Source organism: Ambystoma mexicanum, chromosome 8 (genome assembly GCF_040938575.1).
Source record: "Ambystoma mexicanum isolate Mex_15411 chromosome 8, UKY_AmexF1_1, whole genome shotgun sequence".
Taxonomy (NCBI): domain Eukaryota; kingdom Metazoa; phylum Chordata; class Amphibia; order Caudata; family Ambystomatidae; genus Ambystoma; species Ambystoma mexicanum.
In genome coordinates this window covers 52,998,883-54,134,638 of record NC_090929.1, presented here as the reverse complement: position 1 = coordinate 54,134,638, position 1,135,756 = coordinate 52,998,883, and the positions used below count along the sequence as shown (strand labels likewise).

The following is a 1,135,756-nucleotide window of genomic DNA, read 5'->3' as shown; positions in this document are numbered from 1 at the left end:
TATCAGCCACCAGGCGTGAGTGCTAGAAGCATACATCAATGAGATGCTGACGAATGTCACGGGCCTCCGGTGCCTCGCAGACTCCATGAGGTGCTGCCACATCCCCACCCTCATCATGACCATCATCAGGTGCTTGCAGTTCTGCGTCAGGGGGCATGGGCACATTTCTACGTACGCACATGTTGTGGAGCATGACACATGCCATCACCATCTTTGCAACCTTCTCATGGCGGTACAGGAGTGCCCCGCCAGACCTGCTGAGGCAGCGGAAACGGCCCTTCAGTAGGCCGAATGCCTGTTCTATGACTACACGGGTACGTGAGTGGGCATGGTTGTAGTCCTCCTCATGCTGGTCCCGTGGGTTCCGGACTGGTGTGAGGAGCCATCTCTTCAGTGGATATCCAGCATCACCTGTATGTGGACGAGAAACGTATGATGTGGAATGCCATTGATACGTACGCACACCCCCCCCCCTTCCTGCCAGGTCATTGCCAATTCACATACCCCACATCATCATGCATGTAATGAGACTCACCGAGTAGCCAGGATCTGTTCCCTGCGTGTCGCTCCATGTAGCGTGGTATTGTAGAGTTCCTCAAGACCATAGAATCATGGGTTGATCCAGGGAATCGGGCACAACAATGTGTAATGATCCTGTTGGAGTCACACACCATTTGTACATTCAGGGAATGAAATTGTTTTCGGTTGCGGTACTGGGCCTCCATGGCATGTGGGACGACCAATTCCACATGGGTGCAGTCGATGGCACCAATGCAACCCGGTATGCCGCCAAGTGCATGGAATCCCACTTTCGTGTTTGTAATTTCCTGCTCCGAGCGTGGTAGGCAGATGTAGTCGTCTGCGTGCTGCAGGAGGGCATCGAGCACTTGCAATAGTGTCCGTGAGAACAGTGGCTGAGAAATGCCATGCAACTGTCCGACTGTGTGCTGGTAGGTGCCTGTGGCCAGGAAGTGGAGTACAGACACCACCTTCAGTAGGGGTGGGATGGCGGTTGGGCTATCTATCATGCTGACAAGGTCAGCCTGTGTCATGTCCACAATGGCGGCTATGGTGTCCCGGTCCAAACGGTAGAGGGTGTGGATCTGCTCATCAGTGAGGTTGAACGGATGTGCTCGGAGGCGTGGGATTGCGGGCTGCCTGCGTGGTGGTAGTGGCTGTGCTGGTGGGCCTTGCTGGCCCTGCCTTGCCCTCCTCCTCCTCCTGCGTCTCCTCCGTGCGGCCGGTTGTAGTTGGTGTTCGTCTTCCTCTTGGAGTTGGAGCACTTGCAGCGCTATCAGGTCCCCCAGGGCCAACATCGCGAGTCCTGCCGGTAGCATTTCGGTGTGGTTGTGGGAGGAGACTGGCTGTGCAATTCATGTGTTTTCAGGCTGTATGGCCTCCACCTGTGGTGATTCATTCCACCTGTGCAAACTGCTCTCCCCTTTGGCCGAGCACGTCACGCGCACAACGCTGCAAATCGGGGAATGGTATCTTGCTATTGCTATCATGTATTTGTACCCGATGGGCGTGTTGGATTGGTTGTTATGTTCATTCGGCTATGGTCCCATTGTTTCCCATTCCATCTGTGCAGTCGCGAACAGACTTGTGAAGGGTCAGTGGAACGTAGTACTCGAGTAACGGTGGGCCCTCATGCATCACTGTACCGAGTTGCAACGACGGGCGGGGCGTCCCATTCGTGGGTGAAGGCAGTTGCCATTTTCACACACAGCCGCACTCGATGGAATAATTAGGGATTTCAAACGGCCACAGATGCCTTTTCGACGTGATGTTGCAAATGAGGAATTCGAAGGGCGGCGCTTTCGGTTATCAGCTGGCGGCGAGGAGATGCCCACAGGTCTGACTGCAAATATAACGTTCTATTGTTCAATGTCCTTGAGACAGGGCCCATGGCGAGGGAGCAATGATTGATATGAATAGTTTGGGATGCGCATTAGCTACGTGGGCGATGAGGCCGGCCGTTCCAAAATACATGTTACTTCACAACACTGGAAATACGGGCTGGGGCACTGTGGATTTTGCAGGCTGCATAACGCACAGACTCAATGGATGTTTCTAATGTCATGTGAGTAATTATTCAGGCGTTTTGATCCCGGGATGAGGGAATGATGAATGGATGCATGGGCAGGTGATTTGATACAGAGTTTGCCATGTACAGGGCTTCTTGGGATCTATCCGCCTCCCCTACGCTATGTGATGCAGGCCTGCCATAGTGGGACCATCGTCTATCTGGCCTTGTTGAGCCCTCCCTGTCTCGAGGCGCCCTCAGACACTTGTGTCCATGCACGTTGACATTCCCATCTGATGGATTCTGTTTTGACAGACGCATGCACAGGTACACTCGTTAGTGATGGTGTTTGCACCTCGATATAGATGGTTATGAGTCGCAAGTGGTTTTGGGGTGGTGATGATCCTTTTGAGTGGGCTAGCATGCATATGGCTGTGGATTTCGTGTGATCATTGAAGTGAGTTGTTCGATTGTAGTTCTGATGGCCATTCTGTTCTTTTTCTTTTCTTCTGGTTGACAGGTATCTCCTCCCCTTTTGCCACTGCCATCTGTATGCCACTCCTGCAGATGGATTTTACTCCCGACACCTGCTGCTTCGTGTTAATCGGTGGAGCAGCATTACGATCTTATGGGACGATCGCCAATGGCCCACATGCCCTTACGCAGTACTGGTGTCTCGGAGCAACATTTCGGCCTTTCAGCTGGACTAGTGCCTCCCCATTGGGACAGCCCTGCGGTTCTGTGCGCTTCCATGTTGCCTTTTCGTACGTGAATGTGGCTCTGTGTACCATGGGGGTACAGGGCGACACACAAGTAGTGGCTGGTCATTTCTTGCGGATGCAGCCCACAATGGTGATTAGTGTTTTGGAGTTCATGGCCTGATGGCTGTATGGCCTTGGTGTCTTTGATGTGCATAAATTGCTATTCTGATTTGGCCCGTGTAGCGTTTTTCTTTGCAAGTGATGTGGCATATGCCTATTTGGGGGGCGATGTATTGTGAGGAGATCTGCATTGGGTTCCAGCTTCGGGGTTTAGTTGCGTGGTACTGTACTGGGCGCGTTTGCCTACTGAGCCCGTGAGGTCAGGGATGGGGGCTGCCTATATGACAGTGTGAATGTTGTCATGCTCAGGGGCGGGGGATTGGGTTTTGTGTAACAGATGCCGGTCAGCCAGGTGGACTGGTGGAATGATGTGATTTTCGGAATGTTGCTGGGCACAGGTGCCTGTGTTTGCGTGCGTTTCTTGGTGGGGGACTGTGGTCATGTCCATTGGGATGGCTTCTGTATTCGTGCCATCTGTGACCTGCAGCTCCCATTGGCCCCTCTTGTGTAGCTTTTGTTCGTTGGCATGCATGGGTGCTTTGTACATTTCAATGGTTGCATTGTGACTTCATTGCACCTACAGGGAGTTGTACTTTGTGGGCAGGGAGCGGTGTACAGGCACTCAGTGGGGCCGTTTACGGTTGATTCGCGATGCCGTACTTCTCGCCATGGCGGAATGGTACATTCCGCCATGCCTGATGGCGTTAGGTACATGTCCGCTAGGGTCGGAATTGGCGTACCGTTGCACCATGGTGGTGTTTGCGGCTTGGCATGGCGCGCGCGCGCGTGCTTGGTGCAGTTAGCGTTGGCGTTCACTACGGTGTCGCTAATGGCTTCGTACTTTGCGGTGACGGGTCATAGTCGCACCGAGCGCTATTCGATGGCGGTATTGCATTTCCGCCATCGTTTTTCGATTTCCGCCAGGGTCGTAATGAGGGCCAAGGTCTCAGTTCACGACCTCAGCAAGTGGCCTGCAGGCAAGTTACATATTAGCTACGTACAGAGGTCAAGACGGCCATGTTGTATTTTGGAATGACATCGTCCACCATTTTAACTCACAGGGTGACTTTACAAAGCGAACCTAAAATGGCGGATTGACCTAAAATGGCGGCTTACATTGATTTTTAGGTCAGGACCTTGCAACACGGATTCCTTCGCAAGCGACTTACGAGCAGCTTGGTGTAGGCCAATATACATTTATTTATTGCGATAGGAGGCACAATATAATTTCTCTTTTGACAAACCCTCCTTTTGGCCTATGCCAAGTGCTAAAACTACTTTGGATCTCATTGCAAATAACTCCATGCATCATCGTCCATGCACCCTGAATCGCTGTCGGAAATATCTATTGCCATTAGGTCATTCGCTAAAATTTCTTTCAACACATATTCTTTGGAAGTTTTATCTGGGGCATACACTTTAAGTCCTATCAAACCTATCGCTTGTGCCCAACATCCCCCTAGCATCGAACACATACCAGATAGACACTGAATACAGCAACAAAGAAACAACAGGATTCCCAAAATAATCAGCAAGACCAAAAGTACCTTCCAACCCCAAGATCGCAAGAAGTCCCAGAACCAAGCGCTAAGATCCCGGTTTCCCTCGGGAACATGCACTTCTGAACTAAGGACGTGCAGATTCTGTATTGCCTTGAAGATGGTTGGGGAGGAATCTGGTACAAAAACACAGCAAGCGGACCCCACTAATTTACACACACCATCACGTTCAGCCAGAATGACATCTAATGCCATCCGGTTTTGAAGTGCTACTAGTCTTATCGCCTTCTGTTCTAACGGCATATTATAGAGTATGTCAGTGGTCCGGTTGATGGTTCTCCACAGTACTCTCGCTAGTTTTCTGATATCTTCTGAATTTGCTATCTGCCCGCAAAATGGCACAACTGATTTAGCTATATCTCCCAAGATTTGTGCTGAGGTGTCACCATTCTCATCCCGCCGTGGACAAGCCTTTGAAACTTCTTTTGTACTAGCTATAAACACCCCACGACACAGGATCCCTAAATAACAGGTTCCCTGCCAATCCCTGGGCAACCATGGGAATGCTACATTACCGCAGACAAAGTAGACAGGTTCGCCTACATACAAAGGTCTGTTTTCCCCAGTCAAATTTGCAGCGTTGGCACAACCTAGAAAATCTCCCATTGACTGAGTTCCATTCCTCTGCATGCAAAAAGAAACTGAATCAGGGTTATGATTAACAGTGTAAGAAGGAGGGATGGCATCCTTATTGCCTATTGGAGCCATCTTAAAGGAAATCAAAGATTGGAAAGGACGAGACAGTTTATCAGAAGGCCTAATAGAAGCAACGTTAGGTTTACTCCTGTTTGCGAAAAGCGAGCATCCCAGGGGAGTCAAAACACATTTCTCAAAACTATTCAAATTGGTGCCATCAAAGTTCCCTGAGATGATATCATTCCAACGGACAAAGAACAGTGCTCTAAGCGAGGCATAGCAAGCAGTTGTCAAAGGTAAAGGATGAATATACCAACCTAACCCCTTATCCCCGTGTTGCAGTAAATGTGAGCAAACCCAACAGTTAGATTTTTTAAAAATTGCATGCGTAGCGTTCATGATAAGTAGCAGAGTATTATTGTGGTACCTTTGTCTATGCTGGGAGTCCCTAGGGGACAGTGTATGCAAATGTAAGAAGGGAGTAGGAACAGTAGGTATACTTTCAGTAGGTAACCAAAATTCTAAAGAATGAGTTTCATCAAGGTACCACAATCGTAAAGCAGCGACTATTATAAACCCAAATATCATTATAAAAACACAGCAATACGTTTTTGGGGCCCAGGCGTATTGTCCATTGTCCCGGTTGGTCACCCCTTTATTTACCAGTCCCATACGAGCGGTAGCAGTGGCAGGCATTGCATGTGTTTGTTCTGTAATGTGTGGCATTGGGTGAGGAAGTTTCTTGACGTGGGACGCGTGGCCCCAGTTCTTTCTTCCAGAGACCCGCACCGCTGTTTGGGTGACCAACAGGACCTGGAACGGCCCACGCCAGCGAGGCGCAAGGCAGGACGAGCGCTCAAATGCCTTGACGAGCACCCAACTCCCAGGCCGTATACTGTGGCCCGGGCCCTCGTATCGCACAGGTAAAGCTTCTCGTACCTGGTGATAAATCAAATACAGGTTTTTAGTCAACTGGCTGCAATAGTCTGAAAGTAATACATTTTCAACATGTTTCAATGAATTGCATTTCGGAAGGTTCCAAATATTGGCAGGTCTCCCCATTACCACCTCAAATGGAGAGAGCCCAGTCTTAGTTTGAGGGGTTGTATGCATGGATAATAACACGATCGGTAAGGCGTCCGGCCATTTTAGTTTGGTGCCGGCACACGTCTTAGCGAGCTTGTTCTTGATGATACCGTTGTGTCTTTCCACTAGTCCGGCACTCTGGGCATGTCTGGCTGAATGGAACCGTTGGTCAATTTGTAATCCCGCACATATCTGCAGAATTACAGCAGCGACAAAATGTGGACCATTGTCCGACCAGATAACTCTTGGTAGCCCGAACCGCGGGAAGTATTCCCATAACATGGTTTTTGTAGTAGTCATGGCTGTAGCATCCTTAACAGGGAAAGCCTCAACCCATTTACTAAAAGCACAGATGACCACCAGCACATATTTCTTATTGTCACATCGTTCCATTTCAATAAAGTCAAAGTGGATAACTTCAAAGGGGACAGAGGGTGGCCCAAAACTTCCCCTTGGAGTTACTGTCCCCTTTCCCACATTGTGTTGTAGGCAAATCATGCAATCCTGGACGTAGCGCTGGGCAATTTTCGAAATGTCATTTACCCAAACTTTCTCTAACATTTTTGTCATCTTCTGGGCACATATATGCGTATGGCCATGGGCCATGATGACCATCATCATTATATACGTGTCAGGGAGTAGCCATTTCCCTTCCTCTATATCCGCCCAACACCCATCATCATCAAGTTTCCCCAAGCCTTCAGCCCACCTTTTGGATTCTTCTAACGTGGCATCAGCTTGGATATCCCGTACAGACCCAACACCCTCATCCATTGCATAAGCATTTACAGTCTCCCTTGAAACATACATTTCCATAAGGGGATCGGTAGCAGTTTGTCTAGCTATCTGATCAGTGAAAGCATTCCCTTTCCCTATATCATCTGTAATCTTTCGATGTGCTGCACATTTCATAACTGCTAACTGAGTAGGGAGTGCAAGCGCTGAGAGTAGTTGTACTATTAGGGAGCCATGTTGGATTTCAGTGCCATGTGAAGTTAGGAACCCTCTCTCTGACCAAAGTCTCCCAAAGTTGTGAACCTCCCAAAAGGCATACTGACTATCAGTATATATATTTAATGCAAGCTCTTCAGAAAATTCACAAGCTCGGGTCAATGCTATAATCTCTGCGGCCTGCGCAGAATTATGCGTGATTCTCTTAGTTTCCACAACCGTGCTTAATGTAGTGATTGCATAAGCAGGTGTGGATGTACCATCCGGAAGTTTGAAGCAGGAGCCATCACAAAACAGTTCTCCTTGCGGATTATCCAAAGGAGTGTCTTTCAAATCAAGTCTACCCTTTGTCTCTTGTTCGGTAGTATACAGACAGTCATGTGACTCTTCATCGCCGCAAGTAGTATCTTGCGGGAAAGGTAGGAGTTCAGCCGGATTGAGAACACAACACTTCTTAATTTGAATGTGAGGAGCAAACAAGATCAATTCATATCTTGTCAACCGTGCAGAAGTGAGGTGTTGCGTTTGGGTTTGGTTCAGTAGAACATCTACAGAGTGAGGCACCATCAGGGTTAGATCATGGCCTAGGACCATTGCCTCACTCTGTTTTACAGACGCAGCAGCAGCAGCGACAGCTCGCAAACATCTTGGCAAAGCGCATGCTACAGGATCAAGGGCGGAAGAAAAGTAACCGCACAGCCTATTCTTCCCTCCATGTTCCTGCGTTAATACAGCCAAAGCACATCCATCACATTCATGCACAAACAACACAAAGGCCTTTTCATAGTTTGGTGTGCCCAAAACTGGTGCAGAGCATAATGCAGTCTTAAGCAAGTCAAACAATTGCTGGTGTTCCGCGTTCCATGGCAATGGCGAAGAAATGCCCTTCTTTGTCAAAGCCAACATCGGTTTGATCACTTGTGAAAAATGTGGGATCCACAACCTACAGTAAGAAGCCATACCTATCAAGGCTCTGACTTCCTTCTGTGTATTTGGGACAGACATGCCAGAAATGTGTTTTATTCTTTCAGGTGTCAATCTTCTTCCCTCCTTTGACAGGAGATTGCCTGAATAGGCGACCTCCTGGCAACAATATTGAAATTTTTTAAGCAAAGCTTTGTGACCATGCTTAGCTAGATGGATAAGCAATAACACATTGCCCTCCTTACAGGCGCTCTCAGAGTCAGCAGGTAAGAGCAAGTCATCAACATACTGAAGCAATGTACAAGTAGAGGGCAATTCAAGGGTATCAAGTTGTTCTTTCAAAGCCCTACTATAAATGCTAGGACTCTCTGTGTCACGAGTAAATGTGAACGAGCGTCCCCCTAAGGTGAACGCGAACAGGTATCTACTGCCCTTGTGTATAGGAATACTAAAGAAATCATTCTTTAGATCCACCACACTGAAGTAAGTAGCTGTAGCTGGAATCATGGTTAGGATTGTTGTTACATCAGGCACAATTGGAAATTGTGGAGCCACGACTTTATTAATGGCACGTAAATCAATTATGAAACGGAATGGAATTGCATTATCACCTTTCTTGTAGATGGGTAAAATCGGACTATTACACAAACTTCCTGAAATTTCTTCAATCACCCCGCGATGCACAACATCAGAAACAATGCATTTCAAAGCTCGCTCGCCCTCAACTGAAATCTTATACTGGGGAATGTGTGGCAGCTCAATTCCGTGTTTCAAAACTATCTTAACAGGTTCAATCTGTAAAACACTGACATCATTGTCGTCAACAGCCCACAAGCTCTCTGGTACATTAATGAATTCTGGGGGCAAAGGTCTAGTCAAGAATTGCGAGAAAGAAAATTGCTGTGGTGAAATCGTCAAGCGCACTCCATCAGAAGAACAATAAATCACTGCATTTAATTATTTTAACAGATTCAACCACAGCAAGTTCTCTCCACAATTCGAAGTCAACAGAAATGTACAGTGGTCCGTAAAGGGACCCAAAGAAATAGGTACCGGTGAAGAAACCGGACAAACAACTGGTGTGCCAGAAAACCCTACAGAAACATTGGTTTGCCCTGACAGTGGAATGTTTAAAACCTGTGAATGATCAATGGAACACTTCTGTGCTCCAGTGTCTATCAAAAACTGATGTTTCCTATTTCCCACCACCATTTCAACGTAGGGACCTGTAGGGACCTTTCTGATTGACGGGAATAGGTGTAGGTTCCAAACCCTGCTTTGGGCAATCCTAACAAAACAGAATGTCATCAAAAGGAAGCTCTTCAGATAAATATGCAACGGAAGGATGATCAAATATGTTCCTGGTGTCCACACCCGAAATCTGATTATCCTGTGAAAAAGGTTGCTGAGGGTCCTGTGTAAACTAACCTCTACCAGGGCCCTCTACCCCCAGCCGACCTCTGGATCGTCTACCCATATTCCCGAATATGTTATTCGACCTTTGTCGAAGGACGGGGCATTGTGCACGCCAATGACCCTCTTGGCGACAATAGGCGCACTGGTTCATGTTCACAGGACCCAAGGGCACATTCCCTTGCGGGACATACTGACCTCTAATCTGAAAACTACCCCCTCTGGGGCCTCTAACAATTTGCTGCAATAGCACTTTAGTTTTCAAATCACCTTTTCGTTTTTCAACTCTATCTTTTTCATTATTGACACGGTTCTCATGGTAGTACTGAGCCATGTGCAGTACTTCTGATTGTGATTTCGCCTGCCAAGCGCTCTCAGAAGACATAATTTGTGACTGGATGTCAGGCAGCAATCCACGCACAAATTTGTCCACAGATAATCTTTTCCCGGACTCTGTGCCTGGGTCTTGTCCACTGAAATCCGAGAATACCTGTTCGAACCGATTAAAGAACTCGGTAGCACCCTCAGACTTTCCTTGGACACAGGCCGTAAGTTTGTCCCAAATTCATTTCTCTGGAATTATGGTTTTCAATTTTGCAATGATTCTATCAGGCAAAGTTAATATCACCTGAGGCGGTCTTTCACCAGCTAGCCTTTCTCCATCAAGTCTAGTTATATTCACCCATGTATCTCCCAACCCTGGCACGTCGTCTATAGTTCTAACTTGTTTCCACAAATCTATGGGCAGGAGTACAGGGAATAACAAATCGATATCGCCTAAGGTGAGCACTGAGGATTGCAAGACGGACTCTATTTCTTTATAGAATCTTGTTGGATTTTTCCTAATATCAGGAATAGATTGTCTAATAGTATTCACTTTCCTGTCTTGAGAACGGGACGTGAACGAACTGTGATACATAATGTGCAGGAATGTTCACAGCAACTATACCCTGTGCAGCATCGGCTGCAATCTCAACCTTCGGGACAAATGTCGGAGGAACCTCTCTCATAAGCAACTGAGAAGTAGGTGACTCCGAACGCTTACTAAGCAACAGAGCTAAATCGAGCGCTAAAGCAGTCGAAGAAGTGTCAAGTGAAAAAGCTCTCTTGTAAATACTCAAGGTACTTTATCATTACCTGTATCACTTTCCTCTGCATTTCGGGTGTATACTGACTATATGTGTCATATACTTCAACTGGAGTTATCGACATATCCAAAATCCATCTAAGCACATCCTTCATACAAATTTGTACTTCCTCAGATATCCATTTACGACAAGGAAAGAACCGTTTCTGTACATACATACTTTCCTCCTCGTCATCCTCATTCTGCAACTTTTCTACTCCTTTCTATACCCAAATAACCTCTCGACATGCTCATTTACTTTCTCCACAGTGTCTCTAGACAACGCTGAAGTATTTAGATCCCTTAACCCTTGCGGGAGATCTGTATTATTTAATTTTCCCCACAATACACATAAATGAATCCCTAAACCTTCAATAAAAACATTTTTCTCAGGAAAATGATTCTTATTACAAATTGTGGCAAAAATATTAGCTTGATCATCCTTCTCCATACAATGCTTAGCCCATGCAATCAAATCACGTTTCTTCTCTGGTGGTACAGTATTGCGAGTGACAACCTTTGACCCTGCACCTTGATCGGCTACAAGCAGCTCAGGACCACTTGGAAGAGAGGGAGCAGGCAAATTCAATGGAGGTACTGTAACTGGTGCAATAAGAAGAGGTGCAGGAGCCAGAGGAAGGGGAACATTAGGAGGATCAGGAACAATGGGAACAACATCAGGTAGAGCAGGAATAACAGGAGGAAGAGGCAAAGCAGCAGGAAGAGGAACATACAGAGGTGGCGCAGAGGCACCAGACCTTTGTTCATTTAACAATTTATCTATAAATTGATCGGAAGCATGGAGGTCTTTGGAAGGATATATTTTTTGAATTCCAAGTGAGAAAGCCCTATCCATATTCCTAGACAATTCAGAATGTTTATCTTGATCATACAATAATGCTTTTTAGGCGTTCGTCTTATGACGGTTCACATGTTTTTCTCTACTTTTAAGTTGCTGCAACACTTCTTTTTTCAAATTCTGCAAAACATCTAATGCTGCAGGTCTCGCCTTTTTCTTTAATAGACTTGACTCTAAATACTCCATACGAGGGATTTCAAAACTACCATTGATTGGCCACTGAAGTTCATGTCTGGTTTGTCTGTGCCAAATGTCATTAAATACTATACTTCCAATGCCATGCTTACAGTACATAGTAAATGCCGGCAACCCCTCCTGTGGTGCGGGACGGCTAAATTCCAAATATTGTCTATCGCTGCGGAACAACGCCCTGAAGCAGGTAGACAATTTCCCAGGCATATCAAATTATTGGTGTCACCTGGTCAATAATTGTGTCTGCAGATACAATGCGCCAAATTCAAATTATCAGGGTTGAATTAAGAGTCGGGTCACGACTCACCTGAACAAACCTAAGGAGGTCTGATCGGATTTCAAAGAATCCTACCTAACTAATCTTACCTCGTGTATGGTGATTTCGGCAAATCTGCCCGCCTCGATAAGTGGACCCTCGTCAAGATGCCATCTCGGACCACAAGCTAATCGTCCAGGGATCGGGTCGTGCAGCGCTGCTGAAGTGTCGCGTCTCATTCAGTGGGGCCCCTTTTTGTCACACTGTCCGATCCTGGTCCGATAGCCTGCGTCAACCTTCAACAATCCGGGATCAATCTTGAGGGTCCCTATTCGGGCGCCAAATGTGAAAACAAAATCAAAATATTGAGGCTGAGTACCCCAAAAGGAAACAACCCGAACACGGGTTACAAAGGAACATACAAAGTACTTTATTTTATACTGAATCCAGTCACTAAGAACAGAGCAAAAAAATCAGATAGCTATCGGCCCTCAGTACAACACAACGAACTCCAGCGTGGTTCAATGTGTTCAGTGAGAGACGCTGTACATTAGAATGCATTGGCTTTTTATACTTTTTGTGAGCACGATGTCCAGCCCCACTTCGGGTTAATATTCCACTGATACATCACCGATCTAGGGTTCATGCCAAGTCTCGCACATCCGCATATAACCGGTTTGCTTTTAATACATATATCAACAAGCCTATACGGCAACTGTGTATTCTGGGATTTTCCATGTAGGTCTTCTTAAACATTAATACAATGTAGTTATACAAGTGTTCTACGTTCAGTATTTGAATACATTGTCTTTATCGTATACTCGTGGATTAGTTTCATTGCACGAGTAATCCTTTACACAAAGGTCAATGAAAGACAAGGTCTCAGTTCACGACCTCAACAAGTGGCCTGCAGGCAAGTTACATATTAGCTACGTACAGAGGTCAAGACGGCCATGTTGTATTTTGGAATGACATTGTCCACCATTTTAACTCACAGGGTGACTTTACAAAGCGAACCTAAAATGGCAGATTGACCTAAAATGGCGGCTTACATTGATTTTAAGGTCAGGACCTTGAAACACGGATTCCTTCGCAAGCGACTTATGAGCAGCTTGGCGTAGGCCAATATACATATATTTATTGCAATAGGAGGCACAATATGATTTCTCCTTTGACAACCTAACATCTATCCCCACTCGAATGAGACTATTCTGGTGAAGCTTTAATGTTATAAGAAGCTAACGCTCTCCTACATTTCTGAAACGTCACACTAAAGGACTGCAGTGAGAATGCGATGTCTCATGACACCACTTCCCTTCTAATCACTCCCCTGAGATGCAAGTGCTAACCCCACATCACGATTTCAACTACCTAAAAATGTATGTTTATGAATGCAGGTGCTAACAGTGAAATGTTTTATGTTAGTAATTGCAGGGCCTTTATTAACAGTGAAGCCCAGGCCCCGTTTAATGTCTGTGTCCGGTTCTGTCTGGCTACGGCTCTGTTGGTCAGCCCGGCAGGGGCTGGATGACAGTTTTGAAAGCGGATAATGAGTGGGGCCAATGTGGGGCCCTAAACCCATTGCACTGTTGGTCTCCCCACTGAGAGATGGCAGATGGGTCTTTCAGCTTTTACAGTTGAAATGGGCCCCAAGTATGTAAAGCTAAAAATCCACACTGGTCCCGGTTACAAAGTCACTCAGTTCATGAAAGGTTTTCAAGTGTTCCAAAATAATAATTTAGTTCCAAAGAAGGTTTTCAAGTGGTCGAAAAAAGGATTGTTCAGTTCAATAAAGTTTTCAATGCAATGTGTCTGGCTTAGCCGGCCGCCTTCTCAAGGTACTTTCTTAGGCCGTGGGACACCTTGGCTGGCATTCACTATTTCCCTTCTGATGAGGACTGCGGAGCTGGCAGCAAACAAATTCACTGCTCCTCCCCTGATGCTGCATCCCAGAGTCTGCAAATAATTACTTGGAGGTAATTCTATATTCTCTGCCACACTGATTCCTTTGTTTTCGATTTTCTACATTTGAAAGATCTTCATTCTACAATTTCACTCTCAGTCCACTGGGGCTCCTGACGGAGATTTGTTTGATGTGAGGCAGAAGGGATTCCTATTGGAAAATTCAATTTGGCTGCCGCCTTTCCTTGTAGTCCATAACCCCCTGTAGGTGCCCAGAGTCCTGCCACACTGCCTGATTGGAGAGCCTTTCCTCCTTCTACTCCAATCAGGGAGCCGGCAGGCTTAGCTTGCCCCCTTTTCAAGGCCCCCCCTTAATGCCCAGGTACTGCCCTGTCTGGCACTGTCCGGCGCTGGTGGGAACCCCCAACTTTCAAAATGTGGTACAACTTTTTACCTGTAAGCACCCCCGGATCACTTGCTCCTGCACCACAACCTGGTTGCCCGATGAATCCCTGACTACAACCTGTATGTCCTTCCAACTTGACATGTGTATTTCCCAACATTTCACATAGCCTCATTTCTGTTGCCTGCTAGTGGCAAACCCATAATTCCTCTTCTAAAACACTGTTATCATCTTCATCCTCTTGTGCTGTTTCAGGTGCTTTTTTGGCAATTTTCGAATCCAGGTGTGCTTCAATATTACTGCACCCTCCATGTTGTGCTGTTTCTAGTGCTTTATGGCAATTACAAATCCAGGTGTGTTTTTCATTCTGTGAACCGTCTGTCTTCCTTTGAACACACCCTTCTCTGTGCCTGGCTGCTAGGCCCTTTTGTTAGTTCCTGTGCATCTCTCCTGCTCATCTCTCTCTCCCCCTCTACTCTCATGGCACTCTCCATCTCTCCTATCTATTCTAACTGCTATTCTATCACTTATCCCATCTCTCTCATGAAGTCTTGAACAAAACCTGAAAAAAGCTCTCCTGGACTTTAACTAAGGCCTACCTATCACTGACACTTACGTCACTGCCACTTCTAGGCAGACTATTAGGGACATCCTCTTCTCTGTCCCCTCTCCTGACCTATGGACCCGACATCTGGTCTCCACTCTTTTCCCTTTCTCCTCCTCACCCATTAATGGTGGCACTAGATGGGAAGTACTCCTGGCATACTTCTCACCCTCTAGATGTATCGTTAATGTCTATCACATTGGCACTATCATGGCCTAGGATTCTCAACCTACTATTCTCCTTCCCGACCAGTGCCTGCCGTCTCTCATAAACATCTTCCCTGCTCTTGCCGCCCCTGCTTCCTCTCCTCTGACTTCTCCCCCACCACCGATGGGAGTACTAAGCCCCTGTACACTCCCTCAGAAAACCTTCAAAGTGGTAACCAGCTTCACTTAGCTACTCTGAATGCTCTCTCTGCTGTCAAACACTCCTCTGACCTCAGTCTCCTTCTCAAAGACTTCGGCATGGATGTCCTTGCCGTTGCAGAGACGTGGTTCAATGCCAGCACTGTCACTGCTCTTGACACTCTCCTTCCCGAGGGCTACAAAATCCTCTCCAAACCCAGACCCAACAGGCCTGGAGGCGGGGTGGCCCCAATCTTCCCAGAGTGTGTCCCTGCTTCCATCATTCCTACTAAATCCTACTCCTCCTTGGAATGCCTCATCTTTAGGCTTGGGGTCTCCCCTACTCTCTCTCTCATCCTTGCCACTATCTACGGAAACCCTGGCCCTATCTCCCTCATCCTCTCTGAATGGGTCAACCTTGCATCATCCCTTTCAACCTCTTCTTCCAAACTCCTCCTCTTTGATGACTTCAACATCCACCTTGACTCTCCTGAAACATCCAACACTCAGTTCCGGCCCTCTGTGATTCCCTCTCTCTCACTATTCTTCCTTCAGGCCAGCCACACTCTTGATACACTCATCCCTAGTGACATCCCTATCTCTAATCCGGTCACTAACCCCCCACTCCTGGTCTGACCACTCTCTCCTTTCCCCCAACCTGGGGCCCCCTGGCCCTCTATCAGAGTTACCCCCTGCAATGCCAGCCTCGTTTGCCGTCATTTGAACAATGAAGTGAGTCTCAGTTACTGCTTTTGCCTCCACATTCAATGCCCCTCCCATCTCTGCTCCCGACTCTCCCTCTGACTCTGTCCTAGCTAACATGCACCTTGCCATCTCTAATATTCTTGACATCCTTGCCCCTGCCATGAGGCTGCTCCTAAAACCTGCCACCAAGAACAACAGCTGGTAGGACTCTGATCTAGTATCGTAAGTGTAGAGCTGCTGAACAGAAGTGGCAGACCTTGGGCTTATCCTCTGATAAACTGGCCTGCCGCCTGCTCCAAAGGCAATATCGCTTCTATATCCGCCCCAAGAAGCAGGTCCACATCCAAGGCCGCATCTCTGGAGCCACTAACAACGCAGCTGAACTTTTCAAAATCTGCAAGGAAATTGCCAATCCACTCGCAGTCTCCACCTCTCTCCTTCCTTCCCAGGCTCTCTGCACTGCCTTGGCCTCTCACATCAGCACCCAAGACTCGGGACATCCTGTCCTCACTCTCCCCCACTCCTATCTCCCCTCCCATGCCTTCTCCCCTGCCTCCCTTGGCCCCCCTTCTACCACCCCCCTTACTCTCCTCCCTCCTGCCCATAGCACTGGATGAGGTCTTAAAGTGGTCTGCTCTATGAAGGCCTTCTCCAAACAGGTGCTCCCCTGCTCTTCCAGAACCATTAAGGACAGCATCTCCTCTCTCGCCCACAGTGCTCCAGATAAGATTTTGAGGTGGGAGTATTTTACTCCCTATTTTTAGACTTTGAGAGTAAATGTGTAAAAATGACTTTTTTCCTTTGCTTTCTTTAGTATTCCAATACACAAAGACAGTAGATACCGGTTCGCGTTCACCTTATGGGGACGTTCGCTTACCTTCACTCGTGCACCGCAAGGTTACACGGAAAGTCCAAGCATTTATAGTAGGGCTTTGAAAGAGCAGCTCAATACCCTTGAGTTGCCCTCTACTTGTACACTACTTCAATATGTTGATGATTTACTTTTAGCTGCTGACTCAGAGAGCGCTTGTAAGGAGGGCACTGTGTTGTTGCTTATTCACTTGGCTAAACATGGACATAAAGCTTTGCTTAAAAAATGTCAATACTGTTGTCAGGAGGTCACCTATTTAGGCTATCTCCTGTCAAAGGAGGGAAGAAGAATGACGCCTGAACGTATAAAACCTATTTGTAGCATGTCTGTCCCAAATACGCAGAAGGAAGTTAGGGCCTTGATAGGAATGGCTTCTTACTGTAGGCAGTGGATCCCCAACTTCTCACTAGTGATTAAACCAATGTTGGCCTTGACGAAGAAGGGGAATTCTTCATCATTAACGTGGAACTTGGTACACCAGCATGCATTTGATTTGCTCAAGACTGCATTGTGCTCGGCACCAGTTTTGGGCACACCAAACTATGAAAAGGCCTTTGTGTTGTATGTGCATGAATGTGATAGATGTGCTTTGGCTGTATTAACGCAGGAACATGAGGGAAGAATAGGCTGTGCGGCTACTTTTCTTCCGCCCTTGATCCTGTAGCATGCGCTTTGCCAAGATGTTTGCGAGCTGTCGCTGCTGCTGCTGTGTCTGTAAAACAGAGCGAGGGAATGGTCCTAGGCCATGCTTTAACCCTGATGGTACCTCACTCTGTAGTTGTTCTACTGAACAGAACTCAAACGCAACACCTCACCTCCGCACGATTAATGAGATATTAATTGATCTTGTTTGCACCCTACATAGAAATTAAGAGGTGTTGTGTTCTTAAAATCCGGCTGAACTTTTACCTTTCCCGCAAGGTACTGCTTGCAGTGACGAAGAGTCACATGACTGCCTTTACACTACCGAACAAGAAACAAAGGGTAGACTCGATCTGAAAGATACTCCTGTAAACAATTCACAAGGGGAGCTGTTTTGCGATGGCTCCTGCTTCAAACTCCCAGATGGTACATCCACAGCTGATTATGCAATCACTACATTGAGCACGATTGCGGAAACCAAGAGAATCACGCATAACTCTGCGCAGGCCCCAGAGATTATAGCATTGACCCAAGCTTGTGAACTTTCCGAAGGGCTTACAGTAAACATATATACTGACAGTCAGTATGCCTTTGGGGTGGTTCACAACTTCGGTAGACTTTGGGCAGAAAGAGGTTTCTTGACCTCACATGGCACTAAAATCCAACATGGCTCCTTGATAGTACGGTTACTCTCAGCACTTGCACTCCCTACTCAGCTAGCTATTATAAAATGTGCAGTGCATCAGAAAATTGTAGATCATGTAGGAAAAGGGAACGCTTTTGCTGACCAGATAGCCAAACAGACTGCCACTGATCTCTCTTCAGAAATGTATACTTCAAGGGAAGCCACAAATGCTTGCACTTTGGATGAGGGTATTGATTCTGTAAGGGATATCCAAGCCGATGCCACATTAGAAGAGTCTAAGAAATGGGCTGAGGGCTTGGGGAAACTGGATGATGATGGGTGTTGGGTGGACAAAGTTGAAGGGAAATGGTTACTGCCTGACGCATACATTATGATGATGGTTGTTATGGGTCATGGTCCCACACACATATGTGATCGTAAGATTACTGAAATGTTGCAAAAAGTATGGGTAAATGACAAAATCCCTAAAATAGCTGGACGCTTTGTTCAGGGATGCATGATTTGTTTGCAGCATAGTGTGTGAAAGGGCACATCAACTCCTAGGGGTAGTTTTGGTCCACCTTCTGTTCCCTTTGAGGTTATTCATTTTGATTTTATTGAGATGGAGCATTGTAATAGTTTTAAATATGTGTTAGTCGTAATCTGTGCGTTTAGCAAATGGGTTGAGGCTTTTCCTGTCAAATATGCCACAGCTATGACCACGGCAAAGACTATGTTAAAGGAATATTTTCCAAGGTTTGGGTTACTGAGAGTCATCTGGTCGGACAATGGTCCACATTTTATCGCTGCTGTAATTCTGAAGATATGTGCAGGATTACAGATTGATAAACGGTTCCATTCAGCTAGACACGCTCAGAGTGCTGGACTAGTGGAAAGACACAACGGCATCATCAAGAACAAGCTCGCTAAGACGTGTGCCGGCACCAAACTTAAATGGCCGGGCGCCTTACCGATCGTGTTATTATCTATGCGAACAACCCCTCAAACTAAGACTGGGCTCTCTCCCTTTGAGGTGGTTATGGGGAGGCCTGCTAATATTTGGAATGTTCCGAAGTCTCGCTCTTTACGAGATGTCGAAAATTTACTTCTCTCTGATTACTGTGGCTAGTTAACAAAAAATCTGTATTTGATTTATCATCAGGTGCGAGAGGCTTTACCTGTACGGTACGAGGGTCACGATCACAGCATATGACCAGGGGAGTGGGTCCTCGTGCAATCATTCGAGGGATCTTCTTGCCTCGCACCACGTTGGCGGGGCCCCTTCCAAGTCCTGCTGGTCACACAGACTACGGTACGGGTAGCAGGCCGGAAACACTGGATACACGCGACGCACATCAAGAGGATTCCACACCCAGTGCCACATGCTACAGAAGACACAGAACCCCTTACCAGTACTGCAACCAACAATTTTGAAGCAGTAAATAGCATCAAGAATGTATCAGAGACTCTTCCTGAGCCCGTGAGGCCTGGGGAAACAGCCATTTTGTCTCCACATTCTCCAACAGTTTCGTCTTGTGAATTTGTTCCAGATCTTGCATCCGATCTTGCTTTGGATTCATCGCTTCCAACGGGAAGTGACGACACGTTGTTCAGAGATCACTCAGTACCAGGAAGCACAAGGTACAATCTGCGTCCGAGGAAATAGACTTACTGCATGGTTTGGCTGTGCTATCGAAGGAAATCATCAAAGGGCTTGTCCTTTTAGGCCCGATCATTTGTATAGAAAGGGGATTCTGTTGGCTAGGATTTGTGGAAGGACTAAGAAAACACTCGGCCTGGAGGTCGCCAGCAAAATAACACTGGTGCTTTCGTTTGAAGACTACAATGCCTGCAACCTCTTCCGCTCGTACAGGACTGATAAGAGAACGTGTGACCAGCTGCGAGAATGGACAATCCACTGTATGGGCCCCGAAAACATATTGCTGTCTTGTGATAATGTTAATTGGTTTCAAAATAGTCATTGTTTTAAGTTTCTGGTATTTAGAAGAAGTACATCCGTTTGAGAATTTGTTGCCTACTGAAAAATGTACCTACTGTTTCTACTCCTTTCATGCATCTGCATACTCTATCTCCTAGAGACTCTCAGCACAGACAGAATTATCACAACAACACACTTTTACTCATCATGAATGCTACACATGCCATTTTTAACAAATCTAATTGCTGGGTCTGCTCACATTTGCCGCAACATGGAGATAAGGGGTTAGGGTGGTATATTCGTCCTCTACCTTTGACTACTGCATGTTATGCTTCTCTTAGCACTATTCTTTGGCCGATGGAATGATAGCATCTCGGGGAACTTCGATGGGACTAACTTGGTATTCATTGTGGTGTACTGAGGGCCAGACAGCTATCTGTTACTTTGTTCCTTTGAAAACTGTTCAGTTACTTTGAATAAAGATCTGTGTATCTTTGTAAACCCGCATTTGGTGTATTTCCTTTTGTGGTACTCAGCCTCGATGTTTCCTTTTGCTTTTACACTACCAGTCAATACCAGCACCTCTCCCCCCACTGCACTTCCCTACTGACCCCTGCTTGGCAGCTCCACATACCACTCTTGAGTCACCTTTACTAGCACTTAGCCTGGGGTTCTCACCTTTTCTCCCCTTGGCATTTCCCTGCTGGCCCCCCCCTGCAGCACTTGTCCCCTCCTCTGCTCCCCCTCCCTTCCCCTTCCCTCTGCACTTCTCTTCAATGGACTTGCACGGCCGAATGCCACAAGGTCTACTGGGACCATGACTGTATATTACTATTTTACCATTTTTATTATTCCCAAGTTCCCTTCACATGTGTGGTGCTTTGAAACACAATTTTGTTTTATGAAGCACCTTACAAATGCAGTGCTCAATAAATAATGAAATGTTTGGATTCCATGCGGTCCTCAATTTATCCCCCTCCAACAATGCTGTATCGTAAGGCTGACTCGCTCACTCAAGCCTTCACCCACGGGGCTAGCATAGGCGTTCCACTTTTTAGTTCCCTTTTATGGCTCTCCTGGTTTTCCGTATTGCTTTCAGTCCTCCTCTCCCCTGGGACCCCTCTGCTCTTGTACAAGATATTCATGGATTCTCTTGTCTGTTCGCGTCCCCTCCTCCTTATGGGTCATTTCAATAGAGCTCTCTTGGTTTTCCGTATTGAAGAGGGAGACATGAACATGGCCCTCGGTGCACCTGTTGGCTGTAAACCAATCGCATCATATGCCCTACATCGCCAATAACAGAATCGTCAGTACAACCATAGAGCGTCCATTTTGTCTCTAGATCTGCCATTTCTTGCCTTTCTGTTAAAACACTTTGCAAAATGTATTTTATTTCGTTCTGCTCTAACACAAAGCAAGACCACAAGTTACATGTTGAGAGACCAGCCCAGACAGAGATGCCAAGCAGTACAGAAATACATTGTTTTCCTCCCTCACAAGTCCTTGAAGGCAAGCAGAGAGGCATTTAATCACCAAGCCAGGTGCCAGCCGGTCTCGCGGAAACTGCAGAAACAGGCCGTTAAAGGGACGAATTATACCTTTCTAGTGGCCCCCCTTTTGGGCCTGTCTTAGATCAGGCTGACCCCTAGTTCACGAATAGAAACTAGACGATAGCATGCTTTGGAATGTGTCTCTCATACGAACACAGTTTGTTCGCTAAACAAGGGCTTTATGTTCTCCATAACAAAGAATCATGTCTGTTCACTACAAATTGCAACTTTCGCTAAACCAAGTAATATAGATTAAAAAATACTGTGTCATATTTGTCAAAATTGTCAATCACCAAACCCTAGCTCAAGGAGATACATTATGGGCGGTTTTGATGTGTCACAAACAGATTGTACGATTGTCTTTTTGTATATATGTTACTGTTGAAGAATACTCACACACTTGCATCTCACGAGGTCTGGGTGACACACGTTGCGAAACGTGAGACCCGGTCAGCCGACTGAGAATATTTCCTTTGCAATAAACCCTAGATTTTGGGAATTGAACCTCGTGTCTGTCGTACCAGTTCGTGTATGGTGATTGTGCCTTGTTTCCATGCGCAAGGGTCTTCAGGGCCTAGCAAAAAAAATGGTGCCCGTATAGGCACGCTCCCCCATTTGCTCCATCGTGTATGTTGAATTTGAAGAAGGCGAAAACTAATCGAGGACGAGGCCGTCGAGCTGGAATCAGAAGATGTTCGGGGTGCCCCTGGGAAAGTGATGAGACTCCTTTGCAGATCTGTACACAGCAAGTCCCTGATCGACGCGCAGCGGCCAGAGAGCAAGAAGGCGAGGGTCCAGGAACGAGGCAGATTGAGCCAGATACGCAGTCATGACGATCCTTGGTTGCGTCTGTATACGGACGAATTGCGTCTTGAGAGATGAGCTGATTGATCAGATGAGTCGTGCCCTGATTCTTAGCAGCCCTGCTATTGGTTGAGAGTTGCTCTTGCAAGATCAAACGCCCAGGGTAAGGTACAAATAATATCAAACATGCCTGGGAAATTGTCTTTGTGTCTAGTGGGATTTTTCCACTGTGGTAGACAATCTTTGGAAACTGGCCAGGCTGCGCCACCCGTAGGGTCGCCAGCGTTTGAGATGTATGTGAAATATGGAATAGGAGCAATAATTTTTAATGAACTTTGGCATAGGCAGACCAGACATATAGAAGATTTGCAATGGCCGAAAGATGGTACTTTTGAGATGTCCCGAATAGAGCATTTGGAATCAGTTCTGCTGCGCAAGAAAGCACGCCCCACGACATTTGATGTCATTAGAGACTGGAGGAAGGAAGCTAACCTCTGTTTAAAAAGTAGAGAGAAACATGCACAAAGGCTCAAATCAAGCATAGAGAAAGCAAGGGAGCTAGAAGAGCTAAAATGGGATGAGGATATTAGAAGAGGGGATAGGCGTATCCAATTAGGCATACAAAAAATGCATCCACAACAAGAGTTACATGCATCAGATGAACTAATAAATAAGATTTTGAATGAAAAAAGACAAGAACACCCTCAAAGCAAGATTGACATAACTGCACCAGTACCCATTGCTCCATCTCAGTTAAAACTCCCCATTCCTGTTGTTCCAACCGCGCCATCTCCCCCTGAGCACGAGATCCCATTTCCCCCTCCACCGAAAGAGTATGAATTAGCAGCTATCAGAGAAGGCAGCTCTGTAGAGGCGGGGCCTGCACAGAGAGGAAGCACCAGATTAACCCGTATTACGGTTAGCAGGAAGAGGAGAGAAGAACTTAAAGAATGGGCAGAAACTTATATTGAAGGAAATGACGAGGGATCCACGCTGAGTGGAATATATGATTATAAGAACCTCGGTGAAAAACAGGTACTGTTGGAATGCATGGGAGAGTATTTTATGGATAGAAGGTGGCAAGTACTTGGTATGGTAGCGCCGCAGAAGTTGCAGGATCTGAATGCTTTTTCACGTATCAGAGAAAGTGAAGTAGAAATAAAAAAAGAGCATATAGACAGGCTATTTGAGTTTAAAGATGAACTTGATGAATTGCATGCAGAGATGTTTTCTGTTCCTGGGTTTCGGCAAAACCTGTTAGTGAAGAAATGAAAATATGTACAAGAGAGACACTTAGATGGATTATGGATGCTAGCATTCCTATAATGGAGGTGTATGATACGTTTGAACAGTACACGACAGAAATGCAAAAGAAAGTACTGCATGTGATGGTTGAGTATTTGCAAGATACATCTGATGAGAAAAATGTTTTTTGTCTCTCTGAATTAATGACAATATACAAGAGAGCGTTTTCACCTGAAAATGGAAAGACTGCCCTATCCCTCGATCTAGCTATAGTGCTTAATAAGAGAACAAAGGAGGAAACGGCCGGTTCGATATTTCCCATGAGAAGTTCATCACACTTTTGTGCCAAAAGTGGAAATTCCTGCCGCTCATGGGAATCCACCGAGCGTAATAGAAGCCCATTATACAGCACAGTACGTACATGTCCCATTTTCTAGACAAGAGGTGAATAATATAAAACAAACAATCCCTGATTTAAGGAGAATCCGGCAGGCTTCTATAAAGAGATTGAGTCCTATTTGAAATCGTCCATTTTCACAATGAGTGATATTGACCTATTATTTCCTGTGATTCTCCCAGTAGATATATGGAAGCAAATTAGGAATGTAGATGACATTGAGATTTTGGGTGGTACATGGGAACATTTGATAAAAGAGAATGCAGACAGAAAAGCTGGCGAAAACCCATCGCCAACCTTGGCAGCATTACCAGCACGAATAGTACAAAAATGAAAGATTTTGGTGCCTGAAAGAAGAATTATCTGGGACCAATTAACTGCATGTGTGCAAGGTAAAGATGAATTGGCCACTGACTATTTTAATAGATTCTAAGAAGTGTTTGCAGATTTTAGTGGCCAAGATTTAAGCACTGAACCCGGGAAGAGACTATTTGTTGACAAATATGTGAGAGGGTTGCTACCAAAAATTCAAAATTTAATAATGACGTCTGAAAGTGCGTGGCAAGCGAAATCGCAAAGTGAAGTATTACATATGGCACAGTACTATGAGAATAGAGTGAATATAGAGACAGAAAAAGAGGTGAGGGATAGAGTGAATCAAAAAACAAGAGTGTTACTGCAACAGGTAGCGAATAATAATAGGGGAGGAGGGAATGCACAAATGAGGGGGAATTACTCCAACATACACGGAGGTCCAATTGGACTGAATCAATGTGCATATTGTAAGGAAGAAGGTCATTGGCGAGCACAGTGCCCACATTTACAGAATAGGAATGGGAATGCCCCGAGAAGGCAGAATAGAGTTCGCCCAGGAACACAAGGACAAAATAGAAACAGTAGAATGCCACAAAATCAAAATAACCAAGGAAATAACAACCCGAATGAGTACCAAAACCAACATCAGCAGAATGGTGCAGGAGAAGGGAATGTTTTTGACACTCAATCGAATACATGCTATTCTGGTGACTTCACATCGGATGATGTATTGTTCAACTAGGACAGCCCAAGGCACGGGTTGGAGCCAGTGTCTATTCCCGTTGATCAGAAAGGACCCTACGTAGAAATGAAAGTCAGGAATAAGGACCACACTTTTCTGGTGGACACAGGTGCACAGAAGTGCTCAATAGACCAACACTTGGTTCCGGAGATACCACTGTCAGGGCAAAAGAACGTTTCAGTAGGGTTCGCAGGTACCCCAGTAATTAGTCCAGTGTCACAGTCAGTACCCATAACACTAGGTCCATTCACTGAGTCTTGCCCGTTCCTGTTGACACAAAATTGTGGCGAGAATTTATTGGGTTTAAATTTGTTGAAAAAATTAAGAGCGGTTATTCATTATTCTCCGGATGGAGTGTTTTTGACAATTTCACCACAAAAGATGCCAGTATCACAATTTTAGTCTAGACCATTACCAAGTGAATTAAGCAAGGTACCGACTTGCATATGGGCGATGAATGACAACGATGTTGGTTGTTTGAAAATAGAGCTAGTGAGAGTTGTTTTGAAAGAGGGAGTCACATTGCTGCGTATCCCACAGTATAAAATTTCGGTGGAAGGTGAGAAAGCATTAAAATGCAGTGGGGGTCATTCCGAGTTGGGCGGTAAGTACAGGGGAATACCGGCATGGCGTTAAGAGCGTTTCTGTGCTGGCACTAGACCGTAAAAATCGGCCTATTCTGACTTCGCGAGCACGTGCTTACCGCCATGCCGGTAATGAACGTTACCGCCATGCCGCAAAAGTGCCCCCAAAGCCCTTACCGCCAAGAAATGCACCGTACATAACACTACCGACATGGAGTAATCAGCGGGGACCGTAAATAGCGGTCCCCGCTATTTACGGTCACCGGTAAAGAACGGAACCGGAAAAAACGTCACTGCACAGGAACAGAAAGGAGCACGGCGGCCATCTTTAAAATCACAATCCATTGCCATCCTCTCCATACAGGACCCGGAGGCATATACCGAAGAGAGAAATTGGCATTCGAGACCAGCATCATGCCTAAAGCACTAAAAAAGGGGGCCGCACGCATAAGAAAGGAGCGCTTTACCCAGGATGAGCTCCAGATACTGGTGGACACCCTGCATGAACATGCGGACACTGTATTCAGCAGTGATATGCGTAGGCCCACCGTCGTCAGAAAGAAAGAGATCTGGGCCTTGGTAGCACAGAGGGTGAGCGCCGTAGGAAACACCCCCGCACCACCAAGGATTGCCGGAAATGGTGGGATGACCTCCGTCTCCAGGTGCGGGCCATCCTCTTGGCAAACCGAAGTCAGGCCCTGGAGACAGGAGGAGGGCCAAGTTCCCCCATCAAAATGATGCCGTGGGAGGAAACGTGCGCGGCCATGATGGGCACAGAAGCCATAGAAGGGGTTGGCGAAATGGAGTGCGGTGCAGCGTCATCCGCTGATGGAGGTGAGTGTCATGATTCAAGACAGAACATGCATTCCTAATGTAAGTCACTACCAAGGGCTGGGCAAGGTGTCACGTCATGGTTGGGCAAACCCCCCCCAATGAAATCATGCCATAACAAGTGGGACCCAGTCTGATGTCAGGTGCAAGGCTGTAACCCATATGGCCCATACCACACAAAGAGGCCGAATCTGTGAGGCACACGGGGCAGTGATTGTAAACACTGTGAATGTGAGTCATCACAGTACGCCGCCAACATGTGTGACCCAGACATCTGCATGCATTTAGCATCCAAGCCCAGATCACTGTCCCACTCACCACCCAAATGTCCACAAAACGCTGCAATCCCATTGTGATACCATAGGCATGTACAAATGCTGACACCCAAATCATTGCTCATGCCGTCTCTCTCTTCCCCCCCACAGGCACCGGGCTTGACAGCAAGGACCAGGAAAGCACCCGGGCCAGTACCTCCAGGGGCAGAGACAAGAGCCAACGTATACCTGCAAGCAGGAGAAAAACACAAGCCACACCACCTGCTCCCGCAACCCCCATGGAGGGTGCACAACCCCCACCTGCACCCCTACCCTTGCCTGTAGTGACGGTTCCTGTTTTAAATTGCCCGATGGCACATCAACTTCTGCATATGCCATCACGACACTGAAGAGTATTGTGGAGAGCAAAAGAATTCCATACAATTCAGCACAGGCTGCGGAGATAATAGCATTGACAAAAGCATGTGAAGTTTCTGAAAATTTGAATGTAAACTACCTTGCCTGTAGTGCCGCTGGACACGTGCCCCACGCTGCACTCAGAGGAATCCAGTGTGGCTGTGGAGCATGCAGCCATGTGCCTCCTCGATAATAGCATTGACAAAAGCATGTGAAATTTCTGAAAATTTGAATGTAAACTACCTTGCCTGTAGTGCCGCTGGACACGTGCCCCACGCTGCACTCAGAGGAATCCAGTGTGGCTGTGGAGCATGCAGCCATGTGCCTCCTCGATGTTCCAGACAGTCCACCATCAATTTCCGGAGCCAACGCGGAGGATACCAATGACATTGCCCATACCTCTGACACACCATCATACAGCCAGGTGGTACACAGCGACTCCGGGGAGAGTGACACCCCAGGGCTCACAGGGCAAGGATTACAACCTGCCTGTCCTGAATCCACTTCCCCTGCAGACACTCTGGAAAGGCCTGCAGGCCCAATACCAAGCCTGCCAAGCACATCGGCCACATCGGCCATGGATTAATTGCCCTCCCAGCACCTCACAGGCCTCATTGAGGAGTTCATCAGGGACAATCGTGATTCTAGGTTGGAGTGGCACAATGACCTTCAGGCTCTGGGCGAGGTGATCATGGCGAACACAAACCGGCTCTGCAAGGTGCTGGGCAAGATTGCAGATGCCCTGGAGGCAGCACACCCCACACCACAGCCCGAGTGGGTGGACCCACCCTCCCAAAGCTCATCCACGCAGACGAGCCCGGTCCGATGCTCACTGCGTACATTGCGCCTCCACGACATGGATCCCCCTGGCTCTGGGAGTGCACGTTGACCATGCTGGCACACACATGTTGACTATGTTGTACCAATGGGACTATTGTGGGGTTGTTGTGGGGGGAGGTGGAGGGGGGTGAGGGTGTATGTGGGAGTTGGGGGGAGGTGGAGGGGGGTCAGGGTGTGTGTGGGAGTTGGGGGGGAGGGAGAGGGGGGTGAGGGTGTGTGTGGGAGTTGGGGGTAGGGGGAGGGGGGTGAGGGTGGAGGTTTTGTTGTACACATTTGAACGTTATTACTCAATACACTGCTCGATCATCCATAAGAAACAGAGTGGACATTGATCATTGTGCATGTGTCCTTTAATGTCTCACAGTGCATGGTGTACATGTATCCCCACACCCAGTGCCGAATGTCCTGTCATCCTCACACCCTCAGCTGACTTGTGAGTCAGAAATATTGTCCAATCAATGATTGCCGCACGGAACGTCCCTCCTGTGCATCGGCACCGTGATGCTGTCCTGCCATTCCTTCCTCCTCCCCATCATCATCATCATCTGGTGGTGGCAGTTCCACGTCAGGGGGCAGTGGCACGTTACGACGGATGCACATGTTGTGCAGCATTACACATGCCATGGTGATCTTGGACACCTTCTCGTGGCTGTAGATGAGTGCCCCACCCAACCGGCTGAGGCAACGAAATCGTGACTTCAACAGGCCGAAGGTCTGCTCTATCACCACCCGTGTACGGGTATGGGATCTATTGTAGTCCTCCTCGTGCTTGTTCTGTGGGTTGCGGACCGGGGTCATGAGCCACGGCTTCAAAGGGTAGCCAGCATCACCTGCATGAGAGTGGAATGAAGGTAAGTGTTTGTACATTCATGGTGCAGAACTGTACCAGTCTTACATGGCAGCAGGTGATTACTGGCCATGCACACATGTCACAGGATACAGTCACCCCATTACTGGCCTGGGTATGTGTCCTGTGCAATGGAATGATGGAGGGGGTAGCTTCTTCTTGATGGGTCATGGTGTGCACTCACGTCTTGTTGCATGTGCGTCGTATATGCATGCAGCAGTGTTGGCCTGCATTCATTGATCTCATGCGTGAGATTTGGTGACAGGGGGGTGTTGGCTGTAGTTGGTAGCATACTCGTCATTCTGCACTGATCCCTACCATGGTGACTTGCAGCAATCCTATGGGGGTGCCAGACCAGTGACACGCTGTGGGATCCCTGTTAGACTCACTTCTATGCACTCCCAGAGATGACTGTCCTGTGTGTTGTGATGCAGGAGTCAGCGACATGGTGCTATTGCACTGCATGGTGCAGGATGCCCTTATGGTGTGTATGGGCCGCCGATGAGTGGTGCATGTGTTGTGGTATTGGGCCAGGTTTCCTGTTAGTCATGTAGTGTTAGGTGTTGCCTCGGATTCAGCACTGTGTGGTTAAGTGGTCATGTGCCGTGTCACTTGTCTTAGGGCACAGTGTTCTGTGAGGTGCACATCGTGCACTGGCGTGAACATTCCCACACAGGTGGAGCATGCATCTCCCCCCCCTTTCCCACATAGGTGGAGTATGCATCCCCCCCTTTCCCACACAGGTGGAGTATGCATCCCCCCCTTTCCTACACAGGTGGAGTATGCAGACAACCTACTCACAGCCCCAATGCACTGCCCTGGCCCATTCAGGTTACTCACCAAGTAGCCAGGCACGTCGTCCAGCATGTCGCTCCATGTAGCATGGTAGTGTTGAGTTACGCAGGACCAAGGAGCCATGAGTTGATCCGGGGTATCGGGCATTGCAATGTGTGATGACTTTACTGGCATTACACACCATCTGGACATTGATGGAGTGGTATTGCTTGCGGTTACAATACGGCACCTCCATGGCATGCGGAACCACCAATTCGACGTGGGTGCAGTCGAGGGCACCTATGCAATTTGGCATGCCTGCCAGTGCATGAAAGGCAACTTTGGTGTCATATATCTCCTGGGGAGTCCGTGGTAGGGATATGTAGTCCCTTGTGTGGTTGAGGAGGGCATCCAGCACTTGGTTGAGTATCCGGGAAAATATGGGCTGTGAAATGCCATGCATGTGCCCCACTGTATGCTGGTAGGTGCCTGTGGCAAGGAAGTGGACCATAGACACTACCTTCAGTAGAGTGGGGATGGCAGTGCAGATTTCTATGAGGCTCACTATGTCGTCATGTATCAGGTCCACTATGGTGGTAATGGTGTCCCGGTCCAGCCGGTACAGGGTGTGAATCTGCTCTGGTGTGAGGTTGAAGGGGGTGGCTCTGATGCGGGGGATTTGGGGCTGCCGGCGTGGTAATGGTGTCTGCACCGGTAGGGCATGCTGGGCCTGTCTCACCCTCCTTCTCCTCCTGTGTATCCTCTGTGGTGGGGGCTGTGGTTGTTGTTGTTGCTGTTGTTGTAGTTGCTGCCTTGCAAGCAGGGCCTCCAGCTCCAGGAATGCTGCTACAATTGGTATCATCTTGGTGTGGGAGGGGGTGTGGTGTGTGGGTGTGCTCCTTTTGTGCTGTGACAGACTCCATTGCCTCCACCTGTGCTGATTGAGTGCACCTGTGCCTCTTTGAAGCACTGCTCATGGTTCTTAACACCTTCTCGGCGATGCCGGTATTTACTCCATGGCGGTAAGGTACTTTGCGTCCTTGTGGAGGCCGTTTTTTCCATGTCTGCTTTACTTTGGATCAGCTCCGGTTTACGGCATTGGGGCTATTTCCGGTATGGAGTGTTGAGCGTGCGCCACTGAACCGCTATTTACGGCCTCGTAATTTACGGCGCCGTAAATAACGGTCTGGTGGGTTAGAATGGGCCGTAAAGGGAAACGATGCCAGTAATCCTTTACCGGCATCGTTTTTCCTTTACCGCCCAACTTGGAATGACCCCCATTGTTTCTGATTTGATTAAACAAAACGTGATTGAAGAAATTACTGGTAGCACTTGCAATAGTCTGATTCTCCCAGTTTATAAAAAAGGAGGGAATGAGATACCATATCGTTTTATAATTGATTTACGTGCATTGAATAAAGTAGTTGATCCCCAATTCCCATTGGTTCCAGATGTCACTACCATTTTGACAATGATTCCAGCCTCTGCTTCACATTTTAGTGTCGTAGATCTTAAGAATGCATTTTTTAGCATCCCATACATCAAGATAGCAGATATTTATTTGCTTTCACACTAGGAGGACATTCTATTACATTTACACAAATTCCACAAGGTTGCACTGAGAGCCCGAGTATTTATAGCAAAGCATTAAAAGAACAACTAGACATGCTAGAGCTACCAACGGTTTGTGTACTATTGCAGTACATCGACAACCTGTTGATTGCTGCAATAACAGAAGAGATTTGCAAAGAGAGTACTGTTAAATTGTTGACACATTTGGCTGCACATGGACATAAAGCGTTATTGAAAAAATTCCAGTATTGTCCAAAGGAAGTGGCCTATTTGGGCTACCTCCTTTCGAAAGAGGGAAGGAGACTAACACCAGAAAGGATAGAAAGCATCTCTGGTATGCCTATTCCAAAGACACAGAAGGAAGTCAGAGCCATAATAGGCATGGCTTCATATTGCAGGCAGTGGATTGCCAATTTCGCTATGATTGTGAATCCAATGGTGGCATTGACGAAGAAGGATGTTGCTTTGCCTTTACCATGGAGTGAGGAATGTCAGAAGGCATTTGATCTGCTCAAAGTTGCGTTGTGCTCCGCTCCAGTTTTGGGCACACCAAATTATGAGAAGGATTTTAAGTTATTTGTGCATGAAAATGATGGCTGTGCGCTGGCTGTTTTGACTCAGGAACAAGGAGGAAGAAATAGATCATGCAGTTATTTTTCTTCCGCGCTGGATCCAGTTGCATGCGCTTTGCCATGCTGTTTGCGAGCTGTCGCTGAGGCTGCCGCATCAGTAAAACAAACCGAGGGAATGGTTTTGGGTCACGCCTTAACTTTGATGGTGCCCCACACAGTAGACTTTCTTTTAAATATAACGCAGATGCAACATCTTACATCAGCTAGACTGACTAGATACAAAATTGTCCTCTTTGCACCGCATATTCAAATTCAGAGATGTTGCACTTTGAATCCTGCATAGTTAATGCCCCCTCCCAATGAAGACACGGGTGAGAAAAAATCACCCACCCCGTGATTGTTTAATGGTTACTGAACAAGAAACGAAAGGGAGAATCAACCTAACAGACACCCCACAGAAAGAGCCAGAGAGAGAACTGTTTTGTGACGGTTCCTGTTTTAAATTGCCCGATGGCACATCAACTTCTGCATATGCCATCACGACACTGAAGAGTATTGTGGAGAGCAAAAGAATTCCATACAATTCAGCACAGGCTGCGGAGATAATAGCATTGACAAAAGCATGTGAAATTTCTGAAAATTTGAATGTAAACATATATTCTGACAGTCAGTACGCATTTGGGTTGGTACACAATTTTGGTCGACTGTGGGCTGAGAGGGGTTTCCTAACATCACATGGAACTAAGATTCAACATGGCCCTTTGATAGCACGATTGTTGTCTGCATTCGAGTGTCCAAAGCGACTAGCGAGGCACATAAGAAAGTAACTTGTTACGTTGGAAAAGGAAACGCATTTGCAGACAAAATTGCGAAACAAACTGCCACTGATCCACGTACAAAAATGTTCATAGCACAGACAGAAGAAGTACCCTGTATGATAGAAAATGGGATTGCCACAGTCAAGGAGATGCAAACAGAAGCAACTGCAGATGAAATAAAAGCGTGGGTTGAGGGTTCCGCAGAGTTAGACGTAGAGGGTTGCTAGGTAGACAAAGAGAGTAGAAAGTGGATGCTGCCCAACTCCTATGTAACTGTGATGGTCATCATGGCCCACAGCCCCACACACATATGTGCTAAAAAAATGATTCAGCATTTGAACACAGTATGGCAGAACCCACACATTAGAAAAACAGCTGAAAGGCTAGTCCTAAATTGTATGACTTGTTTGCAACATAATATTGGCAAAGGAACAACTACTCCAACAGGTAGTTTTGGCCCCCCTCTATGCCTTTTGAAGTCATCCATTTTGATTTCATAGAAATGGAAAGATGTCAGAACCTAAAATACATCCTGGTGGTAGTGTGTGCATTCAGTAAATGGGTGGAAGCATACCCGCTTAAGGACTGCACAGCAATGAGCACAGCCAAAGTGATGCTAAAGGAATATTTCTCTAGATTCGGCCTACCACGAGTCATATGGTCAGACAACGGCCTGCATTTTGTTGCCACTGTGATATTAAAGATTTGTGCAGGCCTTCAGATTGATAAACGATTCCATTCCACCAGGCACCCGATGAGTGCCGGTCTTGTTGAACGTTAAGACGGCATCTTGAAAAATAAAATAAGTAGATTTGTTCAGGGTGTCAATTGAAATGGCCGGACGCGCTACCTTTAGCTTTGTTGTGCATGCGCAAATCTGTACAAGCAAGGACTGGACACTCCCCATATGAGATTATAATGGGAAGACCTGCGAATGTTTGGTGTGCACCACAGCCTAGGCGCATAAGTGAAGTAGAATACCCTTTGCTCAGCACTTATTGTAACCTGTTAACGCAGAAACTCTGTTTGATTCATCAGCAGGTGCAGGAGGATCTTCCTGTCAGATACACAGGCCCGGGGCATTGTCTGCAGCCGGGAGACTGGGTCCTCATCAAAAACTTCAAGAAGGAAGTCTTCACTCGCACCCAGGTGGAGGGGCCTGTATCAAATTCTCCTGGAAAGGCAGACTGCAGTCCGTGTGGATGGTCGTAAGGCGTGGATACATGCCACCCACACAAAAAGAAGCCCATTTTCATTGAAAGAACTGCCTGATCCAGACGACAAGAAAGAAACAGCTGCCCTTGATTCGAAAGACACCATCGCCAGTTCTCTGCCATAAATACTGCCTGAGCCGGAGAGAAAGCCTGGAAAGATTGCCAAAGAGGAGAAAGGGCTGAATGTGCCCCAACTTTGCCAAGCTGAACCTGCATCATCACAGGCTGACATTAAGCCTGCTTCATCACTTACTGCATCACGGGCTGACACTGAGACTGCATCTGGAAGTGCATCTGCATTATTCATTGATCACACAGTACCTGGAGCAATAAGGTACAACCTACATTCTCAAAATTGAAAGTGATCTGATCTACATGTTTTGTTTTTGCCTCTATTCCCATCACGGATGAATTTGGAATTGGAGGCCTAGGGAAGAGGAGCGTGGGGGCTGTACCAATCTAGCTCTGGAACGTGGCTACCCGGTACTATCTTTGAAAAAAATCCATTTGTTGATCACCCCATGCGAACAAGCGGGGTGCATATGGTACAAAGGCAATTGATGTCTGCTCTGGAGTCTTTTGAGAAATGTGCGGAGGCACGATACTCTTGCCACATGTTTAGCAATCAAGGCTGCCGAGAACTGGCCTAGACACTCTACTGACCTCTTCGGACATATTGGTGTTTCAACGGGCGCTGCTGTGAGAACTATTCACGGTGAACATTGTTGGAGAAGAAGAATTGCACACAATGTCCATACTTGCTTCTGTTCCCTCCTGCACCAGCGCTGATGATGTGATAGATATAGAGACTATTAAAAAATCTAGAAGGAGTTGCTGTAAGAAATCAATGCTTATGATTACAACACTTCTGTGTATTCTGTGTACATTGATCCCAGTATTATGGTATTTGGAGAATGTGCATCCATTGAGTTCCCTTTTTCCTGCTACAATAGCACTTGTCACAGACAGTCCAGTCCATGTACACGCCTATACTCTCCCCCCAATAGAAGAAAGACACAGGGAAGGTTATGGTAATAACACGTTGCTTTTGATTATGAATATGACTCACTCCATCCTGAACAGAACTAACTGCTCGGTTTGCACCCATGTACCCCAGCATGGCGCGAAAGGAAGCCATTACCCCTTAATACAGCATGCTATGCATCACTAAGTGCACTATTCTATGGAAAGTGGAATAAGAGTGACACAGGTCAATTAGACAGAACAAACATAGATGAATTTGAGAAAGTGGTAATGAAGCCTGTAGGTTGTTCCATATTTAACAAAGCAAGAGTGATAAAGCCTCTAGTGGTAAGGCCAGTAGACAGACTGTATGTGCCTTATAAGTCATCTGCAATCACATTCACATTACACGTTTACTCAAAGAAAAAATTACGAATATTTTGTGGGGAACAAGGATGTAGTGCCCCCCTTGCATGCAATAAATTACAATCCACGCACTGTCCCATTTTGTCTACGGAAAGAAAGTTCCTATGCAGTACGGATATTCGATAGATGCATGAATATTGCAGTACTTGAGAGAGAAGAAGAACCAATATATGTAGGTGAACCCATTTATTTTGTATGTGGAGAAAGAGCTTATCCCTGGTTGCCTAGAAATTGGGGTGGGACCTGTTACTTAGGGATTCTTTTCCCCGGGGTATTCCTTTCGCGAACATCAGATATATCAAAACTATCTAGGTCAAGGACCCAGTGGGATGATGAAGCAGGATTAATTGCGGAAGATATAGCAAAATCATTTATACCATTTTGGAGCAAAGCAATACATTCCTGGAATATACAAAGATTGTCCAGAATTTTAGAAAAAACGATAAATCGATATTGTATAATATGACCCTAGAAGAAAAGGCAGTTAGATTAATGACACTTCAAAATAGAATGGCTCTTGATATAATTTTGGCCGATCGTGGAGGTGTTTGCAAAATTGTGGGGTCAGCGTGCTGCGTATTTGTAAGTGACTCCTCCCCCATGATTTTTGAGGCAATAAAGAAATTACACATTCTGAGCTCTGACCTTCGTACCCTGACAGGTGGTTGGGAACTGAATATAAGTTTCTGGTTTTGGGAGTTACTGCGCTCTTGAGGATGGAAACTAATTGCAATTTTTGTAACGATACTCTGAATCTTCATGACATGTTGGTGTTGAATACACTGCCTGCCAATTACGTGTTCTGAAATAACTAGTACACATGGTAACAGAGAAAAGAACTCCCAAAGTGGACACAAATGCAAACAACGAAACACAAACTATGAAAAAATTCATGTCGATTAATATTGACAATGATGATTATAGTAATAGGGATACCTCAGAGCTAGACACATGGTCAGAGGAAGATGCAATGTATGATTGATGCTCTTAGTTTACGGCCAAAAGGAGGGTTTGTAAGTCTAGAAATTACCCTACCAAAGCATAGATGGTAAATTCTGTTGGCCGTAAACCAATCACATCGTATACCCTACATCGCCAATAACAGAATCGTCAGTACAACCATAGAGCGACCATTTTGTCTCTAGATCCGCCATTTGCTTTCCTTGCCTTTCTATTAAAACGCTTTGCGAAATGTATTTTATTTTTTTCTGCTCTAACACAAAGCAAGGCCACAAGTTACATGTTGAGAGACCAGCCCAGACAGAGATGTGAAGCAGTAAAGAAATACATTGTTTTCCTCCCTCACAAGACCTTGAAGGCGAGCAGAGAGGCATTTAATCACCAAGCCAGGTGCCAGACGGTCTCGCGGAAACTGTTAAAGGCATGAATTATATTTTTCTAGCGGCCCCCCTTTTGGGCCCGTTTTAGATCAGGCTGACCCCTAGTTTACGAATAGAAACTAGACGATAGCATGCTTTGGAATGTGTCTGTCCTACGAACACAGTTTGTTCGCTAAACAAGGGTTTTATGTTCTCCATAACAAAGAATCATGTCTGCTCACTACAAATTGCAACTGTTGCTAAACCAAGTAATATAGATTAAGAAATACTGTGTCATATTTGTGAAAATTGTCAATCACCGAACCCTAGCTGAAGAAGATACATTATGGGCGGTTTTGATGTGTCACAAACAGATTGTACGATTGTCTTTTTGTATATATGTTACTGTTGAAGAGTACTCGCGCTCTTGCATCTCACGAGGTCTGGGTGACACACGTTGCGAGATGTGAGACCTGGTCGGCCGACTGAGAATATTTGCTTTGCAATAAACCCTGGATTTTGGGAATTGAACCTCGTGTTTGTCATAAAAGTTTGTGTATGGTGATTGTGCCTTGTTTCCATGCACGAGGGTCTTCAGGGCCCAGCAAAAGGGGGGACTCCAAGAATTGGTCTTGGTGCAACAATGTACGGATCTGAGGAATTCCAAAAGGTGTGGCTGATTGGGATCTGGCGGATTATGTAGCATGCTTCTTCCGCCAGATACTTGGCTCAGTGGTGGAGGAGTCTATCGAGCTGGACAGGACTCATAGGGGTCACCCATCTGGCCCACTGTGGCAGGGGCTGTTCCTCGATGTTCTTACATGGGTTCATTTTTAAAAGGTTAAGGAGATGATCCTCATGCGTGCCAGATCCCTGGACTAAATCCTTTTTCGAGGCTCACCTGTTGGCCTTTACCAGGACTTCGCCGGTGTCACCCTGGCCAAATGAAAGGCTCTTCGTCCTCTCACAGATTGGCTTCATGAAAGATCTGTCCGTTATACGTGGGGTTTTCCCACGGCATTACTCTTCCCCTATGCTAATCGGCCATGGATGATCACAACTTTGAAGGAAGACACACAACTCCTTGTGCCGGTCCAGGCAACCTTGACACCCAATTCGAATCTGGTGGCTGAGCTGCCGGGGAGGTCGGTGGCCAGGCTGGACCCTAGTCCAAGGTGGGGAAGAATCATAAAAAGAAGAAAGCCATGGACGCCTGACGGATCCCGAATGCCCCCGCTATAGAGTTCTGGCTTGTTCGTGGTCTTGCTCTTGATGGGCATGTATGCCAGATCCATGCTGCACTGACTGGCACCTTGTTAACTAGATGCACAGGTTATCCTTAACATTATAAGAGATACAGGCTACTTCTACTATTTGCATAGTTCAATGTCTCTCCCGTGGCAGGCTTCCCCCATGTTTACAGTTGGGTCTCAAGCTGACGCTGTTTGCAGTCCTTTGTTGAGTCTTATGGTTATGTTTTTTGGGGGTTGGGAGGGCTCGGGATTGTTTGGGGTAAAATCAGGGTGGAGCGTTTGCAGCTTTCACTTGTGCTTTTTTGACGTGGGACACACCAATGGTTGGCATTCCATGCTTAGCTCTTTTCTAACTCGAGATTCTTCACTGCCCATTCTCACTTGGAACGTTCAGGGCTTGAACTTGCCAGTCAAGCGCAAATCAGTGATTACTAAACTACTGGACCTTGCCCTGCCATTCACATTTCTGCAAAAGACTCACCTCTTAAGGGGAGATAAAGGTAGATTCACCCACAAGTGCTTTGGGCCAGTCTTCTTCACCTCAAGCGGAGCCAAAAGGCGAGGAGTGGTGATCTTATTTGCTAAGTCTGGGGTACTCAGGGATCCTAATGGCAGGTACATTGGGGTTAAAGGTTTAGTTATGGGGAATGCTTTTACCTTTGTCTCGGTCTATACCCCTAATGATAGGCAGGATCTCTTCCTCCAAGATTTCCTTTGCAAACTTCAGACCTTCGTGGAGGGCTCTCTTTTGATTAGGGGTATTTAAACATGGCCTGACCCAACTATTGGCAGGAAAGACTCTGCCTGTCTCCATTGGAGATTTCTGGAACTGCTTGTCCCTTATTAAAGTTCTCCTGGAATTACATTTGATGGATATATGGAGGTTTAGGAACCCTACAATAGGACAGTGGTTGTTCAAAACGATTCAATATATTGAGTAATCTTACATAATCGTACAGTATGTCAACAGGGGAACCAACCAAGCTAAAAGCTAGCCCTGGGGAAGACCACTCTTACCCTGTCAGGGGTGTCTCGCCCTAGGTGGCGTGTGGTGCAATGCCTCACCTGGTCTCTGCGGAAGTGTTGCAGCACGGTTGCAGCCCTCCATGGACTTGAATCACCCCCTTCAGACCTCTCCCTCAGTAGAAAAGCTGTGAGCGGTGGTACGTGGTGATGCTGCTCCTGCATGGAGATAAGAGTGTGTGAGTGTGCCAATCTGTGATTGCTGTACCTCTCAAACCCTTCACCCCAAAGTACGGTTTCTGTGAGCATACGCCGGCCCATAAAGCTCACCTGTGAATTATGGAAGATAAGCTCTCTGTCCTGCTACTTCTGGCAGGGGCACGTCGAATGGGATCTAGTTCCTTGACTGATCACTGATAAGGATTAGTCCAGTCCAGCTGCGACTATGCTTCTCCTTATGATTGGTAAGTCTTTCTTGAGCTTTTGTGATGCTGTTCGTTCTGTTTAAAGTCTTTATATGTTGCTCCTATTTATGCCCGCCAGAATGTCTCTCTTCTGTTTTCTTCCCTTAGATGAAAATGCGGCCTCAATGCAGCTGTGAGATGCAAGACGCAGCCGGATGGAGAATGGATGCTACCGCAATCTTCGACAGAAGGTAAGTGATGGTTTAAGGAAAGCGCGAAGTATGGCGAAGCGCAACCTTAAAATGACTGTTTTTTCAATGTCTAACCTTGTCTTCTGTTTTTCCTTGTAGGCGCTGCTGTCGACAATGGAATGTGTCGTGCTGCGGTGCTAAGATGAAGATTTCAGAGTTTCGGAAAGTGTAAAGATTAATACTTGGTTCGCCGAAGAGATGTACAGGTAAGAACAGCTTCCCCCAGTTGGTAAGTATGCTGGCAGACAGCAGGATGTCCAGGAAGCAGGATCTTCAAAGGTAAGTCTGACCTCAGGCGATGGTGAGCGTTACGCTGCTTGCAAGTGCAGAATAACGCGAAGCGTCTGTCCTGAGGATCGGAGCAGCTTATATAGCTGTGATCGTGGGCACGCCCATTAGGGCCGGTTTACCAGCCACACCCTGCCACTCTTAGAGAGTGCGCACGTGCGAAGGCAATCCATTAGCAGCCACACCCAAGAATACACTCGGGGCTGCTTAATGGATGGGATGTTCAAGGTTAATGCATCTGAAGTGCTATGTCCATAATAAAAGCTTTTTGGTGTTATATGGATGTTCTTGTTTACTTCTGTTCATGAGGCTGGTGCCAAAGGCGCCAGGAAAGTGTCCACCCAGGTCTCCTGTGCATGCGACCCCTGCATGCCTGTGCCTCTGACTTCATGACCATGACAGCACTCCCCCTCAAGGCCCCTCTCAAGGGTGGTTCTCCTCCAGGTCCTGGTTTGGCAGGATTATTGCGATGGACCTGTCTGATTAAACACAGAGAATGGGCGTGTTCACTGGGTTTCCAAGTTCGGTCTTGAGGTCCGTAACCTTTCCAGTCAATTAGGTAATACAATTTTGATCGAACTACCTTAGAGTCCAGGATGGATTTGACTTCATATTCTGGTTCTCCATCTATTACTTCGGGCTCTGGAGGAGAACTAACCCGTGCATTGGACTTCATTGGTTTGAGGAGAGACGTGAAATACTGGGTGAATTTTAATGTGAGATGGTAACTCCAATTTCATGGCGACAGGATTGATTATGGATTTTATAGTATAGGGGCCTAGGTATCTTGGGCGGAAAGCTCTTGGCCCCTTCAGGGGACTATATTTGGATGCTAACCACACCTTTTCTCTAATCTGGTAGGCAGGAGCTTCCTTCCGATGTCGATCAGCAAACAGTTTTTGTCTTCCCTTAGCCTTGGTCAGATGCTCTGTCACCTCCTTAAGAACCTGAGTGATGGTTTTATGCAAGTTTTTTTATGGCTGGCATTTCCAGGGTATCAGGTGGATGAAATACTGATGTCCTCAGATGTCTTCTGTGCACAGTGTAGAATGGTTTTCGCCCTGTGATTGTGTGAACTGAGTTGTTGTATGCATATTCAGCTATCCATAGTGTATTTTTCCAAGAATCCTCGGACTGTTGCAACATACATCTGAGATATTGCTCTAAAGTTTGGTTGGTTCGTTCAGTTTGCCCATCAGTTTGATGGTGATGGCTTGTGGACAACCGGAGATCTATTTTGGCAACCATACAACACTTTCTCCAAAAGGCAGAAACAAATTCTGTTCCGCGATCAGATACTAATATTGATAGAATTCCATGCAATCAAACAATTTGCTCTAGGAGCACAGAGCAAGAGTTTACGCAGTTGGGAGTCCCTTCAGAGGGATGAAATGGGCCATTTTGGAGAATACATCCACAATGACTAAGATGTTGTTGTATCCATTGCAGGGTGGAAGATCCGTGATGAAGTCCATCGACAGGGTATGACAACGTGCTGCTGGTACTGTTAGGGGATATAGTAAGCCAGCAGGGCTCTGTTTCTGAGACTTGTGTTGTGCACAGACACTGCAGGTTTCAATAAATTGGGCAATGTCTTTTCGCCAGGTTGGCCACCAGTAGTTTTGTTTACCTTAGCCTGAGTTTTGGCTATTCCTGGGTGTCCTTCCACTAATGAATCGTGGTAATTTGTGATGATTTGCTTTTGCAGTTCTTGGTCTTGGACATATAATCATCCTGTGTACTGGTGACCTTTTAACAGCCATTCCTGTTGTGTTGATTGATCCATCGGGGATTGCAAACTGGTTCTTTGGTCATCCACACACGTGGTGGCAGCTATTTTGGTTTGAATCCTTTTCTCAGGAATTATGGCCACGGGGTCGGATGCTGTAAAAGCCTCTTTTTCTTCACTCATGCATGATAGAGCGTCTGCTTTCCCATTCCGTACTCCAGGTCTATAAGTGATAATAAAATCATATTCCATGAAAAAGAGAGCCCAACGAAATTGACGCGAGGATTGTGCTTTGGCGGTTTTCAAGTATTGCAAGTTACCGTGGTCCGTGATGACAGTGACCGTATGTCTTGCCCCAAGAAGTTAATGTCTGCAGGCCTTGAATGCTGCTTTAATCACGAGTAATTCCTTATCTGTGATTGCGTAGTTCAACTCGGGGGCTGAAAATTTACAGGACCAGAATGCAACGGGGTGTAGTTGTCCTGTTTCAGGGTCTCATTGTGACAATACTGCTCCCATTGCTATTTTTGAAGCATCTGTCTCAACTATGTAAGGTAGGTCTGGTCGTGGGTGTCGAAGAACTGGTGCTGTAGTGAATGCTAGTTTCAACTTCTGGAAGGCTTCTTCAGCTCCTGTCGACCAACGGAACTTTTGATTTTTCTTTAACAAGAAGGTAATTGGATGTACAATTTGTGAAAACCCAGGTATAAACCGACGGTAAAATTTGGCGAATCCAAGCATGCTTTGCACTCCTTTCGTGGATGTTGGTGAAGTCCATTGGAGGATTGCACCCACCTTTCGTGTCTCCATATGTACGCCTTGTGGTGCGAGCATGAAACTGAGAAACTCGACCTCCGTTACATGGAAAAAACATTTTTCCAACTTGGCATACAATTGGTGTTGTCGAAGCTTCTCTAAGACTGCCCGGACATGGCCTACATGTTCTTCCATGGAATTTGAGCAGATAAAAATGTCATCAATGTAAACAAGAGTGCAAACGTCCAGTAGTTCACGGAGTACATCATTCATAAAGAATTGGAACGCCGCGGGGGAATTGCATAGCCTGAAGGGCATGACCTGGTATTCAAAGAGGCCGTACTTCATGCGGAAGGCCATTTTTTACTCGTCTCCCTCTTTTACTTTTACAAGATGGTATGTTCCTCTTAAATCCAGTTTTGTGTAGATTTTAGCATGTTTCACTTGGTCCAGGAGCTCTGGTATAAGTGGTAAAGGATATACATTTTTTACTGTGATCTGATTGATGGCTCTATAGTCAATGCAAGTTCTTAAGTCCCCCTCCTTTTTAGGCATGAAGAATAAGGGCGAGGAGGCAGGTGACTTGGACGGGCGAATGAAACCGTTCGCCAGGTACTGATACAGGTAAGTTCTAAGAGGCTGATTTTCCGGTTCTGTCAGAGCATAAATTTGGCTGCAAGGGATCTGGGCTCTGGGTACAAGATCTATTTGACAATCGTAGGGTCTGTGAGGGGGCAGAACGTTGGCTTTCTCTTTTTTGAAGACATCCTGGTAATGTTGGTATTCAAGCGGTAAGGAGCTGATGAGGCCCAACACGATTCCTTTCTTCGGTTTCAGATTGGTATCCTCTTTTTTGTAACATGTGTCAGCACAATCATGAGTAAATGTCAGAAATCGTTTTCGCCAGTCGATCCTAGGATTGTGGTCTCCAGCCAGAGCATTCCCAATATCATCTGAAACTGAGGAGCACCGATGAGATCGAAAGTAATGTCCTCTTGATGCCCGTCCTGACACAGAAGCTTGACTTTCTCGGTGTATTGTGTCAACGGGCCGGATGATACCCGAGAACCATCTGCAGCAGTGAAGTTTTCCGATTTCTGCTTCTGTCGGAGAGGAAGGCATATTTGGAGAGCCAAATCTTGGTCAATGTATTTACCCACAGCTTCACAATCAATAAATGCCTCCAAGGCATGCATTTTTGATGGTTGCTTGTGATTCACCAAAAGCACTGGAAGGACTATATGTGAGGTCTATAAGGATTCCTTTTTCATGCTCGTCAAGCGGACCCCTACACTTGCCGGGCATTGGCGTTTTCCGAGTTCTGTTCTTCTTCTTCATCAGTTTTGTGTGTTGCGCCAACCGTTATTTTGGGTGGTTTTACCGGGCAGTCATGGAGGAAGTTACCTGCTTGTCCACAATATAAGCAAAGCTTTTGTTGTCTTCTTTTTTCCCTTTCTGCTTTGGTAAGGGGACTTCGTAATCCACCAATTTGCATTGGCTCAGACTGTTCTTGTGGTCTAGTCTGATTCTCACGAGGTCGTACGTAAACTGACCGTCCCTCTGATCTAGCTCGATCCATTTTACGATTCTGCAACCTAAACCTATGATCGAGTTGCACAGTCAGGTCTATGTAGTCCGCACACCTCTCAGGGGGATTCACCACTTGCGCCAACACATCCTTAAGGTCTCCATGTAACCCGGGGTAAAAGAGTGTAGTCCTCTTCTCTTCTGGCCAGTTGGTCTGGGCTATGAGATGATTGAAGGTTGCAATATAGGTTAATAGATCTTGACTCCCTTGTCTGAGTGACAACAACTTGTTGTCCAGAGCTTGTCCTTGAGTATGACGGGCAAACAATTTCTCCATCTCATGTTGGAAAATTCCCAAAGTTCCGAGTAAAGGGTCATCTTGATTTACCAAAGGGATAGACCAGTCCGCCGCACTACCTCCTAAATACGAAAGTACAAACGCCACTTTGGCTTGGTCATTAGGAAAGGCTCCTGGTCTGCACAAGAAATGAAGGCAACATTGGTTCATAAATACAGCGAACTTGTTTGTGTTGCCGATGAAGCGTTTGGGAGGGGTTAGAGGCACTGGACCTGGAAGAACCACCTGAACCAGTGTTGATTGTTATGGTGTGGAAGAATGAGAGGAATGGGTCACTCCAGGCAGTGGAACCTGTCCTGCTTGTGCTTGTAGCATTTGTCTTGCCAATTCGTCAGTTCTTTCTCGAGTTACAATAAGATCCCTCTGTAATGCATTGGTTTCCTGTCTTGAAGCATGTACTTCAGCCCGTAATTCCCCTACTAAGAGGGCTAACTGATCTGTTTATGAAGTTTCCATAATGCCCAGGCACAGAGTATTAGATGCTTCACGTTCTGTTACGCTCACCTGGTCTCTGATGAGGCATTGGGGCATGGTTGCAGCCCTCCCTGAACTTGAATCAACCCCTTCAGGCCTCTCCCTCAGTAGAAAAGCTGTGATCGGTGGTACGTGGTGATACTGCTCCTGCGTGAAGAGTGTGTTAGTGCGGCAATCTGTGATTGTTGTACCTCTTGAACCCTTACCCCAAAGTACGGTTTCTGGGAGCATACGCCGGCCCATGAAGCTCACCTGTGAATTATGGAAGATAAGCTCTCTATCCTGCTACTTCTTGCAGGGGCACGTCGGATGGGATCTAGTTCTTTGACTGATCCCTGATAAGGATTAGTCCAGTCCAGCTGCAACTATGCTTCTCCTTATGATTGGTAAGTCTTTCTTGAGCTCTTGTGATGCTGTTTGTTCTGTTTAATGTCTTCATATGTTGCTCCTATTTATGCCCGCAATAATGACTCTCTTCTGTTTTGTTCCCATAGATGAAAATGCGGCCTCAATGCAGCTGTGAGACGCGAGATGCGGCCGGATGGAAGATGGATGCTACCGCAATGTTCGACAGCAGGTAAGTGATGGTTTAAGGAAAGCTCAAAGTATGGCGAAGCACAACCTTAAAATGACTGTTTTTTCGATGTCTAACCTTGTCTTCTGTTTTCCTTGCAGGCACTGCTGTCGACGATGGAGCATGTCATGATGCGGTGCCAAGATGAAAATTTCGGTGTTCCGAAAAATGTAAAGATGAATACTTGGTTTGCCAAAAAGATGTACAGGTAGGAACAGTTTTCCCCAGTTGGTAACTATGCTGGCAGGAAGCAGGGTGTCCAGGAGGCAGGATCTTCAAAGGTAAGTCTGACCTCAGGCGATGGTGAGCGTTACGCTGCTTGCAAGTGCAGAATAACGCGAAGCGTCTGTCTTGAGGATCGGAGCAGCTTATATAGCTGTGATCGTGGGCACGCCCATTAGGGCCGGTTTACCAGCCACACCCTGCCACTCCTAGAGAGTGCGCACGTGCGAAGGCAATCCATTAGCAGCCACACCCAAGAATACACTAGGGGCTGCTTAATGGATGGAATGTTCAAGGTTAATGCCTCCTGCTTAATGGATGGAATGTTCAAGGTTAATGCTTCGTGGTTAATGGATTGAATGTTCAAGGTTAATGCATCTGAAGTGCTATGTCCATAATAAAAGCTTTTTGGTGTTAAATGGATGTTCTTGTTTACTTTTGTTCATGAGCCTGGTGCCAAAGGCGCCAGGACAGCGTCCACCCAGGTCTCCTGTATATGAGACCCCTGCATGCCTGTGCCCCCAACTTCATGACACTAAAAGGGATAGAGGCGAGAGCTGTCCCTAACCTTCTATACTAATGGCATGAACCTTTTCAAACACTATAGCAGTAGTTTCTGAACAGTTCCGACTGGCTAATGCACAAGAGACAGAAATATGTATTACATTCTGTCACAGCCAATTTCTATGTATGGGCAACCTGGGGACTAGGCTTACTCAGTGAATTCCAAACTAAGTGCAAACATTTTATTGTGCCCGTAGGTCTTAGCTGATGGAATGGAAAGGGTACAGTCGGATTGTCCACTCCGAGAACAAAGCTAAAATTGGCTCTTATAAAAGAAAACGCTCACTCCATGTCTGAGTGTGCAAGCTAGTTAGTGCAATCAGTGTCTCTTATTATTCTTCAGAGATATCTGGTAGGTCATGAGAGCCCTCATGACCTCAAGGTTTGACCGGTTTCGATGGCAAGGGCAAGTGAACCATCTTCTTCAGGACCAAAATTAAGAGGAAAAAGCAAATAGTACTTATCCAGAGTTGGTTTACTGGAAAGCGCCCATGTCAGGTACATGAGTCTCCTGTGGGGAGACAAAAAAAGGGGGGGGGGGGGCAAAGGCTTGGAAACAAGACCAAACCATAATTGCTCTACCTGGGAGGTGGGGGTTGGCATCCTAATGCTAAGAAGGTGGTAGGAATAGTTCCTTAAAGGTGCAGGGTATTGAAGTGCCTGCACAACAAAATAGGGAGACGTGTCGTGGTCTTGTGGGAGGGGTGGGGGGGTGTGGGTTCCACCCAGAAAGGGGTGGGTGAATGCCCAGTCTGAAGGTGTGAGGCAAGATTACAAAATCATGGGCCCTGAGGTCACCCCTGTTTGCCACCAGTGCTGAGGTAGATGCAGGAGGTGAAAGCCTATGGGCTGCACCAGCGTGATGTGACCGGCAAAAATGGCAAAAGGCAAACACAAAAACAAAGCTTACCTCCAGAGGCGATCCAGGAGGTTGGAGGATGCGCTCTTGTATGGAGATCTTAGGCAGTACCTAAGATGGTAAAGAGAAGCAGCCTAGATTGAGCTGGAGTCTAGGGGACTCAGTTTTTTTGTGCTATCACTTTGTACCGGGTTAACGGTTAAGAACGAGAGCGGTCTGTCCGTCTCCCCTTGTTTTGTTCACAAACTTACCCTGTTTGTTTATATACTGGTTTAGGAACCCTATCCAGAAAGACTTCACTAATTTCTGTAATGTCCACACGGGCTACTCACGGATAGACACCCTCCTTGCCTCTTCCTCACTGGTCCCTTGTATCCCAGATTCCACCATACATGTAGTTTCCCTCTTGGATCACTACCCAGTATCGTTGACTCTTGCTGTTTGGGACCCCCCCCCCTGCACCCCTTAACCCGTGGCGGTTGTGACCCACTGCTCAAGGATGTGGCCATCCGCCAGCAGCTCAGAACCATGCTCCTTTCATACTTTGAAACCAACCTCACCCAGGGGATGGCACTTCACACGGTACAGGACTCCATGAAGGTGGTTGTTAGAGGAGTAAATATGAGTTTATCCTCATCCTACACTAAAGAGAGAACACGGTTGCAAGAGCAGCTAGAGGGGGAGGTCAAAGCCAGAGAAACAGTGCATAAAGTCACAGGTTCCCTTAGGGCGTGGTGTGAGAAATCCGAGGGTATGATCTTTTGTTCAGATGGCCAGGGCATGGCCCTCGCCTTTGGACCAGACCCTGGGGGTGGGCCAGTGCGGGAGGAGAGATGCAGTATTCCCCCCTTTCCAACAACCCCCTTTCCGACACCCCCTCAGTCTAAATGGGATATGTTAAACCAAATGCCCAGCTGACCCCAGCACATTTCCCTAAAGGAAAGAAGGGGAGAGCCTCATGGGAAACCAAAACCCCTGTACCTGCAACCCTACATCCACCTTCCCCAATCTGACAATACTCTACCCAATTTTCCCAGGATTAACAGAAAACACTATGACTTCCCCACCCTTTTTTATACAAACACTGCGACGAAGAAGAGAGTGATTGAGAAGATGAAGATCACTGAGAAGAAATACACTCAGACACAAAAAACAGACTCTTCCCTTTTAACATCAGACTGTCCCCTTAACAAGGACAGCCAAGGTCAGGCCTCCATTGACAGTCTCACCTGAGACCTATTAAGCCTCTCTCTCACTATGAAAGGCAGAGCACACAGGCACACTCTGAGCGAGCTAGGGATGCTGGATGGTGCACGGAAGCTGGATGGTGCACGGAAGACAGTGGGAGAAAGTTCGAGCTGGAGAGACCCTGGAAGACCTGGAGGAAGAAGACTTGCCTGATTGCTGGGCCTGCGAGCACAGGGGAGGCTGCTATGTGGAAAGGGAACTGCACCTCCAGGAAGCCAAACCAGGGGCAGCTGGGGTTACTTGGCGTTGCCCACACCAGAGCTCCTCCCTTAGGCAAAGCAGGCAAGCCCAGGTCTTTGAGGGGTAGGTGGCGAGACCCTAACCTCAACAAATATCCCCATAAACACCTACAGCTCCCAAAGCCATCTGGAAGTCCAGAGACATTTATTTTGTGAACTTTAAGAGGGGTCTGAGCCCAGCTGAGGGAGACCCATCTGTGTCCTTTGGAGGGGGTCTGAGCCTGACTGAGGGACACCCATCTGTGACCTTTGGAGGGGGTCTGAGCCCGACTGAGGGAGTCCCATCTGTGACCTTTGGAGGGGGTCTGAGCCCGACTGAGGGAGACTCATCTGTGAACAAAATGTGGATTTAGATGTGTGGAAGCATATGGCGCAGGAATTGATGGCATTGGAGCACACAGAGGCTCAAAATGGGGAAAAGGCCGGGTCACGCCAGGCAGAGTAGAGACACTGTAAACAAGTAGTGTAGTCCAATGTACAGTGGCAGAATGATGCAAGTGGGTGGGTTGGGGAAGGGTGGGGTGAGTTGGGGAGTGGGAATAAACAGACATGATTGATTGTATAATATCATGCTAATTGTAAATGAGTCTGTCAGTTTACTGTGGTCATAAAAAAAACTTTTTAAAATTAAAATATCCAAATCCTACTTCATTCCCTTCATTTTCACTAATTACGAACATCCCGGACAGCGCGTGCATGGCGAATACATCAGTAGCACCTGCCACCTAAACAAATACAGTATTTCACCCATCTCTTACTCCCCAAACCTCCCCAAGCACTCTTGCACACCAAAACACTCCCCAAAACTGCATTTTGCCTCTGTTCGCCGCTGCGCTGTCGGCGGATACAAGATGGTGGGCGCATCAGAGCAATCTGACGCACATCACGCCTCACTCAAGCCAATCGGCAGACACGTTGCGTGTCTGCGGATATGACTTGAGCCAATTTGCCAACCGATGTCCTACCCTCGGAGCAAACTGGGAAGTGTCTCTGCGGAGCGGACATAGATATCAATAATTTTTTTAGACCTACTTTTTGATCATTTTAAAAAAAAACTACTGGATGGATTTTCACCAAATTTACAAAAGCACGCTTTCGGGACCAAGCCGCTGCCCCTGCCGCAAATTTGGTAAAAATCTGTCCAACGGTTTGGGCTGTAGGCATGCGCAAGGTTTTTCCCCCATTCAGTCTATGGGAAAAAATAAATTTTGGGACCCCCCCCTATAACTTTGCCCACCCCCACCCCGGACCAAATTCAGGGTGGGCCAAATACTTTGTTTGCAAAGTTTGGTGTGGATTCCTCCAGGGGGAGCGAAGATATAAGCCGCCCAAAAAGTGCTCTTCCTATGGGATTAGCAACTTAACCATATCTACACGGCCACTACTGTGGCCGTGTAATATATTTACGATTTTTTGGGGTAAACCCTGTTCTAAACTATGGTAGGATGGTGGGGAGAATGGCTAAGATATGAGAGGGTATCCCAGAGGAGCAGGCAACCACCCCGATGCTGCAGGAGCTTCTCTCAATAAGAGGTGGGAGAGGCATGCTCTCACAGATCTACAAGGTATTATTAAATGAGAGACCTACACCAGTTCTCGTGATGAAGGGGAAGTGGGAAAATGATTTAGGTTTTATAATATCTGAGGAACACCAGGTTCAAATTGATCTAGTTTCACTTTCTCCGCAGAGTATATTTGACCGCAGCTAGGATGCTTGCTATTGCCCCAGAGATGCCACACCCATGCCTTAGATGTAGTCACGGCTCCGCAGGATTTTGGCATATGGTGTGGGAATGTAGGGAGGCAGGAAGTCATTGATAACATTAATACATTGTTTCATAGTTCGTACAAATGTGTCCTAACGCTGTGTCTGCTGGGTAAATAATGGGGCACCAAGGGGGAGAAAAATAGGAAATAAATTGCCCGCTTCTTATTGATACTGGCAAAGAGAAGAATCGCAATATTGTCGAATGTGTTCTAAGGGCCCACTTACCCTGCAATGGGTGACGGGTGTGGAGAGATGGAGCTTAGCCGAATCAGAAGTGTTACGTAAGAAAAAAAGGTAGAGATTGAAGAAGGCATATCGATGGACTGGGTGCAATTGTTGAATGCTCTCACGACTTTGTCGGTTCTAAAACCACCCTGAGAAAGCTCCATCGTGGCAGATATGTCTTGTTAGACCCACATAAGTGGCAATGGAGGGGGAGTGAAATAGGACTCATTACGAGTCCGGCGGTAACCGAGGCGGTAAAACCGCCTGGTTACCGCCGGACTCTTATTACCATTCCGCCTCCGTGATTCCCGGAATTACCGGGCATTACAACCCCGGTTTCCCGGGAATCACGGAGGCGGAATGGTGTTAATCCCCATTCCCATCGAGTCCTAAGGGACTCGATGGGAATGGGGATCATGGAAACACCAGCAGCATCTCGTAATGCTGCCGGTGTTTCCTCGTCCGCCTGCAGGCGGGCGGTGTTAAACCCGCCAGGTCAGACCTGGCGGGAACATCACCTCCCACCTGCAGGAGTCGGGATCAGGCGGTCCGGAAACAACGGTGGCGGCGGGTTTACCGCCACCGTTATTTCCGGTCCGCCTGAGTTGTAATGAGGCCCATTATTGTTACCCAAATTCAATACTTGGGAAAGTATGGTAAAATATGGACTCTTATGGAGCCGAACAAAGGGGGGGGGTTGTGTTTTCTATCAGTGCAATGTTCGTTGGTTCATATTTTTTTAATAGGCTGAAGAATATTGTGCTTGGGGTTAGTGATATAAGGATATAAGGTACTATATAGAACGCATGTAGGTGAAAGGGTCGACTGCAATTGATTCGAATGCAATAGTTTCGAGTCAAAAGGATGAAAAAAATGGTCAAATGTTTTTTGGTGTAAAAAACACTTTTTTTCCTATACAGAAGCCAAAAAATAAAAATGCATTTAAAAAAAGGCATTCAACCTTTTTTTTCGGTCCTTGTGACTCGAAATGTGAATGCTCAGACTCTTCGGTCATTTGCAGGGAGTTGGTCTTCTTTTTGTTGTTTTGTTAATTAATAAAAAGATCCTCCCCAAAAATGGATAGCAGCACAATTATGTTTTCCTCTACAAATCCCTCCTATGAGACTTTGGGCCTCATTACACGGTAGGCTGTGGACCAAGGTGCTAAAAGCACCTTGGTCCATGCTGGTAAAATACCGGCACCGCCTTGGTGGAAAGGGAAATTACCGCCCTATTCCAAGGTTGGCGGGGCGGTAATTCCCCCTTCCACCATTGCCCTTCCCCATTCCCATTTTTGCCCCATAGGGCATAATGGGAATGGGGAAGGTGCTAATTATAGTACCGCAAATTTGCGGTGCCGTAATTAGCACCAAGGTCCCTTAGCGGGTTGGTTTTTAACACCTGCTAAAAGCAGGCGTTAAAGTACCAACCCGCTAAGGGTCCTCGTAGTAAGGCGGTAAGGGTTAACGGTCACCGGTACAATTACCAGTGACCGTTAACCCTTACCGCCTACCGTGTAATGAGGCCCTTTGACTCCAGTCCCATCCATTTACAGAATCAAAGGTGTACATGTCACACAATTGTACTGCTTCAGATTTAATGAGAGCTCACATGCCTCATTTGGAAGCCAGCCAATGTGTCTAGAGCCATGCCGTTCTGGAGTACCATGGTGAGGATTGCAACCTGCTCGTGCGCTCGCAGGGAAGGAGAGGAGTATTTGGCATTGGCGACTTCCTGGATAGTTTTCAAAATGTATCCCTGTTCAGCTTAACACCCAGTCCCGGGGGGAGGTATCCGACCCGATCACAAAGCTTTCCCATCCTGAATTTCCGTTATGGTGTGGGGAGGAAGGGAAGGTTTAGGAATGACATATCACTTTTAAGACATAACCCGTGAAACCACTTTCTCCCCAGTCTCTGGCAAGCCAGGAATATGCATTAACCCCACATATAAAGTTGGTCCCGCAGTAGGTGACATACCCAGATTCAGTGAAAGAGAAACCTTGATTAATTATGAAAGTGACGTTATTGATAATCACGCTGGTACAAGAAGAAAGGTAATAATGACATTTACTGTTTCCCATGAATATGGTTTGTATAAAATAAGCCAGCACCAGAAGCAGAAAGGTGTAGTCTGGCAGGTCTCCATGATAGCTGATTTGGAGAGGGAAAATTTGGAGGACCAGTAAACCTGATCTGGGAATGGTACCCATCACAGGTTCTGGGACTGCGTGTCTTGGATACCAGCTGGAGGTCCCCTCACACATCTCCCCAGATAAGATTGAAGTGCTACAGGAAAACCAGAGGACTAATCATGAGGGAGATGTGCACAAACCCGACAATCAGAAATGATCTGCACGCAGGCATATTGTCACGGCACATGACAGAAAGTGTTCCAAGGGTGAGCATAGGGACTGTAGTAATCGTGATGGGTGATGTTGCTCACAGTGATCAAGACAAGGAAGTCAGCACTGGTGCGATATGAGTCATGATGCACTAGTCACACCACAGTTGCACAACCAGAAGTCACAAACGATAGGCGCTTAAGATCCAAGGTAGTTCATAAAGCATAGAAGTTTGTGATCAAATGCTAATCCAGAACAAATATATTCGATATCCAATAGCAGCCCACTTTAACAAGAACATCCCAGTGGAAAATTGGAACCCAGGAAATGTTTGGGATTAGAAAGATTGGACATGCCCCCGCCCCCCGAGAGGTGGCAATAGCAAACTGCTTCTGCGCCAAAAAGAATGCAAACGGATCAACATTATGGACACTTCTTTTTCTGGCCTCAATCAAGACAAAGAATGTCTTACTTATCTTTGACTTTCCCTGGGACACCTAGATTTAAAATATTGAAGATTGGACATCTCAAAGATTACTTTTTCATATATGCGATTCTCTCCCATTTTTTCTTCAGCCAACATAACACATAGATGTATAGATGTATATCGGCAGTTTGAACAATATTATGTGTGCCCCAAATCAGGATAACAGGACATGACTGATCTCTGAGCAATTACCTATGTTGTTGCAATAAGCCAAGGCGGCACAACAAATGGTCACCCACTTATCGGTAATTTTTAACAACTGAATAACATAGGAATCATGTATATGCAAATATGTACCTTAAATAGCTGTACTGACCACATATTGGCACTAATGCACATTTACAGAGAAATTCATAAAAACCATCTTTCACTGGCTGCAATACATAATGGCTACTGCACATATTATTATAAAACAATCTACGGTTCAGGATCACACCCAGTAAATATTACAATGGTAAGTTAATTTATGAGTTAGTAAGGGGTTGCGGGGGAGAAAATCAACCATGGCACTGAGTTGTACAGAGACAATAAGGAAAGAAAATGGTGTCACAAAGAACATATGCTCACCAGTTGCTAGATACTTCTTGAACAACGACACACAGTGGCCCAATTGAAATGTATGGTTCTAGAAATAGGTACGTAAATACAATAATGGTGAGGATTTAGCCAAAAGACTCAATCAAAGTGAACTGCATTGGATAGAGAAACTTGATAGTCTTACCCCTGGAGGGATGAACAAAGAGCATTTTTGTGGATGCATCATGTTGATTTTGACTTGTTTTAGGAATTTATGGGGAGCGTATTGCATAAATTGTAAGCATGACCATTGTTCTTATACATTCACTTGGAGTACCTCGGGCCATTATACCTTATACACTTTATTGGAACTTCTTGTGAAGGGAAGTGATTAGACAAGCGCCAGGAGTATTTGCTTAATTATGAGCTTTCTACTACTATCTTTGTGGCTTACATCCAGCTGGCATGACACTTTCAATGAAAAATTACCAATTTCTTGAGTCCTTGACCGCAATAAACATTGTTAGCGAATTGGTAGGTCGCTATTAGGAATATTTTTATGCACTCTACAGGTGATTAAGTAATAGACACACAAGCGATTTTAAGAATCTATGGAATAGCGTGACCAAGTGCTATGTCACTTGTTTACATGTGACATCATCACGCATGACATCACAGTGACGTTGTCTATTTGAAGCAGCCATTTTGAATGCTTCCACAAGACTCAAAATGGGATACTGTTGCAGCCACAAGCTGTGCTGTAAGCCCTATTCCTTTACCAGTTACATAGAGATGTTTATTGAATGTATAGCACCCAAAACCTGAGATCTACTTTTCAGTTTTAGGAATACCTATAATCCTAACATCGGTTGGCAAATTGGCTCGCGTCATATCCGCGGACACGCAACGTGTCTGCCGATTGGCTGGAGTGAGGCGTGATGTGCGTCATATTGCTCCGATGCGCCCACCATCTTGAATCCGCCGACAGCGCAGCGGCGAACAGAGGCAAAATGCAGTTTTGGGGATTGTTTTGGTGTGCAAGTGTGCTTGGGGAGGTTAGGGGAGTAAGAGATGGGTGAAATACTGTATTTGTTTAGGTGGCAGGTGCTACTGATATATTCACCATGCACGCGCTGTCCGGGATGTTCGTAATTAGTGAAAATGAGGGGTGTCCTAAGGATAGTATTCCCGTCCGTGCTGTGCGCAGGTAAGTTGAAACTGTTATAAGGACACGCGCCACAGTTAAAATGTTTGATTCTATGGGTGTGATATGCTGCGGTGGTTGTGGTCAGGGCCTAGAGTCTTGGGTGCATGGCCAGAGGCCATGCACCCAAGACCTTAGTTATAATTACTGGAGTTATAAGCTACCATGGGTGTGATATGCTGCGGTGGTTGTGGCCTGGGCCTAGAGTCTTGGGTGCATGGCCAAAGGCCATGCACCCAAGACCGAAGTTATAAGCACTGAAGTTATAAGCCAGCAGAGGTGTGATGTGCTGTGGTGGTTGTGGTTGTGATATGCTGCAGTGATTGTGGCAGGGCCTGGAGTCTTGGGTGCATGGGCAAAGGCCATGCACCCAAGACTGAAGTTATATGCACTGAAGTTATAAGGCACCATGGGTGGCTTACAACTTCGCTCTCCCTGGATGAATTCTCACCAAACTTTGCAGAAAGTGTGATATGGGTGGGCCCATATAGACAGTTAAAATGTTTGATTCTATGGGTGTGATCTATGGGTGTGATATGCTGCGGTGGGTGTGGCCAGGACCTAGAGCCTTGGGTGCATGGCCACAGGCCATGCACCCAAGACCGAAGTTATAAGCACTGAAGTTATAAGCCAGTATGGGTGTGATATGCTGTGGTGGTTGTGGCAAGGGCTTAGAGTCTTGGGTGCACGGGCGAAGGCCGCAGGCCATACACCCAAGACTATGTGCAATTTGCTCAGTTTCTGTGTTTGTTTTTCAAATCATTGGGTCTGTGGGAAAAAAATCCTTGTCGGATTAAAAAAAAAACTTTTTTTGTTATGCTACACTCTATTTGTTTGTTTGTTTTCAGTGTTCACTTGTTGTTTCTGGCTAATGTTCTATCTGTTGGCTTGTTGCAGATTTTTGGAGCAGTTAGTTACCTGTTGGCGTATTCTAACTGTCTATTTTTTGTTATAATTTAGTGGTATTCATTTATCTGTTTGGTTGTTATAGAATCTTGGGACAGTTAGATACCTGTTGGCGTATGCTAACAGTTTATAGTTGTTTAATTGAAGTTTTGTTAATGTTTTGAAGTTTTGTTAATGTTTAAGTACAGATTAGTTATTAAAATTTGGTTTTCAGAAGATTAAATAAGCGTTTGTAAGATTTGCTGGTAATCTCTGCTTTAGAGTAATGGTACTATCATTACATTCGAACCATTCACATTTCTTTTTTATATATGCAGTGTAGTGACCTGCATTGGTTGTGGCTCCTGTGTGGTAGATTATACCTATTGCTGTGAAGGTTTTCTTACCAAGTGATACTTGACCGTGTGTGAATCCAGTCAGCTTGCAGTTGTTTTTGGTACCATCTGCACTGTAACGTAGAAGCATTAGTATTACGTAGTTACTATGTGTTTGTATTAGTAAGGTGGAGCGATTATCTGAATTGCAGGTAGTACATAATCTACCATGGTTTGCATTTTGTACAAGTTGCTGAAATGGAACAGATTCACAATTAGGTATGGATACATACACAAAGCGCTAATTAGGGATTTATTCCTGTGTCACATTGTTGCAGAGAGTGCATGTATGTTTCCAAATGTATGAAATCTGGAAGATTTCATTTATAGGTATGTTTTTGTTTTCCGGTACTTGTAGTAAGTACATTAGAAATTCTTGTGGATCTTCTTGTGAGTTTATAGTGAATTTCACCATTCCAGCACAGTAGTCCAATTCTTGTCTTATTTCATGAACACTATACGTGTTGTCAGGGTTTGTTGCGTTTCTATGAAGGACTAACATTTGCAAACACAATTGGTCTGTACTGTGTAAGTAAATGTTGTCAACAATTGGTGGCAATTGAAATAGAATATTCATTGCTACATTTGCGTAGCAATTTACACCAGTTAGATTTGAAAATTTGAATGGGCCAGATAGTTCTGTGTCCAAGTCATTTTTTCAGAGTGTGTGTTGCTTCTTTGAAGAAGTACCTGAGTTACTTTGAGTAATAGGTTCTACTTTGGTTGTGTAATTGATGAAGTATTTGTTTCTTTTACTCTCTTTGGAGGATTTGCAGTCAGATCCTGTTGCATTTCTGTTTGAATTAGTTTTCTTTTACAACATTTTCCTTTTTGTGGAACAGGATATGTTTTTAGATGGAGGGTGTATAGTGAACGTAGTCTATTGTATTCTAAAATGCAAGGAATATCAGCATTTACTTAACTTGCATCAAAGTTGATTAGAAATAGACCGTCAAGTGTACGTAAGCGTGATAGTGCTACGTAGCTCATGCCTTCTTTAAAGATTGTGTTACCAATATCTATTAATGCTTTGTCTAGGGTAAGACCTTGTGATTTATGAATAGTGGCTGCATATGCTAGAGTTAGAGAAAATTGTTCTCTGCGTACATACATGTCTTTGAAGAGAAGGAATCGAGCTGTTGAGCACCCTATCCTTTTTACTTCTGAAAGTTTGTCAAAGAGAATATTGACAAACTGAATGTTGTTGTCACGTGGGTATGTTTGAAAGCCAACAACTGTACCCAGTGCTCCATTAACTAGTCCTTGCTCCATGTCAAGGTTACATTTAAGCATTACTCTACAGTTTAAGGATAATTTTAATATTTTCTCCAAACCAGCTGTGTTGGAGATAGAATTTTCTAAGGTATTAGTCTTGTTGTGGCTTGTTGACACATGGGTATTGTCATACCATGTGAGTCCAGTTTGTCTGTGGAGCAAATTTCAATTATTGGTTGCATTTCTTTTTTCAACATTATTTCATGGAATTTGGAACAGCTTGCAAGAGTTGGCATTAAGGACATACAATTGACATTTTTGTGCGCTAATTGTTCCATAACATCAGTAGCACATGAGTTATCGACATAAAGTGCATGGATGTGTCAGGTTTTTAAAATTGCTTATGCTTCTTGAGATAGTACACCAACTCTAATACTTTTTAAAATGTTGGAGTAAGTGAGTTCTGCAGATTGGCGCATGTTTTCTGTTAATTCTCTGTATTGGAAATGTTGCCAAAGTTTGACATTTCCTATGCTGCCAACAGTTTTACGGCAGAGTTTGTGTCCTAAGGTTTTAAAAATAGGTTCACCTTTCACTGGTGTCAATTGAAGAAGATCTCCGAAAACAATAATGTGTTTTCCTCCAAAGAGCTCTTCGTAGTTTGTTTTAAGTACTTCTTGCAATCTGAGGTTAATCAAGCCAACATTAGGTTGGAGACCATGCTCACTTCATCTATTAGTAGCATTTTCATTTGTTTTAACACTCTGCGTAATTCCATTGCAGCTTCTGTAGAAAGTTTGTAATAGTCTAATTTGTTTTGGTGTTCTACTGGAAGGATCAGTAATCAGTGTAAAGTGACACCGCCTATGTTGTAGGCAGCTAAACCTGTGGGGGAGTTACAACAGCTGACAGTTTGTTGTTTGTCAATTGTTGAAGGAACTTGCTGATGATTTTGATTAAGAATGTTTTGCCTGAACCAGCTTCACCACCGACGTATAGTAGTATAGGTTTGTAATTTAGGCAGGTACATTCTTTATTTTCATGTTGTACACCATGTGCAATTTCTTTTGTTACTTCTTCAAAAATGGTGCGCTGCTGTTTGTTCAGTTTTGATTGTAGTACAGTTAAGTCTTCTGCATCTTCTTCATAGTGACACATGGTGTTTTGTACTTCTGTCATAGCTAATTCTGCCTCATTTGCTATTAGTGGCTGTCCCAGTGGTTCTTGGCTTCCTGTTACAGAAGGTTGACTACTGTCGGGAGTGTCCTTATCTAGTTGGGCGTGGAGTTCTTCTTTGTGTTGCTGTTCATTGTGCAACATTGTTTTGTACTGCGTAAAGTTTACATCGGTGATAGTGCTTTCATTTGCTTTGAAAGCGTCTTCATAGGAGTCATAGTTATCTAGTATCTCTTCTTCTTTTCTCCATGGTTTAAAAAGTTGTAGCAGGGGCATGTAATATAGTTCTTTCTGTTGAGGAGTTTTTAATGACAATTTGATATGATTAATAAAGCTTAATTTGGTAAGTTTCAGTAAGCTGCCTTCACAATCTGTCACTCTATATCTACCTTTTTTTCATAAGGTTTTATGTTATTTTTGTATGCAAAGTTTTGGGCTATGTGGTATAGACACATGGTTTCCAAAGTGGTACTCCTGTTCAACTAGTATGTGTCCAGTAAATTGTTTTTCAAAATATCTTGGCTGTTGGGATCATTTTTGGCTATTGTTTCTATGTCCTCATATGATTTGAGAACTCTTTCTAGATTTAGCAGGACCAAGACTTAGCCATACTATATTTTCAGATTTTCCATACAAAGCAGTACCGGTTAAACGATCTGCAGCTTCATAGGAGCCACATTCTCTATGAGAGAGCATTTTTATGCCTAAGCTGTACAATTTCTGAGATAGTGTTTTGTCTGATGATCGGTCATTCCAGAGGTCTTGAAGCTCTGTTTTGTCTGCTTTTGTTAAGTAGGCTGTAACATATTGTGCAACTGCAGTGGAATTGTCTGCAATGTACTGCACATCTATGTTTGCATTCCATAAGAGGGCAATGATTGCATTGTAATCATTGATATATTTTGATTCTTCTGTTCTTTTTATGTAATACGTGTTCTTAGGTGATTTACCTTTAACACTATGGGCCTCATTACAACCTTGGTGCTAAGTGCACCAACTTTACCACCATGGTGTAAACTCCGTTTACACCATGGTGGATGGCGGATTTACCGCCCCATTCCAAGGTGAGTGGGGCGGTAAATCCCCATTTCCCATTTTCCCTTCCCCATTCCCATTTTTGCCCCATAGGGCATAATGGGAGTGGGGAAGGCGCTAATTACGCCGCCGTAAATTACGGCGGCGTAATTAGCACCATGGCAGGTTAGCGCCATGGATTTTAACGCCTGCTACAAGCAGGCGTTAAAATCAGAATCAGGCGTTAAGGGTTAACGGTGGCGTTAACCCTTAACGCCTGAGTTGTAATGAGGCCCTATGTCTAACTGAAGACATGAAGTTGTTCACTTCACCTGTTTCTGTAACTGGTCTAGGGAAAACAAAGCAGCATTTGGTGTAGTATTTACCTTTGTTTTTGTATTTGCGACAATATCTGCCAGATTTCCATCTTCGACATTGTACAATTTGTGCATGAAGGTCACTATGTCTCATTTGTGAAGGTAATTCACAAGTGACATATTTTTGGATGAACTGCAAAAGAGTGGCATCACTGTCCTGACCAAATTTAGGAGCATCTTTAATCCATAAAAGCATGTGGATATGTGGTGCTCCTCTGGCTTGGTATTCTTTTCTCCAAAAGAAGTGTCGCACTTCTCAGAGGGGAGGAACAGTTTTATTACAAATAAAGTGTAGCATAGCAATGAAACGATGGTGGAAATATCTTGAAACATTAACAGGATCTAGAGAGCAAAGTTCTCCAGGTGTTAGTATATCTATTGTTTGATGTGGGTAGGAAATCATGTATATCTTCACATGCATATTCTGCACAACTTAATGTAACAAACCAAGTGGGTAGGCCAAGGTTTCTCATCATACAACATACATCTCTGTTACATCGGAACCAGTACTCTTTCGTACCATGCATGTTTGCAAACAGATTTGTAATGCTTGATTATTTGTTTTCTGCTAGAAGGTAGACAGCTAATTCAAACCATTTGGAATCTTCATTGTCTTGTATTTGTATGTTACATCTATATTTTTTGTGTTACTTTTGTAAAAAGTTCTGCGGAAACACACACATGGTTTGGTACTTCAGCGGATGTACTTTTAAATGTTAGTATTTCTTTTATGTATGTGTGTAGTAGAAGGTTGCCATGTGCAGATTTGTTGCTAGTCTGTTGTAAAGCTATTGCATTTTGTAAGTGGCTTTCACTTCCAAAATATTTTCTCTGGATACGGTCGATTTCTTCTTGTAGGTCTTTGGGTGTACCATGTACAAGAGTGTTATTTAAATTGGCTAGTTCTAAAGCAGGACCTTTAGCATAGTACAGTTTATAGACTAGATTTATTATAGTTGAATGATGTGTTGATATCATTTTGATATGATGGAAGGTGCTTTTGCAAATAGGTCCTGAAATGCAGGCTAATGAATGTCCTTGTAGTCCTGTGTATTTGTGCACTGGACAGGTATCCATATTTTGCAGCACTTTCATTTTGATTTTGTCTTTACCTTTCACATACTGATTGAGGAACTGGAGTAAAGATTTGAAAGATTTTTTGGGAATGTTACACATTGATGTGCATGGCCATTTGTATACTGGACGTTCTGGTTCAGTCGAATGGAGAGGTAATTCTGAGTTTTCTGGGGATATTTTTGTAAGCAGTATTTCTTGTTTCATTATGGTATTATTAATTTTTTCATAACCTCGTCCACTGCTATGGATGGCAATTGTGTTTGTTTGGTTTTGTTTGTATGCTTCTTCATTAAAATATGGTTCTGTGCTCGTGGTGTAACTCCATTCACCTCCACAGATATTTAAGAAGTTATTTTTGTTGACATTCCGTTTATTGAGAAGTTGTTTTTGTAATTTAGTAGTTAGTTTTGTTAGTGCTTTCATTCTGTTTAACACTAAAATTAATAATTTTCTTTTGAGAAGGATTGCACCGCCTATTAAAGCTTCTAAGATTCATTTTCTACGGTAGGTTTGAAGGGCTGTGCATGATTTGTCTCCTGTTTTTATAAGATTCTGAAGGTCTCTGTGGCGGAACATTTTTGCTAAAATACTTTTTTTGGTATGGTTACTTGCTAGTGTATAAATATTTATAGGAGCAGTTTTAGCAGTAGTGGTAGCCGAATTCTTGTTAACCATTTTTTGTTTCGTTTTACATTTTGATAGAGGAGGCAAATGTTTCTGTACTAGAAGCGTGTTTTGTTTCGCTAAATGACTGTATTAGATGTTTTGTTTGAACGTTTTTTACAAACTCTGGTAGAGATGGATGCTTATTTTGGACACTTTTATTTTCATTTGCTCTATTTCTGCGTTGCTTTCTACGGACTTGCTTTTTGGTAGGCATTCTTTGGGGTCTGTTTAAAAAAAAAAAGAAGGTATGGGTTGGGCTGTTTTGCACTTGTATGTGTGCTGTGTGCATGAGTGTCTGAGTATGATGGGAAAGATGTATGTGGTGGTGTGTGATTGTGCATTGGGCAGTTACAATGAGTTGGGAAGGCTATTCTTCTATTTGTGTGTCACTAAACTGCGGTTCAGATGAGAGTAGAAAGTGAGCTAGTGGTGAGGAGAAGCATTAATAGTAAACGTAATGGTATGAAATTAAAACAGTCTTTGTTTTGTAGTACTAACATTCTAAGGGTTGAGTATGTTATTTGTGTTCCAAAAAAACGGGGATTTGTGTGCCATTCTGCCTGCTAATCTCTATTTAATAAATGGGGATTTGTGGGCAGAATGATTCAGAAATCACTGGGTTTTTTTGGTGCGAAAATTACATGAATGAACCACACAGTGTCTTTGAGGAACAGTACAGATATTAAGGTTGTATTCTACTTCCTCTTTTTTTGTGGAATGAGGAGGTTACTTTGGATATGTTGTTTGTAGTTCAGAAGCTGCTGATTTTCAGGAGAGTGGTCTTCACTGCAATTGTAAAAGAAAGAAGTTAGTAATTTTGTGTGTTTATAGCACTGATGTAAATGTAGACGTTGATTTTTATGTTTTTGTGGTAGTATTCTTGTTTGATATCTGAACATAGTGTATGCATGCATTTCATTTGACTATGTGAAGCCTTTATATTTTATTTACAATATGTTAGTTTAACATGCTTTGCAAATGAGTAGAATTTTAAGTGCATGAAATTCACTTGGTTTTTTAAAGCTGTGTTGTAGTTAGTTATAGTAGATGGGAAAAATTTCAATAAGTTCATTTTATAGGTAGACATGCCAACAATTGGGAGCCCCTGAGAGGGAGATTTCACCACAGCAATCAGGAACATTTATTTTTCTCATAGGATTGCATGGGGATTAGCATTAATTTAGGTGGGAGACAGTAAAAAATGGTTCAATTTTTCAATGAAAGATCAGGAGTCTTGCGCCTAAATCGGGAGGGTTGGCATTTATGTATAGGTTAAGCGGGAGACAGTAAAAAATAGTGTGATTATTCAATGAAAAATCAGAAGTCTCGCTCCTAAATCGGGAGGGTTGGCATGTATGTATAGGCTATGGAGGTTTAGTGGCATTACTCTGTTTATGTGGATTCATAAGAGTTTTACATGTACTCTGAATAAAATATGCATACCTGTATTTTGTAATCATGCATGTGGATATGCATGGAGGTGTAAGTAGAAATCTTCGAGACTTGTACAGTAGTTTTTGTAGTAGGTGCTTTCCAATGATATGAGAATTATACTCAGAGTGATCAACAGTACATTTGAAGTGCAGAACTCTGATGATGGAGTTAGATGTAGAGGTCTTGGATGTGATTGGTGGATGGTTGTGTGACTGCATAGCTGTATCCAATGAGGGAATGGCACTGAGAGTGATGTGGAAAGGGTAGAAGGGCTGGCTAAGAGTTACGTGCCGCACGGACACCGCGGCTGTCTGCGGGTAGGGCGTGCCACATACGGGGTTTTCCAGCAAATCCAGTATGGAAAGGGGACTGTAGGAATCAGCCACTCAGATATTGACATTGTGGATGTGTGTAGAAAGAGAGTGTGTGTAATGAAGATGGCAGAGGTGGAGAAAGTAAGGGTGTTGGTGCTCGGAGATATGTTTGTCCATGGTTTACAGCAGTATTCTCAATGCATGCATTTGGCAAACAATTTCGATGTCAAAGGAGTGGAGGTGTTGTGGAGCGCTGTGCCTGATTGCAATGTAGAGGGAATTCTCCAAGTTTGTGAAGATATGCGTAGGATGAACAGTCCCCATCTGGTAGTTTTGCGCTATGGTGCTTTCCATTTGGGCTACGTGAGTGCCCCTACTTTGTTGGCAGATTTGGAACAGTAGGTTCAAGCAGTAATGAACATCCTTCCAAATGCGAAAGTAATTTTTTCTGGATTACTACCTAGGGCAAAATGGCACAATAGTTCTGTTTTTTGTCCTCAGCAAAACATTGCTAGGTGTGCAATCAATTGAGGCATGCATGCTTTCATGCCTAGAGCTGGTATGTTTTTCTGTAATAATGAGAATATTGATTCAAGTAATGCTGTTTATTTTGAAGAAGATGGTGTTTCTTTATCTTTTTTGTGAAATGCCATGTTGTTTTGGAATGTAAGGGTTGCTCTGGAGAAGGTTTTGTGAAGATTTTAGTTGTAGAGTAAGAAGGAAAAAAAAATACAAAATAACAGGTGTCTGTTAGGCATCTGCAAAAAAACAAAAAAACGGCTCTTTTCAGCGCCCACCTCAAAGGGGAAATGGGGCACACTATTTAAATGTACATTCACCACGCTTAGATCTTCGATATGTCAGCGGACATGGCGGTAGTCTGCGGACAACACGAATTACATATGGGGATTCTGGGGTGGAGAGGCATGCAAATGAGAATGAGCAGAGCTAGGGATTGGTCAGTAAAGTTTAGTGGGTGTGTTGTGTAAGGAGAGATTTTGTGAGAACGTCCTTTTCCTGAGAGAAGAACAGATAGCCATGGCTGTGTGTTTTCGAAAACAGATTATCTGGATTTTGGGAAACTCATGGATACATTGGTTGGAGTTGCATGCAGAACGTTGGGGTAGCTGCAGATCTTGGATTCCCTCATGTGGAAGTGCACTGGCATGGAGTGCGTGGAATGAAGTGGCTGGACTTGGTACCTCTCTGTGCTAATTTAGAGACAAAGCATCATCCAGACATAATTATAATTCATTGTGGAGGGGACAGTTTAGGACATGTGTCTGGAATTTCTTTGCAATTTGCAATGAAAGAAGGACTTCAGAAGGTCATGGTCATGTTTCCAAATTCCCAAGTAATTTTTTCTCGTATTGCGCAAAGACAAATGTGGCTGCGTTCTTCTTTATTTGGTCCACAAATGGAGAAAGCGAGGCGCAATGTCAATAAGGCTGTTTGTGCCTTTCTAGGAGATGTTGGCATGTCCTCTTTTCACAATGAAAATATTATGTTTCGTAGCACATACATTTTTCGCAGAGATGGAATCCATCTTACTTATGCTGGCAATCAGATTTTTCTGAGAAATGTACAAAATGCATTGCAACCTTTTTTGGAATTAGAGTGACTTATTTTGCAGTAGATATTGACGATTTCAAGTTTTTCAAACTCACGAAAACACCACCAAAAGGTTCTTTTCAGAGCCACCACTTCTTCCCAGAGAAAAATGCATTTAAACTGTGAAAGGTGGCTCTGAAAAGAGCCTTTATTTTCTCATTTTTGTTTTATATTTTTTTTGCTTTTTTACACACGACACACTAGGAGAGGAGGGGAAAGGAGGGTAAGGAATGGACACCAACCACGGGGATAAGAAAGGGCAGGTGGAGAGAGGAAGATGCAGGGCGGGCCTTCCTTAGGTAGGTAGCAGGTCTTCTGGTGCTCTGTGACCGTAGTCTCGAAAGCATTTCGAAGACTCTCCCCCATGCAGGGTACTGCGTCACAGTACATACACAATATTGTGATCCTCGAAAGGTAAGGGTCAACAGCATCGCGAATGGCCTATGAAGCAGCTGGAAGGATGCGCTCTCCCACAGGAGTATATCATGTCGTGAGAGGAGCGGAAACGGAGGATGCTGTAGAGGAACTCAACCTACTACGTTTATCACAAGGTACAACACCATGCGAATGTCCGCACTGTGGAATGAAGTTAGGTGTTGCTTCATGGATGTCGTACCAAAGCTGTATGAACCACGTCTCCCACGACTCAGCACCAATTTGCACTGGTTACAGGTGACCTTGTTTGCATGTGCTTTTGGTACATTACCATAAACGGTAAACAACCTCCACACCCAAGACTCCCAGTGAGTGCTGGTAGTAGGGAGTTCCTCGACCTCATCCTCTTCATCCTCTTCATCCTCGTTCTCTACATCCTCACGCGTGTTCCCCTCTGCAGGCCCTTAGGGAGGTGGTGGTGGTGGAGGGTTTGGGGGTGGTGCTGAGGCAGATGTAGCAACAGCAGCCATGGATGCCATTAGGGTTGATGAGATAATCTCAGCCAGAGCAGTAAAGGCAGCAAAAGTCAATCTTCAATAGTCAGAAGTACAATGAAGATGAGCTCTGGGGTGTGGCCTTTTATAGGGGTGGAGGGGTGCGCCTCACGAACATATCGAACACTCAAAAAGGTTAAAAAAAGTTACAAAAAGTATGTGGAAAGCCAGGGCCATTGTCTGGGACATGTGAAATGGTGAATTTTTACTGTAAAATAATTTGGATTGTCTGAATAAGTTCTTTTAAAATGTTGGGGAATTGGACAGAGTCCACAAATTAGGACACACGCACAGCGTGGGTGCGGTCACATGACGACGTCGGGAACACGTCCGCGAAGGTAACGGGTGTCCGCAGGACACCAAATGCACAGGAACGGTCGTGCGCATGTGCGCGGATGTTCTACAGACAGTGTTCGGGTCTTGAAGCTAATTAAAAGTTCGACACAGGTGAGATGGACAGTTACGGACAGGCGTGATGTTCGCAGGACTTATGGGTGTGGTGCGCATGTGCGTAGATGTTCTGCAGACTGTACGGCCAGGTATAGTGTCCTTAGAACACCTCTATTTTGTTTGACTACTGACATCCCGGACACCGCACGTGTTCTTAGGAAAGTTTCAACTTGGCTGCGGATGGTACGGACAGGTATAGTGTCCTTAGGATTCATCCATTTTGTTCACTTACGGATATCTGGGACAGCAGGTGTGTTCTACTGATAGTTCCATCTTGGTTGCGAACGGTACGGACCGGTATAGTGTCCTTAGGACACCCCCATTTTGTTCATTTACGGACATCCCGGACAGCTGGTGTGTTCTAAGAACAGTTCCATCTTGGTTGCGAATGGTACGGACAGGTGTAGTGTCCTTAGGACATCCACATTTTGTTAATTACGGACAGGCCGGACAGGCGCACTGTCTGCGGCCATTTTAACTGCTTTTAAAAACAAAATAAGACAAAGAATTTCATTAAAAGAAGCATCATTTTTTTATTATTTACATATACACAATTTATGAAAGAGAGGGGGAAGCAGAAACTGATACAAATACAGGGGAATTAGGGGTTTGGAGAGGATGGATGGGAGGGGATGAAGGGATGGAAGTCTCATCAAAACGTTTATCTTGGTGTTGAGGGTTTGGGTATATATAACTTTATCTTTTATGTGGTCCTCCACTAACTGTTTCAAACCATTGAAATTTTCCTTGAGCATGTTTATTTTCTGTTCCATGCGTTGCAGAGTCTTTTCCAATGTGTCTTTTGGTGTAATATTTTCAATGTTTGTATGGTCTGTTAAAAATAAATATATATATATATGTTAAGTACACAAAGTAATGATTATTAATTTGCTTATATAGAGAAGTGTCTACCATTATTATCACTCACGTGGAAAATGTTCAAGCCACTCCAAAGTACAACACATTTCTGTGTGAAAAACAAAAATATATCAATTGTACTGTACCTCATACGAAAAGTCTAGAAATATATAAGAAAAATGAAGTTTACTTACTAGTTTCTGGTAAATTGTATTCGTAGTGTTGTGTAGGTCTACTGTTGCTACTAGCTCTGCAGTTTCTGTGAGGTAATTATGTTGGAGGCATATCTTTTTTGTTATGGTATAATCCATTTCATTACATATGGTATTTAAATGGATAGTTGATGTGTTAGATGTGTAGGTTCCACTGCTTATTTATTATTACATATAATGTGTTTATGTGCTGCTTTTTGAACTTGTGCAGTGTTTATATGGTATGATAGAACAATTTCAGATACCCCCTGAGTGTTTGGGTAGTGTTGATGTCATCCGCGACCGTCTGCGGACATCAAAATCATTAGCAGAGTGTTCGGTATGTTCTATGTTACATGTATATAAAGTAATGGAATCGTAGTAAACATCTATCAAATTCACACTATGAAAATGTATATTCAGTAAAAAAACTTTGTTCAGGGACCTTATGGTTAAGTTGCGCTACTAAAAACCTATGAAATTTAGTTTAAAAAAACGTTGTTAAAGGGACATTATGGTTCCAAGTAAAACCGAAAAACCCCTGAAATTCGCCAGTTATGGTAAGCTAAGCAACCATAACTCACGCCACCACCGTGCACTGCTAAGACTAACACCCGGGACATCAAAGATGACATCACAAATGTCATTGATGGCATCACTGATGACATCACATGTGTATTTACTTTTCACGAAAACTCAGTAGAAGGGATTCTTATTATAATGTTGACAAAAAGTGCCCAGGTTCATTGGAATAAATATCATGAGCTAATTAGTGCATTAACCAATGCTTGATATATCATTCTATTATGAAGTTCTATCCAGTATACTAAGCTACTCATGCAGAAACATAGGCAGTGTGTGCAGCAAACATGATGGAGGTTCAATATTCATAATCTTACCATGTTGAATAGTGAAATGATAACTGCTTTCTTAATAGAGTTTTGCGTACTGTGAAACATGTAATAAGTAGCTAATAAAACCCACTTACTACATTATTGCATTACTGCACACAAAACACAAACAGACAACAACACTTACAAATAGAGCATATACAGGGAAAGTGAAGTAAACAAAAAAACAGCAGTATTACCCAACAATCTTCATAACCTAACTGATCATCTTCATGCACATAAATGATTGCTCTGCTTCAAAGCTACTGCTTCCCTATGTATAACTATCACATATTGTGACTAGACCCTAATGAAAGTAGTGTACGTGCAATGTGTACAAATATGAGCATATCCAGGGAAAGTACAGTAATAAAAAAACAACAGAACTATAACACAGTGTTGATAACCGTACTAATCATCTTCATACATAGAAAGCATTGCTGTTTCCACGTCTGTGTTTTCCCCTTTGTATATGTTTCATATGCTTTGAGTGGACCCTAAGTGAATTACTGTAAGAACATATTTGAAGTATAGTCTACAAATATAGTACTTTGTACTATAGTATAGTGAATTTTTAGTTCCTGACTGTTACTGGCCTAGATATATCAATAAAGGAAAAAAGAGGGAGCCAGACATGTGATGTCATCAGTGGTGTTATCAATGACATTTGTGATGTCATCTTTGATGCCTGGGTGTTAGTCTTAGAAGTGCACGGTGGTGGCGCGAGTTATGGTTGCTTAGCTTACCATAACTGGCGAATTTCAGGGGTTTTTCGGTTTTACTTGGAACCATAACGTCCCTTTAACAAAGTTTTTTTACTGAATTTCATAGGTTTTTAGTAGCGCAACTTAACCATAACGTCCCTTTAACTAAGTTTTTTTACTGAATGTTTATATATATATATATATAACGAAATGTTGAATCCCAAAATGTCAAACTAGGCGAGCATGGTATGCAGGGGCATCCCCCACTCTCCAGCTCTCCAGATTCAGCATTATGCACTTTGGGGGTCGCAGAGGTGTGTCCCTGTAAAGACTCTTAGGGGGTGTCTGTACTTCCGCTCTCTATATGGTAGAGGAGAGGCACAGAGGGACCCAGCCAAGATTCTATATTATTGGTACATGGTCGAGCAATCAAGGCCTAGCTTCTCAGGAGGTGATGCAGGCTGGTTCTTAAGTACAGTGTAGTCCCCGAACCCCCACAAAGGAATATCCACACACTGTATTATTGAAAACACAGTCTTTATATAATTAATATTCAAAGGTATGTACACGATCACAATAACGCACTTTGTACTCGGAAGTCAATAATGATAAATATATACAATTCTAAAGTGGTACCACTAATGTTATCGAATCTCATTAAAGTGCATCAACTGTACGGTTAAAATGTCACACAGATTAATAACGAGGAAACCATCAATAGAGATAGGCAGGAACGTAAGATGGTTGAGACAATAGGCAGAATGCTGACCCCTACCCCTAGGCACAGTTCTGTATGGAGATCCCCCCACCTGGGCAACCTGTAAAATGAGATATATCGCACAAGCCCAGTCCATATGTTCAATAGTCTCACTTCTTCCTATTAAGGTTTTACCCCCCCAATGTACCTGGTGGAGTAGAGTTCTCCGACGATGCGTCGACCGATCCTTCTTGAGTGTCTCCCTTTCAGGCGGGAGCCACGGATCGTCGAGAGGTGTCAGGGAACTTGGCGTTTGGTGTCAGGGAATCGACGGCCCTTCTTGAGTGCCCTCCCTTTAAGGCAGGAGTCACGGGTCGTCAAACGTCCGACGTCGAACAGGGTGAACTACGGCAGTGAAGTGGCAGCTTCGCTCCTAGCGGTGCTCGTCGACGACAGAGCGTTGGCGTCCTGCAAGGAAGAGGCATGCGGGGCACCTCGATGACGATAGTTCTGGACCGCAAAGAGATGATGAAGAACTGTGGCCCAGCAAGGGCATCGAGTCGTCAGCATCTCTGTGGTCCTTAGGTGGCGGGAAACCCACAAGTGGATGCTCCTCGGCGCGTCGACGGTCAGGCCTTCTCCAGCGGGAGATAAGTGGGTGACGATGCAGACGAGAGCATCCGATGATCAATGGAAGTTCTTAGGCAAACGGGAGCACGGCGGCTCCAGTCGGCGACGGCGGTCGTCGACAGTGGCGGACAACAGTCCGAGTGCTTCTCCTTGGAGTTCCGCAGCAGTCCCTGTATCGGCTCGGCAGCCTGTCGAAGGTCTGTCTACCAGGGAGCGTTGGCAAAGATCAGCTGTGCACAATGGTCCCTCGTAGCTCGGGAAGAGGGCGCCTTACCAGGTCCTCTCTGGGTCAGTCCTTGGAGGCACAGCAGCTTTCAGATTGTGAAGGAAAGCAACAGCAATTCTTCTCGTCCAGCAGGGCTTCAAGGTCAAGTGTCGGTCAAGCGTCAGTTAATCCAGTTACTCGTAGTGGACTTCAGCTTCTGAACACGATTCCTAGCAGTGAGAGGTCCCCAGATATACTGTTGATCTCCCATTCATTCTGCTGGGTCACACTCAAGCATCCAATCACGACTACAGGCATTCATGAAGGCAGGCAGCCAATCAGGCACACAAGGTATTCAGGCCATTCACTTATCTCCAGACACTCACAACAAGTTATGTGTATTGGGACAAGTACCGAGCCATTCAACACCCCCAGCTGCATTCATACTGGTTTCGGGCAGGGGTGTCTCAGTCATTGTGTCAACCACCAGATACTAGACACCCACAACACAGAATGCAAATTCGTCACACATTCTATTCACCCAGGTCCCACCCACAGGAGGTACCCACAACATACATCACCGGGAAGGCTCCAGCTAGTCTGGCCGGGCCTTCACAACAACACCATATATGGCATTTCCACCCAACAGCCAGTCAGGGGGAAGGGACAGAGTCAGGGCTTCCCATGACTTTGGGAAAACAAGGTAATGGGAATGTAGAAAGCAAGAGGCCACCGGGGCCATCTTGTTTTCCATCAAGAATCAACGGATCCCAATGGCAGGGCCGGGGTATCCCAAAATGGAGGATACTCTGCGCACCTGTGAAATTCAGCATGGAGCTGCCACCAGCCCATACCCTGCTCTGCAGGCCACCCACAGGTGCCCAAAAACATACACTAGGGGCACAGGGTTGTACCCCCACCCATGGGTGCCATAAGGGTATCCCATTGGTCCGTTCACCAAACCAAAAGAGAGCTGCACCGCCAGGAGTCCCACATGAACTCCTGCGTGGAAAACACGACAGAACACACGATAAAAAGCAGTAAAGGACAAGGATACGGAGGCCCTGTCCCTCTGATGCATTTCCAGCATCACAGTCCCCACATACATTAAAGGGAAAGCGGGGGACAAACAACCAAAATACGAAAAGCTTGAGTCACAAAATGCAAACAAGTGGGCTTCGCAATTTTGTAACTCTAGCTTTTCGTATTCGGTATTGTAACGTAGATCCGTTCAGAAAATGTCCACGCTGCAGATTATACTCCTTCGCCCATGGAACAAAGGAAAGCAAAGAGCCTTCCATGAAAAAATCTCCCAATGATCTACAACTTTTAGACTGCATTTTTGACAGGCCCATGTCCCTAAATATGCCAAATAGGGCTTTATCAAATCCAATAGGTAACTTCCAGATGATAGTATCCTTCCATGCGCAACCTGGTCAGAAGTCTGTTCCATGCCATTTGCAGTATACGTACAATACATGTATCCCCTCTGGTCCCCATTATGTCCCACATCAATTCAATCCTGTGTCAACAATTTGGAAGGCCTCCAAATATCATACTTACTTCTCCTTCCAATGAGTCATTCCAATGTAATGCATATTGTAACTGAGTATCAAGGAAATATAACTCATAATCCAGAAAACAGAGAGAAAACCTTCCTGAGATGATTTTTGTAACGTCGATAGCGTCAATAGCGTTGATAGCGCCACCCTCCGCCTGCCAGTACCCCAGAGCAATTCAGTAATGTTAACATCTAGCATCCGAAAGAAGACCCTTTTCACCATGTATGGGTTATTGTTAAAAAAAAGAAAATACAACACTCTAGGGAGAGTTACCATCTTACAAAGCACTATTTTACCCATTAAAGGAATTGTGCACTCAAAAATATTATTGCCTTAAAAGATGGGCAATAAACCAAAACATACATTAAACATATATTTAATGAAAGTTCGTATGTAAACTTTTGAGCAAACGAGGCTCAAAGCGTTTACATGGGAGCATCCATTTTGCCATTTCAGGCAGCCTCCTCAGCTCATGTTGAGCTCTGCCCTGGCGGCACTAAACAAGCAGCAAAAGCCCCCTACTTACTGCAGCCAGAGCACAGCTCAACATGAGCTGAGGAGGTTGCCTTCACTTTCATTTTACGTTTTCGGTGCTCCCCAAGCCCGGGAAAGCACAGAAAACATAAAATGAAGGCAAAAAGCAAAGGCGCAGAAATTACAAATACAACATTGTTGTATTTGTGATTGCCGTGGTTGGAAAACTAAGGAAATCATAAATACAAGAACATTGTATTTCTGACTGCGGCGGCTTTCGCTTTGAGTCCCCAATGCGGGGGAGCCCAGGAGACTCAAAGCGAAAGCCACAGCAGTCAGAAATACAACATTCTTGTATTTGTAAATACTGCAGCATTTACAAATACAACAATGTTGTATTTCTCACTGCAGCGGCTTTCACTTGGAGTTTCCTGGGCCCCCTCAGGGTTGGAGGAGCCCAGGAGACTCCAAGAGAAAGCTGCCGTAGTGAGAAATACCATGGCATTTCGAAAAACACAACTGTGTTGTGTTTCTGCCTACAGCGGCTTTCCCCCGGGGAGCCCAGGAGACTCAAAGTGAAAGCTGCTGCAGGCAGAAACACTGCAGCATTTGGAAACACAACCGCGTTGTGTTTCTGTCTGCAGCGGCTTTCACTTTGAGTCTCCTGGGCTCCCCCAACCCTGAGACTCCAAGTGAAAGCCGCTGCAGGCAGAAATACAACGTGGTTGGCTCGTAGGAACGCGACAAACTTAGAAAGAAAACTGCAGTGTTTTTAAATAAAACAACATTGTATTTATGTTTGCGGTAGCTTCAGCTTGGAGCACAGGGGACTCAAAGCTGAAGCCACCGCAAACATAAATACAATGTTTTAAAAGCTGTGGTTTTCTTTCTAAGTTAGAAAACTTAGAAAGAAAACTGCAGCTTTTATATTTGCAGTGCTTATTTAAAAAAAGAAATAAGCACTTAACTAGTTGCAGCTTTCCTGCCTGCATTCTCCGGTCTCCAGCACCAATGAAGCAAAACCCAGTGGCAGCTTTTGTTTATTACAGCTGGCTGGCTTTTGCTTCATTAGTGCTGAAAGTGCAGCACAGGAGGCTCATCCATTTCACAAAATGGATGCCTCCTAGTGCTTCACATTTTTGAGTTTGAGCTTCATTTGCTCCAAACTTTACATAGGGACTTTGTTTAAAAATATTTTTAATGTATGTTTTGGATTATTGCCCATCTTTTAAGGCAATAATATTTTTGAGCACACTATTCCTTTAAGGAGAGAGGTATCTTCTGACAAAAGATTATTGCATCTCCAATTCCTGTTAGTGCCACACCTGTATTGTACACAAATGTTTCTCCCAGATATTTGAACGATTCATGTTCCCATTGCACTCCCCAATACCAAAATGTGTGTCGTGGCCTGCGCCTCATACCAGCTAGGCGGAAAAGTATGGATTCATTATTATTAATCCAGAACCTGGATAGTGCCTCAGAATTAGCCAGTAGCCCTACAATAATTGGAATATTGTATAGAGGGTTACACCTGTACAATAATGCATCATCAGCATGCAAAGAAATAGTATTCGTGTGCCCCTCTACCCTTCTACCAGCCTCAGACATATACTTCCTAAAATATCCAGCTGGGGGTTCCAATGCTAGTGCAAATAATAACGGAGCACCCAGGGTCCATCTGTCAGAAATCCTATTCCCCGTTTTAACTCTTGCCAATGGTTGTGATAGAATAGACGGATCCATTGCACTATAGTGAAACCCAGTCCATACTTTTGTAATGTTTTAAATAGCCAGGACCATTCAAAAGAATCAAAGGCCTTAACTGAATCCAGAGACATTAATGTCAATTCCTAACTCACATTTATAGTTCTGTCCATAATGTGATGCAGTCTCTTCAGATTCATGGAAGTATTTATTACCCCAATTAAACCACATTGGCCCGGGTGGATTAGCCTAGTAACTATTCTGAGTAATTGCAGGGCTATGATTTTACCCAGAATTTCTGTGTCTAGATTAATCGATGACATAGGGTGGTAAAAATCACAGTCTTGGCATTGATTCCCGAAGGGTTCCAACACGCAGGTCATAATCATATACTTTCTTCAGCTGAGGCAACATCCCATCCTCATAAGTGGAAAATACTGGGAGGCCATCAGTCCCATGTGTTCTTCCCCTCCTCAGGGATTGAATGGCACATTGAATTTCTCTCTCCTTTACAGGCGTATTTAGTACTTCCCTGGTCTCAACTGACAATCGAGGTAAGTGCACTTGCAGCAATAACTCTTGGGCCTCTACCACATCATAGGTTCCCATGCTTGAATAGAGAGATTTGCAATAGTCCTTAAATACAGCCTTAAGGACCGCCTGCGATGACACCAGCACCCCAACCCTACCAGGTATCTGAGTTATGGTGGACCTAGTTGTTTCCCATTTGATCAACCAAGCAAAATGTCTGCATGCCTAGACACCCTCACCATGAATACGCACGTCCTGCTGGTTACATTCAAATTTGTTTAGTGATTCCTTGAGTTCCAATATTTGTGACGTTCCCTGAACAAGACAACCCACATTGATGGTGCCCCATCACTTTCTCCCCTTCCAGTGTTTGAATTGTCTGGTTGACTTCCAATAATGACTTATAAAACGTCTTGCGCAATCCCAAAGTACTAGCTATGCACAGCCCTCTGATTGTGATATTAAAGGCCTCCCACACAAAGTCAAAGTCCTCGACAGAACCTTCATTACTATCAAAAAAGAAAGATATCGCCTCCTTAATATGGGTCCAAAATGCCACATCTTCCATAGCCACTTCCCATAATTGCCAGGTTGCTATAGGAGGCGTCTTCTGCACCCAAGCAAGCGTAGTAGCGAGAGTTGAGTGATCAGAAATATCCTCTCCTAATATTCAGTATTAGAGAATAGGTCAAAATATTCCCTCCCCACAAAAATATAGCCCAAGATCCATGGGGATGGGAAAATCAATTGAATACCCCCTGTGAAGGTATCATGAGTAAGGACACAGACAACAGATTCCAATTTCAAACAATCAACTTTTATTAACGTAAATGTCAGGATGGAAAAAGGCCTACCTCCCTACTTTAAGGTGAGATTTCCCTACCTAAATAAAACTAAGCAGAGTCTGAGTCAAAGAGTTCAATTTAGGAATCTGTCTGTGTCCAAAACCTATGTGTGCCCTCACAACTATAACTATAGAACATGTAGGGATGTCAGCAACCAACAGAAAACAGTGTTCAACACAAAGTCCTGAGCTTCTTCCAGCTCGAAGCTTCCTTTCAACTCCCTTCCCCAAGTATGAAACAGTTTTAAAAAGTAAAGTCTCAAAATCCCCTTATTTAGAATTGGAATGCAAAGAAGTCTCTGCAGGTCTTGGGGTCTCCTTACCCAAGTTCCAAATCACACAAAATGACCTTGAGATAAAATGCTTCTAATCAGGACTCAGTGTTCCCTTCCCCAAGTTCCAAAACACAATTCCAAAAGAAACACAAAATGTCTATCTTCCACAGTTTGGTTAATGTTGTTTCCAAATGTCCTGGGAGGATAGCTCAGCAGCAACGTACACGCCTTGGAAGCAAGACGACATGAAGCAACACAGGTTCGATCCCCGGGTCCGCGCTTAGAAACCTCTGGGTGTTTAAGCTTGTTATAAATACACAACTAAGACAAAAACAATTACACAACTTAAAATAAAACAATTCCTGTAACAGCGCCTCGATGCCAGCGGGCTGTGTGAGTGCTTTAAAAATGCAAAATAAAATAAATAAAAATAAAATGCACAGTTCAATTGATTTAGTAGTTTTCCCAATGGTTGAAATTATCTCTGTTTATCAGGCAGCAGTGTCCTGTGTCTGCCTGTCCTTGTCACCTCGTGGTTTCAAAGCTTTGGTTCTGTTTAACAACAAAGTCTTAATTCAATTTGGTGTTCAATAATTAAACCTCCGGCTTAGGGTTTGTTTTGCCTTCATATAGAGTTCAATAAATGTTAATTTCACTTTAAATGTATAATTCAATCTACGGAGACCTTCGGAAATGTGTTTCTCATCACACGCAATCACTCTGATGCAAGATATTCCCTTTTGTTTAATGGTAGACAAATCTAACTGCTTGTTTTGCTTTAGTTGGATAGTTCAGTGGTCAGAGACTTTTGAGAACGTGTTCCTTGCCACAAGCGACCACTCTGATACTAAGTATTCCCCTTTCTTGTATACTTAATAAGCATAAATGTTCGCTCCACTTTAATTGAACTGTTCACTGTTTGGAGCCCTTCGAAAACGTGCCTTCTGCTGCAAGTGACTACTCCAATACAATGTATCTCACAAAATGATTAAGTTCAGACACATGCACCAGGTTTCTCAAGCCCCAGGAACTCACTGGTCGCTTAGGATGTTTGGGCCACAGCACAGATGACACAGTTTTCTTTCTCTAATGCTGGGGCTCCTGCTTCTACAAGTGGAACCATGGTCTTCCATCCCCTTCAAGTATACATCCTCAGTCCACTACAAATTGAGCTGTCCACACACAGGAACTCCGAGATTCATGATCCCCAACCGGGGGCGGGGGGTACGGACCTCCAGCCACTCCCATGCATCCTGTGGTTTCGTAAAGAACAATGCGATAACATCCACAATAATCTTGAATTTCACTGTAAAGAACAACATATAATTGCTGTTCTCTTCTCTCAATTTCTTCCTCACCAAATCAAAGGAACGTCACTTTTTTTTAACCTCCTGGGCAAGTCAGGGAGCAACTGGATAGACAGACCCCACTTTGAAATAACCCTTCTTCTGCGCCCCTTTGCAATACACCATCCCTATCTCTGAAGTCCAAGAATTTCACCACCATCGCTCTGGGAGGAGGTTGACGTCCCGGTAACCTATGCGCTCTTTCAATAGTGAAGAATTTCGAAAGGCCCTTAATTTGCAGGGTGTCCAGTAACAACTTTTCTAAAAATAATTCTGCACAGCAACCTTTCTCCTCTTCAGGTAAACCAATAATCTAAATGTTGCATTTCCGAGATCGCCCTTCCGCATCCTTTGCCCTTCATTTCAGAGTCATCTTCGCCAGCGGCAGGCCATCTATCCGTTTTTTGTAGTACTGATAGGGAATCTTCCACATCACTAATCCATTGTTCAACTCCCGACACCCACTCACTGATTTTACACTGATCCATCGTCTGGCAGCACCGGTCACTGGGTTCCATCCTACACCGGATTTCTACCATGCTTGTTCCTGACGCCCACATATTGCTCAATATTTTGCTGGCCTTGGACCATGTTGAAGGCTCCACCACCTAATGCATACTGTTAGGCTCTGGCAGTCTCAATCCAGAGGCTGCGCCCAGGTCACTTCCAATGCCGGGCCCAGTGCAGTCTAGTTCCCCTGTACTTATAAAATGCCCTTGTAAACAATAATCCAGGGCCTCCTTCCTTCCAAGAAGCACCCTCAGATTGGGGGCTGCTCCAGTACAGTTCAATGAGCTGGTTAGCCACTCTGCATATGCTCTGGGTCATCAGTCCTGTACAACTACAGAACTCCTAGCAAAGAGTCCCCACTCTGATCCGAAATACTGAGGTGGCAGCAGCAGCCAGATCCCTTGCGGCACTGCAGTGAGCCAAACAAGCCTGTTGCCTCTTCAGGAGCCCTGTGGTCGATAACAGGTGTGTGGGAGACTGGGTTCAACCTTCCACAAGGCAGACCAAATCTGTGGGATCACGCTCTGCTGCTGAGAACGCTGCAAGACCTACTCGAGTTACCTTAAGATGGCAGCCATCTTCGTCACAAGGAAAAAAGCAATTTTTAAAAAAACAAGTCTCCAGAGAAGCAGAACCGGACTGCATCATGTGAGAAACCCGAAGGTGTCTCCCTGACCAGTCCCCGGGGATCTGTCATCCAGTTGGACAGGACACGCCCATCGCTAATGGATCCAGTTCCTGGGGGTGGACCAGTGCGGGAGGATCACCTGGATTGGGGGGTCCTCAGGGAGTGGAATGGGACACCGACGGGTGAATCCCCCTTCTTATAACACCATTTCCCCATCCTACCACATATGATACTCAGACACTGTATCCCTCACCCTTTCCCAACACAAACACTTTCTTACACCACGAAAGACAACAGACTGAAACCAGAGCCATTTACCTGACATTTCCCAACACAAGGGTCAGGCAAAGTCATGCAATTGACCAGAATCACACACACCTTCCAGCCCTTTCCCTTCCCCACAGGGATAAAAGGTGGCGCACGAGAGCACACAAAGAGGAAGGCAGACCGCACGACGAGACAGTTATCCAAGTACGGCAGTTCAAGAGGAGGAGAAATGCGGCAATAACCGAAGGGGCAACAAGGAGAGAAGCGGCTTTGCGCTATCCAACCCAGACCTGTGAAGCCTCCATGAAAGGAATTGCAAAGACTGTAAGCAATAGCCAGCATGTTTTGCAGCAGATGTCAACGGTACACAGAGCATGCCTACACTGATGAGCAGGGCAGAGAGAGAGACGCCTGCTACTGTGGTACCATCCTTGACTCCAGATATAAGAAAAGCCAAGTGCTTCATCACAGCCGGTGAGTCGAGGGGAGAAACAATAAGAAACTGAACTGTGTTGAATGAAAGACGCAAAGTGGCAAAGTAAAGAAAGTTCAAAGAACTGTTAACATTAAGGGAAGACCAGCTGTAGAGGTGTCCGGCACCACCTGGGTGCTCAATGAAGTGACTCCAGTTGATCCCGCTTGTGTTGAAACTACCGATATCAGAAGGCCCTAGCAGAGCCGCAAGGAAAAGGTAATACAGGGGTCTAGCAAAATCCTCAGTACAGTTGAGAGTCTTTGACCAACAAACCATTGGAAAGCTAAAGGAGATGAATCCCGATAAATGAGAAAGCAAAGGAACACTGTGTTGTGACACGAGTGAACCCGGCAGAAGGCGGTCCACAGTGAATTGATATAAAAGACATGTAAACTTCTGAATGAAAGTTGAATTCATTTAGAAAAAGCCATAGTGAACCTGACGGAGGGTGTCTAACATTTGAGAGGGGATGAGCCCGAAAAAGGAGGACCTAGGGGTCAAAAGCCATCACCCAATGACACGTGAATGCCGTAGTGAACCAGACAGAGGGAAGCAAACATTTGAGAAGGGTCTGAGCCCGGAAGAGAGGGATCCACGGGTGAAGTCATCGCCCAAAGTACATTGAAAAGGAACTTTTTGTTTGTCATTTTCGAACACATCAGGTCATCACAGGTAAGAGACTTTTTGTAGAAAAGAGACTTAAAGGAATAGTGCCAGCAAAAATGTTGTTGGCTCAAAAGATGGGTCATGATCAAAAACATGCATTTAACATAATTTTAAAGAAAGTTCCTATGAAAACGTTTGAGCAAACAAGGTTTAAAGCGTTTACATGGGAGCATCCATTTTGCCATTTCAGGCAGCCTCCTCAGCTCATGTTAAGCTCTGCGCTGGTGGCACTAATCGGGCAGCAAAAGCCCCCTACTGGGAGCTTTTGCTTACTGCAACCAGATCAGAGCTGTACATGAGCTGAGGAGGCTGCCTTCACTTTTCATTTTACGTTTTCGGTGCTCCCCAAGCCCAGGGAAGCACAGAAAATGTAAAATGAAAGAAAAAAAGCAAAGGCGCAGCAATTATAAATACAACGTTGTTGTATTTGTGATTGCCGTGGTTGGAAAACCACGGAAATCATAAATACAACGTTGTTGTATTTCTGACTGCGGCAGCTTTTGTTTTGAGTCTCCTAGGCTCCCCCAACCCAGGGGAAGCCCAGGAGACTCAAAGCAAAAGCTGCAGCAGTCAGAAATATAACATTGTTGTATTTGTAAATGCTGCAGTTTTCTTTCTACAAATACCGCAGCATTTACAAATACAACAATGTTGTATTTCTGACTGCAGCGGCTTTCGCTTTGAGTCTCCTGGGCTCCCCAACCCGGGGGAGTCCAGGAGACTCAAAGCGAAAGCCGCTGCAGTCAGAAATACAACGTTGTTCTATTTGTAAATGCTGCGGTTTTCTTTCTACCTTTCCCGGGCTCCAGGAAACATAGAATGAAAACCGCAGCATTTTTAAATACAACGTTGTATTTATGTTTGCTGTGGCTTCACCTTTGAGTCTCCTGGGCTCCCCCAGGAGAGGAGACTCAAAGCTGAAGCCGCCACAGTCAGAAATACAACATTGTTGTATTTGTCAATGCTGCGTTTTTCTTTCTATGTTTCTTGGGCTCCTCCTGCTCGGAACCGGGGGAGCCCAGGAGACTCAAAGCTGAAGCTAGAGCAAACATAAAGGCATCATTATAAATGCTGCCGTTTTCTTTCTACGTTAGAAAGAAAACCGCAACTATTATCTTCCAGTGCTTTTAAAAATGAATGAAATTTAAAGCACTTACCAGCAGCAGCTTGCTTGTTAATCTCTGCTCTCCGGCAATAATTAAGCAAATGCCACCTGCTGGTAGCTTTTGTTTATTACAGCTGGATTTTGCTTCATTAGTGCCGCAAGGGCAGAAATTAAAAAAAGCACAGTAGCCTCATCCATTTCAGCCAATAACATTTTTGATGCCACTATTCCTTTAACCACTGAAGGTCCTGATACCTGAGAACGGAACTGTCGTCTCGTGCTGGGAAAGCTCAAAAGTGTGCTGTGCTCAAGAGTCCCGCCTTGTCCCGTGCATAAAACGTGGGGAAGGGAGACCCCCGGCTACCACATCCTGACTTATCAAACGTGAACATTTCTTTCTTTCTTTCTTGTGAACACTATGCCACACTCTTTTTGGTATTTAGTTGTAAGGATTGGCAATAGTTTTTTTTAGTATAGGCCCTTTTATTGGACTAGACACCACTAGGACTGGCTTATTGTTATTTGATAGTCGTAGCTTGCTCCCATCTAAGATTTAGGTTTAGATCAGGGTGTTTTGCCAACCCACCTATACAGTTTAGTAAACACCCTTGAACTGTGATCACTTGTGTCTGTCTTTACTGTTGCTGCCATGAGTTCTTTACACTCAGAATGGGACTTGAGCACCAGGGTCACCAATCTCCCCACATCAGTCCTCCAACAATGGATTCTTTGCATTAAGGGTTTAAGCAGGATTTCGGGCAGGTTGAGCACAGAGCTCTCACCATTCACATCCTTGTCAAATGGCTCTAGGTCACCGTGCTGCTACTCATTTAGTGTAATGGTGTGTCGTTGTGTGCATGTCGTAGCCAAATGTGCCCAGGTAAACTGCGAGAAGCAGCCCGCTACATAGTCTGTCCACTTCCAACCTATTTCCATTTTGGCTCAGACAAGCAAGACGTAGAACACTGGCTCGCTCTGCCAGACAGCTCCAGTGTGTAGAATTAGCAGCATTAGGCGGGCCAGGTGCTGTCTGAGTCCTGTGAGAACTGCTATCTGTACTAGATCCTGCTGACTTGCTAAAAATGCATGTCTGCTCCATGTTACAAGGTGCACTCACCCAGATGTGAGTAGATAGTTGAAGTCATGCACCGTATTATGAAAACCATGTAAAATAAGCAAGAGATACCATGATACATTTTATATTATTGTCATTGAAAGTTGTCTGACCTGCCCCCTCCATGGAAGACCATGTTATGTGAAAGCATAAAAGCAATGTAAGTTGGGGAAGGTAAGATGGTTCAGTTCAAACACTGGGATCGGGTTTTTCTCATGTCCTGTTTTGTAGATGTCTCTATCCTGCCTTGCTTACTGCCATTAAAGATGCTTACCAACCTTCTATCGATTGGATTATTGCTGAATTGAGAATTTCCCTGACAGGTACAATCACCCCAGGACCGAACCCTCCCTGACCCCCCCATCCTGCCTCTCTTCAGACTGGTCTGAACACATGCTGCCAGAAAGCCCACATCGCTCATTCCCAGGGCTCTGGAAGCCCACTGCACAAAGTCACCCTACCCCCCACTGCTTCCACCTGAGAGAAGGCATCAACCTCCCTTTGAGCCCCAAGGGAAGGAACCCATCCTTGGCCCATTGCCAAGGTGCCCAAAGGCAGCCTTACTACAGACACATTCAGCCCCCTCATCATAGCCAGAGCCTCACCACCCAATCAGACCTGAAACCTAAGTAAGGAGCCTGTGGGACCAGGACAGCATCCCGGTCCTCGCTTTGGAACACAAACACCTGGAGATATCCTTTAGATGAGGTATGGGCAAAGGCCCAAACCAACGTGAACAAAGCACAACACAACAGGAGGTGAACATCATGGCCTCAGAAAGTGAAACCAAGCAACTTCATATGAGATAAAGTGCCCAAAGTACACTATATACCTGAACATTAATTATATAGGTGATTGCCCAAAGAACTGCCAAATTGTCCCTCCATCTCGCCCCAGAAAATGTGTGGCTCACATCGACCGGCCAGAAAAATCTCAACGTGAAGACCAATGGTCTGGAGGGTTGCCCAGAGCAATGCCAGAGGTTAAGATTCATTCTAAACCTCCCAGCCATCACCTCTTTGTTTTTGCTTTGTCACCCGTGAGTGGGACAGGTATGCCCAGATGTGGGTCCCGTGCCTTCTGGGCCTAGTGACCCAAGCTACTTCTCACTGATTAAGCCCAACAAGGCTGAAACATGTTTGGGGATGCATGTGGTCTCGTGCAGAAGGGATATGACCTAGCAGTTCGGGCTGGACTGCCCCTTTTGGGGTGGGACAAAGACTGATTTGCATATGGTCTTTCCCCTTCTGTAATGGCTTGGCAGGCAAAGAACGATGGTCTGGAGGGTTGCCCAGAACAATGCCAGAGGTTAAGATTCATTGTAAACCTTCCAGCCATCACCTCTTTGTTTTTTCTTGGACAAATCTCAAGTGCCATGCTATAATACCACACAAGAGGCTGTCACGTATTGTCCCCTCTTGATCCTTCGACCCATTGAGTATTTATTCACTGTGAAGTCGATATTGCTTCACAGGACCAAAGAACACTACTGTTTTGGGTCTGTTAGCTATGTTTTGGTTACCTAAAGCCCCTTTCTAGCCGTACTGAGAACTGCACCTCCTCCTTCTCAGCCAAACATTCCACCCTTCCCTTTCTGCCACTCACCTACTGCTGCCATCTCTCTTGGGCTGCACCCTTTCTTCACTTGCCTATTTCTTCTACCATCCACAATGCACCTCAAATTCACTCCATTCCTCCTTGTCCTCACTTTTCTCCTTCCATAGCCTTCAGCTTCAACTTGGTCTAGCTTCTGCTTCACTCTGCTCCCTACTACATCCCTCCTCCGCTGCATCCGCACTCCTCAAACAACGCTCCTGTTCTCCCAGGAACTCCAACATCATCCATACCCCTCGCCTACCGCACAAGGTTTGCTCCTCTGCCCCACCTCCTGTCACTCTTTCACTTGGCCTCTGGAAGGCACAATCCCTCTGCAACACGTCTTTCTACATCATTGGCCACTTCTACTCTTATCACCCTCAAGTTGTGCTTCTTTGTATAACAGAAACATGGATCTGCCCTCATGACACTGCTACACTAGCAGCTCTCCACACTTACTCTGTTACCTTCTCCCAGACCTGATGGAAAGGGTGGCAGTGTGGGGTTGCTTTTCAATAAGACTCTCAACTCGGCCCCTCTACCCCCCTCTGGCATCAACTCTTCCTCTTTTGAATATGCCACTAGCCAATGGCTCCCTCCTTCTCCACTCACGGTACTGTCTCTCTAGCAAACTCCTGGTACTCAACTCCTTCTTCCCTGACCTGAAAATTCTCCTTCAGTCACTTCCTACCCACATCCCCTAAAACCTTCCCTAGCCTTCCACAGGCAACCACCTTGGACTTCACTCACTCCTTGACCTTGACCACTCCATGCAGTCCCTCCACGACCAGCCTGCTCACTCTGGTGGGTAGTCTTAACCTTATCTTTCTCTACTTCACTCTCCTCCTCTGAACTCTCCCTTGATCCCTCGCCTTCTGATTACTTCATTGTTCAGTTTAACATCTCAGGCCCACTGTGAGAAACCTGATGGTATTCTCCCTCCTATTCTCCATGTAACCTCTGCAGAGGTGGCCAGGGAAAGGCCATCGCTCTTGCATCCCGACCCTGGGGGTGAACAAGTGAGGATCACCTGGGTGGAGGGTCCTTGGGGATTGAGGAGAAAGTCCTGGATGGAGAGGCATGGTATGCCCCCTTTCCTAATATATAATCAACCTCTCTTCCCTCAGCCTACACGGGCTATGTTCACACAAGCCCTATCTCTCCTTATAAAAGTCTACCAAGTACATAGAAGAGGAAGAGGCAACTAGGAACAATGCATACTTCATATGACCAACACCACCCTGGTACTGAGAAGATGAAGAGGTGACTAGGAGAAATGCACACTTCCTATGACCAACACCACTCTGGTACTGAGACAAAGATGAGAGGTGTAAGTATAGGCAGTACTGAAGGTCAGGCATAACACCTTCATTGGGCTCATTATAGCCAGGCAATTCCAATTAACAACACATACATGACACTCCTTAATAGGGCTCAGGTGTATAAAGGAAGGATAGGCAGCTATGTGAGTAGAGAAGGAGGAGAAAGTGGACCGCTGTGTTGCCGTGTGACCAGGCAGCCTGAAGACTGGCCACGATTCCAGAAGACCTGCAGGATCCGAGAAGGACGAATTGCGTGGAGTTTGCGTGGAGGACCAGGAGCCTTCAGGAGCAAAGGTAGCAGGCGGAGCTGTAAAATAACTAACATGCTGCAGAAAGGAGCGGGAAGTAGAACAAACGCAGTCCGTGTTCATTGTGAAGAATCAAGAAGCTGGTGTATGTGAAGACATGTCTGTCGGAATAGCAGAATCAATGCATTCTGCTGCCGACTACTGAAGAGGTGAGCAGGAGCAGCTGGGACTGCCGCAGGGAAGACGCAAAGAGCCGGGAGTGTCAGAAGACACAGAAGACTGGCGCGCTTCCGTGGGACCACAAGTGAGTTCTTTTAAATGCTTTTAAATGCCGAACTAAATGTAAATGGCTTTTTGAATGAAAACCCCTCATATTGAATACCAAACTAAATGAGAACTCATATTTGATCAAAAATACATGATACTGACTGTCAAACACATGGAAGTTACACTGACAAAATGGTGAATGTCAAATTGTTTATCAACAAGTGAATAAATACTAAAGTATTCGAATTATAGCAACTAACAATTTGAACAAATATTTAAGTATTCAAACTGCAAATGTAAAGCAACAGCTTTTTTAACAAGTCGCCAATTGAACAAATATGAAAAATTACCTTCCTGGAGATTCAGGTTCTCTTAGTCTAGGCTCGCCCTCCTTCACAACTGGTTGGGAATGCCTGCATCCGCAGGCGGGCCGGAAAAGCTGGCTGAAAAAGATAGGTGTCACTTTAAGAGTTTATAAGGGGAAGGGCCTACTTTGCACACGGGTCCCTCTGCACGCCGGGCCCACACCTAACCCTCGTGTCACGAACGGTCCACACCCAGTTCCTGTGGTTCCACCGAAGCGGTAGAATTTAAGTATATCCGTACTGCAGGGGAAGGCTGGGTGGGTGTTGTGAAGAAGGGCGAGCCTGGACTAAGAGAACCTGAATCACCATTGAAGGTCATTTTTAATTGCTCTGTTCTACTGGCGCTCCCTCCTTCCCAATTGGTTGGGACCAGACTAAAAAGCCTTTGAAGAAGCAAGGGTGGAAGAGACAGTATGTACAGGATTCAGGCAAACAAGTTGCAGAGAACCTCTTGTCCGAATTTTGCATCATTTCTGGACGATGTGACCATAGCCTAGTGCTTGCAAAATGCAAGCGGGGTAGCCCAGGTAGCTGCTTGACAGATGTCTATAATGGGAACATGCCTGGTAAAGGCTACAGATGCTGCCTTGGCGCTAGTAGAATGAGTCCGAAGTTTCTGCAGAGTTGCAAGCCCTTTCAAGTCGTAAGCCTTGGAGATACAGGAGACAACTCGCCTTGCAATAGAAGACTTTGCTGCTTTATTGCCAGGAGAAGGACCACCGTAAGTAACAAAGAGCTGATCTGCTTTTCTAAACGGTTTGGTCCTTTCAAGGTAGAATGATAAGTTTTTACTACATCTAGATTATGCAATTTCTCTTTTGCCACAGAAACATGCGGTCTAAGAAGAAAAAACGGGAAGACATATTTCCTGTTTTAAGTGAAAATCAGAAACCACCTTAGGCAGAAAGGGGGGAACCATACGCAAGACAACTTTGTCTTTATGGTACACAATATATGGTTCCTTAGAAGAAAGAGCTTGGAGCTCCCCAATTCTTCTAGCCAAAGTAATGCCCACTAAAAAGGCTGATTTCCAAGTTAGGAATTCTAAATCGCATGAAGCCATAGGTTCAAATGGTTTTTGCATTAGGGCTGCTAAAACCATGTTGATATCCCACTGAGGTGGAGGTTCACGAATAGGGGGATGTTAACGTAAAAGGCCCTCGAAGTGCCTTTTAAGGGCCTCGAAAGAGAAAACGACTTGTCTTCTCCATTCAGGTAAGCACCAACAGATGATAAGTAATGTTTGCAAGTGTCTACCTTGACACCGGTGGAAACAAGATAAGACATGAAGGACATTACATTATCAATGGAGGCCTTTAGAGGGTTATGGTTTTGTTCTAAGGCACAGTGACAGAAACGTAACCATTTGCCACAATATTGTTTCTTAGTGGAAGATTTCCTGGAGGCCGACATAATAGCAATGTTTTGTTCTGACTAATTAAGTGGGCGAAGGCTAGTTTTTCAAGAACCAAACCTTCAAGTTGAGCAATTGAGGGGAGGGGTGAAGAACCTGCCCCTTCTGTTGAGTCAAAAGACCTCTCAAAAGTGGAAGATCTAAGGGGGGAAATCCCACTAACTTCAGAAGATTTCAAAACCAAATCTGGCGAGGCCAGAACAGGGCTAATAGAATCATTGTCAGGTTGTGTGACATTTTGAATTTCAGCAACATTTTGTGAGTCAATGGAAGAGGTGAGAAGGCATATAGTGCTAGATTTGACCAATCCTGATGTAGAGCATCTACCAGGGACCGAGGACGCTGATTTTCCCTTGACGCGAATTACGGACTAAGTGTGTTGTGTTGATTGGCAAGCGGTCTACTGATGGATGGCCCCACTTCTGAAATATCATGTGTGCTACTGATGGTTTCGTGCAGAGCAGAATGTAACTTGCTGAGTTTGTCCGCCAGGACTTTCTTCTTGCCTTTGAGATGGGACGCCAACATGAAAATGTGATTTTGAATGGCCCAACATCAAATTTGTTCTGCTAGGAGACACAGGGGGCGGGAGCGAGTCCCCCCTGCTTGTTCATATAAAACATTACAGTGGTATTGTCCATTAGAATTGTCACCACCTTTCCTTGAAGTGAGGGAAGAAAATATTTTAGAGCAGAAAATAGGGTTCTTAGTTCGAGTCTGTTGTTATGACTATTTGGTGAGGGGGATGTTCAAAGGGAGATCCTGTTAGCAGGTTCAGCACAGAGAGTCTTGAACTTTGGCTGGAATTTGTGTCTTTGTCTCCTGGGGATCGAGAACTGATTCCAGTTGAGATCAAGATGCCACTGGGTCATTCTCATATGGAGCCTTGCAAAGAGAACTAGGTTTATGCAAGAGGCCATGAGGCCCAAGTGTCTTTGAAACCACCAAGCTGTTAGTGACTGGTGAGTGGAGAACCGAACTATGGTTTGTTGAATGGCTTCCACTCTTTCCAAGGGTGGAAAGACTTTGTGCGGAGTAGTGTCTATAACTGCACCTAAGAACTGGATCCTTTGTGAGGGATTAAGTTGGATTTTGTTACATGTATGGGGTCCCCCAGTTTGAGCAGAGTATGGCAAGTAATTTGCAACTTCTAAAGCAATACCTCTGGAGATTGGGCTTTGAGATGCCAGTTGTCTAGGTAGGGATACAGATGGACTGTCTGCAACCGAAGGAAGGCTGCCACTGACCCCGGAACCATTGTGATATCTTCCAAGAGCTGCAGGGATGATTTTTGGAGCTTAAGAGGAAGGAAGGTGGAGCAGCCGGAAGGGCAAGGTGCTACCAATGTTGAATAATATTTAGAACCCACTCCTCTTGAGTAACAGTTTTCCAAAAAGGGAGGAAGATGGAAAGCCTTCCTGCTACCGGGGACGTATGATCCATGCCTGGGGGGAAAGTCAAATAGACTTCTTCTGCTCCTTAACAGATTTAGAGGCAGAGGGGGGGGGGCGATTTATTCTTGGGTCTATACCTTCTCTTTTTGGAAGAGTAGTATGATTTAGCAGAAGTGGAGGAACCACTGTTGCCTTGTGTATGTGGTTTAAATGCCTTAAAGTTTTGGTGATATGGTTTTTTCACTGAGAGGGAGCTGAGAGTTTTAGCTGCTATGACACTGGCCTTACATTTCTGTAGGACCTCATCTGTAGATGGGTCAAACAACGTTTTGCCATCCAACGGAAGGTCAAGCACCTTCACCTGGATATCCTGGTGAAGGGAAGAGGAAGACAGATATGTGTGTCTCTGCATACAGACTGCACTGGTAACGGCCATAGCAGTTTTGTCTGTTAGATCTTTAACTACTTGAAGTCGTTGCATAGCAGCTTCTCTGCCTTCAGAGATCCAGAAAGAGAACTGGTCTGCGGCCTCCTGAGGTAGCATGCCAGTGAAGCACTCTAGATTCTCTGAGTTAAGGAATATTAAATCCCACCAGAACTGTAGCATTATTAATCCGCCTAGATTGTAAGGTAGAGGTGGTGTAAGACTTCTTACCTTTGGTCTCCCAAGCTTTTGCATTTTTGTCCAGCACTGAAGCTGGTGAAGGAGAAGGGCCTTTGCCCTTTGTGCCCAGTGCAGCAGAGACTACTGTTGATTGAGCTGGAAGTTTTCCCATGAGAATGAAATGTTTGTCCTTGGGTACCTTGTATTTATTATCTAGGGCCTTGGAGATGACACAAATAAAAAAATGCTACTTCCTACTGATATACCTGAGCTGACATCACCACCCTCTGTTCACACCACAACAACAAGCCTAGGTTGTCCTTCTGACGAGCTTTGCTTGTCTTTTTGTGAAGCACCGAGTACACATGTTTACAACTTTGGCAGTTCCGACTCAAATCATGGACAGTCTGTTTAAAGTCAAAAGATCACAATGGAAACCTTTATCATTGACCTCTGATTTGTTATTATCAAAATGTTTTTTTTTCAAAAACAAGATAAAGAACCTCACCGTAATACAACACCAGTACAGACAGGAGATCTTCCAAGTCCAGTTTCTTAAACCCCCAAAACAACGCAGGATGACCCCGTTGTCGCAGAAAGAGAAAGCAGGTGCGATTCAACTCTACTTGTGTATAAAATTTCATCATCTAATGTATGTGGTTCTGCCGGTAGTAAAAACTAAGTCACATCAACCGAACAGTCATGGAATAAGGATGACAGAAATCACGTTGAAGTAATACCGGATGTTGAAGAAAAACTATTGGCAGTCACGGATGTTTCTAGTACAGGAGGATCACTGGTAAACAAGGCTCCGGTAATCAACTCAGATTTAATTGCAGCGCTCACCATAACTTTAACACCTTACATGAAATTGTATGAATCCCTTAATGAGCAAGTGTGGGACCAGTCGACTCTACTAGCAATGCTGCATTCAAAACTCATTTTCATCGAAGGTTTTATCGCAGCAATTCAAACTAATCTTGATAAAAATGAGGAGCGAACATCCAATATTCTACACAGCATAATAGATTCAGTCATGAAAGACAGAAACAAAAGGAAAACAGAAATAGAGAAAATTGATTTAATTCGGCCCGGATAAACTACTAAATGAAACAAAAGGTGTAGCTGTTGGATCCTCTGAGTTAGTAGTTGTTGGATCCCCTGAGTTAGGGGTTGAAAATAAAGTAAAAGAAACTTCCTTGCAAAATGACGATCAGCACTCAAATGAGAGGGAGGACGCTCACAAAAAAAATATATCAGGAAAAGAACACTACAACTTTAAAAGAGAGCAATGGCCCAGAATTAATTGCGGCCAAAACAACAGTTGTTAATTCATGCGTCTTACACAATAAGAATGTGGCACACATTCGTCCTCTGGGCATAGGAAGTAAAGAAGCAGCTGAAGTCGCCATTGGCATCTATGACTTACAAAGTGAAACTGAACCCATTGAATTGATTGTGGATCCTGATCACGGGCCTCTTAAGAAAAGAAAATATGATATCTTCTCTAAATTGAATGACATAGGAAGTGCTTTGCATTCTCCAAATTCAAAAAGACAACTACTAAAAATCTGCTATGGAGAAACAAGAAATCCAAAGAAAAGTACAGAGTACTATATCAGACTCCCTAAATAGGATAATGATCAACAAGCAGAAGCTACATTGCACAGAAGACTCTGGAAACAAGACTGGAAGGATTCCATCAACTGGTTTAAGGGAGGATGTTACTACGAGTACTTCAATTTCAAACCAAAAATCAGAAGCTGGTAAATTGGGAGACGAAACTCAAACTCGAGGAGGTTGTTGCTTGGAGGACCTCATTTTCCAAAATAAAACTAGAAGTAGGCAAACTAAGACAAGAAATCTCTAAATTAGAAGAGCGCATTAAACAACTGGATAGAGAGGAGGCCTTAGCTTCCTGCATGGACCAATCTAGTTATTCAATTACGGATGAAGGGGAATCTGGTGAAGATGACGAGGATACTGACATTACATAAGGAAAGTTTACGTGAATACAGGTCACTCTTGACTGTGAAGACGAGTCATGTTATGAAGAACCCTTGGATGTAGATGAGGCAGTAAAGGAAACGGTCCCCTTAATGTTCTCCACCTCATCTGAAAGGGGGCTTAGCTCGCAACCCTTAAAGCAGAGAGTAGGACGAAACAGAACAAGGAAGAGAGAAGAGAGCGGTTCTCTTCAGGTAATATCAGTTACCCTGAAATCCTCGAATGAAGAGAAGAAAAAGGGGTTGTCCCAGAGAAAGGAGTTTTTGAACGTCACAAGTAATTACAATCCCCTAGAATCAGATACTGAAACAGATGACCGTGTAATCAAGGCCGTACATCCCTACATAAAATCCTTACCTCTACAAAACTCTAGAAAAAAAAGATGAGACTAACGAGAACACTGTAGAAGAAGAGGAACTACCATCAAAATGTGTGCTGTGATACCTGAACCATGCACAAGAAAAACAAATGTTTTCTTGACAATGGAGGAGAAACAAGCAAATATCGATAAAAGCCTTAAGAAGAGCCTAATAGAGAAGAAAATGTTTAATGAGAAAAACAACAGACCCAACAAGGACCATCATGATAATAAATGCAATGACAACTCAACTTATAGACTGTTGATAGAAAATGTCGAGATAAAAAGATGAACTGGTGCTAAATCGACCAATATACTTCGATTGTTTCATTGCTTTCCAAGCCTGAGAAACATAGAATCGAAATACTTCTTCCCAATTGAATTTCTGGAGGAAGAAAGAATGGACAAAATCATCATCTATGCGCCTCCAATGACAAAAAAAAATAGAATCATGGATGTTGCAAGGAAACTACTACCTGTGGGGTTTGAGTTGCTTGAATATGACACAAGAGAATCCCAGATGGATGAAGGGAAAGAAGACCCCTATTGAATAACAAAGGGTTCTAAAATACATCATGTTTGGTCCATGAAAGCTGGATATGATCAAAAGGCGGGAGACGCTGTTCATTCGGACCACAAAAGAAATCTTAAGAGAACCGTGGAAAACAAGATTAAGAATAGTGTGACAAACGGGAGCCTCCGCCCAGAAGAACATTGATCCAAACAAAATGAAGACTGGTCATGGTTGGCCGGGACTTTAGCTAGTGGAATCAGGTATGTATAGCTCACAACATCTGAAGCTGTGGTACAAGAGCCCAACTGTAGAAACTATGTCTCTATCGTCTCTTGGAACACTCTGTGCTTTGTTCATTTGTTCCAGGTAGGACACATAAAATTTAACAATCATGAAATAATATGTCTCCAAGAGACTTGGATGTCCGAAGCTCCGCTACTTGACGGATATGAGATATTCATTAATCCTGCAGTAAAGGGGAATAAGGGTCGACCTATGGCGGGCCTCTTAATTGCCCTTAAAAATACCATCAAATGCAAAATGATTAAAGAATTTCACCCCTCGCCTTGGATCTTAGCTCTTCTCATCTCTACAGGTCTAAAAAAATGTAACCAGCTGAAGACAATACTGATAATCATTGTATATTGGAACCCAGTTGGAATAAGGTATGAGGAATTTGTCAAAGATGTATTAGACGCCATGGACAGTGCTAGAGAAACCACCTTGTATTTTGAAACATTGCTCTGTGGTGCTCTTAACATTCATTGCTTCGATGAAAAGGCAAAAATGATATCTAACCGTCCTATGCATCCAACCCCACAAATAGCTAGAGGTTTTGTCTGGAGAGAAGAGATGTATGAAACAAACATACACATGGCAAATGCCATTATCTCAGGGAACCTTCCGGCAAATCCTACTTGGAAAAGAGGACCTTTAAAATACATTTTGGACTATATGTTTGCCTCAGAAAATCTGATGGGAAATCTGACAGAATTTGTGGTTACACCCGTGGAGAACAGCGATCACAAGATCCTAACCACGACCATTGGTAATTGGCCTTTTATGATCGAGGCGCAAATGGGTCCTACTTTACGTATTCAATCTGGGTGCAACAGAATTGCAGCAGATACAGACGTTGCGCGTGACGGTGAAGATCCTGGAGTTTCGGAGAGGTACAGGGAGGCACTCATGGCTACATCTGGGTGTAGTTTTAAGAAGAGTCATGTATTTCATATTGATATCAGAAGAAAGAAAAAGGCCCTAAATGTGACTCTGTTAAGTGCACAGAGGGAGTCTTCGGATCCAAAAATCATTAAGAAATTGAAACAAAAATACAAGAATTGGTTAAAGAACCACAAATGGCTTTTACTCCAACCAGACGCAGAAAATTCTTTAAGCCTAATGGCTACTAAAAATACCTCTGGAGTATGGAAGATCTTGAACAACTTAAATGCTCCACAAAATTCGCCTGTTCAACTCACATCACCTTAATAGTTCGCCACCCTGTCTATCCAATGGTCGTTCTCGACGGAAAAGGCCGAAATAAAGGATCTGATTTTGTCATCTTGCAATTCGAGGGCACTGACGGCCTGTCCAACTATGCACTTAGAGAGGACCCGGAAGGTTGGTCTGAGGTCATGTACAGTCTGTTTGCAACAATAAAGAAAACTAAAAGGATTCCGGCTTCTTGGGGTGCTTCCATCGTTGTGCCCATATTCAAGAAGGGGATAGGTCGGAACCATCTAATTATAGACCTATCGCCCTTCTTGATTTTATTGGGAAAATCTTTGCAGCCCTGATTCTTAGGGCCTTCGATGCTTGGAGAAAGAACGTTGGCCAATTTGATGAATGGCAAGCCGGCTTTGAACCTGGGATAGGCACAGCCCTAAACCTCTTCTTGATAAACTTAATTAAAGTAAGCGTGAAAGCAAAACCGAAGAGGAAGGTATACATGGCATCCGTCGACCTTGCAAAGGCTTTCGATGTGATCGAGAGGCGCAAGCTTTGGCTAAATTTGGAAAAATGGAACTGGCCCGTGGATCTGAGAGAAGCATTGATTGTCCTTCATACTAACACTACATTGCGTATCAAATTGGACAAATAGGATACTGTCACGGAACCAATAATAACTACAAATGGCCTCAAACAAGGCTGCAGATTAACCCCTATGCCTTTCAACCACTTCATTTCAGACATACCAACGGCTTTTGAAAAGACAAGAATATTTCCCCCTAGACAGGTGGGGAAGGCAGTGAGTCGCCTGCTTTATGCAGACGACTTGATTCTGTTCGATCAAACTATGGATGGTTTTACAGAGGCAGTTGGATGCATTAGAGAACGACTTGGACGACAATAGCCTAAATGTCAATGTTGAAAAAACTAAAATCTTGACATTCACAGGGAAAACCGTGCATAAATCGTCGGGCAAACAAGCATGGTTCCTTAAGGGCGAAAAAATTGGTGAAGTACCGAATCTCATGTATCTGGGAATCTGTATTAGTAATAGCGCGGTGGAGGCTCCTCGGGAGACTAGACTCAGACTAAAAATTAGAAATCTTACTTGTCAGGCTAAAATAATTTTGAGAAGATTTTGAAAATTCACTTTACAACCCGTTATTGATTTCTACACCATGAAAGTGGTGCCTATTATAACTTATGGGGCCGAAGCTATGCCACTATTATCAAAGGATTTATGGCCAAAACTGGAGGGAATATATTGGAGACCGGTGTTGGCTCTTCCTGCCTGCACCGCCATTGACCTAATCCGAGAAGAATTGGGTTTAAATTCACTTTGGTCTGTAGTTCAATGGAAAACTCTGGCATTTTTTCTTAAATGTCATCTGAATAATCGAGAGGGTGGTTTCAGGGTTCTGAACAGGGCTCTGCTTCAAAAGTCTGACTACAGGCTAAATGCCAGGAACATTTCTTGTTTGACACTCTTGGATGAACTGAATTCCACGGAACAAACTCTAATGACAAATACAGCTAGTGTAAAAAAAAAACTGTTGGACTTGTACTGGATTTACACCAGAGAAAATTTCAGATGTCTAAAGTTGGATGGCCAGAATGATCCAAATTGTAGGGAAAGAGGAAATCCCCAAGAGTACCTAAAAAGATTTCCCCGTAATACACGCAGAAGGGAGTTTATGAGATTGAGGATGAACCTAATGCCCACTAAGGAGGTTCTAGAAGCAAGGAAACCAAAGGTTCAGAGAGATTATGCCTGTCGCTGTGAAAGGGGCCCCTAGAGGACCCTGACGTCTATGGAAACAAGGCGCGTCACCACACACGATAGATACACCAGACACGAGGTTGTATTGCCAAAGCTAGGGTTTATTGCAAAGCAAAAGTCTCAGTTGGCCATCTCGGTCTCACGCCCGGCGACGTGTATCTCTAGACCTCGAGGGACGCAAGAGAGTGAATTACGTACATCAGTTACATATATACAAAACGTATATCAAACAATCTGCTATGACATGTTTAACACCCCCCTTTATTGGGTTTCTTTGAACTTGGTGTGATGATTGACATCTCCGACTGCTATGACACCTTCAAACATCTATTCTAGTAACAATTTGCAATTTGTGAGTGCGAAGGCATCTTTCAATTGTTGAATAGAACGCAGCGCTTCTGTTCTTGGAAGCGAGCTACATATGGGGGGAAGAGTTGCATTCCTGACCTTGCTATCTATCAGGTGCTATTCACGTCCTGGGAGCCGACACGCTCTAGTGGGCTCAGCAAAGGGGGGCCGTAAGAAAAGCATAATTCAAGCCTTTAGCGGTATTATTCTAACATATTCTACCATATAACGAGACTGGCTGGCAGCTGTGAAATGATTAAATGCCCTGCAGCTCTGCTTCAAGGCTACATTCGGGAGGGAGCCGGGCATTCTTCCTGGTGCTGCCTACATTTGTGTTTCAGCAAACTCTTGTTATCCTCACGGCCCTGCGGCCTTGTCCTTTTCACATACAGACAACAATGTTTCACAGTCGAGCAGTGTAAGCGGAAAATATACTGCGAAGCAATAGGAACAGAAAGCAATGAGCAATGGTTAGAAAACAAAATGGCGATTCTTGTTACATCATAATGGCCGTTCATTGGCAAACTCGAAAACCTATATTTTGTCATATCGTGCATGAGACGGTTGGCCCACGGCCACCAAAATGCGTTTGCGGTCACAAAGTAGAGGTATCCATATTTCTAGACTGACAAACCCTCCTTTGGCCGTATGCCAAACGTCTCATCTATTTATTGAAACCTCCTCTAGTGATGATGAATCTGAAATACTTCTGTCTGAATGTTGCATGCTATCATGGACATCATTGTCTTCATCAATATCTATTGCCATCAACTCTTTTACTGCTCTCCTCTCATTTGGGTCTGGGTCAGTTCGATCATGAGGTTGTTTTTTCTTTGTCATCACATGCATACATCCTTCCGTACATCCCTCAGTTACCTCAGCACAAACTATGGGTAAACAATGTATACAACAACAGCACGTTAGGAATATTCCAAACACCAGTACTAATATTGAGATCAACTTCCATCCCCAATAACGTAGTATTCCCCAAAACCAAGATCCTATTCCCCAGCTCCCTTCTCCAGTAGGGAGTTCAGAGCTAAGGACGTGCATTTTCTTTATTGCTTCAAAGATCGTGGGGGAATAGTCATCGACATAAACGCAACATGCTGATCCCACTATTTCGCAAATTCCCCCACGATCAACCAGGATCACATTGAGAGCCATTCTATTTTGCAGCGTCATTAACCTGATTCCTCTTTCTTCCAACGTCATGTTAAATAATATATCTGTTGTTGTGTTTATTGTGTTCTTTAGGATTCGGGACAGTTGCCTTATATTATAGGAGTTCACTATCTGCCCTAAGAATGGAAGGAATGATTTTGCTACATCAGTTGCTATTAAAACACCCTCGTCAGTCCTTTTAACTCTAGTTCTGGATAATCTGGCCATGGCTGCTGTTTCTAAGAGGAATACTCCTGGGAACAGTGGCCCTAGGTAACATGTACCTCCCCAGTTTCTGGGCAACCAAGGGTATGCTTTCTCTCCACATATAAAATAAACTGGATCACCTACGTAAACTGGTTCTATTTCCCATTTTAGTACCACTGTATTCATACAACCAGTATACGTTCTGACTGAAAAAAAACCTTTCTTTTTTAGACAAAAAGGGACAGTTCTTGGGCTATAATTCACTGTGTAAAATGGGGGAATTGCATCTTTGTCCCCTTCTGTTCTTACACGAAACGTCATTACAGATGTTTTTTCTGGTGGGACAATCTATCTCGTCTATTTTGTCGTGTTATCTTTCGTGTATTTCTCCTCGTGGGCTCTGGGGCTATTAATTGTGCTTTATGGAAAATGGAACAACCCACAGGCTTCATTATTATCTCCTCAAACTCATTCATGTTGGTTCTGTCTAATTGACCCATATTACTCTCATTCCATTTCCCATAGAACATTGCACCTAAAGATGCACTACATGCAGAACTTAATGGTAATGGCTGCACATACCACCCTATTATTTTCCCAGCATGCTGTGGTAAATGGGCACATACCCAACAATTTGTTTTCTTCAGGATTTCATGTGTCATGTTCATGATCAACAGTAAAGTGTTATTTCCAAAACCTTCCCTGTGTTTTTCTTCCATTGGGGGTAGGGTATAAGTGATCACCTGAACCGGGCTTTCAATAGAGGATATATTAATTATTGGTAAAAACATTTCTAATGGGTGTATTGTTTCTACCCACCATAATATTAGGGCTGTCGATATTGGTGCTACCACGCTCATAAAGCACATTATTATCGTCAGTACCAGCATACAATTTGTTTTACCATGCGTTTTACTTAAGCTTATAGTTTTTATAATTGACTCATTCTCAGCGGTGGTGGTGCAGGAGGAGGCTGGAACCGGTCCCGGCATGTTTCTTGTCGTCCTTCTTCTTTCTTATCACTTTTCGTTGTGGATATCTCTCTTCGTCGCGCTTGCTCTGATGTTAATAAGTTCAATGGAATTGTCACAGTTCAGTTCTGCCTGGATTCGATTATTCGCTTTTAGGCAAGATCACTTGTCCTTTCTCATACTGCTCAGAGGACCTTTGATCAGTTATCTTATCGCCTTAGTATCATGTGCGCTCAGCTTGTCCGCTCTGGTTCCGGACACATGTACTTTTTATGATCGCACTGAGGAGCCGCGAGTCTTGAATTGTCCGACTTGCACAATTCTCACGCTTCTTTCCTCTACACCTCTGGTTCCTTCTCCGTCCATGAGCTGAACTAGAGGTTGACATAAACACCAAAAAGAAATGCGGATCACTTTGTCTTCCGAGGCTGCAGGTTGTATCGCCTTGCTCCTGGTATCGTGTGATCCGTGAACAGTGCCGGTGCACTTCCAGATTCAGGCTCGAAGTCAGCCTGTGGCGCTACTGCATGTGCTGGTGTGTGACGCGCCAATGATGCAGATCAGTTTTTTGGCGTGCTGGCAAGTGCTGGTGGGCGCCAAAGGGGTACACGATTTGTTTCTGCTGGTATTTGCAAGGCAGATTTCGCGTCGGTCAGCAGTGATGTCGATTCTGCTGGGCAACGTTGGGGCACTCTTTGCCCTTCCCCCTCTTTGGCATCCGTCTCAGGCTTTGTTTCGAGTTTCACTTCTCGTTTTGGCAGATTAGGTGGCTGCTTACTGGCAACAGTTTCTTTCGTTCCTGGGACCGCTGTCTCTTTCCGGTCATCAGTGTCAGGCAAGTCTTTCAGTGCAGTTGGAATCTTCTTGGCATGGGTGGGATGGATCCACGACTTCCTTCCATCCACCCGTATTGCCGTCTGCGTTGCCAAAAGTACTTGATAGGGCCCGCGCCACCTGGGTGCTAATGATGATTTTCTTTCAAAGTTCTTTAGCAGCACCCAATCTCCTGGCTCCAGCGCGGGCCCCGGACCGGTGTATCTCACTGGTAATGCCTCCTGCACCTGCTGATGAATCAAACGCAATTTTTGCATTAAAAGGCCACAATAAGTACTAAGCACAGGATGTTCTATCTCACTAAGTCGTTTTGGCTTAGGCGCGCACCAAACATTTGCTGGCCTCCTCATTACGATCTCATACGGGGAGAGCCCAGTTTTAGCCTGTACAGACGTACGCATGCCTAATAGTGCTAATGGTAATGCATCCACCCAACTCAACTTGCTTCCCGCACATATCTTGCTAATCTTTGATTTAAGAATCCCGTTGTGCCTCTCCACAAGACCGGCAGAACTCGGATGCCTTGAACTATGGAATCTCTTATCAATCTGAAGACCAGCACATATCTGTAATACCACTGCACCCACAAAATGTGGTCCATTATCAGACCATATGACTCGGGGCAAGCCAAATCTGGAAAAGTACTCCTTCAACATTACTTTTGCCGTGCTCATTGCTGTGCAGTCCTTCAAAGGATATGCCTCCACCTACTTACTGAATACACAGATCACCACCAAGACGTATTTTAAGTTTTGGCACCTCTCCATCTCTATGAAATCAAAATGAATTACCTCAAATGGCATGGAGGGCGGGCCAAAACTGCCTGTTGGAGTCACTGTTCCCTTCCCTACATTGTGTTGCAAACATGTGATACAGTTCTGCACCAACCTCTCTGCATTCTTTTTTATGTTTACGTTCTGCCAAACTGTAGAAAGGTGCTGTATTATTTTCTTCGCACATATGTGCGTAGGGCTGTGGGCCACTGTGACCATTGCAGTCACGTACGAATTTGGCAACATCCAGTTTCTAGTTCCCTTGTCCACCCAACAACCCTCCAGATCCAACTCAGCAGATCCCTCTGCCCACCCTTGTATTTCATCGGCCGTAGCCTCGGCCTGCATTTCTTTGACAGTGGCAACTCCATCTTCTATCATACAGGGTACTTCCTCTGTCTGAACCGTCATCATTTTAGTATTCAAATCAGTGGCAGTTTGTTTCGCAATTCTGTCTGCAAACGCGTTTCACTCTCCTACTTTGCATGTTACTTTTTCATGTGCCTTGCATTTCACTATTGCTAGGCGCTTTGGAAATGTGAGTGCAGACAGCAATCGTACAATCAAAGGGCCATGTTGAATTCTGGTGCCATGTGATGTCAGAAACCCTCTCTCAGCCCGGAGTCAACCAAAATTATGAACCACTCCAAAAGCATACTATCAGTATATATATTCACATTCAAATTTTCAGAAATCTCGCAGGCTCTGGTTAATGCTATTATTTCCGCGGCTTGTGCTGAATTATAGGGAATTCTTTTACTTTCTACAACGCTCTCTAGGGTAGTGATAGCGTATGCAGCAGTTGTCGTGCCATCTGGAAATTTAAAACATGAGCCGTCACAAAATAACTCTCCATCTGGCTCTTTCTGTGGGATATCACTTAAATCAACTCTTCCCTCGGTTTCTTTCTCAGTGACCATTAAGCAATCGTGGGGGGGGGTGATTCATTCTTCCCAATTTCTTTTATGGTTGGTGGCATTAATTCTGCAGGATTCAAAGCGCTACACCTCATAATTTGGATATGGGGCGCGAACAAGATAATCTCATATCTTGTCAATCTAGCAGAGGTGAGGTGTTGCGTAAGTGTCCTATTTAATAGAACGTCTATGGCATGTGGCACCATCAAAATGAAAGTGTGCCCCAATACCATCCCTTCTGTTTGTTTCACTGACGCAGCAGCCGCCATGACAGATCGCAAACATCGTGGTAATGCGCGTGCTACAGGGTCCAGCACAGAAGAAAAATAGCCGCACGGCCTATTTCTTCCACCTTGTTCCTGTGTCAAAACCGCCAATGCACATCCTTCACTTTCACACACAAATAGTCTAAAAATGTTCTCATAGTTCGGCGTACCCAAAACTGGAGCCGAGCATAATTCAGTTTTCAATTCATCAAATGCTTTCTGACATTCCTCATCCCACTGTAACGGCATAACCGCATCTTTGTTAGTCAAATTCACCATCGGTTTTACAATTAACGCAAAATTACCAATCCATTGTCGGCAAAATGAAGCCATGCCTATTATGGCTCTGACTCCTTTTTGTGTCTTTGGAATAGGTATACAAGAAATACTTTCTATGCGTTCTGGCGTTAGTCTTCTCCCTACTTTCGAAAGTAGGTAGCCCAAATAGGCCACCTCCTTTCGATCATACTGAAATTTCTTCAAACTAGCTTTATGGCCATGTGCCGCTAGGTGTGACAGTAGTAACTCAGTGCTTTCTTTACAAATCTCCTCTGTGTCTGCAGCTAGCAATAGATTGTCTATGTATTGCAAAAGTACACAACCCACGGGTAATTCCAGCATGTCTAGCTGCTCTTTTAATGCTCTACTGTAAATACTTGGACTTTCCGTGTAACCTTGCGGAATCCACGTAAATGTAAATGATCGTCCTCCTTATGTGAACGCGAACAAATATCTGCTGTCCTTGTCCACTGGAATACTGAAGAATGTGTTTTTCAAATCTACTACACTAAAATATTCTGCTGAAACAGGTATCATTGTCAATATTGTAGTGACGTCTGGCACTAGAGGAAATTGTGGATCTACTACCTTATTCAATGCGCGTAGATCAATTATGAAACGTTATGGTACCTCATTACCTCCTTTTTTATAAACCAGAAGAATCGGGCTGTTGCATGTACTGCCTGTAATTTCCTCGATTACCCCTAATTTCACCAAATTTGTAACTATACTCTTCAATCCTTTCTCACCTTCAACCGAAATTTTGTATTGGGGTATTCACGGTAGGGTAACACCTTCTTTCAAAATAATCTTTACTGGCTCTATCTTTAAACATCCTACATCATTGTCATGCATTACCCATATACAGGTTGGTACTTTACTTAGTTCCCCTGGTAACGCTCTGGACATGAATTCTGACACAGGGGCATCGTGTGGCCATATCGTTAGAAACACTCTGTCTGCCGTGCAATGTATAACAGAACCTAGTTTTTTCAACAAGTTTAATCCCAACAAATTCTCCCCACAATTTTCTGTTAAAAGGAAAGGACAATGTTCAGTAAATGGTCCTATGGTAACTGGGACTGGTTTGGACACTGGGTTTATGACTGGTGTACCTGCGAACCCTACGGAAATATTCTTTTGCCCTGACAGTGGTATATCCGGAACCAAGTGATGGTTTATTGAACACTTCTGTGCTCCTGCATCTACAAGAAAGCGGTGCTCCTCATTCCCGACTCTCATTTCTGCGTAGGGTCCTCTCTGATTCATGGGAATAGACACTGGTTCCGACCCCTGTCCTGGGCTGTCCTATTGGGGAAATAACACATCATCCGATGTGTAATCATTACTATTACTGTAATACGTGTTTGCTGTGTATCGAAAACATTCCCACTCTTCCCTCTATTTCCCCCACTCTGATTTCCATATTGTTGATTTTGCTGTCCCTGACTCTGGTTTGGGGCATTTTGGTTTTGGCCTTGGTTTTGGTTACCTCCTTTATTGTGATGCTGCTGCATACTATTCCTATTTGGTCCATTCACTCCTGGGTGTCCTCTATGCTGTCTCCTCTGACCAGACCCATTTCTATTCTGTAGATGTGGACATTGCGCTCGCCAGTGTCCTTCCCCCTTACAATATGCACACTGATTCGGCCCCACTGTTCCCCCATGCATATTCGAATTACTCCTTCCTTGTGCGTTCCCTCGCCCTCTATTATGTCCTACTACTTGCTGCATTAATACTCGTGTCTTTAGATTTACCCTATCCCTCTCTTCTTTTTGTTTTCCTGCAGTCAGTCTGCGTTCAGAATATTGGGCCTTATGTAATACTTCGCCCAACGTTTTTGCTTGCCATGCACTCTCTGATGTCATGATTAGATCCTGAATTGGAAGTTTTCACACCCTCACATATTTGTCAACAAATAACCTCTTTCCTGCTTCCGAACCCACATCCTGCCCACTGAAATCTGTGAATACTTCTTCAAATCTATTAAAATAATCTGTAGCCAACTCATCCTTGCCTTGTAAACATGCAGTCAATTTGTCCCATTGAATTCTTTTCTCTGGGACAATTGCTTTTAACTTCTGCACTATACGTGCTGGTAACGCCGCCAGGTTCGCTCCTGGAGTCCCTCCAACTGCTTTATTCCTATCTTCTATTATCAAGTCCGCCCATGTGGCACCAAAGGCTGTTGGGTCATCTACCTTCCTTATTTGTTTCCATATGTCTGCCTGCAGGATCACCGGGAATATTAGGTCTATGTCACCCATGGTAAGCACGGATGATTGTAGGCAGGACTCTACTTCCTTGTAAAACCCTGCAGGATTCTTTCTTATATCAGGAATCGTCTGTTTTATGTTGTTCACCTCCTGTCTGGAAAAGGGGACATGCACATATTGGGCGGTGTAATGGGCTGGTGTCACCTGCGCCGCTGCACTGCCCAGTGCGGGAACCTCCACTTTGGGCACAAAGGTAGGTGAGACCTCTCTCATTGGAAATGCCCCACTTACCGTCGCCCACCTCTCTTAGATGTAACAATATTCCCAGATCCAATGATAGGACTGTTTCTCCTGTCCCTCGGTCTAGTGCTCTTCTATATACTGCCATTATTTCGGGTGGGCTGGCCTTATCGTTTTTTATATCTTTGTCTAATAAATGTTCAGCAATCGACTGTAGTGCTTTTCTTTTCATGGGCATGGAATATTCATCAAATATCTCGTGTATCTCCATTGTGGGAATACTAGGATCCGACATCCACCTAAACGCTTCTCGTATACATACTTTTAACTTATCACCCCTTTGTACTGACGACATTGAATGTCGTCGTTGTATATATGGCTCTACAGTTTCCTTCCTATTTCTCCCGATATCCCTACTCCTGTACCCAGGTGTAGCAAACATTTCGGCATAATCATTATCTAATTCATCTTTAAGCTCAAAAAGTCTATATAAATGTTCTCTCACTTCTTCATCCCTCGCCCTACAGCGTGCTAATGCATTCAAATCTAACAATCGCTGCGGTGGTAATTTCCCAATTAGCTGTTTCCATTTCTCCACCAAATATTCACCCATGCATTCCAACACTACCTGTCTTTCGTTGCTTCTACGGAAGTCATATATCGAAGCCACTGCTGCCGTCCCATCATTCCCGTCTATATACATCGCTGCCTGTTGCTGCAATTCCACCTTCCTTTCTTTGCTGATTGCGCTGCGGGTTACCCTCGTGCACCCCCGTTGGTCAGTCCCGCCTCTTGCCCCCGTGGTTTCAACTTCAACCCTGGGAGGAACAAAAGTTTTTCTGTTAATTCACAAAAGGGAAACAGAGTCTCATTCATTGAATAAGCGGATTAGTCAACCCAAAATATAAACAAGGAATAAGGAAGCAACCGCCTGATTAAAATTACAACACTTTAGCCTAACCGCAAGAAGACTAAAAGGTCAGTGGAAAGTACCTGCATAGGTCGTGAAAACAGTCCTATTACATATGTCAACTGCCAAAGAAAGTTTTTAACACCTCAATGTTTTAAATTACCTTTAATTCCAGATAACTTACTAAAATAGTTTCAAATTCTCTCTACTTTATAGTCTCCTACCGAACTCTGACAAAACGCGGATCTGTGTTTTTTTGAACATTTTGTCATCCTACTGAAACAACGTACTGTCCTGAAGAGGGCTACAAACGACAACAGCGGAACACCAGGGAAGGTGTTGACGATACTCTGTTCAGCCGAAACATATGTAGACATCCCACAGACACCAAAAATAATGTTGTCTTTCTATGAAAACCATTTCTCAGTTGATTTTTGTACATTGATAGTTTTTTTCCCCTGCCATAATAGATTCTGGTATTAACATCTTTGTCATTGTGATGAATTATGAATGTCACTTACTAATCCCAGCCACGATTGGCACAAAAACATAAGTATTCTGGACCTGTCTTTCAACTTTTTATGAATTTAAGTGTTGGTGATGCCTTGTGGAAAGAATACACTACACAACTATGTATTGAATTGAATTTTTGATTAAAATGTGTTTTTATATGTTTACTTCTTTGGCATAATAATTTTGTTAACGCATATGAAACCTGGGTAAATGAACTAGATAATTTATCCCTTTTTTCCATCTGACCACTTGCAAGGTAGACTAAAAGAGGGGTAATTGAGCATTTTTGTTCTTGTTCTTAACACTATATGAGTGGTCCCGATAGTGCTCAATCCCCCTTCAACAAAAATGTTGGGACTTACCCATTGTCTTCTCAGGTACCGAGTCTGTGCCTGAAGCGGGAGGTGCGGATGGGACAATGGGAACAGGGAGTGTCTGTTGTGGGCCTGATTGGCTAATAGGAAGTGTTACGTGCGCGGTCTGTGGCTGCGGGAGTGCTTGAGCTACCGGAGGGGGAGCTTGAGCTACGGGCGGGGTCTGGGCAATAGCTACTGACGTGTCTGGTCTTACTTCTGATCTTGGGCCTTGTTTTGTATGGGTCAATATATTTTCTATCAATTCATCTGCTATGTGTAATTCTCGTTGTGGGTATATCTTTTCTATATTCAACTGGTCACGCCCACCTGCCCTTCTTAGACTCTCAGTCCACTCCTCCTCTTCTTTCTCTTCTGCTACTTCACCTTTCGATTTATGCCTGCGCGCATGCTTTGTTCTGCTTTTAAATCGGAGCATTGCTTCCTTTCTCCAGTCTTTAATAGTCTCAAATGCTGCAGGACGCGCTTTCTTTCTTATCAACACCCTTTCCAGGTTGTCTATCCTCGCTATCTCGAAACTACCATTAATCGGCCACTGATGGTCTTGCTGCTTTCTGGTTTGCCTATGCCAAGTCTCACAGAATATTATCGCACCCACACCATAATTCACATACATCTCATACGCCGGCGTTCCCCCAGGTGGTACAATTTGGCCATCTTCCAAAGACTGTCTACCACAGCGGAAAAAAAACCCCTAAGGTGGACAATATCCCAGGCATGTTTCAACCTTCCCCCTGGTTAATCAACCTTACCTAGGGTGTTTGATTTTGCAAAGTCAACTCTCAACCAATATCAGGATACTTTGAATCAGGGAATGACTCACCTGATAAATCAAGTCGTCTGTATACTGACGCACCAAAGAACGTCGTGTCTGCGTTTCTTGGCTTCCGCCTCATTTCGGGACCCTCGCCTCCTTGTTCTCTGGCCAGGCATGTCGATCAGGGATCAGATGTGTGCAGATCTTCAAAGGAATCTCTCATCACTTTTACAGGGCGCCCCGAACACCTCTTGATCCCGGCTCGATCGTCCCGTCCTCACCGTTCTCCGCCTTACTCAATTACAACGTTATGCAATGGAACAAGTGGGGGACCCTGACATCTATAGAAACAAGGCGAGTCACAACACACGATAGATACGCCAGACACAAGGTTGTATTCCCAAAGGTAGGGTTTATTGCAAAGTAAAAGTCTCAGTTGGCCAACTCGGTCTCACGCCCCGCGACGTGTATCTCTAGACCTCGAGGGACGCAAGAGAGAGAATTACGTACATCAGTTACATAAATACAAAATGCATATCAAACAATCAGCTACGACATGTTTAACACCCCTCTTTATTGGGTTTCTTTGAACTTGGTGTGATGATGGACATCTCCGACTACTGTGACACCTTCAAACATCTATTCTAGTAACAATTTGCAATTTGTGAGTGCAAAGACATCTTTCAGTTGTTGAATAGAACACAGCGCTTCTGTTCTTGGAAGCGAGCTACATACGGGGGGAAGAGTTGCATTGTGGACCTTGCTATCTATCTGGTGCTATTCGCGTCCTGGGAGCCGACACGCTCTAGCGGGCTCAGCAAAGGGGGGCCGTAAGAAAAGCATAATTCAAGCCTTTAGCTGTATTATTCTAACATATTCTACCATATAACGAGACTGGCTGGCAGCTGTTAAATGATTAAATGCCCTGCAGCTCTGCTTCAAGGCTACAGTCGGGAGGGAGCCCGGCATTCTTCCTGGCACTGCCTACGTTTGTGTTTCAGCGAACTCTTGTTATCCTCACGGCCCTGCGGCCTTGTCCTTTTCACATACAGACAACAATGTTTCACAGTCGAGCAGTGTAAGCGGAAAATATACTGCAAAGCAATAGGAACAGAAAGCAATGAGCAATGGTTAGAAAACAAAACGGCGATTCTTGTTACATCAAAATGGCCGTTCATTGGCAAACTCGAAAACCTATATTTTGTCATATCGTGCATGAGACGGTTGGCCCACGGCCACCAAAATGCATTTGCGGTCACAAAGTAGAGGTATCCATATTTCTAGACTGACAGCTGGTGTAACGGCCAAATGGAAACCCTTCAGCGTTTAATCATTGTTTGCCATGGTATTAATTCCCAGTGAAAAAAATGGATGGGTAAATTGAGTGAAAAGTTTGCAACTGGGCCGGCGGAGGGATGGTGGGCATCTATCCTGTATGGGGAAAGTATCTCCCTGACTGACGTCGTCCTCGGTTTTCTGAAAGAAACTTTACACTCGGACTCTTGCATTTGAACTTCATTGTTTGACAAGTTACATTCTTATAGAACTTTTGAGATTTTAGCTTATCTTATTTCTGTTTTCGTTTCTCTCGCATTTTCCTTGCTTCCTAATCAAAAATGTTGTTTTCTTTTTTATCTCTGGTTTTCTTTGCTTTTAAAAACTGTTTCTTGTAATAAGCTTAAGGTTTTCAAATGTAAAGCCAAAAAAAAAATGATCTAGGGCCTTGGAGATGTGTATTGCATTTATATCATCTTATATAGAGCCGGCAGCCCGCAGGCATCAGGGCGCTTTGACAAGACAAACACAAAGCTATAAAGAAAGGACCTTCTGTATCTAACCCAATAGACTGAAGAGGTGGCTCGGAACTCCAGGATTATTTAAACAGGTAAGTCTTCAGGAGTTTTCTAAACTTTAAGTGGTTGCCTTCCATTCTCATATTAATCGGAAGGGTATTCAACAGCTGGGCAGCTAGCACTACAAAAGATCTGCCCATGCCAGACTTGAACTTATAATTAGGGACTGTCAATAAGCTCTTGCCTTCAGAGCGAAGCTGTCTCTGCGGGGTATACAATACCAGACAATTCTTGAGGTAGATAGGGGCTTTTCCGTAAAGATAATTATGCACAAGAGTCAAGGATTTGAAATGTATTCTCTCCTCCACCCTGAGCCAGTGAAGAGATCTTCTGGCCAAGGTGGCATGGTCCCTAAGGTGTTTCACAATTGTCACGGCATCATTCTGTATAACTTGGCATCTGGCTAAATATTTGGCAGAGGCCCCGATAAGAATGGCATTGCCATAGTCAAATCTAGATAGTACAATGGCCCTCGCCATAGTGGACATATTACTTTCATTAATGTGGGGATCGGAATGAGGTTTTCCCCCAATGAGCTAGTGCTTGCGCCATGACGGACAATTCCATAAGCAGAGGAACCTTAGACTGCTGTGATCGTAGTTTTCCAAAAACAGCAGCCACTTCAGGCTTATCCTTTGGGAGTATTTCAAGAGCCTACATGGCTTTAGTGACAATGTCATGAACACTTTAGAGGGTGAATGAGTGGTGTCCTCTATTGAATCTGAGTCAGTGTCCTTCGACATTCTCTGTTTTTTGGGTGGAGGAGCAGGGTCCACATTGTCCACTGGTACCAGTCAAGGGTCAGGAGTAGGGTCAACTGGAACCGATCCCTGCTGTAGTACTGGTGACATTTTGGCTTTGATACGTTGAGCCAAGAGGAAGGGCTCAGAAAGCATAGTTTCTAGCACAGTGTTAGTGATGTTGTTTGCCATCTGGGAGGAGCTAGGTAAATGTTCCACGAATGTGAAAGGAGAAGTAGAAGAATCGACCCTATCAAGCGGATGGCTAGGATTGAAAATGTTCAACACCACTGGTCTAGGTACCTGAATGTTGGTTACAAATAGTCGGGGTACAGGTTGTGATGGCCCCAGTGCAGTCGGTCCAAATTGTCCTCAGACTGAGGAGAACATTGGGGCAAAATTTGATGAATCTAAGCTCTCACAGGAGTGCTGAACAACTGTTCTGGTGGAACAGTAAAACATTTTGAAGCGTCAAAGTCTTCCGAGTCAGAAATCATAGTTGAATTGTTTTTCTGGCTCTCCTGTACCGAGCCCGAGACAGAAGGCACGGGAGATTTCTTCCGTTTGTGTTTTCGCTGACAATTCGGTATCAGACTAGCTCTTGAATGAGAATGCTTATGCCTCTTATGAGAGGACTCATGAGATTTCCTCAGTATCGAGGAGCTTGCAAGCTGAACTGCAGTAGTTGAGGGTGACACCTTTTCCTTCGGTACCAAAGAAAGAGAGGTTATATGTACAGAAGTCGACTTGGCTTTATTCATTACAGGGGAATCGGAATGGACCAAATCAACCCGGGAGGCGTTAGCCTCTTTGCACGTACCCTTGCCTGTTCGATGTACCGAGGCAATAGAGGGTTTTGCCAGTACCATTGTTATTTTATATGGTGTAAATAACTCTTCTGGTACCCTTTCCCACCTGGAGGTACTAACACTTTCCCACCTGGAGGTACTAGTGCTTTCCCATCCAGAGGTACTTTCAGGTGAATGGGCCGGGGGATTCCCCCTGAACGACCCCGTGAAGACTCTGGAACTGAGGCAGTCTTCCCTTGGGTACCGACAGCCGGTGCCGAAACTAGTACCTTCCAGCAACGGATGCACTGATTGAAACATGTGGCACACGGCATGCGTAGTGGGAGGCACAGCAAATAGAAAAAACAAAATAAAGAACCAATCGCTAGGAAAAAAGGGATGGACAGCCAAAGGAACACCCAGAAAACAGAGTTGCAGCGCAGCCAAAAATTTCGACCCGCCCAGTAGGAGGAAAAACAGGAACTGTGTGTGGAACGTTGGTGACGTGAGGGTATGGTGCGGGCCCGGCACATGGAGGGACACATGCGTGACGTAGGTCCTTCCTCTTCAAAAACTCTTAAAATGACAGCTATCTTTTTCAGCCAGCTTTTCGTTGGGAAGTAGGGAGAGCCAGGATGACAGATAAACTTAAGCATTTGAATTACAGCAAGGGGCAAATTGAACAAAAATGTAAGCATTCGAACTAAAACTGTAAGGCAAAAGCTTTGTGAACAGATTTACAACAAGTGTCAAATTGAGCAAATACTTGAGTATTCGAATGTGAGGAAGATTTGTGATATTTTGGCAAAGTAAAGAATGGTATAGAAAAGGGTTGCACTAGCCAAAAGGAAAGACAATTATGAAAAACCTAAAGCCCAAGGAAGGAGAGCCTATGAGCAGCTAAAACCAATCTAAGGAGAGACTTATGGTTGTGCGACCTGTAATGGGTGGACCCTGCGGTCTGCAAACTGTGCCTAGCCCAGGGAGCTCTCTATTATAAAGATCACACTCATCGGGAAACAAGCCAAGCAGAAGCATAGGATTCCTGGTTGCGTGACCTGTACTGGGCGGACCATTTGGTCTGATAACAGCACCTAGACCAGGGAACCCTAAATGATGACCAGCAAAGAACATTGTAAGTAAGCCACTGATAACAGTGAACTTCTTGATAACAGCAAGCCAGAAGGCAGATCAAGCGAATCTGATGTTTTTCTTACATTGAACAAATTAGAATAAATACTACATTGACATCTTGGGAAAGGGAACCATGTGGCTTGAAGGAACTGATAAGCTTTATTTTGGAGGAAGGGAAATCAAGATCTTCTTTTTGTGTGAACTAGACGATATTAAACTTGGGGAAGGGAACCTAAATGCCTGGTGGGACATTGGTGAAATACACATCTATTGGAACTGTATTGAGCCTGAAGTAGAAGACCCAAGAGGAACTTAAGCTGAGAGCAGATGAGACTTTTTTTAACACTAGTTTGGTTGAGAAGAATCCAACACTTCCCTTTTTCTAGATGTGAGGGCAAGAATATGCTTTTGGGCACAGGCATAACTTTGATTTACACTTTTAGACACAGACTTTCCTTAGTTTTCTTTAGGCAGGGGAAATCCCTACCTTAGTTGTGGGGCAAGTTAGGCTATTTACCATCCTGACATTTTTATAAAACTCTTTGAAATTTGAGCTTTGTTGTCTGCGTCATCTCTTGATACCATGCCTTTCTCACACCCACCAGCCTCTATTCTTAGACTCCCCTCTTCTGTGACTAAATGTCATGCCTGTGCCACTGGCGCACACATTGGCAACCATCATGGACTATTTTGAACTCATTTATCTTCATAATACTCTTTGAACAACCCCTATTCACACTTTGGTCCTTAATTTCCATTTGCACGACTTTGGTACTTTCTTATTTAATTCAGCTAACTACATGTACCATAATGCACCTTGCTACAGTTATCAATTTTTGGCTATTCCCATTCATCAGTATTGGAACCACAATCCCCAGAAGCCCTAGCGATTTGTGCTGCTTCCACCTTCTCAGGACCAGAGAGGGAGGAGGGACCTTCAGGTGTGCTGCTCCAGGTGCTGCCAATTAGCCTGCCTAGGTACAGGGCAGGGCTGTATTTAAGCAGCTGCCTGAAGGAGCTCAGTCTCTTGCATTAAGAGTTCTCCCAGCACCTTCTTGCCTTGAGCCACTAATTGTATGCTGTTCCTGTTGCCGTATTATCCTGCTTCTGATCCAGTGCCTCACTGCCCTGCTCCTCTGGGCTCCCTGCCTTGCAGCCTGCTACACTCCGCTGCCTTCAGCCCTAGTCCTCTGGGCTCCCTGCCTTGCGGCCTGCTACACTCTGCTGCCTTCAGCCCTAGTCCTCTGGGCTCCCTGCCTCGCTGCCCTGCTCCTCTGGGCTCGCTCCTTGCTGCCCTGCTCCTGTGGGCTCTCTGTCCGCAGCCAACTACAGCTCTCTGTCCTGCTCCTCTGGACTCCCTGCCTTGCAGCCTACTCAAGTCCTCTGCAGTCCTCAACAGTTTGCCTGCACCTTGTTCCATCCGTTACTCCAGCCCTGCTTCCTTGTTTGCAGCCCCCCTGTTTCCTGGCTACTGCTCCCTTACTCTCTTCCTTGTTTGCAACCCCCTGTTCTTGATCCCTGTCCTTCTCTTCCTTGAATCTTTGGTTCCCCCTTTAAGTTATCCATTTCAGTTATACTGTTTCTGTACAGACACCCACACCTGTTGTTCCCAGCCATGAGCATACAGAGTGGGATCCTGTAATAGCAATCTGTGCAGAAGGCTGGAGTTTCCAAAGGTCAGTGGAACACTCTTTCCCATTTCTGCATACACCCCAAGAGGGAATCCAGTTTGTTTGTACCTTTGTATTCCCTGCCCCTTTTTGTTCACAGCTACTGTTACCTATTCTTCTTTCTTGTTGAGCTTCCTGCTGTGTGTGCTTATCTGTCACCTTACATCAGCAGAGCCACCCAAAACCTACCTGGGTGCCCGGTGCCACTCTTGACAGAGTGCCATCCCTGACACTAAAAGGAAATCCAGGCATGACTCTCTTGCCCCTTTACTGTCTCTCTCCCTCTCCTATTTATGCCTCTTCCATTATGCACTTACGACCCCCTTTGACTAACACTATACTGCTCACACATTCAAACATTCACGTTCCCAGCTCTAGATTCAGACCGTCCAAACAAATGTGCACTGTGACCTATGACGCTGGCGCAAATCACAGTCACCTTTGTTACACACACAAATCCATTGCTGCCCTAATTCTACACTGTGCCAAATCTTTCTTCTTCACAAACCTTTTCTCCCCACTTCGCAATCACACCTGAAAACATTCATCTACCCTCCAATCTTTGCTCACACCTCCCAAGCCAATATCCATCACCTCCTCCCTTTCTGCTAACAACTTGGCTCACTACTTTCCCTCTAAAATAGCTAAAAATGCATGACACTCTTACAGCCCTCCTCCTGTTGAACACCACTCTCCCTACCCATTCTACTTATTTGTATTGGATATTTGTAAGGCGCCTATACAATAAATGGTGTTTCAAGGCACCATATTCTACTCTAAACTTCTCTCCTACCGAATTAGCACCCATCCTTCGCAGTGCCAACCCATCTTGCGCACCTTTCGATACATCTTTCTCTCCAAATGGTCACAGATACTCAATTACTTGCCCTTATCACTCAGAGTTCTTTAACCTCTCTCTCTTGTCTCCCCATTGGACTCTTTCCTGCCTCCTTCAAATCTGCAACTGTCCTTAACAAGTAACGTGTGCTACAACTAATAACTATTACAGTGCATAGCTATAAACATTCACGTACATATAATTTTGTTATACCACAAACAAAGAACAAACATTGACATATTACAAAAGGGTGGCTGCTGCAGCCAGCCACAGCTTCTCAGTACCTAGTCTCTGGTGGTCGGGGAAGCAGGGGTTTGAGGGGATCACTCCCTGATGAAAGATAAAGGCTGTTTGCCCCCAGTCTGCAGATTACCCCATAATGGTGGTTCTTCTAGATGGCCGTTGTGACTAATCAACTTCCGGTGCACCAGTGGTCCAAGGATGAATATCGGTTTCTAAGTCATCAATCAGCCCCACACCTCTAGTACACCAGAAGGGATCCAAACAGATTGGAAACACAAGCAAATTATAAACCTCATTTTTTGGTAACATGGACGGAACAGCAGGCTTATCTCTGCAAGCTTGTGGATCGTTGGTTAGTTGCAACACAGCAAAAATACAATTATTACTCAATGATAAAAGGGACTGTCCAGTCAAGGTGTATACAAATATCTACTTTATTATTATCACAACAGACAGTTCTAGCACACTACAAAATACAACCCACCCTGTAAAGAAATCCAGAGAACAGACAGTTTCAAAGAAGGAAAAGGGCTGCACTCTGGATACTGACAGGAGTTTAGTCGGTATAGTAATTAATCGCAATAGTTCAAGGATACTTGGTTTCAACACAAACGGAGCAATGGGTCGTAAAATGTCACTGGGGGCCTTCGGAGAAGGACCAGGGGGACAGAACCACAATGTTCTGTGTGCTGTCTGAGTCCTTGATGCTCAACGGGGTCAAGTCGGTTTCAGAGCGCTTTGCAGCTTCTGTGACAGAGTTCAAGACAGGACACAGCTGCGGGTATCAGGTGGCAGGCAGTTCAGCAAGCGAAGCTGGACGGATCGCTGCAGGCTAGCCTACATGGCAGTTCAGGTTCAGGAATCATAGTCTCAGTGCTTATCAGTGGTTCTGAAGCTTAGGTTGTGGCATTCCGGGCAGCTTTAGCAACTTCGAAATAACAACAGTCTGTGGTGCAGTCGGTAGCAGCTCGAGGGGCCCGACTGGCTAGAAAATTTCCTTTAAGCCAGACGTCAGTAGATATTTGTCGATGCACTCCTCCTAGCATCTTCGCTGGGCTTGTGTCGTCCTTTAAGGTGAACAGCCCAAAGATGAGGAGAGTGTTGCAGGCAACTGCCCTGTCCTTGGTTTGGTTCAGAGACTCTCTGGCACTTCTCACCTAGGAAGCTTGCTGCAGAGTCTAGCAGGGCTCGCTGTGTGCTGGCTGGTTACTAGTTCTGGAGCTGCTGGAGGGTCCTCTGGATTCAGTAACTCTGACTGTTCCATGGGAGATGTTTAGGGAGAGATCTTGCTTCCCTCTTGGAGGTCCTGGCCTTTGTTCACTGGCAGAAGATGTAAGGCAGACTGTACCTTCAGCCAGGGCCCAATGATGAGTTCTTCCTTCTGCTTCTGGTGAAGCCTTCAGATGATCTGCCAAAGTAGGGACTTGGCCATCTTTTAAGGCCAATTGGACCACAGGGATTGGTGTAGGTTAAGCCTACCTTAATGACCCAATCCTGGGTCCCCACCAACCATCTCCTGTATTTGTGAGGTCATAACCAGAGTGGTTTGCAACAGAAAAAGTAAAGGGGTGAAAACATAAGTCCCACCCATGTTCTTGTCTGTTGTTGATCAAAGGGTCCCTCTGTTTAAGGGAGCTCTCTGTGATTCCTGATTAAAGCGGCAGGTCTCTCTTGAAACTGCGGCAAGACCAGACTTTCTGGCTCCGTCAAACCACATTCTCGTACCGTCTAGATGGGGTCTCCCTGCGGGGATGACTACTGTAAACATGCAGTCTCAGACATGACATTTCATTGTTAATCGATACTGAGGGCGGGAGCTGGCATCAGGTTGACACAGTGCATATGAAAGGATGTTGGGGTTTACTGTCTTCTTTTTTCAGCCTCTGCAGCCAAACCCCATGTGGGCCTGTTTGAATTAAACTCTTATTAGTATGAATGATGCCACCAGCCACAGGGCTCAACAAAAGGACAGGGCAGATCCATGGAGCCTTTGTTAGTCAATTAGGCTGCCCAGGACAGGGGGAAGGTGTGGCCCTTCTATTATGACATTGTTTACTCCTGGCTGTCATATCCCAACTAAATATGACAGGGGGGACTGTGCCTGTAGGCTGTGCCCACTCAGAGTACACAGGTCTATGCATATATCCTGCAGTGAGCATAGGAAAATGTGTGCCGATTAGCCCCACACTTTTTTCAGAGGTTGATCTACCATCATTCAATTTCATTTAAAAATAATGTTTAAACCAGGTGAGTGCACACCCACCGTGTGGATAGTCGAATTCCTCACACCCGTCCACCGCATGAGGCCACCCCATCTCACTGTCCCCTCACCCCCAAAAACTGTGAGGCACCCCAGTAAGCCACATGGGGCTGCCACACTTATCGAAATGCGTCCCGTGCCATAAAATGGAACCAGACTGGCTGCAGCAGTGCAGTCCAGTTTACCCACATAAAATCCCTTATCATGTTTGCTTTAACTTTGATGCCCAGTAAAAAATGCACCCCTACTAGGCAAATCAGAGGCTCGCTCCGCAGCACTCACTTAAGCAACCACACGCATTAATTCAGCATTCATACACATTCACTCGCACACCCATACACATTGACTTGTGCCCCCATAAACATGAACCGCATTCATAATTTTCACCCACACACCCGTAACATGCACTCCATCATTCACACTGCATACCCTCATTTCTACACACGCAGCCATACACACATTCACATTTGATCTCAACACTCCAATCTTTTTCTCCTTTCCCTCCTCCACCCCAACCATCTCAGAACAGAGTACAAACTGTCTCACTGCAATCCGTCACTGGAGGCCTCTGGATTCCAGTACCATCCATCCTCTCCGATTTCCTTCGTGCTTGAACTTCTTGCACCCTCTGATCGTGACTGCAACAATTCATCACTACCACTGCCTCTGCTGCTCGTTTTAACCTTCTCAACATTCGAAAATGTTTCTATTTTTTACTAACTACTCTACAACAACTCTAATCTCCACACTGATACTCAGCCAACTTGACTACTGCCTGTGCCTACTCCCTGGCCTTCTTCACTACTCCTCCCTCCCTCAAATGGTATATTATTTGGCAAATTATGCTCTCCTGTAACAGAGGAACAGTTGAAGTTTCCACATGGAAAGAAAGAAGTGACATGATTTTGCAGATATTTCATCTAAATGCAAAGAATTCTGTAGCGCCATGTTGCCATTTACACATGGGCAGCGCCCTTTATTCAGTTTTAACTGCCGAGTGAAAATCTTACCGTCTACGGTTATGACGCCGTCAAATTGTTTATCGCCTTGGTCCAAAGTCTACAAATAAAGATGTTAAATTTTACCTGATGAAGACGTCCACACTAAGCCATACACATCCAAACCGGTCAGTGTTAACCCTAAAACGTATCGATGATGGTGACAACCATAAGTCCTCGCAAACTATTTCTGGAGGACTCAAGAACTATTGAGGCGATTGATATTGAATTGAAAATAGCAGACATCAATCCAAGTGTGTTGTATGCTTTTAAATGTTTGCGCTATAGCACTTTTGACCCTGTTAGGCCGCAATTTTGTTCTGTTAAACATTCCTACATGTTGGAACGGTAGTACTTTTGTAAATATCTGCCCATTACATGTATTGTATGTCTGGAGTTGAGATATATTCTTGAATGTTACATGTGCTGTATTAAGATCATGTGCATTTGCAATTGAGTAGCAGGTATAAGATGTGTGCACATATGTTCCTCTGCTGTTTGTTTATGAAATAATGTATACTAATTATCTGAAGAATTAAAAGTGTGATTATTCCTAAATGTATTCCACCTATATAATGTTTCTGCTGATATTTCCTTTTCCTGTGTACCCTGTGTATGAAGGGAAACCTGCTTTTCAGTTTAGCACATGATTTTGCAGATTGACATAAGGACCATGTCCATACGGTACAACGTCCTTTAATCGCGTTTTTTTGTAGGGTTTTCGAAAAAACCCATCCAATTTTTTAGGGGGGGGTTAGTAAAATATATATATTTTATGTGGGTGTTTGGGAATAAATACAAATTAAAGAAAATGGGGGGTAGGGAGATGGGCTCCCCCCAAAAATATTTTTTTCAAAATGTTGATGGTTTTTTCATACAAAAAAATCACGGTAAAAAACCCCGCGAAAAACCATCCTGCGATGAAATGACATGGACCCGTCCATTTATTCCAGTTCCTGTTCTGTATGCGGTTTCTGGGAGAGCTTTGCTGTCGGAAGAGTAACCCACCCTTTCTCTTTGTAAGTAGGCATTTTTGCTCCCTTAATTGGTCCTGCTTTAGCAGTTCTGGTGAGGTGGAGTATGTAAGACATTCCGTTACCCACAACAGCCCAATCACAATGGAGTAAGATGTTCTGTCAAAGCAGACAAGTCCACAATTATCAGATACGAGAAATCTTGACGATTGATCAATTAATGTTCTTTTACAAGCAAAATCTGACTCTCTCAAAGCACTGCATTGTGTGATGATGTCTCATGCTGGTTCTCGAGCTATGTAGAAAGTGGGGGTTGCTGGGGTGAGGACTGAGCCTTGGGAACTGGCAAAGCGATAAGATTATGGCTGCTTACTTTGCAGGGCACACAGAGGAACGGTGGTGTGGACTGGGAAGATAAATGGTGACTTGTGGGCATCCAGACTGGTGAAGGTGGACTGGCATACAGACTTGTTGCTCTCAGTTAATGGATGGCTGGGTGTCTGCATTTGTCGAGAGATGGTGCTGTTCCCATAGCGAGCCTCACCCCAGGAGCCCTCCGGAGACCGAGCCCAAAGGAGTAAGAAATGATAGAAAGTAAGGTGGCCTGCAAGTGAGCAGAGGAGTATGAGTGGAAGAGGAGAGTAGAAAGGAAGAGGAAGACCCATAAGAGGGCAGAGAAGTAGCCGGGCGTGGTGGCGCGCGCCTGTAATCCAAGCATGAGTGCGGGAGGCTGAGGTTGTGGATGTTGGTTTGCGGCTGCTGTTCGCCTCCACTGGTGATCTGTGCTAGAGCTATTCTGAGTATATTCTGTGAAACCCCAAGTCATGAAGCCTGTGTTCTGTTCCTGGTGAACCCCAAGAGAGGGCAGAGAAGTAGTGGAGGATGAGAGAACCCGTAAAAAGGAGGAAGAGGGTACTCATGGAGGAGTACGAGAGGAAGAGGGAATGAGTATGAGCACAGCCCAGAATAGGGTAGGGGAGAAGCAGAGCAAGTGAGAACCAGTAGAACACAACAGTACCCCCATAAGAGACAGGTGGAGAAACTGGAGAATGGAGACAAGTAGAAAGAAAGAGGATTTACAAAAGAATGGGAATGGATGAGGAATAGCAGAAAAGAAATGACGACAACCAAGGAAAGAGCAGAGAGGAGGAGGGTCTACTAAACAAGGTAGTGGAAGCTCCAAGTGAAAGCAGAAGGAAGGCAAGCAAGTATAGGAAGACAACTACAACAAGAAAACTAGAGAAAGAATGGAAAGGAGAGATGGAGAGGAAGAGCATTTCTTAACACAGAGAAGTGAGAGATTAGTTTGCTAAGAGGAAATTGAAAAGACAGGACTGGAAGACAGCATCAGAAAACAAGGCAGAGAGAAAATTAAGAGTCAAGAAGAGGAATTGAACACAAACGATGGGTGTGAAACAGAGGAGCAGCGAAGGGAGGAAAATAGCAGTGAAGTGGTGAAGGATAACGGTCAGAAAAGACAAATAAGAAAGCAAAGAAAAAAGTGGAGAGGCTCATTAACATACACAAACGGAAGTGACGTCACCAGAAAATAACATATCGCTCAAACATACACAAATTTCATTCAAGTGGCTTTGCATAATCGAAGTGCCAATGACCTCTGCCTCAATGCCAGCAAAACAGAGATCCTCCTCATTGGCACACAAGCACCCTGCTTTCCCCTCACTCTCTGGCCGGCCTCCCTTGGCCCTCCCCCTACTCCCACCTGCGAGGCTAAGAACCTTGGGGTTATCTTCAACTCCACTCTCTCGTTTCCCCCCACATCTCTGATGTCTCTAAGAAGTCAAACTACCAACTGCACCTCCTTAGGTGTATTCTCCCCTTCCTCTCCTTCCCCCAGCGGCTCATTGTCTCTAGAGCCCTGGTTCGCTCTAGGCTCGACTATTGTAATAGCATATCTCTCAACACACCCGCTTTTGGCGGGTGTCACCCGCCTTCAAAGTAGACAAATCTCCCGCCAAGTCCCTCATACGCCCATTCACTTCAATGGGCCTCTCCCCCGCCAAAAAGAAAATCGGGTGTTTTCACCCGCCTAGGTGACAAAAAAGGTTGGGAGCTATGTAATAGCCTCTTTTTAAATCTGCCTGCCTCTATTCTCCACCCACTGCAACTCATCCAGAACAGGACTGTGAGACTTGTCCTTGGACTCAAGCCCAGAGATCGTATCTCTCCAACACTGAAATCTCTCCATTGGCTTCCAGTGGCTGCAAGGATCAAATTCAAGACCCTTTGCATTGTCCACAAGGCCTTCTAGGGCCTGGGATCAAAATATCTCCAGCTTTCTCTTCAGAAGTACATGATACAAAGAGGGGTTTGCCCTGACGTTTTTGATGAGTGAGGTCTACTAAATAATTCTAGGAGACCTAGATTTATTTCATCATGTCACAAACTCGCAGAGACATAAGTTTAATAGTGCTCATTGTGTTTTGGAAAGTGCAGACACACAATAGAAACAAAGGTTACAGCTTTTAAATTATTTATTTTCCTGTAAATGCATTTCAACATCATGCATTTGTTTGTTTTTTAGTTAGTCTTTTGTAAAAAAAGGGAGGATTCAGTACATTTGGAGTAGTTTATATTCACAATTCCTTACTGTAAACTGAATTAACACATACATTGCATTTATACAAAGCTAAGAACAGTTTTGTGCTTTGAGAATCAGTGAGTGACCACCACCTATTGTGATAAGGGATAGTACAGGTGGTACTAATACTAATACTAATACTAATAGGTACTTGATACAAAACTCCAACTCAATAAACAACAATAAGTAATGTCGCAGTTGGTTAAATGTAGCCAGGCTAGAGGGTGACCTAACACGTGGTCGACGTCTAGATCTAAATCAAAAGGTGGAAAGGACCCAGTAGAGAATGGAATGCTGGTCCTTAGACGTTTCGGCAAGGTGCCTTCATCTTGGGCCTGGAAGAGGTCTCCCTAAAAGAAAGCAGGGGGAGGGCTCTATTAGTGCCTGAGGTTAAAGTTTAAAAACATGATATAAAAATCCATAATTGTGGAACACCACAGATCGTAATAGGATAATAGCAAGGGATGCACGGGACTGACCTGGGGGGTGGCAAATTAGAGTGAAACTTTGGATGGCTGAGTTGTAGATGTGGAGCAGGGTTTCAGTAAGTCCTTGCTTGTGGACAGCAGCGTCTGGCTGCTGTAGGCTAGGAAAATCAAAATACAAATATAGATACTAGTAATGCAGCCTGAAGCATCTTATGTAAGCCTATAAGATGTAAACATGAACTAAAAAATGAAAAAATGGAAGAAGGTAAGTAAAGGCGAATCTGTGCTCACCTTCCTCAATATTCTTTAAATGGGAAGTCAATGGAGGTGGATGCCAGCTGAGTGATTGGCAACTCTGGAGTGCAAGCGATTGAGTGAGAGTTTAGTTCTCAGGCTGTTTTTCCCAATAGGCACTTTCCTGGTGAATTTAAAGAAAGAAAGTGCACAGACGAAGTTTAGACAGGCGGCACAGGGAGTCAAAAATAGCCTGGTGGAGTGGGCTCAGTGACAAAGAATACCTTATTTTAGAAATCCGTATGCAGGTAATCATGCAGAGCGCGATTGCGAGCTGCTACAAGGGCTCCATGTTTAAAAGAGTGGAGTCCAGGACGAGCTGTAGGTGAATGGAGCAGACCGCGCATGCGCAAGGAAAGTAGTGTGTTTTGGTGTGCGCTAATGCTCATGTGCGGTAGAGAGCCGTGTTTGAGCGTGTGCGCTGGGAGCATTGGAAAAGGTGCTGATCCCATGCACATGTCTGATGTTAAAGAGACGTCTGTAAGGTCTTGCAATGACCTTATGGTAGCTTAGAAGACCCGTAATATGCATGGTTGTAATCACATACGCAGGACCAAATCTAAATGTGTGTACAGATAAGACTGAGTGGCCTGTATGTGTGGATGGCTATATCCTGTCATGGCTCTGTGCATGACTCTGGGCCAGATGTTTTGAAATAAGTACAAGAAATAGCCTGATAGCAACTATGGGCTAAAAATGAGCAGCATGCCATTGGATCTCAAAGAAAAAACAAGGACCTTCGGGTAGAAGGGAGCCTTGAAGGTGGAAAGTGGGGTGCTGCCGTTTTTTTGGGGGGGCCTCCTTGGTGGGTTAAGGGTGCTACATGTAGGTACAGGTCCCTTGTGAGTTAGAGGATCCACTGGACATAAGAGGACACGGTTGGATTTAGCAAGGGTACAAAGTGCTACGTGCAATTGTAGATCTCTCGTGAGGGGAAGGATTAGCTAGATATAAGAGAACTAGGTTGAATTATCTGCGGTATCCAGTAGGTTCTGTTTCATTGAGCCCCTCAGTGGTACTTTTCAGTTTGAAAAATCCACCAGGGTTCTTTGTGGTTAAGTGAGTTCATGGCATTGCTGGTGTTGGGTACCGAGTCGGTTATCCACCACAGGATGTCATCTGGACCATGATGATGTTCTGTATAATGCTGGACCAAAGGAGCTGTTAAGGATTTACATCTAATGCGGGATCTATGTTCTCCTATTCTTTTGTGGATTTGGCGAGTTGTTTGTCCTACATACCGGAGCCCACAGGGACATTCGATTATGTATATCACATTAGCTGTTTTACAGTTAGTGAATTTTCTTAATTGCCAGTCTTTTTCCCGGATCTTGAAAGAATTCATTTTTTTGGTGAAGCGGCATACTGTGCATGTCCCACAAGGGTGGTGGCCCTTTATTTCTCGCATGTTCCATATCATGGATCATGGTTCAGAAGTAACTTCCTACTCGAGCCCTTCGCTCCTCCACCTCCAACTCCTTGAGGGTCAGGTTTTTTTCAAGAAACGAGCCGGAGGCAGACCCCTCTCTTCTCCTGCCGCCTCCCTCTGGAACAGCCAGACTGTCCCTCTGAAACTTGAGTAGAACCACCTCCGTAAACAGCTCACGACCTTCCTCTTTGCTTCTGCCTTCTCTCTCCCTCTTGCCTGTGGATCACCTATCTGAAACTGCACTGGTTACCTGGCCACCCTCTGAACCACGGGCCCAGGTCCCTATCCTCCCAGCTGCACGCCTGCACTGCCTCCCGGCAACCCTGAACTAGGGGCTGTATCTGCTACTCTACTGTCCCCCTATCTGCACTATCCATCACTTGTTGTACTGCAACTTGCACTGCCACCTGTTGCACTTCTTGTTTCTAATGTTTTGACCCTATGTCCTGCACTTCTCCCCCTCCCCTTCCCTCGTCACTTTTCCCCCTTCCTCTCCCCTGCACTTGCACAATCTCAATGTCACTGCGCCTAGTAAGATCATTGTCTTGTCCCTCCTTGCCCCCCCCCTTGCCTTGTCGCGCTTTGAAACACTTGTGTATGGGCGCGCTATAAATACAATATCATATCGATGGGGGCCAGTCATAATAACATACGAAAAATAACCTGAGAAGATATTTCTTTATAACTTTGTTGGAAAGTTACAAAAGGTATGCAGCTTTAAACCCCAAAATCCATACCAAAACATTGCCTGGAGAACAGTCATACTTTGAGAGATAATTGACATACTTGTTGCTAACCTTTGATCATTAGCTTCTAGACATATGGTCTAGAGACTCTAGAAGCTAAGTGGTGGACTCGGGAAGCTGGGGACTGGATATTGAATCCTCAGCAGCTGTACTCTTGCTAACATGATGTACATTTTTAAAATTCGATTTAATAGAGTGAATAAACTTGTAATTACTTCCGGCCTCGAATATATGGGAAAAACGTGGGAGAACGATGTCCACCCATGTGTGCCCTCGAATTGTGCCCTGGATGTCTGGCACACAAGGTCATTTTACATCACCCCAGACACCCCAGCTGTGGCACATTTACCACCCTCCACTGCAACTCTTTTTCCAGACACTCATATTCACAAACCCTAGTGTCAGGCTAGAAGGACGGTAATCATCCAGAAGGGCCATCCCACCATACTGGCAATGGTACTAGTACCACTAGAGGTCTTTAATGGACAGAGTTGAACAGTGCTTGCATTGGGGGCAGAAGAGATGATCTTTGATATTTTGCCTGCATTGGGTACAGCCGATGGGGCCCGGGATAAAGGAGGGCTTTGTTTGCCCCATGGAATACACGGGACAAAGGAATAGGAGAGGAGGAATGTCTAAGAAAGGATAACAAAGGGTGCCATGATAGTGCGCGCGCAGTGCGAGTTCTCACAGCAGCTCCGCGCAGCTAAGTGGTCACCAAGAGCTGGCAGCTGATTGGACGGCGGCGCCCCAGATACTACAGAAGTCGGTCTGATTGGTCCTTGAAAGGAAGCAGCGAATGGGCGCGCTGGGCGGGGGGCGGGGCCGCGTGAAAAGCGCGGGCTGAGGAGAGCCGAGCGGCCTGCGTGGGGGCCTGTCAGGACGTGTAAGTGCGTAGTTCCGGCAAGTCTCGCTACCGCCTGCGCGGAGCCAGCCAACGCCAAAGGCCTCAGGGTTCTGAGAGAATCCGCGTCCAAGAAAAGTGATGTGTGGGGCTGTCACCGGGCAGGGGGCGTGCAGAGGGGCCAGGTTTTATAAACGAAAACGAACCTCCCTATTGTATACAGGTAAGTTAATCAATATCATCACCCGAGCTTTTACTTTCCACTTACGTCTATGGTAGCTCATGCCCTGCCAATTCTAATCTCCTATCGAGGTGCATTTGGATCATAACTCGGGCCTGCGTGCACATTATACATGCCAACATTTTGCTGCAGTTGGGAAGAGAGATTTTGTAAGAAAAATCGGGAGAACTGATTTTTCCCATTGGATTGAATTTTTGTTAGAAATATTTTGGGAGGGAGAAAAAAAAAAGCTACATTTTTGATGGAAAAGAATGTGTAGTCTCACACCAAAATTGGGAGAGTTGGCATGTATGGCACAGGTGCTTCCTGTCCCTTCTATTCTATCTGCTCATTTATTTCATGTTTGCTTGTTAGGTGCTTATACAGCAAGTAAAATACTGTTTCAAAGCGTCCACAGGGGTGGGGGATCAAGGGAATGAAATACATTACATAAAACAATATTTAATAGGAGTAGTGGAGGGAAAAGGAAGAAAGGCCGAACCTACTATGCCTTGTGAGTATTCAGAACGTGCAAGTGCAGTAAGGAAGAGGGCAGAGGGCGTAAGTGCTGGGAAATTCAAGCTCATGGGTGAGCCAAGATGAAGTGCTTGGGTTGTTGAGTGCTACACGGCCTGGGGCCACGTTAGGAGTAAGTGCGAACCTCCAGAGCAGAGTGTGTGCCAAGGCAAGTGCTGAGGGTAGACAGGAGCTCGGCCAAATGGGTGTGAGAGGATGAATAAGGGCCCCAGACACCAATCACAGCAACTGTGGGATTAGCAGAGGAGATACGAAGGAATGGGGGAGGTAAACAGGAATGTCTTGACGAGCATACGGAATTTAAGAAAGTCCTGCTCAAGGCACAGAGGCATGGGGAGGCTGTTTCATATGAGGGAGCCAGCTGAGGAAAGCAATTGACCACCTGCCCCCTGTGTGCAAAACTCTTTACACACAAAGGGTTGGTGACAGAGGAACGCAGTGGTCTAGAGGGAGAGTATTTACTAAGATAACGTTGAAGATAGTGTGGTCCCTTGGCCCAGACAGCCCTGTGGATGATTCAGAGGGATTTGAATTTAATCCATGCATCAACCGGTAGCCAGTGAAGACTTCTTAGGGCAGGAGAGATGCGGTCGCTGGGCTTAAGGCCAAGGGTAAGTCTTGATGCCCTATTCTGGATTAACTGGAGGGGTCGCAGAGTGGAAGAAGGTCGATTCTGGAGGAGGCTATTGCAATAGTCAAGCCTAGAGAGAACCCGGGCTCGGTAACATTGGGGGAAAGTGAGAAAAAGGAGAATTCCTTTGAAAAGGAAGAGCTGAAAGTGGGACTTCTTGGCAATGTCCTGAGTGTCAGAGAGGAAGGAGAGAGAAGAGTCGAAGATGACTCCAAGGTTTTTGGCTTCAGAAGAAGAAGCAGGGGGAGAGCCCAAGGTATAAGGCCAGAGTGAAGGGATGGAGGAGGGAGCAGGGGTCCCGACAGGAAGGATCTCAGTTTTACAGGCGTTGAGGCAGAGATCGTTGGACGTGCACCAGGACTGGGTGGCAGATAGACAGTCCGGGATGATGGAGAGTGCAAGAGGGTCAGCAAGAAGTTTGATAAAGAGCTGTGTGTCATCTGCGTAACACTGGAAGTTGAGGAGATGAGGCGTGCAAGCTGAGCAAGGTAGATGTTAAAGAGCCAAGGGGAAAGGATAGAACCCTGGGGGACACCACAGGTGAAGAAGGAAGTAGGAGAGGGTGCCCAGGATGACTTGGGAAGAGTGGTCAGTTAGGAAGGATGTCAGCCAGACCAGTGCCCGTTTCCGAGATACCAAGGGTATCGTGGAACCTTTGTATGAGGATGAAATGGTTGACTGTGTCAAAGGCAGAGGAGAGATTGAGAACGATGAGGACAGCTTGGGAGGTGAAGTCCAAAGATGCGAGCAGTTGTTCACGGGTGTTCAGAACAGCAGTTTCCGTTTACTCTGGATGCTCGGAATCCTGATTGATCGTGGAGACCACCAATAAGTTTGGTGTATGAGTTGAGGCAGTGCCAGATTCCCCAGCAGCTTCCCCAGGAAGGTGGTTATGGGAATAGGGCGGTAGTTGGCAGGGCAGGTAGGGTCTGCTGAAGGTTTTTTCAGGAGAGGGCGCACAAGAGAGTGCTTATGGGGGGAGGGGAAAGATCCACTGTCAAAAGGGTGATTGCAGAAATCCGCGAGAGCGGGGGCAAGAGAGACAATGTTATCCTTGATGATCCTGGATGAGCAAGGGAAAACCTGTTTAGAAGAGACCTTCATGGTGCAGATAACTCTGATAACTCCGTCAGGTGTGATGGAGGAAGGAGAAGTGTGAGGGGCCAAGGGGAGCGAGGGGGTGTGGGATGGGTTAGGAGGGTGGGAAGCAAGGGGGTGTGGGATGGGTTGGGAGGGTGTGGGATGGGTTGGGAGGGTGGGAAACAAGGGTGTTCAGGATGTACTGAGGTTTGTACCGAAGTGTGTAGCCAGTGCATTGCAGAGGGCCTGGTAAGGAGAAGGGGATGAGGAGACTGCAGAAGGGTTCCGTTCCCTGTAGATATTGAAACATTCTGCCCTGTTGTTGGATGCACCGCAAACCTGTGCCTGTATGTGGGCTCTTTTCTTGGCACGGATAGAGTCTGTATTACCTTTGGAGCAGGTGGCAGGTCGGTTTGTCAGAGGATGAGCCTGAGGTTTGCCACTTTCGTTTCAGGGCCGCAAGTTTTAAGTCGTACCAGATGTTACGCTTAGAGGTAGGTTTCAGGTGAATCCTCATGACTGGGGCGAGAATGTCAATAGTATTGGTGATGGAAAGGTGGAGGTTTCTGAGAGCAGCGTCAGAGGTAGGAGGTGAGGGGGATGAAGGTGGAAGCAAAGGCAGCAGCTGGCACTCGTTTCATCTGGCAGATATTAGTGAACAGGGTTGGCAGGGCTTTTTTGGGGGGGCGGTCAGAGGGCCAAAGGGACCCAGGGGAGAGGAGAGGAGAGGAGGGAATGGTCTGACCAGGCGAGAGGGGTGACTAGTTGAGGGGCAGGGAAGAGGTCAGAGTGTATGAGGGCATCCAAAGTAGGTCCAGCTGAGTGGGTTGGCCCAGAAGGGAGAATGGAGAGGGAAAGAGAGGTGCAGAGGTCAGTGAAAAGAGTGAATGCAAAGCCAGGGGAGTCCAGTTGGATGTTGAAATCACCCAAGAGGAGGAGGTTGGAGGTGGATGAAAGTAAGGAAGAGCAGAAATCAGCCCATTCAGAGAGGAAAGGGGTGGTGGTGCCTAGCGGGTGGTACATGGTAGCAGTGGTCAGGGTGGAGATGGGAGAGATAACCAACTTGCAAACTGGGCTTTCAAAGGAAGAGTAGAGCTGGGTGGGTAAGATGGAAGCAGGCATCCACTCAGAGAAAGATTAAGGCAACCCCCCCCCACCAGTGCGGTGAGGTCAAGGTTTGGATATGATCCCGAAGCAGTCAGGAAGCCTCACCCATGGCTTTTCCTGCATTCATAATTTATCAGAGAAGTGCACTGATCCAACTCCAGGGTTCAAAATTGCTGAGAGCTATTTAGCTCCTGTTTCTAGCTTACGGGAGCCAGAATAGCTAGAAACAGACAGCTACCAGGAGCTACACTTGACTCCCTAGATCAACTGGTGCCATACAAACATAAAATGCGATATTACCTCTGTATGTCTGGTAATATAAATAGAGGTCACATCTAAGTAGCATTTAAAGCTGAATTTAGCATGCATCATGGAAACAAAATGTAGTGTTTGTATTTCAAGCGCAAGTTAAATTTGCGGTGCACTGTGTACTAGCTTCTGGTTTGCCAGAGGTAGCTACTACCCACTGGGTGATGCCCAATACCCATGAGCAACCTTTAGCTCCTGGTCATCAAACCTCAATTTCGATCCCGGTAATCTAGCCTTTTCCAAAAGTGCAACCTTTGACTGGTTTCCAGAAGGTTAATGAGACTGTGGGACAAGGTATGAAGAATCAGTAGTGCCCCAGTACCAAAATGTTTGGTCACACTACCCCAAATAGGATGGTGAGGGCCGAGAGGCGAGTACACCCTCCTGAGGAGCAGTGCTGTGCCCTTGTGAAAAAATGGCCCTCCCGAGACACATGCCTTTCAAGTTGCTGTCCTTCACCCTAAATTAATTCCATTTATTTTTATATATACCGCGCCTTCACCAAAGCACCATTACAATTAAAAGACCAAAAACTGTACAAACAATGAGACTATGGTAAGCAAATAATCACGCGGCAGAGGGAAAGGATTAAAGGTAGGACTTTAAGTGAGTTGGAAGAGACAGTAGGTAGGGGAAGAACGGATTGAAAGAGGGTAAAATTTCAATGGAATGGAGCAAGAAGAGTAAAGGAGCGAAAACAAGAACATATACAAGGAAGTTTGTGGACAACTAAACGATAAGTGGACTGGGAGCAGAGGGCTTAGACAGGTGAGTAAAAAAAAAATTATCGATATACATAGCTAGTTTGAACATGTTGCCAGCCTTCAACCGAGTTATCAGGTCTTTAATTGTGGCACAAGTTCGCAATGTGGGGCATGCCGCACATCCTTCTTAATATAATTAAATAGTTTTACAACAATAATAGGAATTCGAATAAGCTTTGATGGTACCTTAACTAGACACATTCAGGTGGGTAAGGCAAGGTTGTGTCCTAGCCCCAACCCTCTTCAGTTTATACATGGCAGACTTGGTGGGTGTTCTAAAGGTGGCTTCAACTTTTCCACCTAGGCTGGGCTCTCTGGTCGGGGGTTGACATATATATACAGATGAAAAAATGTTCTTTGTTTTCTTTGACATGACCCCAGTAGTCCTTCAAAGATCCCTAGACACTGTGGGTAGCTTTGTAAGTGCCAACAGTCTAGCGGTCAACCCAGCAAAGTCGCAAATTTTAATCTTTAATAAAATCACGAAATTTAAGAATTGCACATGGCACCTTAATAACATTAGAATTCCAGAGGTTACCACAATGGAGTATCTGGGTTAGCTGTAGCTAAATTGGACTGTCTTTTAACACAGATTGGAGTAATTCATAGTACGTTTTGTCAATTCTCTCTGGCTCCCTTGCTACAATTGTACAAGCTAAAGGTCATTACCAAGTGGCCGGATGGACTGGAACTGTTACCCTTGACTGAGGGGGTTTGGTTGGACAAAATCGAAGGCTGGTTATCAAGGTCAGTGTTGGATCTCAGATGGCTATTAGATGGGAACTGGGTCTATACTCTCAGTGGTCTATATTATAAATATAATAAGATAAACCTATATTATAAGATCAAGTTAGACCCGGCCCCTTGTTATTTAACAGCCTGGGTGAAGTTTTTAGAAAAGCAGAATATCTCTCTGTTGTGAATTTTATGGTATTATGTGAAACTTTTTAAAATGAAGACCCTATTGTTGAAAAGTTGGGTCGTTAACTGAAAAAAAAAATTGAAGTTTTGGGCTTAGTCTGAAACATAGGGGAACTGTGCAATTGTAACCTATACAAGGAGTGTAGTCCTTGTTCAGCTGGCTTGAAGGGGCCTGTACCCTATTTCCTCTTCGAAGTTTAGAACTTTTAAACAATTTTGTTTTAACTGTCTGCTTACCTTGGAAGTCCTGGGACCTCATATAGGTCTTCAAAAGGAGTGTGGAAGCCCCTATACTGAGAACAAACATGGGTCAAATACCCTGTTCTATGGAATTTCTTCCACTCACGAGAGTCTAAAACCACATTTTAGCTCACTGCATCCTTCACATAGGAGAAATATCCATTTGCATATCAGTCTTTGGCCCACCCAAAAGGGCAGTCCAGAACCAAAATGGTAGGCAATTCTCCTCTGAACAAGAGTACGATCAGCAACGCCAGGCATGTGTTTCGGCCTTGTTGGATCTCTTCAGTGAGGTGAAGCTGAGCCTCTCTAAACACAGTGATCAAGGGCTCCATGTCTGGATTACCCTTGGTTACTTAGGGGAATTCAAAAATGAGTGTGGGAGCCCCTCTACTGAGAACAAACATGGGTCAACACCCTGTTCTATGGAATTTCTGCCACTCAGGAGGGTCTGCAACCAGGTTTTAGCTCACAGCACCCTCCACAGAGTAGAAATACCCATTTGCATATCAGTCTTTGTCCCACCCACAATGGCAGTCCAGCACCGAATGGCTAGGCAATGCTCCTCTGAACAAGAGTAACATCAGTAACCCCAGACACGCGTTTTGGCCCTGTGTATAGGTCTTGCACGAGATAACCAGACTTGTAGGTTACACAAGCAATGGAAATGAGAAACGCTTAGATACTTGGTCATTGACTGTCCAGCATTAAAGGAACTGTGCCTAGATTTGTTGGGTAGGTTTGTGTATGATACTGCTCAAGTGCTTACTGAGTCTTTGTGGTGCCGGCTCATGTTGGGGAACACGTTGTCCCTTACTATTGCGTTTATTTATTTTGTTGACACTATTTACATTCAACTATGGAACATCAAACATCTTACTGATGAAGTGTTGAGCCTAACTGATTAATTCAACTGTTTTATTTGTCTTAATCTGGGATGTGTTGGCAATACTTGCTTGTTTATAGTTTCACCTACCTCGGTCTTTATCAACATTCTAATTCTATACATTGTAATTTGAATGATTAATTATCTCGTCTTTTGATTTATTATATGATGTTCATTATTTTGTGTAAGGTTTTATATGTAACCATAGCACAATAAAAAAAACAAGAAGTAGGATAAACGGTAGCATGGCCATGGAGACATTTGAATACAATAGAAAGAAAATGAAACAAAAGGCGGGACTCAAAGGAACGAGAACAGGAACTGTCTGCTATGTCTCCTTGTAACCAGTGCCTTGATGCCTATGGGCTTAGTGCGCTTAACAAATGCAAAAATATATAGCAGCTGTAGAAAGAACAGAGGAAATGGAGGAACGGAAGAGTAGACAGATAGCAGAATAATAGACAGAGCGAAGATGGAACAATATAAGTAGCAGGTAGGCCAATCAAAGGAGAAGAACAATAATCAATACGAGAACAAATTATAGCAAAGATAAGGAGTTTGGTAGCATGAAAAGAAAGAAAAGGGTGAGCATGACGAAGATTGAAGAGAAAGTGACAGTTATGAGCAGTCAGAGAAATATGAGCAGAAACAGAAGAATCAAAGAGAACCCCTAAGGTCTGGGCAGAAGGGGAAAAAGAGAGCTGAGAAGAGGGGCGAGATGGAGAGGAGGAAGGAAAGAAAAGAACTTCAGTTTTTGAAAGTGGGAGGCCATCCATGACTGGACAGAGGAAAGACCAGCAGAAAACTTAGAGTGAAGAGACTCGGAGAAAGAGAAAAAGATTTGCAAGTTATCAGCATAGAAATGACTGGAGAGATTGAATGAAGAAATTAGAGGATATAGAGGGATAGTGTATAAAGAGAATAAGAGATGGCCAAGGACAGAGCCTTGGGGGACCCATAAAAAATGATTAAAACCAGGCAAGAGAGTATCCAGAAATAACCAAAGAGGAAAGAGTAGAAATCAAAGTAGGGTGATCAGTATAAAAAACAGTAGAGAGGTCCAGTAAAATCTAGAAAGAAAAAGTTTTTTTCGAGCAAAGATAAGAAAATCTGAAACCTGCAAGATAGCAGTTTCAGGGGAGTGAGCAGGCCTCAAGCCGGATTGAAGCAGAGGAAGAAGAGAGTAAAGATGGAGATAAGATGACATTTGAAAATAAACAATCTGCTCCAGAAGTTTAAAAGTAAATGAAGCAGCAAAATAGGTCTAGAATTAGCAGGGAGAGAGGGATCCAATGAGGATTTTGTTTTAGAAATTTTAGAATAGGAATGACAGTTGCATGTTTAAAAGAATCAGGAAAGATAGAGGAAGAGAAAGAAAGATTAATAAGAGTAGTAAGATATGAAACAATCTGAGGATAGACTAGAGGAATTGGCGTGGATGGAATAGGATCTGAAGGAGAAGCAGTAGAATGAGCATGAGTAAGGAAGTGAGCAGTATCGGACTCAGTAAGAGGAGAAAAGGCAGAAAAGGAAGAAGGAGAAGAAGCAGGAAAATGGGAGCAGAGGGAAGGGATGAAGACTGAAAAGAAGCACTAAGATTAGAGACTTAAGTAGTGAAATAATTAGTAAGATCAGAGGCAGACAGAGGAAGAGCGAGAAGGATCGGATGCACGAGGAGAAAGAATGTTATTGAGAAGCTGGTACAGACGACAGGGATGATGAGACACAGATAGAGTCAAAGAGGAGAAGTATTGCTTTTTGCTCACATGAAGAGTCATAGGAAGAGTAAGCAGTAGACAGTAGTTCGAGATCAGAAGGATTTCTTTTCCCACCAACACTAGAGGGATGAATGGAGAGCAAGAAGAGGCGTAAGACAGAGGCGAGGGATTAAAAGGGCGAGGGAGTAAAAGGGCGTGCAGGATAGAGAGGGTTCAAAGTAGATGTAAGAGTTGTTTGAAGGGAGAGAGGAAGTCAAAGTGGACAGAAAGGAAGCTGAGTCAAAAGAGCAAAGATCACAACGTAGAAAAGATTTAGTAGAGAGAGGCAAAGGGGATGGTGGAATGATCAGAACAGAAAACGACAGAAGGAAGTGATCAGAAAAATAGATAGGATGAGAGGGGACGAGAGTATCACAAGAGATGGAGGAAAGGATCTTGTCAAGAGAGGAGCCTGAGGAATGAGATGGAGTACAGTCAAGGGCAGAGAAGTGATATGAATCCAGAAGTGGGAAAAGCAAGAAGAGAGAATAGATTCAAGATATACGTTGAAATCAACAAGCAGAAAAAGAGAAGAGGAAGGAGGACAATAGAAAGTAAAGTATCAAGATCAGAGATGAACGAGAGAAGTAGTCCAGAAGGATGATAGATAATAAAAAAGAGAATAGGAAAAGGTTTAACAAATGAGAAGTGGTACTCAAAAGAAGGAAAGGAAACATAGGATCCAGGTGAAGTCTGTCAGACAAGAGGAATGAGAAAGAATACCGACCTACCCTTCCACCATAGCCAGAGGGACGAGAGGTATCAGGGAAATCGGGGGAGGTGGCTGAGTCAAGACGGGAGGAAAGATGAGATTAGAGGTAAAATGGGAACAGACATGATGCTGGATGGGGGGGGCGACAGGAAGTGTGGTAGAATATCAAAAGCCATAAATGCAGTAAAATAGAAGAGTAAAACCCACAACAAGATGGGCAACATAATGGAAGGTAATACCAGTTACATCAGGTTGAAGAGACAGAACAGGTGGACGGTAGACCAGGTGCAAACAGAGATAGACAAAGCCCTTAGAGGATTGCCCTTTGAGTGGGACGACCGGGGCTCAGGACAACCTAAGGATGCTTCCTGCAATAACAGTCACATGATAGACATCAGGCAGGCCGGGTTAGGAGGTGATGCAGGCTGGTTCTTAAGTACAGTGTAATCCCTGAGCACCCACAAAGGAATGCCCACACACTGTATTAGTTAAAGCACAGCTCTCTGTATAAATAAGGTTCAATGTTATGTACACTATCACGATAATACACTTTGTGCTCCGACAATTAAAAAATGGTAAATAAATACAGTTCGAGGTGGTACCACAATTACTCTAATTCCATTAAAATGCATCAACTGTACTCAGTTCAAATAGCATACGAATCAACACAGTAAAATTATATCAACCATAGACTTAGGAGGAAGACAAGTTGGTTAGACACTTGGCAGAATACTGAGCCCCTACCACTAGGCACAGTTCCGTATGAGGATCCCCCCACCTGGGCAACCTGTAAATGAAGATCCACTACAAGCCCAGTCCATATATTGTCTGTTAGAGTCGTATCTTCTTCTATAGTTCTGCAACCAAAATGTACCTTGTGTTGTAGAGTTCTTCGTCAGGGAATCGATGGGCCCTTCTTGAGTGTGCTCCCTTTCAAGCAGGATCCACGGCTCGTCGAAATTCCGAGATGAAGAAAGGGTGAACAATGTCGCTGAGGCAGCAGCTTTGGTCCTTGCGGTGCTCGTAGATGAGTGATTGAAAACGTCCTCCAACAGGGGGGGGGCGTGTGGTGCACCTGGACGATAATGGTCTGTTGCCGCAAAGCGTTAGTGAAGAACTTGTGTCTCTGAGGTCTTTGGGTGGCGGGAAACCCACTGGCGGATTCTCCTCAGTTGTCGGTGGCCTTGACTTTCTCCGGCAGGACGAAAGCGGTCTACGATAATTAACAAGGGAGTCCTTGGATCAAATGTTCTTAGGCAAAGGGAGCACAGCAGCTACGGTCGGCGACGGCGGTCATGGACAGCTGTCCGGTGCTCCTCCTGGGCGGTCCCCTTCTCCGGCGGCAGCCTTTCGTAGGTCCGTCTACCAGGGAGCTTTTGCAAAGATCAGCTGGTGCACGATGGTCCCTCGTAGCTCGGGGAGAGGTCTCCTTACCAGGTCCTCTCTTGGATCAGTTCTTGAAGACACAGCAGCTTTCAAATTACACGTACGGCTCACCTTCTTCTTCCGGCTCGGCTTTCAGAGTAAGCATCAATGATTAACTTCGCCTTCTGAACGATTTCTAGCAGTGAGAGGCCCCCAGATATACTGTTGATCTCCCATTCACTGTGCTGGGACACACTCAAGCAACCAATCACTCAGAAGGGCATTCAGGCAGTCAGGCAGCCACTCAGGCGCACAGTGCATTCAGGCCATTCTTCTCCACCCAGACACTCACGACACAGAATGTGGCTTTGGACAAGTACTCTAACATTCAGCACTACACACTGCATTCATACCAGTTTCGGGCAGAGCTGTCTGAGTCATTGTGTCAAACACCAGATACTAGACACCCATAACACAGAATGCGTATTCGTCACACACTCCATTAATCCAGGTCCCACCCCACGGGGGAACCCACAACATACGGTCGTTGGGAAGGCTCCAGCAATCTGGTCTGCACTTCCCCCACACTACCATATATGGAACTTCCACCCAACAGCCAGTCAAGGGGAAGGGACAGAGCCAGGGTTTCCTGGGACTTCGGGAATACAAGGTAACAGGCGATGAAAGGCAAGGGGCCACACGGGCCATCTTGTCTCCATTAGGAATCCACCGATTCCAATGACAGGGCCTGAGCATCCAAAAATGGAGGACGCTCAGGGCATCTGTCAATTCAGCACAGAGCTGCCACCAGCCCGTACCCAGCTCTGTGGGCCACACACAGGTGCCCAAATACATACACTAGGAGTACAGGGTCGTACTCCCGCCCATGGGTGCCATAAGGGTATCCCAAGGGTCTGTTCACCAAAGCCAAATACACGAAGAGCCGCACCGCCAGGAGTCCCACATGTACTCCTGTGCGGAAAACAAGCCAGAACACATGATAAAAAGCAGTAAAGGACAAGGATATGAAGGCCCTGTCCCTCCGATGCATTTCCAGCATCACACCGGGCTAACAGGGGCACCCGTGGCAGCTGCGATGATGTGGTGGCCAGCAGTGTTCTCACAAGTCCCCAGACAGCAGGCAGGGGCCAGCCAGCAGATAAAAAAACAGGCGGTGTGTGCAGAGTAGCGCACACTGCAGGTCTTAACCTGCTACCACACAGAGTGCGAGTAAATCCCCAGAGTATCCGAAGAGACACGAGGTGAGTGTATAAACTGGGGGCTCTGTTCCACTTCTTGGGGCTGCCTTAGTAGCACTGCTAGTCCTGTGGGGGAGGAGGTTGCTTGGAAGCACTTTGTGCGCATTGAGAAAGGAGGAAGAACATAGGGCTTTTGAGTGGGTTACACTATCCCCAAAAGGGTTAAATTCCACTGAGCTGGCGTCCTGCTGGTGGTACCTAACTTTATTTTCCCATAGGCTGCACGCTAGAAGTGGAACATGTGTGACCATACAGCTTTTTTTGTCTAGCAGAGATCACTATCGCACCTTGTTTAGAATCACAACATGAAACAGTACATTGGGAGCTGGATTATTTGATTTGTAGTACTTTGAAGTAAAAATATAGAGAATACATTATTTGATTTTCTCTTTTCCACCAGATTTTTATATTGACCTCTTTCCATCAGAACAATTGAATACAATGAACTAGCTTTTCCCAGTGAATCATACATTGATCTTGCTCACTCGTGTATGGACCTTCTGTCTCTGTAGACAAGTCATGTTTGTCAGGTGCGCCATTGCTAGCGCCACCTCTGCAGTCTGACAGCAGCACAACCACAGAACAAAATACAGAGCTCTTGAATGTAGAGAGGGGGGGTTGTGTGTTTTTTTTTAATGGTTAAAGGTGTGTTGACAGCAACAGGGGGGACTAGCCTGCTATTTCTTCATTTTGTGTGTCATGCAGGAATGTCACCCTCATTTTGGGAGTGCATGAACCAACCGGGGTGAGGGTGCTTGGGTTTTGCCAGAACTTGAAAGGGACCAGAAGACCAGACTGCCGGATCTACAAGTTCTAAGAAGGAAGTACATTTTGAGACGCAATACACTTATTCTCAGCAACAAATGCTATTTTAAACAAAAGGAAATTATTTAACTGTTCCAACATTGCAAACAGGCCCTCTAAAATTTGACAATATTCAATGGTATGGTATTGTTTATTTATACAGCGCCTATACACAGGCAAGTGTTTCAAAGCGCTCAAGGAGTGTGGGAACCTCGAGAAAAACAACAGTCGCTCAGAGTCCTTGAAATTCTGAGATGATAATGGTCTGCACAGGCAGAGTACGTGCGTAAAAATACATTTAACAGTATGGGATACAGCAAATAGGCCTGACTGCGATTCTGCAGTTTTACCACTGCAATTAAGGGGTGAAGAGAAGGGAGAACAGACAGATGATCTTCAGGCGTGGTGCGTACGGATCGAGCAAGTGCACAGAGGGTCACAGGGAGGGGGAGGATCAAGTGCATCCAGTCGGTTGAGACTGGGATAAGTGCATAGAGAGCCACTCTCTTGGATTAATTTTTCAGTGCATTGAGTATTGGGGGGGGGGGGGTTTGGGGCCTGAGGCAAGTGCGAGAGAGGACGGGCTGTTGCTGCCATGGACCAGTGAGACTCTGAGGTACACCAGGCGGCCAGTCAGCATGCTGTAAGGAAGAGGAGGGAACGAACAGAGAACTAGGTTAGCAGGGTAGAGGGAGAGTGAAGGAAGAAGGGAAGAGGAAGGTCTTGAGGAGTTTCTGGAATTTAAGGAGATCCAGCTTAAGACGGAGGGTGGCAGGGAGGCTATTCTAGAGGGAGGCACCTGCTGAGGATAAGGATCTCCCTCCAAATCTCTGCTTGGAGAACCAGCTCACTCGCAGAAGGTTGGAGGTAGATGAGCGGACGGCTCTTGAGGGACAGTATTTAGGTAGGCAGTGTTGCAGGTAGGTAGATCTCAGGCCCCAGAAAGCCTTGAGAACAATGCAAAGGGTCTTGAATCTGATCCTTGCAGTCATGGGGAGCCGGTGAAGGGATTCCAGTGCTGGAGAGATGCAGTCTCTGGGCTTGAGGCCAAGGATAAGTCTTGTGGTTCTGTTCTGGATGAGTTGCAGAGGGCGCAGGGCAGAAGAAGGGAGGTTGAGGAAGAGACTGTTGCAATAGTCCAGCCTGGAGAGAACCAGGGCTCTGGAGACAGTGAGACTCTGGGGGAAAGTGAGACAAGGTAGAGTACCTCTGAAGGGGTATAGCTGATAGATAGACTTTTTAAAGATGTCTGAAACGTGAGAGGAGAGTGTGGAGTCAAAGATGACCACAAAGATTAACCATGCCAGAGCCTGACCTGTGATTCCCAGGGTGTCACAGAGACGTGCGATCAGGATGTTGTGGTTAACCATTGTTAATGAACTCCAGTGTATATTGTATACATCACTCCCAGCGTATATTTATTTTATTTATTTATTTTTATTTTGCATTTTTAAAGCACTCACGCAGCCCGCAGGCATCGAGGCGCTGTTACAGGAATTGTTTTTTGTTAGTTGTGTAATTGTTTTTTTTTCTTAGTTGCGTATTTAAAACACACTTAAAAACCCAGAGAGTTCTAAGCGCGGACCCGGGGATCGAACCCGTGTTGCTTCGTGTTGTCTTGCTTCCAAGGCAAACTCGTTGCCGCTGAGCTATCCTCCCAGGACAAGAGGATATTATAGTCATAAGAACATTAAACCTGCCTTAAGCACATTATCAAAAGCTAAAATAACCATATACATTATTTTGATAGATCATCATTCAAAGATGGACAATCTGGCCGTACACTTCTATTGTACTGTTTCAAAATACCATTATGAGTGGGGGGAATTCTTTGACCAGTCGGTGAAACCATAGTGAAATGGCAGCTAAATGCACTTTGATGGAACAGTCAGAGAAACCAGCTTTGGCCAAAGACAGGAAGTGTGGCAAGAGTTCCGGTGTCTGTATGTGAAAATGGTCGAGACATTGATGTACATACCAGATGGTGAAGCCTTTGAACTTGTTACCCTTAGCCAAACTAGATGGAACTGTGGGTACTCCAAATAATTTCCTGTTTGTGCAAATTAAATTGAGAATGTAACACTTTTATTTTGCCCCTTGTATTATTATTTCAGGAAGCAATATCTTATGCCATTATTCAGGCACAGATCAGTCAGAACTGTGAGCATAGCCCTTGCATTGTGCGTTAACTCAAAAGATTATTTAGTTGTGCAGTCGGTGGTAAACTATTTTACGAGTACAATGAGGGCAAGATCACGTTGTATTATTTAAATCTAACGATCTGTTTATGTATAGGGACGACCCCTTGGTGTTCTGAACTACCTTTTCTGGATTTAAGAGCCTATGGACTTCATTACAACTCATGCGTTAAGGGTTTAACGGCGCCGTCGGCGCCGTTAACCCTTAACGCCTGATTACAAGTGTCCCTTTGCGGGTTGGTGTTTAACGCCTGCTTTTAGCAGGCGTTAAAAATCCAACCCGCAAAGGGACTTTGGAGCTAATTACGGCACCGTAATTTACGGTGCCGTAATTAGCGCCTTCCCTATTCCCATTATGCCCAATGGGGGCAAAAATGGGAATGGGGAATTACCGCCCCACTCACCTTGGAATGGGGCGGTAATTCCGCCATCCACCATGGTGGAATCGTAACCTTAGCGGCATGGACCATGGTGCTAATAGCCAAGGTTGTAATGAGGGCCTATGTGTCCACCAGTCTCATGCCATTGTTGGGCATAATGATATGCACTTTCTAATAATATGTACCTTTTTGAATTTGTGTTTCAGAAAATTATATGGGAACTAAAGGAAATATGTTTTTTAACCAATGTTGATTTAAAAATGGTAAATCTGAGAAACATTCTGCAAACTGCCTTTGATAATGTACTATGAATTTGTTTGTTCTGTATTTATATTTCTAATACTTTTAAGGTTTGTTGACCAAAATAAAGTTAAACTGACTGACTTAGTTAGAGGTACATTACTAAACTCTAGGGATTCAGGAGGTAGGCCATCACGTTAAGAGATGCTGGATCGTGGTGTAGAACTGACCTGCCATCTCTTGAGAGAAGGTTGAAGAGAAGAGGCAACCTGATGGGAGGAGCCTCCAAGAGTTGTAGGAGGTATGAGTAATTAATTAATCTTTTATACCACGCTTAATATCGGAGACCAGTCTCTAAGCACGGGACCGGGATTCGTACCTGTGTTGCTCTGCACTGTTGTGCTTCGAAGACAAACGTGTTGCCCCTCAGCTATCCTTCCGGCCTGATCCTCTGAGTACTAGAATTGCCACGGCCAGGCCAACTTACTTTAGTTTTTGTTTCATAGGTATGGACATTTTCTTTTGGTTAGGGCAAGATAGGCCTTTTCCAAACCAATTTTCTTTTAATAAACATGGCTAATGTTGAGAACAGTACAACATTGTGTCCGCATCTCATTGCTGACCCCTCACAGTGCATTCAGCCCTCTTTGGGTATGTGGACTATGGCGGTTGTATTGTCTGTTTTTTAGGACGTTATTGTTGTGGATTAATGCATAAAAACTGCATAAAGCTTAATGATTAGAAGTTGTAATTATGTGTAGAGTACGTGTCCATGTGCCCTATGCCGTGAGAGGCTGGCAGTGTGCACCACAACTTTGATGCATCCGTTATTGTCCCTGGTACTGGCATATTCACAAAAGTTATTCCTGTTAACATGCTTGTAAGAGTTGTGAGAAACCAGAAGGTGTCTCACCCGCTAGTCCCCGGTAATCTCTCTCTCAGGTGGCCAGGGCATGGCTATCGCCTTTGGATCCAGACCCTGGGGGTGGACCAGTGCGGGAGGATCACCTGGGTGAGGGGTCTTCAGGCAGTGGGAGTGGGACACCTGCTGGAGAGACATGGTATCCCCTTCCCTGTAACACCTTTACCCCATCCTAACCGGTAGGAAATTCAGGAACTCTGCCCCCCCTTCCCTTTGCCCTACACTTTCACACGGACAGCCTGCTCTGGGAAAATACAGACTAATACCCAGTGGTCGAAGTGTACAAAATGAAGTAGTGGAACTATGTTCCCTACTGGCCTGCCCCCGCTCACAACAACCCCCATCGCTGCGCCCCCTGCCACACACACTCCGAACCCCCAAACAAGCACACCTGCTATTTAAGGGAATATTCAGTGCAGTGCACTGAAGTGCAAGCTTCAACTTCTTCCTACACTTTTATTTTAAAACTAAACTATTACAGAATGGTTTCTTTTCAAAATAAAAGTATAGAAACAGTGAAACGTAAAAATAAAAAGTATCGGAGCACCGCTCTGGACTGCTCCTGCACACTTCGACCTCTGCTAATACCCGAGCATTGTACCTGGCATGTCCCACTACTATGGTCAAGCAAGGTCAGGCAAATAATGGTAATCACCCACTCCTGACTTCCATTAAGCTCCCCCACACGGATAAAAGGAGGAGCACAAGAGCACACTGAGCGAGGCAAAGGAACAGTGTTATCGAAGCGGCAGCTGAATGAGTGGAGAAAGACGGCCAACCTAGAAGGGTGCACCAGGAGGGAGATCCCCTTGACCTTTCCAGCGGAAAACCGTTACTTTCCAAAGTCCTTTGGATTGAAAGGCATTAGAGCAACAAACAAGACTGAAGGATCCTGCATTGTATGTCGGAGAAACCCGGGGCCCTCCAGCATGGCTGATAGTCGGGGAGGAGCAGCAGCCACTGTGGTACCGTCCTTGGCTTTAAGATTAAAGCAGCGGCAGTAAGATTAACAGCCACTGAGTTGGGGAGACTGATGCAAGACCGGTTTGTGTTCAAGTCAAAGTTGTAACGGGATAACATTGTATAAAGAGCGCAAGAAGGAAGATTTGTAATGCGTGTGATGAAAGACGCGAAGACAGCTGAATTGCTGATGGACGTTTGAACTAAGAAAAGGAGGATACAACACCTGTGACAGAGTGGTCCGTCACCACAAGTGTGCTTAATCGAAGGTTTCTGTAAGGTGTCGAGCTAAAAGTGATAAAAAGTTAAAGTAAAAGATGAGAATGAGAAATGAAGTTAATCGAAGTGGTCCTGTGACGGTTTAAGCAAAATCCATTGCACAATCGAAAGTCTTCGATTTTTTGACACAGTACGAGCCCAAACAAGGGAGTCCAATTGTGAAAATTGTGTTAAGGGGTTCGAGCCTGAATCGGGAGATCCATGATCCGACCCCGAATGACGGAGACCTTTTGTGAATATTGTGCTAAAGGGGGTCCGAACATGAAGCAGAAAGACCCATGGTGAATAGTGAACCCGAGAACTTGTGAATGTGGAAAACCTGAGAAGAAAGGAACTTTAGTGCTTGTTTGTTATGCTAGGCCCTCTGCAATAAAGAGACTTTCAATGGTAAAAAGACTTTGGGCCTCATTACACGGTAGGCGGTAAGGGTTTACCGCTACCGGTATTTTACCGGTACCGGAAAACCCTTACCGCCTTACTACGAGGTCCCTTTGCGGGTTGGGGAATTTAACACGTTAAAAACCAACCCGCAAAGGGACCAGGGAGCTAATTACGGTACCGCAATTTGCGGTGCCGTAATTGGCACCTTCCCCATTCCCATTATGCCCTATAGCGCAAAAATGGGAATGGGGAAGGGCAATGGGGGAAGGGGGAATAACCGCCCCACCAACCTTGGAATAGGGCGGTAATTCCCCTTTCCACCAAGGCGGTGCCGGTATTTTACCGGCATGGACCAATAGCTAATAGCACCTTGGTCCACCGCCATCCGTGTAATGAAGCCCTTTGGCACAGAAGGCCCCGATAGCTATGCTTTGAACTGTATCCTCGTGGCAGAGAAGCCATAGTGTGTGCGAAGCTCAAACGTGCCGCCTGTCCTGTGCTTAAAACACAGGGAAGGAAACCCAATTGCTCAACTCGCCTGACATATTCTTTCTCGAACACTTTTTTTTTTGCATACATTGTTATCCCACACATTTGTATTTAGAAGTAAGGATTGGCAATAGGTTTATTAGTGTAGGCCCTTTTATTTTGATTGAGACTCCACTAGGACTGCGTTATTATTATTTGATGATCGTAGCTTGCTCCCATCCTTAAATTTGGAGTTAAACAGGCATTCAATCAATACATTGAAGTTCAATAAACACCATTGAACCGTGATCACTTGTGTCTGTCTTCACTGTTGGATACCATGCCTCAACGAGTGCACCACTTTAAGGCCTTTACTGTGCAGGGGTAAACATTTCAGGTTCCAAGCTACTAACCAGACAAAAAAAAACCACTTGCCACCTCTATTCTGTACATATATACAGTGCAGTGCAGCATTTTTCCACTCACCAAGAGTCAAATATTACTAGTGAGTGGCAAATGCAAGTTTGGCACCCCGTCTACCACCAATAGATTGTCCATGTCGCATGTGACCATTGGCTTGAAAACCAATCGTATAGAGGACGCATGTGTTAGTGTACAAATTGAATAAGGAATATGCGCAATGCCATAATTCCTGCCTTAGCAGCCAGATTAATGTGGATACTGTAATGTACTGCTTGGTTTGATAAAAGGGGAGTTGTGACAGAAAGACCAGAGCCATTTTGTGTGATGGGTATGCCATTTCTGTTTTTTTTTGTCCGGGGAACTTTTTCTCCCTTGATGAAGGAGGTTGAGTCCTTTGGGTTTTTTTATGTGATTTGCTTGCACTTTACCCTTTTAAGAGCAAATTGTCCATCCAGGCAACGTGATGGGTTTTCTGTCTGCATGAGTGAGCGGCGACCACTACGAACAACTTTGTGAACATACTAGGTGCTGATGCAATTTCAAAAAGAAGTACTTCGAATTGGTAATGCTTTGTGACCGTTGTGAACCTGGGGTGCCTGCGATGACCCTGGAACATGCAAATATAAAAGTATGCATCTTTAATGTGCGGAATTGCCATGTAATCACCTTTTTAACAGCAGCGTTGTCATTCTGACATTTTGTGGTTTGACAATGTTGCTTGCTGGTTGCAGATCTAATACTGGTCTCATTGCTGGGTCTATTTTCTGCTGCTAGAAAATGCACTCAGTAAAAACCTTTGTTTTGCTGTAGTCTGGGTACTTCATAGATAGCTCATTTTTGAAGAAGTGCTTCCACTTTGTCCTGCAGAAGATTCTGATTTAACTAGCAACCATCTGTGTTTTTTTACATGGTCGAGCCAGTGCCGCGGCTGCCCTAGACTGAGTGCCCACTTGACTGTAATGATCTCCTCCCAGGTGTGGGTGAATGCTGTTATCCATTCTCCAACTGGAGATACATGGGAGGAGAGCTGTACCTTGGAGTCACTGTTTTGAGCAGGATGCTCGCACTGTGGATGTGCCTTTCCCCTTACTCTCCTACAAAGTTGTCCCTTGTGAGTGGAAGAATATGTGCTGGTCATAACAGCTGATGTCTTCATTCACCTACCTCTGTACTTAGTTCGTGGATACTAAGAGGCGGTATAACAGAAAGCCCCGGGTTCAAAAAGTGCACCATCTGCTGAAAGATTTTGGCCAAGGGCTTCAATGTTCTCATGCTCTCTTTTTGTCTTTTCAAGCGCCTGGGTGATTGCTTGGCCAAACAATTCAGCATCGTCTAAAGGTTTATCGGTTAGAATCGCCTGTGCCTCAGGTCTGAACTCTGTCCCATGATGCCAGGCATCTCTTTTACCAGCCATGGATCCAGATACTTGTTGTGCAGCTTTCTCTGCAGCATTTAAAGCTTTTCAATGACATCATTTGTGAACTGCTGTCTTGCTAGCCTGCTGTTTCATAATCCCTTCAGGGCTTTCTAGGTGGTTCCTAGTCAAACTTCCCATGGATATCCGAGTATCTCACTTGGTCTCCCTCCACACTCTTTCTTCCTGTACCTGATATCTCCGTCCTTCTACCTCAATAACTCCCTCCTCCTGCTCTCTGCTTTATTTCCCTCTGTCCCTCTGATGTTCTAAAACCCCCCATCCTCTCCGGTCATCTACGTCTCCTACAAGCCCTTACTCCCTACACTCAACACTACACTCTAGTTCCCATTCTTCTGTGCTGCACTCCACACCCCCCTCTCTTCTTCCCAATTACATTCACTCTGTCATCATACATGCCATCCCATACCAAAGTACCACTTTCTCTCACAAACCAATACCTTGCCTTTAGTCTCCCCTGCGCTCCGATCCACCATTCTTTCTCTGCCTGGACTCTTGGTATGCCTGCTCTCTCCTTGACCTCACCTGAACAGCCCACATTTCTCTGTTCTGCATGTCCCTTTTTATACTGCTTTGGGTACAAGTCTGCCGGCCGCTCCTTCCATTGGACCTTGTGCACACCTGTTCCCGGAGTCAAATTGCTACCCGACTTCTCCCTCTGGGACTGGGTTACACATGTGAGAGGCCATAAAGTGTCCTTTTAAGGCAACCCCCTTTTTCAACGGCGTATCCGCTGGTGCTTTGCGACACAGGCTCGGCACAGCGATTGTCAGTTTGAGTTCGAATTAGTCTTTAATGGATCACTTTGACTTGCACGCGAGTTGTATTTTTCTTCCTTCATCGCAAAAACTTCTGGCCTTGGTAGTTCTATACGTGTGAAACGTTTTGCATGAAACTATAACACCAATAAAAAATAAAAAAAGTTCCACAATAGAATAGTGAAAACATTGTCCAGTACAGGAGAAGGCAGGTTTTCGGTGATTAAGTGGTACTTCTCAACTGTAAGCATGCACATACAGGGGATCGGGACCGGGACCCTCCCAACTTTCTCATTACACATCTGCGGCATTACTAGCTCTGGCAAACACCATTTTAGGCCCGCTGACCTAGGCTGAGAGGGGTCCGTATCCCCCCTGACAGGATCAAGTGCCAGAGGCTAATTCCTGTTCCTCCCTTTCCCTAATCGAAACAATCTCAAGTACACTTTATTGTTGGAGCATTGGGGGTCTGACAGATTTGGCATGCAAAGATGCTTACTTCATGGGAGCAGTGTCCTTCCTTTTATGTGCCCTTTGTGAGATGTAAGGAAGGCAGTAAAAAAGACACAAGTGACCACATTTCAAGGGCTTTATTGAACTTCAGAAAAGGGTTGAAAAACGCCCATCTAATCCCAAATCTACAGATGGGAGCAAGCTACGACCATCAAATAATAATAACTTAGTCCGAGTGGTGTCTTGTCAAAATAAAAAGGCCTATACTAATAAACCTATTGCCAATCCTTACCTTTAAATACAAATAGTGTGGGAAACAATGTTATGAAAAAGAAAGAAGTGTTCACAAAATGATATGTCAGAATGTTCAGTCCGATGGCCTCCCTTCCCCAGGTTTTCAGCACAGGATAAGGCGGTTCACTCGAGCTTAACACAGTCTATGGCTTCTCTAGTATGAGGATATAGATTAGTCATTAGCATCAGGGCCTTCTATGCCCAAGTCTCTTTATCTTTCAAAGACTCTTCGTTCAGAGGGCCTGATGCGACAAAATAAATGAAGTTATTTTCCTCTTTCAGACTTTCACAAGCATCCAATTTCTGCTTTGTTGTAGGAGCCAAGGACAGTACCACTGCAGCAAACGATTCTCCCCGCCTTGATTATCGACGTGGAAGAGTCTCGGGTACCTCCGACACACAATGCAGGGTTCTTCAGCTTTGATTCCAGGTCTTACGTTTCTTATTCTTGAAGGTTCATGACATTAACGGTCTTTCGCTGAAAAGGCCAAGGGCACTTCCTCCTTGCAACTCTCTTCGGTCTTGCCGCCTTTCACCTTGTATTAAACTGCCATCTTGAAACTGCTGCTTTGCCTTGTTCAGAGCGTGCTTTCGTGCTCCGCCTTTTATCCATGTGGGGAAGTGTGATGGAAGTCAGGTGTGTGTAATGATCAGTAATTGCCTGACCCTGCCTGACCATTGTATTGGGACATGTTAGGTATACGGCTCGGGTGTTAGTCCATTTTGTCTCACAGTGAGCTGTCCGTGAGAAAGTCTTTGTGTCGGAAAAGAGGGAAATGGGGGGGGGTGAGTTCCTAAGTATCCTACCTGGTAGGATGAGATAAAGGTGTTACAGGGAAGGGGATACCGCCTCTGACCATCCGGTGTCCCACTTCCCCACTTCCGCTCCCTGAAGACCCCTCACCTAGGTGAATCTCCCACACTGGTCCGCCCCCAGGAACTGGATCCAAAAGCGATGGCTGTGTCCTGGCCACCTGGATGACAGATCCCCGGGGACTAGCGGGTGAGGCAGCTTGAGGTTTCTCACAGAGAGTTGTACAGAGTGTTTAGCAGATATGGCATTGAATGAGCTGGGCACTCAGTGGGATTTTGGCCTAGAGGACACTTATCCAGAGGCGTAGACAGGGTAGGGCCTTAGCGGGCAAGGCCCACCCAAAATCTGTACTTGCCCACTCAGCAGCGCTGTGTGTTTCTTGCCATTTGTTTAGTTAATAACGAAAAAAGGTCCCACCTTAACAAGTGGGACAGAGCACTCCAGTTGTCACATCAACATGTAGCACAACTGTGCACAGAGACGAGCTGGGCGGGCACCTCGGTTACGAAGGTGTCATGCGCTGCATTTCTAGTGGCCCCGAGTGCACCTTCATGCTTCCTGATTCCCGTCACGTTTAGGTACCTACGTGTGTTCGGCGGTTTAGTCTTTTCCGCTCGGGTGTAAGTAACGTTACTTAGCCATGCCCGCCTCTCTGTTCTGCGCGTTGCAACCTCTTACGGTCAGCTGTGTTTTTCCTCGCTGCCGCGTTTTTTCTATATGCTTTCTTTTTGCACCTCTATGCATATTTTTCTGACCACCTCTCCCTCCTAGTGCCTTTCCTTCCTCTTCTTTCTTTTTCCCTGCTGTCTCCTATTTACTTACGTCCTCCTCTGTACTTTTGGACTCTCCTTCGGGGGTCACTCTATCTGGCTCCTCCTTGTTTTCCTCAAGCTGTCGTCAGCGGCTCATTTGTTCTCTGAAGCTTATTTCGGAGTCTGTCTTTTCGGCGCCTCCTGTGGTGCTACTTGTTTACCTTACCTCATCGAATTCCTCTGCAATTTCTACGAGCCCAGATTCCATAAGGAGACCTGCCGTGTCCTCAACAACTGAGGTTTTTTTTGTTGCCTAGTTGGGCTTTTTTCCCCTTCCTGTCCCTTCCAGGAAAGGGGTCACAGCCAGGGCGTTCTTGGCAGCCCTCGCTGTGGCTTCCTCCTGTGGGAGACACAAACTGCAAAGAAAAAAAGCAAAAGACTAAAGAGCACATCGAGCCCTCAGCCCAGTGATGGAAGACATTGTTACTACAGGTGAGGAGGTTGAGGAGGGAAATGGGGACTTTATTACCAAACCGGTCGAGGCGGTTGATAGTTTGCAACGCCAAACCCCCAGGATGGCTACTCCCGAGCAAGTGCAGGAGCTAATATCCACTGTACAAAATCTCTCTCTCTCTCTCTCTCGAGATGCCGAACATGAAGGCGGAGAATAATCTCTTAAAACAGATGGTGGCGGCACGCAAGCCACCCACTACAGACCTGCCTCTAATGACATTGTCCTCGGGCAAATATGACAGGTCTCCCAAAAAGCTAAAGGAATTCCTTGATGCCTGCAGGGTTTATTTTACTTTCCGATCATGCCAAAGTTGATTTCCTGATATCAAACATGATAGGGAATGCCCTAGCCTGGGCCACCCCTCTGGTTACATGAACTGATCCAGTGCTCCAAAATTTTGATGCGTTTGTGGATCTTCTAAAACGCACTTTTGAGAGACCCGAAATATCCATGGCAGCAGGGGAAGACCTGCTAGACATTCGTCAGGGACAAGCCGATGTGTTGTCATACCTCTTCATTTAAAAGATTGGCGATGGAGACCGGATGGTCCTAACAATCACAATTTATTTTGTTCCGCCGTGGTCTCTGGGAGGAACTAAAAGACGAATTGGCTCACTTCCCACGACCTATCTCCTTACAGGAATTGATGACTGCTGCGCTTCAGATGGAATTCAGAATGCAAGAGAGGCGTCAGGAGAGACGCAAGACACGCACTTCTTTCACAAGGGCCCCCTCTCTTCCTTCATCTACAGTCAAACACTTTGAAGAACCCATGCAGATTGGCGCTGCTCGTCGATCTCTGACTCCTGAAGAAAGGAAGAGAAGAAGGGAACAAGGACTATGTGCTTACTGTGGTTCGGATCGTCACACAGTACGGAATTGCACCGAACTGCCCCACAAACCGGTGGAAAACGCAAACCCTCGATCCTAGAAGGGACGAGTCATTAAGGACGATCTTCTAGTCCCTATGTAACGATGTCAATCGATTCCTCTGATGCCTCTGAAGACTCCCTCCTCATGGTATTGACAGTAAAAGTTACTGTTCATGGTAACCAAGTGGAGACCTTGGCGCTGCTAGATTGCGGGGCCGCACAGAATTTTGCAGACACGCTCTGGGTGGACAAGGTTGGAGCTAAGCATATTGATCGCAGACATGGCAAAAAGGTAGAGGGAGTGGACGGAAAACCTTTGAGTTCAGGACCTATTATCCAGACTACCAAACCTCTGCCACTCACCATCCTCCAGCATTCGGAGGTCATCTCTTTTGACATTATCCGTGCGGCACACTTCCTGTTAATTCTAGGCATCACCTGGCTGCGTCAACATAATCCCAGTGTGGACTGGAAATCAAATTATATGAATTTCAATTCCACCTACTGCCATACCCATTGCTTCTAGGAGGTACATTACCAAGAGGTGAAGATTACTCCCACCACTCTTCACACAACTCTTGGTGTTTATTCCCTTGCACAGTTATTGGAGGAATACAACACAGTGTTTGCCGAAACTACTCCTATGGCGTTGCCTCCTCACACACCAGAGGACTGTGCCATAGGCTTGGTACCCAGTGCTCTAGTACCCTTTGGCAGGATGTTCGCATTGTCAAAGACGGAAAAGGAAGCACTTCGGAAATATCTGGATGAGAATTTGTGCAACGGCCTTATTAGACCTTCAAAATCTCCTGCTGGTGCACCCTTGTTTTTTATACCTAAACGGGATTCCAATGACCTCCGGCCATGTATTGATTACAGAGGACTCAACAAAGTAACTGAAAAGGACAGGTACCCCATGCCGCTCATCCCCGACATCTTGGAAACCGTTCAGAGTGCATCTGTATTTTCTAAACTGGATCTGCGCAACGCTTACCATCTACTCGGAGTACGTTCTGGAAATGAATGGAAAACCGCGTTTAGGACACCCTTCGGCCTGTACAAATATTACGTGATGCCATTCGGGCTTGTGAATGTTCCTGCCATCTTCCAGAGGTTTATTGACAGGATTTTTTCAGATCTCCTGTTCGTATCGGTTGTCGTTTACCTTGACGACATACTGGTTTTTTCTCAGAATATGCAAGATCATCGTATGCATCTCAAGGAAGTATTGAAGCGCCTAAAAGAGCATCACCTATTGGCCAACTGGGAAAAGTGCATTTTTGGAGCTCCTTCGGTACGATATTTAGGGTTTATTCTTTCACCTCAAGGGATTGAAATGGACCAAAAGAAGGTAGATGCCATTCTCCAATGGCAGGCTCCTTCTTCCTTCAGAGAGGTACAACGGTTTCTGGGCGTGGCAAATATTTACAGGCAATTCATACCTGGGTTTTCCAATATCGTCTTACCAATCACCAGCCCACTAAAGAAATCGTCTATGCCGTTCATCTGGAGCACCCAGGCCAAAGACAGCTTTCAACTTTTGAAGAAGAGTTTCTGTAGTGCTCCCATCCTACGACAACCAGATCAAAGTAAGCCTTTCATCCTCGAAACAGACGCCTCAGCTGCTGCCATAGGGGCCGTTCTACTGCAAGAACATGATAACGAAGAACATCCCATAGCCTATTTGTCAAAAACCCTCACAACGAGTCAACAAAACTATTCAGTCATCGAAAGAGAGCTCTTAGCCATGTAAAAAGCCTGTGAGGTTTGGAGCCATCTGCTACAGGGGAGCAGTCACCCTTTTAACATCTGGACTGATCATAAAAACTAACAAGTTCTGCAGTCCATGAATTGTATTAATTCCAGGCAAGCACGATGGGCACACTTTTTCTCTCAATATGATTTCCGCATTACCTACATCCCTGGAAGTCAGAACACCTTGGCAGATGCCCTATCCAGAAAAATACTCACCTCACATACAGCTTCCTCTTCACCTGAAAAACTGTTTCCCAGGAATCGGATCGTAGCTACCATTGCCACCTTTTTTCAGCAAATTAGAGAAGCAGCCGCATCTCACTCAGAACCTTGAGGCTCGACTAAAAAGGATGGCCTGTTTTTTAGGAAACGGAAAATTTGGGTACCTTCCAAGACTCTTCAAGAAGACATCCTGTCTTGGTGTCACCACCATAAAACGGCAGGCCATAGAGGGCAAGCCAGTACCCTGGATTTGGCAAAAAGAGCCTTCTTTTGGCCGGGTTTGTCCAAGGACGTCAAACAATATGTCAAGACCTGCGGGGTGTGTAATCAGAGGAAATACAGCACCAAAAGACCTATTGGTTTGTTTCAACAAGATACGATCCCTGATCGCCCTTGGAGCGACATATCTATGGATTTCATCGTAGATTTGCCACCTTCACAAGGATGCACTTGTATCATGGTCACTATGGATTCTCTCACCAAGATGGCTCACTTCTCTCCGCTTCCAGGTCTACCGACTGCTGATGGCATGGCAATGATTTTCATTAAAGATGTCTTTAGGCTCCATGGTCTCCCAGACAAGATCGTATCCAACCGAGGTAGCCAATATGTGTCCAAATTCTGGAAATCGCTTTGTGCGGGTCTGAGTATCAAGCGTGCGTTATCGTCCGGTTATCATCCCCACACAAATGGGCAGATGGAGCATGTGAATGCTACGCTGGAACAGTATCTGCGCCGTTGCACGAACCTGGAACAAGACAATTGGGTGGACTTGTTGCCTACGGCGGAATTCGCCTACAATAACGCCAGTCATTCAGCAAGTGAGATGTCTCCATTATATTGCTCATACGGGTTTCACCCCCGAGCCATTATTCCTCTTTCTCCTCTCCGATCTGCCATCCCAGCGGTGGAAGAAGTGCTGTCCCGTATAAAGGACACTCAAGAAAAAGCTAAACTAAACTTGATGGACAGTCTCAAGGCCTACAAGAGGCAGGCCGATCGGCACCGGCAGGTAGTTCCTGATTGGAAGGTGGGCTCCAAAGTTTGGCTATCTACCAAATACCTTCCACGGTGGTCTCGCCCATCTAAACTGTCCCCTCTGTTCATCGGGCCCTATCCTATCACCGCTAAGATCAATCCGGTGGCTTTTCGTCTGAAACTGCCTCATGCCCTAAGGCGCGTTCACCCGGTGTTTCATGCCTCTCTTCTAAGAAGCGCTGAACAGTCTCGCGGGGTTCGACCTTTCCCGGTACCTTCTCACTCACCTGATACATCAGAATATGAGGTTTCCCAGTTACGAGATTCCAGGTACCATAAGGTTTGTTTGGAATACCTGCATTGGAAAGGGTTTTCCCATGCAGAGGACTCTTTGGAACCCATATCGCACATCCATGCCCCGGTCCTTCTTAGGAGATTTCACCGGTTGCACCCGCGGAAGCCGGGGGGGGTTTGCACTTAAGAGGGGGGCATGCTGTCATGCGCCACATTTCTAGTTGGCGTTTGTGGCCCCGAGTGCACCTTCATGCTTCCTGATTCCCGTCACGTTTAGGTACCTACGTGTATTCGGCGGTCTAGTCTTTCCCCCTCGGGTGTACGTAGCGTTACTTAGCCACGCCCGCCTCTCTGTTCTGCGCATTGCAACCTCTTACGGTCAGCTTTGTTTTTTACTCGCTGCCGCGGTTTTGCTATACGCTTTCTTTTTGCACCCCTGTGCATATTTTTCTGACCACCTCTCCCTCCTAGTGCCTTTCCTTCCTCTTCTTTCTTTTTCCCTGCTGTCTCCTATTTACTTACGTCCTCCTCCGTACTTTTGGACTCTCCTTCGGGGCTCACTATCTGGCTCCTCCTTGTTTTCCTCAAGCTGTCGCCAGCGGCTCATTTGTTTTCTGAAGCTTATTTCAGAGTCTGTCTTTTCGGCACCTCCTGTGGTGCTACTTGTTTACCTTACCTCATCGGATTCCTCTGCAATTTCTACGAGCCCAGATTCCATAAAGAGACCTACCGTGTCCTCATCAACTGAGGTTTTTTGTTTTGCCTAGTTGGGCTTTTTTCCCCTTCCTGTCCCTTCCAGGAAAGGGGTCACAGCCAGGGCGTTCTTGGCAGTCCTCACTGTGGCTTCGTCCTGTGGGAGACACAAACTGCAAAGAAAAAAAGAAAAAGTCTACAGAGCACATCGATCCCTCAGCCCAGTGAAGGAAGACATTGATAGTACAGGTGAGGAGGTTGAGGAGGTTGAGGAGGGAAGTGGGGACTTTATTACCAAACCGGTCGAGGCGGTTGACAGGAGGGCATAGTTCTGTCTTGCCAAAAAAAGGTGCAGACAGAAAAGAGATTGCCTAAGTATTGCAGCGGTGATGGAATATTATAGCAACTATATGAACTTGAGGCCATTAAGAAATTGATGTTACCATGTGTCAAGACTGTGAAGGCATCATGAAGCAAGACACAGACAACAGACTTAAAGTTCAAAATAAGATAATTTATTAAAGCAAATGTCAGGGTGGTTGAAGGCGTACCTTGCCCTATGCGGAGGTGGGATTTCTCTACGAAACTAAGGGAAGTCTGAGTCAAAGAGTTCAACTTAAAAGTCTGTCTGTGTCCATAACCGATCCTTGCATTCACAACTAATGCTAAACCACATGTAGAGATGACTATAATCAAAGAAATGGTGTTCAACACAAAGACTGAGCTTCTCCCAGCTATTAGCCTCCTTTTTGACTCCCCTTCCCAAAGTTCAAGAAAGTTTCACAAAAGTCTTAAGATTACTGTTCTCAAGTTCAAGGCAATACAGGAACGTGCAATCCATTGGGGTTCTCTTCACCAAGTTCCAAGCAACGCAGTGCAAAAGAAAAGGGTCTTGAGGCTCCGTCCTTGTGACAGCATTTGTAGTTCCTCAGGTCTCAGGGTTCCCTTCACCAAGACTTCAATACCACAACTGGTATTTGTTTTAGTCTTTCAAAGTTCAACACAAATCCAAGCCAACTTGACCCTTCTTCCGGTTTGCATTACCAGCTTACTTGTAGTGCTTCTCCTGGATATATTTCACAACGTTTTTTTGCAAATGTGCCTGTGTTTTATTTTTGAACAATAATGTAGATACAAAAAATAGTGATATACCTTTTTGGTGACTGAGGTATAGCCGGTAGCCATAGGCAGTGGCCAGATTGTCCGGGTCATGCAATAAGCTCATGATCCGGACAATCTGGCTACTGGCCATGACCACGAGGGACAACACATGGGGTTAAAGTGGCCATGTCCACCTGGGACCGGCTTTGTGTTAAAGTTGTTCGAAATTGGGATAGTTTTGAAAGGGAAGAAAAATGTGCTCGAAGTAATATGGTCATAGGGTTTTCTCTTCGCCTTCTGCAGGCTGCCATGGAAAGCGAAGAGGGGCCCTGTATAGAAACCCACCTTCCCTTTCCATGTTGGCCATCTTGGAAAATCCTTTTCTGGCATCCTGGGTTCCCACTTTGGGAACCTAGGGTGCTAATGGCCTTCATCCCTCACTACAGGGGCTGGAATGGGGGATAATGGTCTGGAGACCTCGTTATCCACCCTTGCTTCGCTTGGGCTGATAACGTGGGCTGCTGGGCCGGTATCCACCATTCCGGTCTCTGGAACGGGGGGGATGAACGCCACAATATTCACATTATCATAACACAAAATGCAAATGGAAATATTGGAAAACCTTATTGAGTCTATGTACTTTACTGAGAAATGTAAAGCAGATGGAGTCTATACGTTTTTTAGTTCTATTTTTTAACTGTGAACGGTGGTTCCTAAAGGAACATTTATTTTGTTGTTTTTGGATGTATTTTGTTTTTTGGCAGGCGAGCTAAGAACGAAAGTGGGGAGGGAAATGAGGGAAGAGCCACCAAACACTAATATGGAGGGGCAGGTGGACAGGGGAAAATGTTGCGCATGATATTTCTAAGGTATGGGGCAGTGTTTATCATTCTCTTTGATTACAGCAGTGGTGGTGGCTCTTGGGGACGAGGGATGCCAATAGTTGATAACATTTTAAGATAAATAGCAGTTTTGCTAAAATTATTTACTGTGTACTAGATTGTTAATGGATAATGAGTAGGAATAGGTGTTGGAGCTGTGCAAGGGAAATTTTGAACTTGAAAGTTCCTAGAACGGTAGAAAATGCAGTTCCAAACTGTCCGCAAAGCATGTATCTTATCGTGAAGTGCGGACGGTTCTCAGACACGTCATCATGAAGCGCCCCCGGATGGTCATGTGGCACTGTCCGGAAGGTCCGCCATTAAGTCAGATGTTCGTAGACGTCTATGGATGCAAAACTAGTTGAAATAGTTGCAAAAAAGTGTATAGAAGTGTTAAAAATGATTCTAAAAGGTGGGAAATGGCAGAGTTTTAAGGTGACACGTAAATTGGACACACATGTTGTTATATTGGGTAAGTATGATATTAGTAAGTTGTAGGAAAATAGCATGCACTGGTAAAAACCCATGAAATTCACTGAAAAAACGTTAAAGGGACGTTGTGGTTAAGTTGGACTAATAAAAACCTATGAAATTCAATGAAAAAACTTTGTTAAAGGGACATTATGGTTAAGTTGCACTAATAAAAACCTATCAAATTCAATGGAAAAACTTTGTTAAAAGGATGTTATGGTTACAATTAAAATCGGAAAACCCCTGAAATTCGCCAGTTATGGTAAACTAAGCAACCATAACTCGCGCCACCACCGTGCACTGCTAAGACTAACACCCAGGACATCATCAAAGGAGCCACCCAGCCAGGGAGAAAACTGTTATATCGTTTTCTTTTGAAGTGTAAGGAACGGGAATGGGTTTGGGACATAAGACAGTGGACTATTTACTTTTGACTGACACCATCCTTAGTTTTGTTTGAGGCAGGGAAACAAACCCCTCTTAGCTATAGGGATAGGTAGGATTATTTCTTATTTTCTGTTAAATAAAGGTTTATGCGAACAAGCATGCCACCTTTGTGTCCCGCGTCTACTTCTGCACCCTTACACTATGCAAAGCTTGTGAATCTAAAACACATTTCTACTGATTGTCTGACTTTTCGAACCTGCTCTTGTTTGTGCATTACAGGTTGGGAAGATATGTACTGAATTTCATGTTGCAGCTTTGCTATGTTATTCCATTGCAGATTATCTAGTAAGGTTAGTGTACCCCTTGTTGCTCTAGTGCAACCTTTTGTTCTCGAGGTGTTTTAGACTTCAAATCCCTTCAGCCCTAGTCTGAAAAGTTAATGGTGCATTGACTTTGCAATTGCGACTAATACACTCAAGTGGAGAGCTCTTACAAAATGTGATTCAAGTGCAAGCATGTCAGGATCTCCAAAACCCTCCTGATATTCCTCCTCACCTCTGTCTTCCAAAGAGCTGTCGAGGACTTCGGTATCCTTCTTGCAGGGTCTTGGAGGTTCCTTCACCTTCTTCTCCTTCTTTTGATGCAAGTAGGGACGAGCATCCCGGAATCCACCTTAGTAGTATAGACCACCTAGCCCCGGAGTACTCCAAGGAGCAGGCTCCCAAAAGTTCAGGGAAAAAGCCGATCCGGCATAAAAAACCCTGGTAGAATGTTCAAGTGGAGGATGATGTAATACTTCTTCCCTCTTTTGAGGTTTGCAGGTGAATGCACCTTAAGTTCATAGACATTAGCCCAATAGAAGTAGTTAGAACTCTTCCAAAAAGTAATGCAGAATACTTGATAGAAAACTCAGCTTCGGGAGTAACTAGAATCCTTAGTTGAACCGTGGAGTGGCAATGCAAATTAAGGTAGTAACCTATGTTAGAGCTCAACAGCATGCAGAGATACTAAGGAATAAGAAAGAAGACTGCACAGATATCGAGGCTCTATGACAGAGGGGAGCAGCCAAGTAAACAAAGCGTTCAAGGAATAAGAATACGGACTTGAACCACAAGGCGCAGAAGGCGGAAAGCAGCAGGTGAGTGAAAGAAGCGGTACACAGTAAACAGAACAGAACCACGAGGCGCGTAAGGGTGAAAGCAGCATGTAAAGACCGAAGCATCGCCCGGAGGCGATGCTTGAAGGACAAGAAAGCCGATCAATAGGTACCGCTCATAAATGATACAAAATAAAACAAACAAGAGAAAAGGAAAGAAAGAAGGCTTAGGCGTAGAATCACGTAACAGAGATAAATCACAGGGAAGATAAGAAGCAGAAGCTGGGTTAATAAAGAATAGTAAGAAACGAAATAGAATGAATATTAATAGGAAACTGCAAAGAACCGAAGACAGAGAACAATAGGGAAGGGTAGAAAAACTAGAGGTGTAGAATCTGGAGAGTAGCAAGCAAACTGGTACGGGAAACGGCAAGCGTAACTCTGAAGAAAAACATATACAACGCACTTCCGTCTAAGCTCCGCCCACCCTTATGGAGGCAGCGGCCATCTTAGGGGAAGTCTAGACCGGTAACCTGGATTCATTACTTGAATTTCCAATGATGCCATAGCTTCCAAGGCCGACACATAACAAAGCATTGCTTGCTAGAGGTACTTGTGCCCCACTTGGGCAAAACGGATACATTTATGCTCCTTCTGGTCCGTGATGGCTGCTAAGGAACGGGCCTCCTGCTGCTTTTTCCCTGTTCTGACTTTTATGTACAAAAACCAAAGAAAATAAATGCTTAGTTTTAATTAACATATGCCTGCCGGAGCGAGCGTAGTGCCATTCCTTCTGTCCCCCAACTTGCTTGTGTGCCAGGCATGGTAAACTGGCTGGTTTGATGAATCCTATGGATCCATCACTGAAACCATGCCTAAAGTCTCCTCCCAGGTGGCCAGGGAAAGACAGCTGCTTCCTGGTACTGACCTTGGAGTGGTGTTTTGCGGGACGATCACCTGAGAGGAGAAAAGGGTTAGGGGCGTGAGGGATACTCGTGGGATGAGACGTGGTTTTGAACTCCTTTTAGGGAAAATGTCACCAAGGTACCACAGTATGTGATGGCTTGTTGCCATGATAAGCCAATGATTCCAGAGATTAACCATTTGAATGTGGATGGAATCCACCAGAAAACCTGTGGTGTTGGAAGTAATGAACATCTTTTTAGAACCTCAGAAACTCATGCCGATAGAAGTTTTCCTAACTTCCAAAGGTGTAACAAGGGGAAGATATTAAATACTAAACGTCTTATGACTAAAGATCCATATTCCTCTACAAACCTGCCTTGTGGCTAACTCTGATGACACCCCTTTCATGTCCTAAAGAGTGCAAGTCAGGTCACTGGTGAAGAAATGGTTGAGAAAACTAACTTTGTCATCAGGGACTTCAAGTCCCATAATTCCCCCAGTACTGGGAAGAGGGAGTTAGAGGAACAAAGATGCAGGAGTGTTCAGTTAATTGGTAATAATGACCCACACCTGAGGGAGACTGAGAGGGTTAAAAGACCAACTCAGGTGCAGGTAAAAGGGAAGCAGAGGAAGCACGACTGGAGAAATCCATGCAGACATATACGCAGTGGTAAGCAAGATTGGAGGAGTCGGATGACGCTGGGACCGGTGCCGGTCCTGAGAGTGTCTATGACTTTAATATGACTATATGCAGAGGCTGCGCAGCAGAAAGCTTGAGAGGGAAACACTTGCTCATCCAAAGCACGGGAAGCAGAAGCAGTAGAGAGGTTTCAGGTGGCCTGGTTGCACCCGCAACTCTCAGATGACTGTGCAGATGAATATTTACGAATGCCAAAACCAGCAAAAAAGGCATTCCTTAAAGATAAAAGCCTCTAGAACTGAGTTTACAGGTTGTGAGAGACTCTTACAACCTGGTGGGGAAGTCCCATTGAAAGCAAAGTTGCACAAGCAATACCCAACCCAAAAGGGGGTGAAAACTTGGCAATATTCTTGCATCTCAGATTGCCAAAGACCAGAGGGAAATATTGAAAGACCACTACTCAGATTCTGGGATACCAACATGTGAAGTTGAAACAAACCTACATTGCCTAAGCCAAAAGAGAAACCAGAGAAAACTCAGGCTTGTTACTGTTCATCTATTGGTACAGAAGGAAAAGTGAAGTGTCAACCAGGCTGCCCTCCTGGAGAAGGTTATCCAGAGGGAAAGAAGCAAAGTTGTGAGGGTGTCCGTAAGGGATCAGATGAATGCTGTTCCCTAAAAAGATGAACAATATATGTTGCAAAACGCTGCAAAGCTGTTATTGTCCCAGGTTAGACGTGACCACTGTTGTACATTTTCTTTAGTGTTAGTCGGGCAGGAGAGTATACCCAAAGGCATCACTGTTGCGGTGATACACCTGGTATGAGAAGTAAACCAGGTATTGTGGTAGTTGTAGGTTTGGCAGGAGAGTAGACCAGGCAGGCACCCTTTGATGCAGTGCAACAGTTGATGAAGTGTTAAATTGTGGCAACCAATATTATATGTGACAACCAGAAGAGAACTGTATAAATTGACTTTTGAAGAGTGGTGGTTCTTTAGAAGTTCTAATTTGACAAATCATCCTGATGAAGACAATTATTGTTGTTTACTGGAAAAGACATGCATGAAGAGTGTTCCTCTATTGAAGTATTATTGAAGTGGCAGAACTTTATTATCAAACTGAAATTCTCAAGAACTGTGTTGGAACTTTGTGGACGCAAATCTTTGTTAGGTTAGGGATAGGGAGGCGTTAACCAACCTGTTAAATTTAATAAAATGGCTAACTTTGAAAATCAGTCTTACTAGTGTTTGAGTGGGCACCGCGGGTAAATTGTCTTTCTATTTTCACTTCAAACATTTTTTGAAGAATGATTTGGTCCTGTTGCCAGAAAAAAAAACACCTGCACAGTTGAGTACAAAGCACATTTATGATATTTTGTTTGGGTTGAATAACCCAAACGTCTGGAATGACCTGTGTGATAAATCACTTGGGAATCATAGATATTCATAATATTCGTTTCAATCTTTCATATTTTCTTGTTCACAATAAGGAGTTCATTTCCACAAACACCTTAGTGTGTGTGTATGTATTATATATATACACACACACACAATTCAGAAGTATTTATTTTACAGAGACATAGGCCTTTCTTCGGGTGTCTCCAATGCATTTCGGTCTGCAGAGACAATTTCTAGAAAAATAATCAATGAACAAAGTGTAAATATTCACTCCAATGTTTTCACTTAGGCATATCTATCTTTGTTGAACATAAATTTGTTCATACATTTACCAGCCTCTATTTTCACTTCTGTACATGGTATCAATTATTGGAAAATGTCCAATCTGGAGCCTATTTGGTATCTGCAATAGAAGTAGGTTGGGTTATTCAACAAAATATTATAAGTTAACTTTGAAAATCACTCACAAAGTTGTCCGCCTCATTTTTCTGACACCTCACACTGGCCAAATGTTATTTTGATTTGTGGCGTGTGGACTGCAGCACATTTAGTCCCCTGGAAGTTTTAGTGCTGCCAATAGGAGGATTCATTCAGTAAAAGGAGTGCTGCTTATACCTCTGTATAAAGGATTAGGTACAAGGAAATACCTTGTAGTAGGGCACTCAGCGCTAGTGGTAATGCTGATGCCCATTGGAGCCTCTGGGCAACTCCCCTCCCGCCGGTCACCAGCTTTGCTAGTTAGTTTGTGGCAGCAAAGACCTGAAGGCGCTGACTGGTGGCCAGGCAGATATGGTAATTTGAGAAAGGTTAAAACTGCTAAGTGGGCTCCTGGTTGTGTAGTGTCATCGTCTGGAGTTTTGGAGAACTGCCACACTGCATTTTATTGCAGCGTGCACTTTCAGTCTACAGACCAAAGTGAAAAGTAAGCCAATTTGGTAAACTGGTATGTAGAAGATGGTTGCGACTAAATAAAGGAGGTACAATATTTCCATTACACCCCTAAATCTCAGATGGTACTCTCACTCCTCACACCACTATTGGTGAGATACGTTATCTGCTCCTGGTCATAAAATGCATTTATTGGGTTTTTTACCTTGCAAAACTTTGTCCGGCTCAAAAACCTCTCATAAGATCACCCACTGATATCCACACTCTATATCATAGCAGATAGGCTCCTGCATTCAACATTTGGGCACTTAAAATTGCCACACAGATGTATGGATACTAGTCAACACATAGACCAATGCACAAGTTTAAACTCAAAACACCTTAATTTAAAAGTTGCTTTTTGGGTGTCAATTACATTTGTAAGGCATGTCTTGGCTCTCAGTAGAGAGTTCTTTTGAAGCCATACACACGGAAAGGGTAGTATTTAGAACACATCCAATATTCTCATCTGAATTCCTATCCAATTTCCATGCAAACCAGACAGTTTTATTGTCTGTTTTTTTTGAAGAACCCAAATCAATTACAAATAGTACTCTCAACTTGCTGAATGTGCACTGGAAGATCCTGGATACTGGAAGAAAACCCATTTGAAAGATAAGCCAATTTTTGTGGTCTCTGGGATTGCTTTAAAAGGATACCCAGTAAAGGAGGGATAACAAAATAGATAATAAAAAAATAGTCCATAGGCGCCTCTCTTTGAGAACGAACACGGCTAAATTACATGTTCTTTGGGAAGGTACCCACGCAAGAGTCCGCAGCCACACTTTAGCTCACTGTACCTTTCACAGGTGGGAAATATCCATTTGCATATCAGTCTTTGTCCCGCCCACATGGGCAGTCCAGCACCAAAATGCTATGGCAACTCCCGTCTGAACAAGAGTACCAACAGCAACCCCATACACGTGTTTCAGCCTTGTTGGGCCTCATCAGTGAGGTGGAGCTGTGCCTCTGAACACAGTGAGCAAGGGGTCCACGTCAGGATAACCCCACAAACCTTAGGGCGGCTAAACCTAAGTCCCTTAAACAATCAAAAAATAGTCCATAGGCGCCCCTCTTAGAGAACGAACACGGCTAAAGGACCTGTTCTTTGTGAAGGTACCCCATCTAATGTACCACTAGACAGCATACACATGACCCAAGGGGCAAACATTCAAGTTGCAAGCTACTAGCCAGCCACAAAAAGTCACTCACCACCTCAATTCTTTACATACACACATCACACTATTTCTTACTCGCCAAGAGTCAAATATCACTAGCCAGTGGGCTAGTAGTGTCTACAAATGTTGCACCTTACATGACCGCAACATTCAGTTTGGCACACTTTTACAAATAAATGCTGGATACACAGACAAGTGGGATAAGTGTCCGTGAGAAATTAATTTAACACTGTTCCTAAAACACATCGAAATACTATACTGCTTGCTAATTCACAAGCTGAAAAGAAAAACATTACTTACCAGTAAAAGTCTTTCTGAAGCTTGCATCTGTTTTGGTCACTCCCATGCAACCACACCTTCCCACAGTGTGGTAGGGAGTAGAACAGATAATTCTGATATGTAAATGTAGAATATCCAAGTTAAATATTACACTAGAAATGCATTTCATAAACATACGTTTTATATAGTTACATCAGTACTCCAGATAAGATTTTATGATATGATATGGTATTTATAATGCGCCTATACACAAGTGTTTCAAGTTGGGGTATTTTATTCCCCATTGTTAAAGGTTGGGAGTAAAATGTTTTTTAGGGAGTGAAAACATGAGTCCCATTCCCAATTGGAGTATTTTATAAATGAGTAAAAATATGTTCAACTGTAAAACAGAAATATTTGTGAGAAATAGTTCTTTACACCAAGTTATTCATGCACATTAAAAGATACATTTGCCCCCTTCCATAATTCTAGTTGTTTCTACCTGTGCTGCTAAATTAACTACTGGTCCAAACACATCCATGAATCTGTTTGGGTGAAAGCAGGGGCACAAGCTCCTATGTGTCAATTTCCCTTGTTTTATTGGGAGTATTTTTATTTTTTTGTGAGTATGTGCCTATTTTTAGGGAGTAAAAGTGGCCCATAGAGCTCTTATCTGTAGGGCTGAGTTACATGACAGCGAAAATAAACAATCCGCAGAGGGCTTCTACAGGAAGAGGCTAGTATGTACACACAATATATTGATACCATTACAGGAATGCCTGTCAACACATAACCTGATTTACTTAACAATTTGTTACCGAGGGCAAACTAGCAGACCATTGACTATGCATAGCATATGACTGTACAACAATTACAAGCTTCATAAAGACTTTTACTGGAAAGTGTTGGTTTTTTTTTCCTCCATATTCCCAAGAACGATGTAACTCAGAGACCGATAGTAGGCTTGAGAACAATTAAACTATTGATGACAACTCAAATGTTGCATTACGTTACAGAAAGTCATACCTCTGCTAATTCATGGAGACCGCATGACCACAAAAGACATGAAAGATGAGTACTTTTATATTTCGTTGCATCACAAGCATCATTTGATTCAAGATGGGTGCCTGACATTATCAGTTGTTGTAGTGTTTACCAAGGTGTTGTCAGTGGTGGCAGCACAGCTACACAGGACAGCAGTATATGTGGGCCCATACCTAGACAACTGGTTGACGAAGGTGAACAATGCCTCTAGCTGCAAAATGCCCACAATCGCAATGCTCTGCTTACTTTTTCTGGCTCTCGCAATCCATGTGGAAATCTGATATGAACTCCTAGGTGTTGACCTCTCCTCACAAGAAGCGGTTCCCCCTTAACTACACATCACAGTATCTGACATCGAGGAATGCAATAAAGACTTTGGGTATAATGCTAGCATACATGCACCTAGTACAAAATGTGAGACTGCACATGTGACCAATGCAGAAATGACACATTGCACAATGGTCACAGGCAAAGGTGAACTGAAAGGATCTAGTGGTTGTAATACAAAGGGTTGTTTAGTCAATTAAATGGTGAAATAAGGATATACTCACAAGCTGAAGACCTTTTGTAGTCGACAACCCTCCAGTGAGCCGAACAACAGCTGCATATCTCAGGATGCAGATCGCATCTGCTTTCCATGCGAGTACGGGAAGAATGCACACAGCAACAGTGAAGCTACACAAAATTGTGTTTTAAATAAGGGCAACCTATTTTGCACTTCAAGTTTAACAGACAAAAATCACAGGAAAACCTGGTTTTATGATAATACAACAACAAAATATTACATCAACAAATGGGGGCGAACACTCAATACTACCTCAGATAGTATAGAATTTTGCAATGGTTTAGAAGGATAAGTCTGCCTTGTGGAACAACATATATCAGGCATACAGATTTGTCTCAGACAACATCAGTCAGCCACTGCAGCAGGCAAATGAATGCGAGTAACAGCCCAAGACATTTCAATCACTTTTCACAAAATTGAGGGACCCTCCCTAGACTTTCTGCAAGGGAGAATGCAAAATGTCACATTTTCAGCTCCAGAAACCCACCAACTGGTTTCTCTGATCAATGCACTGTGGATCAGCTGGTCATTAATATTTCCTTCAGCTTTTCCAATGGCACCACTGATGCACAAGGTGGTGGAAAAGAGACAGGGGTCACACGCAATGCAGTTTACTCTCTTGCCACACAGAGCTGGACTACACTCAATGGACAGGACACTGAATAGGGTGCTCAAGCTGTCTGCTTGTGGGCGGTGACTCCCATTACAACAAGTAGCATGTTACGTGTGCCCATTACCTGGCATCTTCTCTAGTTTAATTTCCAAAATGCAGATGAGTTGACCCGACGTTTGCGACATGCAAGAGATTGTGGGAATTTGCCACAATAACTGGCCAACTTCAACAATGATCATTTCGGTGTTAGTCACACCACGGGGGCTTGAAACATTTAATGATCGATGGGCTGACCCCTAACAGGGGCTTCTAAACATAGCAGACATGTAAAAAATGAACATTGTCAATCTTAACAACATCTCTTATTTTAAGTGTCTGTTAGGTTTGACAGTTGGACAAAAACTATTAAAAGCAATACTTGTTGAAAAAGACATTGTGTCGTGTGTCCGTTTCATCCATCATTTAAAGATCCAGAACAAATCTGGCAAAAGGTGTGCCTGGTTGTAGGTAAAGTCAGGCCTCATAAGGGGTGCTAGGAGGAGGTGTATCCGACCCATTTCTCCAAATATTTTAGTTAACAAATTACAAGTCCCAGTTTTTAAAGTGGAATCAATGACCGAGATTGCTCACAATGTTTAACTTGTATTATTTTCACACTTTCACACACTGTCCTCATACTGACCACGCAGTTCAGTGTCATCATAAATGTGTGCAGTGCACAGTGTCGGTAGCTTTGTGAGGCTTCAACATTTTAAACATTACAATTGCACCATGTAGATTCCCCTATGTCTGGCCTCGCCATCGGAACTAAAAACCAAAAGCAGCAGGTTACAGTGTATTTTCTAGTACATGGTGGCTTCGAAGTAAAGTTGTTCCTTTGTCTGTGGCGAACATCTACCCACTCAGCAGAATTTCCCACCATCACCAAGCTGCACTTCAGCAGTTACCAGCAGAATGGCTGCGCTGGCTCCTTTGAGCACCATTGGCTCGCATCAAAACTGCATTTTGCAGCTACCAAATGATGGCTGCACTGTTTTGCCAAGCACCTATTGGGCAAGATGGAACAGGGAGCACACAGAGAAAGGCTGCCAGAGTGCTTTTGTTACGTGCACCAAAGAAGAAAATTGAAAAGCAGCGCTGCTTTGCTGCTAGCTAAAAATGTACCTTTGAAAAAGGAAATATTTTTCATTTAAAATGATGGCGCTTGATGCTCTTTTCATCTGTTAAGCAACATACATTTCTGATCCAGTAAGGCCCAACTATGCCCAGCCATATTCCAGTGGTGCTTTAGCAAAAGAAAACATTTCTCACTGAATGACAGTCTGTGTCAGGCAAGATCTGGGAAATCGCCAGAAACTTTACTCTCAGCTGTACGGAAAAACGCTGGACTTATGCTACAAAATGTCAAAAACAATGCTTAAAAAGAAACCCTAGCTCACTGTCTATATGTCAATTTCAGTGAACCTATGCCTTGAACAGATTGCTCTGTAAGAGAAACTGACCTAGAGCTGCAAACAATGTTTGGAATCCAGATGCAAGAGAAAACCGAATTGGAAAGGGACATCCCAGTAGAATTCACCACGTGTCAAAATGTGCTTTTGCAAACAAGAAACATATCTGTTTTAAAAGTGGAATGTTGAATAAGGCTCTATCCTTGTCTAGAAACGTGAGGGGGGGGTTTGTTTCAAATCTAATATAATGTTTTATTCCAACAGCCTTTTCTTTTGGACTCAGGAAAACTAAATAAATAAATACATTCATTGGCTGTACTGGGGAACCAGCCAAAAAGGTTTTTTCTGCCTGGCCTCAAAGGACATTGCAGCCCCCCAAGGGGACCAGCATCCGGAAGCTCTGAATGGACCAACGGGGAGAATGTAACACGCTCGTCCAGACTTTCTGTCTGGACTCTAGCATGCTACAATAGATTCTGGGACACCTACGTGTTACTTTTGGAAGTGACACCTCCCATCCACTCAAACTAAGGAGCTCCAAAGACAAACTTTCTGGCAACCCTGGGCTAAACTGACATTTGGTGACAAAGGCCAGTCCATTTGGCTCAAAAGACTATTTTAGTAAATACATTTTCAGACTTATTTCTACAACCGGACAACGCAGTAATGTAAAAGTTTTACAGTTTAAGTGTAATTTTGGTGGCTATAAAACAAGATATTGTGGCTGTCCATAGCATCTATGGGACGGAAACGCCAGGAAAATAGGAATCATGGTAAAAGTACATATGGTGGAATGTTAAAAATTAATGGAAATATGCTCCAATATGTACATATATCTAAAATTGTGGAATTCTGGGTGAAGTGGTTCCCACAAAAAATCGCGGAAAATTATTAGAAGAGTGAAACAATGTCGTACAGACCTTGGAGTTGGACTGCCATGTGATGTGTGAAATAAGTAATCTGCATATGTAATTTGCAAAGGTGCCACAATTGTAAAAGGAGCCATTTAAGTCATAATTGATTTTGTGCAAAAATGGCTGCGGGATGGCTTTGTACTTCATAAAACACAACCCCATAAATGACTCCCCTCCTGGAAGAGACGACCAACATAGGCTGACCTATCCGGTTCTTAGGGGTAGGTTTAGCTTAGTTCTGCCCAACAATAAATCTTGTGAGGCCACCAGCCTTAAATAAAGGGGGGAAGCTCACAGAGACAGGACGCTCTTCTGAATTTACCAGCGCCTGTGTATCCAGATATTCCACTTCACTTGGCAAGATCCCAGACTCCACTGCCAGGCCAGAGCATAGCTGACCCTATCCAGGCAGGACTATTGATATAGAAACCCAACTAAAAATCCCAATAACCAGGGGGAAAAGCGGTGGTACCCTTTTGGGAGTATCCTGTGACCAGATTGTCTTTTTGCCCCACTACATGCATGCCAGCTGTACCCTTGCTATCCAGTGACCAGACAGGCTCAGCAGTTTGTTCTTAGGAGAGCCTGCCATGCTGTGACCAGAGCCTTTGAGTCCAGAAACCCAGTTGGCTGTCCCAAATCCCAAAATCAAGTGCGGATTGTGAGTATTTCCGCATCCAATAGCCACACATAGCCTACCCAGCGTGATATGTTGTCTTTGTTTCACTCTCCAAGTAATCCTATCCATACCCTGGTAACTTGTTTAAAAATGATGTCTGAATTCTCTGTGCATTCTGTCCTTGATCTCCAAGTGTTAGCGCCATTCTTCTACTCATCTCTGTCTTGCATAGATCCTTAGTCATATTTTGAATAATTTAAGTAATTCCCACATAGAGCTGAACGCGGGGTGAAAAGGTTAACATTGCAAATTAACCCTGGAGCGTACTGTGTCTTCCTTTAACAATCTAGTCTAGATAATCTAGTTTAAGTAAAACTTGTCCTTTCTTTCCAAACCGACTTTCTCTGTTATCTGCGTTTATTTTCCCAAAAACGAATCTCCTTCCACATTGAAAATCTCATCCAGGTATTCAGCTAGAATCACTCTTTCACTTCTATATTATCCCTGTGATGTGCATCTATCACCCAGCCTAAAAACCGCATTCTAATTCAGTCTATTTCACCCGTTTAAAAAAAAAAAGAAATGTTTTGACATTTAAAACTGCAAAACGTGGAAATTGCAACTTTTCAACGTGTGATTTTGGCTGCACTGTTTTCTTACTTTCAAGTTGCTGTCTGAACTGTATACCCTTTGTTGATACTTGTCCCTGTAGTTGCTAGTGATATTACATCCCAGATAATGTGATAAATCATATTTACCTCATTTATTTAACCGCACAGTTAAATTAATTACTTACCAATTCTGAGTCATTTTATGCAATTGCAAAGGGTTTGAAACCTGATTTTGCTTCCCATTTTGTGAGGGAAGATCAGATTTTAACTGTTTGCTGCCTAATATCCCTGACTCCCTGCTACTCCTTTCAATCCCTTCAAAATTCGATTTATTGGGGTTTGAGGGAGCATTGCAGAGGGAAATCTTAACTCTGGTGCTATCTACCCAAACAGTAAAATTGCTCCTATTCATTTGTGCTTTGGATATGTTATCGTAGAAGGTCAAAGTAAGTGTATTTCATCATTTATTCTGTAATTGTCACCCCATTGGTGATTGCTGCCCAATATTAAAAGTGTGTGATTTTCTTTGAATTTTAAAATAAATAAATATTGTATTACCACCTACCGGCCTGGTTCATTGTCCATTGTAACCCGGGGTATTTGTAAAAGGGGGTGTGAGATGGGTTGGGTGCCACTCAATCCGAATTCGTAGAAAATAAAGAAAAAGTATTCTAATTGAGCGCTACATCCTATGCTAAGGGCAAGAGTCCTGGACCGGAGTGTGACGTCCAATTGGAATCCTTTACATGTCCTCATGTGCACATACACCTCCCTGCCTTTTAACCTCAGATTTGAAAAAGAGCATGTCTGGTAAGGAGAGCTATACGCATGCCTTAATAGCTCAGACAGTCTATGCACACATATCAGGTATAAAGATGGGAATGGTTTTATAATCAATTGTTGAATGCAGTGTGCTTCGGCATAGCATTTCTCCACCCAAAGGCCAGTTCCCAGTTGTTTATTTGTGTAGCTTTACAAAGCATGGACCAGGACGAATGAGGTGTCACAGGCCTCTGCTGGGGAAGGCTAGAACAAAAAGAGCTGCTGACAAACAATGGGAGTATACTTAAAATAAAGAGGTTTATAGAAAGGGAAGCACAGGCCACTCCATACGCATAACTGTGCAAGACAGTATTTCTTGCAACCCTTATTGTGTGCATAATGAAATAAAATATTGTAAGAAAATATGCCATTATTTCATATTGTACATGGTTACGTTACAGTTTGTGTTAAACACCCCAGCAAAAGACGTCACAAGCAGTAACCATAATAAGACACAGGGACAGTGTACCTGAAATAAGAGTAAGTAACAGTGTGCTCCTAGCTCTGCAGGGCACCTGGTCCCAGAAGGACAAGGCGGGTGTCTGGTTACCCTACTAACACTGAAGTGCTCTTTGGGGACAATCTGGCAATTCAAGGGAAACTCCATTAACAACAATCCCAATGATCATAGCAAGCTGCATAACAGATCTCCAGGTGTTTGTGAAATGACATGGGTAAATTCATGCACTTTACAGGATGTCCATACACTTAAGCTAAGAAATACATCCTGTTAAACCAGTTCCTTTTACTGGGATTGTTGGGTAATTCAAAGCAGAAAAAAAATGATCGCTGTGCATGTAGCAGTACCACGTGTTGCAACAGAGTTTTCTTTCTGATGATTTTCTTTTCTTTCTCTTCTAGGAAAGATTTCACGAGCCAAGAAGCCTGTAGGAAACAATCCCTCCATCAGGTTCATCACCCGTAAGTATTTGAGTCCATTAGAAAACTCAATCTTTAGACAACTGAATTTTGATTTTATTTGTTGGTATATGCTGCTCACACTGAAATTCTGCAAAGAGGATACACATTGTATTTGCCAGTTGTAGAAAAAAAAAAAAGGTCGTCAATGGGAAATTGAGAGAGTTTAATTCCGAGGTTGGAATCTTCTGTACAGTGTTTAAGAGTGCAGAAGTAAGGCTTGGACACAAACGTGGCATCTTTTTGGTTATAACATTTTATTAATCAGGAAAGGGTTGGAAACATGCCTCTCTATCCAGTGAGGGGTCAGAAATGTGACGTGGACAACTTTGTGAAGACTTATCAATAGATGCCATCTTATTAACTCAAAAGGTTTGATAAACGCCTCACTATCCCTTCCTTGACGAGGATTTCCCTGCCTAAAATAAACTGAAGGAAACACTTTAACAAAAGGTTTCTGTCCCTCACACATGACATACAATAACTCAACAAGGTAATATATGGCAGTTTAAAAGCAGCAAATATAACAGTTAAGTTCACAATATAACTGGCTCTCCTTTTAATCTGGGTGAATTTCCCTTCCCAAGATTCCAGCAGGGTTCTGTTCAATAGTTCAAAGGAGTAATTAAATCATGTCTTGTAACAAAGTTCCAATGGAGTTCTTTTGATTTCAACTTGGCAACAAAAGGTCCCAACACTTCAGGACTGTTCAACCAGGTGTCTTTCTCTTCCACTTGTGATATTAAGGAAAAACAACCTTCTTTGCATAAATCAAGAACATGTCCTTAGTTCATCAGAGTGTACATACATTGGGCCTCATTACGATACCGGTGGTAGTTGTGCCAGTAAAACAGGCACGGCTGCCGCTGGTATCAATTTTTTTCTGGTGGCCAGGAATGGACAATTTCCGGGTCTTTACGGCCCCACCAGACCCAGTAATTGCCCATTCCCAGGCACCAGAAAGAAATGCTCCCCATTCCCATTGAGCTCCATAGGGCTCAATGGGAATGGGGAGGCCGGATGCACCAGCACCATTCTGAATGGAGCCGGTACATCTAATATGGTCTGCTCGCGAGTGCCGGTCTGCCCGCCAAGTCAGACCTGGCGGACGAAAAGGCACCCGCGAGCAGAAGTCGTAGTTTACTGGTACCGTAGTTACCGGACCAGCAAACTTATAATGAGGCCCATTATCTTTGTCACGATTATTCTGCAACCACATATTTGTTTTGGAACAATTATACACTTCTGCAACAGTTTATACAACACTTGCTTCAGCAATGAAAGTTTGTCATGATGATTTCACCAAAAAATCAATGGTTATACCACTGTCTCTTTATGACTTGTCAACGTGTGTGTTGTGCTTATAACAGAAATGTTTCTATTTTTAATTCTAATTATTGATCCTCAATGATGGACATCGAGACAATATACATCTCTTCTTCAGGGGCATATTCAATATTTCAATCACATCTACAAAAGGGATTTCATAAAAGCAAATAATTACTTGTATTGCAAAGTATTTTTAATTATACACATAATTCAATTTGTAAAAACAACTGCATGACCTTAACTGAGGTAATGTGAACTTTTGTACTCATGTTCATCTCTTCAATACATAATCGTTGATAGAAATAGCTCATATTTGACCTCATGGAATATTAACAATTTCAGAATGCTGAAATATACATTGCCTATATGAATTTAAAACCATCTGGCGCAGCTATCTGGATGGTTGAATCAGGTACTCTAATGGAGTGAGGCAAGTGAAGAATATCCCCCAGATGGGCGCAAGTCCTACTGGGCATTTTTAGCAAGAAAACATGTCTGATTCATACCAATGAATTATAATTGCCTTCTCAATATTGAGATGTATTTCTCGAAATGCGTTGGGCCACTTGTGAAAAATGTAAAAATAAAACTACATATGAAGATTTTAATGAATAGCGGGCCTCATTACGAGGTGGGCGGTAAGGGATTACCGGCACCGGTGAGGTCACCGGTGCCGGTAATCCCTTACCGCCCTACTACGAGTTCCCTTTGCGGGTCCTTCCTTAACGTCTGTTTTTTTCAGGCGTTAAGGACGGGACCCGCAAAGGGACTCTAGAGCTAATAACGGTACCGCAATTTGCGGTACCGTTATTAGCGCCTTCCCCATTCCCATTGAGCCCTATGGGGGCTCAAATGGGAATGGGGAATGGCCCTGGTGAATGGGGAATTACTGGTCCCGTCAACTTTGGAATGGACAGGTAATTGCTCCATTCACCAGGGCGGAGTCGAAACGAGTTTGGAGGCAGCCATGGCGCTAATAGCGCCATGGCTACCTCCAACCTCGTAATGAGGCCCATTGTCTCGATGTCCATCATTGAGGATCAATAATTATTTGCCTGTTTGAATTAAAAATGGAAACATTTCTGTTATAAGCACAACACACACATTGTGTGAACATAAGTTAACCTAAACTGTTTGGCTCAGTCCTTGAGCCTGTGAAAGCGTGCAGGGGACGGGAGTACCTCCATTAGGAACTTATTCTGTTTGCATTTATCTTACTACCCATATGCCAGGGTTGACTGTTATCTCCCCTGCACCTTAAATTTACCGAAAGCATTTTTGCTACAAACATAACCTGAAGTTGTTTGAATTGTTTAAACAAGGAGTGCATGGTGAACACAACTGTTGATTCTTTATGACTTGTCAACACCACTTCATAGCACTTCATCAGCTTCAACCTAGTTTACTCCCTTGCCAGGCATACTACTTCATAGTTATCTGTTCTGGTGTACTCTCCTTCCAGAACAGAATAAAGTGCTACCACAACCTCGAAATGGGGTACTCTACTGCCAGGTCATAAAAACGCCAGACTACAAGTGATTCTGTGGTTAAGATCAGCTTACAACAACTTGGCAATGTCTCTTGCTTCACAACACCATATTTAAGAAATTCATCAGGGAAAACAAGATTCACATTGGTGCTTTTTATTACACTTTTGTGTTTTCCACATTTCTCTGTAAGTTATGCTCCACTCCTTTGCAATATCCTTTACCAGAAAAGCAGCCTTTTAGGCACTCTTGTTTCCCCACTTCTTTATTAATCAAATACTGCCAATATTTTGGTTTTACCCTGACTCTTCTTTGGCAATGTGGGTTTACACAGTCTTCCTATATGAACCTCATCAAACATGGGCAATATGTTTTACAAACATTTGGACTCTCATTTCCCCCCCTCTTGATTTTGGCAATGATTGTTCATTTTTATTTGCCTTGTTATAGCTTTCGTTTGGCTCTGGCAACAGTAGTTTTTATTGGGTTCTTGAATTATTGCCCCATCTTGTTGCTGGCTTTCAAATAGACCTGCATGCTTATAATCACACAATTTGGTTTGAAAATTTGGTTGCTGATCCAATCCTGATAACCTGCGGTGTGCCACAAGTTTCTTGTGTATCCCCGACCATGTATAATATATTCACCAAGCCCTTATTCGATGATCTAGATGATCTGGGTGGCGCCTACACTAATTATGCAGATGACACCCAGATCCTCATACCGCTTACAGGAGATTATGACAAGGACGTGACCCTGGTGAGTAGAATATACCTTATCATTCAGGCCTGGATGGCTGCACACAGCCTTTGCCTGAATGATGACAACACAAACTCCTAATACTTGGAAACACAGCTAACCTCAACAAACTGAGCCCAGACTACACCGCCTTTAATATAGACGGTAATATCATTAAAGTGGTAAAAGACCTCGATTCCACCTTCACATTTAATAAACAAGTCAGCGCCATGGCTTCCTCTACTGCGAACACCTGCAAACTTGTCAGGGCATGCAGACCTTTCCTCCCAAAAGATAGCTGCACAATCTTAGCTAGAGCACTTATCCTCTCCAAACTGGATTATTGTAACGCTCTGTACCTGAGAGCAAGTAACTACATCACCAACAAAATTCAAATCCTGCAAAACAATGCCCTTAGAGCCGCCCATTCTATTCCTAAGAGAGAACACATATCGCACCTGAGAAGACAGATCAAATGGCTCTCCACCAAGGACAAAACTATGCTTAAAACTGTATCTCTAACGTATAAATGGCTTAACCAAGCTGCCCCCATTTAGCTTATTGAGAGGATCACGAAAAATTCCACTTCACGACCTACAAGGACAATTAACTCACCCCGTCTAGTTGTGCCCAGATTTAACCTAAAAAAAGTAGGAGGAAGTAGCTTCCCTGTCAAGGCAGCACAAGCTTGGAACTCCTTACCCCGTCACTGAGAGCCGACCAATCATTTTACATGTTCAGGCCAAATACCATTAACTGATTGGTTACCAACAACACTTCTGGATAGCCCCAGCCTGCCCCAGACCAGACTACACTCCTGACTTGCTTCTTATATATTCCCTTGACAATTTTGCTATTCTGCCCCAGGACTCTATATTTTCCCACACACTATCCTGTACCACTTACTTTACCTGTTACATTTTTCTACTGCTTCTGTTGTATTTAGACTTCCACTGTATTACTCTTTGGATAGTGTGTAGCATTGCTCTTGTATACATTGATGTACATGTTGTATATTGCATCTATTGTAACCAAGCTTAAAGTATACTTGTATCCTCTGTGCAAAAGGTGCCCGGATACCTTTGGGTCGGGTATGCCATACAAATAAATAAACAAACAAAATCAAGCTTTTATCATTCCACTTGCCCCTTTAAAAGTCACTTTGTTTTACAAAATATGCTTTCTCGGCTTTCGGCTTTATGTCAGTCCGGTATTCAAAATTGCTTTCATTCTTGTATTTCCCTCTACGCGTTTGGTTTCTGGTGTTAAAGTGCCATGTACTCTAGCACCTTGAAGTGCCTCTTATGCTAGATGGAATTACCAATAAAGATCTCAGACCAAATAACTGGACAGACTCAAAGAATATGGCAAAGTACTACTATATTCTCAGTTTAATAAAGCAGGGTCAACTGGCAAACATCAGACAGATGCTTGCACTCACACACAAACTTGATTATACCGAGGTCTTATACCACAATATGCGTCATCTATGATGTCATCCTACGCGACAAACCATAAAACGTATTAGCTGGGGGATTGGCTAGGGGAACAGGTCTACTTATAGAATGTATACGGGGTTTGCACTTTATTGGCTGTCTCTTATCTGTAAGACACACCTCAGACTACCTCTAAATACGTAGCGAACAAAATGGCAGCAGATTGGTCTATGCAGCATTGTATAGCAGGTTGCCTCATAGACCCACTGATTGGTTGGCATTCTCACCCAACTTTGGACTTTCGGCTCGGCTAGCAGCACGTAAGGAAACCGAAACCCAGGTGCTTGGATCATGTCAGCTTACTCCCTGCTTTCCCAATTATTCCATCATCTTCCATCAGCCCGGCCATGGGCCAATGTTTCCCACCTGTAGTTGACCTTGTAACCTGCTCTCTGTTGTAGGGCATTCAAGGGAGTATAAGCACATCACTATCTTCATCCAAGGCTTAATGAATAGCCCTTGTTTTCGACTTCTGAGTCACATGTGACAAATTTTTCCATTTCAGCCTCTTATTTACCTCTATTTGATTTAGGTCGGCGGTAAGCGGTTAACGGAAATGGTAAGGGTGCTGCTGCCGTTAACCCCTTACCGCCGAATTACGAGGTCCCTTAGTGGGACCCGCTAAGGGACCAGGGAGCTAATAATGGGCCCGCTGTTGGCGGGCCCGTTATTAGCTCCATCCCCATTCCCATTGAGCCCTATAGGGGCTCGAATGGGAATGGGGAATGGTTCTCAGAATGGGGATTTACCGGGTCCTCCAAGGTTGGAATGACCCGGTAAGTCCCTATTCCGAGAACCCAGACCCGGAATGTGGTAAGGGGGTAGCCATGGTGCTAACAGCACCATGGCTACCTCCAAACTCGTAATGAGGCCCACTGAGTGTCATTGCTCCTCTTGGCCTATAGAGACAGGTATCCGCATAAATGACCGGAAAAAACCCACAAAAGGTATATTTGTTCAAAGTTCGGTGGTTTGAAAATTTTGAACAAATATACCATTCTGTGCCATTTTAGCGAACAAGGGAAGCAGAGGTTGCAGGGGTGTCCCCCGCACCCTTGTTTGCTATATTGGCATCAGGGGCTGCAGGGGTGTCTCCTGCACCTAATATAATAAAGTTTTGAAAAAGGCCCCTGTGGTGCCGGTTCTCATCCATGGAAGTGAAGGGAAACAGGCGGCACACAATGAGGTGTGCTGCAAAAAAGTACGTTGAGGGGAGGGTTGCCAAAAATGTCATTTTCGTTCAAATAACTGTCATTTTTTTTACTCGGAAATCTCATTCGATTTCATGGACAACACTGCAGACTTGCACACTCTCTACCTTGCTTAGAATTTATATACTTTTAATTGTCTAATACTTGGCTCATGAAGATGTCTTTTTCTCGTTTAATCTGAAAGAAATATGTCTCATCCATGGCTTATCCTTCTGCCTCCCTTCGTGCTTTTCAACCATTCCTTAAAAATAGCATCCTTGATCCTAAACCAACAGACTCCTCTTTGTTTTGCACACAAAGCTGTTCTTCCAGCATCTACTGGCTCTGAAACCCTGATCTGTGTCTGAGGTAGTTGAATTGAATATTTACACAAGCCGGCATCCATTTTTCAACTATGGCCATCCTTGCCACGTTATATATTCCTCTAAAGCAACCAGTGGCTCAAATTACAAGACCGGCGTTAATAATCCGGTGTTACCCTGATGGCAATGGTATTGTTTCTGCCATAGCCTGGTGGCGTAAACAAAGTAGGGTTACGGCTTGGTGGCCGTGCGCATCAGCAATGCGCGGAACCGGTGCCACCTCCATCACGGAAACACCAGCGGAGACGGATGTACCGCCACAAATGTTGCCCGTGCAGCCACCTCCTCCGCGTGCTTGCCGGACATAGCAGCACCGCCTACGCAGAGCCGTTAACACTGAGACTGGAAATACCGTGATCGTCGGAACCGGAAAGAGAGCGGCAACCATCAGAAAAAAAATCACAATCCACTGCAATACTCCTGTACTAGAAGGCATCCAGCAACAGTGAGTGGTCAAACATACAGAGGGACATGGCATCAGGAATCCCACAAGTCTGTGTGCGCAAACCCCGCTTCAGCGAAGCAGAACTCAACATGCTGGTAGACCACATAGTTGAAAATGCAGGGGAGCTCGGCGCAGCACACAGTTGAGGTGTAATGCCATATGGGCTGAGGCTGCCCAGAAGGTGACAGCTGTGGGTGTCACAGCCGTAGCATCAAGGACTGCCATAAGAGATGGGATGACCTCCACTTAAGGGTGCAGAACCTTCTGGCAGCCCACAGACGACAATGCACAGCAACAGGTGGCAGACCTCACCCACCCCTAAAGCTGCTTCCATGGGAGGAAAAGTGCAGCAGTGTGCTGCACCTCGAAGAGGGCATTCAAGGGAGTCAGTACAGCTGAGGTAGGAGCTGGGACACCTGGCGAGGCTGGTGAGTACAGAAAGTGCACAAATATGAAGCTGAATCAAGCTAAACCTGCCCTCCCCCCATCAACGCACAGAAATACACATATCACAGTTCACATCACCCCGAGCACACCCGTACTTTCATGGACCCACCCCAATACAGTGCAAAGCCAGTGCGATGGCCTGCACCGAAATATGACCGATACACACCCACATGACACTGCACCACACATCAATGTTGCGCAATGACTGTGTTGTATGTAAGTGTACTATACACATCCTGTCAGTCCACTAACATTCATTCATAGGAACATCATCTGATACCGATGTCGGACAACCAGGGACGTCGAGGAAGATGGACGTGCACGTCGGCCAGCACGTCAGGCAACATCAGCTGCAGGCACCTCGGCCGTCCGGGAAGTCATGACGGCCCAGGTACACCACGCTCAGGAGACCACCCCTCCTGCTGCCTCAGAGACACAGCAGGCACCCCAGCCCAATACCCCTATGCCCCTGGGACACAGCAGGCACCACAACCCAGCACCCCAACTGCCCCTGTGACACAGCAGGCACCCCAGCCCAACACCCCTGTTGCCCCTGGGACACAGCAGGCACCCCGGCCCAACACCCCTGCTGCCACTGCTATCCCACTGGGAAGTGCACCGCACCACCACACCAGGCCGAGTCACATAGCACGGACAGCAGTCAAGAGGAACAGCACAGTGAGCCATCTGGATAAGCCAGCAACACCCCTGATCAACTGGGCGCATTCAGCCCAACAAGCCTCAGGAGTCCCATCTGCTCCCCAACCCCATCTCCGCAGGAGATCAGCGGCCTTCTCCAACGGATTGAGGAACGGCAGGAAATGCTGGCCACACTGGTCGAGCAGCACTTCGAGGAGTCTAGGCTGCAATGTGAGAGTAACCAGAAAATTGGCCGCCGGGTTGCATGTGCCATTGGGCATTGTGCCACTTCAAACATGCTGTCACAGAGGGTCAGTGAGGGCAAAAGTGCCCAGTCAAACATTGCGGAAACAATGTTGCTGGCCTTTCAGGCCATCATGACGCACCTACCCCCACATAACCCCACAATGCCCTCCCAGCAGCACACCATCAAGCTCACAGGCAGGCAGCCCCAGGAGGAGGTCCATGCAGCTGTCTGGGGCATCTCAGAGGGACAAACATGGGGATAGGTAGTTGGGGCCTGGGAGGTGGGTGGGTATGTTTGGGAGGTGGGGGGGTCCATAGTGGGCAAAGGTAGTTGGAGCCTGGGAGGTGAGTGGGTATGTTTGGGTGTGTATTGTTGTTTTCAATTATTTTGTTCATAGTGCACTGGGTTATTAATCTGAATTACAAGTAGACAATCTTCTTCGGTGTGTGTATTAATAATTGAATCTAAGTGTTACAAACAACGTGTGTGTTAATGTGCTCCTTGTGCATGTGATGTTTGTTCAGAAAAAATAGTTAAGTGCTCCCCCTGGTGCATGTTGTCCATCCATGGCACCCCGCCCTGGTTGCACACCCATTCCATCATCATCATCATCATCCTCATCCTCCTCATCTGCTGGGTCTATGTCCGGGGGCAGTGGAATGTTCCTGCGTATACACGTATTGTGTAGCATGGCACATGCCAGCACATTTTTGCCAAACTTTACGGCGCTGTACAGCAAGGCCCTGCCGGATCTGCTGAGGCAGCGGAACCTGGCCTTCTGCAGTACAAAGGTCTGCTCTATCATGCCCCGTGTCTGTATGTGTGCCCGGTTGTAGGCCTCCTCATGCCTGTTCCGTGACGGGGGTATTCGGCATCACCTGCATGGGAGTGACAGAAAGGTGATAGGATGTTTGTGGTGGGAATTTGGTGTTGGCGATGAAAGCATGTACACAGTCTCTGTATAATATTAGCACACAACATAGTACAGGCCACAGATTTCATAATGCATTCTGAAAAATTGTCTTGGATCAACTGTTCAATATTACACACTTGGCTCACTCATTCCTACTGAGACTGTTTGGCCTGCTCAGTGTCTGCATTAGTGATGGCCTGCTAGGCAACTACATGTCTTATTCCTTTAAATTTACACAATGGTGTGTCCCTATGTACTAGGTGCCTCATGTCTTGTAAGGTGCTGACAAAATCAGAGTCATGTAACTGCAGCACACAGGAGTGAAGAAACTGCTGCGCAGAGCGGGAGAAATAGCCATTGAGCACATGGGAGCACCTGCTACTTTATCTCCAGTGACAATACTCCCTTTCACACTCCATGGTTAGGGGGGTATTTTCATAAGCCAGTATATGGTTTCCCGTAACATGGCAAACTGGCATGTACCTATTGCAGCGCGGTAAGCTTGGAGAACTCTGGGGTGTGTCTATTTGCCACTCCCACCCCAACTACACACAGCTCCTGCATTGGTCATCCTACTCGCCCAACAGCCACGGACACTCTGGGGAGTGTCTATTTGCACCGACACCCCCCAGCTCGAATACACACAGCTGCTGCATTGGTTATTATACTCACCCAACAGTCAGGTGATCTCTCCCACGTAACGTGCCATGTACCCTGGCAACGTGGAGTTCTGCAATACCATTGAGTCGTGTGACGACCCCGGGAAATGTGCACATCAATGCGTGATGAGTTGTTGTGCATCATAGACCATCTGCACGTTCAGGGAGTGAAATGGTTTCTGATTTCGATAGACCTCCTCAATGTTTTGTCTGGCAGTCAACTCCACATGGGTGCAATCTAAGGCACCAATGCAACTGGGCATGATAGGTGCCAGTTGCAAGGAAGTGCAGTACCGACACTACCTTCAGCAAGGGTGGAATTGCAGTCCGGATGTTATTTATGCAGCAGGTGTCGTCATTGATGAGGATGACGATTGATAATATTGTGGCCCTGCCAAGCTGGTATGATGCGTGGATTTGACTTGGGGTCAGGTTCCAGGGCGAGGCCCTGATACAGGGTATTGGTGGCTGCCTGCGAGTTGGTACCTGCTGTACAGTGATGTTTAGGATCGCCACCTGGTTCCTCATTTGCCTCCTGCACATACACCTCCTCCTCTTCCTCAGTGCTGCTTCTAACTCCATAGCTGCTTGCAGGTTCCCCATCCCAATTGCTGCTAGAAAGACTGCCAGCATGGTTGTGTTGGGAGGTGGGTTGGGTGTGGTTGTGGTCCTTTTGTAGGTTCCCTGTGGCCAATGGTGTGCAGCTGGGCTAATTTTACCCACCTGGGGCCTGTTGCTGCTCACCTGGCACTGTTTAATGCCTGGTCTGCGGTGCCGGTATTAGAGGCGTGGTGGTCGCGGTGCTACCGCCATTTTTATGGTGGTGTTTCCGTGTAGGTGGTACTCTTAATGTATCCGGTATACCGCTGTGCCGGTAATTCAGGGACGTCTGGCAAATCATCCCGCTGTTTGCAGTCACGCAGTTACCAGGTACGGTAGCACCGTGGGGGTCCCTTTGCGGCGACGGTGTTAACACCATCGCAGGTCTGAATTTTATTTATTTCAATTCCTATAATGCGCCACATGCCCGTGGGCCTCAGAGCACACAAGAATGTGCCGGTCTGGAAAACGGTGCCGGTACGGTGCTACCAGCACCGTTATTTCTGGACCGGAAAAGGTTGTGATGAGGCCCAATGTATCTTTTCCCCATTGCGTTACTGCATATTGACATTTATTGGTCAACAACTTACTTTGTCTTCTTTTGCATTCCTAATTACGTTATCGTTTCGTACATGTTTCTCTTATTGCTTCAGTTACATAGTCACTCTAAAGTATTTTCATATCGACTCAGAATGGCTTCTTATATCTTCTTTATGACATCACTCTATTCACGTCAGATTTCACTCAGTGCTCCATGATGTCCAATAGTGCATGCTGACATCCTTCCATATGGCATCCTTCCAGACTTTCAGTGCGAGGGTACATTTGATACGGTTGTCTGAATGCATATTGTCTCCTGTACACTCAATGTGTTATAGGCATAATACATTGAGTCTTACATAGGGCCCTTCTGCTGTTCCAGTATGACAGCAGTGAGGGCGCAGGAGTTAGGGAAAATGCATCCAACTGCTCCTCTACATTGCCCTTCTGGGTCCACTTTTCGACCACATCCCTTTCTTTATTCTCCTTTATCATCGTTACATACTTTTGTTTCTTTGGGACCCTTATCTGTCACCCCCTCAGGTGGCCTGCATTCTTTATATGTTAATCCACACTCCAGGTCATGTGGCAGCAATCTCCTGATGGCGGACAGAATATCCATCATCCTACATATTTTCTGTGCTTCTTAGGGCAGTAGAACTTCGTCCCTAGAGGTGCAAGGGTACTTTTCTTTATATTCTGATAGGTAATTTCCTCATTTTACATCTGCTCACCAGTTCCAGCATCTATATCAATCATGATCTTCATCCCAATAGCTTTCTTGGCTGTCTTCTGGCATTGTCCCAAGATGATCCTTACTAGCAATATCAACACAAGTACTGCTCCAAGTAATTTGAAAGCATTTGCCAACCAAGTTAAAATGCACGAAAACAGAGACGAAAATCAGACATCCTCTTCGATCTTGCCAACTTCATCCTCCATCTTCGTATGCACGGTGGACAACATCGTTATTGCTTCGGACAAAATCCCATTGTCTACATCATTGGCAGGTGTAAATGTACAGCAAGAAGGCCCGATCTTGGCAGACACGCCTCCTTCCATTGCTGTAATTAGGTCCAGGACAGACCTGTTCTGGAGGGCTATCGCCCCGATTGTCCTCAACTCTTCTCTGATCGCATTAAATCCTTTTATTGTATTGATGGCTTGCAGCAGCTATCATCTGGTGATTTGCAGCCACTTGTTGTTCTGAATTCCTGTGATAAATATAGCTGTAAATATCACTGTTGTTCTGCTGAACAATAATGCTCATCTGGGATGTCATAATAGGCTTCTATTGATTTTGCTGAGAAGTAATTATCTTTCCTCTGTCTGCTTTGATAAAACAATCTTTTCTTCCTCACTTGTGTGTACATTTTTGGGAAGTCTGTAATCTGCAGGTCACTTTGTAATACTGCTAAGGCGGACATACTTATCAGCACCAAAGAACAAACCTCTCCCCATTTTGGTGGCAACTTTATATATGCTCTTGATTCACAGGCCCAATAATGGTCCATCAGGACTGCTGTTCCTTCTTTCATGCCTGGTACATCGAAAACCCGGCCACACTTGCGGTTCTCTCCAAACTTCACCGTGCCATTATTTCTGAAGCATAAAGAAGAATTCTTCAGGGTTAGCATCTGCAATAGTCCTTCCTCATCGTCGACCCATGTCAACATGCAGTGTTCACCAAGGTTCTTGTGTCTCGCCAACCATGTCAAATATACCAAGCCCTTTATTCGACAAATTAGACAGACTAGGTGTCACCTACACTAATTATGCAGATGACACCCAGATCCTTGTTCCCCTTTCGGCAATTTTGTCTCCGATACGGCCTTGGTAACTTAAATATACCTCAGCATTCAGGCATGGATGGCATCCCATGGCCTCTGCCTGAATGATGGCAACACAGAGATCCTGCTCATTGGCTCCATTGCTAACTTAAAAAAACATAATCCCAACTACTCTACTTTTAACATCGATGGCAACATAATTACAGTAACCAAAGAAGTGAAAACGCTAGGTTACCTTTTCTACCTTTTCACTGAAGAAACAGGCAAACTCGCTAGCATCTTCCATGGCTTATACGTGCAAACTTATTAGGGCTTGCCAAGCCTTCCTACCACAAACCAGCTGTGTGATCCTTGCCAACCCCCTAATACTCTCCATATTAGACTATTGTAATGCCCTGCACCTGGGCGCTAACAAATACATTATCGACAAATTACAAATACTGCAAAATAACACCCTGAGAACAGCCTTGAATCTACCCTCTAGAGAGCACATATCTAACATGAGAAGAGAACACCAATGGCTAAAAATCAGTGAAATGTTCGCACTGAAAACAGCATCACTAACTTTAAAGTGCCTTAATAATGCAGCTCTCCTTACCTTGCAGAGAGAATAATCTGGAAAACTTCAACTCGCCCTACTAGAGCTGTCAACTCCCAATGTCTACAGATACCTAGATTTAGGCACAAAAAAACAGGTGGATGTAGATTCCCGGTCAAAGCAGCCCAGTATTGGAATGCACTCCCACTCAACCTCAGAATTGATCAATCGTATCATAGCTTTAGGCGAAACATTCTTAAATGGCCCCGATCCAACGACCTCGATGACTAATGAATTCATCTCGCACCATCCAGTCTCTGAACCTATCTTAGGTCTATGTCTGCCTCCCTTTTCAGTCTATCCCTACCTGCCTGTCTCTAGCCATATGTATGTATATTTGTATACTTGTACTATCCCCTACCAAATGTGTCACATGTATATGGAATACTGTATGTATACCTCATCACCTTGTAACTAAGCTTGAAATATTCTTGTATCTTGTAGTCTGTTGCGCCCAGTTACCTACGGACCTGGTGCGCTATATAAAATGAATAAACAAACAATCCTAGGCCATTGGGTTTTGCATTCCTTTTCTGCATTTGTCACCACTATTTCCCATTGTCTGGTTAATGCTGTTGCTTTGCACACAACCAATCCTTCAGCCCATCTTTGATATGATATGTCATTTATAACACGCCTATTCACAAGTGTTTCAAGGCGCGACAAGACAGGGAAGACAGAGGGAGGAAAAGAAACAATCTTACTAGGCCTTGTGTCATTCAGATCGTGCAAGTGTGAAAGTGCAAAGTGCAGGGGGAGGTGTCAGGGAGAGGGAGGTGGGAAGTGCAATCAGGACAGCAATTGCTCTGAGTAAGTGCAGCCAGGGCAGCATGGCTCTGGGTAGTGCAACGAGGTAGGGGACTGTAGAGGTTACAGTTACAGCCCCTAAGTGCACGGTAGGCCGGAGGCAGCGCAGTGGAGACTGATCATGGAGGAGCCTGGTACCTATTGAGGCTCTGAGAGCAGCCATGTACCCAGTCAGTGCAGCAGTGCAGCAGACAGATAGGTCAGCAGGGGAAGGAGAGAGAGAAAGCAGAGGAGAAAAGGAAGATACTTCAGATGGTCCAGCTCATGTTTGAGAGGGGCACGGGGATCATTCCAGAGAGTGGCACATGCAGAGACGAGAGATCTACACCCCACTCTCTGCTTGGAGAGTATCTGACCCTTGGAGAGTGAAGGTAGCCCCAGAAGGCCTTGTGGATGATGCAGAGGGTCTTGAACTTGATTCTTACAGCCACCAGAAGCCAGTATAGAGATTTCAGGGCTGGAGCGATACGGTCCCTGGGCTTGAGGCCAAGGATAAGACTTGCCGTCCTGTTCTGGATTAGTTGAAGTGGGCAGAGAGTAGAGGGAGGCAGATTGAGAAAGAGGCGGTTGCAGTAGCCCAGCCTAGGGATAACCAGAGTTCTGGGGACAGTGAGCTTCTTGGGGAAAGTGAGAAAAGGAAACATCCTCTGTGGAGGTGCAGCTGGTAGAGTGCCTTCTTGACAAGGTCTGTGATGTGAGGAGAGAAGTAGAGAGTGGAGTCGAAGATGACACCAAGATCGTTTGCCATACCAGAAGGTGAAGGAAGAGGGCCCAAGGAGGGCGGCCAGATATTGTTCGAGGTGCACCAATCCTGAATCGTGGATAGACAGTCAGAAATGAGCGAGCGAGGAGGCTGAGGGGAGCCTGAAAGTAAGTGGAGTGTCATCCGCATAGCACAAAGTTAGAGAAGGTGGATATCAGGTGGGCCAAAGGAGCCAAGTAAACATTGAAGAGCCAGGGTGAGAGGGTAGATCCCTGGGGAACACCACATGTGGAGGGAGAGGTAGTGGAGAGAAAGGACCCAAGTTGGGCCTGGGAGAGCTGGTCCAGAAGGAAGGAGGTCAACCACTCCAGGATCAGATGCCCAAGTTCTTGCAGAGTCAATTGATCAGGATGGCATGGTTGACCATTTCAAAAGCAGAGCAAAGGTGAAGGGGGATGAGGACAGAAGGAAGGCTGGAGTCAAGATCAGAGAGCAGATCTTCACGGGTGTTCAGGAGAGCAGATTCTGTGCCTCTAGCTGCTCTAAAGCCAGACTGATGGTTGTGGAGGCAACCAACTGATTTGGTGTGGAAAGTAAGCTGGGACATGGCCAGATTTTCCAGGTGTTTGCCCGGGAGAGGAGTAAGAGATTAGGCGGTAGTTTGCTAGTCAGGTAGGATCAGCTGAAGGCTTTTAAATAATTTAGCATTGATACAGCACTACAAACCCTCAGGTATCTGAGCGCTGCTTATTACCCACGGTGTGTGGTGCTCATTTATCGACCTCGGAAGGATGAAAGGCTGAATTTGGCCCTACCGGGATTCAAACCTGCATCAGCAGGCTCTGCACAGATGTCAAAGCGAGCGCTCTACTCGCTGTGCTATCGGACCGGCTAAGGAGGGGGTGCACAAGGGAGTGCTTGAGGAGAGAGGGGAAAGCTCCAGCGGTGAAAGTGTGATTGCAGAAATCAGCCGTGGCTGAAGCGAGTGTGTCAATGTGGTCCTTGATGGTTCTAGAGGAGCAGGAGAGCACTTGTGATAGATCTGACTTCTCTATAAACGTTGTCGGAGAGAAGGCAGAGGAGAGGGAGAGGCAGCCAGAAGGGGGCTGAGAGAGGTTGAGGGAGAGGAGGAGGAGAGAGAGGACAGCATGCCCTGAGTTGTAGTGGTGAAGTGAGAAACCAGAGCCGTGCAAAGGGCCTGGGAGGAAACAGTAGAGGTGGAGACTGCAGAAGGAGAGGTGGAGCCAGCTCCTTGCAGATTGTAAATAGTTTGCCCATGTTTTTAGAGGCCGCAGAAACACTGGCTTGAATGTGGAATCTCTTCTTGGATAGGACAGAGAGTCTGTATTTCCTTCGGATTAGGTGGCAGGCTAGTTTGTCAGAGGGTGCACCACAGGAGTAAGCACGGATCCTTTAATTTTTAGTTGACCTCTTTCCCAGCATTCTTGTATTTCCTTCCCATTCTTATCCTTGCATTGTAACATCTTGTTTTCTTCAATCTTGATTCCTGCTCCATTTATTCCAGGCTGTTTGTATTTTATTATTTGATGCATTGTTTCTGGCTTCTCTCTTGATTTTATATCTTGTACATAATTGTCTTTTCTTTGAGATGTCGCTTTATTCACCCACACTATGGATGCTGTTCTGCCTTAGAACTGTCCCCTGGTTAGGCAAAGTGCAAGGTGCATCAGGCAAGGTGCCTTTTCCACTCATACGTTTGTTGCTATGAATATTTTAGAGGTTCTCAAAGCATAAGGTATAAGGGAACACACATAGCAGGTTTCATCTGATGTTGTTCTCCCCATCTTTTTCATGTGCTGATGCCATAAATTATTCTTGAAATGGGCGACTTGTCAAGATACGTATTTATAAAGCTAAGGGTAGAGGTGCACTCCTTAAAATTTGACTAAAGATTGAAAACAACTTAAACAGATATCCTAATAGCCTTAACAAATTCTAGGTGCTCCCTAGTGATATTGTGCTACCAGACCGTAGAAAATGTGCAAAGGAAGATGCCCTGAAATAACAGGGTATAACTAGGGGCACACACAAAGAACTATCTAGTTCAGTATTTTAATTAGACAAAGTATGTCGTAAACAAACATTCAAAATAAATACTTTTCAATTGTTCAATACTTAATTTATAATCAAGCATATGTGTCACATCCAGGTAAATGTCGATCCGTTTTCAAGACTCTTTTAATTTCACCAAAACGAATCATGTGTATACAGAATTCCTCAACTTTGGGAATGCTTACATGAACATTTCATTCAATTTCTCATGAAAAGTACCAAACATAAAGGTTTGTATTCATAAATAAACAAATAACATCATTTTCCAACACTTTAAAACATATATGTATGTATGTGGATCTCCAAGTCAACAGACAGGTAATGTTGTTCTATATCTATCTAGCTACTACGCGTTTCGGGACAATCCGGCCCTTCGTCAGGTAAAGGAATATCCAGAATAATTCATTCGTTAGGGTCTCCCAACCCCAATCTTTGAACAAAACATTTTTTGAAACAAAAACAATTTGTGTATGTCAATATTCATTCACAGTCATAAATAAATCAAAGAGATGCTGCTCTGTTCATCAGCCTTTACTGGGAGCGAGTATTTGGGCAAGATCTGCCACTTAGGTGTTCTTAAATGCAATTTCCTTCTTCACAAAAGGACCCTGTGAGATGACATCACTGTGTTACTACCATTGATAGTGTTGCTTAGTACAGTCATCATTGGAGTTTGTGTGGGAACAGGCGCAAAAGTATGCGCTGGGTCCCACTCCAAACTCCTAGTTACTTAGATTCAAGTGTCATGTTCAACTATTCCAAAAGTACTCACTTATAGTATTCTTTTATCTGCTCCGAAATGAGTGATTCTCTGCAGATTCCCTTGGACTGACCTGTCTTTAACGAGGTACCCGAATCTCCATTAGTGTGTTTTAGATTAGCCGTAGGCGTGTCTATGATGACTTGTAAAAATAAGAATAAATAGGCATACCTGTGGGACTACAGTCCCCTCAGAAACGAGATAACAATCCCCGTTGGCATGGGTAAATCAGTTCCCACTGTTGCACTGTAATTCGTGTCGCCAGAGCCGTTATAATGGGCTCCTTCGGGATGAAGCAGCTCCTATTAGAAATAATGTACAAGAGGGGAGTTGAGGTGGAGATGCGCTGAACACCATATGAATAAGGAGCACTAATTATAAAATTGATGCTTTAATTGTTGTAGAAACAGCCGACACGTGTTTCGACACGCAGGTCGTTTTCAAGGCTGAGTAGTCACATACAACATTTGATTTATCATATTATTCATGACAGAAAAGAGGATACAAAAAATTGTAACAATCACATTGAATTTGAAAAAAGTAAATACAGACCATATCACATAAAGTTAAAAAATAGTAGTGACATATAGCAAAAAAGATAGTGACATATAGCAAATATCATAATATTATATGAATAAGAATCATTGGCATACCGTAAACCATGGTTGGAGGGTGGAGTAAACAGAAGCAAACGGTAGTTGAAAATAATGAAACAAAAACAGAAAATATACAGTAAGAAACAAGCTTAAACATTTGAGGAATACATCCTTCCTTAAATGGAAGAACAAAAGAAACACATAAAAAGGGGGATTTCCTTGACCTATGCGCTACAATACCGGAGCCCTCAATCAAGCATGGTGTGCACACTTCACCCATGCAAATAATGAAATTGTGAACTGATCGGCACCAAAAGTTAATGGACACACGTTGAGTAGAAACCAATAGCTAATGCAAAAGATACAAGATCAAAGTAATAAATTGAGCTTACCACAAGAACACAGAGTATATCGAAGAAATCAATAAATGGGAAATCCCTGTGTAGAACAAGCATGAATGTCAGTTGGACAACTCAAAACAAAGGATTGCTGATAATTTTAAGAAAATACAAGATATAACCCAAAATATTCGAGTCTACATACCACAAGAAGCAGCGCGTTATAAGTATTACGCTGGTGTCAAGTCCAAGCCGTGATGGCCGTAACCAATATATAACCTGAAAACCAATCAGTAGAATATCTAAGTACTTCAGCCAGATAGTATGGAATCAAATCACTGACTATTCAGCAGCAAAAGATCAAACTCACTCGTTGGATCGAGCAGTCACAGTTACAGAGGAATTCCCCAGAGCAGTCATCTGTACCAAACATTGGAAAAAGATAAAGAAAATGCAACCGACGTCACAGCGGTGACGTAGGTTGCGTCGCATGCATCTGGCGTCGCGTGAGTGACGTCAGATGTAAACAAACAGTAAAAGTGAAAATAAAAATAGGACTAAGCCGTCAAGTAGGGATAGTATAGAGAAAACTACTAATATGTGGCCGGTAACCAAATACTAATTAAAAAAGAGAAGGAAATAGTAGAAAAGAAGCAGCAGACGTCACAGCGGTGACGTCCGTTGCGTAGAACGCTGTTAGCGTCGCCCTGATGACGTAAGTATATTCAAACAACCTATTCCAATGGTAGGGCATATCAAATATTTAAATTGAAATGGAAAAACATTTTTTATTAAAACTAAGGGTGCCAGTGCACACGAGCATGATGTAGCGGCTCCGGCAAAGTGCGTCTCCATGTCCTATTCAAAAAAACATACAATCCATTTTGATTCATTAATCAGAATTATTATAGAAATACAGACATCTCGTGGGGTGAGTACTTCAACACTCACCCAAAATGGAGGTTGAGGTATCAGGTATTGAAGTGTAACGCGCTAGATGTGGCAGCGTAGATTAGAGGGAGTAACCAGCAAGGTACAGTGTTTACTCACAGTACCCGCCACTCGGTCGTAGTAGTCGGGAGAATTTGCAGCTCGGTCCTAGACAGATTGTCCGCCCACGGAGGAAGCAGTCGAACACTAACGCGGCTCTCGCGCACCAGCCGGGCGCATTTCATGCTCCGTGCTGCATGTGGCGCGTTCGCGTGAGGTAGGTTTTACACCTAAATTGTTTTCAAAGTTCGCGATTAAGCATATTTAAATACTGTAGTTCAGCGGGACTATAATTTAGACCCATATTATTTCTAATAGGAGTTGCTTCATCCCGAAGGAGCCCATTATAACAGCTCTGGCGACACGAATTACAGTGCAACAGTGAGAACTGATTTACCCATGCCAACAGGGATTGTTATCTCGTTTCTGAGGGGACCGTAGTCGCACAGGTATGCCTATTTATTCTTATTTTTACAAGTCATCATCGACACGCCTACGGCTAATCTAAAACACACTAATGGAGATTCGGGTATCTCGTTACAGACAGGTCAGTCCAAGGGAATCTGCAGATATCACTAATTTCGGAGCAGATAAAAGAATACTATAAGTGAGTACTTTTGGACTAGTTGAACATGACACTTGAATCTAAGTAACTAGGAGTTTGGAGTGGGACCCAGCACATACTTTTTTTCCGCCTATTCCCACACAAACTCCAATGATGACTGTACTAAGCAACACTATCAATGGTAGTAACACAGTGATGTCTTCTCACAGGGTCCTTTTGTGAAGAAGGAAATTGCATTCAAGAACACCTAAGTGGCAGATCTTGCCCAAATACTCGCTCCCAGTAAAGGCTGATGAACAGAGCAGCATCTCTTTGATTTATTTATGACTGTGAATGAATATTGACATACACAAATTGTTTTTGTTTCAAAAAAAGTTTTGTTCAAAGTTTGGGGTTGGGAGACCCTAACGAATGAATTATTCTGGATATTCATTTACCTGAAGAAGGGCCGGATTGGCCCGAAACGCATAGTAGCTAGATAGGTATAGAACAACATTACCTGTCTGTTGACTTGTAAACATATATGTATGTATGTGGATCTCCAAGTGTTGGAAAATAATGTTATTTGTTTATTTATGAATATAAACTTTTATGTTTGGTACTTTTCATGAGAAATTGAATGAAATGTTCATGTAAGCATTCCCAAAGTTGAGGAATTCTGTATACATATGATTTTTTTTGGTGAAATTAAAAGAGTCTTGAAAACAGATCGACATTTACCTGGAAGTGACACATATGCTTGATTATTAATTAAGTATTGAACAATTGAAAAGTTTTTATTTTGAATGTTTGTTTATGACATACTTTGTCTAATTAAAATACTGAACTAGATAGTTCTTTGTGTGTGTCCCTAGTTATACCCTGTTATTTCAGGGCATCTTCTTTGCACAAGATACGTATTTATACCTTCATGATTTCCCCCAACATCCCTTTTAAATCATAATAAATGCCTAGTAAGATTATAAAAAATGCTGTTCATGATTTCATCAGGGGCAACAGTAAATGTTTGTCATCCACCTTATCTGTATTTTTTCTTATAACTTGTATGAATGTCATAATAATCAGGAGAAAAACACAAATCATAATGCAGAACGACACCACAATTATTATTCCATGAAAACTCATAGATTGTGACGGCAATGAGCCGCTTATATTCTGAAACCTTTAATTTTTGCTTGAACATTCAATATGTAACTCTAAGACTCTCACACCTTTATATCAAGAACTGCAAGATGATTGCAACAGTTATTCTAAAAAAAATATGATTGTTCTTAGAATTTCCAAGAAATGTTATGACATTGACGTATCTTCATGTTAGAGCTGGATATGGCTATAATATTGAAGTAAAAACAGCATACAACAATGTGTGTAATGATATTGTAATAGGTAACATAAAGATGAGGTGTGCTTTTCTTCTTTCAGCTCTGGTACTTCAATACATTGTCTCTTGTGCCCATCTAAAACAAAGTTCCAGGATAACTGCAAGTCTGTCTTCTCCTTGTCAAATGTTAAACAATATCAGCCTTTAGTCTAAGATGCTGCAGTGTTCTTCACTTTCCTTATCTTTACTCCTGATCATAGAAGAAATCTGCATACTTGGAACTTGTTTTCTTGCTTTACTGTGGGTAGTTGCAGGACGGTTTGGGGTTTCGCCTTTATATGGCTTAATGTCATGCAAATGAAGCCAATCTCTTTGGCCTTTTAATTTGGCAGCTGTGGGTGTGACTTGTTCCACCTCATATGGACCTTCAAAGCAGGGAGTGCTCCAAGCGTGTACAAACTTTCGTACCAGCACCTGTTGTCCTGGGTATAGATTTTGTTGTTTTAACAAATTCTCTGCTTCAATGGGTTGATCGTCTTTGTCGCTTCTCTTTGACCGCTCCATTCAATTCATGACCTGTTGAGACATGAAAGAAACACTTGCAATCATTGTTAGGTAATCATGCATCTCGTCACCTAATGTTTTTCGCTACACTATCTGCTTCAATTTCTTACCTAGTTGGAGGAGCAAGGGGGGTTCTCATGCAGAGTCCAGTCACTAACTCATGAGGAGATAGATGGTGATCTGAGCCAGGCTGTTTCCTTAAAGCGTATAAGGCTAGGGGTAGGCAATGTAGTCATCCCTTCTTCAAAGTTAACTTTATTTTTGCAATCCTTTCCTTCAATAATCTGTTTAATCATACCCAAAACCATTCGCCTGTTTAAGGCTGTTGGGGTTCATCCATTGTTTTGTTTCAGTGAGGCAGTTGGTCAGGGTTGGGTCTTGTTCTTCGCTGGCATTGATTTTGTAGATTTGAGTGTCATCTGCGTAGTTGTAGCAGGGAAGGCCATGATTTTTTATGAGGTTAATCAGGGGGAGTCATACATATATTCTGCAACAATGAAACAAACCACACATAGCCTTGCACAACAGCACATGAGAACTACCAACCGAAAATTCACACCTACACTCAGCGAACGGTGTAAACCGAACTGAGGTTGTCAACAGCAAATCACAGCTCTCTCACAGTCATAGGTACTTACCTTACCCTCTTGCTTTTCAGATCCCCCACAGTGCCAGGGGACCACTCGGGTGGTGATAGTGTGCGGGATAAATATCCTATTATATTACATATGTTGAAAAGCAGTGGTGAGAGCAATGAGCCTTGTGGAATTCCACATGTTTTACATGGTGCTGATAGGAATGGTGTTATCCAGGTTGTTTCTGTTCCTTCAGTCATGAAGAATTTTAGCCAGGGGAGTGCTGTGCTGCTGATTCTAATACATTTGAGTCTTTTGATGAGCATTTCATGGTGGACTTTGTCGAAGTCTGCTCACAGGTCGAGCAGTATTAGTGCTGATTGGACAGTTTGTTTTGGCCTTAAAATCATCCCATATAGATAGTGAAGGCTCACTCCCCGACTTACACATGCAAATACAAATGAATATGAAACACCCCCATGGGGAATGAGACTAAGAACAGGTTGCAATAGTTAAGTTTTCATTATAAAGAATTGGCATCCCGAGAACTCTGCTGCCCTGAGAGCGCTCTGGCAAACAATACAAAGATATTGACTTATGAAGGGAAGACACGTCATCACTGACATCACAGTATATGGGACTAAAAATGCTTGGGATTGGGTGAATAGCATTGACACATATACGGCTATGGGTGCTGCTTCATCCGGATTGGTTGCTCCATTGGCGGGAGGGTGAGCATCACGTGGTCCAGCTGCCAGTGTCCAGAAGGGGTGAGGGTCAGGTCTTGGTGAGGCAGGGCAGACACTAAGTTAGCATAAAAACTACCACTAGACTCATAATAAACAATGACCATCAGTATAAGGTAATGTAAAACTTCTTTGTACCTATAATTGCATGTATAAAATCAGAGCATCATTCATTATGACTTATATGGAGTTACCAGGCTTAAGGGTCTTGGTCAGTGTGATAACATCGATCATGGGGTGGGTCTGAGCACATCAAAGCAACTATGGGGTGCGCTAACATTTGTTAGTTCTAAGGTGCAATATACTGTGACAGAGGTCTAGTTTTAGTAGGGGGCACACTGGGTTGGGCTCCACAGCGGGGTCACACCTCTGGTACATCAAGGGAATCCTTAAGGGGCACAGGGTTGTAGTGGCAGTAATTTTCCAACAGTGGGGGGTAAGAGGGTACAGGCAGATTTGTGGAGATGGATGAGCTACAAGTCATGATTTGGGCCACTTCACACACAGGACAGTGATATCAGAGAAAGAATGAAGAAGTTACATTAGTATATTTGTTTCAATTGTCCCTGGTGCATCCGTGAGAAATGGAGCTGTGAAGCTTTCAGACAGAGTGAGAAAATGTGGGGGCCATGAGCGCTAAGTGCGCGGCACTGCAAATGGGAGAGAAGCCTTTTCGTATTATCCCAGTGAGGCCTAGTCCAAAGATGGAGCCAAAGGCACACAAAATGGACGCCAAGTGTCCTCCCCCCCACCCCCACAACAGCCCCACATAAGACACAGGCAACGGAGGTGTCCCACGCTATTGTGCGAGCAAGTGGTCCACATTGTGCTGAATGTGTGAGGGGGGCCTAAACGACCCCTCACTCCCACACATTCCATTCCCCCTTTCATTACATCTAAAGTAACAAACTAATCCTTTTTATTATTCTCCCTCCGATAATACTCTGCTTCTTGCACTGCCTCATCCCATGCCGGTGTACCTTTTATTGGCATCCACGCACTACAGACACCTCTTAGGCTCTGCCCTCTCCTGGCGTATTCATCAGGTGTGCAGGTCATGGATCTACCCTCTTCCCCATCCAGATCCACCCCCACCTCCCTGTACCATTGTAGTTCCTGTGGCTCTTTAATCGTGGTGTGGTATAGGTTGTCTGCCCTGTCCTCATGCTGGTGATACACAGCTGTCAGGCGATCCAAACTGGGGCGTCAAACCCACTAAAGTATTTGTGCGTCTATCATAGTTGCTACTGTTGTCGGTTTGCCCATTGTTACCATCATCAGTGTTGAACTAGCCATAGATTTTGCACAACATCGTATGCCCAATTGGCACACACAGAAAAATAGCAAAAGAAGAAAGACTACTGGAACGAAAATGTTCATCATAATGCTGAACCACAAGGGTACCCAGTTGAACATGTCGAACCAGTTGCTCAGCTCTATACCTCCTCCCTTCCGCATTCTCTCCCCCAGGTTGTGTACTGCCGAGATGACGTGGGAGAGGGTACCGTTATCTGCATCTTCAGAAGGTACGAATGTACAGCACACGCTCCTGATGTACCGGTTCTGCATTGTCATTAGGTGAAATGCGCGCAGTTCCACCATGATCACATTGAATCCTTTTTCAGTGTCGTTGGCCAGTTGGATCAGTTCCCAGCGGACAATCTGCAGCCATTTGGTGTTTTCTCGCGCCTGAAGTCCTGGCGCCAGGAGGGAGGTAAAGAACGTTTCAGCTGAATTAAACAACTTGTATTTATCAGGAACCTCGGCGAGGAGTTTGGATGATTCGCTGGAAATATAGTTGGACCTCTTTTTGCGGGACAATCTGTCTTGTAGCTCTTCTTTAGATAGAGTGTCGTATGGGGAAGACTCTGTTGTTGCTGGTTGGGGTGCTGCCGATGTGCCAGCCGAATCTCCTGCTGCCGATATGCCAGCCAAATCTCCTGCTGCCGATATGCCAGCTGGATCTCTCCCCCCTTGGATATGGGTTTCTGGGATTACCAGAATTGCATCTACCGGCATCATGGAAGGGTACATGCAGCCTGGCCACCCTACACTTGAAGAGTGTAGGGTGGCCAGGCTGCATGTACCCTTCCATGATGCCGGTAGATGCAGGTAAGCTTGCATGTCCATGAGCGTTTCTGTACCTTTTTCATATCTGTGATGATGATCATTTTATTGCATTGTTTATTGGAGCCCATCTGTACCTTCCCTTTGCCATGGAAACAAAGTTTGTTCTGTATTTCCTTCTGTGTTTTGATGGGTTTCTCAAGTGCAGAAACCCATGTGAGCTTTGCAATGTGCTGGGACCAGAAAGGAGTACACGTTTCTTTGACCCATTGAACGTTCTCATTAGTTAAGCCTTGCAATGCCTCTGCTTTACACGTGATTGTCTCGCCATGCCACTTGTTTTCTGAGAACTTTGTCCCTTTGATAACAATAAATGGTTCTTTGATGCAAAACACTCCTTGTGGCTTGCTGTACAGGTTCTGTCATTCTGCAGCATTGTTATTGTAACTATGTGTGACTGGAAGGTGCTCTGAATCCTGCATAATACAAGATGAATCAAACATTGGGCATCCGACAAGGGCACTTCTTGAGGTATAAGTATCTTAGGTGTGCCTGAAGCGTGCAGTATGAAAGAGTAGACATAGCAGCTCTCATTTGTGGCTTGTTTTGCTGTTGCACTCATGTCTGAGTACCACTTGTTTGCCTGATCTGGGTGGCGGGGGTCTTCAATTTCATCTAATCCCAGGCCATGGTAAACATCATATCTTCCCTCCCACCAACCTTTACCATCTCCTCCTCCCCTATTGCCTGTTATTTATCACTTTCACTCTTATAATTTATGGGAAAGACATCTGCCCATGTTGCGTCACTGAATTCGCTAGCTACTTGCCAGGACTGTGTTGCTGGAGTGTCTTGTGTACTTACAGCGTTAGGATAAAAGTGCATTACAGTGTATTGTGAGGTAGGTTCTATGGTTGTGTAGACATCAGTATTTGTCAGATCAGGCTCACTACACCAGGAGTAGTCCCCATCACACTGATTGGTCTTGTTATCCTTGTTTAGTTCTATAGCGGAAAAAGAGGAAAGTGTATTTTTGACAGTTTGATTTTTATGTATTGTGGTAAGATTGTTGTTAACAGAACCATTATGTTTCCACATAGTTGTAACTCCAGCCCATATGAGCATTGAGCCTTCCCATATCAGCTTTGCCCCCCCCCCCTTTCATATCCTTAATTATGGAAGACACTGTCCAATACCAGGCCACAAACATCACAGAAAACAATATTGCAGAAAATGTAAGTCCACAGAAAATATTTCAGAAAAGCTGTACCACATAATCATTCTACTATCTACCCTATCACTATCTACATTTGTGTCGTTGTTAGTGAGGGCCCTCCTTTCTGCCATTTTTCCATCTTAAGGGGCGATATAAAATTGTTAAGTACAATGCACATACTTTTCATCGTTTTATATTAATTTCTTTTCCATTGACATCACATTTCTTTTTTTAATTCTCTTTTATTCAACTGTTTATTTTTACTTTTCACAATCCTATTCCATTTTTATTAATTTTCTCCTTAACCAATGGAAAAAATATACTTATTTGTAAACTGTACAATCTCTAGTAGTGGCAGCTCTTATTTTACATCTCTTTATATTAACCACTTGCAACTTCGTTGCTCTCCTTTTGCTCACATTGAGGGGTTGTACTATCATGTGCTCTTCTCACAGCTGACAGATGCACCCAATATTTCAACCCCTTCACTTTAACCACTGTTGGTGTACAATATATGACCTTGTAGCGTCCATGAAATCTCAGCGAATTCCCCCTCCGCACAAAACTTTGCACATACACATTTTCCCCTGGCATCAATTGTCCCGTTGGGCTGTCCTGCGCTGGCGTTGTAGTATCGGGTCTATGCTTTGTGTAAACGGTGGTGCGATCTGTCTTGCTATGCTATGCACTGCGCGTGTTAGTTGGGTGATGTAGTCCTTAAATTCATCCCCTAGCACTATTGCAGCTCTGTGAGCATCTGATGCTCTTCTTAGCGGGGAGAGTGGCGTATGAATGCGCCGTCCCATCACTATTTCGTGTGGGCTCAAATGGTGGTCCTTACTTGGCTGTGTTCGTAGTTGGAACAGTGCTAGGGGCAAGCAATACACCCAGTATTACACAATTTTGACAGTTTGCTTTTGCGCAGGCCGTTGAATTTTACTCCTACGTCCCGTCCCCTTTCCTCCATACTTATGGGACATCTCTCCGTCCTGTGGGACGGGACCGGAGCACTTTGTAAAAAGCATCCACATTTTTTCCAAAAATGTGTCCTTCCTCTCTTTCTTGCGCAGGGCCCGGCACGCGGCCGTAACCCCACCCATCTTGGCTCTGCCCCGCGCATAGCCCATCAGTCCTTTTCTCCAGCATCGGGTCTGGCATGAATATTCCCCGTCGTCAGGCTGGGAATCCTCGGTAAAGAAAAAAATCAGTATCAGTTTAGTTTCTGATCTGTCTTTCTTAGTAGTAACCAATCATTGATCTCTGGGTCATACTGCCCCCAGCCAATGACTGCCCTCTCCCTAAGCCCCGCCTCTGGCAGCCATCCTCAGATGTTTACCGTACGCTCAAGTGTTGGGAGTCCTCGTATTTAGCTCTCTAGTTTTTTACTGCGTTTTCACGTTTTTTCAGGAGATTTTTTTCGGTTTAATCGAGCCTCAAGCTCCACCGTTTCTACTTCCGATAACGGGGACCCGTTTCGGAATTCTCTACGCCCCTCAAGGGTGAAGTTTTCATAGAGTTTATACTTCTTGGAGGATTCCAGAAGATCTGCGGCCTACCTCAACGGACATGCCCCAGGAAAAGGGAAGCTCAACGCCCAGATCCAAGCTGTTCAGGTGCTGCCCTGGATGCGGATTACAGAACGTTTTCAAGGAGGACGAGCATTCGCAATGTCTCTACTGCCTCCATGAGGACAAGACGCACGTGGAGAAAGACTGTGCGTTCTGCAAGAACCTTTCGGAACGGACCAAACAAGATCGTCGTTCCCGCCTGCCGCCTGAGTGGAGAAGGGCGCAGCAGGTTAGAAGGCGAAGAAGAAGTCTGAGCGGGCTTCTAAGTCCTGTGAGGGCGCCCCGGCGACAGGGGCCCAACAGAAGGCCAAGCACTGTGAGTCCGCGGGCACCGGGAGCACCGAAAGGTCGGGCTTTTCGGTTGCCAAGCAGGGCGCTACTTCCACGGCACGTTCGACCATGAGCCAGCGCACTGGTTCGGGGAAGAGGAAGTCTGAGAACCCGGGTAGGCCGCTGGAGCGGACCCGGTCGATCTCGAAGGGGGAGCGAGGTGCTGACCCGTCCCCCAAGGGGAAGGCCCAAGACGCACCTAAGGTGGTGAGGGCCTTGATCCACCCGGCAAAGGCCTCTACCGAAGTGGTCACTGCGACCCTGGCGAAGCCGGCTGAGACTACGCCTGTGGAAATGCCCGCTGGGCCCAGAGTATCCCTGCCATCGCGGTGGGATTCCTCTTTCCAGCCCATCGCTAAGACCCCCGTGAAGCCGCCGGCTGAAAAAGAGGGGGGGGGAAGGGGGCCGGTGGACATTACAGACTCGGAATCAGCCTCTGAGGAGGAACTGGTGGAAACCGAGAAGGGCCTCAACGAGAGGATCATAGGCCTCAACGAAAGGTTCGAGAAGATTCGATCCCAGGGGGCGGTCCCTGCTGACGTGATCGAAGATAGCTATGAGGACGACGAACAGTGGAGCAGCCACCCCGTCCGTCGCAGCCATTGCCCGAGCCCCAAGATAAGGACGAGATTACCACAGACCCCGACGGAGGATCCAGAACTGGGCCCGTCGGGAAGCCCTCCTAACAAGCGGAGGAGAGTCCACCCCGCTCCGCCCTTCGTGCCTGCGAGACCGGTGGACCCCTCATCCCCCTAGCCGGACCCTAGAGAGGATACAGCGACGGGGACGGACGATGACGGCGGTGATGACACAGCAGACATCCCATCGTCACCCCCCTCCCGCGGGCGCCGCCAGCCGACGAAATTGGCTCTTTCCACGCCATGATAACCAGGGCATCCAAGCTCTTCCAGCTCTGCCCTTAAGAACAGAAAAAGGAGGGGTTTCTGTACCAACAGCGAGAGGCCAAGTGGAAGGCAGTCCTTGCGGTGCCTTTACTCGACATCTGGGAGGAGGGGCTTGCTGTCCTCAAGAACACTTCCACGACACCAGCCAAGAGGGACAGGTACGAGAAGAAGTACCGAGTCCCCGATGCCGCCCCCTTGTGCCTCAGGACCCAGCCCACACCGGACTCGGTCGTCTCGGCGGCGGCTTCAACTTCCACCTCCCTGCCGGACAGCGAGGGCAAGAAGTTGGACTCTATGGGACGAGTCATCTCGTCGGCGGCGACGATTAAGGCGGCCAATGCCTTAGCGATCGTGGCCCGCTACGACAGGGAGCTCTGGTTCAAGATAGCTCCCCTGCTAGACTTCCTGCCTGATGACAAAAGGGCAGAGGCCCTAGAAATTCTGCAGGAAGGCGAGGTGGCATTGGATCACGCCATAACAGTGACAACGGACATTGCCGATATCGGATTTCGCCAACTGGGCAACGGAGTTTGCCTCCGACGACAAGGATGGCTCAAGGCGACAGACTTTCGCCAGGACGTCCAGACCCGGGTGTTGGGCATGCCGTTCGATGGCAACAACCTTTTTGTTAAAGCTGTGGATGAGTCCCTACAGGCCATCAAGACCGACTCGGAGACGGCCTGGGCCCTGGTGGTACTTCAGCAGCAGCGGCCCTTTTGGAGCTCCGGAGGCAGACAGGGTGCCTCCAAAGGATCCAGCGGTGGCTCCTCCACTTACCGCCAGGCGGCCCGCTCCTCTTCTCAGGTGGCCTACAGAGGTTGCGGCCAAGGCTGCCTCCAAGCAAGACTGACCCGTCTGGGTTGTCGGGCCCCCACCAAAGCACCCCGATGGGAGGCCGGCTGACGAAGTTCGTCAGCGTGTGGGAGTCCATCTCCACCGACAGTTGGGTACTGGACACCCTGGCCAACGGACACTTCCTGGAATTCCAAAAGAAGTGCCCTTGCATTCCTCCCGTGGCCAGATAGGAGAATCACGTCCCTCAACTACTGTCGGAGATAAAGGCGATGCTCAAGAAAGGTGCCATCGAGCTCGTCCCCAGAGGGCTCCGGAGTGTACTCAAGGTACTTCGTCAAGAAGAAGACAGGCGGTTGGCGCCCCATCCTGGACCTGCGCTGCTTAAACAAGTACATCAAGGCGCAGAAATTCAGGATGGTCACCCTCCAGCACGTGCTAGGACAGCTGGAGGAAGGCGACTTCCTATCGTCTTTGGACCTGGAGGATGCTTACTTCCACATCCCTATCCTAAAAAGGCACAGGAAGTTCCTCAGGTTCGTGGTTCAGGGACGCCACTACCAATTCAGGGCCCTACCGTTCGGATTAAAGTCGGCACCCAGGGTTTTCACCAAGTGCCTGGCACCAGTGGCGGCACGGCTGCATCTGCAGGGGACCCACGTCTACCCCTACCTGGACGACTGGCTAATCCGGGCAAGGACAAGGGAACTCGCCGTCGAACACATGGCAAGGACCGTCCCGTTGCTCACGGAGCTGGGGTTCGCCATCAACTACCCCAAATCCCACCTGATTCCATCGCAGATAGCACTGTTTCTGGGAGCGAAGCTCGATACAGTGGAGCAATTGGCCCCCCTTCAGAGGAGAGGACCAAGACCATCCTGGCCAAGGTGCGGCGCCTGCTAGCCACGGACGTGGCCAGGGTGAGGTCCATCAAGTCCCTCCTCGGGATGATGTCCTCATGCATCTACCTTGTACCCCTTTGCAGACTTTGGATGCGTCCACTACAGGAGTTTCGACGCCCGCTGGCTCCAAGCGAGGGGCTGTTTTGAGGACAGGATCCTTCTCGACGAGGAGGTCCGTCGGGCGATCTTTTGGTGGGGCATCCGTGCTCACCTCACGACAGGCACGGAATTTCAAATCCCGGCGTTTCAGGAGACGGTGACCACGGACACCTCTCTGGAGGGTTGGGGGGCCCACACCGGAGACCTCCACGCAAGAGGCCTTTGGCTCCCGGAGGAGAGGTCCCTCCACATCAACATTCTGGCGCTCCGAGCAGTGTTCTGGGCTCTCAAGTCATTCCTACCGTCCCTCAAGGGCAAAGTGGTGAGGATCGTCACTGACAACACCACCACCACCACCACCACCATGTTCTATATACGGAAGCAAGGAGGCACCAGATCCCCAGCCCTATCCAAGGAGGCCCAGGATCTGTGTCATTGGGCCGTCGCCCAAGGGATTTTTCTGGTTCCCTTGCACCTGGCAGGAATAAAAAACACCAACGCAGACTCACTCAGCAGGGAGCTGCATTCGTGCCACGAGTGGGAACTGCGCCAGGACCAAGTGGATCGACTCTTCGAACGATGGGGCAAACCCCAGATCGACCTGTTTGCGACGGCGACAAACCCCAAGTGCCAGAGGTTCGCCAGCAGCTTCCCACAGCCGAGGAGCATGGGCGAGGCTTTCTTGTTTCCTTGGGACGGCCTGTTTCTATACGCGTTCCCTCCGTTGCCGTTTCTGCTCCGCCTCATCAACCAGCTCAAGAAGTCCAGATGCAGGATGATCCTCGTCGCACTGGCGTGGCCGAGGCAGATCTGGTTCCCGGACCTTCTGGACTTGTCAACGTCCCCACCAGTCAAGCTGCAGGCGGACGTGGATCTTCTCTCCAGAGAAGGAGGCGACATTCTCCATCACGACCCACAGTCGCTGAACTTGCAGGCCTGGCTCCTGCAGCACTAGAGTTTGGAGGGTACGATATTCCGGCTGATTGCAGAGAGGTTCTTGCAAAGGCCAGGGCGTCCTCGACTCTCAAGTGTTACGGTCATAAGTGGAAGAGGTTCTCTGTTTGGTGCCGTGCACAGAAGATTAACCCTCTGCAGATTACGGCCCCTTAAGTGCTGCCGTATCTACTGTCGCTGGCCAAAGCTGGACTGGCTCACGCCTCCATAAAAATACATCTGGCTGCCATCTCACGATACACCAGGACTACAGGACGGGCGTCCTTGTGGTCTCATCGCCTGGTAAAGGAATTCATGAAGGGACTATTCCGATCATTTCCGCCGGTGAAGGCCCCTGGCCCGCCGTGGGAGCTTAATGTGGTGCTGACCAGGCTCATGGGAGCCCCATTCGAGCCTATGCACTCAGCACCTTTGAAGTTCCTGTCATGGTAGACAGCGTTCCTCGTGGCCATCACCTCTGCACGACGAGTGGGAGATATTCAGGCCCTATCTTGCAAGCCTCCATACTTGACTTTTCATGACACGAGGGTAGTGCTGAGGACGCACCCCTCCTTCATGCCCAAGGTGCCGTCGGACTTCCACCTCAAAGTGCCCTTGGTGTTACCAATTTTCTTTCCGACGCCGGCCGAGAGGACTTTGCACTCGCTGGATGTAGCAAGAGCACTGAAGTTCTACGTGGACCGCACGAAGAGTTTTTGGAAAACGTCACAATTGTTTGTGAACTTTGGGTCTGTGAATCAAGGGAAGGCTCTCTCAAAGACTTCCATTTCCAGGTGGTTCTCCGGCTGCATCATGCATTGTCACCGGTTGGCAAACCGACCGCTGCACGGCCGTCCGAGAGCCCATTCGACCATAGCGATCGCGGCTACCACAGCGTTCCTGTTTGGTGTGCCCCTGCTGGACATCTGCAGGGCTGCTACGTGGAGGTCGACGCACACCTTCACAAGATTCTACTGCGTCGATCGGGACTCCAGGGAGGAGTCCAGGGTCGGCCAAGCAGTGCTGCGCAACCTATTCGCTTAAGGTGAGCCTGGTGAGGAGGTAAGAGATGCTTAATGTTGAGTTGTTGTATTGCTTAATGTTGAGCCTGTTGCCACCTCCCGTGGTTATGCATGTGTATACTGCTATGTATTCGTTTATTCATGAGCATGTGAATCCATGCCAGACCACATGCTGGAGAAGGAACAAGTTACTTAGCTGTAACTGTTCTCCAGCATGGGTCTGGCATGGATTCACATGCGAACCCTCCCACTTACCCCTCTGCGGCTCTTCACTTGGTCATACTGCCACTTGGCGTGCTACCAAATCTGAGGATGGCTGCCAGAGGCGGGGCTTAGGGAGAGGGCAGTCATTGGCTGGGGGCAGTATGACCCAGAGATCAGTGAATGGTTACTACTAAGAAAAACAGATCAGAAACGAAACTGATACTGATTTTTTCTTTACCGAGGATTCCCAGCCTGACGACTGGGAATATTCATGAGCATGTGAATCCGTGCCAGACCCATGCTGGAGAACAACAGTTACAGGTAAGTAACTTGTTCCTTCTCCGCTCGTTCGGGGCCGGACACACTTGCATCCTCAGAAGTTTTTCTTCCCTTTTTTCCTCTCTGACTCTCACTTAGTTTACTGGTCTGTATGTCGTTCAAGCTAGACTTTCCTGATTGTTCATCCTGCCACTGTTGCTTCGCGAGGGCGGATCCCCATCCTCTTTGTTTAGAGTGTTTGGGTCCGGATCACCGTTGGGACTCCTGTTTTTACTGTGACTCCCTTTCGGTCCGGGCACTTCAACGTTGGTTGGAGCGGTGGGGGGTGGTGTTAGGACGAACTCCTTCACATTTTCAGGCGTTCATCGACAAGAAGAAGAAACGCTCTGTCACTGGGGTTCGTCCTGAGGTGCCCTTCGGGCCTAATAATTCTACCGGAGTTTTCTGTGAGGGTCTCCGTAAGGGGCCTGTGAATACCAGAGTACGCTCCGAGGCCCCTCCTGTCGGGGCTGTTTGTAGACCCAGTTCTACTAAGTCGTGGGGTACCAGAGCTCACTCTGAGGCCTCTCTGTCGGCTTCCCTCAAAGATAAGACCGGGGTTCGCCCCGAGGCCTTGGCTGGGCTTGTTGTTACCGAACAGATGTTCGAGGCCTGCGCGGATAAGGATTTTACCGGGCCTAGGTCTGAGGTCCCTCGTTCAGAGGCTAAAGCTACCAACAGTTCTGAGAGGCTGGTCAAGGCTTTGTCGGTGAAAGCTGTTGCTCACCGTTCCCGCTCTAGTGGTAACACCAGACCTGTTGAGGGGGCAAAGAAGCAAAGTTCTTCTTTTACCGGCAGTGCCAAGGTCCTTCCGTCGAAGGCTCAGTTGGCGGTTGGTATGTCACAAAAACATTCCAGGCCTCGTAGTACCGGCTCTGCCGAGGTTCCCTATGTTAAGGCTAGGATTAAGACCCCTGATCCATCGACGGGGACCCCCACCTCACTACCTCACGTGCCGCAGTTCCCCTCAGATGAGGACAAAATGGCGCCCATTCCCGCCACGACTGCGGCGGCCATTTTAGGTGCTACCCCTACAACTACGCCATCGGCCTCTGGTGTAGGGCTTGGTCCCTTGGGTGAACCTAAGGTCCCTTGTGCGCATCCTTACCGGCCGGTTTATGATTGAAACGCCCAGATGCCTCTTCCGCACAATGTTTCGTTGCCTGCGGGGGTGGCACCTTTGATTTATGTGGATACGTCGGTGGAGGGGCCGGTGTGGCACCCTTCCCCGCTACGTCCTTGGATTTTTCCACCTCATGAGAGGCCTCCTCAGGTTCTGAAACAGTCTCCGGAGGACGCTTTTTTCGATAAATTTCAAGCGCTTATGCGCACCGACCCCATGAGTGAATATTTCAAAGGTCTTTGGTGGTTCCCATGGGGCCTCCCCCGGCTCTTCTGCCTTTGCCTCCATTGTCCCCAGTGGACAAGGCAGTGCCTGACACGGCTCCGCAGGATCCTGACCTGTCAGATGACCCTCAAGGCGATCAGGACAACGAGTACCTTCCCCGCTCTATCAGAGCTTTTCATGACCGAGTACTGGACATGAGTTTCTTAGATGTTCTGGTGCCTGAGGCACCCGCTCCGCTGGAGGGCTCTCCCTTGGAGCGTACCAGCCTGTTCCTGCAGAAGGATGTTCTGGCCGAGGTCCGAAGAGTCTGGGAAAAGCCACACTCAGGACTTTTTGTCAATAAGAAGATTGACGCGAGGTACAGGCTACATTCTTCGGAAGAGGTGGCCCTGTCGTCTTGTCCGCCTCCCTCCTCCACAGTGGTGGCTTCGGCCACTTTGCAATCCATACCTGCAGCATCCTCTTCCACGACGGCTACTCAGGGCCTGGGTAAGGAGGACAAGCTCCTTGACTCCCTAGGGAGGAAAATCTTTGCGAACTCGGCCTTGCAGCTCAGGCAGGCCAATGCTGAGTTGATATTAGCGGGGGCTAATATGCGGATGTGGAAAGGTCTGTCGTAGTTTGAGGAGCACATCCCGGTCGAGAACTTGGAAGACTTCAAGGGTGGCCTATCCGACGCCAGGGTCTTGGCCCGGGATCTCCTGGAGGCTGCGGATCATCTCATAGACACCTCGGCTCGGGGCCTTATGCTGGCGGTTGATACTTCACGGCAGGCGTGGCTGCATGCCACTAAATTTTCAAAAGAAGTGCAGGACAAGGTGTTGGACCTTCCGTTCGATGGTAAGGAGCTCTTTCATTCTACAACAGATGTAGAGCTCACCAAGACGAAGGATAGCACTCAGACAGCTAAGTCATTGTCTATCCTGGTTAAGGCTCCTTTAAAAACCCAGTGACCGTTGTCACAAAGTCGACCCTCCTCTGGCTTTAGGGGCTTCCTCGACTGCAAATCTCGCAGAGTGGATACCCCTGCGGGGAATAACCGCCGTAGGCAACAACGGACACGGTTTTTCTCCCACTCTTCAGCCTCCTCCTCAGGTTCAGGTGGCACCGCCACCGATAAACCTACTAAAAAATTAGGGTTTTCTGCGCTCGCACGAGTCCCCGGTGGGAGGACGTCTCATTGGGAGGCGTGACAGACCATCAAAGAAGACAAATGGGTCTTGTCAATCGCTCGAGCGGGCTTCCCCGCAACTCTCCTTTTTAGCTCTCGGGCTTGCCCTCCCTCAAAGCCGAGGTCCAGAAACATCTGGACCTCAGAGCTGTGGAACCGGTTCCCCTCATGGAGCGAGGAGAGGGCTTCTACTCCCGGCTGTTTACGGTGCCCAAACCCAACCAGGTTGGCCTGCGCACCATCCTAGACCTTTCCCAGTGCAATCTTTTCCTACCCCAAGAGAAATTCAAGATGATTACGCCCAGCCAGATACGCTCTTCCTTGCAGACGGGCAACTGGCTCAGCGTTGAGGATCTTCAGGACTCGTACATGCATATCCTGATTTGGAACCCACACAGGCGATATCGCCGCTTCTCTTTGGGAGAGGAGCACTTCCAGTTTCGAGTGCTTCCTTTTGGCCTCAGCTCGGCGCCGCGTGTCTTTACTAAGATGATGTTGGTGATTGCGGCCTATCTTCTTCTCCAGGGTATCCATGTGTATCCGTATTTGGACGACTGGCTCTTACGCAGCCCTTGTCCGCTAGCAGCAGCGGGCAATCTCCAGTCTCTCCTTCAGCTCCTGTTCCATCTTGGGCTGTCAGTGGCCTGGCGGAAATCTTCCATGACGGTCTCGCAGGACCTGATTTTCCTGGGTTTTTGCTGGAACACGATCGACTGCAGAGTGTACCTGACCGGGGACAGAATGGCGGATCTGTTAGCCACGTTTCAGATGTTTGTGCAGTCGGAGAGCATGTCGGCCTGGTGGTTCCAGAGGCTTCTGGGCCTCATGGCCTCGTGCGTGCTGGCTCTTCCTCTTGCTCGTCTCAAGATGAGACGGACCCAGATGGCTCTTCGGAGTTCCTGGCGTCAGGCGGTGGACCCGGATTCCAAGCAGATGATGATTCCGGATGCCATGAGAGTGGACCTGGACTGCAGCAGCCTGTCGGTGGGTGCGGGGTTTCAGGACCCATCCCCCACGGTGATGATCACGACGGACTCCTCCCTGCTAGGGTGGGGTGCAATATTAGATCTTCAGGTCTCGGGCCTCTGGTCACCTCAGGACAAGCTCCTGCACATAAATCATTTGGAGCTTCTGGCGATCTTTCTGGCACTCAAGGTGTTCAGACCGCTCATTGCCAACAAGGTGGTCCGCATACGCATGGACAATGTGGTGTCAATGTATTACATCAACAAACAAGGGGGAACAAAGTCTCCCCCCCCTCGTGGACCTGTTTATCCAGATATGGGAGTGGGCCGTGCTTCATGGTGTCTGGCTGCTTGCAGTACACATACCGGGCCAGCTGAATGTCACAGCGCAAGCCCCAGCCGGCGGACAGTGGTCAGCTACGAGGGGGAGTTGAAGGCTGAGGTCCTCTCATGGATTTTCTCGCGTTGGGGCACAACGGAGGTGGACCTCTTCGCTACGGCTGTAAACAAGAAACTTCCTCAGTATGCCTCCAGAGGGGGGCTGGGAGCCTCCTCTCTGGGGGATGCTCTCGAGATTCTATGGCATAACATGAGAGCTTACGCCTTCCCGCCTCTGCCTCTAGTTCACCGGGCAATTTGGAAGTTGAAGAATTCGGTGAACTGTTCCCTTCTACTCATAGCCCCGTGGTGGCCGACCAGGTTTTGGCTCTCAGAGCTTCAACACCTGTCGATGTATCCGCCGATCAGGTTACCAGTAACTCCCGATCATCTTCACCAAGGGGAACAGCAGCTGTGGCAGCCCTCCCCTCAATCGCTCAGCTTGGCGGCATGGTGCCTGAGTTAAAGTCTTTAGAGCATCTGAATTTGTCTACGGATAACACGCGTATCATCCAGGCAGCCAGGAAACCCTCGACCAGATCTCAGTACAAGAGTAAATGGCTCAGGTTCTGTCATTGGTGTTTGGAGAAGAAGTTGGATCCAAGGGTGGCCACGATTGACACGGTTCTGTCCTTCGTGTCCTCCCTAGCAGAGTCAGGGGTTCATGTTCTGTCATGCAAGACTTATCTCTCAGCGGTTTGCCCTTATCTTTCTACAGACCAGTGTTCTTATTCCCTGACTAACCCAGTGGTGAAGAGGCATTTTGCTGGCTTGACACGCATCTACCCTCCGGTTCAAAATCTGCACCCGCCGTGGGACCTAAATGTGGTCCTGATGGCGCTGTGCCATAAACCCTTTGAACCACTGGCTACTGTGGACCTCAAGTACTTGTCCTGGAAAGTGTCCTTTTTGGTCACAGTTACATCAGCAAGGAGAGTCAGCTCCAGGCATTGTCAGTGGAGCATCCTTTCTTGGTCTTTCACAAGGACAAGGTAGTCCTTCGGACGAACCCGGCTTTTCTGCCGAAGGTTGTGACCGAATTCCATCTGAATCAGTCGATTTCCCTACCGGTCTTTTTTCCGAACCCTGCCTCTGAGGCTGAGAGGGTTCTACACTGTCTCGATGTCCGAAGAGCTATTAAGTTCTACCTGGACAGGACTTCCGAGCTTAGGAGTTCTTCTCAACTTTTTGTGACCTTCGGTAACCCTCAGGGCAAGCATGCGTCTAAGGCAACTATTTCTCGGTGGATCGCCGCCTGCATCACAGAGTCTTTCACCGTCCAAGGGCTGAAACCTCCTAAGGGTAGTCATGCACACCTGGTGCGGGGCAAGGAAGCCGCGGTTGCTTTTCAGAAATATGTCCCCTGGGAGTCCATTGCTAGGGCAGCTACTTGGGCCTCCGCATCTGCTTTCTGTAAGCATTATTGTCTCGACATGAGCTCAAGGGCTGACGCTCAGTTTGGTCAGGTTGTGCTGAACAACCTTTTTCAGTGAGGGGTATTTCCATCCACCCGTAGTTCCTGTAAGGAGTGCTTGGGAATCTCCCATAAGTATGGAGGAAAGGGGAGGGGACGTAGGAGCATTACCAGGTTACTCACCATAGTGACCACCTTATTCCTAGTCCATAGTCCCCTTTCCTCCATATGCCCGCCCGCCGTCCCCTCCAATAAGGTTCCTCTGTTATTGCTAATCGGTCTTTGACCTGGCGATAGAAAAGGACTGATGGGCAATGCGCTGAGTGGAGCCAAGATGGGCGCGGTTACGGCCGCGTGCCAGGCCCTGCGCAAGAAGGAGGAGGACACATTTTTGGAAAAAATTTGGATGCTTTTTACAAAGTGCTCCGGTCCCGTCCCACAGGACGGAGAGATGTCCCATAAGTATGGAGGAAAGGTGACTATGGACTAGGAATAAGGTGGTCACTACGGTGTGTAACCTGGTAATTCTACAATTCCGTTTGCCTGCGGGTGATAAATCGAACATAATTTATTTTTTACACCCAACAATGTTGTTACTTCCTTGAAATGATCATTTACAAAACGTGTGCCGTTATATGACCTTATGACGTCACATATGTGCCACACTTTGACGGAATTCCTAACTTGGTCCTGCGTCGCATCTAGATAGGATTGTAAATGTTGGCATATACCACACCAAGATGGAGCTTGAATGTTAGCATGTTAGTATGTGCCACACATAGAATTGAGAACATTAGCCTGCACCGCTTCTGGATAGGATTGTGAATGCTAGCATGCGCCATACCTAGAAGAAACTGTAAATGTTAGCGTGCGCCACAACTAGATGGAACTTGATTGTTAGCATATGCCACACTTAGAATTGAGAACATTAGCCTGCCCCGTATCTAGATAATTACTGTGAAGGTTAGCGAGTGCCACACTTAGACGGAATTATGTAGCGCAGCAAGGACTACACTTTGACAGAACTGTGAATGTTAGCATGTTAAATGTCATATAACCCACTAACCAATATAAGCTCAAACTCTCTACATACTCATCTAACTCAGTAAAACCTCACACAACCATCTCTCGCACAACAAGCTGCACGCACTTCACCACATCGCAACACAACACATAAGCGGCACCAATAGCACACGCGGACTGACACCGATCCAATACTCGCACCAAAGCTCAGCACCCGGTGTCTACCGAGTTGAAGCTGCCAACAGTACACCACTCCTCTCACTATCCTACTCCCTCTTCACCTTACTAACCCATCCCATCTTCTCCTTTACAGATCCTCCAGAGCGTTTGGGGACCAATTCCGTTGGCGACGGTGCGCTATATAAGTACCTTTAACATAACATATGCCCCAACTTGAGAAAACCCCCCATACTAAGAATTTGGCAGCACGCTTCGCGTCTGGGTGGGGACATGGTCCAGCTTCCACCCATCTTGGGAATGGACAAACTATAACAATCAGATATCTTGCTCCATTGCATCTTTCCCCCATATCCACATGGTCAATGTGGAGCTCTCTAAACGGGCTCACAGGACGCGGTAGAGTTCCTCGCAGTGTTCTAAGAGTCATTCCTGAACTATAGGTTTGGCATGTCGTACATTCCACTGTGAATTTTGACAAATGTTCCGGAAAATTTGGGACAAATCCGTGTTCCTGTATATCAGCTGCAACGTGTTGTTTAGTCACATGTGTCGGGAAGTGCAGTTGTTGAAACGCTATTCCTAACAATTCCACCGGCATTACTACCTTCCCCATGAGCTCCTGTCACCATATCAAATCTGTTGGTGATTGTTTACATCCTCTTTTTCCCCCCATAATTCTTATTCCTCCACAGGTGCACGTTTTTGGAGCTCTATTATTTGGGAAATTGGTGTGTGGCTGTATCCCTCGTCTGCTGTATCTGTACCGGATGTTTTTATAATGCACTCTACTGCTTGGGGGATATTAAAATAAGCTTTTTTGCAGCAGCGTCCGCTGCCGTGTTCCCCAATGAGATCTCATCCGTGTTATTGGTCTGTGCTTGCCACTTCACCAATGCTACCACTGACGGTTCTGCTAATGCTTCTATTAGCTCATTCAACAGGGTTGCATGCTGTACTGGTGAACCATCTGCCCTTCTAACCCTCTTCGCCGCCATCGTGACAATCCTGAGTGCACTGTTGTTGTTGCATATGCTGAGTCAGAGTATATTGTCACAGCACACCCTTTGGCTGTATGTAGCGCTTCAATTGGCGCCATCAGTTCTGCTGCCTGCGCTGAATGATGTGAGGGGAGGCGTTTTTGTACAATCACTTCATATTCTTCTTCCTCCATTCTTACCATTGCTGCCCCAACATGTTTTTCACCTGTCTCGCTGTCTATTGATGCTGACCCATCTACAAAGTATATTTCTCCCTCCAACGGTGCATTTTTGCTTGCTTTAGGAAAGTCATCTTCTCCTTTATACGTAGCACAGTCGTGTTCCTGTATGTCTTCTACTGTGCATGGTTCAGTAATGAATATGGATGGATTCACTGTCTTGCACCTTACTAAGTGAACATTTGGGCTTGAAATTATTATTTCATATGCTGTTGCCCTTTGTGTGGTGAGAGTGCTTTTCGATCTTTCTAAAATGGCAAACCGTGAATGTTCTGCGTATAATGTCACTGAGCAACCCATCTTGATGGTGGCGCTTTTTTCTATGGCGAAGGCCGCTGCAGCGAGAGCTTGTTCACACATGAAGTGGCCCTGCGTTACTGAATGTAGAGCACCTCTTTAGTAGGCCAATGGCTTGTGGCCTAATGATGTCTTTTGTGTTAGAACTGCTGTCATTAAAATTCCATCACAGTGTGAAAACAGGTAGAACTCCCGATCATAATCAGAGTTCGCTAAAACTGGTGCATGCGCAATGAGGTCCTTTAACTTGAAATACTGTTATCGCTTGTGTCCATTTTAATGGAACGTTGCCTTTCTGTGCTTCTTTTAAAGCCTGTAATAGTGGGTGTGTGTATGCTGCATAGTCAAGTATCCATGTGCGGCAGTAGTTACAAATCCAGAGGAATTCTTGCATTTCTTTCACTGTTTTAGGTAGTATTAGGTGGCGTATTGCTGCTGCTCTGTCTGGTATTCTTGTTCCATCTTTTGAAATCAGTTGTCCCAAGTAAAGTACCTCTGCTACACATTATTGTAACTTAACTTTCTCCACTTTGTATCCTTTTTTGGCTAATAAATTTAGCAATGGTATTGAATCAGCCCTGCACTGCTCTTTACTCTTGCTGCAAAAGAGCAAGTCATCTACATATTGAATTATCGCACTCTCTACATTGATTTTACCAAGATCTTCATGCAATATTCTGTTAAGGATGCTGGGGCTCTCACAGTACCCTTGTGGTAGTCTACAATGCTCATATCCATTTCCTCCCAATGTGAATGCGGTGAGGTATTGGCAACTTAGGTCCAGTGGTATTGAGAAGAATGCATTCTTCAGGTCCACTACAGTAAAGCAAGTAGCATATTTAGGTATGCTACATAAAATTGATGCAGGGTTAGGCACTCGTGGAAATTCTTTCAGTATGGCGTCATTAAGTGGGCGTAAATACGGGATCATCCTCCAAGCCCCGCCCCTTGCTTTTTTGATCGGAAAAATTGCAGTGTTACATGGAGACGTGGATGGCACCATTATCCCTTGTTGTAATAATGCATTTATTGTTTTTCGTATCCCTTCCTCTGCTTCTCTCGTTTTGCTGTAGGCGGTATTGCACCTGGTTTCAATTTTGTTTATGGGCGTGACCTCCTGTAACAGCCCTACACCATGGGGGCCTGTGGTCCATAATTCTGGTAGTACCTTTACCATATCTTCCTCAAATATAGTGGGTGGCACATTGACACTGGTCATGAGTGGGTTGTGTATTTATGTGTTGGATCACTTATGTCACATGGTACACATATTTCCATTATTTCCCCATCAGTTTCATTGTCAGTAAACAATTCTTCTTCGGTTAACTTACGTAAAGTTATGTTTGGGTCTATGCACAGCACTGTTCTCCATTCTCAGCCATGTGTGTCCAGTCCTATTACTGCAGTACGTTTGCTTGAGACCTGTACCCCTTCCAGGTCAATAGACAAAATTGTGCCGGGAACATCATCTGTATTTACAATTGGGCGAAAGACAAAATCAGAGGGCACCTTCCACTCCTTTCGTGTTATCTCTGGTACTACCCGAGCAAGCACTCTGATCCCATAAATGAACATGTCCGTGTCTATGGGCACCCCCCTCACAGCAACTTCGTTTGTCATGGTGCTTATCATTAACATTGCTCTCATTGGGCACATCCCTGGAGTAGGGCACACTATCCCTCGATCAGTAAAGGATATGGTCAGGTTCAATTTACTCAGGAGGTCTCTTCCCAACAAATTTATTGGCGAGTCTTCACGATATAGTAGAGGTGCTCGCACTGTTTTCCCCCCCACCGTTATGTCAAGATCTTTTGTTTAAGGAACTTTTAAAATAGCCCCAGAGAACCCTTGCATTTCCACATTTTTTGCTGAGAGCGGGAACCGGCCTTCCATGAGACACGATTTTTCAGCTCCCAAGTCCACCATAAAGATGAACTGTTTGTTTCCTATCTCTGCCTCCACTAGTGGTTCCTCTTCTGCACATAGGGTAGTGGATAGGACTGGACATGCAAGTGCTTTCTGTGGGCTGTCCTAATCTGCATATGTCTCTGTTCCTGGAACAGAGAATATATTGTCCCCTACCACGGATGCACAGCAAAAAGGTGCCGGCACGCCATTCGCAGATGTTGCAAAAATATTCATGTTTGCGTTTCCCATAGAGTTCTGCATTGCCATTTGTGGCTGCATAGCGCTCTGCTGCTGTTGCTGCATTTGTGGCTCTCTCTGTTGCGGCTCATTATAACATTGTTTGTTCTGCCCACTTCCTCCCATTGGTAACCCATAAGGACTCCCCAGATGTGGGTGGCCATACTGCTGTTCGTTTCCCATGTTTTGTGGCTCTTCGTAATACCCCATTGGTCACATCCTGCACTCATGAAAAAGGTCCCCGCCTCCTGCAGTTCCAACACAACCCTTGTGGTCCTCCCCTCATTCCTTGCCCTCCAAACCCTCTATTCCCCATTCCTCCAAATCCCCCTCTCTGCCCTCGGTACCCACCTCGTCCTCTTGTGGGCCTGCCATTGGGGGGCCTCCGTACTGCTCCTCTTCATCCCATTGCTCTTGTCTGTTTGTAGACCAAGCAGCTGCCATCCTTGCTGGTGTATTTGTCCCCCCTCCTCTCCTTCGCCTTGCCCGTCAGTGGAAGTTGTTGCATTCATCGCCGCAACCTTCACTAATTTGCTTCATCTGCCAACCTTCTCTGTGCCATCTCTTTTTCTCTTTCTTTGATCCTCCTACAATGGTGCACAATCATGCTCTGACTCTCCGGTCAGCGCTTGGCTTCTATCCCAGCTGTTTTATGCAAGGCCTTCTGTACCTCCTTCGGGAGCCATTTTATAATTATAAAGTAGAACAAGGTGGTGGATTAGTGCCTGTTTCAGATCTCCACAAGTCTTGCACCCGGAGGATACATTGGATAGGCTCTTCCTCCTCTCCCATAGTGCATTGCATCACTAAGTGTAAATCTGGAGTGTCTGGGAAAGTTCTCCGCAATGCGTCCCATACTTGTGCCCTTCTGTAATTAAATGACCCATCATGGCGGTCACAGTTCATTGTCACTCCCTGGAAGCCCACCTTCACCCACACTGCGTCTGCCTGGTCACCAACTGCGGACACTAGTAAACTTTTTACATTTCCTATAGCTAGTGGCACTCCTGCTGTTTTTTTCAAATGCATGTATCCACTTCCCCACCCCATCCGAAAGTGGAGGGAGAAGTCTGAACACGGTGTTCTTGTCCATCTGTGCCCATGGTATGTAGTGTGGCCTCCCTGCTCCCTTGTGTATCAATGGCATTTGTAGTTTCACCTTTACTCCTTTCTTACTTACCCTTCCCTTCTTTGTTTTACTTACCAGCATGTTCCCTGCTCTGTCTTAATCTGCCTTGCCACCTTGGCGCGGCCGTCTCATCCTCATGGTCGAATGGGAACGGCAGCGGAGACCCTGCTGCTCCCTCTTCGTATTAGTCTACGTCACTCCATACTTCCTCTATCTCGTCTTCTGACTCCCGCTCTCCCTGTTCCACCCCTCTTTGGCTGTCTGGGGTTCCAGGTCAAATTATTCTTACAGGTTTGCCGTTTAAATGGAAAAGAAACTCTCCCGATTGCCACTCCTGCTCCTACCCTTTTGGTATTGGGGCTGGTGGTGGCGGGGACGGTGTATATCTCCCCGGCTACCCTTGGTGGAGGTGTGAGGTCAACTGCTGCTAATGGTGGTACTTCCCCTCCCTTGGGCAACATTTGGCCCTTATCGCCCAAGGCTCTTAATCGGGTTATCTCCATTTGGGCATGTGCGAGCTGTCTAAATTTCTAGTCAGTTGTGCTAAATTCACTGGAGGTGCACTATTTGGCCCATATAATCCTCCTGTTTCATACAGTGGCGGGCTGTGGCAGCCGCTGCTGCTGGGGTAGTCGGTGCAGCTGGTGCTGGCACATACGTGGGCTCACTGTATCCCACCGCGGGCCTTGTCAAAAATGGGTATATTCTTGTGAGGTAATTCTCCCTCGTTGTTACTGTGCATTCCTCCCCTGCAGCACCCTCTCCCCCCTCCGGGGCCTTCTCTTTCTCTATTAATTTGTCTTTACTTACCTCGGCGATAGGGGTTACCTCTTCGAAGATTCGCCATAGGTCTAGTACCTCCCTTCTGTTTTGCACTTGCTTTCCCCTGTATTTCGCTAGTAAATGTGTTGATACAAGATCTAATATGCGTTTCTCAAGCGACTCTCCTTCGGGCCATATTGGCGCCACCCATTCTCCTTTTATTTCAGACACCCATTGGTCGTGATACTTTTGTATTTTCTCACTATACAAAGGGAGGTGTTGACAGATATGCACTAACGGTGTGTCCTCCCCCCATGTTACTGTAATTTATACTCTCCCCATCGTTCACCCTTCTCCTGGGTACAGTTACACAATGTCAGTTTACCACGTTAACTTCCTTCCTTGATACCTCTTTTCAACCTATCTCGCTTTCACATCAAAAAATACCAATAACTTTCTTTTTCACTTACACCTCTATGCAGGAATCACACTTATTTATCAACATGAATCGCATATTATTTACCACCACTTCTCGTTAGACCTTATTTTTGTGAATACAGAGATACACATGTACTTACTGACAAACCAACACAGAAGATGTTAACACACTGAAAATGTAACATACTACCTTTCATCTTTAGTCCCCCTTTGAATTACTTTTATTTACGCTCCCTCGCTCTTCTCAGGCACTCCCCACCTCCGAGCCCCTTAGGCTACCTCTCAAAGTATTTTGCTCACATGGAAAAAGAATATTCTAAATTGCTATTCCGAGCCTACTAGATATATGAGACTCCTACTTTTTTCTCTTCATCACCACTTGTTCCCTGCACTGGTCGAGACAATGCTATTCCGCGCCGCCTTCTACCCCCCTTCGGAGCTAGGATCCCGTATTCCTCTTTACCGCTTTATTCCACGATAACCTAATGGCCATATAAATAATAGATAAGAAAGAATTCTCAGTTACATTAACACAGGCCCTGAACTTCACCCTCAGTCTCTATTTTCCCACTATTTTGTCACTTTTATTTTTTATACCTTTTTCTCAATTTTTTCTTTTTCCCCTTGAAAATCTAACAACCAGTACTCGCGTGTTCAGTAGGGTGGTCCGAGAGCCACCGTTCACGGTCTATCCACAATCTGGTCCGCACCCCAATCAAGCCGTGACCCGCCTTGGCGAGCAGTTCGTTGGGTATTTGCAAAGATGACAGGGACCCTTGGAACTTTTCGTTTTGCGCGAACTGGTCAACTGCAGAGGCAATGGTTTTGCTGAGGGCGTCCCGGATCTCGCTGCTCGGCACGGGGCCTCGGCGCACCTGTCCCAATCACGTTGCGGGGGTCACCAAATATGAAGGCTCACTCCCCGACTTAAACATGCAAACACAAATGAATATGAAACACCCCCAGGGGGAATGAGACTAAGAACAGGTTGCAAGAGTTAAGTTTTCTTTATGAAGAATTGGCATCCAGAGAACTCTGCTGCCCTAAGAGTGCTCTGGCAAACAATACAAAGATATTGGCTTATGAAGGGAAGAAGTGTCATCACTGACATCACAATATATGGCACTACAGATGCTTGGGTTTGGGTGAATAACATTGACACATATACGGCTGTGGGTGCTGCTTTATCCGGATTGGTTGCTCCATTGGCGGGAGGGTGAGCATCACGTGGTCCGGCTGCCAGTGTCCAGAAGGGGTGAGGGTCAGGTCTCGGTGAGGCAGGGCAGACACTAACTAAGGTAGCATAAAAAACGACCACTAGACTCATAATAAACAATGACCATCAGTATAAGCTTAAGTAAATCTTCTTTGTACCTATAATTGCATGCATAAAATCAGAGCATCATTCATTATGACTTATATGGTGTTACAAGGCTTAGGGGTCTTGGTCAGTGTGATAAAATCGATCATGGGGTGGGTCTGAGCACATCAAAGCAACTATGGGGCATGCTGACATTTATTAGTTCTAAGGTGCAGTATACTGTGAAAGAGGTCTAGTTTTAGTAGGGGGCACTCTGGGGTGGGCTTACAGCGGGGTCACACCTCTGGTACATCAAGGGAATCCCTTAAGGGGCAAAGCGTTATAGTGGCAGTAATGTTCCAAAAGCGGGGGTAAGAGGGCACAGGCAGGTTTGTGGAGGAGCTAAAAGTCATGATTCTGGCCGGTTCACACACAGGACAGTGATCTCAGAGGAAGAGTGAAGATGTTACATTAGTATATTTATTTCAATTGTCCCCGGCGCATCCGTGAGAAATGGAGCTGTGAAGCTTTCAGACAGAGTGAGAAAAGGTGCGGGCCATGAGCTCGGAGTGTGCGGCGCTGCAAAGGGGAGAGAAGCCTTTTCGTATTATCACAGTGAGGCCTAGTCCAAATATGGAGCCGAGGGCACACAAAACGCTCCTCAACAGCCCTGCTTAAGATGCAGGCAATTTGTATTTGTATTTTTTATATTTCTAAAGCGCTGCCAGGCCCGGGGGCATATGGGCGCATAAGGTAGAGCTGGTTACAAAGCAGCAGTTAATCAGAGTTACGTTACAGTTACAGGAAGGTACAATCAAAACAAAACAGTGAGCCGGTGGAGGCGTCTGTCTTGAAAAGGGGAAAATCTTCCTCGGGGCCAGCCCTTGAGAGCAAACATTACCCAATTCAGCCCAAAATACAGGTTCTATCGTGCTGAGCAGTGAACTCATGCTAGTGACAAATGACACCTTCAAAATGTTTACCATTTATTAGACAAAAAGCATAAACAGTAAATTTAGAGCAAACACAAAATATAGAGGAACATAGAACTTAGAGAAACATAGAAACACAGTCTTACGCCCCTTCAATCAGTGCTGGGAGACCCTGGCCCTCATAAGCTAGCTGTTGCCAGCCCCGCTCAGATGACAGCTCTGCAGGGTGCCGACAGAGCATTAGGCTCCGGACACTCGATCTTGCTCGAACCAAATCCACGGATCGATCTCCCACCTGATTCATGTGGGCATGCATTTTTGTAATCTCGTGCTGTCAGTCACCATGACGCACAGTTCCAGAACTTTCCCTGTGCAAAATATAGGCTTGCTCATGGAAAAACCCAACTCTCTCTGAGATGCTCCCTGCTCGCTCCTACCCCTCCCTTGGAGCCCTCTCTGCGAAAGCACTGAAATGTCCTCATCAGCGTGTGGGCAAGGCCGTACCAGGCCTTCTCAGGGAAACAGGATTTGTTTACGAAGCCATGCAGGGCTACAGTTAGAAAGGCAGAATATTCTAAGAGAAGCCGAGATGAATTAACCCCATGTGAGCAAGCTCTAAAAGGCATGCACTCATAGCTTAGTGCCCATAGCACTTCAAAGATCTAAGCGCTATATAGGTGCTATAATGCTCCAAACCCTCCAATAATGTCTCTATCAGCTACAGAACTGGGGCCTTCGCCTTGCCTGTCTATTTACAATGCAGAATGTGACCTACCACCCCTATTAGGCCTGCATTTTCCTTGTAGCTCACTAGTACATAATGGAGGCGCTACTTTCAGCATTTAGCATTACTTTCAGCATTACTTTCAGCATTTTAGCACATACTTTGAATAAACTATTGGCTTTCAGCGGCTAATGCTGTCATCTAAAGCCCTGATTGGCAAATTGGCACTTTGTATATCACCGCATTCCACCCCTTTTCAAAGTGTGAGCGACAATGCTGGCTAATACCCATCAACATAGTATGTAGTGCAGTGATAAATGAGGTGGTTAAAGACCTTGGGGCTTTGCAAGAGGTTTAAGCAAACTATCTTCTAGCGGTTAGTCAGCGTGGCATGCAAGGTTAATAAAAACACTACCTAAACAAAAATGTATACAAAGTGAATAGGGACATTTACCCTAGCCAAAACCTGGCCTACACGAAAATACCTAAAAAATGATATAACTGATTGTCAGTTAAAAAGCAGCGTGCAGTTAGAATATCAAGGCAATCCGGTGTAGTCTAATCTACAACGCACTATTGCATTTATGTGTGGTTACCAACTCTAAACCTGGCAGCCTTTCACTCAAAGGGCCTACTCCCCCCCCGATCCCAGGGCATTCAAACATGACTATGGGCTATGTGATTAGACATTTCCCCCTTGTACGTGGAATCCAACCAAAAACCATCTAATTTCATGAGCAAGGTGAACCCATGGGCACCAGGTTATCTAAAAAACAATTCTACTAATTTGTATTAACGCATGGCATGTGTTATTCATGCAATTAAAAGCAAGCGGTTTAATCAATATGTTTGATGGTAGCTCTGTGTGCCAGTGGGTTGAGGATAATCGCCCCCACTCGGAGCAAAAAGCCAACATCTGCTGATTTAACAATGTTTGCCATAAAATGCATGGTGTGTATTTAGCAGTCTTGTTGACCTGCCCTATGGCAGAAAAAATGTCTTCCTAGCTAAAGCTTTGCCATCTGCAGTCGTGGCCAATGCTTGTGGCCAGTGCTGCGCAGGGTAGGGATTATCAATGGGCCCCACTAGGCCAGAGGTTTTATAGCAGAGCTGGCATCAGAACCCATAGTAGCTAACTTATTGCGTACAGTTTCTATGTCAAAAGCATTTAAAGCTCCTGTTATCCCCCCCCCACTGCTCCGGCAATTAATGAATCTAGCTCCCTAGCTACGCGCACTTTGGTGATGGGCCATAGAAATTGACTCCATTTGTAGCAGCTTGGTAGTACTAAGGATACATTGCCTCGTGATAAATCTATGTCTAAATGTATCACTGTAATAATAGAGGTGTGCGTTACCAGCCTACAATTTAAATGTTGCCTTACTACTGGAAAATCTAGCATGTTCACAGTTTCTACCTTGTGTGACTTGGAGAATACCCTTCTCCAAGTGGGATGCCTACCATATACAATATTAGTTTTAGATACAAACACCATACTACCATCCGGCAGTGGCTGTTTCATCGTACAATTGTATGAAATGCATTTAGTCAAGTTATAGTCCATGAAATCTTGGCGAGAACACTTGCTGCAGTTCTTTGGTCAGAAAAAAACATCAAACAAATTGTTGGATCCATTCACTGAATCATTTGGCCTAGGATTTTATAAGCACCAGTCCTGAGCCAGTGACAAAAGATGCCCAACAATGTGCCAGGCCAGTAGGTTAGCAATTCCATGTGGATACTAATTTGTAGTGCTTTTCTAAAGAATTATTCTAAATGTCTATAATCAAAATGTGACTCCTTGCATCAGTGTGCTGGAGACATCCGTCCCCATAAAAACATAAAACTTGTTGGTTTAACAAAAACCGTGTCACACACTGTCATAAAATCAAATATGGCGTGTCTTGGTTTCCTTTACCTGCCTTAAGGCTGGCTGTAAAAGTATCCAGTGTTTCAAAGGTTACCAGCTCAAATTAGAGCTCATATACTTGGCAGCATCCCTTCAAATTGAGAACCTTAACCTACGCACAGCTAACTTTGGTGTGCGCACTCATTTTATCTCAAAAATATTACGCTCCTGCTTGCATAACCCTGTTGCCCTAACAATTCATAAATCATTTTCCTGGCTATGTGCAACAAAGTAGGTTTTTAAAAAAAGGCAAAGCATCTCTGGTTAAAGCAATTCAGTTGGAAGAGCAAAACATTTCGCTTTTTTCAGATTCATCTCAAAAGTGCATTTAAAAAACCATTTTTCAATGTGTTAGCATTCAAGTGCTATTTCCCACAGCGGTTTGTGGTGCATGATGTCACAGTCCACAACCCATTGTCCACAGTCCTTTAAACAAGAAAGGCAAAACATATCAACCAGGTTATTTCCAGCAACTGAATCATTTGAATGTGCAGCATCAAATATTTGATAACTAGCCAAGTCTGCACCGTGACAGTTCAGCAAAAGTTATTACTCTGTTGGACACTTCTCGCAGGTTGCAGAACAAATGTCCTCACGCGTCACGCACGTTGGCAGCATTGAGTGCAGTGCAGGACAGGTTCAAAGTTGACATAGCACCTCGCAGTGACCCGCTTTCTCTGAGAATGCTTCTGCTTGACTGATCAGTGTCACCCGCAAATTGCACACGTCTACCCCAATTCTGGCACGCAACTGTCTTGGTTTATTTTGCCTAGGCAAAATACAAACAGAAATGTTATGATTTCATCAAAAGTACAATATCATTGTTATCCACCCCTTCCCTTAACACCACCCCCACCTTCAGAAGTCTCATCAGGTAACTACACACTATCATTGCTACCACAATTATTGGTCACCCTTCCTTGTGTTACTGGGGGATTATTTAAACTCAACCATACAGGGTGTAACTGCCTAATCACCAACTCATTTGTACAATGCGATCATAGTTGGTCAATGGTACTTCAGACTGATCTCTGATTTTACAAAAGCCATATAATAAGTACCCAGGTCGCACTTCTCAATGGATCAATGCTTTTCTTTGTCACCAAGATCACGAATGCCAGGCGCCAAGTTGCTTCCAGTGTTTCCTGATCTTGATTTAGGTTGCCCTACTGGCATCACTCCGTATTTCAAAGTGGCATCACTCCATATTTCATAGGTAAAGTTCTTCAGTCCAATACCACCCGCAGTTGCACAAGCAGCTTTGTTTATTTTTCTCCATACAGCTAGTGTCTTTCAAGCCTCTGGTTTTCCACTTGTCATTTTCCCAAAGGGTGTCTGCTGATTTCTTGGGCCACCCCTTTGAGAGCGAAAGTCTAAGTCAGTTCCTTTATTTGCTTCAACAAATCATTCTTGCACTAAGCCGTGAGGCTTCTGGATCATGGCTAATGTGCAGTGTTCATGTTATACTCAGTTCTGCATGTTGTTTCTTGCAAAACGGCTACCTTTGTCAGTTTTGCTTCCATCTGGAACGTCATAATGTCTTTGTCAGTAACTCCAGCCCTGGCAATGTAGCTTGCATTTTGCCAGCTGTGTATTTTCGCTTCTTAAAGCGCCTAGAGGTTTCTTCTCCAGTGTACAACGCTTTACTTCAGTTCACATCACATGGGGCACTGGGATGCAGCTTGCACAGCAATGTCTCTTGCAATGGGCAGCTGCCTTTTCTTAGCCCATTCACAGGTGCACAGTTTCCCCAACTGTTCAGATGCGCCATGCGCCCAGCCTGCCATCTGCATGCAGCATTTCTTTTTCTTCCAGTGTTGATACTCGGCAAATTCCTTGCTTCTGATCAGCTCTGTTATTGAATGCCAGTGTCAGAAAGCATGCGTACATCAGCATGTGTAAAGTAGATTGCGCTCTTTTTCATCTCCTCGCTCACGGCAATTATTGCCTTCAGTTCAGTTTCAGCATTCTGGCTTTGCACCCCCTCCTCTTTCTTTGCTCTCACTGACAGTGTCTCTCACAGGGGATGGAATGCAGGAATGTCACTGTTTATCTTTCCTGTGCACATGGCAGCGCCATACGCACACGCCAAGCTTGTCTCTTTGCCTATAACTCATAAGCTGGGGCGGCTTCAATGGAAAGCACTCGTTTCAGACAGTTCACCAAGATTAACCGTTTTCTGCACTGCTTCAGCAACTCAAAAAAAAAAAGCTCCCATATCTGCCAGCTTCTGTAAACACCATTTTACGGAACAAGAGCTCAGCATTCTTTGCTTTTCTCACTTCTTCGTCCCATAGCCAATTCACGCAGCCAGCCCATGACAGGAATTGCTGTTCAAGTTATCTTCAAGCCACAAGCTCTGCACAGCAACATCATTGTAGATAACAATTCCCAGTTGAAAAGTATCACTTTTCATCATGGGGCCCAGTGTGATGTAATTCTGCAAAGCGTCCTTAGCCTGCTGAAAGGCAGACTGTTGCTCTAGGTCCCATGTAAAATCATGTTTCTTTCTGGTGACTTTGTAGTTTGGCTTCACAAACTCACTCCAATGCAATGTGCGATCTTTCAAAATAACCCGCAACCCACTGAATCTTTGTGCTGTCTTATCACACACAGATTTTTCATTCTGTTGTACCATTGCCAAATTAAAAGCAATTATTTCCTTTACAGCGCCAAACCATAGTGCATTTAGTGTCATTTTTAGTGCAGCTCCCTGCACGATTCCTGCATGAATAACCCACACTCTGTATTGCTTGTGGGCTGTTAATATGTCAACTTTTTTCACCATGTATCACAGTCAACAGGTCACTATTTCCAAAACATACATCACTTAATAGCAACAGTACTTTATCTTTTAGCAGCAAATTCATGGCATAGCGTGGGAAGCAGTCACATACTCTAGGGGCAATTTAGAAAATATAAATTGTCTTTTCCCCCGAACCATTGCAAACTGATTCTGCAATTCCAAATCAATACACAAAAATCCAAATACCATTCACTCACTTTTTTTTTCAAGTGAGTCTCTCACCCATTGTAAGCATGGCACAGCTAAAATGCAATGTAGCCATTTTAGTGTGTTTCCTTAAACAGAATGCACCACCCACACATGGAATTTACATTTGCCAAAATACAAACCCTTTAGGCTCTCAACACAGATGTTACTCTTTCTCCTAAACCTGGGCTCATTCCCACGTTATCTTCAGGAATGTCAACACTTCAAAAGCATACATTATAAGAAAGGCCACCTTCGCCTTCTTACATTACAGTCCCCCACTCGCTAGCACACTGAGGGCTGGATCTCAATGTTTAAATCACTATTCACAATTTGTATGTCAAATCCTTGCAACTTTTTTTTTCTTTTCTCTGCCCTCATGCCAAAGTAGAGCAAGAACTTTCGTCTCACTTTGCAATCCAAATTACAACTTTGTCAAGGGAAACCGCATGAAAAAACTCTTTCCTAATTGAACATAAATCTTTCTTCACCATTCATCGGAGTGCTTTGAACATAGCCATTTCCTGCTTGTTCTTTGCCTTCTACTCCCTGGCTCCGTTCCCAAGCAGTAAGTCAGCCACGACTGATTCACTGAAGGGGAAAGTCTTAACCACACAATCTATCGGCCGCGGCAAGCTGACACAAAAGTGCAGTCTATTGGGTGTCTCAGAGCTGCAGTGAGACGACCAAGGAAATGCGACAGCCTGCTCCTCAATCTGCACTGTGTTCTCTCACACAATTTGTCATTTCACAGCAAGGCACTGCTCTGCACGATCCCACCAAAGCTTGCCACCAAATGTCTCGAAAAGGGGAAAATCTTCCTCGGGGCCAGCCCTTGAGAGCAAAAATTATCCAATTCAGCCCAAAATACAGGTTCTATCGTGCTGAGCAGTGAACTCATGCTAGTGACAAATGACACCTTCAAAATGTTTACCATTTATTAGACAAAAAGCATAAACAGTAAATTTGGAGCAAACACAAAATATAGAGAAACATAGAACTTAGAGAAACAGATAAACACAGTCTTACGCCCCTTCAATCAGCGCTGGGAGACCCTGGCCCTCATAAGCTAGCTGTTGCCAGCCCCGCTCAGATGACAGCGCTGCAGGGTGCCGACAGAGCATCAGGTTCCGGACACTCGATCTTGCTCGAACCAAGTCCACAGATCGATCTCCCACCTGATTCATGTGGGCATGCATTTTTGTAATCTCGCTCTGTCAGTCACCATGACGCACAGTTCCAGAACTTTCCCTGTGCAAAATATAGGCTTGCTCATGGAAAAATACAACTCTCTCCGAGATGCTCCCTGCTCGCTCCTACCCCTCCCTTGGAGCCCTCTCTGCGAAAGCACTGGAATGTCCTTATCAGCGTGTGGACAAGGTCGTACCAGGCCTTCTCAGGGAAAGAGGATTTGTTTACGAAGCCATGCAGGGCTACAGTTAGAAAGGCAGAATATTCTAAGAGAAGCCGAGATGAATTAACCCCATGTGAGCAAGCTCTAAAAGGCATAAACTCATAGCTTAGTGCCCATAGCGCTTCAAATATCTAAGCGCTACATAGGTGCTATAATGCTCCAAACGCTCCAATAATGGCTCTATCAGCTACAGAACTGGGCCCTTCGCCCTGCCTATCTACAATGCATAATGTGACCTACCACCCCTACTAGGCATCCATATTCCTTGTAGCTCACTAGTGTATAATGGAGGCGCTACTTTCAGCATTTAGCATTACTTTCAGCATTTAGCACATACTTTGAATAAACTATTGGCTTTCAGCGGCCAATGCTGTCATCTAAAGCCCTTATTGGCAAATTGGCACTTTGTATATCATGACATTGTCCCCCGCTATTGTGCGAGCAAGTGGTCCACATTGTGCTGAATGTGTGAGGGGGGCCTAAACGACCCCTCACTCCCACACAATGTCTTAAAATCATCCCATATAGATAGTAGAACAAGTTACTTTCTTACCTGGTAACGTTCTTTCGATGGGATGGTCCGACGACGTATTCCATATCTATGACATGTAATCACCACAGCTGTGCTGCTTCGGAAACTTTTTTTGGCGTCTGCGTCCTGCGTCGATGACGTCGATGCGCCGTCGTCGAGGACCTCCTTCGACGTCCAACGTCATCCGATGTGATAAGTAGGACGCACAACGCCCATAGCCTCAGTTGTAGTTTTTTCCCCCAGAACGTGTGACATTAGACAACTGCCAGTCAGACAAAGCCCTGCGGAACGTAAGCTGCAATCGCAAAAGAAATTCTGCAGTAGGGAAGGCAGGGAGGGAGCGATATGGAATACGTCGTCAGACCATCCCATCGAAAGAACGTTACCAGGTAAGAAAGTAACTTGTTCTTCGAGGGGATTGGGTCCTCCGACGTATTCCATATCTATGACAGACTCTCAAAGCAGTACCAGAACAAGGAGGAGGGAAAGAATTTAGAATCAAAATTTAGAATTGCCAATCAAATAGCAGAGCAAAGGACCGCCTTGCCAAAGGCCAAATCCTGTCCTCGGATGGAATCGAGGAAATAGTGACATACAAATGTATGTACTGAAGCCCAGGTGGCTGCATCACAGATGTTTGCGAATAGGAACACCCCTCTGCAGGGCAGTAGATGCAGCCATACCCCTGGTAGAATGGGCCCGCAAGCCAGCCGGTGGGTCCTTACCCGCCAAGCGGTAACACTCAGATGGCTAAAATAATCCAGCGAGACAAAGTCTGTTTCGTCACAGCTTGTCCCAAACGCTTTCCAGCGTAACCAATAAAGAGTTGATCGTCCACTCTGACCCGGGACATGCGTGAAACATTAAAGCTTAAAGCTCTCCTAGGATCACGCATATGTAGCCTCTCATCCTCCTTGCCAGGATGCGGAGGAGGATAGAATGCCGGAAGAACCACCTTCTGGGCCAAATGAAATTCCGTCACTACCTTCGGAAGAAAAGGAGGACGAACTCTAAGGACAACCCTGTCTTTGTGAAATACAGTGATGGGTGGCTTAACTGAAAGTGCCTGTAACTCACTCACTCTGCGAGCAGAAGTAACCGCAACTAAAAACACAGTTTTCAGAGTTAACAGCCTCAAAGGGCAAGAATGTAAAGGCTCAAATGGAGCACCCATAAGAAACTTAAGAACAAGGTTTAAATCCCAACCGGGCACCAGGAAAGGTGACGGAGGGAACACATTAGTGAGCCCTTTCAGAAACTGTGAAATTAAAGGGATTTTAAAGTAGGAACACTCTTCAGACGAGCGCTTAAAGATGGACAGCGCTGCCAGGTAACCTTTAATGGTACCCACTTGCAAGCCCCTGCGGGCCAAAGAAAGTTAAAAGGACAGAACCATGGGGATGTCACATGCAAAAGGATCCACTTTCTGAACCAGTCGCAGAACTTACGCCAACGGTACAGAGACTTTGTTGCTGGCCTTCGGGCCGAGAGCAACACCTCCATCACGTCTTCAGGGAGGTCCCAATCCTTATACCTCAACCTTTCAGAAGCCAAGCGTGAAGGTTGAGGGATCTGACCTCTGGATGGAGAACCTGACCCCCCTCCCGTGAGAGCAGATTGTCTCGGTAGGGAAGACGACGTGGAGGACAGATGGACAAGTCGAGAAGGTCCGGGTACCACGTCCTCCGAGCCCACGCCGGAGCAATGAGGATCATCCGGGAACCGAACTTCCGTAACCTCCGCAGCACTTGCGGTATGACGGGGACTGGAGGAAACGCGTACAGCAGCGGGAATGACCACGAACGCGTCTCCTAAGGCTCCTTTTGGAGGAAATTCCCGCGAGCAGAACCTCTCGCACTTCCGGTTGACACTGGAGGCGAAGAGATCCACTTGAGGGGTCCCGCAAAGGGCGAAGATCTCCAGGAGAATCTCCTGAGCCAACTCCCACTCGTGAGAGATCGTGCTCTGCCTGCTCAGAGCGTCCGTCACGTTTTCATCTCCGGCCAGATGAACTGCCGACATCGAAACTTCCTGCTGGACGGCCCAGAACTCGAGCTGCATCGCCTCCCTGCACAGAGGAAGTGACCCTGCCCCCCCCCCCTTTTTGTTGAGGTAGTACATGGCCACTGTGTTGTCCGTCGGGATCAGGACATTCTTTCCTCGCACAGTCGGCAGAAAAGCCTTCAGGGCTAGCCTGACGGCCCTCAGCTCCAACAGATTGATATGGAGTCTGGACTCCGACGGAGACCAACGACCGCTGTCGGCCCGTTTGCATGAGCTCCCCAACCCGTGAGGGATGCATCCATCACGATAGTCACCTCCGGCCAGGGAATCCAAAATGGAGCCCCCTTCATCAAGTTGCCTTCGACGGCCCACCACAGAAGGTCCCGGGCGACCGGGGGCGGCACCTGAACCGGGTCCGACATCCTGCTGGAGGACTGCAACCATTGCATCTTGAGTGCCCACTGCAAAGATCTCATCCGCAGGCGAGCCTCTGGCACCAGAAGAATGCAGGATGCCATGAGGCCGAGCAACCTCAAGAACTCGAACGCTGGGAGCTTCTGGGCATTTTGAAACTTGTGCACCATCTGCTGAATGTGAAGAGCCCTCACCTGGGGAGGAAAATACTGCCCCTGGGAAGTGTCGAGCACTGCTACGATGTACTGGAGCCGCTGTGTTGGCGTCAAATGGGACTTCTTTAAATTGAGGGAGAAGCCCAGCCTGTGAAGGGAGTGGCAGGTGACGGACAGATGATCCAGGACTTGCTCGGGAGAGCTTCCCCTGATCAACCAATCGTCCAGGTAGGGGTAGACGTGAATCCCCCCCTTGCCTGAGATGCGCTGCCACCACCACCATGAGCTTGGTGAAAACTCTCGGGGCGGAGGTCAATCCGAACGGCAGGACCCGAAACTGAAAGTGCGAGTCGCCAACCGCGAACCTCAGGTACTTCTTGTGCTTGGGATGGATTGGCACATGAAAGTAAGCATCCTTGAGGTCGGGAGACACCAACCAGTCCTGAAGCTGAAGGGCCTGGAGGACTTGAGAGAGAGTAACCATCTTGAACTTGTCCTTTCTGAGGAGTTTGTTCAAACCGCGCAAGTCCATGATGGGTCTCAATCCCCCGTCTTTCTTCGAAATCAAAAAATAAGGGCAATACCATCCCTTGTTCCTCTCCGCTACAGGCACCAGTTCTATGGCGCCTTTCTCCAGCAGGGCTTGAATTTCCTGCGCAAGGAGCGGATCCGGACTCTGCAAAGAGAGGTTCCCGGTGGATTGTCGCGAGGCCTGTGCCGAAAGGGAAGACAGTAGCTGTGGGTTATGATCTCCAGAACCCACACATCTGAAGTAATGGCACGCCACTCTACAAGATGCTGCGCCAGCCTTCCCCCAACCGGCGAACCATGGGACATGGCCTCATGACTGAGTGGTAGCGGCTGCGGCGTTACCTGAGGGCAAAGAGGCAACTGCCCGAGCGGCCTTGGCGCCACGGGTACCCTGTCGTCCACCTCTGGTACCCCTGCGTTGGCCTTTTTGACTGCCAGCTCCTCTCACTTTACTGAAGGACGAGTAATAGCGAAAGGAACCACCCCTCCATTGCTGTCCCCTAGGACGAAAAGGCGGAGATTGGCGAACTGCAGCGCCCAACGACTTTGCTGCAGCTTTTGAGGTTTGCAACCTCTCAAGGCTCTCGTCAGCCTTGCTGCCAAAAAGGTGTTCACCGTCAAAGGGCATGTTGAGGAGCTGGGACTGCACATCAGGAGCAAACCCCGACTTCCGCAACCACGCAAACCTGCGTATCACGGTGCTTGCCGCCATGTCCAAACCCGACTGAACGGACTCACACATGGCATCCTTACCATCCTGGACCATAGCAAGGAAACCATCCCGTTCGTCCCCTTCGGGAATATGTTCAGCCGCTAACGCAACACAGTTCCACAGAGTGTGTGTGAAACAAGACAAGGCACAAATGGAGTTGGCCACCTGAAGCGCCATACCACCAGAAGAAAACACTTTCTTCGCCCAGCCATCAAAATGTTTGTCGTCCCTATCAGGAGGGATGGTAGGGTACGACGCCTGCTTTGCCGGGGCCGTGGCCGCCTGCACCACCAAACTCTCCGGAGTGGGGTGCCTGGTCAAGTAGCAGGGGTCGCTGCTGGCTGGACGGTATTTTCGCGTCAAGGACCTGCCCACTGCCGGGAGACTCTCCGGAGCAGTCCAAGCCACCGCCACCCTTCTCTGTAGAGCCATATGAAATGGCAGTACCGGGTCAGTTGGGGGACCAACATCAAGGATGTCCATGAGATCATCCTGCACAAACTTGGGAGCAGACCATCCCAAGTACTCAGAAACCCTAGCCATAAGGCGCCGGTACGAGGAATCGGCATGAGAGCCAGGCTCAGGCCTTCAAAACTCCACCTCCGGAGAGGTGTCCAGTCCACTGGCATCATGCAGTGACTGCCTCAAATCGTCAAACTGACTATGGCCCGAGACAATTTCATCTGGAACCTGACTAGGAACCAGGCCATCAGAATCCTCATCCGCCTCCGAAATATATTCCAGGTGGCGAAAAGAAGGCACCCGAGAGTGCTTGCTCTTAACCAGAGCCTTTCTAGGGGGCTCTCCCGTGCCTCTGGGTACCTCCGACACCCCGGCCTCGAAAGGCGTCGAGCGAATCGGCGCCGGCGTCGAGAGAACAGGCATCGGCGCCGAGAGGATTGGCGTCGACGTCAGATGCAGCGCCGCCAGCATCAACGGCGTCGACACAGTCCTCGAAGCTGGAGCTCCCAGCGTGTCCTTCGACAACCTGAGCGTAGACGACTTCCTCGGAGCCGGAGCCTTGAGAAAGCCTGTCGACGCCCCCGACGCCTCAGACGTCGATGTCTTCCTCGAAGACGTCACAGGTGCACACGGTCTCGAACGCGTCGAGGATCGGGACCTGGAACGGGTACGTCGAGAACGAGTCTCCTTGTCCGAACGGGACTTCTCCCGTGACTCGCGCCGACCACTCTTGCGAGCGGTGTCTCTCGACCTCTCACGACCGACCCCACTCAGGGGCGCGGACGGCTTAGTACCCTGCGACTCGAGAATCACCAGCATTTTCTTCCCGAAGGAAGCCCATTCCTCCGGCGTCGCACAGCTGGAAGGTTAAGCGATGTGTCGGGCAGAGTCCTCAGAAGAGGACCTGGAAGACGACCGCTGTCGGCGCTTCCGAGAATGCCTCGAAGAGGCCGAGGATTGGCGAGACCGACTCCTAGAAGGAGACCCACGAGACTTCCGACGATGACGCAGAGAGTCTCCCCTCGAATCATCCGTCGAAAGCCCCGCAGACTTCGACTTCCGGGGCTTGGACATCCGACCTACCGACAACTTCTTCTTACGTTCACGTAAGGCTTTGGACGTGAGCGACTGGCAGTCGATACAGTCATCCGTGTCGTGGGCCTCCCCGAGGCACCAGAGGCAGGCGTCGTGCGAGTCCGTCACCAACATCTTGGACCCAAACTCCCCGCACTTCTTGAAGCCCGGACGCGGGGTCGAAGACGAAGTAGAAGACATCTTCACACGAAGGAGATTCTCACAAAAACGAACAGGTTCGAAGAACCGAGAAGAACAAAACTCCAAAGAGTCGAGGCGTTAACCGAGATACACAAAGCAACACATTCGCGGAAAAAAACGGAACTGAGGCTACGGGCGCCGTGCGTCCTACTTATCATATCGGATGACGTCGAAGGAGGTCCTCGACGACGGCGCATCGACGTCATTGACGCAGGAGCCGAAAAAAGTTTCCGAAGCAGCACAGCTGTGGTGATTACATGTCATAGCTATGGAATACATCGGAGGACCCAATCCCCTCGAAATGCTGTTTCTGTTCCTTTCATGGGTCTGAGGCAGACGTGGGCCTGGCATAGTATCAAATTGTTTCATACTTGTACCAGGACTTGTTCGTAAACATAGCTTTCTTGTAGTTTCGCCGGGAATGGGATGTTTGAGATTGGTCAGTAGTTGGTTAGGTTCTTTGTGTTTCCCAATGGGTCTTTAAGGAAGGAGCAGCTTGATGGATGCTGATTTGAAGGTTTGTTATTTGGTTCCTGATGCCATTAAGTGGTTGAAGAGCATTGAGAAAATATTGTGCAGTTGTTTTTTGGGTGAGGATAGTCTTGCATAGGGCTGGTGGGCAGGGGTCTGCTGGAGGACAGTCTGTTGCTTTTACTCATCAGGCTGTTCAATCATTCTATTGAGATCGGTGGGAGGTTGTTTAGCCTAGTAGATGGTTCTGGTGTTGGCTGGTTGCAGGGTTGTCAGTGATTTTCGGCTTGCTCTCAATGATTTGCTGGATGTTTGTGATTTTCTTTTTGAAGTGGTCTGCAAGGTTATCGCATTGTTGTGATGGGGTTGGAGTGTTGTAGCATTCTTCTGGGTTTCTTAGCTCGTTTATGTTGTTGAACATCTCTTTCTGGGTGTTTGAGTGTGTGATCAGTTCGGTGTAGAATGTCTTTTTTGCTTGGAGTATTTTGGCTCTGTTTAGTCGTATCTGTCTTTGAAATGCATTTTTCCCACTGGTTGTAGTTTATCCTCCATTCTTCTGCCAGTATTCTCTGCTCTGGGGTGGGGTGTGAACCATCTTGCTATTGTTTTCTTTAGAGAGGGGTAATGTTTTTTTTCTGGTGCAATGTCATCCAATGTTTTTGCAATCCATTTTTGGATTGTGTCTGTTCTTTCATCTTTGCTGGCTGAGTCAAGAATAGTGGTTGATGGTTTTGTGGCTTCCAGTTTCGCGATTAGGCTCACACTGTTTATGGATTTCCAGTTTTTTTTCAGGACTGGAGGATTTTTATGGAGGTTAGCAAGTATCCGTGTTTTGGCGGGTTGATCATAAAAGGTATAATGATGTGGTTGATCCAGAGGAGTTGCATTGGTGGTGCAGTTACCAGGTTTCTGTTGCAGAAGATTGCATCTAGGGTGTGTCCTGCTGTGTGCGTGTGTCGCTCCTTTCACCAGGAGTTGTAGATGCATCATTGCTAGTTGACTTGTTAATGTTTTGGGTGAGTTTGTGTTATCGTCGAACCAGATGTTGAAAACTTCCAGTGTAGTTTTGTTTAATGGCGATGTCGTCTACAGATGTGTCTGTGAAGGTTGGGTTGTACGTCAGTGGCTTATAGACAAGAAACAATAGGTTGGTTTGGTGTGCTAACGTTAGGGGCGAGCGGGATTTGGAGTTTTGGATGTTTAGTGGTGTGCTGTTTTCAGCTGGTCCTTGTATGCTAGGGCGAGACTTACTCTTTTTCCTTCTCAGTTGGCTTGTTTAAGTTTTGAAGTTGTTGGGTAGGGAATAATGTGCTATTTTCTTGAAGTTTTGAGTTAGCCAGGTTTCGGTGAGGAATAGGATGTCTGTACCATCATTGCTTAGCAGTTTGTATATTTCTGTTGAGTGTTTTGACATTGATTTGGCGTTGACAAGTTTGCAGTATTATCTTTTTGTTTTCTGCGGTTTGTTTGATCGTTGGCTGCATTTTTGGGAGATTGCATCGATATTGGTCAATTCTTCCATTGAGTTGTGCATTCAGGTCTGTTATTTCTGTTTATTCATTGAGTAGTTCAACATGGTTGCGTTTTGGATTTATGTTTTCTTCAGAGTCATCTGTCTGCTGACATTGATGATTCAGTGTGTCATGCAAATTTGTTGTGGGGAATAGCAGGTTTAGGGCGCTCCTTTCGGTGGGTTTCACGTCTTTCCATTGGCTTTCCAGTTATCCTCCTTATGTGCTTACTGTGCTTGAGGTAGGTTGGTTTGTTGCCCAAGTCAGTGACAGGTAGCGCAATAAGGAACAAGTTATTTGCCTGCAACACATGTTCTCCAGCATGAGTCTGGCATAGATTCACATGCTCATGAATATTCCTAGTCAGGCTGGGAATCCTCGGTAAAAGAAGAAATAGTTTTGCTTTAGGCTGACTGCTGTATTTTACTTTATAACCAATCACTGTCATTTGTGTCAAACTGCCCCCATCCAATGACAGTGGTCTCCCTAAGCTCCATCACTGGTGGGCAGCCTCAGATTTGGTAGAGCATGTAAAGTGGCAGTATGAAACACGAGAAGCCACAGAGGGGAAGGGTTTGCATGTGAATCCATGCTGGAGAACAGAAGTTACAAGTAACTTGTTCCTTCTCCAGCATGGGGTCTGGCATGGATTTACACGCTCATGAATACGATATAGCAGTACATATTGTGAGAAACCTAAGGGTCTGGCCACAACTACTCCCACGGGATCCTCTGTTCAGGTGGCCACGGAAGGCCCATCACTTTTGGATCCCGACCCTGGGGATGGACAAGTGAGGGAGGACCACCTGAGTGGAGGGTCCTTGGGGATTGGAAATAGGGTACCTGAGGGCGAGACATGGTATCCCCCTTCTTGATTATGACCTTTCCAACTCCTCTCAGCCTTTATAGGGAATATTCAAGCACACATTCCTCCTTTCCCTAAACATTATTCCAATACTGAGACGAAGAAGAGGGTATCAAGAGGAGTACATATTTCCCATGGGAAACACCACTATGCTACTGAAAAGAGGAAGATGAAGATCAAAGCACACCAACTTCCCCAATGGACATTTCCCACTAACAAGGCAAGATAGGTTCAGGCAATTGACTTCAACTATGCCCACCTGCACCCTATTCACTATTTAGAGGACTATAAATGGAACACACATGCTTGGCAAAAAGAACGGGTTGGAGAGCGAGCTGGAGGGCGGATCACAGTAAAACCAGGAACCCAGACCAAGGAGAACAGGACGCCGAAACGCTGAGAGGCTGTCAGGTGAAGCCGAGGGAAGCGTGACAAAGGAGCTCTCTCTCTCCCCAGGGAGCCAGAGGTATCTGCAGGAGGAAGCGGAGGGGCGTGCTTATCCCATGGTGCATGCTGCCCAGTCCATGCTCATTGCCCTGGGTAAGAATAGGGGCCCAGGAGGGTCAGATGGGCAGGTGGGGAGAGCCTGACCTCAGGCCCGAGGACCACCAAGGAAGGAAAGCTGAAGGACTCTGTCAACTCCTTTGACGGTAAAGAAAGGCCGGTATACATTGTATCGGAGTGACCGCGAGTGTAAGCGCTCGTTATTGAAAGTCTCCGGTAGCCAGTTTAACAAATGAGCAATGCGAAAAGGGCACCGCTAACAAAGGGACAATGGTAAAAGCGTTCTGGTAGGAAACAGGATCACAGAGTGGTCATGTATAACAATATACTTATTTGAAAGTCTTGGTGAAAGAAAAGGGAAGCGCTGCAACGGCGGGAGAGCTGTGTGCAGCTGAAAACTGAGCAAAATAGAAATCCTTACAGAAGCTTCATGTTGTAAAGAGCAAAGTGGAAGAGCAAAAGGCGGCTACATGAAATTGGAAGTAAGAGCAAAACTGTGAAACACTAATACTAAAAGAGACATTATGAGTGAACCACAAGTATTGAGAAGCACTGGGGTGGCCCCCAGGCAGGAGGCTAATCCAGGTGAGCCAAAGAGACCCCACCCTAATAAACCGTGAGTAAAGTCAGGCACCTGGTTGCGTGACCTGGGTGAACTGTGCAGTCTTCAAACTGTGCCACGACCAGGTGAGACCTAAGTAGAAGACTAGGTTTTGCATGCGGAAGGGAGTCCTGCAAGCAATAAGTGAAGAGTGATATTTTCTGAAGGAACTGTTGTGAATTATACTTTTGTGTTTGAAAACAAAGTAGCCTTGAACATTGACACTTTGAAGTATAACCAGGAAGGTGTAGGCTTATGTGAAGGGTAGCCTGAGAGACCCTGTGAAGAAGTGAATCCAGATAAGGAAAGGTACTGTGAAGTTTGTCAAATTAATCATAAAAACCTGTGGAACTCTCTTAACCAGAGTGTCTTGAACTTTGCAAAGGGAGCTCCATTTTCACATTGAGTTTGAACACTGTTAGGTTGGCCAAATCCCACACACCCCATTACTTTCTAGAAGTGAGGGCAAGCATAGGTTTTGACAGACCGTAGTTTGCTTTTCACCGACACATGGAGACTTCCCTTATTTTTCTTTTCATTAGACCCTAGAGTTAGGGCAAGATAGGTATTCCTCCATCCTGACCAACAAAAATAAAGGTTTTCCAAATCTATCTGTCTGCCTCATCTCTTGATACCATGCCTGTCTCATAATATACACAACCCCGGGAGGCGGCAAAGTTCAACAGAACTTCACTTTGACTAAGCTCATAGGTGCCTCATTTGAACCAATACATCTGGCCCCTTTGAACTGTCTCTTGTGGAAGACTGATTTTTTTGGTGGCCATCACCTCGGCCCGGCGGTTCTGGGATATTCAGGCCCTCGGTCTTTCCATGCTACGAGGGTGGTGTTGCAGAAGCTGACTCAACGACACTGGGTCATGGTGCAGTATTGTTCCGTCCTCTCTAGCAAGAAGGTCGGGAAGTGGAGGTAGCCTGATGGACGGGGTTGCTGACAGGTGGAGCAGGTTTGGGAACCAGCCCTGCTGGAGCCACGCCAGCGCAATGAGTATCATCCTGCAATGACACAGTGTGTTGATGACATGTAGCAGGAGCGGAATTGGAGGGAAGACATACAGGAAGAGACCCTCCCATGTGAATGAGAAGGCATCCCTTAGGCTCCCTGTCTGCTGGAACCTGCTGGCGAACCTCTGCCACTTTGGGTTGGACACAGTCGCAAGGAGGTCGATCTAGTGCTGGCCCCACTTGCTGAAGAGACGAGATGCTTGCACTTGCTGAAGCTCCCATTCATGGCAGGATCACAGCTCTCTGCTGAGCAAGTCTGCAATGGTGTTCTTGATTGCTACCAGGTGAAAGGATATGGTGCACCTGCCCTGAAGAATGTCCCAGTGCCACAGCGCCCTAGACTCTCGGGAGAGCGCTTCCTGCTCTGCTTCCAAATATAGAACATGGTGGTGGTGTTGTCTGTGAAGATGCACGCTGCCTTCCTCTTCAGCTGGTAGTAACGACTTGAGGCCTCAAAAGACTGCCCAGAGTTCCAGGATGTTTAAGTGTAGGTCCTTTTCTTCTGGGAGCCAGAGGCCTCTGGCGTGGGACAGTCTGGTGTGGCCCCCCCCTCCACCCTTCCAGGGAAGCACCCGTGGTAACCGTGGCCTTGAATGGAAGAATCTGGAAAGGAGCCCCTTTCGCGAGATGTGGGCACGCCCCCTCCTTATCCCAACCATTGAAGAGCTTGACAGAACTCCTGGTTGAGGATGACCTTGTCCATCCAGCTGCCTGTTATCTGCAGCCACCGTGCATCCAGAAACTCCTGAAGAGGTCTCGTCTGAAGTCTGCATAGCGGGAGGAGAAGAATGCAGGAGGACATCATCCCCAGCAATGACTTGATGGCTCGCACTGTTGCGGTCTGCGCCGATGAGAGGCGCTGCACCTTCCCCAGAATGGCTGTCACCCTCTCCACCGAGTATCGCCAAGCATGCAACCATGTTGAGGCGGGCGCCCAGGAACAAAGCGTTCTGCAATGGCTCCACACAGGACATCAGATAGTTAATGGAGCATCCGAGATCCGTCAGAAGGTGAATGGTCTCTGCAGTCTGCTTGACTGCTAGCGCGTGGGAGCAGTAGCAGATTAGCCAGTCTATATAACAGTGGATGCGGATCTCCTTGCGGCACAAATGCTCTACCACTGGAGCCAAACATTACACTTGGCACTGACTTCAGGCCATAGGGCAGGGCCTTGAACCGATAGTGCCGTCCCTGGACTACGAACCGCAGGAATTTCCGATGTTTTGGGTGAATGAGGACGTGAAAGTAAGCGTCCTCCAGGTCCAAGGCTACCAGGAAATATTTCAGGTGGTTGTTGAGGCGCCTTAAATCTAGAATTTAGATTACACCCTCCTGACTTCTTCCATGCCAGAAAGTATCTGGAGTACAATCCGGAGCCACGGAGGCACTGGGGATGGGCTTGGTCACCCCCTTTCTTAACATGGCCTGAACCCCCTGTACCAGCTGGACCATGTGCAGTTATCGATACACCACAGGAGGAATGCAAGGACACCTGTGCTGGAATTCAAAGGCGTGCTCCTGATGGAGAACGTCCAGCACCCATTTGTCCGTGGTGATGGTCTTCCACTTGTCGAAAAGTTCACTATCCAGCCGCCCATGTGGGTGCGAAAGTGGGGGCCTGGATCCAAGGCTGGTTCAGGCCTGCTTTGGCATCTGTGTCCTGGCCTATGGACAACAACGCTGCCCCCCAACTGCCGAAAGCCTGTGAGCATCCCCTGTAGGCCTTGTGGGCGGTAGAGCAGGAGGGCTGGCAATAGGGTGCAGAGTATCCCTTTGGAGGATCTGCCCGATTTCCCTCTTGAGGAACAAAAGGACAATGATCTACTCTGCCTCAGCGTCCCCAGGACCGCACAATCTCTGTGTAGGTCTTAATCAACTGGATCGTCTCTTCCACTGACCTTCCAAACAAATTGTTCCCATCGAAAGGCATATCCACCCCCTTTGACTGAACACTTCAGCCAACCTTGGCATAGAAGGGATACGCCGTTGCTCACCTGGCAGAAGCCAGAGTCTGTAATTTTCAGAGCCACTGTGATGGCATAGTGTGAGGCCACCTCACCCTCTTGGAATAGGGCCAGGGCATCAGCCTTCTTGTCCTCTGGCAGGAAGTCCAGGATCAGCCCGAGCTTGTGGCAGAGTTCACGATGATACCAGGATAGGATGGCCAGGGAGTTGGCAGCCTTGATGGTGGAACTCTGGTGTAAATGATGCGCTTCCAAATCGCTACTACTCCTCCTGGTGCGGAGGCACCATGGATGAAGATGATGGATTCGGTGAGCGTTACCTGGTGACCGCTGAGACATGCACCTGGGTCCCAAGTCCGGTATCCTATATTTCTTCTCCAGTCTCTTTTGGGAGGGGCGGTATTCAGCTTCTACAACAGCTCCAGCCCTTCCTCCCAAATATCGTCCAGCAGCAGAATGGGAATGATTCTCTTCTGCAAAGATTCCCGGTGCTGAAAAAGGAAGCCCTCCTATTCTTCTGCGACCAAATTGAACAGGGGAGAGGCCCTGTACAGCATGCTACGAAAGGATCCCACCTCGTCAGGGGGCAAGGCCCAGGTGGGCTGATCCATGCCCAGAGGGTCACCATCAGCCGGCAAATTGTCGCCGTACTCCTCAGTATGGGTCGATGCTGTGTCCGTCCCTGTGTCGATATGTGTAGGCACCTCCTTTAGTAGAGTCAACGGTCTCTTGGACGCTCTGCTGGACTAGGTTGCCATCTTGGTAGGGTTTGACGAGCGCCTGCTGCATCTCCGACACCAAATTGTGGGGGGTCATCCAAATGTTCAAAAACATCTCCCTTGGAGCTGGCTGGGGCATCACCGGGATCGCAGGTGCCGGCTCTGGGCTGAAACGTGGGCCTAAAGACAGCTCCGGCTCCCCTCTTGGTGACCCCTCCTGGGATATGGGGCTGAGGTCTCCCTCATGGTCTGAATAGTAACCTTTGAGCAGATGGTCGTCGTATAGGTCTGTGGAGATCTTCTCAGAGAACCCGGCAGGCTTGCCTGGGACACCTTGCCCACCGTGGGGAGGAAATCCGTAGGAGGCAGCAGCTCCCGCAATCTCCCTCAATACGTAGGAAAGAGGTGATGATGGGAGCCTGTTCACACACAGGCCCATCCTCAGGAGTCGTGGGCACAGCCGTCGGTGGGCGTGGAGGTAAAGCTACCCATGGCGTAGCAGTTTTCACCATGGACACCACAGTGGTAATGGCCCCTCCCATTGCTGAAGTAACTCTGGTCGTCGATGGGATGGCAGCGGCGCCGGTCGTTGACTGAGTGGTAATCAACATGTTCACGGTCTACAAAACAGAGACCTTGGAGGACGAAGTGGTTATCAAGGACAAAGCCTTGGCAGACGGAACCGTGGGCCTCTCCATCACACTCTTGTCCTTAGAAGCGGAACATCGCTTTGAAGGGGTCAGAGACTTCCTCGCTGAAGGTACCCCACCCCCACCGGCAGGCTCACCATGGACAAAGATGGAGACTGGGAGCGGTCCTTCCCGAACTGGGTCCCACGGCAACTCTAGCTGGATCCTCGGTGTAGTGTTTGCCCTTCTTTTGGGTCCTCTGGCTAGAGGCTTCCTCAAAGGATCTCTACCTCTTCTAAGAGGTAGAACGCTCATGTGGCCGGCCGGTCCGGGGTAAGGCATAGCTGTGCCTAGAGGCCGAGTCAGAGGCCACCCCCCCTTAAACCACACTGTTCACCTGCGATAACCAGCCTTCCTGCAGCAACAGTCCTTCCAAGTCTTCAATGAGAAATGGCAGCAAATCTCATATCCCTCCTCATCATGGTCCGGATGAAGGCAATATCCTCAACGTAGATAAATCACCACTAAAATCATCAGTGGTCAAACCTTTCTCATCAACCAAAAACTGCCTTGCAATTGCCAGGGCTACAGTCGGCACCAAACTTGACTACTGTAATGCCCTCTTCCTGGGCGCCTGCTCCAAAAAACCTTAAAAAGCTACAAGTCAGACAAACAAAACAACGCCCTCAGAGCAGCACTGAGCATCCCGAAAAGGGAGCACACATCTCAGACAAGAAGAGATGTCCACTGGCTGCCAGTCAAAGAGTGCATCCTTTTCAAAACCATGGCCATCATACACAAGTGCCTTTCACGCAATGCTCCCCACCCCCTAACTATCTGAAAGGATCACATCATCCAGACTCATTAGAACGCACCTCGCCAATCAGATCTATGTCCCATCCTTCAAAAGATCCAAAGCGGGAGGCTCCAGCTTCCAACACCTAGAACCCAAAAATTGGAACTCCCTCCCAACAGCACTCAGAAATGAAACATCCTACACAGTCTTCCGCTAAGTATTGAAAACCAAACTCTTCAATTAACTATGACTGCTGACTTTCCACCACCTGTCTGTAACGTGAAACAGCTCTGGCGCACCTATGCAATATTTATAACTACTTCTGTTATTTATCCATCCTCCACTGTAACATTAGAACCGTCTTGTTATCTGAAGTGGACCGCAACAGGAGTAATATATGAGACAGCGGAAGGCAGTTATAATTATAATTTTGCAAAGGTAGCGGGCGCCCCTCTCTCGAAAGAACAGACTTGATAACCTGTTTAGTGGTTATTAACCACTTGAGAGTTCGCAGCCACTGCTTTTACTCACTGTGCCTTTCACAGATGGGAAATATCCATTTGCATATCAGTCTTTGTCCTGCCCAGGGGCAGTCCAGCACCGAAATGCAATGGCAATTCCAACCTGAACGAGAGTACCACCAGCAACCCCATACACGTGTTTCACCCTTGTTGGGGATCATCAGTGAGGTGAAGCAGATGCCTCTCTAAGCACAGTGAGAGGGAGACGTCTGGTTGCCCCCAGGAGACCTAGGGTTACCAATCCCAGGTTCCTTGAAAAATAGTTTTGCAAAGGTAGCGGGCGCCCCTCTCTCGAAAGAACAGACTTGATAACCTGTTTAGTGGTTATTAACCACTTGAGAGTTCGCAGACGTGGACTCCCTGCTCACTGTGCTTAGAGAGGCTCAGCTTCACCTCACTGATGATGCCCAACAAGGCTGAAACACGTGTATGGGGTTGCTGGTGGTACTCTTGTTCAGAGAGGAATTGCCATAGCATTTCGGTGCTGGACTGCCCTTGTGGGTGGGACAAAGACTGATATGCAAATGGATATTTCCCATCTGTGAAGGTACAGTGAGCAAAAAGCAATGGCTGCGAACTCTCAATGTGGTTAATAACCACTGAACAGGTTATCATGCCTTGTTCTTTCCAGAGAGGGGCGCCTGCTACCTTTTTTTGTAGTTATAATTATAAGTATATTTAATCATGCAAGTACGTTACACGGAAAGAAAGAGGAGGGAGGCTGCTTGTAGCAACGAGAGCTGGACAGTTATAGTTCAATTCACGTCCTCTCTTCTAGAACTCTCATGAGACATGAGTTCATACCATGATGTGATCAGGCATGTCCCACAGAGATCAGGCAGCTTCTGTCAGAATGGTAATATACTACACATCTCCTTCCCTTTATATTGTTCACAAACTATATACAAAAACTCATGAAACAAAATTTCCAGCTGGTTCATGTAAACTCCACATAGTCCTCCATCCTTTTCAGCAAACGATACGATCTGCCAGATCTGGACATGCGTCCTCGATGTCTGGAGGTGGTTGGCAAGGAAAATTGAAAATGCTCAGAATTGCTATCACATTTCTTCTCAACACTGCTTAAATTTCTAGAAACTTTAACATTTCTGACTGTATTCTGGCCTACATTTCTCTTCTCTTTCTTGTTAAGATCATTACTTTCACACATCCAAATTCTTTCTACATTCCATATCCTTTTGTCCTCTGTCCTGACAGCATGACGAAAAGCCTCTATAACCCTAATAGGGTTGGACCATTTGCATGGTCCATTTCTTAGAGCAGGAGGAAGTAACACCTTGACCAACTTACCAACAGCTGCAGACATATCATACTTGTTACTATGTACTTTCTTATCATAGTTTATCTTGTTTCTCTTTTGCGTTTCCCTAATTTTGTCTTTTGCATTGACCAAATTCTTCTCTATTTCCTTACTCCCCTTGATAAGCCAAATGGGAGATAATTTGGTGTTTGCTTTTCTTCCCCTACTATGCTCAAAGGGAGAAAGACCTGTACTGGTGTGTGGAGTAAAACAATGGGCAATTACTTTCTCCCTGACCGCATCCTCCCAATCTATCCCATTAGCCCAAGCCATTCTGATGGTTTCCTTCAATATTTTATTAAAACGTTCTACTAATCCATTAGTTTGGGGATGGTAAATTGAGCTAGTCTTGTGCTCAATAGCACATTTTTTACAGAAATCTGCCACTTCTTTAGACTTAAATTGAGTACCGTTATCGGAAAGAATACTTCCCGGATATCCTTCCCTCTCACATATATTTGATAAAAATTCAACTACAGTTTTACCCGTGATATTAGAGGCAATTAAAATCTCTACCCACCTGGTGAGGAGATCTATGACTACTAAACAATATTTTTGTACACCCTTGCAACATATGGGACCTAAAATATCCATGCTTATATCCCTCCAAACACTATTGGGAATGTCAGTAATACCCATTGGCTGTCTGGAACCCACACATTTTTTTCATCATCGCAACAAAGGATACATTCCCTAATATATTGCTCAATCTGCAGGTCGCAACAAGGCCACCAATAGTCGTTCCTAATCCTTTGTTTGGTCTTTATCACTCCTTGATGACCCTCATGTCCCAGTTCTATAATCTTCAAACGCAGATCCGTCGGAGGAATGACCTTATCTCCTCTCATTACAAAATTACCGTGAACATGCAGTTCATCTGCAACAGGCCAAAAAACACTCAAGTCGGCCTCTTCAAATTTTGATTTCTTCATAAAACCATGGCTTTGAATTAATTCTTTCAATTTCTTGATGTTATTCTCATTTGATTCAACGTGATCCCAAACATCCTTAGAGATGGAAGAAGTTTCCACACAAAAGACAACTTCCATGTCTTCATCTTCATCGACAATCTCGGAAATGTTAGTCAAGCGAGATAAGCAATCAGCAGACACATTCTTAATTCCTGGAACATATATCACAGTGTAGTTGAACTCTTGCAACATCATGACCCATCTTCTCATCCTGTTGGATACTTTATTAAGACCTTTTGACATGAACACGAGTGAAGGGCTTATGATCGGTTCGAAACTCAACTTGGTTTCCCCATATAAAGCTTCTAAACTTGTCAGCTGCCCACTTAATAGCTAAAGCTTCCTTCTCTATAGTAGCATATGAAGTCTCTGCTCCCTTAAGCAATCTTGATGCAAAAGCAATTGTTGCTTCCTGACCATCCTTCTCTTGAGACAAAACAGCTCCCAAGCCTATGTTACTGGCATCCGTAGTGATGATAATCTTGTCATTAGTACAAAAATTCTTTAATGCAGGAGCAGCATTTATCACATTTTTTATAAAATTGAATTTGTTTTCACATTCCACGTTCCATTCAAACAATTTTCTCTTAAGCGCCTCTCGTAATGGAACGGTGTGGATGGCAAAATCCTTGACAAACTGAGTAATACTCAGCCATACCAATAAATGTGCGAATCTCATCTTTGTTATCCGGACTCGGCATTCCCACAATGGTATTGACCAATTGTGGTTTTGGAAAAATTCCTTCTGCTGTAATTCTATGTCCCAAATATTCGATTTCCGTGCAATTTATCTTACATTTGTCCTTGCTTAATGTCATGCCTGCATCACATAATTTTTGACATACATGTAATAACCTCTTGTCATGTAGTTCTTGAGTGACGGCATGAATTAATATATCGTCTTGAAAACAAATCACTCCTTCAGTATTCTTGAACATGCTATACATAACCTTCTGGAAGACTGATGCTGCCGACACTAATCCAAAAGGCATTCTTTTAAATTGATACAAACCATCAGGAGTTATGAAAGCAGTCAGTTTCCTTGAACTTCTGTGAAGTTTAATCTGATGGTAAGCAGATGATAGGTCTAACGTTGAGAAAATTTTAGAGGGTCCAATAGTAGAAACAATTTCTTGTATATTTGGTAAGGGATGGCGATCAGGTATGACACATTTGTTCAAATCACGTAAGTCAACACAAATTCTAAGTTTTCCTGATTTTTTCCTAATAACAACAAGTGGAGAAACCCATTCGCTGGCATCAATACTTTCCATCTTCTTCCATCTTCCTTATTTCCTTACTGACTTCTTCTCTTACAGCTAAAGGAATGCTTCTTAATCTTTGGGCTATAGTTTTTTGGTCTGGTTTGAGTGATATCTGATGGGTATAACCTTGAAGACATCCTATCTTATCTCGAAAAACCTGTATCAAACCAGCTTTACGTATAATATCACTGCCATTACTCAATTCAGAATTGCCACTACTTATAGACAAAACTGATTCCTCACTGGTGGAATCCACTTTCACTCGTAATTTGCTCTGGTGAGTCCATCTGAGTAGAGCAGTTTTCCCTTCACCAGTGATGTATATCTTGCCCTTGGCAGTTCTATTCTTAAATTTCAACTTTCCCCAATGCCAACCGATAACATTGATCTTCACACCTCCATAGGCTCTTGGATTGATATCCGTTTCATGTAAATACTCATGTTTATCCTTGTTCCACAATTGTCTTGGTAGGAGTGTATATTTTGCACCAGTATCAATCATCATACATACTTCATTGCCATCAATGGACACCATAGCCCTGGGACTTTCCAACACCTCTTCATCATCATCAGTTATGGTACACACGCAATCCTCTTGAATTTCCTTCTTACTGCGATCACTATCAGAATTGTCTCCTATCCAGTTCATGGCACTAATCACGTGATCTGCAACATTTAGAGAAGTGACCTTTCCCTTTGCACTTACTGCAAATGATCTTTAATGCTGGACAATCTGGATCATCGGCCCAATGATTCACGTTGCCGCATCTGTAACACCTTCCTTGGCGTTTTTTTCCCAATTTCCTTAAATGATTCTCTGGACTGTTTTTCTTAGAAACTTCATATGATAAACTTTTTTGACCATATTTGCTTGATCTTTTGTCCGTTCTCAACAAGTTGTATTGTTTGGTGACAGATCTCCTCTTAATGGTATTATCATTAATCATGGAAATTGACTCCTCGTCAGGTGCATCATGCATTTTACTATTGCTGCTTCCTATTTTTACTTGTTTCATCTTATTCTCCAATTCTTTGACACACTCTTCCGTGTGTTCTACTTCTTTTGCCACTCGGAGAACAGTGTCAAGGGAAGGATCACTTTCCGACCACAATCTTTCCCTCACTTTGCTACTGCGACACTCTAACATAAATTGGTCTCTGAGTCTCTCGTCCAGTTGCTCATTGAAATTGCATGACTTTGCTAATTTCCTTAATGCAGTGACAAACTTTTCCACACTTTCTCCCTCCTCTTGTGTGCGTTTGCCAAACTTGTAACGTTCCAAAATTATGCTCACCTTCTTTTCAAAGTGTTTGTCAATTTTTTTTTACAGCTCGCTGGTATTCATTTAGGTCCACACTCTCCTCTTCTGGTAATTCTGGAAGTGTTTCATATTTTTCTTGTCCAACAGGACCTAAACAGTGCAGGAGTAATGACTTCCTCTTCTCTGCACTACAATTGGGACCACAAATCACTCCTGCATAATGTTCAAAGGACTTTATCCACCTCTTCCAAGGCAAAGCAGGTTCATCAGTGCTAGGCATAAAGAAAGCAGGTGGAGGCACACTGCTAAATGCCACGACAATTTATGTTTATTAGAACCCGATAGTGTATGTATGATTCAGTTAAGACCCCGTAAAGTGCAAAACTGTTCAAGTTCAAGTTCTGCTTGAATACTGTGTGTAGGGCACAGCAATGTCGAGGAAACGTGGAACGTACAGCGCTTTTCTGCAGAATCCTTATAAGTATGTGTGTATTTAATTTTGATTGAGTAAAGTTAGTTAAATACACTTTTCTTTATCAGAATGGAAATGGATCCTTACTATAATTCAGAAAGTAAGTATTCAACTTGTAAAGTGGTTATCATAAAGTATTCCATGAACTTGCACTGAAACAAAACAGGAAATTCTGCCTTCAATGGTGTGCTGTATGTTCAGCACTTTCAATGTGCACAAGAAACGGAGGCCTGCGTTGGGGAAAAAAAACGGCGTACTGTGCCTTTAAAGGTGCCTTCCTTCTTCAGCGCATTCAACGCATGCGCGAGATCCGAAGAGCAGTGTAAACAGAAGAAGCCGAAAGGAAAGGCTGAGACGGCTTAGTGATGTGTAGCACGGCCCAGCAACATCAATCGAATTTCATACATCCCATCTGCCAAAAAGCGAATGAAACGCGGCAATGGCGTGAAGTATTTGAGACGGGAAAGGAAGCGTTACCTTCAGGAACTAGAAGACGGGGCCGCTACTACGCTCGGGCATGAACGGAGCGGCTCCGTACACATTGATGAGGCAATAGTTCAGTCGGAGCCATCCTCGTCGCCAAATGAAGTGGACCGCAACAGGAGTAATATATGAGACAGCGGAAGGCAGTTATAATTATAAGTATATTTAATCATGTAAGTACGTTACACGGAAAGAAAGGGGAGGGAGGCTGCTTGTAGCAACGAGAGCTGGACAGTTATAGTTCAATTCACGTCCTCTCTTCTAGAACTCTCATGAGACCTGAGTTCATAGTGTTCTGATTCTACATACCATGATGTGATCAGGCATGTCCCACAGAGATCAGGCAGCTTCTGTCAGAATGGTAATATACTACATTATCCTGTTCCACTGTAACCAAGGAACCCGTATTATCCTTCTCCTTTGTCATTTAACTGCACAAATCTCAACTAAGCAAGCATTCTGTAACAGCGCCACGATGCCGAACAGCCGCTGTGCGCTTTATAAATTTAAATAAATAAAAATAAAATAAATAAAAGATGCTCCGAAGCCCACATTTGGCACAGAACTTAAAAAACTCCTCTTCTCTTCAGACATCATCGAGGTGCGAACTAAGCCCAAACCTTTGCCTTCAAAAAACTTCAAAGAGAAGATCCACAATGGAAGGTGATCCTTCACCGACAACGGGTCCTTGCTTCCAGTAGTCTAGCAACAATTGGAGATGGGACATAGTCAGTCAAAAAGAGTAATTTTGTAGCAAAACTCAAGTTATCAAAAAAGACTTGAAGAGTGATACGGGAACACTGAAACATGCAGCAAAAATCTGGAAATGGCCACCAGGGGCGGACCTTAGGGCGATGACTTTCATTGGATGGGGCAGTATGACGCAAAGGACAGTGATTGGTTATAGAGTAAAATGCAGTTTTCGGGCTAAAGCAAAAGGTTTTTCCTTTTACCTAGGATTCCCAGCCTGACGACGGGGAATATTCATGAGCATGTGAATCCATGCAAGACCCAAGGCTGGAAAAGTAGAGCGATGTTGGTCTTGTTCCAGCAATGGGGCTCGTATGCTGTGAGCGTGTATGTGTGCAATATCTTGGTATACGTTGGGTCCCTGGTGTGGTATTGCCTTAGGTGTTTCAGACATCTCAGGAGTAAGGTTGTTCCTGGGCATAGCTATTCCAGGGTGGAATTGTTCGCTGGCTGGATTATTGCCAGAGCTGGGCTACGAAGTGCTAAGTTCTTATTGTGTTATGGTTCCCGATCCCTTGTATTGATGAGTGACTTGGATTGATTTTATTCTCCTGGTGGTTTGATCTTCCCTAGTGGGGTCCTGTATAGTTACCTGCTTCACAGTGGCGAAAGCACTTCTGCGGTCATATCTCGGTATCAAAGTTTTGTGGGTATTGGGAGCCTCAAGTTGCTGGGGTTTTGTAGGAGCATCAGGTTCACAGTGGCGAACGTGTCTCTGTGGTGGTTGTATCTCAATCGCAGGGTTTCATGGTGCTTGGGGGTCCCAGCTTGTGTAGTGGTATCAGGTTCACAGTGGCTGAGATCCACCATATAAAATTGGTCCCAGATCGTGATCCATTTAGCACATCCCTCAGGAAGGTTTAGTTAACCCTGTTGAATGCCTTTTCGGCATCTAAAGGCATTTAGAGGGGAGGGCCGCTCAATTATTGGGTGGATGTGTTTTCTGACATCGTCATATGTATGTCGTCCTAACACAAATATGTATGTCGTCCTAACACAAATCCGGTCAGGTCAAATTAGTTTTGGGAGTGTCATTTCTAGTCTAAGCACTCGTATTTTTGCAAATATATTTTCATCCAAGTTTAATAAAGCTAAGGGGCAATATGATCCACACTGCTCTGGGTCTTTCTCTGGTTTATGTATCACGCTTAGAACTATGCTTGATTCATAGTGTCCGTGACTTTCCCAGATGTCAGTGAAGACAGTTTGCTGAAGAACATTTGGTAAAATTGGCCTGTCAGGCCATCTGGGACCAGTGTCTAGTAAGTTCTTAAAACTTCACAGCTACGATTACTTCAATTGCGATGTATCTGTCAAGTTGCTCTCCGTGTACTTCTGAGAGGTCTGCCCACTTGGCATACATCCAGCAACATTTCCCATCAGTGCAACTTCCTCATCATATAGCTTCTCATGAAATGTACAAAATGATTCAGCTATTTTCTCACTCATGCACTAGGGATCCCTGTGGATCTTATATAGCTCTGATTTGTGCTCTTGCCCTTTGCATTTTCAGAGCTTGTGCCAATAGTTCCTCAGTCTTATTTGCTTCATCATAATACGTAAATTTTAAGTTCAATAAAAGTTCTGCCCTATTGGTTGCTCAGCTATTTATTTGAGCCCTTATCGCTGTTATCTGTCTTAAAGCCCTAGGGTAGCCTCCCTCTTTATATTTTAATTCCAGGTCTATTAGTTCTTTAACCCTTTAAGTGCCATGGGTTTTTCCCCCCAGTGCCAAGGCCTCTTTTGGTGATTTTGGTATGTCGCCATTCAATGCTTTGTAACTTTTTTGCTACAGGAGATATCTTGGCCAAATCTGCCCCCTTTTTTTCCCCCACATGTAGGCGGTCGTAACACCACCCAGGAATCCTAGGTTGCTGTAGGGGGGGTGAGAGAAAATAACCAAAAAGGGCGAAAATGTTGTGTTTTTTCAAAAAATGGCAATAAAATGATGTACAAAGAAGCCTGTCGTTTTTTCATTGTAAGAGCTAGGAATAAATGGTTTGCTATGCTGAATTCCCCCAATTTCCTGGCTTTCAAGAACAGGTTGAGTGGAAACGAAAACAAATATTTTGATGTGGTTATCAACCGTTTTGTGAGAGGTAGGCAATTTTGGCCATTTTTGCCAATTGGACATGCATGGAGGGAAGCTGAATTAGAGGACAGAAAGGCATAAGTTTCTGAAAAGTAGACAAAATTCCAAGTTTAGGAAGGGGTGATTTGCGAAGGTCGAGCAACAACTAGCTAGGGGAAAATGCCATAGATTGGGGGAAAAAGCAGGAAATGACCGAAAAAAAGGTATGTGGTGGACATGGTTGGCTTGGTACGGCAATGGCTTCTACGAATTTTGAGAAAAACAATGCTTCGCTATATTCCCCCCGACTCTTGAAGTTAGGAAAGCACACATGTTTTGTAGTGTTTCACAAAACAAGCAACACCTTACTGCCCCACTGACTGGGGGGGCCTGTCCCACAATATTTGGTGGTCCTCTCCCCCCTCACCCCAAATGGGTGGCGGGGGCACCTTATGCAGACCTGCCTGGGCCTCCTACAAACGGCTGCCTGAGGTACACCCCCCTCCAATTGGGGTGGGGGAGAGGGCCCCCAAAAATTGTGGGACAGGCCCCCCCAGTGGGTGAGGCAGTAAGGTTTGGGCACCCCAGGGCCAGATTGGCACACCAATGTGCCCCTCTGCGCCAAGGCAAGTTTAGTAAACAAAGAAAATTCAAAATGGCAGGCAGCCCTTTAGGGGGGCTGAGGGGCAACCTACACTGCCAGGTAATTTTCTAATGTACTGGGGGTTGACCCTCTCCCCCCACACCAAATGCAGGAGGGGGCATCTCATTCAGCCCTTCCTGTGGGCATATAAGAGGGGGGGGTTCTCATCTAGCCCTCCCTGGGGTTACATGCCCCTTCCTAAGAGCAAATAACTGCCCCAGGGAGGGCTGCATGACATGACCCCAAGTCCATTTTTGGTGGGGGGGGGGTGGGAACAACCCCTTTCCATATAAAAAAATTCCCTGGTGGTCCAGTGGGGGGGGGGGGGCACTCCCCTCGACACCAGCCATGATATGGGTCATCCATCCGCCCCAGGGGTCTCCATACATGTGGCTCCATGCTTTGGGGCCACAGGGGGGAGGGGGCCACTTACCTAGTAAGCAACCCTCCCACCCCATGCGTCACAAACAGATCCCTGGTGGTCCAGTGACATTGCTGCCCACGGATCGAGCGCCCTGCGCCGGATCCGTGAGCAGCAATGGTTACACAAAGGGTGTTGTTGGAAAGGGGAGAATCTCCACTTTCAAACACCCTAACCAAAAAAATCTCTGGTGTCTAGGGGTCCCCAACCCCCTCCCCCTTCCCATAGTATTTTTTTATTTCCCTTTTTTTGTTCCCCCCAACCCCTGGGGACAGATGGTCATCCATCCGCCCCCAGGGGTCTCCATGCATGTGGCCATGTAGCAAAGAGATGTCTTAACACTGCCTGACCCAACCGAGAATCAGTCTGAGTGCTTGTCTAAGATGTAACGTTGAGTGAAAGTGTGAATAGAACTCAAGGTAGCCGCATTGCAAATAGAACCAAGAGGAACGTTTGCAATAAAAGCTATAGTAGTTCCTGTGCCTCCCGTATAATGTGCTCTAGGTGTAAAGAGTAAATCTTTATTAGCTAGAGAGTAACACAACTGGATGCATTTTACAATCCAACTAGGGATTCCATAATTAAAGACTGGGTCCCTTTCTTTACCAGCGGCAAGAGAGACAAATAATTGGTCTGTAGGTCTTTGTGGTTTTGTCTTATCAACGTAATACCACACTGCTCTCCCGACATCTAGTGTATGGAGGTTTCATTCCGCTGCGTTGGTGGGATTCTGAAAGAAAGTTGGCAGTTTGATGGATGGATTCACATGGAACTTAGAAATGTATTTAGGTGCAAAGTGTGGGTGTGCGCGCAGTACCACTTTGTCCTCATGAGTGGTAACTAATGGGTCTTGAACTGAGAGGGCCTGCAGTTCACTAACTCTCCTAATAGAAGTAATAGCCACCAGAAAATCAGTCTTATAGGTGAGAGCCTCAAGACTAGCTTTGTGCATTGGCTCAAAAGGAGGGCCCATACGTTTAATAAGGATAACATTCAAGTCCCCTCTGGGAGTTGGAATAGAGATAGGAGGGTCAAGTCGTTTTACCCCTTCCATGAAACCCTTGTTTAAAGAATCAACTATCAGGGCACCAGTGGTCCAGGGATAAATATCATTTTCTAAACCATCAATCAGCCCTGCACCTCTAGTATGCCAATTCAGGAGATGGGTTTCCTGGATGAAGGCTAGGTCTATTTTTTTTTTAATAAAAATTTTATTGGTTTACATACAAACCTTTAAAATGAATAACTAACATACATTCCAACTCATTCGTTCTCTTTACAATCCTCCATTATTAGTGATTTCAAGTCACCCAATTAATTGGGTGTTTGGATGTTGTGACCTTATCGCTGACACATCCTTTAGGAATTTCGAAAAGGACTAAAAAAGAGTATTTCACATTCTCACTTCATTCCAAATACACTAGGGAATAACAGACTATTCTCAATTATTGCTAGAAAATGTGTCAAAGGTAAAACTAGTTTCAAGTCTCTCCCATTAAACATTTGCTGCCACCACTCTTCAGCGTTAAGGGATGGATGGGAGTCACTCCAAAGGCCCAGATGTCGAGTTCTTTCTGTTCGTAAACCACTGCAAAATAGCACCAAGTGTTTTAATGTTTCAGGTTCTTGAGTGCAGCAACGACACATCGGATTCAAGTTTGCATTGGTTAGCCAAGCTCGCAGCCGTTCTTTGGTTTTAAACCCATCCAGCCGAAAATGCATGAACAGACTTCGGGCATTAGGAGCAGGAAATAGTTCAATATATTTTTGTACGCTATTATATGTCTGAGCTTCAGGCGGAACCTCACTCATCATTTTAGAGGATGCTCTTTTGGAACAGGTCTGATCCCAATCTGCACGCCAAATTTTTGTTTTTGCTGCATTCGGATTTCCTTGAAGCACCTCAGGTCTGTTGTCATACTCGGACATTAAAATTTCGCAGCGATTCATCCACATTGACATAACGTCTGATGCAGACGAGGTGGAACTATGAAAAATTTCAAATTATAGTTACCGCTGCTATTCCTTTCGGTAAACCCAATACTTTAGTCCAAAAGATATTTGAGTGTAGGCCACACTTCCCATGAGCAGCCCAGAACATTTTCAGCCCCGTACGTTAGTCCTGGTATTACCTTTTGTTCGTAGAATCGCAAAACCGCTTTGAGAAAATTTCCGAAATCTGTTTTTTATCATCATAGCTTGACACGCCAATTGCTTGCATTTCCGTTTTGTCTCCGTTATCCACGGACCATCGTTGATACAGGAACTAAAAGTCATTCCAAGGTATTTTACACAGGGTGAAATCAGCAAATTGACCTGTCCCATCGACCACAATGTTCTTTTTGCAAGCCTTAGTCCTTTCACTTTTCAGATTTCTTAGAATCAAGATTTCTCATTTCCTCGTATTAATGAGCAGCCGGTTTTCAGCCACATATTGTTGGATTGCATTGACTTTCCTTTGTAGGCCAATTGGTGTTAAATCCAACAACATGAGGTCGTCAGCGTAAAGGATCCAATTTAGCTGGGTTCTATGCAACTTTGGCGGAAAGGAATTTACAGCCTCGATGGAATTGGCAATATCAGATATAAACAGGCTAAATATTGCCGCCGCCACTGGACATCCTTGTTTAACCCCCTTAAAAGTATGGAACGGTGACGACAGAGTACCCGTTTGGTCCAGGCGTACTCTGATAGATGTTCCTGTGTGCAGTTCTTTTATTGCAGCCACTAGATCTTCCGGGGAACCCCATGCACGCATTTTGTTCCATAAGAGTGCTTGATCAATTGTGTCAAACGCATAGAAAAACATCAATGAAAGCGAAGTATACTGTAGTTTTACATCTAAATGCCTCCATTTTAAGTAAGTTCAACAGCAGCAAATTCAATGAGCATCCAACCTGCTACACGAAATCTGATTGTCTAACGTCTACGTGTTTCAATTGCGTTGCCCAGTTTACTAATTTGTGCTGTAGCATGGTTACATACACTTTCCCTAGGACATCAAGTAAAGCGACTGGACGGTTATTTTTCAGACATGTTCTGTCCTCTTTTTTAAACACCGGGATAATCACAGCAGAATTCCAAGATTGTGGCGTCTTCCGCTGGAAAGTTACGCTCTGAAAGAGGGCCACACAGACGTCGCCCATAACTCTGGATGCTGCTTAATCGTGAAATTAGTCCGTCCGGCCCGGGAGCTCTCGAATTTTTCACTTTACTAATTATTCTTACGATGTCATCTTTGGGGAATGTTAGTGACCATTTTGGAGAAATATGATCATCTGGATTGGGGGGGTCTTTCGTTTTCTTTATATAATTCTTTGAAGTGGGCTATCCACGCTCCTTCAGATACCATAGACGCTTGTAAAGCCTCTTGGGGCGGCTTGTGTGGCATTAATAATGTTCCAAAAGTCTCTGGTGTTATTATGGAGGCTTGCTAACATGTGTTCAGAGTCTCTGTAACATTAGACCTTTATGCGATTTGATCCAATTTTTGAATCTTTGTCTGGCCGCTCTTATCTTTGCACCACTTTTTGCTTTATCGGCTTTACACACCTGCCGAATTGTTCTTCTCATTAGACGTTTTTGTTCAATGTCCAAATCAAAACAATGAGACCGTTTCAAGATCATATGTTTGGCTCCGCCATTAATGGTTTTGAAGTTAGCCAGTAGATGAGCATATTCTAATGCAGTTCCGTCGGTGCAAAATCGATTGGCTAGCTGCGCAACTTCTTCCTCCGCTAGTTGTAATCGCACCCTGGTGGCTTCCACGGCAATCTTCCAAGACCATTTTACTTTATCGTCGACTGGTGTGTTCACAAATTCCATACTCAGCATATCGTGGTCGCTGGTAGATTTTTGCACCACTTTCAGCAATGTAACTCTTTGAAGGAAATCTGCTGTTACAAAAATATAGTCAATAGTGGATCCCTGATTTGCCCGGTTCCACGTTGGGGCAGGCGGTATGTCCCCCAGTGTACAGCCATTAAGCAAGTGTAGATTTCTTACACCCATTTCCTTCATCCATTGTGTTGCCACAGTTTCGTTCCGGATCGTTTTTGGATTAAAGTAATCTATGTTCAAATCACTGCAAAGTATTATGTTAGACCCTTCTTGGACAACCAGTAAGCGATCTATAATACTTAAAACTGTATCCATGAACTCATGTATTCCCGCCCTAGCATGATTCCAATACAGGTTTATTATGGTCACTTGCTCTTTAATACGGGACTGGTTATCCATTTTAACGATTGTTGATTCTTGGATAAAAGTTGAATGATTTACTGAGTTATTGATGCCATAACCAGATGAGCGTCTTACTAGAGTTATAAGCCCTGCCATGGGGCGACCCTTTTCTAATTGTATAGCCGGGTTTAGAGCTATCTCAAAGTCTGGTATAACCGAAATATTACTTAACCAGGTCTCTTGTAAACAATAGCCAAACCATCCATCCACTCAACGTTCATCAGGTGAGTGAAACCATGCGTGTTCCAAGAGCCCAATACACAATGCTGCAAAGCGGAAACCTTCTGGCTTTATTGATGAGGTGTTATTTAACGTCTCCGCCAACCATAGCCAGCCATGTGTAGAATCTTGAATGTGGCTAGTTTTAGACCGGTTTTGCTGAGGAGGCTCACCTCCCTAACCACAAAGGCAGTGGCTCCCCCTAGGGAAGAAGGGGTGAATAATCCAGATTCTCCAGCATTGGATCTTTCATGGATTCACATGCTTTGATATTCCCTGTCAGGCTAGGAACCTCGGTCCTTTTTAAAATAGCGTTTTCCCCTGGAAAACTTCAACACTTGTGTCCTATCAATGTCGTTTTGGGTGCTTAGCCACCACCCAATAGGACGTAGGGTATAAATAGCCCCGCCCCCGCGGCTTCCCTTCAGATTTTAACCATCTCCAAAGTGTTGGGATCACCTCGTGCTCGTTTTGATTCTGCATGTATTGGTGTGTTGTGGTCGTTTTTTCCTAATGTCTTGGTTTCGGCCCTGCGCGACTTGCCGGCTGAAGTTATATGAATGGGACAGGCACATGGATTGTCTCTACCCTCATCACTCCGTCGATTCCTGTGACATCTGTAAAGGCTTCTCTCAGAAAACACTAAAGGACCGCAATCGGCGGTTGGTGTGTTGGCTAAATGAGGGTGCCTACCCTTCATCTGAGGTTGGATCGGTTCCCAGCTTGGTGTCTGAGAGACCTGCTCCAACAGTTCCTCACCGGTCAGTGTCGACTGAACCACCGGCTAAGAAGTCTCTGCCTTCCGGTGCAGAGAAGAGTGGTCGCCCCTCTTCAGGCAAACACCTGACGAAAGGGGCTCCGTCTTCCAAGCATGGTCATTCGGACCAGTCACGTAGGTCAGAGGGAAGGCCCGAAAAAAACATCTTCAGTGAAGGACAAAAAGGATTCTTCGAAACGCTCCTCTTCAGGAGACCATCGTAGGTCATCCTCCAGTAGAGAGTCGTCAAAGCATCGATCCAGTGGGACCAAACGGGCGGGATCGCCTAAAAAAACTATGCCACAAGTGTCGGCGCCGTCAACGGGCGTCCCGTCGGCAACTGTTTCACTGCCGGCTACGGTGTCTGCCTCCACGATTGTGTCTTCAGCTCCATTGGTTACAGTCGAAGAAGGCCCGAGGTTTGTTGTCGACTGGCAACTTGCTACCAACGGGTGCGGGGTAGCAGCCTTTGCCTTTTGGCGCCCTTCTGCCCGACACTCTGCTACAGCAAGGGGTGGCCCTTTCAGTGTCGTCGGTGGACGATGAACGGGAGCCACTGGTGATCCCAATGGGCCTCGGCTTACAGTGTGTTGGCCCTTCGACGACAGGAGTGAAGTCTGGTCCAGCCACGTATCCTCTGGTGAACCCACAGTCTGTGCTGTTGCTCCAAATCCTATCTACACTATAGTCCCTGTTGAGTCAACTAGATTCAAGATTGCCTCCTTTAGGTGCTGCCCCGGTGGCCCCTATCGTCGACGTGGCAGGTGTCCCTCCGTGTTCAAAATCTGCAGCCAAGTTGCCGACTCCTCGGCCGATGAGTGAAGAGCCTCCTCGTTCCCATCCGGAAGAGGGTGAGCTGCCGGACTCTGATTCGGACTGTGGCCGTAGGGACTCTATTTCTAATGTCTCCTCGTCACCGTCGAGAGACCAGACATGGAAGTCGGATGTGGAAATGGAAATGCCTCCTAGTCCAGCACAACCGTCGCCTTTGGATGATGAGGGGGCATTCCATGCCATGATGGCAAAAGCCTGTATTGAATTTGGTCGGACTCCAGAGGAGGAACGGAAGGAATGTTGGCTATTTGACCACATGGGCTAGAGACGGAAGGCGGTATTCTCCATTCCAATCCTGGACCATGTCTGGCAGGAGGGCCTATGCACAATGCGCCATCCCTTCTCAGAACCAGCAGTCAAAGGGAGGCTAGAGAAGAAATGTAAGGCATCGGACTCTACACCGAAGTGCTTGGTTTCACAACCCACCCCTGAATCGGCAGTGTCGGCGGCAGCGAGTCGGAAAGCCAGAACCCAGCACAAGTGTAATACACCTCCTGACAGTGACGCTAGAAGACAGGATGCCTTCGGAAAGAAGGTCTCGACGGTGGGGGCGATGACAGTAAAGGCAGCCAACTCGTTGGTGATCATGTCTCGCTACGATCGCGAGATGTAGCATCAGCTGGCCCTCCGTTAGAGGACCTACCTGAGGAACACCGAAAAGATGCCATGCTGCTGGTACGTGAAGGTGAGGAGGCGTCGAATCACAGCATTAACATTGCTGTGGATTTAGCAGAATTTGGTTTCAAGCAGATTAATAATGGTGTAGTACTACGTCGGCAAGCCTGGCTGAAGTGCACAGACTTAAGACCAGAGGTTCATTACAAGGTTTTGGACGTCCCTGCGAGGGAGAACAATTGTTTGGGGGGAAAATAAATAAATAAATCGCAGAGGCCCTCAAGGGCATGAAGGAGGACTCCGACACGCCAAAAACGTTGGGGGCTTTGCAGAGTTGGCAGTTGTTTCGCCCCTTTCCGCCCCTTCTGTGGAGCGTCAGGAAACACCCGATTTGCTTCCTCCAGAGACCAGGTTTACGGCCAGTCTGGATACTCCTCACAACGGTATAGACTGGCAGTACAATCGACGCGTAAGAGCCGAGATTTTCAGGCATCCAGAAGGAGAGGGGGACAGGCCTCTTCTGCCAAAGGTAGACAAACTAAATCACAACAATGACTGTTTTCGGAGAAATGTGCTGGGGGGAGAGGGGGGCAGAGTAGCTCTACACGTCGACAAATGGAACAAGATTACATCAGACCGCTGGGTGTTGGACACGGTACGGTTGGGCCACTCTGGAATTCAAGGGCTCACCGGTTCCCATTCCTCCCGTGTACTCTGTACAACCTCATCTTCACATCTTACAGCAGGAGTTTGTACTTATGCTACAGAAAGGGGCTATAGAATTGGTTCCAGTGGCCAAAAGAGGCCAGGGTGTTTACTCCCGTAACTTCGTGGTGAAGAAACCCAACGGCAAGTGGCGACCCATTCTGGACCTTCGGGCGCTGAACAAGACTCTGCAATGCCTGAAGTTCAAGATGCTCATACTTCAAGAAGTCATTCGGTCGGTGCAGCCGGGCAAATTTCTGGCCTTGTTGGATTTACAAGACGCATATTTCCACATACCCATGCGTCGACGGCACCGAAAATTCCTGCAATTTGTAGTAGGTCAAGATCATTACCAGTTCCGAGTGCTCCTGTTCGGTTTGAAATCGTCCTCCAGGACGTTTACGAAATGTTTGGTGCCGGTGGTGGCGTGGCTCCGATGAGAAGGTCATCATGTCTACCCTTACCTCGACGACTGGCTGGTGCGAGGCTTCTCTCCGGGTGCGACACAGGCAAGTCTCAGCGCTACCATGCAGCTGTTGCAATGACTAGGCTTTGCTGTCAACTTCGAGAAGTTCTATCAATCTCCCTCCAGGAACTTGGTATTTCTGGGCGCAGAATTTCAGACTCAACTCGGCCTGGTGAGGCCCTCCATCGAGAGAATTCAAAAGCTCAAGCAAAAAGCGGCAGAGTGGAAGGTCGGAACAAGAGTGTCGGTCAGAACATACATGTCACTATTGGGAGCCATGGCGTCCTGCATTCCATTGGTGAAGAACTGTCATCTCTTCATGAGGCCGGTGCAGGAGTTCCTTGGAGACCGATGGCCTCAGAGTCGCGGATTGCGGTCCGACAAGATGGTGGCCAACAGTGACTTAGTGGACGCTCTTCGATGGTGGCAACTCTCAGACAATCTGGATCGGGATGTGCCATTGCTGGAGCCAGAGTTTCAGGCTCCGTGGTGAGGGTGTTGACAGACAATACCACCATGATGTTTTACCTCAGGAAGCAAGGGGGCGCTCCTTCCAGCTCTCGAAAGAAGCTCAGGAACTTTGGCATTGGGCCCTGTTAAGACGATGCATGGCCATCTACGAATTTAGTTTAGAGTGGCAGAGTCTTCAAGGTCCTTGCCAGAGATGGGCAGGAGGATGTGTGTATCATCAGCATAAATAGTGTAAAATACGCAGATGTTGTCTTTTAGGTCGAAGAGAGGTTTGGTGAAGATGTTATAGAGGGTGGGGGATACGCATGACACTTGAGGTACACCACAGGAGATGGGAGCCGGTGGGGCACTGGCATTCTGTGCAAAGACTTGTCAGTTCTATGGTTTAGAAAAGAGGCAATCCAAGCGGTGGCTTCAGAAGACAAGTAGGCTGCCATGGTAAGGTGGTGGCACAGGAACTTGTAGTGCTCCAAATCAAAGGCGGCTGAAAGATCCAAGAGTATAAGGAGGGCCAATTTCCCCATGTCCCTGATCTCAACTATCTTTTTTTTTTTGTTTGTTTTTTTAAGTCTTACAAGGCAGATTCAGTTCCGTGGCCTGAGCGGAAACCGGACTGGCGTATTCCAAAGATATGGTTAACTTTTAGGAAGTGCTGTATTTGAACGTATGCCAGTCTGTACAGGATCTTCAATAGCAATGGGACAGTAGCCACAGGTATAGTTTTTTCTCCAGCATTGGATCTTTCATAAATCCAGATGCTGGAATATTCCCTGTCAGACCAGGAATCCTCGGTGATTTTAATAATTATTACAAATTTCAAATACATACATTATTTCCATAGAAATATGACTGTAGATTTCCCATTATGATCTATTAGCCATTCACTTGTGTAGTCCCTCCACCTTACTTTGGTCCTCTATGGCCCCAAACAATGAGGTGGCAGGGCTTAAGCTCCGCCCCAGACAGCCATCTTCAGACTTTTCACCGCAGTCTAACACACAGAGGGAATCCCCCAGCTCTCTGAGCTTTTCGTATATTTTTTCCTGTTAGGTATATTTGTTTTACACAAATTACAGCGTTTTGAGATCTCCTGTTAAAGATCTTTCTGCTCAGTGTTTCTGGGCTCAGAGAACACTATCATAAAATTGTCAAGTGAAATCCTCTTCAGAACATGGCTGAACTGCCAAGAAGCCTTCCCTATTCAGGGACTGCACGAGGTGCATGAAGAAACTTGTCTACATGAAGGATCCTCATGATCAATGCATCTACTGTTTATATCCTCATGATATAAATTTGACATTTGCACAACTTTTTCCAACAAGACCCTGCAGGATAGATACAGAAGGCTTCTCCTCCATTTAGAAGCCAAAGGTCTATCTTCTGACAAGGAATCTGTAAAAACAGCTCCTGTACATTCTTCTAAACCATATGAGAGACAAACTTCTAAGAGAAAGGCCTCTTCAGTGGAAAGGAGTGTCTCACCTTCTCACATAAGTAAAAAGAAGGTGGATATACCTCCTTTGAAATCTGGGGAATCACAAAAAACGGCATCCTGAAGAAAAAACGCCTCCAGAGGTAAGGCAGCGGTTTCAAAAAACCCAGGGGGTTGGGGGGACGGGGGCAATAGTCCACGAGCGTTCATGGTAACAGAGGTCCATCGACGACCAAGCAGTCGGCGAAAATCGCAGCGTCCACGACACTTCAAAATCAGCTTCCATGAAGCACTCGTCGACAAAAGAAGTCCCATCATTCGTTCACGATTCGCTCATCCACGAAGATCCCGTCAACGGATAAACACACTCACCCGTCGACAGTCATTGTCCACGAAACCGTCGACAAACCACATTTCGGCGCCATTGACGGCAAAATCAACTCCTGTTGAGAAACCAAAACCCAAAACAGACACCGCAGACGCCACTGTTACACCATCCAATGAAAAGAGAGTGCTAGTATGCCCTTTATAGGATGAACCGATAGGAGCACAACTTTCTCCGTTGGGATACATAACTTCCAGACATCATTCTTCAGGAGGAGTTTTCAGACACAAATTGTTGGCGGGCAACCTTGCCTCACCCCCAAGGGACATAGCAACCAACCTGTCGATCCTTATGATCTAGTCATCATAGAATCGATGCAAAGGATCATTGAATAATTCAACAGACGTCAAGTGGAAAAGAATCAGTCATCCATACCAAAAGAGGTAACACCCCCTCAGAGCATTTCACCTTGACAAGCACGCCTAGACAGTCTCCGTCCAGTAGCAGACCACGTAAAAGGACACATTCACCCGAGCCTCCTCGCAGATCCAGGAGCAGAACGCGCAGTGCTTCACCGACAAGTCACATCTCCTAGATTATCACCTAGGCCAAGGTCACCGGTTCGAGATCCGACTATTGTGCCTTCAACCGCATCGTTCTCAGACTGGCAAGAGGATCCTTTCTGAGAATTTTCTGACCCCGAAGAAGGGGCAAGCACTCATGAACCTGACACTCGGAGCGAATGGGATGATTACATAGTTGAAAAACCCTGTAAGAAAGACTCTCCAGGAGATTCTTCACCACCAGACGATTTGGTATCTTTCCATTCCATTATTGGCAAAGCTGCAGACTTGTTCAAGCTTCAAGTCACATTGAAAGAGAAAAAGTCAGTGCTTTATGAGCACAGGGATAAACACAGAAGGACCGTCACAACAATTCCTCTTCTTGATACCATATGGGAATCAGGGTCAAAGATATTGGCTACACCTTTATCTACCCCTGCTCTGGTTTCAAGACCGGAAAAGAAATACAAAGCTCCGGACATGGTGCCGCTTTGTCTAAGAGGACACACCAAACCAGATTCTGTCATCACAGTGGCACTGAGGAAAAAATTGGCCAATCCTGCATCACCCTTATCAGCACCTCCTGACAAGGAAGGATGCAAGTTAGAGGCCATGGGCAGGAAGGTATCTTCGTCAGCCTCTCTCACCATCAGAGCGGGCAACGCACTAGCCATGACAGCGCGTTTTGACCGTGAACTATGGTTGCGTATGTCTAAACTAGCCAGACATTTACCAACGGATTTTCAGGAAGAAGCCAGATCAATCAGACAGGGAAGCTACCTCAGATCATATGATTGACAGCAGTGGATGTGGTGGAATCAGGTTTCAGACAAATGGCTCACGGAACGGTACTGGAGGAGACTGGCCTGGATGAGGGCTACAAATTTCAGACCGGAAGTACAAGCTCAAATTTTAGACATGCCCTTTGATGGTCAAGACTTATTTGGCAAAAAGATTGACAACCACCTCAAAGGAATTAAGACGGACATGAACACGGCTCAAGCCATCAGTTCCCTTAAAGATAAGGACATAGACTGCAGATCCTTTCGAGGCTCATCCTCCAAATTCAGAGGTTTCAATCATCCTTCCTATGGCCAGAAAACGCAGGGAAACTCTTAGCAGGACAACAGATACCAACAAACCTCTAACAGGTACTCCCACAGGGGAAAACGTGCTCTACCCAGGCCAAGTCCCAGGGTGAGCAAAATTGACACATCTTACCTTTTCCCTCAACGTCACACCCCGGTGGCGGGCGGGGGGGTGTTGGGGGGTGAGTAAGCCGATTTCTCCATCATTAGCAGTCAATAACATCAGACAAGTGGGTGTTATAGGTGATCCGAAAGGGTCACACTATAGAATTAACCTAGATTAACCTCCATCCCTTGCTACCACACCTCACAAGGTACATCTTTTAAGACATGTCTTGTCTGAGATTCGAAAACTGCTCCTAAAAGCAGCCATCGAACCAGTCCAAGACCAACAGAAGGGAAGAGATTTTTACTCCAGTTTCTTCCTGATCAAGAAGAAAAACGGTCAGTGGAGACCTATTATGGATCTAAGAGTGCTCAACAAGTTCATCAAGCGCATCGAATTCAAGATGATATCCCTACAAAGTGCCTTACCTTAGCTAAACCGACATGACTTCCTGGCCACTCTAGATTTGGAAGACGCCTACTTGCACATCCCCATTCATCCTGCCCACAGACAGTTCCTCAGGTTCGCAGTGGGGGGGTTACACTTCCAATTCCCTGTCTCCTGTTTGGCCTAAAATCAGCTCCAAGAGTTTTTACCAAATGCCTTGCACCGGTAGCGGCAAAACTCAGAAGGACAGCAACAGAAGTCTTCCCATATTTGGCGACTGGTTGATAAGGGCAAGCTCCTATAAACTCGCACGCTTGGCAGTCTCGAGAACAATAAAACTCTTAAAAGGGTTAGGTTTCTCCAACAAAACGAAATCCTGCCCAGTGCCCAGCAAAACAGTTATCTTCCTGGGTGCGGACCTTAACACCTGCATCCCCAGAGTAAGACCTCTGCGGACAGAATAACAGCTATTCTACACTTGACCTCATGCTTCCTAAACAGAACGGCAACCATGGTACGCTCTTACAAATCTCTCCTGGGCATGATGTCCTCATGTATATTCCTCATACCAAATTGCAGGCTTCACATGAGACCGATCCAGGAGGCCCTGGACCACCAATGGAAACAGGCAAGCAGCTTGTGGGAAGATACAGTTCAACTACCACAGACATTACTCAAAGCACTTTGATGGTGGAACTGACCTCAGAACCTGTCACAGGGAATGCTCTTTCAGGCACCAACATCTACCCTTCTCCTCAGGACAGATGCATCTCTGTCCGGCTGGGGGGCCCATCTAGAGGACCTTCAAACCAAGGGCACTTGGTTCGTTCAAGAATCTCAACTGCACATCAGTGTCTTAGAACTCAGGGCAATACGATGGGCACTGAAAGCCTTCCTTCAGGTATTAGCCGGCCAGGTGGTTACCATCCAGACAGACAAAACGACCTCCATGCATTACACGAACAAACAAGTCAGAAATCCTGTCACAAGAGGCTTTGAGCATGGGCACTGCACCACAGAGTACAAATTAAAGTGGAACATCTCCCCGTAGTGGACGTCCTAGCAGACAAACTAAGCAGAGAGTTCACAACTTCCTACGAGTGGGAACTAGACGAGAAAGAAGTCCAACTAATATTTTCCAAATGGGGTCATCCGCAGATCAACCTGTTCGCCACCAAAGCCAACAAGAAATGCCACAAATTCGTCTCCAGGTACCCAGAACATCGGTCAGTAGAAGATGCGTTCTCGGTGGATTGGACAGGGAAATTCCTAAATTCCTTTCCCCCCATCCCTCTCATATTGAGAGTGCTACGCAGACTGAAAGAACAGAATTGTTCAATGATCCTGATAGATCCGGATTGGGCCTGGCAGATCTGGTACTCAACTCTACAACACCTCTATTTTTGGCCCCTGATTCACCTCAAAGCTCATCAGGAGCTTTTGACACAGCAGAACCGTAAGGTCTTCCACCACGATCCAGTAAGTCTCTCTCTCAAGGCCTAGTTCCTGAGCAGCGAAAATGTATGAATCTACACTTACCTGCAGATTTTTGGGATATTATCAAGGCATCTAGAGCTCCTTCAACTCGAATTACTTATAATCCGAAAATTGACTTGTTTCTCCAAGTGGTGCGAAACATCCTTGGTGAACCCTCTCAGCATCGGTCGAGCAAGTGCTACCATACTTACTGCACTTGGCCAAAGCACTTATCTATAACCTCTATCAAGGTTCATCTATCGGCCATAGCGGCATATACAATGAACCCAGATAAACAGTCATTGCTCACTCTACCAGCAGTTAAGATCTTCCTAAAAGGGCTGATACGTACTTTCCCTCCCACGCCTACATCGGTGCCATCCTGGAGCCTAAACACAGTACTGACAGCTCTAATGGAACCACCTTACAAGCCTATTCATAGGTGCGACATGAAATTCTTATCGTGGAAAACAGCTTCCTTGATAGCCATCACATCTGACAGGAGGATCATTGAGTTACAAGCTTTATCATCAGAACCTCCTTTCACCTTGTTCCGCTAAGACAGAGTCCTTCTGAGAACCCATCCAAAATTCCTTCCCAAAGTTTTGTCGGAGATGACTCTCACGAAGTGCATTGTCCTCCCTACTTTCTTCCAGAATCACACATCTGAGGCAGAAAGTACTCTACACTCTTTAGATGTGGCGAGGGTCCTAAAGTTTTACAAGGAACTAAGGAGTTTCGCTCCTCCAACAGATTGTTCATTGCTTTCTCTGGACGCACTAAATAACAACATATTTCAAAACAAAGCTTGGCACGTTGGGTCTCTCTATGCATCAACCATTGTCACCAAACCGAAGTCGACCCCCTCATCAGACCTCCTTTGGCGCACTCCACCAGAGGGAGAGCAGCTTCAGTGGCTTTTCACGCAGTGGTAGCTTTGAAGGACATTTGCAGAGCCGCTACCTGGAGCACTCTGCACACGTTTGCCAAGCACTACTGCCTGACAGAAGATACCAACAAAGAATCTGCAGTTGGCCAGGCAGTGCTCCGCCATCTCTTTGCATAATGTAGGATCAGCCTTCCTCCCACCTTTCCCTGGGTATGTAACCTTAGTGTTGCTGTATGGCAAAGGCTCACAGAAGTTATTTCTGCATATTGATGTAAGTGAAAATAAGGGTGCCTGGCGGGGTCCTGATCTACCCAGGAGGGTACGTATATAATAATCAAAAATAATCAGGGTGTGAGATCCTACAAAAAGCAAGTTACGGTTCTGAACAAATGAGTTTATTTCAAAAAACCACAAGTGTTACTGTTCAACTAGTTTACATAGCTTTCAATAAGCACGAAAGGCTCAAAGGAACGGACAGGAGTTATTAAATTTGGTGGAAATACAGAATGAGTATCAACCTCTTGTATTGAGGTACAGAGTTCCACCTAAGGGCACAGTGGTATACAACAGTTTGAAGAACATATAGTTAAACAATAGTGCACCCGGGACATAGGGTGGTCCAGGGCATGGTTAACACGGGGTGTACACAACATAATATACAAGACATACACAAAATAGGGTTTTTGCAGTTGTGTCACTGGGGATCGACACAGGTGTGTTTCGGCCATGAAGGCAGAATTGTCGCCTGGATAGGATGAGCACCAAATGTGGTGTAGTCCGTGTTGTCTGCGAATAGAGAAGGATTTGTAAGGATCTCCGGGTCTAATTGTGTTATTTGTGGTTTCATAATTGAGGCCTAGTGTTGCCATGTCAAAGGACAGCTTACCTGCTGCTGTGGTAGCAGTAGTGATGCTGTACAAAACCATCCAAGGATTAGTGCTGGATGGTTGGTGCGAGACTGCACTTGGGGGAGCCGTGGGTTCCTGAGGTATCAATTTCGGTCAGGATCCTATTGGCTAGAGGAGGGCCTAAAAAGGTCCCTCATCTGTAAAAAAAAACAATGATGGAAGTGAGTTTGAGGCATCGGTTCAAACGTCTAGAACTAGGGCGAGGGCGTCGGTGACCCTGGTCTAGTTACCACTGTTGGACGGTGGTGCAGTGGTGGGTATCTGGAGCGGACCATAGTGCCTCAGCTTGTGCCTAGGGAATAGATCCAGTATAAGGCTCGTAGTGTGATAACGGGCGTTTGTGTAATGGCGAATACCATACGCACATAAACGCTCCAGGGCGTGTGGGCAACGTGGCATCAACTGCTGCCCGATGTGATCTAGGGCGTGAAGGGTATTACAGCCCCATGGTGTGTGGACAAGTTGGTTCAAACTAGCGCATGAATAGTGCCTTTGTTGGAAAACCATGATGCAAAATGCAGAAGTGCGTCTGGACTGGTAGTGCGTATGTGTTCCTCTGATGGATGGCAGTGCGCTGGAGGGGCCGAATAGCAACAAGTGCTGTAGCACTTCTAGTAGTTTCAGTCCTTCACGGAGACCACTTTGTTTCCATTTGCGGCTCGTCTCGGACCACTCCCATTGGTCCAAGCACCTCACGCCCCCGTGCCATTGGCCCAGGCACCACACTGGGACTAGCTTATTAGCTGAGCTGGTTTCACTCGGTTGTTACAGCTACCATTACAGCAGCAGATCCCCCGACGATGCACGTTGCTCTCATGGCTCGCGGTAAGTGTACAAATCTAGCGGTCACGCCTCCAGAGGCTTTGCCCTCTTTACTAATTCGTTTACTCACTTACGGGAAGTCTTTGATAGCGGAACCACCTCCTTCACTGTGTTGATCCACATTACCATCTTGTGTATAAAATGCACAGCAACCACTTGTTGCTATTCGGCCCCTCCAGCGCACTGCCATCCTCTAATGGATGGCAGTGCGCTGGAGGGGCCGAATAGCATTTCTGCAGAAAATGCAGAAGTGCGTCTGGACAGACGCACTACCAGTCCAGACGCACTTCTGCATTTTGCATCATGGTTTTCCAACAAAGGCATTATTCTTGCGCTAGTTTGAACCAACTTGTCCACACACCACGGGGCTGTAATACCCCTCACGCCTTAGATCACATTGGGCAGCAGTTGATACCACGTTGTCCACACGCCCTGGAGCGTTTATGTACATATGGTATTAACCATTACACAAACGCCCGTTATCACACTACGAGCCTTATACTGGATCTATTCCCTAGGCACAAGCTGAGCCACTATGGTCCGCTCCAGATACCCACCACTGCACCACCGTCCAACAGTGGTAACTAGACCAGGGTCACCGACACCCTCACCCTAGTTCTAGACTTTTGAACCGACGCCTCAAACTCACTTCCATCAGTTTTTTTTTTTTTTTTTTACAGATTAGGGACCTTTTTAGGCCCTCCTCTAGCCAATAGGATACTGACGGAAATTGATACCTCAGGAACCCACGGCTCCTCCAAGCACAGTCTCGCACCAACCATCCAGCACTAATCCTTGGATGGTTTTGTACAGCATCACTACTGCTACCACAGCAGCAGGTAAGCTGTCCTTTGACATGGCAACACTAGGCCTCAATTATGAAAAAATAAATAACACAATTAGACCCCGAGATCCTTACAAATCCTTCTCTATTCGCAGACAACACGGACTACACCACATTTGGTGCTCATCCTGAAGAAAGCCAACACTATCCAGGGGACATTTCTGCCTTCATGGCCGAAAGACACCTGTGTCGATCCCCAGTGACAACTGCAAAAACCCATTTTCGTGCATGTCTTGTAGATTATGTTGTGTACATACTGTGTTAACCATGCCCTGGACAACCCTATGTCTCAGGTGCACTATTGTTTAAATATATGTTCTTAAAACTGTTGTATACCACTGTGCCCTTAGGTGGAACTCTGTACCTCAATACAAAAGAGGTTGATACTCATTCTGTATTTCCACCAAATTGAATTACTCCTGTCCGTTCCTTTGAGCCTTTCGTGCTTATCGAAAGCTATGTAAACTAATTGAACAATAACACTTGTGGTTTTTTTAAATAAACTCGTTTGTTCAGAACCGTAGCTTGCTTTTTGTAGGATCTCACATCCTGATTATTTTTGATTATTATATGTATATTGCTGTATATAATAACGTGAGCAAGTTTTAACTGCTTGGTATTCTATTCAAGCATCTGAATCTATGAAAGATCCAATGCTGGAGAAGTCTTAGTTACTTACCTGTAACTGTACTTCTCCAGCATTGGTATCTTTCATAGATTCACATGTGCCCACCCGCCTCCCCTAGAGGCTGCTCCTACGTTCAGCATCCATCATACTGTAATCTCTACGGTTCAAAATCTGAAGATGGCCGTCTGGGGCGGAGCTTAAGCCCTGCCTCCTCATTGGTTGGGGCCATAAATGACCAAAATGAGGTGGAGGGACAACACAAGTGAATGGCACATACATCATAATGGGCAATCTACAGTCATACGGGGAATAATCAAGCATCTGAATCTATGAAAGATACCATTGCTGGAGAAATACAGTTACAGGTAAGTAACTAAGACCTGTGTTGAAATCCCATTCTTTATCATCACTGTTTGCCCCATACTATGAACCTCCTGTTTTATAAATCTGTTATGTTTCTTTTTGTAAGCCCTTATATATCTTATAGATGTCGGGCTCTATTGGGTGCAGTCTGTATTAGCGAATTGTTCCAGCACCTGGTATCCAACCAATGCTCTTCACCGTATGGGATTTTCTTATCTGTCTTTTCTTCGTCAGTCAGACGGCTCAGCATAACAAATTCATCTTCTCGCTCAGACACCATATCGGACTAGCTCCACTGCCTAAGAAAGGTGTTGTGACTGCACAAAGGTCCCAGCTGTACTAGCCCCAAAGTAGACTGCCCAGTGCTTTTCCTTTCATGTTTGCAGTTTCTTAGGTCTACACCGTTGATGCGTTTAACACAAATCTGTGGAACACACCAGACGTATACCCGGTGTTCGTCAATCCACAAACATTTGCATTCAAATTTATTGTCGACCTTTGATAGGCAGCATCTCCCAGAAACCCCAATGCACACTGATCTAGAATGTCGCACTTCAAATTTGATTTTCGATGAGTGGATTACTTGTGTCACCTGGTACTGTAACTACAGTACACATAGTTAATATCTTTGTTGTGTGCTATGATCATTTACGGTTTCCAGCTTCTTCCAACACTGTGTGTTTTAATGGATAGACTATAGTATTTTGACAGTGTAAAACACTTTGCAGTGGGACTCTGCCAACCATCAATAGTTCCTTTGTAAAATTCTTCTTGGCAAAGAAATGTTTTCTTTTCAGTAACTACACAGAGAATGGAGAATGTCACCAGTTTTCAGCCTGACATTGAAATTCATTCTTCCATTGGGGCCCCAATTGTGTCAAATTTAGAGCCTTTGTTTGAGCCTCCAAAGTGATCACAGGCTTTGTTTGGATTGTGTCATTTCGAACGTTGCATGCTTTGTTGTACCTTCACCCGATTGGTGTGTTAATTAGCAAGATCTTCTGTGATACACTGGATTTGGAACTGGTAATATTGGGCTAAAAGAGCCAGTGTCTATTTTCGGAGTCCCAGGTTCCAGTTCGTCATGGTATTCTTTAACAAACTGCTCAACTTCAGTGTTCAAATACTTGGCCTCTGCAGTCATCAACCACAGACAGGCCATGCCCAGATCGCATGCATAAGCAGTCCCTCGCTATGACATGCAGGTCTTCAATTTTCTGATCTTAAATCTCTCCTGCAAGCGGTTCATGGTAAATTGTATATCGTCTTGAGACTACCCAGCTCTTTCTTGTGTCTCGAAATGAGGACTCTAACAGAAACTGGCAGCTCTGTCTATGTCCATCTCTCCCACCTGCACCTGTGCAAGAGAGAAATGTCAATGTCATTTACAATGTCCACTGTGCATTGTAATGACACAATAAGGCACTGCATTTACTTTTAGACAATTAGTATCTTGAACTGAACAATGGCAGGCCACCACTCATCAAATTCTTTAATGTCATTTGTAAAGGTTGTTGCCGAGGCAAAGATTTGTTCTAAAATGGCTCCCCACAGAGGCACATTCTGGGTTCCTTTTTTGGGGCCAATTTACATGTTTAGATGTGACCTAATGCTATTCATGAAGGTTGCACACAGGATTACTTCAATGTTTTCATTTAATGATGCATAAACTAACGGGTCCTCGTCGATAACACCCCAGCATGACATTGAAGGTATTGCAAACATGCATATTTGAACATCCAAATTTAAATCAGAAAAACAAGCAACTATTCTGGACCCAACGATAGAACGCAAGTTTTCGAAGCCATGTAAATCTGCTAGAGAACCATGCTGCAAAACCAGCATTTTTCAGAGCAATGTGGAAACCAATGGTCGAGCACTTCCACGTCTTTGGAGCTTCGTATGCTTGGATGCGATGGACACAGATGAAAGACTGTGCTGAAACATTTTCATGTGGGTTTATTTAAAAAAAACATACTACAAGAACAATTAAGGAGAGAAAATGAGATTTGAAGCAATGCAGAAAAGATTTTTTTTAAAAAAAACAGGACAGGTGAACTTAATCTTGTGCAGGTCCCAAGATGTTAAGCAGGTGAAAAAAACGCAATTTACAAGAAACAAAAACTAACAATTAGAGCTATTTACAGAAGAAAGTTACAAAAGCTGTAAAATGTCTGTCACCATAGAAAAATGTAATCAAACGGAACACGTACCTTTGCAAAAAGAATCTGAAATCTTCAGAATTTTTAAAAGGCAGCTTGGGTTTAGTACATTTCTAGACATACATTTCCACTTTTTGTTCCCCACACATCAAAGTCTTTGAAGTCTGTACAGTGTGCAGGGGAAGTGCGTTTTAAACGGACAGGCATACTGTAGAGCACAGTGTCGAAGATGTGGAAGTTGCTGGAGAATCTGATTGCACAATCCTAGGGCACTGGTTTGGGCACGCGACTTCTGGTCACATCCCAATTGCTTTTGTGTCCCAAAGCAGAGTAATGTTCAGGAAAGCACACCCTGATATGTCGAACAAGATCTGCAGCAAAGGCGAGCAGGAGAAATCGTGCACCATGCAGGGAGTATTCATTCACTTGGGGTAAAGCACCTGGCCCGATTTCTAGAATGTCCACTATGAAGCCTGTATTTAAGGCCCCCGATTACATTGAAATGCTAAAACACAAATCCCTTAAGACAATTCCCCCAATATCCCTCTCCCAAGGATACTCTAGGGGACACTGCCACAGGATAAAACAGTAAACAACTCCCCCATGACTTCTCAGTAACATTACCACAGGATAACTCAGTCACACACAGGATGAAGAGATCCACTAGTGCAAAAGTGGTGAAAAGACCTTTGCTTCAAATCAGCTGCTTGCCCTACAGAAGGAAGGCTGCACCAAGTGTACCCGCGAGAGTATTCTTGCATAGAGCTTTTGCTACATGTGCCTTAGGACATTCAGAGGAGTCAGTGGCAAAGGTGCTGTGACCATCTGTTGCTGAGATACACTGGTTCTGCACACAGGAAGGCACAACGCACTTGAGCTCTTGCATCTTTGAATGAGGACCCATAATTTCGTCCCCACTGGGTGCCCATGAAGACCCTTTCTCTGCCTCTATTTTGCATAGTAGTACGGCACCGGATGCAGAGCCGAAATCCTGCAGCTCTGCATGGACGAAGGGAGGCTCGCACAAACTGCAGAACATTCCAGGTTTGTAATAGGGGGAAGGACTGATCCATCAAATATTCTTTGGGAGGATTATTTACCTTCTCTGCATCTCAAAAAAGTCGTCTAAACATATTGCTTCCGGTTACCCAATGAACAGGGGGTGGGCGGGCTAGTGTCTTTCATCATTGGAACTCGTGGGGCTCAACCGTATCAAACAGAGGTGAAATGATATTGAACACATAGCAAGGCATGTGCTAGGGATTATCGTAACCCACTACTTATGTATAGGTCTGTGGCAGTCTGTGCAGACTCATTAAGCACTACAGGAGATGAATCTAACATACCTATAGGGCACTCTTCCTAGACTGCCCACTGCCACTGGTGAGTCCTAATGGTAGTGAATAACTACAGACTCAGTGAGGTAACTGGTGGGTTTCTCTCTCGGGGATAGGTAGGCCTGGTTAAGATGCAAGACTAGCTAATGTCGCGTTCATTTTCACAGTAAGAATAATATCCTGCCTTGACAGTTTGGGGGCAGGACGGACATTATCAACTCCGTTCCAATTTCCCCTCATTTAGTCACACATTAAATACGGATCTGTACAACTAGGGAATGCTGCAAGACTATTCAAGGTGCCGCACTTAATCAGGGACTGTGGCCATTTTCACACCCTGCATGTTGCTCAATGATGGCAATAATGCCAAAACTATAAATAATTAACAGTTGAGAATCAAGAACCCCATTCCACAAACCGATTGTCTAGGAAATTCGCAAACAACTGCTTTCATGTCCTTTCCATGCATTGCTCTTTCTTTGAGTTGAAGGTTCGCAAATATGATCTACTCCCCGTCCTCCACAGACAGGTTGCTCATTTCGTGCATAGAGTATAGGGCAGAGACACCTGAAGTAAACCATACCCACGCAGTTGACGGCAATCACCAGGCCGCAGACCTCCGATTCTGGTTGATATTGCTGTAGAATACTGCCTCTATAGAGTACCCAGTGTCTGCCATGCAGTTTTTGCTCTAGTTCACAATCTACACCCATATTGATCCGGCTAGCACTTTCTAGACACTAGCTCTTAGTTCAAAGATGGGTGTGTTATACTGCCTCCGAGAGAGTGTTGAAATGCTTAAGGGCATGTCATTGCTTCAGCATTGGAATATTCCACTGATTCGCGTGCTGGATTGAAGACTTCAGTGCCATATGAGGAAATGCTACTTAGGCCTTGCCTCATTCCAGAGAAGTATCTGATCAAACATGTGAAATCGTTTCAGAAACAATTGCTTAAGAACTCTTAATCCACTCCTCGCAGAGGTGCCAACCCAAAAAACATGAGACCACTAGCTGGAGCTCCAAGTTCTCTTTGGTGGGACTAGCAGTGCTGCTGATCTGGAGTCAATCTTCTCTACTCACTGTAGAGTATGTAACCATGAAATGCTTACAGCTGTAGAGTATGTAACCATGAAATGCATACAGCTGTAGAGTATGTAACCATGAAATGCATACAGGGAGGTTACTTCCTTCACTTAAGCATTTAACCATTGCCATCACTTCCTAGGCAAATGTTGCCATCAAAAATGAGTATTTACAATGTGCCTAATCCATTTGTTTCTACGTGTAGTGGAAGCTCTCAATCGAATACATTGTGGCAAGTTAAGAATGAGGGAGATCTTCACTCAAGGTTATAAAGACAGGGTCTGTGTACACATTCCCTTTGCCTGAATCATTGCACTGGGAGATGGCACTCAGCCGGTTCACGGCTTTAGCACGTTTCCGGCAGCACAAAGCAATTCTTTGGACCCAGGGGAAGTGCCAAGCGCTACCTCTGCACTATATCGCTGATCTCCTTTACAGACGACAGGAGCTTGCTGAAGTCCTGCGTGGCAGCAGGCCCGCTGGCGGCTGTGGCCGGACAGATCTGCAGCTCCCGTAGGCTATTCTCCAGCTTGTTGATGGCCTCTCTGAAGGCAAACTTGTTCCTCATCTGCTGGATGGAGTCCACATAGCTGACACAGAAGGTGTAGAGGTTTTTTCCCGCCTCTAGGACAGAACTATGGCTGGCCGTCTGCTCAGAGTTTTTGGTGATGGCTACCCGGAGTACCTCACTACTTTCCAGCACAACTTCCTTGGTGACTGTGCCACTGGCAATCCTCTCTGGCGGCTGGCGAGTTTTTCGGAGAGATGCACGGGCAGGAATGTGAGCGATGAAGGCAGTGGAGGACAGCAGTTCCCCACCTGTGTTAGCGGATGTTGAAAAAGAGGATGAGGTCATGCCCGATGGTGCTGCTGTGGTTGGTGCTGCCTTGCTGGAGGGCTGGTGCTTTGATACAGAGGGAAGAAGGGGTCGCTTAAAACACTCACCTGTCGGGGAGGATTTGGTATTATCACTGCCTGGAGTGTCCGAAACTTGAGGCAACTGTTTGTGTTTTGTGCTTGGCACTATGTCCCCTGCCACCTCATGACTCGGACTGTGTAAAGGCTTGCCCGATTTACCTCCAGAGGCCACAGAGGATGATGACTGAAGGGGGGAAGCCCTGAATTTTGAGGCTTTTACCTTGTCCTTTGCAGGTGGCTCACAAGTCTGTTTAAGTCTCCTTAGCCTCGATTCCTCCACTAGTGGCTTAACAGTACATGGGCCCACATTGGGGTTCTGTTTTGTGCTTGGTGTTGAGTCTGATGGTGCTATAGGAACCACTGCACTGGATTTGACAGCATCGTCTTTCTGGGTCTGTGTGGAAGGGGAAGCTGTGGCCTGTCGGCGCCCAAGCCTGGGGGTCAAGCAGGGTGGACTCGATGCAGGGCTATGCTCTGTATCTTTAAAAACCTCATCAGATGCTTCTTCATTTTTCTTTAGGAGCCGGGGAGGGGGTGTTGCGATTCCTCGTAAATTTGGGTCCGCCTTGGTTTCATTGGCTCTTTTACGGGGTAAGGCTGGCTTTTCAGTTTTATGGCCGCCAAATGTGGAAGAGTCAAAAAGTCGCCCAATGGATTGTGGGTCACGGGGCAAGGTTACAGATTTCCACTCAGTATCTTTGGCTCCATGAGGCACGCAGGAGGCAGAGCAGGACCTCAGGAAGCGACGGGTCGAATTTAAGCTGCTTTCATCCTCGTTGGTCGTCTGCCTACTGGCTGCAGTACTGGTTTTCTTCCACACATGGGGTGATCTGAACCCTGAATTACCTCCAACAACCCCATTAGTTACTGCCAATCCGTTGCTTGGGTCCTGTAACTTTAAGGACTCTAGAGGCATCCCTGCAGGGTCCAGGCACGTTGCATTGCTATGGTCGCGTGCCTCGTCTTCACTTTTGAGCACAGTGGTGTGGCTCTCTATTTCACGGAAGGAGCTGCTGCGCTTTGGAGGAGTGGGTGCCTTCTTTTTCTTATTTTTTCTCAGGGCACCGAAGATGTTGCTTTTCTTGTCCTTCGGGATTAGGCGCTCGTCTTCATCCACAGCCAAGCGTTCCTTGCGTGGAAGCAAAGGGGAGACCGAAGGCTCATGGTCTGGAAGATCTGGGAAAACAAAAAGGTCAAAAGGTTGTTAAAAAATTAGCCGATGACTCCAGCTAAAAGTATAAAAAGTTTCAACCCATGGTACAATTGCACCTACATAGCAATAACATTAACAATTTATAAAGGACAAAGCCAACCTTGTAGCAAAATATTAGTTAGACTGAATGAAAATGAAAGCCCATCTAAATACATGATACCCTCATCACTAGGTAATAGCACTGTTGCAAGCTGTGTTCAACATGAGGCAAAGTCTCCAGCTGGTGAGCTATCAACGCAGGGAGCACGTAAGCCGCTTGTAGTTTCTGCTGAATACCAGAGGCAAGCCCTTGATGTGCACTCAAAAAATATATTCTTTATGCAAATAACCTATGAAGAACTAAATACAATGTTGACATGTTTCATTACAGATTTTACGATTCCAATCATATTGCTGAATAACAATGTACACAACCATCAAGTAACAATTTGAAACATAATTCAGCCTAAATAACAATATACACAACTATCTAGCCATCAACAGTGAACCACAATGCAGCCAATACTGGGTTTGCACTCATCTGTGCTTTCTCAAAGCTCTCTCAAGGCTCAATAGGTTTCTGTTGGAAATCAGTTTTCAATATCCATCATTTTCTTTTTCATCAATTAATTCATGGCCTGTTTCCCTAAGCTCATCTCACATCAATCATTCACTAGTCATTCCAAATTGAACTAATTTCTTACGTCTATTTGGCTTAATCAACCCCACATAGTGGTTTCAAAGCCCCATTCCGGGTCCTGTAAAGAGCGATTCATCCTTGGCACTCACGCAAATGAATACCTCCTGGCGGAAAATCTATCTCCTTGTCAAATGATTACAGGTGCTTCATTACCAAAGAATCTGTTCACTCCTGACAAGGTCACATAAGGTACTGCAAGGAGTGTCAATTCCTTCGCAACAATCTCACCAGGCTTTCAGAAGTAGAGTCCACCTCCTACCAGAGCGCAAACAATCTGAACAGAGGCTCATAAGTTATCTGCAAAGGGTCTAAAATCAAGCAAACCTTCGCGACTTGCTCAAGCAAGCAAAGAACAGACAACCGTACTAACACTACAGGCCCATATCAAATGTATCTCACCAAGCAAAAATCCTGGTGTGCCATGTATACAAAGAAATCCTCTACCATGTGAAATCAAAGGAGCACACAGCCTTTAGACCAATGAGAGGAATAGAATCAGCACTCCTATCCATCTGGGATGGTCTGAAAATGAATTCAACAATAATAGATCCCCACGTTTACTTGACATTGGCAGCCTTCAACACCATCAGCCACACAACCTTAAACAGACTACAAGAATCTGGCATTCACAAATCTACACTGCAATTAATAAAATCCTTCCTCTGACAGAACCAAAACAAGATCACCTCACGAACAAGAACCATCAAAGGAGCGGCCCCACAAGGAGCAAGTCGAACACCACTTCTATTCAACATTTACATGTAACCCTGCATCACATCTACTAATAAAAAACGGTGTGTGCAGTGTGTCATGTCTCAAGTTACGCTGTTGGACTCGAGCTAACGTGGTGAAGTCTCGCTACCATCCTAAGACCTGCCTGGAGGTGGACCTTTCATAAAAAAACTCACTGGCATCGTGGAGCATGCAGTGTGTGTCTTGTGTCTGCAAGCTACGCTGTTCGACTCAAGCCAACGTGGTGAAGTCTCTCTACCATCCCCAACTGCTGCCTGGAGGCAAAACTTTCATACAAAAACTCACTGGCAGCACGTGCGGTGGTGTCTCGTTTCTCCGGCAGAGCTGGAGCAGTCATCTAGTTGTCACCTTGGGGGAACCGATCCCTGACACCTCAACGGATGTCACCGGAAGGCCTGCGCACAAGCCAGCAGTCGAGACTGCAGGAGGTCTACCCAACAAATGCATCTAAGGTGAGTAAGCTGCAGCAAATTGACCATGAGTCCCCAGATCTCCCAACCTCATTGGTTTCTCCAACTCCACCGGTCAGTGACAAACAGGCTGATAACGTACCTAAGGCTACCGCAGAAGCCAAACAAGGCATTGTCCTTGAATGAAACCCGGGAAACAAGGGGAGGAGCCTCAACAGTGGTAAGCAGGGCCACGGGGCCGATTCAGGCTTTACCGGAAACCGTTGACCTGCCCTCTCCGATGCCGCCTGTGTTTACGGTGCAAGCTCAGCCCTGTTTGGCAACTATGACTGCGGGTGCGGACATTAGCACCTTAACAGGAACCTTGACTCCTTCAATGGAGGGATTACCAAAAAAAAAAAAACACTGATGTCTAGGGAGTATAGTTCAGGGGCAACGCGCTCGCCATGAAAGCAAGACGATGTGAAGCAACACAGGTTCGAAGCCAGGGCCCACGCTTAGAAACCGATGGGTATTCAGCACGTTATAAATAACCAATTCCAATTACCGATATTGGAACTTCGGTCACCTGACTGCCATAACCCTTGTGGAATAAATGAAATCCATCCCCCAACCTCTACAGCATGTTTATCCGGCGACATCGAGCACTTGTACACAAATTGCGAGTCATAAATAGATGACATCAACAGGACGCTTGGCCTTATGCCCCGCCCAGAATCACTCTTGTGCTCGAGTCACTGTCTGGCACCCCGGAAGTTCCAGGAATACGCCGGTCAAACTTGTTTCAGCTTAAAAGTGCCCTGATAATGGAAGGAAACTCATCTATGTCACAGCAGATCTCTGCCTCAGTCTTTCTACCTGGTGATATGGATAGTGGGCTGGATCCCCGCATGAAAGCAATTACTCATGGATCTTTAGCTTCCCTTTCTGATGCAGAAATCCTACAAATGCAGAATGTTATGGCTGCCCTTACAATGTTCCTGGTGCCTTTCTCCAAGTTATAGGAGTCACCAAATTACTCCATAATGGACCAAGCCACGCTCCTGGCTATGATTCACTCAAAACTAATCTACATGGAAAATTTACCCAACGTTGTCCATAAAAGACTAGATAATGAGGCTCGAACTTCAATGGCATGGGAAAATAGACTGACTTGGCTGGGCGCGAGGAAGGGGTCAAGAACACATTAATGGCGGCCTTGCTGGAAGATTGCAACTGGATGCGGTCCTTCCACAAATTCACAACATCTTGCAATTGAATGATGGAGAATGGTGGTACCTCGCACCAACGGATACCCGCTGCCCCAGGTACATCTAAACTAACAGGAAGATCAAACATGGAAGTAACTATACCAACCCTGGAATCATCCGCGATGGGGCCCCCTCCAGCCAATGATAAATCTCCTGAAGACCCCCAGCCGGTCAGCAATGGAGGGTTGCCGCTATACTCGCAAGTCAGGGCAGCGGGTACTTTCCCAACATTGGTCCACTCAGATTCATCAAACTCCCTGATAACGATCTCCCCGGAGCCCGTCTCCATATTCAAGAAACCGGATCAATTGCTCCCAGGTAAGATAAACCCTAAGCCTGAACCCTATTCCCCCCCCCCCCAAAAAAAAAAAATCTAAAACCTGTGGCTAAACCCAAATCCAATGGATCGAGAGCCTTCTTGAGAAATCTAAAGACTCCTCCTAAAAGCCCACAGAGCACTACAAAAAACACAGACCCTTGTCAAGTCCAGTCCCCCCTTGTTACAAGATCGTTGGTGCCAAGTTTGCTCCTGGTCTCTGAATTACCTGACAAAGGGGCTACTTCATCATTGATTGACACAGGAATAACAGATCTATTAGAGGCTGTCAGCACCTATGAAGAGGATGGATCATGGGAAGCCCAGGAGTGTGCGATCGATAGGCCCATACCGCACGACGGCAGGGTACCCCATGAAGAGTAGCATTATGGCAACGCAGAGACAAAAACAGACATTTTTCTAACACTGAAACAAAAAAGACATGCCATAAATGCAAAACTGAAAATTGCAAACAATGCGAGGGCACCCCCCAAACACAGACAAAATTAGAGATTAGTGCCATTATTCTGACCAGATACAATGAACAGGCCAAGAAGGGGAATCTGCTTATGTTGGAGGCATATATTACCAGCAAATGATAAATTAATCCTAAATAGGAGAAACGTCTTGAAACTTACATCATACCCCTAAACTGTGATCCATTCATTCAGATGACATTAGGGTAGTTCAATTTGTTAATGAACTAAGAACGGACTGGGTCATTTTACATTTGAACTCAGCAGTGATCAAATCAACTTTAATGGAGGTTGGGCTGGACTTGTTGCCCGTGGGCTGTGAGCTAACGGATTATACGGATGTTACAGGATTTGGTCGACCGCTATTTCGGTTGTTAATTGAGACCTTTTGGGACCTGATAAAAGGTTAAAAGATCATGCCTGAGATTCCAACTAGCTTAAACGGGAAGGCGCTCGACACCCCCCACAATATGTTCCCTTGAACGTGAAAATCTGGGGCGTAATATTGGCCTACCAAGTCAAGCCAGAGGGTGAAAGACGGAGGGGCTCACCCACTCCATTGCCGACCTACAAGATTGGTCATGGCTACCCGGTGCCTTGAAACCTTCTGGTATCCATTAGAGACAGGACCCTCACCCTTTGGGTGATCTTCGTATTAGCTCGTGGGACTCTAGAGGCGTTGTTCATTTGTTTAATAGCAATGAGCAAAGTATGGGTCTATTTGACATCTTGTGCCTGCAGGAGACTTGGTTAAGAAAGAATCCGTATTGTGACAGTTTCAAGTGTTATTCAAATCCGGCACAAAAGGGACTGACGGGTAGACCATACTCAGGACTTTGACCCCCTTTAGGCAATGGGTTTTCTGTCCAGGGAAATTATCGCTCTAACATTTGTGCACAAACATTGATTTGGGGGAAGAAAAAATAAGAAGACAAGGGCACAAAAGGCACCATCTTTGTGGTTTTCAGCCTTTACTGGAACACGGCAATATTTAATGAGGATGTTTTTATTGATTTTATGACTAAGCTGCTGGATGAATGTCTCACTACATAAACTAATCCAAATATAGTTGTGTGTGGCGATTTAAACAAACTCTTAGATGGGGAGGGACACTTGGCTTCCAAAAATGCGCTAACAAAGCGCCAGAGGCTGGGTACAAGAGACCTCAATGCGTGGGCTTCACATGTTGAATGGAGTCACGAAAGGAGACTCCCCGGCAGTGTGTAGGTGGGGTAGGGGCAATTGGAGGGCATGCTTAGATTACGGTTTGGTATCACTTAACATCTTGTGCTCTGTGACCCAAATGACTGAAACCAATGCTTTCTAGAGATCATGAACTAGATGTGAAATGTGCAGGAACCCCGTCTCTCCCCGGGATGTCATCACAGCTGGATGTGGAAACTATGCAGGGAGAAAACAGACTCATTTTTAGACCTGGGTCTGTTCAATCGTTCATGTCAAAGCTGGGTATACATTTGGTGAAAGGCACTTCTGAAGTGGAATATGCATGGATTCTGAAAGACTTTAGTAGAAAATCCCCCCCCCCCCCCCCCCATAAGGTGAAATTCAAGCACCTGCACGAATACAACAGTTTAGTGGCAGAGGCTAAGAAACTCCTCCGTTCTGACGTGAGGAAATTAAAGAGATGAAGTTGTGAGGGTTGGGAAGGCCTCATTAAAAAGCGCAAACAAAGTTTAGGAATTGCCAGATTACATCAAGGGGCTTAATAGCTCAGCGGGATGTGGAAGCCATGTTAAAAACACCCTGCAAATCTAACACTAGATCCCTATGGGACTTGATAAACAACAATGGCAACTTTCAATTTGCACTGCAGTTAACCTCAGTATCCGAAAGTGACTGAACTTCACACTTTTCTAAGCTTTTTGCGGATTGTAATCTTGTGCCTGGTATAATAAATCCAACATCGACCTCTGTATGGTCTATAGTTTGATGTGGAGGTCATTGCATCAAGGCTCAGGGGATCGAGCTCCCACCGTGCACCTGGTCCCGATGGCTTGACCAACTTCCTGCTAAATAAGGCTGTGGAGCCCTGGGCAGAGTTCATCTTTATGGTCCTCGCACAGGTTGTAACTATGCCTACGATTCCCAGATCTTGGCGGACTGCTAGTATAGTACCCATCTTTTAAAAAGGGAATGAGGGAAGACCCTAGAAATTGAGGCCCATCGCCCTTTTGGATATCATGGACAAGATCTTTGCTTCACTTGTATTGCAGGATTTGAATATCTGGGCCTAGAATTCGAGGCACTTAAACTCCAAACAGGCAGGGTATGTAAAGGGGGTGGGTACCAACCTAAATATTTTTTTGCTAAACCTCCTGAAGATTAATGCAAATAGGACCAAGTATAGCTGCTATCTGGTCTTCATCGATTTAGAGCAGGCTTTTGATAGTGTTAATATAGAGCATCTTTGGGCCAAAACCCTACAGCTGGGCCTGCCCTCCAGCCCTGGTAGACGCCATTATAGCCTTATACTCCCAACACCTCAGGTAAGACTTGCAAGAAGTGGTATAATGACTAATGAAATCAAGACTTCTAAAGAAATAAAACAGGGATGCCCTTTGGCTCTGATTTACGCGAGTCACGGGAGCTTATTTCAGCTTTCCCAGCGAAACTTCAAGGTATACCTGTTCCATGGGTTTTATATGCAGATGCTTTGGTCCTCATCGACCAAACACTAGTAGGTCTTCAGCGAAGACCAACCCAAATGATGAATTATACAGCATCTAATAACCTTAGAGTTAACATTAGGAAATCCAGCATTTTAGTTTTAATATCAACCAATAAAGGATTGGCAAAGAGAAAGGGCTACCAGTGGTCACCTCGATGATCTATCTGGGGATATTGATTAATCGGAATATAAGTGAGAGCCTGGTATCTAATTTTGAGGACAATAATGAAAAGACTCGCAGCACAAGGTCTAGCCCTGCACAAACTCAATGGTAAATTTACACTTACCCTGGTGGTGACCTCTTATAAGCAGAAAGTGATCCCGATTTTGCCATATGGGGCAGAAGCTCTGTTCAATCCTTCATGGGAAGTTAGGGCGCTATTGGAAGGGTACTTTTGGAGGACAGTATGACCCTCCCAAAGTCCTTATCAACCAGCATTATATGATATGAACTCTGGTTCCAATCAATGGAATTTATTGCTAGGTGGAAGTTGATTACTTTTTTTAGGAAATGCGTCATGTTGGATGTTCTCCCCCCTTTCGGGGTCTTGGGAAATGTGCTCAACAGAACTGGTTGATATAAAAATGGGCAAAAAAATATACAGATTGTCTAGAGCATCTACATGTATCGTTAGAGGTCTTACTAACAAACCCTGATAAGGTGAAGACCAAATTAAAGTTTCAAGATTGGATTGATACATTGGCTAGCAAATCCAAATATAAACTCTCGCTAGATCTACTTTTTGAAGCGGGAGTAGTGATCAGATGCCTGCATATTTGACCAAATTTCCATCACCCTTCTACTGGGATCTATTCATGAGACTGCTGTTAAACATCCTACCTACAGGAGAAGTGCAACATCTAAGGAAACAGATTCCAACTCCGGTGTGTAGATTTTGTGGGCTGGGAAGTATTCCTGATCTCTTGTTCAGTAGAGATAAGAACAAGATACTTAGTAGACTTTGTTAACAATCTAAGTGCCCAAGAGTGATGGGAAAGGTTCCTAATTGGGGGGGAATTGCAGTCTTGTCATTGCTGCCATGAGGTTCATGCAAGAAATATTGTCTCTGTAGTAGGGGCTGATGAAGGGTAGAGAGTGGATTGACTAAGGGAGATGGGGAAACATGATGAAATTATTTTTATCATATTTGCTGTACTGTGTTATGGCTGTAAGTAGATATAAACAACAAAAACATAGATTAACATGTTACACCAATGTGTATGGCACTCAATTTTCAACATGACAACAGATACAGAACCAAATAACTCCCTTGCTCGCTGCCTCACAGATGAAAGTCTGGATGATCAACAACCTGAAGCTAAATCCAAACTAAACAGAAATCAGGATCACCCCCACTCAGTAGTGGACAGAAACCTCAACAGTGATAACAAAACATTGGTATCTTCATGGACAGTAGACACTCACTAGAACCACAAGTGAATGCCATAATACGGAAATGCTTCCACCAACTACATTCAATCAGAAGCATCAATTCATACCGTATCATCCCACACAGAACCTTTGCCATCATTTTGCTATTATTGTCAAGAAACTACTATGCAAACAGCATATTTCTAGGTATGCAGGACTACTTCACAAAGAAAATACAACTCATTGCCAGACTAAATAGAAGGGAACACTTGACCCCAGCTCTGACAAACCTCCACTGATTACTTACTGGTGAAGAAAATCGTACCTTTAGAGCACTTTGCAATGCATAAAGATCACTGTATGGACAGGGAGCACATTTTTTACAATCTAAACTCAAGTCACCCACTACCAACCAACTAGATCTAGCAAAGACATATTCCCCGAATCCAGGAGCAATGAGAAAAGCAAACACTGAGGCACAGCTTTCTCCACCATCATAGCAAAACTGTCCTCAAAGAAATCTGTACTACAGCAGACCACCTGGCGTTCAGAAAACTGTTGAAATCCTGGATTTTCCATAAACCGCGATTGAGAACTACAACACAGCAGGAGAGAAACACTTCAGCGCACTGCCACAAAATCAGAACCTGATACCCCATTCACCAAACACTGCATTGGATTGACCACAATGGCCAAATACTCAAAAATAAACAACCTGACAGACACCAAATCACTGTAGGTAAATAAAATCGGGATAGCATGTCAATAAGGGACAACCCCTCCAGCACCACCACCAGAGGATTTGGGAACTACATGAATATTAAGGAAAGACAAAACTGATCCCTCTATCAAAAAAGCTTCCACACCACCAAGACCAATGAGAAAGGAAAGTATGCCTAACCAACTTTGCTCAAAAACCACATGCAAAGACCTCAACCTAACAACTTTGTTTCATCCACCCTCACTCAACACATGATCACAAACTCGCAAAAAATAATGGTTAAACAAAACCCTCAACCCACACCAATATAGTCTCAACACTACATCTTTCCAATCATCCTGTAGACTGGCCAAAAAACACAAAGCCTCCCCAGGACTCCCATTGAGTCAGACTGTCTCATCTGGAACGGGTTGCAAATCACAATCGACTTAGAAAACACATCGACAAAGATGCCAGTCGTTTCTGGTTTTACACACACCAGCAGATCTGGACTTTTCACTTTATTCCTTAAACGTTCACCCCCACAGCCCCCCATTTTTGCATTACAGGTCCACCTAAGTGCCTGCAGACCATGAAAATGGAAGTGGTGCACAGTACAAAATCCCACCAACATGAAGACAAATGAGACCGTAACATTATCAGTGGCAAGTCTGGTCCCGGAGTCTGCATCGGCTCATAGTATCAGGGTAGTATAAGAAGCATAAGAGACATCAAAGCAAGGATAGAAGCTAAAAGAAATCCCCTAGATTCAAACAACAAAAACATGTCCTCTCTAGTACACATTCACAAGTAACCACAGATCAACCAGTTTTAGTTTTGAGAAGAGACCTCATCACCACATCAGCCCTGGAGGATTTTGATGGACTGTCAAGAATGAAAGCACAAGATTCTGTGTGTCCAACATTTACCCCCTTAGACTGAAGAATATGACCACAGCTATTTGTTTGGCTCCACTGCTGGGATACCACCATCCTCTCCTCAAACAGTCACCTGTCAGTCTCCTCTTTTGTATAGAAAAGGACAAGTAACAAGGGATGCGTTCTTTTACATTTATCAATGCTCTTGCCTGCAAAGAATCCATTTGAAGACCTGTATTCTGCTATATGAACTATGCCGGCAGGGCCTTCTTCCTCTCAATTTCAACATGAAAGATTGTGTTGCAAGACATTTCCAGTTGACCGAAACATGTGTTAACAGGACAATTCCTAGACAGCTGTGGCACAAAATCAAAGACTGCTTGGACAGTCCATAGGGCATTGAACCTGTTTCTGCTCGCCCTCCAGCGCTTCATAAGGATGCTCTAACGGTACAGTTGGTTCCAAAATGTCCCATACTGGTGAAAACACCTAGGGGGGATATAGATATTGGCACCAATTCTCAATTGACTGTCTCCATCTGGAAACGGATCACATGTGGGTTACGAATCACAATCCACACTTTCCTTCTCTGCCCACATCGCTAATGTCTCTAAAAAGTCAAACTTTGTACTGCACCTCCTCAGAGGTACTCTGCCTTTCCTTTCCTTCCCCCAGAAGCTCACTGTCTCCCAAGCTCTGTTTCTCTCTAGGTTGGACTATTGTAACAGCCTCTTTCTAAACCGCATAGAGTTGCTAGGACGCCTCCATGACCATCCTTTGCAAGTACACTCGCTGGAACATCAGAAGATCCTCCTCAAGGAGATTGCAGTTCTGCTAGCAAAGGACGCCATAGAAGTCGTCCCGGACAATCAGGTAAACAGCGGGTTTATTCAACCTACTTCCTTGTGCCAAAAAAAGATCCGACAGTGCGCCCAGTATTAGACTTGCGCCCTGCAAACAAGTATGTCGAGCCACAAAAATTCTGCATGACTACACTACAAGAGGCAATCAAAAAAAGGGGGATTACATGCAACATTGGATATGAAAGATGCCTATTTTCATATTTCAATGTTCCCAGCTCACAGAAGATTCTTGCGTTTCAAGATGCACAACCAGCACTACCAATTCAAGGTGCTGCCCTTCGGATTAGCCTTGGCTCTAAGGGTATTCACCAAGGTACTGGCGGTGGTGGCAGCGCACCTACGCAGGGAGGCAATCCCAATGTACCTTACCTGGACGACTGGCTCATCACAGGGGAGCCCCCCGCATTTGCAGAATAAACATCTAAAGAACTATCAACCTCCTCTTCCAATTGGGCTTCTCAATCAATGAGAAAAAGTCAAGCCTGGTGCCAAGCACCTCAAAACAGTTCCTAGGAGCTGTCTAAATACCCAATGATATGCCCAGAAGCTGTTCCCCCTCCTCACAAGTCGTAAGTCTTTGTTGGGCCCCCTCTCAAGTAAACTGTAGTGCAAACGGGAAGGGGTTTGGCCCTTCCATCAGAGGAAAGAATTTGAAATTTGTTGCTGCAAATTCCTCAATATCAGACCGGTTGCCAGATAAGGATGCGCAAAGCTATGCATTTGCTAGGCATGATGGCATCTTGCATTTACCTGGTTCCCCACGCGCGCATGCGACCCATGCAGGAATGGTTGGCGAAACAGTGGTCTCAGGCAAGTGGTCAGTGGGACGATCTAGTCGTCGTTTCGACAACACTGGTTCAGAGTCTTCACTGGTGGACAAGAGAAAAATCTTACAAAGGGGAAACCCTTCTATGATCCAGAGATGCAGGCCGTCGTCACAACAAGGGATACATTACTCACCGTAATCGTATTTTTGATGCTTGTATCTGCTTAGATTCACATGTGCCCGCCCTTCCTCCCCTCTGAGAGTAGGCGCATGGGATGCTTGTAGTCTTACCTATCTATCTGGTTGGATACTCTGTACTCGCGCTACTCCTCATGCCAGGAAAAAAAAAATACAATCTGAGGGTCCTACATGTGTGAGGGATCATGGGTACAGAGGATGTCACACTAGGGATAGTATTACTGGCACGCCCTATTCGACGTCCCTTTTCAAGTTTCGAAAAACAAACTAATACTCTGCAGCTTCCACTAGACGTTGGCCTGTGCACAGCATGTGATCTAAGCAGATTTAACAAACATCAGAAATATGACAATGCATTACTTACCGTAAAAGCATTTCTGATGGTTGTATCTTTTTAGATTCACATGCTGTGCATAGTCCAACATCCAGTGGTCACTGCGGAGTATTGCATTTTGTTTTTCGTAGTCGAAAAAGGGGACATCGACAAGGCGTGTCTGTAACACTATCCCTATAGTGACGTGCAGTGTACCCACAACCCTCACACGTCGAGGTCCCTCTCTATTTTTTCTGCCCTGAGGGAGCCTTCTATACGTGAGTGAGTACAGAAAAGAGAGAGAGATGTAGAAAGATGTCTATGTTCCTTCCATCCGAGCGGGGAGGAAGGGTGGGCGAATGTGAATCTAAGCAGATACAACCATCAGAAATGCTTTTACGGTAAGTAATGCATGGTCTTCTGATGTTTGTTAATCTGCTTAGAATCACATGCTGTGCATAGACTAGCGAGCAGTACCCGGAGTTGGAGGTGGGTTGTGAGAAGGAACAGTAGAGAAAAGATGTCTTAATACTGCTTGTTCCTCCTGGGAATCAGATCTAGAGTGAGCATCTAGACAGTAGTGTTTTGTAAAGGTGTGTACAGAACTCCAGGTTGCTGCTTTGCAAATGGACTCAAGGGGAACGTTTGCAATGAATGCTATGGATGCCCCAGTGCCTCGAGTAGAGTGTGCTCTTGGCTTGAAGGGTAGTTCTCTCTTAGCAAGAGAGAAACAGAGTGATGCATTGGACCATCCATCTAGATATAGTGGACTTTGAGACTGCATCTCCTTCTCTTCCTGCTGCCACCGAGACAAAGAATGGATTAGTCTTTCTCAGTGGCCTAGTTCTTTCCATATAAAACATGACAGCTCTGCGCACATCGAGTGTATGCAGGCTCTTTTCTCCCGAATTGGAAGGGTTTTGAAAGAACGTTGGTAGTTCTATTGACTGGGTGACATGGAATTTCGATATGAATTTCGGTGCAAACCTTGGGTGTGTGCGTAGAACCACCTTATCTTTGTGAACTGTTAGGAAGGGGTCTAGAATAGAAAGAGCCTCTAGTTCACTTACTCTCCTAATGGAGGCGATAGCTATTAGGAAAGCAGTCTTAAGAGTGAGGTCCTTAAGAGTTGCCTTGTGCATGGGTTCAAAGGGTGAGCCCATGAGCCTGGTAAGTACCACATTAAGGTCCCAGCCGGGAGCTGGGTTTGCCATCGGAGGGTGTATTCTCTTTACCCCCTCCATGAAGGCTTTGATAACTGGGACTTTCCACCATGACACCTTAAGTTGAGAGGTGGTGTATGCAGAAAGTGCCGCTAGATGGAATTTAATAGAATTGAACACTAGACCCGAGTCCAGTAAATGGGTCAGGTAAAGGACAATTTGTGTGGGAGAGCAGTGGACTGGGTTGATGCTCTTAACACTACACCAGATGACAAATCGGTTCCACTTGCTAGAATAGCAGTGGCGAGTGTTGGGTTTTCTAGCTTCCCTGAGAATGTCCATGCATCTCTGAGGGAGTTGTAAATGGCCAAATTCGATGACCTCAGGAGCCAGGCTGCTAAATTCATGTTCTGTGGGCAGGGGTGTAGTGTCTTGCCCTTGTCCTGTGACAGCAAGTTTCACTGGTGGGGACAGGGACATCTCCATCAGGTGCGCAAACCATGGTTGGCGGGGCCACAGCAGGGCTATCAGTATCATGGTGACTGGTTCCTGTTGCATCTTGTGCACTATCTTGTTCAGCAGAGGAGTCGGGGGGGGGGGGGGGGCGGGTGGTGGAAATAAACAAATTTCCCTGACCATGGTATCCAGAGACCGTTCCCCTTGGAGCAGTTCTGTGGGTATCTGGAGGCGTAATCTAGGCATTGCGAGTTCTCCAGAGTTGCGAACAGGTCTATTTCTGGCAAGCCCCATTGTGTGAAGACATCGAAGACGAGGTCTTCGTGTAACCGCCATTCGTACTCTGAGGGCAGAGGGAAGTCTCTGCTGAGTTCGTCTGCGAGCAGATTGAGTTCCCCTGGTACATGTTGTGACAATAGGAACATGTTGTGTCTGAGAGCCCACTTCCAGATGTTCTGGGACAGCTTGGACAGTCCTGGAGAGTGAGTGCCCCCTTGCTTGTTGAAGTAGTACATGGCTGTGGTGCAGTCCGTGAGGACCATCACTGCCTTCCCTTGTAGGTGTGTCTGGAAGGCTTTTAGTGCCTTGAACACCGGAAGTAGCTCTAATAAGTGTATGTGCTTGGAAGCTACGCTTGGAGTCCAAACTCCGTTAGCAGTCTGATGGGATAGGTGAGCCCCCCCCATCCTGTGAGGGATGCGTCTGTGGTTAGAGTGGCCTTCCACTGCGGGGGTGGTGAATGGTTTCCCTATTACCAGGTTTTCCTTCGACCACCACCGTAGCGAGAGAACCAAGGCCTGCGAGACCACCACTAGATCGTCCCATTGTCCGCTGGCCTGACACCACTGGCTGTTGAGCCACTCTTGCATTGGGCGCAGGCGCGCGTGAGGTACCAAATACATACATGACGCCATCATTCCTAACAAGCGCATTGCTTTGCGTACCGTCACCTCTCGACCGGCCACATATTGAGGGATCTGAAACAGCATATTTTGGACCCTCTCCTTGGAGGGGACGATGAGGCCGCCCTTTGTTCGAATTAGAGCCCCTAGGAATTGTTTGATTTGGCGGGGGTGTAAGCTGGACTTCTTCTCGTTGATGGAGAAGCCCAGTTGGAACAAAAGGTCTACTGTCTTCTGGGTGTTTGAGAAGCATGTCTCGTAGGACTCCCCTGTTATGAGCCAATCGTCGAGGTAAGGGTATACCGGTATGGACAACCTGCGCAGGTGGGCCGCTGCCACTACCTTCGTGAATACCCTCGGTGCAGACGCTATGCCGAAGGGTAGCACTCTGAACTGGTAGTGTTTGCCCTCTATCATGAACCTGCGGTATTTTCTGTGCGCTGGCAACATCAAAATATGAAAGTATGCATCTTTCATGTCTAGTGTTATCATGTAGTCCCCCCGAGATAGCAGGGGAATTACCTCCTGTAATGTTATCATATGAAATTTTTGTGGTTTTACAAATTTGTTCGCTGGGCGCAGATCTAGTACAGGGCACATGGTTAGGTCCTTTTTGGGTAAAAGGAAGTACACTGAATAAATACCTTCCATTACCTGAGAAAGGGGCACGACCTCTATTGCTCCTTTCTGTAGCAGCTGTTCTACTTCTTGCAGGGGGATGACGAGGTGTTCTGGTGACAGGCGTCGTCCCCTTGGAGGTCTGTAGGTGGGGGACCGATTGAACTGTATACAGTACCCGTGGGCTACGGTTGACAATACCCACCGGTCTGATGTTATTCCCTCCCATGCTAATAGGAACAATGTTATCTGGCCCCCAACCAGAGACGCACGGGAGGGGACCCGAACCTTCGGGTCATTTGGTGTTACTTGCCGGGGTGCCTCTGGGGCTGGAGCCCCGGCCTCTGCCCTTGCCACGGTGTTGTCCTCTTTGGTTATACTGGTTACCGGTACCCTGATTAGAGGGCCAGTTGCCCGCAGTATAATGCTGTTGCTGCTGCTGCTGTTGGCGTTGGCCATGAAAAAAGCGCTTGTTCCCAAATCCCCGCCTGTTTGGAGGCTTTGAGACGAGGAGCGGGAACGTTCCTTCGAGAGGTCTACAACCTCCGTTGCGGAGGCCGTGTAATCACTGGCCTCGTTACAGTCGGCGGCGGCAGCTGGCGAGGAGTCAGACCTGGACATCGCATAGGCTTCCCACCTTTTAACCCTGCGGTCCTTTAAAGTTTTGGGTTTAAGTAATTTATAGGCCGCACAGCCGTCCTCTTTGACAATTTTGCAACGCGGGCAAAACCTAGAGGGCGTCCTCTCCATAGCTGAGGGCATGAAATGTGATTACGACCTCGAAAGAGAGGGAGGGGAAAGAGAAAGATATTCTCAGAGTGAAACAAAGAAATGAGCAACAACCCCACTCTCCCTACTGTGTTAGGCCGGCGAGGCCAGACCACGTGTTCGGCAGCGCCAAAGGATCTCCTCCGCTCGTCCCTCCATCGAAGATCTTGCTGTAGTGATAGTGTTACAGACACGCCTTGTCGACGTCCCCTATTCGACTATGAAAACTATGAAAAACAAAATGCAATACTCTGCAGTGACCACTGGATGTCGGACTATGCACAGCATGTGATTCTAAGCAGATTAACAAACATCAGAAATATATTTTTTAGAAGACATTGACCAACACTCAAAAGCGCCCACTAACGCGTCAGCGGAGCAGAAGTGGTGCGCATGTGGGGTTGTCGGTTTCGGTACTTGACCCCCTTGCTGCTGCCTCTTCATTTCACTTGCTGCAAAAAGAAAGAGATTGACTTTCTTCACGGATGTTTTGTTTTCTTGGATTTGTGTGGTGAGGAGTCTCCTTTAAGGGAAAGGAGGAGGAATGCGTGGTGACCCGACCTGACCAACACTCAAAAGCGCCCACTACGCAAGTGGTGTTGGTGTTGCCGAGGGCGCCGGCACGGGTGACTGATAGCGCTACTCCACACCCTACCTACCTTTGGCGTAAGAGGAGCTGCACTACGAGAATAACCCAGCGCGGAATGAGCAATTCGGCGTCCGTCGAGACTGAGGCCAGGATCAAGACCAGGCAACAGGTAAAGCAGCGCCTTGCCTCTTGTCCCGCCCCTTCGACTATGAAGACGCCTGTTACCAGACTAAATCTTAAAGCTCCCTCATCTCTGAAGCAATCCCACCTGCCATTTTTTTAACAAATCACTAGAAAAGGTAGGTATGGCGGGGCCCCTGACTATATTGGGAGACCCAATCTCGGTGGACACCCCTGAGGACATGGAAGAAGTCCGACCGGGGTCGGGGGTGCCCAATTTGGGCACCTGGACTGTCTCTAAATCTAGAAGAGGGGTCAAACTTAACTGAACATACCATCTCGGCAACTGACCCTGCCATCGCCATATTAGACATCTCTGGCGAGGCGAATCGGCCACCTCTCCCGGAAATTATACTGGATGCAAAAGGGAACCCTTTGAACGATGCCATTGTCTCCCCTCGAAGGCTGGGGGAACAGCAGAATAACAACCAGGAAGACTACAGTGTGGCAAGATCACTTTTGTTAAAATCTAGACCTAACGAGGTATTTGATCTAACTGCCAATATTGACTTACATCCTCCTAAATTGCCACCTTGTAAAATCCAAATCGCAATCACCTGGAGGCTTTGGGTCCTGGGAGAACTGGAAGACCCTGCTAAACAAGCCGAATCGGTAGATGTGTCAATCCCGATTCTCACAGTTTTGGGGGGACGACCATTGGGACCTGGTCAGTTAATTCTGAATGTTCTACTGGATCTAGGTGGCCCGGATTTGATAAGTGCAGTGAAGACCCGGGAAATAACAAGCCCCCTGAAGGCGAGGATGTTGTCTGGGAAAACACGCTGGATCCTACATTGATCCATCATGACTTTTCAGATGAACTCTGCCAAAATTAATCTGATCTTCCACCGGTTGTCAGGAATTCAACTTCGCCAGTGAAGGCGCCTCTACCTCCTGTTTCGCCGAGGGGGCCTCCGGGGTTAGGAACACCTCTCCGGCCAACAAACTGATTCAAGATATCTCGAATCTTACAGGGAGAATTATAATGGAGAAAAGGAGAAGTCTATCGTTCATCATGGACATAATCGCAGCCCTGGACGAGGGCTCACCCGCGAGCCTCGACTCTTTGACTCTAGATGCCCATGAGTCAATACAACCAGAGGTTCTAGGGAAAAAAATCAGAGGAACTACTGAACCAATCAGTGTCAAATGGGGTTAAAGTTGTAACCAGTCTAGTGATTGACGAGTCCTCCTTGACAAAAATCAGCGATATTTGTAGTAAAGGAAGGATGGATGACTTTATCCACACCCAAAATGTGGTGATGGCAGCACTCAACATCGCGATTGCTCCATTCCTGAAATTATACGAGAATATCAATGACTCACTGAACTCGGTTCATGCATCCAATCTATACATTAAGGACAAGGTCCACGAACTGACGAGCTTCGTGAACAAATTGGATGCTCGAACCGAAAAGGAATCAGATCATTTTTGCATGTGGCAAAATCGACTGTGCGATTTGGCCCGACAGGAGTCGAACGATAAACTACTCATGGAGGCTATTCTGGAGAATCATAAGTGGATCAGGAAATCTACAGAGGATAAGGCCTCCATATATATTAACCCATCAGCAAACCATCAAGAGTATCACCTACCCAAATCTTCAACAATGAAGATGCTCCCAAAACAGAGCGGGGGACCAATGATGCTGGGTTAAGGCCTGGCTGATTTAAGGAAAGGAAACCAAGCATGTACTGCGAAACTGGATGCAAAGGGGTCTAAACCCAGTTATGCACTGTTCCAAGACCCAAACCTACTGATGCATCCCATAAAAGGGCTGGCCAAATCTATCTCATCGCCAGCTCCTCCGACTCCTCAAAAGAAAACAAAAAAAACCTACTAAACGTAAAGCTAATGGTTCTCGGGCTTTCTTAAGGAATATCCACATTCTGTCTCAGGATGAAAGGCAACCACCGGCAAAAAAAAATCAAGACAAGAAATAAAATTCAATCAAGAATCAAGTGGCACTCCTGAAGAACGGACTTGTAACGGCAAGGATGAAGGTTCAGTAGTGGACCTGGACTCATCGGGCTCCCTAGGCGACCTGATTGAAATAATCAAAATCAATCAAGACGAAGAACCTTGGGCCAACATCAGTTTGCCGGGCTGGCAAGTAATAGATATTCGAATCAGGAGGACCCCAAGGAGACAACGACCGAGGGGAAATACACATTGGAAAAGGAAGAGAAACAAGGGCCTGCCCACAAGACTCTAGGCAATGGTAGAAGGCCGCCATCTAAGGTGGGAAAATTAAACAATCTCCTCAAGTAACTTGCGGATAAAAGATAATTGCGAACTAAACATCAATCTCATCCAGAAAGAGGAGCAAACCAGATGAAAGTCAAGAGCTCCTCGTCTGCAAAAGTCCAAGATGACTCTTATACAAAATCCCAGGATCACCTGAGATGCCTGGAGCTTCGTAGACACCAAAGACGTCACAAAGGGAAGTCTGATAATAGAACAACTATCAACAAAGAGAGGCTGAAAGAGAAGGAGCCCCTGAGAACTTGAACAGTGTCCGATGATCGACCCGGTTCGATCACAGGAGGAAAAATATTGCGAAAACTTTTCAGGTGAAACTGGAAATATCTACAAAAAGATCAGAAAAAGATCCTCCTAAATAGGAAAAACACATTAACTTTGCTTAACCAGGGGATGTCTCCGGGACCCTATAACCTGATGATATTGCGATCATTGAATTTACAGAAGAGCGTAGCCTAGACCTTATCACCATCCATTTTTGATCACAGAACATAAGGGATAAGGTGATGAAAACAAGGGACAAGCTGGGGGACCTGGGCTTCAGGCTTGCAAAACTGGAGCCAGATGAAGGAAGAGGCCGGGACAAGGACCACTCATTCTCGACCCACCAGGTCCACCGATAAATCCCAAGTAAGGAGGGCCAATACATCGAATTCAAGCACAAGGCTTAATCTAATCTGTACCCCAACAGAACTCCATGCACGGAACGATCCAGCAATTCCAGATCTGGTAAACGCCCTCTGCGAGATGACCGCCAGAAAACAGTCAACAACCCCATGACTAAGCTAAGGTTTACGGTTGACAACGCGAACTCCAAAGGGAACTATCCAAGAGCAAACCCCTCTAAAGAGGCCTGTGAAGTAGAGACTGACACTCGGTGGGAAAAAAAGAAGCAATAGAGCCCGAAGAAAGGTGCTGAGGTACGATCCTTTCTGGCCTCTTGGAACACCAGGGGTTTTAGACATTTCTACTGTGGGGAATGTAACTTCCTGAGCGACTTTGAAATGATTTGCCTGCAGGAATCATGGGTGATAAGTCCGGTATGCCAGGGTTACCAAATTTACATCAACACTGCATTGAAAGGACCTCTGGGACGACCCCGAGCGGGGATTTTGATTTTAATCAAAGATGACAGCGAACTACAGGTATTGCCACATCAGACACCCAATCCATTCACTCAGATATTGAAACTGGTTAAAAATAGAGGGAGCAACAAAACCAGAATGCTCCGTAACACCTAACGGAGCAGCCAAGATTGTGAAATGGAAAAATATCACTCAGACATCATGGAAGCTATTGATGAGTCTATGCTCGAAGATCCATCTCAATCGATCCTAGTTTGTGGAGACCTGAATTTGAAGCTCCTCGATAAAAGGGGGCACCTGAAGCAAAGAACACTCTTGCAACCATGGGAAAACAGATGGACAATGGAAATGTCCATTAGAAACATGGAAATGCTAAACAGGCAGACACAGGGTGATATCCCAGGTGTGGATACCTGGTTTGGTAATCGAGGTAGCGCTTGTCTGGACTATTGCTTTGTAGAAGAAACAAACTTGAGTGGATTGAGCTATTTACTGTTAAAAAACAGCTCACCAGCGACCATGCGTTATTGGAACTCAACTGGAAATCCAAGGCCACAAAGCAGCAGTATGTGTGCGCAATTGAATTATCGTGGGGCACCAACAGACTTGGTATCAAAGCATCTGCTATCCCAAAACTCAGGTCTCAACTAGAGGGCCATATCAAAAATTCCAGGAATTCAGTGGAATACAAATGGTTGCTGAAGGATTATGAAATTAAGAGAGATTCAAACCATTCTGTGGCAGTGGAAAGAAAACATGCCTACAATAAAGAATTTTTTATAAGGAGATGAGAATTGCGTACTGACCTAAGAAGCCTATCTCGAAGAAATTCGCCCAAAAGTGAGGCGAAGAAGAAACAATATAAACAACGCTACTAACATTGACTAAAATCCTCAAAGATCTGGAGAGCCCAGGCCGATGCAGAACATATGTTAGCGGCACCAAGTGCTGCTAACACTAGATCCGTATGGGAAATTATAAATAAGGGCAAAGACTTTCAGATGGCTTTAACTACCAACCAAGTCTCAAAAGAAGATTGGGTGAAGCATTTCACAGCTCTATTTGGAGAGGGAGAAATTACCAACCCACCCAGCAAAAAGACCACGCAATCTCCATGGTTGATTGAGAAAGATCGACAGAGATGACATACTATACTGAATCAAACACCTGAGCTCCTCAAGAGCGGCCGGCCCAGGCGGCATCTCAAATTACATTCTTAAAGAAAATGGGGAGACATGGGTGGACTTCATCTTGCCCTTGTTCCAGCAGATCTTGAAATCCAGAATTATCCCGCAATCCTGGAAAGAAGCCCTGATAGTTCCTATTTTTAAGAAAGGTGACTGGACTAATCCAAGGAACCACAGGCCTATTGCGCTTTTAGATTCAATTGGCAAGATATTCACCTCAATCTTGCTGCAAGACTTGAAAAACTGGGCTATTAAGGCAGAAATCCTGGATAAACGCCAGATGGCTTTCATGAGTGGAGTCAGAACTTCGCTGAATCTTTTTCTACTAATTCTCCTAAAACAGAGCCCTCGAAACAAAAGGAAATATCTACCTGGGATTCATGGACCTCGAGCAGGCTTTTGACGCAGTTAGCAGAGAACACCTATGGGCTAAACTTGAACATTGGGACAGCCCTGGACACCTCTTGGAAGCTATAAAAGCTCTGTACTTTGACACTTCAGTTTGAATAATTGTCTCGAAGGGTGGGGATGCAACAGAGAAAATCCTGACGTCAAGAGGCATCAAACAGGGCTGTGCGCTTGCTCCCTTTCTGTTTATCCTGTACCTGGCGCATATAAAAGATTCACAGGAAAAAACTAGAGCTTTTCCACCAAAGCTCGAAGGGTCTGACCTACCCTGGATTCTCTATGCGAACGACATTGTTTTCATAGACTTAACAGAAATCGCACTCAATCGCCGAATAGCGGAATTCAAGGCTTACCTTGATACAAATAGAATGAAAATCAATGCCGATAAGTCGAACATCCTCGTTATGCAATCTGCCTTAGGGACAAGGAAGAAAAAGAATGTCTTCACGTGGAAATTTGAGCATCAGGAGCTGAAAGTAGTGGATACTATAACCTATCTTGGGGTCAAAATCAACAAAAATATAAATGAATAGGCCCAAATCAATTTCATCAGAGAACGGCTTCAAAAACTAACAAATCAGGGGAGAGCTCTTCACTGGAGATACGGCACTTACTCTATGTTACCGATCATCTCCTTTTACAAGCAAAAGGTTGTTCCTATTTTGACCCATGGTGCTGAGACCGGTCTAAAATTGGCATGGGCTGAATGGGGGAAGTTGGAAGCCTATTTTTGGTTGGGAAATTCTAAGACTACCAAATTGCCTAAAAGTTGAAACGATCAGACATGAGTTAAGGCTACAATCCATGGCCTCGACAGTCCGATGGAAAACCGTCTCCCTTTATCGCAAATGTCTTTTGGATCCACCGCCTATTCCATTTGAGATAGTGGCAAATCCTGGAACAATCTTGTGTAAGTGGAAACAGCAATGTAACGACCTACTACAACAAAACAATATCCTAACAGAGACACTCAAGGATAATCTGGAAAAGGCTAAGAAATTGCTACGCAAGAAGGGCCGGATAGATACGGACACGCATAAGGCGCAAAATATCTACTGCCATAACATTATACGGGAAAGAAAACTAAACCATCCCCCGCCGTATCTTACAAGATTTCCATCATCCCAATACAGGAATCTTTTGATGCGGTGCAGACTCAATCTACTGCCGTCAAGAGAAGTGCAGTATTTAAGAAAACAGCTCACGATTCAAGATGCGGGCTGTTGCTTTTGTAGGAAATCAGAAATCTTGAAAACTATGAGGCACCTGACACTTTCCTGTCCGAGAGTCCAAAAAATAAGGACCATATTTCTGAATAATTCCACGGGACCTTTGGATGCCAAAGTCGAGGAAGAATGGTGGGAGCGTCTAATGACAGTCGACAAACTTGGACAGACTTTGAATGCCTTAAAATTGGTGGAACGAATTTGCCTTTCTCTCTCGGAGATCAAGGAACAAACCCCTGAAGAAAAGGAGAATCTGGAAGACTTTAAAGAGGCTTAAGGGGCCAGATGATCCTGGAATTTGGAATCTTTTTTTTATATGTTAAAGGTTGAAAAATGTATTCGACCAATAAAACAAAATAAAATAAACAAACAAAAAATGTTTTTAAAGGTCTCAAGAGAAAAGAGCTTTACGATGCTGGTTTTCCGATCAATATCAAATTGGGCATTGTAAATTGATATTTTTCTCTGGAGACTTTTAAAATTAGATCTTTCCACATAGAACCGTTAATTCAGCTGTAGATATGAGGAGACCTGCTTGGTTGGACATGTAGAACTTACAACCAGATGTTCAATCCAGCTACAGACAGGATGCAAGATACGGGTGGGTATAGCTGAATGCTTCAGCGCATTACCTCTTTCTTTCATCCCATAGGATACCATACAAGCCTTATTTTTTTTTCCAAACATGTTTTTATTGTTTTTAAACAAGCAAGTTATACATATTGACATGTGAAATGAGGGTGTGTTTCAATCTGTAAAGTCTCGCTTGAGAATACAAATCAAAGAAACAGAAAACAAACAATAACAGTGGGACAGCGAAGAAGGTGTAACTGCATGGGGAGGCCAGAGTTCCGTGGGGGTGAGCCTCTCGAGGCCTCTCGTCGGATTCAGAGCTCCTGGAGGTAGATCATGCTTCAGGATCCTGCTGGGGGAGGGGAGAAGGCATCACTTAGTTCAAGGCCTTCGATGTTTCGACTCTGATTTTGCTAGCAGGGGCTGACCTCCCCAGATGGGTATCCCCGACTACTCTTCCGTCTTTTAATTCAGTCATATTTGTCCATCCAACGTAAAGAGGGAGGTTGTCGGGCCAGGCCTGGGAATGTCTGTGCGTAGTCCAGGAAGGGAGACCAAGTATGGAGGAATTTGTCTCTTTTCCCAAACCTGAGGGTGGTGATTTTTTCCGCTGCTATTATGTCCCAACATTTAGTCCACCACATTTGGACTGACGGGCCCTCTGGGTTTTTCCAAAGCCTTGCCACTGAAATCTTGGCAGCCGTCAGCAGGTGGGAGCAAAGTTCTGCTCTGTGGCCTGATCGAGGGAATTGGCCCTCGCTGCTTGCTCCAAGCAGTACGATACCTGGGTCCCATGGGATTGATAAGCCCGTGATCGCATTGATTTGATCTAACACTGCTTTCCAAAATTGCGTCGACTTGGGGCATGTCCAGAGTAGATGGTATAGTGTGCCTTTGTCCAGGCAGCCTCTTCAGCACGTCGGTGGGATCGCCGGGTTACATTTATTGAGAGATTCTGGGGTTCGGTACCACCTGTAGCATACCTTGAATGCCCCCTCCTTATTGGATACACATTTAGAGCTTCTATTTGCTCTAGTCCTTGCTCAGGTCCCATTCCTCCGGATCAATGGGTCTCCCAATGTCTCTCTCCCATTTGAGCATGTATGGTTCCTTGCGGGTCGGGTCAGTTCTGTCTATGATCTTGTAGAGGGTAGAGATCTTGCCCTCATACAAGCCTTATTAAGCCATATAAGCAGCAAAGGACTGGTTGCATCCTGCAGAAATCCAGATAACAGCCAAAATCAAAATCTGCCACTAGCGCAGATTCCCTCATAGTATAGGAGTGTTGGGAACAGAGTGCCAACATCCTCTAATCACAATCGTGTATCTTTTCGAACATTTGGCAGCCACCTAATCATTAGTCGGGTAGCCACATTTAAACTTTCTTGTGCTTGATCCTGTGCAAACACACAAGATGTGGACTCGGTCTTGAATCGCAAACATCCTTTACAAATATTCATCAGACCTAGTCTTAACTGCTTTGGCTCCTGCTTCACGGGTTCAAGGTGGCCAATGCCATACACATGGGCACAGTTTCCTTTCACACAAAGAAACCAGCTTTAGCTGTGCAGTTTCTTCAAGACTACAGATGTAAGGGTGCCACCTAGAGCGGTTAATGCCCCGGTGCTTTTAAGTTCATGGCAAGTGCATTGGGTGACTTGCCATGGTGTCTCACTGACACACCCAACTAGGCCAGTGCACTAGCCTAGGAAAACAATGGTACCTTTCGGGCACCCAACCCTGCAAGGCCTACGGTCTCTCAGTGATCACCGCTCACAGAGTAGCAAATTTAGCAAGCCTTTGGATGAGTGCCAACTACGGGAACTATTTGAGACGAGCACAATTATCAGGGGGTTCACGTCAGAGCCACGATGCAGGACTTTTGCCCTACCAATGGCACCTTGCAAATGTTTTGAGATGTCTCAGCATACGCAAAACACAGCAGTCTTCCACTTATTCTTTTCTTTATGCCTGGTCTTTCATGCACTCACAAATAACATTCAAACCACCTACTAGCAACCTTCTTTAGATGAGCAGCCCATCAGGTTTCTTAGGTCATGTGCATGGACTACTGTACATGTCCGTATTCTGAGCTGCCTGATTAGTTGCTCTGCCTCTCTACCCCTTATCCCCCAGACCCCCTCCTGCTAGCCACACCAGTCTGCACTTAGTTTTATGTGTTACACTTCATCATCTCCCGAACTGCTTTCGGTGGCCATCAGAGAAATGGAAAAACACCCCCTCTACCTCCACAACACTCTCCCATTTCAATCATCTTGGGAGGTTTTGGGAGAAAAATCGAGGTTGTGCAGGTTCTGTTACCCCTCCCAAAAAGCTCTTAGTACCCAGGACGTTGTGCCAATGGCCAGAATAACTAGTTTGGCGGGCAGCACCTGGAGTTATTACATGATTGGACTCTTTAATTTGAAATCATTCCATTACCCAATTGTATCCTTTATGCAAGTATCCTCAAGCCCTATGAATTCTTTCTCCAATTGACAATTAGCTCTTGCATGCATCACATTTCACCCCCATGTCTTTTGTATCTAGACGGCTCCCTGCACATCCTTCAGCCAGGCGGTGGTGTCTTTAGAATATGCTTGCGCTTGTGCTCCGAATGCACTCTTCTCTTGCGCATGTCTTCCCTGATAGTGCCTCAACGTTTGTCCTCAGGCCAGTTTGATTGCGCATTCATATGCACTCTATTTTATGCTAATTTTCATATCAGCCGCCTGTGCTCAAGCATTTACCACTCTCTATTATCATGGCCTTTTCTGAATGTACTCCCAGCTCCCATGTGTTCTTTGCCCCCATCGCGCACACATAAAACTGCATTTCATCAGTAAAAATTATAGTGCCTTGCTGTTTGCATTTCTTTTTAATAAAAAAGGTTTTATTAGATTTTGATCAAGCAAATGGTACAAGAACATGAAACATTTTTAAACAATATGATGTTAAGTATCAGATTAAATACAATCGATCATAACAAGTTGAGTAAGTTAGGATCAATGAACTTATTAAAGTTGGAAAATGTATAAGACAAAATGTGGGGTACAGAGACAACGACAAGACATAAGCCAATAGGAAAGGGTAGTGATAACTTGACTTAAGCAATATGACCCGAGCGGCGGCGGCATTACCGACTCAGGTAATGCCCCGGGGCCCATAGTAATAGGCCCGAGCGAAGCAAGGGCCTTAACAAAGGCCGCGAGGGTCATATTGCTATTAGTACCCCGGCCTGCATTATGTGCGTGACCGGGGCACTAAAAGAATTTTTTTCTGTCCCGAAACGCTGCAGCCTTTCGGGACAGAAATAAAAAAAGAGAAGACCAAGAAAATGGCCGCCATGCAAAGGGAAAACCGAGTCAGTTTTCCCTTTCCATGGCGGCCATCGGGAGCGGACGCGCTGGGAACACAACTGTTCCCAGGGTGTCCGCTCCCAAAAAAGAAAAAGAAGCAGAAGGTAAGTGGGATTGGGAGGGAGGGGAAGTAAAAAATAAATAAAATACGTACCTGCGTCCCCGGCAGGGGACGATGGAAGCTTTCAGCCGTGTGCTCCGAGTCTCCACACTGCTGGATGCTGCTATCATCCCCCACCGGGGACGCAGGAACAAGCAGGTAAGTGGGGTGGGGAGGGCAGGGAAGAAAAAAAAAAAAAAGAATCTTACCCGAGTCCCCCGCTGGGGACGAAGGCAGCCTCTTAGCCGTGTGGAGGCTCGGAGCGGGGATGGCCCCGCTTCGAGCCTCCTCATTGGCTGAGGGACTGCCACGCCCCCTGCCGAGGACAAGGCAGCTGGAATCCTGGCCGAGAATCTAAGGATTCTCGGCCGGGTAAGGACCCGGCGAGAGCCAATCAGAATGCGTGTTGCATTCTGCTTCGCTCTCGCTGGGTACTAATAAAGGTTAATAATATTTAATCATGAGTGTTGAGGTATTGAACAAACTTTCCATTTTCTATTCAATTTATGCATACCATCAAAGGAAAAAGTAGGACATTTTTCCATTTGATGAGTACAGTGAATTGAGTTCCACCAAGTATTATAAAATAGGTTAGTTGCATTCTTCCAATTATGGGTCATATTTTGAAAAGTCAATCTGACTTATAACTGGATTAACAATAGAGCCAATCATTAGGTTGGCGAGCATTAGGGGTTCTGTTAAATGAAAGATTGATTGTAAGTGAGACCAGGTCATAGACCAATTAGGTTCATTGCATGACCAGCAGTTGTTGGGTAAATTGTCTATAGCTTTGGCTATATGCAAAGGAGTAAGAAAAGCACAGTGAAAAATGAAAAAATAGGTTTGGGTGAGATTGGCGGCAATGGATGTTGAATGACATTCTGCAAATTTTGGTCCAGTGATCCGGGGTAGGTTGCAGGTCCCAATCAATTTCCCGTTGTCTACTAATATGAATATTGCGTGAATTGGGAGAAGCGGGATCATTTAAGAACGTATTTAGTTTGGCTGCAGGAATAGAAGGATTGCCAATTAAAATCATAAAACGTGATGGGGATTTTTGGTTGAGAGTGGGCAGGGATTTATTTAACAAATGACTCGATGAAGGATGAGTGACAGGGTAGATCTGAAGCAGGGATATTGTATTGTGAGCAAATCTGTGGAAAGGGCATTACTTCTGAATTTTGGAAAAGTTGTTGAACATATTTGATTCCAGATAAGTACCATCTATAAATAATTATGATTAGATTTGGTGGGCTAAGGAGTTGATGAGGAGTTTATTACAAATATTTTTTTTTTAAAATGCAATGTAGGGAGAGTAGGGATATTGGGTCAGGAAGAGGTAATTAAAAAATGGGAAAGGCAGAGCTGAGAGAAAAGGCTAGTTTCAATGTTAATCCATAGGGGAGCACATTCAAGGTGGGATTCATAATGTTTAAGGACAAAAGCTTCGAGATATAATTTGACTCCTCCCGAGGACTTGGGAAGTCTCAATTTATTAATGGCAATACATGGTACTTAATGATTGCATAGGAATTTAAGAAGGATGGAGTCACTTTTTTGTAAAAAGATGATCGTATTACAGTGGGAATCATGGATAAGAAATAGAAGATAATGGGACTGATCATCATTTTAATATTATCAAGGCGTCCCCATCAAGATAGGAAAAGAGGAGACCATCTTGAAGTCATTTCAGTAACTTTTTCAATTAAGAGGTTAGTATTGAGTTGAATCAGTGTAAATATCGTTAGCGACGAGAAGCCCTAAATATTTAATATGAGAGGGTTGCCAAGATAAACCAGACAAAGCAGTATTGGTAAGGTTACAAGCATTAGTGAGAGGCAGGACTTCAGATTTATCAAAATTCAATTTGTATCCTGAGACGATGGAAAAGTTATTCATGGTAGTTATTAAATGGTGGATGGAGGAGGCAGGGTTAGAGAGGTAAAGTAGGATATCATCAGAATAAGCAGTTTAATTTCTATATTATTTATAAAAATACCTTTGATGTTAGTATTCGTCCTAATGCTTAGAAGGGGTTCTAAGGCGAGATTAAAAAGTAGGGGAGAAAGGACAACCTTGGTGTGTTCCTCTTACAATTTAAATGGAGGGCGAGGAAGAATTATTGATAAGAATACAAGTGGTTGGAGAAGAGTAAAGAACTTTGATTAGGTTGATCAAGTACAAGGGGAGGCCATGCCAAATCAAAGCGTGGAACATGAAAGGCCAAGAGAGACGATCAAATGCTTTCTCATAAAGGACCAGAAGGGCTAAAGGGTCATTAGAATTTTGGGAATGAGATCGCGTGTTAAATAAGAGACTGGAATTAGAGAAGTGTAACAATCTTTGATGAAACAAGATTGATCAGGGTGTATAAGTTTGGGAAGGTAAAGTTCTAGGTGTTTTGCGAGAATTTTAGCAAAGATTTTTTAATCGGAATTGGTAAGATAAATGGGCCTATAATTTTGAACTAAAGAGAGGTCTTTCTCAGGTTGGGGAAAAAGTACTAGGAGAGCTTTGCCAAAGGAGCCAGAGCTTTGACCATCTCAGCAAAGTAGGAATATAGGTCTAAAAGTTTTGGTGCAATTGAATCAATTAAGGTTTTGTAGAAATCTGTGGTACGCCCATCAAGGCTTTATTGGATTTCAGGTTGAGTATGGCTTGTTTGATTTCAGTAAGGGAGACAGATGTATAAAGAGTAGATATGTCGATTGGGTTAGAAAGATTTTTTTATTTATTTTTTTTTTTTAGAAGAATGAATCGATTTCAAAGGAACCAATAGAGGGATCAGAGGCATAAAGGTTAGAGTAAAAATCAAGAAATGCATCGTTTATGTCTTTTGGTTTAGTTGGTTTATTCCCATCAGAAGCGAGAATATGGGTAATGAGGGATTTTTCTTCTTTCTTTTTTAGATAAGAGGCTAACATTTTACAAGCTTTGTTGGATCCACTAAGCAGTTTAGTTCTAGATACAAGTATGGAGTTGGCAACTCTATCAGTGCACATTTTGTTGAATTCAATATGTTTAATCATGAGTGCTTTCATGGTGTTTGGATAATATGATTGTTCAAGGTGTTTGAGTGAGGTTAAGAGGGCATTATGAGTTAGTTGAGACTGGCACTTTTTGATGGCAACAAATTGGATTATAAACCCATGTAGGGTTGCTTTAAAAACATCCCAGTTATTTATGGAGATGTGTTCAGTACGGTTATTATAGAAGAGTTTGTAATTTTGTCGACAAAGGTTTTGTCTTTAAGCAGGAAAGAATTTAATCTCTATCTTGGAGAAAGTTTAGTAATGGGTATGCATTCTAGAGTGGTGGAAACATGTGCATTGTCTGAAATATTTATGGGGCCAATTTTGGAGTTTAGAATGGTAGAATTTAGTGAGGAATTAACAAAAATATAGTCTAGCCTGGAAAAGGATTGAGGGAGGTGGAGAGTAGAACGTAAAAGTGTCTGGATGGCAAAAGCACCAGGAATCTATTAGATTTAGGTTTTGTAATAAAATAAGGAAGCTGTTCCGAGATTTGGAGTTGATCAAATTCGAGGTGGATGTTAGGGAGAACTCTCTGTTAAGGCTAATTTCCCAAAGATAGTGAGTTCCCCAGTAGCTTTGCTGGATTTTTTGGGGTTTATTCTTTTCTCCTGCTAAGAGTGAGACTCTTTTTCTCCCACTCATAGGCATGATTTGAGAATGTCCTTTGACTATGTAATGTTTTTTAAGGGCTATGGGGTATTTTACTCCATAGGGCTTCGTGTTTTTTTGGTATGTGTGTTACACAGCACCCTCAGTGCAGTAACACGGGTGTCATAGTGACCCCCAAACATGGACTCCATACCCTGGGACTGACTACTGTCTCCCAGGGCATGTAAAGTCACCATTGGCTTTACTAGTCTTAAATGGTGAACAGAACCAGTACAAACCATCATATTGTGGAAGTACTGGTAGGGGTAATTCGATTGCCCCTGGTTCTGTTTTCCAAGGGGGCACCGTCCAGTCCCTCCTTGTCGAGTTTCTGGCTGGTGGCAGTGGATACCATGCGAAATATTCCACCAGAATATTTCCTATGGGATTTTCCCATTCATTTTAAACGCACCACTTTTTGGTGCAATGTTAAAGATACCGCTGGGTTATTTATTTAATATTTATTCCCCGGTTGGGTCATTTTGCCAGGACTCAGTTTTAAAATGACATTTGTGTTCGCCTCTGAAACTCTAACCCAAGTTGAGCCCTTTGTTCCACTTTTTGGCGGGCTTCTCCACAGAAGCCCTCCAAATGGTGCCACTCTGTCTGGGGTCAACAGGATGTGTGGGAGGGGGATTAGGCACCCTGGACTGAGTTGCCTTTGCAACTCAAGTCGCACTCTTGTGTGATTGGCCCAGTGGTGAGCCGCGCGGCTCACCACTTAGTATGTTTGAGTGACAGCTAGGCTGATGAATGGGGGTTTTGCTGCATAAAAGCAGGGCTTTGGGGACTGGAACTTTAGACGTCAGCACAGGACCTAAAGAATCCGAAGAGGGGAGAAGCTGAGCCATCTACGACGACACCACCGGTGGAGCCCTGCTGTACGAATGTCACCACTTTCCCGACGACAGAGGAGATCTTCTTCCAGGAGAGTCTTCTTCCCTTTGAGCTGGTGGGACCAGCCAGTTCGCCTTTTTGGCCTTCCTGGATCGTCTCGTGGTCGAATCGCCTGTGCCAAGCACCCCGGCGGCCGGATAGCCACGCTTCACCACTACCGCAAATAAAAGGGTAGTACCTTTTAACCGGGAAACTCCGCGGCTAGTTTGTTCCCTGGCAGTGCAACGACCTTCAGCTTTCCTCCACGACGAGATCCTCCCTTCGCCTGGACAAAGCTTTGACTTGCACCCGCTGCCAGGAACAACTGCCTCCGCTGGAGCTTTCTCACCATTTCAGGTACTGTGTCCCGCCTGGTCTCCCTTGCAACAGACTGTCCAAGGTGTCCCGTAAATCCTTGACTCTCTATCCTGGGGTAACCTCGGACCTGCTAACATTACCTTTCTGACTTTATCCAACCTCTTGACTTTGCTGCAAAGACTTTGAGTGCATTTCCACTGTGTGATCTTGGGCACATTCCGCCTTGCTCTCTCCAAGAGTGGGCCTGGCCTATGAACTTTTTGCTCTACTGTAGACCCTGCCTTTCTTGACTTGCTGTGGTTTCTTAAAAGTGTTGGTACTGTATGTTTTCCCTATTTTGCCTTTTCTCTCCCTTTTTAAACAAATTATTGGAGTGCCATCTACAGTTACGCGCTCACCTCTGTTTTGCTAAATAAGTGGTGTCTTAACCTAGACTTGACGAATAATTAACTAGGGAGGTGTATATACTTATAGTGACTGAACTTGCTTGACATATTAGTGCCAGTGTATTTTTACAAGTGTATTTTTAAATAAATAATTCTATACTTTTATACCAAAGCTCTGGTCAGTGTTTGCTTGTGCTACTGTATTTTTAGCCCTATTGTGTATACTCTATAAATTGCCCAACTCTTCTTGAGAGAGGTCTCATTGCTCAGCCACAGCTACCAGGTAAATATGGGTGGTGCAGACTGCTACCAATTGGGTTTACTGCTAACTCATGTAGTCTTAAACTTTTTGCAGTAGTCCCTAAGGGAACTGCACAGGTTTCTGCCTAACAGTGGATTTGCGTTCTATGACAAAGTCAAGAATCTGGTTCATATCATCACAAAAAATGAGTTTGTCAGGGTTCTTCTGACAGATTTGTGTAATAAATTTAGACCAAAAAAAGGTGTTTGGAGCATTAGGGCCATAAACATTAACATTGTTAACAGTTAAGTTGTTAATAATAGGATCAATAATGATCCATCGTCCTTCAGGGTCTTGATCTTCATTGACTAATGAAAAGTTCAAATATTTATTAATCAATATAGAGACTCCACTCTTCTTATCTAAAGGATTTGAAAAGAGTATGGCTGACCCATGGAGCTCTAATCTTGAGATTCTCACCCTCCAAACTCAAATGAGTTTCTTGGAGACAAACGACGTTGGGTTTTTGCTTAGAAAGTTTAGAAATAATCTTGCTACGTTTGATAGGATGACCCAATCCTTTAACATTCCATCTGATAAACTTAATGGACATTTCAATAGGTAATAGGAATGATGTCAGAAGTAGGCTAAAAAGCAGTAAAAAAAATAAAACATTGCAAAGAGAGAAATGTCAAAGATTGCAAAACGTCAATGGAATGAGAATTACTAACAAACGGCAACATTAAAGAACAAGGGGAAGGACAGAAGGAAGGGGAGACGACAAAGAGGAAAACATAGGAATGTATAAACTGTATGAGAAGGGATAGATTGGAAAACGTTATGGTAGAAAGATAGAGGTGAGAATAGCTAGAAAGTAAGTAATCAAGAGTATCATGGGGATAGAGTACAGAGCAGGCACATGCGAAGAGAAGCAAAGAACGAGAGGAGAGAATAATAGCTGAAGTTATGATGGTATGAACAAGTAGAACAACCAGTAGAACTACAAAGGGGTGAAAAACCAGACGATTAATTAAACAATAACTTGTAAATCGGATAAGGTAGAGGAGGAGTAAACTCCATATTTTAAGGTCAATCAAGTTTGTAAAATTGCAAAAGGGGATCAGTGGATTTAATGGGAGATCTTGACGTCTCAGATGAGTTGAAGTGGATGGAGCATCAAATGGGATTGAGGAGGTAGATCTACTGCGTTTAGGAGTGTATTTGACGTGTTGGTTCTTAGGAATTCGGGAAGTTACAGAATGAAGCAGAGGATCCAGAGTGGAATTGCTAACCGAGGAGTTCGGGGAGGAAATATCCATCAGAGACATTTGAAGAGCTTGAATCAGATTATGAAGAACACTTGATTCCCTGAATTCTTTAGTGTGACCATCAGGAATGGTAATCATCCATGCAGGATCGAAAAGGCCATATTTAATATTGAGGGATTTCAAGACAGGTTTTATATCTAGAAATCTTTTCCTTTTGACTTGGGTAATCCTGGAAAAGATGAAGATTCTGTTCTGGAAAAGGATAGGGGAATTTTTCCTGGCAAATAGAAGGATTTGACATGCTTGCTGATGACGTAGGAAGCAAGCAATAAAGGGTCTTGGTGAGGAGCATGTTGCAGTTCCAAAGGGGGAGAGAAGATAAATCCAAGAGCAGAGGGGATCCAATTGGTAAGGAAAATGATAGGGTCATCTCCTTCAACCTTGTCAGGGATCCTGTAGAAGCGAAGGTTGTCCCTGCGATTCCTGTCTTCCAATTCTGTAACTTCACTTTCCAATTGTGCGAGTTCCGCTTGCAGGTTCTCGAGGCTCTTTCTGTCCTCCACAAAACCGACTCTTTCTTCCGTTTCACCAATGAAAAGGTCTTGATATCGTTTTTAAAAGCTTTAAGTTCTTCTTGTATGGAAGAGGAGCCAGAGTCTAATGTGGAAATAGAGGACCGAATATTGCCAAGTTCCTCTAAAAATGTTTCCATGCAGGCATTGAATGGTGCATTGTCAGATGCAGTCGTAATTTTCACAAAGTCCGCCATGATAGGGGTAGAAGATATTCACTGAGGTCAATGGTGAATATAGCCCTTTGAGTTGAGTAAATGAAGTCTGGTGATGTTATTGAAGCACCGCACAATGTAATGAGAGCAGCACGTCAAAGAAGGTGAGTAACGGGTTCTGTCATAAGTTTAAATGGTGGATCCAAGGATATAGAAATGGTGAAGTTCACCAAGATTCACGGCAAAATTGGATTGTCGTTTTTTTTGTAAAAGAATGAGCTGCTATCCTTTATAAAGATGTAATAGTTAATGTTCAGGTGGACCTAATATGACTGTGCAAGTCCAACTAAGGCGTGTTTCTATTTCGTTGCATAATCCAGGTAGTAATAAGATCAGATGTTTGAATTATTTTCCTTGTGCAGCCGTATAGTTTTCACTAATAAAAGATTCAAGTGACGCAAAAGATCCAAAATACAAGGCTACTTCAAGCGGCTCTATGTCGCACCATTCAAAAGCTTCAAAATGAGGGAAAAGTCAGAAATGACCAAAATAGTTTTCTGCCTGAGGACCCACTTGCCTCTACCCATCCAAGGAGCAGGAGCTCCTTCGACCAGGACTGTCCTTGCAGGAGCAGCGGGCACCCTGCACAAAGCTCACCTGATCTGCCCAGGAATAACAGTAAGCGCTGTGATCGTAGCGCTAGCCCACGAAAAATCACCATCCAAGACACTGCAGCCTTACATAGGAAAGATCACTGAAATATGAGGAAGAATATACCTGCCTTGCCATAATACAGCTGGAAATAGTGATGCTGCACCCTTCTTCACCATTAAGGTACATGAGGTACCTAACACCCTCAAAGATGGCCGACCGTTCTTTGTTGCAAGCCTCCAGAGCCTAACCAGGCCCCCAGCAGCCATTGCCATCCGCCGATTGGCCAGTCGGCCTATTTCTCCCCTGATTGGCAGGCGTAGCCGGCCCACTCTCTCCAAGGCCCAAGTAAACAAGGCCATCACCTGTTTTCTGCCTGTTTTTGCCGTGACCGCTGTCTGCCAGACCCCCTGGCCCTCATGCCCTGGTCTCACCTAAGGTAACATTACTAGCCAATTACAATCGCCACACCTCGCTGGGTGACTACCAATGCTGCCTATGCATCATCAAGCACACATGACTCCCCTGTGCTCCTGACTTAACCTATCGCTGTTTAACTTACTATATTGTTTATACATTGGTGTGTGTTTGTCTCCAGAAATAACTATATAGTTGCCGCTACATAGTCCCTAGCGATGCGCTCTACTTCCCATACTTCGGTCATACAACACAGCCTCACTTCACTATCAAACACACACGCATTGCCCTAATTCCAACCACCTGCAATGTTTATAATATTCCTAAGCGACGCCTGCTATTTGCCTGCATTGCGACATATCCTAGCGCTTCGATTCACCGCCACCCAGTAAGGAAAATCTTTCCTCCCCCTGTGCAGTACCCACCTGTCAAACCTTTACAAACTTGCTTGAGGTCACAGGCTGAAGGAGACCTAGCTGCCCTTACCATCAGTATTGTTGCTCCTACCGTCGGATAATGCAATGCTGCGTTACCTACATTTGCAAAGCTGCTCCTAGTGTGCAAAAACTCGTTCAGTGATAGTCCCCGGGAAACCCACTCCAGCTTCAGCAGCAAAGCCGCCTCTATCCAGTGTGAACAACTGCTTATACAAATTGCCTCTACCAACCAGTCCCGACTACAGTAGCAAAGTATGCTGCCTATTTTTTTTGCACCTAGCCATAGTTGAACCTGCCTAATTGTATGTACCTAGCCAAAGTTGAACCTGCCTATTTTTGTGCACCTATCCAAAATTGAATCTGCCTATTCTTATGCACCTAGCCAAAATTGAATCTGCCTGTGTGCACCGAGCCAAAGTTGAACCTGCCTATTTTTGTGCACCTAGCTAAAATTGAATCTGCCTATCTGTGTGCACCTAGCCAAAGTTGAATCTGCCTATCTTTGTGCACCTAGCCAATATTGAATTTGCCTATTTGTGCGCATCGGTAGCCCCTGTCGAACCTGCCCTCTACATCCCTTCACCCTAGATCACACCCTAGCAAGACTATGCTCACCTGGCTCACACGCATCATGTTCCCCTTCTGTGTCATGCAATATAGTGTACCTTGCAGCGGTAATAACTACATAGCCTTCAGTAATGGCCTAGCCAAACTTGGTTGTCGGAGACATTCACCCATCTCCTACCCCACACCATTCCTGTCTACCAGGCTACCCTTCCTACCTAGCTACCTCCAAAACCACACCACCACAGTCAAAGATAGCCCAGTTGTCACCCCCACCAACTTTAGCTCTGACAGAACTCTGTGCCATCCTAGACCTTATGTTCAATGTCTGACAGGAGGCACTAATACTAGTACTAATCCCAACTACACCAAACCTAGTATTAAGCCTTCTACAACCCAGCCTCCAGGAAACACACTCGCAGTCAACCCTAACCTCACAGCCCGGAACAATAGACTATGTACCAGACTCCCTCCTATGATTAGCAAGCATTCTCCCAAACCCCACACTAAGTCTAACAAAAATGATACAGCCTCAAATTACTCCCCCCTAAAAGGAGCATTACTAAATGTCAGATCCCTTGTGGCCCATCCTACAGAAATCGCTGACACCATCCTGACCAATAATCTTGACTTCCACACCATAACAGAAACTTGGCCTTATAAGGCAGCAGGACCTTACTTAACCCTAGCCATTCCTGACAAATACTCCATCCTCAGAGCTGATAGACCCAATGCTCGGGGAGGAGGTGTAGCTATCATCTTTAAATCCTCTCTAGACCCCAGATCAATCACTACCTCTCCACTTAAAACTTGCGAGCATCTCACAATCCAGTTGCAAACCTCCCACAATAGCACCATCTCCATTCACCTAATATAAAGACCCCCAGGCCATCCTGGAGCCTTTGAGGAAGACATCACCTCTCTAATAGCTGAAAACTCTAAACCTTCAGCACAAATGATCATCCTGGGTGATGTTAACCTTGGGTACAATGACCCTTATGACTCCCCAGCCTCCTCCTTAGCTAATGCTTTAGTCGAGCATGGCTTCGCACAACTTAGCGTTCAACCTACTCACCAAAAGGGTAGAACCATCGATTGGGTAGCTGCCCTCAATTGCAAGGTGACTTGCAAAGCCCCCAACTTCTCGTCTGGACCCACCACCATCTCATCCCATTAGATATCAATATGAACAACCCAGAACCAAAAAGTGCCCTCCTGCACCAGTTTGTCTGACCAGGAATCACTGCTTAAGCCTTAATACCTTTGGTCCTCCCCTGTCTCAACGCACTTCCGGCCACTGCCGACATCAACCCGTTGGTCAACACCTTTAATGATTCCATGACCAATGCCATTGAAATTGCGCAAAGGAAAACCGAGAGCTCAGTTGAACTCCTGGTACACCCCTGAACTCAAACTATTGAGAAAAAAGAAAGCTAAGTTAGAAGCGCTCTGGAAACCGGCACCTTCTGCGGAAAATGAAATCAATCTCTCGAATATCTCCTCCTTATACAAAAATGAGATAATTTGCGCAAAGAAAGAAGCCTACAATGTTAGGATAAATCAGGCAGGTTCCTGCCCCAGAGAACTATTCAATATCCTGAAGGAATTAGAAAAACCTAATCCACCTACAAATACTTGCACGAAAGACACCCTGGTGCACCAGTATCCAGAATGCCCTTGCCAATAAAATTACAGGACTCCAAACTAAAATAGAATGTAAACAACTAACCAGTAGCAAGTCTACCAGCCCTAATACACCACCGCCCATTGACACCAATTTAGGTTTTACATTCAAAAAGGTCACGCCACTACAAGTATAAAAAATTATAGCCTCTCTAAAACCGTCTAACTGCAAAGGGGACAGTTGCCCTGGCCAGATTATAAAAGACGCAGCCAGAGATCTATCCCCCTTCATCACTAAACTAATAAACCTATACTTCGCCACCAATTCAGTCCCTAGTAATTTGAAATCATGGGTTCTCCCATTGTTAAAAAAAACTATCACTAGAACCAACCATACTCACCAATTATAGACCCATCATCACGGTCCCATTCTTGCTAAAAATCCTTGAAAGAGTTGCCTACCTGCAAATTCAGGACCACCTTGAGACAAACCAACTGCTAGGAATAGGTCAGTCTGGCTTCAGACCTCAACATGGAACAGAAACGGCCCTTGTTGACCTCAAAAGTCAGATTGATGAAATGAAAGACAAAAGGTAACGCCGCCATCCTACTCCTTTTAGACCTGCCAGCAGCCTTTGACTTGGTCGATCACAAAATCCTGTGCAACCACTTATATTCCGCTGCTCACTTCTCCTCTGCTGTCCTGTGGCTACAATCCTTCCTGGCCAACAGAACCATGATTGTTTTCGCACCAGTAGCGGCAGCTGACCCCATCCCTATTACATGTGGTGTCCCACAAGGCTCATGTGTTTCGCCCACTTTGTACAATATATTTACAAAGCCACTCTGACAAACTGGACCATCTGGGTGTCACCTATACCAATTATGCTGATGACACCCAGATACTCCTTTCCCTCTCAGGTAACTACAATGCTGACATCATCCGGATTAAGGATATCTTTACCATCATTCAGGCATGGATGGCCACACACGGCCTCTGCCTGAATGATGAGAAAACTGAACTTCTCCTTGCCGGCTCACCCAATAACCTTTTGAAACTTAGCCCCAGTTACAACAGTATCATCATTGATGGCAATACTATTCCCATTGTCAAAAGTGTGAAAACCCACGGCTTTTATCTTGATGCCAACACTAACCTCGCCAAACAACTTAACGTGACTGCCTCGGCCACTGCCTACACTGGCAAGCTGATCAGGGCCTGCAGACCTTTCTTGTCCCCCAATAGCTGCCTCACGCTGGCCAGGGCTCTTATACAGTGTAAACTGGACTACTTTAACAGCCTTTACCTAGGCGCAAACCAATCCATCATTAATAAACTACAGGTACTCCAAAATAATGCGCTACGAGAAGCATTAAACATTCCAAGACGAGACCACATCTCCACCACTAGAAACTCGTGTAAATGGCTCTCAAAGCAAAAAATTGACCTAAAAACTATTTGCCTCGCATACAAAGCCTTAAACCATCTAGCCCATCCTTATCTCACCAATACATTTACCTTGAAATCTGCTTCCAGAATCACTAGTTCTTCCAACATATTATGCCTAACAGTGCCCGGATTCTCCTTAAAAAGAGCTGGAGTATCCAGTTTCATGGTCCTTGCCTCCCAACTCTGGAATGCCCTACCACTTAACATCAAATCTATAGAGTCCTTTCAGTCATTTAGGAAACAGGTCATCAGCTGGTTACTGAATACAACCTAGCATTTACCCCTTTCCTTCTATGTTTGATGCTAGTGCCTTGTGTTTTTTTGCCCGTAATTGTGATTTTCTAATCACAATTTGTATAATCTATAATTGTAAACTTATATAATGTACTTTGCAACCTTGTACCGAAGCGCCCTTTTACCTCTGGGTCAAATAATGCTAAGCAGTTATGAATGAGGGAATTTTACCTCACAAATGCACCAGGTAATTATTCTGAATCCAGATGATGTTGTTTAAACAGGTAGTAGAAGAAATATACTCATATAGGCTCCAAAAGTAATTAAAATGAAGTTTACAATTAAATCTTAGTAGAGCGTATGTTTATAACAAAGATTAGTTCTGGAAGTATCAAGGCATAAAGCCTTTGTGAAGAAAAACACGTTTCCTTGAGGCGAGCGTATTATCTTGCTCGCGTAGCCGGGACAGCTGACGGGGCGTGGCGGCTAATCCTCCGACATGAGACCGTTGCTGCAAGCCTCACCCACTCTTTCAGCAAAGTAAACCGGCTGCATTCCTCCACCAGGGTCCCACAAGTAGAAGAGAAAAAGTCGCTGACGAGCACAATCAAGACATTTATTAGGCGGTAGACACCCTACGAGGTCCTTCTGATAAAAGTAGTCATATAATTTATAACAGCGAGTCGAAGAGTTCCGCGAGGGAAGCCGGCGCCATATCAAGCTACCAAGGCGGCAGTAACATCAAAGGAGAGCCGTTCAAGCTCAGAACGTGTGGAGGCTTTATAAGACAATGCATTACTTACCGTAAAAGCATTTCTGATGGTTGCATCTGCTTAGATTCACATGCTGTGCATAGGTCCGACATCCAGTGGTCACTGCGGAGTATTGCATTTTGTTTTCGTATTCGAAAAGGGACGTCGACAAGGCGTGTCTGAAACACTATCCCTATAGTGACTTGCGTTGTAGCCACAATCCCTCACGCGTCAAGGTCCCTCTGTTTGTATTTTTCTGCCCTGAGGGAGCCTTCTAGACGTGAGTGAGTACAGAAAAGAGAGATATAAAAGGAAGTCTATGTTCCTTCCATCCGAGCGGGGAGGAAGGGTGGGCGCATGTGAATCTAAGCAGATACAACCATCAGAAATGCTTTTACGGTAAGTAATGCATTGTCTTCTGATGTTTGTTAATCTGTTTAGAATCACATGCTGTGCATAGACTAGCGAGCAGTACCCGGAGTTGGCGGTGGGTTAAGAGAAGGAACAGTAGAGAAAAGATGTCTTAGCACTGCCTATCCCACCTGGGAGTCAGATCTAGAGTGTGTATCTAGAGTGTAGTGTTTTGTAAAGGTGTGCACAGAACTCCAGGTAGCCGCTTTGCAGATGGACTCAAGGGGAACATTTGCAATGAATGCTATGGACGCCCCCGTGCCTCGAGTAGAATGTGCTCTTGGCCTAAAGGGCAGTTCTCTCTTAGCAAGAGTATAGCAGAGAGTGATGCATTGAACAATCCATCTAGAAATAGTGGACTTTGAAACTGCATCCCCTTCTCTTCCTGCTGCCACCGAGACGAAGAACTGATTAGTTTTCCTCAGTGGTCTGGTTCTTTCCATGTAGAACATGACCGCTCTGCGGACATCTAGTGTGTGCAGAGTCCTTTCTCCCAAGTTGGAAGGATTTTGAAAGAACGCTGGTAGTTCTATAGACTGGTTTACGTGGAATTTTGAGATGAATTTCGGAGCAAACCTTGGGTGAGTGCGTAGAACCACCTTATCTCTGAACTGTAACGAAGGGGTCTAGAACAGAAAGAGCCTGAAGTTCACTTACTCTCCTGATGGAGGTGATAGCTATTAAAAAAGCAGTCTTAATAGTGAGGTGTTTAAGAGATGCTTTGTGCATGGGTTCGAATGGAGAGCCCATGAGTCTGGTAAGTACCACATTAAGGTCCCATCCGGGAGCTGGGTCAGCTATCGGGGGGTGTATTCTCTTTACTCCTTCCATGAAGGCCTTTATAACAGGGATCTTCCACCACGACACCTTGAGTTGGGAAGTGGTGTATGCAGAAAGTGCCGCTAGGTGGACTTTAATGGAATTGAACACTAGACCTGAATCCAATAGGTGGGTCAGGTATAGAATATGTGTGGGAGAGCAGTCAATTGGGTTGATGCTCTTACCCCTGCACCAGATGACAAACCTCTTCCATTTGCTAGAATAGCAGTGGCGAGTGTTAGGTTTTCTGGCTTCCCTGAGGATGTCCATGCATCTCTGCGGGAGCTGTAGATGTCCGAATTTTATGATCTCAGGAGCCAAGCTGCTAAGTTCATGTTTTGGGGGCATGGATGCAGAGTCCTCCCCTTGTCTTGTGACAGCATGTTGTACGGGCAGGGGAGTTTCACTGGGGGGGAGATAGAGACATCTCCATCAAGTGAGCGAACCATGGCTGTCAGGCCCACATTGGGGCCACCAGTATCATGGTTACTTGTTCCTGGTGCATCTTGTGCACCACCTTGTTGAGAAGGGGAGTCGGGGGAAAAGCGTAAACAAATTTCCCTGACCATTGCATCGACAGACCGTTCCCCTTTGATTGGTTCTGGGGGTACCTGGAGGCATAACTTGGGCATTGTGAGTTCTCCATGGTTGCGACAAGGTCTATTTCTGGGAATCCCCATTGTGTGAAGACGTCGAAGACGATGTCTTCGTGCAGTCGCCATTCGTACTCTTCGGGCAGGGGGAAATCTCTGCTGAGTTTGTCTGCCAGCAGATTGAGTTCCCCTGGTACATGTTGTGACAGTAGGAACATGTTTTGTTTGAGAGCCCACTTCCATATATTTTGGGCCAGTTTGGACAGTCCTGGAGAGTGGGTTCCCCCCTGCTTGTTGATGTAATACATGGCTGTGGTACTGTCTGTAAGGACCATCACTGTCCTGCCTTGTAGGTGTTCCTGGAAGGCTTTTAGCGCCTTGAACACTGCTAGTAACTCTAGAAGATTGATGTGTTTGGATGCTACGTTCGGAGTCCACACTCCGTGAGCAGTCTGATGGGATAGGTGAGCCCCCCCATCCTGTGAGGGATGCGTCTGTGGTTAGAGTGGCTTCCGGCGCGGGTGTGGCAAAGGGTTTTCCTTTTTCCAGGTTTCCCTTTGTCCACCATTGTAGCGAGAGAACTAAGGCCTGCGAGACGACCACTAGATCGTCCCAGAGTCGGCTGGCCTGACACCACTGGCTGTTGAGCCACTCTTGCATTGGGCGCAGGCGCGCGTGAGGTACCAAATAAATACACGACGCCATCATGCCTAGCAAGCGCATTGCTTTGCGTACCGTCACCTCTCGACCGGTCACATATTGAGAGATCTGAAACAGCATGTTTTGGACCCTCTCTTTTGAGGGGAAGACGAGGCCGTCCTTTGTTTGAATTAGAGCCCCTAGGAATTGTTTGATTTGGCTGGGGTCTAGGCTGGACTTCTTTTCGTTGATGGAGAAGCCCAACTGGAACAAAAGGTCTACAGTCTTTTGGGTATTGGAGAAGCATGTTTCGTAAGAATCCCCTGTTATGAGCCAGTCGTCGAGGTAAGGGTAAACTGGGATGGACAACCTGCGCAGGTGGGCCGCTGCCACTACCAGCACCTTCGTGAATACCCTCGGTGCTGATGCTATGCCGAAGGGTAGCAATCTGAACTGGTAGTGTTTGCCCTATATCATGAACGGAGGTATTTTCTGTGCGCTGGCAACATTAAAATATGAAAGTATGCATCTTTCATGTCCAATGTTGTCATGTAATCTCCCTGTGATAGCAGTGGGATCACTTCCTGTAAGGTCACCATACGAAACTTTTGGGGTTTGATGAACTTGTTCGCTGGGCGCAGATCTAATACAGGGCGCATGGTTAGATCCTTTTTGGGTACAAGGAAGTACACTGAATAAATACCTTCCGTTACCTGAGGTCTGACATTATACCCTCCCGTGCTGGAAGAAAGGATGTTATCCGGCCCCCGACCGGTGTTGCATGGGAGGGGACGCGAATCTTCGCGTCACTTGGTGTTGTTAGGGGCTTGGGAGCCTCTGGGGGTGGACCCCCGCCCTCTTCCTTTGCCCCGGCACTGTCCTCTTTGGCTGTGCTGCCCACTATTGGTCTGGAAATTGGTGGCAGGGTACTGTTGCTGCTGGTTTTGTTGTTGGCGTTGGCCACGAAAAAAGCGTTTGTTGCCATAGCCGCGCCTGGTAGAGGGCTTAGAGATTTGGTCAAGAGTTTTGATAGTATCGAACTCTTTTTTTAGCCATCTCCAGAGCCTCATCCACCGCTTTCCCGAAGAGGTTAGAGTCTTCAACAGGTTTATTTATTAAAGACGCCTGTGTCTCCGGTTTGAACGCTGAGTTGCGCAGCCATACGTGGCGTTTTAGGAGTATTCCCTGAACCAGGGAACGTCCCGCTGTTTCTGCCGCATCCAGAGAGTTCTTTACAATACTCTGGTTGACCTGGGTTCCTTCGCCAATAGTTGTAAGCAGGCGTGTACGTAGTGGTTCCGGCGCTTCTTCGGCGTCTTTGCGCAGTTTGGCCCACTGCGCGTCCGCATAGCTAGCGAGCAAAGAATTGATGTTCGCAATTCTTGCCGAAAAGGCAGCCGAGGATGTAACTCTTTGCAAGGGCATATAACCGCTTGCCCTCCTTGTCAGGTGGTGCCTCACTGGTGGAAAGTGGTACCCCTGCCCTCTTTCTTGTATTGGTTACTACCAGGGAATCCGGAATGGAATGTCCCCTGATGTACAGCGGGTCTGAGGGTGAAGGAGTGAAAAGTTTTGCAATTCTAGGATTGACCCCTCTGATTAGTGCGGGTGTGGACAGCGAAGGGATGATTCTTCTCTTCACCGAAGCGAGGAGGGGAATGGTCTGACTGACCGGGGGTTTCTCCTTAATTACTCTTTCCACAAAGTCTAATTCAGGAGAGAGCTCCCCAGTGTCCAGTTCGAAATGTGCTGCTGCTCTGCGCAACAGGGCATTGAATGTGGGCTGATCGTCAATGGGAGACGTGTTTCTAATAGGTGAATTGTCAGGAGGATTTAGGTTTAGGACATCAGTGTCGGAATATATTGATGGGGATTGCCAGGGGTGAGAAGGTCCTTCTTCTGGATTTTCTCCGAAGCCTTCTCCTACCAAGTCTGGGCTGTCTTCCAGACCTTCCTCCTGGTTCCGTCCCTCTTCCTCGTCCATAAAATCATCCTCTTCCTCAAAGTAATGTTCCTCCCCAGTGAGGTCATACACACTCTGGCAGTCTGAGGCTGTGTCCTGGTGGGGATTGACTAATTTCCGAATCTTGGCCCTGTGGTCCTCCTGAGGCCCTTCTCTTATTCTCTTGGGAGTGGGAGGGTTCTGTGTATTCATAAACCTCTCCATTCTCTCCATGCAGAGATGGAGCCTCTCCATGGTTTCATGGGGTACCCCTGAGCGGTCTAGCGGGGGAAAAATAGTGTCTTGTAGCTGAAAACGGCTCGACCTCTCCCACAACGTCGAGGAAAGTGTCCCGTCGCCCTCCGAAAAGCCTTCAGGTGTGTTGGGGGTCCCCTCGACTGAAGGGGGTAGTCCCTGCCTTTCTTCGGGCTTTTTCGGCGTGTCTTTCGACCTCTGCGTAGCGCTCGACGTGTCTTTCGGCGTACGCTTGTGGGCGTCGGCTACCACGATCCTCGCCAAGCTCTCAGCGACTCGTTTGTCAGCGGAGGGCTGTGGTTTCGACGTTATGGGTGTCGATCGCTCTACGGCGGCATGCGCCTTCTGCTGATGAGCGCCGGCCGATGATTTGGGGGCGGCGCCCTTATTTGCCGAAAGCCCAGTCGCTGGTCGCGGCTGCGAGAGGGGCTTCGAACCCGAACGGTCCGAGGAGGCCGCCGGTGGAACCTGCGTCTCCTTGGGCGCCGATGCTCTCTTCGCCTTCGACGAAGAAGAGCCCTGGGTTGTGTGCTTATGTGTGGTCTTGTGTGCGTCAATGTCGCCGGGGTGTTCATCCCCATAAGCAGGGCGTGAGCCGAGCCCGTCGGGGCCGGGGACAGACGACGAAGCGCGTGTGCGCTCCTTAGGGGGGTTTTCGACTTCCGTAGCGGAGGTCGTGGTATCACGTTCCTCGTCACTGTCGGTGGTAGCAACGGTGGGTGAAGCGTCGGCCTTCGACATAGCGTAGGCCGCCCACCTCTTGACCCTACGGTCTTTTAGGGTCTTCGGCTTAAGAAGCCGACAAGCCGTGCAACCTTCCTCTTTGTGATCGAGGGGCAAGCAGTGGTTACACCGTGAATGCTTGTCCTTCCAAGTAAACTTGCCCTTGCAAAGCGGGCAAAACCTAAAGGGTGTCCTCTCCATAGCCGAGGCAATAAATCGTGATAACCACCCCAAGGGAAAGGAAGGGGAAAAGGAAAGGCATTCTCAGAAAAGAACCAGAGATGTCCCACGACCCCCACTCTCCCTACTGTATATGGCCTGCGAGGCCAGGCCACGTGTTCGGCAACGCCGAAGGATCTCCTCCGCTCGTCCCCTCCGTCGAAGATCTTGCTCGGCGGAGACAGCTTCACAACAGCGTCGAGGGGGGGGGAAATCGATATGTTCTATATTAATATAGGAAAACGACCAAAGGTCGAGGAGATGAAATCTGCAATGTCTCTCGAGGAGATCTGCGTAAAGGCTACCAGTAGCTGGGCTGAAAAAACAATCTGAGGGACCTCGACGCGTGAGGGATTGTGGGTACAACGCACGTCACTATAGGGATAGTGTTTCAGACACGCCTTGTCGACGTCCCTTTTCGAATACGAAAACAAAATGCAATACTCAGTGACCACTGGATGTCGGACCTATGCACAGCATGTGATTCTAAGCAGATTAACAAACATCAGAAATTAAGTTACGCTGCCAGAATTATAAAGGGGTAACATCCAGAAATGAAGCGCTGGTCGGGAAACATGTTTAAAAAGGTACGCGTTTTCCTCTGCTCACAGAGCTCACCGACTACAGGGCCATCTCCGCTGCCGATTGGCCACCCCCCCCATTGTTTGCATTTCTAACCAATTTGTGCTCTTAAAATATCAGCTACAATTTAGAAAATAAAATCACGTTTGCAAATGGCATGTTTGTTAATACAATATCTGGTGCCTACTATATTAAGTGAACTATCTAGTTCTGCTTAAGCTGTATAAGCGACCAGAGCACTTGTTTTGCGCCTCACTATTGGGTTTTAGTGCTCCGAGCGCGTTGTTGTGCCTGCTCTCCCCTCCCCTCCCACTTCCTGGTCCTCCTCTCCCTCCCGCCTCCCTGCATGCCCACCCCCCCCCCCCCCCTCTGATTGGCTGTCTGGCTGCCTCCCTTCTGGGCTACTCGACGCCCGCTCCCCCTGCTAGCTTCTTTGTTGAGCTGAGCGTTGGAGAGCGGTCGCCAAGATGGAACTGCAGGCCAGGAAGCCCTACCTGGCCCTAGCGGGCCTCTGAGTGATTTCCTGTGTTTTTTTTTAAAAAAGAATTTTGCATTTGCGCTCCGAGCACGTTGTTGTGCCTGCTCTCCCCTCCCCTCCCACTTCCTGGTCCTCCTCTCCCTCCCGCCTCCCTGTCCGCCCACACCCCCCTCCCCTTCCTCTCCTCCCTCTTCTATTACCACCCTGCTCCTGGGCAGCCCTCTGCCCGGCAGCTCCCTGCGGCTAAGGGCCCCAAGGCCAAGGGCGACTCCTGCAGTTGCGGCTCCCTGTGTGTCTGCAGGTGTCCGCAGGGGACGCAAGGCGCAAGTAAATTTCACCTTCTCCACCTTCTTCCTGCCCACCCCCACCCACGCCTGGCCACTGCATTCGCACGGTGTCTTCACCTCACTGTGTTCCACAGTTGTGGTAACCAGGGTTTTCTCTCCTCGCAGGATTCTCAAACCTAGGTGGCCTCTCCACTGTGTTCCTAAAACACAATACTGTTGTTGTTCTGAAATGTGGTAACTTGTCTTGCCGTTCCTGTCTGTGGGCTCTCGCATCATCTGTCTCCCCCCCCCCACTCCATGGTGCTCTCTATCTCGCCTATCTTCTCTAACTGCTTCTCTATTGACTATCCTGCTCTCCTCACTAAATCTGGTAGGAAAAAGTTTAAAAAGGACATCCTGGTCTCCAACCCAGGCCTCCCTATCGCTGACACCTACACTAGTGCCTGCTCTAAGGAAACTCACTGACATCCTCTTTTTCGTGCCTTCACCTGACCTATGGACCCTTCATATGGTCTCTGTGCTCTCTCCTTTTTCCTCTTCTCCCATTAATGGTGGCACCCGTTGGGATGTCCTCTTGGCCCCCTTCCGCTCCTCTAAGGCCATCATTAATGTCTATGCTAATGGGACCGTCTTGGTCCAAGGCCCTCAGGCCAACCTTCACCTCTTTGATAGACGCTTCCCTTGCCTCATCAACTTCCTTTCCTCCCCTGCTGTCCCCCCCCTGTCTTCGGCTACCTTGCCTCTACCCTCCCTCACTGCCCCCTCTCACACTCCCTCTTCACCTCCTTCTTCTACACCTCCGCAGGGCGTACCTCTGATCTGTACCCCTCCCCGGAAGTCCTTCAAGGATGGCAACCTTCTCCACTTTGCCACTCTTAACTCTCGCTCTGCCATCAAGCATTCCTCCGATATCTGTCGCCTTCTTGAGGAACTGGACCTTGACGTCCTCAGTCTCACTGAGACATGGTTCACAGCCAGCTCTGTCACGAGCTTTGACACACTCCTACCTGAAGGTTACAAGATCCTCTCTGTGCCCAGGACCAACCGTGCAGGGGGGGGGGGGTGTTGCCCTTATCTTCCCTGAGTGGATTCCTGCCACTGTCACTCCTACGCAGACCTACCCCTCTTTTGAATGTCTTGTCTGCCGACTCTCTCTCTCTCCTAGCCATTCCTTTACCGTGGCTACTATCTATCGGCCACCTGGTCAAATTTCCACCTTCCTCTCTGAGTGGGCTGACCTCTCCTCCTCACTCCTGTCCTCTACCACTCAACTCCTCTTTCTTGGGGACTTCAACATCCACCTAGATGCCCCCTGTCGCCCACTGGACTCTTTCGTGACCTCTGCGACTCTCTCTCACTCTCTATTCTCCCGTCTGGGCCTACTCATTCTGCAGGGCACACTCTTGATGCTGATCTCTTCTGACCTTCCCCTCTCTGTCCCTCCCTCCTCTCCTCTCCTCTCCTCTCCTCTCCTCTCCTCTCTACTGGAGTGATCACTTTCTCCTATCCTCCCACCTCACCCTCCCTACCCCACAGGCAAAGCCACCCTCATCATTGCCACCCACCTTCTCGGTCATCCGACCCATGAAGCGCGTGTCAGTTGCGGCTTTCGCTGCCACCTTCTCGCCCCCCCTCCCCCTTCGGCTGACTCCCACCCTGACACAGCCCCCTCCTTGCTCCACTCTACTATATCTGATGCTCTTGATATCCTTGCCCCTGTCATGAAAATCCGCCTGAAGCCCAAAGCTAAATGTAACTCCTGGTATGATTCGGATCTCGTCACCCTAAAACGCAAGTGCAGGGTGGCAGAGAGGAAATGGCGTGCTTCATGTTCATCCTCTGACAAACTGGCCTGCTGCCTGCTCCAAAGGCAATACCGTCTCTCTGTTCTCACCAAGAAGAGAGCCCTTATCCAAGCCCGCATCTCTGCGGGATCTAACAACTCGGCTGAACTCTTTAAAATCTGCAAGGAGCTTGCCAACCCTGCTGCAGTCTCTACCTCTCCTGTCCCCTCCCAGGCCCTCTGCACTGCACTGGCCTCCCACTTCATCTCTAAAACTCAGGACATCCTGTCCTCACTCTCCTCCTATCACCTCCCCCCTCTCTTCCCTGCTCTTCCTCTGGGCCTTCTGCAGCCACCCCTCCTCCCTCCTTCTCTGCCTTTCCCCTTTTTTCTGCTGACGAGGTTTCCAGACAAGTCCGATCTATGAAAGTCTCGTCTAAACAGATTCACCCCTGTTCCTCCAAAACTACCAAGGACCACATCGACTCCCTGGCTCCTGCCCTGGCTGACTTTTGCAACCACTCCTTCGCCTCTGGAGTCTTCCCATCCCCCCTCAAGCACTCCCTTGTGCACCCTCTCCTTAAGAAACCTCTGCCGACCCCTCCTGTCCGGCTAACTATCGCCCAATCTCCATCACTCCCTTCCTGGGCAAGCTCCTGGAGAAACTGGCCATCTCCCAGCTTAACCTCCATGCTGAAGCTGTTGATAGTCTCCATGACCATCAATCTGGCTTCAGAGCGGCCAGAAGCACGGAAACTGCTCTCCTGAACATCCGTGAGGACCTGCTCTTGAACCTCGACTCCAACACTCCGTGTGTTCTCATTCTGCTCGATCTCTCTTCTGCCTTTGACACTGTCAACCATGCCATCCTGCTCAACCGTCTCCGTGATAACCTGGGTATCACTGGTCAGGCTCTGGCGAGGCTGACCTCTTTCCTTTCCAATCGACCCTCCCAGGTCCAACTTGGGTCCTTCCTCTCTGACATCTTTTTTTCCACCTGTGGCTTTCCCCAGGGATCTAATCTCTCTCCCTGGCTGTTCAACCAGTATCTAGCACTCCTTGCCCACCGCATCGCCGCCCTCTGCCCCAACTTTCAGTGCTATGCGGACGATACCAGCTCATTTTCAGGCTACCCTCGGCCTCCTCTCCCTCCCTCCCTCCCTCCCTCATCTCTGACTGTCTGTCTGCTATCCAGGAATGGTGTGCTGCCAATGACCTCTGCCTTAATGCTAGTAAGACTGAGATCCTACTCATCGGCACACCCACTCCCTCCTTCCCTGCAGCTCTCTGGCCGGCCTCTCTTGGCCCTCTTCCTGCAAGGTAAAAAACCTCGGGGTCATCGTCGACTCCACACTCTCCTTCTCTCCTAATATATCTGACGTCTCTGAGAAGTCACATTACCAGCTGCACCTCCTCAGAGGTATTCTTCCCTTCCTCTCCTTCCCCCAGAAGCTCACTGTCTCCCGAGCCCTGGTTCTCTCGAAGCTGGACTACTGTAACAGCCTCCATCTTAATCTGCCTGCCTCCACTCTCCGCCCTCTGCAACTCATCCAGAACATAACTGCGAGACTTGTCCTTGACCTCAAGCCCAGGGACCGTATCTCTCCAGGACTGAAATCTCTACACTGGCTCCCAGTGGCTGCGAGGATTAAGTTCAAAACCCTCTGCATTGTCCACAAGGCCTTCTGGGGCCTGGGGCCTAAATACCTTCAACTCTCTCTTCCTAAATATCTTCCTTTCCGAGCCCTACGCTCATCCGTCTCCAACTCCCTCAGGGTCAGCTGCTTCTCGAAGCAACGAGCTGGGGGTAGATCTCTCTCCGCGGCAGGGGCCTCCCTCTGGAACAGCCTTCCTGCCTCCCTGAAACTTGAGGAGAACCATCTCCGGTTCCGGAAGCACCTCAAAACCTTCCTCTTCACTTCTGCTTTCTCTCTCCCTCTCCCCTGCTAAATTCTTCACCTAAACGGCACTGATTCTGCAACTGGGCCACTCTCACCGACCTCGGTCCTGGGCCCAGTCACTCTTCACTTGCAATGCCTCCCTGGCAACCCCTGCACTGCGGGACTGTCTCTGTATCCCTACAGCCCCCCCCCAGCACTTGTCTGCACTTACCTTGCACTTGCCACCAGCTGGCCCTATTTATTATTTTATTTCTATTCTACTTATTTGTACTGCACTCCCCTCCCCCTCCCCCTTCCCCTTTTTCCCTTCCCCCTGCACTTGCGCGGTCTGAATGACACCTGGCCTAGTAGGATCGCTGTCTGTCTTCCCCTTGTTCCCCCCTCCCTGCCTCGTCGCGCCTTGAAACACTTGTGTATAGGCGCGTTACAAATGCCATATCATATACTCAGCACAAGCCCTCAGCCTTCTCGTAAGGGTAAAGATGGTCTGACATGATTGACAAAAGTAACTTCACCTCCAATTCACATCTCAGCTAACTTCCCCAAAAATCTGTTGCACTTCTACAGTCTCAACACTTGCACACATTTCATGCTAACGTATTCCACTACATGCAGACATTATCGAGAATGTTTCCCTCTGAACAGTATCTAACCCGAACAGCAAACATTTCCCGTTGACAGGGTATTTTTCTAGACTGCTGCGGCGGCGGGGCTGATGGGGGAGTTTGCAAAAGGTGTTCAATTATCAACAAAGTCATTAGATTCGGATACCCTGTTAAAATAACAGATGGGAAGTGCACTAGGGGTAACCAGTGCTATCTGTGTTACAGACCCAGATTGCAGCAGGAGTTTGGGCAGACATTTGGGAGGTCAGCACCCGGTGATCTGTATTCTGAGAAGGGCATTGTGTCTGTGAACGACCACTGCTGAGGTCTTGTTATCTGTTGTGAGCTAACCTCACAATACGAATCAAGTAACCTACAGCCACCTCCTCAGTCTTTCAATGCATCTCCAAGCAAAAGAGCATCCTGCATGGCAGAACCTTCCCAATGAGTCGCTTGTCTCCCCAACTCACCCATCTCCCCTATGCCTCTTAGAGGTGTTCCCTCTGGGCTATCGCCTGCATCCTTGCTTTCTGCGGCTCTTCTGGATGTCCTAGTCTTGGTTGGCAGCTGTGGGGCCTGCAGAGTGGAATTCAGGATAGTCCGAGTTCCTTTCTTTCCAAGTGCCTTCTCGACTTCTGTAACGGAATGGAAAACAACAGTGAGCCCTTTATATGCAAAACCACATAGAATGTTCTGAACAGGAATGGCAGATGCTCATCCCCAGCACAGTACACAGTCATGCAAGTCCTCTAAATGTGGATTTTCAGGAATCTATACCCCACAATTACCAAGGATCCATTCTCCATCAGCACATACAGCATAAAGCCGACACCCTGCACGGACCTCGTTTTGCTCGGACGCTTCATCTGCTGCAGTGTCTTAAAGCACTTCAAAGCAGCCAGGGAACCACATGTTAGAACTATGCAAACACCATAACAGAAAGTTCTGTCACTTGGAAAAGGTAAATTACCATCAGATATGCTGGATTCCTGAAACATAGTCTCAAAAGCCTGGTGGATTTCTGCAAAAGAGGGTCGGTCCGCAGGGTTCCACTGCCAGCCTGCAGGACAGAAGGAGATCGAAAAGATTTACTAACTCTCAGTCCTCTTAACCAAAGATGGACTGTACATAGCATGTAATCAGTCAATGAACAACTCTAACCACCTACTATTTCTTGCTTCACACCACTGCAATTCCCAAGGAAGAGGAAAACCATGCAGACATTACTTACCTGTGAGACTGGTTCTTCAAGCAGGGCAATCTTGTACAGACTCCCACTGTCAAGGGAAAATCTATAGAATGTTTTGAAAATCCTCATCAGTCTATATCTTTAGCTCTATCCGTTGTGTTTACGTAGTTCTGATGCGAGCAACATTCTGGGCAGCCTACCATGAAGGTATTTGGTGGATCTCAGGTTAGGCCTGCGTTTGGACATCACCCCTAGATGGGGATTGGTGAATCTCAGTACATTGCGATTGGGCATCCCTTCTTGATGGTTTGATAACACAGTACCCTGTGATTGGACATCTCCACTAGGTGGGATTGGTTGATCTCAATACAGTGTGATTGGACATCTCTCAGAGAGAGATTGGTGGATCTTGCACCACAGGGTAGTTGGACATCCGCCCCAAGAGAAGTGCAGTGTGATTGGGTGCCCCCGCCAGATGGGGATTGATGAATCTCAGTAGAGTGCAATTGGGTGTCCCTTCTAGAAGGCGATTGGTGGATCTTGGATTAGTGTGGTTGGACATCTTCAATAGATAAGGACTGAAGAATCACTCTGTACAGTGTAATTGGGCGGTACCCAGTCATTTTACTAAAACCCCAAAATACTGAAAAAAAATCTGGTAGTGAGATAAGGGGTTAAAATGTATAGGAAAAGAGGGGAATTGGGGGGGCAATAAAAATAAAACAATTCTTTATTTTTCGGTATTTTGACTTCAGTGAAATTTACCACTCTGATTTTACCTTTGGTAATATCACATGTAACCTAATTGAGCGTCCCCTTTAGATGGGGATTGGTGAATTTCAGTACAGTGTGATTGGGCATTTCTTCTCGATAGCGATTGGTGGATAGTGTGGATAGACATCTCCCTTAGATAGAGATTGGTGGATCTTGCACTATGGTGTGGTTGGACATCCTCAATAGATAGGGACTGAAGAATCACTCAGTACAGTGTGGATTGGGTGCCCTCTCTAGAAGGGGATTGGTGGATCTTGCAGTACAGTCCGATTGGTTATTGACTCTATATAGGGATTGGCGAATCTCTCCCTTCAGTAGGATTGGGAGTTTTCTGTAGATGGGAATGGGTGTAGTCAAACTACAGAAGTTACATTAACAGAGGACTACTGTTGCTACTGCCACTCTTATGATCATTTTTGCACACACTCGTTCTTCATAGCCAGATTGCGCGCCGTTTGCATTTTCAGTAAAATAGTTATTCCTTTTTGGAAACCAAATACGTTCCTGCCGACTTCCACAATAGCAAGAAAATACCCCCCCCCATACTTTAATTCCTAAAACCGTTTTTACTACACACTCATTTTAATATAGTTTTCTAGGCATTGTTTATAGAGGGGTTCATTCACTGCCCCAATCTTATCAATACCTCTTGATGGGCTCCCTCTAGATTCAGATCTCTCACCTTAGTATGAATTGCGTTGCCTGCTACATACCTTTCACACCTTCTAAAATTACACTAAAAAATAACATCCGACTTTCCACAGCATTTCCTCCGCTTATGATTTTATCAAAACTATCTGTTGCTTTTCTTTTAAAATGTATTTTTTAGGCCATTTGCTAAGCGGATTAATAAAAAAAAAAGCATTTCAAATTTATTAGAATGGGAAATATAGAAACACATGGGGAGACAGATCGCAAACAATTCTATGCCAAGACCGGAGGCTCACTTTATGCTTCTCTTTCTTTATTTTAACATGTAAAGAAAGCTCAGCAGCAAGATATTTTTAGTGCACCCGAGTGCCATAGAACATATGCATAGAAAAAGAAGGTGCACGAGAAAATATAACAAATATATACAACAAAGTAGTAACATCTCATAATATGTCCATAAATCCCTGAGAAAAATAAACTCCATTTCCCAGAAGACTTGCTGAATGTTCATCCAGAGGCCACCAACATGTGACCTGGGTCCTCCAATGGGTGTCTGAGTCCTCTCAAACAGTCTAGAACATGATGCAACTTCCTCTTTCTTTGCTGCTCACAGCTGGAGAGAAGTACATCATGTTCTAGAACTGTATTCATAGTCGTTTTTTTATGTATTTCATTCTGTCACATTATTTACTACTAGTATAAGCTGCACGCTTTCCGAGGTGTTAATTACTTTTTTGACATGTTCGTCTGAGGAACGCATTACGCGTTACGGAGAGATCTTTCTCTCTCCGACGCCAGCAGCTTCCTGCTGGCGTCTGAGGACAGTGCGCGCGTATACTATCTATTATTTTTGGCTTTATTAGTCGCATAGACGTGGAACACGAGTGTCCGCTTCTGCGAACCCTTGCGCGTGTCACTTGCTCGCTTTGCCCGACTCGGCTCGAGTTTCTGTAGCCCCGGGGAAGCAGCTCCGACTCCCGTGTGACCATGTCGCCTTCCGCGGTCACCAGAGGGAACGCCTGCTCCTCAGGTGCCTTACTCAGCATTCTGGCGCTCGCAAGCGCATTTCCGTTACGTTTTCATAACAGATTTTGCGATCGCGAGCATAGGAAGCTAATATAGCATACAATACTTACATTTGGCATATTTAAAAAAAAGGAGAGAGAAAAGAAGAGCTATAGCCCATTGAGCCAAGGGCTACATTGAAGCTCTCCATATCTATACAGTGGGATGGAGAGAAGGCGTTCTGTGCCCACAGACAAAAAAAAATATATATAAGATATATATATAATATTTATTTTTTTACAAAAAGGGAGAACAGAAAGGTGCAGTACAATTGTAAGAATGGCAGCCCAGTACTTCCATCATGAACGTCAGGATTGGCCTGAATATGAGGAAGATACTTATCCAATAGTAGAAGTGGCAATGGCAAACAGCCTGGAAAAGGTGCTGGGTTCTTCAGTGGAGACCAGTATCAAAAGAGCTGTATCAGAAATGCTTCTGCCTATTCAGCAGCGCCTGGACAACATGGAGGAGCACCTGCAAGAGAAATCCCTACCAAGAAAAAAAGACACAAAAGAGAAAGCACCTTTCAGATGGGGGATGTATCCCGGCTCGCTTGAGTAAAAACTCTACAACCCCTCCCGAGCCAGCCAGAACCAGCCACTGCTGCCCTATCAGACACCTTCTCCAGGCTGAAAAAGGCCTTTTTGGATAGGAAGGAAACCCCTTCCACTGATGGACCCTTTGACCACAAGGAAGAAAACAGGGATACTAGAGCCTCAAGCCCGGAGAGATACCAACAGGGCACTGATCAAGAGGGATATGATTTTGGCAATCAATCTCCCACCTCTTCAGATGAGGAAATGCAAAAAATAGGGTCACAACCCTCAACTTCAGGGATTGCGGCAGCCCCCATCCCTAAGAAGCCAACCAAAGAACATTCTCCTAAGGGGATGTTTACTCCGGAAGACTTGGTACATCCCAGATCTACCGACTGGGAACAGTCTCCGAGAACAACGGAGTACATCAAAGCCAGGTTACGCAAGCCCCTGGACAAGGAGGTTAGAGCGAGACTCAAGGCAGAATGCCCACACAAGGAAATTCTGGGTAAAGTGGCCCTGACGCCGGAGTTACACTGCAAAATTATTACTTTTCTAGGAAAGAATGTCAAAGACCCACGAAAGGGCATAGATCGTGCTTGGAGGTCCTGTTAGGACAGAGTATTGGACGTCACTGGTTCTCCAGCGAAGATGATGGACCTAGCTGATGCAGCCATAGCTACAGACGACCCTATCGATCCAGTAATTCTCCTCGGGTTGGGCACAAAGAGCCATCCATTTGCTGGGTAACATCAGCTGTGCCGTATCATCCTCTACAAAATTGACGCCAAACTAAGTGAATTAGCAGACACTGAATCCTTTGGCGATACCTTCATGAAGGAAATGTCTAAATTTGTTAGCATCTTTACAGCTCTAGACAAAGCTCAAGCCTCCATCAAAAGAGTTTTCTCCTCTAAAGTGTTTTCTACGAGGTAGAGGTCGCTCTTCCGGCCGATACTTTTTTGATCGAAGACCTCAACAATCCAGGGACCAACACAACGCCTGGCAGGATCGCTCAGATACCTTCTTCCCTTCAAGAGGGCGAGGAAGAGGTCGAGGTTGGGGAAGAGCTGCACGATACCCAGCCCAGCAACAAACCACAGGTCCAAACACTTATAGGAGGGAGGCTAGCTCTTTTTGCGCATGCAAGGGATTCCTTATCAGGGGAGGAATGGGTCAGAGACAATTTGCGGTATGCGCCTAGAATTCTTTGTGCAACCCTTTCAAGTAGGTCGCCCCACCCTAATTTTGATGTCTGAAGCAGACAAGGAAGCGTTGGACAAGGAAATACACAGCTTAGCTTCGAAATAAGCGATTTGCCCCTGCCCAAGCCAAGGCGGTTTCTTTTGCCCCATATTTCTGGTACGCAGAAAGTGCGCCCGGTGATAAACCTAAAGGCTCTTAACGACTTCATTATTTACTGTCATTTCAAAATGGAAGGGATTCACATGGACAGGGATATCCCAAGACACGAACGACTGGTTTATGCGTCTGGATCTGAAAGATGCGCACCTCGCGGTGCCCATACATCAGGACTACGCAAGCTATCTGAGGTTCTCTTGGAGATTCCGAGACTGGGAGTTCACAAGTTTGCCACTCGGACTCTCCTCAGCACCTTGGGCTTTCACCAAGCTCCTGAGACCAGTAGTAGCGCATTTAAGGGAACAAGGCGTCCGGCTGATAGTGTACCTGGACGATATTATTTTCATGGCATAATCTCAAGCTCTGATAGAACAGACCAGGCTGGCCATAGACCTGCTACACAGTCTCAGATTCCTCATAAATTGGGAGAAATTGATCCTTTGCTCATCCAGGAACCTAGAGTTTCTAGGATTTGTAGTAGACACCGAAGCTGCTCAGCACCACCTCTCGACGACCAAAATTCACTCCGCCAGACGGGAGATTTGCAGACTCCTACAAAAGGATTGCATCTCTCTTCAAGAGCTAGCGAGGGTGATAGGACTTCTCTCCTCTTCTATCCAAGATATATTTCCCGGGCCTCTTCACTACCGGGAATTGCAGACACTAAAGGGCCAGCACTTAAGACACAGTCTCTCTTACTCCCAGCGTCTAATGCTCTCGCCAGAAGCGAGGACGGAGCTCAACTGGTGGCTCACACACATGCAAGCCTGGAGCGGCTGAGCAATCTTCGGATCTGCTCCAGATATATCGATAGAGTCAGATGCCAGCCGTTCCGGTTGTGGAGCGAGATGCGGCCCGGTGGCCACAGGAGGAATACAGTCGCCTCAGGAACTCGAGATGCATATAAACTGCCTAGAGCTCATCGCGGGCTCTTTCGCATTACGCTCCTTTGCCAGAGGCAGAGCGAGTTGTGGTATCTTGCTGAGGATGGACAACATTTCAGCAGTAAGATACATCAATCATCTGAGTGGCACCAAATTACGGCCCCTAGCGGAACTAGCCAAAGACTTTTGGCATTTCTGTCTAGAATACCGGATTTCAGTCACGGCGGAGTATCTCCCAGGCATCACGAATGTGGTGGTGGATTGGTACTCCAGGCATGCAGTCGATTACAGTGACTGGAAGCTCGACAGAGAAATCTTCCTTTGCCTCCAGCAGGCTTGGGGTCCCATGTCCAAAGACCTGTTTGCCTCAACACCCAGTTACCAATGTTGTTCAGCTGGAAACCAGATCCAGCAGCGACGGACACTTTCCTGCAATATTGGACCGAAGGGGTACACTATGCCTTCCATCCCTTCAACATGATTGCGAGGACCCTGGCGAAGGCCCGTCAGGAACAAACGGAATTGGTCCTCAAAGCCCCGGTCTGGAACTCTCAGACCTGGTACCCAGTTCTTCTTGAGCTTTCGTCGGATTCCCCATTCCTTCTATCCCGATTTCCCGATCTCCTATTGGATCCATCAGGGCAGCGTCACCCCCTACTCCTCAACGGATCCCTGATCCTAGCAGCCTGGAGGATTTCAGGTCAAGATGGAGAGTTCCCGGCATGTCACACATGGCGTTCAGCCTCATTGAGGAGAGCTGGGCCCCCACTACTCTCAAAAGATACTCCAACTCCTGGAGGACCTGGTGCAGAGACAAAAGATTCAGTTTCAGCACCTATGGAAGAAATTCCAAATTTTCTAGCATCCGTAGTTGAAAGTGGTCTTGCTTACAGGACAGTTGACGCCTACCGCTCAGCTATTTCGGCAGGCTACGACCTCATCCAGGGATCCCAGCAGGTGAGCATCACCTTATTTGCAGACTGCTCAAGGGTGTCAGACTTACAATTCCGCCTCCGTCCCGCTACGACAAGCTTTGGGATGTTAAAGTGCTAAATCTTTTCCCATCTTGGCCAGATAATGAGGAGTTATCCCGCACTGCTCTATCCGGCAAAATCACTACACTGCTCTGCCTTGTCTCCTGCAGGAGAGTTTGACGTCAGAGCCCTCAACCTAGCGGGCAGAACCTTTTCCCCTGATGGCATTGTGTTTCATATACATAGGAGAACGAAATGCAACCCAAGGGTGATTTCTTACCCCGCTTTTAGGGACCAGCCCAAGCTCTGCTTAGTCAGATGCCTGAAGGCCTACGAAGAGGTCACGGCTCCTCTTAGGACCTCTCCTAATGGGCAGCTATTGATAGCTCTGCGCAAACCCCATAAAGCAGTTTCTGCTCCAACCTTAGCACGCTGGGTGCGGTGGACTTTAACCCAAGCAGGAATAGATACTTTGCACTTCAGAGCCCACTCCGTGAGAGGAGCCATGGCTTCCAAGGCCTTTCAAGTCGGAGTCTGACTGGAAGATATCATGAGGATGGCAGATTGGGCAGGTGAATCTATACTCAAGCAATTCTACCTGACACCGGTAGAACAGCTGGCATCCATTGTGGTAAGTAAGCTTTAAACGAGCCTCGGGTCTTGACAAAGAATAAAGATTTTCCATAAAAACCTACTAGAAAGTCTTAATTCTATTAAAAGACAAAGAGGCAAGTATTATCCCACCCGGCGAGAAATGAAGCATGTATCACGCTTGATAATTATTATATACACCACTAAGGATAACTGATCATTTTGAATGTATGTGTGTTTCTCAAAATAACACAATGAATTTCTCTCCCACCCCACTAAGGGAACTAGGGTTATAATATACATGAAGTAATTTGAGCTCTTTATCTCTCTCTTGACAGCGCCAACAGATAAGTCTGCCTAATCCGCAGCACATTCCTATCTTCTGCTAGGAGATAGCTTCAGCTGCAATATTTCTATGGACGGCCAAGTTCGCAGCCTCGAAAGAGGAAGTTGCATCATGTTCTAGACTGTTTATGAGGGGACTCAGACACCCATTGGAGGACCCAGGTCACATGTTGGTGGCCTCTGGATGAACTTTCAGCAAGTCTTCTGGGAAATGGAGATTGTTATTTTTCTCAGGGACTTATGGACATACTATGAGATGTTACTACTTTGTTGTATATATTTGTTATATTTTCTCGTGCACTTTTTTTTCTATGCATATGATCTATGGCACTCCGGTGCGCTAAAAATATCTTGCTGCTGAGCTTTCTTTACATGTTAAAATAAATAAAGAAGCATAATGCTCGCCTCCGTGTCTTTAATAGAATTAAGACTTTCTAGTAAGTTATTATGGAAAATATTTATTAACCAGCTTAAAGGCTTGATTTGATTTTGATGTTTATATAGCGCCGACAGCCTGGCAGAATTAATTGCTTCTGGGCACAGATGGTACTCCAATCATGACGTCTCCAAGGTATGCTCTCAGCAGAGCTTGAAACCATGTTACTGTGTAAATGTTGAATTTATCTAAACAGGAATGCTGTAAGAGATTTTAAAAAGTAGACAAAGTCGCTGATATTACGTAGGTGCAGAGGTAGAGTTCCAGAGTCTGGGACCGTAGACTGCAAAGCTTTGGTCACCCTTAGAAGAGCAGCAGGATGGGGGTACCACTGCCAACAACTTGTCAGACAAAGATCTAATTTCTGAAATGCACCTCACTATTGTCAACCCTCCAAAAAGCCTGTGTGTCATCAGGGTAGAAATTAAAATTGAACTTCCTAAAAATATCCCATCATGAGTTTCAAATACAGGGGTGAGTGCCAAGTCCTGAGGGACACCACAATTCAGCTGAAGGGTGTCAGAGATATACTCACCACATTTGACTTGTTGGTGTCGATTAGCTAGAAATAAATGAATTAAAACATATCAGGGCTGAGTCTGAAACACCCCCAACTAGACTTAAACGAGAAGGTAAAATGCTGTTATGGACCGTATAGAAAAGGCTGCAGAAAGATCCAGCATTACCACAAGGGAAATTTCCCCCTTGTCTGAATAATCAAGGAGATCATCCCAGACTGTCAATGTTGTTTCAGTCCCATGGCCTCAACATGTTCCAGATGCTGAATGGTCACAATGTTCTCCAATATCTTTCCTGGGTAGGCGAGGCTAGCAACTGGATGGTAATTTTGCAAGACACCAGGGTCGAGATTGGATTGTTTCTAGAAGAGGATATATTGTGGGCAGTTTAAGCTTCGAAGGAACCACTCCTTGGGGAAAAGAACAATTGGCACCATGATGCTTTGCTGCACAGGATGGAAGAACAAACAATAGTTGTTCATAGGTTTCAAATTATTTATTATTAGCCTGACTGTACCCAAAGACAAGGTTTTAAAGTCAAACTGTGGGGGTGTGGAGGAATACAGGTTGGAAGGGAGGGAAGGGGTGGGGGAGGGCTTAGGATATTATTGGTCTGTGCCAAGTTGTGGTCAATTGTGTTTTGAATGTTTTTCAATTTTATTCATGAAGAAGGCATTGAAGCCATTAGCTTGAGCGACAGTGGGCACAAGAGAATAGGAGTTACACCCAGGATGAAAAATATTGTTGATGGGAGTAAACAGTTCTCGTGGTTTGTTATAAGATGTAATAATTTTGACATCTAAAAATGTTGATTTTGCGATAAAAATGGCAGTTTTGTATTCTTCTAGCACCAATTTAACTTTAAATGTAGATGGTACACATCTCCGTTTTCTCCCTAAATTCTCCAGTGGGCGATATTTTTTCTCGAGGCTAAATGATGGTAATACCAGGGGTTGGATAATTTTGTGGGTTTCTTCCGAGAGTAAGGTGCACATTCTATACAGATGGAATCCAAAAGTCTGCTTCCTTGCTTAAATAATTCATTACAGTCGTTAATAGTACTAATAGAGTCGATAGCCCTCAAAAGTGTATTACTAGGGATTGGCTCGTGGTCCTTCCTCTTTCGAGCGACTGAAATTAGCTTTTAGTGAGAAAGGGCAGGTGGTATTGGAATCGAAAAAAAAAGAAACCAACAGAATGGTGAGTCCATGAAACTTGACAGATGGAGGTCAGGGTAACTCTGCATCCACGAACAAGGATATGGTCAAGGCAGTAACCATTAAGGTGGGTGGGGAAATATATAAGGGAGTTAATTCATGGCTTTTGAAAATGTCCCATAAACTAAGTGAGTCTGGAGAGGAGGAGTTCTCTAGCCAGATGTTAAAAGTTCCAATAAGCACCAGCATCTGATATTTGTTTATTTATATAGCGCACCAAACCCTGAGGTATCTAGGCGCTTGCAAAGTTACATATGAACATTTTACAGAGATACAGGTATTACATATGCATACAAAGTTATTTACATGGCAGTTTATACATCCTGGGAGAAAAGCCATCTTTTAGCCTTTTTCTGAAACAGTAGTAGGATGGTTCTGCTCTAAGGTCAACAGGCAAGGAGATCCACAGTTTGGCTGCAAGCACAGGGAAGCTGCTTCCGCCCAATTTCTTTATCTTACATCTAGGAACTTTAAGGCAGTGAGAGTGTAGTGTTCTAGTAGGCCTAAAGGCTGCTGTGCGCTTTATAAATGCTAATAAATAAATAGGTTGTACTGAAGTATCTTTGGAGAATTTGTCTGCTAGATATTTAGGGGCTGTGGTGGATAGGCATTTGTGGGTAAGGGATAGTGATTTGAAGTTGATTCTATCCTTGACTGAAAGCCAGTTGGTGTTGCGTCTGACAACAGATATGTTGCATTCTGGGAATGTTTAATGCAGTTCTAATTGCACTATTTTGCAGTATTTGGAGCTTTTTTTACATTGTGTTTGCTAGTCCCCAAGTATAGCGCGTTACAATAGTCTATTTTAGATGAGATTAATGCTCTTGCTAATGTGATGCAGCTAGTTTTGGAGAGGAAGGGTTTACAAGCATTGATGAGCATTGATGAGCTTGCAAGTCTATGCCCTGCTGGAGGCTGTAGCGTTTACTTGTTTATTGAGATTTAGGTTGGCGTCAAGGTAGAAGCCTAACGTTTTTATCTCTTTGGATACTTTGTTTCTAATGAGCACCAGACCCGGGGGTATCAGGGCGCAGCAGTTGAAGCAAGTGCATGGCTTAGGTTACAGAAATACAAGATACAAGCAAGAAGGTTATAAGTAGGTGAGATACAAATACAAATACAAATATGCAGCAAACGTGTCAAGAAATATTTTGAGGGAATGTGCAGAAGCATTCCCAGGGTAACGATAACATAGCAGTCAAACCTACAGATCTGTGGATTTGAGCAAGTTGATGAAGTTGTGTCTAAATGTCAAGTAAGGTTGATCTTCTCTAAGAGGGTGTGGCAGGGAGTACCAGAATTTGGCTGCTTTCACGGGAAAGCTACTACCACCAGCCTTAGTGAGCCTAAATCTGGGGATAGTAAGACAGTTGGCGTTGCTAAATCTGATTGGTCTGGTGGATGTTCTTCTATGGAATCTATCCATGAGATAGCTAAGGGCAGCATTGTTTAACGCTTTGTGAGTGAGGGATGCAGTTTTTAGAAGGATTTTATTATGAGTCGAGAGCCAGTTTTGGTGCCTAGTTGCTGAGATATGTGATCTTCTGGTCACCCCCAGTGTGGCTTTGTTTTGGAGGATTTGTACCTTCTGAAGAACAAGTTACTTTCTTACCTGGTAACGTTCTTTCGATGGGATGGTCCGACGACGTATTCCATATCAATGACATGTAATCACCACAGCTGTGCTGCTTCGGAAACTTTTTCGGCGTCTGCGTCCTGCGTCGATGACGTCGATGCGCCGCCGTCGAGGACCTCCTCCGACGTTCGACGTCATCCGATGTGATAAGTAGGACGCACGACGCCAGTAGCCTCAGTTGTAGTTTTTTCCCCCAGAACGTGTGACATTAGTCAACTGCCAGTCCGACACAAAGCCTTGCGGAACGTAAGCTGCAATCGCAACAGAAATTCTGCAGCGGGGAAGGCAGGGTGGGAGCGATATGGAATACGTCGTCGGACCATCCCATCGAAAGAACGTTACCAGGTAAGAAAGTAACTTGTTCTTCGAGGGGATTGGGTCCTCCGACGTATTCCATATCAATGACAGACTCCCAAAGCAGTACCAAATCAAGGAGGAGGGAAAGAATTTAGAAACAAAATTTAGAATAGCCAATCAAATAGCAGAGCAAAGGACCGCCTTGCCAAAGGCCAGATCCTGCCCTCTGATGGAATCGAGGTAATAATGCCGTACAAATGTATGTACTGAAGCCCAGGTGGCAGCATCACAGATGTTGCGAATAGGAACACCCCTCTGCAGGGCAGTAGATGCAGCCACGCCCCTGGTAGAATGGGCCCGCAAGCCAGCCGGTGGGTCCTTACCCGCCAAGCGGTAACACTCCGAGATGGCCAAAATAATCCAGCGTGACAAAGTCTGTTTCGTCACAGCTTGCCCCAAGCGCTTACCAGCGTAACCAATAAAGAGTTGATCGTCCACTCTGACCCGGGACATGCGAGAAACATAAAAGCTCAAAGCTCTCCTAGGATCAAGCCTATGGAGCCTCTCCTCTTCCTTACCAGGATGCGGAGGAGGATAGAAAGCCGGAAGAACAATCTTCTGGGCCAAATGAAATTCCGTCACTACCTTTGGAAGAAAAGAAGGACGAACTCGAAGGACAACCCTGTCCTTGTGAAATACAGTGAAGGGTGGCTTAACAGAAAGTGCCTGTAACTCACTCACTCTGCGAGCGGAAGTAACCGCAACTAGAAACGCAGTTTTCAAAGTCAACAGTCTCAAAGGGCAAGAATGTAAAGGCTCAAACGGAGCACCCATAAGAAACCTAAGAACAAGGTTTAAATCCCAACCGGGCACCAGGAAAGGCGACGGAGGGAACACATTAGTGAGCCCTTTCAGAAACTGTGAAATTAAAGGGATTTTAAAGTAAGAACATTCTTCAGATGAGCGCTTAAAGATGGACAGCGCCGCCAGGTAACCTTTAATGGTACCCACTTGCAAGCCCCTGTGGGCCAAAGAAAGCAAAAAGGACAGAACCATGGGGATGTCACATGCAAAAGGATCCACATTCTGAACTCTGCACCAGTCGCAGAACTTACGCCAACGGCAACGGTACAGAGACTTAGTTGCGGGCCTTCGGGCCGAAAGCAACACCTCCATCACGTCTTCAGGGAGGTCCCAATCCTTATACCTCAACCTTTCAGAAGCCAAGCGTGAAGGTTGAGGGATCCGACCTCTGGATGGAGAACCTGACCCCCCTCCCGTGAGAGCAGATCGTCTCGGTAGGGAAGACGACGTGGAGGGCAGACGGACAAGTCGAGAAGGTCCGGGTACCACGTCCTCCGAGCCCACGCCGGAGCAATGAGGATCATCCGGGAACCGAACTTCCGCAACCTCCGCAGCACTTGCGGGATGACGGGGACTGGAGGAAACGCGTACAGCAGCGGGAATGACCACTCCACCACAAACGCGTCGCCTAAGGCTCCTTTCGGAGGAAATTCCCGCGAGCAAAACCTCTCGCACTTCCGGTTGACACTGGAGGCGAAGAGATCCACTTGAGGGGTCCCCCAAAGGGCGAAGATCTCCAGGAGAATCTCCTGAGCCAACTCCCACTCGTGAGAGATCGCGCTCTGCCTGCTCAGAGCGTCCGCCGTCACGTTTTCGTCTCCGGCCAGATGAACTGCCGAGATCGAAACTTCCTGCCGGATGGCCCAGAACTCGAGCTGCATCGCCTCCCTGCACAGAGGAAGTGACCCTGCCCCCCCCTTTTTGTTGAGGTAGTGCATGGCCACAGTGTTGTCCGTCATGATCAGGACAGCCTTTCCTCGCACAGTCGGCAGAAAAGCCTTCAGGGCTAGCCTGACGGCCCTCAGCTCCAACAGATTGATATGGAGTCTGGACTCCGACGGAGACCAACGACCGCTGACTGTCAGCCCGTTGGCATGAGCTCCCCATCCCGTGAGGGATGCATCCGTCACGATCGTCACCTCCGGCCAGGGTAGCCAAAACGGAGCCCCCTTCATCAAGTTGCCTTCGACAGCCCACCACAGAAGGTCCCGGGCGACCGAGGGCGGCACCTGAACCGGGTCCGACATCCTGCCGGAGGACTGCGACCATTGCGTCTTGAGTGCCCACTGCAAAGATCTCATCCGCAGGCGAGCCTCTGGCACCAGAAGAATGCAGGATGCCATGAGGCCGAGCAACCTCAAGAACTCGAACGCCGGGAGCGTCTGGGCATGCTGAAACTTGTGCACCATCTGCTGAATGTGAAGAGCCCTCACCTGGGGAGGAAAACACTGCCCCAGGGAAGTGTCGAGCACTGCTCCGATGTACTGGAGCCTCTGTGTTGGCGTCAAATGGGACTTCTTTAAATTGAGGGAGAAGCCCAGCCTGTGAAGGGAGTGGCAGGCGACGGACAGATGATCCAGGACTTGCTCGGGAGAGCTCCCCCTGATCAACCAATCGTCCAGGTAGGGGTAGACGTGAATCCCCCCTTGCCTGAGATGCGCTGCCACCACCACCATGAGCTTGGTGAAAACCCTCGGGCGGAGGTCAAACCGAACGGCAGGACCCGAAACTGAAAGTGCGAGTCGCCAACCGCGAACCTCAGGTACTTCTTGTGCTTGGGATGGATCGGCACATGGAAGTAAGCATCCTTGAGGTCGAGTGACACCAACCAGTCCTGAAGCTGAAGGGCCTGGAGGACTTGAGAGAGAGTAACCATCTTGAACTTGTCCTTCCTGAGGAGTTTGTTCAAACCGCGCAAGTCCATGATGGGTCTCAAACCCCCGTCTTTCTTCGAAACCAAAAAATAAGGGGAATACCATCCCTTGTTCCTCTCCGCTACAGGCACCAGTTCTATGGCGCCTTTCTCCAGCAGGGCTTGAATTTCCTGCGCAAGGAGCGGATCCGGACTCTTCAAAGAGAGGTTCCCCGGTGGATTGTCGCGAGGCCTGTGCCGAAAGCGAAGACAGTAGCCGTGGGAAATGATCTCCAGAACCCACACATCTGAAGTAATGGCACGCCACTCTACAAGATGCTGCGCCAGCCTTCCCCCAACCGGCGAACCATGGTACATGGCCTCATGACTGAGTAGGAGCGGCTGCGGCGTTACCTGAGGGCAAAGAGGCAACTGCCCGAGCGGCCTTGGCACCACGGGTACCTTGTCGTCCACCTCTGGTACCCCTGCGTTGGCCCCTTTGACTGCCAGCTCCTCTCGCTCTACCAAAGGACGAGTAATAGCGAAAGGAGCCACCCCTCCACTGCTGTCCCCTAGGACGAAAAAGCAGAGGTTGGCGAACTGCAGCGCCCAACGACTTCGCTGCAGCTTTTGAGGTCTGCAACCTCTCAAGGCTCTCGTCAGCCTTGCTGCCAAAAAGATGTTCACCATCAAAGGGCATGTTGAGGAGCCGGGACTGCACATCAGGAGCAAACCCCGACTTCCGCAACCACGCAAACCTGCGTATCACGGTGCTCGCCGCCATGGACCTACTGACGCATTCAGCCAAGTCCAAACCCGACTGAACGGACTCACACATGGCATCCTTACCATCCTGGACCATAGCAAGGAAACCATCCCGTTCGACCCCTTCGGGAATATGTTCAGCCGCTAACGCAACACAGTTCCACAGAGTGTGCGTGAAACGCGACAAGGCACAAACGGAGTTGGCCGCCTGAAGCGCCATACCACCAGAAGAAAACACCTTCTTCGCCCAGCCATCAAAACGTTTGTCGTCCCTATCAGGAGGGATGGTAGGGTACGACGCCTGCTTTGCCGGGGCCGTGGCCGCCTGCACCACCAAACTTTCCGGAGTGGGGTGCCTGGTCAAGTAGCAGGGGTCGCCACTGGCTGGACGGTATTTTCGCGACAAGGATCCGCCCACTGCCGGGAGACTCTCCGGAGCAGTCCAAGCCGCCGCCACCCTACGCTGTAAAGCCATATGGAACGGCAGTACCGGGTCAGTTGGGGGACCAACATCAAGGACGTCCGTCAGATCATCCTGCACAAACTCACCTGGGGGAGCAGACCATCCCAGATACTCAGACACCCTAGCCATAAGGCGCCGGTATGAGGAATCGGCATGGGAGCCAGGCTCAGGCCGACCAAATTCCACCTCCGGAGAGGTGTCCAGTCCACTGGCATCATGCAGCGACTGCCTCAAATCGTCAAATTGACTATGGCCCGAGACAATGTCATCCGGCACCTGACTAGGAACCAGGCCATCCGAATCCTCATCCGCCTCCGAAATATAATCCAAGTGGTGGAAAGGCACCCGAGAGTGCCTGCTCTTAACCAGAGCCTTCCTAGGGGGAACACCCGAGACACGGGGCACCTCCGACACGAAAGGCGTCGATGGCGTCGAGCGAATCGGCGCCGACGTCGAGGAAATCGGCGTCGACGTCAGATGCAGCGCCTCCAGTATCGGCAGCGTCGACACAGCCCTCGAAGCCGGAGCTCCGAGCGTGTCCCTCGACGACCTGACCGTCGACGGCTTCGACGACTTCCTCGGAGCCGGAGCCTCGAGAAAGCCTGTCGACGCCCTCGACGCCTCAGACGTCGATGTCTTCCTCGAAGACATCACAGGTGCACACGGTCTCGATCGCGTCGAGGACCGGGACCTGGAACGGGTACGGCGAGAACGAGCCCCCTTGTCCGAACGGGACCTCTCCCGTGACTCGCGCCGACCACTCTTGCGAGCGGTGGCTCTCGACCTCTCACGGCCGACCCCACTCGGGGGCGCGGACGGTTGAGTACCCTGCGACTCAAGAATCGCCAACATCTTCTTCCCGAAGGAAGCCCATTCCTCCGGCGACGCACGGCTGGTGGGGAAACCGACGTGCCGGGCAGAGTCCTCTGAAGAGGACCTGGAAGGCGACCGGTGTCGGCGCTTCCGAGAATGCCTCGAAGAGGCCGAGGAGTGGCGAGACCGACTCCTAGAAGAAGACCGACGAGACTTCCGATGATGACGCGGAGAGTCACCCCTCGAATCATCCGTCGAAAGCCCCGCCGACTTCGACTTCCGGGGCTTGGACACCCGACCTACCGACAATTTCTTCTTACGTTCGCGTAAGGCCTTGGACGTGAGCGACAGGCAGTCGACACAGTCATCCGTGTCGTGGGCCTCCCCGAGGCACCAGAGGCAGGCATCGTGCGAGTCAGTCACCGACATCTTGGACCCACACTCCCCGCACTTCTTGAAGCCCGGACGCGGGGTTGAAGACGAAGTGGAAGACATCGTCGAAGGAACAATTCACAAACGAACAGGTTCGAAGAACCGGAAAGAACAGAACTCTAATGAGTCGAGGCTAGAACCGAGAAACACGAAGCAACACGTTCGCGGAAAAAACGGAACTGAGGCTACTGGCGTCGTGCGTCCTACTTATCACATCGGATGACGTCGGAGGAGGTCCTCGACGGCGGCGCATCGACGTCATCGACGCAGGACGCAGACGCCGAAAAAGTTTCCGAAGCAGCACAGCTGTGGTGATTACATGTCATTGATATGGAATACGTCGGAGGACCCAATCCCCTCGAATAATAGCTTTATTAGCACTGATGTAGAGGGCATTACAATAATCTAGCCTAGAGAGTTTAAAGCTCTGGACAGGATCATGAAGTTATCATTTGGCAAGAATGGTTTGCTGGACGGAATGAGCTTACAAGTGTAGGCAAGGGCGGAGGCCTTTGATTTCACTTGTTTGTCGAAAGAGTGGGCATGGTCAAAGTAAAAGCCCAGGGTCTTTACCTCCTTAGCCACCTTAATAAGGTTCCCGTCAATGTTGAATGATGAGTATTCCTGCTCTAATTTCTTAAGGTTGGTGTGGGTGCCCAGGATAAGCTCGGTCTGGTCATCATTCAGGCATAGACCGTGGGTGGCCATCCATGCCTGGATGATGAGATACACTCTATTCACCAATGCCAAATCCTTGTCTTAATCCCCAGAAAGTGGGAGGAGAATCAGTGTATCATCTGCATAGTTAGTGTAGGTGATACCCAGAAGGTCCAGATCATTGAACAGGGGCTTGGTGAATATATTGTATAATGGGGGTGAGACACAAGAGCCCTGGGGGACACCACACGTGATAGGAATAGGGTCAGCCGCTGCTGAAGGGGAGAAGACCCTCATGGTTCTTTTGCTCAGGAATGATTCAATCCATCTAATGGCCTCTGTAGAGAAGTGGGCCGCCGGATCCAGGTGGCCACATAAAACCTTGTGATCCACGAGGTTGAATGCGGCCGAGAGGTCTAGCAGTAAGAGGAAAGCAGGTTTGCCTTTGTCTCTTAGCTCATCAACCTCAGTTTTCAAGTCAATAAGGGCAGTTTCCGTCCCATGTTGGGGGCAGAACACTGATTGTCTTGCTCGCAGGAATTTATGGAGTTCAAAATATTTTTGGATCAGAGTATAAGCAACCTTATCAAGTATTTTGAGCTGGAAGGGTACCGTTGTGGTTTTATTATTATTTTTTTTTGCTATTTTGTTCTGGAGGGTGGTTACTTTGTTGGGAAATGCCTGTTGAATATCTGAACACCAAGTTTTATTTTGATGCAGATATCAGGTGTGAGGATGGGAGATTCTAATTCTTTTAATATAGTAAATAATTCCTTCATGCTGGAATTGGTGTTAGAGATGCGTTCATTGTATGAATTGCGTTTAGTTAGGCAGATTTCATTTTTGTATTGGGAAGATATTTTAGTTAGTTTGGATTTGTTATCCTCTGAGGGGAGTAGTCTCCAGCCGGTTTCACATCTCCTCTTTAGGAGTCGTAAGTCCCTTAGTTGAGGGGTAAACCACTTGTTTAGGTGAGATTTAGGTTTACTAGGTCCAAGTTTAAGTGAAGCAATTTTGTCAAGTGCAGTTAGCATGGTTTTGTTGTACTCATTGATCAATGTGCCTGGATCCAGGTTGTCAGCCAATGCATTAAGGGTCGGTAGAAAGGCAGGGGTCACTTTGTCCACTGTGATGTTCTTTTTTCCTTGTTAAACAAGGTGGGGCAATAAGTGTGGCTAGCGGGCGTGGTCTAGTAGTAGACGGTGTGAAGGACACGAGGTAGTGGTCAGTCCACAATTGCGGTGTGATGGAGGCGATATTGGCAGTACAATTGTAGTCAGCTACCCGATCTAGGGTTCTCCCTTTATTGTGGGTGGGCTTGTTAATGTTTTTAGATAGGCCGAGTTCGGATAGGGTATTAGCTATATTTAAGGCGTGCTTATCTGGTGGGTCGTTAAATCCTAGATTGAAGTCGCCAAGTAGTAACAGTTGGGTGGTGGTTTTAAGGTTGTTGGAGAATAGGGTGTAGAAGTCCTCCTCAAACGTTCCAAGTGGGCCCGGAGGTCTGTAAATTAAGTGGATAGTGAGGGTCTGTGAGTTGATTTGGCAGAGTTTAACAGTGAGGACTTCGCAGGATTGCATAATTTGCATAATTTGTGGGGGTGCTGTCTCAGAGAAAGGCTTGTTTTGGATATAATGGCAATACCTCCTCCTCATATTTAAATCTCTATCCTGTCTGAATATAGTATAACCATCAGGGACAGCTAGCGAGAGTAGTGGTCGTGCCGCATCATGTAGCCATGATTCAGATATGGCAAGGAATTCCAAGTTGTCTGCTAGTATGAGGTCAGAAATGTCTGTTGCATGGGCAACCAGGGGCCTAGCATTTATAAGGGCTGCTTTAAGTGGGTGGGCATCTGTTGTAGATTTGGCCTGAATGGGCGTAGTCGGTATTAAGTCAACTATCTTGGGTTTATACACAGTGTGCTGCTTAGTGGTGGTGTATGAGTGAGGCGGGATAGTGACGTGGTTGGTATTGTTGAGCCTCACGGGTTTGGAATTTCGTTTTCTTGTTCGACGAGGGCAGTGATCTCGTGACGGGTTCATAGAGTTTAGGTAGTCTGGCGCAGAGTCTAGAGTTCCTAGATTTTAGGGTGCAAGGGTTACTTGCGAAAGTACTCGATGTGGTCAGGTAGCTAGGAAGCAGTTGATAGGAGGGCTAATTACTGTCATTTTGATCAGGTTAGGTGGGGTTTGTGCACAAAAGGGAGAGAGCCAGTTGCAGTACACTAGGAGACTAGTTATACATAGTGTACTGATAATGTAGAGGTTGTCGGTATTAGTGTGCATGTTGTGGCGGGAGATTTAATGATGGTTATGGCTCTTTGAGCGGCATGCAATAGATAGGTCAGTTCAAGAGTATACAATAAGCAGTAGGCCAGTTCAAAAGGCACACAGTGAGCAATAGGCTAGTTTAAAAGGCACACAAGCTCTAATAAGCATGACACAACTAAGGCATGTGCGTTCAGCTATGATACATAACGAGCGTCAGTTGGACGCATATGACTAGAGAGGCAGCAAATGAGCAAGGGAGTGCAAGGTAAGGCGTGTAGATAGTATGGGACACAAGGTAGGTTACAATATGGTGCTAGCAAGAACGAGAACTATGGCATGTGTTAGGTTTGGAAGGGCAGCAATTATGGCACAAGTGTGTAACACTATAGTACAAGCAGTAGAACATAGCCAATATAACACCCAACAGGTATGTTTCAATATGGTGTGAAATAAAACAGTAGGTCATTCGAGTACAGTACACAGACGCGATTGGTAACGGAACTAGAAAAATCAGGTTACACAAATGTGGCAGGAATCATTGATGTAGGGGATATCAAGCTCAGCGGGCGGTATTCGCCAATGTCTGGGAGAGGTTGCGCAGAGACTGCAGGCTGAGCGTGGGCCATGTACTCGTTAGGAGTGGGTAAAGGTGTACGCGTAGCTGCTTTGCAGAAGGGTGTGGGCACAGTGAAAGTGCGCGGGAAGTTTCAACTGATAAAAATGGAGGCGCTCACCTTAGCAATAGTACAGGGCGGCTTGCGGCTCACGCCGGCGAACAAGGGCAAACAAGGCCTTTTTCAATGGTCTTCTTCGGATGGCAGCTTCCTTTCCGCCTGCCCGCGGATGTGGACAAGGGAAGAAGAGGCCAGTTGCCTAGCAACTGCAAACAGCCTTGTTATGGGGCCGCGTTGCGCTGGCCATTTTGGAGCCAGGCGCAGATTCTTCAAACAGCTGATCTCGGTGGGCGAAGTGGTTGCAGAGGTGCTTTTCACGCAGATAAATGAAATTTGAAATAAAAGCAATTCCAGGACGCTGTAGATCGATACCGCTCTCTGAAGGCACGTGGTTGTGGGTCGATCTGCAGGCTGGCAATGGTGCAGTAGGTGGGAGAGAAGGGCTACTGCCCTCTTCGTCTTTGGTGTTAATGCCATCTATGTTGAACGATTTGAAATGGTTACTGAGATTGGTTAATTTTGCTGTGGATCCAATGAGGAGAAGCTCAGTCTTTTCATCGTTGAGGCAGAGTCTGTGATTGGCCATCCATGCCCGGATGATAAGGTAGATTTTATTGAGCAGGGTTGAGTCCGTGTTATGATCGCCCGAGATGGGAATGAGAATCTGAGTGTCATCTGCATAGTTAGTGTAGGTGGCACTCAAGATTGTGGAGGTCTTCCAAAAGAGGCTTAGTAAAAATATTGTACATTGTGGACCCCTGTAGTACTCCACAGCCGATAGGTGTCGGCTCGGCTGATGGCGTTGGTGCAAAGACCCTCATTGTTAGATTATCCAAAAAGGATATAATTCATACAGTGGCTATGTTAAAAAAGTTAGCAGCTATAGTCAGGTGATTTCACAAGACTGATCTACAAAATCAAACGCGACAGAGAGATCTAGTAAAAGGAGTAGGGCCAGCTTTCATTTGTCCTTTAACTCGTCCATTTGGTTTTTTAAATCTATAAAGGCGGTTTCTGTACTGTGTTTGGGTTTAAAGGCGGATTGGCGCAGGCCAAGGAGGCTGTTGGATTCCAGGTGGGCTTGTATCTGCAGGTAGGCCACCCTATCCAGAATTTTCAGGAGGAACGGAACAGTAGTTATGGGTCTGTAATGTGTGGAGATGTTAGGGTCAAGGTTAGGTTTAAGAAGGTGGTGGACCCAGGCATTTTTTAAGTTGGTGGGGATGGTGCAAGCCAAAGGAGGAGTTTATTAAAGAGGTAATGAATGGTGCTAGGTCTAGGGCTGCTGCTTTAATTAGGGGAGCCAGGCAGGCGTCTCCCTTGCATTTAGAAGGTTTGAGAATTGCGATAATGTTCATTACTTCCTGGGTTGATATCGGGGAGCATTTGAAGCTGGCGCAAGATTCTGTGGCAGTTGTTTGTGGTTCAGGCAATGGCAGATCTTCAGCTAGGTTTAATCTTTTTGATTTCATTTTTTCTTGTAGACATGAAATTGTATTCAGGATTGCAGATTGAATGTTTGTGCACCATGATTTATCTTTGGTGCAGGTTTCTGTTGGTGGAATAGGGGACTCTAGCTCTCTTAAAATGATGAAGTTCTCTAGTACTTGAGTTGGATTTAAGAATCTTTTCATTATAGGTGTCCTTTTAAGTCTGGAGGATCTCAGATATGTACCTGTTGGCGAGTTGAGTTTTTCTTTGTTCAAGGCAGTAGGATTATTCTTCCATATGGATTCAGCACTTAGTTTTTCATTTCGAAAGGCTTTGAGATTGGGGGTGAACCATGAGTTTAGGTGTGCTTGGGGCTTACCTTTACGCATTTTTAAAAGTGCTATTTTATCAATTGCTTGTTGCATCATAGTGTTGTATAGTTCTACGGAGTAGAGGGGTCATTTCTAGTGGTGGGGAAGTTTGTGATTGTGTCCAGTAAAGGTAGCAAGTTTTCCACGGTTATATTCTGCTTATTTCTTGTAGGTGCCGGGGGCGCCGGTGATATCATTGGACTATTGAGTGTACTGTTATGTAGGGTAAAGGAGATCAGGGGATGGTCGGACCATGCACAAGGTTCATTGGAGGCAATATTAATATTGCAATTAAGGTCAGCTAACCAATTTAAGGTTCTTACTTTGCTATGGGTTGGCATACTGATGTGGTGGGTGAAACCTACTTCAGTAATGGCATTAGCCAGAGCTGTGGCGTTGTTTTCGTTTATGTCATGGAGGCCTAGGTTGAAGTCGCTCAATAGTACGATTTGTGATCCCGATTTGGTATTTGCGGTGATTAGTGAAGTGATGTGATGTGTTCCTCAAAGGATGAGGAAGGGCCGGGTGGTCTTTGTAAGAGGTGCATGGTTATGGTCTGCATTGCTGTTAGAGGCAGCTTTACAGTCATGAGTTCTCCAGAGGAAAAGGGGAGATGAGGAAGAACCCTTAGTCCCAATTTGGTTTTGGCAATGCCGCCTCCTCTAGGTGTTTGTGTAGCCTTATTATGGTATAGTTATCAGGTATAGCTAATGAAATTGTTGGGCCGGCTGCTGCGTGAAGCCATGTCTCAGTTATGGCTAGGAACTCTAGTTGGTTTGTGACAATAAGGTCGGCAATTTCTAGGGCGTGGGCAACCATGGATCTGGCATTTATCAAGGCGCCTTTGAAAAGAGATGTGTCACAGTCGCATTCAGTGGGTGGATTCTAGCCTTCTAACTCGTTGGATTATTGGTGATTGAATGAAGGTTCGCATTACGTGGTGATCTTTTCTTTAGTCTGGTTGGGGTGCTTAGTTTGGTGCTTCCATTAATTAGAAGATACACAGTGTTACTGAGTCTGGATCCAAGCCTCTGGTTTCTAATGTTGGTGGAGCATGGTTGGTTGGGCATGGGCCAAGTGGCATATAATTGGATCCATCGCACTGGGGAAAGTATACTGGTGGAGTTGGTTGGAATTTTGGGATTAGAATTGGGGTTCATGGTGACTGGTGGCAGGAATTTAGTGGGCGTAATGCGTGTTGATTGTGGTAGTTTGGTGGCCATGGCGAGGCAGAGTCGAGGTTTATGTGGCAGTATTGAGGAATTGTTAGCAGACAGCAGTATTTAGATGCTGGCAGCTCTTCATTATGGCAGGAGCCATGAGTGGTAGTAATATGGGAGGGAGGAGTGAATTGAGCACCGGTAGTGTGCAGAGCGTATATATGCCTATGCTGGTTAAGAAGAAGTGCATGATTTAATCATAAGGCAGATGGACGTAAATAACCAAAGTGTAGGGGCGGCTGTGGGTAGTTGCACATCGAAGTACAAGATGGTGTGGTAGCTATGACATAAGAAAACTCAATAAGGTGGTCAGTTTGAAACATCAATGCTCCGTAGGCTGAGGTACATGCATAGTTTTGAGCGTAATATACACCATGGAATACTGAGGTGGAGACATAGGATATTGTACTTACAACTTAATCACAAAGCAATAAGTAGTGCAGTCAGCTGCTATGGTGGCTCTATAACATTGTTAATAATGGAAGGTGCGAAATCCGCAACTGTATAAAAAATTAGAGCTTAGTGGGTCTGATGAATCGCATTCGTAGGAAGATGGCACAAGCTAAAATGGTTAAGTAAAGGATGATACACGCCGTTGTAAGAATCAGTGACAGCTTAATACGGAAGGTAAATTCTAAGCCCAGGTTGAATATTCATAAAAAGGAGCAGAGTGATATGCATGTAAATGATAAGTATGCATTTGATATACTAATCAAATCTGGAGGTATAACGATTTGCTGCCTTCAATAACATACGGCTGAAGGTTAGCTTGGCCGTAGTTCATTATTTGATACCTGTATTGCAAAGCTATACATTCAAATTGGTAAGAAAGGTCTTTACAGGGCATGGAGGCCGATACACTAACATTACTTTGTAAGAGAGGGTTGGGGAGGACCATATGTTAGAATGACATACCCGGGAAGTAGCATCCCAGTCTAAAGATTCCATATGGGAAATCTTCAGATTAGTTCTGTGAATAACTGCGATACCGTCACTTCTCCTTAAGGGGCGATTTCAGGCTTCTTTAAAGTACAACTACTAACAGTGCTGGTCTTATTCTTGTGCACCTATTGTTCAATTATCAGCCAAACTGAACAATTCTTCATATTGCAGTCCCGTCTTTGGTGGAGTGAGTGCTAGGAGCCCCCTTCCCATGGCTCATGGCTTATACATTGACCTACAAAACCTTCCTTCAGACAACATTTCACAGAAACCATTTTTCCCTATTCAGTAAATGTGATTGTTTTGTGGAAATGCAGCAATCATATGCAATTTGTTAAATTTAAGTTTGTTTTCACAGACAGGTAGACATAAGCAGATTTTTCTCGTTACAGGTTAAAATCACCTCTTATTATATTGAGCATTTGTAAGGGGCTTTATAGAGCAAATTGTGTTTCAAAGCGCCACAAGGCTAGATGGGAAGGGAACAGAGGAAATGACAATCGGGAAAAACAGTCCTGATCCTGCTAGGCCTTGTAGCATTCAGCCATACAAGTGCATTGCAGAGAAGTGCAGGGGAGGGGGATGGAAGGAGGAGTAGGGGAGTGGACAAGTGCTAGATGGGGGCCCGGGAGGGAAGTAGTAAGGGGAGCCAAGGACTAGAACCTCCGGCTAAGTGCTAGTATAGGCGGCTCTCAGGTGGGATGTGGAGCTACAAAGCAGGGTCCGGTACGGCAGTGCAGTGGGGGGTGCTGGAATGACTGGGATCCTGTGGGATTTATGAGGATCAGGCCACCAGTCAAAGCGGCAGTGGTGTGATTAGCAGGGAAGGGAAAGAGGTAGAGCAGGAACAAGTTATGTAAATGTTGTTCTCCAGCGTGGGTCTGGCATGGATTCACATGCTCATGAATATTCCCCGTCATCAGGCTGGGAATCCTCGGTAAAGAAAAAATCAGTATCAGTTTTGTTTCTGATCTGTCTTTCTTAGTAGTAACCAATCACTGATCTCTGGGTCATACTGCCCCCACCCAATTACTGCCCTCTCCCTAAGCCCCGCCCCTGGCAGCCATCCTCAGATTTGGTAGCACGCCAAGTGGCAGTATGACCAAGTGAAGAGCCGCAGAGGGGTAGGTGGGAGGGTTCGCATGTGAATCCATGCAAGACCCACGCTGGAGAACAACAGTTACAGGTAAGTAACTTGCAACTTCTCCAGCATGGGGTCTGGCATGGATTCACATGCTCATGAATAAAAGAATACATAGCCGTATACACATGCACAACCACGGGAGGTGGCAACAGGCTCAACATTAAGCAATACAACAACTCAACATTAAGCATCTCTTACCTCCTCACCAGGCTCACCTTAAGCGAACAGGTTGCGCAGCACTGCTTGGCCGACCCTGGACTCCTCCCTGGAGTCCCGATCGACGCAGTAGAATTTTGTGAAGGTGTGCGTCGACCTCCACATAGCAGCCCAGCAGATGTCCAGCAGGGGCACACCAGACAGGAACGCCGTGGTAGCAGCGATCGCTCTGGTCGAATGGGCTCTCAGACGGCCGGGCAGCGGTCGGTTTGCCAACCAGTGACAATGCATGATGCAGCCGGAGAGCCATCTGGAAATGGAAGTCTTCCCTTGATTCACAGACCCAAAGTTCACAAACAGTTGTGACGTCTTCCAAAAACTCTTCGTGCGGTCCACGTAGAACTTCAGCGCTCCAGCTACATCCAGCGAGTGCAAAGTCCTCTCGGCCGGCGTCGAAGGCGACGGGCAGAAAACTGGTAACACCAAGGGCTCGTTGAGGTGGAAGTCGGACGGCACCTTGGGCATGAATGAGGGGTGCGTTCTCAGCACCACCCTCGTGTCATGAAAAGTCAAGATTGGAGGCTTGCAAGATAGGGCCTGAATCTCTCCCACTCGTCTTGCAGAGGTGATGGCCACGAGGAACGCCGTCTTCCATGACAGGAACTTCAAAGGCGCCGAATGCATAGGCTCGAATGGGGCTCCCATGAGTCTGGTCAGCACCACATTAAGCTCCCACGCCGGGGCAGGACCCTTCACCGGCGGAAATGATCAGAATAGTCCCTTCATAAATTCCTTCACCAGGCGATGAGACCACAAGGACGCCTGTCCCGTAGTCCTGGTATATCGGGAGATGGCAGCCAGATGTATTTTGATGGAGGCGTGAGCCAGTCCAGCCTTGGCCAGCGACAGCAGGTACGGCAGCACTTGAGGGGCCGTAATTCGCAGAGGGTTAATCTTCTGTGCACGGCACCAGACAGAGAACCTCTTCCATTTATGACCATAACACTTGAGAGTTGAGGACGCCCTGGCCTTTGCGAGAACCTCTCTGCAATCAGCTGGGATGTCGTACCCTCCAAACTCTAGTGCTGCAGGAGCCAGGCCTGCAAGTTCAGCGACTGTGGGTCGTGGTGGAGATTGGTGCCTCCTTCTCTGGAGAGAAGATCCGCGTCCGCCAGCAGCCTGACTGGTGGGGACGTTGACAAGTCCAGAAGGTCCGGGAACCAGACCTGCCTCGGCGACACCGGTGCAATGAGGATCATCCTGCACCTGGACTTCTTGAGCTGGTTGATGAGGCGGAGCGGCAATGGAGGGAACGCGTATAGAAACAGGCCGTCCCAAGGGAACGAGAAAGCATCGCCCATGCTCCTCAGCTGTGGGAACCTGCTTGCGAACCTCTGGCACTTGGAGTTCGTCGCCGTCGAGAACAGGTCGATCTGGGGTTTGCCCCATCGTTGGAAGAGTCGATCCACTTGATCCTGGCGCAGTTCCCACTCGTGGCACGAGCGCAGCTCCCTGCTGAGTGAGTCGGCGATGGTGTTTTTTATTCCTGCCAGGTGGAAGGGAACCAGAAACATCCCCCTGGGCGACGGCCCAGTGCCACAGATCCTGGGCCTCCTTGGATAGGGGTGGGGATCTGGTGCCCCCCTGCTTCCGTATGTAGAACATCATGGTGGTGGTGTCGGTGAAGATCCTCACCACTTTGTCCTTGAGGGACAGGAGGAACGACTTGAGCGCCCAGAACACTGCTCGGTGCTCCAAGATGTGGATGTGAAGAGACCTCTCCTCCGGGAGCCAAAGGCCTCTTGCGTGGAGATCTCCGGTGTGGGCCCCCCAACCCTCCAGAGAGGCGTCCGTAGTCACGTCTCCTGAAACGCTGGGGTTTGAAAGTCCATGCCCGTCGTGAGGTGAGCCCGGGTGCCCCACCATAGGATCGCCCGACGGAACTCCTCTTCGAGGGGGATCCTGTCCTCGAAGCAGCCCCTTGCCTGAAGCCAGCGGGCATTGAGGAACTCCTGTAGCGGACGCATCCGTAGTCTGCAAAGGGGCACAAGGTAGATGCATGAGGACATCATCCCAAGAAGGGACTTGATGGACCTCACCCTGGCCACGTCCGTGGCTAACAGGCGCCGCACCTTGCCCAGGATGGTCTTGGTCCTCTCCTCTGAAGGGAAGGCCAATTGCTCCACTGTATCGAGCTTCGCCCCCAAAAACAGTGCTACTTGTGACGGAACCAGGTGGGATTTGGGGTAGTTGATGGCGAACCCCAGCTCCGTGAGCAACCGGACGGTCCTCGCCGAATGAACGACGGCGAGTTCCCTTGACCTTGCCCGGATTAGCCAGTCGTCCAGGTAGGGGTAGACGTGGATCCCCTGCAGGCGCAGCCGCACCGCCACTGGTGCCAGGCACTTGGTGAAAACCCTGGGTGCCGACTTTAATCCGAACGGTAGGGCCCTGAATTGGTGGTGGCGTCCCTGAACCACGAACCTGAGGAACTTCCTGTGCCTTTTTAGAATGGGGATGTGGAAGTAAGCATCCTCCAGGTCCAACGACGATAGGAAGTCGCCTTCCTCCAGCAGTCCCAGCACGTCCTGAAGGGTGACCATCCTGAATTTCTGCACCTTGATGTATTTGTTTAACCGACGCAGTACCAGGATGGGGCGCCAACCGCCTGTCTTCTTTCTGACGAGGAAGTACCTTGAGTACACTCTGGAGCCCCGGAGCCTCCTGGGGACGAGCTCGATGGCACCTTTCCTGAGCATCGCCTTTACTTCCAACAGCAGTTGAGGGACGTGATTCTCCTTCCTGGCAACGGGAGGAATGCGAGGGTACTTCAGGAATTCCAGCGAGTGCCCGTTGGCCAGGGTGTCCAACACCCAACGATCGGTGCAGATGGACTACCACACTCTGACGAACTTCGTCAGCTGGCCTCCCACCGTGGGGGCCCGACAACCCGGTCGGGTCAGTCTTGCTTGGAAGCGGCCTTGCCGACGACGGCGGGAACCCCCTTGCTTGCCGCAACCTCTGTAGGCCTCCTGGGAAGAGGAGCGGGCCGCCTGGCGTTAAGTGGAGGAGCCACCGCTGGATCCTTTGGAGGCACCCTGTCTGCCTCCGGGGCTCCGAAAGGGCCGTCGCTGCTGAAGCACCCCAAGGGCCCGGGCCGTCTCCGAGTCGGTCTTGATGGCCTATAGAGACTCATCCACCGCCTTACCAAAGAGGCTGTTACCGTCGAACGGCATGTCCAACACTCTGGTCTGGACGTCCTGGCGAAAGTCTGTCGCCTTGAGCCATCCTTGTCGTCGGAGGCAAACTCCGTTGCCCAGTTGGCGAAATCCGGTATCAGCAATGTCCGTCGCCACTGTTATGGCGTGATCCGACGCCACCTCGCCCTCCTGCAGAATTTCTAGGGCCTCCGCCCTTTTGTCACCAGGCAGGAAATCTAGCAGGGGAGCTATCTTGAACCAGAGCTCCCTGTCGTAGGAGGCCACGATAGCTAAGGCATTGGCCGCCTTAATCTTCGTCGCCGCCGACAAGATGACTCCTCGTCCCATAGACTTCTTGCCCTCGCTGTCTGGCGGGGAAGTGGAAGCTGAGGCCACCGTGCCCGCTGCCTTCTTCTTAGCCGCTGCCGAGACGACCGAGTCCGGCGTGGGCTTGGCCCTGAGCCACAAGGGGGCAGCATCAGGGACTCTGTACTTCTTCTCGCACCTGTCCCTCTTGGCGGGTGTCGTGGCAGGGTTCTTCAGAACAGCAAGCCCCTCATCCCAGATGTCGAGTAATGGCACGTCGAGGAGCGTCTTCCTCTTATCCTCTCGTTGTTGATACAGAAACCCCTCCTTCTGTTCTTCAGGGCAGAGCTGGAAGAGCTTGGATGCCCTGGTTATCATGGCGTGGAAAGAGGGGACGCCCGCGGGGGAGGGAGATTGAGAAAGAGGCTGTTGCCGTAGTCCAACCTGAAGAGGACCAGAGCTCTGGAGACATGAGCTTCTGAGGGAAGGTGAGAAAATTAAGAATGCCTAGGAGGAGGTGAAGCTGGAAGTGGAACTTCTTGGTAAGGTCCATGATGTGAGGGGTGAAGGAGAGAGCGAAGTCGAAGATGACCCCAAGGTTTTTGGCCTCACATGATGGTGGGGGTAGAGGGCCCAAAGAGGGGGGACAAGAGGGTAGGAGGAAAGGAGGGCGCAGGTGTTACGATAATGGATCTCCGTCTTACTAGCATTGAGACAGATCATTTGCTGAACACCATGCCTTAATGGGGTAATGACAGTCAGGGATGAGCGAGGGGGAAGTAGAGGGAAGTTTGAAGGAAAGCTGTGCGTCATCGGCATAAGACTGGAAATGAGAGAAGGAGGAGATCAGGTGAGCAAAAGGGCGAGGTAGATAATGAAGAGCCATAGTGATAGGATCGCGCTAAGGGGGATGCCACGGTAGAGAGGGGGGGGTGGTGGCGGTGGAGGAGAAAGGGCCCAGTTGCAGCTGGGAAGGGTGGTTAGTGAATAAAGAGCTCAGCCAATCCATTACCCCGTCAGTGACGCAGAGGGTGTCGCAGAGCTGTTTTAAAAGGATGGAATGGATGACCATGCCAAAGGCAGAGGAGAGATCGCCGAGAATGAGTACAGCAGGAGAGTTGGAGTCGAGATTTGCAAACATGGTTTAACAGGTGTTCAGGAGAGCAGTTTCCATGCTTCTGGATGCCCGAATCCTGATGGATGGTCATGAAGGCAAGCAACAAGGTCAGTGTGGAGGGTCAGCTGGGGGAGGACCAACTTCTCCAAGAGTTTACCCAGGAAGAGGGTAGTAGAGATAGGGTGATAGTAAGCCAGGTAGGAGGGACTAGTAGACGTTTTAGGAGAGAGTGCACAAGGGGGTGCTTGAGGGATAGAGGGAAAGAAGCAGTGGCGAAGGAGTGGTGACAGAAGTCTGCAAGAGCTGGGGTGAGAGAATATGTTGTCCTTAATGGTTCTGGAGGAGCAGGGGGAAGTACCTGTTAGGAGGAGGCCTTCAGAGCATGGACCACTTGGAGACCTCATTCGTGCTATGGGCAGGAGGGAGGAGAGTGGGGGTGGGCAGTCACGGGAGGCAGAGGAGCAGGTGTGGGAGAGGAGATGGGGGTGGAGGAGAGGGGACAGCATGTCCTGAGTTTTGGATGTGAAGGGGGGAGGCCAAGGCAGTGCAGGGAGCCTGGGAAGAGAGGTGGAGACTGCAAGTGGATTGGCAAGTTCCTTGCAGATTTTGAAAGGTTCTGCTGTGTTAGTGGCTCCAGAGATGCAGCGTGGATGTGGGCCCACTTCATGGAGCAGATGGAGAAGCTATATTGCCTTTGGAGCAGGCGGCAGGCCAGTTTGTCAGAGGATAAATCCAAGGTCTGCTACTTCCGTTCAGCAACTCTGCACTTGCATTTCAGAGATGCTGTATCAGAGTCGTACCAGCTGTTCTTGGTGGCAGGTTTTAGGCTGATCCTCATGGCAGGGGCAAGGATGTCAAAGGTGTTCGAGATGGCAAGGTGCAGGTTAGCAAGGACAGAGTCAAGGGGGAGAGTCCAGAGCAGAAGTGGGAGGGGGAGTGAAGCTGGAGGCAAAAGCAGCAACTGACACTCGCTTCATCTGTTGAATGACAGCGAAGGAGGCTGGCAGTGCACATGGTGGCACGGATAGAGGGCCAAGGGGCCCCGGGTGGTAGGAAAGGAGAGAGTGGTCAGAACAGGAGAGGGGGTGTGGTGACCAGATTAGAGAGAGATCACCAGAGATGAGGGCATCAGGAGTATGGACAGCAGACAATGTGAGTCGGGCCAGAAGGAAGAATAGTGAGAGAGCGAGAGTCGCAGAAGACCCGGAACTTAGAGGTGGATGTTTCAAGAGAGCCGAGGTGGATATTGAAGTCACCAAGGAGGAGAAGTTTGGAAGAAGAGGTTGAAAGGGATGAGGCAAGGCCAGCCCATTCAGAGAGGAAGATGGAGTTAGGGCCAGGGGTTCTGTAGATAGCGGCGAGAGAGTGAGTAGGCGAGACCCCAAGCCTAAAGACGAGGCATTCAAAGGAGGAGTAGGAATGATGGAAGTAGGGACACACTCAGGGAAGATCAGGGCCAACCCACCTCCAGGCCTGTTGGGTCTGGGTTTGGGTTTGGAGAGGATTTTGCAGCCCTCAGGAAGGAGAGTGTCAAGAGCAGTGACAGAGCAGGCATCGAACCAAGAGCGAGGACGTCCAGCTAGAGACTTCGAGAAGGAGACAGATGTCAGGAGTGTTTGACAGCAGAGCGAGCATTCAGAGTAGTTAAGTGAAGCTGGTTATTACCTTTGAAGGTTTTCCGAGGGGGGTGCAAAGGGGAGTGGTACTGCCATTGGTGGTGGTGGATAAGTGAGACGAGGGGAGGGGATGAAGGGGTGGCAGGAGGGTGGGTGGAAGTTAATGAGAGAAGGCAGGCTCCAGTTGAGAAGGAGAGTAGATTGAGAACCTTGGGCCGTGATAGTGCCATTGTGATCGACATTAATGATACACCAAGAGGATGCAAGGAATACTTCCCACCTAGTGCCACCATTAATGGGTGAGGAGGAGGAGGAGGAAGGAGAAAGAGTGGAGACCAGATGGAGGAGGGGTCCATGGGTCAGGAGAGGGGACAGTGAAGAGGATGTTCGTAATAGTCTGTCTGGAAGTAGCATTAACGTAGGTGTCAGTGATAGGTAGGCCTGGGTTAGAGTCCAGGAGAGCTTTTTCAGTTTTTTTCTTCCAGACTTCGTGAGAGAGGTAGGATACGTGATAGAATGGCAGCTGGAATAGATAGGAGGGATCGAGAGTGCCATAGGAGTAGGGGGTGGGGGGCAGAGAGATGCAGAGGGGCGCTGCACAGTGCTTGGGAACTCACCAAGTGGCCCAACAGCCAGGCAGGTGCAGAGGAGGTGGTGTGCAGAGAAAGACCATCAGTGCATAGATTAAAAAGCACTCCTAGTTTTGAGGTTACCAAAAAGCACTAATATTGCACACAATTTGAAGATGCAGAGATGTAAAAGCAGACCTAGATTCGGAGTTGCCAAAAAGCACTAATAAAGCACAACATAGAGGGTGCAGTGGTTTTAAAAAGCAGACCCAAGTTCGAATTTCTCCAAAATTCACTAAAACAGCACAAAATGGAAAAGCACAGATGTAGTGTAAGCTTAGGGAGAAGTTATAAGGAAGACACTAACAAGCAGTGAGTGGGTTTGGGCAGATCAAGATTGCAGTTCTGCTAGAAGGAATGGGAGAGAAAAAACCATTTCAACCAGGCAGTGGGTTGTAGTCCAGTTCCGGGGGGCTCACTGGTGCAAAGTAGATAGATGGCCCATAGTCATTGAATGTAAAAGTACTGCAAGTTTTGTCGGCAACGTGGGATGGGGGTAAATTGCTGGAGCGGCAGCATGGAGGGGGTGCTCCCTCCAACTCTGGACAGGGCCAGAAAGGGAGAGCAATGTCCATTAATAATAATAATAATTTAGCATTTATATAGCGCTACCAACCCTCAGGTATCTGAGCGCTGCTTATTATTACCCACGGTGTGTGGTGCTCATTTATCGGAAGGATGAAAGGCTGAGTTTGGCCCTGCCGAGATTCGAACCTGCGTCAGCAGGCTCTGAACAGATGTCAAAGTGAGCGCTCTACTCGCTGTGGTATCGGACTGGCTATTAGAAGGAGGCCCTTTCAGGGGGCATTAGAAGAAGGCCCTTTCAGGGGGGCGGCGATCGCCTGCCGTCTCTGGCGAAGGTCCCGAAAATGTAATACTGGCCAGGCAAAAAGGGTGCAAGTCGGGAATCACGAGGGCTGATCGGATCAGCTTATATTGTGCACTGCGAGCGGCTGGGAAGATAGGATCGCTCCCAGCAATCTGGAAGAATGAAGAGTAGGCTTTAACATGCTCTTCTTATAAGTCTACGAAGCTGTCTCATCCAGTACTACTAGCCATCCCTAAAAAGTCAATTTCTTACTCGAGAATAATGAATTATTACTGACCAATGGCTAGTGGCGAGTGCAAATGTTGCACCCTGTGGTTGTTAATGATTTGAAGACCCCTTTCTCAATATGATTTTGCACACTAGCTCATCAAACATATTTCAAGTAAAAAAAGACAACTTTTTGGTAGTGTTTCTTTAACAATAAACGATTTCCTCTAAATAATGTGGTTATATCCAAACAGGACTACAGATCTCTCTAAGACGAGGGAAAAGTGAGATGTGCTCAATACAAAGCATATGGAACAAGTTACTTACCAGTAACTTTTGTTCTCCAGCATGGGTCTATCATTGATTCACATGCTCATGAATATTCCCCTTCGTCAGGCCGGGAATCCTCTGTAAAATAAACTGATTACAAACTGTATCTCTCCCCTAAACCAAACCCTGTCCTCTTGGTCATACTGCCCCCTAGCCAATGAGTCCACTTCCTAAGCCCCACCTATGGCAGCCATCTTCAGATTTGGTAAGCACATAAAGTGGCAGTGTGACTAAGAAGAGCTGCAGAGGGGCCGGGGGTTCACATGTGAATCCATGCCAGACCCATGCTGGAGAACAATAGTTACAGGTAAGTAACTTGTTCCTTCTCCAGCATGGGGTCTGGCAGGATTCACATGCTCATGAATAAGGAATACATGGCAGTACAACATTAAACAACCACGGGAGGTGGCCAGGCTCAACAGAAACAATTACTCTTCCCTCTGGAACAGACTCACCTCAAGCGAACAGGTTGCGTAGCACTGCTTGGCTGACTCTGGACTCCTCCCTGGAATCACTGTTGATGCAGTAGAACTTCATGAAGGTGTGCGTGGACCTCCACGTAGCAGCCCTGCAGTTGTCCAGCCGGACCAGACCGGAATGCTGTCGTCGCATTGATCGCTCTGGTGGAATGGGCTCTCGGACGGCCAGGCAGCAGTTGGTTCGCAAACAGATGACAGTCCGTGATTTAGCCGGAGATCCCATGGTTCATATGACCAAAAGTTCACGAACAGTTGAGAAGTCTACCGAAACTTTGTGCGTGCAACGTAGAGCACGAGCAACGTCCAGCGAGTGCAAGGCCCTTTCAGCTGGTGACAAAGGCCTTGGGGAAACACAGGTAACCCCAATGACGCAAAGGAATTCCGACGGAACCTTTGGCATGAAAGAGGTGCGTCCGCAGCACCACCCTCGACTCATGGAATGTCAGATATGGCTGTTTGCAGGATAGGGCCTGGATATCACCCACCCTACTGGCAGAGGTGATGGCCACAAGGAAAGCAGTTTTCCAAGAGAGGAACTTGAGGGGCCTAATGCATTATTTATATAGAGCTCTTTCCCCACTTAAGGCCTCAATGCGCTGTTTCCTTGGTTGAACGCCCTTGGTGACCGTAGTCAATGTGGTTAGAGATTCTAGGGGGATTTGCTTAGATGAGTGTGTGCATGTTTGCCATTCTAAGACTTGGGTGGCTGGCAAGGCTCGACTAGGCAGGCCAGTAGAGGTCAGACACATGGGTGGGTGCTCTTGAAGGTTAGAGATAGAATGCTTTTGTTGAGAGTCTATGTGAGGCCAGCTATACCTGGTTCCTTTCAGGTGGTGGTCGCTGTATGCTAGTGGCAGAGGTGTTGTGGTTTGTCAGGTGTTTCAGTCTGGACAGCTGAGTTTGAAACTAGGCCGGATGTGCTTAGCCGTAGACGTGTTCTATCGTGCATGGATGTATGGCCGTGTCTGTGGCCTGTGTCCACGCTAGTGGTGAGAGCTATCCGTAACATAGGCTGCGTGATTGCTTATTTGTCCGGGTCTAGAATTGAGAGTCCTGTAGCGATGGGCCTAGGTTTCCTACTGTAGCCGCTAGCCGCATATGATAGGCAGAGAAGGAGTCAAAACCTAGATTATAGGATTCTTTACAGTGGGAGAAAAGGTCTATGTTTCACAGTGCCAAAGGTTTCGAGATATTGTGAACCTAGGTCGAGGCTACACCTAGAATTGCGTATTCTGTATAGGGTAGAGAGGCCTGGGTATCACACGGCAGTATGATTTGTTATATAGCAGGCCAACTTGGAGGGTGCACCTAAGATTGAGAATCCTGTATGCTGGGCAGGTGGCCCAGGTTTCACAGTGCAGGAGGTCTCCACATAAAACCAACAAAGGGAGGGGGTTGCCCCTAGATTCGTGGAGGGGGGCATAGGTTTGGAGGTCATAGGTTTCAGCCCATTTTATAGTAGGTATCTGTAATGTAACAGTCATCAATGGTTTGATGTAACTAGCTTGGGAAATACGTTTGTGGTGGGGAATTGCAAGTGTTGGGCGCTTCCCAGAATGAGCGATGCGGGTAAAAGGAGGCAGTGAAATAGTTAATGATCTACGTGTGCTAACCGGGGCCACTTATCTCATTGTTGGTGGTCACTCATGTGGGCTGGTGGGCAAGGGGGCTCTGTGAGTATGATGCGAGTATAGCCACGGCAAAGTCTGCTGGCTTAGCTCAGGTGCTTGTTGGTTTGGAATGTTGTTGCGGGTGGGTTGAAGGTGGATCAGGAATGCCACACCGAAAGCTGCTTGCTTACCTGGAGTTCTAGTCGGCAGGCAGTGTTGTTGAGCGGTATGCGGTGGAGTGCCAGGTGAAATCGCTGCGAGAGCTGCCGGCCCCCGAGTTCTGATCAAAGGCAGTGGAGTTTATTAGTGGTGTATTCATGGAGTGCAGTGTCTTAGGAGAGTATTGGGAAGAGACAGGGTTTAAGGGCCTTCCTGAATTTCAGGTGGTTTTTGATGTTGCGAATGTATAAGGGGATGGAATTCCAGATGGTTGGCGCTTGGATGGAGAATGAGGAGCCGCCAAGTCTTATGGCGTAATGGAGTGGGATCACCAGGCGAAATGCATTGCGAGATCTGAGGTTCCTGGAAGGTTGCTAAGGGACAATTGTGCCTCGCAGGAATTCAGGGCCAGTGTTGTGGTTTGGGTGATGCACATGGCTTTGAAGGTGGTTTGACGAGCAATAGACAGCCAGTGGAGGACTCTCAACGTTGGGCGTTAATGAGCAGGCGTGATGCTGCATTTTGGATTATTTGGAGTTTCCGTAGTTGGGATGCGGTGGCCGTTAGGAAGAGGCAGTTTGTGTAGTCAAGGCAGGAGTGGATAACGGAGTTGATAGCTGAGAAGCGGTGGGGATACGCGAGGTAGGGGAAAATCCACCTGAGGATATGCAAGTAAAACAACAGGTTTTGGATACGCTGGTGGTGTGTTTGGTGAGGGATAGATCGGAGTCAAATTTGCATCCAAGGTTAACCGCAATTGAACAGGTACTGGTGCTTCTCCTAGTGATTCAGGCCAAGGGATTGGTTTGGGGTTAAGGGATGTTTTCCCACAGAGTACAATTTCAGTTTTCCCATGGTTGAGGATGAGGTGGTTCGTCGTCATCCAGTGATCAACATCAGAGAGGCACGATGATAGGTCTGGGTTGCCGGATCCTTCGGAATTTGGGATTTTGAGGATGATCTGTGTATCATCTGCGTAGTTATAGCATGTAAGGTAGTACGAACGGATGATTGCGGGAATGGGTTGTATGTAGAAATTGAAAATTAGCAGCAACGTGGATGCTCCTTGGGGAACACCTTTGCAGACTGGACGTGATATGGATATGAATTGATCGAGGTGCATGATTTGAGACCAGTTGGAGATGAAGTAACAGATCTACGATAGGGCTGTGCTTTTGATTCCTAGTATTTGTAGTCTGTCTAGTAGAATCATGTGGTCAAAGGTATCGAAAGCTGCCGACAGGTCGAGAAGGATCAGATCGGGGCAGTCTACATCGGCTGTTCTCTTTAGGTCATGAAGATGCGGTCCATTTGGCACTGCCGAAGTTCCCACTCGTGGCAGGAGCACAATTCCCTGCTGAGGCAGTCGGCAATGGTATTTTTGACTCCCGCCAAGTGCAAGGGGATGAGGAACATCTCTTGTCCGACAACCCAGTGCCACAAGTCATATGCCTCTTTGGAGAGCGCTGGGGATAGAGTGCCCCCTGGTTTCATGATGTAGAACATTGTGGTGGTGTCCATGAAGATCTTCACCACCTTGCCCTTCAGAGACTGAAGGAATGACTTTAAGGTCCAGAACACTGCCTGTAGCTCCAGGATATTGATTTGTAGATCCTTCTCCTCCGGCAGCTACAGGCCTCTAGCTTGCAGACGTCTGGTGTGGGCTCCCCAGCCCTCCAGGGAAGCGTCTGTGGTGACCGTTTCCTGGTATGGAGGGTTTTGAACCCATGTACCCCGAGCACCCAACAGAACTCCTTGTCGAGCGGGATCCTGTCACGGAAGCTTCTGTACACTTTTATCCAGCAAGCGTCCAGGAACCCCTGAAGTGGTCGCATCTGTAACCTGCAGACTCGGGTAAGGTAGATCCAAGATGACATGCCGAGCAGCGACTTGATGGTCCGCACTGTGGCGGTCTCAAGCTGTTGCCCTTTCCCCAGCATGGCTGCTACCCTCTCCTCCGAGGGCAACGCTAGGCAGGAGGCTGTGTTGAGCCTGGCCCCTAGGACAGTGCGTTCTGCGATGGTGTCAAGCAGAACTTCGGATAATTGATGGAGAATCCCAGATTCGTCAGCAGCTGGACGGTTGCCTCTGTGTGTCTGACGGCTATCTCTAGCGAACTGGCCCGGACGAGCCACTCGTCGAGGTATAGGTACATGTGTATCCCCTGCAGACGGGGTGGCACTGGTGCCAGGCACTTTGTGAACACACTGGGGGCCGACTTCAGGCCGAAGGGGAGGACATTGAACTGGTAGTGCCATGCCTGCACTACGTAGCGTAGGAAGTTTGGGCGCTTCTTGTGAATGGGGACATGGAAGTAGGCATCCTCCCGGTCCAGCGATGTCAAGAAGTCTCCTTCCACCAGTTGGCAGAGCACGTGCTGTAACATGACCATCCTGAATTTTTGGGGCTTGAGGTACTTGTTGAGACGCCGCAGGTCTAGAATGGGCCCAAAGCCCCCAGTTTTCTTTTTGACTAAAAAGAATCTGGAACAGCACCGGAGTCGTCGTGGAACCAGCTCTATTGCCCCTTTTCGTAGCATGGCCCATACCTCCAAGAGTTGAGGTATGTGCTGCTCCTGCCGGGCCATCAAAGGGATACGCAGACACCTGTGCTGAAACTCCAGGGTATGTCCGTGGGCCAGAGAGTCCAGCACCCACCTCCATTGTCGTTCGAGATCTTTTCCCACTCGCTGACGAATTCCATCAGCCGGCCTCCCACCGGGGAGCATGATCGAGATCTTTTGCCACTCATTAATTCCATCAGCTGCCCCCACCCGCCCCCGATTTCACCCCCCTCCTGAGTTCTTGGCCGGTTCAGTCCTGCTTCAGCGCCAGCGTCCTGCCTTGAGGGAGACAGCAGCACTGACCACCTCCACCGTAGGCCTCAGAACAGTCTGTGTAGGCCTCCTGGGTCGTGGACCTGGAGGGTTGGCGGTACGAGGAGAAACCTTTTATTGATCTGCCAATTTACCTGGAGGCGCGAAAGGAAGAATGGTGTTGCTGGAGAGGCCATCTCTGTATCCGCCTTGATGGCCTGCAGTGACTTGTCGATAGCCTTCCTGAAATGGTTATCTCCATGGAACGACATGTCCAGTACCCTCACCTGGACCTCCTGGTTGAAATTTGTAGCCTTCAGCCAGCCTTGACGACAGAGGCAGACACTGTTCCCCCATCTGCTGGAACCCTGTGTCTGTGATGTCCAGCGCCAACGTGATGGCATGGTCCGAAGCCACCTCTCCTTCCTGGAAGAGGGAGATTGCCTCCATCCTCTTGCATTGTGGGAGGAACTCCAGAATCGGGCTCAGCTTGTGCCACAGCTCCTCGTCATACCTGGCCAGGATTGCCAGTGTGTTGGCCGCCTTGATGGTTGACGCTGTGGTGTAAATAACCTTCCTCCCCATGGCGTCCATCTTCTTCCCCTCACTGTCCAGAGGGACCGATGGCGATGAGGAAGGGTTCGGTTACCTTTTCCTCGCAGTTGCCGAAACCACAGAGTCCAGTGATGGTTGCGATTAAGCACCTGGGTGTGGAGTCTGGCACCCAGTACTTTTTCTCCAGCCTATCCTGCTTGGCTAGGCCGTGCAAGGGTTCTTCAAGAGGGCCAGGCCCTCCTCCCACATATCGTCCAGAAGGGGTACCGCTATAATTATGTTCTTTTTGGCCTCGCGTCTCTGGTATAGGAAACCCTCTTTCTTGGTCTCCTTGGAAATACGCTGGAAAAGCTTGAAGGCTTTGGTGACCATGGAATGAAACAACCCCACCTCATCCGCCATGGTGATATAGTTGCCATGTCTGTCCCTGTATCTGGGTCCACCGGAGTGGAAAGGGGGGGGGGTGGGGGAGGGGAGCGCCCGGCGCGTATGAGGAGGCTGAAACAGGCGCTTCCTCTTTTTAGCAGGAGGCTGATCGGGGGCCGCAGGGACCGGGGCCTGCAGAATTCTTTTCTGGATTTCTGACACCAAAGTGAGTAGGGTCGACAGGATGTCCAGGGATACATCCCTTGGCTGAGCTGGCGTGATCGGCCCTGCACAATCATCGCTGCTGCCGTCGTTGTGCTCCACATCCTCGTGGACCATGTGCAGGGACCCCAGGAGGTCTTTGTTGTCTGTTCCATAGCCTGGGGCATGACCTGAGCCAGGCCCGGGACTTCCATCTCCCCCCCCCCCTTTTGCACCTTGAGGGGTCAGAGCCAGGGTCAGAGACAGCAGCCTCTTCTCCGGCGTGCTAGCTGGCTTTGCCACAGTCACAATGGAGGCTTCCCGCCTCAGAGGCAGGGACACCTTGGGCGCAGTAGGGGTAGGAGTTACCTTCACAGGGTCAGCACCTTCCAGGGTGCGGCCGCCACCAGCTCAATCGTTGATGAAGGCTTCTCATATGCCGTCTGGGCCTTCTTGGGCAGGTTGGCCACCTTTACCTCCGTCCTTGGCTTCTTGGGCTTCTCCCGCAGCTTTGGACAATTTCCTTTTTGAGGAGGAACTTGATCGCTGGCTGGCGATGAGGCGGATGGTGATGTCGATCGCGCCCCGTCCATCGCGAGCCGCCCTTGCAGTGCTTGGCCTGGTCATGGGCCCCCACGGATGGGGTGCCCTCAAAGGACTTAGAAGCCTGCTCCTCGTACCGGCCAGTCCTGGGTGAGGCAGGACTCTGCTTGGGGCACGGGGCAGAGGCCTTGGCATTTAGCCACACCGCCAGCCTACTGTGTCAATCCTTCATTGTTTTCTTGGAGAAGCCGAGGCAGATCTCGCATTCTCCTTCCTTGTGGTCCGTGTGAAGACAGTAAAGGCATTAGAGGTGTTTGTCCTCCACAAACACGTTTCGTAGACCGCATATGGTGCACGGCTTGAAAAAGGGATTTTCCTTCCTTCTCCTCTGTCATAGTGGGGAGTAGGCCCGATGGCCTTCTGGAAACTTCGAAGAACTTCGACGATCCTCACCCTTGAGGGGCGCTGCAATTCACCGAACAGGTCCCCGCCGTCAGCAGATAGAAACCTTTTCTGTCATAGAAAGTGAGCCTAATAACATCACTATACTGTGGGTTGAGGCTTCTAGGAATGGAACCTGCCTGTGCTGTGCAACAGTTATATTTAGATTGTGAGTTAAGCCAGATCACAGGAGCTGATTTGGGGTTAAGCCTGAGCCCCAATTTGGTACGTGGAAAGGGTTTTTTTGCTCCCGATTATCTTGGTTGTAAAGATTAGAAATGATATCCATAACACTTTGGTTAGTACAAAGTGATTCGTTTATTTGCGGTCAGCCGACACGTGTTTCGACCCGTACGGTCTTTCTCAAGGCTGAACAGTGTTCAATGGTGACAAGTGTTAATGTGATTTGTGACAATTGTGTGACAGATTATATTATGTTCCATTGTGGTGTAGGGGTGATGTGCAGTAAGTGACAAAAAATAGCAAAAAGTAGCATCACGTCAAAAAACATTGACGTGTTAATTTATAAAAAGCATTGTTGCATGCAAACAAGGAGAAGGGGAGGAAAAGAAAAGGGAGAAGGTTAGCAAGTGGGCAGAAGGGGAGGAATTGGTTTTTCTTTTCTTTAATGAGGTAAAATCCTCTTACCTAGTCTGTTTGTTGATTGCCCTCAGTGGGGTTTTGTTCAATTTGGAACCGTCCTTACGGCAGTCCTGGCTCCTATTGGGCCCTGTGATAAGGAGGTACAATAACGGTGGATGAAAAAGCATTGTGGTACGATCTGCCTGATTGATTTCTAGTTGGTTCCCAGCTAGTGAGTGTACTTAGCGGCGTCGAAATCACATCACGTGCAAATTCCGGCTCGTGTGTGTTTCTTGGCCGTGTGGGTCGTCCCTAGCGATTTCTTTGGTCCATTATGGGGGCCCCCTGTGTGGGTGCTGTGAGCTGGTCTGGATTGACATCAAGAGCTCTTTGGTAGACGCTCTTGTGTGTGGCCAGCCACTCGAAGGGTTGGTGTTGTTCCGGGTCGCTCGAGTGGGGAACTGGTCTATGGGAATGTCCCTGCTGGTTAGAAGTCTGCTAACCATGAGGGCGGGCGGGGAGGCTTACCTTTGTATTCTGTCTGCGTTCCAGGGCAGCGGTCTGCTCCTTTACTCCACCGCTCTGGTGGCCGCCATTATAAGGCGCTTGTGAGCTAGCTGAATCGCGTTATGTGACGAATGCGCATGCTCAGTGGCATAGCATACTGCGAATGTCACTGAGCATGCGCGTGTCCTGTCGTGTCTGCGCATGCTCAGTGGATCATTGCTGGCACTGTAGTGTTCGGAGTGGTGAGATCTGAGAAGAGGTTGTATGGGGCCATTGGCCCATGGCAATTGGTTGGTTGCCAGGGAGGGGGGAATTAGTGTTGGGAGGCGCATAAACCAGAAAGTGTTCCTTATGAGGAGAGTCGTGAGGATATTTGAGCTTGGTGGGAAATTCATGTTCCAGTTTGTGTGTGCAGGGGAGTTTGTTGGACCCCGGGCCACATAAGGATTCTATGTAATGTGGGGATAGATACAATTGGTATGTGTGTCAAGGACATGGGTTGGGCATAGAGTTGCCCTCAGATTAGAAAAATAGGGAGAGGAGAGGAAATGTTTACAGGAAGACATTTAGATCGTGGTCTTTGTTCAGGCCATTTTTAACACATCTAAAGTGACAAATTAGCCGTGCTTCTTCTTGTCTTAATTTCAGAATTCTGTCTCCTCCTCTTGGTCCCAGCCGTACCATCTTGAGTCCGATGAACCTGATGTCACTCTTATTGTCCATTTGATGATACTTTTGCCAGTGGTTTGCGAGTGGCAGTTTCGGATCTTGTGAATGTATGCTGTTGATGTGCTCTCTAATCCTAAAACGTGTCTCACGAATAGTGCTGCCTATATATATCTTGTTGCAAACACAGATTATTGCATATATCACATATTTGCTTTTGCAGTTGATGTGCTCTTTGATATTGAAGATTGGGCAGCCTGAGAATTTTGCACATTTGGTCTGGGTTGCATACTTGCACATGGCGCAAGTCCCGCATTTCGTGAAACCCATTGGTGTGCGTTTACTGAGCCAATCTTGTGCTGTAATGTTTTTGTCTGACAGGAAAGAGGGGCTTAATAAAGTTCTTAGAGTTGGTGCTCTTCTGTAGGACATACTGGGATATGTTTCCAGTTGTGACCTAATATGTTCATCCATGCGGAGTAATCCCCAGTGCTTTGTCAAGATTTTTTGGAATGCGTAGCTGTCCTTGTTGTATCTGGTTACAAATCTGATCACAGGATTGTTATTTTGTCTTCCGGGTGTGGGCTGGAGTAGAGTTGGTCTTTCTAATTGACAGGCCTGTTTTCTTGCTTGTGTCAAGTTTTCTTGGGGATATCCCCGACTTTTGAATCTTCGATCTAGTAGGTTGCACTCATCTGTGAAGGATCTCTCTGTGCTACAGTTTCTTCTTGCCCTAATGTATTCCCCTTTGGGTATGTTGCGTATAACGCTCTTTCTATGGCAACTTTCGGCATGCAAGGTGGAGTTTACTTCCGTTGGCTTCCGGTAGGTTCTGGTAGTGATTTCGTTTTCTTCTATCTCAATTGTTAAGTCCAGAAAGTCAATTCGAGTCTTGCTGGTGTGGCTGATTAGTTCAATGCCAAAGTCATTGGTGTTGAGATAATCCATATATTCAGTGAGCTCTACTTCTGTTCCTTTCCAAATTAGGATAATGTCATCTATGAATCTGGCCCAGTTGACAATGAGCCTGGTGTATCTGTCTTCCTTCATTGCATGCTTGATTTCGTAGGAGTGCATAAAGCAGTTAGCTAGAGCTGGAATACTTTAAACAAACGAAGGGGATCGCAATGGGAGCCAGCTATGCTCCAGCTCTAGCTAACTGCTTCATGCACTCCTACGAAATCAAGCATGCAATGAAGGAAGACAGATACACCAGGCTCATTGTCAACTGGGCCAGATTCATAGATGACATTATCCTAATTTGGAAAGGAACAGAAGTAGAGCTCACTGAATATATGGATTATCTCAACACCAATGACTTTGGCATTGAACTAATCAGCCACACCAGCAAGACTCGAATTGACTTTCTGGACTTAACAATTGAGATAGAAGAAAACGAAATCACTACCAGAACCTACCGGAAGCCAACGGAAGTAAACTCCACCTTGCATGCCGAAAGTTGCCATAGAAAGAGCGTTATACGCAACATACCCAAAGGGGAATACATTAGGGCAAGAAGAAACTGTAGCACAGAGAGATCCTTCACAGATGAGTGCAACCTACTAGATCGAAGATTCAAAAGTCGGGGATATCCCCAAGAAAACTTGACACAAGCAAGAAAACAGGCCTGTCAATTAGAAAGACCAACTCTACTCCAGCCCAAACCCGGAAGACAAAATAACAATCCTGTGATCAGATTTGTAACCAGATACAACAAGGACAGCTACGCATTCCAAAAAATCTTGACAAAGCACTGGGGATTACTCCGCATGGATGAACATATTAGGTCACAACTGGAAACATATCCCAGTATGTCCTACGGAAGAGCACCAACTCTAAGAACTTTATTAAGCCCCTCTTTCCTGTCAGACAAAAACATTACAGCACAAGATTGGCTCAGTAAACGCACACCAATGGGTTTCACGAAATGCGGGACTTGCGCCATGTGCAAGTATGCAACCCAGACCAAATGTGCAAAATTCTCAGGCTGCCCAATCTTCAATATCAAAGAGCACATCAACTGCAAAAGCAAATATGTGATATATGCAATAATCTGTGTTTGCAACAAGATATATATAGGCAGCACTATTCGTGAGACACGTTTTAGGATTAGAGAGCACATCAACAGCATACATTCACAAGATCCGAAACTGCCACTCGCAAACCACTGGCAAAAGTATCATCAAATGGACAATAAGAGTGACATCAGGTTCATCGGACTCAAGATGGTACGGCTGGGACCAAGAGGAGGAGACAGAATTCTGAAATTAAGACAAGAAGAAGCACGGCTAATTTGTCACTTTAGATGTGTTAAAAATGGCCTGAACAAAGACCACGATCTAAATGTCTTCCTGTAAACATTTCCTCTCCTCTCCCTATTTTTCTAATCTGAGGGCAACTCTATGCCCAACCCATGTCCTTGACACACATACCAATTGTATCTATCCCCACATTACATAGAATCCTTATGTGGCCCGGGGTCCAACAAACTCCCCTGCACACACAAACTGGAACATGAATTTCCCACCAAGCTCAAATATCCTCACGACTCTCCTCATAAGGAACACTTTCTGGTTTATGCGCCTCCCAACACTAATTCCCCCCTCCCTGGCAACCAACCAATTGCCATGGGCCAATGGCCCCATACAACCTCTTCTCAGATCTCACCACTCCGAACACTACAGTGCCAGCAATGATCCACTGAGCATGCGCAGACACGACAGGACACGCGCATGCTCAGTGACATTCGCAGTATGCTATGCCACTGAGCATGCGCATTCGTCACATAACGCGATTCAGCTAGCTCACAAGCGCCTTATAATGGCGGCCACCAGAGCGGTGGAGTAAAGGAGCAGACCGCTGCCCTGGAACGCAGACAGAATACAAAGGTAAGCCTCCCCGCCCGCCCTCATGGTTAGCAGACTTCTAACCAGCAGGGACATTCCCATAGACCAGTTCCCCACTCGAGCGACCCGGAACAACACCAACCCTTCGAGTGGCTGGCCACACACAAGAGCGTCTACCAAAGAGCTCTTGATGTCAATCCAGACCAGCTCACAGCACCCACACAGGGGGCCCCCATAATGGACCAAAGAAATCGCTAGGGACGACCCACACGGCCAAGAAACACACACGAGCCGGAATTTGCACGTGATGTGATTTCGACGCCGCTAAGTACACTCACTAGCTGGGAACCAACTAGAAATCAATCAGGCAGATCGTACCACAATGCTTTTTCATCCACCGTTATTGTACCTCCTTATCACAGGGCCCAATAGGAGCCAGGACTGCCGTAAGGACGGTTCCAAATTGAACAAAACCCCACTGAGGGCAATCAACAAACAGACTAGGTAAGAGGATTTTACCTCATTAAAGAAAAGAAAAACCAATTCCTCCCCTTCTGCCCACTTGCTAACCTTCTCCCTTTTCTTTTCCTCCCCTTCTCCTTGTTTGCATGCAACAATGCTTTTTATAAATTAACACGTCAATGTTTTTTGACGTGATGCTACTTTTTGCTATTTTTTGTCACTTACTGCACATCACCCCTACACCACAATGGAACATAATATAATCTGTCACACAATTGTCACAAATCACATTAACACTTGTCACCATTGAACACTGTTCAGCCTTGAGAAAGACCGTACGGGTCGAAACACGTGTCGGCTGACCGCAAATAAACGAATCACTTTGTACTAACCAAAGTGTTATGGATATCATTTCTAATCTTTACAACCAAGATAACCGGGAGCAAAAAAACCCTTTCCTAATAACATCACTATGCCAAAGTTTGAACTTACAAAGTGTGCCTAATAGCGTAACTGTGGTATAGTTGAATCTGGAAAGTGTGCCTAATAGCGTCACTGTGCGGAGGTTGATTCTAGAAAGTGAAGTGTGGCTAATAGCGTCACTGCAGTGTAGTTGAATTAAGAAAGTGTGCCTAATATCACTGTGCTAAAGTTTAGTGGATGGAGTGGATATATCGCTGTATATCTCTGTATCTCCTATTTATGCTATGTATATATGCTACTTATGCTACATACCTGTATCGCCATGTCATCTGTATCACGTTTACCCTACCCATCCTGTTGCTTTATATACGTATGCCGCTATGCACCCCCCGCCCCCTGTCCTGCTCTCGTGCTTGGTCGCAAGCACTTTACTGATATCCACCATATTGCACTAGTATGCTTACTCTCTCCTATACACCATCATTCAACTAGAACACAGCTATGCTATGACACATTCGGCCTAGCTGTTCTCATACTAACATGACTCCACAAACACCTCATCAACCTAATAAAACACAGCTATCTGAGCACATACTGGCTAGTTTAGGCGTCTCCTCGGGCCTAACACAGCCAGAACTCAATCTAGGTGTCCACCCTCCAGACTGAACACATCCAACTGATCTCCTCAGCACCACACCTACTGCTAAGAAGCAGCTATCATGCAACAACCACAGCAGCTGCACATATCCGGGGCACACACGCACCATACGACATTCTCCCTCTCTACTGACTTTAACTGCGGTTCCTGAGGGCGTTCAACCTACCAGCGCTTTGAGGTCATACCAATGATACATAAGGCGCTATATAAATGCCAAGTAACATAACATAAAACAAAAAAATGTAGATGTAGCTCACAGAGCACAACTCGGACACCCAACAATGAAGCGTGCAGTAAAAATCTGACGATGGATGCCAGAGGAGGGGCTTAGGGAGAGGACTGTCATTGGCTGGGGGCAGTATGACCCAGAGGACAGTGATTGGTTTAGAGGAGAAATACAGTTTGTAGGTGAAAGTGAAATAGTTTTTCCTTTACTGAGGATTCCCGGCCTGATGACAGGGAATATTCATAAGAACTAGAAAAGATGTAGAATGTTGGAGTTGATAAAGATCATCGAAAACTTAAGCGCAAAATTTCATTTTTGGGTTCTGGCACCAGAATTTCTGGATCCCCTAAACCTTTTGCTGGCTCCCATGGTTTTTCGACTTTTTTTCTTCTTTTATGGCCAAAGGACCTGTTGGGTAGAAAGCCGTGCCATGGGCACCCAGTGCACTTTTTCTCGTTTTTATGGGTTTCTGAACTTATTTTTCCTAACAGACAGGCTTTATCTAAAGCCTTACAGAGTGGCTCTGTTTATGTGCTCTGCCTTAAGGTACTCTTAATAGTGTCCCAGAGAGTTTTCACCCCTCCATTTCGTTAGTTAGGTGGCTGGTTCCACATGGTGAAATCCATTTTACCTGAATGAGCCCTTTTTGACCTGCTCCTTAATTTCACAAAAATTGAGGCTTGTTGCCCCGAAACCAAAATCCCTCTGTGTGTGAAAGAGGAGGTGGTCCTCTTTAGCCTTTGGATGCCTAGAGAACACAATGTTTAGATGTTCTGTGTTGCACAGGAGTCTTGTCCAAGGCCCTACTATTTCCTCTTTTTCCCTTGATGGCAAATGCATGGGATTGATGGGGAGACCCAATACAAAGGGACGGAGGGGTTATGTCACATGACCACCTGGGAGCGAAGGAGAATGGCCAAGATGGCTTCCACCAGATTCAGGAAGCTTACGTAGGTTCCCTGTTCTTGCAGAGATAAGGGAGCATGGTATCAGTTGCAGGAACTTCGGCTGTTCGCCATTTTTCTCTGGAATAATTAACGACAGTTCGTACAAGACAGAAATGCACTGTTTCACATACTGCAAATGGTGGAATGTGAAAGAATGCAACAGCTTTGCTGCAAAATGAGAACCTCTGTGCATGAGCCTGTACTTTATTTGAACACATTTAGAACCTCCTAGAAAACATTTCTACCACATTTGAGTGTCTGCACCTTGTGTGTCATAGTGAACATGTTAGTCTGCCATATGCAAATGCCAGGGCATTATTGCCCAATTATATCAAACTATGCTACTCTCATGTCAAAACGATGCCGGAATGTTTTAAAAGACTAGGAATGCTTTTTCCAAGCTTGACCCAGCAGCCTCTAAGTATTTCTCACAACTTACCGCAAAGATGGCTGACGACACTTGCCATCAATGCGGAGGTACACCGGCCTGTCCCACTTGACAATGGTACTTAACGTGATTCCTGCCAGCAACAGGGAAGGTTTTTCTGCCTGGGACGAAGTCTACCATGAGGAAATAATGAAGAAATGGCACCCCCTTGAGCTCTTGCTGTTAGCATTGAAGTCCCCAACACAACAGACTTGTCAAGCACATACTCCAGCAGCCCATCCCAAGATGGCAAACTACAACTTAAGTGTGACCGTTAGAAGTCCAAAAGACGGAATCTCAACGCTTTTATAGTGTTCTTTGTGATATTGTGTTCTTTCCCCCATTCCTGCTCGGTGTTTGTAGCCTTTGCTTTGGTCCTCTTCTGGCTGTTACGCTCACCCGATATCCCCTGGGGCATCTGGAAGGCTCTGAGATCTGGAACCCTGGATGCGTAGTTGCCCAGTGCTGAATAATGAATCTTAAGTTATTTGTAGGGTGAGCAATATGTCCTCTGTTTCTTGTGCAGGGGCGCTTGACGTTTGTTGGCGAGCTGACAGAGTTGCTTCACTGATGCAGTATGCCTTCCTTGGGCCTAAGCCTGCTGTGACCCCAAATCTGCTGGTAGGCAGGTAGGTTTGTTAATTGTAAGTCTTTGTTCTGTTTATGGTGGGAATTCGTTAATGTCTTTATCTCCTTTTCGGGTGTGAAGGTCTTGATGCTGGCGTGCCTGATGGAGAGGCACGTTTCTAGGTAAGAGAAAGCACGAAGTGCAGCGCCTTTATTGTCTTTTGAAGCTTCCCTGTGTTTTCTTCTTCTCCTCGCAGGCTGCTGTGGTGCTGCGAGTGGATGAGAGCGCAATGAAAATCCGTTAAGGTAGTACAGCGCTGTGTGGTTCTTTAATATTGAAAGCAAACGTGAATAGGTCTCTTTTCCTTTGCAGATGTTGCTGTGGTGCTCCGGATGGAAGCGTGGCGTAGTGCAATGGAATTCAGGTAAGACTGATGGAATTCGATGTTTTGGAAGCGCGCGTTCTAATATTGTTTTTCCCTTTTTCATTATTGCAGGTCGCAATGTTCTAACAGCAGCTGTGGTAGCGGTTCGCCAGAAGTCCTTAAGCTAGTACTTACGTACAGGTGAGTGTTGTTTCTTCTTCTCTCGCTTTCCACAGATTGCAGCCCAGTTGAGATGCTGAGTGCTGGATGGTGTTTTCTCAGGTAAAACAGAATAATCTTGTTCTTGCAGGATTACAGGAAGATGCTGAAGACCAGGAGCTGGACACAGTGAGCGTCACACTGCTGGTTGCAGAATAACACAAAGCATGTTCTGCAGTCAGGGTGTGGTTTATATAGCCCAGGTAAATTAGTACCAGGGAAAATAGTTCCAGGCCTGCCACACCCAAAACACTAGACCGCATGGCTTGGTTCTTATAACTAGACTGTGTGGGTGCTTCCATGTTGGATTTAAAAGCCCATGTACATAAATGGGACCTAGTTTGAACAGCCCTTACTTCCTACATATGAGCCTGGTGCCAAAAGTGCCAGGACTGGCTCCAGGAGCCCTTTTGCAGTGGCTTTAAGGCCCTCAGGGTTCTGGTGGGAGCCTGCTTGTGGCACAACTTGTGCCCCCTCACAGTGGTCATGACAGCGGCTTGCTGCCTCGCCCCTTTACCCTGCTGAAGTTTGTTATTTTCCAGCCCAGCATATGTCAGTTCTTTCTGCGATTATATGATTTGGGTGCTGCCTGGCCAGCCCTCACCGACAGCTGCTGTCAGGTTTTGCCCTGGCTGCAGCTGTCTTCACATCAATCCTGTCTGCAACTACCATTCTACTGACAAGTGTTTGCCCCCTTGAGGGGTTTCCTCTGTGTTGGATCCTCCCTTTTCGGTTAACCGGTCCTTGCAGTCATTGTTTGCACCAGTGGACAGGGTGGCTTCATCCGATGGAGGGCCATTTCTTTTTAACAAAAGCCCAAAAAAAAGAATCCGCCAGGTAAGAGCTGCACTCCACAGGAGCTGTAGGCCACCATGGCATCTGGGAACACAGTGAATGGCATTACAGTGCAGGGGCGGGGAGAGGAGGGGCATCTTCGTGGCAAGAGAGGGAGATGGAACAAGTTACTTACCTGTAACTGTTGTTCTCCAGCTTGGGTCTGGCATGGATTCACATGCTCATGAATATTCCCCGTCAGGCTGGGAATCCTCGGTAAAGAAAAAAATCAGTACCAGTTTCGTTTCTGAACTGTCTTTCTTAGTAGTAACCAATCACTGGTCTCTGGGTCATACTGCCCCCAGCCAATGACTGCCCTTTCCCTAAGCCCCTCCCCTGGCAGCCATCCTCAGATTTGGTAGCAAGTAAAGTGGCAGTATGACCAAGTGAAGAGCCGTAGAGGGGAAGGAGGGAGGGTTCGCATGTGAATCCATGTCAGACCCATGCTGGAGAACAACAGTTACAGGTAAGTAACTTGTTCCTTCGCCAGCAAGGGGTCTGGCATGGATTCACATGCTCATGAATATAAGAATACATAGCAGTACACACACATGCACAACCACGGGAGGTGGCAAAAGGCTCAACATTAAGCATTACATAAACTCAACATTAAGCAACTCTTACCTCCTCACCAGGCCCACCTTCAGGCGAACAGGTTGCGCAGCACTGCTTGGCCGACTCTGGACACCTCCCTGGAATCCCGGTCGACGCAGTAGAATCTCGTGAAGGTGTGCGTTGACCTCCACGTAGCAGCCCTGCAGATGTCCAGCAGGGGCACACCAGATAAGAACGCCGTAGTAGCTGCGATCGCTCTGGTTAAATGGGCTCTCGGACGGCCGGGCATCTGTCGGTTGGCCAACCGATGACAGTACACGATGCAGCCAGAGAGCCATCTGGAAATGGAAGCCTTCGAGAGAGCCTTCATTTGGTTCACATGTCCAAAGTTCACAAACAGCTGTGATGACTTCCGAAAACTCTTTGTTCGGTCCACGTAGAACTTAAGCGCTCTAGCTACATCCAGCGAGTGCAAAGTCCTCTCGGCCGGTGACGAAGGCGACAGAAAGAAAACTGGCAACACCAAGGGTTCGTTAAGATGGAAGTCCCACGGCACCTTGGGCATGAAAGAGGGGTGCGTCCTCAGCACCACCCTTGTATCGTGAAAAGTCAAGTATGGAGGCTTGCAGGATAGGGCTTGAATCACTCCCACGCGTCGTGCGGAGGTGATGGCCACAAGGAACGCTGTCTTCCATGACAGGAACTTCAACAGAGCCGAATGCAAAGGCTCGAAAGGTGGCCCCATGAGCCTGGTCAGCACCACGTTGAGCTCCCACGCCGGGGCTGGAGCATTCACCGGCGGGAACGATTGGCACAGTCCCTTCATAAAATCCTTCACCAGTCAATGAGACCACAAGGACAGCCGTCCTGCAGTTCTGGTGTATCGGGAGATCACTGCCAGATGCATCTTGATGGAAGCGTGAGCTAGTCCAGGTTTGGCCAGCGACAGCAGGTATGGTAGCACTTGAGGTGCCGTAATACGCAGAGGGTTGATCTGTGCACGGCACCAGACAGAACCTCTTCCACTTATGTCCGCAGCACTTGAGTTGAGGACGCCCTGGCCTTTGCAAGAGCCGTCAGCCGGGATATTGTACCCTCCAAACTCTAGTGCTGCAGGAGCCAGGCCTGCAAGTTCAGCGACTCCGGGTCGTGATGAAGAATGGCGCCTCCCTCTCTGGAGAGAAGATCTGCGTCCGTCGACAGCTTGACTGGTGGGGAAGCTGAGAGGTCCAGAAGGTCCGGGAACCAGATATGTCTCGGCCACGCCGGTGCGACGAGGATCATCCTGCACTGGGACCTCTTGATTGAGCTGGCTGATGAGTCGAAGCAGCAGCGGCAACGGAGGAAACGCATACAGGAACAGGCCGTCCCAGGGGAACGAGAAAGCATCGCCCATGCTCCTCGGCTGGGGGAACCTGCTGGCGAACCTCTGGCATTTGGAGTTCGTCGTTGGACGAGCCGAGCCACTTGATCCTGTAAATACCAAATTCATGTAATTGCCATGTTTCTTTGCCTCAGCAAGACTTAAACCCATTGCCCATGTTATAGCATTATGTCCATGTTAAACCAACTGTTTTTGTGTCCGCACACGAGGCCCAGGGTTTTCGCTTGGAACAGATATTACTCACAGGCTTAGGAATGTTCCCTCTGTTCTCCTTTCCTGTAAAGGCTACATAAATAATGTCTGTTAACGCTCTTGCACTTCCCGTCCTGTCTAAAGCTGCCGTGCGAGTCAGCATGCATTCATTGACCCTGGGGTCTCCTCTATGAATGATGATTGCTAGCATCCGCACTCTTTCCCGAAACATAAGCATAAAGCGTATCTATATTCGGAGTTGTTATTCTTTGGGATATGTGGGAAGGGGAACTTGTGTCAGAGCTTGTGCGTCATTCTGTAAAAGATATGTCCTGCTATTGTCCAGCAGCCCATGAATGGATATTATTATCACTACCGCGGCAAGATGTGTAGTTTGCAAATTCCCCACTGTGTCAAATGTGATGAATTAGCTTGTTTTTACGACCATGCATGTTAAAGATTACACGTGCATCCTGAAGGATATTTTGACTTGCTTAGATAAGCTATATGAGTAATGACCATTTGCAAATGTTCGGCCTTTGTAAAATGTCACCGCAAGGGCTGGAATAACAGCCAAAAGTGTTTTGGAAGGAAACTGTATGTCAGGAAGTGCCTGGGCTTCGCGCCAGTCAGACTCAAAGTAAACATTTTCCTATAAAGAGCCTGCTCACTGTAATGTTAGTAGCTCACTCTAGATAGCATCCCTATGGTGTATCTTGCAGTCAGCCCTTCCGCTGAAGTTTTGCATTGCAATAAATGATTGTTGAACTCACTTATTAGTGTGTTTATTGATGAGACCTCCGCCTGGTGAATTTTAGCATTGACTATCCCGTCGTAGTTCCCCACTCGTGGCACGAGCGTAGCTGCCTGCTGAGTGAGTCGGCAATGGTGTTTTTTATTCTTACCAGATGGAAGGGCACCAGAAACATCCCCTGGGCGATGGCCCAGTGCCACAGATCCTGGGCCTCCTTGGATAGGGCTGGGGATCTGGTGCCTCCCCGCTTCCAGCTGTAGAACATCGTGGTGGTGTTGTCGGTGAAGATCCTCACGACCTTGCCCTTGAGGGACGGGAGGAACGACTTGAGCGCCCAGAACACGGCGCGGAGCTCAAGATGTTGATGTGGAGAGACCTCTCCTCCGGGAGCCAAAGGCCTCTTGCCTGAAGATCTCCGGTGTGCGCACCCCATCCCTCCAGGGAGGTGTCCGTCGTCACCATCTCCTGGTGTGCCGGAGTCTGAAGTCCGTGCCTGCCGTGAGGTGTGCACGGGTGCCCCACCACTGGATCGCCTGACGGAAAACCTCATTGAGCGGGATCTCGTCTTCGAAGCTACCCGCCGCTTGCATCCAGCGGGCGTCGAGGAACTCCTGTAGAGGACGCAACCGTAGCCTGCACAGGCGCACTAGATAGATGCATGAGGCCATCATACCGAGGAGGGACTTGATGGATCTCACCCTGGCCACGTAGGTGGCTAGCAGGTGCTGCACCTTGCCTAAAATGGCCTTCGTCCTTTCCTGTGACGGAGAGACCAATCATTCCACTGTATCGAGCTTCGCTCCCAGAAACAGCGCCACCTGTGACGGAACCAAATAGGATTTTGGGTAGTTGATGGAGAAAGCCAGCTCCGTGAGTAAGCAGACCGTCTCCGCCATGTGCTCGACGGCAAGTTCTCTTGTCCTTGCACGGATGAGCCAGTCGTCCAGGTAGGGGTAGACGTGGATCCCCTGCAGGCGCAGCCGCGCCGCCAGTGGCGTTAGGCACTTGGTGAACACCCTGGGTGCGACTTCAATCCGAATGGCAGAGCTCTGAATTGGTAGTGGCATCGTAAGACTACAAAGCTGAGGAACTTTCGGTGTCCTTTTAGGATGAGGATGTGGAAGTAAGCATCCTCCAAGTCCGACGACGATAGGAAGTTGCCCTCCTCCAGGTGCTGGAGAGTGACCATCCTGAACTTCTGTGCCTTGATGTATTTGTTCAACCGACGTAGGTCCAGGATAAGGCGCCAACGGCCTGTCTTCTTTCTGACAAGGAAGTATCTCGAGTATACTCCGGAGCCCCGCAGCCTCTTAGGGACGAGCTCGATGGCACCTTTCTTGAGCATCGCCTTTACCTCCAACAGCAGTTGAGGGACGCGATTTTCCTTCCTGGCCACGGGAGGAATGCAGGGACACTTCTTTTGGAATTCAAGAGTGTGCCCATGGGCCAGGGCATCCAGCACCCAACGGTCGGTGGAGATGGACTCCCACACGCTGACGAACTTCGCCAGCCGACCTCCCACCGGGGTGCTTCGGTGGGGACCAGACGCTATGGCCGGTTCATTCTTGCTTGGAGGCGGCCTTGCCACCTTTGCCTCCTTGGCGACGACGCTGCAATCCTCCTTGCTTGCTTGCTTGCCGCGACCCCTGTAAGCCTCCTGGGACGAGGAGCGGGTCGCCTGGCGGTACGTAGAGGAGCCACCGCCTGATCCCTTAGAGGCCTTGGAGGCCCCCCGTCTGCCTCCGGCGCTCCGAAAGGGCCGTCGTTGCTGAAGGACTCACAGGGCTCAGGCCGTCTGTGTCGGCCTTGATGACCTAAAGCGAATCATCCACCATTTTCCCAAATAGGTTGTTGCCGTCTAACGGCATGTCCAAAACCCTGGTCTGCACGTCTTGACGGAAGTCTGTCGCCTTGAGCCAGCCACGTCGTCAAAGGCAAACACCATTGCCTAACTGACGAAAACCGGTGTTGGCAATGTCCGTTGCCACCGTTATGGCGTGGTCAGACGCCACCTCACATTCCTGCAGGGTCTCCAGGGCCTCCGCCCTCTTATCCTCTGGTAGGAAGTCCAGTAGGGGAGTTATCTTGTACCACAGCTCCCGGTCGTAACGGGCCACAATCGCTAAGGCGTTGGCCACCTTAATTGTCGTCGCCGCCGATGAGATGACCCCATCGCCCGATGGCATCCAATTTCTTACCCTCGCCATCAGGTGGGGAAGTAGAGGTTGAGGCTGTCGCCCCCGCCGCCTTCTTGGCCGCCACTGAGAACTGAATCCGGCGTAGGTTGAGCCCTGAGGCAAAAAGGGGCGGCGTCCGGGACCCGGTACTACTTCTTGTACCTGTCCCTCTTGGCAGGCGTCGTGGACGGGTTCTTCAGGATCACAAGTCCCTCGTCCAAGATATCGTTGAGAAACGGTACCGCGAGGACCACCTTTCTCTTGGCCTCTCGCAGTTGATAGAGGAAACCCTCCTTCTGTTCCTCGGGGCAGAGCTGGAAGAGCTCGGATGCCCTGGCAATCATGGCGTGAAAGGAGCCAATTTCGTCAGGCGGGGAAGCCCGAGGGAGTGGTGACAGAAGGTCCGTCCCGTCACCACCGTCGGCATCCGTCCCCGTATCCGTCGCCTGGGGTCCGGTGAGGGGGGATGAGAGCTCCACGGGTCGTGGGGGCATGAAGGGCAGGGAGGGATGAATTCTCCTCCGCTTGTTAGGAGGGCTTCCCGACGGGCCCGGTTCTGGATCATCCGCCGGGGTTCGTGGTAATCTCGTCCTTATCTCCGTGCATAAGGTTTGGATTTCCATCAAAATGGCCGCCGAGTTGTCCTGAGGTTCGGGCAATGGCTGCGACGGGAGGGAAGGCTGCTCCTCCACTGGGGCCTAGTCGGCGCCACCGTCGCTTTCTTCGACCACCTCTTCGGGATCCCTCCCGTGGGATCGTACCTTCTCGAACCTCTCGTTGAGGTTCTTCACAGTTTCCACCAGCTCCTCCTCAGAGGCTGAATCCGTGTCCGTAATGGCCACCACCCCCCCCTCTTTTTCCACTGGGGTCTTGACGGGGGTCTTGTCGATGGGCTGGAAAGGGGATTCCCTCCGCGGTGGCAGGGATACTCTGGGCCCCGAGGTCGCCTCCACTGGTGTAGCCTCCACAGGCTTCGCCAGGGTCGCCGTGACTCCCTCGATAGAGGCCTTAGCCGGGTGAATCAAGGCCTTCACCACCTTGGGCGCGCTTGAGGCCTTCACCTTGGGGAGAGGGTCACCGCCTCGCTTCCCCCTCAGCTGAATCCTTCGAGATCGACCGGAGCCTCTCTAGAAGCTTTTGGCTCTTGGTTGATGGTGCCGGGGAAGGCGCGCCCTGCCTGGCAGCCGAAGAGCCCGACCGTTCGGCACTCGCGGTGCTTAGCCTTCTGTTGGGCCCCCGTCGCTGGGGAGCCCTCACAGGACTTAGAAGACCGCTCTGATCTTTTCTTCTCACTTGCTGGGCCCTTCTCCAGCCAGCTGGTGAGGTGGGTACGACGATGCCTCATGGTCCGTTCCGATAGGTTCTTGCAGAACGCACAGTCCTTCTCCGCGTGCGTCTTGTCCTCATGAAGGCAGTAGAGACATCTCCAATGCTCGTCCTCCTTGAAAACATTCTGTAATCCGCATCCAGGGCAGTTCCTGAACAGCTTGAATCCGGGCATCGAGCTTCCCTTGTCCTGGGCCATGTCCATGGTAGGCCTCAGATCTTCTGGAATCCTCCAAGAAGCGTAACTTGACGAAAACTTCACCCTTGAGGGGCGTAGAAAATTCCGAAACGGGTCCCCTTTGATCAGACGTAGAACGGTGGAGCTTAGGGCTCAATTTAACCGAAAAATTAGAAAATCTCTTTGAAAAAAGCGCGAAAACGCAGTAAAAGCTCGAGAGCTAGCACGAGGACTCCCAACACTTGAACGTGCGGTAAAAATCTGAGGATGGCTGCCAGGGGAGGGGCTTAGGGAGAGGGCAGTCATTGGCTGGGGGCAGTATGACCCAGGGACCAGTGATTGGTTACTAAGAAAGACAGTTCAGAAACGAAACTGGTACTGATTTTTTTTCTTTACCAAGGATTCCCAGCCTGACGACGGGGAATATTCATGAGCATGTGAATCCATGCCAGATCCCATGCTGGAGAATGTGGCCATCTACTAGAATGGTTTAGTCATGCAGTTGCAGTGTTGGTCTCTCTACAGCAGTGTCGATTGCCATTCTTTCAATTGGTTTTAAACGTTCAGTATTTTGGGAATGGCACGATAGGTTCTTTAAGCAGAACTAAATTAGGAAATCTCTGGGAGACATTGGAAGCATAATATGTACGGCGTTTGTTAACATCTGAGGTTTCTGGGGAATACCGAAAAAATCTGATACCCCCCTGTTAATGTTATATTTCTCAGGGGACTCTGATAAACCCCGGTATTTAATAACTGCAAAGTGCGGGCTGCTGGATTCGAACCGCTATTGTTCTGAGTTGTCTTATTTCCAAGACTGAAGCGTTGCTGATGAGATATCCTCACAGCTCTGCTTCAGCATTGTCTATTAGCCACCATTGTCACCTTGTGGCAGAAAGTGGAATTGACTGCCTAGTCGGAACACTGACACGACAAATGAAAAAACTTATTTCCATTTTTTTTACTATTTTAAAAGTCATTGTTTAGGCGCTACATCAGTTCATACAAACCTGCAAGAGCCTGCTTAACAAGCATATTAACAGGCCCCTTATTGTTTTCAAACTGAGCTATGCTCTTTTTGCGTTGGAGTCTTACATTGTGCACTATTAACGCTTTAGTGACAAACGGAGAAGAAAGCAAACACCTTTTCCTTTCACGATCTAACGTACAGTCCCATGGGATTTCTTTCCCTCTGAAAATGAAACAATGGAAACAAAATAACTCTTCATGCATTCAGTGGAGAGGAGCTGTTTTATTGGATCCGAGCTGTAATAATTTGATATCCGCCTTTATTCTTCAGTGCGCCGCCACCTGGTCTGTCTCTCCGACATCGACTAAGTTATTTTGCGGTGAAACAAGGGATCTGTTTTGTGCAAAGTACTGCACTGCACTGCATTCTTCTGCCTGCGCTGATAAAAGGGCATGGCTCCATTGAGGCACCAGCATGGTCGCCTACTTCGATTTCTTTAGAAAAGTCACCCGCGGGTGTTTGCAAGACAGGCAATAGGCCCATGGCCTAAACATGCATGTACAGAAATGCTTAGTGTTGGTGCACTAGGTGGCATGTGACACGGTATAGACATACATAGTGTATTTGATAGCGTGGCTGTGAGCTTGCTGCAGATTAACATTACGTTTCTGACGGATGCACGATGTATGTAGCAGAGATATTGCAATTATGGTCTTCGTGCTAGTGGCACCCTAGTTCTACCTGACCTTAAACAAAACAAGAAACATTAAACCTCCACTCTATTTCTCACCACAGTTCCCACTAAATAAAATGCCCGACTTCAAGAATGGCATTGTCTGGTGCACTTATTTGGGCCCAGGGCAGCAGATAGCCTAAATACGCCACTGATTGCCTGAGTAAATGTATCCCATTTCCTGCATTGTCCTCGAATTGGAGATGGAACATGTGCGCTGTGCCAACCAATAGAAACGCAGAGAAAACAATTGAGTGCAATTAGAGCACTGGTCGGATGAAATCTAGTAACTACTGAGGGTTCAGAAAGCACTGTGCAGAGTCCTGTGTCATTTATTAAGAATTAACCTGCTTAGTTCACATTGTTTTTCCTAAGAAGGATTTGACAGATTGGGCAAACGTTACTGCGAACTGGAGTGTTCGAGTTTATTTTGCAATTTGACTCATTAGCAGCCGCAGTCCAAGATGTTAGTGAATATTTTAAATATCATTGGTTAGGTGCTGCAATGAACCTAGTGCTGCGGCCAACTGCCTTGACTTGTAGAAATGCTAGAGATTACAGGAACAACATGAAGTGGTTATAACATCTTGCACTGAGAAATATTACCCTACCTATGCACGCAATGAAACAAAAATAAATGGTGTTTACGCTGGAAAAAACAATTATCTGAGTTTTTTTTTAATTGGGCGACCCTGAAAACACTGATAAACACAGATTGTGAAAAATGTTTAAAACAGTGGAAAAACACCCCAGAAGTATAAATAAATAAACCCCTAAAACAGGAAACCCCATTTACATCTCATGTTGAAGTGAAATATGTGGCACGCTATATACCAGCTCCTTATTCCTCAAAGGTGGCTCTTGCTAACTGGTGCTGCTCAGTATACACGAGAGCTGTTTTTGGGGTCTGCTCAACAAACCATTATTTCAGTCTTGAATAAAAGTTGACCATGAATCAGCCTGAAATGGTTACTCAAGACATTGCTGCAGGATGAGATTTGAAAAATGTGCCAAATCTTACAAGTTCTCACACTTTCCTTGGTTGTATTATTTTTTTATGGAATGGGCTGCTCTGCTGCCGCAGACTGTAGCCTCATATTTAGGAAAGCAGGGGGAGAGGGGAGGTCACTATCCAAACAGGTGGCACTTCGTGAGTATTGTGGTGAATGCCCAAGTGTAATGCACTTTTATGCAGGGTGTAACCTTCTTCAGTGGGTGCTATACGATGAACAGAAATAGCAGCATCCTTACATGCTCTCATGAGCTCGTACACCTTCTCCGGACAACCTTCAGGACGCTCCATGCGGTAATCCTTTTCCAGCAGCTCGTACACCTGAGACAGGTCAATGCCAGGGTATGGTGACATGCCATAGGTAGCGATCTCCCATAGTAAGACCCCAAAGGCTGCAAAACAGGAAGGTAACGTTTAAACATTGTTCTGGTCCATGCTGTAAGAGGCTGTAAATACAAGGGCTAGAAAACAACGTTTACACTCCACCCCATTGTTGCACTAAGTGTGAATCTCAAACCCCTAAACAATCCTATCGAGTCTATCCAACTCCAGTGTTGTCCTTACTCCCCAAGTTGGCAAACCAAGTCCTAGGATAGATTTCTGCCCCTATGTTTTTTTGGAAGAAATATTACACTCGTTTTAGCCTGTCCAAACCTTTACAGAAGATAAACAGTTATACGCAAATTAGTCTTGAACCCGAGACCAATGGGAGCAGTCCAGCAGCACGAACTGCTAGGCGACATCTCCCCTTCACAGCAACACAAGCAACCCCATCCATGTTCTAACCTTGTTATGCCTCATCAGTGTGTGCAGCGAGCAAGGCGCTCTCCTTTAGGTAGACACACTAGAAAAGATGTGAGGACTTGGGAATTAATCTTGAATACTGACATTGCTCTGGGAAAGCTTCCACGCCATTTTCTATCCCATTTGAGCCACTGCAGAAAAGGAGTAGCGTTGTGCAAATCAGTCTTGGTCCCGACAACAGACTCATTCAATCAATTTAGGGCAGTCAGAAGCACCCCTTCCACTCCCCTCCCCTGTCAAATAGTAGTGATGAGTCAATTCATAAACAAGGAAAGTGAATGGCGGAGGAGGGTGGCACCCCATAAGTAGGCTCACGATAAGCACAGGGTTCACAAAGCAGATAGAAGCCAAACCCCTACCCCAGACATCAGACTTTATGGAGAACTTGTTGTAAGCCAGGCTCTCGGGCGCCGTCCATTTAATGGGGAACTTGGCTCCGGCATGCGCAGTGTACGTATCACCAGTCATCAACCGACTTAGCCCAAAGTCTGCCACCTTCACCAAGTGGTTCTCCCCTACGAGGCAGTTCCGGGCAGCGAGGTCCCTGTGGGAAACGGACATAAAAAGGCATTCAGATTGAAGGATTCGTGGAGAGGCGTGCCAAGCATTCAAATGTCATTCAGGCTCCCTCCCATCACATTGGGACTACACGCAGTCACACACAGAAAGCATTGGCAATCACCATATGCAGTGTAAATGCACTGCAGTGTCACACACAGACGCAAGTGTGGTGCATAGACTCGCCCGTCACTTCAGTAGATTGGGACCGGTGTACTGGCACCGGGCAGTCATGCACTGAATGTCACATGATCATGTCTGATGTGGGCACTTCAGTAACACTCCGAGCATGCTTTAGCAGCACGGATTCTAAAGGCATGGGGCTCCCAGAACTAGGAACATACACCGGTCATTCCCTTGCAGGCCGTGTGCGATGCTCATACACCGGACAGTCGCGTGCAGACACTGCAGAGCGACCTACAGACTGTTGGTTGTACTGGGCAGTCACTCACAGACCTTGCAATGACAGACCGTGCCTGCTGTACTGGCAGCGGGCAATCTCCCATGTAACCTGCCTGGTGTAGACACAGCAGTCACACGAAGACTTATTGGTGGACTCCCACTGGACAGTCGAACGCAGTCTTCAATAAACCATGGCTTGTGTTACAGACATTGGACAGCTGCACAGAATCTTTGCCTGGTGTACTGTCAGCAATCACACGCCGGCCAGATCTGCTGCACAGACCTCGGCAGCCAGACACTGCTTGGAGCGCAGATACTGGCAGACAGAGGCAATCAACGGTGTAGAGAGGCTCTGTATGCCGCCGGCTGGACTGGCAGTAATGTGGGCAGTGTCCGTTATTGCTAGGAGAGCACTCCCAGCAGCACTGAATGCAATGAGCAGAGATCATTGCAGCGCAGGTACAGTTCAGACGGCTTGGGTCTCTTTGGTTACAGTGCGGATGCCTGAAGCACAGATACCAGCCCCAAATACAAAGGAGAGCAACCCCACCCCCTCCTCCCCGGGGACCTCAGCACATCGCGAGCAGTGCCTAGCCGCACACTAGACACCAGAAAAAAAGCACAGCGAGGAGTGCTTATGTTGAGTGTAGAATTATTGGACTAGCCTGTGGCGCCGACGCGCAATAGAATAAAAAAAGAACATTCTGTGAAAATCTCAATTTCTTTTATTTGTTTTAAATTGATTTGCCAGTACCAGGGTACCTTCACCCCAATACCGATAGCTAAAGCCCTCACCCCATTTCCAACTCAATGTTACTTAACCTATGGCGCATCGAAGGAAATACTGCAGAGTTTCGTGAAGATTTGAAACCAGTGCCCCTCCGATTACGCGCGGAACTCTGCAGAGTGCGCATTAGCCTCGAGAGCTATATAAGGTGATCACAGAATAGAAAAATAAGCAGGAAGGGATTCAGAATTTAAATGAAAGTGTAGCAGAGTACAGTTTCTTATCTTAGGTTTTAAACAAGGAACAAGTATGTTCGAGCATGTGTTTAGGCTCCATTTACTAGTGCAAACACGTCTGCTATTAAAGAGGGAACCTCTCTACCCAATCTAGAGAGCAGACCGCAGTATCCTCGAAGATCTGCAAGGAATTGTGGCCTTGTATAGTGATCATTTTGCCTCTGTTACGTGGGGGACTGGGAGTCCAGTTATCAAATCCTTTGCTGTTGACAGAGTAAGGGGTGCCCGTTAGCACCACCGTTTTGCCCATTTATCAACAAACTGCAGATTAAAATTGCATTTAGTAGGTTAACTGGAAAAATGGTTTCGATTACCTTAGGATGCGCTGGATCATGGGAAGCTTAAACAGAAAAATGTAATAGAACATTCATCTGAAGAGGGGGTTTCACACCAAGGTTTTTCAAATAATATGGTAGAAAAGCAGCGCTTGGAATTCTTTATGACGAGTAAAAATTGTGGTCTTGTATAGTGCGTAACTATGGGGGCAGGGCAAAATCATTTGCTTGGTGACTACCGAGAATGTGTCTAAGGAATTTTTAATTCTCTACCCCCTGTGTAACCCTAAAATTTGAACTCCTAGTGGACTGGGTGAGAGTCTGGAGTTCCACCTTTCCCGTCATATAGAAAAGGAGGCTCGAATAGATGTCTTAAGAACCCAAGGGGTGTTTATCCGTGCCTTGGATTTGAAATATGAAATAGAAAGGTTTTTACATTTTCAGTACATATGGAATGATCTGCTCTCAATCAGGAAATAATCCACCAATTTTGTCAAATGGGCATCAAGTAGTTTACCTTGAGAGTTGCTGGGAGAGTACCCTTTGTGACAGGGTGGCTGCCACAAACCACCACTTGGGCTCTCCAGTAAGGTTTCAAGGGGGTTTATGCCTAAAACAGAAAGAATGGCTGTAGATTCTTAGAAAAGAACTTCCGGGCCTATCGGGTTCTTTGGTGAAGTTGGCGCTAGGGCTGTCCCTCTCTCACTACTTCCCTTGGTTTTCCCCCTCCCAAACCCAGGCGTGCTAAAAGGGGATGCCAGTTCTGTTTGGATCGGGGACACCTATCTGTCTTGTGTCTACCTTGGTGGTGTCCCTAAGGAGTTGACTGACTTACTGTCCCCCCCCCAGGGATCTTCCAACTTTCCATAACCCAGTCCCGCTTAGTGTTCTAGGGATGTTGGGGATGGTGCATTCGTCCACGCTGCTCCACCGACTTGCCTATCCCACTTTCTCACCTGACCTCCTCTCTACCCTCGGTCCCGAGATGTTCTGCTGTCCCTCCGCTCTCACACTCCGCCTTCGTCACCTCCATGTTAGTTATTAACAATCTCCTTACTCCCCTACTGCCAAATTCTCCTACCCCCAACTACCACCAACTACCTCTACTACTTCCTTCCCTCTCCCTTATAACTAATCCACCTTCTATTCCCACTCTACTGTTATCAATACTACTCTGGTTTCCTCTCCCACTATCAGTTCCACTATTATCGCGCTCACACTAAAAGTCCCTACTGGCCACTACTACCAACTACCACTTCCTACTACCACTCTAATCCTCTGACAACTACCACTTCCCCTCCACTACTGCCAGCTACTACTATCTTCTACCACCAACACCTCCTACTCAAACTATTCTACACACTCCTTACGCTCACTTCCAAACACTCCACCGTCCCCCTCTATCTAATAGTCTATGCAATCCTTTGGCTCTTACCTCCTCTGGTCTCAGACGTTGGCCTACCACCTCCAGTCCTCACCCAACTTACCCACACTGCACACTCACCAGGCTTCTCTCAAAATAGCCCAGCCCAGGACCCTGATTGGCTAACGTACCTTCCTTGATGGGGTGACAAAGGGGAAGGCTAAGGGGAGGGCTTAAAACCACTTGTAAGCTCTGCTCCTTTCAATGCGGTCTGGGCAATAGGAAAATGACCTCATTAGCAGAGGACTTGTTGCCCATCGTGGCATGGCCCTCTTGGGACCCTACTTTAATATTGTAATCTTTAGTGGATTAATGGGGTTCTTCTTCCTTTTGCGGACTCCAGCAGGATGCAGTCTGTTGTAGCAGCACCGTTGTTTTGAAGTATGCTGCGTTCTACAGCTTTGAGTTTCTGCATCCTCTGGTGCATGACCTTTGTGTGGTCACAATCGATGCATCCTGCCCTGTAGTCTCAGCGGATGGCGTCTTCTTTGATGCCTCATCCTGCTGCTCTCTGCTGCAGCCCTTGCACCGCCACACCAGCAGGTAAGGGAGGGGCCTTTCCTCGTTAAGGCTCCTTAGTCCCTCACATTAAAAGGCCTGATCCCAGGTCTTGTCACAACTTGCTAAACAAAAAATTAACTTAAAAACATATTTTAGAGTGTAATGCTATCTAAATGTTTTGAACCACTCTCAGCAAAGAATAGCAAGTTACGCCTTTGGATCTTGCACTTGGTGGCATTTACAGACAAATGGAAAAAGGGGAACCCAGAAAAACATGCGCTTTCCAGCCAATGGTGTATAGTGCACTTTCTTCACTGCTTTTATGGTGATCTGGGGAGTGTTTGGTTAAAACCGTGTTTGAAGACACTGGCCTTACAAAATAGAACCAAAGCAATAATGACGTTCAAGTCCACCAACTACAGTCATGTTATAAAATCAGTTACAAGTTACTTAGCAACAGTATGGCAGCACAGACAAAGGGTGTTGTCACAAAGGACCGTGCAGAGTCCTGTTTTTAGGGTGCTTGTCATGCCTTTGTAAATGTTTGCAAGGCATAGATCTAAACATTAATGTGTGTGTTATATATGATAGGGATCCCTTACCCAATAATAGTCTATGCTGTGCATCTGTTTATGCCACATGATTTGCGCCACCACCATCTGTGGTTGCTCTTGGGTATTACAAGTTGTTTACTTGGGGTGCCTGCCACACTATATTTATCCTATGTGTACAGGAACCTGCCATAACATCTTTTGTTTTGGCCAGTTGGCACTCCGTGAAAGAAAAAATCAGTGTGTTTAAAACTGCTTTATACCACAATTGTTGAAAGAGGAAGTGCTGCAGAAGTGTTTCGCAGTGGCAGAAGTAGGACATGTTTTGACTGTGGTGCGATTGTGGGAGTGTGTTCCTTTAAATTCCTACCAGCATGAATATTCAAATAAAGAAAGCCTGCGAATCTTGGTGAAGTGCGGCAGAAGTGTTTGGCAGTGTTCAGCTGGGTTTGTGTGGCCGGATTAAGTTTGATTTCGAGGACTTGCGTGTTGCCGTCCTTCCTGCTCCTTCTGTGGCTCCTCTGTGCTTCCGGAGCACAGTGCTGTGTAGTAAGAGGAATCTCCCGGCTTCCTTGATTCTGCGTTTACGGTACTTCTGGGACAGATGGACTTCCATTTTCCATAAAATCTGGCGTAGTGAGGAGCAACTGTTTGACGTTCGGAGGATCAGAGGTCTATGGAGGTCTCTCTTTGATTCAATCAGCATTATATTAATAGCCCCGGGGAATTGTACAGCACTGGTCATCACTGGGAACAACATTAAGTGCTTGATCAAGCTTCACCAAGGGAATCTGACTGGGGTTTACTGTGCAAGTAGTAAAGCGACCGACGGCCAGCGGGTCCTAGGAGAGTAAGAAGTTACAAATGTAACTGGGTTTTGGAGCTCTCGCCTCCCTGCCCGCTGGATCTCGGATAAAAAATACGTAGTGGAATACAAAGCTTGATAACACATACAAGCTTGAAAAATATATGTGTAGAACCGGTTGATTCCTCCTGGTTCCTGGTGTGGAGAAAGGACAAACATTTCGAGGATGTAATATCTGTCCAAGTAACTGGTGGTTACGACTGCCAGAGTTGAGTTGGGTACACAATAAGAAACCACTGACACAAAAGCACAACCAAGGGGACTGTGGGCCAGGTGCCTTTGAGCTTCTGGTTGGGGCAAGTGAAGGACGATATTTCAAACGTAATTAGGAACATTACAAATAAAGGTGACCGTAGGCCTTTGAGCCTCTGAAAATAAAAAGTGGTGAAAAAAAGGGTAAATAAGGGGCCACTAATCCGGACCAATAACCTGTGAATGTACAATTTGAGAAGTGGACGGAAGACAACTGAGACATTATCAAGGAATCAGCAAAGTCTATGCGTAAGAGCGAAAAAGGCTTAAAAAAAAAGTACTCCTCTGTGAACCGAGAAATGGCTACATTGGTTGATTTAGGCGGGAAGTGTAATTTTGGTTGGCCTAAGCAGAAACACTCCCTCTTTTAATCAGGGAGAGGTAGCGCTGGTGGCTGAAAATCCAAATGAGGTCATCGACTTGGGGTTAAATATAAAAATAAGGAATACAGAGACGGACCACAGGATTGAGAATAACATTGAGGAAAGTTTAAATTTGCCTAAAAAGTCTCTGCTACCCATAAGAAGTGACTCGATAGGCACAGCGGCATGGACTCCAGGAACTTCACAGATAGAATTAAACACATTGGCAAGCGCATCAAAGCCAAAAAATCATTTGGTGAAATTGATGTTGAATAAACCGCTTGAAACATTTTTTGTTTGTTTTTTGTTTATTCATTTGTAATGCGCACCAGACCCGGGGTTATCAGGGCGCAGAAAACAGGGTACAAGAATACTTTCAGCTTAGTGTTGCAAAGGTTGCAGAGTAAGAAGAGTAGTGGAGAAGTTCCCAAGAGAGGTACATTAGGGAATCAGGGATCTGAAAGTCAGATATATACATAAGACTGATAGTCATTTACAAAATCTTCAGTAAAAATGTACAACATCTTCGTAAGTAGGATGCATAAAAACAATCAGTAATTACAACATTTACAGTAGGGAAATGCAGCATATTCAATAATTTAGGTCAATATATACAGTCAAGTCTAAAATGTGAGGCTAATATGCTAGTAGGTGGTTAATAGTCATTTTCTCTTTATTTGGCAGACATGAAAGAGGAACCGGAGGTCAAGGCTAAAGTAAGCACTAAAGTGGGCACGAGGAAGGCGAGTTGGATCGCAAACGTGGAAGGCATCCTACTCCTGGACCACAAGCACAAGGCCTTCAACAACTACTTCGGGGTTTAGAGACGTATGCCGAAAGGAATGAGCTCATCATTAATCCCATAAAGTCTAATGTATTGCAATTCAGCCATCTGCTGAAATAAAACAATGTGTACGAGTGTCTGGGGTGGGCAGGAAGTGAGGGAGGTGACCAAAACCACTCCTAGGAGACCCAAATGCACTCTGGCGTGATTGGCTGGCTGACTGTCCGGCAAGGACAGCCACCTTGCTGGGTGTGTGGCAGATAGGCTGGAATGAATGGGAGAAAAATGTTTAATAGGCAAGTCTCTTGGACTGAAAGGCAGAGCCGACCACTGGAACGAAAGAACCAAAGACGAGATAGAAGAGGACGGCTGCTGCAACTACTGAACCGTTGGTTTACCCGGTGGAGCCCTGCTGCAGGTCTGAATCATCAAGTTAATCTCAACGGAGAAGCCCTTCAAGGAGGACTTCTTCCTTTGAGTTGGTGGGACCAATCAACCCATAAGCCACCTGGATACCATTCTCGGAGCTGGTTAGGATTAACCAGGGGGAAGGACACCAGCTTGTGTGCTTGAAAAACAGCAACCGGAATCAAAGATTTGCCAATTAGCCAGCTTTGTGACCCGTCCCCGTGCAGGAGTCACGACGTCCTCCCTCTTGTCCCCACGACTGAGGCTCAGGAACAGCGGGATCTGCAGGAACTGCCAGGAACAGAAGTCTTCAGCTGCATCTTTTTCTTCAATATAAGCTACTGTGAAAACCCGATTGAGAGAACTTAACATCTCACCGCAATAGTTAGTGGAACTTTGGCAACTTGCAGGCCTAGTCAGCTTGTGACCTGACATATGAACCTTTCCTCCGTGAACGACTTCTAAGAACCGTGGCAAAGACTTTTCCGTTTTAAATACCAGAACTGTTTTTTACTTATACAAGACACTAGCCCATTGACTCAGGCCTACCTATTGCATTGAATCAACTCCTCTGGTGAACTCAAGCTATTTGCACTGTTTTAGAGTAACTAATATTCATTTTATTAACTTATGCCTTTTTGCTCCTACTTCAAGTCTATTTTGCGCCTACTTCAAGGGAGCTCAACTGCTTCGTAATCAATACTGTAGTATAATTTGTGTGCGATATTGGTTGCCTCATTTAGTGAATGCTTTATAAATGATTGTGTAATAAATTAATAAGTGTTTTTACCAAGAAACCTTGAGTATAAGTGTCTATCTGAATACTTGTCATTGTAGACCTTTGTGTAACACCCTTACAAGCTCACATTCCCTCTTGAGATAAGCCTTGCTGCTCAGCTCGCTACCAAAAACTGTGTGGTACAGGCTTATACCAAAGGTTGGTTTTGCTTACACCTGTAGTCCTAGGAATGTGTAGTGTTCCCAAAGGGTACTGCATACAAACTCTGCCTAACAGTCTTCCCACCATCGTTTGGCAATGGACAATGTATGCCGACAGCCATGTTACAATGCCAGCCTTAGAGACTCCTTTACCAGCCCCATTAGGCCCAAACACAACAAACAGTTGTTTGGACTAGCACAGTGCCTTGGTGTGGTCTAGGTAACACCTAAGCACTCTTGAAAACCAAAGCATGCACTGATATTTCTGCAAAGGTAGACAGCAAAATAAAATGAGCTGGAAAGACCAGCTGTTCATTGAGGTGGAATGAGGAAGGAACCTTGGGCATAAAGCTAGGATTAGTTTGGAGGATCACTCTGTCTTTGTGTAACACCAGGAAATGTTCTTCTACTCTCCTGGCCTAAGTGATTGTGATATACTTGATGTGTGCTGTGTGGATCAGTTTGAATGGCTGGCACATCAACTTTGTAAGGACTGTTGAGCTCACATAAGGCATTGACCTTGTGCACCGGGGGAACATCCTGAAATTGCTAACCTCCTTGATCAACCTTGCAGAACACAATAATGTGCTCGGAGTTCAGGTGTGCAGAGAAATGGCTGCGATGTGGACCTTGACAGATGGATGGCTAAGCAGTGATTAGCAAGATGAAGCGGGTATAGTATCAACTGAGAGGCTTCACATTTCATTGTGCCGATGTTTTGTCTCACACCAGACTGTAAATCATTCCCATGTTTTGCCATAGCACTTGATCGTGGAAGGAGCTCTGGCCAGAGAGAATCCCTTTGCAATCTACTTGGCCAAGCATTGTGCATTTCCTAGGTTCTCTGGGCCTGATCCGAAGAAAGGGCTTAACACCAGGGAAAGGGCTCACACTGGATCCGCCCTGCCCTCTCAGACCAGCTGGAGAGCAAGGGGTGCAGAGCAACCCGTATAACAGAGATTAAAAAACAGGAAAGATAAGGCACAGTAGATTGGGGTGGGGGCAGGGTTTTGGATCTTGTGGGCAATTATATTAAAACACAACGCAGCATAACAAACATAATTCTTGAGACTTGCCCACCCTCTAACCATTCCTGCTCACAGTTTGTCCCATTCATTAATGGGGTTAAAGAATAACACCTTCTGGGCAACTCCCGATCCCGAAGAGCTTTGGGCAGGTCCCTAATCACACATTTCCCGGGCTCCCCCTCCTACTCTTAATTAATCCCCCCTTTTCCCCCACACATTCCTTTTAAATAACCTTGGCAGCTGCCGTCTGCCCTAATTATTAATATAGGTCTTCATAAATCAGTCCTTGTCCATCTACAGCTGTTCATGGTACCTTTATGGTCTTGTCATCCTTATTTCCATGGCAGCAAACCCCCACTCTGTCGCGGGGGTGCTACCACAGGGTAATTGATGGGCATGGCTGATATCGAAGCTCAATTTTTCCTCCGTGGCAGAGATCTGTTGCTGTCCAGGGCCACTAGCACACATTCACTGACGGTGCTTTAAGTAGATGCAATTTTTGCGCTGGGTTTGGCCTATGTGGGCGGGCCGCAGCGACTGAATCGCTGCCTACCTGGGCAGAGACGAAAATACTGCACCTCTTCGGTCTCCGGCCATGTCGGATGCAGCAGCCAAGGCTCCAGGTAAATTCCTTTGCTTCCCTCCTAGTCTGGCCTCAGGGAGGGCGGACGCCTCACAGACCCCTCGCTGATATGGGTGGCCCCCATACATCCAGCCTGGCGAAGATCTTTATTCTTCCCACACAGCCTGCCAGCTTCACCCAAGATAACACGCACACATGGCCCGGTACTCTGATCTCCTCTGATCTGCCCAGGCTGGTCCGCGGGTGGACCATAAGGCTCCCAGACAGGTTCGCCTGCCTGGTGTCTACCGATAATGCAACCCCAGGCTGGGGTGCCTCTTCAGCCAGACTGTACCCTGCATACAGCCGTGGGCTGGACTTCTCCCTTCACCGACCCACCTGGTCAGGCCATGCTCCGAGTCTGGGTCCACCATATGCACGCACGTGGCCTTGGATCGGGACTCCTACTTCACCTGCCCCATCATGCCATGTCGCCCAGGACTTCATCAATTGTTCAGCGCACCAAGTTTGAGCACGGGTGGTACGGCAAACTCCCAGGCCCTGCTGGAGCACGGGCTGCCCTTGACAGCCTGGGCTCTGAAAACTGCAGAGCCTCAGTTTACACAGGCGGCCTGACTTGCAGGATCCATCGGGCATTCGATGGCCATGCCAGCAGATTTAAAACATGGTCATGGGGTTTATCTGTCAGAACTGTCACCACCTTTACTCTGACATGGGGCAAAAACTACGATAGTGCCCAAAAAGACTGCTTGAGTTCCAGAACATTTATTTGTATTTTTATCTAGGCAGAAGACTATTGCCCCTTCGCATGCAGGCCTTTCAAGTGGGTTCCCCATCCTTCCAGGGATGCGTCCATCACTGACATCCGTTTGTGGTTCTGTAAACAAACGGTGCACCCTTTGTCAAATTGACCTCTGTTCTCCACTATCTAAAGCTCTTCCAGAAGGTCTATGTCAATGGGATGTTGCCCTTCAAATTTTCAAGCACCTGGTGCCAACTTGCTTCCAAGAACTCCAGCAGAGGGCGCATGAAGCGTGCCTGCAATCGCGGACCAGTGGAATGCATGACGAAAGTGTGCCCAGGAGAGATTTTAAAACTCTTTACAGTTGTGGTGGCTGATCTGCAATGTTTGCACCTTGGATTGTAACTTCCAAAGATGCTTTTGTGAAGGCCGTGCTAATATGTTAGACATTCCTCTGCAAGCTGGGTGTGGTGCTCCCCTTGTTGCATAGAAGGTGCTTGGACAGTCTAGGTATGGACAGACTAGCAGCCATCCTCTCCTAAAATGGGCAGCTACCTAAGCCAGGCACTTCGTATAAACTCTGGGTGCTGATTTCAGAGCAAACACACAGGTACTTGCAGTGTCTTGGTTCGAATGTGATGTGGAAATTATTCTCCATATCTAGGGACAAGAGGACATTTTTTTTAAATTGACCTAGAAACCTTTCCAGGGTTATCGTTTGGAATGACTGGTACATCAAACTTGTTGTGGAATCTAAGGTCCAGAATGGGCCTCCAACCTCCTGATTTTTTGAGAGTCAGGAAATAACTGGAGTAGATGCCTTTATTTCGTTGACCTTGCGGAACTCGCTGTATGGCCTGTTTTTAGCAGGAGCACTTTGTAATACCACCTAGGTGTTCTGATAAAGGAGGTCAGTCTATGTGAGGGGGATAATGTGCAGTTTGCAAAGAAATTCTAGACATTATGAAATGCTCCCATCGATCTGTTGTAATCCGTTTACATTGATGGAGAGATCGTGCCCCCCCACTGGGCTGCTGAAGTGTATTAGTGGCTGAAGTCAGGCTTGCTCAACGGAACCCTCGGGCGCAGTGCTTCTGCAGTACAACAGAGCTTGCTTTATACTGCTCTCCCATAGAGTATGTTGCTCCCCTGTAGGAATGGGAGCTGTAGGATGAATAGCAATCGCTACCGGTACTGGAGAAACAGGGTCTCAAATAAAAGGCCTGTATTCCTGTGATACTGGAATACACAATGGGATCACATTGTTTCATGTTTCTTTATTGCGAGCAGTGCATTGTCCACCTTTGGGCCACAAAAAAGGTCCTCCCTGTCAAAGACCAGATCAACCACCTTGGCCTGGACATCAACCCTACAATTAATGGCTTTTTAGCCAGCCTGTGTGATGAAGCACTGCACCATTACCCATCTGCCTAAATCATATATTGGCGATGGCCACCGCTACAGAGATTGCATGATCTGATGCATTGAGCTCTTCCTTGCAGCTGCAGAGTCCACAGAGTCTGGGCTCTGCTGTGTTCACAAGCATTTAGGGGCATTGTAGGGGTTTTTCATGGCTACCAAGGCATCCTCCCAAATGACGGCTAGGATTGGGAAGGATAACATTGTTTTCTGGGATTTCTCCGTACACTGGTACAGTAGCCCCTTTGCTCCTTATGTTCCATCAGAAGAAAGTAAAACATGTTTGCTGTCTTGGTCACTGTCAAGTTGAACGTTCCTATTTCATTAGGTGGAGAGTCCTTAGGCTGATACTCCTCAGGTATCCCGCTGGCCAGGAGCAGATTGCAGTAGTCTATGGAGGTGCAGTGTTGCGGCTATATCAGGTGGACATCTTCCTGAGAATCAGTGAGTTTCGAGCGGGTCGCTGCCTGCCCCAGTATGTGTGCTTGAGACCACCTGGCTGCGTAGTGGGCAAGGCTGTTTAGTCATGGCTAGTGCGGGTGGCACATCCTGTTGGATTTCAGAACTTCCAAGGATGTTTGGTACCCTATCATGAAGTTCTGTTATTAGAGACTTCAGAGCGTGCAGAGAGATAATGCGCCTCAAGATGAGGTGGCAGAGGCGTTTGCTTAGGCAGGTCTTATGGCTGCACTGACAGCCGAGGTTTTGAAGTCAAGATATGGGGCTCTGGAGGCAACTGCTACACATGTAGCTCCTCCTGTTCCTCTGAAAAACAAGTTACCCAGGCCTTCAAAGTCCGAATCAATATAATGCTCCAGAATGTCCTCTGGAGACATTTCTGCTTGCTCAGAGATAATGGGTTAGTTGTGGTCATAGATGTCGTTGACAAGATAGTCATGGTTGAGGTGGTCATTATCAAAACAGTTGTAGCTTATGGGACTGTGCTCTAGCACCCTGAAGCGTATCTTGTTCTACTAATAAAGATCTCAGATCAAATAACCTGACAGACAAAGAATATGTCAAAGTACTAATTTATTCTCAATTTAAAAAAGCAGGGCAAAACCGGCAAACATCAGACTGATTCTTGCACACTCACAAACTTGATTACACAGAGGTCTTATACCCCAATTTGCATAATCGATGTAATTGTGGCAAACTGTAAAACCTACTGACGGGATGGATTGGTTAGCGGAACAGATCTACTTATAGAATACATATGGTTAGTACATCATTGGCCGTCTCATCTGTAAGACATGCCTTGAACTACCTCTAAATATGTATAATACTGATTATAGTGGAGACATTGTATAGCAGGTTGCCCCATAGACCCGCTGATTCTTTGGCATTGCCACCCAACCTTGGACTTTCGTCTCGGCTAGCAGCACGCAAGCGAAACGAAACCCATGTGCTCGAGTCCCATCAGATTACTCCTCACTTTCCCAATTAGTCCATCATCTCTCATCAGTCTGGCAATGAGCCAACCTTTACAGACTGTAGTTGACCTTGTAGCCTGCTCTCTGTTCTGGGACATTCAAGGGAACACATCACCATCTTCATCCAAAGCTTAATGGATAGCCCTTGTTTTTGCCTTCTAGATCACGTCTGAGGAGACCACAAATTTGTCCATTTCGACCTCTTATTTACTGCTATTTAATTCCATTATGCTGGGTGTAATTCCTCCGCTTGGCCTCTAGAGACTTGCTCACTCCATCTTGTATAGACATTATCCACTTTTAATTGTCCAATGCATGGCTCTTGTGAAGGTTTCCTTCTTTAATCTCAGAGAAAGATGTCTCACGGCAATGACTTATCCGTCTGTCTCCCCTTGTGCTTTGCAGCTCTTCCTTAAAAATAGCATCCTTGATCCCAGGCCAACATAGACTCCTCTTTGTTTTGCACACAATGCTGTTTTCCAGTGTCTCCTGACTCTGCACCCCTGGTCTATCTCTGAGGTAGCTGAATTGAATCTTTACATGAGCCGACGTCCATTTTCCTATCATGGCCGTCCTTGCCACATTATATTTTCCTCCATAGCAAGCTTCTATAGGTCTCATCTACCTTGCGTTACTGCGTATTTACACTTATTGATCAGCAAGTTACTTTGTCTTTGCATATGATCACTATAATTTTGTACATGTTTCTCTTGTCGCATCACTTGCATCATCACTCTTCAGTATTTTTATATTGTTTCAGTACGCACCTTCTTCATGACATCACTACCCTTGCCAGATTTCACTCAGCATTAAATAATGTCCAATGATGCGTGCTGACATCCTTCCGTGCAATATCCTTCTACTCTGTGTGCAAGGGTACATTCTATACAGTGCATATCGTCTTTCATACACTTGATGCAGTATAGGCATAACACATGGACTCCCATATATATCTCTTCTACTGTTCCAGTCTGACGGCGGTGAAGGGGTGGGAGTTTGGGAAAGTCTGTCCAACTGCTCCTCTACAGGACCACTGAGGAAATAGTGCTCAACTGTGTGGTAGGCTGTTTTTGTCATCAACAGCATCTTGGAGGATTTGGTCTTGGAAGACATTAATAAAGACTTTGTCGAAGCACACCAGGTGTGCGTGCTCAAGATTGACTCTTGGACGTTGCGTCCTCCGTCAACAGTCTCTGGGCTGGACATTTCGATGGGAGGCTTCACTGAAATTTGAGCCTTTATTACTGATGAGGATACCTTTCAGGACAGGGAGGACTTATGAGTCTCTATAACAGCCTGGGCAGGATCTTCACTCCTTGCCAGATTCTCTGCGGAGAGCTCCTTGTGCAATCTCACCCTTTACAACAGTTTGCTAGCGCGTGGTTGAAGCCAAACTTCTAATGGAGGGAGAGTCCGAAGCAATGGTCCCTTCATCTAGCCAGGCCACGAGCCTTCAGTGGCGATCTTTAAGGATCTTATTGGAAAAAGACTGACAAATGGAACAGGATCCCATTTTTTGGTCATGATATAAACAGTACAAACACTCCACCTTGATGTTTTTGAGGGTGCAAGTAGTGCCATTTCTAAAAAAGGCTTTTATTTTTTCATTGTTCCATCATGTTGGGGAAGGGGAACACTTCATAGGGTCAATCCTGAGAGGAATCGGGTGTTACTAATCCTCTGCCTTGGGAGTTTTTCCTGAGTGCTAAACCTCACAAACACTTAATTGTGAAAATATTTCTCTTTCTTTTCAAAACAAGATGAAACACAATGGTGTAGATAATTAAATGAAAGAACATTTTTTGAAAGAACTTAAAGGCATAGAGGACTCCAAACTCTGAATGTGCAGCAAAACATCTGAAGATGGCCTTCAGAGAAGTTCAATGAGAGAGTGGCTATTGACTTCAGAGCAGACGGACCAAAAAAGATCATTAAAGTGAAAACACTGCTGTTTATTTTATTTACTGAAGATTCCCATCCTGACGACTGTAAATATTCCACAGCATGTGAATCTGAAAGAAGGAATGCTGGAGAATCTGGCATTCTGCACATGGGCAGAGTTACCCAGGATAAAGAACTGAATTCACCAACTATTCATTATTGATGATGAAATGTTTGCTCTGACACCAGAAACATTGAGAATCTGGGGGGTAGTGGAGGGTGGGGGGCGTCAGACAGGATTTTACCTAGTTTTCAGAAATCCTCTGCACACCGAATCCGATGTCAGGCCCCCAGGTAAGCAGCTCACATACCAGTCAACAGTGCCAATGCTGGCACCCCAGCTCAAACACCCAAACTACTCACATACGAAGGGTCAGCTGAAACACTTCCAACTCTTAGCAACCCATTAGCGGCCACAATAGCTGATTGCTTCTGCTGACATCCCTCACAAACATTTAATTCATTCATTCTAGGCGTGATTAGTTTTAGCACTTGCCAAGGCTTTCACGGTTCACCAACACCCCTCCATGGCTCCCCAGAGCCGTTTCACCAAGGGCCTGGCACATACATCAGACCTGACTGTGTTGCTAGGAAAGAACCTACCTATGGATAAAGTTCTTCCTCTCCAGGTACTCCATAGCAGATGAGATCTGAGTGGCCATGTATAGGAGCACCACAGCATTCACCTCCTGGCGGTTGCACTCCCGCAGGTAGTCCAGCAGGTTCCCGAAAGTCATAAACTCTGTGATGATGTAGAATGGTGGCTCACGAGTACAGACCCCTGTAGAACATGGGTAAGAAGAAAAGACATTCAGCCGAGGCATTGGGTTCTCAAAACCAGTGTCAACCCTCCAAACCCCTACCATGAGCCAGCACCAAACCATAATATTTTGCCATGGTGGCATTCAAATACCCATGGAAGGGCCTGCAGAGAGGGTGGTCTAGAAAATAAGGAGTTCTTTCGAGATCAGTACCTGTTGTTCCCAAGGCATGAAGTGCCTTCCCTTAAAATGCATCAATGGCTACTCCTGCACCATTGTGACCGATGCTGTCTGGCCAGACACTTCCATGCTGCAGGACCTCCCGTTGCCTGCCTCGCTTTTTCTACACTGCAGGACCTCCTGCTGCCTGGCCAGACACTGCAATGCTGCAGGGCCTCCTGCTGCCTGGCCAGCTATTTCTGTGCTGTAGGACCTCCTGCTACCTGGCCAGCCACTAAGTTGCATGATCTTTTGCTTACTGTCTGCCTCTTATGTTCTGCAAGACCTAGTTATTGATGCTTGCCCAGTCACTTTCTGCAGAATGACCACCAGCTCTGCCCCACTCTCTTTGGGTAGAATACCCAGATTTAGCACTGAATGCCTAAACACCTCGAGCCTCCTCTTCCATATTGCATGACCCCCCACTTCCAGACCGACCTCTTCTGTCCTCAATCCCTTCCCAGTTTCCTCCACACTGCATGACCTCCTGCCTGCCCAGACTCTCCCAACCCATCCCCTCGCATACTGCATGGCCTTCTGCGGCTTGACCAGCCTCTTCCACACTGAATGACCGCCTGCTGCCTGTCCAGCCTCTTCTACACTGCATGACGACCTGCTGCCTGCCTAGCTGCTTCCACACTGCATGGCCTCCTGCTGCCTGCCTGGCCGCTTGCATATTGCATGATATACTGGTTCCTCTCCAGGTGTTTCCATGCTGCTTGACCTCTTCCATACTGCATGAACATACTTTCTCCTATTCCCGTCACTTCAGTGCAGAACGACCTTCGTGCGTGCCCCTGTCAAGTCTCTTTGGCGCTGCATGCCATCCCCCTCACTGCCCAGTTCAGTACTACATGCCTTCCAGAACATGCCAATTCCTTCAGGTGCCCCAAGCCATCTCTTTCCGTGCTCAGCCTCGAACGTGGTGCAGTGGTGTTTCTGGAGATTTTTCTACTTACCAAGCAGCTGCACCAAATTTGGGTGCTTGACCTCTTTCATCACTGCTGCCTCTTTCAAAAACTCCTCCACCTCCATGGTGTCCTCCTGCAGGGAAGTGGACAAAAACGTTTGGACCATTATAGAGCAAAGCATACCCAGTCATTTAGAGGTCAATTACTGCTGAGAAGGTCCAGGACCACTCTATAGAGCACTTCATCCCATGCAGAGCCATCTTTTGGTGGGGAGGTATATATCTATTGATAAAAAGATGTGTGCTAGGCGCTCTGTACGTGAGCATGTGAAGTGCATCAACCCTTTCGAATGGAGTGTAACCTCCCACTTATTCCTCATCTTTGATATACGATATCCAGCTTCAGCTACTTAGGAAATGTTTTTTGGCAGATGGCGCTGTAAGTCGATGTCGTCGACTCGATGTCCCTCAAGGGCCTCCGTCTCGAGGATGTCATCGAAGGTATATATAGCATGCGCAACGCCCATTGGCTTCAGTTCAGTTTTTCCACGAATGCCATTGCTTTGAGAAATACGGCACACTTCTTTACTTCATAACAACATCATTACGTTGAGAAAGTCTTCATCGACACGACAACCCCGAAGACCGGGTTCAAAAAGTGTCATGATTGTGGGTCGAAAATGTCATTGACTGATCCTCATCGTATATGTTTATGGTACCTGGGAGTGGACCATAACTCCTCGGACTGTTCCAAGTGCCAGTCGATGACGGGAAAGGCTTTGAAGGAACAAAAGGGGAAATTGACGGTGGGTCGAAACCCCAAATCACCTACTCTGACCAAAAAACATTTGACCTACGAGTCGAGAGGTGACTCTCCTCGGAGGAAGAAGGTGAAGTGGTTGAGATTGAGGAGTGGCTCCCACCACTCCTCAGTCGTCGAAAAGGCACCATAGGTCACCTTCGACTTCATTGTTGGACCCTTCCCCTTAGAGGGCATCTTGCCCCACTAAAAAATCCCTCAGGCCGAGTGGGAGGCTTTCAGAGCAGAGATGCTAAAGATTTTTGAAAAACAAAAGCCTCCTAGTCATGCTCCTACCGCGCCTTCGAAAGAAGCCGGAAAGGAAAGGGCTCGACCTAAATCCTGCACGCCCTCAAGCCTGGGATGAAAGTCTGATCCTCATCGGGAGCCGTCTAGGCCTGGATCTGATGACGTTTCATCGAAGGATCTGTGAAGCCGAAAGACACCAGCTGCGTCTTCGATCCCAGCCAAAGGGTCAACTTCGACGTTGAAGGCATACACGCCAGCTGCGCATCAAAGCTGAGTACCCAATTAAAGCCTATGGTGCCAGTGAAAAAAGTGGACGGCTCCTCCAGCGTCAAATCCATTGTTCATAAAACCCCTGATACCTGAAAAGACCCATGTTCCTCTACCAATAAAGGACTGTTTGAAGTCCCTACTATATATGAGGAGAATAAGCCCTCAGATAATGAGGCCATTTGGCCTCCAATTTGGTATGCCTAATGCAGCAGAAAGTATCTCAGAGTAGTCAAGGTTGAGAGACCTTTATGACAACCTGCAGACGGCCAGCGGGGTAGACATCTCACCTGAGCTTGGGTTTAGGAGGCCAGAGGCTGGGGATCATGCTGATGCATCATACAGACAGTGCATGTCCGAAGTAGTGGGCTACATGGAGTGGAGTAGGCCTCCATTGCCAAACAGGATGATCTGACAGACATCCTGGATAAGGGTCCCCAGTCAGATGTTCTATTACCTTTTCACATTGTTCTGAAAAAAAGGGCGGCTACGAATTGGAAAACACCAGAAACCAATTTGGCTGTGAATAAAAACTTGACCAAGAAGTACCGCCCTTCCAGTAGTGACCCAGACTACCTGTCGAAACACCCCACTCCAGAGAGTCTGGTGATACAGGCAGCTACTGCAACTTCTAAGCAAGCGGCTTACCCTACCACCGCTCCAGATAGATATGACAAAAGAACAGATGGATGGGCAAAGAAGGTATTTTCTGCAGGGACTATGGCGTTCATATCTGACAACTCCACATGTGCCCTTGCGAGATTTACATTCACTCTATGGGATTGCATTTCTATGGCAGTAGAGAACATTCCCGAAGGGGATGAGAGAGATGGGTTCTTAGCCATAGTTAGAGACGGCAAAGCAGCCATGTGCAAGTGTCTTCAGTCAGGTCTAGATTCTGTTGAAAGCATCAGCAGAGCCATGGCTACTAGCACCGTTATGCGCAGATTTGCGTGGTTGAGGAAGTCAGGCTTTGCACCGGATGTGCAATCCAGACTCCTTAACATGCCCTTTGATGGGTCTCATCTTTTTGGCTCTTTTTGGCAACAAGGCTGACTAGTGCCTTGAGAAGTTGCAGACCTCTAAGGCAGCAGCCACATCTTTAGGTGCCAGTATTGGGCAACCACAGCCTTTTCGACCTAGTGGACACTCAGAGGGGTAGACCTTTTTGCTACAACTACTCAGTTGGAAGGGCGAGAGGAATGGGCAGTCAAAGGGGCCAAAGAAGATTCCCTTGTGGTGGACGAGGGAGAGGTGCAAAACCAGCTCAAGCAGGAGCATCTTTACCATCTGCCACTGAATCAGCCGCCTCAGAACCCCAGAGGTCTTGAATCACAGTTCATCAGTTGGGCAGACTATCTCAGCATCTAGAAGAATGGCGAGACATTACTTCGGATGCTTGGGCCTTGGAAACCATAGCCCATGGGTACTACCTTCCTTTCATACATAGACCTTAGAGCAATCCACTGGGGAACCACTCTTTAAGGATTCCAGAACCGCTCCTTGTGCAGGAAATTTTAACCCTGCTAGAGAAAGGCGCTATAGAACCAGTGCCTGTAGCAGAGAGGAACAAGGGATGGTATTCCCCTTATTTCCCAGATACCAAAAAAGGATGGAGGACTGAAACACATATTGGACTTGAGATACTTGAACAAGTTCCACAGGAAGGACAAGTTCAAGATGGTCACACTTTCTCAGATCCTTCAGGCCCTCCAACTACAGGATTGGATGGTGTCATTGGACCTTCAGGATGCTTATTTTCACATGCCAATCCATCTCAAGCACAGGAAATACCTGAGGTTCGCATTTGGCAGTTCTCATTATCAATTTCGAGTTCTGCCATTCAGGCTGACCACCGCTCCAAGGGTTTTCACCAAATGTATGGTGGTGAGGGGGAAGAGTGTCTCAGGAGAAGGGGGGATTCACACCTACCACTACCTAGACGTTTGGTTGATCAGGGCGCGTTCTCCCGAACAAGTGCGGAATCAACTCAAAGTCACCTGCCCCTCTCTTCACAGACTGGGCTTTTCCCTCAATTACAACAAGTCCCATATGGCACCTTCTCAGAAACTCCAGTTCATCGCAGATGTTCTGGATACATCCTTGGGAAAGAGCTTGCCACCCGAGGTAAGTGCTCAAGACATTCTACAGATGGTCACCAAATATCAAAGTGCCCAGCATCTCCCGGCCTTTGATTTTTTGGGATGCCCAGCCTCATGGCATTGTGCATCTTTCTGGTGCCAGAGGCCCGCCTGAGAACGCGATCCCTCCAATGGGCTCTCGGAACTCAATGGTCCCAGTTTTCAGGAAAGATGATGGACCTTCTTCAGGTTCCAAGCAGGATCACACAGGAATCTTCTGTAGTGGATCTGCAAGGACAGCATTCTGAAGGGAGAACCCTTTTCGCAACCATGGCCGGAGAGAACGGTAGTGACGGACGCCTCACTCACGGGGTGGGGAGCCCACACCAACGATCTGACAGTCAGCAGTCGTTAAACTCAATCGGAGTCCAAACTACATATAAATCTTTTGGAGCTGAGGGCAATCAGACTAGCACTGAAGGACATCCTGCTCTCTGTACGGGGAAAGAAAGTCCCGATAATGACGGACAACACAGTGGCCATCTACTACCTCAACATTAAAGGAGGTGTAGGATCACTACCACTGTGCAGAGAGGCAATGTAGCTGGTTCTGGGCAATACCAGAAGTAATCTCTATCGGCAGGTCACCTAGCCGAAGAAGAGAACACAGCATTGGACGCTCTGAGCAGCCAGAGTGCAGTCTCCCAAAAGGTCCGTCAGGAGATCTTCACCCTTTGGGGAACCCCTCAAGAGGAGCTCTAGGAGACACGTTTGTGCTGGACTGGGAGTTTCCACTTCTGTATGTATTTCCTCCAGTCCCCGTCATTCATCACATGATCAGGAGGTTGCGAAAGTTTGTGAAACACATGATCCCAATTGCCTTGGATTGGGCCAGGAGGATGTGGTACCCAGACCGTCAGGACATGTCCATCCGCCCTCCAATAAGTCTTCCACAAAGAGCGGACCATCTCTCATGAGAGGAGGGTCAGGTTCTTCAGCTAGAAGTCAAGCCACTCAGCCTTCACACTTGGTTTCTGAGAGGCTGAGATACAATAATTCGGACCTCCCGGATGTCGTAATGGAGAGTTTACTTTGGGCCAGAAGGCCAGCAACTAAGTCCTTGTACCGTTGGAACAAATTCTGAAACTGGTGCAGGGAAAAGAATGTAGACCCTTTGCTATGCAAAACACAAGAAGTGTTATCCTTTTTACTAGCCTTAGCCAATCTGCGGCTCCTGGTTGTAACTATTAAAGGCTATTTGGTGGCATTATCCATATTTAAGCGCTATTTCAAAATTCCACTGGTGACAATTTCTAAAAGGGGCTCACCAATGTGTTACCTCCCCCCAGCCCTCCATCTCCTTTCCAGGTTCCCATTTGGGACCTTAATCTGGTTCTGACATTCCTAATGTGTGCACCTTTTCAACCTTTACCACTCCTGTTCTTTAAGGTTGTTAACCTTTAAAAAGGTAGCTCTAACTTCAGCCTGCAAGTGAGTGAGTTGCAGGCACTTTCATCCAAGCCACCCTTTACTATCTTTCATTAGGATAGGGTTGTTCTAAAGGTTAAACCTTCATTTTTACCCAAGATCATTTTGGATTTCCACATAGGACAGAAAATAGTTTTAACTTCCATCTATCTGCCATCTCATCCTCGCAAGGAGGAGAGGTTACATAGGTTGGACCCTCACAGAGCTTTAAGATTCTATATATCTAGACTGTCAAAACTCTGCATTGATGATCAACTTTTCATTGGCTATACGGGCCACAAACAGGGTCAGGCTGTTAATAAACAGACCTTATCCAGGTGGATCTTTCTGGCTATCTCAGAATGTTACAGACTGGTAGGGGAGGATACTCCTGAATGTTTTAAGGCTCATTCCACCGGGGGCATGGCTACCTCTACAGCCCTGCAAAGGGATGTACCAATAAAAAGTATTTGTGAAGCAGCAACGTGGTCTACTATCCACAGGTTCACAAAACATTACTGCATGGAGTCTGCCCTCGGTCAGGATCAAAGCTTCGGAAAAGCAGTCCTGCATTTGGTTCATAACCATTCAAACTAAATACTATTCCCTCCACCAAATCAAACACTGCTTTGGGAGTCTATCAAAAATGAGGAATACGTGGGAGGACACAATCCATTCGAAGAACAAGTTACTTACCCCTGGTAACATTCTTTCGACTGGATGTTCCTCCCAAATTATTCCTCATCGCACTCCCAACCTACCCCACAGTACATTTCCCATATTATTACAGCGTTCATTCCTTCAAGGCAGAGTACGGTTATTCCTGTGGTTATCCAGATATCTCTACTGTAAGAAAAAACAGAAATGAAGTGAACCGGCGCTGCCCGTGCTATATATGCCTTCGATGACATATTTGAGATGGAGGCCCACGAGGGACATACCGATGCACAACACCCTCTGCCGTAAATATTTCAGAAGCAGCTGGAGCTGGATATCGTATATCAAAGATAAAGAATATGTGGGAGGAACATCCAGTCGAAAGAACGTTACCAGGGGTAACTAACTTGTTCTTCTCAGGTCCAGCTGTGAGGATGTTCAGGAGGAATTTAAAGAAACACAAACCAGGAAGAAAATGCTTCAATATTATTGATAAATCCCCAAACAAGCCCAGTTCTTCCATCTTCCCATTAAAACTAGCACCAACCACGTAGTGTTATAACGTGTAAAATGCAAGAACTTCATCCACTCCTCTGCTGGGCTTACCTTTTTCCCCCTTTCCTCTTTTTGTCACCTAGACAGGAAGGGCTGTGCAGTGTGCCCTACACAAGTGTTCATTTAAAGAAGGTTCCTTTCTAATATTTAGTAGGGCGGGCTTAGAAAAAGCAAGGTGATGCCACTTAATGTATATGAACCCAGTGGCTCTTTCGCTCTGGTCACCTGATGGCGGATTGCTGCCATTCTCTAAGACAAGGGATGCCCCTGCATCCCCTTCCATTCGGAAACACCACCACCGTAAAAGCGCACCATTCAAATCACTGCACCTAAATAGTGACGTGAAAACCATACAGGCGTACTACATAGTGCCTTCTCGTGTATGGTGAAAGGGAGGCAGAACAGAAACAAGGACCCTCCCATTCAGAAAACTGTCAGCAAAGAGGCTCGACAGGGTTGCAGTGGCCCCTTCAGAGGGCGCAGCTTTTTAACGTTGAACTTCTATGTTTTCAGCTTACAACATGAAAGTAAAAAAAAAACAAATCAAAAGAGCTTGGGTTAGAGTGCAGAGCGGTCTCTGAAAGAAGCCCGTGCAAACGTACAAGGAAAGCAGACTTGCCATAGCAGTGTTTAAATTACAGCCAACTTGCACTCCCGACACAGACAACTAATGAGAAAATAGGCTCGAAACTATTGTACACTAGATGGCGCTAAGCTCAAATGAATGACTAGACCATTCTTTCCCATCAAAAACAGGACTGCTTGACAGAAGACAAACATTCCACCTGCAGCCCATCAAGCTATACACCAGGAACAACCTCCGCAAAGTTCACAAAGAATGCCACCTTCAGCACAGCAAGCTATACACCAGGAACAACCTCAGCAAAGTTTACAAAGAATGCCACCTTCAGCACAGCAAGCTATACACCAGGAACAACCTCAGCAAAGTTTACAAAGAACGCCACATTCAGCACAGCAAGCTATACACCAGGAACAACCTCAGCAAAGTTTACAAAGAACGCCACATTCAGCACAGCAAGCTATACACCAGGAACAACCTCAGCAAAGTTTACAAAGAACGCCACATTCAGCACAGCAAGCTATACACCAGGAACAACCTCAGCAAAGTTTACAAAGAACGCCACATTCAGCACAGCAAGCTAGAACGTGAACCCCAACATGGAGTCCACAAGGCATGCCACAGGCAACACAGCAAGCTGCACATAAGGAACAACCTCAGCAAAGAGCCTGCAAGGGATGCCGCCTACAGCACAACCAGGTGTACACCAGGAAGATGAACCCCAACAGAGTTCATATCGGATGCCACCAGCAGCACAAAACGCTGTAAAACGAACCTCAGCAAAGAGTTTGCAAAGAGATGACAAAGAATGGCACCTTCAGAACAGCAAGCGGTGCACCAGGAACACAAACCCCAGTAGAGTCAAGGGATAACACCTACCGCACAAGAAGCTGTGCAGCAGGAACATGAACCCCTGCAGGGTCCACAAGGGATGCCACCTGCAGCACAAGAAGCTGTGCACCAGCAACATGAACCCCTGTGGAGTCCACAAAGGAGGCAACCTGCAGCACAAGAAGCTGTGCACCAGGAACATGAACCCCTGCACAGTCCACAAAGGAGGCAACCTGCAGCACAAGAAGCTCCAGTAACATGAACCCCTGCGGTGTCCACAGGGGATGCCACCTGCAGTACAAGAAGCTGTGCACCAGGAACATGAACCCCTGCAGAGTCCACAAGCGAAGCCACCTGCAGCACAGCAAGCTGTGCACCAGTAACATGAACCCCCGCGGAGTCCGCAAGGGATGCCACCTGCAGCACAGCAAGCTGTGCACCACCCTGCTGAGTCCACAAGGTATGCCACGTTCATCACAAGAAGCTCCAGTAACATGAAGCCCAGCAGAGTCAAGGTATGCCACCTGCAGCACAGCAAGCTGTGCACCAGGAACATGAACCCCTGCAGAGTCCACAAGGGATGCCACCTGCAGCACAAGAAGCTGTGCACCAGCAACATGAACCCCTGTGGAGTCCACAAAGGAGGCAACCTGCAGCACAAGATGCTGTGCACCAGGAACATGAACCCCTGCACAGTCCACAAAGGACATGAACCCCTGCAGAGTCCACAAGGGAAGCCACCTGCAGCACAGCAAGCTGTGCACCAGTAACATGAACCCCTGCAGAGTCCACAAGGGATGCCACCTGCAACACTGCCAGCTCTGTTTGCAATGTGAAAGGCAGTAAAATAATGGTGTCACGAAGAAGAGCACCAGCAGCACAACAATTGGCGCATTAGGAACGTGAACTACAACAAAAAGGGTACAGGAGGAATTAATTTTGCACCGCATCAAAGGGTGCATGTGGAATGTTGCATGCAGCACAAGGGAATGCTGAAAGCAGCATAACAAGGAATCCATGAGGACAGCTGCCATGGAAGCGCACAACTGTAGAACAGTCGAGCGCTCACAAGGAATATGAATAGTAGCTTGACAAGGCACCCACAAGGACGTACTACAGAAAAACTGGTTACAGCAAGGAAGCACCACTAGTATGCATGAACATTACACGGCATTATCATGAGAATTGCTTGCTGCACATAACAGACTTTTAGAAAGGAATGTTTCTTCTAGTTAATGCCGCCGGTCATAGCAAGTTAAATTGCCAGCACAGCATTAACATTGAGTGTTAGCATTTAGTTTAGTTTATTATTTGATAATGCGCTCCAAACCCAGGGGTAGCCGGGCGCAGAAGATACAAGAATATTTAAGCTTGAGTTACATGCATAGGAAACATACAGAACAAACAGCGATACAAGAATACAGGATGTAAGAAGGAGTTGTCGAGTAACAGGGCAATCGGCTAGTAGTAGCACCCGCCTTAGCGCCTCAGCGTGCTGAGTCTGAGTCGTCATTAGTCCAAAGCCAACTTTTCACATTGCGTCTGAATCTGGTGTAAGGTAGATTAGTTCTCAGTGCAGAGGGCAGTGCGTTCCAGGCATGGGCAGCTTTAACAGGGAAGCTTATTCCAAACGCTTTGGATAGTCTAAATCTGGGTGTTTCAAGTAGTAGGTGGTTAGAAGCTCTAGTATGGTAAGTATTAGATTTTCTAGTCAGTCTAGCCGCAATGTAAGGGGGTGCGGTGTTATTCAGGCCTTTGTAGGTGAGGGATAGTGTCTTGAGGAGGACTCCTATCACTAATTTTTAACCACTGGTAGTCTTCCCTAATGTTAGAGATATGGGCTCTACAGGGTATGTCCAGGGCTGCTCTTAGCGCATTGTTCTGGAGTATTTGCAATTTTATGACTGTTTTGCTGGCACCCGCATAGAGGGCGTTACAGTAGTCTAATTTAGACATTACCAGGGCATTGGCTAGTGTGATACAATTAGTTGTGGAAAGGCACACTCTACAGGTTTTGATTAATTTGCAAGTGTACGCTGTGGGTGAGGCAAGGGCATTAGCTTGTTTTTTAAGGGATAGAGTGGAGTCGAGGTAGAAACCTAATGTTTTAACCTTGGTTGCTACTTTAATTATGTTGCCGTCTATGTTGAAGGCACAGTAGTTAGGATTGAGGTTGGAGTCGGAACCCAGGATCAGTATCTGTTTTCTCGTCATTCAGGCAAAGGCCGTGGGAGGCCATCCATGCCAGAATGAGAAGGTAGATCTTGTTTACTAGAGCTGAGACTTCTACAAAGTTGCCAGAAAGTGCTATGAGGATCTGCATGTCATCCGCATAATTAGTATAGGTTACCCCCAGTCTGTCAAGTTTGTCGAAGAGTGGCTTAGTGAAAATATTGTACATAGTGGGAGAGACACATGAACATTGTGGGACGCCACAGGTGATTTGAATTGGGTCCGCTGATGCTAAAGGGGAGAACACATCGTACGATTGGCTAGGAAGGATTGTACCCAGTCTATAGCTTCACTTGAGAAGTGGGCGGCAGACGCTAAGTGGTTGCATAACACTGCATGGTCCACCAGGTCAAAGGCCGCCGATAGGTCAAGGAGTAGGAGCATAGTTGTTTTACCTTTATCCTTCAACTCGTCGATTTGTGTCTTAAGGTCAATGAGTGCCATTTCGGTACCATGAAGTGGTCTGAATCCGGATTGGCGGGATCCTAGTAGGTGGTGCGTCTCCAGATAGTTTTTGATCTGGAGGTAGGCTACTCTATGATTTTAAGGAGAAATGGGCTGTGGTGATGGGCCTATAGTTGGTAGGGATAGCTGGGTCAAGGGTCTATTTTTTAAGCAAGGGCAATACCCAAGATTCTTTCAGGTTAGCGGGTACCACGCTTGTTCTGAAAGACGCGTTAATTAGTTTCGAGATGAAGGGTGGTAAATCTCTTGCTGCGTCCTTAATAACTTGTGCTGGGCAACTGTCGCCTTGGCAGTTAGGTGGCTTTAGTGATAAAATCACCTTTTCAGTTTCCAAAGTGGAGATTTTGGTGAATCTGAAGGGTTCGTGGCTATTTGGGTGGCTGAACTAGGTACGTCAGTTTGGTAGGAGGTATGGGTTTTTGTCGGGCTCAGGGCGGCTTCCTTCTTGGCAATTTTAGTTTGGAGGGTGACAATTTTATTAGCTAAGGCATTTTGGATGCTAGTACACCAGTGTTTGCCCTTGGGGACATTGTCTATAGGAGCAATAGGATTTTCCATTTCCCAGAGGATAGTGAAGAGTTCTTTCGAGTTGGACTTAGCCTTACTGATCCTCTCGTTAAATGAGTCTTTTTTTGGTTTGGATAATTTCCTTGCATTTATTGGCATGATTATCAAGAAGGGTTTTGTTCTCTGCCTAAGGTGTGTGCCTCCAGATGGCTTGGAGTTTGCATTTTTTGGATTCGTAGTTCCTTAAGGTGCGGGAAGAACCACGAATTGAGGTGAGATTCTCGTTTGCTTTTACGTAATTTAGTTGGGGCAATGGTATCCAGTGCTATAGACATAGCACTGTTGAATGTCTCAACTAATACATTGGGGTCAGGGTTGATATCATTAGTGATGAGAGCTGGCAGGAGGAGTGGGAGTAGTTTTTTGGATGTGATTTCATTTTTACTTCTGGTTGGCATAAATGGTACTATTTCCTAGTTCTTTGGTTTAGGATGCTCAATGGTTGAAGAGAAGCAGATGAGGTGGTGGTCAGTCCAGGTTTGAGGTAAAATATTAGAGATGGTATCACAATTTCGGTTAGCTATCCAATCTAGAGTCCGTCCTTTTATGTGTGTAGGCGCTAGGACTTTCTGGCTGAGGCCGTGATCAGCTAGTATGGATTGAATGGAGTGGGCTTGTTTGTCCTCGTTATCATTGAATCCCAAATTGAAATCTCCTAGTAGGAGGAGTTGGGTGGATTATTTGATGTGGTTGGTAAGAAGGCTAGATAAGTCCTGCTCAAAATTGCCTAAATGGCCTGGTGGTCTGTACAGCAGTAGTACAGTTAGTGTACTATTATTAGAAATGGGTATTTAAGTTCGCAGGATGTGATTTCTGGGTGGGGGGGGTGAGTCTTGCATCTAACTGGATTTTGGCGATGATGGCTGTGCCCCCTCCCCTGGAGTTAGGCCGATCAACTCTTAGTATATTATTCTTGTCAGGTATGGCAGTCATGAGTAATTGCGAAGGTCTAAATTATCCATAGCAAGTATATCGTCAATTTCCGTGTTGTGTGCTAGAAGGGATCTCGCGTTGATGAGTGCTCCTGATAGGGTGGGGGTAGTAGTTTTTCTTTTGGTGGGTCTAGGGTTGGGAGTGTTGGGCCTCTTTTGGTTGTAGTTGGTGGAGTAAAGGGAGTCTATGTGTTTTATGATGCCTTCCTACCATCGGTGCAAGAGAGTTAGAGTCGGGTGTAATTGAGGTAAGTGTAGGGCCTATTGGTCTAGTTCTTATATTTTTGATGTCAGAGGCGAGGCAGTCTCGCTCTAAGTCGTGAGTTTCTATCTTGCAAGTTGCAGGGTATAGAGTTAGTCAAGGTCATTGTTATGGCCATGGTTAGAGTCCCGAGCAGGGTACAGAATGCGTATATAAGGGCAATTTTAGTAGTACACACGATGGGCTAAGTCACAGAGGGCGGCAGTATTTCTCATTAGAAGGGATTGTGTCCTCCGACGTATTCCTTATCTTTGATAATTCATCTCCAGCTTGCTGGCCTTGGAAATGTTTTCTCTGTAGAGGGCGCTGCGCGTTGACGTCCGCCGAGTTGATGTCCCTCGACAGCCACCGTATCTGCGCCGACGTCACCATGCCCATAAATAGCCACGCGCGGCATCCGTTGCTCAGTTCTGTTTTTCCGCGCTTCGTGGGGCCTCGGAACATCGTTGCTCTGTATTTCCTCGATAAAACCAACTCATTCTCAATGGCTTCTTCATCCGGCCCGACGACTCTGTGGTCCGGCTTCAAAAAATGTCGAGACTGCGGAAAGAAAATGTCGAGACCGCGGAAAGAAAATGTCGATAACGGATCCTCACAGGATCTGTTTGTGGTGCTTGGGAGTCGAGCACCATTGTTTGGAGTGTGAGGACTGCATTTCTATGACGGCGAAAGCCTTGAAGGAGCGCAAGGGGACGCTCGAGAGAGGTAAATCCGTCTCCTCGCTGCCGAAAGCATTCCCATTCTAGGTCTCGAAGTAGCTCCCACCACTCGTCAAGATCTAGACACTCAAAGAAGACGTCGAAGATCCCCTTCCTCGTCATCTTCTGTTTCCCCAGAAAGGGTCTCCCGCCCCACAAAACACAGCTCTCAGGCTGAGTGGGAGGAATTCAGGAAGAAAATGCTAAGGGTCTTCGAGAAAGCAGCCTCGACCCTCTCGAAGACAGTTGAGGTTGATAACCCTGGATGAAAAACCCCGAAAAATCAAAACGCCGCGAGTTGTTGCACCCAGCGAAAGAGTCCACCCGAGAGCGCCACGGGCCATCGGGTAGGAAGGCACCATCTTCGACGCCGTCGTCGAAGATCCCTTCCACGCATGGATCGGCGCCATCAATGCCGTTGTCAAAGGGTTCTTAGACGCATCGGTCGATCGAATCGATACCATTGTCGACGCCAATAAAAGAAAAAACAACAGCTACTTCACAGCCAATGGTTATATCCAGAGCCTCCAACACGACGCTGAGAACGTCGTCGACATCCTCGAGTAGGATCCCAATCCTCTCGAGGCCTCTTCCAGTTTTCTCGACGCCTTTCTCGGCGCCTTCGAAGGCTTTCACATCAGCGTCAACATCGACATTTTCTCGCACAAAAATGACAAGTTTGGCTCCTTCTGCTTTAGAAATGGGTTTTACACCATTTCCGAGGTCAGAGTATCCCAGATTATCTTCAATGTATGAAGAAGGGGAGGAGTCTGACCAAGAAAGACCCTTCGGGCTGCAGAGGACCACACCACCTATTTCAGAGGATTTTACCTGAGGAAAGAAGGTTGAAAGACCTACAGGAATCATTACATGAGGCAAGTGGGCTGGACACTTCCCCAGAAGTGGAATTTGTCAAACCAGACCCAGGGGAACATGCCGAAACCCCCTATAGAACCCTGATGGCAAGAATTATTGAATTCATGGGTTGGTCTGCGCCTTCACGTGTTTTTCAACAGGATGACCTTACAGACATACTAGACAAAGATCCACAGGAGGATCCTGTGGTCCCTTTCGATACAGCTTTACAAAGGAAGATTTCATCAAATTGGGAAACTCCTGAGGTTATCCCTGCAGTCAATAAAAGATTGTCAGCCAAGTATAGGGTAGCTGCAGCTGACCCTGAATATTTATCAAAACACCTGACTCCGGAGAGCTTGGCGGTTCAAGCAGCAACTTCATCAAGCAGCAGATCCGCTTACCCTACTGTCCTACAGGATAGAGATGACCAAAGGTACGATTCTATGGCAAAAAAAGTATTTTCTGCTTGTAGTATGGCGTTGAAGTCCATCAACGCCACTTGATCGCTCGCCAGGTTCAGTCACACACTGTGGGAGTGTGCTTCATCAGCGGTTGACTGCATACCGGAAGGAGAGGAAAGGGAAGCCTTCCTTAACATCATTAAAGATGGCAAAGATGCCATGTGCGAATCTCTTCAAACTGGCCTCGATTCCGCTGACAGTATCAGCAGGGCCATGGTAGCAGGCATGCGTGGTTACGAAAGTCTGGCTTTGCTCCTGATGTACAGGCCAGACTTTTGAATATGCCCTTTGACGGCTCTTTATTCGGTAAAAAGGCTGATGACAGTCTGGAAAAGTTGCAAACATCTAAAGCAGCAGCAAAATCTTTAGGAGCTGCTATCTGCCAAACTCCTTTTCGCCCCTCAGGAACCTCTGGGAGAGGAAAGTCCTTTCGCTATAATTCTGCATTCGGGAAAGGCTGAGGACAGACTGCTCAAAGAGGCCAAAGGAGATCCACCCGAGGTGAACGGGTCAAAAGTACTAAGGCCGCAGCAGGTGCCTCTTTACCCTCAGCATCTGCATCAGCCGCCCCCAAACCACTCTGAGGTCTTTCCAAACAAAACACCTGTAGGGGGCAGGTTAACTCACCATCTGACGGAATGGCAGGCTATTACGTCAGATGCTTGGGCATTGGAGACAGTTGCCCAGGGTTACTGCCTACCCTTTCTACACATCCCTCAGAGTCATCCACCGGGGCACAGCTCTCTAAAAGTTCCAGATCCGCTCCTCTTGCAGCAAATTGTAGACCTGCTAGAGAAAGGTGCCATAGAACCGGTAACTGTAACGGAGAGGAACAATAACTGGTACTCCCCCCTACTTTCTCATACCGAAGAAGGACGGAAGACTGAGACTCATCTTGGACTTATAAGAATTGAACAAGTTCCTCAGGAAGGATAAGTTCAAGATGGTAACTCTCTCTCAGATCCTTCAGGCCCTCCAGATCCAGGACTGGCTGGTATCTCTGGACCTCCAGGATGCTTATTTCCATGTGCCAATCCATCTCAAACACAGGAGATACCCGAGGTTCACAATTGGCGGCTCTCATTATCAATTTCGAGTTCTGCAATTTGGGCTGACCTCCGGCCCTAGGGTCTTCACCAAGCTAATGTCGGTAGTGGCTGCAAGTCTAAGGAGGGAAGGGATCCACGTCTACCCCTACCTGGACGATTGGCTGATCAGAGCTGTATCTTTGGAACAAGCTCAGATCCAGCTTGATTATGTCTGCCACTTCCTTCACAAACTGGGCTTCCCCCTCAATTTAAATAAGTCACAGATGATACCATCACAGAGACTCCAGTTCATCGGAGCGGTCCTGGACACTTCCCTGGGAAAAGCCTTGCCACCAGAGGTGAGGGCTCAAGATATTCTGCAGATGGTCACCAAGTTTCAAAATGCCAAACATCTCCCAGCCTGCGACTTTTTGAGATTGCTAGGCCTCATGGCATCCTGCATTTTCCTTGTGCCAGAGGCTCGCCTGAGAATGAGATCTCTCCAGTGGGCACTAAGAACTCAGTGGTCACAATACTCAGGAAGAATGACAGATTTCCTACGGATTCCGGACAAGGTAGTCCATGACCTTCAATGGTGGGCCTATCCAGAGAACATCTTGAAAGGAGAACTGTTTTGGCAATCATGGCCGGAGATAAGTGTAGTCACAGACGCCTCACTCACGGGGTGGGGAGCCCATGCCAACGACTTGACCATCAGCGGTCGTTGGTCTCCATCGGAGTCCAGACTACACATCAACCTATTAGAGCTGAGAGCTATCAGACTAGCGCTGAAAGCTTTCCTGCCATCAGTACAGGGGAGAAATGTCCTGATAATGACGGACAACACAGTGGCCATGCACTACCTCAACAAAAGAGGAGGCATAGGGTCACTGCCACTGTGCAGAGAGGCAATGCAGCTCTGGTTTTGGGCAATTCAGGAAGGAATCTCTATCGGCAGTCCACCTAGCCGGAGAGAAGTATTTGACAGTGGACGCTCTGAGCAGGCTGAGCACAGTCTCCCACGAGTGGGAGCTAGCTCAGGAAGTCCTTCAAGAGATCTTCGCTCTTTGGGGAACCCCTCAGGTGGATCTGTTCACCACCAGCACCAACAGGAAGTGCGATCTGTTCTGTTCAAGGGAATTTCCCCCGAGAGGAGTTCTAGGGGACGCGTTCGTAGTGGACTGGGAGTTCCCACTCCTTTACGCGTTTCCACCAGTCCCTGTTATTCCTCAAATGATCAGGAGGTTGAGAAGATTCCGGAAAACCATGATCCTAATTGCCCCGGACTGGGCCAGGAGAACGTGGTACCCGGACCTTCTGGATATGTCCATCTGCCCTCCAATCCGTCTTCCACTGAAAGAGAATCTTCTCTTGCAGAAGGGAGGTCAGGTTCTCCATCCAGACATAAGAACCCTCAACCTTCACGCTTGGCTTCTGAAAGGTTGAGGTACAAGGATTGGGACCTCCCTGATGACGTCATGGAGGTGTTGCTTTCGGCCAGAAGGCCAGCAACAAAGTCTTTATACCGCTGCTGTTGGAACACATTTTGCAGCTGGTGTAGGGAAGAGAATATCGACCCTTTTTCATGTGGTACACCAACGGTATTATCGTTTCTACTCTACTTGGCAAACTCAGGCCTTCAAGTTGGCACTGTAAAAGGCTATCTCGCAGCGCCATCAATCTTCATGGCGACTGCGGAGGAACCATCGTATTTCAAACTACCCTTAGTAATACAATTTCTCAAGGGATTAACTAATGTTTATCCTCCAAGACCATTCCAAGTTCCCTTATGGGACTTAAACTTAGTCCCAAATTTCCTAATGGGTACTCCCTTCGAACCACTCCACTCTTGTTCGCTGAGATTTTTCACTCTTAAAACTGTCCTATTAGTAGCACTAACATCTGCTACGAGGGTGAGCGAATTACAAGCTTTATCTTGTAAACCCCCCCATACAATTTTCCATAAGGACAAAGTTGTCCCACAGGTGAAGCCTAATTTACTCCCAAAGGTGGTTTCTGAATTTTACATCACTCAGAAAATTACCTTACCTTCGTTCTACCCTCCTCCCCATCCGGGGAAAGAGGAAGAAAGGCTACATAGGATGGACCCAAGGCGAGCTCTAAGCTTTTACATCAGCAGACTGGCTAGGATTAGGCAAGCAGACCAACTGTTTGTAGGCTACTCAGGTCACAAGTTGGGACTACCCATAACAAAATAGATCATTTCCAGGTGGATTATTTTGGCCATTCTGGAATGTTACAAACTGCAGGGAAAGAGCCACCTCAGAACCTTAGGGCTCATTCAACCGGGGGTATCGCACCCTCTTTGGCCCTCCAAAGAGGGGTACCGGTCCGAGACATATGTGCGGCTACCACATGGTCGTCCGCACATACATTCACAAGATTTTACAACCTGGATTCCTCCACTAGTCAAGAGACCAGATTTGGCAAAGCCGTATTACATTCGGTTCATTCCTAAAAGGGGATACATGACATTACTCCCACCTCCAATTACATGCCACTGCTATGGGAGTCTATCAAAGATAAGGAATACGTCGGAGGACACAATCCCTTCGAAGAACAAGTTACTTCTTACCTGGTAACGTTCTTTCGATAGGATGTTCCTCCGACGTATTCCTTATCGCCCCTCCCATCCATCCCGCAGTAATACTTCCCTTGTGGTTGCAGCTTACGCTCCTTCAAGGTCAATAACCAATTCAGGCATGACTTATCTTATGCTACAAAACGGAACTGAGCAACGGACGCCGCGCGTGGCTATTTATGGGCATGGTGACGTCGGCGCCGATACGGTGGCCGTCGAGGGACATCAACTCGGCGGACGTCGACGCGCAGCGCCCTCTACAGAGAAAAGATTTCCGAGGCCAGCAAGCTGGAGACGAATTATCAAAGATAAGTAATACATCGGAGGAACATCCCATTGAAAGAACGTTACCAGGTAAGAAGTAACTTGTTTGTCTCAATAATGCATAGATCAAGGCTACCTGGATTCGACAGTCCCAGCAAGTGCAAAAGTGCATAGGTCAAAGCTACCTAGATTCGACAGACGCTAATCACGTCATACAGTGTGGCCTGGTATATGGCTGCCTAGGCTAATCAAGTATGTAACACCTGCACCTAATGGCAGAAAAGCATGATACATGTACTGAAATCAGCAGTAATTAAACATAGGGCCTGACAGTTCCATCCGATGCATAGGATAAATCAGCAGTGCAGCAAACTCAAGAAGAGTTTGGTATAGGCTGGGCGAGACAGTTGTAAGATATAAACCCATCAGTATGGTATTAGAGCTGTGACTCAGTGATTTAGGTTGTGCTTGGGTGGAGCCAAGCAGTTCTATCAAGGTGGAGGGAATATACATAGTGCCTAATACAGCATACTGCAGTATTAGTTAATTATGCAGATGTAAAAATGTGCTATGATGCTGAGCTGAATACGGAGCGTATGGCTTACGGATGTTGAGAAAGCAAAGGCGCATACAAGTTTTCGATCAGACAGTGTCCGAATTGTTCGAGTAAACTCAAATGTGCAAGATTGGCTTACCAGGAGTTGGTGCTTGCCAATTGTTGTAGGTGGTCGCACAATGCCGGTGAGGCAGCGTAATCGAGGAGCTGCTGTTTGCAGAATCCAGTGAGATAGCTGGACGCAGAGAAGGGAGGACGCCATGAGGATTTTAGGCGTAGAGTGTAGGCAAGTAGGGGGTAGCGCAGACTGCTTGTATGGCACCGGACAGGCACCAGACAGGATTGGCCTTAGACTCTGTGGGCCTTGGACGCAGGAGGGCCGGCTTCCGCCTGCCAGTAGCTCTTCGCTCCAATAAGGAGAGCGATTGGCCGGTTGCTGGGCAACCAAATAAACAAAATCAGGATCCGGCTCGGGTGGCCATTTTAGGTGTGGAAAAAGGCTTCTTAAAACCAAGTTGGGAACTGCAATTTGATGGGTGCAGTGGACGGTGGATATAGTAGTGGCATGAAGGTGATTATAGCGCCCTGGATAATGGAAAAAGTGGCTTATTTACCATGCGCTGTGCTGCTCCTGCAGCGTACGGCGTAGCGAGGATCGTGACACAGTGTCGTGTTTACTGTACGGAACACAATTCGCGTTTTAAGAGGCTTCCGTGGCATCTTGCGACATAGTCCTAGCTCAGCTTAGGCAGGGCATTTGGCTGGCTGAATGAGAAAAATGTGCCAGCAAACACAATGTGATCCCTGGAACGGTCCAGCATTTACCACAACATGCACAACCGATGGATTTGCCGTTTCCTCGTAGCAATTTGCTTGAGGCCCATTTGGTCAAATGTTTACTTTTAGTTAATTTGACCGCAGAAAATGCAGGTGGAGACCCCCTGCAAACAACCCCCACAACCCCTCCTATATATTCACACACACACACACACACACTTCTCAATACCTAAACCCTCCCTCCACATCTACATTTGTGGTAAAAAGAAAAAACGTACAACCAGATGGGCCTCGAACAAACTGGTCTGCAAGGAAATGGGGTGGCTCGCAGCCAACAGAGACCATTTTCCATTGTTTGATGACGTTCATAGATGGCCATGGAGAGTCTCTCCAAAATGAGAAATGCCAAGAAGAATATGTAAAGCTATCGGAGGACAGCAAAACACAGAAAATTGAAGCACTCAAAATGCAAATGTGAAGCCTCAGCAATTAAAAGGATAAATATTTAGGAGATTTCTCTTGGGGTGCAAAATAGGTACAGGACATATACATATATCTCAGACTCCATCGAAACAGAAGGCATTCAAGGGAACACAGCTGGCCCTACCAAGGGCAACGAGACACCCAGAATGTTTAAAAGAAGCACATTGGACCCTCAGGTGGGCATTTCAAGGAGAGTTCTGCCCAAATTATGCCTCAATACACAGAACATTTCAGGAACCCTACCAAGAGGCTCCCTCGACAGAGGACATTTCAAGAAGAACCCTACCCATAGTATTCCTCAACAGGCAAGTCACTTCAAGAACCCCTCCCCGCAAACCATAGGATCCCACACCACACGACATTTCAAGGAGAACCCTACCAGAAGACTGCTTGCAGACAGGATAGTTCAAGAAGAACTCTACTTGGAGGATTCCTCAAAACACAGGAAATTTCAAGAACTACCCCACCTGGAGCATCCCTCATCACACAGGACATTTCAAGAAGAAACCTACATAGAGGATCCCTCAACACACAGGACATTTCAACAACCCTCCTACCCAGAGGATCTCTCAGCACAAAGGACAGTCAAAGGAGAACATTTAAAGGCAATTGAGGTTCCATTGTTAGAGCAAATAATCTAAGTTTTCTCAAACGCATTAAAATAGAACATTTAAAACTACGGAATGGCCTATGTAGACATGGACATACAAAGGCTGTTCAGAAAGCCAACAGTCGGAGAACTAAGACTCCTTTCTTCTACTTGAATCTATATCTATCTATATTTCTATCTATATATCCAGCTATATATCTATAGATCTATCTATATATCTATCTATATCTATATAGATCTATCTATATCTATATCTCTCTATCTATTTGGGGAAGACCAATCAATTGAATCTGAAGCATGGCCCACATTCTAGGACTGTGAGCGAAGTGCAGATCAACAGGACCATCAATGGGCCGCCGAGGCGAAACCGGTATTGGAGGTGTACGGGCTCAGTGACTCAGGAGGGGGCCGGCAAGGGTACAGAAGAATGGCGGGGTGGGTGGGGGACATGTGAGGAACAAGGCCCTGGTACAGTGGGTCTATGGCCGCGATGGGAGTCGGGGGGCAAGGGAGGCACAGCCCATGCTGAGAGGTTCCAGGGGGGGTGGGGTGGGAAGAGAGGGGACATGAGTGGCAGAGCCTCCCTGGGAGGTTGAATGACATGGATAAGGGGAAGGAGCCGGATTGCTGAAAGCCATTCGGATAAGACAGGTCGTCAGTGGGCAGGATTCAGTGACTCTGCCAGGCTGAATTCAATGTGTTGCACTTTGGCACAAACACGTAGAAACACAGGAGCACTTGGAATGACCTTATGGTAAAATGCAAAATTCCGATTATAAATGATTCTGAATCAAAGCGTGAAACAGGTCATAGAGGGCACCAGAGCTCTGTACATTGAGTGGGAAAAGAGCAAGAGGAAAACGAAACACAAGAATTAGAACTTTAAGCTAAAAAAGTATGCACCCTGACATATATGATTGTCAGCATAAGCAGCATTGAGGTCAGGAGAAAAATATAAGTACCTGTAGCAAGGAGCAAGAACGCGTTTGCATAAAATTTGGAGGGGTTTGGGGGGGGCAGGTTAACCAGTGACATCCAGCATAAACAATTAAGTAGAGCTGTCACTATGTTCTTCTGGGCATTGGCAGCAAAAAACCATGCCACAGAGGAATGCAGATTCATAAGCTAACAGCGTTCTCATCAGGAGTCCAATGGCTTGCAATGGGGGGGTAATCAAAAAGGCTCATCATTTGACAGAGTTCTAAGGCCAAGCATCAAGAAATCAAGAAAGGGGAACATTTACCAGGACATTATCATAGCGGTTGATAGAACAAAGGCGAGGTAGTGTGTGAGAAACCAGAAGGTGTCTCACCCGCTAGTCCCTGGGGATCTCTCTCTGGTGGCCAGGGCACAGCCATCGTCTTTGGATCCAGACCCTGGGGACCAGTGCAGGAGGATCACCTGGGTGAGGGTTCCCTTCAGGCAGTGGGACACCTGATAGCGAGACGCTGTATTCCCCCCTCCCACTCCTACTCCTACTCCACCTTTATTCCATCCTACCATTTATGATACCTAGGAACTGTAACACCCCTTTCTTACATGAACACTTTCACACAGACAGCCCGCTCTAGGAGAAAGCAGACTCATACCCGGGCATTGTACCGGACATGTCCCACTACTACGGTCAGGTAAAGTCAGGCAATTACTGTTAACAACTCACACTTGACTTTCATTAAGCTTCCCCACACATACAAAAGGCGGAGCACGAAAGCACACTCTGAGCAAGGCAAAGCACGCGAAGGAACAGCGTTTTTCAGACAACAGCTGAGCGAGGGGAGAAAGGCGGCAAATCGAGAAGGGAGAGCAAGGAGGGACATACCCTTGGCCTTTCTGGCAAGAAACTGTTACTTTACAGAAACCTTCAGATTAAAAGACGTAAAGCCAGTTAACCAGACTGAAGAATCTTGCATTGTGTGTCGAAGATACCCAGGGCCCTCCTGCGTGACTGGCCAAGTCAGGGAGGAGCAGCAGCTGCTGTGGCGGTACCGTCCTTGGCTCCAGAATCAAAGCAGCGCCAGAGAAATCAACCCAGCCAATGAGTTGGGGAGACCGATACAAGACCATTCTGTGTTGAAGTCAAGGTTGCAAGCAGCAACATTGTATGAAGAACGCCAGAGCAAAGAATATTAAGGTGTGTGATGAAAGGCGCGAGTAAAACTCAATTAACAATGGATGTTTAAACTTTAATATGAATCAGAGAGGGTACAAGACAAAGTAACCGAGTGGTCAGGCACCGCATGTGTGCTCAATCAAATGTCTCTGTGTGATGTACCCAGCCAAGAAGTGGCAGAAACAAAAGCAATAATGTGAAATTTATGGATGAAGTGAATCGAAGTGCTCCTGCAATGGTTTTAGAAATATCCATCACACAGTCAAGAGTCTTTGAATTTTGATAACAAAAAGAAACCAAAGAAAGTGAGATTATAAAGTCCGAACCCGATTGAGGGCGATCAATTGTGAACTTGTGTTTAAGGGGGTCCGAGCCCGATTGAGGGAAACGCATGGTGGACAGTAAACCGAGAACTTGTGAATGTGAAAATCCTGATGAGAAAGGAACTTTGGTACTTGTTTGTTATGCCAGGCCTCTGCAATAAGAGACTTTAATTGGGAAAGAGACTTTGGTGCAGAAGGCCCAAATACCTATGTTTTGAACTCCATCCTCATGGCAGAGAAGCCAGAGTGTGTGTGTGAAGCTAGAGTGTGCCACCTTGTCCCATGCTGAAAACGTGGGGAAGGGAAGCCAACAGCTCAACTATCCTGACATATTGTTTCTTCAAATCTTTTCTTTTGCATACATAGTTCTCACACACCATTTGTATTTAGAAGTAAGGATTGGCAATAGGTTTATTAGTATAGGCCCTTTTATTTTGACAGAGAATCCACTAGGACTGCGTTAATATTTGATGGTCGTAGCTTGCTCCCTTCCTTGGATTTAGGGTTAGGAAGGCGTTCAATCAACCCATTGAAGTTCAATAAACACCCTTGAACTGTGATCACTTGTGCCCGTCTTCACTGTTTGATACCATGCCTTCCTTGCAAGTAAAAGAAGGCAAGAATGCAGAGTGCAAGCGAAATGCTAACACTACTCAGGGGGGAAAAGATGTTAATACAAGTAAATCGTTAACAGTATTTATAAAAAGGCAGAGGAGAATTCTCAAGAGTGCAACTGGGCATCACCTGCAAAATGTCAAGGGAGCAACCTGTATGGTCTTCTAGCATGGGCATGTAGAGAGGTAGACAGCAAGGCTTAACCAGTGTGTGGGAGCGAGAGGCCAATAGGCCCTTCTCTACCCTCACTTCTCAGTACAAAACTTGGACCAAGTGCCTCTAGTGGTGGGTATGCCCCTAGCCCTTATGCGATACTAACTTTTGGTTATATTCACATAGATGGGACCACCGAGCAGGACACACGGGCATCCATTTTCTGTACCCCCTTTCGACTCCATCTTGGTAACTAGGCCTCACTGCAATAGTACGAAATGCATCTCTCCCTTTCTGCCTGCGGCTGTAGCTCGGAGCACATTGCCCCCACCCTCGTCCTCACTCCAACTGGAAAACTCTGCGGCTCCATTCTCACGCTGAGGCCGGAGCTGCTTGCAACAAATAATAAATGTAACACATCCCTTTTCCTCTGAGAACACTGTCCTGCATGTGAACCAACATGAGCTAAGCACATAGCTTGTCCATCTCCACAAAAGTGTCCTTGCCCTCTTACCCTCGCCAGTTGAAACTGATTGCCGTCCTAAACCTGTGTCCTTGCAAGGCATCCCTTTCATGTGCCAGACTGCCAACCTCGCTATAAGCACACCCAACAGACCCTTGTGCAGTATATCGTGCCCAATACTATCAAGTGCCACATACCGGAGATTCTTGTGAGACTAATCCTATAGTTTAATGACAGTATTATAGTGTTCAGGGCCTTTAAACCTGTGACCTGCGTAACCCACATGTATAGATGGTGTAACCCTCCCCTCCCCCCCCCCCCCCCCGAGTGATTTGTATAACGACATTAGATACTACTAAGAGTGTTTTTGTTCAACTGTTATTTAGTGCATGCATTATTCAGAATGTATTTTCTTAGCTTAGATAGTGACCACCGTGTTTCACAGCGACCTGACCTTCACCCATCCGGAGCACAATGTCTGACGTCAATCCTCCCACCAACCCAGCACCCAACCCGGAGGAAGAGATGATGCCCACACCTAAGCCACCACCACGGCTGACCAATCCTGGTCCAACGTAGCATCATATGTCAACTTGTAGAAACATTATATAAATGTGTTATAACTTGTATGTGGTCAGAGCGCTCTCAGAGATTTACATAAACCTTCCGTGGAACTCTCGCAGCCTGCACTTTTGTGCCTTATTCCCTGTCCAGGGAGTGTCTGTCTTATTTATTTTACACGTGTTAGACAGGGAGGGCACTAACACCAGGTCTGTGGTTTAGAAGCAGGGATGGTGTTGTTAGCAACTACTTTGGATATGCATCTAGCCTTGGTTGGGATTGGACCAACAGCATCATGATGATGATCATCTCATCGGCGCCAAGGCTATAGAGCACAGTGCTTGTCCAACCTGGAGAAAACTGAAGCAAAAGGGCCAATTCTAGGATGAGATGTTGTATGGTCCACAGGTCCCAGAGATGATGAAACTAAGCCGATTTAACAATATTTGTGATGTGCTGGTGAACACTTATTTGATAAAGAAGGGTTGAATAGGTGATGCCAAAAAGCACCAAGGCTACGGCAGACTTCTTTTGCCAGGGGTGCAGGAGTAGGACTGGTCATGTAGCATGATGATATCAGGGAGGCAACCAGTTTTTGGAGGCTGACAAGAGATCAAGTTTTACCAATCTTTTAACATTTAATAACTGAAGTGGTAAGAGAGTGGTACATAATTCTCACTGATATTTGTAGATTGATAGCATGAATTCTTTCTGCAAGTCATTCAGCAAATTCAAGGCATGTTTATTTAGGGGAGGCAAAAAGTAAGAAGATGGGGTTGAAGGTGTGTATCTGTTGCCACATTGAACAGCTTCTGTTTTTGCTATATCGATTTGAGATATGCCAAATTGTTTGAGAGACTGCCTTTGTACTTCCTTCAGGGTAAAGAAAGATTTTAGCCCCATCTTTTATCATTTGTGCATAAAGATTTTCTGTGTTTAAATGCCCAAAAAACCATGGACCTGATGGTAGGATTCTCTTCTTGTGAGTGGCATGTATTTTGATATATTACAGACATAATTAGTACTCTTGAATTTTTTTAAGGGTGCCAGGTTAGATGTTCCACTTTTTGTGCCTGTGACCCAGAGTTTTTAAGAGCTTCAATGTTTCCACAGAGATCTTTGAATGGGACGAGAAGCACAGCAGTCCATACTAACTAGAGCTTCAAAAGGAAGATAGTCCGGTTCCGTAAAGACACCTACAGCAATGGTCCCTTCGGCATGGATTAGTGTAGTGAAGTATAAAACTGAAGAAATGCACAGAGGCGAGATCTGTGGGCTTCAGAGCGTGTCCCTCTGTGAAGGGTAGCTTCCCAAGAAAGAAGTTCTCATGGACTCTGTGTTTGAGAGTAAAATGATAATGCATGCTTTATCCTTCAGGTTGGCAAACAACCAGATCAAAATGTAATTCATTTATTTTTTAAATCTAACTTTCTTATATTATTGCAATGCATTTGAAAAGAGAACTATTACAAACGTATCTGCAGGCTATGTCAGTTATGAGATTGGGTTGTCAGTCTAGAAATCTAATTTGAGACCGCAAATGCATTTTGGTGGCCGTGGGCCAACCGTCTCATGCACGATACGACAGAATATAGGTTCGAGTTTTCAAATGAACGGCCATTTTGATGCAACAAGAATCGGCATTTTGTTTTCCAACAATTGATCATTGCTTTCTGTCGCTATTGCTTCGCAGTATATTTTCCGCTTACACTGCTCGACTGTGGAACATTGTTGTCTGTATATGAAAAGGACAAGGCCACAGGGCCGAGAGGATAACAAGAATTTCGCTGAAACACAAACGTAGGCAGTGCCAGGAAGAATACCCGGCTCCCTCCTTAATGTAGCCTTGAAGCAGAGCCGCAGGGCATTTAATCATTTCACAGCTGCCAGCCAGTCTCGTTATATGGTAGAATATGTTAGAATAATACCGCTAAAGGCTTGAATTATGCTTTTCTAACGGCCCCCCTTTGCTGAACCCGCTAAGAGCATGTCGGCTCCCAGGACACGAATAGCACCTGATAGATAGCAAGGTCTGGACTGCAACTCCCTCTTTATGTAGTTCGCTTCCAAGAACAGAAGCGCCATGTTCTATTCAATAACCGAAAGATGCCTACGCACTCACAAATTGCAAATTGTTACTAGAATAGATGTTTGAAGGTGTCATAGTGGTCGGAGATGTCCATCACAAGTTCAAAGAAACCCAATGAAGAGGGGTGTTATATATGTCATAGCTGATTGTTTGATATGCATTTTGTATATATGTAACTGATGTACGTAATTCACTCTCTTGCGTCCCTCGAGGTCTAGAGATACACGTCGCGGGGCGTGAGACCGAGTTGGCCAACTGAGACTTTTGCTTTGCAATAAAACCGTAGCTTTGGGAATAGAACCTCGTGTCTGGCGTCTCTATCATGTGTGGTGACCCGCCTTGTTTCCATAGACGTCAGGGTCCCCTAGGGGCCCCTTTCAAGATGGCACCCGAATAGGGACCCTCCCCCACTTGTTCCTTCGCATAACGTTGTAATTGACAAAAGCAGAGAACGGCGAGGATGGGACGATCGAGCCGGGATCAAGAGGTGTTCGGGGCGCCCTGTAAAAGTGATGAGATTCCTTTGCAGATCTGCACACATCTGATCCCTGATCGACGTGCCTGGCTAGAGAACAATGAGGCGAGGGTCCCGAAACTAGGCGGAAGCCAAGAAACGCAGACACGACGTCCTTTGGTGCGTCAGTATACAGACGACTTGATTTATCAGGTGTGTCATTCCCCGATTCAAAGCATCCTGATATTGGGTGAGAGTTGACTTTGCAAAATCAAACGCCCTACGTAAGGTTGATTAACCAAGGGGAAGGTTGAAACATGCCTGGGGTATTGTCCACCTTAGCAGGGTTTTTCCGCTGTGGTAGACAATCTTTGGAAAATGGCCAAATTGTACCACCTGGGGTAACGCCAGCGTATGAGATGCATGTGAAGTATGGAGTGGGTGCGATAATATTCTGTGAGACTTGCATAGGCAAACCAGAAAGCAACAAGACCGTCAGTGGCCGATTAATGGTAGTTTTGAGATGGCGAGGATAGATAACTTAGAAAGGGTGTTGATAAGAAAGAAGGCGCGTCCTGCAGCATTTGAAACTATTAAAGACTGGAGAAAGGAAGCAATGCTCTGATTTAAAAGCAGAGCAAAGCATGCGCGCAGGCAAAAATCAAAAGTTGAGGTAGCGGAAGAAAAAGAAGAGGAGTGGACTGAGTGTCTAAGAAGGGCAGGCAGGTGTGACCAGTTGAATATAGAAAAGATATACCCACAACGAGAATTACACACGACAGATGAATTGATAGAAAATATATTGACCCATACAAAACAAGGCCCAAGATCAGAAGTAAGACCAGATACGTCAGTAGCTATTGCCCAGACCCCGCCCTTAGCTCAAGCTCCCCCTCCGGTAGCTCAAGCCCTCCTACAGCCACAGACCGCGCACGTAACACTTACTACTAGCCAACCAGCCCCACAACAGACACTCGCTATTCCCATTGTCCCATCCGCACCTCCCGTCTTAGACACAGAATCGGTACCGTCCGTTCCGCCCAGGGTTGAAGTTGAAACCACGGGGGCAAGAGGCGGGACTGACCAACGGCAGTGCACGAGGGTAACCCGCAGCGCAATCAGCAAGGAAAGGAAGGTGGAATTGCAGCAACAGGCAGAGATGTATATAGACGGGAATGATGGGACGGCAACATTGGCTTTGATATATGTCTTTCGTAGAAGCAACGAAAGACAGGTAGTGTTGGAATGCATGGGTGAATATTTGGTGGAAAGATGGAAACAGCTAATTGGGAAATTACCACCGCAGCAATTGTTAGATTTGAATGAATTAGCACGCTGTGGGGAGAGGGATGAAGAAGTGAGAGAACATGTGTATAGACTTCTTGAGTTTAGAGATGAATTAGATAATGATTATGTCGAAATGTTTACCTCACCTGCCAAAATGTTTACTACACCTACGTATAGGAGTTGGGATATCGGGAAACCTGGAGAGGGGGAAAAGGGGTCGCATAATAAAACGACGGCAGTTACCATCGCCGGGGCAGAAGGAGATGGTGAACTAATTATCGTTGCTAAAACAGGTGGGGGCAGACTTGAAGGAATGTCTAATTAGAACACTGGTATTAATGCAGCAAGTAGGACATAATAGAGGGCGAGGGAACGCACAAGTAAGGAGTAGTTCAAATATGCATGGGGGAAACAGTGGGGCCAAATCAGTGTGCATATTGTAAAGAGGAAGGACATTGGCAAGCGCAATGCCCGCATCTACAGAACAGAAATGGGTCTGGTAAGAGGAGACAGCATAGAGGACACCCAGGAGCGAATGGACCAAATTCCTTCTAACAGAAAATTGTGGAGAAAATTTGTTGGGATTAAATTTGTTGAAAAAACTAGGTTCTGTTATACATTGCACGGCAGACGGAGTGTTTCTAACGATATGGCCACACGATGCCCCTGTGTCAGAATTCATGTCCGAAGCGTTACCAGGGGAACTAAGCAAAGTACCAACCTGTATATGGGCAATGCATGACAACGATGTGGGATGTTTAAAGATAGAGCCAGTAAAGATTATTTTAAAAGAAGGTGTTACCCTACTGCGAATACCCCAATACAGAATTTCGGTTGAAGGTGAGAAAGGATTGAAGAGTATTGTTACTGATTTGGTGAAATTAGGGGTAATAGAGGAAATCATAGGCAGTACATGTAACAGCCCGATCCTTCCGGTTTATAAAAAAGGAGGTAATGAGGTACCATACCGTTTCATAATTGATCTACGCGCATTGTATAAAGTAGTACATCCGCAATTTCCTCTAGTGCCAGACGTCACTACAATATGGACAATGATACCTGTTTCAGCAGAATAGTTTAGTGTAATAGATTTGAAGAATGCATTCTTTAGTAGTCCAGTGGACAAGGACAGTAGATACTTGTTCGCGTTCACATTAGGAGGACGATCATTTACATTTACACGGATTCCGCAAGGTTATACGGAAAGTCCAAGTATTTACAGTAGAGCATTAAAAGAACAATTAGACATGCTGGAATTCCCTGTGGGTTGTGTACTTTTGCAATACATAGACGATTAATTGCTAGCTGCAGACACATAGGAGATTTGTAAAGAAAGCACTGTATACTACTGTCACACCTAGCGGCACATGGCCATAAAGCTAGTTTGAAGAAATTTCAGTATAATCGAAAGGAGGTAGTTTACTTGGGCTACCTACTTTATTCGAAAGGAGGGAGAAGACTAACGCCAGAACGCATAGAAAGTATTTCTTGTATGCCTATTCCAAAGACACAAAAAGGAGTCAGAGCCATAATAGGCATGGCTTCATATTGCCGACAATGGATTGGTAATTTTGCATTGATTGTGAAACCATTAGTTAATTTGACTAGAAAAGATGCGGTTATGCCTTTGCAGTGGGATGAGGAATGTCAGAGCATTTGATGGATTGAAAACTGCATTATGCTCTGGTCCAGTTTTGGGTACGCCGAACTATAAGAACATTTTCAGACTATTTGTGTGTGAAAGTGAAGGGTGTGCATTGGCGGATTTGACACAGGAACAAGGTGGAAGAAATAGGCCGTGCAGCTATTTTTCTTCTGCGCTGGACCCTGTAGTGCGCGCACTACCACAATGTTTGCGATCTGTCGCCGCGGCTGCTGCGTCAGTGAAACAAACGGAAGGGATGGTATTGGGGCACACTTTAATTCTGATGGTGCCACATGCCATAGACGTTCTATTAAATAGGACACATACGCAACCCCTCACCTCTGCGAGATTGACAAGATATGAGATTATCTTGTTCGCGCCCCATATCCAAATTATGAGGTGTAGCGCTTTGAATCCTGCAGAATTAATGCCATTAATTAACCATAAAAGAAATTGGGAAGAATGAATCACACCCCCCCCCCTCCACATTGCTTAATGGTCACTGAGGAAGAAACCAAGGGGAGAGTTGATTTAAGTGATATTCCACAGAAAGAGCCGGATGGAGAGTTATTTTGTGACGGCTCATGTTTTAAATTACCAGATGGCACGATAACTGCCGCATACGCTATCACTACCCTAGAGTGTTGTAGAAAGTAAAAGAATCCCCTATAATTCAGCACAAGCCGCGGAAATAATAGCAGTAACTAGAGCCTGTGAGATTTCTGAAAATTTGAATGTGAATGTATATACTGATAGTCAGTACACGTTTGGAGTGGTTCATAACTTTGGACAACTCTCGGCTGAGAGAGGGTTTCTGTCATCACATGGTGCCAGAATTCAACGTGGCCCTTTGATTGTACGATTGCTGTCTGCACTCACGTTTCCAAAGCGCCTAGCAATAGTGAAATGCGAGGCACCTAAAAAGGTAACATGAAAAGAGGGAAACGCGTTTGCAGACAGGATTGCGAAACAAACTGCCACTGATTTGAATACCAAGATGATGACGGTTCAGACAGAGGAAGTACCCTGTATGATAAAAGATGAAGTTGCGACTGTCAAAGAAATGCAGGCCAAGGCTACGGCCGATGAAATACAGGGATGGGCAGAGGGATCTGCTGAGTTGGATTTGGAGGGTTGTTGGGTGGACAAGGGAACTAGAAACCGGATGTTGCCAAATTCATATGTGACTGCAATGGTCACAATGGCCCACAGCCCTACGCACATCTGTGCCAAGAAAATGATACAGCACCTTTCTACAGTATGGCAGAATGCAAACATAAAAAAAGAATGCAGAGAGGTTGGTGCAGAACTGTATCGCATGCTTACAACAAAATGTAGGAAAGGGAACAGACACACCAACAGGCAGTTTTGGCCCGCCCTCCATGCCGTTTGAGGTAGTTCATTTTGATTTCATAGATATGGAAAGGTGCCAAAACTTAAAATACGTCTTGGTGGTAATCTGTGCATTCACTAAGTGGGTGGAGGCATATCCTTTAAAAAAGACTGCACAGCGATGACTACGGCAAAAGTAATGTTGAAGGAGTATTTTTCCAGATTTGGCTTGCCCCGTATCCTATGGTCCGATAATGGACCACATTTTGTCGGTGCAGTGGTGTTACAGATATGCGCAGGTCTCCAGAGTGACAAGATTCCATAGTTCAAGGCATCCGAGTTCTGCCGGTCTTGTCGAGAGGCACAACGGGATTCTTAAATCAAAGATCAGCAAGATTTGTGCGGGAAGCAAGTTGAGTTGGGTGGATGCATTACCAATAGCACTATTATGCATGCGTACGTCTGTACAGGCTAAAACTGGGCTCTCCCCATACAAGATCATAATGGGGAGGCCGGCAAATGTATGGTGTGCACCTGAGCCAAAACGACTCAGTGAGATAGAACATCCTGTGCTTAGTACTTATTGTGGCCTTTTAATGCAGAAATTGCGTTTGATTCATCAGCAGGTGCAGGAGGCATTACCCGTGTGGTATACCGGTCCGGGGCACGCGCTGGAGCCAGGAGACTGGGTGCTGCTAAAGAACTTCGAAAGAAAGTCATCATTAGCACCCAGGTGGCGCGGGCCCCATCAAGTACTTTTGGCGACGCAGACGGCAATACGGGTGGATGGAAGGAAGTCGTGGATCCATGCCACCCATGCCAAAAAGATTCCAACTGCACTGAAAGTCTTGCCTGACACGGATGACCGGAAAGAGACAGCGGTCGCAGAAACTAAAGAAACTGTTGCCAGTGTGCAGCCACCTGATCTGCCAAAACGTGAAGTGAAACTCAAAACAAAGCCTGAGACGATTGCCAAAGAGGGGGAAGGGCAAAGAGTGCCCCAACGTTGCCCAGCAGAATCGACATCACTGCTGACCGACGTGAAATCTGCCTTGCAGATACCAGCAAAACCAAATCGTGTACCCCTTTTGCACCCACCAGCACTTGCCAGCACGCCAAAGACCGAATCTGCATCATTGGCGCGGCGCACACCAGGACCTACAGAAGTGCCACAGGCTGACTTCAAGCCTGAATCTGAAAGTGCACCGGCACTGTTCACGGATCATACGATACCAGGAGCAAGGCGATACAACCTGCGGCCTCGGAAGACAAAGTGATCCGCATTCTTTTTCTTTTGGTGTTTATGTAAACCTCTGGTTCAGCTCATGGACGGAGAAGGAACCAGGGGTGTAGAGGAGAGAAGTGTGAGAATTGTGCAAGTCGGACAATTCAAGACTCGCGGCTCCTCGGTGCGATCATAAAAGTACATGTGTCCGGAACCAGAGCGGACAAGCTGGGCGCACATGATACTGAGGTGAAAACTGATCAAAGGTCCTCTGAGCAGTATAAGAAGGGACAAGTGATCTCGCCTAAAAACGAATAATCGAATCCAGGCTAAAAAAAAAAAAAAAAATGACAGGCAAAACTGAATTGTGAGAAATCCATTGAATTTATAGACAGAGAAAACGCGACAAAGAGAGATATCCACAACAAACTGATACGGAAGAAGAAGGACGACGAGAAACATGCCGGGACCGGTTCCAGCCTCCTCCTGCACCACCACTGCTGAAAATGAGTCAGTCATAGACTATAAGTTTAAGAAAAACGCATGGTAAAACAAATTGTATGCTGACACCAACGATAATAATGTGCTTTATGAGCGTGGTAGCACCAATATCGACAACCCTAATATTATGGTGGGTAGAAACAATACACTCATTAGAAATGTTTATACCAATAATTAATATATCCACTACTGAAAGCCCGGTTCAGGTGATCACTTATACCCTACCCCCAATGGAAGAAAAATACAGGGAAGGTTTTACAAATAAGACCTTACTACTGATAATGAACATGACACATGCAATCCTGAAGAAAACAAACTGCTGGGTATGTGCCCATTTACCACAGCATGCTGGGAAAGGAATCGGGTGGTATGTGCAGCCATTACCATTAAGTTCTGCATGTAGTGCATCTTTAGGTGCAATGTTCTATGGGAAGTGGAATAAGAGTAATACGGGTCAATTAGACAGAACCAACATGAATGAGTTTGAGGAGATAATAATGAAGCCTGTGGGTTGTTCCATTTTCCATAAAGCACAAGTAATAGCCCCAGAGCCCACAAGGAAAAGCACATGAAAGATAACAACAAAATAGACGAGATAGATTGTCCACACCAGAAAAAACATCTAATGACGTTTCGTGTAAGAACAGAAGGGAACAAAGATGTGATTCCCCCATCTTACACAGTGAATTATAGCCCAAGAACTGTCCCTTTTTGCCTAAAAAAGAAAGGATTTTTTCAGTCGGAATATATACTGGTTGTATGAACACAGTGGTACTAAAATGGGAAATAGAACCAGTATACGTAGATGACCCAGTTTATTTTATATGTGGAGAGAAAGCATACCCTTGGTTGCTCAGAAACTGGGCAGGCACATGTTATCTCGGGCTATTGTTCCCAGGAGTATTTCTCTTGGAAACAGCAGTCATGGCCAGATTATCCAGAACTAGAGTCAGGAGGACTGACGGAGGTGTTCTAATAGCAACTGATGTAGCAAAATCATTCATTCCATTCTTAGGACAGATAGTGAACTCCAATAATATAAGGAAACTGTCCAGAATCCTAAAGAACACAATAAACACAACAACAGATATACTATTTAACATGACTTTGGAAGAAAGAGGAATCAGGTTAATGACGCTGCAAGATAGAATGGCTCTCGATGTAATCCTGGTTGATCGTGGGGGAATTTGCAAAATAGTGGGATCAGCATGTTGCATTTATGTCGATGACTATTCCCCCACGATCTTTGAAACAATAAAGAAAATGCACGTTCTAAGCTCTGAACTCCCCACGGGAGAAGGGAGCTGGGAAATAGGATCTTGGTTTTGGGGAATACTACGATCTTGGGGATGGAAGCTGATCTCAATATTAGTAGTGGTGTTCGGAATATTCCTAATGGGTGGTTGTTGTATACATTGTTTACCCATAGTTTGCGCAGAGGTAACTGAGGGATGTATGGAAGGATGCATGCAAATGATGAAGAAAAAACAACCTCATGATCGAACTAGCCCAGACCCAAATGAGACGAGTAATGAAAGAGTTGATGGCAATAGATATTAATGAAGACAATGATGACCACGATAGCATGCGAGACTCAGACATAAGTACTTCAGATTCATCATCACTAGGGGAGGTTTCAATAAATAGATGAGACGTTTGGCATACGGCCAAAGGAGGGTTTGTTAGTCTAGAAATCTAATTTGAGACTGCAAACGCAATTTGGTGGCCGTGGGCCAACCGTCTCATGCACGATACGACAGAATATAGGTTTTCGAGTTTTCCAATGAACGGCCATTTTGATGTAACAAGAATCACCATTTTGATTTCTAACCATTGCTCATTGCTTTCTGTTCCTATTGCTTTGCAGTATATTTTCCGCTTGCACTGCTCGACTGTGGAACATTGTTGTCTGTATATGAAAAGGACAAGGCCACAGGGCTGAGAGGATAACAAGAGTTTCGCTGAAACACATACGTAGGCAGTGCCAGGAAGAATGCCCGGCTCCCTCCTTAATGTAGCCTTGAAGCAGAGCCGCAGGGCATTTAATCATTTCACAGCTGCCAGCCAGTCTCGTTATATGGTAGAATATGTTAGAATAATACCGCTAAAGGCTTGGATTATGCTTTTCTAACGGCCCCCCTTTGCTGAGCCCGCTAAGAGCATGTCTGCTCCCAGGACGCGAATAGCACTTGATAGATAGCAAGGTCTGGAATGCACCTCCCTCTGTATGTAATTCGCTTCCAAGAACAGAAGCGCCATGTTCTATTCAATAACTGAAAGATGCCTACCCACTCACAAATAGCAAATTGTTACTAGAATAGATGTTTGAAGGTGTCATAGTGGTCGGAGATGTCCATCATCGCACCAAGTTCAAAGAAACCCAATGAAGAGGGGTGTTCTACATGTCATAGCTGATTGTTTGATATGCATTTTGTATATATGTAACTGATGTATGTAATTCACTCTCTTGCGTCCCTCGAGGTCTAGAGATGCACGTCACGGGGCGTGAGACCGAGTTGGCCAACTGAGACTTTTGCTTTGCAATAAAATCCTAGCTTTGGGAATACAACCTCGTGTCTGGCATCTCTATCGTGTGTGGTGACCCGCCTCGTTTCCATAGTTGTCAGGGTCCCCTAAGGGCCCCGTTCAGGGTCAACACGGTTACATGTTGTTCCTTTTTGGTACGGATGCATGATATAAAAGCTCAGGGGGCGAGGGGGGCAATGCCGTAATCCATTGTCATCTGGGCATAAGGACTGAACCATATTTTAGTGAAGAAAATCAGATTGAGTTTGTGATGGCATCTGCCTATTTTATGGCATGGGTAGGGGCTAATCTGCTACTGCAAAGAAAGCCTCGGGAGAGGAGTAGTCTGTGCTAGGAGTTCCCATGGGAGAATCGCCAAATTGAAGTGATGTTATTCAGCTGGATAGAGGCAATCAAAATTGCATTGCGAGTTGGTCTATTGTTGAGGTGGGGGCAAAACTTGCTTTTCCATTTGACCCACAAGCCAAAGGTTGAAGCAGCATGGTGGCAAGTCAAGGGATATGGCGTGTTCAACAGTACGGTATGAGTTTTGTGGTGTCTTTGATCGAGCCAGGAGAGTTGATGGATGCAGGGGTAGCATGCTCCATCAATATATTGACCACAATGTTCAGAGAGGAGGAACGCAGAGTTGAGGTTGGAGATGTTTGTAAGAATAGTAGGGTTCCTCCAGCCTCTTTAGTTGGAGTGGTTTGAAGACAACGCGAGACAGGAGTAACACCATGTGCCCTTTCCTCTAACCAGCAATTCCAATCCCCCCAATAAAAAAAAATCAAACAATGAGGGACTATCACAGATCACACTCTAGATACCCTCTCATTCCAGCAAACTCTTACATTTGAGAATTTTAGGGACCAGACTGATTACCAAACACGACACGCCATTCTCACCATCCACTTACTGGCTCCTGCCAAAAACATATCCTCTTCTCACCATGTCTAATCAGCCGCCACCCCAAGAAACATCACAGAAAGTGGGGACACTGAACCAACAAAACCTTTTTTGCAACCAACCAAACACATGAAAAATCAAAGACTGAGGACCAGCAAGGATCACAAACCAATGATCTTTCCATGTAACCACAACTTTCCCTCAAAAATGAGCAGGAAAGTCTCTCCCTCTCCCCCACCCAGTCCCATCCCTCAAAAGAGTGGACTCTACCATGGATCACACACCACACCCAGGTGTCTATGAGACTCCCAGGGACAGAGGCACCCGGAAGCATCATACATTTACCCCTTACACTACCACCCATCTGTAAAACGCAGGCAAGCGAGGACTCCATTACAGACTCATTGCTTCACTACCCTCAATAACGAAAAGACATTAGACCAGGACCATCGCATATTTTACAGACTACAACCTTATTACTGAGTTTCCATCTGACTAGTCAATCATCAGATTAACTGTAAACAGTATTTACCATGCCATAATCTCAGACCACAAAAATGGCAGCCATTTTACCATTCCATTGTATTGCTATGAAAGAAGTGACGGATGCCCTGCCGCAGACATCCATAGTATTGATATTCACCTGATCTTTTAAAAACATCAACGAACAAGTTACTTTCTTACCTGGTAACGTTCTTTCGATGGGATGGTCCGACGACGTATTCCATATCTATGACATGTAATCACCACAGCTGTGCTGCTTCGGAAACTTTTTCGGCGTCTGCGTCTTGCATCGATGACGTCGATGCGCCGTCGTCGAGGACCTCCTCCGACGTCCGACGTGATAAGTAGGACGCACGACGCCCATAGCCTCAGTTGTAGTTTTTTCCACCAGAACGTGTGACATAAGTCAACTGCCAGTTAGACACAAAGCCTTGCGGAAGGTAAGCTGCAATCGCAAAAGAAATTCTGTAGCGGGGAAGGCAGGGCGGGAGCGATATGGAATACGTCGACGGACCATCCCATCGAAAGAACGTTACCAGGTAAGAAAGTAACTTGTTCTTCGAGGGGATTGGGTTCTCCGACGTATTCCATATCTATGACAGACTCCCAAAGCAGTACCAAAGCTAGGAGGAGGGAAAGAATTTAGAATCAAAATGTAGAACAGCCAATCAAATAGCAAAGCAAAGGACCGCCTTGCCAAAGGCCAGATCCTGCGCTCGGATGGAATCAAGGGAATAGTGACGTACAAATGTATGTACTGAAGCCCAGGTGGCTGCATCACAGATGTTGCGAATAGGAACACCCCTCTGCAGAGCAGTAGACGCAGCCATACCCCTGGTAGAATGGGCCCGCAAGCCAGCCGGTGGGTCCTTACGCGCCAAACGGTCGCACTCCGAGATGGCCAAAATAATCCAGCGAGACAAAGTCTGTTTCGTCACAGCTTGCCCCAAACGCTTTCCAGCGTAACCAATAAAGAGTTGATCATCCACTCTGACCCGGGACATGCGTGAAACATAAAAGCTTAAAGCTCTCCTAGGATCAAGCCTATGGAGTCTCTCCTCTTCCTTACCAGGATGCGGAGGAGGATAGAATGCCGGAAGAACAACCTTCTGGGCCAAATGAAATTCCGTCATTACCTTCGGAAGAAAAGAAGGACGAACACTAAGGACAACCCTGTCCTTGTGAAATACAGTGAAGGGAGGCTTAACTGAAAGTGCCTGTAACTCACTCTGCGAGCGGAAGTAACCGCAACTAAAAACACAGTTTTCAGAGTTAACAGCCTCAAAGGGCAAGAATGTAAAGGCTCAAACGGAGCACCCATAAGAAACTTAAGAACCAGGTCCGGGTACCACGTCCTCCGAGCCCACGCCGGGGCAATGAGGATCATCCGGGAACCGAACTTCCGTAACCTCCGCAGCACTTGCGGGATGACGGGGACTGGAGGAAACGCGTACAGCAGCGGGAATGACCACTCCACCACGAACGCGTCTCCTAAGGCTCCTTCTGGAGGAAATTCCCTCGAGCAAAACCTTTCGCACTTCCGGTTGACACTGGAGGCGAAGAGATCCACTTGAGGGGTCCCCCAAAGGGCGAAGATCTCCAGGAGAATCTCCTGAGCCAACTCCCACTCGTGAGAGACCGCGCTCTGCCTGCTCAGAGCGTCCGCCGTCACGTTTTCGGCTCCGGCCAGATGAACTGCCGAGATCGAAACTTCCTGCTGGATGGCCCAGAACTCGAGCTGCATCGCCTCTCTGCACAGAGGAAGTGACCCTGCCCCCCCCTTTTTGTGCATGGCCTCTGTGTTGTCCGTCAGGATCAGGACATTCTTCCCTCGCACAGACGGCAGAAAAGCCTTCAGGGCTAGCCTGACGGCCCTCAGATCCAACAGATTGATATGGAGTCTGGACTCCGACGGAGACCAACGACCGCTGACTGTCAGCCCGTTGGCATGAGCTCCCCATCCCGTGAGGGATGCATCCGTCACGATCGTCACCTCCGGCCAGGGAAGCCAAAATGGAGCCCCCTTCATCAAGTTGCCTTTGACGGCCCACCACAGAAGGTCCCGGGCGACCGAGGACGGCACCTGAATCGAGTCCGACATCCTGCCGGAGGACTGCGACCATTGCGTCTTGAGTGCCCACTGCAAAGATCTCATCCGCAGGCGAGCCTCTGGCACCAGAAGGATGCAGGATGCCATGAGGCCGAGCAACCTCAAGAACTCGAACGCTGGGAGCGTCTGGGCATGCTGAAACTTGTGCACCATCTGCTGAATGTGAAGAGCCCTCACCTGGGGAGGAAAACACTGCCCCAGGGAAGTGTCGAGCACTGCTCCGATGTACTGGAGCCGCTGTGTTGGCGTCAAATGGGACTTCTTTAAATTGAGGGAGAAGCCCAGCCTGTGAAGGGAGCGACAGGTGATCGATAGATGATCCAGGACTTGCTCGGGAGAGCTCCCCCTGACCAACCAATCGTCTAGGTAGGGGTAGACGTGAATCCCCCCTTGCCTGAGATGCGCTGCCACCACCACCATGAGCTTGGTGAAAACCCTCGGGGCGGAGGTCAATCCGAACGGCAGGACCCGAAACTGAAAGTGCGAGTCGCCAACCGCGAACCTCAGGTACTTCTTGTGCTTGGGATGGATCGGCACATGGAAGTAAGCATCCTTGAGGTCGAGTGACACCAACCAGTCCTGAAGCTGAAGGGCCTGGAGGACTTGAGAGAGAGTAACCATCTTGAACTTGTCCCTTCCTGAGGAGTTTGTTCAAACCGCGCAAGTCCATGATGGGTCTCAATCCCCCGTCTTTCTTCGAAACCAAAAAATAAGGGGAATACCATCCCTTGTTCCTCTCCGCTACAGGCACCAGTTCTATGGCGCCTTTCTCCAGCAGGGCTTGAATTTCCTGCGCAAGGAGCGGATCCGGACTCTGCAAAGAGAGGTTCCCCGGTGGATTGTCGCGAGGCCTGTGCCGAAAAGGAAGACAGTAGCCGTGGGTTATGATCTCCAGAACCCACACATCTGAAGTAATGGCTTGCCACTCTACAAGATGCTGCGCCAGCCTTCCCCCAACCGGCGAACCATGGGACATGGCCTCACGACTGAGTGGGAGCGGCTGCGGCGTTACCTGAGGGCAAAGAGGCAACTGCCCGAGCGGCCTTGGCACCACGGGTAGCCTGTCGTCCACCTCTGGTACCCCTGCGATGGCCTCTTTGACTGCCAGCTCCTCTCGCTTTACTGAAGGAGGAGTAATAACGAAAGGAACCACCCCTCCACTGCTGTCCCCTAGGACGAAAAGGCGGAGGTTGGCGAACTGCAGCGCCCAACGACTTTGCTGCAGCTTTTGAGGTCTGCAACCTCTCAAGGCTCTCGTCAGCCTTGCTGCCAAAAAGGTGTTCACCATCAAAGGGCATGTTGAGGAGCCGGGACTGCACATCAGGCGCAAACCCCGACTTCCGCAACCACGCAAACCTGCGTATCACGGTGCTCGCCGCCATGGACCTGCTGACGCATTCAGCTAAGTCCAAACCCGACTGAACGGACTCACACATGGCATCCTTACCATCCTGGACCATAGCAAGGAAACCATCCCGTTCATCCCCTTCGGGAACATGTTCAGCCGCTATCGCAACACAGTTCTACAGAGTGTGCGTGAAACGTGACAAGGCACAAATGGAGTTGGCCGCCTGAAGCGCCATACCACCAGAAGAAAACACTTTCTTCGCCCAGCCATCAAAACGTTTGTCGTCCCTATCAGGAGGGATGGTAGGGTACGACGCCTGCTTCGCCGGGGCCGTGGCCGCCTGCACCACCAAACTCTCCGGAGTGGGGTGCCTGGTCAAGTAGCAGGGGTCGCCACCGGCTGGACGGTATTTTCGCGACAAGGATCTGCCCACCGCCGGGAGACTCTCCGGAGCAGTCCAAGCCGCCGCCACCCTTCTCTGTAAAGCCATATGGAACGGCAGAACCGGGTCAGTTGGGGGACCAACATCAAGGATGTTTGTCAGATCATCCTGCACAAACTCCCCTGGGGGAGCAGACCATCCCAAGTACTCAGAAACCCTAGCCATAAGGCGCCGGTACGAGGAATCAGCATGAGAGCCAGGCTCAGGCCTACAAAACTCCACCTCCGGAGAGGTGTCCAGTCCACTGGCATCATGCAGTGACTGTCTCAACTCGTCAAACTGACTATGGCCCGAGACAATGTCATCCGGAACCTGACTAGGAAACAGGCCATCAGAATCCTCATCCGCCTCTGAAATATAGTCCAGGTGGCAAAAAGAAGGCACTCGAGAGTGCTTGCTCTTAACCAGAGCCTTTCTAGGGGGTCCACCCGTGCCCTGGGGTACCTCCGACACGAAAGGCGTCGATGGCGTCGAGCGAATCGGCACCAGCGTCGAGAGAACCGGCATCGGCGCCTAGAGGATCGACGTCGAGGAAATCGGCGTCGACGTCAGATGCAGCGCCTCTAGAATCGGCGGCGTCCACACAGCCCTCGAAGCCGGAGCCCCGAGCGTGTCCCTCGACGACCTGAGCGTCGACGGCATCGACGACTTCCTCGGAGCCAGAGCCTCGAGAAAGCCCGTCGACGCCCTCGACGCCACAGACGTCGATGCCTTCTTTGAAGACCTCACAGGTGCACACGGTCTCGAACGTGTCGAGGACCGGGACCTGGAACGGGTACGTCGAGAACGAGTCCCCTTGTCCGAACGGGACCTCTCCCGTGACTAGTGCCGACCACTCTTGCGAGCGGCGTCTCTCGACCTCACACGACCGACCCCACTCGGGGCGCGGACGGCTGAGTACCCTGCGACTCAAGAATCGCCAACATCTTCTTCCCGAAGGAAGCCCATTCCTCCGGCGTCGCACGGCTGGAGGGGTAAGCGACATGCCGGGCAGAGCCCTCCGAAGAGGACCTGGAAGACGACCGGTGTCGGCGCTTCCGAGAATGCCTCGAAGAGGCTGAGGAGTGGCGAGACCGACTCCTAGAAGGAGACCCACGAGACCTCCGACGATGACACGGAGAGTCACCCCTCGAATCATCCGTCGAAAGCCCCGCAGACTTCGACTTCCGGGGCTTGGACACCCGACCTACCGACAACTTCTTCTTACGTTCGCGTAAGGCTTTGGACGTGAGCGACTGGCAGTCGATACAGTCATCCGTGTCGTGGGCCTCCCCGAGGCACCAGAGGCAGGCGTCGTGCGAGTCCGTCACCGACATCTTGGACCCACACTCCCCGCTCTTCTTGAAACCCGGACGCGGGGTCGAAGACGAAGTGGACATCTTCAGAAGGATTTTCACAAACGAACAGGTTCGAAGAACCGAGAAGAACAGAACTCCAAAGAGTCGAGGCGTTAGAACCGAGAAACACAAAGCAACACGTTCGCGGAAAAAACGGAACTGAGGCTATGGGCGTCGTGCGTCCTACTTATCACATCGGATGACGTCGGACGTCTGAGGAGGTCCTCGACGACGGCGCATCGACGTCATCGACGCAGGACGCAGACGCCGAAAAAGTTTCCGAAGCAGCACAGCTGTGGTGATTACATGTCATAGATATGGAATACGTCGGAGGACCCAATCCCCTCGAAATACCTTTTTAGCCTACCCTTGTTCACCTATATGCAGCACTTTCTGTAGTTGTCTTCAGCAGCCAGTGTCTTGGTGCCCCTGCTGGAAAAAACAGATTACCCTACCAAACACCAGAACCCAAGCATTTCCCACCAGTCTCAACATGTACTCCAGGCCTGTTACAAAGAGAATGCAAGTAGCAGTGGGTCAACTATGAATCACACACTATGTTCAATTACTCTGATGAAGCAATGAGAAGCCAAGAGATAAGTATCAGGCCAAATATCCTTCCCTCAAAAACCTCCACTTATAACCATGGCAAAGAGATGGAGGGGGGAGACTTCTAATCCTGACCACAGCCCACAATATCAAATGGCTGTACTTCACATGGCTCTACACCCCACACCAGCCACCTCAGCATTCTCCCAGAGGGTTTTAGGCAGGGTGGTATCTATATGCTGTGATGAATCGAGGTAATTTGTCCGTTCTCCCCAAGGGGGTGCCTCCCCATTTGAGGCTAGGGAGGTGAGCCTGCTTCACAAGACCCTCCCTAGGGGTATGAACAAGCGGGACCTCATAGGGAGAGACTCCCCCGTAGACTCCTGTTCCTGTGAGGAAATTCACAAGTAATTTCCCATGGTGGCATACATGGGACTATCAGAGGTGAAGAACCATATAAAATCCAGAGAATGTCTGAAGATAAAACATACGGTTATGAACAAGAAAAAGGATCTGTCTCTTTAAAAACAAAGTACCATTTAACTGAGATGAAGAGACTGCCAAGGGAGCACATGCTGAGGCGAAGCAGAGACGCATACTCAGGCAGGGGAAGCCCCCTGACAACCTATTACCCGAGAGAGGCGGAGCCAAGGAGAGCCGCGGTGCCCACGACTTTCAGAACTGGTCTGAGGGAGAGAGCCAAATGCTGGGAAATCGATAAGAAGGGAACACAAATCCTGTGATGTCAAGATCACTATGACTTCTTGGTGGGCATTGTGCCCGTCCAACGACGCCAACACCACTGTGCAGATAAGTCAATGAGCCATCCGGTTACCCACAGCTTTACCTGGTTGACCAAAGAGAGGACCGAGAGCAGGATGTCAGAGAAAAAAGAGAAAACAGAGAACCCTAGCGAGTGAAGGCCCGATAGACATTCCATTGATTCCAATGTAACAGGTCGAACTGGGAGGCTGCCGGGGAATCGTTAAACAAAAGAAACCTGTGCCATCAAAATTGACGAAACATTGAATATAAAGTAGACGAAACGTAACTGTAATAATGTAAAAAGGGAATGATTATTAAAGCTGGAAAAGAGGTAATTTAGACAGGGGCACAAATACACTGGGAAGAGGAAAGTACCCTGTACCTTGAAATGTGAAGAAGGACTATTAACTACCAAGAAGGCATATCCAACTAAGAAAGTGTACGTTACAAAAGTACAAAACGCATATCAGCGTGGAACAAAGGGATTCCTGGAAAATAACCCCTAAAGACGGAAAACCCAAAGAACTTGTGAAAGAGTTACAAGAACTTGTATACAAGGTGACCAGAGACTATTTAAAATCAGCCTGCTAACATGAAGGTTGAACTAAGCAAAACCATGATGAGGAAAGACAAATCGGGAGAAGAGAGATTCTCCTAACCGTATTTTGTTAGAATAGTGGCAGGGTCAGTTAGTATTTGTTTTTTGGACAGCAGACTATGGCTTCCTGATGACCAACAAGCACCTTAGTCATTTACATAGACAGGGAACACCCACATAGCAATAGGGAAAGATCTGCCATTTTCTTTGTCACAGTCTCTGTGTCCTTCTGACCCGCCACAGTACCCAGAATCTTAAGTTCAATGAAAGATCCTTGAAACCCACAACTTTGCTTGAAACCTTAACCCCACGATACAAAGTATGCGGCACCACCCCATCTTTTATTATACATCAGCCACCAGGTGATGAAGCAAAGTTTTTGGACATCAGATTTAAGTTGGCCTTGTGACTGTGGGCTTCCCTAAAACAAAATTGAGATGCTAGGATTTTGTAATCTTCCAGTCTATGCACCTCCCGCAAACTGGCCTCCTAGCTTCTAAACAAATTTACCATCTCTGCGGAACCAACGAGGCCAGGCCATGCCCTCAGCCAGATTTTTTAGCTAAGTCATTGAGCTTCAACACTTGGAGCTCACATCACACTGATCGTTCTATTTGATCACTGATTGCTTGTCCTCTACCCCACCTAGTTCTTAAAGCAGGCAGCAACATCAAGTCAGCCCCAAAACAGTCCTATAAATGACCAAAAACTTACCACACTCATTTACCTAAAGCTTCACCACGCCAAAGAAAATCATCACTTCACAGGAAAACCTTGCTTCCCTTCCATACCAATAGCAAATGAAACACAGGTAGTGGCTCCCATGTAAAATTAAAACGAAGGCAAGTGGCTATAAAGAAGCCGGACAATGATGTGATGAAGGGAAACAAAGGAACTTCTGCACACAACAAACATCAAGAAACAATGTGCAAGAAAAAAACTATAAAACAGCAATGCGTGCCCTTTGCTTCCCTCTCACTTCTACAAGGAGATTGCAGGGCACTGGATGATCACGCTTTCACTACATATTATGGGAGGGCATTCATATGGGCTCGCAAAATAAGAATGCCGACACATCTCTTACCTTCAACGTCTTCACCGCCACAGTGAGGTTGTACTTTTTCCAGACTCCCTCATACACCTCTCCATACTGCCCCCCTCCCAGCTTATGCTTCATGGTAATGTCTGTCCGCTCCATCTCCCACTTGTCGTAGTTTGGGGACACTCCATAGATGGTCGGTTTGTTGCGTTTGGGTGCTGGGTAATGCAAAGTGGTAATGAGTCCATCTGCGACGGTTGAGTGGTGATGGACCAACTCTGCCAGTGTAGTGAATCTGCTCTCTGAAGACACGTAAAGCTGGAAGAGGCAGAAAGAAAAAAACAAGCTGAGAACGGTCCCATCTTGAAGCTCAGCTGAATGGCATCTCCCAAAGTATTTTAATGCTCTCACAGACACTTCATTACAGAAAAAGGTGCAAAGTGACAGAAGCAGTGCCATAGACCATAGATCATGATAAATGTGTGAAGTTGTGGACGAGAGCCTGGTGTTGGGCCTCAAGAGAAAAGTATCTGTAGGTGGATAGTGCTACAGAAGCGCACAGTGGTTTAGGTAAATTATATTAGCAAAGTGGTTGCAACTGGGGAGATATTGGAGAAGCAGACTGACTGCTAAGGTAAACTGCACAATGAGTGAACAGTGTCAGTGAATTGGACGGCTGTACTGGGTTAGCTATGGTAGTGAGGAGGTCTATTGGGCAAGCACTCCCTTGTGTGCCCACTCCTGCAAAAAACATCCTCTGACCATAACTGCCTTGCCAGCTATAGTCCTATCTCCATCACCCCCTTCCTGGGGAAGCTACTTGAGAAGCTGACCTTGCCCCATCTTAACTCTCACACTGAACTGGTTGGAGGCCTCCACGACCATCAATCTGGATTCCGAGCATACAGAGGCATGGAAACTGGTCTTCTGAACACCCGTGAAGAACTGCTCGCATCTCTGGGATCCAACTGCCCAGCTGTTCTTATCCTTCTCAATCTCTCCTCTGCATTTGACACAGTTAACCATTCCACCCTCGTACAAAAGCTCCACAATACACTTGGTATCTCAGAACGGGCACTGAATTGGCTGTCCTCTTTCCTCACTAATCGCTCTTCCCAAATCATCCTGGGCCCCTTCTCCTCTCCTACTTCCATCTCCACCTGTGGTGTCCCTCCGGGCTCTATACTCTTCCCCCTGGCTCTTTAACATCTACCTTGCATGCATCATCTCCTCTTTCTCCTCCAACTTCCAGTGTTATCCAGGCGAGACACAGCTCTTCTTCAGACTCCCTGCTGATCCTCTTGCACCTTCCATCATCCCAAACTGCCTATCTGCCATCCAGTCCTGGTGCGCCTAGAATGATCTCTGTCTCAACGCCTGTAAAACTGAGATCCTTCCCATTGGGACCCTGCTCCCTCCTCCTTCCCTTCACTTCACTTCACTTTGGCCTTCCTCCTTGGGCTCCTCTCCCCCACCCCCACCTTCAAGTGAAGCCAGAAACCTTGGAGTCATCTTCAACTCCTCTTTTCTTCGTCCCTCACACACCAAGAAGTACAACCATCAGATCTTCCCTCTCAAAGGAATACTTCCTTTTCTCATTTTCCCTCACAGGCTCAACGTGACTCAAGCCCTGGTTCGCTCTAGACTGGACTACTGTAACAGCCACCTCCTGAATCTTCCTTCTTGCACTCTGCGACCCCTTCAGTTTATCCAGAATAGGGCAACAAGAATTATCTTTGGCCTTAAGCCCAAGGACGGCATCTCTCCTGCACTAAAAGGTCTTCACTGGCTCCCGGTTGCTGCACGGATTAAATTCAAATCCCTGTGCATCATCCACAAGGCTGTCTGGGCCCGGGACCACACTATATTCAACTTTATCTCACTAAATACTCTCACTCTAGACCACTTCGCTCCTCTGGCACCAACTCTTTAAAGCGTTTTGCTAAACAGAGGGCAGGGGGTCGCTCACTCTCCTCTGTCAGCTCCCTCCTTCGGAATAGCCTCCCCCTGTGCATTGAGCAGGATCTTCTCAAACTCTGGAAGCTCCTTAAGACTTTACTCTTTTCCTCCTCCTTCCCTCCTCTGATTCATCAACTGTGGGATTAGCAGTGTCCTTGGCCCTTATGCATCTTCGGGGCCTTGACTGCCCACACCAATTCCTCCCAGCTCCCGTCTATCCACAGCACTTTTCATTTGCCCACCATCCCCTCTGGAGACTCGCACTTGCACCTCCCGCGGCCCATGCCGTGTAGCACTCTGCATTTCTAGCACTTTGTCCATGGCTCTACGGGCTCAGACTCCCGAGCACTTAACCTCAGACTTCTGCACTTGTACGTTCTGAATACTCACAAGGCATAGTAGGTTCATCTCCCTCCCTCCCCCCCCCCCTCTGCTCTTAAATTTTGTGCTGTATTGTTGTAACGTATCTTCTTCCCTTCCTGCCCTGTGGGCGCTTGAAAACAGTTTATTCTTATTGTATAAAAGCCTAACAAGCAAACAATAAATAGAGAGTGGTTGGTGGCAGAGAGGAGTGCTACTAGATGAGTTTTACCTGTGGCAGTGAGGTTGAGGGGGGTTACTATACAAGAGGGGCTGATGGCAAAGAGGAGAGGCTGCCGGCCCAGAGCGGCTGAGGGCGAGGAGAGGCTGCCAGCCCAGAGCGGCTGATGGCAGCGAGGGTTTATAGTCATAAAATCGAATACAATAATGTCGAAAGTCATGAAATCGAAAAAATAATGTTGAAAAAAAAAGTCGAATTTCTTTTTATTCGAAATGGGGGGTTTCCCCCTTAAATCCCCCATTTTTTTGTTTTGACCTTTTCTTTTGCATGCGGAACCCAAAAAAATATATTAAAAAAAAATTAAAAATTTGAATTTTTTGTAATTCGACATTCGATTTTATTACTGCACACCGGCAGCGAGGAGAGTCTGCCGGCCCAGAGCCGCTGATGGCAGCGGGGAGAGGCTCTTGGCCCAGAGCCGCTCATGGCAGCGAGGATCGGCTGAGGGCAGCGTGGAGAGGCTGGCGGCAGAAGGGCGTGAGGAGAGGCTGCCGGCCCAGAGCAGCAGATGGCCGCGAGGAGAGGCTTCCGGCCAAGAGCGGCAGATGGCAGTGAGGAGAAGCTTCCAGCCGAGAGCGGCAGGAGAGGCTGCCAGCAATAGGCATGGCTGATGGCAGCGAAGAGAAGCTGCTGGCCAAGAGCAACTGATGGCAGTGAGAAGTGGCTGATGGCAGGAAGGGGGCTGCAGGATGAGAGTGGTATTGCATCTGCAGGCGACTCCATGCTGCACAGCATTAAGTCTGGCATGGGAAGTAATATGGAACTACGGTCACAAGATAAGGAAATCCTCAATGCAGGCCCTGCTGCTGGACAGGGGGCATAAAGGGTTGAGGCTGAAATCCCCATGTTGCACAGAAGAGCAGCTTTGTTCACTTTATACCCACAACTGGTTTTTCGAATTCCCACAGCCTGAGTCCTAATCGATTGACTCAGGCTTGAATAAAGTATTCCCTCCTTGAAGGACCCTAAGCTTTTTTGGGTTAGAGTACACCGTGTACCCTGATTTCCTGATGAGATTTCTCTGGATCCACTGACGGGACAGCCTTCTCCCAATTTAATGTACCCCTGTACCCTAGGGAGCCTACAGAGGACTGCCATCTAAGGTGAGGTCCTCTTTCCGTATATTTTCTCTGTGAGATGGCCAGTAATACATGTGTGGCCATACATGGTCAATATCTATGCCAGCCTCAGAACTGTAGCATAGCAACAATGGCCATGGCTGAATGGGAGTGATTTGTGAAGGGGGTCTGCATTCATGGTTGAATTAATATCTAGAGTTTGCCTGGGGAGAATCAAAGTCAGACTATAGCGACCATGACAGATCAGCACAATGTTTGAATTAATGCAACCGTGTGACTGCGATTCCAATAAGTTCCAATTCTCCATAAATGTGGAGGGTCTGCTTCGGTTCTCCGTTAAACTCTTGGTCTGGGGAAGAATCTTTACAGAAGGAAGGGGCTGCTGTCTACATCATCAAAGTTGAACACCCCTTCTAAAAACTGAAAACATGTAACACTCACGATAGCAAAGCTCTGCCTAGTGAATGCAGAAACCACACTTCTTTGGTGCTCACTCCTCTTGACACATGCAGGTCTAGCCTTCTTGCCAACATCAAACACTCACTTGCCTGAGTGGTTCCAATAATCACAACCAGGCATTCACTTATTCAATCCAAAACACAGTATGTGTAACAGTGCGCACTGGGAGCACAAGTGTTCCTCCTAATTTAAGGACAGCTTTTTAGAATAGTATAATAAAGGGCTGGTTTTGCTTCTATCCCTATTAGATAGGCGGTTCACTACTATGGCGTAGGACCAGTTGCCTACTCCTAGGGACACTAATTGTTCCCGAGTGACAGCTCAGTAAGTACAGAGTAGTTTAGGAGTAACCTTAAACAGATCACCCGAGTGGTTCCAAACCATCGTCCCATGCTTCATCAAGACTGCATCCCGCACAACCAATCAGAATCCAATTCAACTCCCTTTCTGTGTTCCAAGATAGACCTGAACCCCAGATGAGTGGGGTTTGGTGCAGCAGAGACTTGGGCCTGCATAGTGACCAGTGACTCAGTACTGACCACGATCCAGCAGTTGATCCTTACTCTGAACACTTCAACTTCAGAATTTGGGATTTTGTACATTTCACATTGCCTTTAAGAGTACTAAAAATGGGTTCTACGAATATGATTTAAAATACATATTTGTCCAGCTCTTTAGTTAGACCATTCCCGTCAATGCTAAAAGCCACAGCTAAAGCCGCAGCCTACAACACCAGAATCAACAATTCTAAATCCCACTCGAAAGAACTATTCGCCATCTTCAATGAGCTTGTCGTACCTCCCATGTCCAAACATCAAACTGCTAAGGATGAGAAATGGTGTAATGACATCCAGAAGGCCATGCTGGACAAAATAGACTTACTTCAACAACAACAAATAAATCACAGCCAACTTTGACAACCTACCAAAGACCACCCGCACAACACTGACTGCATCTAATTCTAAGCCCCCTATCCCTCCTGACAGCAAACCTTTAGAAAGGTAACTTATTCCTGAAGTCCTACTCATCATGAAGCAAATGAAACCCTCACTATGCAAAGGGGACATCTGTCCAGCTAACATAATCAAAGACTGCTCTGAGTCACTAGCACCCTTCATTATAACTTTTATTAACGCTTCTTTTGCCTCTGGCTCAGTACCCTCTTCTCTTAAGGAAGCATGGGTTCGGCCACTGCTAAAAAAGCCCACCCTAGATCTGGACTCTCCAAACAACTATATGCCAATCACAACTGTGCAATTCCTGCTGAAAATTCTGGACAAGGCTGCATATCTACAGATACAAGCTTACCTACAATTACACAACATCCGAGGAAAGAATCTGGTTTTCGTCTGCGACATGGCACTGAATCAGCTTTGCTTGACTTAAAAAAAACAACTCCTAAGAAATATGGACAAGGGCAAATCTGCAATCCTCTTACTTCTCGACCTGCCGGCTGCGTTCGATTTAGTGGACCACAAAGTCCTAAAGACACACCTCACAGCCACGGCTCACTTCTCCACTGAGGCCACTACCTGGATTACATCTTTCCTGGAGGGCAGAGCCATGAAGGTCTTCTCAGACCAAGCATCAGCCACTCCTTCCCCTATTAGTTGTGGAGTACCACAAGGTTCCTGCACCTCCCCTACGCTTTTGTAGGTGAGGACTGGTCCAAGAGACCCCCCTCGCCTGCGTTTTCTCCCCAGGTGAGGGCTATTGCTCATTGGGCGTCCCCTCATGCCACCCGGGCCCAGGTGGTGGAGGGTTCACCCGCTGGAGACATTGCCCACACGTATTGATTGCCCACACGTATTGATTGCCCAACACATATTGACTGCCCACATGTATTAAAATTTAGCTACGCCCAGAAACCATTTTATTTGGTAAAGATGGTGTGAGCTCAGCGCACTGTAGCGCGGCCCCCACCCTTGGAGAGTCTCAGTCATCCCTGTCGCCGCAGCACCCTGGCAGATCCGCTGCGAGCACGTTCCCACGAACAAGACGGACATGAGCTAGCGTAATACACTAACATTGTATCAGTTCACCTCCCGCAGTGTATCATCGCTCCCAGCATGACCCGGCCAGCAGGCCTGGGAAATGAAAAGAACAGTAAAACGGTCATCAGATGGCAGACAGTCTTTATATATTAATGTCAAGACCACTCGCAAAGTATGCTTTCTTCCACAAAACCCTTTATATTACAAAAGCCTGTAAAATGTATAAACATAAGAAAGCATGCTTCCATGATATAAGCGATGGCGAGCCCACACCATTGCAGTTGGGTGCTAATAACAAAGGAACGCACCAGGGATCTATTTGTTACGTGTATCACTGGAAAACTTACATTCTATGAGCTTGCGCCATAACTGAACTAATGCTGCTAGAGGACACGAGAAGATGAATGTAACCATACAGAGGGCTTATGTGAAGGATGCACGAGAAGGCGTTTGTCACGTGTGCATGTCTAGGCCCCACATGTGCCACCACCGTCACGAACAGTGGCGGGTTATTTTCTGTGTACTCCACCAATTCTAATTCTACCTCACTTACTGCAAATATATATGCATATAACTAAATACTGTAGTTGTTAAAACATAATGTATGAATAAGGTGCTCAGACTGGATATAATCGAAACGCATCCAGCAAAGTTTAAATGCATGTTTTGTATTGATTTGAATAAGTATCAGAGTGTTCAAATGTTTGTGATGTCTTTACCTAAAATCGGCAACACACGAGGGAGATACCTTTGTGAAATACGGGCAAGGCCATTCCCCCTCCCACCCTGCAAAGACTGCCAAGGCATGAGAACAAAGACCGCGCCGCACTGCTTTACCTCGCCCAAACAGACTGGAGCCGCTTCAAAGAGGAAAAGACATTCATCTCTGACACTGGCCACAACAACACCGTCCGGATGAACTCAGCCGACCTGCCAGGCCCAGCCCAACCCACGAGGCTGACCAGTGACGTCGTCCAGCCGAAGCCAATCACATCGCAGCAGCACCTATAGTTAGTCGTCGCCACCCAATCCCATTAAACTTGTGCCCCCTATAGTGTGTAGGTTCTTATGACGTTTTTTGTAAATATATACGCCTGTCTTTGCTATTGTCAGACAGAGCGCTCTCGGAGGTTGCAGAGTTCTTTGCATGCCCTATTCTGATTGATAAACTCCCATTTACGCTCACCCGCACTCTGTCTTGGCCTTATTCCCATCCTGGGAGAGTCCTTCATTGTCTCTCATTGCGGGGAGGATCGTGCTGTTTGGGGACGCTTGCCTTCACTTTACAGTCTATTTACCTTACCACTCTTTAACAACCTAGAAGAATTTGGCACAACTTTCATCAATTATGCTGATGATACACAAATTCTTCTCCCTCTGTCTGGTGATTACGAGCAAGATCTAAAAACCTTACAAGACACCTATGCTATCATCCAGGCCTGGATGGCAGCCAATGGCCTCTGTCTCAATGGGGACAAGACAGAGATCCTACTGGTGGGCCCTAAAGAAATCCTCAGAAAACTAGACAGCAAATACTGGAATTTCAAAATTGAGAACACTAATTAAAGTCTCCTCTTTTGTAAAAACTCTGGGAGTGTACCTACACTCAACCTTGTCCATGGATAGACATGTAAGCTATATCGCCTCAGCAGCAGCACTCGCAACTAAAATCAATGCTGTAAAACCCCACTTATCCACTGAAAACTGCCTTAACATTGCCAGGGCCAGTATAGGCGCAAAGCCAAACTACTGCAACGTCCTCTTACTGGGCACTTCTGCCAAAAACATTAATAGATTACAAATTACACAGAACGACGCACTGAGAGCAGCCCTCAGTATCCCCAGGAGGGAGCACATCTCCCAAGCAAGCCAAAATGCCACTGACTCCCAGTCAAAGAGTGCATCTTGTTCAAAACTCTCACTATAACCCATAGATGCCTATCCCAATCTGCTCCCAGCTATCCAACGGAATGAATACACCAAGTGCAGACACTTAGACCTAAACGGGACATGTACACACACCAACTCTCAATTCCTACCTTCAACAGAACCAAAGCCGGCGGATCGAGCTTTGAAGTTCTAGCACCAAAATCCTGGAACTCACTGCCACCTAAATTGAGATCGGACACATCACTCGTGGCCTTCAGAAAGGCACTGAAAAACACTTTATTCAAGTAAACATGTAACTGCCCCACTGTTCCCAGGTACCTGTAATACTAGTAATGTTTGTAACCAATCTTTTACTGTGTCCTCATATTGTACCGATGTCACTGTTCCCATGTAACCTTGGAACACGAGCAATGTCTGCAAGTAATCTTCTACTGTTTGTCCTTACATTATACTTATGTTAAGTGAGCTTTCTGTAACAGCGCCACGATGCCCGAGGGCAGTTGTGCGCTTTAAAAATGCAAATCCTTGCAAGTAAATACAAGAAATGTTGCTTAAAAACGCACCCTCGAGGCTTCCACTGGATCTCCCCACCAACTTCATCTCTTTAATCATGGAGCCAAACCTTCAAAATATGTATATCAAATAAATTCAGAGCTCGAAAGTCAGGCACATCCTTCTACCCATCTCATCTCAAGCATATCTCAGGAATGCTGCCCGTACATCAGTTACAAGGAGGACCGAAAAAGGAATCACCAAAGTAGTACAAAACATTATTCAGGGAAGGAAAGATGAAGGCGATGGATGGTTAGGCTTTTTTGTGTATTGTAAAAGATTAGAACAAGAACGGATGGGTTACAGGTCATTTGGTCGAAAATAAATGGTCGACTGGACAAATGGTCGACGCAATTTGGTCAAAAGACAAATGGTCGAATTTTTTTTGGGGGGATTTTCACTTTTTTTTGGGGGGGTCCTCCCTTAACCCCCTTTTTTTCCTAAACGAAAACCTGAAAAATATATATATAAATAAAAAATTCGACCATTTGTCTTTCGACCAAATTGCGTCGACCATTTGTCTGTCGACCATTTGTCTGTCGACCAAATGACTGGACAGCGAATGGATGTGCAAAGGTAAAGTGTTCTGCAGTTTGAGAGTAAGCAATTGAAAAGAACGAAAACTAGAAGCAGCGCAAGGAGAGGGAACAAAGAATAAGCTAAGAGGTAGCACGAAGATTACGTGTTGAATGATGAATTGAAATCAGAGCACAATAATAAGGAGGAGCCAGCACGTGAATGGATTGAAAGACCATCAAAAGAAAATGCTGAACCTGCAGCCACTTCAGGCGAGCCAAAAACAGAAACGTGGGAAGACTGAGGGCGAAGGAAAAGAATGCGGACTACAGTATTAAGGAGCAACCGCTTTGCTTCAGAGACTGTGCTTTTGTTCTCTTCCTCCCTTTGTCTATCTTAACTACATACCCAACAATATGGTATGTGGAGTTTTCGGGGATAGCTCTTCCCAAGATGTTCTACTTCCAGACAGTGTTTTAATTCGAGGCTTGACCGCGTTGGACGCATCTTCCCTAGCACATACGGTCCCCTCAGTATCGTAAATGGGGGAGGCAATCGGGTGTCAAATAACAGCAGTAGAGGATGTTCAGTTGCGTTTCTATCAGTTCGGGCTAAGCAGGGATCGCCAAGCCCTCTAAGATTTCTTCCCAGGTCCCTTTTTCCAGCTGGCACTTACCGTCTGTTTTCGGAGCCATAAGTATTGCATAGATTTTAGAAAAAAACTGCAGCGGATTCTGCTCCATGGAATACTTTTTTCTAATTGGCTCAACAATCTGGTGAGCCATGATTTTACCAAGTGTGGTGTAACCAGTGCTTCAGTTCTCAGTTTTGGAAGCTTTCGCCCTCTCCCGTTTTGAAGTCTATTTACATTCATTCAATGTTCCTGAATAGGTCTTCTGCCTTGAAATATTCTCCCCTATTCTAGATATCAAGTACTGCCTTCGGGAGAGCTGGTGTGAATATAGCTTTCATGCCCTGGCTGGAAGGGGGGGGCAGACATGGGGTTCAAAGGACCGCCAGCCTGAACTTTGGTAGGCCATTAAACCCCATGTCCACCAGCCAGTTTGTGAAAGCTATTTGCACCCCAGAATTTACTGAGGTGCAGATAGTACCCCACACCCCCTGCTCTACAACTCCCCCATGGGAGATTAGCTCAGCGCGAGCCAATCTTCCATCACAGAAAAACATTTCAAATTAATGGCCGCAGCCATTAAAATACAAAAGGGACCAAGTCCTTTTTCAGATGACAGCAGCCACGGAAAACAGGTTCCAAAATTGCCTCCCTGTTGCATCCCCACGTAAGGAAAAAAAAGCACCACCTTTGGAAGGACCTTGAGTAGCTATAACAGCTGGCGGGGATTGTGTATTCTTGGCCGCTGTTCCAGCCACCTTATTGGCTGAGCATTCTTCCCTGGGTGCGAATTCAGCATCTCCCTTTGTGGGGGCGGGAAAGGAGAATGAAAGTAGTATCCATTTCCCTTTCGCCTATTAAGTCCCATTCTGTCAGCGTCGCTTCGTATAGTAACATTCAGGACACGAGAGGGCCACGGCTGGGACCATATCGTTTTTCCAGCTATGTCTTGCTCAAGAAAGACCCCCCCTTTTCTCTGAGAATCTTTGCATTCATTCTGGTGATGCAGAGTTGTGCTATTCAGTAAGATATATAAACGTTGGGACATCCAAACCCCCTACAGCTCTTGATGCATGCAGAAGTTGTTTTGCTTACTCGTCCCTTCCTACCACCCCACATACGTTTAATTGTTCTTGCCAGTTTTTCAGCTCTCCTTTGGGATTTTCAGTAGGGACAGACTGAAAGAAGTATAGCATTCTAGGATGTTCACCTTGATGACTGCATTGTGGTCTAACCAAGAAAAGGACACCCCTTCTATTTCCTAAAATCCTTTTAAATCGCCCCAAATAACTGGATAATTTGCTTTGTAACGGCCGAAAAGTCAGAGTCAAATTTACACCTAAATATATTAAAGATGCCTCAGCTTAACGAAACCGAGTGCCTCTTTAGAACCTGTACACGAGCTGGACTCAGATTTCTTAAACCCATAAGCCTCTATGAATAAACCAAGTTCTTCCATAACGTCTGGACAGTGATAATAATATAGGCTTATTACATCATGTTTGAAGAGGGTGATTTTGTGTTGCTTTTTTCCTGCTGTTCCTTTGATGCATTTCTCGTACCCTTTCCGGTAAGGGCTCCATGGTTGAGAGAGGGCGTCCTGCCTCGTGCTGTTCAGTATTCAACCATTTGCCATTGACCAATACTCTGGCCCAGGAAGATTTGTAATTTGCTGAGGATATGTTCATCGCGTTTGGGCAAAGTTTTTTTTATTCAAATTCCTCTAAAAACTTCTGGGCCACTATCAGATGCTTTTGGAGGTCTACGATTAAATCTTTACTAACAATTACCGTCCTACTCTGTACGTCCCCCTCCTCAGAGCTTAACCACGACTGCCAATAGGCAAGTCGGAGGAAGCCTAAGGAACCAACCCCAACCTTGCCATTAATTAGTAGCCAACTTCGATCTAAGGAAAAAGTCCTGAAAAGTGTGTGAGGAAGGAGGATAAAGGGTGGTGGGCATATGTGCCCTGGTGGGGCTCAAGCATCACCAATAAATGCCCTTGGGCTCCAGGTGCTGGGCCAGCCAGCCTTGGCGCCCCTGTTGGCAGTCACTATACCGTTTGGTACTCATCCCTATCCGTGTAAATGTGTAAATCAAGAATGTCCGCCTCTGTTAATAACTTATTTATATAGCGCTTTTATCCAAAGTGCTTTACATTGAACATATTTACATACATTATGTCCCCCCCAACCCCAAATCTAAATTGCCAATCACTTTATCGAACTCGGAAGGGTGAAAGGTTGAGTCGACTGGCTTGATTTGAACCTACAACCTGCAGATTAACACACATCACAACAATGGCGTTTATGCCATGAGATCCTCGCGTTTTTTGTGTGCCAACGTATCCCTGGTGAACGGCTCTGAGAAAAAATGTTTAGGGTCATGTCCCAGCAAGACGTCACACGCTCCAGGCAAACCCCCTCCTCAGCCCCCAGTCTGATTCTTTTAACCAGCATACATTTGGCATGCCTTATTACAAGGCTGCAGCAGGCGAAAGCATGAACATTTATCTGACAAGTCACAGCTTAGTGGGATCAGCCCCGAATCTGTCCCTACTCCAAAGTTTAAATTCGGGGCTCATTGTTCCCGAATGTGCAGTGTGAAAACCTACACATATATAAGAATGCACCGAAGAAGATTGAGTGCAGGAAGTTAGAACTCTGTTCTGCCACATCCGAGAAATACGATGGGTCGGCTGCATGGATACCTTTAGTTTTTCAAAAGGCTGATGGAAAGGCACTATTTGCACTTATTTTCTTCCCGGTAGAAGATGGCGAGAGACCAGGGCAAGAACTCTAGGCACAACGGCTAGTTCACAGAAAACGTATTCCTGTGACTAAACTCTTCATGAGGAAAAAAAGGGGTCTTACAGATTGTGGTGGCAATCTCATTTTCAAGCGTGTGTGTGGTGTAATGGGCTTTACTAACTCCTTGGATTTGTTTTCAAGGGAGGGATGATAGCTACATAAAGGGGTGGTTTAAAAAAAATGCTTTAGACTGAGTGCCGCGACTGGAGCAAGGACTACTCCAGCAGAGGCTTAGCTTGGCTGAAAGCGGGACGTTGGGGTTTCTAGTACAGTGCTCTGTGCTACACAGTGGACGAAGTGTACGAAAAAAAGTAGTGAAGTTATGTTGCCTGCTGGCCCGCCACTGTTCCCCCATCGCCACACCCCCGACCACACGCAATCCAAACCCCCAAACTAACACGCCTGCTGGGTAAGAGAATAGTCTGTGCAGTGCACGAAAGTGCAAACCATTCCGCAACGGTTTATTTTTTAAATAAAAGTATAGGAACAGTAAAACTTACAAAAATAAAAACGTAGTAGGAGATCATGCTTCACAGAAGATCAGAAGAGCCGCAGTTCCCTCCAAATGAGTTGGTTGTGTCGGCCTTGCCGGATGCCCCGTTGGTTGAAGGCTGGCCCTAACAACCTGTTTTTTTTTTTGAGTGGGGGATGGGAAGGGTAAATGGGCAATTTAAACAGGGGGCAAACAGAGCAACAATCAAACTGGGTCACCAGATAACTGCTGGAAAAGACAACCAAAGGAATCTACAAACATAGGGCCTGATTCATGGAACGTTTTCCCATGGGATTACGCCATTATAAAACACTCCCATGAATCAGGCCCAGCCTCCCAGATGACGGACAACGTCAAGGAACTTACCATGATAACATGGTAAGTTCAAGGTCTGAACTCACCAAGAAAACACAAACCGGTTGAACGTAGGCTAGCTCAACAGCTCAACTCATAGCGGACATTGTATGCCTGCAAGAAACATCTGTTGAAGCCTGACGAGAGGCGAATCAGCTTTCAACGGTATCCCAGGCGGTACATTGCTTCGTCAGGCCAGAAGAAAAGGGGCGTAGCCATACTAATCAGCCACAAGGTTCCCCTAATGCAAGTTACAATCAAGCGAGATCCAGCAGGGAGATATCTACTGCTCAAGGGACTATTGGTCAAACTCCCGATCACTATCGCAGCGATATACTGCAATGTCCTCCCAACGATAACTACCTTCACAGAAGGCCACTTGCTGATTGGAGGTCACTTTAACCTTACCCCGACCCCAAAAACGACAAAACCCTGCCGCCCACTAAGGTGGACTTTGTCCGAGCACTGGGGATGGCAGAATTTCTAAGGGGAACTGGATCTATAGACGCACGGAGGCTAGCTAATAAGGGGCCTGCTACTACAAATTCTTCTCGCATGTCCACCGGGGGTTCTCGAGAATAGACTTACTACTGATGTCCAGCGTGCTGTTCCTACGCATTGAAGACATACTAATCGGCCTCAGAGTACGATCGGACCACGCCCCAGTAATAGCCTGCCTGCGAGTTGAAGGCCTACCGGTACCTCCACAAAGGTCATGGAAATTACAAGACTATTTTGACAGACGTAGCATCCAGCCGTGAGCTAACAGACTCCCTCACAAACTATTTCAAGGAAAACATAGCAAAAGGCACCTCTGAAGCCATGGTCTGGAATGTGATGAAGCCGGTGATCCGTTGGATAGCCATGAACTGTACAGCGGCGCACAAACAACATCAACTCCAGCTTTCCAAGTTGGAGGATGAGGTGGCGGAACGAGAGGCAAGCTTCAAAGAACGGCAAACGACGAAAGCAGTCAGGGACCTTAAAAAGGCAAAGGCAGCCCCTTGAAATGCATCTGGCAGATCGAACGTCCCGTGCCCTAGCATACACAAATCAACTTAAAAAGCTGCATACCCGGAACAATATACTTAAACTTCAGGACCGGAGCGACAAGCCCTGCTGCACGGAACGGAAAAGCTGGAGATTATTACAGAACACCACAGGGATATTATGTCTGGATCCCGGACAGACAAGGAGGCTTCGCATATACTGTACTGTACCTCGGGTCTGGTGCGCATTATAAATGAATAAAACCAAAAAACAAATTCAATATCTGCACACCATTCAAAGGTCCCTACCTCACCCCAAGCTGGACACTCTGGAGCTCCCCATCACCACGAAGGAAGTGATCGAGACTGTTTCCTGAAAAACACAGCCCCAGGCCAGATGGGCTTACTGCCCTGTTCTATAAAAAAATGTGTTCATATCTTGGCTCCCCATCTGGCGTCCCTATAAAACACTTTCCCCTCGACAGGTAGCATCACCCCGTCCATGGAGGAATCCCTAACAGTTCTGATACTGAAGCCCTGGAAGGGCCCAGAACACTGCTCTTCATACAGGCCCATCATGTTGAAGAATAACAACGACGAGATATTCTCCAAGTTACTAGCACACAGACTAGCAAAAATCATCCCAGAGCTGATCCACCCGGACCAGACAGGATTCATCCCAAGCCGCAACACGCTAGACAACACCAGAGGCACCCTAAATGTCATTGAGTCGGCAAACAGAACTGGGGAGCAAAAGGCTGTCTTGTCACTTGACGTGCATAAAGCGTCTGACATGCTGGACTGGGGGTACATAGAAGAAGCCTTAAAGCACTTTGTCCCAAAGTTCCTGAAATTGACTCTTGCAAACTACCAACATCCCACCACGTCACTTTGAATAAACTGCGGCAGGTCACCCAGGAGCACGATATCCAGAGGCACTCGACAGGGATGCCCCTGTCTCTGCTCATAGTCGCACTATACATGGTGCCATTTGCCTGCAGAATTCGCCAGAACCACGAATTCATGATCTGGAAGTAAAGGGTGAAATCTACAAAATGGCTCTATATGAGGATGATGTCCAACTGACCTTAACGCAGCCTGAAACCTCCCTGAAAGCCCTCTGGCAAGAATTGGACAGTTTTGGGGCGGTGTCAGGAATTAGTGTCAACCTTAGAAAATCAACAGCCCTGGGAATTAATACCCCTAGAGACCTTGTGGACACCATGGCAGCCAGGATCTCCATCCCGTGGGCAAAATCCTACTTTAGCTATCTGGGAAACCAAATCCCGAGTAAAATAGAGCGGACGTATAAGATAAACATCCTGCCACTGGTTAAAGAGCTGCAGACGGACCTGGCCCGCTGGCAAAAACAGGAAGTGTCTTGGTCAGGGAGAATCACGGCAGTCAAAATTAACTTGGTACCAAGACTGCTCTACCTCTGTCTGGCCCTGCCGATTCATGTCCCCAAAAAAGACCTGCAGAAACTACAAACAAACATTCTGAAATCCGTCTTGGGGGTGTGGGGTGGAGCCTCGAATAGCCAGGAAGGTGATGCTCCGAAGCCCAGGGAGTGGCGGTCTTGGGGTCCCGTAGGTTGACAGATACTGCCTTGCTGCTCAGCTCTCATCAGCCTTCACGTGGAAATTAGGCACCAATTGACCACGGTGGCTGAAACTGGAGGAAGACTGGTGCTGCTACCCACTAGAGTGACTTCCACACAAAGCTAGGCCCAGAATCCCTCCTAACGCCGGACCTCTTATAGCAACCAGAAACACTGTGTAGAGCTGGAAAAATGCGGCTCGACGATGGAACTGCAGAAACACAGTGGGCTCTTTATCCCCAATCTGGGAGAACCCTGACTTCACCCCAAGGATTACACCGAATAGCTTGAACAGATGGAAGGCAGGAGGGCTGAGGTACATCGCAGACTTCTTCACGAACAGCGCCCTGCTTACGTTTGAAGAATGCAAAGTGAAATTCCAAGTACCGGAGGGGGAGCGATTCCGCTACACCCAGCTCAGACATTTGCTGTCCCACGACACGATAAAAATAGCATGGAAGAAGGGAGTTGACGGCGCTGGAACGAACCCTAACAGTGCTCGTACCCACTGGTAAAATTGTGACCCTATATAGGCTTTCCTTAACAAGAAGGAAGCCTACATGCAGAGGTGGGAACTGGATATAGGCAGGGAGCTGAGAATGGAGGGGTGGAACCTCATCTGGACAGGAATCCATAAGAGCTCGAAATGTGTCACTAATAAAGAGGGGGCGATCAAAGTTTGCTACAGATGGTATATGACGCCGGAGACCCTAAACAAAAGTAACCCTGCTATCCCATTGCAATGCTGGAGAGGCTTTCCAGACACTGGCACATTATTTCATTTGTTGCAGTCATGCCCAAAAACCATAAGTTTCTGGAAAGAGGTACTAGAGCAGATCAAACTAATCACACGCCTCTCGATCTCATGGGTTCCAGGAATAGTCCTATTGGGTGATACATTAGACGGCCAATTCCCAATGACTGGCTGATCGGCGGATCTTTCTTCTCATCTACTTACAGCAGCAAAAATTCTGATAGCAAGACTATGGAAGCACCCCGAAGGTCCAGCGGTCCCCATGTGGTGGACAAAGTGCTGGGACATCGCAGTCGCTGAAAAATAACCGCCCTTCGCTTAGGGAATAGGAGCAAGTTCTACGATATCTGGGCTCCCTTTTTGGACTACGCACAACAATTCCTTGGCGTGGTGAGACAACCGCCATCCCTTCGCTGGATAAGTACGACTAAATATGTTCCTATCCCCGCTGAGGGCACCCACAGCCGATTCACCGAATAAGAGACAGAGGACTAAAGCGGGGCAGCGCCTCACTTATCTATCTTGACCCAACTACCACCATAGCCACTAGGCCAAGTGCCTACCTCAGCAACTGCCCCCATCGTGACTCTAAGAACCGATGCTGCCCTAACCCCCCCGCCCCCCCCCGCTTGCTGTGCTCCCCTCTGGATCCCGGCCCCAAACCCCGATTTCACAATGTTATGTTTGATATTGGATTTTATTTCTTTATTTTTCTCTTATCTCATTATTATTATCTCATTATGCCTTGAATAATGTTTACAGCTGGTTATAAACAAAATCTCAATGAAAAAAAAGTCTTGTTGAGAAAAAAGAAAAAAAATAAGTAGACTGGCACCACTCTCAACCGCTTTGACCAATGGTGCTACATGGGACTACCTGGCCAGCATCTCACACAATCAGACCCCCGCAACCCCCATTCCCAGACTCGGAAAGATGTGAGGGGAAAACCTGGCTCCATGGTGACCTACTGTAAGGGAGGCATGGTATCACAAGTGAAGACAGACGCAAGAAATGCAAGGTTCAAGGGTGTTTATTGAACAAGGGTTGGAAAAAACTCCTATCTGGCACTATATCTAAAGATAGGAACACACTCTACCATGAAATAATAAACAACAGTGCTAGTCATGTCTGTCAAAATAAGGTGACCTATTCTAAATGAACCTATGGCCTGCCCTTAAGCTATTAGAATAAATGGGTGCATGAAAAAAGGTGTATGTGAAGGAAAATCAGTTACAACAAACGATCAAGATGGCTGAGTCAGCTCTCCTCCTCACGTTGGACAGCACAGCGTAAGGTGCCCCAGTAGACAGGATGGCACACTGTGCCTCAGGTTCTCAAGGGCAGTTCAAAACGTGGATTGAGGCCCACCTGGCCTTCCATGTTTAACTCCCTTTTCCAGTGTTCCAAAAATTCTTTCAGAGTTTAAAAACAAAAGTTTACAGCTTAAAAAGAAAAGTTCACATAGGTCTCCCCCAGTCAAGTTCAGACCTCTCAAACGACACTTGCAGGGGTTCCCTTCCCCAATTCGTTAGGAGTTGCCTTTCCCTAACTGATCACACTTTTTGTCTCCCTCAGTCATGCTCAGACCTTTTACTGATGTCGAAGACTTTCAAATGTGTGAGGATTTTACTATAGACCTCCGCACAACCAATTTGACCTTCTCAAAGTTTGTCACAGGTCTCCCTCAGTCGGGCTCGGACCTCTCAATTTGCAACTCAACGTGATTCACTTTCCTTGGGCTTCTCTTGCCTTGAAACCAAACCGTTCATATCCTTTAGGCTCACACCAGAACTCGCACAGAGACTTTCGACTGGGCACTTTCGCTATACCGGACCACTCTGTTATACTGTATCGCTATTATTCATCACTTGCTTTCTTCAACTCACCAGCTGTGTTGGTTTTTTTGTTCGTATCCTTGATTTGGGAGCCAAGGACGATACCACAGCTGTGGCTGGTGTCTTTCGAATGCAATGTTGGAGGCACAGTTCTCTTTTGCTCTGTCCTCTCAGGGGTCTCCCTCAGCTGTGCTCAGACCCCTCTTGATTTACAAAGTTTATGTCTTTGGACTTCATATCCCAGAATGCACTTTTCTAATTTCGCCCCCACTTCATCAGCTCCACTATACAGAATTCCTGGGTTTTGGGAGCTACAGGAGGTAAAGGGGATAACTTATTGAGGTCAGGGTCTCGCAACCTGCCCCTCAGAGGCCTGGCCTTTCCTGTTTTGACCAGGGGAGGAGCTCTGGTGGTGAGTTAGAACTCCCTCTCCACACTAAAGGCTCCCCTGTACTCACAGGCCCAGCAGTTAGGCAGACTTTCTTCCTCCAGACCTTACAGGGTCTCTCCAGCTCTAATTCTCTCCTCAGCCTCCATGCACCATCCAGCAACCTCAGCCCGCTCAGAGTGTGCCTGTGTGCTCTGCGTTTTATACTTCCTTGGAGAGTTAACAGGTTTCAGGTACCAATGATTGTAAAGGGAGGCTTAACCTTGCCTGGCCTCATTAACAGGACATAATGGCAACTGCCCATAGGAATCCCTGGTGCACTGGTTCCGGTGAGTTATCTTCATAGCTCCCTCTTCGTCCCAGTGGTTTGGTAAACGGGATTTCTGGAGTGGAGGTAGGATTTGTGGGAGTTGCAGTTTTTTCAAGAGGTGGTAAAAATATCGTCAGAAGGGGAACGACTGTTGTTGTGAGATATAGGGTGTTGTGTTTGTTCTCCTACGCCTCCCTTTGATGAGGATATCTGTTGGAATTGGGGAGAGGGCAACGGGACAAGACTTACAACAACCTATAAAAGGTGGAGGAAGTGTTGGGTAGGGGTGTGTTGTGAAGAGGGGGATACCGCGTCTTGCCATACTATGTCTCTCCCCCACTCCCAGAGGACCCCTAACCACCCAGATGATCCTCCCGCACTTGTCCACCCTGAGGGTCTGGGTCCAAAGGCGATGGCCGTGCCCTGGCCACCTGAGCAAGAGTTCCCGGGGTCTTTATGAGAAACCAAAGGATGCCTCGCTATAGAGAGCATCAGGATTGCAGCTCTCCTAAAATCTTGCTCTGGACATCAACACGGACCATTGCCCCAAGCCATGACTTTAGCAGACCACATGCACCGACGCCTGGCTTTCCCTCAGTCTCATTTACGGATGGAGAAACTAAAGCTACAATTATGCACCTTTTGCTGAACATGTTTACATAAAGATTTATATCTTGCAAGGTTGTTTTACTATGGGATTTGCCTACTTTAAGTAATCCCTATAAGGCAAAATATGTTTAGCTCTAGCCAGTCAAAAAGTAATACATGGATGCCAACTGGAAATGGTTAGATGTGTGGTCAATTGCTTTAATTTCAGATTGGGAACCAATTCCTCATTTTTTATGCCACTTCTCCCTCCGCCCTCCCCCTGGCCTCTACAGCACCACCAAGGGGCATACCACACCCCTGTACACCCCCCCCCCCAGAAAACATTAAAAGGTGGCAACCAGCTTCACTTAGCTCCCCTCAATGCTCTGCTGTTAAAGACTCCTCTGATACCGGTCTCCTTCGCAAAGACTTTTACCTTGACGTCCTCGTCCTTACCGAGACGTGGTTCAATGCCAGCTCCGTCACTGCTCTTGACACTCTTCTTCCAGAGAGCTACAAGATCCTCTCCAAGCCCAGGCCCAACCTGTCTGGAGGCGATTGGCCCTTATATATTGCCTGAGAGAGATATATCCCCTGTCCCAATCTCCCTCTTCCTTTCTTAATGGGCTGACCTCACCTCTTCTCTCCTGACATCTACCTCCAAGCCTCTCCTCCTTGGAGACTTCAACAACCATTTGGACTCTCCTAAAGTGGCCACTGTACTCTTCTGCGATCTTCTTTCCCTTACCATTCTTCCCTCTGGTCTGACCCACTCAGCCGGTCACACCATGAATGCACTCATCTCAGTAGACATCCCCATCTCAAACCCACAAACTACACCACTCTCCTGATTCGACTATGCTTTCCTCTGCTCTGGAGCTCCTGGGCTCCCCGGCTAAGCCACTTCTCGCACTGCCAGTCTCCTCCATCATTCGACTGATGAAGCAACTCGCTCCAGTAGTAGATTGGGAAGACATTCGTGCGTACGATTCAGTACCAGGCACGTCTAGGGCAAAAATGGAAGATGACTTCGACACCAGAAGCATCGGAGAAACGATTGATAGAATATATGATGAAATGGGGCTAGAACAAACACCCCAAGGGGAGGGGGAAGATGAGCGACTGGAGATCACTCAACTTTACGACACTGAGGATGTTTCCCGAAGAAGTGGGAATAGGGAACTATCCCAGGACAGATTAGAAATAAGTAGGAACCAAGAGGACACAAAAAGTTGCACAAATTGGGGACAGAATGTCTTACACAGAGAGCAAGGAAAATGAGGAAGAAAGCGCGAAAGACTCCCCCCAAGAGAGAAAGAAATAAGATGGTCAGACACTAACGTTTCTGCACCAAGAGCATCAGAACTAGCCACGCAGTCAGACCGACATGAAGCAGTATCTCATGGTCAGAGGGGGGTGTCTCCACCGCCCTATGTAGACAGACTTGGGTCACTGCTAGGCAGGCGGCAATGCGGGAAGAATACCCCTGCCAAAGATAGAAGAACCATGAGGGAAGAGAGAGAGAGAGCTATACATCCCAATTTCCGTTACTCGAAAAAGGGGGAACAAGACCACAATATATTCCATGGCCACACATGGATCAAGAAAATTTGAAAAACAAGCTTCCAATGCTGACATAGGGGGCCGGAAAGTGGATACACGAGTTAGAAAAAATGACAGGAGGGAACACATTAGCTATAGGGGATATCAAGGGTCTTCTAATCGCCATACTTGGTGAGAGAGCAGACAATGTGTGGACACAGGCGGGTTACCCCGGAGTGACCACAATCAATACCGCGCATCACGGAGCTCCATTTAATAACTGCAGAGACGCAGTATGGAAAGCACTACGGGTGCTGTACCAAGACACTTCTGATATGGGAGCTATAATGACCTGTAATTTACATACAGAATTTTCAAGACACATGGGTACTCGAGACTCATGAATCTTGGGGGAAATCTATACCTGTATTCTACCATATATTGTGCCAAGGGCTGCCAGAGCCAGTACAGAAACAACTCAAGGAATTTCTAGGCATCGAGGCTAAACCTTGGTCAGAAATACAGCTGACCATCACACACTATTGCAGATTGCTGCAAGAGAAGAATCGCAAAAAGGAAACTACACAAAAGGGCGAGGAAGCGAAATTGGTGCAGAAAAAAATTGTCAAAATATGCTCTTGAGGGAGCCATGATAACTAGCACCGCTGAATTGAGCATGCAACAGGTGACCAATCCACAGCAGAATAATCAGAGCAATACTGGGCTTTACCCCCAGGGGAAGAGAATTTAGAGTAAGAGGATGGCAGAGCAATCTGGGAGGTTTCCAAAATATGCAACATGGTAATCAAGATATGTCAAATGGGCAAATGAGCCGACCACCGCCAGTATGTTGGTTGTGTGGGATGACAGGGCATTTAGTGCGCAGATGCAGAAACCAGGCATGGTGCAGAACGACCAAGGGACAGGAGCCGGCATGGTGAATCCACCTGCGCCTTTACAAAAGGGAGTTGCACAGAATCACACAGTGCAGCAACAAGCGCCAGGAGCGCAACACGGGTTGCAACCTCAGAATACAGTGAGTTTTCCATAAGGGCAGTCCCAACAGTCACCACTGCAATTGTCACAAACTAGCTCAGGGCAGACCATGAACCCTGGAATCGGAAATAACTCTGCCAATGGGGGAAATCCATCAGCATACACTGGGCCAAAATTGTATATGGACTAAGACAGCTCACGGGGAACCCTGATGTGTTCCATCCTATCAGTGACACCAGACCCTCACCGGGAACCTAGGATGGATGTTGTTATAGGGGATAAGAATATTACTTCTTAGTTGACACGGGTGCATCACGCTCGTGCATACGTGAAGGCAGGTTTTCCTTGTCCGGCAAGGCCATAAATACTCCAGAGTTTCACAGGAGCTACAAGTCGTGTTCCCTTCACAAATGCACTTCCGGTTTCTATAGGAGAATGTGAAATGGATGTGCATTTATGATATTCACGACAAACCCAAGTAAACATTTTGGGTCAAGATTTAATGACAGTTAAACATGACAATCTCATTCAAGGAGGACGGCATAGTATGTTCAACTCCAGGAATGCGCTAGTCAAACTTATGCAAAATGATTAGAGCATACGCAGGACACGCAGCCATGAGGGCTATACCATTAGAGCCAGAAATATTCCTGTACGGAATGTGCGTGCTAATGGCAGGGCTGCCAGGCCTTGCAGACAGAATCATGAGAACCCCAGATGAGTTTCTATTTAGACCAAGAATACCGAGGGGAATGCACGAGGAGAAGGGACAAATATTTCCCTTGATGATACACAGCTGTAGTACGAGGAAGAATGGCCTTGATAGATGGTTATGACGATGAAGGCCGACAATAGTGCGCAGTAATCGCCATTGAAGAAGGATATCGATTGACTGACGTCACTGATGACTATCTGTTTGAAGAGAAAACATATGGGAGAGACAACAGTGGAAGTGATTCTCACCTTTTGGGTGAGAATGATCAAAAGAGAAGTGCCTCAGAGAATGATGTTGGCACGAAACCGTCCTGAATATTTTTACGATGACATGGCCCAGGTGCCCGTCTCATTATAGGCTACAGGACCCTATGACCTGGGCCTCTTGAAAGGGGTTGGAGAAGTGAAAATTAAACAGAAACGAGGTGCAATTCTACCAAAAGCCCGACAATATCCCCATGTCCAGAGAGGCAGATTAGGGGATTTTTAAGACCATTTCGGCAATGATGGAGCAGGGCATCTTAGTGACGCCAGAGTTGTCATGCAATACCGCGGTTTATCCGATCAAGAAATCAAAGGGAGGGTCTTGGAGGCTAATTCTAGATCTGAGGCCAATAAATGAGATTGTTGAGCCGAGTTCCCTTTAGTTCCTAACCCGGCTACAATCCTATGTAATATACCTGTTGAGGCAAAATATTTCACAGTAATTGACTTGCGAAATGCATTTCTCTCAATCCTGTTGCATTGCGACTCAAGATCTGATGTCCTTCACATTCAGACAGATGTGTCTGAAAAGCATGAGGCTACCCCAGGGATATTGTGAGTCTCCATCTATTTTTAACAGAGACCTGCAGATGGACCTAAGCAATATTGCAATATGTGGATGACATCTTAATCTGCAGCATGACAGAGGAGCAATGCAGGCACGATTCTGTTCAGCTATTGATTATACGGCTGAGAAAGGATATAAGGTTGACATGGAAAAGCTACAATACTGTCAACGAGAAGTGCTGTACATAGGCCACCTAATCTCACATGAGGGAAAGAATGACCCCAGAAAGGGCTCAAGCCATACGGAACACGGCTAAGCCACAAACAATGAAACAGATGCAGAGCTTTTTAGGCCTATGCAACTAGGTCGGGGCATTGGTCCTCGACTATAGCTCTTACACTAAGCCTTTACTGCAGGCCCTAAAGAAGGCCCAAGTGACGAAAAAAAAGATTGAATGGTTTGAAACCATGGAGGAAGGATTTGCTGAACTTAAAGCTATTTGCACAGCACCAGCTTTAGGGATTCCCAATTATGCAGAAGAATTTTACCTGTTTTCAACCACGAATGGCAGCGTTATGACGGCAGTGCTCACACAGAGAACCACATTGGGGTACAAGCCCCTGGCATACTATAGTGGACATTTAGACCCAGTAATGAGAGGTCATTTCCTGTGCAAATAAAGTTTAGCTGCTGCATCGTTTGCCATAGAGAAGGCTACAACCATTGTAATGGGATGCTCAATGACGTTGTACGTCTAGCACTCACTATTTGCTATCCTAGAGAAACCCAAGGGTACATGGACATCTCAGAGAGCTTCTGTTTATGAAGTGATCATATCGAATCCATTGATTAAAGTAGTCCGATGTAAGATAGTGAACACAGCTATGTTTATAGCACAGCCAGTCACTGAAGGAGAGCCAATACATGACTATGCAAACTATGAATAATTCTGTAATGAGATCCCCAGAGTGAAAGAACGCTTTGGCAGAAGGAGAAAGTGTCTTTATCGACGGTTCTTCGAGAATCGATCAAAATGATGGGCAAAGACATACAGGCATTGCTGTGATGAAGCACACAGCAAATGGAGAATTCCGAGTACTCAATAGTGCGCGAATACCATCTTGTTATTCAGAACAGGCTGCAAAATTATTGCCGTTGATACTCGCCATTGAGAATCACGCAGACCAGGAAGTAACAGTGTACAGTGACTCCGCCTATGTAACGTCAACCGTGCACGCAGGCTTAGCGTGCTGGAAAAGGAGGGGCTACCTCCGAGCGGACGGCACGCCAGTGCAGCACGCAACCTTATTGGACAGGCTGATCAAGGCACTACAGCTCACAGTGGGCATAGCGGTTGTGAAATGCGCCGTCCACACAAAAGGGACAGATTTTATCTCACGCGGAAATCAAGCAGCAGACACAGAAGCCAAGCGTATGGCATCCAAAAGTGAGATGATCATGGAAGTGGAAGTCATCCATACCAATGAGAGAATGATGGTTGCATGAACGTCATTTGAAGGCTATAACAATCATGGGGAAACACAGTTATTGGAACTTCAAGGCGAGGCACCACAGGAAGAGAAAAATCTTTGGCAACGGTGAGGGTGTTCTTTAAACCCCTCTGACGGTTTGTGGCGACAAGACAGCACTGGTAAACCACTGGTGCCTGTACCCCTATTAAAAAAAGCGCTGGAGCAGTTACATTACCCAGCACACATGACAAAAGAGAATCTTGCAGCAATGCTCGTGGAAGACTGGTTCATACTGAATTTAACCGAGCACGTTGCATTTTTTATAGTGAATTGTATAATCTGCCAACAATTCACAGGTGGGCACACATTAAAAGTAATGAGAGGAGTCATCCCCAGGCCAAATGCACCTTTTCAGCACTGGCACGTCGACTTCGTTGACATGATTCAAGTATGTAATGGGTGAAGATAATTGTTGTGGTGCGTCCATTCTCTAGATGGATTGAGGCAGGTCCCTGTACACACCCAGACTATACCTGTGCGGCCACATTTTTTGTGAGAGAAGTGTTCCCCAGGTGGGGGGTGTTTGCAGGCTCATGAGATCAGTTAACGGAGCTCACTTTGTAAACGAGACATTCTAACAGATTAGTTTGCTGCTTGGTATAAAGCACAAGTTCCCGTCTGCGTATCATCCACAAGGTAACGGATTCTGTGAGAAGCTCAACGGCTTATTAAAGGAAGGATAGCCAAGTTGAAGCATACTCTAAGAAAGGGATGGTTGCACTGCCTTCCTTTGGCACTGTATGCGTTTAGGAACCAACCCGGTTCCGACCATCATTTTACGCCACACGAGATAGCCACAGGAAGAAGAATGTGTGCTCCTCCGACACCCTGAGATAGAGCTAGATGTGATGCCCAGTCAACAGGAAGAATTTTAGGGTCGGACATGCAGAATTACCTGAATTGCATGACATCTTGCCTTATTGTAATTTCAGACCAGCTTCAGCGACGACAAAAAGGGTGCAGGGCAGCACGGAACTCAGAAGGAGATACTACTACAGACCAGACACAGCTCAGGGACTTTGTGTACCATCCATTTTCCCTTGAGATACCATCCTTGTAAGGAACCATACGAGGAAAAGGTGGGACGAGCCAAAATGTAACGGTCCCTTTACAGTGGAGAACTGCACTCCTTCCGCAGTGAAACTACAAGGCAGGAGAGCTTGGATTTTCCTGGGTGATATCAAACCCTACATCGAAGAAGGCCCGCTGTCTGCACCCCAACGCGAGGAGACTACGAGCGACGGGGAAGAACCGCAGCACGTGCAGACGAGAGCCATGACGACGAAAAAGGACGCATGGCCAGCCAGACAAAGACACGGAACTTTTTGCAAATTGTGGCTTAAAATTGGACGCTTCCTCTGAAAAGGGGAAAAGGACATAACCAAAGGACACTCTGTGCATCCTAGTTGCAGGGTGAAGAAGAGAATTGCACCTATAAGACACAATACAGTCTGTTGAACTTGAACTTTAAATAGGATGCACAATAAAACTGTGACGAGGAAAGAACATGCCAAATTTCAATCGAGAAAACACAAAAATTGGAAGAAAATACAGTATCCAGACTCATTTCAGACCGAGACCATATCCGGAATCACTTATGGTGTCCCACAATAGCAGCATCACCCAGGATGTGGTGACATACTTCAATCTAGTGCTAAGATCATACCCGTAATTGGTGGGGAGAATCACCAGTGTCAATAACTTTCTTAAAGATCCCGAAAACAAAAAGACGATAAGAAGATTGCTTACTGTAATTGCCAAACAATTTCTCCTACTTCCTGAGTACAGCGAGAAGTCAAATGTCCCAAGCAGAGAAGGAAGTAAATGAGCTTGTCAATACATTATTCTTTCGAATAATCGAAGACTGTCCCAATCTTGTCGGAAGAACAGACACACTCCCGTTTCTTCGAGACCCAGCAAATACATAACATCTACGCCAACTCCTAAATAAAATTGTGATCTTAGTTGCACTCCAGGCAGACGGACAGTGCAGACATTGTTTACATTAAAGAGAAAGCATACAATCCTGAAATTCAGCAAGACAGGACGGATGTCCCTGTCACCAGAAGACAGCAGGTTGGCCCACAACGTCCTCTTTCGTTTAGTCATTGACTTTCCAGAGCTAGTGGGGAGACCGATCGATGTTGACACCCTCGCATTCATCCGAGATCCAGCTAATGTTGCACAGATGTGCATGCTCTTGAATGGAATCATACTGCAAGTAGAATTCTCTAACCAGCAGCATAACTATCTGAGGAGATTCTAAAGGCTTTCCACCGAGGGACAGATCAAGGAAGCAGTGTCAAGGGGTTCACATTATTACATGTGTTATTTTGTCTCTATTCTTCATACTGACCAGGATACAACATGTCTTCGGGACTGAAGCAAATCCGAGGCGTGGACTGGGAGCTGACCTACTTTGAAAATGCACAGTAAAAGGACTTGCCGAAGTGTTAGTTTGATTAGATTTTTCCCATAGTTTAGCAAAGGAACTGTATCCTGAGATAAGAGACAATTCACTGCTCGCAGGAGGGGGTGGGGCACCTGAACCTCAAACACAAAATCCGAATGACACTATTGTTTAAAGAAGTATAGTAAAACGTTGACATTTGGCGAATGATCGAAATGGGAATCCAGAGCAGCAAACTCGTCCTCCTGCAGGAGGAACAACATCCCTATTCCACTGGAAGTAAATGCTGCCGCCTGACATACAGGGGCATAATGTATTTGTGTATTATATTCATCATTGTTTTAATGTCATTAACAATCAGAACTGCATTTTCCATTGGTGCACAAAGCGTTCCAATTCCAGTGCACCCACCTAATGATGTATGCATGAAGCCTACAAAGGCACCCAGACCTTACATAGTCATTCCCGTCCTTAGAAGATCGGATGGTGGGATGAATGAACTTGAAATAGCTGTGATTAGCAATAACACACACACACACACACACACACACACACACACACGTGGTAACAGATAAAAAGGAAAGCCGGTGACAGGGTCGGCAAAGAATGAATGTGACATTACAGACAACTACACGCATGCAAACAAGAAATGCACATACACCAAGCCTCATGCCAATTACTGCAGAACCACAATCCAAGGCATGGGAGAAGAAAAGACTGTCTATTATGAGTAATTCCACTACAAGCGAAGTGAAAAGACAAATGAAAGAAGTTGAACCTCTGCTGGTCGATTTTCAAACTCCTCTTGTCACTTCAGAGACAGCATGGACAAACCCATATGTTCCAGTGAAAGGGACAAGTACAAGTTCTACAATACAGCCACATACTGAAATATTGACAGTGTGGATATGGGCACTTCTAAGCAAAAGGAGGCAAAAGATCCATGAGGACAAGGAAAGAGCTGCCAGACTTTCCTCAACTCAAAAGGTGCAGAGGAGAAGGCCTGCACCATGGACAGGGATACCTGAGGATACTCCAGCAAGAAAGAGCCATACAGATGCATTCAGGGATGTAGTAATAGCAAACTACATGAAAACCTTGAACATTAAGAGAAGCATGCATCGAGATGACAACAAACTAAACTATTACCTGGACAGCACAGCACATTTAGGAAACAATATTTGGTACCAGCACGTGAAGGAAGTTGGAAGACGAAGTTCAGAAGGGGAATGCTTTGTTTGTGCACTCTTACCATACAGCATGGGGAAGTCCAAGATCTTCGTAGCTGTAGTAATTGATGTTCAGGCAGCACACTGTCTTTCACACACAGCCATGTGCAAAACAAGAGGCCAGTTCATCGGTGGTGATGCCTCACTGAAATGGGCAACTGAAGCAACCGATCCAAATGAAGATGATTATGTCCAGGACATAAAGACAAACAATGGAAAGACGAAACACATTGTGATCAGATATGAGAAGCCTGGAGTTAAATGAGCAGAAATCAGAAGAGAAGCAAACTAGAAGCTAAATGTCCAAGGAAAAACTCCAGAAGAAGCTTGGAGATGGAAGAACAGAGGCCAAATGCAGATTTGAGGAACAGTGCTTTCACCAGACGGATGGGAGAAAGGAGTAGCGATATGCAGAGCATGGTCGGTCTTTGGTCACTACGAGCCTACCATCAACATAGTGCGAAATAGATGCAAGCCATTGTGATAAAAGCTTGCAAAAATTTTGACATGGGTCGAAGACAGGGGAGGACCCTTGCAGATAGTGCCACTGGAAAGCCCAAAATTCTGCTTCAGGAATAATGGCACAAGAAAAATGGGAGAGAATCAGAACTGTGGACGAGTTTTTGATGCTCCAGGAATGGTTCATGGGACTGCAGTAATTATGGACCATTATTGGGCATGCGGATCCAAAGCCTACATCAGACTGCTGAAAAACTGGGGGGGGGTATATGTACAATAGTGAAACTCCACGTTCCAGCATTAGTAATCCCGAAAAGTGACCTGAACATTGACCGTTTCCCGAAAGCAGATGCTCACCTGAGGAAAAGGAGATCTGTGGAACTGCTAACTTGGATGAAGAGAGAGAATTACTCCTCTGCCAAATCAGAAGAAGCCTTTCATGCAATCCCATATGACCATAGGCTGTTTAGCCTTACTTCATCAGTGTTCACAACGATTTTCAAGCCACGATTTCAAGTTGGAGCAAATACTAAATGGTTGCAGATAACCAGATGGGAGTTACTGCAGACCATCAACACGAAAATAAAAGGATTCAATGCGATTAAGGAAGAGTTAAGAGCCATCCGGCTGATGACTCTCCAGAACAGATATGTGCTTAACATGATCACAGCTATGGATGGAGGAGTTTGTGCAAAAATCAGAGAATCATGTTGCACATTTATACCTTCTCACGATGAGGAAAATGGAACATTAACAGAAGCCATAGGTATGCTGACAAAACTGCAGAACCAGATTGACGAAACTGATGACGTGGATGATGACGGCTGGTTTGGATCACTATTCTCATGGGTCCCACAATGGATGGGAGATGCATTCAAGTTCCTGGGAGCCCTGCTAGAAATTATATTACTAGGCTTCTGTGTCATTAAGATAATTTCCCAATGCCAGAAAACTGCGAAAAAAGCCTTAGGGATGAAGATCATGATTGACGTCAAGGATGGAAGCCCAAAGACCTGACTGATGAGGAAATAAGAGACTTTGTGAAGGCTAGCAGTGGGAACAAAGTTTGTCTACCCCAGAAAGCATTGAAACTATGTGGGAAGCTGGGTTTACCGTATCCCAAATGGACAATGTCAACTAATGACATGGAATAAAGACGAACATGTAAGGACCGCAGAGAGCCTGAAAGGAGTAATAAAGATATGAACTCCAAAGAGACACTTCTTCAAACCATCATGTATAGATCCAGAAGATGAAGAAGGAATGAACCCAGGCGATGGAGTGAACATGAATATAGAAGAACCAAGTAAGATGAATCCAAAGACGAAAGTGAAAGTGGTCGATGAATCGCCCAGAGAGGGGAGTGTAGAGGAGGTCCCAAATAAAGCCTGCACTCCAATTGTCCATTTTGAAGTACCAGGAACGTTCACACCTAGATATGTGACGTATGATGAGCAAATAAACCAGCAGAGAGCCGCAGCAGGGCTCTACCCTGTGCCTACTGGAAGAAAAGCATCTAGTGAAGTACCAATACCAAGAAAACCATGGACAGTAAGGTATCCATTGAGGAAACCCTACCAACAATTGAGATGAAATGAAGATTGCCTAAGTACAGTCCCGGAAGAAACCAAAAAGGCCTTAATGGAAGACGAATGGTGACGTCACAAGAACCCGGACTGACTCACAGATAGAAGAAATGACGACCAAAGAATGACACAAAAAGACAAAATGCCATGAATAAGGATATCGTGAACCTAAAGTGAAAGGACGATGTCGAAATGCAAAGAAGTTTAAAGCTGTAAGCAAGAGGAAGGCATTCGACCAGTTTACACCTGTAAATATGCTTGGAACCACAAGAAAGCTAAGAAAATAGTGTGGCTTGCTATACTTAGTAGAAGAATAGTGCAGCAAGCGCCATTATACATAATTTACCTCGAAATAAAGCACAGTATTATAAGTGTATTTCTACTTTGCACAAGAAGCAGAATCAACCCAGGTTACTAAAGGCCAAACAAGGACCGATTCATAGTTGGTAAAACGAGAAGAGATGGCTGAAACGAAACTTGGCAGACAACTTGTGCCAGGAAAGCCAAGGTCATACGAATAAAAGAAGCGAACAGTAGCTACATCTGATTGAAACTGAGAACAGAATATCCTGCCTCTGAAAGGTCGAGATAAGACGTAGGCAAGATTCAAATACACAAATCAAGAGAAACGAGAAATTCACGGTGTGGGAATCACGTGAACAGCTGAGCAAGAAGAAGCGAGGGTTCACACCTACGCTTGGCGCGGCCAGACCAGGAGGAGATATCAGAACTTTTCCAGCTAGAAGATGCAGTTGAGGCCAACCACAGTGAACTAATTGACACAAGGCTACTAAAGTGATGATTGATTGTAACCATAATCTGAGGAAGGCCAGGTAACTAAGGGGCACCCCGCACCTGGCCAACCATTCTGCGTGCTGCTAGGCAAAGTGGAAATGTATGCATGGGGTTGGTGCCAACACAATCACAGTGGACCAAATAATCCAGGGTCCTATAGTTAGTAGAACCAATGAAACGTTATACTTTTAGTGACGTCTACAGTAGTCATTTTTGAGGGAATGGCTTAGATGCCCACCTGACAGAATGTACCCAATCTCCTTACTCTGTTACCATATACTGATATAGTACCTATAGCAAAGTTACCTTTTCCTAACCAATAGAATTGCATGTTAACTTTTGAGTGTTACACGTCAGTGATGACGAGTTTTGAGTATAAATGTTACAACTTGTATGAAGTTCGTTGGAGTTGAAGCGAGGACGATCGCATCACTGCTGATATCCATGGCTCCCAGTTTTTTGTACTCGTCATTAAACGACTCCCTTTGCCAAACCATTGAGTTGTCCTTATTGATTGGTGTTGGAGTAATGAATTTGCACCCCCATCCATCTCAAGGGTGCAGCTCGTTTTAAAGTACTTCTGAGCAAGCCTTGGCTCTATGGGCCATCCGGGGGTCTCGGAGTACAGGAATTTCAACATTTGGCCCAAGCTTTGAAGTTTGTTCTGTGGTCCCGTGTTAGGTAGGGGATGGTGTATAGTCTGGTTGATTGGTCGGCTTTGTATGATCCGATGTATGTCAGGGATTACATTATTAAAGTGGTTTGGGAGATCATTGCATAGTTTTTGTGATGGTATCAGTGTGTTACTGCATCCAGGGGGATTTCTCATCTCATTTACAGTGTTGAATAGTTCTTTGAGTGTTGATTGCTTTTGTGATTCAGTAATCTTAGTATTTCTTTTTGGCTTTAAGAGTTTACTTTTTGTATGCTCTGATTTGTTTTGTATAAATTATTCTTTTGGGTTGGTCGTAGTTTTTCCTCCATTCTAGTTTTATTCATTGTATTGAGGTAGGACGTAAACCATCTTGACACTGCTTTCTTTCATGATAGGATGATGGGTTTTTCCGGGGGAGATGCAGTGTATTGTTTCAGCAATTGTAAAGACTGGAGGGTGTGTCTGTACTCCTGCTCTCTATATGGCAGAGTGGAAGCACAGAGTACCCCAGCCAAGATTCTCTATAGGGTAGCTATGGACGAGCAATCAAGGCTTAAGCTCTCAGGAGGTGATGCAGGCTGGTTCTTAAGTACAGTGTAGTCCCCAAGCACCCACAAAGGAATGTCCACACACTTTTAGTGAAAACACAGTTCTTTATATAAATAGGTTCAGATTATGTACACACACAATATCACACTTTGTGCTCAAGATAATCTAAAATGGTAAATATATACAGTTTCTATGTGGTACCACAATTACTCTTTGATTACATTAAAATTCATCAACTGTACTCGGTTCACTTTAGTAACTGATTTGTATGCCATTTGAACTAACAATAGACCTAGGAGGAAAGCAGGTTGGTTAAAATAATAGGCAGAATACTGGGCCCCTACCACCAGGCACAGTTCTGTATGAGTATCCCCCCACCTGGGCAATCTATAAATAAAGATATACTACAATCCCAGACCATATATTGTTCAATATGATTCTCATTTCCTTCTAAAATAGTTCTACCACACCAATGTACCTGGAATAGCAGAGTTCGACGTTGGTACGTCGATGGATCCTTCTTGAGCGGCTCTCTAAGGCACGAGCCACGGATCGTCGAGTTCCCTCGAAGAAATGGTGAATAACGGCATTGAGGCAGCAGCTCCGGTGCTGGCGATGCTCGTCGACGATCGGTCGTGGACGTCCTGCGAAGAAGAGTGAGTTGCACCTCGACGATGGTAGTTCGTCGCCGCAAAGAGTGACTGAAGAACTTTGGCCCAGCAAGGGCATCGGGTCGTCCGGCGTCTCTCCGGTCTTTGGGTGGCAGGAAACCCACCGGCGGATGCTTCTCAGCGCCCTTGACTTTCTCCGGCAGGACAAAGCGGTCAGCGGTGCTGGCAAGAGCGTCCTTGATTTCAAAGTGTCTTAATCAAGGGAGCATTGTGGCTCGGTCGTCGGCGGCTCGGTGTCAAGCGGTTCCCACTTCTGGGCAACACGGCTTCGTCGGGCCTCCATCAGTTATAGCAAAACTTGCCACCCTGGTCAACGATGGTGGACGGCTGTCCGGTGCTTCTCTTCACTCTCCTCAGCGGTCCCCGTCTCCGGTTGACAGTCTTTCGAAGGCTGGCTTCCAGTGCGCTTCGGTGAAGGTTAGCGGTGCACGATGGTCCCTTGTAGTTCGGCAAGAGGTCTCCTAGCCAGGTCCTCTCTTGGATCAGTTTCAACGGCACGGCAGCTTTTGGATTGCGGTGAAGGTATCAGCAGTCAACCTTCTTCGGGCTCGGCTTCGAGATTAAGAATCCATTTCGACTTCAGCTTCTGAACGATTTCTAGCAGTGAGAGGCCCCCAGATATACTGTTTGGACTCTTATTCATTCTGCTGGGTCACACTCGGGCAACCAATCACCCAGAAGGGCATTCAGCAGGCAGGCAGCCAATAAGGCTCACAGGGCATTCGGCCCATTCTCCTCCCTCTCGGACACTCACAACAAGGAATGTGGATTGGGACAAGTACCCAGCCATTCAGCACTCCACACTGCATTCATACGAGTTTCGGGCAGGGCTGTCTCAGTCTGCGTCACATGCAAGAAACTAGACACCCATAAAAAGAAGTGCATATTGGTCACACACTCCATTCACCCAGGTCTCACTCCAAGGGTGTACCCACAACATACAGTCACTGGGAAGGCTCATACCATATATGGAACTTCCACCCAACAGCCAGTCTGGGGGAAGGAACAGAGTCAGGGCTTCCCAGGACTTTGGGAAAAACATGGTAACAGGCAATAGAAAGCAAGAGGCCACAGGGGCCATCTTGTCTTCTATCAGGAATCAAGTGATTCCAATGGCAGGGCCTGGGTATCCGAAAATGGAGGTTACTCAGCGCGCCTGTCAAATTCAGCATGTAGCTGCCACCAGCCCATACCCTGCACTGTGGGCCACACACAGGTGCCCAAAAACATACACTAGGGGTACAGGGTTGTACCCCCACCCATGTGTGCCATAAGGGTGTCCCAGGGGTCTGTACACCAAACCAAAAAGAGGAGGAGCTGCACTGCCAGGAGTCCCACATGGACTCTTGTGCAGAAAATAACACAGAACATACACGAAACAAGGACATGGAGGCACTGTCCCTCCAATGCATTTCCAGCATCACAGCAATTCATCTCGGAATTAGGTCTGCTTTTTCGTCTAAGTCAGTTTTGTCCAGGGTTGTGCTCAATGGTTTTGATGATTCCAGTTCTTTTAAGTCACTCCTTTTGATGTTATTCCAGTTTCTTTTCCAGATTGGAGGAACTTTTGGGGGCTGTTTGGATGCTTTAGATAGTAGTTGAATCACCAGTTGATTGCATCGAGTGTGTGTCCTGCAGTGTGTGTCGCTCCTTTCCCTATCTGGCGTAGTTTCATTGTCTCTAGCTGCTTAGTTTGTGATTTCTGTGAGTCTGCGCACTCTTCTTCAAACCATATATTGAAGTCCCTGAGGATTATCAGGTTATGTTTGAGGGTCATGTTTGTAATGGCTTCTATGAAGTGGTCTACAAAGGTAGCGCTGTAGGTCGGTGGTCTTTAGAGGAGTATGAATGCAAGGTTTGTTTTTGGGACGAGGGATTTGCAGTTCCTGATGTTCAGCGGGTCAGCTCTTTATTTTCAGGTGTTTTGTGGGCTACTGTAAGTCCTCCTCATCTTCCTTTTCTGTTTGCCTGTGTGCATTTGAAGTTGTCGGGTAGATAGCTGTGTAGTGTGACTTTGTAGTTGTCACCTAAAGAGGTTTCTATGACGAATAGGATGTCGATTCCACCGTCGAAGAGTCAATGGTAGCTCTCTGTTGCGTGTTTGGAAATTGATCTTGCGTGGATTAGATTGCAGTGTATTCTTTTCTTTATAGTGCCCTGTTTTGTTCTTGGCTTCGTTTTGAAGTGGTCTTGTTGGCGAGTTTCCTCATTACTCTCAGGATGTGGGGTGTTCATTAGGGCCTGTTTCGTCATTGAATATATCAGCTAGGTTTCACATTGGGTTCATGCCTTCTTCTAGTTCCTCCTCTGTATCTCGTTGTCATAAGTCCCCTTAAGTTTTGGTGATGTATAAAGTGAAGGTGTCTTCCCGCTTTCTCTTTCTGGATGTTTGTTCTTTTTCTATGCAGTCCTGGTATCTTTCAGGTGTGTCTAGCATTACTGACGTTCGTAAGTTGCTCTGGTGGGTGGTCCAGCGTGAGATATGGTGTTAGGTATAATTTTTTTCTTGTTTTAGAGTTTGTTCTATTTTCTGCCGTGCCTATGGTGTGTAGTGAGAAACCTGAAGGATTCTAGTCCCTGGGAATCTGTCATCCAGGTAGTCAGGACTCAGCCATCACTATTGGATCAGTTACTGGCGGTGGATAAGTGAGGGAGGATACCCTGGATGGCGGGGGTCCTTGGGGAGTGGGAGTGGGAATGGGAGACGCAGTATCCCCCTTCTTTCAACACCTTTTCCCTATCCTACCACATAGGATATTCCAAATCACTGCCCCAACCCTTTTCCGACACGAAAGACAACGGACTAACAGAGCCGTTTACCTGACATGTCCCAATACAAGGGTCAGGCAAAGTCAGGCAAGTGAACAGAATCACACACAACTGACAGCCCTTTCCCTTCCCCACAGGGATAAAAGGTGAAGCACAAGACGAGCAAGGCAGACCGCATGACGTGAGCGCCAACTCAGCACAGCAGTTTAAGAGGAGAAGAAAGACGGCGCAGACAGAGGGTGACAAGGAGAGAAGCGCCCTTGCCCTTTCCGAGCAAGGACTGTGAAACCTACACAGAAGGAATCATAAGTCTGCGAACAATAGCCAGCGTGTGTTGTATCAGATGTCAACGGTACATGAAACCCCCCTCCACTGATTACCAAGCCGGGGAGAGACGCTTGTCTCTGTGGTACCAACCTTGACTCCAGGGAGAAAGATAACCAAACGGTTCATCACAGCCGGTGAGTAAAAAACGGAGCTGTGTTGAACAAAAAATAGCCGACGGCTGATTTGAACTTTAAAAAGCTTAAAGAGAGGCCACCAGGCGGTGCGCAGATGAATAGTCCATACTAGCATACTCTCCCGACCTGGACCCGTGAAAGTCCAGTTGCCCCCCCCCCCCCACTGGGCCATGCCGAGACCTGATATGAGACGAAGGTCCCCGGCATATGCGGACCGAATAACGAAAGAAACCGCTTAGGGGAACCTGAGAATGGCTGCGTTGTGACTGTACTAAAACGACAGCGCTCCCTCTTGCCCTGGCCACGGAGCACGAGAAGTTGCGAGTGGTGCACTGGTCCAGCTCCCACATGGGTAGAGGTGCCAGGGGAAGCAATGAGGAGGTGGGGGCGCCCCTCCAACTGTGGTCCGCTCTGCCCCCTCACATCACTCGGTGCGGGTAGCGGAGCAGTGAGGAGCTGGTGTTGGAGGGTGGCCAGACACCAACGTGGCTCTCGTTCGTCATCCCTGGAATGGGTTCCTTCCTGACGACGACCTAAGGTGTCCCAGTATACCGCAAATCATATACAGATGAGGCACTGAAGGAAGCGGGACACATTCTCCCCCGTCGATGACCCATTGAAAGGCAGCAAAACCGTACAGTGTATATCCGGAAAGAGTGGCAGCAGCAGGAAAAACTCTGGGAGGTAACCAGATGCCCAGCTTATTTCTGTAGTGGGACAAAGTGAGATTGGGCACTCACACAATACCCTTAGCCCCCACCTTTTGCCCCCTCCCCCCACCCCCATCCTCTCAAGAGCTCTCGTCTGGACATGGAGGGAAGCGCTTGGCTGTGTGGGCAACAAGGTGCAGGGGAGGTGGGGGCCACTCCCCCCTCACGGCTAGCCCTATTCTGCCTGCTTGTTGGTGCTTGGGAGCACCTGGCCCCCTCACGGATTGCCTGCAACCTCAGAGGAAAGCATAATGGGGACAGTGTGGCTCGGGTTGGAGTTGGAATTGGAACTCATGTCCCGGTCAAACTGGGTGGCGTACTGAGGACTCCCCCTAGGGATTTGGCACAAAATACAGGTGCAGCGTCACGGAGACCCACGCAACTCCCCATCAGTGTCCAGGGGGCCCAGACCAACTGCACCTCAGGGCCTCATGCGAGCCCCCTGCGCCGGATACAGGCCACCCTTCCCCCAAACTGCTTCACAAACACTGAGGATCTACGTGAGCTGTGATAGCTGGCCCTGACATCACACCAGAACACAAGGTGGTGTCCCTGTGAGCAACACTGGGGGTCTGCCACCTTAGGATCCTTGGACCAGGTCAGGAGCCTCACTGATAGGGCAGACAGAGAATCTTTATAAGAGAGTCGGAATATCCCCAGGATCCTGGAAGCGGCAAACGAACGGAAGCAGCATAGAGAGGTGGGGGCCCCCTTGATTGGGGCATGTGCCTGCCTCCCCCACTTGAAGGCTGGCTGGGGGACCCCGCACAAATGTGGACCATGGGCAGGATATCGGACGGCGGGGGTGGGTCCCGCTGGGATGTGCAACCCTACGACACATGACTGTTGGAGTGAACTACCACATTGGAAGGACAAGGTAGGACCTCCCCAATCTGTGCACCTTCTGGGAGTGCCTGAGTTGAACTCTGGACAGTGTCTCCCCGAAACCGCCGACGCCTGGCGGGCTTTCCATCATAAGGAAAAGAGGATATATCTCGGCTCAGGAGATATCGCCGGTGCCCAAGTGCCTAAACGAGGTGAGGCCGTCACGTATGGACCCAAGGGCTAAACTAGCCAATTTTAGATTCACACCGAGGACGGACACAAAAGAGGCACCATGTCGCAAGATAAGGAGGACTCAGCTGCGACTAAAAAAGACGTTGCAGCATTTATGGAGGAGATCAGGAATATGAGAGCGGACATTGGTGGAAGAGTGGATAAAATCACTCAAAGGATTAAGAAGGAAGAACGACTTGAGGAGGTGGAGCATAACCAGCCCTCCCTCGACACCCTGGAGACCCATATGGATGTTTGCCTTTCGGTGGTCGAGAGCAGATGCTACTTAAAATGGACGACCTTGAAAATCGTGAAAGGCGAAACAACCACCGAATCATGGGGATTTCGGAAAAAGTGGGAGACCGAGGCTAACCTGAGGAGCACCCTGTACTAGATCACAAAACTCATTTTTGACAAAGACACGGTGGACGAAGCTAAGATTGAAAGGATTCACAGGGCGCTTCCATAACTACGGCAAAAGGGCGAGAACAAAGGCATTGGTACCATATGGTTCTGCAAGGATCACTGTCTTCCAGGATCTCTCCTCGCTTACACTCACGAAGAGACGTCTCTGCTCACCCCTCACCAAGTGGCTAAATGAGAAAGGGGTGCGATACAGATGGGGGTTCCCATTTGCCCTTTCCTTTGAAATTGAGGGCACAAATACAGGCTCTCCACGGGCCCACAGGGAGCTTACGGGCACTGAGGAGGCTCCACACACTTCAAGGGAAAACAACAATGAGTGTCGCTGGTAATTGAAAGGTCCAAGAAGGAGACGTATTCTGGCTCCTGGAAGTACAGGAAGCTGCCTCCCTCCCCCAAGGGGGTTGAGCCTTAACTCTATAGTGACCCACAGTTCAGAGGGCCCAGGAGTTAAGGTTTGTATCACACCAAGCTGTTTTCTTCTGATTGGTTATTCGAGGGGGGAGGGGGCAGCTGGGATAAGTGGTTTGATGAGACTGGGCCCATGTGAACGGTAGCCCTGGTGGTTCGGTTGTAACCTGGTGTCTTTTCCTGGGAAGGACCGGATGCCCGAACAGGAGGGGGGTGGTTATTGGGGGACAGGAGGGTGGGGAGGGGAATCGTTGGTACAGACCCTACACCTTAGTTCAGAACCCCACATCACGGTTTACTCCAAAGTCTGCATCCCTTGGGGGTGGCAAGTATCGAGGCTCCAAACAGGGATAACGTAATAGCTATAGCACAAGTGGTTCCCCGGGGTGATAAGTTGGAAGTGGGCACCCTTAATGAAAAAGGGCTTAACTCGCCCGCAAAGAGGTAATTAGTGGCAAGGGAGTTCCGGAGATCAGGGCTTGGCATACTGTTCCTGTAAGAGATTATATTCCCTAGGGGGGAGGAGAGGAGGATCCTAAGTGGGCAGATAGGCAGTCAATACTGGGCTTCAGGTCCACTGCGGAAGGCAGGAGTGGGGATCCTGTTGAACAGATCGCTTAAAATGGAACTTAATAGGGTCTGGTGGGATGTTAAGGGTCGGGCCAGGTGCTATCGGGTAACATAAAGGGAGTCTGGTTCTCATTTGCAACGATCTATGCCCCAAACCTGGGCCAGCTCAGATTTTTGAAGAACATGTTAGCGAAGATACTGGTTGAGAGCATGGGCCACCTCATCACCAGAGGGGTTTTAACATATGGGCTGATAAGGAACTAGACGGGCAGGAAGACACTACAGGATACAAACAGGATCTGTCTGTCCAGGAAGCTCTTGTGGGATAAGGGTTGAGAGATATAAGACGACACTTCCACCCCCGCGAAAGGTGATACACTTTTTACTCATCCCCATATATCCCCCTATATCTAGGGAATTGTGGGGAGAGGCGATAGACTCGGCGATTACCGCGATTTCTTGGTCTGACCACAATATGGTCACAGTGGAACTCTAATGGCTGGGACTGATACCCAACGGGACGAAGTGGAGGTGTAACAAATCAATTTGGAAGGACCTGTATTTCACACCGAGTTGGGTAAGGAAATTAAGGAATACTTCAAAAGAAATCATACTGTGGTGGTCGCACGGGATATTGTATGGGAGGTGGGAAAGGTCACATGGAGAGGGTTTCTAATTAGAGAAGGAGCGAGGAGAAAAGGGGAACTGGTATTAATCGAAAGTAGGCTGCTGGAATAAATTCAAAGGCTGGAAAAAAACAGTACATGAGCAGCCAGGAAGACGAGAGGAACACATAGCGGCAGCAAGGGGTAAATGGGAGGAATTATGCTTTTTGAAAGAGGGAAAGATAATCCGAAACCTTCAGTATTTGAGGCAAATGTTCTATGAGAAGGGGGATAAAGCGGATGCATTACAGGCGGCTAGGCTGAAGGGGCAACAGGCCAAAAGGTGGGTTACGGGAATTGATGGGGAAGACGGAGACACTGATTCACCTGGTGAAGGGATTGCAGAAGCCCGTGCAACCTTTCATGAGTCATTGTACTCCTCAGTGGTAGACCAGCAAGCGGATGACCTTGATCGGTACCTCCGAGAGATTCACCTACCCAAACTGTCCCTTACAGAATCAGAGGCATTAGAAGCTCCCATAATTGAGGAAGAAGTCAGGAGAGCAGTGAGTGGACTACCACTTGGTAAGGCTCCGGGGGAGGACGGATTTACGGCAGGGTTTAAAAGTCATTTCTCTCTGTCCTGTCACCATTTATGACAGAATTGTTTAATGAGATATTCAATACGAGGAAGGTCCCGGAATCATTTGGCAGGGCACTCATTACAGTAATACATAAGGAAGGGAGGGACCCCCAGGGATGCGCTTCCTACCACCAGATTTCCTTATTGAACAGACGCGAAAATGTACACTTGGATCTTGGCGACGAGACTGGAGGGTCATATGCTGGTGCTAATCCACCCAGACCAGGTAGGATTCATTAAGGGGCAACAGGGAGCGGGGCGGATACAATGCAGAAGCCCCTTCACATGATCCATGCATCCCTTGAAATGGCGGGGGACCCTTCACTTCTATCACTTGACGCTGAGAAGGTGTTTGATAGAGTGGAGTGCGACTTTCTCAGGGCTGTCCTCGTCAAATTCGGAATGGGGGGGGGACCTTCTCTGGGGTAGAAAGTCCCTCTATTCGTACTCCAGCGCAAGTGTTGTGGTGAATGGAGGATGCTCCTGTTGGTCTAAACCGGGTAGAGGAACAAGGCAGGGCTGACCCCTTTCCCCGACACTGTTTGCACTCTCTATAGAACCACTAGCCCAAAGGATTAGGGATGACCCAGGGGTGGTGTGGTTCCTGGTTGGGGGTATGGAATAATAAAGTGCATTATACGCGGACAATATGCTCCTGTACGTCGGGGATCCACTGCAATCCATACCTGTTGTGCTCTCCTTGATCGACCAATACAGCCATAGGGCAGGACTGAAAATTAACAGGCCTAAATCAGTGCTTTTCCCCCACTAGATCAGAAAAGGGATGGGGAAATGGAAAGGTTAATGCCGCTGGGGATGCAGATAAGTCTGGATAAGATAAGATACTTGGGCATAAATGTTACGAGAACTTGTGGGGAAATATTTGAGGCGAACGCCCCCCCCTGAGGAATAAAATAAAGGAAGACTTCCTAAAGTGGGGTAAGCTAACCATCTCTTGGTTGGGCCGCCTTAATGCACTGGTGGTTGTCCCCAAAGTACTATGGGTTCCAGATGCTTCCCAATCGCATTCCGGAGGTGTTCTTTAGAGAGATTGAGTACTCTATCTCACAGTTTCTGTGGCAAGGGTAGAGGGCACGGATCCCCAGTAGGACATTGGTATTACCCAAAGAGAATGGGGGGTGAGCCTCCCAGACATTAAGCTTTACTACCAGGCTGCGCAGCTTAGAGTCCTCATACCTCATCTTCCATCTCAGTGTGACCTACAGTGGATCGTGCTGGATAACCTACAGCTGCACCCTACTATGGTGGCCAAATGGTTATGGGTCCCTAGAAACAGAATCCCAACGAAGATTATTGAACACCCTATTGTTGGTACTCTGTGGGACATCTTGCAACAAGGGGGGGGGCATGAAGGGAGTTCACTACATGTCCCTCCCTGTGGGTCCCAGGGGTGCGGGACATGATCCTGAACCCTAAAAGATTCCAGAAATGGTTTGAAGCTGGGCTGGAAAGGACAGGTTAACGCTGATGGGGTCGGGGGTGGGAGGGCAACTTCATCACCAGAACTGATTTGGAGGAGGCATTGGGCATAGTCAAGCTCTCAGTATTCAATTACCTACAGTTAAAAGGGGCCCTCACAATGGCGCACCTGAGGGAAAAGGTACAAAGGGAACTCACACCCTTCGAATTGCTCTTAGATAAAAGGACATAAATGAGGGGGCTGATCTCAGCTATGTATGGGGCTTTGTTCGGGCGGAGTAGGGGATCCACTGATAAACTAAGGGGTCGAAGGGGGCGGGACTTTGGGACCAACATTGATACTGACCTCTGGGACAGACTGTGCAGGGGCGTAGCTCAGACATCAATCTCAAACTCCTCTCTATTAAGCTACTCCATAGAGGGCACTACGACCCAGTCAGGCTTTCTAGGATGTTCCCACATATAAATCCCATTTGCTGGAAGGGGTGTGAGCGGAACGCCGATTACTGGCATATGTGGTGGGACTGCCCAAGGGTGCAGGACTTTTGGGACAAGGTCCTTGGGTGGATAAAAGACAGACGGGATAGCCTGGACGAAATCTCCCCTTATGATCTTGTTTGGGATTGAAGAGGAGGGTGGGGAATATATGAGGCTCCCTAAAATGGCTGCATCATTGCTGCTAGCTGCACGGGCATGCATAGCGACCAAATGGAAGAACGAGACCCCACCACCCCCGTGTAAGAGTGAATGGATTCATGTTGCTAGGAACTTTATGTAATGGAGAGAATTACAGCGGGCCTTCTTGGCCAGGCGGGTCCTTTTGAGATGGAATGGGCCTAATTAACTGAGAAACATATGAGCGCGACTCTGCAGCCCTTTTATACTTGACCTAAAGATGTGCTGTGGGGGAATGTGGGGATGAAGGATGATAATAAAAGGAATTTACTTGAGACAAGGATTGCAGTTCACAGACTTTAATGGGGGGGGGCTCATCTAGGTGAAATGTTAAAATAAAGATTTGAAATGTTGGTGCTAATGTGACTGGAGGGACTCAATGCGGACTCAAAATGTCAATCTTTCATGTGACGGGAGGAACAAAGCTGTGTTATGTGTACAGGAGGGGGAAGCAACAAGGAGGTGGTGGGGGAGTCGGTGGGTAGAGGATGGAGTGGGTAATTATTTCATGTTGTTCAATGTTTTTTGCCCTGTGGGGCCCAAGTGAGTTCCTGCACCTCCGGAATGTGTGTTATATATTGTAAGTGGTATAAATCTTCAATAAAATACAAATTTGCGAAAAATAAAAAACTTCAAAATACTATTCATGAAAGAGGAGGAAAACCAGCAACAGAAGAGTCTGGCACCACGTGGGTGCTCAGGCAGGAAATTGTGCCCAATTACCAGATGATAGAAACTACTGTAACCAGAAGCCCTTGAGAAGAGATGAGAAGAGGTCAAAGTGGTCATAAAGGGGTCTTGTAAAATCCCCTTTAACGTTGAAAGTCTTTGATCGACAGATGATTGTGAAGCTAAGGGAACTGAATCCTGCTTGGTGAAATGAGCGCATGAACAGTGTGTTGTAAAAGTTGGCAAGAGTGAACCCGGTAGAGGGAAGCCGACAAAAAGCGGCTAGGCCTGAAGAATTGTTTGAAAATACATCAAGACTTGTGCAAGTAAGAAAAGCCACAGTGAACCCGAAGGAGGGAGATCTGATGGTGGAAAGTTATCACCCAAAGTTAATTGAAAAGGAACGGTTTAGTTGATTTATTGAATACGATTGGTGAAGTGTCTACGCCCGAAAGAGGGGGACCCAGGGGTGACGGCATCATCCAAAGCATACGTGGAACAGAACTTTGTCTTTGTTAGATATATCAGGCCTTGGAGGAAAGAGACTTTTTATTGAAAAGAGACTTAACGATCGAAGAACCTGAGAGCTGGTACGGAACTGTTGATTCGTGCTGGGAAAGCTTGAGGGTGTCCTGTGCTCAGGATATCCACCTCTTCCTGTGCTCAAAACGTGGGGAAGGGACACCTCTGGCAATCACATACTGACTTATTATTTGTGAACACTTAAACCCTGTCCCACACTTTCTGTAATTAGTTTTAAGGATTTGGCAATGTATTTATTTATTTTTAAGTATAGGCTTTTTACTTTGACAAGACACCACAAGGACTGCCTTATTTTTGATTTGAGGGTTGAAGCTTGCTCCCATTTTAGATTTAGGAAATGCATTTTTCCACCCTGTATTTACAGTTTAATAAACACCCTTGAACTGTGATGACTTGTGTCTGTCACTGTTGCCAACATGAGTTCCTTACAGTGTGTGTTCCGTTGCCATGTGTTTGTTGGCGTGGTGGCACAGTGTGCTTCGATCTCGTTTTTTCTTTCTCCAAGTTTTCCCTCGCATTATACTGTTCTCCGGTCTGGCATAATCTGTTCCTTAAAATCTTCTAGTTTATGGCTTTTCAGTTATTTTGTTTGGGTTGCAAGGGCCCTTGCCCATCCACAACTCTTTACTGAGTTTTATTGGGCTTGTTGTTTGTATTTGTATTTATTGTGCAGTTGTAAGGCACTTATACATCAAGTAAATTGTGTTTCAAAGCACCCACAGGGCAACAGGGAGGGAACATGAAATAAAAACAAATATAAAAAATAAAAGATTGAGGCAGATCTACTATGCCTTGTGAGCATTCAGAACATTTAGGTTCACGTAGAGAGAAAGAAGGGATGAGGGAGTGTGGTGGGGGGGTAAGTGCTAGGTGTATCGCGAGGGAAGTGCAAGGGAATGAGCTGCTGTAAGTGGCGAGGTGGAGTGGTCAGCCATCAATAAATAAGAGCAGGCCTGTTGTGACATAGCCAAAATAAAGAGGTGATGGCTGGAAGGTTTAGAATGAATCTTAACCTCAGGCATTGCTCTGGGCAACCCTCCAGACAATCGTTCTTCGCCTGCCAAGCCATTACAGAAGGGGAAAGACCCTATGCAAATCAGGCTTAGCCCCACCCCAAAAGGGGCAGTCCAGCCCGAACTGCTAGGTCACATCCCTTCTGTAAGAGACCACAAGTATCCCCAAACATGTTTCGGCCTTGTTGGGCCTCATCAGTGAGGAGTAGCTTGGGTCTCTAGGAGAGAGGGTGTGCCCAGACGTGGGTCCCTTGCTCGCTGCGCCACAGGGAACCAGGCTGCACCTCACTGAGGAGGTCCAACAAGGCCGAACCATGTCTGGGTTGCTTGGTTTTCTGTGCAGATGGGACCTGGCCTAGCAGTTCAGGCTGGGCTGCTACCTTCGGTGGCGGCAGCTGCTAACTGATTTGCACATGGCTGGACCCTTTTGCAATGGCGCAGACGGGCTAAAAAACGGTGGTGTGGAAGGTTGCCCAGAGCATTTGCCAGTGGTTTAGATTCATTCGAAACCTTCCACCCATCACTTTTGTGGTCAGTCTGTTGTGACATAGGCCAGTGAGTGCCAGGGCAAAGTGCTGGTAAGGGTGGAGGCTGTAGGCGATTGGGTGTGGGGGGCCAGGAGCCAGGAGGACAAATAAGGGCCCTGGTCACCAATCTCAGCAACGTTGGGATTCAGCAGGGGAGGGAGGAAGGGAAGGAGGAGGTGAAAAGGAAAGTCTTGAGGAGCTTCCGGAATTTGAGGCGATCCGGCTCAAGAAGGCTATATAGGAGGGAGACAGCTGAGGAAAGAGATTGGCAACCAGCTTGCTGTTTAGCGAAGTGCTTAACACAGAGTTGCTGCAGGAGGAACAAAGATCTGGAGGGAGAGTATTTAGTGAAAGCAAGTTGTAGATAGTATGGTCCCCGGACCCAGACAGCCTTGTGGATGATGCAGAGGGATTTGAATTTGATCCTTGCAGCAACCAGGAGCAAGTGGAGAGTTTGTAGGACTGGAGAGATGTAGCTTGAGGCCAAGGATAAATCTGGCAGCCCTATTCTGGATTAGCTGGAGGGGTTGTAGAGCAGATAGGGTAGATTGAGGAAAGGGGTATTGCAGTAGTATAGCCTAGAGAGAACCAGAGCTCTAGATACATTGAGCTTCTGGGGGAAAGTGAGGAAAGGAAGAATTCCTTTGAGGAGGTGGAGTTGAAAGTGGGACTTTTTGGCAAGGTCCCGAATGTGAGGGTTGAAGTAAAGAGGAGTAGAAGGTGACTGCAAGGTTTCTGGCTTCAGATGAAGGGAGAGAGCCCATAGAAGATTGGCAGAGTCAGGGACAGAAAGAGGGAACAGGAGTCCTAATAGGCACAATCTCAGTCTTGCTGGCTTTGAGGCAGAGATCATTGGAAGTACACCAGGACTGGATGACAAATAGACAGCCCAGAATGACGGAGGAAGTAAGAAGGGGATCAGAGGGAAGTTTGTAGAAGATTGTGTGTCATCTGCATAACACTGGAAGTTTGGGGAGGAGGTGGAAATCAGGTGCGCAAACAGAGCAAGATAGGCGTTAAAGAGCCAGGGAGAAAGGTTGGAGCCCTGGGGGACGCTGCAGGTGGACATAGAGGTGAAGGAGGAGAAAGGTCCCAGAATGACCTGGGATGGACGGTTATTGAGGAAGTAGGTCAGCTAGTCCATTGCTCGCTCGGAGATACCTAGGGTATCGTGGGGACGTTTGATGAAGATGGGAGTGGTTGGCTGTATCAAATGCTGAGGAGAGATCAAGTAGAAAACGAACAGCTGGAGAGTTGGAGGCAAGAGATGCAAGTAGTTCCTCACGGGTGTTCAGAAGAGCAGTTTCTGTGCCTCTGGATGCTCGGAATCCAGATTGATGGTTGTGGAGACAAGCAACAAGTTCAGTGTGCTGGGTCAGTAGTGGGAAGACCTGCTTCTCAAGGAGTTTCCCAAGGAAGTCGTAATAGAAATGGGGCGGTAGTTGGCTGGACAAGACGGGTCTGCAGGAGGTTTTTTCAGGAGGAGGCAGACAAAGGAGTGCTTGGAGGAGGGGAAAGATCCAGTAGCAAAAGAGTGGTTTCAGAAGTCAGCGAGTGCAGGGGAAAGGGAGCCAATATTTGCCCTTAATGGTTCTGGTGGAGCGGGGGAAACCTGTTTGGAGGAGACCTTTATCGAGCGGACAACCTTGGTGACCTCCTCAGGTGTGATAGGATAGCAGGAGTAGAGAAAGGTAGAGGGAGGATGGGAGGCCATAGGATGCAATGGGGCAGGCCCAGGGGAGGAGGAGAGGGACGTGAGGGTGCTCAGGATGTCCTGAGATTTTTCAGTGACGTGTGTGGCCAGTGTGTTGCAAAGGGTCTGGGAGGGAAGAGGTGAGGTCGACACTGCGCCAGAGGGGTTGGCTAGTTCCCTGCTGTCTTTTGCCTTTTTTTTTTTTAATTCGTTTATCCCAGTGATCATTGTGGTTTTCATGGTCTGTGGTTGTTGTCAGGGGTGGGGGGTGGGAGAGGATGTGTCTGACAGCTAGCAGATTGGGTTGAGGGGGAATTCCAAAAGGGGCAGAGCTGGGGTTGGTTTCTGAGCGCATGCCTTAGGTGGCCATCTCGATCATGAGAAAACTGAGTTACTCCTTATTGGCGCCCATGCCCGCCTGGCCAAACTGGGCCATTCATCCAGGCCTTTTTCCATTGGTGGCCATAAAGTCTGTTGCCACAGCGGTAAAAACACTCACTGGGTTGCTCAACATGTCACATCAGATGAGCCATATTGCCTCCTCGTCAGGCCATGCCACAAAGCTCATCTACGCCAGTAAGCCACTCCTCTCCTCTAGAAATCACCTTGCTATTGCGCAAGCCCTCATTGGGTCAAAAGCTGACTATTTTAACACTTTATTGTGCTGATATTTTGAAAAAAGTTGACAAATATGACCAGATCTCAAAAGCTAGAAAATCTGCCCATTGGCTCGGAGTCAAAGAAAGAATCAACTTCAAGATCCTTTCCATCCAACAATGCCCCTACTTACCTCTCACAAGAATTCACAAGACACACCCCAGCCAGAACCCCAAGATCTGCTTATAGTTGCCGTCCCACCCGTTTAATATCTCTGCCTATTTTCAACCTCATGTACTGAGCATTGAAACACTTGTGTATAGGCGTGTTATAAATGCCATATACTTTACACCGCAACTGTACTTGCAACACTAATCAGCACCTAAATGCCCATGGGCTATGTGCGATTCTATAAATGATAAAATAAATAAAAATGAGAGTTTCAGCACTGCTCCAGCTCCGCTCCGTCTTGTGTCTCCCTGGTCCTGCGCTAGACTACCATCTAAATGGGAAGTTCAGAGCAGCCCAGAGCAGCCACATCGGTCCATTGTATAAATGGCACACTACACCAAAAAGCGCCCATCACACAATGGTGCCGAAGCCCACATAAGGAGCAATGGCTCCATCGTTCAAAGCGCCGAATTTCAAATCACTCACCAATGAAGTCAGAGTTAAGGGAGAACAGAGAGATATGCCCAAACACTGGATGGGCCCCCCCCTAGTGAGAAAAAGGAGGCAATAGTTAAGAAAACCAAAGCTCTAAAGTTTACCAATTCCATATACGAGAAAGCCCTTCAGACCAGTTGACTTGGAATTGGGGTACCTGCACATTTTGTCTTTCCCAGTTTAAATGTAGGACTACAAAACCCAGAATCCCAAGAAAAAAGCAGGGACTGGGTGACTTCCTTGCCCATGGGACTGGGAACCTTGAGAGCTCTGCAATAAGAGCACAGAGCATAGCACCAGGAGAGAATGGGAGAGACTTGCGTTAGCATATGGGCATACTGCAAGCCCTGGGGGTCCCCTACACCGTTGAACTGGGGCAAGCACGGTCAGAGGAAGTCACGAAAACCCAAAGGCCCTCTCCATTCACATCACTCCAAGAGAAGCCACACGCCACTGTGGGATGATGGCCGTCTGACTCACTGGCTGGCAGGAAGTGGGGTGTATGGAGGAGTGCTGCTCTGGGTGAGCTGTTCACAAGTGCACAATACTCATAGCCGACTTCAAGGGAAGGTCAGCTGGTGATTTGGAGCGGGGGGGGGGCGGCGGTGAGAGGGAGACCGCAGTGCTGGGGGCAATCGGCCCTCTCTTACACACAGAGGCTCTGCCTGCATCTGGCGTAAGAGTCTCCCGGGTGCAGTGGGCTCACTGCAAGTTTATGCATCGAGGCATATATATCACACACCCAATGGTCAGTGGTGAGAAGGGAAAATTCGGCGATTATGCATGGGATCTGAAGTCTTTATTGTGCATTTTTACACAAAGATACGGAATCCTCTTTGTAAGGTGTGGCATATACAAATTAAAAGAAGGGAACACTGTGATGGTCCGTAGCTAGTAAAGCTTGGGGATGAGGGGTGGGGGGCATGTGGGATTGGTTTGATATAAAAGGTTAAATCGACTTCACTATCTCGACACTTCAAACGAGTAGGCGGATAGAATGACTAACGCTGTGAAAAGCGCCTGACACAGCCTGCATTTATATGCCATCCGAGGATGTCAAGAGTGCCCGCAAAGCGGGCAGTAGCCAGATTAAATTTAGGCCAGGAGATTATTGGACGCAACACGACTGGAGACGCTTGCCTGCTGCTATTATAATAGCTGTGGGTAGAGACAGACCACACCCAAAGGTGGGGAGAGCGATTTATGACCCTCTTGAGATGAGCCATGACATAACAAGGTGCGCTGCTGGGCGGACATCAAAGACCCTGCACTTGCTGTTCAGAGGCACTTTAGGCTGCGGAAGTGAGTGATTAGGGCCTGTATTTGTTGATGGGCAAGTCACTGGAAATAAAGCTGCGATTTTTTTCTTGCACAATTTTAACTTTTATTTTTGTTATTTTTCCTGGAAAGAGGCTATATTTAAGCAATATGACTAGAGCGGCGGGGGCATAGGTATAGGCCCTGAGCGAAGCGAGGGCCTTACCGAAGGCCCAGGGGCATTACCTGAGTCAGTAATGCCCCTGCCGCAAGGGTCATATTGCTATTAGTACCCCGGCCCGCATTATGTGCATGACCGGGGCACTAAAAGCATTTTTTTCTGTCTTGAAACGCTGTGTCGTTTCGGGACAGAGAAAAAAAAATGACCAAGAAAATGGCCGCCATGGAAAGGGAAAAACGGTGTCCGCGCTGGAACACCATTTTCCAGGGGAACGGGGAAAATGGCCACCATGGAAAGGGAAAACAGGGGACGCGCTGGGAACAACTGTTCCCAGCGCTTCTGCGCCCGAAAAAGGATCAAAAAGAAGGTAAGTGGGGTTGGGAGGGCGGGAGTGGGACAGGGAGTTGGCGGGGGAAGAAAAAAAAAAAAGTGTACCTGCATCCGCGGCGGGGGACGAGGGAAGCCCCCAGCCGTGTGGAGGCACAGAGCGGGGATGGCCCTGCTCCGAGTCTCCACATGGCTGGAGGCTTCCCTCGTCCCCGCCGGGGACGCAGGAACAAGAAGGTAAGTTGGGGGGGGGGCGGGTGGGAGGAGAGGGAAGGGAATGAAATAAAAAAATAAATTAAAAAAAAGACTTACCCGAGTCCCCGGTGGGGGGCGAAGGCAGCCTCTCAGCCGCAGGGAGGCTCGGAGCGGGGATGGCCCCGTTTTGAGCCTCCTTATTGGCTGAGGGGCTGCCACGCCCCCTGCAGGGGACAAAGGCCGTGGAATCCCGACAGAGGGATTCCCGGCCTGGTAACGCCTCTGCGAGGGCCAATCACAATGGCTCTTTCATTCTGATTGCACCCTCGCCGGGTACTAATTTTATATACATCTAGAGAAAGATTTTTGGTAGGATTCGGGAGTTTGAGCTGAATGATTTTAGATTTCAGAAAATGTGTTTTATACTGTTAGCTTGGTTACATTTAACTCCAAAAGAACGGCGTGACATTAGACCTGTGTTGGCCATTTGGAACACACACATCTTAAAACACATTTCTAATTGTAATTATGTATAATGACTAACAAGAAAACCATCTGTGCTTTTTAGAATCTACAATACCCCAAATTGGGGTGTTGAACAAAAGCATAACACTGAGCAAATACCCATTCTTCGTATACACTTGGTTATTACAACAGTACTAAGTCAGAATAAAGAGATGACAAGGAGGCAAGACGACAAAAAAGACGACCTAGTCTTTCCCAAGCCTGTGCTACCAATCCCTACTCCATAGTGCTAGTCAGGATGCCTAAACAGAAATGCACTTCTCTATCCCGAACCCTATTCTAGCCGACTTTTTATCTAAACTAACTTTTCAAAAAAGAAAAACACAATAATCAAATCAGTCTTATTGCCACAGTGACCATGTGAAGATGCAGACGAAGTAAAGCTAAGAAGTAAAAGCATGAAGTACACGTCAGACGAAGCGAATGGAGAATAAATAAGTGTAGAAGATGATTTTTAGGTGAAGTAAGAATAGTAAAAGGGGGGGGGGCTTACCGTTTATTTGGCTTTTTGCTCATAAACCACTTGCATAGTTGAACAATCATCTCAGAGTAGAATTTCTGTGCCAGTTGTAAAAAGGTCCTACTTCGGTGCTAGTGTTATAGGGCCTCATTACACGGTAGGCGGTAGGGATTTACCGGCACCGGTAAAATACCGGTACCGGTAAATCCCTGCCGTCTTACTACGAGGTCCCTTAGCGGGTTGGAGTTTTAACGCCTGCTTTTTGCAGGCGTTAAATACCAACCCGCTAAGGGACCTCAGAGCTAATTACGGCACCGCAAAATTGCGGTGCGTAATTAGCGCCTTCCCCATTCCCATAGAGCCCTATGGGGCAGAAATGGGAATGGGGAAGGGCAATGGCGGAAGGGGGTTTTACCGCCCCTCCAACCTTGGGATGGGGCGGTAAATCCCCTTTCCGCCAAGGCGGTGCCGGTATTTTACCGGCATGAGCCATGGCGCTAATAGCGCCATGGCTCACCGCCTACCGTGTAATGAGGCCCATAGACGTTTAAGGCTGATGTGTCTGTCCCCGATTTCAAGGCCATGTTGCAGGCAAGGAGCTCCTATGTTGTTGAGCTTGTGAGGCCATATCGTTTTTGGGATCATTTGCACAGATACAGGTTTTGTGCCGAAGGCACAGCAAAAGATCTTACATAGTGCTGGCCTTTGTTGCAGAGGTGACCTGGGTTTGGGCTTTGTTTCAGCCTGCCATATCTCCCTACTTGGGGTGTTTCCCCATGTGTTGTCTCTTGCATTCTTGGTTATACCCTTCTGATCCGACGCTTTGGCACCTGTGGCATGCACCAAATTAGTTCGTTTACCACACCTCGCTTCTTTTGTAGGAGTCAGCACTGACTCAGTCTCCCAGCACTCGGTATGAGAGGCCATTTCTGCATGTAGCTTCTCCACTCTATGGGGTCTTTCTAAAGACACTGAAGCGGCTGACTTGCCAGCTTCCATGGTGTCACCAAAGACCTTTCTATTCTTTTCTTCAGTGTCTTTTGTCAGAACATTTTTCAGGCTTCACACTGGTTTCATTGTAGGTATTGTGGAGGACAGGGTGCACAGAGTGTTCATGGGAACCTGTGGTTGCAATCGGGGCAAAACCGGAAAGGAGATGTGTTCATGAGCACAAGGCATTGAAGGCAGGAGGAGGAATCCACCACTTAAAAAAAAGAATTTAAAAAATGATACAATTGTTAAGTATATATGGTCGGCTCAGTCTGCTGCCACCAGCCTGTAACAGTGATTCTACTACACAGATAAAAATCCAATCTATCCGACAGTAGGTTTCCCTGAGCTCACAAGCTGTGCAAGACCGCCAAGCAAGGTCTAGGTGATCACACAGTTCAGCGACTTACCCCAGCAGTAGGCCAAGAGGAAACCTAGAGGGGAAAATTTGACGCAATTATGCAGAAAAACCACAAGCCTGGTAGACTTGAACTTCCCACCAGCCACTGCCACTGTATTGTTCACCCCGATTTCTGGATCGAATCAGTCTGCCATTGTTCCAGTGTGGCTCCTGGGAACTACTTGGCCTACACTCAAATAGCATGGAATAACATTAAGCTCCGGTGATTACATCATGCATTGGGTGAACTTGTAGAGGAGCCTTTTGGAGGGAATGTGGACATGGCCCAAGGGGGGAAACGCTGTATTTTGCAGGATTTGTATCAAGTGCCATCATTGGAGGATTTTGAGTCACACCTATCGTTTTGCGAGGCTCTGAGCCGAACTTGTGTGCCCTGTGGGGCTCAGAGCACGGCTAGCACACTTCTGCCCTGTTCTGTGACTGTATTCATAGAGAAGGACTCAGGCTGCGGCAGAGGCCTAGGGAAATCATCCGCCTTGGCCTGCTGCCAGGGCACAAAAACAACAGCTTCCACCAGCACAAGTGTCTCGGCCTTTGTCTCCAAATTCCTAAAGCTTTTCTCAGGCACGCAAATGAGTCCAGGGAAGTAGAAATACGTGATTTCATTGCAATAAAACAGCCGCACATAAAAAGTGCTCTTGGAAAAAGGTTTGAACTGACACTGGAATGCGCGTCTTGCATTTGGAGTATTGCACTGGGTGAAGGTCTGAGCGCGGCTGAGAATGCACTCATGGGCGCGTCACTCGCAGGCCACTGAGCGGGGTGTCCATAACCTGGACCTAGACAGCTGTGGAGAAAAAGAGGGGTCGGGGGAGCGGGGGCTCACTAACATAACAACCCAACACCGACAGCCGCAGCTCTTCTGGAAACCTCAATTCCTGGGGGGGACTGGATATTTGAAATTCCCGACCCTCCCACTCCTGCGGGTTCGCGTCTGGCGACAGTTCAAGAAGAAAGGCATTTGGGTGAGAAATAGGAGACCAACACTGGGGAAACGGCGCGTGCTGGGTTCCACGGGCAGCTGGGGCGTTCTGCGTGTCTGAAGGGCGCAGAACAGGAGGGGAAAGCCAAGTGTGAGAGGCAGACGACGGCGGCTACCGCCAGATTTGATCCTGGAAAAGTGGGAGGGCGGGAGGTCTAGAGGGTAGCACCAGAAATGTGGCAATGAAAATGAAACCCTCCCAATACCCTGTATGGTATTACCGACATTTCTCTGGGACTTACATGTGCACTTCAGCAATGCAATGCTCACGCACATTTCCCTCAGATGTGATTGGGGGGGGGGGGGGGTGGTTTAAGTGAAAATCAAAAGCTCCCCCCATCACTCCACCATCTTGTACGGAGCAAGCCGCAAGATCCAGGAGCGTCCCATCCTACTGGGGGAGGGGGGGACCCACCAACGATGGTGGGGAAGGGAGGAGCGTTCCCTACAACGTTGCAATAAAATGTAAAAGGTACACATCTTTGAAACATCAAAAGCTGTACTTCAATATATTCTGCATAGTACAATGTTAAGCAATTTCACAAGGGTAATTATCAAGTGGCCTTGTGGTAAATGTGTTCCTCCTGGTCTGAACAACCCGAGTTTGAATCCCGCCTTCAACACCACAAAGATGCTTAAAGCAGTCCCAGATCTCAATACACCATATCCAAGGAAACATTTTGCCGGATCCTAGAAAATCCAGACCAATGCCCGCATTGCTCCCTCATCTGTCTTCTAGTCAGATCGCACACCTTAAAACCCCTGCTCCCGGAGACCACCAGGGGGCACTGACAGTATAGCTGGTTGACCTGCCGTCTTCTCCACACACTGGACGAAAATGAAAAAGGAGCCCAGAAGAGCTCCTTTTTTCAATATTTGTATTTATAAAATGTTATATAGCGCTTTAATCCAAGGTGCTTTACATGAGCAACAGTTAATACATTATGAGCATTAAATGACAAAACATGAATCGAAAAGCCAACAACAATATAGAGAACAATTTACATAAAAAGAATGAGTGAGTTTGAGCTGTAAGGTGGTTGTGAGGGTACAGAGAGAGGTGTTAGGTTGGAGTTTGGAAGGTGGGACTTTAGGAGGAGCGGAAGGAGGAGTAAGTAGTGGTGGAGCAGCTAGAGGGAGGTAGACAATTCCAGTGAAAAGGAGCAAAACGTTGGAAAGAACAGAAGCGGGATGGAGCACAGGGAGCAGGAGGAACAGAGTAGGAAATGATCAGCAGAGCAAAGTGAGCAAGAAGGAGAATAGAAAGAGGAGGGAGGAAAGGTGGAGCAAGACCGTAGAGAGATCTAAAGACGAGACAGGAAGTTAAATTTGAGTTGAGAGTGAAATGAGAGCCAGCCAAGTGGGATGAGGCAGGCAGAGATGGAGTAGTGAGGGGAGAGAATGCAGAGTGAACGGATAGCAGAGTGGTAGATGGATTTAAGGGGGGGTTAAATGTGAGGAAGGGAGACCGAAAAGGAGAGCAGAGCAATAGATAAATCTAGAGAAGATGAGAGGAAATTAGGAGTTTGGTCGCATGAAAAGTGAGGAAGGGTCGGATTTGTGGTGAGAGAAGGAGAGGTTAGAGTTGAAGTGTAGGCCAAGATTGCGGGCATGAGGTGAGATGGGCAGCATGGAAGGAGGAAAGAGAATGGAAGGGGGGTGGGAGGGTGTTTGCGGGAGAAAAGAACTTCAGTTTTGTCAGTGCTTAAGATAAGAAAATGAGAGGACATCCAGGATTTGATAGCAGAGAGGCAGGAGGATATTTTGAGATGGATGTCAAGGGTAAAGGAAGTGAAAGAGAGGAATAGCTGGGCATCATCAGCGTAGAAGTGGGGAGAGATAACGAAGGAAGAGATGATAGGAGCTACGAGAGAGGTGTAAAGCGAGAAGAGAAATGGAGCGAGTACGGATCTTTGTGGGACACCGTAGTTTAGAGAGTAGGTAGGGGAGATGTTACCTCCCCATGAGACTGCAAAGGTGTGATTGAGAGGTAGGAAGTAAACCAGTTGAGGGCAGAGTCTTTGAGGCCAAAGGAAGAGAGTTAAGAAGTATAGGGTGATCGACAGTGTCAAAGGCTGCAGACAGGTCAAGAAGAATGAGAATCAATGACTGTTTAGAGTAGCAAGCAGAAAGAAGGGAGTTGAGAACAGAGGTGAGAGCGGTTTCGGTGGAGTGGTTGGGGCGAAAACCAGATTGGGTAGTGGGGAGGATAGAGAGGTTGGCGAAGGTGGAAAGTTGTGTATAGACAAGACGTTCAAGGAGTTTAGACAAGAAGGGTAGGAGAGAGATGGGACAAAAGTTGGAAGCTAGATGGGGTTGGCAGACGGCTTTTTTAGGACTGGGATGATAGTAGCATGTTTGAAGGAAGAGGGAAAGGTAGAGGTAGCTAGACACGTGTTAAAGAAGGAGGTAAGGTATAAGAAGAGGGCACATTTTGGGAATGAGAAGGGTTGGAAAGGGGTCAGAGGGAGCGGAGGCAGGGTAAGTTTTAGATAGGAGAGAAACCTCAGATTGAGTGACAGGGGTGAAGGACAAGGTGGTGGATGGAGTAGTGGGAGAAAGTGAAGGGGGAGAGTAAGAAGGGGCACAGAGAATGCCTTGGCGTAGAGTTTGGACCTTGGAGGAATAGAAATTAGCAAGATTGGTAGCTGAGAGTGGAGAGGCAAGAGAGTGTTCAGGGGTAGGAGGAGAGAAGACGAGTTAGGGTTTGAAAGATTCGGCGGGGGTGAGAAGACAGAGTGAAGACGATCAGAAAAGTAGGCACGTTTGGCAGAGTTGAGGCAATTGTCATAAAGGGTGTGGTAAGAGAAATAGGAGGATTGATTAGCTTGAGTGCGGTGTTTACGCCACTGTTGTTCAAGGCGTCTGAGGCGGTGGCGCACAAAAGAAAGGTGAGAGGAAAGCCAGGGTTGGGCGGGTCTGTGAGAGGGGTGAAAGGAAGTGAGAGGGTGAAGCTGGTTAAGAGTAGAAGAGAAGAGGATAAAGCAGAAGAAGCATTGTCTGGAGAGAGAGAGAGGAGAAGTGAGAGAGGGGAGAGGAACAGGAGGCATGTAAGAGAGGGGTTGATGTTATGCAGTTCGCATCGGGAGAAAGAGGTGGATGGAGAGGGGGAGGGAGGAGAGGAGGGAGGGAGAGAGCAGGGAGTGGTCGGATAGATAGCTGGGGAGGATGGATACGGATGAAGCGGTGAGAGTGGAGGTAAAGATTACGTCAAGGGGGAGACAGGTGTGTGGGTGGGAGAGGGGTAAGAAGGTAGGAGTCAAGAATGGATAAGAGTGGAGAGGTTGGGGAGTTGGTAGAGAGATGGTGGTTAAAGTCACCAAGGACGATTAGAGGTGTGGGACAGGGGGAGATGAGGCTCAATATCCTTGTAAAAGGATCCAGGAGGGCTGGGTGGATGGTAAATAATGAGAAAAGATATAGCATGTGGAGAGGTGAATATTTTGTACATACATTCAAAAGAAGAAAAGGCAGGAAGAGTAAAGGAGCAGGGAGTTGAGAGGCATTTGGGGTGGAAAAGAAGACCTACTCCACCGTCACGGCCTGTGGGTCGGGGAACATGGACGAAGGAGGAGGAGGCAGTGTGAGATGCAGGGACAGAAGTATTGTGGGGGCGAAGTCCAGGTTTCAGTGATACAGAGGAAGTGAATGTTCAGATGTAAGAACTGATCTAGGACGGCAATTGTTTTATTACAGAGAGATCTTGCACTCCATAAAGCTATCTCAATGGTATTGGAAGAATTGGACATTTGGGGATGGATGAGATTGCTGTGTCGAATAGAGGTATTTGGGCGCCGGGTCAAGCGGGAGTAGGGGGGGCGGAGGGGGTGAGAGAAAGTGGAGAAAGCCATGATGATAAGAAAGAGTGATTTAGGGGAGAGTAAGGTATTGAAGCTGGGAATGGGGGGGGGGGGATGGGGCTGGTAGGTGGTTATGCGCATGCCAGTGATAGAGGAGTTGAGAGTAGACGATACTGTGCTTTCGGTGGATGAGAGTGGTCACTGAAGAGGGGGTTACTACTAGGTAGGTGGGGAAGGTTTGAGAGTGGGGTAGTACAAGCAAGCGGTGGGAGCTGTCAGTGGGCTATAGTGATTGAGGAAGTATGCATATGGATTGAATGTAAACAGATGGAATTAGGCTGGAGAGTCTCCCACAATGGAAGAGGCAGCCAGGATTGCAGTAGATTGTCACAAAAGACAGGGCAGGCCAGGAGGTAGAATATGCTGATTGAGGAGGCGCTGAACACAGAGACAAGAGTTGCGTAGGCATGTGATTGTACAGATACTTGTTTAGAAGATTCAAGAGTGGACAGTTGAAGTTGTGCCAGAGAGCGTCCCAAAGGAGGAGGGGGCAACTTCGATTGCAGGAAAGCGATTTGGCAGGTGAATTATTGTTTCGGAGGTTCTTTGGCACACAGACCATTCTGGTCTTTTTTGGTGAAGCAGATCTGGAGATCTGCATGCCTCAGGAGACGGCACCCTGTTGGGCGTGGCAAGGCCAGTGGAGCGGAGCAGTGTCTCTGGTGTTTCAGTGCAGAGTGGACCCAACAGAGCCTCTTCAGAGGCCCTTGTACCTGCCATTGCAGCAGGATTTCTTGCAGTCCCCACCATGTGAGACCATCGTGATAGCGAGGGCAGGCAGTGACGCCCGGAGGACAGCAGAGCCGACAAGCCCCGGAGAGCATCGGTGCTCAGCCAAGGCTTTGGGGTGTGCTCGCAGTGGAACATGGCAGCAAAGTGTATCAGTTTGTGGTGGGGAAGAGAAAGATCTGCCCGTTATACCGCAGGGCTGCCGATGAGACCGGTGGGGTAGAGACCCCCTCCCCCGGCCATCGGAAGCTATACAACGGCCACATGGACATTGTATGATATGATATGGCATTTGTAACGCGCCTATACACAAGTGTTTCATTTCATATCATATAAGGTACTGCCAGATGCGCTGGAGGTGATTTAGCCCCAAATTAGTTACCAATGGTGTTAGAGGGCTGGCAAATTATTTTGGTGGCCATTAGTACCCAGTTTGTCCTTGTCACAGGTGGCAATTTGAGAAGAGCCCCTCCAGTGTTCCTGTCATTGACACAGGATGCAATGCCTTTCTCCACATGATCTGTGCTGTTTATGATCCCTTTCATGATGCTTATGGCACCAGTACTTTGAAGTAGGTGTTACTTGAGTGAGTGCAAAACTAAGCTTTTGTTAATAGGGTGGTTTTTGGCATAGCTTGACAGCCCTACCATAATACTGGCGGATCATACCCTCCACCCATTGACTTTGACCGCACTTTATGCCTTTGGTAGTCCTATATCACACGGAGACATCGCAAGGGTTGGCTGATAAGGCAGAGGGGCTCAACGAAGGCAGATATCCAGTTGTTGCTGGACGAAATTAAGAAGATGAGAGGCGTGATCCAGGCTTCAGTGCTGAATTGAAAGGGAGAGTTGGCAAATTGGAAGATAAAATGGAGGCCCTTGAGAATAACTAGCTTTCCATCGAACTTGTGGATATGAATATTGATGCTCGGCTACAGGGCCTGGAGTTTAGGGAGATGGGCCTAGTAACAAATTTGGAAGACCTCGACAATAGTGAAAGAAGATGTAACCTGAGGATTTTAGGACTGAAGGAAACCTCAAGTGAAACACCGTTCTCATTGGAACGCTTGCAGATCTTTCTGTGGTAGCTCCACCTCTATGAACCCTGTCAAACACAAGACCAAGTCTGTGGTAGTTAAATGTCACTACTACACTCAGAAGCAGATACTTCAAAGAGCGAGAGAAAGAGACCCGATAACGTACGAGGGTTTGGCGGTCCACATTTAACGGGATTGGTCTACTCTAACTTTGATCAAACTAAGAGTTTGTCCCTCTTATGCAATGGTGTGCGCTATAGATGCAGATTTCCCTTTTCTTTGAATAGTGAACATGACAAGGAACATTATTGCATCACAACGTTGGCAGAGGCAGCCTTGGTCCACTTGCGAGAGTTGACACAGGTGGTGGACCAAGATAGAGCACCAAATGGACCTTCTGCACCATCAGCCTCAACTGCAGAGAGGAAGAAAAAAGGGTAGCAGGAAGTTTCGAAAATTGAATATGCCTTAAGGAACATTACTGATTGCTACCATCGTTCCCTGTCGGGTCTCTGTTGAGCTCTACAGGTCTACAGAAAGTATGTACTTTGATGGGGCCCCCGTTTGGGTCTTATTGACATGCCCTGTGCGCTATCACTGTGTTTTTTTGCCTTTTGACTACAAACTCCAGCTGGGGTCCTATTTTAATCTTTGATGTTATAAATGTTGCTATCGTCCACAAGGGATGGAAGGGACCCATTTGGGTGGCTCTAGTTTCACAGAACAGTCTCCATTAGAGGGGGAGGGATGTGGCTTTGGGAGGTGGGGGGAGGGAAGTTGCAGGGAGAGGGGAACAGACAAGGGAAATCGGCAGAGGGATGTTTGATCATAGGGTTTATGTACCATGGTTGATGGTGGTTTTTCTTTTTTCTTGTTGCCGCAAGGTTGGCCCTTGCATGGTTCTGGTTGCTATAGATTATTGTAATGTTTCTCATGTACATGCTCTATTTGATTGTTTATGACTGCAGAAGCTTTGATATGAATTGAGTCCCTGAATGATAAGGGCCTGAATTACCCGCAAAAAAAGGCCATTGTTGGGGAGGGAGTTTCGACAGTCGACTGCTGATGTACCATTGGATTAGGAAACCAGATTCAAGCAGAACGAGGAATACAACATATGGGGCAATGGGATTGACAAGGTTGTTTGGTCAGCTGGTCGGAAGGAAAGGTGGCGTGGGGATATTGATCAAGATATAATTGGGTTTGAAGGTACTGCACCTTGAGAAGGGTTGAGCGGTCGCTTCTTGGCCATTTAAGGGCAACTGAATGGAATAGAGACAGCTCCGTGTCCACTGTATGCTGCCAACCAACACCAGTTACAGTTCTGTGAAGAGCCTTATTCCTTGTTAGAGGAGTGGAGTATGCGTGGGGGGGAATACAATTTGTGGCAGGTATTTTAATGTTTTCGCGGATTCCTTGAGAGACTGGTGCTCACTGTGGCAAGGGGCTCAGCGACCAGTGGTGGAGAGTTGGGAAATCAAAAGGGGCCCTTTTTGTCAGGTATCACTTCATGGACACTGGGTACACTTTATACTCGGCGTATAGGACGCACACCCAAATTGATTATATTTTAGTGCATAATAGTAAGGCCCATGATATAGCATGGTCATTTATGAGGGTGGTGGCATGTTCCAACCATGATATGGAGATGGCAACACTAAGGTTAGGTTCCCGTTTGTTCTGAGAGACGATGGTTGTGTAATGATACCTTGTTTAGGTATATAGTGTTTTGTGAAGCGTTTCAGGACCAAATACGCTCCTGTTTTCAAATCAATGGCACAGGAGACATTAGTAAGTGTGATTTGAGACGTGGCAAAAGCGACCTTTCAGGGACTCCTTATTGAAGAAGGCTCTGCAAAAAAAAAAAAAAAAAAAAGAAGATTACTACATCCCCTTGGAATGCTCAATTACAAGATCGGATTAGGTCTCGGGAAGAGGCATTGCAGAGGGACCCCTGTGAAAAGAACAAGAAAATCATAGAAGACCTCAGGCAACAACTGAAAGATTTGCGGGGGGTGCAGCTCTTTATCAAATTTGTGGTTTAAAGTAAAGATTTTTGAATAGGGGGTAAAGCCCATACCATTTTGGCTGCACTGCTTCGTAAACAGAGGGCGAAGAGGTCGGTCGTAGAATTAAGGGACCCCAGGGTGGGAGGCTAAAAGCCCCAGACAGTATACTTTGGAGGTTTACCCAATTCTATAGTGAACTGTATACTAGTGATAGGGTGTTCCCAGCCCAGACCATAGAGGAGTACTTAGAAGGGGTTCTCCTCCCTAAAGTGAGCCCAGAAGACCTGATCCTCTTGAATGCGCTGACAGAGCATCAGGAGGTCTTACAGATTATCACCAATGTGAAGATGGGGTCGGCCCCGGGCCCTGATGGCTATACTGGTGCCTTTTATAAGAGGTTTGCACCACCGTTGGTTCCTTTTTTAACTTCACTTTTTAAAACATATTAGATGGGGGCCAGGTTCCTGACACCTTCACTCAGGCAAGGATTGTGGTTATTCCAAAAGACGGCAAAGGTAGGCGGGATTATGGTTCCTATCGCCCTATATCTCTCAAACATTGATGTGAAACTCTTTGCTGGTATATTGGCAGAGAGAACGGGACGGTTGATGCAGACACTAATACTTAGTGATCAGGTGGGCTTGTACGAGGGAGACAGGCAGCGGACAAACTCCGCAAAACAATAGACTTGATGTCATCCATCAGCCCATCTAATTTTGACCCAAATGTGTTTTCCCTTGATGCAGAAAAGGCCTTCGACAGGGTCGAATGACCTTTTCTCCAGGGGAGGGGGGGGGGGAATCTTGGGAAGGATGGGATTTCAGTCCTGTTGGATGGTTTGAGTTCTGGCTCTATATAAGACCCAGAGAGCCCAAGTGTCAGTGAACGGCTTAACCTCAGACTATTTCCCGTTACAGAGGAGCACCTGTCATGGCTGCCCTCCGTCCCGTTACTTTTTGCCTTAACTTTGGAACCATTGGCAGATCGCATACGTAGGCATGAGGGAATACATGGTTTAATAAGAAGTGGGAGAGAATGTAGGCTCTCTCTCTTTGCGGACAATGTCCTGATGTACCTGGAAAACCTGTAGTTTTGCCTTTAACAGATATTGTGCTGAGCTCATTCAGAACAGGGTCCAAGTCCAAGGAGAGGGATTTCCCTTCATAACGACTTACCCAAATTGTATAAGCCTGCATCTAGACGGGATTATGAATGTTAGCATGTACCACACTTAGATGGAATTCTTAACGTTAGCTTGTGTCGCATCTAGATAGAAATGTGAATGTTAGTATGTACCACACTTAGATGGAATTCTTAACTTTAGCCTGCATCACATCTAGCTAGAAATGTCAATGTTAGCATGCGCCACACTTGGATGAAACTGTGAATGATGGTAAGTGCAACACTTGATTGGAATCGTGATCACTAGCCTGCCTCACATCTAGACAGAATATTGAAAATTAGCAACGATGGAATGGTGAATGATAGCAAACATCAGACAGACATAACTGCAAGGACAGCAATGCCAACTAACCAATCCACTCTCAATTTCATCCCTCTGCATACACTTCTCAAACTCTAACCAAACACAACCACAAACCTAAAAAGCAGCAATCCGCACTAACTTCACTACAATGCAACAACAAAACAAACCCCACATAGACTTGCACAACAGCACATGACGACTACCTACCATAAAACACCCCAAGCCAAGCCGACGGACCCACCGGGCTGAGGCTGCCATCAGCACATCACTGCTCTCTTGCACTTTTCCAGTTTATTCCCACTAACTCAGCCCCCCTCCCTCTTTCAGAGCCGCCAGAGCGCCAGGGGACCACTCCGGTGGTGATAGTGCGCGGTACAAATATTTAACATTAACATAAGACTAATTGCCCTCCGATTTAGCAAGATGGGTCAATTACGTTCTCTTGTGGGTGGGTCGTCTTACCATAGTTAAAATGAACGTCCTTCCCCGTATGCTATTCTTGTTTCAAGCCTTGCCTTTCGAATTTCCCCATTCTTTTCTTTTATGGAGGCTAAACATGTTCTTTTGCGATTTTTGTGGAAAGATGCAAAGCTGTGTGTAGCTTATAGCTCACTGATACACCCAAAAGACAAGGGTGGGGTAGGTTTCCCGGTTTTGTGGGAATATTATAGAGCAGTGCAGTTAAGGGTTTTGTGGGATCACCTGTGAAGCAATGACAAATAATGGGTTGGGCTTGAAAATGACTTGATGGCCCCAGTAACTGTGGAGGAATGGTTATGGGTTCCTCCCAATCGCCTCCCGAAAAAGAGTCAGGATGCACCCGGTATTGGCTACTTATGGGGCTATGGAAGAAATCTGTAGTGTCACAGGGGGCAACGACCTGGCCTTCTCCCCAGAGTTCCCTTTGGGCTCCCCCGATAAGGGAAAACATTTTTACAGCCCTTTTATGAGAAGGGTCTGATACGGGCTGGACAGTTATGAGAAGACGGCTCTTTCATTACTAAGCCAGCTCTTGATGAGAAGGTGGGGGAGGGATTCATGTTTAACTTTGTGTGTTTGCAGCTGCGGGGTCTTCTCACAGACCGTGTATGGATTGTGCAATTGAGTCGCCTCCTAACGGCTTTTGAACAAGTGTTAGACTCCCACATAGATTCTAAGAGATTGATATTGAAACTCTACTCTGCCCTGCTGGAAACCAGGGACACGGAACTGCAGAAGGCACGACAACATTGGGCACAAGATGTTTTTTTCCAGAGGGTAGAGATCACTGGTCATTGATGTGCCGACAGTCATGGTCAACTTCTATGGATATGCAATCTAATATGCAAACATCTAGCCCTCTTCGTTGGAGGGGGTGTGGTGCTATCCGTGCCTATTGGCATGTCTGTTGGGAATGTCCAGTAATCCAGACTTTTTTGAAGGAGGTTTTGGCAATGGTGAAAGTGGTGGATGGTGACCTTTAGTTCCCTTATTACTTCTTTTTGGATTGCAGGATGCCAGAGAACATTATACAAAAGTATCCCACCTCACGGGTAATTTGTTCCTGGCAGATAGAGTAGGGATAAACCCTATATTGGAAGCGTCCACTTCCTCCTACCCATAATAAATGGCTGCATAAAGTATACAATATCAATGATATGGAGAGCTTGAAAGCAGCCCTTTCTGACTCTTAGAGACACGGAACCAGACTGGCTGCTTTTATATTTTTTTTACACACAGCAGGGAATGTCGACCTCCACGGGGACCCCGTTAGATCGATTTTGCAATAGGTATTGGGTTAAAGGGAAGGTCTGGTCCCTCTCTTACATCATGATGGGGTCTAGTGTCAGTAAATAGTATCTGAGGACCTGATTAGATCGATTCGTTATTTAAAGCAACCAGCTTGTCGAAATAGGTTTCTATAAGCAGCTGCGCAGCACATTCCTCTTTGGATCATTGACAAAGTTAGTTTTGTAGTTTTGTACATGCTTGGATGGTTCCCTTGTGGGCGGGGGAATTCAAGGTGAGATGGGGGAAAAGTTTGAACAAGGTTAATATTCAGTAGGGTTTGAGCGACTTTGTTATGTTACCTTGTATGAATCTGATACTGTGGCTGTATTGCCTTATGTTTCTAATGTACAATTGATTAGTCCTGGTACTGGCAAGAGAGTTATAGTGGGCTTTAAAACATGCATTTAGTCTTGTTATGAGCAGTTATATTCTATGATGATTGTATTGCAGATGGACATTGAGACTTCCTGAAGATTTAAGAGCTGGGTGTCACTTATTGCGAACCTTCTGAATAAAACAAATTTTAATTAAAAAAAAGAAAACAACCTGCTCCCTGATAACCTGATAACACCCTACCTTCGCCCCAAACACCCTAGGAGAAATACTGGAACATGCCAAGGATCTTCACTGGGGAAGGCGGGATCGCACAAGGAACTAAATTCTCCAAACTCTGAAGCGGCAGAAAAACCAAGCTAAAGACTCAAAATCACTCAGGGGAGACCATGGTAGCCCGCTGGATGTTTTGGGCTAGGGGATCAATGACCCTTTACCATTGATCATGCTGGCTAGGGCTAATGGGAGAATATTGCAGAGCCTTGGAGAAGACCCACAGAGAAGTTAAAACGTTCTAATAAACGCACCACTGCTTGTTATGCAATTATTAAAAACAATTAAGGGTGCATTAAACTTTAAATGTAGCCATTTCGAGAACAGGAGACGGAGGAGGCCTTTTACCTCAAAAAGTTCGGGCTCAGGGTGATGAAGCTGCATTCTAGTATAAGCTTAGAGCCAGGATGATTACTTTTCTCAAGTGATGGGGGGTTGGGGAGATCCAGGCCGGGACATGCATGCTATGCCGAAATGCTGGGCTGCGGATACGGTGGGGTTCTAGACAATTGAATTTTGGTACTGTCGCCTGGGCTCTACTCTGGGCATAGCTTGCTTAAGCTCAACTGTGGGTGGTGGAATAGGTTACAAGCGAAAATAATATTTGAGTGTAGTTGATTTTATCTGGTCTAGTTGGGCTCCAGGATGTGTCTGAACTTTAGCCCAAGGTCTATTTGAGGCAAAGACTGTGTCTGAGGCCTGAGCTGTCTTCCATGTGGGCTGAGCTGAACCCTGGGCCCAGCTTCAGAGACACCTGATGCATGAAAAGGTCTGGGTGGCAAAGAGAGGTAGACTCTGGGCAGAGAAGTATGGAAAGATGCAGGCAAAAAGTATTTAATGGAGATCACTTCTTAATCCCATTAAAAACAAAGAACTCTTGCATAATGGAGTTTTCAGACTTCTGCAGATCAGGCATTTAAGCAGAATATAATTTGCCAGATCTAGGTCAGAATACGCTTTTAGAAGAGTGAGGTTACGAAGAGCCATCGGGTGAACCCTCTCTTACCCTTTACTCCCTTCGTCTAGTCTCTTCATGGGGATGTGGTGATCTCCCCTGCACCCCTATTCCCACTGAGTTGTCCCTTACCCCCGCCTAGTGCTTAATTTGTAAAATAAGTGGCAGTGCCCAGATAATTTCTAGCGCACCGGGGACACATCGAGAGGGCAACTCCCAGCCCACTGCTGCCAAAACACATGATTGTTACCCCTCAGTACCTACATATTAAGGGTTAATGCTTCTACTCCCACTGGCTATTTTGAGTGATGGATGTTCTAGCCAGGACAGATGTGCAATTTATAGGTGCCAAACAACATAAAACAACATACGAGTTTAAGATAAATGTTTAAGTGCTTCTTTAAACACATCAACATTGTTAACGTTTTGCTCAGATTGTATAGGTGGCAATTGGAGAATGTTAACTATCCACTGAAAAACGAGCAAACCTGCTTTCCTATAAAGTTTCATTGATTGACAAATGCAGGAAAAAAGATTACTTAACTGTTAAACTTGTCTGTCAATCATTGCAATAAAAACCTTTGTATCTAGGTTAACATCCATGAAAGGCACTCCTCTTAGGCAGTGGACATTTTCCTGGCCTTTCCCCTGTGTTGGTGCTGCTGGCTGGTGACTGCCCTCTTGTTGCCAACGCACACTACTGTTATATTGTTGGTGCGTATTGCAGTAGCAGAGGAGTTCCAATGTTTGCAGGAAGGCTAGAGAAGTGTGGGCGTGGCCAGCACAATCACCAAGCAATGTCACCCTCCAACTCGTTATCAATGAAAATGAATAATTACCACTCTGCTATCTACAAGGGGTCATCAGGTTCATGAATAACGATGAGCCGACAGAGTGAAGAGAATGTGGCCAGTGCACACTGTTGTTGCTTGCTGTGTACATTTACCATCATTCCTGCCATCACTTACTATACCCAGAAGGTCACACTGATTCTGTTGTATGCGGCAGAAACTAAACCGATTCTGCAAGAAAAGATCTGGACTAACTTGGAGGGGAGACATTGGTGTGCTTTGTTACTGCTACTGACATGTACCCCAGTCTCATGGATACTCAATGAGCTGGGACTGATCTCTTTGTATGCTCGATACATGTGGCAGCTGGTAGCTCTTTTCAGGAAGTGTCTCCTTGCCATTCAGACCAGAACAGTGCTGGGAATTTTGGCAGATTAGGTCTTCTTTTCAACTGACAGATTTATCATCAAGTGGCGCAGGCTAGTATTGCATTCACTTGCCGATGTCTCACTAACCACTTTTGCAGAATCCAATCAAGGTTAATACCAATCTCTTTTATAGAGATTGGATTAACACCAGAGCAAAATGTAATCTATATCGTAACTTTGATGTTGAGTTGTTCGCTATCAAAAAACATTAGTAATACGGAGCAGTACCTCATTAAATCACCATCTCAAGCTCACAGAAATTACTTTATGCGGTTGCGATTCAACCTATGGCTGACTCGAGCGGTACTAGCACGACGGAAAATCATACAACCCTCCGAGGACATTGGTCGTTTCTGCATCAAAGCTCAGCAAGAAGAGACTCTGAAACACCTGCTGACAGAATGTGTTGCATTGTCGGACCAGTGCTTAAAACATTTCAAGCAGGCTATGGAACCCTATAAAGATCAACCTTCTGAAACCCTCTGGAAAATGATTCACTCAGGCTTTCTCACATATGTCAGAATTAGAGCAATTGGGGTTTTGTATAACTTAAAACTCAAAGAAGGAAACAAACTCCTAATTAATCTATTGGACACACGCCATGGAATATGAAATCTCTGATCAGACTGAATGAATGCTAATTAACCTGTTTTATGAAATGTTATTTGTTTTAGGTAATGTTTTATGAAATGTTATTTAATGTATTGAAAAGTTGATTAAATTCAGCTATGTCAAAAAAAAATAAGATGTAATAAAGTTGCCAAAACACTGCATAGTCAGAATGAGTGAGAAAATATGTGCTGAGGCTCAGAAATCACTCCCGGGGCTAAGCCCTGAAGTCTGGCAAACACCCCCACAAATTAAGCACAGCCTCCACCCTTCCAACTTAACTATCCAGCCCTAGCTCCTAGGATTCTGGTCCACAGTATCAGCTTGTGTGTGATGCTGTCTTGTGTGTTGCACTTAGAAATTGTGGTCAGAAGATCGTAATTGAATTTACCAAGGGGAAAAACACCAATACTTTATTATGTCAATAGACGCAAGGATTTCCATTCCATTTTCCGAGGGAGTATGGCGACTGTGGTAAATTATTAGGAAGAACCCCAAGCTATACACTGGCTGAGCGCTCAGATGCAGACAACATAGATATCTATTGAGCCCAAGGATGTCACTGTGCTGTGAAAAGCATAGAGGAATCTTCACACAAGGTAGTGGGTATGAGTTGTGAACAAATATGTTAATGTTGGACTGTTTATACAAAGAATTGTGAGTTGATTTCTATAAAGGGGAAGAGGTATTCCCAATTTGCCACTAAGGTTTTTGAAGGAGAGCTGGTAGATGAGTAAAGCCTTCTATGTGTTTTTAACAGTTGGCCTAAGAATGGTGAGCTTTGTCAAAAATCACAGGACCAGGCATGGACGATGTAGCCTATGGTCCTAAGGAAGGGGGGAGGGGTTAAATCTAGCTCATGCTTTTATAAGTAATGAAAGTTGATTTTTCCCTCTTTTTATTATTCGTTGTTTTTGGTGCGAACACCTTTACAACAAACTTAAAATCATCATAAAAACAATGTAAGTAAATTCAAAAGAAAATGAATACACTTAACTTTAAACACTTTCCACAATTATAAACAAATTAAAGTGCTTAATCTGACATAATTTGAGTTGTTTCTGTACAGTTGATAACATATGAGCACTCATCTACATATATATTTACCCGTTCAATGATTTCTTATATACAGATCTTCAGATAACAGAAATATTCAGTACACATGTAATCCCATAACCTAAAATAACTATTACAGAAATTAGGTAAAAAGAGACACAGATGAATTCCGGTTAATTGAACAACTCATCATTCGCTGCTCCAAGACTGGTTTCAGTATTTTTAAACCAAGGACGCTATGCTATGAGTAAAGATTTTGAAAACCCCACACAGATAAAGTCTGTAATGTTTCCAGCAAACATGCTGGGTCATTTTTGTATAATATACCATGTGACTTACCATTACAAAATCAAAGGATGTAAGCAAATACACAGAAAGGCATCTAATTAGTTAGCCACCTAATCATTTAATGCGCCAAGGCTGATTTCAATAGTCTTTAGCAACAGACCCAATGCTACGAGTAAAGATATTTGAGAACCCCCACATGCATTGCATCAATGTTTCCAGCCTAAAAGATGAGTCATTTTTAAGATATGTAGAGGTCGAAGTGGGCGGGAGCGGTGCTCCTATACTTTTTATTTTCAAGTTTCACTGTTCCTATACTTTCATTTTAAAAAGCAACCATTCTGGAAAGGTTTAGTTTTAAAATAAAAGTGTAAGAAGAAGCTGAATCTTGCACTTCAGTACACTGCACTGAACATTCCCATAAAGAGCAGGTAGGTTTAGGGGTTTGGATTGTGTGTGGAGGGGGAGCAGCAATGGGGTTTGTGGAGAGCGCGGTCAGGCCAGCAGGGAACATAGTTCCACTACTTATTTTCGTACACATCGACCATTGATAACATGTTAAGTGACATTTCCTTACAGAATCAAAAGAATGTGCAATACACGGTCAAGTGCTTCAAGGTTTCAAACTCTTTAAGGCAAAAATCGACAAATTCCTTCATTGGCAGTGCCAGAGCCATCCTTCCAATACCACATACATTGTTTAGTTGAAAAAAGGTTCAATCTAAAATGCATATAAATTCTCCTCAACTGAGAGCAAGGGAACAGAATAATATAGGGAAGGTAAGGATTCTGTTTATGCCTAAAAGTCGCATATTCCGAATAAGATTTACACGTGCCAATCAGATCTAGAGTTCTTGCCCACTGAAAGTTTATTTTTCACAATTTGGGGACACGTATTCATATCAGGTGGTTGCAATGCTAATATCCTTAGTATCTCACACATTTGATTATAGAACAATGTTACAGTGGCTGGATTGCCACTCACTATCATGGCGGCTAGATCCTCGTACAGTGAGTTGGTTCTAACATTTATGCAAAGTTCCCCAGTCTTCGATGCCAATGAGTGCTAACCAAATTCATGTAATATAATAGGATTAGGGAGAGGATTGGGCAAATGCAAAACTTGTCTTCCAAGTCATACTTTGTATTTTATTCAAAACACTGTCAATAGGTAGAAGACATAGATCCAGCCCATATAAGATTATGGATTCCACTTTTAGTAGATAAAAATCAATAAGAGGTAATAAAGAAAAGCGACATAGCTTTTGAAGAATAACCTTCATTTGTCCCGTTAGAACCCCTGGCTATATATTCATGAGGGACAGGTTTCAAGACACTGGGTTGCTTATTAAAGGGATCACACACACATCATATCCATCTATGCAGACAACATTCTCTTATAGGTACAAAACCCAGAAGACACTAGGATCATATCTGGCGTTGCTAGACAACTTTGCGCGCCTCTCTGGGATAGCCATCAGCAGGGATAAATCATACTGGTATCCTCTTGCAGGGTGGGCGGGACACACAGTGGAACAACTCCCGTGCTTAGAACTAAAATGGAACACACACACACACGTTTCGCTACTTAGGTATGAACATTCACCACTCCCGAAAAGATGCACATAAAGCCAACACACAGCGCGCCAAACTCGGTATAGACGCCTCCATTAAATTCTGGGATAAGTTGCCACCGTCAGTAGCGGGCCGAATATCCTTAGTCAAGATGATTGTACTACCTAGATTACTGTACCACTTTTGTAATGTGCCCCATCTCATTCCAGAAAAGTTATTCACAGACCTTAACACTACACTAAGCAGCTTCATATGGGGGAAAGGGAGGAAAAGAGTAGCCATGGAAACACTCTGTAAAGAATATACCCAAGGAGGGTTGAGACTTCCGCACTTTGAAATATACTATCTAGCTGGACAATTGCAGCATGTAGCCAACTGGCTAGCCGACACAGAAACCATAGAACACACCCTCCTACAAAATGCTGTTTCCCCGTACCTCCTGAAAGAACTATGGACAAAAAACGTAGAAACCTCAAATACCCCCACCATGCTGCTGCGTTTAGGGAAGTGGATCTGGAACAGAAAACAGAAACGGCTGAAACTCAAGGAGCCGTACTCCCCTCAAATACCACTGGCGGCACTCAATGGTACCACAATAGAACACCTCCAACAAAGTAGTAATCTTGGGAATCCAAGGGTATTATCACCATTGAAGACATAGCACCAGGAGGAGAGATACTAGGGTTTCAGGAACTGACCGTCTCATGAACTAAATCAAGGCCAATTCATTAACTATGCACAGCTAATCAAACAGCTGAGCATCAGATGGCGGACTACTGAAGAACGGCAGGCAGAAAACCAGACACTGGGACTCCTTTACTATGTGACAGAGGGAGGACACATGGTATCTAGAATTTACCAGACAATGTTGGAAGAACTCCCCAGAGATAAAAACAAAGGAAGGCAGGACTGGGAACAAATACTGGGAAAAGAAATAACAGATAAAGACTGGGAAAAAGCTAAGCTTTACCCAAAAAAAGATATCAAGAAACGCCAGGTTAAACCAGCTACAATTCTATATACTCCAACAGGCATATCTCACCCCGGAGAAAATAGCCTGCTTCCCAGGTGCTACCGTGCAAACATGGAGGAAAACTCCAAAATGGGCCACAAGTTCTGGCACTGCCCGAAAGTCCGATCCTACTGGGAGAAGATTGAGAAACGGTTGAGAGAGAAAGGAGTAAAATGGAAAACTTGGACCATAGAAGCCTGCCTAAGAGGCACTAATAATTTCCCGAGCAAAAACAAAGCAATGGCAAAAATGATAAACCTGGCATGGGCACTTGCCAAAAGACGAATAGCAATGGGCTGGAAGGCGACGCTAGAACCAAGCATAGAGACATGGTGTAAAGACCTACAGAGGTGGATAATTGCAGAAATGGCAGTCTGGCAGGAAGCACTGCGCACCGGAAGAAGAGAAAGCTCCATTGACATGACAATATGGAACTCAATACTGCAGGATAGGTTTGTCTCTCCTGATGATGAATCTCCATGAATCAAACTTCTCGTAAATAAATCTGAGCAGCAAAGAAAGCATATGGCACTAGAACTAAATGGCCACCAGACGAATGCTGGCATGAAAATCACCCAGAACGGGAGAAACTGGACGATGAATAAACATGTGACAGTTGAAGTAGCATGTCCAAGTTAGGACACGTTTTACCAACGTTGGGTTTGGGTGCAGGCGGGCGGGCAAGTTGGAGAACGCTAAGACATGCTACATGGTTATGTTATGGTGATTCATTAAACTGAAAAAGTAATAAACATATTTTTAAAAAAAAACTTTAATGTGAGCACTGCAAAGCGCTTTTTAAAAGTCCCAGAACAGAAAAGAATGAGGGGAACAACTTTTAAATTGATTGAAACCTGCCATTTAAGAATAGCATTAGTGTTGGTAAGATTGTACCCTAAGTATACCACACCCAATGTTCGATGGAGTTATTATTGATGTTCCACTTATAGTTAAGAACTTTTTTCTTATTCGTAAAAACCATTGTGTGCGATTTAGCCGAATTAGGAGAAAGGTTATGCTATTCACAGTAAGAGGCAAAATAATGAGACCAAAAGGGGGTACGGCCAGCAAAATAACATCGGCAAATGCCAACCAATTTAATCGCAAAGCACCTAATTTCACTGGAAAGGTGTCTTTTAATGCCCACAACACCTCTATGTCTGCAAGATATAGATTAAATACTGCTGCGTAGCCCTGTTTCACACAAATCTCAGTCAAAATCAAGTCAGCTAGTAAACCGGTATGATCGATTCTCACCCTATAGGTGGTACAGTCCTGTAGCAGTGCAATCATACCAATAATGTTTGGGGGGGATCTTCTAGCTTAACAATTTAGCCCACAAAATGCTTCTAATTACACTGTCGAATAAGTAATAAGTCAGATATCAGTACGGAACATAGCACACCTTACTAAACATCTCTGCAATGGTACATTCTGGAATTACTGGACTTCCATTTTTGTTCATATTTTCTGCAGGAATGTCTGTGGTATAAATCCCTGTAACACAACATAACTAGTGCGTCAGTGGCAAGATAATTGCCTGAAGGCGGGACACGTCACTGCGTGAAAGCTTAGAAAAACTTACAAAAAACAAAGATCACCCTTCCAGGAGTGCTTCCGACCAGTTTAATTTTATAATCTGTGCGTTCAAAAAATAAACTGTCAACCAGATAATCAGATGCCATTTAAAACATAATAAATGGTGTGTTTTAAACGCAACCTGATCCGCAGGAAACCTATCAGAGCTTTAACCATTTATGATAGATGAAGCCTAAGAGCGAGTGCTTTCCCTAAGAATTCAACCTATTGGCCCATAAATGGACATGGGATTCCTCTTTTGGGTCACCATCAACAAAACAGGAGATAGTGACTTAATGGAAAATGTGTAGAAATTCCGACTCACTCCCAAGGTTCCCGGTAATGGGATGTCTGGATACCCTCTTCTGGCAGTAGTGCCAGGTGAATGCGTTCTGCACACAGCTGATAATCAAGTCCTTGGCTGGCATCTCCCGTTAGCAATTTATTTGTATGGACATCAGAAGGGGACCACTTCGGAGGGGTGCGCAGAGCTAGCTGTGGCACAGCAAGAGTGCTTCTTAAAACACGTACAGCCTTGAATGAGAAATTGAGGTATGGTCATAAATTAAAGCAAACGGGTTATGAAGGAGTGCAGTCAAATCAGCCGATTTCAGTTTGAGGTACAAAGGGGTGAGGAGGAGTGGCAGATTCAAGAATAACTGGCAGCAGTGTAGTAGTTTAGGCCAAGAGCCCCAGCTACCCTCCTGGCCACTGATGAGGTCACGAGACTCAGCCAATGAACGCTTCAAAGAAGAAGTGGCCTGAGGGCGCAAACCCCCCCGCTCCCCTACCCACCACCACCAGAAATCCAGGCGGCTGCTACCTGCAGCTGACAGTAAGCTGGCTGAAGCTGTCCACAGCTCTCTTCGCATCCTTAATCTGCTCTCTACAGTGGCAAATGATGTTACAGAGATGAAGGTTACCATTTGAGCTGGCTAGGAAAGGGGCCAGCCTGTAATGTAGGATTCGTGAAGTAAAGAGGAGAGCCAGGGGCCTGAAGTGTCGTGTGATTGCAGGGAGCTTCAAGTCCTACGATGAGTAAGGTGGCAGTGAAGTGACTTTGAAACCAAAACCTAGGCTTGGAGATGAAACCCCAGAGCAATCATCTGCTCATTATCTTCATCAGTGAGGAGGCTGGTGGCTCAATATCAGTGCCTGCACTGGCTCTGAAGGTCCTGGATGAATCTACACCATGGATCGGCACTAGTTACAGAGTGGCCAGAAAGAAGGTGACAAGCCTAGGCAGTATCACACTCTTCCCCAAAGTGCTGTATGCAACGATCCTGCGCGAGTCCAGGGAAACAGGAAGCTGGACATGAAAGCCTTCCTGACTAAGACGGCCACTTGAAGATGCTCTTTCCAGAGTGGACGGGGATGACTCTGGAGCCTGCCCAGACAGTGCCATGGATTGTGTAACAGTTACTCATTTCCTTGTTGAAGTTTACTGTCACGAGGTCCTGAAACCAGAGTACGTTTGCCCCATCTACATCCGAGGGTTATGGGGGGGGGGTGGATGAAATTCGAAGCGCTTCACCAATTAGGGTAATTTTACTTGTTGACTTATTTCACAGTCAATGGTGCCACAGGGTCAGTACAATTTAGCCACGTCTGCTCCCACATGCTTTTACTGGGACCTGGTCGTGGGGTTTAATGGCAGAGTAAAAGCGAGCATGGCCTAAGCGTGTGAAGTCTGAGCTTCACCGTGTGCAAGATGGTAGCAACTATGTAGTGCTGTGCTACCTCTTTCTGCCATCAGGCGAGTGGTGCACAGAAGCTGAAGGGAGTCACTTGTAGCTATAACCCTGGCAGGCATAATGGAGTGAGATGCAAGTACAATGTTAGGATTTCATGTTTACAATATTGGAATGGATGTTGGGGTTTTAGATACACACCCTAGCTCTTCAGCGAGCGTGAATGCATTTCATACAGCCTCTTCTCTATAAACTGCACGTATGTACGTGTGGGTTCTTCATTGCAGTGCTTGATATTTGGCGGATGTGTTCTTCCACCATGCAATATAGTGTTAGGACATGGCATAATAGCCTGGCGAAGGGGACAGTATGACTAGATGTATATTTTGTCTTCTGTGTAAAGAAAATGCTCCATTGCAGAGGTGGGAGTATTTCGTTGCTCACCTTTAGAATTGTGAGCACCCCTCTTGAAAAGGTATGGTGCAGGCACCTTAGTTGTGCAAATTATGGATTGCCTTAAATGTATGAAGCATGGTGCTGCATCCCCACATCGCTGTGCAGTGGTTCTAGCTGTACAGTCCCCACTCTGTGGAGACCACAAGTAGTTGTGGCTGTACCTCTGGAATGCAAGGTTCTAGATGGCTGAGGGTATTATGAGGGTTTTTGTACACACTCCCCATGTTGAGGCTACTTGGTTTTAGCACATCCCGTGCCTTTCTTTGATTTTACTGGCAGTGCCTGTTCATGTGAGTATGTTTGAACCCCAGCATTGTTTACTTTGGTGAATTTGGATTCAATTTTGTGCCGTGTTTGTTTTCTTGCATTGTGTGTCCTTCCCCCCACTGGCTCTACCCCGCCTGATCACGTGACTGGAACATTACTCTTTAGTGACTCACCCAGGGCAGCCAGCTAAAGGCTACAGTCAAGGGCAGCTCCTCCTTTCTCGGCAGCCTGTGTTCCCAGTTTGCCTGTGGACGCCTGACAGAGCAGTCTGCAGCGCCAACTACAGGCAGGGTGGCATGGGCAGTGAGCAGAGCCATTACTATGCTCAGGTAAAACCCTGCCACATCTACACTAGTCTAATACTGTACATACCATGGTATGCTGCTATATAGTTATAATTGCCACTGCATTGTACCTTGCTATGAATCCTTAGTGCCCCTAGACAAACCACCTCCTCCAGATGAACCAAGGCGATTTCTCGTGTATTTCACAGCAAATCTTGGATATTGACTGGAGTTGAATCCTCATTTCAGTGTAGGCAAGTCACGCCTGTATGCATAACAATACATTGCGTAGCCCTCTACACAACATCAATGTTGCTTTTCTCTTGACAGACGCTAGACACTACATATGCATCAGGGTGACCGCTCTCCCAAACACGGATCTTGCTCATCTTACCTCTCCTTCAGGCACAGTTAATGCATCATTATGCTATTTATTGAGTGAGGACCTAGCTTGGAGAAGCAACAGAGCGTGTTACAGAGGTATACAGCAATACAAATACACAACAGAGCGCTTCACAGAGGTATCCAACAATACCGATGCATAATGGAGCGCTTTTCAGAGGTAACAGAACAGAAATACAGCGGGGGTAGGATACATAGGGGCAAAGAGAAGGGGTACAGCTGTACAGGGTGGCGGCGAGCAGAGGGGCGGATGGCATCTTTCAAGTCTAGTGGTTATGGGGTGGCAACGTGATGGCCTTGGTGTAGAGGAGAGACTCCTTGAAGATGTTGGTCTCGAGTTCTTTTCTGAATTCTACGAGCTGTGGAGTTAATGTTAATGTTAAAGGTCATTTGTACCGCGCACTATCACCACCGAAGTGGTCCCCTGGCGCTCTGGCGGCTCTGAAAAGGGGAGGAGAGGGGGTGGGTTAGTAGGAATAAGCTGGAAAAGTGCAAGAGAGCAGTGATGTGCTGTTGGCAGCCTCAGCCCGGTGGTTCCGTCGGCCGGGCTTGGGGTGTTTTATGGTCCGTAGTCGTCGTGTGCTGTTGTGCAAGGCTATGTGTGGTTTGTTTTGTTGTTGCATTGTTGTGAAGTTTGTGCGGATTGCTGCGTTTAAGGCTTGTGGTTGTGTTTGGTTATAGTTTGAGAGGTGTCTGCAGAGGGATGGAATTGTTAGTTGGTTGGTTAGTTGGCATTGCTGTCCTTGCAATTGTGGGATTCCATCTAGGTCCGGTACATGCTAACAGTCACATTTCTATCTAGATGCGACGCAAGCTAGGGTTCATAATTCTAAGTGTGGTGCATGCTAAGAGTCACATATGCTAACGGTCCCATTCCTGAAATTCCATCCGAGTGTGGCATATGTTAACCATCATATTTCTATCTAGATGCGACGCGGACTAAGCTTGGGAATTCCATCTGAGTGTGGCACATGCTGACCATCATATTTCTATCTAGATGCGACGCGGACTAAGCTTGGGAATTCCATCTGAGTGTGGCACATGCTGACCATCATATTTCTGAAATTCCATCTAAGTGTGATATCTGCTAACATTCATATTTTAGTGAGTCAGATGCTGACGGGGAGGAGGTTCCATACTCCTGGGGCGTAGACAGAGAAGGCTAGTTTTCTGGTCCTTTTCTTTTTGCAGCGGCGAATTTCAAGTCTGCACGTGTCCTGGAATCTGGGTGTGCACTATCCGCCGGAGATGCTGAGTTTCTGTGCAGGGTGGCTGGGTGACTTGAGGGAGACTGCCTTAAAGATGATGCAGCAAGACTTGAAGGTGATTCGTGCGTGCAGTTGGAGCCAGTGAAGGTCGATGAGGGCCGGGGTGATGTGGTTGTATCTGCGTAGACCCTTGAGGTGTGCGGCCACGTGTAGAACACTTCTCAGGGGCACAAGGATGGATGACGGGAGGCCTTTGAGGTTAACATGAACAGCCCTGCAACACACCGCTTTGAACAACCACCTCCTACCCCCTCACACTCCTTTGTCCCCCAGGCACCACCCAAAATGCACTGACACCCTCCACCTGCGCCTACTGAGAGCTATCAGACCATTCCTGAACGAGGAAAATACGGCTACCATCTCCAGGGCTACTATTTTGTCATGACTGGATTATGGCAATGCCCTGCTAAAGTCCAACTCTCAGAACAGTCGGGACAAATGGAATTCGCTCAGCAACACCAAAAGCAAAGCGTTGGGTGAGACATCAAGGCACGTAATCAAACACCACTAGGTGGACACCAGCTGTAGGCACAGCAAGCAACCCACACGTACTCTCAACCATACCCCACTCCAGTACACAAAACACAACAGCCATCAGACCACAGCTATGGCCTACGACGAAATTCGGTCCAGCTGGAACCAAGGAAAAACTTTGGAACTCGAATGCAGCTTCTACATACGACAAATTTCTGTCAAGCAGGTCACATAGTGAATCTGTTGCACTCTCTGAATCTCCTGACCTCCCCCCAGCACCCATCCACATGCCTAACCATCTTCTGTTGCTTAATGGAGCACGTCCAGCCAACCTAATCCCCCTCCCCCCCATTCTACTCAGTCCAACGCTCTACATACTTGGACTCCGGTTCCCGAGGGGGTTCACCCACAAGCACGTTGAGGCCATACTAATGGGATAAAGATGCTATACAAATGACAAACTACTTCTTTCTGGCGGAAGTGCTTGCACAGTGTGCTTGAGATTCTATCATTACCTCTGAAGGGGGGCTGTGTTATTCTTAGGAAGTTGGGATTAGTTATCCATGGGAGTGGCCTCATGCTTGAATTTTATGAACCTAAGTTAAGGATGTGCAATATGCAGAGGGGATCTGGGTTGCAAGGTGTTCAACTAACTTCAGTGCTTTGGGACTTGTGCATGGGTTGTGGGGCTATGGTACAATGTTGTAAGTGATGTTCGTAAGGCAGATCGGTAGGTGATGGACCTGCAGGAAGACCTGAACATGAACAGGTTTATATAATACTTTGGTGTTCCGGTCTTGCAAACAAAGTTGGAACTCGAATGTGGTTCAGGTGGAAATTACTTCGGGTGATGTGGGTTTGGAGGGATTTGAGATGCATCTGGTTACATGGGATTGAAAGAGCAGCCAATTAGGGTGTTGGGTTTCAACAGGATTAGTCAAGAAGGATGCATACATTGTGTCATGGAACAACCAATACCTGAATTGTAAGGTGAAGCACAGGAAGGTGCTGTCCTACATGAACAACAAAGACCTTGCCTTTCTGCAGGAGACCTCTGCAGAGAAAATGGACCATGAAATTAGCCACAGGCTGGGTGAGCAAGATGGTCTTCCATTCCAAAGCGTGTAGCAATAGAGTCATGAGAACTAACCTGTGACAGTACTTTCCTCCACTTATGACCACTAGTGTAGGCCTGTCCCTGTCCAGGCATGTTTTACAAATAATGTTTAATTAAGCTAGATTTATGACCGACCAATAGGGACCAACTAATTTTTCATAGGGTGCTGCAGCAGCTCCTTGATCACAGGGGCGATTCCCTTGTATTCTGAGGGGATTTTAATTTGGTCTTGGATGAAGTCCTTGATGGGCCTGGCCTAGCCTAGCCGGACCACCAGGCAGACCCGCTAGATCATGCAGGACCTAGTTAGGGAACATGCAGTGGCTGCACGTGGATGCAACAGTTTCCACCAGGAACGGATTAGACCTTCCAATCACATATCCAGGCTGCTTTTTTGCTATGTCACTCCCAAATCACTTAGGGTTGCGCAAACAACTGCATCAGCAGCATCCTCGTACCTGTCCACGCCTCAGTCTAAATCTCACACGGACACATCCTGGTTAAGTCTTTCAACTAGCGCTTCAACAAGTCATCTGCAGGAGGCCAGTGTAAGGGTAGAAACAAAGAAGGGCAAAAATTCATCAGGTGGAACAGGATCAGTGAGGTGAGCTACTGTTCCTTTTGGGAGGCAATGAAGTGCTATGTAAGAGGCTTTGTTGGGAGGGAGAGCAAAGAAACTGGTGTATGCTGGGAAAAGGAGGTGACGCAGAGAGGCGACAGATTCAATTTGGATGCTTCAGGCAGCACAATTGAGGCGAACATTGAGGGGGAAAGAAAAAATCAAATTGATGTTGAGAAGGTAAAATAGGCCCGGTTCTGACTGAGGTGTAGACTACATTGAGCAAGGAGAACAGCTCGAGAGAACACAGACACCAGCCCTACAGATAAGGGGTGTATCGGCCACTTTTACTCCCTAAAAATAGGCAAATCCCCCCAAAAATAAGAATAGGGAGTAAAAATACTTGCAACAAAAGATAGGAAACAGGAGGACCGTGTGCTCCTGCTTTCACCCACACAGCTCCATGAATAGGTTTGGACCAGTAGTGGACATAGTACCACAGAAAGAAACTACCATTACTGCCCGATTTTAAGAAGTAAACATTTATCTTGTTAATGTGTATGAATAACTAGGTGTAAATAAATTACAAAAACATTTCCATTTTCCAGTTAAAATATTTTTCCTCGCTTTAAAAAAAACAAACTCCCATTGGGAATTGGACATTTTTACTCCATAAAAAATAATTTCACTCCCAACTTAAAAAAATAGGGAGTAAAATACTCCCACTTCAAAATCTTATCTCGAGCACTAACTGACCGACAAACTGTGCATGGAAAAGGAAAGCGATGGATGCAATTGGGCTAGAAAGCGATGATATAGCCAGCAGACAAGAGACCATAGGGAAGCATGCTGGATGAAGACGTAAGGAGAGGAGTTGCAAGGGATCCATGTGTTAATTTAGCAGCAAAAATATTGCGATGCAAAAATATCACCATATTTTTGCGGCGAAATTCACACATGGACCCTGCAGGGGACACTCCTGCATCATTTTTAATGTGCGGAGAACACCCCTAAAAACCTCCGCTGCCACAAATTATCCCCCCAAAAATATCACCTATTGCGAGACAAACTGCCATATGTACGGCAATATTTTTGGTGGGGATATTTTGTAGTGATACCGTTGCAAGCCACCCTAACAGTGTTAAGCTCTTGTAAAAAAAGCTGTGGTCTGGCATGCTCCTGACACATTTGTACACATTCTTAGAATAGCCTGCATCAGACCTCATGCACGCTATGTTTAAAGAGTCTTCCTGAATGTCTCGGGCACGGGATGCAAAGCCTGCTCCTCAAACAGGACAAGAATGTCGGCACAAGTGGTAACCGTAGACCAATCATGATAAACTGCGATTGGCACGTGAAACTCAATGGCCAGGTCAGTCGGTGGCATCGCAAGTGGGACTACATGTTCAAGGTTATGGAAATGGCTGGTACTGGCCGGAATTTCATTGATTTGATACAGGATGCTCTATGTGTCATCCACTGTTTGGTACGTCTAAGCAAACCCTGCACATTATCAAGATGTAACCGGTAGGGATGCCCGCCTCCTCTCTACTGCGGATATAATCTGTGTAATTCTTTGCAGGCCACATCAGAGCCACCATCTGTATAGATGTAAATATGTATGTTTTGTAAATCCGTAAACTTTAGCCTTTTTCATGACTGCTTCAATCATCTATTATCCACTGTATTTACTGCATTGTATCCATGAAACCATGAAACCATTGTAATTACTGTACTGCATTGTAACATGTAACCAAGCTGCGAATAACCTTGTTGCTCCTGCGCCCTCATACCCTCGGGTCCGGTGCGCAATACAAATGAATAAACTAAACACTGCACACTAAACCCTGCATAAAATGTTGAGAAGTTATCCGGGACACAAACATACTGGGGGTGTGGGCATGCCACGGATATTAGTCTACATGTTCTAGAGGAGTGCAACGGTTGGAGCCTTGTGTGGGAAGGTCCAGTCATGTATTTAAAGGTCTTCACTGGTGCTGGGTGGAGATCAGGGGCATGACAGAGTCTGACTGAACCTGGTGAGCACGTTGGCCAGAAAGATAGTGTACAGGCATGAAAACTTACCTAGGGCTGGTCTGAGGCACAGAGAAAGCAGATTACATTTACAAAGGAGCGGCAAGAGGTTAAGGTTCCAACCAAACTTGTCAGCATATGCTGATCCGCAGGACTCGGTGAACTCTAAGCACATCCATTCATTTTTAAATTGGTTGTTTTCTGAATTAACTGAATTGGAACGTGATATTTACCCCTTCCGCTGTGTACATGTTGAATGTTAAGTCTTTTGTTGTTTTATTGCATTAAGTACATATTTTAATGACAACGAAAGTAATAGTGGAGGGCATAAGGACCTTTTATCCCCCACGGCTATTCTATTGTCCTCATGGCAGACCCTGTCTGTCATCGCAGACCAACTGAGACAGATGAACGTGGGCACCCAGTGTCCTGAGTCGGGTAGCAAGACACAAAAGCTCTCCCAGGCATGCATGCGTCTATTAAGCAAACCCAAATGAATACCAACATACCAGACAAGGTGAAAATAAGCAAACAGTGCTGATCCTCCCCGTAGCTCAACCAGGAAGCAAAAGAATAGCCACAGACCGGGAAGCTGCTCCTGGCTATGTCTGGAATGCAGCAGTGCCAGGATACTTGCTGCACCTTCTGCTGCCCACAGACAAGAAGCTAGCACAAGAAAATCAATGTTTTCGTCAAATATCCACAGCAGTGTTACCACGTGTTACTTGTTTTATATCAATCCCAAAGCATTTCTACAAGGGTGATAATTCGGTTCCTTGTGTGGTCATCAAACTAGATCACGGATTTATGGCCTGGCCAGACACTCTTGTATCTCAATGGTCTTTAGTGGCACCTGCTTAAGCGTGTTTTGAGAGACTTTTTACGCTGCCCTTCGCCCTTACTAATGGTATGCTCTTCACAGTACTACTAGAAGTGACCACAGCACCTTTGCACGGCTTAAAGCCATCCCTTTAGAATCTAACGTCTAACCTCGTGGGAGGCGACTGTTGTGTGGAGGCTGTGCACCCAGCACACCCATCTGTTGGCTTCCAGAACACAAATCTTTTTGTTTTTCAGCTTTAAGGCATTGAGATGTATCCACAGCATGTGCGTTTCACTTCATTGGCTTTCCCATCTTTAATTGGGGTTACTCTGTTGAGAGCCTTGCTACCAGGAAGGCCCTCAATGCTGCTGCAATTCCAGGACGTGAAGCTTCTTAACAGGATTTTTCAGAGGCTGATCAACCGAAGTGCTGCTTGCAGTGTCCAGGAGTCGGGCATCTCATGCCATCTTACTTTTCGAAAGGAAGCATACAGAGTCCAAAAATCTCACTTGTTGCCTTCTCTCCTGTGTCCTAAATGTGTTGGGAGGCTGAAACGAGTCAACCATCACGGCACATGCAACTTACATGATATCACAACATCAGTGCCATCCTTAGTCACAGAGAGGCAGCCCAATGACACATTCAAAACCTTTATAAGTAGCCCCTGCATGGAGTGCGCACCAGCACTTTCAGTAGCTCCAATTCAGCCCACTTCGAGTGGATTGTGTCCTCCAACGTATTCCTCATCTTAGATGTATTCCATCCAGCTTTGCTGCTCTTTGTCGAGTTGATAGTCCCTCGAGGGCTGCCGTCAAGGGTGACGTCATCGGTGTATAAGTAGCACACACGGCGCCCGTTGGCCTCAGTTCCGTTTTTCCGCAGTACGTTGCTTCGGACATTCGGCGCGCCTAGAGTTCTGTCAGGAAATATAATATTACGAGAAGAAATAATGTCCTCGTCATCGTTGCCTACCACGACCCCGAGATCAAGTTTTAAGAAATGCAAGTCATGCGGCTCAAAAATGTTGATCACGGACCCGCACTGCAAGTGTTTGTGGTGTCTCGGGGAAGGCCACGACATGGAGGCCTGTTCGAAGTATCAGGCGATGACGGGAAAGGCCTTGCGAGAAAGGAGAGGAAAGCTACAGGTAGGTCGGAAGGATCGGAAAGCCTCTAGCGTTGAGTCGAGACCCCATGGGGAAAAATCTCCTTGATGCGAAAGGCATAGATCCAGATCTCGAAGCGATTCTCATCGCTCGTCGTCTTCGTCGAAAAAGAAACAACGCCATAGATCTCCCTCCACCTCGTCGTCAGACGTCTCCAAAAATGAAATGCCCCACAAACCATTTGTCTTCCGAAGAGTGGGAAGCATTTAGGGTCAAAATGATGGAGGTGTTTGAGAAAGCGAAGCCTCGGTCCGCGCCTTCTTCGTAAGCCGGCCGGGAGCATCATCGCTCAGACACTCGCGCGCCCTCGAGCCCTGGTGATCGTAAAAGGAAGGATAGAGAACCTTCCAGGACGCAGAGTGAAAAACGCCCTCCTCCTCCTCCTCCTCCCCCTCCTCCCCCCGCAACCCCCCTCCTCCTCCTCCTCCCCCCCCCTAGGAAGGAGTTTTTCAAATCCTTAACCTCAATTTTTGAGGATCAGGAGAGATCCAAAGAGGAAGATGTACCTTTTGGGTTGGAATATGGAACCCAAAATGTCCCAGAATGCTTAATATCGCAAGAAAGCAGGATGAAGGATTTGGTGGAGTCCTTACATAATGCAAGTGGCATTGATTTTGGTACTACTACGATCTGGACTACACGATCGTAGGCAGATGGAACCAGCACATAGAGGGTATACAATGGAGGAGAGAAAACAAGACTCTACTATCAAGACTTCTAGATGCAGTAGAAACCATTTGTGACATACAGCGCACTTTAGACTCTGGGACTCTGCCACAATTGTCTCACCCTATCCAGTTTTGGACCCTAGAAGACACCATCTAATACTTCACAGTGTTGAAGATATTGTTGAGAATACAAGAATACAAGAACTGAAAAATAGTATTCGTCCTGAAGAAAGCGGCTACTAGAGAATCCCGCTGAAACCAGTTAACTGTTTAATTGTTCTGGTTGATAACCCAGACTTCAATCCCCTTATAAAGAAAATAGAGGGCTTGTTAAAAAGAAATTAACAGTGTTATCCACACGTATTTTCTCACTGGTTTTTGGCAGAAAAATAAATCAAGTCTATTGACTATTGTCCATAGAACTAGTTGTTTTGTTTTAATGATAAGACACATGCCATGGGGGCGACAAATTAAAACATAAAATATCGACCTCCACGCTGTGTGCACATATTAAGACACCAGGAAAGTGTTTTAAAGAGAATAGGGACAGGATCTCGACACCATGTGTAGTCGGCCCATCAACACCAACTAGGGCCCACACCCACTTGGTACGAAATCATTTACAGATAGGGTCATTTAAGTGTTTGGCTAGGGACTCCGCCATAGGAATAACTTTATAATTACTTAGCCTTCTGTTTTCTAAGTGTTACAATTGATTTTGGTAGACCAAATCCAGGAGAGCATGCCAGTCCATCTTATCATCAATTAATGACAAAGGTGGTAGACTACTTGGGATGGGCTAAACCAACAGCCCAATTCGTCCAGGACGATTTGACAGACATATTGGACCATGGTCCCACTGAAGACCCAGTTTTACCTTTTCATGTAGCCTAACAAAACAGGGTGGCCAAGAATTGGGACACTCCGGATTCTATTCCTCGGGTGAATAAATCCCTAGCAACAAAATACCGCATAGCCAGTAGCGACCCCGGCTATCTGTCAAAACATCCAACTCCCGAGAGTTTGGTCATACAGGCAGCCACAGCTTCCAACAAACTTGCGTACCCGTCTATCCCTCCAGACAGGGGCAAAAAGCGTGTGGATGGTTGGGCACGGAAGGTATTTTCAGCCAGGAGAATGGCATTAAAATCAGCCAACTCCACATGTGCCTTGGCAAAATTTTCGTACACTCTGTGGGAGTGCATCGCAATGGCGGCGAGCACATACCAGAAGGGGAAGAAAGGGAAGGTTTCCTAGCCATCGTTAGAGATGGAAAGGAGGCCATGCAGGAATCCCTTCAATCTGGATTGGACACTGCGGATAGTGTAAGCAGGTCCATGGGCACTAGCACGGTAATGCGCAGGTTTGCGTGGTTACGGAAGTCGGGTTTTGCACCGGACGTACAGAACCGCCTCCTGAACATGCCTTTTGACGGGTCTCACCTTTTTAGCAACAAGGCTGACGAGAGCCTTGAAAGGTTGCAGACTGCAAAAGCAGCGGCCAAATCTTTAGGAGCTGCTATTAGGCAACCTCAGCCTTTTCGTGCGCAAGGACAATCATCGTTATTATACCTCATACGGGAAGACGAGAAGAATGGCCAGTCAAAGGGGCCAAAGAAAAGCCACTCGTGGTGGACGAGGAAAACATGCTAAGCCAGCTCCAGCTGCAACCTCTGCCATCAGCGGCTGCAACATCCGCCACAAAAGCACTTTGAGGACTTGCACCACAAAACACCTGTAGGAGGCAGGCTGTCACAGCATCTGCAAGAATGGCGAGCCATTACTTCAGATGTTTGGGCTCTAGAAATAATAGCAGAAGGCTATTGCCTTCCTTTTCTAAAGCAACCTCAAAGCAATCCACCAGGGAGACACGCGTTGAAGTTTTCAAATCCGCTCCTACAGCAGGAAGTTCTAACCCTGCTGGAGAAAGATACCATAGAACCAGTACCTGCAGCAGAGAGGAACAAGGGTTGGTACTCCCCATATTTTTTGATCCCCAAAAAGGACGGAGGACTGAGACCCACCTTGGACTTAAGAAGCTTGAACAAGTTCCTCAGGAAGGACAAGTTCAAGATGGTTACTCTTTCTCAGATCCTTCAGGCCCTTCAACTCCAGGACTGGTTGGTGTCATTGGACCTCCAGGATGCTTATTTTCATGTGCCGATTCATCTCAAGCACAGAGAAAACCTGAGGTTCGTTGTTGGCGACTCACACTATCAGTTTCGAGTCCTGCCATTCGGGTTGACCTCCGCCCCGAGGGTCTTCACCAAGTTAATGGTAGTGGTGGCAGCGCACCTCAGGAGAGGGGGGATTCATGTCTACTCCTACCTGGACGACTGGCTGATCAGAGCGCGCTCTGCCGGGCACCCTTTGGATCATCTGAAAGTCACCTGCCACTTCCTCCACAAACTGGGCTTCTCCCTCAACTTAAAGAAGTCTCAAATGACACCTTCAATACATAGGAGCTGTATTAGTAGACACATCCTTGGGAAAGAGCTCGCCTCCCAAGACGAGGGCTCAAGACATTTTTCAGATGGTTTCAAAAATCCAAAATCTCCAGGCTTACGACTTTCTACGGTTGCTCGGCATCATGGCATCCTGCATTTTTCTGGTGCCAGAGGCACACTTGAGGAGATCTCTTCAATGGGCCCTAAAGACTCCGTGGTCCCAGTTCTCGGGTCAAATTACGGATCTTCTTCAGATTCCGAACAAGGTCAGGCAAGACCTTCTATGGTGGACCTGTGCAGAGAACATCTTAAAGGGAGAACCCTTTTGGCAACCATGGCCGGAGGTCACAGTAGTGACGGACGCCTCACTCCTGGGGTGGGGAGCACATGCCAACGATTTGACAATAAACGGTCGCTGGTCTGCATCGGAGTCCAAACTACATATCAACGTTTTGGAGTGGAGGGCAATCAGACTAGCGCTGAAGGCCTTCCTGCCATCTGTCAGGGGAAAGAATGTCCTGATAATAACGGACAACACAGTGGCCATGCACTACCTAAACAAAAGAGGAGGCGTGGGGTCACTATCCCTGTGCAGAGAGGCAATGCAGCTCTGGTATTGGGCGCTTCAAGAGGGAATCTCTAACGGCAATTCATCTAGCCGGGGAAGAGAATATGATGGCAGATGCTCTGAGCAGGCAGAGCACGGTGTTCCACGAATGGGAATTGGCTCAGGAAGTCATTCAAGAGATCTTCGCCTTTTGGGGAACCCCTCAGGTAGACCTATTCGCAACCAGTACCAACCGAAAATGCGAAAGGTATTGCTCAAGGGAATTTCCCCCCCGAGAGGAGCCCTGGGGGGACGCGTTCGCGGTGGAGTGGAATTTCCCACTATTGTACACGTCCCCTCCGATTCCCGTCATTCCTCAGCTCATCAGGAAGCTGAGACTCTTCGGGAACCGCATGATCCTAATTGCCCCGGATTGGGACAGGAGAACGTGGTATCCGGACCTTCTAGATATGTCCATCTGTCCTCCAGTACGTCTTCCGCAGCGAGAGAACCTTCTCTCTCAAATGGAAGGTCAGGTTCTCCACCCAGAGGTCAGAACACTCAACCTCCATGCGTGGGATCTGAAAGGCTCAGATACAGGGATTGGAACCTTCCAGATGATGTTATGGAGGTGTTCCTTTCGGCAACAAGGCCAGCAACAAAGTCTCTGTACTGTTGCTTTTGGAAAAAGTTTTGCAACTGGTCCCGGGAAAAGAATGTCGATCCTTTTCTATGTTCTATTCCGGAAGTACTATTTTTCCTTCTGACCCTAGCACATAGAGGTCTGAATATTGGAACAATAAAAGGTTACCTTGCGGCGCTTTCCATCTTCAAGCGCTCATCGGAAGAATGATCCTACTTCAAAAGCCCTTTGATAACACAATTCATAAAAGGTCTCACTAAATGTGTTTCCTCCTCACCCATTTCAAGTACCGATTTGGGATCTAAATTTGGTATTAAAATTCTTAATGTGTACCCCTTTTGAGCCTATGCACACGTGTCCATTAAGATTATTAACATGGAAAACAGCATTTTTAGTTGCTCTAACATCAGCAAGAAGAGTGAGCGAATTGCAGGCACCATCTTCTGGGCCACCCTATACTGTGTTCCATAAGGACAGGGTTGTGTTGAGGGTTAAACCATCATTTTTACCGAAGGTAATATCTGATTTTCATTTAAATCAGAAAATTGTTTTACCCTCATTCTATCCTCCACCTCATCCTTCTAAGGAGGAAGAAAGACTACACAGACTGGACCCAAAAAGATCTTAAACTTTACATCTCTAGGCTTTCTAGACTTAGAGTGGACAACCAGTTGTTTATAGGCTACACTGGAAGAAAGCTGGGTCAATCAGTAACAAAAACAATTTCGCGCTGGATCGTGCTTTGCATTTCAGAATGCTACAGACTAGCACAAAAAGACCCACCTGAAGGGTTAAGAGCTCATTCCACCAGAGGCATCGCCTCTTCCACAGCCCTTCAAAGAGGTGTCCCTATAAGGTCCATTTGCGAAGCAGAAACTTGGTCTTCGCTTCATACCTTCTCAAAATTCTATAACCTGGATGCTTCCCAGTCTAGGGAGCTAACTTTTGGTAAAGCAGTGCTTTACTCTGCCATCTAAGGCTTAAAAAAAAAAATAAAAAAAATCAGACCCCTCCTCCAGAGGAACTATGCAAAATACTGCTTTGGGAGCCTATCTAAGATGAGGAATACTTTGGAGGACACAATCCACTCGTAGAACAAGTTACTTCTTACCTGGTAACATTCTTTTGATTGGATGTTCCTCCAACGTATTCCTCATCGCCCTCCCAACCTACCCCTCTATAGATTTTTTCTGGGTTATTGCCATCTCAAATCTCACAAGGCGGATCCCTGTCTGCCGGCACAATCTACACAGTACAAGATCACAGATACAAAAGAGGGGAAAAACAGAACTGAGGGCAACGGGCGCTGCGCGTGCTACTTATACACCCGATGACGTCACCCTCGACGGAGGCCCTCAAGGGACTATCGACTTGACGACATCGACGCACAGCGCCCTCTGCCGAAAAAATATCCGAAGAGCAGTAAAGCTGGATGGAATACATGTAAGATGAGGAATACGTTGGAGGAACATCCAATCGAAAGAAGGTTACCAGGTAAGAAGCAACTTGTTCTTCTACGTCTCTTACTCGGTTCACATCTGGCTCCAATTTACCAACTCATCTGGGAGACTTCAAACCTACCAGCCTTTTTTCTTCGAGATTTCTCTCAGACCCAAGAGAGGCAACACAAACCGCCCACTCCTCAAAACTGCCACTTAATGTTCCAGACACGAGGTGCGCCCCAAGAAGGAAGCCCAGAAAAGTTACTTTTATGAGCAAGGCCAGAATTTATTTGGGCCTCGTGACTGCCTCCACCCACTTAGAAAAGTATCCTGGGATCTAGATTATCTTAGCGGAATCTCCAGATAGTCCATTGCTCTAGAAGAGAGCCTAGTGAGAGCAGATTGCAATATATTGCAGAGACCTGATTCAGCCACAGCAACAGTGGCTGAGAAGTAAGACAGTAAATGTTGGACCCTGCTGAATAAACTCTGCACCCCTGTGCTATACTACACAGCTTCCATCAGCAACTCCTTTGGATATACAGTCGAAAATCATTGCCACTTGTGAGAAACCATAAGGTGTCTCACCCGCTAGTCCCCCGCGGATCTCTCAGGTGGCTAGGGTACGCCATAGATTTTGGATCCAGACCCTGGGGGTGGACCAGTGCGGGAGGATCACCTGGGTGAGGGGTCTTCAGCAAGTGGGACACCGGATGGTGAGACGCTGTATCCCTCTACCTGTAACTCCTTTTTCCCATCCTACCAGGTAGGCTACATGGGAACTCTACCCACCAACCCCGTCCCCTACACAAACACTTTCACAAAGACAGCCTGCTCTGGGAGAAAACAGACGAACACCCGAACAGTATACCCAACATGTCCCATTACAACAGTCAGGCGAGATCAGGCAATTACTGGCGATTACTCCAACTTGACTTCCATTACACTTTCCCACACGGATAAAAGGCAGAGCAAGAAAGCACACTGAGCGAGGCAAAGCACATGAAGGAACAGCAGTTTCGAGTCAGCAGCTGAACGAGGGGAAAGAGATGGCAAACCAAGAAGGGTTTGCAAGAAGGGAATCACCCTTGATTTTTTCGGCAAGCTGCTGTTACTTTCAAGAAATCTTCGTCAGTGAAAGCTTAAGACCAGGAAACAAGATTGAAGAATCCTGCGTTGTGTCTCAGAGATATTGGAGGAGCTCTTGCGGGACTGACCAAGGCGAGGAGCAGCAGCAGTCTCTGTGGAATCGTCCTTGGCGCCAAGAACAAAGAAACGTATGAGAGATCAACACAGCCGGTGAGTTGGGGAAACCAATGCAAGACCATCCGGTGTTGAAGTCAAGGTTTCAAGCAGCAACATTGCGTAACAAGCACTGGAACAAACAAACCTTGTTAATCACGTATGATGAAAGATGCAAGCAACGCTAAATAGCTGATGAATGTTTGAACTTAAGAAGGAAAGATACGATGCGTTGACACAGCCACTGTGAATGTGCTCAATCGAATGTCTAAGGTATCCCGCCAGGAGAAACGAAAATAGGAGATTGATGAGAACAATTGTATGAAGTGAATCCAAGTGGTCCTACGACTATTTAAGCAAAACCCATTGCACATTCGAAAGTCTTCGATTTTGAGATAAGAGGATCCGAGCCCGAACACGGGAGATCCATATTAAGAGCATCTGAGCCCCAACGAGGGAGATCCATGGTCTGAGCCCGAACGAGGGAGATCAAGTGTGAACATTTTGATAAAAAGGGGTCTCACCCTGAAGGAGGGAGACCCATGATGAACATTAAAAACGAGAACTTTTGCATCTGAAAATCCTGCCAGGACTGTAATTGAGATTTTTTTGTTTTGACAGACCCTGTGCAGTAAGAGACTTATTGAAAAAGAAGCTTGGCAGAAGGCCCGGATGTAAAGGCTTTAAACTGTATCGTCATGGCTGAGAAGCCAGAGTGTGTGCAAAGCTCGAACATGCTGCTCTACCCCATGCTGAAAACGTGGGCAAGGGTAGCCAACTGCTCAACCGTCCTGACTGACATATTATTCCTTGAACACTTTTTTTTGCATAACATTGTTTCCCACACTGTTTGCATTTAGAAGTAAGGATTGGCAATAGGTTTATTAGTATAGGCCCTTTTATTTTGACAGAGACTCAACTAGGACTGCGTTATTTGATGTTCGTAGCTTGCTCCCATCCTTAGATTTAGGTTTAGATAGGCGTTCAACCAACACATTGAAGTTCAATAAACACCCTTCAACTGGGATCACTGGTGTCTGTCTTCACTGTTTGAAACCATGCCTTCCTTACACACTCCACTGATAAATGCTATCAGAAGTGGCTCTTTTTCATATTGGACCTCCACTGACCTCACTCAGATTTTGAAGGTATCAATGCAGATCCCGAGATCAACCTCTGGCCTTCCCGGTATTGCAAGGATTCTGGGAACTAACATTACAGCTCAGCTGGAGCACAAGAACTCAATCGAGAAACAAACAGGTATTCTGAATGCCAGCTTCTCACCAATACAAACCAGGAGCTGCGAGAAATAATGATTCTCATTCACGTCTCAACGACCCAACACGTAGGACCACAACACACTCCTCAGTCTTGCAATGAGCTGCACCGTTTCCTGCAAGGAGGCAGAGCATGGCAAACAGTGCATGCAAGGCCAAAGTGGCACGACTTATATCCTATCCAAAATAATTAGGTGACAACGTATTACAATAACATAGGTTTATGGCATTTAGTAGTCAACAAGCAGACAACATTAGTCAATGTTTTTCGAAAATATACAAGATCCTTCGCCGGAGCAACCTCTGTCTGAAAGAAATGCCAAGCAAGTGTGATGAATCAGTAATGATTCCTCCCATAAACCTGGCCTGGGACCCTTCTCTTGTGGCCAGGGGAAGGCAGAGGCTTCCTGATCCCAACCCTTGGGGTGGTGTACATCAGGAGGATCACATGGGGTGGGAGGCAGGGGGGACAGGCCAGGAAGACTGGGAACCTTCCCCAGTTTAATTTTCCCCGTAATCCCACACTTTTTATGGCTGTTTGCCAAACAAATGAACTAACTGTGTTGTTGGGGACTGCAATTCGCATAATCCCATGAGTATCGGGACGAGGAAGAGGACTGAAGAAGGATGCTGTAGCAGTAGTTGGGCAATTAAGGTTAACAACCCACACCTGAAGGAACCTGGGAGGCATAAAATGCCCCTCAGGTGCAGGCCATAGGAAAGAGTTGGAACTGTGGCTGAAGTTCATGCAGTAGTAGCAAAAGCAGAAAGAAGGCGGCACAATGTTGGCAATCCAAGCAGAAGTGGGAGAACCAGAGGGACGCCGGAATGTTAATACAGCAGATTTCACCTGCTTGTTCTGTGAATGACCTGTTCCCTCAAACTCTGAAGAGCAGAGGCTGCACAGAGGAAGATGTGCAGGGAGACGGCCTTTCCCCATGTGAGCCTGATTGCAGTGGTTGCTGTGCAGGAAACGTGTCTGAGACTGAGGTGAAGAGCTGATGTCAAGCTGTGGGTCTCGGGAGCGATAGGGGACCCATAATCGAGTGGCCGAGCCGGAGACACCTTCAGCAAGGAAGGGTGTGGGTCCCAAGCGAGCCAGAAGCAGTAGAAGTTGTGCAACACATGGAAGGAGGATCACAGAAGCCAGTGAGTCACCCCTGGCATTTTGATTACTTGCGCGAGCACTGCCAGCACCAGTATCAAGCTTAATATTCACTTGCGTAGAAGCAGAAGCGAGCTGAAGTTATTAATTTCCTTCCTAGTCCTCCCCCTCTTGGCTTCTCTCCTATTTGCTCCTGGGCCTTTCTGGACCGTCTCCCCTCTGGAATGACCCCCATCTGAAATCCCTCTGGGCTGCTCCCTCGTTGGACTGCCTTCCTATTTATTCTGCACTTAGCAGCCTCTTCCAATCTACCAGTTGCTTCTGTGGATTAGGCAGCTGTACCCTGCACTGCATTCTTGGAAGGAATCATCTGGGTTTTAACCCTTGTTCTGGGCCCTCTTCTTTTGGGTACACCTAGTTGGTTGTTCATTCTAGCTAACAGGGTGGTGGCTTCCTCAGAAGGCATGCCCTACTCCGCCAAAATAAACGGCTCAAGACCCTGGTGAGTCTGGCTGCTGAGTGCTGACACCCACAAGCAGGTTTACCACCTCGTTACCAATATACAGCATCCCTAATGTTCCAATTAAGTACCTACTACGTTGAGATTAAAATGATTTTTCTTAGTTAAAATTTGTTCTCACTGATGAAGGGGTATTTTTAAGAAGGTCAAAATAGATTTTAACTTTAAAAACAGGCATTTTGTTGTAATACGTGTTATCTTTGTGAAGACATGCTGCGTTTGTCGTAAGGGGCCTCAGATAACAAAATATTAAAAGATCCTCTCCACGGCATGCACTGCCGATACCTACAGCGCTTTGGTGTAAGGTGCTTTACAATTCAAAATATATACATTTCTGATGCTAGTTAATCTGCTTAGAATCACATGCTAAGCATATAGCCCGACATTTTGTGGTAATCGTGGTATTGCAGCTTTCTTTCAAGGATTGAAAGGGGACGTCGACATGAGCACGACGGTAACACTATCCCTAACGGGACGTGTAGTGTACCCAAAATCCCTCACACAGAGATCCCTCAGATAGTTTTTTCCCACCCAACTAGTGGATCGCCTTATGCAAAGCTCGAAAGAATTATTTTTCATATATAGTCATTTCTTTGTCCTACGACCGATGGTCGTCTAGTCTCCGACTTTTCTGCTTCGATGACTACTTCGTGGCCCCCCATGTTGAAGATATCCACTGATGTTCGGCGAATGGTGCTTAGGTCGACATCTGTACAGTAGGGAGAGTGGGACCCCAGGGTTGATTCGGAAGTGCAATAGGTGCTTACCTCGTGACCACGACGAACGATCCTGTAAGTCCTGCAAACGCTTTCGTCCTAAGAGGCTAAAAGATAGGCAGACAAAGCGGTGGGCGCCCTAAGCAATGCAGTCAGAGAGTCGATCACCAGTCAGCGCCCTCGCCTCAAGTGATGAGGATTCTAGTGGAACCCATGGCTCTGATGTGGAGGCCACAGACCTTTTCGTGGAACTGTCTGGTTCCCAGGTGCCCATCCCCGGCCGGCAGGCCACCAGTACTGCTATGGGGAGATCACATCCCGGTGACAGGGGCACACACGCACCACCCAATGATAACCCCCCCCCCCTCGAGCTTCCTCGACGGATGCATCGAAGAAGCATCCGCCGGCAACAGGCCCGCCGAAAACCTTCGATGGTACCTACCAAACCTCATGGTCGGTATCCTGTCCTCATCAGTCTTCTCGGCATGCGTCCGGGCATTTCACTCATAAGGGCATCTCTTCTAAAAAAGCACATGAGTGCCGACACGCCGTCTAAGAGCGTGTCAGTTCCACAGGTTTCGGCAGAGCCGATAACCACGATAGCACCTACAGGCACGTCGAAATTCCTCATACAGCTGCCGAAGGTACAAAAGAGTCTTGTGGCGATTGTTTGGGCAGCGGAACGGCCAAAAAGCACCCCCTCTCGTTGAGGAGTACTCTGATGGGCCCCTGCCCCTCTCCAAGGCTTTATCTCAAACCCCCCACCCCTCCTTGAGAGACTTTCCCTCCTCCAGACCCCTCTGGTTCATCCCTGTGGACCAGAGTGAGATTCGAAAATTACATGGACAAAGAGTCACAATTTGTAAGCTTTTCTGAAAAGTTCATTACCCCCAACCTAGGGAGGTAGATTCCTGCCTAATTTTACCAAAGCTGCAGAAGCTTTCAACCCAAACTCACCAGGAAGAAGTATTTGAGTTTTTGAAACCGAAGGAGACATACGAAGACCCCTATGGTCATGAGGACAATCCTTTTGGGCCGGACAACTGACAAGTGCCCAGATCGGTGACAAGATCAGCCAGCGGATGAAGCACCTTGGCTCTCACCCACTCCAACTCCTGACCCAGACAATTTGTCTGAATCCGCCCTCCTCGCCTCAACAGAGGCAGCATTCGCCTACTGTCGGCCAAATGACTTGATGCAATCCTGAAAAGGGCCGCAGACCACTTCCAAATCGCCACGCAGGAAGCTGTTCAGGATTCAGATTTTTTGTGAGTATTCTAAAGGAAAACAAAACCACAAGTCAGGCTATCTTCCTGCTGAATTTGCTACTTCCTTGCTGTCCCCTTCCCTTAAGGCTGTCGACCCTCGGGTTGAAAAACTGTTTAGCCCCTCTCCGTCGGACCCCATGTACATTCGGGGGATGCCACACCAGACTCCCTGGTTGTTACCACCACCTGGAAAATGGCTGGGGTGCCACTGTCTACTGCAGAGGCTCACCCCAACAAAGACTGCATGAAACTCCATGCCCTGGGCAAGCGTATCATCACGTCGGCAGCATATTCTACTACAATTGCAATACTACTACTATTCTTGCGAGTTATGGTGTTGCGCAGTGGAACCTGCTTCAAGAAGGCCTCCAAGAGGTCCCTTAACCCGTGCGATCACGACTACTGGCGGTCGTCTCGGAGGGTAGGCTGGTGACGCACAACATCCTTAAAAACACACTAGACGCTGCTGAGACAGCAGGTCATACTCTGGCGCAGGGTACTCCCTTCAAGAGACACGCCTGGCTAAAAAACTCAGGGTTTAAGCCAGAGACTCCGGCCAAGTTGATAAACAAACCCGTGGAAGAAACTGATTTGTTCGCTTAGGCTGTGGATGACACCTTGGAAACAGCAAAAGTAAAAAAAGAGCATGAGACACTCAAATCTATCAACCAAACCTTTTCAACAGTTGGGAGGTGCAAACTCTCGATGTTCCTTTCTGGGCCAATCCCTCTCCCGATCTCCACAGCCAATACCAGCAGACGAGGCAAGGGCAGAGGCAGAAACTCCACCCCCAAGAGGCTCCCCGGCCTCCGCATCAAAATGACTCGCCAGTCCGGGTCCCCTCCCGTGCTTCCCCGGTCGGGGGACATTTAACATTGTTCATTCAAGCATGGGAAGGGATCAAATCAGTACAGTGGGGGCTCAAGAACGTTGCACACAGTTATTGTATAGAGTTCCACTAGTCACCTCGATACCATCCTCCAAAGAGCAGACGCCAATCACCAGCACCCCTGCAAATCCTGCTGAAGAGGTGCAGATCCTGCAGGAAAAAGGCGCCATAGAAGTCGTCCCCATTCATCAGGTAAACAAGGGTATTTATTCAGTGTACGTCCTTGTACCAAAAAAGGATCTCACCATGCACCATGTGTTAGACTTGCGCCCAGCGAACAAATGTCAAACCACAAAAGTTCAGAATGACAACATTGCAGGAAGTAATCCCACTGCTGGTGCAGGGGGATTACATGGCAAAATTGGATATGAAAGATGCATACTTTCATATTTCAATATTGTCAACGCACAAAAAGTACCGAAGGTTCATGATAGAGGACAAGCACTATCGGTTCAAAGTCCTTCCCTTCACTATTGCCTCAGCCCCACAGATGTTCACAAAGGTACTGGCGGTAGTAGCTGCTCAGCTGCGCAGGCAGTCCTTTCCAGTCTACCCTTACCTCAACAACTGGCTAATAACAGGGGATTTGTATGGAATATGCCAAACAAATACCCTGAAGACGGTTGATCTCCCCTTCAGTCTAGGGTTCACAATCAACGAGAATAAGTCCAGTTTCCGGGGGCCCTAATTCGGACCAAAGATGGTCTCGTCTTTCCCTGCAACGAGAGGGTTCAAAACATGCTGTTCAAGATCCCTCACTATGCAGCCAATCGCGTGGTCACCATACGCAAAGTCATGAGACAGTTAGGGATGATGGCCTCCTGCATTTATCTGGTTCCACACGCACGTCTGCGCATGCTCCCCATGCAAGAGTGTCTCTCGAGCTAATGGTGTCAGGCCAGCGGACAATGGGACGATCTAGTGGTGGTCTCAGCAGCCCTCGTTCACTCTGCAGTGGTGGTCAAGGGAAAACCTCTTGCAGGGGGAAGACCTTCACCACCATCGCAGTACAAGCGACTCACACCACAGACGCATCTCTGACGGGGTGGGGGGCTCACCTCCTAATGGCGTATAGCGTGTGGTTCCCAGCGGTAGCAACCAACCACATAAACCTGTTGGAACTGCTAGCAGTGTTCAAAATCCTGAAAGCATCCTCACGGACAGTAACATGACCATTTGTTACCTGAACAAACAAGGAGGCACTCACTCTCCAGGGCTATCCAAACGGTCACAGGACATATGTAAATGAAATCTCAAACACAAGTTCCTCCTGTCACAACATGTTCCAGGGGAACTCAATCTTCTGGTGGACGTACTCAGCAGAGACTTCACACTACCCGTAGAGTACCAGTGGCAATTACATCAAGACATTGTTTTCAACGTCTTCGCAGATTGGGTCTTCCTAGCGATCAACTTGTTCGCATCTCTGGAAAAAGCACAATGCTCAGATTATGCCTCCAGGTACCCACAGAGCCGCTCCAGCGGGGACGGGCTCTGGATAACATGGTCAGGGAAATTTCTCTATGCCTGCCCCCCACCCCCATCCCCACAATCCCCCAGCCCTCTCACCTTAGCAGCCTGGCTCCAGAGGTCATAGAGTTGGGGCACCTCTAACTCTCACAAAGATGTAGGACAACACCAGACATTGCTACTCCAGCAAATGTAAACGCTTTGTCATCTGGTGCAATGGCATGAGCATCAATCCTACTGAATGCACACCAACCCATATTGTGCTGTACCTAACTCACCTACTAGATTTAGGCCTGGTTTTCAATTCCTTAAAAGTCCAGTTAGCTGCACTTTCGGCATACACCATGTCCCAGAAGAAGGTTTTGTGGTGGAAAAATCCAGTAATCAAGGCTTTAATGGAAGGGGTTAAAAGGCTTCACCCCCCTATTTCCAACCCAGCTCCCGGGTGGGACAGGATTGTTGTACTTAATAGACTAATGTTGTCTCCCTTTGAACCTATGCATAAGGCTGGCCTTAAAGCACTCGCTTACAAGACTGCCTTCTTGGTGGCAGTCACATCAATAAGGAGAGTTTGTGAACTGCAGGCCCTTTCAGTTCAAGACCCATTTATCACAATTCACATAGATAAGGTGGCCCTGCTAACTAACCCACAATTTCTGGCAACATTTATTTCGAAGTTCCATGTGAACCAATCAATAGAACTACCCATCTTTTTCCAGAACCCCACTAACGTGGCAGAAGGAAGCCTCCACACACACTTGATGTGAGGAGACCGTTGATCTATTACCTGGAAAAGACAAAACCACTAAGAAAAACAAACCTGTTTTTCGTTTCAGTGGCAGCTGGTAGAGAAAGGGATCCTGTCTCTAAATCAGCCATCTCAAAGTGGATCGTAAACCGCATCACACTGTGCTATACTCTTGCCAAGAGAGATCTGCCCTTCAAGCCTAGAGAACACGCTACTCGGGGCACAGGGGCTTCCATAGCATTCATTGCAAATGTTCCTCTTGAGTCCATTTCTAAAGCAGCAACCTGGAGTTCTGTACACACCTTTACACAACACTACTGCCTAGATACACACTCTAGATCTGATTCTCAGGTGGGACAAGCAGTGTTAAGACATCTCTTTGCCACTGTTCCTTCACACACCCCACCACCATCTCTGGGTACTGCTTGCTAGTCTATGCACAGCATGCGATTCTAAGCAGCTTAACAAGCATCAGAAGACATGCATTACTTGCATCTGCTTAAGATTCACAAGCGCCCACCCTTCCTCCCCTCATGGAGTAGAAGGAACAGACATCTTACACCTTCTCTCTCTGTACTCACTATGGTCATAGGCTCCTTCATGGCACAAAAAACACAATTGGGGGACCTTGAAGCGTGAGGGATTTTTGGGTACACTCCACGTCACGTTAGGGTTAGTGTTACAGTCACACCCATGTCGACGTCCCCGTTCGATCCTCGAAAGAAGAACAAGTTACTTACCAACTGGTAACATTCTTTCGACTGGATGTTCCTCCAACGTATTCCACATCTTTGACATGTAATGTGCACAGCTGTGGACATTACATGTCAAAGACGTGGGATACGTTGGAGAACACAATCCATTCGAAAGATGCAATACTCTTGTGATTACCACTAGCTGTCAAGACTACACACACAGCATGTGAATCTAAGCAGATACAATCATCAGAAATCCTATAATGGTAAGTAATGCATGTCATACGTCTGCTCTGAACACTAACATGACAGTACTGGCCGCAAGAAAGGACAGAAACCTGCTCATCTCCAATTTTGTGGCAGTGTCTAATTTTAGGGAGTAAAACGGAGGCTGACCCTCCTCTGTATTAATAGGTTTCTGGATGAGATGCACACAGAGCTCTGCCAGTAGACCCCACTTCTTGCCTGACATTACCCACCTAGTCTCTCAGCACGCACATAAGCACAAATCAGTAGAGTGACCCGGTTATCAGCACACAAAATCTGTATAAATCATTTAAAATATATCCCAAATATAGTGGTGACTTTAGACGTAGCATACTTAAATGAAGTTAGAACTAGATGGAGTGTCTTTGAGAAGAGCACTTTCTAATCCTAAACAGAACTGAGAAACTTGTCCTTGGCCTCAAGTCCCGGGATCATCTCTTCAGCTCTAAAATCCCTTCATTGGCTTCCAGTGGATGCAAGTGGATGCAAGGATTAAATTTAAAACCCTGTCCATTGTCCACAAGGCTTTCTGCGGCCTGGGTCCAAAATACCTTCAACTATCCCTCCGGTAATAACTCCCCTCCCGAGCCCTTCTCTCCTCTACTTCTAACTTGCTCAGGGTCAGTCATTTTTCAAAGAAACGAGCTGGGGGTAGATCTCTTTCTTCGGCTAGTGCCTCCCTTTGGAAAAACCTCCCTGCAACCTTGAAACTTGAGAACCACCATCTATGGTTCCGGAAGCTCAAGACCTTCCTCTTTGCATCTGCCTTAGCCCCTTCCCCCAACCTCTCCTGAGGATGCTGCTTTCTCTCCTGGCAATGTTGCACCTGGCCACCCCCTGTTCTTCGGGCCCAGGTACCTGCCCACCCTGCCACCCTCCTGCACTGCCTCCTGGCCACCCTTGCACTGGGGCCCTTATCTGTACCAATACAGCCCCCCCCATTCTTCTGCACTTATCAGAAACACCCTGACTAACCTTGCACTGAGCCACTCACAGGCTGCAGTACCCGGTCTTTGATCACCTTATTTATGTATGTATGTATTAATCTTGTTCTCTCGTATGCTCTGCACTTCCCAATTTCTCCCCCCATGCACTCTCGCCCCTTTTTCCCTCCCCCATGCACTTGCGCATTCTCAATGTCACTGGACCTCGTAAGATCGTTTTTTGTTTTCTCCCCTGCTCCCCTCCCTTTTGCCTGTGCACGAGCGAGATATAAATAAAATATATCACTTCTACAAGGCATTGTAATGCGAGATTCACTGGAAGTATTCAGGAGTAACTCTGGCAGATATTTTACAGTAAGCTTGATGACTGCAACGCAGTCAGAGTGCTGGAAACAAATACCTTATAGGAATTTTTTAAACCTAGGGTCAAATACAATGGGTGCAATAATGCTGCATATACAAGGGTAAAAGAAACCATGTAGGATTGCTTTTGTATTTGGAATGAATGGAAAGCAGACTAATTACCTGGTGCTGGCAGTCTGTCGCCTCAGTCTATGGCCCTCCACAGTATCGCACATTCACCACAATACATGATTTGGCCCATGCCTCACATTCTCCACTCCAGACACGCTGAGTCTGGCCCCCCCACTGCACAACGTAGGTTGTTTCCTCGATCTCAACTGAATAGTTCTATCCGTCCCCACCTGCCCACCATTCACGTGGGTAGTCTCCTTCGCTCTCAATTGGACACCCTAGACATGGGCAGTCTAATACCTTCCGCCGCCTCCTTTGCTCTCATCTGCCCACCCTTCCCAATCTAGCTTCTGTTGGCAAGGGGGGGATGCTCGTCCCAAACACCCAAGCACTGGTCCTAAAACCCCCAAGCACTTTGAGATGCGGCAGATGCCTGTAAGTGTGCACTAGGGGCTCAGGGAGGTTACAGAGGCAGGGGGCATCACCAGAGGTTATAGTGCAGGGAGGGTGGTGTATACGTTACATTTAAAAGACAATGGGACTTAGACACCATTTTACATAGTAGCAGCCATATTGAAATCGAGGCCTAGCTTCGCACTGCAACCAGAGTCGCAGCCTGAGCCCCAGAAATGGAAATAAGTATGCATGCGGGAATAGGGAATAGATTCCAACATGGGCACTGGTTAAGAAGGCCAGACCTGCAGCGATTCATAGACCTTTCATGGTCTTATGCTGCTAGCATTCGCATCCCAGAAAGAATGTGCCCTGCAAGGCCATGAAGGGGTTGAGAGCTCTCTGTGAAAAGCAATCGCACAAGAAGGGGGGCACAAGGCTTCGACCTTCCCTGTCCCAGCTATAAGTAATAGCACCCAGATGCCCCATCCCAAGACCCCCAGCATTCCATGGTACCAGTCAGCCCCAGACCACCGACCATAAAACGGTTGGACCCACAATTGATCAAGATCGATCAGAAAGCAGGGATCAAGTTGCCTTCACCACAGGACACGTGATTTATACTGCGAGGTCCTGGGAGGCGTAAAACAACATAGCCAAAATGAGGGTGGGGAGCTTTGGAAAGAGTAAACGTGTCTGGAATCAAGCTGTAGTCAGTTATAGGCAATGGCCTCGAAGTATCCCCTTAACCCTTGCCTGCAGTACCAGAAGCACATTAGGTTAAAGGTAGTACATGCATTGTTTTTCTTTGCATAATTGCCAATTACTTGTATCTTTGTACCTGATGACACGCAAGGAGGAACCCACATGGAAGAAAATTGACCGGGCTGGGACAAATGGCCTTGCATCCCTTATAGAGTTGGTAGCCTATGCATAGGTTTGCACCAACCAGCCATTTGAATTATTTAACTTGCATCACTGATGACGATGTGTGCATTCATAAAGTATTGCTTGTACTGAATTTACCAGAACGTTCCGTGGCAGCAGAGACCTTTGCTGGCGCATTTCTATTTTTGTGGAAATAAAACCTTGTTCTCCTCGCAAGGGGTCTGCTGGGCCTTCTTCCCCCTAGTGGGTTGTATTTTATCGGGTGTGAGCGTTGAGGGGTTCTCTACAATTTCTCTGACCCTCTACTGCAGTCTCACATGTTCACCAATTCGGTTTTGTGATGCTGTAGTCCTACGAGCCCTCACATTGACCCTCTCTCCCCAATGACACTTACCCTCCCACGTGTCCCCTGTGGTCTTTGGAGCCCACGTCTCACATTATCTTTCAATCCATGTTTCCCACTCCACAGTCTGTTCTTATAGCAATCCCTGGTCTCCCATGCCCATCCATGATTCCCATGAGCTTTTCTCACCTTTCCATCTGAGGCAGTGTTTATCCTGTAGTGATAGACCCGTCCCTCATATCGCAGTGATATGGACCGCTGCCCCGGACAGCTCTCACTTTCTCGCACCAGGAAGCTTCCATTGATGCCACTGCTCAGTAGATACTCTGCTGCATTGCGGGAGACTGGCCCGTGGTACCAAGAGTGCTTCTCCAAGCTGTTCACAGGAGTGATGTAGTTGCTGGGCACCCAGCCCTGTCCATTCTTGGTCTGTGCCTCGCACCACTCTCCATTGTGGTTATATCCCAAGACGCGGAGCTTTTCACCTGAATGGAAGGGAGACAGGAAGAGAGGTCGGCTCACACAGGCAATCCTTTCCAATTCTAAGTGCATATAGCCTCACTCCCGCTCTGAAACACACACAATACATAAGCACCTCTTTTCCAATCGAAATCCAAGAAGCAAGGTCTAAAACCCTACACTTTAAGAAGCCATGAAACATAAATGAACACCAGATTATATATTGGTCAAGGATATCAGTTTGCCCAACGTTCTGTCACTGTTCCTCTATACTCATGGAAGTGTGGAATGGGGCCAAAACCATTGGCAGAAGAAAACCATTTTGAAAAAAGGTTAAGATTGGGATCATCAGAGGATCCTTTGTGCTTTGCTTCAGCCCCTGCCACACCCCTCCATCCCTGGCTAGTTCCTTTCTGACAGCAGCAGATGTTTACACAGTTTGCAGCCTTTGCACCCGAGCTTTGACATTTATATTACTTTATTTCACCTTGGCAAAGATACTTTCCCTGGTGTCTCTGAAGTAACCAGCTTTTCTACACACTGGGCTGGTTTTTGGTGCTTCGCTTGCTCATGCTCCCATGCGCTGTGCTACCGTTGTCTAGAGCCAGACGACTCGGGCACAAAATGCCTTATTTGCACCCCGCTCTCTCCGATCCTGTTGGAGCAGTGGAAGGCAATCTTCAGCCCCATTTTAGCATCAGACTTTATGGACGTTTTGTGAAAAGCATCAGATCACAGGAGCTTCTCAGCATCTCAACAGCAGTTCACTCAGCAATGTGTTTCTTCAGTTGTCTAATCACAGGAGGGACACCAGAGACCACCTATGGCTGACTACTGTTCCACTGGCGACAGCCGTGGTTCTTCCCATAGATCCACTAACCAGCACTAATAAGGTCATCAAACTGTTACAGATATTACACCCAGAGCAATGATATAACCCACCGCTCCAGATGTGTCCTGGTGGAGATGGTGGTTAAGCCTGTGGTTCGTGAAAACATGCATAAGCCTGGCATAAGCCTGGGATAAGCCTGGGATAGCAGTAACTACTTCAGTTAAACCCTGCCTACCAACATCAGCCATAAGTTCACATTTGGGTCAAATGTGGTCTGCTTAGAGGGTGGTTTTCGATGGATCTACAACTTTGAAGTCAAGGCCTCCAGAAGTATCAAAGTCCTAGAGATTCGAATCCGGTCCAAGCGCCCTCTTGAAATATTCACTAGAAGTTTTTGCAAGGTCCTCTCTCCTCTTAGTGCCACCCCTACTATGAGCTGCAATCAAATCAAGCCCTTTTCTGTTGTGCCAATTAGCGCCAGCTACCTCAATCCTTACCCAGTCTTTCTCCCTCCACTTCTTATTCACTAAACTATGGTTGGTCCCGAATCGGATCCCATCCAAACCCGACATGCTCATGTGCCTTAAAAGCCATAGTCAATTCAGTTGCTCCCATTACTGGGTGGGATGGGGGAGGGGCACACGGGGCGTACATGCGCTCGCTTGGGAAGCAAGATGCAGAGCAACACCGGTTCAATCCCCGGGTCCACGCTTAGGCACCTCTGGGTATTAATAACCAATTAGAATTACAATTACTGCTAGATTTGATCAGCCACCTCCTATCTACTCAGCGCAGATCATTTGAGTGATCACACAAACATGAGTTTGTCCACACTCAGTCTCCATTTTAGGCTGGCTTAAATGGCAAAATAAGTGTGTATGGATCTCCTTAAGTACGCCCCACAGAATGAGTTGATAAAGCAGCTGTCTCAATGGTACCAAGCCTCAGTCAGTTGCATAGGTAAAGTACGGCGACGTGCCTTTCAATGGGAAGGACTACCTCCATACCTTGGATTGACAAGGAGCTTAGCATGGTCATGCAGTAGACCTTTCCCTTCCACGGCCAGAGCAACCCAGAAATAGTGCCTTCCCTAATTGAGTTCCATAGATTAGAATATCACAGAAACAGGCAGCAAGACAGCTCAGACATTCCCTCACTCATGAAGTGGCCCGCATCAATCCCCTATGCCTTCTTCCAACACAGCGCTTCTTCAGATCAGAAAAGCAAGACATGATGTACTTATTTCTGGGTTGTTTTCCCCCATTGGGTGGCAAGATTTAAAAACTCGCCCAGACTTGGAGATCTATCAGACACCTGTTATGTTTATTAGGTTTATAGAGGTGAACAGAAAAGGAGTTTGGGAGGCGAAGCAGCTAGAATCTTTGGCCACTACTTAGAGCGCCCATGGCACCCTTGAAGTGCATCTGGGAACGCTTTATAATTAAGGCTGACATTTTTCAGTTTTCACTGATTTTTTTCACATGAATACAGACGGAATTCAATCTGCTTTCTGTCTATAAAAATGGAAAAAAACTGAAAAACGGGCCTTTGTCTGTTCTCTATGATATCACTCATACATCGCAGGCCAATCACATTGCAGATTGGCAGCATGGAGAGTGTAAAAGTTGCATAATAATAGCACTCAAGTTCTTTATATTGCTGACAGCATATATCTTAAGGCAGCAGCAGTCCCAGGAGAAACCGTTTGTTCTTATGGAAAAAATTGAGCTAGCATTTCTCTCCTATATGGCTGCATGTGTGCTTTAATAAATACTAGTTGCGTATTATCTTTTTATATGACAAAAATAAATGTGGATAAATACAGCCGGCAATGTCAGAAAAATAAATACCATGAAACCGGAAGCCTTATTTATAATCTGTCAATAAAGATTCATAGGCCCCACTCAATACTCCAAAACGTATGATTGGTGCACGAGGTCCACTCCCGCTGTCACCTGGTGAACAGCTTTTCAGTTCAGAAGTACTCCACAACACTGCACTCCATGTACATAATTAAGCAAGGTACAGCTGTACTTCAAAATATTATATTATCTTCAGGTTTACGTTTTTAAACCAGACTATTACTGCATTTTAAACTTCACAAATGCATTATGGAAATCGTAGCTCATGCATTCCATGTTTCAGAGCGAGCCATCAAATCCATATCCTTACCCCCTGCAGAGTGCACAAGTGCTAGATGCCCAGGGGTGCTGCACACTGGTCATACTACATGAAGATATAGCAGGATCTTGCTTAAATGGTAAGGCTTCAGCATAGCAGCAGCAATACAGACGTTCGCTGCATATTCATTGCCATCTCAATGCTAGACATCTGTGTCCTTGCTAAGCCAGCTATTGATCACGGCCAAACCCTTTGCAGCTTTCCATTGATGCCGTAGCACCTTCTTTCTTGTTGTCTATTGCCCGCTGCTGCTCTCTAGCCACCCCATGTACTAGTCTAGCCATATCAGTGCAAGCTGTCCTTGTTCTAGATACTACCCGATCCTCGCCCAATGAAGTGGAGACCTTCCCGTTAACCATCTGTCCATGTTGCTTTCCCCCATTAGTGGGTAAACATACTTGTGAGTGGCAAAGAGGTACATCTGGAGGGCAAGCACACCACATTTTGCAAAACTGTACTACATTTTAAAAGGCTTGCCTTAAAAGGGAAAAGTGCTGCACAGTACACATGAGTTCTAGGTGGATCAATAATCCATGGTCTAGCCACCTCCCTGTTCCAGACATCTCAACCATCTATCCATGCACGAGCCCAGAGGTAAGCAAACTCCGTCTCTCCAGATGTTTGGGTCTCAATTTTGCCTCACAGTGCCCAGATTGATCTCTTAAAAGAGCCGGAGGCTCGAGCTTTACAGTCCTCGCCTCCCAACTCTGTAACACCCTGCCCCTGAACATCAAATCGTCCAAATCCTTCCAGTCTTTCAGGAAACTTGCCATTGGGTGGCTACTGACAAAAGGTCAACCTTAATCTAGACCTAGCTATAATCTGTATATATTGTACATGCCTTACCTATGTCCTTACTGTATGCATTTACTACCATTGTATATACTGTATATAACCTTTGCTAATGTACCACTGCTAATTACCATGTACTGTGCCTTGTAACCTGTCCTAAGCGCCCTTTTACTCCCCGGTCCGGAGCGCTATACAAATAAAAAAACAAAAAAAATACTTGCACCCTAGCCACCTTCATGCTCGCTATGTACCTGCACGCAATTCCGGCCTCAGCCCTATTCTGCTGGTTATCCATGCCAGTGTCACCTCCTGGCTCGATTAATGCTCTAGCAAGTGCCTGCCTGTCTGCTCATGTTACATTACCTTTAGTTATGCTCAGAGTGTTATCCCCACTGGCCACAAAGTCGTAGAGGGCAACAAAGAGATTGGGGTCATTTTCGCTGGGACCGGAGAGGAGATTTTCTTTGGAGTTCCAACGTGCAGCTTCACCCAGTCCTTGAGGCTCAAAATCCGTCCCAATTGGTCGCTGCAGGGCTTCTGGTGGAGAATTTAGAAGGAGGGGAGAAAAGTAAAGGGAGATCACAAGGTGGGACAAAAGGAGAGGAAAAAGGAGGGTGGCGACCAAAGTAGAATCACAGGAGCAAATGTGGAAAAGGGCAGACACCAGGGCAGATATGAAAAGGAGGGTAAAATGGAGACAAAAGCAAAGAGGAGAAAACCGTTAATCTTTCATTACATAGTACAAGGCATCAACAAGCTATACATGACCTCGCAAGGCAAGGCTGGTGCGTTCTTCTGCAGAGACCCATACATGGGAGGTGTACTTCGTATGCTACACAACAGTGCTCTCTGTAGCGACATTGCATTTTTATTTTATTGGACATTTGCATGGCTCCTATACACAAGTGTTTCAAGGCGTTTTGCCTGTGTACTGCACATGCACTCAACATCCCAATTCGCACTGTCACGAGTTGGTGAGGGCAATGAATTCAACTTCCAATATCTTCTTGTATTTTAATTTGAAATTACGATGTAATCATTTAGCCCATAATAAACAAAACAGTTTTTGCGATTTGTACTTTTAATATCCATTGTAACGAATTAGAGAGAATAAGCGTCCACAGAGTCATTGCGGCATGGCTTCCGCTCTCCCCTTTTACACATTGTCGCGTATATTCAACAGAAAATAAAAGGCACAATGAGAACGCTCGTTTAAGAACATTCAATCTGGGAATGGTCACTGTTTTGCCCCATTCATTCCTAATGACTACTCACGATTCTCATCATTCAAAGTATTTCTAGAATTAAACACACGCACAGCTTGCCACGGCAAAGTCCTGAATGCCAATGTCTGAGGCGGCTTTGAAGGTGGCCAGTAGGTTGAGAGAATAAGAGTATCGGTTCCGCCATGGACCATGAGTGCGCACACAACGTCTAAGAGCAAAGTGAGGACACAGACGGCCTAAAAAAAAACGCCAACTCTCAAAGGCTTTTATTATTTTTTGTAGTTAAGTGGCCGTCGAAGTGCAATCCCTTTCTCTCGTTTAGAGGTGGCCGTTTCCCCCCTAACCCAGGCATTCCTCGTCCACGGGTTGGTCACTAAAGATTGGTAACCCCTGCCATCTACAAACCTAAAGATGGCCACCTGATCTATCGAAACTCACAGTCCCTGCGCTTAGATTCCCCCAGACGGAATGGAAGTGTTTTGTGCCTTCGACCCTCAGGCCCCAGTTTGTCTTATCCTCCCAGACACTGTTCTTCTCCCCCATGTTTTTCTCTCACCCTCCCTTTCCTCATACTACTCGCGACCCAACGCCTCCTCTTCCTCTCCTGAAACTGTTCTGACCCTTCACTGTTTCGCTCTTCCTAACTCCACCACCCACTCTTCGCTCCTACTTCTCCCCCGCAGACTCCTTGCCACACAACTACAACCCTCTACACCTTGCTACTCTCCTTCTCCTGGTCACTCTTCTTTCATTTACCTCAGACACCGTATCACTCCCTAGTCTGCCCCATCAATCTCTCTCCCATACACAGCGTTCACACTCAAACACAAGCATCACCCTCTACCACCCGCCAATGTTTCACCTTCCACAATCTGGAAATGAATCGGTTCCTTGCGTGGTCTCGCAATAGGCAAGATCCTAGTTCTTGAAAGCCATTCCCAGCTGGTGGACAATGCCGGTTTAATGCTTGTGCCATTTCGTGATGCCCACGCAGGTAAGTGTATTGTTCCTTAGCAAGCAAGTCCCACTGGCGTTTTGCCCGTGGTTCTGCTTGGGTGGGTGGAGTCATCTGAACGGCGGTGGGTTGTGTACTGACTCACTACATTCAGGCTGCTGCATGGCTCCCTCTGCTTCTTGCTTGCTTGGCTCTCTCCCTCTTTGGCTGATCGCTGGCTGCTCCATAGTAAGGGTCGCTGGCATTGAGAGCTCTGCAATACTCAAAGACAGGCCACAATGGTGCTGTGCAGGCATGTGCTGATGGGTGGTGTTACTCTTGGCAAACAAATTAGAATGGGGCAAGGATAGGGACTGGGGCCCTGCCATCTCCCATACCCCACGCCGCTGGGGTTGGACTGGCATATACCCTGGTAGCCCTCCCACCACAGGGACATATTTCTGGCCCTATCTCTGGGAAAAGGTTGGTAGATGACTAACTGTGCAGGATTGCAAGGCTTTGAAAGGGCGGCTGGGTATATGCTGTAAAGTTTGATAATGTCAGAGGAGAGGAGAGGAAGTAGTGATGAGAGCGGTTGTCAGAGATCGGGGACTGATCGATATGCCTTTTACACATTAGAAAATGCTATATTTGGAAAGGAGGAAAAAGACATTTCAGGAAGTACGATTAGCAATTTTGCGTTCCGGGACTTTCAACGAAAGACTATCACCAGTTTCTAAACCGGCCTAAAGAGCCTTAGTGCCAACCATCACCTTCAAAAATACAGACACAACAACCTACTGCCATTCGTCTGACAGCAAGTGTTGCACATAACATTTTGCCTCCAAAAGGGCCCTTTCCATTTCTAGAGTAATTCTAGAACAGGCGAAATGCTGATTAACCATTAGCAAGCCGGGTACCCTCTGGTGTGCTAATATATATTTCTTTATAAATTAGGGTCTGCGACTAGCATACAAACCAGAAACAATTTCCTTAAACAAAACAAAAACAGCATGGCTGGCACGTAACTCTGAAATGGGTGCAAGTCGCACTTTCGTTTCAAAGCCGCAGGTCGGAGCAGGCAGAACGCTGTCTGCTATCCAGGAGTGGTGTGCCGCCAATGATCTCCGTCTTCATGCCAGTAAGACGGAGATTCTCCTCATCGGCAGACCTGCACCCCCCTTTCTTGTCACTCTCTGGCTGGCCTCCCTTGGCCCTCTTCCTGCTCCCACCTATGAGACTAAGAACCTCAGGGTTATCTTTGCCTCCACACATTTTCTCCTCATATCGGACGTCTCTAACAAGTCAAACTACCAACTACCCCTCAGAGGTATTCTTCCTTTCCTCTCCTTCCCTCAGAAGCTTACCGTCTCTAGAGGTCTGGTTTTCTCTAGGCTGGACTACCGCAACATCCTCTTTGCAAATCTTCCTGTTTCCACTCTCTGTCCTCTGCAACTCATCCAGAACAGGACTGTTTGACTTGTTCTTGGCCTCAAGCCCTGGGATCTTATCTCTCCAGCTCAGAAATCTCTTCACTGGCTCCCAGTGGCTGCAAGGATTAAATTCAAGACCCTTTGCATTGTACACAATGCTTTCTGGGGCCTGGATCCTAAAAACCTTCAACTCTCCCTCTGTAAACACCTTCCCAATCAAGCTCTTCGCTCCTCCACCTCCAACTCTGTCAGGGTCAGTTGCTACTCCAAGCAGCAAATTGGGGGGTAGATCCCTTTCCTCTGCTGGGGTCTCCCCTCTGGAACAGCCTCCCTGCCACTCTGAAACTTGAGAACCATCTCCGATTCCAGAAGCACCTCAAGACCTTCCTCTCCGTTTCTGCCTCTCTCTTCCTCTGCCCTGCTGATCTGTCTGCTTCGGCACCGTGCACCTGGCTCCTTTTGATTTCGGGCCCAGGTCCCTGCCCACCCAGCCACACACCTGCACTGCCTCCTGGCAACCCCTGCACTTGGGTCTGTATGTGTAACTCTACAGCCCCCTTATCACACTTATCAGACACCCCTTTGCGCTTTAAACCTTGCACTTTGCCACCTTTGTGGCTGCACTACCAGTTGTTTGTATCCCTTGCTCTGCACTTTCCCCTCTCCCCTGCACTTGCACATTCTCAATGTCACTGGGCCTATTAAAATCGTTGTTTTCTCCTCCCTTGTTCCCCTCCCTTGCCTCGTCGCTCTCTGAAACACTTGTGTATGAGCGCGATACATGGATTGTGCACGTGTGTGTTCGGATTACTCATGTCCCTCCTCCCCGCTGTGCTAATGAATAATGCACGAATGGTGAGAATCTGACGTGCTCAGTAACACCTGCACGTCAACATACAGGCTTTACCTTAAAGCACCTTGTGCAAAACAGATACAGTATTTTTGTTTTAGCAGTGCACAATTAGGTCTGTGCAGTTTAAGTCAGCTTCTACTGCTTTACTTACCTTTTCTATAACCTTTTCCACCCAACTCACCCTCTCTTCATATAAAGGCCATTCTAATGAGCAATGACTTGTCAAGCACTCCACTAATGAGAGAAGGGTTAAGAGCGTTAGCATATTATTGCCAGATGCCTTTATATCCAGGTACCCCAGAACAGATACGTTCCTTTATGCTCCATTGGATTATCAATGCCATTTTCCATACTGGGCTCAGCAAGGCAAGATACTAATAGTAAGTCCCGCTATAACAGATGTAGCAACAGTTACAGATGACATGATTCGCACGAAGCACTTCCTGAGCACATGTGCTAGGGACTGAGTGTATGTCTGCAATGCAGGGGTGTGGAGGAGTGGTGAAGCAGGAGCATATATCCCTGTGTGCTTCTGCAGCGATGGGGCAGTGCACTGCTGGGAGTAGTCTTTTGCTGTAGTGCTGTGGGTGTGTGCAGTGCTAGGGACTGAGTGTATGTCTGCAATGCAGGGGTGGGGAGGAGTGGTCAAGCAGGAGCATATCCCTGTGTGCTTCTGCAGCGATGGGGAAGTGCACTGCTGGGAGTAGTCTTTTGCTGTAGTGCTGTGGGTGTGTGCAGTGCTAGGGACTGAGTGTATGTCTGCAATGCAGGGGTGGGGAGGAGTAGTGAAGCAGGAGCATATCCCCGTGTGCTTCTGCAGCGATGGGGCAGTGCACTGCTGGGAGTAGTCTTTTGCTGTAGTGCTGTGGGTGTGTGCAGTGCTAGGGACTGAGTGTATGTCTGCAATGCAGGGATGGGGAGGAGTAGTGAAGCAGGAGCATATCCCCGTGCGCTTCTGGAGCGATGGGGCAGTGCACTGCTGGGAGTAGTCTTTTGCTGTAGTGCTGTGGGTGTGTGCAGTGCTAGGGACTGAGTGTATGTCTGCAATGCAGGGGTGGGGAGGAGTGATGAAGCAGGAGCATATCCCTGTGTGCTTCTGCAGCGATGGGGCAGTGCACTGCTGGGAGTAGTCTTTTGCTGTAGTGCTGTGGGTGTGTGCAGTGCTAGGGACTGAGTGTATGTCTGCAATGCAGGGGTGGGGAGGAGTAGTGAAGCAGGAGCATATCCCTGTGTGCTTCTGCAGCGATGGGGAAGTGCACTGCTGGGAGTAGTCTTTTGCTGTAGTGCTGTGGGTGTGTGCAGTGCTAGGGACTGAGTGTATGTCTGCAATGCAGGGGGAGGAGGAGTGGTGAAGCAGGAGCATATCCCCGTGTGCTTCTGCAGCGATGGGGCAGCGCACTGCTGGGAGTAGTCTCTTGCTGTAGTGCTGTGGGTGTGTGCAGTGCTAGGGACTGAGTGTATGTCTGCAAAGCAGGGGTGGGGAGGAGTAGTGAAGCAGGAGCATATCCCTGTGTGCTTCTGCAGCGATGGGGCAGTGCACTGCTGGGAGTAGTCTTTTGCTGTAGTGCTGTGGGTGTGGGCAGTGCTAGGGACAGTGTGTGTGTATTTGCGCAGTGCAGTGCCAGAGGCAATGTGTGCGTGCAAATGCTGCAGACACTAGTCTAAGTTACATGCTTCAAGATAGAGAAGACCCCATTGGGTGAGCCCAAGAAAGCCCCCACTCGAACATAGCGGCCCTGCAGGCATAGCATTCCTGCTCATAGCCATCTCCCCTCTCATGAAAACAGAAAGTCACAATGCCAGAGTCTACCCTAACAAGGCACTAGGATCCATTGTTATCCACTCCCCCCGTCACTACTTTACAAAACCATGAGCCAAAATCCTAGAAATTATTCAAATAAAATAACGTTTGTGAATGTCCCATACAACTTCTGCAGGCCGAGGATGGTGTATGTCTGTAGTCAAGTTCGTATTGTTTTGACAGAAGGCTTTGCTACATCGAGATAAACACAATATTTCTCCACATAGTGATTATAGATTTCCTTGCAGAGAGTATTAATCTCTCTTCTTTTTTTAAAGTTATTTGTTGTATTATAATGTATGTGCCACATGTGTACAAGACACTTTGTGCACAGTGAAAGAAAGAGCGAAGTGAAGGACAATCCAGGGATCCAAACTTGCAGTTTTGGACCCAAACTTGCAGTTTTGGACCCAAGCATTAAAGACTTTTGTGCAGCGTATTTCTGCCTGGATGCTAAGGAAGGTGCGTGCCTGGGCAGTGCGTTATGTACAGTGAAGAGAATTGCTTGTGGGTCTGCCTGGTGGAGCTCCCGCCTAAAAACAAGCACTTTCAAAACGGCCCCGAGCTTCAGGTGGTTGGGTCCAAGTTTTAGGTCCAGTGGGTGCACGTTGCAGACTTCTCGAACTGGAATACCATACTTTGTATACCGTATTCCTGGCTTCCCAATACTGGACGACACAAGCTATTGCCCATGAATGTCCCAGACAAAAGCACATATTTGACGTTGTAAGCTGTTAGTCCAGCCTACGAGTCACTTGCCACTGACATGAATGTGTCATCATGTTTTGGGTGCCAAGAGGGCATTGCCACTTACCAATAGCTAATTGCAAGTGCACGCTTGGAGACTTGAGCTCCAATTCTATATGCATTACCGGGTATCTGACATAGCTAGCTGCAAGTGCACGCTTGGAGACTAGAGCGCGAATCCTATATTAATTCTTGGATATCTGATATAGCTAGCTGCAGGTGCAAGCTTGTAGACTAGAGCGCAAATGCTAGCTGCAAGTGCACGCTTGGAGACTAGAGCGCAAATCCTATATGAATTATTGGGTATCTGACTACAATACACATGCTTGATCCAAGAGGTTAACTTTAGGATATGTCAATTTAACGACATCCACGAAATGTAAAGCCAACTATTAAAAATCATGGGCGATGGCTACAAGTGAAAGGAAAAAGAAGTCACTGGTCAGAGCTTTAGCAGGAAAAGATTACCCACATTTGTTATTTTTGCAAAAAACTGCATGGAAGCACCATGTAATTAAAGTCGCCCTACATACTGGCCACACTGAAAGAGAACTATTAAAATTCTTTGAAAAAAGTAATAGGTCGTGTTCAAGCCAACATCAAAACCGTGCTCTTTATTCGTGTAACGTAGGTGAAAATGGGGAGTAAACAATGTGCAGGATAGATTTTAAAGGACACTTCAGACGTCTTGCCCTTAGATTGTCCACATGGGATTATCATGTTTGGAGAAAATAACAGGTAAAAGGGGATGTGTCATGACGAGATGCAGTGACCGGGTCACTGATGGCTCGAAGATAGTCACTTAGGACAAATAGACCATCAAGAATTATGTTGTGGAGCTGCAAAAGAGTTAAGAGCTTCTGGAGAGATGTGGTTGATAGGATTGATCAGGTTTAGGACATAACTTATCCTAGGAATCCATCTGCAATTATTTTACAATTAACAAGAAATGATTATAAAATTGATTGGGTAACCGTGTTGGATTACTAAAGTTTAGCTACTAAACAGATATGAAAAGTTTGTGAGACGAGGAAGAAACCAGCAGTGGAGGACTGGATTTTTGATGTGCAAGTTCTATCTAAATATGGGAAGACTATGTATTATAAGCTGCACAAAGAAACACGTTATGATGAACAATGGGGGAATTTCATTGATCTTTATGGGTGAATTTTGGTTAAAACGGTATAATTGAATAGGTTTGCATCTAGTCTAATAGATACGTGTTTGTATTTTATTGAATTTATATATAGCGTTTCAATCCAAATGTCAGATGTGGTGGGGGGTGGGTGGCTATGTTGGCCTGTTTTGTGTTGTCTATTGTGAATGCAGGGTCGTGGATTGCGGTTATTTTATAAAATGTGTTGGGGTTAATATGTATTTGTAGATTATAATTAACTGTTTTCTTTGATTGCCGTTTATATTATGATATGGTTTATCCTCTGACAACCTAGTTGAAATTATTTTGCATGTAATATGTTTCTTTCTTGTTGATAATGAAAAATAAAGTTATGAAAAAAAATGTTAAAAACATATGAAAAACTGCTGAATGGTCCTGAATCATTACTCGCAAAGGAGTGTCGTCTAAAGAAGCGTCATTCAGCATGTCAGCCCTTTGAAAGCGCTTTGAAACACATTGTGTATAGGCTTTAGATAAATAAACTATATCATATGACCAACATCCAGAACCCAGAGAGGAGGATGGTGTCTCCGGTTAAGGTTTGGCCAACTGCCAGTCTTGCTTGGAGTGTCTAGAGCGAGCCTACTCCTGGAATTGGTATCCAGGGTGCTCGCCACCAGTCTAAAGCGATGGGACTAGATCTTCGGTGATGCTCTGCATCATCTTGAGGCAATTATTGGAAAGAATTGAGCCAGTGTCCCAGGCCAGGTATTCAGGTGCTCAGTGGATGAAGTGAGTTGGCAATTCTGTAAGGAACGATGCCAGAGCATGGAGGGCCTCTTGACAGACCCAAAGACTTCTGCATTTTTGAAAGTCTGCCGACGTTCAGCATGCAGTTCCTGACTGCAGGTCTGTGCTGACCAAGTCTTTTGAACTGCAGGTAAGGCCCTGAAAACATTATTTAAGGCATAGCTGCACAGTTGTGTAGAGTTGGAGTCTCTGCATTCCTAGTGTCTGGAGCGCGCTTTGCGTGTGAAGGCCAATATCTCAAAGAAGGTCTTGCTTGCTCTGGGCACACAGTGATGTTTCACCCATTCTTAAGTGCTGGAAGCGCTCTAACAACACAATACAGATACACCCAAGTGGAACGTGTTTCAGCTCGGACACAGAAATGACCAGGACTCGTGGCAGCAGGGGAACGTGTAGGAAGCAGAGTTACGGGCAGTGTGGTGCCAGAGGCTATGAAGACAATACCACTGGTGTCACTCGAGGAACTCGCCCAGAACTTGCTGCAGTTTAATAGACAGTGGTGAATTCCTGACCATTGACCTTTATTAAATAAATGAGCCATAGCCATAAGCGAGTAACGCGTCACAAGGTCAGAGACTCACGTGCAAAGCCTCTGAAATATTTTCTCCATTTCATCAACTGAATCGAGATACGTACTCTTGAATTACGGTAGATGTAAAGCACATAAATAGCTGCTAGTTTGTATTTTTGGGGTTCCATCTGATGTATGCGTTTCTTACCTCTGCCGCCCTCGGACATCACATGTTCCATCTTCTCGTTTACCCATGTGCACATCTCCCTTACCCCTTTGCACATCTCACCTACCCTTTTGCACATCTCACCTACCCTTTTGCACATCTCCCTTACCATTTTGCACATCTCCCTTACCAAAATAAAAGACGGGTGGGTGGACACTGCCCATTACCTGCTGCCACCCCTTAGTCTTGGCACTCATTACCAGCAGACCACTTAGAGGAGCAGAGAAATAGTAACATGTATAGTAAGTTGTCCACATGCAGTGCTCCAGATACGATTTTGCAGTAGGAGTGTTTGAATCCCTAATTTCTTAAAGTTGTGAGTAAAATTCTTTTTTAGGGAGTAAAAAGTAAGTGCCAGTGGGAGTATTTAATAAACGAGTAAAAATATATTTTAACTTTAAAGCAGTAATGTTTTCGCAATAAACACTTTGTTGCACCTAGTTATTTGTTCACACTGAAAAAGGTACATTTATACAACTTGGTTTATGCAGTAGTAATAGCAGTTTCTTCCTCTGGCACTATGCGTACTATGTGTACAAACAGATCTATGGAGCTGTGTGGTTCAAGGCAGGGATACAGGCTTCTATGTGCATATTGTTGGTTGGGAGTATATTCCTATTTTAAGGGAGTAAAAGTGGCCGATACACTCCTTATCTGTAGGGCTGCCAACATTTAACAGTGCAGAAAGGGAATGTAGAGGGTGGTGGAGTTACTCTAAGGACCTTCTCTTTGAAGTTTGCCTCTCAGATGGAATGCTGGAGTGAACAGAAGCTGTTCTGACAGACTCTTCGACCGAAGATTGATCCCTGGCTTCTAGATGTGAAAGAAGTCTTCTGTGTCTGTCCTGAAGTCTTGTTGGAAAAAGTCTTGCAAATATCGCATTTCTGAATGTCATGTGGATACAAGCAGTACCTTCTTGCACCTCATGCAGTCTCTGAACAGGGAAGGCTTCTTAACAGCCTGAGATGCAGCCATTCTGAAGAGAAGGTTTACACAACGATTTTGGGTCAAAAACAAGAAATATTTGTCTCAAAAACCACCCGAGACCAAAGCCCCTAAACAGGGGAACAGAGTGGAATATATTTGAAAAATATATTCCACACAACAAGTAGAACAAGAATTGAAGAGCTCAAGGAGCTAGAGGATTCTCCATGTCTGTTAGGCTGCAGTGAAAAATCTGAAGATGGCTGCCGGGGTGGAGCTTAAGCCCTGCCACCTCATTGGTGGGGACTATAAAGGACCAAAATGAGATGGAGGAACTACACAATAGAATGGCTCATAGGCCATAATGGGCTATGTACATGCATGGCTAGGTAGCAATGTGTGTATATTGGAAATGTTTTAATAATAATTTTGATCACCGAGTATTCCCAGATCCAATGCTGGAGAAAAACTGTTCTATTGAAAAAAAAATCCAAGAACTCAAGGAATGCCTGGGTGTGATGCAGACAAGAATATGTTGCACCTCTCTAAAACTGAAACCCAGCAACACACACCCAAAACCAAACTTGCCTATCCACTATTTAACCTGGAGGGTGTTTACTCGTCAGCTGACACCTGCACCAAGTTGTTGGAATGCCAGATATGCAAGACACCTCTCCTTCAAAACACATAGTTATGAAAATACTGATTGCATGATACCAACTATATCCCTCTTTCAGAAAATGAAGCCCTTTAAACTGGATAGGTGTCATATAAAACCGGACTCTTATCACAGTTGCGGCTAGGAAGAAGCGTGCCAATCGCGCTTCGCCGCTGTCTGCACCACCGGACAAGGACGGGCGTAAGCTAGAAGCCATGGGCAGGAAGGTATCAGCTTCAGCGTCACTTACCATCAGAGCGGGTAATGCGATGGCCATGACTGCGAGATATGATTGCAAGCTTTGGCTACGCATGTCCAAATTGGCTAAGCAGTTACCACCAGAGCCTCACTCACTAATTCCTGGGCATTTTATTTCAAAACGAATGGACTTTGCACTCCTCTGCACTGTGTGTTCTTTCCTCCCCCTGTTCCCAATCCGCTTCCTGGTGTGTCCTCTGCCCACCCACCTCCACCCTGGTTGGGCCTTGGGACCCCCCCTTAAATTCTCCACTCAGGGCAGCCCCTGCCCATGCAGCCCCCGGCTAAGGGCCCAAAGGGAAAGGGTAGCTCCTGTAGAAGCAGCTCCAGTTGTGTTTCCTTGTGAAGCTGGCCGCCGTCAACCAGCAGCGACTAACAAGGTAAGTGTGGTCTGGGTGGTGAGTACATCAATTGTATTTCGGAAAGCCCCACCACTCTTCTTACCTACGTAACATAGGATTACCAAGGTTTGCCAGTTAGTAAGTAGTAGTCCCATCACTGCTGCGCACCAACCTTTAAGTACCGTTTCTTTAACCCTTGTGTCCCCATCTTAGGCGTTTCTCCCTCTACTCGGGTATCTCAAATCTAGGTGTCAGCATTTACTGTTGTGCCCCCATTTTAGGCGATTCTCCCTCTATTCAGGTATCTCAAATCTAGGTGTTTCTGCAATTACTGTTGTGTCATCCCAGTTTTGGGCTCAGACCCAACCCCCCCTACTCCCATACGACCACAGCTGCAGTCTATACGTGTGTAATCTCTCGATTAAGGGTACATCCTACCCACAGTGCCCTAATCCGAGCTGCACGCTGGCGCGCCAGTATGCCCAACGGTACCCACCACACCCAAACCTCTCCCACGCACAGCCAAACCTCCTAACTCTTGTCTTGCAACTCCTCCCCCCGTCTCCACCTTCACATATGCCCAACCCCCACCCCCCCCGGCTCCAACCTCCATGTAGATCTCGCTCCTCACAAGCAAGAGTGGCACATTGGAGAGTGGGAGTTGAAAACAGTGACCCCACTGAGCATCCCACAACGCCCATCTACCAAGTCAAGTCAAGCCAAGCCAACCCTCCTAGCTCCTCACCTGCGCCGCACGTCACACCTCTCCTGAACAACATGGATCCGCCACTTCCAACTTCCCTTCTTTTAGTGCAGCAAGGGCAACTCTGGGCAATACTCTGATCTCAACAGCACCCCCCCACTCTCACCCACACCCCCCCCTGGCCTGCCCAAAAGACAGCAAAAGGCCCAGGTCTCAGCCACCTCAGGCCCCACTCCGCATCACCCGTGCTCCACCCCAGATCACAATACTTGCTCCCTCGCTATAGCACCCAAACATCTCCTTCAGATCCCAACCCGGTCTTGGCACTATTCCCCTAAGCCCGATTGTCCACCTCCACCGGCAAACCCTTCCCTCAACCCACTGCCACCACTCCCACCCTCCACTCCCTCTCTTTCAACAATCCCTACCTCGACCCGTCCAGCACCACCCACCAAATCTCTTGCATTCTCATCAAATTTAACATCTTTGACCTTATCTCAGATGAAAACCAGATATCCTTTTCATCGCAGAGACCTGGTTTGCGGACTACGAACCCATTGCACACAAGCGCCCTCTCCACCCCAGGCTACAAACCGACTGTTCACAATAGATCAAGAGTTAGGGGACTTTCAATCCTACACAACCACCAATTTCCTAGGCTTATCAAGGACACCTTAGCCAGCACCACAGATTATGAATCCCTTCTTGTAAAACTAAACTCTCACCCTCCACTTCCTTTACAGACCGCCCCGGCTACAACAAAAACTTTGCAAATACAACCAGTGGGGTCCTGATAACTACCTTCAAACTACATCCAGCACTCACTATCCTAGGTGATTTCAACATCTTGTTTGACTCCCCTTCAAACTCCATGGCTCGTTCTCTCATGGACAACTTAGAATCCTTCAACCTAACAATGCATTTCTCTGCCCACCCACACCCTCGATGCGGTCTTCAGCGCCACAATCATCATATCCACACAGCCTCCCCGCCCCCTAACATGGACAGATCACTCAGCAATCTTCTCCGTACGACTTTCACCTTCAACTACGACACAAGGCCACCCGGTCTCCACCAACCACCACACCTCTTACCCCACTCTGGAACAAATTCGTATCATCCCGGATCTAACCAACTCCCTCCTCAACTCACTCCCAGCATTCTCCCTCCAGGAAGGCACCCCCATCAAACTCTTTGACCACTGGCTTATCAGCGCCCTCACAACCCACACCCCAACAATGCAGACCACTCATAGATCAGGCCCCACATCTAGGTGGTATACCACCAACTTCAAATCGCTAAAAACCCTCAGGCACCATCTGGAACGGACCTGGAGAACCAACCCAACCACTCAATACTAAACCACCCTAGCAAGACTAACAAAGGCCTGCAGATTGGAAATCATCAAAACCAAAAAAAAGCATTCTATGGGAACAGAATCTTTAACTCTCGCAACCCAAGAAAGGAACTGCATAGAATCATCTCTGAATTCAAATAGCCAGGTTGCTCAACCTTCCCTCCACCCAACTTCCAAACCCTATGCAGTGCCTTATTAGAACATTTTCACATTGCCAGACATTCTGCCATCTCTAAAATAGAAGCAAAGCCCTCGACCGTTCCCTGCCCACCCCCATCCAAACTCCCTTCCGATGCAAACCTTAGTCTCTTTCTCTTCGATTTCACACCATAAGTTCCTCTCTCACTCCTAGCACAAAGCCGCCCGTCAGGTTCCCCCAAGGACACTTGCCCACCCACCCTCCTCAAAAACAGCCTAACCTCAACCTCTGCAGGCAGTATCGCAAACTCAATCCTTAACCACTCCCCAAAATCAGGATTCTTCCCAGAAGCCTTAAAACCCTCCATCAAACCCCTCTTAAAGAAAAACACCCTCGACCCACTCCTTCCCCAGAACTACAGGCCCATTTCCAACACCCGCTTCATGGCCAAACGCATGGACCGCACAGCATACACGCATGTCTGCCATTTCACTGAAGCAAACCACCTCCTTGACCCTGCCCAATCTGGCTTCAGACCCCTCTGAGGAATGGAGTCCTCCCCAGTGTCCATTTGGGATGGCCTAAAATGAATAGTGGATGCTGAAAGATGCGCTGTACTCATTCTCCTTGACCTTTGCAACATCTTTGATACCATTCACCACACAATTCTCCTAGACTAGCTACACCCTTCAGGAATCAAAGACATTGCCCTGACTTGGATCTCCTCCATCTCTAACCACTCGCAAATCAAGCGCCTCCACCCTTTCACCTCTACAACCCACCCAGTATCGAAGAAGGTCCCACAGCGAGCATCCCCATCTCCCCTCCTCTTCTATAGCTATCTGAACCTACTCCCCGCACTCATCCGCTCCCACAATCTCACCTACAACTACACAGACGATAGCCCCATCATCCTTAAAATCCCTAAATCGCCGGGCTTCAACTGCCCGGATCAGTCATCATTCCTCTCGGATATGGACTACGGGATAGCGACCAACTACTTCATCCACAACCCTGGGAACACAGAAATCCTAGTCACACTCCTTTGCCAGCCTATCTCCTGGCATCACTCCCTAGCCACCCTTGTCCCCCGGGCAACCTCCACCTCAGTGAAAAACCTTGGATGCACGCTGGACACAAATGTAGCCCTCTCTCAACACAACTCTGTATCCAGTACCTGTTTCTTCCACCTACGCATCCTCAGGCATATCTCCCCATACCTCATCTACCCTCACCGATTCTCTGCCATCCTCTCCATCATGCTCTGCCGCTTAGACTACGCAAACTGCCTTTTTATCTATGCGCACCAGCGTGCCACCCAAGGAAACTGCAAAATATCCAAAATGCTGCAGCCCGTCTGCTCATTGGTCTCCCTCCCAGAGAACACATCAGACATTGATGTGGCAGGATGCTATGTAAGGTTATGTTAGGCTATGCTATTAGGTTACATTAGGCTCTCAGACATTTAGGCCTCAGATCTTCCTCCTTGCCTCTCCCTCTGATAGTTGGTATCTCCCTCGGCCTCACCCTGCACTCAGCTCCTCAGACATGCCCAAAACCCCACCTGGTGCCAATGAGTCCAAGATCTCGTAACACTCCAGACCACCTCTTCCGTTTGCTCTCTACAAGTATAGCATTAGCACCATATATGGGAGATCACAGTAGGCTTTTCACGAATACCACTTATTCAGATTTAAACACAATGTACCCGCACAGCTTCGTCACAAGTAAGATGCCGACATTTGTTGCCAAATGTCTGTAAATGTCCTGGCAAGTAACACCCCATTGTGAAAATGCTATAATATATTGGCGATTGCTTATGATATGCAATATAACCTGCACTCTAAGGAAGGTCCCTTCAGAGAGCTGTGTGCGCCGACTGCCTGGACACTTGTCCGGCTGTATTTTCCTGCTCATCAGCTGCTCACTCTGTATGCTGTGTACTTGCTATCTAATACAAAAAGCCTGGTTTACCATCAGTCTGTGTCTAATCTCCTTTTTTGGTGCAAGCTGAGGATGATGCCGAGGAGGTCCTTGGGAAGGGGCCCGATCTTGCCTACAACACTGCCATCCACAACACCGGCCCGGAATTCCTCCAAGACAAACTCACTCGCTACCAGCCCTCCGGGACACCCTGATCTGGCACAGCCTCTCTCCTAGTTGTCCCTCATTACAACTGCACCAGACTGGGCTGATCCTCCTTCTCCGTCCAAGCTCCGACCATCTGGAACTCTCTGCCCCTCCACAAATGCAACACTGACAATGACCTGGCATTTAGAAAGACCCTCAAAACATGGCTCTTTCCATCCTCCTCTTGAAATCTTCTCGCACGCCATGCTGTGATACACGCACAAAAGCACTGGCCCAAACACCTATCCCCCCCAAACCTCTGCAGATGCCGACAGCGTTTGCATGCGGCACACAGTGATAAATCCCCGCCACCCCCGCCCTAGACAATCGTATATCATACCCCCATCCCTGCAGCCCCCCTCTCACTGCTCAAGCTCTCAATCTAGGGAGTCCTCAGCTGGTGAGACCAGCCAATCGTGTTGGACCTACAAAAGAGACATCAAAGAGGAACTCAATCCGAATTTAAGATATGTATAACTTGCCACATATCTATGTACACATGCCGCATGCACAGCCATGTACAACAGAATGCAGCTGTGGCTATGCAAATCCGGTCTAGCAGCTTGCATAGCCTTCCACACAAACCCCTGAAGTACCTCAACACCTCTGCTATTAGTATACAGCGGCAACCTATGCAAAATGTCAGTCTAGCTGGGCACACATCGACTCCTGAACTAGCACTCCATCCTAAACCACCAACAGCACCCGCCCACGTGCCTGACCTCAAGGCTGCTTACTGAAGCCTAGCCAGCCCTCCTAAAACCTAATCTGGCAGAATGCACACATGCATCTCAAAGCTAACTCTTACAACCTCCCATAGATGGAGTTTGGTCCCTGAGGGCGTTCCAACAACAAAGGGCGATATATAAAATGATGAATACAATACATTAGTCGTCCCCTCTCCATCTCCTCCTCTCCATCCATCCCCCCCCCCCACCCCCAGTACCACATACCTTCTCATGCTTTCCCGGACACCATCTATGAGGATATAGAAGCTTTTCAAATTCCTTATTCCTATCAATTGTTGCCTCCCACTGCTGTAAAGAGGGGATTTCTGGCGACGCCCACACCCTAGCTATATCTCTTAGCTACGCGAAAGGCTAGGCCTACCAACACCCTTTCGTATGCGTAGGGATTAATTTCAGTATAAAACCCCTAACAGACGGAGCAACGAGTCCACTGCAAGCTCCTTCAGTGTGCAACCCCCCCGCCCCTCTCCCCCTCAAACAAGGCGAGAATCATTTGGCACTCCCACATCCTTTGTATAAATAATTCTACTTCAGCGTTACATGTTGTGCATTCTTCATGTTCCCTCCTACCCATTCTATGTAGCCTCTGTGGGGTGTAGTATATTCTATGAAGGATTTTGATGTGTAGCATCTGGTATCGGACACTGATCGCGATATACTTTGCTAAGCCAAGCATGCTTATCTAGATCTAGTCCACGTCATCTAGCACAGCCCGTCTCCCTCCCAACTAGTTTGGATTCCAGGCAGCGGATTAGAGGGTATGGAAGCTATCCACCTGCATACTTTGTAGATTGGCTTCTCTTGGAACCTAGCCCTCCCCACAGCCCCAACAGTGTAAGGAGGGGATTCCTGTGAAATACCAAACTTTCCCCATAACAGTTTCCCGAGTGCATGCCTTAATTGGAAGTAGTGATAGAATCTCGCGTTGCAGAGCCCCAATCCAATCTATCACAGAGCTCTTGGACGTTTTGAATGGATAGTTAAATGAGTTAGCGGGAGGATGTTTATTGTGTGCATTGTGTACTGGTCCTCCATACACAGAGGAAGCACTATGGAAAAGAGCTGGGGTACACTATCAAATGAAAAGGTATTTCTTGAGAAGAGCTTCAAAACAAAAAGGGAACCAAGTCCTTGCCTAAATACCTAGGACCACAGAAAGGCGAAGATCACTGTGTGAGAAACCAAGTATTTTGGGAAGAACTAACACTCTTTGTTGATAGAGCAGGATGATCGTGAAAGAGTGTGGCAGTGGTTATGAGTACAGAGATATTGTGGTGCTGCGTACCAGAGACATTTGTGGAGTAGGCACAATACCTTGAAAAGAATGCCGTTTTTAAAGCCAGTGTAAGCAATTCCTACCTTCAAAGATGTGGTCCAATTTGAGAGCCAGACCAAGCCTGACCACGGGATTCTGGGCCATCTGCAGTCTGCTGATTGGAAGAACCAGAACAACTTTAAGAAGGGAGATGCAGTAGTCTAAATTGGATTTGATAATGGCTCCCACTACAGCACAGTCTTCTGTACGAAAGAAGAGAATAATGTGTGTAAAAAGGTTCATCTGAAAGAAACAAGACTCCTTGACCTTACGGCTATGCAGTATGGGACATGCATGTTCTGGATAGGGGCAGAGGAGCTGGAAACATTGACAAGGAGGCTCTGTAGTGCATCAAAAGGATGCGCCTTCTAGAGATGGGGAGGAGGGTCCAAGAACAAGGATTTCAGTCTCAGACTTGTTCAAATGCAACTAGTTTCTTTGCATCCACAACTGGATGGCAAAAAGCTAGGTGTGGAGCAGAGAAAGCTGAGAAAATGGGGTTTTCTGAAGGGTGTTTACCATTTGACAGGTACTTTTCATTGCTGGGGAGTAATGGGATGTTTTAAACTTTCATTTGGCATTTACTTTAAACAATCTTTGCAGTAAATGTCAAATAAAGGTTTCACTACGTATAGCTAACCTTTGGGTGGCAGTATTGCACCAAATATGAAGTATGCTTATGGTGGCATGTACCATTTTACAGAAATCGCTGAAAAATAGGTTGTCATCGTCACAAAAAGAATTTGCAAGGCCCGATCGAGAGTAAACTGGTCGCAATCGGAAAACTAGCGATATCAAATTATGTATTGTCAAAATATTTTAAAGAGGCCCAATGTGCAGGATCGATACAGAGGATAGATGAGAGCGGCATGCAGTAGTCAAGGGCATGTCAGTTATAAACTGCCTGAATAAAGTACCATCTGCTGACATCTCCTTGCTAGAAAACAGGACAACACGTTGAGGATGCTCGGTGTAAAATGCCAAGAGGATCAGAGAACAGAGACTTAAGCCGGCAGCTTCCAAGATGGGTATGAGAGCAGACTACGTCCCATGTCATAGGTAAAAATCCAGATTGATACACCCAAAGTGTTGCTGATCAGCATTTTGTTGGATGGGCACAGTAGCAGTGAGCTTCAAGAGTTTGGCTAGTAAGGGGGGATAGCTATTGACCAAGCAGACTAGGTTCAAGTTCAATCTTTCAAGGAGGGGACAACTCAGCAATGTTTTAGGCAACCAGGAAAATAATAGTCCAGAAAGGCGGCATCAATGATATTGATACAAGAAAACACAAACACTTTGAAACTCCTAGACTGCCCAATCGACTGACCAGCTCTCGTGTTCTTCCTCCCCAGAACCATCACAGTTCCACGTTCAAGCCCTGAACTTTGGTGGTTGTCTGCTTGTGCCGCAAGTCCCCTTCTCCCCGAATTCCAGCTTCCGATCTTCAACGGAAGCTGTCATGGAGCAGCTTCTGGGACCGCGACTGGAAGGGTGCCTGCCATCGCTAGCAAATGGAGTGTCGCTGGGACTCGCCTTCCTCCATCCTGTGTAAACCTGAAGGTCTGCATCATTGGAATCCGCATTTCCTCATTGACAGGGATTTCATCTTGCAGTTGTACCCGACCAGAAAAATCCTCGAACCTGCAATGCTTGGGCACCTCTCGCTGGAACAAAGAATGGAAGACCGCGCTCCCAATGACCCCCAGTCAACCCATCATGAACCCTGGGAAAATCAGAGTCAGAGGATTAAGCGCAACTGTGCCTGCCCTCCATAGGATAACATTGGGAACAAACCCTGTTGTCTCCTATTCTCCCCATACTTACCTGTGGGCGTTGAACCTGGTTTATTTATCTTGCCCATGGGTTAGCCTTGGGTTTGGAAGAGAGGAGAGCTTACCGGTCTTCTGGTAGATTGTTGTCTCCTATTCTCCCCATACTTACCTGTGGGCGTTGAACCTGGTTTATTTATCTTGCCCATGGGTTAGCCTTGGGTTTGGAAGAGAGGAGAGCTTACCGGTCTTCTGGTAGATTGTTGTCTCCTATTCTCCCCATACTTACCTGTGGGCGTTGAACCTGGTTTATTTATCTTGCCCATGGGTTAGCCTTGGGTTTGGAAGTGAGGAGAGCTTACCTGTCTTCTAGTAGATTGTTGTTTAACTTTTAAATAGCTTGAAACGAATCACCGCCACAAGCCCACTGCATCGTTCTAAGAGACCTCATAACTGTGAGTAACCTGTATTGTAACCTGTGACCTTTGGGGACAAGCCCCCATTCATCTTAGGGCTGGACTTCTAAAGAAATGAATATTGTACTTGTGGCTGGTTCCCAACATTTTATTGCATCTGCTTACTTACCTGCATTACCTGGTTACGCTCTTTAGGTTCACTTAATGTATACCATAATGGTGATTGTACATATTTGTATTATAGAGTATTGTGTGAGATTACTACCCGCTGGGTTAATTTTCAGTGTGTTCTAAAGCCCCCAAATAAAATATATATCTTTTTTTTTATAACTGACTACTATATAAAGTGAATTATTTGTGTTATTCAGTTATATACCCATTGAGGGCCCCTGACCCCGCTCACACTCTCCTGATAGTAAGCCTCGACTGCTCTCCATTGCTACCTTGATTTGGTTTTATCCAACCTCTCAGGAGCTCCCCGTTCACCAGAATTATGGTGGCCTCCTAAAATCGTTCCACTAGGCCTGATTCTAGAAATCCATGTAACAGTCGATGATGCCTGCCCTGCAGCAGTGCGAGAGCTGCATGAATGAATGCTTTCAGCACAGGGTGCGCACTAGCAAATCAATCTGCGCTGAACGTGTGCGTGCGCTTGAAGCACTGCCTGGCCTCAGAACGCCCTCCACAGGCTTGGGCTGGCCTGTACATCAATGACTGAATTCTCAGCTCATGTTTATAATGTGGACCGGTTTTTGGGCCAGTTTGGGCCCGTTTCATGAGGTACTGCACTAGTTTTAACTAATGTAGTTAAGCAAATCTGCTTTCAAATGCTTTATTTGCAACACATTTTAACCAAAAACTCCCCCTTCGGTTGGACTCAGTCTGTTCTGGATAGTAAAGAATTGCAATCGTGGGGCACTTTGATTGGTGCCCGGCATTTACCTGAACACTACTGCTACCTGGTCCCGTCAGATCAAGTTTCATTTTCCAAAGTATACATTTTCCCACATACACTTAAGACTAATGAGCAGTTCATAGTGTTAAGTGTTATTATTTATCCTGGTCCCGTTTGGCCCTCAAGGTGCGTGCTCTGAGGGGTGGAAAGAGGCGTTTTAGGCAGCAGGAGGTCAAGTCTAGGGCATTCTCCTCGCAGCTGCACGCCAGGAGTGCCACACCCCTTTCCGCCCAGAGGGAAAGGGCCACGAGAAGACCGGGCTGTACTATGCCAGCCTGACCTCCATCACCACATTGCAACTTCAGAGACCACATGCCCAGGGTCATAGAAAGCGCACAATCCCACAAAAGACAGTTCCCCTCCCCCAATCAGATGAACATGCCAGGCCTTTCAATCAACACTACGTTTGTCAGATCCCGGCCCACTTTCTAAAGAAATGAACATCAGTGGCTCAAGTGAAGACCAGGGTCTTTGTGACCCCTTTCAGAAGGGGCAGCAAGCGCCAGGACTTGCAATTGTTATTTCTGCCTCCCCCCACCCCAGACTAACATGTTCCCAATGTACCATGGGGTCATGCATGCCGGATAGCCTACTGGTACCCCCACCTGCGGCAAACAGATTTCCCTACAGGTGTCTTGTGTGAAGAACTCTCAGCTGGCATCCACACAGGCAAGCAGCACTTGCTCCAAGGGCAAGATGGCGCGAGTTGTACTCGCTGGTGACGGGGCTTTGAACCTGCCGAGGGGCACCATTAAGTCCATATTGCATTGAACATGGCTGAGTTAATATGAAGCGCCTCGCAGAGCCCAGTACTTCCAGGTTACCCATCAGGTTCACTCGACCCATTCAATCTGTAACATTCTGGAGTTCCGTTCATGCGCAGGGACCCCAGGTTCTGGAACTCCGCGCATAGTTTCCAGATGCACAGCAAATAGCCTGAGCTTAGACTTTGCACAAATGGCCTTGGCCCACTGTACCATGTCACTCATACCACTTTACTCCAGGTCACGGAACTAGGATTTCTTTGGTTCAGGTAGATCTTCTCACTCCATTCTGAGAGTGGTAGCATGTCTACGAAGGGGCAGCACAATTCCGCCATATACTGGCTTCAGATGAATACTTCTGTACACAGCTCACTCATATTCCTTAATAATGTACCCTTGCTGGGCCTCCAGTGCAGAGAAAACCCTTTTTGGTCATCCCTACAGAGTTCTGCAGGATGCCGAGGACCCCACGGGTGTGTGGCAATAGTTTGGCATTGCAGGGCTAACACACAATGCGCAACCTTTACCTTTCTTGAATTGACTCTCACATCCTGCAGTGTTCTCTGAATGTCCACATGCTAGGTAGTTACGTAGGGTACGTGGGGTCATGAACTAGACCGCTGTTAGTCAAGCTCCCCAAAACATTTGCTCGTTCATGTGTTCCAACCTCAGTCTTAACCCATTTGTGTACACTGATTGCTGCTACTTAAATACACTGCAAACCCACCTATTAATGTTGCAGGGACAGTATGCACAGCCCGCCGTTCTTCTACCATCTTCTACTGTCCAACTGATTTTTATTGCATTTCCCTGGATGTTTTTGATGCTGTCCCTAGAGCAGGGGCGCCAAGTACGCGGGTGCTCCGGGGCCTGGGCACCCCCCAGCAGAATTAAGTTGGGGCTGAGCCGCCCCCCGCCCCAGGCCGCAGAGAAGAGACGCAGTATGGATGGCCCTCTTTGTTCCATCCATAACGTGTCTCTCTGGCGGCCCAGGTGAAAACCGGGTTAAAAAACGATGTTTAAAAATTGAGGGACGGAAGAAAAGCAAGAGGCTCTTGTTTTGCATCTTTCCCTCAATTTCCAAAAATCGTTTTGGTTTGGGTATACTTCTACATCTGTGCACCCGGGTGCACGGATGTAGAGGTACACCCAACCCAAGCGATTTTTAGAAATGGAAGCACAGATGCAAAGCAAGTCTGTCCCTCAATTTCTAAAAATCTTTTTGGGTTGGATGTATTTGTACATCTGTGCATCCCTCTTGGCAACAGGGCTTCTATAATTGTAATACTATGCTTTTGTTGAGGCAATGCTAGTTCTTAGTGGGGCTGCCATGCTTTTGTTGAGGCAATGCTAGTTCATCTTAGTGGGGTTGCTATACTTTTGATGGGACAACAACAGCACTTCTCAGTTGAGCTGCTACACTCTTAGTGACAAGGCCCAGCACTTCTCAGCAGATGTATTTATTTTAATCTTAATTATTTATAATGCACGTAATACCCATAGGTTTCTAAGCGCGAACCAAGGGATCGAACCTGTGTTGCGTGGACCGATGGATCAAACCGGTGTTGCTCAATGTCGTCTTGCTTCCAAGGCAAGCACGTTGCCCCTGAGCTATCCTCCCGAGACTCTGAAGATCTGAAGTACATTTAATGATAGAGAACCAGAACTATTGAGCACGTCTCATATCATCTTCATCAACATCAGAATAACTCGACACCGTCGTGGTTATACAAGAGCTAATATATTTAAAGGAATGGAATTACTCAGAATATAGCAGCACTATTCAATAACCCAAAGTGCTTAAGCATAGTTAATGTGAAAATACTACGCTTCTCACCGTTGGGACACTACTGCCACTTCTCACAGAGGCTTCTACACCTTTTATGGGGCAGCACTGATCCAGCCTACTGGACAGCTTCACTTTTAATGGCACTTCTCAATAGGGCTGGCATACTTCAATAGGAAATGAACAACACTACCCCGCAGGGAATTGCATACTCTTGATGCCACTGAAGCAGCACTTCCACCCACCACAGCTGCTTAATTTATAATGGTTCTCTGCCACTCTGCTTTACATTTAAACAGACCAAATTGTCATTTCACAGCAGGACTGCAACACTATACCATTGTGTTCTGTATGTTGAGTGCTTCTTCACCACTAATGTGGGTTCATGGCACTCTCCCAGTGTTTAAATAGTAGATCTGGCTATATTCAATTGGCAACAGGCATGTCCCGAGCTGCTTGCTGTACATGAGCTGCCACTCAGAATGTTGGAATCTGTGATGGGGCAAGGGATAGAAGGTTCAATCCTGTAGGATAGCAGAATCAGCAGGGTCTTAAAACCTGCTCACTCATTCAGGAGTGAGGGGCCATGGGGCAAAATGAGCCTGATCCCACATAGAGGGAGTTGTTACCCCTTTATCCCTCCAGAATGAAACAATGAGCGCTCAGACACAAGTTATCACCCCTGCACACACAATGAATGAATATGGTATTGACCTATAGATCGAGAAAACTGGAGTGAGAATTCAGAGTGTTTTAACATAAATATAATCGTCTTCCCAGATGACAGACTGACTCCATTAATATACATGGGGTCACTGAGATGACCAAGAGTGAAACTGTACTTTCAGTTGAGAGATTACCAGCAACAGGTATACTATGCTCCAAGGAGTGAGGTACCCACTCAATATATCACACTGTTTAAAGGTGAGAGACCCATCCTGAATGCTTGCCCAAAGAGCCATGGCCAGAGTTTCACACTGAAGAAGTGAGCATGTGATCCGGGGTCTGCAGCCCACACACGCATTCCCATTCACCCACTTGCAAGCTTTGCACCAAATTAGTGAGATTGTGCTCCAAGGTAGGAGGCACATGCACAGTCTTTGCTCGGAGGTTTGACACACTCAGAGGATGGGCTGGCATTTCCTTCTCGCATCCTAGTTGTGCTGCTCTGCCTTTTGAGGGCTACTACAACCTGGATGATTATAGAGGGGTGGAGTAGGGGCAGTATTGTCCTACTGGAATGCAATTAGAAGGCTTAAACCTCCTCCTTACTTGACTTTAGTATATGCAGTACATGCTAGCCAATGTTGCCCCCTGTTCAGCAACCCCCCCACCCACCCACCTGGCACCAAGTTGGCGACTACATGCAAATGCGGTCATATAACCGCTGGCGATGTCACTTCCTATATTTGGGCAACCCCCCGGGAAATTCATAAGTCGGCTCCCCTGTCCTAGAGCCATAATAGCGCTGAAAGAGGACTGCGATTAATTCCAGCCGACAGGCAGAGAGGTCACCTGAGTGTGGGGATGCAGTACTTCCAGAGCAATGCCTGCAGGCCTGGTATCAGAGGTCCAAAAGCCTTCCAGCTAGATGACAACACTTTTGAAATCTCATCCTGGGAAGTACCACCATAACTGTCAAATGAAAGCGATATCCCAAGCGCCAAACCAGAACGAGGAACAGGACATCGCAGATGCGGTCTCCCAAATTTGTGATTCTAAATGTTTTTCAAGACTGTTAGGGAGAATTCTCTTATAAGGCTAATTTCCCAAACCTAGCGAGTCCCCCAGCAGCTTTGCTGGATTTTTGGGGTTTGTTTTTTTTCTCCTAAGAGCGAGACTCTTTTACTCCCACTCTTAGGCATGATTTGAGGTATGTCTGACTTGTTAAGTGCTTATGGGCTATGGGGTTTTCTTTTTACTCCATAGGGTATCATCTATTTTCTGTGTATGTGTTACACAGCACCCTCAGTGCAGTAACACAGGGGTGTCTGTGACCCCCAAACAGACTCCATTCCCTGGGACTGACTACTGTCTCCCAGGGCATGTAAAGTCACCATTGACTTTACTAGTCCTAAATTGTGAACAGAACCGGTACAAACCATCATATTGTGGAAGTACTGGAAGGGATTAATTATATTGCCCCTGGGTCTGTTTTCAAGGGGCCACTTTGCATATTTGAGTGACAGCTAGGCTGTTGAATGGGGGTTTTTCTGCATAGAAGCAGGGCTTTTGGGACTGGAACTTCAGAAGTCGCCACAGGACCTAAGAATCCAAAGAGGGAAAAAGTTGAGCCATCTGCAACGACGACACCACCAGTGGAGCCCTGCTGCAACGACCTCACCACTTTCCCGACGACAAGAGGAGATCTTCTGCTGGAAGAGTCTTCTGCCTCTGAGCTGGTGGTATCAACCAGTTCGCCACTTCTCCTTCCAAAGACGTCTCTTGGTCGACTCGCCCGTGCCCGGCACCCCGGCACCCCGAGAGCCAAGCTTCACCATTTTGACGGCGAATAAAAGGAATGCACCTTTTACCGACGAACTCCGCGGCTGGTCTCTTCCCTGGGCAGTGCAACGACTACAAGTTTTCTCCTCAACGAGATCTTCTCTTCCCCTGGTCGAAACCACAACTTGCATCCACTGCCAGGAACAACTGCTGCCGCTGGAGCTTCCTCTCTCTTTAAGGTACTGTGTTCCACCTGGCCTCCCTTTCTTCAGATTGCTAAAGGTGACCCTTAAAGCCTTGGCTTTCCAACTGGGTTGGCTCCAGACCTAACTCTACTTCTCGAATCACCCCATCCTCTTTTGAACACTCTGCAAAGACTTTCAGTGCATTTTAAACCGTGTGATCCTGGGCACATTTCGCTTTGCTCCATTTAAATAGGGCCTGGCCTTATGACCTGCCTTTTTCTCTCCCTTTAACCTAATTATTGGAGTGCCATCTAAGTTACGCAATCACCTCTGTTTTGACAAAAAGTGTTTTAACTTTGACTTGTCTAGTAATTGCTAGGAGAGGTGTAAATACTTTTCTGATTGTGTTTTGAACTTGCTTTGACTTATAGTGCTAGGGTATTTTCTAAAGTGTGTGTTAAATAAATGATATACTTTTGATACAAAGCTCTGGTCAGTATTTGCTTGTTCCACTGCGTTTTTAGCCCTATTGTGTATCCTCTGTATACTGCCTACTCTTCTTGAAAGAAGTCTGACTGCTCAGCCACAGCTACCAGGTAAATCTGGGGGATGCAGACTGCTAATTGGGTTTACTGCTTACTCCTGTAGACTTAATCTTTTTGCAGTGTTCTCCAAGGGAACTGCACAGGATTCTGCCTAACACTCGAGACAAACTGGGGAGTACGTGGAGTGCGTTTTTCAGTGAAATCCGTGCTAGCGGACAAGTCACTACTTTCAATAAGCAGGCCTGAATCGGCTCAGTCACCGCAACATTTTCACTGCTGGTGCCGACAGGAGATAAACCACCACAATTTCCACAGTGGCACTGCCATGCGACAGACCAAAGGGCAAGAAGTGAGGGTTGCTGAGGAACACGCACGCAGCAGAAAGCATTAGCCAGGGTAAGCAACTTGCGTTTCTAATAGATTTGCTCCTGTGTCAGAGTCCTCATTTCACGAGACTCCCATAGCAGAGACACAACCGTTCCCAATAAACATCCTCCCGTGCCGAATATTCCAGCAGTGGTGCTTGACAAGCGCCTGCTGTCACGTCCAGGTAGCGGCATGGGTGCAGCCCCTGGGCCCCTAATACAATGGGCTCCGATAGCTGCATCTAACCGCTCTTGTTGCTCCGTAGGGCCTCCAACCTGTATGCGTTTAGTACCAAGTGGACCCATGGCCAATCGCCTCATGCACCCTTTCGTCCAGACCCCACTCCATGGGACGGCCCTCTTTAGATCTAAACTATGGAACTCGTCCCCTGCATTAGCAGGGCGCAGGCAGGGGAAAACTTTGCAAGATGTAACTTTGGACAACAAGGAAGGCCTCACTCAGAATTCAGAGTATAAGAAAAAGGGCTGCACACGAAGCCTGCAACTCGCTCACATGGCATGCCGACGGATGCCCGGGTGTCACGGATTCAAAGCCTGCAATTCGCTCACATGGCATGCCGACGGATGCCCTGGTGTCACCAATTCAAAGCCTGCAACTCGCTCGCATGGCATGCCGATGGATGCACGGATGTCACTGGTTCGAAGTCTGCATCTTGCTCACATGGCATGCTGACGGATGCCCTGGTGTCACAGATTCAAAGCTGCAACTCGCTCGCATGGCATGCCGACGGATGCCCTGGTGTCACTGATTCAAAGCCTGCAATTCGCTCACATGGCATGCCGACGGATGCCCTGGTGTCACTGATTCAAAGCCTGCAATTCGCTCACATGGCATGCCGCGGATGCCCTGGTGTCACTGATACAAAGCCTGCAACTCGCTCACATGGCATGGTGATGGATGCCATGGGTGTCACTGATTCAAAGCCTGCAACTCGCTCACATGGCATGCTGATGGAGGCCCGGGTGTCACTGATTCAAAGCCTGCAACTCGCTCACACGGCATGCCGACGGATGCCCTGGTGTCAATGATTCAAAGCCTGCAACTCGCTCACATGGCATGCTAATGGATGCCCAGGTGTCACTGATTCAAAGCCTGCAACTCGCTCACATGACATGCTGATTTATGCCCGGGTATCACAGATTCAAAGCCTGCAACTCGCTCACATGGCATGCCGACGGATGCCCTGGTGTCACTGATTCAAAGCCTGCAACTCGCTCACATGGCATGCCGACGGATGCCCGCGTGTCACTTATTCAAAGCCTGCAACTCGCTCACATGGCATGCTGATGGATGTTTGGGTGTCACTGGTTCAAAGCCTGAATTTTGCTCACATGACATCCCGACGGATGCCCTGGTGTCAGGAATTCAAAGCGTGCAAATCGCTCACATGGCATGCCGACGGATGCCCTGGTGTCACTGATTCAAAGCCTGCAACTCGCTCACATGGCATGCCGACGGATGCCCTGGTGTCACTGATTCAAAGCCTGCAACTCGCTTACATGGCATGCTGATGGATGCCCAAGTGTCACCGATTCAAAGCCTGCAACTCGCTCGCATGGCATGCCGACGGATGCCCTGCTGTCACTGATTCAAAGACTACAATTCGCTCACATGGCATGCTGACGGATGCCCTGGTGTGTCAGATTCAAAGCCTGCAACTCGCTCACATGGCATGCTGATGGATGCCCTGGTGTCACCGATTCAAAGCCTGCAACTCCCTCACATGGCATGCCGACGGAAGCCCTGGTGTCACTGATTCAAAGCCTGCAACTCGCTCACATGGCATGATGATGGATGCCATGGGTGTCACTGATTCAAAGCCTGCAACTCGCTCACATTGCATTCTGATGGATGCTCAGGTGTCACCAATTCAAAGCCTGCAACTCGCCCAAACGGCATGCCGATGCCCGGGTATCACTTACTCAAAGCCTGCAACTCGCTCACAAGGCATGCTGATGCCCGGGTGTCACTGATTCAAAGCCTGCAACTCGCTCACATGGCATGCCGACGGATGCCCGGGTGTCACTGATTCAAAGCCTGCAACTCGCTCACATGGCATGCAGACGGATGCCCTGGTGTCACTGATTCAAAGCCTGCAACTCGCTCACATGGCATGCAGACGGATGCCCTGGTGTCACTGATTCAAAGCCTGCAACTCGCTCACATGGCATTCTGATGGATGCCCAAGTGTCACCAATTCAAAGCATGCAGCTCGCTCACATGGCATGCTGATGCCCGGGTGTCACTGATTCAAAGCCTGCAACTCGCTCACATGGCATGATGATGGATGCCATGGGTGTCACTATTCAAAGCCTGCAACTCGCTCACATTGCATTCTGATGGATGCCCAGGTGTCACCAATTCAAAGCCTGCAACTCGCCCAAACGGCATGCCGATGCCCGGGTGTCACTGATTCAAAGCCTGCAACTCGCTCACATGGCATGCTGATGGATGCCCGGGTATCACTTACTCAAAGCCTGCAACTCACTCACAAGGCATGCTGATGCCCGGGTGTCACCGATTCAAAGCCTGCAACTCGCTCACATTGCATGCTGATGGATGCCCAGGTATCACTTATTCAAAACCTGCAACTCGCTCACATGGCACGCCGACGGATGCCCTGGTGTCACTGATTCAAAGCCTGCAACTCGCTCACATGGCATGCTGATGGATGCCCGGGTGTCACTGATTCAAAGCCTGCAACTTGCTCACACGGCATACCGACGGATGCCCTGGTGTCATTGATTCAAAGCCTGCAACTCGCTCACATGGCATGCTAATGGATGCCCAGGTGTCACTGATTCAAAGCCTGCAACTCGCTCACAGGGCATGCTGATTTATGCCCGGGTAGCACAGAATCAAAGCCTGCAACTCGCTCACATGGCATGCCGACGGATGCCCTGGTGTCACTGATTCAAAGCCTGCAACTCGCTCACATGGCATGCCGATGGATGCCCGGATGTCACTGATTCAAAGCCTGCAACTCGCTCACATGCCATGCCGACGGATGCCCTGGCGTCACCGATTCAAAGCCTGCAACTCGCTCACAAGACATGCCGACGGATGCCCTGGGGTCACTGATTCAAAGCCTGCAACTCGCTCACATGGCATGCCGACGGATGCCCTGGGGTCACTGATTCAAAGCCTGCAACTCGCTCACATGGCATGCCGACGGATGCCCAGTTGTCACTGATTCAAAGCCTGCAACTCGCTCACATGGCATGCTGGTGGATGCCCTGGTGTCACTGGTTCAAAGCCTGAATTTTGCTCACATGACATGCCGACGGATGCCCTGGTGTCACGGATTCGAAGCCTGCAACTCGCTCACATGGCATGCCGACGGATGCCCTGGTGTCACTGATTCAAAGCCTGCAACTCGCTCACATGACATGCCGACGGATGCCCTGGTGCCACTGATTCAAAGCCTGCAACTCGCTCACATGGCATGCCGACGGATGCCCTGGTGTCACCGATTCAAAGCCTGCAACTCGCTCACATGGCATGCCGACGGATGCCCTGGTGTCACCGATTCAAAGCCTGCAACTCGCTCACATGAAATGCCGACGGATGCCCTGGTGTCACTGATTCAAAGCCTGCAACTCGCTCACATGGCATGCCGACAGATGCCCTGGTGTCACTGATTCAAAGCCTGCAACTCGCTCACATGGCATGCTGATGGATGCCTGGGTGTCACTGATTCAAAGCCTGCAACTCGCTCACATTGCATGCTGATGGATGCCCTGGTGTCACCAATTCAAAGCCTGCAACTTGCCCAAACGGCATGCCGATACACGGGTGTCACTGATTTAAGGCCTGCAACTCACTCACATGGCATGCTGATGGATGCCCGGGTGTCACGGATTCAAAGCCTGCAACTCGCACACATGGCATGCTGATGGATGCCCTGGTGTCACCAATTCAAAGCCTGCAACTCGCCCAAACGGCATGCCGATGCCCGGGTGTCACTGATTTAAGGCCTGCAACTCACTCACATGGCATGCTGATGGATGCCCGGGTGTCACTGATTCAAAGCCTGCAACTCGCTCACATGGCATGCTGATGGATTCTCGCGTAGCACAAATTAAAAGCCTGCAACTCGCTCACATGGCATGGTGATGGATGCCATGGGTGTCACTGATTCAAAGCCTGCAACTCTCTCAAATGGCATGCTGATGGATTCCGGGTATCACTTACTCAAAGCCTGCAACTCGCTCACATGGCATACTGATGCCCGGGTGTCACGGATTCAAAGCCTGCAACTCTCTCACATTGCATGCTGATGGATGTCCGGGTATCACTTATTCAACGCCTGCAACTCGCTCACATGCTGATGGATGCCCGCATATCACTGATTCAAAGCCTGCAACTTGCTCACGTGGCATGCTGACGGATGCCATAGTGTCACTGATTAAAAGCCTTCAATCTCGCTCACATGACATGCCGATTCAAAGCCTGCAACTCGCTCACATGACGTGTTGACGAATGCCTGGGTGTCACTGATTCAAAGCCTGCAACTCGCTCACATGGCATGCCGACGGATGCCCTGGTGTCACTGATTCAAAGCCTGCAACTCGCTCACATGACGTGCTGACGAATGCCTGGGTGTCACGGATTCAAAGCCTGCAACTCGCTCACATGACATGCTGAAGGATGCCCGGGTGTCACTGATTCAAACAAGACATCAATTATGTCCACTGATCCATCGATGCCCGAAATCCTGTGCATGCATCCAATAATATATCCTGCCATTACAGGGATCCATCCTACGGCTCTTGAAACCGACAAAGCTGAGCACTTAAAAGAACGCACTAGTGATTTTATTGTTGGAAACATTAGGAAGAAATGCAGGCAAAATCCAAGAACATGGTGAAATATAGGCCTACTTTACCATAATTGCTAAGCCGGTGGAACAAAAGGCGGTGAAACAATTATCAGAACTATGCAGAGTGAAAGGATACTTTGGACGTTCAGCTGCCGGTCTTCTGCCCGACCCAAGGGATTGAGCCCAGGATGATCACCTTGGGCCACGCGAGTGCATGTTGGAGCCTTTGTCCCATTAGATCCGATGGCAAAGTTGAAGACCCATCTATTTCAGATCCTGTCCTCACTAGGCTAACCCAGGTGGGAATATGGCACGCAGATGTTTAATGGATGATTTCCTATCTAACAGAGCAGTGATGGCCACCTCTGCCTTCCATATACCATAAGGTCCATCAACATGCATCTTCAAACCACGATAGGTTTCATGGGTTTCCTTCAGCGTGCAGTTTTAACGATGCAGCCAATATCTAGCAGTTGGAAGAATCCTGCCTTTCCTCCCAGTCGTCACAGCCAATGGCACAACTACCTGTAACCACTGAGGAATGGACGATTAATTTCTCAAAATCAGATTGTTTTGGTGTGCCTTCTGCCATGTGGCATAAGGAGATCAGGAAACAGACTCGTGGCGATTGCCCTGCACTTATTCCATTGTTGAAAAAAGTGTGAGCACTGATCGAAACAGACCTTTCACTAGCTAACCAAACTGCACCAGTAAGTTTACTGAAAGTCATTCCACTCGGGTCTCCGGCCCACCCTCCGATTCTGGCACTGGGTATGCTGTGGATAGCTTATGCCATACTGCCATGCGTGCTGCAGAGGCTCCAGAGTGCGTCATCACATCTGGATCATAGAGAGCATCTCACGCATGTGCTGGTCTCCAATGTATGCAATTTGCTTTTAAATCTCTATGCATAACAAATGCTGCCTTTCATCGCCAAGGTGCCTCTTTTCTTACCAATAAAGTGCACCAGCCCTGCAACTCGCTTCTCAAAAGCCTTTCCCGTAGCGGTTCAGAGATTAAATAAGCAGAGAATGGGGTACAACTTCTCAGTGCAGGCGACTGTGAAAGGATCTACCAATGCCATCAATACATTGGAGCAGCACCACTCCCTACAGATCTCTGATTGTGGAAGGATCTGCTCATGTCCATGTATACAGTCGGGGAGCACTGATCGTGCAGACATACGATTGGCTCATCACCATCATCTCCATCCGTAAATTTAAGGAGCTCTGCTCCTCAGGAACTCTGATTGCGGGAGGGTCTGCATCTCCATGCGTACATGGCATTGGCTCCTCTCCATATGCACACTGCAGGAGCTGCGCTCCATGAGGACGTTTCTGTGGAATGTGTATGCAATGGGGAACTTTCACCACGGGCCAGATAAGTTCGCTCGGCTATCTTTAAGGCTACCGGGAAGCCAGCGGTGTCTGTGCTGCATAGCAATTCCATAACATAAAATAATGCCCAAGAGGAAAATAGATTCATGGGGCAGGAATGCAAACAAGCGAAAGCCAATCACAAAGTCGAGACCAAATTAAAATATGAAGGCGGCACCACAAAAGGGTGGGCAGAGAAGAATTGGACAGCCCATTCAAGAATGGCACAGCACTTGCAATGCAAAACCAGCAGCCTAATGATGGTGTCCTCACACAACATTGATGCCAGGTAGTCTTTAAACAAGCAACCATTAAGTTCACCCCTGCTCAAAGACAAACAAAAAAAGCCTAAAAACTATGGGGCAAGACACCAACTACCACACCAACCTGAAAACGTCCTCAATCTACACACACAAAGCAACTTCGTGGTCACCCTACAGGTTAACAGTAACATCTCCAGAAAGTCCCCTGAGGACGCAACAATGATACAGCAACCTGGACACCTAGACACAAATGCACGGGTGGTTCACCCTGGGATGTATTGTCCTCCCATAAATCTGGTGCACAAAGGAGGCAGGGGCATGGTGTTTGGAGTGCCACACTGAACGCATCAAGATACTGTTTTTTCTACTGTACATGTTTCACTACTTTAGTGATCTCAAAGCACAAAATCCTTGTCCGAGGAAAGAAATATGAAGCCCCTCCCAGGGAACGCAGATCCCTAGTTTGCTGCAAGACTTTGAACATAAAATAGTGTTGCGGCTGGAATGGTGTGCATTTAAAACAGGGAAACTGTTCAAGCGAGTGCTGGAAGTATGGAGTTATGGTGTTGAGTGTATATATAAAATGTGGGTTGCAAGGGGTTTCGGGCAACCCCAAGTATGTTCTGGGCAATGTTTGAGAAGAAGTGATAGGTGGGCTGCTCAGAGACCTGCGATACCAATAATCCCAAGTGCATGTGGACAGTGTGCAGAAAAATGAAATAGGTAGATAAGCACAAGCCGAAGAAGGCTGGCCTGAGAGTGCGAGAATGTCAGGAAACATGGAAATAGTTTAGAGTTGTGTACTTCTTGTAGGAGGCATGTAGGTGGATAATAGGGACTGTTGATATACTGCACACCACTAAGTAATTTGTTTCTTCGCTCACCAACAGCAACACCACTTGTAAAACGTGTCTGCCTTCTAATCTCAGTATTCAGCGTCTATGCTGGAGTGCGTGTAGCGCAGAATATGGCTACCGATCCGTATCATGCCTCTATCTTGCATTGGTTGGAGGACCCATGCAACTTTAGGCTTTTATCAGACAGGTGTTGTGAAAATGTGCGTCACATACTCATTCATTGAAGAACAAAGGCATTGAAACACACATTTCTAGCTGCGTTGGCTAGGTGGGTTACTGCCATGCCTGGTAAACAAGAATGAACTGGGCAGCATCAAATATTTTGGGCAGACACTTTCTATGGCCCAGCTGTTTCAGCCCACCTTTGCTACATTTGGATGGATGATTATTTAAATTAAACGCTATTAGTTACTTATTGTAATAGTAGAGAAATAAAACAGTTGCGCCATGCAAGGTGTTCTCTGGATCATCCTGGTCAATAGCAGGTCCTATGGTTTTGATAAACCTATTACCTTGGATGTTATTACCCAAATTGACCTTTTACACAATTGACCTAATTATAGTGGTCCTAAATGACCTTCTGTTTTGGATTATAAATATAAGGGGATTGGGTGGGGGGTTGCAGGGTTTTTGGGATTGGGTGGGGGGTTGCGGGTGGTTCCCCTCCACCCCCCCTGCATATATGTCCTAATTGACCTTCTAAATTAGGTCAATTCTCCAAGGTCAATTCTCCCACTGTCAATTGTGAAAAGGTCAATTAGTATACAACCGTTAATTACATTTGTTCTGGCCTTGATATTCCATGGTTCCCAGCTAGCTACAAACCCAATCTGTGAGGGAGGGTAAGAAAGGATGATTCGACATCAAAACTAAGAACTGCGATTATTCACAGAGTGAATTTCTTTACCCACACGATTAGAACAAGCAATACATATATACTTTGTTTTATTACAGAAAGGCTTCGGAGCTGGCTAGAGAGAAAAAATCTCAAAGTACAGAAAGTTTGGCATTTTGTGGAAATTCACGGAGTGGTCACAGGGATTTTTCAAAATAATGATTGGTTGAAAAGTATGTGATGAAAAACTGTTTATTATGGCCAAGGTAGGATTACTTAAGGGTAGCCGAGGTTCCATGAGTTAACTGCTGCTATTAAAAACATGTCATTGTCTTTGATATATACCGCCTGCAGGCAAGTGTGCGCCACGGACTTACTCTACCGTAGGAGAGATTCTTTAGGTCCCCTCCGGTGACCATCCTTCCAAATGGCCAACTGCTCATCAATTAGTACACACATGGTTCACAATTTCTCAGCACTCCATAGTAAGCTACAGGATGCCAGGATTATTATTATCTGGCCAGGAGAAAAAGTTTGATGTCCCCGTCTACGGGCCACCACAGAGCAGACATCGGAGAGAACTCCATTGCCTATTCCTGCTGGAGACAAACGTGTTCATTTAAGTCACCCCTTGCACCCGTAGAGTAAATCAAAACATATCCCGCTGCAGTTCCCAATCACAGAAAGTCACAAACTGGCCGTGCAAGGTGTGCTCAAGAATGTTGCTGCTAGCTAACTGCACAACTGAGAGGGAGCGATTGCTCTAGACAATCCAAAACCAGACAGACATATCCACAGATATGGGGTTTTCCTCAAGTAACTTTCTCTGGATTAAGTAGAGCAATACAGCATAAGCTTGCTAGCCACGAACAACAGGAGATGCGTGTATTTCTTTTCCTGGTTTTATCAGTGACTGCTTGCACACGAGTGCCCGGCCCAAACATTGGAAGAGCGTCACCAGAGTGAGTTGTGGCAAAGCTTAAAGGAAAAACTATGCCCACTGTAGGTCGTAGGAAGCAAACCATGGTGGAAGCTACACTAATTCCTGCAAAGCATCATTCAGCGGTCAAAATGAGACTCGATATGCAGGAACTAGCCAAAGGTAGCACCCGAGTGTGCTACCTTTGGCTCCTCATGCCAAGTCATGAGGAGCTACTTCTGCAGAACAAGGAGCTAATCATTTATGGTTGTGTTTGAGCCCCCACAGAAAAGCATTTTGTGAGCTGCTTATTACTGTGCCACCCTTTTTGGAATATTCATGAAACGTTCCCAAATCGTACAGACAATTCTGTATTCCTTTGCAAGGTTTTATAATGGGGAAGGCGCAGGTGGTGGAGGACGGCGGGCATCTTATAGGGTGGGGGACGTGGCCTGATTAGCCAATTTGGGCTCATGGGCCCAATCTCATCCGTGTGGATGTAAAGTGTTTCCAAATGACTACCTTTGTTCTCTGTGGACTCTTTGCAGAGGGTGTTGGACCCTCAGCAGCAAATCCATCTTTTTCAGAGCATATGACAACCTGCTGGCCAGGGTGCATTAAGCCCAAAAATGGAAAGAAATCTTTCCATTTTGCACCATTCTGTGACTTTTGCTAGGGCCAGAAGGCAGCAGCTCAAGTGCTGGGCTCACAGACCTGAGCCCTGCTAATACCCGACTAACCAGGTCTGAGGCTGTGCGCCTGTGGACACACCAGGTCACTGGACTCTTTGCGTGGCCTATGGGTTCCAACAAAGTGGTCACTGGTCGGCGTCAAAGGACATGCCTACTAGACCAGCACTGGCAAAGTGACAGCTGACTATGTGGCTGGGTTGATCAAGCCTTGGACGAACTGAACACTAGCCATGATGTACGGCCTTGGCCATTGGTTCCCTGGGCTAAGTGGGAACTGGGTCACAAAGTGTCCTTTGCCTTGGGTATGGCAGTGGTGGAGCTGAAGGCCAATGCCAGCTAGAGTGGTTACTTGGCATTGCCAGTGGACCAATTGGGTGGTTATAAACAGGGCACAGTGGCCATTTGGTACAACCATAGGCTATTCCAATGGGCTGCCTGGGAAAGTGTGAGGCAGGTTCAAAGGGCTGGACCTGGACAGAGGGGGGCACGACCAGTGGGCTATGAAGTGGCTCAGTGGTGTGCTTGGAGCAGAGCCAATAGTGTCCAATTGTCATCAGCCACTGTTTGAATGGATGGGGCTAGTATATTGGGCAAGCAATGTGAACAAAGGCTGCCTTAACCTCAGATGGGAAACGTATGCATGCTAGCATACAAGTTGCCTTTGGTGAATTAATAGTACGACTAAATGAGGCAAACATCTTACTCCAAAAGGTGTCACTTGGTGGGCTTTCACGAAGATGGCAAGGAAGGACAAGCACTGGCAAAGCCAACAGTTTTGGCTTTTGTGTCGGCAAGAGCTAGACATTTTCCAGGCAATTTCAAGGTGCTGATAATGCTGCTAGCATGAGTAAAGAAAATAAACACACATGCACACCTAAACCGTACATAAAGGTCACTTTTTTCACGAATTTAAGTCAATTAGTGAGGTGCAGAGGAGAATACACAACCCTGACACTGGGTTGTGAGTTTGAAAGAAACAGAGACAAGAAGGTATCCAGAAGCTGTGGAACCCTCGCCTCCCCTGCCAGAGACAAGAAGGTATCCAGAAGCTGTGGAACCCTCGCCTCCCCTGCCAGAGACAAGAAGGTATCCAGAAGCTGTGGAACCCTCGAGTCCCCTGCCAGAGACAAGGAGGTATCCAGAAACTGTGGAACCCTCGCGTCCCCAGCCAGAGAAAAGAAGGTATCCAGAAGCTGTGGAACCCTCGCGTCCCCTGCCAGAGAAAAGAAGGTATCCAGAAGCTGTGGAACCCTCGCGTCCCCTGCACACTCAGGGTTACTGTCTTTAGACAGACAATGGTTAGAGCTTTTATCAGTATGAATGTTCACAACAAAGTAAGGATAAGAGTTTAAAGCAGTTCCATGTTTTAGGGGTAAACGGGCGTTTCACCAATGGGTTTAAAGGTAAGTATGATTTTTTCATATGTTTAGAAATCACCAATTCCACTAATTTCAAACAACTGGTGTTAAATGGTAATTCAATTTTTTATTTTGCCAGTGCTAATAGCCTCGTAGCTCAGACACTTATTTATTAGAAATAAAACCATATATTTCTGTTTATACATGTAATGGTACTAGCATGGCCAGAATTTGGCAAGGCGTGGAAAATTGTATTAGTACCTGGGCTTATTATTACGCCTACACAAGGACCAAAACTACCACTACTTGTTTTCAACAAGAATTCAATGCAAGGACCAGGTGCAATGACGTGTGTTGCTGAGAGACATTTTCCTTAAACCTATTTAAAAACTGTGTATTAAGTCCTTACCTTTCAGAAGGCAGCTTACAAAGAACATTGACATCCCCATAAAGGCACAGAGCTCGGTCAACGGATTCCAAGGGGTGGGTGTTTTGGGCGGGGGTGGGAATAGTCAAAAGGACTAGCTTGGCCATGGGCTGTCTATGGGTGGGTAAAAAGCCAACGGCTCACAAGTTGCGACACCCTCCCGATATCTCCATGCCAAAAGATCCTGCTTAAAGTTAGCACTTACAGCACGACCTTGTAGAGTAGGCCTGGACAGAGCACTTGCGCCCGAATAACCAGGCTTTATCATGTGTCTATGACAGATATGGGGTCACGTGGCACTTTCCTGAAAGTCGGACTCTAAATTGATAACACCAGGTCAGTGAAGGCACCAGTGAAATCAAGAAACATAGCTGTAGTCCGATATCCATAATGCTGGGCATTTTCCGCATTCCACATAAGCAGAGGTGGTCTAGGACGCTGGCCTCCCCGAGGTCCTCTATGTCTGGCATGAGTCTTTAGGCTCAAATTCCTTAGTGTTTTCACAATGCCTACTGCTCGGCAGGAGTACAGCGATGAGTAATGGATAAAACTCCTACTCAGTCCTACACTACGACTAAACCATGTGAACCGGGCAGAGCCTGACAGGTAGAACTCCTTTGCCGCCCCAGGGTAGGATGGCCCGAGGGCAGACTATACTCTAAAGGAGGGATGTAAGCTAGTGAACCAGGCCAAATGCACAGCTAAAATTCTACAAAAATCGGAGCCTTTAATTGAACTGACGGGACAAACGCGCTAATTTAAAAAAAAAAATACCCCACCCTTGTAAAGGAAGAGGCAGGCTTAGAATGAAAGAGGCCGCTGGGTCTGAAGACAATGGTGTATCGGCCTTCATTTCGGCAGCAAAGTCACGTGCACAGAACAGGCCTTTGAGGGTTGAAGAGTCCGCTCTTAGTCACTAGGGCCATTCAAAGCAGGCTAGTGGGACAGAACCACTTCCAATATCTTCAATGCTTGTTTTCAGGGCTCAATAACATCAAGCAGGGCTTCAAGGTGCTTTACTGGGTTGAGTCGGCGGTTACCAGTAGATCGCTGGCATGGAGACAAGTCAAGTCAGTCTGTGGCAGTGCAGCGATGCAGTCCTATTGTGGTAATCCGTTCCAATCGGGTGAGGAGCAGACAGGCAATGCACTGAGACGCCGTCTCGAGTTGCTTGAGTCAGCTTTAAGAAGTCCAACAACGAGATGCTATTCTTCAGTGGCAATCGGCTCAAAGACTGCAGGCAGGTGATGGGTAGATTCAGGGACTCGACAGCAGGTGGAAAGCAGCGATTGGCTAAAGCATCTCTGGGTGCCTGCAGCAGCTCAAAAAGCACTTTGAACCGTTTTCAAGCTGACTCAACCGTTTCAAAGCTGGAAAACAGGGACTGTAGTGGTTTGACTTGTAGGTGCTTTGGGGACCCCCAATCAATGTCTCCAGGAGCAAGTTAAGTCCTTTATTCTGCACTTGCAAGCTCGGAAGTTTTTCGAATTTAAGGTACGTTACCTCCAATTAGCAGGTACCTGGGTACCAGTGCACTCAGCTGCAGTAGGATTTGTCCAGCTAGCAGGTCAACCTAAATGTTCCTTTGGGACGCTTAAGGGAAGGGCCTTATTCTCCCTTTTTGGAGCCTTCATCTTCACATATGTGGCAGAGGTCTTTAGTGCAGAGTACACTACCAATAAAGACAAGATTTAATCCACCTTCAGATGTGCAAAGATATTTTACAGGGGGGCTGATCTCCACCCCATTACATAGGCAATCTTCTACAGCAAATTAGTTCCCTTCTAGCCTCCGTAAAGGGTCCAATCCAGACTGCTGTTTCACTTCTGCCGAGTTATGGCATAACGAGTGTGCTTTGTCTGGAACAAGAGGGGCTACAGGACTTTTACAGGGTTCGAAATTGAGATCTGATGAAGAGAAACTAAAGTGTCGGGCATCACCTTGTAGGCAGGAGCAACCACAGGGCAACCAGAAGCTACCAGCTCCTTTAACTCAGTCCATTTTCCATGAACCATTGTGTTTAAATATGTATTAGATGTGTTCCAATTCTTCTTTATTAACATTCTCAAATACTCAAAGTTAATATCACATTTGCATGTCTGGAAGGAACCAGTTGGCCTTAGAAGCCAAAGGTAGCTCATGCTAGCTGTTGGTTTCAAGCTAACCAGGCTCTACTATGCTAGAAGCAGGAGCTAAATAGATCCCAGTGCCCCTCAATTTCGAACCCTGCTTTTAGGAGCCATTAGAGAATCAAAGATGGCTGGACCATTATGTAGACTGAAGCTTCTCTCTTGGCTAAACTAACTCCACCCCTTCTGTCTTCCTAAATGAAAATCTTAATTACCACCTTGGTTTCAGTGCCTTTGAGAGAGACTTTGGAGCACTGAACCAATCCCTACCCCTCATCTCCCCCAGGGGTCAATGCCTCTCTTCCCGGAAGGTGGCAACCTTTCCCAAGGAAGACAAAGGATTTTCCTGTGGCAGAAATTAAATGGTTTTGATTAAAAACTCCGTCATAGACAGTCACACAGGAAGGTCACTGCAGACCGAGCAAACAGAAAAATGACACTGCACTGTTTTGGCCAATATAATTGGGGATTCCCATAGACCACCCTGTCATAACTAGTTGTGGCTTAAATTTAAATGTGTCAACTTCCAACAGGTTCTGGGAGCACACAATTCTATGATTTAATTTGGATCAGGACTACCTTCTGTTATAGGCAGATACTGGCTGGTGGAGCTTCATGCTCCACCATTATGTTGGCAGGAATGATGTATTTGTTCTGTCAGGTTGCTAAACTACAAGGCATCTATTTGGACAGGTCAGAAGAAAGGCCCAACAGATGTACATGCTTGCACTATACTTTTCAGCATGAGCCACTATGACAGGGGGTCTGATTACCAGAGGGAACTACCTGCATTGTTTCATTAATAAAAATCAAAAGTTCCAGATATTTCATCCTCGCAGATGGCATGTGGTCACTGGCATAGAATGCATGAGCAGCGCTGCTGGTGCAAGGTCATTTTATGCAGCATGGTAAGCACTTTAGGGCCCATAGTAGCCTTTCATGTTGTCTTCGCTCATTGCTCTGCAGACCATTCCAAATCTGGCAACCCTATGATAGTCTCAGATGCATTTTACAGATTTGATATCCCAGTATAAACCTCATCTGGCAAGAAGACTACATACATGTACCAGAGACGAGGCCCTTGTTACATCCCCCAAAAGGCAACCCCTTGCCAGCAAGTCCTCCTGCACCTCACTCTGTCCAATTCAAGATGCTTTCTCAACCCACAGCAGCCGGAGTCTAAACCAAGACTATAGTTTTCTTATTTGCATAGTCTCGGGATAAATGTACTCTTTTTTAATAGACATCAAACTTTATTCCTTATATTTATCATCTAGGCATCATTTTGGACAATATTGAAATCAGCAAAACAGGCTGCTTGTGCATTGGGTACAAGCTAAATTGGCATCCATATAAACGATTGGGGTGTTTTTATGGTCAGAAGAGATGGGTGGCAGCAGCAGTTTTTGGTCCTTTGCTTGATCGGCACAGGGCTTGGGAAGCAAAAATGACAGCAGGAATGTTTCTGGCTTAATTCTTATTATAGCTTCTCATGATCCTCAGTAAAACAATGGCACAGAAGCACACCAGGGATCACTTGGGCCTTGTGCTGAATTCTATGGTGCCATCACTAATTCCCTGGCGCAGATCTTCAATGTGGCCAGGGGTCGGCAGTCGCTACCTTATCCTGGCGGTGGAAACATGAGGGAGGATCATGTTGGAGATGACTACTGCCAGGGGGAGGTTGTGATTCCACTGGAAGGGATGCAGTATTCATCCCTTTCTCCTGAAGAAACCCCCCAATTCCCAAACGTGTGATTGCATCCTGTCATTCTGGCCAAAATCCCCTCCCTACCCTCCAACATACACCACACACATACACCCTCCTGTTTCTGGTGTTTTTCTAAATGCAACTCCTAAACAACCTTATTTTAGAAAGCTCAAGCTCTATGGACTTCAACTCCCATACAGTTTCAAGTACTGAGACAAGGAAGAGGTAGTTGATGCAGATTGAAAGAAAAACAATGTTGAATGTGCAGACTAGTTGTTTGGTTAAATCACAAGTGCAAAGGACTTTTAAACATGCCATCCGCACTCCAGAGAAAGCAGAACAGGAGAGGACCACGCCGAAAGAAGTTAAGAGAACATGCACATCTATGTGGCAGCTCACATACAGAAGGACCACATACCGGTGTGGCGAAAAGGAAGGAGACACGCAGCGGGCACCTTTGGGGGACCGGAGTGCTGGGAACAGCAGTCGAGCGCTCGCAAAGCTCTGCTCAAAAGCAACATTCTCCAGTCCAGGTCATGGCGAGAAGCCGGCGGAAGAGCGCAGAGCTGAAAGAAATGCTGGAGAAAAGTTGACAGTGCACAGGAGGCCGTCCCAGAGAGGAAACTTCTCGCAGAGACGCACCACGCGTCGGGAACGCTGCAAAGTACTGGTGAGTCTGCCCAGAGGCATTAGGGATCCCAGGGCATACCGACAGGCTTGTACACAAGTAAATGAAGAACATACGAGTACAGAACAGATCAAGTACAGTGACAAACCCTGACAAATCCCCATGTATGACACGTCAATGTGGGGAGAAATTGGCACAAGTGTTACCCTAAGAAAATAAATACCAATGATATAAAAACAGAGACACAACTTGACAAGTCCCTATGTATGAGATGTCAAGGTTGGGAAAGCTGGAACAAGTATTCAAGCAAGTAAATAGAAGCCCAGCAAAGTGATACAACTGTGCATACGTAAAGGACAGCGACATTGAAAAGAAGTCCTGTTGAAAGAAGTACACCAGGCAGTTCACATTTGGGGGTGAGTGGGAGATACCCGGCAGAGAATTATACCTACGGATCTGCAGGACACCAGAGAAGGATTCCTGGCAGGGGAATATACCAGGCAATCCACCAAATGTATAGAAGGTTGTAAGATATTGTGACAAGATACCTGGTAAGGAAATTTACCACCGGGGGGGAATCTAAGAAGGCCATAATTTAAGTCCTGGCATACAAATATACCAGCTATTTTGGAACTGAATACAACATTTATGATTGTGGGAATATACCTGGCAGGAGATTATACCAGGGGATCTGAAGAACCCATAAAAAAGATCCCTGGCAGGAGAGTATACCAGGAGGTCCATTCAAGTTGTAAAAAGGAAATGTACCCATGTTGCAAAATATCTGGCAGAGAAGTAAACAAGGGACTCTAGAAAGCACATGAAGGAGCTCTTGGTGAGTAGAGGCACAAAATTGGTGAGGTTGAATAAAGGCTTTTTGGGACAAGATACCTGGCAGAGGAATATACCAGGAAATCTGAAGCGCTCACAAGAGGATTCCTGATGAAGCACAGCAGGTAATCTGCCAAAGTACAGAACAAATTAAATAAACCCTTGTGTGGAATCTCTCATCTGAATAAAAACTCTAACTCTTGTATAAAGAAACCAAGGAGGAGCTGAATATTATAAAACCCTCTTGCATATCCAGTACAAAGTAAGCAAGATAACGTTGAATGTAAAGAGCAAATTAAACTTTTGTTTGAAAGAGACAGTTTTGCCACTCTGCCTAAAAATCCAGAGGAAGAGAACCACCCCTTGGATCCAAGGGTTTCTCCTTGGAAAACACTTTTCTGTTGGATTTACTCATTTACTTTTGATTATAAACACTTTTTTGCCAACTCTAAGTCAGAGACATTTCCTTACACTCTTAGTTGTTCATTTCTACTGTGAGAGTGATATTAGAATTTTTTCAAAACAGGGACAGTTTATACGTTTAATGATTTGACACGGACTGATCTTCAGTTTTAGTTTCCTAGGCATGGAAACTCCTAAGGATATGGATACAGAGGCGTTCATCCAACCCATTTCGTTTTCTTAAACATGTCTGAAAATGAGAGGTATACCTTTGTGTCCGTCTCTCATTTCTGACCCCTCACAGGCCTGTATATGCTGGAAGCAATTGGGGATAGGTTATGTTTTATACCGTGCACCGCTACCACCCAAGGGCAGTCTCCAGGCACTCACGTTGCACTGCAAGAAAGAGGACAGGGTTGGTTAGTGCGGGAAGAGTGATAGGATAGGTCCAGAACTAGGAGAAACTGGCATCTGCGTGTTGGCTTGCAGATGGTTGGTTGCATACACTGGTTTATTGTATCTGTACGGGTAAGGTCCAATGCCAGGGTTGTTTCTATGTGACTGCTACATGGGAGTGTGTTTGTGTGTGTTCCAGGTGTAGATTGGATGGTATTTCAGTTTTTGCGCACTGCCCGGCCGCATCGGCATGGGCAAGGTCCAGTGTCCAGGTTTGTTGCTGTAACCTGTGCCACATGTGCTGGGTGTCTGCCAGTGCACAGGCAGGCTAGCCCAGTGGGTGTGCACAGTGTCTTCTGGTGTGATGGAGGAAACCTAAGTGGCGCGGCTACCGCACTGGCCACTCTCCAAGCTCCTCCATGTGGCCAACCCACACCACGCAGAGATATGCATGGTTATTTTCACAGTTCAAGTGACGCATGGCCAATCTTCAACAAACGTATCTAGAAGTGTTGCATGGCCAATCTTCACAGATCTATCCAAATGTGCTGCATGGCCAAACCCCACAAATGCTTCCAAAAGCACTGCATGGCTAATCATCACAAATCCATTCAAATGGGATGTGTGGCCAACCGTCACAATTGTATCTAAAACTGCTTCATCGCCAATCCTCGAAACTCCATCCAAGTGAGACGCGCAGGTGGTCCCTGCATTTACCAATGCAGAGTGTGGCTATGTGGCACAATTGGGCCAACAGCAGAAAACTGCTACCTGACACAATTAGGCTAAAAGCGGAATATGGCTACATGGCACAATTGGGTTAACTGCATGTAGGCATATGATATTACTTAACGGGAGAGGTGAGGTTTAACACAAATAGACTAAGTGCAAGATATGGCTGACTAACACGAATGGGCTATACGTGAGGTGAGGCTACCCTAAATTGCATACCGTAGGCAGATAGGCTATATTTATAATAGATAAAAAGGATACAGGTAAAATGAGAAAACTAGCGGAGGGCATGTCCCCTGCACCTCCACGCCGTCCTTGCTCACTGCCTCCATGTGCGTGGACACTGACGGATTTGTGGAGATTTGCATGCTGCACCCTGGTCCAGGTCCAAAAGTGGCAAAGATGCCTGGGAGCCCACACGCAAGCACAGCATCCATTGTTAACCACCTCAGCTGGTTCACAATAGATTGCACAGACCAGCGTGAAAGGGAGGTCTAGTGCCTAGCAGGCTTCACATCTCATCTTTGAACAAGTGGCAAGTTCAAAGTACCACCAAGACGGGATGCTCTTTACTATGTGAGAGTTATCATACCCCCCCCCCCCGATTGCTTAGGTCTCCATCCACTCATGGCTGCTCATGTGGCCCTTCAGATGTTTTGGGCTTCAAATCTCATCAGCCCTACTCAGCTAGTCATTGGTGAAGGGTGATGGGAGATGTAGCGCAGGGCGGTCCTTCTCCCTGGACTGGCCCACCTTTACCCTTACTTACAGTGATCACCACTCCCCAATACCATCCACACTTTCAGCGCCTGGAAGGAGAGTCTTACTTGCCAATACCTTTAATAAGTATCATAGGTCTGAACTTAATGGAAATAAAACCTGATGTAGGCCCGCTATGAATTAAAACCTGGTCCTGTTCGCACCCAGATCCTGACACCCTCTGCCGCATGGTCTTGGAGGTCATAAAAGTCTGATGCAGGTTTGCTATGTATAGAAGAAAGACTTCCCTCCACCCTACCAGCAAACCCCCCTTCAAACCCACTCGCCACACAGTGCATGCTAATAACCCATCATTATTTTAACTAGTCAGTACGATGTCTGCTTTATATTTCAGTATCCCCGGCCTTATGCATGCGACTTCAATCATTGGGCACTCCGATCACAGTGGCCTGGAAGGAGTGGACAGGACCCAATGCAGAATGCCCTCAAGGCGGAAATCAAAACCGTCCTTGGAAGGACCAAGGCACAGACCTTTTAAAGAGCAGGCCATTTAATTTCCCCATCGCCCTGCACTGCTCCACCAACACACATTGCCAACCAATAGAGGCACACCCAGTCTTTACTCCTCCCACAACCTCATCACCACAGCGCCCCACATTTGCATACCACATCTCAACATGGCTGCTCTTTTGCGCCAATATATATATCCAATTACTCCACCATCCGCAGACACTAATTAAGAAACACGATCCCCACAATCACCATTTCTATAAGGACCTCCACTTCTAATTCATAGTTCGCACCCTGCATCCTTCACAATGGCTTTCATCACACACACCAGCTACATCTACCACTGAGCTCTTGCTTTCCAACACCACCAAGACCACGAAGTCCAACTGCCATCCACCTCACCCAAGAATCTTCTACCTCAATTCTACGCCTTGCCCCACCTCGAACACTTCTTTTCAACAACTCCTCAGCTCTGCTTTTTTACGAGACCATAGTAGTCCTGCCACAGACACAATCAACCTGCAATCCTTCACACCAGACCATTGCACACAGATGCCCAGAAGTCGCTGAAGGCCCAAGCCAGATCTCCTTGAACCACTTCTGGGTAACAGATAAGCAAACTGACATGTAGGGCGACATGGAAGGTCTCCCACCTTGACCACACAGCCACTGAACCTGCTTGAGTGAACATATAATGAACACTAGCACAAACACTGACATGTAGGGTGACAAAGGTGGTCTCAAACCTTGACACCACAGCCACTGAAACCGCTCGAGTGAACATAATGAACACTCACCAACACGGACATCCAGAAGCCATCGGAAGGTTCCAGCACCTGACCTCTGAGTGGATAGTGACTTTGGGTAGTTGGCACACATGACTGTAGAAATTGCGACAGTACCCTTCTCACCTCCACCGCCCTCTGCCCCCACAATCCCTGGAAACTGAGATGAACCCAATCAAAGAATTGCGTGGTCCACAGCAACCAAGATGCCATGACAATGGGGAAGGTTGTGCTTTGGGGACAGTTAGTATTGCGCTTTATAAGAAAGGGAGAGGTCCACTAGGGTGTGCTGTGGTTGAGGACACAGGCTAGCGCAACACACTGCGGCACCAGAGCTGGGAGGTTCGCAATGAATCAAGTTCTCTAGACCATCGTTTTGTAGCACGCCATTACTTTATCCCACCCCAAAAGGGGCTGGCAGTGAGGCCCAAATGCGAGGTGTCGGGCCTTCCTCAGAAAACCAGAAGCAACCTCTGACATGTGGCGGCAATGAGGTGCAGCTAACGACCCACATCTGGGGGGGAAGGTAACGCTGGAGGGTGATGGGCAACGCTCAAGCCAAACCCACAAACCAATGGAGTAATAAAAATAGCTATCCGCCCACTCCATGTACAAGCACTATGTCGTGTCCTTCATTGAAGTCCTGTTAAAAACAAGCATTGGCAAAGCCAGCCGTTTGGGCTTGTTTACGAGTATTAGGCATCTGACGGGCACTGCTATTACATGCCCACGTACTCGCACCACTGTGCGCCCGATATCATCAAAGCCCAGTTAATACCACTATGGCACTGTCTGGCAGGGGCGTCCCCCATGTCTACACAAAAGGCCAAACTGTGGGCATTGCCAATGCTGGTTTTTCCCATATGTCCTGCTATTATAGAGAAGAGGGACCGATCGTATGCAATTCTTGGTGTGCCAGGGTCGAAGATAAGCCTGGCAGCACCACACGCTATGCAAGAGTGGCTCCTCTCTCACTTGCCCCTCTGTGTGGAGAAAGCTGCGGCCTTCTCACAGCACTGTGGGATGTGTGCCTGCCGGGTGCACGCTCGTCCGCCCGGCCGGCCGGCCGTCCGTCCGTCTCTAAGAGGCTGCCCTGAAGCCCAGTTGGGGGCAGTCCGCCTCCAGGATCTGCCCGGGAGACAGCGGGCATTGGCGCCCGGTCTTGCAGCGCTATCCATCTACGTACACACTCTCCTTACCTTCCAAGTAACAGCTCGACGAAGACGACAGCCCCTTCTTGGACTTGCAGCCCACCAACTTTAAACAGATTTCCAACATTTTCATTTGTCGGAGCCGGGCTCCTGACACGTCCCTGGATTCCTCGCGCCTGCTCCGATCATCCGCTTCCGTACAATCCCCGAGTGCCAGAAAAAGCAATCCGTTCCGAGAACTGGGCGAAAAACAAAACGAACCCGGGAAGGGTCAATCCTCGGTGTGCTGCGAGGCCGGCGTCTCGGCGCTGGGCGGCTCATCGGTCACCATCCTGCTGCTTGCCGGGGAGGCCAGTGGGCCCCAGTGCTCACGGCCCCGGGAAGGAAGGATCGGAAGGAAAGTTTACTGTCCGGCCTGGAAAGTTTGCGCTCCGAGCCGCCTCCTCCTCCTCCTCCTCCTCCTCCTCCTCCAATCCTGGGAGGCAGGCTCACCTTCTTCCACTGCCAACAAAGGCCCCCTCGGCCTCCCCGCCTGACTTCATGACATCAGGCCGGGAACACCCACTGCGGGCCTGGCTTAACCCCCTGTGCGCCGACCTCTCCGGATTTACCCTACCCACTCAACTACTGGCCATTCGTGTAGGATGCCACGGATTTTAATGATGTGTAACTGGATTGTACTAGTGTAGTATTCTATTCAAGCTCTGCTCGCAGGGTTTTCCTGGCGCCTCGACGACGGTTTCAAAGTGGCGTCTTGTAAATCTACAAAAGCTGCTGCTGCATGCGAGTGGCTTAGTTGGTTTGCGTATAGTGAGTCTGAGCGTAGAGCTTGGCAATGGTGATGGAAGTGCAGGGAGGCCAGCAGGGAGAACACAGTGGGTAACTCAAAGCATCCAGTGGGGGGCTATACAGCTGGGTGAGCCTTGACCTGTCCCGGTTCGACTTGGGTTCTGGTTTTACCTCCTTTTTGGGGTCAGTGTATGCAGTGGTGACAATGGAAAACAGTTATGGGGAATCCCACAAGGGCCTGGCGCGAGCAGAGTTCTGAGGGGGCAGAGCTGGCGCTTGAACTCTAAAAGAGAATTTTCAAAATCACAGTTTAGAAATGGGGCAATTGCTTTCTTGCGGCTTCTTTCCAACTCCACACTGTACATCAATTCCACTTTAAATCACTTCCATGGCAGTGGCGCACCGAAAATACAGGGATCCATAGACACACACTATAGTAGAAGGCTGCTTGGGTAGCTCAGTAGGTTGAGAGACCGCTGTGAGTTATATATTAAAAACTGGGTGTTACGCGTATAACTTTTCACAATTCCTTATAAAAAAAACAAGCGCTATAAAATGTGTTTGGCCAGGGGATGGGTAAGACTGGTTGCTTGCTTGTCAGGGCGGAGCATTTCTGAACCTGTTGTGAAAATAAAAAGTTGGAACCCATGAACGCACAGTTTAATTTCCTAACAACTGCTGTCAGCACAACAGAAGCATTTATTTGTGATTAATCCGTTTGACAAGTATACAACATCTTTATAAATATAACTTGTGTTAAAACATAAAGGAAGGGGCGCACAAGTTAGGTTATTTGTGTGGTAGAGTGACAAAAAAGGAATACATTTTAAAGAAAACGAATGCAAGTTTAAGCAGCATTTGAGTTTGTAAATTACTTTTTTCGCTATGAAAGTGTAAGCTAATTCTTAGTCATAGCATATTTCTGTCAAAAAGGTGGCAGGGTTGACTGTGTTCCATCGCACTATCTGGATGTTTGGGCTTGATAAAATAACCTTGTATGCAGATGCTTGCGGTGTGGTTAATGTGGATTTAGTGTGTTCCAAAATGGCAAAAACCGCATGCTCAACATACAATGTTATGGAGCATATGATAATAGTGTAGCTCTTCCTAATGGCGAATGCCGCAGCAGCAAGTGCTTGGTCGCATGCAAATTGGCTCTGCAATTACAGAGTTTAGCATGCCACTGTAATAGGCCAATGGCTGGTGGCCCATTGTGCTTTTCTGTGTCAGCACCGCAAACATCAGTTGCCCGCTGGAGTCGAAGAATAAATAGAACTCTTGCATGTAGTTTGGAGTTGCTAACATTGGTGCGGTGGATAGGACCTCCTTCAGGTCACTGAAAGTGGTGAGCATGTCCTCCGTCCATACTATTTTGTTGTCACCTTTCTGGGCTTTCTTGAGGTTCTGTAAAATGGGCCCAACATATCAAGTATCCATGCCCTACAGTAATTGCATAGCCCTAAGAACTTTTGCATTACCTGCACTGTTTTGGGCCGCAGGCTAGCGCACACAGAAAGCACGATCAGGAATTATTCTTTTGCCATTTACAGAGATCAACTGACCCAAATAAAGGACTTCCTGAAGGCAGTACTGTAACTTAGCCTTATCAACCTCATATCCCTTGTGGGCCAAGAGCTGTAGGAGTGTTATAGAGTTTTTGCTGCACTGCTGATCGCTGACGCTGCACACCACTAAATCATCAACATATTGAATGATGGTACTAGGTACCTGAATATTGCCTAAATCAGCATGCAGTATCCTGTGAAATATGCTGGGCCACTCACAGTACATTGAGGCAGTCGTGTGTTCAAAGCACATACCCCCATGTGTAAACGCGGCGAGGTATTGTGAATCGGGATGCAAGGGAATAGAAAGGAAGGCAGTCTTACGATCCACCACAGTGAAGTGGGTCACCTCCTTGGGGATGTTACAAAGTATTGTCGCATGGTTCAGGATCACTGGAAATTCTGCCTGTACAATGTCATTGAGAAGGTGCAAATCAGGAATCATTTCCAGCTCTCTTTGCATTCTTTAATCGGGTATATAGCTGTATTGCATGGGGAGGTAGATGGTACAATTATTCCCTGGTTTAGTATGGCAACAATGGTGTTCCATATCCCCTCTGCCTCTCTTAATAAAGGTTACTGGCTCACCCAGCAGAACAGCACCTGGCTTGAGTGTTATTCAAACAAGGGTCACTCCATGCAAGAGACCCACATCATGGGCATTTGTTGCCCACAGCCTCTCAGGGACCTGCTCTATGTCTGTCTCAATGAAGGGGGCGCAGCACTTTTCAATACAGCACCATAAAGTCACAGGGGATAGAAATTCGCCAACACAATCTCACCATCATCCGTTCGATCCTCAAACAAGTCTGCATCAGTCACTTCTCTAAGAGGCAAAGTAGGGTCAATACACAACAGTGTGCTACTTACACCCCTCTGTGTCGGTCCCTACTACAATTTGTTTAGCTGACACCACCAGACCCTGTAAATCGAGGGCGAGTATTGCTTCTGCCACCAATTCAGGGGTTACCACAGGCCGAAAAATAAAGTCAGATGGTACTCACCAACAGGCCTTACCAATTTGGTGCACTGCCTCGAGAAGCACTTCTGCCATAAACAAACATATCTGGGTCCACCGGAATACTACAAACCACAACCTCTCCTCCCCTTGCATGTATTATGATCATTGCTCTTATTGCACACATGCCTGGAGTGGCACATATTACTCCGTGGTCTGTGAAGAAGATGGTCCTGTTAAATTTATTGGAACAAGACCTGTTAATCAAATTGATCTCGGAGCTCTAAGAATATAACAGGAGTGCACCTGCTATTTTCCCTCCTATTTTAATACCCACTTTTGTGTAGGGAACTGTGGCGACAGCCCCAGAAAAGCCCTGCGTGTCAAGAGTTTCACCGGAAGTTTCCCTCAATGATGCATGATTTAGTGGCACCAGCATCAACCATGAAGATGATTTACTTGTTACCCATCTCAGTGCCCACCAAGGGTTCCTTGTAAGGGTGGACTGTCATGGACAGGACTGGGCACACAAGCTCTCTGTGGGCTGTCTTAGCCAGGGTATGTGTTCGTGCCAGGGAATGTGAAAGGGTCATTCCCCACCGCACTCACTCCCTGGCAGGGTAGGACATTGCCGTTTGACACAGCATCATTCATTGGCGGGTTACTTCCGTACATGGTGTTCTGTTGGGGAATCAGTGGTTGCATCACCTGAGGATTCAGTACTTGCGCACCTGGAGGTTGTGGTGGTAGTTGACTGAGGCCTGATGTATGCCAGAGGGTGTGGAGGTTGGCCTTGGAAACTGTACCTGTGGTTGGGATGGTGGGCAATAATTGCTATATGGGTTGCATCCCGCTCCCCAGCCTGCTCCTACACTCCTTTGCAAAATGCCCCCACTTCCCACACCTCCAGCATTGCTAGGGTCCCATACCTAGTCCCTGAGGTCCAAACCCCCAAATAACCCTCTTCCCCCCCCCCTCTGAACCCTGTTAAGATGGATTTCTGAACTCTGTCCTGGAGGGCAGAAGTTCAGAAGGCCAGCCTAGTTTCTTAGAACAGGGTAACCTCTGGACAAGCCAGACCAATCAAGGTAGCGATCGCGGCGGTCAAGACTAGGTCTCAAGAGGGGTGAGGGTGACTGAAAGCCTGCAATGAGCACACAAAGCAAGGACACTTACAAATTACTCCAAGCAGGTGTTATATTAAAAATATAGACACATTACAAGGCCTTTGTAACATTGACCGTAGCGAGAAATCACAATAAAATTCAAGTAAACCAACACATCATAATCAAATACAATATATGGGATACATTACTCACCGTAATCGTATTTCTGATGCTTGTATCTGCTTAGATTCACATGCTGTGCATAGGCCGACATCTAGTGGAAGCTGCGGAGTATTACAGTTTGTTTTTCGAAACTCGAAAATGGGCGTCGACACAGGGCGTGCCAGTAATACTATCCCTAGTGTGACGTCCACTGTACCCAAGATCCCTCACGCGTCTAGGATCCTCAGATTGTATTTTTTCTGACATGAGGTAGCATGAGGAGTAGCGTGAGTACAGATAATCCTAGCAGATAGATCGAAAGGTAAGACTACAAGCAACCATGTGCCTTCTCTCAGAGGGGAGGAAGGGTGGGTCGCATGTGAATCTAAGCAGATACAAGCATCAGAAATACGATTACGGTGACTACTGTATCCCTTCTGAAGCTTGTGGAATCTGCTTAAATCACATGCTGTGCATAGATTAGCGAGCAGTACCTGAAGAAGGAGGTGGGATGTGAGAAGGGTCATGAGAAAATAAATGTCTTAGAACCGCTTGTCCCACTTGTGTATCTGCCTTGCAATGGGTGTCAATGCAGTAATGCTGAGTAAAAGTGTGAATAGAGCTCCAAGTAGCTGCTTTGCAAATGGTGTCAAGGGGTTCATTTGCAATGAAAGCCAGAGTGGCCCCAATGCCTCTAGAAGAGTAGGCTCTTGGCGTGAAAGGCAGATTTCTTTCAGAGAGTGAGTAACACAGCTGGATACAGTTCGAGATGGCACCTTTAGAGACGCAATCCCCCTCTCTGCCTGTAGCTACGGAGACAAACAGTTGATCTGTTTTTCTTAGCGGTCTGGTTTTATTTACATAGTAGAGGACCGCCCTACACACATCTAGGGTGTGTAGTTTCACCTCAGCCGAGCTTTGAGGGTCCTGGAAGAAAGCCAGAAGCTCGAAGGACTGGCTTACATGGAATTTTGATATAAACTTAGGTGAGAACTTAGGGTGTGTGCGTAAACCCAGTTTGTCTTTATGGACAGTAAAGAAGGGATCCTGCACTGACAGAGCCTGAATTTCACTGACCCTTCTTATAGAAGTAATAGCTACTAAGAAGGCCGTTTTATAAGTCAGGCATTTGAGACTGCTTTTATGCATGGGCTCGAAAGGGGGTCCCATGAGCTTGGCTAGCACCACATTAAGGTCCCACCCTGGTGGTGGGTTTGAAATAGGATGGTGAAGTCTCTTTACTCCTTCCATGAAGGCTTTAACTACTGGTACTTTCCACCACGAGACCTTGCTATGGGAAGTGGTGTATGCCGACAGGGCTGCCAGGTGTACTTTCAGTGAGTTAAAAACCAATCCTGCATCTAGCAGGTGGAGCATGTATATAACAATAGTGGAAGGAGTGCAATCAACAGGGTTGATTTGTCTACTCTGGCACCAGATAACAAACCTCTTCCACTTGTCAAAGTAACAGTGCCTTGTGTTTGGTTTCCTAGATTCCTTTAGGATGTCCATACACCTCTGTGGTAAATTGAGATGTCCAAACTCTATGACCTCAGGAGCCATGCTGCCAGGTTCATTGAGTTGGGTTGCTGGTGCACTGTTTGACCTTGGTGCTGGGACAGTAGGTTGTACCAGGCTGGAAGTTTGATGGGCTCGCACACCGCCATCCTGCGTAGGTGTGGGAACCACGGTTGTCTTGCCCACATGGGAGCAACTAGGACGAGCGTCATCGACTCTCTGTTCATCTTGTTCACCACTTTCCTGATGAGGAGTTGGTGGAAAAGTGTACGCAAACATCCCTGACCAGTTCATCCACAGGGCGTTCCCCTGGGAGTCTGGTTGGGGGAACCTGGATGCAAATCCTGGGCATTGTCTGTTTTCACTTGTGGCGAATAAGTCTATAGTGGGGAAACCCCACTGAGAGAAGATATCTTCTACGACCTCTCTGTGTTGAACCCATTCGTGTTCCTCTGGGAGGGAGTCTCTGCCCAGAGCATCCGCTAGGGAATTGAGCTCCCCTGGAACATGCGATGACAGAAAGATGTTCCGTCTGAGTGCCCATATCCAGATTTTCTGGGCAAGCTTGGACAGATTTGGCGAACGAGTCCCACCTTGCTTGTTCAGGTAGAACATGGCTGTTGTGCTGTCCGTCCGGATTTGCACTGACAGGTTTAGTAGGTGGGGCTCGAACGCTTTAAGCGCTCTGAATACTGCCAGAAGCTCTAGCAGGTTGATGTGGTTCTTGGCCACTGAGGGAGACCAGAGACCCTGAGCTGTGTGGTGGAGATGGTGAGCTCCCCATCCCGTCAGACATGCATCGGTAGTGACTACTGCCTGTACTTCGGGATCGTAAAAGGGTTTCCCCTGTGCGAGATTCTCTCTTGTCCACCAGTGAAGGCTTTGTACTAGTGTTGGCGAAATGACCACTAGATCGTCCCACTGACCACTTGCCTGAGACCACTGTTTCGCCAACCATTCCTGCATGGGACGCATGCGCAGGCGCGCGTGGAGGACCAGGTAAATACAGGACGCCATCATGCCCAGTAAACGCATTGCTTTGCGTATCGGTATTTGGCGACCGGACTGATAATGTGGAATTTGCAGTAGTATATTCCGAATTCTTTCCTCTGAAGGAAAGGTCAACCCCTCTTGAGTATCTAGGATTGATCCTAGGAACTGTTTGGAGGTGCTTGGCACCAGGCTTGACTTTTTCTCGTTGATTGAGAAGCCTAACTCATGGAGGAGGTCGATAGTCCTTTGAATGTTTGTCCTGCAAATTACTGGGGTTTCCCCTGTTATGAGCCAGTCGTCCAGATAAGGGTACACCGGGATTGCCTCCCTGCGTAGGTGTGCAGCCGCCACCGCCAGTACCTTGGTGAATACCCTTGGTGCTGAAGCTATCCCGAAGGGCAGTACCTTGAATTGGTAGTGTCGACTGTCCACCTTGAAGCGCAAGTACCTTCTGTGCGCTGGGAACATGGAAATATGAAAATAAGCATCTTTCATATCCAAGGTTGCCATGTAATCCCCCATTTTTAGGAGGGGGATTACCTCTTGTAGCGTAGTCATATGAAACTTTTGGGGCTTGACATACTTGTTGGCAGGCCGTAAATCCAATACTGGGCGCATTGTCAAATCTTTCTTTGGCACAAGGAATTAAGTTGAATAAATACCCTTGTTTACTTGGTGTCCCGGGACGAGTTCTATCGCGTCCTTTTCTAGCAGAATGGCGATCTCCTCGAGGATAATCTTCTGATGTTCTAAAGAGTGTACTCTTTGTCGTGGAGGATGGTTCCAGGGACGCTGCAGTAGTTCTATACATTACCATGTGGATACTGTTGACAGCACCCATTTGTCTGATGTGATCCCTTCCCAAGCCTGGGTGAAGTTGGAAATGCGTCCCCCTACTGGGGTTGCGTGAGAAGGGACCCTGAACTGAGCGTCACTGCTTTGGTGGAGGCGTGCTGCCTCCCTTGCTGGGGCAGCCTCTGCCTTTACCACGACCTCTCCTATTACCCCTGCCGTAATCCTGGGTAGACTGTTGGCTGTTGTTCCACTGTGTACCCTGCCCCAGGGAAGTTAGATCCTCTCTGGGAATTTTGGCCGCGTGGGCGACAAAAATTACTATTCCCTCTCTGGTTAGGGGGTTTATTGGTTAACTGGCCAAGGGACTTAAGTGTCTCGTATTCGTGCTTGGCATTCTTCAGTGCGTCTTCGACCGCCTTACCAAACAACAGGTCGGCTTCCACCGGTTTGTCCAACAATGATGCCTGGGTTTCTGCCTTAAAACCAGACTGCCGTAACCACGCATGTCTCTTGATAACAGGGCCTTCTGCTATCAATCTGCCTGCGTTGTCCGTGGCGTCAAAGGTTGCTTTCAAAATGCAACCAGACACGGCTCTATCCTCTGCGGAAATCTGAGCTAACTGGCCCTTTAAAGGTTCAGGAGCAGAGGCTATGAGTGCCACGACTTCTTCCCACTGATGGCAGTTGTAGCTGGCCAACAGGGTGGTGGAGTTTGCAATTCTTGCTTGATAGGCGGACGCTGAGGCTACTTTCCTGCCGAAACCATATAGTTTTTTTGCTCTCCTTGTCGGGAGGAGCTTCGGACGATGACAAGGGTGTTCCAGCCCTCTTACGAGTGTTAGTGACAACTAGGGAGTCTGGCTTCAAATGTTCTCTTGTATAGAGAGGGTCAGACTGGGCTGCCCTGAAAAGTTTTTCAACCCTGGGATTGACTGCTCTGGTGAGGTTCGGGTTCACCAGGGACGGGTCTATTCTTCGCTGAATGGACTTAAGGATAGGGATGGTCTGGGCAACAGGCCTCCTTTCTCCCACTAACTCCTCTGCGAAGTCCCTCTCCTCCTGGACACCATGGGTGTCAATATGGAAATGTTCTGCTGCACGTGCGAGAACCTCGTTTAGGAGGGGTTGGTTATTGACAGGGTAGTCGGTAACCGGGGCTTCGTTTTCTACCGGGGAATCTACTCTGTAGGTTCCAGGGTCTTCCTCTTCCTCTTCTTGGTCCTCATCATCCCCATAGTAGCCCGTCCCGGTTTGCTCTTCTACCATGCCAAATTCTTGGTCCTCACCAAAGGAAGCCTCTCCTTGATACAGTGAGTATGGTTGTACCTCGAAGGGGTCTGTAGACCTCAACGGTGTTTCAAACCGGGGCTTCTTACTCGGGGGGACAGGATCATTAGAGCCTGAGGGTGTCGCCCCTTGTGGATCATACGAAAGGAAATGGTCTGGATTTTTATCGTAAAAATCTGCCAAAGAAGACATCCTTGACATGACCCTATCTGTCTTCACTGGACCATTTTTTGGAACTGGGAATGACTCTCTCAGCAAGTCTAGGGGATTTATCTTGAGTAGATTTGCTGGTTTTAGACATATCAGCAGACCTGGTCTTGTCTGTATGTTTAGGGGGAGTGGTATGTTTCACAGGTGTGGAAGAGTGCAAAGGCTGCTTCTTCTGCTGTTTTCCGCCCTCCCAGTGAGTGGAAAAATGTTTTCCCTGTCTTTTTGTGGCTCTGGAGGTTTGCGACGCCTGGCGTCGAGGATCGGGGGTAGGGTCCCTGTCCTTCGAGCGTGGGGCCTCGCTGATTTTGTCTGCGGGCTCCGACTCCTGGAGCGCGGCCTGGGGGTGGAAGTCGTCTTCGTCCTCCGACGATCAAACTTCTGTTAGCCTAGGGAGCGAGGCACCCTTGGCAAGAGTGGATGATTGCCTGGAGTCATGCAGCGATCTCGATCGAGAACGCCCAGAGGACACCGAATCGGACCGTTCTGTTTGTGCCTCTTTCCGAGAACTCGACGTTGTCGAGTCTCGGTTGGACTTCGTGTGTTTAGCGTGTGTGGTGTGTGAAGCGGTTGTGTCGCCGGGGGTCTTCCCCATAGCCGCCCTGCCGGACGACATTCCGAGGTCGGGGACTTGCGCTCGGCTGTCTTTCGACGCCGTAATGCCCTTGCCGTCCGGAAGTACGGCGTCGCTGCCGTCGCTGAAGGCGCCCTCTGCTGCCATGGCCGCCTGCCTGGCGTGGTGGGCCCAATGCTTCGAACGGTCCTTAAGTGTCTTAGGTTTAAACCTACTACATGCTCTGCAGTTCGCTTCGGGGTGGTCCCTCGGCAAGCAGAGATTGCACGTGGCGTGCCTGTCGACCCAAGGGTATTTGCGATTGCACCTGGGGCAGAATTGAAAAGGGGTACCCTCCATACGCACCTTAAGGCAGCGGGCTGTTAAGTGTAGGAAATGTATAAGGTGTACCTATATACCAAAAGTGTAGAGTATGTACAACCCCCCACTCTCCCTACTTGCAGGGCCGTGGCCAGAGGCCTTCCAAGGCCCGGGCCGAGGCCAAAGGCCTTCCGAGGTCCAAATCCGTCGTGCAGCAGCCGACGGTCGATTTCTTCTCCAGCCGGCGACGAGTGTCGAGGTTCGAAGTTGGGATGGGGAAGGATGTAAATAAATTAATATTTTAGCAAAAGTATGGCTAAGGCCAGGGGACTCCGCAAAATGCTTCCGACCAGTATGGCGGAAAAAAACAATCTGAGGATGTTAGACGCGTAAGGGATCTTGGGTACAGTGGACGTCACACTAGGGATAGTATTACTGGCACGCCCTGTGTCGACGCCCATTTGAGTTTCGAAAAACAAACTAATACTCCACAGCTTCCACTAGATGTCGGCCTATGCACAGCATGTGATCTAAGCAGATTCCACAAGCCTCAGAAATACAATTACCAACGAGTCTAACGAGTTAGACGCACAAAATGTGCAGACCACCTAGATGGGGAGGAAAACAGGCAGTGCGAATAATAGTTAGACCCAGTCCGCCTTCAGAGGCACCTAACTAGAAGGAGGTCCGAGCCTTACGAAGAGTGGAGCCTTGTGCTCAAAAGTACCTGCACACGCGGGTGCCAACGGGCAAAGGGCAGTCTCCTCGAGGGGATCAGGCAGTTCAGTTCCGTGAACAAATGAAGATGAACAGAGCTCTGCGACTCAAGCGCAGCCTCCACTGTGGGCAGAAGCAGAGCACGAGTACGGAAAGGCATGCTGTTTGACACAGCGGGGAAAAGCTATGGGCTACTGAAGGAGGGCGACCAGTTCCTAGCGATGCTACTCACCGGTCCCCGATGCAGGCAGACCCAGGCTTCTCTCCGTCAGTTTCTGTGCTGGCAGGTTCAGATACGAGCAGGGGACGTCTCGGCGTCGTGTAGATTTCGCAGCAGCAGAAGTTAGAGTTGTGGATGTCCCAAAACGCAGTGAACCCGCACAGTTTGTTACCACATCAGTGCAACGGAGCGGCCACTTGTATTTGAGCCCAATGTACACTTCTCACTTCAGACCTGGGAATGCCAAGTGTACGAATCGTGTGAGAGTGGCAAGGACTCGTAATACAGCAGCAACCTGACAGCGGTTACAGAGCAAGACTCCTGGGTAGGCTGGTTAGTCCACTGGATGGTCCAGAGACACTTCCAAAGGCTTACGTGCAGGAGATGGTGAAGATGCCGAGAATAGTTGTTCCCACTATTCCAAAGGGTTGAAGTAGCAGTACAGGCCTTCTCGTTCGATCAGAGGTAGAAAGGGTTTCACAAAGCGACAGCAGTGCAGAGGAGCAGTCCTTCAGCGGGTCACCAGCGATTCCTCGGTTCAGCCTCGTAGTTGCAGGATACTTGGCTCCTGTATTCCTTGGTTTGTGAGAGCTCAGGAGATCGACATGGTAGTGGTGTTTCCAGCCTCCTCTTATCCACGGTTCCCTTCGCGCCAAAACGGAGGGGACCCAATAGGAGATCTGCTCACAAAACACTCACACCATACGTGGACCTATCACGGACCACGGTGGTCCCAGTCATTCACGACACACTAGACTCTCTGGCACCCAGGATGTGTATTGGGACCAGACATCCCAGCCCACATCCTCGAGGCACACACAAGGCCTGTAGAAGCCCGCGAAAGCATCTGTGTTTCGCGGGAAAGTACATGCCCAAATAAGGAAGGCCCCAGGTCGGCTCGACCTGGGGAAGGTGAAGGGGGCAAGACGGTCAGCGGGCAGGACAAAGAGCCTCGTGGTCTGGCCATTTTGGAAGCCAGGCCACCATTTTGGGCTAAGCGCGAAAAACGCGCTTAAAACAGCCAAAAGGAGCTCAAAACACAAAGAAACGATCGCTGCCACCAGTCCCGTCCGTGATTCACTTGCACCATTCGTTAACAATCCAAAGAGAGCGTCTAGGGCCTGTAGAAGACTAGAGACCCAAGAGAGCAGTAACTTAGCTTACAGTGCACTCTTGTGCCATGTTGCGCGAAAGCAGCAACATGATAAAAGAACTACGGAAAACGTTTCCCGGTACTGACTGTCTTAAGAACATGTCAGTTTCCCCGTAAGAATGGAGCGAAAGCCCAGAGTAGTGCGGCAGAAGGCTGCACTTCTCTGGCAAAGTCTAGATCATGGTGAAAACAACAGCAAAAAGTTTAGGGATTGCCACATGGAAGGAAAATTACCCACAATTAAGAAATCTTTCCTAACAAACCCCCCTCCAGCATTGTGACCTTCCTGCTGGCACCCCAGGCAGGAGTGCTGGGGTCCACCTCCACACTGTCCTTGTCCTCCTCCTGGCCAACATGTCACTTTTCACACATCTGTAGTTACCAAGCGCTGCTTCATCACTTTAGTTTGCGCATTTGGTCCTACCGCCCCTTCAACTGCTATCTTAGCTAGCTTTTTCTGCATTAGTTTCGCTTCCTCAGCCTGCAGCCGTTGAGCAGTTTCCTTTTCTCGCTCCCTTAGTCTCTTACAATGGTGTATTATTACAGTTTGAATCTCAGCCGATCCTTTCGCTTCAATGCCCACTATTTTGTCGAGTGCTTTCTGAACTTCCTTAGGTAAACCCCTTTTAATAACAACATTTTAAAAAAAGAGGAAATGGCCGGTCCCACATCTCTGCACGCCACATCTCCTGAACCTTAATGTATTGCGCAGGGTCTTCACCACCTCCCATGGTATACTGCATAAATGACTGCAGGTCTGGCGTGTCTGGGTACGTTCGCCGCAGCGTGGCCCAGACCAACGGCCTAATATTGTTAAAGGGCGTGCCATTGTGTGCATTGTCTAACTTTATTCCTGGATACCCTGCTTGGACCCATATACGTCTCCAGCTTGGCCCCTCCACAATCCTGACAAGCAGGCTTTTCATATCCCCCACAACTAAGGGAATCCCTGCCGTCTGCTTTTCAAAGGCATAGATCCACTTTCCGCCCCCGGCAGTAAGGGGTGGGAGCAGCTTAATCAAATTATTTGTATCCATTTGCACCCAGGGCACATAGTGCGTCCTGCCTAGGCCGTTATGTAACAACGGCGCCTCTGTACTCCTCCCTTCTTTACGTCCAACACTTCCCTTTAACGTTGCTACTGCCTCCCGGCCAAACCCAATTCTTAGCCATGGTCCCCTCAAACTTTCCACCCGCAGCTTAACCTCTGGTACCTGCTGCGTGCATCCCCTTCATAGTCTTCAATCCCATCCACGGTATCCCATTAGTCTTCCCGTAGCTCTCGGGCCACATCCCTGTACAACCTAACTGTCCCGTATCCCGTATTCCCCGCTCACCCGTCATCACCCCTTCCTTCTCAATGTACACAACCTTTATTGCTGTACTGTCTAGCCTAAACAAAATGTCTCCTGCCCTCCATTCATCTAACACAGTCCCCTTCTTTTCTCCCCCTTCCTGTGTTGCCCTCAATCGATCAAATTCTACCCACATTTGCATAACCTCCAGTAACTCTTCTAACTCCACCTGAGCCTTTCTGTCCTGGGGCGGGATAGCAATTAGTGTTGATCTGTAGGGAGGCGGGCACAAAGTTCGGGTTTGTATACCGCCTTCCTGGGTGAGTGAGTAAAACCCTGTATGTGAGCGCAGCTTTGTTCTCCTGTGTTGTCACAGATATTGCATCTAGGGCAGTCAACTCAGTATTTTAGGTCCACCCCAATAAGGGTCCTCCAAATCCTCTATCATCTTAAACATATCCAATAGCTATCCTCTTCCGAATTTGTTTACCTTTAGATTTAGCAGCTAAAAACATGCTCATGTGCTCTAATACCCCTCTATTGTGCGTGCCCTGCTCTGGCCAGCAGCGGGGCATCCCCCATTGTGTCTCTACCACCCATCGTTTGTGATACTTCTCGATCTTGTCTTTGTACAATGGTAATGCACTATACATGTACTCCAATGGCACCCCCACCCCTCCCATCTGGGCAATTTGCGTGATCAAAACTCCAACCTTTACAATTATGCACGGCACACACTTATCACTAAAGTCACTACCAGTCCACCGTCTCCGTCACCACTGCTGCCTCTGCCTTTCCACACACACACACACACACACACACACACACACACACACACTACACACACACTACACACACACTACACACTCCCAAAACAAGCCATCAATGCCAGCCCACCTCTGGCCTCCACCTTTTACATATAAAATCATAATACACTAAAATAGTAAGGTAAAACAACAACCACTGCTTCAACCGAGCCCACTAATTATATGCAGCTTCTATTTTGTTTCTCCTCATCACATAAAAAATTGCGCCATTGATCTTCCCTCACTCGGAAAGGCTCCCATACTCCTGTTTTCATCTGTATAATCCTCTTAAATTATCAAAGAATAATAATCAAAACTAAATGTCACCATGTAGCCTTGCCACACTACTCCCTCACTCCCACACCACACTCCTCCCCTCCCCGCCCCTCCCCCCCCACACACACACACACACACACACACACACACACACACACACACACTATACCCCTTGTTATCACTAACAAGGGGTGTACTCACGTCTGCGTGTTCACCCAAGCTCCTCCGTCAAGGGGTCCCAATAACTGCCTGCACTCTCCCAGGAGCCGCGCCCCACTCCAAAGAGCAGAGAGGAATTATGTGAAAACGACTCCTGTACACCTCTAAGAGTTGCACGCTTAGGACTTGTCGCTGCAGAAAAGCAGCCTGGAATCCCCAGTCACTGGGATCACATTGGGGTCACCAAATGTAGGAGAGCTACTAGACGCTCACACCAGCAAAAAAATGTAACCGACTAGGGAAAAAGCCCCAATACACCTCTTGCAAGGATAAGGTGGTTTATTTCCACACAAAAATGCAAAGCGCCAACAAAGAACTCTGCTGCCGAGGAACGTTCTGACAAAACCTGCATGAGCAGCACATTAAAAAGGTACATAGCGTCATCAGTGACATCGCATACAGTAGAAACCCACGCAGATGGTTGATGAGACCCTATACACAGGCCGCCTGCTTCATATGGGATGCCAGGCCATTGGTCAAAGCCCCTTCTGTCTGTCTTTTTCCACAAGGGTGAGGCTGCATTCGTCATTGGTCATGAGGGAGTGGATAATTGGCAATTATGTACAAAATAAATAATACATCTCTAGCAGTGCACCTGGTACAAGCAGACAGGGGTCAGAGGGAAAAGCCAAGGTCATGCTAACTCACAAATTTGACTCGATCCTAGACAGGCCAGCACCTCTCCAAGGTCTTCCACCATCATTCTGGGATATGATTTATGCCTCCCTGCACCTCGCAGAAAAATCGTGCTACCCAGCAATGAAGGCAAGAAAGCTCTACTTTCTGATCTTTCTTGATCGATCGGGAGTCCAACAGGTTTATGATCAGTGGTCTTGAGCTGGCTGGTATCTTGGAATTCAGAGGTCTTCAGGCTAGGGCGTTTGGGTGCTAGAACTTAGAATTGGGACTGGTGGGTGTCGGAGGCCTGTGCCCTCCTTCTCGTGGGATTGTATTGTACAAAGAGGCTCAGCCCTCCACCCGTGGCTTGCAGGGCACATTCTTCCCAGAGCATGAAGTCTAGCAATGTTTAAGACAATAAAAGGTTTATGGTTCTCTGTGGCTCTGGCCTTTCTCATCAGTGCCCGGAATACCACCTATTCCTTTCTTCATGTTCGCGGCATAGGCCTTGGATGCTGGCTGCTGTGCTGCGTTTAAGCCTTTTTGTTTCAATATGGCTGCTAATATCTAAGATGGCTTTTATTCCCGCATGTGCGCTACATCTAAAAAGCATGCAATGACGTGATCGTGTGGAGGCCTTTAAAGGCATCACCCTCCGCCTGGTACCTTATATCTCGCGGTCTTCGGCTTATTCTGAACTGCTTGGAGGTGTGGAAAGAGTCGCCCCTTCCCAACAATAGGAAGATTGGGAATCGTCTGTATGGAGGTGATAGAAAAAGCCAAAGGACGAAATAACAGAGCCAAGATGAGAAGTGTAGAGAGAAAAAAAAGAATAGGACCAAGCCTTGAAGAACACTGTAAGCCCTTTGTGCTGCGAGCTGCACTGGTGAGTAGAGCTGCCACTTGACCCCCATTTTAGGCCATTTTTGCATACTCTTGGTCCCCCTGCCCTTGCCTTCCCTCCCTCAACCCTTGTTGTTTTCCCTGCTTCCTGGTCGTGTCCATCCCGCCTCCCGACCCGCCCACCGTGCCCTGATTGGTGTATTGAGCGTGTGCCATGAGTGTAGGCATCAGAGGCACCATCCGTGGCCCCCCCTTTATGCTGCGAGCTGCACTGGTGAGCAGAGCACTTGACCCCATTTTACCCTGATTGGTAACACGACCACCTCACCCGGGCCTTCAACGACCCTTCCAGGGCAGCCCTCTGCCCATGCAGCCCCATCGGCTAAGGACCCTGAGGCAAAGGACGGCTCCTACAAAGACGGCTCCAGACCGTATCTGCAGGTATCCGCAGGAGAAGCAAGAAGTCAACAATAAGTAAGCAAGGGCGGGGACAGAAGCAATTACTTCTCGCCATACTACCCTGCCACTCAACCCTAGAAGTGAAAAAGTCTGGTTGCATTTAGAAAGTCTGCCTAAAAGCATATCTGCGGTCTAGTTGCAATATCCTCTGTGCAAAGTTGAATTTAGAAGTGTGCCTATTAACATGCCCTGGTTGACTTTAGAAGTGTGCCTAACAGCGTGCCCTGGTTGACTTTAGAAGTGTGCCTAATAGCGTGCCCTGGTTGACTTTAGAATGTGAGCCTAATACCCTCTCTGTGCAAAGTGGATTTTAGAAGTGTGCCTATCAGCGTGCCTTTGTCGAATTTAGAAGTGTGCCTAATATCCTCTCTGAGCAAAGTGGAATCTAGAAGTGTGCCTATTGACATGCCCTGGTTGACTTTAGAAATGTGCCTATTAGCATGCCCTGGTTGACTTCAGAAGTGTGCCTAATAGCACCTAAAGTAAACCACCATATTCACATCTCCACGCTTACTCTCTTCTTTACACCACCACTGAAATAGAACACAGCGATACTATGACACCATTCGGTATAGCTGTTCTCATACCAACATCTGCCTCATACTCCCCATCACTATAAACACTGCTGGTTACACACCCCCAGCCAGGCGTTCTCCTCAGGCCTAACGCAGCCACAATCGGTCTGGATAAATCCTGCCAGAACGAACACATACTCTTGACCTCTCAGCCACCACACCTATCGCTAAGAAGCAACTATTACACGAATGCCACACCAGCTGCATACATATCCAGTGCTCACACGCACCTTTGACTCTCTCTACTGACTTGAACTTCGGTTCCCAATGGCGTTCAACCTACCAGCGCCTTCAGACCATACCAATGGTACATAAGGCGCTATATAAATGCAAAGTAACATAACATATGACCAGTCCAGTAAACAAAGGAGCAGCACCAAGTAAAGTTGGAACGAAACCAGGTAAGGACAGCATCACAAACACAAATTGGCGAGAGAAGAGAGGAGGGTAGTGTGGTCGACCGTATCAAATGCGGACGAAAGATCAAGAAGCACGAGTGGAGAAGAAAGTTTCGAGTGACGGCAAGAAAGAAGTGTGTTGACAGACAGAAGAGCATGATGCAGTCATTAGGCACTTCAAGTTCCTTCAGATCATCAAGGGTCTCGTGAGTAGCAGGAATGGGGGCACATAGTGTAAGCAGTTATGCCCCTAATTTGTTGCCAAGTGTGCTCATTATTCTCTGGTTTGTGCAGGCCGATGTGTGGGAAATTCTTTTATTGGGCTGCTCTTTGTGTGCCAAAGAAGCAACCATTGTCACTTAATGTGCTACCCCTGACCTAGGTAAGCAGCCCTTCCGCTGCAGTGAATTTCACGCTACCGACCCGGGCAAGGGCAGCTCGCAGTACCATTGCCTGTGCTGCACTTGCACCTGCCTTAGGCATCGGCTGTGCCGTTTGTGGTACAGTAGGTTGCAGCGCTGCCCGAGCTCCGCACTCGCAGAGCCAGCGGCGTAAGGTACAGTTCTCATACCAGATTCCATCTACTGCCTACAACCTTCAGCTCAGAGTCTGCCATGAGGACAATAGAATAGCCGTGGGGGATAAAAGGTCCTTATGCCCTCCACTATTACTTTCGTTGTCATTAAAATATGTACTTAATGCAATAAAACAACAAAAGACTTAACATTCAACATGTACACATCACAGTTTGGAAATATGACAGAAATGTCATATTCAGCTGCAAAGCCAGAAAATGGAGCTTCGCCTCAGAGTGGGAGTGGAGGACTGCAGTCTCAGGAATTCAAATCCAGCCTCCCCTCTGCCCCCGCCCATCAGCTGCCACAGGCTGCAGCCTTTTTATTGGCCTTCGGGAACCCTTCCATTGTGCGAGGGGCTGCAATGCTTCCTCCCCTACTGAGTGTCATGTAGCAGGTGCGCCTTTTCACTCTGTACTTGTGGCCTGTGCCTCCCATGTGGACCAGGCCTGCCTCTGCGTATCGGTCCAGTCACCAAGTTGCACACTTCGCTTGCTTAGCCCAAAGAGCAACGACTGCAGTTCAGACACGCGTGCAGCGCTACTTAGCCCTGGCATTGACAGCTGGTGTTACACTGCAATCAGCTGTTACGGGACATGTGTTCTAGTCTCAGCCCAACAGACCATACTCCCAACACAAGAGCTCTTAAAGCATGTTCATCTCTGCCAAAGCAACTGCTCTATTCCAGCAACAGAATGTACAGGTTATCCCTTCATCCTGTGATCGCAGAACCCAACTGTGCAATCGCTTGCTTCGGGATAGATGTCCCAACATTCTTTGCTCGCGCCACTATTTTAGTACAGCATTTCATTAATAGCTGGCCTGGCAGAGAGCGACCTTCCAAATGCAGCTCATATACCAACTATCAGCAGCACGATCACCCCCACATCAAAGGAAACATTACCTTCTGCTGACACAGGCACCTTGCCCCCTGTAAAGCGCCCCACTACGCTCAAGTTGGGTCCGTGCTATAAGCAATAACATACATGATCATGTACAGTGCCGTCTAATCCGGGGCCAGAACTGCGATTTGTTACTTCCGGTAAATAATTGCATCTGATGCTTGCTCCAAATAGCACAACGTTCCTTAGTAACTGGCAGAGCACCACAACCCAAATTCATGTCGCTTGATTCACTGCTACAGTTAAAACATAAAGGGCCTCATTACGAGTTTGAATGTATCTGGGTGGTAAATCCGCCCAGACACCGTCAAAGGGAATTACCGTTAGGCCACTTGCTCCAGAGCCATTACTGCCGGATTACTGAAATTGTGGCAGTGTAAATCCCCATTTTTTTCTGGAGTCAATAGGACCCTATGGGGCTTTTTTGGCATAATTACCACAGTGGTAATTCCACTGATTTTGCCGATTTTTCAGCAGAGAGTTGGAGCATTTACCTCCAGCATTTTGCTGGAGGTAAATAACTCCGGGATCATGCCTGTAATATGGAGGAGTGGGAAAAGTGGCAGTAATTCTGTTAATGCCATTTTTTCCCACTCTGCCAGACTTGTAATAAGGCCCAAAGTATTCCCCAGAGCTTTAGGTGAGGTGAGAAAGGGGAGGGACTCTTACAAGGATCATGGCCGAAGTGATGGTCATGAAGTTTAGAGCGCTGGGCATGGCCTTGGGGAGTCTGGGGGGATCGCAGGTGACTTAGGAAAGGGCCACCTGCCTCTAGCAATACATCATGAGAGCCTGCAAACATGCATTTGGGGGTCACTCAGTATAGGATCATGTGGTCTATCATGCATCCAGTCTTTTGAAAGTTGGCACAGTATAAAAACAGAGTAACACATTGTAAAATAATCTGCCTGGCTCAGTTTGTACATAAATTGCTAATTGTAAATACATTACTTTCTCAGTTTATAAACCATTGAGAAAATCACTGTAGTTGTATACATGCATACATCCCTTGAGAAAGGGCTACTGGTTGCTTTGCATAAAATCAGAGAGCCTTTGGAGAACATAAGAAAGTTCAACTTTTTATATTTGACAAATATGTCAGATAATAATAATTTAGCATTTATATAGCGCTACAAACCCTCAGGTATCTGAGCGCTGCTTATTGTTACCCACGGTGTGTGGTGCTCATTTATCGACCTCGGAAGGATGAAAGGCAGAGTTTGGCCATGCCAGGATTCGAACCTGCGTCAGCAGGCTCTGCACGAATACTAAGGTGAGCGCTCTACTCACTGCTATTTAACCGGAATAAATAGAAAGCAATGCGCACTGGGCTTGGTGCCCATTTCATTTGTAACATATGCACTCATTTCGCCAGATTCAATGATGGGAATGTGGGGCTTGGGCCTATCGTGCAGCAGATGGCTACTCCCAATTTCTCGAAATGCGATCCTTTCATGCCTTATAAATCGGTCGATCGCTTAGTTACTTTACACATTTCTATTTGCACATAGGAGAAACCAATTTGGCGGCTTATCAGAGGGGTACTAGGAAAGCCCCGCTCAGTAGCAGTTTTTGTTGACTGCCAGAGCACTGTCCCAAACAATTTACAGCTGTGGTTCAACCCTCCCCGCCCCCCCTAACCCCAAAGACCTTTACTAATGTTACAAGTCATTTCTAACAAAGCAATTGTTATTTATCCTGCAATGTAACATACAATCGTGCAACCATCAGACTAAGGCCTAACGAATTCAGACAATCCAAAGGGCGTGAGGCCATAACAACGGCAGTTAGGCGCCATGTGTCATAACAGTCGGGCTCAGCACAATTAATTTATTTTGCACCCTAGTGAAAGGGCCCGCTTCAGCTCACCAACACCCTGATTGCCACTCCAGATGCATTCAAGCGAGAGTATGGTCAGTTTGTCAAACCATGTCGCGGGGTGGGTGACCATCAAACCCAAGGATGTCTTCAGTGGAGAGGGCTTGGTGCACCAGGTTACAAGGCTGCAAGTGAAAGGGTCTGTCTGGGTCAGTGACCCTCCAACACAGCAGAGTCCCCTGCTAGTTTACAGCATGGTAACAAGGAGGAGACAGGCCAATCGTGTGCATGAATACCCGACAAGCACATGTTGTAGTACAGCTGTACAACAGACATTTGCTAGATAAAACGCACTCATGTTTTCCACAAATGCCCACAAAATTGGATCTGCACATTTGATCTGAGCTGCCCCCTTTCTGCGCGCGCGTGCTCCTGTGTGTGTGTGTGTGTGTGTGTGTGTGTGTGTGTGTGTGTGTTCACACTCCCTGCACACCTGGATGTGTGCTGCACAAAGTGGTGGGATAGGAGTCTCAAAGTACATGGGCAGCCATGTGATGCAGGGACTGGGGCAATGCCCAGAGCTGGTTAAAGACTCCATCCACAAACGGTGGCAGGGGTCCTCAACACCAAACAAGCAGATTTGGTTGAACCCCTTCTATTGACTCTCAAAGCCGGCCTGTTTGCGGCTTCCAGCCTCTGTGTGGCAGTGCCCATGGACAGACGGCCTGCAGGGCAGCGATGTAAGTAACATCCAGCACGCCTGTAGTCTTCGCCCCCATTTCGATGCTTTTTTGGCTCCGTTTTCTAAAGGATGCCATCTCCTGGGATGAGGGTCCCCATGCAGGACATTAATAAGGTCATGGATGACGTGGAACGAGGCCGAGAATTCTATCGTTCTGACGCGGCCGCTCCAGGCGAGGCCCGGTGGCAGGTCCCCGCAAACCACACCGCTGAGGCCGTAAGAGGCTGCACAAAGTATGGACGAGCGGGCATCGCCCGCACATCAATAGCCTGCTGCCAGGGGTTCGACGAAAGGACATGGACGCCCTGCAGCGCCCCGTGGGCTGCACTCGCACTCCTGCCCTGCTGGAGCACACCACACTGGGTTCCGGAGCAGGAAGGGTTAACGTGCTTTACTACTGCCAAGATCTGCTGGAGCTGCAGGCCGTGAGCTCACATTACAGCCTGGAAACAAGGCCCAAGAAAAAGAAAAGAAAACAAGTATTGTTACCTCGCCGAGCATCCACCCAGCAGGCAGCGAGCAGAGGCCAGGAGGGGATCATATTTATACAAATAGATCAGATGGAGCACGCTGGGCAGAGGGGGGGGGGGTGCCCCCAGAGGACCGGCTCTAAGGGGAGAGAGAAGAGGGGGCCGTGCCCCACGGAACCCGCGAACCAGGTAGAGGAAGCCCAGGGCCCCGGGGAAGGGAGTGGGGCCAATAGGTGGCAGGTTTAGAAATGCTCTCCTCTTCCTCTACAGCAAACCCCCGACGGCCGGCTAACCTCAGTGATTAAGCGCTTCATGTCAGCGTGGCCACTTAAAGTACTGGCTTCCGCCCCAACGAGGTCCAGGTGCAAGTTGGAACCCCGCTACGGGTGAAGGGCTCTGATCAGCTGGAAGGGGTTCCCGTGCACCCACCTAGAGCAATGCACACACCCTCCAGTGGTGGAGGACAGTCTCCTCTCAGGCGCTGCTTGCCCTAATAAACCTTTGTTGCTCGGATGATAGAAAAAGGAACATTACAAGAAAGAAAAGAGAACCAGGACGGGGCCGATTACCCAGGATGATGGGAATGTACAATCCCAGAGGGGTGGGACCCTGCAAAGGATTCCTGGGGCCCCACCAGCCACACAGTCCATTCACATACCAAGAGCAAATGTGCATTCATGACAAAATGCTCAGCTGTGAGCGCACGCTATGAACCCGAGAGATGGCAGGACATCTCCTTGCCCAGGTGGCGTTAAGAAATACTAGACAATGCCGTGATACCTCCGGGTCTGGGCGTGTAAAAATGAAATGTATTCATAAATAAACCCAAGTATCCAAAGAACCCGACACAACAGCAGGAAGCTAACCCTCCCTTCCCCTCACCCCAGGCTCTACAGACAGCCAACCACACAAAACATGGACTCCAACCTCCAGGGCAATGATCTTCTAATCTGAGCTAGTTGGTTCTCCCAGTTCCTACCCCCCGCCCGACCGCTAGCACTCCATGTACTTCACTTTACTCCCTCCACCTCTGCCTTGCCCACATAAGCATTCTACATGCAGACAGGCCACATCATCTCCCCACCCAGTCTTATTCCATTTTGCCAGACCACTGGCCACCACTTGAAGGCGACCAGACCTTTTTGTTCATCTCCACTCTGGGAGCCAGAGTACTCGACAGACTGCATGCATGGTCCAATATTTCACGGTCATCTGTGGGTGTAAGCCTGAAGGGAATTTCCAGTAGTCCTTTTTCCTCTCGATGCGCTTTGATCATAGGCCCTTTCCTTTCCGGGACAGACTAGGACCTTTCCTCGTCCCTTTTCTGTTGCACATCTTTTCATTCTGCTATGTGGGATCAGAGTTCACAGTTCTTCCAGTATTGGCGGGCACGTGTCTTTTACTGTCAAGCGTACTGCGATACACTAACTGGCAATGGGTTTGTGCCACCAACCCTTTGGGGACATTTGTAGGGTTTTCTTGAGGTTACTCATGAGGAGTTACCCCTAGCCAGTTGCTCGACCACGATATAGTACAAATAACATGACATATTGACCACTGAGAGGTGGTCCATTGTTAGTCTTGACTGCACGGGAAAGTGAGGTTTGATGCTGAAAAGACAGAAATTGATTCTGTTCAGTATATCACTAGTAGTTCTGGGGAGTCTGAGAAACCAAACCAAAACCAGCATGAGAAATTGAGGAATGCCCCGGTGAGAATGAACCTGAAGAAGTCAACAACCATTTCTTCCTAAATAGCTGCTGCAGTTGGGGCATTTTAATGATTTTGACATATGAACATTTCCTGAATGCCTCCTGAGCCAAATTATCCAATATGGGGACCCATACCACCTCTCCCATGCATCATTTACCAGACAGCACTCATCCATCAGGTGAGGCAGCTGGAAACATCTATCCTATGGATACATAGGGTCAATGGTGGACTGTGAACCAAAAGAGGCCCAGCAAATAAGTTTTAAAGTTGCCACATATTACACATTTTCAGCAAGCCCAAACCCATTTCTTGTAGTAACATTTAGAAATAAAGTAGGTTACCTCCAAAAGAGGCCCAGGGTGCAGAGACCTACTGGAAAGTCTCGACAGTTCCCTACAGGCCAGTCCTCCCCTGCATAGGGTTCCAAATGAGGCAACAGTCCAGCTACGCTCATGAGAGGTAGAACGACTGGGAAAGCAACCACAAGTGGCAAACTTGTAGCATCTACAGGGAGAGGAGGAGTTAATTCACAAAACCTTCGAATAAGCTTAGATTCATAAGGCCAAATCAGTATTGTCTCATTGCACCCCCCCCAAAACATTGTTCCCATGTAGCACAGCCAGAAACCGTAATCAATACAATTCGATAGCAGCAGTGCTGAGATTTAATACAATGAACTCTGTCCTGATATCTGTACCATCTCGTTATTGCAGTAAAATGTATTATAATGGATTCAAACGTGGTGGGAATCACACGTAGTCACCTTGTTTTCAGTGGTTTGCTGAATGTACATTTATGCCAGTTAAGGGTCAATTGTGCTGGTAGGGCCATACAGGCTCAAGTGTTTTGTGGAGTCTCTTGCATGGTGCTAAAGACTAGTCTAACAGCACTGTAAATTTAGCAATTTAGGATGTGAAAAAGCGACACCAAAGCTTGATTTTTCACATTGGAATAGATCAAGATGTGCTGCAAATATGTATTGATAGGAAGGTTCTAGCTCCAACTGGTGATGACCCTTGCTTAGATTTAAGTTTTGAGAACATTGCGGCACTTAGGAGCCAGGTGACCTTCCTCTAGAAGGCTTGGCTAGGTAGGTGCAAGGCCAGAAAAAAAGAGGACATGTATTATATGGCACCTTTTGTGGTACTGTCACAAAGGGAAACACCCAGGGTGGGGGTCGATTTGCTAACATTTGTTCATGATCCACAGATGCACTTTGCTTGTCCTCGATTTACTTCTGAACATTGAACCGAATGCCTCAATCTTGTTTTATTACTGGTTTTACAGATTGATCAATGTGTGGGACCTCTTTTACAAACTATGCAGATGGCACCTAAATCATCCTGGAAATCAATGGGGATCATAACATCAATTCATTAAATCTGAATACCGGGGTCATAGAGCGAGGGATGACAGAGAATCGGCTCTGCCGGAATGGAGCAAAAACCAAACTCTAGCTTTTTGGCAGCTTCCTGGCAAGATGTAAACTAAGGGAATGAATACTCATGTTTCAGTATAAAGGACTGCTACATTCCAGTAGTGGGTACATTTAAGACCTTAGGGGTATTCTTCGATTCCTCCCTCAGTGTGGAGCGTCAAACCAACTATGTATCTAAGAATTGCCACCACTACCGAAAATTCTGAGGGACATTATGCCTTTTATTTCTGAAACTAATTGTGCTTAAATTGCTCGAGCTATTGTTCTCTCGCACCTCGACTACTGCAACGCTTTACTGATGGGGGCTAGTAGAAAATACATGAAACAACTGGAGATTCTTCAGAATAACGCTCTGCGCGTGGTTAAAGGTATACCTCGATGCAAGCACATCTCATCTGGTAGACAATCACTACACTGGCTTCCCATCTCGGCCCGGATCCATTTCAAGATAGCTTCCTTGGTACACGAATGCCTGTATGGTAAGGCACCAGCGTACCTTGGAACACATCTCATTGTATGAACCTACTCGCGCCCTCTGTTCTGCCAAATATTGGACTAATTAAGACCCAATAATAAAAGGACCAGGGGCCTAGGAAGCTCCTTTCCGGTACTGGCTGTATAGGTTTGGGGAACATTTCGCCTAGCCTTAAAAACCATATTATTCAACTAGCTGAAAACAAGTCCTATTTTTAGGATTCTGGTTCCCGGTCAGTCCTTCGGGTCTTTTTCTACCTAGACCTCTGATGAATTGGTCCTGTCATACACGTATGTATCCTCGTGTTTGTGTGCTCAGATACCTGCGGGTCAACGGCACATTATAAGAAAATAAATAGTGTGTTCTAATGTGTCTGTTCTTAAGCTTTCACACCCTTGCAGTAGGGATGGAAACAATTTGTCAATCCGCAATCAGTTTTCATGCCGATTGCTCACCATCATTCGGTGAAGGACATGGTATCGGGCCCATGTACACTGCCAACTTGAAGCAGAGTATGCAACCATAATTTATGTATGTGCTGACAACATGAATGTCTACTTTGATGTCAAGGCCCTTCCCTTTAAAAGTGCACAACGCTGAGAACGTCCTTTGGTAGGGTAGTGCTTTGTGTGGTCCATATGTATATACATCTACAAGTGATGAACTAAGAGTAGACGGCTCCATAAGTGACAGGTATTCTGTATGACTGACAGGCTGTTCTGCCCCCACAGATGGCATACTAAGCTTTTTCTGATTTTAAATGTAAAGTGATCCAAGTAGATCCGTCTAGGAAATTAAGGTCTACTATTCAGACCTCTGTCCCCCATTTTCATAATGCTTCATGATGAAGAGCCTGGTGCAAACATCAAACTCTGCTCAGCGGGTCTACTGACCTCTCTCAGCAGCTGCCTTGTAGTTTGCAACATGGCCCCCAACTAGCTATACATTCCTGCCAAAAGACTGATAGAGACCAAAGATCCAGCAGCCACAGTTTGTGTTTAATCTCTCACCATAAATACCTCCCTGCTAGCACACTTCGGTCTTTGTTAGGAAAGATTTCCATTTATGTGTAATTTTATCTCCAGTTGTGTACCCCCACTCCCCCAACTCTTTTCTGCCGCTGTTTAACACCATAGTCTGACTTTACCAGGGGAGCCCAGCCTTCTGCTGCACTCCTCTGCGATTTGGAAGACTGTTTCCCTTCGTCATTTCCAATGTTGCAACTTTTCTGCAACGTGTAACAAGTGTACAATGTACCTTCAAGTACAGTGCACTTGGGTCTCTTAGTCATTTCCAAAGGCCCTAGATACTCTAAGGATTTTTTAGGAGATGTGCAGATGTGTTAGACAGGGCTGGTGGCGGCTTATCTTTTCATGTAATGTTAACCCTTTCCTGCCAGGTAAACCACGATTACCGCGTTTGGCAAAAATAGGTTGCCTGGCTCCAAAATGGCCATACCACAAGGTTTTTTTTTTCCTGTCCTTTGGCCATCTTGCCCCTTCGCCTTCCCCAGGTCGAGCCGACCCGGGTCAGTCCTTATTTGGGCATGCATTTTCCCACGAAACGCCAAGCTTTCGCGGGCTTCTGCATGCCTTGTGTGTTTGCCTTCAGGATGTGGGCTGGGGTGTCTGTCCCCAATACACATCCTGGGTGCCAGAGTCTGAAGTGCTGTGAATGCCTGGGACCACCGTGGCGCGTGATTGGTCCACATATGGTGTGCCTGTATGTGAGCATATCTCCCATTGGATCCTCTGTTTTGGCGCGAAGGAGATTCTGGATAAGAGAAGCCCCTAAACACCCATACATGTCGATCTCTGGAGTTCTCACTGAACGAAAGATAGGATCCAAGTATCCTGAAGCTAAGAAGCTGAGTCGAGGAACCGCTGATGACCGGCTGGTTTTAGCACCCTGAGCCCGCTGTCGTCCCATGGGACCCCTCTGCATCTGGTCGTCCTAGAAGGTCTGCAAAGACGCTTCGACCCATTGGAATAGTGGGACCAACTATTCTAGGCACATTCATCAAACCCTGCAAGTAAGCCTTCTCGGAAGTGTCCCTGGGCCAACCAGTGGGCTGACCAGTTTACGCAGGACCTTTGCTCTGTCTCTGAAACTTGGTATATCGCTAGCGCTCTGTTCACGGCACCCTCACACCAAATTTCGTGCACTTGGCGTTCCCAGGTCTGAAGTGAGACGAGTACGCCCGAACTTGAGCCTACATGGCTACTGTGTCGCCCAGCAGTGGTGAGGATTTTGCGCTCCTCTTGCCCCTGAAGCCTGCTGCAGCGAAACTGTCCTGATCCATCCACCAGGAGCAGAGAGATCACCACTGTCCTGTTTGGCAATCAACGATGCATCTTCATCGCTGAAAGCGGCAGGGCCGCCAAATTGCCGCATTTGAACCTGCAACCGAAGTGGACTCAACTGCCGAAGTTTGGTCCGGAGTGCGCAGGGGTTGGTGAGTAAAAAACAACCCTAGCCGGTGGCCCCTAGCACCTCCTTTCATTTTTACGCATGAGTGGCCCCTGAGGGTCCCTCTCCTCTCCACTGCTGGTGTGAGCTATTTCTAACTCTTGGAATCGACTCTGCCCTCAAGTGGAGTCCATCCTCGAACAGTGGGAACCATTATTCATCGCCTCACCCACCTTCCTGGGTTGCTAGAGACCCTTGAAGAGACCCCGTTTTGCCCATTTGAACTACCACGTGCATTGCAAGTACATTTGAGCATTAGGCTACACTCTTCTTAGGGATTGGACTGCCTCTTAGTTAGGAGTGTTTTGGATGCAGAAGGGACTAAAGACTATTTGCACTGCCTGTTTCCTTCCCCTTTTAAATTGTGGGCCCATTTTGTGCATTAACCCTTTAGACCCCATTGGTCTTGTATATATGTATTTAGATTGGATTGTGCTGGCTTTATAAGTATTACTGGGATTTGATGTGTTTCAAACTCAAAAGCCTTGAAATAAATGTATATGTATGTGTAATATATCTACACCTGACTGGGAGTGATTATTTTTAAGTGTTCTTTACTCTGTGTGCTCATTGAGGTCTTTCAGTCACCCTCACCCCTTCTGAAACCTGGTCTTGACCGCTGCCAAGCTACCTTGATTGGTCTGGCTTATCCAGAAGGTTACCCTGTTCCAAGAAACTAGGCTGGCCTTCTGGACCTCTGCCCACCAGGTCAGAGTTCAGAAATCCATCTGAACAGTCTTCTAGCTCCAACTCTCTGCAGATCAGAGGCTTTTCCAACCAAAGAGTGGGGGCAGATCTCTCTCCTCTGCAGGTGCCTGCTCTGGAATGGCCCCCATGCCCCTCTCGGACTTGAGCTGGATCTCCTTAAGTTCCAGAACCTTCTCAAAGCCCTACTTTTCTCTTTCACCTCCCTTTCCCCTTCCCCTCTGCCTCCTTTTGACTGGCTGCCTGGTTCCTTCAGATTCTTACATGGCACCAGGCCCTCCTCGACCGATTTATCCCTGCACTTGGTCTCACTTAACCCCTTCCCCAACATGTACTTGCCCTTCTGGGCACCCTGCCCCTGCACTAGACTGGCTGGGCCTGCACCCCATTGAGCCCTTCCATCTGCACCCCTTCTTTCCCCTGTACACTGTGCATTCCCCTGGCACTTGTCCACCTAGCCTCCCCTTGGCACTCACATTACTCATGGGCACCCCCCACTCTGCTCTTCCCCACACTTGTTACTGCACTTGCACAATCCGAATGACAAGGCCTAGAATGACTCTTCATCCCCGTTCCCTCCCACCCCCCTTTTGTCTTGTTGCGCATTGAAATACCTTTTGCAGTATAGGCACATTATAAATACCCAATAAATAAAAATAAAATCATTAATATCCCAGATTCTAAATCATAATTGTGTGCCCCCACACTAAATATAAGCAGTGTCTGGATATCGCATTGTGACCTCTGGAAATCCACAATTATTTTAGCGGAAACGTATTGGTGCTGCATCATTATCAGCTTGACTGCTGTTGACTGACCATTCACTAGGTGTCATTTCTCTAGAGGTGGGAGCCCCCTCATGAGGCTAGACAGGTGAGGCCGCTACCCAATAGTCCCCCTGGGAGTGATTTAATGCAGGAGGACCTCTTAGGTAAGGACTCCCCTATTGGGGATAAGGATGGCCACCTGGGTGATAGACGGCACAACACCGGAACGCAAACCTACTTGAAACCTTTAGCACTCCTTCACACCCCTCCTCCGACTGACACAGCTATGTGCTATTGCAATATAAGGTTAACTTCATCAACTGAGACAAAGATCCAAGATGAAAAAGGTCTATCAGTCCCATCAACTGAAAAGACCATTGAAAAGCAAAAGTCAACCCAAAAACAAGTACTGAGAAGAGGTGGCCCCCAAGGAGTAATGAAGAGTGACTCATGGAATAAGAAGCTGTTCTAGTGCTCAGTGGGGGAGTGGTCACCAAAACAGCGTAACAGATGATGGACTCAATAACAGACAGAACCGTCCTGGATGTGGGCCAGCCGAGAAGGAAAGGAGCACGGGAGACAGTCTAGTCCGGGAGAATCAAAAGTGGAGCGGAGAACTCTCCGGGAAAGCTGAGAGCAGTAATTCAAAAATTGTTATTGTCCCTACGGGTCGACCATGTGTTTTTAAGCCGAAGTCGCTCGATTTTAGAAAAATTTCCTATGGACCTTACCCGAGTTTTCGTCCATTAAATGCACGTGAAAACAGGCACCAGGGCGTTGCCATCGCCCTGGCTGACCTGGTTTTGCGGCACTAAATCATATCCCCCGCCCCTGAGCCTGACATTATCAAAACATTCATATTCCCCGCCTCTCTCCGTGACGTTACTGTGCTGCGTAGGCAAATGCGCCGGGTCTTCTACGCGACTTCACACAGAACCCAGAAACCAACACAGATCAACTCACAACACAGCGGGCCACAATTCGGAATATGAAACTGTACTTTAAAATCAAACAGCAATACAGTACATTTGGTAAAGTACATTTATTTGACATTAAATGTTTAGAGAATATTCAGCAATTGGCATATTAAATCAGAATTTATTTTATTTTCTTTTCTCTCGATCCGCAAATCCAGAAATGTTTATTGTGAGTCACGCGCTGTTCTTTTATGGTACACAGGGTGTTGGTTTTCATTAAAAGAAGCACTTTGGACGCACGGTGAACCGCAAGGCTGTTGCATCAACTAGGCACTAGGCCACCGTAAAGGTCGATATGTTGCTTCTAGCCGCTAGTACCGCGTAAGGTCATATGGCTCCTTGGCGATCATCCCATAAAATGGTCAATGTAGTGCAGTTGTTTACAAGAAGCTGTAGCTGGCGGTTGAAAAATCTGTCTGCCGGGGTCTGGAATAGGCGGCAGTGGCAATAAGGTAGGATGTACCTGTTTAGAAAACATAAAAATTGAAATTAGTCTCACCAGCCGATCTTTATTACTATTATTCATTTTATTTATTACGGGCGAGCTGAAACTATTTGCTTGCGAGGATAGTGCAATGGAGTATTTTCGGCTCTAAAAGCAATATGGGATAAATCGAGGGAACCACACAAACTAATGATTTTGTTTTACCGTTGAACCACTGAGAAACGACTGTCTACATGCGTGTCGAATGGGCACATGCATGCCCATGTGCCCGCTAGAAAGACGATCCCACAAATGTTGTACTTGCTCTTCTTTCATTCAGGTATAAAAGTGTCTAAGGAGTTACTTACAATGGAAATGGCAAATATAATGCATCTTTGCGTAATGCAGTCCGTAAATCCCACTGTGTTCGTGCCAACGATTTTTCATATACTGAACTAGCATGAAACTCGGTCTAGTTTCAGAATTTTCAGCCTTATCGTCTTAAGTTATTGTCCCCCTCCTTCAAATGAAGTTCTTTCGGCCTGGTCCCCGTCTCTCAAGGTCAAAAAACAATAGAACCTTATACTGCCAGTGCGATTTGTGGGCCTCACAGCCCACGAGCAAAAAAAAATCAAAGCCGCTGACCTTCACTCTGCATGAGCGTACATTCTTACTTTGCAACATCCCGTCTAAAGCCATCTGTGAGAACTTGAATTTTCGACTCCATGTTTGTACTAGGCCTCAATGTGCAAATGCGAACTGGCTTCTCTCCCATCTGCAACGCCTCGCTTGGTGTGTTCTAAGGCCCCCAATTTTGTCCTTGTTGTCCGTCAACTTTGCAGCCCTAGAGAACCTTAACTATGGAGACATTGACATTTTGGGGGAAGGTCAGGGAAAGTATAAAGTACCCGAGGAGTTGAGTTGAAAGTGAGATTTATTGTTCATTTGTTTTATTATTTGCAATACGCAAGCCTCCCCTCGGTTAACAGTGCACAACATTTACATGAGATTGTGAAACTTAGTTACAGCAACAAAAATATATACATACACATTCACAAGGTCAGCGATATGAGGTGAATAGAGAGAGAAGTCAAAGATGACACCCATGTTGTTCGCCACCCAGGATGGTGAATGGAGGGTTTAGGGTTAGCATACTTTGTATGCACACTGTACAATAACATTATTTTCAAAAAGACAATCAGATTACAATGATTTATTTAAACCAGAATTTGAACTTCTCAACGAGCTCTGCTTTGGGTGGACATGGCACAGTGGCAATGTTTGGTGGCAATGCATCAGTGCTCTGCACAGAAACGCTCACAATTCCATATCTGTGCTTCTCTAGTACACTAACAATAAGGCCTTTAACAAAGTCGAACTCCATTTCCTCATACTGATTTTACCCCCCATTTCTTAGTTCTTTTTCCAAATGTCATAGTGTAGCGAGGCATCCCTACATTTCCCGTAGTCCTAGACTGTTCACGGCCCACATTCTCGTTATGGGCCAAGATCGCTAGTAGAGTCCTATGTTTCATGCCCTGTAAGCTGAAATGCAATCGCTTTGGCCTGTACTTTAGGCACATATTGTGGAACACCTCCAATTCTCCTGTGTGACAGAATTCTGTCAGTCCCCTCAAATCTCTTGATAGAGTTTTATCGAAAACAATCTTCTCAATGGCTGTGTGTGTAGGTGAAGATGCAATCAACCACTTCTTCCGTGCCTCCTCTGTGGACAGAGGGCCATGTTCACATTGGTGGAAATGTTGGTTTTCTGTCCAGCAGTGAACGTTGGTACAGTGGTACATCAGTGACCGCCATTTTTCAAGTAGGATTTCCACTGACCCTTCACAAGTTTTGGAGCTCCACCAAAGATGGTTGCTGATAGACTGAGACCACTGTGAAATACTTTCAAAGCCTTTTTTTCCCTGCAGCCGAGATTTTCTTATTGATTGATTTAGCAAGATGCGATACGTGAAATTGATGTTTAATATGTGGGAACTGCTCTCTCATTATCTTGGTAATTGAAACGTGGCTGTCCATGGCTATGAAGTTGATGTGCATTCCCCTTGATTGTAGATATTGCAATGATTTTATAAATCCTTGTTTCTCCATGGCCACTGAGGATTTACATTGGGACACCTGCACGACCACCAAACTCACAATTTACTTACTATCCATGTCCTGAAAGTGGTATATGCGGTACTTGGCAGAAAATCCAGGGCTGTCGCACTGTCCATCGCCGGCTAGCCTGAATCGTTTCCCTTCGAATGTACTTGCTAGAGACAATTATCCAATTTTCCAAGCATCACTAATGGCCGGAAACAGATAATCATGTTGGTATTTGTAGTAACACGTTTAAGAAATGAAATGGAGTCCCACAAACTGAAAGAAAGACTAACTTTCTAAAACTGGACCCACTAAAAAGTGAGGCAGCTGCACACAGTAGATTGCCCGCTGGCAGCTTCCCCAGCATCGGTTGTGCAGACCATGAGAACGCATGATTAAATCTACAGGCGGCATGCATTTTGACGTTACTGCCTTGTTTTTGACGAGTCACATGAATCAATGGCTCCCCACATACTTCCCCTCCAACTGAATGCCCACATTTCAGCATACTTATAATATCCATCAAACAAATGTCGAATACTATGCATTTGCCCTCTTTCATTAGACTGTCATCCGGCGTGAAAGTCGTTTCGGACTGTGCCATTGAGTACATAGATATTCGAAAGAAATATCGCTGATATCAAGTTCTGATGCGTCACTGGGTGCTGCTGCTGGTTCATTCTCTGTCATTTCAACATCTGTTACTTCAGCATTGATGGGAGAACACAACATTGTCGACAGCTTTTTGGGTGGCATTTTTTTGGCGGGTGTAGATTGTATGAATTGATCTGCGACTACTTCAGAGGTATCTTCAATACATTCAGTATCATCTTCTTTTGGTGGTGCAGTCGAACTGTAGCAATGGTCCAATACAACTTTACTGGATTCTCCGGACACATTCAATTCATGTTCTGGCCATTGGACATAAGCATCCCGAGTCACAACACGCCGCGTCTGAATTAATAGTTCCTCCATAGTGTAAATGGTCTTGCAAGCAACATCTCTCATTTGCTTCACTGTCTGTGTATGTATAGTTCGTACACCCACGGGTAACTAGAGGACAGATTGGAAAAGGGATGCTCATGTTAAACACAATATAAAGTATAGTACAATTGACAGGAAAATAACATAATATAGTCCAACACAAAACAATCCTAAAATTTCTTTTCTTTGCAACTTTGACTCAAACTTCATCTGCACGCTGATGCTCCGATCTGTTTCCGCATGTCTTCACTTCCTCTTGCGCTGCAACGACTATATTTTCTGGATCCACAGACAGCACGGAATGACGCTCCATCGACTCCCTGAAAGAAAGTACTTTCATTACTATGTATCACAATATTGAAAACATAAAACACACGTGAGGACGAACACACAGGTACATCTCAATAGCTAAACACGAATTAAACATTCTGTAGAACAATCAAACGACAAGTATTCGAGCGCTGATGATCTAGTTCGATGGAACTGTCAGTATTCATACCTCTGGCTCCGCATGGACTGCCATGAATGGTTGTATTGGAGAGTAGGCATCAGCAACTCCCTGAAACACAGTACTTGCATTAGTATGGTTTTCAATATTGTAAACATAACACACTTGGGGTCGACGGCACAGGTTCATATAAAGAGATAACCACAAATGAATCATTGTCTAAAAGAATCAAGGAATATCTAAATATGATCAGATTTCATCAACTTATTTCTCCGATTTATTTACATCTGCATCATCTAAATTGGATGTTGTGATTGTAGTGGAAGCTTCGTCGTCTCCCTGAAACACAGCACTTGCGTTAATAGGGAAGAAAGTATAGCAAATGGAATCACGTTATATGATCACGCATGATGGAGCTGTCAGTATCCATACCTCGTGCTGCCGAAGAATATGTAGGGATGTTGTAAATGTAGTGCGCACTTCCGAAAGCTGTTGCGCCGATTCATATACGCAAGGTCCTGCATCCACTTCCCCTGGAATTACTTGAATGTCAGGCTCTGCATCAAGTGCAGGTGTTGATGCTCCATCAACTGACTGAAAGATAGTACTTGCATCAGTAAGGATTACAATATTGAAAACATAACACACTTGGGGTCGACCGCACAGGTACATATCAACGGCTAACCACGAATGAAACATTGTGTAGAAAAATCAAACGACAAGTATTCCAGCTCTGATGATCTAGTTCGATGGAGCGGTCAGTATCCATACCTCGTGCTGCTGAAGAACATCTAGGGATGTTGTCAATGCGGTGGACGCTTCAGCATCTCCCTGAAAGACAGTGCTTGCATTACTATGGATAACACTAATCATAACTGAAAACAAACACCAGTGGACCATAACTAAGGTGTATATCAATTGGAAAGCACTAACCAAACATTCTGTAAAATAATTACACGATACAATAAAAATATTACTTGACATGCATAAAGCAAGTCTGTAGCGGATTAGCCTAGTAAGAGTACCTGATACGCGCTAGAAGTGGTTGATAACTGCAAGCACGTCACAGATGTAGAATGTGCTTGCTTCAGATACAAGGGATAGTCAAGCAGTTGTAAAGGTAAATTATTGATCGATAATGAAATACTAATATTAAATTTGCCATGTAAGGAGACAATACTTGAGTAATGCTATTGAAAATGCACAATATGGCACAATTCCCTGTGCCCATATATAGATTTTATTTGTGGGTTATGAAATCGAAAAAGAATATATTGATAAATGTCATTATTCAAAAAGCTATACACTCATATCAATGTCGAAAGTATTACAAGGGACACAACACCTAAAATATCAATGAATCCTTTCGGCTACCTACACACTACCGCAAGGCCTAAAGCTAAATCCGGACACTTGACTCACCAGTGGCAGAACGTGGACGAATAGAGTGGGAATAGCGTTCGCGAGCAATTTTCGTGTTGTTCGTCGTTTATTCTTCTTTGTTACCCAAGATGTTGTGTACATGTTCGAGGAAAAGTGCCGGCTGCAGATGCGGTATCGATCACCCCTCTTGTCCTCTAAGACTTGTTGGACTCTACTTTCCAGCTCATCCAGTGGATATCCGCAATGTCTGACCCATTCTCTTATTCGATCAACAGTTTTCGGAAATACATGCATTGTAGTGCCTTCAGATTTAGCATGAGTCTTCGAAGGGCAACCGCTAATCGAACAGGCAGGCATTGTTGAAAATTCTGAAAAGTAAATATCGACATTATTATACCATCTTGATGAATAAAAATGTGATACAAAAGTAAATGAACCATACAATGTTCAATGCAAGGTTTGTTTTGGTCGCAGGAACTATACCAGTTCATCATATGCGGCTTAGTATTTGCATAAATTGCAGAAATGTATACATGATGTGACTAAACTCTGAACTTTTGACTCGTCCCTTGGATGTTCTGTCTTGCACGAGCAGGAACCATGCTTACATTATAGACTGGACCCCTGAAGGATGCAATTCAATGACAATTGACACAGATGAAAATAAATAGATCTATTGATAGCATAACAATGGAAACTCAATTCAATATCAATGAGACCAATGAACATAGCACTATTGAGTACTCTACTCGCAAATAGATAGAAATTTAAAAATCAGCGAAATAGGACTAGGATACATGGCCTTACCTTGACCAACAAACAGTTGGATTCAGCAAACAGAGAAGTATGTTGCAGGAGAACAGGTAAATGGCCACAGGTAGCACACGGACGAGTTTGCTCGAAGCGGTCACAGAAATTCACAGATAGCACGACGATGAGCAGATTAGCATAGATCTCAGTGGTTCTCAGGTAGAACATTCAGGAGTTGACTTGCAAAGCACAAATATGTTCTCATGAGACATATCAAGTGGTTTATAAAGTATTACAAACAGGGGTGTGTTTGTGAATGAATGATGTGTGTATGTCGTGGTATTATGTGGTTTGCCAGGGGCCGGCGAGCGTGAGGGAGGAAGGGGGGGGGGTCCAGGCCGGACACACAGGGTCTGAGGAGGCCATGTGAGCGATGGCCCCTTGGTGTGGGATACCTTTTGAAGTGTACATGCTGTACGGCACCTTGGCCGTTCGTGCCCCTGACAGCCCCCCATGGCAGAGCGCATCCACTGGCGCGAACCACCTTTGATAGAGGGGGGTGGGATGGATGGACCTGGGGCATGCAGATAAGGCACAGGAAGACTGCTGAATGGAGACACACTTATGTGGATTGTAAGGGGGCGGCCTGCTTCAAGGGGGAGCCCATCCTGGAGACACAGATTCTGAGGAGGCCATGTAAGCAATGGCCCCCTGGCGTGGGATACCTTTTGAAGTGTACATGCTGTTTGGCACCTTGGCCGTTATCGCCCCTGACAGCACACCTTGGCAGCGCTCATCCCCTGGTGCGAACCGCCTTTGATAGAGGGGGTGGGATGGATGGGCCTGGGGCATGCAGACAAGGCACAGGAAGACTGCTGATTGGAGACACACTTGATTCATTTAAAAAATTGAAACAACCTTTGTTAAAATATATGTGGTGTTTTATTTTGCTTCTTTTTTTGATGGCACAAAAATACAAAACTTTAGATATTGTACAGGTCAGGTTGTAGCATAGCGAGGGAAAATCCCCTGTACTGACCGCTGTCCCTCGAGAAAGTTTCTGTTATGGCACGAACGGCACAGGCGGGTATTGCTCTTTGAACACGATGTCCAAGCCTCCCGTGAAGCCACCATGTAAAGGAACGATAGGCCACCAGCCGGTACCACCTGTGAAAAATAATGATGCAAACTGTTTTTAAATGACCGAGATAAGTTGATTAAACGTTTGTCGTCAGTGACAATTCTTGTAACTAATGGCATTCAGCTCGGACAAATGCTATCTAGACACTGCACACTATTGAACGACTTTCATGCGTTACAATGATATGTAGATGTAATTTTGGATATAGGAGACGACCATGAACTAGTAGTGGCATCACAAGCAGAATATACTTACTCGTTACTCGGATTACGAAGACGAACAGTTGCGCGAAGTTCGTGCATATACACCATCATTATCCTCAACACGGACCGTGTGAGGCAGGCTGCCCTGAAGTCTGGCAGCTCGGTGATGCATTGCGGTCGTGGCTCGCCTTCCGAAATGTAGGCCACGCATCCCGAGTTTTCACAGCAGCAGCAGTTCTCCTCGGTCAGCATTAGCTCGCACCGATTGCATGTGCACCAGGTGGAAACACCGTCCATGAGACTAGGTCCAGTGTCTTCATCCGTTGATTCGTCCTGGCAACTGCCGTCCGAAGCCCCATCGTTTTCGCGTGTTTCCCTTTCCAGTAGTTCCTCCTCAGTATACTCGGGCTCGTACATGTAGGGCATTATTGTAGCCATTGTGTGGTAAACAAACTAAAATAATTTATAGCGATGGTACAGGTTTTCCCACGGGCTACAAGCAGCAAAGGTAGCTGACCAGAGCACAGAAACGAGTCACAGAATACTCAAAAACAGAGAGGAATGGAATCGAAAATCTGCCGCTGTTTGTTGTGAAACGGTCTGTTTATACTTATTGAGGAAAGAGGCGTCTTGCCATTTCCATGGCGACACGTCATTAGCTGAAGCGCAGCGATTGTTGACACAAGACGTGCTTTGGCATTGTAAAATGGGCGCTACGTGTCTGCTGATGACAGGCTCAGAGGCGGGGGATATGATTTAGTACCGCAAAAGCAGGTCAGCCAGGGCGATGGGGCAAGTGATAGAATTATCACAAAATGGCAACGCCCTGGTGTCTGTTTTCACGTGCGTTTAATGGACGAAAACTCAGGTAAGGTCCATAGGAAATTTTTCTAAAATTGAGCGATTTAGGCTTAAAAACACATGGCCGACAATAACATTTTTTGACCGAACCATTCCTTTAAGTAACAATCCAGAAAAGGGAGAAAGGAGCAACTCTCCTAAAAGAACTAACTTTTGTTTTAGTTTACTCTTTGGGTTTCTAGTGTGAGTGATAGAAGTAGGTTTTGGCACAGGGTGGTGGTTTATTCTTTGACGGACATCCTGACAGACCCTTTTAGTATTCAGTTTGAGGCAGGGAAACCCTTCTTAGAAGTACAGGATAGCGAGGACTTTTCTAAAATGCAAAATAAAATAAATTCTATAACCAAAAACATACCAGCTTTGTGTCAATCTCTGCCTTCCACAGCCTTATGTGTTTCAGCATCTGGTAACTTGTTTTTGACCCAAACCCTATTTGGGCACCGCCCAGGGAATGCCCACCCCCACCATGTGAAGGCCAATCACCTCCAGTAGACAGGGAATCTTCTTGGGGCTTTGCTGGGAACCACTGCTTCAGAATCCTGTCAGAACAATCGGGAGCTCCCACCAGGGTGGCAATTAACAGACTCTTCGATGTAAGAAAACAGGAGGAGTGGAAAATATTAGCCTAGGAGTGGACTTTCCAGCAAGAGAGGGGTTCCACCATCTTGCGCCTCCTCCAGCACTTCCTGTAGACAAAGCACATCACTGGACAGGAGACTCAGAAACAGCAGCCAGTATTGGACCCCTTACAGAAGGCTAGAAGGCAACCAATCCACTGTAGAAGAATGCCTATTTAAGGATGTGAGACAACTCTGTTATAATCCTTTTGGACAACTGGAGGAGGATTACCCTGGGATGTGTTTTGAGGGTACAGCCTGCCCCAAAGTCCTCTTCCATAGAGGTGAAGATAAAGACCGTCAATAAAAGGGCAAGCCTTCCCCCCCCCCCCCCCCCAGCCCCCAACCATCCTACAGGACCATTTGGGATGATCTGCTGGCTTGACAAGGCTTACGGCAAGCAGAGACCATGGGTACCCATGAATCTGCTCACTGGAGATAACAGCCCCTGCAAATGGTCTCTGGAAAACTCCCTGGCTTGGAAGTACCAAACAAGACCCACCTTGCTATTGGAGACCCTGTAAAGTTCCACGGGCAACCAGATGTTAAGAACCAACTCCTGGGCACTGTTTGCTAACTTTTGATCCATCACAGCCGGCGCAACTGCTTTGAGACGCTTTTGAGCCACTGCAAGCACCCAGACATGCCTTTGACACTCAGCACTTTTCGATTCTCATCGGCTCAATCCACTCCCTTATCTGAGCTCCAACTCTTTCAGAAGATCTAAACTGTATAACCGCATTGCATAGTTTGATCTCTATGAGCTGACTCAACCAATTCGAGAGACAGACTCTAAACATCCCTGGTCTCATCTTCACCCAAATTGAGAGGCTCACCACTACAGAATCACGCTGCTGGACCATCTAGAAACAAATCAAGTGTCTCCACCCCTGAAATCCATTGCAAACAACTCACAACAGCTCAATGCTGACTTGGGACTATTAAAAAAGCTTGCCCAAACTCTGAAGACGCTAGAATAGGCACAGTCTGTATTAGAAGTGGCTCTGCCCTCCTGGCCTACCTCAAAGGGTCCCGTGAAGGCCCGGTGACAGATTGCCATCTGTAAGGATGTAAAGCCCCGTTTTCTATTATATAAAATGAGGCAAGAATAGTTTTGCTGAAAAGGAGGACTGGTAACACATGAATCCAGCAGGCATAGGGGGCATTTAAAATGTCTGCAACACAGTTTACAAACGTAATAATTGTGCACCTTATTCAGTCTGTGGCACGTACATTTCAATATAAGCCATGACTGATTGTGGCACAGAGGAAGAGCACCAAATGATACTGCTACCACAATTTAATAATCACACTAGTGTCGGTACTGTGAGCAGGGCCCAGCTACGACAGGATGATGCGTATTGGTGTCTTGCCTGACTGTCCCCACACCTGCCATGTGAAACAATGACCAGGATGCACCGATTTCTACTCCCACTCCTCCCCCAGAGGAAGGCCAACAACTTCCTCCCAGGGCACAAGAACCTCCACCCAGAGGTTTCCTGGAAACCAGTGCTTCAAAGGCATAACCAACGGAAAGCCACTCTCACACCAGGGCTGTGACCAGTGGAGCCCCTTTGAAGTCAGCAAGCATGGGGAGAGGGGCAGGGTTAGTCAAGAGGGAGGTGTGCTGAGAGAAGGATTGCACCATCTTGGTGGATGATATGTCTCTCTAAGTCTTTCGGTTTATCCCACTCCATTTCCTGCAAGCAAGGCACTCTGGATGTAACAAGTGTCCTTTACCTTCTGACATCACGACAACCCAGTTTGGACCCCTTACAGCAGGATTGCTATGGGCCAAACCCCAGTGACATTTTGCCTTTATATAGAGAGGAACTGCTTTCCTTCTTTGATTCGTCTTTGGACTAAAAAGGATCCACCTGTCATTTTGTTGGGGATACAGTCCATTCCACAGTCCTCAGAGAGGAGAAGCGTTCAAGGAAGAAGGGAGCTCTCTGGGGCGAGTTGCCACTGCTTATAGACCGAGGCCTCTCTGCTGACTCTGGGGTGGAACCAGGGTCCTGCTCAACAGCGGTAAAAGGACCCTCTGTATGTACACACAACTTCGAGGGGTGCATGTGCAGCACTAGGGACTCACCATGTCCCCTTAGACCCTGGATTGGGCTTACCTGCAACCCAGAAATCCAGGAACAGTGGAGGGCTCAGATTACCACATTAAACTGCTTGGGAGCTACACCGGACCAGACATCGCAAGCCTGTCACATGCTTCTTCATGCCACGTATTTGTAGCTTCTTGGACCGCACGCACTGCATTTTGGACCCGCTCAATAACCAGATCGAATCAATGCTTCACAAAGCTCCTAGAAACCTGCCTCAATGCTGTTGAGCCCCCAAAGACAAGAAACCTTAAGGTACATCTTATGTTGCTGTGTTTTAGTTGTGAAGGGAAGGACATGTTATGACTGGACTTGGGTGTGTATAACTGGACACGAGTGTGTGCAGAGTTTGAATGATGTCAGTGACTGAGTAAGGTCATGTGTAGAATGATGGATGAGTTGGAATGTTGTCTTGCGTGAGTTTTCCACCCAAGTCAGTTCAAACCATGTAGCCGGGGTAGCGGGAGTCAGTGTGCTTCCTCCCTTCTCCTGTCCTTTGTCCCGTCATCTTATGTGCTAATTTGATGCAACTGGATAAAGTAACAAGTTCTACCTTACGTGTTCTGCCTGAAGGACTATCAATCATAACTGGCGACTAGGTGGTCCCAATCCGGGCCCAAGCAGTGGAGAAGATGAAGGATGTGATGTGATGGAGAGAAATCTGCAAATCGACAGGACAGGACAAGTAAGCTGTTGCGGGGGGTGCAGTCAATAGGAGCATGAGTCTGGATAGAGGGAGGGGCCCCACTGCCAATAGTGTGTTGTCCAACCACCCGGGGCAAGTAAAGGCGAGCGAGGCTGTGTCCAGTACTCCAGGAAAGAGTAGCACCTGGTTTCACAAGAGGGCCTGGCACCCAGGGCAAGTACAAGAGCGAGTGTCTTTCTGCCTAAAGCAAGCGTGGTGCTTCCCTTGGGCGTGCGAGGGAAGGCAGTGAGGCTCTGAAGAGACACCCTCTCTGAATCTCCCCATGTTATTGACTTGCCATGCGTCAAAGAAACGTTTTTTAAACGATGGAGTGATCGCTGCAGGCTCACAGAGCATCAGCTGGATAGGGTGCATCCTACACATTCATGGCGTTTATGCACATGGTGTCAGTGTCCCCCGGAGGGTTGTGCTGTGGCGGTTGCTTGAGCAGAGCTCTGCACCCTGATGCGATCTGATCCCAAGTGGTGGCGACCCTGTGTTGGTCCTGGTGATGGCCGCATTCTGGCATGCCGGTCAGTGTTTGCATTTCACAGAAGCGCAGATTTTAGATTTGCTACCAGGGTACCCTTCTGGGAAAAGAAAAGGACCTTTCAGCGTCTATTTTTTGCGTGAATAGGTCATGTTATGGTCGAGTTCAGCATCACGATACTGCGATGCGAGGCAAAAGGAATGAACTTCAACATTGACGGAGTTCCATGAGTGGGATTTACTGTCCGGCACTGTTGGCATCGCATATGCCTTGTGTGCATAGCACACGCGAGTTGCTTTAGATAGCTGGAGTCATTAGGTACGTTTGTGTACTCCCGCCTTTGGTCATTTCGGAACGAGCAGTGCTCCTGTGTCTGCGGCAGGCTGGGCTGTTGCCGGGCGAGGAAGCACTTGCACTCATCGCGTGTTTTATAGTAACCTTTGAGTATTTCCTGCATATTTCAGCCAGTTAGGTCACAGATAAAGATTTTTGGAGAGCCCTGAACAGTGTTTGTTCCCTGGAGCAGAGTCAGGCTGGGCTGCTGCTGTCTTCAGGGAGCTCATCCATGCTCCACTCAAAGGGGTCGTTTTCGTTTGCTCCACTGCAAAATAACAAAGGGGAGGTTTTTCATGAGCGCACACTGTTTGGAATGCTTTGGTTTTTACCTATGTTAACATGGGAAATGGTACCCCATAACTGCCAATGGTTTTCCCCTCACAGTGGCAAGCCCTTTTTTGGTGATTTCGTTTCGTCACCACTCAATCCCTTGTAACTTTTTTGTTATGCGATATATAGGCCAAATGTGGCCCCTTTTCTTCCCACATGTAGGCGGTCATAACTGCAACAAGGAATCCTAGTTTGCTGTATGGGGGTGAGAGAAAATAACCAAAAAGGGAGCAAATTGTGTTTTTTCAGAAAATGGCAATAAAATTATGTACAAAGAAGCCTGTGTTTTTTTTTCCTTGTAAGAGCTAGGAACAAATGGTTTGCTGCTCTGAATTCACCCTTTTCCAGGCTTTCAAGAACAAGTTAAGTGGAAACCTAAAAAAACATGTTTATAAGGTTACCATCAGTTTTGTGAGGGGTAAGCGATTTTACCCTTTTCCCCCCAATAGGACATGCGTGGACAGAATGAAATCTGAATTGGCATACATTTCTGAAAAGTAGGCAAAATTCCAAGTGCAGGAAGAACAAGTTAATTACCAACAGGTATCCTCCTTTTGAGTGGATGTTCCTCCAACCTATTCCACATCTTTGACATGTAATATGCACAGCTGTGTACTTAGGAAACTTTTTCGGCAGAGGGCGCCGTGCGTCGATGTCCCTCAAAGGCCTCCGTCGAGGGCAATGTCACTGGATGTTATAAATAGGACGCACAGCGCCCCTAGCCTCAGTTTATTTTTTTTTCCTCCATAACGTGTGACATGCACATAGCCAATGCCTGCTTGACTGCACATAGCCTTGTGGAAACGTAAACTGCAATTGCATAGGAAATTCTCCAGAGGGGCTGGCTGGGAGGGCGATGTGGTATACGTTGGAGGAATATCCAATCAAAAGAATGTTACCAGTTGGTAAGTAACTTGTTCTTCGAATGGATTGTGTCCTCCAACGTATTCCACATCTTTGACAGACTCCCAAAGCAGTACCAGAAAATGGAGGAGGGAAAAGAATTTAGAGTACCCAATTAGATGGCGGAATAAAGAACCGCCTTACCAAAGGCCATGTCTTGACCATGGAGCATATCCAGGGAGTAAGGTTTAACAAAGGTGTGGATAGAAGCCCATGTGTCTGCATCACAAATATTCCTAATAGGAACTACCCGCTGTAGGGCTGTGGAAGTAGCCACCCCCCTAGTGGAATGAGCTTGCAACCCTTCAGGAGGGTCCTTACCCGCCAATCGGTAACACTCCGTAATGGTAAGGATAATCCACATGGACATGGTCTATTTGGTAACAGCCTGGACCAATCGGTGTCCAGCATATCCCACAACGAGTTGATTGTCCACTCTGACCCTGGACATCCTAGAAATATAAAAGCTCATAGCTCTCCTAGGGTCTAACCTATGGAGTCGCTCCTCTTCCTTACCAGGATGAGGATAGAAAGACGGAAGAACCACTTTCCGGCTTAAATGAAATTCAGACACTACCTTGGGTAGAAAGCAAGGACATACCCTCAGAACAACCCTATCCTTGTGGAACACAGTAAAGGGTGGCTTAGATGAAAGTGCCTGCAATTCACTCACTTTGCGAGCGGAAGTAACCGCAACCAAGAACGCCATCTTGAAAGACCATCACAAAAGGACAAGAGTGCAAAGGTTCAAACGGAGCACCCATCATGAATTTCAAAACCAAATTCAGATCCCAAACCTGGCACCTGGAAAGGGGACGGCGGAAACACATTGGTGAGCCCTTTAAGAAATTGGGAAATCAAAGCAATCTTAAAGTAAGAACATCCTTCAGACGAGCGCATGAAGATAGCCAGCGCCGCCAGGTAACCCTTAATGGCACCCACTTGCAGGCCCCTGAGGGCCAAAGAAAGCAAGGAAGACAAAACCACAGGAATGGAACACTGAAAAGGATCAACATTTTGCCCTCTGCACCAGTTGCAAAACATACGGCAACGGTACAGGGATTTAGTTGCTGGCCTCCTGGGCGAAAGCAACACCTCCATCACATCATCCTGGAAGTCCCAATTCTTATACCTCAACCTTTCAGATACCAAGCTTGAGAGTCCTGACCTCTGGATGGAGAACCTGCCAAAGAACCCTCTCTGTAGGGAAGATGGCGTGGAGGGCAGATGGACATTTCTAAAAGGTCCAGGTACCACGTTCTCCTGGCCCAATGAGGATCATGTGGGATCCGAACCTCTGTAACCTCCTTAACACTTGAGGAATGACAGGGACTGGAGGAAACGCGTACAGCAGTGGGAATGACCAATCTTCTACTAATGCGTCTCCTAAGGCTCATCTCGGAGGAAATTCCCTGCAGCAGAATTTCTCGCACTTCCGGTTGGCACTGGTGGCAAAGAGATCCACTTGTGGGATTCCCCAAAGGGTGAAGATCTCCAGAAGGACTTCCTGAGCCAACTCCCACTCGTGAGAGATCGTGCACTACCTGCTCAGAGCTTCCGCCGCCGCATTGTCCTCTCCGGCCAGATGAACTGCAGAGAGCGAAATTTCCTGCTGGATTGCCCAGAACCAGAGCTGCATTGCCTCTCTGTACAACGGGAGTGACCCTACCCCTCCTTTTTTGTGGAGGTAATGCATGGCCACTGTGTTGTCCGTCATGATCAGGACACTCTTCCCCCGCACAGACAGCAGTAAAGCCTTCAAGGCTAGCCTGATGGCCCTCAGCTCTAACAGGTTGATGTGGAGTTTGGACTCCGACAGAGACTAATGACCGATGGCGGTCAAGTCTTCGGCATAAGCGTCCCAACCCTTGAAGAAAGCATCCATCACTACAGTCACCTCCGGCCACGATTACCAAAACGGCTTCGGCTTCATAAGGTTCCCCTCATTGGCCCACCACAGAAGATCATGGGAGACCGAGATTGGAATCTGAACGGGATCCAACATCTTGTCTGAGAACTGTGACCACTGCATCTTGAGGACCCAATGCAGGGATCTCCTCCTCAGCCGGCCTCTGGCACCAGAAAAATGCAGGATGCCATGAGGCCGAGCAACCTTAAGAATTTGAAAGCTGGGAGACACAGGACATGTTGAAACTTTTCCACCATCTGCACAATGTGATGAGCCCTTACCTTGGGAGGCAAGCACTTCCAAGGACGTTTCCAACACAGCCCGATGTACTGGAGCTGTTGGGAAGGTGTCAGATGCGACTTCTTGAAATTGAGGGAGAAGCCCAGCTTGTGGAGGGAGCAGCAGGTGAGACTGGGGTGACCCACTGCTTGCGCGGGAGAACGCACAGCCAGTCCAGGTAGGGCTAGACGTGAATCCCCACCCTCCTCGCCTGAGATACGCTGCCACCAACAGCAATAGCTTGGTGAAGACCCTCGGGGTGGAGGTCAATCCGAATGGCAGGACCCAAAACCGAAAGTGCGAGTCACCAGCCACAAAGCTCAGGTACTTCCTGTGCTTGGGATGAATCGGCACATGAAAGTAAGCATCCTGTAGGTCCAGAGAAATCAACCAATCCTGAAGTTGTAGGGCCTGGAGGACTTGAGAAAGAGTGACCGTCTTGAACTTGTCCTTCCTGAGAAGTTTGTTCAACAAACGCAAATCCAGGATGGGCCTCAATCCCAGTCTTTCTCTGGAATCACAAAATATGGGGAATACCATCCCTTGCTCCTCTCCACTACATGCACCAGTTCTATAGCACCTTTCTCTAGCAGGGTCAAGATTTCCTGCACAAGGATCGGATCTGAAAGCTTCAAAGAGAGATTCCCCGATGGATTGTCGTGAGGCCGCTGTAGGAAGGGAAGGCATTAGCCGTAGGCTATTGTATCCAGAAATCATGCATCTGAAGTAATAGCTCGCCATTCTTCGGGCTGCTGAGACAGTCTGCCCCCAACCGGCGAACCATGGGACATGGCCTCATGACTTTTGGAGCGGCAGCACCTGAAGGCCAAGAGGTAGCTGCCTGAGCGGTTTTGGCACCTCTATTTCCCCAACCACCACTGGTACTTTTATGCTGACCCCTTTGACTGGCGGCTCCTCTCGTTCATCCAAAGGAGGAGTAGTAACGAAAAGAACCTCGCCTCCACTGATGTCCCTGAGGACGAAAAGGCAGAGGTTGATGCACAGCTGCGCTTAAAGATTTCAACACAGCTTTTGAGGTCTGCAACCTCTCAAGGCTCTCGTCAGCCTTGCTGCCAAACAAATGCGAGCCTCAAAGGGCATGTTCAAAAGACGGGCTTGCACATCCTGGGCAAAACCAGACTTCCGCAACCACTCAAATCTGTGTATAATGATGCTCGCAGCCATGGACTGGCTAACACTGTCGGCTATGTCCAAACCCGACTGAAGGGATTCACACATGGCATCCTTTCCATCTTGCACGAGAGCAAGGAACCCCTCCCTTTCTTCCCCCTCAGGAATATGCTCATCTGCAAGAGAAACAATTCCACAGAGTGTGTTACAATCTTGCCAAGGAACAAGTGGAGTTGGCCGATTTCAGCACCATACGCCCCGCAGATAACGTCTTGTGTGCCCAACCGTTGAAGCATTTGTCGTCCCCATCAGGAGGGATGGTAGGGTACGCCGCCTGCCTCGAGGTGGCTGTAGCCGCCTGAACCACCAAACTCTCGGGAGTGGGGTGAGATGAAAGGTAGCTGGGATCGCTACCGGAAGGGTGGTATTTCTTAGTTAATGATTTGTTAACTGTCAGAAGCGATAATGGGGTCTGCCAAGCAGACCCTTTTCTGCAAGGTCAAATGAAAAGGTAACACCGGGTCAGAGGACGGACCTTGATCAAGAATATCCGTCAAGTCATCCCAAACAAAAGCTTCTGGGGGAGTTGACCAACCAAGACATTCCGTGACTCTAGCCATCAGTCTCCTCTAGGACGACTCAGCATGAGCCCCAGGCTCAGGCCTGCCAAAATCCACCTCAGGAGAAGTGTCTAAGCCACTGGCATCATGAAGAGATTGCCTTAACTCTTCCAACTGATTATCCCCTGAAAAGACAGGAGCCACATCAGGCTCAACAGGGTCAAAATCTAAATCTGACCTCTCCTCCTCATAGATGCCATCCAGAGGGAGGTAAAAGTCCTGTATCGGGACAGCCCAGGGTCAGGAGTCCTTAACAGGCCTTACAGACTTGGAAGTAGTCTTTCTTGGAGGATCCACCGTACCAGGGACCTCAGACAGCAAATCCCGGCCAAAAGTCCCAAAGGCTTCTAGGGCGACGATGGCTTCGGCGTCTTCGACACCAGTGCCGAGGGCTGGAACGAAGACAAAGCTTCGATATCTGTATCCGACAGACACGGCGCCGATGGAGTCGACACCGACCTTGAGCCCTTAGCAGGTTTCTGCTGTCTCCCTGGGGACAAGGACCGAGACCTGGAAGCACGTCTCTTGCGACCATCCTAAGCCTTGTCCGAACAGGACCTCGAAGGTTCCCGATGAGGATCGCGCCGAGGACCCGAGCCCGAAGGCCCACGAGCCACGGATCGAGACTGTTCCTTGCCGGCTTCATCAGAAGGCACAGACAGAACTGTGCCCTGCGACTGGAAAATCGCCAACATCTTCTCCCTGAAGGCAGCCCATTCCTCCGGAGTCGAGGACTTTGTTGGATAAGCCACTTTCCTCGCGGCTCCATCCTCCGAGGAGGACGGGGAAGGCGACCAGTGATGGCGCTTCCTAGAATGCCGAGACAAGGACGAATGGTGGGAACCACTCTCGGACCGAGCCCCCCGGGACTTCTTCCGACACGGAGAGTTGCCCCTCGACATCCCCTTGGACTTTGATTTACGGGACTTACTGGGTTTAGAACCCCTACCTACCTGAAGCTTTTCCTTACGCTCCTGCAAGGCCTTAGCAGTCAGCGACTGGCATTTGGAACAGTCATTGTGTCGTGACATTCACCCAAGCACCACAAACAAATGTGATGCAGGTCACTAAATCGACATCTCAGACTTGCAGTCCCGGTAAGTCTTGAAGCCAGACCGCGGAGTCATAGGGGCCGAAGAAGACATTCACGAGGAATACACGAGATGCGCTGAGTCTCTGAAGCAAATACGTTTGCAGAAAAAACGGAACTGAGGCTATGGGCGCCGTGCGTCCTATTTATAACATCCGGTGACGTTGCCCTCGACGGAGGCCTTCGAGGGACATCGACCCCGACACCATCGACACAGGACGCCCTCTGCTGATAAAGTTTCCGAAGTACACAGCTGTGGACATTACATGTCAAAGATGTGGAATACGTTGGAGGACAAAATCCATTCCAAGGGGTCATTTGCGCAGGTCAGGCAACAACTATGTAGGTAAAATTCCCATAGTTTGAGGAAGAATTGACAAAATGACAGTAAAAAAGGTATGTGCTGGACATTTAAAGGTAATGGCTTCTGTGAATACTGAGAAAAGCAATGCACAGCTACATCCCCCGACACCCCCCCCACGACACTTCTATTTAGGAAATCACACATTTTTTGTAATGTTTCACAAAATAAGCAAAGCCACAATCCAAAAACAGAGCCATGATACACAGGAGTTTTATGCCGACGACCTAAACAGACATACTTAGCACGTGTAAATAAGGAAAACAAATGTGGTGAGGAATGGCAAGCATACATTTTTTGACAGCGCAGGCAAACCTTTTGAAGGGCAGGTAACTTGTGCACGTTACAGAAGCGTACAGTGCCTAAAGCAGAAACTAAATGTCTAACATTTGGGAAATGAAAGGGTTGTGTAACAAAGTGCAGTAGCAAATATGTGAAAATGTTATGAAAACCAAGAGAAAACAACAAATGTCCCACATTCCCACATGTGTCCCAACGAAAACAGTACATCACATGTGGGGGTGCACCTACCTGGGCGCAAAGGGAGAAGGCCAAACCACTGGTACATCCAATGCCCTGGGGAAGATGAGATGGGATTTGGCTTTGTGGACAACCCACATATTTTGGGCTACCAAGGAAAACGGGGAACCCCATGCATTTTGAAAAAAAAAAAACACCTGTGGGAATCCACAGAGGTCTAACTTGCCCCAATCGCCCTCCCTAGGACAGCCGGTGCACTTGGGGATGGTATCCCATATGGGAGACAGCCGCCCAAGGCCAGGACATTACCCCCGAATATCCTGGAGCTCTGGCTGGCCTGCGTTACAACTTCTCCCTACAGGAAAGATCGGAGACCCTGTCGGAGCTCCTTGGGTAGTGCCACTGTGCTTGTGGGATGGTCAACCCACATGGGAGACAGCCACCCAAGGCAAGGGACATCACTGCCGACCATCCTGAAGGTCTGCCTGGCTCGTGTTACAGCTTTTCCCCACCAGGGAACCCTGGCAGTGTGAAAATACCTCCCCGGAGGAAAAAAGCTGAACTCCAGGACGGCTGGAGGTTATGTCCCCCAGCATCCGTCTCCCATGTGGGTCTACCGTCTCCAAGCACAGCAGCAGTTTTAGGGAGCCCCGGCAGGTTCCCCATCCTTTCCCGTAGGGAGAAGCTGTAACGCAGGCTAGCCAGAGATTCAAAATAAGCGGCAGCGATGTCCCCGGCCTTGGACGTCTGTCTCCCATGTGGGTCCACCATCCCCAGGTGTAGTGGCAGGGAGCCCCGGCAGGGTCCCCATCCCTTCCCAGAGGGAAATTCTATAATGCAGGCCAGCCAGAGCTCCAGGATGGTCGGGCTGCGGTCCCTGGCCTTGGCCGGCTGTCCCTCATGTGGGTTGACCGCCCACAAACCCAGCAGCAGTTCTAGGGAGCCTCGGCAGGGAGACAGTCCTTTCCCGGAGTGAGAAGCTATAAAACGCTGGCCAGCCAGAGCTCGAGGATGGTCGGGGGGTGATATCCCTGCCCTTTGGTGCCCGTCTTCCATGTGGGTCGACCGTCCCCAAGCCCAGCCTGGAGTTCTAGCTGATTTTTTTTACCGCTTCCCTAGGGGCATATTACTGTGCCCATCTGCCACCAGGTGAGTGGGGGTGGAGGGCCACCCCCCTTTCTATTACAAAGGTCCCTGGTGGTCTAGTGTGAACACTCCACTTCCCACAATTTCTTTTTTTGTGCCCATTCCCTAGGGGCAGATGGTCAAATTACTGTATCAATCTGCCACCAGGAGAGTGGGGGGGGCGGCACCCCCCTTTCCATTGCAAATTTCCCTGGTGGTCTAGTGTGAACCCTAAAAAGGGCAGAGGGGCATATAGGCGTACTCATCTGCCCACAGGGTGGACAAAACCTACTGCCCCATGCTTTAGGGCCCCTTCCCCCCTCAACAAACATCAATAACAGATCCCTGGTGGTCTAGTGGCATTGATGGGTGCGGATCGAGCAATCCACGCCCAGCAATGATTCAAGAAAGGTGTTGTTGGAAAGGGAAGAGTGTCCCCTTTCCAAAGAAACCTCCCTCGATCAAAACATCAGAGAAATGCCGTCGATCGAGGGAGGAACTTACCTTTCATTTCACAGCCACAGTCAGAAATGGCTGCGGCAGTGAAATTTTAAATTTAGTGTCACGTCAGCACACATTACGCACGCTGATGTGACACTGAAGGAAATCCAGCTCCGGGGTTGAATTTAAGCGATCGCACAAACAGAAGTGCCAAAAAGGACGATACCTCATCCTTGGCGCTAAAGGAGTTAAATGCATTTTTTCTGTTCGTGCTCTCATTCATAAAGCACGGTTAGCTTAACATCCTTGGGACATTTTATGAATTGCTCTTATTGATGGAGCTTTTGAGTAATGTGAATGCTTAATGTGATACTGAGTGAAAGAATGAGTGTTATTAAGTCTTGGACTGTGGGTTTAGCTTAATATTTTCAGGAATTGCAGGGCGTAGACTCATGCTGCAGCATAGAATCAGACTTTTGGACTGGACTTAAATGAGTTTTTGTTTTACTGTGATGGCGTGTGGTGTGGTGACTTGTATGTAACACTTGTATACTAGATAGGTTATGTGCTGATGTTGTTAGCATAACCGTTTTGAGGATTTGCAGGTCATTGCAACGACTTGAAGTTGATATTCCAAATTCAATGAATTTTTTGGGGAATTTCAGAGTGCTCATTGCATTAGTTTTATTGTTTCTGCACAATTTAGTTTATTGCGCAGATTAGTTGGTATAATGTTCATTACCTGTTGGGTGTGTACTATAGCAAGGGTGATGACGTACATCTGTGTGTGAATGTTCGGTCATGCTATTGTGTACCATAGTGAGCGTGAGGACATGCAACTGTGTGTAAATGTGCATAGTCAGGTTAGAGTGTTTTGCAATTTCTTAGTCTGGTGGGCAGGTTAGCATAGAGGTCAATGGCATGATGGCTTAGTTGCCCTTCGTGTGCAAGTTAGTGCCTGTGGTCAAAGGCACCGTTTTTACTGGCCCCAGTGGTAAAAGGTTTTTTTCATGCTTGCTGGATGTTAAGGCTGTGGCATTAATTGCTCACAGTCTTTGGGTGAAACATTTAGTAGTTTATGTTGGTAACTGACTGTAGTATTGGATCCTAGTTGCCATTTAGTGGATATTTGTCTGACCATATTTTGGAAATATTTATTTTCATTTGCTTGACGGGCAGCCTTGTGTGGTATCCCCATGCTTGTGGTGCTGGTCCTGAGTACATCCAAATGTTGAGCTGTGGCACTCAACATCTATTAACGCCATCTGGAAGTTGTTTGGTTTATTGCTGGTTGCATGTTTGTCTGGCCAACAAACTTGCATCTGCGCGTGGTATAGATTTTCTGTCCTTCGGGCACACTGGTGGCGACGATGTGGTGCAGTTGTTGACATTCTGTGTTGTGGTTTGTGTTTTCTTCTCTGCTTGTTGTGTTTGGAGTCATTCATTGTGTGAGCATCTGTTTTGTTTGGTGTCATGGGATCTTGTTTGACGAGTGATGGCCACGCTTAGTGTTGGATTCCGGTGGAGTGTTAGGTACGTTCTTGTTGAGTGGCTTACCTGTGTGTCAGTGCCCATGTTGGGCAGCTGCGCTTAGGGGTGGCATCCCTAAGACTGCTCTGTGGCAGCAAGGGGTAAAGGTGGTCAGTGTTTCAGGAGGTATGGAGTGTTGGTTTGGTGGCCCTTGATGGGCAGGTTTGTGCTTGGGGGAGGCAGCCTCAAGATTCATTGGGGTAGCCATAAATAGAAGGTGCCTGGTATTTTGTTTTGTTGGCTGGTGAAAGTTGTTTTGGTTGGCCCAGGTAAGTCACTGGATAGTTAGTTATGCCCTTTTGGGCGGTTTCATTCCTTTGTTTGGCTGGTTGTGATGTTGGTTCAGCTGGAGGGTGTGTGTTGTGATGCGTTCATGGTGGTGTGCAGGTTGTGTCTTCATGTTTGATGGAGAAGAGGTGCATTATGTTGCTGTGTTTTGGTTGTGAAGGACGTGTCATGATTGGACCAGAGTGTGCAGAGGTTGAATGATGTCAGTGACTGAGTAAGGTCATGGGTAGAATGTTGGAGGAGTTGGAATGTTGTCTTGTGTGAGTGTTCCACCTAAGGCAGCTGAAACCATTTAGCCTGGGTGGTGGGAGCCAGTGGGCTTTTTCCCCTCCTCCCGTCCTTTGTCCCGTCATCTTATGTGCCTAATTTGATGTAACTGAATAAAGTAACAAGTTCTGCCTTACCTGTGCTGCCTGAAGGACTCTCAATCATAACAGTACCGTGAAGAGGCACTATTCCCCATGTCCACCTTTTGGGACCATAGTTACTTCAAAGCCCCCTCAATACCTTTATTTCTACAGACATATCTTTGAACTATCAACATTATTTCCATGTTTATTGCCTATATGTCCAGCTGATCAACCCACAAAGCCCTTTCACACAAAATTCGGTATTCTCCGTTTCCTTCACACAGATAGGTTTGTAGTTTTTAGTTAGCTTGACCTTTTCACTGTTTTTCTCAACGGTCTTATATTTGTATGGAATATTGATGGGACATTATTTTATTTTGGGATCATTGTACTGAAGCGATTTATGTTGATAATCTAACCAGCTGATAACCTACCTCAAGATGTATCCTGCCTTCAGGCTGAGCTACCTAAAGAGGTGAAGTAGGTATACCTGTTGGGCTGTGCCCATTTCACCCGATGGGGAGAGCTGCTGGTTGAATAGTAGTGTGGGGCGGAGTAGCTAGTTTAACCACTAATAATCTGTGTACTTCTTCAGAGCAGTAGTCCTTTTGTCACAGAGACAACTCTCTAGCTTTTGTTCACGCCACCTTCAGTGAACCGGACATTGCTGCTGAATTTATTACCTGTGCACCTTCATCTTTAGACACAATAGTGCTCTCACTACAGGTCTGCATAGCCTGCATTACAGGGGTGGGTTGTGGCATTTTAGATTAGTAGGTTTATGTTTTTAATTTAAAGTATCTTTTTTTTTAAAGGGAGCCTTGGTTATGCATGCTTTAATTTTGATAGAGTTCGAAATTGAGGGGAACTGGGAGCCATTTAGCTCCTGCTTGCAGCCCAGAAGACCCTGGTTAGCTTGATACCAACAGCTGCCAGGCCAATGGCTGCTGAACAAACACCTATATGATTTCAACTCTGTGCATTTAAGACAATCGAAAAATAAACATAAGCATAAAGGGTCTCAGATAATGGACAAAAGGATATGTTTGCATGGAAATGAGATTTTCGGAACGCTATTTAGTAGCTCCTCCTTACCCAATGCTAGCTCCTGGCCACATGTTAATGCTGGATACCCAGGAGCTGCCTTTAGCTGCTGCTTGTCAAATCTTAATTTCGATCCCTGCAGTACTATTGTGGATTGGACTGCTTCAGCGCTATCTTACATCCCTCCTGAAGAGTAGAGCCTGCCCTCATCCCATTCTACATTAAAGAGGCGAAGGCGGTATACCTGTCAGGCTTGTGCTTATTTCATCTTCTGTGAGTGGGATCACTACTGGTTTAGTAGTAGTGTGGGACTGAATAGGAGTTTTATTCACTACTCATCCCTGCACTCTTGCAGAGCAGTAGTCATTGTGTCACACTGACCAATGACATTTATGGGAGCCTCTGTGCCTCTGTGTCTATAAGGAACTCCATTGGTTGATTGTTTTGTTGCAATTGGACTCGGCTGTAGTGCGTCTTTTTTTGCCTAGAGCAATTACGTACCGCTTATACCCTCCTCCCTGAATGGAGAACTTCAGGGCCGGACTAGGGCATAAAACTGTCTCAGGAACCAATAAAAAAGTAGCCCACAGTAGCAAATGGCAATTCACTCCTTTTGTGACAGTTTGATTAGTACCCAAGCGTGACATTTTTGATAAAATGTAATGCAAATTGTGCAATTTAAAGAATATTCAGCAACAATTGGCAAACCTACTGGCCGCATAGTGAAGTAACTCATCAAACTGGCCCACTTTGACCCAAAAAACTGGCCCACACTAACCTTTTGCATTTTTTGGCTCGTGCACTGCCTTATAGGCCAGTCCGAGCCTGCTCTTTTGGGGTTTCATGAGCTCTGTTGCATCCTTTGCGTGATCTTCCAAACTGTTAACTTCCCTAATACAGTGCGCCCTTCCTTTAGACACACGACAGCCAGCCTGAACATTATTCTCTGCTACAGAAGTTGCATGTCTGACCTACCGCACAGCACTCTGCCTCGTGAGGGTAGTCATACCCACAGCAGAACCTGAGGATTAGCGTGCCTCATCACACAAGTATTTCTAGAATTCTCAGTGCTTGATTCATGCTTTGAGGTTTATGACTAAATGGGCCATTGTCTTGCCATATTGGACCAAGGCATGAAACAACATTCAGAGACCACATACATTTAAAAACAAAATATTCAGCTCAACTCACTTTTAGGCCAAACGTGTTGGTCCAGTCTTCCAGCAACTCCGAGATCTCGAACATCAGACTGCCCTGTTCTAAACTAGACTCCTTGAACGAGTCATCCTTTAGACCACGACTGCTAAACACACCTTAGTGTCTCAACCATCATGCATCTTAGCAGGATCAAAGAGATCTATGTGGAGGGGAAGTTGTAGGGATTTGGTTTTTATTATGTTTGAAGAGCTAAATTAACTTGAGAGCAGCATAGCACTATACAGGGTGTGGGTAGACAGCATTTGGGCTTACATCTTTTAACAGTAGTGCAGTACTGTGTGTTGTGGTCTGTGCAACCATTGGGATTAGTCCCTGGTCAGGTCTTGAAAAGGCCACGTTTGGAAAGAGATTTGATGAATTGTGGGGCATTGTTTGCGGATCCTGAAAATGAGTACCAGTGAGCAAGTTAACGTCCAGCACGCTGTAAACACAGGTGTATGAATGCATTCGTTAAGGGGTTTTGTAGAGCCTTGCATACGGCCTTGTGGCAATGCCGGTTTAGCATTTAGAGGACATTAACCTAGCCAAGCTCCATACACGTGGAAATAACCACCACTATACACCAACAGTGGTTTAACCACAGCAATTGGAACATGAACGTGGGCATTGGTGGTCTTCCATTGGTAGGCCAGGATCGGTGTGCAATGGGTGGTTGCCACAGAGTGAAGGGAAGTGCCTAATTCCAGCTGCAATGGGGAGGCATGGAGGCATGCAGGACCCCAGAAGCCCCATCTACCAATATTAGTGTTACTCTCCCAACTAGTGCTTTAAGTGGGGTGGTAAATTGAGAGGGGGGGCTCTCGTTAGGGAGTGTGGCCCAAGTATGAGTGCTTAGACCATGCCCTCCAACAAGAGCCCCCCCCCCCAAGCCCTTGCATTCAAGGACCTGTGGTTAAGGACGTGCCTGCTGGGGTCGCTGACTCTCCCAGCCAGGCAACTCTTTAATCATACAGCTCCTTGAATGCAATGGGCTGCCTGCTGCGTGATGTTTCTATTCCGAAAAAGGAGGAGGGCTGGGTTAGCCAGCCTGTCTTTCTTTCTGAGTAAAGCGCTAATATGCAGTGTAAGCCGTTTAACCAAGCACGGTTAATGGGCTTTCCTGCTGCATGTTAGCTCTTTAAAAGGAGAGGCTGGCTAACACAGTCCTACACCTGTTTCTGAATAAATAGACATCACACAGCAGGTTTAGCCAAAGTGATACTCGGTTATACGTCCGACTTCAGGTGCCAGCATTTCAGATTAGAAAAAAAGAACAAGGCAATGCATTTTCTTTTTTATAATCCGAAATGCTGACACCTGCAGGCAGCCACCATGCAGCTCTCGGCTAAACGGCTGCCTGAGAGGTCGGTGTGAGCCCCGGCTCCGAAGCCCATCTCAGAGGCTACTGGTGCTTGGCCCTGGCACACTTAAAGCCCTGCCCGAACTATCTCCAACACCAGCCCCAATGGACAGCTCATGAACTAATCCTGTTATACAGCATCAATGGCGTGCAATCCAGCCAAGGCTTGGGGGGACCAAAACAAGTGAGCTGTGGGATTTGCCCAGACCACCGAGGCAAAAGGCCAGACGAGGCCGGCACACGGCAGCTGAAAGTCTCAGCTATCTTCCTTTGTTGCACTCTGTAACCTTGTATTCGGTTTAAGAACACGTGTAGGCTCAAAAATGGACAGCGGCGATGCCCGTTGTTTAGCCACAAAATGCCCATCACTCTTGGTGACCGGGAAGAGCCAGCTGAGTAGCTTTGGCGAGAAAGACTGCGCGATTACCCACTACGCAGATCAGGGGAAATCCTCTGCTCGAAGGCAACATTTCAATGACGCGGAAGCGCTCTGATATAGTCCTCCTGCAGACTGTCTGCCTCCGCGAAAAACAGGCCACACTCAGAGTGCTGTGTTTCCAGTGTGTGTCTGCAATAGCCACATGAAGGAAACGGGACAGGGTTTACAAGCTGCGTGTGCCTGCAGCTGACTCTTGATAAGGATTAGGAGAATTAAAAAAGCTTGTACCGATCTGGCACTGTCGGCATTGCCAATATTGGTTTAAACGTCCCTTCTGCTTGCAATGGGCACAATATCAGACACACGGTTGCCCGGGGCGGAGCTAGCTTCAACATTGTTGGATTTTAGGGCGCCGATTGGAAGCTTTGAAAGCTGGTAGTGAGCGGGACTATTAAATCCATTATGTTGTTGGACCCCACACCCTCTTCCCTCTGATCCCAGGTGGCTGAATAGATATGAAACCTTCCTTTGGCCCATTAGCTGCATCCTTCACCCCAACTCACAGGCTACTTAAACAAAACAATGCAAATTATTGGAGGCCTGGGCCATCTAAAAGCTGAGCCTTTAAGCTTCCTTACAGCGCTTTTTGAAATCGCCTGGGCAGGCTTTTGTCCTCTGCCACTGTACATTTCCTGCTGCTGTCACATTAATGACTTTGTGAAGGCAAGCACACAGCTCTCGAGGTGAGAAATTGGACAAGCTCTCGCATCAGAGACCTGGTGTTAGAGCCGCGCACTCCCGCTCCCGGGTCTGGTCTGTGGCAGCGTTCATGTCGCTATGGCGACAGAGGGCCCACAAACCCATACCAAGATGGAGGCCGCGCGTCTGCGGCATGACCTCGCACCGTTTGGGAGGCTTCTGCTCCAACGATTACCCGAATGCCGGTTCCTCAAAAGAAGACCGTGACAGGTAAGCAGTGCGTTTCAACTTGGATCTTTCATTGCACCAACGCTGTGTTCTGCTCATTGCCATTCCCTTCCTGGTTCTTCCTCCTTCCTGGCCCAATTACCTTTCTTACCTTCTGGCTAAGATATTGCTCTGTATGTGTCATCACTGCTTCCCTGCTTTCTTGGTCCTCCGGATTCCTCGTCGTCAGTGCTGGAAATGGTAAAAACGTACTGGCGGAATCCTCTCATCCTTGAATGGCGGGGCCGTGGGGAGGAAGGGGTGGGCCGAGGAGCCTAGTCCCTGGACAGGTCACGCAATACAGTAGCTCTTCATAGAACTCAATCCTGGCGTTTTGCATAAAAGCAAAGAGAATTATGGGAATATAATTATGTCCAGATTTTTTTATTTGAAACAGGTTTTATTGTGATTCAGTAAAAAAAAACCTTTGAGCGAATAATGGAAGTTTGGCTCTGCAGTTTTAATTTGGCACACTACTCACCCCTAAAATAAATTGCTACATTGCAGGACATATATACCAGTCTGGAAAGCTGCAATAAGTATAGGGGGCTTTGCATTACAATACCGCTGTACGGCGTACTTCGTTACGATCTCTATGGAAACAAGGTGCTGCTCCTGCCTCCACCAAAATGGTGGACGGTCGTCGTGGCATCCGCGCATGCACAGTGGTGCCATAGCGACTCTACAAACATTGCTAGACCCGAGCCGCTCGAGTAGGCGGTCGGCTTGGTCGAACAGCTACATGACAAGGTAAGACTAACACACCTCTACTAAGCGTAAGTGCTCGTCATACCTTGTTAATATGACAGCTGCGAGCACCATAGCTTATTAAGGCGCAGGAAATTGAACAGCAGTTCTCTGCGGCGTGAAATTGTAAATTTTCGCTCGAACATAAGGGCTTTTCATACTTCGTGAATAAGACGCTGTTGGGTGTCTTGACCCACGTGCAAGCTATCATGCTACAACAATTGGTGCTGCGGGCTTAGAAAATTCAAGATGGCGGAAAACCCACATGTGCGCCGAAATCCAGGAAAGCTGCGCAGTTTGTGCGCACACCAAAATGGTTGCCTCACTTGCCACCCACCAGTGCGAGAATGATAGGCCGGGTTGCCATGAGGGAAATGGGTTGCCAAAGGAAAAACAGTAGCGCCGGTTAGCTTCAAAGCGCTTTAAAACCACCCTGTGTTTCTCTGAAGGCAGGCTCAAAATGTCTATTTTAAACATTGCAACACATCTAAAAACTCACTGGACACCAGCAGACATTTGGTAGAATGGAGTGTTGTGTGCCTACAAAATCTGGGAAATGAAGAGCCCAAAACAATGCTTATAACAAAACTGCTATGGAGTCAGCAGTTTAAGTTGCACTGTATTTAAAGACACTAAAATCGAAAATGTTTAGATTAAATGAGTGACCTATGTTTGGTGTCACATGCCTTTGTAACTGTTGAAATGTCATAGTTTTGCACTTAGAATCAGCATTCTAGCTGCATGTGTAAAATTGCAAGTTAATTTAAAAAGCAACAAAAAATATGACAGTTAGCTGAAAGTCTGGCTTAAGGAACTTGATTTTGCTTGACAGCTACCCCCATCAGGAGTGAAACTTGAGTCACAACTGTGTTCCCAGGCCTATCTGCCTTTTGCTGGCCACACTAAGGATATGCCATCTCTCTGATAATTGAATTAAGGGGAGCCCTACAGAATACAGGAGCTCTGAACAATGTAACCCCCTTCACCCAGGCAGATGGTTTATGGCAGGAGTCGTAAATGGTCGTAAAAAGTGGCTTCCTCCTGAAGGAAAGGGGAGGAGCACTGCCTGTGAGAGCAAGCTGGCTTGGCAGAACTGGAAAAACCAGAAATTCAACCTTGTGCTGAGGGGAAACCACACCCCTTTGGGGGCCAGAACATAACTTTAAAAAGATGGATCATTCATAGAGCGGACATGTGAAAATTTTATCAATGATACCATAATTCTTGTGATTTTTCTGCCCACATTTTAAGAGGTTTTTAGAACCGGTGGCATGTTCAGGGGGGTTTTAGCGGAAAAGAGGATATTACTCAAAATGTGTGCATGTGAAAAATCGGACACTTCATCAACTAATGTCCATACTCCTTGCGCACATGTGTGTAAATTTGGGGTAATATCTGATGTTGCAAAACCACTAAAAAGGTGCAAATATTGCCATTTCTGGATGCAAGCTCCTAGAAACGCCAGAGTCAGAACAGGGGCTAACATCAGTAATGCCTCATGTGTGCATGTAATTTTAAACAAATGTTTACCTGTGCAAATATGTCTCTTTTTATCATATATAGATTGTGTGCAATTTGGCAGGGGAGTGTCCTCTCTGCAAGCCATAAAATGACATTGCTCTGACTCACAGTTCCTTCCCCAATCATGTGAGAAATGGAAATTTGACCAATGGCAAGTGGAGGGGTAGGGGCTAGTGATGCTGCTCACACACACCCATTTTGAAAACACATAAAAGCAGACAGACAGGACAGATAGGGACTTTCAAATCCATCTGCCGCTGGAAGCTCTGCCGGGAAAATCCATACTTTACCTCCTCAACCTTCAGAGAGCAGACATAGAGACTTCAAATCTATCAAATCTCCAGAGAAAGCTGTGCAGAAAGATCCAGACTTTAAATCCCTCAATCTTCAGAATCCAGAGAGAGAGCAGACCCAGATCACTGTGAAGTGCAGAGACCAGAGTCCCGTCTAAAACCTGACCAGATCCATGGCGAGGCCCATTTCACTCAAGAATATAGTGTGAGTACCTAGAAAACTGTGCAGAACCCAATCTCTTAGTTAAAATAATATAATCCAAGCTATTTTAATCTAAGTAGAACTGCCTCCTAACTGTCACCTGTCATTTGTAAAGCGGTCACTTGTCATTTTCTAGTTGCAAGCTGCACTTGTCTTTTTGAACTTTAAAATTTCAATCTGAAAAACGACCTTTATTCAATCGCTCATATCTCCGCGACCGTTTGTGCTAGAGACTTGCAGTAACTTTCATCTGAAAGCTGAGAATCTTAGCTTTTAATCGCACCAAGAACCACATTCCTACCCCTTATAGTTTTACCGCAATCGCGGAACACGCATTCGCGAATTTTGCCGCGATTTGCAAATTTCTCCACGTGTGAAAACAGAAGCTGCTTGCCTTCCATTTGCCAGAAATTCGTTTAACCTGCTAATCATCCCTGAATCATTGCTAGTGTGAGCCTGGACTAATATTAACTAGATACCACTCACCCTGAACTTCTAGAGGGAATTAAAAGCAAATTTAGCATATTTTTCACTCCATTGCCAGCACATATCAAAGCATTTTGCCTGTGTTTTCAACGTCTGTAGTCTAAGTTGCTGGGGTTAACTGAATCACATTTAATTGCATTTCTGAGAATTGTGTGCCTTCCCTCCATTTCCTTGCATTGCATAAAAAGGGGGGGGTGAATTGTCCAAGAAAGTGATTACATTGTTTTGCTGAAATCCTATCAAGTTATTTTCTGTACTGCATTTCATTCCACATTGCATTCATTGGAAACCATAAAAGTATTGTTGCTACCTTATCCATTTCATGTCAACTCCTTAGTGATTATAAAGAAGTGTGCTAGTGCCAGATTCTCCGTTGTTAATCTTTATCATATCAGATTAAGTGTGATATTCAATTATTAATTTATTATAAAGTGTGATATATATATCTATATTGTTTAAAGTCTCAAATAAACCTTTTAACTTGCAAAACAGAACTACTTCTTGGCTCAGTGGTGTCAGGGGGATTCCAACAGAGGGGTGTTATATAGGGGTAGTCATCCAGAACGCATGAACTGGACATAAAGATATATCAATAAGGGTTTTCATTCAGTATTATAGACTAGGCGTTGACTTAGCTGTAGTGTTGAATTGAATCCTCTTACAACGCTGGTGAACACCAAATTTATAAAGACGTGTGACGACATGCAGCCGACCCGTGCTGCCTGACTGAACGCAATTTCTGTGCATGCGCTAGAGATTTCTGCGCTTGCCTCAAACTAATGTGTATTGGTTGAAGCTTCCGGATGCCTGATGTTATCGTACCTTAGCATGTTATTACGTTATTGAGACTGTGCCTATTGGGGAAACTCCATTAATTGGAGAGCCCAATGGTCTACAAGTGATGCATTTCGTTCTCTGCATCTTAGACACCCCCACGTTTACTAGAAACTACAACCAGGCACTTTTTAGCAAATATGGAACTAAACTACAGTCTATAGCGTATTCTCTGCCCATCTGCCTAACGAGCACTTATTAATCCCGACATTCTCTCCCCCCCGAACCTGTGAATAGATTGTCCAATTGACCGCAATACCACCCTTGCCCAGCTGATGCCTTTTTCTACATGACTGGGTGAGTCCTTATTGCCTTTTCACTCACAGTAGCCTTTAAATCTATGCATCTTTGGATATAACCCACTTACAGTGAATTTTGAACTCAACAAGTATGACACTTCATTTTTCGTCATTTTATGAATGTGGAAGTTAGTACTCTCTCTTTGAATATTCATTGAGTCATATAGACTAGCGCCAATATTACCCATACTGAATGGTTATTTTTTATAACCCTTAAGGACCCTATGGAAGAAGCACACTAACCCAACAGGAACAGCTAGCTCTTGCCCTGAAGATGGATTGTTATAAATCCGAAATGCATTGGCTATATAGTCATGGATTTGTTTCGAATATCTTGTGACACAATTACTGGTCCATGTGTGAATGTTGTAAACCCTGGATTATTAGTATTTGCTTTAATGTAGTAATAACAATACTCACCACATTCAATTGTAAGTTACTGCTGTACCTGTGTGTGAAAACAGGATGATAGTCAACTATATCACTTTTTTTTTACTTTGATGTGATAAAGGAGGCTAAGCCTCGATTAAGTCTGATTTGTTGTTTTCTTATATTTACAGCATTGAATGTGATTTTGGAACTACAACAAGGATTTCTTATTGACGTAACCCCTACGTTTGTAACGCTTATATGTGTTTTGATTAGAACAATATAACATCGCTGAATCTCAATTTGAACATTGGACTCCCTGCTGATGGGAGAACCACACGATTGATTATATACTGACAACCACTGGGACTGTTGTCCCCTAGGAGTGCATCATAGGGCCACAGTGTAGCAATCAATACACTGTTTTGTTTTCTATTGTTCTTGTCGGTCCCAAGTGGCCGTCTGACACTAGCCATTTTGCACCTGAAATTTTCTTAAGTATAACCTATTTAACATAGGCTTTATATTAATTTCTTTAAAAAAAAAAAACCTAAACAAAAAAAAGTGTAAACTAATCTGCTTGAGGTCAACGATAGGAGACTTCACACTTTTTTTTGCGATTTAATTTCTGGGACAGGTTTGGGGTAAATCCGTCAAGTAGTTTTTAAAATATTTGACAGGGAAGGGGGTGCCCCCTTCACCCCAACAAATGAGCTATATCTCCTATGGTGATTTGCAGCAGAGAGGCTTTTCAGAAATGAAAACTTGCCCTGGTTTTGTTTTGCTCGATGCAAGCGATAACCGGGGTGATACTGGGGAAATGCCAAAATAGAATGTGCTCAAAAAGTTATTTGGAGGAGGGAAAAGGATGCAATTGCATCGTACTACAGGTGGGGAGGGGGGAAGACGGTATCATTTGAAATTGGAGAGTTGGGGGGGCTCTGGGGAGCCAGTTACAGTTCAAACGTTTTGGGATTATCACAGGAATCTCGCAAGACTCCGGTACTCTCACTATATGGCTGATTTTATTTATTGTGAATTGGTTTAAGAAAGTTCAACCATACAGGAACATCGTCCATATTTGGTAGATTTTGCCACTAAGTGCTCATGCACTCAGGACATTTGGCAAGTATTATAATTTGGGTGTATATACTCTAATCAGATGGCAACATGACTGCTTCACCTCCTAGCCTACCTACATCTCGTCTTCCCGGGTAGTGCTTTGAAGCAGCTTCAAGGCACTCTTTATAACCTAACCTTGATTTAGCTGAGAACTGCCATTTTTTCCTGATCCGCCACTTTCCCTTTGTTCTTTTACACCACTTTTCCTTTCCTCCTGTGGAGCATTTGGAACAGCCTCTGAGTGCTGTGTTCAACAACTGAAGAGAGCTATTTGCTCTTGCTGACCTTTTAATTGAGAACTACATTGTTTGAAAAAGTATGAAGCACCAAGACTGCCTCCCATTTTCCCAACTCCTGTTCGTTTGCATAGAACTTAAAAGGGCAGCAACAAACATAATGGGTAATAAAACGATATTGATGTTTCCCTACTTGTACAAAAGATCCCCTCCTCTCCAATAGACAGCATAGTTTGGCACTGTAACTCCATGTCACCCGACACGTGTGCTCCAGACGTCTGGGCTTTCATCTAACAGATCAATATATTCTGGGAGTTGTACTCTTGTTTCAAGTGGGTTAACATACCAGAAAACAATGATATTTGTCAAGATGCCATGGATTCAATCAATTGATCACCCTGAAATATCACAAAAGAAAATGAGTCTAGTCACCTGCTACAAAACCATAGATTAATGCCAATCCCTCCCTTCTCATATCATGCCCACCATCAATTACTTCTATCTTCCAACCCCTGCTCCCCACCCCCTTCACAACTGCATTTTATCTACGGTCCTTGAATAAGCCAGCAAAAAAGGTATTTTTAATCTATACAAAAAATCCAAGCCTCCCTTCTGGCATGCCAGTGTCCCCATGTAGCAATGATCCTACTGCCAATGGATGATGCCTTCCTTTAGAAGCATCAAGGGGCCAGGGCAGGCTACTGTCTCTGCAAAGGCTTTTCGAAAGGATTGTGTCCTCCGACGTATTCCTTATCTTTTATAATTCGTTTCCAGCTTGCTGGCCTCGGAAATCTTTTCTGTAGAGGGCGCTGCGCGTCGACATCCGCCGAGTCGATGTCCTTCGATGGCCACCGTATCGGCGCCGACGTCACCATGCCCATAAATAGCCACGCGCTGCGTCCGTTGCTCAGTTCTGTTTTTCCGCGCTTTGTGGGGCCTCGGAACGTCGTTGCTCAGTTCAGTCAGGTTAACTATTTCTACTCGAACATTCCTGATCGTTCGATGGCTTCTTCATCTGAACTGACGACGCTGCGATCCGGCTTCAAGAAATGTCGAGACTGCGGTAAAAAAATGTCAACGGATCCACACAGGGTCTGCTTATGGTGCTTGGGATACGAGCACCATTGTTCGGAGTGCGAGGACTGCATGTCCATGACGGCGAAAGCCTTGAAGGAGCGCAAGGGGAAGCTCGAGAGAGGCAAGTCGGCCAAAATCTCCTCGAAAGTTTCATCAGCTGAGTCGAGGCATTCGTCTCCTCGCCGTCGAAAACATTCCCATTCTAGATCTCGAAGCAGCTCCCACCATTCGTCGAGATCAAGACACTCAAAAAAGAGACGAAGGTCCCATTCCTCGTCTTCTGTGTCCCCCGAAAGAGTTTCCTGTCCCACCAAACAGTTCTCAAGCTGAGTGGGAGGAATTCAGAAAGAAAATGTTAAACGTCTTCGAGAATGCGGCCTCGACCCCCTCGAAGACAGCTGAGGGTGATACCCCGGGTGAAAAACCCACAAAATCAAAACGCTGCGAGTCGCAGCACCCGGCGAAACATTCCACCCGAGAGCGCCATGAGCCATCGGGTAAGAAGGCACCGTCTTCGACGCCGTCGTCGAGGATTCCTTCGGCGCACGGATCGGCGCCATCGACGCCGTTGTTGGAGGGTTCCTCGATGCATCGGTCGATCGACTCGACGTCATCGTCGACGAAGGAGAGGACCAAGGCCACCACACAGCCAACGGTGATTTCAAAGGCCTCCGGCACGACGCCCAGACCGTCGTCGATGCTCCCGAGTAGGATTCGAGACCCCTTCCAGTTTTTTCGACGCCTACGAATCCTGTTAATAACGACAAGTTTGGCTCCTTCTGCCTTAGAAATGGGTTTTACTCCATTTCAGAGGTCAGAATACCCTGGACTTTCTTCAATTTATGAAGAAGGGGAAGATTCTGACCAGGAAACATTCGGATTACAGAGAACCACACTGCCTACTGCAGAGGATTTCACCTCCGAGGAAAGAAGGCTGAAGGAACTACAGCAGTCACTACATGAGTCAAGTGGGCTGGACACTTCCCCAGAAGGGGAATTTGTTAAGCCAGACCCAGGGGAACATGCCGAAACACCATATAGAACCCTGATGGCAAGAATAATTGAGTTTATGGGTTGGTCTGCACCTTCACCTGTTTTCCAACAGTATGACCTAACAGCTATATTGGACAAAGGCCCACAGGAGGACCCGGTGGTCCCCTTCCATGCAGCCTTACAAAGAAAAATTGCATCTAATTGGGAAACTCCCGAAGTTATCCCTGCAGTCAATAAAAGATTGTCAACCAAGTATAGGGTAGCGGCTGCTGACCCTGAATACCTGTCAAAACACCCGACCCCAGAGAGCCTGGTGGTTCAAGCAGCAACTTCATCTAGCAGTAGGACCGCTTACCCTACTGTCCCACAGGATAGAGATGACGAGAGGTACGACTCTATGGCAAAGAAAGTCTTCTCTGCCTGTAGTATGGCGTTGAAGTCCATCAACGCCACCTGTACGCTCGCCAGGTTCAGTCACACACTATGGGAGTGTGCTTCATCAGCAGCTGACTGCATACCCGAAGGAGAGGAAAAGGAAGCCTTCCTTATTGTTAAAGATGGCAAAGATGCCATGTGCGAATCACTTCAAACTGGCATCGATTCCGCTGACAGTATCAGCAGGGCCATGGCGGCATGTACAACAATCCACAGGCATGCGTGGTTGAGAAAGTCGGGCTTTGCCCCTGTTGTACGGGACAGACTTTTGAATATGCCCTTTGACGGCTCTTCATTATTCGGGAAAAAGGCTGATGACAGTCTGGAAAAGTTGCAGACTTCTAAAGCAGCAGCAAAATCCTTAGGAGCTGCTATCCGCCAAACTCCTTTTCGCCCCTCAGGAACCTCTGGGAGAGGAAAGTCCTTTCTCTATTATTCCGCATTCGGGAAAGGCAGAGGACAGCCGGCTCAAAGAGGCCAAAGGAGATCCACCCGAGGTGGACGGGTCAAAAGTCTTCAAACCGCAGCAGCAGCAGGTGCCTCTTTACCCTTGGCATCTTCATCAGCCGCCCCCAAACCACTCTGAGGCCTTCCCACAAAATACACCTGTAGGGGGCAGGTTAACTCACCATCTGACGGAATGGCAGGCTATAACGTCAGATGCTTGGGCATTGGAAACAGTTGCCCAAGATTACTGCCTACCCTTTCTACACATCCCTCAGTCATCCACCAGGGAACAGCTCTCTAAAAGTTCCAGATCCGCTCCTCTTGCAGGAAATTATAGACCTGCTAGAGAAAGGTGCCATAGAACCGGTACCTGTAGCGGACAGGAACAAGGGCTGGTACTCCCCCCCCTACTTTCTCATACCAAAGAAAGACGGAGGACTGAGACCCATCCTGGACTTACGAGAATTGAACAAGTTCCTCAGGAAGGACAAGTTCAAGATGGTAACCCTCTCAGATCCTTCAGGCCCTCCAGCTCCAGGACTGGCTGGTATCTCTGGACCTTCAGGATGCTTATTTCCATGTGCCAATCCATCTCTAACACAGGAAAAACCTGGGGTTCGCAATTGGCGACTCTCATTATCAATTTCGAGTTCTGCCATTTGGGCTGACCTCCACCCCGAGGGTCTTCACCAAGCTGATGTCGGTAGTGGCGGCAAGTCTAAGGAGGGAAGGGATCCACGTCTACCCCTACCTGGACGATTGGCTGATCAGGGCTGTATCTTCGGAACAGGCCCATGCCAAGCTAGATTATGTCTGCCACTTCCTTCACAGACTGGGCTTATCCCTCAATTTAAAGAAGTCACAGAGACTCCAGTTCATTGGAGCGGTCCTGGACACTTCCCTGCGAAAAGCCTCGCCACCAGAGGTGAGGGCTCAAGATATTCTACAGATGGTAACCAAGTTTCAAAATGCCCAACGTCTCCCAGCCTTTAACTTTTTGAGGTTGCTAGGCCTCATGGCATCCTGCATCTTCCTTGTGCCAGAGGCTCGCCTGAGAATGAGATCTCTTCAGTGGGCACTGAGAAGTCAGTGGTCGCAATTCTCAGGGAGTATGACAGATCTCCTCCGGATTCCGGAAAAGGTAGCCCGCGACCTTCAATGGTGGGCCTATCCAGAGAACATCTTGAAAGGAGAACTGTTTTGGCAACCATGGCCGGAGATAACAGTAGTCACAGATGCCTCACTCACGGGGTGGGGAGCCCATGCCAACGACTTGACCATCAGCGGTCGTTGGTCTCCATTGGAGTCCAGACTACACATCAACCTATTAGAGCTGAGAGCGATCAGACTAGCGCTGAAAGCTTTCCTGCCATCAGTAAAGGGGAGAAATGTCCTGATAATGACGGACAACACGGTGGCCATGCACTACCTCAACAAAAGAGGAGGCGTAGGATCACTGCCACTGTGCAGAGAGGCGATGCAGCTCTGGTTTTGGGCAATCCAAGAAGGAATCCCTCTATCGGCAGTCCACCTAGCCGGAGAGAAGAACTTGACAGCGGACGCTCTGAGCAGGCAGAGCACAGTCTCCCACGAGTGGGAGCTAGCTCAGGAAGTCCTTCAAGAGATCTTCGCCCTTTGGGGAACCCCTCAGGTGGATCTGTTCGCCACAAGCACCAACAGAAAGTGCGATCTGTTCTGTTCAAGGGAATTTCCCCCGAGAGGAGCTCTACGAGATGCGTTCGTAGTGGACTGGGAGTTTACACTCCTTTACGCGTTCCCACCAGTCCCTGTTATTCCTCTAAGGATCAGGAGGTTTAGAAGATTCCGGAAAACTATGATCCTAATTGCCCTGGATTGGGCCAGGAGAACGTGGTACCCAGACCTTCTAGATTTGTCCATCTGTCCTCCAGTCCGTCTTCCACTCAAAGAGAATCTTCTCTCGCAGAGAGGTCAGGTTCTCCATCCAGACACCAGAACCCTCAACCTTCACGCTTGGCTTCTGAAAGGTTGAGGTACAAGGATTGGGATCTCCCTGATGAAGTCATGGAGGTGTTGCTTTCGGCCAGAAGACCGGCAACAAAGTCTTTATACCGCTGGAACAAATTTTGCAGCTGGTGTAGGGAAGAGAATATCGACCCTTTTTCATGTGGTACACCAACGGTGTTATCGTTGCTGCTCTACTTGGCAAACTCAGGCCTTCAAGTGGGCACTGTAAAAGGCTATCTTGTAGCGCTTTCTATCTTCAAGCGCACTGCGGAGGAACCATCGTATTTCAAAATTCCTCTAGTGGGACAATTTCTCAAGGGACTAACTAATGTTTACCCTCCAAAACCATTCCAGGTTCCCTCATGGGACTTAGTTTTAGTCTTAAACTTCTTAATGGGCACTCCATTCAAACCACTTCACTCTTGCGCGCTGAGATTTCTCATGCTTAAAACTGTCCTATTGGTAGCACTAACATCTGCTAGGAGGATGAGCGAACTACAAGCTCTCTCCTGTAAACCCCCACATACAATCTTCCACAAGGACAAAGTTGTCCTACAGGTGAAGCCTAATTTCCTCCCAAAGGTGGTTTCTGAATTTCATATTACTCAGAAAATTACCTTGCCTTTGTTCTACCCTCCTCCCCATCCGGGGAAAGAGGAGGAAAGGCTACATAGGCTGGACCCTAGGCGAGCTCTCAGCTTTTACATCAGCAGAATGGCTAGGATCAGGCAAGCAGACCAACTGTTTGTAGGATACTCAGGTCACAAGTTGGGACTACCCATAACAAAACAAACCATCTCCAGGTGGATTATTTTGACCATCCTGGAATGCTCTAGACTAGCAGAGAAAGCCACCCCAAAATCTCAGGGCTCATTCAACCAGGGGTATCGCAGCCTCTTCAGCTCTCCAAAGAGGGGTACCGGTCCGGGACATATGTGCGACTGCCACATGGTCGTCCGCACATACATTCACAAAATTTTACAATCTGGATTCCTCCACTGCTCAAGAGACCAGATTTGGCAAGGCCGTATTACATTCGGTCCATCCCTAGAGGGATACATAACACTCACTCCCGCCTCCAATTACATGCCACTGCTATGGGAGTCTATCAAAGATAAGGAATACGTCGGAGGACACAATCCCTTCGAAGAACATGTTACTTCTTACCTGGTAACGTTCTTTCGACGGGATGTTCCTCCAACGTATTCCTTATCGCCCCTCCCAACCATCCCCGCAGTGATAACTTCCCTTGTGGTTGCAGCTTACGCTCCTTCAAGGTCGCTAACCAATTCAGGCATGACTTCTTATGCTACAAAACAGAACTGTGCAACGGACGCAGCGTGTGGCTATTTATGGGCATGGTGACGTCGGCGCCGATACGGTGGCCGTCGAAGGACATCGACTCGGCGGACGTCGACACGCAGCGCCCTCTACAGAAAAAATTTCCGAGGCCAGCAAGCTGGAAACGTATTATCAAAGATAAGGAATACGTCGGAGGAACATCCCGTCGAAAGAACGTTACCAGGTAAGAAGTAACTTGTTTGTCGCTCTGCCATGCTGGCCCTGCCCCCTCACCCCCTTCTGGCATGCCAGCGTCCCCATGTAGCAATGATCCCACTGCCAATGGATGATGCCTTTCTTCAGGAGCATCAAGGGGCCAGGGCAGGCAGCTGTCATGGCAAAGGTGCGTCGCTCTGCCAGGCTGTCCCTGCTGTCCCCCCTCCTCCACTTCTGGCATGCCAGCATCCCCATGCAGCAATGATCCCACTGCCAATGGATGATGCCTTCCTTCAGAAGCATCAAGGGGCCAGGGCAGGCTGCTGTCTCTGCAAAGGCTTGTCAGTCTGCCAGGCTGTCCCTGCTGCTTCCCTTCCCCCTTCTGGTATGCCAGCGTCCCCATGTAGCAATTATCCCACTGCCAATAGATGATGCCTTCCTTTAGAAGCATGAAGGGGCCAGGGTAGGCTACTGTCTCTGCAAAGGCTTGTCGCTCTGCCAGGCTGGCCTTGCCCCCTCCTCCACTTCTGGCATGCCAGCGTCCCCATGTAGCAATGATCCCACTGCCAATGGATGATGCCTTCCTTTAGAAGCATCAAGGGCAGAGTGCAGGCTGCTCTCTCTCTGCAAAAGCTTGTCACTCTGCCAGCCTGTCCATGCTGCGTCCCAGCCCCTCCATTTTTGCCCATTGCCCATCCTCTAGAAACAGCCCTGGACACAGAGCTATTCTTTTATTTATTAGTTATTTGGTTGACAAGCAACCTTCGACAATAAATGAATACATAATTCATAAAACAATCACGATGCATTAAAAGTTCAATTAATCTGACTAAAAACACAGATTAAATACACAAAATTCAATACTCAGTTCCTAAAACTTTCACCCTTATGAAAAAATATCCCAAAATATTTCACCCTATTAATTCATGCTCAGTTTTAACTCTTACCACCTTTACTCCTACAATACTACAAATCTAAGATCTAAAATATCTCCACGTTCCTGGTTGACCTTTCACTGGTCATAAATCCACACACTTAAGAAAACTAGCTACTGATTTCACATCTGATGTCATTTGGCCTCCAAGACACCTATTCCACAAAAAAGTCAGGTCTATTGATTCCCAGGAATTAAAGAAATGTCCACAGCTTTTCTGTAGCAGGAGTATAAGAGAAGGGCACTCCACCACAAAGTGCCTAATTGTTTCTATCTTCTCTTCTGCACAGAATCTGCATTCAGTTTCAGGTCCATCAATATTCGTATATCTGACCAAGATTTCTTTTGTCAATTTAAGGTTCCAAGGAAACCTCAAAAATTCATTTGACAGATTGACTTGGGTAAATATGTTAACAAGGTGCCAGAATACCCCGTTTAGTTCAGTTCGCAGATGTATCAGAGAAGGATAACCATGATGTTTTTCTCTAGTGGTGATCCAATCCCACGTTCTTAATCGTTTCTTGGTGTGTTCTGGTCTTAATTGGAGTGTGTTCTTATTAGATCCTGTATCTTGTAGAAGACTCACATTCTTTAGTAAATACAAAAGGAGCTATTTCACTGCACCCATTATTTTTTGCATTCGTAGCACTCAGGGCATCCCCATAGAGGGAGACATCTTCTGCCATTAAAATCTTTAGGTAACCGCTTCCAGAGGCCTCCTGTAAGGAACTCATGGTGGCAACAGTAAAGACAAACACAAGTGATCACGGTTCAGAGGTGTTTATTAAACTGGAAATACAGGGTGGAAAAACCCCTAATCTAAACCTAAATCCAAGATGGGAGCATGCTTCGACAATCAAATGAAACATGAGGCAGTCCTTGTGGCGTTGTGTCAATAAAAAATATTGCCAATTCCTTACAACCAATTACAGAACGAGTGTGGGAAAGGGTTTAAATGAAGAAAGAAGTGTTCACAAATAATAAGTCAGAATGCGATTGCCTGGGGTCTCCCTACCCCATGTTTTGAGCACAGGACAAAGTGGATCTCCTGAGCACAGCACAAGCCCGAGCCTTCAGAGCACGAGCCAATAGTTCATCCGCTATAAGGTTCTTCAATGGTTAAGTCTCTTTTCAATAAAAAGTCTCTTGCCTTCGAGGCTTCACCCACAAAAACATTCAACAAGTCGACTAAACAGTTCCTTTTTCGATGAACTTTGGGTGATAACTTTCTGCCCCAGATCTTTCTTTCAGGTTCGGACCCCTTTCAGGTGTTAGCCTCCCTCTGGTTCACTGTGGCTTTTCTTACTTTCACGAATCTTAAAGTCTTTTTAAACAGTTCTTCGGTCTTCACCCCTTTTGTCTGCTTCCCTCTGCCGGGTTCACTCTTGACAACTTTTACAACACCGATTTCCCTTAGCTTTGCAATCATCTGTCAGTCAAAGACTTTTGACGGTACAGAGGATTTTACAAGACCCCTGTATGACCACTTTGGCCTCTTCCCACAGGCTTCTGGTTGCAGCAGTTTCTACCATCGAGTAATCGGCCAGAGTTTCCTGCCTGAGCACCCACGTGATGCTATTTACCCTTCAACACAGTTCGGTTGATTATCGACACGCCCCTTGATGAACCGCTTGCCTTCCTTTCTCTGAGTTAAGGTTGGTACCACGGAGACCAGCGTCTTTCCCCCAGCTTGGTTATCAGCGGAGGAGGGTCTTGTGTACCGTAGACATCTGCTGCAACACACGCTGGATATTGTTCGCAAACATATGCTTCCTTCTGCTTAGGCTTCACAGGAAAGAGAAAAAAAAAAGAAAAAGAAAAAGAAAAAGAGAAAAAGAGAAAGAGAAAGAGAGAGAGAGAAAAAGATATGGGATACATTACTCACTGTAATCTTATTTTTGATGCTTGTATCTGCTTATTCACATGCTGTGCATAGGCAGATATCTAGTGGAAGCTGCAGAGAATTAGTTTGTTTTCCAAAATTCGAAAATGGGCGTCAACACAGGGCGTGCCAGTAATACTATCCCTAGTGTGACGTCCACTGTACCCATGATCCCTCACACGTGTAGGACCCTCAGATTGTATTTTTTCTGACATGAGGTAGCATGAGGAGTAGCGTGAGTACAGATTATCCAAGCAGATAGAGAGATGAGACTACAAGCATCCATGCGCCTTCTCTCAGAGGGAGGAAGGGCGGGCGCATGTGAATCTAAGCAGATACAAGCATCAGAAATACGATTACGGTGAGTAATGTATCCCTTCTGAGGCTTGTAGAATCTGCTTAGATCTTAGATCACATGCTGTGCATAGATTAGCGAGCAGTGTTAGGAGGTGGGATGTGAGAAGGCTCATGAGCAAATAAATGTGTTAGAACCGCTTGTCCCACTTGAGTATCTGTATTGGAATGAGTGTCAATGCAATAGTGCTGAGTAAAAGTGTGAATAGAGCTCCATGTAGCAGCTTTGCAAATGGTGTCAAGGGCTACATTTGCAATGAAAGCCAGAGTGGCCCAATGCCTCTTGTAGAGTGGCTCTTGGTGTAAAAGGCAGAGTCTTTTCAGAAAGGAAGTAACATAGCTGGATACAATTTACTAGCCACTTGGAGATGGCACCTTTAGAGACGCGATCTCCTACTCTGCCTGTAGCTACGGAGACAAACATTTGGTCTGTTTTCCTTAGCGGCATGGTCTTGTCTACATAGTAGAGGACCGCTCTTCGCACATCTAAAGTGTGTAGTTTCACCTCAGCAGAGCTCTTGGGTTCTTGGAAGAAGGCCGGAAGCTCAATGGACTGGTTAACGTGGAATTTAGAAATGAACTTAGGTGACAACCTAGGGTGTGTTCGTAGAACCAGTTTATCCTTATGAACAGTAAAGAAAGGATCCTGCACTGAGAGCCTGAATTTCACTGACCCTTCTTATGGATGTAATGGCTACTAAGAAGGCAGTTTTATAGGGCAGGTGTTTGAGACTGGCTTTATGCACGGGTTCAAAGGGTGGGCCCATGAGCTTAGCAAGCATCACATTAAGGTCCCATCCAGGTGGTGGGTTTGAAATTGGAGGGTGGAGTCTCTTTACCCCTTCCATGAAGGCTTTAACCACTGGTACCTTCCACTACGAAACCTTGTTGTGGGAGGTGGTGTAGGCTGACAGCGCTGCCAGGTGTACCTTGAGTGAGTTAATACCAACCCTGCATCCAGCAGGTGGAGCATGTATGTGACGATATTGGAAGGGGTGCAATCAACTGGGTTGATTTGCTTATTCTGGCACCAGATACATCTTTTCCATTTATCAAAGTAACAGTGCCTCGTGTTAGGTTTCCTAGATTCTTTTAGGTTGTCCATACCTCTCTGTGGTAAGTTGAGATGTCCAAATGCTATGACTTCAGGAGCCATGCTGCCAGGTTCATTGAGCTGGGTTGAGGATGCACTGTTTGACCTTGGTGCTGGGACAGTAAGTTGTACCAGCACGGGAGTCTGATGGGTTCGCACACCGCTAGTCTGCGTAGGTGTGGGAACCATGGTTGCCTCGTCCACATGGGAGCAACTAGGACGAGCATCATCAATTCCCTGTGCATCTTGTTGACCACTTTCCTCATGAGAGGGGTTACAGTTCATCCACAGGGCGTTCCCCTTGGAGTCTGGCTGAGGGAACCTGGATGGGAATCCTGGGCATTGCCTGTTTTCGCTTGTGGCGAATAGGTCTGTAGTGGGGAAACCCCACTGTGAGAAGATGTATTCTATGACCATTTGTGTTCTTCCGGGAGGGGATCTCTGCTCAAAGTGTCCGCTAGCGAATTGAGATCCCCTGGAACATGTTGAGATGACAGGTAAATGTTCTGTCTGAGTGCCTATATCCAAATTTTCTGGGCAAGATTGGACAGATTTGGCGAACGAGTCCCTCCCTGTTTGTTTAGGTAAACATTGCTATTGTGCTATCCGTCAGGATCTGCACTCACAGGTTCAACAGGTGGGGCTCGAACGCTTGAAGCGCTCTGAATACTGCCAGAAGCTCTAGCAGATTGATGGGATTCTTGGTTACTGTGTGAGATCAGAGACCCTGAGCTGTGTGGTGAAGGAGGTGTGCTCCCCACCCTGACAGGGATGCGTCTGTTGTGACTACAGCCTGTACTTCTGGATCATAAAAGGGTTTCCCCTTTGACAGGTTCTCTCTTGTCCACCAGTGAAGACTTTGTACAAGTGTTGGTGAAATGACCACTAGGTCGTCCCACTGACCACTTGCCTGAGACCACCGTTTCACCAACCATTCTTGCATGGGTCGCATGCGCAGGCGCGCGTGGCGGACCAGGTAAATACTTGACGCCATCATGCCTAGGAAACGCATGGCTTTGCGCACCGTTATCTGGCGACCGGCCTGATATAGCGGAATTTGCAGCATTAGATTCCGAATTCTTTCCTCTGATGGAAAGGCCAACCCTTCGTGTGTGTTTAGGACAGCTCCTAGGAACTGTTTAAAGGTGCTTGGCACCAGACTTGACTTCTCGTTTATGGAGAAACCCAATTCGAAGAGGCGGTTGATAGTTCTTTGAATGTTTGATCTGCAAATTACCAGGGTCTCCCCCGTGATGAGCCAGTCGTCCAGGTAAGGGTACACTGGGATCGCCTCCCTGCGTAGGTGTGCCGCCACCACCGCCAGTACCTTGGTGAATACCATTGGAGCCGAGGCTATACCGAAGGGTAGTACCTTGAACTGGTAGTGCTGACTGTCCACCTTGAAGCGCAAGAATCTTCTGTGCGCTGGGAACATGGAAATATGAAAATAGGCATCTTTCATGTCCAATGTTGCCATGCAATCCCCCTTTTTTAGGAGGGGGATTACCTCTTGGAGAGTATTCATGCTAAACCTTTGGGGCTCGACATACTTGTTTGCAGGCTGTAAATCCAATACTGGGCGCATTGTCAAATCTCTTTTTTGCCCAAGGAAGTAAGTTGAATAAATACCCTTGTTTACCTGGTGTCCCGGGACGAGTTCTATTGCGTCCTTTGCTAGAAGATTGGTGATCTCTTCGAGGAGGATCTTCTGGTGGTCTAATTAAAGTATCTTTTGACGTGGAGGGTGGTTTCGGGGACGCTCTAACAGTTCTATGCAGTATCCTGCGGACACTGGACAGCGGCCATCTGGCTGATGTGATCCCTTCCCAAGCTTGGGTGAAGTTGGAAATGTGTCCCCTCTGCTGGGGCTGCCTCTACCTCTACCACGGCCCCTTTTGTTTCCTCTGCCGTAGCTTTGAGTAGTCTGCTGGTTGTTACCCCATGATGTACCCTGCCCCTGTGTAAAATTGGAGCCCCTTTGTGAATTTTGGCGGCGTGGGCGACGAACACTACCATTGCCTCTTTGATTAGGGGGCTTGTTGGTCAACTGTCCCAGGGATTTCAGAGTATCATACTCGTCTTTGGCAGTTTTTAATGCGTCCTCAACCGCCTTGCCAAACAGGAGATTCGGTTCCACCGGCATGTCAATTAGGGATGCTCGTGTCTCGGGTTTAAACCCCGACTGTCTTAACCAAGCATGCCTCTTAATGACCGTGCTCTCTGCTATGATCCTGCCCGTGTTATCTGCGGCATCAAAGGTTGCTTTAAGGATGCAGCCAGACACGGCTCTCCCCTCTGACGCGACCTGGGCCAACTGACCCTTTAGTGGTTCCGGTGCAGAGTCAATGAGGGCAGATACCTGCTCCCACTGGTGGCAATTGTAACTTGCCAGCAGAGTGGTGGTTTTGGCAATCCTGGTCTGGTAAGCAGAAGTGGAGGCTACCTTCCTTCCCAACCCGTAAATTATCTTGCTCTCCTTGTCTGGGGGGGCCCTCAGATGATAGGTGTCCCCGCCCTCTTTCTGGTGTTAGTAACTACCAAGGAGTCGGGCTTCAGTTGACCCCTTATGTAAAGTGGGTCTGACTGGGCAGCCCTGAAGAGTTTCTCGACTCTGGGGTTCACGGCCCTGGTGAGGTTAGGAGTAAGAAGGGAAGGCTCAATTCTCCATTGGATGGACTTGAGAACTGGAATGGCTTGGGCAATGAGTCTCTTCTCTCCCACTAGTTCTTGTGCAAAGTCCCTCTCCTCCTGTGCCCCCTGAGTGTCTATGCGGAAGTGCTCTGCCGCTCTAGCCAAGACCTCATTTAGGAGGGGCTGGTTGTCTACTGGAGAGTCAGTAACGTGAGGTTCTTTGTGAACAGCAGAGTCTATCCTGTAGGCTTCTGCGACATCATCTTCCTCCCCCTCTTGGCCCTAGTCATCCCCATAATAGTCCACCGCAGTTTGGTCATCCAAAGTTACCAAGTCTGGATCCCCATCATACTGTTGTGGATCCTCACCATACTGAGTGTAAGGCAGTATGTAAAAAGGGTCTGAAAACAGTCCCTGAGTTGGAGTCTGAACCCGAGGTTTCTTAGTAGGGGGCTGAGGGTCCCTGGATCCTGAAGGAGTAGCACTGTCCGGGGTATAGGTGAGGAAGTGCTCTGCGTTCTTGGAGTAGAAGTCAGCTAGGGAGGACATTCTAGTCATAACCCTGTCTATATCTTCACTGGTCCATTTTTTGGAGCTGGGGATGACCATTTCCTGAGAGGGTTCCCCTTCTATTCCTTGTTTGGACCTAGGGGCCTGGACAGGGGTCTTGGATTTATGCTTATCTGAAGACTTTGGACTGTCCTTATGTGTCTGTGGTGCAGACGAAGGGTGAGATGGTTTCTTCTGCTGTTTACCCCCTTCCCCATGAGTAGAAGAGCGTTTCCCTGATGTTTTCACCTTCTCTGAGCTTTTCGATGCCTGGCTCGAGATTCGGGGTAGTGTCTTTCCTTCGAGTGAGCTCGTCGGGACTCGGAAGCAGCTGCCGAACCGTCTGCCGGAGCCGACTTCTGGTGTGCGGCCGGGGCTGGAGGTCGGATTCGTCTTCTGACGAGCGTACCTCCGTAACTTTGGTGAGTGAGGCACCTTTGGCAACTGTGGACAGTTGCCTCGTGTCGTGCGGTGATCTTGACCGGGAACGCCCAGAGGACACCGATTCGGTGGACCACTCTCTTCGTGCCTCTTTCCGAGAACTCGACACGCGTGTCGAGTCTCGGTTGGACTTCGAGTGTTTAGGTGCAGAACTGGTGTGGGTAGCGCTCGTGTCGCCAGGTGTGTTCCCCATAACTGCCCTTCCGGACAATCTTCCAAGGTCAGGGACTTGCGCTTGGGCGTCTTTCGACACCTCTTTGCCCTCGCCATCTGAAAGTACGGCGTCGCTGCCATCACTGAAGGCGCCCTCCCTCTGCTTCCATGGCCTCAAGTTGCCTGGCGTGGTGGGCCCAACGTTTGGTCGAGCGGTCCTTTAGTGTTTTAGCCTTGAACCGGCTACACGCTCTGCAGTTTGCCTCGGGGTGATCCCTCGGCAAGCAGAGGTTACAGGTGGCGTGTTTGTCAACCCAAGGGTACTTGCAGTTGCACTTGGGGCAACATTTAAATGGGGTACCCTCCATATGCACCCTGTGGCAGCGGGCTAGTGTGTGTAGGAAAAATAAGAGTGTAGAGTATGTTTCCACCTCCCACTCTCCCTACTTGCAGGGCCGAGGCCAGTGGCCTTCCGAGGCCCAAAGTCCATTGTGCAGCTCTCAACGGTTGTTTGTTCTCCGGACAGGTGTCGATCTTCGAACTTCGAGGTCTCGACGTGGGAGTGGAAGAACAGGGAAATTATATGATATTTAGCAAAATATGGCTGAAAGCCAGGGAACTCCGCGCAATGCATCCGACAAGTATGGCGGAAAAAAACAATCTGATGGTCCTACACGCGTGAGGGATCATGTGTACAGTGGATGTCACACTAGGGGTAGTATTACTGGCACGTCCTGTGTCGACGCCTATTTTCGAGTTTTGAAAAACAAACTAATAATCTGCAGCTTCCACTAGATGTCGGTCTATGCACAGCATGTGATCTAAGCAGATTCCACAAACGGCTCTGATGTGAGTCCGTTGTCTTAAGTGTTGTGCGAAAGTGTTCCTGTCAGGAAAGGGATGGGGGGGGGCAGTGTTTTGGAATACCCTACATGGTAGGATGGGGAAAGTGTGTTGCCAGAAGGGGGATACCCCCTCTCGCCTGCTCGTGTTCCACTCCCTAGGGACCCCCCACCCATCTAGTTTATCCTCCCTCACTGGATTCAATAGCGATGGCAGTGTCCTGGCCACCTGGATGACAGATCCCCGGGGGCTAGCTAGGGAGACACCTTCAGGTTTCTCACACTCCCCAGTGCAGGTCTGCCATGGTAATCCATCCCAGATAGCCACCTGACAAGCCAGTCAGCCTGACAAGTCTCATGCACTCGGATCTACTTGAGCCAGGGGCACCTAGGAATCCAGAGTCATGTTCCCTCCCCAAAGGCAGAACCAGACACACAGAATGCGGAAACCTGGGGTGGAAACCAATTAAAAATCATCTATAAATGGTATTTTGCATTACACAGATTTACAAGAATAGGTTAATATAAACCATGAGCATCGCCAGTGGTGCCACTGGCCACAGGAGTCGGTGTGTACGGTAGTGAGAGCTAATGCAAGGCATTCGCCTGCTCTCTGCTGCGCCTTGCACACTACCAAAGGGAAAATGAGGTCCTACGCCTTCCCTCCCTCAGAACTCCAAGTAAAGCACTTCAAGAAATGCTCCCAGGCAGCCACCCTCTTTACATGCAGAGGAAGGCAAGTAGAGGAAGCACATATATGTAGATTCCGTCCTGTGCGCTAGCATCCCATATGCTGTGCCCTTTTAAGCTCTACTGCAGGCTACTAGCCAGGAATAAAAAGCACCTCAAGTATCACCATACGCAACATTTCTTACTCTTTTCAAGAGTCAATGAACACTAGTCAGTAGCCAGTGCACAATTCAGAGACTGCTGTGTACTGTACTAGGTCATATGATGTTTGAAATTTCATCCAAGATTTACAGTTTTAGGAGGCTTGCGACACATGACTTTTGTGACATGTGTGGCTTTATTCTTTGACTAACATTACTTGCATCGTTGTAACCCAACAGATACCCATGTGCCCGAGAGTTACTTTTAGAACAAAGTGTTCGTCTGCTCATGTTTTTACATCTGTATCTGTGGCGTAAAAACAATGCTTTCAAGGTGTCTATAAACGTTATTGGTGCACAGGCAGCACACTTTCCATACACCGGGAGACCGGATAGGCCTGCGAGTATCAGACGGCTCTTGCCTATACTGAGTTGAGGGAGCCTGTGCTCATGTTTGGCGGCCAGTCTGGACTAAGCAACTGCACCCATTTGCTGCATATAAAAACAACCTGGAGGCATGTGCTGATGTGGTTGGGGCCTGTGCTTAAATTTAAGGGTTCTGTGCCCAGTCCTGTCCCAGTTCGGAACGTCAACAATTCCTAACATAAGTTCCCTAAAATCTTCACCCGACCCCACCCCCCCAATCCCAGAACATGTGTTGGCATTCTTACTTCAGTGCTAAGCGTGCCCATTTAATCTTGATAGGGACCCAGTCTTAATTAGCAAAGCAATGAGGTGGGCTCATGAGGCTAGAGCAATAATCCAGCGCAGAGGACCAGCATAGGCGGGAGTGTTTCGGTAGAGTGACAGTTGAAATGGGGATGGTTTTATGAGTGTTCAGGAAGTTGAGCCTGAAGCCACAGCAGAGGAGGTGATAAAGTGCAAAAGTCTCACTCATTATCAAAAGAGCAGGGCATCAGCCAACGCCAGGGTCGGACTGGGCCACAACACTGTCTCGGGCACAAATAAAACAAGTGGCCCACAGTAGCAAATGGTATTCATTCCTTTTGTGACACTGTTTGAATAGTAGCCAAAGGGGAGCTTTTTGATCACATTTGATGCATATTGTGCATTTTAAAGGATATTTATTCAGCAACACTTTTCAAAACTATTGGGTACATAATGAAGTAACTCATCAAACTGGCCCACAATGGCCAAACAAGTGTACCACATTGACCAAAAAAACGGGACAACCCCAGCATTCCGTCTGGCCAACCCTGAAATGAGGAAATGGACACCAGAGCATCAGCCAACGCTGAGATAAGGGAGTGGACAACAGAGCAGGCCATCAGCCAACCCAGAGATGAAGACTCCAGAGCAAAGCATCAGCCAACCCGGAGATGAGGAAACTGACAGAGCAAAGCATCAGCCAACCCGGAGATGAGGAAACTGACAGAGCAAAGCATCAGCCAACCCGGAGATGAGGAAACTGACATCAGAGCAGAGCATCAGCTAACCATCATATGAGGAACTGGACACAAGGGCAGGGCATCAGCCAACCCTGAGATGACACCAGAGCAGGGCATCAGCCAACCCGGAGATGAAGACTCCAGAGCAGGGCATCAGCCAACCCAGATGAAGACTCCAGAGCAAAGCATCAGCCAACCCGGAGATGAGCAAACTGACATCAGAGCAAAGCATCAGCCAGCCCGGAGATGAGGAAACTGACATCAGAGCAAAGCATCAGCCAACCCGGAGATGAGGAAACTGACATCAGAGCAGAGCATCAGCTAACCATCATATGAGGAACTGGACACCAGGGCAGGGCATCAGCCAACCCTGAGATGACACCAGAGCAGGGCATCAGCCAACCCAGAGATGAAGACTCCAGAGCAAAGCATCGGCCAACCCGGAGATGAGGAAACTGACATCAGAGCAAAGAATCAGCCAACCCGGAGATGAGGAAACTGACATCAGAGCAAAGCATCAGCCAACCCAGAGATGAAGACTCCAGAGCAAAGCATCAGCCAACCCGGAGATGAGGAAACTGACATCAGAGCAAAGCATCAGCCAACCCGGAGATGAGGAAACTGACATCAGAGCAAAGCATCAGCCAGCCCGGAGATGAGGAAACTGACATCAGAGCAAAGCATCAGCCAACCCGGAGATGAGGAAACTGACATCAGAGCAGAGCATCAGCTAACCATCATATGAGGAACTGGACACCAGGGCAGGGCATCAGCCAACCCTGAGATGACACCAGAGCAGGGCATCAGCCAACCCAGAGATGAAGACTCCAGAGCAAAGCATCAGCCAACCCGGAGATGAGGAAACTGACATCAGAGCAAAGAATCAGCCAACCCGGAGATGAGGAAACTGACATCAGAGCAAAGCATCAGCCAACCCGGAGATGAGGAAACTGACATCAGAGCAAAGCATCAGCCAACCCGGAGATGAAGACTCCAGAGCAAAGCATCAGCCAACCCGGAGATGAGGAAACTGACATCAGAGCAAAGCATCAGCCAACCCGGAGATGAGGAAACTGACATCAGAGCAAAGCATCAGCCAACCCGGAGATGAGGAAACTGACATCAGAGCAGAGCATCAGCTAACCATCATATGAGGAACTGGACACCAGGGCAAGGCATCAGTCAACCCTGAGATGACCAGAGCAGGGCATCAGACAACCCAGAGATGAGGGAATGGACACCAGGGCAGGGCATCAGCCAACACTGAGATGGGGGAATGAACACGAGGGCAGGGCATCAGCCAACCCCGAGATGAGGAAACTGACACCAGGGCAGGGCATCAGCCAACCCCGAGATGAGGAAACGGACACCAGCGGAGGGCATCAGCCAACCCTGAGATGGGGGAATGGACACCAGAGCATCAGCCAACCCTGAGATGAAGAAAGGGTCTCCAGAGCAGAGCATCAGTCGACCCTGAGAGGAGGAGATGGACACCAGAACAGAGCATCAGTCAACCCTCAGATGAGGGCATCAGCCATCCCTTATATTAGGAAATAGAGCCCCGAGCAGAGCATCAGCCAACCCCGAGATGAGGAAATTGACCCCATAACAGAGCATCGGTCAACCCTGAGATGGCGAATGTGAATGCCGCTTAGGAAACGAGAGGTTGTTTCAATTTGATCCACTTCACCACAAAGGACTGCAGCTCCTCATTATTCCACTCTGCGCTTTCACAGCAACTAAGGCGCAGGACGCATTGTCAGGGCGCTTGACGTTCAGCTGTGCAGAGTGTGTCTCATGTAGATCCCCTATCTTGCTGCTCCTGCACAAACCAAATCCTATATATTCCACTCTACAGCACCCACTGCCCCAGCAGTGTCTACGTCAGCTCCCTACTTACAATGTTGAGAAGGCCGCAGCCAGTCATCTGCAAAACCAACTAGACCTTTGCAACCATCTCAGACCACATTAATTTTCACTTTGTCATTTCCACAGTACTGAGATGGCTACAATGTGGTGGTGGATGATCTTCAAGTTACTGATGGAGCTGGACCCGCTTTTCCTAGACCTGCTGTCTCAGCTGCCTTTAATATCAGTGGACCATGGGTGCTCTCCTTTCCATCTTAGTGGCCCGCATGAGGATTGGCTTAGGGATAGATGGCACTGAAATGGATACCATTTGAACGGATTGTGTCCTCCGATATTCCTCATCCAAGATACCTTAATTAGCTTTAGCTGCTTCAGAAAAATATTTCTCTCAGCAGAGGGCGCTTTGCGTCGAGACGGTTGACTCGATGTCCCTCGAGGGCTTCCATCTCGGCTGACGTCATTGTCGAGTACATGTACCACGCGCAGCACCAGTTTGCTTGTTCTGATTTTTCCACAAATGCGACTGCTTAGAGATTAACAGTGCGAAAATATCCTCGTCTTCTGCTCCGAATACTCCGAAGATGGGCTTCAAAAAGTGTCTAAAATGTTCAGTTGAGCAGCATTGCACATAGTTCCGCAATTGCGAAGCAGTGAGAGAGTGCATCTGGCACTGGCCACAATATACTTAATTGGTTAGGCTAGCTCTTGAAACTTTCAGCCTCAGATGAAGTCGGTGATGACTCGAAACACGGGTCAGGCTACTTCGCTATTAAACTCATTGGACTCATGAGAAATCCCTCCTTCTTTGAATTACTTGGAACATCTGTCACTATTACACTGTTCAGCGCAGCGAGACTGAGAACTGGCTGTGTTCATTCCGACTGATAAATTAGACTGGGGTCCTCGAACTTACCCTATTTCACCATTCCATGTGGCACTGCAAAAAGGTTTGCAGCAAATTGGGAGGTTCCAGAGTCCAGCCCTGCAGTAAACATAAATTGAACCATAAAATACAGGCCATACAGTAGCGATCTTGGCTACCCATCAATTCATTCTACCCCGGAAATTCTAGTAGTAAAGGCAGCTACATCTGCCTCCAAGCAAGCTGCGTACCAAACCATAACCCCCTGACAAACACTGACTCTTGGGCAAAGAAAGTCTTTTCTGCTAGCAGTATGGCTTTTTAAGTCTGCTAATTCCACACGTGCCCTGGCAACGTTTAAATTAACTCGGTAGGACTGCATAGCGGTGGCGGCTGATCACATCCTTGAGGGTGAGGAAAGGACCAGTTTCATGACCCTGATAAGGGATGGCAAAGAGGCCATGCGCGAGTCCCTGAAATCAGGTCTGGACACTGCAGACAGTGTCAGAAGGGCCATGGCAGCAAGCACCGTCATGCACAGATTTGCGTGGTTGAGGAAGTCTGGTATTGCACTGGATATACAATCCAGACTCCTTAACATCTCCTTTGACAGCTCCCATTTATTTGGTAACAAGGCTGAAGAAAGCCTTGAAAAGCTGCAGACCACAAAGGCAGCAGCCACGTCCTTAAGTGCTGCAGTCAGGCAGCCGCAGCCTTTTCACCCCAGCGGATCATCTTGGAGAGGTATGTCATTTCACTACTACTTCTCAGTTGCAAGAGCGAGTTGACAGATTGGTCAAAGAGGACAGACTATTACCATGTGGTGGACGAGGGAGAGGCGCAAAGCCCGCCCAGGCAGCTGCATCTTTACTATCAGCCGCTGCTTCACCGGGCCTCAAAACCACTCTGAGGTCTTGACTCACGACACCCCGGTGGGAGGCAGACTGTCACAGCATCTGAAAGAATGGCGAGGTATTACTTTGAATGCCTGGGCACTAGAAACAGTCGGCCAGTGCTACTGCCTCCCCTTTATACAGAGACCTCAGGATCATCCACCGGGAAACCATTCACTAAATGCTCCAGATCCATTGCTGTTGCAGGAAATTTTGACCCTGCTAGAGAAAGGTGCTATAGAACCAGTACATATGATGATGAGGAAATGAGGATGGTATTCTCCCTATGCCCTAATCCCCAAGGAGGACGCAGGACTAAGACCTACCTTGGACTTGAGATACTTGAAAAAGCTCCTCAGGCAGGACAAGTTCAAGATGGTCACTTTATCAGATCCTTCATGCCCTCCAGCTCCATGATTGGATGTCGTCATTGGACCTTCAGGATGCTTACTTTCATGTGCCAATCCATCACAAGCACAGGAAGTACCAGAGGCTCACCATTGGTAGAACACATTCCGGAATGGGATGTAAGGGATGGCTTTTTAGACATTAAGGACGGCAAAGAGGCCACGTGCGAGTCCCTTCAATCAGGATTGGATTCTGCGAATAGCATCAGCAGATCCATGGCTACCAGCACCGTAGTAGGGCTTTGCACTAAAGATGCAATCTAGGCTTCTCAACATTTTGACAGGTCTCATCTTTTTGGCAACAAGGCTGATGAGAACCTTGAGAAGTTGCAGACCTCAAAGGCGTCCGCCAAATCTTTAGGCGCCGCTATTAGGCAACCTCAGCCTTTGCGTCCTAGTGGGCAACCTTGGAGGGGTAGAGCTTTTCGCTACTAGTCCTCAGTAGGAAGGGTGAGAGGAATGGCCATTCAAAGAGGCCAGAGAAAATGTTCTCATGGTGGATGAGGTAGAAGTGCCGAGCCAGCTCAAGCAGCAGCCTCCTTACCATCAGCTTCTGCATTAGCCGCTACAAACTCACTCTGAGGTCTTAATTCACAGCTCACCTTTGGGGGGGCAGACTGTCCCAGCATATAGAAGAATGGCAAGATATTACTTCAGATAATTGGGCTCTGGAAATCGTAGCCCACGGTTACTGCCTTCCATTTATAAGAGACCTCAGAACAATCCACTGGGGGACTGCTCTTTGAGGATTCCCGATCCACTCCTTGTGCAGGAGATTTCTACCCTGCTAGAGAAAGGTGCTATAGAACCAGTGCCTGTAGCAAAGAGGAACAAGGGATGGTACTCCCCATATTTTTTGATACCCAAGAAGGACAGAGGACTGAGACCCATTTTGGACTTGAGCTACTTGAACAAGTTCCTCAGGATGGACAGGTACAAGATGGTCACACTTTCTCAGATCCTTCAGACCCTCCAACCCCAGGATTGGTTGGTGTCATTGGACCTTCAGGATGCTTATTTTCATGTGCCAATCCATCTCAAGCACAAAAATTACCTACGGTTCGCAGTTGGCGGTTCTCATTATCAATTTCAAGTTCTGCCATTCGGGCTAACCTCCGCCGGAGGGTTTTCACCAAACTGATGATGGCAGCGATCTCAGGAGAGGGAGGGGGGGGCGAATTCACTTTTACCGCTACCTGGACAATTGGCTGATCAGGGTGCGTTCTCCAGAACAAGCCCGGGATCATCTCAACGTCACCTTCCACTCTTCACAGACTGGGCTTCTGCATCAAATATAAGAAGTCCCATATGACACCTTCCCAAAAAGCTACAATACATTGGAGCAGTGGTAGATACATCCTTGGGAAAGAGCTTGCCGCCAGAGGTGAAGGCCCAAGACATTTTTCAGATGGTGACCAAATATCAGTATGCCCACAGTCTACTGGCCTTCAATTTTCTGGAGGTTGCTCGGCCTCATGGCATCCTGCTTTTTTCTGGTGCCAGAGGATCGCCCGAGAATGAGATCCCTTCAGTGGGCTCTAATAACTCAAAGGTCCCAGTTCTCAGGAAAGATCTCGGACCGACTTCAGATTCCAAACAGGGTCTCACAGGATGTTCTGTGGTGGGCCTGCAAGGACAATATTAGGAAGGGAGAACCCCTTTTGGCAACCATGGCTGGAGATTACAGTAGTGAAGGACTCCTCACTCACGGGGTGGGGAGCCCATGCCAACGATCTGACAGCAGTCGTTGGTCCCCATCGGAGTCCAAACTACATATCAATCTGTTGGAGCTGAGGGCAATCAGACTAGCGCTGAAGGCCTTCCTGCCCTCTGTCCTGGGAAAGAATGGCCAGATAATGAGACAACACAGTGGCCATGCACTACGTCAACAAGAGAGTCGTAGGGTCACTGCACTGTGCAGAGAGGCAATGCAGCTCTGGTACTGGGCAATTCAAGAAGGAATCTCCCCGTCGGCAGTTCACCTAGCCGGGGAGAAGAACCGGGTGGCCGACACACTAAGCAGGCAGAGCACAGTCTCCCAAGAGTGGGAACTAGCTCAGGAAGTCCTTCAAGAGATCTTTACCCTTTGGGGAACCCCTCAAGTATATCTGTTTGCGACCGAGGTCAACAAGAAGTGCGAAAGATTTTGCTACAGGGAATTTCCTCCGAAGGGACCTCTAGGAGATGCATTCGTAGTAGACTGGGAGTTTCCACTCCTGTGCGCGTTTCCTCCAGTCCCCCCATTCCTCATGTAATCAGAAGGTTGAGAAGGTTCGGGGAAACACTTGATCCTAATTGCCCCGGATTGAGCCAGGAGGCCATGGTACCCAGACCTTCTGGACACGTCCATCTGTTCCCTGATGCGTCTTCCAAAAAGAGAGGACCTTCTCTCGCGAGAGGTAGGTCGGGTTCTCCATCCCGAGGTCAAGGCCCTCAACCTTCACACTTGGTATCTGTAAGGATGAGATATAAGGATTGGGACCTCCCGGATGATGTAACGGAGGGATTTCTTTCGGCCAGAAGGCCAGCAACAAAGTCTTTGTACCGTTGCCTTTGGAATACATTTTGCAACTGGTGCAAGGAAAAGAATGTTGATCCTTTTCGATATAAAACTCTGGATGTCTTATCCTTTCTTCTATCCTTAGCGAATATGGGCCTCCAGAATGGTACCATTAAAGGCTACTTGGCAGCACTACCAATTTTTAAGCACTCAGAGGAATGTTCCCATTTCAAAATTCCACAGGTGACTCAATTCTTAAAGGGGCTCACTAATGTGTTCCCTCCATCTCCTTTCCAGGTTCCAGTTTGGGACCTTAATCTGGTTTTAAAATTCCTGATTTGTGCTCCATTTGAACCTCTGCACACATGTCCGTAAGGTTATTAACCTTCAAAACAATCCTATTGGTAGCTCCGACATCAGCCCGTAAAGTGAGCAAGTGGCAGGCCCTTTCATCCAAGCCACCCTTTACCATTTTCCACAAGGACAGGGTCGTTTTAAGGGTCAAACCTTCCTTTTTATCCAAAATCATTTCAGACTTTCATTTGAGTCAGAAAATTGTTCTACCTTCCTTCTATCCCCCACCTCATCCTGGTCAGGAAGAGGAAAGACTTAATAGGTTGACCCTCTGAAAGCGTTAAGCTTTTACATCCGCAGAAAGTTGCAAATTGATCAACTCTTCATTGGATATACAGGACACAAGCTAGGTCAGGCGGTTTCCAAAAAGACCTTGAAAAGTTATAGGCTCACAGGAAAAGACCCTCCTGAAGGTTTAAGAGCTCATTCCACCAGGGGCATGGTTACATCAACGGCCCTTCAGAGGGGTGTACCTATCAGAACAATTGGTGAAGCGGCAACGTGGTCCTCCATACACACTTTCTCTAAACATTATTCCCTGGATTATTATTTTGGCAAGGCAGTCCTTCACTCTATTCATGAATTCCAATTCTACTCCCTCCCCCAAACCGAACACTGCTTTGGGAGTCTGTCAAAGATGAGGAATACGTGGGAGGACAGAATCCATTTGAAGAACAAGTTACCTACCACTGGTAACTTTCTTTTGACTGGATGTTCCTCCCACGTATTGCTCATCGCGCTCCCATTCTAACCCATAGTAGAATTTCCCATGCTATTACAGATTCCGTTCCACCAAGGCAGAGTACGGTTACTCCTGTGTATCCCTGCTGCAAGAGGATAAACAGAACTAAGACCAACGGGCGCTACGTGTGCTATATATGCCTTCGATGACATCTTCAACGGAAGTCTTTGCAGGACATCGACTCAATGCCATCAAAGCACATCGGCCTTTGCCGAAACATTTTTCTGAAGCAGCTGAAGCTGGACAAGTGTCAAGGTAGAGTAATACGCAGGAGGAACATCCAGTCAAAAGAACTGGGTAAGTAACTTGTTCTTCTCTCTACAGCAATTTAGGCCATCCCTAATTAAGAGTCTGCTTAGAACTAGTCTCTAGATCTGAAAATAGATTTGTTATTAAAATCAGGAAAACACCGTCTCTCAGACTTCTTTCTTATTTTAAATTTCAATCTTTTTTTTGAATTTTTTTTAACAACTTTATTTATATTTGCTCACAGGTTATGCACATACATTAGCAACTTCCGGTTACAGTTCAGTTTCTTCCTACATTCAGGTTTTCTGATTAGTTTAGGTCTGCCAAATATTGTTTATATCGTGACCATATCTTTCTGGGTCTACTGTGTGGTGTGACCGAGTCGATATATAGTTCTTCGGTATCGTTAATCCACACCATATCTCTGTTCCAGTCTTCTATTGTAGGGGGTTGCGCATTTTTCCATCTCATTAATATGACCCTTTTGGCTATTAGCAGACCCAGGTTCAGAAGTTTGCCACGTCGGATTCATTTTTCCTTCTGCTCCCAACATGCAGATCCGTGGTGTCCACCGGTTGGTCTGCCATCTTGTCAAGAGCCCCGCAAACCTCCGACCAATAGTGTCTCAGTTTGGTACAGTCCCATAGCATATGAAATATATTAGCATCTTCAGAATTACATCTCGGAGAGGCACCATGCTATGTGGGGTATATTTGCTTAAGCTTTGATGGCGTGTAGTGTGTCCTATGCACTATTTTATAATGGATCAATTAAAACCTCGAGTTGCAAGATATCTCTTTAGTCAGTGCACAGATCCAGGACCATTCTTGATCTTCTATTGGTTGCCCCAGGTCCTGTTCCCACCTACCCTTAGCTGTGTGGGTTACCGCAGGGCGTGTTTGTATTATAGTCTTGTAAAGTGTAGAGGCAGTAATCGTCTGGGTTCCCCCTGTGAATATGTAGCCTAGTGCCATGTTTATTTCTGGTTCGTCCGGGAACGTTGGGTAGATTTGATGTGCGAGGGCCGCAACCCTATGATATTGTTGTTTATGCGTGTTTGTATTACCCAGCATATCTTTAATGTCCTCCCATTGTAGGAAGTGTTGGTCTGGGAATAGCTGACCCCACTGTGCGATACCTTTAGCGCTCCAATGTCTTGCTATTTCACTTTCAATGCTGAATGATGTGTGGGTCCCCCCATATTGGCATACTCGGATGATAGTTTACTGGCGCTGAATATGTCAGCAATTCTGGACCATGCCGTGATAGTGACCTTGTAAGGATTTGTCGTATTGTATTGTTTCGGGGTGGGTCTAGTCATCCTCTGCAGCGCCTCTATCGCCTCCCACTCTTGTGGTGAAGGGGATGTGGTGGCAGGGTTAAGAAAGCATGTGGCCCATCTAGCAGCTTGTTGCGCCTGCGCCGCCAAGTAATAAAGTTCCATGTCTGGCGCCATCAGCCCTCCCCTGGGATATGGATCTGTCAGAACTCTCCAGCTTACCCTGGGATGACCGCCCCAAACAAAAGCAATGCAGGCGCTGTTAATTTTAGAAAACAGAGCGTGGCCGGGCCACACTGGAACTGTGCTAAAGAGATAGAAAAGTTTCGGTAGTATCACCATTTTGATTAAAGCTATCCACCCCGCCAATGATATTGGGAGTACATTCCATCATTTCATCTTAGCACACAGTGTTTCCTCTAGTGTCGAGTAGTTCAATGCGCGGGATATTTGGGCCGTTCTGGCTATGTGGGCACCCAAATACACAATGTGCATTGGACTCCATATAAGCCCATGAAGGTTACGGGGCTGTGGTGTGGCATATTCACCGAACTTCCCCACCTTCGCCAGGACCTTGCCGAGCGTACAATCTGGGTTTTTGAAAATATAATAGAATGTCATCTGCATACAGCGTTATAATTTGCAGCTTGCCCTCGAGCCATATCCCGAATGAGCTGTAGCGAGATCTGAGAATGTCTGCTAATGGTTCTATAACTAAGGCAAAGAGCAGGGGGGGGGGGGGGAGTGGGCAACCTTGTCTGGTGCCACCCAGCAGTTCCAGTAGGTCTGTGGGGGTTCCATTTACTCTAACCCTCGCGTGAGGCCACGTATTTAGTATCTGGATGCACTTTATGAATTTTGGGCCGAACCCATAGTTTCGTAGCACTCCAAAAAGGCATAGCCACGAGACTGTGTCAAACTCTTTTCTCATGTCTAGGGAGACCGCTATCCCTTGGGTTGTGGGAGGTATGGAGGTCATTATCTGATGACATGGTCTAATATTTGTGGCTGTAGATCTGCCATTATAAACCCTGCCTGATCTTCATGCATGAACCATATATGGCATATATGGTGTGAGTCTTGTTGCTAGTATTTTTGCCAGCATCTTGGCGTCAGTGTTTATTAATGATAATGGGCGGTACAATCCACATTCTCTTGGGGGCTTGCCTGGCTTAAGTAAAAATGTAATTATTGCTTCCCTGGTGGTTTCGGGGAGTTCTCCTATGTCTAGAGCTTCCCTCCAAACGGCATGTAATCTGGGTGCCAAGATTTGACTAAATTCTTTATAGAATTCGGCCCATCTGCGCCCGGAGCATTCCCATTGAGGAGAGCTTTTATTACTTCATATATTTCAGCCTCAGGACTTCAAGATGGCTGCCGTGGAGGGAGGACGTGCATGAGCTGAGCTCCGTCTCCCCTCCCGCGCCACATTAGCAGCTGGAAGCATCCGACTCGCATGAGGTTCGAGTTTGGCCCCCTACTGAACTCGCAGGGCCCTCATCGAGGCAGGAGCTGAGCGGCCTCCCTCCCAGGCCCCCCCGGGCACATCACACCGAGGGCGGAGACATTAGGATGCGGGAGGCCTACCGCTGAGAACTCCACCCGGCACATCCTCGAAAGGCGCCGCTCGAACTAGGCGGGAGTCCGCCTCCCCCACCAACACATTTGCCGTTGGAGACGGTTTACGGACCCGGGGCGCCGGCGGTGACCAGCAACGCATCCCGCAGAAGCAGGACATGGGGGAGGATCTACCCGCCCTGGTGGAGGAACTGTGGCTCGGGAAGCATCGTAAGCTCGAGCCAGGCAGAGGCAAGGACGGGCCCCCCCCCCCTCCACAGAAGAGCGGACCCGGGGTTCGGGGGACGCGATCCGCTCGAGCCGACCGGGAAGAAATATAGCGGTAACGCCCTCCTCGGGGCGGAGGCGCAGTCAAGGGCTCTGGGAGCACCATCGGCTTGGGCCGGGTTGCGCACCCGCGCGGCCTATACACCGGGATTGGAGCAGAGGCGGAGATCGGGACAGAGGGCACCTCTCGCGGCTAGAAGCAGCCGGTCAGGGGTGAGGGCTGGCCAACAGTGTGAAGGATCGCCGGCCCAAGCGGGTGAGTCACGAATTCTCGAGAGGCTCCCGTACTACTCTTGGGCCCGCGGACATGACGGGCCTGTACCGCTTCCTCAAGCGCCCCCGCCCCCTACTACAGGGGTCGGCCAACTCAACAGCCTAGGATAATGCCAAAAAGGTAGGGGGGAGAGAGCCTTCCCAACATAATCTAAGCCCACACGGCAAGCAACTTAATCTAACACAGGCAACCCGACAGCGTAAAATCGCTACGTCCCAGATGTCACAGACAAGAGGGAAGCTCAAACAGACGACCCCCTCGTCCCATACGCAGAAGCAGGACCAGAATCTGGTCCACCTTGGGAGGGGGGGGGGGGGACAAGGCGAACCCGGACAAGGCCACACCGTACAAGACTTTGAAGGGCGCCAAGGAAACAGACTTTCCCCACGGCGAGATGGCCACGAAAGAGGACTTGAAATCATGGTTTGGGGAATTTTAGCTGCAATGTATGGACTCCATGAACGCGCATCTGGATACCATGAAGAACGAATTCAAATCAGCCCTCCAGGAATTAAGAACAGAGGTTGATGGACTGGGTGAGAGGACGGACACCCTGGAGAGGGTGGTGCAGAACATGGAGGAAGAATCCCAACAAGTGGCAGAATTGCAGGAACAACTGACCCGTCTGACGCATAATCTTGAGATTCAATGCGAAGATTTAGAAAATAGATCGCGCAGGTCCAACATCAGGATCAAAAACATGCCAGAGTCGGTCGAGGACAAAGATCTCAAATTGGCGGTGCAACAAGTCTTCCTTGACATCCTTGACCTGCAGGGGGAAGAAGAAATACCGATCGATCGAATTCATAGGGTGGGCCCAAAGAGAACGAAAACTCAAGGCAACCGCCCCCGGGATTTACTGGTGGCTCTCACACGGTACGCACAGAAGGAGCAGATACTACAAAAGACCAGGGCAATGGATCATATCCGGATGAATGGAGAGGAGGTACAATTTTATCAGGATATTGCATTATCAACGCTCCAGAAAAGAAGGGACATGGCCCAAATCACGAAAGAACTCACCACGCGTCAAATTATGTACAAGTGGACGTTTCCATTTGGTCTACTATTCTCCTGGGATGGCGTGCAAAAGAGGATAACTAAAGAAGAAGGTCTGACTATCCTAAATTTACAGGAGCTGGATGACGACTCCCCACAGGCAAGCGGTACGTCCCCACTCCCGAGGAAGATCAGGGGGGAGTGGAAAACGATGAACAAAAGGGTGCGGCGCCCTAGTAAAAGGAAATAAAAGCCGACGAAGGGCAGAATTGGTTGAGCAGGAAGCATGAGTAGGAGGTACACAAGAAGTCCAGAATATGGAGGCAAGAAATGTGAGTCAGATACAAAAAGTGTCGGGAGGGGAGGGGAGTGAAGACCTGGAGTCACTGAAGTCACGTGGAAGGGTTTAGGATTCCCTTCAAAGTTTTCCCTGAGAATGTATGAAGCACAAGGCGACACGCCTGAGCACTAATAGGAAATCATGCCATCCTCAGGGCTGTTGGGGGAGGGAGGAGGGAAACGCGCCAGTTGGGGTTTGCGCAAGTTTTGGGGGGAGGAGGGGCATTGGGGACTGGGGGAAAACCGAGCATAACTCAAATATAATGAACGGGAGAAGGGAGCATACGATATGCCTGATATCCCGCATATATCAATGGGGATAAAGATCTTGACACACAACGTCAGAGGCCTCAATTACCCAGTTAAGCGAAAAAAAAAGAGGAACACTCCATTAGGCAAGGCGCATATGATGTAGTAATGCTCTAGGAAACACATATTAGAGATTGTTACAAGCAGAAGGTGCGTCTCAAGGGCTTCAATCAAATATTTCAGGCGAACGCACAGGATAAGAAAGCAGGAGTTCTTATAGCGATCAAAAACTCCCTACATGCACATGTTAAGTCTTCATGGAGAGACAAACAGGGAAGATGCCTAATATTAACCCTAACGATCGAAGGCAGACCCCTCACTTTGGCCACAGTATACGTACCAAACACAGGTCAGGAGGGCTACCTGAGTGACATCTTGAACAGAATAGTTACCGGAAGGGATCATTGTGGGCAGGGATTTCAACATGGCGTGGGACCCATCCTTAGATAGATCGGGACCCAGACAGCGAGATCAAGGCACCCCATCCAAAAATTTGAAGCAGAAATTTACATGTCTAGGGCTGACAGACGCATGGGGGAACGGCAACCCCACACAGAAAACCTTCTCTTATTACTCACATGTACACGGCACCGCTTCTAGAACAGATTACCTATGGGTCTCGGCCGGGCTTCTGGGTAGGGTAAAACGAATTGAGATGGAACCCATCACACTCTCGGACCATGGTCCGCTGTGGGCAGATATTGTCTGGTCAAGACATGGCCACCGGTTATGGAACTGGCGCCTCCCAGAGAACATCATTAGAGATCCGGTGATGAGCCAGACGTTAAGAGAACACATCCTAGAATACATGGTCATTAATAATCTCCCCGGAACGAATATGAACACACTGTGGGACGCCCATAAGGCGGTCATTAGGGGACACCTCATTGCGCTTAAATCACAGAAACAGAAGGCGCACCGCCAGTGGGAAAAAGAACTAGAAAGGCAAATCGGGGCGATTCAGATTGAGCTGATTCAGACGCCCACCAGGAAACTCATGCGAACGATGAGACATGTCCAGGGGCAACTGGAAACACTCAGAACAAAAAGAGCAGAAAGGGCACTACTCTACGCGAAACATTGGTACTATGTTAAGGCCAACAAAGCAGATAGACTCCTGGCAAGACAACTGAGAGGGAAACAGCAGGCCCAGACAATACGAGCTCTAAAAGAGGAATCAGGCCAACTTAGAACACAAACGGAAGAGATAGGAAGAATTCTGGCCAGATACTTCCAGACGCTATACTCCTCTGACTCTCTGAGGGAGGACCAGCAAGATGCCTTCTTGGCTGGGGTTCACCTACCCGGATTGACGGAAGTAGATCGACAGGCCTTAGATAGGGACATCACCATAGATAGAAGAAGTCTATGCAGCAATACAATCCCTCCCGAATAATAAAGCCCCGGGCCCGGACGGATACACCGCCATTTATTATAATGGCGTAAGGATATACTAGCCCCTATACTTACATCTCGGTTTAATACATTTGGGGAGAAGGGGGATCTGACACGGTCTATGACTCCTCCAAACTCCTGGTCTCTCATAAAAAGGGAAAGGATGAGCAACTCCCCGCCTCATATCGCCCGATAGCCTTAATTAATCTGGACGCTAAATTGTACACGAAGATCTTGGCGACTAGATTGGGCCCAGTACTTCCCAGGATAATCCACCAAGACCAGTCAGGATTCGTACCAAACCGCCAGACTCACGATAATATTAGAAGAGTCCTACATCTCGTTGAAAAGATAGGCATCAAACAAACCCCCGCTGCATTGGTAGCTCTAGACGCCGAAAAGGCATTTGACCGAGTTGAGCGGTCTTTTCTATTCCGGGTTCTCCAGAAGATGGGGATGGGCAAAAGTTTTATAGATAAGGTTAGAGCCAATTATAACTCCCCGTCTATGAGAATTGCGGTGAACGGTGGGATATCGGAGGTAGTGTACCTATGGAGAGGGACGAAGCAAGGGTGCCCGCTTCCCCCCCCCCTTCTATACGCCATATACCTGGAACCTCTTTTAGCAAGAATAAGGGACTCGTCAGCGGTGCAGGGAATAGAGATGGCGGGGCCGGTCCATAGGGCGGTGGCCTATGCTGACGACATGTTAGTAGCCTTAGGAGACCCAGAGAAGTCCCTCCCACATCTAATGGGAATAATGGAACGATTTGGAGAGATTTCAGGGTTAAAAATAAATAGGCAAAAATCAGAGGTGCCGATACTGGCCGGGAATGGAGAAAGAATCGGCTCAGTGGCTACAGACTGTCACTTGATAATTGCCTCCGCGGGCATCAGTTTTTAGGAATTACCCTCACAGACCATGTAAATAAATTATATTCCCACAATTCTCCGCAAACTCTAGAAAGAGTCAGGAAGGACTTGTTAAAATGGAACCCGCTAGCGATCTCCTGGTGGGGTAGAATTACAGCGGTCAAAATGACAATTCTCCCCAAGTTAATGTACCTATTCCAGGCACTCCCGATAAGACCCCCCCCAGGCCTTCTTCAAAGCATTAAGGAAGGCGGTCTCCAAGTACGTCTGGCAAAACAAGGCTCCAAGAATTTCAAATGTGGTATTAACAGCTCAGAGAACGGAGGGGGGGATGTGCCATGCCACATTTCAAAAAATATTACGAAGCGGCCCAACTCTGGGTCATGAGGGATTGGATATCGGAACAGGGGGAGAAAATTTGGGAAAAACAGGACAGAGCGGTGGCGACTACATCCACCAGGCACATGCTATGGCTCAACAAACTATTCCGACATGCAAACACCAACATTGGCGTAATAATGAAGTCGGCTTTGGAGATATGGGACCCAGCCACGACAAATGAAACATTAATCAAGGACCCCGCCCCGTTCATGCCAATGTTTGTAAATCCCGAATTCCCCCTGGGATTGGACAAGGGTGCGTTCAGCAAATGAGAGGAAGGGGGGTGCAAGATGGTGGGTGATATGCAACAGAGCCAACAGATCAGATCATTCGAAGACTGCAAAACACTTTTGAATTTAACACCGAAAGATCGATACAAGTACGAACAGATACATCACTGGCTCAGCACTCCACGCATGAAAGAAGCGATGACCAGGGACTTGACCCCTTTTGTGAACTACACCATGACGCATTCTGGATCTAAAAAATTTGTTTCCACCACGTACAAATTTATTAATGCCCTAAAGGAACCTACCACTTGGAAATACATGAAAAAATGGGAGAAAACTCTAGGCTACGCACTCTCCAAAGAGAGATGGGAATACCTATGGGGCATGATGCCAAAACTGACAAGAGCCATCCAAATCAGAGAAATGTGGGTGAAGATGATGGTGCAATGGCACTACATACCAGAGAGACTGATATATTGTGGGGGTAAGGGTTTCTTTTCTTGCTAGTTGTTTTCTATATGTTGTTATGGTAACAAACTAAATAAAAAAACACGTTATAAGAAATATATTTCAGCCTCAGTAATGGGTGCTTCTAGTAATTCCCTGGTCGATTCTGCAATAAGCGTTGTTGGTATCTGGGAGAGGTATTGCTCTCTCTCGATGTCAGTGACTGTACCCTGGGGGAATATAAGTCCTTATAGAACTTGTAAAATGTGTTTCACTTCATTCTGGTTTGTGGACATTGTACCGTCTTCAATTTGTATGCAGGGTATACTTGTGAGTCCACTTTCTCCACGACTGCTCTGACTAGTAGTTTCCCAGGACGCTCCCCCTCTCCATATCTACGCGCCGTTATGGGTCTATCAAAATATCTCATCTCTTGGTCTGCCGCTTCTCGATACTCCTCTAATTTGGTCTTAATTTCAGTGCCCAGTTGAGGGATCGGGGTCATGGTATACTGGGTTTGTAGTGACTTTAATTGTGTTTCAAGCCTCTCTAGTCGGGCCCTAATATCTTTGAGGAATCGCCCTTCAATGGATATTGATTGACCTCTTATGCAGACTTTGTGTGCCTGCCATAGTATAACCTGGGTGGAGACCGAATGTTCATTAATCTCGAAATAGTCGTGCATATATTGCGATATTGAGTCTTTATACACTAGGTCTATTCGGGCTACCGGTTTAAACCTCCATGGTGGTCTTTCACGGATCATGTCGGGGACTTGCAATGCTAAATTTATAGGGGAGTGATCGGAATAAGTCCTGGGATATATGCGGGATTCTGTTACCCAAGCCATGCTGTCTGTGTTTATTAACCATATATCAATCCTGGAATGCATGTCATGGACTGTGGAGTAGTATGTGTATTCTCTCCTACCGGGGTTTAATGTCCTCCAAACGTCCTTTAATTGAAGATCTGTCATTTGTGTGAGTATTGTCTGTGCTGCATTGGTTAGTGTTCTAGTCTGGGTCGATGTACGATCTAACTGCACATGCAGAATCGTGTTGAAATCTCTCCCCCCCCCCCGCATAACACCCAGGCTGTAGGGTATCTTGCTAATTTTTCAAAAACTGAGGAGTAGAAATATGGTTGGTCGATATTTGGAACATACAGGTTCAAAAATACTATTTCTTCATCTTGGAGCAGACCATGTAGTAAAACATACCTCCCCTCAGGGTCACACTCGGTCCCATTACAAACAAACGGTAGTGTTTTGTGTATTAGTATCGCAGCCCCCCTCGCTTTGGTGGAGTAAGTCGTGAAGTATTGATGAGTGCCCCAATTCGCAATCAATTGTTCACCCTGTCGGGGGCCTATATTTGTCTCCTGGAGGAAGATTATCCTAGCTTTTTATCTATTGAGTTAGGCCATGATCTTCCTTGTCTTAATCTGAGAGCCTAACCCCCTAACATTCCAGCTCAGTACGTTGATAATTTCTGTGCTAGACTCATCCATTATCTATGGGAGATTTGCCCGATTGTGTATCCCGATGCTTCTGCGTTGCTTGCCTAAATATTTCAGTGCTCAAAACCTGTGTGGTTTTTGTGTTTACAACCTTGTTTCTAAAACAATAACCAAACTTCCCCAAACATGTCCCTCCCCCTGCCTCACAGTTCCCCAAACGTTGACTGTGCTATGGATTTCCCCCTCCCAACATCATCTCGAGCACCTGCTAGAGGGGGGGGCTGCGGCGTCTCCTGTGCCCAGGCCAGAATTAATAATGTGTGTTGTCTCCGGTTCTGGATCGTTACTCTCCTATATTATGGCATCTTCGGATTAACACTTGCATCATGATTTTTTGAGCATTTTTACTTAACAACTGTAGTATGTGGCTCCCCAAAGGGAGCATGTGTGTCTGCCAATCCTATTTTCTTCTTAAACCTAATGTCTGTGATCTTGTCTCGGGTTTCTCTCAACAGCCTTACACTTATTTCCGGATTGTTCTTTATTCAGAGGTATGTGTGTCTCTATGAAGCTCGCAGCTTCCTCAGGGAATGTAAAGAAATATGATTTATTGTGATACTGGATCTTGAGTCTGGCGGGATAAAGCATTGCATATTGTACTTGTCGATCACTTAACATCTTTTTGATTCCTGAAGAACAAGTTACTTTCTTACCTGGTAACGTTCTTTCGATGGGATGGTCCGACGACGTATTCCATATCTATGATAGGTAATGTCCACAGCTGTACTGCTTCGGAAAATCTTTGGCGTCTGCGTCCTGCGTCGATGACCCGTCCCCGAGGACCTCCTCCGACAGCCGACGTCACCCGATGTGATAAGTAGGACGCACGACGCCCATAGCCTCAGTTATAGTTTTTTCCCAGAACGTGTGCCACCAGTTTTCTGCCAGTCAGACACACAAGGCCTTGCGGAACGCAAGCTGCAATCGCAAAAGAAATTCTGCAGCGGGGAAGGCAGGGAGGGAGCGATATGGAATATGTCGTTGGACCATCCCATCGAAAGAATGTTACCAGGTAAGAAAGTAACTTGTTCTTCGAGGGGATTGGGTCCTACGACGTATTCCATATCTATGACAGACTCCCAAAGCAGTACCAAGCAAGGAGGTGGGAAAGAATTTAGAATACAAATTTAGCCTGCCCAATCAAAGTGCGGAATAGAGAACTGCCTTGCCAAAGGCCAGATCTTGCCCTCTGATGGAATCGAGGGAGTAGTGACATACAAAAGTATGTACTGAAGCCCAGGTGGCTGCATCACAGATGTGACTAATAGGAACTCCCCTCTGCAGGGCCGTAGACGCAGCCACTCCCCTGGTAGAATGGGCCCGCAAGCCAGCCGGAGGATCCTTACCCGCCAAGCAGTAACACTTGGAGATAGCTAAAATAATCCAACGAGACAAAGTCTGTTTCGTCACAGCTTGTCCCAAACGCTTTCCAGCGTAACCAATGAAAAGTTGATCGTCCACTCTGACCCGGGACATGCGCGAAATATAAAAGGTCAATGCTCTCCTAGGATCAAGCCTATGGAGCCTCTCCTCTTCCTTACCAGGATGTGGAGGAGGATAGAACGCCGGAAGAACCTCCTTCTGGCTCAAATGAAATTCTGAAACCACCTTCGGAAGAAAAGAAGGACGAACTCTAAGGACAACCCTGTCCTTGTGAAACACAGTGAAGGGTGGCTTAACTGAAAGTGCCTGTAACTCACTCACTCTGCGAGAGGAAGTAACCGCAACTAAAAACACAGTTTTCAGAGTTAACAGCCTCAAAGGGCAAGAATGTAAAGGCTCAAACGGAGCACCCATAAGAAGTTTCAAATCCCAACCTGGCACCAAAAAAGGTGACGGAGGGAACACATTAGTGAGCCCCTTCAAAAACTGCGAAATTAAAGGAATCTTAAAATAGGAACACTCTTCAGACGAGTGCTCAAAGATGGACAGCGCCGCCAGGTAACCTTTAATGGTCCCCACTTGCAAGCCCCTGTGGGCCAAAGAAAGCAAAAAAGACAGAACCATGGGAATGTCACATTCAAAAGGATCCACATTCTGAACTCTGCACCAGTCGCAGAACTTTCTCCAACGGCACAGAGACTTTGTTGCCGGCCGCCTGGCCGAGAGCAAAACCTCCATCACCTCTTCAGGGAGGTCCCAATCCTTATACCTCAACCTTTCAGAAGCCAAGCGTGAAGATTGAGGGATCTGACCTCTGGATGGAGAACCTGACCCCCCTCCCGTGAGAGCAGATCGTCTCGGTAGGGAAGATGACGTGGAGGGCAGATGGACAAGTCTAGAAGGTCTGGGTACCATGTCCTCCGGGCCCACGCCGGAGCAATGAGGATCATCCGGGAACCGAAACTCTAACCTCCGCAGCACTTGCGGGATGACGGGGGCTGGAGGAAACGTGTACAGCAGGTGGAATGACCACTCCACCACAAACGCGTCTCCTAAGGCTCCTTTTGGAAGAAATTCCCGCAAGCAAAACCTTTCGCACTTCCGGTTGACACTGGAGGCAAAGAGATCCACATGAGGGGTCCCCCAAAGGGCGAAAATCTCCAGGAGAATCTCCTGAGCCAGCACCTACTCGTGAGAGATTGTGCTCTGCCTGCTCAGAGCGTCCGCCGTCTCGTTGTCGTCTCCGGCCAGATGAACCGCCGAGATCGAAACTTCCTGCTGGATGGCCCAGAACTCGAGCTGCATCGCCTCCCTGCACAGCGGAAGTGACCCTACCCCCCCCTTTTTGTTGAGGTAGTGCATGGCCATCGTGTTGTCCGTTAGAATCAGGACACTCTTTCCACGCACAGTCGGCAGAAAAGTCTTCAGGGCTAGCCTGAAGGCCCTCAGCTCCAACAGATTGATATGGAGTCTGTACTCCGACGGAGACCAACGACCGCTGACTGTCAACTCGTTGGCATGAGTTCCCCATCCCGTGAGGGATGCGTCCGTCATGATCGTCACCTCCGGCCAGGGCAGCCAAAATGGGTCCCCCTTCATCAGATTGCCCTTGACGGCCCACCACAGAAGGTCCCGGGGTACCGAGGGCGGCACCTGAACAGGGTCCGAAAGCCTGCCAGAGGACTGAGACCACTGGAGCTTGAGTGCCCACTGCAAAGATCTCATCCGCAGACGAGCCTCTGGCACCAGAAGAATGCAGGATGGCATAAGGCCGAGCAGTCTCAAGAACTCGGACGCTGGGAGATCCTGGGCAAATTGAAACTTTTTCACCATCTGCTGAATGTGAAGAGCCCTCACCTGAGGAGGAAAACACTGCCCCAGGGACATTGCGAGCACTGCTCCGATGTACTGGAGCCGCTGCGTTGTGTCAAATGGGACTTCTTTAAATTGAGGGAGAAGCCCAGCCTCTGAAGGGAGTGGCAGGTGACGGACAGATGATCCAGGACTTGCTCGAGAGAGCTTCCCCTGATCAACCAATCGTCCAGGTAGGGGTAGACGTGAATCCCCCCTTTCCTGAGTTGCGCTGCCACCACCACCATGAGCTTGGTGAAAACCCTCGGGGGAGAGGTCAATCCTAACGGCAGGATCAGAAACTGAAAGTGCGAGTCGCCAACCGCGAACCTCAGGTACCTCTTGTGCTTGTGATGGATCGGCACATGGAAGTAAGCATCCTTGAGGTCAAGAGACACCAACCAGTCCTGAAGCTGAAGGGCCTGGAGGACTTGAAAAAGAGTCACCATCTTGAACTTGTCCTTCCTGAAGAGTTTGTTCAAACCGTGTAAGTCCATGATGGGTCTCAATCCCCCGTCTTTCTTCGAAATCAAAAAATAAGGGGAGTACCATCCCTTGTTCCTCTCTGCAACAAGCACCAGTTCTATGGCGCCTTTCTCCAGCAGGGCTTGAATTTCCTGCGCAAAGAGCAGATCCGGACACTTCAAAGAGAGGTTCCCTGGTGGATTGTCGTGAGGCCTCTGCCGAAAAGGAAGACAGAAGCCGTGGGTTATGATCTCCAGAACCCACACATCTGAAGTAATGGCTTGCCACTCTACAAGATGCTGCGCCAGCCTACCCCCCAACCGGCGAACCATGGGACCTGGCCTCATGACTGAGTGGTAGCGGCTGCAGCGTTGCCTGAGGGCAAAGAGGCAACTGCCCGAGCGGCCTTGGCACCTCGAGTACCTTTGTTTCCACCTCTGGCACTCTTACGATGGCCTCTGACTGCTAGCTCCCCTCGCTTTACTGAAGGACGAGTAATAGCGAAAGGAACCTCCCCTCCATTGCTGTCCCCTAGGACGAAAAGGCAGAGGTTGGCGAACTGCAGCGCCCAACGACTTCGCTGCAGCTTTGGAGGTCTCCAACCTCTCAAGACTCTCGTCAGCCTTGCTGCCAAAAAGGTGTTCACCGTCAAAGGGCATGTTGAGGAGCCGGGACTGCACATCAGGAGCGAATCCAGACTTCCGCAACCACGCAAACCTGCGTATTACGGTGCTCGCCGCCATGGACCGGCTGACACAATCTGCCAAGTCCAAACCCGACTGAACGGCCTCACACATGGCATCCTTGCCATCCTGAACCATAGCAAGGAAAACATCCCATTCGTCCCCTTTGGGAATATGTTCAGCCGCTAATGCAACACAGTTCCACAGAATGTGTGTGAAACGAGAAAGCAGATATGGAGTTGGCCGCCTGAAGCGCCATACCCCCCGAAGAAAACACTTTCTTCGCCCAGCCGTCAAAACGTTTGTCGTCCCTATCCGGAGGGATGGTAGGATACAACGCCTGCTTTGCCGGTGACGTAGCCGCCTGCACCACCAAACTCTCCGGAGTGGGGTGCCTGGACAAGTAGCAGGGGTCGCTACTGGCTGGACGTTATTTTCGCGACAAAGACTTGCCCACTGCCGGGAGACTCTCCGGAGCAGTCCAAGCCGCCGCCGCCCTTCTCTGCAGAGCCATATGAAACGGCAGTACCGGGTCAGTGGGGGACCGAGATCAAGGATGTCCGTGAGATCATCCTGAACGAACTCCCCTGGGGGAGCTGACCAACCCAAATACTCGGTGACCCGAGACATAAGGCACAGATATGAAGAATCGGCATGAGTGTCAGGCTCTGGCCTACAAAACTCCACCTCCGGAGAGGTGTCCAGTCCACTGGCATCATGCAGTGACTGCCTCAGGTCAGCAAACTGGCTATGGCCCGAGATAAGCTCATCTGGAACCGGAACCAAGCAGTCATCAGAGCCTTCATCACCCTCTGAAATGTACTCCAGGCGGGGAGAGGAAGACCTCTGGGGACCAAAGCAGTGCCTGACCTTAGCCAGAGCCTTTCTGGGGGCAAACCCCATGCCACGGGGCCCCTCTGACACCACCGCCTCGAAAGGCGTCGAGGGCGCCGAACGAGTTGGCGCTGGCGTCGAAAGAAACGGCGTCGAGCGAATCGGCATCGACGTCAGCTGCAGTGCCGCCAGCATCGAGGGCGTCGACACAGGCCTCGAAGCCGGAGCTCCGAGCGTGTCTCTCGATGACCTAGGCACCGACAGCGTCGACGACCCCCTCGGAGGCAGAGCCTCGAGAGAAACCGTCGACAACCTTGGCGCCAAAGACGTCGACGTCTTCGAAGACGGCACAGGATCACGCGGTCTCGAGCGCGTCGAGGACCGGGACCTGGAACGGGCATGACGAGAACAGCTTCCCTTGTCCGAGCGGGACCTTTCCCTCGAGCCGTGCCGACCACCCGAGCCCGAAGGCATACGAGCAGTGTCTCTCGACCGGTGCCGACCGACTCAACTCCGAGGCGCGGACGGACCGGTGCCCTGCGATTCAAGAATCGCTAACATCTGCTTCCCGAACGAAGCCCATTCCTCCGGTGTCGCTTGCATGGTGGGATAAGCGACCCGCCGACGGTCGGAGTCCTCGGAAGAGGACGGGGAAGGGGACCGATGCCGGCGCTTCCAGGAATGCCTCGAAGAGGCGGAGGAGTGGCGAGACCGACTCCTGGAAGGAGACCCACTGGACTCAGACGATGACGCGGCGACTCACCTCTCGAGTCATCCGCCGAAAGCCCCGTAGACCTCGACTTCCGGGGTTTAGACACCCGACCTACCGACAGCTTCTTCTTGCGTTCCGGCAAGGCCTTGGCCGTGAGCGACTGGCAGTCGACACAGTCGTTCGTATCGTGGGCCTCCCCGAGGCACCAGAGGCAGGCGTCGTGCGAGTCCGTGACCGACATCTTGGACCCACAGTCCCCGCATTTCTTGAAGCTCGGACGCGGGGTTGAAGACGAAGTAGACATCGCCACGAACAGGTCTTCACAAAAACCGAACAGGTTCAACGAACCGAGAAGCATACAGCAAACGCCAAAGAGTCGAGGTGTACCGAGATTCACGAAGCGAACATGTTCACGGAAAAAACAGAACTGAGGCTACGGGCGTCGTGCGTCGTGCGTCCTACTTATCACATCGGGTGATGTCGGCGGAGGTCCTCGGGGTCGGCGCATCAACGCAGGAGCCGAAGATTTTCCGAAGCAGCACAGCTATGGACATTACCTGGCATAGATATGGAATACGTCAGAGGGCCCAATCCCCTCGAAATAATACTATTGATCATCAATGACCTCACTTCGAAGTAGTATTAACTACACATCAGGCGTCTCCAAGCTCAGTGAGTCTCACTGAGCAACCTCTGCCCGTCTGTGATGTCATCAGAGGTCAACGGGCGTGTGATGTCACTTGCGCTACCCCTGGCATTTTGGTGAAATGATGTCCCTGCTTAAGGAATGCATAAAAACACGAAAGACATCATTCAGGCAGTAACAATTGGAAAAGGGTTTTGTATTAAAAAAAAAAAAAGGACGACATGGAACCTATACATTGGTTCATGGGTGGTACATCGCAGCCTTTCTGCATCTCCACGAGGGAGGCAGAGAATGTACATCTTTAAATCGAAGGCTAGACTCTGCAGCCTCCCCACCACCCCGCCCCCCCTGCTCTCATGGGGCTCCAATGACTCACGCCATTTCTGGAATGACGTAAGCGAGTCTTCTGCACAACTTCAAACAGGCCACAGCAGGACCAAGAGCTGCAGCTGGGCTCGCAGGTAGCACGAGGGGGCATGACAGACACACGGATTGAGGGTAGACAGAAGAATAACACATGTCTACTCAAGTAAAATGGGGGGGTAGGAGAGAACAAGTCACAAGCAAGGGCACGATCTTAAAACACAGGCAGCTGTGCTCACACACTACTAGCCAGCATGGACAAACTCTGGGGGAACCTCATGATCAAGTCTGGGTCTGCCCTGCGCGCTCTAACCTGCATCCCCTTAATTAATATGCCAACTGCCCCTCAATTCTATCCACATTATTGAACCTCTTTGCAGCACAGTTCACTTATTTTCCAGATAGACTCAAGTTACATAAAAACCCCATGTATACACACTTCCAACCTTAACGCAGATGTGATGTGCATTAAATGTCATCTATACAAGAGCGTATGCCAAGTGCCACAGGAGGGGAGAGGCTGTGTGGGCCTTTTACAATCAAAGAGCAGAGCAGGCATATTACACAGCAGGGTTCGAAATTGGGGGGAACAGAGCTATTTAGCTCCTTCTTGTAGCCAAGAAGAGCCAGGTTGGCAGAAACCCAACCGCTACCAGGAGCTACTTTTAGCTCCCCAAGCCAACTGGTTTCCCGCCGTCTTGCCAGCTGGAATTCTGCCGAAATGTTTTACTTCGCTGGAATTCCGCCGACAAAACTGATCAATAAAGGTGGGTGGGGAGAGGGGGTTTGGGGCTAGCATAGGGAAAGGGAAAAGGACCTATTTTCGGCGGAATTCCGGTGAAGTAAAATACTTTGGCAGAATTCCTGTCGAATAAATTACATGAACCGGCCAATAATGCCGAACACACGACTGTGTGACTTTCATTCCGTGTGTTTGGGACAATATATAAAATATCAGGGCAAATGTATATGACATTAAAAGCATAAGGGGGTCATACATGATTGATCAAATTATAACTTAGCATTCTGCCAATCAGATTTTCACATAAGATGCAATGTACTAGGAGCTCCTTCCAATGTGGTAGCTACTAGTCTCTTGTTAATGGTGGATACCCAGTTTTAGCTCCTACTTATCCAATCTTAATGACGATCCCCAACACATACCCACAACACCAGCAATAGTTCTGTCATAATGGTATGTGGGTGGTTAAGACATGTACTCCGAGAATGCGTGAGGTCAGTGTGGAATGTAGTGGAGTGGGACGTGCCGGGGTTCTGTAGTGGCAGTTGAAGATTGTTGCTGGCCGGATGGGATGTGCCAGTGCCCTTATCCCTGACCTTTGCTAGATACAAGAATAAACATACTTGAACTAACCTGTAGGCTCAGGCGGCGATTTATACCCACGAACCCCATTACTACACTGGCGACGAGGATTTGGCAGCTGCTGCGGAGGGGGCGGCAGAGCAAGTGAGGACACTGCCCTCCATTCATATACATCCCATCCTGGGGGTGCCAGCCACCCTGGACCCAGGAGTTGACGGTCCAGGGCACTTCTGCAGGCCGGGCGGTGCCACATGGTGCGGTTGTAATATTCAGTTGGTCCCACTGAAGCCAGGTGCTGTAAGCGTAGTACTTGGAGGCCTGTTTGGGAGCTGATACCGGTTTGGAGACTGGAGCCCGGTGTTTAATGGGGGTGATCCCCGGCAGGTTACCCAGGAGCCGGGACGGTGAGTGGCGGGCCTGACGTGGACCAGCCGGTGGAACAAGTCTTGCACAGAGTGGCCATCGAATAGGAAGCTGCGAGTCAGGGGGCACTCCCGAGGGGGAGGCTATTGTGGACCGGCCGTCAGGCTAGAGGTGTGGGCCCTTCTGCCAGACTGGGCGGACTTTCCAGTGAGTCCGGTGAAATGGCGAGGTCTGAGGCAAGGTGTTTGGGCCACTGGCCAGGCCGCACTTCGAATCACTGTGGAGAAGCGGTCACAGACTTGCATGGTGACAGGTGCAGGTGCTGTGTGATACCGGTAGGCTCCTCGCGGTCATTGGTGCTCGGAGACATGGATGGTGCCAGGGAAGGTGCGGAGCGGTATCTTTGGCACGCGTGTCTCTGCAGGAGTGGTGGTGGCGACGGGGAGGTTTCCTCCGTGGATGCGGCAACAATATTGGTGACATCGCCAGCTCCAGAGGAGGCGTTCCAGCATGGGCTGCTGGAACGCAACGTTGGCAACGTGACTGTGGAACGTTGTGCATTCTCCAAGAAGTTGGAGCGGAGGTGCGTTTTTGTTCCGGGACAGGTTGGCAGCAGTGAGGGATTGGCATGCAAGGAGGCATTGGAGTGCAAGGAGGGAACACCGGAAGTGGCAATTTCCAATGCAGGGTTTGGTGAAAAAGGTACTGCATTGAAGAGGAAGTGTTCCGTGGTAGTGTAGAGTGGAAATACAGACTTCCATTTGGTGCAGGGAAAGAACATGCCTGCATTCGTGTACCATATGCGCTGCGGATGAGTGTTTCCATAAACTTTTGTATTTGTATTTTATTGAATTTATATAGCGTTTTAATCCAAAACGCTTTACAAGGGGAACAAACAAGATACATCAAGCATTACATGACAATTGAATTAAACCAGAAAACCGTACAAAAACAATTTACATTATGCAAGGGCAATAAGAGTAGGGAGGGGGCGAGATGTGAGAAGAGGTAGGCGGTATGAGGAAAGGTGAGAGCAGAAGTATAAGAGGAGGCAGAGTTAGTAAGGGAGAAGGAAGGAAGAGATGAGGATTAGAAAAGTGCAAGACATGGGGTTGGAGGGAGTAGAGTGAAAGGAGAGAGGGAGGTGGAAGAGAAGTAGGAAAAGGAGTAGGAGATGTGGGTGGGAGTACTAGTAGAAGAGGAAGCAAAGGGTTTTAAGGAGGTGAATGGAAGAGAAGATTTTAGAGAGGTACGAAAGTAAGTGAAGGAGGAAGTAGAGCGGATGAAGAGAGGAAGGCAGTTCCAGTGGTAAGGGGCAAGCAGTTGGAAAGAGCGAAAGCGAGAAGGGGCACAGTGTGGTGGAGAAGATAGTAGGTAGAGATCAGCAGAGCTAAGAGAAGGAGTGTAGAAAGTGAGGAAAGCTTGTGTGACAGATGTGGTGTTATGATCCAGAGTCTAAAGGAATTCTATCCAGAGTTTGGGGATTTTTATGTGAGGATAAGTGACCTCACGTTGGCAGAAGACTAACTTCTTAGGTGTTCGCTGAGGCCGGTGTGGCGTTGCCGCGTGCATGTGCTTTTATGTTGTGGCCTCTGGGTTAGCCTTATGTGGTACCAATTTCCGGTTTATGTTGGTCGTTGGGCCTGGGCGAGTGCCGGTATGTGTGTTCATGTTGTGGCGCTTTAGGTTGACTGTTTTCATTGTTGATCCATGCTGTATTTTGTTCTAATCTGTAACCTGTTTTCCTTCCAGGTGAGATTGCACTTGTGGGTGCATGGCTTATGCTTTATCGCTAGTACTTTTAACATGTATTTATTTTTGCAGGTGAAGTGGACTGGAGGGTGTGGGGCGTTGTGCTCCAGGATATGTGACTGCCACAGGATTGGATTGGTTGGTGTCATATGAGCACAGTCGGGTTAGTCCAATGCGTGTGCATTGTCAGCTTGCAAACTATCGCAGTGTAGTTTTATGCGTCCACGGTGTTAAAGGACAAAATGTCAACTGCAAATATAATTTAGTGTTATGAGAGCGGTGAAGGCTGTTGATGGATTGTTTCCTGTCGGTTGCAGTCGGGGCGATTGTGCTTGAGTGCCGCATGTTGTGCATTTTAACGTTTTGCAAGTGTGTACTGAATGTCGGGTGGGTTCAGTCGGGACTGGGGTCACAGTCAGTTGGCCTAGTTGGTGCATGAGTTTGGTGTTCAGGGCTCTTGGCGGGATCCCTGTGTTCGGTGCCTTGGTCTGACTTTTTGGTTCAGGAGGTGCCTACAGATGGCTGGTTGGGTCTGTGGGTTTCAGTTATCGTTCAGACAATTGTAGTGTAGTGGGAGCTCAACCACGTTTGGTTAGTCTGCTGCAGGACACCAGCGGGGTCCTTTGGGGGCAGGAAACTTTGGGTTACGGTTGGGGCAACCTGTAGTTGTGGTGCCGCGTCGGTGCGCAGTGTAGTGATTGTGATTATGGTGGTGGCAGTGACCTTGGGTCACGTGGTGTGTCGGGTCAACATTATTATTAGGTGGAGGCTGTGACTTGGGGTCACATGCAGTATCAAATTGTTGTTGCTTTTTGGTGGCGGTGGCGACGTCGGGTCACAAGTGTATTAGGTTAGCATTGTTGTGGGCATTTATCTAGTTGGTGGTTGGTGTTGGTGTTTTCTCTGTTTAGGGATGTGCTGGTGCAGGACCGATAGTGTAAGTTATGCTTGTTGTTTTGCTCACCTGTGAGTTGGGTGGTGCTCAGGCGTGGCAGGTCTGAGGCTCCGAGGGGCAGCTCAGGGTGGAAGGTGGTTGTGCACGGAGGGATAGGTTGGTTAGTTCAGGTTGTGATATTGTTGGAATGCTTGGCTGTGGCAGGCCTGAGGTTCTGAGGGGCAGCTCGGGACAAGTGGATGAGTGTTAGGGAGAATTCTCATTTATGGCTAATTTCCCACACCTAGTGAGTCCCCCAGCAGCTCTGCTGGACTTCTGGAGTTTATTTATTTCCACTTGGTAAGAGAGCTTTTCCCCAACTCTTACCTGGGTATTGCTATGTTTCTCTACCTGTTTTTGTGATTGTGCACTCTGAAGTACACCACTTTAGTAGCCCCCTTTTTGTGCGTCACACAGCACCTTCAGTGCCGTGGCACAGGGTTGTCTTTGAGACTTCCCTCGACTCCATTTGTGAGGCGACTACCGTCCCCCAGAAAGGAGTAAAGTTACCATTAACTTTAGTCAGTCAATCTACCACAGATCCAGTACACCCCACCTTCCATGGAGTACTGGAAAGGGTTAACTCGTATCCCTTTTTATCTGTACCTCCTAGAGCATTGTTTCACTCTTAACATTTAGACTTGTCTGGTGGCAGAGGTATCTACCCTAACTTTTCTACGGCGATTATATTAGATAAACGTGGTACTGTTCTTGGCTATTATATTAGCCTCGAAGATAAACCCGCTTGACCAAATTGTCTCTCTCTTGGCTCCGGTTGGGTTTATTCGCCATTTCTTTTTGTTAGACTCCTTCTTGTGTTTTACTTTGTGCAGCAAACTAGGTTTGCCTTCTTTGTTCACTGTCTTTTGGCGGGCTTCTGCCCAGAAGCCCTCCTCAAGGTGCCTGGGTGTCTAGGTGGGCTGAATGTGAGGGAGGGGTGTAGTCACTCCTGAACAGGGTATACTAGGAAACCCAAGTCGCACTTTGTCATGATTGGCCAGGGTAGTTGTCCGGGATGGACAACCCCCCTGCTGGGGGATTGACAGCCAGGCTGTGTGAATGGGGGTTTTTCACATAAAAAGGCAGGTCTCTTGGGCCAGAAGTCAGAGTCGCCACTGGAACAACAAGGAACCGAAGAGAAGCAGAGAGAACGACGGCTGCTGCAACTACCCCGTCCCGGTGAAACCCTGCTACAGTCCTGAGCTATCTGCCTTTCAACGACTCAGAAGATCTAGTGCGGAGTCTTCTTCCCTTGAGCTTGGTGGGGATAACCAGCTCATCTTCTACAGCCAGAGGATCCTCTTCCATGGTCGAAATCGCTGCACACTGCTGTAGAGGTCCGGATAGCCACCTGAAGAGCCTCTCCTGTTTTTAAGGCGCACACCTTTTATTCTGTGTCGCTGCTGCCGGCCTCATCCCTGTATGGTGCAGACCCCCCTCCAGACGTCATCCTTCTCGGCGAAGCTCCAGGAATCGTGGGTCTGCGGGAAACCAACAGGAACCACTGCCAGGGCACCAGCTGCACCATTGGAACAAGGTACTGTGTTCTGTTGAGGAAACTGGGTGAATCCCTTTCTTCCTCATTTCCAAGGCTTGCCCTCGTCTTCCCTCCTTATAACCTTTGCTTCCGAACATTGACAATACCAAAGTACTTTTCGCTGCGTTGAATCGTGAACTGTCGGACCGTGTGATCTTCGGCAACTGGCCCCGGTGTGTTTCGGCCCCGGCCCTTTGACTTGTGAACTCCTGTCTCTGAGTGTTTCTTGATTCTGCCTGCCTAACCAAAATATTGCCTGTGATTTTTGCCTCCAACACCCTCTGGGTATCTCAGGTGCTAAGTGTGTTTTTGCCCCGGTAGCATTCATGTCAAAGATACGCATTTGTTTAGTAGACCAAACTGTCAAAAAGTGATCGCAATCGTATTCGCGGTAACGTGTTTTGTGCCTAACACCAGTTCATTTCAACACAGGGTACTTACCTGAGACTTACTGTACAAAGTGAATTGGTTAGTTGTAGGATATTTAATGTGTGGTTTTTATTGACGTTTGATAGAAGTGTTGTGTCTATAACGAATGGTTTAAAAATAAATGTACTTATATTTTTCTACCTGAAACCTTGAGTCAGTGTTTGCTCGAGTCACAGTAATTGTGGTCACTTTGTGTAATCTCTGCTACTGCTCATATACTCTTGAGATGAGTCTGGCTGCTCCGCCACTGCTACCACTCTGACATAGTAGTACAGACTTGTACCAAAGGTAAAACTTGTATCACCACCTGTAGTCTTAATTGTGTGTAGTGTTCCCTAAGGGCACTGCACAGGATTCTGCTCAACAATGTGCATATTTTTTTGTTTTGTTTCAGTCCTTGTGGATTATCAGCCTTGGGCTGCCTGGTTAGTGTCAAGGTCTTCCCATGATGGTGGGTTCTGTTGTTGATTTGTTTGGGAAATGAGTGGATTGCGGTGTGTTTTGGGATGGTAGGAGGTTGGTTTCGCGTTGGGAGTTTCTTGTGTTGGGGGTGCTGTGTTGTGGGTCAGTGTTCGTGTAGGGATTCTGTGTCTGGTAATTGGAGTTTTGAGTGGGTAGTGGTTAGTTTGTGTGTCATGGCGACACGGGTTCTGGTTTATGGTTTCCAGTGGACAGAGGTTTTGCTCTTGTTCATGTGTGTGCTGGTCACACGTTTATGCGTGAGAAGTTGTCTTTTGGGGTCCCCTTTGTAAAGTTTACGGGGGGAGAAGTGTCATAATGGTATGTTGGTGGTGATGTCATGTACTCCGATAATGTGTGAGGTCAGTGTGGAATGTAGTGGAGTGTGACGTGCCAGAGTTCTGTAGTGGCAGCTGAAGATCGTTGCTGGCCGGACGGGATGTGCCGGTGCCCTTATCCCTGACCTATGCTAGATACAAGAATAAACATAATTGAACTAACCTGCAGGCTCAGGCGGCGATTTATACCCACAAATCATGTTACTACAGGTTCTTACTGAAACGGGAACGTGTGGAAAGTAACCAGTGCCTGGAATCTCTATTCTTGGGAGACCCACCGCTAGCTCTCGGCAGTTCTTACTGACTGCTAGGCCCCTGGCGGACAGCCTGTTAACAGATGGGTTCTCTGCACCATAAAGGTGTAAGGTGGGTACAGTTGATATGCGCCGTGCACTGCTTTCTCACGCCACAGGTATTTGTTTTACCTCCTGATCCATCTACCACTGGCCCAGAGGCGTCACTAGAGGGTGGGGGCTATAGCCCCCGGGTCTTTTGGTTGTAGCCCCGGATAGAAGCTCAGGTGCTACAACCAAAAGGCTGGCTAGCTAGCTAGTCCCGACATTAGCATAGCCCCGGATCTTTTCCAGACCTAGCAACACCCTTGCACTGGCCTACAGCGAAAATTAAATCGAAAGCATGTACATTTTGGTTGAAGCCTGGATTTTTAAACAGGAATGGCTAGACAGGCCATTATGTGCTGTCAAGACGCCAACAGCCAGCCTGTGCTGCAAAGGCATGCTCTAGAGAAGGGGGTCTTACATTTTAGGCTCCTATCAGCAGTAGTCCGCAAAGTCACTAGTTCGGGACCATGGAAGTTGCAGTCCAAAACTTTTGTAGAAGCAAAGGTTGCAGATCCCTGCTCCTGAGAGAGACCCCCATCCCCCACCCCCTGGCATGATTGGTTGTGTCACGCCATTCACTCCTTTCTGACATCAGGCTGGTGATGGGGCCTACAAAGTTTGCAGCATGAGTGAGACGAGGACCCCACGTCCTCCATGGCTGCCTCAATACTTAAGCCTCATTATTCCCAGTGGTCGAAGTGAGTGGGAGTGGTTGAGAGCAGTGCTCCTATACTTTTTAAATTAAGAGTTTTACTGTTCCTATACTTTTATTTTAAAAGAAACCGTTCCAGAATGGTTTCGTTATAAAATAAAAGTGTAGGAAGAAGTTGAAACTTGCAGTTTCAGTGCACTGCCCTGAACGTTCCCTTAAACAGTACGTGCAATTGTTTGGGGGTTTGTATTATGTGCGGGAGGGGGTGTGGTGATGGGATCTGTGGGGGGCGGGGCAGGCCAGCAGGGAACATAGTTCCACTACTTCTTTTCGTACACTTCGACCACTGTTTTTTTACCCATACATACCTCTCGTAGTGAGAGCCCGGCCTGGGGGCACCAGTAAAGCAGTCGCACACCATCAACTGAACGAACGGTACTCCTATCAGCTTTGGAGGGGTGACCAGACAAAAAGATAAAAGGTAGAGTGAGGGCAACCGTGATTCAGAAGCTGCCTTACATCTTCTAGATATACAGGGGACTGGGCACATACCGTAAGATGGGGCGGGCGAGTTTGAGACTTGGCCGTGGCATTAGTTGCTGCACAACTGCACTTAGCAGTAGAACGTGCAGTGGGGTGAAGGTGGCAGGCAGGTTGAGGCGTGGGCTACAATTTCCAAGGGCAAGTGCGGCGGTGAGGAGGGGGTGATAGACAATGAGGATGGTGCCGCCCAGCTAGGAAAAGGGGTCCTAAAACGGGAGGCGCTCTGGCACTCACATGCTGGCTTCAAAGAATGTGAGGCCTAGAACAGGTGGTGTACTCGCTGAACAAGAAAAGCTACGTACGACCTGCCGAAGTGCAACGTTTTAGTGAGCTCTATGGGGATGTGCCTAGCCTACGTGTCAAGACATTTACTGGCGCGCGATTTGGTGCATTAGCACTGGAAAGGACGTCCAATGGGGCTCACGATTATGCTGCTGGCTAATCCAATGAAGTATAGCGGCCTCCAGCAGAGCTACACGCCACATATGAAGGAGTGACAGTCTATTCATAAACACATGCTCCTTCCCACAGAATAGCTCATGCTTTTCTTAGCCTGCCTTACATATGGCACTGAGCTGGTCCGCGTGGAAGAGGTGGGCATGACGCCTGCTGTTCTCTTCATTTCACATTGGAGGCTGGAGTCCTGAGTCACTTGAACGTGGTGCAAGAAGGGCCAGATATGAAACGTTTCCTCCGCATCCACCGCCTAGCAACAGCAGGAAACGCGTCACCATGCACTTCAAGGCCAGCGGGGTCTACTCCCGATTCATATGGCATTACATAGACGTCGCCTCACGCCAGCACGTCTAATGGCCAGATGGGAACCCCAGGGACGAGGACTGGCTGCCACACCCTTAAAAGGGTTATCATTAATACATGGCGCGGAAATGTTGGGCTGCATGACCACCTACTTAAACGTGCCAACAGCTATCCTTGAAGGCATTGTGAGCATGTGCGTTCAGGATTCTTTACTGAAAAGAGAAAGTATTCAACAAGATTGGACATGGAAACACCTTCAATCGCCAAAAAACACATCAAGTTGCCAGATGGAGTGGACCTTTAGGCATGCCAGATGCACAGAAAAACGAAAAATAATAGAATGACCGGCCTGCGTTGTCAATAAAAGTAAGCGTAACACTTGAGTAGGGGAATAAGGGGTTTGCCAGTTTTCGGTATGTCTGGAGTCCCAGGCTCCTTGCTGCATCTGTGCCAGCAGCCGCCCTACAAGCTCCATGCTTTGCCCCTTTTTTGCAGAGATGAATCTCCTTGCCAATGCAACACCCACGGGCAATTGCAAGGAAGGAGGCAGTCCCGAATACCCTGCACTAGGCAGCATCCCCATGCCCCCACCCCACACTCACTAAGATGAACAAGTTACTTACCCCTGCTAACGTTCCTTCAACTGGATGTTCCTCCCACGTATTCCTCATCTGATATCCAGCTTCAACAGCTTTGGAATTTGTTTTTCCGGCAGAGGGCGCTGTGCGTCGACTCGATGTCCCTCGAGGGCCTCCGTCGCGAGGGTGCCATTGAAGGCATATATAGCACGCCCAGCGCCCGTTGGGTTCACTTCTGTGTTTTTCCTTAGAGCAGAAATACCGCATAACCACGGGAATAACCGTACTCAGCCTTGAAAAAACCAACGCTGTAATAGCATGGGAAATTGTACTGTGGGGTTGGCTGGGAGGGCGATGAGGAATACGTGGGAGGAACATCCAGTCGAAAGAACGTTACCAGGAGTAAGTAACTCGTTCTTCGAATGGATTGTGTCCTCCCACGTATTCCTTATCTTTCATAGGCTCCCAAAGCAGTATTTGATTTGGAGGAGGGGGTAGAATTTAATTTTAATTGTTTTCATTAACCAAGCGCAGGACTGCTTTACCAAAGCTACCTACTGACCGAGGGAAGATTTCAGGCAGTAATGCTTCGAGAACATGTAGATAGTAGACCACGTTGCCGCATTAGATATTTTTTATAGGTACACCCCTTTGCAGGGCTGTAGAGGTAGCCATGCCCCTGGTTGAATGGGCCCTTAAACAACTTTCTGGAGGATCCTTCCCTGCCAACCTGTAACATTCTGAAATGGCCAGAATTATCCATCTGGATAAAGTCTGCTTGGAGACAGCCTGACCCAGTGTGTGGCCTGTATTGCCAATGAAAAGCTGATCATCAACACAGAGTTTTGACGGTTTCGATGTATAAAATCTAGAATCTCTTAAGGTCCAACCTATGTAATTTCTCCTCCGCCTTGCTAGGAAGGGTAGGGGTGGACAAAGTTAAAAGGGTACGAGGCAGTGTTGCATGTTGTGCACCGATTTCGGAAAATCTAACCATACCTACTGCTGTGCCCCGCACCCGAAGTAAGACCGTGTCTCCTAAAACTGTGTATACATCAATTGCCGGTAATGGCTGTTTTGGGCCCCCGCCTAGGGGTAGCATTGGTAGGTAGCTTCTGCTGCATTTGTGGTACTGCAGGACAAACAGAATCAGTTAGACACGTCCTCACACAATGTACCAGTTTGGGGCCCTTATACATGTGCATGCTAGGTAGATTTGTCCACAGTTATGAGGCAATTACTGCAGTTTCCTTTTGGTATTACTATCTGAATTCAGACACCATTGCTGTGCAACCGGATTTAGGGTATGGCAGCATGTTAAAACTCTTTTACCCGACTACGGACACTGTCTCCTTCCCTTGGGGCATCTCCGGTTTCTTCAATGCCTAGATATTTGCTTTCCCTCTGGCTTAAATGTGAGGAGTTTAACAGACATGAATTTAAAGGTTCAAAAGGTGCACACAGACATTTTAGAACCAAATTAAGATCCCAACTTGGAACCTGCAACGGAGATGTGGGGGAACACATTGGTGAGCCCCTTTAGAAAATGTGTCACCAGTTGACTTTTGAAGTATGAACATTCCTCTGACGAGCGCTTCGAGATGGACACCGCTGCCAAATAGCCTTTAATAGTAGCAATCTGGAGCACCAGATTGGCTAAAGATAGCAGAAAGGATAAAGCATGCAGTGTTTTACATAGAAAATAATCTACATTATTTTCTCTGCACCCGTTACAGAATGTATTCCAATGGCACAAAGATGTTGCTGGCCTTCTGGCCGAAAGCAATGTCATCCGGGAGGTCGCAATCCTTGTATCTCGGCCTTTCAGTAACCAAGCGTGAAGGTTGAGAGTTTTGACTTCTGGATGGGGAAACCCAACCCTCTAGCGAGAGAAGGTCCTTTCTATGTGGAAGAGGTATTGGAGGACAGATGGACATGTCCAGAAGGTCTGGGTACCACGTCCTCCTGGCCCAATCTGAGGCAATCAGGATCATGTGTTTCCCGTACATTCTGAACCTCCTGATCACGTGAGGAATAACGGAAATGGAGGAAACGCAGGAGTGAAAATTCCCAGTCCACCATAAACACGTCTCCTAGAACTCCTCTCGGGGGAGATAACCTGGAGCAGTACAGTTTGCACTTCCGGTTGCGAACAATGGCAAACGGAGCCACTTGAGGGGTTTCCCAAAGGGTGAAGATCTCTTGGACTTCCTGAGCTAGTTCCCACTCGTGTTAGACTGTGCTCTGCCTGCTCAGAGTGGCGGCCACATACAGAGGGCAGAAAAGCCTTCAGCACTAGTCGGATTGCCCTCAGCTCCAAAAGATTCCCATGTAGTTTGGACTTCGATGGAGACCAAGGACCGCTGAATGTCAGATCGTTGGTGTGGCTCCCTACCCCAAGAGTGATCGTCTGTCACTACTGATATCTCCGGCCATGGTTGCCAAAAGAGTTGTCCCTTCAGAATATTGTCCTCACAGGCCCACCACAGCAGATCCTTTGCGAGCCTGTTCGGAAACTGAAGTAGGTCAGACATCTTTCCTGAGAACTGGGACAATTGAGTTCTTAGAGCCCATTGAAGGGGTCTCATTCTCAGGCGGGCCTCTGGCACCAGAAAAATACAGGATGCCATAAGGCAAAGCAACCTCAAAAACTTGAAGACCGGGATACACTGGGCACTTTGAAATTTGGTGACCATCTGAAGAATGTCTTGAGCTTTCACCTCGGGTGGTGAGCTCTTTCCCAAAGGATGTATCCAGAACAGCTTGGATGAATTGGAGTTTCTGAGAAGGTGCCATATGGGAATTCTTGTAATTGAGGGAGAAGCCCACTCTGTTAACGTGAGTGGCAGGTGACGTTGCGATGATCTAGGACTTAAGGAGAATGCGCCCTGATCAGCCAATCGTCCAGGTAGGAGGAGACTAGACTAGGGGTTAGAATTGCTGCCACTTGTGCCATCCGTTTGGGGAAAACACTCGGAGCAGAGGTCAGCCCAAATGGCAGAACTCAAAATTGATAATGAGAACGGCGAACCTCCGGTATTTTCTGTGCTGGAGATGGACTGGCACATGAAAATAAGCATCCTGAAGGTCCAATGAAACCATCCAATCCTGAGGGCCCGAAGGATCTGATAAAGTATGACCATCTTGAACTTGTCCTTCCTGAGGAACTTGTTCAAGCATCTCAAGTCCAAGGTAGGACTTAGTCCTCCGTCCTTCTTGGGTATTAGGAAATGAGGGGGAATACCAACCCTTGTTCCTTTCCGCTACAGGCACCGGTTGTATAGGGCCTTTCTATAGCAGGGTTAAAATCTCCTGCACAAGGAGCAGATCTAGAATCCTCAAAGAGTGGTTCCCCAGTGGATTGCTCCGAGGTCTCTGTATAAAAGGAAGGCAGTAACCATAGGCTACGGTTTCCAAGGTCAAAGCATCCGAAGTAATGGCTCGCCATTCTTCTAGATGCTGCGACAGTCTGCCCCCAACTGGTGAACTGTGACTCAAGACCTCAGAGGTTTTGAGGCAGCTGATGCAGTGGCAGATGGAAAAGATGCCCCGGCTTGAGCTGGCTTTGCACCCCCTTCCTCGTCCACCACAAGGAAATCCTTTGACCCCTTTGACTGACCATTCCTCTTGCCCTTTCAACTGAGGAGTAGTAGTGAAAAGATTAGTGGAAGGTTGTCCACTAGGTCGAAAAGGCTGAGATTGCCTAATAGCGGCACCTAAAGATTTGGCTGCCGCCTTCGAGGTCTGCAAAGACTCTCGTCAGCCTTGTTGCCAAAAAGGTGAGACCTGTCAAAGGGCCTGTTGAGAAGTCTAGATTGCACATCTGGTGCAAACCCCGACTTCCACGACCATGCAAACCTGCGCATAACGGTGCTAGTAGCCATGGCTCTGCTGATGCTAAAGGCAGAATCCAGACCGGACTGAAGAGACTTGCACATGGCTTCTTTGCCGTGTCCAGCTACGGTTAAGAACCTGTCTTTAATCCCCTTTGGGAATGTGCTCTGCCGACATGGGAATGCACATGTGGAGTTGGCATATTTGAGTGCCATACTGCCTGCGGAAAATAACTTCCTTGCCCATCCATCTAATCTTTTGTCGTCCCTATCTGGAAGGATGGTAGTGTATGCTGCTTGCTTAGATGATGATGATGATGATGTAGCTGCCTGCACCACCAAACTCTGGAGTGGGTTGTTTTGACAGGTAGTCAGGTTCACTACTGGAAGGGCGGTACTACTTTGTCAAGTTTTAATTTACAGCCGGATTGGTTTCCGGTGTCTCCCAATTGGTTGCCACCCTTTTCTGCAATGTGAAACGGTAATATGGATCTGACTGAGGACCCTGATCTAAGATGTCCGTTAGATCATCTTGTTCGAATGGCAATGGAGGCCTACTCCACCCCATGTAGTCCACCAACTTGGACATGAATTGTCTGTAGGTCGTATCTGCATACTCTCCAGCCTCTAGTCTCCTCGACTCAGATCAGGTCTCCACCCCACTTACAGTCTGTAGGTTGCCATAGAGGTCTCTCAACCTTGACTCCTCTGCAGTAAAACTCTGGTATAATTTGGCATACCAAATTGGAGGCCAAATGTAGCCTCTTAATCTGAAGGTTCATTTTCCTCATATATGGATTTAAGAGACTTAAAATAGTCTTTTCTCGGTTGTGGCACATAGGTTCTGTATGAGAGGTCTTGTAAATAATGGGTTTGATGCTGGAGAAGACGTTGAAACTTCCTTCATTGGCACCATAGGTTTTACTGGGGCGCTCTGCGTCAATGGCACAGCTGGTATCGATGCCTTTGGCAATGAAGTCGACGAGGGTTTGGCTGGCGTCAACGACCTCGACCTCTGCTTTCGGCTCAACCGATCCATCGATGTTAATCAGATCAAGGCCTCGACGGCTCTCGATGTGGATCGGGCCTTCGTCCCGGGATCGAGGGCACGCAAAATTTAGGTTGAGCCCTTTCCTTCCCGGCTACTTTAGAAAGCGTGGTAGGAGCATGGCTTGAAGCTTGCTTTTCAAATATTCGGAGCATCTCTGCTCTGAAGGCCACCCAATGGATTTTTTTAGTTGGGCAAGAAACCCGCTCAGGGGAAGCTACCCTTGTCCGAGCGGGACCTCTCCCGCGAGCCGTGCCGACCACCCCAGCCCGAAGGCATACGGGTGGTGTCTCAGACGATGTCAACAAAGACGACCTATGGTGCCTTCTCTTAGACGTCTTCAGGGACGAAGAAGAGTGGCGAGAGCCACTCCTCAATCTCGACTGCTTGGCCTTCCTCCGAGGAGAGTCGCCTCTCGACTCGTCGGTCAAAGGCTTCTTGGCCGGGGTAGGAGATTTAGGGATTCGACCTACCTTTAATTTCCCCTTTCGTTCCTTCAAGGCCTTTCCAGAAATTTTCGACCCCACAATCACAACACTTTTTGAACCCGTTCTTTGGGGTTGTCGGTGTCAACGAAGAAGACATTTTTTCAATTCTCTTTCGAAATAATGAAGTTGTCACGAAAGTGAAGAAGCGCACCGTATTCCTCGAACCTAAAGCTGTAGCGGAAAAATAGAATTGAAGCCAACGCGAGCTGCATGTGCTATAGCCAACGGGTGCTGCACGTGCTATATATGCCTTTAATGACATCATCCTTGAGACAGGGGACCTTGAGGTACATCAAGTCGACGCCATCGACGCACAGCGCCCTCTGCCGAAATTCTTTTTCCGAAGCCGCTGAAGCTGGATATCGAATATCAAAGATGAGGAATACGTGGGAGGACACAATCCATTTGAAACATAGAAGGGTAACTGGCATGAGCATAGTGGCAATAATATCTATAGAGTGGTTAGTGGTGTGCAGAGTGAGCAAAAGTGTAGATGCAGCGCAATGCCAGAGTGTGCCGAAAACGGATGGCAATTGTGATGAATCCAGGAAGTCCCCACTCCCCAAGGGCCAGCCACCCTCTTTGGGACTAGGGAGGTGAGCCCACTAAGATAAACAGCGCCCAGGGCACAGGACACGTGGTATTCCACTCAGAGCGGCGACTCATTACAGGGCAGGCCATCCTTAAACAGGGATTGCGTTATCCTCCCTTGTCTCAAACTCATACATTTGTTGATTTTATGGACGGTGAACTGTGCTCAGACTTACAACTTCCTACATCAATGACTGCTATGGTTTCTGACCTTTTTCAGGAACTGTCCATACCTCAGAATAGAGAACGGCGGCTAGGCCCCCACCCTCTGGTTGTGTGGAAGTTAAAGACTGAATCATCATTGCTACACAAGAGGAGAGGAGCCTGTGGAGCTGTAAAAGCAGAGACCTCCTCTTGAGAGGTGTGTTCAGGAGAAGCAAGTACATGCCTTGCGTAGCCAATCGAAGAGCGGTAAAGGCCGTGGAAAGCTCAGCAACCCTGCTGAAACGGACCAGAGAAGCCCAGCTCACAAGAACCCCAAGCAGTGGTAAACAGCGTAATGAGGAAGCGATGGCGAAGCTCTGCCAGAAGAGAGCAGGAAGGGAGCGCCAGCTCTGTAAGATACAGAACGCCAGCAATCAGAGGAGAAAAGCTGCGTCGGCCTACTGGAAGCACAGCCCAGAGGAGGCCAGCGTGGAGACAGAAGATAAACCATCGCTCCAGGAAACCAGGAAGAGGCTAGAAGAACAAGTTACTTTCTTATCTGGTAACGTTCTTTCGATGGGATGGTCCGAGGACGTATGCCATATCTATGACAGGTAATGTCCACAGCTGTGCTGCTTCGGAAAATCTTTGGTGTCCGCGTCCTGCGTCGATGACGTCGATGCGCCGTCCCCGAGGACCTCCTCCGACGGCCGACGTCACCCGATGTGATAAGTAGGACGTGTGCCACCCGTTTTCTGCCAGTCAGACAAACAAGGCCTTGCGGAACGCAAGCTGCAAACGCAAAAGAAATTCTGCAGCGGGGAAGGCAGGGAGGGAGCGATATGGAATACGTCGGACCATCCCATCGAAAGAACGTTACCAGGTAAGAAAGTAACTTGTTCTTCGAGGGGATTGGATCCTCAGACGTATTCCATATCTATGACAGACTCCCAAAGCAGTACCAAGCAAGGAGGTGGGAAAGAATTTAGAATACAAATTTAGCATGCCCAACCAAATTGTGGAATAGAGAACTGCCGTGCCAAAGGCCAGATCTTGCCCTCTGATGGAATCAAGAGAATAGTGACGCACAAAAGTATGTACTGAAACCCAGGTGGCTGCATCACAGATGTGACGAATAGGAACTCCCCTCTGCAGTGCAGTAGACACAGCCACTCCTCTGGTAGAATGGGCCCGCAACCGGAGGGTCCTTACCCGCCAAGCGGTAACACTCAGATAGCTAAAATAATCCAACGAGACAAAGTCTGTTTCGTCACAGCTTGTCCCAAACGCTTTCCAGCGTAACCAATGAAAAGTTGATTGTCCACTCTGACCCGGAACATGCGCGAAATATAAAAGCTCAACGCTCTCGTAGGATCAAGCCTATGGAGCGTCTCCTCTTCCTTACCAGGATGTGGAGGAGAATAGAACGCCGGAAGAACCACCTTCTGGCTCAAATGAAATTCCGAAACCACCTTCGGAAGAAAAGAACGACGAACTCCAAGGACACCCCTGTCCTTGTGAAACACAGTGAAGGGTGGCTTAACTGAAAGTGCCTGTAACTCACTCACTCTGCGAGCGGAAGTAACCGCAACTAAAAACACAGTTTTCAGAGTTAACAGCCTCAAAGGGCAAGAATGCAAAGGCTCAAACGGAGCACCCATAAGAAACTTAAGAACAAGGTTCAAATCCCAACCTGGCACCAGAAAAGGTGACCGAGGGAACATATTAGTGAGCCCTTTCAAAAGCTGCAAAATTAAAGGAATTTTAAAATAGGAACACTCTTCAGACGAGCGCTTAAATATGGACAGCACCGCCAGGTAACTTTTAATGGTCCCCACTTGCAAGCCCCTGTGGGCCAAAGAAAGCAAAAAAGACAGAACCATGGGAATGTCACATTAAAAGGATCCACATTCTGAACTCTGCACCAGTCGCAGAACTTTCTCCAACGGCAACGGTACAGAGACTTAGTTGCCGGCCGCCTGGCCAAGAGCAACCCCTCCATCACGTCTTCAGGGAGGTCCCAATCCTTATACCTCAACCTTTCAGAAATGAAGCGTGAAGATTGAGGGATCTGACCTCTGGCTGGAGAACCTGACCCCCCTCGTGTGAGAGCAGATAGTCTCGGTAGGGAAGACGACGTGGAGGGCAGATGGACAAGTCGAAAAGGTCCGGGTACCACAACCTCCGGGCCCACGCTGGAGCAATGAGGATCATCCGGGAACCAAACCTCCGTAACCTTCGCAGCACTTGCGGGATGACGGGGACTGGAGGAAATGCGTACAGCAGTGGGAATGACCACTCCGCCACAAACGCGTCTCCTAATGCTCCTTTTGGAGGAAATTCCCGCGAGCAAAACCTTTCGCACTTCCGGTTGACACTGGAGGCGAAGAGATCCACTTGAGGGGTCCACCAAAGGGCGAAGTTCTCCAGGAGAATCTCCTGAGCCAGCTCCCATTCGTGAGAGATCGAACTCTGCCTGCTCAGAGCGTCTGCCGCCTCGTTGTCGTCTCCGGCCAGATGAACAGCCGAGATCGAAACTTCCTGCTGGATGGCCCAGAATTCGAGGTGCATCGCCTCCCTGCACAGCGGAAGCGACCCTGCCCCCCTTTTTTGTTGAGGTAGTGCATGGCCACCGTGTTGTCCGTTAGAATCAGGACACTCTTTCCGCGCACAGTCGTCAGAAAAGCCTTCAGGGCTAGCCTGACGGCCCTCAGCTCCGACAGATTGATATGGAGTCTAGACTCAGTCGGAGACCAATGACCGCTGACTGCCAACTCGTTGGCATGAGCTCCCCATCCCGTGAGGAACGCGTCCGTCACAATCGTCACCTCAGGCCAGCGCAGCCAAAATGGGGCCCCTTTCATCAGATTGCCCTCGACGGCCCACCACAGAAGGTCCCGGACAACCGAGGGCGGCACCTGAACAGGGTCCGACAGCCTGCCGGATGACTGCGACCACTGGAGCTTGAGTGCCCATTGCAAAGATCTCATCCGCAGACAAGCCTCTGGCACCAGAAGAACAGAAGAATGCAGGATGCCATGAGGCTGAGCAGTCTCAAGAATTCGGCCGCTGGGAGATTCTGGGCAAACTGAAACTTGTGCACCATCTGCTGAATGTGAAGAGCCCTCACCTGAGGAGGAAAACACTGCCCCAGGGAACGTGTCGAACACTGCTCTGAGCCGCTGCGTTGGTGTCAAATGGGACTTCTTTAAATTGGAGGGAGAAGCCCAGCCTGTGAAGGGAGTGGCAGGTGACGGACAGATGATCCAGGACGTGCTCGGGAGAGCTCCCCCTGATCAACCAATCGTCCAGGTAGGGGTAGACATGAATCCCCCCTTTCCTGAGATGCGCTGCCACCACCACCATGAGCTTGGTGAAAACCCTCGGGGCGGAGGTCAATCCGAACGGCAGGACCCGAAACTGAAAGTGTGAGTCGCCAACCGCAAACCTCAGGTACTTCTTGTGCTTGGGATGGATCAGCGCATGGAAGTAAGTCGGTCGAGACACACCAACCAGTCCTGAAGTTGAAGGGCCTGGAGGACTTGAGAAAGAGTCACCATCTTGAACTTGTCCTTCCTGAGGAGTTTGTTCAAATCGCGCAAGTCCATGATGGGTCTCAATCCCCCGTCTTTCTTTAAAATAAAAAAATAAGGAGAATACCATCCCTTGTTCCTCTCCGCTACAGGCACCAGTTCTATGTCGCCTTTCTCCAGCAGGGCTTGAATTTCCTGCGCAAGGAGCGGATCCGGACTCTTCAAAGAGGCTCCCTGGTGGATTGTCGCGAGGCCTCTGCCGAGAAGGAAGACAGTAGCCGTGGGTTATGATCTCCAGAACCCACACATCTGAAGTAATGGCTTGCCACTCTACAAGATGCTGCGCCAGCCTTCCCCCAACCGGCGAACCATGGGACCTGGCCTCATGACCGAGTGGTAGCGGCTGCGGCGTTGCCTGAGGGCAATGAGGCAACTGCCCGAGTGGCCTTGGCACCTCGAGTACCTTTGTTTCCTCCTCTGGCACTCTTACAATGGCCTCTTTGACCGCTAGCTCCTCTCGCTTTACTGAAGGACGAGTAATAGCGAAAGGAACCTGCCCTCCATTGCTGTCTCCTGGGACGAAAGGGCGCAGGAAAGCGCCCAACGACTTCGCTGCAGCTTTGGAGGTCTGCAACCTCTCAAGGCTCTCGTCAGCCTTGCTGCCAAAAAGGCGTTCACCATCAAAGGGCATGTTGAGGAGCCAGGACTGCACATCAGGAGCGAACCCAGACTTCCGCAACCACGCAAACCTGCGCATTACGGTGCTCGCCGCCATGGACCGGCTGACACAATCCGCCAAGTCCAAACCCGACTGAATGGCCTCACACATGGCATCCTTGCCATCCTGAACCATAGCAAGGAAAACATCCCATTCGTCCCCTTTGGGAATATGTTCAGCCGCTAATTCAACACAGTTCCACAGAGTGTGTGTGTGAAATGAGACAAGGCACATATGGAGTTGGCCGCCTGAAGCGCCATACCCCCAGAAGAAAACACTTTCTTCGCCCAGCCGTCAAAACGTTTGTCGTCCCTATCTGGAGGGATGGTAGGATACAACGCCTGCTTTGCTGGGGCCGTAGCCGCCTGCACCACCAAACTCTCCGGGGTGGGGTGCCTAGACAAGTAGCAGGGGTCGCTACTGGCTGGACGGTATTTTCGCGACAAAGACTTGCCCACTGCCGGGAGACTCTCCAGAGCAGTCCAAGCCTCCGCCACCCTTCTCTGCAGAGCCATATGAAAAGGCAAAACCGGCTCAGTAGGTGGACCGAGATCAAGGATGTCCGTGAGATCATCCTGAACGAACTCCCCTGGGGGAGCTGACCAACCCAAGTACTCAGTAACCCGAGACATAAGGCGCCGATATGACGAATCGGCATGAGTGCCAGGCTCCGGCCGACAAAACTCCACCTCCGGAGGTGTTCAGTCCACTGGCATCATGCAGTGACTGCCACAGGTCATCAAACTGGCTATGACCCGAGATAAGGTCATCTGGAACCGCAACCGGAACCAGGCCGCCATCAGAGCCTTCATCACCCTCTGAAATGTACTCCAGGCGGGGAGAGGAAGACCTCTGCGGACCAAAGCAGTGCCGGACCTTAGCCACAGCCTTTTTAGGGGCAAACCCTGTGCCACAGGGCCCCTCCGACACCACCGCCTCGAAAGGCGTTGAGGGCGCCGAACGAGTCGGTGCCGGCGTCGACAGAAAAGGCGTCGACGTCGAGCGAATCGACGTCAGCTGCAATGCCTCCAGTCCTCGAAGCCAGAGCTCCGAGCGTGTCTCTCGACAATCTGGGCGCCGACGTCCCCCTCGAAGACGGAACCTCGAGAGAAATCGTCGGCGACCTCGGCGCCACAGGCGTCACAGCACGGCACAGGGTCACGCGGTCTCGAACGCGTCGAGGACCTGGAACGGGCATGGCGAGAACGGCTACCCTTGTCCGAGCGGGACCTCTCCCGCGAGCCGTGCCGACCACCCGAGCCTGAAGGCGTACGGGTGGTGTCTCTCGACCGGTGCCGACCGACCCCACTCGGAGGCGCGGACGGACCGGTGCCCCGCGATTCTAGAATCGCTAGCATCTGCTTCCCGAAGGAAGCCCATTCCTCCGGTGTCGCTTGCATGGAGGGATAAGCGACCCGCCAATGGGCGGAGTCCTCGGAAGAGGACGGGGAAGGCGACCTATGCCGGCGCTTCCTGGAATACCTAGAAGAGGCGGAGGAGTGGCGCGACCGACTCCTGGAAGGAGACCCACCAGACTTCCGACGACGACGCGGAGAGTCACCCCTCGTGTCATCGGTCGAAAGCCCCGCGGACCTTGACTTCCGGGGCTTAGACACCCGGCCTACCGACAGCTTCTTCTTGCGTTCCCGCAAGGCCTTTGCAGTGAGCGACTGGCAGTCGACACAGTCGTCCGTATCGTGGGCCTCCCCGAGGCACCAGAGGCAGGCGTCGTGCGAGTCCATGTCCGACATCTTGGACCCACAGTCCCCGCAGTTCTTGAAGCCTGGACGCGGGGTCGAAGAGGAGAAAGACATCGCCACAAACAGGTCTTCACAACCAACCGAACAGGTTCAACGAACCGAGAATAGAAAACAGCAACTCCAACGAGTCGAGGCGTACCGAGATTCACGAAGCGAACACGTTTACGGAAAAAACAGAACTGAGGCTATGGGCGTCGTGCGTCCTACTTATCACATCGGGTGACGTCGGCCGTCAGAGGAGGTCCTCGGGGACGACGCATCAACGCAGGAGGCAAAGATTTTCCAAAGCAGCACAGCTGTGGACATTACCTGTCATAGGTGTGGAATACGTTGGAGGACCCAATCCCCTCGAAAGGCCCAGCCATGCCCCAGGGTGGTGTGAGAGACTGGAAACCCCCTAAGTGGGGAAGAGAGCAACTCTACCAAGGAAAAGACTTCCCTTTTCAGGGACTGCAGCAAGTGTGACAAGAGGGCGATTTTCTTTACCAGGGACCCTCACAAATACTGCATTTACTGTCTTCACCTTCATGAAATACAGTCTTGCAAAATTTCCCTAACCTTCTCCAAGAAGGCCCTGGAGGACAGGCACAGAACGTTGCTGCTACACCTCGAAAGCAGGGAGATGTCCTCTGACGGGGAAGCATAAAAAACTGCCTTCTACATCATTTAGACATGAGAATGAAGCTCCTAAAAAGAGAGCTTCCTAAATGGGCTGAATGGACTTTACGCCTCCCAAATCGAAGCAACGGAATTAAAAGGCCACTTTTACACCAGAGAAAGCCTTCAAGATCCTGCAGAAGCGGGGACATCGCAAAAAAAGTAAAGACCGTCTCTACACCTTCGTCTGCGGAAGAGTCGTCCACAGAGACACTGGCCACGGAAAAGATCTGGGTCACCTTCCAAGACACCTGGTCAGACGACGGAAAAACCCTTGTCGACAAAGAAAATCATGGCATCGTCATCGAAAGACTTGTCGACTAGCCTCCAGTTCAGCCAATTCTTCCAGAGAAGGAGTCTTTTCACCCTGAGTCGCAAGTTACACAGATAGGGAACATAGGTGGGGCTGCACCACTGTCCCCCAATAACCAAAATGGCAGAACTGCCAGACCCTATCCTGCAGGAGGAGTATACAGAGGGGGAGGAGCCAGAGCCAGCACAACCTAAAGAGCAGAGCCCACAATGGCAGCCTATCACGGAGGACAGGTCGGATCCATTCGACCCGGCCTTAATGCAATCCATGCAAAGAATAATAGATCAATTTCAGAGAAAACAGTGGGGCTAGATTGGGTACCCCTTTACCAAGGCAAGAAGAAAGTCGACCCTCACAAAGCAGATCCCCTGTGGGTCACACTTAAAATTCCTCACCGTCAGTGAGCAGTTGTTATAGACAATGCTCACACCACAGTGGGTCCCCCAGGATAAGATTGCTCAGAATCCCATCGACTATCACAGTCTCTGAATGGCAGGAAAACCCATTGAGGACCCGATGGACCCACATGATGGGAACAACCCTTTCAGGGATTTTTCTGACTCAGACGCAGGGGGACGAGCCGAAGGAAAGCGAGCTGCCAAGAGATACACCCGGCGAGGAGCCGGATAAATGGGATACCCATAGCATTCAAAAGCAGAGAAAGCACAACTCTGTGGGTGGGGTTTCTCCGCCAGACGATATAGTCTCGTTTCATTCAACCATTACGAAATCGGCTGAAATCTTCAAAATTCAGGTTGCTACTGATAAGACATCAATTCTTTATGAGCATAGAGGCAAAAAGGCACTGATCACTTACCACAATACTGATTTTATCACACAAATCTGGGAAGCGGAGGAGAAGATATTGGCCACTCTGCGCTCTCCATACCTGCGCTGGTGGCAAAACCGGAGAAGAAGTACCAAGTCTCCGATTCGGCTCTTTTGTGCCTAAAAGGTCACCCAATGCCCGACTCTGTGGTGATGGGGCAGCTAGAAAAAGGCTATAGAACCCAGCATCTCCTCTTATAGCACCACCTGACAAGGAGGGACGCAAACTGTAGGTTATGGGCCAGAAAGTGTCCGCAGCGGCGTCGCTGGCAGCGAGGGCTGGCAACGCAATGGCTATGATGGCAAGATTAGATAGGGTGCTATGGCTCCAGATGTCACGAATGGTCGAGAACCTAACAGCCAAAGTTTAATATGAAGCAAAGTCCATAGTCACAGACAGTGAAAGTGCTTTGTGCCATATGATCAATGCCACGGTGGATGTGGCCCACTGTGGGTTTCGACAAATAGCTCATGGCATGGATTTGCTGTTCCAGGCCTGGATGAAGGCCTCCAATTTTAGACCAGAGGTCCAAACGCAGATTTTGGACATGCCCTTTGATTGCCAAGAGTTCTTTGGGGAAAAGATTGATGGCCACCTGAAAGGTATCAAGTTGGACACTGATACGGCAACGGCAATCAGTTCCCTCAGACACCATGATAAAGAGCGTCGCTTCTTTCGCTCTTTTCGAGTCTGAAGGGCTAGATATAGACCTTATGGCAGGTCCTTCCAGAAGCAAGGCCCGTCGTCGGGCTCCTACCAGACAATGGGCAGATACCATCAGACATCCTCTAGATACCAGACCAAAAGAAGCAAAAGGGCATACATCCAGGGCATAGCCCAGGCCATGAAAAATTGACTTCAGGACACTACACCTCTCACATCGCACCCCAGTGGTAGGCCGGATAAGCCAGCACCTACAAACACTGGGATGGTGTCATGTCGGACAAGGAACAAGTTACTTACCTGTAACTGTTGTTCTCCAGCATGGATCGGGCATGGATTCACATGAATATTCCCTGTCAGCAGGCTGGGAATCCTCGGTAAAAGAAAAAAAATCAGTTTTAGTTTCTGAACTGTCTTTCTCCTAATAACCAATCACTGGTCTCTGGGTCATACTGCCCCCAGCCAATGACTGCCCTCTACCTATGCCCCTCCTCAGGCAGCCATCTTCAGATTTGGTAGCACGTAAAGTGGCAGTAGGACCAAGAGAAGAGCGCAAAGGGGTAGGCGGGAGGGTTCATATGTGAATCCATGCCAGACCCATGCTGGAGAAGAACAAGTTACTCTCTTACCTGCTAACGTTCTTTCGATGGGATGGTCCGACGACATATTCCATATCTATGACAGTAATCACCGCAGCACAGCTGTGGTGCTTACTGTCAGATATGGAATACGTCGGAGGACCCCAATCCCCTCGAACAACAGTTACAGGTAAGTAACTTCTTCCTTCTGCAGCATGGGGTCTGGCATGGATTCACAAGCTCATGAATACAGGAATACATAGTACTACACACATACACAACCACAGGAGGTGGAAAGGCCTAACATTAAGCATCTCTTACCTCCTCACCAGGCTCACCTTCAAGCAAACACGTTGCGCAGCACTGCTTGGCCGACTCTGGACTTCTGGTGTGTGCGCCCCATCCCTACAGGGAGGCATCTGTTGTCACGGTCTCCTGATGCGCCAGGATCTGGAAGTCCGTGCCCGCCACTAGATGACTGCGGACCCGCCACATCGAATCGTCCGACGGAATGTTTTGTTGATGGCGATCATGTCCTCGAAGCTTCCCTTCGCCTGCATCCAACGGGCGTCGAGGAACGCCTGCAGCGACCACATCCGCAGTCAGCACAGCCGAATGAGGTAGATACAAGACAACGTCACGCCGAGCAGGGACTTGATGGACCTCACCCTGGCAACCTTCATGGCCAACAGCCGTTGTACCCTGTCCAGGATGGCCTTTATCCTTTCCTCAGGTGGCGCGGCTAGGCGTGCCACTGTGTTGAGTCTGGCTCCCAGGAACTGGGCATCCTGCGATGGCTCCAAGCAGGCCTTTGCATAGTTTAACGAGAACCCCAGTTCCGTGAGTAGGCGGACGTTCCTCGTTGTGTGTTCCTTTGACTTCGCTCGGATGAGCCAATCGTCCAGATAGGGGTAGATGTGGATCCCCTGCAGACGCAGCCGAGCCGCATCCGGTGCTAGGCACTTAGTGAAGACCCCGTGAGGCTGACTTCAGACCAAAGGGGAGGGCACTGAACTAGTAGTGCCGTCCTTGGGCCACGAAGTGCAGAAACCATCGGTGCCCCTTGTGGATGGGGAAGTAGGCATCCTCCAGGTCCAGCGACGATAGGAAGTCCCCCTTCTTCCAGCTGTTCCAGCACGTGCTGAAGAGTGACCATCCGGAATTTCTGGGATTTTATATATTTGTTGAGACGGCGGAGATCTAGGATGGGCCGCCGGCCGCTGGTCTTCTTTCAAACAAGAAAGTACTGTGAGTATACTCCGGATCCCTGGAACATCTTCAGGACAAGCTCTATCGCACCCTTTTCGAGCATTGCTAGTACCTCTAGAAGTAGTTGAGGAATGTAGTTTTCTTTCCTGACCACCGTTGGAAAAGGGGGACACTTCCTTTGGAACTCCAGAGTGTTTCCGTGGGCCAGGGCATCCAGCACCCAACGGTCGGTGGAGATGGATTTCCACACGCCGACGAAGATCGCCAGCCGGCCTCCCATCGGGGTGCTCGGGTGGGGGCCCAGCATCACGGCCGGTTCAGTCCTGCTTGGCCGAAGCCTTACCGTCTTGGGCCCCTTGGCAACGACGACGATGTCCGCCAGCCTTTTTGCGGCCTCTGTAGGCTTCCTGCGATGTAGGGCGGGCAGCCTGGCTGTATGAGGAAGAGATGCCGCCGAATCCTTTGGAGGCACCTTGTGACTTGCCGCCGGAGGGTCGAAAGAACGGCCGTCGATGGAGTGTGCCCAAGGCACGGGCCGTCTTGGTATCTGCCTTGATGGCCTGCAGTGACTCGACTCGTCTACTGCCTTACCGAACAAGTTGTTCCCGTCGAAGGGCATGTCCAGTACCCTCGTCTGAACGTCCTGATGGAAGTCGGTGGCCCTGAGCCAGCCACACCGGCGAAGGCAAAAGTCGGCGATGTCCGTGGCCACCGTAATGGTATGGTCCGAAGCCACCTTGCGTTCCTGTAAGATTTCAAGGGACTCTGCCCTCTTGTCTGGGAGGAAGTCCAGGAGGGGGGTGATTTTAAACCACAGCTCCTTATCGTAGTGAGCCACGATAGCGAGAGCGTTGGCCGCCTTAATGGTCGTCGCCGCCGACGAAATGACCAGACGTCCCATGGTATCCAGCTTATTCCCCTCGCTGTCTGGCAGGGAAGTGGAAGTAGACGCCGCCGTCTCAGCGGATTTCTTCTTGGCAGCTGTGGAGGCCAGAGTCCAGTGACGGCTGTGCTCTGAAGCACATCGGTGCCAAGTCTGGGACCATGTACTTCTTCTTGTACCCGGCTCTCTTCACCGGGGCCAAGGATGGGTTCTTCAGGCCAGCCCCTCGTCCCAGATGTCCAACAGCGGTCTTCCTCTTGGCCTCTCGTCGCTGGTAAAGGAATCCGTCCTTCTGCTCCTCGGGCATAGCTGAAAAAGCTCCAAGGTCCTAGCGATCATGGCCTGAAACAAGCCAATTTCGTCCGGAGGAGAAACCCGGGGTGGGGGCGACAGGAGATCTGCTCCGTCGTCGCTGCCGACGTCCGTCCCAGTCATCGCCGTCTCAGTCTCCCGGAGGAGGGGATGGCGGTGAAGAATGGAAGGGTGGGGGCGGGTGGACTTGCCTCTGCTTGGGTGAAGGACTTCCAGACAGTCCAGGCGCCGCTGGTTCGTCCGCTGGAGGCAAAGGCATCCTTGTTATTTCCGAACACAAGGTGTGCAGGGCCAGCAAGATGTCCCCCGACCGGTCCATCGGTGTTTGCAGCAGTTGCAACGCAGTGTCCGTTTCATCGATCTACCGTTCCTCGTTGGCTCCCTCATCGCTCTCCACATCCGCCTCGTCAGGGGTCCTTCCCGTAGGACCTGACCAATTAATCTCTTGTCCAAGACTGCCTTGAGGCCCGCCAGCTCATCCTCGGAGGAGATATCCAAGTCGGGTAGGACTACTGCGCCTCTCCTCCTTCACGGCCGAGGGTTTCATGGGGGTCTTTGATGGGCAGGAAAGACGAATTCCCTCTGGGAGGGCAAGGAAACTCTTGGCTTTGAGGTCGTCTCCACTGGGGCTGCATCTGCGGGTCTCGCCAGGGACACTGCCACTTCCTCAATTGAAGTCTTAGCCAGGTGAATCTGGGCCTTCACAACCTTCGGCGCGTCTGAGGCCTTCACCGTGGGGGAGGGTCACCGCCTCGCTCCCCCTTGGCTTTCTCCGTCGGAGTCGACCGGGGCTTCTCCTGAAGCTTACCCGGGTTTTCCCACTTCCTCTTCGAGCCGGAGCGTTCGCTCGTGGTTGACGGCATCAGCGATGCTGCACTCAGCCTGGCAGCCGCAGAGCCCGTACCAACAGCGCTCCCGGTGCCCACGGACTCGGGGTGCTTTGCCTTATGTTGGGCCCCCGTCACCGGAGTGCCCTCAAATGTCTTAGAAAACCACTCGGACTTCTTGGGCTCACCTGCCGCCAGGCTTTTCGCCTCCAGGTAGTCAGCGAGCCGTTTGTGCCGGTCCTTCATGGTACGGACGGACATGTGACTTGTTCTTTGTGTTCGGCCATGTCCACGTGTGGTAGGCCTCAAAGATCTTCCGGAATCCTCCAAGAAGTGAAATTCGATGAGAATTCGCACTTGAGGGGCGTAGAGATTAACTCTTTGAAAAAACGCAATATGCAGTAAAAGCTAGAGAACTAAGCACAAGGACTCTCAACGCTTGAATGTGCGGTAAAAATCTGAAGACGGCTGCCTGAGGAGGGACTGAGAGGGCAGTCATTGGTTGGGGGCAGTATGGCCCAGAGACCAGTGATTGGTTATTATGAGAAAGAGTTCAGAAACTAAACAAACTGATTTTATCTTTTACTGAGGATTCCCAGCCTGACGGGAACTATTCATGAGCAAATGAATCTATGCCAGACCCCAGGCTGAAGATCTGAGTGTTACAGGGGATGCCAGGAGGCCATATCATAGATTTCCTTCAGTGACCCCCATCGCAACCCCCTTGACCAAGAAACATACATCCAATAGAAATGACGGCGGAAGTCAACAAACTACTACTGAAGGTGGAAATAGAGCAGGTCCCGCTCCAGCAACAAGGAAAAGGGTTTTGTTCACACGTCTTCCTGATCAAGTAGAAAAATGGACCATGGCGTCCAATACTAGATCCAAGGGTCCTCAACAAGTTTGTACATCACCTCAAATTCAAGATATCATCGCTGACTTTTTAGCCACCCTCGACCTAGAAGACTCCTACTTTCCTTTTCCTGTCAACCCCTTGCACAGGCGTTTCTTTGATTCTCGGTGGGGGAAAAGAAATTTCCAACTCAAGGTGCATCCCTTCGGATTCAAATCAGCACAGTGTTCACAAAATGCCTGGTACCAGTAGCCACCCATCTCAGACGATCAGGCGTAGAACTCTTCCCGTACCTGGACTGGCTCACCAAGGGAAGTTCCCGAGGAGCAGCGTCAGAAACAGTGGCGCAGAGTGCAGCCCTGCTTCAGGACCTATGATTCACCAACAAGGAAAAGTCATCTCCTGTACCAGAACAGACTGATTTTTCTAGGAGCAGATCTGGATACGCATATCCCAAGGGTACATCCATCCCCAGACAGAGTGGCAGCGATACTAGGGTTGGCCACTTCGTTTTAACAGAATGCAATGCCCATGGTATCTTCCTCATACCGACTTGCAGACTGAAGATGAGACCTATTCAGGAAGAACTGGACAAGCAATGGGTACAGTACAGTGGATCATGCAAGGACATTGTACTCCTCACATCAACATTTTGTGGGGCATTGCGGTGGTGGGCCAAAGAGGCCAACTTACTTCAGGGCATGCCATTCCAAGCACCCACATCAACTTTACTGCTCTGGACAGACGCCGCTCTATCGGATGGGGCGCTCATTTGGGAGACCTACAGGCGAGTGGAGTGTGATCGAAAAAAAGACTCTGGCCTTCACATATATGTGCTGGAGCTGAGGGCAATTTGCAGAGCGCTGAAGTCATTCCGACTAGTCCTCACCGGTGAGAGGAGGACAGTACAAACGGACAACAGGACGTCAATGCACTATACAAACAAGCGAGGGGGAACAAGATCGAACATCTTGTCGCTAGAAGCGCAGACACTCTGGACCTGGGCCCTCAAGCACAAGATCCACCTGGCGGGCAGAGTACCTCCCGGGAAAGGACAACATCCTAGTGGACAAGCTCAGCAGGGAATTTTTGCAATCCCACGAATGGGAACTGGGCAGGCTGTTCACTAGATGGGGAAGCCCGAAATAGATCTGTTTACCACATTTCACAACAAGAAATACAGCCAGTTTGCTTCCAGATACCAAGGGAATCGCTCTCTGAGACACTTTCTCAGTGGATTGGAGGAGTAAATTCCTTTACAGCTTCCCCCAACCCCACTGATCCCACATGTGATCAGAAGGACGAAGGAGCAACCATGCACCATGATAGCCCCGGCATAGGCCAATCAAGTGTGGTACATAATGCTTCTGCAAACGTGACAGGAGATCTCCCCCCCAAATCTGTCTCCAACCACATCTGCATCTTCTGTCCCAACACAAAGGCATGTTGCTCCCCCATGATCTTGCCAGTGTCTCAGGTACTGGTACCTCATCAGCAAAAATTCCATTACCTTGCACTAGACTCGGGAGTGCCGGAGCATTCTTAGAACAGCCAAGGAACCATCCACACGGCAGATGTATGCCAAGAAGTGGAAGCGTTTCAAGGCATGGTGCGCAGGATCAAACAGACCCTTTTACAGCTTCTGTGGAGCAGATCTTGCCCCATCTCATTCACTTGGCAAAGAGTGGACTAGCACAGTCATCTATCAAGGTGACCCTCTCAGCCATTTCCACGTATACCACAAGGCCTCATGAAGTATCTCTGGTCTCTGACTCAGCAATTAAAGTTTTCCTTAAGGGTTTGATGTGCACCTTCCCCCATAGAACAGAGGCCTATCCCCTTCCTGGAGTATTAATAACGTCTTGACAACACTGATGAGAGCGCCCTATTGACCTATTTATAAGTGCGACCTAGGATTCCTATCTTGGAAGGTAGCCTTCCTGGTGGTCATCACCTCAGCAAGGCGCATAGGGGAGCTGTAAGCACATTCCGTTGAGCTGACCTTTACCATCTTCCAGAAGGATAAGTTAATTCTTCGGCCACACCCTAGGTTTGTATTTAAAGTGATGTTGGGGATGACATTGTCTGAATGGATGGTATTACCTACCTTCTTCAGCAATCATGCGACTGCAGCTGAATGGACACTGCATTCCTTGGACGTTTCTAGAACATTAAAATTTCACATACTGAGGACTTAAGAACTTCGACGAGACTGTCACCTTGGCAGGCCGCAGCATAAGGCGATATATCTCCAACCAAGGTCTAGCCTGCTGGGTGTCGAGCTGGATCACCCACTGTCACCAGATAAGAGGTGATCCAATACAGTCTCCACCAAGAGCACACTCCAAGTGGAAGAGCGGCATTGGCAGCATTTCAAGCAGGAGTGTCTTTGAAAGATATATGTCAAGCAGCCACATGGTGTATGCTGCACACGCTCGCCAAGCATTACTGCTTGGAAGAAGATACAAGAAAGGAAACGGCAGTCGGACAGGCAGACTTTCAGCACCCGTTTGCTTATGGTAGGAGCAGCATATATGTATGCCCCTCCTTCCCTATTCTCATTGTTTCCTAACATGCGTGTTCTGTGCAATTGCTTACTTATAAAAAGAAAGACTATATTACACAGCCTGCAGTAGTTATGGTTAAGTTGCTCAACCCATAGGAAGAGCACTTTTTGGGCGGCGTATAACATCGTCCCCACTCCCTCTGGACGAATCCTCACGAAACTTTGCAAAAAAAGGTATATGGCCCAGTCAGATTGTGACCTTTGGTGAGGTTTCGTGCAGGGTGGGTTTTGGGGAGGGAAAAGTTATGGGGGAGTCCCAAAACGTGTTTTTTCCCCATAGACAAACAAAATTTGCTCACTCCTACAGCCCAAACCAATGGACGGAATTTCACCAAATTTGCGCCAGGAGCAGCGGCTTGGTCCAGAAAGCGTGCTTTTGTAAATTTGGTGCAAATCAGTTTAGTGGGTTTTTTAAAAACAGCCAAAAAGTAGGTAATACATGTGTGATATATGGGTTTGGTCCGCAGACTCACTGACTTGTTCTGTTCGTGGACGGACCCTTGATTGGTCCAGAGGGCGTTATGTGCGCAGACATCAGACGCTTCCGCTGGTTGATGGTGAAAAGCATAAGTTGCGCCATATTTTTTGGAGACGCCTGCCATGTTGGATTCTTTGACAGTGCCTGTTGTCCGAGAACACTGCAGTAAAAATATTAAAAAAACACAACATTGCACTTGTCAAAATAATGAAATAATCTCTGGAGAGGTGATTAGGATGGGATAGGATATGGCCATAAAGCCAAAAAAGGGGTGTTTTTGCCATAAAAAGTCCAAAAGGGGTGTTCGGGGACATTCCTGTTATGTTCGTGAACATCTCAGATGCTCAGGGGCATCCATACATATTTTTGCATTGCAGGGTTGGTGAAAAACAGTTTTTGGATGCCCTATAACTGACGCCACTCAATTAAACTGTATGAAATTATGTGATATCATTCTAGACGTGACCTTGAATGTTTCTACACAATTTGGTGCGGTTTTGCCAAGAGGGAACAAAATTAGAAGGGGGTCCCAAAATATTTGAAAGGCTTATACATTTGGTGCCGTTTCCTGAATTTGCACACAAGTTTGCAAAAAGATTAAAGACCCAGATCTGAATGTTGTTGCAAAGTTTGGTCGGATTTTGTGAAGAGGGGGCAAAAGTAGAGGGGGAGTTTCAACATTTAAAGAAGGGTTAGAACTTTGTTGCCGTTTGACGAAAGTTCACAAAAGATTTTAGAAAGATTATTCTGCGAAGTCTGAATGGATTTTGTCAATTGGGAGCTAAGTTATATGAATGTAAATTGACACTTCAAAAAAATATACAGGTATGAAAGAAGCTCATGTGTAAAACAATTAAAGATATAAGATAAAGTACCTGTAACAAAGAGGCAAAAAAAGAAGATCTGTAAAGAGAGACAGTCCTATAGAAATTGGATTAAGAACCATAGGTTTCTCCTTAAACAAAGACGGAGAAAGGATGCTGAGCGCGATGCTGCAGAAAAATAGACACTTTTGGAACATTGTTAACTCACAAATTGGGCATGAAACTTCTGAAATTATTAATCTCATTCCAGAAGTAACAGTGTAACCACTTTGAAGAACCGTATTGGTTGAAAAAACATCACATTTAAAATTCAATGATCCTTGGATCTTAGAGATTTCAATTGAACATCTAGAGAAAATCATAAAATCTGGTTCGAACTCTTGTGCCCCTGGACCAAATGATCTATGCAATCTTGTGCTCAAGAAGCATCCACAAATGTGGGCGAGAGTATTCCATTTCTGTTTCAGCACATTTTGGTTAACAAGGTCCCCCCCACACTTCAGTTATCGTGCCTATATTTAAGAAAGGCAATCCCATGAATCCAGTGAGCCATCGCCCCATTGCTCACCTTGATGTGGAGAGCAAAATATTTGCACAGTGTGCTCCGATGGGTTTGGAGGAGTGGATTCACTTGAGAAATTGCCGATCGAGATCCCAAACAGGCTTTAGGAGGGGAACGGATGCAAGTGGTCTCCTAGTACAGTCAATGATGGACCACGCCTGTATATGGGGTAACAATCCACTGTATGTAGCTAGCATTGACCCAAGTCTTGCTTTTGATAAAGTTCATAGGGCGAGGGTAGCGCCTGTACACAAGCAAGTGTTTCAAAGCACTCAAGGCGGGAAGGAACACAACGAAAAACAGTCGCTCAGAGCCCTTGAATTTCTGAGACAAAGGTCTGAACAGCTACTTGACTGAGCAATTGTGACAACTGTTGGACGTTTTGACACAACTATACAGTAAAACAGTGGTGAGAGTGCGACTTGGAGCAAATGGTGAGGTATACAGGCCAATAGAAACGGATTGTGGAGTTAGAAAGGGGTGCATCTTGGCCACCTGTCTTTTGAAATTGTATCAGTCAGACGTGGGGAAGATTCTTGGCAAAGACTCCTTTATTGCATCGAGGGTGGGAGTTGAGCGCTGCTTTTGGGTTGCGTACGCTGATGGTCCGTTGCTCCTAGATAGGAGTCCGATAGGCCTGCAAAGGCTAGTCAATTGTTTCTCAGAGTAAATCCAACAAAGTCTATTATTCTATGCTTCAACAGAAAGTAATGGTATTTTGACTCCACAGTACTAAATGGAACCCCGTGTATAAAATACTCGAGGTTCACCTTATTAAGACCAAAAGAGTACAAAAGAGGAAAATTAGCACTGTGGGCTTGAGGGAATCCGTATGCTGGCCAAATGAAATATATTAATTTTAAAAAAAAGATTGCGGTTTACACTTCAGCCTTTGGTATCATTTTATTAAAGCACAATTGTACCTTAATTAACATATGGTCTAGAAATGAGCAGCCAGTGGGGGGGAAAATTGACTTAAACCAACTTGAAGGAATGATATGGAGGAAGGTTCTCCCTTGTCCCAGTGCGTGTACGACTTTCTATTCTATGCTTTCAATTGTGTTTACATTTTCTTATCCTCGTTAGTTCAGCTGAAAATACTATTATCATTTCGTAAACTAATTGTATACGCCCAGAATTCATTGTATGCAATAATGGGAGCCCAAATGGGGAAAGGGACAGGAAAGCCATTTCAAATACTTTAGGAACAAACTCAGAAAAAAAATGAAATGTTTTGATGTTTCCTTGGAGATGTTGCTATCTAATCCTGAAAAGGCAAAAAGAAAAATGTTGGGCAATCACATGTGGTGAGAGGAAATTATAGACTGGTTAGAGAGATTCTTTTGGATTTTATAAAGAGGGGGAATCTCCCCACCCCCATTTGAAACAATGCCCAGATAAAAGTTTTAGTGAAGGTTTTATGAGAATTCGTTACATACGGGAGATATTTTGCATTTGAGAGGCCAACAAGAAAGTGCAACATGTGGGTTCTGTCAGAATCCCATGGAGTCTCTAAAACATCCAATGGTAATGTGTCCTGCTCTATGTTATTTGGGAGAGGAACATTTGAGCTGTTTTGTACATTGCAATGAGCACTTGAATAGTGAGCATGTATGGTTGAATATGTTGCAGGGCAGACCAACATTGCTACTAATACAAATTTTGCAATATTTTTCAAAAACTTAAGATTATAGAATTACATTTTTTAGAGGGTTTTACTGAATGACACAAATTTTAAATCAATGGATGTAATTTTCTTGAATTTATTGACCGGTGATTTCTTTTGTTAATTAATGTGAAATTGTTTTATCCATGTATTGTATAAAGTTTATTTACAACTAATTTACAAAACAAATAATAAAAACATGGATGATTTGCAGGAAGGTTGGGCAAGAAGCATTGACTTGAAAGAACAAGTTACTTACCAACTGTAACGTATTTTCGACTGGTTGTTCCTCCCATGTATTCATCTTGTGATATTCGTATTCGCCAGCTTCGGAAAAAAAGATTCGGCAGAGGGTGCGGTGCACGAGGTTATGGTGTCGATGTCCCTCGACGGGCTCCGTACCGTGTGGACATCATCAATGTAAATAGCTTGTGCCGCGCCCATTGGCTTCAGTTGTTTTTTTTCGAGGAAATATTCGAGGAACACCCAGGCGTGCCCTGTAACTGATCGACTCTTCGTGAGAGGAAAGTGTAAGAAACGCAAACAGTACTGTGGGGTACGATGGGAGGCTCAATGAGGAATACGTGGGAGGAACACCCAGTCGAAAGAACATTACAGTTGGTAAGTAACTTGTTCTTTGAATGGATTGTGTCCTCCCACGTATTGCTCATCTTGTGATAGACTCCCATAGCAGTGGTAAATTTGGAGGTGGGAGTACTAGTTATTGTTCTCATGGACGGAATGAAGTACCGTCTTGGTAAATAAACCCTCTATGGAGGAAGAGGCATCTAAGCAATAATGCTTGATGAAGGTATGCATTGATGCCCTTGTTGCAGCTGAACAAATATCTGAAGAGGGAAGTCCCTGCAGCAAAGCCGCAGAAGTAGCCATTCCCCTTGTGAAATGGGCTCGTAGCCCATCCGGTGGGTCTTTCCCCGCTAATCTGTAGCACTCAATTATAGCCAGAATGATCCAGCAGGATATAGTTTGTTTTGTCACCGCTAATCCCAATTTATGACCTGTATAACCTACAAAAAGTTGGTCATCTTGACGTAACCAACATTCTTGAAATGTAAAAACTGAGAGCCCGTTTGGGGTCCAGTCTATGCGGTCTCTCCTCTTCTTTGCCCAAATGAGGACGATAGAATGTTAGTAATATGATGTTTTGTGACAAATGGAAGTCAGAAACTACTTTTGGTAAGAAAGATGGTTTAACTAAGAACTACCTTGTCCTTGTAAAACGTATTATATGGGGGATTACATGAGAGAGCCTGTAGTTCACTAACCCTGCGAGCTGATAATGCTACAAGAAGGACAGTCTTCAATGTTAGAAGCCTCAAGGAACAGGAGTGCAGAGGCTCAAAAAGGTATACAAGTTAGAATCTTAAGTACTAGATTTAAATCCCAAGTTGGGACATGAAAAGGTACTGGTGGGTATACATTAGGAATTTAATGATTAACGGAATTTTGAAGTAAGAAACCTCTTCCGAGGAGCGCTTGAAAATGGACAGCGCAGCTAGATATCCTTTAATTGCTCCTATCGGGAGCCCCAGATTGGATAGATGCAATAGAAAAGAAAGCACCATTGAGATGCCACATTGAAAAGGGTCCACATCCTTATCTTTGCATCAGTTACTGAACTTGTTCCAACATTGGTACAAAGATTTCATTGCTGGACTTCTGAACGAAAGCAAAATCTCCATAACGTTATCCGGAAGATCCCAATCCTTGTATCTCAACCTCTCAGAAACCATACATGAAGGTTGAGTGTCTTGACCTCTGGATGGAGAACCCGACCTTCCTCTTGCGAGAGAAGATCCTCTCTTTGCGGAAGACATATTGGAGGGCAGATGGACATGTCCAGAAGGTCCGGGTAACATGTCCTCCTGGCCCAATCGGAGGAAGTTAGGATCATTGTTTTCCTGAACTTTCTCAACCTCCTGATTACTTGAGGAATCACGGGGAGTGGAGGAAACTCGTACAGCAGTGGAGACTTCCAGTCCACCAGGAACACGTCTCCTAGAGCGCCTCTCAGAGGAAATTCCCTTGAGCAGTACTGTTTGCACTTCTGGTTTACCGTGGTCGCGAACAGATCCACTTGAGGGGTTCCCCAAAGTGCAAAGATCTCCAGTAGGACTTCCTGAGCTAGCTCCCACTCGTGGGAGACTGCTCTGCCTGCTCAAACCGTCTGCCACCGTGTTCTGCTCTCTGGCTAGGTGAACTGCCGATGGATTCCTTCTCGTATTGCCCAGAACCAGAGCTGCATTGCCTCTCTGCACAGTGGTGGTGACCCTACGCTTCCTCCCTTGTTGAAGTAGTACATGGCCACCGTGTTGACCGTCATTATCAGGACATTCTTTCCCTGTACAGAGGGCAAGAAGGCCTTCAGCGGTAGTCCGATTGCCCTCAGCTACAATAGATTTGTGTGTTGTTTGGACTCCGATGGAGAACAACGACCGCTGATTGTCAGATCATTGGTATGGGCTCCCCACCCTGTGAGTGAGGCATCCGTTACTACGGTTATCTCCGGCCATGGTTGCCAAAAAGATTCTCCCTTGAGGATGTTGTCGTTGCAAGCCCACCATAGTAGATCCTGAGCGACTGCGCTCAGGACTTGCAGAAGATCCGACGTACTCCAAGACTTGGGACCACTTCGTTCTGAGGGCCCACTGAAGGGATCTCATTCTCAATCTGGCCTCTGGCACCAGAAAAATGCAGGATGCCCTAAGGCAGAACAACCTCAGAAAATCAAAGGCCGACAGATACTGGGCATTCTGGAACTTTGTTACCATCTGCTGAATGTGGAGAGCTCTCACCTCGGGAGGAGAGGCTTTGCCCGAGGAAGTGTCCAAAACTGCTCCGATAAACTGTAGTTTTTGGGATGGTATCATGTGGGACTTCTTGAAATTGAGGGAGAAGCCCAGTTTGTGAAGGAAGTGACAGGTGATCGACAGGTGTTTTTGAGCTTGTTCGGGAGAACGTGCTCTGATCAACCAATCATCCAGGTATGGGTAGATGTGAATCCCCCCTCTCCTGAGACTCGCTGCTACCACCGCCATCAGCTTGGTGAAAACCGTCAGGCGGAGGTCAGCACGAATGGCAGAACTCGAAACTGATAGTGAGAACCGCCAACTGCAAACCTCAGGTACTTTCTGTGCTTGTGATGGATTGGCACATGAAAGTAAGCATCCTGAAGGTCCAATGATACCAACCAGTCTTGGAGTTGGAGAGCCTGAAGGATCTGAGAAAGGGTTACCATCTAGAACTTGTCCTTCCTGAGGAACTTCTTAAATTTTCTTAAGTCCAAGATGGGTCTCAATCCTCCGTCCTCCTTTGGAATGAGAAAGTAAAGGGAGTACCAACCCTTGTTCCGCTCCGCTACAGGTACATGTTCTATTGCACCTTTCTCTAGCAGGGTTAAAATTTCATGCAACAGGAGCGGGTCTGGAATTTGGGCAGAGTTGGTTCCCGGTGGATGATCCTGAGGCCTTTTTAGGAAGGGAAGGCAGTAACCTTGAGCTACTGGTTCCAGTGCCCGAGCATCTGAAGTAATGCCCCGCCATTCTTTCAGATGCTGAGAGATTCTGCCTCCCACTGGGGTTTTGTGTGATATGGCCTCAGAGTGATTTGGAGGCGGCTGCAGGTGTGGCTGAGGGCAAAGATGCCATTTCTGAGGATGGCTTTGCAGTCTTTCCTCGTCCACCACGAGCGACATTTCTTTTGCCTCTTTGAAAGGCCTGTCCTCTTACTCTACCAAAAGAGGAGTACCACCGAAAAGGACGACCCCTCCAGGAAGATGAGCCCAAATAGGGTTTCTGAGGCTGTCGCATGGAGGCGCTAAGAGCTTTAGCAGCCGCTTTTGAGGTCTGTACTCTTTCTAGGCTTTCATCAGCCTTACTACCAAACAGCCTCAAGCCCTCAAAAGGCATGTTGAGAAGTCTGGCCTGCATATCTGGTGCAAACCCTGACTTCCTCAACCACGCAAATCTGCGTAGCACTGTGCGTGTAGCCATGGACCTGCTGATATTTTCAGCAGTGTCCAGTCCAGACTTGAGACATTCCCCCATTGCCTCTTTTTCGTATTTAACAATATTCAGGAAGCCTTCCCTTTCCTCACCTTCTGGAATATGTTCAGCCGCCGCCAAAATAAGGTCCCACAGGGTATGTGTGAACCTGGCCAGGGTACAGGTGACGTTAGTGTACTTTAAAGCCATGCTACCCGAAATAAAAACTTTATGGGCCAAAGCATCTACCTTCTTATCCTCTCTATCCGGAGGGATAGTTGGATATGCAGTCTGTCTTGATGTAGTTGCAGCCTGAATAACCAGACTTTTTGGAGTGGGATGCTTGTTCAAATACTCAGAAGCAGAAGTTCTATATGTTGTCAGGAGCTTCCCAGTTCTTTTCTATTGTTCTCTGAAGTGCCCTATGGAAAGTGAGAACTGGATCCTTCTGGGGGCCCCAATCTAGAATGTCCGTCATGTCATCCTGATCAAAGGTGGGTGAGGCTCTACCCCAACCCATATATTCCACCACTCTATTCATTAAACTCCTGTACCCTGAATCTGCATGTTCTGCAGGGTCAGGTCTCGCAAACTCTAGCTCAGGTGATGTATCAATGCCAATAGCAGAGTGAAGAGTCTCATTTTCCATTTTGGATCGATTAGTTCTGGAACTTGTTTAGTGCCATATTACACTCCAAAAGGAGAAACCTCATCTTCAGAGCCACTTTCTTCAAATATCGAAGACAAACTTAAAAAAGTCTGATTTTGGTAATGGAGCAAATCTCCTGTCTTGTTCATGAGTTTTAGTCGATGGTATCGAAGGAATCTTCGACGACACCGGTGGTGTCTTCAACAAAGACGTTGACGAAGTCGCAGATGTTTGACGACTTCTGTTTTTTATGTGGTGTCAGAGAAACTCTACTCTCGAGGATTCCTCGACGACTTGACGTTGAGCCAAGTCTTACGAATTTCACCCATACTATTGGGTTTTACCACAGTAGTTCCTGACTTCCCTGTGTCGTCCGATGGAGCGACCGGGGTCTGGCTCTTTTGAGGCTTCTTTGAGGGGGTCGAGGCTGCATTCTCAAAGACCTCCATCAACTTTCTTCTAAAATCTTCCCATTTTCTTGGGGAATCCAACTTAGTCGGGCATTGTACCAATTCGGTAGATGTATCAGATGATTATGACGGAGAGCTATGTCTCCTTTTAACTCTTTTTGAAGAGGAAAATGAAAAGCGCCTCGATCTATTGGGATCGGGATCTCAGTGTTTTTTGTAACGCACCAATTCTTTCGAATCAAATGATTTGTTTAGGTCTTTTTGATGAGGCATTCGAAGAGGCCTTAGAAGCATCCCGCCCCACCGCCAGTTTACCTTTCCTCTCACAAAGGGCCTTCTCCGTCATCGACTGACAGGAGCCACAGTCGCCGGTTCGATGATCTGAACCTAGGCACCAAAGACAAATGTGGTGAGGATCTGTTATCAACATCTTCGAACTGCAGTCGTTACATTTTTTTTAACCCCGTCTTGGGTGTAGGAGTAGATGAAGATGACATTTTCTCAAGAAAATTTCAAAGCGTGCCAGTCACGAGAGCGAAGCAATCGGAAAAACAGAACTGAAGGCAACGGGCGCGGCACAAGCTATTTATACTGATGGTGACGTTGACACGGTACGGAGCATGTCAAGGGACATCAACACCACAACCTCGTGCACAGCAACCTCTGCCGAAAAAAAAATCCGAAGCTGGCGAATACAATTATCCCAATATGAGGAATACGTGGGAGGACACAATCCATTCGAAGCATGGTTTTGCAAATATGTCCGTTTTATATTTTGAAAAGTGGCGTAATGTAGCTACAAAAAATAGTGATCCACCATTGGTGACTGAGGTATAGCCTGTGGCCATGGGCAGTGCCAGATTGTCCGTATCATGGCCAAAGTCACTGACTTGGACAATCTGGCACCTGTCCATGACCACGAGCGACTGGTAATGGGGTTAAAGTGGGCATGGCCACCAGGGACTGGCTATGTGGTGAAGTTTTTCTAAATCGGTATAGGTTTGAAAGGGGGAAAAAAATCTGCCTATGGCTAAAATTCTGTCAGTGGCTACAGCCCCAAGTGCTGCACAGGATTGCATCAACAGATCGCTGTGACTATCACTGCATACACTGCGAGACAATGCTAATCAGCAGATACTTACCAAGCAGGCCGAACCCAGTGTCCATGTGGTCACCATGACACCCCCCCTTGGAATCATTAACTACCCTTATTTACGACCATAGTGGGACAAGATATTGGAATTTATTCGAGACTCATTTCCACAACCTTGCAGCAATGACTGTCCCACAATCCACATGCCTTGAGAAAGACCATAGAGAGTCAAATCACTTGTCAGCTGACTTCTAACAATAAATATAGCATCAAGAATGATTTATGACAACAGTTACTTGTTGAATGACAGCGCTGAGATGATCAGGGGTCACTCTCCTATTCGGAACCTAACACTTGAAGGAAGGGCACCTTCACAAAAGAACCCCATTACCAGCAGCCGGGTAATCTGTTTAATGCACTAGATGAAGCGCAGTGATCTACCCATTTTACCGCCCTGCAATTATTTGATAATCGTGTACTCAGATTTGATTATTGGGGAATGCAGCATGGCCAAACCCTAGGATACCCAGCCTGACAGGGAATATTCAAAGCATGTGAATCTATAAAAGATCAAAGGCTGGAGAAAGACCTAGAACCCCAAACCGGGGTAAGAGATGCAAAATCCCAAGGTGATGTGAGAGAAAGCCAATCCCCAATGTGGGGGTGAGACCCAAGGCCCCAGGTAGGGGTAAAAGCCAGGAGATAATTCACTGGAGAGAGTACCATGAAGTTCTTTGGTGTTGAAACCAAGAAGAATACCTGATGTGGACTTGGAACCAGGTGGTTCCCAACAGTAGAAATAAACTAGACAGAGATCCTGCCTGGCTAAACCAAGGAGAGAGGGAGACTAATCAAAGAGCAACTAGCAACCCCAAGGAGGAGAAACTTGGAGACACTTGTTCAACTGATTTGAACTGCTACGGCGCAAGGAGCCCCCTTTGTTTCAATCCAAGACTGACATGCAACACCAAGGAGGGAAAGCTGGAGGAGAGCATTGTTCTTCTGATATGAACTGTGGTACAGGGCGAGGAGCCCCTTTTGTTCCGATAAAATAACATCCAGCTTGGTTGGGAAACTAGCCATCATTCTTTCCTTTTGGACGGTGGCCCTTATTCTAGTTTTGTTAAAGTTAGGCGCTTGGTGTTTGCAGTAATGGGATTAGAGTAGGTTTTCTGGACAGTGGCCTTTATTTACTTAGTAGGACATCACGGCGAGGACTATTTTAGACTCCTTTCTTTTCTTTAGAAATAGGGCCAAGAAACTTCAGGTCACCATAGTTCTCCAGCATTGGAATCTTTTGTAGATTCACATGCTTGAATATGCCCTGTCATCAGACTGGGAATCGTATGATTTAAATATATTTTTTTAAATATACACATTATTTCCATAGAGATATGAGTGCAAATAGCCCATTATGGTCTATGAGCCATCCACTTGTGTAGTCCCTCCACCCCACTTTGGTCCTTTAGGACCCTAAACAATGAGGTGGCAGGGTTTAAGCTCCACCCCAGTGAGCATTGATAGTTTTTCCATCAACGAAACAAAGTCCTGCCCAGTGCCCAGCAAAACAGTTCTCTTCCTGGGTGCGGACCTCGACATCTGCATCCCCAGTGTAAGACCCTTGGTGGACAGAATAACAGCTATTTTCCACTTGACCTCATGGTTCCTGAACAGAGTGACAACCACGGTACGCTCTTACAAATTTCTCCTGGGCATGATGTATATTCCTCATACCAAATTGCAGGCTTCATGTGAGACCAATCCAGGAGGCCCTGGACCACCAATCGAAACAGGCATTCGGCTCATGGGAGGACACAGTCCAACTACTGCAGGCATTACTCAAAGCACTTCGATGGTGGAACTCACCTCAGAACCTGTCACAGGGAATGCCCTTACAGGCACCAACATCTACCCTTGTCCTCAGGAAAGATGCATCTCTGTCCGGCTGGGGGGCCCATCTGGAGGACCTTCAAACCAAGGGCATATGGTCCACTCAGAAATCTCAACTACACATCAGTGTCTTAGAACTCAGGGCAATACAGTGGGTGCTGAAAGCCTTCCTTCCGGTATTAGACGGCCAGGTGGCGACCATCCAGACAGACAATACGACCTCCATGCATTACACGAACGAACAAGGAGAAATGTTGTCACAAGAAGCTCAACACCTATGGGCATGGGCACTGCACCACATAGTACAAATCGAAGCGGAACATCTCCCGGGAGCAGACAACGTCCTAGCGGACAAACTAAGCAGAGAGTTAACGACTTCTCACGCGTGGGACCTGGTTGAGAAAGAAGTCCAACAAATATTTTCCAAATGGGGTCATCTGCAGATCGACCCGTTTGCCACAAAGCCAACAAGAAATGCCACGAATTCGCCTCCAGGTACCCAGAAAATCGGTCAGTAGGAGATGCGTTCTCAGTGGATTGGACAGGGAAATTCCTTTATGCCCCCTCCCCCATCACTCTCATATCAAGAGTGCTACGCAGACTGAAAGAACAGAATTGTTCAATGATTCCGATAGCTCCGGATTGGGCCCGACAGATATGGTACTTAACTCTACAACACCTCTCCCGTTGGCTCCCGATTCACCTCGAAGCTCATCAGGAGCTTCTGACTCTCCTTCCCTTCCGCTCCCCCCCATCCTCTACCCACCTCTTCCCCTCCATCCTTCCTTCCCCCTCATCCCAATGACCTCATACAGGAAGCTGTAACGCCTAAGGGTGTTCGGGTCACATGTGAACTCCCCCACCTTCCCTTCCCCCCCCTCCTCCTCTTGAGTTAATTGTTCCATATACTGTACCACTAGTTTGTTTCAAGTTTGTAAACATGCTTTTCATGTACTGTTATTCTGTAAAGCGCTTCGGAGTAAAGCGCTATATAAACTCAAACAAACATAAGCAGAACCGCAAGGTCCTCCACCATGACCCAGCGAGCCCCTCTCTCGAAGCCCGGTTCCTGAGCAGCGAAAAATAATTGAATCTAGCCTATTATCAAGGCATCTAGAGCTCCTTCAATTCGGATCACCTACACCCGAATATTTACTTGTTTCTCCAAGTGGTGCAAAACATCTTCAGCGAACCCGGTCACAGCATCGGTCGAGGAAGTGCTACCTTACTTACTGTCCTTGGCCAAAGCAGGATTATCTATATCCTGTATCAAGGTTCATCTATCGGCCATATTGGCATATACAATGAACCCAATAAAGTCATTGCTCACTCTACCAACTGTTAAGATCTTCCTAAAAGGGCTGATGCGTACTTTCTCTCCTACACCAACATCGCTGCCATCCTGGAGCCTAAACACAGTACTGACGGCTTTAATGGAACCACCTTACGAGCCTATTCATAGATGCGACATGCAATCCTTTTAGTGGAAAACAGCTTTCTTGATAGCCATCACATCTGCCAGGTGTGTCAGTGAGTTACAAGCTTTATCATCAGAACCTCCTTTCACCTTGATCCGCAAAGACCGAGTCCTTCTGAGAACCCATCCAAAATTCCTTCCCAAAGTTTTGTCGAAGATGACTCTCACGGAGCGCATTGTCCTACCTACTTTCTTCCAAAATCACACATCTGATGCAGAAAGAGCTCTGCATTCTCTAGATGTGGCGAGGGTCCTAAAGATTTATCTACAAAGAACTAAGGAGTTCTGCTCCTCCAACGGATTGTTCATTGCTTTCTCTCGACACACTAAATGTCAACATATTTCAAAACAAAGTTTGGCACGTTGGGTTTCTCAATGTATCAACCACTGTCATCAATCCAAAGGCGACCCCCTCAAAAGGCACCCCCTCATCAGACCTCCTTTGGCGCACTCCACCAGAGGGAGGGCAGCTTCAGTGGCTTTTCACGCAGCGCAGGGGGTGCTTTGAAGGACATTTGCAGAGCTGCTACCTGGAGCACTCTGCACACGTTTGCCACGCACTACTGCCTAACAGAAGATGCCAACAAAGAATCTGCAGTTGGCCAGGCAGTGCTCCGCTATCTCTTTGCCTAAGGTAGGATCAGCCTTCCTCCCGCCTTTCCCTGGGTATGTAACCTTAGTGTTGCTGTATGGCAAAGGCTCTCGGAAGTTTTCTGCATATCTATGTATATATGATGTGGGCAACTTCTAACTGCTTGGTATTCTATTCAAGCATCAGAATCCATGAAAGCGCCAATCCTGGAGAAGTCTTAGTTACTTACCTGTAACTATTTCACCAACATTGGTATATTTCATAGATTCACATGCGCCCACCCGCCTCCCCAAGAGGCTGCTCCTTCACTCAGCATTCATCATATTGTAGTCTCTACGGTTCAAAATCTGAAGATGGCCGTCTGGGGTGGAGCTTAAACCCTGCCAACTCATTGGTTAGGGCCATAAAAGACCAAAGTGAGGTGGAGGGACTACACAAGTGGATGGCTCCTAGACCATAATGGGCTATTTCCACTCATTTCTATGGAAATAATGTATACATTTTAAAAAATGTAATATTTAAAATCACAGAGAATTCCCAGTCTGACGACGGGGAATAGTCAAGCATGTGCATCCATGAAAGATACCAATGCATGAGAAATACAGTGACAGGTAAGTAACACGTTTTGTGTGTTCTAATAATGTCCCTTTTGACTCAAAACTTTGTCGGTCTCATGATTCGGACGCACTGCAGAATCTTAAGAAATGTTTTGTTACAGTAATGCACTGCACTTATGTTGATGTGAGCTTGTAACATACCACGTGGCACAAGCGTGGTGGTCTACCAACAAAATTTATTTTTGCTAATAGGTTTGGACAGGCGGCAGAAATTAGACCTCTATACATAAGATAAGTGAAGGCACACAGAAGAGGTAAGCGAGAGTGCAGGCCAAGAAATATAGACGCGTACCCCATTTGCCTCGAGAGCCAAGGCTTTGAGCATTTGGATGACCACCTCGAGCATCAATAAAGTGTTACTCTGGCTACTGGACCTGTTCCAGTCTCCGCAGGTATCTCCAAGCTTGCTGCAAGTGTAACGAGAGTTTCTTATTCTGGCATATTTGCACAGTACTGCTAGGGGACCAGGATGTGCTCCTAAATCCATCGCACCATGGAGACTGGGAAAGGAGTGGAGGGGTGTGCCATATTACCAGCCAGCTGACTGGGTCTGTACTATACTCGAGTTGGGGCCCGATAGGGACGACTAAAGAATGTACACGAGACAATGCTATGGCCGGTTAAGCTAAAACCTATCCATGACCAATCAAGAGAGTTAAGCGAGGGCAGATGCTGCTTGATCTAAAGAGGTGAAGATGAGCCCCCACGGTGCATGGGGGAATGGCCGCCTGTGACCCAAGCTGGTTAACATTTCAGAATGAAGGGGAAGCAGACGTGCGCTCGCGGGCTCCTGCAGTGGGGCTGGAGAAAGACTGCAAGGAAGGGGACCCCTTTGTGCGGCCATCCCCGGTAAGAATGGGCTCAGTGTGCCGGTTTGCATGCCATGCAAGGCTGTGGGCGCAGGCCCTCGCCTACAGCGAGTTTCCCATGTCCCTGTAGAGACCCCTCCCCCCCTTCTTGGCCCAGGGCCAGATAATGACCGAAGGTAAGTCCCACTCACATTGCTCTGGGAATGCGGCCGCATTCCTGCCGTGTCTTCTACATTCCTGAGTCACTCGCGGGCGAGCCGGGCAGCCACAGTGCCAACACCCGCCGTCAGGCATGACACAAACACGTTGTGCACGTGGGCACGGAAAACAAAGACGTTATGTCTCAACTCCTTCCCACCCTGCGACGACTCAGTCCTGGGGGGCATGAAAGGCTGAATCATTCCCCTGTCGGACCCATGAGGCACATGCTCAACCTGCCAAACTATACAGACGCTAAACTATGGCGATTCCAAGCGCCGACCGTATACAAAGAAAAATAAAATGCACTTATTATTCACGGACTACAACAAGCCCATCTGTCTGCCCTACTCCAATCACATGAAAACCAAAAGGTGACACAAAGCTAGTTGGAGCTGTGCCTAGTAAGCTCAAACTCAAGCAGATCCAGCCATGGCCCAGAGAAATGTAGCCAACGACCAGAGTCAAGGATAACCCAACAACCCAGGGAGAGGCACCTTTACACCCCACTACAACTCCAGTACTCTAACGAAGATGCACCAGAGTTCAACAGAATGGCCAACATCAATTTCCATTCTGAGACTTGCAGCTTTTTCTTCCCATTGAACATTTAGGAAAAGTACTATTCCCAGAAATCCATCAAAAACAGGACTGGATGACCTCACGCATGGCCAGAGGAAACTTGAGAGCTCTACCTTCTTATGAAGAGTAACATACTGCTCCCCTGTACATAAAAATACCTGAAGCAACACAAGGCATAAAAGCCTTTCCTTCCACTCTGGAAAGGCCACCCGACCCCACTGCTCCAAAACCCTTCAGACTAATGGTTGAACATGACTTTATTGCCCAAATGTAAGTGCCTTGTTTCATGGACAGTGCACTCTGCTGAACATAATGGTCTTAGTGATTTGGTGCAGGCGAGGAATTGTGCCGGAACAATCTAGCTGGAGCGCTGTTAATTTAGGATTGAGGCCCAAATCTCCCAGGCTGGCTAGCAGTCTCAAAGATTCGCTCCGAGCCAATCTTGTGAGCTCTGTTGTAGATTAGCTGCACAACAAGCAGGACAGAGTGATTACATTTTTTATTTATTTCATTTGCATAGCGCGCTAAGCCTGGAGGCATTAAGTCACTAGTTGCAGGCATACATGTGGGCAGAGAACAAAATGGAGCAGCAAGGGTGCGCCATTTAGGCATAGTTGCTTGAGAGAGAAACGATGTAGTTTCAGGTAGACCAGGTCCATTCGATGGTTGGTGATAGCAGTTCTCAGGAGATATAGTCTTGGGAAAGGAGGGTCCACTAGTTACCTCTTGCGAGAATAACAGTGTTTTTAGGTGCTTGCAGAAAGTCCAGTGTGATTGTTCAGCTCTCAGCGGTTCTGGTAGTGCGTTCCAGATTGAGGCAATGACCGGGAAGCTTAGACGCCCAAATCTCTGGCGCCTGATTCTAGGGGTGATGAAATGGTTCACATGGGTGGTGTGGGTGGAGCTTATGGTCTGCGTTTTTGTGAACTTCTGCAACAGGTACATAGTTGCTGAATTTGAAATGCATTTATGCGTGATGGCTAATGTTTTGAAAAGGATGCATTCTTTGATTGGCAGCCAATGCATACACCCATCTTGCAGCTGAAGTGTGTACACGTTTGGGGGGGGAAAGGGGGGGGGGGATGTTCAAAGCGGCCCTAAGAGCGTTATTCTGGATCACCTGTAGCTTGCTAAGGTTACGACCAGAAGTGCCTTAATTAGTTTGGTTGTGCAGACTGTTGGGGAAACAATGGCGTTTACTTGCCGCGTGAGTGAGAATGTAGTAGAATCTAAGAAGACTGCCTCACTCGAGACTGATGCCATCGATTGCAAAGCATTTATATGCTTTGCTCAATTTGTTTAGCGTGGTTTGGGGTACAACTAAGAGGATTTCAGTCTTATCGTCATTGAGAAAGTCGGTGGGAGGCCAGCCACGCCTGGATGGTTAGATACTGCGTGTCGGGTGTTTAAGTTGGTGGCATAGTCACCTGAGATGGGTAGTAGTAGCTGTGTATCGTCAGCACAGTTGGTGTATGAAATGAATGCCTTGGGAGTCTAGTAGATAGAGGGATTTAGTGAAGATTTTGTACAAGGTGGGTGAAACGCAGGAGCCTTGAGGGACCCCGCAAGTGATCAGGGCTGGTGGGGCGGAGGTAACGGGTGAGAAAACTCATGGATCCGTTAGAGAGAAAAGAGGCAATCCAGTCAATGGCATGACTAGAGAAATGGGGTGGCGAAATAAGATTTGATGGTCAACGAGGTCAAAGGGAGCCGATTGTTCAAGGAGAAGGATTGCCTTCCCTGCATCTTTCAGATTGTCCATTGGTTTTTTTAGGTCTAGAGAGCAGTTTCAGTGCCGTGTCCTGTCTGAACCCAGACTGGCGTATGCCTAGGAGGTTGTTTAGTTCTAGGTGAGCCTGAATCTGGAGGTACGCTGCATGGTCCAGAATTTTGAGTAGGAATGGCACAATGGAAATTATTGGGAATGGCTGGGTGTAGGGCGTTTCTTCTAGTAGAGGTAGGACCCCAGCGTCCTTTAGGCGGGTGGGGACAGAACTGGAGGCAAATGATACGTTAATGAGCGAGGCTAAGAAGGGGGCCAACGCTTCAGCGCAGTCTGATAGAGGTGGCCGGGCAGCCATCCCCTTGACATTTTGAGGGTTTAAGACTACTGATGATTAGAATGACATTGGGTGTAGAAGCAGCATTAAAGCGAACTAGTGGGTGGTTTTCGAGTGAGCAGCCAGCTCTAGGTGACAGGGAACGTGGCTGTTCAGGGTGATTTCTTCAGTTGAATTTTCACCTGAAGTGAACTGATTGTCTAGGAGGGCAGTATATTTGTTTGAGCACCAGGTGCTGCCTTTGGTGCAGTTGTCTACTGGCGGAACCAGAGATTCCAGCTCTCGTAAAACATTGATGCGCTCCTGTGTGTTTGAGCTGGCTTTGGTGATTCTGGAGTTGAATGTGGGGCTTTCAGCTAGCAGTATCGCTCTTTTGTAGGCCAATACTAGTGAGGTAACATTGGCTTTGTGGGGAGCTGAAGGGATATTCCTCCAGAGTGTTTCATCTGTCCGTTTCTTAGCACAGAGGGCATTAAGGTCTGTGGTGAACCAGGTGTTACAGTGTGCAGAGGCTTTGCGTTAGACTAGGGAAGTCAGAGTCAATGGCCGTTACAAGGGCTAAGTTGTAGATGTCTACAAGGGGTGGCTGGGTCATTGGCATGGGGTTGTGGGTCGGTGAACCTGCTTAGCAGGGGCAGGATACTAGAGGGAGTGATGTGTATGTTCCTAGTAGGTGTAGGCGGAAGGAGCCTGGTGGTGGTGGTGGTAGGTGTGTTACCGAGTATACGTAAGGTGAAGGATATAAAATTATGGTCAGACCATGGGCATGGTTAGTTGGTTAGGACTTTGATGTTGCAGTTCAGGTCCATAAGCCAATCTAGTGTGCAGCCTTTGGAGTGGGTATGGTTACGTAAGCGTTACGAAAATCCTAGAGCTGCGATGGCGCTGGTCAGAGGGCATCTGAGCCAGTGCTGTTTAAGACCAGGTGAAGTCTCCAAAGAGCTTGGTCCTGGAGGTGGGTTTGGCGTTGGCGGAAAGAAGCTCTGAGATATCCCCTTCAAAGGCGACATGATGACCAGGAGGTCTATAGATACGGTGGATGGCGATTGTGTCTGTGTTGGAAATGGTTAATTTGACTGTGAGGAGTTCACTTGGGGTGAGTGTGACAGAGGAGGTTTCGCGGATGAGTAAGGAGTCTCTGGCAATCAGAGCAACCCCCACCTCCCCTAGCGTCAAATTTGTTGTTATGAAAGATTGTGCATTAGTGAGGAACAGCTAATGGTGGGGCATGGCTAGATGATGCCAGCATCCACGTTTGTGATGGCAAGCAGGTCGGGGTTGTGGTCGTAATGAAGTTATATGTCCAAAACATGTGTTGGGATGGATCTAGGATTTATTAGGGCACCTTTCAACATAGGTGCAGTGGGGTTCGGGGTGACCTTGGGTTGTGGTGTGCTGGCTTCGGTAGGCGAGCCAGTGTTTGTGCTTGTCTACGGTAGTTGGCTAGAAGTTGTCATTAGTGGTGTGAGTCAACTGCCTGGTTCTGCATTTTTGGTGGCGGTTCTCGTTGCTTGGGATGGTGGGCTGCCCGTTAGGTGATGAGGTGTGGGTGTCATAGGAGAGACGTGTGCGCCTCATATTGCCCAGACATGAAACAGAGCTCCACGGCTTGCTGATGGTTGGCTCGGCCATGGGTTGTGAAAGTTGTCAGTTAAGCGGGGCAGCATAGTGAGGGGGTGATGCACGGGTGGTTCGCAGTCAGCTTCATTGCCTGAAAGAATTTGGTCTGCGCTGGGAGCATGGTCAGCTGGGGCTGTAGCCAGGGTGTTGGGTCTGATTGATCTTTGTTGCTGGTAGCAGTATGGTCGTGGGTTGGGGGGTACGTGTGGGTGGAGCGTGTATCTAGGGGGAACTGAGCAGAGGGCCAGGTGCTGGTGTTTGTAGGCTGTGCACCAGGCATTGTCGATGTAGTAGAGAGGGGAACGGCATGGGTGTTGGTCAAGACTCGAGGGAAGGTGGCTGATGGGAGTGGGGCTAAGGGAGGGACACCCGCATGTAGCGGAAGGAGTTTCACCATGGACAGTGTGAGCCGCTTGGGTGTAGAGCAGGACGTGATGCGTTTTCTTGGGGTGCTCTTGCCAGGTTTGGTCAGATGACCTGCATTGGGCACAGGCACTAGCGGAATGGGCGCAAGGGTTAGTGAGCTCGATGGGGTTGGTGTTCAGGGAAGTTGTGAGGCCATTCCAGGGCACCAGAGGGAAGTATGTGGATGTGGTTTTGGGGCAGCATACTTTGGCTGGTTTGATGTTCCATCTAGTAGGGGTAGGAAGAGGGTGGGTGGGGGCAGACAAGATGAGCGCAATAGCAAGCACAAGCCTCACATCCAGAACCAGGCCTAGCAAATGTGTAAAAATCCCACTCCTGAGCACGTTCCTTAGTTTACATACTCAACCTAATAGAAATGCACTTACCGCATGGTTTACCAGTGTTTTCTGTAAAACGGAATATGTCACCATAAGCACACTTCAGATTTGGTGCAATGTTGCCACCCAAAAGGCCAGCAATGCACACTGAACATTTCATTTGCCAGCTACTGCAAAGAAAGTTTATTTGCATTTAATGCAAGTAAACGTTTCAAACATCCCCATACTTGCTAGCAAGGTAGAGTACCATGGAAATGGTACTCGCCCTTCATAAAATCTTCTCACCAATGCGAGGGGGCTAGTAGAGTTGGCAAGCCCTACAGAAACATACGCTTTCAGAATGGGTGTGTATATATACGACTTAGTTTTTCAGATAGGGTGAGCAGTTTGACAAATGAACCAAGCAGAGCTTAGTGTGGATTACTTACTCAGAAGGGTTTAACCCCTGAAACACTGTTTACTTACAGTGGCATGCCATTAAGGGCAAAGCCAAAAAGGAGTATGCTCTTATGCGAGAATGCTGACATATTGGTGCAGCCAGCATAGCCATGGCTGGGCACAGTCAGCATGAAAATGTTCTTTTATGCCGGCATGTAAGGCATCATGAAAATGTGTTGGAAAAAGCTATTGTGCACTGTTGGCAACTAATGGAGTTGTTCATGCGTTACCCTACAAAAGCTATTGTAAAGTGTGCATATACTGCATATCTGGTCGATTGAGGTCAAACCGCTTCCCTCTAGGCTCCCGTGGGGGTGGGCCCAACCATAGTGGCTTCAGGCCCCAATAGTTAAACTCTGGCTACGCCTCTGCTTCTTGTCCTATCACGAATTACAGCCCATCAGGTCTGTGGAGATGTTTAAATACAAGATGCACCTCTTCGGATTTAAATCTGTGACAATGTCTCCATGTTAACCTATGTACTGTTCGAACAGTTTTGCAAATTTGATGTCGTTGAATGGCAGCAGCTGGAAGTGGACACGAAAGCTAACCACAGTGCTCGTTCGTCCCACATGGTATCATTTCAAGCTGTCCGCTCTTGTTTTATGTGCTATTTTCAGAGATCTCTGAAACCTGCACCCTTTCTACACAGATTCCCTCACTACTCAGTCCTTCACAACTCTCCACAAAGGTTATGGGAACTGAAGGCAAAAGGAGCAATGACAACAGTGTAAGGAACGCATGGTGGCAATAGTAAGACCGATACAAGTGACCACAGTTCAAGGGTGTTTATTTAACTTTTGCAGGGGTGTGATAAACGCCCATCTAAATCTAAACATGGGAGCAACCTACGACCATCAAATAATAAAGAAGGCAGTCCTAGTGGAGTCGTGTCAACATAAAAAGTGCCTATACCAAAAACTATTGCCAATCCTTTCTACTAGTTACAAATAGTGTGGGTTGCAGTTCATGAAAAACAAAGAAGTGTTCACAAAATGATAAGTCAAGATACTTGGGCGTTTGGCCTCCCTGCCCTGCGTTTTCAGCACGGGGCAAGGCGGGTCTCTCAAGCAAAAGCGCACACTCTGGCTTCTACGGCACGAGGATACAGTTTGTTTCACAGTCCAGAAAAATCAATACCTTCTGTGTTCAAGTCTCTTTACTTCTCACCAGTCTCTTGATGTAGAAGGCCTGCTGTAACAGAAACGACACGCAAATGTTCTCTTTAGCGTTCACAGTATTCACGTTGGTTCTTCATCCTGGATCCCTCTCAGCCGGGTTCAAATCCTCATCACAAACAAAGTTCAACTTTGGATCCCCTCTTCCAGGCTCATATCCCTTTACCAAAACAAGGTTCAATTAGTCTCCCTCAGTATGGGCTCGGGCCAACTTGATTTACTTTATACTGTTGAAGACTTTCAAATGTGCAGAGGGTTTAGCAAGACCCGTTGCATGACCACTTCGATATCAATATTACTTTCAAACTCGGCATCTGGTGGATACCTAAAAGACATTTGAATAAGTACCCATGTGGTGCGGGACTACTCTGTGTATGGTATCTTTTCTTGATTTTCCCAGAGTTCAATTATGAAAAATTATTTCTGGCCTTCAATTACAGTCGCGCCGCTCATTCCAAACGCTTCATACACTGTTCCCTTTATACAATGTTGCTGCTTGCTACCATGGTTCAATACACAAGCTGGTTTGGTATCAGTCTCTCCGACTCACGGCGCTGTTGCTTTTTCGGACACTGCTTTGTTGTAGGAGCCAAGGTCAGTACCATGGTGGCAACCACACCTCCCCGCCTTGTTTATCGATGCAGGAGAGTCCCAAGTACCTCCGACACACCGTGTAGGTTTGATCAGGTTCCTGGTCTTCTGTTTCTAACTTTCCATGGCTTGTGGAAGTAACAGTCTTTATAGGTCAAGGGTGCTTCCCTTCTTGCAACCCTCTCCAGTCTTGCCGTATTCCCCTTGTATTAAACTGCCATCTTGGAACTGCAGTTCCCTCCCCTTGTGTGCTTTAGCTCTCAGTGTGCTTTTGTGCTCCGCCTTTTATCCGTGTCGGGGAAGTGTGATGGAAGTCAGGTGTGTGTAATGATCCGTAATTGCCTGGCCGCGGTATTGGGACATGTCAGGTATACAACTCCGGCGTTAGGCCGTTGTCGCTCACCATGAACTGTCGGTGAGAAAGTGTTTGTGTCAGTAAATGGGAGATGGGGAGTTGAGTTTCTAGGTATCGTACCTGGTAGGATGGGGAAAAGTTGTTGGGGGGGGGGGGGGGATACCACATCTCGCCATCCGGTGTCCCACTTCCACTCCACAAAGACCCCTCATCCAAGTGATCCTCCCGCACAGGTCCATCCGTAGGAACTAGATCCAAAAGCGATGGCCGTGTCCTGGCCACCTGGGGGACAGATCCCCGGGGACTAGTGGGTGAAACACCTTCAGGTTTCTCACAACAGAGCATTAGACCTTTAACAAAGAGGTTGGCATAGTTTACACATTATGCCCTGTGAAGTTTGTGTAAACTACAGTCCGTCCTATTATCGGTCTCTGAATAATGTTGTGCACACAAACCGATTAAGAAGTTTCTAGGCTGGACACGGGCCTAGAGAAGAGCTCCTGTGCACACAAGCTTTCCAGAAGCTATAAAAACCTTAGATAAAAGTCTGTTGCCGATCAGTGTTGAAGAACCAGAGTCAAGTAGGAAGCACAGGCCTCAAACACCTGGCCCCAGCAAGTCAGATGCCCTTTGTGTAAGAAGTCCTGGCTCCAATAAAGTTGGAGCCCACTACGTCCACAATAATTCTCCAGGCTGGGTAATCTCGATTACTTTTTGATTCCCCTTGCCCTAGGCAATCGGAACCTAAATTGTGTAGCCCAACACCCTTATTATGGGTGTTTTTGATCCCAACCAACGGGACCTCGAGTAGCCCTGCACTATAGCCTCTGCTTCCTCTTCCCCTTCGATTCAAACTGCATATTCAGCTAAGGGAGCCCTCCGGTCTTTCAACAGTCAGAATTTTAGGTTAAACTCTTAAGAAAACAAAAATGTCAAAAAGAAAAACTTTCTCTAGCACATCTGAAGAAGTCTTCAGGCTGAGGACATTTCTGGGATGAGGGCAAAAGGAGACCCCTTTTTAAGCCCTGTGCCACTTGACACCTCAAAAATGTATATGAGGGAGGTAAGCACTCCAACTGCATATACTGCCTTTACCCCCACCACACTGTCGAAAGCTGCACTCAGTGTCAAGGTCTGAGCTCCAAGACTCAAAGATAGAAATAAAAATCTTGTCTGCTGGCTCAATGAGGGGAATTACCCTGAATACCCCTCCGGTGTTGAATCGACCACAAGCATGGCTGCGTCCACGGGAAAACTACTGCAGTCGAGGGAAAGGGCCAGGTCGGAGGAATGGTCGGTAAAGAAGACCAAACGCAGGATTGCCCACGTCTACGAGCAGTCGACGGCGGCCAAGAAGCCGAGGGGGACAGAAAGGCTGTCATCGCCCGCAGAAGGTCAGTCGTCGCCAGGGCGGAAATCAGCAGCAGAAGGCAGCAAATCAGCAAAAGGATGAAAGCACAAACATAAGTCAAGGTCAGTGAGGGAGAGCGAAGCCCCGAAGTAACTGTATCTAGAGGGGGGTTGGGGGCGCAAAGATCAACCGCGGCGCACAACCACCATGGCCAGAGGCATAAGTGTCTCTCTGTCGTTTGCCATGCTGAAAACGCCCAAGTACACGTCAACGAAAGCTGTTGAGGTGCAGAAGGATCCCATGCACCCTACAACCACCTCCTCAACTAGTCGAACCCACACAACCACAGCGCATCAGGTCTCTACTGTCCAGTACTCTGATGTAATGCCAGAGAAGATATCACAGTACGAGGGGGAAACGAGCCCCAGTCTCTCCCTTCTTTCTCAGTGTCTGTGCCGTGTACTTTGCATTGGCTGCTGTATGGGTCCTGTCGACAGAAGAGTCAGTGGTGTTGATGCGAGTGGCCACAAAGTTGTGCTATCTTAAGCTTTTTTAATGAAGACTGCACACTGTAGTGTCTGAATATTGCTTCATGCCAACTGCATGGATAGGTCGATGCACCAACCTTTGTATCCTCCCCGTCTGTGGTATCCTTGTAAATATTGTCTCTGGTGCTCAGCCTTGAACAGGGGCAGAGCATACTTTTTAGCATGTTCTTAATTTTCATAGCTTTACAAGGAAATCAGATGGGGAATTTCCAGAAATTGCCTCTTGTTCATTATCTGTGGATTGCTCTTTGGTTCGGAAGTGATGTCATCCTTCGCCCTCTAGTGCTTCAGTTGGAGGTCAACGTCATTGTCCTCTTGAACTTCATCCTTGCTCATCTGACAAAGGAGTGACGGCTGTGCATGCGCAATTTCTTCCCAATGCACCAGATTTGAATCAAGGATAACATCCTGATCTTAATTCTATGTACTGCTAGAGCAATTTTCCCCTAGGCTTCCGCCTTTTTGATTTACTTTTAGTGTGTTATTTCTCAACAGGAAATCGCTGTAAGTAAGCATGCATAGATACGAGGTATTCAGACATTTCATACCGAGCCCCCCACCTGGAGTAAAAATATTGTTTATGGGCTCCCCGTCTCCTCCCACATAGGGAGTGCCCTCCCCTGCTCCTCCCCAGTATTCCCAAATGATGTCCCAGGGAGAGACAGGCTCTTTAAAATATAAGATTTTTTAATGCTTGCATGTTCTATTAAAAACAGTCATCTTAATCCTTTTTTTTATATTAAAAAGAATCATCTTAATCCCTTTTCAAAGAGTCAGCCCCCCTCCACCCTGCACCTCCTACCAATCGTCCACAATAATTACAACATATTTTATTAAAAAAACGCACAAAGTATAACGTGCTCAAATTAATTAATCCTGGACAATATAAAAATAGATGTTTTGTTTCCTTTGGAAACATATTGCTGAAAAATCTGCATTTATGATATTTTCTTCTGATCTTTGAATGAGCCGTCAGGATTTCACGAGTAAAGAATAAAGTTAACCTAAAAATACGATGACTAAAATTTGGATTGGGAATTTCATTAAAATAAGGGAAATAACATATCAACAGCTTTTTCCTCATGAACAAAAAGGTAACGTTAATATATCCTCTGGATTCCTCACAAGTATTAATCCAATAATTCAGCCACAATTTCTCTTTTACCAACTCTGGGATTGTGCAGAATCAACTTCTGGGGCACCAGTGGTCCAGGGATGAATATCGATTTCTAAACCATCAATCAGCCCCACACCTCTAGTACACCAGAAGGGATCCAAACAGATTGGAACACAAGCAAATTATAAACCTTGTCCAATGTTGGTAACATAGATGAATGACAGGCTTATCTCTGCAAGTTCGTGCATCGTTAGTTGCAACACAGCGAAAATACAATTATTACCCACTGATAAAAGTGACTGTCCAGTAAAGGTTGTATAAACATATCTACTTTATTATTAATACAACAGACAGTTCTAGCACACTACAAAATACAGCCCACTCTGTAAAGGAAAAGGGTGCACTCAGGATACTGACAGGAGGGTAGTTGGTAAGGCAATCAGTCTTAACTGTTCAAGGTAATTTGGTTTCAGCACCAAGAGAGCAAGAGGTCACCAGGGGCCTTTGGCAAAGGACCGGGGGACAGAATCACAATGTACCTGGTGCTTGAAATTATCTTGATGCTCGACAGCGTCAAGTCGGTTCCAGGACGTTTTGCAGCTCCTGCAACACTTCAAGACAGGAAACAGCTGCAGGTATCAGGCGGCAGGCAGTTCGGCAAGCAAGGCTGGACGTATGGCTGCAGGCTGAACTACACGACGGCTCAGGGTCAAGAATCGTCTGTGCTGGTTGGCGGATCTGGCACGCTGGTCGGGGTGTTGGACAGCTTTAGTGACTTCCGCGTGACAGTCAGCAGCCGTTCGGGGGCTCAACTGCCTCGAAAATGTCTTTAAGAGATGGACGCTCGTTGAGGCACGCCTAGATTCTTCGCAGGGCTTGTGTCGTGCTTTAAGGTGGACGGCACAAAGCGGAGGAGAGTGTTTGCAGGCAACGGCCTTGTCTCTGGCACTTCTCACCTAGGGAGCTTGCTGGCAGAATCTAGCAGGGCACGCTGTGTACTGGCTGGGTACCGGTTCTGGAGATGCTGAACAGGTCCTACCAGTCCAGTATCTCCCTCTGTTGCCTGGGAGAGGTTTAGGGAAGGGATCTTGCTTACCTCTTGGAAATCGTGCCCTTTCTTCACTGGCGGAAGATGTAAGGCAGACTGTACATTCTGCCAGGGCCCAAATGAGTCCTCCTTACGAAGTTGTCGGGTGATCTGCTAAGTGAGGGGCTCAGCCGTCTTTTAAAGCCAAATGGTACCGAGTGATTTGTGCAGGCTAAACCTACCTTATTGAACCAATTCTGTGTCCCCACAAACAATCTTCTGTTATGCGTGAGGTCAGGGCCAGAGTGCTTTGCAACAATAAAGTTAAGGGGTGATAACATGTACTCCCAAGTACCCCCCCCCCATCTTCCTGTCTGTTGTAGATCAAAGTTTCGAAGGGATTGTGTCCTCCGACGTATTCCTTATCTTGATAAATCATCTCCAGCTTGCTGGCCTCGGCAAAAACAATTTCGGTAGAGGGCGCTGCGCGTCGACGTCCCTCGAGCCGATGTCCCTCGACAGCCTCTGTATCGGCGCTGACGTCATGAGTATAAATAGACTCGCGCAGCGTCCGTTGCACAGTTCCGTTTTTCCACGCTTCGTGGGCCTCAAAATCGCGTTGCTCAGTTCGTTTGTCAGAGAATATATTCTTCTTTATTCCTCGAGAATAAACCAACTCTTACTCGATGGCTTCCTCACCCGAACCGACGACTCCACGGTCCGGCTTCAAAAAATGTCGAGGCTGGAAAGAAAATGTCGTTGACAGATCCTCACAGGATCTGTTTGTGGTGCTTGGGATCGGAGCACCAATGTTCGGAGTGCGAGGACTGCATATCCATGACGGCGAAAGCCTTGAAGGAGCGTAAGGGGAAGCTTGAGAGAGGTAAGACAGCTAAAACTCCTTTGAAAGTTTCCTCGGCAGAGTCGAGACATTTGTCTCCTCACCGACACAGGAAACATTCTCGGTTTAGGTCTCGAAGCAGTTCCCACCACTCTGAGATCCAAGCATTCAAGTAAGAGACATCGAAGATCCCCTTCCTCGTCTTCTGTTTCTCCGGAAAGAGTCACCTACCCAAGAAAACATAGCTCTCAGGCTGAGTGGGAGGAATTCCGTAAAAGGATGCTTAGCGTCTTCGAAAAAGCGGCCTCGACCCCCTCGAAGACGGCTGAAGGTGATACCCTGGGTGAAAGACCCGAAAAATCTAAACACCGCGAGTCATTGCACCCGGCGAAAGAAACTACTCGAGAGCGTCACGAACCCTCGAAGAAAGGCACTGTGCCATCGACGCCAGCGTCGAAGGTCCCTTCGACGCATAAATCTGCATCATCAACGCCATAGTCGAAGGGCTCATTGACGCATAGGTCAGATCGAATCGACGCCGTCTTCGACGTCGAAAAAGAGCAAACCCACGGCCGTCACTACCTTACAGCCAGTGGTCATACCCAGAGCCTATAACATGACTTAGAGGTCATCAACAACCTCGAGTAGGATCCCGATCCTCTCTCGAGTTCGAGGCCACTTCCAATCTTCAACGCCTTTTTCTGTGTTTTCGAAGCCTTTAAAGTCTGCGTCGACGACGTCAACGTTTTCCCAACCGATGACAAATTTAGCCCCTTCTACTCTGGAAATGGGATTTTAGCCATTTCCAAGATCTGATCATTTCAGACCTTTGTCTATGAGGAAGGGGAGGATTCAGACCAAGAAAGACCCTTTGGGTTGCAGAGATCTGCAACACCAGAACCAGAGGAATTTACTTCTGAGGAAAATAGGTTGAAGGACCTTAGAGAATCCTTACATGAGGCAAGTGGGTTACATACTTCCCCAGAAATAGAATTTGCCAAACCAGACCCAGGGGAACATGCTGAGACCCCTTACAGAATTTTAATGGCAAGAATCGTAGAATTCATGGGTTGGTCTACACCTTCACCTGCATTCCAGCAGGATGACCTTACAGATATCTTAGTCAAAGGCACACAGGAGGATCATGTGTTTCCATTTCACGCAGCATTAGAAAGAAAAATATTGGCTAACTGGGAAACTCCTGAGGTTATCCCGGCGGTGAACAAGAAGTTATCAGCCAAATACAGGGTATCTAATACTGACTCTGAATTTTTGTCTAAACATCCAAATCCAGAGAGTCTGGTTGTCCAAGCAGCAACTGCATCAGGCAGCAGATCGGCATACCCTACTGTTCCACAGGACAGGGATGACAAAAGATACGACTATGGCGAAGAAAGTTTTTTCTGCATGTAGCATGGCGTTGAAATCTATTAACGCTACTTGTACGCTCGCAAAGTTCAGCCATACACTTTGGGAGTGTGCTTCATCAGCGGCTGACTGCGTCCCAGAGGGAGAAGAAAGGGAAGCATTTCTAAACATCATTAAGGATGGTAAAGACGCAATGTGCGAATCCCTTCAAACTGGCATTGATTCTGCCAACAGCATCAGTAGGGCCATGGCGGCAAGTACTAAAACCCGCAGATTTGCGTGGTTGCAAAAGTCTGGGTTTGCTCCAGATGTACAAGCCCGACTTTTAAATATGCCCTTTGACGGCTCTTCTTTGTTTGGTAAGAAGGCGGATGACAGCCTAGAAAAGTTACTGACATTCAAAGCAGCAGCAAAATCCCTGGGTGCTGCAATCCGTCAAACGCCATATCGCCCTTCAGGAACCTCGTGGAGAGGTAAGTCCTTTCGCTTTTATTCCGCATTCGGAAAAGGCAGAGGACAGTCGGTTCAAAGAGGTCAAAAAATATTCACCCGAGGTGGCTGGGTAAAAATACAAAAGCTGCAGCAGCAGGTACCTCTTTACCCTCAGCACCTGCATCAGCCGCCTCTAAATCACTCCGAGGACTCTCCTCACAAGACACCAGTAGGGGGCAGGCTAACTCAACATCTGACGGAATGGCCGGCTATTACGTCAGATGCTTGGGCATTGGAGACAGTTGCTCAAGGTTACTGCCTGCCTTTTCTACGCATTCCTCAGAGTCATCCACCGGGGAACGGCTCTCTGAAAGTTCCAGATCCGCTCCTCTTGCAGGAAATTGTAGACCTGCTGGAGAAAGGTGCCATAGAACTGGTACCTGTAGCGGAGAGGAACAAGGGCTGGTACTCCCCCCTACTTCCTAATACCGAAGAAGGACGAGGACAGACTTATCTTGGACTTACGAGAATTGAACAAGTTCCTCAGGAAGGACAAGTTCAAGATGGTAACTCTTTCTCAGATCCTTCAGGCCCTCCAGCTTCAGGACTGGCTGGTATCTCTGGACCTTCAGGATGCTTATTTCCATATGCCAATCCATCCCAAACACAGGAAATACCTGAGGTTCGCAATTGGCGGCTCTCATTATCAATTTCGAGTTCTGCCATTTGGGCTGACCTCCGCCCCTAGGGTCTTCACCAAGCCAATGTCGGTAGTGGCTGCAAGTCTAAGGAGGGAAGGTATTCACGTCTACCCCTACCTGGACGACTGGCTGATCAGAGCTGTATCTCCGGAACAAGCTCAGATCCAGCTAGATTATGTCTGCCACTTCCTTCACAAACTGGGCTTCTCCCTCAATTTAAAGGAGTCTCAGATGATACCATCACAGAGACTCCAGTTCATTGGAGCGGTCCTGGACACTTCATTGGGAAAAGCCTCGCCACCAGAGGTGAGGGCTTAAGATATTCTGCAGATGGTCACCAAGTTTCAAAATGCCCAACGTCTCCCAGCCTTTGACTTTGAGGTTGCTAGGCCTCATGGCATCCTGCATCTCCCTTGTGCCAGAGGTTCGCCTGAGAATGAGATCTCTTCAGTGGGCACTGAGAACTCAGTAGTCGCAATTCTCAGGGAGAATGACAGACCTCCTTCAAGTTCCGGACAAGGTGGCTCGATACCTTCAGTGGTGGGCCTGCCAGGAGAACATCTTGAAAGGAGAACTGTTTTGGCAACCATGGCCGGAGATAACAGCCACAGATGCCTCACTCACGGGGTGGGGAGCCCATACCAAAGACTTGAGCAGCGGTCGTTGGTCTCCATCGGAGTCCAGACTACATATCAACCTGTTAGAGCTGAGAGCAATCAGACTAGCGCTGAAGGCTTTTCTGACATCTGTACAGGGGAAAAATGTCCTGATAATGACGGACAACACAGTGGCCATGCACTACCTCAACAAAAGAGGAGGCGTAGGATCAATGCATCTGTGCAGAGAGGCGATGCAGCTCTGGTTTTGGGCAATCCAAGAAGGAATCTCTCTATCAGCAGTACACTTAGCCGGAGAGAAAAACTTGGCAGCGGACGCTCTGAGCAGGCAGAGTACAGTCTCCCATGAGTGGGAACTAGCTAAGTCCTTCAACAGATCTTCACCCTTTGGGGAACCCCTAAAGTGGATCTGTTTGCCACCAGCATCAACAGGAAGTGCGATCAGTTTTGTTCAAGGGAATTTCCCCCGAGAGAAGCTCTAGGGGACGCGTTCGTAGTGGACTGGGAGTTTCCACTTCTATATGCGTTTCCTCCAGTCCCCGTCATTCCTCAAATGATCAGGAGGTTGACAAGGTTCCGGAAAACCATGATCCTAATTGCCCCGGACTGGGCCAGGAGAACGTGGTACTCGGACCTTCTAGACATGTCCATCTGCCCTCCAATTCATCTTCCACTCAAGGAGAATCTTCTCTCGCAGAAGGGAGGTCAGGTTCTCCATCCAGACATCAGAACCCTCAACCTTCATGCTTGGTATCTGAAAGGTTGAGATACAAGGATTGGGACCTCCCAGATGACGTCATGAAGGTGTTGCTTTCGGCAAGAAGGCCAGCAACAAAAACTTTATACCGCTGTCGTTGGAACAAATTTTGCAGCTGGTGTAGAGAAAAGAATATCAACCCCTTTTCATGTGATACACCAACAGTGTTATCTTTTCTACTCTATTTGGCAAATTCGGGCCTTCAGGTTGGCACTATCAAGGGCTATCTCACAGCGTTATCGATCTTCAAGCGCACTGCAGAGGAACCATCGTATTTCAAGTTACCCTTAGTAATACAATTTCTGAAGGGATTAGCCAATGTCCAACCTATCCTCCAAGACCATTCCAAGTTCCCTTATGGGACTTAAATTTAGTCTTAAATTTCCTGATGAGTACTCCTTTTGAACAACTCCACTCTTGTTCACTAAGGTTTCTCACCCTTAAAACTGTCTTATTAGTGGCATTGACATCTGCTAGTAGGGCGAGCGAATTACAGGCTCTATCTTGTAAACCCCCTCATACAATTTTTCATAAAGATAAAGTTGTCCTACAAGTGAAGCCTAATTTTCTCCCAAAGGTGGTTTCTGAATTCCACATCACTCAGAAGATTACCTTGCCTTCATTTTATCCCCCTCCCCATCCGGGGAAAGAGGAAGAAAGGCTGCATAGGCTGGACCCAAGGCGGCTTTGAGCTTTTACATCAGCAGACTTGCTAGGATTAGGCAAGCAGACCAACTGTTCGTAGATTACTCAGGGCACAAATTGGGATTACCGATAACAAAACAGACCATTTCCAGATGGATTATTTTAGCCATTCTGGAATGTTACAAACTGGCAGGGAAAGAGCCTCCCCAAAATCTTAGGGCTCATTAAACCAGGGGTATCGCAGCCTCTTCGGCCCTCCAAAGAGGGGTACCGATTCGAGACATATGTGCGGCTGCCACATGGTCGCCTGCACATACCTTCACAAGATTTTACAACCTGGATTCCTCCTCTAGCCAAGAGACTAGATTTGGCAAAGCTGTGTTGCACTCTGTTCACTCTTGAAGGGAAACATGGCAATTTTACTCCCACCTCCAGTTACACACCACTGCTATGGGAGTCTATCAAGATAAGGAATACGTCGGAGGACACAATCCCTTCGAAGAACAAGTTACTTCTTACCTGGTAACATTCTTTCGATGGGATGTTCCTCCGACGTATTCCTTATCGCCCCTCCCATCCATCCCATCCCATCAGTAAAACTTCCCTTGTGGTTACAGTTTACGCTCCTTCTGGGTCACTTACCAATTCATGTAAAATAACTGTTAACGCCAAAACGGAACTGAGCAACAGATGCTGCGCAAGTCTATTTACACGCATGATGACGTTGGCGCCGATACGGAGGCTGTCGAGGGACATCGGCCCGAGGGACGTCGACACGCCCAGCCCTCTACCGAAAAAAATAATTCTGAGGCCAGCAAGCTGGAGATGATCTATCAAGATAAGGAATAAGTCAGGAACATCCCATCGAAAGAACGTTACCAGGTAAGTAGTAACTTGTTCGTCTCTCTGGTTAACGGAGTCCTCTGCGACTCTTGATCAAAGCGCAGGTCTCCCTTGAGGGTTGTGACTAGAGCAGACTTCCTGTCTACCTTAAAACACATACTTTTCCCTCTGAAAGGGGTCCTTTCTACAGGGCTTGCCTACAGTAAAAAGCAAACCTGGACATCCCATTCACTGCCTTTCATACAGAGGGATGGGAGCTAGCTTCAAGTTGACACATTGCATAGCCAAGAGGTCTTAGTCCTGCCTCCCTTCGTCTGTTCCGCGACCACGACTGTCGCAGGCCTGTTTCAATTCACTCTTGTCAGTATGTCCTGCCACCAGCAGATTCAGACAATAGAGAGGCAGATCCAGGGAGCCTTTGATATTTTAATTAGGGTGGCCATGGCCAGAGGAAGGTGTCGCCTTCCACCTCTGAGATGCTTTTGAAGTACCCATGGCTGTCACATTCCAGATGAACATGGCAGGTGAGAATGGCGCCTGTAGGCTGCGTCATCCTAATGTATATTTGATTGGGTAACAAATCTTTACCAACCATTATTCACTTACCATTTTTTTACTTTACATTTACTTTCAACGTGAAAGTGAGGTGGTAGGTAGGGTTGAGGCAATATTGTGTGGTGGGAGCGGGGGGTACAGGATGATCAAAGGGGGATCCTCTCCCTGCATTGTGCTGTAGAAAAGGTAAACATGCGCAGTAAAGAATGGCCGGTGAAAAGCCATTTGATCGTGTACTGCATTGTGTTTTGCATCTCGGTATACCTTGCTTCCTCCTCGTCACTCGAGATTTGTCATTGGACCACAAAAATAAGCATTGGCAATGCCAATAGATTGGGCCTTTGTGTAGGCATGGCAAAGGCACTTGCCAGGGAATGTCATAGTGGTATTAACTGGCTGTTGATGGTAACAGGTTCAGAATGGCGCCAGTACATGGGTGTCTAATACTAGTGCCTGGCAAATGTCGAACACTAATACACAAGCCAAAACTATTGGCTTTGTCAATGGTTGTTTTTAACAGTACTTCCGTGAAGAACAAGCATATACAGAGTGGCTGAAGGCACACCCCTGTTAAGAAATGTTTACTACACCAGTACTCTAATGTAATAGTTTTGGCTTCTAGGAGGCTAATAGCCCAAACTGATGTACCAATGCAGTTGTAGTCCCAGTTTGGCTGGTTCAGCAATAGCAACCCCATTTGGTATGGGAGGCCAATGCGTATACCTACTGAGCTTGTTCTTGCTGCTACAACTGGCGAAAGCCTCACAAGTGTAGGCTTGGTGAAGATTTATGCTTCAGGGAAAATGTATGATTTTACAGGGTAGTAACCATTGGAACTATGTTCCAGTTCCCACACCCGCCTCCATGCTTACGGTCGCCCCTCCAACCACCCCCCGCCCCCCAAAATTAAACCCCATATACCGGGTCCAGCCTTTCCTCAACTCCACACTGCAATGCTGCATTTTACAACAGTTCTAGCAATTCTGAAGACAACACAGTGCAAGAAAATACATTTAAATGACCACCATTAGTGTGCCATTGTCGCCCCATGCATGCAGCTTTATGCAGGCTCCCCTTCCAATCACACACTTTTCTCACCTCTTTAAGCGACATGCCCATGTCTACAGCCACACACCCCTTCCACTGCTGCACCTACACCAATTCATATGCAGATCACTGCCAAGCTGTACTTTTTTAGCTGCTTGGGAATGCGTTTTATGTCGCAAACAGTCTATTGAAATAAACACCACCAATCCAGTCATGCAAGATAGCGCAGTGTCATGTTACGCTGGCTGGTTATTCGCAAGGCTCAGGTGCAAATCCCCAGCAGGGGGGAGAAGTTTAAAATAAAAGTTGCCATCCTGGAACAGTAATTCGGGTTACATAAGTAAGGCAAGGATCATGGAGTGCTCTGAGGAGTAAGGGAATGTCGTACCCTTTAGTTCCCACCCACTTCAACCTCTGAGTAACTGAAAGGTGGAGTCTAGGGTTATGACTAAACAGCAACACAGTGAGTCGTGCAAAACGAAGACTAAAACCCAAGTCTTTGAGCTTGAAAGCAAAAAATTGAACAATGGCATACATCCCTAAAGCATGGGCTTTGCATGCAGCAGTGAAAGTCACAGGACCACATTTCTCAAGAGCAAACAGCCACAGAGACATGGTTTAACTGGCCATAATGTGCTCTGAAGCAGCCATACAATGGGACAGCAGGACCGGTCAGCAGGAGCCTATGAAGCAACCAGCCAACGAGAAACTGCAGAATCAGCCCATGAGAAACTGCAAAACCAGCTGCCATGCACCTCAGAAGGACCCAGCGGACGAGAAACTGCAGAAGCAGCCGACAAGAAACTGCAGAAGCAGCCGACAAGAAACTGCAGACGCAGCCGACAAGAAACTGCAGAAGCAGCTGCCATGCACCTCAGAAGGACCCAGCCGACGAGAAACTGCAAAAGCAGCTGCCATGCACCTCAGAAGGACCCAGCCGACGAGAAACTGCAGAAGCAGCCGACAAGAAACTGCAGAAGCAGCTGGCATGCACCTCAGACGCAACCAGCCAAAGGCACACTGTGGAAGTGACCACCAGATGTCTACGAAACAAACAGCCATGGGAACATTGCAAAATCGACCACCATTCGCCCCAGAAGAAAACCACAAGGGGAAACACAGCAGCAACGATAACCTTATGCTACATCCCCAAGACACCTTCCGAATGCTGCAGTTGTGATTCCAAGCCTGGTACTGGTGTCATGGATGGTGACAGCAGTCTGCCAGGAAAGTAAAAAAGAGGCAGGCGGAAACCAGCAGTGTTGTAACGATGATTAAAGAGTTTGGTGATTTCTTCTAATAAAGTGCGCCCATTTTAAGAAGTAGAAAACATTCACTGATGCACGATGCGAGAGCCATAGTCTAAAGTAATGAACCCCACAAAGCAAGGGGTATTATTAACCAGCACGGACAAAGCCGTGGGCACTTGGAGCTATGGAGCTAAGTGTCACGCCACGAAGCGGGGGGCAGCACAATGGGCCCTGATGCCCCTTCGAGGCAAGGACTGATGCTACAGAATTAAAACACGTGCCGCGCTTGGGTGATTCCTGATGTGCTGCCACAGGGAGCAGTGAATGTGTCAAAAGACAGCGGGGCACAGAAGAACACTGTAAAAAGGCATGTGCCAGCGAGACTGCAAGTGCTCCGGACACCCAGCTGGGCATGCGGGTTGTGGTGTATAACACTGGAAAATATCTTTTTACACGGAAATCTATAGGCGAGAAAGCAAGTACACGTAATCCCCACCAGTATGTCCGGGAGCAACAATATCAACCATTCCCACGGGCGTTCTAATTCTTCATAAAGACCTTATTCGGTTCGGTACTATGTGATCATTTCGCCTACCTATTGTAGGTCGCCCAACAGACTTTTTCCGGCCAGTTTTTGGCGGCCTAAAAAAAAAAAAAAAAAAAAAAAAAGCAAAAACCCACATTGCCTTGCCCCCAGACCCTCCCTCGATGGGATTTGTTCAAAATCCGGGGGTAATGGGGGTTCACCGCACAAACCCCCTTGCCTCAACACTCCCCGAAAATAAACACACACAAACACGCAACACACACACACTCATCAGTTCTCTTCCTGGTCCTAGCGTACCTGTCAGTGCCTCTATGGTGGCCACTCGTGTGTCGCTGGGGCTGACCGTTGGCTTCAGAAAGACCACTCTGCGCGGTCACAGAGCGATCTTCTAAATCTTTTTTTTAAATTCGTTAAAAAAAAAGTCTCTTCACCGAATACCTTTTTGTCACATGGTTTCAGTGTCTTCAAACTCAATTTCCAAAACACTAAAATAAGGACATGAGTGGCCCAATAACACGTGACCAGCCAGTGTACATACCCATCCCCACACCGCCACCTATACACTTTGGTTGGTTGTGATACGGATCCCAAAAAGCTCTTGGAAGCAGCTTAAGCAGGAATGTACAACCACCAGAATCATTAAAATGTCACACACAGACACCCTCAACCAGCGCTACTCATCCTTGCCTTCCCCTTTCATTCCTTGGTGCTGTTCATTCAATAAGGAGACCATATGGTCACGTGATGGGGAAATGTGTAGCCTGTAGCCTATGTGTCTGCCACGGCCCGGTGGCAGAGGGCCTGCACACCCCGCCACGGCCCGGTGCAGATGGCCTGCGCGCCCGCCACGGCATGGGGAAGAGGAGAGGACCAGCAATGAAGCATCCAAAATTGATTGCACTGAATTAAGAATTCTGGGTTGTTTTGTGGTCCAGTCCTTAAAAAGGTATAGCTGGCTATTAAGAACAGAATGGTCTGGGATATTGGTATACTGAGCATGGTAAAAACCATACCTCTTAGATGAAGTTGAGTATGGAAAGTAACAACTTGCTTTCCATACTCAACGCTATTAACTTGGTTTGGGTTGCGCTGTGGAATGAATACGTTGCGTAATGCAGACCTAAGCAGATACAAAAATCATCATAACCTATTTCTTCTCCAGGCAGTATTAGTGCAGTGGAATTAATTGAAGTAAGCTCACACCAGCCTCTCTGATTTTCCAAGTCCCTGTGTTGTCATTGGCCTGAGGTGGACGAAGAGTGACTTGGAACAAATTCCCCACCACACCAAAATATACACCCTGCCATTTTGATTTAGAGACAGAATAATGGTTCAGAGGACTGTGCTTTGTGCATTGGTCCAAGGACAGAACAGTGCTATCGCGTGTTAGTAGGCAAGCCCTTATTCGGAGGTCGAATTTAGGATTCCTCCAGTTAAGAATTGCCTTGCTCCTGAAAAGCCTCCGAAATGTGTTCTACTAACCTCACATTCTTGGGCCAGACTAGGTACCACAACCCCACTCTTAGCAGGGATAGCACGGATCCACGAACTTCCTTTGTGAAGGTCTTTCATTCTTCCAGGGTTGATATTTTGAATACCAAAATAGTGGTTAAGAACTGCTATTCGGACAGGGAGCTGCCCAGCATTAGGTGGTAAGTAAGGACACAAATTAAAACATTTTGATAACAGAATTCGTGCACTCTATGACAAAGTCACATGGCCAACCTCATATATCCCCCTGTCTGCCTGAGACTAAGATGACGGGACCCCGGTAAATGCCTCAATCCGACCAGTTAAACATCGCAGTATGATCAGGTGCGGTCTGGAGGATTAATGCACAAGCCGGAAGGCGGGTGGAGGTGAAGGATTCTCCCCAAAGACTACCAGAGAATCTCTAAATCAGACCGTAGGGTGTTAGACGTACCATCCCTGAATTCCCTGAGAAAACAACTGGTTGGTAACTACCAAGTCCCAGACATGAGATTTGGGACTGATCTACCTAGATGCATCAAGTTTCCAGAATGTCTAAAAGGGATTGCAAGGAAGCTGTGCTGTGGGGGAAACACACTGGAACTCACCACAGTAATAAGAGTTATCTGGAGAATAGCTCAGTTTTCCCACCAATCATGAAGCGTAGTTCAGCAACTGCAATTCGCACTGCTGGGACTATGGTTAACATGCAGACAAGGTAATTGGGAATAATAAATAGGTTAAGTATTTAACGCAGATTTGCCCCCCAGTGTATATGGCTGCACCTTCACTAAGACAAATTCTTAAATTTATAATTTTACACGGAATATTTTAGAAATATTTAAATATATGCCATTAAGAATATTTTGTAAAGATGTAAATATATGCCATTAAGAATATATAACTACATTAACATTTATATTGGAGATTCCCATAATAAAAGTTAAATAGGGATGAAAGAAACGGATTGACATAGGTAAACGCGGGAACTAAAAACGAGGTCAAAATGGCCACCATGCGAGTGAGAGCAGAGCATCGTTGTGGCCGAATCTGTCTCCATGGATAAGTAATAAACCGATCTGACGCGGGGCACCCAACCGGCTTACCAGGTGGATGCCTCTCGGTCCACGCAACAAGAGACTGGTACAGTGAGTAAAGAGCGGACAGAGGAGGAAGAGTGACTGATAATCTAAACTATACAATTGGAGTAATAGGGGATATGTGTATTTTCAGACTGAACATTGCAGGGACATTGAGCGTGACAAAAACCTGTGGGAAACATTAGCCGACAAATTGTCTGGTAAATTGGAGGCAACGAGATATGTTAATCTATGGACAGAAAATGCAATTTGGTCTCAGCGTAGGGCCAAGATTAGTCAATTTGACAAATTTGTGTTGTTGGTTTTGGTTTTAGGTATTTGGAGAATTAGAAAGACCAATGATTTCTGGAGATGGTTGAGCGATACAGTGATAATGCATTGAAAATTGCATGAACAAGAGAAAAACTCCAAAGAAAGAAAAATTAGACATTATATTCTACTTGATTTGTAGGGAATATGAACTTTGAAAGAAATAAAGAAACTGCATCAGTGTAGTCCAAGAGTTACCCGAAACGTGTCAGCAGCATTATCAAAAATGAAAAAGATGCCAAATGAATTATGTTTTGATATATTTGATGTACAGAAACATGTGGATACAGTCGATCGGAGTGCAACAGAATATCTGGAAAACAGTGTTTGAATTATAAATGGAATGAGAAGCAACAATTGGATTATTGTATGTAATTTTTTACACAACTACAGAATTTCATTTGATCGATTGAACAGTTTTTGTTGAGAGGTTTAAGTAAATAAATATTTTATTATAATCAATGCCAGTGAATGTATTTTGAAAGCAGAAAACTGGTGCAACAGCCTTTGGTTGAATAGAAACACCAACACATACAGAAAGACCAATTGACAACAGATGCAGTTCATTGAAGGGGGACATTTACTCAATCAAATTCAACGCGCCCGGCAGGAGTGTTTGTAAAGGAGAATGCCCTCTTCCCTGCAGCCAACAGCATTTAAGGAGTGAATTGTTTCCCCTCCCCCATACGAGGAAGGAAAAAATAATTATTAACAGGTTGAAACTTAGTAGAGGTTTTCCTGTCCCTAGCAATGTACTGTCAAACACCGGAATCCTCAAACGATTTTCCTGGCAGAACACCCAGTAGGCAAGGAAGGAGCACAGCTGCTGTTTAACACCAGTTCCAACACTGAAACAGAATGAATAAAATCCAAGATGGTGGCAAACCTTTGAAAGTCCTTCCCCTGGCTTAGATTGGAACACCAATTATCTAATCAATGTGAAAGTTTCCCTCAGCCAATGGGAGGATGATGAGGTCTTTAAAACTGAGACCAAGTATCAATAAGTGGATATCTGGGCGTGGCCCAGAGGAGAGGGGTTTGTTGAAGAAGCTGGAGAGCACCTTGTGGTGTGCCTCAGTGAGGGAAAAAGTGAAACCCTTGGACCGGCACAGTGCTCCAGTGAGAAAGGGTAGAGCCCCTGGAACCCCAAGGGGGGCGGGGGGTGCATGCCAGTGAGGCAGAGAACCCCTTGAGATCAGAAGCGGTGGTGCTTCCATGAGGAAAGGGAAGAGCACGTGACCCCCCAGAAGAGGGCTGTACTACCTTGAAGAGGGATGTGCTCCACTGAACTGAGAGCCCTGTAACCCCCAAAATGTATTTACTCTGAGGAAGAGGGGAATCCCTGGGACCCCAGAAGAGGGCTGTACCCCAGTAAAGAAGAGATGAGCCCCCGGAACCTCAGAAAAGTGTGCACCAGAAGAGGGCTGTGCTCCCATGAGGAAGAGGATAGCCCTGGAATCCAAGAAGAGGGGCATGCTCCTGTGATGGGCAGAAGAGGCCCTCAAGCACAGAAGAAATATACCCCATGCACTCCTGGCCCAAAAGGGGGTGGTAAAAAGAATTGAGAGAATTTTTGATCCCCGGAAGAGGGGATATTTAACAGAAAGGAACCTCTTTATGCCCCAGAAGAGGGATGTGTGCCAGTGAGTGGGAGGAGTGCCCTGTGAGCTCAGGAGAGGGGTAATCCAGTGAAGACAACAAAAGGGATGGTGATTCCCTGAAGAGGGGATGTGTAACAGAGAAGGAGAGCCCTTGGGTCCTGGAAGAGGGGATTAGATAACAGGGAGAATGACTGTTGGGCACTTGGCAAGGGGTGTAAACCCCAAAACATCACGAGAGAAGAGGTCTTGTGGTCCCCAGAAGCAGGGATAAAGCAAAGTGCTAATACAAAACTGGACACCTTCCTCTCTGGGACTTTCTGTATGCCCGTTTGATGTCCTTCAAATATAATCCTAAATTTATTTCATTTATTTACTACAGAGCTTATATAGTGCTTTTACCACAAAGCGCTGGACAGAGTTCAAAATGTTTCTGAAACTGATTGAGAGTTGGACATGAAGAAATATCTAAAAGGAAAATAATTCCAGAATTTAGAGGCTAAGATTGGTAAAGAGAAACTGGGAGGTGTGAAGGGTGATCATGGAACAAAATAATCAGTTGCTTACCTCTGGTAACGTTCTTTCGACTGGATGTTCCTCCCACGTATTGCTCATCTTTGACATTCGATATCCAGCTTCAGAATTTGTTTCCGGCAGAGGGCACTGTGCGTCGATGCAGTCAACTCGATGTCCCTCAAGGGCCTCCGTCTCGAGGATATCATAATCGAAGGTGTGTATATAGCACACGCAGCACCCATTGGCTTCAGTTCTGTTTTTCTTACAATAGAAACTACCCGCATAACCATTGGTTTGACCGTACTAAACTTTGAAGGAGCGAAAGCTGTAATAGCATGGTAAATTCTACCGTGGGGTAGGTTGGGAGGGACCAGGAGTAAGTAACCTGTTCTTCGATTGGATTGTGTCCTCCCACGTATTCCTCATCTTTGAAAGATTCCCAAAGCAGTGTGTTTTGGTGGAGGGAGTAAGAATTGCATTTTCAATGGTTTTCATAAACCAAATGGAGGACAGCTTTTCCAAAGTTTCCATCCTGACCGAGGGAAGACTCAAGGCAGTAATGCTTTGAGAACGTGTGAATAGTAGATCATGTAGATGCCTCACAAATGTTTTTGATCGGCACACCCCTTTGCAGGGCTGTAGAGTTGGCCATGCCCCTGGTGCAATGGGCCCTTAATCCTTCGAGGATCCTTGCCAGCCAGCCTGTAGCATTCTGAAATTGCCAGAATGATCCACCTGGATAAGGTCTGTTTTGTCACAGCCTGACCCAGTTTGTGACCTGTATAGCCTATAAAAAGTTGAGTCAATACAAAGTTTGGATAGTCCAGATGTGTAAAAGCTCAGAGCTCTGCGTGGATTTAATCTATGTAATCTCTCCTCCTCTTTGCCAGGATGAGGTAGTAGAGGATAGAAAGTGGGCAATACAATTCTCTGCCCTGCATGAAAATCAGAAATGATTTTGGGTAAAAATGAAAGCTTAACCCTCAGAACAACGCTATCCTTGTGGAAGATCGTAAAGGGTGGCTTGGATGATAATGCCTGCAATTCACTCTCTACGGGCTGAGGTTAATGTTACCAAGAAAATGGTTTTAAAGGTTAACAACCTTAACAGACATGAATGTAAAGGTTCAAAGGGGGCACACAGAAATTCTAGTACCAGATTATGGTCCCAAACTGCAACCTGGAAAGGAGATTTGGGGGTGGAGGGAGAACACATTGGTGAGTCCCTTTAGAAATGGTGTCACCAGTGGGATTTTGAAATATGAACATTCTTCTGACGAGCGCTTAAAGATGGATAGCGCTGCCAAGTAGTCCTTAATAAGAGCCCTAGATTGGCTTAAGTATAGTTAAAAAGACAACACTTCCGTTTTATGCAAAACACCAGGTTTACATTCTTGTCTTTGCACCAGCTATAGAATTTGTTTCAACGACAAAAGGACTTTGTTGCTGGCCTCCGGGCCGAAAGCAAAATCTCTTACATAATCCGGGAGGTCCCAATCCTTGTATCTCAGGCTCTCAGAAACCACACGTGAAGTCAGAGTGCCTTGACCTCTGGATGGAGAACGTGACCCTACTCTCACGAGAGAAGGTCCTCTCTTAGTGGAAGCCTTATTGGAGGGCAAATGAACATGTCGAGAAGGTCCGGGTACCACATCCTCCTGACCCAATACAGGGCAATTGGGATCATGCGTTTCCCGAACTTTCTCAACCTCCTGATCACATGAGGAATGTTGGCGACTGGACAAACGCGTCCACGAGTGGAAACTCAGTCCACTACGAACGCGACCCCTAGGGCTCCTCTTGGAGGAAATTCCCTGGAGCAGTACAGTTCGCAACTTCTGTTTGCGACCAGTGTCAACAGGATCCACTTGAGGGGTTCCCCAAAGTGTGAAGATCTCTTGGACTTCCTGAGCTAGTTCCCACTCGTGGGAGACTGCTCTGCCTGCTCAGAGCATCCACCGCCATGTTCTCTTCTCCGGCTATGTGAACAGCAGATAGAGAAATTCCTTCTTGAATTGCCCAGCACCAGCACTGCATTGCCTCTCTGTACAGTGGTAGTGAGCCTACACCTCCTCTCTTGTTGAAGTAGTACATGTCCACTGTGTTGTCTATTATCTGGGCATTCTTTCCCCATACAGAGGGCAGAAAAGCCTTCAGCGCAAGTCTGATTGCCCTCAGCGCCAAAGGATTGATGTGTAGTTTGGACCGTTGATTGTCAGATCGTTGGTGGGGGCTCCCTAACCCGCGAGTCACTACTGTTCTCTCCGACATGGTTGCCAAAAGTGTTTTCCCTTCAGAAAGTTGTCCTCGTAGGCCCACCACAGGAGATCCTGTGCGACCCTGAAGTAGGTACGACATGTTTCCTGATAACTGGGACCTTGTGTCCAGAGGGCCCATTGAAGGGATCTCATTCTCGGGCGAGCCTCTGGCACCAGAAAAATGCAGGATGCCATGAGGCCAAGCAACCTCAAACTAATCGAAGGCCCGGAGATGCTGGGCACAATGAAATTTGGAGACCATCTGTAGAATGTCTTAAGCCCTCACCTCGGGTTGCGCGTTCTTTCCCAAGGATGTATCCAGTACAGCGCTAATGAACTGGAGCTTTTGAGAAGTTGTCACATGGGACTTGTTGTAATTGAGGGAGAAGCCCAGTCTGAAGAATGGCAGGGGACGTTGAGATGATCCAGGACTTGGTTCGGGAGAACGTGCCCTGGAAATCCAGCGTAGATATGAATCTCCCCCCCCCCCCCACTCCTGAGACTTGCTGCCATCACTGCCATCAGTTTGGTGAAAACCCTCAGGGCGGAAGTTTACCCTAATGGTAGAACTCAAAACGGATAATGAGAACCGCCAACAGTGAACCTCAGGTAGTTTCTGTGATTGAGATGGATTGGCACATGAAAATAGGCATCCTGAAGGTCTAATGACACCATCCAATCCTGGAGTTGGAGGGCCTGAAGGATCTGAGAAAGTGTGACCCTCTTGAACTTGTCCTTCTGGAGGAACTTGTTCAAGTATCTCAAGGCCAAGATGGGTCTCAGTCCTCTGTCCTTCTTGGGTATTAGAAAATATGGAGAGTACCATCCCTTGTTCCTCTCCGCTACAGGAACCGGTTCTATAGTGCCTTTCTATAGAAGGAGCCATATTTCCTGCACAAGGAGCAGATCTGGGACCCTCAAAGAGTGGCTCCCCGGTGGATGGTTCTGAGGTCTCTGAATGAAAGGAAGGCAGTAACCATGGGCTATGGCTTCCAATGCCCAAGCATCTGAAGTAATATCTTGCCATTCTTTCAGATACTGAGACAGTCTGCCTCCCATAGGTGTTTTGTGAATCAAGACCTCAGAAATTTTGAAGCGGCCGATGCAGTGGCTGTTGTTAAGGGTGACCCTGCTTGAACGGGCTTCGCACCTCTCCCTCGTCCACCACAAGGGTATCTTCTTTGGCCTCTTAGAGCAGCCATTCCTCTCACTCTTCCAACTGAGGAGAAGTAGCGAAAAGATCTACCCTTCCAAGGCTGTCCACTGAGGCGAAAAGGCTGAGGCTACCTAATAGTGGCACCTAAGGATTTGGCTGCGCCTTTGAGGTCTGCAACCTCAAGGCTTACGTCAGCCTTGTTGCCAAAAAGGTGAGACCCCGGCAAAAGGCATGTTGAGGAGTCTAGATTGCACATCCGGCGCAAATCCCTACTTCCTCAACCGCGCAAACCTACGTATTATTGTGCTTGTGGCCATGGCTCTGCTGATGCGGTCAGAAACCAGACCCAATTGAAGAGACTCACACATGGCTTCCTTGCAATCTCTAACAATAGCCAAGAACCGGTCTCTTTCCTCCCCCTCAGGAACGTGCTCTGAAGTCATGGAAATAGTCCCATACAATGAATGAGAATTTTGCCATGGCACATGTGGAGCTGGCCGATTTAAGAGCCATGCTCCCTGCAGAAAATTATTTTCTTGCCCCTCAATCTACTCTGTCATTCCTATCTGAAGGGATAGTTGGATAAGCTGCCTGTACCAGACTTTCTGAGGTGGGGTGTTTAGAAAAGTAGTCGGGGTCACTACTGGAAGGGCAGTATTTTTTGGTCCGGTTTCTTTTTAGTGGCAGATTAGTCTCTGGTTTCTCCCAATTTGCTGCCACCCTTTTTTGAGAGAGTGATGAAACTGTAAAATAGGATCCATTTGCGGACCCTTATCAAGGATGTCCATCAGATCATCTAGTTCAAAGGGAAGGGAAGGGTAGGCCTACTCTACCCCATATAGTCTACAACTTTAGACATTAGTGGTCTATATGAAGCATCTGCATGCTCACCAGCTTCAGGTCTACCAAAATCCAGCCTTGATGAAGTTTCTACCCCAGTGGCCGTTTGTAAATTATCATAAAGAACTTTCAGCCTAGACTCTTCTAGAAATAATGATGCACATTTTGGCCTTCAATTTGGTACACCAAATGTGCCTGAGAGCTTTGACTGATAGCTCATTTTCCTCATAAATTGAGGAGAGAGATTTGAAATAATATTTCCTTGGTAAAGGAAAATGGGTCTTGTCTGAGATAGGCATCGAAGGATTAAACTGAACTCTATGCTCGAGGAATCGGCAAAATCTTTTCAGCTTCAATGGTGGCATTGGTTTAGATGGCGCAGTTGAAGTCGATGGTACGGCTGGCGTCCATGGTACGGCTGGCGGAGAGCGCAGCTGGCGTCAATGGCACAGCTGGCATCGATGGTGCCGCCAATGTCGAGGGCACAGCTGGTGTCAATGACCAACTTCTGTTTGGATCTACAGTGCGAAGGATCCTTCGAATACTTATCGCGTCGAGGCCTCAACGGCTCTCAATGAGGATCTGGCCTTCGTGCCAGTGCTCAAGGGCACACAGAATTGGACTCGAGCCCTTTCCTTACCGGCTTCTTTGGAAGGTGCGGTAAGAGCATGACTTAGAGGGTTTTTGTTTTTGAAATATTTTTTGCATTTCAAATCTAAATGCTTCCTATTCGGCAGGTGTGAAGCTTTTCGTGGGACAAAATACCCTCTCAGGGGAGGTGTCCAATGACGAAGTCGAAGAAGGCGACCTGGGTTGCCTCTTTTTCGACTTCCTCAATGACCAGACGTGGTGGGAGCCACTCCTCAACCTAATCATTTAACCTTCTTTCAAGTAGAGTAGCCTCTTGGCTCATCGGACGAAGGTTTCTTCTGTGGGGTAATCGATGGGGATATTTGGGGGTTTTTACCTACCTTCAACTTCCCCTTTCGCTGCTTCAGAGCTTTTACGGTCATTGATTGGCACTTGGAGCAGGCTGAGGTCTTATGCTCCACCCAGAGACACCACAGAAACTCGGTGTGGGTCGGTTAACGGCATCTTAGAATCACAGTCCCGACACTTCTTGAACCTGGTCTTCGGGGTATTAGGCGTTGAGGAAGAAGACATTATCACGAAGAACAAAAGCAGCGTGCAGTAGTTATTCAGAGTGTTAGTTTACTCAGAAAAACTGAACTGAATCCAACAGGCGCTGCACATGCCATTTATACCTTCGACAACGACTTCCTCGAGACAGAGGCCCTCGAAGGACATCGAGTCGACTGCATCGACGCACAGCACCCTCTGCCGAAAGAAAAATCCAAAGCAGCTGAAGCTGGATATCGAATATCAAAGATCAAATATAAGGAATAGGTGGGAGGACACAATCCATTCAAAAGAAGAAATTGAGAGGCAGAACTAGGTTCTCTGAAGGAGTGATTGAGAGAAATCAAGAAGGGGCTGAAACAGGAATACTTCTGAAAATCAAACACGGAAACTGGTACTAAAATTGCTGTTGCACTGGGAGCCATTGAAGACTAGCCAAATATTTACAAGATATTGGATAAGGAAAGGGCTTAACATTTGCACTCACCACAGGCTAGCTATAACCGACTCTTGGAGAGTACGAAATGGTGTGCTGGCTGTATGTTGTAATGGTGCAGAATGAGGAGACCGACACAGGTAGCATAGTGATTGCTATAGACTTATTTTAGATTTTTTTTAAAGAGAGAAAACTACCTCTCCCTAGATCTATGAGTGGCTTCCCTGCCTCAACTAAAGTGCTAATGGGTCTGTCAGGATCTCTCAGTAACTTAAAAGAGTACACGATCATGTGTCAAAATGTCCCTCTCTGTGTCCCTTACACTTCTAACTAAGCTAACCAGTTGTAACAAAGTTCTTGGTCAAGGAGAATGACTCCACCCTCTTGGACTAGCAGTCACAGTTTTGGTTGAAAGTTCTCCACCAAGCGGAATTATTCCCTTCCCCTGATTTAAGTGCTTCACAAACAGACAAAACAGTTGTAGGTCCTCTAACACACTGCATCAGAACGTTCAATACTTTGAATCCCAGGAGGTACACTCCCTTACCCTAGACCACTTGTTTGATCTGTCTTGCGGGTTCATATTGCCAGGAGAAAGACTCCTTTCTCCTAGACTTCTACAGCTTTGTTTTCCCAGTTCACACCACCAGAGGGAATCTCTCCTTTCCCCATGTCTTCTTTTTTATACTCTATTGTACAGTTCACAAAACCACAGGGAATTACTCCCCTCCTCTTTCTCAGTCATTTACAGTCCACAATAGCAGGGAGGATGCCTCCCTTCCCCTGGACTTTCTCACAGTTAGTAAAACAAAAGGGGTGATGGCTGGAAGGTTTGAAATTAATCTTAACCTCTGGCATTGCTCTGGGCAACCCTCCAGACCATAGTTCTTCGCCTACCAAGCCATTAGAAAAAGGGGAAGACCATATGCAAATCAGGCTTGGTCCCACACCAAAAGGGGCAGTGCAACCCGAAATGCTGGGCCACACATGCCTTCTGCACCAGACCACAAGCATCCCCATACATGTTCCGGCCTTTTATTTTGCGTAAATCACCGAGTGGAATGGGTATGCCCAGACACGGGTCCTATGCTGCTGGGCCTACTAGAGACCCAAGCTACCACTCACTGATGAAGTGCAACAAGGCCAAAACATGTTTGGGGATGCTTGTGGTCTCGTGCAGAAGGGATGTGACCAAGCAGTTCACGCTGGACTGGCACTTTAGGGGTGGGGCCAAGCCAGATTGGCATATTGTCTTTCCCCTTTTGTAATGGCTTGACAGGTGAACAACAATGGTCTGGAGGGTTGCCCAGAGCAATGCCAGTGTTCAAGATTAATTCCAAACCTTCCAGCAATCATTGTTTGCTTTGCGCTTTTTCACAGTTTACAGCATCAGGGGGGAAGGACTCCTTTCCCTTAGCATTTCTTTTTGTTTTGTGCCACTCTCCTGCCAATTCAGGCCTCAAGGAAACAACATGCCCCCTTGTTTTACATGTGGGTCTTGGACCCATATTCTTCTTCTGAATTGTCCAGACAGACTTGGCTCTTTAACCTGATAAGTACTGCCTGAAGAAGTTGATTCGTTTCCCTATCTTTACGTGGTTCGGGGTCCTCGACCCTTCCCTGGTGGCTAGTAGCCTCATCTCTGCCACTAATGTGAGGGCCTCCACCTCTTGCACCTCTCTTGATATGGGCAGCCCACCCTGTTCTCTATGGTAGTGGTCTCTCGTTGGCCACCAGGACGAGAAGAGACTCCTCTGGTGAAGTCTATGCAGTGATACGGGTCCTCGACCTCCACCAACCTATCCCTAGGCCCCTGAAGCCTTGGTTTCGCTGGCGGACACCCTCTGGTTTTCCCCACGTCCCCGCCGGCCTGCTTGTACCTTCCGTTACATTTTGGGACCTCCTGGCACCGAAGCAGTTTACTGTGGGACTGGTGCTGGACCTCTGCTTGCTTCTTTGTTGCCGTCGGCTGTCTGCAGCCGGTCTCTGCTTCAGTGGCTCCTTGCAGTCTTGGCACTGCGGGAGCACCACACGGTCACTCACTTCCAGCCGGCAATACCGCTGCTTCGCCGTTTTGCAGGACCCAACAGCGCTGAGTCTAGGAGAGTCGCTGTTGGCGTTCTGCTGTCATCTCTTGCTCAACGGTTGTCCTTGTGTGCCGTTCTCCGGACCACCTCCTCTGCATACTGTGCTCCGGGCTGGCTTGCTGCTCTGTGGCCCACTGGCAGGCTTGACAATGCAGTCACTTCTTCCTCTTATTCTCCAAGTTTCCTGGGCGAATGTTTCTAAATCCCTTGTCTCTTTCCATGATCATTTCCTTGCAGTTCCCTGCATCTTCCTCGTCTCTGTACAAAGGTCAAACAGTACTTGGAAGTTAGTTGGGAGTATCTTTGTTGCAGTACTGCAGACTATTTTAAGAGATTCTACTCTGCAACAGCAGATAGATTTAGAATCTAGAGGAAGATTGGAGTCAAGGTAAGGGTCATGCTTATACAGAAGGGCTAAAGGAGGTTGGGCTGTGGGATGACTTGTTACTCAATACGGCTCGTGGCCATCTTGTCCACGATGGGGAGCACCTCCCCATGAGGTTCTCCCGCATTATACCTAATAGGGAGACTATTGGTAGCAGCCGTACCTCCGTAGCCTCATGGGACGGGGGTGCCCCTGGGGAAAAGTAACGACACTCAGCGAATCGTCACATAGTATAGAGTTGAGGTGGTGACTGACTTTTAATGGCCGATTGGCAACTTGACATTTTACAAATACAAATCCAACCAAAATAAAATTGTAACTGTGGAATGCAAGACTCAACACAATGGAAAATTAGTATAATTAGAGAGTCCGACATAAAGAGAAGAGCAGCATTGGTTTACAATAAGGCTTTGGAAGCAGCAAAAAGAAGAAATGGCAGATTTCCCTTAAGAGGAAAACAACAAGATTGAGCTATAGCAGCAATTTGAGGTTGGAGCAAAAAAGGAGAGTCCAGAATAAATCCCAGATTTAGCAATTGGTGACCAAAAGGAATCTGAAGTGGAGGGAAAGATAATCGGAGCGAAAGGGAATGAAGTGGGTGGCAGGAAAAAAAGAAAACACAGACTTTGCTCTTTTGGATAAAGACACAGAAACAGGGGACATCTATGAAGCAAAAGCAGAAATGCAGGTGGAATGTCACTGGTGCACTGGTGCACAGTCAACAAAAGAGGAAAAAGATCTGCGAGTCATTAGCGTACAAATGAACCTGAAACCCATGGTCTGATATCAAAGAGACCAACAGGGAACAATAGAGGTGAAATAAGACCAGACATGGAGCCTGTGAGACACCGTAGGAAAGAGTACTGAAAAGAGACGGCATGGTTCCACAAGACATCAAAGGAACATCCAGAAAGGTAAGACCTACAGAAGAAAAACATCAGAAAAAGCCAAAGATAAAGCATAGAAAGTGGTGTGGGTTCTTCAATTGTGCCACACACTGCACTAAAATCAAGTAAAACATGAAAAGACCTGTGTTTAAGATAACTGCATGTAATACATTTGAAACTGAGAAAAAAGGGGTATAACTTGCAAAGGCTGAGAGGAACCAGTTTGGTGCTGAGGAAGCAGGTTGTACAAATTAACAGTTGAGCTGAAAGTACATTCTATCAATTTAGACAGATAGGGGAGAAGACAGCCCAGTGAGAGAGTTCCGTAGAATCCAAGGAATGTTTTTTAAGCAGGGGAATTATAGTAGCAACCTTAAAAGATGAGAAAAAATTGCCAGAAGATTAATAAAGATGAGAAGTTAAAACAGACCCAAAGTGAGAAAGGACAAATTAATTAGGGAAGCAGAAAGAGTCAGAGGGGTGGCAGTGGGAAAAAGGGGAAATTAGATCCTTCTCAAAAATAGGGTTGTCCAAGAAAGGCAGGTTCTCTGAAGCAGGAGGAATGAAAGCCTTGGAATTATGCACTACCAAGAATGAAGGAATCTGACATTTTAGAGGGTGTCCAATTTCAAGGTATGAATAGAAGATGATGCAGAGTCAGGAGAGGGAGGAACAAGTAGTTAATTTTGTGAGAAACCTTAGGGTATTGCCCCAAGCAGACCTCAGGAAAACCTTATTCAGGTTGCCAGGGGAGGGCTTGCGCTCTCGGATCCCAACCCTGGGGGTGCACGAGCAAGGATCACTTGAGTAAGGGAGCCTGGGATTGTGCTCTGGGAATTGCCCCAGGTGAGACGTGGTATTGTGCCGGGTAAAATGGAGGGGACTATATCCTTGGGGGCTTTGTAGGCTATAATACATATACCAACCTTCCTCCTGTTGAATCTATCTTACCATCCCCTCCGTATGTAACAAATACCATAGGATCCCACACCCCGTTTCATTCAGAAACCATCTCTCAGAAAACCTGCTTTCCAGTTCCCCATTTGAATACTCCCAATCACTCTTCTTCATACACCTCTGATTATTTTGCGCACTACCAACCTGCTCAGGTAAAATACTGCAGTTCCCACAATTCCCCTTGTTTATTTTGTGATAGCAGCAATTCAGGTTTGCCCTGCAGACCCTACCAATCCCGTTCCTCCGATTATCCCTTTCTGAAATCCCAGTCAAAAGTGACCAACAATTACAATTCCCACCATTTCTTATGTTCTGTTCACAATCCCGATCATTCTCCTCCATGTCACCCATTTTGTCCTTCTCAAAATTACCAACTGACCCCCATCCTATCCCGTAGGACATTCTGACACTCCAACCCCTCCCCTTTTAAACATGGAGGCTGGTTTACAACAGACTTTTAATGAAACTGTTCACCTGACATGTTCCAACCCTACCATCAGGCAATTAACCTAAATCACACACCTGACAGCCCTTCCTTTTCCCCATAGGGATAAAAGGTGGTGTAAGAGTACAGGAAGGGCAAGGCGAGTACAGCACGACGAGACTGCTACCACGCAGCAGTTCAAGAGTAGGAGAAAGGCGGCAGGAATCGAGAAGGTGACTAGGAGAGAAGTGACCTTGCCCTTTTCGTCCCAGGCATGCGGAAACCTTCGTGTAAGAGAGCCTAAAGATTGCGAACAATAGCACAAGTGTCCTGCAGCAGATGTCAATGTAACACAGGGCAAGCCTATGCCGATAAGCAGGAGCGAGGGAAGCTCCCCCATCTGCGATACCGGCCTTGACTCTAGAGAAGCCAAAAAGCCAAGCAGTTCATCACAGCCAGTGAGTCGAGGGGAGAACCGATAATCAGGCTGTGTTGAGTGAGAATCACAAGTGGCAAGTTTCGAACCAAAGCTAAGGAACTTTGAATGAACTGTAAAAAGTGTGAAGGGGAGACCAGTTGCAGATGGAAAGAGGCACTACGTGGGTGATAACTCAAGAGATGCTGGTCGAGCCCCATATGAGAAAAACAACAAATACCGGAAGGTCGTCGGCAGGCCAGTGAAATAGGTCAAAGTGGTCATAAAGAGGGTCAAGCAAAATCCCCATACAATCGAAAGACTTTGATCTACAAGTACAGTGAAAGAAAGTGAAGTGAATCCCGAAAACCTTGAATTGTGTAAATAAAGTGAACATTCAAAGTAAAGAGGGGTCAGCGCCCAGAAGAGAGGGACCAAGGGGAGAGCCTCTATCACCTTGATCGAGAGCCACAGTAAACCCGGTAAAGACAGGCTAAGAATCGAAAGCTGTCGGAGCGCGGCAGAGCGGGATCCAAGGGTGAAAACTTGTTACCCCACGGTTGAAAAAAGTTAAAGCAGAAGTTAAAGAAACGGCAAGAGTGAACCCAGAGTGATGCTGGAGATGAAGCTAGCCCGAGTACTGACAGTCAAGGGAGGTTCGAGCCCGGCAGAGGGAGATGCAGGGGTAAAGCCATCATCCAAACTTCAAGAAAAGAACTGACGTATAAAATTAAGGAATACGATACGTGAAGGGTCAGCGCCCAGAAGAGTGGGACCCAGAGGTGAAGCGATCACCCTATCTGAACTGTGGATTACAATTGAGAAGGGTCAGAGACCAGAAAAGGGGCACCGTGGAGGTGAATCATCATCACCATAAAGAACTCATTTGGTTAAAGGAACTTTTATTTTTTTGTTATTTGAACACATCAGGCCCCGAAGCCAAGAGACTTTCTAAGAAAACGAGACTTCGCCATCGACTGTCCTGAGAACTGCCATTGGAGCAGCCTGAGACTGCACTGTGCTCCAAGCTCGCCATTTACTCAGTGTTCAAAACGTGGGGCAGGGAGACCCATCTTACACTGCAGCCTGACTTCTTATTTGAGAACACTCCTTTCTTTTCTTGAGAACTCTTCCACACACCTTTGTGTATTAGTTGTGAGGTTTGGCAATATGTTTCTTAGTATAGGCCCTTTTATTTTGACCGTGCCACTAGGACCGCCTTATTTTTCATTTGACGCTTGCTCCCATATTAGATTTAGGTTTAGATTAGGCGTGGTTTCCAACCTGCATACATCATTCATTGTTCAATAAACACACCTTAACTGTGATCACTTGTGTCTTACTGGTTGTCACTATGAGTTCTTCACACTTTAGAATGGAATTAAGACACAAGAGGTACTGTGACGCTGGATGAGAACTTTAAAGTAGTTAACCTTAGCTTGTTTAAGAAGATGGGAGTATGTACAATGTAACACTGAAAAGAATTGATTAGCAGTGGTTCTATTTTTCAACCATCTGCACTCTGCTCCAAGACGTTTAATCCCCAGTTGTTTAGGAGAGTCTGGGATGAGGGGGTTTCCCTTTGGTGTAATTTCAGGCAATGAACACACAGGATTCAAAGATGAGGAAATATCAATGCCTATAGCTAAAATGTGAGAAGCAGCAGAAGATTCAAAGAGATATAGAGTCAATCAAAATGGAATGATCAACACTCTAAATATCACATCGCAGATTAGTAGTTGTCAATAATAGTCCTACAAGAGAAGAGCTCAGAGGTAGAATAAAAAGGTGAAGAAAACAAAAAAAGATCAGCAAAAAAGGGATGAGTCGAATAGGACCAGAACAGAAAAATCAAAGGAATTAAAGACGAGGACCTCGCCTTTGATGCCAGTAATGGGTGAAGGAACTAGTTTACAATTGTAGGAAAGGATGTTACAATGTCAGAGGGTAGAGTGAAGGATCAGATTGAAAAAGACTGAAGTCCCTGACCACAATAAATGGCACAAAGAGGGAAAATCCTAGAGCTAATAATCATCCAAAGTCATTGTAAAAGGTCCAAGTGACGATAAATCGCCATACAATACCAGGATGGAAAGTGAGAAGGAAAGACATGCATTACTCACCGTAATAGTATTTCTGGTGCTTGTATCTGCTCAGATTCACATGCTGTGCTTTTAGTCCAACATTTAGTGGTAATTGCGGAGTATCAAAAATCGAAAAGGGAGGTCGTCATGGGTGTGACTGCAACCCTATCCCCAACGTGGCGTGTAGTGAACCCAAGATCCTTTATGCATCTATGTCCCCCCCCCCCCCCACCCCCTGGTTTTTTTGTTCTGCCATGAGGGAGCCTCAGAGTATGAGTGAGATCAGCAGAAAATAAAAGGTGTAAGATGTCCATGTTCCTTCTACTCCAAGAGCGGAAGAAGGGTAGATGCATGTGAATCTAAGCAGATGCAAGCGCCCAAAATACAATTACAGTGAGTAATGCATGTCTTCTGAGGCCCTCAAACACTCTGATTTGGATGCATTTAACAATCCATCTAGATATTTCCAACTTAGAGACAGGGTCCCCTTCTCTACCAGCGGCAACATAAACAAAGAATTGGTCCGTCTTTTGTAGTGGTTTAGTCTCGTCAAGGTAATACACCACTGCTCTCCTAACCTCTACTGTATGGAAGCTGCTTTCACCTGAATTAGTAGGATTTTGAACGAAAGCTGGAAGGTAGATTGATTGGTTTGCATGGTGAATTTAGGCACAAAGTGTGATTGTGTGCATCGCACCACTTTGTCTTTATGAATGGTGGCAGATGGGTTTTAAACAGAGACCCTGCAGTTCATGCACTCTCCTAATAGAGGCAACAGCCACCAGAAAAGCAGTCTTATAGGTGAGAACCTTCAGACTGGCCTTGTGCATTGGCTCAAAAGGAGGTTGAATCAGTCTTGTAAAATCAACAAAATCCCATCCGGGAGTTGGATTAAAAATAGGAGGGCAAATTATTTTTCCCCCTTCCATGAATGCTTTAATCACAGATCTTCTGCCAGGAAATCTTGCTCTGAGATGGGGTAAGCATAGAGGGCAGCAAGGTGAATCTTTAGAGAGTTCAAAAAAAGTCCCGAGTCAAAAGGGGTTGATGTTTCTAGTACTGCTGTGGTGATTACTGTCATAGATATGGAATACGTTGGAGGACCCAATCCCCTTGAAACAGATTTTCATTCCTGGTCCACTGATGCCCCAGAAGTTGATTCATCAAAGGAGCCATGGTAGACAAGTTGAGCGTTTGAGGGCATGGGTGCAATGTTGTCCCTTGGTCTTGGGACATCATGTTTTATGAGCACGGTAGTTTCATTGGAGGGGAAAGTGACATCTTCATAAGATGCGAGAACCACGGTTGATGAGCCCACGTTAGTGCCTGCAGGATTAGTGCAACTTGTTCCTGGTGCATCTTGTGTACTATCCTGTTGAGAAGGGGAACTGGGAGAAAAGCATAAGCAAATATCCCTGGCCAGGTTATCCCGAGACCGTTCCCCTTGGACTTTTCTGGGGGACCCTTGAAGCGTAGTCTGAGCATTGCGCATTCTCTAGTGTTGCAAAAAGTCCAATGTCTGGAGGACCCAATTCTGCAAAGACATTGTGTAGAATGTGTTCTTGTAAGCGCCACTCATGCTCTACGGGTAGCTGCAAGTCTCTGTTGAGCACATCTGTCAGAAGATTGTGTTCCCCTGGAACATGCGACAGGAGGAACATGTGCGAGTGCCCATTTCCAAATGCTCTGTGGCAGTTTGGACAGCGAGTGCCCATCTGTTTGTTCAGATAATACTGTAGTGCTGACTGAGAGGACCAAAATGTTTTTTCATCATAGTTGGGTCTCAAAAGCCAAATAGGCTTTGAACACCGCAAGCAGTTCCAACAGATTAATATGTCGTGTTGCTACTGATTGTGACCACATGCCGTGCGCTGCCTGGTGTAGGAGGTGTCCTCTCCATCCTGACGGGGATACGTCTGTCGTGAGAATAGCTTCTACTGTGGTGGATTTTCCCTTCAAAGGTTTCTCCTTCGACCACCACTGCAGGGATTAAACGAGGGCTGTCGAGACAAACAATAGATTTCCTGACATCATTGGCTCGAAAGCCACTCCTGCATAGGGGCGCATGCGCAGACAGGCATGTAGAACCAGGCAGATCCAGGACGCCATTATCCCTAGCAGCCACATGGCCTTTCATACGGTTACCTGGCACCTGGCCATATACAGAGGTATCTGGAACAGCATGTTTGAACCCCTTGTTGGAGGGGAGGATGAGCCCCTCCTCTGTCCGAATTAGGGCCCCGAGAAATAGTTTAACTTTACTTTCTCGTTGATGGAGAACCCCAGGCCGAAAAGAAGATTTGTCGTCTTTTGGGTGTTCTCCAGACACACCTGGTGTTAGTCTCAGATTATGAGCCAGTTGTTGAGATACGGGTCCACTGGAATGGATTGCCTGCACAGGTAGGATGCCACCACTGCCAGGTTCTTGTTAAACACCTTTGGGGCTGAGGCAATGCCGAAGGGGAGTACTTTGAACTGATAGTGAGCATTCTCTATCTTGAACCAGGGGTACTTTCTGTGCGCTGCCAAAATTTAAATCTGAAAGTATTCATCTTTCATCTCCAAGGAGGCCATGTAATCCCCTTGCTTTAGCAACAGGATTACTTCCTCCAGTGTTGTCATGCTCAACTTTTTAGGTTTGATCAACTTGTTCGCAGGACGTCTAATACAGGGCACATGGTTAAATCCTTTTTCGGTACAAGGAAGTATATTGAATAAATACCCTTGTTTACCTGAAGATCTGGGATGACCTTGATCGATTCCTTGTGCAGCTGGGTCTGTACTTCTTCCAGGAGGATGTGGAGATGGTATGGAGATAGTCTTCTGCTTTTCGGCGGGTGGTATTTGGGTGGATGGAGAAACTCGACACAATAGCCCAAGTTTACGGTCTTAAGAACCCACTGGTATGCGGTTATTCCCTCCCATGCGTAGGTGAAGCATGTTAATCGTCCCCCTAATGGGGGAAACATGGGAAGGGACCTGAATCTCAGTCATTTGCCGAAAGGTGAGCCTCTGGCTGCTGCATTTCTCACCCTACCTTTGCCCTCCGAAATCCTTGTTGAATGTTCCTTGGTCGGAATACCAGGGAGATCCGCCAGTCCCGTAGGCACCTTGAGCTGAACGGGTAAAGGGCTGCTCGCGAAAGGACTGGTGGGTATTAAAGACCCTGCACCTGTATATATGGCTTGGCCGAGATCTGGTTAAGACTTCCAAGTCTCGTGCTCCTCCTTCGTGGTTTCAAGGGCTTTGTCCGCCTCCCTGCCAAAGCGGGTAGAGTCCTCAACTGGTTTATTAATGAGGGAGGCCTGTGTCTCGGGCTTTAATTCAGAATTCATAAGCCACGCGTTGCACTTTAACAGGGTGCCTTCAGCTGGTACTCTACCCGCAATCTCTGCTGAGTCAAGGGTGTTTTTCAATATGTTTTGCATCACTGGATGCCCTTTGTGCACCACTGCAAGAAGCTGTGATTTCGTAGGCTCTGGTACATTCTGCAGGCCTTCGTGCACTAGTCCCCATTGGACGTCATAGCTAGCAAGGAGTGTTGTGTTAGCTATGCAGGTACTGTTAGCAGCCGAAGTGATGCATTTGCCAAGGACATAAAGCTTTATGCACTCCTTGTCGGGGGGAGATTCAGATGAAGACAGTGAAACCACTGAAAGTTTCCTGGTCGTGGTAACGGCTAGGGAGTCTGGGATGGCATGTCCTCTGATGTATAGTGGATCAGACGGTGCAGGGCAAAACATTTTCTCGACCCACAGATTGAAGGTCCACGTAAGGGAGGGCAAAAGCAGGCAGGGGTGTGAGAAACCTGAAGGTGTCTCACCCACTAGTCCCCGGGGATCTGTCGTCCAGGTGCCTGGACATGGCCTTCGCTTTTGGATCCAGTTCCTGGGGGTGGACCAGTGCGGGAAGATCAACAGGGTGAAGTTATTCAAGGGTCTGGAAGTGGGACACCAGAGGGTGAAACACTGTCCCTTTCCCTGTAACACCTTTGCCCCCATTCTACCATGAAGGATATTTAGGAACTTAACACCCCCCCCCCTTTTCCAACATGTACACTTCCTCACAGACAGCTCACTGTGAGGGGGAAAACGTACCAATACCTGGGCTGTATACCTGACATGTCCCAATACAATGGTCAGGCAATTACTGATCATTACACACACCTGACCTCCATCACACTTCCCCCATATGGATAAAAGGCAGAGCACAAAAGCATACTCTTGAGCAAGGCAAAAGACATGAGTAAGCAGCAGTTCCAAAATGGAAGTTTAATACAAGACTAAAGATGGCAAGACGGAAGAGGATTGCAAGGAGGGAATTGCCTGTGACCTTTCCAACGGAAGACGTTACTTTCATGAGCATTTGAGAATAGGAAATGTAAGACCCAGAATCAAGGCTGTAGAATAACTAGTCCCCTTTCCTCCATACTTGTGGGACATTCCGTCCTTCGGGACGGGACCAGAGCACTTTTGTTCAAAAGCATCAAACATTAAAATTGTCCTGTTTTTACGTGGGGTACCGCACATGGGCCCTAACCTCACCCTCCTGAGCTCTGCCCCGCGCATCGCCCTTCAGTCGTTTTCTATCGCCAGGTCTGCAACCATTTAAGCAATAAATAGAGGATACTTTTTAGACGGGACGTATGGAGGAAAGGGGACTATAGACTAGGAGTAAGGTAGTCACTACAGTGACTAACTTTGTTTTACTCCGTCTAGATCCCTTTCCTCCATACTTGTGGGAGATTCCAAAGCACTCCTCACAGGTAATACGGGTGGATGGAACCTCCTTACTGAAAAAGGTTTTCAAGAACAGCCTGCCGAATTGAGCATCGGCCCTGGAGCTCAGGTCCAAGCAGTAATGCTTACAAAAAGCTGATGGAGAAGCCCAAGTAGCTGCCTTGGCAATGGTCTCTCAGGGGACATATTTTTGAAAGGCAACAGCAGTCACTTTGCCACGTGCAAGATGGACATGAATGCCCTTCGGAGGTTTGTATACGCTTCTGAAATACAGAGGGCAATCCATCGGGAGATGATAGCCTTTGAAGCACGTTTCCCTTTTGGGTCTCCGAACGTAACAGAGTTGAGAGGAGCCCCAGAGTTCAGTTCTGTCCAAATTGAACTTCAGAGCTCGTCTGACATCTAAATTATGTAATACTCTCTCAGCATCAGAGGCCGGGTTCAGAAAAAAGACCAGTAATGAGATAGATTGTGTGAATGATTCAAATGAAAATCAGTCACTACTTTAGGAAGGATCAGTGAGGAGCTCAACCTTATCCTTATGGGAAAGTAAGGAACGGATGTTCCACGGACAAAGCTTGAAGCTTGCTTAATCGCCTTTCCGAAGTCAGTGCAATCGAACAAGCAACCTTCCATGAAAGGTACTTCAGATCCACCATAGCCATGGGTTCAAATGGTTTATGGCATAAGGCGGTCAGGACCACATTTAAATCCCACTTTGGATGAGGATTGCGTACAGATGGAAAAAGATGTAATAGACCTGCAAAATGCCTTTTCATGGCTGGGTTTGTCAAAGAAAAGGAACAGTCAGTGGACAGGTAGGCGGCAATAGCCGACAACTAAGTCCTACAAGACAAGACATGAATGCCTGATGCTGCCAGATGAGAAATGAACGAAAGGACAGTGTCAATCGTAGTATGCCTGGGATCCAGCTGCTTAGCTAAACACCAGTGACAAAAACGGAGCCACTCGCTCATATAGTGAGACCTCGTAGAGGGCTTCCTGGCCGCTTGGATAATGCGCATATTGTCCTAGGACAGGTTAAACTGCGCTAAGGATTTGAATTCAGGCACCAGGCCGTCAAGCTGAAGGATTGTGGGGAGGGTTGCCACATCTGCTGATCGCACTGGTGAAGCAGGTTGGGAATCAACGCCAGTCTGATAGGAGGACAAAATCGACAGATGCTGAAGTTCAGAAAACCAGAATCTGGCTGGCCACCAAGGAGCTATGAACAGGAGAATGCAATTCTATGTATTCCTGAGCTTGCACAGTGACCGCTGTATCAGATGAAGAGGGGAGGCAAGGCATATGCCTTCATGTTGTGCCATGGAATCTCGAGAGCATCCCCTAGAGAGGAGGCCCCAAGACCGTTCCTTGATGCATAGAGAGGAAGTTTCCTTTTTGTAGCAGTCGCAAAGAGGTCCACTTCTGGAGTGTCTCATTGGCGAAAGATGGTGGAGAGGACCTGCATGTTCAGTTCCCACTCGTAGCTGGCCACTGTCCGTCGGCTAAGTGAGTCTGCAGTCGCATTGAATTGCCCCAGAATGTTTACCGCCAGTAGCCAAATGCCGTGCTGGATGGGCCATTCCCAAACCTGAAGTGGCAAGGTCCACAAGAGGTGGTGACTTGGTTCCACCCCGCTTGTTGATTTAAAACATCGACACTGAGTTGTCCGTGCGGACGCGGACCACCTGGTTCGTGATGGATGGTTGGAAAGCTTTAAGCGCCAGAAATACAGCCAGGAGTTCCAAATAATTTATATGAAAATGCCTGTCCTGCGGCTTCCAAAGATCGAAAACCTGGAGATGATCCAGCACCGCGCCCCACCCCAGAAGGGAGAAGTCCGTGATAATTGTCAGTTGTGGGCAGAGCTCCTGAAAGGAGGACCTCACTGTAAGATTGTAGGTCGAAGACCACCATAGAAGGTCCGTCATCATGCAGGATGGAACTGGGATCATCTTGGAATCTGGGTCCGAAGCCTGACATCAAGAGCTTCGAAGAGCCAGCTGCATGCGCCTCATTTTGAGACGCGCAAGAGGAAGAGCAAGTACGCACATGGCCATGAGGCCCAGAAGTCTCTGGAACCACCAAGCCATCATGTGCTCTGATTGGATGAAGAGCTGACACGTGGCAAATGGAACACAATCGACTCCAGGGTGTATTTGACGGCGGAAAGGATTGTGGATCTAACGGAAACCAAGAAAGATCAGGTCTTGGGAGACGGTCATGGAAGATTTCCACCAGTTCACTGACAGACCAAAATGGAACAGGAGCTGGAGGAGAGACTGGAGATTGCTCAACGCCATCAGTGGACAAGGGCTGCGTAGGAACCAGTAGTCCAAATATAGATATACATGAACACCCTGTAGCCGAAGGAAAGCCGCATTGACCGACATCATTTTCGTAAAGACACGCAGTGCCGAGCTGAGACCAAAAGGGAGCACACAGAACTGGAAGTGCTCCCCCCTCAGGGAGAACTGCAGATATTTTCGATGCTGCCTCCATATCAGGATGTTCATATACGTGTCCTGAAGTTCCACTACACTGAGCCAGTCGCCCTTGCGAAGAGAGGACTTCATTTGGCCGGGTGTGATCATCTTGAATTTCTCTTGGGGTAAGAGAAGAAAAAGTTACTTTCTTACCTGGTAACTTTCTTTCGATGAGATGGTCCGACGACGTATTCCATATCTATGACAGGTAATCACCACAGCATGCTGCTTTGGAAACTTTGTTCGGCATCTGCGTCCTGCGTCGATGACGTTGATGCGCCGTCGTCGAGGACCTCCTCCGACGTCATCCGATGTGATAAGTAGGACGCACGACGCCAATAGACTCAGTTGTAGTTTTTTTCCCCCAGAACGTGTGACAGTCTACTGCCAGTCAGACACAGCCTTGCGGAACGTAAGCTGCAATCGCAAAAGAAATTCTGCAGCGGGGAAGGTAGGGAGGGAGCGATATGGAATAAGTCGTCGGATCATCCCATCGAAAGAACGTTACCAGGTAAGAAAGTAACTTGTTCTTCGAGGGGATTGTGTCCTCCGACGTATTCCATATCTATGACAGACTCCCAAAGCAGTACCAGAGCAAGGAGGAGGGAAAGAATTTAGAATCAAAATTTAGAATTGCCAATCAGATAGCAGAGCAAAGGACCGCCTTGCCAAAGGCCAGATCCTGTCCTCGGATGGAATCGAGGGAATAGTGACGTACAAATGTATGTACTGAAGCCCAGGTGGCTGCATCACAGATGTTGAGAATAGGAACACCCCCCTGCAGGGCAGTAGATGCAGCCATACCCCTGGTAGAATGGGCCCGCAAGCCAGTCGGTAACACTCCGAGATGGATAAAATAATCCAGCGAGACAAAGTCTGTTTCGTCACAGCTTGTCCCAAACGCTTTCCAGCGTAACCAACAAAGAGTTGATCGTCCGCTCTGACCCGGGACATGCGTGAAACATAAAAGCTTAAAGCTCTCCTAGGATCAAGCCTATGGAGCCTCTCCTCTTCCTTACCAGGATGCGGAGGAGGATAGAATGCCGGAAGAACAACCTTCTGGCTCAAATGAAATTCCGAAACCACCTTCGGACGAAAAGAAGGACGAACTCTAAGGACAACCCTGTCTTTGTGAAATACAGTGAAGGGTGGCTTAACTGAAAGTGCCTGTAACTCACTCACTCTGCGAGCGGAAGTAACCGCAACTAAAAACAGTTTTCAGAGTTAACAGCCTCAAAGGGCAAGAATGTAAAGGCTCAAACGGAGCACCCATAAGAAACTTAAGATCAAGGTTTAAATCCCAACCGGGCATCAGGAAAGGTGACGGAGGGAACACCTTAGTGAGCCCTTTCAGAAACTGTGAAATTAAAGGGATTTTAAAGTAGGAACACTTCAGACGAGCGCTTAAAGATGGACAGCGCCGCCAGGTAACCTTTAATGGTACCCACTTGCAAGACCCTGTGGGCCAAAGAAAGTAAAAAGGACAGAACCATGGGGAGATCTCATGCAAAAAGGATCCTCATTCTGAACTCTGCACCAGTCGCAGAACTTACGCTAACGGTACAGAGACTTTGTTGCTGGCCGTCGGGCCCAGAGCAACATCTCCATCACGTCTTCAGGGAGGTCCCAATCCTTATACCTCAACCTTTCAGAAGCCAAGCGTGAAGGTTGAGGGATCTGACCTCTGGATGGAGAACCTGACCCCCCCTCCCGTGAGAGCAGATCGTCTCGGTAGGGAAGACGACGTGAATGACAGATGGACAAGTCGAGAAGGTCCGGGTACACGTCCTCCGAGCCCACGCCGGAGCAATGAGGATCATCCGGGAACCAAACTTCCGTAACCTCCGCAGCACTTGCGGGATGACGGGGACTGGAGGAAACGCGTACAGCAGTGGGAATGACCACTCCACCACAAACGCGTCTCCTAAGGCTCCTTTTGGAGGAAATTCCCGCAAGCAGAACCTCTCGCACTTCCGGTTGACACTGGAGGCGAAGAGATCCATCTCCAGGAGAATCTCCTGAGCCACTCCCACTAGTGAGAGATCGTGCTCTGCCTGCTCAGAGCATCCGCTGTCACGTTTTAGTCTCCGGCCAGAAGAACTGCCGAGATCGAAATTTCCTGCTGGATGGCCCAGAACTCGAGCTGCATTGCCTGCCTGCACAGAGGAAGTGACCCTGCCCCCCCCCTTTTTGTTGAGGTAGTGCCTGGCCACTGTGTTGTCCGTCAGGATCAGGACATTCTTTCCTCGCAGAGTCGGCAGAAAAGCCTTCAGGGCTAGCCTGACGGCCCTTAGCTCCAACAGATTGATATGGAGTCTGGACTCTGACGGAGACCAACGACCGCTGACTGTCAGCTCGTTGGCATGAGCTCCCCATCCCATGAGGGATGCATCCGTCGCGATCGGCACCTCCGGCCAGGGAAGCCAAAACAGAGCCCCTTCATCAAGTTGCCTTCGACGGCCCACCACAGAAGGTCCTGGGCGACCGAGGCCGGCACCTGAACCGGGTCCGACATCCTGCCGAGGACTGCGACCATTGCATCTTGAGTGCCCACTGCAAAGATCTCATCCGCAGGCGAGCATCTGGCACCAGAAGAATGCAGGATGCCATGAGGCCGAGCAACCTCAAGAACTCGGACGCTGGGAGCGTCTGGGCATGCTGAAACTTGTGCACCATCTGCTGAATGTGAAGAGCCCTCAACTGGGGAGGAAAACAATGCCCCAGGGAAGTGTCTAGCACTGCTCCGATGTACTGGAGCCGCTGTGTTGGCGTCAAATGGGACTTCTTTAAATTGAGGGAGAAGCCCAGCCTGTGAAGGGAGTGGCAGGTGACGGACAGATGATCCAGGACTTGCTCGAGAGAGCTTCCCCTGATCAACCAATCGTCCAGGTAGGGGTAGACGTGAATCCCCCCCTTGCCTGAGATGCGCTGCCACTACCACCATGAGCTTGGTGAAAACCCTTGGGCGGAGGTCAATCCGAACGGCAGGATCCGAAACTGAAAGTGCGAGTCGCCAACCGCGGAGCCTCGAGAAAAGCCTGTCAATGTCTTCCTCGAAGACATCACAGGTGCACACGGTCTCAAATGCGTCGAGGACCGGGACCTGGAACGGGTACATCGAGAACGAGTCCCCTTGTCCGAACGGGACCTCTCCCGTGACTCGTGCCGACCACTCTTGCGAGAGGTGTCTCTCGACCTCTCACGGCCGACGCCACTCGGGGGCGCGGACGGCTTAGTACCCTGCGACTCGAGAATCGCCAGCATTTTCTTCCCGAAGGAAGCCCATTCCTCCGGCATCGCACGGCTGGTGGGGTAAGCGACGTGCCGGGCAGAGTCCTCAGAAGAGGACCTGGAAGACGACCGCTGTCGGCGCTTCCGAGAATGCCTCGAAGAGGCCGAGGAGTGGCGAGACCGACTCCTTGAAGGAGACCCACAAGACTTCCGATGATGACGCGGAGAGATACCTCTCGAATCATCCGTGGAAAGCCCCGCAGACTTCGACTTCCGCCCCTGGAGAGGAGGCTGATGGCCGAGAGACAAACCGACCATGTTGTTTGACAGATGCCGCCAACCGGTGGTTCAGTTCTACGTGCCTGGCGGTCCTGAAACCCCCTGAAGCCAGAGAAGGATCGAGACCGAGACTCTGACCTCTGTGTATAAGGGGCCTTAACTGGGACCTTTGGTGGTTTGGGTGCTCGCCTTGGTCTTTGTAAGTTCGTCATCCATAGAAGAATGAAACAATTTCTTGCCATCGAAGGGAAGGTCCAGAACTTTATCTTGCACCCCCTTCAAAAACTTTGTTGCATGGAGCCTCGCCTGGCGGGAGGTGTTAATTCCCACCATCAGGCCTTGTGCTGAGGTATCCACATGGTGTGCCGCAGCTTCCAGGAGATCTTGTGCCAACAACCTGGCATCCGACAAAACGGCTTTGAAGTCGTCTAGCCTATCCGCAGGAATACACTCCTGGAAATCAGCCAACTCCTTCCACAGCTTCATATTACCCGCAGCCAGGATCAGCTCGGTATTTGCTTGGCAAAGTTGCAGTGCTGAGGTGGCAAAGATTTTTTTGCCCAAGGAGTCCAGAATCTTCTCTTCCTTGGAGAAAATCTGAGCCGCAGCCGTAGAGGACACACAATGCTTTGTTTTTTCTCTGCCTACTCGCCTGCACTAACGTTTCTCTTACCAATGTATGTATCTGCCTCTTACAATTGTAAACTATACGGCGATTGCCCACTATCATTGGCAGCCATTAATGTAGCTGCCCTCTGCAATCGTGTAACTATAATTGCCCACTATGTCTGCTTATTGTTTCATGCAACTCTCCACCACTACTGTGACTACTCACTAGTGCATGTAGCTGCCCACTGTAAATTGCATTGCCACATGGGGACACTTCTACCATGGTTAGAACATATCTGTGCCCATTCATGCTTTGTACCGTGTTCATCACAGCACAGACACCCGAACTGCCTCAAACCTCTGGCACAATCCCCTTGCCTGCATTGTTGCGCACTAACCTCTACACTGCCGAGTATTTGATAGCTGCTTCTAGCATGTACACCTTGACTATTAGCTAATGATTGCATTTCACCTGTGCACTGCCTACTATTTGATCACTGAATCTAGCCTGCACACTACAACTTTCCCATGGCCCCTCTGCCTATCAAATCAGCTAGGACACTACCCGGCCTGATAATCTGCAATCTACTACCCTACCTAATTACCTACAATTACCCTTCGAACACGACAGGATAGCAAGCCTGCAATATGAATCAATCCAAAGATACCGGCCTACCTAGGAAGACAGGCTGCAGTCATACCTTGTCCATGTCTACCACATTACCTTGCTCGGCCAACATCAAGCCTACTTTCTTCCAACCAGACCTCAAACAAACTAGTGCTAAAACCACAACTACGACCTCCCACCAACATCTTACACCTCAACAATGGGTCAACCTATTCAGCAAGAAACACATGCCCAACATCCAACATACCTTGTCCTACCACAATTAGGAACTTAAGACTAGGTCAGAGATTCCCTAAAAGACATCCCAAGGCATCCTCCAACTACTCACTGACGCAGCCTCACAATGCAGACCAGCTCAAAGCAAGCACCTCAAGTAACCTACAATCGCTACCTAACACTCCAACAAAAGACACCAGCCACCAATTACCATCATCAAATATCAATGAGACCGTGAAAGGAGGCCTCATCAACGCCAGGTGCGCCTGACATCAATGACTTCATACTATCCAACGACCTAGACCTCCTAGCCACCACGGAGACATGGCTCCACCCAGCATTAGGCCCACTCCTATCGCTAGCCATCCCAGACCAATAAACTTATCAGACAAGACAGAACATCCTCTAAAGGTGGCAGAGTCGCCATTATCGCCAAATCCTCCATAGGCGTCAGACACGTTCCCAGCCAGACATTCCCATCTGCAGAACACCTAGCCATCAAACTGCCCTCATCACCTTCACAAACTATCAGAGCCCACCTGATCGATAGACCCCCTGGCCCCATCTCCACTCTTTAAGACATCACTCTACTGCTAAACAACAATGCTAAACCAAACTCACAAACCCTCATCCTCGGAGACTTTAACTTGGGCTTCCATGATACCAATGACAAGAACGCCCTAGTAATCAGCAACAGCCTCTCCAAACTAGGCCTCACTCAACGATTCACACAACCCACACACTACAAAAAGGAGACAGACTAGATAGCCGACTGCAACTGTAATACCATGATCACGGCCAGCCAGTCGCTCGCATGGACAGACGAACATTCCATCCTCTTCTCCATTCAAAGAAACACCGCCATTCAAGAGAAAACAACAGCCCTCTCCTAGATCAGCTAGAAATACAAGGGACCTAACCGCTTCCAAGCTACTCCCACTACTGCAACCAAGCCTACAGATCGACACTGTCACCAACCCAATCGAAGACCCTACTCAGTTGGTTAACCTCTATAATACTACCATCCAAAATGCTATTGATCGAATAGCACTGCTAAGGCTTCAAAATAACCACACCTCTTGCCCACCTAAATACGTGGAACACTCCACAATTGAGATCACTATGAAAAATCAAAAAATATGCCGAAAGAACCTGGAAAAGCCTCCCTTCAGTCACTAACAAAACTTACCATTAGCCTCAGCTACTTACAAATCTGCTATCTTTCTAGCCAAATCGGGACTCCTACAATGATCATATCCACAATGCCAAATCCAACACTCAGGAATTATTTACAATACTAAGAGAGCTAGAATCACCAACACCCCCCTACCTGCACCAAGGAGTCCACCTGGTGTCAGAACATCCACAAGAACAAGTCACTTTCTTACCTGGTAAAGTTCTTTCAATGGGATGTTCCTCCGACGTATTACACATCTTTGACATTGATTACCACAGCTGAGCTGCTTCGGAAAAAATTTCGGCGCTGTGGCGTCCTGCGTCAATGACGTCGATACGCTCCCTCGAGGACTTCCTCCGACGGCTGATGTCACCAGAGGTTATATGTAGGACGCATGATGCCTGTAGCCTCAGTTGTAGTTTTTTCCCCCCAGAACGTGTGGCACCAATCTTCTGCCAGCCTTACCACAGAAAGCCTTGCGGAAACAGAAGCTGCAATCTCAAAAGAAATTCTGTAGCTGGGGCAGGTAGGGAGGGTACGATGTGCAATACGGAGGAACATCCCATCAAAAGAACGTTACCAGGTAAGAAAGTAACTTGTTCTTCGAGGGGATTGTCTCCTCCGACGTATTCCACATCTTAGACTCCCAAAGCAGTACCGACATAAGGAGGTGGGAAAAGAATTTAGAAATTTTAGAATGCTCAATCAAATTGCAGAATAGAGGACTGCCTTGCCAAAGGCCAAATCTTGCCCATGGATAGAGTCCAGGGAATAATGTTTCACAAAAGTATGGACAGAGGCCCATGTGGCCGCTTCGCAAATATTGCTAATCGGAACACCCCTCTGTAGTGCAGTGGAGGCAGCCATACCCCTAGTAGAATGGCCTGTAAACCTAGAGGATGGTCCTTCCCCGCCAAACGACATTCAGAGATCGTCAAAATGATCCATCTAGACAAGGTCTGCTTAGACACAGCCTGAGCTAAACGCCTTCCAGCGTAACCAATAAACAGCTGATCATCCACTCTGACCCGGGACATCCGCGAGAGATAGAAACTCAAAGCTCTCCTAGGATCCAACCTATGGAGCCTCTCCTCTTCCTTACCAGGACGTGGAGGAGGATAGAATGCCGGAAGAATTACCTTCTGGCTCAGATGGAATTCCGACACAACCTTCGGAAAAAAGGAAGGCCGTACCCCAAGGACAATCCTGTCCTTATGAAACACAGTGAAGGGTGGTTTGGCGGAAAGTGCCTGCAACTCACTCACTCTGCGTGTGGAAGTAACTGCAACTAAAAATAGTTTTAAAGGACAACAGTCTCAATGGACAAGAATGTAAGGGCCCAAACGGAGCTCCCATCAGGAACTTTAAAAGCAAATTCAAATCCCATCCCGGCACCCGGAAATGCGATGGTGGAAATACAGGAGGAGTTAGCCCTTTTAGAAACTGAGAAATCAAAAAGGAATTTTAAAATAAGAACACTCCTCAGACGAGCGCTTAAATATGGACAGCGCCGCCAGGTAACCCTTACAGGTACCCACTTGCAGGCCCTTATGAAAGCAAAAAAAGACAGAACCACAAGAATTGAACACTGAAAAGGATCCACATTCTGTACCCTGCACCAGTCGCAGAACTTTCTCAAACGGCAACGGTACAGGGAATTTGTTGCGGGCCTTCTGGCCGAAAGCAACACCTCCATCACGTCATCAGGGAGGTCGCAATTTTATACCTCAGCCTTTCAGATGCCAAGTATGAAGGTTGAGAGACTTGACCTCTGGCTGGAGAACCCGACCCTTCTCCCGTGAGAGCAGATTGTCTCGGTAGGGAAGACGGCGTGGAGGGCAGATGGACATATCGAGAAGGTCCGGGTACCACGCTCTCCTGGCCAACGCTGGAGCAATGAGGATCATTTGTGAACCGAACCTCTCTAACCTCTGCAACACTTGTGGAATGACGGGGACTGGAGGAAACGCATACAGCAGTGGGAAGGACCACTACACTACGAACGCGTCCCCCAAGGCTCCTCTTGGAGGAAATTCCCACAAGCAGAATCTTTCGCACTTGCGGTTGACACTGGTGGCGAAGAGATCCACTTGTGGGGTCCCCCAAAGGGCGAAGATCTCCAAGAGAACTTCCTGAGCCAGCTTCCACTCGTGAGAGACCGTGCTCTGCCTGCTCAGAGCATCCGCTGCCTGGTTTTCGTCTCCGGCCAGATGAACTGCCGAGATTGAAATTTCCTGCTGGATGGCCCAGAACTAGAGCTGCATCACCTCTCTGCACAGTGGGAGAGACCCTGCCCCCCCCCTTTTGTTGAGGTAGTGCATGGCCACTGTATTGTCTGTCAGAATCAGCACATTCTTCCCCTGTACAGACGGCAGAAAAGCCTTCAGGGCTAGCCTGACGGCCCTCAGCTCCAACAGATTGATATGGAGTCTGGACTCCGGAGACCAACAACCACCGACTGTCAACTCATTGGCATGAGCTCCCCATCCCATGAGCGATGAGTCCGTCACGATCGTCACCTCTGGCCAGGGTAGCCAAAATGGAGCCCCCTTCATCAGATTGCCTTCGACAGCCCACCACAGAAGATCCTGGGCGACAGAGGGCGGCACCTGAACGGGATCCGACATCCTGCCGGAGAACTGCGACCACTGCATCTTGAGAGCCCACTGCAGAGATCTCATCCGCAGCCTGGCTTCTGGCACCAGTAGAATGCAGGATGCCATGAGGCCGAGCAACCTAAAGAACTCGAACGCCGGGAGTTCTGGGCATGTTGAAACTTGTCCACCATCTGCAGAATGTGATGAGCCCTCACTTGGGGAGGCGAGCACTGCTCCGATGTACTGGAGCCGCTTGGTAGATGTCAAGTGGGCCTTCTTTAAGTTGATGGAGAAGCCCAGCCTGTGAAGGGAGTGGCACGTGACTGACCGATGATCATCAGGAACCTCAGGAGGAACCTCAGGAGGCACCTCTTCCTCTGACCCTTTCTCAACCTCTGAAATGTACTCCAAGAGCCAGAACAAGTCCACCCTGGGAGGAGGAACAAAGTATGGGTCGGGTATAGGCCGCACAGACTTGCTGAGCGCCTTCCTAGGAGCTTCCACAGCTCTCCGGGGTACCTCTGGCAAAGATTCTTCAAAAGGCTCTCGTCAGCCTTGCTGTCAAACAGATGGACACCATCAAAGGGCATGTTGAGAAGCCGGGACAGTACATCAGGAGAAAATCCTGACTTCCGCAACCACGCAAACCTGCGCATCATGGTGCTCGCCGCCATGGGCCGGCTGACAGTCTGCCACGTCCAGACCAGACTGAATGGATTCACGCATGGCATCCTTGCCATCCTGAACGAGGGCAAGAAAACCATCCCGTTCCTCCCCTTCGGGAACATGTTCAGCCGCCAATGACACACAATTCCACAGAGTGTGCGTGAATCTTGCAAGGGCACAAACAGAGTTGGCTGCCTTTAAAGCCATACCCCCAGAAGAAAATACCTTCTTCGCCCAGCGATCAAAGCGTTTGTCGTCCCTATCAGGAGGGATTGTAGAGTATCTATCCTGCTTTGCTGGGGCCGTAGCCGCCTGACCCCACCAAACTCTCCGGATTAGGGTGCGTAGACAAGTAGCAGGGGTCACCACTAGCTGGGAGGTATTTTTTCGGCAACAACTTATTCACTGCCAGGAGACTCTCCGGAGCAGTCCAAGCCACCGCCACCCTTCTTTGTAAGGCCATATGAAAAGGCAACACCGGGTCAGTGGGTGGACATTGGTCCAAAATATCTGTCAGGTCATCCTGCAAAAAATCCACAGGTGGAGCCGACCAACCCAGATATTCTTTCACCCTCGACATGAGGTGCCTGTACGATGAGTCAGCATGCGTACCAGGCTCAGGCCTGCCAAAAATCAACCTCCGGGGAGATATCAAGACAACTGGCGTCATGCAAAGACTGACGCAGTTCTTCCAGCTGGCTATGCCCTGACAACAGGTCATCAGGAACCTCAGGAGGCACCTCAGGAGGCACCTCTTCCTCGGACCCTTTCTCAACCTCTGAAATGTACTCCAAGAGCCAGAACAAGTCCACCCTGGGAGGAGGAACAAAGTATGGGTCGGGTATAGGCCGCACAGACTTGCTGAGCGCCTTCCTGGGAGCTTCCACAGCTCTCCGGGGTACCTCTGGCAAAAATTCTTCAAAAGGCATCGAGGGCGCTGATGGGAGTGGCGTCTACGTCGACCGAGGTGCCGACGACTTCGACTTCGAGGCAAGAGCCCTGAGCGTGTCCTTCGACGGCCTTGGCGTCGATGGCTTCCTCTGAGCCGGAGCCTTGAGAAATTCCCTCGACAGACATGGCGCAGACGGCGTCGATGCCTTCTTTGAAGGCCTCACAGGACGGTCTCAACGTTGAGGACCGGGACCTGGAGCAGGCACGGTGGTGATCCTCCTTGTCCGACCGAGACCTCGAAGGTTCCCGGTGATCGCGCCGACCGCCCGAGCGGTGGCTCTAGAGCGTTCCGTGCCGACTTCTCTCAAAAGGCACGGACGGAACGGTGCCCTGCGACTTAAAAATCGCCATCATCTCCTTGCGGAAGGCGTTCCATTCCGCGGGAGATTAAAGTCCTCAGACGAGGAAGGCGACTGATGACAGCGCTTCCGTGCATGCCTCGAAGAGGCCGTGCAATGGCGGGACCCACTCCTGGAACGAGACCCCCGGGACTTACGCAAAGAGTCACCCCTCGAATCGTGTGTCGACAGTCCAGCGGAAACCCTACCCGCCGACAGCTGCTTCTTCCGCACCCGCTAGGCCTTCGATGTCAAAGACTGGCATTCGTCGCAGTCATCAGTGGCGTGGCTCTCACTGAGGCACCAGAGGCAAACGTTGTGCGGGTCTGTCAGACATCTTGGAACCGCAGTCCCGACATTTCTTGAAGCCCGACTTCGGGGTAGCAGAAGACGAACACATTTACGTTTAACGCAACGATATTCGTTGAACCGATTCACAAGAGAACCGAGGCGCACTGAGATCTTGAAACAAACACGTTTGTGGAAAAAACGGAACTGTGGCTACCGGCGTCATGCATCCTACATATAACATCTGGTGAGTCGGCCGTCGGAGGAGGTCCTCGAGGGAGCGTATCGACTTCGACGCAGGACGCCAAAAACGTTTTCCGAAGCAGCACAGCTGTGGTAATCCATGTCAAAGATGTGGAATACGTCGGAGGACACAATCCCCTCAAAAGCGTTATCAGACATGATTGACCACGTACAAAGGAAAATTGAGTCCAAAAAGGCGAACCTAACAACCTCCCCTCACCCACTACACCCATACCGGACCATTGTGATCTATTCAAATTCTCCCCACTCAGCTCAAAGTAGAAGAAATTATCCTCAGTCTAAAACCATCAAGATGCATGGGCAACATATGCCCTGCTCCCATCATAAAAGAGACAGCAAAGGAGATCGCTCCCCTCATTACCTCGCTAATCATCGCTACCTTCAAGTTCAACACCATCCCCGCTAACCTTAAGGATGCCTGGGTTATGTCACTTCAAGAAACCATCCCTCGAATTACAGACCAAACACCACAGTACCCTTCCTTCTAAAGATCATTGACAGAGCAGCCTATCTGCAAATCCAGCACCACCTGGAAAACAACAACCTTTTAGGGCTACGACAATCCGGATTCCACCCATGACATGGCACAGAAACTGCCCTGATAGATCTAGTAACCCAGATCAAACACATTAACGATTCAGGCAACCTCGCCCTCCTTCTCTTACTAGACCTATCAGCGACATTTGACATTGTCTACCATAAAACCCTCTGCAACCATCTCGCCTCAGCAGCACTCTTCTCTAATGATGCCATTGACTGGATTCAATCATTTCTGAACAATAGAACAACCAGAGTATTTGCACCAACAGCCTCCGCATCCCCCTCAACAGTCACCTGTGAGGTACCCCCACACTCTACATCTTCACGAATCCCCTATTCGACAAACTGGACCAGCAAGGCCTTTCATACACTAACTACACCGACAACACACAAATCCACATCACGGGCAACTACGACAGACACACAACGACTGACATTTATCTGATCACCCAAGCATGGAGGGAACAACACTGTCTCTGCCTCAACGACAAGACTGAGCTTCTCCTAGTAGGTACCCAAGCTAAAATCAACAAACTCGACAACAAATTCAACACCTTCATCATTGACGGCAATAACATCAAAGTTTCAAAAGACATCAAAACATTAGGTATGTACACAGTGCTCCAGATAGGATTTTGAGGTGGGAGTATTTTACGCATGATTTTTGAAATTAGAGAGTAAATGCAATTTTAAGAGTAAAAATGAGTTTCTCCTCTGCAAGAGAGTAAAACGTATCCAACATATACACCCAATGCATACGTAAAGTCAGACCTGTAGACAAAAAGAGTTGTAGATCAAAGTTGTCTTTAACCATTTTATTACACTTGTGGAAAATATTCTGCCATAAAATAACTTGTGAGTACATGCTACATACGCAGCTTCATTTTCAAAATTCTGGGCCTAGAAACTCTGTTAAGAACTATAGAATGAGACTAATGCATTTCCTGCAGATAGAGCGTGAGTAAGCAAGTGTTACAGAACTTGCTTACATAGTTTGAAAGAAGTGAAAACAGTCAACAAAACAGTGCCAGGCTAGAGTTTAGGAACTATAGAACTTCAAAATCATTTTCTATAACATGTTCTGTGTGTGGTTCTCATTGGAAAGATTACATGTGGTCTCCTTTCCTATAACAGACTTCACAAATTCTGAAAATAACATGCAACGCTTCACAAATAAAAGTGTTACCCTTACGTAGAGCCAAGGTAATCTGTTTTGATCACCAAGTATTCCACACATTACTCACTAGCCAGAATCAACTTTTACTGGCTTACATGGTAGCTCGGAGCAAGGTAAACTGAGCCACCCATTACACAATCACACACTAAAACATGAAAAAACAGCCTGATACACTTAAAAAGCAAGCTGATTATAGGTGTGTGTGATTGTCACCTAGAGCATGGAGGTAAACGGATCAGTCTACATTTCAAAAGACAATCTTATATATTGTTGCAAACATCTGCATCCACTAACACTCCTGGCTACACAGTACATGACTGCCCTGTTTTGGGGTAAAGTTTAGTCTCTGGCAAATAAAGTCTCCACTTTCACTCCTCCAACCATGCTTAAGAGGATTGAATATGCAAAACTCCAGGCTTGCTGTGTCCTTGCTAATACACACACACCCATCAAATGTTTATAATGCTTTTTAAAGCATCACGGCAGAAACAAAGTACCACGGTTAAGAAAACCTACAAGAATTCAGTTAATTTTAGTTTTCTTTTGTCTAGGTGTGTATGGCTGTGAAAGCCTGGCTGGACGTCTTTTCTTTCTTGCATGCCATAGTTTTATTGCAGTAGTTGGGTCAAAGTCCCTAAAGGATGGTCCTAACATGACGATTTTCATCAAAGTGTCTATGGTTTCACTTTTAAGGGAGCATCTGAATTTTGTTTTAATCCTGTTGCGTGCTAAATGCACGTTCGCATTCTGCACTGGTTACACACAGACAGAGCAATTTTGCATACTTTTGCAATATTTGGCATCAAATCACCATGTAGACTAGCAACACGCCTGCAGATTTTTGTCATACTGCAACCCTTATAGTTCCCCTTAATCATACCATGCAACAGAGGCCATTCTTTTTTCTGTAAAGTTTGGCCATCTAATAATGAAGCAATCTCATTTTCCTCAACATGCAGACCTTCGCTGTCATACTGAATATATACTTTTTTTGCTTGTCCATAAAATGTGGATATGGCATTGAGTGCTTCCCTGATTTCTGACTCACTATTGTCTAAAACTGCTGCTGGTTCTAACAAGTTCCCTAAATTAGTAAAAATGGCATTATCCTCATTTTGAAATCTCTTCCCAATGTTTTCTTTTAGATTTGTGACATACTGTTCTCTTAATAAGTTAAACTCTGCATCCGAAAGAGAACTATAAGATAGTATTACACCTTTTAGTGAGATACATTTGCCCTCTGTGTCAGGCGACCCCAACGATAATCTCAAATAGCCTAAATTATCACCATCCTCTCTGAGTAAGGATTCAAGACTTATAAAAGTAGCATCTACCAATGGCTGAATTTCAGTAAATAGTAATGTCTGTTTCTGCAATTGCCGGCGAAGAATTCCCACAACATTATGTACATCTAACATAAATGCAGTAATAACGGCTGACTTGTAGCTGCTAAAGTATTTGTGCAGTGAAGATGCAGTAGCGTTCCCATCAGCAGCAAGCTCCGATAGAGAAACTACAACCGAAGGGTAGTTTCTGTGGACTGCTTCAACCGCTTTTCTCATACTAAGCCACCTAACCGAGTGCGTCTCTCATTTTTAAAACAGGATCGTCCATTACTTCTTGCACCTTCTCAAGTTTTGTTGTTCTTATTGCAGAAGTATGAAATAGGGCATATAAAGAATTAAACCGGGATGTAAATTTGTCGAGGACTGGCATTTTCTTCATAGAGTCTGTGCATGCTAGACTGAGTCTGTGTGCAAGACAGTGTTTGAGTAAGGAATGGTGAGTATTTGGCCCGGAGTTGCACACCAACACCTGTCTTTGATCCCAACATAACTGCAGCGCCATCAGTTCCAAGAGATACAAGCTTTCCCATATCAAGACCAATACTCTTTATTTTTTCTGTCACCCGTGCTACAATTGTGCTTGCTTTACCGTCGTCAATGCGTAAATTACACAAAAACTTAGTAATTGGTGCTCCTGTACTATCAAGGTACCGGACACAAATAGCCAGTTTCTTTAGAACACCAAGATCCTGACTTTCATCTATCATAATACCAAACACAGGTGATTGCTTTAGTTGCTTAAATAGTTGTTTTTCTATCACAGATGCAATGCTACTTTGTACATCCTTCACCGAATCCCAGCTTACATTTTTGTAATCTTTACTGTGTACAGTAGTAACTCCATTTTTAGCTTGAAGTTCAAGTAAACTATTTACTTTTTTGGATGGCAATTGCTCTTTTGCTGCATAAAATACTGTACTGAACAATCTTTTGTCATTCTCTTCTACAACAAGGCTGACATCTTCCTCACTGTCACTATCTAGACATTCTGAATCGATGTTGGACATCACAAGGTATGCAATTTTCCGTTCAGCAGTTTGATGATCTTTGGAATCCTTGTGGCGCGATATGGTTGATAATTGAACATTGATGGCTCCTTCCTGTCCCCACACATTACAAACGTTTGCCTTAACACAAACTTTACATAGAAGTCTCCTATTGCCTTGTTGATCCATTTTTGTTTCTAACCATGGATACCTAACTTGCCATTCAGCAAAAGTGCCATCTTTAACATTTTCTCCTGTATGTTTTTTTTTTCTGCTGCTCAACTTTGTCAACTACGTTGCGAATAATGTCATGTACAATTGCTCCACATAACAGTACAGGATCTTCCTGGGCTTTTTTTGGACTAGGCGCAAAGAAATCTAGCAGTGTTCTCTTTGTAGCCATTTTAGCGGTCCTCCCTCTGCGTTTCTTTTCTTGATTCTGCCTAGAATTCTGCCACTGCCAGGCACCTTGCTCCTACCTGGAAAACAGCATGAACAACTTGAACCACCCCTCCTGACATGACCTTTCATTCTATATTAGTTATGCAATTGAACATAAGGTTGTTCAAAACGTATCATAGCTTGAGTTTTTGAAACTATAGCGTACTATTCATAACATAATAAAGATCCCTCCTGGCAATGCTCTTAAAATGCCAAGCAGATAGTAAGAGTAGTGCCAAGTGTGTAGACATTAATCTCTGCAATTAGCGTGATTCCTTTCCCATGTACTTGAAGTTCTAAGTACATGGGCTGGGATGGTTCTTCTGTGCCCGCCTCCCCACGTTTAGTTTGCTCTTTGGAATCCGAGTACTGGTTGGTCCAGCAGGGCCTCTGATACTCTGGTTTTGCTGCTTATTGACCATATACCAATGAAGACCAGAAACATTCGCATAAAGAGGTCTACGAGATGGCATTAATGGGCAGTGAACAGAGGGATTGTTTCCTTAACTTAGGCCTGAACTCCATACAAATCTATGACTGTTCACAAAAGGCGACCAGGACCAACAAGACTACTTCAAGTAGGAGGAATCTGGCATGAAGTACTAGCTAGAATGGTGGTAATGTGTGTACTTCTATGCACTTTAAATCATACCTGCCCGGTCAAAGTAATGCCCTCCCAACCCAAGGTCGGCAACAGGGGAGTGGGGGCCTCAGAGTGGTACACAAAGGCCTAAAAAAGGGGAGAGGGCCCCAGGGGAATGAGATGATCAACTCGGCCCAAGTGAATGAGAAGAGGGGTGGGGGGAATGATGCAGCAGGAGCTAGAAAGGAGAAGAAATGCCAGGAAATCAGGACAGGGCCCCAAGGGATGGTTGTGGGGCCCGGCCATTAAACCCCCAGGGCTCATGTCAAAGCAAAATGGGTTGGCCGGAGTCGTCAAAGTGCGCAATGCATGCCGGAAGGGAGAGACAGGGCTAGCCAGGGCAACTTCAGAAAATAGACTGGGCACACTTGGAGGCTCTGCCCCAGTCTACCCCCCTCCCCCACTGTCTGGAGACCAACTATCAAAGTATATTTTAAAGTGCAATATGCAGAGAGGTGATGAAGTATTTCGTGAAAGTAGCAGCTTTAAAGTTTTGCTGTGTTTGTTCAAGTACATTTGTCTGAGCAAACACTGTAAAACTAACACCGCCAGTTTCGGGGAAAGGCTTCCCTCACCTCTCTGCGTAACAAAATGCAAGTGCACACATCCAGGGGTGCACCTAGGCTAAAATTTAGACAGGGGTAACCCTTCAAATGTTGGGAGAAGCAATAACTTTGGAGATGGTGGAGGGGTGGCAAACTTACTTGTGAAGGGGCATCTAACTTGATTACTTGTAATAAGACTATTCTAGTGCAGCTTCAATGTTACAATCAGTTAACTCTCCTTTAAGTCTGAAACACCCACTTCTTGTAGATCCTGAAGGTCCTAGAAAGTGTCAAAATGGCAGATGGTGTGCAATGAAATACTCAATATCATAGCATAACAGGGCATTGCAGAGTGTGGGGCAGTACTCTGGACGGCCCAAGCAACTTCAGTGGCTGGGAGCAACAGGGGAGAAAATGTAATGTTGGTTCTACCAGTCTGTTATACTAGAATCTCTGCTGCACGGACTGGCTGTGAGACCGTTTGCCTGTCAAATCCAGTGTTACGAGACTGGAAGAGGGCCAGTGCAGCAATAATGCATTTCTATGCAGCAGTATTTTAGCTACTAGCATAGGAGCACCTGCGTACACCACTGTGGCCCTACTACACTTATTAAAACTGTCCTATTGTAAGGGTGTACGGTACCGTGTATGTGTAATCTTTCATAAGCTCTCCAATTTTTGCAGTTGAAATTAGGGTGAGATTACAATATTTGCCCAGGATCACACACTTACGCTAAACAGCGAAGCAGAGATTTTAACCCACACTTTGAATTTGGGCATGGCCACTTTCTTCCACGCTTTACTTAGAACAAATATTTAAGTTTTGGGTGTCAAGACCTACACACAACGAAATCGTGCTCTAGCTGCTAACTCGAGTGATAATAATAGCGCAAGTTCAGTTCAACGTTATTAGCAGTCGCCATGCTCCACCTGCTCCTTTACTTGGAAACAAGTGACCTTTAAAATAAAATATGTGACAAAGGGTGCATTTGAAATGCAAGTCATGACATCAAACAGCTCACATCATGATATCACATGAGTGTGCCAATGGCGCTATATAATGTAAGCAAAAACAAAGGTGATGGCTGGAAGGCTTAGAATTGATATTAAACCACTGGCATTGCTCTGGGCAACCCTCCTGACCATCGTTTTTCACCTGCCAAGTCATTATAGAACGGGGAAAAACCATATGCAATTCAAGCATGGCCCCATCCCCAAAAGGGCAGTGCAGCCCGAACTGCTAGGTCACATCCCTTCTGCACAGCAACCTGGGCTCCACGTCTGGGTATACCAGTCCCAAATAGGGAAAGGTACACGAGGGAGACATGGGGCATGTGCGGGGGTAGGGGGTACAGGACAGACATGGGGCATGAGCAGGGGGTGGGGGGGAACAGGGCAGACACGGGGCATGAGCGGGGGTGGGGGAGAAAGAAGGGAGACACGGGGCATGAGCGGGGGGTGTGGGGGGGAAGGGAGACATGGGGCATGAGCGGGGGGTGTGGGGGGTAGGGAGACACGGGGCATGAGCGGGGGTGTGGGGGGGAGGGAGACACGGGGCATGAGCGGGGGGGAACAGGGGAGAGACACAGGGCATGAGCGGGGGGTGGGGGAGAAAGAAGGGAGACACGGGCGGGGGTGGGGGAACAGGGGAGAGACAGAGCATGAGCGGGGGTGGGGGATAAAGGGAGACACGGGGCATGAAGGGTAAGAAGGGAGACACGGGGCATGAAGGGTAAGAAGGGAGACACGGGGCAGGAGCTGGGGTGGGGGGAAGAAGGGAGACACGGGCCTTGAGCGGGGGGTGGGGGGTAAGAAGGGAGACACGTGCCATGAGCGGGGGGTGGGGGGGAAAGAAGGGAGACACGGGGCATGAGCGGGGGGGTGGGGGGGAAAGAAGGGAGACACGGGGCATGAGCGGGGGTGGGGGAAGAAGGGAGACACAGGGCATGAGCGGGGGGTGGGGGGGTAAGAACAGAGACACGGGCCATGAGCGGGGGGTGGGGGGAAAGGAGGGAGACACGGGCCATGAACGGGGGATGGGGGGGAAAGAATGGAGACGGGGCATGAGCGGGTGGTGGGGTAAGAAGGGAGACACGGGGCCATGAGCGGGGGTGGATGGGAAAGAAGGGAGACACAGGGCATGAACGGGGGGTGGGGGAAAGGAGGGAGACACGGGGCGTGAGCGGGGGGTTGGGGGAAGAAGGGAGACGCGGTGCATGAGGGGGAAGAAGGGAGACATGGGGCATGAGCGGGGAGTGGCATGAGAGGGAGACACGGGGCATGAGTGGGGGGAAGAAGGGAGACACAGGGCATGATGGGTAAGAAGGGAGACACGGGGCAGGAGCCGGGGGTGGGGGGAAGAAGGGAGACACGGGCCTTGAGCAGGGGGTGGGGGGTAAGAAGGGAGACACGGGGCATAAGCGGGGGTGGGGGATAAAGAAGGGAGACACGGGGCATGAGCGGGGGTGGAGGATAAAGAAGGGAGATACGGGGCATGAGCGGGGGTGGGGGGAAAGAAGGGAGACACGGGGCATGAGCGGGGGATGGGGGGGTAAGAATGGAGACACGGGCCATGAGCGGGGGTGGGGGGAAAAGGAGGGAGACACGGGCCATGAACGGGGGGGTGGGCGGGAAAGAATGGAGACACGGGGCATAAGCGGGAGGTGGGGGGGTAAGAAGGGAGACACGGGCAATGAGCGGGGGGGTGGGGGGAAGAAGGGCGACACGTGGCATGAGCGGGGGGGTGGATGGGAAAGGAGGGAGACACGGGGCATGAAGGGTAAGGAGGGAGACACGGGGAAGGAGCCGGGGGTGGGGGGATGAAGGGAAACACGGGCCATGAGCGGGGGTGGGGGGGAGAAGGGAGACACGGGGCATGAGCGGGGGGTGGGGGATAAAGAAGGGAGACACGGGGCATGAGCGGGGGGTGGGGGATAAAGAAGGGAGACACGGGGCATGAGCAGGGGGTGGGGGGGTAAGAAGGGAGACACGGGGCATGAGCGGGGGGTGGGAGGGAAAGAAGGGAGACACGGGGCATGAGCGGGGGGTGGGAGGGAAAGAAGGGAGACACGGGGCATGAGCGGGGGTGGGGGGAACAGGGGAGAGACACGGAGCATATGAGCGGGGGGTGGGGGGAACAGAGACACGGAGCATGAGCGGGGTGGGGAGAAAGAAGGGAGACACAGGGCATGAGCGGGGGTGGGGGATAAAGAAGGGAGACACGGGGCATGAGCGGGGGGTGGGAGGGAAAGAAGGGAGACACGGAGGGTGGGGGATAAAGAAGGGAGACACAGGGCATGAGCGGGGGGGGTAAGAAGGGAGACACGGGGCATGAGCGGGGGGTGGGGTGTAAGAAGGGAGACACGGGGCATGAGCGGGGGGTGGGGGAACAGGGGAGAGACACGGAGCATGAGCGGGGGTGGGGGAGAAAGAAGGGAGACACGGGGCATGAGCGGGAGGTGGGGGAGAAAGAAGGGAGACACGGGGCATGAGCGGGGGGTGGGGGAACAGGGGAGAGACGGAGCATGAGCGGGGGTGGGGGTAAGAAGGGAGACGCGGGGGGTGGGCGGGAAAGAAGGGAGACACGGGAGGTGGGGGATAAAGAAGGGAGACACTGGGCATGAGCGGGGGTGGGGGTAAGAAGGGAGACACGGGGCATGAGCGGGGGTGGGGGTGTAAGAAGGGAGACATGGGGCATGAGCGGGGGTGGGGGAACAGGGGAGAGACACGGAGCATGAGCGGGGGTGGGGGAACAGGGGAGAGACACGGGGCATGAGCGGGGGAGGGGGTGTAAGAAGGGAGACACGGGGGGTGGGGGAGAAAGAAGGGAGACACGGGGCATGAGCGGGGGTGGGGGAACAGGGGAGAGACACGGAGCATGAGGGGGGGTGGGGGAAGAAGGGAGACACGGGGCATGAGGGGGAAAAGGGGAGAGACACGGAGCATGAGCGGGGGTGGGGGGAACAGGGGAGAGACACGGAGCATGAGCGGGGGTGGGGGAACAGGGGAGACACACGGAGCATGAGCGGGGGTGGGGGAGTAAGAAGGGAGACACGGGGCATGAGCAGGGGGTGGGGGGAAGAAGGGAGACACGGGGCATGAGCGGACGTGGGGGTAAGAAGGTGGGCCTTTTAAAGACAGTTTAACTTCCTTTAACATTCGGGATGCTTACCTTGCTGATGTCACCGCGTTTGCAGCCTCCACTCTCAGCTCACTCTGCATATAAAAAAATGCAGCAGCACACGTGTGTTTCTGGAAAGGTCTTCCAGGAGGGGGTGGTTTGAGTCCTGGATTAGGATACATTCTTCTGAGAGAGACTGTCAAGAGAAGTGTCTGCCTGCCTCAAGGCAGGAGCTTGCACTACAGTGCCATCTAATGGCAGAAATTATTATTTTTTTTATTAATAAATACAGCGTACATGGTACGCAGTAGAAAAATAAAGAATCCGTATTTCCTTTCATTATGTGCGTAAAATGGGACGTTACGCACCTTAACTGTAGGGCTGTATGTACATCGAGTCCACTCTCTCATTTGGGAGACAAATCAATGCCACAGCATCCACTACGGCCTACACATGGAAGCTCATTAATGCATGTAGACCCTTCTAACACCTGCTAACTGCATCACTCTGGCCAGGGCACTGGTACTAACCAAACTAGACTACTGCAATGCCTTATACTTGGGCACAAGTCAGTACAGTCTACGCAAATTGCGGATCTATCAAAACCACGCACTGAGATCAGCAACTAACTTCCAGAGAAAACTGCACATCTCGGAGTTGAGGCGCAGTGTTAGCTGGCTCTCAATTAACCAAAGAATCGAGTTCAAGACCCTCTCCCTCACATACAAATGTACACACAAGTACCTAAATACCGCTCCGATATAACCTTAACACTTCAACAAGACAAACTAGATCATCCCACACCAACTACCTTATCATACCCAGGTTCAAACTGCAAAAAGTAGGAGGGGAAAAAGCTTCCTGGTCCTTACAGCCAAAACATGGAACACTCTACACTCAACATCAGACTAGAACCCTCTTTCCACAAAATCCAGAAAGAAGACAAATCCTTGTTCATTCTGAATGAAAACTAACCTGCCGGTCCTTCCATACATCATACCATCTACTGTATATTCTGACTACTATCTGACGCCACTGTGTAAATATTTGTGCCTGTATAACATGTGTAACACTTCCTGTAAATTGTATAAACTTTGTGTACGATTATGCCTGTATCTGTAAATGATGTACCCATGAAATGTGCCCAGTTGCCTCAGGGCTCAGAGCGCTATATAAATGAATACAATGGTGTTGAAAGGGATCTGAGCCTGGCTGAGGAGTATTAGGGGTGAACAGTGAATCGCCTGAAAAATTGAGTACTTGTGAAAGTCTGAAAGAGAAGAAGAACTTATTGTTTATTTGTTGCATCAGGCCCTCTGAATGAAGAGACTTTAAAAAGCAAAAAGACTTGGGCACAGAAGGCCCTGATGCTAAGGATTGAACTGTATCCTCGTACTATAGAAGCCATACTTTTGAGCTTGCGTGAACCGCCTTATCCCGTGCTGAAAACGTGGGGAAGGGAGGCCAACGGCCTGAAATTCCTGACATATTTTGTGAACACTTCTCTCTTTTTGTGACATGTTTCCCACACTATTTGTATTTAGAGGTAAGGATTGGCAATAGTTTTTTTTAGTACAGGCCCTTTTAATTTGAGAAGACGCCGAGGACTGCGTTATTCTTATTCGATGGTTATAGCTTGCTCCCATCTGTAGATTTAGGATTAGATCAGTGTTTTTCAAACCCTTTTTCTTGTTCAATAAACACCCCAGACTGTGGTCACATGTCTTACTGTTGATGCCATGCCTTCCTTACTGGGGGCAGTGTGCTTTTTGACAAAGTTCAGAAGCAGGATGGCCTAGCTGACGAGGATATCGTCAAGGAGAAAGTTACCAACGAAATCTGAACCAGGCACTGCCCCCTGTATCATAATTTTAAAGTGGTCCACTGCTTTAATAAGGATGGGGGTTGAACAGCATCTGATCATCTATTTTTTTTTATTGTTGTTTTTGATGAAACGTCTTTGCAACATCCAAATAAACAAAACATTTCAACACATTTACAAATGTGATCATCTATTGGGGAAGCCTCCCCTGGTTGAGAGATGGAAAGAGCACTCAAAAAAATATTAGCCATTGAGCCGCAGGACTAGTGAGCCAATTACCCAGCTGATCTTCCGGGGGGTCTAGGCATCAATCCTGAGAAACTGGGTCCTGGGAGCCATCTGGATCCAGGACATAATAGAGATATTCTTGATCATATTGATCATCCCGATATATATTTTCGGGGGAGAATCAGGCAATCTATGTCTAGGAGAAGAGGCAGAACAAGCCCCATGAGAGCAAAGCCTAGAGGACTTCCTGGGCCCTAGGCCATTCATCCATAGGATGTGATCTTTTCAAGGACGTCGTCAAATTTCCCAGAAAAGTCAATTAACTGATATTTTGTTCATGCAGACCTCAAATCTTGCTCTAGTCCAGGCAGAGCAAGATGAGTCTTCAGGAAGAGGGAAAGCCGAGTCAGAAGAAACGGGTGTCCTTCCTTAGGGCCTGTGACAGTGGAGGGGGAAGCTGAGGAATACCCCAACGGTAAAGGGGAGGCCTTCTGGGGGCCAGACCCATGAGTAGGGGGCCTGGGAAAGCTTCCCTCAGAGTTTGGGATGGATTTTCAAAAGGGAAGTGCTTTTCGTCAAGTCTTTAGACACCTCCGGAACATGCGCTGAAACTATATTGCCGCCGCCCTGTGAGACAAAAGCCTTGGGACCCTGGGTGTGCCCTGACCCGGGAGGTTCAGTAGGCCTCGCGGAAGGTTTTGACATACCTACGGGTGCCAATGGCTTTTTCAACAAATCCATCTAGGAGGCCAAGAGGTTGTGTGTTTGGCCATAGGAATAGAATGTGTGCCTTTGTCGCCAAGGTATGATTTTTCCATCTCACTGCCGGCGGCATGCTTAGCGGGCTGGTGACGGGCACGCAGGAGTCGACAGACTCCAAAGTGATGTCTTCAGACTCTGCAAATGAGCCATGGCTGCTTATTGACTCCTAGTCCAAGGCGACGGCTGGAGAGTGACTCTCGGCCTGCATAGCATAGGCCGCCCACCGTTGGTATGCCTATTCTTAAGCGTCTTAGGCATAAAGAGTTTATAGGCCATGCAAAGCAGTTAGTCAAGGTCACGTAGGAGGCAGCGATTACACTTTGAGAGAGTGTCTTTCCATGGAAATGTGCCATTATAAGAAGGGCAAAACTTAAAAAGTTCTCCATAATAGCACGGAATGCAGCCAAATGAGAAGAGGAGGAGGAAAGAAAAGGCATTTCCAGAGCAGTGTCTAGAGAAAACGGGTCCCACTATGCCTACTAGAAGGCCGAAGCCTGAAAGCCAAGGTCGAGAACAGCCATTGAGTTGCCGGAGGAAGCAAAGGACAGCAAAACGATAAAACATCAACAGCCGTTGAAGGTGTGCCGAATAGTCGTGGAAGAAGCGTTGATAAATGCTCCAAAGATGCAGGTAATAGCAATACGTTCTCGAAACACGACTTGAAGAGAAAAAACTATCTGCAGGGACCTTGATGTGTGAAGGATCTTGGGTATACTACACATCAAGTTAGGGATAGTGTTACAATCACGCCCATAACAACGTCTCTTTTCGATCTTTGAAAAAAAGATGCAATACTCTGCGATTGACACTAGATGTCAGACTATATGCACAGCAGAAACTGATTCAAAAGCATCAGAAGAAACGATATCCCAAGGAGGAAGAGCGAAGATAGACGAAGCAATAGTCCAAAATGGGAGGAAAAAATGCCAGTATCTCCACCAGAACAAGCCATCTAGGACAATGAGGGAAAGTTGAACAGGGCGATGTTAATGCTGCTTCTTTGGCTGTGTCAAATTGATGAAGCCGCGTTTATGTAATGTACAAGAAAACAAATGTAGACGCGAGAAAGGGATTTAGAACCAAGATGAGTGCGCATTCCAAAGCCATAAACTAATTGGTGAAGAGATAGAGTTGCAAATAGTGGGACAGATGATTAAATGTGTGCTTTACTAGGAAACACATTTGGATATGGACTGGAAATGCAGACAGGACCAATTACGTTTTCCAAGAGCCGTTATGTTACATTCCTCCTGAACCAATGTCAATGCAATCGTTTTATGTTTTACTATTGCTTAATAAAACACCAACAACATTCTGGCGTCTGTAGTTGTGTGTTTCCTCAGTATTTTTACACACTCCCAATAGTATTTTATAGTCGACTTGCACTAGATCTGGCATCCTACAAGTGCGTCAGGGGATTAAGAGCACCCCCATCATCGATGGAGGTATCTATGGAAACAAAAGTTAGGATTGACAACAAAACACGACTTTCCCCTTTGTTGTAACGAAGAGCCAACAAGAGACTGGAGTTGGGGGAAGAGTGGGTTTTGCAAACTCCCCAGTAGCTTTGGGACGCTCCCTAGCACCAGGTAGGAAAAGACGGTCATATGCTGCTGTTTTTGAATTGGGTTTTCGCCCAGTTTCTGCATTTTGTTTTCTTACTTCTTATACACATTGGTGACTAAGTCTGTAAACGCTGCTGTGCTGCCTCCTTCAGAAAAGAGTGCCTTCATCACCTCTTGCCTCTGTCATCTTAAAGGGAATCCACTCTTGGCTCCATTCACACTGCCATTAAAGCCATGAAAGGGTGAAGAGTAACGGGACTGCATGGAGCCTGAACGCATACCCATAACGCTAAGTTGTGGGACAAAGACTAACAGTCCTTAGTGCCATTAGCAAGTTGCCTCTCATCCCAGAGGAGCTCAAAGTCCCGTGAACAATGGCAGATTGGTTTACACCAAGCAGTCTGGGGAGAGGAACACCAATCGGTTCCAGGACACTTGTTTTACTTGCCAGAATTCTCACCATCGTTGCCATTATGCAGGTCACACGACGCAAGCAGAACTGAGAAGGGTGCCTGTTCAACCTCCTAAAACATATGAAAGTTCTGCGTAAGCACACGCTGCGGAAAGAGCAAGCGAGCACACTTTGCACGCATTCCCTGGCCCCTTAGTCCCAGCATTATATTCCTGCCCCACCCGCTCTTAGAACCAGGAAATCTGAAAAAGGGGAAGAGAACAGGCCATAAAGAAGCCTTACAACATCTTCTGGAACAACAACTGCGAGAGCAGTATACTGTACTGCGAAGCAATACGAAGACAAATTCACTGTATCCTAGCGGAAATCCACTAGTGGGAGGGGAGATACCCGGAGCAATACCCATATAGCGAGACAAAAACGAGCGAGAAGGCCTGTCCTGTGGAAACGCACCTATAAATAATTCATGCAGTGGGCGATACCTGGAGAAATATCCATATACTGGAGCAATACCCATATAGTGAGCGAGGCTGCACGTACTGCATACAAATCTAGGGAGTATACTGTACGCAGTGGGAGATACCTGAAGCAGTACCGATATACCGGGAGGGACTAAAGGAGCAAGACTGCATGCATGTCCTGTGGAAACACCTATAAATACTTCATGCAGTGGGCAATACCTGGAGAAATATCCATATACTGGAGCAATACCCATATAGTGAGCGAGGCTGCACGTACTGCATACAAATCTAGGGAGTATACTGTACGCAGTGGGAGATACCTGAAGCAGTACCGATATACCGGGAGGGACTAAAGGAGCAAGACTGCATGCATGTCCTGTGGAAACACCTATAAATACTTCATGCAGTGGGCAATACCTGGAGAAATATCCATATACTGGAGCAATACCCATATAGTGAGCGAGGCTGCACGTACTGCATACAAATCTAGGGAGTATACTGTACGCAGTGGGAGATACCTGAAGCAGTACCGATATACCGGGAGGGACTAAAGGAGCAAGACTGCATGCATGTCCTGTGGAAACACCTATAAATACTTCATGCAGTGGGCAATACCTGGAGAAATATCCATATACTGGAGCAATACCCATATAGTGAGCGAGGCTGCACGTACTGCATACAAATCTAGGGAGTATACTGTACGCAGTGGGAGATACCTGAAGCAGTACCGATATACCGGGAGGGACTAAAGGAGCAAGACTGCATGCATGTCCTGTGGAAACACCTATAAATACTTCATGCAGTGGGCAATACCTGGAGAAATATCCATATACTGGAGCAATACCCATATAGTGAGCGAGGCTGCACGTACTGCATACAAATCTAGGGAGTATACTGTACGCAGTGGGAGATACCTGAAGCAGTACCGATATACCGGGAGGGACTAAAGGAGCAAGACTGCATGCATGTCCTGTGGAAACACCTATAAATACTTCATGCAGTGGGCAATACCTGGAGAAATATCCATATACTGCAGCAATACCCATATAGTGAGCGAGGCTGCACGTACTGCATACAAATCTAGGGAGTATACTGTACGCAGTGGGAGATACCTGAAGCAGTACCGATATACCGGGAGGGACTAAAGGAGCAAGACTGCATGCATGTCCTGTGGAAACACCTATAAATACTTCATGCAGTGGGCAATACCTGGAGAACTATCCATATACTGGAGCAATACCCATATAGTGAGCGAGGCTGCACGTACTGCATACAAATCTAGGGAGTATACTGTACGCAGTGGGAGATACCTGAAGCAGTACCGATATACCGGGAGGGACTAAAGGAGCAAGACTGCATGCATGTCCTGTGGAAACACCTATAAATACTTCATGCAGTGGGCAATACCTGGAGAAATATCCATATACTGCAGCAATACCCATATAGTGAGCGAGGCTGCACGTACTGCATACAAATCTAGGGAGTATACTGTACGCAGTGGGAGATACCAGGGGATGTTCCAGCCCCTCCTGGGGGCGCACGAGGGACGTCCCACATAGCGAGGGCGCCCCTCTGGCAGCCTCCCTCCCCTCGTGGCCAGGCAGGTCACTTCCCCGTCAGCCTCGTCACGAGGAGGAGGGGGGGGGGGGCGGGCAGGCGTCCCCAGGGCGCGCATTTCCGGTCAGCCCATGGGGGACTGCCTACAGATAACGGAGGAGGACTGAGCACGGCCTGGTATCGGCGTCAATCGGTCTGTGGCCAGGCCCAATGGGTGGGGGGTGGCGCACGCAGATTCAGTGCGGTAACGTGCACGCGCTACAGACACCATAAATCAACAAACACCATACATCAATTGTGATAGTTGCAGTACATTTTGAGGTTCTAAGAAACTCCGGTTGTATGAAGTATCGTGTAAAGCAGTAATTTAGTACAAATATTCGATCCGAAAGTGCATTGACCGAATGGACTCGATTGCGCCGGGCAGCGGGTGTTCGCCCTGGAAGGAACGGCCGCCGAGCCGCATGGGTGACTCGATTTATTGCAGCAACACGTGGTTTCACCGATTCGTGTGGGTGGGTCAATGTTCTGTTCGGGCCCAGCTGTAGGGTCGGGGGCGTGGGTCATCGCCCGAGTAATTAGGGGGGACCGTGCCAGAGAGGGGGTTTCGTTTTGCAGGGTCGGGTCGGGAATGGCGGTTATGTGCACAATGATAGCCATACACGTTGGGGGGGGTAATGCACGTGGGGTCAGCCCCTTTACTGCAATTGAGGCGAATGCCAAAGGCTGGTATGCACGGAGGTAGGGCCAGGTGCTAGGAGGGGCAAGATGGTGGTAAGGGCCGCTGGGCCACGTGCAGCAACGTTACAAATGTAATATTGTGCCTGGTTCCGTCCGCTTGCACGCGGCTTTCTCATTTCGGATGAGATGCCGTTCCCAGGCACAGGTGGCATGCACATGCATTGAGGAGTTGGCTTGCGACTTGCAAGTTCAAGCGTGTCCTGTTCAGTCCGCCCTTACCGGAGACGGGTACCAGCCAGGGGTAACATTTTGGGATTGACCTGCAGGACCCAAGTAAGTGGCCGTTTCGGGATGCTGCTGTAGAACAGGGTCATGGCCTTTCTGAGCGCGGGACAGGAGGCGGCACACCGCGTGGGTCGTGGGCCGCTGCTACCAGGGATTAAAGGTTGACGCATCTCCTGTAAATGGAGGGAATACGAAGTGGCGCTGGGGAGACATGGGCTACACCCAAGGGGACTTCTCAGGGGCAGGGGCATGCACGGTCAGGCATGGGGAACCACCGGTCCTGTGCGGAGCTGGAAGGTGGATTAAAAATAAAGGGGAGGGCGAATAAAATGCGGACGAAAGCTACTTGTCATTTGGCGATGTGACCTCGTTTGCTGTGAGGTGCGAGTCACGTTGCGCGCATGCGTGAGCCTCGTTCGGGGTACGCGCATGCGCGGTTGAATAAAGTGCGTCCGTGCCGGCAGTTACGGCCGGGACGCGAAACGGCCAACACCGTGTCCCGTGTGTTCCTGCATGAATGGGCGCAGGAGTGCATGCAGGCAGGCCCGAAGCACGGGCGGCCACACAACATCGTGGCGACGAGGCGGGACACCAGCGGGGCATAGAGTGAATGCTGTCATCTTCACAACGCCGCACCGCGGTATGTTACGAACCCGGCGCGAACACAACAGAGGTGTTTTCACGCTTCGTAGACAGCAGTAGCGGCCTGAAAAGGTGCTCATGCGCTGCTTTTTACCTGAAAAGCCTCTCAACCTAATTTTTGGAAACTCTGCAGTCTTCACCAAACAGGAGGACTGCACCTGAACTAGCCACCACCACCCAAGGGGCAGTTGGTGCAGCATTCAGGCAACTTGGAGGTTCAAGGACCGCGCAGTGTTCCAAGATACGTCCACTAGTCATCCAAGACAGGTTTGCGGCCTTGAACCCACCACGAGGTGCCTGTGCGACCTTTGAACATGGCAGAGAGCGACGGCGAACAAGAGGCAGCGAGAGTGGTGGTAAGGAGGCAACATGGGGCGTTCCTACCCATGCAAGAATTCAACACGACGGGCCCCCCTTCCAAACTAGGCCCGAGGTGGCTGCTGTGGATCAAGAAATTAGACATGTACTTTACTGCGACGGGGGAAACCGATGACGACGCAAAGAGAGACACCCTGTTGTACTCGGCCGGCATGGATGTATTACGCATCTATGAGTCCCTGAATCTACAGGTAACCTATGACGTCGTCAAAGCTGCTCCTGAGAACTACTTTATCCCGTTGTCCAATGTGGACTACAAGAGATTCCTGTTCTGCAGCGAAAAGCAGCGGGAAGAGTCGTCACTCGACCAGTTTTGCGCTCGCCTGTGTCAAATGGCTACAACTTGTCGGTGGGACAATGAGGAATCCATGGTTCGAAATCAGGTCCTCCAAGGCTGTGGCTCAGGCAAGTTACGCAGGCAAGTTTTGAGGGAGCCGGGTTGGACTCTACAACAAATTTTGGACAGCGGCAGGACGTATGAGCTGGCGGAGTCAAGGGCTGCCAAAATGGATGCCGCAGTGCGCCCGGGAAAAGTGGAGGAGGCATTTGCCATTGGCAAACAGGGGGCGTCGAAGGCTAAGTGGGCCCAAAGGCGCTAGGACAAAGGGGTCGGTGCAAGGGGCGTCATCTGTGTGCCAATACTGTGGATATGACCTTCCACACTCCGAAGAGTGTCCGGCCAAGTCGAGAACATGCGGCAGATGCAACAGTCCTGGTAACTATGCATGGATGTGTCGTGCTCCTGCCCCGGTGACCGTACAGAGGGGCCCCGCCAGGGCGTTTGGCGGAAGTTCAAGGAGACAGAGGAGCGTTGCCGTACTAGAGCAGGAAATGCAGAGGCTCAACATGGCAGAGGAAGATGAGGAGGAGGAGGTGTTCTTCATTTCAAGTTTGGTCACGGGGCCAAGAAAGAAGAGGCAACCGAAGTGTGTTGTGGACATTCAAGGGGTGCCGACATAAGTACTGGTAGACACGGGAGTCTCGGTGTGTGTACTGGCGTCCGACCACTACCAGTCCATACAGGGCCCACCGGCGCTGGACGTTTCAACGGCGAAAATATTCACGTTCGGAGGAGATAGACCGCTCCCCATCAAGGGCGTTTTCGTGGCACCGGTGTCCAGAGGAGGCAAGACTATCAAAGCTTGTTTCTTTGTCACAGATGTGAGCCCTCACTCTCTACTCAGTTGTGCAGCTTCTGAGGCCCTCGACCTGGTGCATTTCGCATGGGAAGTTTACCAAGTCGACATCGAGCAGTTACTGGGCAAGTTCCCAGGCATTTTCGAAGGCGTGGGGAAATTGAAGGCTCCTCCGGTACGTCTGCACATAGATGACACTGACACTGTCAGGCCTACGGCGCTCAAGCATCATAGAATCCCGTTCCACCTCAGGGAAAAGGTTGAAGAGGAGCTTTGTTCGCTTGTGCAGATGGACATCGAGAGGGTGGAAGGCCCTACGCCCTGGGTCTCGCCCATTGTGGTAGCCCCCAAGCCGAAGCAGCCTGGAGCGGTGCGCATATGCGTAGATCTGCGTCTCCCCAACGCTGCTATCAAGAGGGAGAGACACATCACACCCACTCTGGATGAAATAGGCGAAATGCAAGGCGCAAGAGTGCTCTCAAAGTTAGATTTGCGAGCAGGCTACCATCAGCTTGAACTCCACCCAGACTCTAGATTTATTACGACGTTCACGAAGCATGAAGGCCTATACCAGTTTAAGCGCCTGAGCTTCGGCATTTCATCAGCTGCCGAAGTCTTCCAGAACACCATCAGGGGGGCGCTGGCGGGCCTAAAAGGTGTTTTGAACATGAGTGATGACATTCTAGTATTTGCAGAATCTGAGTCTGAGCACATGAAGAGGTTGGAGTGCACACTAAAGAGGTTGGATGATTTGGAACTCACCTTACATCGCGAAAAGTGCGAATTTTTCAAGGACAGGATCGGGTTCTTCGGATTCATCTTCCATGCCAGCGGTGTGTCTCCGGATCCGGCAAAGATTAAAGACATTCGTGAGGCTGACGCGCCCCAATCCCCTACTGAGGTGAGGAGTTTCTTGGGGATGGTCAATTACTGCGGGCGCTTTATCAGAGGGTTGGTCTCAGGGCATTGACCAGGAACGATGCCGTGTGGACATGGGAGAGGGAGGAGCAAGAGGCCTTTCAGCGCCTCAAGAATGCCCTGTCGGATGATGACACCATGGCGTATTTCAACCCATCAGTGGAATCAGAAATTGTTGTAGATGCGAGTCCCGTGGGTGTTGGTGCAGTGCTACTATAGCCAGACAAAAGAGGGGAAATGAGACCCATCGCTTATGCGAGCAAGGCACTCTGACACTGAAAGGCGCTACTCGCAAATTGAAAGAGGCTCTAGCTATCCTGTGGGGCTGTTGCCACTTTCAGCTGTACATTCTGGGCAAGCCTGTGGTGATCGTGACTGACCATAAGCCGTTACTGCCCATCCTGGCGGGAGTGTCGTCCAAGCCGCCTCCCAGAATCGAGCGGTGGATGCTGGCCCTGATGGAGTATGGGGTGAGGCTCGTGTACAGGCCAGGCACCAACAACCCGGCGGACTATCTGTCGCGCCACCCCAACAAGGGGAGTGGAAACCTGAACGAGGAAGTGTCGGAATGCCAAGGACTACTCTGCTACGTCGTGGAAGGGGCATTGTCAGTGGCGCTATCGAGACTCACCATCGTAATTGAGTCATCCAAGGATGAGGTGTTCCACATCATCAAGGCGGCAGTGAGGAGTGGTGACTGGAAAGCTGTGCTAAGGGACAACTCCAGGCAGCAGCTAGAAGCCCAAAAGGACCTTCAGGCGCTCTGGAAGGTTAGGGATGAGTTGTCCATTTCGGATGATGGGCTGCTACTGAGAGGGAGACAAATTGTGATTCCGCAAGCCTTGAGGAATCGCGTCCTGGAGTTAGCACACATTGGGCACCCGGAAATATTATGCTCGGACAATGGCCCCCCGTTCACAGGCAGTATTTTCGCCCAGTACCTCAAAGACCGAGGCATTCACCACCAGAGAGTATCCCCTCTGTGGCCTCGCGCCAATGGGGAGGCCGAAAGGTTAATGCGCACTTTGAACAAAGTGCTAAGAATTTCCGCTCACGGAGGGGAGGACCTTCCCAAGAAGCTAGTGGAATTCTTGAGAGTACAGAACCACCCCACACCAGTCCACGGGGGTAGCCCCCGCTGAAGCACTGTTCGGACGCTGCCCCAGAGGCATGATACCGGAGATGGATGGCCGCGGGCCAGGCGTCATTAACAACGAGAAGGTCAGAGAAGATCGCATGGCACGAAACCAGCGAGAAAGTGAAAGGAGGGGTCTACAAGACAAAGAAGTACGTGTGGGGGACGCGGTGCTAGTCCGTAACCGCCACCCTGAGGGCAAGTTGTCATTGCCCTACGAACCCCACCCGTGGAGAGTCACACATGTAAAAGGGACCATGTTGACGGCAGCCTGTGCCCGTGGCACAGTCACTCGCAACAGGTCCTTCTTTAAGAGAGTCGATACTTCAGCAGAGACGAGTGAGCCGAGCGAGAGCAGGGCTTCCGAGGAAACCCCGGAGGGTCGAGTGGAGGACATCCAGAGGGATCCTGGCCCAGCTGAGGATGGCCTCCGTGGAGCTGCGCCAGAGATGTCCAGGTACCCGATGAGGAGGGGTCGCCGACGCCCTCATACCTCAAGGACTACGTCCTGGACTCGGGAGACTGAGCCGGGGTGTGTGAAGGCGTTTCTCTGGGAGTAAGAAAATGTTGGGGGGTGTTACAAGTTTGAACTGTTCTTTCCATATATGTTGGGTTTGTGTTTTCGTTAAAGAAAAAAAGGGATGTGACGTGCAAGACACGTTGCGCGCAGGCGCGAGCCTCGTTCGGGCTACGCGCATGCGCGGTTGAATAAAGTGCGCCCGTGCCGGCAGTTACGGCCGGGACGCGAAACGGCCAACACCGTGTCCCGTGTGTTCCTGCATGAATGGGCGCAGGAGTGCATGCAGGCAGGCCCGAGGCACAGGCAGCCACACAACATTTGCCATCCAGGAGCAACCGTTGGTTGTGGTTTATTTTTGGAGCCAGGAGTACGGTTTTGGGGGGCCGAATGTTTGTGTTCCTGCAGCGCTAGTATTTAAATTGAACATTTATGGCATGTTTTGATACAGTGCGCAATTTGATGTATGTCCTTGCTTTCTTGCGTATATTACTTTGCTGGGGAGGTGTGGAGCAAGTTCAAGGGCACTAGTGACGCCAAGTACATAGGTGTGCTAGGCAGTGGGAGAGGAGATGCGGGCAGGGAGTTCAATGTTTAAGGGCCTGCTGGATTCCTTCAGCTCTCGGCCACGGTACAGAAAATTAAAAAAATATATATATACACACCACAGGCAATGAAAGACTGCAAGGTGACAGTCTAAGAAATGGAGGCGAAAATAAAATGGGTCGAAATAAACAGGCAACACAGCCAACATGTCGAAATAAATTGGCTTGGACAGTGTTTTAGAGGTAAATGATGGGAGGGGTGGGTAAAGCGAAGACGCAGTCATGTGGGAGGTCCAGCCTCTCCAACGGAGCGTTGTTGTTGTGGGGAAAACGAACAGAAAAAAGTAAAAGTCACTATTTCGCATAAAGCTTTAATTCACAAGACCGAGGGGAGTTCGATATGTTTGAACCTGGTGAGCTGTATTTATTGCAAATTCAGTGCTTTGACTTTGGATATGGAAATGGCGACATAAAAGTAAAGGTTATATAACCGTAGGTCCCTCCGAATAGCATAGCAGAACCATGGTTGCTGTCTAGGCCCGGCTACTGGGGTGCACACGTGTAGAGGTGTTAGGCGTTTACGAATTGCTCTGCTGATTTGGCGGCCGCCACGTCGGGAGTAAACGCAGGCGCAGGTATGATTCGGGTCCGTCCTATGATGGACATGGACATGGGGGCGTTGTGTAGGGTGGTCGCGTCTAGTGGCTTTGCTTCCAAATGATTGGAGTGGGGATGGGAACAAGGGGCGGCGCCTGAGGCGAGAGGGCCCGCACGACTGCCAGGGGGAGGACATGGGGGCTGATAGAAAGGCGTGGCATGCGGAGATGCACTTCTTTTTCTGCGAGAACTACGGGGACTGCGAGTCCCAGAATGCCGTGCAATAGCCATTACCTGCCAGTCCAATGCGGGGCCGCAGAGGAATCATTTGCGCCGCACAGGCTGTTAGATGGAGTTTATAACGCACCTATACACAAGTGTTTCAAGGCGCAGATTTACCGCGGAGGTCTGCATTACCACGTGTTTTTTTTCGGATTGTGCGTCATTGTGCGGGAGGCGCCGTTTTGGATATAATATGGAATTTAAAGGCTTTGTGATGTTTGAAACTCGTAAATCACACGTGGGAGATTTGGGGACTATATTAACATTGTCTTATGTATGAGAGGGTGGGGTAGCAAGCAGGGCCACGAGAGCAATGCGGCGAAGGGGAAGGAATGGGTCTGTGGCCGGTGGGGGAAGCATCCCCCCACCCCACCCACACAACTGTTGATTGGGACGTGGCAGAACGGACGCAGCCTGCTCTGCTGGTCCAATGGAGTCCCACGAATTCTACATCTGGGGGCAATCACTGGCTTAGGACCTCGCCTTGCTTGAACCAGATTAGGAGATGGATGTCATTGTTTTTGTGTATGGACGTTAGTGGTTAATGTTGCAGCACACGTTTGCCGCGTGGACATTCACTACGAGCGATGGATACACTAGACGCATCGCGCTCGTGAGCATAAATTGGGATGAGGAACGGTGCGGGGAATGCGTGAAGGGATTTTGCACAGGTTGGGAAGGGAGGTCTTGGGTTTAATCAAATAACCGCAGGTTTTTTTTTTATGTGCAGCATGGCATGGCTTTGCATAGCAGGGTTGTAGGAGGGAGGTATATAACATGTGGGGCCTGGCTAAGGAAGGTCTCGGGTCCACTGGGGGCATCACTTTTGGGTCACGACACCGGTCGGTGCCCAGAGGAATGTTGGGCAGACACGACCACTTGAAGGGGCATTGCATACAGCAGGCAGTAAAGGGGTTCCCTGCCGCTGGGGGACGAGGGAGGTGCAATGTAAACGAGGAACATTTACATGACAAGTAATTTATAACGCGCCTTGGCACAAGTGTTCCAAGTTTACGGGGGTGAAGGGCACACAATTAGCACGTAATGTGGTCGATACAAAGTGTTTTGACAGCAGATGGGAATAACAATGTTCAATTTTGTACCAAAAACAGGTTTATAGTCCAGCTGCGAAAGGACCATTTTTTAGGGCGCGCGAGGTACACTGAACAGTGCTCACGCATCGGTAAGGTGTTTTTGTGATTAAAATGCATGCGGCTATAAACTGCAGCACGAAAGGTTTGCTTAAAGGATCAAGGCAGGTGTTTTGAGAGGGGAAAGTAGGAGGTCAGAACCAAGGAGTTGGGAGGGGGTTACGTCGCGATTAATGACTTTATCCCACGTTGGGTAGTGCTTAAAGCAGTAAGGGTCAGGAAATAATCAGGTTAATAGGCTTGAAGTGAGAGAAGAAATGTGTGGTAATTAATTGGTCTTAATTTTTCATCCAGCTCTAGGTTTGCGTAGAAATGTCTCAGATAGGGTCACCGACCTGTTTTCAGGGGTACACATAGTTTTGCACGCATCGGCCAATGATTCGGAGGAGGAAGCCTGGTTGTTCGCACGATTCCAGGACCGAATGCGGGCCAGAGGAAAGGAGTGGGCAGAGAAAATGCTGAGCGAAGGAAATGGGCTGCTACCCAATCAGCATACCGTGGTAGCACAAGGGCGTGCAGTGCCACACATCCCCCTACTTAGGCAGGTACTCCTAGTGAATGGCCCAACTCCTAATGCCCAAGTACATACAGGACCAAGCAGGGTGAGGGGAGGTCTTGGCGCGGGTAAGTGCGCTGGTGGGGTCAGGTTTGGGGGTCCAAAGTACACCAACCCAAAGGAAACGGGCAGTTGGGAAAGGTAGGGCGGCACAGACCGTGGTCAGCACTCTACAAACACCATTGATTTTGCTATCCTGCAGCACGGCAAGTAGCCCGACACTAGCGGTGGATGCGGTCTACAGATTCCCCCTCACCCCCCAATGACCACACACACACACACACAATAGGTGTCGCATCAGCCATTACGGAAGGGTGGGTCTACAGTCCGGCGTGTTGCAAACGCACCCTTATTAGCCTCCACGTGTGGGATGGCTTGGCACACGCATAAAGAATTTAAAGGAGGAATCTGGGAAAGAGAGCAAGCTGATACAAGGTGCAGTTGCGAGAACAAAAACACAGGACCAGATCTTAATATTAGTGGGGGCAAGGATAGAAAGAGGTGAGAGGGTGAGACCAGGGGAGAACATACAGAATTGGGTATTGGCGTTTGATCGGTTAGCAGCTGTTTGGTTGGAGAAATGGTCAAAAGATGGTCAGGCTTTAATGACATAAGATGAGCATTACGACGGAGTACGAAAAATACAGGACTACGGGTTGGATAGACTATGATAGAGCCTTTAGAAGGAGGATGGCCCGGGAACCGGACAAGAGATGGGATGAGGAGGCATGGACTAAGCTTATGGGAGGGAAGGACAGGACCAGCCTGCCTAATGATGTAGGGAGCAAGGTGGCCATAGGTCAATAAGGAGGGCCAAAAGACGGAGTGGCAGCCATTTCAGCCACCCCGTCCAAGACGGGGAAGGGAGGGGAGGACCAGTCCAACAGGGTATCCATGCAAGGAAATCAGAGACCAGAAGGGAGGGACCAAGCAAACAGGGAATTGAAAAAGGTGAAAAAATGTAGGTTATTCAATAAAGGGTCCTACACCTGGGGGAGCAAGTGCCGTTTCCTTCATCCATGTGTTGAATGCAGAGACAGCCACCCAGTCATTTCCTGCTCGAAAACTGAAAGGGGGGCTCAGGGCTGAAGGACGACAAAAAAGGGGGCAATGAGGTGGCTTCATTCGGGGGGACAGAGGGGTGCCCATTGAATTTGTGCAGGAATGCCCTAGTGCTGGGGACAAGCATTTGCTGTGGGGAGGGCTCTCTCAGGGTTTCAGGATTACCTTTGAAGATCCCGGTTGGAGGGATGACAAGTAATCGCCCATTGGCACTAAAACACCAGATAAGTGGGATGGTAAGTGGTAAGTTCTTGGAGCATGGGGGCATTTGGGGTAGCGGGGGGGGGCACCCCCAAAGCATGGCAGAGTTTGGGGCAGTCCTAGCCGGGGAGGACTTCGCCACGGCTTGAACCGTGGGCGGTTTCCCGATGGCCGTACCCGAGCCAGGGTCGGAATGGCGGACACTGGATCTCTATGGCCACTGGAGACTCCTCACCTTCATGTGCAGTGGCCCGAGGGATAAGCACTCTGTGCACCATCTGGCGCGGATGTCAGGTGCCTTGCGACATGCATAGAGGCGGCACGGGGATACCGGAACAGTCAGTAGTTGCCCCATTATTTGGGGCTAGGCGTTTTTTTTGGTAGGCGTCGTTTGTGGTATAGATGGTCATGAACCATGGTGCTTTAGGGCTGGGACGGCCCCCTTTGTATTGTATGCTCCAATAAACTGATCTGTGTTTCCAAAATGAAAACTGTTGTCTATTATTCACTGACTGCCTAGTTTTTGGTTACCAAGGTATGTCATCCTCACACGACACCGGGGGGGGGGGGAGCCAACGGGGCTGACACCGCTATGGAGCAATACTCAGACAAAAGGAGCGAGGCCGCATGTCCTGTGGAAACGCCTATAAATACTTCATGCAGTGGGCGTTGCCTGGAGAAATATACATATATTGCAAGACAAAAGAGACCGCATGTACTGAATACAGACCGTGGGACAATAATGCATGCCGTGGGCGGTACCTGGAGCAATACCAGAGTGCAAGTTTAAGGATGCCACACATGAAACCTCAAGCCTGACCAACCATCTAACCTGCTTAACAATAGCCAGCAAGAGTAGGCTGGAGGAGGGAGCACGTTCTCCCACACTACCCCTCATGCACATTCGGAGCATTCAATGAGGCACAGAGGAAAAAGCGCCTTGCTGTTGTGTAAACACCATAAACGGCGATGTGGGCTTTACATGTTAGCAGAGGAGAGGGCAGGTATGGCAAGAATCGCACACTGTGCTTGCACCAATACTCATCCGCTACTGAAGATCTGGGTCCTGCATTGATCCATCCGCACTGCAGGACGGCAATCGCAGTCCTACACTCTCTCCACATACCTACGTGTACAGCAAGCCAAGTGTCTCCTGCTGGGGGATCGTCATCTTACATTGATCCGAAAACCCGTTGCTCGTCAGAAACCTGGCCATGATTACGAAGTATTCTGGAGAAGGCTCAAAATTGTTCATCTACTGTCCGTTAACAATTGCTCTTTGAAGAATTTAAGCATCTCTCTTGTGTGGCTGTGGTTTCCGGGAGCCCCCTCTTTCTGGTCACGAATGTGTAAGACCCTCACAATCCACCACACGAGTTTAAAAAAAAGCTAGTTTGACCCTTGGCCTTTGCACTCAAAGCTAAGGAACACAATGGCCCTGCTGCACTGCATACAAGTCAATCATACTTGCAGCAAAACCACACCTCTGGAGGCTCTGTCTCACACACGAACATCATCAAAAGGTTGGAGTCGAAGGTTGCCCATAATAATTCGGCTGGCAAGCAGTCCTTCACCTACTATGCTTCAACCATCTGGATCACAAACCCAGCAGGGGCTCGAAAAGCCCCAACCATCCTCCAGTTAGACAAAGTCAAATAACTATCCCATCCTCCCTCTATCCTTCTATGCCGCAGGATCTGGGAAAACCTAAAGCTCCTCCATGGCTGGGCTACCATCGCTGTTCAAATAGGACAGACCTAGGATCCCAAAATAATGACATATGTTGCATCAATGCTTTGCTCATAAATCCCATGTCAGGATCCATTGCCTCCTCCATCTATGCTAATCACTTTTCTCAGTACTATTCCTCTAAGATTTGACCCACAGCGCCTCTCTCTACTTCCACGCTCTCCTCCTGTCCACTACATTGTGCGCAATTGCTGGGAGCCATTGAGCTCCTCTTCTAGCCTTGGAGAGACTGGTTAGCATAAAACCAACACATACACCAGGAGCTACCTCTGGCTATGCAGCCAAATGGTATCTTACTAACATTAACTTTAAGATGTTCAGAATAGTACACCTTTAAACAAAGAATACACAATGTGCACAAGGTTAAAAGTTAGCCTCTCCTGCAGAAATCAGGTTTGCAGTGTGTGGTGTACTCGCTCTTGGTTCCCCTGTGGTAACTTCAAACTACTTGGTGATGTGCAACACCCAGGAGCTGGTTTTGCTCCTGCTCATTGAACCTTAATTTCGAACACTGCCCTACATCACCTTCTAGTACTTCTTCACCCTACCTCTTGTACTGTTCTGATTACTTACCGGTAATCTTCATTACTCCTAGTCACACTCTTCCTCGTCACAGTACTTACCTCATGAGGCACCCGCCTCCGACACAGGACCTTCTTCTATTTCTTCTTATTTCTATAACTCCTCCCCCACACCCACGTCACTTAGTTTCATATTACCAAGCCGTAGAATGGGACCTTCCCCGCAGGGAGGGTGAGGAGGGTCGTCAATACTGTGATGAGGAAGAGTAGGACTAGGAGTAATGAAGATTACCGGTAAGTAATCAGACCATTACCTCCACGTCCACTCTTCCTCGTCCCAGTACTTACCTCATGAGGTATACCAAAGCAACAAACGGGGAAAAGGTCCCAATGAGACACAGAGTCAAAACAGTGCAGAAACACACCTTTAATAACTCCAATATTACATCCCCACAGACAAAACTCCAACCCCGAAGGAACCAACCCCCGAGTGGGAGACATTCAACCTATAGTGGTTGATGAAGGTGCTCTGATCAGCCCAAGTGGCAGCTCTACATATCTCCTGTAGAGAAACCCCCCTAGCATCGGCCCATGAGGCCGCCAAACCTCTGGTGGACCGCCCCTGAACGTGCGCAGGCACAGGCAGGCCCGAAGCCACATAGGCCATGGAGACCACAAGACGGATCCATCGGCTAATGGACACTACAGATGCCTTACGCCCAGCCCCAGCCGTGCCAAAAGTAATCAGAAGACTGTCAGAGCGGCGGAAAGGGGCAGTTCTAGCCAAGTACTCCAACACCGCCCGCCGCACATCAATGCTATGCCAAGCCACTTCCTCTGGCGTTTGCGGATTTTGAAAAAAGGCAGGGAGAACCAGATCCTGAGAGGTGTGAAAACGAGAAACCACTTTAGGGAGAAACTTCGGATCACACCTCAGCACCACCGAGTCTGGCAGAACCCTCAGGAAAGGGGGGTGACATAACAGAACCCCAATCTCCCCAAGCCTACGGGCAGAAGTTATGGCAATCAGAAAAGCAGTCTTCAGCGTCAGATGTTTCATATCAATTTCGGAAATGGGCTCAAAAGGAGGCCCTTGAAGAAACTTTAAGACAAGAGGGAGATCCCAAGGAGGAAGCCCCTTATAAGTACAAGGACGGGAAGAAGAAAAACCCCTGAGCAACTTCCCCACGAACACCTCCCCATCCAAGTGCCCATCAGAGTCCCCCAAAAGGAATTTTATGGAGGCCCACTGAGAGCGAAGCGTGGAAACCGCCAGGCCCTTGTCAAACCCATCCCGGAGGAATTGAAGGATAGCGGGGAGGCCAGAACGCAGGGGTGGGATCCCAGACTGCCCACACCCGTCCCGGAAATGGCTCCAATGTCTGCCGTAAGCCTTCAGAGTGGAGGGTCTAAGAGCATTCATTATGGAATCCACCACAGGACCAGAAAACCCCTGAGATATCAGCCTAGCCCGTGCAATATCCACACTGCCCAACCTGCCGGAGGCAGAAAAATTAAACTAAGTGACGTGGGTGTGGGGGAGGAGTTATAGAAATAAGAAGAAATAGAAGAAGGTCCTGTGTCGGAGGCGGGTGCCTCATGAGGTAAGTACAGGGACGAGGAAGAGTGGACGTGGAGGTAATGAAGGAGCACCCATCCTTCACAGCTCCAAACCACATTGCACTCCCAATGAACAGTTTGCTCCTCAAACAGTCAGACAAAAATGTGGCCTCCATCACCTGTCCTTATCTCTGAGCTCTTTAACCTTTCTATTCCCGCTAGACTATTCCCTGGCTCCTTTAAATCTGCAACTGTTCTACCACTTTCAAAGAAATCCTTTGCCGACCCAAACTTCCGGCGAACTATAACCCAATTTCCCTCCTTCCACATTATTGAAAGGTACTTGAGCGGGTGGTTTTGCAACAGATCACCATGTCCTTGAGGATAATGGCCTTAGAGAGCCAGTTCAATCGGACTTGCATAGTAAACTACAAAAAAGGCTGCACTCCACCACTCAAGACGCTCTCGCCGACCCGCTCCTCTTTTCCTCACTTTCCAGGTTCAGGAGGTTTCACAAATCTGCTCTCATCTTGATTGCCGACGACCTGGAAGGTCGCTAATTTAAAACCTCCTGGAACTCGGAAACCTGAGAGCTTTGCCCTTCACCCTCCATACCTCTGCCCTAGGGAGACATCTCTGGCTTTCACCATCACATCTTTGTAGACGGCACTCAAATCTGGTTTTCCTGGTTCCCCTTCGCTCCAGTCCTATTGGAATGGATTACCAGCTGACTCACTGCTATCTGCCACTAGATGGTTCTCAGCTGCCTCATGCTAAACTGTCCAAAACACCAACTCCCCTCTCCTAGATCCTTCCTGCCCGACTTTGCTCCCACGCCCAAGGCTTGAAAACCTTGGGGTCCTCCGACAGCCACACTCGACTTCAACAATCACGAACACCGACTATTGCTGTTCATATTAAACGTCACCATTTGGAAAATGCGTCAATTTCTCACCACTCTATGAAAACTATAATTTCGACTGTAGTGCTCCGCAAATTCGACTGCTGCTTGGGCCTACTTTTGTCCTTCCTCACAACTCCTTCCACCCTCCCTCTCTCAACTGGCTCACTACTTTTTGTCTTTATGATATTGTACAGGCACCATTCAGGGAATGCCGTTGCCGTCTGTAAATGTGTTATTGCAAGTCATTTTTTATAAAAATTGACATTGCTGTTCTTCAAATACATACATAAATACATATACCACATACGTTCCACCAGATCTGTAGGTTTTTGAAGGCACATGACCATTGCAGAGATTTGAATGGCAGCTACATGGGCCATATCCTATACAGGAGCTTGGACAAAGACATTAATCAGCAAGAGAATAGAGATAGTGCAAGTTCAAGATTAAACCATGCACTTAAAAAAATCCTTGATACATTAATTTCCCAGCAGCCTTGGGAACATGTTGAAAGAAACAAAACCCTCCTAGAATCACGACATTGGTTCAGGCAAACCAGAGAAATGGAATCCACATTATGCACCATTTGAGAAACACCAAAAAAAACAACATGGATGTAAACTCCTCTAGTTCACTCCTCTTAACTAGGCATCTGTACTCTCAAATCAGGTACAAGATCCTGTACAAAAGATAACATGACTTTATATTAAACGGATTTGCTTTATTCCTTATGGACAGGAAGGAAAAGCCACATTTGACTTCCTTTATGCTATGTCTCGGCAAACTTGCGAGTAAAGCATAAACAAGGATCCCATTTGTCGCTGCTCCCTTTTAATATCTACATGGCCTTGGGCTCCTGTAGCTTACCAATAACTCGGGCCGCCTATGTTTTACTACACTGAAGATGTCCAAGTCACTAACACAGTTGGTCAAACTCACCTGATCCTATCACGTCTTGTGCACGTTGACTCCTGGACGACGACAAATAGACCAGCTAACCAAACAAATCTTTCCCTACCTGCCTTATCCTCAAAGAGTCTCTGCAATACTGGCTATCATGACCCAGCTACACTATGCCAAATGCCACCATCTCAGCATCCCAGCACGCCAGCTCAGGAAACTCCAACGAATCCAAAACTCAGCAGCCAGACTGCTCCTTGCCCTCACACCAAGAGAACATACCACCCGCACTCAGAGTACTACACTGGCTCCCGGTTAGCCTAAGAGTAGCCTTCAAAGCCATGTGCATCCCACACCAAGCCCTCCATAATACAGGACCAGAGTTCCTTCAGAACAAAATCATCCACTACCAACCCCCCAGAAATCTGATCAGGCTCAGCTCTATCCTCGCTATTCCCTCTCACCACTCCACCAGACTTGGCGGCTCGGCCTTCTCTAGCCTAGCTCCCCATCTAGAAAGCACTTCCGCTGCACATCCGCCACACCAAGAACTACCTTTCCTTTCAAAAAGTCCTCAAAGTACGCCTGGCTATTTGCTGCATTATCCATAAACCCTGACCTGAACCTTCCAATTCCCAATAACAACATAGGAACATTCAGCAGCTGCTGGCGCAGTGTTGCTCACCGCACCTATACTGCTAGGGGCGAGGTCGTCTCCGGGTAGGTGAAGAGCTACAGAGCAGATTTCAACAGCTAGCTTGAGTCGCACCGATCTCCCAGAATACAAGCCTCCTCAACTTGAGGGAACTCTTTTACGATACACCCCTCTGCTGTTTATAGAATACAGACAGAGGAGTTGATCCCACAAAAGAGCGGGGGAACACGCGCACCGCTTATACCAATGCTTGATATTATCTTGCGAAGGACAGCATTCCCGAACCACCAGAATAAGTAGGACAAGGAAGAACCAGAGGGTAACAACGGCAGAAGAAAACAAACAGGAAGGTTAGTTTAGGATACTACCCTGAGCGGCACAAGGAACGCACTGGTTACGTGGTGGTGCACTAATCAGCAGAGCGTTCGAAGTGCACTTATGTCCAAATGATAGTTGCAGTTCTTTAATGAAGAAAGTTCGGTATACTGACAGTGGAAAGTAATATGTATAAGGTATTCCAAGGAAAGTGGTTATTGCAAGGGGTTATGGTACCGGTAGTTCAGGAGCACTGATATGTAGGAGTAGGTTGAATGGTAGCATTTAGATATACAATTGGTTCCCAGAAACGACTCGGTGGGCTTACCGCGGCCAGAAGAACTGAAGGTGCAGAAGACGCGGCTGCCCCAGAGCTGTCAAACAGCAATGCTGAACTCCTGCCGCAAGCAGCGATTGGACAGGAATCAGCACTTGGAGGGGAGAAGGCTGGAGTAGGAGAGGAATCCTACACAGGTAAGCGTCGTAATGGAAACGATTTGAATAAATAGGTCGAGAGTCTGAGGTCTTACCAGGAAAGCGAATCTTAGCAAAAATGAAGAGGCAAGGTCAGGTCCACAAATGAAGCAGGAATCAAAGCCGGATAGCCAGAGAAAATTCTAAACAAGGACGAAAAGTATTTTGTCGGAGAAACGGGATTGAACACAGTAACTTCAATAAGAAGCACCGGAACACAGGAAGGGAAGACTATTCAACTTCCTGCGAGGGCAGAGAAAGCGTAAGCAGGCCGTCTCAGCGTACATCGTTTCCTCACGTGACTCGAGAGGAATGCCTTAGTTGTAGATCTCCATGGCAACCTCCATTTACTCCACATGAAAGAGCTGCCAGACTGGAACATGCCACAGAATCGTTGTCCGCACTTGGATGCTTTCCGAGGTTGCGGGGTGGCCACAGACCCACGCATGACACACAGGCCGCATTTGCGGCGGCCCTCGACCACCCACACTATAATACACCAATCATGGTCCTGGCTTCTCAAAAGCACCACTAGCTGAAACACAGCACTTCAAATATGAAATGACAGGACTGATTAGTCACTGCAATGGGCATGTATGGGAAAACAGGCAACTCTCATTCATTGTGGTTATGGTAGAATCACCACCATCAGAATCGGACAGATTGGGATGCACTGCAGGGAATTGTCGTGGGAAAAATTGTGCCATGGCCATGTCTTGCGCCAGAAGGCCAGGTGGGAGTTTCTCATGCATTACTCCATCCAGGAGGGCAATCAAGAACTAGTAGGAAGAGACGTTTGGGAAATGGGGTTTGACTCGACTTGCACTGCACCTGGCTATTTCTGGGGAGTGAATGAATTAATTTGCAGCAAGGTCATAGGAAGGGCGGGTGTTACCCAGCACCTCTTGCTTGGACTTGGACATAGTTGGACCCAGATACTGTGTGCTTAAACAATTAGTCTTCACATTCCTCTTTGTAGTGGCGTGCATGTATTTTATTTGCATGATTTAAGTGGTCTGCTGACATGTGTTCCGACCCCTACGAGTCCTTCTCAAGGCTTAATTTAGTACATGTTGCTCCAATTGTGCAACATAGTGATACATCGTCACCTGCTTTGGTACCAATGGAGCTCAAGCGGAGGTTAGTAGCGTGACTGTTCCCAAAAAATATTATCCACACTAGTCTGTACACCAGATACATCCTCATGAGTTCTCCCCCAGCTCCCAGAATAAAGCATCTGCACAAGCTTACCAGTATTCACATGGCACTGAAATGTCCATTTTAAGCTCTAGAGAACAGTACCATCTGTTACAGTATACTGCGTTGTGGCTACATTCTAGCCATTTACTTAACACTGCCTACCACTTGCCTTCGGATACTCTTCCCCCTTCCCAGGCCACTCCCCCAACACCAGGGGGAATACCAGAGTAAATTCTTTCCATTTCCAGCATGTGAATATTTACAAATAATGAAACACAAGTGTGACTCTATAGACCCTGGGCCTACTTAGCTTCTGGCTTATGCTTGATACAAATTACCCAGAAACATCCAGAATGCTTGTATATCATCAGGTCAGGCTAGTTCCAGAGAATTCTCCTAGGCAATCCAACCCCTTGTTTGCCAACCTCTGTGAAGTCAGCGTCCTGCTAAGGAGCAGTCAGTTTGAGTTGCTTGTGTTAATAAACATTCTAATAGCGTGCGTCACTGTATTCGGTTTGCCATTTTTATGGCAGATTTAAATATGCATATCCACCGCCTGCACATGGCGGAGAGGAAGGTTGCGTGGTTGGCACAGGCAGCCAAAGAGCGCATCAGTCTCCCCGCCAAAAGCAGGCATTCAGAGAATCTTGCCTGACGGCCACATGGAGCAGACGAGGCTTGGCCACGGGGCCGTGAGAAGGAGACGCCATGCAGGGATATAATTAAACTGCATGGACTGCACAAGTGCCCTCCAGCATGAGATAATTGCTTTCAAGTGCAATTGAAGCTTAATTTAAAAAGCATTGGTTTCTAACGCAGGTTTGGGCAATTAGCGAGAGGACGGGCCTGCACTGCGGAAAGCCAGCTTCATCAGTGAGAGACAACAAGCCTTGATGATTCTATTAAACTGTAGAGCTGGTGCGGGGGGGGTGGGGGGTGGGGGGGTGTGAGGGCGTCCGCGAGTAGCAACGCAAGAAACAGAACAGCAGAGCACACATCCTACCACCAACAAAAGGGACAATTAATCTACAGACGAGCAGCACATCTGTAGAGGTTCTCCAGACCTAGAGAAAAAACTGGGCAAACTGGTTCTCGCTTTTCAATGGGGAGCGCACCAAACTACGCTCAACTGCAACATCCAAATACGGCACCTGTATTTAACAGAGAAAGTAACATTCAGACCGCATCAAATCATACGAATTGCATTCTATTCGAAGATGCGCACCCAGAGGCAAACCCACACATGCTAGGACCCCCACTACCAATGGCAGGATGACAATTCACCAGTATATCACAAGCACCCAGAGTTAAGAACCTTCAGCCCCAATAAATGGTATCCAAGTAAAAGGTTACAAGAATCCCATTATAAAGACGACTGAAAGATCCGAACAGGCCATCAGTGTACTCAAAATCTCCAGGGTAGATTTCCTTCACAACCCAGCATGTGAAAAGGTCAGGCTTAACCTACCAATGTCTGCAAAGGTTATAATACAACATATGTAGGGCTACACCAACAAAATTCTAAATAACTGCAGTCACATTAATTATGAAGCACAGTCACTGCCAAAAAACATCCACAATGAAGTGAGAAGGAAGCAGGATAAAAGCCATAGTTCACCCTCTCCAGCTATGACTTACTATAGGGGTCTAATTGTCCAGTTCAGGAGAAGCAACTCGGAGCTTCAGTGGGGCATGGGAAGAGCTTGGTGCATGCACTCAGTGCATGAACCCACAGAGCATCTGAACTTCTAGAACTTGGTTCCGACCAAGAACACACTCAAGCTTTGTTCATGCTCCAACTGGAGGGGCTTTGTGTCACATACTTTGGAGGATGGATCTAAGAAGCAGATAGTGCCACGTCCTAAGACCACATGTCTCGTTCTTGACTATGGCTTAACCAACATGCAAAAAAGGGGGTTACGGGGAAGGGGTCTTTAGTGCTCATGCAGGCTTAATCACAATCATACTCATTTGGCATGAGTCTTCCAAAGCCCATAACAATCAACATGGGTGAGATGGAAGCGTGCCAAGATGGTGCTTCAGTCTCAATGGATCCTCCTCTAGAAGTACCCATTTTCAATCCCGCTCATCCAAAGCCAGTAATGTTGCACCAATGTCCATAGATACAGTGAACCTAGTGCCAGCGCTAGGTCCCCAATGACATCCACCATAAAAAGGCAGACTGTCAAAGCCAGGTCTAAACCAGTCGATGCAGATTTAAGGAAATGCTGGGATGGCGTCACAGGCAGACCAATGCAAACTGCATACCATAGAACTGAAGGAAGGTGCGCACAAGGAAAAGAAAAGGCATGTGTGTTGATCACTCAACATACACGTATTTGCAGTAACATCATTGTAGTACCATGGGCTAAAGGCAGCATGTAAGAAGAAGCTGCCCTCCCTCCCATCCATTCGTAACAGATTATGAAAGAGGGCTTTACGGGCGGCATCTCCACTCTACAATGCTGTCCAATGAGGCACTCCCTCCAAAATTACAATGAAAGTTGTTTGGGAACGAGATCTGGGAATCTCTATAGATGACACCCAATGGGCTAGTTCTTGCCAATACACAAAATCCATCTCGATAAATGCGAACCTTAGGCTAATCCAGGTCAAGATACTGAATCATCTGCATACCACCCCAAGCAAAATTTGACCCTGCGGCGCAGCCAGAGTCTCCCAAGTGCCAGGCATCAGCGGAAAATTCCTTCCACATGTACTGGGACTGCCCTTCACTTAAGCAGTTTTGGGAACAGGTGGTTGAGACAATGAGCGATATTATTGACCTCCAAATCGCAGCCACTCCAAGGAAATATCTACTTGGAGACGTAGGTAAGGCCCCGATCAGAAAAAGATGCCTTTTGCGGTGGCTGGGGCCGTCGCCAAGAGGAACATTCTACGAGCCGGGAAGGCTAGAGGCCCTCCGACCCGGCAGGCATGGTTCAGAGACTTCGTATACGTGCACGAGTCGGAAGAGATCTATGCTAGGAGTGTCGTGGCCACCTGCAGACCAAATGATATATGGGCCCCCCTGCGTAATTACCTGAAAACCACACAGGATACATCAGAGAATGAATCGTACAGTTCAGAGACTGATATGAACATGGTGCCTATATAACGAATATGGTTACTGCTCTTCGATATTACTGTGAATGCTGGCCGAATGAAAATTACCTGTTTATATACCATGTACTGTACGGATAGGCCACATATTACGAAATGTACATATGTTGCATGAATGATGCTCATTTGTTATGCACTTGTCAGTTTTAAATAAAGGTGTTTAAAAATAAAATACACATATTTGCAAACTGTGACCGGATCATTATTCAATAGCAGAAAGCGCATGGTTGGCCTCTACTGAAAGTGGAAAACTTATTTTTTACTGTGTACTGCCAAAACCACATTCAGAAAAAAAAGCTAGGTTTGGTAGCCACACAATAAATAGGACAGGCTTTTATGCAGTGATTAAGCGTTATAGTAGTAGTTAGGAAAGATGTCCCCTAGGTGCAATTTTCCCTCCATTTGTTGACCCCCCAAACGGGGGGACACGTCCTTCAGGCTGTCAGTACAGAGAAACTATATTTTCTCGGTATACAGGGATAAAATCGCGGCAAAAAAGTAGTCTGCACAAAAATCGCGGGAAAAATGCGGTGATTTGACCCGATAAAGGTGTACCCCATTTAAGGAGAGAGGGGGTTGCATAATGGGTCTGAGGGTTGCGGGAGTGTCCCCCGCATCCACTACATGGATTGCAGGCAGCAAAATCATAGCCTTTTTGCCGTGATTTTTTGTGTAAACGGCATTTTTTGCTGCATTTTTAACACATGGAACCATTTTCCCTTAGTCTTCGACTATGTTGCCATTTCCTGGTAACTTTTCATCTATGTGCCAAGTACCTTAAAGTACCACACATAGGGATCGTTTTGTGTTATGGCCCTAACCACCATGTAAGGATTTTTTGGTGTTTGTACAAGTGTGCCTAGGACGAACTGGTGGCAGCATTTTACTTTTAAAGTATTTTTACTTCGTTTTTATGGACTATACCGTGTTTACCCCAAGACTGTGACCAGTGCTAAAAATGGCTGTGCCATGAAGTATTTTGTTCTGTCCTTTGGCCATTTTGTCCCTTTGCATTCCCCCAGGTCGAGAGACCCGGGTATTCCTTATTTTGGCTGCAGCCTCCTGCGAAAACCGCATCTTTCGCGGGCTCCTGCATGTCACGTGTGCTAGTGCCCAGAAAGAAGGGCAGAACTGTCTGGCCCCAATCCACACTATTTGTGCCAGTATGTCTGGTAGCCATGAAGGACTGAAACCACTGTGGGCCACAATTGGCCCACGTCTGGCATGCATGCAAGAGAGCAGATCTTACATTGGCTATCTGAGATATGAGAGCAAACCAAGAATACATACGGACCAGAACGGCTTTGTGCCTGGTCGTAACACGACCATGAATCTGCGCAGGCTCCAGCACATAATAGCTCAAACCGACACAAGCCAGGAATGCTATGCACTACTGTCCTTAGACGCCATTAAGGCATTCGATTCTATTTATTGGGAGTGGCTGGTGGCAGTACTGGAAGGATTCGGCTTTGGCCAGGGGTTCATTAGGTGGATTAAGATCCTGTATAATAAACCGAGAGCACGACTAAAATCTGGGAGATATGTATCAGAGGCCTGGGACATCTGTAGGGGAACTAGGCAGGGCTGCCCTCTCTCACCCATGCTTTATATCTTAGGTCTGGAGCCCATAGCTATTTACTTTAGAAAGCAGTTTTTTGACGCAGGCATAAGGATAGGCGGGGTAGACCACATTGTTTCTTTATATGCCGATGATGTGCTTATATATGTCAACAACCCTCTTCTTAATGTGCCAACAATGCTGGAAGTCCTAGATAATTATGCGAAGGTCTCGGGCATACAATTCAGCAAAACCAAGTCCTGCTTGTTTCCGCTAGCGGGACTAAAGGGTCGGCCTGCTGAAGAACTTCCTTCGGTAGGCATAAATTGGCAAACCACTTCATTCCGCTACCTCGGGATCCAGATAATGCACACCCCAGAGCTAATGCATGAATGTAACACTAGGGCTGCACTCCCGGGACTACGTAAATCCATGGGTTTCTGGGCTAAGCTACCTCTATCAATGATGGGTAGGGCCTCTATAGTTAAAATGATTGTTCTTCCTAGATTCTTATACGGGTTCCAAAATGTGCACTTCTACATCACTAAACCCTTCTTTCTATTACTTGATGCAATAATCCGGGACTTTTTATGGGGAAGTGGTAGACACCGGGTTGCCCTATCCACATTGGTTCTACCATACAAGCAAGGGGGAATTCAACTACCGAATCTAGAGAAATATTACCTTGCTGCCCAGCTGGGCTTTGTAACTAAATGGCTAGCAGACGAGATCACGTCTGAAACTCCCCTGCTACAGGACATGATATCTCCGGTAAGACTGAAAGAACTGATTTGGGCCCCCCAAAACCTGCTACGCAAAGCACCCTTTTTGGTGACCCTGGGTAGGAAAATTTGGCATAGAACCGAGTCGGTCATGCAACTAATGCAGCCATACTCCCCGGAAATGCCATTAATCTCGGGGCAGGACAAGGCCGATACCGATCTGCATAATATCAGACTTTGGGAAAGGAAAGGGGTATACACTTGGGGAGATCTATACGCTGAGGGAACCTTCCGGGAATTCCCCATGTTGCAAGCAGAAGATGGTATCCCCTCTGGCCAATACCTTTGGTACCAGAAGATTCGAAAAATAGCACGAATAAAATGGGCAACCTGGCCAGAGGAACCGGAAATGGACCCCTTCATAACACTACTATACAATCTCGGAGAAGGCGGGAGGGTGGTGTCCCAAATATACGGTCACCTAATCGACACTCCTAACCCCCGGAGTGCAGTACTTAGGTCTAAGTGGGAAACGGACATGGGACTGGAGATGTCAGATAAGGAATGGGATAGGGCACTGGCGTTCCCTAGGGAGGTCTCTAGAAACCACAGATTTCGACTGATCCAGATAAATGTATTATACCGCACCTACCTAACCCCAAGCAAATTGGCTATATTCAACAATTCTACACAACCGAACTGCACCTGGTGCGGGTCGGATAATGCAAACCTGATCCATATGCTCTGGAACTGCACCAAAACTCAGACCCTCTGGTCAAAAATAAAGCACACGTGTGAAAAGGCGGGTCTGACCAGGTACACATGGACTCCGCAAGAATGCCTATTGGGAACCTACCCCAGACTAGCTAAATTCAAGCACTCAGTTAAACTAATGGACTTAGTGTGCATATTGGCAAAAAGAACTATGGCCATGTCATGGAAAAAGCCCACAGGTCCGATCTTCACGGTATGGCATAAAGAACTTGAGAAATGGGCGAACGCCGAAACAAGGGCCTGGGAGGAGAGTGTAGCCAGATCTTCCGAAGACTCGAGCATGGCACTAACTGCATGGAAAGACACCATGGTAAAACTGTTCCACTCTCCAGACGACAAACCTCCTTGAATAACTCGCCAGGGCGAATAGCAGATCCATGCGGCCAACTAAGTTGCTTGGAACTAAATCACCACGGCCCAAGAAGGCTCCTGAACTGGTTTTGCCCCCCCCCCATAACCCAAACATCCACCCTGTCGGAGACCAGCAGAACATTGTTCAAGACGACTAAGGAGACGGTTAAAGTTAATTTGTTGTTTGTAGTTACTGTTTAAGATGCTGCTGTACTATGTGGAAATTTGCTCATTGGATATTGACAAATGCACCCGCTGATGGTGTTGTTTTGTAACCCGAACTAAATGCCAATAAACAAATTTCAAAATAAAATGAGAGCAAACCAAGTCTTGGATAAGAGTGGGGGGCTCTGCATCCATTCCAGGTGGATCTACTGAGGTTCACACCAAACCTCATAAGGACGGACCCAAGTATCCTGAACAAGAGAACAGACTCAAGGAACCACCGGTGATGTGCTAGGAAGGTTTGGTACCCTGACCCCGCTGTTGTCCCGATGGACCCCTGCTTTTTCAATGAACCAAGAAGGCCTGCAAGGGCACTTTGTCCCTTTGGAGCGGTAGGAACAACTTCTCTCTGCATCTCCTACTTACCCTCACAAAGAGCCACTTTAGAAGTGTTTCTGGGCCATACAGTTAACTGTCCAGCTCGATCCCAGGGTAACGCATAGGAACGTTGCCGTCCCGAGTGGAGACTCGAGACTTTGGGACTCGCTAGCTTGTGGTCCTGGGCCCTCTCCCACCAAAACTCTTTGTCCTAGCTCCTCTGGGCCACGATTTATGAGAATGCACCACACCGCGAGCATTTGCAGTCCATGTTCTGCCCTACTGTGTCCTGAGGCGTACTGCACCTCAACTATCCTCCTTTCTTCGAGAGCTGAGTAAAGGCTACGGTCCCACCACGGACGATCGTCCCATCCACCAGCTCCTGAGAACCATAGCATCCTGAAACTGCAGGGTTAACACCTATGAGCAAAGTATGCTAGACTGTCAAAGTTTGGTCCAGACTGTGTCAAGCGTCGGCAAGTACTTTCATAACTTACCAGCGGCCCACTGGCACATCCATCCCTTTTTACGCAGGAGAATCCCTCAAAAGATATTTACCTTAGCTGGGATAGCCTGCGCTCTGCAGCTATTAGCGAATTCCCAAAGTCGCTCTAGACCATCTGCTAGGAATAGGAACACACGATTGCATGTTAACGCACCACTGTATTTTGAGCATTAGGCTCCTCACTTCGTAGGGCTGTACTGCATTAGTTAGGGACTGACCGATGAAGGACTGACTAACCTGATGTAAGTGCTGAACTGACGCCTTTCTGTTGCAGGTTGTGGTTATTTTCTCCCCTAGTCTCAGCATTGGTCTAATCGCAATATTGTATATATGTTACATAGTAAATAAGCGTGTGTGCCAATTGTTTCCTTGATAACTGGTTTAATTGTTTTTTGTTATAAAGGCCTATAATACATGTATTTTTTATATACATCTGTCTAATAGGGTATCAGGCCATTGCATCGAATGCCATTCCATCGAAATGTTTCCATCTAAAAATGTCCATCAAATGGATATTTTTTGTGGGTTTAAAGGGTAATTTTTGTTTAGGTGCATTATAAAGGGTAAAAAACAGGGGTTGGGGGGATCCCCACCCCAAAAAAGAAAATAAATGCGTTTGATGCAAATTTTTTTAGATGGAAAAAATTTGATCCAAATGCATGTCAAAGCAAGCAATCCGATACAATGGCCATAAACCGGCTAAGGGTAATCTGTGGAGGTTTACTGTGTGTGCTCATTGTGGGCTTCCAATCACTCTCACCCCTCCGGGGACTTAGTCTTGACCACCTGCCAAGCAACCATAGATTGGTCTCGTTTGTCCAGAAGGTTCCCCAATTGCATTAAACTAGGGTGGCCTCCAAAACGTCTGCGCACCAGGTCAGAGTTTAGAAATCCATCTTAACACTAGTGCACATCAATAACATGCCAGGGCTCAAACAAGGGGCCAGGTAACTTAGGTACACCTTCAAAGCCCAGAACTAACTTACATGGGAATTCATTTAAACTGCATTGCCCCGTACGTGTTAAAACAGGCTTAAAAGTGGCTGCCTTCTCAGCTGCTTCTCAGAAAGAGGTGTAAATGCAGCTAGCTATACACAGGAGTTGAGTGATTGAGGCACCATAGAGACGTGTCGCGTGATTAACACATACTGCAATAGCCAATTGGACAGCCTGCCGGATAATAGAACTGAAAAATGGATAACCATACTGTCCCTTCTAACACTGTGGAGACACTACTGTGCTGCCACCATACACCTTTTGGGATGAAAATGCGCTTCTGGAGGAACACAAACCTCTGAAGATTTACACCCAGACCTCTTGGCCGCTCAATGGTGACCATCTATATGGAAACTGGCAGCCATGGGAGATCAAGTGCCCAAATATCCACTGCATTGTATGGTCTCCCAGTGCAACAGGGAATACTTTATTACACCACCTGCAGACACCACCCTGAGAAGACCTCAAAACCCCTCAGTGACTGAGCAGCAAACGTGCCCTCAAAGCAAGTGAGAGTGTGACAAATGAAAGCAGAGGCAAGTCCGAATTTACAAATTTCAGAAAAAGCAAGGAAGCTCCCCCAATTCTAGCAATGAGACCATGATTTGGGTTAAATTCGAGGCAAGGCTTGCAAAGAAGACTCAAAGATGTGAGCCTTCCTATCGGTCCTGCCAGACACCACACCATCATGCTCCTTTACAATCATGCGGTTTCCTGGCCATGCGCCATTGGTTCACTCTTTATCAAGAAGATTACCTAGGATTCTATCAATCAAAAAGGTGTCAGCAAGAAAGGCGCATAATAATGATGTACCAAAAGGAAGTTTTGATACCAGAGACAATTGGGATAATGTTGCATAAGCACAGCTGGGAATATTTTTGTGGCGCCAGGAAAATTCTTCCTAAACCTGCAGCGTCCTGGAATGACCTTCAAGCTCAGGCCCTGCCTTTTGTCACAGAATGTGGAAGAAATATCAACTCTTGATGAAGTGGTAGAAAGCAAATGGCCCTTCCACATGCAACCACAGTAGCCATTTTGACTATGTGGCAAGTTGCCCTTTAACCTTGACAAAAAAATCCACTCCAAATGCAGTTGCAAGATGCTCATCCTAGCATTCAGAATGCTTCGAATTATACAGGTGCCTTGGGGTTTGACAAGAGGGTGCCTTTCACAGCACAGCTACATGACTTCAGACCACCAAGGACGCTGCAGCAGTGCTTAGCTGGCATGGAGGCATCTCCAAACATGTCACCAAGTGGGGGGCAACATCATTTATTCACTCCTGGCCGCAGTGCACACTGCTGTTTACAATTCTACCCTGGTCTCTCCAACATGGCCACTGGGCTTGCAGCAGTCCGAGGAGATATTTGACCTGCCTCGATTGAGCCACTGGATTGACTCAAGCTAGTCCAATTACCATCAGGCCTGGGGAGCTGGTAGGGCCACCATCTACAGGCTTGGGCTCACCCGGTCTGCCCAGTATGGGCCTGGAAGAGGCCTACATCTGCAGCCCGCCCTTATTGCAGCATGCAGCTCCTTATCGCCATACCACACTAAGCCAGTAAGACTTCTCTTCCCTCGCCAGCATCCTCCTACCACACGATAAGTCTGTGTGCGATCAACCTGTTCCCACCTTTGTTCTTTGTCCCCCCCCCTGTTGTGGCCTCAATGAATTAGGGTCCTCTGTTTTCCGCTTGCCCGCAACCCTCCATTCACGCGTTTATTTCTTCTTCCCCCTAATCCGCTGCTCATTCCTTTTGAGCTCTTGGTGCTCCCTGTTGCCACTGGCCTCTGGAGGCGTCTCCCACACCTAGTCTTTCTTGTTGCACAACCTGACTGACTTCTGGTGATCCTCTGCTGCAACACTTCCACCCCCTCACCACCGTAAGTGGCCCCATGCCCGCCTTCACTTTTGTGCATATTCGCCCAGACTAAGTCTGAACTGCCCTTTGCCTGGACGTTGAAAAATCATATCTGGCTGCTGTGATCCATGTCAAGCTCACTTAAATTCTGCTTTTTACCTGCTCTGCTTGAAAATGAAATCTAGCTGTTGTGATCGATGTTAGCATTACTTAATTTTTGCATACTCTCAGCTTCATGTTTTAAATCTCGTAACTGGCATTTTTAACTCCGACTGTCTTAGACCTAGCCTCTAGGATTTTGGACATCTTATAATTCCGGTGACAGTATTTATAATGTATGCCTTTCACCTGTCTCTCTCCCGACCCCATTCTCATTTATCATGTGCTACTATTGCGTGCTGTAACGATGCCCCTTTTTCTTTCCTTGGATTCCTGACTTACTGTACACAGTTGTTTCATCTCCCCTGTACAGGCTGCTAGGCCGCCTGGTGAATTCCTCTTCCATAGTGCATTCCGTCTTCCTGACTCACCCCCCCTGCATCCATGCTGCTCTTGGTCTCCCCCATCTACTCCGTCACTATCACCTATCCTACCTTTCTTTCGAAGTCTGGAAGGAAAACACTTTAAAAAGCGCTCCTGGCCTCGGCCTACCCATTACCAACACCTACATCAATGCTTCCTCCAGACAGACTATCTGCAACATCTTCTACACTGTCCCTTCTCCTGGCCTATGGACTTCCCCATATGGTCTCAGTGCTCTCCCCTTTCTCCTCCTCACCCATTAATGGTGGAACCAAATGGGAAGTTCTCTTGGCATACATATCATCTAGGTGCATCATTAATGTCTACCAGAATGGCACGATCATGGCACAGGGCTCTCAGCCCAACCTCCTCCTGACAGGAGTCTTCTTTCTCTCATTAACGTCCTCCATTTTCCTACCGCTCCTTCGTCTGCCACCCATCGATGGGTGTACCACATCCCTGTACCCCACCCCAGAAGACCTTTAAAAGGTGGCAATCCGCTTCACTTAGCTACCCCCAATTCTCGCTCTGTCAAACACTCTGACATCTGTCACCTTGAAGATCTTGGCGTTCCCCCCAACCCCCTTAACCGAGACGTTGTTCAATGACCGCTCCATCATGCTTTTGACACTCTTCTTCCAAAGGGCTACAAGATCCTCCCCAAGCCCACACCTAACCAGCCTGAAGGCAGAGTAGCCAGCATCGTCCCTGAATTGGTCCCAGTCTTCATCATACCCACTCAATCCTACTCTTCCTTTGAATGTCTCGCCTGCTAGCTTTGCATCTCTCCTACCCTCTCGCTGCCATCTATAGGCCTCCTGGGCCGGTCTCCCTCTTCCTAGCAGAGTGGGCCAACCTATATCTCTAATCTTCTTCTCCTCAGAGACTTCAATATTCATATTGATTCTCCTGATGTAGCCACCTTACTCTTCTGCAACCTCTGACTTTCTCCCTCACCATTCCTCCCTCTGGTCTGACCCACTCAACAGCCAGGCACACCTTGGATGTACTCATCTCAGCTGACATCTCTCTTGGTCTGATCATTCTCTTCATCTGGAGCTCCAGTGCTCCCCAGCTAAGCCTCAGCTTGCACTGCCAGTCTCCTCCGTCATTCGACAGATGAAGAGTGTCAGTAGCAGATTTTGCTGCCTCTTTCTCCCCCCACCCCTTCTATTGACTCACTCTGACTCAGCCCTTGCTATCCTTCACCTATCCATCTCCAAAACCCTTGCCATGAGGATCTGCCCGTCCTCTCTCCCTGCCTCTTACTTGTCCCCCCCCAGCACCATCTGAAATGTCGTCAAGCCTCGTACGATTGTTGCTCGTTTGTTCCTCCCTCCCTCCCTTTCTGCACCCCTCTCCCTCACCTTTTGTTTTCTTCGGTTCTACCAGAAATGTTGTCAGGCCTAGTAGGGTAGTCGCCTGTCTGTTTCCATTTCCTTCCCACTCTCCCCCTCCCTTCCTTATCTATGTTTTAGCTCTTGCACTATCTGAAATGTCGTCAGGCCGAGTACAATACTTAATTTCACATCCTTACTGTTCATGGCCTGTAAGAATGTCAATGTATTTTCCCTTGTTCCCTCCCTTGCCTTGAAGTGCTCTGAAACACATTGTGTATAGGCGCTATATAAATAAACTATCATAAAGCCTGCGTCCAAGTGCAACAGTTGGTAGGATTCCAACCTTGCCGAAAAGCAAGTGCAAAGTTGCAAAACGGATCTGGCTGGCTTCTTGAACATCCTCTGACAAACTAGCCTGCCACCTGCTCCAATAGCATTACACACTCTCCATTTGGTCCAAGAAGTGGGCCCATATGCAAGGCTGCATCTCAGAGGCCACCACTAACATGGCTGAACTTTTCAATCCTACCGCAGTCTCTACTTTTCCTCTTTCTTCCCAGGCCCACGTCACAGCTTTGGCCTCCCACTTCACAACCAAATCTCAGGATATCCTGTCCCCACTCTCCTTACCTCTCCTCCCTCCATTTGCACCCAGGCCTCTCTTGGCCCTTCTCCCTCACACATACCATCGAATGAGGTCACCAAGAACGATTTTCCCTATGAAAGTCTCCTCCAAACAGGTGCTTCCCTGCTCCTCTAGAAATATCACGGACAATATTGCCACCCTTGCTCCCTCTTAAGCAGAGTTCTGCAACCACTCTCGTCACTGACTCCTTCCCACAACCTCTCAAGCACTCCCATGTGCACCCCATCTGCTGACACCTTCCACCCCAGCTAACTACTGCCCTATTTCCACTAGCCGCTTCTTAAGCAAACTATTGGAGAGGTTGGCCATCTCCCAACTAACAATACACTGAAGCTGTTGGCTGTCTCCATGGCCACCAGTCTGGATTCAGAGCAACCAGAGGCATAGAAAACTGCTCTCCTGAACACCCGTGATGACTTGCTCTCTACTTTTGACTCTTGCTCTTCTTCGGTTCTCATCCTCCTTGACCTATCCTCTGCCTTAGACACCATCAGGCCACCCACTTAAAAACTTCAAATCGTCTCTGCGATACTCTGTGCATCATGGATCAGGCACTGGCTTGCCTGACCTCTCCTTTAGAATCCGCCCACCAAGGTTCAAATGGGCCCTTTTCTCTCTTCTACCTCACTCTCTACCGGGATGCGTCCCTCCGGGCTCTATCCTCTCGCCATGGCTTTTCAACATTTACCTTGCCCCTCTTACCCACTTGATCTCCCCCTTCTCTCATTTAAGCTGATGACACAGATTTCCTTTAAGCTGCCCTCTACCTCCTCTCCTTCCTCGCTCATTCCCGATTGTCCGACTGCTATTCATGCATGGTGTGCTGCTAACGATCTTTGTCTTGACGCTAATAAGATGGATCCTTCTCATTGAAGCTCCTGCCCCTTCCTTAACCCTTAATCTCTGGCTGCCCTCCTTGGGCCCCCTCCCTCATCCTCCATTGAGGCAAAAAACCTGGGAGTCATCTTCGACTTGTCTCTCTCCTTCTCACCTCATATCGTGGACCTTACAAAGAAGGCGTCAGCTTTACCTCCTCAGAGGCATTCTCCCTTTCCTTACCTTCGCCCAGAAACTCAATGTCTCCAGAGCTCTGGTTCTCTCCAGGCTAGATTACTGCATAAGGCTCTTCCTCAATCTGCCTCTTTCTTCCCTCTGCCCCCTCACCGACTAATCCCGAAAACTGCAAGGCTTATCCTTGGCCTCAAGACCAGGGACTGCATCTCTCCAGCCCTAAAATCTCTCCACTGGCTCCCAGTGGCTGCAAGGATCACATTCAAGAGCCTCTGCATCATCCACAAGTCTTTCTGGAGCCCGGGATTGCCCTATATCCAGCTTTCCCTGCCTAAATACCTTTCTGTTAGAGTCCTTTGGTCCTCTAGCTCCAACTCTCTGCAGGACAAACATTTCTCCATGCAGAAATTGGGTGGGGGGATGGTGGGTGGGGGGGGGGGGTAGATCTCTTATCTCGGCAGTATTCTCCTCCTCCCCCCTCCTTCCCTCTCCTGCTAATGACTCCCTGCTGCTACGTTTAGCTGCCTGGTCCCTTCTGAGTATTACAGGGTCCAGGCCCTCCTCCTACCAGTCTTCCGCAGTACCCTATTACCAGCACTTGCCTTCAGGCACCTTTCCCTGACTAGTCTACTTAGCCTGGTCCACTCCTGTCCTTGCACTTTTACCCTTACTCCTCCTCCCTCTTCCCCCGCCTCCCTGGGCACTTGCCCTCCACGGGCTCCCCTAGCACTTACCCTGCCTCAGCTCTGGCGCAAGGATGCTGGTGCTAGCTCACTCTGTAGGCTGGTCATCTGGAGACCGTACCTGAACCAGATGTCATTCCCATGTGAACGTGTGCAGTACGACTGAAGAGACCTCCAGAAAAGAGGGATCAACCCCTCTAGCCCCTGCCGATTCAGGTCCTCTCACAGATATGATCCTGGTTCTTCAAACCCTCATGCCAGACCCCAAAGAGGGAGAAAGAAAAGACCAGAGGTTTTCAAAGCACGTCCTTGGATCTGACTGCAACACCTGTCCAAGTGATGAGAACTGTGTTCGCAAACTAATGAGCCTCAAAGTCTGTCCAAGAACAACAACTGATGGAGTTGTTCTAGAGGCAGAGCCAGAGTGCCACATTGAGCATGCAAGGGCAGCTATTCACTCTGCTGCAAGTTCTTGGGTGTGCCCTCTCGGTTGCTGGGGGGTTGCTCTAGGAGTCCCGCTTGACGGCCATTATGTGCTTTATAGCCTGCACTGTGCAACTATATGCCACATGGCAGTACACATGCCTGATCTGACCCTATCTCGCTCCCGGGGCTGCTGCCAGAGTCCATCACCATCCCAAAGAGTACTTTGGGATTTTAACTAGGAATTGCAAAGATTTGTTTTTAAATATTTTTCCATCCAACTTTTAATGAGACTATCCAAAAGAGTCAACCAGTACTTCAAGGTTCTGCATATAGCATTGGGGCACTTCATGTTGAGCCTCAAGCCGGTTTCCCATTTCTGCCATCTTGTTTATATCAAAAAACACAGGCAAGGTTGGACTAGTTGGACCAAACCCTGGCTCGAGTCGGCTCCTGGCTTGGAAATGGGCAGAGCCTCACCTGCACACAAAAAGGTAGCTTTTGGAAAAATAAAATAGAAAGCTTGAGAGAACAACAAAAATACCTCTTCCCCAGTCTGTGTCCCCTATCCCTCATAGAACTCAAGACTGGCTGAGGGCAGGAGCATAACGGAAGACTTTTGATCAGGCTCCTGCCCCCTTTCCCTGCAACACACATGGAACAATGAACATCTTGCATGCGCATCAATACCACGGCAGGTGGAGGTGGATGTATGCCCTAATAGCTGCGTGCGCTTCGGGAAAAAAAGTCTTGAAACTCTGAAAACAATTAACTCCTACCCGTCCCCTTTCCTCCATACTTGTGGACATCTCTCCGTCCTGTGGGGTGGGACAAGAGCACTTCGTAAAAAGCATCCACATTTTTCCAAAAATGTGTCCTTCCTCTCTTTCCTGCGCGGGGCCCGGCACGCGGCCGTAACCCCGCCCACCTTGGCTCCGCCCCGCGCATCTCCCCTCAGTCCTTTTCTCCGCTCGATCGGGGCCAGACGCACTTGCATCCTCGGAAGACTTTCTTCCCCGTTTTCCTCTCTGGCTCTCGCTAGCGTTCGTCTTCTAGTCTATGTCTTTTAAATTAGACATTCCAGACTGCTCTTCGTGTCATCGTCGCTTCACGAGGGCGGATCCCCATCCTCTTTGTTTAGAGTGTTTGGGTCCGGAACACCGCTGGGACTCCTGTTTTTACTGTGACTCCCTTTCGGTCCGGGCTCTTCAACGTCGGTTGGAACGGTGGGAGGAGGTGTTCGACGCGCTCCTCCATCTCATTTTCTGGCGTTCATCGACGAGCAGAAACGCCCGGTAAGTTCTTTAGTTTTCAGAGCACCCCGGCCGGGGGATACCTTCCCGGGTTCCTCTCGAGCCGGGAGGGGCGTTGATCGCTCTGTCACCGGGGTTCGCCCTGAGGTGCCTGTCGGGCCTAATAATTCTACCAGAGTTTTCTCCAAGGGTCTCCGTAAGGGGCCTGTGTACACCGGAGTAACTTCCGAGGCCCCTCCTGTGGGGGCTGTGTGTAGACCCAGTACTGCTGAGTAACAGGGTACCGGAGCTGGCTCTGAGGCCTCTCTTTCGGCTTCCCTTAAAAATAAGACCAGGGTGCGCCCCGAGGCCTTGGTTGGGCTTGCGTTTACCGAACGGATGTTCGAGGCCCGTGCCGATAAGACTATTACCGGGCCTAGGCCCGAGGTCCCTCGTACAGAGGCTAAGGCCACCAGCAGTTCTGAGGGGCCGGGCAGGGCCCTGTCGGTGAAAGCGGTTTCTCACCGTTCCCGCTCTTGTGGTGATACCAGATCTGTTGAGGGGGCAAAGCAGCAAGGTTCTTCTTTTACCGGCAGTGCCGAGGTCTTTCCTTCGAAGGCTCAGTTGGCAGTTGGTATGTCGCAGAAACATTCCAGGCCTCATAGTACCGGCTCTGCCGAGGTTCCTTATGTTAAGGCTAAAATTAAGACCCCTGATCCATCGACGGGGACCCCTGCCTCACCTCCTCACGTGCCGCAGTTCCCCTCAGATGAAGACAAAATGGCGGCCGTTCCCGCCACAACCACGGCGGCCATTTTGGGTACTTCCCCCTACAACTACGCCATCGGCCTCTGGTGTAGGGTTCGGTCCCTTGGGTGAACATAAGGTCACTTGTGCATATCCTTACCGGCCTGTTTATGATTGGAATGCCTGGATGCCTCTTCCGCACAATGTTTTGTTTCCTGCAGGGGCGGTCCCTTTGATTTATGTGGATACGTCGGCGGAGGGCCCGGTGTGGCACCCTTCTCCGTTACTTCCCTGGAATTGCCCACCTCATGAGAGGCCTCCTCAGGTTCCGAAGCAATCTCCTGAGGATGCTTTTTTCGGTAAATTTCAACCGCTTATGCGCACCGACCCCATGGAATATTTCAAAGGGCTTTTTAAGGAAATTTGTCCACCAACGCCTCCGGCTCCACCCGTTCTTCTGGTGGTTCCGCCGACTCCTCCTTTGCCCGTGGTGCCTGCCCCTGCTCTTCCGCCTTTGCCACCGTTGTCCACAGTGGACAAGGCAGTTCAGCAGGATCCTGACCTGTCTGATGACCCTCAAGGCGAGCAGGACAACAAGGACCTCCCCCGCTCTGTTAGAGCTTTTCATGACCGGGTACTGGACATGATGAATTTCTTAGATGTCCCGGTTCCCGAGGCACCTGCTCCACAGGAGGGCGTGCTTTCTGGGGCGTTCACCCTGTCTCCTTTGGAGCGTACCGGCCTTTTCCTGCAGAAGGATGTTTTGGCTGAGGTCCGAAGAGTCTGGGAGAAGCCACACTCAGGACTTTTCGTCAATAAAAAGATTGACGCGAGGTACAGGCTGCACTCTTCGGAGGAAGTGGCCTTGTCCGCCTCCCTCCTCCACAGTGGTGGCTGCGGCAACGTTGCAGTCCAGACCTGCAGCATCCTCTTCCGCGACGGCTACTCAGGTCTTGGGAAAGGAGAACAAGCTCCTGGACACCCTAGGGAGAAAAATCTTTGCCAATTCGACTTTGCCACTCAGACAGGCCAAAGCCGAATTGATTTTGGCGGGAGCTAACATGCGGATGTGGAAAGGTCTGTCGGAGTTTGAGGAGCATATTCCGGTCGAGAAGTTAGAAGATTTCAGAGGTGGCCTTTCCGATGCTAGGGTCTTGTCCCAGGATCTCCTGGAGGCTGCAGCTCATCACGTAGACACCTCGGCTCGGGGCATGATGCTCGGGGTTGATACCTCGAGGCAAGCGTGGTTGCATGCCACCAAATTTTCGAAGGAAGTGCAAGACAAGGTTTTGGATCTTCCATTCGATGGTAAGGAGCTTTTTCATTCTTCTACTGATGTAGAACTCACCAAAACCAAGGATAGCACTCAGATGGCTAAATCATTGTCTGTTCTGGTTAAAGCTCCTTTCAAACCTCAGAGACCGTTATCGCAGAGTCAACCTTTTTCTGGTTTCAGGGACTTCCTCGACCGCAAATCGCGCAGAGTGGACACTCCTGCGGGAAATAACTCCCGCTCATCAGGTTCAGGTGGTGCCGCCACCGATAAACCTGCCAAATGAGGTTTTTCCGTGCTCGCACGAGACCCCGGTGGGAGGACGCATTGCGTCTCATTGGGAGGCGTGGCAGACCATCACAGAAGACAGATGGGTCTTGTCAGTCGCTCGGGCGGGCTTCCACTAACCTTTACCCCCCCCACCCCACCCCTCAACCCTCCTTTTCAGTTGTCGGGCTCACCCTCCCTCAAGGCTGAGGTTCAGAAACTTCTGCTCCTCAGAGCTGTGGAACCTGTTCCCCTTGGGGAGCGAGGGGAGGGCTTCTACTCCTGGCTGTTTACACTGCCCAAACCCAACCAGGCTGGCCTGCGCACCATCCTAGACCTTTCCCAGTTCAATCTTTCCTTACCCGAAGAGAAATTCAAGAGGATCACGCCCAGCCAGATTCGCTCCTCATTGCAAACGGGCAATTGGCTCAGCGTGGTGGACCTTCAGGATGCATACATGCATATCCTGATTTGGGCTCCACACAGGAGGTACCTCCGTTTCTCTTTGGGGGAGGAGCACTTCCAGTTTCGGGTGCTTCCTTTTGGCCTCAGTTCGGCGCCGCGTGTCTTCACGAAGATGTCGGTGATTGCGGCCTATCTTCGTCTTCAGGGTATATATGTGTATCCTTATTTGGACGATTAGCTTCTACGCAGCCCTTGTCCGCTGGCGGCAGCGGGTAACCTCCACTCTCTCCTTCAGCTCCTGTTCCATCTTGGGCTGTCGGTGAACTGGCGGAAATCCTCCACGACGGTCTCTCAGGACCTGATTTTTCTGGGTTTTCGTTGGAACACGATCGACTGCAAAGTATACCTGACCTGGGACAGAATGGCGGATCTGTTGGCCACGTGTGAGATGTTTGCGCAGTCGGAGAGCATGTCGGCCTGGTGGTTCCAGAGGCCTCTGGGCCTCATGGTCTCGTGTGTGCTGGCTCTTCCTCTTGCTCGTCTCAAAATGAGACAGACTCAGATGGCCCTTCAGAATTCATGGCATCAGGCAGTGGACCCAGACTCCATGCGGATAATGATTCCGGATTCCATGAGAGTAGACCTGGACTGGTGGTCATCTCTCAGCAATCTGTCTGGGGGCACGGGGTTTCAGGACCCGGTCCCTATGGTGACGATCACAACGGACTCCACCCTCCGAGGGTGGGGTGCGACGTTAGATCTCCTTCAGGTTTCGGACCTCTGGTCGCCTCAGGACAAGCTCCTGCACATAAACCATTTGGAGCTTCTGGCAATTTTCCTGGTGCTCAAGGCGTTCAGACCGGTCATTGTCAACAGAGTGGTCCGCATAAGAAAGGACAATGTGGTGTCAATGTATTACATCAACAAGCAGGAGGGAACGAAGTCTCCCCCCCTCGTGGACCTGTCCATCCAGATTTGGGAGTGGGCCGTGCTTCATGGTGTCTGGCTGCTTGCAGTGCACATCCCGGGCCAGCTGAATGTCACAGCAGATACCCTCAGCCGGCGGACAGTGGTCAGCTACGAGTGGTAGTTGAAGGCAGAGGTCCTCTCAGGGATTTTCTCGTGCTGGGGCACACCGCAGGTGGACCTCTTCGCGACGGCGACGAACAAGAAGCTTCCTCTGTATGCCTCCGAAGGGGGGCTGGAAGCCTCCTCTCTGGGGGATGCTCTGGAGATTCCATGGCACAACATGAGAGCTTACGCCTTCCTGCCTCTGCCTCTAGTTCACCGGGCAATTTGGAAGTTGAAGAACTCGGTGGACTGTTCTCTTCTACTGATAGCCCCGTGGTGGCCGGCCAGGTTTTGGTTCTCAGAACTCCAACACCTGCCGGTTTAAACGCCGATCAGGTTACCGGTAACTCCCGATCTTCTCCACCAGGGGTAGCAGCAGCTGTGGCACCCCTATCCACAATTGCTCAGCTTGGCGGCTTGGTGCCTGAGTTCAAGTCTTTAGAGCATCTGAATTTGTCTGCGGATAACATGCGTATTATCCAGGCAGCCAGAAAACCTTCGACCAGATCTCAGTACAAGAGTAAATGGCTCAGGTTCTGTCATTGGTGTGTAGAGAAGAAATTGGATCCAAGGGGGGCCACGGTTGACGCTGTGTTGTCCTTCGTGTCCTCCCTAGCAGAGTCAGGGGTTCATGTTCTGTCATGCAGGACTTACCTATCAGCAGTCTCTGCTTATCTCTCTACGGATCAGTGTTCGTACTCTCTGGCTAACCCAGTGGTAAAGAGGCATTTTGCTGTTTTAACACGCCTTTACCCTCCAGTTCGTAATCCGCACCCGCCATGGGACCTGAATGTTGTCCTGACGGCGCTGTGCCATAAACCCTTTGAGCCGATGGCTACTGTGGACCTCAAGTACTTGTCTTGGAAAGTGTCCTTTTTGGTCGCCGTCACATCGGCAAGGAGAGTGAGTGAGCTCCAGGCATTGTCGGTGGAGCATCCTTTCTTGGTCTTTCACAAGGACATGGTAGTCCTTCGAACTAATCCGGCTTTTCTGCCGAAGGTGGTGACCGAATTCCATTTGAATCGATCGATCTCCCTACCGGTCTTTTTTCCGAACCACGCCTCTGAGGCGGAGAGGGTTCTGCACTGTCTTGATGTCCGAAGAGCTCTCAAGTTCTATCTGGATAGGACTTCCGAGCTTAGAAGTTCTTAACTTTTTGTGACTTTCGGCAACCCTCAAGGCAAACAGGCGTGTAAGGCAACTATCTCTAGGTGGATTGCCGCCTGTATCACGGAGTCTTTCACTGTCCAAAAGCTGAAACCTCCTAAAGGTATTCATGCACACCTGGTGCGGGGCAAGGCAGCTGCGGTTGCTTTTCAGAAGTATGTTCCTTGGGAGTCCATCGCTAGGGCAACTACTTGGGCCTCTCCATCTGCTTTCTGTAAGCATTACTGCCTGGATACGAGTTCTAGAGCTGATGCTCAGTTTGGTCAGGCTGTGCTGAAGAACCTTTTTCAGTAAGGGGTATTTCCATCCACCCGTAGTTCCTGTAAGGATTGCTTGGGAATCTCCCACAAGTATGGAGGAAAGGGGACGGGACGTAGGAGTATTAACAGGTTACTCACCTTAGTGACCTCCTTACTCCTAGTCCATAGTCCCCTTTCCTCCATACGCCCGCCCGCCATCCCCTCTAATAAGGTTCCTCTGTATTGGTAATGGGTCTCTGACCTGGCAAAGAAAAGGACTGAGGGGCGATGTGCGGGGCAGAGCCAAGGTGGGCGGGGTTACGGCCGCATGCCAGGCCCCGTGCAGGAAAGAGAGGCAGGACACATTTTTGGGAAAATGTGGATGCTTTTTACAAAGTGCTCCGGTCCCGTCCCACAGGACGGAGAGATATCCACAAGTATGGAGGAAAGGGGACTATGGACTAGGAGTAAGGTGGTCACTATGGTGAGTAACCTGTTAAAACTTGACACTGCACCGGCGACTGTCGCAGGTTAACCCTTTCCCACATCAATGCACTAACGGGCCTCAATTGCATGGAAGCCACATAATTCTGCGATGGGGAGGGAGGATGCCAGGGAGGGGTGTTCTATTTAGTAAGGTGGCAGGACTCCTGGGGGAGATTTTATATTGTGGGGCTGGGGGTTGTTGGATAGAAAGGAAGCCAGGAAGGGAGGGGGTCTTGGTTTGTGGGGTGAGAGGCTGAAGTCCAAGTAAGGGTCTTGTGTTTCAGGATGCCAAGAAGGAGGTTTTGTGTTCTGGGGGAGGAGAGCGGGCTGCTGCATTGACACTTGGAGGGCTCTGGTGTTGTGATAGTAGGGACCTTGTGTTGTGGAGTTGGAAGAGAGGCTGGGGCAGAACGCTAAATGGGCTCATGTTGTGGAGACATTTAGAATGCCTTTCTTTTGTCAGCTCAGCTCATGTGTTGCTTAGAGAGCCAGGCCAGACCCCCAGGCTGGGTTCTGCTCTACCCATCCATACTTTGGTTCCTCTGCTTGAAACATTTTAGCTGGATATCTAAATTAGCCACTGTGCACAAAGTTAGCAAGACTTTCAAATTAGCCACTGATTGTTAAATTTTAGAGTCCATACCGCATCTTCAAAACCAAGAAGCTAGCAACAGCAGACGGGTACATATGCACACTCCACACCCGCATACACCTGCAACCATACTCCATTAACTGACTGCATAACACTGCTGCCATTAGACTACAGCTATCCCCATGACAAAAATTAGGTCTAGCTGGACACAATGAATCTACTGCTCTCGCACGCTCTCTCATAAACTTAATAGCACCCATCCACTTGCCAGCTCAATATGGGTTGCTAGTAGGGACCTGGCCACCCTTGCCCAACTTCGCTTTGGCTAAAATGCACCAACGCCACAGCCCTGGAGCAGGAGCTCCGATCCGCTGCAGGAGCAGTGGCAACTAGCTCTCAGGGGCCCTCCCCTTAATGCTTATTGCATCATCCTGCTTAGAACGTGCAGATCAATTTAAAAACATGACTCCGTGACTACGGAGTTCTACCCCAGCAGTACCGCTACAATGCCTTCATCAACTGCTTGTCATTGTTTGACCAAGGTGCACTTCATAGCCACGTGAACACCGCCATTCCAAAATGGCGGTCATTGAAACCCGATTCCTACGATCCTCATAGCAACTCCACTACAACAGTGGCTTTGCATGCATTGGCTGGAGCCACCTTTTTCATCTCTTTCTGATTCGCCGGCAGGCAAAGTCGGCCATACTCCAAAGGCTCCTGTCCCAAGTCTGTCGGAGCTGGGAGGAACACCTATATTCTTAAAGCTCCAGAATGTGGGGGGGGCGCTGTTGCGCACGGAAGGAAATGGCTGCCTCCGTGTGAGCTCCGGCTGTAGCCAAGGCCGAAAAGCCTAATTTATCCATTTATTCTCTCCGGTTTCTGTGATTTTTGCTAAGGATATGTGATCACAGCTTCAGATAGCCCACGCGAAGTTTGGACCCGAGTGTTGGAGCGAGTGCTGAGTCGCGGACCCAGGAGTAGTCCGAGGCAGCGCGGGACGCGCCTGCCGTGGAGTGAGGGGAGGGGCCCGGCGCCGAAACAACTTGTGCAGCGGCAGTGACAGTCGGAGCCGCCGACCTAGAGAGGGAGAGTCGCGGGCGCTCCGCTCCTCATTGAGCACCTGCGGACACCCTCTGCCAACAACGCTGCAGCAACTCGTATGAAGGGAGGAATCACCCACCCCCCCTCATCGGCCCGTGGCGGTGAAGGTAAGCCGGACCCGGGCCCGATCCTTGTGCATGACGTCGCACCCTCCGCTCGACGTATGGACGGCGCTGTAACTACCAGCGACAACGGGAGGGGCGGGGCAGACGTTCTGCCCCAACGAGCACATTCCACTCTTCCACACATCGCAGAACGATTGGAACGCACAGGCGGTCCCCTCCCCCCTCTGCCTCACTGAACCCACCTCCGGGTGGAGGGTGCGCTGAAGACCAGGCTCCCCCACCCAAACAATCCACGCCCGGGCCTCCCCTTCATTGCGGATTTATAGTGGCTGGGGACCACACAACTAATTCATACGCAAAGAAGGTGGAACTACTTTCCCACTGCTCCTCCACATGTGAATCTTTAAAAACATTGAAACCGTTCTGCGGAGCACTGGATACAGCACTAGTCCGGTGGCAACAGCATTGGGGTGACCTAGACACCCGAATAACGTTCATGCCTCCCTCCCCTCAGGAACAGAAAGGGCAACAAATCATGATACAACCACCTCTCTGTGGTCCCAACGTGAAAACGGAAAAACGAGACAGGGCAAGATGATATCAACCCTCTGAAGGGCGTGAATATAGATACCCACACTATGCCACGACGGAACAAGCCCCCCGGACAACCCAAACCATCCTGGTAATGGAGGTGCATCTGTAACGAATCACTAAACAGATAGCTGGTGGGAACCACCTCCAGTGTCCCTCTGCCATAGACACCAATTGGGCTATTACTAGCAAAGCATAACAGTACAAGATATAACGGTAACTAGACATTGTGTCAACCTGTGCCACGCACACTACAACCTGGCCTCTGAAATATAGTGCAATCACAAAGCAACTGGCGAAGGTATTCAAAGAAACTCCAGGTACACGCTCCAGACCCGGAACGATGCCCAAAAACATTGGCCCTAAAAGGAGCAGAGGAACTATTGATAAGTTCACGACCGCAATGCAGAAAGACACCGAACCCGAAAGAGAGGAAGAAACGCCCGCACAGGTGGAACAGAGCCCCACCCCGGCCTCCATGATGGATCCTCAGGCTGTCTTCCAAGCCATGCAGCAAGGCTTCGCAGCATTAACAGACAAGCTGGATGGCATCACGGCTAGTGTCGCGAATATAAAAACGCAACTTGACAAAACAACAGCTCGCATGACAGAGGCGGAAACAAGAATATCAGGCACTGAAGATGCTATGGAGACCCTGAAGTCGACGGTATCAACGATGGCCATTGTGTTAGGGACAGTAAAATCCAAGTGTGAGGATTTGGAAGCAAGATCCCGAATAAATAATGTCTCCGGTGTCCCGGAGGAAGCCATTAAAGGATCAAAGGAGAAAGCGGTGGAGTATCTTCTGCGTGCACTACTGGGGGAGCCGGGATGGTCGCCTGTGTTCATGGTGGAGAGAGTGCACAGATCTTTGGCTCCCAAGCCGAAACCCGGGGCTTACCCTAGACCCGTCATAGCACGCACACTAAACTACAGGGACAGAGACCTGATCCTAAAGATAGCAAGGGAGAAACAGGAATTAAAATGGGAAGCCAAAACTATACGCATCTTCCCTGACTTCACTCTGGCTGTGCAACAAGAGAGAAAGCTATTCTCGGGAATCGAGAAAATTCTACGTGAGCGTCAAGTACAATATGCAATGCTCTACCCCACCAGACTCAAAATCCAACATCAAAATAAATCATACTTCTTCACATTCCCGGAAGAGGCCGCAAGCTTCACAGAGACAAATATCCCCCCCATATAATAGACAAACCTGAAAGAAGGGTTACCGAAACAATCCTAAGGCAAGATTATCGACGCAGCGTACAAGAAGTAAGAAGGAATAGCAAAGATATAGGCTTCCTTGGGAGCCCCACATTGCAGATGATGAAAAACTATGGCTCAAAACATATTGAAAGCGTTCATCCAAAGAAGTTATAATAAATGAGAGTAACAAGTCAGAACCGGAGGTAACGTCCGCAAATGATAATGGCTTGGAAGCTGGATACGCCGCAGCCCCCCCTGTAGCAGGTGCTCACGATGTTGGGAGGGGAAGGGGGGAGACTCAAAGGCACAGTTGAAGTTGGGGGAACTGTGAGGGTGGGGGGTGGGACTGATATGGGAAAGTTGGGTTCTTGCTATGCACAGAAGATTGCCAATACAAAAAGCACACAGGTTCAAAACACGAAAAGACTTGAGCATGAAACAGAGAAACATTGGTGTACATACACATTCACACTCCCCATAGATAATGGCTAAACCTGACAAAGGCGGTATTAATGTGCTGAGCTGGAATGTGGGGGTAAGGGGGGTAGGTTCCAAGATCAAGAAACGGAAGATCATGGCCTATCTAAACAGACAGGCCGCTAAGATAATCTTCCTCCAGGAGACCCACACAGGACCCCGTCAGGGTGAACAGCTGATATCTAACTGGGGGACTCATCAGTACTTCACAACTTACTCCAGCAGAGTGAGAGGGGCTGCAATTCTAATACATAAAACACTACCCTTTGATTGCATCAAAGCTGAATGTGACCCAGACGGGAGGTACGTTTTGCTTCATGGTAATCTCTATGATAGGGAAACAGTATTCCTCAACTTATATGGACCAAATATCGATCATGCAGATTTCTACTCCACTGTGTTTGAAAAGCTAGGGAGATACCCTACGGCCCGGGTGTTATGTGGTGGAGATTTCAATACAATTCTGGGTGTATAATTAGATTGCACATCAACACAAAATAGAACACTAACCAAAGCAGCACATACAATACTTACACACATGGCAGATCTACATTTAAGGGACGTCTGGAGAACACTAAACCCCAGCAGGAAAGAATACACATACTATTCCACTGTCCATGACATGCACTCCAGAATTGAATTATGGCTAATAGATACGGATAGCATGTCATGGATAACCGACTCTCACATACACCCTAGGACCTACTCAGATCACTCCCCGATACAATTGACAATGCAGATCCCAGACAGGATTAGTGACCGACCACCTTGGAGATTCAAACCTGCGGCCTTAAGAGACCTAGTGTATAAAGACTCAATGGCGCAATATATACAGGACTATTTCGAGATCAATGAACACTCGGTAACAAGCCAGGCTATACTATGGCAGGCATTTAAGGTATGCTTAAGAGGTCAGTCGATATACACAGAGGGGGGAATTCTCAAAGATATTTGGGCTAGATTGGCCAGGTTGGAAACACAATTAACATCACTGCAGGCCCATTATGCTCTGTCCTCTTCCCCCCACCTGGGTACAGAAATAAAGACTAAATTAGATGCGTTTCGAGAAGCAGCTGACCAAAAGATCAGATACTTTGATAGACCCGCAGCAGCGCATAGATACGGAGAGGGTGAACGCCCTGGGAAAACTATTAGCTAGAATGGTGCGCGGAGAGATAACAATTAACAGATGGTACAATGTCAACAGATCAGAATAAACTGAAAGAGACATTCTATGCATTCTATAAAGACGTATACTCCCCCCAGTGTTCTGTTACAGATGCTGAGATAGAACAGTACCTCTCCCAGATACCGACAACGCTTATAGCAGAAGCGACTAAGGAATCGCTGGAGGAACCTATAACAGTGGCTGAAATAAGTGAAGCAATAAAAGCTCTCCCCAATGGGAAAGCCCCGGGCTCCGATGGGCTGGGAGCTGAATTCTATAAAGAATTCAATCAACTACTGGCCCCCAGACTACATGCCGTCTGGATGGCAGCACTAGAGAAGGGTGAACTCCCAGAAACTACTAGAGAAGCAATAATTACACTTTTACTTAAATCAGGGAAACCCCCGGAAGAATGTGGGTCGTACCGGCCATTATCCTTAATAAATACAGACGCCAAGATCCTAGCAAGAATACTAGCGGCTAGACTCACACCATTGATGCCATATATGGTACATGAGGACCAGGCGGGATTTATAATGGGTATATCCACAGCAACAAATAGATGTCACCAAATAATAGCCACAATCCCCCCTGCAACTCAAGGTATAGCTGTCTCCCTAGACATGAGGAAAGCGATTGACAGTCTCCTGGCCCTTTCTCTTTGGAGTGCTACGAAACTACGGGTTCTGCCCACAATTCATAAAATGGATCCGGATACTATACACACGCCCCTGCGCGAGGATCAGAATCAACAGATCCCTCACAGACATATTGGAATTGTTGGGTGGCACCAGACAGGGTTGCCCACTCTCCATTACTCTTGGCTCTGGTTATAGAGCCTCTAGCAGACATACACCGATCACGTTACAGCACGTTTGGGTTAAGGCTTGAGGGCAAACTCCAAATTATAACGTTGTACGCGGATGACATTCTATTATATCTTAAGAATCCGGATCGCACACTTGGCAGGGTGCTGGCAGAGGTGGGAAAGTTCGGTGAATACTCGGGGCTATGCCTTAATCCCTATAAATCAGAGATATTCCCGCTCACAGACAACACTCCACAACCCCAAAATCTACATGGTCTTATATGGAGCCCGATACACATTGTTTATTTAGGAGCTCACATAGCCAGAACTGCCCAACTTTCCGGCGCACTGAACTACACTACATTAGCAGATGCACTATGTAGTGCATCACGATACTGAACATGAACCGCTGGAATGCGCTACCCATATTATTGGCCGGGATGATAGCCTTGATCAAAATGGTGATATTGCTGAAACTCTTATCTTTTTAGCACAGTCCCAGTATGGCCCAGCCGCGCTCTGTTCTCCAAAATGAACAGAGCCTGCTTAACATTTGTATGGGGCAGACATCCCAGATTGACTTGGAGGGTATTAAACAGACACATATCCCAGAGGCAACTGATGGTACCGGATATGGAATTGTACTACCTGGCAGTGCAGGCTCAACATGCGGCTGGGTGAGCCACATTCTTCCTTACCCTGCCCCTCCACCCCCCTCATTAAGGGAGTGCGAAGCAATGCTGGCTCTGCATAGGTTAACTAAACCCACCCCTAAACAATACAACACGACAAACCCATCCAAGGTTACTATCACGGCATGGTCCAGAATTGCCAACTTATTTGGAGCCAGTAAGCTGTATCACCCGAGTATGCCAATATGGGGGGACCCACACACACACCACTCGCCATTGAAAGTGAAATGGTAATACATTGGAGGGCTAGAGGAGTTACCCAGGGGGTCAGTTGTTCCAGGATCATAGCTTCCTCCAATGGAAGGACATTAAAGATGTAATAGGTAACACAAATGCGCATAAGCAGCAATACCATAGGGTGGCAGCTCTCGCACAACATATGTTCCCAACATTCCCAGAGGAACCGGAGATAAACATGGCACTAGGTCATATATTCACAGGAGGGACCCAGAAAATAACTGCCTCCGCCCTTTATAAAACTATAATACAAACATGCCCTGCGGTAACTCACACAGCTAAGGGCAAGTGGGAACGCGACCTGAGGCAACTGATAGAAGACCAAGAATGGTTCCAGATCTGTGCGACGACCAAATGGATATCTTGTAATTCGAGATTCAAATTGATTAATTACAGAATAGTTCATAGAACACATCACACACCGTCCAGACTCAAGCAAATATATCCCACCTCGGCGGGAACCTGCCCAAGATGTAACTCAGAAAATGCTAACATATTTCGCATGTTATGGGACACTGCGGAGTTGAAACAATACTGGTCCGAGGTTTGCGGAGCATTGGATAAGATGGCAGACCAACCGGTGGAATGGACACCACGGCTCTGCATGTTGTGGGCAGAAGGGAAAATGGACCTGACGTGGCGGAAATTGAACCTAAGCCTGCTAATAGCGAAAAGGGTCATTTTAATTAAATAGAAGAATGCGCAATCACCCACAATAGAGGACTGGAACAGAGACATGGTGTGGGTTAACGATACTGAAGAACTGTACATAGACTCAGTCATGCCCCCCTGTAGACCCAGAAACATATGGTCGCGATATAAGCAATATCTGGCGGAGCTGGCAGACATCGAAAACTGTATGTGCATAACCTGTGTGCAGATATAAATAAAGTTGTTAAAAAAAAGCTCCCAAATGTACTCTGAACTGTGAGTAAAAGTGTTTGCACCACACTTGTAAACCTCCTTTACCACCTTGCTGACTTTGTCCTGTCTAGCGCTCAAATCATTATATTTGATTGACTTGCATCCATATCTTGGGACCTAAACGTAGAATACGTAATTGTATACTGTATTCGTATTGCTTGGTTTGTAACCTATTGCGCCTAGTCACCTGCGAATATTGTTAACTCTAAAACGTGCTGACCCAACGCTGCCCGAAGAAGGCGCTGGAAAGCATTTGTATCAACCTGCTTTACATAAACCCTTGCCCAGCTAATCTGCTTCCTTGTATACAGGCCTTTACCTGGCATTTCACCCTTAAGACATAATTTAAGAGTGCGCGCACAGTGCTACATTGCTCCTGTGCCTGGCAATGTGCCTTACTTCTCCTACTAGACCCATCGGCTACTTTTTACCTGGTGGATCACAAGATCTTGTGCGAACACCTGTCATCTGCTGCCAACTTCTCCCAAGAAGCCTCAAACTGGATTCAATCCTTTCTCAGCAACAGGTCAATGAGAGGTCTCTCCTTCAGCGGCCGCTGACCCGTCACCTATTACATGTGGAGTACCGCAAAGCTCTTGCGGCTGTCTCTCCCCTACCATGTACAACATATTTACAAAGCCTATGTTTGACGTCTTGGATAATCTGGGCGTCATCTACACCAACTATGCAGATGATACTCAGATACTTATTCCACCATCTGGCAACTACGACTCAGACCTCGCCCTAATCAACAAAATGTACTCAATCGTTCAGGTATGGATGGAAACCTATAGCCTCTGCCTGAATGACAAAACGGAAATCTTGATCCTAGGAGCCCAGCCTAACCTCAAACTTGACAAGCAATACGCATCATTCATCATCGATGGCATCACTATCAACGTCGCAAAGGGAACTAAAACGCTAGGATTCTACTTGGACTCTACCTTGAACTTGCGTAAACAAGTCAATGAGACGGCCACTGCAACAGCATATACGAGCAAGCTGATTCACGCTTGCAAAGCATTCCTTTCTACAAAAAGCTGCATCACAATAGCAAGAGCCTTAATCTTGTCCAAACTCGATTATTGTAATGCCCTCTACGTAGGTGCCAGCAAACATATCACGAACAAACTGCAAATACAAGAAAACAACGCTCTTAGAACAACTCTAAGCATACAGAGGAAAGAACACATCTCGGAGACCAGAAGCAAGCACAAATGGCTCTCCAAGGACAGGATTCACTACAAAATTGTCTCCATGACTTATAAATGCCTTAACAACGCCGCCCTGCAGTATCTAAGAAGAAATCACCAAAATAACATCACCTCGGCCTACAAGGTCCGCCAATTCCTATTGCAGAACTCCTATATTCACCCTGAAACATGCGGCGGCTTCCCAGTTCAGGCTTCCCTATTTTGGAATGCCCTCCCCCTTCATCTGTGAATCTATCAAACATTCCAAAGCTTTAGAAAAAATACCAACGAGATCTAACTTATGTTTCCCATACTATACCGATGCTGCGCCTCTCAGGTCTACGTAACGTAACTATTTGGAATCTTGTACAGCATGTTACCACACCTGTCTTGACGCCATAATGTAAATGTCCCTGCTCTGATATTGTACTGTATCACCTGCTACCTTTTCTGCATGAAATTATAACCTATGAATCTACCTGTAATGCGCCTAGATACCTCAGGGTGTTGCGCGCTCTATAAAATCAATAAAACAAACAAACACACTCATTCAAAACTCCTCCGAAGGATTTCCCATGCCTGGACTTAGGTACACGAGGTTGTTCAACCTAAAGCGCGTTGGGACCATACCAATGGTGAAAGACGCTTTACAAATGACATATGATGAGGCCTCTATCACACAATGCATTTTTAGTAAGCAAGTGCACTCCTAATTTGGACACCAAATGAGGCAACAATTAATCAGATTTACAATCCTTCCCGCAGGCGAAAGACTTTCCATTAGGCACAGTATCAACTTAGTACCAGCTAAGGTCAGAAAGTAACCAGGAGCCACAAATGTTCGTACCGAGTAGGGCCACCTGAAGTATCGCAGAGCCACAACGTTGTTACTTCATTATTCAACTTGTAAGCAAATGCTTCTGATGACAATGTCAAGCCAGAGATTCGGAAGTGGGGGCTCCTCTGCCCCCTTACACTACTCAGCTAGTAAAATAAACATATTTCATGAAAGCAGTGCGTCTAGTACAATGTGAAAAGCGTCACAAAATAAAAGCAGACGCACTGAAAAGAGTGGCCATGCTTTGAGCAGGTTGACAGGATAACGATGCTCGCCAAAGGAAGAACATCCGGCGCATGAGAGCAAAAGAAGGGGAAGTGACAGGCCTGTCACAGAAGAAAGCTGGAGGCCAGGGGCTAACCGATTATAAGTGGAGCTGAGGATGGAGCACAGTGTCTGCACCACATCTCCCCTTGCATTAACAGGCAAAGGCACAGCAGGGGACTCGCACTCACTGCGGCGCGCTCCTAGAGGCACTGCGCACAGCAAACCGAAGGGAGCGCACTCAATGGAAAGCACTAATTAAAGGCCTCGTACAATATTTACCCTGCTTTTTAACACAAACATAAGGCTTTGCAAAGCGTCCCCTCGACAGCGTCAAGCATCACACTGTCAGGCAGTCATTTCAGCAAAACAGGAGCGTCAGAACACTCCATTAGTGACCCCAATCTATGCCTGCTCAAGGAGACTTCTGCAGGCCGAGATTTCACTGAGCTAAAAGGCATGGGTTTTAAGGCAATGCTTTGCATCCTATAGGTTCACCGATACTTGTGGGGCCTGACATGATGAAACAAATTAGAACCTAGAAAATGCATCAGAGCCAAATACTGTAGGCAGTTTGTGATGTATTGAAGTGAAACTGTTGCCTACCTGAGCAAAGCCACACACTGAAGTGGGGCACTTGTTTTATAAACCGCCTGCAACCGAACACCCCGATGGCAAAATATACTAGAACGTAAAGGGTGGGGTCAGACTAGAGTACCAGTGGGCTATGCAGAAGACCCCCTTCTAGGCAGGGTTAATCTTGCACACATGCTGCCCAGAGGAATGCTCATGCTCGCCCCCATCCTGGATGAGGCAGGAGGATGGTTTACCGCCCCTCCCCCATCTAACCCGTAGCGCATCCATCAATGGTCTGCTCTGAGCGACTAATTAGCCCAACCAAGAGACATTCCTGTGCATCATCATCTTGCTTTTCTTCATCTGTGATGTTCCATAGTAATATCGACAAACGGTCTGCCATAACATTCTCATGGCCCGGGACATACGTCACTAACATACTGCATGCATTAGGTCTACCGACCACCTGCTGATTCATGGCGAAATAGAGAGGGGCTTGAACAAACATATCATGCAGAGGATTGTGATCTGTTTTAATTGTCAGTAGAATGCCACGTTTGTATGTATTAAAATGTCGGGGTGCCTAATGAATCCCTAGGGCCTCTCTTTCAATCAGAGTAATTCCGTCCTGCTCGATTCAAGACATTGTGTGGCAAACTCTGTAATTACGTCATTTCTATCTTTGATCTGTTTAAGTACACACCCCAGGCCAATTCCACTCGCATCTACCATAAGTATGTTGGTTGCAGATGGGGAGAACATTTTGGGTGTGGGAGCTTCTCTCACTCTTTGATTTCAGTGTATTAATCTCGTTATCGTTTGGACCATTCAAACAATGTGTTCTTTTTCATAAGTGCACTTATATTTTCCGTCTTGTTCGCAAAATTAGGGACAAACTTTGAATAATATTCTGCCATGCCCAAAACAAGAATCAGCACAGTTGATCTGTATTCATCGTTAGAGCCATTTTTTATATTGTTTCCACTAGTTTGGCCTTGGGCTTTATCCCATCTTGAGTAATAAAGTGTCCTAAATATGTTACCTTTTAATTTAATCTTACATTTTTCTAGTTTGAGGGCGAGTCCTCTGTTGCAAATAGTTTGCAGCACTCCCAACAATTTTGCATTGTGTTCTTCCTCCGTCATGGCCATGAGCAATATATCGCCTTGGAAGAAATTAACTCCCTCTAGACCCCCGAACAACTGTTGCATCAGTCTCTGGAAGAGGGCAGATGCAGATGCTAGCCCGAACGGCATGCGCCTAAATCTGAATGCCCCTAGGGGTGTGACAAAGGAGGTCAGATGTATTGATCCATTGTCGAGAACAATTTGGTGATAGGCCGAAGATAAGTTGAGTCGTGAATATCTTGGCTGGTTTCATTGTTAGCAGCGTTTCATTAATGTTGGGAAGTGGGTGTCTGTCGATGCATGTGCTGGCATTGAGGTCTCCCAAATCTGCACACATTCTGATGCGGTCATCTGGTTTGCGAACAATGACAATGGGGGGCCAACCATTTAGACCCTTCAATGGGCTCAATGATTTGTTAATTACACAATCTTTTAAGTTCCTCTTGTAGGGCGTCTTTTGTGCCGACAGGTATATTGTGTACTTTGTGTACAGTGGGCCTAGCATTTATCTTTAGAATTATGCGATGTTGAATCCCCTTAAGCTCCCCAATTATATTGGTGAACACTTCTAGGAACATGTTTAATAAACTATCTTGAGAGACGGACATGTTCATGGATACTCAAGATGGGTTGAGCCTCTCCTGGGTGTGTCCTAATGCGTAACGTGGATTGTTCTTCCCATCCTACAATGGAATATTCATTTTTTGCCACATATAACTTGCAATATGTGCACCCATCTTTAAATTTCAGCTGAATACATTTGTAGCCAACAATGCAGATAGGACTTTTACTGTAGCCGACTGCTGAAATGTTCGTAGGCCTTAGCTCCTCTAAATTTCCACCCAGAGTATTGGTGTATACATCGCAGTCTATCATGGTGTAGGGAGATCCAGTGCATCATCTCTAAAGTATGGCCGTTTACAACTAAGCATTTCCATGGGCCTTTGTTATTGTTGATTAGAAAAATAAATGTGGTTCTTTCCTCCTCTTGCACGATGGTGAGAAGGCTGCTCGGCCTTCCAATTTCTTCTAGGGCTTTGACCGTGCTTTTCTTTGGATTTCTCCCACGTGAGTTTCAACAAACTCTTCCATAATGCCCTACTAATCTACCTTTGAAACACTACTGTTCTGGCAGGGCATTCTTTCACTCCCTAAGCATGTCTGAACAGACCACAATAGCATCTATAATTTGAGCGATTACTTGCTCTATTGGGGTTTTCCGGCCAATTCCCCTTTGCCCTAGAGGGATTTGGGCCCCTTCTAATCACAGAAACATCAGAAGTCTAATTCTCTTGAGTTTCTGTGACTAGAGCACTTTCTCTGTTTAGGAGTGATGTCCATTCTGTTGAACAGTTCTGATGCACTTACTCCCCAACTCTATAGTTCTGGCAATCTCTTTTGCTTGCTCAAGAGCAGGATCTTTTGCTTGCCATAAATGTTGAGTAGGTGCGTCTGCTGTGTGTAGCACTAATTGATCCCTGATATATTAATCTGCTACTCCAGTGAATTTGCAAGTTGCTATCAAGCCCGTCAGGGCTGGAATATAGTTGAGTACCATTTTGTTTCCTTCTGAAGAAATAATAGTGCTGAAGTATAACATTGGTCTTCTTGCCGAAATGCTGCTCCAATTACGCTATGGCCAGCCTACCAGTTAACGTGCGTATCTTGCCCTTTTATGCATGTAAACATGGCAAATAAGGACCATCTAACTTTGTACTACGTACCGTGTACGCTTTGATTTATTCATTAAAAAAACATACTTTCCACCACTAGATGGCAATGTAGCATTTCTTTTGTCAGCAGCATAGCCTTCTTATGCATGATGGTGAATTTCCAACTCTGTGACAGCTAAGCGAGCAACACAAAGCATGCACCCTTTTAAAATGTGTTTATACCCATAACGTATGTGTTGGATACGTTTTACTCTTGCAGAGGAGAAAACTAATTTTTACTCTTGAAATTGCATTTACGCTCCAATTTGAAAAATCATGCGTAAAATACTCCCACCTCAAAATCTTACCTGGAGCACTGGCTATGGCCGAGTCATATCTCTTGGATAAGGCTGTGTCACCTGCCCTTTCCTGTGGCGTTCTATCTGGCAAAGTGAAAAAGATGCATAGCCCTTCACTCTCTATGCAGTTCAAGAAGGAGGCTTGAGATAGTCATTGAACTTTGCCCCACCAATGACATCTAAGTATACTTCGAATGAATCTGACCCTTGTTCCCATGCAATTGGGGGTTCTCCCTGGACAGCAAGAAAGGATAGGGAGAAGCAACCTTTTGCATGGTATGGTGGGTTGTACGGCAACTGTCTTTATTATTTCTTTTGTTTTGCAAGTTTTTATTTGCTCAGGATGCTTCAATTACTAGTCCTTCAGTTGTGAGTGAAGATGTATCTGTGCTTGTCAATCCACTCTGCAGTCTCCTGTAATTGCAATGTTCCTGTTCATCGCCTTTTTTTTATTCTGTGGTGACGCCTAGTGGGTGAGGGGTTAACTTCTTTATTCATACACAAGAATGCTGTGTACTGTGTAGAGGCGTTGCGGCGAGAGCGCAGTGAACAGAAGCTTCCGTCCATTGTCCAGGCAATCCTTTGTGGTCTGTCAGACTTGAACGACATGCGCGGTTGGGTAAGGTCTCAATGTGACCTCAAAATTTGCTTTCTTTTGAGAGCAGTGCCGTAGTGGGCGTACCGGAAGGCGATTCTGAGCTTCTCCAACCTTGTGGTGTGTTCTTTCTTCCATGTTCGCTCATACACCCAAGGGCTCCATGGTGCACAGTATGTCATTGCGCATCGGGAAGGCTGACACCACAGTCCCCAGCTAACCACCTCGTCGCCAATTAGTGAGATAAAATCACCAACACAAAAAGTGTTTTTTTTGGAAGGGAACCGCAGCAGCGCTGTGCAGATAGCGTTCTCCCTTTCTCCACCACCACTCTCGACTCACGCCTCGAGTTCCAGAGCCTCCACGTAGGTGAGTTCTGGAACTTGCATACACAACAAGTGGGCACAGCAGCACGGCTTTAATGGGTGTTCAAATGGGGATATTAATTTTAATGGGTGTGGCGTGTTTATATAGTTAACTGCAATCCAGTGAGAGAAGGAGTTTGTTAGGATAAAAAATACAATATATTGAGCAACATGGACCCCACAAAGTCAACTACAGTAGTAGCTGCATTATAGGAAAGGGGTTCAAGATGCTGTACGATGGGGAAGCTAATCTCTTCTGTAGTCAGGCATGGGGCTAGTAGCAATTGTGCACATAGGCAGACTTGACAGTGATGCATTTAAGCTGAAATAGCATTGAAATAAGAGCCTCCACGGTATGTATGGTATGGTGTACAAAGGTCTGGTAACAGTAATAAGTTTCTATGAAATGAGTTTAGGCAAATGAGCATAAATTATGCCATTAGTGCATGCTGTGTGTGGTGCACAATAGTTAATGAGCACCAGGTTAAAATGTACGTTGGTGAGACAAAAGGAGCAATGATGAGCAAGGGCGTGGCAAACTCTTGCTGTTACTCACTTGTGTCACAGTAGCCGGGATGGGCTTTTTGTTCAGAGTCTGGCTTTACAGAATCGTCCTTGATGCCCCGAGGCAAACAGGACCCTTTGCCGAGGCCCTTTGCAAGAAGGACTGTGCCGGCTCCTTCCGCCTGCCTGTGAGGCAGTTACGGCGTTATTCTGTTCTGCTAGCAAGCAGAGCAACTCGCCGCGCGCAACAATGGGAGCAATTTCACTTATCGGGACCGACTTATCGGTGACCATTATTGCATCGCGAATGCACTGGAAACACTTAAGCTTATGAAATTAACCATCACGAGCTTCGAAAACGAGTCGTATGAGAACCGTATCAAGTCCAGTATAGAATAAGATCACAAGGCACTGAGTTGCACCAGTACTATTCTGCCAATTTCTTCCCGCGCTTCATTCATAAATTGCATTGCTGTAACAATCATACGCCCTGAGGACGACCCTAGAGGGTCGAAACACGTGTTGGCGTGGCTCAATTCCAATTATCAATTGAATTTGCAATATCAATATCATTGCTCTTCACAAATGTAAATCCATAATGCTTGGATATATCTAACCATCAACCATAGGTGTTTGAATTGTCTGTGTTATGTGCCTTACTGACATGGTGACTTTCCATTACTAATTAACTTGCAATATCAATTCTTAAGGTATCACCAAAAACTGCACACACTGTATAAACTCACCATTTGAAGATAATATGATCTTGATTACTTTGACCCGACTATGCTCGTTTTCTACATAAATAAAACCAGCACCTTAAATGGTGCTTATATGTTACATTATTTCTTGGTCTATCACACTTCATGGTTGTGAGCGCGGACAGTGAGGATACCCCCTTAGAGTTCCTATGTTGTAGCCCATTGGCTAGCACAGCCTTTGCGTTCATTTATTAAGGAGCCGTATCCACAAGTGTTAGACTAGTCCTTGTGTAACAATACATCAATGCTAATAGCCTGCATATGTACTCACTAGACCAGTGCAGACCACTCAGCCTAGCCGTAGAAGCAACTGACAGGTCACCTACTCCGTTGTGCACTACGCCCTGCACAGATCATTTTTCCTATTATTAGACAGGCCCCAGGCCTGTCATATCTGGCCAACATCTAATATTCGACATATTCTATATATTCGACATACCAACGCACAGTATTGCGATCAGATAAGCCTACAAGCTTATACCTCTATTGGACCTCCCAACCCTCACCACCCATCATTTAACCACACCCAATCATGATAGGTTGGTTAATTTTCAGCATGTTCCCATACTGCCTCATCCCAAACGACATCCTTTGTTCAAGAAGACACTATAATGTACATAAAAATGGCCTTTCTAAAGCAGCATGTCCAAGACATCATTCCATCCCATCCCATCCCATCCCATCCCATGCCCCATGCCATTCTTGCCCTCCTTATCCCCGTTCCCACTTACTACCAAAGACGCCCTCACCATCAATCCCAAGACCAAAAGCTAGACGATCATGCTTAAGAGCACATACTCCGTACCAGGCCAACCACCACACACCCAGAGTTACACCAAGACCACTTTACCCACCAAATCACTACTATGTGGCCACCAACCCATACCCAAAACCAATTCCAAACCAAGCACCACGCCCGAACATAACTACCAAAACATCAGAAACCCACATCCTCAAACAACCCTCCACCTCGCCCGCTCCTTAGGAGCTCATACTATCGAAATACACGACCTCATCACAGAATCCAAGCTGGATATCTTAGTCATCACTGAATCATGGCTTCACCAAGCCTCTTGCCCCCTCACTATAGCCATCCCCCCCAGTTTACACTATCCTTAGAACAGATGGGACCCATACTCATGGAGGTGGCTTAGCCATCATCGCCAAGTCTAATCTCCAACTGAGATCATGCACAATTGAAAGCCTATCAGGGTACGAACTGCTACTAGCCAAACTGTCCATAAAAGAAAAAACAACCATTAATATAATAGTCATGCACAGAGCCCCCAATTCCTTTAATCAGCCGGAGACGGATATTATGCTACTCCTAGTACCCATCATCAAGCCAAACACTAAGTGTATCCTCCTGGGAGACTTGAATTTAGGGTTCAACGATAGCCTTGATCACAAAGCAGAAGCCCTACATTCATTTAAGGATATGAGCTTTACCCAGCTAGTGAACTCCCCCACCCCATCAAAGGTAGAACCCTTGATTGGATCCTCACGCTTAACATGGACATTTCCATTGATTCCATAAACCTGTTAGTCTGGTCTGACCACTAGAATATCATATTCACCATTAACACTCTTGAACATCCTGTAACCACTTCTAAAATCCCCAATTCTTATGAAACCAGAAACCTCTGCAAACTCAATCCAGAAACACTAGAACCACTGCTTTCCAAAGCCTTAGACACGTTATCCACCCACGATGAGAATCCCAACTTAATAGCAGATGCCTACCACAACTACCTCACGACAACCATTAATGCAGTAGCCCCACTCACTACAAAAACCAAGCGGTCATAAAAACATTCATGCCCATGAACACACCCATAGAAAACACCCACACCACAAACTGAAATAGTCTACTAGGAAACAAACTGAATTTAAAAAAAAAGCCATCATCACCCATAAAGCAAATGCCTTTAATGGCCGGATCAGCAATGCCGCATCAGACTCAAAAGAGCTTTTCGCAATACTAATAGAACTGGAAAACCCAACACCAATCACCAACTGTTCAAACTCCAGCAAAGAGTGGTGCGCCACCATCCAAGACGCACTTGCTGCCAAGATTAATCTCCTGCAAAATAAAATCCAAACCAAAAAACTCCTCCTTGGACATAAACTTGCCACTGCCACTCACCTACCCATTGTCAATGATAACACCAAACCATCCTTTCAGTTTGCTCCAGTATCACAAGAACTCGTGTTCAATACCATAGCCAAGCTCAAAGCTTCCAATTGTAAGGGAGAGATTGTCCCAGCGAAAACAGTCAAGTCCTGCGCCCATGCATTGACACCTATCATTACTACATTCATAATGCCTCCTTCGACAAAAACGTGGGGCCAGCCAGTATTAAGGAAGCCTGTGTTACCCCACTGCTAAAAAAGCCCAACCTTGACCCACTGTGCCCACGACCTACAGACCAATAACTGTCCCATTCTTACTACAAATCCTCGATAAAATAGCCTACAACCAAGTCCAAGCACATTTAGAACAGAATCAACTCCTGGGCACCAGACAATCAGGCTTTCGCCCGTACCACAGTACGGAAACAGCCCTATTGGATCTTAAAATCCAAATGGATGCTATTAGAGATTCGGGTAAACTCTGTATCCTACTCCTGTTGGACCCTTCTGCAGCGTTTGACCTTGTGCACCATAATAAACTGTGCTCCAACTTAGCCAAAGACTTCAATTTCTCCAATGACGCCAGCACTTGGATTAAATCATTCTTGGCTAACCGAACATCCAGAGTATCCATAGGCAAAGAAGCTGCAGATCCCATACCAGTCCCTATAGATGTCCCACAAGGTTCCTGCTTATCACCCACACTCTAGAATGCTTACACAAAGCTCCTTCTCAGCGTTTGACGATATGGGTGTCATCTACACTAACTTTGCAGATGACACCCAGATCCTGATTCCCCCCTCACAGGGAATTACATCCAAGAAATATCCACCGTGAATACAACCTACCCCTTAATCCAAACCTGGATGGCCATTAACATTCTCTGCATCAACGATGAAAAGACAGATCATCATCGTGGGCTCCCAAGCCAAAATAAACGCCCTTCAGCCAGACTACGCCTCCATCAATATAGACGGCACCAATATTCCAGTTCTCAAACAGAGTTTACTTGGATTCTAACCTCTCCCTGACCAAACACGTCAGCACTCTCTCATCCTCCACCTCTTACACTTCAAAACTCATCTCCCTCAGTCGCCAATTCCTGACCCCTACTAACTGCATCCCTCTAGCCAGGGCCTTGATCTTATCTAGACTGGATTATTGTAATGTGCTACTACTAGGCCCCTCTACTACCAACCTCACTAAATTGCAGTTAATTCAAAATAAAGCCCTCAGGGCTGCCCTTGGAATATGAAAATCTGACCATATATCCAAAACCAGAAGAGATCACTACTGGTTACCTATCAAAGCCAGAGTCATATTCAAAACATTATGCATCACTTTCAAATGCCTCCATGAAAATTCTCCCATCTACTTAAACCACGTAACATAAAAAAAACACAAGTACCAGATCCCTAAGATCAAATAACTACTCATTACTGGTTACACCTCACTACACAAAGTCTAGAGCAGGGGGTGCCAGTTTCCAATACTTAGCCCCCAAACACTGGAACTCTCTCCTCCTCTCCATCAGAAATGTGGAAACTCTCCCAGGGTTAAAAAAACATCTGAAAACCTGGCTATTTAACCAATACCAGTAAACATACCCTCACAACATTATGTTAATTTTTCTGCTCCCATGTATATATTTCTGTGCTGTGAATTTTGTTTTTTACAATGTTTTGTTTATAACATAACTGCGCCATAATTGTCAATATATGCATCTTCAAGCTATCTGTAACCTTGCTGTGATACCCAAGGGTCTGGGCGAGTAACCAATGTAATAAATAAAACCAATAAATCACTTGAGCTGCTTTCCCCCAGCCAAAACAAGGAAGGGGATAAGAAAGAGGGGCCTCCCCCATGCGCTGGTAGAGATCGTGGTGATAACCACTCCCACACCCTTGACAGGTGGCGTGCCCAGTGTGTCGGTGGGTGAGACACCTGAAGGTGTCTCACCCACTAGTCCCCAGGGATCCGTCATCCAGGTGGCCAGGACACAGCCATTGCTATTGGATCCAGTTCCTGGGGGTGGACCAGTGCGGGAGGATCACCTGGATGAGAGGTCTTCGGGGAGTGTAAGTGTGGACACCGAAGGGTGAGACGCGGTTTCCCCTTCCCTGTAAAACCTTTTCTTCATCCTACCAGGTAGGATACCTTGAAGCCGAAGACCGGGAACTAAAGCTGAACAAACCTGCACTGTGCATCAAAGGTATCCCGGGCACTTTGATGTCAATAACCCAGGTCGGGAGGAGCGGTGGCCACTGTGGCACTGTCCTCGACTCCTGCAAGAAAGCAGCGCCAGTAAAAGCAGCACAGCCGGTGAGTCGGAGAAACAGATTTGAAATCAGCTTAGTTTGAACCAAGGTTGCAAGCAGCAACATTGTATGAGGAAATCCACAAAGGACAGTGTTTGAAGCGCATGTGATGAGGCGCGAACAAGTGGAAACCGAATGAGTGAATGTACTTTGAAAGGCCAAATGGGATGCTGTGTACAGAGTGGTCCAGCGCCACGTGGGTGCTTATTCAAAGGTCTCTGTTGGGTATCCAACTGAGTGGCAATTACATTGTAAAAAAATTACTTTGTATTAAAATGATCCTGCAACATATCAAGCTAAACCCTGTGCACATTCGAAAGTGTTCGATGAGTATAAAGTGAACTGCAATTGGTCTGAGCCCGGTTGAGGGAGACCAATTGAAAGCAAAGAAGGGATCTAAGCTCAGCTGATGGGGATCCAGGGTGAGAGACCCGAATCACATAATTGTAAGAAGAAAAGAACTTGCTATTTTAGTTTTGTACATCAAGCCCTCTGAAGCAAGAGACTTTGATGAGAAGAGAGACTTGGGCACAGAAGGCCCTGATACTGGAATTAGAACTGTATCTTCGTGTCGAAGAAGCCAGAGTGTGTGCTTGGCTCGAGTGAACCGCCAGGCCCCATGCTGAAAGCGTGGGGAAGGGAGACCAACGGCCCGAACATACAACTTCTCATTTTGTTAACACTTCTTTCTTTTTTCTTAATGAACATTCCCCCACACTATTTGTGAAGTAGCAGTAAGGATTGTCAATAGGTTTTTTTTAGTATAGGTCCTTTTATTTTGACAAGACGCCACTAGGACGGATTATTTGATGGTCGTAGCTTGCTCCCATCTGTAGATTTAGGTTTAGGTTTAGATGGGCGTGTTTTACCCCCTTGTGAAAGATCAATAAACGCCCTTGAACTGTGGCCACTTGTGTCTGTCTTACTTCAATACCATGCCTTCCTTACCGGGGGAACTGAAAATACAGGGGTTGTGGGACCAGGTATGACCTAGTAGCCTGCCACGGTACAACCAAACATGGCTGGGGGACCCACCGCCATTACAGGACCCGTAGGCGCCCAGAATGGAGGACATTGGGGGTCCGGTGGTGGAATTTCCAAATAGCCCCGGGGGGGGGGGGGTGAACTACTGGCAGGGTACAGGGTATGGTTGTTGCACCCTTCGGCCTGGTCCCCATGGAGGAGTGGGAGGGCCTTTTGGGGGCAATTTTAGTGGGTTGCAAGGGGGGGGCACAGCATCAATCTTGGTTTTCAATGGGGCCCGTTTTCCCAAAGATGGATGGGTCGCAAGGGATTGGAACAATGGGCTTGCCTTCAGTCCAGGATGTGTTAAGGAGAAGCCCAATTGAGCAACCTCAGGCAGCTACGATTGTGCAAGGGAGTCAGGTAGACAGTGGCAGCATGGGTCGATAATGCCTCCTCAAGGGGAATGACAGCACAGAGCCAGACCCAGATGGGGGCATCTGTGGGAGCTGGGGTCTCTTTGGGATCAGCAGTAGTAGTGCCGGGGGATGGGGGGGGGAATTCAGCAGCGAGTGTGAACCCACCCAGGGCAGTAAATTGTACCAGCATTGATGTAGGATCGGTGGCAAAAGTGTGGCCGCAACAGCTGCAACGGTCAGTTTGTCAGGGGCAGCAGGCAGTGTTGGCCTCTGCCCCAGTTCAGGCAGTAGCCCCAGGTATGCTCACATAGCATGTGTCACAAGACACAAAAAGGTACAGATATTATTTTGAAGTGTTTTATTGGTTAAAACAATAACCTTTACACAAACTACAAATGAATAATTTAGTACTAACGGAAGCAAAAGAAATAAATATTTGCAACAAAACAGTTGAGACAAAACAATTTAATATATCTCACCTAAATTAAAGCCTACAATTCCACATCTATTAAATTAATTTCCTTTGGGCATAGCAATTCTCAGATTCAAAACGTTTGCAAAATTCACTACCGCTATCACAATAGAAGTGGTGCGGCCAGCCAAAGTTCCCACAAGTGCACAATACCTGTTCTCTCGAAGCAGTCGATAGGATTCCTAAAGGCCTTGGCCCATTTTTCTGACAGCGCAAAGCATTCTGTCAGCAGGTGTTTTAATGTTTCTCTCTCCGGCCTTACTTGACAATAGCTACAATAAAGATGCTCAATATTCTCGAGGCCATACCGAAGCAATATTTCTTTAGTGTGCAAAATATTCCAGTGAAATCTTAGAAACTGGTTCCATGCTCCCCTATCAGGATAGATCCCCAGACCAAAGTGTCCCTTTTCTTGTGCTCATCATGGAGGGGGTACCCATTGGATACAATCTAGTCAAGCAAGGATTTCCTAACCCTGCCAGAATTTCCTGCCAGCTCGAAGAGAGCTTCCCATATCTAAGAGAAGCTGGCTACAGTAGTCTGCCAATTCTGACAGAATCTTTGAGCCCGTGCCCCGAATAACCAAATTGAGGTCCAGATAAGTGATTCACCTTTCGCAACCAAAATCATCTGGTATAATGTCAGATGCTTCCATTGGGCTCTAGCCAACAGGGAAGTCAAACTCAAAATCATATCGGACCACAGCCAGGGGAAAAGAGGGGAGCAGTTGGAAAACACCCCTCCACATCTGTCCCTCCAGGGCAGGCAAAAAGCCCAGAGTTGATAGATCATAGAGTTCGATTCTGTACAGGATTTTCGGGACAACTTTTAAATCTTAAAAACAAACACAGTGCGGCAAAATATTTCCTGAATTTTGAGTCTATTCTCTGTAATTGATTAGCAAGCACTGCAGCTTTAGATGGAAACCAATTCTTAGTGGCAATGCCCGATTTTTTTGAATTTATGAGGAAGCCCAGACAAATAAGGACGTCCACCCTCTGCACCCTTTCCCCTCGAACATGTAAAAAAAAAGGAAGATCTTTTCCTAGTATTAGAAAATGGGATCACTTTGGTCTTGGAATGATTAATGGATAATGTGTGTGCCTCCACATAATCAAGAAAACCCTCCAGTAGATATTGCAGACCTATAGGTGTGCTGTCAAATATGAAAAAGTCAGCGGCGTAAGACAGCCACAGGGGACAAAGATGACGCAATTTCTGAGTTAGCAAGGCCCTAGGTTGCAAATGTCTATTAATGTCTGCCTTGTATAGTTTGTAAAGGCAAGGAGCCAATACACAACCTTGTTGAACACCCCTGGCTGTTCTAATGGGCGGGGACAATTTACCTTGCCGATCTAAGCACACCTGAATTGTGGAGTTTCCATGCAAACCTACCAACTATCTCAGAAGACCCCCAGGAATACCCCACGACTGCACTTTCTGCCAAAGTGACTTCCCGCAGGCATCAGGGCGCATTGACAAGACAGACAAAAACTATTTAACGGACCTCTAATGTCTAGCCAATGAGCTAAGAGGCTGGGAGTTAGAAACCACTTGAAGAGGTGGGTCTTCAAAAGTTTTCGAAATCGAAATTGCAGACGATTCTCTTCCATTCTCAAGGTCGTTGGAAGGGAATTCCACAACTGAGCTGCCTGCACTACAAAAGATCTGCCCATAGCTGACTTAAGTTTATATTTAGGCACTACCAGCAGATTCTTTCCTGCCGATCGCAACTGTCTCTGCGGGGTGTAGGGTACCAGGCACTTCTTCAGATAACTGGGAGCTTTTCCGAAGAGACATTTGTGCACAAGAGTCCGGGATTTAAATGTAATCCTCTGCTCCACTCTAAGCCAGTGAAGAGATCTTCTGGCCATGGTGGTATGTTCTCTTCTCGTGAGATGTTTTACCAGCCTCACAGCATCATTCTGGATGACTTGGCAGCTGTCCATGTCTTTGGCAAGAGCACCTTTAAGAAGGGCATTGCCACAGTCAAGCCTAGATAACACAATAGCCCTAGCGATGGTGGACATATTGTTTTCATTTAGGAAGGGGCTAATTGACTTCATGAGCCGCAGGTGATAGGCTGTATTCTTTCGCAGGAAGTTGGCCTGTGCTACTGAGTTAACGGATGAATTCATCATCATGCCGAAGGTTTTGACCTGGTTGGATACTGACTCCCTCCACTCCAAACACACCGCGCACGCTCTGCGCTGGGAAGGTGTTTTTAGCTGCAAGACTCTCCTTCACTTAGCAAATATCAAAAGCAAACTCTGCCAACAAAACTGTGCTGCCAATTCTGCATCTCCCAACACATTGCGCACAAGTAGGTAAAGCTATGGAAGTATATCCACACGTTTTCCCTGCTGGATTACAGGAGGGTAAAGGAGATTAGGGACCCTAAAGGGGAGGGGAAAAGAGAATATTCTTTGTAGAAAGATCTTTGGCTAATTGGGTAACGGTTTTGGAATAGTCTCTGCTATACTGCCTGAACAGTCCTTTTTGATGTGATCTTACATCTAGCACTTGCTCCTCCTACCCTTGCCCTGGCACTTTCCCCCAGTCCCTCTCTCCTGCACTTGCGCAATCTCAATGTCACTTGGCCTAGTAAGATTGTTGTCCTGTCCTCCCTTTGTTCCCCTCCCTTGCCTCGTTGTGCCTTGAAACACTTCTGTATAGGCACGCTATGGTATGTTAATGTGTATTAGGTTTATATAGCGCTTTAATCCAAAGCGCTTTACAATATAACAAAGTACAATAATGGAAGAAGCAAGTTAATCATGAGACAAACCAGCGAATCAATATGTAGAACAGTTTCCTTAGATAGTGGAGGTGAGGGAAAGGTGAGAAGGAAGGGAGAGGAATTAGTAAATGGAAGAGGAAAAATAATTCAAATATGCGATATACGGTCAAGTGGATGTGAGAAGGAAGGGAAGGTATGAGGGGACAGGGAGGAGAGACGGGAGAAGGTCAAGGGGGGGTGAAGAAGGGCTTTCTAGGAGGTGGGGATGGAGCGGATAGAGAGGTAAGGAGTTCCAGTGTAGGGGGACCAAGAGCTGATAGGAACGGAAGCAAGAAGCGGCACATGGTGATGGGGGTGCAGTGAGTAAGAAGAGGTCAGCAGAGCGGAGAGAACGAGGGAGTGTAAAATGAGAGTAGAGACGAGAGATAGGGGGGGAAAGGTCATGGAGAGATTTGAAGATCAGACAGAGGAATTGGAATTTAAGTTGGGATGGGAAGGGAAGCAAGCCAAGTTGAGAGAGCGAGGAGGAAATAGAGTAGCGAGGGCCGAGGAGACAGCATGCTAGGCATTTAAGAAAACCACATGCACAAGACCGGTCTGTAAATATGCGCACATCTGACCATTTTGCGGATTGTATGGACACAGGGAGATTAAGCGTGCCAAGCGCAGCAAAGAGCATAAATATTGACTTGACTCTCGGGGAGCCCCCGGCAGGCCTTCCCTCATTTGTGCAGGTAGATGTATTGCAGGCATGGGCAAACGGGTACCATCAGGTGGAGGACACAAACTGTTGGTAGAGTGTTTTTCGCATAGTTTACAAATTACGGTCTGGGGGTTCACCTCCAACCTGGTCCCGAATGAACAAGGTCAGCCAGGACCAAACCCGGGACATAACTAAACAAAGTGTAAAAAGGTAAAATTGGGTAGGGTCGCGGGACCATTCGTGTTCTCCCCAAACCCCCTTAAGAAATGTGCCATGTTCCCAAGAAGGAACCAGTTGATTCAAAATCTATCATTCCCAAGGGGGGCCTCTGTAAAAGATACAATTGATGATTTGTGCTCTGTGAGGAATTATTTTCATGGGCATTGGCTCAATTCCAGCGGTTAGGAAGAGGTGCACTTTTGGCAAAATCGGACATTGAATCTGCCTTTCACTTACTTCCTGTGCATCTGGTGGATTATCACTTGTTGGGTTTTCAGGTGGGGGGGCAAGGTGGGTGGTGCGAGTATTACTTTGACACACGTATGCCTATAGGGTGCTCGATATCTTATGCTTAATTCGAGACCTTCAGCACATTCTTGGAAAGGGTAACAAAAAAGGAGTGCAAAGGAGCGCCAGTTCTTCATTACCTAGATGATTTACGGTTTATGGGCAGACAGCGTACAGATCAGTGCGGGAAGGCAAAGTCATTTCAGAAAGTGGTGGTCGCACTACGGGTGCCTCTCGCTGTGGGAAAAAGAGGGCCCGACTAAGTCGCTCGGTTTCTTGGGGATTGAAATTGACTGCAAGTTGGAGGAGGACGTTTGTGACTTTAGGGAGGCAGTAACCACCGGCTTATGGGCTAGGATAAAGTGACTTTAGGTTAGCTGCAGAGCTTGGTGGGGCAGCTTAACCTTTTTCTGAGAATAATCCCTATCGGAAGGCCTTTTTCACATGGAATTGCTGGGCCATGCCAGGTTTAACCAGGGTGCATCACCAGACAAGGTTGTCAAAGGTGTTGAAACAGGATCTAGTGATTCGGGACACTTTTCTGACCAATTTTAACAGGGTGCAGGTATGGCTGACAGAAGTGAAGGACAGTGTACAACTGGGGATCTACACTGATGCCATGGGCAGCGTGGGATTTGGAGCCATCCTGGGTAACAAATGGTGTGGTCAGCTCTGGCCTTCCAGCTGGGCAGACAGCAGCTGACCAAGAATATAACATTTTTGGAGCTTTTCCCAATAGTGGTGGCATTGACCGTCTGCAGGTAGTAATTGAAGCGCAGAGATGCGCTTTTCTCGTCAGACAGCATGTCGTTGGTCTGCTCCATTCATAGCCAAAGAGCAGCTTGCTCAATGATATTAAAGTTGTTGAAGAGATTGGTGGTGGTGCGTCTCTCTGTGGGACTGTATGCCTTCAGCCGAAACATGTACCTGGCATTCATAACAATGCGGCTGATGCTTTATCCAGTTTCAAACTACAGGATTTCCAGCGGTGCCCACTAATGGCAGACCCAGGGATGACGCCTTTTCCTGGGCTACTCTGGGGGCTTGGTGCCCAGACTTAGCCTCACTGATTGAAGTTTCAGTCTCAAGGAGAACATGCTGGTTTATGAAAAATCTTTCAGGCTATTTTTAGGGGTTTTGTGAGGCTCAGGGACTGATTGACATATTTCATAGGACTGAAATAATTTTATTTCAGGGTCAGTAACGGGTGGAGGGGTTATCTGTGGGGGTGGACAGAACAAAGATGGCTGCTAGTGGGGTTTTTGCAGGCTTACAGGGAAGGTCCCCACTCTATGCCGATATTGCAGTAAAGAAAGCACTGACCGGCTGGAAGCGGGGGGTGGTCTCTCCCAGGGGGATGCTCCAGAACCTTTTGGCTGTTATCAGAACATTGGTATAGGTATCAGAGACTGTTAGGGTCGCGCCCAGTGGCAGGTGCTGGAAGACCATTGGGATACCGAGACCCCCTTCTGGGTGACTCGTTAGGATTGGTATCCTAGTTTCCGGTTAAGCGGCTTAGTTATCCGCTTTGTCTCCCTTCCTGTATGTATGCTGAGTGCTTGGAAGCATGAGGTCACAAATGGAATGTGTGAGGTGCGGCTGAGTGGAATGCTGTGGGATGAGATTCCACCCAGGGCAGTCGAGAATGGTGTAGCCTGGGTGGCGGGAGCCAGTGGGCTTTTCCCTTTAACTGATTTCCTATTCTCCTTGATGTCAACTAATTAAAGTAACTACTTGAAGATTTCAACCTGGCATCCAGAGTATCCTTTTAAACTGATGACCCTACTTAAGGTCATAACAGGACTCCATAGCTGGAATAGTGCTAAAGGGAGGGCAGAGGGCACTCCCCTCCAGCCCTCCCCCTATCGTAATGGGTGTACAGCCACCTGAGGTTCCCGGCGGGGGAAGTGTTGGCGGGGTGGGATCAAGGGGCAGCTTAGGCTGGTGACAAAGGGGCTGCCTCCTGGTATCGCCTTCCCGAGAAGGGCGTGGTGGGGAGGGGATATGGCCTCATCACCATGCTCTGCCCTGGGGGGCGGGAGCTATGGTCCACCTGGACCACCTGTCAGTATAAAGATGTTAAATTGTGTCATTATTGCAGAGGTTTTTTAGGAAAGTGTTTACTGTGTAATAAAATTTAACCGGAATGGCATCCAAGAGAATGTGTCTTGATTGTTCACTCTTCCCCTGACACTGCCTCCCTGCAGAGCCCATCCGACCTCAGAGCCTCAGAGGAAGAAAGCGGGGCCGCCAACCTCTTCTGCTCACTCCGGCCACATTGAAGAGGAATGCGGCATCCCTCCTCTCCACCCGCTATGGTCGGCTTCCTCTCCCAACAAGTATTATGAAATACCTTGATATATGCTATAGGATGTTAAAAGGTTTGTAAAGTGCACTATCAAGTAAGCATGACCTCTAGCTAAACCACACAACTTTGATCCTGCCAATACAGCAACAGACTAGCCAACTCATTCTGGAGAGGAAAAGACGGTCCACTGGTCTCATAGTCCGAGGCAAAGAGTTCCATGCGATGGTGGTGCATGTAGATAAGGGCCTGTCACTTACAGTGTAGACCATTATGGGGGATAATTACAGCGTTTATTATTGATAAATCTTAGGTTCATCCATAAAATGCCCAATGGCCATGCAGATCTCATGACAGCAGCGGGCAAATGGTGTACATGCCTGAGCATAGAAGGGAAATGACTGCCAGTCAGGTACCTCGGCTTTATTTATTTTTTTATTTTTTAATTCGGATTTGTAGAGCGCACAACAGCTCGGAAGCATCGTGGCGCTAGTTACATTAGGGGGTGACAACTTAGTTACATAGGTAGCAGTATAAAGAGGTCACAACTTATTACGCATTCCATAACTGAGGGGCTAGATATGGGAAGCCTATTCCTCCAGCTATGGCTCTGTGGATGCGTGGGATGGCCAGTTGGTTAGTGTAGTAGGTTCTAGTGGGCCTGGTTGAGGTGGGTCTAGATAGAGTGAGTGAGAGGTAAGATGGTGCAGTGAGGTTGATGCATTTGTGTGCAGTGGTGAGAATTTTAAATGTGATGCGGTCTTTGACTGGAAGCCAGTGAGCAGATTTTCTTGCTTGAGAAATGTGATCTCTTTTTGGTATGCTTAGGGCTGCTCTTAGTGGGTTATTTTGAGTGGTTTGCAGCCTATTTATGTTTTTTGTGGATGAGCCGGCGAGTAGTGCGTTGCAGTAATCAAGCTTAGCCCCTATAGTAGCTCTGGCTATAGAGAGACAGTTGTCCTTTGTTAGGAAGGGTTTGATGGTGTTAATGAGTTCGGTGCTTAGGGCGGAGGCAGAATCAATAGCGCTGACTTGCTTGTTCAAGGAAAGAGTGGCATCTAGATGGACCCCTAATGTCTTAACCGATGATAGCACTGGAATGATGCAGTTGTCGATATTGAAATTGGTGTAGAGACAGTCTAGGTTGGCTAGGGTGGATTTTTGGCCAAGAATAAAGATCTCAGTCTTGTCCCCGTTAAGGCAAAGGCCATTGGTAGCCATCCATGCTTGTATGGTGGCGTAGATTTGTTGAAGGGTGGTAGCATCTTGTGTGTATGAACCGGGTAGAGGAAGGAGCACTTGAGTGTCGTCAGCATAGTTTATGTATGCGATCCCAAGTGCATCCAGTCCATCAAAAATAGGCTTAGTGAAAAGACTGTACAGCATGGGGGAAGTACAAGATCCCTGAGGTACGCCACAGTGAATAATGGTGGGAGTTGCATTAGCTGTGTTGGAAAAGACTTTCATCGCTCTCCCTCCTAGGAAAGATGTGGTCCAGATAGCTGCATGCTCGGAGAAGTGAGCATCATGTGTGAAGTTTGTTTGTTTATTTATATGGCGCACCGGACCAGAAGGTATGAGGGCACAGGCATTACAAGTATATTCTCAGCTTAGTTACAGTGCTGTACATTATTTACATTATTATACAAGGACGCAGTGAGGAAATGCAGTTACAAGGAGACAGTACAGTACAATTATGAAAGAGTTACAGGTTGAAGGAAATTTGCAGTAGTTACAATGTCGGTTATTGGTCTTCATTCTTTAGCCACTGGATATAGTTACGCCTAAATTGATGGTAGGTTTGTGGGGCTCTAACGGAGGGTGGTAGTGTGTTCCAGCATTGGGCTGCTTTCACCTGGAAGCTATTGCTGCCCATTTTCGTTCGCTTGAATCTGGGAACAGCGAGCAGGTTAGCATTGCTATTTCTGGTGTGTCTGTTGGGCGTGTATCTAGTTATTCTGTCATCTAGATAGCGGGGGATGCATTGTTAAGGCATTTGTGGGTGAGGGAGGCTACCTTAAGCAGGATTTTGTCCGAGGTGGTGAGCCAGTTGTGAGTTCTCCTAATATTCGAGATGTGTTCTCTTTTAGGGAAGCTAAGCACTGCTCTCAGAGCATTGTTCTGTAGGATCTGGATTTTATTGGTAACCTGTTAGCACCTACATAGAGGGAGTTACAATATAGTATGAGGGCTCTGGCTAGAGTAATGCAGCTTTGGGTGGAGGGGAAGGGTTTAGCTGAGCATATAAGCTTGCATGTGTAGGCTGTGGTGGAGGCCAGGGAGCTGACCTGTTTATGGAAGGAGAGGGTGGAATCGAAGTAGATGCCGAGGGTTTTCACTTATAGTAAAGCTAGAGTAGTTGAGGTCCAATTTGTTTAGGTTGGTGGCTGATCCCAGGATGATAAGTTCGGTTTTCTCATTCAGGCATAGACTATGGGAGGCCATCCATGCCTCGATGATGAGGTACACCTTGTTCACCAAGGCCAAATCCGTGTTGTAATCTCCCGTCAGCGGGATGAGGATCTGGGTATCATCAGCATAGTTAGTGTAGGTGATACCCAGACCATCGAGGTTATCAAACAGGGGCTTGGTGAACATGTTGTACAGTGTGGGGGAGACACATGACCCCTGAGGGACCCCACATGTGATGGGGATGGGGTCAGCGGAGACCGTGGTGGAAAGGACGCACATGGATCTATTGCTCAGGAAGGATATGATCCAGCCAATAGCTTCTTGGGAAAAGTGGGCCGGACTCCTAGGAGGTGGTTTTGTTCAAGGAATTTTTGAATTTGTAGATAGGCTGTCTTGTCGAGGATTTCTAGTAGGAAGGGGACGATGGTGATGGGTCTGTAGTTGGTGGGTACGGCTGGGTCGAGAGAGTTTTTTTAGTAGGGGGGGGGGGACCCAGGATTCTTTGAGGTTGTTGGGGATAGTGCCTGAAGAGAAGGAGGCGTTGACGAGTTTGGTAATGAATGGAGATATGTCTCTGGCTGCGTCTTTGATGATTTGAGGTGGGCATAGGTCGCCTTGGCAGTTAGAAGGTTTGAGGCCGAGTATGATTTTTCCCACTTCTAGCGTGGAAACTTTGGAGAAGCTGGAGCGAGTGAGGTGACTGGGGGGGAAGATTGTTGAAGGCCGATGCGTGTGGGAGTGTTGCTGGGTTTTGAGTTGGATAAAGTCTTTTGTTGTTAATTTTGATTTGGAGGCCTACAACTTTGTTGGATAGGGCATTTTGGATGCTGGTGCACCATAGTCTGTCTTTCTTACAGGTGTCTGGGGCCGGGATGGGTGTCTCTAGCTCTTAATATGGTGAACAATTCTTTAGTGCTGGTTTTAGCATGCAGTATTCTCAGGTTGTAAGATTCTTGTTTGGCAAGGAGGATTTCTTTTTTGTATGTAGAAACTATTTTGTTGAGGATCAGCTTGTTGCTGTCTGTTGGAGTTTGTCTCCAAATGTGTTCCTTTTTGCGTTTCTCTAATCTAAGGGCTTTTAGGTGGGCCGTGAACCAGGTATTCAAATGTTTTATCGGCTTGGGTTTTCTCAGCTTTAGTGGTTCGATGGCATCTAAGGATAGGCGCATGCTGTTGTAGCTTTCAACAAGATGGTGGGGGTTAGAGTTGGCTGGGAGTTGGTTCAATGTAGGTAGAATGAGAGGGATGAGTTTTTCAGCAGTTATATTTTTCTTGCTTCTAGTCGGGATGGCTGTGGCTAGGGGGTGGTTAGCGATTGGGCTGGACGCTTCAAGTGTGAAGGAGAGGAGGTGGTGGTGGTGGTCTGACCAAGGTTGCGGGGTGATGGCAGTGATGGCAATCACGCAGTTGTGGTCTGCTATCCAGTCAAGGGTTCTCCCTTTGTTATGAGTGGGGGTAGACACTCTTTGGGTGAAACCTAGTTCTGACAGGGAGTTATTAATGGCGGATGCTTGGGTGTCTTTAGAGTCATTATAGCCAAGGTTAAAGGCATTGTGAGGTGTTTTTTAGGTTGTTAGAGGATGGAGTTGAGGTCTTCCTCAAAGGAGCCTAGGGGTCCCGGGGGTCTGTATAGTAGTTGGATGGTGATGGTTTGGGAGTTAGTGGTGGGGAGTTTGGTTGTGAGAAGTTCACATGAGTAGTGATCAGTGGTGTGAGGTTTAAGGTTGAGGTGGGTTTTGGCGATTATAGCTAGGCCATCGCCTCTGGAATCTGTTCTGTCTGCTCGGAGGATGGAGAAATTCTGGGGGATGGCTAGCGCAAGGGCTGGGCCATCTGCCGCCTGGAGCCAAGTCTCAGATGGCTAAGAAGTCTAGTTCTTCCGTTAGGATGAGGTCTGCTATATCTGTCGCGTGGGCTACTACAGATCTCGCATTGATTAAGGCACCTCTTATAGGTGTTAGGGCAAGTTTACTAGTAGTAGGTGTAGAGGTTGATGATGGAGACTTGTGTTTGATCGTATTATTAGTTTGGGTGGGCTTAGGTAGGTCTGTGCCGTTGTTGGAGGGGATAGACAAGATGTAAGGCTGGGGCCAATTAGATGGATTGGTATGGGTAGTCTCCCTAGCTCTGGGATCATATTTTGGGGAGTCTGGCGCGTAGTTTGGAGTTTCTAGCAGAGAGGTTGCACAGTGTAGAGAGGTACATGGTGAGGGGTGAGGTGGTAGCCATGGTCATTGGGCCTGGGATGGCTAGATGCATGGATAAGGTGGAGGATGACTCAGCAGTACTGAGTATATATCCGGTAGGTACATTTTGGTGGAAGGAGGTGAGAACAGTGGGCATGTGTCTAGTATCAGCTGGTTCCTGAGTTGTTAGGTGCCTCGGGCAGTAGGGCTGGCTGGTCAGTAGACTTCCGAATCATAGGGCGTCAGGAATCGCCTTGGATTGCATATATTATGTGTGGTGGGGCTTCAAATAAGTGCGAGAGTCATAAAGTGTCTGATGTCACACTGGATTGTATTGACTAAGTGGGGCAGGGATTCACCTAATTTCAAAATTCAGGTAGATAGCTGAAACACACTGAGGTGTGTGGCGAGTGTTGTGATCCACGAGAGCGAACGCTGCCGATAGGTTGAGGAGGAGGAGGAGGAGGAGGAGGGTGGCCTTGCTGTTGTCTAGGATTTGTGTTATTTGATTTTTTAGATCCAACAGTTTGGTTTCCGTTCCATGCCCTTTGCGGAAACCTGACTGCCTTTTATCTAGAATGGAATTGCTTTCTAGATAAAGTTGGATCTGGATGCGAGCGGCTTTGTCTAGTAGTTTGAGCAGAAATGGGCTGGTTTTTATTGGCCGATAATTATTGGGTTGGAAAGGGTCCATTGTAGGCTTTTTTAAGAGGGGGCGCACCCAGGCCGCCTTAAGTCTATTAGAGACAATGCCCGATTTAAAGGAGGAATTATATATAATATATATAATTACAAATAAGGGATGTATCGGCCACTCAGACTCCCTAAAAATAAGCAAATACTCATAAAAAAATAGGGAGTAAAAATACTCCCAACAAAAAGTAGGAAACAGACAGGAGTGTGCCACTGCTTTTACCCACACATCTGCATGGATAGGTTTGGAACAGTAGTACACTGGAAGAAACTTACTGCCTGATAAAGAGGATGTAAAAACGCATCTTCATGAGCATAAACAAATTAGGTGCAAAGTAGTATTTTTTACAAAAACAGTAATGTTTTACAGTTGAAACATTTGTACTGGCTTATAAAATATTCTCATTGGGAATGTGATTACTTTTTTACTCCCTAAAAAATAATGTTACTCCCACTTTTAAAAAAGAAGGAGTAAAATACTCTCACTTCAAAATCTTATATGCAGCACTGCTTATGAGGCTATTGCCCGGTAAATCGTGTGAATGCCTGGCAACACCGAGTACCTTTTTACTGTAGCAAGAATAAAATAATGGCTCAGTACTGCTATTTATTCCGAGCGCAGGCACCAGAGTGGATTCTTGGGTTAGAGAAGGCTGGATGATCACCATGGCGCTTATCCTTGACCAGTCAAGGTGATTACGTAGCTTGTACATCTTTCCTACAGGCTCGGACAGGCCAATAGGGCAATAGACCCATGGGCGAAACAAAAACACAAAATGCTGGTGTGGGCCTGTTTTTTGGGTCAAAGTAGGCCACTTTTTTGTGCCAACCTGGGCCAGTTTGATGAGTTAATTTACTCTACGATAGTAGTTTTGACCAGTGCTGCTGAATAAACATTCTTTAAAATGCACAATTTGCATAACACTATCACAAAATGCCCCCTTGGTTACTATTCAAAAGGTGTCAGAAAAGTAATGAATAGCCAGTTGAAACTGTGGACCAATTTTCATTGGCGCCCTAGAGAATTGTATGGCAGAGTCCGACCCCGCTCTCCTACACAGCAGTTATTACCACAGGTGCCCGCTGAATGGTGGCATGACCAAAGCACCTGTAGATACTGAGACCAGACCCATGGTGAACAGCCAATGCAGCACGCAGTAGTGAAATACAGCAAGCATCCTGAACGAAGAGTGAGATGCAAGCACTTGCACAATACCTGGCTGTACAACAAGGCCCAACTGACTCACTCGCTCGCTCTCACCACTATGTTGCTATAAACATGGGTAATCTGCGGAGCAAGCGTGTACAATGGCCAGCCAAAGCGTGCACTCTGATCTAAACCCCAGCATGCACCATCTGTCACCAACATTAAGCTTCCTAAAGAAGCTTCTCCAGCATCACCTGGTTCAGCTCTAGTCCCCACAAGACTGCAGGCGCATTACCAACCCAGCAAATCCAAACGGGCCACGCAGGCGCCGAGGAGGGTGGAAGAACCATACATCAGCCCAGCAAATCTCAATGCGCCATGCAGCAGCAAAGGGGGACAGAATCACCACACAACGCCAGCCAGGTAAATCTCAATGCACCACGCTGGCAGACGCCAAGGAGATCAGAAGAACCACACAAGGCCAGCCCAGCAAATCTCATGGGCCACGCTGGAGCAGAGGGGGACGGAAGAACCACACAACGCAACCCGGGCAAATCTCAATAGGCCACAAAAGTGCAGAGCGGGGTGAAAGAACCACACAACGCCAGCCAGACAAATCTCAATGCGCCACGCTGGCAGATGCAAAGGAGATCACAAGAACCACACACGGCCAGCTCAGCACATCTCATGGTCCAGGCTGAAGCCGACGGGGACGACAGAACCACACAACGCCAGCCAGGCAAATCTCAATAGGCTACACACGCACAGTGGAGGACGGGGAAGAAGCACACAAGAGCAATTTGGCCCATTTATTGTGGAAAATTAACAATGATTAGGTTACAGAGAGTAGTGAAATTGCTAATGGAAACGGTGATAATACATTTCGATAACATTTGATGAAACTTTACTTAAAACTTGATGTCTGTTACCCTTAAAGATAGCTGGGCGTGCAGGAGTGATTCCCCCCACATACCGGGAACAGGCCTGGGGAAAAGTGGATGACTTGATAGTAAGCTTGAAACTCCCAGGCCTGCAGCCCCCGCCCATGCATACCTACCAGATACGCAGTGACCAGCATGTACTCCAGGGTAACTTCACCGGGACGTGCATAGTTGCCAATAGGAGTAAAAACGTATCTCCAAAAATGTACAAAATATCCTGCGGTCCACTATATAACAAAAGATCAAAGAGCTAGGAGCCAATTCTAGGCACCAGCAGTTACAACGTAAACAAAGAGGACAAAACCCTTATATAGGGCCACACGGCACTGGAACATGCGCCCACATTGTTCCTTCCAAAAGCGGCCCTGGCTCTTTGCCAGGCCAGCAGATTGGGAGGCGCATATGCGGCCCATCTGGGAAGGGCACCTGTGGGGGTCGGGGGTGCACCACGCGGCTGCAGGGCAGGAGGGTAACATCACTGGCAGGCACCACCACCCGGGTATAACGAGAGGGGGACACAATACGCCCTCCCTCCCTTTTGTCCGCCCGGGAGCTTGGTGCTGCTTAGGGAGCCTTTTTCTTTTTCCCATCCTTTAGATCAGCAGGTGGAGTGTGTTGCAGTAAGTTGGAGCACATTGCATTGAATTGAGCTATGGGCTCAACCTAATTGATGATGATGATTACGCAATTGATGACATAATCAATGACATCTGATGATGTAATTCATGTATGACCTTGTTGCATTTTGGGGATGTAATATATATAATAAATGAGGCCTAATGCCTTCCAAAAATTAACATTGGCGTTTGGTGTCCCTGACTGGCCCTGCCACCTGCGTCGGCCACTTGCTCAGCAGAACGTTACACAGCCATGTGGCTTGCTTAGACGGGTCCTGCTGCTTCTCCAAAAACTATGGTCTTTGAACTGTTACATAGCTATCTAGTACATCCGAGTCTTCTGCAACACGTATTCTTTAAATATCGTCAACCCTTCCGTGTTTTGGTAGTATAGGGTGTAAACACAAGATGGAAGCAAGGCATTGATCATTTCTTTGAGCCACAGTCATAACTTATTCTGGGGTTTCGTAGATGTACACATGCCTTCTTGTGGCAAATTACAGGCTCCGGTACACCTTGTTGACAGTGACCGAGTCAATGTTGCTGCTTCATAACGACTAGAAGTCAGGACTAGGTTTGGCTGATGCGTTATATAACCTGCTGCAGGTTCAAGGAGAGTGACCAGTGGGACTCTGATGAGGGGCAGGGATCCTTGTCCACTTGACAGTGCCCCACCACCGGACTGCGGTTCAAAGTCAAGCACTGTACCATTATGGGGGAACCGTTTGAATATATTTGAAATGCCATTCTGAGACAAATCTACAGTCTTCTACCCGCACACCGCCCTACGTGTCGAGTGCTCCACCTTTTACTTAAGTGAACTGCACAGGGGCGATACAGTGCTGCCTTTCCTTGGTTCTAGTATGTAGTTTGCTGGTGGCAGCCCTTATTCACGTAGCGCAGAGGCCAAAAGGAAAGAGCTCTTAAATTGCTTTACAGAACATTACCTCATGATGCCAGCATGCCATCTGAGAGGAATGTCATGGCTTCTCTTGCTGGACTGGCTTGAGAGCGTGCAATGGCACCAGGTTTGACAAAGGATTTCTAAAATGAGAAGCAAGCACTGGCAAAGATAAGAGTTTGGGCTCCTGGCGGGGAGAGGCAGGTAATGGGTGAAAATGGCTAGAGGAATGGATCAGCACGGCCATACGCCACGAGTGGTGCAGCCCTCCTGATATGCAGCTCCTCCCTAGCCCTACAGTACTCCAATGCAATCGCTTCATTGTATAGGTGGCGCTTAGGGACCACTACCACCTACTATTCGAAGCTAAAAGAAAGGCCCTAGGCAGTGGGCCACGCGCAATGAACTGCTTTCTTAACAATGGGCGGAACAATGGCACCCAATGGCGCCCGTGGGCACTCTTTGCGCAGAGTAGAGGTGCTGCCCTCCTCACGCTACAGGGGCGGGAGGCAGCCTGCGCCGTGCTCCCCGCGGGGGTGCGGGGATGTGTATGCGCCGATGCCCTGTGATCCCATTATCGAGCAGTGTAGAATTACAGCAGAGACCACTGTTCCCAGGCCCAGGCTTGAGAACCGGTGCCCGTGGGCGGAGACCCTACTTGCTTACACAGTGTGAATCTACTCAACCTCAAGTGTCGCGGGGATAAAGGCTTTGGGAAATGGATTCCCCCGCCCCTCGTCCCCCAACAAACATTTCACAGAAGTTGCCTTTGACGGCCATTGTTCGGCGTCCTGCAGGATCCCCCCATTAAGAGGCTGGCCACCAGGTGAGAATTTCACTTAGTCTAACCTGTGCCCCAGGCGTCCGCCTTTTCACCGAGTGCATTAAGGCAGCATGCCACAATTATCCGCCACAATAGCTCCTTCTAATTGGCCATTTAGCAAGATTGGGCGCCTGCCTGCCTGCAGGATGTGAGTGGCACGTCTCGCCATGCGCCCGTGCCAGTGCCACGCCACGGAAAGCACCAGTGCTGCCAGCCTCCGAAAGGGGCACCTGTCTACAGAAATGCACGTAATACATGGCTCGGCTTTCATTTCAATCCACAGTGGGTTTCTGGCGCCCCTCACCATATGGGGCGCCAGGAGTCAGCACACTTGCAGAGGGGCCTGCGACAATGCAACACAGGTGGGCGGGCCAGTGCCCTCCAGACAGTAGCAGCGCGTGGCTCTTCACTGGCACTGCGAGCCCTCGACACCGAACACAAGACCACTGGCCACATTTATGAGGGCCTCCGTGTCGTCCCCGAGCGAGCCCTGTGCGTGGGAAGGAGATCAAGTCCTGTGTGGCTTCCAACGCAACACCAAATTGGCATATTGGTGTCCGTCCACATGATGGCAGCACCTGAGCTAGCATGAAGCTGTGGCAGATCCCCCCCCCCCGCACCACATTCAAAATTCGCGTGTCCTTGATGAAGCTCAAATTGACGGGGAGTGGACGTGCACATCTCTTCCTAGAGAGATTTTACAAATACAGCAAAACGCCGCATTTAAAGCACAGATTTTAGAAAAACGTGGGCAAAAGCCATCGTTTTGTTACAAGCCACCATCAATACCTTACGTAACACATACAGTGACATACCCATGTTTCCGCGGAATGAAAATCACGGGCACTGCCTCAACAACTTAAGCCCATTTTCATGGTGCTTTTTTGTCTAAAGAAAAAAATGGGATGCGAGCGCTACCGCACTCACGCGGCTTGTAGCCAAAGAAAATGACGCTGCTTTGCTCAATATATACCAGCAGTGCCATTCTAATGCACGTCGGCTCTACTTCCTGAAAGGTCGCCATGCCCACTTCTGGCTTATTTGCCTCACAGCTCCGCCACCTCAGCACACACACTGCACATGTCTGCCCGCACACCCCCGTCAGTGCCGAGTACTGTCCCAAATCAGCCATCAGTGTTACGCTCCCTTATTTTCCGCCCGAGTGAACAGTCCCATAGGCTCTCGCGCCCCTTGCTCCTTGTGAATGAGGCCAAGTGTAAGGGTCAGCATTTTGCCGCCAACCTGAGACGGGTGGGTGAACACCTCCATCGGGTCCATCGGGTCCCACGTGGCTCCAGTGTTATGTGGCAGTTAGTCACACTAAAGCACATGTCGTCATGAAGTCCCCGTGCGATGGGAAGCGCCTTGCAGCGTGACAGCCTGTGGAATCTGTGCCACTCCATTTACACTATGGAGTGTGGGTCATGAACACACTCGCCCCATAATGCAAAGAAAGCCAGTGTCTACCGAGACCCAGAGGGCACCTACAATGCTCCTGCAACCATTGGCATCATGTGATGCTGTCCCAGTGCCCACGAGGCTGGCAGTGGAAATACTTGAAGCCAGACATTTTGGCTTGGATCACCCCACCCTTCACTTTATGGTGGTGCAAGCATGTCGTCAATGTGCATATTCTTTTTAATTTATTGTTAATGCCCAATGGGTTGCAGGACGCCTTAAACATACATTACCCAATTAAATCCACTAAAACCATACATTGCAAAGATTACACAGCTCCATATCATGTAAAACAAATGCAAACATTGCAATTCATCAATATTGACAATTTGCAATATCAGCGTTCCCGGAAAACGATTGCCAGTTTATTCAGCACTACATACAAACGTCATCTTTTGCCCCCCAAGGAATGGCAATAGGCCAGCCAATGTTTAACAGTTTTCATTTCATCCGTAGTCGCACATAATCTACAAAGACAACTGCCCCATGCCAGCTTGAACATAGGTCCTAAAGCTTACATCCTAGGTAGGAAGGTGAATCTGAATTGCATGTACACTGCTCCTAATCCCTTATCGGGAATAATGCAAGCATAATCAGCAGGGTTATCAAATTCATGTAGCAAGATTAAACATTCTGTAGATTTTTTTTTACCCAACATGTTCACATTCTCATTCCAATCCCAATTATACCTTTGTATTAATTTCTCTAATACATACACAAATCAGCATTAGTGTAGGTCCAGTCATGGTGGGACCTATAAAAAAAAAACACAAGTGTCCCAAACAATTACACAATAGCTATACTTCTAAGAGGACTAGATACATATACCCCAACCATGCATTACACAAAATAAAGATTTACAATGAGTTGTTAGCAGGCTCAACGCGTCCGTCACCGCACGTACAGACAAAAGACCCAACACTCCAAGCGAATGAAGGCCATCAAACAATTAGGGACAATCAGGAGGCATATACTTTATAGGATCAATTGAGTACACAGGCTAGCTCTGCCTGAAGCCCCTATTCGCTTATAGCACTATTTCCTGCTTGTTCCCCATCTTAATTGGGATTAAAGAAAACCCCTCTAACTGTTATGATAGTCTATTGTCTATATTCGCTTTCCAAGAAGTAAACATGTTGCTTCGTTCATAGAACTTCTAAGTGTATTCTAATGGAACCTTCAGCGACTCAAAGCACAATATCCATGCAAAATAGCTTTTCAAACTTTTACCTGTCGAGATAACAACGATCTTGGATGTGTCGGTATTGATCACAAGCTTTTGTGTTTTAACATAAACAGTGCGTTTAGAGTCTCTACGAACCCGATTTGCATGTGATTAAATAACAGCAAATCATCATCAAAACTAAGCCATTGTAATTTAAAACATCCAATTTTAGGAGGAAAGAAATTACTAGAACAAAGCCTCATCAACAAGGCAGGTGCCAACACACAACCCTGTTTATCTTCTACCTCTGTTTGAATATCCTTTGAGCAATGGCCCTCAAGATCAAAGCAAACCCTCACCATCTTGGAGACATGAAGAGCCCTAATTGAAAGTGAACAGACGCTCTATTCACTTTGTCAAAAGCATTTTTTAAATCAATATAGACAATTGACCTGGACAGTTAGCCTTGATACCCAAAGACTTCCAAATCTAGATATTATTTCACATTCCTCTATGGAAACGCCTCTGTTTTGAGGAGACTCTTTTCCTTACGCACCCATGCAACAAGTTTAGCCAAGAAGATAGATGCAAAGATTTTACTACTAGTATCAAGCAAGGCGGTACACGAAAATTCTCAGGGTTTAAACTGTCACCTTTTAATATATTGGAATTAACACACTCCTACCATGAAGAAGGAATTCTCCCAGTTTCAATGATCGCCTTAACTAATACAGCAAGAATAGGCGACCACAGACCTTAATCTTTTAAAATGACAGACGGACCGGGGTTGCTGCTCGGGATGTCTTAGCTTTTACCGTAAAATCATTAATATTGCCTTCTAAGCCAAGATTCAACCATTTACATCAATTGCAGATGCTAAAGTAATTCCTATCCAGTTTCGATTTCTTAGTCTCCTTTTAAAACAAAGGCCATGCTCTATGTCAATAGGGTTAATTTGACTACCTTATCTCACTGTCATTTACCAAAGACCAGAATTTTTCACAAATCTTTTATTGCAAGACTTTCAGTATTTCTTGCCCCTTTCTGGCAATGGCTGTTGTCTAGTAATGTTTTAGCCAATTTCTAAATTCCAATATCGCATTACCCTTAGTAGACAGGTACAGAACTACGAGTAATGGAGGGGCTCTTCGCATACTCAATTTGGCAGGCAACATTCTTTTGCCATTCGCCAGGAACCGACTCATAGTTGAAGTTGCAGCCCTTTACAGACCTCCTTTTAGTGATCTGTATTGAATTATATTAGTCATTTACATAGCGCCCTTTCCCCACTTGTATGGCCGCAATCCCCTTATCTGTAATACACTGCAATCTTATCAAAAACCCAAGCAGAAAACAATACAGGGGGGACCGTAGACCAGTAAAAAGGATACTTTTCCAGGGAGCAAATCTCAAAGTAAATTACAAGTCTATTGCCACTTTGTGAAGTTTCTGGGTATTTTGAATTGATGATCCTTTTGAAGTCTGCTGCTGCAATCAGAGAAAGGGTTGAGTGGTCACTCATCCTTGATTTTCAGTTCATGTACTTTATCAGATTGTCACTAAAAAAAGAAATAGTGTAATGTGGCCATAGAAGTGTAATCAGCAGGAATATGTCCATAAGTTCTTCCATGTAATATAATCAACTGCCAACCGCCCACTCTTTGAGCCCACCTTTTTCCATGATCATTTGTTACACAAATTCCCCACTCAATCTTCTTCAAATGGTATCCTATATCCACATACATTGGGTATTTAGCATTGAGACCAATGCCAATCAAAAATCACATCACCACTGATTTGAGAAATCAATCAGGAAAGGTAAGTGGTCTACGAAGGCCTGCAAATTGGCATTATTTTTACCTTTCCCATTTGGAGGGTCGTTCATATCAAACTCAAATTTTGTGGCCCACTATTTTCAGAAAAGGACATTTTGCAGGCTAAAGCATTTTCACAGTAAGGACCGTTCTTAGCTTTAATAATCTACAGCTCTTTTTTTTACCCCCATTAGTAGGCCTCCTCTAGGTCTTCCCTGCTGCCCTTTTACAGCTGGAATAATTATTTAAGTAAAACCTTCAAAAAGCAGATCTTGCGCCTGCCAATTTTCCTGCAATAATATGAATAGGTTGCAAAATGTACACTAGACGTGGCTAGCGAACTGGACTTTTGGCAAGCGGAGAATTGTGTGCTGTACTTATCTGTACAATTGAAGTGGCAAGTGACATTTTATGGCTGGCTAGTAGCTTGCAACTTCAAATGTTTACTTGTGAATGAGGTTGTGATTTTTCATAACATCCAGAGATGGTCCCTTGGATACTAAAGGTTTAATATTTCTGCTGATCCATGACAGAATTTTAAATGCACCCTGCCCTTCATTAGGAATGTCTTTTAGTTTTTACTTTGGAGGGCTGATAAAAGCCAAGACCAGACCTCATCTGTAAATTTTGTCTCATGACGATATTGCAAAGTAGGACTATCATTAAAAGGAAGGCGAGGGGTAACCACAAGGCTGAAAGGAGCAGGAAAGGCAAGGGGAGCAATACGTGGCGCTAAATACACACTTCTCCAGTTCAACCCCCCAAAAACAGCCTGAAGCAGGTGTGGATGGTGCAGTTTCTGCTGCACTAATGGAGCTGGGAAATTGTTTGTGATGGATGGTACGGGGTCATAACTTGAGTAAAAACTATCCAAATAACCAATTGAAACTCAGTACTCAAGAAAGAAAAGAAAAATAAGTTGGTCAAGAAAAGCAACAACATTCTCTGTTGCAGATTGCTTGCCTACTTCAGACTCAATCCTATAGACTCATTTTACTAGCCCTTTTAACAGCAAATGTAATGCTTTAAAAGACCAAGCATGAGTGGTAACTACATCAGTACTCGTTACAAAAGTCATGTACACAGATATAATCAATATCTGGCTAAGAATGTATTTATTGGTTTTACTTTTCTCTGATGATATTGCTATCACCCACCTCAATGCTCAACTAATTATTTACTTTGGTCCCATTGCAAAACAAGTATTTTATCGTCCCAGTGCAAGATTGCAATGCAGAGTTTTCCAAGTTCTCGTAGGATACACTCCGTACAATACAGACAACCTCGACCAAATGGACTCTTCTGGGTACAAATACAGACTCAATTAAAGCCCTTAAGCCACTACACAGTACAGCTACTTTTGGTGGGTAGGTAACAATAAGCGGGTCATCAAAAGCCACAATATTCGCCTGTGTTTCGCCAGGATTTACTACAGACTTGGACACCACGGCAGGTACAAAGTTGACCCAGGTTTCTCTTGAGGAAACTCCACTGCCCTCTGCGAAAGACAGTAGTACCACTCGGTCTGATTGCAGAGGCCTCCGTTCTTTTAAAGCAGAGTTGCCAGATTTACTTAAGACACTATTACGATTTACCGTAAGACATTTGCTTTCCCTATTAATATTTTGACCAACCGGGCAAAAAACTATTCCGCGTGCAGAGCACCCATCCTTCTTAGGGCAGGAACACCGGAGAAACAGAGGACAGTAAAGTGCAGCTACTCAATAAGTATCTCTTTTCAGGGCCTAAAATAGGGAGGGAAAAAAAAAAAAAGTACAACGCCCAAACTGAATTCACAATCAGTAGTTTCTGGGTAGATTTTCTATTCCGGTGCTATCTGCTGCTCTGTTTCCACCAAAAACTGGCTGATTTCTCACCTTGTACACCTAAACCCCCAGCGCCCTCCAGACTCACTCTAAATTCTACGCGCCTAAAAGCCCACACCAACTGATCCATTCTCCACGCTCCCAACCCCCCATTGACCCACCCCTCGTCTCTCACATACCTACCTCTCCCCGCCTACTCTTCCTGCCCACCATCGAGTTAACCCTCTCAGCCAAGTCCACAGGCACCCAGCCCATCCCGTACCCCACTTCAACCAATCTCAACCATGCTGAATGTTCCTACCACACCCACCACCCTACCAGGCACCCATGCCCCTCAAGCTCCCACTCCGATGAGCACCACGAAAACCACATCCCCTCACAAAGTCACTTGCATCCTTTTGAATGCCCGCTCCGTAGCAAGAAACAGGCAGCATCTTTGATCTCCTATCCTCTGACAAGCCTGACCTCATTTTTATCACCGAAACCTGGTTCTCAGTCGACTTTGCTCTTATAGCACATCAAGACTTTCCCCCTGGGCTACTCGCTCATCGCCCACAATAGACCCTCCAGAGGTGGCAGAGTGGCAGTCATCTTCAATCCTCATTTATCGGTCTCACTCGTCGAATCCCAGACATGCATTGCCTCCTGTGAATCCCTTCTAGTAAAACTCTCGCTACCACCGACTTTCTCCCACAGCTTCCTACTCATCTACAGACCCCCCCTGGATACGACAGACATTTCGACAACAAAGCCATTTAGCCAAGCTACCATTCAAGTAAATCAACCTTCTCTTACACTCCTAGGAGACTTCAATATCTGGTTCGCTATCCCCAACAACCCCATGATTCATCCGCTGGTTGACAATCATGATGCGCCAATCCTCTCCCATCATACAACTTGTCCAATCCATTCAGGTGGACATAACCTTGAAGCAATTTTCAGCTCCCATGACCTAGTTTATACATCCCGTCCCAAACCACTCATCTGGACCGACCACTATGCCATCCCTTTCTCTATCCATGCTCCTCCTCCTACCATCCCCCAGTTCCACCCACCACCCCCCGGGGTCTCAAATGCTGGAACAAAGTCCAGATTCTTCCCGGCCTAGCCGAAGCCCTGCTTCTACGTCCTCCTGCAGCGCACTCCCGGATAAAACATTGACTCCTGGCTTAAATACTCATTAATTCCCCTCACACACTCACGTCCCACTTCCACACGCAATGGACCCTCATCCAAATGGTTCAGGGCCCACCTGAGGAATGCCAAGCAAAATATAAATAACTTTTGAACGCAAATGCCCTGCATCTAACAGATCTCAGCAGATCCTCGTTTGCCATGCACCCCTGTAACTACAAAGCTGAAATATGAAAGGACAAACAAGCCTATTACAATAAACAAATTCTCAACTGTGGCAACCGCAGCAAAAAACTCCACTTGATCATATCAGAATTCCTCAAACCCACTTGCATTTCTACCCAATCCACCCCCACACAATCACTCTGCGACTCCCTCTCCCTACACTTCTACAACAACGCTCTTGACAGGACGACATCCGTTAACACCAAACTGGCCCCCCCCCCCCAATCACTGACCACTCCTGATCCCATTGCCCCAGCGCCCAATTTCCCTAAGTTCGACTCCTTCAAACCCATCTCTAGAGACAAGTTCCTTGACCTCTCAGCTAGCAAACCCTGTGGGTCGCCCCTCGACCACTGCCCGGCCCCTGTCCTGAAAGAAATATTCTCAACTACTTGCGCAGGAGAACATGCAAGAGCCGTACTAAATGACTCCCTCAACTCTGGCATCTTCCCCGATTCCTTCGCCACTCCAAATAAATAAATAAATAAATAGGCATCCCTCCTAGACCCGCTCGACCCCAAGAATTAGACCAATCTCCAACACCAGATTTCTCGCAAAACTCATTAACCGGACAGCATACTCCCAGCTCAACTGCTTTGTAGCATCAAACAGTCTCCTCGACCCGCTCAATCAGGCTTCAGACAGCGACATGGAACAGAAACCACTCTGATCTCGATCTGGGATGATCTCAATGTCACTGCAGACTCTGAAGGCTGTGCAGCACTGATCCTCATCGATCTCTCTGCAGCCTTTGACACGGTGAACCACTCAATCCTCCTTGACCACCTTCACTCCCTAGGAAAACGTGGCGCTGCTCTCTAATGGATCACCTCCTTCCTCAGCAACAGGAAATGACCCTCCTCTCCCCTTTTGTCTCAACTGCTCGCTCGGTGGACACTGGAGTACCCCAAGGCGCATGCCTATCTGCTCTCCTGTTCAACCTCTATACGACCACTCTACCAAGAATCATCCGCAGGCACAGCATCTCCTGTTGCAACTATGCTGACGATACCCAAATTATCCTAAGAATTCCCAAGTAAGGCACCAACCCCCATCCTGACCTTGAAGCCTGTCTCCGCAATATTGACCGATGAATGACAGTAAACCACCTCTTTTGAACCCTGATAAAACTGAAATCATGCTGTGCGACAATTCTGCCCTTCGACCACATCCGCTCCCATTGTCATTGTCCCCCCACCAAATATAGTGAAAAACCTTGGCTGCACTATGGACTCAGGCCTAATCCTCTCACGTCAGATCAACAACGTGTCAAAATGCTGTTACTACCACCTCAAACTTCTCAGGTGCATTTTCCCCTACCCGAACAGACTTGCCGCAGTTATGTCTATTGTGATGTCGAAAGTGGACTATGCCAACTCCCTATACCTAGGACCTCCGGCATACCAACACAACAAACTCCAAAGAGCCTAAAACGCTACCGCAAAACTGCTCCTTGCCCTGGGTCAAAGAGACCACATCTCACCAGACCTCAGAACCCTCCACTGGCTCCCAGTCAGACAAAGGGCCTCCTTAGGACCCTATGCATCACTCACCGAGCAGTGCACAAGACCGGCCCATTGTACCTACAAGAAAAGATAAAACCTTACCACCACCCCCCCCATCTCGCACCGGAAGATCAAGCACTGCCCTCCTAGTGATTACGACATAACTCTGTAAGGATCGGAGGATCCGCCGTCTCAACCTTGGCACATCTCTGTGGAACTCGCTCCCCCCCCACATTTGACACACCCAAGACTATTTGGCGTTCTGCAAAGCTCTAAAAACGTGGCTCTTTCCGTAATGCAAACCACGACCATCTGAAGCGATTGAACCTTGCAACCCAATGACTAATGCTCAATGAGATCCCGAGCAATTAAGACACTGAATACGCTTATTAAGTCACTATTAAGCAAACACACGCCTGAAATCTGGAATAGCAAACTCCTTGGATCATAATTTCACCCAAAACACTCCCCTCCCATATCAATATGCTTACTCTCTACTCCACACCATCACACAATTAGAATGCAGCTACTCCCTCAATTTCGGCCTAGCTGCTCACATGCGAAAACTACCCCATGAGCACCTAATTCTAATAAAACGCAGATACATCCCATGGCAAACCAGCCTAGCTGCACAAACGTCCTACACAGGCCTAAAGCAGCCAGAACCCAGTCTTGGTGTACACCCTCCAGATTGCACACATTAAACTGATATCAATACCACCACACCTATTGCTAGGATGCAGCTACCATCAGGCAATTGCATCAGCTGCACACAACTGGTGCACCTGAGCACACTGACATCTTACCCCCCCCCCTCAACTGACCTGGACTACGGTCCCCACGGGCGTTCAACCTACCAGCACTTTGAGGTCATACCAATGATATATAGAGTGCCATATACATGCCAAATAACATAACAAAACAGAGGGAGGTTTTCGATCTCCGATGCTAAAGTTCACAACTCTGCATCCACTGCTTCCAGCCGAAAACAGCATGCGCAGACAGCTGCACGTTTTTACGCACCAGCCTCTGTTTTGAGAATAGACCAAACCTCCAAACACTCCAAATAAGGATGCAGGACAGTTACAAAATTGCCTTTCAGCAAAACAGCCTGGTCGCTTAGCAGGCTGGCAGGTTCTGGGGTGACGTCCACATGCCAACAGCACCTTGACATATGCCCATTTTCTAGAGACACTAGCTCATAGACTGCATTATGGTTGCCTGCAAGACCAGGTCCTATGGATGAAGCACAAATGGAGAGAGGGCAGGGTTGTTTGCCAGGTGCAAACTAAGGTGAATAGGATAAAAAAATATATATATATATCCATCCACACACTTGGTTAATACAACATTTATGGATAATGCAGTGCAAGGTGAAGAATGATAGAAAGCGTTCTTCGCGAAAGTCTTGTGATCTGTTCTCATGACCGCTTGGGAAGTTGGAGAGAGCATTGGGACCATTGGGGAGGCGAGTTGGGAGCTAGTGATTACTGAGGCTGATGGCATAGTGTTAGACAGAATCCTGTGCAGTTCCCTTGGGGACCACTGCAAGAAGATTAAGACTACAGGAGTAAGCAGTAAACCCAATTGGTAGCCGTCTGTACCACCCAGCTTTACCCGGTAGCTGTGGCTGAGCAGTCAGCCTTCTATCAAGAAGAGTTAGGCAGTATACAGAGGATACACAATAGGGCTAAAAACACAGTAGAACAAGCAAACACTGACCAGAGCTTTGTATCAAAAGTATATAATTATTTAACACACATTTTAGGAAATACACTAGCACTATTAATCATAGCAAGTTCAAAGCACAATAGGAAAAGTATTCACACCTCCCTTGGCAATTACTATACAAGTCTAAGTCAAAACACAATTTTTTTGTCAAAACAGAGGTGAGCGCGTAACTTTGATGGCACTCCAATAATTAAGTAAAGAGAGAGAAAAAGGGAGGTCATAAAAATAAAACGGTTCCCAACACTTAAGAGACAAAATCAAGTTACTGAAGGCAGGGTATACTTTAGAGCCAAAGTTCATAGGCCAGGCCCACTTTGAATGGAGCAAGGCGAAATGTGCCCAATATCACACGGTTTAGCAATGCATTCCAGTCTTTGTAGAAATGTTCAAAAGAGGTTGGGGTGGTTCAAAAGATAAAGTTAGAAGGTCTGGGGGCCAACCCAGTTGGAAAGCCAAGGATTTAAGGGTCACCTTGGGCAAACCGAAGAAAGGGAGGCCAGGTGGAACACAGTACCTTTAAAGTTGAGGAAGCTCCAGCGGTGGCAGTTGTTCCTGGCAGTGGGTGCAGTTCGTGGTTTCGACCAGGGGAAGAGAGGATCTCGTCGAGGAGGAAACTTGGAGTCGTTGCACTGCCCAGGGAAGAAATCAGCCGCGGAGTTAGTCGGTGAAAAGGTGCTTTCCTGGTATTCGCGGTCACAGTGGTTCAGCTTGGCTATCTGGCCGCCGGGGTGCTAGGCACGGGCGATTAGACCAAGAGACGTCCTGGAAGGCGAAATGGCGAACTGGTTGATCCCACCAGCTCAGAGGAAAAAGACTCTTTCAGCAGATCTTCTCTTGTCATCGGGAAAGTGGTGAGGTTGTTGCAGTAGGGTTACACCGCTGCTGTCGTCGTTGCAGATGGCTCAGCTTCTCCCCTCTTTGGATTTGTTAGGTCCTGTGGAGACTTCTGAAGTTCTAGTCCCAAAAGCCCTGCTTTTATGCAGAAAAACCCCCATTCAACAGCCTAGCTGTCACTCATACATGCTAAGTGGTGAGCCGGGTGGCTCACCACTGGGCCAATCAGAACAGAGTGCGACTTGGGTTGCTAAGGCAATGCAGTCCAGGGTGCCCATTCCCCTACCCACACATCCTGTGGAACCCAGACAGAGTGGCACCAGTTGGAGGGCTTCTGTGGAGAAACCCGCCAAAAAGTGGAACAAAGGGCCTGACCTTGGTTGGAGTAAAAGAGACGGACACGAACGCGAATTTAGAAAAGAGTTCTGGCAAAAAGACCCAACCGGTGATTTAATATTAAATAAATAAACCGGCGGTATCTTTAACATTGCACCAAAAAAGTGGTGCGTTTAAAATCAATGGGAAAATCCCATAGGAAATATTCTGGTGGAATATTTTGCATGGTAACCACTGCCACTCGACAAGGGGGGACTGGACAGTGCCCCCTTGGAAACAGACCCAGGGGCAATCGAATTAACCCCTTCCAGTACTTCCACAATATGATGGTTTGTACTGGTTCTGTTCACAATTTTAGACTAGTAAAGTCAATGGTGACTTTACATGCCCTGGGAGACAGTAGTCAGTCCCAGGGTATGGAGTCTATGTTTGGGGGTCACTATGACACCCCTGTGTTGCAGCACTGAGGGTGCGGTGTAACACACACAAACAGATGATACCCTATGGAGTAAAAGACCCCATAAGCATACAAAAAGTCAAAGATAGACCTCAAATCATGCCTAAGAGTGGGAGGAAAAGAGTCTCACTCTTAGCAGGGGAAAAAAAAACAAACACCATAAATCCAGCAAAGCTGCTGGGGGACTCACTAGGTTTGGGAAATTAGCCTTATAAGAGAATTCTCCCTAACACCCATCCTTAGATTTAGGGTTAGATAGGTGTTCAAGCAACCCATTGAAGTTCAATAAACACCCTTGAACTGTGATCACTTGTGTCTGTCTTACTGTTTGATACCATGCCTTCCTTACAGTACACAAACCTTCACTGATGCTGCCTTTACGATGCTGTGCACAATGCTGCACTGGTGCAGCTTCCACAGTGCTGTGCACAATGCTGCACTGGTGCTACTTCCACGGTGCTGTGCACAATGCTGCACTGGTGCTCTTTCCATACTGCACTGCTTCTAGGGTGCTGTGCGCAATGCTGAACTGGTGCTGCTTCCATGGTGCTGTGCACAATGCTGTACTGGCACAGCTTTCAGGATGTTCTCCCCAACACATAGAACTGAAGGCAACCACATACCACAATGATCAAACCACGCTACTCACATCTCCCGGGAATGCATTCCCTCTGGTCAGCTCACAATCTCAAACCCATTTGTGGACTGCACGTCACTGAACCATTACTTCATGCAGAACGCTGCTGCTCAGATGCGAAGATCTCCCTCTTCAAACACGTCACTCCCAATCTTTTCAGATCTGCCCTAGCCTTGGTGTCCAATTTAACCTGCCCACTCCAGTTTAAGAATCCTACGGGGCATTGAAATGTATCTACAGACTGAGATTGGTTGAGTATTACTAGCTTCGAAACTTGGGGCATTGCCAGGCAGGAACACTTGAGTGTGGGGCCCAAGGGAGGGACGCTATGCTGGAGAGTAGGTAGACATTTTATTTGAAGACTTGCACTGGTGTTCTTGAACAAGGGATGATAGATCCTGTGCTACTGCATGCCATATACTTGTAGTTTATTTTTTATTTAGTTTGCCTTAGTATATACAAACCTTCACACATTTATCCTTTTACATATTCAAAATCAATTAAAAAAACAATTGCTTTTATCCAATTCATTATACAATATTTCACACCATCGTTTAAATATTTCACTAATCTTCACCCAATAAGTGTTCTAAATACATGTTTATACCATGTAATATCAAAGATTATCTTTAAAATCTCAAAAGTATCTACTGTAAAATTTAAATTGAAATGTATTAATAAAAACATTCTAGTTACATGTACACTTTAACGTAGCACTGCTTTAGGTGTTAACAAGAACATTTCCTCTACGACCCATACTGTGTGTGGTAGGCCAAAAGGAGACACCAATAGTTGGTATTTTTACACGTTTGTTCATTCAAATAATAAATAAAAGGCCTATCTATCCCTAGTAATAAGGTGTTCGCCTTACATAATACAAAACTAACTAGGGTGCTCTTCGTCAGTGAGATTGTCCAAATCAGTAGTCTGTCCTCCGTCCAAAACTATCCTACTCTGCCTACCACGAATCATGAAAACTCAAAGAAAAGAGGTCTGGGAGAATGACTCCCTTCTCCTGGTCAGGCTTCCATAGCCTCAACAGTTCTCTCTTAGGATAGCCTTGCTCTCTACACGAACAGTTGCTCGATTCCCAAAGAAATGTCTGTCTCACGATTCTCCTTTAAACCTTGCAGTATCTCCATTTGATCTTGGAAGTGCCCTGGGATGGCTTTTGTGGTTTCCTTACTTGGTTTATTGTATTCCTTGTTACTGGGACTTGTCAGACTGATGCATTCACAGTCTTTATTCTCTTTCCAATATTGACATACACTGGGACGGGTAGGATTGGTCCGTTGGTAATCTTCATTCTCTTTCTGATGTTGAAATATACTGGAATAAGTATAATTGGTCCCTTATATCTTAGTCTTCCCTCTCTTAATAATATTCACTTGTACTACTGTCACGAGGAGGATTGGTCCCTTGGTAATCTTTCCTCTCTTGATAATATTCACTGGGACGAGTAGGATTACTCCCTTGGTAATATTCACTCTTTTTCCATCCTGTCCCCACCCGCGGATCCAGTATTTACAAAAAAAGTGTGTTTAAAATAAAAAGATATCAGATCGACATCACAGGTTGTTCCTGTCGTGTCAGATTCCAGTTTCTGGCACAATCACTTCCGTTTACTTCTTCCTGGTACGATCTCAGGGCTGTTCTCGGACCATACAGTCCATCCTCTTTGGGTCACGCCACTGCCTCCAGGTTCTTGACAGGTCGACCGCTCAGCTCTCTGCCTTCCACTGGATCTACTTCAGCTCTTCAGAGTCTTCTTCACTCGGGACAGGTCAGCGTCTCCTGGCTTCAACAGCCCTGTTAGAACTTCTGCAGCGTCCAGTGACATTCTTCACTTGTTCTTCTCTTTTTATTAGACCACGATGGGTCCTGCACAGTGTAGACAAACGGTTCTTTATTTCTTTCACTTGAGGACTGTGCCAAGTCTGATTCTCATTTTAGAAATATATAGTGAAGAATAGCTCTATTTTGACCAGATCTCCAGGTGAAATTGCCCGGAAGATCCCCCTTCACCTTACAATTCAACATGAGCATGTTGTTCCATTCACCATGAACACAGTCTACCGTTTTCCCTGCCTATTTTTCTCGGCTGTCTTCTTCATACTACTCAGATGGTTAGTCTCAGAATTCTCCTTCCTGGTTGTACTCATGCAGTGGGCATTAAAATCTCCCACAATGATCAACCGATCAATGCCCGAGTTCCCATATTGACTTTCGAGTACATCATATAGGTCAATCATTATGTCCTCCATTTCATCATTAGTTGGGGCATACATTTCTTCCGATTGTATGTTACGTATTCCCAGGAGGATCTTGCCCCACGCCCCCCCCCCGCTGGCTTTCCTAAGGGTCCCTTTCGTGCTCATTTATATAGTATTCAATGACCAATTTGTCCCTTCTCCCCAAGAGTGAAGGCCCACCCCGCACCCCTCTGTGACCCCGTCCGTGGGGGTAGAGGTAAGCGAGAACAAACTGGGGGAAGACTCTTCCCCCCCCCCCCTTTAGGGGACAAGTACTCACACTCCCTCAAGTGGTGCATACTATGGCCTACCATGGGGGGTTTTACAATACCAGACTCTATGAAATGCCAAGACTGGGACGAAGAAACTACAATACCAGAAACTGAAGTATTAAAACAGTGGCAAAGGAACTCCTAATAGATACTATTACCGTATAGAGAAAAAGTCATGTCCCTTTAAAACAGGATGCCCAATCCACTAAGATGAGTATGACGATAAAAGTGTGTTTAGAGAGAGGAACAAGAAGGAGAGGGGGGGCGGGAAGAGCGAGAGAAATTATAACTTACTCACTATAGTGACTAAAGTACTCATAGTCCCCTTTCCTCCATACTGCATGGCCATCCCTTCCTAGGGACGGGAGACAGAACCCTTTTCACCAGAAAAAACCTTCTTCCCCTTTAAATTTAGAGGCGCATGGGGGTGCGGCCCTGGGAGCATGCGCTGCCCTGACTCCGCCCTCCGGCGCCACACCTCAGTCCCCATAGACACGTCGACAATGGATTAACCTTGCCTAATGACACCCGTTTCATTAGGGCAGGTGGAGGATGATGGGATGTATGGAGGAAAGGGGACTAAGAACTAAGAGCACTTTAGTCACTACGGTGAGTAATTTATAATTACACTTACGTCCCGTCCCCTTTCCTCCATACTACATGGGATATTACAGCCGAGTGTAGCCCCAGGGTGGAGAGGAGAACCTCCTTAAGCAAACAGGTTTCTAAGAACCGCCTGTCCAAAAGCCGCGTCTGATCTAGAGCCGGCATCCAAACAGCAATGCTTGCAGAAAGCCAAAGGGGTGTCCCAGGTGGCAGCCCTGCTTATGACATGCCATGGGACATGCCGCTGGAATGCGATGGCCGTTGCCTTGGCTCTGACCGTGTGGGCATGCATGTTGGCCGGTAGTGGCTTATGCTGTCCCTCGTATGCTTCCTTGATGGCTGAGACCATCCACCGGGCTATAGAGGCCTTGGATGCCGATACCCCGGTCTTGATCCGTCAAAGGCAACAAACAGTGCGTCCAACTTGCATAAGCCCTTGGTCTTGTCCAAGTATAATTTCAGGGCACGCCGGACATCGAGGCAGTGCAGAACTCGGAGCCTCATCCTTAGGTTCAGCAGAAAAGGTAGGCAGCACTGCGTCTTCGTTGAGAGTGGGCGAGGTGCGCCGAGAAGGAGAGCACTTCGTCCAGCATACATGCAAGGGGGTTGATCTCCTTAGAGTCTGCCCAGTGACAGAACCTGGTCCACTTGCTCTTATACTGGGTCCTGGTAGCCTTCCTCCTTGCGCCCTTTATGATCTCTAGATTAGCCTGGTAAAGGCTGAGGTGCCCTAGCATGATCTGCTCAGGAACCATGCTGTGAGGGCTAGTTTCTGTGGCACAGGGTGGATGACCCTGCCCCCTGTTGCACCAGAAGATGTACTCCGCCCGTCGGAAGGCGAATGGGAGGTCTCTCTGAAAGGCTGAGCAGCTCAGAGAACCATGGCCTGGCTGGCCACCATGGAGCTATCAGAATGAGGCTGATGTGGTGATACTCGATCTTGCATATCAACCTGTGGATCAGAAATGTGGGCAGGAAGGAGTTTGCCGTCACGCCGTTCCACTGAATCTGAAATGTGTCGCCCAGGGGTATTGTCCTTTCCAAGACGCGAACTGTTGGCACTTCTTGTTGTCCTAGGAGGCAAAGAGGTCCACCTGGGGGTGACCCCACCTGCTGAAGATCTCCTGCAGCACAAGGTCGTTCAGTTGCCACTCGTAATTGCCCGCTCACAGTCTGCTGAGCCTGTTTGCCTCCAGGTAGCACGCCCCTGGAAGGTGGACGCCCGTGAGGTAGATGTTTTCCAGGGCCCATTCCCACAGGCTGACTGCCAGTCTGCACAGTGGAAGGGATCTGGTACCTCCCTGCTTGTTGACATAGAACATGCTAGCCAAATTGTCTGAATGAGGATGACCTTGCCCCCGATAACCGGAAGGAAGGCTCTGAGCACTAGCCAGATGGCCTTTAGTTCAAGTCAATTGATGTGGCACTCCTGTTCCTGCTGGGTCCAGATTCCATGGAGGCAGTAGTTGTCCAGGGTGACCCCCAACCCTCGAGAGAGGAGTCCATAGTGATGGTGACCTGTGGGGTAGGTTGCCGGAGGGCTTGCCCATCGCAGGTTGTCGTCCCTGGACCACCATGTGAGGTCCAGGTGGAGAGGAGAAACGTTTATCATCTCCGCTTGAGAGCCCCGTTTCTGGTTCCATGATGCTGTGAAGTGCAGCTGAATCCTCCTCATACCGAGTCTCGTGCGAGGGACGCCCAATAGGACCGCTGCCATGAGACCAAGTAGGTGTTGGTACCACCAGGCCGATGTCGCTGAGGAAGGGCGCAGTGGCTCTCCTGATGGCTGTGATCTTGTCCTCCGAAGGAAAAACTGAGCATGTGTCACAGATGAGCCCCAAAAAAGTCAGTCTCTGCATAGGCTAAAGCTGCGACTTCTTGAGATTGAGCGAAAAGCCAAGATCCTGCACTGTGTTCATAAGAGCGTGGGAAGTGAGGTGCACCGCTTCCAGAGATGTCGCCCTGATGAGCCAATCGTTGAGGTATGGGTGGATGTGGTGGCCCTGAGGAGGGCCGCCACTGAGTTTATCAGTCTGGTAAAGACCCTGGGGGCCGAGTTGAGGCTGAAGGGAAGCACCTTGTATTGGAAATGGTATCCCATGATTCTAAATCGTAGAAAAGAATGATCACGCTGCCAAATCGGGACATAAAGGTACGCATCCTTCAGATCCAGGGAGCACATCCAGTCTCCCTTGCAAAATGTCTCCGCTATGAGCGCTGGCATAACCATCTGGAATTTTTGTAGTGGTAGGGAGAGGTTGAGGGTGGAAAGGTCCAGCACAACTCTCGGGCCCACCTGGTTCTTTTTCTGAATGGTGAAAATCCTGGAGTAGAAGCCCAAGCCTCACTGGCAGGCTGGGACCTCCTCCACTGCCTGGCTCTTCACGAGCGACCGGATCGCCTACAAAGGAGTTGCTCTCCCAACCTGTGGGAGTGGAGGGGAAGAAGGAGGAAAGGCAGGGATAGGTAGGTGGAACCCCGTGGACACTACAGAGAGGATCCAGGAGTCCGTAAAATTCTGGCACCAGAAGTGTGCATGGATAGCAAGCCCCCCACCCCCACTGGAGACACATTGACTCGGAGGGGCGTGTCATGCCTTCTTTCCCTATGAGGCTGTTGCGGAGGAGTGGGACTGGAAAAAGCCTTTACCCCCCCACTCTTTTTTTGTTGCTTGCGCCGATGTTGGGTCGTTTGCGAGCGGTTTTTCTTTTTATCCAGCTCCTCGTCTGTGGTGGAGTGAAAGAGGTCAGCCCCTTCAAACAGCAGGTCCAAAATGCATTCCTGGACATCCGGATTGTACTTCGCACGGAGCCAGGCCATTCTCATGTCCGTGGCAATACAAATGGCCTGGACAGAGGTGCAAAAGGGTGGCCACGGTGGACTCCATGATGTCTTGTGCCACCATTTTGGCCTCTACCAGTACAGTCTTGAATCGGGATTGGCTCTGCCCCAGGATTTCTGGGAGGAAGTCTGCAATTTCCCGCCACAGCCTCTGGTTAACGGCTGCCAGCATGGGATCCGCGTTGGCTTGACAAAGATGCAGTGAAGCATTGGAATAAAGTTTCTTCCCGTATACCTCCAAGATCTTCTCCTTGCCTAGCAGTGCTGCAGAGGAGGCGGTTGAGGATGACTGAGGCTTGGAGTAGAGTGATGCCTTAGCAATCACCGAAGAGTGTGGCTGAGGATGGGCCAATGACCGGCTGGGCAGAGTGGGGATTGAGCCACCTGGTCAAGGCGACAAAGTCCTTATGCATTAGGATTCCCATTTTAGCCATGGGGCATAGTGTGAGGTCCACAGCAAGCACCCCCTCTGCTGGTTGCTCAACTTCTTGGGTTGAGGAAAGCCCAAGTACTCTGCCAGCCCTGCACTGCAAGACGTTCATGGAAGGCCTTGGCTGGCGACGGTATGTCGGGGTCCTCTTCCTTGTCCGTGTCCATATGCGGGTTCAGAGGGTCTGGCCCTGGTGGAGGGGTGCTGTGAGCCGAAGGCTGGGGTGTGGAGACCTGAGCCATAGGCTGCGGCAGAGGCTGGTACGGAAATGCCTGCGCTATCGGTTGGGGGGGCCGGAGCGGGCAGCGGGGGCTGCACTTGGGCCTGCGGCACCTGTACTGGGGCCTGCGGCGCTGGAGCCATTGGTGGGAGCACATCCCTGAAGGCGTCCCAGAGGATGACCCCCCCCAACCGAGGAGATTTCATGAGCCTGAGGAACCTCTCGAAGAACCCGTCTTTACAGGCGGGAGGGGTGGTAGGTGATACTGACTGGGTAGCGTGCAGCTGCTGGAACCATTGCATGCCCTGCCCATACGGATGCAGCGGGAACCTGCCTTGCACAAATGAAGGATAGGCTGTAGGCCATGTACCTGGTTGACACCTGTCCCACTTTGACACTCGTTCCTCCACCTGCTCTCTTCCTTGGTGCGGTATCGGACGGGTGCCCATAATGTCTGGCACGGCAACCATCTTGTCGAGCTGCCTTCCACGTGCCTGCGTCGTGTTGTTTGGCTCACTGGGCCCAGCCTTGTCCACGACTCTTGAGTGTGGGTCATGAGGCGTACCCTGCACCTCAGATCGAGACCTGGTCGGCGTATCACCCTCGGCGGGGTTGCCAGTAGTGCCGCATATAGGCGCCCCCCTCTGACACGTTGCCGGTACTAGGGCGTGGCCCCTCAGGTTAAAACCCGTTCAAAGAACCTTCCAGTCCCTCAGCACTGTCACCGGGAGGATCAACTGACCCCTCGGACGGTAGCTGGTTTAGCTTCAGTACTCGTGCTGGTATGAGAACCTGAGAGGATCCTCCCACACTGTTGAGTCCTAGGAAAGGCGTCTCCCTTGCGGGGTGCACTGGAGATTGGCCTTACCTTGGGCCTGGATCGATGTTTGACGAAATATCAGTTGTCTATAAAAAAATGAACATTTTATCAATTCTAAATCTATTTTTCTACGTAATTTGTTACTGAACTAAGAGTGAAGTGAATTCTTTGTCTTCCATATTCGATAAAGAGCTAGTTTCCTGCTTATGAGAGAACACACTCTCGGTCTCTTTATACACTTACCTTCTTAAATATAAAGCCAGGCATGACCGAAGTAATTGATATCCCGTTGTCCCCCAATCATACCAAATTGTTGTTCAGTTCAGGCCGGATTGTCAATCAGCCTTTCTAGTAGCTTGGGATTTGGGTCTTCTGGGGGGAAAAAAATCCCCAAGGAGGGGTCTCAAGATGACCTTCCTCCTCGGAATCACTGGGTAGTAGGCTTGAGAGTGCGGTAGGCCCAGGTCTCTCTACTTTCAAAGTTTTAACACTCTGCTCTAGGAAGGGCTTTATGCTTATATGTCCCATAGGTGGAATGTGGTCAATGGAATGGCCATAAGCTAGGGACGCGGGTCTGACTATCGGTCACTGACACCAAATGTGGCTTACCAGAAATCAGGCAACTGGAGTTCATTCTCAAGATGTTTTATTCAAAATAAAAGGGTACAAACGCAGAACTGGCTCCATCGCTGCGAGGGAAGTTCCCTGCCTAACAAAGCCAAGGTGGCCTATAAAATCCAAAATAAAGTGAATCAGTCTTAATCCTATCCACTAACTGGCCACTTTAGAAAAAAGCATCCAACTAAAATGGAATTGGGAGGCTTTGTTCAAGCGCCTCAACAGGGCGTTTACTTGGCCCAATTTATACTTTATGTACTCTGGGCTTCAAAAGTTCTTTTCTTAACAGGATATTCTTCCCAGTCTTTGAATCAAGTTAGGATTTCACTCTCACCCGTTATCAAAAGGAACTGCATCTTGTAAACCTTTCCATTCTTCTGAAATGTTTTGAAAACAACCAAACTAGAATTCCGTACCTTCTCCAGCATTGGATATTTCATAGATTCACATGCTGTGAATATTCCCAGTTGTCAGGCTGGGAATCCTCGGTAAAATAGAGCAGTTAAAATGAAACTGAAACTTCAGTCACTTTAGTGTTCCATCATCGCCGTTTTGGGTCATATTGCCCATAGCCAATAGGAAATGCTCCCTTAGCTTCTCCCCTGTCGGCCATCTTCAGATTAATTACTGCATGTTAGTGTTGGGAGCCCTCAAAAATCTTCAACAATTTTCTTAGATCAATATAGGATAAATTTGGTATTTCTATGAGGAAAAAAAGTGTTTTTTTCGACATTGTTCGATGACCGGCAACACACTGCCAACGAGACCTCCGTCCAACGTTCCCGCCAAGTCAGCTACGCGGTTGGGCCTACCTCATGGCGGAACCCATGAGAAAATGCCTGTTCAGGGTGTGCCTGTTGTGGGCTGAAGAATGTTTATGTGGAGGATCACCACAAGGAATGCCTCTATTGCCTCCATCTTTGCCCGCAACATGTCATTAAGGACTGCAAGATCTGCCAGTCTTTCGTGTCCAAGATGCTGAAGGACAGTCAGCGCCATCTCGTCACTTGGCTGGAAGACGCCGGTGTGGCCTTTGACTCGGCTTTGGTACGAAGTCATACCTCGTTCATTACGGTAGGGCAGGGTAGGACAGCCCACCGAGGCACCTCAAGTAAGAGGTACAGATCGCACAAAGGTCAAGCCATAAGCGAGAAAAGGCAGAAGAAAGCCTCAGGCAATGGCTCAAGGTGGTCTCACAAGGACCGGCCCTCCACAAAGGTCGGTACCCAGGGAGAGACAGGGCGAGAAAAAGGCTGAAGCCCTTTCCATCTTCCCAAGGAAGCATCCATCTCAAGGACCAGTTCCAAGTATGGTGAGCATTCATCTACGACCTTATCACAGTTGGCTACAAAGCTGCTGTCTTTGCACTCCAGGTAATCTACACCAAAGTTATCGACTGCAGCTTCCTAGTCGGCGAAACCGGCAACAGCATCAAATTCCAATAACAAAGCCATCCAAGACGGTCGGTGATGAAATCTACTTTGTCGCCTACTAATTAGTCGACACCAGGACCGACCGTCATCGACCGCAACTTCGACGACTACAAACATGAGCAAATCGACCACAGCGCTTCGTCAACGGCACCATCAACGAGTCAAAAATCTCACCAGTCCATTGTCACCACAGCTGTTGGCACCGATAGCAGCACCAACACAGCTGAAGCATGGCCAGATTGTCCAAGAACTGCGTTTCCAAACCTGGGGGTGGCTCTATTACCAGGTGGCCTCGTGGTCCCCAGAACTGAGTCTTTCACAATCAGAAAAGGAGGACTCACTTGTGTCACAGCAGCCATCTACCCCTAGGACACTGCCACCAAGGAGTCCACCTCGATGTGAGGCAAGCCTCATTAGACCACCATCTTTGAACCTCTTGCCGTCAGCGGGGGTGATAAAGCCTCTACCACCTTTGCCCCAATGGGATCCCATGCAGTCAACAGGAGCAGTCCAGCAACCGTGCCCTCAAAGGAACGTATCATTGTACCTTTTGTCAACATTAACAACACTGGTGGCGACCTTGCATGCACTGCCCTTAAGACCACCAGTTGTCGATCCCAGCAGGCAGATGCCGGCTGAGGCCCCAGGACGTTCCAGAGAGAGGTACGAGATTCCTCACCCCCCCGTAACCCCAAGCCGCAAAGGCACCGAGTTACTGACAGATGAAGGTGCGGACACAGAGCCTGAGGAGGGCACGTCTCTCAGGGATTCTCCCCCTAACGAAGTAGGAGCTTTCCATGCGTTCATGTCTAATGTTCGGCTTGGCACCGGAGGAGCAAAGAAAAGAGCATTTTATATCAACGCACAGAACAGCACAGGAAGTCCATCATGGCAATACCACTACTGGAGGACATCTGAGAGGATGGCCTGGTTGCCATGGCGCACCCTGCAACTGCACCTCCAAAGAAGGACCATTTCGACAAATTATACAGGGCTCCAAAAAGCGCTGCTGCCCGTCTCTGCACACAGCCCATCCCACACTCTGTAGTTTCTGCGGCAGCCAGGAAGAGGTCGCCCAACCCATCTTCCTCCTGCTCAGTGCCTCCGGATAAGGAGGGCAAGCGCCTTGACACCTTCTGCAAGAGAATCATCACTTCTGCTGCCACGACTATCAAGTCGGCGACACTATGGCCAGACATGGCCACTATGATTGCGAATTATGGGACAAGTTGTGGCACCTGTTGGAATTCTTGCCCGAGGACAAGAGGCACTGGACATTCTCAATGAGGGTCAGATTGCATCCGACCATGCAATCACTGTCTCCGTCGACACAGGCTATCGCCAGATGGGTAATGGAGTGGTCCTATGCGGACTAGCTTGGGTTAAGGCCATAGACTCTTGACTAAAGGTCCAATCCTGGGTTACAGACATACCTTTCAATGGCACAGCAGCCTTTTTTGTGGAAAAAGGTGGACGAGGCCCTGCAGGCCATAAAGACACACAAACCGCCCGCTCCCTAGGCACATTACAACACAGGCGCCAGTTCTTTCATTTGGGGAAAGGGCGTTAATTGAACTTCGTGGGACAACCGCTGTACGTACCAGTCATCCTCAGAGTCCTCCTGCAACAGGGGATCTGTACAGGAAGCAGACCCAGTCCTAAAAGGGTTCCAGAGACGCTGAGGCTCCTCCCAGCCTAGTGGGCAGTCCGGCAAGCAAGCATGAACAGCCGAGAACCGCTGCCTCCCACTTCAGCGCCCCAGTTGGGGGGTGGGGGGTGTTGTCCATCAGACTGTCAACGAATGACCTTATGTAACATCCCACGAATGGGTGCTGTCCCTCCTCCATCAGGGGCACTCGCTGGAGTTCATGAAGTACCCACCAGACATTAATCCGGTACGCAGACCAGAAACATTCCTGCTCCTCCTGGTCCAGGAAGTACAGACTCTACTACGAAAGGGTGCTGTGGAAAAGGTCCCCAGGAATGAGATGCAGAAAGGGATGTATTCCCGCCACTTCCTGGTAAGAAAAAAGGGCTTGCTGAACAAACCAGGGTGTTGGAGACCCATACTAGACCCAAGGGTGCTCAACAAGTTTCTAAAGGCACAAACCTTTCGCATGGTAACAGTGCAACAAGTACTATCCCAGCTACAGCAGGCAGATTCCCTAGCATCCCTCGATCTTGAGGACGCATACTTTCACATTCCTATTCACCCTTCACACCGGCTCTACCTTAATTTTGTGGTAGTAGAAGAATACCATCAGTTCAAAGCTCATCTCTTCAGGCTCAGATCAGCCCCTCGGGTGTTCACCAAATGCCTTGCGCACCAGTGGTGGTTCATCTGCGGCGGAGAGGAGTATACGTCTACACACACTTAGACAACTGCTTAATAAGAGCCCCCTCCTACTCTCTTGCAGAGTTCAACACCGCCGTCACAACCCAATGTCTTCAACAACTGCGATTCTCCATCAATTTTCCAAATTCGTAGCTGGCACCCTCTCGGAGGGCACTGTACCTTGGGGCCCTGCTAGACACCAGCACTTGCAGAGCCAGGCCCTCGGACAAGCGTGACGGCCCTTCTGCAGAAGGTGCACTGCCTCAGCAAGGCCGGTTAGATCACAGTTCACAGCTAAAAGTCTTTTGGGGATCTTGTCTTCATGCATCCCACTGGTAACCAACTGTAGAATGCCATAAGACCAGTGCAAGATTTATTGGACGTCAGATGGGTACAGGCTCCTGGGAGGACTGCATTAAGCAGACTCCAGCCTTCAGGAAGGGCCTGCTCTGGTGGTCAGTGAGAGAACATATCCTGCAAGGTGCCCCTTTCAAGCTCCCGGACGATCAGATCTCTGGGATCCACAACACTCTGGCAAACTCCCTCAGCAGGGAGTTGCACGAAGACAAGCTGCAACTGTTTCAGGAGTGGGGCATCCTGAAGAGAGACCCGTTTGCCATATGCAACAACAGCCACTGCAAGACCTTTGCCAGCCGGTTTCCCCACCCAGGCAGTTTGGAGGACAACCTTGTGTTCCCTTGCGAGGGGACATTTCCTTAAGCATTTCCTCCAATTCCTCTGGTGCTGCGAGTCCGACAAACCTTCAAACAGTATTGTTGCAGATTGATATTAGTGGCCCCTGCATGGCCGAGACAGTATTGGTACTCTGAGCTCGTGGCCCTTTCGGCAACAGCTCAAATCAGACTGCCCCCGCACCAGTCGCTCTTGCCCAGGAACCAGTTCTGCACCACGACCCAGCCTCTCTCAATCTGACGACCTGGCTCTTGTGCTCCTAGAATTAGGGACCCTTTCCCTCCTGCAGGCTTGCCAGGAGGTGCTAGCTAAGGCAAGAGCCCTGGCCACTCTGAAATGCTGCAAGTGGAAGCATTTCCAGGTGTGCCGCAGGTGCCATCACCTGCTTCCCTAGACCATCAGGCCAGATAAACTGCTGCCGTATCTCTTGTCTCTGGTGTAGTAAAGTTTGACACACTCCTCCATTAGCGTGCAACTGGCCGCAATCTCCAGATACTGCCGTGTCTCGGGAAGGCCTTCCCTCTGGTCTCATCAGCTAGTGAAGGAATTCCTACGAGGACTTTTTAGTTAATTTCCTCCAGTCCGCCACCCTGCACCAGCCTGGAAACTCAACGTACTGCTCACAAGGCTTACGAGACCCCCTTTTGAGCCCATGCACCAGGCGTCCATCAAGCACGTGTCGTAGAAAGACAGCGGTTTTGGTGGCAATTACTTCAGCAAGAGTAGGTGAGATACGGGCATTTTCTTCAGAACCACCTTATTTGATGTTCCACAAGGACAAGGCTGTATTGAGAATTAATCCAAGGTTCATACCCAAGGTACCTTCATCCTTCCACCTTAACCAGCAGGTGGTGTGGCCAGTGTTTTTTGGCTCTCCCTCATCTCTGGCGGAACGCACCCTGCACACGCTGGATGTGGTGTGTGCCCTCAAGTACTATGTGGCCCGCACAAAGTCGTTCCGTTTAACGGACCAACTGGATTTTGCACTTGGACCTACAGGCCCCGGCAAGGCAGTCTCCAAATCTTCGATTGCTAGATGGATTGCAGCCTGCATCTCCTGCCACCAGCATAAGGGCAGACCGCTCCCGGGCAGACCCTGGGCGCATTCTACTAGAGCAGTGGTAGTGGCCACAACCACTACATTTCTCACAGGGATCCCACTGCCAGACATCTGCTGCACAGCCACCTGGAGATTGCTGCACACATTCACCAGATTCTACTACATTGACATGGATTCCGCAGAGGAGTCTAGAGTCGGCCAGGCAGTTCTACAAAACCTGTTCGCATAAGGGTGCCAAGTCTCCTGTGGTAAGTGATACAGGGAGCTCCTTCACCCTTATGCATTGGTTATTTTTACTGCTTTGTAATCCATTCACAGCATGTGAATTTATGACAGATCCAATGCTGGAGAAGGAACAAGTTACTTACCTGTAACTCCTGCTCTCCAGCATTGGCATCTTTCATAGATTCACATGCGACCCTCCGTCCGTCCCCTCATTGCTCATCATTTGGCTCTTACTGCCACTCGCATGCGCTTGACAAATCTGAAGATGGCTGACAGGGGAGGAGCTAAGGGAGTATTTCCTATTAGCAGTATGACCCAAAACGACAATAGAACACTAAAGTGACTGAAGTTTCAGTTTACTTTAAACTGCTCTATTTTACAGAGAATTCCCAGCCTGACGATGGGGAATATTCACAGCATGTGAATCTATGAAAGATACCAATGCTGGAGAACAGGAGTTACAGCTAAGTAACATGTTCCTTTCGTTTCTTGCTCACCCTTGGTTCAAAGTGTCCATATTTCTTTCTCAATCCCCCTCTCCTAGGATGTTTCCACAGGTTTATCAGGCTCCTGTAACCTCTATAGCTTTCACAGCTTCTATTCACAATAGTTGTACCTTTAATCGATAGGCTCTCCATCCGGTTTCTCAGGCTCCCGTAATCTCTCATGAATCCTGTGGAATCCTCACAAGAACCCTACATAAAGTCTCCTCCCAGGTGGTCAGAGAAAGGTAGACACTTCCTGGTCATAACCCTGGGGGTATTAGCGGGAGGATCACCTGGGAGGAGAAGGGCCCCAACGGAACAGGAGGACTTCGTGGGATGAGACGCTGTATTTACCGTCCCCAAAGAAGGGACCATCAATGATGCCAGAACATGAAATGGCTTATTGTGAGGGAAAGCTTTTATGTTCTCAAATTGATTGTCAGAATGGAGGTGAAGATCACTACAAGCGGTAATGTATTATGAGCAAGTAACGTCCTTTCAAAGTTTATGGCATTAAGAGAAATGGAAGCTCAAATTCCCAGAGAAACAAGGAAGGGGAGTCGAGCTATTACCAATGTAATCCTTAAATCCTTAATTGCACCCAATTTAAACCTTAATTGAATCCCCTTCGCCTCTAAAACCAAATACTTCATGGAATCCTTATAATTCTCCTTTGGGGAATAGGCGTAAGATGATAAATGAAGTTATTGATGATACATTCATAGAAAAAGCTAAATTGCACTTGGTGGACTTCAAATCCCAGAATGCCTAAAAGACTGGGACGAAGAAGAGGACAAAGTTGCAGTCAATTAGGGCTAAGAACCCACACCTGAGGGAGACTGAGGCATAAAAATCCCCTCAGGTGCAGGCCAAAAGAGTTGGAGGAGGAGGAGAATGTGGCGAGGCAGAGCAGCAGTAGCAGCTGGGGTAGTGTTTCTACCTCTACATGGCAGCAGAAGCAGAACTCAGCTGGCAGCCGAGACACCGGGACCACAGAGGCGTGCAGAGTAAATGCTGGTCCTGAGAGGGTTTCCTGGACCCAGGTTCTCAGCTGCAGAGTTTGCTCAGTGGAAAGTGCACAATTTCGTAATCTTTCCCTCTGTCAGGCCAGCAGCGGGAGCAGACGAGCGCCCGGATCGCTGTGGGAGCCAGGATCACTCTAGCATTGGCAGATGCGGCCCACTGGAAACCGAGGAAGAAGTGGCCGGACCACTAAGGGAAGCCGAAGCACAAGACCTGGAGGCAGCTAGGTGAAAGGACGCGCAAGTCCGACCCAGTGAGCACTGTTCTATTGTGACCCTGCAGCGCTCCGTACTCACCCGCTGGCTGAGGCCAGGAATCTAAACTGTGACGTTGTGAACTGTAACAAAGTAACGGTAAAGAGAAAGAAAAGTTTTGAATACCGAACAAATGCAAAGCAGTCCAGTTCATTTGTATAAACCAAGCTTATTTAAAGAGATTCAGGTGGCATAGTAAGAACTTGATTCTCTTACGAGAAAAGTGTGATTGTGTCCCTGTGGGGACTGAAGAAAGCAAACACAGAGAAAGGACAATATTTCGAGGAGAAGAGACAAACCACCTTTGTCAAAGCCAAGAGAGAAATATAACCAGGCAATTAAGAAAAACCCAGAAATGCCCAAGACAGAAGGAGGTAGTTGAGAATCTTAATGTTAAAAACTGTTACCTTTATGCAAACAAGGTCTTAGGGCTCAAACCCACATTGCCAAAGAACTGTGTAAGTGAAACAGAAAATCTGTCAGCAGTTGGTCATTACAAAAAGGGGGAAAATAAGAGTGGCAAGAAGGCTGCACTTCTGAAGATAGAGGATTGGAGCGAATGGAGAATAACTTGCAGAAAGTGTGTTAACTACACAGGTGTAACAAATAGCATCAGTGTGGTTCTGGTTTCCCTTGAAGAGTATCTTAATTTTTAGGTTGTGAAACAAAAGACATTGCTAACCTTTTTGAGTTTGACCTTTACCACAGAAGTACTTATAAGTAGTGGTTTGTTCTGGCCTTTTATGAGAGTACACCAGGTCGGAGAATATTGTACCAGTTTGATGTGTTCTGGCAGGAGAGTATACCAGAGCAGAGAATTTGGTTTCATTTGGCGTGGAAGATGAATGGACCAGGTCTAAGACATTACTCCGGACACATTAATATTGTTGAAGCAAGCGTGGTTTGAACTGGTGCAGAAGTATTTGATATTGTCAAGCAAGTGTTTTTGTGAACTGGTGCAGAAAGATCCAGACAAGGAAATGTGTGTGTGAACCAAAGAGCAAACAAGAACTTTGTTAGAACGTTTGTGTTAATCAAGTTTGAACTAAAAAAAAAATGGACATGAAACTTTGTTGCGCCATAGGATTTCCTGAACCTATTTGGAACTGTTGAACAAAATCCTACTTTAATCTGGAGAAGGGGAATTCACCCAGATTAGAAGGAGAAACAGTTATGTTGTGACTATAATGGTCATATTAGTTTCCATGAAATGCCATATATTACCTTGTTAAGTTAGCAAGTGTGTACGAGGTTCCTTTGGCTCATTTTAGGCAGGGAAATCCTCGTCATGGTAGGGATAGTGAGAAGCTTATCCCAACCTTTTGAGTTAATAAAACGGCATGTTTTGAAAAACCATCCCAAAGTTGTCTGTCTCACATTTCTGACCTCTCACACTTCCATTTCCTTTCACCGCAGCCATCGGTCTCTGTAGCTACGATCCGACGTATGTGGAGCTCGGCATCCGTTACCGCCTTCCCGGCCCACCACAACCTGCTTGTTTTCACGTCTCCACATGAGACAGGGGTATACCAGTTTCTGTTGCTTCTCTGACCTTTAATCCTCAGTCAGGTGGAACGCCAACCTCAGGCGATCAGCTAGCACTTCGTTCACACTCCTAGCTGCCACAGGCTCCACGGCGTGGCGTGGCTACGCCCCTCCAGGACGTCAATGATGCAGAGGCCCACCTCTCCATAGTGGTTCTTCCTGCTCTGTAGGAGTTTCCTCTTATACACGTCACATGAACAAACAGCACGTTGTCCTTCTTCGCGGACTGTGGCATTCAGGCAGTTTTCATCATTGCCTGTAGCCAATACGTATTAAGAAGGAGCTTTAAGGTGATAGTCAGTGTAGGAGATAGTAGCGTGTTTTCCACATTCATATATACAGAGAGTGGTTTGGACTGGGAGGTTTGCTGTGGAATGGGAGTCCTTGTCCCCAAGAGGGGAATCCCAGCAAGGTCCCGCTTGCCCAGAACCCCTACAAAGGGTCTTGCGTAGCAGGCTCACCTCCCTAGGCCAACAGAGGATGGCTCCACTCTAGGGAGAAGGGAGGAATTCTATGTGTCACAAAACCAACACATCCAAGAAAATGTGGCCCTACCTAGAGTTCAAAACCATACTTTACACGGAATCACAATCTGCAGTTAACAGCAAAATGGCTGCGCGGGTTCCTTGGAGCGCCATTGCCCTGCATCAGAACTGTTTTGCAGCTACACTAAAGAAAAATTATGGCTGCACCATCTTGTCAAACAATTATTGGGCAAGTTGGAACAGAGCACACTGAGAAAGGCCACCAGTATGTGTTCTTGTGTGCACCAAAAGAAGCAAATTGAAAAGAAGCGCTGCTCTGCTGCTTGCAAAAGTTCCCATTGAAAAGGGAATATTTTACATTGAAAAAGATGCTGCCTGCCGCTATTCTCATCAGTTCAACATCACACTGCTTTTATCAATGAGGCCCTGCTATGCTCATCCCGATCTAGATTGTGCTCTAGCACAAGAAAGCATTATCCCTGCATGACAGACTGTCAGGCCAGAACTGGGAAATTAACAGAAGCTTTACTTTCAGCCGTACAAGAAAATGCTTGTCTTTTGGGTTACAAAATGTCACAAATCAATACTTCAAAGAAACCCTAGCTCTATGGGCATACGTCAATTTCAGTTAACTATGTCTTGAACAAATTGCTGTATAAAAGAAACTGGACAGGGCTGCAGAACAATGTGGGAATTCAGATGGAAGAGAAAAACTGAATTTGAGAGAGAAATCCCAGCAGCATTCACCATGTGTCAAAATGGGCTTTTGCAAAGCAAAAAGAAATGCCTGTTTTAAAAGTACAATGTTGAATAAAAACTTGTACTTGCCTAGCAATGTAAAGGGGATTTTGCTGGGAAACATATGGGATGTTTTATTTCAACAGGCTTCCTTCTGATTCAAAACAAAATAAATAAAGGAAGGCTGTGGCTACACTGGCGAAATCAGCCCAAACAGGTTTTCTGCCATGGCTCAAGGGACATTTGGCCAACAACAGGAGTGGCCTAACCCCGGAAAGAAGGAGTTACAATAGATTCTAGGACACATGCGTGCCAATCGCTACCTTTGAAAACTTTGAATGGACCAATAGTACTAAACATCCCATGCCCATCAGACTCTTGTCTGGGCAGAGGCCTCTTACAATAGACATTCTGGGACACATGCATGTGAAATAGGAAATCACACGTCCTCGCAACTTTTATGGGGAGCTTCAAAGCCAACTCAAGAGCAGCCATGTAAACTATGCCCTTATTTGGGAGACAATGCTGACCATTTTTCTTATACTTTTTTTTTTATTAATAAACTTTTAAGACATCTCTACAACAGGACTTTGCAGGGATGTAAAAGGTAACAGTTTAAATTTTTGCGGCTTTTTAACAAGATGTGGAAGCCTTCACTGCCGTATTGTGGACAGAAATTGTAGAGAATTGGATATTTTGAGAAAACTGTACATGATGCCACTGTGAAATTCAATACTTACATGCCTTATGATCATCTCTAAACATGTATAAGGTTTTAGGATGTTAGGTCGAATATTTCTCACTGAAAATGAAAAATGATTAGGCGGATGAAACAGTCTTACAAACTGTAGAGTTGGACTGTCATGCTCTGCGTGAAATATGTAATCTGCCTAAATAATTAGTTAAAATACCAGAATTGCATAAATGTGTGTTTTATGTGAAGAATGATTTTAGCTAAAGTAACTGTGGGATGATCTTTTGCATTATAAAGACACATCATACAGCTGATGTTGATGTCATGTCCCTAAAAATCCAGCTAGCTGACAGCAAGGCGGTAACAACCACCCCTGACGAATCCAGTTGTTTAGAGGCGTGCCCAGCTAAGCCTGCCCCACCATTTAACCCTATGATGTCACCATGCCTTATAAATAAGGGAGGCTGACAGAACTCTGGACACACGCTCTCCAGAATTTCCAGCCCTGCGTATCCTGATATTCTACATTCATCTTGCCATATTCCAGATTCCACTGCCAGGCCAAAGCATAGCTCACCCTATCTCAGCAAGGCCTAGATCCAGTAATCCCACTAAAAACCCCCAAGAACAAAGGGTAAAAGCTGTGGTGCCCTTTTGGGGAGCATCATGTGACCAGACCGACTTTTTGCCCACTAACTGCATGCCTGCTGTACCCCTGCTATCCAGCTGTACTTGCTATCCAGTGACCAGGCAAGCCCAGCTGTTCTACTAGGAGAGTCCACCGCCACCTGGTGACCCGAGCCTTGGAGTCCAGAACTTGGTTGACTGTTCAAAAGCTTAAATTCAAGGGCAGATTGTGAGTATTCCCCATCCCATAACACATAGTCTACCCCATCTCGACCCTTTCTCTTTGTTCTACTCTCCAAGTAATCCTATCCATACCCTGGTAATGTGTTCAAAACTGTTGGAATTTTCTGTGCACCCAGTCCTTGATTCCTAGCGTCAGCGCCATTCTTTCATTCACCCCATCTTGTAACTCCTTATTAATATTTGGAATATTTTTTATGTAATTTCCACATAAAGAGAAATGCAGCGTGGAGCGGGTTAATTCAGCCGCTTAACCGGTTTCATGGGCAGCGATATCTTCTTGATAATCTAGTATAAATCAACTTTGTCTTTCTTTCCAAACCAATGTTCTCTCTTTAACGGCTTTATTTTCCAAAACCAAACCTCCTTTTATTTTGCCAATCTTATCCAATTCTTCAGCTATAGCCATCCTTTCATTGTCCCCGTGATGTGCATCTATTCCCCAGCCCAAAAAACATATTCTGATTTTAAGTATTTCACCCGTTTTTCATAGAAACCGTTTTTGACATTTAAAACTGCAATTGAGATACATGCAACTTTCCAACGTGTGATTTGGCTGCATCGTGTTCTTACTTTCAGCTTTCTTTTGAACTGTATGCCTTTTTTTGATACCTTGTGGTTGCTAGTGTTTATACATTCCTGCTATTGTGAGAAATCATATTTGTCTCATTGATTTAACTGTACATTAATTATTTGTCAAATTCCGGGTGTCATTTCATGCCATTGCAAAGATTCCGTTTGCTTTTTCATATCCTTGACTCCCTGCTGCTTCTGTCTATCCAGTCCAAATTCGATTCATTGGGGTTTGGAAGAGCATTGCAAGGGGAAAGCTTAAATCAGGTGCTATCGTCCCGTATTTCAAAACTGCTCCTATTAATTTGTACTTTGGATATGTTCTTGTAGAAGGTGAACCAAGTGTATTGCAGTGGTTTTTGTGGTCATTATCACCCCCATTGGTGATTGCTGCCCAATATTACAATGTGTGATTTCATTGAATTTTATAACAAATATTGTATTCGCACCTACCGGCCTGGTTCATGGTCCATTGTGACCCGGGATATTTGTGAGATGGGTTGTGTGCCATCTCAAATTGAATTCGCAGAAAATAAAAGAGAAAGCATTCCAATTGCGCGCTTCATCCAAGGGGCTAAGGGCACAGGTCCTGGTCCAGTGTGTGTTGCCCAGTTGAAAGCCTTAACACAATGCAGTGTGCGCGTATTTTAAAATCTCAAAAAGTTGTGAAGCCTGGCACAGAGGCGTTGACCGCCAACCAATAAGCAAAGGGATTTAGTAATCAACTTCAGGGGGCCCAAGGGGATTTAGTCTTGTACTTCTGGGGGGGGGGGGGGGGAGTTGGGGGAGGGCAGTAATATCATGAGTGGGAAGCACTACTGTGTAAAGAATCAAAAAAGCAGGGGCGAGGCGCACACTCCAATTCGTGGTCAATATATTACCTGAACAAGTATCCAAAAACAATCACAGGGTTGAATCCCAAAGTGTCCAAAATATTCACAGGGTTAAATCCCAATAAGGTTTGCAGGGTTAATTCCCTTCTTGCACGGTTGTACTCCAAGCACTTTCGTATCTGCAATACTCACCAGGGAGGCTGAGTTGCCATTCAATTCAGGTGAAACCAATATAAACGCAGTTGCAGTCTAGGAATTATGGTCAATGTAGTGAACCCATTTAAATAATTCAGGTGACCAGTGAAAGACTCCCCTCCAACACTCAAATCATACCATTATGCAGGGGGAGGAGGGAAAACCATGAATGCAGTTTTTCATAGAAACCGTTTTTGACATTTAAAACTGCATTTGTGATACATGCAACTTTCCAACGTGTGATTTGGCTGCATCACGTTCTTACTTTCAGCTTTCTTTTGAACTGTAAGCCTTTTGTTGATACCTTGTGGTTGCTAGTGTTTATACATTCCTGCTATTGTGAGAAATCATTTGTCTCATTGATTTAACTGTACATTCATTATTTGTCAAATTCCGGGCGTCATTTCATGCCATTGCAAAGATTCTGTTTGCCATCTCATATCCCTGACTCCCTGCTTAGCAGGGGGAGGGGGAGGGGGAAATGCCATATTCATGGTTCCCCCACCTCCCCCTGCTAAGGGTATGTGTGTGTTGGAGGGGAGCCTTGCACTGGTCACCTGAATTGTTTAAATGGGTTCACTACATTGGCCCTAATTCCTAGAGACTGCAACTGCATTTATATTGTTTTCACCTGAATTGAATAGAAACTCCGCCTTCCTGATGAGTATTGCAGATACGAAAGCGCTTGGAGGAGTACAACAGTGCAAGAAGGGAATTAACCCTGTGAACTTTATTGGGATTTATCCCTGTGAATATTGGACACTTTGGGATTTAACCCTGTGATTGTTTTTGGATACATGTTCAGGTAATATATTGGCCAGGAATTGGAGAGCGCGCCTCGCCCCTGCTATTTTGAACAATATAATGTGTAAAGAAAGTGAGGCCAATGCGACCCAAGATCTCCCAATTCGGCACTGTTCAACACTAAAACCCACTCAATATCCTCCCGACCCCACCGCCCCCCACCCAAGTGTCTACAATTAGGTGGCGGCCGTGTTTTATTGAAGAATGGGTACCCACCTTCATACTTGGTCAATAACAGGGTACTCACCGCATGCCAAGTGCAAGGGTACAGAATTCATGCTTGGGCAAGAAAAGGTACTCACCACGTGCCAATAAAGGCTACACACCTCGTGCCCCGGGGCAAGGCAGAGTACTAGCTTTATAATCAGGGCAGGAAACGGTACCCGTCTTGTGAATGGGGTTGCCATATGCCATTTATGGATCTCCATACTAATAGAAAAAGATACATGCGAGGCAGTGCAAGTTTCTTCCCATAAATGATGGGAGCTAGGGCTGGATTAGTGGATCTTTAACAAAAACAGAAACCATTTGGTACACTGGGTGGCTGGATTAGTAGAAAATGTAACGAGCACAGAGCCCCCTCCCGCATTATGGGAGCTGATCATTTAACAAGCACAGAACCCCTTGTGCATGATGCTGGGTTAGTAGATCGTGTAACAAGCACAGAACCCCTCCTATATGATGGGAGCTGGGTGGCTGGATTAGTGGCTGATTTATCAAGCGCAGAGCCCCTTCTGCATGATGGGGGCTGGATTAGTGGCTGATTTATCAAGCGCAGAGCCCCTTCTGCATGATGGGGGCTGGATTAGGGGCTCCTTTAACAAGCGCAGAGCCCCTTCTGCATGATGGGGGCTGGATTAGGGGCTCCTTTAACAAGCGCAGAGCCCCTTCTGCATGATGGGGGCTGGATTAGTGGATGATTTATCAAGCGCAGAGCCTCTTCTGCATGATGGGGGCTGGATTAGTGGCTGATTTATCAAGCGCAGAGCCCCTTCTGCATGATGGGGGCTGGATTAGGGGCTCCTTTAACAAGCGCAGAGCCCCTTCTGCATGATGGGGGCTGGATTAGGGGCTCCTTTAACAAGCGCAGAGCCCCTTCTGCATGATGGAGGCTGGATTAGTGGATGATTTATCAAGTGCAGAGCCTCTTCTGCATGATGGGGGCTGGATTAGTGGCTGATTTATCAAGCGCAGAGCCCCTTCTGCATGATGGGGGCTGGATTAGGGGCTCCTTTAACAAGCGCAGAGCCCCTTCTGCATGATGGGGGCTGGATTAGGGGCTCCTTTAACAAGCGCAGAGCCCCTTCTGCATGATGGAGGCTGGATTAGTGGATGATTTATCAAGCGCAGAGCCTCTTCTGCATGATGGGGGCTGGATTAGTGGCTGATTTATCAAGCGCAGAGCCCCTTCTGCATGATGGGGGCTGGATTAGGGGCTCCTTTAACAAGCGCAGAGCCCCTTCTGCATGATGGGGGCTGGATTAGGGGCTCCTTTAACAAGCGCAGAGCCCCTTCTGCATGATGGAGGCTGGATTAGTGGATGATTTATCAAGCGCAGAGCCTCTTCTGCATGATGGGAGGCGGGTCGCTGGATTAGTGCATAATTTAACAAGCAAAGAACCCCCTTCTCCATGATGGGATCTGGGTGGTGGGGATCCGAGGGCGCCAGTGTCACGTGCACACACACAGGGCGTTGAGTTCACCAAGGTCCAACCAGAAACCGACTGCATACCAACGCCGTTAGGTAGCATATTTGGGTGGTGAAGATATGGGATGAGGTCACAGCATCTTTCCCTCCACCCAATCCTCAGAGTGTCCTCGCAAAGATCCATGGAGATGGGAGGGGAGCGGCAAGAGGGGCCATGGACAACTCGGCTTACGAGAGCTTTGGAAGACGAAAAAGCAGATTTACATGTATAACAAAGGAGGGAGATATGAAAGCCAGTCAAGGAAAGTAATGGCTCGAGAAACAGAAGGAGGGAGAAGGGCAGGGAAGACAAAAGAGCAGTCAATCAAGAGAAAAGAAGGGAGAGAGCAACACAGGCAATCAACGGGGGAGGGAGGATGGAAGGTATTTTAAAACCTGAAAGGAAATAAAAAGCAAGAGGATGAATAAAAAAAAATCAATAAAAACAGGTAATTTTAGAAAAAATGTATAGCCTGAAAGAAAAAAAAACGAATGGCGAGCAGTATCAGGCAGGCTTCGAAACTGCTGCATCTCTAGGATAGCAATAGGAGCAGTTGCTGCCACCACAAGGGAGAGCACTAGGAGCAGGCCTTTGAACCTGCCGCCACAGCAGGGAGCACTAGAAGCAGGCCTTTGAACCTGCCGCCACAGCAGGGAGCACTAGGAGCAGGCCTTTGAACCTGCTGCCACAGCAGGACAGCACTAGGCGCAGGCCTTTGAACCTGCTGCCACAGCAAGGGGGCACTACGAATAGACCTTTGAACCTGCTGCCACAGCAAGGGGGCACTACGAATAGACCTGTGAACCTGCTGCCACAGCAAGGGGGCACTACGAACGGCCGTTTGAACCTGCTGCCACAGCAGGGGAGCACTAGGAGCAGGACATTGATTGAACCTGCCGCCACAGCAGGGGAGCACTAGGTGCAGACCATTGAACCTGCCGCCACAGCTGGGAAGCACTAGACGCAGACAATTGAACTTGCTGCCACAGCAAGGGGGCACTACGAACAGACCATTGAAGCTACCGCCACAGCTGGGGAGCACTAGGCGCAGACCATTGAACTTGCTGCCACAGCAGGGGAGCACTAGAAGCAGGCCTCTGAACCTGCTGCCACAGCAGGGGAGAGGACTAGGAGCAGGCCTCTGAACCTGCTGCCACGGCAGGGGAGAGGACTAGGAGCAGGCCTCTGAACCTGCTGCCACAGCAGGGGAGCACTAGGAGCAGGCCCTTGAACCAGCTGCCACAGCAGGGAATCACTAGAAGCAGGCCCTTGAACCAGCTGCCACAGCAGGGAATCACTAGGAGCAGGCCCTTGAACCTGCTGCCACAGCAGGTGAGCACTGGGAGCAGGTCTTTGAACCTGCTGCCACAGCATGGGAGCACTAGGAGCAGGCCTTTGAACCTGATTCCACAGCAGTGTAGCACTAGGAGCAGGCCCTTGAACTTGCTGCCACAGCAGGGGAGCACTACGAGCAGGCCTTTGAACCTGATGCCACAGCAGGGGAGCAGGTCTTTGAACCTGCTGCCACAGCAGGGGAGCACTAGGAGCAGGCCTTTGAACCTGCTGCCACAGCAGGCAGCACTAGGAGCAGGTCTTTGAACCTGCTGCCAAGCAGTGTAGCACTAGAAGCAGGCCCTTGAACCTGCTGCCACAGCAGCGGATCACTAGGAGCAGGTCTTTGAACCTGCTGCCACAGCAGGGGAGCACTAGGAGCAGGCCTTTGAACCTGCTGCCACAGCAGGGATCTAGGGCTGGCGCTATACTGAGCCTTGGAGATACATCGATATATTTTCAAAATAGATATAGGATGAGGCAATATGGTTAAGATTGAGATATATACATATGTGTGTGTATATATATATACACACACACACACACACACACACACACTACATGTACTACCATTTTGCATTTACATTTTGATATTTACACAGCTGTGTATATTCTCAGACAGGAAGAGGAACCCTGTATTTGCACTTTATTTTGATCAATGTCTTATAAATAATGGTGTTGGTGACATCTCCCTTGTAGTTGGCAGCTTACAACTGAGCGTTTACCCCACAAACAATATTGATATATATAACGTATATTGCCATTCAGCCAAAAAAATATCGAGATAGGACTTAGCCAATATCGCCCCGCGACTGCTGACACAGCAGGGGGTCGCTAGGAGCAGGCCTTTTAAACCCACTGTTCTTTAATAACCCCAACGTTTTTCTCAATCGATTGTGGCTCTTAAACAGTTCAGGAGGCTTTCAAAAGGACTGCAAATGTGTTATTGCCAATAAAAAGTCAATGCACTCTACCTCTTACCCTTCACAACACACACCAATACCTGCCTGACAGGAAAGAAGCAAAGTAGAGGAATCGGACACTTCATAAGCCACCTCGCCAGCCCTGGGACCTGAAATCCCACAGATCACTTCCGGAATAGGTGGAGTGCGTCACACTGCACGGGTTCAGGGGCTTTTCTTCTTGCTGACAGAGGTTATCCTTCAGCAGTGATTTTGAGATTTTTGGATACTGTGGCTTGATCCTCATTACTCCATCTTCTCAGGTTCAGTGTGAATTCGTGGGTTATATTTCTTCATGGTCTGTGTGGACCTGTCACTGTAACGTAGTTCAGGGGGTTTTTACCAGCCAGCCTATCTACACTCCCACTTCCTCCCAGGAGTATGGGCACTGTTGTGCATAGGCTATCAATGCACAGCACCCTCGCCCTTCACAATCAACATTCACTATCAACGTATTTGGCGAAACAAACTGACTATTTATTTCTATAATAAAAAAAGTAATAAAATGCTAGATGCGAAATTTAGGTACATGGCAGTCTTTATAAAAAGATCACAGAATGCCAACAGAATTCCTAACGTAAATGGATCCTATCAGCATAGTCAATAGTTAGGGTGTGACTTGAGCCTGTTGCCTCCAGGCCCGTAGTAAAGAAACGGAAATTAACATTCACTTGCCCGCCCTGAGCCTTACCACCACTTCTCCCAGAGGTCCAGGGTGCGAGTCCCTCACAGCCTCCACACTAGGGGTAACATCCTCCCATGCCTTGTCTCAAGACCCAAGTCAACTTTACCAAACTACGAACACAGCTGGGCCATTATTTGTGCCCACAGCCGAGACACTTTTTCGGCAAATGCACCCCATGCTTGTGGAAGCTCAGCTGCCCTTTTAGCACTTCCCCTCACGATGAATACTTTGTACTTCTGGGCTGCTTACTGGGGCCCAGCCAGCCCACCTAAGTCCTAACCCAGCAAAAATGCACACAAGCATCTTTCATTCCTCTGGGCTGCTCACTGGGGCCCAGCCAGCCCACCTAAGTCCTAACCCAGCAAAAATGCACACAAGCATCTTTCATTCCTCTGGGCTGCTCACTGGGGCCCAGCCAGCCCACCTAAGTCCTAACCCAGCAAACATGCACACAAGCATCTTTCATTCCTCTGGGCTGCTTACTGGAGCCCACCTAAGTCCTAACCCAGCAAACATGCACACAAGCATCTTTCATTCCTCTGGGCTGCTCACTGGGGCCCAGCCAGCCCACCTAAGTCCTAACCCAGCAAAAATGCACACAAGCATCTTTCATTCCTCTGGGCAGCTCACTGGGGCCCAGCCAGCCCACCTAAGTCCTAACCCAGCAAACATGCACACAAGCATCTTTCATTCCTCTGGGCTGCTTACTGGAGCCCACCTAAGTCCTAACCCAGCAAAAATGCACACAAGCATCTTTCATTCCTCTGGGCTGCTCACTGGGGCCCAGCCAGCCCACCTAAGTCCTAACCCAGCAAACATGCACACAAGCATCTTTCATTCCTCTGGGCTGCTTACTGGAGCCCACCCAAGTCCTAACCCAGCAAAAATGCACACAAGCATCTTTCATTCCTCTGGGCTGCTTACTGGGGCTAGCCAGCCCACCTAAGTCCTAACCCAGCAAAAATGCACAAAAGTATCTTTCATTCCTCTGGGCTGCTTACTGGGGCCCACCTAAGTCCTAACCCAGCAAAAATGCACACAAGCATCTTTCATTCCTCTGGGCTGCTTACTGGGGCTAGCCAGCCCACCTAAGTCCTAGCCCAGCAAATATGCACACAAGCATCGTTCATTCCTCTGGGCTGCTTACTGGGGCCCAACCAGCCCACCTAAGTCCTAACCCAGCAAAAATGCACACAAGCATCTTTCATTCCTCTAGGCTGCTTACTGGAGCCCACCTAAGTCCTAACCCAGCAAAAACGCACAAGCATCTTTCATTCCTCTGGGCTGCTTACTGGAGCCCAGCCAGCCCACCTAAGTCCTAACCCAGCAAAAATGCACACAAGCATCTTTCATTCCTCTAGGCTGCTTACTGGAGCCCACCTAAGTCCTAACCCAGCAAAAACGCACAAGCATCTTTCATTCCTCTGGGCTGCTTACTGGAGCCCAGCCAGCCCACCTAAGTCCTAACCCAGCAAAAACGCACACAAGCATCTTTCATTCCTCTGGGCTGCTTACTGGAGCCCAGCCAGCCCACCTAAGTCCTAACCCAGCAAAAACGCACACAAGCATATTTCATTCCTCTGGGCTGCTTACTGGGGCCCAGCCAGCCCACCTAAGTCCTAACCCAGCAGAAATGCACACATGCAGCTTTCATTTAAATCTCCTACACATGGACTGCGGTCACCCAGGGCGTTCCAACCACAAAGCACATTGAGGCCATACAGATGGGCAAAGGGCGCTATATAACTGACAAATACAATACTTCCCATTACCATTGTCAATGTAGCCATTTCTCCATTAATCTTCCTCACAGAAGTGTTGAGCACTTTCTATTTCCCTGGTGCAAGCCCGTGACAATTCTGTCAACAGCTGTTTTCCTATCCCTCCTACTCAGTGTCGTCCAATCCCCTGCCACTCCCCCGCCAATGTATCATAGTCCCCTTACACACTGGGATTGTGCCGCTGTCGACTACTTGGCTCACTACTCATCTGGGACAAACGTAGGACCCCCCCCCCCTCGCCCCGCACTTAACCAAATATACTTCATCTCTCCCAAGGAACCATCCCCAACGTAATTGCTGTCGTTCATCCTTGCTGTATACATTGCGCAGAAGCGCAGCCTCATGGTGGAAAAGAGGAGTGTTACACAGAACATTGATCACAAAGCAGATCACACCAGGTGCGAGCCGACACAGCACTTGATACAGCCAGACTTCCCCCTCTCCAGGCATTGCGGCGCCTGTCAGATAAGAATTTGATGATAAACTCGAAGGGCTTTTCTACATTCCTGCGGCCCCAGCACCTTTGCAAATGCCTTACGGATCAGGAAGTGTAACAACGGTCCTGACGAGCAAAGAGGGCCATAAAATACACTGGGTCTTACCGTGAGAAATTCCAAAACGACCACCAGTGCAGGACCTAACCTCAAATGCTCCCCTTTTCCACCGTGGACAGTCTAAAATCTGTTTAAGGTGATCAGGCCACTGCCAGGCTAGAGCTAAAACCCTTCCGATCTGCCCTCCAATCTTCCGCCACTGGCAAGCATGTGCGACCGAGGTACACCAAGTGTGGCAAGTCAGAATCAGGAGATGGACACTCAAACATACCCCCCTTCAAAACCCTACTTTGGCCCTGACGTGCAAAGCACCGCCCTAGAAAGAAAGACGCCCAAAGCGTGCTCCTCATGATTTCCCCTAAAGCAAACAGTCTGTCATCTCATCCAGAAAACCTGCTCAAGTGTCAATTTCTAGCTCTACCACTTTTTAACACAAGGAAAATGTCCCCTCTTACCCCGCCCCGGTTGCTTGTAGATCCCTTGCTCACAATTACGACCCTCGCCAATTGCCACCCGTTAGCTCGGTGTTCCTTTTTTCTCCGCTTCCCCACCTATGATTGCAAAGTGCGCCATTGCTTCCCGAAGCTAGGTCGGCGCTCAAATAGCATAATAATAACATGTAGAACACAGGAAGGTCTCTTCTTTCCCAGCCACAACTAAGGGATAGTGACTGACTTCCCACATCCTCGGAATCTCTTAGTCACAATTAATGCAGCCTCTGGGTCTTTGCTAGAGTTCCACTCTCTAGTACCAGTCTTTCAGCTGCTCTTCCCCCTTCCCAGGATGCATCAAAGTATCAGTGTCTGGTTAGTTTCTTCGGCGTTATACTTCAAAAAAAAGTTCGCATCAGTTGTTGGTTAATTAACCAGCCTTGGTCATTGTCCCACTCCCTAGTCATTGCCAAATAAACAGTCTTCGGACTGGGTGGTTCTCACCATCCCTTGACGTTTGGTTTCTTGTACCGCACTCTTGGGTTTGCTTTCACATTACCCCAGCCCTGGGGTGTCCTTGCCCTTCCTTGGGGTTGGATATTTGGTACTACGCCCTTGGTTCTGGTTTCTGTTAACCCACCGGAGGCTACAGTGTCTCTCATCCCACCTTGGGGTAGATTCTTTTTTAACCCCGCTCTGGGACATATTGTTTGGCTCCCCGCTTTGGTATATGGCTTTTGGTGGCCTGGTTTGTCTCGTTTTGAGGTATGCCCGTGCTCACCCCAGCCTGGGGTGTATGGTTAGGCTCTGCACCCTGGGTTATGTTCAGCCTTCCCCTCCCACGTCTCTAGGATCAGCCGCATACCTTGTGCTCTGTGACGATCCTCTGTGGGAAGACGGGGAGTTTCGGGGGCCAGCGTCATGGTCTTCTCAGCGTCTGGACCCTTTCCCTTCAGGTCCTCACCTTATTCGGTGCTTTATCGCTCTCAGTCCGCTGTCGGTCTCTCGGCTTGAGAGCTGCCATGTATCTGTTTATAATGCGCCAAAAGCCTACACGCATCAGGGTGAACAGATCTCTCCGGCTTCTTCTCCGAACCGGCATCCCTGCGTGCAGCAGGCCCTGTGGCTTCCCTGAGAACCAGGCCATGCGCTGGCCTACCTCCTCAGTGGTCCTCCCACCTCCGCTGCATGTTCTCCCTTCAGTTTCTGAAAGGGGTCAGAAGCCCATTGGTATACATTTTTCGATAGACGCTCCCATCAAATGGAAAGCCAAATAAACTGATTTCCTCCCTATGCATGGCAAGAAGCCTAAAGCCAGACTATGTCAACCTTTACTATCCCATTTGCCGCAACTTAGCTAAACCTGTGTTTAAAGATGCATATTCACAGAGCACTGCCAAGTGTCAATTGCATCATTCACAGCCCCCCCCCCCCCTTAGTAGGGCTGGGTGATATGGACCAAAAGTCATATCTCAACTTTTTGGGCTGACTGGCAATATACAATATGTATCTTGATATTGTTTATGTGGGTTAAATGCTTAGTAAGATGACCACTACATGTGAGATGTCACAAACACCTTTGTTTATAAAACATTGTTCCCCTTCCTGTCTGAGAATATACACAGCTGTGTAAATATCAAAATGTAAACACAAAATTGTAGTATATGTAATAATGTATATATATATATATATATGTATATATTTCGATGTTAACGATATTGTCTCATCCTATATCAATTTAGAAAATATATAGACATATCTTCAAAACTCGATATTTCGCCCAGCCCTACCCCTTAGAAAAAGATAAATTATGTATCAATCAAAACTGACCCACCTCCTTATTGGGCACAATCCCAAGAGGTGAACAAACCAGGTCCCGGAGACGGAGAGTTAGCCCTGTAAAACAGCCTACCATTCAACCAAAACTCAGTTCTCTCTATAGCTTGCGCATAACCGCCCCAGGATAGGACAATGCAAATACTTTGTTTCTTTGGACTAACCCTCCAACCAGTCGCACTGCCAGGATCCAAAAACCAAAACTAAATCCATCCAGTAACAACCATTCAGCCCCCTGTGAAGGCATAATGAACATAAAACAGATTCACATTTTCTAAAAACAAGGATTTTATTTTTCAAAATGTCAGGATGGAGTAAGGCCTAATTTGCCCTATGCTAAGGTGGAGTTTTCCCCATCTAAAGAAACTAAGGATAGTCTGTGCCTTAAAGTACAACTCAAAAGTCTGTCTGTGTTCAAAACCTATACTTTTCCCTCACAAGTAAAGATATTCAATGAGTAGTAGGGATGTCAGCAACCAAAGGAACCGTGTTCCAAATAATGTTCGGCGCTCCTCCTCTTCCTCTTCCTAGCATTTTTGGTTCGGTTTCCTCACAATATGACTCAGGGTGGTAAGGTTCATTAACAAGAGGGTCTGTGCCCAAGCCGGGGCATCAGAGCAGAGTCTTTTAGCAGGCGGTTGAGAGGTCTTAGACCCCGAAGGGGCATAGGTAGCCGGTGTGTTGGCATAACTATTAAAATAATGAGGGTCTTTGTCATAGAAGTCTGCCATAAATGACATCCTTCTCATAACTATCAATGTCACCAGAATTCAATCCACTGGAGCTAGAAAAAAAAACATCTTCTGTCTATTCCTCCATGCCCATATCTTGAGCAGTGGGAGGGATGACTTGAGGTTTAGTGGCAGGGTCAGGGACCTTGGACTTTCCTATTGGTTTAAGGACCTTTTGTTTCTCCTTATGAACATGGTGTTCTGAAGACTTATGTTGTTTATCCCCCTTCCCATGACTAGAGGAATGCTTTCCAGTGTTTTTAGGGGTTTCTGAAGGATCAGATGCCTGGCGTCGAGATTCGGAGGTGGTATGAGATTTGAAGGTGGTCTTGGAGGAAGGACGGCAAATCTCTGGTGTAGACGCTATGCGTCTTGGCTGAGGATAGGGGTCGGAATCGTCTTTGGACGATCGGGCCTCTGGGACTATTGGGAGTGCGACACCTTTTACAACCGTGGATGGTTATTGTTTGTCATGAGGTGAACGGGAACGCCCAGAGGACACAGATTCAGTAGACCGCTCTCTGTGTCTTCCATTGCCGATCTCTCGACACGCGTGTCGTCAGGGTCGAGGCTGGTGTGTTTTGTGGAGGTAGTATGTGTCGCGCTCTTGCCACCGGGTGCTCTTCCCACAACCAGTCCTCCGGAGGCGGGGGCTTGCGCGTGGGTGTCCAAAGTCACCCCTCTGCTCTCGCCGTCGGATTTAGCAGCGTTGCTGCCATCGCTGAATATCCCTCCACTTCCATGGCCTCTAGCTGCCTGGCATAGTGGGCCCAGCATTTAGTCGAACAGTCTTTAAGGGTTTTCGGCTTGAAGAGCTTGCAAGCTCGACAGGTAACCTTGGGATTGTTCTTTGGGAGAGACAGATTGCACGTACTGTGCTCATCTACCCAGGGAAACTTCCTGTTACACTTTGGGCAGAACTTAAATGAAGTACTCTCCATATGTTATAATATGGCAGCGGGCGGGTATATGTAGGAAAAAAGGTGGAAAAAAGCCTGTTATGACCACTCCCCCCCCCATTCTCCCTATTGTACAGGGCCGCGGCCAGAGACCAGAGACCTTCCAAGGCCCGAAGTTTGTCGTGGCAGTCCATGACAGCTGGCTTCCTCGATCTTCACCGACGTCTATCTTTGGCGTAGGGTGGAAGTAAACAGGGACGTTTAACGATAATTTTAGTATAAATGGCAAAAGCCAAGGGAACTCCGCAACATGCGTCCAACTAGTATGGTGGAAAAAAACAATCTGAGGGTCCTTAACGCGTGAGGGTTCATGGGTACAGGGGATGTTACACTAGGGATAGTATTACTGGCACGCCCTAGTTTGACGCCTCTTTTTGAGTTTCGAAAAACAAACTAATACTCTGCAGCTACCACTAGATGTCAGCCTATGCACAGCATGTGATCTAAGCAGATTCCACGAGAGAGAATATATATATATATATATATATATATATATATATATATATATATATATATATATATATATATATATATATATATATATATATATATATATATATATATATATATATATATATATATATAGGATACATTACTCACCGTAATCGTATTTCTGATGCTTGTATCTGCTTAGATTCACATGCTGTGCATAGGCCGACATCTAGTGGAAGCTGCGGAGTATTACAGTTTGTTTTTCGAAAGTCGAAAATGGGCGTCGACACAGGCGTGCCAGTAATACTATCCCTAGTGTGACGTCCACTGTACCCAAGATCCCTCACGCGTCTAGGATCCTCAGATTGTATTTTTTCTGACATGAGGAAGCATGAGGAGTAGCGTGAGTACAGATAATCCAAGCAGATAGACAGAAAGGTAAGACTACAAGCAATCATGCGCCTTCTCTCGGAGGGGAGGAAGGGTGGGTCGCATGTGAATCTAAGCAGATACAAGCATCAGAAATACGATTACGGTGAGTAATGTATCCCTTCTGAGGCTTGTGGAATCTGCTTAGATCACATGCTGTGCATAGATTAGCGAGCAGTACCAGAAGAAGGAGGTGGGATGTGAGAAGGGTCATGAGCAAACAGGTGTCTTAGAACCGCTTGTCCCACTTGTGTATCTGTCTTGGAATGAGTGTCAATGCAGTAATGCTGAGTAAAAGTGTGAATAGAGCTCCAAGTAGCTGCTTTGCAAATGGTGTCGAGGGGAACATTTGCAATGAAAGCCAGAGTGGCACCAATGCCTCTAGTAGAGTGGGCCCTTGGCGTAAAAGGCAGAGTCTTTTCAGAAAGAGAGTAACACAGCTGTATACAGTTGATAATCCACTTCGAGATAGCGCCCTTAGAGACGCGATCCCCCTCTCTGCCTGTAGCTACGGAGACAAACAGTTGATCTGTTTTCCTTAGCGGTCTGGTTTTATTTACATAGTATAGGACCGCCCTACGCACATCTAGGGTGTGTAGTTTCACCTCAGCCGAGCTTTGCGGGTTTTGGAAGAAAGCCGGAAGCTCGATGGACTGGTTTACATGGAACTTGGATATGAATTTAGGTGAGAACCTAGGGTGTGTGCGTAAAACCAGTTTGTCCTTGTGGATAGTAAAGAAAGGATCCTGCACTGACAGAGCCTGAATTTCACTGACCCTTCTTATGGAGGTAATGGCTACTAAGAAGGCCGTTTTATAAGTCAGGTGTTTGAGACTACTTTTATGCATGGGTTCGAATGGGGGTCCCATGAGCTTAGCTAGCACCACGTTGAGGTCCCATCCTGGCGGTGGGTTCGAAATAGGAGGGTGAAGTCTCTTTACTCCTTCCATGAAGGCTTTAACCACTGGTACTTTCCACCACGAGACCTTGTTATGGGATGTGGTGTAAGCCGAGAGGGCTGCCAGGTGTACTTTCAGCGAGTTAAAAACCAACCCTGCATCCAGCAGGTGGAGCATGTATGTCACAACGTTGGAAGGAGTGCAATCAACCGGGTTGATTTGTTTATTCTGGCACCAGATAACGAATCTTTTCCACTTATCAAAGTAACAGTGCCTTGTATTTGGTTTCCTGGACTCCTTTAGAATGTCCATACACCTCTGTGGTAATTTGAGATGTCCAAACTCTATGACTTCAGGAGCCATGCTGCTAGGTTCATAGAGTTGGGTTCCTGATGCACTGTTTGACCCTGTTGCTGGGACAGTAGGTTGTACCAGGCTGGGAGTCTGATGGGTTCGCACACCGCCATTCTGCGTAGGTGTGGAAACCATGGTTGTCTCGCCCACATGGGAGCAACTAGGATGAGCGTCATCGATTCCTTGTTCATCTTGTACACCACCTTCCTGATGAGAGGAGTTGGTGGAAAAGCGTACGCAAACATCCCTGACCAGTTCATCCACAGGGCATTCCCTTGGGAGTCCGGCTGGGGGAACCTGGATGCAAATCCTGGGCATTGTTTGTTTTCGCTTGTGGCGAATAGGTCTATAGTGGGGAAACCCCACTGAGAGAAGAGATCTTCTACTACGTCTCTGTGAAGGACCCATTCGTGTTCTTCTGGGAGGGAGTCTCTGCTTAGAGCATCCGCTAGGGAATTGAGCTCCCCTGGAACATGTTGCGATGACAGGAAGATGTTCCGTTTGAGTGCCCATATCCATATTTTCTGGGCAAGCTTGGACAGATTTGGCGAACGAGTCCCCCCTTGCTTGTTCAGATAGAACATGGCTGTCGTGCTGTCCGTCCTGATCTGCACCGACAAGTTCAGTAGATGGGGCTCGAACGCCCTTAGCGCTCGGAATACTGCCAGAAGCTCTAGCAGATTGATGTGGTTCTTGGCTACTGAGTGAGACCAGAGACCCTGAGCTGTGTGGTGGAGATGGTGAGCTCCCCACCCAGTCAGGCATGCATCTGTAGTAACCACTGCTTGTACTTCGGGATCGTAAAAGGGTTTCCCCTTTGCGAGATTCTCTCTTGTCCACCAGTGTAGGCTCTGTACGAGTGTTGGCGAAACGACCACTAGATCGTCCCAATGACCACTTGCCTGAGACCACTGTTTCGCCAACCATTCCTGCATGGGACGCATGCGCAGACGCGCGTGGGGGACCAGGTAAATGCATGACGCCATCATGCCCAGTAACCGCATAGCTTTGCGTACTGTTATCTGTTGACCTGACTGATAATGTGGAATTTGCAGAAGTATATTCCGAATTCTCTCGTCCGAAGGGAAGGTCAATCCTTTCTGAGTATCTAGGATAGCTCCTAGAAACTGTTTTGAGGTGCTTGGCACCAGACTTGACTTTTTCTCGTTGATGGAGAAGCCTAATTCGTGGAGGAGGTCGATAGTCCTCTGAATGTTTGACCTGCAAATTCCTGGGGTTTCCCCCGTTATGAGCCAGTCGTCCAGATAAGGGTACACCGGGATTGCTTCCCTGCGTAGGTGTGCAGCCGCCACCGCCAGTACCTTGGTGAATACCCTTGGTGCTGAAGCTATCCCGAAGGGCAGTACCTTGAATTGGTAGTGTCGACTGTCCACCTTGAAGCGCAAGTACTTTCTGTGCGCTGGGAGCATGGAAATATGAAAATAAGCATCTTTCATATCCAAGGTTGCCATGTAATCCCCCTTCTTTAGGAGGGGGATTACCTCTTGTAGCGTGGTCATACGGAATTTTTGGGGCTTGACATACTTGTTGGCAGGCCGTAAGTCCAATACTGGGCGCATTGTCAAATCTTTCTTTGGCACAAGGAAGTAAGTTGAATAGATACCCTTGTTTACCTGGTGTCCTGGGACGAGTTCTATCGCGTCCTTTTCTAGCAGAGTGGCGATCTCCTCGAGAAGGATCCTTTGATGCTCTAGGGAGTGCACTCTTTGTCGTGGAGGATGATTCCGGGGACGCTGCAGTAGTTCTATACAATATCCTGCGGATACTGTTGACAGCACCCATCTGTCTGAGGTGATCCCTTCCCAAGCCTGGGTGAAGGTGGAAATGCGTCCCCCTACTGGGGTTGCGTGGCAAGGGACCCTGAACTGAGCGTCACTGTTTTGGTGGAGGCGTGCCACCTCCCTTGTTGGGGCTGCCTCTGCCTCTTCCACGACCTCTCTTGTTACCCCTGCCGTAACTCTGGGTAGACTGCTGGTTGTTATTCCATTGTGTACCTTGTCCCTGGGCATAGTTGCCTCTTTGTGAATTTTGGCCGCGTGGGCGACGAAAATTACTGTTCCCCCTCTGGTTAGGGGGTTTGTTGGTAAGCTGGCCAAGGGATTTGAGAGTCTCATATTCATCTTTGGCATTTTTAAGTGCGTCTTCGACCGCTTTCCCAAACAATAGGTCGGGTTCCACTGGCTTGTCTATTAAAGAAGCCTGGGTTTCTGTCTTGAATCCCGACTGCCGTAACCACGCATGTCTCTTGATAACAGTACCTTCTGCTATCAATCTCCCTGCGTTGTCAGCGGCGTCGAAAGTTGCTTTTAAAATGCAACCAGACACGGCTCTCCCCTCTGCCGAGATCCGAGCCAGCTGGCCCTTTAACGGTTCTGGAGCAGAGGCAATGAGCGCCGCGACTTCTTCCCATTGATGGCAATTGTAACTAGCCAACAGGGTGGTGGAATTCGCAATCCTTGCTTGGTAGGCGGACGTTGAGGCTACCTTTCTGCCAAACCCGTAAAGTTTTTTGCTCTCCTTGTCGGGAGGAGCTTCTGATGAAGATAAGGGCGTGCCAGCCCTTTTTCTAGTGTTGGTCACCACTAGGGAATCTGGTTTAAGATGTCCCCTTATATACAGAGGGTCAGACTGGGCTGCCCGGAAAATCTTTTCAATTCTGGGGTTGACAGCTCTGGTGAGGTTAGGATTCACCAGGGAAGGATCTATTCTTCGTTGGATGGATTTGAGGATAGGGATGGTCTGAGCGACCGGTCTTCTCTCTCCTACAAACTCCTCCGCGAAGTCCCTTTCCTCCTGTACACCGTGGGTGTCGATGTGGAAGTGTTCCGCTGCTCGAGCGAGAACCTCGTTGAGGAGGGGCTGGTTATCAACTGGAGAGTCAGAAACTGGGGCTTCGCTTTGTACTGGGGAATCTACTCTGTAAATTTCCTGTTCATCTTCTCCCTCCTCCAGGTCCTCATCCTCTGCATAGTAATCTGTCCCGGTTTGTTCTTCCATAATTTCAAACTCCTGGTCCTCTTCAGGGAAAACTTGTCCCTGGTAACTGGGGAGTGGAGTAGAATATGGAGTGGAGTAAGGCTGAACCTCGAAGGGTTCAGGTCTTTCGACCCGGGGCTTTTTACTTAGCGGGATAGGATCGGAGGAGCCTGAGGGTGTGGCCCCTTGAGGGTTATATGAAAGAAAGTGTTCTGGGTTCTTATCATAAAAATCAGCCAAGGAAGACATCCTAGACATAACCCTGTCTATGTCCTCACTGGACCATTCCCTGGAACAGGGTATAACCTTAGCAGGTGATGATGTATGGGACTTTTCAAGGGTAGACTTGTGTTTACTTGTCTGCCTAGGGTGAGAGGATGGCTTTACAGGGGTGGAAGGCTGTGCTTTCCGCTGTTTCCCCCCCTCCCCGTGCGTGGAAAAATGTTTTCCCTGTCCCTTGGAGGCCCCAGAGACTTTCGACGCCTGGCGCCGAGGGTCTGGAGAGGTACCTGTGTGCTTCGGGCGTGGGGCCTCACTGGTGTTAACCGCGGTCTCGGTATCTTGGAGCGCGGCCTGGGGGTGGAAGTCGTCTTCGTCTCCCGACGATCGAACTTCCGTTAATGTGTGTAGCGAGGCACTCTTGGCAAGAGTGGATGATTGCCTTGCGTCGTGAGGTGATCTCGATCGAGAGCGCCCAGAGGACACCGAGTCGGACCGTTCTTTTTGTGCCTCTTTCCGGGAAGTCGACGTCGTCGAGGTCCGGTTGGTCTTAGTGTGTTTAGTGTGTGTTAGGTGTGTAGCGCTTGCGTCGCCGGGGGTCTTCCCCATAGCCGCCCTGCCGGACGACCTTCCGAGGTCGGGGACCTGCGCTCGCCGGCTGTCTCTCGACGCCATAATGCCCTCGCCGTCCGAAAGTACGGCGTCGCTGCCATCGCTGAAGGCGCCCTCCGCTGCCATGGCCGCCTGCCTGGCGTGGTGGGCCCAACGCTTTGTCGAACGGTCCTTAAGTGTCTTAGGTTTAAACCTACTACACGCTCTGCAGTTCGCTTCGGGGTGATCCCTCGGCAAGCAGAGATTGCACGTGGCGTGCCTGTCGACCCAAGGGTATTTGCGATTGCACTTGGGGCAGAATTGAAAAGGGGTACCCTCCATACGCACCTTAAGGCAGCGGGCTGCTAAGTGTAGGAATATATAAAATGTAACTATATATCAAGAGTGAAGAGTATGTACCACCCCCCACTCTCCCTACTTGTAAGGGCCGAGGCCAGCGGCCTACTAGGCCCGGGCCGAGGCCAGCGGCCTTCCGAGGCCCAGATCCGTCGAGCAGTCGACGGTCGATGACTTCTCCAGCCGTCGTCGAGGTTGAGGGTCGACGTTGGGGTGGGGAAGGGAATGAATAAGAATTATAATTATAATAACAGCAAAAGTATGGCTAAGGCCAGGGAACTCCGCAAGATGCTTCCGACCAGTATGGCGGAAAAAAACAATCTGAGGATCCTAGACGCGTGAGGGATCTTGGGTACAGTGGACGTCACACTAGGGATAGTATTACTGGCACGCCTGTGTCGACGCCCATTTTCGACTTTCGAAAAACAAACTGTAATACTCCGCAGCTTCCACTAGATGTCGGCCTATGCACAGCATGTGATCTAAGCAGATTCCACAAGCCTCAGAAATATATATATAATACATTACTCACCATAATCGTATTCCTGATGCTTGTATCTGCTTAGATTGACATGATATGCTATGCATAGGCCGACATCTAGTGGAAGCTGCAGAGTATTACAGTTTTGTAAACTCGAAAAGGGACGTCGACAGGGCGTGCCAGTAATACTATCCCTAGTGTGACATCCACTGTACCCATGGTCCTTCACGCGTCGAGGTCCCTCTGTTTTGTTATGACATGAGGTTACATGAAGTATAGCGCGAGTACAGGTATAACAAGCAGATAGATAACCGAAAGCTCATAACATCTATGCACTTTCTCTGGGGGGGAGGAAGGGTGGGCGCATGTGGATCTAATCAGATATCTAAGCAGATACAAGCATCAGAAATACAATGACCGTGAGTAATGTATCCCTTCCGAGACTTGTGGAATCTGCTTAGATCACATGCTATGCATAGATTAGCGTGCAGTGTTAGGAGGTGGTGGTGTGTCGTGAGAAGAAGCAGCTGCAAATAGATATTTTAGAACCGCTTGTCCCACCTGTGTATCTGCTTTGGAATGGGTGTCAATGCAGTACTGCTGAGTGAAAGTGTGTACTGAGCTCCATGTAGCTGCTTTGCAAATGCTGTCTAAGAGCACATTTGCGATAAAAGCCAGAGTAGCTCCTGTGCTCCGTGTGGAGTGAGCTCTTGGTGTAAAAAGCAGTGTCTTGTTTGATAATGAATAGCATATTTGAATACATCGGACTATCCATCTGGAGATGGCATTCTTGGAAATGCGGTCTCCTTCTCTGCCTGGTGCTACGGAGACAAACAGTTGATCTATTTTCCTAAGCGGTCTGGTCTTGTTTACGTAGTAAGCACCACCCTCCTCACATCCAGTTTGCCGAGTTTTACTTCCGCAGAGCTAGTTGGATTCTGAAAGAAAGCCGGAAGCTCAATTGATTGGTTCACGTGGAATTTGGAAATTAATTTAGGGGAGAACCTGGGATGAGTATGTAAAACCAATGTATCTTTATGGATGATAATGAAAGGGTCCTGCAATGACAATGCTTGCAATTCACCAACTCCTCTTATGGAAGTAAAAGCCACTAAGAAGGCAGTCTTGTAAGTCAGGTGCTTAAGACTTGATTCATGCTAAGGCTTGAATGGGGGACCCGTGAGCTCTGCTAGTACTACATTGAGATCCAATCCTGGCAGTGGGTTTGAAATTGGAGGGTAGAGTCTTTTACTCCTTAATGACTGGAATTTTCCACCACAATAGTTTACTTTGAGAGCTGGTATAAGCTGATAAAGCCGCCAGGTGGACCTTTATGGAGTTGAATACTAACTCTGAATCTAACAAGTGGAGCATATCATTTAGAATGTGCGAAGGAGTACACACGATGGGGTTTATTTTTTTAGACTGGCACCACATTACAAATCTCCACTTGTCGAAATAGCAGTGCCTAGTGTTTGTTTTTCATGCCTCCTTGAGGATAGCCATACACCGCTGTGGTAGATTAAGGTGCCCCAACTGTAGGTCTTCATGAGCCAAGCTGGCAAGTTCATGGAGTGTGGTTGTGGGTGCACTGTTGCCCCATGTTGGGTTAACAGGTTGGTTTGACACAGGAGTTTGATGGGATCGCACATCGCCAGCTTGCACAGATATGGACACCACGGCTGTCTCACCCACATGGGAGCAACTAGGATGAGCGTCATCTGTTCTCTATGCATCTTGTTCACTATCCTGATCATTAATGGAGTCAGGGGGTGGAGGAGAACGAGGGGGCTCAGCGTAACACATTTCCCTGACCAGTTCATCCATAGGGCGTTCCCCTTGGAGTCTGGCTCGGGGAACCTGGACGCAAAGTCTGGGCACTGCTTGTTTTCTCCTGTAGTGAACAAGCCTAGTGTGGGGTAACCCCACTGAGAGAAGATGTGGTCTACAACGCTTGCGTCTAGTTGCCACTCGTATCCCTCTGGTAAGGGAATCTCTGCTTAGGAAGTCTGCTAGAGTGCCGAGTATCCCTGGAACATGTTGGGAGGATAGGGATATCCTGCGTCCGAGTGCCCATTTCCATATTTTCTCCGTCTACTTGGATAGACTTGGAGAGTGTATGCCCCCCCTGTTTGTTGATGTAGAACATTGCAGTTGAGCTGTCCGTTAGAATTTGCACCGACTGGTTTGTCAGCTGTGCTTCAAATGCTTAAAGTGCTTTGAATACTTGATATGGTTCCGTGCCGTGATGTGAGTCCACAGACCATGTGCTGTGTGGTGAAGGTAATGAGGCCCCCCCCCCCCAACCCGGAGAGTGAGGAGTCTGTTGTAACAATCGCTTGCGCTTCCGGATCCTGGGTTTTCCCCTTTAACAGGTTCTCTTGTCCACCAGCGTAGGTTTTGAACTAGTGTTGGCGAAACAACCACTAGATCGTCCCACTAACCACTTGCCCGAGACCCCTGTTTCGTCACCCACTCCTGCATTGGTCACATGCACAGACATGAATGTGGGACTAGGTACATGCACAATGCCATCATGCCTAGCAAACGCATAGCTTTGCGTATGCTTATCTGGAGACCGGCTTGATACTGGGGTATTTGCCAAAGCATGTTCTGCACTCTTTCTATGGATGGAAAGGCTAAGCCTGTTCTTGCATCTAATACAGCTGCTAGGAACTGTTTTGTTGCGTTTGTGACAAGACTTGACTTTTTCTCGTCTATTGAGAAGCCCAATTGAAAGAGAAGGTTTATGGTTCTTTGCGTGTTTTGTTTGCAAAGATGGGTTTTTCTCCTGTGATCAGCCAGTCGTCCAGGCAGGGGTACACTGAGATTGCCTCCCTGCGCAGGTGTGCCGCCAACACCGCCAGTACCTTGGTGAATACCCTTGGAGATGAAGCTATTCCGAAGGGTGGCACCTTCAATTGGAAGTGCTGGTTTGCTACTTTGAACCGCAAGAGGTTTCTGTGCGCCGGGAGCATTGAAATATGAAAATAAGCATCTTTCATATCCAATGTTGCCATGTAATCCCCCCCTCTTTAGGGTTAGCTTTGTCATATGGAACTTTTGTGCATTACATAAGTGTTTGCAGGGCATAGGTCTAATACTCGGCGCATAGTTAGATTTTTTTTGGCACATTTTTGGCACAATGAGTATGTTGAATAATACCCTTGTTTACCTCGTTGGACGGCACAATCTTGATCGCGTCCTTGAGGAGCAGCGCGTTGACTTCTTCTACCAGGATAAGGTCTTCCTTTGGCGTTGGGGGGAGATGTTTGATGTTTTTTCTAGGAGCTCCACACAATAACCTCCCGCTACTGTAGATAACACCCCCTTGTCTGTGGTTATTTGAGCTTGGGAGGATATATCAGGGGCAACGTGCTCGCCTTGGAAGTAAGACGACACGGAGCACCACAGGTTCGAGCCCCGGTTCGGTGCTTAGGAACCTCTGGGTGTTAAGCGCGTTATAAATAAACTATCATATCATATCATATATCATTATTCCCTCCCATGCGTGGGTGAAGTGTGAAATCCGTCCCCCCCTACTGGGGAGGCATGAGAGGGGAGCTGTAGCGGGCTGTCATTGTTTGGGAGGTGTTCCTCCACCTCTAGATGTGGAGGATTTCCCCCGGCCTTGTGATTTGGGTTGGCCTCTTGGATAACCCTGGGACGCTTGACCTTGGTTGTTGTTCCATGATGAATTTTGATTTTGTCTGTATCTGGACCCTCTTTGAGAACTTTGGCCACCAAAGCAACGAAAATTGTTCCCGCCCCTTTGGCCAGGTTGTTTGTTAGTCAGTTGCCCAAGGGATTTGAGGGTATCATATTCCTCTTTGGTTGATTTCAGAGTGTCCTCTACCGCTTTGCCGAATAGTACGGTTGGTTCCACTTGCATGTTGAGTAACTTTGCCTGGGTCTCAAGCTTGAAGCCAAATTGGCGAAGCCAAACATGGTGCTTGATAATGGTTCCTTCTGCAATAATACGGCACGCATTATCTGCAGCATCGAGATTGTTTTTCAGCAAGCTGCTGGCAGTGGCTTGGCCTTCCGCTGCTACTAGAGCAAGTTTAGACTTTAAAGGCTCTGGAGCAGAGTCGATGAGGGCCGTAATCTCATCCCATTTATGGCAGTCATAGCTCGCCAACAGTGTGAAATTGTTGGCGATCTTAGTTTGAAAAGCTGCAACATTCCTCCCCACAGTATAGAGCTTCTTGCTCTCTTTGTCTGGGGGAGCCTCTGAAGAGGCTGTGTACCTGCCCTCTTTCAAGTAGTTAACGAGCGAATCTGGCTTAAGCTGTCCCCCGATATATGAAAGGATCAGATGGCGCTGGGCGGAAATGCTTTTCTATGCACAGGTTTACTGCCCTTGTTTGATTGGGTGTTTCCAGTGAAGGTTGGATTCTTCTCTGGACAAGATGGGGATGCACTTAGAAAAATCTTGCTTGCTGAGTCTCCTGTGTTTGAATACCAAAGTGCTCAGCTACTTTGATTGGTAAGTCATTGAATAAGAGCCGATTATCTACTGGAGAATCAGGTACTGGGGAATCTTGTTGAATTGGAAAAGACATACTATACACCTCTGCCTCATCATCACCATCATAGTATTGACATTCCTCATAATCCCCTTCAGTGTCTGTATGGATGCCATGAAGGTCAGCAGAGGTGAAAGACCCTTTTTTGCTGGTGGCTGGGATGAAGACAGTGGCTGAGAAGTGGATGACGGGGGCTGAGCTGGAAGCATGAAGCCTGAGCAGTAGGAGGTGTGATCTGAAAATTCTCTATTGCCCGAGGGTTTTTTCCACAGAAATTGGCAAAAAATGTAATTCTGGACATCACCCTATGTATGTCCTCTGCTCCCCATAGGGCTGAGCTGGGGATGACCCCCGGGTAAGGTATGGAAGGGTCTTGGAATGTAGGTGTGAGTAGGCCTTTATTTGGTAAGGCCTCACTTAAGGAACCCTCTTCTGCTTCTTCTTGTGGGACAGTTAACATTTCTTTAGAAGGGTTAGAGTTGTCCCTATGAGACTTGTCTTTGTTCTTATGAGACTTATTTCTATGATCAGAACTCTTGGAGGAAGACTTCTTGGAATAAGTAAGCTCTAACAGGCCTTCTGGGACATGTTTTTTAACAAGGTGTGATAACCCTGTATTTTTGGACTTCCCAGCCGGTGTCGAAGCAATGTGTCGTGTTTCGACATTGGAAGGGACCTCCGCCTCATCTGTCAGCGTTCGGTCGAAAGAGTTTTATGGGTGGCCTCCTTTGTCTTACGGGGCCTATCATGCGGCGACAGGGACCTCGAGTGCCCAGAGGACAGGGAACCTACTGATCTCCCCCTAGACACCAAATCTGGGCGTTTGGTCGGCAGTGCTGATGCATCGCCGCGGGGTTTGTGCTTAGTGTGGGAAAAGGAAGTACTCTTGCCGCCGGGTGTCGTCCCCACAACAGAGCCGCCAGCCTGTCTTCTAGGGTCGGGGCTTGCACTTGGGAACCTGAATGTTCCGTGTCGCCCTCTCTGCCTTCCAAGGCCGAAAGGGTCAGTCAAAACTTGACTTCGTCCAACAGTGTTGTCTTGTCTTGTCTTTTCCACTGCGTCGATGAATATGTCGATGCCGGAAGGAAAAGGACAGAAAGAGTAACTATATTTAAACATAAGCAAATGGCGTCAGTCGAAATTGAACTGAGAAGTGCCCGCTCAAAAGGCAGAAAAAAAACAATCGGGGGGGGCGGACCTCGGCGCGCGAACAACCATGGGTACAGTGGACGTCACACTAGGGATAGTATTACTGGCACACACCGGCGACGTCCCTTTTCGAGTTTCGAAAACTACTAATACTCTGCAGAGCTTCCACTAGATGTCGGCCTATGCGTAGCATGTGTAGCCAGCATTCATGGTAACTCAGTCTACTTGCATTTCAGCATCTGTACAATTATAAAACGTCTTGCATTTTCTTCAGTGCTCTCTGCATGTGCAATCTTCATTCTACACTTGAAATGTTACTCAATTCTTTACTTTGCCAATAAGGTCTATTCACCACCTTCCTTGGCATCTCTTCTTGGTGCGTCATCTCTGCTTCATGTGACGTCACCAGCCTCCTGCCTTCACTGCATCCCACTTCATCAGGAATCTCCCTCAAGAGCGTCATTTCTCTGCGGGTACATCATATAGGGCTTTCTCAATTGATACCTTGTTTCAAGGATTCTTCGTGGTTTAGGTACCATTATTGGTGTTGTGCATGTTGCAACTTCCAGCAGCCAATATATAGGCAAAATATGGGCGGGTCTTCCAGTAGAGGCACTTGGCCCCTCCTCTACATAAACCATACCAGAGTTGGGGTATGGTGGCTTGTAATCGACATTATTAAAGCCACATCTGATCTGTATCATACAAATGTCAACACGGCTTCCCCTTCTTGGATTCACTTTCGGACTGTCCAGGACTTGCAAAATTAATTTGGACTTCTTTTGGGAGAGTTGATCTTTCCAAAGCACTCAGCCATTGAGGTGAATGTGTGCTCCAAGGCAGATGCAATCTCTGCTCACTACCCACTCACAAGGCACATTCTGGGTGAATCTTGCGGAGTACCAGGAACCGCGTCTTTGCTTGTAAATCTCTCTAGGCTGGGAGAGCAAAAGCTGAAAGGACTCATTGTCCTAGAGCCGCTGCAGTGGGTCTCCCAACATCCTGAGGGCCAGAACAGATGGTGCTGCTTTTGGCATTTAATTGAAATTCGCACTGTTGGTGCAGACAAACTCAAACCTCCACCAGTTGACTATTGCATTAGACTATCGAGGTCACTGCTTCTAACTGCCAGACCTTGACTCGAACTGTTGGAGCATCATGTGACATGTCAACCCGAACCAGCGGTTACTAACTTTTCGAACCAACCTTCAAGCCGATCCTGGTGAGCCAATCGGAACAGCATTGCTCGACCACCACTTTGGAACCCGACTGAGCACCTTCTTCAAACCGACTCACCAGCTTGCCTCTTGGACCAATACAACTCATCACACCCGAATCTGGTTTGACTCGCATTTGAAGGTTCTTTGAAGAGACCCAGACTCCCACTGAAACTTTTGGGTCCCTAGAGACTGGTTAATTACATTTTGCACTGGTTTTCTATGAGACGTATTCATTTTGAACTCCTTGTTGCATTTCATGACTGTTTGTTCTCCCTGCTAAGAATGCAGTGTGTGTCAGCAACAGGCCTTACCTCCTGGATCCGTGAAAGTGGGTCTGGCGAAGGTAAAACCTGTCCCTTCTGCAAACCAGTCTGATTAGAGAGGAAACAAAACACTCCAGTCAAAGAGATCTCCCGGATGGCAGGATAATGGAGCACCAGAAAAAACCTCCAGAATGTAAAATACAGCTCCTCCAAAGAAGAAGGAAGAAGACCCCCAGATGAAGAGTAGACGGCGAGATCCAGGAATAGGACAATACTTCAGGCAAACCGTATCCTGTTAAGGAGGACCAGCAGGAAGCGGAGAGGAGAAGGCGGACGAGGAAGGAAGAGTAGCCAGAGTCTTCTGGAAGCAGGAACAGAGAAGCAAGGGGTGATGAACAGAAAATGCAGCACCAAAACCAGGGAACAGGCAAAACAGGATAGTAAAGGGAAAGCATATGCAGAGAGTTGAGATGCAAACAGTTGCGTACCCCGCCGGCTGTCATCTTCCAGCAAATCAGCAGCAGTGTCAGTTGTGTGCATACAAGAGGTGCGCAGTGGCCATCTTGGGATCGGAAGCCCACGCCCCAATGGGCATACAGTCTCTAGGCCCCCCTGGTGGGCGTTTCCCCAGAGTGCTTGCATCATTACATTCGGTTTTTATAGTTAAGCGCACAACTGATTCGGGTAAAGTAGATCTTTTTTAAAGGAACCTTGTTTGGACATTCCCTATATTTTTGATTGTGATACTGTGCTGTTTGGGTCACTAGTTCACCCACAGACCCCTCAAAGGAGTGTAGCCTTCCCACGACCCACGTTACCACAAAAGGCGAAGGAGGTATATCACTAAACTGTGTCCAATTTGCCTTTAGGATTGCGATCACTGAATTGTAGTAAGGGGGGTTGTGGAGAGTAGACGGATTAGCCACTCCTACTCCTGCAAAGCAGAAGTCATTTCGTCCTAGTTTTTGCTAGAACCAGGGCCATCCCCCAAAATACAGCAGCATATTCAATAATTCAGTTACTTGCGCAAAATCAAATTTATGCCAGCCTAATTGCACCCACTACCCACCCAAAATTCGAGCGCGTGCCTACGGCCCCGGTTCACCGCGCACAACTAAGACTCCTTCACACCTCCTCCTTTCCATAACGGGGAATAGATTTAGTTTGCTTTGACACCACTCTGCCGCCCCCTCCCGTCCGCTTCCAAAACTCTGTCGAGTAAATTCTGCTCAGCAATTGTGGAATTCCCAGTCGTTCACAATGTTGCTTAAGCAGTACATCAAATACGTGCGCGAAAGTCTCAAAAATGACTAAATAAAAACAAACTAGCTTAGAGGCCAGCGTAGGCTGCAGAGGCAGCCCAATCACGGAGGCTCCTCGTTAAGCGCTCGAATGACTTCTCATCAAAGATTCATGCACAGCTCCCAGCACCGCAGGCCCGACGGTCTCAGTTTAGGCGCCTCCCACTAGCCGGGCAGGAACAGGGCTGCAGAATGCATACACAGGAATGCTAGGTCATCTAGGCAAGTGCTAAAATGCCCTCCTAGCGCGAGACAAGGCTGGAGGCCCACACAGTAAACCCCTCAGGCCTCGCATAAGACACCGTGGCCCGCCCCCCGCACCCCCCCAGAGCAGGCCCCGGCCAACATCAAGCTGGGAGAACAAGGTTATCCCCTCTTGTTCGTGGGAAGACGAAGGTGCGGGGGCGGCCACACCCCCCACCTTAGTTCTGCTTCCCGTGCACAGGAGAGGTAGAGTAAAAGTGAGAAATTATGTATTGACATAGCTCTACAATGGGAGTCCTACAACACCACCACACCAGGGTGGCCATCTGATCACAATTTAGTCAGCACCTCGATAGAAAGTGGCGAAAGACTGGGGAGGAGACTGGGCAACTAGTCAAGTGGGTGAGTTTCCCTGATGTGAGCTTGGTTGTACCTCTAATCCCTGTAAACAGTCGAGGCTTCTCCGTGGGGCCGATGGGGGGTTTGGTGGAAGGTCCCTTCGCACGGAAGGACTTGCGGTGTTCCTCCTCGCACACAGAGCAAGAGAGATCTTTTTGCGAGAGGACAATCACACACAGGAAGGGAATCGGTAGAGGCCGGTTGGAGGTCCAAGGAACAGGGACTGGACTAATCGCAAACTCAAAGGAAGGATGTTCGCTTGCCACTGTATACGATTCCCAGAATACGTTTGCTTGTCCTGCTGCACATTCGTGGGCCTCTGTGCAAATGTTTATCAAAAGTTCTCAAGAAACGAGCATCGACTTGGCCGAAATCTAAACTAACCAACCACCCCCCACTTGGCCCCCATAGCAGAACACATGGATATGAACTATCACGGCCAACTACCACAACACCCTGACCAGCATTTCACATTAGACTGCCCCACTCAGCCAAAAGGGGGACAAGCCTACACAATGTTCTCCCCAGCTCTCTGCAGAACTAGACAAAGAGAAAAAGGCCCTTCAGACCATCGAAAGTAAAGGGCACCTGCACTCTTCCAAAAATGACTAAATGGCTCCCCAGCTCGCTGTGGAACTGGACGAAGAAAGAAAGGCCCTTCAGACCATCGAAAGTAAAGGCCACCTGCACTCTTCCAAAAATGACTAAATGGCTCTCCAGCTCTCTGTGGCACTGGACGAAGAGAGAAAGGCCCTTCAGACCATCGAAAGTAAAGGGCACCTGCACTCTTCCAAAAATGACTAAATGGCTTGGCTGCTGCTCGCATAAAAAAAAAAAATGAACACATTTGATGCAAAGGCTCCCAGCACCAAGCACAGTGGAGCACCTGCCATAGGAAACACTTTCAGATCCTAAGACAAGCCACTACTTAGTTCTCAACCAAGGACCCATCCCTCCAAGGTGACATTTCAGGTTTTTGTGGATATCTTCACTGAGAAAATAAGCAGAATCAGACTAGAGATCCAGGACAGCTGATCTCCAAGTGAGATCTGCTCCCTCAATGACCAAAGCTTAGAACAGCTGGGACGAATACTCCGTCATATGCCTGGACTTCCTACAAGGACCATTAATGATGCCAAACCCTCAGGTCATGCAAGAGACCAAATGCCTGCCTCACTAGTGTAGAAGCTTTCCAAATCCTGAGTCTTTATTGGCTCCAAATCATTGGCTTTGGGGGAATTCTCCCAACAGCTTAAATGTGGGCCCGGTCATCGCTCTCTTCCAGATACCCGCCCATGACCCAGGTCACCTAAACTACATCCCAAAGAATTTAGCAATGATCCATGTTTGCCATGAAAAATAATCTCCTGAGGGCCTACCAATCGGATTTAAGAGCTGTTGCAGCACCACATCCTGCACGTTTCAGATACTACACTTTGCAGTATGGAGGATGCAGAGGCATGCCCCTCCTCTGTTGCTGGTTCTATTTGCACCATTCAGCATCGTGGATGACTGGATACTCCTGGCACCATGAAGAGATGCCACGGTATTAGCAGCAAAGCGCATCATACCACCAAGACTGCGCACAGGTGGAAAAGATGGAACAGTGCATGTCCTCATTGGTCCCTGCACCTTATTCCACCCCCACGGCTCCATGCTCTCCCCCGTGGTATTTACCTAGTATGTGGAAACACTGGTTGTATGGACAGCAACGTGAACATGAGGCTATACGCAGGACACAATGGCACTAGATAGTATATGCCTTGCTGGAAAAAAGAGAAAATAAAAGACTGGATGTCCCTTCATTACCCGAAACTACTCTCAGAGCAAATGGAATCCTATGGTTGTCTCTGTCATGTTCTAAGCTCCCGTGTATCCCCCGTCCAACAGTGGATGATCGTCCTAGGAGCGTGGGATATCTCCAGTACTAGTCTCATACATCAAATGGTACAGTGGGGTATTGCGTTTGTATAGCGCTACAGCTCACAGCAGGCATCAAGACGCTGAGATCAAGCCAGAAGACCAACCAGTAAGCGTAGGCGATTCACCTAGGAAAACCCAGTATTTAGGTTGCATCTAAAAGTTAAAAGGTCATCAATGGAGGATAAATAGAGATGTAAAGCGTTCCAAAGCTTCAATGCATCCCTGAGCACAGGATATAGCATGCAATTTACATGTAGGCGCGATTAGGAGACAGATAGAAAAGGATCGGAGATGTTGCCCAGGTATATAGTTGGAGAAACCATTCCTAATCACTGGGCTTGGTCCTAGACACGAGCTTCACTTAGACCTTCATGGAAAAAACAGTAAAGCGAACAAGCACAATTACAGATAAGGGCGATGAGACACGCCCAAAAAACTCATCCCAGAATCCGACCTGTACTTTGAAGCCTTGACTATGGAAACGTCCTCCTGGCATGCCTCCTGCCGAGCTATCCAGCACCGCTGAAGGCCATGCAGTAGCCCACTTCGGCACTCACTGTTTCAAATATCACTCCAAGCACTCATTCCATTACTGCTTTGCATTTGCTACCAATTGAGCTCAGTAAAGAAATGCTTCTTGCAGGTGCCCCGAATGGACATGACGGAACCAAAGATTAAGGCACTCTCTTTCGATGGCTATGCTTCAAGTATCTGAAACTGCTCCCTCCTGATCTTTGTTGTGCTCCATCACTAATCTTCAGGCAAGCACTGAACCCCTCTCTTCAAGACACACCTCATGCACAGATACTGCTCTGGAAGACTGCTCCAGATATGAACTGACTTGGCAGCTCCAAACATCTGTGGTATTTAATAGAGTAGGTCAGTCCACCAGGGTCATACATATCTCTTCTCATACGAACTTTCTCCACGTCTTCATTTTTGATATAGGCAGGTCTCCCACTTGCGATCTGTCCAATAGCCTACTCTCCTCCTCTCATCGAACACTTGGCATTTAGCTCCACTGCTAGGCCACCTTACAGCAGCTATCCCCTTTCTTTCCTGCTCCAGTTGCATCTATGGCACACGGTTTTTCTGCCAGTCACAGCAGCTGCTAGAGCCAAGTCCCCTCCTGCTTGGTCTCAACCTAAGAGCAATGACGTCTTAATTGACAGCTCCCGCATAAAGACTTTCTCAGCAGCTTTGGTTCTTATTCCTCGACTTCCAAATGAGCAGCCCCATGTTTCACTCCTCTACCAAGAGTCCCCATATCAGCTCGTTCAAGTTTTTCAAACCCGCAGCTCCTCTACTGCCACATTTCTCTTTCAAAGCTTGTTTCCTGAGGTATAGTATTTAGAATCTATACAATTACTGCGGACCCCCCCCCCATCACTGCGACTCCGAAATTGCGGACTTTTTTTATTTCGACACCCTTTACGCCACGTATATATGCGGGGGAAGACCCCCAGCAGCCCCCCCCACTTGCATTATATACCGTTATCCCCCCACATATACATGTGGTGTAAAGGGGGTTGAAATAAAAAAAGTCGGCAATTTCAGAGGTCGCAGTGATGGGGGCGCAGTAATGGTCTAATTCCTAGTATTTCCAGTTGGCCTCGTTGAATCGCGCCTCGCTAGCCCAAACCCATAGCCAACCGCCTAGAAGCAGCAATAGACGATTGCCGTGCACTTCTGCAGTAGAGCTCAAAGGCTTTCTCAATCTGAAGACTATCAAAAGGACGAGTTGCAAGCATAACTTTCCACATAGGGTTCAGGCTGGGATATTGCGCTCGTTCAAGCACACCCTGAACACACCAATAGCATGTTTCTTTGAGCTTGCCAGGATAGCACATTGTTGAACTGCTTGCTGTGCCTGCAATAAGTGGCAGCTCGCCTCTTGCATCATCTGATAAGAACTGGCAACATAAGCAACTTTCACTCACTGCTTGGGCTACCTGACGACTTCACATAGCTCTGCTGCATGGCTCACTAAGCCGTTCACACCCAAGGGCCACGTGATCTGTTAAACAGTTTTCTATTAACTACAATATGTACATTTTTGACAGTGCATTCAAAACTGACGCACAGAGGTGGACAATCTTCTCTTTCCAAGACCGGCAGCTATCGCACAAAATTTAGAAAACTGCTCCAAACCTAGGTGTGCGCTTAACACCGATTATCGGGTTGAGTGGTCTCGTCCAATTTGAATGGTATTCTCCTAAAGCTGAAGAAATTCACCCATGTCTGGCAGTTGAGGATTACACAAATGATGACAATAGTCGCCTACGGCAGACCTCAGCATGGGAACATTTCCAATGTACCCCCCCCCTTGTCCCACAGGTCTAAGAAACACTCCGGGTGAGCGATCTCTCAAATTTCGCACTGCTCCCTTATAGGACCATATTCTCACTCTAGTTCCTCCTCCTCCCACAAATTGCCCAGGTGATCAGGCTTTTGTGTTCCAGAGTCCTCTTGACGGGTGGTATACGGTTTGAGAAATATGATTAGTCTCATGATGAAACGTGTTTTAGAAATGGGATAATTTAGCAAGCCCGACGTATTGTGTGCCTGGTTTGCTGAATATTTGCTTGTATGACCCGTCCACTTCAATACCTTTTTGCCATTCGCTGGATAGCAGTCCCGATGCCGGTATGGGCCTGGTCTGTGCTTTACATAACTATACAAAATCAATAAATAAAACATTAAGAGGGTGGGTAAGCTTCTGTTGGGACCAATCTCTCCCAGGTGGCATTTGAGTTGAGGAAATGTTCCTCCAGCACCCATTCTCAGTGGCTATCCCTCCATGAACATACTGCATCAGAGCCTGAATTGCCACCCCGTTGCCTACCTGCCAATGATCACATGCCCTCGTATCATCATTCCAGCTGTTGGTGGTCTGCCCAACCCGTTTCCACTCTGCCAACAAACTCAATTTGAATAGTTGCACCTCAGTAACATCAGGAAAGCTACAACTGATCCATCCTTTCAGCTTACAGTCTACAAAAGCAACTCCCTCATCTACCTTCAGTTACGGCCTCTGCAATCAAATGCAACCAGAGAATGACATTAAGAACTAAAAGCAGCTCTTTGGCATCAGGCGACACCCAGTAGGTTGGCGCTTTCTCTGAGGAACGAGGAGCTGTTAAATAGGGTTTTGCAAACCAGGCCATCACACAAGATGCAAACTATAACTTTCTGTTCACTAGGACCCATTCTACTTTAAAAGTCCAATAGATATGGCCAATGCCCCCTTATACATATACCCAAACGCACAGAGTTTCTGTCACATAGTTATGTTTGGCTGCAGTTGGCCAGAGAAGTTAAAAGTATTACTACCTCATTTTTCACAAATACAAGGTTCTCTTTCGGTCCAATCCTATATTTTTGCCCAATGCACTGTAATATTTTCACCTCAACAATCCCGTAGTCTAACGGTTATCTTCACCTCTCCAATGGCACCTGCTAATGTGCTCTCCACTCCCCCGATGCTAAGTGGATGCTCAAATACTAGGTTGATCGGGCAAGGCCTTTTCGGAAATCAGAGCTGTTTCTTGCCCTTGAGCCAGTGGCGCCCCCAGACATTTTCCATAGGGGTGGCCTGATGGAAATCTTGGAGTGGCACACACAGATTCTTTCATAAGGAGGCAGGTGGGCCAATTGGGGGGGTTGGCGGGGGACAGCGTTTTATAAGGGTGGCCGTGGCCCCACTTGGCCACCCGTGGTGCCACCTCTGCTGCTATCGGCAGGGACGTTTAAGGCCTCCTTTTCCGGATGGCTCGCTGCTTCCATTTCTTTCTGCCATCAGCTGCTAAGAGACCACTTCCTCATGGGCTCAGGGCACATTGTACAAAAGCAGTCACATCTACTGACACACTTCTGGCAGCAGTGCTGCTATCAGATGTCTGCAGTGCGGCCATGTGGAGGTCTACATTCGGCAAGTTCTACTCCATCAAGTACAATTCAGCGGGGGAGGCCAGGGTTGTACAAGTAGTCCTTCGTAACCTGTTCACCTAAGGTGAGCCATAATCCTCCTCCCAGCTTGCACTACCTATTGGTTGAAGGGTAAATGCCCCAAAACAACAATAAGTGAGCAGTATAGTTAAAGCAGTTTCGCAGATTCTCTATGAAACTGCTTCATGTGCTTTCAGATGAATTCCCAGCCTGATGAGCAGGAATATTCCAACAGCATGTGAATCTATAAAAGATGCCAATGCTGGAAAACAGGATTACAGGCAAGTAACTTATTACTTCCACTCTTTTCTATTTAATATTATAGCATTTTACACTACTAATACACAGTAACAAAAATAACAAACAACAATATCAATAGAAATACCCAAAAACTAAAAAGGCCTGAAATGGACCTATAAAAATCACATTTAAAAGAACTGAATCCATACCACACACTTCATTAATAGCAAGAAATAACAGTTCAAATTCCATTAGCATTTCTCTGTGGCTGAAATCAATCTGATGGCAGCTAGTTTCCAGACAGGATATGCCGCTGCCGTAGTAACCAAAGACTCAGCCCCAAAAATGTTACTCCACAGTTGGTGCGAGGTGGTCAAGTTAAATTTACTATATGCTCTCTCATAGGAGCTATTCAGCATCTCACATTGGGTCAGTACATGGCGTGAGGACTCAACATATTTATGACAAAGTCTGCATATTCTGTCACTACGGGGGAGACCCGGCCATGCCCCTGTAATTTCCAGGTCCGGAAGGGTTTGCAGCCGCAGTGCGAGAATAAATCTAATAAGAGCTGAGGGCTCAGAGTATAAGCGCTTGCTGGGAATACTTGGCACATTTCTGCAGAGTAGCTGGATGGGTCGGAGCCTGCTCTGCATCATAGGTCCTAACTTTCTCTGGTATCTTTGCCAAATTTAAATCAACCCAGGGTTCGGGCACTGGGAGCACCCCGATCTCTCCCAGATAGACCCTCACTCTAATGTCCATATCCCTATACCAGATACTCCTAGAATATCGCAAGGAACGATGGGCCAAATGGCCCAATAGGTAGCCCTTTCCTGCAAGATCCTACTGAAGCCTTGCCCAAAATGTAACCGTTCGTGCCCATAAAGATGTTCATGAAGGTAGTCCAAGTTCAAACCTTATTGCGACCTTGACACAGGGCAGTAGGTTGAGTATCGATCTTAATATATTCCCCTCTAATTTACCCAAAAACACCACCGCTCTCCAGGGCATACAACAGAGCAGAGACGATTGACGTCTTGTATGCCATGATTTTTGCTTTGATGCATCTGCCCCCCTGAGCATCTATCATTTTCCTGAGTATCAGCCACTTGTGCCACACCTTACGGGTTATATATCATGTGCCAGCTGAGCAAAGGACATATTTGTCCTGATTGAAATACCCAAGCATTTATATTCCAGGATTCACTCCAACTTGGAGGATTCGCTCCAACACCACCGACCCACTAATTAAAGGGGGCCCTAGTATGTGTCCCCCCCCCCCCCCCATCACAAACCATTACTTTGGTCTTACTGATTTTCGGACTAAGACCCAAGGCACTCTAATATCTAATACCTATGTAAAGCAAGGAGCAAACGTTGGAGACCTATCTGGGTTCGGTCCAAGATGACCAAGTTGTCTGCGTAGGATAGGCAGGGAACTGGTTTTTCACCGTGTAGCGGCAGATTATTCTGAACTTGAGTCAGGATCTGCAGCAGTTGTGAAATAGAGGTTAAAAACCAGAGGAGCCAACAAGCACCCCTGCTTTAAACCCGCTTACTAGACAGAGCCGCAGACAATTCTCCCTCCTGGGTTAATCTAACTCACCTCCGTGTCACTATAAAGCGCGCCAATTTAGTAAAGGAGTGAAGGATCAATATGCCACCATTCTAACCTAGCCCCAAGTTTGGTTCTTACCAATCTGTCAAAGGCAGCTGAGTAGTCAATAAAACAGACAAATAATGACATCCCCACATAACACTGGGTGTCCGGTATTAGGGTCGGGAAGGTCCAGATCGAATGGGTAGTAGAACACCCCTTCCTGAAACCCCTTTTCCTCCACCCAGACAGAGCAGCTCAAATAGCAAGTTAGCAAAAAGATTAGAGCTACATCGAGCATTGCTAACAGTCTGTAATTGGCTGGCAGATCTCAGAGTCCTTTCTTAAAGACTGGATTAAGATCGATACTTTCCATGTTCTAGGGATACTGCCAGTTACACAGACCTGCCGGAAGAGTTGGTGTAGGATGCGGGCCCACATTTGCGGATCAGCCTTTAACACCGGATCTGAGAGGCTACCTTGGTCGACTGCACTACAGGATTTAGGCCTTATTTATGGATGCCACCAAATCCACCTTCTCAATAGAACGGCTTACCAAGGAGTTGTCCATGGATTGAAGTTTGTGTGACCCACTATCGTACTCCCCACCATCAAAAGTGCTACTAAGAAGTGCTACTCTTTGCCTCGCAGTAGGTGCCAACATTTCCTGGAATCATTTGTGGTCATCAACATGTTCAAGTATTTCCACCCAGTGTCATTTACTGAAGACCTGTGGTTTCGGAGATAATTCTCATAGCCGGCCCTAATCCTCACTACCTGCTTCTGCTCATCACTTCCAGCTATAAGGGCATTTCTGTTTAACCTACGTACAGCTACATTAAGCTCATGTTTCTTCTTCGCTATGGCACTATCATATCAACGTTCCCCATTTATAGGGCCATTCAGATTTAGAACGTATCTCAGCTTAGTAAGGTCATGTTGGGTTTGTAATATTTCTAGCTCAATGGTACCAACTGGGGATGTTCCGGGGGCTTGAAGACCTCCATTTCTCAGGGCATAGTTAAACCTTGCGATGGTGCTACCTGACCAGCGTAGCCTGTTACGCTGGGAAGTTGCCACTGGGTTATGCTTCAGTCTCGCTCCTATGCTACGCTGGACCAAGTGACAGCTCAGGATAAACATTGCATGGTCACTCACCAAAGAGGAGCTAGTTTCTAACTTTGGCCCATATCCAGCCAAACAGTCACTCGTGAAAATAAATCAATGCGACTGCTGTGTTGGCCGTTAGTCCAGGTCAAGTTATTGGCCCCTTCCTTTGATCGCATTGGTTTGAGTTCACACTCCGTCATCGCGCCCAACCACTCTATTGCCATTGAGCTCACCCAATTATTTCTGCTGTCATCGCGCCCCTGGCCGGAGGGAGGCGGGGGGGGGGGGGTAATCAAACGGTTGCCAGCAGAATAGGCACAATTCCATCTCCCAGGTTCTTTATGTGAGCTGCTAGAAAATTAGAGTGGGGCACCCCAGTGTGGTACAGATAAATTAGTCGTTACTCTGCCACTTAGAGGTATTACTGGTGCCTCTGCCAGGCGAAAGATTAGCGAGTAGCCATCCAGATCAAATTCGGCACCCAACCTAGTCTCCTGTAAACAAAAGAATGCTGCACTCCTCAAGGTCTTCATTAATTCGGCATTGCCCAGGAAAGAACTGTGGCCCCCTCAATGAGAGCACCTGGAGCACACCCATTTCATCAACTGCGGACTGTCACTGAATAGCCAGAGGGACCCCAGTCCATTGGCTACTCTATTTCGGCCATTCCTGGTTATTCTTGTGTCCCTCACAGCCCTTCGATACCACCCTAGGTAGTTCCATCCCATTGCTTGTCATATAAAACGGCGTTGGTCGAAAGACCACGATTTCAAAGCCCAGCTGCTTTTAAGGCCCTGACATTACTACATATCCTCTCTACCGCTAAAAGACACACAAACGTTGCCACCACCCAGTTGTCACTCCTGTTGAATTTGGGAATCTCCAGCTTCACCAAGTCCTTTGACGAAATTATTGCCAGGGCGGTATCAAATATAATAGTTCCAGGAACTGTGAGAAACCTGAAGGTCTATCACCCGCTAGTCCCTGCGGATCTGTCATCCAGGTGTCCAGGACACGGCCATCGCTATTGGATCCAGTTCCTGGGGGTGGACCAGTGCAGGAGGATCTCCTGGATGAGGGGTCTTTGGGGAGTGGAAGTGGGACACCGAAGGGTGAGACACGGTAGCCCATTCCCTGTAACACCTTTTCCCCATCCTACCAGGTAGGATACCTAGAAGATCAACCCCTGCCCCTTTACCCGACACAAACACTTTCTCACGGGCAGTTCACCGTGCGCGACAGTAACACCAGAGCTGTATACCTGACATGACCCAACACCATGGTCAGGCAGGATCAGGCAATTACTGATCATTACACACACCTGACTCCCATCACACTTCCCCCACACGGATAAAAGGCGGAGCACGAAAGCACACTGAGCGAGGAAACCGCAGTTCCAAGATGGCAGTTTAACACAAGAAGAAAGGCGGTGAGAGCGGAGAGGGTTGCAAGGAGGGACGTACCCTTGACCTCTAGAAGCAGTTATTTTCACGAGCCTTAGAAAGTAAGAAGCCTAAGACCGGGAACTGAAGCTGAACAATCCTACACTGTGCATCAAAGGTATCCGGGATGCTCCTGTGTCGATAACCCAGGCCGGGAGCTGCAATTGACACCATGGTGTACTGTCCTTTGCTCCTGCAAGAAAGCAGCACCAGCAAAAGCAGCACAGCCGGTGAGTCAGAAACTGATACAAAATCAGCTTGGGTTTGAACCAAGGTTGCAAGTGCCAACATTGTATGAATAAATCCACAAAGGACAGTGTTTGAAGCGCATGTAATGAGAAGTGCGAACACGTGGAAACTAAAGCAGTAAATGTACTGAAAAAGCCAAATAAGATACCAGTGCCACAAGGGTGCTCATTCAAATGTCTCCGTTAGGTATCCAACTGAATGCAACTGCATTGTAAAAAAGGAACACTGTATCGAAGTGGGCCTGCAACGTGTCAAGCTAAAACCCGTGCACATTCGAAAGTCTTCGATAAGTATATATTGAACTGCAATTTGTCCCAGCCCGGCTGAGGGAGACTAATTGAAGGTGGAAAAAGGATCTGAGCTTGGCTGAGGGGGATCCACAGAGAACCGTGAATCACCTTAGAAGGAATATTTTTGGAACCTTAAAGTAAAGGGATCGGAGCCGGGTTGAGGGGGATCCAAGGACTCCCGAATCACATAACTATAAGAAGAAAATAACTTTCTATTTTGTTTTGTACATCAGTCCCTCTGAATCAAGAGACTTTGATGAGGAAAGAGACAGAAGGCCCTGATGCTGGAATTGGAAATGTATCCTCGTGTCGAGGAAGCCAGAGTGTGTGCTTGGCTCGAGTGAACCGCCTTGCCCTGTGCTGAAAACGTGGGGAAAGGAGGTCAACGGCCCAAACATCCTGAATTATCATTTTGTGAACACTTTTCCTTTGCATGAATATTCCCCCACACTATTTGTAAATGAGCAAGATTGGCAATATTTTTTTTTTTTTTTTTTTAGTAGAGGCCCTTATGATTTGACAAGACTCCACTAGGATTGCATTCTTCTTTTTTGATGGTCGTAGCTTGCTCCCATGTGTAGAAAGTTCAATAAACACCCCTGAACTGTGGTCCCTTGCGTCTGTTTTACATCGATACCATGCCTTCCTTACACAGCCATGATCGATTTAGAAAAGGGCTATGTGCAGGTGTGATTGTTTCCACAAATTTGATGTATATGAAATCAACACCATTCTGGATTGTACGTGTCCCTCCCCTGATCCCACGCCTTGGGTTTTAGTCGATATACCCGGTCAAGCCAGGAGACCCTTTTTCCCTTTGTAACTTTAGGGGGCGCAGCGGGGGGCAGGTGTTGGAAATCCCACATATTGGTCCTTTGGCCTGCCGGCTGCCCTGAAAACCTGGGTTACTGGCATCGCCTTTCCAGGGTCACGTAACTGCCCACTCAGGAACAGGGGAGCCAAATTATTGACATAAGCGACTTCCGCCAGACCTGAGCTACAGTGGACAGGCTTGTCCACCATTGGTCGAGGTAGTGATGCCTTCCATACGTTTTTAGAACAGGTGAACAAGGCAAGGACCTCCCTGGGGATGCTTGCAGGGCAAATGGCCTGGGAAGGGATCCAGAGATCCAGCCGTCAATGGAGCCTCAAAGGCATACCTGCCTTGTTCCCCACAACCACAGATCCCCCCGGCCCCCACCAAATCCAGTATTTTAGATACTACATGTCCCCTCTCGCTTGGCCCTTGTTGTTGGCCATCTTGCGCTTCTGTTTTCCCTGCTGAAGACCCTCCTTCTTTAAGTTTTTCTTAATTATCCTTACTTTACTGGGAGGGGATTTGGGGCCATTTAGGAGAGAAAGTTCTGCGCAGATAGCCTCCAATGCCCCACTGTCCAAACCGGCCACCATATAGGCCCCATCTTCACAAATGTCCACCTGTCTGGGTGAAGCTGTAGCTCCGATGGTGCAGGGGGCATTTGGTTGCCCCACGTCCTGATCATGCACTCCCATTAAGTTTCTTAGAATGGAATGTAAGGAGTACACTCCTTCCTTTAGCTCCACAACCATGTTTGAGCATAGTACAAATAGAGCCTCCATCCTAGCCTCCAGTGCCCCTGATAAGGTCTTCTCAACTGGAGGGCTAAGGTGATTAGATTCCGGTGACACCTCATTACCCTCTTCAGGACACTCCTCCGTCGCTCTGCTCGGTGACAGCTCGGACCACGTCATAACATTTTCCAGGTCAAGGGTGCAGGATGGGAGTAGTTTCTTACCTGTAACTCCATTTTCAATGGATTGTGTCCTCCCACCTATTCCTCATCTTATGATATTCGTATCCTGCCAGCTTTGCTGCTTCAGAAAAAAAATATTCTCGGCAGAGGGCGCTGTGCACAAGGTTGTGGCGTTGATGTCCCTCGACGGGCTCCGTATCGTGTTGACGTCACCATCAGTATAAATAGCTTATGCCGCGCCCGTTGGCTTCAGTTCCATTTTTCCGACTGCTTTGCTCTCGAGAACAGAGGGGTTCAAAAAATGTATCGACTGCGGATCGAAGTTGTCGATTATAGATCCTCACCGCGTTTGTCTTTGGTGCCTAGGTGCAGACCATCGAACCGGCAACTATGGCCCATGTCAGTCGATGACTGAGAAGGCCCTTTGTGAGAGGAAAGGTAAACTAGCGGTGGGGCGGAAAGCTTCCAAGGCCTCCTCGAAGGCCTTGTCAAAAATACATAGGAAATCGAGCGATTCGAAGGAATCGGATCGCCGAAAACATTCTAAGAGGTCACGATCACGCAGTAGATCGAGACGCTCTTCATCTTCCTCTTCAAAAAAGGTTAAGAGGAGACATAGATCTCCCTCTTCTTCCTCGATAAGTCTACCAAATTGGTACGATGCTCGACTAAGTCAGAATCCCCAAGAAAATGGGATGAATTTAGAAGGAAGATGATAGTCTTTGAGAATGCGGCCTCGACCCCCTCAAAGAAGCCTCAAAAGAGCCAGACCCCGGTCACTCCGTCGGACGACACAGGGAAGTCAGGAAATACTGTGAAAAAAATTTAGTAGTAAAGGTGAACCTCTAAAGACTCAACGTCAAATCGTCGAAGATTCCTCGAGAATCGAGTGTTTACCCGACACCCAAAAACATAAGTCGGTGTTAAAGTTACCGAAGTTTCCCAGTCTGACGACGGGAAATAGTCACAACATGTGCATCCATGAAAGATACCAACGGCTGGAGAAGAACAAGTTACTTACCAACTGTAACATTCTTTCGACTGGATGTTCCTCCCACGTATTCCTCATCGCCCCTCCCATCCTACCCTGCAGTACAGTTTACTTTACTTACACTTTCCTCTCACGAAGAGTCTATCAGCCATGAGGCACACCCGGGTGTTCCCCGAATATTGCCTCGAAAAAACAGAACTGAAGTCAATGGGGGCGGCACGAGATATGTATGCCGATTGCGACGTCGACACGGTACGGAGCCCTGTCGATGGACATCGACGCCACAACCTCTTGCACAGTACCCTCTGCTGAGAAATTATTGTTGCCGAAGCAGCAAAGCTGGCAGGATACGTATATATCATAAAATGAGTAATATGTGGGGGGAACATCCAGTTGAAAGAACGTTACAGTTGGTAAGTAACTTGTTCTTCTCCAGCCGTTGGTATCTTTCATGGATGCACATGCTGTGAATATTTCCCGTCAGGCTGGGAAACTTCGGTAACTTTAACCTAACGTTTTCCTATGGAAAACTTTGTAACCTTAGTGTCCTATCAATGTCTTTTTGGGTGCTTTAGGCCACACCAATAGGACATCTGGTATAAATAGCCCCGCCCTGCGTCTTCCCTTCACACCTTCAGATTTTAACCATCACAGTAGAAGAAAACAGAAACAAGGTTTTCCTGCAGGGACGTCCAGCGGGCGCATGCGAATCCATGAAAGATACCAAGGCTGGAGAAATGGAGTTACAGGTAAGAAACTACTCCCTTCTACAGCATTGGATCTTTCATGGATCCACATGCTGTGAATAGATTACATAGCAGTATGACAAAACCTGGAGGTGCATGACACGCAAACCAACCCCATACCCCAGGCCACAGCTATGAACACAATGAATACCATCCAACAACATGCATGATAACAAAAACCAGCAAGTGATAGAGTAAAACAAACCCCCGGAAGCTGCAGGGCCTACTTCATTGAAACCGGCATTGGAGGACCGCCCGTCCCACCTGCACATTTTCCACATGTTGCTGTCCCAGAAAGTAGTGCCTGGTGAAGGTATGCAGCACCGCCCAAGATGCTGCCTGGCAAATGTCACCGAGTAGAATACCAGCCCATAGCGCCGATGACACTGTGGACCTTGTAGAAAAAGCCTTAGGAGTGCCCCTCAAAGGCTTGCCAACCTTCCCGTGATAAAAGGGAATTGTAGATGAAACCCAACGGGAAAGTCCTTGCTTTGAAATAGACTGCACCTTGTTGGAGGGACCAAAAGCCACAAACAGCTGTCTCGACTTCCTGAAACCCCAAGTATGGTCCAGATAAAACTTCAATGCCCTCTTGACATCTAAGGAATGCTGAGTTCTCTGCCGGCGTGGCCGCCTTAGCAAAGAACGAGGGCATGGCAATCGTAGCATGTTTGTGAAACTCTGACACCAGTTGGGATAAAGTGACGATTAGTAGACAAGAGAATCTTGTCCCTCATGAATCGCAGATACGGCGGATCAATGACCAGCACCTGAAGTTTTGACACCCTTCTGGCAGAAGTGATCCCAACCAGAAACGCAACTTTCCACGAGAGGAACTTCAAGGACGCCGTTGACATGGGCTCAAACGGCGGTTTCATGAGAGCAGTGAGAGAGAACCGTCCACAGGAACGAGAATGCGTCTCCCTTTAATTCCGGATGAGACACCCTGCTGGCAAACAAAGGCCACTGCTTGTTCTCCGGCATGGCAAAAAGTCAAGGGGTGAAAACCCCCCATTTCTGGAAAACCTTAGTCACCTGTTCTTCCTTCAGCTTCCACTTGTGCAACTGACCCGCGTCTCTGCTGAGAGAGTGTCTGCCTGAACATTCTGAACCCCCGGAAAATGATGAGCAGCAATGTGAATCCCATGAGCAATGGCCCAATGCCAGATGTCCTGAGCCTCCCTGGACAGGAGACGGGAATGCGTGCCGCCCTGCTTCCGCAAATAGAACATTGTGGTGGAATTGTCTGTCAACATGGGAACCACTGCACCTTGAATGAGAGGTAGAAAGGATTTCGGAGCCCAGTGTACCGCTCTCAACTCCAGAACGTTGATGTGCAATGACGCCTCCTTCGAAGACCATTTTGTATTTATTTTATTTGTAAAGCGCAGCCAGGCCCGTGGGCATAAGGGCGCGTAAGTTAAATCTGGTTACAGTTACAATAAAAGCAGTCAACAGTGGTTACGTTACAATTACAGAAGGTACAATCGTAGTGTTGCAAGTGCATACAAGTATACATAAATTACATGGTGTGCCGGCATCAGTGTAGCGTGCTAGGATCCGGGAGATAGGCTGTCGAGGAGTCCAAATTGTGAAGCCAACACCTCGTGTTATGTTTGAACAGGTTGAATGAGGATTCTGCACGCAAAGGCGCGGGGATAGAGTTCCATAATTTGGAAGCTTGAACAGGGAAGCTAGCTCCACCTGAGTTTTGAAGTTTGAATCGCGGTATGGTCATGGTATTAGTTTGTGCTGCCCTGAGTGGTCTTGAGGAGGTGTGGGGTGTAAGTTGGCTTGTGAGGTATGCTGGGGCAAGGTTGGCCCTGACTTTGTGTATGAGGGCCAAAGATTTAAGAGCTATCCTGTGCTCGACGGGGAGCCAGCGTAGTTTACGTCTGGTCTCGGATATGTGTGCTTTTTTGGGGATGTTGAGGGCAGCCCTAATGGCATTGTTTTGGACTACTTGCAATTTGTTGATGTTTTTGTGACTAGTGCCCAGGTAAAGGGCGTTGCAGTAGTCTAATTTGGAAAGGACTAGTGCTCTAGCAAGAGTAATGCAATTGGGTGTGGAGATGAACGGTCTACATGCCGTGATCAGCTTGCAGGTGTATGCGGCTGAGGAGGCTACTGCGTTGGTTTGTTTGTAGAAGGATAAGGTGGCATCAATGTAGATACCAAGAGTTTTGGTGTTATTTGACACAGGGATGAGGTTACCATCTATGGTAAAGGCTTTGAATGAGGGGTTGAGATTTTTAAGTTTGGCATGAGTACCCAGGATGATTAACTCCGTTTTTTCGTCATTGAGACACAGTCCATGGTGTGCCATCCATGCTTGTATTACCGAGTAGATTTCATTAAGGGTGGTACTGTCAGTTACGTAGTCACCCGAGATAGGAATGAGTATCTGGGTGTCATCAGCGTAATTAGTATACGTGACACCCAGAGCGTCAAGGATATCAAAGAGTGGTTTAGTGAATATATTGTAAAGTGTCGGGGACACGCAAGAGCCTTGCGGGACCCCACAAGGTACTGGTGAGGGTACAGCAGAATCTGTAGCAGAAAAGACCCTCATGGTTCTGTTCGCCAGGAAGGAGCTAATCCAAGCCGTGGCTGCGTCAGAAAAGTGTGCTGCAGATTTCAAGTGATGACAAAGTGTTTGGTGGTTGACCAAGTCGAAAGCTGCTGACAGGTCAAGCAATAGAAGGAGTGCGAGTTTGCCATTGTCTTTCAGGAAATGGATCTGAGTAGTAAGGTCTATTAGTGCAGTTTCCGTACCGTGTCTTGGTCGGAAGCCTGATTGCCTAAGTCCTAGGAGGTTGTTTGAGTCTAAGTAAGCCTGTATTTGTAAATAGGCTGCTCTGTCTAATATTTTTAATAAGAACGGTACAGTCGTTATAGGCCTATAGTTAGACGGGTTGGCAGGGTCAAGAGTAGGTTTTTTAAGAAGAGGAATGACCCAGGCGTCTTTAAGGTTATCAGGTACTATTCCAGATTTAAATGAGGCATTAATGAGGTTGGTGATGAAAGGTGCTAGGTCATGCGCGGCTGCTTTGATGATCGGGGCAGGGCAAACATCACCTTGGCAGTTCGAAGGTTTGAGTTTCCTGATGATGTTTTCCACTTCCCAAATAGCGAGGGGTGAAAAGTTGAAAGGTTTACACGTTGATTTGAAGGTGGATGGTCTGTTAGGTGGATGTGTGTAGTCAGGGTCAGCTAGTAATAAGGATTTTTTTGCGTTAATTTTAGTTTGTAGACGAGCTATTTTGTCTAATAAGGCCTTCTGAATATTGCTACACCATAGTGAGTCAGTGATACATTTGTCAGTGGGGGCAATAGGGGATTCTAGTTCTTTCAGAATCTTGAAAAGTTCTTTAGTGTTCGATTCCGCTTGTGTGATCCTTTTGTTGTAGGTATCTTTTTTAGCCAGCAATATGGCCTCTTTGTAACGGGAAGAGGCTAGGGTAAGCTCTGTCTTATTGGATGTTGTAGGTTGTTTTTTCCAGTGAGCCTCAGCGATTCTTTTAGTTTTGCGTAATTCTCTTAACTGCGGCGTGAACCAGGTGTTAAGGTGACGCTGTGGTTTAGGTTTCCGTAATTTTAAAGGGGCAATGGTGTTCAGTGCTTTGAGTATAGCCTGGTTGTAGATATCCACTAGGACTGTGGGGTCAACATCAGAATCGGTATTATTCAGAATAGGAAGTAAAATGGGTACGAGATTGTCAGGGGTAATGTCTTTCTTATTTCTCGTGCAGGTGGCGGGGGCGATGATGGGCAACGCGGGGGGTAAATTGGCTTTGATAGCAAAGGTGAGTTTGTGATGATCCGACCAGATGCAAGGGTCGTTGGATAGGAGGTCGATAGGACAGTTGAGATGGGAGAGCCAGTCTAGTGTTCTGCCTTTGATATGAGTGGGTTTGTGGATAATGTGTGTATGACCAAGTTCGGATAAGGTGTTGGCTAGGTCATGGGCGTTAGTGTCCTTAGGATCGTTGAACCCGAGGTTAAAGTCCCCAAGTAAGATGATTTGAGAGTTAGGTTTGGTGTTTATGGATATAAGAGATGCAATGTCCTCTATAAAAGAGGAAATGGGTCCTGGTGGGCGGTAAATAAGATGCAATGATGCCGTGTGGTTGGGTGAGAGAGGGAGCTTAATAGATAGTGATTCTGCTGAGAGGATTTGAGCGTCTTGGATGATTTTGATGTCGAAGGTATTTCTAAATATGAGGGCGAGTCCGCCTCCCTTCGTTTGGGTGGTATTTCTGTCAGATCTAATGATAGTATAACCATCAGGTATGGCGAGGGCCAAGGATGGGCCGGATGCAGCATTGAGCCATGTTTCTGTGACTGCGAGGAGATCAAGGTTTTCGTTAGTTATAAAGTCAGCTATATCAAGAGCATGGGCAGGAAGAGACCTAGCATTCACTAAGGCTGCTTTGATTAGTTTGTCTTTTTTGGGAGATTTATCAAGACGTGTCTGTAGAGGGCTGTGGGAGAGGTGGTCTGAGTCGATGGGGAAGCTGGCAAGGTTACTGCGGACTCTGAGTCTAGCGTTTCTGGTTAAGATGGTGGGGTGGTGAGAGTAAGGGTGAGTCGGAGTACTAGTTCTGGAGTTCAATCTAGTGTTTCTGTTCAGTAGGCTGCTGGGGTAGTGATGGCATATATGAGTAGGTGGTCTGGTTCTAGTATTCAGTCTAATGTTTCTAATGGCTGTGGTACAAGGTTGGTTAGGTGTTGGTCTAGTAGCAAAGTGGCGTATCCATAGTGCTGGATCATCCAAATACGGGTTTGCAGTTGTCATGGTGCTGGGCCGCGAGAAGGGGGGGATGGTTACCGTATATGAGCTGGTAAATGTGTCGTGAGTAGAATGAGGGTTGGGTTGGCTAGTCCAGTGTCTACTGTATGTATACAGGAGATGGATGAGAGTTGATAGGTACCAATACATGATGTAAGTGGCGTTACTAGTACTCAGGTGGCTGGGGACCTAATTGGCGACCTAGAGCATAACATTGATTAGTGAATTCAGTGTGGTCAGAGGGTAGACATGAGGGCAACACAGCAGAGGATATGGTCAGTAGGTGACCAACGGGTGCGAGACAACAGTCAATGTAGTCTGTAGGCGACCATAGGGTGCAACACAACAATTAATGTAGTCTGTGGGCGACCATAGGGTGCAACACAACAATCAATGTAGTCTGTAGGCGACCATAGGGTGCAACACAACAATCAATGTAGTCTGTAGGCGACCATAGGGTGCAACACAACAATCAATGTAGTCTGTAGGCGACCATAGGGTGCGACACAGCAATCAATGTAGTCTGTAGGCGACCATAGGGTGCGACACAACAATCAATGTAGTCTGTAGGCGACCATAGGGTGCAACACAACAATCAATGTAGTCTGTAGGCGACCATGAGGTACAATACAACAATCAATGTAGTCTGTAGGCGACCATAGGGTGCGACACAACAATCAATGTAGTTTGTGGGCGACCATAGGGTGCAACACAACAATCAATGTGGTTTAACACGGATCATAAGACACCAGCCTACATGGGGCACGGGAGGCCGTGATAGGTGCTGGCTGTGTTGTGAGATGGAGATAACTTGAGATAGCAGAAGTGAGCACTCAGCACATACTAGGTGAGCAGAATGAAGAGTAGATGTGCCATGCAGTGATCAGAGACACATAGCAAACTGCATTAGAACCAGCGCTTGGGCATAGGTCTTACCAGATGGTTCCAAGTGGGGATAAATCAGACGGTCAGAGCCTACTCGAAGATAGATAGGCGGCGCGTGTAGCGTAGGGATGCCAAGGAGAGAAGCGAAGTAAGTACGTGGAGCAGAGTCCAGCGCCGTGCCGTCAGGTGCGGACAGGGGCAGACAGGAAGGGCCTTTGAACTGCGGGCCTTCGGATGTGCAGGGCCGGCTTCCGCCTCCGGTCCTCGGGTTGCGAGTAAATGCAAATATGGTTGCTAGGCAACCAGGAGGAACGCAAGCAACGCGTTCGTGTCGGCGGCCATTTTGGTCTCGGTCGCCTCGGGCTGAATCGGCTGAATCCAGGGATCCGCTTCTGTCCCTGCAAATAGTGAAAGCACAGGGTGCAATCACAGTCAGGTGGGGGGGGGAGGCCACGAGACGCGTGCCTCCAGGGATCAGGACAGCTGGGGTGCAATCAGGTCAGGCAATCGTGAGGATGCTGCTCCAGCGGCTCCGATCGAGCGCCGGAATAAAGAGCAGCCGTGAAGAGGTGCTGCAGGGCTCCTGCCCTGTGTGGAAATGAATGGCTGTGTAGCTGTAGGGGCAGACAGGAAGGGCCTTTGAACTGCGGGCCTTCGGATGTGCAGGGCCGGCTTCCGCCTCCGGTCCTCGCGTTGCGAGTAAATGCAAATATGGTTGCTAGGCAACCAGGAGGAACGCAAGCAACGCGTTCGTGTCGGCGGCCATTTTGGTCTCGGTCGCCTCGGGCTGAATCGGCTGAATCCAGGGATCCGCTTCTGTCCCTGCAAATAGTGAAAGCACAGGGTGCAATCACAGTCAGGTGGGGGGGGGGGGAGGCCACGAGACGCGTGCCTCCAGGGATCAGGACAGCTGGGGTGTAATCAGGTCGGGCAATCGTGAGGATGCTGCTCCAGCGGCTCCGATCGAGCGCCGGAATAAAGAGCAGCCGTGAAGAGGTGCTGCAGGGCTCCTGCCCTGTGTGGAAATGAATGGCAGTGTAGCTGTAGGGGCAGACAGGAAGGGCCTTTGAACTGCGGGCCTTCGGATGTGCAGGGCCGGCTTCCGCCTCCGGTCCTCGCGTTGCGAGTAAATGCAAATATGGTTGCTAGGCAACCAGGAGGAACGCAAGCAACGCGTTCGTGTCGGCGGCCATTTTGGTCTCGGTCGCCTCGGGCTGAATCGGCTGAATCCAGGGATCCGCTTCTGTCCCTGCAAATAGTGAAAGCACAGGGTGCAATCACAGTCAGGTGGGGGGGGGGAGGCCACGAGACGCGTGCCTCCAGGGATCAGGACAGCTGGGGTGCAATCAGGTCAGGCAATCGTGAGGATGCTGCTCCAGCGGCTCCGATCGAGCGCCGGAATAAAGAGCAGCCGTGAAGAGGTGCTGCAGGGCTCCTGCCCTGTGTGGAAATGAATGGCAGTGTAGCTGTAGGGGCAGACAGGAAGGGCCTTTGAACTGCGGGCCTTCGGATGTGCAGGGCCGGCTTCCGCCTCCGGTCCTCGCGTTGCGAGTAAATGCAAATATGGTAGGCCCTGGACTTGACTGGTCGAGGTGCATAGGCACATGGACACCTGGAGAGACTCCAACATCCTTTCGGCAACAGCCCCCTGACCAACCAATTGTCCAGGTACGGGTACACATGATGCCCCTCGCTGCGGAGGAAGGCAGACACCGGAGCCAAGCACTTTGTGAATGTCCTCCTGGAAGCCGGCTTCAGCCCAAAAGGGAGGACACGAAACTGGTAATGTTCGTCTCCGACCACAAAGCGCAGGAATTTGGGATGATTTGGCCGCATCGGGATGTGGAAGTAAGCGTCCTCGCGATCCGACAACACCAGGAGCTCTCCAGGCTGCACTAAGCGTATGTCATCTTGCAACGTGAGCATCTTGAACTTCAGGCATTGCAAATTTTTGTTCAACGACTGAAGATCCAGAATAGGCCTCTACTTTTCATTGGGCTTTACCACAAAATACCGGGAGTAGACCCCCTGGCCTTGGTCTGACACCAGGACTGGTTCTATTGCTCTTTTTCACCAACATGAGCTCCACCTCTTGCCGCAAGACTGGGAGATGCGGCTGTGCCACCTGCACAGGCGGACTAGTGTGTTGAGGATGCTGAAACTCTTGAGTGGCCAAGTTGTACTGTATCCAGCACCCAGCAGTCTGTAGTAATAAGATGCCACTTGTTGACGTGTCGCGACACTCTGCCCCCCTAGTTGACTGCCCACATGGCAGTCATTGCTGAGACTTAAACTGCCAGCCCATAGAAGCCGAGGAGGCTGACCCTTCTTACGTTTGCCCAGATAGTCCCTGCTCTTCTGCATAGTCCCTGCTCTTCTTCATAGACTGGAGCGAGCGCCTGAAGCCTTGGGAAGAGTAACTGGAATGACCATAACCTCTGTCGCGGGAAGTAGCTAATCTGGCATGACCAGAGGCCCCTCAAAACACCCAAAAATGGCGAAAAGAATGGCTACTCTGCAGTGTACCCACGGACTTCGCCGTCTCAGTCTTCTTTCATCCTCTTCAGCATCTCATCGATTTTGTCGCCAAAGAGCTGCTCACCCTGGAGGGGCATGCACACTACCTTAATGCTGGACCTCTGGACGAAAGTAAGTGCAGTGCAGCCATGCCTGCCTCGGTAGTACAACCCCATTTTTTGTTTGAACCCGGATTCTGCCAGGTCCACTGCAATGTTAATGCTGTGGTTGGAGGTTTCCTCCCCCTCTCGAACCAGCAGCAGCGGTGTTGCTCCGGGAGATTATCTAAGAGCAGAGCCAACGCGTGCCACATCTCTCCGTCATACCGGGCCATAATGTCCAAGGAATTCGCTGCTTTCACTGTTGTAGCACCAACCGTCCGTACTTTATTTCCAAATGCATCCTGCTTCCTGGCTTCACTGTCTGGGGGCGTAACACACTTATGCTGGCTCCTCGCCTTCCGGCTAGCCGCCACGGAAACCTCCAACTCCAGCGTGGGTTGTGACATGAGGCATTTGGGGGTAGATTCCGGTGCTTTAAACTTCTTCTAAGAATGCCCTTTCACCGCTGGGTCCAAAAAAGGATGGCGCATCGTGCGTAGACCTTCCTGCCACACATGGTCCAACATGGGGACAGAGAAGACTGCCTTCCTTCGCTTCCCCATGTGATCAAAGAGTAAACAGCCCTTCTTCCCTCTTCAGGAGCAAGGCCAAATTCTTGGCAAGCCTTCGCCATCATCACGTGAAAGGCCCAAACATCATCCGGCGGAGATGGGCTACTAGGAGGCTCCACTTCAGGGTCTGTATCCCAGGCATCGGCCCTCCTGGGCGACGAGGACCACTCTTCGGACCCGGATCGACCAGCTCCCCTCTTCCTCTGGATTACCTCTGGGAAGGCCCAACCCCACCGGCAACAGCAGCCGCACTGGAGGTGAATTCCTGGGGAAACCCGGTCGAGGGGCTTCCACAGGCACACTGCGTACCACCGGAGCCATCGGGCTTGGAACCGCCAGAAGTCTTGCATCCAACTGACCCAATGACTACTGTAGTGTACTCAACACCTGCATGGACAGCAAAGAATGCGGATTCCCCAAAGGGTAGAGGAGCGGGCCAGCCCCAACCGACGTAGACGGACCAGCAGAGTGCAGACACAGCGCCGATGGATCGAATACTGGCTCATGCTCGTGGAACCGGGTCTTGCTGAAGAATGTCCACCGGGAGCAAAGGCCCAAATCCAGCCCCAGATTGCCACGGATCACTCGCAGGCAACAAGCCACCATCCGTCTCAAGAGGAGCCGCCGATAGCAACTGCGGGCCACTGACAGGCGCAGCCGTAGAAGAGGCCCCCATCCCGGTCACAGACGGAGCCGACGACACCACTGTCAATGAAGGAAGCGAATGCAGCACCGCAACCATCGACGGAGTAACTTCCATTGACGAACCCCTCATCGCCTTCACTGGCGAAGCGGACTGCTTGAATGAAGCGCCGGTAGGGTTTCGACGAGTCACGGCTGGAAGACGACCTACGATGGTCCTTTGATGATTAGTGCTTCGAGAAGGAGGACTTTCTGGACTTCCCCCTATCCAACCTTGTAGCCTTCTGCCCAGACTTCTCGGGCCTAGCCCTCGCTACCATCAACTTGTCCGGTCTTGCCAACTTGCCCAGAGAGGAGCCACTCACCCCTTTACAGTGATGAAACCTGGACAAGAGGCTCTGCTACCTCTCCCCACCTCAGACACTGGTACCCGTGTGCGATGCTTCTTAGAGGGGGGGTTTTTGCAGACACCGGTATGTAGATGACACCTCTGCCGGAACCAAAGACTTACTCCCCCGGGCAAACAACAAATCAACCAGCGGTTTGAGAAAATCCTTGACAGATCTCACAGGTGTCTGCGGAACGATTGGGGTACAGACAATACAGACAATCCGTGGCTGCCCCCCCTCGAAGACCTTCTTTAGGTCGCAGGTTTCACAAGTCCTAAACAACGATTTATTCAGGCCCACAGATGACATGATGGCCCAAGTAAGGAAAACGCGTGTAGAACACAGTAACTCGGGAGCAAACACGAGGTGATCCGAACAGTTGAGATGGTTGAAATCTGGAGGGAAGACTGCAGGGCGGGGCCATTTATACCAGACGTCCTATTGTAGCCTAAAGCACCCACAAAGACGTTGCTAGGTCGATGTTTTCCATAGGAAAAAGCTAGGTTAAAGTTACTGAGGTTTCCAAGCCTGACAACAGGAAATATTCACAGCATGTGAACCCATGAAAGATTTGATGCCGTTATATTGTCCTGCTCAAAATCGGCCGGTACCATTGAATTTCTTTTGGCCACATGGCGTAATTACAGGAGTGAGCCACTATTATCCAAGGAGGTTACAAAGTTTGAATCTCAGTCTTTGAGCGTCTGCGCATTAGTGGCCATGTTGGACATCTCCATCAGATTTATAATCGGGGGTCACAGCTGGGTTGAAGAATGACTTTTGTTGCGCGGGGGGCGACCGGGTTATGTGCTGGTAGCGCCGAAACCTTCTTCGTGCAAGGCACTGTTTTTAGGTCAGATGTACTCATTCAGCAGGGACTTCTAACGCACTTCCCTCTCGTCCTCATACCATTTCCTGTAATAGTCCCCGTCCACCAAACACCAAAGACTCCTCCTTGAGTGTGGGTTTTTAATGCAACCTCCTTGGGATCAGTGTAGTAGAGATGAAAGAAATACTGCAGCAGCAGGTTTAATGAATTCCGAGATTTGGAAAAATATGCCAGAAGCCGCAGCTAGTCCTCTGCACACTGTCAGTTATTATTTCACCAGTGTTATTGGAGAGTTACAAGCACTCACTTAGTTCAGAACAGTTCAAAACAATTTGTAACAACCGTCGGTCCCCACGTTGCTTTAGGCTCGGTAATGTGTTGAGTGTTCTGCCCCTTGGTGAAAAAGCACTTTTTGTGTTTCAAAACAGTACAAAGAGCAGTGCACAGTACACATTAACTTTATGTGCCCTCTGTTGTGAGCAAGGCTACTCTTAAGCCTTTTCCACATCAACGCGGGCACACATGGGCAACCTCGTGGTCTCACCTCACCACTGATGCAGGCCGATTTCTGCTTACTACTTCTAGGATTCCTAACACAAATGGCTGCAAATCACTGCATCGGCTCCCAGCACCACGTCGATGTTGCTCGGGTTCCCAGCCCCCCATAGCAAGCCCAGGTGTCAGTCTCGATACTGGGGCTGCAGCTCACACCCGATTGCCGCGGCTCGCAGCTCGTCTCAGCACCTAAGCTCAGGCTTGAAGATGCAAACTTTATTTTGCAAAAGTAACGTCAATGCTGTTTTTAATACAGTCACCACAAAGGTACAACCAGGCGTTGTGGTCCTTGGCAGACTCTCTATAGCAACAGGTGGACAGACTCCGACATCCCCATCTGGATGCTTCTGCTCCAATCGCACACAGATCCTCAACAGCAAACTCTGCATGCAGTCCTCCTCCTTTCATTCCGGCCCACGTTCACATTAGAGGCAATGTTAACTATTTGTCCATTGTATATGACCAATAATGTTTCAAATGTCTTCAAGATGTATCCGAAGGCACCTTGATACAAATTTCCAAACCTACACGGATGCCACCACAAGCTTGAGAGAACACATGCCCAATTGCGTGTGTACGCACCTAAAATGGCATGGTCACTCCATATCAGATCACAAACCCTTCACTATGAAATGTGAAATGGGTGTACAAACGCAGTGTGCATGGGTCATGGTAAAAGTAAACTTACGTGCAATAGTTTATGTACTGGAATGAAAGGAGGCAGAGATCCAGCCGCTTGTTTTTGTCTGCAAAAACGTTTTGATGACAGTAGCCTACTGCTTCCCCTCCAAGGCACTCTTCTGCGTGAGAGTGGCCCTTCACAAGGGAGAGGCCTCTACACACAAACATCACCCAGCTGAAATGGTTTGTCTTTCATAAGCAAAAATGAAACATCCTATGCTCCAGAGGTAGGTGGAGGCAATGCAGAAAGCTGGTCTGTCAGTTCTAGACCAATAAACTCTGGGATCTCGAATCAGAAAGTCAAATGATGAATCGGAGTAACCATGAAGGGACAGGTCTACAACATTTTAACTGCAAGTAGTCTGCACCCAAGCAATAAAAGGCTCGGTGCACTAAACACAAAGCTTTAAACTCAATGTGGCGAGCCACATGCAGCCAATTAACGTGTTGCACATTAGAGCTATGGATACAACAGAAACAACCCGAGCCACATCATTTTGTAGCACTTGCAGCCTGTCTAACAAGTATGCGGGCTGCGATGGATATTGCACATTTTTTAAATATCTTTTTAATTAAAAGCATTTAGTTGATTAAACTTTTACTTTGTGGCATTTAATTCTAAATTAATTTTAGCATAATGCCTTGCCAAGTAGTTCATACAAAGTACCATGAATAAACAACTGATCAACTAATAGTCTTGGCACCTTTGTGTAAGTCAACTCGAAATTTTTCTTGTAAAAAAATGTTTAAGGCAAACATTAATTTGAAGTCCTGTCCCTCATGGCAGCAAATCCACCACTCGGCAGCAGACAAGGGATCGTTCTTGGATATTAAGTCACTCATATGTTTAGTTCTTTCTGTCGTTAAGTTGCAACACAACAGTATCAGAGGGTATAAAGATTCTTTCCCAACGTTGCAAAATTTGCATCTGTCATTTGGCGTATCCAAATCATGTCTTTCGAATAGTAGTACCTTTGTTGGGATGTTTAATCTTATCCTTAGAAACACATTTCTATGATGAGCACTCAAATTGTGTGAGGTATTTTGATACCAAATATTGGACCCTGAAGGATGTTTTCAGTAGAAAACTGAGATTATATTTGCTTGCTCTTCTTTCTGTTGCGTCCCAGTCTTGACACCATCATTTCCACTTAACTGCGTCTGGGTTGTTTACTAAGGCCCATTCATCTACATTGATAGTAGTTAGTATCTCTTTGCATTATGTTGACCATTGTTGTAGATGCCAATCTCTCGTTCTTGCGGTTTCCTTTTTCAATAGCTCAAATTGTAAGGGGCTGATATTCATGATTGTTTTTCGAATGAGCATCAAGGTGTTCCAGACTACTCGTGTGTATATAGTGATGTTAAACCTAATTCAAGCCTTATCACAGCTATGAGCAGACAATTTGGTTAATTCAGTGTTTACTTCCAAAACATGCCTTCCAGCATGTCCCTCATTTCCCACAGAGTAGATAGTGAGGCCTCAGCGCCATATGTCAGGTTTGGGGTCACTTTCGGCATATAGAATGTAATAAGTGAAATTAGCGAACATTTCCCATATTTTCTGTGTGTGATTAGACCTCGTCTTCTGAGGTTGTCCGTTTTCCACTTGAGGTCTGTTATACAGGGGTCATCATTTATACTTGCATTGACACAAAGACCCAGGTATTTGCTTGTAGTTACTACTTTGATTGGCTTGTTTCCTACAGCCCATTTGTACATCTGTGTTTTTGGTATTCGTCAACGCAAGGACCGTAGAATCAATATTTCTGATTTTTTCACGTTGATTTTCAACTCATGTTGTTCTACGTTTGTAAACAATTGAGACTTCGCTGTAATCCAATCGGCGTCTGATCCAATATAAAGAGATAATCTGCTTGGATCACCCAACCCAACGGAGTGCCATTTAGTTTTGGTGGGTTTGCTGCTGTTAGAATTAATGCATGCTTCAGATCAGAGATGAAAATGCTGAATAAGGTCGATGCCAATCCTCTCGAGGTGGTAATCTGTTGAGTCAGTAGGCATGCTGCATTCAAGGGTACACATATGGTAGTTTCTTCACGCAGCGCTATTATTGCAGAGAGCAGGTCCTGCGGACAATGCAATTTTTCCATAAACTGGTTTTGTTGACGCTGTCGAAGGCTTGTTGGAAGTCAAGGAGTGCCACATACAAGGGTTTCTTATTTTGTATAAATTGAGATTAGGATGTTCAAAAGGAAGAGATTCAAATTGCACCGACACCCTTGAATAAGCCAGTTTGATGGACATCTAGGGCCCGATTCACAGAAGCGTTTTATAATGGCGCAAATCCATAGGAAAAAGCACTGTGAATCAGGCCCCTAGTGCCCCTGATTCCATGCACCATACATTTAATTGTTTTCAAGATTAGGGAGGCAAAGACTTGGCCCACTAAATCGTGTAGGGCAATTGAGCTTTTTTTAAATATAGGAACCGGAATTGCTCGTTTCCATGATGGAGGAACTTGGCCTTTCTTCATTATTTGTGAAAATAAAATATAGCAGAAATATGTCCACTTTTCGGGAGCTGTTTGAGTGTGTAGTTTGACAGGACATCCGGCCCCAGGGTTCTAGATCCGCTTATGTTGGTAATTATGCTCAGAATTTCGGTTTTCACAAATGGGATGTCCCATGATGTTACATTTTTGGGTTTATTGCTTTTTGTTTGAGTTGACCGATTGTATGTCTCCAAAGTGGTGAGTCCAGGCCTCCTCTGGAATTGGGTTTGCTAATAATGAGTCTTGAGATGCCTGCATTGTTTATGATGTCCCAAAATCTGAGTTTTTGCTCACGATATTTTGGAGCATTGCTTTGCTATCATTTTGGAGTATGATGCATTTATGGGATAGCATCCAATTTTTACATTGTTGCTTTCTGCTCTTACATGCTTTAGTTCTTAATAGTTAAGTTGATTTAGCCGTTTTAGGTCTTGTCGCAAGTATATTTTTGTTCAACTATCTGTTGGTCAAAAACATGGATACGTATTTGTTTTTTCGTATGTTTGTTTCCTGGAAAGCACGGAGGAGAGGTCTATAATCTGGTATGAAAATGTCAAGAATAAGTGATTTTATCTGATTGTCAGTTATGCTAGGGACATCTGTTGGTTTAATTCAGATTATATTTTGGCTTGCAGCATTTCTGCCATATATCTGTTGCACCTTTGAGCACCCAACGCTTCCCCAATTACTGTGCTGTCTCCCCACACTGTGCTACACTCCTGCTCCTCCCACACAACTCTCCCTAGACTTTCTCCCACCACGCTCAAACTTTCTCCTTTCCTATCCCTATTATAAAACTCAACACTCTAGTCTCCCGCTACTCCATTTCTCTTTAACCTCCTTCCAACTAACAAAACCGACAAGCTAAACATACCTCCAAAAACCCATCGTCACTCTCCCTCTGAGACTCAACCTCTCTACCTTACCTCATCAACTGATATTGCACTCTGGAATGCTCAGTCTGTATGCAACAAAGCTTCCTTTATCACTGACCACTTTCACTCCAGCTCGCCTCCCATAGACCTTCATGCGGTCACTAAAATCTGGATTTCTCCATCCGACACTGGCCCTCTGGCAGCCCTACATGACTCCAAACTATCCTGCGTTCACTCTCCTCGACTGGTTGGAAAAGGTGGAGGCGTCAGACACCTACTCTCTTCCCACCTCGATGCATCACAAATCCTCATTGCCACGTCCTCTCCGACCTGTTTTGAATTCACCACCTCCATTATTGCTCTGCTTCACTCGGTTCACATCTCCATCCATCGCCCTCCTGGTCCCACTGGGCCATTATTTGATGATCTTGGGCAACTCCTTGATTTTCTTTCCACTAAATATCACCTAATTCTCTTAGGTGACTTTAACCTTCCCTCTCCAACTAGTTCTGAGAAATCTAAACTTTAGTCTTTCATTAGCGACCGCTCCCTCCACTCTATCCATGACCTACCTACCCCCACAGCAGGTAACTCTTTGGATCCCTTATTCATCTCCACCTCTCGCTCAGCCATTAATACTATCACACCATCCATATCTGATAACTCATTTGTTTTCACCACCATGACCTTTCCTCACTACTTGCTTCACCTATTAACAAAAGGAAATGTAAACCTTCTGCCATTCCCCCCTTTCTCTCCAACCTACAGTTCTGACTCTCCTGTCACACCTGACACCTCTTCCACCAACAATGCCTTCTCCAGCTTCCAATCCCTACTATAGGACTCATTCTCCCATCACTTCCCACTGCTTACTTTCACACCCAAGTCTCTGCATCCTCAACCATGGGTCTCCCCATTCATACGCTCTCTCCGCACAGACATGTGTCGGCTGCGGCACAAATTGAGGCGTACCCACTCACATGAAGACCTGCAACTCTACAGCTCTGCCCTGAATGCTCTCAAGTCCACTCTTGATAAAGATAAAAGGGAATTCTACCTAGTTCATTGACTGTCAACCCAACCATTCTTGCAGGCTACAGGGCACCCTAAACTCACTCCATTCCCCCCCACTCCCCAAGTCTATGACCATCAATTCCACTCTCTCTGCAACAAAACAAAATAAGAGACTCTCGACTGACCTCCCTCATACATTTTACACTCTGCCTACTCCACCACCATCATCATCATCATCATCATCATCTGCCTCCATCTCCCACTCTAGTCACACTAATACTGATGAAGTACTATCTTTATTGATGAAGGCTAACCCCTTTTGTGCCCCATCAGACCCTCTTGCTCCTCAGATAGTCAAGCCTATTGCCCCTATAGTGGCCGCTCACCTCACTGAACTCTTCATGCTGTCCTTCAACACTGCTCGCTTTCCCTCAGTTTTCAAAACAGCCACAGTCATCCTTCACCTAAAAAATAATTAACAAAATAAAAAAAATGAAGGGGCTGACCTGAACCTACCAGCTAACTTTTGCCCTGTGTCTCTCCTTCCACACTACTTAAGTTTTGGAAAATGTTAAACCCTCTGAACAACTCCCTGTACCAATCCTTGGATGTGGCGTCATCAGTCCAATCGGCATCCACTCTGACTCAGTTTAAAACTAGCATGTGCGAGATTCTCTCTCAGATCGGGTCCTCGCCCAAGTGGAGCTAAGGGTGGTAAAGAGAAAACTATTCACAGCAGACTGGGCCAAAAGCATAGATCTATTGGGCAACTTCTCCCTTTACAGGGAATACGCAAAGTTGAGAAGGAGCCGATCGGAGCTCCTCGTGTATGCGTCCTTGTTTCCCTGTCCAAAGATTCAGGGCGTATGCTTACGCTTTCGTTTTAATCAATTTTCGACTCTGGAAAGGAGGTCAAAGTGGGACAAGTCAGTAACCAGCACTAATTGTAGGTGTTGTAAGGGTACTGCAGTTGTAACACTTGAACCCATTTACTCCGACATCCCGTCCACTTTCCTCCATACTTGTGGGACATTCCATCCTTCCGGACGGGACCGGAGCACTTTTGTCAATCAGCATAAAAAATAAAATTGTACGCGGAACCGCTGCACGTGGCGGTAACCCTGCCCACCTGAGCTCCACCCTGCGCATCGCCCTTAGTGCTTTTCTCCGCGTGGTAGGTGCCGGACGCACTAGCATCTCCGGGAATTTTTTGTATTCTCTTTGTCCTTCCTTCCTGCTCCGGTTCCACGGTCATCTTGTCCTCCATCTATGCCGGAGCGTCTGGGATTCGTGTCCTGCTCATCTTGCGAACGCCGTTTCGCGAGGGCGGATCCCCACTCTTTGCCTGTAGTGTCTAGGCCCGGAAACAACATTGGAACTCTTGCTTCTATTGTGACTCCCTTTCCATCCAGGCACTCCAGAAACGTCTTGTTCGGTGGGAGGTGGTGTTCCAACGCGTTCCTCCACCACATTTGCAGCTCTTAAGCGATGAGAAAAAGAAACGCCCTGTGAGTTTTCCTTTTTAGTGCGCCCCGGCCAGGGGACTCCTTCCCAGGGTCTTCCAGGACCGGGAGGGGCTCAAGTAGCTCTTCTATCAGGGATAACCCCCAGGTGTCCCAAAAGGGGCCTAAAAGGCGCACTGGAGCTTCCTCTAAGGGCCCCTGCAGTGGGTCTGCCAAAAGCGGATATTTTTCCGAGGTACCCCGTTTGGGGGCTACAGCTGAGCCCAATTATTCTGTGGCTCTGGGTACCGGGGTTCGCCCTGAGGCCTCAGTTTCTGGAGCTTTCCACACTGAGTCTCGGCTTGGGGCCCCTCTTGAGAGAGCTAAACGTACTGGGGTCCATCCCAAGGTTCCCCTTCTTGGGGCTAAAATCGACACCGACAGAATTGAGGACAACAAGAACCCGTTGCGCCCTTCAATGGCGCCCTCGGGCACTGCTGTCTCATACAGTCTTACTCCCTTCTGGATCCGCACCCCTGATCTATGTGGACCCAATTGGTGGAGGTCCTTCCTGGCAACCATCCTCATTGCGTTCGTGGGGGTATGCCCCTTCCGAGTAGCCTCTGCCCACTCCAGCGCCTAGACTTTCGTCAGAGGATGAGTTTTTGGGGAAATTTCAGACGCTCATGCATTCTGATCCCATGAAGGCGTACTTTAAGGATCTGTTTTAGGGAAATGTATCCTGGGCCTCTGCCAAACAACACTTTAGGGCCTGAGACGCCACATGCAGGGAATCAGTCTTCTCCCGCTTCACTAGATGAGGACCAGGACAGTGATGAGCCGCCCGCTCTATTGGAGCATTTCATAACTGGGTGGTGGACATGATGGCCCTGCTTGACATTCCAGTACCCGAGGCCCCTGCTCCACAGGAAGGGCTGCTTTCTGGAGCCTTTACACTGTCGCCGCAGGAGCGCACCGCCCTGTTCCTGAAGGACATCTTGGCTGAGGCCCGCAAGGTCTGGGAAAAACCTCATTCCGGGCAGCATCTCAACAGGAGGATGGACGCCCGATACAAGCTACATACCTCAGAGGACATATCTTTGTCGGCTTGTCTGCTCCCGTCAGCGACAGTGGTGGCAGCAGCCACCCTCCAGTCCAAGCCTGCTTCTACATCCTCCACTGCAGTGGTCCAAATCGTTGCCAAGGTGGACAAACTTCTTGACGCCATTGGCAAGACAGTAATTTCCAATTCAGCTCTCCAACTTCGTCCGGCTAACACCAAGCTTATCCTGACAGCAGCAAATGTCAAGCTGTGGAGGGAGCTAGCCGATTTCCAGGAATGTATTCCTGTGGATAAGCTTGAGGACTTTAAAGCCAGTTTGTCTGATGCCAGAGTTTTGGCACAGGATCTACTGTAGGCTGCAGCACACCCCGTAGATACTTCCGCTAGAGGCCTTATGGTTGTGGTTGACATTTCTCGTCAAGCGTGGCTCAACACTACGAAGTTCAGGACAAGGTGCTGGATCTTCCTTTTGACGGTAAGGAATTGTTCCATTCCTCCACAGATGAGGAACTCACAAAGACTTAGGCAAGGCAAGCACTCAAACAGCCAAGTCTTTATTGGTCCTGGCAAAAACTCCACCTAAGGCTCCTTATACACAGAGGTCAGGGTCCCAAACTCAGCCCTTCTCTGGATTCAGGGGCTTTCAGGATCACTGTGCATGCCAATCTGAGGCTCCGGCTGGCAGAACCTGCCATAAGCAGCAGCGGCAAGGTGGCCGGTTTCTCCCTCACCCATGAGGCACCTGTTCAGGGACAGGTAGCCTCCCTGCCGACAAATCATTCAAATTAAAAGAATTTCGGTCGCACGCGACTCCGGTGGTAAGACGAAATCGCCTCATCTGGAGGCATGGCAGACCATAACCGAAGACCGATGGGTTTGGTCAATCGCTACGGCAGGCTTCCGCTTGCCCACTCTACCACCCCTCCGACCCTTCCTTCCGGCGGACTGGGTCACCCTCTCTCATAGCAGAGGTACAGAAATTTCTAGACCTCAGAGCGGTGGAGCCTGTTCCCCTCAGGGAGCAAGGGGAGGGCTACTACTCCAGTCTGTTCACAGTGCCCAAACCCAACCAGGCTAGCCTGCGCAATATCCTCGATCTTACCCAGTTCAATCTTTCTCTTCCCCAAGAGAAATTCAAGATGATCACACCCTGCCAGATAAAGTCCTCCCTCCGGAAGGGCGCCTGGCTCAGCGCAGTAGACCGCAAGGAAGTATACATGCACATTCTGATTTGGAGCCTGCATCAGAAATATCTCCACTTCTCAGTGGGAGCAGAACACTTCCAGTTTCATGTACAGCCTTTTGATCTCAGCTCGGCACTGAATGGCTTTACGAAGAGGATGTCGGTCATTGCAGCATTCCTCAGACTGCAGGGGATTCATATATACCCATACTTAAACGATTGGCTCCTGCGCAGTCCTTGCCCACTGGCGGCCTTGACGAATCTTCAGTCTCTCCTTCAGCTCCTGTTCCATCTTGTGATGTAAGTGAATTGTGGGAAATCGTCCACTTCTCCTTGTGGATCTTGCCTTACAAATTTGGAACCGAGACATCCAGCGCACCGTCTGACTCCAAGCTGTACACATCTCGAGTCCCATCAATGTGACTGCTGATTCACTCAGTCAGCCAGCCAGTTACGAGTGGGAAATGAATAGCGATGTCCTCTCCAACATTTTCCATCAATGAGGCACTCAAGAGGTGGACCTCTTTGCAACTTCTACAAACAGGAAATGTCCTCTTTATGTGTTCAGGGACTGGCTCGGGGACGCCCTTGAGATTCTGTGGAACAACGAATGCTTACGCCTACCCTCCGCTGCCACCGATTAATCGGTCACTCTGCAAGCTCGGGACCACATCGAACTGCATTTTCCTGTTCATAGGTCCTTGGTGGCCAGCCAGATTCTGGTTTTTGGAACTACAGCATCTGTCCACTCTTCCCCCAAATCAGATTGCCACTGCCCGACCTACGCCAGGCCAATTACCAACTGTGGCATCCTTCCCCCTCAATCGTTCAGCCTGGTGGAACGGTGCCAGAGTTCAGATCTTTAGCGCAGTTTAACTTGCCCGAAGACAATATGCGCATTATCCAGGCGGCCAGGAAAGCTTCTACGAGGGCCCAGTATAGGAGCAAATGGCTCTGTTTTTGCCACTGGTGCTTAGCAAAACAGCTCAATCCTAGGCATGCTTCAGTCGACACTGTTCTTTCTTTTGTCTCACACCTGGCAGCTTCTGGCATTCATGTTCCGTCATGCAGGACTTATTTATCTGCCATTGCGGCCTACTTGTCCACAGACCACTGCTCTTTTTCATGGACTAATCCAGTCATCAAAAGGCATTTTGCGGTACTTCATCTCTTCCCACCGGTGCAGATTCCTCATCCCAAATGGGATTTAAATGTGGTCCTCACTGCTTACGTCACAAGCCTTTCAACAAGGATAAGGTTGCGCTTCCCACTCATCCATCCTTCGGTGGTTACTGATTTTCATTTGAACCAATCTATCTCCTTACCAGTCTTCTTTCCAAATCCGGCATCTGATGCCAGGAGGATTCTACACAATTTGGACGTCACATGAGCCCTGAAGTTTTACCTCGATAGAACGAGTGAACTCAGAAGCTCCTCACAACTCGGTTACGTTCGGTGACCCTAAAGGGAAGCCAGCTTCGAAAGCATCCATCTCCTGCTGGATTGCCTTGTGTATTTCAGAGGCCTATGAGATCCAAGGCCTTCAATCATCCATGCACATCTAGTCTGTGGCAAAGAGGCTGCTGTTGCCTTCCATAAATATGTTCCTTGGGAGTCCATCACCAAGGCAGCTACGTGGGCGTCCCCATCGGCTTCCTGAAAGCATCACTGCTTAGACCTGAGCTCCAGGGCTGATGCTGAAGTTGGCCAGACTGTCCTCAAAAACATATCAGTGAAGGGATTTTCCATCCACCCTTAGTACCTTTGGTTGTGCTTGGGAATCTCTCACAAGTATGGGAGGAAAGGGGACAGGACGTAGGAGTAGAACAAAGTTACTCACCAGCGACTTCCCTACTCCTAGTCCATAGTCCCCTTCCTCCATATGCCACCCGTCCCCCCTAAAAAGTATCCGCCATTGTTACTTAAATGGTCTCAGACTTGGTGATAGAAAAGAACTGAAGGGCGATGCGCGGGGCAGAGCTCAGGAGGGCGGGGTTACGGCCACATACAGTGGCCTAGCATAAAAATTTTAAAAAAGAAACATTTAAGTTTTGATGCTTTTTGACAAAAGTGCTCCGGTCCCGTCCTGAAAGACGGGATGTTCCACAAGTATGGAGGAAAGGGCACTATGGACTAGGAGTAAAGTAGTCACTGTGGAGGGTAACATGTTAGTCCTGGCTTGTCCCGCGTTTGCGGAACACAGGATAAATTACCCGGTTGCAGCGTTACTGACCGAGATGTTCTGGTTTAGGCTCATGTGGGGCAATGTGGTGAAACTAATTCTGGCGTTGTATGCTTTATGTGTGTTTCCTGGGGAAATCAGCTGAATTCTAATTTCTGGTTTTATGGATATTATAAGATATGATAGGTTATTTATAATGCGCTTAATTCCCCAGAGGTGTCCAAGCGCGGACCCGGGGATCGAACCCGTGGTGCTCTGTCATCCTGCTTCCAAGGTAAGCACGTTGCTCATGAGCTATGGTCCTGCGGCAGAAATCAATTTAACAGATTGTGTATTTTGATGAAATGTTATCAATTTTTGCATGGTATTAATTTTAGCAGTAATATTTTTGCCCTGTTTTTTGTATTGTAAGATCTGATTACTTTCTATTCCTTGTTTTGTGAAAAGCTTATTTTTGTAGGCTAAACAAAAATAAATAAATACATTCTTTTGTAAGTGTGGGAAAGGGTTGTGTTCAACCGCCTTACCAATTTCTTAGACATCCACGACCTTCAAGACCCGCTACAAGCAGGTTTTTGCTCTTATCACTCAACGGAAACTGCTCTCATAAATGTGTCCAACTTCATCACCTCTGCTAGGCACTCAAACCAATTCTGAATCTTAATTCTCCTCGACAGTCGGCTGCCTTTCACACGGTTGATCACCCGTATACCCTTATCTCCTTAATACTCTTTCTTGTTGGGATTCGCAATCAAGCCCTTGCCTGTATTGAAGCCAAACTTGCCAATTCTCTGTCTCCTTGAGCAACAACACCTCTCAACTCACTCCTCTAAATTCTGGTGTTCCACAAGGCTCGGTCTTAGGTCCCCTCTTCTTTACACTCTATACTTCTGGTCTTGGGGCACTAATCTCCTCCTTTGGGGTCGCGTACCAACTCTTTGTGGACAACACCCAAATCTTCTCTTTTCCACAGCTCTCCTCTGATCGCTCTATCAAAACGTCCAACCGCGTCTCTGCCATTAAATACTGGATGGCTTCGCACTCTCTGATGTTAAACTACACCAAATCAGAAGTTCCCTTTTTCCCTGCCAAGAGCTCACGCTCATCTCTTCCTCTGCCTATCCAGTTCCCACCTGACACTCTCCCCCTACTCTTCTTCAGCTACAAAAGTCAGCATCATCTATGACCCTTCTCACACCTTCACTACTTTCATCTCCCAAACTGGAAAAGCAGCTCGCCGCAAACTCCTAAATATGAGGAAAATCAGGCACCTCCTTCCTTTCAAAACTTTCTAGCATCTCTTAAGCACTCTTGTCTTCTCTAAACTGGACTACTGTGCCACTATCCTCTTTGGTCTCCCCAACTATGCTTTGTCCTCTCGACAATTATTTTTATTGTGCATTGGTTATATATCAAACCTTCAGCACAGATAATTACAGTAAAAAAGAAACATCATAAAAACAGAATAAAAAGCTAAATTCATCAAGATTTAAAGTGACCATGGTACATTAAAAATATAATCTAAGATACATAAATTGAAGGAATATATTGCTGTGTTATCAGACTGCTGACTGGCAGGCACTAGGAGTGCAGATGCTGGGGCCCCCGTGAGGGTTGAGGCCCCTTTCATTTGAAAAGGTCAAAAGGCCCCGACACCGTCACTGAGCAATGCAGATATGGAGGACATCCGTATTGCTGGATTTAACAACAACCAGCAAGGCAGTACTTATCCGTTTCCACAAATCAAAGAAGAAACATTGATTGTAGATGTCCATTCAGTCTATCCCACCGCCAAAGACCAGGGGGTACCCTGCAACTGACCCCCACGTGAAGAGAAAGGAATCTGCTGCGCATCATCCCGCTCCAGGCTGCTGGATCCGGATGACATGCATAAACTAGTCCAGGCTGTCCCGGTACTAAACAAGGGAGATATAAAAGTTTCAAGATTGGCGATAGCGAACCCGTGGTTACGGCTAACTTGGACTCCACATAGCAAGAGCATGTTTTACTTCCACTTGTCTGGAGCAAACACATCCAGCAATATGTTTTAGATCTGTCCAAAAGTGTCAAAAAACAGCTAGTGTATTGGGTTCACCCAGAACTATCCACAGAACAACAGTGCTGTTTCCAGGACCATTACTGTCCAATTTGTGATTGTGGCCCTGCACCAGGTCCACAAATTTTGGTGTGTTGGGGGGGAGGGGGCAGGGGTGGCGGTTGAACAAGATTGGCTGGTTTCAAAACTGATCCGTTTTGCTTTGAGCGCCCAGAAAATAAATGTCAAAAGGGCAACAATTGGCATACGATAAGGGGTTTATCAGCCTTTTTTACTCCCTAAAACTATGCAAATAATCCCAAAAGATACAACTAGAGAGTACAAATACTCCCAGCAAACAATAGTAAACCGATAAGTAGGAGCGTGCGTCCCTGCTTTTACCCTCATAGTTCCATGGATAGGTTTGGACCAGTAGTGCCTATAGTATCACAGGAAGCGTGTCTGGCTCATGGGGCATACAGAGAGGTACCCGACCGGGGTGCCCGCTGTCACCCATGCTTTACATACTGGCATTGAAACCCCTGGCAATGTTTTGAGACTGGAATTCTTAGAAGCTGGTGTTGAGGTGGAGGGGGGGGGGGGTTCTAGACAGATTGTTGCTCTATATGCAGATGATGGATGTCCTGTTGTATCTGTGTGAACTGAACATATTCTACCGATCATCCTACACGGTCCTGGACACCTTTGCTAGTATGTACGGAATCTCCTTCAGCAGACAGAAGTTGTGTCTTTCTCTTAGCCTGGCTGCGACGATATGACATTAGAGACCTGCCGGAATTGGGATTGCAGTGGGAGGTACACATGTTCAGGTATTTAGGTATACATGTAGTGCCTATGCCAGAGGACATGCACACCAGAAATATGGTTAGGGCGGTAGAGGGGCTGAGACGGTCCATAGTGTTTTAGTGCAAGTTCTTGTCCCTTATAGTGCAGATAGCGCTAGTGAATAGGATACTACCATCACGCCTATTATAGGTCTTTGGAAAGGTACACCATTACAACTGGTATCTTCCGCAGCTTGAACATTATGCTGAGGGGATTTCCCTGGTGGTATGGGAGGCAGAGGACTGAGTGAGTTGAACACCCTGTATGTGGCATATACGAATGAGGGTGTGCAGCTCCCGCATTTAGAACTCAACTACCGTGCTGCACAACTCCAATATGTGGTTGGCTGGTTTCCAGATGCCTGAACTCCATATTAGGGTCTGCTGCAAGTGGAGCTTTGCTCGGCAGTGATCAAAGAGGCCTTGTCGGTCACAGACTGCTGTATGGGTCAACTGACACTGTTGGTCAGGCTAGGGTGAGAGGTGTGAAACAGAGTGCTGAAGATCTTGAAGATACGCAACCCCTATTCACTGCATGTGCCCATAACAGCCAACGCGTGTTCCGAGGTGGGTGAGATGGTGGTTGCCAGGCAATGGGACGAGATAGGGCTCACTACATGGGGAGATATGTACAGAGACCGGATGTTCCGAGTACTGGGGGGATTTTACGGTATTTCAAGCTTGTGACAGTGGCAAAAAGTAAATTGGCAAATTGGCATAAAGAGCTGGAGTCTACCGCGCTGTTAACATTGATATACAAGCTGAAGATGGCTGGCGCCCGTTGTCCCGGCTATATGGGTGCTTACTGAAGGCCGCCTGTGTGCAGAATGTGCGAATGAAGGTGCGATGGGAGTCGGACCTGGGCAGGGAGCTCACTCGTGTTCAACGGGACAAAGCATTGATTTTTGTCAAAAGGGTTTCACGCAACGCTAAGTTTTATCTCCTGCAACTTAATGTGCTCCACCAAACCTACATGACACCTAGCCGAGTGACCAGGTTTGATTCGATGGCGACGCCCGTGTCTCCATGGTGTGGCGCTTATGACGCAGATTTCATACATATGCTCTGGCAGTGCCCGCGGGTTCATGCTTGGCGCCAGACAGAGTTGACTTGTGTACGCCACAGTCAAGCGCTATCAGTGGTACCCGGCTGAAAGTTTGCTGGGCGTATACCCCAGACCAGATACATTTAGGCATGTGATCAATGTCACGGACTGTGCATGCGTTTTGGCAAAAAGACGCATAGCAATGTCCGGGACACTAAAGAAGGGGCCACAATATTGCTTATGGTACAAAGACTTTGAGGTGTGGAGTGCTGCAGAGACCGCTGCTTGGTACAGGGCCCGAGAGATGGCGCTCCGTAGCCCTCGGAATGTCGGAGCATGGAACGCACTTCTTCTCGTGATGTTCCATCCATCGGACGATAAACACCAGTGAACGCTAGACTATGGCTTTCCTTGAGTCTAGAATTCAATATGTTTTCTGTTGCCGAGTGAGGTTGTGGGCCCCATTTGCTCAGATTTGAATTGCTTGAGCTGTACTTACCCTTATGGGGACCAACTGGGAAGGGTCCTCTTGCAGGCGTGGACTGACCCCTGCGGCCTCATTGGACGAGGTTAACCGTAAATGCCTCGTTTTCTTTATTTACGATTACACGTTGTTGTTTTGTGTATTACTTGGCTTGCATTTGCTTTTTCGTGATGTGCTTTAATCAGTGGATCTGTACCATTAACATCGCAGAATGCCAATAACAAAAGATTATAAAATAAAGTAGCACGACAGAAGAAAGTACCATTAAAAATGCCTGATGGGAAGAAGTAAACATGTATCTTTAATGTGCATGAGTAACTGTGTGAAAAGAAATAATTACAAAAACCATTTCCGTTTTCCAGTTAACATTTTTTTTCTCGCTTATACAATACTCATTAGGAAATGGACTTACGTTTTTGACTCCCTAAAAAAGCATTTTACTGCCAGCTTTAAAAAAAATAGGTAGTAAAATACTGTCACTTCCAAATCTTAGCTGGAGCACTGATGCCCAACACCAAAAGGGCAAAAAATGGGCACTTTATTCTGCCTGCAGACCAGGACTGGGTCTAGTGGTCCTGGACTTAGACAAGGCCCGAGTTTTGCTCTGGCCCTTGGATTTGGTGACGGTGCTAGAAGTAGCTCACAGACATGCCAGGACCACTTGAACGCCCGGGGCACAGCTAACCTGGCAAATGGGCATGGACGGATGCAATTTGCTTACTGTAGGTATGATGTCTTTTAAAAAATGTTTAACCAACTTAAAATACAAGCATAACTTTCCCTTAACCAAATTCTGAAATTCAACGGGGTTTGGGAGAGATATGGTTGCAGAGAAAAACAACAAAACCCACAACTTTGACAAAAAGGAACACTAACTCAGTCACAGCCATCGTAAAGAAACAGAATTCAGTCAGAGAAACACACTGCTCAGGGTGACATATGACAACATTATGTCCCCACACGACATGCGCAACAAACAGCTAAAGACACATGGTTTCCCAAACTGGTCACTATAAATCAGATGACAGAGCCACCACCTAAAGAGAGCAAAAGTTAGCCTTATTCTGAAGAAGCATGGGCGGGAGAGAGGTCATGAGCAGTGCATTCTGGTGGCCAAGTTATGCTTTATTATTTAGAGATTTCAAAAAGGTAGCAGGCGCTCCTCTCCAAGACTCCAAGACTGATATGCAAATGGGTATTTCCCCAACTGTGAAAGGTACAGTGAGCAAAAAGCGTGTGCTGCAAACTCTCATCTCAGAACAGGTTATCATGCCATGTTCTTTCTGGAGAGGAGCGCCTGCTACCTTCTTTGAAATGTTTATTATTTAAAGACCACACCTGGCAAAAGTCAACAGTTTCTTTTTTGCCGGAACCATAACGTCCCTTTAACAAATTTGTTCCACTGAAATATATTTTTTCTAAAGGTTAACTTAATAACTTCCTTGTAACTAACCTAAGTATTTTTAATGAAAAAAAGTACCTTTTATATTAAATATATACACACATTTATAATTTATATAAAGGAGTAAAATTTTCACGTTGCAAACCAGGCATGAAAAGTTACTCGCCCTCTCGAGCTTGAACACCCTTGTTTTCCTCCCCGTTTCCCCGTTTTACGGGAAGTGTCTGGATGACATCAAAGCATGCGTCACTGCTGGGATATTTGAGCGGGGGTCAGGAAAGCTACTGCAGGAAGAGTCAAGTGAGTCACAGCACAGCCCCAGCAGTGCAGGGAAAAGAAGATGTACACCCGGGGGGTGAGGAACGGCGCCTTTCTGGTCACTGGTGGGGAAGAGGAGATTTATGGCGTGGCCCGGCAAGAACCGGCTCTTGCCCACAGGGATGCATTAAGGTCTGGGGCTACAGAGACTGCTCAGAGGTGTGGGAGTGTGTGAGGGCTTTTAGAATCCACACTAGGAGGACTCGCTCCATATAATGCTTCAACACTTGGGTTCTTAAACGATGAAGTGCATTCAAAATGTTGTGCAAAAACATATACAATGCATGAGTCAATGGCCGGTCCGCAAAGACGATTTGGGTTGGTGTGCCTTTTTCTCAACCGCTCCCAAGTTTCAAGAGGTTGGTCGGATGAGCAGTAGGTATACAATAAAGCAATATAACGAGAGCAACCATTGGTATACCCAACAAAGCACGGAAACCTTTTTACATGTTTCACTCCAATCTCCTTTGCGCACCTCTTGGCCTAGTTAGGGGGACACCCCTGGAAGTCCCTCCTATGGAAACCCTGCCTTATTCATCACACCTAATGTGCCCACTCTCACATCGTCCCTCTTTTTCCCCTACCTCCTCAACCACTCCGAGCACGCCATCCACACCTCTGCCCCGCACCACACCTCCCAGCATGCCCTCCTCATACTCAAAGGACGCATGCAAGACGTGAGAACTGTGGACCAACAACTCACTTGCCAGAGAATCTTGGTCTTCGTGGCACCCACTGCGCTACCCCCCTCTTTGAACCCCAAGTGGAATCAGGTGGCTGCTCCTAACATCTGGAGCATACCACCAAGTGAACGTTCTGCCCCCTGCTGTGTGGATCTTCCCTTTCCCCCTCCCCAGATGTGCAGTCTCTGGTGTAGTAAGAACCCTGGTTGCCTTTCCTAGTCTGGTCACTGGCTGGCCAGTACATAGTGCTGTCGGTCTATAGTAAAAATGTAGGAAAAAAAAATATATATATTTTAATTTTTAAAAAAAGATTTTTTTTTTGAATGGGGTACCCCAACCCCCCCGTTTCTTTTTTTTATAGCTAAACCCAAAAACATACAAAAAAAAAATACATTCGATTTTCCCCCCCCCCCCCCCCCCCGACTTTTTTTTTTACATTTTTGTTTGACTTTTTGCAGTCAACATTATAACTGATATCGAGGGCTGCACACATCTCTTTACTGCGCCACAAGTGTATTTCAAAAACTTCGACTCCTGGTCATATTAAGAGTGGATTTATTAATAGCCCTTTTTGATAACACGTGTTTCGGCACACTCCTAGTGCCTTCCTCAGATCAGGGCAATGTCCATCGACTTTTCTGTCCGCTACAAATAACGTATTTGGTGGCTGAGTCCCATCAGACTCCAAACATTTTCTGACAAGTTCTGTTCTACTGCATCACGCGTCGGGTTTGTAAGAAACCCGACGCGTGATGCAGTAGAACAGAAAAGTCGATGGACATTGCCCTGATCTGAGGAAGGCACTAGGAGTGTGCCGAAACACGTGTTATCAAAAAGGGCTATTAATAAATCCACTCTTAATATGACCAGGAGTCGAAGTTTTTGAAATACACTTGTGGCGCAGTAAAGAGATGTGTGCAGCCCTCGATATCTTTTTCACAATCGGAGTGGGGGAACTCAATGTCTCCGTTTCTGCTGCACATACCATTGCGACACCACCAGATTTGGTGTACATAATTGAAGTCGCGGAGGTCAAAGAGTGATTTGCCCCAAAAAGTTCCCTATAAAAATTATACAACATTATAACTGCACACCAGTGCTGCCCACTGATGGCGCGGACTTCAAAGCGTCCACACAGTCACATGCATGATGAACCAGACGAAATGTATGAGCGCTCGATCTCAAGCACCTTATTGAAAACCACCATATCACACTACCACGCTTACTCTCTCCTATAAACCACCACTCAATTAGAACACAGCGATGGCGGTTCTCATACAAACACCCGCCACATACTCCACATCATCCTAATTAAATACAGCTAGCTGAGCACACACCGCTAGCCAAAGAGTCTCCTCAGGCCTAATGCAGCCAGAAATCAGCCTGGCTGTCCATCCTCCAGAATGAACACATACAACTGACCTCCCCACCACCACACCTACCGCTAAGAAGCGGTCATCACGCAAGTGCCACACCAGCTGCACACATATCTGGTGCATCCACGCACCTTATTTTTTTTCTCCCCCTCTCCTGACTTGAACTACGGTTCCCGAGGGCGTTCAACCTACCAGCGCCTTGAGATCATACCAACGATACATAAGGCACTATATAAATGCAAAATAACATAAACGATGTGGCATTTATAATGCGCCTGTACACGTGTTTCTAGGCGCGACAAGACGGGGGGCAGAGGGATGACAAAAACAACGATCTTGATGCTCAGGTTTGAGTGGTTGCAGAAGTCGGGTTTTGCACCGGATGTTCAGGCTAGACTTCTCAACATGTCATTTGACGGGTCTCATCTTTTTGGCAGCAAGGCTGACGAGAGCCTTGAGAAGTTACAGACCTCTAAGGCGGCAGCCAAATCTTTGGGCTCTGCTGTTAGGCAACCTCAGCCTTTTCGTCCTAGCAGACAACCTTGGAGGGGGTAGATCTTTTCGGTACTACTACTCATTTAGAAGGGCGAGAGGAATGGCCAGTCAAAGAGGCCAACGAAAAAGTCCTCGTGGTGGACGAGGTAGAGGTGCCAAGCCAACTCAAACAGCAGCCTCTTTACCATCAGCTTATGCAACAGCTGCTACAAACCACTCTGAGGGCTTGAGTCACAACGCACCGGTGGGGGGCAGCCTGACTCAGCATCTAGAAGAATGGCGAGACATTACTTTAGATGCTTGGGCTCTGAATACAATAGCCCACTGTTACTGCCTTCCATTTATAAAGAAGCCTCAGACCAATCCACCGGGCAAACACTGAGAATTCCGGATCAGCTCCTTCTGCAGGAAATGTGGACCCTGCTAGAGAAAGGCGCTATAGAATCGGTGCCTGTAGCGGAGAGGAACAAGGGTTGGTATTCCCTATGTTTTTTGATTCTCAAAAAGGACAGAGGACTGAGGCCCATCTTGAACTTGAGATACATGAACAAGTTCCTCAGGAAGGACAAGTTTGAGATGGTCACTCTTTCTCAGATCCTTAGGCCCCCCAACTTCAGGATTGGTTGGTATCATTGGACGTCGAGGGTGCTTATTTTCATGTGCCAATACATCAAAAGCACAGGAAATATGAGGTTCACAGTCTCGCACTATCAATCACAGGTCCTGCCGTTCGGGTTGACCGCCGCCCTGAGGGTTTTCACCAAACTGATGGCAGTGGTGGCAGCGAGTCTCAGGGGAGGCCGGGGGGGGTCTTTTTCACCTCTATCCCCAACTAGACAATTGGCTGATCAGGGCGCGATCTCCCAAACAAGCACTGGATCTGAGCGTTACTTGCCACTCTCTTCAAAGACTGGGATTGTCCCTCAATTACAAGAAGTCCCATATGACACCTTCCCAAAAGTTCCAATATATCGGAGCAGTGATAGATAAATCCTTGGGAAAGAGCTCTCCACCCGAGGTGAGGGCTCAAGACATTCTTCAGATGGTGACAAAATTCCAGAGTGCCCAGAATCTACCGGCCTTCGAATTTTTGAGGTCGCTCGGCCTTATGGCATCCTGCATTTTTCTGGTGCCACAGGCACGCCTGAGAATGAGATCACTTCAATGGGCTCTCAGGACACAACGATCCTAATTCTCAGGAAAGATGTCGGACCACCTTTAGATTCCAACCAGAGTCGCACAGGATCTTCTGTGGTGGGCCAGTGAGGAAGATATTCTGGAGGGAGAACCCCTTTGGCAACCATGGCTGGAGATAACGGTTATGACGGACACCTCACTCACGGGGTGGGCAGTTTATGCCAGCAATCTGACAGTCAGCTGTCGTTGGTCTCCAAACTACACATTAATCTTTTAGCGCTGCGGTAGCGCCGAAGGCCTTCCTGCCCTTGGTCCGAAGGAAGAATGTCCTGATCACGATGGACAACACAGTGGCCATGCACTACCTCAACAAGAGACTAGGCATACAGTCACTACCACTGTGCAGAGAGGCAATGCAGCTCTGGTATTCGGCAATTCAAGAAGTAATCTCTGTCGGCAGTGCACCTAGCTGGAGAGGAGAACACAGTGGCAGATGCTCTGAGCAGGCAGAGCACCGTCTCCCACTCGTGGGAGCTAGCTGAGGAAGTCCTTCAAGAGATCTTCGCCCTTTGGGACCCCTCAAGTGAATCTGTTCGCGACTGGGGTCACCCGGAAGTGCAAGCAGTACTGCTCAAGGGAATTTCCTCTAAGAGGAGCTCTGGGAGACGCGTTTGTGGTGTATTGGGAATTCCCACTACTGGGCGCTTTTCCTCCAGTCCCCGTCATTCCTCATGTCATAAGGAGGCTGAGAAGGTTCAGGATACACATGATCGTCATTGCCCCGGATTGGTCCAGGAGGAAGTGGTACCTGGACCTTCTGGACCATGTCCATCTGTCTTCAGATGCGTCTTCTACAAAGAGAGGACCTTCTCTCGCGCAAGGAGGGTTGATGAAGTCACCCTTATCGGAGGCCTTCGAGGGACACCAACTCGACGAAGGGCGCCTTCAGACGAAAAATGTTTCTGAAGCAGCCAAAGCTGGACAATACATGTCAAAGATGAGGAACATCCAGCCGAAAGAACGTTACCAGTTGGTAAGTAACTTATTCTTTTATTACACCAGTAGTGCGTTTACAGCTTCCTCTAACTTTCAGAAGACTGCTTTAAAAAAAATATTGGCGGGCTCTTCGAACTGAACATTTTATCGTAAGGCTTGATAAATCTAGCTCAAAGAGATCCTAGGAGGATGTGTTTTGGGTGGGCCAGGAAGTAAATGCCATGGATGGGTAAATCTTTATAAGACACCTATGCTTTGTATCCCTCCTCATATGCCATTTCTCCCTAGATGTACTCTAATGAAATAGTTCTGAAGCTATTGATGCCCGAGACCACCACACCTCAGCATTCAGAAACCTGCTGGGGCTGAAAAAGGAGTGTGCAATGGCAGGGATTAAATGAGCCACACTTTATAAAAGTGTGCTCTCCTGTGCGTTCTTTCATGCAAGATAACCTACCACAGTACAACAGCACACACTGAAGTGCAGATTTAAGTTCAGCAAGTCTACGGGCTACAAAGTTTCACAGCTTAGAATAGTTTTAGATTTTGTCCATTGAGCAGGTTCACATTAAACACGGTTCCCTGCATTTTATTGAAAGGAGCGAAAAGTAATACCCACTAAAGCACACCACCAGGAGAGGACGCTCAGTGTGTTGCCAACCTTTCCCGATACTGCATCCCCCAGAGGTTGCAATAGTGCTTTACACCTTGACTGTCCAGCTCTGGGCTGATACATGTAGGGAGACATGGGGGGTGGAGGGGTTTCTAGGGAAGATGATGAGTAGTGGCGAGTTTGAGTGGTAAAACAGGGTATTTGGGAGAATGGGTTCCAGAATGTCGTATATGCAACCAGAACCGTATTTTTCCAGGAGAATTTTAAGATGCCCCAGGTAGGTGGAACTAGAGCAGGGAATTCCAGGAACATGGAGCCAAGTTCATGTTAACAGGATGTGTGGATTGCCAGGACTTTGAAAAACATTTAAGAGTCGCATGGACGAAAATCTTCCAGAGACCTGGACTGTACCAATGGGGATTTTCATTGGGTCCCAACACGCTGAGTGTGCAGCAGCACAACCTTTTCCATGATAAGGGTGACGGCTTAAGATCTGGACTGGTGGATAACTGGGGTAATTCTGAGCACATTAGTTCACCCCTCCCTGTCGCGGTTGTGTACGGTTGCTTTGCACATACCTACACTGTTCATCGCCCTTATCCAATCGGTGATCTTCCCCTGCATATGCATATTAAAAATAATAAAAAAAAAAAAAAGAGGAGAGTTCACAGGGAGGCTGCCATTTCTCTATTCAAGCGCCGTGCATCTGGAATGCCCCGAATGCCCCCACCCCGTTTTCCGCCGGTAAAGCCGTACAGGGAACTGCCTAGAACTCTAATGCAGGGCACAGTGCCATTCACCCGCTCCCCCCCCCAATAAGGACACCTTTCTCTATATATATCTATGTACTCGCCAAACGTGGAAAGCGCCTTGCCTCTTATCACCATCACCTGCCATTCCTGAGATAACTTGAGATGGTCCCTTCGTCAGTTTTCAGGGCCGCACACTTGGCTGTTTTTGCAGCAACACCTCTACATCTGTTGCCATATAAAAGTGGCCGCCTAAATGTCAGCGTCAGTGCATTTCACAAGTTATCTGCAACATGTCAGCGTGCGCCTTTAACTGTCCAGATACAAGTTTCCATTGGACCGTGACAAACCAGGCTTTTCTGTGTAGAGAAGCACAGGTCTGGCCTGTTCTGGTCGCAGGATGTGTGGTGACCCACGGGCGGACATTATTAATGGTTCTGCAAGTATGATCAAGTGTTCCCTGGCCTAAAGTCCGTTGTTGTCTTTGCATCCTGACACCCACGTGTTTACTTCTATTTACAGGATGATTTCAGTCGCATAATGCCCAGTACAAAGCAACGTATTGCACAGGTTGCAAAATGACAACTCAAAAACCCATGGTTTACTGAAATGGGTGCTCGCCTCCATACACAGTCCAGATGTGTGGTACATTCGGCCCCCCATGGAACTCAGTTGTGCACTCCCGATATAGAGGAAGGGAGACACTGTTCCGCTGTGGATCCGCACTTCTGCCGCTGTTACGCCAAGACGGAGCGCACCCGATTCCTGACAATCCTAGGCTGAAGCAGCACATATGAACTCACTCTTGAATACTGAGTGAGGGGGTACTTACTTGGGCAGTTATTGTCTCACCATTGTGTGCCCCCCTGCGATTTGCTCCTATGTGGGCCCCACTAGGACATCGGTAGTGTGACATGGCCATGATACTTTGAATGGCCTTTGGGGTCTATATTCCGCACTACCTCGCTCAAAATACCCCTTTCCACAAAACACATCAAGCAAGCTACTCTCACACTGCAATTCCACACCACAACCCTCAGATCTCTTCCACCAACTTGTGCAGCACAGCGTCTACTCCACTCATCCCCACAAGGGGGCAAATAAAGGCTCCCCTTTTCAGATGGACATACCTCAGTTACCCTGGACGCATCCTTCCACCATTCTCTCCCCCTTCCATGCCAATCCAACGTGCTTCTCTTGCAGATTCCACATGGCCCAGAGACTATGCAAATGGCAGCAGTCTGCAGCATAAAACCCAATAAGGTATTAACAGAACATACAATAGGAGACACCTTGTTTTTGATTATCTGAATTACTGAAACAATTGCTCCAACAAAGAAAGCGCATGGACATATGCGGCTTCACAGCATGCAGGCCTGGGTCCTTATGCTTCTACAATTAGAATGTCCAGGAGTGCAGTGGCTGCTCGTGGTACGTCACGCCAAATCCGTGCGTGGCCCGCAGCCTACATGCCAAGTCAGCAATGCGGCGAACTGGCTAAACATTCGGAAACTGCGTCCCAGCAACTAAACTCACCACCTAGCTCAATGCCATGCGAATTAAAGGGCAAGCTGGGCCGTGCTAACCACTTCCCTACATTCCGCCTGCTGCCACAGCCAACATGCCAACAAGAATGGAGAAAACCACAACGTCCTGCAAGCGGGCTCCATGTGTCGCGGGGTGGAATGCCCTAGTCACAGACGGCGAATGGGGAAAGAATGAGGCGCACGCCGGGCTGAAAGGATGCGAGGTCACGACCAGGGGCCTCCTCGTGCAAGGATCTCAATCCGAGCCCCCATGTGGTGCGGAATAACACGGTTTTTAATAATCTGTGCCAAACCGCGGTTGGCAATGGCATTCATACACACCGCTGAACGGGCTAAAATTAAAACGGAATGAGTGTATGGCACACAACCTCCATTAACTAGAAGCAGCGCCGTGGCTCAAGAGAAAGGGTGCATTTATCAAGAATGGCACACACGCTTTCGAATTATCCTGAGGTTCAGAAAATGAGACAGAGAATACAACATTTCATAGCAAGACATGGTGCCATGCATCGACTAGAACATTAAATAAATCATGAAAGGTCTCATCAGAATAACTCCACTCAGTAGCTGGGGCAAACCAGTTCAAAAGTTCACCGGTGCCACTCACTGTTCAACAGGTGCATAAAGAGGTCCGGGAGTCCCTCTACTGGTACGAGCTCGGCCCATTGACCTGTTCTTGGGTGGATGAGCTAGTTCCACCTCACTGATGAGGCCCGACCCTAGATCTTGGAGCGTCTCAACTTACCTTAATGTGAGATCTGGCACAGCCACATGCTCTTAGGGAAGGTCTATTAGAAGTATATGATCAGTCCCCTCCCGAGATCCAGGCAAAGGTAAACTGTGTACAACGTCGGTCCATTGAGCGCATTATTTAGTGGAGTCTGCGTTTATAACAGTAGTATTTGTAAACTTGTAGACCAGGTACTCCAATCCATCATTGAGAGGAAGAGGGCAGCCGGAAGATCACCACACTGAGGGTCCCTATCCTCAACTACGCATGTGAATGCTCTATACCACAGAAAAAGCTACTGAATTGTAGAGTTCCACGCTACGTTACAGAGCAAGGATTTCCAGATACAGGAAAAAACAAACAGTCTCTTGTGCTTACAAACATGTAGCACTCGTCACATAGGGTTGCACTCAACGCTTGCCAGCAAAACGTGGCCAGGACAAGGCGGCCCAGTTTGGATGGCTGTCACGTCTTGGTGTACAAAGAGGCACTGCACTGCCTTCTACTTGCACATAACCAAATACTCCCCATATGGTTCTATATAAACCGCATAGGACCCTGCTCCATTTGTTTCCTTAGTAAACCACAGCACTGACCATCGAGTTTAAAAACATGTATCAATAGCGTCACTCACAGGGGAAATAACATCTATTTCAACAGAACCTAATATTTAAGGTAATCCCTTTCAACCAGCGGCTAGCACCAGTCAACAATCAGAGCTCCCAACATCTTATGTACTTATTAAGAATACACAAGGAGCATGGATTTATTTTATGTACAGGGAAGAACAATGCTCTTCTAATCACAAAAGATATGAAAAAAGATTTGATGGGAAGCAATGAGCTTCTTACAATGGGGTGAGTTTGAGTGACATTCTGACCTGGTTGTGGAGGGGAGTAAATGAAACAGTCACCGGGGACAATGCATGGATGGACGTAAATATATTAAAGACAACATGAGATATGTTTAAGTGCAGGTAGATGGTAAGGCTGTGTTACAGATGTGACCATGATGGATTAAGTGCTAGAGTAGAGGCAGAGAAAGTTAGGGACACATGCAGGTTAGAGGCAAGGGAAAATGTTAGCTAGAAGGCAGATGAGATGTAGGTTAAGAGGGTAAATTGGAGGTGAGGAGGTAGGCGTTTGGTTTTGTACAAAACTGTGTGACCCGTTTCTCATATGTCCGGGCGAAGAGAATTCTATGCAAGTGGAGCAAGAAGAGAGAAAGAGCAGAGAGGGCGAGGTGCCACAAGGGCAGTCGAGGAGGCAGAGCAGAGATTACGAGAATGCTTGTAGAGCTGGATAAAGGAGGATAGATACAGTAGTGCCTTTCCATGGATAGATTTGTGCACCCGGAGAAGAAATGTACACATGGCCCTGTATTGCATCATCAGCCATCCAGCCTGGTAACAGTACAAGGAAGTAGGTGTGAAGTGAGGGGGCTCAAACAGTGTCCTCGTAGCAAAGTTGATTATCTTGTTAAGAGGTCAGAAAGCATAGCTGAGAGACCAAAGAGAATGCTAGCACAGTAGTCCAGTTTAGAGAGGACAAGAGTGTTTTTTTAATTTATTTACATTTTTAAAGCGCTCACACAGTCCGGGGACATTGAGGCGCTTTTACAGGAATAGGTCTTAGTTGCGTATTTATAACGCGCTTAATACCCAGAGGTTTATAAGCATGGACCCGGGGAATCGAACCGGTGTTGCTTTGTGTCTTGTTTCCAAGGGAGCACGTTGCCAGTGAGCTATCCTGCCAGGACGTTTAAGAGATGCTTGGTGGTGTTGGAAGGAGGTGCCTGATTTTCCTAATATTTAGAAGGCTGAGGCGAGCTGCCGTCACAGTTTTACAGTTGAAAGAAGAGACGGTGTGAGAAGGGTCATAAATGACGCAGAGGTTTCTAGCTTAAGAAGTGTAGCCAAGAGTGTCAGGTGGGTCCTGGATAGGCAGGGGAAGAGATGAGAGAGAGTATTTGGCAAGAAAGAAGAGCACCAATGTTTTGGTAGAGTTTAACATCAGAGTGTTCAAAGCCGTCCAATATCTAACAGCAGGGAGACAGTACTAAATTCTGCCCCAAGAGCAGAGGTGTAGAGTGTTAAGAGGAGAGGACCCAAGACAGATCCTTGTGGAACACCAAGTTAGAAGAGCAAGTTGAGAGGTGGTGGTGGTCCAGGAGACAGAATTGGCGAGGCGTAAGGTAGGATTCAATCCAGGCAAGGGCTTGATCCCAAATCCCAAGGAGAGAGAGCATATCAAAGAGATCAGAGTGACCAACAGTGTCAAAGGCAGAGGACAGGTCAAGGAGAATTACGATAGAGGATAGGTTCGAGTGCTTAGCAGAGGCAAAGAAGTTGGAGATATTCATAAGAGCAGTTTCCATGGAGTGTCAGGAGCGTAAAACTTCTTTTAGGGGGGGGTCTCGTAGGTTAAGCATGTCTAAGAAATTGGTTAAACACAACACTTAAGGACTTCAGAGTAGTGCAGAAGGAGAGACAAAGGGCAAAACCTAGCCAGTAGGTTTGGGTCAGCCCCTTCTTTTTTAGGAGGGGGATGACGGTGGGTGTTTGGAAAGTAGAAGTAAAGTAAGCAGAGTGGAAGGACAGGATCAAGAATTTAGCAAGGTGAGGGGCCACAAAATAAGCAATATTCAACGCCTAGCGGTTCTTTCCTCTGAGCCTGAACGATGCGGCTGTTTGCAAGCCCCGAGAGCAGAGTGGGGAGCCGCAGCAGTGAAAACAACAGCAGAGCCCCCGCCTTCCCAAGACAGAGATTGGGCGCTTGAGTGGCTTTGCAAGGTCTGTAGGTGCAATGTGCCGTGTCCTGATATCCAGACGGTGGCTGTGTGTGTGCGCGCTTCAACAGTGACCAGGCCGTGTTCCAAGGAGGTAAGCCGGACAAGCCTTTCTAATAGGGTTTGTGTGTTTAGTGCTGCCATGAATGGGGACGAGGTTTTTTTCTAAATTTTGTTACTCCATCTGCAAAGCTCTTGTAGCTCTTATTGCGGACCTGATCTACAAAGATAATTAGTGTCGCAGAAGTAGGAAAGAAAGAGGTCTGTAATGGACCATGTGGAGAGCGGGGAAAGTGAGCTCTTCCGCCACTTTTGGTCTCCACACTAAACTCATCCTACTGCAATGAAATCATTACATGCTCTTCGCAGCCATTCTGCAAGTGAATTAAATGAGGCTGGCTCCCATTTGGCGTTTGTGGAACCCAATAGTGCCTATGACCGAAAGCTTCATGTTAATAATGGCATTGGAACTGGGAGCGTCTCCACTCGTAAAAGCATACATTTGGAAAAAGAAGGTGGGCCAAGTAAAAATAACACTGCTGTTATCAATACAGGCTGCCGTGTCACGCCTGTCATCCTTAATATGTCCAACTATTAAAAAATGTTTGCATCGTTCTTGCTCTCCCTTGGTCGGACGTTTACCTGAGCCATATGAGCAAATCGCTCAGTATGCAACACCTCGTTGACAAAGGAAATATCGGATGCAGAAAATTCTTCATTTAGCTCAGTCTGGGAACTACGTTACTCCTAACGGCAATGTGTCTTCTATGCAGGCAGACAAGTTTGCTACTGTGGATGAGCAAGTCATATGCTCTACTAATTTGATCTCTCCTACAGGAGACGCAGTGATAACTGCAGCTTTATTCCCTCGGAGATCAGTAAACTCTGTTCACCTGTCACCTGGTTTGGGAAATAATTGTTCCCCAAAATTGATGTTTGACTCCAGACAACCAGTTCTTCAGTGTCCAGCCCTTCTGTGGCTGCTCAGAGGTTGCCCCAGAGACCAATACCAGACGTCCCATCTAATGGATCTTCTTTATTAACTACTTTGGATCATGATTTGAGATCATTCATGGGGACGTTTTTAGCAGTTAATTAAAACCTTTTAGAGAAACGCACCCTTGTGTTGGAGTAAAATGTAAATCTCTCTTTTTTGGAGGTTTTATTAATGGGTCCGCCGATTGATGCATCCACAATTAACACTCCTGGCAATGGTGCCATGCTGGAAAAAGCATGTCAATACTCTGCATTGAAGGTCCATAATCCCGAACATCGAAATGAGGGATGCATGAGGTTGCTTCTGTGACTGGGGAAATGATAGTAATGATCGGAGCCCTACACCCTCAATTAATGACATTGTCTAAATGAGGTGCAGGAAGCACCATTACTGGCAGAAGAAGAGGACACAGGACACTATGCAATATTCTCCAAACACAAAAAGAAGGGTGCTTTACAGAATACCAAAACAGCCCCTAAAAAGAAATCAAAGAATCAACAAGGAGAAATGTGAACTTTAACCAGGTTTCACATACGTTTCTGCAAAATCTATCTACCCCTGAGCCTGTTTTGAAAAAGCAGGTGATTGTTAGACTGCGAAAACCTGTCGAAATGATGAAGCTTCTAAAAGAAACAAGAGCAGGTTGCAGGGTCTTTGTGAAGAGGGAGGTGGCTCTAAAAGGGGCGTGAGCACTAAACCTGGCCCGCCATTCATCAGTACAGGTTCTCAAATGGAAATTGCTTTGCTGAATCTATCAGTCTACTGTGAAGGAATCGTGAAGCAAGACAGACAACAGATTCAAAGTTCAAAACATGGTTTATTAAAATCAAATGTCAGGATGGTTGAAGTATTAACTTGGCCTATTGCTAAGGTGGGATTTCCCTACCTGAACGAAACTAGGGAAAGTGAGTCAGAAAGTTCAATTAAAAAAAGTCTGTGTATCCAAAACCTACCCTTGCGCTCCCAACTAAAGCTAAATAATCTGTAGGGATTTCAATAATAAAAAGAAATGGTGATCAGCACAAAGTTCTGAGCTTCTTTCAACTCTTAGTTCCTTTTCAGCTCCTGTTCGCCAAGTTTAAGAAAGTTCCACAAAGGTCTCGAGATTACTTGGTTCCAACAAATCCTTGATGTTCCCTTCCCCAAGTTCAAGGAAATACAGTTCCACACAATCCTCATGGTTCCTTTCCCCAGGTTTAAGCAACACAGTTCAAAAGAAAGGGGTCTTGAAGCTCTATCCTCAAAATAGCATTGGGGTTCACCAAGACTTTCACGTAGCAACTCACACTGTTTCAGTCTTTAAATGTTCAACACAACTCCAGGCCAACTTGACACTCCTTCTGGATTGCATTAACAGTTCACTTATAGTGCTCTTTCTTGGTTTGTTTCATAATGTCTTTGGCTTTCACAATTGAGGGCTCCCTGCTCTAAGCGCAGTGGTCAGGCAACACAGTCCACCCATCACAGGGTGCACTACCAGAACCCTAGGCTCTTCAGCCCACACAGGTTCTTCTGCTTTTGCCCCAGTGTACAGATTGACCTTCACTTAGTTTCTCCTTCTTTCTTGGCCTTTTGGCTTTATATGCAGATTCACACTCTTGGATTCTCCTGGTTGGCCTCCTGTCTTTGCCACAATGTGTCACACCTCATATGCCAGTATTTGGTCTTGCTGCACTGTATTCATTCATAAAGTTCACTTTGTGGTGGTCTTATTTAATCCCCACCTTTCTGTTATGCTCTTTCACACTTGCACTCTTATTTCATATGTTGCTTTCAAATGGACACTTTCTCCATTTAACTTATCAGCTCATAGCTTTGCTCACAAAGTTTTAATTCAGTTCGGTACTGAATATTCGTGAATTAACTTTGTCGTTTAATTCTTATTCAGCCTGTGGCTTTAGGTTTATATCAATCTGCACGTGTCATTTCACTCTGCATTCTTTTCGGTTCATACTACACTCCTTACTTGGATGTAGCCACTAGGAGTGCCCTGGCTTTCAGTGACATTCCCCTGCACTCACCGGTCCTCAGGTTCCTCTCCGGCAGCTATGCTGCTTCACTTCTGCCTCGCTGGCTGGCTGTCCAGTCACTGCGAGCCCTGCTCACACTTCGGGTGCTTCTTTGCACTCGCCGGCAGCTCCACTTCCGTTCCACGGACGCTGGCAGCATCTTCTCTTTTCTCCGTGGTCCGCAGTTCCAGATGATCTTTCCCAACCACAGCTGTAGGATTCTAGCGGCCGACTCGCCCGGGCCCCACTGATGTTCTGGATCGTCTGCTGGTCTCTCCCACACAGGCCTCCCTGCTCGTCGTCTTCCTGTTGCTCTTTTGGTCTCCTCTTGTACACCTGCAACCAACAGGTTGCAGGTATGGGCTCTCAGACTTGCCTGGACATGCCTAACCTTATAGTATTCTGCCGACATCTTCCTCGTCCCAGTACTAGAGTGGTCACTACTCCTAGTTGCCTCTTCCTTGTCTCAGTGCTGTCATAGTTAAAATGTGGGATGGTTTACAGTAGCCTATAAAGGCTGCGGGAGGGTTAGGTTGGTTCTTATACGGGAAAAGGGAATACCATGTCTCACCTATCTCACCCTTGACCCCTAGCTTCCTCGCCCTCTTTCTGTTGCTTCTAGATTCGTAATATCTCCTAGCGTTCTCTTGGTAAGTTGGACAGAAATAGCAATAACCCATAACTGCCTCTGGGATAGAGGGTTCCTCCTGAAATGGAAATGCAGAACACTGCGTCACCTGAGGACATCTCATCCCAATCCCCAAGGACCTGCCACCTATGAGATCCTCACTCGCTTCTCCAACCACAGAGTCAGGATCCAAAAGCAACAGCCTTTCCCTGGCCACCTGAGAAGAGGACTCCAGGGAAGTAGATGTGAGGACACCCTCAGGTTTCTCACATTACCTAGACCCTGAAGAAGAAGCAGCAAATTTGGCAGAACAGCTGTTGAAAGAAAGCCTGCTACAGGAAGCTGCTACATCAGCCAGGTCTAGGGTAAGCTTAAATAAATCGGGAACTCTAATGAAAGCGTTTGAGACTGGTGTGGCAGTTAAGGATGCTCCATCTCAAGTATCAAGACATGAGCCTTTGATCTTGGGTCTATCGACAGCGCCATTGGGAGGCAGAAAGGCAGTGTCATTTAAGGGGGACTCCTAATATCTAACTAACTTTCTGACTCTAGAACAGAGATGATTGCTAGTAGCTGTGTAATCAGGGGTTCACACTGCACCAGCCCTGCCCAAAAATCTACCCCCGCTTTCTCCACACCAAGCTATTAGGTATAATAGAGTGCAACAATGGACGAGTAATGATTTGCCAAATAACCAAGCTTGCCCCAAATCGCCAGAGGAATTCTTGTTTCTTATAGAAATACATCTGTCCGAAAAGGGAAAAGTGACTGAAGCGTTCATCTATATTGTTAGTAATTCCTGAGTTGCAAGATTTGTGTTCCGCTGACATGGACTGTGTCAAATTCTGGGACAATCAATGCCCTAACAAAGTGCTTCTACACATTTGTTCTAAATTGGTGGCAAATCTGCTCTTTAAAGCAACGGGGCAGTTCTTGGATTTGCTTTGGCTCAATATTTGAACGGGTGTGATAGAAACCAGACAAGAGATTCAGATTGTGGGCTTTTTATGGATAGGCAGTGAATTGGCAAGTGATGTATACTGATTGGACTTGAAAAGCAATTTCTAGAGTGGAATGCGAGTTGCAGAGTGTGGAAGATGACGTTAACAAATGGGAATGGATTGCGAAAGCTTTGAATGGTAGATGGGTAGATCAGGATTAGCAACAATGCAAGCTGTTGAATGAGTCCTTGTGTATCCTGGTATGGAATACAAGAGTGGTTACCTAATACAGGTAAAAAACACAAACCCCATAAATTGACCCCTCTACAAGATCAATCTATCTCTTCGGTCTGGGGTAGACCTAAATCTACCTATATATATCTATATCTATAAAGAGAGATAGATAATCCTGATTTAAGACAACTCTGTCTTTCACTGTCTGTCCTGAAAAAATGGACACAGTAATCCTATACATTTATATAGAAAATAATTGTATTTATTTTGATCATATCAAATTAAAACCTCAATTACACACCAGTTATAAAACAAAGCATCACATAAATCAATACCAATTCACACAATGAAAAATACATAAAACAATAACAGTACAACAGACAATTTGACAAAAATGTTCACTACAACACAAATAAAGTGTGCCTATATCAAACTCCCAACATGTTTCTGTTCATTGCACCACGTGGGTAGAACATTCATCAGGGGGATGTCCTTTCGTGTGTTTTTTACCAACACTTTCTGTTGTGGGTGACTCAAGAAACAACTGTACAAATTTAAAAACTCTAAAAAGAAAGAAAAAAAAACAAAAAAAACCCACCAAATCACCAATTTGACAATGTTAATAATACATTCAAACACATCTTAATCCATATCAATACAGTGTCAAGATGTTTTATGTGCACGTACACCACACCCAAATGAATGGGAATTTCTTCACTTTTGCTTGCTCCCAGGTAGCATGTAAGCTCATCTGCCACTAGAAAGACATCAGAATGGAGCACCAATAAAGCTCATGTTTGGTCCCCGAAAAGTCTGTCGCACATATTTCCTTGAGGTACCATCACACCCATATCAAACACCAACTTCCTACCTTTTGATCAGAAGCATACCAAATGCACTTAGTTCCATCTACGTCGATTCCCAGACAGTATTCCTTCTAATGCATGTGTACCATCTAAAAATCAGATATGGCAAAGTGTTGTAATGAGTGTCTCCCCTCCTGGGTCTTCCCTGCAGTGGTGAGGTCAGGGGAATGTGGTGAGGTCACTGCTCAGAGTGTTCAGGGTGTTGCCATCTGAATAGTGTTCCATGGGGGACAGTTGGAGATAGAGAGCTGGCTGGCTGGCTAGGATGTGCCGTGTTTTCCTGCTGTGTACTTAACTAATAAACCCATATAACTTACCTGCTTGCTCAGGTGTGTTGATGACGATGCAACATTGTTACACTGGCGACAAGGATGGGATCTGTCGTGGAGGGGACAGCAGCTGATCAGGACACCGCCCTCCAAGTGTTCATGTCCTGGTAGCAGCCAGCAGTGCAGCTCTGGAGTCCGGACCGGAGTTTGCGGTTCAGCAGGCCGGGTGGTGCTGAACAAGTGGAGGAGGCTCCTGAGGAGTTTAGAGCGGGAGCCTGGACTGCCGGGAGTGCCCAGCGGTGTTGACCTCCAGCCTGAGGAAGGGGTTGGCAGCGTCTTGCACTCGTGACGTGTGCCAAGTGTTGGATCACCTAGCAGGGCGCCGAGTACCAGTAGGATTGGAGGTACTCGACATCTCCACGGCTGTATTCCGCTTTCTGTAGCAGGGACCCTTTTTGTGTGGGTCCTTGGGTCCAGTGCCGAGGCGGAATGATCGTGGTGACGGCATGGTGCCTGGGAGCATCGCACCCCTTTGCTGCAGTCCCGAAGCGGAGGAGTAGAGGTGCCTGCAGGGAGCAGATGGCAGATGCCGTGGTCGGTGCGATTTGTGCCTGGAGGAGAATAAGCGGCGTGCTTGTGGGATTTGTCGTTGGAGCGTGTCGCATAAGGAGACACTGTTCGGTCTCCGTACCTGTGGGTGGAGGACGTGAGCTTCTCGAGGACTGCTGTGGTTTAGCAGCGGGCCGATGCAACCCCTGCAGCGCTGCAGAGAAAATTACATCAGGTGGGTGTCACCATACGTTGGAACGTGCGCTGCGTTGTCGAAGCGCAGGCTGTGCTCCAAAGTTGCTTTCCTCATCCCGGATGTGGATTGTTTTGATTCAATGCCCGCGCCAACTTGGTTTTGTGATTTTCGGGTGTTGGCGAACTGCTGTGTGTGGACTCCGCACAAGGTACAGTTGCCCATGGTGGGCGCGGAAAAGTGTTTTGATCGGCAGTGCTCCCTGTTGCTGGGAGTGAGACAGCATTGCGGACGTCTGTCTCCTTGCAGTAATTGAAAGGAACCAGTGTTTGATTGGTTCCATGTGTCTGCTGCGAGCATAGAGGACCATTATTATCACGTAGCTGTTGGGTCAGTGTGTGTGGTGTGGCGTTGTGTCGTGGTCCTTATGGTTAGGCTTGTTCGTTTTTGGCCAGTGTGGGTGTAGCACGGGCGTGTCTGCTTGTTGTGGCCTTATTTCCAGTGATGTTGAATACTCTGTTAATCTCCTGTTTATTAGGTCTCGTATGTTAACATCTTTTTCTTCCAGGTTTGGTTTGGACTGGGGTTTTGGTGATGTGTTCCCCACCATGTCGTGTCCGTGATATTTTTGTGAATCGGGGGAGCGAGGCATTCATCCCCTGGGACCCATGGAGAAATTGTCTAATATTCTTGGGATTATTTTTACGTTGAATCCTGCTGCAGTTTTTATGCCAGTTATGCATAGTGACAATTTGGCAAGATATTCTTTCCAAGTAAAGATGTGTACTGCGATGTTGCACACGCCAGTGTGTGAAGTCTCCAGCGATTATGTTGAAGTTTTATTTTTTGGTTCAGTTAAACATTTGCCATTAAGAAGTGTTTCATTGATTCCAGTGTTCCAGCTATGTTTCTATGTATTCTGTGTCATGTTAGGTGCGGGTGTGGGTGTGCGCGTGTCGTGGTGCGTGTGTAGCCTCCCTGGTAGCCTACGTGTTCTAGGGGTCCCATTGTAGGGGGTTTCGCTGTGGTCTTGTGGTGCCTTGAGGGTTCATAGGCAGGGACCTAGTGTTCCTTGTGTGTAGATGTATGATGTTATTGGCAGGGTGTATGGTAGTGTTGTATTTGGCAGGGACTTGGGGTCCCAGGGTGTAGAGGTGTTTTGTTTTGGCAGGGACTAGGGGTCCCAGGCAGTGTTTTGGTAGGGACTAGGGTCCCTGTGTGCTAGGTGTGCTTACAGGGACCTGATGTGCATATTATCTTGAGGTTGTATTGTGTGTGTGGAGGTAAAGTTGTTCTCTATATTTTTAGAGTGTTGGAACTGATGTCAGTTGTGCTTGTTGTTGCTCATTAGAGTTGGGTTAGTGCCCGGGGGTGGTAGCCGTGGTAGCCCTGGTACCCTGGGGTGGCAGACCAGGGTGGAAGGTTGTAGGTGCACTGAGGGGTTTTGGTTGTCAGTGGTATATCCGTTTTAAGGTACGCTGGGGTGTGGCAGGCCCTAGGCTTCAAAGGGGCGGCTGGAGGGAGGTGGAGTTCTTGTTTTTGTTTTGTTCCTCGAGTTGAATTCCAGTTCAGTTGAAGGGAGGTGCAGCCCTTAATCCATGTCGGTGGGTTCCTTGTTTGTGAGTTATTGGTAGACAGTGGGTAGTTAGGCTGTTGTAGCTTGGATCTGTGTTCCTTTGAGTAGGAGTAGTTGTGCAGGATTATATTTCCACCTGTTTTTTCTGCTTGGGGTTTTATTAGTGGGGAGCTAGTTCCAGTTGTGTCAGTGCACTTCTACCTTTATGGAGGGTGGAGTGTTTGTACTCCGTTGTTGGCCTTGGTGTGTGAATGGGCTCATGTGGACCGTTCCTGGGGTTTGGGTAGCGTGTTCATATGAGTTTGGGTGTTGATGGGCAGATACGTGGTGGCCACGCGTATTTGTATCGTGTTGTGTAGAATTGCGTATAGGGATCACCTTTGTACTAAATTAAGGGAGGGATAAGTGTTGTAATGTGTGTCTCCACTTCTGGGTCTTCCATGCAGTGGTGATGTCAGTGGAATGTGGTGAAGTCACTGTGCTCAGAGTGTTCAGGGTGTTGTCATCCGAATAGTGTTCCATGGGGGACAGTTGGAGATAGAGAGCTGGCTGGCTAGGATGTGCCGGTGTTTTCCTGCTGTGTACTTAACTAAAACCCATATAACTTACCTGCTGGCTCAGGTGTGTTGATGACGATGCGATATTGTTACGCATATTTCACACACAACTATCTTGATCAATGAACATTGCTTAAAACGTGCTGCAATCTCGCTAGCTGGACCACACATTTTACCTGGGGTCGATTGAAAGACAAATATATTTTAACCCGCCAGCGTATAAAAAGATCTGTTCATACACAATACCTCTTCGAATGAATGTAAAGGTTACATGAGCCAATCTGTAATTTAGAAAGAAAACCATTCAATACGGACCACTAATGCACACTCCCTCAGTGCACATACTGGTAGACACGTGCCTAATTCGACACTGCTACATAATTCTCGTTACAACGCTAAGGCTTTGTATAGCGTACAGCCTCGAATAATGTATAGCATGTTCCCATTAGGGATAAGCTTAAAACACGGTGTCCGAAAACATCTATGGCCCACCCCAACCACTGGGTGACAACTTTCTCCCTGGAACGGCCTACCAAACAATCAGGCCTACTCAAGATGAAAATAAGTCCCCATGCTGCATCAGTAGTCTACCCTGTGTATTCTAAACCGGCTCTCATAGCTGGATTCAAATTCAACTCTTACCTAGTTCACAATGCTGAGCGACGTACTTGTAACAATTTCTGCACTAGTACTTGGTTCGGCCCAGAACGCGGCTCTATATTCCATCATGTTAGACACTGAAAAGGGACTACACATGGACGGACCCCTGCATGAACTCACCGGGGCCGCCATGTTGGAATTCTTGGCGTCATAGCTACTCAATGCTGAACATCGATCATACCAATAAACACAAGTCTATACTGAATGTAAATGTGCATCATACGGCCAAAGCTTGTTATATGTGTTCAGGAAATCTCAAAGCATTACCAGCGTCCACATAACCAAGCCAAACACTGATTAACCATGTTAACAGGCAGCGATCCTATTCCACTAGACACAAAAAAGGGACTAACAGAGACCTGTAACCTACAGCAAACAACCTGGCTGCTATGTTAGAAATCTCACCGAAGTGATCACTCCCTGCCATAGAATGGTCACTGTGAAAGGTGTAGCACGACCAAAGCTTTTTCTATATGTACAAAATACTCGCAGCATCACAAGCATCAAAGATTTGGGGAAAACACTAATCTGCCAAGTTCTAGGGCAACGGTCCTTTTTCAGCAAGTAAGGATATACATGCTAGTGTTCACACAAATTTATTGTACTAAAATGGTGCCATATCAACAAACACAGTCTCCTTTCTTTCACAATGAAGAATTTGTCACAAAAAGTGTCAAACACTCAAAGGACAAAATTACATATTCCAGCACTTTTGGATAACGGACCCACTGCATAACACTATACACAAGTAGGGGAAACCGAAATGCAATGTGCATATTCTCAGACCTTATATGGTTGTTACATAGTGGTACGACATCAAACCTGGCCATCTGATCAAAGAACACCCCAGCTGCATTAATATAGGCAAAGATAGTGAAATGCAATTATGCCAGGGACACACTATGCCCTTCTATCCCTTCATTCAAACCCATCAGTTGGCTTTGCATTTTGAAGATCATTTTCTGCTCAAAACGTTGCAGTTTACATTTGATATCCTCCTTATGGCGGCCATGGATCTTTTTCAGTATCACCCAGCTCAGATCTTCACGGTTGTGACCAGTTTTCCAAAAAGGGTTGTTTCACCATGGAGCCAATAATATCTCGTTCTTAATGCACCTGTGATGTTCAATCGGCCTGGCCTTACACTTCCTAGGTTTTCCCCGCATCATGCAACCCACAGGGGCAAGTAATCATATAGACTACATTTTCGTTGTTACAATTTGTCATCTCTTTCAGCAACCATTTTTCATCAAGGCCAATATCTACCTCCAGTGTTTTCTTGGGGTATTTGCACATAATGCATTGTCCACAGAGGAAATGACCGGCTTTTTAACAGATATGAACTTATCTGAGAATGGACAAGGAAATGCTTTGGTGCACACTTAAGCTATATTCCTTATTTGGAGATTTCTGCTATTTGCTTTTTGTTTTTATGTAAAAGATTATTTTTTTTGTTATTTGGTTTGTTTTTATGTTCTAAATATATATTCGTCCGTATGTGTAAAAAGTCAGATTTTGACCAATACGCTAATAAAAAAAGGAAAAAGAAATTACCTGTAACAGGGGACATTCCCCACAGTGTTTGACGTATATTCGTTTTTGCTTCTCTGAAATATCATTCCTCACAATAATATTCCTTAGATTTTGACTTCTCCTATACACCACTAAAGGTGGAGGTTTGTCTTTGTTGTAAACATTCTTCCACACATTGCTAACCACCGATTTGATTTTCTAGGACAAGTTGGAAAATGTATTCACACACACTGGACCCGTTTTCTTCATTATTTTCTGGTCCGTTTTTTCTAAGAGTGCTTCCCGATTATTATTGTAGGCTCGTTTGGCTGAGTCTTTTACCTGGTTAATCAGTGTTTGGCTCGGTTATGTGTACGCTGGTGATGCTACGAGATTTCCTGAACACACAAAAAGCTTTGGCCATATGAGGCGAATTTACATTCAGTATAGACTTACGTTTATTGGTATGATCGATGTCCAGCATGGAGTGGCTATGATACCGAGAACTCCAACATGGCGGCCCCAGGGAGTTGTTGCAGGGGTCTGTCCATGTGTAGTCCCTTTTTTAGTGTCTAACGGGATGGAATATAGAGCCGCGTTGTCGGCCGAACCAAGTGAAGAAATTGTTACCAGTACGCCGCTGAGCATTGTGAACTAGGTAAGAGTTGAATTTTAAATCAAGCTATGGGAGCTTGTTTAGAATACACAGGGTAGACTACTGATGGAGCATGGAGACTTGTTTTCATCTTGAGTAGGCCCGATTGTTTGGTAGGCAGTTCCAGGGAGAGTCACCCGGTGGTTGTGGTGGACCCTAGATGTTGTGGGACACAGTGTTTTAAGCTTATCCCTAATGGGAACATGCTATACATTATTCGAGGCTGTACGCTATACAGCCCCTTACCATTGTAATGAGTATTATGGAGCAGTGCAGAGGTAGGCACGTGTCTACCAGTACATACACTCAGGGAGTGTACATTGGTGGTCAGTACTGAATGGTGTTATTTCTAAATTACAGATTGGCTCACGTAACCTGTACATTCATTTAAAAAAGTATTGCATATGGACAGACCTTTTATACACTGGCGGCTTAAAATATATTTGTCTTTCAGTCGACCCCAGGTTAAGATGTGTGGTTCAGCTAGTGGGATTGCAACACGTTTGAGCAATGTTCATTGATCAACAGTCGTGTGCGTTAAATATAGCATATCCGACTTTCAGATAGGACACAGGTCATGTATTGAAAGGAATACTGTCTGTGAATCGAAGTAGACGGGACTAAGTGCATTTGGTCTGCTACTGATCAAAATGTAGGAAGTTGGTGTTGATCTAGGTGTGATGTTACCTCAAGGATACATGTGTCAGGCTTTTCAGTGACCAAACATGAGCTTTATTGGTCTTCCATTCTGATGTCTTTCTAGTGGCAGATGAGCTCACGTGCTACCTGGGAGCAAGCATAAGTGAAGAAACTCCCATTCATTTGGAGTTTGTGGAAAATGTTCCACATGGTGGAAGAAGTATAACTTACAGGTGCTTACTTTAGATTGAAATTAGGTGTGCTGTATGTGCACAAGAAACCCCACCTTGGCACTGTATTGATACGGGTTAAGATGTGTTTGAATGCATCGTTAGCATTGTCAAACTGGTGATTTGGTAGTCCTTTTTTCTCTTTTTTTTTTTATATAGAGTTTTTAAATGTGTACATTTGTTTCCTGAGAGTCACCCACAACACAAAGTGTTGGAAAAAACAAAAATACAATAAAGGACATCCCCGGATGAATGTTCTACCAGCGTGGTGCGATGAACAGAAACAATGTTGGGAGTTCGATATAGGGACACTTTATTTGTGTTCTAGTCAACATTTTTGCCAAATTGTGTCTGTTGCACTGTTATTGATTATGCATTTTTCATTTTTGTGTGAATTAGTATTGTGTGATGTTTTGTGTAATAACGTGCGATTGAGGTTTTAATAATTTGATATTTATAAAGCAATGTCAATTTTCTATATAAACTTTGATAGGATTACTGGGTCCATTATTTGAGGACAGACAGTGAAAGACAAAGTGACCCATCACCAATTATGAGAGTTGTCTTTAATTATATATATATACACACATACACACACAAGAGGCCACAGTCATTTATTCAGACCTGGATGTGTCGATTTATCAGGGGAGGACACATTTCTGCTACAGAAAACATGGCTCCTCTTTAAATCAGTGTTGGATGAGTTCACGCTACTCTTGAACCAAGCTTGCTACAAATGGAAGGGGCACCCCTCTGCAGGTCTACTTATGGGTATTAGGAATGGGATATGTATTAAAACCCTTGCCCTATCCCCTTCATTCAGATGGCCCTCCTGTAGGGGGTTTGTAAAGTTCATGGGGAAAAAGCCTCCCACCTTGGTTATTAATCTATATTATAAATAAACACGAACCTCGATTAAAGACAGGCGCCAATTAAGTATGTTAAACCTTACTATTTATTTCATAGTATGGTAAGTTTCATATCATAATACAGTGCCCTTTGGATGACGTGTGTTTCGGCCACTGGACTTTTTTTAAATCAGGGCATCATTTGCCTTTATTTGTTCAATTTGGTCCAGTATGTTCATGGGTTGAATCCATGAAAAGAATTTTAAGGTTTAACATTCTTAATTGCCGCTGGTCTTGGAGGTTTGTGTTTTTTTCTAGTTTAAGCGGTTTTGGGATTTTTTACCACCATCCTTCAATGAGATGCAACAACTAAACCATTGCAAGCACTGTGACTAACAGGTTGCAGAGTTAAACAGTCAAAGTTAAAAGAGCATCCCTGTGACCTTGAAGAAGTCTATTGTAAGAGAAAGGTTTGATCCAGGTTTCAGAGGAGTGGGACTTGCACAGAATTAATGGAATACTGGCTGGGGACATTCCGCCTAATACTACATGGAGGAATGGAGCATTATTCTCGTATATATGAATTATATTTATGCGTCTAATGCAATTGTGAAGGTGTGTGAAACTTTACAGGTGCGGAAGGTGAAAACAAGTCATCATGCATGCTTATGGTTGGATTATAAGGTGTCTAAATATGGCTTTGTCAAAGATTTTTTTCCATTGATTTTTGATGCAACCCTTCCAGAACTCGGCTGTTGTAGAATAGGTATATGGTGGAGAGATTCAATCAGTTACTAGGGGCTCAACTTCAAAGGCCAAGTTGGAGGGTTAATCTTGTGAGCTTCCAATATACGGAGAAGTCAGAAGGGCTATTGAAATTACTGACACACCCCACCAAAAAGCAAGCAAATCATTCCATGTTTTTGACAAGGAAGTTAAGATGCGGAAAAGGGAACTGCGTAGGGAATTGCGCATATTGCAGTGTACGCGCCCCCTTAACTTTATCAAATTGATAAGTAGTGCACATAAGTTCAGAAATTGGTTGCAACAACATCGTAGCATCATGGCACAACAAGACGCTGAAAAACATTCTGCTGATCGTGAAGGATCGAAATTCTGCTCAATTTTGGGAGTTCATTAATAATCAGTTTAATCCGCAAACTTAGCCCCTGGCAAACCCCATCTCTGAAGATGTATGGGTGGAATTTTACTCTAAAGTACATAATAAAAAAAAAGAAGAGTATGAAATTAAACCTTTGATCATGATTGATGGGGTTGCTTGGGATTTGAAATTTTCTTTGGAAGTTATTTGGGGATTCATATTGAGGCGTAAGATTTTGAGAGCCCCGGGCCTGACGTCCTAGCAAATGTGACTGGTTCCCCATGTTATGGCCTAGAATATTATTGGAACTCTTTAATTTAGTATTAGTTCTTAGAGTATTTACCCAGTCTTGGAAACCTCGATAAGTTTTACCATCTATAAACATGTTAAAAAAGGTGATGGTTTGTAATTTCCCAGATAGTCCTTTTCAATGTGCCTGGAATTTCTTTTTTCACAATATTTGAATCTGAACTCTGAAGATGGGCTGAGGATGCAGGTGTCCTGGACCCGTGGCGATCTGAATTTGTACAAAGGGTAGGAACTACCCTAAATGTTTTTTTACTTAATGCCATCCAATCCAAATTTGCAGACAATAAAACACGTGTCTATTTAGGTTTTTTTGATTTTAGTATGGCATTCGACTCAGTTACCTGTTACCCTCCTTGGTTAAAACAAAATAAATTGGGGCTGCCCTTAACATCTAATAGATGTTGTGCAAGGGTTATACTCTGGAACATCTGCTACAATTAGGTTGAATGAGTAAGATCTGCTCTCTTATAAACACAACCAAAGGCCTTAAACAAGGCTGCGTCCTCGGCCCTTTATTTTTTTATTTATTGTTGATTTAAGACTTGCATGGAGTGCTCGATCTTTTCACCCTAACTTGACACCGTGAGTATAAATTGTTTTTTTATATGCGGATGATCTGGTGCTCTGTGACCCGAACCCCGATCGGCCTACAGTACCAGATCTCTGCGTTACTGCAGTAAACTAGAATTAACAAACTGGGAATCAATGTGAAAAAATCCAAGATCCTTATTTTTAAACCCTCTAAAAAAGGAAAAAATACGGCATTTAATTGACTGCTGTTTAAGGAGCCCCTTGAAGTCATGAAGGATTTCGTGTACTTGAGTTTCAGTATATTTCAAACAGATAAACCTGCGATCCACTATCTCCATCTAAGGAAGAAATTAAACTGATTTCCCAGGCAAAAATGATTAATCATCAATAAATGTTCTGGTGTTCCTTCAATGCAGCTTCATGAAATGAAAGTGTTACCAATTATGAAGTATGAGGCCAATGCTCTGTTAAGATGGGCAGAGGTACAGTGGGATCAATTATTTATTTTTTGCATTTATAGCAGCGCACCAAACCCTCAGGTATCTGGGCGCTAGTTATAGTACATGCAAGGTGACAATCTTAAGTATAGAAATACAGGATAGTAAGTTAGGGTGAGGGCACATCTAGCAAAGCCACGCCTCATGGTACGGGGCCTACATTAGGCATACACATACAAGAGATTTATAGTTGGCCCTGTGGGTATGAAGGACCCACATTGTGTGAAGGCCATATGCAGGAGAGGGCCCAGGGTGGTGAAAGTGGTTGTGCTGCTTCCAGCAGGTGGTCTTGACTATAACAGCGGGGTCAGGGACAGACTGGCAGATTGATAGAATGTTAAGTGGTGCGTCCGAGTGTGTTGATAAGTAGGCATGGCACCCCTTACCTGTAGGATGTGTCGGCTAGTAGTATGGGTGCTCTTGCTGGCACACGCGAGGAAAGAGGCACGGCCTAAACGGCCAGCCCGGCAAGACTATAGAGTTGTTTTTGGAGGCAGATTTTAGGCTTCCCTTAAGCATTACTTCGTTTTGCGTTGGGACTTTTATCTAGGTCATCATTGGTGGCATAGAAAACTAAGCTTTTACCATAAAATCCTAACGGCAGAGGAACCGTCTGTGCTAGGATGGTTAAAACAACTTGTTAAGAAGGAGAGCCGAACACTGGAGTGGGATGTTGCTTGTAAGAATACCTTTATGGAGTTAGATTTATCGGAATTGGATTTGAAGGGGAAGCCTAATTTAGTGAGGAAACGTTTAAGAGAAGCTGACTGGATTGGTACGAGCGGGAACTGTGAGGCTTATCAGCACCATCATGGCATTAATTTAGCTGGGAAACCCATCAGTGGTTGAAGTGTATGAAAAGAAGTAGTGGAACTATGTTCCCTGCTGGGCTTTCCCCGCTCCCCACAAACTCCACTGCCACCCCCCCTCCCACACACAATTCAAACACGCAAACTAATGCACCTGCAGTTTAAGGGAACGTGCAGTGAAGTTTTTATTGTTTCCCACACTTATTTTAAAATGAAACCATTCCGGAACGGTTTCTTTTTAAAATAAAAAGGATAGGAACAGTTTAAACTAATTTAAAAAAGTAGAGGAGCAATGCTCCCAACCACTTCGACCACTGAAACCTATAAGTACTTTACCTAGCTATATGGTGCAAATTTCCCAGTTGCCATTTGGAGGCACTACGCTTCTTGAGAATCCAGTTGAATTTATTGGCTACCGACGCAATCCTTGGGGCTAGATAAAGAGTTCATAGAAGGGAATGGCTGTGTAAAAGGCCCCATATTGAAACACTTGAGCTTAGACTGTAAGACTCTAGTTGAACTGAGACGAATGTGTTTAGGGGAAATATTCAGAAAATATCATTTTAAGTAGAGAATCAACCCGAAACCCAATACTGGAGGGGGCAAATATGCGTGTTCAATAAATTCAATAAGATTTTATATAAAATGGTTTACCTTCATTGAGAAGGTATGAATTGTTGATAATTGCTGAATTAGTAATTGATTATATTTTTAATTTATCGATTTTATAAATGTACTTGTGTTGAAATATGTAACTGCTGTTGATTATGTGAAAAATACAATTATTTGTGAGAGGTTCATTTGAAAAACACAAAAAACAAGGGGCGATAGTCTGGACTAGCTGAGGAGCATGAGGGTCGATGGGGCACAGGAAGGTTTAGCCTTCATCAGTAACACTTACTTCCCCCTACTGTGAGAAATCGAGGAGTCACCAAAGACAGCAACCACATGCTAAAACAGATCAAAACCATTGTATAGAGATGCTTCATCCAACTCCACCTTGCGGCGCATCATGCAATTCTTGACTTTCACACACAGGACCATGGCAGCATCTCTTGAGCCATCAAAACTACTATGCAGTCAGCCTCTACCTCAGACTACAAAGTCCAAAAACAGCAGCAAAACTACATAGCCAGAAAAGACCCAAAAACATCTCCCCAGCAATCAGTGGACTGATCTACTTTAAAACCCAATGCATCACCCATCGCTTCCACTAATGCAAAGGCCCAAAATCCACCAGAAGAACATTCTCACACTACATGCCAGCAAGAACATTTAGATCTAGCAACAAAATGATATTTAACTTCAAGTGGAAACAACAGAGGTACAAATACGATACCAAATAAAACATCCATATTAACCTTAAGAAAACAGCTAGAAACAGGGCTGTTCAACAGATCAGCCTGCAAAAGCACTGTCTGCAACTGGCCGGCTATAGACCCAAAATCCCCTGCAGATCTTTTTTCAGAACTACAGAAAAAAACAGGAGCTCTCGCTCACCCAACCGACCAACCCACCACAATAAACCTACAATCGGATGATCGGATGCTACACAACCGAATGGAAAAATAACTACCACAGGAAACAGGCTACAAGAAGCCTGCAAACTCACAGGCACATCCAAACTCCCCCTCTTGCACCATATCCCACCTTCCCCCCGCCTCCGCCGCCAACAATTATACACAAAGCCAAGCACAGCAAGCCCAGAAAAATGGCAGACGATTTAGAAGACCACTTTATTATGTTTATGCATGTAAATAAAACTAATTAAAAAATCCATTAAAAAATAAAAAAATAATCATGAAATATTTAAAGGTTCCTGAAATACTACGCATTTAGTCAACTCACCGTACCTGAAAGATTATTATGAAGACAGGTGCTATTAATGCACACATCCCAGGGAAGCAGTCCACCGGTTTGGATATAGTTTCACTTCATGAATATATTGGGTGATCCTCAGTACAGAATCACTGTGATAAGACGGCAAGGTGCATCTTACCAGCTAAACACGCAGAGTCTAAACAGTAGGACCCTAAGCAACATACCTGGTAAACCCACCTGCACATCTCATTCATCTCTGATGTAATTTCCAAGTCAGAATTTTTGATTATGTATAAAAATGTAAGCATATCATGAAATTTGCAGCGATAAGGTGCACTGTTGGAATAGGTCATAGTAAGACAGACTTTCAAATAACCGAGGGCAGGGTGTACAGAGCAAATGAAATTAAGTGGACTTGTCAGGCCATTTTGATTTTGGACATTCATTTTTTGGCCTACATAAACACGTGGACATGTGATGTTAGTGTGCAACTCTTTGAAAATGATATGATAGAAAAGTTATGGACAACACCAGATCCCAAGACGTCAGGACTGAAAAGAATGTCGACTGGGAAAGTAATGGGTTTGATCAGGAAATGGACATGGAATGCAAGGAGCTAAATACATTTATACAGGTAGGGGTAAAAATGTCAAGTTGCAACCTACCAACTAGGCATAAAAAGTGACTAGTCCCCAGAGTTCTCCACATTACATCAAGCACATCATGTCTTGCTCATCTCGAGTTAGTTACGACTAGTTTAAATTCATTGTATTCAAATCATGGTAGAAAAACAAAAGTGCATGAAAATAGCGTGGGTCACAGAAAATGTCCCGCCTAGTGCCTTCCTTGAGATGAGAATTTAAGGTCTAAAATCTGGAAAAGATGTTCAAATTCCAGGCAATTTGCACTTAGCAATACAGTTTGTTAAGGTCTGGCTGGAGTAATATACGAGCTTGGTGGTTCATTCAGCGTACTTTCTCCGTTACCCTCAGAGAGCTTATAAAAAACATACAATTTACAGCTAACTGGATAAGACCCACTTTTTGGAAATGAATGATCTCGGAGACATGAGTGTCTCTTGGTGACATGGAATCAAAGAACCACTTGAAAACAATATTAGTAGGCGGAACAACAGCACTGTTAAAGATGTTGGTTGCTGTAAAACACGTAAAAGACTAAGGATTGTAATATTCGGTCATCCCTGCTTGTATGCAAAGATACCTAAATGCGTAAGGCCCCTTGAGATGCATCGCTTTTACCTAGGATTTAGAACGGGACTTCCACCAATCTAAGCAGTGGAAGGTGCATAGAGTGGAATACCTTATATAGAAAGAGTTTGCCCGCTTTGCAGAGTTAAGCATGTACCACAGACCAGTCCATATACAAAGCTTTAGTGATTTTGACATGGCGTATACAAGCTATACAGACTGTGCGAGCTGTCCCTTCTGGCAATGAGCTAGTGACTCTCGCCCAATTCCATTTATAGGGATCCCACGCACTCCTAGCTGACAACAACCTGTATGAAAAATTAGGTGGTCTGGGTGTATGCGACATATAACCAAACCAGGCCAAGAAGCACAGGACAAACAGAGATTGGGCCCATAGGAAATAAGACACAGAGTGGAGATGGGTGGGAGGGGGGGAGTCTGTATCATGTCATCCATCAATCAGTGTACGTAGTGTTCCTAAAGAGCACGGAAGAACAGGCTGCAGAACTTAGTACAATACACTTCCCTGAACGAACAATGAAAAAGGAAGGTTATCAAACCAACATCTTCTATAAGTACCACTCCGCCAGATGAGCATCATACCAGCCACTTTTGCTCCCTAAAAAAGTTTTTGCCTAAAAATGTCTGTGCCACTAGAAAATCATTTCCCTCCCAACTTCAACAAATATAGAGTAAAATACCTCCACTTCAAAATCTTACCTAGCAACCCTAATGAATATTACACTCATACGGATGATATTTAAGCACAGTGAAGTGTGATAGACATATCCAATATCAGAGGAGTGAAAACATTTGAAGCTTTTACCACGCAATGAATAACATGCTACATAAAACAAACTTTAGGAGCTTGCTCACTGTTCCTTAGTGAACGGCCTGAAACATGAGAGCAAAGCTTGCAAACTGCTTCCTTAGCACTTGTACAGGCGTTCAAGGTATGAAGCTAATCATATATCACAATGGTAGAACTTTGTTTCATCAGAAAAAAACTGCATTCAAAGCAGTTCAAGTAAGATGGAAGAGGGCTAAAGTAATGCAGAAAAACGCTTACCATGCTCCACAAAAATATTTAGGCACGGGCCCCCATGGCGTGCAGGGTCCTTTTTCAATGAGCCCTTCATGAAGTTTAAGGCGGGCATGCTTGGCTTCCTCTGGTCCCCAAGCACTTTACCAGGCTGCTGCCCCATAAAGTTAAAGCTGGGCCACCCCGTTTGGGGAGCAGGGCAATTTACAGAAAGGGAGACCCCACAACTCCAGAGCGTGCTACTCGTGGTACTCAGGAAAAGGCCACTACGGTGTTCACAGCTTCCAGGGACGATCAATAGAAACCGGAGGTAGTCAACTGAAGAAACACTTCCAGAGCATCAGGGACACCAAACAATATTTAGTAGCCATATGTGGGAGGCGACAGGAACGGGCAACAGCACCGCAGTCATGATTCGAAAACAATATTCAGAAATGTCAGATTGTCAAAAAGAATTTCAAAAGAAATCTAAATAGAAATACAGCAGGTTCAAAGGGTCCCCCGTTGAGTTCATGGTGATAAGATGCTTCAAGTATTCCAGTGATAAAATGCAATGTATTTATTTTGTCAATTATATTACAGTAAAATAGCAATGCTTTGGCGGTCTCAGGTCCGTTAGATTATTCACAGGTAGGGTCTTCCATTTGGTTAAGGCAATATATCCGACCGCTGAATGTGTCTTCGCCTGCAGTGTGCTTCCTTCACTTGCCCTCTACAGGTAAAAAAGAGTTTCTCTTTAACGAAAAAGATGAGCCAGCGAGTGTGGACAGCTCACCTTGGGGGCTGAGCTCCAAAATGTACTGAGCTTCTGCTCCCCGGACATGCCAAGGACGGAGTCGGATTCACACTAGCTTCCAAATGAGGCTTTCTGGTTAGCAAAGAGGTTGACAGTGCTTCTAAAAGCAAGGGCGAGCAGCTTAGACTGGGGGTGGCATATTCCGCAAAATAGGGGTGGGAGGGCTTTGCAAGGAAGGTTGATAAACCAAGAAGAGGTGGGAAGCAGGGGGGATAAGGATTGTGGAGGTCGGGTTGACGGCTTGGAAGGCCAATAAGACACTGTGGAGAACGAAGCATTCAGGCTTGGAAGGGTTACGTGAGCAGGCAAGGAAGCAATGTGCGAGGGGAATGAAGGGGTCACTTGGGTGGCAGGTCAGATTCGGTGCAGGAAGAATGCAGTGGATGTCCTGGGGAGTTGAAACGCACAGGTTTGGCTTTTGGGGGGAAATGAGTCGGGATGCTGGAGAGAAGCAGCTGGATAGAGTAGGGGAGTGCAGACCCCTTCACACACTGAGGAATTAGGGGGCAAGAGGTCGGGTTCTGCACAAAAAAGCAGGGAAGTCCCTGGGGTGAAGTAGGCAGTTTGGGCGCTTGGGGCCGTGAAAGGAGCAGGTCGGGGTCCTGCAAGGGCGGTAGATCTTGAGTTGGTTAGAAACCAGGCAGGCCCTGACCCCCGAGAGCTGTCAACTTCTGGCGGGTTCTGGGGCAAGCAAGAGACATGCTGATTGGGGACATGTGTTACGCTCAGGCGGCGGAAGGCAACGTTTGCAAGAGGCTCAGGGGTTTCTTTGGGAAGAGCTGAACCCCTTACGGCACTGTCCTACTGGCGGGGGCGGGTGTTGCCCTTTCACCCGGTGCCGCCGATTCCCGGGCTCCTGGCACATCCCTCCCCAGGATACCCACTTCAGTGCCGGGCACTGGGTTCACACTATATTGAACTCAGCTCTCCAGCCGCCGCCATCTTGGGCCGGGAACAAGGCTGCAGCCCGAGGGGAGGGGACGCAATGACGTCCAAAATCTCGGCCCGGCCTGCACATGAAGCGCGCATGCGCAGAGACAAAATGTCACTGCAGAAGGCCGCTGCCGGCATCTTGCTCCAATATGCATCCAACGCGCGTTGTTCTGCCTGACCTCAACATGGCAGCCCGCCGTGTATAGCCGTTATCTTTTACCAAAATCAGCCCGCAGGATGTCTTGCGGACCCGACATGCTTGGATCAGGCTCGCAGGAATGTGATTTTTGGAGGGCGCGTGCTCTTCCCCCCAGAGCCTGATTTACAAAACGTTTTTCAATGGGATTACACCGTTGCAAAACGCGTTTATCAGACCCGTAGTGTTCTTCGAAGAGACAGACCGCTAAATGAAGAAAGTTAAAGGGAAAGTATTAAAAGCCCAAAACACTTTAGAAATAAGCCGAAAACAAGTTTATCTGAACAATGTAGATAACAGGTGAACATGGGTCAATTGAAGGAATGTTTCGAACATGGGTTGCGCGTCAGTGCGCAACTCGATTGAGCAGATCGGACTCTAAAGTGTTAGATCCCCTGACCCTTGTTATGGAGTGAACCTCCGATATGTATTTCCCCTTTAAGGGGGTGTGTACCTTGGTACGTGTTACCCTTTTAAGATGGGCCATGACTATGTCAAGGCCCAAGATAATAAAGGGAGCCTGCTGCAGGCCCATGACCAGCTAACTGGTGTGTGTGTCTTTTATTGTGACCTGCAGGCCCGCCCTGTAGAACACAGGGCCTGCAGGCCGCGGTGCCCTGAAGTTCCGTGTTTAGCTTGCAGGCATAGCTCTCAACCATTTGTCTCGCGAAGGCGGGTGAAATCACCCAATTTTGTTTTTGGCGGGTGAGATGCCCATTGGAATGAATGGGCGTGCAGGAGGCTTGGCGGGTGAGTCAGCCCTTTGCAAGGCGGGTGACACCCGCCAAAAGCGGGTGAGTTGAGAGCTATGCTTGCAGGGCAGGATCCTATGAAGGACCACGGCCAGCCGTGCTGATCACTGAGGCTCTGAAGCCTCCCGAGTGCTGGTGTCCCATAGCACTGTAAGGTGGGGCTGGTGCGATGTCCATGGCCAGCCCCCACCCGTGCAACTTCCAAGGCCCTGAGCCTCCTGATGCTGGTGTCCCATAGCATCCAACGGGAAGCTGGTATGATGTCCCATGGGCAGCTCTACCCCCTAACATTGGTGACGAGGAGGACGTCATCTCTTTCTCAAGATGGGAAAGGAGAGAGAGAAGCGCGTGGACTCACGAAGTGTAAGCAGTCTCTACATCCCTTCAGCACAGCACCCGACCCTCACTGCAGACAGGAAGGACCCGTGCTTCACCGCACGTACTACGGCGGTAGCCCGGGCCACCCTGCAGTGAGCTGTATCCTGAGGTGCCTGGAAAGAAGGAGGGAAAGTGGAACGGCCACAGCCGGACCCTTCAGCATAGCACCCACCCTCACTGCAGCCAGGGAGGACCCGCGCTTCACTGCACGTACTGCGGCAGTAGCCCGGGTCACCCTGCAGTGAACTGCATCCCAAGGTGCCTGGAAAGAAGGAGGGAAAGTGGAGCAGCCACAGCCGCAAAGAAAGTGGCGGTTCCTGGGGGGATAAAGCAGTACTTCTTTTCCCCCGCGGCAACCGCCGCACGCAAAAAGGAAATGGGCTCCGAACCACAACTTCGGTATCCGCCACGTGGAGAAGTGAGCTGCCCATCCTCCGCATGCCTGCCACCACCACAGGCCAGGCCAGAAGGAAAGCGACACGAGCCACAGGATGGAGCGCTGCAGCTGCGGTGCCGCCATTCTGCCTTTGAAAAGAAATGCTCCAGAGCGGAGCGAAGAATGCAGGAAGGCGCTACTCCCTGGCCATCCTCAGACCCGCCCCGCCTGTAGACACAGGGCCTGCAGGCCACGGTGCCCTGAAGTTCCCTGTTTAGCTTGCAGGCAGGATCCTTTGAAGGACCACGGCCAGCCGTGCCGATCACTGAGGCTCTGAAGCCTCCCGAGTGCTGGTGTCCCATAGCACTGTAAGGTGGGGCTGGTGCGATGTCCATGGCCAGCCCCCACCAATGCAACTTCCGAGGCCCTGAGCCTCCTGATGCTGGTGTCCCATAGCATCCAACGGGGGAGCTGGTATGATGTCCCATGGGCAGCTCCACCCCCTAACAACCCTCTTCTACACACCCAGACAATTTTGCCTGGGTGCACGTGCTCAACCTGCAGCAATCGAAAACAAGCACTGTCCTTTCCTGCAGCCAATACCTAGACAGGGCGGTCACAACCCCAGGAACAAAACATTAGCATTACAATTAAGCCAGGTGTCAGAGCGTTACAGCTTGACCCATAGGCTCAAAAGGAGCCAGAGCTGCAGAGCCACCCGGAAAAAAAGCAGCAGGCGGCAGAGCCGTGCTGTGCACATGTCCACTTCAGTTTGCAGAGTGGCTGTGCTGGAGGCAGGTTGTCCCTACGAAAGTCGGGACATCCTGCGTCACGCACAGCCACTCTGCAAACTGCAGGACAGAGTCCATAATTGCGGGACAATCCCGCAAAATCCGGGACAGTTGGCCACCCTAGCGTTGTGGGGGGTAAGGGTGCTGTTGTGACAATGTATCAGTCATCTTTATTACTCCTAGTCTTATTCTTCATCATCATAGTACTTTTGCACAGTGGCGCTCTAGAAATCAGTATTTGGGAGGGCAAACCCAGGGGCAAAAATACAACATGGTGGGGTGGATGGTGGCTAGGGCGGGCAACTGTCCCGTAATTTGCGGGATTGTCCCATAATTGGGGACTGTGTCCCGCAGTTTGCTGAGTGGCTCTGCGGGACGCGGGTTCTCCCGACTTGCTCTGTTCGAGCACAATTTGTGCTCAACCAGAGCAAGTCAGGAGTCACAATTAGGCATGCTGGGGCTGGCCGCTGCAGGACGCTGTCTCACAGACTAGCTGCCACTTGCCAGCCACTGTTATTCCCATTCGGGGGAAAATGTATGTATATGACCCCCTCCCCAATCCTATTATAAGAGCGGGGAGGGGGCCCTATACATACATTTCCCCCCAATGGGAATAACAGTGGCTGGCAAGTGGCAGCTAATCTGTGAACAAGAGTCCTATTGCATTGCGCCCACAGCTGATGACGTGACAGGCCTGCAGGCGGGTGCAATGCATTGATTCTGCCCAGTGAATGACGCCGTAACGTCATCACGCCCTGTGTCCCGCAAAAGGATCTCACAAAGTTGGCCACCCTAGTGATGGCACACCAAATAAGGGTCAACAGGCCAAAGAATAGCGCTTTCCATCACACATACAAACATGCAGTTCCTCAGATAGCATCCCCAATGGGCCATGTAATGTTGGGGAAGCAAAACACCCCCATATTTGTATGACTCATTGCACATACAAGGCTGTGGACCAGAACTGTCAAAAAACTGTCAAATAGAAACCACATTTTCCTTTAGCAGTTCAAGCCAGCCGAGGAGCGCTCTCTCAGCTGCAAAAAGCAGCAGAGGGAGTGTTTAGTGTTTACCCTGGGATGGCTCCTTGGCTCCTCCATAATGGGCGAGGGTGCCCGTGGGCCGGCACCACTTGCCAGTTACGGAGAAGCTGCCACTGGTACACCGTCAATGAATCTATGCACAGGGTCAGTGTAGCTGGAGGTTAAATACTGTTGATTTTGAAGTCATGTACATGAACTGCACTGTTGTTAATGCAGTGATTTTGAACACATTAAGGGACCCATAGACACGTCCTACAGTATAAGGAAACAAGGGTAGCGCAGCAGGTTGAGTGACTGTTGCTAAGATGTTATATATTTAAAACTAGCTGGAAATATTATGACTTTTTGCAATTCCTTTTGAAAAAAAACAAGTGTTATAAAAATGTGTTCAGCCAGGGGATCGGTTGGTGTGGTAGTTTGCTTATATTTAGGGTGAGGGTGGCGGAATTCCTGCCGCCGTAGTGAAAATCAAAAGCTGGCACCCATGAACCCACAATTTAATTTCCTTATAACTGCTTTCAGCACAATAGAAGCATGTAGTTGTGATTAAGCAGGTTCACAAGCATATAACAGCTTTAGAAATATACCCTGTGATAAAACACAGTGGAGGGGGCACACAAATCACTGGGTATTTGTGGGCGGTCTGACAAAAAAGTAAACACATTTTAAAGAAAGCTAGTGAATGTAAGTTTATGAAGCATTTTTCCGTTTGGAAATGTCTTTTTTGTTTTTTTCTATACAAGTGTAAGATGCACATTTGGAAAACAATAGTTAACCCTGTAATGAAGGATGCAAGGAACCATTCCTTCAAGAAAGTTCATAAAAGCTTTATTCCTAGCTCAAAACATGCTGCAGCTCCCCTCCTAAGGTGAGCATGTTTTAACTGACACAAATCCTAAATAAACATTCTGGGTTCTAATACTGGCAATGACAGTGCTCCATTTATAATGTGGGTGCATTGCTGGCACCTTGAGCCAGCATGAACTATGTACAAGTGAACTATCTACATCATAATACACCTCCTTTCCTTTTGGCAAAGACAATTCTATGAACAGGTAGTACAAGGAGGATGAACATAAGTGGCCGCGATAAAAGCATGAACTATGTGCAGGTGAACTATCTGCATTGTACCACACCTCCGTCCCTTTGGCAGAGAGAGAAGGAGAAAAAAAACAACACAAACAACAAAGAAAACAACTGTGGGTGAGTAGTGTCTGGTTCAGGAGCTCAGCAGGTTCGCACAACTACATTTTTACTAACTGCTCCTTGTTCCAAATTTCCCCACCCTCCAACCTAACAGCATTCTGTAAGAAAGAGGAATGGTATCAATAGTAAGACAGACACAAGTGACCACAGTTCAGGGGTGTTTATTGAACTTCAAAAAGGGTTTGAAAAACGCCTATCAAACCTTAAATCTACAGATGGGAGCAAGCTATGACAATCAAATCAAATAACGCAATCCTTGAAGTGTCTTGTCAAAATAAACGGGCCTATACTAATAAACCTATTGCCAATCCTTAGCTCTAAATACAAATAGCGTGGGAAACAATGTTACGGAAAAAAGAAAGAAGTATTCACAAAATGATGTCAGGATATTCAGGCCGTTGGCCTCCCTTCCCCGCCTTTTTAGCACGGGGCAAGGTGGCACACTGAAGCTTAGCACAGTCTCTGGCTTATCTAGCACAATGATACAGTTCAATCATTAACATCAGGACCTTCCATGCCCAAGTCTCTTTGCCTTTCAAAGTCTCTTCATTCAGAGGGCCTGATGCGACAAACAAACAATATGTTTTTTTCCTTTTTCAGATTATCACAAGTACTTAAGTACTTAGGCGATTCGCTATTCACCTCGGGCCCACCTCAGCCAGGCTCAGATCCTTTCAAAACAATGTTCATGTCATGATGCCTACCCCCGGGGAACCAGACCAGGTCCAGCAACCCTGGAAGCAGGCATCAAGTTATTTTGAGCAAGCCCAAAAAACCCTGCTAGGGGCTGTTTGGGTGCGGTCCTGGCGCCTGTGGCGCCAGGCTCATATGGAGAATCAGTCCTGGCGCCTATGGCGCCAGGCTCATAGAGTTGAACTTACCTGAGGCAGACCATGCTGCAGAGCTCCAAGCCAAATGAGGCTTGGAAGGGACTATTTTACCTAGGGACTATTTTTTACTCGGGTGGGGCTTGGGAGGAATACTTACCTAGGGCTACTTTGGAGGCTATTTAAACCACGCCCGAAGAGCAGCACACGCTTTGTGTTATTCTGCATCCAGCAGCGTAACGCTCACTGTGTCTGCAAGCCTGCATCCAATCTTCTGCCACGCCCACCTCAAGTCTGCAGCTCCTAGAAAGAGGGAGGAACAGAAGGAGAAGAGGTTAGAATAAGAGCAAAACCTTCGATCCTTACCTGAATTCCGGATCCACCGCGCCTTCGAGCTGGAAGAAAGAAGCATTTTACGCGTGCCGCCTCGCCTGCTGCAGCGCCGTGCTGAACTCACTGGCCTTCGCAGCATCCTCACGATCCACCACATCCTTCTGCACAAGAACAGCAAAGGTGAGCCAAGGGAATAAACAGAGGCAATAGTAACTACCCCCATAGACTTACCTGATTACCGCCGTGGGTACTATTCCTCTTCACGGGTCGGCGCAGTCTCCATTGCATCCTCGCCGTACCCCGGCCCCTAAGGGAAACAAAAGGACAACAAGGTGAGATCAAGGGACAAACAGGGGGAACTCTTCTCACCACAATAGACTTACCTAATTTTACCGCCTGAGGCATTATTCCCTGAACTTCATATTTTCTCTCCACACCTGAATAAGGGAACAAGCCACAGGTTACATTCTGGCCTTATTTTATTGAACTGTGTAGGATAAGCCAAATCCTTACCTGAACTTTGTCAGCTACCACGAGGAAATCTTTGCTGGGTTCAAGCTACAAACTGCAAGGAATCGGACAAGAGTGAAAGTCAGACATGTGAACTCTTACGAACTACATACATTTCGGAGTCAATATTGTTCTGGAACTCACCAATTCCTTTGAGCCAGTGAAGCAACTGGTTATCAACGCGCCCCTGCGCTCAATGCAGGATGGAGAGCTCATCTTTTCAAACCATCAGGTGAGACTATAAGAGGGGACATCAAAGGTGATCTGTCGGGAGAACAGCGGGGGTGGGGGGATTTACGCTCAACCCCACGGGTGGTTAATTCCCTTTCTCCATTTACAGAAGAATATTCCTACAGGCCAAGCAAACAAAGCTAGGTGGGCCAGTCCAGTCCGTCATCGCGGCCCTTCGCATCACATTGGTGGAGACCGCAGCTGTCCAGTTCCGATCGACGCCTCTGTGGGAGCCAGGTGAGCGTAACAGTTCATACATTATTTTAACATCTAATTCCTTGTAGGGTATTCTTTTTTGGAGTAACTCACGCGAAACCCCAGATCCCCTCACTCGGGCTCAGATCTCGGATCCCCCTCGGTCAGGCTCCGAACTCGGATCCCCCTCAGTCAGGCTCAGATTCCATTTAACACAATGTTCATAACTTTACACAAACTTGCTTTAACCAAAAGCTTTTAGCTGATCTCCCTCTGACGGGCTCGGACCAACTTCCTATACAATTTCATGAACTATAGAAGACCTTCAAATGTGCACAGGGTTTTTGCTTGACCCATTCCAGGACCACTTCGATTTCAGAATTCTTTATCACTGTTCACATTTGCCACCTTTCAGCTGGATACCTAACAGAAACTTTCAAATGAGCACCCATGTGGTGCCGGACCACTCTGTCTATGGTATTGTATCTTGTCTTCAAAGTTCAATCACTCATCTGTTGTGTTCGCATTGCTTGCCACATACGCTTCATACACTGTTCTCTTCAGTTTTCATTATACAATAGTGCCACTTACAACCTTGGCTTCAACAGAGACCAGTCTGGTATCATTCTCCCCAACTCACTGAATGTACTGACTTAATTGGTGCTGCTTTGTTATAGGAGCCAAGGACAGTACCACAGTGGCAAACGATTCTCCCCACCTTGACTATGGGTGCAGGAGAGCCCCGGGTACCTCCAAATCACAATGCAACATTCTTCAGCCTCGATTCATAGACTCACATTTCCTATTCTTGAAGGTTCATGAAGGTAACAGTCTTTCGCTGAAAAGGTCAAGGGCACTTCCCTCCTTGCAATCGTCTCTGGTTTTGCTGTCTTTCAGCTTGTATTAAAATGGCATCTTGGAACGCTGCTTCCTTGTGTGTTTTGCCTTGCTCAGGGTGTTTTTTCATGTTCTGCCTTTTATCCATGAGGGGAAGTGTGATGGAAGTCAGGTGTGTGTAATGGTCAGTGATTGCCTGACCCTGCCTGACCATTGTATTGAGACATGTCAGGTATACGGCTCGGGTGTTAGTCTGTTTTCTCTCACAGTGAGCTGTCTGTGATAAAGTGTTTGTGTTGGGAAAGGGTTGGGGGGTTTGAGTTCCTAAGTATCCTACCTGGTAGGATTGGGTAAAGGTGTTACAGGGAAGGGTATACCATGGGGGTCATTACGAGTATGGCGGTAGGGGGTTAACAGCACCGATAAGGATGCTGGTGCCGTTAACCCCCTAACGCCGCATTCCGAGGTCTATTAGTGGGTCCCACCAGGGCCGGCTGGTTTTACCAGCCGCCCTTAGCGGGACCCGTTAAGGGACCAGGGAGCTAATAACGGGCTGCAATTTGCGGGCCTGTTATTAGCTCCTTCCCCATTCCCATTGAGCCCTATGGCGGCTCGAATGGGAATGGGAAATGGTTTTCGGAATGGGGACTTACCGGGTCCGCAAGGATCGGAATGTCCCGGTAAGTCCCCATTCCGACACTACGCACCCAAACACGGGTTTGGAGGCAGCCATGGTGCTACTAGCACCATGGCTTCCTCCAAACTCGTAATGACCCCCCCCATGTCTCACCATGCAGTGTCCCACTTCCACTCCCCGAGAATCCCTCACCCAGGTGATCCTCCCACACTGGTCCATCCCCCCAGGAACTGGATCCAAAAGCGATGGCTGTGTCCTGGCCACCTGGATGACCGATCCCCGGGGACTAGCGGGTGAGACACATTCAGGTTTCTCACAATTCCCAAGATCTTCACTCACTCTCCATGCTGTAGAGTATTTATTATCTGTTTTCTTGGTCCACCTCTGAAGTTTTATTTTAACCTCCTCTCCTTTCTTGACATTCATCCTCTCCTTTCTTGACATTCATCAACTTGCATCCATATATCTCATCATATCATCTGTTGCAATCCTCACCCCTAAGTGTTATCCATTCTTTCACTGACTGGAGATCCACACACACAGTCTTCGCATGACCTATCCACCCAGGTACTAACATGGTGTTGGGTTTGCGACCACGCATCAGCTCAATTGGGGTAACACCATTGACCGTGTGCGGGGTACACCTATACTGAAACACTCTCCAACTCGATTCCTTTTATTCAGTCAGCGCAAAATTGCACAGCCATGCGTATTCCACCCATTAGCGTCCTATTGAAACTTTCCACACACCGGTTACTTTGCAGGTGATAAAGTGCAGTTCTGTTCTGTTTGATCCGATTCTTGACTGCCCAACCTTGGAACTCATTAGAAACAAATTGAAGACCATTGACTGACACAACCACAGCGGGCCAACCTTCCCTCCAAAATATGTTTTCGAGAAACGCAATCACATTCTTTGAGTTATTCTCTCTGGTTATACCAACCTCTGGCAATCAGTAAATCCATTACTACTATGACATATGTGTCCGGTGTTCCTCGAACATTTAGGGGACCTAACAAGTCAATGGCTATCGTGTCCCACACCATTTTGGGACTATCTGGTATCTTCATGGGGGGAACTATTTTTCCTAACAGCTTGTCACTGTCTGTACACTGTTCTTTTATCCTGTTCTCAATAAACTTGTCCATTCCTGGCCACCATTCGGATAAGGCCTTTGGTTCTAATGATTCCCATGTGTGACCTATGTCTGAGATCGACAACCTTCTCACACATGCCCTCTGGCGCCACGAAATGCTAGCCTCTGCACAACATGCCATTGATCACGTTGAATTCATCTTTGACTCTCCTATACACCTTTTGTCTATCACTGGCATCCCCTTCTACAATGCACCTCCATCTCATAAAAGTCTTCTCTTTGGCTTCCTGATACACAACATCCTCCCCACACCATCCAACCCTTTCTTATTAAAAAATCCCCACAAGAGGCGTTTGATCAGTGTAGACTTTGAACCTCCTTCCATACAGATATACCTTGAATTTCATAATGGCCCACACGATAGCCAACACCTCTTGATCAATAACTGAGTAATGACTTTCCACCTCCTTAAGAAACCTCGAGGTATACGCTACCATATATTAAATTGAGCCTACTTCTTGCATCAACACTCCACAAAGTCCACATTCCTATGCATCTGTGTAGACTACCATGTTGGCCTCTTCTCTGAACCCTTATAAAATGGGAGCTTTTGTTATGTCTTCTTTTATCAACTCAAACTCCTTCTGACACTGTTCACTCCACTGAAACCAACACCATTTTTGGTTAATCTTCTCAAGCCTACAGTTTTACTCACCAGCCCTCTTATACATTTTCCGTAATGTCCAATCAGAGCAAGAAAGGAAGACAATTCATTCTTATTGGTCAGGGCAGCATATCCACAATGGCCTGGACGGTACTCCCTTTCAGTTTTACTTTCACCAGAAATGCTGTAACTAAGGTAATCTACTTGTTTCTTCCTGAATTTTTCATTTCTCTAGGGTTATAGTCAGATCTGCATCTTTGAGCTTATTTAACATTTCATTGGGTCTAACCTCATATTTTTTGACATCCTTGTTAGCCAAAGTTTGTATGCAGTACCTTTTGGGACCACAACACACAACTAGGACCACAGGTGTAAGCAAAACCAACCTTTGGTATAAGTCTGTACTACACAGTTTTGGTAGCGGAGCTGAGCAGCCAGGCTTATGTCAAGAGGGGAATGTGAGCATTAATGATGTTACACAGAGGTCTACAATCACAAGTGTTCAAATAAACTCTTACACTTAAGGTTTCTTTGATAAATACTTATTAATTTATTTATCTGTCAGTTATAAAACATTCATAAGAAGGACGCAATATAATCACACACAAATATACTTCAATACTATTTCAGAATACTTTTCAAGAGGAGTAAAAGGCAAACATTATTAGAACATGAAAGGTTACAATTAATCTTAGACAGTGCAAATACTTTAAGTTCAGCAGAAGAGTCAATTCAATTAAATAGGCTTGGCCAAAGTCAATGGGCTAAAGTATTGGATAGGATAAAACGGTTCTGGTAGGTAAACGGTAAAGTCTCTGCAAAAGTTCTCAGAAGTAGTTTGTAAAAAGAAGAATCATATGTTGGGTCACAAGCTGATAAGGCCTGCAAGTTGCAAAAGTTGCAAGCACTTTCACCGCAAGAGGTAAGTACTCTCAGTCTTATTTTTACAGTACCTTTACAATGAAGAAACTGATGCAGTTGATGACTTCTGTTCCTGCAGATCTCGTTGTTCCTGGCCCTCAGTCCTGGGGAAAAGAGGGAGGATTTCGGGGGACTCCTGCACTGCACAGGGACTGGTCCAAAAAGCTGGCACTTGGCAAGTCGTCAATTCCGTTGGCTGTGAGTAAAGCAAACAAACGGGTGTCCCTCTCCCTGGTTATACGGTTTCCTGAAGCACTCCAAGGAAAATGCAACCAGGTCCGAGATTGGTATCTGTCGAGTTGATTGGTCCCACCATCTCAAAGGAAGAAGTCATCCTTGTAGGGGCTTCTCTGTCGAGGTGAACTTGGCGATTCGAGCCTGCAGCAGGGATTCACCGGGCAAACTAACTGTCCAGGCACATCTTCGGTTCTGTCAGGATTAGGGGCTGTTCGGGACTGAAGAGACGCCAGAAACTGAACAAATAGGGCAAATACTACAATTCCCATGAGCACTTGTGGAAACTGGTAGTTCCACGCCGTGCGCGCGTGTGGCCAGCTGAGTTGGATTAGGAACGGTTTATTAAGGCCACACGGCGCACGGCAGGTGTGGCTTATTGTGGGTGTGTGCGGAGTTCCATGTCGGAGTGAATTCCCACAGAGACGCCGGCTGGCGATGACCGGGCGGTTCGAGTTGCATGCAAGGCTGCCGCTGTGAAGTGCTGTTTCATCCACCATCCGGGACGGCTTCCGAGCCTCCCGGACTTCAGATAAGTGCCTCATGAGTATTTTTCCCACGTGTGAATGAGTTCTGTGTACCACGGACATTTGGTTATTGAAGGGCTGGGGTGCAGAGGGGCGACAATGTACTCCACTGGTCCGGTACTGAGTCTGAATTACGGCTGCATTGTACACAAACATTGTTAGGGATTACGCCCTAGTATGCAAGGCCTTCTCGAGGACATTCAGACACCAGCCCTTATTCAACAGGCATATAGGGTTACTTTTCTGATAAGAGGAATTACTGCACTAAAGAGTTATGTCTGGCATAAGGAAATGAGTACCAGAAGTCAGTACTCATGTGTACATGTGTTTTCATGTCATTGTGATCACTATTGCTATTTGCTAGCCCAAATGGGCCATGTGTTATGGCCTTCATGAGGAGAGTAAGTTTCTCCATTGTATGTTCCATCCTGCTTGCTTTATGTAGTGTTTTATGTCAATGTGCATTGTGGTACATGTATTAAGATGTGCTGTGGTGTTCTCAAAGGAGTTACAAGTATGTCATGCTCAGGAACTAGGCAGGCTTAGTAGTGTAGGGTTTTTCCTGTTGCTTCCCTCAACCTATCCACACTAGGGCTCCCTTCAACCTCTTCCCGGTTTCCCTATAATCCCCCACCCTGTCCACAACCTCTTCCTAACCCTCTTCCCCCCACTGGCTGCCACGTGGTGTCTTGTTCACTATACCAGGCACCTGTGCCAACCACGGTGGGATGATCGACTTCATTCGGCTTCTGTGGTTCAGGGGAGAGTGTCGACCACTCCTCCCTATTCGGTTGCGTATCTTGACATAATAAGCCATCCCCAAATTGGGATACATACAACCACCCAACTCAAATGGAAGCGACTCCTCCGCCTTTGGCCGATGTGCTAAAGGCATTGCTGGATATTCAGATGGAATTAGTTAGGGCCAGACAAGAATCTGGTAATCTAAAACAACAAGTACAAAGTTTGGTAGCGCAGAGGATGCCGTTAGAAGGGGCTAGCCCTAGCACTATGGGTGCCTCTTCTAGTCAGAACCCTACAGTCATAGTACAACCCCCTAGCAATGTACCAATGGCTGCGCCAGAAAGGTTTTCAGGGGATCCTCGAAAATACATGATGTTCATTGCTCAATGCAAGTTACATTTTTTATGCAAACCTGCTGCGTTTGAGACAATTCAAGCTAGGACAGCTTTTGTAATTTCATACTTGACAGGAGACGCAGCGGCATGGGCAATGCCATTGGTACAGAAAGATGATCCTCTCTTATATAACTGGGATGGGTTTTTAGCAGAGTTTGGGAGGCTATTTGATCGGCGAGAAGTGTCTTTAGCACAGGATAAGGAATTGCTGGGTCTAAAACAAGGAACAAGGGATTTGGTAACATACGTAACCCAATTTAACAGATTAATAATAGAGACGGAATGGCCGGTGGCTAAACAGACAGTGTTATTCTATCAGGGACTGCGGGAGGAACTTAAAGACGCAATTGCTCAAGTGGAACCGCAACCCAGAACATGTACGGCCATATAGATTTAGCATTAAGATTAGACCATTGTATGAATGAGCGAAAAGGTGATAAAAAGAGACCAGAAGCAGCACCTTTTGTGCGATTGGACAGGAATAGAGGAGGAAGGACAAGGAAGGTGGAACCAATGCAAATTGGGAGTGTAAGAGGTCCTTTGTCAGCGGGAGAGAGAGAATTGCGCAAGGCCAACAAGTTATGTTTGTATTGTGGCCAGGCCGGGCATTTTCTACGTACATGCCCCAATACTCCTCAGAAGAGTGGTGAGAAGAATCCCAAGGAGGCAGGAAAAGAGGCAGGCCGGCCATAGGGGGAACACAGGTGTCAGGCCCTTTTGATGTGAGATTCCCCAAATGGATTGCCAATACGGTGGGGGGTATAACTTCCCACTTATATATTTTGGTGACGCTTTGTTTTGCCCTAACTAAACAGGAAGTCATGGCTATGGTGGATTCCGGGGCTACAGGTAATTTTGTAGACATTTCATTGGCCAAGCAGTTAGGTTTACCATTGGTGGACAAGAAACAAGCTGAAGGAGTCCAGTCAGTAGATGGCTCTCCGCTAATATCGGGGCCCATACGGAAACAGACAGAGACATTGGAAATGATCTGTGTGGGGGGTCATCAGGAGGAAATTACTTTTGACTTAATAGCTGCACCCCAGTTTGGATTGATTTTGGAAAACCATGGTTGAGGTTACACAATCCCCGAATTGATTGGGAACAACAGACAGTGGAGTTTGATGGATCAAGATGTCAGGAACACATACTTTCGGAAGCAGGTCCCGCAGCATTGTTAATTGAGAAGGACATAGGAACTCAGGTAGTGGGAACTGTGGGGGGAGGTGTTCCTGCACCTTACCAGGAGTTTGAGAAGGTGTTCGACAAAAGAATAGCGGAACAGTTACCCCCTCATAGGACATATGACTGTGTTATCGATTTGGAGGAAGGTGCAAAATTACCATGCAGTAGGATTTATGCCCTCACAGAAAAGGAAAATGAGCATCTACGAGAGTATCTAGATGAGATGTTGGCTAAGGGATTCATTAGACATTCTACTTCTCCTGTGTCTTCCCCATTATTTTTTGTTCCCAAAAAGGAAGGTACTTTACGCACTTGTATTGATTATCGGGCGTTAAACAAAGTAACCATTAAGAACAGATTTCCTTTGCCTCTAATTTCTGTGTTGCTAGATCAGGTAAAAAATGCAAAAATGTATACCAAATTGGATTTGAGGGGAGCTTATCACCTAATACGAGTAAAAGAGGGTGATGAATGGAAGACGGCATTCAGAACTAAGTTTGGACTATTTGAATACACCTTGTGATGCCGTTTGGGTTATGTAATGCTCCCGCGGCTTTTCAGTTTTTCATGCAAGAGGTATTGCATGAGTTTATTGATATTTTCGTCATTGTGTACATTGATGACATCTTGATTTATTCAGAATCTCCAGAGCAACATGTAAATCATGTAAGGGCAGTTTTGAAGAGGTTACAGGAATACCAATTGTGTGTAAAAATTGAGAAATGTGATTTTCATGTGCGACAAGTGGAGTTTTTGGGGTTCATACTGACCAACACCGGAATAGTAATGGCTCCTAAAAAAGTTCAGGCGGTTGCTGATTGGCCCTCACCACAGTGCATAAAAGACATACAATCCTTTTTAGGGTGTTGCCAATTTTTATAGGCGCTTTATTAGCAATTTCTCTAATATTGTCACTCCTATTACATAACTATTGAAAAAAGCAGTGCAGTTTAAATGGACTGAGGAGGCAGAGGGAGCTTTTCAGCACTTAAAAACAGCTTTTACCACGGCTCCCGTGTTAAGACATCCCAATACAGATAGAGCATTTCAGGTGGAAACGGATGCTAGTAATGTGGCTGTAGGAGCGATTCTATCTCAGAAGGATGAGAAGGGGATATTGCACCCTGTGGCATTTTTTTCTAAGAAGTTGTCAGAATGCGAACAAAATTACTCCATAACTGATAAAGAGTTGTTAGCTATTCGGTTAGCATTTTTGGAGTGGAGACATTATTTACTGGGGGCTAAGCATCAAGTGGTGATAGTTACAGATCACAAGAATCTACAGTATTTTAAAACATCCCATTCCCTTAGTCCTATACAGTTACGATGGTCTCAGTACTTCAATGAGTTTGATTTTGTAGTTACCTTCAGACCAGGCAGTAAGAATGGAAAGGCAAATGCTTTATCTAGATAACAGAATTTGGATAATATTGTTGGGGAAACTAAGACCATCATTTCACCTGAAAGAATAATTGGTGCGATCACAAAACAGGTCATTGAGGAAGTCAACAAGGCGTTACCTTTCAGGAAGATGCAAGAGTGGAAAGAGAGTCATGTGGCACGAACCGTTCGTGATGGGTTACCCTATCATCAGGATAGGCTGTATTTACCTACTAAGGACTTACAGAATAAAGCATTAGATTGGTGCCACAAGTCTCCATTAGCAGGACACGCTGGGTTGAGAAAAAAGCAAGCTATGTTAGAAAAATACTTCTGGTGGCCGACCTTAAGACAAGACATGGAAAGGTATTTGAGGTTGTGTGAGAATTGTGCACGTACTAAGGCGGAACATGTGAAGAAAAGAGGGTTGTTACAACCGTTACCAACTCCTGCACAACCATGGACCAACATTTCTATGGATTTCATTACAGACTTACCCCCTGATAATTAATTTGACACCATTTGGGTAGTGGTAGACTTCTTTTCCAAACAAGCTCATTTTGTTCCTTGTATGGGTATACGGGAGCTGGGAGATTGGCAGAATTATTTCTGCAGCATGTGGTACGATTGCATGGATTACCAAAGAGCATTGTTTCAGATAGAGGCTCGCAAGTTACCGCCAGATTTTGGCATGCCTTCTGCCAGATGCTCGGAATCAAGTGTGCGCTTTCCACGAGCTATCACCCCCAAACAGATGGTCAGACAGAATGAGTGAACCAGACATTGGAGCAATATCTAAGAGGGTACTTGGGAGATGGCAGAGAATCCTGGGTACAGGCCTTGTGGTTGGCGGAGTTCACTTATAATAATACGTACCATACATATTTGGGAATGGCACCCAATGAATGCTTATATGGTCAAGTACAAAATATGATACCAAGACACTTGCCTGAAGTAACACATATGCCAGTATTACAAAAGCGTAAACAGTTGCTTCTGAAGGTCAGGCAGAAGGCACAGGAAAATTTGGAACGAGCAAAAAGACAATACAAGTTTCAGACAGATAAACACAGACAAGAAGGTCCCAAATTTAAAGTGGCGAATAGAGTGTGGTTATCCACACGAAACTTAGCTTTGATTGGATCAAGGACATTTTTACCTCGTTTCATTGGGCCATACGAAATTATTAAATGTGTATCTACCACTGCTATGAAATTGCGTTTACCTAAATCATTACCCATCCACCTGATGGTCCATGTGTCTTTAATTAAACCCGCAGCTCCGGGAATGACCACCAAAAGACCTCCGGCAATTATAAAGGATGGGCAGACGGAGTATGAAGTGAACAAGATTTTGGATGTCAAGAGAAGTAGTAAAAGACTATGGTACCTGATTCAGTGGAAGGGCTATGGGCCTGAGGATTGTCCTTGGGAACCAGTGGAGGCGATACATGCCCCAAGGTTAATTGAACAATTTCATCGGCGTTATCCAGGTAAACCACGGCTTGGGAAGGGTCCTGAGAGAGGAGGTAATGTCAGGATTAGGGGCTGTTCGGGACTGAAGAGATGACAGAAACTGAACAAATAGATAGGGCAAATACTACAATTACCATGAGCACTGGCGGAAACTGGTAGTTCCCCTCCGTGCGCGCCTGTGGCCAGCTGAGTTGGATTAGGAACGGTTTATTAAGGCCACACGGCGCATGGCAGGTGTGGCGTATTGTGGGTGTGTGCGGAGCTCCATGTCGGAGTGAATTCCCACGGAGACGGCGGCTGGCAGTGACCGGGCGGTTCGAGTTGCATGCAAGGCTGCCGCTGTGAAGTGCTGTTTCATCCAGCATCCGGGACGGCTTCCGAGCCTCCCGGACTTCAGATAAGTGCCTCATGAGTATTTTTCCCACGTGTGAATGAGTTCTGTGTACCACGGAAATTTGTTATTGAAGGGCTGGGGTGCGGAGGCGCGACAATGTACTCCACTGGTCCGGTACTGAGTGTAACGCTCACCTGACTCCCACGGAGGTGCTGGTCTAGTCTGGGTTGCTGTGGCCTCTTCCAGCGTGATGCGCAGAACTCGGAGCACCGACTGAACAGGACCCTCAAATCTTGCTTGTCTGGCCCATAGGAATGTCCTTCTGCAGATGAGAAAGGGGATTAACAGTCTGCAGAATAGTGTGCTTGCTCCTCCCTTCCCCCCTTCGTTCTTCTCTAACTTCCTCCGAAATCCCCGGTTGAAGCTCACCTTATGGTTTGAAAGGATGAACTCTCCATCCTGCTTCTGGTGCAGGGGCGCGTGTTTGTCCAGTTACTTCACTGGTTTTCAGAATGGCGCTGGCAAAATCCACTTGACTTTTCCGAGCGGAACGCCGTAAGTATGAAGATTACAAAAGTTCAAGTGTTGAGCCTCCTTTTCTGTTGCCTTCCTAACCTGTGATCTGTCCTTTATTTCAGGTGCAGAATGAAGGCGATGCGTTGAGGGATTGAATTGCCGATGGTAAACTCAGGTGAGTTAGCGATGGGGCGATCCCTCTTAATGTCTTTATATTCCTCCAGTAATGTCTTTTGTCCTTTCCCCATAGGGGCCGGGGTGCGGTACCTGCAACGAAGCGGTGCCGACCCGAAATGAGGAATAGTCCACCAACAGAAGACCGGTAAGTGTTATGGCGGAAAATTAGGCTTTCCTCATATGTTCCTTCTGCTCACCTTTTGTCTCTTCTTCTCTCCCCTAGGCACAGAGATGTGGCGACCGGTGCAGACAGACGCGGTGGAGCCAGAAGAACTCCCGAGGACAGGTAAGTGAAGCGCTGCGCTGCAGTGAGCAACGCAGTGCTTTTAAATGAAAGTCTTTTCTCAGGAACGCTGGCGTGAAGGTTCCGGATGCAGGTAAGAAGTTTGATAAAATTCTTGGTTTTCACCTTTCTCTTCTCTTCTTTCCTTACAGATGTTCCGGGATCGAGGCGGGCGTGGCTGGAGACCAGATGCAGGAGCAGACACAGTGAACGTTCAGCTGCTTGGATGCAGAACAACGCGAAGCGTGAGCTACTGTCTGGGCGTGGCTTAAATAGCCCCCAAAGTAGTTCCAGGTAAGTATCCTTCCCCGGCCACGCCCGAGTGGCAAAATAGTCCTGATGAAAAAATAGTCCCTTTCAGGTCTCAGGGAGGCCTGAATCTTGCAGCATGGTCTGCATCAGGTAAGTGCACAAAACACCTTCCTTTATGAGCCTGGCGCCTATGGCGCCAGGACTGATGTCCAACATGAGCCTGGCGCCAACGGTGCCAGGACAGAGTCCAAAGAGCCCCTATAAGGGGCCGCTGGGCTTTTACCCAGGGGAATGATGCCTGCTCCCGGGGGTGCTGGGCCTGGCCTGGTGCTCTGGGGGTAGGCATCATGACACTGAGTCTGAATTACGGCTGCATTGTACACGAACATTGTTAGGGACTACGCCCTGGTATGCAATGCCTTCTCGAGGACATTCAGACACCAGACCTTATTCAACAGGCATAATAGGGTTACTTTTCTGATAAGAGGAATTACTGCACTAAAGAGTTATGTCTGGCATAAGGAAATGAGTACCAGAAGTCAGTACTCATGTGTACATGTGTTTTCATGTCATTGTGATCACTATTGCTGTTTGCTAGCCCAAATGGGCCATGTGTTATGTCCTTCATGAGGAGAGTAAGTTTCTCCATTGTATGTTCCATCTTGCTTGCTTTATGTAGTGTTTTATGTCAATGTGCATTGTGGTACATGTATTAAGATGTGCTGTGGTGTTCTCAAGGGAGTTACAAGTATGTCATGCTCAGGAACTAGGCAGGTTTAGTAGTGTAGGGTTTTTTCCTGTTGCTTCCCTCGACCTATCAACACTAGGGTTCCCTTCAACCTCTTCCCAGTTTCCCTATAATCCCCCACCCTGTCCACAACCTCTTCCTAACCCTCTTCCCCCCCACTGGCTGCCACGTGGTGTCCTGTTCACTATACCAGGCACCTGTGCCAACCACGGTGGGAGGGTCGACTTCACTCGGCTTCTGTGGTTCAGGGGAGAGTGTCGACCGCTCCTCCCTATTTGGTTGTGTATCTTGACAGGTTCTTTCATTCCAGTGGTCGACTCTGCCTTCCAAGCCAAGAGACTCACCTTTTATTCAGTTCTCTCTCATTCATTCCAGCCTAGCTGTCACTCACCCAGCAGGGTGGCTGCCCTTGCTGGACAGTCAGCCAGCCAATCACCACAGAGTGCATTTGGGTCTGCTAGGAGACGAAGCACAGGGAGTTTCGGGCACCTCCCTCACTTCCTGCCCACCCCATACACTCGAGCGCCAGAGGCGGTCTTCACTCCTGAAGCCCACCAAAGGCGAATGAACAAAGGAACCAACCCTGGTTTGGCGCGCAGAGCAAAACTGTAGAAGGACCTTTACACAAAGAAATGGTGAAAAAAGAAGAACAGGACATGTTTTTACAGAGGGGGCTCAGACGCCATCTTGAAAAACATGGCTCCCGCGATTTAACGCTATCGGTGTTCACGGTCAGGAAACATAATGGTAGTTCATTGTAAAACTACTGCCACCAGCCATTCTGAGAGGAAAGGGTAGCATTTGACTGCTGAATGAGCATCTAGACACAGGGGATACTAAGTAACCCCTCCAGCTCTCTATTGTAAGATAGGGTGTCCTGGGTCTAGGAATTTAAAAAGACTAGTAAATTTAATTTCACTTTACTTACTCTGGGAAACAGTAGTTTATCCCACAGAATGTAGTTTAACCTCGGGAAAGCCTGGAAAGGTTTCCCCGTGCCACTTCACTGAGGGTGCTGTGTGACACAAATGGAAAGATGATGCCTACGGAGTTGGTTAGACTCCATAACCAAAGGAAACACAAGAGTAAAACACATTTCAAAACACATGAGAGAGTGGGAAAAAGAGTCACACTCTCTCCAGGTAAAAAAATCAATACTCCTACGTCCCGTCCCCTTTCCTCCATACTTTTGGGACATTCCGTCCTGTGGGACGGGACCAAAGCACTTTTTGTAAAAAAGCATCAAATTGAAAAATGTGTCCTTCTCTTTTTACACAGCCGTAAGCCAACCTCCAGAGCTCCAGCCTGCACATCGCCCTTCAGTCCTTTTCTCTGCGCGTTCTCTGCACGGTCGGGGCTGGATGCACTAGCATCACCGGAAAGACCTTTTTTCTTTCCCGTTATCCTTCTCTCCTGCTCCGGTTCTGTAGTCCTGTAGTCCTCCGTCTATGCCGGAGCGTCTGGGATTTGCCACTTGTTCTACTTGCGTGCGTCGCTTCTCTAGAGCGGATCCCCATTCTCTCTGCTTGGAGTGTCTGGGACCGAATCACCTTTGGGACTCATGTTTCTTCTGCGACTCCCTTTCAGTCCGGGCACTTCAACGTCGTGTTCGTAGGTGTGAGGAAATCTTCCAGAAGGTTCCTCCATCGCATTTCCAACTCTTCATTGACGGAAAGGGTATTGTACAAAAATGTCGCCCTCATTTGTGCGCCCCCACAGTCACTGCGACTTTGGAGGCGCACAAAATGAGGGAGACATTTACTGCACCCAAGCAGAGAGGGGGTTGCGGGGGTGTCCTCCGCTCTACCTGGGCGCAGTAACGGGGGTCAGGGTTTGCGGGGGTGTCCCCCGCTTACCTTTTCAGAAAGCAGGGGACACATAAGAAAAAAAAAGAGAGCTGACGATGCAGGGATCGCAGGGGGCGGGCGGCACATGCAGAAGTGCCGCCCTAAAGGTGAGTGGAGTGGGGGGGCTGGGAGGGGTAATGTAGGCCGGGGGAAGCAGGCACAGTGATCCATGTGATCACTGCGCCGCGCCGTAACTGGTGTCGGCATTTTCGGCCATCGCAGTTTCGGGGGCGCAGTGATCACATAGATCCATGGAAAGAAGAGACGCCTGGTAATTTCTTTACTTTTCAGGGCACCCCTCCCGGGGTCCTCCAGAGCTTCAAAAGCTCTGCTACCGGCGTTATCCCTGAGGTGTCTCACAGGCCTAATAGGCGTACTGGGGTTCCCTCCAAGGGTTTCCGCGAGGGGTCTGCCTATACCGGATCACAATCTGAGGTTCACCGATCAGGTGCTAATATCCAGCATAGACGTGCTGAGGCGTTGGGTACCGGAGTTCGCTCCGAGGTGGTCTTATCTGGAGCTTCCCACACAGACACTGGGGTGCGCCCTGAGGTCTCAGTTGAGGCTTTCTGTACTGAACCACGGTTCGAGACCCCTCTCGACAGAGCTATTAAGACTGGACTCTGTTCTGATGTTCCTCTTAATGAGGCTAAAATGTGTACAAACAGAACTGAGAGGCCTGTGAAGGTCTTGTCTGTGAGGTGGATTCCTCAACTTTCCCATGCTCGTGGAGGTACCGGTTCTGTTGAGGGGGCACAGGGAGAGGTTGTCGACCGTAACTCCTCTGTTACAGGCTTTACAGAGGTTCCTCCTTTGGAGGCTAATTCAAAGGACAGGATGCCCAGTAAACATCCAAGGCCCCATAGTACCGGCTCTGCCGATCCTTGTGTCAAGGCTAAAATTTCAGTCAAGTCCCCTGACCAATCTGTGGAGTCAACTGCCTCATCTACACATGTGACGCAGTTCTCCTAAGATGTTCACAAAATGGCGGGCGCTCCTGCGTGGTCTATGGCAGCCATTTTGGATTTTTCCCTCACATCCCCGCTATCGTCAATGGGGGCTGGGAAACTTCTTTTTGGTGGACAACCTTATCCACGCGACAGTGTGAATCCGTTCCGCCCTTCCTATGCCTGGCGTGCTCGGATGCCACTCCTATATTCGGTCTCGCTTCCTCCTACATCTGCCCCATTGGTCTATGTAGACCCGGTTGGTGGCGGGCCCTCTTGGCAGCCCTCCTCTCTACGTTCATGGGGTTATGTTCTTCATGAGCGGCCTCTGCCCACTTTGGCACCTAAGGCCTCAGCAGAGAATGCCTTTTTTCAGAAATGTCATAGTCTAATGAACTCTGATCCCATGAGGGAGTACTTTAAGGGCCTCTTTAGGGAAATCTGCCCTCAGACTCCGTTGCCTGCCCCGACAGTTCCTGTCATGGCGCCTGTCGCCCATGTGGTAGCACCTCCTCTGCCGCCTGGCCCTCCTCCGGCTCTTCCGCCTCTGCCTCCCTTGTCACCGGTGGACAAGTCTTCAGCAGAGCGTGATGTGAATCTGACACCTGTTGCGTTGCAGTCGGGGGATCCGGATGCTCTAGACAACCCTTTGGCAAATCAGGACAGTGAGGACCAGCCCCGCTCTGTACAAGCATTTAACGACCGGGTACCCGCTCCACAGGAAGGGGTGCTTTCGGGGGCGCTGACCTTGTCTCCAGAGGAGCGCACCGGCCTGTTCCTTCAGAGGGACGTCCTGGCCGAGGCCTGCAAGGTCTGGGATAAACCCCACACCGGGCTGAACATAAATAAAAGAATTGACGCCCGTTACAGGCTTCACACCTCTGAGGAAGTAGCCTTGGCGTCATGCCCACCCCGTCCTCGACGGTGTTAGCAGCCGCCACTCTGCAATCTAAGCCGGCCTCTGCGACTTCCTCAGCTGCAGCTCAACTCCTGTCCAAGGAGGACAGATTGCTCGATTCCTTGCCCAAGAAGATTTTTGCCAATTTGGCACTGCAATTGCGTCAGGCCAACGCAGATCTCATCCTGGCGGTGGCGAATATGAAACTGTGGAGAGATTTAGCTGACTTCCAGGAGTTCATTCCTGTCGGCAGGTTAGAAGACTTTAAAGGTGGCTTGTCAGACACTAGAGTGTTGGTGCAGGATATGCTGGAGGCTGCTGCGCATCATGTTGACACCTCGGCTTGTGGCCTCATGCTGGGGGTGGACACCTCTCGTCAGACTTGGCTTCATGCAACCAAGTTTTCGCAGGAGGTCCAAGATAATGTTCTGGACCTGCCTTTTGATGGCAAAGAGTTGTTTCATTCTTCAACGGATGACGAGCTCACCAAAATTAAGGGGAGCATGCAAACTGCCAAGTCGCTGTTGCTGCTCGTGAAGACCCCAGTCAAAGGTCAGAGATCTGGGTCCCTATCTCAATCCTGTTCAGGCTTTAGAGGGTTCCAAGATCGCAGGTCGCGCGAGACTGATCCTCCGCCGGGTAACTCCCGCCGGAGGCAGCTGGCCGGTTTTTCTCTCGGTCGTCAACCTCGTCTTCAGGGACAGGTAGTCTCTCTGCCAAAAAGTCTGCAAAATTATATTTTTTGGCGCTCGCACCAGACTCCGGTGGGAGGGCGAATTTCGTCTCATCTGGAGGCGTGGAAAACTGTCACCGACGACCGGTGGGTTTTTTCAGTCTCTCGGGTGGGCTTCTGCTTGCCCCTCCCCCTACCCCACCCTTCAATCCTCCCTTTCAGCAGTCATCCTCGGAACGAGGGGAGGGCTTCTACTCTCGTCTGTTTACAGTGCCAAAACCCAACCAGGCTGGCCTGCGCACCATTCTAGACCTTTCCCAGTTTAACCTTTCTCTTCCCCAAGAGAAATTCAAGATGATTACACCCAGCCAAATAAAGTCCTCTCTTCAGAAGCGCGACTGGCTCAGCGTTGTGGACCTTCAAGATGCTTATATGCATATCCTGATCTGGAGCCCGCATCGGAAATATCTGCGGTTCTCCCTGGGAGAGGAGAAGTATCAATTTCGGGTGCTCCCTTTTGGTCTCAGCTCTGCGCCGCGTGTCTTCACAAAGATAATGTCAGTCATTGCAGCTTTTTTAAGGCTACAGGGTATTCATGTGTATCCATATTTGCACAACTGGCTTTTGCGCAGTCCCTGTCCGGTGTGTAGAGGAGGTCCCAGACATGGCCTACATCCCAACCCCACAGAGTGAGGTGCCAGAAACATACTCGCCAAAGTATGTGACGTATGAGGAACAAGTGAGCCAACAGAGAGCAGCTCTAGGACTCTGCCCAGTGCACAGCAGAAGAGCAATACCTGTTGAAGTGCCTATAACCAGACAACATTGGGAAACCCGCTACCCACTGAGACAACCGTACCAGCAGTTAACACGCAATGAAGACTACTTACAGACTGTCCACAAAAAGACCCAAAGAGCCTTAATGGAAGGCAAATGGGGACGACATAAGAACCTGGACAGTCGTACAGATGAACATAAACGACGAACGAATGTTGACACACAAGAGTGAAACATTAGGAATAAAGTTGTAAAGGACATGTAAGAGAAAAGACATTAATATTAAGAAACGTAACCAATAAGTGAAATAAACACATGTAACTGACTGAAGTGCCTGTAAATAGGCTCGGAACGCAAGAAGCTAAGAGAACGATACTGCTTGCAATGCTTAGTAGAAGAAGAGAGCGGCATGTGCCAACTATATCTACCTCAATAAAGCACACTATACAAGTGTGACTCCATTTTGTAAAAGCAGAATGAAGCCCAGGCTACAAAGGGCTAGCAAGGCCAAGATTCATATTCCAGCCAAAGCCAAAGGGAAGAGCGGAATCGAAACTTAGTGAGAAGTAGCTCATGTTTGGGAATTCGAGGTCAACCTAAGGAAGGGAGACGAGCGGCAGCTCTGGAGAATCAAGACTTCAGAGCATAGCAGCCAGCCAGTGAAGGTCGAGATAAAGAGGCCCCAGGCAGGTGGCGAGGCTACGGGAGAATCAAATACACGAATACAAGGAAAATGAAGCAGATTCACAGTGAACAGACACATGACCAGCCAAGGGCGAAGAGGTACCAACGTCTGATGTCACCCAGAACCTGAGGATGCCATAACTTTCCCAAATAAGAAGCTATAGTTTTGAGGCCAGCCTCAGCCAACTAATTGACACATAGCCCTAAAGTACTGATTGATGGAAGGGAGGCAGGGTGAATCTTGGGGCACAAGGCACCTGGGTGTCTATTCTGCATGCTGCTAATTAAAGTAGAGATTTATGCCTAGGGGTGTAACCCACCCAATCACAATGGACAGAATAATCCAAGGTCCTATAGCTGTAGAACCAATTAGACGCCGTGCTTGTAGTGATGCCTATAACGAGTGATGTAGAAGGATAGGCATAGACGCCCAACCAAGAGATAAGAGTTATCCAATCCCTACGCTTTGTTACCATATACAGATATAGCACCTATACTTAAGTTACCTTTTCCAACCAATAGAATTGCATGATAAACTTATGAGTGTTAGACGTCAATGATGAGAATTTTTGGGTATAACTATTGCTGTCTGAATGAAGAATTTGGGAGTTGAAGCGAGACAAGCGATCGCATCAATGTTGATTACCATTTGTTTCCCCGCTTTTTGTACTTGTCATTAAACGGACTTCCCTTTGCCAAACCGTTGACTTGTCCTCATTGATTGGTGACGGAGTAAGTGAATCCAGCACCCCATCCTCTTCATGGTGTGGGTATCTTGTTTAAAGGTGCCGGGGTGTAAGCTCTGAATCTCATGGGCCCGTTCAGAGATCGCTTTGTCCTCCAGTACATTTGGTAGCAGAGGATGGTATGACCATCAACTATTGATTAATTATTACTAAGACACCTATTGACCCGTCAACACGAAGTAACTCTAGGTATTCGGCAATATCACAAGTCCTTCACTATTCGGCTGAGTAGACTGAGAAGCTTCCCATGGACAATGATAGTATAAGTCCATAAAATCTGCAGTGGGTCTGAAGGATCCTGCCTAACAGAGCATAACCCTTCTCATTCCTACGGGCAGCCGATCGGACAAAAACACCGGAGAGACGGTAACAACGGAGGGTCTGGTGATCCCGAAGATCCAGAGAGGAACCATGTGAGCGGTGAGTGAACGAGAAGACTCAATACTTTGGCAAACGTTTTGTAGACATTAGAACAAGTAAGGGAAAAGGTAACGGAGGGTGGCGGAAAATAAAATAATCAGAAGTAGAGAAGACTGTATATATATATATAAGGGGATAATGACTCCAGTAAAATAGAGGAAAAAGTAGGTTACCGCGAGGACACCTGAGAGAAAAAGTAGGTTACTGGGAGGACACCCGAGAGAAAAAAGTAGGTTACCGGGAGGACAACGGAGAGAAAAAGTAGGTTACCAGGAGGACACCCGAGAGAAAAAGTAGGTTACCGGGAGGACACCTGAGAGAAAAACTAGGTTACCGGGAGGACACCTGAGAGAAAAAGTAGGTTACTGGAAGGGCACCCAAGAGAAAAAGTAAGAGGATTCGCCTTGTTCCTGCGCTTTAATATTGCGGTCAGAAAAAACGTGAACTCAGAGCCCATATAATAGGGGACGATTAGGCTACTGTGACGATTAAAGACGTCACAAAAGGGGTTCGTTTAAACTCCATGTCGGGGTATTGATTAGAAGGCAGAGATATATGTGTCCAGCTGGTGTCTGTCTAGACTGTCAAGTGTCTGTTGTACGTGTTCCCTTGTATGTCACACATAAAAATGGTGTAATCATTGATTGTTTGAAATGAAGTTTTGGGTTTTATGCGATTCTGTAACTGAGAGGGAATCGCACACAGATTGATGTTCTTGAAGCAAATTAATGGTATAAAATTTTAACGAAAAAAGATTGGATTAGAGCTTGCGGTATTGGTGCTCGCTCATATTGTTGGGAGTGGTGAAAGTGCATGAAAGTATTGCTAGAACCAGAGTACAAACACGGAAGAGATAACCCCACTCGCCCACTTATGCAAGCAATTGCCTAAACATGCACCCAAGCTTAAGAAGTATAGTGCGGAGTGGGTTAAGGGTACCGCCCACAAGATGTTTATGCCGTGGCCACAGAACGGGTCATTATCTAAAGCTGTTTTACAGCACATGACGACTTATTTACATGCCACATATACAGGTAAAAAACTAGAGAAACGTCTTGCTGTTCTTGAACTGTGGAAAATGTTCGAGCAGCCGAAGGAGGAAGAGCCACCCACAGACTGGATATTGAATGTATGCAGTAAGTCAGAGGGTCTCTACCCGCTAAGAGAGCTAAAGTCAGCTACGGGATATAGTAACCCTGCGTATGAGTCACCTATGTACAGTAGTGACAAAATCAAGGAGAAGGAGCAGGAAATTAATCTTACCTCTGCAGTCCCGAGGGACAGGGAGAGACGCGATGATGAAAGGAAGGACCAGGCACAAATTAGTGCACCTCTCGATAAAGAGAGAGAGGGAAAGAAACGGAAAGGAAGTGAAAACGGAACTGATGAGATAACATTCACAAAGGACGAATAGATGGGAGGACAGATATTATTGAAACTCAATAGTAAAGGAAGTAATGATGTGAGACCGAGAGAGAGGTCTGATGAGGTACAGAGAAGGGATAAGGAGAAAGAAAAGAAAGTAAGGGACGAAAGAATAAAAAGAAAAGATAGGCTGAGGCGAGAACAGCTATATCGCGAAGAGCAAGAAAAACAGCTCGTTCGCAAAAGAAGGCAGCCTATGACCAATACAGACAGAATCAGGGAAGTTTAGAAGAAGAGCAAAGAGTAAGTGAAAAGAGAATAAGGAATCAGGAAGGTGAGGAAGTTAGAAGGGCAAGAGATCGAAGAAATGAAAGGAGAAGAGAAGACAAGACTAGAGAAGAAGCAAGAAAGCACAAAGAAGCTGACGATGATATAGAACGTAAGCGTAGACAGAGGGCACACAATCTTGAATATTTGGAGCGGGAAGTTAAAAAACCCAATGCTATTGTAGAATGGAAAGATATTGAAGAATTATTTCCTGCGTACGACTCAGTACCAGGCTCAAGTAGGGCCAATATTGAAGATGACTTCGACACCAGAAGCATCGGAGAAACGATTTATAACATATATGATGAGATGGGGTTAGAGCGAATATCTCAAGGAGAGGGGGAAGACGAGCACTTGGAAAGCACTCAGCTGTATGACACCGAGGATATCACTCAAAGTATTGGGAGCAGGAGACTGTCTTTGGACAGACTAGAAATCAGTAAAACTGATGATGACGCAAGAAGTTGCGTGAACTGGGAACAATCAGCGTCCGACTCCGGTGAGGAGACAGCGGATGAGGCACACGAAGAAGGGAGACGGCGTGAGAAACGGCTCCCAAGGGACAAAGGAGTATGATGGTCATGCGCCAGTGAGTCCGCATCTAGGGCATCAGAGTCTGCCGCGCAGCCTGGCCGACATGAAGGAACACCCCACGGTCAGAGGGGGGTGTCAGCACTTGCCTATGTAGACAGATTGAGGACATTGCCAGGTAGACGGCGATGCAGGAATGCTGCTCTAGCAATAGACAGGAGAGCCATGGGGAAAGAGAAGGAGGACTGCGCATTCCAATTCCCGCTACTAGAAAAGGGGGGACTAAGACGACAATATATTCCATGGCCACACATGGACAGAGAAAACCTGAAAAACAAGCTTCCAATGCTGACATCGGGAGCCGGGAAGTGGATACACGAGTTAGAAAAAATGACAGGGGGTGTCACGTTAGCTATAGGGGACATTAAAGGCCTCCTGATCGCCATACTTGGTGAGAGAGCAGACGATGTATGGAAACGAGCTGGGTACCCTGGTGTAACCATAATTAACACTACCCATGACGGAGCACCATTTAATAATTGTAGAGCAGCGGTGTGGAAAGCGCTACAAGTATTATACCCAGACACTTCCGATATGGGAGCCATAATGACTCGAAAAATGAAAGAGTCAGAGGATCCGTTGATTTATATCCAGAATTTTCAAGACGCATGGGTGCGCGAAACGCATGAATCTTGGACGAAATCTATCCATGTATTTGATATATTGTGCCAAGGGTTGCCGGAACCTGTACAAAAACAGCTCAAGAAAGTGGAGGGAGTAGAAGCTAAACCTTCGGCCGAAATACAGTTGACAATTGCACATTACTGTAGATTGCTGCAAGAAAAGAATCGGAAAAAGGAGGCAACTTGTAAGGGTGAGGAAGCGAAGCCGGTGCAAAAGAAACTCTGAAACTATGCTCTTGAAGGAGTTGTGCTGACCAGCCCAGCTGAATCGAACATACAACAGGCAACTAACCCATCGCAGAATAACCAGGTTAATGCGGGATTTTACCCGAGGGGAAGGGGATTCATAGGAAGAGGATGGCAGAATAATCAGGGAGGTTTCCAGAATAATCAAGGAGGCTTTCAAAACGTACAGATGGGCAATCCAGATATGTCTTATGGACAGATAGCCCGACCACCGCCAGCATGTTGGCTATGTGGTATGATAGGGCATGTGGCACGCGCATGCAGAAGCCAAGGCACGTGGCAAAATGGACAAGGAATGGGAGCAGGCACGGTAAATCTGCCTACTATCCCACAACAGGGCAGTGCACTGAATCACACAGTGCAAGCGCCAGGCTTGCAGCAAGGTGCGCAGCAAGGGGTTCAACCCTCGAACATGGGGAACCTGTCACAAGGGCAATCCCAACAGGCACCACAACAATTGTCTCAGGGCTCTAACCCTGGAAGGGGAGGCAACCCTGGGAATGGAGAAAATACACAAGCATACAGTGGACCTAACTTATACATAAAATAGGACAGCTCGTTGGGAACCCTGATGTGTTCTATACTATCAGTGACACCAGACCCTAACAGGGAACCAAGGGTAAATGTCGTCATAGGGGGGAAAGAATTTTCCTTCTTAGTTGACACGGGTGCAACACGCTCGTGCATACGAGAAGGCAAGTTTTCCTTGTCCGGCCAGGCCATAGATACTCAGTGTTTTACAGGAGCTCACAGCAGAGTTCCCTTTACAGACAATCTCCCAGTCTCTGTAGGAGATTGTGAGATGAATGTGCCCTTACTATATTCACGTCAGACCCCAGTAAACATTTTGGGTCAAGACTTAATGACAAAGTTGAATATGACTATATCGTTCACGGAGGAGGGCACAGTATGCGCCACTCCAGGAATGCATTATTCTAACATGTGCGAAATGATCAGAGCATACTCGGGACGCATAGCCATGAGAACTATACCATTATAACTAGAAGTCTTCGCATATGGCGTGCGTGTGTTTATGGCGGGATTACCAGCCCTCGCAGATAGAACTATGAGAACCCCTGATGAGTTCCTGTTCAGGCCAAGAATACCTATGCATGAAGATGAGGGACAAGTATTTCCCTTATCGATACATATTGCAGCAGTACGAGGGAAAGTAGTAGTGGTCGAAGGATTCGACAACGAAGGCAGAAAATGGTGTGCAATTATCGCCATTGAAGAAGGGTACCGAGTGACTGACTTCACAGATGACGCTCTGTTCAAAGAGTACCCTGACTTGGAAGAAACCAGGGTGGAAGTAAGTCTCATATTCTGGGTCAAAATTATCAAACGAGAAGGGCCTCAGAGAATGATGTTGGTGCTGATCCGCCCCGCATACTTTGACAACGATATGGCCCAGGTGCATGTCTCAGTATGGACTACAGAACCCCATGACGTGGGCCTCCTGAAAGGGGTAGGAGAAGTGAAAATTAAACTGAAACCAGGAGCGATTCTACCAAGAACGCAGCAATATCCCATGTCCAGAGAAGCAGATGAAGCGATCGAAAAGACAATTTCCGCCATGAAGAATTAGGGCATCCTTGTGACATCAGAATCACCCTGTAATACAGTGATTTACCCCGTCAAGAAATCAAAGGGAGGGTCGTGGCATCTAATCCAAGATTTAAGAGCATTAAACGATATTGTTGAAGCCGAGTTCCCTATAGTCCCTAATCCATCTACGATCTTGTGTAACATACCGATCGAGGCAAAATACTTCACGGTGATTGATTTGAAAAATGCCTTTTTTTCAATCCCCTTACACCCTGACTCGCAAGATCTGACGTCATTTACATTCAGACAAATGCGTCTGAAAAAGCATGAGATTGCCACAGGGGTATTGTGAGTCCCCGTCCATTTTCAACAGAGTCCTGCAAATGGACCTAAGCAATATTGCGGTAGACAGTGTTGTCTTGCAATATGTGGATGACATTCTGATCTGCAGCACCACTGACGAGCAATGCAGGCGCAATTCTATCCAGCTACTGACCATACTGGCTGAGAGAGGATACAAGGTTGACAAGGAAAAGCTACAATACCGTCAACAAGAGGTATTATAGATAGGCCTGTTAACCTCACACGAGGGGAAAAAGGTTACCCCAGAAAGGGCCGAAGCTATCATTAACACAGCTAAGCCGCTCACAATAAAGCAAATGCAGAGCTTCCTAGGCGTGTGCAATTATGTTAGAGCATGGGTTTTCGACTACAGCTCATATTCCAAGCCCTTGCTCCAGGCCCTAAAGAAGGCCCAGGCGACAAAGGAAATAATTGAATGGACTGAAGCAATGGAAAAGGGGTTTGCAGAACTCAAAAGAGCAATTTGCGCGGCTCCAGTTCTCGGGATTCCTAATTATGCAGCGGAATTCTACCTGTTCATGCACATGAATGGCAATGTTATGACGGCAGTACTTGCTCAAAAAACCTTGTTGGGGTACAAGCCCCTGGCGTATTACAGTGGGAATCTGGACCCAGTAATGAGAGGCCAGCTCCCATGCAAACAAAGTTTAGCTGCTGCAGCATTTGCCATAGAGAAGGCGACAACCATTGTAATGGGCGGTTCCATGATGTTATACGTCAAGCACTCATTGTTCGCCATCTTGGAGAAACCAAAAGGTACATTGACATCTCAAAGGGCCTCTGCCTATGAGGTGATCATATCAAATCCATCGATCAAAATAGTTCAATGTAAAACAGTATACCCAGCCACGTTCATCGCTGAAATAGTCACTAAAGGAGAGCCGATACACAACTGTGCAAACTACAAAGAATTCTATGATGAAATCCACAGGGTGAGCGAGAATGCCCTGGCGGGGGGTGAGATCGTCTTCATTGACGGTTCTTCGAGAATCGACCAAGAAGACGGACAAAGATATACAGGCGTTGCCATAATGAAACACATAGCAAATGGAGAATTTCAAATACTTGTCAGTGCACGAATACCATCTCATTATTCAACACAGGCTGCAGAGCTACTGGCATTGATACTCGCCATTGAGAATCATGCAGACCAGGAAGTAACAGTGTATAGTGACTCCGCCTATGTGACGTCAACAGTGCACGCAGGTTTAGCGCGCTGGAAACGGAGGGGCTACCTCCGAGCAGACGGCACGCCAGTGCAGCATGTAGCCTTATTAGACAGGCTGATCAAGGCACTACAGCTCCCAGTGGGCATAGCAGTCGTGAAATGCACCGCCCATACTCACGGGACAGATTTTGTGTCACTCGGAAATCACGCAGCAGACATGGAAGCCAAGCGTATGGCATCCAAAAATGAGACGATCATGGAAGTGGTAGTGGCACACAAACATGAGCGGATGATGGTGGCTCGAGCCACACTAGAGGCCTGTAGTAATATGTGGCAGAATCAACTGATGAAGCTTCAAGGGGAGGCACCGCAGGATGAAAAGAACCTGTGGACGCATCAAGGGTGTTCTTTAAACCCCTCAGATGGGTTGTGGCGGCAAGTCAGCACTAGTAAACCAGTCATAGCGGTAGCCCTATTGAAGATAGCATTGGAACAGCTGCACTACCCATTTTATATGACAAAAGGAAATCTTGCTGCAACACTCGCAGAAGACTGGATTATACTAAATTTAGCAGAGCATGTTGCATTCTTCATGGTAAACTGCATAGTCTGCCTGGGCACACATTAAAAGTAGTGAGAGGAGTCATCCCCTGGCCAAATGGGCCTTTTCAGCACCTGCATGTCGATTATGTCGACATGATTCAAGTATGTAACGGGTACAGGTACTTAATTGTAGTGGTGTGTCCATTCTCTAGATGGATAGAAGCAGGTCCCTGTACACACCCATACTCAACCTGTGCTGCCAAATGTCTGGTGAGGGAAGTGTTCCCTAGATAGGGGGTGTGTGAGGTGATGAGGTCAGATAATGGGGCTCATTTTGTTAATGCAGTCTTCGAACAGATTAGCTTTTTGCTTTGTATAAAGCACAAGTTCTCGTCGGCGAATCATCCGAAGGTAACAGTCTTTGTGAGAGGCTCAATGACTTGTTAAAAGAGAGGATAGCCAAGTTGAAGCTTACTCTAAAAAAGGGATGGCTGCACTATCTACGACTGGCATTGTATGCTCTTCGGAACCAACCAGGCACCGACCATCATCTCACGCGATACAAGATAGTCACGGGAAGGAGAATGAGGACCCCCCTTACCCTTCAAGATAGAGCTAGATGTGATGCCCAGCCAACCCGAGAGGTCCTGGGGACCGAATTATCGAAGTATCTGAACTGCATGACATCAAGCCTTCTTATCGTTACAGACCAAGTACAGCGACAACGAAAAGGGTGCAGCAAAACACAAGACCCAGCAGTGCTGAAACAGACACACTTCAAGGTCTATGTGCGCCAATCATCTTCCCTGGTGATGCAGTGCTGGTAAGAAACCACACAAGGAAACGGCGGGACGAGCCAAGATTCAACGGCCCGTTCATCGTAGAGGACTGCACTCCCTCAGCCGTCAAACTGCAGGTCAGGAGAGCATGGATCTTCCTCAATGACATTAAACCCTATATTGGCAAGATCCCTCTAGCTGCACCCCACCACGAAGAACCTACAGATAACAGGGAAGAACCTCAGCACATGCAGACGAGAGTCATGACAAGGAAGAAGGACGCATGAGCAGCAAAGCCAAGACAAAAGGAACTCTGTTTAAAAACTGTGGCTCTAAACTGGACATTTCCTCTAAGCAAAAAAGGGGCAAGGACATAATGGACACTCTGTGCATTGCAGATGCAGGGTGAAAAAGAGAATCTTGCAATCTAAGCCACAATGCACTGACAATGCAAACTTTTCAATCAAACCATATTTGAGCATTATCGGAAAATAAGACTTTGATAGAATGAGAGCAAAGACTTTTCGTTTAAGAGCATAAAACAGTATCCTGAAGCAGCCGACACCAAGACTTTAATTGCAGATCCCATGGTACCTCCCAGCAGAAATCTCACATGGGATGTACTCACCTACTTCCAGTTAGTGGTAATTTCATATCTGTCACTCGTAGGGAGAGTCACCAGTGTCACAGACTTTATTCAAGATCCTGCCAACAAAAGAATTATCTGGCAACTACTGACTGTCATTGTGGAAGCCTTTGCGGAATTACTCGAACACAGTGATAAGCACACGAATGCCTCCGCCACAGGTAATCATAGATGAACTCACTTATACGCTTTTCTTTCGTATCATAGAGGAGTGCCCAGAACTAGTCGGGAGAACCACGGACACACTAAACTACATTAGAGACCCAAGAAACATTTGAACCAACTGTGGATCAAGCTCAACTACGTAGTGGCAATCCACAGAGCAGGAAAGTGTAAAGACTGTTCACTTCAAAAGAAAGGCCTATGATCTCGGAACCAGCAAAGCAGGACAATGTCCCTTTCACCCGAGGACAGCAGGCTGGTCCACAATGTCCTATTCCGTCTAGTCACTGACTATCCAGAAATGGTGGGGAGACCTGCCGAGGTTGACGTCATCACCTTCATCAGAGATCCAGCTAATGTTTCACAAATGGGAACAATCCTTCATGGGATCATGCTCCAGGTAGAGCTGTCCAACTTTCAGCGAGAATATTTACGGAGATTCCAGTGAAACCATCCGCCGAGGGACAGATCTAAGAGACAGAGACACAGTTCTTCACCTTCCGCCGAGGGACAGATCCAAGAGGCAGAGACACAGTACTTAATCTTTCCACCGAGGGACAGATCGAGAAGAGCAGAGAAGAGAATTCACTGTTGTGTTTTATTTTCTATTTTCATTCTTATTTTATTTTTATTTTTGTTTAATTTCGAGTATACCACCTTTTCCATCTTTTCAGCATTGAACAGGTTCCAGCATGTCCTCAGGAGTGAAGCAGATTCGGGGAGTGCATTGGGAACTTACCTATTTTGAATATGCATAATGAATGTGACTCACCAAAGGGGATAGTCTAATCTTTTTCCATAGTCTAGCAAGGGAACTGTATCCTGTAACCAGAGACAATCACCACCCTTGAGAGGGGGGACACTCACGAAGCACAAGACACTTTATGGTGCAAACTTTCCGAGAGACAATAATGGAGTAAAGTGAAAGGAATTAAACACTGACAGTAACTTGATTGAGATGGAGGCCCAGAACAGTAACCTGGTCCTCCCACAAACAGAGGGGCGACCCCACTTTCCTGGAAGAAAGTGCTGCAAATTGTCGTATCGCGCAGTTATGTGTACATGCATAGTGATTATTATTGTTTTTGTGTCTCTAATTATCAGAACTGCATTCTTTATTGGTGCACGATGCGTTCCAATTTCAGTGCACCCACCAGATAATGTACGCATGAATCCCACGAAATCACCCAGACCCTATATAGTCATTCCGGTTCCAAGAAAATCTGATGGTAAGGTAAACAAACTAAAATTGAATGCAATTAGCAGCGAATCATACACACTTGAGGTAACGAATGAAGAGAAAAGCTGGAGACAGGGTCAGCACGGAATGAATGAAAATGTAGCACTGACCACTACACGCGTACATACACTACACTGAATGCACACGAACAAGGGCAAGTTGTAACTCTCACCTGGTATCCACGGGGACGTCACTCAGCCTGTTCTAACCTCTTACAACCTCAAACCCTTCCCTGGAGTCTACTCGACTGGAGACTGGGCCTGAAACACAGGATTGGTAGAGTTCAACTCCCTATTGTCTCTGTGTGCTTGAACCCCTTCTTCCCCGGGGTCCAACCCTTCCCTTTGATTTACAGCCCACCTTGTTTTCTTGGAAAGTGTGCTCTCCGTCCTGCTTTCGGCGCAGGGGCGCGTTGATTGATGCAGGCTCGTTGCTGCCGTGTTACTTCACTAGCAAGAGCCCGACAGGTAAGTATAATGAGTCTTTTGAACAGTTCTCTAACTTTGTTCCTTTCCTTCTTTAGATGATGGCCGGCGTTCGGGGATGGTGACGTGCTGCTGAGATGAGTAGTGCTGAAGGTGAGTGAGAGTGCGATGCGAACCTTTCGTATTTGTATTGAACTGAGTTCTTTTTCTGTGTCTTTTAGGTGCCGCAACATTTTCAGCGTGGATGCCGGTTATGAAGAAGAAATGCAGTGAGTAAGCACGGTTTCCGGCGCCTCTAGATGTTTCCACGCTAACCTGTAGTGTCTTTTCCCTCTTGCAGATGGATGAGAAGTTCCGGAGACAGAGTTCCCCCAGAGCGGCTGGGATTCAGGTATATTTGTATTTGTATTTATTTATTTACATTGCGCACGTTGCCCAAAGGCTTACGGGCGCATGTTTATGGAAGTTACGAGTTGCAGGCAATAAGGAACAATATACAATTGCAGGTTATAAATACATCAAGATCAATGGATAACAGTTAATAATAATGATGACAAGCAAAGTATATGTACAGTTACGGGAAAAATATACAAAGAAGCACTACGGCTGCCATTTTCAGGCTATATTTACCTCAAGGTAGGTAGGGAGAAGCACCTGTGCAGATAGTGCACATCTGAGATAAAGTATAGACATGTGAAGGGACAGCTGAGAGCGGTCGGAATCTCACCATGGCTCTAGTAGCTGAGAGGTGCCAGGGTTGCTACTGAAGCATCCTGTTCGCGGAGCCAAAGTTTAGTGTTGGCTTTAAATGAGTGGCAAAGTGGAATGTACCTTGAGAAGACAGAAGTGGCTATGAGAAAATTCACTGAAGAGACACAAATGCTGATAGATCATTTATTCCCATTTATAGCTAAAGCAAAGAAAATACATGAGGAGATGGAAAATAAAACTACAGAGACTAGAGTGACAAGTATGCCAGTTCCAACACAGTAAACAAGCACCAGGCCCAAGACGCAGTCATATGTCGGACAGATGATACACAGGTGGTTGAAGGAGCCCCACAAAAGGACACAAGAGGAAGGAAGAAAATTGCAAAACCGCCTCTTATCACAGCAATACAGCCAATGAAACCTACTTCACTGACAAGCATGCCCAAGAGTCCTCCAGCAAGGAAAACCCACACCGACACGTTTAGAGGTGTAGTTATGACAGACCACAGAAAGACACTAAGAATAAAGAGAAGTCCACATGAAGACAACAATGGATTGAACGATTACCTGGACAGCACAGCACCTCTAGGAAATAACATTTGGTACCAACACATGAAAGAGGTGGGAAGAAGAAAGCTGAAGGAGAATGCTATGTCTGTGTACTCTTACCTTTACAGCATGGGAAAATCCAAGATCTTCTTAGCTGTAGAAATTGATGTCCCGACAGCACACTGGTTATCACACGTAGCAATGTGCAACACCAGAGGACAGTTCATGGGAAAAGATGCCTCACTTATATGGGCAACAGAAACAGCATATCCCGATGAAGAGGACTATATCCAGGACATTAAGACAAGAAACAGAGCTCATACCAGGAATCGCGTGATCAGATATGCAAAGCTAGAAGCGAAAGGAGCAGGCACAAGATGGGAAATTTACCGGAGACTGAATGTCCAAGGTAAAACTCCAGAAGAAGCCCAAAATTGGAAGAATATAGGCCAGGTGCAGATTTGGGGAACAGTGCTATCCTCAGACGGATGGGAAGCAGGAGTGGTGATATGCCGAGCGTGGATGGTCCTTGGAGCCTGCAAGGAAGCAATAGAGAACTCACAGAGATTATGCAAACCTCAATGGCTGACATTGGTAAAGTTGTTGACATGGGTCGAAGACAGAGGAGGACCCTTGCAAGTAGTACCACTGGAAAGCCTGAAATTGTGCTTCAGAAGCAATGGCACAAGGAAGATGGGAGAGAATCAAAACTGCGGACGAATCTTTGAAGCTCCTGGTATGACTCAGGGGGCCGCAGTTATTATGGACCATTACTGGGCATGCAGATCCAAAGCATACATAAGACTGCCGAGAGGCTGGGGAGGCATATGCACACTAGTGAACGTCCACGTTCCTGCACTAATGATCCCGAAAAGCGACCTGAGTATAGACAATTTCCCGAAAGCAGATGCGCACCTAAGGAAAAGGAGGTCTGTGGAACTGGTGTCCCGAATGAAGAGGGAAAATTACTTTTCTGCCAAATCGGAAAAAGCATTTTATGCAATCCCATATGAACACAGGCTGTTTAGCCTCACCTCCACAGTATTCACAACACTACTCTTGCCACACATCCAAGTAGGAGTAAATGCAAAATGGTTGCAAATAACCAGATGGGAGTTATTGCAGATCATTAACACCACCATAAAAGGATTCAACACAATCAAAGAAGAACTAAGAGCAATCCGATTGATGACCCTACAGAACAGATATGTACTTGACATGATCACAGCGATGGATGGAGGTGTTTGTGCAAAAATCAGAGAATCATGTTGCACATTTATACCTTCACATGATGAAGACAATGGAACCTTAACAGAAGCCACAAGCATGCTAACACACCTACAGAACCAGATGACTGATGAAACTGATGGAATAGATGACAACACCTGGTTCAGAGCATTATTCTCTTGGGTCCCACAATGGATGGCGGACATACTCAAGCTTCTGGGAGCCCTGCTACTGATGATACTATTAGGAGTCTGTGTTTTCGAAATAATCATCACATAATGCCAGAAAACTGCAAAGGAAGCCATTGGGATGAAGGTCATAGTCGATGTTGAAACAGAATGGAAGCCCAGAGACTTAACTGATGAAGAAATAAGAAACTTTGTGAATACCAGTACAAAGGAAAATGGATCTATTGCAGCCCAAATGGACAATGTTAGCTTATGACCTGGAACAAAGACGAACATGTAAAGACAGCAGGAAGTCTAAAAGGAGTGATAAAGATATGGACTACAAAGACACACCCGTTCATACTATCATGTACAAACCCAGAAGACGATGTTCAAGATGCTGAAGAACCAAGTAAGACGAACCCAAAGGAGGTTGCAGAAGTAGTCGATGAACCAACCAGAGGGGGGAGTGTAGAGGAGGTCCCAGACATGGCCTACATCCCAACCCCACATAGTGAGGTGCCAGAAACATACTCGCCAAAGTATGTGACATATGAGGAACAAATGAGCCAACAAAGAGCAACTCTAGGACTCTGCCCAGTGCACATCAGAAGAGCAATACCTGTTGCCTAAAACTAGACTACCTTGGGCAGCTCGGTACCCACTCAGACAACCGTACCAGCAGTTAACACGCAATGAACACTATTTACAGATGTCCCCGAAGAGACCCAAAGAGCCTTAATGGAAGGGAAATGGTGGTGACATAAGAACCTGGACAGTCGTACAGATGAACATAAACGACGAACGAAAGTTGACACACAAGGGTGAATTGTTAGGAATAAAGTTGTAAAGGACGTGTAAGAGAAAAGACGTTAATATAAAGAAACGTAACCAATAAGTGAAATAAACACACGTAACTGACTGAAGTGCCTGTAAATAGGCTCGGAACGCAAGAAGCTAAGAGAACGATACTGCTTGCAATGCTTAGTAGAAGAATAGAGCGGCATGCACCAACTATATATCTACCTCAATAAAGCACACTATACAAGTGCGACTCCAGTTTGTAAAAGCAGAATTAAGCCCAGGCTGCAAAGGGCTAGCAAGACCAAGATTCATATTCCAGCCAAAGCCAAAGGGAAGAGCGGAATCAAAATCTAGTGAGAAGTAGCTCATGCTTGGGAATTCAAGGTCAACCTAAGGAAGGGAGGAGAGAGGCACCTCCGGAGAATCGAGACTTCAGAGCATAGCAGCCAGGCAGTGACGGTTGAGATAAAGAGACCCCAGGCAGGTGGCGAGGCTACGGGAGAATCAAATACACGAATACAAGGAAAATGAAGAAGATTCACGGTGAACAGACACATGACCAGCCAAGGGCGAAGAGGTACGAACATCTGATGTCACCCAGAACCCGAGGATGCCATAACTTTCCCAGATAAGAAGCTATAGTTTCGAGGCCATCCTCAGCCAACTAATTGACACATAGCCCTAAAGTACTGATTGATGGAAGGGAGGCAGGGTGAATCCTGGGGCACAAGGCACCTGGGTGTCTATTCTGCATGCTGCTAATTAAAGTAGAGATTTATGCCTAGGGGTGTAACCCACCCAATCACAATGGACCGAATAATCTAGGGTCCTATAACTGTAGAACCAATTAGACGTTGTGCTTGTAGTGACGTCTATCACGAGTGATGTAGAGGGATGGGCATAGACACCCACCCAATAAGAGTTATCCAATCCCTACGCTTTGTTACCATATACAGATATAGCACCTATACTTAAGTTACCTTTTCCAACCAATAGAATTGCATGATAAACTTATGAGTGTTACACGTCAATGATGATGATTTTTGGGTATAACTATTGCTGTCTGAATGAAGAATTTGGGAGTTGAAGCAAGACAGGCAATCGCATCAATGTTGATTACCATTTGTTTCCCCGTTTTCTGTACTTGTCATTAAACAGACTTCCCTTTGCCAAACCGTTGACTTGTCCTCATTGATTGGTGATGGTGTAAGTGAATCCCGCACCCCATCCTCTTCATGGTGTGGCTATCTTGTTTAAAGGTGCCGGGGGGCAAGCTCTGAATCTCATGGGCCCGTTCAGAGATCTCTTTGTCCTCCAGTACAGGTGAAAGCCTCAAACAATCTTCAGTCTCTCCTTCAGCTCCTGTTCAGTCTTGGGCTGTCGGTGAACTGGCACAAATCCTCCATGATGATCTCTCAGGACCTGATATTCCCGGGTTTCTGTTGGAAAACGATTGACTGCAGGGTGTACTTGACGGTGGACAGGATGGAGGATCTGTTAACCACGTGTCAAGTCTTCATTCAGTCAGAGAGCATGTCCGCCTGGTGGTTCCAGAGGCTTCTGGGCCCCATGGCCTTGTGCATGCCTGCTCTTCCCCTGGCGCGTCTCAAGATGCGACTTACGCAGTTGGTTCTTCAGAGCTCCTGGCTCCAGGCGGTGGACCCGGACATCAAAATGATTCCGGTTCCACCCTACATGATGACAGATCTCCTTTGGTGGTCTTCTTCCAGCAATCTGTCGGTGGGTGCACCCTTTCAGGAGCCCTCCCCTCAGGTGACCATTACGACAGAGTCCTCCCTCATCGGGTGGGGCGCGACGATGGATCATCTTCAGATTTTCAACCTGTGGTCGCTGCAGGAAAGACTATTTCACATAAATTATCTGGAACTTCTGGCGATTTTCCTGGCACTCAAAGCTTTCAAGCCAGGGATTGTGAACAAGGTGGTCCGCATCCGCACAGACATTGCGCTATCCATGTTTTATGTCAACAAGCAGGGGGGTACCAGGTCACCTACCCTTGTAGATCTAGCCATTCAAATTTGGGAATGAGCCATTCAGCACAGTGTTTGGTTGTTGCCGGTACACATTCCGGGCCAACTGAATGTAACGGCAGACTCTCTCAGCCGGTGAGCGGTGGTCAGCTACGAGTGGGAGAGCTGAACACGGACATCCTCTCCAAACATTTTTGCCATTGGGGCACTCCAGAAGTGGACCTCTTGGCGACGTCATTGAACAGGAAACTTCCTCTTTATGCTTCCAGGAACGGGCTCGGAGCCTCTTCCCTGGGAGATGCTCTCGAGATTCTGTGGCACAACATGAGGGCCTACGCCTTCCCGCCTCTTCCTCTGATTCACCGGGCGCTGTGCAAGCTCGGGGAAAATGTCGAATTGCACTCTCTTGTTCATAGCCCCGTGCTGGCCATCCAGATTCTGGTTTTAGGAGCTTCAGCATCTGTCAGTCCGCTCACGGATCAGGCTTCCGCTGATTCCCCACCTGCTTCACCAGAGCGATCAGCAGTTGTGGCATCCCTGCCCACAATCTTTCAGCTTGGCGGCCTGGTGCCTGAGCTCAAATCTTTAGAGAGTTTAAATTTGTTTGCGGATAATATGCGTATTAGCCAAGCGGCTAGAAAACCATCGACCAAGTCTCATTATAGGAACAAATGGCTCAGTTTCTGTCCATGGTGTTTAGCAAAGAATTTAGGCCCCAGAGAAGCTGCTATCGACACTGTGCTGTCTTTCATTTCTCATCTGGCAGCTTCAGGCATGCATGTTTTGTCTTGTAGGACTTATTTGTCGGCTATTGCCGCCTAACTGTCCACAGACTCTTGCTCTTTTTCTTTGACAAACCCTGTCATTAAAAGGCACTTTGCAGTTCTGTTGCATCTGTATCCACCTGTGCGCAGCCCGCATCCTAAGTGGGATCTGAATGTGGTCCTTACTGCTTTATGTCATAAACCCTTAGAACCCATGGCTACGGCAGACTTGAAATTCCTTTAATGGAAAATGGCCTTTCTGATTGCGGTAACTTTGGCAAGGCGTGTAACCGAGGTTCAAGCCTTGTCGGTAGAACATCCATTCCTCCCCTTTCACAATCCTCCGGCCCAATCCCTCTTTCCTTCTAAAGGTGGTATCTGATTTTCATCTGAACCAGTCGATTTCCTTACCAGTTTTCTTCCCAGAACCGGCTTCAGATGCCGAGAGGGTTCTGCATAATTTGGATGTAAGGCGAGCTCTTAAGTTTTATTTGGACAGAACATCTAATCTTCAGAGCTCTTCCCAGCTCTTGGTGACCTTCGGAGACCCAAAAGGAAAGCCGGCTTCGAAAGCAACTATCTCCGGATGGATTGCTTCCTGTATCTCTGAAGTGTATTCCGTTCAGGGCCTTCAACCTCCAAAGGGAATTCATGCCCATCTTGTGCGGGGCAAGGCAGCTGCCATTGCCTTCCAAAAATATGTTCCCCGGGAAACCATTGCCAAAGCAGCCACGTGGGCTTCCACATCAGCTTTTGTGAAGCATTACTTCTTGGACCTGAGCTCCAGGGCTGATGCTCAGTTTGGGCAAACTGTTCTTAAAAACCTCTTTCAGTAAAGGAGTTCCATCCACCCGTTATCCTGTAAGGAGTGCTTGGTAATCTCCCAAAACTATGGAGGAAAGGGGATGGGACGTAGGAGTATAATAAAGTTACTCACTGTAGTGACTACCTTACTCCTAGTCTATAGTCTCCTTCCCTCCATACGCCCGCTTGCCTTCCCCTCTAATAAGTATCCCCTATTATTGCTTAAATGGTCTCAGACCTGGCGATAGTAAAGGACTGAAGGGCGATGCGTGGGGCAGAGCCAAGGAGGGCGGGGATACGGCCGTGCGCGTACCCCGTGTAAAAAAGAAGACTGACTCATTTTTCAATTTGATGCTTTTTTACAAAAAGTGCTACGGTCCCGTCCCACAGAACGGAATGTCCCAAAAGTATGGAGGAAAGGGGACTATGGACTAGGAGTAAGGTAGTCACTATTGGGAGTAACTTTATTAGTCCTCAAAATCCAGCAAAGTTGCTGGGGGTCTCTAGGATGTAGGGAATGAACACATTTATGAGAATTCTCCCTAACAATCCTTTCCCCACACTAAAATGTCATCCTGATAAAACCTAACAGCACCCAGCCCTTCTAAAATGCTATGCATGGCACGCTGGCAGCAGAGGCATTCTAACACATCTAAACAGGCCTACATGCGTAATAAACGTGAGTATCTCATAAGATGAGGGATGCATTTTTAATTGATGATACGCAGAGCGCAATTCTAAAATAACATATTTTGGACCTTTTAAGATTGGTGATCATCTCATCGATTTCTGGTAATGGCATTTCTATTAACCTCTCTGAGATCTATGCATCACCAAATTGTTCCATTTGCCTATTTCACAATAACAGTGTGGCTCACCCACTTAGAGGCTTCCCACTTATCAATTATGCCATCTTTCAACATTTTCTCAATTTCTGTTTCCACTTCCTTTTTACATGCCAAAGGCGCTGGCCTAACTTTTGCCGCAAACAGAATTGCGTTCTTTTTTAGTTTTATCTTGTGAACAAATGTATTCAAACATCCCACACTTTCTTGAAAGACTTTGGGTGCCCACTTCTCTTTTTCACCTTTATCACACTCTCCTCCACACTTTTCTTCTTTTTTAGTGTTTTCTACTACATTTGCACCCATTATACACATGTTCGTCCCAATTAGAATATAATTTTGTTCCCAAGCTCACTTGACAGCTCCAAGAAAGTAGATTTCCTCCAACATTCGTTACATACACTGTGGGTTGTACCATTTTTCCTTTACATGTTATTTCGAATGGATTGTGTCCTCCCTAATGTTCCTCATCTTTTGATATCTCCAATATCCAGCTTCAGTTGGTTTGGAAAACATTTTCGGCAGAGGACTGTGTCAATGCATTCGACTTGATATCCCTCGAGATCCTCCGTCTCGAGGATGATGGGCCTCATTACACGGACGGCGGTAAGGGTTAACGGTCACCGTTAATGGCAACAGTGACCGTTAACCCTTACCGCCGTACTACGAGGTCCCTTTGCGGGTTGGAGGAATTAACGCCTGCTTCTTGCAGGCGTTAATAACCAACCCGCTAAGGGACCTCGGAGCTAATTACGGCACCGCAAAATTGCGGTGCCGTAATTAGCGCCTTCCCCATTCCCATAGAGCCCTATGGGGCAGAAATGGGAATGGGGAAGGGCAATGGCGGAAGGGGGATTTACCGCCCCTCCAACCTTGGAATGGGGCGGTAAATCCCCTTTCCGCCAAGGCGGTGCCGGTAATTTACCGGCATGGTCCAGGGTGCTAATAGCACCCTGGATTACCGCCTTCCGTGTAATGAGGCCCGATGTCATCAAAGGTACATATGGCACGCGCATCGCTCATTGGCTTCAGATCTGTTTTTCCAAGTAAGCTTTCGCTTTGTGAACTACGGCGCGCGTCATCATTTTCTTCGAAAATTGTCTATAATGTCTATGGGCCTCATTACACAGTAGGCGTAAACCATGGTGCTATTAGCACCATGGTTGCCGCCGGTACCATACCGGTACCACCATGGAGGAAAGGGGAATTACCATCCCATTCCAAGGTTGGCGGGCAGTAATTCCCCCTTTCTCCATGGCGCTTCCCCATTCCCATTTGTGCCCCATAGGGCATAATGGGAATGGGGAAGGAGCTAATTACGGTACCGCAAATTGCGGTACCGTAATTAGCACCAAGGTCCCTTTGCGGGTCCCAACTTTAACGGCTGGTCTACACCAGCCGTTAAGGTCGGGTCCCGCAAGGGGACCTCGTAGTAAGGCGGTAAGGGTTAACGGTCACCGGTACCCTTACCGGTGACCGTTAACTCTTACCGCCTTCCGTGTGATGAGGCCACTGACTACCCCAAAGACTGAGTTTACAAAATGGCAAGACTGCAACGGACCCACATCGAGTGTGCTTGCGGTGTCTCTGTGTGGAGCACAAGAACCCTGGCCTGTCAGAAGTGTCAGTCGATGACCGGAAAAGCTCTGATGGAACGTAAAGGGAAATTGGTGGTAGGTAGACGCCCCAAAAAATCCCCTTCGACTACCCCGTTGAAAAAACATTCCTCCGACGAAGCGAGAGACGAATCTCCTCGACAGAAGAAGATTAAACAAATTGCCTACTTCGTCTGACTCCTCCAAAGAGAGGACTATTATCTTGTCCCAATAAGGCCTTTACTCTGGCTGAATGGGAATCATTCAGGCAGGAAATGCAAACATTTTTCGAGAGCCAGAAACCCTCGAAGCAAGTCGGCCATGCTCCTACCGTACCTTCTGAAGCCGGTGTCAAGTCAAATGAGGGATGAAAGGGTCTCAACCCCCTCTCCCGAACCACAGGAGCCGAATAGATGGACCCTACCACCGTGGTTGGCATGGGCATCTGAATGTAAATACACAGATAACCACGTGGCAGCCAATGGGGGAAGACAGAGTTAGGGAAAGGGTGTGGAATGACAAAGGGGAGGTAGGGAAGAGAAAACATGCATTTCTTAACACATCACTTAATACTGAAACTTCATAGTCCTGCACTCCATGCTTGATACTGCCTATCCTATCTAACTCCTGAATATACTATGTAGCACCTAGGGTTCTTAATTATACTCTAACATACCCATGACCATGTACGCGTGTGTATAACATGTATAACACATAGCAAACATGAAGCAACATAAACTGTATGGCACACACAAGGGAATCTTCCCTACATTAATTCAACATGACACATTGAAAGTGAGCAAACATAAGCGAAAATATAGATCATGATTGTCTGTAGTTGGATGCCTGAATTAGTAAAGATTCCTCTCTTTACTGCGAGTATTGCCTCATACTCTGGGTATAAACAAAGTTACCAACAACCTACTGACCCAACACCAGTAGCTCATGAAAATCGCTCAGAATTTAGCACTGAAACACCATGCTCAAGGCATTAAAGTAAATACTTGAATGTACTTATCTTAGGGTCTGGGTGACTCGAGAGTACACCCGGACATTAGGACATGCCGCTGTTGAAGCGCCGTAGCTGGAGCCACTGCCGCGCATAGTCTGGAGCTCAAAGCAGTAATATGGAAGGTTCACCGCCACGGCTGGGGAAAGCTGCCGAGTGAGCTGTGTTGCCTCCAAGAGTCACTGCCATAGCCTTCAAGGTTCAACAGACTTGGGCCGACAACTCTCTCTCACCGCCGCGATTGCCTGCAACCCCTGCTCGCCCCTGTGATTGCCTGATTACCCAGATTGCCATCAGTTCATCCAGAGCCCCATACACGCTGTCCAAACCGCCAGTGCTGCACAACATCAATTATCAGCACCTGTGCACGGGCGGTCAACGGATAAATACTCCCCTGATGGGCTCCAGTTGCCTCACGGCGCGAACTCCAGTGACTACAATTCGCCCTTAAGCATGCTGGGAACCGTAGTTTTTACCTCAATTTCTCCTATACTGTCTCCTGGGCTTGCCCCACACCCTACTCCTGACAGCCGGTAAGGAAACGGCTTGAGCCAAATCCCATGCGCCCTCGAGCCTGGGTTGAAGGCCTGATTCTCATCGAGAGCCATCAAGGCCTTGACACCCAAGGCGTCTTCATCAAAAACATCAACGACTCCATCGGCTTCTGGCTCGGAACCATCAAAGGCATCAACGTCTTTGCCATTAATTCAGAAAACCTTCACACCTTTGCCTAGGAAGGATTTCTTTAAGTCACTCACATACATTTATGAGGACGATGAACATTCTGATGACAATGATCCACCCTTTGGATTGCAGTATGGCATTCTTAATGTCCCTGATAGCTTTATATCAGAAGAATCTAGGTTGCAGGGCCTACCTGAAAATTTACAGATGGCCAGTGGAGTGGACACCTCACCAGAGTTGGATTTCTGTAAGCCACAACCAGATGAGCACGCAGATACCTCGTACACACAATTAAAGACCAAGGTCGTTGAGTATCTGGGATGGAGCAGCCCTGCCCTCCCATTCGAACAGGATGATCTCACAGCTATCCTAGACAAAGTTCCTCAAAGGGATCCTATCCTACATTTCATGTCGCTCTTCAAAAGAGAGTACGTGCAAATTGGGAAGCACCGTAATCAAGTCCGGCAATCAATAAAGATGTGGGAAAAAATAGGCCATCAAGTACTGACCCCAGCTACTTGTCAAAACATCCTACACCAGAAAGTTTGGTGGTGCAAGCAGCAACTGTTACCTCCAAGCAGGCGCCTATCCAACCATCTCACCATATCGGGATGATAAACGTATAGACGCTTGGTCAAGGAAAGTCTTTTCTGCTGGGAGCATGGCTTTCAAATCAGGCAACTCTACATTTGCCCATGCGAAATTCACCTACACCCTATGGGACTGTATATCCATAGCGGCTGAACCTATTCCCAAAGTGGAGGAAAGAGATGGCTTCTTGGCCATTGTAAAAGATGGCAAAGAGGCCATGTGTGAGTCTCTTAAGTCGGGTTTGGATTCTTCTTACAGTATCAGCAGAGCCATGGTGGCAAGCACTGTGATACGCAGGTTTAAGTGGTTAAGGAAGTCTGGATTTGTACAGGACATGCAGTTTAGACTCCTTAATAGGTCTTTTGACGAGTCTCATCTTTTTGGCAGCAAGGCTGACGAAAGCCTTGAGAAGCTGCAAACCTCAAAGGCAGCAGCCAAGTCTCTAGGTGCCGCTATTAGGCAGCCTCAGCCCTTTCACCCCAGTTGGCAGTCTTGGAGGGGTAGATCCTTTCGCTACTACTCCTCAATTGGAGGAGCAAGAGGAGTGGCTGGTGAAAGAGGCCAAAGAAGATTCCCTTGTAGTGGGAGAGGGAGAGGGGCAAAGCCCGCCCAAGCAGTGGCATCTTTACCATCAGCCACTGCTTCAGCCGCCTCAAAACCTCTCTGATGTTTTGACTCACAACACACCGGTGGTAGGCATACTATCTCACCATCTGAAAGAATGGCAGGGTATTACTTCAGATGCAAACGAAAGGTGAGTGCAAACTATAGCGGGAGCGTGCATTACTTACTCTTGCGGCGCAGGACCCGCTGTATATTTCATTCATAAATGTGAGTGAAACATTATGCTCGCAGTTTTTTGATCAAGATATACAAGATATACAACGCCCAGAAACGGGTCGTGTTACCGCGATGTGATTACATAGTACTAATGTGCATTAGTATTCTATCATCACAGGCGAGTTAGCTGATACACATAGGATGGGTCACGGTTAAGGAACTTACGAATAACCCTTATTAGTTTTTTTTATAGACGAAGATAACATCCTAGGGCCTTTAAGCGCCTAGCGTAATGTACAGCTAATATAATGGCGAACACAGAGAAGTTCGGTGGACATGTGTTCCACGTTGTAATTGGATCGTGCAATGTTTGTATTTACAGCTGGGAACTAGCACACAACATTGCAAACAGTTAAGATAAGTAACCTCCAGTGTACCCACTGATGTGGAATAATACTCACATGGATGAACATCAGAATACGAATTGCAAAGTAAGCCCTACCCTCTTTTTACTAGCAATTTTTCACAAGCAATTTTTTACAAGCAATTTATATGATATTATCGATCTTTATTAGAAAGGAAACAGCCTGAGTGATAGATCCATAATTCTATTTCCTTGTAGAATTTTGAATTACGGGACCTGTTACCACGGGTGGTGATTATATATGAATACATCATTGAGTGTGTGTTGAGCCTCACGAGATTATAAACAGTGGACATTGAATGTGTGCACTTCTTTCATTAATCATTTGTTTGAGTTTTTTGAATTTTCTCATTTGTCCAAATATTAGATATTAGATATTTTTTGTTGGTCAGTATTTTTAAACTGTATTGTTGTACCAATATTATCTATGTAATGTTATATTGAATTTTATTGCAAATGTTGCTGTTAAAATTTAATTGTGGGAATAAGACTGCGCAAACAAAAAAGTACTTTAAGTATATGTTTTATTGATTAAACATTTGAAAAGGATATGTCTTCTCACTTGAAACTTCATATAGAATTGTTTCCATTCACCCCTTGTTTCTTCTTATATTTTAGGCAAACAAGGACCAATATGTGTCTAGCTCTGGAGAAAGCTACAAGTCTTTGTTCGTAAGAACGTTGGTTGTTTTAATTCTCTTCCATACAGAGATTCTCCAGTTAGAAATGTTTGTATTATCAAGTCTTTCAGTAGTGTATCTATAAGTGTTCTTATGGGACTGACCGGTGCACAGCGTATTTGTTTAACACTGCGTTATTCTTTTGTCTCTACATTTACTTAGAAAGCAGTTTCTGGAATCTGAATAGTAATTTTCATCTAGTTCCCTGGATCATATAGTTTTGTAACCTTTACTGTAAAATGGAATTAGTTTTTCTGAGGAGGCATTTCGTATTTTACCCAGCTCCCGGGTTTTCACGTTATCATTTTCCCTTCTTATACGTCCGCTATCTGCAGGCAGGAAGTATTGGCTCGGTATATGCCCCAGCGAATCACATACCTTCCAGTAGTCAGGCCTCCTTAGACCCTGCCTCCTCTTGCCGTCAACTGCTAACTTTGGGCCTCGACTCCTCCTCCTTCGTAGCTGAATAGCGGACTGTTCCCTTACAGCTGTTCAAGTATCCACTCGACTACCGCTGATCGAGCGGACCAATGCTGCTCAGGATGCCTCATCAAGAGCTACAACGCTCAGCTCTCGGGCTTCACCTCCGCTTCTTTCTCACAGCTGATAGAGCACTTGCGAGCGGCTTCAATTTCTTTGAAATGATGAGCTCATTTCACAACTTTGGCGCAACAGCGCAACACAACTCATTTTAACTTCACGAACGCAGCGTAACGATGCTGTAATAATAGTGTCTCCGACTTCTCCTTCTTGTTCTCTGTTATAGCGGGCTGAGATTAAAACGCCCAGTCGTAACAGACATTTTCTTCTCCTTCTCCTTCTCCCTCTCGCTCGACCATTTCCTGACAACCCAAAACAAAGAGGGTTAAAGAAAAGAACCCCAATTCAGAGACCTTTATTGTTATACATTCCATTGCAGCAAAAAGATGTCAATCAAGACTAGCACTGCCCACACATCATCCTTTCACCATTTCCCTGTCATGCAGCCTGTGATTGCTGGAGACCTCTTCCCTGTCATGCAGCCTGTGATTGCTGGAGACCTCCTCATCACAAACCCCCTCTTCTGGGCCCTTACGATTGGGAAGGGCATGGGCATGTGACAAAAAGTCTGCTTGGGCCAACAAGCGACCTGGATGATGTACAGTTTGTAAAGAGAAGGGTTGAAGTGACAGAAACCATCTTAATACTCTGGGATTAGTGTCTTTATTCCTGGTTAGCCAAACCAACGGAGCATGATCTGTTACTAATGTAAAATATTTTCCCAATAGATAGTATTTAGGAGTCTTGATGGCCCACTTTACAGCTAGACATTCTTTCTCAATGGTTCCGTAATGTAGTTCATGAGGTAGTAGTTTCCTACTAATGAATAAAATGGGCCTCTCGGCCTTACCTTGGTTTTGAAACAAGACTGCCCCAAGTTCTTTTCCAGAAGCGTCCGTATGCAAAAAGAAAGGCGCAGTATAGTCTGGGCTTTGTAAAATAGCTTTATCGGTAAGAGCATTCTTAAGATCATTAAAGGCTTTTTCAGTCTTTTTATTCCACCATTCCTTCCTGGAGGTAGTAGATGACTTCAAAAGATCAGTCAACGGTGCTGCGATGGTCGAGAACTGAGGAATGAATCTTCGATAGTATCCTATGAACCCTAGGAAGGCTCGGACTTGTCTAGCATTCGTTGGGAACTGTATCCTTTGAATTGCTGTCAATTTTTCTTCTTGTGGTCTGATAACTCCTTGACCTACAAAGTATCCCAAATACTTTGTATGAAAATTGGCTACATAAGTTTTGTTAGGGTTAATGGAAGGTTTGATTGTTGTAATGTCTTGAGGACAGCTTCCAAATGCAACAGGTGTTCTGACCAAGATTGACTGAATACAATTATGTCATCTAAATAAGCGCCTATGTATTGTTCATGACCCTTGATAAGCAAATTCATCAGTCTCTGAAAACTTGCAGGAGCCCCATGTAGACCAAACGGAAGAACTGTAAACTGATAAAGTCCTCTGGGAGTGGCAAAAGCTGTTTTTCCTTTATCCGTTGGATTTAACAGTATTTGCCAGTATCCTTTGGTCAGATCAATAGTGGTTAGAAATGTTGCTTTCCCCAGTTTATCTAATAGATCTTCTATTCTGAGCATTGGATAGGAATCAAACTTTGAAATTTAATTCCATTTTCCGAAGTCCATACAAAAACGAGAACCCCCGTCCGTTTGGGAACCAAGACTACCGGAGAACACCAGTCACTGTGGGAGGGTTCTATCACTCCCAATCCGATAATTTCTTTCACTTCTTGGTTAATGGCCTGTATCTTGGTTTCTGGGATCCTGTATGGTCGTAACCTAACTGTGGTACCTGGAGGTGTTCTTATATGATGGAAAGCTAGAGTAGTCTTCCCTGGAACAGACGGAAACACATCCGAATATCTGTCTAATAAATATAATAAATCTAGTCTTTGCACCTGACTTAACTCAGGATTTATATTCAATGCTTCTTTTCTGCTGGGTTTTGTCAGTCTGTGGAAAGTGTTCTGCCTGTAGTTCATTGGTATTAATCATGGATAAGGTTTGAGTAATTTCTACCCATTTCTTTAATAGATTCCCATGGTAAGTCTGTAACGGGATTTTCCTCTCTGGTTGAGGAACCTTGTAGGTTACAGGTCCAAGTACCTCCTCTATTTTATAGGGACCTCTCCATGTGGCTAACATTTTGTTTTCCGATGTTGGCAAAAGAACTAACACTTGGTCTCCAACCTGGAAACTTCTCATCTGAGATTTTTGGTTATAATACTGTTCTTGACACCCCTCAGCTTGTAATAGATTGTCCCTAGCCACTGTTTGCAATCTTTCAACTCTCTCTTTCAACTGGTAAGCATATTCTGTGAGATACATTTCCTGTGAAGGTTGCTCCTCCCAACTTTCTTTTAATATATCCAATAATGTTTGAACTGCTCTACCGAAGAGAAGTTCATAAGGTGAAAATCCAGTTGATGACTGAGGAGTGTTACGAAGTGTCAGTAATATCCATGGTAACATTCTACCCCAATTTCTCTCTCCTGGTGTAGTTGACTTCCTCAACATTTGCTTAATCGTTTGATTGTACCTCTCAACTAACCCATCAGTTTGGGGATGATACACTGTCGTCTTCGGCTGTTCGATTTGAAGAATCTCAAAGACCTGTTTGAGAATGCTGGACATGAAATTGGTGCCCCTGTCTGTCACAATCTCTTTAGGAATGCCTACACGGCTTATAAATGGTACCAGCACGTCACAAATTTGCTGAGCCATAATGGACTTTAACGGGAAGGTCTCAGGATATTTTGTAGCATAATCTACCAGTACTGGGAGATATTTATGTCCTCGACTAGTAGGATCAAGGGGGCCCAGAATGTCCATACCGATACGATGAAATGGTTTGAGAACTATTGGCATCGATTGTAAAGGAGCTTTTGAAACATTAGCTCTATTTGTTTTCTGACACTCCTAAAAGGCCTGGCAGAATCTGCTGACTTGGGCATATACTCCTGGCCAAAAAAACCTTACTAAGATCTTCTGCGTCTTCTTCTCGGTCCCAAATGTCCTTCTCCAACTTGTATGTGGGCGACTTTGAGTACTGTCTTATAGTATTTACTGGGGACCAGCAATTGACAAATGGTTTCTTCTCCTGCATTTTGTGTAATTCGGTCATACAACCCCTTCTCCCTTATAAAAAAGGGCCCCTTCTTCGTCATATTCTCTGTCACAGAGTCACGAGCATGTTTCAAAAGTGGGTCTAACTCTTGAGCCATCTGAAAAGTGTCACCCTGCTCATCTATCTTCCAGTCAGCGGTGATCGGCAAAACATTTCATACTCCCCATATTCTCTCTTCAACTTTCTTCTTTCTATGTGACTCTTTCGCTCTTTCCAAAGAGGGCTAATAATTTTTTTTGTATTATAAAAAGGGGCACTTTCTAACTAGTTCTTATATATGTTTTGTACCAAATGGGAAAAATTGGGGACATCAGACCCTACTAGAAGTGGTTCCGGCAATACAGGCATTACTGCAGCTCTTACACCTATTTGCTCCCCAGCCACTTTAATCTGGATTTCGTTAGTTGGATAAATTCTCACATCCCCATGCACACACCAAATTGGTATCTTTCTACTTGTTTCAGGCATTCGACCTACCACTTCAGAGCTGACAGCAGTCTGCCAACTCCCAGAATCGATCATTGCTCGTGTCTGCATTCCATCGACTTCAGCATCACACGTGTATACATATGGAGACTTGTTTGAAGAAACTGATTCCGGTAAATCACCCTCCTTTGAGACCTCGAACGTTTCTACATCCATCAGTTCGGACTTGGTTCTTTTGGGGCATAGTCTGGCTAGATGTCCCCATTCTCCACACTCAAAGCATTGTGGACCTCTGGTGTTTATGTTTGGTTGTCGAATATTGGGAGGGCCTTCACTTGTAGGTCTAGGTCTTGCATTTTCCCAGTTTGGTTTTCTTATCATCGAATTTGGCCACCTTTGTATATTTGTAGGTCTTTTGGTAGATGAAGAGGAACCAGCGTTGACTCTGGAAGGGGCCATATAAGTTATCATTCGCCCTTGACCTGCTTTCTGATAGGCAGATGCTACATTTACCGCTTCCATTAGACTGGGATGATGGTGTTGTTTAACCCATCGTTGGATAGGTAAAGGGAGTGCTTCTATGAATTGTTCCAATATAATGTGTTCAGCCATTTCTTGTGTAGTTGTTGTAACAGGTTGTAACAATTCGTCTCCTAATTCTTTCACACAATAATATAATTGACGTGGAGTTTCCTCTCCCTGAAGTTTAATTTCTCTTAACTTTATTCTGTAGGCCTCCTCATCATGACCTAATCTTTCAAGTACTACCCTTTTTATGTCAAAATAGTTTGTGTCCCCTGTAGGATTGGCAGCTTGATAAGCGCTTTGGATCTCCCCCGTCATTAGGGGTGCAATGTAATGGCACCACCTATCTACGGCCACTGACCATTCCTTGCTACCCGGTCAAAACTTACAAAGAAATGTGCTAGATCCTCCCCTGTAGCATATTTCTGCAAAACTGATGCGGGTACCTGAGAATGTCTCAGTATATTCATGGCTTCTATTAGCTGTGCTTGCTGGACGTGCAGGGCTTGTTGAAAAGCCTGTCGATCGGCTTGTGCCTGTTGACTTTGCAATTGAAGCGCTTGTTGTAAAAGGTGTTGACCTTCACTTAAGGTTTTAATTAAGGCCTCCATGGTGTTCAGGCTTATCCCACCGCTGGCACCAAATGTTAAAATTTTGTTGTGGGAATAAGACTGCGCAGATGCAAAAGTACTTTAAGTATAAGTTTTATTGATTAAACATTTGAAAAGGATACGTCTTCTCACTTGAAACTCTTCATATAGGATTGTTTCCATTCACCCCTTGTTTCTTCTGGAGTAGTGTTTCGTCTTATATTTTAGGCAAACAAGGACCAATATGTGTCTAGCTCTGGGGAAAGCTACAAGTCTCTGTGCGTAAGAACGTTGGTTGTTTTAATTCTCTTCCATACAGAGATTCTCCGGTTAGAAATGTTTGTATTATCAAGTCTTTCAGTAGTGTATCTATAAGTGTTCTTATGGGACTGACCGGTGCACAGCGTATTTGTTTAACACTGCGTTATTCTTTTGTCTCTACATTTACTTAGAAAGCAGTTTCTGGAATCTGAATAGTAATTTTCATCTAGTTCCTTGGATCATATAGTTTTGTAACCTTTACTGTAAAATGGAATTAGTTTTTCTGAGGAGGCATTTCGTATTTTACCCAGCTCCCGGGTTTTCACGTTATCATTTTCCCTTCTTATACGTCCGCTATCTGCAGGCAGGAAGTATTGGCTCGGTATATGCTCCAGCGAATCACATACCTTCCAGTAGTCAGGCCTCCTTAGACCCTGCCTCCTCTTGCCGTCAACTGCTAACTTTGGGCCTCGACTCCTCCTCCTTCGTAGCTGAATAGCGGACCGTTCCCTTACAGCTGTTCAAGTATCCACTCGACTACCGCTGATCGAGCGGACCAATCCTGCTGCTCAGGATGCCTCATCAAGAGCTACAACGCTCAGCTCTCGGGCTTCACCTCCGCTTCTTTCTCACAGCTGATAGAGCACTTGCGAGCGGCTTCAATTTCTTTGAAATGATGAGCTCATTTCACAACTTTGACGCAACAGCGCAACGCAACTCATTTTAACCTCACGAACGCAGCGTAACGATGCTGTAATAATAGTGTCTCCGACTTCTCCTTCTTGTTCTCTGTTATAGCGGGCTGAGATTAATACGCCCAGTCGTAACAGACATTTTCTTCTCCTTCTCCTTCTCCCTCTCGCTCGACCATTTCCTGACAACCCAAAACAAAGAGGGTTAAAGGAAAGAACCCCAATTCAGAGACCTTTATTGTTATACATTCCATTGCAGCAAAACGATGTCAATCAAGACTAGCACTGCCCACACATCATCCTTTCACCATTTCCCTGTCATGCAGCCTGTGATTGCTGGAGACCTCTTCCCTGTCATACAGCCTGTGATTGCTGGAGACCTCTTCATCACAAACCCCCTCTTCTGGGCCCTTACGATCGGGAAGGGCATGGGCATGTGACAAAAAGTCTGCTTGGGCCAACAAGCGACCTGGATGATGTACAGTTTGAAAAGAGAAGGGTTGAAGTGACAGAAACCATCTTAATACTCTGGGATTAGTGTCTTTATTCCTGGTTAGCCAAACCAACGGAGCATGATCTGTTACTAATGTAAAATATCTTCCCAATAGATAGTATTTAGGAGTCTTGATGGCCCACTTTACAGCTAGACATTCTTTCTCAATGGTTCTGTAATGTAGTTCATGAGGTAGTAGTTTCCTACTAATGAATAAAATGGGCCTCTCGGCCTTACCTTGGTTTTGAAACAAGACTGCCCCAAGTTCTTTTCCAGAAGCGTCCGTATGCAAAAAGAAAGGCGCAGTATAGGCTGGGCATTGTAAAATAGCTTTATCGGTAAGAGCATTCTTAAGATCATTAAAGGCTTTTTCAGTCTTTTTATTCCTCCATTCCTTCCTGGAGGTAGTAGATGACTTCAAAAGATCAGTCAACGGTGCTGCGATGGTCGAGAACTGAGGAATGAATCTTCAATAGTATCCTATGAACCCTAGGAAGGCTCAGACTTGTCTGGCATTCGTTGGGAACTGTAGCCTTTGAATTGCTGTCAATTATTCTTCTTGTGGTCTGCAAACTCCTTGACCTATAAAGTATCCCAAATACTTTGTATGAAAATTGGCTACATAAGTTTTGTTAGGGTTAATGGGAAGGTTTGATTGTTGTAATGTCTTGAGGACAGCTTCCAAATGCAACAGGTGTTCTGACCAAGATTGACTGAATACAATTATGTCATCTAAATAAGCGCCTACGTATTGTTCATGACCCTTGATAAGCAAATTCATCAGTCTCTGAAAACTTGCAGGAGCCCCATGTAGACCAAACGGAAGAACTGTAAACTGATAAAGTCCTGTGGGAGTGGCAAAAGCTGTTTTTCCTTTATCCGTTGGATTTAACAGTATTTGCCAGTATCCTTTGGTCAGATCAATAGTGGTTAGAAATGTTGCTTTCCCCAGTTTATCTAATAGATCTTCTATTCTGAGCATTGGATAGGAATCAAACTTTGAAATTTAATTCAATTTTCTGAAGTCCACACAAAAACGAGAACCCCCGTCCGTTTGGGAACCAAGACTACCGGAGAACACCAGTCACTGTGGGAGGGTTCTATCACTCCCAATCCGATAATTTCTTTCACTTCTTGGTTAATGGCCTGTATCTTGGTTTCTGGGATCCTGTATGGTCGTAACCTAACTGTGGTACCCTGAGGTGTTCTTATATGATGGAAAGCTAGAGTAGTCTTCCCTGGAACAGACGGAAACACATCCGAATATCTGTCTAATAAATATAATAAATCTAGTCTTTGCACCTGACTTAACTCAGGATTTATATTCAATGCTTCTTTTCTGCTGGGTTTTTTCAGTCTGTGGAAAGTGTTCTGCCTGTAGTTCATTGGTATTAATCATGGCTAAGGTTTGAGTAGTTTCTACCCATTTCTTTAATAGATTCCCATGGTAAGTCTGTAACGGAATTTTCCTCTCCGGTTGACGAACCTTGTAGGTTACAGGTCCAAGTACCTCCTCTATTTTATAGGGACCTCTCCATGGGGCTAACATTTTGTTTTCCGATGTTGGCAAAAGAACTAACACTTGGTCTCCAACCTGGAAACTTCTCATCTGAGATTTTTGGTTATAATACTGTTCTTGACACCCCTCAGCTTGTAATAGATTGTCCCTAGCCACTGTTTGCAATCTTTCAACTCTCTCTTTCAACTGGTAAGCATATTCTGTGAGATATATTTCCTGTGAAGGTTGCTCCTCCCAACTTTCTTTTAATATATCCAATAATGTTTGAACTGGTCTACCGAAGAGAAGTTCATAAGGTGAAAATCCAGTTAATGACTGAGGAGTGTTACGAAGTGTCAGTAATATCAATGGTAACATTCTGCCCCAATTTCTCTCTCCTGGTGTAGTTGTCTTCCTCAACATTTGCTTAATCGTTTGATTGTACCTCTCAACTAACCCATCAGTTTGGGGATGATACACTGCCGTCTTCGGCTGTTCGATTTGAAGAATCTCAAAGACCTGTTTGAGAATGCTGGACATGAAATTGGTGCCCCTGTCTGTCACAATCTCTTTAGGAATGCCTACACGGCTTATAAATGGTACCAGCACGTCACAAATTTGCTGAGCCATAATGGACTTTAACGGGAAGGTCTCAGGATATCTTGTAGCATAATCTACCAGTACTGGGAGATATTTATGTCCTCGACTAGTAGGATCAAGGGGGCCCAGAATGTCCATACCGATACGATGAAATGGTTTGAGAACTATTGGCATCGATTGTAAAGGAGCTTTTGAAGCATTAGCTCTATTTTTTTTCTGACACTCCTAAAAGGCCTGGCAGAATCTGCTGACTTGGGCATATACTCCTGGCCAAAAAAACCTTACTAAGATCTTCTGCGTCTTCTTCTCGGTCCCAAATGTCCTTCTCCAACTTGTATGTGGGCGACTTTGAGTACTGTCTTATAGTATTTACTGGGGACCAGCAATTGACAAATGGTTTCTTCTCCTGCATTTTGTGTAATTCGGTCATACAACCCCTTCTCCCTGATAAAAAAGGGCCCCTTCTTCGTCATATTCTCTGTCACAGAGTCTCGAGCATGTTTCAAAAGTGGGTCTAACTCTTGAGCCATCTGAAAAGTGTCACCCTGCTCATCTATCTTCCAGTCAGCGGTGATCGGCAAAACATTTCATACTCCCCATATTCTCTCTTCAACTTTCTTCTTTCTGTGTGATTCTTTCGCTCTTTCCAAAGAGGGCCAATAATTTCTTGATTATAAAAAGGGGCACTTTCTAACTAGTTCTTATCTATGTTTTGTACCAAATGGGAAAAATTGGGGACATCAGATCCTACTAGAAGTGGTTCCGGCAATACAGGCATTGCTGCAGCTCTTACACCTATTTGCTCCCCAGCCACTTTAATCTGGATTTCGTTAGTTGGATAAATTCTCACATCCCCATGCACACACCAAATTGGTATCTTTCTACTTGTTCCAGGCATTCGACATACCAGTTCAGAGCTGACAGCAGTCTGCCAACTCCCAGAATCGATCATTGCTCGTGTCTGCATTCCATCGACTTCAGCATCACACGTGTATACATATGGAGACTTGTTTGAAGAAACTGATTCCGGTAAATCACCCTCCTTTGAGACCTCGAACGTTTCTATATCCATCAGTTCGGACTTGGTTCTTTTGGGGCATAGTCTGGCTAGATGTCCCTATTCTCCACACTCAAAGCATTGTCGACCTCTGGTGTTTATGTTTGGTTGTCGAATATTGGGAGGGCCTTCACTTGTAGGTCTAGGTCTTGCATTTTCCCAATCTGGTTTTCTTATCATCGAATTTGGCCACCTTTGTATATTTGTAGGTCTTTTGGTAGATGAAGAGGAACCAGCGTTGACTCTGGAAGGGGCCATATAAGTTATCATTCGCCCTTGACCTGCTTTCTGATAGGCAGATGCTACATTTACCGCTTCCATTAGACTGGGATGATGGTGTTGTTTAACCCATCGTTGGATAGGTAAAGGGAGTGCTTCTATGAATTGTTACAATACAAAGTGTTCAGCCATTTCTTGTGTAGTTGTTGTAAAAGGTTGTAACCATTCGTCTCCTAATTCGTTCACACAATAATATAATTGACGTGGAGTTTCCTCTCCCTGAAGTTTAATTTCTCTTAACTTTATTCTGTAGGCCTCCTCATCATGACCTAATCTTTCAAGTACTACCCTTTTTATGTCAACATAGTTTGTGTCCCCTGTAGGATTGGCAGCTTGATAAGCGCTTTGGATCTCCCCCGTCATTAGGGGTGCAATGTAATGGCACCACCTATCTATGGCCACTGAGCATTCCTTGCTACCCGGTCAAAACTTACAAAGAAATGTGCTAGATCCTCCCCTGTAGCATATTTCTGCAAAACTGATGCGGGTACCTGAGAATGTCTCCGTATATTCATGGCTTCTATTAGCTGTGCTTGCTGGACGTGCAGGGCTTGTTGAAAAGCCTGTCGATCGGCTTGTGCCTGTTGACTTTGCAATTGAAGCGCTTGTTGTAAAAGGTGTTGACCTTCACTTAAGGTTTTAATTAAGGCCTCCATGGTGTTCAGGCTTATCCCACCGCTGGCACCAAATGTTAAAATTTTGTTGTGGGATAAGACTGCGCAGATGCAAAAGTACTTTAAGTATAAGTTTTATTGATTAAACTTTTGAAAAGGATACGTCTTCTCACTTGAAACTCTTCATATAGGATTGTTTCCATTCACCCCTTGTTTCTTCTGGAGTAGTGTTTCTTCTTATATTTTAGGCAAACAAGGACCAATATGTGTCTAGCTCTGGGGAAAGCTACAAGTCTCTGTGCGTAAGAACGTTGGTTGTTTTAATTCTTTTCAATACAGAGATTCTCTGGTTAGAAATGTTTGTATTATGAAGTCTTTCAGTAGTGTATCTATGAGTGTTCTTATGAGACTGACCGGTGCACACCGTATTTGTTTAACAGGGCTTTATTCTTTTGTCTCTACATTTACTTAGAAAGCAGTTTCTGGAATCTGAATAGTAATTTTCATCTAGTTGTCTGGATCATATAGTTTTGTAACCTTTACTGTTAAATTGAATGAGTTCTTCTGAGGAGGCATTTCGTATTTTACCCAGCTCCCGGTTTTTCACGTTATCGTATTCCCTTCTTATACATCCGCTATCTGCAGGCAGGAAGTATTGGCTCGGTATATGCCCCAGCGAATCACATACCTTCCAGTAGTCAGGCCTCCTTAGACTCTGCCTCCTCTTGCAGTCAACCGCTAACTTCGGGCCTCGACTCCTCCTCCTTCGTAGCTGAATAGTGGACTGTTCCCTTACAGCTGTTCAAAGTATCCACTCGACTACCGTTGATCGAGCGTCCCAATCCTTCTGCTCAGGACGCCTCATCAAGAGCTACAACGCTCAGCTCTCGGGCTTCACCTCCGCTTCTTTCTCACAGCTGATAGAGCACTTGCGAGCGGCTCCAATTTCTTGAAATGACAAGCTCATTTCACAACTTTGGCGCAACAGCGCAACACAACTCATTTTAACCTCACGAACGCAGCGTAACGACGCTGTAATAATAGTGTCTCCGATTTCTCCTTCTTGTTCTCCGTTATAGCGGGCTGAGATTAATACGCCCTGTCGTAACAGACATTTTCTTCTCCTTCTCGCTCGACTGTTTCCTATCAACCCAAAACAAAGAGGGTTAAAGGAAAGAACCCCGATTCAGAGAACTTTATTGTTATACATTCCATTGCAGCAAAAAGTTGTCAATCAAGACTAGCACCACCCACACATCATTCTTTCACCATCTCCCTGTCATGCAGCCTGTGATTGCTGGAGACCTCTTCCTTGTCATGCATCCTGTGATTGCTGGAGACCTCCTCATCACAGCTGCATACATGGATTTTTATATTAATAAAATCATAGTGTTTGAAGTATTTAGGATTGGAGGAGAATTTAATTTTTTCTTATCCAGACATTATAATATTGGTGGATGTCCACTTTACTTGTGTTCCCTATGGGGGATGCACTCTATCCCGGTCCCTTGTTTCTGTTATGTTTAACCATTGATTGACCAGGTATGACCAGGGTTTTGCAATACCTGGAGTCCCCGTCCTCTTTTCTTTATTGCTTGGGCATTACAAACCATAGCCCAAGGTTACTGATTCCCCTTCATACAGAGACCTCCGAATCATCCACCTGGGAGCCATTCCTTAAAAGTTCCAGATCTGTTCCTTGTGCAGGAAATTTTGACCCTGCTAGAGAAAGATGCTATAGAACCAGTACCTGTAACTGAGAGGAACAAAGGATTGTATTCTCCATATTTCCTGATCCCCAAGAAGGACGGAGATCTGAGACCCTGAGACCCATCTTGGACTTGAAATACTTGAAAAAGTTCCTCAGGAAGGACAAGTTTAAGATGGGCACACTTTCCCAGATCCTTCTGGCCCTCCAGCTCCAGGATTGGATGGTGTCATTGGAACTTCAGAATGCTTATTTTCATTGCCAAGCCATCTCAAACCCAGAAAGTTGTCGGTTCTCATTATCAGTTTTAAGTACTGCTGTTCGCGCTGACCTCCGCCCTATGGGTTTTCACCTACCACTCTCTCCACAGACTGGGCTTCTCCCTCAATTACAAGAAGTCCCACATGATACCATCTCAAAAGCTCCAGTTCATCAGGGCTGTACTGGATACATCATTGGGAAAGACCTTGAGACCCGAGGTGAGGGCCCAAGACATTCTGCAGATGGTCACCAAATTTAAGAGTGCTCAGCCTCTCCCAGCCTTTGTCTTCTTGAGGTTGCTCTGCCTCATGGCATCCTGCATTTTCCTGGTGCCTGAGGCTCGCCTGAGAATGAGATCCCTTGAGTGAGCTCTGAGGACACAATGGTCTCAATTCTCGGGCAACATTTCAGACCTACTTCAGGTTCCAAACAGGGCCGCACAGGATCTCCTGTGGTGGGCCTGCAAGAGCAACATTCTGAAGGGAGAACCTTTTTAGCAACCATGGCCGGAGATAACAGTAGTTATGGACGCCTCACTCACAGGGTGGGGAGCCCACGCCAATGATCTGACAATCAGTGGTCGCTGGTCTCCACCGGAGTCCAAACTACACATCAATCTTTTGGAGCTGAAGGATTTTCTGCCCTCTGTACGAGGAAAGAATATCCTGATAATGATGGACAACACAATGGCCATGTACTACCTCTACAAGAGAAGAGGTGTAGGGTCACTACCACTGTGCAGAGAAGCAATGTAGCTCTGGTTCTGGGCAATTCAAGAAGGAATCTCCCTATCAGCAGTTCACCTAGCCGGAGAGGAGAACACAGCGGCGGACGCTCTAAGCAGGCAGAGTATAGTCTCCCATGAGTGGGAAATAGCTCCGGAATTCCTTTAAGAAATCTTCACGCTTTGGGGAACCCCTCAAGTGGATCTGTTTGCGAAGAGTGCCAACCGGAAGTGCGAACTGTTCTGCTCCAGGGAATTTCCCCCAATAGGAGCCCTACGGGACGCGTTCGTAGTAGACTGGGAGTTTCCACTTCTGTACTCATATTTCCTCCAGTCCCCGTCATTCCTCACATGATCAGGAGGTTGAGAAAGTTCAGGAAATCCATGATCCTAATTGCCCCGAATTGGGCAAGGAGGACGTGGTATCCGGACCTTCTGGACATGTCCATCTACCCTCCAATACATCTTCCAGAAAGAGAGGACCTTCTCACGCGACAGCAGGGTCAGAATTATCCATCCAGACATCAAGACACTCAGCCATCATGCATGGTTTCTGAGAGGCTGACATACAAGGAATGGGACCTACCGGATGACATAATGGAGATCTTGCTTTTAGTCAGGAGACCTGTCAGTCTAGAAAAATGGATACCTCTACTTTGTGACCACAAACGTATTTTGGTGGCCGTGGGCCAACCGTCTCATGCACGATATGACAGAATATAGGTTTTCGAGTTTGCCAATGAACAGCCATTTTGATGTAACAAGATTCGCCATTTTGTTTTCTAACCATTGCTCATTGCTTTCTGTTCCTATTGCTTCGCAGTATATTTTCTGCTTACACTGCTCGACTGTAAAACATTGTTGTCTGCACGTAAAAAGGACAAGGCCGCAGGGCCGTGAGGATAACAAGAGTTCGTTGAAACATAACGTAGGCAGCGCCAGGAAGAATGCCCGGCTCCCTCCCGAATGTAGCCTTGAAGCAGAGCTGCAGGGCATTTAATCATTTCGCAGCTGCCAGACAGTCTCGCTATATGGTAGAATATGTTAGAATAATACAGCTAAAGGCTTGAATTATGCTTTTCTTATGGCCCCCCTTTGCTGAGCCCCGCTAGAGCGTGTCGGCTCCCAGGACACGAATAGCACCTAATAGATAGCAAGGTCTGGAATGCAACTCTTCCCCCCGTATGTAGCTCGCTTCCAAGAACAGAAGCGCTGTGTTCTATTCAACAACTGAAAGATGCCTCCGCACTCACAAATTGCAAACTGTTACTAGAATAGATGTTTGAAGGAGTCATAGTTGTCGGAGATGTCCATCATCACACCAAGTTCAAAGAAACCCAATAAAAGGGGGGTGTTAAACATGTCATAGCTGATTGTTTGATATGCATTTTGTATATATGTAACTGATGTACGTAATTCACTCTCTTGGTCCCTCGAGGTCTAGAGATACACGTCGCGGGGCGTGAGACCGGGTTGGCCAACTGAGACTTTTGCTTTGCAATAAACCCTAGCTTTGGGAATACAACCTCGTGTCTGGCGTATCTATCATGTGTGGTGACTCACCTTGTTTCCATAGACGTTAGGGACCCCTAGGGGCCCCTTTCAAGATGGCGCCAGAATAGGGACCCTCCCCCACTTGTTCCATCGCATAACGTTGTAATTGAGCAATGCGGAGAACGGCGAGGACGGGACGATCGAGCCGGGATCAAGAGGTGTTCAGGGCGCCCTGTAGAAGTGATGAGAGACTCCTTTGCAGATCTGCACACATCTGATCCCTGATCGACGTGCCTGGCTAGAGAACAAGGAGGCGAGGGTCCCGAAACGAGGCGGAAGCCAAGAAATGCAGACACAACGTCATTTGGTGCGTCAGTATACAGACGACTGGATCTATCAGGTGAGTCATTCCCCGATTCAAAGTAATCCTGATATTGGTTGATAGTTGACTTTGCAAAATCAAACGCCCTATTAAGGTTGATTAACCAGGGGGAAGGTTGAAACATGCCTCGGGTATTGTCCACCTTAGCAGGGTTTTTCCGCTGTGGTAGACAATCTTTGGAAGATGGCCAAATTGTACCACCTGGGGGAACGCCGGCGTATGAGATGTATGTGAAGTATGGAGTGGGTGCGATAATATTCTGTGAGACTTGGCATAGGCAAACCAGAAAGCAACAAGACCATCAGTGGCCGATTAATGGTAGTTTTGAGATAGCGAGAAAGCGCGTCCTGCAGCATTTGAGACTATTAAAGACTGGAGAAGGGAAGCAATGCTCCGATTTAAAAGCAGAGCGAAGCATGCGCACAGGCATAAATCGAAAGGTGAAGTAGCGGAAGAGAAAGAAGAGGATGAGTGGACTGAGAGTTTAAGAAGGGCAGGTAGGCGGGACCAGTTGAATATAGAAAAAATATATCCACAACGAGAATTACACGTAGCAGATGAATTGATAGAAAACATATTGACCCATACAAAACAAGGCCCAAGATCAGAAGTGAGGCCAGACACGTCAGTAGCTATTGCCCAAACCCCGCCTGTAGCCCAAGCTCTCCCTCCGGTAGCTCAAGCCCTCCCACAGCCACAGACCGCGCACATAGCACTTCCTATTAGCCAACCTGGCCCACAACAGACACTCCCTGTTCCCATTGTCCCATCCGCACCTCCCGCCTCAGACACAGACTCGGTACCGTCTGTTCCTCCCGGGGTTGAAGTTGAAACCGCACTGCGCGAAGGTAACTCGCAGTGCGATCAGCAAAGAAAGGAAGGTGGAATTGCAGCAACAGGCAGAGATGTATATAGACGGGAATGATGGGACGGCAGCATTGTCTTCAATGTATGACTTCCGAAGAAGCAACGAAAGACAGGTAGTGTTGGAATGCATGGGTGAATATTTGGTGGAGAAATGGAAACAGTTAATTGGGAAATTACCACCACAGTGGTTGTTAGATTTGAATGCATTAGCACGCTGGAGGGAGAGGGAAGAAGAAGTGAGAGAACATGTATATGGACTTTTTGAACTTAAAGATGAATTAGATAATGATTATGCCGAAATGTTTGCTACACCTGGGTACAGGAGTAAGGATATCGGGAGACATTAGAAGGGGAAAAAGAGGTCACATAATAAACGGCAGCAGTTACCATCACCGGGGCAGAAGTAGATGGTGGACGAATTATCGTTGCTAAAACAGATGGGGGCAGACTTGAAAGAATGCCTATTGAGAACACAGGTACTACTGCAGCAAGTAGTAGGACATAATGTAGGGAGAGGGAACGCACAAGGAAGGAGTAATTCGAATATGCATGGGGGAACAGTGGGACCAAATCAGTGTGCGTATTGTAAGGAGGAAGGACACTGGTGAGCGCAATGTCTGCATCTGCAGAATAGAAATGGGTCTGGTCAGAGGAGACAGCATAGAGGACACCAAGGAGCGAATGGACCAAATAGGAATAGTATGCAGCAGCATCACAATAACGGAGGTAATCAAAACCAAGGTCAAAACCAAAGTGCCCCTAACCAGAGTCAGGGACAGCAAAACCAACAGTATGGAAACCAAAGTGGGGGAAATAGAGGAAAGCGTGGGAACATTTTCGATACACAGCCAAACACGTATTACAGTAACAGCAATGATTACACATCGGACGATGTGTTATTTCCCCAATAGGACAGCCCAGGACAGGGGTCGGAACCAGTGTCTATTCCCGTGAATCAGAGAGGACCCTAAGTAGAAATGAGAGTCGGGAATGAGGAGCACCGCTTTCTTGTAGATACAGGAGTGCAGAAGTGTTCAATAGACCACCACTTGGTTCCGGATATACCACTGTCAGGGCAAAAGAATGTTTCTGTAGGGTTCGCAGGTACACCGGTCATAAACCCACTGTCCGAACCAGTCCAAGTTACAATAGGACCATTTGCTGAACATTGTCCTTTCCTTTTAACAGAAAATTGTAGGGAGAACTTGTTGGGATTAAATTGGTTGAAAAAATTAGGTTCCGTCATACATTGCATGGCTGTCATGCCCGCGCCGCTGGCGCACGCATTGGCAACCATCATGGACTACTTGGTACTCATTTATCCTCCTAATACTCCTTGAACAGCTCCTTTTCATGCCTTGGTCTTTTATTTCCATTTGCTAAACTTTGGTTCTTTCTTATTTTATTCAATTAACTACATTTACCCTAATGCACCTGGATGCAGTCCTCAATTCCTGGCTATTCTCATTCATCATTATTGGGACAACAATCCCCAGAAGCCCTAGCGGCCAGTGCTGCTTCCACCTGCTCAGGACCAGAGAGGGAGCAGGCAGATTGTCTTCAGGTGTGCTGCTACAGGTGCTGTCAATTAGCCTGCCTCAGAACAGCGCAGGGCTGTATATAAGCAGCTGCCTGCAGGAGCACAGTGTCTTGCATCTTGAGATCTCCCCGCTCCTGTTTGCCTTGACCCGCTACATTGTATGCTGTTCCTGTTGCTGCATTATACTGTTTTGATCCAGTGCCCTTTCCGGGCTCCCTGCCTTGCAGCCGATCTCGCTCCGCTGCCTTCTACCTACAACCCTTGTCCTCTGGGCTCCCTGCTCTGCAGCCTGCCTCACTCCGGCTGCCTACAGTCCTTGTCCTCTAGGCTCCCAGCCCTGCAGCCTGCCTCACTCCGGCTGCCTACAGTCCTTGTCCTCTAGGCTCCCAGCCCTGCAGCCTGCCTCACTCCGGCTGCCTACAGTCCTTGTCCTCTGGGCTCCCTGCCTACAGCCTGCCTCACTCCGGCTGCCTACAGTCCTTGTCCTCTGGGCTCCCTGCCTACAGCCTGCCTCACTCCGGCTGCCTACAGCCCTTGTCCTCTGGGCTCCCTACCTTGCAGCTTGCAACCCTCTGCTGTCTCCAAGCCCTTGTCCTCTGGGCTCCCTACCTTGCAGCCTGCACCTCTTCGCTGCCTACAGCCCTTGTCCTCTGGGCTCCTTCCTTGCAGCCTGCTCCCTCCGCTGCCTACAGCCCGTGTCCTCTGGGCTCCTTCCTTGTAGCCTGTCTCCCTTTGCTGCCTACAGCCCTTGTCCTCTGGGCTCCCTGCCTTGCGGCTTGCTACACTCCTCTGCCTTACAGCCTGTTTTACACTTAGCTACCTACGGCCTTGCTCCTCTGGGCTCCCTAACTCGTGGCCCTATTCTTTTGGGCTCTCTGTCTGTCGCCTACTACTAATCTCTCTCTGTCCTGTTCTTCTGGACTCCCTGCCTTGCAGCCTACTACAGTCCTCCGCAGTCCACTACAGTTTGCCTGCACCTAGTGCCACTCTTGACTTCAGACCTGCTTCCTACTTTGCAGCCCTTCTGTTTTCCTGACTGCTACTCCCTTGTTCTCTTCCTTGAGTCCTCTGTACTCCACCTTAGGTTATCTACTTCAGTCTAACTGCCTTTCCTTCATTTCCTTCTGCTAGATTGTTCATTGACTTCCTTTTCACTGGATATACCTGTTCTTGTCTTCTCATGTGTCTTATGTAATCCCTTTGTACAGAGCTTGCCTGTTGGTTTCCGGCAGGCAACCTCTGCCCCTTCCCTTGTCCCGTTTTCAGTGTTACAGACACCCACTGCTGTTGTTCCCAGCCATGAGCATACAGCATGGGCCTCTGTTATAGCAATCTGTGCAGAAGGCTGGAGTTTCCTAAGGTTCGTGGAACACTCTTTCCCATTTCAGCATACACCCCAAGAGGGAATCCAGTTTGTTTGTACCTTTGTATCTTTTGCCCCTTTTGGCTCACAGCTACAGTTTCCTACTCTTCTTTCTTGTTGAACTTCCCGCTGTGTGTGCTTATCTGCTACCTTACTTCAGCACAGCCACCCAAACCCTACCTGGGTACCCTGTGCCACTCTTGACAGAGTGCCATTCTTGACAACGGCAGACAGAGTGTTCCTAACGATTTGGCCACACGATGCCCCTGTGTCAGAATTCATGTCCGAAACTTTACCAGGGAAACTAAGTAAAGTGCCAACCTGTATATGGACAATGCATGACAATGATGTAGGATGCTTAAAGATAGAGCCAGTAAAGATCATTTTGAAAGAAGGTGTTACCCTACCGAAAATTCCCCAATACAGAATTTCGGCCGAAAGTGAGAAAGGATTGAAGAGTATTGTTACAGATTTGGTGAAACTAGGGGTAATCGAGGAAATTACAGGCAGTACATGCAACAGCCCGATTCTTCCAGTTTATAAAAAAGGAGGCTATGAAGTACCATACTGTTTTATAATTGATTTGCGCGCATTAAACAAGGTAGTAGATCCACAATCTCCTCTAGTGCCAGATGTCACTACAATATTGACAATGATACCTGTTTCAGCAGAATATTTTAGTGTAGTGGATTTGAAAAACGCATTCTTCAGCATTCCAGTGGACAAGGACAGCAGATATTTGTTCGCGTTCACATTAGGAGGACGATCATTTACATTTACGCAGATTCTGCAAGGTTACACGGAAAGCACAAGTATTTACAGTAGAGCATTAAAAGAGCAGCTAGACATGCTAGAATTACCAGTGGGTTGTGTACTCTTGTAATACATAGACGATCTATTGTTAGCTGCAGACACAGAGGAGATTTGTAAAGAAAGCACTGTATTACTACTGTCACATCTAGCGGCACATGGCCATAAAGCTAGTTTGAAGAAATGTCAATATAATCGAAAGGAGGTGGCCTATTTAGCCTACCTACTTTCGAAAGAAGGGAGAAGGCTAACACCAGAACGCGTAGAAAGTATTTCTTGTATGCCTATTCCAAAGAAACAAAAAGGAGTCAGAGCCAAAATAGGCATGGCTTCATATTGCCGACAATGGATTGGTAATTTTGCGTTAATTGTAAAACTGATGGTGAATTTGACTAAAAAAGATGTGGTTATGCCATTACAGTGGTATGAGGAATGTCAGAAAGCATTTGATGAATTGAAAACTGCATTATGCTCGGCTCCAGTTTTGGGAACGCTGAATTATGAGAAGATGTTTAGACTGTTTGTGTGTGAAAGTGAAGGATGTGCATTGGCGGTTTTGATACAGGAACAAGGTGGAAGAAATAGGCCATGCGGCTATTTTTCTTCTGCGCTGGATCCTGTAGTGCGTGCACTACCATGATGTTTGCGATCTGTCGCGGCGGCTGCTGCGTCAGTGAAACAAACGGAAGGAATGGTATTGGGGCACACTTTCATTTTGATGGTGCCACGTGCCATAGACGTTCTATTAAATAGGACACAGACACAACCCCTCACCTCAGCTAGATTGACAAGATATGAGATTATCTTGTTCGCGCCCCATATCCAAATTATGAGGTGTAGCGCTTTGAATCCTGCAGAATTAATGCCACTACCCATAAAAGAAATTGGGAAGAATGAATCACCCGCCCCCGATTGCTTAATGGTCACAGAGGAAGAAACCAAGGGGAGAGTTGATTTAAGTGATACCCCACAGAAAGAGCCAGATGGAGAGTTATTTTGTGACGGCTCATGTTTTAAATTTCCAGATGGCACGACAACTGCTGCATACGCTATCACTACCCTAGAGTATTCACATCACATGGCGCCAGAATCCAACATGGACCTTTGATTGTACGATTGCTGTCTGCACTCATGCTTCCAAAACGCCTAGCAATAGTGAAATGCGAGGCACACAAAAAGGTAACATGCAAAGTAGGAGAGGGAAACACGTTTGCAGACAGAATTGTGAAACAAACTGCCACTGATTTAAATACCAAAATGATGACGGTTCAGACTGAGGAAGTACCCTGTATGATAGAAAATGGAGTTGCCACTGTCAAAGAAATGCAGGCCGATGAAATACAAGGGTGGGCAGAGGGCTCTGCTGAGTTAGATCTGGAAGGTTGTTGGGTGGACAAGGGAACTAGAAACTGGATGTTGCCAAATTCGTACGTGACTGCAATGGTCACAATGGCCCATAGCCCTACTCACATCTGTGCGAAAAAGATAATACAGCACCTTTCTACAATATGGCAGAATGTAAACATAAAAAAGAATGCAGAGAGGTTGGTGCAGAACTGTATCACGTGTTTGCAACACAATGTAGGAAAGGGAACAGTGACTCCAATAGGCAGTTTTGGCCCGCCCTCTATGCCATTTGAGGTGATCCATTTTGATTTCATAAAGATGGAGAGATGCCAAAACTTAAAATACGTCTTAGTGGTGATCTGTGCATTCAGTAAATGGGTGGAGGCATATCCCTTGAAGGACTGCACAGCAATGAGCACGGAAAAAGTAATGCTTAAGGAATGCTTCTCCAGATTTGGCTTGCCCCGTGTCCGATAGTCCGATAATGGACCACATTTTGTGTGCGCAGTGGTGTTACAAATATGTGCTGGTCTTCAGATTGATAAGAGATTCCATAGTTCAAGGCATCCGAGTTCTGCCGGTCTTGTGGAGAGGCACAACGGGATTCTTAAATCAAAGATTAGCAAGATTTGTGCGGGAAGCAAGTTGAGTTGGGTGGATGCATTACCAATAGCACTATTATGTATGCGTACGTCTGTACAGGCTAAAACTGTGCTCTCCCCGTACGAGATCGTAATGGGGAGGCCGGAAAATGTATGGTGCGCACCACAGCCAAAACGACTTAGTGAGGTAGAACATCCTGTGCTTAGTACTTATTGTGGCCTTTTAATGCAGAAATTGCGTTTGATTCATCAGCAGGTGCAGGAGGCATTACCAGTGAGATACACCGGTCGGTGGCACGCGCTGGAGACAGGAGACTGGGTGCTGCTAAAGAATTTTGAAAGAAAGTCATCGTTAGCACCCAGGTGGCGCGGGCCCTATCAAGTACTCTTGGCAATGCAGACGGCAATACGGGTGGATGGAAGGAAGTCGTGGATCCATGTCACCCATGCCAAGAAGATTCCAACTTCACTGAAAGACTTGCCTGACCCTGATGACCGGAAAGAGACAACGGTCCCAGAAACGGAAGAAACTGTTGCCAGTAAGCAGCCACCAAATCTGCCCAAGCGAGAAGCGAAACTCGAAACAAAGCCTGAGATGATTGCCAAAGAGGGGGAAGGGCAAAGAGTGCCCCAACGTTGCCCAGCAGAATTGACATCACTGCTGGCCGACACGAAATCTGCCTTGCAAATACCAGCAGAAACAAATCGTGTACCCCTTTGGCGCCCACCAGCACTTGCCAGCACGCCAAAGAACGGATCTGCATCATTGGCACGGCGCACACCAGCACCTGCAGTAGCGCCACAGGCTGACTTTGAGCCTGAATCTGGAAGTGCACCAGCACTGTTCACGATCACACGATACCAGAAGTAAGGCGATACAACTTGCGGCCTCGAAAGACAAAGTGATCCGCAGTTCTTTTTTGGTGTTTATGTCAACCTCTGGTTCAGCTCATGGACGGAGAAGGAACTAGAGGTGTAGAGGAGAGAAGCGTGAGAATTGTGCAAGTCGGACAATTCAAGACTCGCGGCTCCTCGGTGCGATCATAAAAGTACATGTGTCAGGAACCAGAGCAGACAAGCTGGGCGCACATGGTACTAAGGCAATAAGATAACTGATCAAAGGTCCTCTGAGCAGTATGAGAAAGGACAAGTGATCTTGCCTAAAAACGAATAAACAAATCCAGGCTATTAAAGACTGGCAGAACTGAACTGTGACAATTCCGTTGAACTTATTGACATCAGAGCAAGCGTGACGAAGAGAGATATCCACGACGAACTATGATAAGGAAGAAGAAGGACGACGAGAAACATGCCCGGACCGGTTCCAGCCTCCTCCTGCACCACCACTGCTGAGAATGAGTCAATTATAAAGACTGTAAGCTTAAGAAAAACGCATGGTAAAACAAATTGTATGCTGGCACTGACAATAATAATGTGCTTTATGAGCCCTAATATTATGGTATGTGGCAGCGATACACCCATTAGAAACGTTTTTACCGATAATTTATATATCCAATACTGAAAGCCCGGTTCAGGTGATTACCTATACCCTGCCCCCAATGGAAGAAAGACACAGGGAAGGTTTTGGGAATAATATGTTGTTATTAATCATGAACATGACACATGCAATTCTGAAGAAAACAAATTGCTGGGTATGTGCCCATTTACCACAGCATGCTGGGAAAGGAATAGGGTGGTATGTACAGCCATTACCATTAGGTTCTGCATGTAGTGCATCTTTAGGTGCAATGTTTTATGGGAAATGGAATGAGAGTAGTACGTGTCAATTAGACAGAACCAACATGAATGAGTTTGAGGAGATAATAATGAAGCCTGTGGGTTGTTCCATTTTCCATAAAGCACAAGTAATAGCCCCAGAACCCACGAGGAAAAGTACACGAAAGATAACGACAAAATAGACGAGATAGATTGTCCCCACCAGAAAAGACATCTGTAATGACGTTTCGTGTAAGAACAAAAGGGGACAAAGATGCAATCCCCCCATCTTACACAGTGAATTATAGCCCAAGAACTGTCCCTTTTTGTCTAAAAAAGAAAGGCTCTTTTTCAGTCGGAACATATACTGGATGCATGAATACAGTGGTATTAAAATGGGAAATAGAACCAGTATATGTAGGTGATCCAGTTTATTTTATATGTGGAGAGAAATCATATCCTTGGTTGCCCAGAAACTGGGGAGGTATATGTTACCTAGGTCTACTGTTCCCAGGAGTATTCCTCTTAGAAACAGCAGACATGGCCAGTCTATCCAGAACTAGAGTCAAAAGGACTGACGAGGGTGTTTTGATAGCAACTGATGTAGCAAAATCATTCATTCCATTCTTAGGGCAGATAGTGAACTCCCATAATATAAGGCAGCTGTCCAGAATACTAAAAAATACCATAAACACAACAACAGATATACTATTTAACATGACATTGGAAGAAAGAGGAATCAGGTTAATGATGCTGCAAAATAGAATGGCTCTCGATGTGATCCTGGTTGATCGTGGGGGAATTTGCAAAATAGTGGGATCAGCGTGTTGCGTTTATGTCGATGACTATTCCCCTACGATCTTTGAAGCGATAAAGAAAATGCATTTCCTAAGCTCTGAACTGCCTACTGAAGAAGGGGACTGGGGAATAGGATCTTGGTTTTGGGGAATACTACGTTCTTGGGGATGGAAGTTGATTTCAATATTAGTAGTGGTGTTTGGAATATTCCTAACGTGCTGTTGTTGCATACATTGCCTAACAATAGTTTGCGCTGAGGTAACTGAGGGATGCAGGGAAGGATGTATGCATATGATGACGACGAAAAAACAACCTCATGGTCGAGCTGACCAAGACCCAAATGAAATGAAAACAGTGAAAGAGTTGATGGCAATAGACATTGATGAAGACAATGATGTTTACGATAGCATGCAAAATTTCAGACATAAGTACTTCAGACTCATCATCACTAGAGGAGGTTTCAATAAATAGATGAGACGTTTGGCATACGGCCAAAGGAGGGTTTGTCAGTCTAGAAAAATGGATACCTCTACTTTGTGACCACAAATGTATTTTGGTGACCGTGGGCCAACTGTCTCATGCACGATATGACAGAATATAGGTTTTCGAGTTTGCCAAGGAACATCCATTTTGATGTAACAAGAATCGCCATTTTGTTTTCTAACCATTGCTCATTGCTTTCTGTTCCTATTGCTTTGCAGTATATTTATTGCTTACACTGCTCGACTGTAAAACATTGTTGTCTGCACGTAAAAAGGACAAGGCTGCAGGGCCGTGAGGATAACAAGAGTTTGTTGAAACATAACGTAGGCAGCGCCAGGAAGAATGCCCGGCTCCCTCCCGAATGTAGCCTTGAAGCAGAGCTGCAGGGCATTTAATCATTTCACAGCTGCCAGCCAGTCTCGTTATATGGTAGAATATGTTAGAATAATAGAGCTAAAGGCTTGAATTATGCTTTTCTTACGCCCCCCCCTTTGCTGAGCCCAGCTAGAGCGTGTCGGCTCCGAGGACATGAATAGCACGTAATAGATAGCAAGGTCTGGAATGCAACTCTTCCCCTCGTATGTAGCTCGCTTCCAAGAACAGAAGTGCTGTATTCTATTCAACAACTGAAAGATGCCTCCGCACTCACAAATTGCAAATTGTTACTAGAATAGATGTTTGAAGGTGTCATAGTTGTCAGAGATGTACATCATCACACCAAGTTCAGAGAAACCCAATAAAAGGAGGGTGTTAAACATGTCATAGCTGATTGTTTGATATGCATTTTGTATATATGTAACTGATGTACGTAATTCACTCTCTTGCGTCCCTCGAGGTCTAGAGATACACGTCGCGGGGCGTGAGACCGAGTTGGCCAACTGAGACTTTTGCTTTGCAATAAACCCTAGCTTTGGGAATACAACCTTGTGTCTGGCGTATCTATTATGTGTGGTGACTCGCCTTGTTTCCAAAGACGTTAGGGACCCCCAGGGGCCCCTTTCAGACCAGCAACAAAGTCTTTGTACCGCTGGAATAAACTCTGCAGCTGGTGCAGGGATAAGAATGTGGACCCTTTCCTATGCAAAACACTGGGTGTGTTATCTTATCTCCTGTATTTGGCCAATATGGCGCTCCAGGTTGGGAGTATTAAAGGTTATTTGGTGGCGCTTTAAATCTTCAAGCGCTCGTCTGACGAAACATCATATTTTAAAATACCTTTGGTCATACAATTTCTAAAGGGACTCACTAACGTGTCCCCTCCATCTCCTTTTCACGTTCTGGTTTGGGACCTTAATCTTGATTCAAAGTTTCTTATGTGTGCACCATTTGAACCACTCCATTCATGTCCCTTCTTAAGACTACTAACATTCAAAACCATCCTGTTAGTAGCGTTAACCTCAGCCCGTAGGGTGAGTGAGTTGCAGGCACTATCTTCCAAACCACCTTTTATGGTCCTTCATTAGGACAAGGTCATTCTTAGAGTCAAACATTAATTCCTACCTAAGGTCATAAGAGATTTTAATTTGGGAAAAAAGATTGTATTACCTACTTTTTACCCTCCACCTCATCTTGGCAAGGAAGAGGAGAGACTACACAGACCAACCCACAGAGGGCTTTGAGTTTCTACATTTCAAGGATGTCACAGGTTTGTCTGGATGACAGGCTGTTTATAGAACACACTGGTCATAGGCCGGGACAGGCTGTAACCAAACAGACCTTGTACAGATGGATTATTTTGGCTATTACTGAATACTATAGGCTGACCTGGAAAGAACTGCCTGAACGCTTAAGAAGCCCATTTCACGAGGGGCATGGCTACTTCTTTTGCTCTGCAAAGAGGCGTTCCTATAAAAACATTTGTGATACAGGCACTTGGTCTACAAGTCACACTTTTACAAAGCATTATTGCCTTGATTCCACCTTAAGTCAGGATGGAAGCTTTGGAAAAGCAGTCCTTCATTCAGTCCGCAACAACCCATGATGACAACATTTTTACTCCCGCCTCCAAAACACACACTGCTTTGGCAGTCTATCAAAAGATGAGGAATATGTGGGAGGACACAACTCATTAGAAGAACAAGTTACTTACCCCTGGTAACGTTCTTTCAACTGGATGTTCTCCCCACGTATTCCTCATCGCCACTCCCAGCCTACCACGCAGAAGAATGTCCATGTTATTGCAGCTTAAGTTCCTTCAGAGTTTGGTATGGTCTAATCCGCTATAAAACAGGTAGTTCTGTAAAAATGACACTAAAAAAGAGAACTGAAGCCAACGGGTGCTGCGTGTGCTACATATACCTACAATGACATCATCCTCGAGACTGAGGCCTTCGAGGCACATTGAGTCGATCACATTGATGCACAGCACCCTATGCCGAAAGAACATTATCAGGGGTACGTAACTTGTTCTTCTGCATCAAGCTCTCCTATAATAACAATGATGTTTTCACCATATGCATTGCCTTTGACCTTCACTACTTTCAATGTGCAACTTTTCAAACTTCCTTGCCACAACTCTTTACTGACTAATGTGTAATCTGCTCCACTATCCACCCGTAATTTCAATCTCTGTTCTATTTATTCCAATTGCTCTTCAGGGTTTCTTAACTTTAACCTCATTGACTGCATTCACTGTGTCTACCACTTGTTAAACTACAACATCTAGAAATGTGTCCCCTCTTCCCACATTGCCTACACATTGCCTATCCTCCACACTCCACACATCTGACCATGTATTCTTTATCTCTGGAAAAGTGATTTGTATTCCCACATCTATAGGAACTGTTAACTGCTCTTGGGGTGCGACTCTTGTATGCGTCCCTGTAACCCTGAAATCCTCTCCTCCCCCCCTGGGTTTATGTTCATCACCACTGTTTTTGTTACAAAATGTTTCTCTTCCTGTGAATTCATTTCCACCCCTCTTGCCTTTTCACAAGAATGGTTTCTGATCTTTCTAGGCTCTTCTTTTTGTTCTCGATGTGTTTCCCTTCCTTGGGCACTTCTTTAATGCAGGTGGAGGTATGTTCGACATTCTTTGCTATTTCAATAACCCTATCCAGGCCTGGGTCCTTTTCCCTCCACAGTTCTTCTCGTATTTTATCTTCTGTGATTTTATCGTGAGTTCATCTCTCAGATTCTCTTCCTTACAGCATGACTTGAATTGACATCTCACAGCTAGTCCTCTTAAAGCCATAAGGAACTCCTCAATGGTCTCACCTTTTCTTTATTCTCGTGTCGCAAATCTATAGCTTGCTAAGATTTTATTTTCCTTAACCTCAAAATGTGTGTCCAGTTTCCATATGCTGATGTCAAACACACTTAAATCATGCCCTCTTCTTCGGGTGGCTCAGGCAGTCTCTTCTGCACTTCTTGTGCACCATGTCCTAGGCAGTGAAATAGTAGAGCATCTTTTCTATCAACTGAATAATTCAAGCCAGACACTACAAAAGGTAAATAAAAAAAAATCTTCACATTCCTTCCATTTAATTCGTGGTTCCACTCCTTCAAGAAAGTTCATAAAAGCTTTATTCCTAGCTCAAAACATTCTGCAGCTCCCCTCCTGATGTGAGCACTTTTCAACTGACACAAATCTTCAATAAACAGTCCGAAACACTCATGAAGGTTCTTAAACACCTGGGATCTAATGATGACAATGACAGTGCTCCATTGCTAATGTGGTTGCATTGCTGGCACCTTGAGCCAGCATGAACTATGAACAGGTGAACTATCTACATCATAACACAGCCAGCATGTAGGTAGCCTGCTTTTACCAGTGATGGCCCACACCCCTGTGATATTCATGGCCCATTGATTCCCGTGGTGTCCCTTTTAAGCCAGAAGAAAGAACGCAGGCTAAGCAAATGGAACCTGCGAATGCACAAATCACAGCTGAGCGAAGAAGCACTGAAAGGTCTCCAACACAGCTCAATGTTATAGATAGTGTTAATGAGATACAGAGAGAGCCCACCAGCTGACATTCATCTACTTAGTCGACTGAATTTCCTTTCGCCTCTTCCTCCTAGCCTTCCAGGTTCCAGGTTCCACATTCCAGGCTCAACTCAGCATGGAATGTGAGACTTGAAACATAGAATGCTACAAGCACCTTTAAGGTTGTCCATGAAAAAATCCAAAAAGAAATGGAAGAAGAAATGACCAAATATTTTTGTGCCGAATTACCAACATTGTTTGGGGGCTTCTTTGCATTTAAAAAATAAAATAATGCTGGGGGTGACCCCTCACACTCCCACCCACTTTCCCATTGCTCAGGTTATACACTTACCCCACCTCATCTATTTTTCTAAAAAAAAATGTGCAAACATTTAGAAAGAATCAGTCAAAATAATTCGGCCAATTTTTCCTCGATTTCTTTTCTGTTTCTTTTTTTCTACGGATACCCACCTTTAAGGCTCCTGGAAAGAATGATTTGCTGGAGGGGGGCAGGTCACCAGTTAGGGGGGGCAAAGCAGCAAATAGGGGTCAATTGCCCCACCACTATACCCCTTTCTAGAGACGTCAATGCTTTTGCAACATGCCAACTTATATTTAAGTTCAGTTTTATTGTATTTTCAACAGAGATAACAGAAGATATTACATATCTAATGCCAAGGCCCTCACAGAGGGAGACAATGGGCCTCATTACGAGGTTGGCGGTAACCCGCCGGTGCGACCGGTGGGCTTCTGCCAACCCTGTAACACTGAATCCAGCGCCTGACTTCCCGATGCCACCGGGACATTACAAGTCCCGGCGGCGCGGGAAGTCAGGCGCCGGATTTCGTAAATCCCCATTCCCACAGAGTCCCATAGGACTCTATGGGAGTTGGGAGACGAAAGGACTGGCCAGTGCTTCCGTGAAGACTCTTCCTTCTAGGGCCAATGCGGCCGGCAGGATCAGACCTGTCGGGTGCAGTGAGTGCCCGAGCAGGCAGAATTGTAGTGTGGCGGTCCGGAAACAAGGGTGCCGGTAAGCTTACAGGCACCCTTGTTTCCGGACCGCCACACTTGTAATGAGGCCCAATATCATACATGCCAACATTCTCGAGCACATGGGATGGAGTTTTTGTGAAAGAAAGTGGGAGACAGGAATTTACCAATAGGATTGCATTGTGGATTTAATTGTTTTAGCGGGAGTAAGTACAAAATAGCAATATTTCACCAAACAAAAAACTATACCTCTTCTCGATCATGTCCACACTCACAATAGCCCTGACCCCATTTACAAAACTATATGAAGCCTTAAATGACACCCTAGAAGACTATTTAACAATAGCAGCCCTTGCTCACACAAAATTGAACTTTTTAGAGGGCTACATCACCTCAATAGAGCAGAAAAGGGCGAATACAAAGGAGAAGGACACCCAAACCTATGAACAAGTTCAAACACAAACCAGGATAGCCCAAACGCAAACAGAAGTAATCCCAACCAAAACATCCTCAAACTCTGCGAAACAGCCTCAAATACTCCAGGACAAGGAGCTTTACCAATCCGGCCTAAGAAATGGCCCAAATGGAACTTGCATCTTGAAGGCGGGCCTTGCCCTCTCCAAACTTGGATCAAAGACTCCAACTTCTAAATGGCCTACTACAAGTCGAGGCCCGCAAATGGCTGCACAGTAAACGAGAAACGTGTCTGGACACAAATCACCAAAGTAGGATCACAGGAAGATCTAGCGAAAGTACCCCCACTGGAAAGCATACTATGAGTACAGGTACACATGATCCTCACGTGTTGACGTACTTCAATGGTTTCTTTTTCTCGCCCATCCTTTGTGACGGGCGTGCTACAATGTTTTTTTTACAGTGCCGTAGCTTTCTTGCAGGGGACAGGATTGGCGCATATGATTCCAAAGAGATACAAGCTTCAGAAAGAAGATGGCTGGTAAGCAATATTTGTCTACTGGAGCTTGTGAATCAGCTTAGAGGCACATGCTTTGCATTGATAAGCAAGTAGTACCTGAAGATGGTGGAGAGCAATTATTGACAAAAAGGTGTTTTGGTACCCCCGTCTCACATTTGAATCAGATCTTGCCTGTGTATCAACAGTAGTGCTGTGTGAAAGTGTGCATTGAACTCCACGTTGCAGCTTTGCAAATCTCTAGTGACACACTGGCGATACATTCAAGTGTGGCTCCCATGCTGCCTTTGCAACATGCCCTAGGTTTGAGAAGTAATGTTTTATTTGCAAGTGAATAGCAGAGTTGAATACACCAAACAATCGATCTAGATATGGTGTCCTTTTTTGAGTGTTAGAGGAAAAAAAGATGGAAGTTCTGTAAAACTAATTAACATGACATTTGTAGATGAATTCTGGTGAAAAACGTGAAGTACTACCTTGTGTTTGTGGACAGAGAAAAAATGATGTAATGCCAATAAGGCCTGTAGTTGGCTTACCTTATAGATTTAACAACTATACGAAAAACCACCTTGTGAGATCTCTTAGTGAGGCCTTGTGCATACACTCAAAAAGGTGCTCCCATCAGTCTTTGCCACAGTGTTTAAATCCTACCCTGGAGGAGGATGTGCCACAGGAGGGTGTATCCTTTTTGACTCCTTCCCTGAAGATTTTAACCACCGGTACTCTCCACCAGGACACCTTACTTTGTGAAGTAGTATAAGCAGCTAGTGCTGCTAAATGCACCGTGAGTGAGTTGAATACTAGGTCTGAGTCGAGTAGGTATGTTCCAATGTGTGTAGGAGCACATTCAATGGGGTTGACGTATTTCTGTTTGCACCAAATTACAAAACCCTTCCATTTGTTGTAATAGCAATGTCTTGTATTCGGTTTTCTGGCCTCCTTAAGTATTTCCATACACCCTGGAGGTACTCGCAGATGACCCAACTATGAGTTCAGGTGCATGTTCAATGTCTGTAGGCAGGGAGGAGTTCCCTTGTTCAGTTAAGTAGGTTGTGTACCAGGAGACGTTTAATTGGTGGCTGACTCACCATGCCCAGCAGCTGGGGGTACCATGTCTGTCTAGGCCACATTGGTGTAATTAGTATTGCTGTTGCTCTCTTGTTTAGAAGTTTGTGAATCACCTTCCGATGTGGTGAGAAGCATAGGCAAATATCCCTGACCAA

General features: G+C 47.2%; 1 protein-coding gene across 4 annotated transcripts; it reads right to left on the bottom strand.

Annotated features, from left to right (window-relative positions):
- Positions 1-270,316: 270,316 nt before the first annotated feature.
- ABL1 (ABL proto-oncogene 1, non-receptor tyrosine kinase) lies at positions 270,317-1,054,011 on the bottom strand. 4 transcript variants are annotated; one of them, XM_069609270.1, is made up of 11 exons: positions 1,052,282-1,054,011; positions 559,250-559,423; positions 554,812-555,107; positions 450,834-451,106; positions 405,672-405,756; positions 404,336-404,513; positions 388,603-388,787; positions 387,679-387,831; positions 327,464-327,553; positions 326,964-327,128; positions 270,317-275,052 (listed from the first exon to the last, which is right to left on the bottom strand). In XM_069609270.1, the coding sequence occupies exons 1-11, from the start codon at positions 1,052,415-1,052,417 to the stop codon at positions 273,362-273,364; spliced, it is 3,426 nt and encodes a 1,141-aa protein (XP_069465371.1). In that variant the 5' UTR covers positions 1,052,418-1,054,011; the 3' UTR covers positions 270,317-273,361. The 4 variants fall into 4 exon arrangements, with proteins under 4 accessions (XP_069465371.1, XP_069465372.1, XP_069465373.1 ...); XM_069609271.1 differs by having other exon boundaries at positions 559,250-559,420; XM_069609272.1 differs by lacking the exon at positions 1,052,282-1,054,011 and adding an exon at positions 607,963-608,369.
- Positions 1,054,012-1,135,756: the final 81,745 nt, after the last annotated feature.

Coding starts and splice junctions, on each gene's coding strand:
- ABL1 (XM_069609270.1), bottom strand. CDS start 1,052,417: ATGGGGCAGCAGCCTGGTAAAGTGCTTGGGGACCAGAGGAAGCCAAGC. Junction 559,424..1,052,281: donor AAATATTTTTGTGGAGCATG/GTAAGCGTTTTT, acceptor ATTCTCCACCAG/AAGCCCTGCAGCGACCAATT. Junction 405,757..450,833: donor TGGCGGTGAAGACGTTGAAG/GTAAGAGATGTG, acceptor ACTTCCCTGCAG/GAGGACACCATGGAGGTGGA.